The sequence below is a fragment of the Rhodofomes roseus genome (assembly GCF_022264815.1).
Source record: "Rhodofomes roseus strain CIRM-BRFM 1785 chromosome Unknown C8Q71scaffold_10, whole genome shotgun sequence".
Classification (NCBI taxonomy): Eukaryota; Fungi; Basidiomycota; class Agaricomycetes; order Polyporales; family Fomitopsidaceae; genus Rhodofomes; species Rhodofomes roseus.
The window spans coordinates 13,876-919,457 of record NW_025952966.1 but is presented as its reverse complement, the minus strand read 5'-3'; the positions used below and the strand labels follow the sequence as shown (position 1 = coordinate 919,457).

The 905,582-nt window shown below is 55.6% G+C and overlaps 304 protein-coding genes and 1 non-coding gene across 305 annotated transcripts; 133 read left to right on the top strand and 172 right to left on the bottom strand.

Annotated features, from left to right (window-relative positions):
• Positions 1 to 3,761: 3,761 nt before the first annotated feature.
• On the bottom strand, positions 3,762 to 5,279 carry C8Q71DRAFT_682204 (uncharacterized protein; the record flags this gene model as incomplete). The annotated part of the gene is made up of 2 exons (XM_047919761.1): positions 3,762 to 4,213; positions 4,268 to 5,279. Coding segments are annotated over 2 exons (1,464 nt in total), but the record flags the coding sequence as incomplete, so codon positions are not given.
• A 4,514-nt stretch (positions 5,280 to 9,793) lies between these two features.
• C8Q71DRAFT_759658 (Clp protease-domain-containing protein) lies at positions 9,794 to 11,098 on the bottom strand. Its single transcript, XM_047923800.1, has 7 exons — positions 10,856 to 11,098; positions 10,728 to 10,799; positions 10,542 to 10,676; positions 10,295 to 10,418; positions 10,089 to 10,235; positions 9,990 to 10,022; positions 9,794 to 9,935 (listed from the first exon to the last, which is right to left on the bottom strand). The coding sequence occupies exons 1-7, from the start codon at positions 11,021 to 11,023 to the stop codon at positions 9,862 to 9,864; spliced, it is 753 nt and encodes a 250-aa protein (XP_047779003.1). The 5' UTR covers positions 11,024 to 11,098; the 3' UTR covers positions 9,794 to 9,861.
• A 266-nt stretch (positions 11,099 to 11,364) lies between these two features.
• Positions 11,365 to 12,857, top strand: C8Q71DRAFT_857970 (Di-sulfide bridge nucleocytoplasmic transport domain-containing protein; the record flags this gene model as incomplete). Its single annotated transcript, XM_047927459.1, has 4 exons — positions 11,365 to 11,452; positions 11,632 to 12,264; positions 12,315 to 12,523; positions 12,579 to 12,857. The coding sequence occupies 4 exons, from the start codon at positions 11,365 to 11,367 to the stop codon at positions 12,855 to 12,857; spliced, it is 1,209 nt and encodes a 402-aa protein (XP_047779002.1).
• Positions 12,858 to 13,923: 1,066 nt separating this feature from the next.
• Positions 13,924 to 14,986, top strand: C8Q71DRAFT_58215 (uncharacterized protein). Its single transcript, XM_047919504.1, has 6 exons — positions 13,924 to 13,995; positions 14,051 to 14,134; positions 14,201 to 14,249; positions 14,300 to 14,378; positions 14,438 to 14,730; positions 14,792 to 14,986. Exons 1-5 carry the CDS (start codon positions 13,982 to 13,984, stop codon positions 14,596 to 14,598), a joined length of 387 nt encoding a protein of 128 aa, XP_047779001.1. The 5' UTR covers positions 13,924 to 13,981; the 3' UTR covers positions 14,599 to 14,730; positions 14,792 to 14,986.
• A 1,504-nt stretch (positions 14,987 to 16,490) lies between these two features.
• Positions 16,491 to 17,780, bottom strand: C8Q71DRAFT_759635 (uncharacterized protein). The gene is made up of 7 exons (XM_047923799.1): positions 17,568 to 17,780; positions 17,359 to 17,505; positions 17,175 to 17,299; positions 17,106 to 17,113; positions 16,945 to 17,055; positions 16,666 to 16,895; positions 16,491 to 16,610 (listed from the first exon to the last, which is right to left on the bottom strand). Exons 1-6 carry the CDS (start codon positions 17,626 to 17,628, stop codon positions 16,823 to 16,825), a joined length of 525 nt encoding a protein of 174 aa, XP_047779000.1. The 5' UTR covers positions 17,629 to 17,780; the 3' UTR covers positions 16,491 to 16,610; positions 16,666 to 16,822.
• Positions 17,781 to 17,856: 76 nt separating this feature from the next.
• On the top strand, positions 17,857 to 20,031 carry C8Q71DRAFT_867773 (UPF0052-domain-containing protein; the record flags this gene model as incomplete). Its single annotated transcript, XM_047928299.1, has 11 exons — positions 17,857 to 18,169; positions 18,222 to 18,422; positions 18,477 to 18,546; positions 18,598 to 18,688; positions 18,742 to 18,798; positions 18,879 to 19,086; positions 19,141 to 19,258; positions 19,313 to 19,392; positions 19,446 to 19,500; positions 19,556 to 19,706; positions 19,760 to 20,031. 11 exons carry the CDS (start codon positions 17,857 to 17,859, stop codon positions 19,886 to 19,888), a joined length of 1,473 nt encoding a protein of 490 aa, XP_047778999.1. The 3' UTR covers positions 19,889 to 20,031.
• On the bottom strand, positions 19,697 to 23,349 carry C8Q71DRAFT_759622 (nucleoporin-interacting protein NIC96). The gene is made up of 12 exons (XM_047923798.1): positions 23,054 to 23,349; positions 22,660 to 22,999; positions 22,459 to 22,611; positions 22,044 to 22,406; positions 21,824 to 21,987; positions 21,583 to 21,766; positions 21,373 to 21,522; positions 21,197 to 21,320; positions 20,877 to 21,139; positions 20,450 to 20,824; positions 20,203 to 20,397; positions 19,697 to 20,151 (listed from the first exon to the last, which is right to left on the bottom strand). Exons 1-12 carry the CDS (start codon positions 23,212 to 23,214, stop codon positions 20,029 to 20,031), a joined length of 2,595 nt encoding a protein of 864 aa, XP_047778998.1. The 5' UTR covers positions 23,215 to 23,349; the 3' UTR covers positions 19,697 to 20,028.
• A 2,117-nt stretch (positions 23,350 to 25,466) lies between these two features.
• C8Q71DRAFT_723846 (uncharacterized protein) lies at positions 25,467 to 27,206 on the top strand (the record flags this gene model as incomplete). The annotated part of the gene is made up of 11 exons (XM_047921604.1): positions 25,467 to 25,513; positions 25,568 to 25,602; positions 25,652 to 25,735; positions 25,972 to 25,992; positions 26,052 to 26,149; positions 26,207 to 26,286; positions 26,399 to 26,556; positions 26,612 to 26,627; positions 26,684 to 26,732; positions 26,789 to 26,823; positions 26,876 to 27,206. 11 exons carry the CDS (start codon positions 25,467 to 25,469, stop codon positions 27,204 to 27,206), a joined length of 954 nt encoding a protein of 317 aa, XP_047778997.1.
• Positions 27,207 to 27,717: 511 nt separating this feature from the next.
• On the bottom strand, positions 27,718 to 29,930 carry C8Q71DRAFT_867761 (S-adenosyl-L-methionine-dependent methyltransferase). Its single transcript, XM_047928298.1, has 6 exons — positions 29,726 to 29,930; positions 29,577 to 29,679; positions 29,443 to 29,525; positions 28,449 to 29,396; positions 28,269 to 28,396; positions 27,718 to 28,242 (listed from the first exon to the last, which is right to left on the bottom strand). Exons 1-6 carry the CDS (start codon positions 29,889 to 29,891, stop codon positions 28,048 to 28,050), a joined length of 1,623 nt encoding a protein of 540 aa, XP_047778996.1. The 5' UTR covers positions 29,892 to 29,930; the 3' UTR covers positions 27,718 to 28,047.
• A 783-nt stretch (positions 29,931 to 30,713) lies between these two features.
• C8Q71DRAFT_708204 (DEAD-domain-containing protein) lies at positions 30,714 to 32,813 on the top strand (the record flags this gene model as incomplete). The annotated part of the gene is made up of 7 exons (XM_047920605.1): positions 30,714 to 30,802; positions 30,855 to 30,997; positions 31,085 to 31,439; positions 31,491 to 31,817; positions 31,875 to 31,990; positions 32,051 to 32,198; positions 32,252 to 32,813. Coding segments are annotated over 7 exons (1,740 nt in total), but the record flags the coding sequence as incomplete, so codon positions are not given.
• Positions 32,814 to 33,028: 215 nt separating this feature from the next.
• On the bottom strand, positions 33,029 to 34,379 carry C8Q71DRAFT_707958 (eukaryotic translation initiation factor 5; the record flags this gene model as incomplete). The annotated part of the gene is made up of 4 exons (XM_047920587.1): positions 33,029 to 33,070; positions 33,123 to 33,353; positions 33,406 to 34,267; positions 34,321 to 34,379. 4 exons carry the CDS (start codon positions 34,377 to 34,379, stop codon positions 33,029 to 33,031), a joined length of 1,194 nt encoding a protein of 397 aa, XP_047778994.1.
• A 778-nt stretch (positions 34,380 to 35,157) lies between these two features.
• C8Q71DRAFT_759574 (S-adenosyl-L-methionine-dependent methyltransferase) lies at positions 35,158 to 36,795 on the bottom strand. Its single transcript, XM_047923797.1, has 6 exons — positions 36,620 to 36,795; positions 36,419 to 36,540; positions 36,140 to 36,367; positions 35,661 to 36,084; positions 35,542 to 35,600; positions 35,158 to 35,472 (listed from the first exon to the last, which is right to left on the bottom strand). Exons 1-6 carry the CDS (start codon positions 36,654 to 36,656, stop codon positions 35,203 to 35,205), a joined length of 1,140 nt encoding a protein of 379 aa, XP_047778993.1. The 5' UTR covers positions 36,657 to 36,795; the 3' UTR covers positions 35,158 to 35,202.
• Positions 36,796 to 36,926: 131 nt separating this feature from the next.
• On the bottom strand, positions 36,927 to 37,556 carry C8Q71DRAFT_759568 (uncharacterized protein). The gene is made up of 2 exons (XM_047923796.1): positions 37,506 to 37,556; positions 36,927 to 37,448 (listed from the first exon to the last, which is right to left on the bottom strand). The coding sequence occupies exon 2, from the start codon at positions 37,402 to 37,404 to the stop codon at positions 37,072 to 37,074; it is 333 nt and encodes a 110-aa protein (XP_047778992.1). The 5' UTR covers positions 37,405 to 37,448; positions 37,506 to 37,556; the 3' UTR covers positions 36,927 to 37,071.
• Positions 37,557 to 37,594: 38 nt separating this feature from the next.
• Positions 37,595 to 38,329, top strand: C8Q71DRAFT_759563 (uncharacterized protein; the record flags this gene model as incomplete). The annotated part of the gene is made up of 1 exon (XM_047923795.1): positions 37,595 to 38,329. A coding segment is annotated over exon 1 (541 nt), but the record flags the coding sequence as incomplete, so codon positions are not given.
• Positions 38,330 to 38,593: 264 nt separating this feature from the next.
• Positions 38,594 to 42,180, top strand: C8Q71DRAFT_57555 (uncharacterized protein). The gene is made up of 8 exons (XM_047919463.1): positions 38,594 to 39,013; positions 39,062 to 39,127; positions 39,187 to 39,252; positions 39,307 to 39,375; positions 39,423 to 39,473; positions 39,525 to 39,578; positions 39,640 to 41,876; positions 41,932 to 42,180. Exons 1-8 carry the CDS (start codon positions 38,814 to 38,816, stop codon positions 41,937 to 41,939), a joined length of 2,751 nt encoding a protein of 916 aa, XP_047778990.1. The 5' UTR covers positions 38,594 to 38,813; the 3' UTR covers positions 41,940 to 42,180.
• Positions 42,181 to 43,021: 841 nt separating this feature from the next.
• C8Q71DRAFT_759559 (uncharacterized protein) lies at positions 43,022 to 44,957 on the top strand. The gene is made up of 6 exons (XM_047923794.1): positions 43,022 to 43,158; positions 43,214 to 43,259; positions 43,317 to 43,448; positions 43,527 to 43,706; positions 43,857 to 44,651; positions 44,699 to 44,957. Exons 1-6 carry the CDS (start codon positions 43,072 to 43,074, stop codon positions 44,935 to 44,937), a joined length of 1,479 nt encoding a protein of 492 aa, XP_047778989.1. The 5' UTR covers positions 43,022 to 43,071; the 3' UTR covers positions 44,938 to 44,957.
• Positions 44,958 to 45,265: 308 nt separating this feature from the next.
• On the bottom strand, positions 45,266 to 46,227 carry C8Q71DRAFT_57541 (uncharacterized protein). Its single transcript, XM_047919462.1, has one exon. The coding sequence runs from the start codon at positions 46,108 to 46,110 to the stop codon at positions 45,472 to 45,474; it is 639 nt and encodes a 212-aa protein (XP_047778988.1). The 5' UTR covers positions 46,111 to 46,227; the 3' UTR covers positions 45,266 to 45,471.
• Positions 46,228 to 46,728: 501 nt separating this feature from the next.
• Positions 46,729 to 48,464, top strand: C8Q71DRAFT_57526 (FYVE zinc finger-domain-containing protein). The gene is made up of 4 exons (XM_047919461.1): positions 46,729 to 47,259; positions 47,341 to 47,412; positions 47,473 to 48,181; positions 48,249 to 48,464. Exons 1-4 carry the CDS (start codon positions 46,954 to 46,956, stop codon positions 48,320 to 48,322), a joined length of 1,161 nt encoding a protein of 386 aa, XP_047778987.1. The 5' UTR covers positions 46,729 to 46,953; the 3' UTR covers positions 48,323 to 48,464.
• A 3,201-nt stretch (positions 48,465 to 51,665) lies between these two features.
• Positions 51,666 to 54,262, top strand: C8Q71DRAFT_759540 (Oxysterol-binding protein). The gene is made up of 9 exons (XM_047923793.1): positions 51,666 to 52,119; positions 52,199 to 52,246; positions 52,598 to 52,705; positions 52,865 to 52,960; positions 53,019 to 53,101; positions 53,235 to 53,399; positions 53,461 to 53,708; positions 53,763 to 54,094; positions 54,148 to 54,262. Exons 1-8 carry the CDS (start codon positions 52,007 to 52,009, stop codon positions 53,889 to 53,891), a joined length of 990 nt encoding a protein of 329 aa, XP_047778986.1. The 5' UTR covers positions 51,666 to 52,006; the 3' UTR covers positions 53,892 to 54,094; positions 54,148 to 54,262.
• A 503-nt stretch (positions 54,263 to 54,765) lies between these two features.
• Positions 54,766 to 60,791, bottom strand: C8Q71DRAFT_907607 (uncharacterized protein; the record flags this gene model as incomplete). Its single annotated transcript, XM_047928962.1, has 6 exons — positions 54,766 to 55,200; positions 55,254 to 55,760; positions 55,813 to 58,959; positions 59,018 to 59,827; positions 59,881 to 60,000; positions 60,066 to 60,791. The coding sequence occupies 6 exons, from the start codon at positions 60,789 to 60,791 to the stop codon at positions 54,766 to 54,768; spliced, it is 5,745 nt and encodes a 1,914-aa protein (XP_047778985.1).
• A 202-nt stretch (positions 60,792 to 60,993) lies between these two features.
• Positions 60,994 to 62,321, top strand: C8Q71DRAFT_57267 (uncharacterized protein). The gene is made up of 4 exons (XM_047919448.1): positions 60,994 to 61,535; positions 61,587 to 61,642; positions 61,697 to 62,021; positions 62,088 to 62,321. Exons 1-4 carry the CDS (start codon positions 61,164 to 61,166, stop codon positions 62,106 to 62,108), a joined length of 774 nt encoding a protein of 257 aa, XP_047778984.1. The 5' UTR covers positions 60,994 to 61,163; the 3' UTR covers positions 62,109 to 62,321.
• A 2,501-nt stretch (positions 62,322 to 64,822) lies between these two features.
• On the top strand, positions 64,823 to 67,663 carry C8Q71DRAFT_796898 (aconitate hydratase; the record flags this gene model as incomplete). Its single annotated transcript, XM_047925711.1, has 10 exons — positions 64,823 to 65,004; positions 65,057 to 65,165; positions 65,216 to 65,245; positions 65,307 to 65,474; positions 65,528 to 65,783; positions 65,834 to 66,117; positions 66,169 to 66,925; positions 66,983 to 67,048; positions 67,101 to 67,579; positions 67,637 to 67,663. The coding sequence occupies 10 exons, from the start codon at positions 64,823 to 64,825 to the stop codon at positions 67,661 to 67,663; spliced, it is 2,358 nt and encodes a 785-aa protein (XP_047778983.1).
• Positions 67,664 to 67,994: 331 nt separating this feature from the next.
• On the top strand, positions 67,995 to 72,308 carry C8Q71DRAFT_57050 (uncharacterized protein). Its single transcript, XM_047919431.1, has 3 exons — positions 67,995 to 68,233; positions 68,295 to 70,447; positions 70,509 to 72,308. The coding sequence occupies exons 2-3, from the start codon at positions 68,443 to 68,445 to the stop codon at positions 72,281 to 72,283; spliced, it is 3,780 nt and encodes a 1,259-aa protein (XP_047778982.1). The 5' UTR covers positions 67,995 to 68,233; positions 68,295 to 68,442; the 3' UTR covers positions 72,284 to 72,308.
• An 850-nt stretch (positions 72,309 to 73,158) lies between these two features.
• Positions 73,159 to 74,995, top strand: C8Q71DRAFT_57134 (uncharacterized protein). The gene is made up of 6 exons (XM_047919436.1): positions 73,159 to 73,200; positions 73,261 to 73,389; positions 73,444 to 74,321; positions 74,376 to 74,590; positions 74,658 to 74,796; positions 74,863 to 74,995. The coding sequence occupies exons 2-5, from the start codon at positions 73,373 to 73,375 to the stop codon at positions 74,700 to 74,702; spliced, it is 1,155 nt and encodes a 384-aa protein (XP_047778981.1). The 5' UTR covers positions 73,159 to 73,200; positions 73,261 to 73,372; the 3' UTR covers positions 74,703 to 74,796; positions 74,863 to 74,995.
• A 1,313-nt stretch (positions 74,996 to 76,308) lies between these two features.
• C8Q71DRAFT_57177 (uncharacterized protein) lies at positions 76,309 to 77,314 on the bottom strand. The gene is made up of 2 exons (XM_047919441.1): positions 76,824 to 77,314; positions 76,309 to 76,645 (listed from the first exon to the last, which is right to left on the bottom strand). Exons 1-2 carry the CDS (start codon positions 77,210 to 77,212, stop codon positions 76,459 to 76,461), a joined length of 576 nt encoding a protein of 191 aa, XP_047778980.1. The 5' UTR covers positions 77,213 to 77,314; the 3' UTR covers positions 76,309 to 76,458.
• A 131-nt stretch (positions 77,315 to 77,445) lies between these two features.
• Positions 77,446 to 78,574, bottom strand: C8Q71DRAFT_57011 (uncharacterized protein). Its single transcript, XM_047919429.1, has 3 exons — positions 78,545 to 78,574; positions 77,938 to 78,491; positions 77,446 to 77,875 (listed from the first exon to the last, which is right to left on the bottom strand). The coding sequence occupies exons 2-3, from the start codon at positions 78,383 to 78,385 to the stop codon at positions 77,679 to 77,681; spliced, it is 645 nt and encodes a 214-aa protein (XP_047778979.1). The 5' UTR covers positions 78,386 to 78,491; positions 78,545 to 78,574; the 3' UTR covers positions 77,446 to 77,678.
• Positions 78,575 to 82,466: 3,892 nt separating this feature from the next.
• On the top strand, positions 82,467 to 84,529 carry C8Q71DRAFT_56758 (uncharacterized protein). Its single transcript, XM_047919409.1, has 5 exons — positions 82,467 to 82,619; positions 82,676 to 83,550; positions 83,605 to 84,022; positions 84,077 to 84,266; positions 84,318 to 84,529. The coding sequence occupies exons 1-4, from the start codon at positions 82,600 to 82,602 to the stop codon at positions 84,219 to 84,221; spliced, it is 1,458 nt and encodes a 485-aa protein (XP_047778978.1). The 5' UTR covers positions 82,467 to 82,599; the 3' UTR covers positions 84,222 to 84,266; positions 84,318 to 84,529.
• A 2,879-nt stretch (positions 84,530 to 87,408) lies between these two features.
• C8Q71DRAFT_56764 (uncharacterized protein) lies at positions 87,409 to 89,367 on the top strand. The gene is made up of 5 exons (XM_047919411.1): positions 87,409 to 87,695; positions 87,775 to 87,886; positions 87,943 to 88,813; positions 88,873 to 89,293; positions 89,355 to 89,367. Exons 1-4 carry the CDS (start codon positions 87,605 to 87,607, stop codon positions 89,059 to 89,061), a joined length of 1,263 nt encoding a protein of 420 aa, XP_047778977.1. The 5' UTR covers positions 87,409 to 87,604; the 3' UTR covers positions 89,062 to 89,293; positions 89,355 to 89,367.
• A 985-nt stretch (positions 89,368 to 90,352) lies between these two features.
• C8Q71DRAFT_708060 (regulator of volume decrease after cellular swelling-domain-containing protein) lies at positions 90,353 to 91,097 on the bottom strand (the record flags this gene model as incomplete). Its single annotated transcript, XM_047920594.1, has 3 exons — positions 90,353 to 90,555; positions 90,623 to 90,834; positions 90,889 to 91,097. The coding sequence occupies 3 exons, from the start codon at positions 91,095 to 91,097 to the stop codon at positions 90,353 to 90,355; spliced, it is 624 nt and encodes a 207-aa protein (XP_047778976.1).
• Positions 91,098 to 91,262: 165 nt separating this feature from the next.
• On the top strand, positions 91,263 to 92,502 carry C8Q71DRAFT_759438 (SH3-domain-containing protein). Its single transcript, XM_047923792.1, has 3 exons — positions 91,263 to 91,637; positions 91,718 to 92,143; positions 92,211 to 92,502. Exons 1-3 carry the CDS (start codon positions 91,365 to 91,367, stop codon positions 92,289 to 92,291), a joined length of 780 nt encoding a protein of 259 aa, XP_047778975.1. The 5' UTR covers positions 91,263 to 91,364; the 3' UTR covers positions 92,292 to 92,502.
• A 783-nt stretch (positions 92,503 to 93,285) lies between these two features.
• C8Q71DRAFT_56408 (uncharacterized protein) lies at positions 93,286 to 95,361 on the bottom strand. Its single transcript, XM_047919389.1, has 7 exons — positions 95,288 to 95,361; positions 95,125 to 95,196; positions 94,506 to 95,069; positions 94,197 to 94,429; positions 93,719 to 94,142; positions 93,469 to 93,658; positions 93,286 to 93,417 (listed from the first exon to the last, which is right to left on the bottom strand). Exons 2-6 carry the CDS (start codon positions 95,142 to 95,144, stop codon positions 93,514 to 93,516), a joined length of 1,386 nt encoding a protein of 461 aa, XP_047778974.1. The 5' UTR covers positions 95,145 to 95,196; positions 95,288 to 95,361; the 3' UTR covers positions 93,286 to 93,417; positions 93,469 to 93,513.
• Positions 95,362 to 96,349: 988 nt separating this feature from the next.
• C8Q71DRAFT_56386 (uncharacterized protein) lies at positions 96,350 to 97,095 on the top strand. The gene has a single exon (XM_047919387.1). The coding sequence runs from the start codon at positions 96,490 to 96,492 to the stop codon at positions 96,910 to 96,912; it is 423 nt and encodes a 140-aa protein (XP_047778973.1). The 5' UTR covers positions 96,350 to 96,489; the 3' UTR covers positions 96,913 to 97,095.
• A 1,711-nt stretch (positions 97,096 to 98,806) lies between these two features.
• Positions 98,807 to 101,957, bottom strand: C8Q71DRAFT_810126 (cytochrome P450 monooxygenase CYP63). The gene is made up of 13 exons (XM_047926043.1): positions 101,911 to 101,957; positions 101,721 to 101,859; positions 101,525 to 101,662; positions 101,071 to 101,474; positions 100,931 to 101,019; positions 100,841 to 100,873; positions 100,764 to 100,785; positions 100,182 to 100,698; positions 100,065 to 100,120; positions 99,870 to 100,008; positions 99,525 to 99,811; positions 99,269 to 99,463; positions 98,807 to 99,205 (listed from the first exon to the last, which is right to left on the bottom strand). The coding sequence occupies exons 4-13, from the start codon at positions 101,464 to 101,466 to the stop codon at positions 99,176 to 99,178; spliced, it is 1,764 nt and encodes a 587-aa protein (XP_047778972.1). The 5' UTR covers positions 101,467 to 101,474; positions 101,525 to 101,662; positions 101,721 to 101,859; positions 101,911 to 101,957; the 3' UTR covers positions 98,807 to 99,175.
• A 551-nt stretch (positions 101,958 to 102,508) lies between these two features.
• C8Q71DRAFT_759408 (uncharacterized protein) lies at positions 102,509 to 105,044 on the bottom strand. The gene is made up of 18 exons (XM_047923791.1): positions 104,718 to 105,044; positions 104,586 to 104,664; positions 104,521 to 104,534; positions 104,363 to 104,471; positions 104,298 to 104,315; positions 104,220 to 104,245; positions 104,136 to 104,161; positions 104,041 to 104,075; positions 103,961 to 103,985; positions 103,888 to 103,899; positions 103,807 to 103,822; positions 103,705 to 103,744; positions 103,543 to 103,643; positions 103,428 to 103,487; positions 103,337 to 103,364; positions 103,200 to 103,282; positions 102,860 to 103,131; positions 102,509 to 102,796 (listed from the first exon to the last, which is right to left on the bottom strand). The coding sequence occupies exons 1-17, from the start codon at positions 104,807 to 104,809 to the stop codon at positions 102,873 to 102,875; spliced, it is 1,023 nt and encodes a 340-aa protein (XP_047778971.1). The 5' UTR covers positions 104,810 to 105,044; the 3' UTR covers positions 102,509 to 102,796; positions 102,860 to 102,872.
• A 912-nt stretch (positions 105,045 to 105,956) lies between these two features.
• C8Q71DRAFT_759404 (p21-C-terminal region-binding protein-domain-containing protein) lies at positions 105,957 to 107,383 on the bottom strand. The gene is made up of 5 exons (XM_047923790.1): positions 107,209 to 107,383; positions 106,910 to 107,140; positions 106,634 to 106,846; positions 106,395 to 106,574; positions 105,957 to 106,341 (listed from the first exon to the last, which is right to left on the bottom strand). The coding sequence occupies exons 1-5, from the start codon at positions 107,275 to 107,277 to the stop codon at positions 106,183 to 106,185; spliced, it is 852 nt and encodes a 283-aa protein (XP_047778970.1). The 5' UTR covers positions 107,278 to 107,383; the 3' UTR covers positions 105,957 to 106,182.
• Positions 107,384 to 107,537: 154 nt separating this feature from the next.
• On the top strand, positions 107,538 to 109,684 carry C8Q71DRAFT_708130 (FAD-linked oxidoreductase; the record flags this gene model as incomplete). The annotated part of the gene is made up of 8 exons (XM_047920599.1): positions 107,538 to 107,936; positions 107,992 to 108,264; positions 108,347 to 108,609; positions 108,671 to 108,680; positions 108,735 to 108,874; positions 108,928 to 109,361; positions 109,420 to 109,514; positions 109,568 to 109,684. 8 exons carry the CDS (start codon positions 107,538 to 107,540, stop codon positions 109,682 to 109,684), a joined length of 1,731 nt encoding a protein of 576 aa, XP_047778969.1.
• Positions 109,685 to 110,196: 512 nt separating this feature from the next.
• C8Q71DRAFT_759395 (uncharacterized protein) lies at positions 110,197 to 111,615 on the bottom strand. The gene is made up of 4 exons (XM_047923789.1): positions 111,351 to 111,615; positions 111,057 to 111,300; positions 110,910 to 110,998; positions 110,197 to 110,857 (listed from the first exon to the last, which is right to left on the bottom strand). The coding sequence occupies exons 1-4, from the start codon at positions 111,474 to 111,476 to the stop codon at positions 110,561 to 110,563; spliced, it is 756 nt and encodes a 251-aa protein (XP_047778968.1). The 5' UTR covers positions 111,477 to 111,615; the 3' UTR covers positions 110,197 to 110,560.
• A 338-nt stretch (positions 111,616 to 111,953) lies between these two features.
• On the bottom strand, positions 111,954 to 113,111 carry C8Q71DRAFT_56235 (uncharacterized protein). Its single transcript, XM_047919373.1, has 3 exons — positions 112,581 to 113,111; positions 112,428 to 112,514; positions 111,954 to 112,371 (listed from the first exon to the last, which is right to left on the bottom strand). Exons 1-3 carry the CDS (start codon positions 112,860 to 112,862, stop codon positions 112,237 to 112,239), a joined length of 504 nt encoding a protein of 167 aa, XP_047778967.1. The 5' UTR covers positions 112,863 to 113,111; the 3' UTR covers positions 111,954 to 112,236.
• C8Q71DRAFT_56222 (uncharacterized protein) lies at positions 112,789 to 113,957 on the bottom strand. The gene is made up of 3 exons (XM_047919371.1): positions 113,620 to 113,957; positions 113,471 to 113,568; positions 112,789 to 113,417 (listed from the first exon to the last, which is right to left on the bottom strand). The coding sequence occupies exons 1-3, from the start codon at positions 113,731 to 113,733 to the stop codon at positions 112,961 to 112,963; spliced, it is 669 nt and encodes a 222-aa protein (XP_047778966.1). The 5' UTR covers positions 113,734 to 113,957; the 3' UTR covers positions 112,789 to 112,960.
• A 17-nt stretch (positions 113,958 to 113,974) lies between these two features.
• On the top strand, positions 113,975 to 118,707 carry C8Q71DRAFT_759383 (ARM repeat-containing protein). Its single transcript, XM_047923788.1, has 16 exons — positions 113,975 to 114,065; positions 114,120 to 114,145; positions 114,198 to 114,347; positions 114,399 to 114,511; positions 114,560 to 114,657; positions 114,718 to 115,128; positions 115,181 to 115,276; positions 115,323 to 115,399; positions 115,454 to 116,494; positions 116,556 to 116,979; positions 117,034 to 117,104; positions 117,153 to 117,247; positions 117,300 to 117,571; positions 117,629 to 117,775; positions 117,832 to 118,047; positions 118,099 to 118,707. The coding sequence occupies exons 1-16, from the start codon at positions 114,027 to 114,029 to the stop codon at positions 118,483 to 118,485; spliced, it is 3,663 nt and encodes a 1,220-aa protein (XP_047778965.1). The 5' UTR covers positions 113,975 to 114,026; the 3' UTR covers positions 118,486 to 118,707.
• Positions 118,708 to 119,034: 327 nt separating this feature from the next.
• On the bottom strand, positions 119,035 to 119,950 carry C8Q71DRAFT_857939 (peptidase A4 family-domain-containing protein; the record flags this gene model as incomplete). The annotated part of the gene is made up of 3 exons (XM_047927457.1): positions 119,035 to 119,432; positions 119,504 to 119,681; positions 119,741 to 119,950. 3 exons carry the CDS (start codon positions 119,948 to 119,950, stop codon positions 119,035 to 119,037), a joined length of 786 nt encoding a protein of 261 aa, XP_047778964.1.
• Positions 119,951 to 120,929: 979 nt separating this feature from the next.
• C8Q71DRAFT_55973 (cytochrome P450) lies at positions 120,930 to 124,046 on the top strand. The gene is made up of 11 exons (XM_047919352.1): positions 120,930 to 121,224; positions 121,311 to 121,440; positions 121,975 to 122,169; positions 122,230 to 122,378; positions 122,433 to 122,548; positions 122,605 to 122,716; positions 122,778 to 122,981; positions 123,041 to 123,119; positions 123,170 to 123,331; positions 123,385 to 123,531; positions 123,595 to 124,046. The coding sequence occupies exons 1-11, from the start codon at positions 121,041 to 121,043 to the stop codon at positions 123,674 to 123,676; spliced, it is 1,560 nt and encodes a 519-aa protein (XP_047778963.1). The 5' UTR covers positions 120,930 to 121,040; the 3' UTR covers positions 123,677 to 124,046.
• Positions 124,047 to 124,415: 369 nt separating this feature from the next.
• C8Q71DRAFT_708228 (major facilitator superfamily domain-containing protein) lies at positions 124,416 to 126,440 on the top strand (the record flags this gene model as incomplete). The annotated part of the gene is made up of 7 exons (XM_047920606.1): positions 124,416 to 124,775; positions 124,830 to 125,041; positions 125,097 to 125,176; positions 125,226 to 125,334; positions 125,393 to 125,561; positions 125,617 to 125,657; positions 125,711 to 126,440. 7 exons carry the CDS (start codon positions 124,416 to 124,418, stop codon positions 126,438 to 126,440), a joined length of 1,701 nt encoding a protein of 566 aa, XP_047778962.1.
• A 751-nt stretch (positions 126,441 to 127,191) lies between these two features.
• Positions 127,192 to 130,136, bottom strand: C8Q71DRAFT_759368 (cytochrome P450 monooxygenase CYP63). Its single transcript, XM_047923787.1, has 10 exons — positions 129,306 to 130,136; positions 129,166 to 129,254; positions 129,068 to 129,100; positions 128,987 to 129,008; positions 128,360 to 128,932; positions 128,170 to 128,308; positions 127,816 to 128,102; positions 127,560 to 127,754; positions 127,458 to 127,500; positions 127,192 to 127,384 (listed from the first exon to the last, which is right to left on the bottom strand). Exons 1-9 carry the CDS (start codon positions 129,699 to 129,701, stop codon positions 127,471 to 127,473), a joined length of 1,764 nt encoding a protein of 587 aa, XP_047778961.1. The 5' UTR covers positions 129,702 to 130,136; the 3' UTR covers positions 127,192 to 127,384; positions 127,458 to 127,470.
• A 906-nt stretch (positions 130,137 to 131,042) lies between these two features.
• On the top strand, positions 131,043 to 133,640 carry C8Q71DRAFT_759362 (putative cyclopropane fatty acid synthase). Its single transcript, XM_047923786.1, has 8 exons — positions 131,043 to 131,433; positions 131,575 to 131,748; positions 131,801 to 131,859; positions 131,922 to 132,050; positions 132,105 to 132,661; positions 132,715 to 132,845; positions 132,894 to 133,105; positions 133,157 to 133,640. Exons 1-8 carry the CDS (start codon positions 131,346 to 131,348, stop codon positions 133,181 to 133,183), a joined length of 1,377 nt encoding a protein of 458 aa, XP_047778960.1. The 5' UTR covers positions 131,043 to 131,345; the 3' UTR covers positions 133,184 to 133,640.
• A 647-nt stretch (positions 133,641 to 134,287) lies between these two features.
• Positions 134,288 to 136,389, top strand: C8Q71DRAFT_708235 (Mfs1.2; the record flags this gene model as incomplete). Its single annotated transcript, XM_047920608.1, has 7 exons — positions 134,288 to 134,734; positions 134,784 to 134,995; positions 135,049 to 135,128; positions 135,181 to 135,289; positions 135,346 to 135,514; positions 135,570 to 135,610; positions 135,660 to 136,389. 7 exons carry the CDS (start codon positions 134,288 to 134,290, stop codon positions 136,387 to 136,389), a joined length of 1,788 nt encoding a protein of 595 aa, XP_047778959.1.
• Positions 136,390 to 137,351: 962 nt separating this feature from the next.
• C8Q71DRAFT_55819 (uncharacterized protein) lies at positions 137,352 to 139,339 on the bottom strand. The gene is made up of 5 exons (XM_047919341.1): positions 139,294 to 139,339; positions 139,094 to 139,151; positions 137,997 to 139,035; positions 137,528 to 137,936; positions 137,352 to 137,477 (listed from the first exon to the last, which is right to left on the bottom strand). Exons 3-5 carry the CDS (start codon positions 139,000 to 139,002, stop codon positions 137,450 to 137,452), a joined length of 1,443 nt encoding a protein of 480 aa, XP_047778958.1. The 5' UTR covers positions 139,003 to 139,035; positions 139,094 to 139,151; positions 139,294 to 139,339; the 3' UTR covers positions 137,352 to 137,449.
• A 535-nt stretch (positions 139,340 to 139,874) lies between these two features.
• On the bottom strand, positions 139,875 to 141,027 carry C8Q71DRAFT_759352 (chromosome segregation protein Spc25-domain-containing protein). The gene is made up of 5 exons (XM_047923785.1): positions 140,745 to 141,027; positions 140,548 to 140,694; positions 140,294 to 140,494; positions 140,097 to 140,241; positions 139,875 to 140,026 (listed from the first exon to the last, which is right to left on the bottom strand). Exons 1-4 carry the CDS (start codon positions 141,010 to 141,012, stop codon positions 140,117 to 140,119), a joined length of 741 nt encoding a protein of 246 aa, XP_047778957.1. The 5' UTR covers positions 141,013 to 141,027; the 3' UTR covers positions 139,875 to 140,026; positions 140,097 to 140,116.
• Positions 141,028 to 141,291: 264 nt separating this feature from the next.
• On the bottom strand, positions 141,292 to 143,351 carry C8Q71DRAFT_759349 (AAA-domain-containing protein). The gene is made up of 8 exons (XM_047923784.1): positions 143,269 to 143,351; positions 143,099 to 143,210; positions 142,885 to 143,050; positions 142,497 to 142,829; positions 142,216 to 142,446; positions 142,032 to 142,163; positions 141,679 to 141,980; positions 141,292 to 141,624 (listed from the first exon to the last, which is right to left on the bottom strand). Exons 1-8 carry the CDS (start codon positions 143,284 to 143,286, stop codon positions 141,608 to 141,610), a joined length of 1,311 nt encoding a protein of 436 aa, XP_047778956.1. The 5' UTR covers positions 143,287 to 143,351; the 3' UTR covers positions 141,292 to 141,607.
• Positions 143,352 to 143,380: 29 nt separating this feature from the next.
• Positions 143,381 to 146,105, bottom strand: C8Q71DRAFT_759347 (Pkinase-domain-containing protein). The gene is made up of 4 exons (XM_047923783.1): positions 144,773 to 146,105; positions 144,390 to 144,722; positions 144,212 to 144,329; positions 143,381 to 144,157 (listed from the first exon to the last, which is right to left on the bottom strand). The coding sequence occupies exons 1-4, from the start codon at positions 145,778 to 145,780 to the stop codon at positions 143,799 to 143,801; spliced, it is 1,818 nt and encodes a 605-aa protein (XP_047778955.1). The 5' UTR covers positions 145,781 to 146,105; the 3' UTR covers positions 143,381 to 143,798.
• A 1,060-nt stretch (positions 146,106 to 147,165) lies between these two features.
• On the top strand, positions 147,166 to 148,280 carry C8Q71DRAFT_759341 (60S ribosomal protein L19). The gene is made up of 5 exons (XM_047923782.1): positions 147,166 to 147,200; positions 147,265 to 147,622; positions 147,678 to 147,822; positions 147,876 to 148,147; positions 148,224 to 148,280. Exons 2-4 carry the CDS (start codon positions 147,267 to 147,269, stop codon positions 147,960 to 147,962), a joined length of 588 nt encoding a protein of 195 aa, XP_047778954.1. The 5' UTR covers positions 147,166 to 147,200; positions 147,265 to 147,266; the 3' UTR covers positions 147,963 to 148,147; positions 148,224 to 148,280.
• Positions 148,281 to 148,448: 168 nt separating this feature from the next.
• On the bottom strand, positions 148,449 to 150,618 carry C8Q71DRAFT_857928 (acyl-CoA N-acyltransferase; the record flags this gene model as incomplete). The annotated part of the gene is made up of 10 exons (XM_047927456.1): positions 148,449 to 148,741; positions 148,803 to 149,011; positions 149,082 to 149,196; positions 149,275 to 149,368; positions 149,428 to 149,492; positions 149,544 to 149,619; positions 149,678 to 149,767; positions 149,824 to 150,076; positions 150,133 to 150,490; positions 150,540 to 150,618. The coding sequence occupies 10 exons, from the start codon at positions 150,616 to 150,618 to the stop codon at positions 148,449 to 148,451; spliced, it is 1,632 nt and encodes a 543-aa protein (XP_047778953.1).
• A 1,587-nt stretch (positions 150,619 to 152,205) lies between these two features.
• C8Q71DRAFT_55732 (kinase-like domain-containing protein) lies at positions 152,206 to 154,322 on the bottom strand. The gene is made up of 10 exons (XM_047919333.1): positions 154,127 to 154,322; positions 153,992 to 154,069; positions 153,811 to 153,927; positions 153,700 to 153,741; positions 153,246 to 153,641; positions 153,110 to 153,196; positions 152,774 to 153,055; positions 152,591 to 152,722; positions 152,464 to 152,534; positions 152,206 to 152,405 (listed from the first exon to the last, which is right to left on the bottom strand). Exons 1-10 carry the CDS (start codon positions 154,163 to 154,165, stop codon positions 152,240 to 152,242), a joined length of 1,410 nt encoding a protein of 469 aa, XP_047778952.1. The 5' UTR covers positions 154,166 to 154,322; the 3' UTR covers positions 152,206 to 152,239.
• Positions 154,323 to 154,718: 396 nt separating this feature from the next.
• On the bottom strand, positions 154,719 to 155,608 carry C8Q71DRAFT_708027 (HCP-like protein; the record flags this gene model as incomplete). Its single annotated transcript, XM_047920593.1, has 3 exons — positions 154,719 to 154,778; positions 154,830 to 154,955; positions 155,009 to 155,608. 3 exons carry the CDS (start codon positions 155,606 to 155,608, stop codon positions 154,719 to 154,721), a joined length of 786 nt encoding a protein of 261 aa, XP_047778951.1.
• Positions 155,609 to 156,803: 1,195 nt separating this feature from the next.
• Positions 156,804 to 158,796, bottom strand: C8Q71DRAFT_55389 (PEBP-like protein). The gene is made up of 7 exons (XM_047919308.1): positions 158,158 to 158,796; positions 158,036 to 158,109; positions 157,712 to 157,885; positions 157,580 to 157,658; positions 157,479 to 157,530; positions 157,122 to 157,426; positions 156,804 to 157,067 (listed from the first exon to the last, which is right to left on the bottom strand). The coding sequence occupies exons 1-7, from the start codon at positions 158,675 to 158,677 to the stop codon at positions 156,988 to 156,990; spliced, it is 1,284 nt and encodes a 427-aa protein (XP_047778950.1). The 5' UTR covers positions 158,678 to 158,796; the 3' UTR covers positions 156,804 to 156,987.
• A 311-nt stretch (positions 158,797 to 159,107) lies between these two features.
• On the bottom strand, positions 159,108 to 165,042 carry C8Q71DRAFT_759335 (type II DNA topoisomerase). The gene is made up of 16 exons (XM_047923781.1): positions 164,680 to 165,042; positions 164,447 to 164,629; positions 163,452 to 164,391; positions 163,301 to 163,394; positions 162,925 to 163,240; positions 162,762 to 162,875; positions 162,602 to 162,706; positions 162,381 to 162,545; positions 162,142 to 162,327; positions 161,737 to 162,085; positions 161,405 to 161,685; positions 161,113 to 161,349; positions 160,766 to 161,062; positions 160,595 to 160,711; positions 160,001 to 160,536; positions 159,108 to 159,949 (listed from the first exon to the last, which is right to left on the bottom strand). The coding sequence occupies exons 1-16, from the start codon at positions 164,983 to 164,985 to the stop codon at positions 159,412 to 159,414; spliced, it is 4,764 nt and encodes a 1,587-aa protein (XP_047778949.1). The 5' UTR covers positions 164,986 to 165,042; the 3' UTR covers positions 159,108 to 159,411.
• Positions 165,043 to 166,788: 1,746 nt separating this feature from the next.
• C8Q71DRAFT_835318 (P-loop containing nucleoside triphosphate hydrolase protein) lies at positions 166,789 to 170,297 on the bottom strand. The gene is made up of 16 exons (XM_047926427.1): positions 169,708 to 170,297; positions 169,608 to 169,659; positions 169,485 to 169,556; positions 169,311 to 169,429; positions 168,732 to 169,255; positions 168,607 to 168,673; positions 168,530 to 168,550; positions 168,415 to 168,474; positions 168,190 to 168,358; positions 167,925 to 168,133; positions 167,803 to 167,871; positions 167,608 to 167,748; positions 167,427 to 167,547; positions 167,268 to 167,363; positions 167,152 to 167,211; positions 166,789 to 167,102 (listed from the first exon to the last, which is right to left on the bottom strand). The coding sequence occupies exons 1-16, from the start codon at positions 170,097 to 170,099 to the stop codon at positions 167,067 to 167,069; spliced, it is 2,208 nt and encodes a 735-aa protein (XP_047778948.1). The 5' UTR covers positions 170,100 to 170,297; the 3' UTR covers positions 166,789 to 167,066.
• A 23-nt stretch (positions 170,298 to 170,320) lies between these two features.
• C8Q71DRAFT_55195 (yippee zinc-binding/DNA-binding /Mis18, centromere assembly-domain-containing protein) lies at positions 170,321 to 171,175 on the top strand. Its single transcript, XM_047919297.1, has 5 exons — positions 170,321 to 170,546; positions 170,600 to 170,655; positions 170,702 to 170,758; positions 170,808 to 170,911; positions 170,959 to 171,175. Exons 1-5 carry the CDS (start codon positions 170,463 to 170,465, stop codon positions 171,018 to 171,020), a joined length of 363 nt encoding a protein of 120 aa, XP_047778947.1. The 5' UTR covers positions 170,321 to 170,462; the 3' UTR covers positions 171,021 to 171,175.
• C8Q71DRAFT_55271 (uncharacterized protein) lies at positions 171,131 to 172,068 on the bottom strand. The gene is made up of 3 exons (XM_047919299.1): positions 171,611 to 172,068; positions 171,272 to 171,475; positions 171,131 to 171,214 (listed from the first exon to the last, which is right to left on the bottom strand). The coding sequence occupies exon 1, from the start codon at positions 172,005 to 172,007 to the stop codon at positions 171,630 to 171,632; it is 378 nt and encodes a 125-aa protein (XP_047778946.1). The 5' UTR covers positions 172,008 to 172,068; the 3' UTR covers positions 171,131 to 171,214; positions 171,272 to 171,475; positions 171,611 to 171,629.
• Positions 172,069 to 172,526: 458 nt separating this feature from the next.
• On the top strand, positions 172,527 to 174,104 carry C8Q71DRAFT_708172 (chorismate synthase; the record flags this gene model as incomplete). The annotated part of the gene is made up of 7 exons (XM_047920603.1): positions 172,527 to 172,616; positions 172,684 to 172,765; positions 172,803 to 172,933; positions 172,985 to 173,090; positions 173,140 to 173,405; positions 173,471 to 173,778; positions 173,837 to 174,104. 7 exons carry the CDS (start codon positions 172,527 to 172,529, stop codon positions 174,102 to 174,104), a joined length of 1,251 nt encoding a protein of 416 aa, XP_047778945.1.
• Positions 174,105 to 174,150: 46 nt separating this feature from the next.
• C8Q71DRAFT_55266 (uncharacterized protein) lies at positions 174,151 to 175,735 on the bottom strand. The gene is made up of 3 exons (XM_047919298.1): positions 175,435 to 175,735; positions 174,441 to 175,360; positions 174,151 to 174,385 (listed from the first exon to the last, which is right to left on the bottom strand). The coding sequence occupies exons 1-3, from the start codon at positions 175,517 to 175,519 to the stop codon at positions 174,314 to 174,316; spliced, it is 1,077 nt and encodes a 358-aa protein (XP_047778944.1). The 5' UTR covers positions 175,520 to 175,735; the 3' UTR covers positions 174,151 to 174,313.
• A 35-nt stretch (positions 175,736 to 175,770) lies between these two features.
• C8Q71DRAFT_759307 (SNF2 family N-terminal domain-containing protein) lies at positions 175,771 to 181,065 on the bottom strand. Its single transcript, XM_047923780.1, has 11 exons — positions 180,722 to 181,065; positions 180,563 to 180,665; positions 178,902 to 180,505; positions 178,114 to 178,850; positions 177,865 to 178,060; positions 177,588 to 177,811; positions 177,310 to 177,532; positions 176,916 to 177,257; positions 176,602 to 176,862; positions 176,390 to 176,542; positions 175,771 to 176,336 (listed from the first exon to the last, which is right to left on the bottom strand). Exons 1-11 carry the CDS (start codon positions 180,836 to 180,838, stop codon positions 175,944 to 175,946), a joined length of 4,353 nt encoding a protein of 1,450 aa, XP_047778943.1. The 5' UTR covers positions 180,839 to 181,065; the 3' UTR covers positions 175,771 to 175,943.
• Positions 181,066 to 181,077: 12 nt separating this feature from the next.
• C8Q71DRAFT_55143 (uncharacterized protein) lies at positions 181,078 to 181,480 on the top strand. Its single transcript, XM_047919295.1, has 2 exons — positions 181,078 to 181,162; positions 181,216 to 181,480. The coding sequence occupies exons 1-2, from the start codon at positions 181,142 to 181,144 to the stop codon at positions 181,399 to 181,401; spliced, it is 207 nt and encodes a 68-aa protein (XP_047778942.1). The 5' UTR covers positions 181,078 to 181,141; the 3' UTR covers positions 181,402 to 181,480.
• Positions 181,481 to 181,659: 179 nt separating this feature from the next.
• On the top strand, positions 181,660 to 183,680 carry C8Q71DRAFT_759300 (uncharacterized protein). Its single transcript, XM_047923779.1, has 6 exons — positions 181,660 to 182,352; positions 182,412 to 182,606; positions 182,664 to 182,879; positions 182,934 to 183,095; positions 183,157 to 183,291; positions 183,346 to 183,680. The coding sequence occupies exons 1-6, from the start codon at positions 182,043 to 182,045 to the stop codon at positions 183,594 to 183,596; spliced, it is 1,269 nt and encodes a 422-aa protein (XP_047778941.1). The 5' UTR covers positions 181,660 to 182,042; the 3' UTR covers positions 183,597 to 183,680.
• A 2,949-nt stretch (positions 183,681 to 186,629) lies between these two features.
• C8Q71DRAFT_759288 (SPOC like C-terminal domain-containing protein) lies at positions 186,630 to 189,768 on the top strand. The gene is made up of 10 exons (XM_047923778.1): positions 186,630 to 186,833; positions 186,883 to 187,014; positions 187,090 to 187,261; positions 187,308 to 187,371; positions 187,428 to 188,213; positions 188,265 to 188,443; positions 188,501 to 188,721; positions 188,777 to 189,296; positions 189,354 to 189,516; positions 189,575 to 189,768. Exons 1-10 carry the CDS (start codon positions 186,815 to 186,817, stop codon positions 189,587 to 189,589), a joined length of 2,271 nt encoding a protein of 756 aa, XP_047778940.1. The 5' UTR covers positions 186,630 to 186,814; the 3' UTR covers positions 189,590 to 189,768.
• C8Q71DRAFT_759285 (uncharacterized protein) lies at positions 189,769 to 192,084 on the bottom strand. The gene is made up of 4 exons (XM_047923777.1): positions 191,940 to 192,084; positions 191,821 to 191,887; positions 191,655 to 191,771; positions 189,769 to 191,605 (listed from the first exon to the last, which is right to left on the bottom strand). The coding sequence occupies exons 1-4, from the start codon at positions 191,977 to 191,979 to the stop codon at positions 189,886 to 189,888; spliced, it is 1,944 nt and encodes a 647-aa protein (XP_047778939.1). The 5' UTR covers positions 191,980 to 192,084; the 3' UTR covers positions 189,769 to 189,885.
• Positions 192,085 to 192,198: 114 nt separating this feature from the next.
• Positions 192,199 to 193,651, top strand: C8Q71DRAFT_707930 (arsenical pump-driving ATPase; the record flags this gene model as incomplete). The annotated part of the gene is made up of 9 exons (XM_047920584.1): positions 192,199 to 192,275; positions 192,339 to 192,357; positions 192,405 to 192,467; positions 192,523 to 192,661; positions 192,718 to 192,811; positions 192,885 to 193,035; positions 193,096 to 193,203; positions 193,266 to 193,404; positions 193,461 to 193,651. 9 exons carry the CDS (start codon positions 192,199 to 192,201, stop codon positions 193,649 to 193,651), a joined length of 981 nt encoding a protein of 326 aa, XP_047778938.1.
• Positions 193,652 to 195,371: 1,720 nt separating this feature from the next.
• Positions 195,372 to 195,798, top strand: C8Q71DRAFT_707863 (Golgin subfamily A member 7/ERF4 family-domain-containing protein; the record flags this gene model as incomplete). The annotated part of the gene is made up of 2 exons (XM_047920582.1): positions 195,372 to 195,545; positions 195,607 to 195,798. Coding segments are annotated over 2 exons (366 nt in total), but the record flags the coding sequence as incomplete, so codon positions are not given.
• Positions 195,799 to 196,054: 256 nt separating this feature from the next.
• On the top strand, positions 196,055 to 196,916 carry C8Q71DRAFT_54882 (uncharacterized protein). Its single transcript, XM_047919285.1, has 3 exons — positions 196,055 to 196,256; positions 196,314 to 196,610; positions 196,890 to 196,916. Exon 2 carries the CDS (start codon positions 196,322 to 196,324, stop codon positions 196,589 to 196,591), a length of 270 nt encoding a protein of 89 aa, XP_047778936.1. The 5' UTR covers positions 196,055 to 196,256; positions 196,314 to 196,321; the 3' UTR covers positions 196,592 to 196,610; positions 196,890 to 196,916.
• A 2,857-nt stretch (positions 196,917 to 199,773) lies between these two features.
• On the top strand, positions 199,774 to 202,537 carry C8Q71DRAFT_759270 (uncharacterized protein). The gene is made up of 4 exons (XM_047923776.1): positions 199,774 to 200,402; positions 200,457 to 200,518; positions 200,573 to 200,659; positions 200,710 to 202,537. Exons 1-4 carry the CDS (start codon positions 200,012 to 200,014, stop codon positions 202,354 to 202,356), a joined length of 2,187 nt encoding a protein of 728 aa, XP_047778935.1. The 5' UTR covers positions 199,774 to 200,011; the 3' UTR covers positions 202,357 to 202,537.
• A 666-nt stretch (positions 202,538 to 203,203) lies between these two features.
• Positions 203,204 to 205,570, bottom strand: C8Q71DRAFT_54712 (uncharacterized protein). Its single transcript, XM_047919268.1, has 11 exons — positions 205,326 to 205,570; positions 205,075 to 205,262; positions 204,972 to 205,009; positions 204,789 to 204,899; positions 204,511 to 204,708; positions 204,206 to 204,460; positions 204,119 to 204,157; positions 204,044 to 204,055; positions 203,564 to 203,988; positions 203,330 to 203,501; positions 203,204 to 203,271 (listed from the first exon to the last, which is right to left on the bottom strand). Exons 1-10 carry the CDS (start codon positions 205,471 to 205,473, stop codon positions 203,374 to 203,376), a joined length of 1,542 nt encoding a protein of 513 aa, XP_047778934.1. The 5' UTR covers positions 205,474 to 205,570; the 3' UTR covers positions 203,204 to 203,271; positions 203,330 to 203,373.
• A 1,380-nt stretch (positions 205,571 to 206,950) lies between these two features.
• Positions 206,951 to 209,551, bottom strand: C8Q71DRAFT_54549 (uncharacterized protein). The gene is made up of 20 exons (XM_047919256.1): positions 209,272 to 209,551; positions 209,128 to 209,206; positions 209,060 to 209,073; positions 208,909 to 209,007; positions 208,844 to 208,853; positions 208,746 to 208,789; positions 208,670 to 208,695; positions 208,572 to 208,606; positions 208,491 to 208,515; positions 208,413 to 208,424; positions 208,338 to 208,353; positions 208,243 to 208,282; positions 208,093 to 208,193; positions 207,979 to 208,038; positions 207,888 to 207,915; positions 207,778 to 207,835; positions 207,700 to 207,724; positions 207,522 to 207,639; positions 207,400 to 207,468; positions 206,951 to 207,341 (listed from the first exon to the last, which is right to left on the bottom strand). Exons 1-20 carry the CDS (start codon positions 209,355 to 209,357, stop codon positions 207,315 to 207,317), a joined length of 972 nt encoding a protein of 323 aa, XP_047778933.1. The 5' UTR covers positions 209,358 to 209,551; the 3' UTR covers positions 206,951 to 207,314.
• An 805-nt stretch (positions 209,552 to 210,356) lies between these two features.
• C8Q71DRAFT_867658 (alpha/beta-hydrolase) lies at positions 210,357 to 211,817 on the bottom strand (the record flags this gene model as incomplete). Its single annotated transcript, XM_047928297.1, has 7 exons — positions 210,357 to 210,504; positions 210,576 to 210,654; positions 210,727 to 210,920; positions 210,980 to 211,229; positions 211,281 to 211,383; positions 211,445 to 211,606; positions 211,670 to 211,817. 7 exons carry the CDS (start codon positions 211,815 to 211,817, stop codon positions 210,421 to 210,423), a joined length of 1,020 nt encoding a protein of 339 aa, XP_047778932.1. The 3' UTR covers positions 210,357 to 210,420.
• Positions 211,818 to 212,343: 526 nt separating this feature from the next.
• Positions 212,344 to 212,826, top strand: C8Q71DRAFT_707677 (uncharacterized protein; the record flags this gene model as incomplete). Its single annotated transcript, XM_047920574.1, has 1 exon — positions 212,344 to 212,826. The coding sequence occupies one exon, from the start codon at positions 212,344 to 212,346 to the stop codon at positions 212,824 to 212,826; it is 483 nt and encodes a 160-aa protein (XP_047778931.1).
• Positions 212,827 to 213,881: 1,055 nt separating this feature from the next.
• C8Q71DRAFT_54513 (uncharacterized protein) lies at positions 213,882 to 215,555 on the top strand. Its single transcript, XM_047919255.1, has 6 exons — positions 213,882 to 214,530; positions 214,586 to 214,630; positions 214,690 to 214,909; positions 214,963 to 215,165; positions 215,218 to 215,456; positions 215,521 to 215,555. The coding sequence occupies exons 1-5, from the start codon at positions 214,234 to 214,236 to the stop codon at positions 215,437 to 215,439; spliced, it is 987 nt and encodes a 328-aa protein (XP_047778930.1). The 5' UTR covers positions 213,882 to 214,233; the 3' UTR covers positions 215,440 to 215,456; positions 215,521 to 215,555.
• A 381-nt stretch (positions 215,556 to 215,936) lies between these two features.
• Positions 215,937 to 219,677, top strand: C8Q71DRAFT_907563 (vacuolar protein sorting-associated protein 35). The gene is made up of 11 exons (XM_047928961.1): positions 215,937 to 216,175; positions 216,233 to 216,329; positions 216,379 to 216,685; positions 216,738 to 217,029; positions 217,076 to 217,603; positions 217,656 to 217,801; positions 217,858 to 218,272; positions 218,328 to 218,447; positions 218,500 to 218,970; positions 219,020 to 219,169; positions 219,227 to 219,677. The coding sequence occupies exons 1-11, from the start codon at positions 216,053 to 216,055 to the stop codon at positions 219,503 to 219,505; spliced, it is 2,928 nt and encodes a 975-aa protein (XP_047778929.1). The 5' UTR covers positions 215,937 to 216,052; the 3' UTR covers positions 219,506 to 219,677.
• Positions 219,678 to 222,333, bottom strand: C8Q71DRAFT_759239 (ubiquitin binding protein). The gene is made up of 6 exons (XM_047923775.1): positions 222,218 to 222,333; positions 221,993 to 222,159; positions 221,722 to 221,941; positions 221,403 to 221,670; positions 220,748 to 221,352; positions 219,678 to 220,694 (listed from the first exon to the last, which is right to left on the bottom strand). The coding sequence occupies exons 1-6, from the start codon at positions 222,273 to 222,275 to the stop codon at positions 219,871 to 219,873; spliced, it is 2,142 nt and encodes a 713-aa protein (XP_047778928.1). The 5' UTR covers positions 222,276 to 222,333; the 3' UTR covers positions 219,678 to 219,870.
• Positions 222,334 to 222,439: 106 nt separating this feature from the next.
• On the top strand, positions 222,440 to 229,580 carry C8Q71DRAFT_759235 (beta and beta-prime subunits of DNA dependent RNA-polymerase). The gene is made up of 16 exons (XM_047923774.1): positions 222,440 to 222,892; positions 222,942 to 223,140; positions 223,190 to 223,260; positions 223,791 to 224,036; positions 224,085 to 224,408; positions 224,460 to 224,706; positions 224,755 to 224,932; positions 224,983 to 225,062; positions 225,112 to 225,181; positions 225,233 to 225,293; positions 225,349 to 228,787; positions 228,844 to 228,855; positions 228,909 to 228,983; positions 229,033 to 229,062; positions 229,127 to 229,138; positions 229,192 to 229,580. The coding sequence occupies exons 1-16, from the start codon at positions 222,806 to 222,808 to the stop codon at positions 229,326 to 229,328; spliced, it is 5,268 nt and encodes a 1,755-aa protein (XP_047778927.1). The 5' UTR covers positions 222,440 to 222,805; the 3' UTR covers positions 229,329 to 229,580.
• A 505-nt stretch (positions 229,581 to 230,085) lies between these two features.
• C8Q71DRAFT_857908 (uncharacterized protein) lies at positions 230,086 to 232,879 on the bottom strand (the record flags this gene model as incomplete). The annotated part of the gene is made up of 3 exons (XM_047927455.1): positions 230,086 to 230,104; positions 230,160 to 230,733; positions 230,785 to 232,879. The coding sequence occupies 3 exons, from the start codon at positions 232,877 to 232,879 to the stop codon at positions 230,086 to 230,088; spliced, it is 2,688 nt and encodes an 895-aa protein (XP_047778926.1).
• A 440-nt stretch (positions 232,880 to 233,319) lies between these two features.
• Positions 233,320 to 235,724, top strand: C8Q71DRAFT_796870 (general amidase; the record flags this gene model as incomplete). The annotated part of the gene is made up of 10 exons (XM_047925710.1): positions 233,320 to 233,586; positions 233,645 to 233,804; positions 233,994 to 234,106; positions 234,156 to 234,298; positions 234,346 to 234,719; positions 234,769 to 234,815; positions 234,913 to 235,083; positions 235,148 to 235,299; positions 235,398 to 235,540; positions 235,603 to 235,724. 10 exons carry the CDS (start codon positions 233,320 to 233,322, stop codon positions 235,722 to 235,724), a joined length of 1,692 nt encoding a protein of 563 aa, XP_047778925.1.
• Positions 235,603 to 237,813, bottom strand: C8Q71DRAFT_907558 (FAD dependent oxidoreductase; the record flags this gene model as incomplete). The annotated part of the gene is made up of 4 exons (XM_047928960.1): positions 235,603 to 236,783; positions 236,833 to 236,948; positions 237,151 to 237,451; positions 237,500 to 237,813. The coding sequence occupies 4 exons, from the start codon at positions 237,811 to 237,813 to the stop codon at positions 235,919 to 235,921; spliced, it is 1,596 nt and encodes a 531-aa protein (XP_047778924.1). The 3' UTR covers positions 235,603 to 235,918.
• A 357-nt stretch (positions 237,814 to 238,170) lies between these two features.
• Positions 238,171 to 239,098, top strand: C8Q71DRAFT_796868 (telomere stability and silencing-domain-containing protein; the record flags this gene model as incomplete). The annotated part of the gene is made up of 4 exons (XM_047925709.1): positions 238,171 to 238,385; positions 238,415 to 238,546; positions 238,623 to 238,831; positions 238,887 to 239,098. 4 exons carry the CDS (start codon positions 238,171 to 238,173, stop codon positions 239,096 to 239,098), a joined length of 768 nt encoding a protein of 255 aa, XP_047778923.1.
• A 316-nt stretch (positions 239,099 to 239,414) lies between these two features.
• C8Q71DRAFT_53916 (uncharacterized protein) lies at positions 239,415 to 241,054 on the top strand. Its single transcript, XM_047919221.1, has 7 exons — positions 239,415 to 239,859; positions 239,920 to 239,971; positions 240,043 to 240,283; positions 240,343 to 240,392; positions 240,456 to 240,468; positions 240,534 to 240,804; positions 240,874 to 241,054. The coding sequence occupies exons 1-6, from the start codon at positions 239,683 to 239,685 to the stop codon at positions 240,751 to 240,753; spliced, it is 753 nt and encodes a 250-aa protein (XP_047778922.1). The 5' UTR covers positions 239,415 to 239,682; the 3' UTR covers positions 240,754 to 240,804; positions 240,874 to 241,054.
• Positions 240,874 to 243,464, bottom strand: C8Q71DRAFT_867554 (uncharacterized protein; the record flags this gene model as incomplete). Its single annotated transcript, XM_047928296.1, has 6 exons — positions 240,874 to 242,042; positions 242,094 to 242,245; positions 242,305 to 242,752; positions 242,805 to 243,173; positions 243,242 to 243,301; positions 243,432 to 243,464. 6 exons carry the CDS (start codon positions 243,462 to 243,464, stop codon positions 241,287 to 241,289), a joined length of 1,818 nt encoding a protein of 605 aa, XP_047778921.1. The 3' UTR covers positions 240,874 to 241,286.
• A 605-nt stretch (positions 243,465 to 244,069) lies between these two features.
• On the bottom strand, positions 244,070 to 244,780 carry C8Q71DRAFT_857902 (uncharacterized protein; the record flags this gene model as incomplete). The annotated part of the gene is made up of 2 exons (XM_047927454.1): positions 244,070 to 244,591; positions 244,643 to 244,780. The coding sequence occupies 2 exons, from the start codon at positions 244,778 to 244,780 to the stop codon at positions 244,070 to 244,072; spliced, it is 660 nt and encodes a 219-aa protein (XP_047778920.1).
• Positions 244,781 to 246,002: 1,222 nt separating this feature from the next.
• C8Q71DRAFT_723797 (endo-1,6-alpha-mannosidase) lies at positions 246,003 to 247,768 on the top strand (the record flags this gene model as incomplete). The annotated part of the gene is made up of 11 exons (XM_047921603.1): positions 246,003 to 246,083; positions 246,161 to 246,423; positions 246,482 to 246,524; positions 246,582 to 246,634; positions 246,692 to 246,768; positions 246,830 to 246,899; positions 246,956 to 246,967; positions 247,022 to 247,264; positions 247,315 to 247,427; positions 247,479 to 247,570; positions 247,631 to 247,768. The coding sequence occupies 11 exons, from the start codon at positions 246,003 to 246,005 to the stop codon at positions 247,766 to 247,768; spliced, it is 1,185 nt and encodes a 394-aa protein (XP_047778919.1).
• Positions 247,769 to 248,051: 283 nt separating this feature from the next.
• Positions 248,052 to 251,934, bottom strand: C8Q71DRAFT_708250 (muts domain V-domain-containing protein; the record flags this gene model as incomplete). Its single annotated transcript, XM_047920609.1, has 25 exons — positions 248,052 to 248,168; positions 248,258 to 248,406; positions 248,463 to 248,500; positions 248,548 to 248,594; positions 248,647 to 248,665; positions 248,714 to 248,764; positions 248,825 to 248,844; positions 248,893 to 249,005; positions 249,059 to 249,159; positions 249,210 to 249,292; positions 249,407 to 249,552; positions 249,605 to 249,616; positions 249,667 to 249,779; positions 249,829 to 249,910; positions 249,948 to 250,188; positions 250,248 to 250,289; positions 250,346 to 250,423; positions 250,488 to 250,643; positions 250,704 to 250,792; positions 250,843 to 250,881; positions 250,932 to 251,002; positions 251,060 to 251,254; positions 251,309 to 251,381; positions 251,431 to 251,650; positions 251,701 to 251,934. 25 exons carry the CDS (start codon positions 251,932 to 251,934, stop codon positions 248,052 to 248,054), a joined length of 2,529 nt encoding a protein of 842 aa, XP_047778918.1.
• Positions 251,935 to 252,081: 147 nt separating this feature from the next.
• On the bottom strand, positions 252,082 to 253,421 carry C8Q71DRAFT_848227 (uncharacterized protein; the record flags this gene model as incomplete). Its single annotated transcript, XM_047926677.1, has 3 exons — positions 252,082 to 252,378; positions 252,433 to 253,234; positions 253,293 to 253,421. 3 exons carry the CDS (start codon positions 253,419 to 253,421, stop codon positions 252,218 to 252,220), a joined length of 1,092 nt encoding a protein of 363 aa, XP_047778917.1. The 3' UTR covers positions 252,082 to 252,217.
• Positions 253,411 to 254,039, bottom strand: C8Q71DRAFT_759178 (uncharacterized protein). The gene is made up of 3 exons (XM_047923773.1): positions 253,909 to 254,039; positions 253,774 to 253,856; positions 253,411 to 253,711 (listed from the first exon to the last, which is right to left on the bottom strand). Exons 1-3 carry the CDS (start codon positions 253,968 to 253,970, stop codon positions 253,578 to 253,580), a joined length of 279 nt encoding a protein of 92 aa, XP_047778916.1. The 5' UTR covers positions 253,971 to 254,039; the 3' UTR covers positions 253,411 to 253,577.
• A 7-nt stretch (positions 254,040 to 254,046) lies between these two features.
• On the top strand, positions 254,047 to 256,139 carry C8Q71DRAFT_835268 (2-oxoacid dehydrogenases acyltransferase-domain-containing protein). Its single transcript, XM_047926426.1, has 4 exons — positions 254,047 to 254,341; positions 254,398 to 254,998; positions 255,048 to 255,070; positions 255,126 to 256,139. The coding sequence occupies exons 1-4, from the start codon at positions 254,196 to 254,198 to the stop codon at positions 255,877 to 255,879; spliced, it is 1,524 nt and encodes a 507-aa protein (XP_047778915.1). The 5' UTR covers positions 254,047 to 254,195; the 3' UTR covers positions 255,880 to 256,139.
• Positions 256,140 to 262,803: 6,664 nt separating this feature from the next.
• C8Q71DRAFT_857898 (uncharacterized protein) lies at positions 262,804 to 265,047 on the top strand (the record flags this gene model as incomplete). Its single annotated transcript, XM_047927453.1, has 5 exons — positions 262,804 to 262,890; positions 262,945 to 264,054; positions 264,103 to 264,431; positions 264,478 to 264,715; positions 264,817 to 265,047. 5 exons carry the CDS (start codon positions 262,804 to 262,806, stop codon positions 265,045 to 265,047), a joined length of 1,995 nt encoding a protein of 664 aa, XP_047778914.1.
• A 7,391-nt stretch (positions 265,048 to 272,438) lies between these two features.
• On the bottom strand, positions 272,439 to 272,650 carry C8Q71DRAFT_857897 (uncharacterized protein; the record flags this gene model as incomplete). Its single annotated transcript, XM_047927452.1, has 2 exons — positions 272,439 to 272,453; positions 272,504 to 272,650. The coding sequence occupies 2 exons, from the start codon at positions 272,648 to 272,650 to the stop codon at positions 272,439 to 272,441; spliced, it is 162 nt and encodes a 53-aa protein (XP_047778913.1).
• A 3,573-nt stretch (positions 272,651 to 276,223) lies between these two features.
• C8Q71DRAFT_796864 (uncharacterized protein) lies at positions 276,224 to 277,039 on the bottom strand (the record flags this gene model as incomplete). The annotated part of the gene is made up of 2 exons (XM_047925708.1): positions 276,224 to 276,924; positions 276,994 to 277,039. The coding sequence occupies 2 exons, from the start codon at positions 277,037 to 277,039 to the stop codon at positions 276,224 to 276,226; spliced, it is 747 nt and encodes a 248-aa protein (XP_047778912.1).
• Positions 277,040 to 281,361: 4,322 nt separating this feature from the next.
• C8Q71DRAFT_723791 (uncharacterized protein) lies at positions 281,362 to 282,913 on the bottom strand (the record flags this gene model as incomplete). The annotated part of the gene is made up of 4 exons (XM_047921602.1): positions 281,362 to 281,480; positions 281,536 to 282,278; positions 282,441 to 282,622; positions 282,731 to 282,913. The coding sequence occupies 4 exons, from the start codon at positions 282,911 to 282,913 to the stop codon at positions 281,362 to 281,364; spliced, it is 1,227 nt and encodes a 408-aa protein (XP_047778911.1).
• A 2,326-nt stretch (positions 282,914 to 285,239) lies between these two features.
• Positions 285,240 to 286,367, bottom strand: C8Q71DRAFT_682841 (uncharacterized protein; the record flags this gene model as incomplete). The annotated part of the gene is made up of 2 exons (XM_047919777.1): positions 285,240 to 285,476; positions 285,630 to 286,367. Coding segments are annotated over 2 exons (975 nt in total), but the record flags the coding sequence as incomplete, so codon positions are not given.
• A 618-nt stretch (positions 286,368 to 286,985) lies between these two features.
• C8Q71DRAFT_796862 (uncharacterized protein) lies at positions 286,986 to 288,024 on the bottom strand (the record flags this gene model as incomplete). Its single annotated transcript, XM_047925707.1, has 3 exons — positions 286,986 to 287,534; positions 287,602 to 287,853; positions 287,911 to 288,024. 3 exons carry the CDS (start codon positions 288,022 to 288,024, stop codon positions 286,986 to 286,988), a joined length of 915 nt encoding a protein of 304 aa, XP_047778909.1.
• An 807-nt stretch (positions 288,025 to 288,831) lies between these two features.
• On the bottom strand, positions 288,832 to 291,382 carry C8Q71DRAFT_723789 (uncharacterized protein; the record flags this gene model as incomplete). Its single annotated transcript, XM_047921601.1, has 16 exons — positions 288,832 to 288,899; positions 289,121 to 289,276; positions 289,337 to 289,831; positions 289,883 to 289,941; positions 289,994 to 290,080; positions 290,131 to 290,205; positions 290,259 to 290,312; positions 290,360 to 290,398; positions 290,450 to 290,593; positions 290,643 to 290,720; positions 290,771 to 290,794; positions 290,841 to 290,888; positions 290,944 to 290,997; positions 291,047 to 291,064; positions 291,116 to 291,158; positions 291,223 to 291,382. The coding sequence occupies 16 exons, from the start codon at positions 291,380 to 291,382 to the stop codon at positions 288,832 to 288,834; spliced, it is 1,602 nt and encodes a 533-aa protein (XP_047778908.1).
• Positions 291,383 to 299,834: 8,452 nt separating this feature from the next.
• C8Q71DRAFT_723788 (uncharacterized protein) lies at positions 299,835 to 302,711 on the top strand (the record flags this gene model as incomplete). Its single annotated transcript, XM_047921600.1, has 1 exon — positions 299,835 to 302,711. One exon carries the CDS (start codon positions 299,835 to 299,837, stop codon positions 302,709 to 302,711), a length of 2,877 nt encoding a protein of 958 aa, XP_047778907.1.
• Positions 302,712 to 312,390: 9,679 nt separating this feature from the next.
• C8Q71DRAFT_723786 (uncharacterized protein) lies at positions 312,391 to 313,798 on the bottom strand (the record flags this gene model as incomplete). The annotated part of the gene is made up of 5 exons (XM_047921599.1): positions 312,391 to 312,464; positions 312,511 to 312,760; positions 312,813 to 313,025; positions 313,455 to 313,706; positions 313,784 to 313,798. The coding sequence occupies 5 exons, from the start codon at positions 313,796 to 313,798 to the stop codon at positions 312,391 to 312,393; spliced, it is 804 nt and encodes a 267-aa protein (XP_047778906.1).
• Positions 313,799 to 324,789: 10,991 nt separating this feature from the next.
• Positions 324,790 to 327,400, top strand: C8Q71DRAFT_857887 (uncharacterized protein; the record flags this gene model as incomplete). Its single annotated transcript, XM_047927451.1, has 2 exons — positions 324,790 to 324,833; positions 324,895 to 327,400. The coding sequence occupies 2 exons, from the start codon at positions 324,790 to 324,792 to the stop codon at positions 327,398 to 327,400; spliced, it is 2,550 nt and encodes an 849-aa protein (XP_047778905.1).
• An 11,640-nt stretch (positions 327,401 to 339,040) lies between these two features.
• Positions 339,041 to 339,892, top strand: C8Q71DRAFT_857884 (uncharacterized protein; the record flags this gene model as incomplete). Its single annotated transcript, XM_047927450.1, has 2 exons — positions 339,041 to 339,674; positions 339,732 to 339,892. 2 exons carry the CDS (start codon positions 339,041 to 339,043, stop codon positions 339,890 to 339,892), a joined length of 795 nt encoding a protein of 264 aa, XP_047778904.1.
• A 5,978-nt stretch (positions 339,893 to 345,870) lies between these two features.
• Positions 345,871 to 347,834, top strand: C8Q71DRAFT_708284 (AGC/NDR protein kinase; the record flags this gene model as incomplete). The annotated part of the gene is made up of 6 exons (XM_047920611.1): positions 345,871 to 346,087; positions 346,232 to 346,545; positions 346,593 to 346,850; positions 346,913 to 347,011; positions 347,072 to 347,427; positions 347,483 to 347,834. The coding sequence occupies 6 exons, from the start codon at positions 345,871 to 345,873 to the stop codon at positions 347,832 to 347,834; spliced, it is 1,596 nt and encodes a 531-aa protein (XP_047778903.1).
• A 303-nt stretch (positions 347,835 to 348,137) lies between these two features.
• C8Q71DRAFT_857882 (major facilitator superfamily domain-containing protein) lies at positions 348,138 to 350,092 on the bottom strand (the record flags this gene model as incomplete). Its single annotated transcript, XM_047927449.1, has 10 exons — positions 348,138 to 348,204; positions 348,260 to 348,443; positions 348,497 to 348,693; positions 348,746 to 348,956; positions 349,007 to 349,223; positions 349,275 to 349,291; positions 349,350 to 349,359; positions 349,412 to 349,631; positions 349,682 to 349,762; positions 349,815 to 350,092. The coding sequence occupies 10 exons, from the start codon at positions 350,090 to 350,092 to the stop codon at positions 348,138 to 348,140; spliced, it is 1,482 nt and encodes a 493-aa protein (XP_047778902.1).
• A 631-nt stretch (positions 350,093 to 350,723) lies between these two features.
• Positions 350,724 to 351,870, bottom strand: C8Q71DRAFT_759164 (TB2/DP1, HVA22 family-domain-containing protein). Its single transcript, XM_047923772.1, has 4 exons — positions 351,740 to 351,870; positions 351,553 to 351,641; positions 351,136 to 351,480; positions 350,724 to 351,067 (listed from the first exon to the last, which is right to left on the bottom strand). Exons 2-4 carry the CDS (start codon positions 351,637 to 351,639, stop codon positions 350,951 to 350,953), a joined length of 549 nt encoding a protein of 182 aa, XP_047778901.1. The 5' UTR covers positions 351,640 to 351,641; positions 351,740 to 351,870; the 3' UTR covers positions 350,724 to 350,950.
• On the top strand, positions 351,871 to 352,439 carry C8Q71DRAFT_759162 (uncharacterized protein). Its single transcript, XM_047923771.1, has 3 exons — positions 351,871 to 351,916; positions 351,965 to 352,077; positions 352,142 to 352,439. Exons 1-3 carry the CDS (start codon positions 351,893 to 351,895, stop codon positions 352,251 to 352,253), a joined length of 249 nt encoding a protein of 82 aa, XP_047778900.1. The 5' UTR covers positions 351,871 to 351,892; the 3' UTR covers positions 352,254 to 352,439.
• Positions 352,319 to 352,992, bottom strand: C8Q71DRAFT_822524 (DNA-directed RNA polymerase I kDa polypeptide; the record flags this gene model as incomplete). Its single annotated transcript, XM_047926221.1, has 5 exons — positions 352,900 to 352,992; positions 352,734 to 352,838; positions 352,507 to 352,679; positions 352,416 to 352,454; positions 352,319 to 352,357 (listed from the first exon to the last, which is right to left on the bottom strand). Exons 1-5 carry the CDS (start codon positions 352,922 to 352,924, stop codon positions 352,319 to 352,321), a joined length of 381 nt encoding a protein of 126 aa, XP_047778899.1. The 5' UTR covers positions 352,925 to 352,992.
• C8Q71DRAFT_759160 (metalloprotease) lies at positions 352,993 to 355,913 on the top strand. The gene is made up of 15 exons (XM_047923770.1): positions 352,993 to 353,301; positions 353,356 to 353,413; positions 353,474 to 353,619; positions 353,672 to 353,771; positions 353,827 to 353,958; positions 354,021 to 354,178; positions 354,235 to 354,328; positions 354,381 to 354,411; positions 354,471 to 354,496; positions 354,552 to 354,604; positions 354,660 to 354,922; positions 354,972 to 355,138; positions 355,198 to 355,372; positions 355,431 to 355,774; positions 355,830 to 355,913. Exons 1-15 carry the CDS (start codon positions 353,144 to 353,146, stop codon positions 355,845 to 355,847), a joined length of 1,923 nt encoding a protein of 640 aa, XP_047778898.1. The 5' UTR covers positions 352,993 to 353,143; the 3' UTR covers positions 355,848 to 355,913.
• On the bottom strand, positions 355,914 to 357,446 carry C8Q71DRAFT_759156 (uncharacterized protein). The gene is made up of 5 exons (XM_047923769.1): positions 357,273 to 357,446; positions 357,195 to 357,219; positions 357,033 to 357,141; positions 356,902 to 356,981; positions 355,914 to 356,846 (listed from the first exon to the last, which is right to left on the bottom strand). The coding sequence occupies exons 1-5, from the start codon at positions 357,439 to 357,441 to the stop codon at positions 356,003 to 356,005; spliced, it is 1,227 nt and encodes a 408-aa protein (XP_047778897.1). The 5' UTR covers positions 357,442 to 357,446; the 3' UTR covers positions 355,914 to 356,002.
• A 30-nt stretch (positions 357,447 to 357,476) lies between these two features.
• Positions 357,477 to 358,697, top strand: C8Q71DRAFT_53332 (uncharacterized protein). The gene is made up of 4 exons (XM_047919178.1): positions 357,477 to 357,637; positions 357,696 to 358,243; positions 358,297 to 358,362; positions 358,419 to 358,697. Exons 1-4 carry the CDS (start codon positions 357,514 to 357,516, stop codon positions 358,599 to 358,601), a joined length of 921 nt encoding a protein of 306 aa, XP_047778896.1. The 5' UTR covers positions 357,477 to 357,513; the 3' UTR covers positions 358,602 to 358,697.
• On the bottom strand, positions 358,667 to 359,579 carry C8Q71DRAFT_53430 (uncharacterized protein). Its single transcript, XM_047919187.1, has 3 exons — positions 359,211 to 359,579; positions 359,027 to 359,148; positions 358,667 to 358,970 (listed from the first exon to the last, which is right to left on the bottom strand). Exons 1-3 carry the CDS (start codon positions 359,354 to 359,356, stop codon positions 358,732 to 358,734), a joined length of 507 nt encoding a protein of 168 aa, XP_047778895.1. The 5' UTR covers positions 359,357 to 359,579; the 3' UTR covers positions 358,667 to 358,731.
• Positions 359,434 to 364,102, top strand: C8Q71DRAFT_53335 (dynein heavy chain, N-terminal region 1-domain-containing protein). Its single transcript, XM_047919179.1, has 14 exons — positions 359,434 to 359,579; positions 359,635 to 360,076; positions 360,129 to 360,398; positions 360,446 to 360,901; positions 360,952 to 361,521; positions 361,576 to 361,742; positions 361,793 to 361,870; positions 361,920 to 362,493; positions 362,543 to 362,673; positions 362,725 to 362,844; positions 362,899 to 363,117; positions 363,168 to 363,297; positions 363,350 to 363,447; positions 363,500 to 364,102. The coding sequence occupies exons 2-14, from the start codon at positions 359,770 to 359,772 to the stop codon at positions 363,932 to 363,934; spliced, it is 3,555 nt and encodes a 1,184-aa protein (XP_047778894.1). The 5' UTR covers positions 359,434 to 359,579; positions 359,635 to 359,769; the 3' UTR covers positions 363,935 to 364,102.
• Positions 364,102 to 366,489, bottom strand: C8Q71DRAFT_53348 (S-adenosyl-L-methionine-dependent methyltransferase). The gene is made up of 6 exons (XM_047919180.1): positions 365,927 to 366,489; positions 365,654 to 365,871; positions 365,533 to 365,602; positions 365,304 to 365,473; positions 365,190 to 365,254; positions 364,102 to 365,137 (listed from the first exon to the last, which is right to left on the bottom strand). The coding sequence occupies exons 1-6, from the start codon at positions 366,471 to 366,473 to the stop codon at positions 364,270 to 364,272; spliced, it is 1,938 nt and encodes a 645-aa protein (XP_047778893.1). The 5' UTR covers positions 366,474 to 366,489; the 3' UTR covers positions 364,102 to 364,269.
• A 73-nt stretch (positions 366,490 to 366,562) lies between these two features.
• Positions 366,563 to 369,204, top strand: C8Q71DRAFT_759147 (uncharacterized protein). Its single transcript, XM_047923768.1, has 17 exons — positions 366,563 to 366,786; positions 366,841 to 366,935; positions 366,984 to 367,024; positions 367,072 to 367,092; positions 367,144 to 367,182; positions 367,242 to 367,287; positions 367,363 to 367,372; positions 367,494 to 367,582; positions 367,637 to 367,721; positions 367,778 to 367,898; positions 367,955 to 368,010; positions 368,059 to 368,140; positions 368,198 to 368,304; positions 368,360 to 368,442; positions 368,520 to 368,530; positions 368,584 to 368,684; positions 368,742 to 369,204. Exons 1-17 carry the CDS (start codon positions 366,611 to 366,613, stop codon positions 369,007 to 369,009), a joined length of 1,431 nt encoding a protein of 476 aa, XP_047778892.1. The 5' UTR covers positions 366,563 to 366,610; the 3' UTR covers positions 369,010 to 369,204.
• On the bottom strand, positions 369,205 to 371,392 carry C8Q71DRAFT_822519 (phosphatidylserine decarboxylase 1). The gene is made up of 6 exons (XM_047926220.1): positions 370,982 to 371,392; positions 370,757 to 370,929; positions 370,424 to 370,657; positions 369,812 to 370,358; positions 369,592 to 369,752; positions 369,205 to 369,524 (listed from the first exon to the last, which is right to left on the bottom strand). Exons 1-6 carry the CDS (start codon positions 371,190 to 371,192, stop codon positions 369,264 to 369,266), a joined length of 1,587 nt encoding a protein of 528 aa, XP_047778891.1. The 5' UTR covers positions 371,193 to 371,392; the 3' UTR covers positions 369,205 to 369,263.
• A 665-nt stretch (positions 371,393 to 372,057) lies between these two features.
• Positions 372,058 to 373,634, bottom strand: C8Q71DRAFT_53262 (Rtf2 RING-finger-domain-containing protein). The gene is made up of 5 exons (XM_047919173.1): positions 373,372 to 373,634; positions 373,254 to 373,316; positions 373,063 to 373,197; positions 372,339 to 373,013; positions 372,058 to 372,284 (listed from the first exon to the last, which is right to left on the bottom strand). Exons 1-5 carry the CDS (start codon positions 373,429 to 373,431, stop codon positions 372,276 to 372,278), a joined length of 942 nt encoding a protein of 313 aa, XP_047778890.1. The 5' UTR covers positions 373,432 to 373,634; the 3' UTR covers positions 372,058 to 372,275.
• A 1,636-nt stretch (positions 373,635 to 375,270) lies between these two features.
• Positions 375,271 to 376,892, top strand: C8Q71DRAFT_759132 (short-chain dehydrogenase/reductase SDR). Its single transcript, XM_047923767.1, has 8 exons — positions 375,271 to 375,459; positions 375,558 to 375,568; positions 375,625 to 375,686; positions 375,784 to 375,909; positions 375,965 to 376,124; positions 376,186 to 376,370; positions 376,432 to 376,587; positions 376,649 to 376,892. The coding sequence occupies exons 1-8, from the start codon at positions 375,372 to 375,374 to the stop codon at positions 376,716 to 376,718; spliced, it is 858 nt and encodes a 285-aa protein (XP_047778889.1). The 5' UTR covers positions 375,271 to 375,371; the 3' UTR covers positions 376,719 to 376,892.
• A 2,054-nt stretch (positions 376,893 to 378,946) lies between these two features.
• On the bottom strand, positions 378,947 to 380,641 carry C8Q71DRAFT_857869 (heterotrimeric G protein alpha subunit 4; the record flags this gene model as incomplete). The annotated part of the gene is made up of 9 exons (XM_047927448.1): positions 378,947 to 379,089; positions 379,146 to 379,201; positions 379,280 to 379,389; positions 379,463 to 379,534; positions 379,590 to 379,661; positions 379,727 to 379,994; positions 380,055 to 380,398; positions 380,455 to 380,484; positions 380,519 to 380,641. The coding sequence occupies 9 exons, from the start codon at positions 380,639 to 380,641 to the stop codon at positions 378,947 to 378,949; spliced, it is 1,218 nt and encodes a 405-aa protein (XP_047778888.1).
• A 1,443-nt stretch (positions 380,642 to 382,084) lies between these two features.
• Positions 382,085 to 383,949, bottom strand: C8Q71DRAFT_52815 (uncharacterized protein). Its single transcript, XM_047919146.1, has 2 exons — positions 383,381 to 383,949; positions 382,085 to 383,320 (listed from the first exon to the last, which is right to left on the bottom strand). The coding sequence occupies exons 1-2, from the start codon at positions 383,701 to 383,703 to the stop codon at positions 382,285 to 382,287; spliced, it is 1,359 nt and encodes a 452-aa protein (XP_047778887.1). The 5' UTR covers positions 383,704 to 383,949; the 3' UTR covers positions 382,085 to 382,284.
• C8Q71DRAFT_759085 (Cullin-domain-containing protein) lies at positions 383,891 to 387,274 on the bottom strand. Its single transcript, XM_047923766.1, has 12 exons — positions 387,023 to 387,274; positions 386,665 to 386,969; positions 386,536 to 386,609; positions 386,376 to 386,483; positions 386,014 to 386,321; positions 385,846 to 385,961; positions 385,283 to 385,793; positions 385,035 to 385,231; positions 384,760 to 384,979; positions 384,520 to 384,692; positions 384,096 to 384,431; positions 383,891 to 384,040 (listed from the first exon to the last, which is right to left on the bottom strand). Exons 1-11 carry the CDS (start codon positions 387,237 to 387,239, stop codon positions 384,177 to 384,179), a joined length of 2,484 nt encoding a protein of 827 aa, XP_047778886.1. The 5' UTR covers positions 387,240 to 387,274; the 3' UTR covers positions 383,891 to 384,040; positions 384,096 to 384,176.
• A 74-nt stretch (positions 387,275 to 387,348) lies between these two features.
• C8Q71DRAFT_759070 (uncharacterized protein) lies at positions 387,349 to 388,968 on the bottom strand. The gene is made up of 4 exons (XM_047923765.1): positions 388,409 to 388,968; positions 388,058 to 388,133; positions 387,758 to 388,008; positions 387,349 to 387,706 (listed from the first exon to the last, which is right to left on the bottom strand). The coding sequence occupies exons 1-4, from the start codon at positions 388,946 to 388,948 to the stop codon at positions 387,488 to 387,490; spliced, it is 1,086 nt and encodes a 361-aa protein (XP_047778885.1). The 5' UTR covers positions 388,949 to 388,968; the 3' UTR covers positions 387,349 to 387,487.
• Positions 388,969 to 389,041: 73 nt separating this feature from the next.
• C8Q71DRAFT_759068 (Metallo-dependent hydrolase) lies at positions 389,042 to 390,765 on the top strand. Its single transcript, XM_047923764.1, has 4 exons — positions 389,042 to 389,963; positions 390,017 to 390,097; positions 390,147 to 390,371; positions 390,431 to 390,765. Exons 1-4 carry the CDS (start codon positions 389,352 to 389,354, stop codon positions 390,578 to 390,580), a joined length of 1,068 nt encoding a protein of 355 aa, XP_047778884.1. The 5' UTR covers positions 389,042 to 389,351; the 3' UTR covers positions 390,581 to 390,765.
• A 555-nt stretch (positions 390,766 to 391,320) lies between these two features.
• C8Q71DRAFT_52230 (chitin synthase III catalytic subunit) lies at positions 391,321 to 393,014 on the bottom strand. The gene is made up of 6 exons (XM_047919111.1): positions 392,643 to 393,014; positions 392,472 to 392,552; positions 392,316 to 392,419; positions 392,149 to 392,259; positions 391,718 to 392,092; positions 391,321 to 391,659 (listed from the first exon to the last, which is right to left on the bottom strand). The coding sequence occupies exons 1-6, from the start codon at positions 392,785 to 392,787 to the stop codon at positions 391,450 to 391,452; spliced, it is 1,026 nt and encodes a 341-aa protein (XP_047778883.1). The 5' UTR covers positions 392,788 to 393,014; the 3' UTR covers positions 391,321 to 391,449.
• A 4,201-nt stretch (positions 393,015 to 397,215) lies between these two features.
• C8Q71DRAFT_907530 (cyclin-domain-containing protein) lies at positions 397,216 to 400,000 on the top strand. Its single transcript, XM_047928959.1, has 4 exons — positions 397,216 to 397,710; positions 397,765 to 398,296; positions 398,350 to 399,070; positions 399,126 to 400,000. Exons 1-4 carry the CDS (start codon positions 397,458 to 397,460, stop codon positions 399,540 to 399,542), a joined length of 1,923 nt encoding a protein of 640 aa, XP_047778882.1. The 5' UTR covers positions 397,216 to 397,457; the 3' UTR covers positions 399,543 to 400,000.
• Positions 400,001 to 401,026: 1,026 nt separating this feature from the next.
• On the bottom strand, positions 401,027 to 401,901 carry C8Q71DRAFT_51545 (uncharacterized protein). The gene is made up of 3 exons (XM_047919078.1): positions 401,468 to 401,901; positions 401,332 to 401,391; positions 401,027 to 401,265 (listed from the first exon to the last, which is right to left on the bottom strand). The coding sequence occupies exons 1-3, from the start codon at positions 401,649 to 401,651 to the stop codon at positions 401,120 to 401,122; spliced, it is 390 nt and encodes a 129-aa protein (XP_047778881.1). The 5' UTR covers positions 401,652 to 401,901; the 3' UTR covers positions 401,027 to 401,119.
• Positions 401,882 to 406,783, top strand: C8Q71DRAFT_759012 (meiosis protein SPO22/ZIP4 like-domain-containing protein). Its single transcript, XM_047923763.1, has 32 exons — positions 401,882 to 401,984; positions 402,049 to 402,222; positions 402,297 to 402,371; positions 402,429 to 402,488; positions 402,541 to 402,591; positions 402,665 to 402,714; positions 402,763 to 402,861; positions 402,925 to 402,979; positions 403,035 to 403,069; positions 403,123 to 403,305; positions 403,376 to 403,397; positions 403,461 to 403,561; positions 403,627 to 403,711; positions 403,767 to 403,818; positions 403,878 to 403,913; positions 403,976 to 404,142; positions 404,192 to 404,247; positions 404,304 to 404,553; positions 404,609 to 404,623; positions 404,674 to 404,911; positions 404,971 to 405,011; positions 405,066 to 405,229; positions 405,287 to 405,383; positions 405,434 to 405,477; positions 405,535 to 405,735; positions 405,793 to 405,852; positions 405,905 to 405,932; positions 405,987 to 406,006; positions 406,057 to 406,236; positions 406,293 to 406,360; positions 406,414 to 406,504; positions 406,559 to 406,783. The coding sequence occupies exons 1-32, from the start codon at positions 401,924 to 401,926 to the stop codon at positions 406,616 to 406,618; spliced, it is 2,919 nt and encodes a 972-aa protein (XP_047778880.1). The 5' UTR covers positions 401,882 to 401,923; the 3' UTR covers positions 406,619 to 406,783.
• Positions 406,784 to 412,372: 5,589 nt separating this feature from the next.
• Positions 412,373 to 414,501, top strand: C8Q71DRAFT_708232 (uncharacterized protein; the record flags this gene model as incomplete). Its single annotated transcript, XM_047920607.1, has 12 exons — positions 412,373 to 412,507; positions 412,574 to 412,646; positions 412,697 to 412,734; positions 412,784 to 412,831; positions 412,888 to 413,058; positions 413,112 to 413,291; positions 413,342 to 413,491; positions 413,547 to 413,699; positions 413,757 to 413,917; positions 413,970 to 414,018; positions 414,077 to 414,352; positions 414,409 to 414,501. The coding sequence occupies 12 exons, from the start codon at positions 412,373 to 412,375 to the stop codon at positions 414,499 to 414,501; spliced, it is 1,527 nt and encodes a 508-aa protein (XP_047778879.1).
• C8Q71DRAFT_51435 (uncharacterized protein) lies at positions 414,394 to 420,730 on the bottom strand. Its single transcript, XM_047919069.1, has 6 exons — positions 420,014 to 420,730; positions 418,963 to 419,951; positions 418,044 to 418,907; positions 414,996 to 417,990; positions 414,817 to 414,945; positions 414,394 to 414,767 (listed from the first exon to the last, which is right to left on the bottom strand). Exons 1-6 carry the CDS (start codon positions 420,367 to 420,369, stop codon positions 414,632 to 414,634), a joined length of 5,469 nt encoding a protein of 1,822 aa, XP_047778878.1. The 5' UTR covers positions 420,370 to 420,730; the 3' UTR covers positions 414,394 to 414,631.
• On the top strand, positions 420,496 to 421,842 carry C8Q71DRAFT_758901 (NO signaling/Golgi transport ligand-binding domain-containing protein). The gene is made up of 5 exons (XM_047923762.1): positions 420,496 to 420,982; positions 421,038 to 421,155; positions 421,208 to 421,300; positions 421,350 to 421,443; positions 421,496 to 421,842. The coding sequence occupies exons 1-5, from the start codon at positions 420,594 to 420,596 to the stop codon at positions 421,528 to 421,530; spliced, it is 729 nt and encodes a 242-aa protein (XP_047778877.1). The 5' UTR covers positions 420,496 to 420,593; the 3' UTR covers positions 421,531 to 421,842.
• Positions 421,499 to 423,759, bottom strand: C8Q71DRAFT_51182 (WD40 repeat-like protein). Its single transcript, XM_047919056.1, has 5 exons — positions 423,379 to 423,759; positions 422,634 to 423,326; positions 422,054 to 422,580; positions 421,824 to 422,004; positions 421,499 to 421,764 (listed from the first exon to the last, which is right to left on the bottom strand). Exons 1-5 carry the CDS (start codon positions 423,649 to 423,651, stop codon positions 421,600 to 421,602), a joined length of 1,839 nt encoding a protein of 612 aa, XP_047778876.1. The 5' UTR covers positions 423,652 to 423,759; the 3' UTR covers positions 421,499 to 421,599.
• Positions 423,760 to 423,856: 97 nt separating this feature from the next.
• C8Q71DRAFT_758895 (uncharacterized protein) lies at positions 423,857 to 426,465 on the bottom strand. The gene is made up of 6 exons (XM_047923761.1): positions 426,294 to 426,465; positions 425,005 to 426,207; positions 424,879 to 424,950; positions 424,755 to 424,827; positions 424,112 to 424,703; positions 423,857 to 424,057 (listed from the first exon to the last, which is right to left on the bottom strand). Exons 1-5 carry the CDS (start codon positions 426,348 to 426,350, stop codon positions 424,123 to 424,125), a joined length of 1,986 nt encoding a protein of 661 aa, XP_047778875.1. The 5' UTR covers positions 426,351 to 426,465; the 3' UTR covers positions 423,857 to 424,057; positions 424,112 to 424,122.
• Positions 426,466 to 426,693: 228 nt separating this feature from the next.
• C8Q71DRAFT_857856 (uncharacterized protein) lies at positions 426,694 to 428,103 on the top strand (the record flags this gene model as incomplete). Its single annotated transcript, XM_047927447.1, has 2 exons — positions 426,694 to 427,678; positions 427,736 to 428,103. The coding sequence occupies 2 exons, from the start codon at positions 426,694 to 426,696 to the stop codon at positions 428,101 to 428,103; spliced, it is 1,353 nt and encodes a 450-aa protein (XP_047778874.1).
• Positions 428,104 to 428,215: 112 nt separating this feature from the next.
• On the top strand, positions 428,216 to 429,525 carry C8Q71DRAFT_51010 (uncharacterized protein). Its single transcript, XM_047919042.1, has 4 exons — positions 428,216 to 428,734; positions 428,801 to 429,197; positions 429,320 to 429,375; positions 429,422 to 429,525. The coding sequence occupies exons 1-3, from the start codon at positions 428,393 to 428,395 to the stop codon at positions 429,334 to 429,336; spliced, it is 756 nt and encodes a 251-aa protein (XP_047778873.1). The 5' UTR covers positions 428,216 to 428,392; the 3' UTR covers positions 429,337 to 429,375; positions 429,422 to 429,525.
• Positions 429,526 to 430,892: 1,367 nt separating this feature from the next.
• C8Q71DRAFT_51013 (uncharacterized protein) lies at positions 430,893 to 434,428 on the top strand. The gene is made up of 3 exons (XM_047919044.1): positions 430,893 to 432,179; positions 432,603 to 433,937; positions 433,989 to 434,428. Exons 1-3 carry the CDS (start codon positions 431,070 to 431,072, stop codon positions 434,238 to 434,240), a joined length of 2,697 nt encoding a protein of 898 aa, XP_047778872.1. The 5' UTR covers positions 430,893 to 431,069; the 3' UTR covers positions 434,241 to 434,428.
• A 574-nt stretch (positions 434,429 to 435,002) lies between these two features.
• Positions 435,003 to 437,592, top strand: C8Q71DRAFT_758884 (uncharacterized protein). Its single transcript, XM_047923760.1, has 4 exons — positions 435,003 to 435,201; positions 435,265 to 435,371; positions 435,433 to 435,442; positions 435,495 to 437,592. The coding sequence occupies exons 2-4, from the start codon at positions 435,280 to 435,282 to the stop codon at positions 437,115 to 437,117; spliced, it is 1,725 nt and encodes a 574-aa protein (XP_047778871.1). The 5' UTR covers positions 435,003 to 435,201; positions 435,265 to 435,279; the 3' UTR covers positions 437,118 to 437,592.
• Positions 437,593 to 438,106: 514 nt separating this feature from the next.
• On the bottom strand, positions 438,107 to 440,540 carry C8Q71DRAFT_50897 (PSP1-domain-containing protein). Its single transcript, XM_047919034.1, has 5 exons — positions 439,856 to 440,540; positions 438,592 to 439,771; positions 438,431 to 438,538; positions 438,300 to 438,377; positions 438,107 to 438,248 (listed from the first exon to the last, which is right to left on the bottom strand). Exons 1-5 carry the CDS (start codon positions 440,391 to 440,393, stop codon positions 438,188 to 438,190), a joined length of 1,965 nt encoding a protein of 654 aa, XP_047778870.1. The 5' UTR covers positions 440,394 to 440,540; the 3' UTR covers positions 438,107 to 438,187.
• Positions 440,541 to 441,266: 726 nt separating this feature from the next.
• C8Q71DRAFT_867394 (Rgp1-domain-containing protein) lies at positions 441,267 to 444,666 on the bottom strand (the record flags this gene model as incomplete). Its single annotated transcript, XM_047928295.1, has 7 exons — positions 443,918 to 444,666; positions 442,906 to 443,871; positions 442,650 to 442,844; positions 442,461 to 442,592; positions 442,192 to 442,401; positions 441,986 to 442,119; positions 441,267 to 441,923 (listed from the first exon to the last, which is right to left on the bottom strand). Exons 1-7 carry the CDS (start codon positions 444,387 to 444,389, stop codon positions 441,267 to 441,269), a joined length of 2,766 nt encoding a protein of 921 aa, XP_047778869.1. The 5' UTR covers positions 444,390 to 444,666.
• A 242-nt stretch (positions 444,667 to 444,908) lies between these two features.
• C8Q71DRAFT_857850 (uncharacterized protein) lies at positions 444,909 to 445,865 on the top strand (the record flags this gene model as incomplete). The annotated part of the gene is made up of 6 exons (XM_047927446.1): positions 444,909 to 444,972; positions 445,026 to 445,143; positions 445,199 to 445,333; positions 445,392 to 445,512; positions 445,566 to 445,694; positions 445,758 to 445,865. The coding sequence occupies 6 exons, from the start codon at positions 444,909 to 444,911 to the stop codon at positions 445,863 to 445,865; spliced, it is 675 nt and encodes a 224-aa protein (XP_047778868.1).
• Positions 445,866 to 446,243: 378 nt separating this feature from the next.
• On the bottom strand, positions 446,244 to 447,506 carry C8Q71DRAFT_857849 (uncharacterized protein; the record flags this gene model as incomplete). The annotated part of the gene is made up of 6 exons (XM_047927445.1): positions 446,244 to 446,298; positions 446,367 to 446,747; positions 446,801 to 447,003; positions 447,060 to 447,148; positions 447,201 to 447,279; positions 447,348 to 447,506. 6 exons carry the CDS (start codon positions 447,504 to 447,506, stop codon positions 446,244 to 446,246), a joined length of 966 nt encoding a protein of 321 aa, XP_047778867.1.
• A 222-nt stretch (positions 447,507 to 447,728) lies between these two features.
• C8Q71DRAFT_758865 (uncharacterized protein) lies at positions 447,729 to 450,869 on the bottom strand. Its single transcript, XM_047923759.1, has 12 exons — positions 450,649 to 450,869; positions 450,426 to 450,590; positions 449,961 to 450,371; positions 449,860 to 449,909; positions 449,742 to 449,805; positions 449,667 to 449,693; positions 449,483 to 449,611; positions 449,126 to 449,430; positions 449,016 to 449,073; positions 448,911 to 448,962; positions 448,230 to 448,859; positions 447,729 to 448,172 (listed from the first exon to the last, which is right to left on the bottom strand). Exons 1-12 carry the CDS (start codon positions 450,790 to 450,792, stop codon positions 447,889 to 447,891), a joined length of 2,319 nt encoding a protein of 772 aa, XP_047778866.1. The 5' UTR covers positions 450,793 to 450,869; the 3' UTR covers positions 447,729 to 447,888.
• A 1,486-nt stretch (positions 450,870 to 452,355) lies between these two features.
• Positions 452,356 to 454,124, top strand: C8Q71DRAFT_50630 (uncharacterized protein). Its single transcript, XM_047919017.1, has 6 exons — positions 452,356 to 452,454; positions 452,505 to 453,116; positions 453,176 to 453,194; positions 453,255 to 453,282; positions 453,353 to 454,009; positions 454,059 to 454,124. The coding sequence occupies exons 2-5, from the start codon at positions 452,554 to 452,556 to the stop codon at positions 453,970 to 453,972; spliced, it is 1,230 nt and encodes a 409-aa protein (XP_047778865.1). The 5' UTR covers positions 452,356 to 452,454; positions 452,505 to 452,553; the 3' UTR covers positions 453,973 to 454,009; positions 454,059 to 454,124.
• Positions 454,125 to 454,734: 610 nt separating this feature from the next.
• On the bottom strand, positions 454,735 to 457,676 carry C8Q71DRAFT_50623 (uncharacterized protein). Its single transcript, XM_047919015.1, has 6 exons — positions 457,035 to 457,676; positions 456,488 to 456,983; positions 456,289 to 456,419; positions 456,122 to 456,238; positions 454,865 to 456,065; positions 454,735 to 454,793 (listed from the first exon to the last, which is right to left on the bottom strand). The coding sequence occupies exons 1-5, from the start codon at positions 457,517 to 457,519 to the stop codon at positions 454,925 to 454,927; spliced, it is 2,370 nt and encodes a 789-aa protein (XP_047778864.1). The 5' UTR covers positions 457,520 to 457,676; the 3' UTR covers positions 454,735 to 454,793; positions 454,865 to 454,924.
• A 219-nt stretch (positions 457,677 to 457,895) lies between these two features.
• C8Q71DRAFT_796830 (RING finger domain-containing protein) lies at positions 457,896 to 458,310 on the top strand (the record flags this gene model as incomplete). The annotated part of the gene is made up of 3 exons (XM_047925706.1): positions 457,896 to 458,061; positions 458,111 to 458,212; positions 458,264 to 458,310. 3 exons carry the CDS (start codon positions 457,896 to 457,898, stop codon positions 458,308 to 458,310), a joined length of 315 nt encoding a protein of 104 aa, XP_047778863.1.
• A 271-nt stretch (positions 458,311 to 458,581) lies between these two features.
• C8Q71DRAFT_796829 (P-loop containing nucleoside triphosphate hydrolase protein) lies at positions 458,582 to 459,437 on the bottom strand (the record flags this gene model as incomplete). The annotated part of the gene is made up of 3 exons (XM_047925705.1): positions 458,582 to 458,664; positions 458,721 to 459,328; positions 459,385 to 459,437. 3 exons carry the CDS (start codon positions 459,435 to 459,437, stop codon positions 458,582 to 458,584), a joined length of 744 nt encoding a protein of 247 aa, XP_047778862.1.
• A 654-nt stretch (positions 459,438 to 460,091) lies between these two features.
• On the bottom strand, positions 460,092 to 462,120 carry C8Q71DRAFT_907514 (uncharacterized protein; the record flags this gene model as incomplete). Its single annotated transcript, XM_047928958.1, has 3 exons — positions 460,092 to 460,234; positions 460,288 to 460,875; positions 460,926 to 462,120. 3 exons carry the CDS (start codon positions 462,118 to 462,120, stop codon positions 460,092 to 460,094), a joined length of 1,926 nt encoding a protein of 641 aa, XP_047778861.1.
• A 493-nt stretch (positions 462,121 to 462,613) lies between these two features.
• On the bottom strand, positions 462,614 to 464,611 carry C8Q71DRAFT_758844 (uncharacterized protein). Its single transcript, XM_047923758.1, has 4 exons — positions 464,558 to 464,611; positions 463,916 to 464,501; positions 463,757 to 463,854; positions 462,614 to 463,706 (listed from the first exon to the last, which is right to left on the bottom strand). Exons 2-4 carry the CDS (start codon positions 464,203 to 464,205, stop codon positions 462,766 to 462,768), a joined length of 1,329 nt encoding a protein of 442 aa, XP_047778860.1. The 5' UTR covers positions 464,206 to 464,501; positions 464,558 to 464,611; the 3' UTR covers positions 462,614 to 462,765.
• C8Q71DRAFT_857842 (uncharacterized protein) lies at positions 464,399 to 464,858 on the bottom strand (the record flags this gene model as incomplete). Its single annotated transcript, XM_047927444.1, has 3 exons — positions 464,399 to 464,501; positions 464,558 to 464,685; positions 464,745 to 464,858. 3 exons carry the CDS (start codon positions 464,856 to 464,858, stop codon positions 464,399 to 464,401), a joined length of 345 nt encoding a protein of 114 aa, XP_047778859.1.
• A 519-nt stretch (positions 464,859 to 465,377) lies between these two features.
• On the top strand, positions 465,378 to 467,707 carry C8Q71DRAFT_50541 (uncharacterized protein). Its single transcript, XM_047919008.1, has 4 exons — positions 465,378 to 465,469; positions 465,526 to 466,638; positions 466,686 to 467,173; positions 467,248 to 467,707. Exons 1-4 carry the CDS (start codon positions 465,436 to 465,438, stop codon positions 467,257 to 467,259), a joined length of 1,647 nt encoding a protein of 548 aa, XP_047778858.1. The 5' UTR covers positions 465,378 to 465,435; the 3' UTR covers positions 467,260 to 467,707.
• On the bottom strand, positions 467,599 to 469,684 carry C8Q71DRAFT_708021 (cytochrome P450; the record flags this gene model as incomplete). The annotated part of the gene is made up of 11 exons (XM_047920591.1): positions 467,599 to 467,683; positions 467,734 to 467,877; positions 467,931 to 468,053; positions 468,106 to 468,184; positions 468,233 to 468,420; positions 468,535 to 468,653; positions 468,705 to 468,820; positions 468,875 to 469,023; positions 469,081 to 469,269; positions 469,325 to 469,454; positions 469,504 to 469,684. 11 exons carry the CDS (start codon positions 469,682 to 469,684, stop codon positions 467,599 to 467,601), a joined length of 1,503 nt encoding a protein of 500 aa, XP_047778857.1.
• Positions 469,685 to 471,722: 2,038 nt separating this feature from the next.
• C8Q71DRAFT_796827 (GMC oxidoreductase) lies at positions 471,723 to 474,389 on the bottom strand (the record flags this gene model as incomplete). The annotated part of the gene is made up of 16 exons (XM_047925704.1): positions 471,723 to 471,914; positions 471,969 to 472,008; positions 472,066 to 472,242; positions 472,299 to 472,384; positions 472,433 to 472,589; positions 472,642 to 472,814; positions 472,871 to 473,193; positions 473,250 to 473,320; positions 473,374 to 473,426; positions 473,484 to 473,595; positions 473,655 to 473,712; positions 473,773 to 473,813; positions 473,866 to 473,931; positions 473,991 to 474,074; positions 474,131 to 474,209; positions 474,269 to 474,389. The coding sequence occupies 16 exons, from the start codon at positions 474,387 to 474,389 to the stop codon at positions 471,723 to 471,725; spliced, it is 1,833 nt and encodes a 610-aa protein (XP_047778856.1).
• Positions 474,390 to 475,394: 1,005 nt separating this feature from the next.
• C8Q71DRAFT_796826 (NAD-P-binding protein) lies at positions 475,395 to 476,821 on the top strand (the record flags this gene model as incomplete). Its single annotated transcript, XM_047925703.1, has 10 exons — positions 475,395 to 475,497; positions 475,553 to 475,587; positions 475,641 to 475,807; positions 475,861 to 475,896; positions 475,948 to 476,021; positions 476,082 to 476,275; positions 476,328 to 476,403; positions 476,461 to 476,516; positions 476,570 to 476,656; positions 476,714 to 476,821. 10 exons carry the CDS (start codon positions 475,395 to 475,397, stop codon positions 476,819 to 476,821), a joined length of 936 nt encoding a protein of 311 aa, XP_047778855.1.
• An 85-nt stretch (positions 476,822 to 476,906) lies between these two features.
• C8Q71DRAFT_758785 (uncharacterized protein) lies at positions 476,907 to 478,944 on the bottom strand. Its single transcript, XM_047923757.1, has 3 exons — positions 478,744 to 478,944; positions 478,673 to 478,682; positions 476,907 to 478,623 (listed from the first exon to the last, which is right to left on the bottom strand). Exons 1-3 carry the CDS (start codon positions 478,806 to 478,808, stop codon positions 477,067 to 477,069), a joined length of 1,632 nt encoding a protein of 543 aa, XP_047778854.1. The 5' UTR covers positions 478,809 to 478,944; the 3' UTR covers positions 476,907 to 477,066.
• A 526-nt stretch (positions 478,945 to 479,470) lies between these two features.
• On the top strand, positions 479,471 to 481,644 carry C8Q71DRAFT_50242 (SET domain-containing protein). Its single transcript, XM_047918974.1, has 10 exons — positions 479,471 to 479,748; positions 479,806 to 480,139; positions 480,197 to 480,377; positions 480,433 to 480,583; positions 480,645 to 480,698; positions 480,747 to 480,895; positions 480,957 to 480,965; positions 481,019 to 481,143; positions 481,203 to 481,224; positions 481,278 to 481,644. Exons 1-10 carry the CDS (start codon positions 479,551 to 479,553, stop codon positions 481,525 to 481,527), a joined length of 1,473 nt encoding a protein of 490 aa, XP_047778853.1. The 5' UTR covers positions 479,471 to 479,550; the 3' UTR covers positions 481,528 to 481,644.
• A 117-nt stretch (positions 481,645 to 481,761) lies between these two features.
• Positions 481,762 to 482,808, bottom strand: C8Q71DRAFT_707917 (uncharacterized protein; the record flags this gene model as incomplete). Its single annotated transcript, XM_047920583.1, has 1 exon — positions 481,762 to 482,808. One exon carries the CDS (start codon positions 482,806 to 482,808, stop codon positions 481,762 to 481,764), a length of 1,047 nt encoding a protein of 348 aa, XP_047778852.1.
• Positions 482,809 to 482,924: 116 nt separating this feature from the next.
• Positions 482,925 to 485,935, bottom strand: C8Q71DRAFT_50166 (uncharacterized protein). Its single transcript, XM_047918968.1, has 3 exons — positions 485,757 to 485,935; positions 484,488 to 485,703; positions 482,925 to 484,439 (listed from the first exon to the last, which is right to left on the bottom strand). The coding sequence occupies exons 1-3, from the start codon at positions 485,813 to 485,815 to the stop codon at positions 483,186 to 483,188; spliced, it is 2,529 nt and encodes an 842-aa protein (XP_047778851.1). The 5' UTR covers positions 485,816 to 485,935; the 3' UTR covers positions 482,925 to 483,185.
• Positions 485,731 to 486,984, bottom strand: C8Q71DRAFT_50224 (uncharacterized protein). Its single transcript, XM_047918972.1, has 3 exons — positions 486,512 to 486,984; positions 486,268 to 486,452; positions 485,731 to 486,192 (listed from the first exon to the last, which is right to left on the bottom strand). Exons 1-3 carry the CDS (start codon positions 486,875 to 486,877, stop codon positions 486,099 to 486,101), a joined length of 645 nt encoding a protein of 214 aa, XP_047778850.1. The 5' UTR covers positions 486,878 to 486,984; the 3' UTR covers positions 485,731 to 486,098.
• Positions 486,985 to 487,225: 241 nt separating this feature from the next.
• C8Q71DRAFT_723743 (TRAPP complex subunit trs31) lies at positions 487,226 to 488,142 on the top strand (the record flags this gene model as incomplete). The annotated part of the gene is made up of 4 exons (XM_047921598.1): positions 487,226 to 487,518; positions 487,574 to 487,770; positions 487,826 to 487,950; positions 488,029 to 488,142. The coding sequence occupies 4 exons, from the start codon at positions 487,226 to 487,228 to the stop codon at positions 488,140 to 488,142; spliced, it is 729 nt and encodes a 242-aa protein (XP_047778849.1).
• Positions 488,143 to 494,801: 6,659 nt separating this feature from the next.
• On the top strand, positions 494,802 to 496,608 carry C8Q71DRAFT_50019 (uncharacterized protein). Its single transcript, XM_047918961.1, has 3 exons — positions 494,802 to 494,985; positions 495,045 to 495,919; positions 495,981 to 496,608. The coding sequence occupies exons 2-3, from the start codon at positions 495,065 to 495,067 to the stop codon at positions 496,563 to 496,565; spliced, it is 1,440 nt and encodes a 479-aa protein (XP_047778848.1). The 5' UTR covers positions 494,802 to 494,985; positions 495,045 to 495,064; the 3' UTR covers positions 496,566 to 496,608.
• C8Q71DRAFT_50016 (uncharacterized protein) lies at positions 496,557 to 498,213 on the bottom strand. Its single transcript, XM_047918959.1, has 3 exons — positions 497,961 to 498,213; positions 496,853 to 497,872; positions 496,557 to 496,793 (listed from the first exon to the last, which is right to left on the bottom strand). The coding sequence occupies exons 1-2, from the start codon at positions 498,126 to 498,128 to the stop codon at positions 497,009 to 497,011; spliced, it is 1,032 nt and encodes a 343-aa protein (XP_047778847.1). The 5' UTR covers positions 498,129 to 498,213; the 3' UTR covers positions 496,557 to 496,793; positions 496,853 to 497,008.
• Positions 498,214 to 498,318: 105 nt separating this feature from the next.
• C8Q71DRAFT_50008 (uncharacterized protein) lies at positions 498,319 to 501,041 on the bottom strand. The gene is made up of 13 exons (XM_047918957.1): positions 500,927 to 501,041; positions 500,688 to 500,875; positions 500,325 to 500,635; positions 499,966 to 500,273; positions 499,810 to 499,892; positions 499,680 to 499,752; positions 499,424 to 499,626; positions 499,238 to 499,371; positions 499,111 to 499,190; positions 499,024 to 499,053; positions 498,862 to 498,953; positions 498,774 to 498,788; positions 498,319 to 498,715 (listed from the first exon to the last, which is right to left on the bottom strand). The coding sequence occupies exons 1-13, from the start codon at positions 500,949 to 500,951 to the stop codon at positions 498,413 to 498,415; spliced, it is 1,845 nt and encodes a 614-aa protein (XP_047778846.1). The 5' UTR covers positions 500,952 to 501,041; the 3' UTR covers positions 498,319 to 498,412.
• A 702-nt stretch (positions 501,042 to 501,743) lies between these two features.
• C8Q71DRAFT_857831 (Pkinase-domain-containing protein) lies at positions 501,744 to 504,352 on the bottom strand (the record flags this gene model as incomplete). The annotated part of the gene is made up of 9 exons (XM_047927443.1): positions 501,744 to 502,466; positions 502,519 to 502,595; positions 502,663 to 502,793; positions 502,851 to 502,973; positions 503,036 to 503,101; positions 503,165 to 503,224; positions 503,393 to 503,526; positions 503,776 to 504,162; positions 504,242 to 504,352. The coding sequence occupies 9 exons, from the start codon at positions 504,350 to 504,352 to the stop codon at positions 501,744 to 501,746; spliced, it is 1,812 nt and encodes a 603-aa protein (XP_047778845.1).
• Positions 504,353 to 505,823: 1,471 nt separating this feature from the next.
• C8Q71DRAFT_857830 (ARM repeat-containing protein) lies at positions 505,824 to 509,419 on the bottom strand (the record flags this gene model as incomplete). Its single annotated transcript, XM_047927442.1, has 12 exons — positions 505,824 to 506,327; positions 506,381 to 506,491; positions 506,549 to 506,668; positions 506,729 to 506,899; positions 506,963 to 507,318; positions 507,371 to 507,541; positions 507,596 to 507,803; positions 507,856 to 508,386; positions 508,443 to 508,492; positions 508,545 to 509,154; positions 509,222 to 509,254; positions 509,318 to 509,419. The coding sequence occupies 12 exons, from the start codon at positions 509,417 to 509,419 to the stop codon at positions 505,824 to 505,826; spliced, it is 2,967 nt and encodes a 988-aa protein (XP_047778844.1).
• A 1,284-nt stretch (positions 509,420 to 510,703) lies between these two features.
• C8Q71DRAFT_758746 (UV radiation resistance protein and autophagy-related subunit 14-domain-containing protein) lies at positions 510,704 to 515,025 on the bottom strand. Its single transcript, XM_047923756.1, has 10 exons — positions 514,694 to 515,025; positions 513,261 to 514,631; positions 512,871 to 513,205; positions 512,723 to 512,822; positions 512,523 to 512,604; positions 512,336 to 512,465; positions 511,933 to 512,283; positions 511,790 to 511,868; positions 511,635 to 511,738; positions 510,704 to 511,569 (listed from the first exon to the last, which is right to left on the bottom strand). Exons 1-10 carry the CDS (start codon positions 514,766 to 514,768, stop codon positions 510,933 to 510,935), a joined length of 3,264 nt encoding a protein of 1,087 aa, XP_047778843.1. The 5' UTR covers positions 514,769 to 515,025; the 3' UTR covers positions 510,704 to 510,932.
• A 15-nt stretch (positions 515,026 to 515,040) lies between these two features.
• On the top strand, positions 515,041 to 516,864 carry C8Q71DRAFT_49799 (uncharacterized protein). The gene is made up of 4 exons (XM_047918943.1): positions 515,041 to 515,336; positions 515,386 to 515,441; positions 515,498 to 515,603; positions 515,651 to 516,864. Exons 1-4 carry the CDS (start codon positions 515,172 to 515,174, stop codon positions 516,737 to 516,739), a joined length of 1,416 nt encoding a protein of 471 aa, XP_047778842.1. The 5' UTR covers positions 515,041 to 515,171; the 3' UTR covers positions 516,740 to 516,864.
• Positions 516,864 to 521,164, bottom strand: C8Q71DRAFT_49810 (uncharacterized protein). Its single transcript, XM_047918946.1, has 7 exons — positions 520,733 to 521,164; positions 520,512 to 520,683; positions 519,901 to 520,455; positions 519,274 to 519,843; positions 517,729 to 519,218; positions 517,348 to 517,675; positions 516,864 to 517,293 (listed from the first exon to the last, which is right to left on the bottom strand). Exons 1-7 carry the CDS (start codon positions 521,057 to 521,059, stop codon positions 516,989 to 516,991), a joined length of 3,747 nt encoding a protein of 1,248 aa, XP_047778841.1. The 5' UTR covers positions 521,060 to 521,164; the 3' UTR covers positions 516,864 to 516,988.
• Positions 521,165 to 521,248: 84 nt separating this feature from the next.
• C8Q71DRAFT_758741 (MFS general substrate transporter) lies at positions 521,249 to 523,860 on the bottom strand. Its single transcript, XM_047923755.1, has 14 exons — positions 523,510 to 523,860; positions 523,435 to 523,454; positions 523,360 to 523,375; positions 523,087 to 523,310; positions 522,966 to 523,032; positions 522,898 to 522,912; positions 522,717 to 522,843; positions 522,559 to 522,658; positions 522,436 to 522,508; positions 522,040 to 522,376; positions 521,909 to 521,984; positions 521,743 to 521,857; positions 521,526 to 521,687; positions 521,249 to 521,475 (listed from the first exon to the last, which is right to left on the bottom strand). The coding sequence occupies exons 1-14, from the start codon at positions 523,811 to 523,813 to the stop codon at positions 521,438 to 521,440; spliced, it is 1,674 nt and encodes a 557-aa protein (XP_047778840.1). The 5' UTR covers positions 523,814 to 523,860; the 3' UTR covers positions 521,249 to 521,437.
• Positions 523,861 to 526,091: 2,231 nt separating this feature from the next.
• On the top strand, positions 526,092 to 528,205 carry C8Q71DRAFT_49691 (concanavalin A-like lectin/glucanase domain-containing protein). The gene is made up of 7 exons (XM_047918936.1): positions 526,092 to 526,567; positions 526,617 to 526,706; positions 526,759 to 526,951; positions 527,005 to 527,265; positions 527,318 to 527,501; positions 527,555 to 527,685; positions 527,738 to 528,205. The coding sequence occupies exons 1-7, from the start codon at positions 526,172 to 526,174 to the stop codon at positions 527,779 to 527,781; spliced, it is 1,299 nt and encodes a 432-aa protein (XP_047778839.1). The 5' UTR covers positions 526,092 to 526,171; the 3' UTR covers positions 527,782 to 528,205.
• Positions 528,003 to 528,510, bottom strand: C8Q71DRAFT_758736 (40S ribosomal protein S29A). Its single transcript, XM_047923754.1, has 3 exons — positions 528,444 to 528,510; positions 528,284 to 528,383; positions 528,003 to 528,223 (listed from the first exon to the last, which is right to left on the bottom strand). Exons 1-3 carry the CDS (start codon positions 528,503 to 528,505, stop codon positions 528,215 to 528,217), a joined length of 171 nt encoding a protein of 56 aa, XP_047778838.1. The 5' UTR covers positions 528,506 to 528,510; the 3' UTR covers positions 528,003 to 528,214.
• Positions 528,511 to 528,810: 300 nt separating this feature from the next.
• Positions 528,811 to 528,911, top strand: C8Q71DRAFT_t73. Its single transcript has one exon. It is a non-coding gene; the product is annotated as a tRNA-Lys (tRNA).
• A 151-nt stretch (positions 528,912 to 529,062) lies between these two features.
• Positions 529,063 to 531,896, bottom strand: C8Q71DRAFT_758730 (SprT-like family-domain-containing protein). The gene is made up of 12 exons (XM_047923753.1): positions 531,451 to 531,896; positions 531,290 to 531,379; positions 530,839 to 531,240; positions 530,392 to 530,787; positions 530,269 to 530,330; positions 530,113 to 530,212; positions 530,012 to 530,054; positions 529,912 to 529,951; positions 529,820 to 529,841; positions 529,718 to 529,758; positions 529,547 to 529,660; positions 529,063 to 529,488 (listed from the first exon to the last, which is right to left on the bottom strand). Exons 1-12 carry the CDS (start codon positions 531,600 to 531,602, stop codon positions 529,271 to 529,273), a joined length of 1,680 nt encoding a protein of 559 aa, XP_047778837.1. The 5' UTR covers positions 531,603 to 531,896; the 3' UTR covers positions 529,063 to 529,270.
• Positions 531,897 to 531,910: 14 nt separating this feature from the next.
• On the bottom strand, positions 531,911 to 534,049 carry C8Q71DRAFT_758725 (concanavalin A-like lectin/glucanase domain-containing protein). The gene is made up of 6 exons (XM_047923752.1): positions 533,317 to 534,049; positions 533,160 to 533,249; positions 532,655 to 533,108; positions 532,411 to 532,594; positions 532,227 to 532,357; positions 531,911 to 532,170 (listed from the first exon to the last, which is right to left on the bottom strand). The coding sequence occupies exons 1-6, from the start codon at positions 533,701 to 533,703 to the stop codon at positions 532,130 to 532,132; spliced, it is 1,287 nt and encodes a 428-aa protein (XP_047778836.1). The 5' UTR covers positions 533,704 to 534,049; the 3' UTR covers positions 531,911 to 532,129.
• A 395-nt stretch (positions 534,050 to 534,444) lies between these two features.
• On the bottom strand, positions 534,445 to 537,358 carry C8Q71DRAFT_49535 (P-loop containing nucleoside triphosphate hydrolase protein). The gene is made up of 5 exons (XM_047918922.1): positions 536,876 to 537,358; positions 536,737 to 536,820; positions 536,027 to 536,683; positions 535,527 to 535,974; positions 534,445 to 535,471 (listed from the first exon to the last, which is right to left on the bottom strand). The coding sequence occupies exons 1-5, from the start codon at positions 537,197 to 537,199 to the stop codon at positions 534,471 to 534,473; spliced, it is 2,514 nt and encodes an 837-aa protein (XP_047778835.1). The 5' UTR covers positions 537,200 to 537,358; the 3' UTR covers positions 534,445 to 534,470.
• A 552-nt stretch (positions 537,359 to 537,910) lies between these two features.
• On the top strand, positions 537,911 to 541,097 carry C8Q71DRAFT_707708 (uncharacterized protein; the record flags this gene model as incomplete). The annotated part of the gene is made up of 5 exons (XM_047920577.1): positions 537,911 to 538,426; positions 538,487 to 538,709; positions 538,944 to 540,262; positions 540,326 to 540,421; positions 540,483 to 541,097. 5 exons carry the CDS (start codon positions 537,911 to 537,913, stop codon positions 541,095 to 541,097), a joined length of 2,769 nt encoding a protein of 922 aa, XP_047778834.1.
• Positions 541,098 to 541,281: 184 nt separating this feature from the next.
• C8Q71DRAFT_758696 (uncharacterized protein) lies at positions 541,282 to 542,177 on the bottom strand. Its single transcript, XM_047923751.1, has 3 exons — positions 541,956 to 542,177; positions 541,501 to 541,895; positions 541,282 to 541,443 (listed from the first exon to the last, which is right to left on the bottom strand). Exons 2-3 carry the CDS (start codon positions 541,737 to 541,739, stop codon positions 541,407 to 541,409), a joined length of 276 nt encoding a protein of 91 aa, XP_047778833.1. The 5' UTR covers positions 541,740 to 541,895; positions 541,956 to 542,177; the 3' UTR covers positions 541,282 to 541,406.
• A 122-nt stretch (positions 542,178 to 542,299) lies between these two features.
• C8Q71DRAFT_835132 (mitochondrial carrier) lies at positions 542,300 to 543,987 on the top strand. The gene is made up of 9 exons (XM_047926425.1): positions 542,300 to 542,412; positions 542,526 to 542,548; positions 542,605 to 542,644; positions 542,712 to 542,983; positions 543,036 to 543,178; positions 543,232 to 543,269; positions 543,325 to 543,443; positions 543,496 to 543,725; positions 543,788 to 543,987. The coding sequence occupies exons 1-9, from the start codon at positions 542,384 to 542,386 to the stop codon at positions 543,827 to 543,829; spliced, it is 936 nt and encodes a 311-aa protein (XP_047778832.1). The 5' UTR covers positions 542,300 to 542,383; the 3' UTR covers positions 543,830 to 543,987.
• A 167-nt stretch (positions 543,988 to 544,154) lies between these two features.
• On the top strand, positions 544,155 to 546,428 carry C8Q71DRAFT_758685 (P-loop containing nucleoside triphosphate hydrolase protein). The gene is made up of 8 exons (XM_047923750.1): positions 544,155 to 544,390; positions 544,443 to 544,847; positions 544,901 to 545,174; positions 545,230 to 545,296; positions 545,343 to 545,537; positions 545,588 to 545,955; positions 546,032 to 546,107; positions 546,191 to 546,428. Exons 1-8 carry the CDS (start codon positions 544,310 to 544,312, stop codon positions 546,354 to 546,356), a joined length of 1,632 nt encoding a protein of 543 aa, XP_047778831.1. The 5' UTR covers positions 544,155 to 544,309; the 3' UTR covers positions 546,357 to 546,428.
• Positions 546,429 to 547,810: 1,382 nt separating this feature from the next.
• On the top strand, positions 547,811 to 549,252 carry C8Q71DRAFT_49403 (uncharacterized protein). The gene is made up of 2 exons (XM_047918911.1): positions 547,811 to 548,656; positions 548,712 to 549,252. The coding sequence occupies exons 1-2, from the start codon at positions 548,063 to 548,065 to the stop codon at positions 549,102 to 549,104; spliced, it is 987 nt and encodes a 328-aa protein (XP_047778830.1). The 5' UTR covers positions 547,811 to 548,062; the 3' UTR covers positions 549,105 to 549,252.
• Positions 549,009 to 551,561, bottom strand: C8Q71DRAFT_758677 (poly A polymerase C-terminal region-like protein). The gene is made up of 8 exons (XM_047923749.1): positions 551,044 to 551,561; positions 550,892 to 550,993; positions 550,673 to 550,837; positions 550,546 to 550,609; positions 550,032 to 550,493; positions 549,851 to 549,973; positions 549,694 to 549,794; positions 549,009 to 549,636 (listed from the first exon to the last, which is right to left on the bottom strand). Exons 1-8 carry the CDS (start codon positions 551,251 to 551,253, stop codon positions 549,400 to 549,402), a joined length of 1,464 nt encoding a protein of 487 aa, XP_047778829.1. The 5' UTR covers positions 551,254 to 551,561; the 3' UTR covers positions 549,009 to 549,399.
• A 295-nt stretch (positions 551,562 to 551,856) lies between these two features.
• C8Q71DRAFT_758665 (vacuolar protein 8) lies at positions 551,857 to 555,135 on the top strand. Its single transcript, XM_047923748.1, has 11 exons — positions 551,857 to 551,940; positions 552,001 to 552,087; positions 552,145 to 552,381; positions 552,438 to 552,560; positions 552,999 to 553,121; positions 553,179 to 553,301; positions 553,348 to 553,476; positions 553,525 to 553,899; positions 553,947 to 554,069; positions 554,127 to 554,285; positions 554,335 to 555,135. The coding sequence occupies exons 1-11, from the start codon at positions 551,907 to 551,909 to the stop codon at positions 554,697 to 554,699; spliced, it is 1,878 nt and encodes a 625-aa protein (XP_047778828.1). The 5' UTR covers positions 551,857 to 551,906; the 3' UTR covers positions 554,700 to 555,135.
• A 290-nt stretch (positions 555,136 to 555,425) lies between these two features.
• On the top strand, positions 555,426 to 557,765 carry C8Q71DRAFT_758664 (P-loop containing nucleoside triphosphate hydrolase protein). Its single transcript, XM_047923747.1, has 9 exons — positions 555,426 to 555,706; positions 555,768 to 555,835; positions 555,889 to 556,299; positions 556,673 to 556,791; positions 556,847 to 556,978; positions 557,029 to 557,138; positions 557,193 to 557,342; positions 557,399 to 557,541; positions 557,594 to 557,765. Exons 1-9 carry the CDS (start codon positions 555,519 to 555,521, stop codon positions 557,602 to 557,604), a joined length of 1,332 nt encoding a protein of 443 aa, XP_047778827.1. The 5' UTR covers positions 555,426 to 555,518; the 3' UTR covers positions 557,605 to 557,765.
• Positions 557,766 to 558,144: 379 nt separating this feature from the next.
• On the top strand, positions 558,145 to 567,956 carry C8Q71DRAFT_708193 (histidine kinase; the record flags this gene model as incomplete). Its single annotated transcript, XM_047920604.1, has 54 exons — positions 558,145 to 558,422; positions 558,479 to 558,775; positions 558,826 to 558,867; positions 558,919 to 558,941; positions 558,993 to 559,166; positions 559,221 to 559,441; positions 559,497 to 559,616; positions 559,670 to 559,711; positions 559,776 to 559,799; positions 559,855 to 560,225; positions 560,278 to 560,324; positions 560,387 to 560,448; positions 560,507 to 560,860; positions 560,913 to 560,944; positions 560,999 to 561,218; positions 561,272 to 561,760; positions 561,816 to 562,025; positions 562,078 to 562,178; positions 562,234 to 562,250; positions 562,298 to 562,618; positions 562,671 to 562,726; positions 562,828 to 562,900; positions 562,950 to 563,046; positions 563,102 to 563,215; positions 563,268 to 563,329; positions 563,378 to 563,406; positions 563,461 to 563,518; positions 563,572 to 563,716; positions 563,790 to 563,796; positions 563,838 to 563,923; positions 563,972 to 564,106; positions 564,161 to 564,209; positions 564,261 to 564,325; positions 564,377 to 564,432; positions 564,489 to 564,585; positions 564,637 to 564,908; positions 564,960 to 565,062; positions 565,112 to 565,170; positions 565,225 to 565,571; positions 565,629 to 565,681; positions 565,738 to 565,802; positions 565,852 to 565,889; positions 565,944 to 565,986; positions 566,038 to 566,084; positions 566,132 to 566,210; positions 566,261 to 566,293; positions 566,345 to 566,468; positions 566,519 to 566,545; positions 566,594 to 566,801; positions 566,852 to 567,392; positions 567,442 to 567,534; positions 567,588 to 567,638; positions 567,685 to 567,768; positions 567,820 to 567,956. The coding sequence occupies 54 exons, from the start codon at positions 558,145 to 558,147 to the stop codon at positions 567,954 to 567,956; spliced, it is 6,978 nt and encodes a 2,325-aa protein (XP_047778826.1).
• Positions 567,957 to 568,299: 343 nt separating this feature from the next.
• Positions 568,300 to 570,862, bottom strand: C8Q71DRAFT_48907 (MFS general substrate transporter). Its single transcript, XM_047918879.1, has 14 exons — positions 570,575 to 570,862; positions 570,510 to 570,521; positions 570,339 to 570,454; positions 570,261 to 570,279; positions 570,010 to 570,199; positions 569,923 to 569,954; positions 569,831 to 569,867; positions 569,315 to 569,776; positions 569,135 to 569,250; positions 568,931 to 569,074; positions 568,801 to 568,878; positions 568,697 to 568,747; positions 568,626 to 568,648; positions 568,300 to 568,570 (listed from the first exon to the last, which is right to left on the bottom strand). The coding sequence occupies exons 1-14, from the start codon at positions 570,675 to 570,677 to the stop codon at positions 568,400 to 568,402; spliced, it is 1,554 nt and encodes a 517-aa protein (XP_047778825.1). The 5' UTR covers positions 570,678 to 570,862; the 3' UTR covers positions 568,300 to 568,399.
• Positions 570,863 to 570,928: 66 nt separating this feature from the next.
• Positions 570,929 to 572,898, top strand: C8Q71DRAFT_758654 (Formamidopyrimidine-DNA glycosylase N-terminal domain-containing protein). Its single transcript, XM_047923746.1, has 10 exons — positions 570,929 to 571,103; positions 571,214 to 571,326; positions 571,381 to 571,426; positions 571,481 to 571,557; positions 571,618 to 571,695; positions 571,756 to 572,011; positions 572,079 to 572,248; positions 572,310 to 572,348; positions 572,396 to 572,620; positions 572,676 to 572,898. The coding sequence occupies exons 1-10, from the start codon at positions 571,088 to 571,090 to the stop codon at positions 572,751 to 572,753; spliced, it is 1,098 nt and encodes a 365-aa protein (XP_047778824.1). The 5' UTR covers positions 570,929 to 571,087; the 3' UTR covers positions 572,754 to 572,898.
• A 70-nt stretch (positions 572,899 to 572,968) lies between these two features.
• Positions 572,969 to 573,781, top strand: C8Q71DRAFT_48878 (uncharacterized protein). The gene has a single exon (XM_047918876.1). The coding sequence runs from the start codon at positions 573,025 to 573,027 to the stop codon at positions 573,595 to 573,597; it is 573 nt and encodes a 190-aa protein (XP_047778823.1). The 5' UTR covers positions 572,969 to 573,024; the 3' UTR covers positions 573,598 to 573,781.
• Positions 573,782 to 577,733: 3,952 nt separating this feature from the next.
• C8Q71DRAFT_835114 (Pkinase-domain-containing protein) lies at positions 577,734 to 579,482 on the bottom strand (the record flags this gene model as incomplete). Its single annotated transcript, XM_047926424.1, has 8 exons — positions 579,315 to 579,482; positions 579,251 to 579,263; positions 579,164 to 579,192; positions 578,686 to 579,111; positions 578,417 to 578,632; positions 578,271 to 578,358; positions 577,926 to 578,209; positions 577,734 to 577,781 (listed from the first exon to the last, which is right to left on the bottom strand). Exons 1-8 carry the CDS (start codon positions 579,327 to 579,329, stop codon positions 577,734 to 577,736), a joined length of 1,119 nt encoding a protein of 372 aa, XP_047778822.1. The 5' UTR covers positions 579,330 to 579,482.
• A 1,334-nt stretch (positions 579,483 to 580,816) lies between these two features.
• On the top strand, positions 580,817 to 582,577 carry C8Q71DRAFT_907482 (uncharacterized protein). Its single transcript, XM_047928957.1, has 4 exons — positions 580,817 to 581,066; positions 581,124 to 581,213; positions 581,279 to 581,854; positions 581,907 to 582,577. The coding sequence occupies exons 1-4, from the start codon at positions 580,932 to 580,934 to the stop codon at positions 582,399 to 582,401; spliced, it is 1,296 nt and encodes a 431-aa protein (XP_047778821.1). The 5' UTR covers positions 580,817 to 580,931; the 3' UTR covers positions 582,402 to 582,577.
• Positions 582,567 to 585,683, top strand: C8Q71DRAFT_758641 (uncharacterized protein). The gene is made up of 3 exons (XM_047923745.1): positions 582,567 to 582,834; positions 582,920 to 584,708; positions 584,758 to 585,683. Exons 1-3 carry the CDS (start codon positions 582,802 to 582,804, stop codon positions 585,258 to 585,260), a joined length of 2,325 nt encoding a protein of 774 aa, XP_047778820.1. The 5' UTR covers positions 582,567 to 582,801; the 3' UTR covers positions 585,261 to 585,683.
• C8Q71DRAFT_758639 (uncharacterized protein) lies at positions 585,684 to 586,871 on the bottom strand. Its single transcript, XM_047923744.1, has 3 exons — positions 586,771 to 586,871; positions 586,610 to 586,714; positions 585,684 to 586,550 (listed from the first exon to the last, which is right to left on the bottom strand). The coding sequence occupies exons 1-3, from the start codon at positions 586,773 to 586,775 to the stop codon at positions 585,818 to 585,820; spliced, it is 843 nt and encodes a 280-aa protein (XP_047778819.1). The 5' UTR covers positions 586,776 to 586,871; the 3' UTR covers positions 585,684 to 585,817.
• Positions 586,872 to 587,071: 200 nt separating this feature from the next.
• C8Q71DRAFT_835110 (HSP20-like chaperone) lies at positions 587,072 to 588,136 on the top strand (the record flags this gene model as incomplete). Its single annotated transcript, XM_047926423.1, has 5 exons — positions 587,072 to 587,131; positions 587,212 to 587,312; positions 587,367 to 587,436; positions 587,493 to 587,831; positions 587,887 to 588,136. The coding sequence occupies 5 exons, from the start codon at positions 587,072 to 587,074 to the stop codon at positions 588,022 to 588,024; spliced, it is 708 nt and encodes a 235-aa protein (XP_047778818.1). The 3' UTR covers positions 588,025 to 588,136.
• Positions 588,137 to 588,487: 351 nt separating this feature from the next.
• On the bottom strand, positions 588,488 to 590,798 carry C8Q71DRAFT_707729 (WD40 repeat-like protein; the record flags this gene model as incomplete). Its single annotated transcript, XM_047920579.1, has 8 exons — positions 588,488 to 588,625; positions 588,679 to 588,795; positions 588,848 to 588,957; positions 589,014 to 589,758; positions 589,808 to 589,863; positions 589,919 to 590,011; positions 590,060 to 590,183; positions 590,238 to 590,798. The coding sequence occupies 8 exons, from the start codon at positions 590,796 to 590,798 to the stop codon at positions 588,488 to 588,490; spliced, it is 1,944 nt and encodes a 647-aa protein (XP_047778817.1).
• Positions 590,799 to 591,239: 441 nt separating this feature from the next.
• On the top strand, positions 591,240 to 592,461 carry C8Q71DRAFT_809863 (ATP11-domain-containing protein). The gene is made up of 3 exons (XM_047926041.1): positions 591,240 to 591,418; positions 591,469 to 591,658; positions 591,718 to 592,461. Exons 1-3 carry the CDS (start codon positions 591,249 to 591,251, stop codon positions 592,420 to 592,422), a joined length of 1,065 nt encoding a protein of 354 aa, XP_047778816.1. The 5' UTR covers positions 591,240 to 591,248; the 3' UTR covers positions 592,423 to 592,461.
• Positions 592,462 to 592,511: 50 nt separating this feature from the next.
• On the top strand, positions 592,512 to 595,181 carry C8Q71DRAFT_907476 (pseudouridine synthase; the record flags this gene model as incomplete). Its single annotated transcript, XM_047928956.1, has 10 exons — positions 592,512 to 593,080; positions 593,137 to 593,222; positions 593,275 to 593,380; positions 593,434 to 593,515; positions 593,569 to 593,710; positions 593,762 to 593,840; positions 593,898 to 593,961; positions 594,012 to 594,032; positions 594,084 to 594,163; positions 594,213 to 595,181. Exons 1-10 carry the CDS (start codon positions 592,895 to 592,897, stop codon positions 595,179 to 595,181), a joined length of 1,815 nt encoding a protein of 604 aa, XP_047778815.1. The 5' UTR covers positions 592,512 to 592,894.
• Positions 595,182 to 596,716: 1,535 nt separating this feature from the next.
• On the bottom strand, positions 596,717 to 597,590 carry C8Q71DRAFT_48654 (uncharacterized protein). Its single transcript, XM_047918861.1, has one exon. The coding sequence runs from the start codon at positions 597,496 to 597,498 to the stop codon at positions 596,896 to 596,898; it is 603 nt and encodes a 200-aa protein (XP_047778814.1). The 5' UTR covers positions 597,499 to 597,590; the 3' UTR covers positions 596,717 to 596,895.
• Positions 597,591 to 598,698: 1,108 nt separating this feature from the next.
• On the top strand, positions 598,699 to 600,971 carry C8Q71DRAFT_758594 (cytochrome P450). Its single transcript, XM_047923743.1, has 5 exons — positions 598,699 to 599,337; positions 599,392 to 599,505; positions 599,566 to 599,640; positions 599,700 to 600,683; positions 600,734 to 600,971. Exons 1-5 carry the CDS (start codon positions 599,021 to 599,023, stop codon positions 600,795 to 600,797), a joined length of 1,554 nt encoding a protein of 517 aa, XP_047778813.1. The 5' UTR covers positions 598,699 to 599,020; the 3' UTR covers positions 600,798 to 600,971.
• C8Q71DRAFT_758592 (uncharacterized protein) lies at positions 600,972 to 601,731 on the bottom strand. The gene is made up of 4 exons (XM_047923742.1): positions 601,468 to 601,731; positions 601,331 to 601,412; positions 601,156 to 601,280; positions 600,972 to 601,106 (listed from the first exon to the last, which is right to left on the bottom strand). The coding sequence occupies exons 1-4, from the start codon at positions 601,591 to 601,593 to the stop codon at positions 601,038 to 601,040; spliced, it is 402 nt and encodes a 133-aa protein (XP_047778812.1). The 5' UTR covers positions 601,594 to 601,731; the 3' UTR covers positions 600,972 to 601,037.
• A 1,146-nt stretch (positions 601,732 to 602,877) lies between these two features.
• C8Q71DRAFT_48437 (uncharacterized protein) lies at positions 602,878 to 606,214 on the top strand. The gene is made up of 3 exons (XM_047918845.1): positions 602,878 to 603,237; positions 603,287 to 603,533; positions 603,591 to 606,214. The coding sequence occupies exons 1-3, from the start codon at positions 602,967 to 602,969 to the stop codon at positions 606,169 to 606,171; spliced, it is 3,099 nt and encodes a 1,032-aa protein (XP_047778811.1). The 5' UTR covers positions 602,878 to 602,966; the 3' UTR covers positions 606,172 to 606,214.
• Positions 606,215 to 608,201: 1,987 nt separating this feature from the next.
• C8Q71DRAFT_48373 (uncharacterized protein) lies at positions 608,202 to 609,090 on the top strand. The gene is made up of 3 exons (XM_047918842.1): positions 608,202 to 608,559; positions 608,631 to 608,704; positions 608,761 to 609,090. The coding sequence occupies exons 1-3, from the start codon at positions 608,397 to 608,399 to the stop codon at positions 608,908 to 608,910; spliced, it is 387 nt and encodes a 128-aa protein (XP_047778810.1). The 5' UTR covers positions 608,202 to 608,396; the 3' UTR covers positions 608,911 to 609,090.
• A 2,732-nt stretch (positions 609,091 to 611,822) lies between these two features.
• C8Q71DRAFT_848160 (uncharacterized protein) lies at positions 611,823 to 613,097 on the top strand (the record flags this gene model as incomplete). The annotated part of the gene is made up of 8 exons (XM_047926676.1): positions 611,823 to 612,023; positions 612,080 to 612,177; positions 612,233 to 612,332; positions 612,442 to 612,573; positions 612,629 to 612,644; positions 612,703 to 612,763; positions 612,815 to 612,849; positions 612,911 to 613,097. The coding sequence occupies exons 1-8, from the start codon at positions 611,843 to 611,845 to the stop codon at positions 613,095 to 613,097; spliced, it is 810 nt and encodes a 269-aa protein (XP_047778809.1). The 5' UTR covers positions 611,823 to 611,842.
• A 1,110-nt stretch (positions 613,098 to 614,207) lies between these two features.
• Positions 614,208 to 614,650, top strand: C8Q71DRAFT_857799 (uncharacterized protein; the record flags this gene model as incomplete). The annotated part of the gene is made up of 4 exons (XM_047927441.1): positions 614,208 to 614,246; positions 614,307 to 614,384; positions 614,435 to 614,515; positions 614,567 to 614,650. 4 exons carry the CDS (start codon positions 614,208 to 614,210, stop codon positions 614,648 to 614,650), a joined length of 282 nt encoding a protein of 93 aa, XP_047778808.1.
• A 182-nt stretch (positions 614,651 to 614,832) lies between these two features.
• Positions 614,833 to 617,050, bottom strand: C8Q71DRAFT_48152 (thiolase-like protein). The gene is made up of 12 exons (XM_047918831.1): positions 616,830 to 617,050; positions 616,747 to 616,773; positions 616,651 to 616,690; positions 616,522 to 616,589; positions 616,120 to 616,465; positions 615,940 to 616,070; positions 615,627 to 615,890; positions 615,498 to 615,572; positions 615,348 to 615,444; positions 615,276 to 615,290; positions 615,061 to 615,217; positions 614,833 to 615,003 (listed from the first exon to the last, which is right to left on the bottom strand). Exons 1-12 carry the CDS (start codon positions 616,887 to 616,889, stop codon positions 614,895 to 614,897), a joined length of 1,389 nt encoding a protein of 462 aa, XP_047778807.1. The 5' UTR covers positions 616,890 to 617,050; the 3' UTR covers positions 614,833 to 614,894.
• Positions 617,051 to 617,191: 141 nt separating this feature from the next.
• On the top strand, positions 617,192 to 618,330 carry C8Q71DRAFT_48084 (chloroplast lipoate protein ligase). The gene is made up of 2 exons (XM_047918829.1): positions 617,192 to 618,180; positions 618,261 to 618,330. Exon 1 carries the CDS (start codon positions 617,329 to 617,331, stop codon positions 618,130 to 618,132), a length of 804 nt encoding a protein of 267 aa, XP_047778806.1. The 5' UTR covers positions 617,192 to 617,328; the 3' UTR covers positions 618,133 to 618,180; positions 618,261 to 618,330.
• Positions 618,331 to 619,708: 1,378 nt separating this feature from the next.
• Positions 619,709 to 621,221, top strand: C8Q71DRAFT_796791 (endo-1,3(4)-beta-glucanase-like protein; the record flags this gene model as incomplete). Its single annotated transcript, XM_047925702.1, has 8 exons — positions 619,709 to 619,857; positions 619,977 to 620,141; positions 620,196 to 620,312; positions 620,423 to 620,512; positions 620,565 to 620,793; positions 620,873 to 620,960; positions 621,016 to 621,078; positions 621,130 to 621,221. The coding sequence occupies 8 exons, from the start codon at positions 619,709 to 619,711 to the stop codon at positions 621,219 to 621,221; spliced, it is 993 nt and encodes a 330-aa protein (XP_047778805.1).
• A 481-nt stretch (positions 621,222 to 621,702) lies between these two features.
• C8Q71DRAFT_48031 (uncharacterized protein) lies at positions 621,703 to 622,272 on the bottom strand. Its single transcript, XM_047918824.1, has 3 exons — positions 622,214 to 622,272; positions 621,944 to 622,119; positions 621,703 to 621,894 (listed from the first exon to the last, which is right to left on the bottom strand). The coding sequence occupies exons 2-3, from the start codon at positions 622,088 to 622,090 to the stop codon at positions 621,760 to 621,762; spliced, it is 282 nt and encodes a 93-aa protein (XP_047778804.1). The 5' UTR covers positions 622,091 to 622,119; positions 622,214 to 622,272; the 3' UTR covers positions 621,703 to 621,759.
• On the bottom strand, positions 622,210 to 622,864 carry C8Q71DRAFT_857795 (uncharacterized protein; the record flags this gene model as incomplete). Its single annotated transcript, XM_047927440.1, has 4 exons — positions 622,210 to 622,401; positions 622,472 to 622,523; positions 622,588 to 622,619; positions 622,682 to 622,864. 4 exons carry the CDS (start codon positions 622,862 to 622,864, stop codon positions 622,210 to 622,212), a joined length of 459 nt encoding a protein of 152 aa, XP_047778803.1.
• A 453-nt stretch (positions 622,865 to 623,317) lies between these two features.
• C8Q71DRAFT_867193 (MFS general substrate transporter) lies at positions 623,318 to 625,955 on the bottom strand (the record flags this gene model as incomplete). The annotated part of the gene is made up of 17 exons (XM_047928293.1): positions 623,318 to 623,540; positions 623,598 to 623,748; positions 623,804 to 623,900; positions 623,954 to 624,051; positions 624,119 to 624,173; positions 624,228 to 624,340; positions 624,399 to 624,476; positions 624,534 to 624,607; positions 624,659 to 624,696; positions 624,768 to 624,868; positions 624,918 to 625,135; positions 625,192 to 625,315; positions 625,370 to 625,536; positions 625,598 to 625,613; positions 625,666 to 625,685; positions 625,733 to 625,751; positions 625,809 to 625,955. 17 exons carry the CDS (start codon positions 625,953 to 625,955, stop codon positions 623,413 to 623,415), a joined length of 1,644 nt encoding a protein of 547 aa, XP_047778802.1. The 3' UTR covers positions 623,318 to 623,412.
• A 440-nt stretch (positions 625,956 to 626,395) lies between these two features.
• Positions 626,396 to 629,239, bottom strand: C8Q71DRAFT_867177 (MFS general substrate transporter; the record flags this gene model as incomplete). Its single annotated transcript, XM_047928292.1, has 17 exons — positions 626,396 to 626,842; positions 626,898 to 627,048; positions 627,109 to 627,205; positions 627,259 to 627,356; positions 627,423 to 627,477; positions 627,527 to 627,639; positions 627,692 to 627,769; positions 627,827 to 627,900; positions 627,952 to 627,989; positions 628,048 to 628,148; positions 628,198 to 628,415; positions 628,474 to 628,597; positions 628,651 to 628,817; positions 628,876 to 628,891; positions 628,942 to 628,964; positions 629,018 to 629,036; positions 629,096 to 629,239. 17 exons carry the CDS (start codon positions 629,237 to 629,239, stop codon positions 626,712 to 626,714), a joined length of 1,647 nt encoding a protein of 548 aa, XP_047778801.1. The 3' UTR covers positions 626,396 to 626,711.
• A 1,746-nt stretch (positions 629,240 to 630,985) lies between these two features.
• On the bottom strand, positions 630,986 to 631,835 carry C8Q71DRAFT_47900 (uncharacterized protein). The gene is made up of 2 exons (XM_047918813.1): positions 631,679 to 631,835; positions 630,986 to 631,628 (listed from the first exon to the last, which is right to left on the bottom strand). The coding sequence occupies exon 2, from the start codon at positions 631,513 to 631,515 to the stop codon at positions 631,057 to 631,059; it is 459 nt and encodes a 152-aa protein (XP_047778800.1). The 5' UTR covers positions 631,516 to 631,628; positions 631,679 to 631,835; the 3' UTR covers positions 630,986 to 631,056.
• An 86-nt stretch (positions 631,836 to 631,921) lies between these two features.
• C8Q71DRAFT_47839 (uncharacterized protein) lies at positions 631,922 to 634,915 on the top strand. The gene is made up of 11 exons (XM_047918807.1): positions 631,922 to 631,962; positions 632,029 to 632,563; positions 632,624 to 632,710; positions 632,779 to 632,859; positions 632,910 to 633,135; positions 633,189 to 633,297; positions 633,355 to 633,499; positions 633,552 to 633,801; positions 633,855 to 634,041; positions 634,110 to 634,307; positions 634,366 to 634,915. Exons 2-11 carry the CDS (start codon positions 632,222 to 632,224, stop codon positions 634,658 to 634,660), a joined length of 1,920 nt encoding a protein of 639 aa, XP_047778799.1. The 5' UTR covers positions 631,922 to 631,962; positions 632,029 to 632,221; the 3' UTR covers positions 634,661 to 634,915.
• Positions 634,800 to 635,731, bottom strand: C8Q71DRAFT_47846 (uncharacterized protein). The gene is made up of 4 exons (XM_047918809.1): positions 635,650 to 635,731; positions 635,418 to 635,587; positions 635,190 to 635,342; positions 634,800 to 635,134 (listed from the first exon to the last, which is right to left on the bottom strand). Exons 2-4 carry the CDS (start codon positions 635,540 to 635,542, stop codon positions 634,942 to 634,944), a joined length of 471 nt encoding a protein of 156 aa, XP_047778798.1. The 5' UTR covers positions 635,543 to 635,587; positions 635,650 to 635,731; the 3' UTR covers positions 634,800 to 634,941.
• A 765-nt stretch (positions 635,732 to 636,496) lies between these two features.
• On the top strand, positions 636,497 to 638,661 carry C8Q71DRAFT_835080 (uncharacterized protein; the record flags this gene model as incomplete). Its single annotated transcript, XM_047926422.1, has 9 exons — positions 636,497 to 636,539; positions 636,607 to 636,675; positions 636,733 to 636,892; positions 636,962 to 637,076; positions 637,144 to 637,320; positions 637,372 to 637,643; positions 637,696 to 637,948; positions 638,002 to 638,170; positions 638,227 to 638,661. The coding sequence occupies exons 3-9, from the start codon at positions 636,763 to 636,765 to the stop codon at positions 638,659 to 638,661; spliced, it is 1,551 nt and encodes a 516-aa protein (XP_047778797.1). The 5' UTR covers positions 636,497 to 636,539; positions 636,607 to 636,675; positions 636,733 to 636,762.
• A 129-nt stretch (positions 638,662 to 638,790) lies between these two features.
• Positions 638,791 to 642,000, bottom strand: C8Q71DRAFT_857789 (uncharacterized protein; the record flags this gene model as incomplete). The annotated part of the gene is made up of 12 exons (XM_047927439.1): positions 638,791 to 638,976; positions 639,032 to 639,248; positions 639,302 to 639,344; positions 639,404 to 640,018; positions 640,072 to 640,143; positions 640,401 to 640,407; positions 640,464 to 640,655; positions 640,707 to 640,775; positions 640,842 to 641,201; positions 641,264 to 641,601; positions 641,654 to 641,755; positions 641,820 to 642,000. 12 exons carry the CDS (start codon positions 641,998 to 642,000, stop codon positions 638,791 to 638,793), a joined length of 2,382 nt encoding a protein of 793 aa, XP_047778796.1.
• Positions 642,001 to 642,980: 980 nt separating this feature from the next.
• On the bottom strand, positions 642,981 to 645,008 carry C8Q71DRAFT_723702 (uncharacterized protein; the record flags this gene model as incomplete). The annotated part of the gene is made up of 9 exons (XM_047921596.1): positions 642,981 to 643,054; positions 643,601 to 643,775; positions 643,798 to 643,944; positions 644,007 to 644,183; positions 644,240 to 644,299; positions 644,367 to 644,595; positions 644,640 to 644,665; positions 644,924 to 644,945; positions 644,977 to 645,008. The coding sequence occupies 9 exons, from the start codon at positions 645,006 to 645,008 to the stop codon at positions 642,981 to 642,983; spliced, it is 942 nt and encodes a 313-aa protein (XP_047778795.1).
• Positions 645,009 to 645,522: 514 nt separating this feature from the next.
• C8Q71DRAFT_867149 (MFS general substrate transporter) lies at positions 645,523 to 648,156 on the bottom strand (the record flags this gene model as incomplete). The annotated part of the gene is made up of 17 exons (XM_047928291.1): positions 645,523 to 645,759; positions 645,816 to 645,966; positions 646,024 to 646,120; positions 646,174 to 646,271; positions 646,323 to 646,377; positions 646,434 to 646,546; positions 646,599 to 646,676; positions 646,738 to 646,811; positions 646,863 to 646,900; positions 646,958 to 647,058; positions 647,108 to 647,325; positions 647,383 to 647,506; positions 647,561 to 647,727; positions 647,788 to 647,803; positions 647,854 to 647,873; positions 647,928 to 647,946; positions 648,004 to 648,156. The coding sequence occupies 17 exons, from the start codon at positions 648,154 to 648,156 to the stop codon at positions 645,629 to 645,631; spliced, it is 1,653 nt and encodes a 550-aa protein (XP_047778794.1). The 3' UTR covers positions 645,523 to 645,628.
• A 418-nt stretch (positions 648,157 to 648,574) lies between these two features.
• C8Q71DRAFT_758503 (NAD-P-binding protein) lies at positions 648,575 to 649,510 on the top strand. Its single transcript, XM_047923741.1, has one exon. The coding sequence runs from the start codon at positions 648,689 to 648,691 to the stop codon at positions 649,349 to 649,351; it is 663 nt and encodes a 220-aa protein (XP_047778793.1). The 5' UTR covers positions 648,575 to 648,688; the 3' UTR covers positions 649,352 to 649,510.
• Positions 649,511 to 650,560: 1,050 nt separating this feature from the next.
• On the top strand, positions 650,561 to 652,308 carry C8Q71DRAFT_867143 (uncharacterized protein; the record flags this gene model as incomplete). Its single annotated transcript, XM_047928290.1, has 7 exons — positions 650,561 to 650,921; positions 650,988 to 651,188; positions 651,243 to 651,305; positions 651,467 to 651,562; positions 651,625 to 651,938; positions 652,002 to 652,149; positions 652,210 to 652,308. The coding sequence occupies exons 1-7, from the start codon at positions 650,772 to 650,774 to the stop codon at positions 652,306 to 652,308; spliced, it is 1,071 nt and encodes a 356-aa protein (XP_047778792.1). The 5' UTR covers positions 650,561 to 650,771.
• A 527-nt stretch (positions 652,309 to 652,835) lies between these two features.
• On the top strand, positions 652,836 to 654,748 carry C8Q71DRAFT_758499 (D-isomer specific 2-hydroxyacid dehydrogenase). The gene is made up of 8 exons (XM_047923740.1): positions 652,836 to 653,018; positions 653,097 to 653,293; positions 653,353 to 653,553; positions 653,613 to 653,675; positions 653,814 to 653,909; positions 653,963 to 654,276; positions 654,332 to 654,479; positions 654,539 to 654,748. Exons 1-8 carry the CDS (start codon positions 652,970 to 652,972, stop codon positions 654,635 to 654,637), a joined length of 1,167 nt encoding a protein of 388 aa, XP_047778791.1. The 5' UTR covers positions 652,836 to 652,969; the 3' UTR covers positions 654,638 to 654,748.
• Positions 654,749 to 655,150: 402 nt separating this feature from the next.
• On the top strand, positions 655,151 to 656,874 carry C8Q71DRAFT_47613 (uncharacterized protein). The gene is made up of 4 exons (XM_047918789.1): positions 655,151 to 655,419; positions 655,483 to 655,608; positions 655,664 to 656,558; positions 656,615 to 656,874. Exons 1-3 carry the CDS (start codon positions 655,298 to 655,300, stop codon positions 656,553 to 656,555), a joined length of 1,140 nt encoding a protein of 379 aa, XP_047778790.1. The 5' UTR covers positions 655,151 to 655,297; the 3' UTR covers positions 656,556 to 656,558; positions 656,615 to 656,874.
• A 1-nt stretch (position 656,875) lies between these two features.
• On the top strand, positions 656,876 to 658,562 carry C8Q71DRAFT_47602 (uncharacterized protein). The gene is made up of 5 exons (XM_047918788.1): positions 656,876 to 657,381; positions 657,446 to 657,486; positions 657,542 to 657,633; positions 657,697 to 657,771; positions 657,830 to 658,562. Exons 1-5 carry the CDS (start codon positions 657,229 to 657,231, stop codon positions 658,366 to 658,368), a joined length of 900 nt encoding a protein of 299 aa, XP_047778789.1. The 5' UTR covers positions 656,876 to 657,228; the 3' UTR covers positions 658,369 to 658,562.
• Positions 658,563 to 658,756: 194 nt separating this feature from the next.
• Positions 658,757 to 659,944, top strand: C8Q71DRAFT_707788 (GHMP kinase; the record flags this gene model as incomplete). The annotated part of the gene is made up of 3 exons (XM_047920581.1): positions 658,757 to 659,476; positions 659,533 to 659,652; positions 659,717 to 659,944. The coding sequence occupies 3 exons, from the start codon at positions 658,757 to 658,759 to the stop codon at positions 659,942 to 659,944; spliced, it is 1,068 nt and encodes a 355-aa protein (XP_047778788.1).
• An 80-nt stretch (positions 659,945 to 660,024) lies between these two features.
• Positions 660,025 to 671,310, bottom strand: C8Q71DRAFT_907454 (dynein heavy chain protein 1). Its single transcript, XM_047928954.1, has 15 exons — positions 671,296 to 671,310; positions 670,995 to 671,241; positions 670,373 to 670,937; positions 668,602 to 670,322; positions 668,478 to 668,553; positions 668,083 to 668,424; positions 667,570 to 668,025; positions 665,635 to 667,522; positions 664,876 to 665,582; positions 662,416 to 664,823; positions 661,304 to 662,359; positions 661,089 to 661,252; positions 660,846 to 661,038; positions 660,510 to 660,791; positions 660,025 to 660,448 (listed from the first exon to the last, which is right to left on the bottom strand). The coding sequence occupies exons 1-15, from the start codon at positions 671,299 to 671,301 to the stop codon at positions 660,198 to 660,200; spliced, it is 10,362 nt and encodes a 3,453-aa protein (XP_047778787.1). The 5' UTR covers positions 671,302 to 671,310; the 3' UTR covers positions 660,025 to 660,197.
• Positions 671,311 to 671,360: 50 nt separating this feature from the next.
• On the top strand, positions 671,361 to 672,487 carry C8Q71DRAFT_47373 (Sm-like ribonucleoprotein). The gene is made up of 5 exons (XM_047918770.1): positions 671,361 to 671,548; positions 671,602 to 671,628; positions 671,679 to 671,741; positions 671,922 to 672,003; positions 672,056 to 672,487. Exons 1-5 carry the CDS (start codon positions 671,510 to 671,512, stop codon positions 672,106 to 672,108), a joined length of 264 nt encoding a protein of 87 aa, XP_047778786.1. The 5' UTR covers positions 671,361 to 671,509; the 3' UTR covers positions 672,109 to 672,487.
• Positions 672,235 to 673,477, bottom strand: C8Q71DRAFT_47476 (peroxisome assembly protein per8). Its single transcript, XM_047918778.1, has 6 exons — positions 673,416 to 673,477; positions 673,284 to 673,361; positions 673,155 to 673,235; positions 672,814 to 673,097; positions 672,353 to 672,766; positions 672,235 to 672,305 (listed from the first exon to the last, which is right to left on the bottom strand). Exons 1-6 carry the CDS (start codon positions 673,462 to 673,464, stop codon positions 672,240 to 672,242), a joined length of 972 nt encoding a protein of 323 aa, XP_047778785.1. The 5' UTR covers positions 673,465 to 673,477; the 3' UTR covers positions 672,235 to 672,239.
• A 37-nt stretch (positions 673,478 to 673,514) lies between these two features.
• C8Q71DRAFT_758477 (reactive mitochondrial oxygen species modulator 1-domain-containing protein) lies at positions 673,515 to 674,390 on the top strand. Its single transcript, XM_047923739.1, has 5 exons — positions 673,515 to 673,638; positions 673,749 to 673,820; positions 673,870 to 673,963; positions 674,013 to 674,213; positions 674,285 to 674,390. Exons 1-4 carry the CDS (start codon positions 673,586 to 673,588, stop codon positions 674,154 to 674,156), a joined length of 363 nt encoding a protein of 120 aa, XP_047778784.1. The 5' UTR covers positions 673,515 to 673,585; the 3' UTR covers positions 674,157 to 674,213; positions 674,285 to 674,390.
• Positions 674,391 to 674,485: 95 nt separating this feature from the next.
• On the bottom strand, positions 674,486 to 676,045 carry C8Q71DRAFT_47551 (uncharacterized protein). Its single transcript, XM_047918784.1, has 6 exons — positions 675,790 to 676,045; positions 675,638 to 675,727; positions 675,544 to 675,588; positions 675,432 to 675,491; positions 674,588 to 675,379; positions 674,486 to 674,525 (listed from the first exon to the last, which is right to left on the bottom strand). Exons 2-5 carry the CDS (start codon positions 675,722 to 675,724, stop codon positions 674,603 to 674,605), a joined length of 969 nt encoding a protein of 322 aa, XP_047778783.1. The 5' UTR covers positions 675,725 to 675,727; positions 675,790 to 676,045; the 3' UTR covers positions 674,486 to 674,525; positions 674,588 to 674,602.
• Positions 676,046 to 676,391: 346 nt separating this feature from the next.
• Positions 676,392 to 676,891, bottom strand: C8Q71DRAFT_796781 (thioredoxin-like protein; the record flags this gene model as incomplete). Its single annotated transcript, XM_047925701.1, has 2 exons — positions 676,392 to 676,579; positions 676,630 to 676,891. 2 exons carry the CDS (start codon positions 676,889 to 676,891, stop codon positions 676,392 to 676,394), a joined length of 450 nt encoding a protein of 149 aa, XP_047778782.1.
• A 274-nt stretch (positions 676,892 to 677,165) lies between these two features.
• On the top strand, positions 677,166 to 679,613 carry C8Q71DRAFT_708142 (uncharacterized protein; the record flags this gene model as incomplete). The annotated part of the gene is made up of 4 exons (XM_047920600.1): positions 677,166 to 677,443; positions 677,499 to 677,667; positions 677,730 to 678,702; positions 678,757 to 679,613. The coding sequence occupies 4 exons, from the start codon at positions 677,166 to 677,168 to the stop codon at positions 679,611 to 679,613; spliced, it is 2,277 nt and encodes a 758-aa protein (XP_047778781.1).
• Positions 679,614 to 680,230: 617 nt separating this feature from the next.
• C8Q71DRAFT_47315 (uncharacterized protein) lies at positions 680,231 to 681,051 on the bottom strand. The gene is made up of 3 exons (XM_047918766.1): positions 680,912 to 681,051; positions 680,714 to 680,856; positions 680,231 to 680,650 (listed from the first exon to the last, which is right to left on the bottom strand). The coding sequence occupies exons 1-3, from the start codon at positions 680,953 to 680,955 to the stop codon at positions 680,400 to 680,402; spliced, it is 438 nt and encodes a 145-aa protein (XP_047778780.1). The 5' UTR covers positions 680,956 to 681,051; the 3' UTR covers positions 680,231 to 680,399.
• Positions 681,052 to 681,569: 518 nt separating this feature from the next.
• C8Q71DRAFT_47286 (uncharacterized protein) lies at positions 681,570 to 684,034 on the bottom strand. The gene is made up of 12 exons (XM_047918764.1): positions 683,678 to 684,034; positions 683,592 to 683,622; positions 683,478 to 683,537; positions 683,167 to 683,421; positions 683,083 to 683,109; positions 682,940 to 683,023; positions 682,803 to 682,890; positions 682,611 to 682,740; positions 682,349 to 682,553; positions 682,112 to 682,275; positions 681,915 to 682,060; positions 681,570 to 681,852 (listed from the first exon to the last, which is right to left on the bottom strand). The coding sequence occupies exons 1-12, from the start codon at positions 683,842 to 683,844 to the stop codon at positions 681,596 to 681,598; spliced, it is 1,614 nt and encodes a 537-aa protein (XP_047778779.1). The 5' UTR covers positions 683,845 to 684,034; the 3' UTR covers positions 681,570 to 681,595.
• A 325-nt stretch (positions 684,035 to 684,359) lies between these two features.
• C8Q71DRAFT_758452 (ammonium transporter) lies at positions 684,360 to 687,274 on the top strand. The gene is made up of 8 exons (XM_047923738.1): positions 684,360 to 684,921; positions 684,975 to 684,987; positions 685,065 to 685,135; positions 685,193 to 685,609; positions 685,675 to 686,088; positions 686,141 to 686,173; positions 686,226 to 686,509; positions 686,583 to 687,274. The coding sequence occupies exons 1-8, from the start codon at positions 684,786 to 684,788 to the stop codon at positions 686,985 to 686,987; spliced, it is 1,773 nt and encodes a 590-aa protein (XP_047778778.1). The 5' UTR covers positions 684,360 to 684,785; the 3' UTR covers positions 686,988 to 687,274.
• Positions 687,275 to 687,298: 24 nt separating this feature from the next.
• C8Q71DRAFT_758440 (uncharacterized protein) lies at positions 687,299 to 689,475 on the top strand. The gene is made up of 10 exons (XM_047923737.1): positions 687,299 to 687,710; positions 687,983 to 688,047; positions 688,102 to 688,364; positions 688,422 to 688,494; positions 688,551 to 688,629; positions 688,693 to 688,763; positions 688,818 to 688,874; positions 688,927 to 689,263; positions 689,324 to 689,337; positions 689,394 to 689,475. The coding sequence occupies exons 1-8, from the start codon at positions 687,537 to 687,539 to the stop codon at positions 688,991 to 688,993; spliced, it is 849 nt and encodes a 282-aa protein (XP_047778777.1). The 5' UTR covers positions 687,299 to 687,536; the 3' UTR covers positions 688,994 to 689,263; positions 689,324 to 689,337; positions 689,394 to 689,475.
• On the bottom strand, positions 688,923 to 691,167 carry C8Q71DRAFT_47007 (uncharacterized protein). The gene is made up of 10 exons (XM_047918751.1): positions 690,917 to 691,167; positions 690,067 to 690,857; positions 690,004 to 690,014; positions 689,942 to 689,949; positions 689,633 to 689,896; positions 689,537 to 689,568; positions 689,394 to 689,473; positions 689,326 to 689,337; positions 689,246 to 689,265; positions 688,923 to 689,197 (listed from the first exon to the last, which is right to left on the bottom strand). The coding sequence occupies exons 1-10, from the start codon at positions 690,995 to 690,997 to the stop codon at positions 689,174 to 689,176; spliced, it is 1,323 nt and encodes a 440-aa protein (XP_047778776.1). The 5' UTR covers positions 690,998 to 691,167; the 3' UTR covers positions 688,923 to 689,173.
• C8Q71DRAFT_867038 (uncharacterized protein) lies at positions 691,136 to 692,303 on the bottom strand (the record flags this gene model as incomplete). The annotated part of the gene is made up of 4 exons (XM_047928289.1): positions 691,136 to 691,677; positions 691,731 to 691,879; positions 691,939 to 692,109; positions 692,172 to 692,303. The coding sequence occupies 4 exons, from the start codon at positions 692,301 to 692,303 to the stop codon at positions 691,275 to 691,277; spliced, it is 855 nt and encodes a 284-aa protein (XP_047778775.1). The 3' UTR covers positions 691,136 to 691,274.
• Positions 692,304 to 693,343: 1,040 nt separating this feature from the next.
• C8Q71DRAFT_758388 (uncharacterized protein) lies at positions 693,344 to 694,639 on the bottom strand. Its single transcript, XM_047923736.1, has 4 exons — positions 694,356 to 694,639; positions 694,151 to 694,289; positions 693,835 to 694,093; positions 693,344 to 693,775 (listed from the first exon to the last, which is right to left on the bottom strand). Exons 1-4 carry the CDS (start codon positions 694,501 to 694,503, stop codon positions 693,422 to 693,424), a joined length of 900 nt encoding a protein of 299 aa, XP_047778774.1. The 5' UTR covers positions 694,504 to 694,639; the 3' UTR covers positions 693,344 to 693,421.
• A 702-nt stretch (positions 694,640 to 695,341) lies between these two features.
• Positions 695,342 to 696,416, bottom strand: C8Q71DRAFT_857768 (uncharacterized protein; the record flags this gene model as incomplete). Its single annotated transcript, XM_047927438.1, has 4 exons — positions 695,342 to 695,701; positions 695,756 to 696,014; positions 696,071 to 696,209; positions 696,269 to 696,416. 4 exons carry the CDS (start codon positions 696,414 to 696,416, stop codon positions 695,342 to 695,344), a joined length of 906 nt encoding a protein of 301 aa, XP_047778773.1.
• A 1,021-nt stretch (positions 696,417 to 697,437) lies between these two features.
• On the top strand, positions 697,438 to 699,179 carry C8Q71DRAFT_796776 (Las1-domain-containing protein; the record flags this gene model as incomplete). The annotated part of the gene is made up of 5 exons (XM_047925700.1): positions 697,438 to 697,551; positions 697,601 to 698,286; positions 698,343 to 698,735; positions 698,793 to 698,889; positions 698,946 to 699,179. 5 exons carry the CDS (start codon positions 697,438 to 697,440, stop codon positions 699,177 to 699,179), a joined length of 1,524 nt encoding a protein of 507 aa, XP_047778772.1.
• A 236-nt stretch (positions 699,180 to 699,415) lies between these two features.
• Positions 699,416 to 701,762, bottom strand: C8Q71DRAFT_46832 (uncharacterized protein). The gene is made up of 4 exons (XM_047918734.1): positions 700,947 to 701,762; positions 700,822 to 700,890; positions 700,543 to 700,764; positions 699,416 to 700,483 (listed from the first exon to the last, which is right to left on the bottom strand). Exons 1-4 carry the CDS (start codon positions 701,596 to 701,598, stop codon positions 699,597 to 699,599), a joined length of 1,830 nt encoding a protein of 609 aa, XP_047778771.1. The 5' UTR covers positions 701,599 to 701,762; the 3' UTR covers positions 699,416 to 699,596.
• A 4,343-nt stretch (positions 701,763 to 706,105) lies between these two features.
• On the bottom strand, positions 706,106 to 712,929 carry C8Q71DRAFT_907439 (uncharacterized protein; the record flags this gene model as incomplete). Its single annotated transcript, XM_047928953.1, has 33 exons — positions 712,654 to 712,929; positions 712,220 to 712,601; positions 711,007 to 712,147; positions 710,890 to 710,953; positions 710,708 to 710,835; positions 710,516 to 710,651; positions 710,419 to 710,464; positions 710,311 to 710,365; positions 710,201 to 710,263; positions 710,111 to 710,151; positions 709,768 to 710,050; positions 709,604 to 709,713; positions 709,506 to 709,554; positions 709,368 to 709,455; positions 709,299 to 709,311; positions 709,098 to 709,250; positions 708,782 to 709,046; positions 708,560 to 708,728; positions 708,356 to 708,499; positions 708,241 to 708,302; positions 707,948 to 708,187; positions 707,794 to 707,896; positions 707,622 to 707,740; positions 707,505 to 707,568; positions 707,268 to 707,400; positions 707,156 to 707,219; positions 707,079 to 707,101; positions 706,900 to 707,025; positions 706,595 to 706,841; positions 706,528 to 706,542; positions 706,361 to 706,473; positions 706,286 to 706,309; positions 706,106 to 706,231 (listed from the first exon to the last, which is right to left on the bottom strand). Exons 1-33 carry the CDS (start codon positions 712,782 to 712,784, stop codon positions 706,106 to 706,108), a joined length of 4,920 nt encoding a protein of 1,639 aa, XP_047778770.1. The 5' UTR covers positions 712,785 to 712,929.
• Positions 712,930 to 715,084: 2,155 nt separating this feature from the next.
• On the top strand, positions 715,085 to 717,002 carry C8Q71DRAFT_758372 (uncharacterized protein). The gene is made up of 2 exons (XM_047923735.1): positions 715,085 to 716,008; positions 716,067 to 717,002. Exons 1-2 carry the CDS (start codon positions 715,129 to 715,131, stop codon positions 716,540 to 716,542), a joined length of 1,356 nt encoding a protein of 451 aa, XP_047778769.1. The 5' UTR covers positions 715,085 to 715,128; the 3' UTR covers positions 716,543 to 717,002.
• Positions 717,003 to 717,156: 154 nt separating this feature from the next.
• Positions 717,157 to 720,038, top strand: C8Q71DRAFT_694394 (RhoGAP-domain-containing protein; the record flags this gene model as incomplete). The annotated part of the gene is made up of 15 exons (XM_047919899.1): positions 717,157 to 717,290; positions 717,343 to 717,363; positions 717,416 to 717,543; positions 717,598 to 717,668; positions 717,721 to 717,852; positions 717,932 to 718,157; positions 718,213 to 718,335; positions 718,394 to 718,473; positions 718,527 to 718,600; positions 718,657 to 718,972; positions 719,030 to 719,059; positions 719,118 to 719,204; positions 719,256 to 719,331; positions 719,385 to 719,617; positions 719,673 to 720,038. Coding segments are annotated over 15 exons (2,097 nt in total), but the record flags the coding sequence as incomplete, so codon positions are not given.
• A 1,357-nt stretch (positions 720,039 to 721,395) lies between these two features.
• Positions 721,396 to 722,137, bottom strand: C8Q71DRAFT_46576 (uncharacterized protein). Its single transcript, XM_047918718.1, has 2 exons — positions 722,071 to 722,137; positions 721,396 to 722,012 (listed from the first exon to the last, which is right to left on the bottom strand). Exon 2 carries the CDS (start codon positions 721,942 to 721,944, stop codon positions 721,567 to 721,569), a length of 378 nt encoding a protein of 125 aa, XP_047778767.1. The 5' UTR covers positions 721,945 to 722,012; positions 722,071 to 722,137; the 3' UTR covers positions 721,396 to 721,566.
• A 589-nt stretch (positions 722,138 to 722,726) lies between these two features.
• Positions 722,727 to 723,755, top strand: C8Q71DRAFT_758357 (uncharacterized protein). Its single transcript, XM_047923734.1, has 4 exons — positions 722,727 to 722,830; positions 722,882 to 723,232; positions 723,287 to 723,526; positions 723,583 to 723,755. The coding sequence occupies exons 1-3, from the start codon at positions 722,824 to 722,826 to the stop codon at positions 723,415 to 723,417; spliced, it is 489 nt and encodes a 162-aa protein (XP_047778766.1). The 5' UTR covers positions 722,727 to 722,823; the 3' UTR covers positions 723,418 to 723,526; positions 723,583 to 723,755.
• Positions 723,756 to 723,809: 54 nt separating this feature from the next.
• Positions 723,810 to 724,734, bottom strand: C8Q71DRAFT_46536 (uncharacterized protein; the record flags this gene model as incomplete). The annotated part of the gene is made up of 3 exons (XM_047918716.1): positions 723,810 to 724,226; positions 724,284 to 724,367; positions 724,432 to 724,734. Coding segments are annotated over 3 exons (648 nt in total), but the record flags the coding sequence as incomplete, so codon positions are not given.
• A 6,862-nt stretch (positions 724,735 to 731,596) lies between these two features.
• On the bottom strand, positions 731,597 to 732,305 carry C8Q71DRAFT_857758 (uncharacterized protein; the record flags this gene model as incomplete). Its single annotated transcript, XM_047927437.1, has 2 exons — positions 731,597 to 732,091; positions 732,147 to 732,305. 2 exons carry the CDS (start codon positions 732,303 to 732,305, stop codon positions 731,597 to 731,599), a joined length of 654 nt encoding a protein of 217 aa, XP_047778764.1.
• An 828-nt stretch (positions 732,306 to 733,133) lies between these two features.
• C8Q71DRAFT_695441 (uncharacterized protein) lies at positions 733,134 to 733,550 on the bottom strand (the record flags this gene model as incomplete). Its single annotated transcript, XM_047919909.1, has 1 exon — positions 733,134 to 733,550. A coding segment is annotated over one exon (417 nt), but the record flags the coding sequence as incomplete, so codon positions are not given.
• Positions 733,551 to 736,092: 2,542 nt separating this feature from the next.
• On the top strand, positions 736,093 to 737,084 carry C8Q71DRAFT_866996 (uncharacterized protein; the record flags this gene model as incomplete). The annotated part of the gene is made up of 2 exons (XM_047928288.1): positions 736,093 to 737,029; positions 737,079 to 737,084. Exons 1-2 carry the CDS (start codon positions 736,118 to 736,120, stop codon positions 737,082 to 737,084), a joined length of 918 nt encoding a protein of 305 aa, XP_047778762.1. The 5' UTR covers positions 736,093 to 736,117.
• An 11,681-nt stretch (positions 737,085 to 748,765) lies between these two features.
• On the bottom strand, positions 748,766 to 750,620 carry C8Q71DRAFT_708279 (P-loop containing nucleoside triphosphate hydrolase protein; the record flags this gene model as incomplete). Its single annotated transcript, XM_047920610.1, has 5 exons — positions 748,766 to 749,674; positions 749,735 to 749,900; positions 749,959 to 750,063; positions 750,118 to 750,352; positions 750,413 to 750,620. 5 exons carry the CDS (start codon positions 750,618 to 750,620, stop codon positions 748,766 to 748,768), a joined length of 1,623 nt encoding a protein of 540 aa, XP_047778761.1.
• Positions 750,621 to 750,777: 157 nt separating this feature from the next.
• C8Q71DRAFT_46412 (uncharacterized protein) lies at positions 750,778 to 751,648 on the bottom strand. The gene is made up of 3 exons (XM_047918704.1): positions 751,251 to 751,648; positions 750,863 to 751,195; positions 750,778 to 750,800 (listed from the first exon to the last, which is right to left on the bottom strand). Exons 1-2 carry the CDS (start codon positions 751,604 to 751,606, stop codon positions 751,111 to 751,113), a joined length of 441 nt encoding a protein of 146 aa, XP_047778760.1. The 5' UTR covers positions 751,607 to 751,648; the 3' UTR covers positions 750,778 to 750,800; positions 750,863 to 751,110.
• Positions 751,649 to 752,483: 835 nt separating this feature from the next.
• C8Q71DRAFT_723677 (kinase-like protein) lies at positions 752,484 to 754,632 on the bottom strand (the record flags this gene model as incomplete). Its single annotated transcript, XM_047921595.1, has 4 exons — positions 752,484 to 752,518; positions 752,577 to 754,069; positions 754,128 to 754,496; positions 754,553 to 754,632. The coding sequence occupies 4 exons, from the start codon at positions 754,630 to 754,632 to the stop codon at positions 752,484 to 752,486; spliced, it is 1,977 nt and encodes a 658-aa protein (XP_047778759.1).
• A 1,632-nt stretch (positions 754,633 to 756,264) lies between these two features.
• Positions 756,265 to 758,744, bottom strand: C8Q71DRAFT_758327 (uncharacterized protein). Its single transcript, XM_047923733.1, has 8 exons — positions 758,468 to 758,744; positions 758,020 to 758,120; positions 757,940 to 757,958; positions 757,716 to 757,885; positions 757,636 to 757,659; positions 757,054 to 757,578; positions 756,891 to 757,001; positions 756,265 to 756,828 (listed from the first exon to the last, which is right to left on the bottom strand). The coding sequence occupies exons 1-8, from the start codon at positions 758,729 to 758,731 to the stop codon at positions 756,624 to 756,626; spliced, it is 1,419 nt and encodes a 472-aa protein (XP_047778758.1). The 5' UTR covers positions 758,732 to 758,744; the 3' UTR covers positions 756,265 to 756,623.
• A 669-nt stretch (positions 758,745 to 759,413) lies between these two features.
• C8Q71DRAFT_822443 (Pkinase-domain-containing protein) lies at positions 759,414 to 762,663 on the bottom strand (the record flags this gene model as incomplete). The annotated part of the gene is made up of 5 exons (XM_047926219.1): positions 762,332 to 762,663; positions 762,221 to 762,262; positions 760,928 to 761,283; positions 759,806 to 760,864; positions 759,414 to 759,624 (listed from the first exon to the last, which is right to left on the bottom strand). Coding segments are annotated over exons 1-5 (1,857 nt in total), but the record flags the coding sequence as incomplete, so codon positions are not given.
• A 757-nt stretch (positions 762,664 to 763,420) lies between these two features.
• Positions 763,421 to 764,900, bottom strand: C8Q71DRAFT_758311 (ubiquinol-cytochrome c reductase iron-sulfur subunit). The gene is made up of 6 exons (XM_047923732.1): positions 764,582 to 764,900; positions 764,030 to 764,513; positions 763,940 to 763,974; positions 763,856 to 763,884; positions 763,504 to 763,803; positions 763,421 to 763,451 (listed from the first exon to the last, which is right to left on the bottom strand). Exons 1-5 carry the CDS (start codon positions 764,814 to 764,816, stop codon positions 763,741 to 763,743), a joined length of 846 nt encoding a protein of 281 aa, XP_047778756.1. The 5' UTR covers positions 764,817 to 764,900; the 3' UTR covers positions 763,421 to 763,451; positions 763,504 to 763,740.
• Positions 764,901 to 764,921: 21 nt separating this feature from the next.
• C8Q71DRAFT_46142 (PLC-like phosphodiesterase) lies at positions 764,922 to 767,010 on the bottom strand. The gene is made up of 10 exons (XM_047918683.1): positions 766,703 to 767,010; positions 766,584 to 766,639; positions 766,407 to 766,527; positions 766,251 to 766,356; positions 765,986 to 766,194; positions 765,894 to 765,932; positions 765,793 to 765,833; positions 765,480 to 765,735; positions 765,365 to 765,428; positions 764,922 to 765,311 (listed from the first exon to the last, which is right to left on the bottom strand). The coding sequence occupies exons 1-10, from the start codon at positions 766,832 to 766,834 to the stop codon at positions 765,190 to 765,192; spliced, it is 1,146 nt and encodes a 381-aa protein (XP_047778755.1). The 5' UTR covers positions 766,835 to 767,010; the 3' UTR covers positions 764,922 to 765,189.
• A 1,113-nt stretch (positions 767,011 to 768,123) lies between these two features.
• Positions 768,124 to 768,604, bottom strand: C8Q71DRAFT_835013 (uncharacterized protein; the record flags this gene model as incomplete). The annotated part of the gene is made up of 4 exons (XM_047926421.1): positions 768,535 to 768,604; positions 768,454 to 768,484; positions 768,290 to 768,401; positions 768,124 to 768,241 (listed from the first exon to the last, which is right to left on the bottom strand). Exons 1-4 carry the CDS (start codon positions 768,586 to 768,588, stop codon positions 768,124 to 768,126), a joined length of 315 nt encoding a protein of 104 aa, XP_047778754.1. The 5' UTR covers positions 768,589 to 768,604.
• Positions 768,605 to 768,738: 134 nt separating this feature from the next.
• Positions 768,739 to 770,207, bottom strand: C8Q71DRAFT_758301 (uncharacterized protein). Its single transcript, XM_047923731.1, has 2 exons — positions 769,184 to 770,207; positions 768,739 to 769,127 (listed from the first exon to the last, which is right to left on the bottom strand). The coding sequence occupies exons 1-2, from the start codon at positions 770,031 to 770,033 to the stop codon at positions 768,859 to 768,861; spliced, it is 1,119 nt and encodes a 372-aa protein (XP_047778753.1). The 5' UTR covers positions 770,034 to 770,207; the 3' UTR covers positions 768,739 to 768,858.
• Positions 770,208 to 770,355: 148 nt separating this feature from the next.
• On the top strand, positions 770,356 to 773,023 carry C8Q71DRAFT_758298 (polyubiquitin-tagged protein recognition complex Npl4 component). The gene is made up of 7 exons (XM_047923730.1): positions 770,356 to 770,402; positions 770,456 to 770,536; positions 770,589 to 770,704; positions 770,982 to 772,185; positions 772,243 to 772,488; positions 772,548 to 772,671; positions 772,726 to 773,023. Exons 1-7 carry the CDS (start codon positions 770,400 to 770,402, stop codon positions 772,944 to 772,946), a joined length of 1,995 nt encoding a protein of 664 aa, XP_047778752.1. The 5' UTR covers positions 770,356 to 770,399; the 3' UTR covers positions 772,947 to 773,023.
• C8Q71DRAFT_822439 (ion channel) lies at positions 773,024 to 774,142 on the bottom strand. Its single transcript, XM_047926218.1, has 4 exons — positions 773,676 to 774,142; positions 773,380 to 773,620; positions 773,183 to 773,327; positions 773,024 to 773,125 (listed from the first exon to the last, which is right to left on the bottom strand). The coding sequence occupies exons 1-4, from the start codon at positions 773,773 to 773,775 to the stop codon at positions 773,057 to 773,059; spliced, it is 555 nt and encodes a 184-aa protein (XP_047778751.1). The 5' UTR covers positions 773,776 to 774,142; the 3' UTR covers positions 773,024 to 773,056.
• Positions 774,143 to 775,979: 1,837 nt separating this feature from the next.
• On the top strand, positions 775,980 to 777,866 carry C8Q71DRAFT_758292 (uncharacterized protein). The gene is made up of 4 exons (XM_047923729.1): positions 775,980 to 776,657; positions 776,708 to 776,824; positions 776,876 to 777,187; positions 777,237 to 777,866. Exons 1-4 carry the CDS (start codon positions 776,223 to 776,225, stop codon positions 777,477 to 777,479), a joined length of 1,107 nt encoding a protein of 368 aa, XP_047778750.1. The 5' UTR covers positions 775,980 to 776,222; the 3' UTR covers positions 777,480 to 777,866.
• Positions 777,867 to 778,506: 640 nt separating this feature from the next.
• C8Q71DRAFT_866952 (uncharacterized protein) lies at positions 778,507 to 782,705 on the bottom strand (the record flags this gene model as incomplete). The annotated part of the gene is made up of 18 exons (XM_047928287.1): positions 778,507 to 778,716; positions 778,769 to 778,915; positions 778,970 to 779,022; positions 779,102 to 779,253; positions 779,306 to 779,398; positions 779,454 to 779,548; positions 779,606 to 780,024; positions 780,082 to 780,289; positions 780,346 to 780,528; positions 780,585 to 780,809; positions 780,865 to 781,026; positions 781,082 to 781,235; positions 781,293 to 781,363; positions 781,423 to 781,560; positions 781,634 to 781,711; positions 781,786 to 782,003; positions 782,073 to 782,256; positions 782,310 to 782,705. 18 exons carry the CDS (start codon positions 782,703 to 782,705, stop codon positions 778,618 to 778,620), a joined length of 3,075 nt encoding a protein of 1,024 aa, XP_047778749.1. The 3' UTR covers positions 778,507 to 778,617.
• Positions 782,706 to 783,211: 506 nt separating this feature from the next.
• On the bottom strand, positions 783,212 to 784,336 carry C8Q71DRAFT_866946 (uncharacterized protein; the record flags this gene model as incomplete). Its single annotated transcript, XM_047928286.1, has 3 exons — positions 783,859 to 784,336; positions 783,650 to 783,797; positions 783,212 to 783,544 (listed from the first exon to the last, which is right to left on the bottom strand). The coding sequence occupies exons 1-3, from the start codon at positions 783,975 to 783,977 to the stop codon at positions 783,212 to 783,214; spliced, it is 600 nt and encodes a 199-aa protein (XP_047778748.1). The 5' UTR covers positions 783,978 to 784,336.
• On the bottom strand, positions 784,260 to 785,927 carry C8Q71DRAFT_46034 (SGNH hydrolase-type esterase domain-containing protein). The gene is made up of 5 exons (XM_047918679.1): positions 785,648 to 785,927; positions 785,341 to 785,593; positions 784,950 to 785,278; positions 784,626 to 784,889; positions 784,260 to 784,569 (listed from the first exon to the last, which is right to left on the bottom strand). The coding sequence occupies exons 1-5, from the start codon at positions 785,800 to 785,802 to the stop codon at positions 784,464 to 784,466; spliced, it is 1,107 nt and encodes a 368-aa protein (XP_047778747.1). The 5' UTR covers positions 785,803 to 785,927; the 3' UTR covers positions 784,260 to 784,463.
• A 4,099-nt stretch (positions 785,928 to 790,026) lies between these two features.
• C8Q71DRAFT_857742 (uncharacterized protein) lies at positions 790,027 to 791,667 on the top strand (the record flags this gene model as incomplete). Its single annotated transcript, XM_047927436.1, has 6 exons — positions 790,027 to 790,042; positions 790,095 to 790,178; positions 790,237 to 790,515; positions 790,566 to 791,349; positions 791,402 to 791,479; positions 791,535 to 791,667. The coding sequence occupies 6 exons, from the start codon at positions 790,027 to 790,029 to the stop codon at positions 791,665 to 791,667; spliced, it is 1,374 nt and encodes a 457-aa protein (XP_047778746.1).
• Positions 791,668 to 792,198: 531 nt separating this feature from the next.
• Positions 792,199 to 794,597, bottom strand: C8Q71DRAFT_907421 (uncharacterized protein). Its single transcript, XM_047928952.1, has 20 exons — positions 794,379 to 794,597; positions 794,248 to 794,326; positions 794,173 to 794,186; positions 794,079 to 794,115; positions 793,956 to 794,017; positions 793,885 to 793,894; positions 793,807 to 793,824; positions 793,717 to 793,742; positions 793,642 to 793,667; positions 793,548 to 793,591; positions 793,465 to 793,489; positions 793,392 to 793,403; positions 793,314 to 793,329; positions 793,215 to 793,257; positions 793,062 to 793,162; positions 792,946 to 793,005; positions 792,850 to 792,889; positions 792,730 to 792,793; positions 792,640 to 792,664; positions 792,199 to 792,572 (listed from the first exon to the last, which is right to left on the bottom strand). Exons 1-20 carry the CDS (start codon positions 794,576 to 794,578, stop codon positions 792,443 to 792,445), a joined length of 1,032 nt encoding a protein of 343 aa, XP_047778745.1. The 5' UTR covers positions 794,579 to 794,597; the 3' UTR covers positions 792,199 to 792,442.
• A 401-nt stretch (positions 794,598 to 794,998) lies between these two features.
• C8Q71DRAFT_45772 (uncharacterized protein) lies at positions 794,999 to 795,788 on the bottom strand. Its single transcript, XM_047918661.1, has 4 exons — positions 795,674 to 795,788; positions 795,395 to 795,563; positions 795,114 to 795,330; positions 794,999 to 795,042 (listed from the first exon to the last, which is right to left on the bottom strand). The coding sequence occupies exons 2-4, from the start codon at positions 795,508 to 795,510 to the stop codon at positions 795,040 to 795,042; spliced, it is 336 nt and encodes a 111-aa protein (XP_047778744.1). The 5' UTR covers positions 795,511 to 795,563; positions 795,674 to 795,788; the 3' UTR covers positions 794,999 to 795,039.
• On the bottom strand, positions 795,394 to 797,163 carry C8Q71DRAFT_758249 (TPR-like protein). The gene is made up of 6 exons (XM_047923728.1): positions 796,971 to 797,163; positions 796,486 to 796,912; positions 796,061 to 796,427; positions 795,934 to 796,007; positions 795,674 to 795,880; positions 795,394 to 795,563 (listed from the first exon to the last, which is right to left on the bottom strand). Exons 1-5 carry the CDS (start codon positions 797,074 to 797,076, stop codon positions 795,847 to 795,849), a joined length of 1,008 nt encoding a protein of 335 aa, XP_047778743.1. The 5' UTR covers positions 797,077 to 797,163; the 3' UTR covers positions 795,394 to 795,563; positions 795,674 to 795,846.
• C8Q71DRAFT_822436 (WD40 repeat-like protein) lies at positions 797,164 to 799,046 on the top strand. Its single transcript, XM_047926217.1, has 3 exons — positions 797,164 to 797,396; positions 797,449 to 797,665; positions 797,718 to 799,046. The coding sequence occupies exons 1-3, from the start codon at positions 797,228 to 797,230 to the stop codon at positions 798,850 to 798,852; spliced, it is 1,521 nt and encodes a 506-aa protein (XP_047778742.1). The 5' UTR covers positions 797,164 to 797,227; the 3' UTR covers positions 798,853 to 799,046.
• Positions 799,047 to 799,472: 426 nt separating this feature from the next.
• On the bottom strand, positions 799,473 to 802,237 carry C8Q71DRAFT_708025 (OPT oligopeptide transporter; the record flags this gene model as incomplete). The annotated part of the gene is made up of 7 exons (XM_047920592.1): positions 799,473 to 800,536; positions 800,591 to 800,806; positions 800,863 to 800,932; positions 800,985 to 801,631; positions 801,684 to 801,748; positions 801,797 to 801,874; positions 801,924 to 802,237. The coding sequence occupies 7 exons, from the start codon at positions 802,235 to 802,237 to the stop codon at positions 799,473 to 799,475; spliced, it is 2,454 nt and encodes an 817-aa protein (XP_047778741.1).
• A 643-nt stretch (positions 802,238 to 802,880) lies between these two features.
• Positions 802,881 to 804,694, top strand: C8Q71DRAFT_45655 (TauD-domain-containing protein). The gene is made up of 4 exons (XM_047918654.1): positions 802,881 to 803,537; positions 803,609 to 804,167; positions 804,221 to 804,333; positions 804,384 to 804,694. The coding sequence occupies exons 1-4, from the start codon at positions 803,187 to 803,189 to the stop codon at positions 804,492 to 804,494; spliced, it is 1,134 nt and encodes a 377-aa protein (XP_047778740.1). The 5' UTR covers positions 802,881 to 803,186; the 3' UTR covers positions 804,495 to 804,694.
• Positions 804,633 to 805,618, bottom strand: C8Q71DRAFT_708011 (S-adenosyl-L-methionine-dependent methyltransferase; the record flags this gene model as incomplete). The annotated part of the gene is made up of 7 exons (XM_047920589.1): positions 804,633 to 804,692; positions 804,749 to 804,853; positions 804,908 to 805,117; positions 805,171 to 805,238; positions 805,292 to 805,350; positions 805,410 to 805,494; positions 805,552 to 805,618. The coding sequence occupies 7 exons, from the start codon at positions 805,616 to 805,618 to the stop codon at positions 804,633 to 804,635; spliced, it is 654 nt and encodes a 217-aa protein (XP_047778739.1).
• Positions 805,619 to 805,745: 127 nt separating this feature from the next.
• Positions 805,746 to 807,643, top strand: C8Q71DRAFT_758238 (glucosyltransferase). Its single transcript, XM_047923727.1, has 9 exons — positions 805,746 to 805,857; positions 805,918 to 806,006; positions 806,058 to 806,361; positions 806,422 to 806,581; positions 806,642 to 806,770; positions 806,827 to 806,983; positions 807,039 to 807,098; positions 807,152 to 807,294; positions 807,351 to 807,643. Exons 1-9 carry the CDS (start codon positions 805,759 to 805,761, stop codon positions 807,593 to 807,595), a joined length of 1,386 nt encoding a protein of 461 aa, XP_047778738.1. The 5' UTR covers positions 805,746 to 805,758; the 3' UTR covers positions 807,596 to 807,643.
• A 98-nt stretch (positions 807,644 to 807,741) lies between these two features.
• Positions 807,742 to 810,302, top strand: C8Q71DRAFT_758237 (uncharacterized protein). Its single transcript, XM_047923726.1, has 2 exons — positions 807,742 to 810,050; positions 810,109 to 810,302. Exon 1 carries the CDS (start codon positions 807,899 to 807,901, stop codon positions 810,014 to 810,016), a length of 2,118 nt encoding a protein of 705 aa, XP_047778737.1. The 5' UTR covers positions 807,742 to 807,898; the 3' UTR covers positions 810,017 to 810,050; positions 810,109 to 810,302.
• Positions 810,299 to 814,944, bottom strand: C8Q71DRAFT_834984 (Spc7 kinetochore protein-domain-containing protein; the record flags this gene model as incomplete). The annotated part of the gene is made up of 9 exons (XM_047926420.1): positions 814,711 to 814,944; positions 812,176 to 814,662; positions 811,751 to 812,116; positions 811,572 to 811,697; positions 811,344 to 811,519; positions 811,106 to 811,287; positions 810,790 to 811,052; positions 810,465 to 810,736; positions 810,299 to 810,410 (listed from the first exon to the last, which is right to left on the bottom strand). The coding sequence occupies exons 1-9, from the start codon at positions 814,855 to 814,857 to the stop codon at positions 810,299 to 810,301; spliced, it is 4,131 nt and encodes a 1,376-aa protein (XP_047778736.1). The 5' UTR covers positions 814,858 to 814,944.
• Positions 814,945 to 815,839: 895 nt separating this feature from the next.
• C8Q71DRAFT_848113 (P-loop containing nucleoside triphosphate hydrolase protein) lies at positions 815,840 to 819,374 on the top strand. The gene is made up of 9 exons (XM_047926675.1): positions 815,840 to 816,278; positions 816,340 to 816,732; positions 816,782 to 817,399; positions 817,458 to 817,766; positions 817,820 to 818,054; positions 818,116 to 818,336; positions 818,396 to 818,524; positions 818,579 to 819,105; positions 819,161 to 819,374. The coding sequence occupies exons 1-9, from the start codon at positions 815,967 to 815,969 to the stop codon at positions 819,270 to 819,272; spliced, it is 2,856 nt and encodes a 951-aa protein (XP_047778735.1). The 5' UTR covers positions 815,840 to 815,966; the 3' UTR covers positions 819,273 to 819,374.
• On the bottom strand, positions 819,375 to 825,676 carry C8Q71DRAFT_758234 (C2 domain-containing protein). Its single transcript, XM_047923725.1, has 18 exons — positions 825,401 to 825,676; positions 824,503 to 824,813; positions 823,761 to 824,450; positions 823,440 to 823,705; positions 823,096 to 823,382; positions 822,575 to 823,043; positions 822,491 to 822,518; positions 822,362 to 822,428; positions 822,268 to 822,306; positions 822,191 to 822,207; positions 822,097 to 822,138; positions 821,543 to 822,041; positions 821,214 to 821,485; positions 821,035 to 821,155; positions 820,925 to 820,987; positions 820,758 to 820,870; positions 820,048 to 820,706; positions 819,375 to 819,994 (listed from the first exon to the last, which is right to left on the bottom strand). The coding sequence occupies exons 1-18, from the start codon at positions 825,594 to 825,596 to the stop codon at positions 819,832 to 819,834; spliced, it is 4,302 nt and encodes a 1,433-aa protein (XP_047778734.1). The 5' UTR covers positions 825,597 to 825,676; the 3' UTR covers positions 819,375 to 819,831.
• A 1,451-nt stretch (positions 825,677 to 827,127) lies between these two features.
• Positions 827,128 to 830,234, bottom strand: C8Q71DRAFT_907412 (ATP dependent DNA helicase). The gene is made up of 5 exons (XM_047928951.1): positions 829,319 to 830,234; positions 828,653 to 829,265; positions 828,110 to 828,598; positions 827,618 to 828,051; positions 827,128 to 827,560 (listed from the first exon to the last, which is right to left on the bottom strand). The coding sequence occupies exons 1-5, from the start codon at positions 830,092 to 830,094 to the stop codon at positions 827,350 to 827,352; spliced, it is 2,523 nt and encodes an 840-aa protein (XP_047778733.1). The 5' UTR covers positions 830,095 to 830,234; the 3' UTR covers positions 827,128 to 827,349.
• Positions 830,235 to 830,729: 495 nt separating this feature from the next.
• C8Q71DRAFT_758225 (uncharacterized protein) lies at positions 830,730 to 831,566 on the bottom strand. Its single transcript, XM_047923724.1, has 2 exons — positions 831,261 to 831,566; positions 830,730 to 831,200 (listed from the first exon to the last, which is right to left on the bottom strand). The coding sequence occupies exons 1-2, from the start codon at positions 831,327 to 831,329 to the stop codon at positions 830,976 to 830,978; spliced, it is 294 nt and encodes a 97-aa protein (XP_047778732.1). The 5' UTR covers positions 831,330 to 831,566; the 3' UTR covers positions 830,730 to 830,975.
• A 975-nt stretch (positions 831,567 to 832,541) lies between these two features.
• On the bottom strand, positions 832,542 to 834,953 carry C8Q71DRAFT_45386 (pre-mRNA splicing factor). Its single transcript, XM_047918649.1, has 7 exons — positions 834,754 to 834,953; positions 833,899 to 834,693; positions 833,582 to 833,845; positions 833,317 to 833,527; positions 832,995 to 833,263; positions 832,892 to 832,936; positions 832,542 to 832,833 (listed from the first exon to the last, which is right to left on the bottom strand). The coding sequence occupies exons 1-7, from the start codon at positions 834,934 to 834,936 to the stop codon at positions 832,828 to 832,830; spliced, it is 1,773 nt and encodes a 590-aa protein (XP_047778731.1). The 5' UTR covers positions 834,937 to 834,953; the 3' UTR covers positions 832,542 to 832,827.
• A 201-nt stretch (positions 834,954 to 835,154) lies between these two features.
• On the top strand, positions 835,155 to 837,774 carry C8Q71DRAFT_866880 (uncharacterized protein; the record flags this gene model as incomplete). Its single annotated transcript, XM_047928285.1, has 7 exons — positions 835,155 to 835,298; positions 835,351 to 835,655; positions 835,705 to 836,571; positions 836,628 to 836,811; positions 836,865 to 836,896; positions 836,948 to 837,149; positions 837,203 to 837,774. The coding sequence occupies 7 exons, from the start codon at positions 835,155 to 835,157 to the stop codon at positions 837,305 to 837,307; spliced, it is 1,839 nt and encodes a 612-aa protein (XP_047778730.1). The 3' UTR covers positions 837,308 to 837,774.
• A 57-nt stretch (positions 837,775 to 837,831) lies between these two features.
• On the bottom strand, positions 837,832 to 839,417 carry C8Q71DRAFT_857727 (mitochondrial carrier; the record flags this gene model as incomplete). The annotated part of the gene is made up of 3 exons (XM_047927435.1): positions 837,832 to 838,664; positions 838,714 to 838,957; positions 839,028 to 839,417. 3 exons carry the CDS (start codon positions 839,415 to 839,417, stop codon positions 837,832 to 837,834), a joined length of 1,467 nt encoding a protein of 488 aa, XP_047778729.1.
• Positions 839,418 to 840,877: 1,460 nt separating this feature from the next.
• Positions 840,878 to 842,539, top strand: C8Q71DRAFT_857726 (uncharacterized protein; the record flags this gene model as incomplete). Its single annotated transcript, XM_047927434.1, has 13 exons — positions 840,878 to 840,910; positions 840,965 to 841,082; positions 841,141 to 841,191; positions 841,254 to 841,483; positions 841,540 to 841,584; positions 841,643 to 841,699; positions 841,750 to 841,809; positions 841,870 to 841,960; positions 842,016 to 842,059; positions 842,119 to 842,141; positions 842,193 to 842,213; positions 842,267 to 842,465; positions 842,528 to 842,539. The coding sequence occupies 13 exons, from the start codon at positions 840,878 to 840,880 to the stop codon at positions 842,537 to 842,539; spliced, it is 984 nt and encodes a 327-aa protein (XP_047778728.1).
• A 553-nt stretch (positions 842,540 to 843,092) lies between these two features.
• Positions 843,093 to 845,900, bottom strand: C8Q71DRAFT_45171 (NAD-dependent aldehyde dehydrogenase). Its single transcript, XM_047918623.1, has 17 exons — positions 845,754 to 845,900; positions 845,457 to 845,646; positions 845,195 to 845,358; positions 844,948 to 845,140; positions 844,739 to 844,888; positions 844,652 to 844,676; positions 844,578 to 844,589; positions 844,456 to 844,523; positions 844,391 to 844,397; positions 844,254 to 844,342; positions 844,124 to 844,197; positions 843,865 to 844,068; positions 843,715 to 843,789; positions 843,602 to 843,657; positions 843,479 to 843,538; positions 843,379 to 843,417; positions 843,093 to 843,328 (listed from the first exon to the last, which is right to left on the bottom strand). Exons 2-17 carry the CDS (start codon positions 845,499 to 845,501, stop codon positions 843,210 to 843,212), a joined length of 1,380 nt encoding a protein of 459 aa, XP_047778727.1. The 5' UTR covers positions 845,502 to 845,646; positions 845,754 to 845,900; the 3' UTR covers positions 843,093 to 843,209.
• On the bottom strand, positions 845,901 to 847,737 carry C8Q71DRAFT_44205 (lipase/ esterase). Its single transcript, XM_047918571.1, has 5 exons — positions 847,259 to 847,737; positions 847,143 to 847,202; positions 846,926 to 847,088; positions 846,448 to 846,863; positions 845,901 to 846,317 (listed from the first exon to the last, which is right to left on the bottom strand). Exons 1-5 carry the CDS (start codon positions 847,545 to 847,547, stop codon positions 846,193 to 846,195), a joined length of 1,053 nt encoding a protein of 350 aa, XP_047778726.1. The 5' UTR covers positions 847,548 to 847,737; the 3' UTR covers positions 845,901 to 846,192.
• Positions 847,738 to 847,787: 50 nt separating this feature from the next.
• On the bottom strand, positions 847,788 to 849,651 carry C8Q71DRAFT_758163 (lipase/ esterase). Its single transcript, XM_047923723.1, has 6 exons — positions 849,126 to 849,651; positions 849,014 to 849,073; positions 848,792 to 848,954; positions 848,305 to 848,720; positions 847,948 to 848,250; positions 847,788 to 847,864 (listed from the first exon to the last, which is right to left on the bottom strand). Exons 1-5 carry the CDS (start codon positions 849,415 to 849,417, stop codon positions 848,201 to 848,203), a joined length of 981 nt encoding a protein of 326 aa, XP_047778725.1. The 5' UTR covers positions 849,418 to 849,651; the 3' UTR covers positions 847,788 to 847,864; positions 847,948 to 848,200.
• A 41-nt stretch (positions 849,652 to 849,692) lies between these two features.
• Positions 849,693 to 851,211, top strand: C8Q71DRAFT_857722 (putative serine dehydratase domain-containing protein; the record flags this gene model as incomplete). The annotated part of the gene is made up of 5 exons (XM_047927433.1): positions 849,693 to 849,911; positions 849,964 to 850,092; positions 850,142 to 850,338; positions 850,390 to 850,730; positions 850,781 to 851,211. 5 exons carry the CDS (start codon positions 849,693 to 849,695, stop codon positions 851,209 to 851,211), a joined length of 1,317 nt encoding a protein of 438 aa, XP_047778724.1.
• Positions 851,212 to 851,347: 136 nt separating this feature from the next.
• On the top strand, positions 851,348 to 852,866 carry C8Q71DRAFT_45044 (ras-domain-containing protein). The gene is made up of 9 exons (XM_047918616.1): positions 851,348 to 851,524; positions 851,578 to 851,604; positions 851,666 to 851,719; positions 851,783 to 851,865; positions 851,921 to 851,952; positions 852,019 to 852,081; positions 852,137 to 852,291; positions 852,343 to 852,666; positions 852,717 to 852,866. The coding sequence occupies exons 1-8, from the start codon at positions 851,473 to 851,475 to the stop codon at positions 852,600 to 852,602; spliced, it is 726 nt and encodes a 241-aa protein (XP_047778723.1). The 5' UTR covers positions 851,348 to 851,472; the 3' UTR covers positions 852,603 to 852,666; positions 852,717 to 852,866.
• Positions 852,867 to 853,893: 1,027 nt separating this feature from the next.
• Positions 853,894 to 856,563, top strand: C8Q71DRAFT_45186 (uncharacterized protein). The gene is made up of 6 exons (XM_047918624.1): positions 853,894 to 854,333; positions 854,402 to 854,464; positions 854,520 to 854,909; positions 854,966 to 855,154; positions 855,208 to 856,030; positions 856,090 to 856,563. The coding sequence occupies exons 1-6, from the start codon at positions 854,170 to 854,172 to the stop codon at positions 856,141 to 856,143; spliced, it is 1,683 nt and encodes a 560-aa protein (XP_047778722.1). The 5' UTR covers positions 853,894 to 854,169; the 3' UTR covers positions 856,144 to 856,563.
• On the top strand, positions 856,421 to 858,422 carry C8Q71DRAFT_43993 (uncharacterized protein). The gene is made up of 4 exons (XM_047918557.1): positions 856,421 to 857,003; positions 857,071 to 857,235; positions 857,286 to 857,677; positions 857,739 to 858,422. Exons 1-4 carry the CDS (start codon positions 856,697 to 856,699, stop codon positions 858,276 to 858,278), a joined length of 1,404 nt encoding a protein of 467 aa, XP_047778721.1. The 5' UTR covers positions 856,421 to 856,696; the 3' UTR covers positions 858,279 to 858,422.
• A 125-nt stretch (positions 858,423 to 858,547) lies between these two features.
• On the bottom strand, positions 858,548 to 861,631 carry C8Q71DRAFT_44026 (uncharacterized protein). The gene is made up of 5 exons (XM_047918561.1): positions 860,880 to 861,631; positions 860,384 to 860,822; positions 859,530 to 860,331; positions 859,193 to 859,467; positions 858,548 to 859,125 (listed from the first exon to the last, which is right to left on the bottom strand). Exons 1-5 carry the CDS (start codon positions 861,492 to 861,494, stop codon positions 858,818 to 858,820), a joined length of 2,439 nt encoding a protein of 812 aa, XP_047778720.1. The 5' UTR covers positions 861,495 to 861,631; the 3' UTR covers positions 858,548 to 858,817.
• A 1,237-nt stretch (positions 861,632 to 862,868) lies between these two features.
• Positions 862,869 to 864,671, bottom strand: C8Q71DRAFT_866831 (uncharacterized protein; the record flags this gene model as incomplete). Its single annotated transcript, XM_047928284.1, has 6 exons — positions 862,869 to 863,550; positions 863,637 to 864,144; positions 864,200 to 864,285; positions 864,338 to 864,385; positions 864,437 to 864,489; positions 864,619 to 864,671. 6 exons carry the CDS (start codon positions 864,669 to 864,671, stop codon positions 863,246 to 863,248), a joined length of 1,053 nt encoding a protein of 350 aa, XP_047778719.1. The 3' UTR covers positions 862,869 to 863,245.
• A 330-nt stretch (positions 864,672 to 865,001) lies between these two features.
• On the top strand, positions 865,002 to 866,282 carry C8Q71DRAFT_43930 (SGS-domain-containing protein). The gene is made up of 5 exons (XM_047918548.1): positions 865,002 to 865,134; positions 865,194 to 865,290; positions 865,362 to 865,524; positions 865,586 to 866,126; positions 866,185 to 866,282. Exons 1-4 carry the CDS (start codon positions 865,121 to 865,123, stop codon positions 865,924 to 865,926), a joined length of 615 nt encoding a protein of 204 aa, XP_047778718.1. The 5' UTR covers positions 865,002 to 865,120; the 3' UTR covers positions 865,927 to 866,126; positions 866,185 to 866,282.
• Positions 866,283 to 866,655: 373 nt separating this feature from the next.
• On the bottom strand, positions 866,656 to 867,938 carry C8Q71DRAFT_43961 (uncharacterized protein). The gene is made up of 5 exons (XM_047918555.1): positions 867,712 to 867,938; positions 867,560 to 867,658; positions 867,337 to 867,505; positions 866,988 to 867,276; positions 866,656 to 866,916 (listed from the first exon to the last, which is right to left on the bottom strand). The coding sequence occupies exons 1-5, from the start codon at positions 867,784 to 867,786 to the stop codon at positions 866,763 to 866,765; spliced, it is 786 nt and encodes a 261-aa protein (XP_047778717.1). The 5' UTR covers positions 867,787 to 867,938; the 3' UTR covers positions 866,656 to 866,762.
• Positions 867,939 to 868,302: 364 nt separating this feature from the next.
• On the bottom strand, positions 868,303 to 869,469 carry C8Q71DRAFT_809704 (CTD kinase subunit gamma CTK3-domain-containing protein). Its single transcript, XM_047926040.1, has 4 exons — positions 869,327 to 869,469; positions 869,172 to 869,271; positions 868,903 to 869,121; positions 868,303 to 868,836 (listed from the first exon to the last, which is right to left on the bottom strand). The coding sequence occupies exons 1-4, from the start codon at positions 869,380 to 869,382 to the stop codon at positions 868,390 to 868,392; spliced, it is 822 nt and encodes a 273-aa protein (XP_047778716.1). The 5' UTR covers positions 869,383 to 869,469; the 3' UTR covers positions 868,303 to 868,389.
• Positions 869,470 to 869,573: 104 nt separating this feature from the next.
• Positions 869,574 to 870,361, top strand: C8Q71DRAFT_758110 (uncharacterized protein). The gene is made up of 2 exons (XM_047923722.1): positions 869,574 to 869,981; positions 870,037 to 870,361. The coding sequence occupies exons 1-2, from the start codon at positions 869,811 to 869,813 to the stop codon at positions 870,205 to 870,207; spliced, it is 342 nt and encodes a 113-aa protein (XP_047778715.1). The 5' UTR covers positions 869,574 to 869,810; the 3' UTR covers positions 870,208 to 870,361.
• Positions 870,362 to 870,440: 79 nt separating this feature from the next.
• C8Q71DRAFT_708099 (dihydrofolate reductase) lies at positions 870,441 to 871,138 on the top strand (the record flags this gene model as incomplete). Its single annotated transcript, XM_047920595.1, has 2 exons — positions 870,441 to 870,682; positions 870,739 to 871,138. The coding sequence occupies 2 exons, from the start codon at positions 870,441 to 870,443 to the stop codon at positions 871,136 to 871,138; spliced, it is 642 nt and encodes a 213-aa protein (XP_047778714.1).
• A 173-nt stretch (positions 871,139 to 871,311) lies between these two features.
• On the bottom strand, positions 871,312 to 871,557 carry C8Q71DRAFT_694007 (ribosomal protein L36-domain-containing protein; the record flags this gene model as incomplete). Its single annotated transcript, XM_047919893.1, has 1 exon — positions 871,312 to 871,557. A coding segment is annotated over one exon (246 nt), but the record flags the coding sequence as incomplete, so codon positions are not given.
• A 125-nt stretch (positions 871,558 to 871,682) lies between these two features.
• Positions 871,683 to 873,459, top strand: C8Q71DRAFT_43827 (uncharacterized protein). Its single transcript, XM_047918539.1, has 5 exons — positions 871,683 to 872,001; positions 872,060 to 872,103; positions 872,162 to 872,407; positions 872,458 to 873,067; positions 873,149 to 873,459. The coding sequence occupies exons 1-5, from the start codon at positions 871,894 to 871,896 to the stop codon at positions 873,362 to 873,364; spliced, it is 1,224 nt and encodes a 407-aa protein (XP_047778712.1). The 5' UTR covers positions 871,683 to 871,893; the 3' UTR covers positions 873,365 to 873,459.
• Positions 873,460 to 873,569: 110 nt separating this feature from the next.
• C8Q71DRAFT_43824 (phosphoprotein phosphatase PPZ) lies at positions 873,570 to 875,747 on the bottom strand. Its single transcript, XM_047918538.1, has 5 exons — positions 874,764 to 875,747; positions 874,290 to 874,715; positions 874,209 to 874,236; positions 874,066 to 874,158; positions 873,570 to 874,013 (listed from the first exon to the last, which is right to left on the bottom strand). Exons 1-5 carry the CDS (start codon positions 875,632 to 875,634, stop codon positions 873,992 to 873,994), a joined length of 1,440 nt encoding a protein of 479 aa, XP_047778711.1. The 5' UTR covers positions 875,635 to 875,747; the 3' UTR covers positions 873,570 to 873,991.
• Positions 875,748 to 876,022: 275 nt separating this feature from the next.
• On the bottom strand, positions 876,023 to 877,059 carry C8Q71DRAFT_758104 (40S ribosomal protein S11). The gene is made up of 6 exons (XM_047923721.1): positions 876,904 to 877,059; positions 876,796 to 876,847; positions 876,638 to 876,733; positions 876,442 to 876,570; positions 876,306 to 876,389; positions 876,023 to 876,237 (listed from the first exon to the last, which is right to left on the bottom strand). The coding sequence occupies exons 1-6, from the start codon at positions 876,916 to 876,918 to the stop codon at positions 876,146 to 876,148; spliced, it is 468 nt and encodes a 155-aa protein (XP_047778710.1). The 5' UTR covers positions 876,919 to 877,059; the 3' UTR covers positions 876,023 to 876,145.
• A 182-nt stretch (positions 877,060 to 877,241) lies between these two features.
• On the bottom strand, positions 877,242 to 879,169 carry C8Q71DRAFT_857711 (uncharacterized protein; the record flags this gene model as incomplete). The annotated part of the gene is made up of 7 exons (XM_047927432.1): positions 877,242 to 877,888; positions 878,088 to 878,409; positions 878,462 to 878,538; positions 878,591 to 878,702; positions 878,754 to 878,805; positions 878,860 to 879,074; positions 879,131 to 879,169. The coding sequence occupies 7 exons, from the start codon at positions 879,167 to 879,169 to the stop codon at positions 877,242 to 877,244; spliced, it is 1,464 nt and encodes a 487-aa protein (XP_047778709.1).
• A 1,210-nt stretch (positions 879,170 to 880,379) lies between these two features.
• Positions 880,380 to 884,031, top strand: C8Q71DRAFT_43554 (uncharacterized protein). Its single transcript, XM_047918521.1, has 17 exons — positions 880,380 to 880,485; positions 880,542 to 880,691; positions 880,741 to 880,782; positions 880,834 to 880,908; positions 880,972 to 881,230; positions 881,301 to 881,366; positions 881,419 to 881,584; positions 881,637 to 881,777; positions 881,834 to 881,935; positions 881,995 to 882,163; positions 882,215 to 882,492; positions 882,544 to 882,639; positions 882,695 to 882,877; positions 882,932 to 883,162; positions 883,226 to 883,573; positions 883,628 to 883,717; positions 883,774 to 884,031. Exons 1-17 carry the CDS (start codon positions 880,464 to 880,466, stop codon positions 883,858 to 883,860), a joined length of 2,505 nt encoding a protein of 834 aa, XP_047778708.1. The 5' UTR covers positions 880,380 to 880,463; the 3' UTR covers positions 883,861 to 884,031.
• Positions 883,989 to 884,551, bottom strand: C8Q71DRAFT_707697 (uncharacterized protein; the record flags this gene model as incomplete). Its single annotated transcript, XM_047920576.1, has 5 exons — positions 883,989 to 884,146; positions 884,195 to 884,214; positions 884,263 to 884,360; positions 884,421 to 884,440; positions 884,494 to 884,551. The coding sequence occupies 5 exons, from the start codon at positions 884,549 to 884,551 to the stop codon at positions 883,989 to 883,991; spliced, it is 354 nt and encodes a 117-aa protein (XP_047778707.1).
• C8Q71DRAFT_43537 (uncharacterized protein) lies at positions 884,548 to 886,569 on the top strand. Its single transcript, XM_047918519.1, has 5 exons — positions 884,548 to 885,387; positions 885,451 to 885,649; positions 885,713 to 885,797; positions 885,851 to 886,082; positions 886,151 to 886,569. Exons 1-5 carry the CDS (start codon positions 884,949 to 884,951, stop codon positions 886,333 to 886,335), a joined length of 1,140 nt encoding a protein of 379 aa, XP_047778706.1. The 5' UTR covers positions 884,548 to 884,948; the 3' UTR covers positions 886,336 to 886,569.
• Positions 886,570 to 889,133: 2,564 nt separating this feature from the next.
• Positions 889,134 to 890,060, bottom strand: C8Q71DRAFT_43368 (uncharacterized protein). The gene is made up of 5 exons (XM_047918515.1): positions 889,863 to 890,060; positions 889,547 to 889,798; positions 889,342 to 889,473; positions 889,216 to 889,284; positions 889,134 to 889,161 (listed from the first exon to the last, which is right to left on the bottom strand). Exons 2-4 carry the CDS (start codon positions 889,793 to 889,795, stop codon positions 889,261 to 889,263), a joined length of 405 nt encoding a protein of 134 aa, XP_047778705.1. The 5' UTR covers positions 889,796 to 889,798; positions 889,863 to 890,060; the 3' UTR covers positions 889,134 to 889,161; positions 889,216 to 889,260.
• Positions 890,061 to 891,290: 1,230 nt separating this feature from the next.
• C8Q71DRAFT_707997 (NUDIX hydrolase domain-like protein) lies at positions 891,291 to 892,218 on the bottom strand (the record flags this gene model as incomplete). The annotated part of the gene is made up of 4 exons (XM_047920588.1): positions 891,291 to 891,445; positions 891,497 to 891,610; positions 891,665 to 892,000; positions 892,068 to 892,218. The coding sequence occupies 4 exons, from the start codon at positions 892,216 to 892,218 to the stop codon at positions 891,291 to 891,293; spliced, it is 756 nt and encodes a 251-aa protein (XP_047778704.1).
• Positions 892,219 to 892,664: 446 nt separating this feature from the next.
• C8Q71DRAFT_43067 (Rec8 like protein-domain-containing protein) lies at positions 892,665 to 895,913 on the bottom strand. The gene is made up of 16 exons (XM_047918502.1): positions 895,725 to 895,913; positions 895,517 to 895,672; positions 895,452 to 895,462; positions 895,270 to 895,393; positions 895,148 to 895,217; positions 895,079 to 895,100; positions 894,549 to 895,021; positions 894,470 to 894,491; positions 894,226 to 894,419; positions 893,903 to 894,161; positions 893,699 to 893,851; positions 893,609 to 893,643; positions 893,226 to 893,559; positions 893,085 to 893,172; positions 892,906 to 893,027; positions 892,665 to 892,848 (listed from the first exon to the last, which is right to left on the bottom strand). Exons 1-16 carry the CDS (start codon positions 895,778 to 895,780, stop codon positions 892,775 to 892,777), a joined length of 2,193 nt encoding a protein of 730 aa, XP_047778703.1. The 5' UTR covers positions 895,781 to 895,913; the 3' UTR covers positions 892,665 to 892,774.
• Positions 895,914 to 896,120: 207 nt separating this feature from the next.
• Positions 896,121 to 898,701, bottom strand: C8Q71DRAFT_707716 (uncharacterized protein; the record flags this gene model as incomplete). Its single annotated transcript, XM_047920578.1, has 10 exons — positions 896,121 to 896,407; positions 896,463 to 896,556; positions 896,618 to 896,912; positions 896,967 to 897,100; positions 897,149 to 897,194; positions 897,260 to 897,690; positions 897,769 to 897,951; positions 898,005 to 898,073; positions 898,116 to 898,232; positions 898,294 to 898,701. The coding sequence occupies 10 exons, from the start codon at positions 898,699 to 898,701 to the stop codon at positions 896,121 to 896,123; spliced, it is 2,064 nt and encodes a 687-aa protein (XP_047778702.1).
• A 320-nt stretch (positions 898,702 to 899,021) lies between these two features.
• C8Q71DRAFT_758014 (uncharacterized protein) lies at positions 899,022 to 900,175 on the bottom strand. Its single transcript, XM_047923720.1, has 4 exons — positions 899,602 to 900,175; positions 899,499 to 899,552; positions 899,415 to 899,444; positions 899,022 to 899,362 (listed from the first exon to the last, which is right to left on the bottom strand). The coding sequence occupies exons 1-4, from the start codon at positions 900,046 to 900,048 to the stop codon at positions 899,294 to 899,296; spliced, it is 600 nt and encodes a 199-aa protein (XP_047778701.1). The 5' UTR covers positions 900,049 to 900,175; the 3' UTR covers positions 899,022 to 899,293.
• Positions 900,176 to 905,582: the final 5,407 nt, after the last annotated feature.

The following is a 905,582-nucleotide window of genomic DNA, read 5'->3' as shown; positions in this document are numbered from 1 at the left end:
ATTGCGCGTCTCCGTGTGTGGGTATGACAGACACAGCCGCTACTAACTTTGAGCTTGAGAGCAGCACGGGGCGCCACCGACGCACCTATCGAGATTGCGCGAACCATATCAGGAGGAGGACCTGGGCGTGCCAGTCGGCTGGGAATTGCCATTGGGCTCCGGACGAGCGGACTGCGCGTATTTCATTTCGGAAGCAGGAGTGACGACTGGGGCTGCCGTATCAGCTCCGTGCCCAATAAGCTGTAGCTTCGGTGATCGGGGCGGACGCGTCCAGCGGTTGTCGATCTTCCTCGTTCAACAACTGAGCCCGGCTGACCAATGCCCGCCGTGGCTGGCGCATTCCCCCTGGATCGCAATTCATTAGCGCGAGAGGACGCCAACTCAGCGAAGGTGCGCGTGGGCGTCGCCGGCGTTTTGGGAAGGTCGTCTCCGCGATTGATGCCGTGGGCTGATCACATCGATGTCCCAGTCCAGCGTCCAGTGTACAAAGCAGCTACACGCCGCCGCCAGCCGTGCAATGGCCACCATGTGCATGACGGAGGCCACCTACGCGACGGCTGCGGGACGTCTCCATTCCTATTTCCCGCGTCCGAGCACCGCCCGGTTGCGGGCAGTCGAGTTCAGCAGGCTGGTTGCCTCCCCGGCGCACGCTCCCTTGCCGTCACCGCGTCCCCATCCCGATCTCGCCAGACTTGCGTGAGCGTGCGCGTGGAACCTTCGTCCGCCTCGAGCTGAGCATCCGACGTCGCGCGGGTCCCACACCGGGTGCTATGCCACATAGCGGCTAGGCTGTCCCCGCACTAACGTAGCAGACGCTTCGTGACGGGGCCTTTCCAAGTCTGCCTTCGTTTCATAAGACAGCGTTCATATCCAAGAGAAGGCGCTAGGCCGCAACCCGAGCGCCTTCCGCCACTGACCATCTGCCGCTCCGAGGCAGGCCATGCCGGTCTCGTCCTGGTGCTCGCCGATCCGCTGGTCAGATAGTGGTGTGCCAGTGACGACCCATCCAGGGCCAGAGCACAGCAGCCCGCCATTGACTGATGTCACCGAGGGGCACTGAATGCCAGGAAGCTCCCTATACATATGCGATCCTCGTGCGCCGAGGCTTCGCGCTCGAAGCGTAGCCTGACAAGCTCTCCCAGATCCCGGGCGTGCTGGGTGCGAGAAGCACTCCTGGTGCGAGCTGCTATAGCCATAGGAGGAAGCTTCCCGAACCAGCGCACGGATGCCGGGAGATCGGTGGGAGTACGATCTGTATGCTGCGGGTCAGTGAGAACCCAGTTGTGCTTCGAATCCCTGGACGTTGTGCGTTCCGCCATCCCGGCTGCTTTCGCGTCGAGGAAGCGTCGATTCGGCCGTGTCCCTTGCAGGGTACTGGATGATGGGCTTACTTGACTTCAGGCGAGCTATCTGAATCTGATAGACGCGATTCTTCCGGCATTACACGATATAAGGCCTTCGGGAACAATCGAACCTGGATGGACAATCAAGTAAGTTAGGTTCCAACCAAGGGGCGGCAGGTATAAAATTTTGGTACACAATGCCAGGTAATTCCGGATTTCCGTCATCCAGACCCCACCACCCCCCCACCCCCGGTAATTTTTATTTGACAAAGTCACCGAAAGCGCGAGACCACCCCCCCTACCCCCATTTCACAGAAAAAAGTGCATATATTCGTTGAAAAACCAGCAGCCGCACATATCTGAGCTCGCCGCGAGCATGACTACGCTACTACCCCTTCCTCGCCTTCTTCTTCGGCCTCACATCTGCCGGCTCTGCAGCTCGTTTCTTCACGCCCTTTCCTTTCCCCTTTCCACCGGACTGCCCCGCCGCCGGCGCGTTGTCCTTCGCCTCCGAATCGCCCTCAGGCTTCTCTTTCGCGTCGGGCTTGCCTTTCTCCAGTCCACAATAGATGCGTTCGTTACGTGACACGGAGTCGACGTCGTCTTTGGTAGCGATCGGAGCGTCCGGGTGCTTGGCCGCTATGTGATCCTTCATGTTGTATGACCAGAATACGATGTCATCGTCAATGTGATTGCCCCGCGGTGGCGGCCGATTTGCTTCACATATCTTGCAGATTACGGGGCGATTCGTGCATGGTCCCGTCTTAGTTGGAACCGCTGCCGAGGCAATATTGAATTGATTGAAGAGGCGACAGTCTGACTCAGCTCGAAGAGCATTCCTCGTCTTTCGGAGACCTATCTTGCAGGTTCCTGTCCGGCCACAGAAGCCGCATGGCGATTTGCCGACCTGTACATAGCCGCATATTGAGCAAGACTTGAGTACTTGAGATGGTGATGGATGCTTACCTGTACCTTGAGCTTCTTAGGATCCGGTAGCGAGAGCAACTTGGCGAGTATGTGCGTGCCAATGTGGTCACGCATCTTCTTCAGACTGACCTCTTCGTTACAGTAGAAGCAATTGGCACAACCTTGTTCTGGCCCTCTCTCTAGAGCTGCTGTCCCTTCTTCGCTTGTGAAGATGTACCCACTGCCGCCTGGCTTGCGCAATGGGAAAGTTGGTGTAGGTGTTCGTGCTGGTATCAAGTGTTGATGCTCCTTGACATGAGTCCACATCAAGTCTGTGAGCGAGGAAAGCGAGCCAGACTTGAATTTCCAGACAAAAGAGTTCGGATCAGATGTCTGCGGTGCTAAGGTGCCCTTCACCACCTGAGCGACCTGAGCAGATAGCTCGATAAGGGCCGACTTTCTTGACGCCGACGCGTTTGCGGCATCACCACCATCGACGGCATTGAAAGACTCGAACTCGCCCGTCCAGATCCATGTACTCGCGTCCTCCTGAGTCAAGGTGAGTACTTGTCCTACAAAGCGAATGTTCGTCGTCGGGCTGCTGATCTCGCGCATTGCTACAGACTCCACTGATATGCCAGTAGCCAGCTTCAGATCGCTGACACGAAGGATCGCCAACGCAGCTGTGTTCCGGATACGGATGAAGGTAGCTATGAACTCGCCCATGACAAAACGATCACCGACAATGGAGTCGGAGTCGTCTTTGGGAGACGGTGGTGCACGCGAGAATGTACGTATCTTCTTGACGCCTTGCACTCGAGCCAGTCGGTCTGACGATTTCCGCCCGTCGATGGTGGCTAGAAAATAGCGGACGGCTGCGGACTTGTGAACATCAACGCCATCGACGGTGAGCCACTGCTTGTCATTTTTGCGAGCGTTGTCTAGGTCGCGGTCACCAACCTCCAGGAGCAAGTCATCAAGCTCGACACGACAGGTATCCTCATCCGCATGCGGGAGGTCGCGTGGCTCGGGTCCCAACTCGGACGGTTGGCCACTAGGTTGTTCCAGGTTTCCAGCATGGAGAGCTGGAGCATCCAAGTCGAAATCGTCGTTGAGTCCAACGTAGTCCTTTCCAAACGGCCGGAGTAGGTCGATATCATCCGGCAGCTGTCCTAGGTCGATCTTCAGTTGGTTCAGCAACTTCGTAACCTCCCGCAACCCGGCGTTCCAGACAGTTTGCAGGCTAACCGGCTCTACTCGTACATCACCCTTCCACGACTTCGGATTGGTATGGTCCACGCCCTCTGCACCTTCAAGACGTAGGCGGCGATGTCCACGGTTCCAGGATGGGTGCTGGGCGAAGATCTGGCAGATGTCGGCTGCAGTTGCGGCACGCTGTGAGAGCTGGAGGATGTCGACATTGTGTGAGCTGTACATGTCGCGGTACGTCCCAAAGTTCCCTTCGAGACGATCTGTCCCGTCCTGAGTGATGTAGTAGCTATCCCCAGGGCAAAGTGTCTTCATCTTCGCTGTCGTCCAGAATATGTTCTTGATGAAGGTTTGGACATCATAATACCACTGCCCGGGACAGAACGAAGTCCGGTTGCGCCGGTAGAGCAGGCAGAGTAAGTGTGCGGCTGCCGAGAGCATTGTCAACTGTTCTGACAACGACAAGGTGGGCGTTATGAACGGCTCGACAAGGTAGCCCGCGAACGTCCCAAGCAGAACAAGTGGACGATTCTCAACTTCTTGGGCGAAGTTGTCCGCTTTTGCAAGGCTCTTGAGCGATTGGAGCAATGCAACCGCGACGGGGACATTCTGGTGATCTTTGTGGTCGAAGAGGGAGGTAAGCTTCGAGTCCTTGTATCCCAGGACAGCCGTTAATTTCTGTCTGAGTAGCACAGGTGTTACATGATAGTCTGCAACGAGGACACCTGCAGTGCCGCGGAGAAGGGTTGCAAAGTCTAGCATGGTGACGGTCAGTCCAGCTGTAACCGAGTGAGATAGGAAGCACTCACTCTTGAACTTGTGTTTGTAGTCTATGGTCATTGTACGACCTTTACTCCCGCATTGCATGTTCATGCGGTGAAGAGATGAGAGGAGCCGGTACAGCGCGCCCATAGTGTTTGGAGACAGTCTCTCCGCCATCAAGACGCGATGAAGAGCCCTACGGCGTGTTGCATCCCCGTCAGAACCTACACACCAGAGTTCGCCATAGCGCTCCTCATACGTCTGCTCCGATTCCGCAGGCTTCCCGCTTTCCCAAGCATCAATGGCAAGGTGAATCCATTCGGCTTGCTTGACGTCACGCTCAGTCTTGTTCGTGCCAGATATCATGATCGGGAACGCGGTGTAGTCGTCGTAGCCAAATGCGGCAAGGCCCATCATAGTCGCTTCCTTTGCGACAGCCAGAGACCCGTCCTCGAGCGCATCAGCCGCAGCTTCTAGGTTCTCCAAGGTGAGAACACCGAGATCCACTTCATGTGCCGTCTCGCGAGCCATTCCAAGGACCGCATCACGCCGACCGTCATAACGCGGTCGCTCTTCAAGGGCAAGCTCGTCGACCATTATTTGGAACCCACGTCGCCGTTGACGAGACACGGTTTGCGACTCGCTGGAACGACTTTCCCACAAGACGCCTGCACTGTCAAGAGCACCAAGATTATGCAAAAACTCCGCAAGGATGGGGAAGCCAATGCATGCCTCAATGAGCAGAACTAGTGAGTGTGTACGTGTAGTCGAGATTGCTGGGAGCTGCAGGGCATCGGCCACTGCAAACTGCAGCTTGGGTCCACCGAGAGCGCCGGTCAGACGCATGAGGTCGTAATGCTTCCGCGTGAAGCTCTTGACGTTGTACAGTCCAAGTGTTGCACGAACCATGCGGTTGCAAATCTCGGAGACGCTGCGATGGTTGTTGATGGCAACACGGACAACACGGTCTGCGCCCTCAACGTCCCCGCTGGCAATCAGACCCTTGAAACGTTCGTAGTCGGACAAGCGGTCCGTTGTTCTGTCGTACTGACGCACAAGGTTCAGATTCTAATGAAGACGAGAGACGTCAGACGTCGTTGAAGCTAAGTATCATCAAGTCACATACCTGTAGCTTCATCTCGTTCTGTTGGTCGTTCTTCCGGTCCATTGCATCGGCCAGCTGATCGAAGTTATAGTACCGCCAGTTCAGTTTCGTTGGAATGGCCTGACTTGCGCGCTCGCGCATGTTTACAACAGTTGAACTTTCGTTCAAGCTTGCACACTGCGTGCATGGCTGTCCAGACGTGTTTGGGACGCAATGGCAAGATCGACTGCGGACATAGATTGTCCCGTTCTGGTGATCCCAGTATTCCAGCATGTATGGCAGGTGATTGAAGGCATGTAAGTGAAAGGGATAGGTCCTCTCGATAGGTGACGGCCACTGAAGACGACTCCCTGGACAGATGGTACGCTCCCTGAACATCGCTGCAATCTCGCACTCCAAGTCGTCAGGGCTTGCTTGAGCTGCATGACTCAAATCGCCGGATGCAGATGCTCTCGGGCTCGGGTTCGGTCCTGGCGTAGTACGGAGAAGAGTCGGTGCGGCGCTGGAGCCGGTAGGAGCACCTTCATTCGTCTGCGTCGGACGTTTGAACATGTCCAGAAGACTCCGCTGCGTTCGTTGCTTCTCCTGCTTTGCAACAGCAGCAAGGCAGGATGCACTGCTAAGATGCGCATTGTAAGCGTGAAGGGTCTTGCCATGACCTAGGTTGACTGCGGTCTTGCAGAGTGTACACCGTTTGTAGCGGATCCACGTGTTCGACTTTCCGGGTACGGGAGGCTCCCAGTACACCCCATCAGGACCGGTTTCCGCTTCTCCGGGTAGCTGTGATACGTCGGAAACTGGTGTCGTCGCTTGTAAAGTCTCCATGCTTGGGATCGAGCTAGGATCAACGAGCACCGATGGCTCGGCGCTGGCACGAGCCGGCGTGTTCGCCTCGCTCCGTTGGAACAGCACGTCTGTGTCTTCAGATCCTTGAGGAGACTCGGATGGAGAATGTGTGATGACAGGTTCGTGATCCTGTGACGTGTTCGCCATGGTAGTACGTGCCCTTTTGCCATCGCTGGCGGCTCCAGCCACCGTCACTGAGGCGCTCTCAGTGTCATCACTGACAGCTCTACTGGCCGCTGTCAACGGGAAGTGTGCGCCTACGTCGTCTCCCTGAAGGGACACCAAATGGTCGGAGCCATTGCCAAGAGGAGACTCTCGCACAGAGGAGGATTGTTGCGCCATCACCGTGACACTGCTCACTTCCTCTGTGTCTTGGTTACGACGGCGAGTATTCTGGTGCTCCAGAATGCTAACAAGATAATGTGAGCGAAGTAGTCAGTCTCATAGTAGGAGCAATAACATACGGCATTTGCATGAGGTTCTCAAGAGCCCTCTGCTTCGAGATAGGTAGGAGTTCCTGCCCTTGTTGGTATGATGAGTCTTGATGAACAAAGTCGTGCAGAGCCAACAGAACGAAGACACCGCAAGACCATCCGTCCGACTGCTGGTGCTGCGCCAGCGGGGAAATGACGTGCAAGCTCCAACTGTCATCGATCGACAAGAATGTCGCGCGGTTGATGTACTCAAGGATTCTATTCACGACACCGAATAGTAGCTGCAGGTGTGTCGGTCATTAGCGGTGCACGAGCGAGGCGTTACTACTCACCGGTTTGGCCCATGAGACTGACTTCGACTCTGGCATACTATCATAGATAGCAGCAGACCGCCGACCAAAGTCTACGGAACCAAGCACCCAGTGTGAGGGCACTCCGCCGCACATTGGTATAGCCCATCGCCCTCTTGCACGTATAGTTTCCTTGCCTCCCTGTATTGCTTTCAGTTACAGATGTTTGTACAGACATGGAAGACGTACCGCGGCTTGCATATGGCCTACAAACGTACCCGCCGAAGGCCCTTCGCACTGTGATCCCTCGACGATTGCAGGTACCCATGAAGAGAAAACACAGAAATCGTGGCTTTCAGAGATTGCACAGTCCTGCAGGAAGGCGCCATATACGTTGATAGTCGTTCCCGGGACTTTCTGTTGTGCGGTTGGCAACAGAGGCCTGAGATCTTGTGATGTAAATTGAATAGCTCGAACAACACGGATATGCGAGTCCAATGACGAGTCGGACTCGAGTGAATCCGCCATAGTAGTAGCCTAGCTCGACGGTTGATGTAGAGTAGAGAGACGTGGCGCCGGGACCGCGCTACAGCGTAGCAATACCGCTGAGCGCTGCGGTTCGTGGCTCGTGGTCCGCTACGCTACCCATTATAGACTAGTGCTGTGGGGCCGGCGTGGCTATGTTTCAGCCATGGGCGCGGTCGCACCTGTAGTGCCAGTCCGACTCTGAACGGTTGGATGTAATTGATTGCGGTCATATCAAACGAGTACAAATATGAACAGTAAACTGCGAGACGTGCGCTTACCCGCAATTCTCCATGTCGGAGGGATGTAGCGGGCTCGAGCACGGGTGGGATTGCCACAAGCGTTGTCGTGCGATGCGATCTGAACCCTCGGCAGACCTCGGTCCGGTTCGGCGCTTGACCTCACCTGCCTTATAGGGGAGGGTTGCCGCTTATTCGTAGCTATTGGCAGGTTTTTTCGTCGGACGCAGACCAAGGGCTGACCACCCCCCCTCCCCCGGGGGCATTGTGTACCCGATCTGCCGATCTGCCGCCCCTTGGTTCCAACTGATGTAGATGTATTGAGTACCAATTCAGCCGACCTTGCGGCTCTGTGACTCAACCGGGCTAACAATGGGATCATATCATGAGCCCATCCATCCAGATCCCACAACGGTTACACGAGCATGATCGTGATACTGCACTCACCTCACACTTCCAGAAAAGGGCAAGTAGAACTACCATCCGACCGGCACCAACCCGTCGGACTCGGATACGCAGTCACGCTCGTGCGCCTCCCCAGTGGTCCTCCCAACCCTCCGCAGATCCTGTTCCGCCGTCGAACTAGGGATGAACTTACTGGTCCCTGCGCAAGCCGACAACGCGTTCGCGGCATGCTCGATGTAGTGATGAGTCCCCCTGCAGAGCTAGACCATATACAGCAGTTAGGGCACACCAGAACGTCGTGCGACTGATCCGCTCGCGATCGTGCACCACGACGCTACCGCGCGTCCGCGTCCAAGTGAGTGCGAAGACGCCCATCTGTTATGTAACTTACACATCTGCGCGCTGCGGGGTTGGATGCAAGTTCGTGGCGTGACGGGAATGGAAGCGGGTCGAGGTGCGTCACTGGCAGTGGGAGATCCGGGACGCAGATGGGGATGGCGCGCGTGTCTGCACTGGGTGCGAAGTGCACGGTGAGTAAGTAAGGGACGGAGAAGAGAAGATAGCAGGGACGAACGGTCGGCGTGAGACGGTTTGGACGCAACCGGCATCCGGGGCCACGCATCTTCTCGACGTCGAGCTGAGTCTGCCGACTGAATGGAGGGCGGACGGATGAATACACGGACATTGGGACCATCCCAGTCTGAGCAAAGTCTATCATCGCCACATGTCAAGGGTGTATTGAGTACGGAGTACTCGTGAACAGAGCTTGATCACAGGCCTAGGTGCATACAGATAAGACCTGGACTCAGAGAAGTGAGCGCATATAGCCAGAACGACCCGGGAGATTCACTCACAACGAATCCGATATCAAGCACTCACCATTGCGGTCATTCACATGCGAAGGAAGGTAGGTGCACGTTTGAGGGACCGGCCGGGCCCTCACCAACAGTCTTAGGCTGAGTCTGTCGAGTGAAGATCGATGCGGTCCGATGCAAACCGAGTATGAATAGGTCAATGAGCTCGATATCAGAGCCTAGAGCCCCGCAGGCTTCATTTCCGACCTTCGCCGTCGCGGCCGCTTTCATCTCGGACTCGGAGTTGGCCTCGGAGCTCGGAGAGTGAGGGTCCTACATAAACGCGGTGTGCGGATGAACGTCGCTCTGGCCCCGCCAACATGCTGATACTATCGGGAGTGCATTATAATGCATAACCACGATTCTTCCCCCCTTCTGCGGCTAAGGCCACTTAGCCCACTTCGGTGCATGAGCAAACCTTTGCTGGGGGTGTCTGCGAACAGGGCAACTGCCCAAGCAGGGCTACCTTAGGATCATCATCATGATAATCTCGCGTCTCGCTGGGCGTAGTTTACCCGTTTCCGAGCCAAGTGTCCAACATGAACGCAAAGTGGCAGCTGTGGACCGTGCCGCAGGCTGACCGGTGGTCTGACGGTGAACTCACAATGCGAGCGATAGGGCTGCATCAGGGGCCGTGAGTGCTCACACGAGGCTCTCCACTCATATGTAGGCGAACACATGTCAGCTCTTCGATATATGTAAGGGGAGATTGAGCGGGATCCTCACCAGTTCAAAGAATGCGAAGGTGATTCACAGCACCCGCGGCGAAACATATATAGCGAGGGAAGTAGCCTGTTCAACGGCGCAAAACTCCGGTGCGAGAAGTGAAACAATTCGTGCGTTCTCGACTTCAGCCGCGCGTATTTCAGCGTGGGTACGGGAACGTTAGTCTCATCGTCATAGCCACGATGCGAAGTCAGTACGGGTACAGATTGTGGAGTATCTATATCGCGGTGTCCAGCTTCGGCCGCTTTTCGAGCACCTTGTCCACGATCCCAAACTCGAACGCTTCCTGTGCTGCGCTCGATGGTCAGCAAGATGTACTTAGGATGCCGAGCACCAATCACCCACCTGTCATGAAGTAATCCCTCTCTAATGCAAGCTCTGAGGTTGGTGGGAACGGCAATTCAGTCTATACTTCACTGTGAAAAGGTTATGAATGGCACGTACCGAAGCGCTTGACGCCTTCGTCGACACTCTCGCCCTCCTTGTTGCAGTGCCTCTGATAGATGCGCGTGAGCTGCTCTCGCACGCGGAGAATCTCCTTGGCGTGGATGGCGATGTCGGAAGCCTGACCAGAAGCCCCACCCGAAGGTTCTATGCACAGTGTGTCAGAGAACGTACCCAGTGACCGTCATGCCACCGTGAGTACGTACGGTGAATCATGATGGTAGAGTTCGGGAGGGCATGTCGCTTGCCCCTCTCTCCCGCGGCCAGAAGGAGGGAACCCATCGAACACGCTTGACCAACGCAGTACGTGTGGATGGGCGAGGAAACGTACTGCAGTCACGCGCACATTCAATCACAGTTTCACGGACTTCTGTGAGGAGGGGAACTACTGCACCTGCATCTACATCTGCATGGATTAGCGATACGTATGACTGCGTAATGTACTATGCTTACTGTGTCATAGATAGCGAGTCCGGCGGTGACGCTCCCACCTGGGGAGTTGATGTACAAGTGAATTGGCTTCGACGTTTCTTCTGCCTCGAGGAAGAGCAATTGCGCGACGGTCAGCGCAGAGTCGTTGTCCCGTATCTGTTTGCACCCGTTAATAGTGATCCCCAAACAGTAGACGAGACAGCTCACTGGACCGTACAACATGATAACACGTTCTCTGAGCAATCTCGAGAAAATGTCATAGCTCCGCTCTCCTCTGCCCTTCAACGCGGATCCTCAGCTATTAGCTTCAGCCGCCTCTTTTATCATTTGCTTACCGTCTGTTCAATCACTATCGGCACCAGGTTCGATAAGATAGCAGGCGGTGAAGACCAGTCTGCAGCGAGCGGTCGGTGGACGTGCCGTCTTGCCATGTCCAACCGCGGGCTTGTGCGCATGGCGCACAGCAGGGACGATGCACTGTTTAGAATTCGAGTTGTCGCCATTTTGTTTGGCCCGGCTGCGAGTGCAACACAGCGTAATCAAAGCCCTGGCAGTGGAGGTCGTCCAAGAGGTCGTCCGCGCTCGGCAACGCGCTGTGGCGGCCTGTGGCGGCCACGTCCGCGTCCACGTGATTGACGCGTTTCGTCGGGCTCGCCGTCTTTCTGACGAGTTCATCCTGTCTAGCCAGTCCGTCGACGGCAGCGACGCCCGCGACACGATATTCTGCTACGACGACTCTTCCTGGGAGACACGGCCACGACGTTCACGAACTTGCCACCGCTGCGTAACGCTCCTCGAGATGGCGTCGCGCTATCGAACCACAGCCAGGTCGACTGAGACTCCGATGGACTTTGAGTTCACCTCTCGACCAAGCAGCTTCACGAAGCCCGCATGGGCATCAGAAAACGAAGATCCAAGCACACCTCGGAAACGTGAGTAATCGCTTGCTATTATTGAGGCTCAAGAGAGCCTACGCAAAGATCGCAACCTGTCTGTATTGCCAGCTTGACCGACGCTCTGCCCGGTTCTCTCGTCGCCAGAGACGTTTGTCGTGCGATGAAGTGTGCTTGTCTTCTCTTTACGTCTCAAACTTATGCTTGTATCACTGCAGGACCGTTCACAGATGATAACCCGCCTGCCCCAGCCTTCCCCACACCATCGCATGTCGACTCTTTCCCATCCTTCGGGCACAACACAAACGTACCGTTCTTGTTCAATGAGCCTATTCCTCAGACACCACATACTCCGGCGTGGACACCACCTCCGAACTTCTCCCCCACCAAGGCCTTCCCTCAGCCGGAGATCAAGGATGTGGATATGGCCGACTCCAGCCCCATCAGGCTCGGGGAACAATTACTTCAGAAGGGGGACGAGAAGGAAGGCGAGGGAGAGCGAGCTGTAGCATTGGGTGCCGTTCGGCGCGTGTATCGGTCGCGACAAAGGGCACGGGAGCGCAGTAGAGCCCGGCGAGGCAAGAGTCGGGGCTTGGATCAGGAAGGGAGCGACGTTACCGACGAAAGTGACGACGACGAGCGAGGGGTCGTTACACAAAGCACCTCAAACCATTACACGCTCAATATGCCCGGCCCTGCTCCCCCGCAATCCGACCTGCCCTACGTGCTGCTTGGCTATTTACAGTTCTTCTTCAACCTCTCCCTCATCCTAGTGTTCCTCTATCTCCTCGTCCAATTCATACTCACAGTACAACGGGACGTGGAGCAGAGAATATCAGAGTACTCCATGGGTGAGTCAATCAGTGGCTTCCCGCTCTGCCTCGTGTCGACCTCTGTCCAGAGATCGTACAAGAAATCGCGCAATGCGCGTTGCAGCATAAGGCGAATCTCTGCGCCTCAAGGCCCATCCCTGCAATGTCGCATCAATGTTCAGTATGGGAAACATGCATGAATCGCGATCCATCCAAGGTCGGCAGGGCGCGCGTCGGTGCAGAGCTCATAGCTGAGGTCGTTAATGGCTTTGTCGAGCCTATAAGCTGGAAGACCCTCGTGCGTAATTTCAGTAGTCTTCCGAGCCACAGCGGACTGACCTCGTATGTATCAGATATTCACTCTCACTTCGCTCGCGTTCCTCACCGTGTTCATCAACGCGCTTCTGTCACTCTACCGCGCGCGTATCAACCCTGCGACACATCCGCCACCCGCGCACCCACCGATGCCCACCTTCCCAATCGCGCCCCCTGTGGCGTACCCGCAACCACATCACTATCTGTCGCCTCCGCCGGAATGGAGCAAGTCATGGTCTGCCGCTCAAGACGACGTGCCTCAAACGCCGAGTAGGAGACGCCGCCTGGAAGGTGGTCTAGCGGAGAAAATCCGTTAGGAGGCTCAGAGGCAATGGCGTTTTAGCATTATTAGTTGGCACAGGATGGGTTTCCCGATGACACAGGCTTCTTGTTTTCCGTCTTCATTAACATCTTCATTTATGAGGCAGGATATTATATCACAACCATGTGAGTATCGCTGCGGCCTCGTTCCTTACGGCGTGGTGACTAATCTCGTTCGCAGGTTTCCATAGCCATGCCTATGCAATATACAAATACAGCAGTACCGGCGATGTCCGGTAGCTTGGCTGACAGCGTCCTACGCGGTAATCAATCTGGTGTCGTCTGGCAAGCCTGCTTATTCCCTTATTCCCTTGGTCGACTAGGGTCCTACTGCGCAAATGACGTTCAGCGCTCACCGGTAAGCTTCACATAGGTGTCAACGATGTGTGGCCCTGGAGTTCTGTCCACCCAAGCCACGCTATGACAGCCTGGGATCGGCAATTGGACTTCACGGAGCTAAGGGTGGAGTCTCATATTCTGCTCGCCTAATCGCTTGCTAATGGGTGTCTTGTTCCTCGAGTGACGATTGGAGAACCATGCCACGCACCAATGATTGTCCAAAGGGCTTGCTAATTCAAGACGTGATAATGGTAAGCCTTCAGGCGGTACGGCCATTAGGAACAAGGGTACGTGTGAGAGATGTTCGTGACGAGCTAATACCGTCGAGCAGCGTGGACCTCGCTCATCGGATCTGAGTACGTGGGTGAACTTAACGTCTGTTGCGGCAAACGTTGGTCAAACGTTGCGAACGGCGTATGGGCCACTCAGAATTGGACTAGTGCACATGAATGAGAGCATGGTTGACCCGAGGTTGGTCCTCCGAAGCCTTTGTAGATATTGATTACGCTCAATGTCTCCACAGTGCGGGATCCAGATCAGAGCAAAGAACACAAAACAGAAGGTAACTTACCGCGGACCTTGCCTATCCAGTGCGGCAGACGGTCAGAGGTTCGTGGTCGAATTGAAAAATCACAACAATTTGACCATCGCATTCAAGGTCCGATTCCTGGCAAAGACAGATCTAGAGCACTGCAGTGAATAGCTTCATGGCAAACGTCATTGCGAATGGGGTCTAGCCTCCTTCCGTGCGGTGACACGGTGGTCGAGGCGTGCTGCCTCCATGCCAATGTTGAGGTATTTCACAATAGTTAACACGGCTTTTCAGAGATCTCACGCAAGAATAGGCTAGGGCCTACAGTATCCGAACGATGGTTGATAGCCGTACGTGGTGCCTCCTATCCCTTATTACAGTTCTTCTTGCTTCACACGTGTCGTAAGTGTCTATCCATCAGAGCATTTGGGGAAACTCATGTTCATCGCCTTCTGGTCACGTTGTCAGAACTACCCATCTCGTCAGTCCGTCATGGAAGATCTTGGCAAAAGAGCCGGTGAGATTTGTAATGTACATCGCTCTTCGCGAAGCTCATTGGTATCGTAGATGCAGTTCCCCTCCGGGCCCGGGACGCCCAGCGAAGCTCATTCGCGCACGGCCGCCAGGAGCAGCATTTCCCCAGGTGGTAATCAACTCTCAATGACTCCGGCCCTTTGAGCATACCCACATGTTTTATGAATCCAGGCTACAGGAACCGTGCCAACGTGGGGACAGATAAGATCTCACATTCAAAACCAATCCCGCGGCTTCCATGTTCAAGCAGATGGTTCTGTCGGTTTTCAGTGTCACCGCTGCTTCTCTGTTTAGACCCATGCTGCTGTGCCATTCAGTGCATACCGCATTGACTGATGTGCGTCTGCCTCAATGACAGGTGCTCCTAAGGCACCAAAGGTTGACACTTGTCGACGGACCTGTCCGAATGTGACCGGATGACCTCCCGGCAAATGTCAAGGCTATGGTCCCTCCAAGTGTAGAAGGTCTGTTCCTATATTTCCCATTCAAATTTGCAGCATTCAGCCTATCAAATGATGCTCACAGAACTCAGAAGGCACCGCGGTTGCTCGCGCGAGGAGCCGTAACATGCCGTAACATGCTGTAAGCTTCGAATCGCCGTAGGTTATCTGGCAACCCCCGGGTCTTTGGACACCACGCGTGCATGACAAGGTGACCAAGAGCCACTCGTAGGAGTCGCTTAGACTAGCACAGAGTGTGGTGCCTCTTCGTTCAGCGATCCACCGCGTCTTCTGAACCGAAGGGCATTCAAGTACAAGTTAAGCCTGAGGATGTGTGCAGTGATGCGCTACAGGCTTCGGAGGTCACTGGGTTCGCTGACCCTTACTTCGCGTCGTCATGAGCAGTCCCGGTCTGCTGCTATGACGAACCTAACTTCTCGGGACAGACAGTGTTGTGACCTACCCACATCCGTACAGCAACCAAGATGCTTCTGCGTTGCTCCTTCTAGTGAGTGTCCGGCTCATTGCTCAAACTGCCCACTCTTCCTTACCTCCATTTGACAGAGCGCTCCGGTGTATGTCAACACTGCCCCCTGCACAACGGCCTCTCGGGTCCCCCAGAATGCGGCCAGATCGGTATGTCTGATTCAAAGCCCGCGAACAGTTCTGACCGCGCCCGTCGAGTATGATTTAGAATGTCTATAGCTCGTCATATCGGCGTAATGGTGGCTACCGGCGGCCTGCCCTCCGGCGCCGTCACCGTATCTCGATTGTCGATGTTCCCCGTCACGGTCTGGAGCCTCGGGGCATCGAGTGTTTTGGTCGTCCGTGATGCGTTGATACATGATTAGCGCGAACATTGAACAGTCTGCAAACGTCCATCTCGAGGGGCAGCTCCGCGGACAGGTGACAGAAGTGGCTTTCAATGGTGATGGGCTCATATCGCGATCCTAAACCTGTCGTTCAGTCAACATTACCCCGGGCCCCTCGTTGGCTGTGCGTACAAGCATGGTACAATTGATCCAGGCCAGTCATTGAACATTTCGACAACAAGCTGCAGCGCTCCACTACGCCGACTTCATCGAGTGATTAGAGGTATGGCCCGGACGAAATAAGGCTGTTTTCTGCCTGCCTGCTTGATTGCGAAGTCACTATGGCTACAACCCGTCCAGTGCGCCTCGAATTTATGCCACCCGTAAGTTACATCCACTATCGGTACGTTGTCAACTGAGATCATAGCTTGACTATAGGTCCGTAGCCACTGCTTATGCTAGACAGCGATGCTAGCCAGTTCCGCGCGCGTCAGTTACATCAAGCTGATGTTCCTACGAATCCCAAAGTAGGTGTCTGCCTATGCCGGAGATGGCAGTACACGTATGACAACCACCTACTGTCAGGAGGTGTTCGGATTGATGGAATCTCATTGCAGACCTTACTAACGTCTGGCTGTTCGCAGCTGGAAGACGTGCTGTCTCGTTTGCGTTCGCCCTGACAGTTTGTCCCGAGGTGCTTAGGCAGAGGCAGTAGCTCAGCAAGTAATTTGTATATTAGACACAGGGTGAGCTCCTTGTGGTATGGACGGTCTTGCATGCAACCAATTCTCAACGACCGCCATTGTGTCCTTCAAGCTTCAAGCTTCAAGGATGAACCTGTATTGATGCCCACCCATAGAGAACGCTCACGAGCCATAGTCGATATGTTACGAGAACAGGCAAGTAGCTCTACCCTCAAATGTTGGCAGCGGTGGTAGGCGATTTCTTTGGAAAATCCGAAATTGTATCGTGGTTCAACGCCACAGCCTCACCGCAGCTGCCGAACGCAGGCGTCGATGCATTTAGAGTGGCCTTGCCGGAAACTTATCGGGCTCTTTCAACGTTGGACTGAGTCTACGTCGACGATCTCGGTATGAGATGAACTCAATGGCTGGTAAACCTGCTAGGCTGACAGGTCCTTTGTAGGGGAATTGGCGTCTTCAATCACAGCATACGTTTGAGACATCCTGTGCTCACAGGAACATACATGGGCCACAGCGTATACATGACATGCAGGGGGAAGAACATGACGACGAACTACATTGTCTCGACGCAGTTATCCGGGAGTCAATCTCCTCAGACATTCATGCAGCCTTGCCCTTCGGTTTCTGACCGTAGTAATATCTGGTCCTCCCGATACCCATGAACCAGGCGAGTCTACGAGCGTCGTATTAGTGATGAACAGGAAACGATACAGTAGCCTTACCGCCCACTAAGGAGTACAATCACGAACGAGATGTTCCCGTGCGTCGTCGCGTTCCAAGCCAACGGGTTGTACTTCAGATCATCGGGAAGCCCAATCCAAGACCAGATCATACTGGGAGTAGCGTTTTAGCATGGCAGCGGATACAGGCAATTGTGCCTTACTGGGTGACCTTGAAACACAACGGAGTTAGTTCAAACGCGATGGGCATAGCGTCTTGCCGTTGAACTCACATCTGCAAGAGCCAATGCAGTGAAACTTGCGCCAAGAATGCGCTCCTGGGCAATCGCGTTGTTAGGCAAAGCGTCTCTGACGGCTCGGAACACGAAGCTAGAGATTAGGCCGAGCAAGAGGTAGCCTAGTCGCTCCGCGACATCTCAGCGTTCACTATCGTGCGTGAGGTAGAGATGTGCTTACAGTTTCCGAGTTGCCAGATCGCCATCCTTGTCCGGGCGTCCAGAAACCCAGTAGGAGGCGGAGGATCCGCTGAGGGTATGAGCCCGTGGTGGAACCACTCCGCTCCCGGGAAGAACCAGGCAAGCACAGACGGCAGGATTGTCGAGGCTGTAGCATACCTACTATGAGTACCGTCAAGATGACAAACATGGGTCCTATAAGACGCATACTTGGCTCGATATACAAGTACATGAGCTTGTAGAAGCCCGGCAAGGCAGGGAAGTCAGACATTGTGTTTGAGTTGGTGAATAACTTGCGACCTTGCTTGCCCGTCGCGGGCGTCGTCCACTAGTCGTATGTACGCCCTTCAGTCGCCTGGAGACGGATCTGCACACTTGCAAGGCAGTGTGTGAATGTCCGTTGCTGCATGAGAAGCTATGAGAAGATCGTGTCGCGGTCACGCAAGCGCTCCGCCTCCTCCTGGTCCTCCTCCTCCTTTTGCTCTTCTTTCTGACCAATATGTCCTGCTTCTCGCTATCGCCTGGTCCCTACCATTCTGGCGCAGACAGTCCTGGGTCGTCCGTGTTCGACCTTCCTACGCAGTCAGGCCGTAACGAGCGGCCTACACCGACCAGCGGCACTGCGCCCGAAGACTCGTTTTGCGACAATTCGAGCCAGAGGGTAGCAACACCCTCGTTTCTGGTGATATCAGGAGGAACAGGATGCAACTCGATATGTTCTGCCTTCGGAAACGCGTGCTATGCGTTGCCCGTCTCAGACGACGGAGGTTCGTCCAGTGAAATCATACGCGTCTTGGGGGGTCCATCTATCGGTACGCCCATTTCTACGTCACATCCGCGATAGTTGTTGAGAGGAAGGTTCAGGCGATATACGATCGCGTCTTGTACGCTTGATACCTCCTGCACCGAAGACATCATCATTGGACCGTATCCGTAACCTTCTCGAATACAGGTTATCCGCAGAACGCTCTGAGCGTGAAGCCCGCGACGAATGGAGGGACATTGTCGAGGGTCGAAGCCCCCTGTGGTCTGGCATACCCAACGACAGGAAGGAAATGATCAGAGGTGGGCTATACTATCAGTGTGCCCAACCACGTGAATCCAGATACTGGTTGTCAGGCTTCCTGGTACACTTCGAGAGTGAGGTGCTGAAGCGAGCACATAAGAACTTCTCTTTCGTCAACGGGAGGTATTGCGCATCTCACGTAGCCAGAACAAGTAGGCTAAGCAGACCTAATAGCATCGGCAATTACTTCCTGTCCGCCGCCCAGATCTTCTTCCGCTCGCTTCCCTCAGCCATCTTCCTGTTCTCTTCCATAACGAATAGCCAGGTGGGTCTGAGAGCCACGACATGCGCCTCGTTTGAATCTCATTTCTAGCGCAGGCGAACATCATTCCCGTCATCGTCACGAACCATACCGTGACGATCGCCGCAGAACTAGTCAGACTCCCCTCTTCTGTAGTGCCGCCTCACTGACATGACACTCCTTTCTCCTCTTTTCTAACCGTCGATTCCCAAAGGAGAACGGCGGCAGACTCGTTGGGCAGTGCGAGATCTCCCACCCTGTGGTGCGTCCCCCGAGCATCAGCGTCCTCGGCGCGGAAGAGCACGACGCGGACCCACTGTCTCCCGTGGACGGCCTGGACGGCGTCGCTTCCCCCAGGGGCAATGTGATGTTCCAGGCGCAGGACAAGGGGGAGTATCAGCCCCTTGCTGCACGAATAACCAGTGAGGTCTTCTTCATACGGGCGACGAAGCGAGCGACTGATGGGTTGAGTGCAGAGCTATACTACATCAACGCGTACGGTAGCGAGATTCACCCAACGCCCAACCCTGAGTACATAACGAACATGTCGTTGAACGATGTGTTGGTGTACTCATGTGGATCATTATGGACGAGGTGCGTTCCGTTGAACTATGGCAATGGGCACTGACGGATCCCATGAATGCCCAGTATCATCCCGTGCTTAGCCCTGAAAGGAGTTGCGAGTGCCATCGCACGGTCAAGATCTCTGCGTGCCAAGGTCCTCCTGTGTCAGTTGTTTTCATGTGCGCTGTCAGCGTCCCCCCTAACATGAATCGCCAAGTGAACTCGAAGAACGACCGAGAAACAGATGGCTACACAGCCGTCGACTACATCAAGTGAGTTCATCAACGCCTCGTCCGCTGATCGCTCAGACCTTTCGTCTTGCCGCAGGACAATCGCACGGACACTGAACCAGTCCCATCACTCCCCGACATACGGCGGCTTGGGTAGGGTAGACACCACCTACCCAGTCTCCGCGTTCATCACACACCTCGTCTACCTCCAGGGCACGACCGTCGAAGTGAACGAGGCACTAATCACCGTACGTGTTGGACTCGTGTATTTGTTATTTTTGATACGACATTACATGCACAGGCATTGGGAGTCGAGTGTGTTCAGGCCAAGGGCACACTGGACGAAAAGTCCGGCGTCCCACAGTTCGACGCGGATTGCGTTCGTGACGCCATGCGTCGTATCATAGCGGAGACGGAGGTTCGTGAATGAACGCGTCTCACTGTAATCGGACTATTCCCTCGAACTACCTCGAATTACCTTCATTCATGGACTGAATACACCTATGTAAGCCTAGACCATGTAGAAGATACAATTGTGGAAAACAAGAAACATTACAGAGACACTCGAGGTCAGAGCGCAATCTCGACATCCAACCGCGCGAGATACGAATACACGTCGGGGGACAGCCGATACTTCAGCGTGCCCGCAAATATCATCAGCGACCTCGACTTCTTCCGTAGCGCTGCATAGGTCTACAGAGCGGGTGAGCTCTAAGCAACGCTGGTAAGGCGAGTGATGCTTACCACCTGGCGAGTCGCCTCGGCCATGAGCGACGCCTTGACCTTTTGGTGGACGCTGGCTAGTGTATCCATGGTGAGCGTAAGGAAGGTCTGCAGGTTCCGTTGGAGTGCCTCTGGGAGGTCGCGGAACTCTTCTGCGCGCCGCTGGATCTTCGCGACGTCCCCGTCCATAGGTATGAGGTCCGTCGACTCCATCATCTGTAATATCCACGTCAGTGTGCGATCGCGTGCGTCTGAATCTAGGACCCACCTCGAGCGCAAGCTCGACTCTCCCGCTCTCCTTCGCCTCCATCGCCTCCCTCACCCTCAGCAACCGGATAACCGCATCCCTCTCCTTGCCCACCGCCCTGTTCGTGCGCTCATAATGCCTCAGGATATCAGCCGCGGTCCGTTCGATCGTGCGCGCCTTCTCGTCGCCGCTCGGCTGGGCGATGGTGTTGCCCAGGGCCTGCGCGAGGCACGCGATGACGGTCGTGTAGTCGCCCGCGAGGTTGTAGAGCTTGATCGCCTCGGGCGCGCGGTCGTTCTCCTCCGAGTGCTGGGCGGCGCGCAGGAGGATCTGATCGTTGTAATCTTGGCTATTATCGAGCTTGAGGAGGGATGCACCTTGCTCAATGAGCCCGCTCTGCGTCGGGCTTTAGCAAAGACAGGGTATGACCATTGTAGAGGATACATACGAAACGTGTGCCGTCAGGCCGGAACCCTCCGACGAGCTCTTCCCAAGCAGCACCGGTGTTCGCGAGGACAATGATACGGCGGACGAGCTCCCATGCAGCTTCGAGTTGCTCCTTGCCAACTCCACCGCCCTGGTCCGCACTGAGGGTGGCGCAGTAGACGTACTGCAGCGCTTCCCTTGCGTCCATCTTGACGAAGGTACGGACATAGCGCCAGATGAGAGTTGACAAGCTCAAGGCCGGCGGTGACGTTGGGGAGAGTGATACTGTGGTTGACCGTCAGCCGTGTGTTCGTACAGGGCGAATGTGGAAAACAAGCTCACGAGGAGTCATATCAGACGTCTCAGCCCGAGAAGGAACGCGCAAAAGCCCGTGGTACGCCAGAGCAATAGCGAGGTGGACAGCTTCCACTTCAGTCTCTTGATGATCCCATAATGCAGCGACAGCCTGTCGATAGTTAGCTCGTTTTGCTCCGGAAGGAAGCGTCTGAGGCACATACCCTCTCGAACTGACCGCACATGAGCAACACGCCAGCCCACACTCCTCGCCTGGCACCTTTCTGGCCAGGGACACCGTCAAAATGACGTTCGCCATAGCTCAGGAGTACCTCCGCGAGACCGCGCAGCCCGCCATGTTCCTCTTCGTCGACCTATATGCATTGGCACGCATACAGTCAGTATATCACCAGGACTGAGGTGTATACACCCACCATGCAGAGCTGGAACCAGAGCCAGTCCTCCGTCGTGACGGTGACGTTCTGCACGCTTCGTCGCGCAGGGTCAATCTTGCCCATCAGCTTGTAGAGCGCGAGCTTGAACGGGTCCGCTGTGGACGAATGCAGCATGTGCGCGTTGAAGGCCGCATGTACCTGGTCTCGGTGAGGCTTCGGCAGCCTGCGAATCGAGAGAGCGTGAGTTGAAGCACATGAAGTTGACTGCAAGAGCACGTACTTTCGCTCGGGCGAATCAAGCCATGCCCTGAAGTGGCTGATGAAGCCCGCTTCACGGTGCTCGATCGCTTGTTGGTACCGCAGAGCTTCTACCAGGGCATCTTGTGGGTTTCCGGTACGCACGAGATAGAACAGTTTCGCCCACAATGGCTGGCCTGCGATTAACTGTGTAGGCTGCAGTTAGCCTTAATTCCCCATGGAAAACATTACTATAGTCATACCTCGACGCGGTCTTCCCATTCGCCGTTCCTGTAATGCCGGACAAGCACGAACGCCCGAACCTTATTCGAGAGGCTTGGATCACCACCCAGCCTCGCCTCAATAGGCCGAGCCTGCAGCGTCCTGTCCAAGACATCCCAATACTGCTCCTCGAGCGCCTCCCTTGCGCCTCGCGCAATCTGCTTGCGCAATTCAACAGCTTCACGGGATTCGGGGTCACCGACGTATACCCGCGCATACTTGCGTTCGAAGAGGGGAGCGTTGAGTATATGCGCGCCGGCGTGCTCGAGAGGCGGGAGTGCGGGGGGCTCCGCGGTAATTTTGGTGAGTACGTGGAAGTTTTGGGTGAGCTGGAAGGAGCGGGGCTGAACTGCAGATGAGGCGGTGGATACGGCACACCAGGGTAGAAGGACCTACGTCGTTGTTTACAGCGTTGGAGGCTGCACAGAGAGCGTGTACGATGGGATAGGACGTTCCGCGTAACCTCGCGTTATTGAGCTCAGATACAGCGCGGTCATAGGCCATCATCTTGTTCTGCATCTGCAAACTTGGGGCGGGGCCGACGCTCGCCTGGCAGGAAGTCAAGCGGAGGAAGACATCCGACACATATGCACTCACCGACAGCAAACTCTTCCCGTGCATGCTCTTCTTCAGTTCCGCCACTGCCATGTTCTCCCCGCCAACACGGCCACCCAGCTGCTCGAACACCCGCTTCTTCCGCACTTCCCAGTCGCGCTGCTGCCGCTCCTCCAGTACACGGTAGAACTCTTCCTGCGTCTCCTTCCGTCCCTCCTCAATCGTAGAGATCAGGTTCTGCTCGTGCGCGTGGCGGAGGTAGCCGGCCACATCCGTGTCTTGAAGAGCCTGAAGCGGGGTGAAGGTTGTTGTCGTATTGAGGTGTGCTATAGAGCTGGCAAGGCCGGGTGCATCGACGCGTGCCTGAGCAAGGAGATAGTTCCTGCAGGCGACCGTCAATGTCTCGTAGTATACCGATCAGGCAAGCAGTACTTACGCGCGGTCATTATCTGTTGATGTCCCGGGCTGACGAGACACAAGACGACGTGACTGTGCCTCAATCTGATCCAAAGAAAGGTGCACAGACGGGAGGTCTGGCCGCGCGAGATGCGAAGTGAGAGCCTTCGACGCGGTCAAAAGGGCAGACAAGTCGGACATCGTGCGCTCGTTCAGCGTCGTTCAGAGTCGTGTCAAATTATCAGGTCCAGAAGCCGTTCAAAATGGCATGAAGAGGTGGGGATGCTGGAGAACTCTTGGACCGAGCTTGCGAGGGACTGTGGTATGTAGTACAAGGGCAGCCGCTCGCGTCTGTTCGACGCGTCGTAGTGCACGTGCCTTTTGTGAGTGCCACTCGCGCGACTTGCGCAGGGCAGTCCTCAACTCCTTGAACTCGAACAGCCTCAGGCTGGGATTTGCTACGGCTTCGACTCTCGAGCAATCTACCTACGCAATGCCCGCACCCCCCTTTTTATCTGTGATAGCGGACAATTCGTCTACAGGGCATCAGGACCAGTTGCGATGATGCTACTACGCTTCTCGACGCTGCTCCGAACTGGCATTTGCGGGTAAGTTCCGCCGGCGGCGTCGGATTCGGCGAGTACTCAATGTTCAGTCGACAACGACATCCTAATTGACAGAGTTGGCATTCATGACCGGCGGGCACCCGTGCCTTCAAATTTGATTTTTTGAAGCCGCATGTGTACGTTGTTCTATATGCCAGTGTGTGTCCTCTTGTTCCTTCCTGCGTCCTTTGCGGTCAATATACAATCCTAACTAACCAGACGAATGTTACAGTGACGTCCTTGAATCCAGATACGCGAGGCTTTTAAGGCTGACTTCGTCGTGAAGTGATTCGGAAAAGCCCGCTTGAACACTCCATGACACTTTGACAACAGGGGCCACAGAGGCATACAGGCAGGCAGACTAAGTTCGCACCTCAGACTGCCTCTCAAAGTGAGATAACCACGTCGACATCCCCTTTGACCAATGTCGTGACTCATGCGACATCAATATCGTGCACGCCTTCCCGCTGCTCTCTTGTGGTGATGGGCGGCATGATACAGTTGTGGTCCCGCGGGCGGATATGGGAAAGAAGGTGTCGTTGTCTCGCATGGACGAGTGTACCGCATACGCAACTCATTAAAGTCATATGTGTAGGGGCACCAATGCATGCAGCAGAAATGCTTAGATTCATTCATTGTGGAAACACGCTGGTCTACTGGGTTGCACATATCGTGCGATCTTCGGGTCTGTGCGCATACAATGGACAGCATGAGACCGCTCAACACGTCATTCTCTTGTGCGTTGGACACATTCCCAGGAAGGGTCGACAACCTGCCACCCACTTCATGCGACCAAGCTCATGTCATGACCACTGAACTGTGCAACAAGTTACAAATCGTTCGTCTTCAGGCCGCTCGATCCCCGCTCATCTGTCAGTGCTGTACGCTACTCATCGCCATGCCATGCCAGCAAGTCCACTTATGTCAACGGATGGTCCCGGTCAACTCGCGATGAACGCGGCGGCGGCAGCCGAGGTTACCACGTAAGTTGTATCATGGTGTATCCCATCGAATCATGTCCCCCTAGAAGTTCCACTGACAGTCTTCGACGAGACCACAGATATGTCATGATCTCGATCAACCCCGCCCGGCGCGATAGAAGATTACCGGTGAATGTTGTGCGTTCTTAGAAGTACAAATGATCAATGTTGAGTGGTCCGGTGCTCATGTCAGTGGCTGTGTTCTTACGGTGCTTGACCTATTGCTCTTGTACTTTTGGAGATAACTGTACGGCCTATTGACATGACTTTGACATCATAGCTTGACGACTACGTTTGCGCGGGGCCGCAGCATCCGAGTCGTATATCTGTCGCTGCAGTTCAGAGACTCGGAGCGAAATGGACAATGCGGGGTATTTAGGCCGATTAAAGTATGAGGGTGAGTTCTTTCTACTCTTGAGCCCCTCTTATCTTTTGTGGCTCTCCGACTAGGTTTAAACCCCACCTGTGGACTGAAACGCGATATTGCTACTAGCAGGTGGCCTAGTCTAGCCATTGAAGTTCACCGCAGTCGCTCTGACCGGGTGGTCGTGAGCAGGTAGACTATGCCGCATCCGGATTGACGGAGGACACATAGCAACTCATGCACGAAGCTAGTCTCCACATCCGACAAGAGGCCTACAACGGACTTGTAATAGATCGCTGTGTATTGGCGGATGTTGCGTGATGTGTTCAATCCTTTGTCATATCGGATTCGGGAATTAACTGTATTTTGAATTCCGGTGTCTCCAGGTGTCTCTTCTCTATGGCCCCCGGAACACCTCGAGACAAGGGGCGGCTTCGGATAAAGAGTTGAATGGTGAACACATTAACCCGCGTCCCCCATTGTCTCACGCCGATAGCTCTAGTCATGTCAACAGACGAACTCACTGAGACGATCGCGGTCGTCAACGTGACGTGAGTTGCGCAATGCTTCTTGTGAGTATACGCTGACTGAACAGGACTAAATAGGTTTATAATCAACTGCTGTGACATAGCAGCTTGCGGTACGGTCAAATCAGACACTGTACGCCATATCCTGACTGGCACATATAGCGATATATACTTATGACCGCATCCTCACATTTTGGCGGGAGGTAGACTTGATATGGCAACGCCGTAGCATGTCGGTCGCGACTGGTTCGTATATGCTAATGCACATATCTATTGCAGCGTGTCTGTACGGAATTGTGACAGTCCAAATGCTCAAAGATTGTAGAGTAAATCCCAGCTCCCTCCGTGTGCGGTATTATACTGACTCGACGTAGATGTGGGATGATCCCCCAATCCTATCGCATTTTGACCTTACTTACTTACTGAGAGCATATCATACAGCGGCTATGTTGTGGACGTAGTTCAAACGTGCGCTGCTGTAGTATTCCATATCGCCGTTGGTGGTGCGTACCGCAACACCTCCATGCCCATGCGAACAATGGCTCATCTTCGCATTCCACAGTCTTCCAGGCGTTGCGTGCTTTCGCCATCAGCAACCGATCGGTGCCACTTGCATTTGCAATCTTCCTGTTGTCTGTGGTGATCTCTGCGATGGATGTGGTACGTTGTTCCGTCGTTGTTTGTCTACACAACTCTTCAGATAATGTGAATTCCAAGTATGAGATCTTCACAGTAGTTCCAGTTCCTCTGCCAGATCCTGTTGGTTGTATGCTCTTCGTGAGTGGCTCGAGCTACAGGTATGCCCCTCGTGCTGTTTGTTGGGCCCGATAACAGCCCTCAAAGAAAGACCTCTCTCACAGACAACGTATGAGGGTGTATTATCTAGTGGTTGGACAACGGGCTAACCAGTACGCTTCGTCTGGCCACAGTGCTTATCGCCAGCCAAACCTCTGCCATTGTCGCCGAAGTATTACTGGTGGTAGCAACCTGGCGTCAAGTATACAGAGCCAAGTTCGCTGAAGACCCGCATTTCAAGACCCCGGTTACAACCGTATTCCTTAGATATGGTCAGTACAAGTCTAGCTCGTCGGGTTATACGGCTCACTGAATCTACTGTTACAGGAATTGTTTATTTCATGTGAGTATAGAAGATACCTGTATCGGAGGATCTGTTTCAACGCCGTGTGCACCTAGCACTCTTCTCGTCCTCCTGGTAGTCAACATGGCGCTAAGCGAGACAATTGTGAGTGCTATCGTCTACGCCACTACACCGTATTGACATTGCGACTGTCACTCTAGATCAGCAATGGTATTGTGTCACCTATCCTTACGGCGTACGTTCACTTCCATCCAAGATGCGATGACGCTCATGGTTGATGCAAGCAGTTTGCAAATGTCCCTTCTCTCGCACTTCTACCTCAGCTTACATGAAGCAATTTTGGTCGAGATACCTTCTGGTGCATCAGAGATATCCGATCTCATTTTCACGCGTATGGTGGGGAGCCTAGCCGGATCTCTTCTTTACGGCACACGCAGTCGATTAGACCACGGCGTGGACGTAGAGGATGTTATATCAAGCTCGAAGAAAGAAGCGGAGGATGGGAGGGCCATGGATATTGAGCAGTCGGCAGTACTCGCGACCGGGGGCGACGGCGCCGCACTCAACTCAGAAGTCTTCATTGATGAAGTACCGAGAATTGCATCGGTTGCCGTTTGACGTCCAGTCAAAATATCTCTCCGATTTGTCTTCTCGTACGTTAACCCGACTACTCTACTATTGTACTCATTCTTGTACATGTATTTGGCGGTTTGGGTCGTCGTACTTGTCTGCTTGCTCAAGACCGTCCGTAGGATGCCATCTGCCAGCCATGCAGGTCCGAGCTCCATGTAGTACTTGTTCACACGAACAATCAACGCGGAGCGGCCGGGACACAAACGGGGCGGTCGTCACCTCCAACGCGGCTCTGGGAGTGTGTTTAATTCGAATTCGTGAATCGCGTGCCAATACTTACTTGTGGACCCGCGCTGAACTTGAACATCAGAAGGCTGCCTCGCATCTGGTTCTGCGGTGTTGAACTCATGTTATGCGATGACCGTGGAAGGCTACCAAGACGTTGACGCGTTGACGACTTGCAGTACCGGTACCGAATTGTGTTGACATGGAGTAACAAGCCCCAGATGCACTGATTTACAAACTTGAATGTTTGTACGAGATACCAGCTGCCCCTATGCCAGACAAACACAGTGATATATGTCGGTTCCAAGAAAGCCCTTGCCCCCACGGACACAGGAGGTTTTATACATTAGAGTACACTACTTCGCATCGACTAGACTACGCAACGATAACGACAATAAAGATAACAATACAACACTGCGAGTGTGAGCAGAAAGCAATTCGATGCTAGGTGAGTAGAGAGCAAAACACGTCGTACAAAAACATTGAACAATGAGCATGCGAGTAGGAACCATCCGGCGTCTAGAATCCATGTTGGATAGCAGATGCAGTCCAGTGATGAGACGGCAGTCCAGCGAGTGAGACGAGTCCAGCCTAGCGAGTGTCATCGTCGCAGACGAGAGCTCCGCATGGGCTTAGTCCGCGTACCAGTGGTACTCTCAAACTGCTGCTTGATGCTGGCATAGCACTTGCGGTCTACGCGGTGCAGGTAATAGTCGCCACCCTGGCCGTGCCAGGACACATGGCCGGGATAATAGTTTTTCTTCGTTACCTGGAAGATGGCGCTAATGTCGTCCAGCTGTACGGTAGCCGTCAGCCATTTACCATAACTTGAAGTACGCTGTTACTCACATTGCGCTCCGTCACGCCGGATAGCGGGGCGAATTCCTGAAGGGAGACAACGATGGCGCCCTCCTTCAAGTCTAGGAACTTCGGGCGTATCGCCTCGTTGACTAACAGGATCCGAGTGAGTCTCACGAAGACGGTCAGTGGGCAGGCACGTACGCGAAGGACCAAACACCCTATTATTCACAAGGACGACATCCGCCTTGGGTATCAACTCATCCACGCGCTTGCTCTTCAGCATATCCCCCTCCTCTAACTCGACCTCGCCCATCCTGAAGCCCCACATCCGGCACCGTGTACGAAATTGCTCGAGCTGACTCCTCGCCAATTTTGCTGGTTGGGCCATGTACTCGATCCCATAGCTCGTGCACCCCGTCTGGAGGCTCGCCTGTAGAACGACGTTGCCGACGCCTGAGCCGAGGTCGAGGAAGAGCGAGCCCTCGTGTAGACCCGTGTCTCGAATGATCCGCGAGACCAAAGTGGGCATGAGCTCGCCGTAGGCCTCCGAGGAGAAAGCCTGGTAGCGTCGCAGTTGAGCGACGTTCGGCCCGACTGCGCGCTGGTACACTTCCTCGACGACGCGTTCAATGACGCCTTGGGGAATGGAGCCCCAGGTCTTCACGGCTTCTCGGAATTCGTTCGGAGGGAGAGCTTCGAAGGGGTCCGCGGGCAGCGGTGGGTATTTGAGTAGACGGAGGAGCGCGTTAATCGCGTTCATGGCCTTCAGGAAGAGAGGCCCATCGTGCTTGTTGATAGCCCGCTGGAGGAGACGAAGGTAGTCGACCGTGGGCGGTCCCGAAGCACACGGTGTAGCGTGGTTGGATAAGTCCGTGAAAGAAGACATCGAGCAAATAGATGAAAGCGAGGAGATAGATGAGACTGCCGAGACTGAAGAAAATAGCGAGGATGAGGACGTCGCGGAGGACGCGTCCGACACAGAAGGTGCAGGTGATGATGCTGAGGATAGCGGCGGAGAGGGCGAGGAGACTTCGGTTTCAACTACAACCCTGGGCGGCGCAGATGAAGTGTATACATGTGCCTCATCGTCAGCGAAACATTCATCAGGCAATGTGCCGAACATTGCACGTTGCTGTGGTGTAAGATAGTCTATGCAGAGGTGAGAGATGCAAACATAGACGGAACCCTGACTCACCTTTCAATATTGTGTGCAGGGTACTCTCTAAGCACATTATGGGATTATAGTGGTCCGGATCCTTGGGTGCCAATAAGACAAACCTGAAGCGAGATGAGCCCAGAGCGCCGGAAAGCAGCATATATATACGTTACTTTTCTGATGCTCCAGTATTCGGGTATTCAAGCTCGACAGCAGGGTAGTTTTCTGGGTCAGGCTCAAAGGATTTATCGTTTGGGTCGTTCGGATTATTGAAGCCTGTGCGAGTTCAGCGGGTGATAGACAACACGAGGGGATCGCTTACATGACTTGTACGTCTTCATTAGATCCCGCACGACAGCCTCCGAGGTCAAGCAGGACGGCCCCGGCGTTCCGTCTTCGTCGGTCCAGCATTCCCGCGGTAGCGGCGTGTCCGTGCGAAGGACTGAGGGTGAACGCGACCTCGAGGTGGCCCTAGAAGAAGAGGGCATCGGCGAGCGCGACGCAGATTGCTGGCGACTGGAGGAGGCGCGATGAGAAGACGGCGTCGCGCTGCATGAACGCGATGGTCCAGCGGCCAGGTTTTGCGCCCCTGCATCTGCAAGTGCAGGCGTGGCGATACGCTGTTTCTTCGCAGGGCGAGGAGGCATATCGCGCTCGGCACTCTTGCGCTTGCCTTTAGGATCAACAGATGGCGATAATGAGGAAGAAGGCGTTGCAGATCGAGCCTTGACTTGAAGGGCGCCTGCTTCGGCATTACGCACAGGGGCCTTCTGGACGACGACCACGCGCGTCCCTGAGCCCGAAGACGCGTTCGACGCGCCTGCTCTCGCGTGTTTGGACTTTGAGAAGAAGGCGAGGTCGGACGAGGAGGGGCGGGGCGCAGCCATGGCGGGAGGAGACAAGGGGCAGCCGACGACTATGCAGGGCAGAGCACTTTGCGAAATGGCTGTGGCACCCGCGTCACTCTGCAACTTTCCCGCGTGAACGCGCGTGGATCCCCGCATATAGCAGGCACGTGCTCGGCGTCTGTCAAAATTCAGCGGGCAGAACAGCGCAGCGGCAAAGCAGCTTGGGACCGCGACCGACGTCCACCGCACCATGACCGCCGAAATCATGTCCAGCAGCGCTGCAGAACCCAGCTCGTCCAAGAAAGCGAAAAAGTCCAAGAAGTCGCGCCGAGAGGGCGACCAGGACAACACAGAAAGCCATATCTCGGAAGGAGCGGGTGGTGTGTATGTTCTGTTGCCCGGTGCACAACCCTTCGGCGAACTCACCTTTCTCCATCAGCTGAGGATGAAAAGGCCGAGAGGAAAAAGAGGAAGAAGGAGAAGAAGCTGAAAGCGGCCGCGAGCGTTGGGGAGGAAGACCACACCATGGCCGTGGACGATCCGAGTGAGTGGTTTTGCATCATACCCAAACAATTGGATATGGACGTCGCTTGCACTAGACAGCGCATCCGCGCAACCCGAAAAGAAGAAAAAGCGCAAACGGGACGAGGACGACGCACGCTCGGATCCCAGCACCTCCAAGAAGGACAAGAAGAAACGACGGAAGGAGGGAGATCTCGCAGAGGCCACGCAGTCGCCCGAGTCAGGTGGCGGAGCTGATGACCTCCACACTGGACCTAGCTCCTCTAAGAAAGATAAGAAACGCAAACGGAAACACGACGCTGACGGCGCAGACCAGCCCGAGGCCGACGCAGACCAAGGTACCTCGAAGAAGGACAAGAAGAAACGGCACAAGGATACAGCTTTGGACGCGAGCGAATCAAAGACGTCGCCAAAAGTTACCAAAATCTCTGGCAACGCGCCATCTTCTGCGGACATCGAAGCTTTCCTGTCGAAACATGCCGTGACCATCCATGTTCCCGAAGGCTCAGATCCCGTCACTCCTGTGCTCTCCTTTGATCAGTTTGATATCCCCTCCGACCTCCAGTCAGCCTTCACAGGCTTCAAGGAGCCGACGCCCATCCAAGCATGCTCGTGGCCTCCTGCCCTGCAGGGCAAAGATGTCGTAGGTATTGCGGAAACGGGCAGGTAAGATACTCAGCATCGTATATGAACCATCCCTCATCAGTGAATTCATAGTGGAAAAACTCTCGCCTTTGGCCTTCCCGCCCTCGCCCGCCTAATATCTTCCCCGACACCCTCATCCAAGAAAGACAAAGGCACGACAGTGTCCGTCCTCGTCATGGCGCCGACGCGCGAACTCGCCATCCAGACACACGACACCCTCGCAGAGCTCGGAGAGTCTTTCGGTATCGCGAGCGTTGCGGTCTTTGGAGGCGTGGACAAGGGCCCACAGATCAAAGCCCTCAAGAACGCGAACAAGGACGGCAAGACGACGCGGATCATCGTCGGTACGCCTGGTCGGATATTGGACTTGGTCAACGATGGCATCTGTGACCTCAGCCGGTACGTTTGTACCTTGACGGATTCGAAAACATATTACTGATACTCATCGCATCGTAGGGTGTCATATCTAGTCCTCGACGAGGCAGACCGCATGCTGGACAAAGGGTTCGAGAATGACATACGCTCCATCATCGGGCACGCCAAGCAAGGAGCCGAACGTCAAACCCTCATGTGTGAGTCGCATCGCCCTATTGTCGCCCTTCGAAACGCTCATAGATACCCAATGTGTTTAGTCAGTGCAACATGGCCTGACGCTGTCCGAAGATTGGCCTCAACGTTCCAACGAGACCCTGTCCGCGTCACGGTCGGCAGTGACGACCTCACAGCAAACAGCCGCGTAGAGCAGGTTGTCGAAGTCTTCGACGACTCACGGTCCAAGGAGTGAGCCACCCTAAATCCCGTCCACGTTGTCTCCCTGACTCACACTCCCGCAGCCAACGCCTCCTCAATCAACTCCGCAGCGCCTCGCACAAAAAGTCCGGCTCCCCCGAAGACGCGCGCATTCTCGTCTTCGCGCTCTATAAAAAGGAGGCCACGCGCGTCGAGGGCATGCTCCGGAGCAATGGCTACTCCGTCACTGGCCTGCACGGCGATATGTCGCAGGCGGCACGCATGGAAGCCCTCCAGAACTTCAAGAGTGGCCGGACGGGCCTGCTCGTCGCGACGGACGTCGCCGCGCGCGGACTCGACATCCCGAACGTCGGGGTGGTCATTAACTACACGTTCCCCCTCACTATCGAGGACTACATCCACCGAATTGGGCGGACGGGCCGTGGAGGCAAGTCGGGCAAGTCGATCACGTTCTTCACGGGTGATAACCACGAGCGCGCGTTGGCGGGCGAGCTGGCGAGGGTGCTCAGAGAGAGCGGGTTTGAGTGCGAGGGGCTGAGAAAGTTTCCGATGACGATCAAGAAGAAGACGCATAGCGTATACGGCGCGTTCTTCAAGGATGACATCCCCGTACCCACTGGTCCTACCAAGATCACCTTCGACTAGATCCCAGGATATCGGCTCTGAATGTTGCGTTAGACATCATATGTTAGGGTTGTGCATGTGCTTTGATACATCCAAAATATCTACTTCTCACTAAAAGCGCGTCCGGCTTTTGCACAAGGATGCGGATGAGATGTGGTTCCTCATAGCTATAGTCAAGATAGCGATACACAGCGGTAACAGACATGCATATACTAATAATAGGGGTGCCAACGGCCTCACTCCTCGTCATCATCGCTATCCTCAGCCTCGTCGAGCCACTGGAAATCCTCATCAGTCAAGATATCGCGGCACACAGACTTGGACACATACCTTGAGGAACGGCTCGCTGGCCTTGCGAACCTTCTTACTGGTGTCGCGGTCGACGTACTTCTTGCTCACATGCGTACCCCACTGCTTGATGACTTCCTCCTCAAGGATGTCGGTCTGGTAGAACGCCATGAGAATCTTGGGGATGACGGCTGCGAGGTCGGGATAGATAACGCCGACAAGTCGCTCGAGACCTCCCAGAAGGGACTTCTGGTGCTTTTCGGACGTGACCATCTGCAACGCACAATCAGCGGGTACTCACGCAGAGTCGATATGGATGACGCACCTTTGCAAACAGAGGTGCGAATCTCGGAATCTCCGCAACAACCTCGGCGGTAAAGAGCGTCTGCGCAAGGACCTGCACGGCCTTGTGCTTCTTTGCAATGCCCAAATCCTCCGCCTTCTTGTAAACCTCCACCGGACCGGACTCGCGGTTTTCCTCTGCCCAGCGACCAAGCTGGGAATACGGGCTGTCCGCATCCTCGTCGCTGTCATCGTCCCCACCAAGAGCGACAGCACCCATTGCAGCCTCCACAGCCTTGACACGAGCCTTCACAGCCTCCTCAGAGGTATCCACGGACCAGTCCTCCTTCGTGATGGCGCTGGCCTCAGGGCTGAGCACGGCGGCATCGGCCTTAATGCGCCTCGTGAGCTCGTCGTCGCTCTCACCACCACCGTCTGCAGCCGTATACCCGTTGCCGTTCTCGGAAGGGCTGGGACTACCGTCACCAGTGTTCTTCTTCTTGGACTTCTTGGGGTTCTTCGGCGGGTTCTTGATAATGTAGGTGGTAAGCTTGTGACGCATGTCGACGCCGGTGCGCTCGCCACAAGCCTTGCAGTCCCGGATGATCACGTCGCCCTTGGTGATGATCAGGTCGGTCTCGGGGTTCTTGCACGACTTGCAGAGAACGAATTTGTCAATGAAGCCATCGAGGAGCTCGCGCAGCTTAGTCGCGTCATGAGCGCCATTGACGATGTAACGGTCGTTCTTCTCGTCTCCGGTGACCTGGGCACCGAGCTCGCAACCGAAGAACTTGGTGGGGTACATGGGCGGACGGCTGAGAGCCCGGGCGACGTCGGCCATGTTAGGGATGACAGTCTTGATGCCGTTACCCTTTCCCTCAATTTTAGTCAACAGGAGGGGCATGCTGTGAATAAGAGTCAGTCAATTCATTTGTGGCGATGTGGGAAGAATACGCACCGGTAGCGGTAGAATTTGTCGTCGACATCACGACGAATGTTTACAACACCAGCAGCCATGTTGAATGAGTCTACCGCTGCAGACAAGGACGTCAGTGTCTGTCACCTACCATCGCGTCGCCGAAGGAATACTCACAGAACTACGCAAATTGGGACGTAACAGTCGTTTATGTCTGGATATAGCGAGTGGAGGTCGAAGCATGTATCCTCTGGCAGCACAGAGAATATCGAGTGGTGGGCGGGTGTTGGACAGAATTGTGGGCTACGACGACGAGCAACGGACACACAAATTTCTCGAGCAAGGTGGACGAGAGCAAGCCGGAGCTGCCCCGCTCCCAAGGTCATTCGCCCTCGGCGTCTGCCGGCTGCTTCGGCATCGGCCGCACTGCTTGCTGACTGAGCCTGACTGAGCTCTGCGTCACGCTTGCTGCACAAGTTGGCTCCGGTTGTTCCGAGGACCAAGGCGTTCTGTGAACTCTACTAGTAAGTTAGCTACTGTACTTTCTGACCAATACGGTTTTTCATATTTGCGAGCGAAGGGAAGCATAGCCAAGTGACTTAATGAGGGCCCTAGTACGAGTACGGCCTGTAGGAGGCCCTTCGGTATTTCAATATTTCAATGTGAACCCGCGAGCCTGCGTTGTACATGGGTCGCGCCTAGCGACTTGGAGAGCACCCGTTCGTCAAAATGGACGCGTAGACCCGTCATCGAACGTTGGTGGCAAGCCGTATACCGTACCTGCTTGAACGGCCAATGACGCCGTGCTCGGCTCGGAAATGTGACCGTCTACAATATGAAAATGACACCTAACATAGCGCTCCGGCTGGTATGCACCGCGGTCGGATTTTGTCGAGCCCCTGTCCACGAGATAATTCGAGCACATCACTGGAACAGATAGTTTATAAGCTGCATCACTACTCGTACATTGACGCTATTGCCGATGAGACGGTACTGTGCCTTCACAGATAGGTCTTCAGGCCAAAGGAAACCAAGTTGATCTTCGTGTACTCCGCCGGCCGTGGGCACGAAGCAGAAGATACGCAACAACTCCGTGGGAGAGAAGTAGCGCAGTCGCAGAGGGTCCAGAATCCTGACCGCATTCTCCTGACCCAGAGCCTGCGCTGCAAGGAAGCGGTCAAAGATGCTCGTCGTCTACGTAGTGACCGCATATCCACGTTGCGTGAGTGGCATTCGGGCACGAGTAGCGGCGCATCCACTCACATCAAGTTCTTCATTCATCTGCAAGACAGAGCCGGAGCGCTCAGCCATTTTTGAATAGCCTGCGCGAGTTTACATTCTCATGAGTCGCTCGCACGGCAAGTATGTTGCCTGAAGCTTACCTCGAGTAAAGCAACAGCTTCGCCGCGCGGACGGCAGGATGATGTCGAAGAGGCGACCCCATTTCTCCAAAACGCGATCAGGCACGGCGCATGGGTGTAGTTGCCCGTCTTCGAGCGGAGGGTCTAGATATTGTCGTATCTCTGCAACTGAATCAGCTGCTCGACCGTCCACGACCACTTCGCGCGGTCCACTTTGCATGCGAGTGTCGACCCAGTCGGGAGCCAGTCCAGGGATGTGCCGCCACACAGCTTGCGCGGCATCTTCACCTACATTCGCAAACTGGAGAGGTTTCGCCTTCACTAGAAGGTAGTACCGCAGGCGTGAGTTCGGTATGCCGAATTGCAGCGGGGTGAGGAGCAGTTCCAGCACATTGTATCCCAGGCCCGAGAGCGTGTCCAGAAGTCTCTGCCGCGTGCTAGATGTCTTGCTGACGGTCATTTTAAGATCAGCCACAAGCCGGACGCAGTTGGCGAAGCACCTCGAAGCCCGCGACGTTCTCGATCAACATGTAACGGGGATGCGTATTACTTGATACCATTCGCGGGAGGACATCTTCGATGATGTGGATGAACGACTTGGCGCGAGGATCTTCCGCCCCCTTCGCAAGCGGGTTCAAAACGGTATAAGGTTGGCACGAAGGAGACATGAGCCACAAGTCAGCTTGATGGGCAGCTAGCGCGTCCGCATCCAAGGTAGAGATATCGACCTATTTTCGAATGATACATCTATGAGAGGGCGCAAGGACAAATAGACTGACCCGCTGCATGATGTCCTTGCCATAGTTCGCGGCGTATACTCTACATGAGGATTGGTCCCAATCGAAGGCTCGGACGACTTGTCCATCCACACGACTTTCTGTCAGCGCGCGATGGAGCCCACCTAACACAGGCAAGAAGAAGTACTTTTAGTGCTCTCCCATGCTGCTCCGTCGCGATCTGCGGCACTGTTGGGTACGTACCAATACCAGAATAGAACTCTAGTGCACGAGTAGGCATTCAGGCGGTACAACGTGCGCCCTCGAGTACAGATAAGCAATGGTTTTCTTGGCGATGTAGCCGCGAAAACAAGTTATAGGGGTCACACAGGACGACGGAGTACTGCAGCAGGCGGTCGCGCCAACATCAGGGAATCCCCTTCAGAACGATAAGCGATTTCAGCGTTTATAGGTGATTTCAGTGTTTGTAGACTGTCGAAATATTACGCCACTTTACAAGCGCTCGATAAAGCGCTTGCAGCCGCCTCACCAGATTTCACTTCAGCGCCGCCTTGCGAGCACTCTATAAGCATCATCCAACGCGTATACATCCCAGCTGTCAGATTCTGCCGTACATATCTTTCCGCTGCAATTGCCACTAGGGTCACTGTCTGCCCTAAACCTGTTCAACACGTCACGCAGTTGGATCGCCGCACCTAAGTTCCAGTTGCCCACTTGCACTTCAGCTGTGACTCGAGGCTAGGTGTGTTCTCTGACCCTGTTCTTCCCCGTACGCAACAAACACAGGCAAGCACCGCCCGCGCGATGTGCGCCAGTGGGGAGCAGGTGCAACCAGCGGTCGCAGGCACAAGCGCAACGACCAAGACGACGCGGGCACGACCATAATGCGAACAAGACACACACGAGTACGAACGTGACGCACGCGGGCGCGTGCACGTATATGGCGTGTTTGAGTGCGAACAGAACGTACGCACACGAGCCGCAGTATTGGCAACGAGCGCGGACACAACGACGAGGCGAGCGCGCATAGTGCCATGTAGGGAGTGGGCATGGTGAATAGGGGAGCAGACAGGTACGAGCATGACAAAGTGTCTGGCGCGAATAAGTAGCTGATGAGAATTCGTCAAAGGGCCTGGCCGGCAGAGTGCAGACGGGCGGATGATGTCTCTTCAAGGGGTTTGGATCCACTGCCGACACTTGCAATGAGTCCGAGTGGGGTACAGGTAGCATCCCTTGCACACGGCACTGTATGCTGCGTGTGTCCGTGGTACTACCTGTTCCCCACGAGACGAAGTGCGCCATCCGCACGGGCTACTGACTGCTCTACCGCTGGAACCCGTCTAAGAGGGTGACGCCGCGTGCACACTCGGCAGCGACATGATCAAGAACGGGCTCCGCGCGTTCCTCGACAGGCAGAACCACCTTCGCAACTCGTCACCGCCTAGCTGCAGCTCTCCCCTGAGCTCGTCGGCTCCCTCGGCGAGCAGCTGCGTTCCGCACGCAAGGCATGCGCGCAGAAAGCATACGCCAAGCTTGTCACCGCGATCGACGCGTCACCGCTCGCCGTACCGTACACCAGTGACGGCGGCAGGGCGGAGATGGTCGCGAAGTGGCTCGCCGCGCGCGCGAAGATCCCCGGCATCGTCGCGAGCGTCACGGCGATGGACGTCGTCCCCCTCGGGGACCATGCACGCCCGCGGTGTACGCCGATACATACATAAATTGCATGTCATGTCGAGGATGTTCCGCCGTTATACACCGTTAGGCGGGGCTTTTGCAAGTGCTGTTGGTCTGTCCCGGGGCCTCATGTCCTTATGTACTGTGTTCTCTGTTGCTTCTTCAGCACAACATGTTATACTGTACTCGAATTGTATTGGTTTGCACGAGAACAAATGGGATTACCGCGGGCGCAGAATAAAGACTTGCGTGAGACGTGGAAGCTTGCCACGCTCTACAATCGACTTGCATACAGATTGTAGTGAGTACGTTATGAGCTTGTATCGAACTTGTATTGAGCTTGTGTAATTCGCTAGCGCTATAGTGCTTTTTACTGTTTATAACGATTTCGGTGTTTATATTCACTTACAAGCGGAGATAATGGCTATATCTACTCAGTGCGAATTCCGTGATGAAGGTCGCGCCGACGTCAATGAGACCGAATCTGAGCGATCTTGCCATAAAATCGGGAAAAACAAAATTCAGAGCCCGCGGCATCCCGCTAGTTGAACGCACACATGACCTCCCTCCGTTTCAACCTCTCCCCCCACTGCGACACCCTGTGGCCTCTGCCTATACACACAAACTCCTCCATTTCCATTGAAACTACACCTTAATACCGCGCGGCTTTGCCCAGAACCCCTGCTTGACCACTCCCACACTCACTCGACAACGAAAGACTGGCATTTAGACCTAGGACATCCTCAGCTTGACATCAGACATGTCTTCTCTACACGACGGATCTCATGTGCCCAACGCTGCGCCTCCTATGGCTGCTTTACCACCGCCGCAATTGACTCCAGCTATGTTGCCTGGTGCGCTGCCTACGATCGACGAGATGACGCCGATGCAGGTGGACAGGAGCTGGACGAACAATGCTAGCGGTTTCGGAGTGGGAGGGCAAGGTACTCCGGGACAGAGGTGCGCAGTATCGCCTGTCGTGTCGTTCAATCTTAACAACATTAGTAGTGCTGCTCCCGGTTTGCTCCCAGCTTTTGGCATGCACGAGGCAGCGCATCTGCCCACACCGCAAAGGCAAGTCTCTTTGTCCTGTCGTCAAATCACTGCCCCCAATTCTAACTGGTTGACAGCAGCCCCAGCAACGCTGCCTTTTCCATCCCTGTGATGCAATTCCCGTTAGGATCGCCCATGCCCCAGCGGTATGTCCAGGCTAGGCTGTGAGCCAATATAGCATTCACTGACTAGCTCACCAGGACGATGTCCCAGCCACAGCAGCAGTTTTCCGTCATCGCAGATCCTGCCACGTTACAAAATCGTATCCTGTCAGTCTTATCTCGTTTGGGAGCGTCGCGCATTCTCACGAGCCCAGATTACAAAGCAGCATGACAGACTCACAGGCGTTCATGACCCCGGAATCGAGGTATGTATGTTCCCGGAGGCTAGAGACATTACCTTGACGCAGCCTGTCCAGCCCCGTTTACCCTCGGAGACCAGCTCGATTGCAAGCCGAATCTTCCCATCCTGGGTACGTACATCGCTCAGGGTCCACCTGCACAAACTCACCTCGTGTACGTGTGGTTCAGTAGCAACACCGCATCTCTCCTCTCCTCTCCGTTCGCTCCTCGTCTGATCAGCCAGATGAGTGAATCTCAAGCACGTTCCAGTCAGCCCAGAACTGCCAAAGAATTGCCCATGAGCGCCCTCAGCGACCCCCTTACCCTCTCGCCGCCCCTATCGCGCGGTATCACGCCCTCCTCGAACCTCGGCTCGCCGTTCGGCGGTCATCGTCCCTCCCTCACTGATCGGTCACAGTCGAAGGCACACACACCGGCACGTTCCCACGCGCCCACGCCTGTGCCTCACGCACTCGCGCAGTTCAGCGAAGGCGCCTCCCCGGCGACGCGTTCGCACACGCCACCACCGCTCTCTGCTCCTATTCCACAGCGTCCTTTGGGGGGCGAGATCGAGCGCATCAAGGCGCAGATGGCCGCCGAGCAGGCGACGCGATTGACCGAGACGGAGGCGCGCCGGCCTGACTATCTCATCAGGACGCAGCGTCCCAGCTCAGGACAGATCATCGAGCCCCTTGAGCTGGAGGAGCCTGAAGGTCATTCTGCCCTCGGCGTCACAGTCACTCCGATGAGAGGTCGACGTATCCAGCTGTTCCAGGAGACATCCGAGGAGAGCTTCGAGCAGAGCCTCCTAGCGGGTGGGTATCCCGGATATGGCTCTACACCAACGGACCCCCAGACACCAGGGACCACGAAGCCGAACAACGGCCTCTCGCAACGTGCACTGCAGTGGCTCCAGCAGGCGACCCCTGGTCAGCCTGGCCCGTCAAACGCACCCGTGGAGGCTGAGGACTGGATCCCAAGCGAGAAAGAGATCCGCAAGCGCAAGCGACTCGCTGCCTTCGAAGACGACAATGACCCGAACGCACACGCCTCCAAACTCCACCCTGTAGAGGTCGAGGGCAAAGGTCGTGTGCTCATCAACGTAGCGCCCGAGGAGTTACCTCCAGACGTCCAATCACAGTTGCAGACCCCAACCAAGAAGCGTGCTACCCCACGCCGCAGGAGACGAGGACATCGACGTGGGCGCGGCGGTTCTCCTGGTTACGACGACGAGCTCGACGCTCCGAACTGGATCGACACGAATTTCCCCTGGTGCACACGGCTCCAGGAGCGCAAAGAGTTGCAGCGTATGGCCAAGGAAGAGCGGCTCAAGTGGGTCGAGAGTTACCTTGACCGTGACAGCGGGAGCGACAGTGAAGACGAGGGTGGTCACGATGACCAGACTCTGCAGCCGGCTTTGGACCCTCATGACGATGATGAGGTCTACCCAATCAGACGAGGCCGAGGCAAGATGGTCCCGCTGAAGGCGAACCCAGACGCACGAGTCATGGATGCTCGCGCGCGCAAGAACGTCCTCATACCGAGTGATCCTGCCGATGCGAGGGCTGCGCTCCTGTCTAAGCGGTCGGTGCGGGCGCTTGCTGAGCGCAGGCGGAAGAGGGAAGAGGATGAGGAGAGTTCCGACGAGGTCAACTGTCCTTGCGGCCGGGGTGAAAATGGAAGGCCCTGTGTCCAGTGTGACGACTGCAAGTGCTGGTTTCACCTGAAGTGCATGGGTATTAGGTCGGAAGCTGAGCTAGGTGGTGATGATGATCCGTGGTACTGCCCAGATTGCCTTGGGGTCATCCCGTCCGACCCATCCTCGGAGCCCACCTTCGTACCCACCGACAGTGAGTTGTCAAGAGATGGTATCCACGACCCACTCCTGTACCAGGGTTCGCCGAGGACGCCATATACTGCCCATCGCGATCCCAAGACGCCAACGCAGACACGCGAGCGCGGCGAGGTGTACGAGTCGCGGTCGTCGTGGAACTCCAGCGGCTCCGGCCCCGTAACACCCCTTTCGACCGAGCGTGATGTTGGGGTGTACAGGACCCCTACGTTCGACTCGCCGTTCAACCCGTCGAACACTCCATCGCGCGGCGGCAAATTCAGCGGGCCTTTCAACACGCCCTGGCTGGACGCGGAGGACATGCGCTGGCATATGACCCCGCGCCAACGATCTATCTTCAAGACGGGAGGGGTCCACGAGCTGGTTGGAGATGCGCATCGCGAAGTCACGCTTTCGGCCTACAATTCGGCTCGGAGCCTCGAACCTCTCGATGATACGCCCGTCCTGCGCAATATGTCCAGGGAAGATATGACCATGGTGAGCAGAAGACTCTGGGGCTCACCTATTTCTGGTTCCCCGCGAGGCTCCCTTCGCCGCACGTCACTGCAAGATGGTTCTGCTCTTCGAGATTCCAAAGGTGAGTACTATTCGTCTTCAATGGTGAGCTGATGGCTGATATCACCGCGCCTTAGCCTCTTGAGCATTGGGAGATGTCCGACGCGTCCTCGCCCGCCCTGTATGTATCATGAACCTAGTTTACCTGCAGTTGTAGTAGCGTGATGAAATGATGCCTCTGAAGTATGCTTAGTGTATAGCCTATTATGACATCAGATATATGGTACGTACGCGTAGTATGCCCTTGTTACTCCGGACCCGGACTTCCTGTACGCATCCTGCTGCAAAGAATTGTGCTTATTAGTTCAGCGAAAGCGAGTCTCTGTAAAGCAGACCTTCATGGAAAGGGTGAGTGACGATGAACGTACACATTGGCGAGCATCCTGTGAGCCGCGCACATGCGAGAGCGTCCTCAGTCGACTCACCACGCGTCTTAATGCACTGCTGGCACATCAGACCTCTCCATCCCCATTATTCAACGCGCCATCACGTCGACGACCATTCTAACCGCCCTCCCGCGCCGTCAATCCCAGCTATTCTCTTCCTGTCTGACGCGCGTCCACTGATCCTCGACTCCACCTAGGTCTAGAGAGAAATCCCCTCAGCACAAAAAGGTTTCAGAAAAAGACGCGGCTACGCATTGAGCGACTCGTGGCCGTTGTTCAGAGGGGGGACAACACGTCAACTCGGTGAGGGAAAAGGAAAAGAAGGGACGCGTATTAGCGCTGGCCGACTAGCGAGCTTCCTAACCTTGCCTGGCAGACGGCACGTCACGTTCTCGCGTCTTAGCACCCAAGCTGATACTATGCGCATCGGTCTGGGGCAATCGACATCTTGTAGAAGTCTGCCGTTACGATGATGTGTTTTTTGTGTTGGGCAGTCTGACGCGTGGAGGACGATCGACTCGAGGTCGCTGGTGCCTACGGTAAGACATGTCGCTTCGCGCATCGACACGCGTGCAAGCAGTTTTAAACCTCAATGTGCATCATCGATGTCTGTATCAACAATGAATATTAATGAATGGGCACTAGTCGTCATGTAGGCGTCGACGATCGCCGCGTCCTCTCGCGCGAAAACACGGTGTGACAAGGTGTGACAGAACGCGTTTTTGGTAACCGTGACTACGCATGCACGACGCGCCTGTGGCGTTGTAGGTTCGTGCAATCACTGCACGCTAGCATCTAGCTAACCTACGCCAGGCGACTAGGCCTGATTTTATGTCGAAAAAGGGTCATCTTACAAGTATGTCTGCCGCAGAAAGAATCCAGGCCAAGGACGCCGCTCACAGTCTTCGGATCGCAATTGTATGTGTTCGTTCAAACCGACTCCTGTGATTGCTCACGACCAAGTTTAACGTAGGCTGTCGCTGCCTTGCGGCATAAGCCTACGGACCAATCGTACGAAGGTATAGCTACCGTTTGTTGTATGAGTATTGCCCACGCTGACGACGTCTATGCCTCAGCATATATGCTCGATCTGCAAGACAAGTTCCCGCGGAATTGCGTGCTGCCACCAGACGTGTGGCGAGAACGCGCACTTGCACTCGAGAAAAAATTACAGGATGTGCAAACAAAATATGACAGCGAACATATTGGTGTGTCTTGTTTCAGGCGGCTCCGTCTCGCGATACATCATTCACACCGCAGACGGGCTGTGTCTACGTCTGCACCAGAACTCGAGGCACTGCGCCAGTCCAGCGAACAACCTCCTGTTGGTTCCGAAGCCCAACCCGAAACAAAGACGATCGGAAAGAAAAAGAAACAACCGAAGAAAGTGGCACGCTCGGCCGAACTTGCTGCCTCAGCTGAGATCCATCCGACCTTGCGGACCATCCTAGACCCATCGCAAATTGGTGCGTACTATTCCGAGGCTGACTCTACATTTTTGGCTCGCGACCGCATGCACGAAACTCAACTCCCATGTCCTCCACAACAAACCGCACTCCATCGCGCACCCTGTGGTTGACCGGCGCTGACTATATGCGCTCATCTCCACGCCGCAGATGCGACTCTACCCGCCCTACCGTCAACTGCGCACGTCCTGCGCGCCTTCGAGACCCTCGACCGGCTTCTCTTCATCTACCCTGGCACCAAGTCCTCGGGCGACATGTCTTCTACACAACCGCTTCTTGCGGCGGCCAAGCGCGCCATAGACGCACTGGGCGACAACCTCGCGCGGCTGCTCTCGCCGAGTCCGGATGCTGTGGCTCAGTCTTCGATGTCTGCTTCCGACGCTCTGGGTGCACTGGGTACCCTCGCGGAACGCTTGCTTATCGCCGTATTGCCACTGTTCAACAACGGAGGCCGCAAGCATGGGCAGAATTCGAGGAAGATCACTGTTACTGCTGAATGGAACGACGCTGCGCTAGACGAAATTCTCGGACGGATGACTACGATGCTCTTGCTACCCCTTGTCCGATCTTTTGCGCCCCTGTCTACAAATTTCCTCTACGCATTGCTACTCGCCCGGAACAGCAAGAACAACGCCAAGAACAAAGCCACACCGACGGGAACTCGTGCACGCGGAGGCTCACAGGAACCAACCGACATCCGTCCGGATGCATTCACGATGTTTGACAGGATCCTGTCGACCCTCGAGTCTCTATCCGCGTCCGCGCTCGCCGGGGCAGCCCGCGTCGTGCAAAGGATCAAACACGTTCTGACCATGGAGGCCGCTCGGGAGCTCGCCGAGCTATACTCGGACAGCCGCGCGCCGAGCTTGGGCACAAACACCCACGCCGCAGGACGCTCCGTCGCGGAGGCGCGCGCACGTACAGCGAAGGCGAAGTGCAAGTCGTCTGTGGATCGCGTGAGTAGGCTCGCGAGGAAGGACGCGCTCTGGTACCTGTGCAACACCCTGCAGCGCGTGCTGCCCCTGGGCGTACAACCGAGGACGGCAGCCGGGGACGAACAAGACGAGCTCCTCGAGGAGACCCTCTACGGGATGTTGTCACGCCTGTTACGAGCATCACCGCCCTCGCACCTCCCCACCCACGCACCCGCCGACGAAAGGGGTGCAAACGCAGATGGGCAGGATCCCGCTGCTGCCGCAGGCACTTTGACGGTGCCCGAGCGCGTCGATGAGCCTCCTCCCGGGCGCCCGCGTTCCGGCAGCGAGGGGGCGCTCGCACCGGGGATGGGCGAGGTGGAGCGCGGGATGGTGCTCGCGGTGGTCGAGCGCGTCTGGCTAGGAGTCGGAGGCTGAGGCGGCCGAGGTGCGCGCATTGGGGATGGTACGGGGACGCGCGGGCGACTGCGTACGAACGTACATTCTAGGGCGCGGATTGGCTGGGAGACACCTCGGCCGCTCCTCTCGGGGGCGTCGTCCAATGGGACGCGCGGGATGTGGCAATTGGCTGGCGCTGTGCCGTACATCGCTGTTGGCTGCGCTGCCAGCTCTCTCAGGGCGAACAGCGCACGGGCCAATGGTAGGAGGGGGATCTTTCTTACTGCTTCGAGCTAGCCCTTGATTGACTTGCAGTTGATGGCCGTACGCGTCTGCATCTGTCTCGTAAGCATCTGTAGCGTGATATTTGATGGTCGAGCTGTCGATTCGACGTCGGCCGGCCGTCCAAGCTCAGTGGACGGATCCGAATCGAACTTGAACTTCTGCGAGTGTCAGCGTGGCGTGCGGTGAGTATTACAGTACCAGGACGCTCGGGGTGCCAGCGCATTGCCAGTCTGTCCATCTTCGAAGAAACACCCGACGGTCGCGGCCGATGCGTGTTGGGGACGTCGGCCCGCCGCGAATGCCTCGATTGCTCGAGATCGCAGATGGGTGCGTGTGTCCCTGTCGTCGCGCTGACACGGCTGGCGTGTCACTGTTGGCGCCCCGCAGATGTTTACCGGGCGATCGACGAAAGAGGCATGGCCGCGCGCGGTGCCGAGTGGATGTTCGCGGACGTGTAATTGCCGAGTCTCATCGTGTGGTCCGTCTGCAGCCCGTCGCTCCTGGGTCTGCATGTGAGGGTAACCAGAAGTCATTTCGGACGCATGACCATGTTCGCACCGTGAGCAGCGCGAAGAGTGTGTCAACGACAGTATTAGGAGTGCGTTTGCGTACGTATACAGGCGGGTCCTGTGGCGATCGAGATGCGTAAGGAGGTCAGGGTTGCAGTGATGTGTTTTCGTCCGTAACCGAACCCGCGGCGCCAGGCAGGAAATAGGATAGACAGAACATGGTGGCGCCGCGTTCGTCGCTGCTCCATGGCGCTCAGCAGACGTCGACGGTGTTCGCGAGGGAATTCCAAGCTCCATGGGTGCAGCGGGTATGGCAAGGGGCGCGCTGGAGTGGACGGCGTACCTGGCTTGTGGGCGACGTCGGTGCCGCTGGAAGACACGCGTAGAGATCTACGTGTCCGCGGAGGGCATCTCCAGGGCATCCGGGAGGCAGTGTGCATGTGTACGCGCGACGCAAGCAGGGCGGAGGATACTGGATATGGGCTAGGCATGATGGTCACGACGCGACGACGGGCGTTACTGGCGTTACCTCACGCCGTCGGTGACGTGGGATTCACTGGGAAGCGACATGCGGCGAACGCCAGCTCGCTCGGAGATTTGAAACTGGATTTACGACACACAACCAGCGGGACTCGGAGAAAGGAATCAGACCCTGGTAATTGTAAGCCCCGGCAAAGGGAAATGTGATATTTGGATTTGATTTGGATACGTAGCCGACGGGCCGCCCTGTCCTCGTCCATATGCCCGGTGGTGCGCAGGGCGCGCACAGGGGCTGGTGGCCCCGCAGCGGCGGGCAGTGGTGAACAGTAGGCCCGCCAGGCAGCGAGCGGGGGCCTCAAGGGCGCGGGGGCAGGGAGGGCGGTGCGGATATAGCGGCTACGGCAGTGGCGGAAGATATTGCCTGCAGTGGGATCGGTCGGTCAGCAGAGGGCGAGGCAGGGGCCGGCGCGGGAGGATCTCGGCAACGTGCGCGAGGCGGGGCAGGCGCCGGCAGGGAAAGCTTAATTGGGATCAAATCACAGCGCGGCCACACGCGTTGCCTCCGGACGGAGGCATAAGTACTTGAGCCCCGCCGCCCTCCTCCGTCCCCGCCTGGCGACTCGCCGTCTCCCCCCGAACTCCCCCCGCCCCCCTCTGAGGATGAACTACGCCGCCGCGCTCGCGTCCCGCCTCGGTTCCCGCCCCCCGTCCCTCCACACCGCAGACAAGGACGACCGGGCTAGCATCGCGTCCTCTCAGGGTGCGCGATCCGTCGCTGTCACGCGTCGTTCGCGTCGTATTGACGTCTCTTCGCTTCCAGGGACGAGCCCCTCCTCCGCGTCCGAGAGCTCTTCACTGAGTAGTCTCGAGACCCCCGCAACCTCCTTCTCCGACCCGTCTGCTGGTCCGTCCGTCACACGCCGGAACGAGCACCTCGCGGTCCTTCTCCCTAAGCGCCAGTGGAAGGTTAGTGTTTGCCTGCCATATACGCACACCTCCCAGCATCTACCGTGGTGCCAACATGTGATTGACCCATCTGTCACATAGCCCGACCACCAGGCGCCCCACTGCAGCATCTTCCTCTGCCGCAAGCAGTTCTCCATCCTCGAGCGCAAACACGTGAGTTCATCACCATCTCATCATCCTCCGTCCTCACCGCTCATCTGTCCGGCACCACAGCATTGCAGAAAGTGCGGCGATATCATCTGCGGTACCTGTTCAACACGCTCGACACTGCTCCTCGACTCTTCAAACCTTGACTTCGTCTACCCTCCCCGCGACACCCCCATCTCCGTCTACGCTTCTCCCGCATCTCCGGTGTCGCAAGAACGCGTCTGCGATCACTGCTGGGATCAGATTCATGGCGTTGTAACGCCACGCTCACCCCTCTCCCAGAGCGCCTCGCCACAAGCCCTCTTTGATTCGCCCAGGGACGCCTACTCCCCGGCGTCCTCTGTGTCCTCATCGAGTGGCATTCACACTCCGCCCGACATCCTCTCTCCAACCGCACGTCCTGTTCTGCGCCGTTCTTTCACTGCCTCTACTGCAGGCGCTGGTACTAGCTCGCCTCGCCCCCCGTCATCGCCCCTCCGGTCGCCTGTGCAGTCATCGCAGACGTTGTCTGCTATGGCTAACGTACACGTTGCAGACCACGAGCTTGCATTGACGGACAAGCCTGTGGAGGATCTCGGCGAGCTGGAGGCGTATCCTCTCCGGCGCGCTAGCCAGATATGTAAGGCTACGGGCGGCGGGCGCTGGGCCCCGAAGCAGTGTATCAACCTGATCGGGGACCACCTGCCCGGCCAGAAGCCGCAGTACCTCATCGAGCTGGAGCGCGAGGAGGCAGAGCGGAAGCGGCGGAAGGCGAACCCAGTTTACGAGCACGGAGGTACGTGATTTGTTCGAGCAATGACAGCGTGAGCGGAAAGCTTACTCTTGTTTATTATCTCCGTTAGACTTCAAGCTCCGGGCTCCTCATGAGGTTGGACCGCGGTCGCCCGGTGGTCCCGTCAACTTCTCTACCTACTGAGGTGGTTTATCCCCTCTGCCCCGCCGTCGTCACCCTCCGTGCACTGTTATCGTATAGGCCCGCCTATCCCCGGCCGGCCTCTCCTACCCGTATGTTATATGTTAATATCCTCCTAACCTATCAGCTCGTCCACTCCTCGTCTCCTCCCTCGTGCCCGTGGCCGTCTCCGTCCGCCCCTCGCTCTGGAGTGACTTTATGCTTGCTTGCCTGTCGATACCTTCTACCTCGTTACTGCCGTCCACCGCTCGCCGGATCTGGACGCGTGCTGCCCGCTGCAGGGCCCCTTATCCTTCACCCTGTTTATAGGTCTTTATTGCGCGTCCGCTTCTTGTTGTACATATATATTGCGGCTTGCCCGCTGCTCGGACCGGCCCCGGACTCGGGCCTCCGCACATGCACTCTTGTCCCTCTCCTCCCGTCCCCCTATCCTCGTATACGGTAGTGTACGTGCGCTCCTGTAGTGTTAATAGTGTGCTCGCTCGTCGTGTATCGTCCGCCTCTGCGCTCCGTTCGCTCGCTCGTTCCGGTTCTCGTTCTGGTCCCCCGTTTCGTGTATAATTGTGGTGTGGTGTAGATAGTTTAGGTGCTTGCTGTTGTGGGCTGCCTCCGTAGTGGTCGAGGAATGATAGAGTTTCGGCCTGCTCACCTATGGGTGGGGGGCTTGTTCTGGTTTTTGGTTTGGTGTGATGTGTTTGTGTAGTTGGCTTTTGAGGTAAGGAGACGGGAGTGTGCATGTATGTGGCCCTACGCCGTTTGAGACAAGACACCAAGACACCATGATCAATTCGTAGACGCACAGAACCGTGCTAGTGTCTACTCTACGTCGACGATAAGGATGGTGCATGATGAACAAACACGCTCATCTCCGACACTAGCATTGTGACACGTCTCGGGATACTTATGTTTGGATTGAGGGTCCTTCTGTCAGTGCACTGCTTCAAGTCTGCTTCAGACTAGCACTGAGCTAGTGCTTGCTCTCAGACTATGTTTCACAGATCTCGGCCCCGAATGCAGGAAATCTGAACCTCCGTTTGATTTGGATCATCGATGTCAGTCTGTCAGTGTACGTGTACTACCATCTGATTGTGAGCAGGTTGCAACTTGCTAAGTACTTAGTACGTGAGTGAGACCAGGTGAGACCTGGCGGTGCATGTGCTTGTGTGTGTGTGTGGCTGGACGTCTCAGCTGAGGTTGTTGTGGGCGACCTACTAGAGGCGTTTCGGGGCCGTCACTGGCATGTATGAGACAAACGCGACGCGCTGCTGAAACGCCCTCCGCATGTAGATCTAATGGTTGTGACCGGTTTGGATCTGTGTAGTAGGTCAGGTTCAGGCCGCCCTGTCTGACAGTGAAGATCGTGTGGACCAAGAGTCCAAGACTATGGACATATCGGTCCGCGCCAGTGCGATCTTGCTTGCCCCGCCTCGGATCCGTAGATGCGCACAGCGGGCCGACGCAGAATAGGCCGACCGCAGCTGACACCCCGCCGAGCCCGACGACCTGCCGGAAGCGTCGAGCCCGGGGTGATTAATGATTCTCGAGGCGATCGCGAACCGAGACACATGCGGAACGAAAAGGTAGTGCGTCGCTCGGACGATGGGACCATCACAAGGGTAGCTTTCAGTCGTGTGGAAGCGGAACGCGGGGGTCGTGGGCAGGCCGGGCTCAGTGGCAGCATATGTGACTGCCATTGACAGGTGTGGGAGCGCGGTCGCTCGGACGTCGGTCCCGCTACTGTGTAGGATGTGCTTCGAAGTTCGTGCCCTGTAAGCGCGAGTGCTTTCTTATTGCTTGCTGGGTGGGAGCTGGTTACCTTCCAAAATTTGAGCCCCGGGTGCCCCCTGGGTGGGAGCGCGGTGGTTCGCGGGTGTCTTTGGGAATGTGCCAAGTCGGGTACCGCATGTAGATCGATCTGCGTAGGCCTTTTCTGAGAAACCTCTGAGAGATTCGTGAATTCAGTTTCGGAAATTTGAGAACTCACATAGAACTGATCTGTTGAATCCAGGGAGCAGCAATGTAACAGAAAAATCGACGAGATCTTGTCCAATCCTAGTCTCGGGAGCATGGGCCGGGTCGAACGAGGGGGACTGTACAAGAGGTAAATGGAGGTATCTCCTAGCCAATAGTAACCGTCCTCGCGGAGGGGCCAACCAAGTGTTACATTGAAAGCGACCACTCCTAGGGTCAGCTCAGACATACGTACGTCGACGCCTCGGTCGCAGAGCATTGGCCCGAAGTCGATCATACATGGACTTGTGGTGGCTATGGCGAGTTGTGAGACATCAAATGCCTGGCGATCACAGCGGTTGAGAGCGCATAGACGGTACAGTACATCTCACCCAGATGGACTACTCCGTGGTTGTCGTGTGGTCCGAGTCTGGTGGAAGAAAGAGGAAAGACGTGATTTGAATTGGAACTTACAGAGGACGCACCTTGAGTCGCTCGCATTGTGAGTCTGAAGAGGGCTTCCGCAGGCCTTAGGCGGGTGTGCTAGCGTGCACAACACAGACGAATGAAGAAAGGATGACAAGCCTTTCAGGGCACGCTCCCAATCTCAAATTTACCGTCTGAAGGCTAGACCAGACAGCGATCCTGTGCAGACTATACTGGGTTGCGTTACTGCGCAGCTAGACACTTTCTTAGTGTTGTGTCCGTGATGAGCGTCATGGTGTCTCGCCAACAGATGGTGTGGATGTCCATTATCGCGTGCTATGGGTTCAGTCTGTTCATGCATGGCATCCAGGACCAGCGCAGTCGTGCAAGGTGCCGTCCAATTTGACCATCGAAAGAAACCATATTCGATTTCCCAAATTGGTCCTAGGAGACAGACAGGAATGACACGAGGCAAAGAGGGAAATACCTCCATAAGTTTGCGACATGGTTCAGAGCGAAACCATCGCAGCCGTATCCACTCGCAGCAACGGCACTTCGATGCTAGACTCTGCAGCTTATATCGGAACCTATCCTCCAAGGGAGCTGGGCTCAACCTCAAACCAGGGTGAGAACTTCATTGAAACTTTTCGAACGACCGACTTACCCATAGCATCCGAACCGGACGTACCTCTCAAGAGCCTCTGCCGTTGGTCCGGCGGGACGGAAGACACCATTTGCGCGTCGGGCTAGCGGGCGAGTCGGCAGGTCCGATCACAGCCATGCATGGGATCACTACTGCGGTGTAGACTGAGCGTTCCCGTTGTCGCAGCAGAGGCCTGCGTATGCAGCTGCTGCGTCGCTGCGCGGTAGTGACCCGAGTAGGATTGGGGACACTCGCGGCGTTCATAGCCGCGCCTGACCGCGCAGACAGGCCCACTGGAGGACGGCGAAGAGGAGCGGTGCAAAGTGCGCGGGGGCGGAAGAGGCAAGCGCTACGGGTACGTAGGAGCACAAACGCGTCACGGTGCCGCGCCGCGGCGTGGCTGTAGAGGGACGTCCTGCCCGCCGCCCCTCTTCCTCTCCCAACATCTCCCTCTCTGCTCGCCGTCGTCCCCGTCGAGCTCACTGTGTCTGCTGTGTCACGGCCGCCGTCTGATTCGCTGATCGTGCTGTGATCCGCATCGCCTCGAGCGCACTGCAGCACCCGACATTACGCCCGCACGCGACGCCTGCACCTGAGGCTGCCTGCCACACCGCTCTACTTAACCCCTTGCCGAACGCCACGCCCCGCACGCCAGCCTCGCTGCAACCATGATGGGACTCTTCAACCAGGCCACGCAGAAGGCGCACAGACCACGCGGGTCCTCCGACGACAAGGGTAGTCCTGAAGCTGATGCTACCGATTCCGATGATGTCTCTGTACTGTCCGTCTCTTCCTCCCACCTTGCCCGCCATGTTCTACTGCTCCCAACATCGCGATGCTGATGATGACGTCTACTCTAGGGATGAGGAGGAGGGCTCTATCATTAAGAGCATGATCTCACAGCTGAGGTGCGTTCTATCTTGGGCAACGCGCTGTGTGCCGTGAAGGTGGCGGTGTCGTCGCGCATACACTATTTCAGGCAGAGGATATCTTGCCGAGGAACTCTCATCTTTCTGTGAACTCTGCGTGGGGGGCTGGCAGAGTGCTCGCCCACGCACTTGAGGCATCGACCACGAGCCTCGCGCTCGACCGTCACTGGACGACTGTGCTTCATCAGTGCATCGTCATGTCTTGAACCCATGTTGAATGGCATACGTGCACATTTCGTGACCAGAGAACACCCAGTATGCGCGAATACCGGCATCGCCACCGCGCCAAGGCACAGCACTGTCCCAAACGATGCTGACTGCCTGGTACAGAGTAGGAATGGATTTGTCGAAAGTCACCTTCCCAACATTCGTCCTCGAACCGCGGAGCATGCTTGAGCGTATCACAGACTTTATGTCGCATCCAGATCTTGTCTTCGGGTGCGCTTTGCCTTCCATTCGTGCGCATAAGTACTGATCCTGGGCTCTTGTACATGTATTCCTGTGGCATGCGACTGCGATTTCTACTCTCCCCAAAACCCTGCTTCTGTGTACACGCCTGTGAACCCGGTGGTCCCACCCTCTGCTAAACCTCCACAGCGCTGAGCAAGAAGACAACCCCGAGGAGCGTTTCATCCGCGTCCTCCAATACTACCTCGCCGGCTGGCACATCAAGCCGAAGGGCGTAAAGAAACCGTGCGTAACACCGTCATCTCCGTCGCGCGCGGCCGCAATGATCGTCGCCTCCCCATAGGTACAACCCCGTGCTGGGCGAGTTCTTCCGTTGTCGGTACGACTACCCCGACGGCTCGCAGGGGTTCTACATCGCCGAACAAGGTACGCCGCGTCGGACTCCCACCCACCCTCTTCCCGTTCATCTCCGCGTGCGCCGTCTATTTCTGCAAGCTGACTGCGAGCCTCTCTTCTCTTTCGTGCTTCCCGCACTTCGCGGCGTGCGGTGCGCCTGCAGTCTCGCACCACCCGCCCGTGTCCGCGTTCTACTATGTCACGCCCGCGAACAAGGTCGCCATCGTCGGCGAGCTGCGGCCCAAGAGCAAGTTCCTCGGGAACAGCGTCTCGACGCAGATGGACGGCGAGAACCGCGTCTACCTCATGGGCCGGCCGGACGACGGGCGTAAGTCCCCTCTACCCCTCCCATACCGAACCACACCACGCTCACCCTGCCGGGCACGCAGCATACGTGATCTCGATGCCGAACATGTACGCGCGCGGGATCCTGTGGGGCAAGATGGTGCTCGAGCTCGGCGACACGTGCACGGCGCGCAACGACCGCAACGGGTACACGGCCGAGATCCAGTTCAAGACGAAGGGCTACTTCTCCGGCACGTACAACGCCATCCAGGGCCGGATACGCGCGGGCGGCCAGGAGACGGGCGAGGTCACGGGCAAGTGGAGCGAGGTCATGGAGTACCAGAGCAAGAAGGTGCGTGGGGGGCTGCTGGGAGGGACGAGCGCTAACGAGCGGCAGATCGCTCAGAAACGCGTCCTGTTTGATGTCCAGAAGGATGGCGACAAGGTCGCGCCGAAGTGGGTCGCGCCCGAGGACGAGCAGGAGCCCAATGAATCTCGGCGGTGCGTCGCGCACACGCGAACCTGCTCCCACTGATATTTATGCGTGTCTGCCGGTAGCCTATGGCGAGACCTGACCGAGGCGATCCTCGCCAAGGACATGAACGCTGCGACCGAGGCCAAGACGGCGGTAGAGGAGTCCCAGCGGGAGCTACGCCGGAGACGGGAAGAGAGCGGCCAGCAGTTCGTCCCGCGGTTCTTTACGCAAGATAAAGATGGGCGGTGGGTGCCCAAGCTCAAGTACGTTCCTTGTCGTTCTGCCACCTGCATCAAACTCAGATCTCTTCCGTCAGCCTGCCTGAGGACCCGCAAGAAGCTGTAGAAGCGGTCAAGGCGTGGATCTGGGCCGCGCCTCCTGGCTCACAGTAAACACATAGACATCTCTTGTAGGGGCAGCAGGAGAAACGTAGGCACCGCACGACTCCCGATATCCTCCCTCCTCTCATCTCCATTCCAAGGTTCCCGTACCGTCCCACGTCTGAACGTTCTACGCATGCACGAATAGCAAACTACTGTAATGCCAGTTTATTCAATGAAAGTAACTTAACAGCAGATGTGTACAACAGGCGGAGCGTGGTCGGTGTGGTGGTATCGTAGTGACTGCAAGTGTGTGGTGCGGACGGGGGCCGACTGCGGTGAGCTGAGGGGACAACGGGAGTGGTATTTATGGGCGGCTGCCCGGGGGTAGGTAGCGACAAGTGTATGTGGGTAACATAATGCATATATGATGAGACGAGAACAGACGAGATGCGCAAGACGTGGCCAGATGTAGCAAGGAGACAGAGGATATCAGAGTGAGAAGATCAGAGCCCGAGACGAAAGTAAGCAAATAGATAAACGACAGCAATCCGATCCAACGTAGTACCCTCCAACTACATCAAAAATATCCAAAACTTCATCTTCTCACCGCTCTATGACCACCAGCCATCGTCGCCCAGGGTCGGTGCGGCCGACACGTTGCTCGGTGTTGGCGACGGAATCTGGGGACGGTAGTATCCACGAGGCTTCTTCGCCTGTGGTGTGGCAGGTGCCATCGTTGTACCGCGCCGAGGAGCATGGATGGAGTCCCACACCGACTGTTGCGGAGTAACAGGGCGCAGAGGCTCGCTCTTGATATACTGTGCGGTAGGCGTAACTGACCGGTCCTTCTCGGTGTAGGCCGTGCTAGCACGGGAGTCTGGACGTGCGGCAGGACGACCGTTGCCATTCCCGTTCTGGTAGCGTGCCTTGGGCTGGACGACCTTAGCAGCTGCGGCGGCCTTGTTAGCCTGATCAGTCTCAGCCTGGAGACGCGCAACCTGTGCTTCGAGGGCAGCGATCTGGTCGCGCAGCTTGTTCTGGCGATCCTATACAGCCGTCAGCACAGGGAAGCGACATCGCGTACACATCGACGACTCACCTTGTCTAGCCGCTCCTCAGCGTCGCGCTCCTCCAATTGCAACTTTGCGAGCGAGTAATCCGCGTCAAGCTGTGCACGAGCCTCCTCAGCGCTGTCTAGCTTTTGCTGCGTCGTTTCCAGCTCGTTCGTGGCGTCCTTCGCGCGCCTCTCCCACTCGACAGCACGCTGCTGTGCTTGTACAAGACTTTGCTTGGATGCCTGAGCGACCTTCTCGCTTGCAGACAGCTTGATCTCATACTCTTTGACGCGGCGCTGAAGAGCTGCGTGCTCGCTCTCGATGGTCTTGCTGCGATCACGAATACGACGCAACTCCTTGAGCTCCTCGGTATCTGCCTGGCCGACAAGGTTGGTAAGTGCTTGGATCTGCTCCGCCGCTGTACGGAGGTCCTCCCAGTTGTTCTGCTGCGCAATCAGATCCGAATATTGCCTGTGTTGCGTCGCCAACTCATCGGCTACGATATCCTTCTCGCGCGTGACAAAGGTAACGCGCAAGTCAAGCGAGTCAACCTGCAGGCATGTGTCACCCAAGAAGTGTACTATCAACATGAATCAAACATACCTGTGCCTTGAGCTGCTGTTTCTCGTTGGTGAGTTCCTTATTAGACGCCTCGAACTGAGCGATGCGCCGGGAGTCTGTCTGCGCCTGCACGTCGGCAGTCTTCAGGCGTTCAAGAGCACGAGCCAGGGCCTCCTCAAGCTCGAGATTCTTGGCCTCCGCGGCCGTAAGCTCGAACGTCCTGGCGGTAACACTCCCCTGCAAGTCATCCACTTTCGCGGACAGTTGGTCGCGTTCGGCATCAGCAGCCTTCAGACGCTCGGCCAGCATGTCCTTCTCCACGCGGACCTGCCCGTGCTGGCCACGAGCTTTGGCGAGCTGCACTTGCAGTTCAGCACTGGTCGTCATGAGTCGGCGGATCTCCTCTGCGTCTTTCTGTGACGTGTCGCGGGAAGTGAAGTCGGCGTGAGCATTGTGCAAGATCCTCGTGGCCTCGAGCATGGCCTCCGGCAAAGTGTTGATGTGCTTGACGATATCCTGGCAGAAGTCCGAGAATTCTTGCGTCTGAGAAATGAGGCGCTGCTGCTCGCGGGCGACGTCGCGCACAGAAGACTCTATATGCGATAGATTCTTGCCGTACGGCATGTCCTGCTCAGCTTTGCCTGTCCGAGTCTTGAATTCCGCTTGAGCGCTGCCAAGCGCCTCCGTCGCGGCGTTCAGTTGCTGGGGAAGGTCGGAGAGAATACCCAGTATATCTTGACGCACAGACGACAGATCCACCTGAGGCATGGGCCCAACTTGAGGGGTCGTGCGTCCAAGCGTATTGACCACTGCTTGGAGCTCGCGGATGGGTGTCAGGACCTCGGCGATGCTTTGGGTGACTTTGTCTGTCAGCGCGTCGATATTGAATGCACGGTCCCGAACAGCAAGCCGAGAATCGAGACGTTCCACCACCAGATCGGAGACCTGCTCCTTGATCTCGTGCGCATCGAGGGGTGCGACGATCTTCCGGACTTCGGTGGTAAGGCGTCCGACAATAGATTCCTCGTCGATCGCTGGTGTGGGGGAAGCAAGGGATGGCAGGAGCGGTCGGAGCTTGTCTACGATGAGGCCAGCCGTTTCACGCTTGTCCGAGGCGAGGTCGATGAGTTGTGAAATGTGAGGTTTGACAGCCTGCGTGAGCTGCCCGGTGAGGCTTTCATAGTCGATCGGTTCAGGGCGGAGCGAGGCGATCTGCGGCATCAACACGCGCATGAGCTCGTGTGCGATCGTCTGGCTGTCCGACGGTGGTCGATTGGCCTCCATGGCCTGCAGCTGCATGCTAAGCTGCGAGGTAGCCCCGGCGACAGCGTTTACGGTCCTGTTGCTCAACTCTTCCACAAACTGCATAAATACGGGATCTCGGCCCCGGGCAGCAAGCAGTTGCGCGAGATCTTGCTGCATGAGGGCACGCGACTCGGCATGTTTCTGGTCAATAATACCCTTCATCATCTCGAAATCGAGCTCGCCCCGAGCATCCATCTGGCTGTCCTCAAGACCCCTTGCCGCAGACGCCTGCAGTTGAGCGCGGAACAACGACACCACCTCAGAGATCATGGCCTCTGTCGACGGACTCAACGTCTGGCCACCAGCCTCCTTCACTTCCGAAAGGGTACGCCTGACGATGTCGAACTTCTCTTCCAGCAGGTACTCGAGGCGCTGTTCGTACTGCTGCATTTCGATGCGTCGTGAGAGGTTGACAGGAGGCAGGGAGACGTCGGATCCGGAGTCAAACTCGTCATCGCTGCCATGGTGATGTCTCGTTGGCGCAGACGAACGACGCACAATTCTCTCGGGCGTGAAGATATCGTGTGGCGGAGTTGGCTCGCGCAAGCCAGGGTCCGTGAACAGTCGGTTGCGAGATATTCTGTGGGAAATTGGAGGTACGTTGAGGTCGTCCAGCGAGGGTCGGGGACTATGCTCGAAGATATCTCTCGAGCTGAGTCTGGAACGGACTGTGCGACGGGTTCGGTCATCCTGCTCGGTGTTGACTAGTGCTTTGAACAAACCTGCCGGTACCGTGTTCGTCGAAACGGGGTGCTTGAAGTCGAGAGGAATTGGAGCGCGCTTCGGCTTCATCGTCGGCGGGAACGGCAGGTCGTGCGCAGCCTCTGGCTCGCTGCTCGGACCAGCCTGAGGAGGCATATTCTCATCGCCCTCGGTAAAGGCCCTCGGCTGGTGGGCCAAACCAAGGGTGCCGGAGTAGCCAGACACGGTGAAGGGCTTCGCGGCAACATTGAGGCCACCATCCCTGAGACCCAAGGAACTAGCAGGAGGGCTAGTAGGCGCAGAGACTGCTTTGGTGATGTCCGGAGGGAACTTGAAAGACGACATATTATGGACGCCATCCTCGTCCTCTCCGTCGAGCGTAACGCTCGACCCGCGGCGCTGCCTCTTTTCTCTGCCCTGCGCATCCCGATTAGTCGCGACCTTGCTCGGAGTCGCAGTAACTACATCGGGCGGTGTCGGCAGAGGCCGTGGTGCTTGCGGAGACGAGAACGTGAGTTGCGGTACACCAGGGGGCGGGCGGAACGTGAAGCTCGGTCTGAACTCCGGGGCGGCAGCACTGAGAGGCTTGCCGAACGACGGCGCGCGAGCGTGGCCCATAGTGGCCATATTCGACGTCACGATTGCCGGTGGCTGGAACGAAGTTGAAGACCAAGAAGAGCCAGACTGTCGGTTGGTACCGAAGACGAAGGGCTTCGCCAAGGGGTTCAGTGATTCCGTGCGGAGTACAGAAGCAGAAGAAGGTGCAGGCAGTGCAGGAGGAGGGTGCAAGCCTCCAGGCTGCGGGTACTGCTCGGATGCTTCTCTCGAATGCGCCAAAGCAGGGTCGTGATACGAGTACGGTGCCGATCCAGGGCGTGCTTCCGGGAGAGGAGGCAAGGGTCGCCCATGGCCACTAGACGAAGGCCTTGGGAAATGGCTCCGAGCGCCAAAGCTGAACGGACCGCGCGCATTCTCGTCTTCGCTGGGGTTCGACACAATGTCATCTTGGTCAACAAATGTAGGCGCGATATCGGGTGGTCTCGGGAAGTTGGGTAATCTCCTCGGTGTATGCGTCTCAAGCTCATGCTGTGAGTGCCGTCTCTGACGACGAAGTGTGCGGCGTTGCACGCGGTCTTGACGCGCCCGCTCTTCGTCGGATGGGTTCGACCATTCCCCAATACTCTGCAAGTGGGACATTTCGGTTGGCAAAGCGATGAAATGCGATGAGAAGATAACTAACCTCGTCTTCCGAGGTCTCTGCACCAGTGCGCAAGTCCTCCGATCCAGTCCACTCACCGACCGCCTCCTGATCGTGATCCATATACTCATCCACATCCTCTACCATAGGACTGCCATCCGGGCTGCGAGCGGGTACCGGGTCGTGCTTGGCCTCCATGAAGGTAGACGACCCATCATCGATGATCCCGCCCACCGAGCGCAATGACAATGCCGCCGAAAGCTTCGATACATGCCGCGAATGGATTCGACTCTGGGCCACAGTGCTGACATCGTCTTGATCTTCCTCATCATTGCCGGCGTCTTCTACCTCCGTCTCGACACCGTCTTCGCGAATCTCTACGGGCGGCGGACGTTCCTCTTCCGGTTCCTCTTCTTCCGGGATGTTCACCCCAAAACCACGCATAAAGTCCGGTCGAGTTTCTGGCCTGGAGAGCACCGGAGGAGGCGCGAGCGTCGCCAAGTTCGCTGGAACGCGTCCCTGTGGAGCCTGTATGTCCAACTTCGCAGGACCTGGAGACACGCGTTGGATCTGATCGGAACCCAAGATCGCACCTGGCCCAAACGGGTTGAACGCTGCTGCAGGATTGTATACGGGCGAATGTGTTTGGAATGACGGTGGCTGTGCAAGGGACATACTATGCCCATGCCTGCCTCCCTGGAAGCGCGGCGGCAACTGGCCCGGAGACGTCGATGAAAAAGCTGCTGGGGGCTGCGGCGAGGTTGCCAACGACGCTGACGCAGACGCATTCTGCGATTGCTGCAGCTTGTTTAATTTGAACATGAGCAGCGCAGGATCGGCGGGCGAGGAGATCTGCAGATGCATGTTAATCGCAAAGACCAACGTGTAGAACACGAGTTACGCACTGACGCAGCCCGAGCATGCGGGGCATGAATCTGAGGCACAGAGCCACCTGCGCCTCGCTCAACGCCGAGTCTCTCCAGCTTCTCCTCGATGATCTTCTGCTTAATCTCTGTCCAACCAGCCTGCAGGCGCGTAGTGTAGCGGACAGTTAGCGTACCCCCTTGTAGGACGACGAGATGGTACTAACCTTCCCAGGAAGGAAGACATCAACTGTGCTTGGTAGATGGTATCTCCAGTTGTCTGGCGGGTACGGCTCCGCCGTCTGTAGATCAGGGTATGCCAGCTCGCCTACCTGAGGGACCTCTGACGGTAGGAGAGGTTTCCTGGCCCATGTTTGACGCTTCGGTGGCGCATGGCCCTCGCCCGGCACCGTCTCCTTCGGGAGGTTCACGATATGCTTCTTCACCTTCGTTGTCGTCGTCGGCGCAGGCGACGCTGCGATGGGGCCGCCCGGGTTCGGGCTGACCTTGCGCAACGGCCCTCCGAGCACGGCTTTTGGAGGCCCTCCTGCACTGACACTCGGCGCGCGCTTGCTGCGAGGAACGAAGGGCTGTGGGAACGGTGGCACTCCCAGCAATGGTGTTGGGAAGCCCGCTGGACCCAACGGCGTCATTGGCATAGGTGGAGGGAACATGCCTGCAGCTACGAAGTGTGCAGCACTCGATTGACTTCGGTGCATTGACGGCCGGCCGGGTGCAGGCGGTGGTTGAGGGAAGAAGTTGGCCTGCATCGGGGTTTGCAGCGCGTTCGCCGTGTTCAGATAGGGCGGCGGGTGCATTCCGTGTTGAAGAGAAGTCGGGAGAGCAGGGGAGAAGAGAGGCCCATGGTTGTCGAAGTTGATAGGCTGCTGTGCGGTGAGGCTGGGCGGGATGTGCAACCTGGGGAGGTACTGCTGGCGGGGTTGGCCAGTCATGATGGGAGACCCGGACGCGACACCGGTTCTACGCTCTACGAGCTGCAGCGCGAGGGCTCACGGGAGCCTACGACGCAACGCCGGGTATATGGAGGGAGGGAGGGACAGCTCGTCGGGGCCACTGCGACGACGAAGGAGAACAAGTCGTCCGTGAAACTCCAATATTTCGTGGCCGTTCCCAAGCCACGTGGTCCAGGCATGGTATCACCCGCTCTCGAGCCTATTCGGGAAACCCCCGACACGCTTGTCGAGTCTCGACCTCCTCCAGTGGCACCACTGCTCGCGTTTCGCACCGTTTCAGGCGTATCCAGCTCGCATTTAGGCTTGGAATTCGTTCAGATTCCCCTGAACGATCTGCATATCTACGAATCCATGGCCATGAGACCAGTTGTTTCTTACGACGACATCACGACACCGGGACCCCCTTCGACTGCTCAGGCGAACGTTCGGCCGCCCGCAGCTCAGGGACCACCGCCGAAGAAACGCAAGGTCAATGGCGGTCCAAGAAACTCAAACCCGCGAGGCGGCCAATACCCGCAGCATTGGGATGAACCCGAAACGAGCGCGCCACAGATGACTTACGATGATGGCGAAGGTGAGGCCCCAGCCGATACGCACATGCAAGATGCGCTGGAAGAAGGGGAAGAGGAAGAAGAAGAAGAGAGCAGAGAGCTCACGCATGAAGATATTTGGGACGATTCTGCTTTGGTGGATGCGTGGGACTCTGCGATGGCAGAGTATGAGGTATGCTAGGCTTCACGTACGCGTGCGGTGTATGTATTGACTCTTTGCGAGGCATACCACGGTAAAGGCGGTAAGTGGAAGGAGGGGCCCGTAAAGAAGTCTCCGTTGTGAGTGCTGATTCTCATATGCTGTATTATCCCTGTTTCACGATTTCTTTACAGATGGTACAACGTACCACCCGCAACGTCGGGTAAAACGTCAAAGGGCAAGGCCAAAGCAGAGGGTGGGATCTCCACTGCTGCTCCCGTCTTCGGAAATGGCGACGCGCACGCAGACAAGGCCGTGAACGAAGACTCCATGCCGCACAACTTCGACACATTCGTCCCTACGCACGACCCCTCCCTCGCCGTAGGAAATGGTGCGCCTGGATCAGATTACGCAACGTATGCGCTGCCCGAATCCGGGGCCATGGTCAGTCAGGACGAAGCATTCTCGCGCGCAGTCAACGCAATGTATTGGAGCGGGTACTGGACCGCCGTGTACCATGTGAGTACTTCTGTCCTCTTCGGGTGTGAAAATCGTTGCTTACCCGAGGGCAGTACCATCGTGCAGGTGAGCAGAGGACCGATGTAGAGGAAGAGGTTGCCGAAGGTGAGGACACGGGTGAAGGCGACCAAGAAGAGGGTTTGCTTTCAACGCAACGGTAAAAGTGATCTCGATTGTGATGATGAGCCGCCTCAATATTGGAGTCTGTACGCATCTATGCAATTGTTTCGTTTCGGTGTTCTGCGTCGCTATCCGATTTGGAGCCCACCGTTGTTTTGTGGTGAATCGTGAACAGAGCGCACAAGTTGCGGAAGCACTCTCACTCGGAGATGAAACGTTGGTTTGTGCCCATTCATTAGACTCGTTCGTCATAACGTGTGTTCTTTATTCACTCGTGCGTCTCCTAGACATACAGAAGAGCAGCTGTTGGGGCCCTGTGCTGCGGCACTGATGTAAGGCTACGTAGTCAAGGGCTCACTTCAAAGACAAACGCTGATGTTATAGGTACATCGTCACCGTCTACTCAAGTATGCCGTCATGGGCTTCGAACGAGCCTGATCTCCCGCCAAAAGGGACCGTCAGATGGACGTAGGATGACCGCACGAACTCCGTCTCCCCGCTTTGGTCCCGGTCATACGTTGTCAGGTACGAACGATACCGTCAAATAGCAAAGCACATCGTATATGAAGTAAAGCCGGGGCTGCCGGATCCCGCGACGAAGGTGTGATTCTTGACTTGTGCACATGCGTTTGTTGTTGCTGTTGCCAAGAATCGTTACTTGAAATGGATGCTCGCAGGTTCTGGCGCTGTCGTCCTTCATACTCATGATTGTGTACTGGCCGTTGACCCTGTCTTCCACGCCAGTTTCAAACCCCGCAAATGCGGGAATCCGCTCCACATTCTTCCTGGCCATCTCGCGTTACATACCGCAGCCGCTGATCATGATTCAGAGAGACATGCGACCGCCAGACCGCATTCCGTTCGCTTCGATTCAAGTCTCGCCTCCGATGGGCTGGCGATGCAACTGATTCATCATGGACAGAACCCAGCAGCCACAAGTTCACGGAATATCATTCTGAGGGTCACAGCGGATAATGATGCAAAGTACTACGGCATGTGGGAACCCGTGTTATTTTATACTTCACAGTGCACGGCAATAGAAACGAGATCGATGCAATAGACCGCTGCGCAGATGCCCGAGAGATACGAGTACAGTCATTAATGCCATTTGACTCACTTCCCCATGGGTATATCAACGCAGGACGCGGTCAACGCGCGAGAAACAGACACCGCACCTAACTACGCGAATTCAATGGTTCTGAGTGCTGCATGGGTCGACGGTGCTCTACGCGTAGACGCGTCTCCATATGCAATCCATATGCATCCTCTTCCCCACGGACCGATCGATCGTCTGAACTTCGATCATCTACAAATACCAAATGAGGCAGGTCGCCTGCCCGAATAGGCAGACGACCTCACTGAACCGCTTACAGATCCGGCTCAGAGTTGGTACCTCGTACCTTCGCCAGTAACCAAGCTCAGATATCTGAGTAATATATACTCTTTCAATTGTGGTGCAGGAACGAAGTACGCGCGGGTGCAGGTCACCCGAAAGCGTCACATTTGAAGGCAGAGAGCAGTCCACAAATGCGCGACATCTGATTGGTCGAGCGAAAGTTCGGGTAGCACGCTGCGCTCAGTGCGCTGCAAGTGCGCTGCCTCGTATACTTATACAGACAGGTGTACTTCGCGGCCGTGGGCACTTCTCAGCGTCTTACCCAGGTGAACATGCATGCGCACTGCCTGCGTCTCCGATGTTTGCTCACCGACATTCCAGACGTAGACCCGTCTCTGATGTAGTCTCTCCTATGCAGACCCTAATAGAAGACCTCTTTGACAGAGGGGAGGGCTGTCTTCTAAGGCCCCGGTGCAATCAGGCATTGTGCACTCGATTGCACGCTCGCCGAGGGCATGCGCTTGTAGAGGGAAGGTGACTGACTGTTTGACGTTATGCGTAGCGAAACACTGAAGTGTGTAATAGCCCCCCAGTCGAGTGACTGGAATAGTACAGCATGCCGATGATGGATCCATGGACCACACCAATGCATGGGTCCGACGTGAAAGGTAGAACGAGATCGCACGACAGCCGACCGTCGACGCGAGCCAAATATTCATAGGGACGAGAGTCAATACAGGGACGGGCAAGGAGAGCATCCCTGGACGATAGGAGCGTACACAGTGGATGATAAGTCACAGGAAACCCGACCAAGAGCTTCGCGTATTCTGGGCCTCACGAAAGCCGACGGCCGCAGCGACACCGGGTAAGGACGATCGCGGACCTGCGGAGGGCTGCGAGCCAATCTGCGCGCGAGTTGGATCGGTCTTCGTGCCCGAGAGGATTGTCCTCGCCTCCAGGGCCTGTCAGACGGCACGGCGAGTGGGAATACGCGTGCGGACTTATGGGCGAGGCCGGGTGCGGCGCGTTCACATTACTCATGGACGCCAGCTGGATGGAGGAAGACTGTCGGCGAGTGGCCCCGGCTGGAGAAAGGTGGCCAAAGAACGCGGGGCACGACGAGGAGAACGCGATCATCGACGAGGAGCGAGGGTCCGGGGCGGCCGGGCGTTCAGGCAAAACGTTGACACGTGCACACACTCGGCGAAAGAGCGGGAGCCGGCCGTTGTCGGAGCGTTCGTCCGAAGGCCCAATCACGGGCAATAAATTCGTCAAGAGGCGCGGCCTTTGCCGGCAGACGTCTTTACCTCCCTCTCCTCGCTGTCGCTCGTCGTCTCCTACGACGATGCTCAACCTCTCCTCCCGCACCGCGCATGCGTGGCGGTCAGTCCAGCGACTGGCCGCCGGCATGGCCACCGTCGCCGAGGGCAAGATTGGCGACCGGAAGGTCGCCATGTCTCTGCTCGAGCCCAATGCGTACATCAACTACCAGCGCATTGAGGACAACCTCGCTATCGTTCGCGACAGGTGAGCAAACACGCTTTTTGTGTTCTGCGCACGCGTATCTGACCCCTCGTAGGCTCAAGCGGCCGCTGACGATGTCCGAAAAGATTGTGTACGGTCATCTCGACGACCCGCACAACCAGGACATCGACCGTGGGACGAGCTACCTGAAGCTGCGCCCTGACGTATGTGCCTGACCTCACAGTTACGTGTTGCCCGCTAATCCTCTCCACAGCGAGTTGCGTGCCAGGATGCGACCGCTCAGGTGAGTCTTCCCGCTAGACGAGGTTCTCGGAGTAGTATTGACGTCATGCGTCCCCGTACAGATGGCTATTCTGCAGTTCATGTCAGCAGGCATGGACACTGCCGCCGTTCCGACCACCGTCCACTGTGACCACTTGATTGAGGCCCAGGTCGGTGGCCCCAAGGATCTGGCGCGCGCGGTTAACACGAACAAGGAGGTCTACGACTTCTTGGCTACGGCTACGGCGAAGGTGCGCATAGTCGTTAGCGCCTCCGAGGGGCGCTATGCTTACACTTCATCCAGTACGGTCTCGGTTTCTGGAAGCCTGGCTCTGGTATCATTCACCAGATCATCCTCGAGAACTATGCCTTCCCCGGCGGTCTCATGATCGGTACGGATTCGCACACTCCCAACGCCGGTGGTCTCGGTATGGTTGCATGTGGTGTCGGCGGTGCCGATGCTGTCGACGTCATGGCGGGTATCCCCTGGGAGCTGAAGTGCCCCAAGGTCATTGGTGTTAACTTGACGGGCAAGATCAGCGGCTGGACTACTCCCAAGGGTATGTCTGATTTTTCCTTGTTTCTATCATCTTTCATAATCCGGTCGCAGATGTTATCCTCAAGGTCGCGGGTATCCTCACGGTCAAGGGCGGTACTGGTGCCATTGTCGAGTACAAGGGTCCTGGTGTCGAGTCGCTCTCGTGCACGGGTATGGCTACGATCTGCAACATGGGTGCTGAAATCGGCGCGACGACCTCGATCTTCCCCTTCAACCACCGGATGGTCGACTACCTCAAGGCAACGAAGCGCAGTGACATCGCCGACTACGCGAAGACCTTCTCGCACAACTTGCAGGCGGATAAGGGTGCCGAGTATGACGAGCACATTGAGATTGTGAGTACATGGCCGCTCGTCTTTCAGCAATGATGCTGACGTTCTTCTTAGAACCTGTCTGAGCTCGAGCCTCACATCAACGGTCCCTTCACCCCTGACTTGGCTACCCCGATCTCGAAGTTCAAGGAGGCTGTGGACAAGAACGGCTGGCCTGCTGACCTCCGCGTTGCACTTATCGGCTCTTGCACCAACTCTTCGTACGAGGACATGTCCCGCGCTGTTTCGATCGTCAAGCAGGCTGCCGACCACGGTCTCAAGACGAAGAGCCAATTCACGGTTACCCCAGGCTCTGAGCAGGTTCGCGCGACCATTGACCGTGATGGACACATCGCTGCGTTCGAAGGTGCCGGTGGTATCGTGCTCGCCAACGCTTGCGGCCCTTGCATTGGTCAGTGGGACAGGCGCGACGTCAAGAAGGGCGAGGTCAACTCGATCATCACCTCGTACAACCGTAACTTCACCGGCCGTAACGACGCTAACCCTGCCACTCACGCTTTCGTCGCTTCCCCCGACATCGTCACTGCCTTCGCGTTCGCCGGCGACCTCCGCTTCAACCCGCTCACGGATACCCTCACTGGCGCTGATGGCAAGCCCTTCAAGTTCGTCGACCCCACCGGCGCTGAGCTCCCGCCCAAGGGCTACGACCCCGGTCAGAACACCTTCCAGGCTCCCCCGAAGGACCGCACTACCGTCCAGGTTGCCGTCGACCCCAAGTCTGATCGTCTCCAGCTCCTGACGCCTTTCGCTCCATGGGATGGCAAGACCCCCACCGATCTCCCGATTCTCATCAAGGTTAAGGGCAAGTGCAGTAAGTACCGATATTGTCTTAGGGTAGTCAGAATTTACTCATGTCTCGTGTCCACAGCGACGGACCACATCTCTGCTGGTGGCCCCTGGCTCAAGTACCGTGGACACCTCGAGAACATCTCTCGTGAGTGTCACACTGTCTTGCTTCGTTACGGTCGTTTTAACCTGCTCCGTAGAAAACTGCCTGATCGGCGCTATCAACTCTGAGAACGGCGAGGCTAACAAGGTCAAGAACCAGATCACCGGCGAGTACGGCGCTGTCCCCCAGACCGGTGCCTACTACCGCGACCACGGCATCAAGTGGGTCGTCATCGGCGACCACAACTATGGTGAGGGCTCCTCGCGTGAGCACGCCGCTCTCGAGCCCCGTTTCCTCGGCGGTCTCGCTGTCATCACCCGTTCGTTCGCGCGTATCCACGAGACGAACTTGAAGAAGCAGGGTATGCTCGCGCTCACGTTCGCCGACCCTGAGGACTACGAGAAGGTCCGCCCCGACGACCGTGTCGACATCGTCGGCCTCGAGTCGTTCGCACCTGGCAAGAACGTCACGCTCGTGCTCAAGCACAGCGATGGCTCCAAGGAGGAGGTATCGCTCGCGCACAGCTTCAACCAGGGCCAGATTGAGTGGTTCAAGGCTGGTTCGGCGCTGAACCTGGTGAGTCCCCCCTTGAGTCTCCTGTAGGTGCCATGGCGCTCACTCGTGCGTGTGCAGATGGCGGCGAAGGCGAAGCAGCAGTAGAAGTGTGCGGACACTAGGGCGTAGCCATTCACGTTAACGATGATGATGCAGTCTGTCCTCTCATGCATGTCTTCTCGCATAGCTTACGATTGTATTCTTTTCTTTATTCGTTACCATTCTTCCTCTCCTTCTCGAGACGTGTAGTAGCTAGAACGATCGAATCGAAATTCCATGACTGGCTAAAACGCATGACGTTGAACGAGCGAGTTCGCGGATAGTAAATTTTGCGTTATCTCCTCTGTCCGCTGGAGCCTGCGTGCATCGACTGCGTCCATAACCGAGTGCAGTAATCCCCCGGAGAAATCCAGGTACGAGGTCGCTGTATAGGAATGTAGCATCCCTGCAAGCACAGCACCCTCACATGAAAATTGACCTTGCGCGCGGCTTGACAAGCGTGCCTTTGTAATCAGCAAACGGAAACCTAGGATCTGGCGCTTGTAGAGAGTCAAGTGAGCACGGTGGCTGCGATGGTTGTTCGCCAGAGACGTTCGGGATCCTGCAAGCAAGCAAGCTGGATGCCAGACATCCGAAACAATGATCGCAGCAGAGAGTAAGCCAAGGGCGTCAAAGGCAGGTGGTTGCGTTCGTCGTTACCGACGACGAGCTCGCTGTTGACGGCTATTTACACCAGCGCCTTACCTTGGCTTAGACCAGTGAAAGCACCTCGAAATATGCATAACCTATCTTCGATTCTGCAACCACAATCCCTGCTGATGAGCCCGCCGAAATCTCCCCATTGACTTTCGCTGTCTTCTTCTGCGCTCGACGCCGTGCGCGACATGGGCAATGATGCGACAGAAGCCGCCCTGGGCCTCCTGGGACTCACCGCCGCCACCTTCGACACCGTCCCGACTGTGCCCCTCAAGCGCAAACAAAGTCCTTCGTCCTCGTCGCGGCACCAGCAGGCTACATCGACATCGGCAGGCTCAGACACTATTAGCTGCATCTGCGGCTTCACCTACGACGACGGGTTCTCGATTGGCTGTGATTCTTGCTCGCGCTGGTGCCATGCCGCTTGCTTCGGGATCGTCGAGTCGGAGGTGCCGGAGGAGTGGCAGTGTTGGGTATGTAGTCCTCGGCCGGTCGACAAGGAGCGGGCCATCCGCGTGCAGAAGGCTCGCCAGAGGAGTGCACTCTCGCATGAAGCAGAGAAGCAGCGCCGGCGGATGAGCCCGGGGGTCGACAGGAAGGGGAGAAAGACGAGTGGGCCGACAGCGGACGGCGGGGGCCACACGAAGCGCAAGCGCAGGGTTTCGACGACGACGGCGCCGTCGCATGAAGACGAGCATGTCGACATCGACGAGCCGTGGGCGCTGAGCTACGTGCATATCAACCAGGATACCATCCCTCACGACGAGACGCGCGACAGGCTACGCCGCGTAGCGACTCGATGGCGGGGGGTCACCGCTCTCAAGCCCAGCACCAGCGAGCCCACCACCCCTGCGATCCTCGACCCTGGCGACTTCCAGCCCTCGCCCCTGATAAATCTGCGCCCTCTGTCGTCTTCCTCTTACTTGCCGTCGATATCAGCAAACCTCGATCCCTCTGTCCGCCCGCCGTCTTATGCAGCTCACACCGTGCGCGCTGTCCCCTCGTCAGGTATGATCACCCCCTATACCTCTACTATCACGCCTTCGACGGCCTACCTTGCCGACCCACTCAACGCCTATGCACATCTCAGTATGCCGAAGCCGTTCGTGCACTTGATCGGGCCACCCCTCGATGTGGCTCTCGACTCCCGCACCTCAGGTAATCTGGGTCGCTTCGTCCGTAGCGGATGCCGTCCAAACGCTGTTCTCCGGCCTGTTCTCTGTCCGCGCGGCAAGTCGCGCGCCACGGCACCCAACGACACAGACGACGATCGCGAGACACTGACCTTCGGCGTCTTCGCGCTGCGCGATCTCAAGGCGCACGAGGAGGTGGTTTTGGGCTGGGAGTGGGATGATGGGAGTGTTGTACATCAGCTACCGGCACTCATTGACAGCCCACATATATTCCCGTGTGTACTCACTCACATTCAATGCATCTCTTCACAATTGACGTGCTTCTGGATCACCAGCCCTCACGAACTGCAGCACCTCCGCCACCAGCTCATCAACATGCTCCACGCCCTCTCCTCGACCTTCACAACGTGCGCATGCGGCTCGAAGACCCGAGATTGCGCGCTCGCCCGGATCGCCGAGTTCGTCGATAGCCAGATCCCACCTACTCCGTCACCTTCGCCTCCCACACCTTTTACGCCCGAAGGCGAGCTATGGGGCGCCGCCGGGGAGCGATCGCGTGTGCACAGCGGTGGTTCCGAAGGAGCCCATAAGAAACGCGCAAACCTAGGTCCGTTGATCGGGGTCGAGCGTGGCTTCCGCACGAGAGAACGTGTCCCGTGGTCTGGAGGCCTGGGCGGAGTGGAGATGGTTTCGTCCTCACCAACTTTGCACAATGACAAGTCTCCGCATGATATATTTGCGGATCAGGTTCTCAACGCAGCCCTGGATCGTAAAGGAAAGTCCAAGGCGACCGACGCGGATTACGCGCAGTGGGAGGCCAAGACGATGTCGGCCCCTGATGTGGATGAAGACTCCCCGCCCACGCCCCCGGAGGCAAACCTACCTCCCAAATTGCGGAAACGGTGGATCCGCAAGACCTCCGACTCATTACGGGCTTCGCATCCGTCTAGCGACCATGAACCACATATCGGCGTGATCAGCGAAGCAACGGCAAAGACTGGTCAGGTCCAGAGTGACAGTAAGCCAGACGAGCTCATGCAAGTCGATGAACCAGCACCTGGTATGTACTGTGCATAACGCATCTTATCGCCACAACGAGCCACTGACGATCCTATGTTTAGATCCTGCCGCAGCCGCCATGCCGCCTCCTCCCCTTCCACCACGCCTTGCTGCCCTCAGTCCCCGAACCCTATCCTCCATCGCCTTACCGAACGCCTCCGTTTTCCCAGGGCCGAACGACACTTTGTCGCCTTCGAGCCATTTCGCTAACTTATCGCTGTTGTCGCCTGTAACTTATGGACCCTCACCTTACTTCGCCGTTAATGCTGCTCGCCGAAACTCGACTTCACCCACACCTACTCCACCTCCACCCCCACCTCCTGTACAGCTTGCTCACAGTCCTGACAGACCACCGGAGCAGAACCATGCCATACACCGAGAACGGGAAGAGAATTCGCCTCCTATCCTGTCCAGGCGGAGACCCCGATCGACAGAGCCAGCCGCTCCGAGCACTGTAGAGGTGGAGGTACACTCAACCCTTCGCGAGTCTCCATCGCTCGACTCTGGCTCTGTGCCCACACCAGAACAACCGCTGTCGCTCTCGGTATCTGCGGAGCCAGATGTGACCGACCCCGTCTCGCCATCTCACCCTGCTCCTGAACTTACTGAAGAACCTGTACCAATGGACGTCTCAGCCGACCACCTGGCGAACGCAGATGTCCATGATTCACACGATGTCGCCATGTCGTCGCCCTCCGTTACCTCGACGCGTCTTCCAGAAGAGCACCCCGCGCCTCCTCCCGAGACCATCTCCGTGGAGGAGCCGCCTCCAGCGAAGCGTACGCCTTCGCCGCCGCCAAGACCACCCTCCCCGCCGAAGGTCAAGATGTCTTTGAAGGACTTCGCTCTACGCAAGAAGAAGAAGCGGGAACAAGAGGCGAACAAGGTGGTCACGGAGCGTTCGAGCGTCGCACCGTCGGACGCGTCGTCTTTGCCGAACACGCCTGCTGGGCAGCCAGCTACGCTTGTCGAATCTCCTGCGGCGATGAGCATGCCGTTGGCTCAAGCGAGCGAATCCCCGAGTGCGAACACTGTCGCTGCGCCATCACATCATGAGGCTGCCTTCAACGTTGTTGCCCCGACCACGGACGACAAGCAGCGGATGACCTCGGAACAAATTCCGGCGGAGAGCGCGAAGGAGCCGGTGGACAATGCACAGGCTCAAGACATACGTGCGAGGGAGTCCCATGGGCTTAAGTTGGAGATGATGGAGTCATCTGTCCCACCAGAGCCGCGCATGAGCAATGGACATCCCCGTTCACCGTCACCCAAGCCCCACGAAGCTAGTGTCTACGCAACAGAGACGGAGGCTGAACCAGCGGCCAAGCCCCGCTCTCTCCTCAGACGGGAGAGTCTGCGCTCACCTTCCCGTGACCGTAGCCCTAGGGAGAGCATCTACCGTACTCCAAAGGCCAGCACCCCTCGACCCGAACAAGCCCCCTCGAGCGACGGCGCCCACGAAGACGGCGAGATCGTGAGCCCGCTGCCGAAGTCCCTTCCCCTCCCGCCGCGCTCGAGCTCGCCGCCGACGCACCCGCGCTCGTTCTACCCGCCGCGTGCGCCCGCAGGGTTCGCGCCCCGCCGTCCGTTCCGCCACCAGACACTACAGAATACACTACCGCCCGACCGCCACCTCCCCAGCGGCCCCCGTGCCCTTCGCGGCCTGCACGACACGCCGTATTCATCGCAGTCCTCGAGGCCGACGGGCGGTGCGGGACAATCATTGCCGAGGGGCCCGTCGGCGGACCGGGACAGGATGGAGTGGGAGAGGGAGAGGGAGAGGGTGTGGGTGCCGTCGACGAGGGGACGGGGGAGAGGCAGTAGTTGGAATCGGTGAAGAATGTTGTGTTACTTATCGTTATTGTATTTTGTAATTCCTCCTGTGGTTTATTCTTTCTGTTTCTTGTTCAAGTTGAATGGCTGTGTGCAATACATACAAGCCCCGCTTGCATTGTACGTACGTGCGAAGTAAAGAGGACATGCGTTAATGCGTGGTCCAGGGCGATGCGTAGCGTCTATATGAATCCAGAACGTGGTCCTGGTCATGGAGTCGCTCTTCAGCGGTTCTGGCAGTTTGAGCTCATCAAGTGATTGTCTGTGCACTGACGTTGGACTTCATCTAAGACAGGATCCGGAGCGACGTGCCTTCGTCAGGTTCCATTGCCCTTTCACCGGCACCCGCTCGCCTCTCTGCAGTACATCCTCCGCGAGACCTCGCCATGGTCCTCCGTATTCGACTGCCTGTGATCCGTGTCCGGCGCTACTACTTAGCTAACTGCCACTGACCAAAGAGTCCAGCCACAGCAGGAATGTCCTGCTGTCGGTTGTCGGTCACTCAGGACCTGAATATTGAATCATCGGTCGACGGTGATTGCACTGGGGGGGCAACCACTCGGGACAAGACGCTACTTCTGAGTTCGCGTGTCAGCGCTATTTACTCTGATATATACTTACTAGGCATCGCTCCCGCTACTAAGTACTAACCTCTGCTTACTCCGCCCGATTCCCTCCATGATCCGCAGGCTCCATCTCCTCTGCAGGAGAACAACGTCTTAAAGTTGCGATCGCCAAAGGTGCGACTTCGATTCGCTCGGTGGCTAATGTTCTAGTTGTGCTGAGATGAATCACCTCGCGCAACGTGTTGGCAGCCTCGCTAGATATCAAACGGTCACGATCAACATTGCCTCACAGCGTTGACGAGCTCCAAGACGTCTCTTGTCACCCGGTCAAACCAACGAATTTACAGTCGATTAGGTATGTTCGTACCCCTTGCATTCTGACGGACGTGGTCTTGGCACGATCAGCTACTGGTAGGGCTCCTGGCGGCCTCTGCTGAAGACGATTACCGTGGGCATCTAATTCGCCATCCTTGCAGACTCTCGTACAAATTCGCAGTCCTACAGTCTGTGTACAATCTATTGTACCAATGGAAGTTGCATCGACGTGAGTACAAGTTCAAGTGGTGTGCGAGACGTGCTGATACGGGACACGGATTAGCAGGACGACCGCCTCCGGGGTGCCATCCCAGGATGATTCGGCTCCGCGGTTGCCCACCGAGATCTGCGGACGGATCATTGACCATCTGGCCGCGGGACTGGTTCTCTACTACAGAGATCTGGCTGGGGATCCAAATCTCCTAGCACTTCGATCGTGCGCACTAGTGTGCAGGGACTGGTACTTTCACACCTGGTACCATCTCCGCCGGCGTGTTCACCTTCGTGACCGAAACGACGTCCTTTCACTTTCCAGGACACTCCGCGAGAGACCACGCCTCCGCGGTGTCGTCCGACAGGTCGTCATCTCGGGTCATACATCTGGCCAGCGTTCAGTGATCCAACATCTCGGAACGTTTACCGCTATGCTTGCCGGGAAGCTCCCGGAGCTGTGGAGGATTACCATTGAGGACGCGGAATTGACCATTGGCTCGATGAGGATGGAAGATTTTGGATATCTCGCTGCATTTCACCTCATCCACACATTGAACATTGTCAACGTCAACGTGCCAAGCATCGCCCGGCTGGCCGGCCTCATTTCAGCACTCCCTGGCCTAACAAATCTATGGTGTATCAATGTCGACTGCTTGCAGAAACTCTCTGTCTCTCCTGTCTCTCTCCCGCTGAACTCTGCAAGTCTGGAGCTTCTCGACGTGATATGGGTTGCGCCCGCAATTCAAGACCTCCTTGGGCGAATCAGCCAGGCTTCCCGGCTACGCATTCTCCGTCTCGGAGTGGACGAAGACTTGACATTATCCTCCGCAGGCAGCAGAAGTCAAACTTTGTTGAATGCAAGTGCCGCCTCGGTGGAAGTCCTGATTCTTGAGTTTGATCCCGACTCCTTCGTGGACCGTGGCAGTGACAGTCTTGGTTCCGCTGTAGGCAAGTTGTACACGTTCGCTCTCGGGTTATCTGATTGACAATGACTGCAAGTAGAACGACACCTCAACCTGTCACGCCATGAAAGCTTGTGGCGATTGCGCATTGTCTTGTACCACCCCTTTGTTGCGTGGTCCTGGATTCCTCATATCATCTCTCGAATCCCTTCAAAGCATCTCATGGCCATTTCTGTTTTGTTTTTCATTGGTACAGATCATGCAGCCGATGACTTGGATGGGGCGGTGACGATGATGGTGGAAGACGGTATCTTGGTGCGTTTGGACGACATATTGCAAACAGAGTGCTTCGCCGATACCGCACCGGGTGGTATATGCCTAGGCTTCCGCAACGCTGGCAACGACTGGACCTCGCCTGAAGAACTGATTGGTACAGAATCATCATCGCGAGAGCGGCGCAACCGGTGGGACGAGCTCATTAGACGGAAGATGCCGCGCTGCAATGGACGGGGCATATTGACGTACGTAGTACAATTGGTCCGTTCAACGCGTTGCAATGATAAAGGCAAGCTGAGTACCCTTCTTAGTGTGCTATTCTCTTTCGAAGAGGACAAGAACTGGATTCACAACATGGAGGAAATCCATCGAGCGACACAACGCCAGAATGCCAAAACTGGAGTAGAGGTGCAGCGAGAGGACGACACTGAGCATGCGCCGGACACGTCAGGTTGACTGTCCCGAATCCTGACCTTGTACACTCGCCGGTGTCAGTGTGTCGAGTCCTGTGAGTGCACACAAGCTGCCATACATACTGTTGTTCACCTGATTCCTGTAGCCTCGTCGTACGCGGCGCGTTTTTCACACTTTGTTCTGACGCCGAGACAGACTCATGAAAGGACTCGGACTGGACGAGCGGCGATGCCCTATGTAGAGATGTAGCACCGTTCACGCGACATTCCCGTAAATGCAGATTCAAATGAACCACGATTTGTTGCTGTCACATCAGTGCGGGTACACTACCATCTCGCATACATGATCCGGGGCTACCGGGAAGCCAGACAATGTCGGAGGTCATTTCCTCCTCGACATGTACACCAGTACTACTAGAACACCTGCACTGACGTAAAAGATGTTGAACTATCGGTACACGGGTCCAGCTACGGACAACGGACAAGAACACTTCGTCGTCGTCGTCGGGCGCGAGCCCTGCTACAGCCAGCCGTATACCCAGATTGACACGCAGCACCATTGGTAACGTATTGACGGTGAGCGACATTCTGGTGCTGTCACGGCGGGAAACGAATGTATGAGCATGAGATCACCAGTGTGCATCGCATCGACGTGCCAGAGGGGTTCCCGGGATCGTCCAACGAACGGCTGGCCCGGATACGCACGTCAGATCCCGGGGAGCGAGTACACGAAGATGAAGGGCACGGGGGACGAGACATACAAGCGGCGTACGTGATTGCCGCAGATGTCGCAGAGCGTGATTATTCGTTCCTACAGCCTTGCACTGGCTACTGATTGGCGATCCTTGTAGCCGACTATGAAGTTGAGTGTGGTTGACAACCTTGCTGGTAATCGAGGAGGCGAGGAGTAGGACTCGGCTGTGTAGGCTTGAAGTGTGCAACGACAGGTGAGTCGGGAAATGCTCAGCAGCAGCGAGATACGCACCATTGTCCGTTCAACTCCTATCCCGAAACACTGAAAGAAGGCATGTTGGCGATCTCCCTCATGTCTGACTAGGGTCTGTGGGGATACAAGCGGGAAAGCACATAGTGCCTGCATGGCAATGTAAGTACGATAGCTATATCCACAAATGACTGCGGCGTAACACCAGCTGTTAACCCTGTGGCGCGTTGTCGAGCAGGCTCGCTAACATCCCCGCAACACGCGCCGTCATTCCATTCGTAGGGCATAGATGACAAGGTTAGCGGTCGACAGCAACGGTGCAAATGAGATGTCACTTACAGAGCCGATGTCAATCACAACTCGCGAGCACGGCGGGTAGCACCAAGGAGGCAAGCCAGACGAGAAGAGTGGCTTCGCATGCCTCTAGCATTCATGTACTACCTGGTTACGATGAGTGCGGGTGCAAACGTATGATCGGCCGTGGAAATGCCGGGTCGAGGACTGCGAGAAGGACGTCTCAGTGTGACTCATGAGGACCATCGCAGACTCGCTCAGGCAAAAGCCGCGGTGGTTGTCGCAGATGCATCGAGGGGTTGCATAAATACTCCCAAATTTGCCGCATGTCCGACACAACTAAGGCAGCGCGAACGAGACGTCGATTGATAGCGTGGCTTGGATCGCCGGTGTTCGGGCTCGCTAGTCGTATTAAAAATATCCATCGGAGTGAGGCCTGTGCGGCTGGAATTAGCATCAGGTGACACGTCTGAAGCACGACAATAACAGAGCTGAGAGGGAACATCAAGCATCCCTGACATAGCAGTGCGTGTCAACGGCAAACCGTCCGGGAGACGACTTGGGAGCAAGTATGCCCAGAATGGAGAAGTAATTGAGACGAAAGTTTCAACTAAGCACTCACCTGGTAGCTATCCCAATCGTATGACAACCCAGTGGGAACGGGGCGGGGTCAAGGTGGTGGAGGGAGGACGTCGGACTACGCGGTCGCGGCCAGGTGCTATGCTCGACCATCGTCGGAGTGTGTGCTGGTTGGACTAGCGGAAGAAAGGCGGGTTCACTTGGGTATTGATGGAATACGATATGGTCATGTATAGCGATGATTATGGAGTCGACGGTTGCCAGAGAGAGGCTACGTTCGCAGGATCCTAAGAGAGTACCTGTGCGGCGTGTGAGGGTACAACACAAGCTGGGCAGCCTACAGTACGCTTGAGCATGCTTCGGCCCAGTGCGGCACCAGGACGAGCTTCCGGAAGACGGACAGGACAGCAGGAAACAACAGGTGCAAGCCATCGGCCGCCAGGAGAGTCTGCGCGCAGTGCGCGGTGGACGCTAGACATCCGTCCGATGCGCCGGACGGGCAGCGTCGTCTTCCGTTTTGATAGCAGCGTCGACGAGCTGTGAGGCGATGGATTGGCACTGGGGAGGACCGCCTCGTTGGGTTGGCGGTAAGCGACCCACAACAGGAGGCGCTGAGCACGAACCCTACGCTAGGGTTTCAGCCTGTCGTGCGCGCGACCGGTCGTCGCCCTCTCTGTGCCGTCTGCGGCGCGAGCCAACGCGCGGCAGGGGGAAAGGCGCAGTCTGACAGCGGTGCAGCATCTGCGCGGTTCTCCAGGCAACCTTGGGCAGGTTCCAAGATACCGTCGGACGCGCGTGCCGTAGCAAGCCCCGCGCATAGACGATCCCGCGGTCCTGGTCGAGTTTGCATATTGTTTACCTTTGGGTTACAGCGCAAGGTACGTGTGCGACGGCGCGATCACTCAGCCGTCTTCGCTGCGACGGCAGCATGCCTCGTCCGTCCCCGCATCGTTCGAGGTTCGCCTTGGACCTTCCCCACTTCGACGGTGTTTCGCGGTTTACTCGTTGCATCGCGCTGGCTGATTCCGGCGTGTGTTGACCAAGCTGTGACAAGTGTGATCCTGCTGACTTTGCCAGTACAAGGGATGCGCTTTGCTTTATGTCAAGGAGAAACGCGTTAGCCGGCGATCAACTATCACTTGCGCGAATGCACTCACGTTGGTCTGTCAGCGAGTCCCGATGGTGCAACGACGGGCCTATCGTAGTCAATTCGTCTACAACATAGTCGTCAGAGATTGGAACACTATAGCACCGTCGGTCGTGTCGTCTGGCGTAGAGACAAGCACTGGGAAGCTGCTTCATGTGTGTCGAGGGCGCGGGCCTATCATGCGTCCTGCGGCAGAAGGCACAGCGAGGGCAACCGAGCGCGATGCTCTGCAATACATGCATGCGGAGCAACTTGATCGGTGATGTATGGATTGGCGGCGACCAGAAAGCCACCGCGCAGAGCGGCGCGCACGATCTTCCGGGGTCGACCATACCAGCATGGCCGGCTGGGACGATGGCGCTGACTGGGCTGCTAAACCGGCGCTCAGCCGGGCAGACTGTTAGGCACTGGAGGCTGTTCGACGAGGCACGACTGCGTGGGATGAGTAGGATGAACATAGCCTTCACTGGCCCTTCAGGATCTCGCCTTCATCCCACCGTCTTTATCGCGACCCAAGTGCAGGTACCGGAGCCAGAGAGCATGGGCCGGTCCGCAGCCAGCGGACTGGCATATGCATTCAGCCTTAGCGTGTATAGTTGGTTAGTGGCACAACGCACGCGAATGACGCCGGAAATGGCACTACTGACGAGACCGCTACCGTGCACGACCCGCGCACCAAAGTCGATACAACCAGCGGTGGAGTTGGCCCTCTACAGCGACCACACGACCGCAAATGAGCAAGCGAGACAGATATAAACGAGCTAGGAGGAGACTGACTGCGTCCCCGAGCCCCCGAATGTGCTCTTCTGCATTGCCTGTACTCAACGGAGGCGAGTACACCTGCAGTCGGGGTTAGTCCTGGTCTGCATGTACCGCGCCGAGCGGGAGGTACACGGGCTTCTCTATGGGCTGCCGCGGCGCATATGACTGAGAGAGCGACGGGGCGTACGCGAGCAAAGCAGTGAGCGTGGGTAGAGGGAAGTGCGAAGGTGCGGAGGTGCGGCGCTGTCGAGCTTCTCGACGTGGTTGCAGGAGAAGAGGGCCGCAATAGGCCACCAGGAAGGCGTTCGTCTCGTCGACGATGACGGTGTCCTTAGTGGATGAGAAGGGCTGGCCGTTCGGTTCCTGGGTGCGTGGTGGGTTGTGTAAGACACGAAGACATTCCGGTGGAATGGGCACGAGATGACGAGCAGTTGTTTACCAAGCCGTCCTCGTTGTAACAGAGCTTATTGCGGTTTTGGGAAGTCATGTCGCGCGGCGCCACACGTGCGTTTTTTGCACGCGGCGACCTCTACCTTCGGACGGCCATTGCTCCTCAACGCCTGCGAGTTTCTGCTTGATTCCTATATATTCTGGTTCTACTCGTCGAGCCCGAGGGCATGGTGCAACTCAATTTCGATTTCAACCAAGTCTCAAAATCGCGGTTTCCGAGCACCACGGCGACTTCGGACTGCAATTGCGAGCGAACGCAACATAGGGTGGGGTCCGCGATGGTACGGAAGGGTGCAGGGGGATGCTACGGAGGGCACAGGGCAGAAAAACTAGAAAGTTACCGTGAGTTCTCGTTGTAGCTCGCGCCGCCGCTGTGCGGCTGCGTGCTTGACAGGTCGCCGACGCAGGTCGGCCACCGCAGCGCAAAGGCGTGAGGCGTACCCGCATGAACGCCCCCATGGGGTGTATAGAAGGCCTACGGAGCGCATACACGCCGTTTCGGGGTACTTGTCCCGCTCCCCGTCGTTGTAGTGCACTCCGCGCTGGTGGTGCCTCCGTCTCGGCCCCTGTACATCCATTCTCGATCCACCGGCATATAGCATGTATCTACTTGCAAATTCTCCTGAAGAGTAATATATTCCTTTCATACTACTGTTCCGCGACCTTCAGGCCAGCATCGCCGTCAACATACATCACCATCACTGTACATCGCCGGCTAGGCGCCTTGTCGAGTTTATCCCAAACCACCATGCCCCGCACGGTCCCTCTGTCAGAGGATCTCCTCTGGCGTGTTGTGTTTCAACATTATGAGAGGGGGAAATCCCCACAGGAGATCTCAGACAACCTCCACATCAGTTTACGAACCGTCCAGCGCTGCCTTGCGCGGCATCGTGCAACGGGCGATGTTGCATACCATCTCGGTGGGCAAACAGGCAGACCCAGGTTAATCACAGAGGAATATGCACAGCAGTATCAATTGATTTTGCTGTAGCTACGCGGTGTACTACTGTACATTGAGGATGTATGTACAGGGGCCGAGACGGAGGCACCACCAGCGCGGAGTGCACTACAACGACGGGGAGCGGGACAAGTACCCCGAAACGGCGTGTATGCGCTCCGTAGGCCTTCTATACACCCCATGGGGGCGTTCATGCGGGTACGCCTCACGCCCTTGCGCTGCGGTGGCCGACCTGCGTCGGCGACCTGTCAAGCACGCAGCCGCACAGCGACGGCGCGAGCTACAACGAGAACTCACGGTAACTTTCTAATTTTTCTGCCCTGTGCCCTCCGTAGCATCCCCCTGCACCCTTCCGTACCATCGCGGACCCCACCCAATGTTGCGTTCGCTCGCAATTGCAGTCCGAAGTCGCCGTGGTGCTCGGAAACCGCGATTTTGAGACTTGGTTGAAATCGAAATTGAATTGCACCATGCCCTCGGGCTCGACGAGTAGAACCAGAATATATAGGAATCAAGCAGAAACTCGCAGGCGTTGAGGAGCAATGGCCGTCCGAAGGTAGGGGTCGCCGCGTGCAAAAAACGCACGTGTGGCGCCGCGCGACATGACTTCCCAAAACCGCAATAGGCACGCCGAACCAGGGTGGGGTGAGGCGGGGAAGGAGGAGCTCCGCGGCGACCGGGTGCGCTGACGGAGAGGTTGTTCGTCCTTTCAGAAGAGATGCGTTGGTTGTGTTCGCAGAAGGCAGACAGTTGCGCGAAGTCAGCATCTACGGACGATGTGAAGAAGCAGGCGATTAGTGAGTCGGTCCTGAGGGGTATACGTATATAGTGGTTGTGGCACTCTGCAGGGAGACAGTGACCGTGTGGTGTCGACCGGCGCGCGTCTTGACTCTGCGTCCACCGTCGACGACCTGGTCCTGCGCGACTCGCCGCCGCCTCCATGCGCAGGTCCTCATCGTCGCGTTGACCGGACTGTGTGCTGTACGCGACTCCATCCACGGCTCTTCATCACTGCTTCAGACACTGGGTGCGATGCCCTCAACTGCTCAACTTGCGCTCAAACCCTCAAGCACGCCCCATCCGTTCCGTCGCCGCTCCCTCGTCTGCTCGAGAATCTCAAACACACCGAGGCCTGACGATGTGCTCACTGCTGCGAGCCTTGTCACGGCCCGTCGGGCATAGAGCCCATGTGTCTCGAGTCAACATGTACAAGATATGCAAGCTCTCGTAGGGTCTTCGCATAGTACGTACTGTATGTACGTCGTTAGTATGTCATTACGCCTTCTGTTACAGAATGTGCGTACACGAGGGATTATGTGCGCTTCTATCGTCTGCGCTCTCGCCATTCCCGCGATGTTCATTTGCGTGCGGAGGAAGATTACCTCGTTCTTCCACAGGACGCTCATATTAACTGAGAGCAGTAGCGCTCCGGGTACGACAGGTCGAGGGGTGTCAATGAACTCGTGTACTAGGACAGGCCAGGCCGCAGGGCATCTTGCAGGTAAGTGTCGTTAAACGCGTGGCTGGGCATAGCTGACTGGCGCTGGCTTCCTTTACAGGCGGGCGAATGGAGGCTCTACATTTGGGAGACGCGACGTAAAATACCGTATCTTGCCCCCAAATAGATGCGATATCGACATACGGGTGGTCTGCGTCCACTCCGACCGCACGATCTGATACTCAAACGGTCTCCTGGTACAGAGAGCATGTAATCTGAAGTGCCCATTCAAGCCGCGGTCCTGTTTGATTATCGACGAGCATATGTCAAATAGACTCAAGGTTCGACGTTCAGTTCAGTATGTCTCCACACGTTCTCCAGGGCAGTTCGCACTGCATCCAAGGACACTGGTCCTCCGTATCCCATTGCTCATAGTCCTAGTGGCACGGTTCGCTGCTAGTCATGCATCACTAATCGGACGGTTCAACTATAGCTTTGTATTACTGGGACTCTCCTACCTTCATTTGTGGGTCACCCAGGAAGCGGCTCATCGGTGCTTCCACGGGCGGCGACCACTCGGAACACAACGCTGCAACTGAGTTTGTGTGTCTTCATAGCGCTTCTACATATTCCGGTGAGCGCTATTTACTCCGATATATACTATCATTGCATCGATTAGCCTCTTGTACTACCTCCGCCCAGTCCCCTCCATTCGCCGGCTGCGACTCCTTCGCATAGCAGCAACGAAAAGTCATTTGTAGTCGTCACAAATGTGAGTACAATCGGCTGTATGGGTAGTGTTCGAGTCGTGCTGATGTAATATACCTTGCAGAACGTACTGGCAGCCTTGCTATACATCAGAGGCCACGATCTCCTCGCGGTGCTGACGAGCCTCAAGACGTCTCGCGTTGTCTCCATCACACCAACAGACGTAGTGTCAAGATCAAATATTGGCAGGGTCCCTCTGCTGCAGACGATTCCCGTGGGCTCTCAATTCGCCATCCTTGCAGAATTTCCGGACGAATTCGCACTTCTACAGTCTGTGTACAAACCACTGTACCGACATGCAAAAAGGTGCATCGACGTGAGTACAAGGTTCAGTGGTGCGCGAGACGTACTGAGATGGGACATGGAATGTAGGACGACCACCTCTGCAGCATCATCTCAGGATGGTCCAGCTCCGCGGTTGCCCACCGAGGTCTGCGGACGGATCATTGACCATTTATCCGCGGGATTGGATCTCAACTACTTGACTCTGGCTGGGAATCCAGATCTCCTAGCGCTTCCATCGTGCGCACTAGTATGCAGGGATTGGTACTTTCACACCTGGTACCATCTCCGTCGGCGCGTTCACCTCCGTGACCGGAACGACGTCCTTTCACTTTCCAGGACACTCCGCGAGAGACCACGCCTCCGGGGTGTCGTCCAACATGTCGTCATCTCCGGTCAGACATCTGCCGAGCGTTCAGTGATTCAACATCTCGCCATGTTTGCTGTTATGCTTGCTGGGAGGCTCCCGAAGCTGTCGGTGATCACCATTAGGGACGCGGAATGGACCGTTGGCTCAATGAGGATGGAAGACGTCGGATATCTCGCCACATTTGACCTCGTACACGCATTAAACTTCTTCAATGTCAACGTGCCGAGCATCGCCCATCTGGCCCGCCTCATCTCAGCACTCCCTGGCCTGAGAGATATGAATTGCTACGATGTCGAGTGCTCACAGAAACAACCCGTCTCTCCTGTCTCTCCCCCGCTGAACTCTGCACATCTGGAGACGCTAGTTGTGCTAGGGGTTGCGCCCGCAATTCAAGACCTCTTTGTGCGCATCAGCCAGGCTTCCCGGCTACGCGCACTCGAACTCGGAGTGGACGACTCGGAAGGCTTGACATTACCCTCTGGAGGCAGCCGAAGTCAAACTCTGTTGGATGCAAGTGCAGCGTCGGTGGAAGTCCTCACGCTCTCGATGTTTCTTGGCTCCTCCGTGGACAGTGACAAAGTTGACTCCACTGTAGGCAAGTTGTACACGTTCGCTCTCGGAATATCTAATTGACCATGAAGATAAGTAGAACGACACCTCAGTCTGTCACGCCATGAAAGCTTGCGGCGATTGGTGATCATTTTGTACTACCCCTTCAATGCGTGGTCCTGGATTCCTCATATTGTCTCTCGCATTCCTTCAAAGCATCTCATCGCCATTTCTGTTCTGTTTTGGTTTCGTGCAGATCATGCAGCCGATGACTTGGATGGGTTGGTGACGATGATGGAGGAAGACGGTATCTTGGTGCGATTGGATGACATATTGCAAGCAGAGTGCTTTGCCGATATCGCACCAGGTGGTATATGCCTAGGCTTTGACAATGGTAAGGACTGGACCCCGCCTGAGAAACTATTTGGTACAGAATCATCATTCCGAGAGCGGTGCAACCGGTGGGACGAGCTCATTAGACGGAAGATGCCGCGCTGCAATGGACGGGGCATATTGATGTATGTGATACAATTGATCCACTGCAATGATGAAGACAAGCTGACACTCTTTAGTACCGTATATGGTTTCGAGGAGCGCGACAACTGGAACCGCAACATGGGAGAAATCCATGAAGCGAGAAAACAGCAGCAGGCCAAAACCGGAGTAGAGGTGCAGCAAGAGGACGACACGGAGCATGCGCCGGACACGTCAGGCTGACTGTCCTTATCTTGTACAATCGCCGGTGTCAGGGTATTGAGTCCTGTGAGTGCACACAAGCTGCGATACATACTGCTGTTCACCCGATTTCTGTAGCCTCGTCGTACGCGGCGCGTTTTGCGCACTTTGTTCTGACGCCGAGAGACAGACTCGTGAAAGGACTGGACAAGCGGCGATGCCCCGCGTCACGGTAGAGACGTAACACCGTTCGCGGGATATTCCGTAATTGTAGATTCAAATGAACCACGATTTGTTGCTACTACATCAGTGCGGGTACACTGCCATATCGCACACATGATTCGGGACTACCGGGAAGCCAGACAATGTCGGAGGTCATCTCCTCCTCGACATGTACACTAGTACTACTAGGACACCTGCACCGACGTAAAGGACGTTAAGCGCTATTGGGGGGTAGACAGGTCCGGCTACGGACGCCGCACGAGAACAATCCGGTCATGGACGCACTGAACGACCACGACCAGTGAAGGAGCGACATTGACCACTCCTCCACCATCCTCACGAACTGATGGTATTGGCAGCACCCGCCGCGTGAGCGGTGAGCGAATGCGCCATCCGCAGTCGGAATTGTCGTCTGTCTCGACGCTCGGCGACTGTCGATTCTCCCAGATTTGTCGCGAGCGGCGCTTGATGGGTGTAATCAGGACAAGAGCGCCTGATACAAGGAGACGGTGGGTGAATAGGGCTTCTCGTCGAAAGCGCATGTTCAACGCTCGATCTTGCACAATGTCATGCGTCCGGTGGTCGGGACGTTTACGTCGACGAACGTTCGTGCCCTAGAGGTGAGGCAGTGTCAATGTTGCCGCTGTGGATTTGGGAAATCAGAGCGAGCCCGAGAGAAGTTGTTATCAGTGGGGCATCCCATACACAGAATGCAGAGCATACCTCTCGCCGTTGGGCGTGACATGCGCTACAGCCAGCTTTGTTCCTGAATTACACGCCGCATACTTCGTGATTTCCTAGTGGTGGGCGAATTCCTACACCGAAGCGTATTGGCGAACATGAGATCGATCGCATCGACGTGCCGGAGGAGTTCCCGGGAACGTTCATAGCATAGCTGGCCCGCCGACGCACGTGAGATCTCAGCGAGTAAGAGCATCGCAACGGGACGCGCACAGAACGAGGGAAAGAAGCGACGTATGCGACTGACCCAGGTGTTCCAACTGACAGGATTGCGCTCGCGACCAGTGCATCCTCGTAGCCGGTGCACTTGAGCGCAAAGTGGTCAAGGCCGTCGTAGGCGTGTTTGGCAACCCTACTTCAATGAGCTCGATGTGTGTAGGAGCAGGAAACGGCGGCTATAGCCTTGCAGACAACAGCAGGTGAGTTGAGACATGCTCAGCAGCAATGAGAGGCGCACCTTGTCGGTACCAGAGCTTATCCAAAGATGGATGGAGGCATCTCGTCGATCCTCGCCTTTTGATTGGCACGCACGTCTGGTCAAAGGCGGGCCTCTACCCTGCAATGCGGCACCAGGACGAACTTCTGGAAGACGGTACGACGGTAGGGACAACGGCGAGGAAATGACAGACGCAAGCCATCGAGCGCCAGGAACACCTGCGAGCAGCGTGCGATGGACATCGTCGTCGGACGCACCGGGCGCGCAACAGTACCTGTTTTCTGTCTTACAGGCCTAGCACCGTAGACGAGCTGTGAGGGGGTTGGTACTGGGCAGGACCGCGCCGCCGGGTTGGCGATAAAGTAAGTGGGGCACAGCGGGAGGCGCATAACACGAACCCTACTAGTACTCGGCTAGGGTTCCAGCCTGCGTACTTGACTCCCAGCCTGCCCCGCCCTCTCTGTGCCGTCTGCGGCGCGAGCCAAGGCACGTCAAAGACAAAAGTGAAGGCTCACAACGGTGCAACATCTGCGCAGCTTCCCAGACAACCTACGGCAGGCTGCATCGGATGCGCGAGTCGTGGCGAGCATCGCATATAGATGATTCCGCGGCCTGGGTCATTGACACTGCCAGAGTCCCATGTCGTATGCCTTTCGAACATAGCTCAGCATACGACAGCGCGACCGTCCATCCCCGCATCGATGAGGTGCGCTGGTTGTGTTCGCAGAAGGCAGACAGTACCAGGTTCTGAGGGTTTTTGCCGGTGCCTGGCAGTGGTTGCGATGGACAGAGTAGAGTTCATGACTGCACGATAAGGAAGCGTGGTTGTGACCATCTGCAGGGTGTACACAGAGGCGGCCAACAACGAAGTGCAAGTGCTCGCCGGATAATCATCGGATGGGCCAATTCAGACTACTGACGTGCGTGTCTTGACTCTTGCGTCCGCCGTCGAGGATCGCGACCTGTGCGACTCGTCGCCGCCTCCATGGTCAGGCCTTCAGGACGCCGTCACCGTCGTATGCTGTACGCGACACAATCCCCGGCTCTCTACTGCTGCTTCAAAGATTGTCGCTTGCGCTCTCGCAAAATTCTGCGACGCTCACCCATCGACTGAGGGCGAGAGTATGTCGTTGCTCAAAAGGACGCTTATATTATCTCAGAGTAGTCGCGTTCCGGAAGGGGTAGCAGGACCAGGTTGTACTAGTAGGGCAACGTGTGGGTAAGCGTTGTTTTCGACGTGTGGCTGGGCATAGCTGACTGGCGCTGGCCTCGCCTCCTCGGCGCCGACAGGCGGGCGAACGTATCGACGGATGGAGGCTCTACATATGGAACATGCGACGTAATGTACTGTCTCTTTCCCCAATTAGATCTCACGTTGACAATGGACATCCTTGTTCTCCGTCTACTCCGACCGCACAATCTGAAACTCGAACGGTCTGCTGGTACAGAGAACATGGCCGCATCGGAATCGCGCGTTCAAGCGGTCCTGTTTGATTATCGACGAGCATATGTCGAACAGACTCGGTGTCCAACGTCAACGTCCCGGCCTCATGTCTCCGCGTTCTCTCCAGGACAGGTCGCACTGCACCCAAGGACACTGGTCGTCCGTATCCGACCGCCTGCGGTCCTAGCATGTTCGCTACTAGCGAACCGTTACCTCACCAGAGAGGTCAACCACAACCTCGCGATATCGGAGGTATCCTACTGCCGGTCGTGGGCCACCCAGGAACCGGGGCAGCCACAACTCGGAACAAAGTGCCGCTCTGAAGTTTGTGTGTATGCATGCGATGCTGCTACACGTTCGGGTGATCGCTACTCATCCCATATATTTATTATCGTCACATCCGCTAGTTCCATTCATTCACCTCCATCCGCTGGCCGTCCCTTCTGGCAGCGCAGCAAGGAATCAGAGTTAATCATAATCATCAAAGGTGCGAGCTGCGTTCGCCGTTCGGTCACTGTTCGAGCCTCGCCGGTATGACCTACTGTACTAAACCTATCAGCAGCATTGCGTCGCATCATACGAATGCTTTTGCCTCGGGGCCCCGACGAGAGGGATGAGCTGCAAGACGTCCCGCGTCAAGAGCGCGAACATCAGCGCAATTACGGCGGACCAGGTACGTTGCAACTATATCTTGCCGAACTCTCAAAAACGGCGGTCTAAGCTCTATCGCTGATGAGGCTGTGTTATCATAGACGAGGCCCTCTTGCGCAAGGCCGCCGTCCTCGTAAAGTCGATCAAGAAGAATGCGCAATTACCTAGCCGGCGCGCAATCAATTGCAACGAGATGGACGAACACACCTCGACGTGAGTCAAAGTTCAAGTGGTGGCGAGACCTGCTGATACGGGGCATGGGCTATTAGGACGACCGCCTCCGGAGCGTCATCTCAGGATGTTCCGACTCCGCGGTTGCCCACCGAGGTCTGCGGACGGATCATTGACCATGTAGCGGCGGGTTTGGATCTCGACTACATATTTCTGGCTGGGAATCCAGAACTCCTAGCGCTTCGATCATGCGCACTAGTATGCAGGGACTGGTACTTTCACACCTGGTACCATCTCCGTGGGCGTCTTTACCTCCGTGACCGGAACGACGTCCGTTCACTTTCCAGGACGCTCCGCGAGAGACCACGCCTCCGTGGTGTCGTCCAACAGGTCGTCATCTCGGGTCATACATCTGGCCAGCGTTCAGTAATTCAACACCTCGGAACGTTTACCGCCATGCTTGCCGGGAAGCTCCCGGAGCTCTCGACGATCACCATCGAGGACGTGGATTGGACCGTAGGCTCGATGAGGATGGACGACTTTGGGTATATCGCCACATATCACCTTGTCCATACATTGATCATCTTCAAAGTCACCGTGTCGAGCATCGCCCAGCTGGCCCGCCTCATCTCATCACTCCCTGGCCTGAGAGATCTATATTGCCTCAATGTTGACTGCTCGCAGAAACACCCAGTCTCTCATGTCTCTCTCCCGCTGAACTCTGCAAGTCTGAAGCTCCTCCGAGTCGATGTGCGATGGGTTGCACCTGCGGTTGAAGACCTCCTTGGGCGAATCAGCCAGGCTTCCCGGCTATGCCATCTCCGTCTCGGAGTGGACGAAGACTTCACAATACCCTCCGCACGCAGCAGAAGCCAAACTTTGTTGAATGCAAGTGCCGCCTCCGTGGAAGTCCTTACGCTCCATATTGTTCCTGACTCTCCCATGGATAGTGATACTGTTGACTCCACCGTAGGCGATTTGTACATGTATGCTCTCGGGTCATCTGATTGAACCATGACTGCAAGTAGAACGACACCTCAACCTGTCGCGCCATGAAAGCTTGCGGCAATTGCGGATTTACCTGTCCCACCCCTTTGTTGCGTGGTCATGGATTCCTCATATCGTCTCTCGAATCCCTTCAAAACATCTCGTGGCCATTTCTGTTTGGTTCTACTTTCGTGCGGATCATGCAGCCATCGACTTGGTTGAGGCGGTGACGATGATGGAGGATGACGGTATCCTGGTACAGTTGGACCACATATTGCAGACGGAGTGCTTCGCCAATATCGCACCGGGTGGTATATGTCTAGGCTTCGATCATAATGGCGATGCCCGGCTGCCGCTTGCCAAGTTCTTTGGTCAAGAATTATCATTCCGAAAGCACCGCGGCCGGTGGGACAGGCTCGTTAGACGGAAGATGCCGGGGTGCGATAGACGGGGCATATTGACGTACGTGATACATTCAATGGGTCCGATACAATGGCAGACACGCGGAGTCCCTTCTTCTTAGCACCACGCATAGTTTCGAAGAGCTAGTACACTGGAGGCACGATATGGACACTATTCAGGAAGCAAGACAACGCCGGAAGGCCGAGAACGGAGGAGAGATGCTGCGAGAGGCTCACGCTGAACATACACCGGACGCCTCGGGCTGACTGTCCCAGTCGCGTACTCTCGCCGGTATCGTTATATTGCGCCCTGTGAGTGCAGAGTGACTTACATGAATCCTGCTGTTCACTCGATTGCCGCAGCCTCGTCGTACTCAGCGCACGTCGCGCATATATAGCCCAGTGATCAAGATGTAGGGAGATACATCAAACTAAACTAGACATACAACGTACATACGAACGAAAGGACTGCATGTATATATATGAGACATGATACGATCAGTGGGACGCTTCTGCCTCGATGTGTCCGCAACTATCGAGCCCGGGAGAAGTGACGCAAAAGGTGGTTGCGAACACTGAGCGAGTCGACACAAATCGAAGTCCGTGAGGGGCAAGGATCCAGATGCTGTGGTACCGATGATGATGAAGCAGCCGGAGCCACACTGCGTTAACATAGATAGGATGTTAAGCCAGCGGATGTCGTTAGACGAAGCCGAACGCGTTATGAACCGGCACTGCATTATCATAGCACATGAGAGCAACAACATAACAGATACACAATCACTTTTGACGCACTGCAGATTCTATACTTTTCGCCTGTCGAGCAGAGCCAGCATTCCCTTTGCTTGATTACCGTCCCATGTATATCATGGTACACTTCCTTCAGTGGGCTTGCTCTCTGATGGCTCGTTGCCCGACTTCTCCTCACCCTCTTCTCCATTCACCACATTTTCGCCCTGCGCTCCAGCCCCCTGCGCGTCCTCCTCCTTCTCCCACGGATCATAAATGATCGACTCTATATGCTCGAGCGCCGCCTGTCATCGCCCATGGGCCATACGCAGCGTAGCCACGAAATCAAACGCGACCGGAGAGGGCACCAGAAAAAAAGGAGAAAGGTTGTCTAGTACGGTGCATAACGGTTGTTATTGATGAAATCGCTGCGCACCCGGCCGACTTCGCTGAGTTCCTCATTCTCGTCCCCGTTGAACGTCTCGAACGCGCCGGCGTCGATGAAGGCGTCGTCGCCGTCTTCGTCCATGTCGGCGGAGGCAGGGTCGGGATGGAGGGATGCACAGAGGGAGAGGGCTTCGAATATCGGTTCGACTAAGGACAGGATGCGCATTGAATCACTGTTCATGAATAGCCTGGCGAAGAGAAGGAATACACTCACGCGCTGCGGCGTCCTGAGGGGCGATGATGAGCTCCTTCAACTCTGTGTCGGCCTCTTCGTCCACCGTTGTGTCACCGTTAGCAAGCGCAGCAGCCTCGTCCAGCTGGCAGTATATTGACGGGCCCGATTCTGCGCGCGAGATCGCGTGGAGAGTGATCGAGGGGTATTCGACCGACCATCCGCGCCCGCTTTTGGACAAAAAAACGAGTGCGCTGCAGCCGATGTCCGTCAGCAGGGAGAAATTACGAAAGGCGTACTCGACACACTTCTCAATAATGTAGAGCGTTCCATGTGCAAGATCCTGGGCGGGAAAGCCCTCGAGGGGCGGATCGATCGTGACAGAGACATTTTCCTCCTTATGGCGCAAAACCGGGGGAATAGAGGCGAAGGACGCGGGCGTAGATGCGACGATATTTCTGTGCTCCTCAGGGCTGATGTGCGCAGGGAGTTCAGCGATGAGCGTGAACGGTGCCATGGCGGAGAAGGCTTTTGAGCAGAGCAGACACGGGTGGACAGAAAGCAAGACGCGCTGGTGGCTGAAGAGGCTCGGGCTGTCGCCGAAGGTGACCATCATGTCACCCCGTCACGTCCCGCGGCCCGACAGGAGCAGTGCAGTCGCCGAGCAGCCAAGTCGCTCACCTGTGCCTCGTCCACCACCACCAACCCACCTCTTGCCCATCTTCGCTCATTCTCCTCCTTTCTCCGCAAATATCAACTGAATTTTCTGGACCCCACCCTGAACATGGCCCCCGACCAAGCGTACCTCGCGCACATCCTCGCGCAGACCCGCGCAAACATAGACTTCCTCGCAGCGCACAACCACATTTCCCCTACAGATGCTGACCTCATGCGCAACCGGCTGCCTTCTGCGAACGCAGCCAGCGCACTTCCTATCGAGGAGATGAACAACCTCTCTGTCGCCGCACCTGGTCGCCGCGCAGTCCCACCTCCCCCGCCTCGCTCCGCCCCGGCCCAGCGTGCCCGCGCTGTCTGGGCGTACAACGAGGACGGTTCGGTAAGCGATAATCCACCATTCCGTCCATATTATATTCTGTAATGTCCTCGTCCCCTATCCGTGGCTCACGACATACCCAGGAACCGAACGACCTCTCCTTCTCGTCCGGCGAGATCGTCGAAATCACCGACGAAACCAATGGCGACTGGTGGACCGGTCGGTGCCGCGGCCGCCAGGGCCTCTTCCCCTCCAACCACGTCGAAAAAATCGACAGCGCCGCCCCCTCGCACGTTCCCCCGCGCATGCCCACCGCTTCGCCCGTGTACCAGCCCGCTTACCAGCCCGCGTATGCCCCGCCGCCTCCTCAGTCATATGCGCCTCCGCAGCCGTACGCCGCGGGCCCGCCGCCCGCAGAGAAGCCCGTGTACCGCCCGTTCGGCGCGGTCTACGCAGGCCAGGACCAGCCTCCGCCCGTGGCTGCGCCCGCCCCGGCGAACTCGGTTGGGCTGCAGCAGGATCCGGGACAGGCGAAGAAGAAGAGCAAGTTCGGGGGGCTCGGGAACACGGTCAGTTCGCTCGCTGTTCGTTCCCATCCGTCTCGTTTGCTCATCTATGGTCGGATGGTCGTTGTAGATGGCGAACTCCGCAGCCGGTGGCGTCGGCTTTGGTGCGGGCGCTGCGATCGGCGGTGGTCTCGTCAACGCCATCTTCTGAGCTGTCCACCATGCCGGGTCGACGATGCCCGAGGATCCTCTTCGTCTCCTGGTTTCGCTCAATCTACTACCTCTGCTTCTCAACGCATTTATATCTGTGTAATGGTGACTGACGGACGGACTCTCGTGGTTTACGGTAATGATGACCTGCACAAGTAAGCTAGACAATGGAATCAATGATGCGCAGGCTAGCAGGCATGAGACGATGTAAGACGAAGGTCATCCCAACGCGCGTCGTCGCGTGTTATGAACATTCCCGGGAACTCCTCTGGTACGTGGCCCGTACGTCAATCTGCACATACCGGCGTTTGTATGTTCGGATCCCGCAATGACCGCGTCAGAAAACTCGCCGTTTGGCACCAGAACACTACGGGCTCTGCTGCATGTCAATCTGGGCCATAAGGCTGGACCTAGCGCATCTCGCGCCCGACGATCGACGTATGCTCTGCATTATACATTCGGGCATGTACCACTGACAGTCGGTTCTCTCAGACTCATTGTGCTTGTGAAGTCCAGTGCAGCAATATCGACCTCTCGGCGAGCGGACGCGTACGTTCTTTCGACTTCAACGTTCAGACTATCGGACGCATTACCTGCCATATCTACGTCGTGCAAGACCGGCGGTTGAACGTAACGTCTAGTCTTCACGTAACTGAGCGGCACGATATTACGCTGATGCGGGATGGTCCGTTTCACGGTTTGCTTATAATATGCGGTGCGATCTACTGTATTGCTTTCGTACACTCATGGCCGTTCACTGCCTTCGTGTCTTCTTCGCTGTCCGTAGTCGGACTCATCTATCCTCAAGTGGTACTATGATCTCCTTCAAGTCGGTGCTGGTGTGCTAGGAGTACAAGTGCACGCCACGAGGAGAAGCTGAACTGCGACATTGTCTTGCTTCGCGTATGTATGCAGTCGTCCCAGATCATGTATGCGAGATATTAGTGTGCCTGCACTGTTTCAACGGCGACAACGGCGACACCGAATCGCGTAGTACGTATAGACGGAGGTGTCCCACCAACGGTGGTACATCTCGTACATAGGGCAACGTCGCTCGTCCAGTCCCTTCATATTTCTGTCTCTCGCCGTCAGAACGCCATGCGCAAAATGCGCCGCGTACGACAAGGCTACAGACATCAGTTGAACAGCGGTATGTATGGCAGCCTGTGGGCACTCACAGGACTCGATACACTGCTACCGGCGAGTGTACAGGATGAGGACAGTCAGCCTGACGTGTCCGGTGCATGCTCAGCGTCGTCCTCTCGCTGCACCTCTACTCCAATTATGGCCTTCTGGTGTTGTGTCGCTTCATGGATTTCATCCATGTTGCACCTCCACTTATCCAGCTCTGCGAAGCCATGCGTGGTTCTAAGAAGGGAACTACTCAGCGTGTCTCTGCCATTGCGGCGGACCAATTGTACCACGTACGTCAATATGCCCCGTCCATTGCAGCGCGGCATCTTCCGTCTAATGAGCTCGTCCCACCGGTTGCGCCGCTCTCGCGATGATGATTCTGTACCAATCAGTTCTTCAGGGAGGGTCCACTCATTGTCAGGGTTGTCGAAGCCTAGGCATATACCACCCGGTGTGATATCAGTGAAGCATTCTGCTTGCAACATGTCGTCCAATTGCAGCAAGGTACCGTCTTCCTCCACCATCGTCACCGCCCCATCCAAGTCGTTCGCTGCATGATTTTGACGAACGATAAGCACAACGGACATGGTAGTGAGATGCTTTGCAGGGATTCGAGAGACGATATGAGGAATCCAGGACCACGCAACAAAGGGGTGGTACAGGTAAATCCGCAATGTCCGCAAGCTTTCATGGTGTGACAGGTTGAGGTGTCGTTCTACTTGCATTCATAGTCAATCAGATAACCCGAGAGCGAACGGCGTGTACAACTTGCCTACAGTAGAATCAGCAGTGTCACTACCCATGGAAGAGTCAGGAATAATATAGAGCCCGAGGACTTCCACCGAGGCGGCACTTGCATACAACAAAGCTTGACTTCTGCTTAGTGCGGAGGATGATTTCAAGTCGCCGTCCACTCCGAGCTCGAGATGGTGCACTCGGGAAGCCTGGCTGATCTGCACCAAGGAGGTCTTCGACCGGGGGCGCAGCCCATCGCACGTCGAGAACCTCCAGATTTGCAGAGTTCAACGGGAGAGAGATAGGAGAGACTGAGTATTTCTGTGAGCAGTCGACATTGACGCACCATAGATTTCTTAGGCCAGGGAGTGCTGAGAGGAGACGCGCCAGTTGGGCGATGCTTGGCACGGTGACATTGGTGATGTCCAAGGTGTGGACAAGACGAAATGCGGAGAGATATCCAAAACATTCCATCCTCATAGAGTCAACGGTCCATTCCGCGTCCTCAATGTTGATCCTCGACAGCTCCGGGAGCTTCCCGGAAAGCATGGCTGCAAACGTTCCGAGATGTTGAATCGGTGAACGCTGGCCAGATCCATGACCCGTGATGGCGACCTGTTGGACGACACCGCGAACGCGTGGTCTCTCGCGGAGTGTCCTGGAAAGTGAAAGGACGTCGTTTCGGTCATGGAGGTTAACATGCCGACGGAGAGGGTACCAGGCGTGAAAGTACCAGTCCCTGCATACTAGTGCGCACGATTGAAGCGCTTGGAGATCTGGATACCCAGCCTCAAATGTGTAGTTGAGATCCACTCCCACCGCTAGATGGTCAATGATGCGTCCACAGATCTCGGTGGGCAACCGCGGAGTCGGAGGATCCTGTGATGACCCTCCGAGCATTGTCGACCCACTAATACATGTCCCGAATTAGCATGTCTCGCGCACCACCTGAATTTGACACCCACGTCGAGGCACCTTCTTCCATCTTTAGGCAATTAGTTAATTGACTTTCCAAGCGATTCGACTTCGTCCGAATCCTTTGCAAAGACAATTAGTTCGCCGCACAAGGAGGAGCCCTACCAGCAGCCGATCCTGATACCATGCCCATTAACATTGGTTCAAACGTACCTAATCGACGGTAAGCCCGTCGTTGAAATCAATGACACGAGAGGTCTTGCAGCTCGTCAGCACCTCGAGGCGATCACAACCTCTGAGTCTGATGTCTAGCGAGGCTGACAGTACTTTTTGCGAAGTAGATCACCTCAGCACGACCCAGACATCAAGGAGACAGGAAAACTCGCACTTATGATATCACCGATGACTCCTCAAAAACCTGGAAATGAGTCACGATCAGGGGGTGGACGGCGAAACTAGCTAGTGTGTAGCAGAGGCTAGATCTGGGCTAGACGAGGAGGAGGAGGAGGAGGAGGAGGAGGAGGAGGAGGAAGGAGACTGATCCTCGAGCTGGATCGGCAAGAGTCAAGACGCGCGCTACATTGACAGTCCGCCCGCCCGCCGCGCCCGCCCATTCGATATTTGTCCCGCGCCGTTGCGGACGCTGCTCGCGGCTCCAGTCTCCTCCAGACGATCCTTCGGCCCAACTTCGAACAGGGCACTGGCACCACAGCCTGCAGCGGGTCACAATCATGCTTGACTCGTACGTCGTGCCGTCGTGACCTTTACTCCGACCATCGCGACCTAGACTAGTACGTACGGCACTGGCAAGACAGCTCGCAACCTACTCACACTTCCTCGCGGCGCGTAACCACATCTCATCCGCAGATGCTGACTTCTGTCATGCGCAATGCGTTTGCTTCTGCACATGCAACCAGCGCACCTTCTCTGGGGAGGATCCGATGAACGAACTCGCCGTCAGCGCGCCTGTCCCTCCTTCCCTAGCCCGGCGTGCCTGCGCTCTCTGGGCGTACAACGCAGACGATTCGGTAAGCAATTACTCATCAATCCGTGACCATTCCACCACAACGTCTTCGTGTTTTACACGACGTACCGCACACCCAGGAACCACACGACCTATCCTTCTCGTCCTGTAAGGACATCGTCATCATCGACGAGACGAATGCCTACTGGTGACCAGCCGCTGCCGCGTTAGCCATGTCCTTTCCCCCTGCAGCCACGTCGAGAAGCTCGACAGCATCGCACCTGCGCAAGTCCCCCGCCCGTGCCCACTCAGGCTGCTGCACCGCATACCTGCTCGCGTACGCCCCGCCGCGCCTCAGCCATAATATGTGCGCCTCCACAGCCCGCGGGAAGCTCGTGTATCGCCCGCCGGCGCAGTCTAGATAGGTGAGGGCAAATCCCTGCCTAGGGCTATGCTCGCATTGGTCGGCTCCGTTGGGTACAAGGGAAGAAGAGCAAGTTCGGGGGCTCGGGAACACCGTCAGTTCCTTCGCGGTTCGTACCAACCGTCTCGTCTGCTGATTACCGACGGCATGGTCACCCTAGATGCGACGGACTTCGCCGCTGGCGGTGTCGCCTTTGGTGCCGGCGCCGCGATCGGGAGCGGTCTCGTCCACGACATCATCGGCTTCGTTTCTGTGGGCTGCGCCACCTACCAGGCATATTGGCTGCATGTGTATGGCCAGCCCGCTAATTGTGGACTAGCTGGTAATCTCTTTGCTTTACTCCGGTACTACGCTTGGGACGCGAGTAACGTGCTGCGGAGGCGTGGCCTTTCGCGGAGGGTCTTGGCTAGTGAAAGAACGTCGGTCCTGTCGCGTAGACGTACGCGCTGACGCAGATGGTACCACGTCAGAAAGTACCAGTCTCTACATACCGGTGCGCACGACTGAAGAGCCAGCATGTTTGGCTCGCCAGTCGAATTTGAATAAGCGAGATTCAATCCCATTGCTACGTGGTCGACGATTCGTCCACAAACTTCGTTGGGAAGCCGCGGAGCTGGGCCATCTAGAGGTGACACTGACGATCCTCCAAAAACGGTCGTGCTACTAGGATACGTCCAGTATCACCACGACTCATGCAACACCTAAACTTGGTACTCACGTCGCGGCACATCCTTCCATCTCGTGGTGATCAATGACCCACCGACTGCGACTGCGCTTTCGTCCGGAAAGAATTTGCAACTTGAAGAATGGCGAATTGGCGGGCCCAGGAGCCCACGAGGATCACCCTGAGCGGAGGAATCCCAGCAGAATATCATGTTAAACTACGGCCGTCGAAATGCAAGTGGTTCAAACGTACCTGACCGATCGTAAGCGCGTTGAATTGCACGCTTTTACCACGAGACTCTTGTAGTTCGTCCGCAGCGTAAGGCGATCGTGAACGTGTGATGTCGAGCGAGACTCCCAGCACGTTCTGGGAGGTAGGTCATCTCAGCACGACGAGGACATTGGCCACATGGCGGATCGAACTCGCACCATGAACAATCGCAATGAATCTTCGTTGCGCTGCAAGAAGGAAACTGGCGGAGCTGACAGAGGGTAGCAGGTGCAATGATGGCAAACATCGTAGTGAGTAGCGCTCACCGAACATGTAGAAGCACCCAAGAAGCACCGCATGTAGACATACGGACTCGAGAAGTCCCGTCCGAGTGATAGCCGCAGATCAAGCAGGCATCGGTGTGCTACTACCCGAGCGGCCTGCAACCAACGGTAAGATCGCCCCAATAGCACACTCCCATCGTCGAACTGTCTGGTCGGTAACATTTGGCCATCGGAGAGGACAGCTTATCGCATATATTCGACAGGTGGTACCGTACGGCGTACGCCGCTAGTACTCGATAGCGTATGCTTTCAAGCTTCATCGGGACCGGTGCATCCGCCCGCTTGTCGAGGAAGCCAGTGCCAGTGCGCTACCACAGCCATGAGTCCAGAACAGCGCTCACCTGCACGATGCACAGCACCGTGTCTCGCTACTCCATCAACTTCGGTGCAGAATTTCGTTCCCGTAAACATCGATCACTGGAATCCGTCCCTCTGCCTGTGCGAGGGTGCGCACACGCTTCGTATGTCAAGTTTCAACGCGGACGTGTGTGGACATTATCCATGGGAGAGGAAGCGTTGGTCTGGAAGATTGTGAGGAAAAGATGTTACTCGGAAAGCCCAAAGGAACTCACTGTAACAAGATCTCTTTGAGGTAGATTGCCATACTGATCTACTCAGAGAGGGGCTCAATTCGCGCGGAATCGCTTGACACGATACAATATACACGGCAGTGACGGCGCGACCATAACTCGAGGCGTGCGGCAATGAACAGTCTGCTACGGCTGTTTGAGATAGCGACCATGGGCAACTTCAAGGAAGCGAGTTCAGGTCTTCGACATGTTCAGGAGGAGTAAACGTATACGGACGCCGGTAGAATGGTTGGACAGAGCAGTCCGACAACTGGATGTCGGCAGAACGAGCGGGAATCCACTACTGACCTCTGAAGCAACGGCCAGTGTGAGGATCGTACGTTCGAGATAGCGACTAAGAACGAGGTCGACGTCGGGTGCAGGGACGAAGGAGCCTGAGACTCTCAGTGTCTCACTGAGAGGGCAGCAGCGACGTCGGATAAATATGTCGGAGGGGCCGTGCGCGGACCGCGCGGTGGCTGTGGCGACCTTCATCCTCCTCCTCCTCCTCCTCCTCCTTCTGAGCCTCATAAGCTCAAATTGGTACAACAAAGAACACAAAATGTAACACATAGCTTGCTCAGCTCACGCGGTTTCCTCTAAAGGCCAATGGCTCCAGATACACAACATCCCAATGAGCAGGGGCACGTTGGAAGGTGCGAGTCCGGGAAGGCGTGCAGCAGATCTGGCGAGCGCAGCGAGAAGCGATCGAGAATATCGACGCCAGCTCCGTCTCCTCCCACCTCGCGATTACACTGTAACATCTGCCGTGAATCATCAATCATCTCTCCCCTTAGCATGGAGATCAACAGAAGTCTTGGATAGCACTCCGAATGAGAATGACTCGAACGATCACTGGGTTATCGCTGTTCGGACTGGTCGAAACGGTATGACGTTCACTAATGCAGCAAAGGCCCACTTGACATTCACGGCAGAGGGCGCACCCAAAGCCCTCCCTAGCGTAACACAGATCCATGAGCCAAAAGGAGAAAATGGATAGAACAAGACGCGGAACTCACCTTCACGAACGCGGTGAATGCAGTGCTCGGCCAGACCTGCTCAACCCGCTGGCGACCCTTACCCTCTTGCCACTGTGGTGGTGGACAGGCGCCCCCTGGGATCGCCTCGGGGACTAGCTCAAAGCCCGAGAAGCGCTGGAGGAGGCGAACCAGCATGAACGACGCTTCGTTCAACGCGAAATTCTGACCAGGGCACTACAAATCATCCAGGAAAGGTCAGTACTCATCCTTGGTTTCAGTCATTGAGGAGGCTCACCGAGCGCGGACCGGAGAGAAACGGAACATACATGGACGGCCGGTCTTCAACACGCGCAAGCCGCTTGGGGTCGATCCACCGATCGGGATCGAACTCGTCCACGTCCTCTCCCCAGAGGTCGCTGCGCCGGTGGAGGTTCAGCATTGCCCAAGTGACGCGAGCCTTTCCAGGGAGGTATAGCGGCGGCTTGCCATCCGCACTCGGCAGGAGAACCTCGTGAATGGCATTGCGGATCCCAAATGGCGCAACCGGGAACAGGCGGAGTGTCTCATTCAAAACAGCCTTCACTATTAAGAGAAGCACAGGATGTGAGTAGCAAAAGAGGTGAGCACGGTGAGGGCGTACTGTAGGGCATTTTTCGAATGAGATCGTACGACGGGTTGCCCTTCGCTCCACACAGCTCGAAGATTTCATCGCGTAGACGTTCTGTGACCGCTGGGTACATAGTAAGTAGGTACAGTGCAAATGTCAGGAGACCGGCCGTCTATGGACGGATTAGTTAAACCATATGATTTGAGCGTAAGACCAGGACAATCTCACCGTGTCACGACCTGCCATCAGAACATTGAGCAAGCCAAACCGGACTCGCCCCCCGTCTGCCAGCAGCAAGAGACGAATTAGATGAGACGAAGAAGTCATATAGATAAAAGAGCGAACCATGGGTATTCTCAACTAGATTCTCCAACATCGTCCGTTCGGCTCTCTGACGCTGGATACCCTGTGCACTCTCCTGTCTCTTCCGCTCCAAGGCCTCCTCAACAATAGGTTTGATCCATCTTGTGATGACATCTACATGCGGCGATGTACGGTCGCCCATGATTTCGTAAAGCGGGAAGAATGTTTGCAGCCTCCACCGAAGCGCGATGACCATCTGGATTTCCTCAAATGAGTATAGAAACGTGCCGAGCTGGCCTTCTGTCACTGCGCCCTTTGAGCCAATATTAGCCTTGTATGGGACAGGACGCGGGCCGTCTAGTGCTCCGGGGGACGCGCCCAGGAGAAAGGAAGACGCGGCGTCGAGTGTGAAGCGGCCGAAGAGGTCCTGAATGTCGATGGGCTCGTGGGCGCATGCAGAGGAGGAGAGGATGGAAAGTACACGGTCTGCGTGTTCCTGAAAGATATCGAAGTCAGAGATGCGTTCCTTGTTGAGGAATGGCCGGATGAGGGCGCGTTCCTACAGCACCGCACACGGCCACTGATCAGCATTTGAAGCGCTGGATTGTTCTCAAGAACACATACTGTTCTCCATTCAGCACGGTCCCTGGATAGTGTAGGAGTCAGCCCCCAGAAATGCTAGTCGGTATTGTAGCACCCACATTACGAAGACACCTCGGCCCAAAAACGAGCCCCTAGAAAACACTGAGTCACGATCATGTGGGACCGAATGCAGGAATGACTTCACGTACATCTTCTCGAGGGTCTCAAACCCACGCTTGAAGGACTCAAATTGTGTCTGATGCACAGTACGCATATGTAGGTCATCCCGCGTGATGATCTATGTAGCACACAGTCAGATATTACTGCAGGGGAAAGTGTAAAGACTCACGTTGTCATGCCAAAAGATACGAGTGTTGAGTGTATCGACACCGTACTCGTCGAGTATTTCACCCATTGCCTGCGAAATATAGCCTTCTCGCAAGTCTTTGGCGAACCGCATCATGATGTCAATATTCCCGGGCAATTTTCCCTTAGCCCTTGGTATCGGCAATGCCCCGAGGTGTCTGGCACGTCTATCGTCTATCCAGATCGAATAATGAGAAGTCAAGAATATCCACAACGGGATGGACAACGCGTAAGCGAGAGTTGTAACACCCCCAGACATTGGACGATGAATGAAGTAGTTGAGCACGAGGTAAGTCAGGATGAACGGCGGCGACAGCGACTTTGCAGCACCGATGAGGAAGCGTGCGCGGTACCACGTCGGGGGCAACTGGGGCTTCATGGTTGTCTCTGTAGCGACTTCAGAGGTGTTGGGAAGTGGGAAAGGACAGTGTGCCCACCTAAAGAAGCACAACCATCGATGCCAACTGTCACTGGTTTAAGTTCATCTTGGTGCCCACGAGCAACAGGGCAGCTGCACAGATGCAGTATCGAGCGTGTCCGTTTCAGGATTACGGATGTCCGGGGCGCTCGCAGTGCTCCCAGAAGACCGATGAGCGACGTCTATCGCCGTCTTTTGACTTGTTTGGTACTTACCATAGGCGTTGACGTCTTCTGCTATTCAGTCTCAACGATGAGAGTCGCCGTTCGTGCGAGAGATAGCCGGAGGGCTGTGTTTCGACTCCAACCCTACGCGTGAACGTGAGAGGCGCCGCGTGGAGGTCTTGAATTGTGACTAAGTAGATCTATTAGCTTTAGAGTCCGTATGCTCAGATGAACACAATACCGATATACGAAGGAGCACTGAATCCTACGTACTGATAGCAGCTCGTCAAGTCGTCTCTCATAGACTTCGGTCTTCCATTGCAGAAGCACATGGCCCACTGTTGTCACGTTCTTGCTGTTATCTGACAAGCGAACTCAACCTGCGATGAGAAGTTAATACCGTGCAGAACAGCGCTGGTAAAGAAGTTGTCCACATACTGAGACTTATAGTACCCGGTGCACTCGCGTGATTGTGAAAGTAATGTGTTCGCGGCCCCGTTTCCTCATTCCGTTGGAGCGACATACTAGAAGCTGTGCGCGATTGAGGTACGAATTGAGCTTGTGAGATCCGACCTGATTGCGGCATACTGGTAGACGAATACAACGAATGTCAGGCAAACGGTGCACTGGACGCGTGGTTGTGCGGCGATGCCACCCAAGCGTTGTCGGATGGGGGACTGACAAACCTTGTTGTGCGAGCACTGAGTAGTACTGAGCACTGATCGAAATCTCAAGGCCGATCAAACCGACCTATCGACAACGTCAGAGAAGCAACGCCTTGGCTGATACGTTCGCTGGACAAGTACACTCACCAGCAACTATATCGCGCAACTCGCAACGGATTGAGTCGACAAATGCACGGTATGCAAGGTTTGCACGTTACTGCTATGTCCGAACCCTTGAGCTCGATAGATGCAGTCTCCAACGACCAGCAACACGAATCTTATGTTATACACATGTACACTTACAGCAGGGCGACATAAGCCGAGTAGGCAAAGATGTAGGGTGGCAGGGCGCATATGGGGCTGATGTCACAACAGACAGACATGCGCGGTACCACACTATACGATGAGGCGCAGCCCCAACCAGACTCGCTGATCGCAGGAATCGACCTCTCAGGAAATAGTCTGAACCGAGAAAGCGAACACCATCAGCATCCATTTGACCCCCCTGACCGCGCAACCACTCACCGTCCACCGCCCTTCACACCAGATACCCACCCGCCGCGTCCTTCCTTGCCTCCTTGTCCTCCTCGTCCGAAGCGACGAAGCGACCCGAGCCGACAACCGTACCACTGAACATCGACGCGGTCGAGTCCTCGGTGTAGTTGCTGAACGCGCTGTGCGCCGGGCGCCCAGGCGCGAACGACAGCGACGCTCGGAACGCGCTGCTCCCCGTCGTCGTCCCGCCCGTCGCGACGTTTGTGATTACGCGCTGGCGCAGCTTCTCGCGCGCGTTGAGCCTGTGTGAAGGGGGTGTGAGGGTGGGTTGGTGCGCGTGGGAGGGTTGGGTGAGGTGGGGTGGACGTACGTTGCGAGCGTGGAGTTGACGTAGCATTTGCTGACGACGAAGTAGAACATCGTGTCCCAGTAAGTGCTCGGGAGCGTTTCTGACTACAGGGCGGCATCCTTCAGTCCTGACCATACACAGAACGACAAGGCACACACCAGGATGATAGTACAGATTGCCGACAGGCTGACCAAGCAGGCTGCATGAGCACAGTACATCTACCTGTCGCTGACCGGAATGATCACTCACGTCGTCAACAAACCCGTGTTCACCGTATACTTGATGAGCACATGGATCATCCTGTCCGAGCTGCACCTCAAACGTCAGAACTCCCAACGTTTGATACCGACCCGTGGACTCTCACCTAGCGATGCCCGAACGGCCGAGATACAAGTAATAGCACATGGAGAGCGTGATGAGCACGTCCCCCGCGATGCTGCACGCGAGCGCGGCAGTCGATGCCCACTGGAATGATACGAATCGTCGTCAGCGCGAGCTGAAAGGCGTGAAGTGAACGAAGACGCACAATGATCGTCTCGATTGTCGCGGCGAGCTGCGTGTGCTGCCTAAGCGCAGATTGACGAGTGAGCTTATGGAGAACACATCTATGATCACGCTCGGAGCTCACCCTGCTGCGGTATAGTCTATGTAGGGAGAACATGAAGTTGAGTATGTCACATGGGTGTATCAAGGAACGGATGATACGTACACACTCCAATCACTGTTGGTGCAGACTCACACAGTCAGCGCGTATACATGGGGTCGACCCAGAGATCGCGTACCAAACTGAGACAAGGCACATAGCATCTATGATGACCATGTCAGTGAAGCCTCTCTAAGTGAATCGAACGGGGCGACGTACAATAAGTCCAGTCATCCAACCGTTACCTCGACTAACTGCGAAGAGTCATGTACTCATCAGACATGCTCAGGATAGAGAGATATGAGGGCGCGTACGTATGTATACACGCATGGCGAAGAATCTACGCAATCCGCGTCAGCGTCCAGCACAGTGCCTGTGCATATAGCAATGTAACGCACGTTTGTACAAGGAAACCAATTGAGGACTGTCCGAGGGTGAGATTGCCAGCAAATGGATGCATATGTTGTTGTACTCACAGTCAATCCTGTCTCCAACTGAAGCACGCGTCAGCCCAAGTCGATTCGAGGGCGGACGAACTTACACCAAGACTCCAAGGGATGTATTGGAGCGCCATCGGGTTGGCGTAGTTGCCGATGAGATACCACCAATTTGCATGGACAACAGTGACAAGCTGAAGGGCGTCTAGAATGCTATTGAAACTTCACAATGGTGTTGTCCCACAAGACGACTGGGACGCACGTTATGACAGCAACCTTGACACCGGCCTTCAGTATGTCGTCGAGAGCATTGAAGAGAGGACTCACGAAGAGTTTAAGCCACCAGGCATCGGACCAGTAGCGATCATAGTACTGATACGTTTGCAATAGTGTGATCCCGAAGAAACTGTAGAAATCTCATGTTAAGATATGTTCTCGCCGGAGAACGAGAACACGTACGTAGAGCTGAAGAACATGCCGATTATAATGGCACCCATGGTCGATCTCACAATGGGCCCTAGCGCAGCTATCTCGGCAGCGGTCGCCGACATCTTCGTACGAATTCAAGGGATCCGGAAAGTCAATGCACAGAAAGAGCGAAAGGGATGGGGACCAGACCGGGAGGCGGCGTCGGAGGATAGAGCGGGGACGAGGGAGGCATGTAATATAAGTATGGCGAGTGGTGCATTGGGTGATCCGGGCGTTGCGCGTGATGGTCTCGAGAAGCAGGCATGATGGCAGCACGCAGCCACTAGCCAGCAGCCGAGAGACGTCGCGACGATAAAGCCACCCGCCACCGCCGCGGACCCGCTTGTGACCTCTCTTCACCCGCCCACACGCCGGCGCCGGCGCTCCCTCAGGGTCCTTCTGTCCCCTCTCGTCGGGCGGCGTGTCGGAATACTTGCTGTTGACATTGACCCAACATTGACCACTCTCCTTGCCATGCACACCTGGTGAGACCGAGTGATCAGTCTATCAAATACTAGCCCACTAGCTATTTCCCAGAACCTGATCGTCTGATGTTGAGCTGTTCCGTCGCGAGCTGCTCTGAGCTGCTCCTGGTCTGTGACGGTTTGACTTTCAATCTGTAGACTCACAGATCCGGAAGTTCACTCGACCACATACAGTAGAGTAAGTAGCCGCCTCGGCCCGATGAGGACGGGACTCGGAGTGACGCATCTCGATCTCCCGCCTCCGTCACAATCCCGCCGGGGGCAAGTTCGTCTCGTCCCCTCTCCCTCTCTTTTTCCCTCACTCGGTTGTCGTACACGAGTGAGACACTGACTCATCTGGTCTCTCCGGGGAGATACGAGCTGATACGAGGCAACATTTGGGGAGGACTTAGAGAGAGGATCCATTCAGCCGCCGATCCATGTCGGAGAATCGGCGTCTTGACAGTGACCCGTTCCTCGGGCGCTTGAGCGATGTTCGATGGTGCCGGCACTTGGCGGCCGGCCGGCGCTAGCAAGGTACCGGTGTTGGTTACGACTCCGAGGCTCGAACTTCGAAGGAAGGTCGCATATGTAGGACATATATATTGAGACAGCAGAGTTCCTGCACGTCGAGGCCGTGTCCTTGCGTGCACGTCAACGCCACTGGTCCGCCAGAGTTGCTGCGTCGAAATATTCAAGCCACCGATCGAGAATTCGAGGTTCGCACGATACCTCGAAGGGAAAGGGGATCCGCAGACTGGCACTATATGTGTGCAGCGACGCAGTCAAAAGCGGAGCTGATCCACCAGCGTCATGCATCATGTATTCGAAAGCACAGAAAACGCAAGCAAGCTTCTGTGCATGCAATAACTGACTTCTTACGAAGTTACCGTCTTCGGTCGTCCAACGATATAACGCCGAGTCGACAGGCTATGGGGTTTGGTGGTGTCATGAGAGTACACGGGTGGGTGAATCTATGCATCTCATCGCCATCATGAGGGAGGCGGATAAGCGTTCTGTAATATGGAAACAAGTTCACGTAGTCTTGCAGCGGGAACGAGCATCATCCGCCCACCCATATCCAAACCGAACCCATTCTCCTCACGCGGCTTAGTATTTGTGAAGTTGTAATCGAGTGAGTGCAAAGCAATCTAAACCGCGGTATGAGAAAAGACGCTACGAGGCAGAGAAAAGTGCCACGCGCCTTTTGTATCTGTTCATCCTCTGGATGGAAAGGGTACACCCCACCGGATGAGGGTTGTTGGGCAATCTGCTTTTGTCGCTTGGAGCGCGGGGCCGGACCCTGCAACTCAGCCTCTTCTTCCGGCGAGAGGCGGTATATTCGCGACATCACGAGCAGGTGCGTGAAGTTGTACGGCTCGTTCTGCAAGTGTGCCGACGAGATTAAGAACACAGCGGCATACATCGACTGTGCAAACTTACATCATCCAGTGCCCATTGTATCTCGTCTGTAAGCATGCGGTACATGTGCGGCATGACTTGTACGGGCATGTTGATCAGCCTCTCGGAGAAGACAAATCCAACATGAGATGAGGACGCAGGATCGAGCAGATTCTGCAAAGCGCCATGGAATGCAGGGTCGGCCGAGGATTTGGCCAACGCATATTCCGTCAATGCTTTGATCGAGGGGTGATTCTGCGGGCCGGGCAGGTATACTCAGTGCCGTCTGAACGTTAAGTTTTGGATGAATACACATACTTGGTGTACTTGCATGTTGAGGACAGTCAGAACGGCGTATGGGTCGCTCTCCCGGCCGTCACATTTGACGGTAGTGCCGACAAGCGGTTGGGACAGAATGAGGTCCGCAAGATCATTGACATGGAGGAGTTCTGCGTCGCCCTGGAAGAGCTGTGTTGCGAGCCGCTTGAGGGCGAGGTAGTCGACGTCCGGGTGCGGATCGAAAAAGTCGAAATCGACGTCCACGAGGCTCTACTGGCCCGCCGTGAGCTTATCGCGCCGGCAGATACACGGAGGAGACGCGGCGAGAGGAGACCTACGCGTTCGCTGGCGTCCTCGCCGTCCGAGTCGAGCTCCGGGTCAGCTGCGAGCGACTTGCGTTTCGCCATGGCGGAGACGGAGGAAGGCAGGCGAAAACTGGGCAGCGGCGCGCGCGGAGGAGGCAGGCGTGACCATCGCGCGCGCCGAGCTCCGTGCCCTGTCCGTGCCTGCCTCCGCGTCCGCTTCCTTAGGATTCTCGCCGTCTGCGCTGTCTATTACATACCGCGGGCCTCGCCCCCTATCGCGAGCGATATAAAAGGCGGCATCCTCGAGTCATGCTCTGATAGCTTCTACTCGTTCCGTCCCCTCTGCGGGCATGGCTCCCATGATGTCGCTCAGACTGGCGTGCAGGCGACTCGGACACCCTCGGACGACCTGGCCGCATGCATCCACGCCTGCACGGACCCTTGTGACACTACCTCGCCCTGTTGTATCATCACCGCGATTGTTCCGAGCTGGCCTGGTCGCTGCAGGTGTGCTAACGACCTCGCTCGTTCTTGGGAGTGTCTGGCCTCTCCATGCAGATGCGCCCGTCGCAGAGGCCGAAAAGGCATCCGAGAGGCCTCAGAAGCCTCTGTCGTCTCTGGTTCGGTCGTATGTCGTGTATTCTATGTGCTCCGTCCCTGCGCTCGTAGACTGGGCACCCGCTATACTCAAAACTCTGACTGCTATCCCTGGGTTCAAGCAAATCACGGAGGCGATCGTGCGGGCCACTTTCTTTAATCACGTACGATGCCTATTCTCTGAGCAGCGAATCGACTATGAACCTGACGATCTTCCAGTTCGTTGGAGGAGATACTGCAGAGGACTGTATCCCTCTTCTCGAGCAGCTGCGCGCCGAGGGGAAGGGCTGCCTGTTCGCGTATAGCGTCGAGGTCGACGAGGCGGAAGCGGCTGGTAGCTCTAAGGAGCGTGCCACGGCAGCGAAGGAGACCGTCAGGCAGATCTTTGAGGAGACACTGCATTGCATAGACGTCGCTGCTAACTTCGAGGACATACATGCAAGTAGCGCGGACAGCGTGAAGGGGCGAAAAACGTGGGTCGCGATCAAGCTGGTGCGTCCTCCGATGTCCTCTGGATAGTCGCTCGCGCTGCTGTCTTACAATGACATCGCCACGCTTCATCAAATCGTCATAGACCGCAATGGTACCCTGCCCAGAGACCCTGCACAACTTCTCGAAGTATTTGGTTGCGACGCGTCCCACGTCTTCACCGGCGATTCTCTTCCCTGGACAACCCCATCCGAGTGACCTCGACGTTCTCACCCTGTCTAGAGCTTCCAAGGAGGCGCTATCGCAGGAGGATGTCGCGGATTTGGCGCAATTATGCGATGACTTACGTGCAATCTGCACGAAAGCGAAGGAGCGCGGCGTCAAGATCATCATGGATGCCGAGTACAGGTTTGTTGACCGCTTTGACTGCGTGTGCTCTCGCTCATAGTTTTTTGTTGTAACCTGTTAGCTGGTACCAAGTATGTGCTCATCTGTTGAGTCACACCGGTACTTTCTGAACGTGGGACATCTAGCCTGCAGTAGATGCCTTTTTGCTTTCCCTCCAGCGAGAGTTCAATGCACTCCCTCGTCGCTCATCCTGGTTCGGCAAACCTCCCACCCAAGTGACAATACAACCGGTCATCTACCAGACTTACCAGGCGTATCTGAGGAGGTAAGGCTGTTCGGCTCTCGAGGTATATCCAGTCAAATGAGTCCCTCGCTCAGGACACCGGAATATCTGAAGCAAAGCATCGCGGTTGCCCGCGCGGAGGGCTACGCGCTCGGCGCGAAGCTTGTCCGCGGCGCATACCACCCACACGAACTCGCCGCCCACGCCTCTTCTGCAGCTTCCTCACTCGAAGGCTTCGGCGACGCCAGTGGCCTAGGCATCTCGCCAGATCCCGAGCCACCCGTATGGATCACGAAGGCAGAGACGGACGTGTGCTATGACGCGTGTGCGGCACTACTGCTGGACGAGGTGCGGAAGGACGTCAAGCGCGAGGTCCCCAGCGTCGCCGTCCTGTTTGGCACGCATAATTGGAAGAGTGTAGATGGTATTCTGGAAGGAATGGCGAGGAGGGGCCTCGCGAGGCGGGAGGGCGGCGTGCTGGAGGTGACAGAGGAGGTCGCTGAGAGGGTTGCGATGGGGCAGCTGTACGGTGCGTGGTCGATGTCTGTGCTCTGAGAAAGCATCGGCTGATGGATCGCTGCGTGTAGGTATGTCGGATGCGCTGTCAGACTCGATCGTCGAGCGGACGCACTGCAGCTCGCCCTTCCTGCTGAAGTACATCCCGTACGGTGCGCTCTCGGAGGTGGGTCTCTTTGATCTAGTCTGTGTGTACATCTCATGAATATCGCCGGCTAGGTCATGCCATATCTGAGCAGGCGGGCAATAGAGAACAAGTCGGTGCTAGGGAACGGTGCGGCTGCCGAGGAACGGAAACGCGCCGGAGAGCTTATATGGAAGAGGCTGTCCGGCTGAAGGTCCGGGATACGTCTGAGTATTGGAATCTGACTAACAGCACAGGGCTTTCAAGTAGAACTAGAAGATCCATCCATCCAATTGCAGGGTGTCGGTAACAAGGACGTGATTCCGGCACGGTTCTCTTGATGAGTCTCGGATATTGAATGGGTTGCACGCCAGGATGACGGAGCGGAGGGCTGATAGCAGTGATTTGTCGTTCAAAGATTCAGCAGCCGCGCTTGGTCTATGTGGTCCCGATCCTATTAGCTTGTAAGCAGCTTGTATGATGTGCAGTTCATGATATGTAGTCATGGTACCTCCAACTTGAATGCGCCACCTGTTCAAGTTTGAGCGTTGACGGCCATTGAGCGCAATCCTATGTTGGCATACCAAATGAACGCACTCTATGACACAGTTTGGAATATTTATGCGTAAATGAGTAGTAAGACACGATGCCCAAGATGAACGTCACGAAAAGCTGGGACCCAAGATGAATAGTAGGGTCCGCATAGCTCACTTCCGACTTCAAGGTATGTCCATACGTTCATGCATGGTTGGAGAGTATGAAATGGTACCAGTGTAAGTGAACGTACGATCCCCCGTTTCAAGACCCCAGTACATAGTAGTAAGCGATGCATGCAGAGGCATCGATTCAGTGTGTCGTCGCGCAGCACACCTCGGCTTTACTGCAGCTAAAACGGACGTCGAAGACGTGAACCAACCAATGAAAAGGCTGCCATGCGTATCGATCGCGTGCGAGTAAGGTCAGAGATGTGCTTTGAACATTTGAATGCTTTAAGCCAAGCTTTGTTTGTATATGTGAATTCCTAATCCTACATCGTACACGGAGCACAGCGCATGCTCAAGTTGTTCCACAACTAATGGCCGCTACTCTTATGTCTCCTCCTCCCCGGCGTCCGCCCATCCACCCCTATCGCGCATGCCGGCGCCAGCACCGACATTAAACTTGCTCTTGGCCTTGCGGCCCTTGAGCTCCTTGTACATCTCGCGCATCTCGTTCTTCGACGGCCGGGACTCGCCCTCCGCATCCATGCGCCACTTGTCTTCGCGCACCTCACGCGGTGTCTGCGCGCCGGAGCCCCCTGGAGTGGACCGGCCGGAATACGAGTGGAATATGGGGCCGAGGGTGTCGTTGTCGCGAGAAGCGAGAGTCTGGAGGTGGGTTGTCCGCTGCATGGCCGATTAGCATAGATCGGAGGTCTGCGTAAACGCAATCACATACCCAGTTCTGCTTCGACTCGCGCTTGGTCCACTTGCCGGGCGGGAGACTATCGTCATGGAAGTTCTCCTTCCGGTAGTGTTGGAACCAGACTGGATACATCCGTCAATACCTGACTATAGCAACTGTTGATGTGACAACTAGACGTACCATAGTTCAATGTCTGACTCCTATTCCACTTCTTGGATACCCGCGAGCACCGCGCAAGCTCCTTGACTGAGAGCTGCGAGAAGACGCGCTGCGAGACATCCGTGGGGAACGCTCTGAGTGGATCACTCGGCAATCCCGTGGAAGACGAGGCGATGTGGAATGGCCGACGAGCAGCGCTGCGAGGTGCAGGTGACGATGGACGCGAGGGCGCTCGTGACGCAGGGCGGGTTCCAGGTGCAGAGACCTACGAATGATCAGCACAGATAGAGGTAAGGCAACAACCATCGTACGCACCACGCCGACTATCTCCTCGTCGCTCTCAGGATCTGCGCGCTGTGTCTGCAGACGTTCCGTGATCGAGACCGTGTTCCCAGTCTGATCGATCGTCTGGGTGCGGAGGACGTCTTGCAAGAGACTCATACTGGGCGATAAGTTCTTAGAGATTTGTACGGTGAAGTGTACGGTGAAGTGTAGACTTTGAGTGCAGAGATGATGATGGTGATGAGGGAAAGCCGGGCTCGTTGGTGGGCCTTATATGCTGTTCGGGGAGGAGAGCGGATGGCTCAGTCGGCGCACCGCTTCGTAATTACGTCACACCTCAGATCACCCGAACAGGCAAGTTACTTTGCTCCGCCTCCTCTTCCGCGCACTCTGAATCCGTCGCCGTTGTCCAGAGCAACCTCGAGCAGCCTCGAGCGTCGTATAACCAACCCTTGCGAGTGCTTCAAGCCGCATCCGCTACCGCTTTAATTTCAGTCTGAACCGACCATTCCGGACTCTCCACTTCCCATTCACCCATCCGCTGAGTGGAGTCAGCGCCCACACCGGGTCGTCTGAATCTATGTCGGAGGCTTTACTTATGACTGTGCTCGTCTGCGTCGAGAACCGAGTCTGGGCCTCGCACATCCGAAGCCGACGGGCCCGTGCAGAGTTCTTGCCCACTTTCTAAATTTTTGACGGTGTCAATTATACAACATCCGATTCAGCCTCATGCTACATGTCCAGTCATACAGTGGTCATAGTGTAGAGTCCGTGTTGTCGATTCAAGGTTGGGAATGCAAAGAACGACTATTGAAAGGTTATCGAGGTCCACAGGCGGGATGCGCATTCCAGTCCCGTGTGGCGCCACAGAAGCACGAAGGCGGAACAAAAGCGGTCTTCAGAGAGTATGCACGGATATTCACTGCGGAAGGCATTTCGCGGCCCGCAGCATTTGTCGGATCCGTGGTGTATCAGGCTTGATCGTCCCATCCGAGGGCGCGAAGTCTTTCTGTATCCTCACATATCGGCGGAAAAGCACCCTGAATTGCACAACCTGCCATACAGGAGTCAGACATCGTCAGCGCTGATACCTAAGTCCGATCAGCTCACCTTTGGTCTGTCGGGTGACTCGACGCGTCGCATGACGCTGCCGCAATACCAACCATCGTATGCGTACACCCAGACTGACTCTCCTTTCTGTGAGAGATCGATAGGTCAGTCGCGTCGAGCACTTGAACGTCAACTTGAATGGGGGTCGCCTACCTCAAAATCGTACCCCAGTAGTGGCGCATTGAGATAATCGTGAGCGGATTGCTCGTCGTCGGACTCGTCGGACTCGGATTCTTCTGTGGCAGAGGGCTCGACGATCTCCTCGTCGTCCGATAGCTCTGTGAGATCCGACAACGACTCATGATCAGACACGCCGCCACTTGTGCTGGCGCTGCTTTCCCGCTCGTGTTCCGTTCTGTGGTGCACGCCAGCGAGGGTACCCTCCTTGTATCCGAGCCCCGTACTGTAGCGCGTTGTGAAGCCCATCATCGACATATCTCTGAGGGATTCGCTGGATGGTGTGATGTGTGACTGTGGGGGCCGATGAGCTTGCGATAGTATTCGAACAGATGTGTAAGGGCGCTTTGCGAGTCTCAACAGAGATAATAACCAGTGGCGTAAGCGATGGCGATGCGCCGGATCACGTCCAGGAGTGGGGTGGCAGGATGGAGTGAGACGAGGACAAGAGCACGGAAGGAACCTTCCTTTATATCTGTAACCCAGCAACGTGTGGCCGCACCGTCCTTTGTTGTTCTGTGGCGAAGCGCGCTAAGCCACAATGCGATACAATCTGCAGGTGCCCGATATGGCAAGCCTTTGTTAGGGTCACAACAAAGCAGACTGAATTCGTACGCCTCGAGGTGGACGCGAGGTTCGCGTGCCGCTTGAAACCACTTGCTCAGCTGACGGAGAGGATGAAGAAGATGCGCACCGGACAGAGCAGGAAGTTGTTGCTTGGAGCGGAGGACAAAGACGAAGGGCGTCGAGTGTTTCTCATGCGTTCTGAGTGGATTGGCAGTGAGTGCTGTGTCTGACTGAGTTGCTCTTTGGCTAGCCACGAAGAGAGTCAAGCGCCATACCCGAGGAAGCTTGAGAGACCATACAAGGTTCGGATAGCCTCATGCAGGGCAGCGGAATGAAAACCTAGCCTGAGAACACCCAGAATTAAGACATACAGTAAAAGTGGTGCGCATCCGTCATTCTGCGGGCAAACAGCATCAATATATGGGAGGTACCGCTATAGCATACGTACAGCCGAATAGATACGCTGTGCCACTGAAAAGCGGTGTGAAAGCGGTGTGAAGGATGGTGGATGGTGACTCGAGTGAGGGTAAAATACGGCATGGCCTGCAGCCACATGCAGCATCTAGGCGAAGGTGCTCAATTCTCCAGTGATTTGACCTTCCATTGTGTTGTGGTGTACCGATAGGTGATGAGCAGGCAGTGAGAGTCGAGATCTGAGCTCGAGACGAAAGCGTCGTGCCCGCTCCCGCCGAACGCCTCCGACGCTTGCGAACGCGCCGGTGGCTGAAATGCTCCAGAATACATCACGTGCGCTAGGCGAGGGCGCGCCCAAGCCTCGAAGCTCGCGGTCGAGCGGAACTCAAGTCCCTTCCACCACATCCTCACCCTCTTTGTTTCTTTCAGTTCGCTCCCGTCATGACGAAGACATACATTATGAACGGGCTCATCGAGAAGGTAGTCTTTTGTAGTCCCCGATCTGCATCGACTGACGCGTGTGCTGCCACTCAGATGCAGTCCTCCGACCAAGACTTCCGGTAGGGTGCCTGAGGTGACGCGTCCATACATTGCTCATGGTGCTGGGTTTAGGTACATGGGTCTCAATGACCTCCTGGTTGCGATCAAGGAAGATCCGAATACGTTCCTCGGCGATGAGCCAACGGAGACCAAGGTCTTGCGCCAGGTCCTGGCACTTGTGGAGGATAAGATCTCTGAGGTGAAGAACCAGGCCGTGAAGTGGTGCGCAAACACCCTGTATGGCTGCTGAGATGGGCACTTACGATCGCTCAGCCTGGGTCAGCTCATCAAGATCATCCGGGAATCTCAGATGGAGTATGTGGTGGATAGGCTCATCGACTTTTCGTCAGGCAAGGACGATGAGTTGCGAGATATATCGAGTTTGGGTAAGTGCTTTCCTCTATCTCTGCGCTCGTTTCTGACTTCATGATCAGCGCTGAAGACAATCACGTCCGAGCTACCACCAGAAGGCAAGATTGCGTCTAAGGCATGTGAGAAGCTCGCGCCCAAGCTGCTATCGCAATTGGCCAAGGTACGTCTGTGCGAGCACGACTATCGTAGATACGGAATATAACTGACATGCTATGTGCAGCCCGACACGCCACCAGACACACTCCTTGAGACGCTTTCCATCCTGTCTATCCTGATCACTCGCTTCCCCGGTTACCTCGGAAATCCCGACCTGCAGCCGCAGCCATTGACCGTGCTCACGCCAATGCTATCGCATTCGAGGATAGCCGTCCGCAAGCGCGCAATCACAACTCTTGCCCAGTTCCTACCGAGTACGCGTGTCGAGCTCTTCCAAGAACTGTTGTCTGGAAAGGTGCTGCCTGGTCTCACGCCATCTGCGAAGGTGGAGGAGCAGCGCACGACCGTTCAGCTCGTGGCCGCGATCGCGCGTCATACGCCACATCAAATAGAGCCCGTACTGGGCGAAATCGTTCCTGCCATCAACAAGGCTCTTCAGCGGGATGACGAGGAGCTACAAGAGAGTGCATTGCAGGTATGTACTCGTATCACAGAAGTGAAGGGAGGTAGTTAGTGACGTCCCGCAGGCACTGGAAGTGCTAGTTCTACGGTGCCCTACAGCGGTCACACCGTTTTTGTCCTCCATCATCCAAGTCGGAAACCAGTTCATCAAGTATGATCCTGTACGCGTATTCTTAGCATATCTGTGCATTGTCTCATGTTTCGCAGAATTATGCAGGCGGGGACGATGATGAAGACGAAGAAATGGCAGACGAAGACGACGACGAGGCTGAATTAGACGACCAGTGCGTTCGACTGACCGTTTTGACTCGCGCGTTCTCATTCAACTCACTCCATAGATACTCCGACGACGAGGACATGTCGTACAAGGTCCGCAGATCCGCAACAAAACTACTAGCTGCTATCATCGCGACGCGCCCAGAGCTGCTCACCACGCTCTACAAAGAGGTTTCTCCGGTTCTGATCTCCCGTTTCGGTGATCGTGAGGAGACTGTTCGCGTCGAAGTTTGGTCAACATACGGTGTCCTTCTCCAGCAAACGCGAGTGTATGGGACCAGCACGCAGCAGAACGATGTGGCTACCATCGGCGGCAAGCGAAAACGGGCAGAAGGCATGGAGGTGGAAGAGACGCCGTACACTTTGCTACGCTCGCAAGTATCGTCGTTCGCCAAAGCACTGCTGAACCAGCTCAAGTCGCCCAAGACGCCACCCGCTACCCTTCAAGCTGGCTTTTCGCTGGTCCACACTCTGCTAACGGTCGTTCCGAACTCCCTGTCTTCGTACTCGTCGCAGATCATCACGACGAGCAAGGCTGTCCTGCAGCAGTCGAGTAAGGCCAATGCTGCGCCGCTGCAGATCACGTGTATGTCCTTCGTCGGACTGTTCTTCTCGACCCACACGCCGGGTACGTTCACGGCCTCGCTGGACAGCATCCTGCCGGTGCTCCTCAAGTCGCTCGGCGAGAAGCACCCACGGATTGCGTCCGAGGCGTTCCGCGTCTTCTCGTCGTTGTTGAACACCATGCGTCCGGTGAAGGGAGGCGCCTGGGTTGATGCTGTCTATAACGAGGCCGTGGCAAGACTCGGGAATCATGATACGGATGCGGAGGTAAGAGCGTGCACGGAGAACTGCATTGGCGACTTGTGGGTGTGTGCTACGGATGTCATGAAGACGAAGCCAAGGAAAGAGTGGGACGCGATGTGCAGGACCACAGGTCGTACGGAGGGCGCCGTACTCGTGGTCACGCGAGTGGCGAAGGAGGTTGAGATTGACGACAACTGGGTTAATGGATGTGTCAACTGGCTGTTGACGTTGCTGAAGAAGAGTGGACGTGTCGGCAAGAGTGATATGTTCAATTGTTTGGATGCGCTGTTGAGGAGGTGAGTGCATTCGCGGAGAGCGTTCTTCGACCTAAGCGCATTGAATTTGTTTCGTCGACAGGTACAACGCTGTCCCACCAGATCTCCCGACGACTACTATCCCCACTCTGAAGGCTTACATCTCCATCTCGGATATTTCTCTTATGTCACAAGCCGTTTCGATCGTTGCCCTTCTCCTGGAGCTTACACCCGCCAACACATACCCGGAGGTCGAGCGTGAATTACTTACAGACATCTACAATATTGCACACTCTCCGCTCGTTGCCGGCGCGGCCTTCGAATCCGTACTGGCGTTCTTTGCGGCCCTAGTGCAGGCCGATATGGAGGTCGCCACACACCTCGTACCCAACCTTGTCATCTCTGTCGAGAAGGCGCCGAAGTCGGACGCCTCACTTGCGAACGTGGCTCGCTGCATCGGCCAGATTGCAATCTCCCAGCAGACAATCGCGGCGGGTACGATTGCCGAATTTGCTAAACACCTCAAGGTACGTGCATCGAAAGTGTGACGGTAAGATTGACCAGGATTGACCATGCCTTAGCCCAGTTCGAAGGCGAAGGCATCACAAATTGTACTGAGTCTGCTTGTAGTGGGAGAAATCGGGCGCTTCATGTGAGTGATCCGTCGTATGCGAGTGGAATAAAGTTCATGCTATTTCAGCGACATGTCGTTGCAAGAGAGCGTCTTCTCCAATGTGATCGAGCGATTCGCCGCTGAGCAGGAGGAGATTCGCACAGCTGCTTCATTTGCCGCCGGTATGTCTGCACTGTTGGAAATCATGATGTAGTACGCTCACGACATTCAAAGGTAACATCGCTGTGGGGAACCTCCACCACTTCCTCCCTGTCATCGTGAAGATGGTCGAGAACGATCCTAGCAAACGACTGCTTTCCCTACACGCTCTCAAGGAGGTCGTGACGCACTGTTCACACGGCCAGCTCGAGACGGTCGCCGATCTGCTCTGGGTACCGCTGTTCGAGAATTCGGACAACTCTGAAGAGACAACGAGGAACGTCGCTGCGGCGTGCCTTGGCAAGCTGACCACCACGCACCCTTCGCTATACTTGCCACAGTTGCATGTGAGTCATTGACCGCAGAGGCATCGCTCGATGCAGAAGGGCTGACGCATTGAGTAGGAGCGCATCAGTGATGCGAACCCCGCGTCCAGAGCAACGGTCATCTCGGCCATCCGCTACACGTTCGCGGAGACGTCCAGCTCGTACGATGAGCTGCTCAGCAATGTGCTCATGGACTTCCTCGCGCTGATCGCCGATACCGACCTGGTACGACCTTTGGAAAGGTTTGCATGCGACACCTTCACTGATCATTGTCCCTGCAGACCGTCCGGAGGCTGGCGTTGTCTGCACTCAACTCTGCTGCGCGCCTGAAGCCGCATCTGATCCGGGACAGACTACAATTCATCCTCCCGAACCTGTACAAGGAGACCGTCATCAACCCGGAGCTCATCCGCACCGTGCAGATGGGGCCGTGGACACACAAGGTCGACGACGGCCTGGAGGCGCGCAAGACCGCGTACGAGACGCTCTACACTCTAGTACGTCGACTGCTCTCCTCCCAGATCTCACCGCTGACTCGATCGCTACAGCTCGACACCTGCCTGGCGAAGCTCGACCTGCACGAGTTCCTCGGGCGCGTGCTCGCAGGGCTCGCGGACGACTCGGACGAGGTGAAGGTGATCTGCCACATGATGCTCTTCCGGCTGTCGCAGCTCGCGCCGACGGCGGTCGCGCAGCGGCTCGACGAGATCACCGGTCCGCTCGAGAAGAGCATGAAGGGCGCGACGGTCACGAAGGACACGGTCAAGCAGGATTTGGAGCGCGCGGCGGAGCTCCAGCGCAGCACCCTCCGCGCGGTCGCGGCGCTCAGCAAGATCAGCACGCCCGGTGCGAGCACGAGGTTCGATGTGTTCGTGGAGAGCATGAAGAAGAGCCCGGAGTGGGGCACAGAGTTCCGGGAGCTTGTCGGGGCGTGAGTGTGCGAAGCGCGGTGGGGACGACAGAATGGGCCCTGGGGAGGCGCGTTAAAATGAGACAGAAGGGAAAGATATACGATTATGTGCGGAGGTGATGTTGTACTCAGCAAAGATGTATCTCTACTCAGTATAGGCGTAATAGCATGTTTGACAGTGGTTCCGTGTGACTCAGTGTACATATCTCCTTGGTCGGCAACGGAGACTCGGGGATTCTGGATGTCCGTCAGGTGGTGCCGACATACAGACTTATTCAGTGATTTGAGGAGTCTAAGTACCATGCGTGCCGCCAATCGGCCGCAGTCCATTGCGGATTTGCTGACTTCATCTCGGGTGCCACTGGTACCGCCACGAACGCTCAATCACGCTCTGACTACGTGCGACCAGAGGAAGAGATCCACCCAAAACATCGTTCGAATAGTCCGAGTATACGATGAAGCACACAACAGATATACCGAAAATACAACAGTGGTCCTCAGCTCTGCGTCACAAATGTTCTACAGTCCTTCCCACCCGCGCGCGTCATGCAAGCCTGGGCCGACCGCCCGTAGCTCAGACGTACTTCACCGTGACAGAGCTCGAGTCGACGGACACATCCGTATAGGTGGTGCCGCTCTGCTGGATGTCGATGATGGTCGCGTTGCCCGGGCCGACGGAGCCAGAGCTCGTGGTGGCCGCGGCGCCGCTGAAGGTGACGGTGCCGAAGTTGGCGAAGGGCACGAGCCCGCCGTTCTCCTCGTAGTCCTCGACGATCCACTCCGCGTTCTCCTCGCAGAGCGCGGACGAGGACGTGATGTCCTGCGAGACGCGCTGCCCCGTGGTCGTGTTCTCGATCACCGCCGTCCCGCTCGTCGTGCTCGCCGCGGTGACGGTGACGGTGACGACGTCGCCCGCGCTGAAGGAGATGCCGGAGAAATCGTAGGCGTAATCGGGGTACCACTCGTACCAGGCTGCGGGGCCAGGACGGGCGGAGCGTGAGTGGGACTGGCGCACGGAGAGGGGGCGGGACGAATATACGCACCATCGTACGAAACGGAGCCGCCGGAGGTGGTGAAGTCGACGCCGGTCTGGAGGATCGCGGTGCTGCAGGTGTCGCCGTCAATGCCGACCCAGGCGGACGCGGAGTAGGAGTCGTTGCTGCCCGAGCCCGCGGAGGGCGTCGGGACGGTGAACGTCCCGGTGACAGCGGTGAACGAGCCCTGTGTGCGGGAACATGAGGTGAGTGTCCGTGCAATGGGGCTGAGGGGGAGGAACATACCGAGGGGTAAGAGTCGTACACGGCGCCGGCCCAGTTGGAGCTGTACTGGGGGTGCGAGGAGTTGCTCGTGAAGGAGGAGTCGACTACCTGGAGGGGGCGCGTCAGGTGGGTGCCAGAGCGGCGGGCGGCGACGCGCTGAGCGAGGCGGGAGGGCGCGGCCACGGCCGTAGAGGCGAGGAGCACGGAGGTCAGGAGGGCGATGGCGTACATGGCGGCTCGGAGACGAGGGCGTGCGGTAGGCTCGAGTGGGCTGTGGGACCGAAAGGAACCTGGGGATTAGCCGAGCTGGGGTGGACTTTATAAGTAGGTGTGCGGGATCGCTGCATGGTAGGCGGCGTTGACGGGGGGGCGACTAGGGGCGACCCCATTATTCTGGGGCGGTTCGTCGTGGTAGAAGGCCACATGCGCGGTGGGATGGAGAAGGCTTGATTGAGCCCGACAACGTGCTACGGAACGCATTTCTGGCGGCAGCCGCTGTGTAGCCGGGTCAGCAACGCGGTCGTTATGGCGGCATGGCCCGGATACGACGCGCAATGATGGACGAGAAGGGCGAGCAGGGGCCAGGAATGGGAGGCAGCACGAGGAGGAGCACTGGATGGGCATGCGCTTGTGCGGGATTACGGTCGAGTATGGGCAGTGCGGCAGGATCCCGAATGCAGTTGCTGGGAGAGGACTGTGGTCAGATGGCGGACATGAGAATGGATGGCGGTCTTCGCGAGCGCCACCGCTGCCTTCGTGGTATCGCACATCGCTAGTGCATGTGCGGGTGGGGCCCAGCGCCACTCCTAACCACAGCCCAGTCGCGTCGGTGGCGCGCCCCACCGCGTTATTTGCCTCTGTTTGCACCCAGCAACACCATCGCCATGGCAATCACGCCGAGCACATCCCGACCGTCTACCTTTCCTCAAATGGCAGGGCACTTGCCTCATTCGCACCTCTTCCCCTCGCGGCAGACTCCGTCGTGTTCTGCGTGACGTCCATCGCGTCGGGATCGTGTGGGCCTTCGATCGAAAGTCGGATGAAGCACTGGCCCATCATTCGCTTCAAACATTCCTCCGTCCATCGGGGCCCAGATGAGCGCGATCCTGCGAGATCATGAGCGCACTTAGCTTAGTCTCAGCCTCAGCGCTTTCCAGTTATTATCAAGGTCTCCACCTGCTCTCCTCGTTCTGCTCTCTCTTCCGAGTCTTCGAGTCTCTCGACGGTGCGTATCGTCCGTAGCACGGTGCGGCCCGCCGCTGCACGCTGACAAACGGCACTTCTCTCCACCTGGCCCAATCGCAGTTCACTATCAGCCCGTATGGCTCTGTTCCTGGAACTCCTTCTGCTCGCCTTCGTGTTAGCTGCTGGCCTATGGTTTCTTAGTTCCCGCAGAGATGCACGGCTACCACCTGGCCCAAAGGGCAGGCCTGTCCTGGGTTACTACGGCAAGATCCCCAGCGCGAGCCCGTGGCACTTCTTCCGCGAGTTGGGCAGTCAATATGGTCAGTCCATCTGTAGTAACGCGTCCTTCGCGTCCCCGAATGGCTGATCTCTCTCTATGTGCATACATGGCGACTGTGCTACGCAGGCGAGATATCGAGCATACGCGTACTGGGCCACCCCGTGATTATATTCAACGCGTTCGACCCCGCCGACGCGCTCTTCAACAAGCGCTCGACCCGCTATGCCTTCAAGCCGCGCCGGAGAATGGGCGAGCTGTGCGTGTCATCTCCCTGTCAGTCTCGTAGAAAGACCATTCCACTGGGATATACGTCCCGGGGACGCTCTGCAGGGCTACCGTAGCCAAAGTGGTCAGTTTGCCACGCCTCGTTCTCGCGCAGTGGCAGAACTGCTCGAGAACTCACCACTCACCGCTTGATCCTTCGCGCAACCGTGCTGCTGGAGATGGACGCCCGTGCGGAGTTGATCCTCTGTTCGGGGCAGCCGCGAGGCCTCGCCGCCGCCGGACCGCTACGAGTGATCTCCCGTCCCGCGGAATCTTCATGTGTTAACGCGATAGCTATAGCATGTTGTGTTTCTACTGTTGCGCGGGCCGTGAGAGCGAGGTAGCCTCAGACCAACGACTTTGTCGAGGGAAACGCGGGAGGCAATGCGGTGGCGGCAACATCATTCACTGTGTGCTGCGACCGACTGTGCTGTCCCGCGTCTCCGGGACGCATGTGCCTATGGATCCGATCTTCTGCAGTACAGGAGGCTTCTGCTAACTTCGGGTCGTGTGGTAATGACAATAGCTCGGGCCTGGTCGCGACGCTGCCGTTCATGGACCCAGGCCCGACATTCACTCATGCGCGCAAGATGTTCCGTCAAGAGCTAAACACACGCAGTCTCAACCCGTACCACGCCGACGTCGAGCACGCTGCCCTCAAGCTCGCCAGTGCTCTAGCCACGAATGTCGACGCGCGGAGTTTCGAGCAAACCATCGACAGGTACGTCGCCGCGTCGCCCTTGTGAAGCAGTGCTCTCAGCGGTGTATGCCCTGCATGCAGGAATCTTGGTTCACTTTTCATGAAGGTGTCATGCGGGCACGTTGTAGAAGGCGACGATGATACGGTTCTGCGGCCGATCAAGCATCTCGCAGAATTCGCGGCGAACATCCTCGGCGGGTCGTATGTCATCATTGACCGATTGCCATTCCGTGCGTACAGTCGACTGACCCGTCCGCGCCCGCCCTCGTCCTGACATCCGAAAGTGTGTTATTTACCCAGCTGGGCGCCCGGAACGACCCTCCTCAGGCTCGCCGACTACTGGCGGGGCCGTCTCTGGCAGATCGCGGACAGCACTGCGGATCTCGTCCGAACAGACCTGGTACACACTACTCCCCGCACATCACTGACAAGCTGGTCGCTCACATCTAGGCGCAGACCTCGGGCTCACAGAGCACGTCGTGCATGGGCAACCTCTACGGAAACCCACGTAGCGGCTTGGACCTCGACGCGGCACAATTCAAGTTCATCGCCGTGACCATGTCCGCAGGTGCGCCCCTTCCTCCCATCCCCTCCACTCCCCCTGATCCTTTCGCCTCCTCCCGCCCCAGGCGGTATGCTGCCGCTCATCTCCTCTTCGCTCGGCTTCCTTCACGCGATGGCGCGCTTCCCCGAGGCACAGAAACGCGCACAGGCGGAGCTCGACCGCGTCCTCGGCGGCGCGCGCCTCCCCACGCTTGCGGACCGCCCCGCGCTGCCGTACATCTGCGCGCTCATCCTCGAGCTGTATCGGTGGGCGCCCATCGCACCGCTCAGTACGTCCCCTCGCCTGTCACGCGTGTTGGAGAGTGGTTGATTGAGAGCGGGTCGGTAGTCGCGAGGCGGACACTGGAAGACGACGAGCTCGCTGGGTATAGGATTCCGAAGGGGGCGACGATCGTCGCGAACAATTGGTGCGTAGGCCAGTCTTCGTCTCACTCTGCGTGTTTATACTGTGATGTAGGGCGATCTCGCGCGACCCTGTGCGGTACGAAGATCCGCAGGTCTTCCGCCCGGAACGCTTCCTTCCGCTTTTTGACTCGGAGAACAATGACGGGGCCGATGCTGCGAAGAGGAAGCAAGACATCCTGGATCCGCGCTCGTACACATTCGGTTACGGTCGGAGGTGCGCCCTTCCCGTCACGAACGCATGAATGAGTGCGAACTGATGGACGGCAGAATATGCCCCGGGCTCGACTTCGCCGAAGTGATCCTCTTCGCGAACATCGCACACATCCTCACCGTGTTCGACGTTGTACCCACAGGCGACCCGCCGAGGCTCACCTCCGACGGAGACGTAGAGCTGACAACCGTTGGGGCTGCTGCGTACGTATCTTTTGCGGTGACTGTTGGTTTACTGGCTCACGCTCTGCGGTATGGAATACATAGACGGGTTGCGAGCTTGCCGTGCAAGCTGCGTCCCCGCTCCGCAGACTCGCTCGCGCTGCTTGTGGACACTGCTAACGCGTAATGTCCATGTCGGGATGTCATTCACCATGATGGAAGCTGTCTGCATGAAGCGGTGACGAGAATTTGGAACTCACGCTTGAAGCATCTGCATGGCCTTTGCTCGTCGTTCTTTGTGGTCCTCGCCCCCTACTAAACTCATATATGATGTGATGGCTTCATAAGATGACTGGCACTCCTTTCCGCCCGCTAATAAGCATGTCCATCCGCCCGTAGTCCGTAGTGGAACTCTACGCCCAAGCGTACATTTACTTCAACTCGTCAGCCTTTGAGGAGGCTTGATTTCCTTTCTGGGACTGTCTTGGCAGAGGCCCCAGAATATAAGGTGGGCACACTGTCCTTTCCCACTTCTGACTTGCATGTAGGTTCTGTTCCATCATGTCCGATCACCGTTCTCTCGCGTCTTAGCTTCCAGATTTGATAAGCCTGTATGTGGCTTCCGATACTTATGATGCGCTGGCAATTCACGTCGTTTTGTTCTGTAGAGCGTATCAACCTGTTGTGAACAGTCGACGACTTCTTCGTTCCATTTTCTACCTATCTCAGCTCGATAGGCCGCGTGTTCGCTTTGTTTGGACCACTGGAAAGCATGCAGATGTGTCCAGCGGCATTCAGACACTCGGGCGCACCGTTACCTCTGCGAGGACAGCTTCTTTCCGCGTCCTCTCCCTCACCGACTACAATTCCCCGTGTGCACTTGAGCCACCAATCCGCCCACTCCCTTATCCTTGCCTATCGCCCGTATGGCTCTTCAACTCAAGGATCTGCCTTTCAGACGAGACGATGACCAAACCTTGCACTCTGATGTTCCGACAGTCGTCACCGATGAGCACCCCCAACTCTATAATAGCACCAGCGCAGCCGCACACCAGGTGAATCTGGAAGATGACCAGCCACAGCCTATCCGCAAGGGGACGACATTTTGGATGATCCTCTCCGCGCTGATTATCTCGTTCTTCATGGTCGTACTGGAAGGTGCCTCTGTAGGAAATGCTTCTCCCACCATCGCGGGCGACCTCAGCATCACCCAGTTTGCATGGATTGGCACGGCATACGGCTTGTCGTCCACTGCACTTTTACCTTTGAGTGGCGGGCTAGCACAGGTAGTTGTATTCCTCTGTTCTGCGCGTAGTCCTACTCACAGGCTCTCTCTGCAGATATTTGGCCGGCGTCCCGTCATGCTCGTCTCTCTTACCATTTTCGCCGTAGGCGGGGCCCTCTCAGGCGCGTCCAGAGGTACCGCGACCCTCTTTGCTGGCCGCACTATTCAAGGTCTGGGCGGTGGCGGCGTGCTTACATTAAGCTCGATCATACTTTCCGACCTCGTTGCGCTTCACGAGCGTGGGTTGTATAACGGCCTCTTCTCCCTGTGAGTGATATCAGCATTGAAGTTAGATGATGGCTGTCGCTTACGCTCATCGCAGGGCATGGACTGCCGCATCCGGTGTCGGGCCTGTCATTGGCGGGTCGTTCGCACAGTCCGGGCACTGGCGCTGGCTTTTCTGTGAGCGTAGCGCATGGACGCTATTTTCCCATAGTCTCATCATAAACAGATATGAACGTGCCTTTCGCGGGATGCGCCGCTGCGTTCGTTTTCTTTTTTGTGCGGCTCCCGACACCTCCTGGCAGCCTCCGCTCCAAGCTCAAACAGATCGATTGGATGTGAGCTGCATCTTGCTTTGCGCGCCCTAGCTATTGATGCCCCGTGGATTCTCGGCAGTGGAAATGCTCTCGTCATGGGGAGTACTGTAGCTCTCGTAATCGGACTGACATGGGGGGGCGTCGAGTACCCCTGGTTGTCTGCTCAAGTTCTGGTACCGCTCATCGTGGGTGGTATCGGTATGGCAATATTCATGCTGTACGAGACTTTATTAGCAACACATCCACTCGTGAGTGTACCGATGTTCGTGGCTTTGAAATTGATAGCAATGCAACACGCCACAGGTACCTGTACGACTCATTTACAATCGCACTAGTATAAGCGGGTCAGCTTTCGTGTTGTCAGCGCTTGGTACCACCACTGACCGCTCATTTCTAGACTTGTTCAGACCGGCCTTCTCTCCGTTCCTCTCACTGGGCTTATGTATTACCTGCCAGTGTACTACCAAGCGTGCACTCTCGCCTCACCGATCCGCGCAGGAACACTCGTCTTCGGTGTCGCGTTCACCGTCGCGCCTACCACGCTCGTCGCCGGCGCACTCATCACCGCCACGAAGCGCTACCGCCCGCCAATCTGGTTCGGATGGGTTCTGCTCCTCATCGGGCAAGGCCTCCTCACCACTCTTAAGGCGACGAGCGCGAAGGCCACGTCCATCGGCTTCCAGATCCTGATCGGCGTCGGCATCGGCGCCGTGTACAGCTCCACGTACTTCCCCGTTCTCGCCCCGCTGCCCGTCGAGCAGAATGCGCCGGCGCTCGCGCTTTACGTCTTTCTCCGCAGCTTCGCACAGATCTGGGGCGTCGCCATCGGCGCAACCGTCCTCCAGAATCAACTCTCGTCGCGGCTCCCCCAGGCGTTCCTCGAAACATTGCCCAGCGGCGCGAGCGTCGCGTACTCCGCGATCCCCGCGATCCCTGCGCTCGCGTCGCCGCTGAGGGAGGAGGTGCAGGTCGCGTTTGCGGAGAGCCTGGACGTGCTGTGGCGCGTGCTTTGTGCGCTCTCTGCGGTTGGCGCGTTTGCGAGCTTGTGGATGAAAGGTCTATCGCTTCACACGGACACAGACAGAAGGTGGGACGTGAACAAAGCGGAAGGGGAGGGGGAGAAGTAGTAGCTGAGCGAAGTGCCTTGCAACTAGACCGCAGGTGGGTAGACTATCACTCAATTATATGGACGTGTGCATGTGTAGTTGTGGTGAGTACGGCGTTCGCGACTCGGAGCCTACCACTAGTTCCTGTTACACGGATTGCGTACGGGACCTATGTAAGTCGTGACCGTCGGCATTCCTGCGTAGCATTCGACCCGGAGCCATCCGTGCGGTTGCTCACTTACGATGCGAATATGCCAGGTGGTTAATCCCCAGTACCCTCATCCTTGGACGCGAGAAATTGCAGTTCCGTCAAGTCCGGCTTACGTTCGCGTAGCGACGTCTTCACGAGATCGTCGTTCAACCGCACTTCATATGTATTACAGGGTCCGAGTTTCTCGCTGCCGCCCGTGAAGTAGCTCAGTTGTACAAATCGTGCTGGGACGTGCGGACGGCCCGTACAGTAGTGGGCGTATTATTTAACGCGCCATCTAGGTCGTCGTCCTACTCGGGACGCGTTGTAGGTAGTTCTGCTTTCCCCGTAGTTCCGAATTTTTTATGTAAGCTGGCTGATACATGTTCAGCGTCACAAGTGAGAGAGAAGTTTCTGGGTTGAGGAGTCACACAGGCGACGTTCTGAAAGAAGACAATGGGCATGGGGAAGTCTGCTGGCAGTGGGGGAGGAGCCCAACCGTGTTCAGGTCGATATCATCTCCCCCTTCTCCTCCTCAAACATTGATTCGACAGGCGCGTTGAGAATGTCCTATGCACCTTGCGCCCACGCTCAAAAGATTCGCTTGCGCTGCTCGAGGACACAAGATATTCATAATGTATTCCACCGACGGAGGGATGACGGAGTTCGTAGATGTAACATTGGGTGGAGGGGAAGCGCGGCAGAAACGACCCTGTTCGTCGTGATGTCCGTTCAATTCCGACTTTCACCTCCCAGCATCCCTTCGTAACTCAACCTGTCTTCTCTTTAGCTATACTCACAAATACAACCTGTATCTACAAAAATGATCGAGAAGACCTAATACTCGCCTGAGCTAATGATCTACGGTAAAGGGTGAACCCACAGCCCTCCCTGATGTCAAAACCATTTGTCATCTAGCCATCCATTAGTCGGAAGATAATGGCACTGACCTTCACGAACGCAGTGAACGCGGTGCTCGGCCAGACCTGCTCGATCTGCTGGCGGCCCTTTCCTTCCTTCCACTGAGGCGGAGGACGGGCGCCCTCCGGGATGGCGTCAGGGACGAGCTCGAAGCCCGAGAAGCGCTGGTACAGGCGGACGAGCATGAATGATGCCTCATTCAGCGCGAAGTTCTGTCCAGGACACTATGCATGATGACGAACAAGTAAGCACCCATGCCTCGTGTCAAGCACCGAGGGCGCTTACCGAACGCGGCCCTGACAGGAAAGGGATATACATGGACGGTCGCTCTTCGACGCGTGCGAGCCGTTTGGGGTCTATCCACCGGTTGGGGTCGAACTCGTCCGCATCATCACCCCATAGATCCTTGCGTCGGTGCAGATGTAGTGACAGCCAAGTGACGCGCGCCTTGCCGGGGAGGTAGAGCGGGGGTTCACCCTCTGCGGTAGGAAGGAGGACTTCGTGGATTGCGTTGCGGATACCCATGGGTGCGCCAGGGAAGAGGCGGAGGGTCTCGTTGAGGACGGCGTTCACTGGATGCAAAGGCGGGGATGGGAAAGTAAGAGGCGGAAGGGACGAGAGAGAAGCACGGGGACCTACTGTAGGGCATCTTGCGGATGAGGTCATGAGTCGGGTTGCCATTCGCCCCACAGACGTCGAATATCTCTTCGCGGAGACGCTTCGCGACTGCGGGGTACATAGCGAGTAGGTAGACTACAAAGGTCAGAAGACCAGCAGTCTGGTGATACGAATCAGCAGCAGACGTAGACAGAGAGATAGGTATGCGTACGGTGTCGCGGCCAGCCATCAATACATTTTGCAGGCCAAAGCGGACTCTTTCTTCATCGCGAGTTATCTCGACTAAATTCTCTAGCATGGTCCTCTCAGCCCGCTGACGCTCGATGCCCTGCTCCCTCTCTCGCTGCTTCCGAGCCAATGCCTCTTCGACAATGGGTTTGACCCACTTCGTGATGACGTCCACATGCGGGAGGGTATGGTCGCCCTTAATCTCATACAGCGGGAAGAACGTGTTCAGCCTCCAGCGGAGTGAGATGGTAACTTGGATCTCCTCGAACGAGTACAAGAAGGTGCCGAGTTGACCCTCAGTCGCCGCGCCCTTCGAGCCGATACTGGCCTTGTAAGGGACTGGACGCGGGCTGCCCAGCGCGTCAGGAGAGGTGCCCAGGAGAAAGGAGGACGCGGCGTCGAGTGTGAAGCGCGCGAAGAGGTCTTGGATGTCGATGGGCTCGTGCGCGGAGGCTGAGGACGAGAGGATGGAGAGCGTACGGTCAGCGTGCTCCTGAAAGATGTCGAAGTCGGAGATGCGCTCCTTGTTGAGGAATGGACGAATGAGGGCGCGTTCCTATGGGGAGGTCTGTCAGCTTAGCACCATTAGGATACGTTCCAGAGTGAATACCCTTCTCCATTCAGTCCGGTCGCTGAATAGTGCACTGCGTCAGTGGTTCCGAGAAATGGCAGCGATCGTCTGGGTACCCACGTTACGAAGACCCCTCGACCGAGGAATGTTCCCCTGGATGAAAGTCAACCACAGTTCTAGGAGATCGCGCATCGAGAAGTATATTCGATCACACGTACATCTTCTCAACTGCCTCGGCTCCGCGCTCAAAAGATTCAAATTGTGTCTGGTGCACGGCGCGCATATGGAGGTCGTTTCGGGTTATAATCTGCGGAGCAAGCGTTATCGGCTGAGTACTGCCTAGGAAACGAGTACGCACGTTGTCCTTCCAGAGAATACGAGTATTGAGGGTATCGACGCCATACTCATCAAGTACTTCTCCCATTGCCTGCAGAATATACCCTTCTCGCAAATCCTTCGCGAATCGCAGCATGATGTCGACGTTTCCTGGCCATCTACCCTTTGCGCGTGGAATAGCTTCTGCTCCGAGCTGCCTGGCACGCCTGTCATTCTTCCACACCGAATACCGCGAAGTCAAGGAGATCCAGAGTGGGATGGACGAGATGTAAGCAAGAGCTGCAACGAACCCAGTCCCAGATCGACCGAGGATTGTTGTGAGTAGGACATAGGTCAGGATAAACGGAGGCAGGAGCGTTTCCACCACGCCGATAAGGAAGCGCGTGCGGTACCAGGTCAGAGGCAATTCGAGATTCATGATGACCTCCTCACACCCTGTTGAGTTGCTTGAAAGGCTGCACAGCTGTTCAGGCGAGAGGACCAGCTACCATCGAGCTGTTCAGAGATTGCAACAGCGGTCTTGCGGCGTCCCTGGGCTCTATTCAAATTGTCAGCATCAGCGCCACCAACGGTCAGTAGGCCATCATCAAAAGGATATGATGCGGCCGCCCGGGGGCCGGAACACAATGATACATCGGAGGCCTGCGTTGCATGAAGATGATCAAGAGTTCTATCTGGGTCCTATTCCTGATGAGTTCTGGCACGATGTTCCGCCATCAAGAACCCATCAAGTCATCAAACTAGCGAAGGCGGCAGTGCATCTTCTTGGCGATTGCGCCTTGACTAGTGACGTCGCAACCTTGGTGGCACGATTGCAATGAAGTGACACTGACAGGTGCAGTTTCCAGCAGACGTAGAAGCGTTGGTAGGAGACAAAACAACCATGACACTTGAGCGCATCAACGTGTTTTGGCGGCGCCCGTTGAGCCACAAGCGCATACTGATATCATAAGCTAGTCACATCGCGGTGCGCGCGCCGGCTCGAAGCCGGCGCGTCAGTAATAACCACTTTTGGAATTCTCTGTACAGTACTCCTCCACCGCCTCGGTCTTCGGATATTGTGCAGACAGCGAGCGGTCGCAACTCGCTCTACTCGGCGATGTGACTAGTCACTGTAGCCACTATTTATCAGGACTTTATTTGCCGGCATGGTTCTTGGTCTACACCCAATTTACACCTGGCACACTGTAGGCACTAGTGTTGCTCACCGTGCCGCGCGCACTGCGGGGGACGGCCGGAGTGGAAGCCCGCACCACGTAAGTCGCGCTAATCATAAGTACAGGCGTTTGCAGAAGACAGTGGGCGGGGACAGGCGGGGACGAATCGCGCGTCGCGACGTCGGCAGCGTTGGGCGTCGTCCTCCGACTCCTCGCTCACATTCAATTACGGATTAGCCGGGAGTTCAACCATTGACATTCGTCGTTTCAGATAAGTCGAATTTTCGCGCCACGTTTTTGGGTGAGTAGATCGACCGTCTCTTGACCGTCTCCTCGACGTTATCTCCGTGACTACCGGTCATGCATTCATGACTGACTCATCAGCTCGCGCAAGGACGTGACGCGGCACTTGATCGACCGTTCCAAGGAGGCTCTCAACGGCCGACGTTAAGTACATGTGGCAAGCTAATAAAACAATAATACCGCATTTTACTTAGGGCCTCTGGCGGCATGGTGAGCGGAAGAAGATATGATAACACCCGTCGTCATGCCGCTTTTGGCACGGATCCTCCCGCTACTACCTCGGCCTCAGTACCTACACGCGTCCATGTACATTCCATCAGTACAATCTCGATACGCCGCGGGCATGGTAGATCAGCATGCAGCTTCTACTGGGCGCTCGGAGCCCTGGCTTCCTCCGAGGTCTCTCTTTAGTCGCGAGTCTGACGGACCCTTGCAATCTTCCTTTCAGTTTCGCTCCTCCGAGTCGGCGGTGCTCCGTTCACACTGCCTGTCCCCGGACCTCCCATTCTTTGAAACTGCTGGTGGTGTTGTCTAAAATTTCAGTCACCCACCGTTCCTCTCGTTTCTGAATCCCCGTCCTTCTTTGCCACACCTCCATAAAGATGTCGATGCATGCACCCACCCTTTGGGCGAGGCTCTTCAGCCAAACAGCCCGGAGTAACTGGATCTGGGTGCAGTTCGTGAACTACTGTACGTGACGTTCCGTTCGATCATCCTCCGTATAATCAGGATGCACTCAGCCAAGGCCGCCACGCCGTGTCAGCGGACTCAGTCTCCGATAATTGGACCAACAAGTTTCTACATACACTGATGCACCCTTTTATTTTGCAGCTCGGTCGCACGTTATGTCCGTATTGGAAGCTGGGATCGTGCGCGGTCAACTCTTAATCGAGGACCACGAAGGCAAACATGTCTACGGCGAGTCCGACTGTAAGCGCCCGGTCACGATGACCATCCGCTCCGACGACGTTTGGGCGCGGATTGTCCTGTCTCTGGACATGGGTCGTGAGTTTTATATTCTGTTGGGTCTATGCCGTTATTGATCGACTTCGTGTAGTATCGGAGGCGTACATGAGCGGAGACTTCGATGTCTCCAGCCTGAAAGACATGTTTGATGTAGGTCATGGCCCTTCCTTCGCCAGTTTCCGGCCATTCACGCATTGAATCGACGTCTTCAGCTGTGGATTGACAATCGACACACCTTGAGAGGCCTCACAACTCTCCTTAACACCATCACAGCCTACATGTCTGCCTTCGCTATTTTCGCCCTGGGGAAGCAGAAACCATCAATGGCACTGAAGAACGTGGTGAGTACTTCATTCTTGATACCTATACATCCACCCATTCACGTCCACATGCAGCAAGAGGCATACGACACTAGCAACGAGTTCTTCCAGTGCTTTCTCAGCTCCGAGATGATGTACTCCTGCGCCATGTGGAGCGACGCCGACGGCGGTATCCGGGGCGACCTGACCGCAAGGGGCTCGCAGCCAGACGATCTACACAACGCGCAGATACGCAAGATCCACCATATCCTCAACAACGCGCGCGTCAAGCCGGGTTACCGTCTCCTCGAGATCGGGACGGGCTGGGGCGCGATGTCGATCGAAGCCGCGAAGCTCGGCGCCACCGTCGACACGGTCACGCTCTCCATCCAGCAGAAGGTGATGACAGAGAAACGCGCCGCGGAGGCTGGCGTCGCGGACCGCGTGCGCGTGCACCTCCTGGACTACCGCCAGCTGCCGGAGGACTTCAAAGGCCAGTTTGACTCATTCGTGAGCTGCGAGATGGTGGAGGCCGTCGGGCTGCGCGACCACCCGACGTACTTCAAGGTGATCGACTGGGCGCTGAAGCCCGATCGTGGCGCTGCCTGCATCACTGCCACTGCCATGCCCGAGTTCCGCTACACAACGCTGCAGTGAGTATGATGTGTAGGTCAGCCGGGGAGTGATGGACTCACCAGTCTTGCAGGCCGGACGATTTTGCACGTCACTATCACTGGCCGAACACGTTCCTCCCGAATGCAACGTACTTCCCTCAGGCCGCTCAGCAGGCTGTTCCCGGCCGTCTGATTCTTCACAGCGTCGAAGACCATGCGATGCGTATGTTTCATTCGCTCCGATCTTGAATGTCGGCTAACGAATGCTCAGATTACCCTCGTACGCTCCGGGAGTGGGGGTACCGTTTGGAGAAGAACTTCGAGGGCGAGGTCGTCGAAAACCTTATCAAGGAACACCCGCAGCTGGCTGACCCGAAGAGCCTCGAGGCGTTCCGCCGCAAGTGGTTCTACATGTTTGACTATGCCGCTGCGGGATACGCGAAGGCGTATACTGCCTTGAATTGCTGGACTTTTGCGCGACCGGTGAGTAGACAGTCATGTCCTCGTAGCTGATGAAACTGACCACCGTTGCAGGAGTACCCAGTTGATTGCTGCGACTGAAAAGTCAGCGGTAACGCATAGCGGCTCTCTGCAGGCGCTGTGGGCAATGTCTTGACCTTTCAGGTACAATTGACATCCCCGCTCTGTAGCCGTGTCTCGCCGACACACCTTGGACATTTGGAGCTCGAGAAGCGATTTCATACCTTCCTTTCACAACCATCTAGCTCAGAACATTCACCTTTTCAACAGTCATTCGTTCTCGCCCGAAATATGTTTACTTGTAACCTTAACATGTGCGCCATTCTACCTTACTGTATCGTTGTCTTCGCACTCGTTGTTCTGCTTTGTCTTGAATATTGTACTGTGTTGTCTCCGAATCACATACCCTGTGTGCCAGTGGGATTGTGTGGACCTGTTATGCATGCAGCGATCTCATAGACACTGCGCAGATAGGCCTCCTGCAGAAAGACATGAAGGCATCCGGTGGTTGTCCGGTGGTGACGAGAGCCCGAGGGTCACCGCAAGGTCACCGGTGGCTGAAGCGCACGGCAGGTCGGTGCCCGAGCGAAGGCCGCCGAGCCATCTCGGTTCAGCGCAGATCTTGATGCCGATCGCGTCGCTGCGCTGCCGGCCTTTGCCTTTTTAGGCACAAATGTCATATGTAAGGACCGCCCGCTGTTGTCGCGCTTTGGTCGCGCTCGTCCCAAGCTCGTCCATCTTGATTTCGCAGTGATGGGCCGCTGCGTTTGCTCATCTCGCAGGAATTCACGTCTTCTCTTCTCTTTGACCTGATCCCGGCCCAACCATTGATGCTGCAACTGAGCAGGGTTCGGGGACTGTGTCTCTGCATCTGGTGATGTGATGCTAAGTCAATGAGGCCCTTGGTACGAATTTGCGACTAGCTCGCAACCACATCGTCTCCGACTCGGCCGGGTGTCACGGTCTGGCCGCTGACAGTTGACATGGACAGTGAGACGGCATGAGCGCCGTCGCGATATCCGCGATTCATGGATGCTCCTCGGGTTCTCGCGAAGTAGCCTCGGGCCCGTTCAAGGGTCCTCCTTTACGTCCGTTTCCCTCAAACACTTCCCCTTGTCCGCTCGAGCGCGACTCACTCGCGGTAGCGTCGACCTCCTTCCTAGCGATTACATTCGTCAAATGACGATGAGGCCTCAAGAATCACATCTCGAGCTGGTTGGTCACGATCCGTCGCACTCTGACATCTCCCTTGTACATCTAGGAAAGAGTCCAGGCTCGCGATCCGATTTCACCCTCACACCTGGCTCGCGTTCTGAATTCTCCTTTGCTACTCCTGGGTCTCAGTCAGAATTTCCTCTCGTGAAGCATGATGCGTCCCCCGAAGATGCTGGATTCCCCTCGGGGCGAAAAAGCTCAGGCCCGCCGCAGACATCCCGGAAAGGGAAGACCTTCTGGTTGATTCTCTTCGCTCTGGTGATCTCATTCTTCATGGTTGTACTCGAGGGTGCATCCGTGGGCAATGCGTCGCCCACAATCGCGAGTGACCTCAACATATCCGAGTTCGCATGGATTGGAACAGCTTACGGTCTATCATCTACCGCCCTCCTGCCTCTGAGTGGCGGACTCGCCCAGGTACGTCCATGTCCTCAGCGATAGATCTGCTTGCTCAAGTCGCCAACAGATCTTTGGTCGGCGACCAGTGATGCTTGTGTCCCTTGCTATCTTCGCTGTGGGAGGAGCACTGTCAGGCGCTTCCACAGGTTCAGCAACTCTCTTCGCCGGTCGCACTGTCCAAGGGTTGGGTGGCGGCGGCGTGCTGACATTGAGCTCCATTATCCTGTCGGATATCGTCGCGCTCCATGAACGCGGGTTGTATAACGGCATCCTCGGTCTGTCTGTGTCGCCTATTTGAATTTCTCTGAGCTACCAGACTGACTGCACCACAGTGCTTGGAGCGCTGCATCCGGTGTAGGACCGGTGATCGGCGGGTCGTTCGCGCAAAACGGACACTGGCGCTGGCTCTTCTGTGAGTACGACACGTAGGCCATGGTCTGTATCTCATGCGCATGACTCCCCAGACATGAACATACCCTTCGCGGGTCTCGCTGCTGTATTGGTTTTGTTTTTCGTTAAGCTCCCGACGCCACCGGGGACCATGCGGTCAAAACTTGAACGTATTGACTGGATGTGCGTGCCACGCACCTCTACGTTCTTGTCAGTGATGTATCAACCTTGCCTGACAGTGGAAATGCTCTCGTAATGGGGAGCACAACAGCTGTTGTGATAGGATTGACATGGGGCGGCGTTGATTACGCTTGGACCTCTGCCCAAGTACTAGTCCCGCTCATCGTAGGCGGCGTCGGATTCGTACTATTTATGCTGTACGAAGCCCTTTGGGCGAGGCATCCTCTCGTGAGTATTACTATCTAAGCGCGGTCACACGGCTTCCGTGCTAAGCGGATTGCAGATTCCAATATCTCTCATTCTCAACCGCACCAGTATAAGCGGGTACGTTGTATCGCAGCCATGCTCTGCAATTAATGAACTGCTTGCCCAGGTTCATTCAAACCGGTCTTCTATCTGTGCCTCTCACAGGGCTTATGTATTACCTCCCTGTGTACTACCAAGCGTGCACGCTCGCCTCACCGATACGCGCAGGAACGCTCGTCTTCGGTGTCGCGTTCACCGTCGCGCCTACCACCATCGTCGCCGGTGCACTCATCACTGCTACGAAACGCTACCGTCCGCCAATCTGGTTCGGCTGGGTCCTGCTCCTCGTCGGGCAAGGCCTCCTCACCACCCTCAAGGCAACGAGCACGAAGGCCACGTCCATCGGCTTTCAAATCCTGACCGGCATCGGCATCGGCGCCGTGTACAGCTCCACGTATTTCCCCGTCCTCGCCCCGCTGCCCGTCGAGCAGAACGCGCCGGCGCTCGCGCTCTACGTCTTCCTCAGGAGCTTCGCACAGATCTGGGGCGTCGCCATCGGCGCAACCGTCCTCCAGAATCAACTCTCGTCGCGGCTACCCCAGGCCTTCCTCGCAACACTGCCCAGCGGTGCGGGCGTCGCGTACTCCTCGATCCCCGCGATCCCCGCGCTCGCGTCGCCGCTGAGGGAGGAGGTGCAGGTCGCGTTTGCGGAGAGCCTGGACGTGCTGTGGCGCGTGCAGTGTGCGCTATCTGCAGTCGGCGCGTTTGCGAGCTTGTGGATGAAGGGTTTGCCGCTTCACACGGGCACGGACAGGAAGTGGGACGTGGACGGAGTGGAGGATGAGAGCGAGAAGTAGTGGCTGAGCGATAGTGCCTTGCAGCTGGACTGCAGGGTCTTCGTCATATTCAAGTATCATTACCTCGAAGTCGCTATTTGCTATCCTATTGTCACAATCACTCTTCCTAAACGAAGGTCAACAAGTGGTGCGTTTGTAATCGTGTAACAGACAGAGCAAGTACGATGCTACCCGGGCGGACAATCTCGTCCCGGCGGAGCAATCCCACATCGTCTATGTCCCCATGTCACAGTACATCTTACCAAGTCAGTCTCGCAACGACTGCTACCGTGCATGGACACTCTAAGCTTCAGACAGACACCTCCGGAAGAAATGGTGGCAGTCCGAAGGGCGTTTCGGTGGCAACAAGTCCAGGGATTTGGAACGCATCGCCACTGCCCGGGTAGTCCGAGTCAGCACTCCAGAGTTCCACGATTGGTCCCCATCCTCGGTGGTCCGGAGGCCCGACGTCAGATTTTTCGACTTGAAGCTTTCTAAGTGTCCGTCAAGCCCGGCATTGCCTCGGACGTGGTCAGCGCATGACTGGAAAGCATACGCTTCCTGTCAGCGGTCTACACACAGCTGGAGGGACCTGTCCACCCTGCATGCATGCAATGCCGCAGCTGGTCGATGACTTAGCCTTTCGCGTGACACAATATGTTTCCAACGTAATCTGAAAGCACGACGTCGCACCGTTGCTTGGGACTGTCAATGTAAACGCATTCCGATGTTCATTCGTCCGATGTCGCCGCGGACGCGCCTCTATAGTGCGCCTCCGCGCAGAGGCATTGTATCCGCGTCGCTCGGATTCTCTATACATACTAACCACCACTTGAGACGTAAGTAGCTTCCATTGGCTACAGTCGAAGGATGTCCATGACACATTCAATGCCCTAGTGCCTCCAATATTCTTTACTGTGAGTTTTGAGTCATTGACAATTGGGATGATCATATACACTTGGGATGGGTGAGGGTATGGTGCCGGCTGTTACTACCGTGGTGAGCACGGGGCGTCGTGAGCGCGTAATTATATTATACACATCGATAGCATGGTCATACCAGAACATCTGGCTTGGTATGTTCACGGAGCGGTACGAGTGATGCGTGTGCTGGACGCGGAGAAGTCAGCAATAACTTCTGACAGCACATATACACACACCAGAGAATTCCTCGTTTGTTCGACTTGACCATATTCCTGCGCACAAGCTCGTCCCATGCCGGCCATTTCTCTCCCTCCAGGTTGATGTGAAGCTTGTTGTCATCCGGTGCGCAGATGGACATGTCGATCGTCAGATAAACACTGAATGGTCGCAGTTTAGCGAACGGGCGCCTTGCCAGCATCTCGTCCATTCGAGCGAGAAAACCAAGTCTCTCCATGCTGATCAACATCGTGTTGAGCAGACGTAGTCGTGCCCCTACTATGAAGCAGACATCCACTCTTTGGATCCATTCTGATTCCACGGTAGCAAGCACCTTGGGAATCCATGAATGATCCGCACCCAGAAAGCTCCGTGAGTCGAGTATCAGATGTTCCAGCGTGACAAGGCGGGATAGATTGACATGTTGCGCTATATGAACCACGGTCAACCTTCGAAATGATATCGCGCACGAGCACAGACGATACTTACCTACGCAGTCGACGTCTTCAGGACCTAACCCGTAGGTATGGAATCCGAAACGTAACTTCTTGAGCGATCGGGCACTTGTATTTATCAGGGTCTGCCTTCCTCCACGATTTTGCAGTGCGTCATATTCGTCCACACATATTGCAAGGGTACACAACAGTGCCGCCTCGCTTAGGCAGGTGCAAAACTCTAGAATTGCTGGTGCAGTGTTCCACCACATGTCGATGTCTTTGAGCTCGCGGGCATTTAACGGAAGACGGGTCGGCATGTCTAGATGTACTTGCTTGCATAGAGTCCTATCGGTCTTCAATGAGCGGAGTGCAGGCAGTGCGGATACCAACTGCGCCAGTTGCGAGACGGTGGCGAAGGTCACGCCCCGGAGCTCCAATGTAGTGACGGAAGGAAACATCGCCAGGTAACGAATGGTGTCCGGTGAGATAGACCCGATGCGCCACTCTGCATTTTCGAGCCGCAGCGTATGTGTGTTGGGTAGCTTCCCGGCCAGCATAGGGACAAACGTTCCAAAATGGGGGATAGGGTGTGGGATGTTTTTCGTCGACCCTCCGGAGACAGCGACAAACCTGACGGCTCGGCCGAGACGGGGGTTGTCGCGGACTAGCTTAGATAGAGCCAAAACCTGGTTTCGATCGCGTAGTTCGACGAATTGTCGAAGATAGAACTGGGAATGGTGATACCATGCCCTGCATACGAGTGCACACGACAAGAGCGTGCGTCGCCATGGGTCGAGCTCAGGGAGCCAAACGGTCTCGTCGATTTGCGCAGCTACGCAATCGATGATCTCTTCGGAGATCTCAAGGGGAGCGCGTGGAGAACGAACGGCTACGGCAGCGTTCCTTCCAGCAACGATTGCAAAAGGATTCCACTTCGAGAGCGCCAGTGCAGAATGAGTTGTCGTTGTCGGGGCGGACTCCCTGCGGTGGAAGTGGTGCACTTGGTAGCGGCTGATCAAGGGCGTCACCAGTTCCGAGGCAAAGATAGCGCGTATCATTGTGGTTGGTTGTCTTTCGAGAATCGGCAAGATCTACGACGTCGCCCCGTGAGATGAAGGGAAGTGTACCTGTCGCCAGCTGTCTACTCACAAGGAAGTTCGGATGAAATGAGCCCGGGTATGACGCCAGCGCGACCAGCGCGGGCCTCCTGCCAACGAGTCAGGATCAAGGGACTGAAAGACGTTAGCGAGTGCGACATGAGATCAACCCAAACGAAGGCTGACTGACTTGGATGTCTAGTGGTTTGGGGTCGAGAACAAAACGTCGAGAAGGAGATGTGTTAGGCTCACTCGTAGAGGCAAGGATTCACGGAGGAGTCGCTCAAGCCACCCAGCGTGAGTCAACCATGGACTATGTTGAGACGAATATTGGCTGTCATGACGACGTTACTTGGACGTTACCCTATGGGTCGGGCAAACGGCCATCTCCGACCTTTCATGACCTAGTCAGTACTTATGTGTAATCCAACCTTCCAAGGACAATCTACGATAAGCACGGGAGTATATCAGTGATGCGACAATTTGAATCAGCAGGATCCTAGGGTGTTCATTGTAGCGCCGGGCTTACTACCAGTGCATGCACGCCGAAGCAGACTGAGTCTTACTGATCTGACTAAAGTCTGCCGCTGTGCCTCTGGGAGCACCTATTCGCGTTCATCGAGATGTACCTATCGACAGGGAGCTCTTGACCGCTACGAGAGAGACTGGATCTTTGTGAGCTTCCAGAGACAGATTATCATGGGATAGCAACGTACCTTTGATTACTGACGAAGGCGATGTGACAGTTGTAAAAATGCGCGACCGCCGCGCTCACCAGACATATTGGAAGCCGGGGTAACGTTGGCCGCAGTGGAACGGTAGTCGGACAGACCGGTGTAACCCTAGAGACGCGTCCTACGGGGAACATCAATTAGAAGGCAACGAAACCACCTGTGTCATGTACCAATACACTCGATGTTGAGCCGGTAACCATAGAGCAGGCGAGGGCGACCGTCGTTTCGTGACTCGCCAAAGCAACGACGACCTTGAGACCGTATATGACCCATCAATGCTCATGGAAATCAGGTAAAGAGCCGCGCGTTAATACAACGTACAACATGACTGATACAAATACCTAATGCTCAACAACACGCTTGAAAGCGTCCCTGACGTTCTTGACGAAGGTGTACACATCTCTTGTCTCGTTCAACTCGTCCAGTAGAATGGGTAGTGTTGGGAGGTACGGCGTTGTGGTCGGTACTGGGCTATACGTGAGTACGATCGCAATAAGTACGCCTGTGATCGTGCTGACCTTTATACGAGCGACTGGACACGTCGATGACCAAACTGCACTCTTGCTCGCGGCTGCTCGCATACAGATTGAAGAACCGAACAAGCAGCTTGTCCTTTTCAATGCCCTCGATAACACATTGTAACTTCGCTTCCGACTCTGAAAGCTCCGGTGCTGTTCGTGCCGCATGAGAGTTGAGCAGGTTCTGCTCCCTGCTCCTCTCTATGGGGGGTCTAATTAGAGTACAAACCAAGCGACGACAATGTGGCACACACCTCGTTGCAGGTTTGCTGCTATTGCCCGCTGCTGCTCGATTTCGGATTCGACAGAAGAGCATTTCTCGCGGAATACAGCCAATTGTCGTTTGAATGCGGTGACCGACGCTTCTAACTCCTTCTTTTCCTCCTGCTCCCTATCAAGGACTGCGACTCGTCCAGTCTATAAGACCACCATCGAGTCAAACGAGACCGACCTTTGATCAACTCTATCTCCCTGATTTTGCACTGATTTGTCTCCGCCTCGATCTGCTGTATCCTCTCCGAAAGCTTCTTCCTGTCCGAGAGGTGCGCATTCTTGCGGTTCGTGATCTCAGTGATAGCCCGTTGTGTGTAGTTCGACACAGCACGGAGAAAGCTCTGCGTAGAATTCTCGTATGATTCTAGACGAAGGTCGATCTGAGGGTTCTGAGATGCCAGGACGGCGGCGAGATCAAGTTTGGGGACGCGGAGGCCCTTGGCCATCGCGGCAAGTGAGCGGGCAAGTCCAAGTTCGACCGACGCGTCACCGCGAGAATGTGACTGGCACGTGATCGTGACCATTGGCGTTCAATCGTACTGTAGGGTCAGAACAAGCGTAGAGCCAAAAACTCTGACTCTACATGGCCGCACTTCGATAGTTGTTTTACCTGTGCTTCCTTCCCTAACAAGATGGCAGGACGGATGTATGCTGTGGCGGAACAACGCAAGCGCGTCAGTGATGTCAAAGTCGAATAACAGTGAGTCGCAGCGCGCACTGTGAGCCGTGAAGAACCTCAGGGACACCACCTTGTAATACGTGCGGAAGATACATCACCGGGCCTATGTTGCTCGCACAATGCAAGTGACAGAACGTGCGATCGCCGATCGAATGTACCGCTTATCATCCTGGAAGATTACTGCCTATAAGTACCCTAGTAATGAAGTACAATTTGTAGCGGTAAACCACTCGATTACGGTCATCGTCCGTGTCCTGTGTGCGGCAAACTTACAATATTGTTACATAGCTCTGCACTGCATGCTTTCATCTCAACGCGTAAAGATAGATGTGACCTGTGATAACCCCAAAGCCGGACTCTCGCTATGCGCCCTCGTTGCCTAAGCGTGGTATTGGTAAATCGGGAAAGACAATGCGGTAGCACTAGCACCCACCAGACTCCATGGTCCATTGATCATGCTTCCTGATATCGTCGGCCGTCACCGTTTGTCGGACGTTATCCAGCGACTTCAAGAAGTCTGCTATTTTCAGCGGCGGCTCTAGTAGCTCTTCGCTTTCGATATCGGACCACGACTTCTCTACTGCTTCAGGATCGCCCGGAGAGCACGGTGTCCATTTGATGACATCCGGGTCAGTCGGCGAAGGCGCTTGCTTGAAGTGAGTGGCAGAGAGGACTTTGCGGACAGGTTGCATGAGGGCGTCGCGAACGACGACGGATATATCGGAACCAGAGTACCTGAGCGACATCGTTATTAGCAGACGATATGAGAATTGTGATCAAGCTCACCCCTCGGTTTTCTCTGCGAGGAGTCGATAGTCCTTCGCCGAGAGCTCGCATGGAGTATCTCCCACATGTAGCTGGAACATTCGTCTCCTCGCCTCGACACCTGGCAGTGGGATGTAGATGCGCTTCTCGAACCTAGCGAAGGAGTAGGCACTTGTGATCACCAAGAGGAGCTGGGCGGACATACCGTCGCTTGATGGCGTTATCGAGTTGCCATGGGATATTGGTCGCACCAAGAACCAACACACCCGTATCGTCATGTCCGACACCGTTCATCTGCACCAGGAACTCCGTCTTGATCCGCCTTGAGCCCTCGGACTCCTGCTCATTTCGTGAACCCGCCAGCGAGTCGACCTCGTCTATGAAAATGATGGCAGGTTTGTTCTCCCGCGCCATCTCGAAGAGTTGCCGGACCAATCTAGAGGGAAGTCAAGTATAAACCAGTTAATGACCGGAAGCTGTGCTGACCGTTCGGAGTCACCTTGCCATTTACTGACAAGGTCACTCGAGCTGACACTGAAGAACGTGCCCTTCGCCTCCGTCGCCACTGCCTTCGCCAGGTATGACTTTCCCGTTCCAGGAGGTCCGTACAGAAGAATACCGCGCCATGGTGTCCGCTTCCCTGTGAACAAATGCGGGAACTTGATCGGCAGGATGACCGCCTCCTTCAGCGACTCCTTTGCAGCCTCCAGCCCGGCGACGTCGTCCCACTTGACGTTTGGTTTCTCCGTGATGATGGCGCCTGCCAGGCCCGCCCGTAGCTTCTTCACCTCCGGGTCGACATCATCGTCGTCATCCTTCCTGCGGCGGACAGCGTCATGACCTGACCGACGTCTGAGCACATGCAGCCACTCACTTCTTCCCGCCCGCGCCCGTACCCCCGCTCCCGCCATTCACGCCTATCGCCTTCTTCGCCCGCTTCTCTTGTGTCTGTGAGAGGTGCTCCTTCAGCACCTCTGCGCGCGCGAGATACTCGGCGACCTTCGACCGGATGAGCTGCTTCGACTTCTCGTTCCTCTCATCTAATGAACCATCAGCCCCGTCAGACACGCAGGCAAACATGACCGTACATTTCAGCGCGAGCATGAAGTAGTCCAGTGCATTCTGGTACTGCTTGTAGGCCTCCGTGTAGTTCTGCTTGGTATCCTCCTCGATCGCGCGCTGCACGATCTCAATGGCACGCTGTGAATTGCGTACAATCAGAGAACGTAGTGTTTGCCCGATGCACACAGCGACTCACGTCTAAATTCTGGGACATCCTTTCCGAACACGCAGCGTCGCCAGTGGCAGTAAATGAGGTCGTTGTAACCGGGCATCATTGTTGTTCACTATTAGAATCTAAGGCCCCAGCATAACAAGCACAAACAACGTTTATCATTGCATGTAATCAGTGGAAAGTATGGCTAGATTACAGTAATACATGGCTGAGGATAAGTTAGACAGTGCTATCGGCTACAGTCCACTGCCAGCGTCGCTGGTCAGCATGATAGTGCAGCGAGACAGGTATGTGAATCGCATATGACATTGCTAAAGGAGAGAGAGCACACCCACGCGCCTCCTCATCGTCGAGGAACCGCCAACTAAGGGGAATAGTACATCTACACCGGTCGTCAAGGAGAAGGAAAGAGCAGCGCAGCGGAAAGAAAATCCTACCGCCCGTCCAAAAGCGTAGACGATCAAGAACAGCGAGAGTAATGGTCCCAGGAGAACAGGAAGTATGAACAGAAGATCCAATCATCGAACTCTCCGAGACTCCTCCGCCTCGCGCGGCTATGGGACGATTTGTACCTGCGCCAGTGCCATCGCCTGCGCATTCACATGGACGTGTGACGGCTTGTGCGATGAATGGCACACCTCGATGCTCTGCACCCAAGAGTGTTCGACGAGCTCATCGATGAGGGCGCGCAGCTTGGGATTCGGCTCGAGCATCTTGCGGATCACAGGCCTGCAGGCGCGCGGGGATAGGTTGTTGATCGTCGGAGGACACGACGATTGCGTCTGGCAAGCAGAGGCGTATGCCGCGAACAGGTGGTCCGTGGGCTGAGCGACCGTCCAGGGCAGTTCCTGGAAGTGGAGACAATAATAGACAACACCGCATGCCCAGATGTCAACAAGACGAGCGTCATAGGCTAGCCCATCACAATTAGGTGCGATGCGCTACAAGGTCAAGTTCGTTTGCTTACGTTTGCCCAGAAACTGCTCCGGCGCGATGTACGGTTCGCTACCACACAGCCCAGTGGACATGTGGACTGTTGTCTCCCAAGGTAAGCGGTAGACAGTAGATGCACCGTAGTCACCGATCTATGAGGCAAGAGCGTTGGTCATGACACATCATGGCAGCTACATGACAACTCTGCGTACCTTCAGGTGGCCCTTGGTGTCGAAGAACAAATTCTCGGGTTTGATATCCCGATGGGCGACACCTTGGCTATGAAGATACTGAACGCCGGTCAAGATCTGTTTGAAGCAGCACTCGACTTCGCTCGGTGACATGCCACCTCGCTTGATAGCAGCGTAGAGGTCTCCGCCAGGACAGAACTCCATCACCTCGCACCAGTGCTGGCTTTCGTCCTGGACGAGGTCGACGGTCTCGACGATATTGACGTGATGGAGAGTGGACGATATGCAAAACTCGGCCGTGAGCTTCTTGACGTACTCCTTCTCAGTCTCGTTCTTTCTGCGTTTTCGGAACTCCTGCAACGACGTCAGCGCGATGCATTGAGCGATAGCCGCATAGAACACACCTTGACCGCATATAGCTTCTCCTCGCTGCGATCCCACTTGTGCGCGAGACGCACGACAGACGTCGCACCTTTGCCGATGGCCACCTTCTCGCAGACTCCGTACTTCTTCAGCAAGCTGACTGTGCTCTCTCCCGCGGTCGACTTGCGCTCGTGGTCCGAGTCCGACTTCTTGCTGCTAGCCGTCGAGCGGGCAGAGGACTTTCGAGCGAGTTTCGGCCCACCCAACAGCCTGTTCAGATCTTTGAGAGTGAACTTCTGCCCACTGTCAGACTGCTGCGAATGAACCGAGGCCGGTCTGGACGGTGGCTTAGAAGACGGCTTAGACGATGGAGTCGACTTCGACTGGGGCCGCGAGGTGCGCGCAGAGTCTGGCTCTGGAGTCCTCGCGGAGTGGATCTCTGGAGCGCCCGCTGACGAAGCGGGTGATATCCGCAAGGCAGTCGATGGCGGCTGCTCTCTCGACAGCGAGTGCTCCTTCTGCGAGGGCGTCTTCGTGAGAGGCTGTAATGGGCCCAGCTTGCCGCCGGAAACACCGGACGACATGCTAGGCGCTCTGCTGGGTGGCTGCGTCGAAGGCAGACTCCAGCTCTCACTCTCTGAAGCCGAGAGCGAGTCGCTGCTGGATGGCGTCATCGAGCCCGTTGTCGAGGATGAATCGCGCTTGATGGGGGGAGAGGAGAGGGCGAGCTTCTCGGACTGATACAGCTCTTCAAGGTCCTTCCTGGTGCGGCCAGGTGCTTTCTGATAGAGGTACGAGTCCGGAGGCGGGAGCGGGACATGGTGGCCATTGGTGCCGTTGGGTATGCCACCAGTGGCCTGTGGCGCCGCCTTCTTGGGGGGAGGACGCTGCGGCTTCGTGCCGTTGGCTCGTGGGGAGGCGGGGGAAGAGGGGATTCGCGTGGTTGTAAACGGGCGCGAGGCGCGTAGGTCGCCATGCGGCGGTTTATCTGAGCCGTCGGGGCCTTCGCCCTCGGCCTGGGCGGTCTCGGTTGCGTCGACCATGGTCATGAGGATGTTGTGAGTGTGAGAGGTTCGTAAGGGGGCAATGTGTGGAATGCGAGATGGGTGCTGGGAGAGGAAGTGATGGGTGCTGGAGCAGCGGGGTCGTGGGCTGGGGCGAGTTTATTGGGTATTCATGGCTGACGAACACGTTGGAAGGTTGGTCGAGCGGAGGAGCGAGAGGGCGCGAGCGGGAAGACCCCCTCGCTGGTGCCGTAGGAGACGGCTGAAGGGGAAGGATGCTGGGAGCGGAGGCGCGAGAGACTGAGCAGAGCTGAGCAGGATTTCAACCGGAGCAAGACGCCACTTTTATTCGCGCTTATGTCAGCCGGCGCCGGCCACTCGCCCGTCGCCAGCTTCATCTTCTCTCCGCTCCCGCTGCACGTTCATCTCCTCATCGCATCTCGGCGCTCACGCTGCCAGAAAAACAGACGAACAGTGTATTTCGGTAGATGAACTTCTCGCGACAACGACACGAGGCAAGGCAGGCCCTCGCTCTGATAGAAGCCCCTCTTCCTTACTCTACGTCTCGTGCACACGGATTCAGCGAAGCTCACCCGCGCACAATGCACAACTTTGCCCTGCGATAAGACCGCGGCGGGCACGACCTACACCTACCATCGCCAGCGCGCGACTCGGAACACGTTCTATCACCGACAGGCCTTACAGCGACACGACACCCGGAAGCTGATGTCATTGCCATTCGGGTTACGCGAGATATCTGGGCGATACACACGTCGCCAGGACAAGGGGTTTGAAAATCAGAGGCCATGTCGTAAGCGGCCTTGACGTACTCGAGAACGAACGCGGCGCAGCGAGACAAAAGAGGGAACATCGGACCCATCTGCCACAAAGTCAGACGCGCCGGAGCAGCAGCCCAACAGCAGCCTATGACAAAATAGCGCGTCGGACAATGTCGGACGGATTGCTCGCCTGCTGCCGTGTGGCGGCGCGAATGCGTCTCCAGTCCGCCTGAGAATCGCTGCGATAGCCATCATACGGGGCGCGGAGGCGAGCACAATCAGAGCCTGGACACTAGTGTGCACGGAAGGCAGCGGGTCGCGAGTAACTGCATGTCCCCTCCATTGAGAAGAATGCATGCGAGTGCTGTACGATGCCTTGAGACTTGCGTTAGACCAGGGCAGCGGGTGGGACTAGATGCTGCCTGCATCTTCGCGGCTCTTCGCCGTTCGGCGCGATGTGCACAGTGTGCTAGCAGGGTACAGGCCACAGAGCGACGGGCAGCACATCCGCAAACAGGCAAGTGCGCGGGAGCGAGGCGCCAGGTCCGAGCCGGGCAGCCGGGTGCTGGCTAGCACCACAATTAGAGTTTCGGCACTCGCCGGGAGGCTGAGCTCACGTAAGCGGCCCTGGCAGAGACACACCGCCGAGCAAGTCGTCGTTCTCATCGCCCCTCCTCAAGACCCAGGTGAGTGCTGCCGCTGCTCTCCGCCGCCGCCGTGCGCGTCGACCTGACCGCCGCCCCGCCGCAGCCATGGTGAACCTCCGATCCCAAAAGCGCCTCGCCTCCTCCGTCGCGGGATGCGGCAAGCGTAAAATCTGGCTCGACCCCAGCGAGCAGGCCGAGATCGGGAACGCCAACTCCCGCACCCACGTCAAGAAGCTCATTAAGGACGGCCGCATCATTATCAAGCCCACCACCGTCCACTCGCGCGCACGCACGCGCGACCTCCTCGCCGCAAAGCGCAAGGGCCGTCACACCGGCCCCGGTAAGAGGAAGGGTACCGCTGAGGCCCGGATGCCCAGCAAGGTTCAGTGGATGAGGAGACAGCGGGTTCTGCGCCGGCTGCTGAGGAAGTACAGGGAGGCGGGCAAGATCGACAAGCATCTGTGCGTCCCACATTGATCTCGTGCAGGACTGATCAACTGAAGATGCGCTATCCAGCTACCACTCGCTCTACCAGAAGTCGAAGGGTAATGTTTTCAAGAACAAGCGTGTACTCATGGAGTATATCCACAAGGCCAAGGCCGAGAAGACCCGTACGAAGGTGCTCACGGACCAGATGGAGGCTCGTCGTGTCAAGAACAAGGTCCGTACATTGTCGTTCTTGATTCACATGCGCCTGCTCACCGATCGCTCTAGGCGGCTCGCGAGCGTCGCGCCCAGCGTGTGGCGGAGAAGAGGCAGGCGATTCTCGCCGTGGAGCACGAGGACCCCGTCCAGGAGTAAACATGACCACCTTGCATCCCATATCACCGTCTACGCCCGTCACGTCGTCGTTTGTATCCTATGCCATGCAGCCCTCTATCCATACGCCAGGCCCATGCTCGCATGTTATCTTTTGTTGGACATGGTCCGATGAATCGCCATCGCAGAATGGAGGCGGATTCACGGAGACCGCAAGCTCCGGGCAGGTATGTATTGTGTTACGCTCAGGATCCGGGCGTGCCGTTTCATACAATAATACACGGTGTGTCCCCGTCCGAGAAGACGGATCTAACAGCGGCACTCATGTCTATCATAAGTTGCCACCTTCTTCAATGCTGCGTGGATATGAACCTCGGTGATGATTGGTACTCGAGTACTGGGTTAAGCTCTTATTGAACTCATCGTATAGAGTCAGATCAGAACGAGGTACAGTAGTGGTACATCGAGTACAACCATCAACAAGCGTGTCAATTGTACACGATAGGGTATAGCGTCCGCCTCCGCCTGTTACAGGAGCACATGGGCTAAACTCATGCACATCCTCTTGACGTTCCTCTGTTTGGCTACTGTCTCCACCATCTCTCTCGATACCGCGACAATCTCCTCGGCACCTGAGCCGTCCGCCTTCTGTCGCCGAATCAACAGACCGCATTCATTGAGCGCGAACGCCGCGTCTTCCACACGTAGATTGGTTGCGCGAGCGATGTCGGCCAGAGTACACCGAATGACGACATGCGCCGTGGCACTTCCGTCGGGGTTCGGTGTCGTCTCTACAGTCCGGAGGGATGTGAACATGGGATCTGCACCCAGGCAAGACGTCAGCGGCACATGTCGCGCTGCGCAAGCAACAGAGGCACGCACCAGAATCGTCGTATGGCTCCACAACTCGACTGCTCGCCGCGAGGTCCTCGCCGTCCCAGCCCTTCGTGCTTTTCCTGCGTTTCATCTTCGGCGCCGCCCTGTCCTCCGGCTCCGCCGATGGCGACATTAGGTGCGCGTCTGCGAGGTCCGGCACACCGCCCACGGTGATCATCTTCGACGCGTCCGGAGGCAGGACCGAGAGCAGGCGGCTGCAGGGTGGCCCATGTCGGATGCGGTCAGCTGCTTGCTACGACGCATACATGTGATGGAGGCACCTACCGGAAGAACCTGATCAGGGTGGACAACCAGTAGGTCAGGTAGCTCCGGAGACCAAGATCAGATAGGGGTCGCTCTGGTGTGCCGACGCGCCCGGAGCTGCGTGACAGCTCGTAGCCTGCATTCGATGGCGCAAGACGGCAGAATCAAGGAAACGTTAGTTGGCCGGCTAACAGGACTTGCGCATTACACGCACTGAACTCAATCATGAGCATTCCATAGCCTTTCTTCTGATAAGGCGGGAGTACCACGATGCACGCCAGGTTGTAGTCATCATATGATATCTTCTCCTGTGAGAGACGGTAGTCAGGGCCACTGACTTCGCGGCGGCCATTAAAGAGCCTTTTACCTTGGAAAAGAACCCGAGGACATGGTCCCTTTGCGAGTCGGCGTCCGTCAATATATAGAAGAGGACTGGACGGAGATGACGATCACTCTTCACAATCGCCAAGTGGAAGGACTTACAGTTGTCGCAGTCAAAGAAGAGCGTCTTGATATCGATGAACAACTTGCCGAAGAGCGAGAGATTCTGACAGTATAGCTAGGATAGTACAATCAGCGTGTAAACCACACATACACCAAGGCTCCTCCAGACGAACCTTCTCCTTCGCACCATCAACCTCCCAGATTATATGCGCGCCGCGCTGGTAAACTTTACGACCTGGTGGCGACTTCCTAGAGCATTTTCTCTAAGGAGCCTGGCTTTTGTCAGCGCTGCACCAACGAATAGACCCATGCGACGTACGACGTGTGACTCGTACGAAGGCCCCTCCGCCATGTACTTGAAGCACCTGTCGCAAACCCACAACATCGCTTTCTCCGGACCTGAGTGATTCCGACCTAGACCCCCCGCCAGCAGATCGGATGTCCTGCCATGCGAGCGAATAGTCGAACGACTGACACCAGGGATTCGAGGGGCCGAGGATGGCCCATGTGAGTGGGGAGTGGCGACCTGGTCTTCCGCCTCAGACTCAGTCAAAGGGTAGGGTGAGAAGTACCTTGCGTCTAGACTGAGCGACGCATCGAACACAGGCTAGCGACTGAGTGCACTCACCACGTCTTGATCTCCCATCGCCCAAAAACGACCTTGTCAAAGTTCCTTTTCGCGGTGATCTGCTTGTGGTGTTTGATGTCGTACTCCTCTTCCGTGATAGCCTGGGCTTCAGGGCCCACTGAACCTGCAAGAGCATCCGAGTGGCCAGGCGAGGCCCTGGCGTTAGGACTGACGGAATCCTCCTCGCTGACGGATCCCCTCTTCCTCTTGCGAGCGTTGCCATCGCTCGACATGGTGGCCTCGTGGGATCCTGAAGGTCGCACGGCGCTTTGTGAAAGCCATTCATCAAGTCTCTTGTCTGCATTTAGGTAATGCACGTAAACCTCGTCTACTCGGCGCTCGAGGATGCGGGCGTGTTCTGTCGCTCCGTCAGTGAACACCGGGTGAGAGGCAAAGATAGGACATACGTTCGAAACCATTCTTATTCACAATGTACACCTCCGTGTCCACACTCTGCTCCTCGATTGGATGGAACTTTGTGGGCATGAGTTCCCGGTCTTCTAATTTCCACACAGAACGGGCCACAATTCAACTCCGGTACGTCGGTAAATGGATAGATGGAGGATGGATGTAAGGGCCAGGCGTTCGCAGTCGCCCAGGAGTCGGCTAGAGATATGGTGGAAGCACGGTGACGTTGGTGGCGGGGGAAGAGTGAGGACGCAGTCGAGTGATTGCGTTCTGCCACATTGAAGTGCACTTGGGCCGCTGTGGCCATTGGCCAAATCAACCTCGCAGGCCCGCCACATGCACTCAACAGATACGACACGCCAGACTCCCGTACACATCATGCACGATAGAACAAAACACGCCTCGCGACAGGATATACAACCCACGACACTGAGTACATAAGACGAACGAGATCGGGGACATACGATGCAGGGACGAAAGAATGAATAGACTGTAAGTACGCGTGAGCGCCCATGATCAACCGGAGAGTATACGACAGCTTGATCAACGAATGCTACTTCTGTCCATTGAAGGGCTAGAGGTGCCAGCGGCTTGAGGAGAAGGTTACGACAGAACTTGAGAGAGCCAGAGTCGAGCCACGAGGGAACAGGGTACCGAAGCCTAGTAATTGTGCAAGTCACGAAGAGATGGAGACACAAGTCGCAGGGTACTGTCCGGGCTGAGCGTCGAGAGTTCCGCAGGAATGGTAGGCAGCCGTTCGTGAGTCGAGTCCAGAGCAGTCTCTCCGATACCCAAGCCCACGGTAGTCCTGACGAGGGCCAAGTACGCTCTCGGGTCCGCCCCACCAGTATGCGCGACATCGCTCGTTGACGAGCCCAGATTCCACGTAGGTCCATACACCTCTTGCATGACGGCGTCCATTTGGTCCTCGCTTTGATTGTCCTCGTTCATTCCAGAGACACGACCCTCCGGCCGGTCGTAGCGCTCGTTACTCTTGCTCCCGGTCTTTTTGCGGCCGTGCCGAGGTGAGATGCCGGAAAAGCATTCTCTGGAGAAGATGGCCTGGCAAGATCTCGGGGCCAAGGTGGGGAACGAGAGGTGCGAGTACACCGGATCTGCCCGACGCGTGTAGCCGATTCCATGACCAATCTGCTCGATGCCAGGAGGCAGATCAAGAATGGGAGGTTGTAATGACACCGACGATGGGGTGGTTTCCGGCCGAGCCTTCTTGCGCAATTTGTTGCGCATGGTACCAGGCGTGGACGTGAAAGGAGACGTGAACGTGGACGTAGACCTGGGCGGCTGACACGGAGATGGAGAGGCGCCCATAGGGTTCATGCGGCCAGAAGCAGGGACGTTATCCAGCGTATCCAGGTCAAAATTGAGGCTAGCGAACTTGCGGATGGTACCGTACTTTCTCGCATCACTCGCGGCAGGACGACAGACTCCGAACTCTGATGGGACGACAGTTCCATAGTCGAGGTCGACCGAGCTACAGCCATGAGTGCTTCTGTAACGAGCATCCAAGCAAGCGAGACCAGAGCAGCTTGCTTGCGAGTCACCTTGATCAGCGCGGTAGTCCATGTCCGAGCCAGTCCGGGGGTAGCCACAAGGTACGAACTCCCAAGTGAAGGAGAAATCGTCGACATCTGTGAGATCCTGCGAAGACGCGAGCAAAGTAATTGTTCCGCCAACTTCATCAGCATCGTCCGACGTGAACCTGGTGTTTGCAGAGTACGCAGGGTTCTCGTAGCCAATCGCCCCAAGAGGACATGCCGAACCTGCTTAAGTGGGTCAGTCCACACCGGAGAATGACCGAAAAACAAAGACCTAGAGGGGTATTCGTCGGAGAAAGCTCCCAATTCCTGTGCCACATAGCATCAACATGAGAGTATGCGGGCTGTGTCGGGCCGACGGACTCACATATCTGAGAAGAACGGGTGTGCCTTCACGCCCTCCCCGGATAGGCGGTGTGCTGGGTTGCGCTCGAGGCACTGACGCAGTAAATGGGTCAATGAAGAAGTCAATTAACTGCCAATACGGACCGCACCTTACGAAGCAAGTCCTCGAGGGCACCGTCATCCCCCTCAACCAGCCACTTCGGTAGTTTGCCATGCAGAATCTTGTTGATGACGATGGCAGGATGTGATGCTACCATCTCATGCAGGTCCAAGAACGGATGCTAGTGGTCAAGTTAGATGAGGCTTGCGACGTGAGCCAAACAAGTGCTCACCTTGGCCGTCAGCATGTAATAAAAGACCAATCCGAAGCCCCACCAATCTGAAACTGCATGCGGAGACCATTCAAGCAGAAGCTCCGGTGCTTGATACTGCTCGACCTCTCCCTTGCATGGGCCGTGGTTCGCTCTTCGAACGTGTTGTGCTAGGTCGCCCATGCCAATCTGGGCGTGTCCGAAGTCGGAAATAACGAGATAGCCATTCTCGATGAAAAGGCTGCTGGGGTTGATGTTGCAATGGACGATGCCGATCGCATGCAGAGCCATCAAGCCGTGCACCTGGGAAGCGATAAACTCAGATAGCAATCACTGTTGGACGAGCACAATACCTACCAATTGCGAAGCATATATGGCCGCATCTGATAGAGCCAGAACTCCATGACACTCCACAAACGTTCGCAGATCCGAAGCCACGTAGTTCTAATGAGATAAGAAGCCAGTCAATCAACATGACAATCTGCCTGCTCACCATGATAAGATATAACGCCTTCTCATCCTGGAAGCTCCAGCACAGGTGCATCGCGAATGGGATTGCACGTTCAGTTACAGAGCGCAAGGCGGCTTGCTCTGTGCGCGCGTAGGTGTACCCTCCCTGATCCGCACCGAGGGAAGTTTTTCGGAAAACTTTGATAGCGTAGAGTCTCGCGGTGTCGTTTTTGCGTCCGATGACTAGCTCGCCTTTCCAAGAAGCTGTCTGTCTGCGTTCAACCTGTCGAATTACTTCGAAGTCAGATGCGTTGATCCGCCGCGAGCCTGCATGATTCGCGTAGTCCTCAGTGAGTGACATGGTAGAGCCGCTTTCGCATGTGCTCCGGTTGTCTGCAAGGCCCGCAAGCGAGGGGCACTTCTTGATTACCATTCCTTCCTGTGGGTAGTCGAATGGTGTTAAAAGCAACTTTTCAGAGAGGGGCGCGCCTACGTACATCGATATCATTGTCCATCGCCGCCTTGAAGACGCACGCAGGCTGTGGGTTACACAATAGACCAGGAAGTTCATCCATAGTTATAAGTCCAGACCCGAGAAAGCGACTTACCTCCACCGCGAAGCTCACCGTACTGCCGCTCGTAAGCTGACCGCCAGTGATGTCCACCTTTGTGACGCTCGGGGAACAAAGGATGTACGGTGGATTGGAGCCATTTATAGACTCGCCCTGCAGGCAAATGGTTGCAACGTATCAATGCATGCCAGGATGTCGGACGGCGAACGTGTCCAACCTCCGCACGGATTGCTTCTAGGAAGTCTGTAACACAGCCATCGTGTCCACCGTGGCAGATCGACGGTGTCAACGGAAACTAAGCAGAGTGAACCCTCGGTCACACTCCGCCATGTCCGATAGGAAGAAAGCTCACCTCACTCGCGGAAACGCGTTCCCTGGACTGCGACTGCATCTCAATCAAATCCGCTTCGTTGGACACTCGTTGCGACTTCCGCCAGAGGAGGACTGTTCGTCAAGTGAGGGAAAGATCGCTGTTCTGAATTCACGACAGCGAGAGTATGCGTGGTGGAAGAGCGAAAGGAGGTATCGCGGCTTGACTTTGGTTGAACTCGCAGTTGAACTTGATGCCGATCCTACTCGTCCAAATCTGGCTGTGGCGGGCACGCTCGGGCACGTGCACTTCGTCTCAGCGTGCATTTCAATTTGCCTTTCAACTTCAATTCGCGACCCAACGCGTCCGCGATTGCAGCGCTGACTACACATTGTATACAGCAATACCGAATAATGATACAGTAAGCAGGTAAAGCGAGGGTATGCGGGTATCCTATAGCGCTACTACGAGGGAACGACATAATTCGTTCGGTCCTCAGACATCTTCAAGGACAGGGTGCATGGTCACTAAGTACAAACGTTCGTAAGACTAGCACGAGCTTGCCTATGGCAACGCTCGTGCCTCAAAACGCGAACAGTTCAGAAGCTAGAAGTCCAAGCAATGCGTGAGACTGCTACTGATATTTATCTTTGTAAATCCACGCCAGTCCGACGTCGCTAACACCCTGTGCAACCTGTACTATATCATCAGTCAAGCTCGATGAGGTTATTGGATTGGCACTTACCGCCGCTCTATACCACTTAGCCGCCTCTATCTTGTCCTTCTTGCAGCCCTTGCCGTTTGCGAGACAGAAGGCCAGATCTTGCTGAGCATCCGGGTCCCCTAGTCGCGCGGCAACGCGGAAGTAACTCTGCAATCAGGCGTCACCTCCGAACTCGCCACCCATACACCGAAGAAACCCACCACTGCCATCTTCTTGTCTTTCTCCACGCCCCACCCACGGAAGAAGCTCTGGCCGACCTCGTATATAGCGAGGACGAGCTCGCTCTTCACCGCTCCAGAATCCTGGCCGGCCCTAGCTCTCTCAAGGTCCTCCACCGCGACTTCTGCTGCGCGCCTCAGCCAGCGGAACCCTGCGCTCTCGCTTTGGGGGCAGCCCCATCCGTGGCGCTGCGCGAGTCCCCACATGAGCATGCCCACGCCGCATCCGCCGTCGATTGTCGCACTCTTCTCGAAGCACACCGCCGACTCGGTCAGTCGGTTCGCTTCGTGGTGGTTGATGCCCAGCTGCAGGAAGTCTTCCGCCGTCGTTGGGTTATCCAAGTTCGGCCGCTGGGCTGATGATGATGGAGCAGGCTCGGGAGCAGGTGTGGGTGGTGATTTACTGGATTGCGAGGGGACGTAGTCGGGGCTGAGATGGGTCGTGGAAGGCGCGTTGCTCGGAGCGTTTGGGGATGTAGGCGAAGGAATAGGGCTGTCGAGCGGATAGTACGAGTAATGCGAATACAGACTAACCGGCGACGCCGGCCGTTTTGGTTTCGCAGGCCCACTACTAGGCGACATCGATCTGGACGCGAGTGGAAGCGAGGGGGTTGACTGGCTGCCAGACATCTGCGACATCTGCATCTGCGATGCTGACAGACCTGCCTGCGGCTGTGCTTTGGGCGACGACGTGCTCCCGCTGCCTCCAGAGTCCATCCTCGCATGCGAGCTCAGGCTTGTCGATGGGCGGCTGCCGTCCACCGAAGTGTCGTATTGCGCGAGCGGCGAGCGACCCGCGGACCGCGTCGAGCCCGCCGTGCCAGGGCGTTGCTGATTTCGTTTGTAGACCTCCAGCTTCCGGTTCTCCGTCGCGTTATCTGTTACGAAGGCGACGCGGGGGTGCGAGAAGTTGACTGTACCCTGTACCCGGGACGGCGTCCTGCTTGCGGGGTGCATCTGGGTAACAGGATTCGCGGGCCAGTCATCACGTCTCCTTCGAGTATTGTCAGGCTCCGTAGAGACGACGACGGCCGGCAGACTACCCAGTGGTTGGTTGATCGACGAGGAGTCCGGACGCGCAGTTTCGCCCGTCCTCCAAGTGTCCCGGTATGAATCGCGGTACCGTCCTGTGATCTCATCCAGGTCGTAGCTCGCCTGGGAGTACATGCTGTCGACCATCATATTCCCGCGTGCGCCGGGCATCCAAGAAGACATCTGCCCGTCCTGCGGCGCCGAGTACGACGCACCATCCTGCTCCCTTTCCCTGCTCCGGTCCCGGTCCCGTCCGTTGAACGACTCGTCTTGCGCGCCCCACGAAGAGGTTGATTGCGCATCGCTGCGACTGTGGTCGTGGCCGCCGAACTCAGTCAATGCGGTAGCCGTGGAGGCCGTCCGGAAGCGCGTGTGAAGGATCGGCGAGTACTGTGCTTGCATAGCAGGATCGCTGGGCCTTGGAGGTGTCGTCGTGAGGGCAGGCAGCTCCGCTCGCCGCGTAGACGTCCTGCGTACAAGCGAGTCGAGCGGCGACGAGTGGTGGAAGGTAGACGGCGGGTGCTGCATCTCCGCGCTGCAAGTGAGGTCTATCTAAAGTTTCAGTATAGTGACCGAGCTTCTGAGCTTCGCCAGCGATCGCAGAATGAGAAGGGCGAGGTCGAGGGGCTTTCTGCCGCGTAGATCAAGTATCTGAAAAGAGGGACAGGGGTTGTATCATCGCACCGGCGTCGCAGATGCAGGCTGTGAGTTGTATCATGGCGAACTTGGCAGAGACTGGCCGCAGCACTTGCCGCCCGTCGCACTTGTTTGGCAGTCCACCTCACCGAAACACGTTCACTCGTAATTCGAACACTGTTTTGTACCGCTCTGAACACTGCATTGCGGCCTCGCAGTATCACTGTGTCAAATGAACAGCACTACTACGTAGACGAGCACAGCACAGCCAATAATAGCCCAGTAATACTCTATCAGATGTACTTTTTACCGCTCTTGGCCTCAGCGTACGGGTCCGCCATCGGGGGCCGTCCATACCGGGGCTCATCCGTTTCTGCAACGTATCGCTCAGGGCTGCGGACATGTGACTGTAAGTTATGAAACTCACTGAGGACATCCCGGTAAATCTTGGAGACAGTCTCGTCCCAGACTTCTCTCCACATGTGCGCGCCGCCGCCCTTGCTACCGTCGAACCCATGCTCCTCCGTGAAGGCACGGAGGTTGAATCCCAGCCGGGCCGCGTCAGAGAGCTTCGGCAACTTGATTGGCTCGGTGTGCGATGACTGGGGTAGCAGTAGTATCACGTAACGGTGATATGGCGTACCCCGTTGCGGGTGCGGCGGAATGTAGTGCGTATGCGGATGAGGGATTGAAATGGGCGACGGAGAGAACGCGGAGAGCGGTATGTTCGGGCTGCAAGAACATTAGCCAAGGACTCCTTGCAACCGCTGATTGTGGTACGCACTGCATCCAATGCAGGTATGCTTGGAATGTCTCGTTCGCCTCGTCGGGAACGTCTACGAGCAAATTGAGAACAAAATTCGAGGAAGAGATCGTTGGACGTACCCAGATCAATCATGAACAATGTGTAGAGCCGTGTGTCTGTATGCCACACTGACGTGTATAGCATAGGCGGTCTCCATGTCTACGGGAAAGCGTCATGAGGCCATGCATGTAGCTAGAGATATATTGCCATACCTGCTCCGGCAGCAAATACATACCGGGCTCCATCTTCTGGTAACGCCGCTTCACGCGGGCCCGGCGGTATATATCCTTGGGAGGCGGCTCGGGGAAGTTGAGACGGAGGTCGATGGTCGGGCGGAGGTCGGGAAGCAGGTCAGGAACAACATGCATTTGGTGAATACGTTCCATCTGCAGCAGAAGTTAGTTTTTTCTATTTGGAACCGAGTACATCCCCGCTACAATGCTGCAACTTCTCGAACTTTCGCGGATGCAGTAGACACGGAGGACATAATGGAAACAAAGACACTCCTTGAAAAACATTCGACTAGACAGACTTACAAGCAGGTCCAACCCTCCTTCTTCCCTCCACCTCTTCTCGGTCAAGTGCCGGTAGATGAGCTGATTCATGTCCGCTGAAGCACTGTGAACAAGCGTCCTCCTACAGGGTCATAAGGACTCACCCATGCCGTTCATAGCATTCCAACGCACGTCAGGCAGGTTGATTTCGCTCTGAATCTCCAGAATCTTCGCCTTCTCGGACAGCTCCTGCTGGCGCTGGACGTCGCCGGCGGCTTCAGCAGCCTGGAGAGCCTTGCGCACTTCGGTAAGCTGCTCTTTCAGCGCCTTCGAGTCCTCTTCGATGTACTGCAGTGCGAGGTCATAGATCGGAAGCACACCCTTTGCCAGAGGTCGGTTCCATTGCCGCGGGTTTTCCAGCGAGATGCGCGGCCTGTGCGTCGGCCAGTTCCTCCCATTTTGCCCAGCTGCGTCAACAGCGGCCTCCGCTTGACCTGTTGTCGTAGAGCTGGCCTTGGAAGGAGATGATGCCGGTGCTGGAGGTGTCGTCGGCGCAGCCGCTTTCGGTGCTGGGGGCGGCGGTGCTACCGGGTTGGCAGGAGCATCTGTCTGCTGCAGAGACGCATTTCCCCGAGACCCAGAGAATCTTGCGCATGCACGAGGAAGTCTGCGGACGGCCAGCATGCTGGCCGGTGTAGTACTTAGCAGGAGCGCGTCCGACGTCCGTGACACGCTCCTGAATTCATCGCGCAAACTATTAGCTTACATAAGCGCGGGCGCTCCCTGAGACGTCAGTACTTTGGCTTCAGGCTGTCGACGTCTTGGTTTCCTCGAGCTTTATCTACCGTCGTCACCAAGACAATCAACATCGTGGAGATCGACTTCGACATATAAGACCGGAACAGCTCAAGGTGTCTCGACCTCTTGTTGGACTGCACGGAGAACACCGATCACCTCGCACAAGTGGAAGAAATCCTGTCCCGAGACGTCTTCGGTCCACTAGACTGCACTGACAAGCTGGCCTCCTTTACAGACCTTGGAATACGACCTGGAACTTCTGGAGTCGACCTACTTGCGACCTGGTCCCATTGAGCCCCCTGAAGCGATCGACAGCTGTGCGCTGAGCGATCGCATGGATCTGCCACCGACGCACCAACACCATTGCATGGATGGAGAATGAATGTCATGTCTATGCGGTCGTAAGTCGTCAACGTACGTAACTGCAGGAGAACACTGCACAAATGATACAAATGAGATCAGCCTTTGAAGGGAGGCCCGGGGGTATGTCGAGACAGGAATCAGTAACACGCGATACAGTAAATAAAATAAGGATGATGACACATGGATCTCCGAGACGGGATGCGAAGCACTACAACGGACCGTATCAGGGAAGACAACTCTGGCCACTCAGACGATCCTCAATCGAAATCCTCGAACTCCGAAGCATCCTGACCAGCCTCATCCCCAGACGATGGAATCTCGATGTAGCTTTTGGGTACGCCTCTGGCGGCACGCCTAGGTGCCTCGGTACGAGTCGGCGGTTGAACCTCCGCCACGTCGTCATCGCTGTCGACCGTCTTCGACACTGCTTTCTTCTTCGGCGCGGCGGCCGGTTTACTCCCGGAAGCTTTGCGCGCCGTCTTAGAGGGCAGTGGTGGGGGCGGCATGTCGTCGTCCATCGAGAGATCGTCGTCAACCAGCTTCTTCGCAGTAGACGGTTTGCTGGTGGGCTTCCGTGTGGTCGCCTTCAGCGCTGGTGGCGCAATAAGCTCATCGTCCGAGGACGCCTCATCAGGCGCAATCCGAGCTTTCGCTGCTTGAGTTCCTGAAGAAGGCTTGCGAGCGGTTGGCTTCTTGGCCGGAGCCTTCTCGAAGAAGTCGGTCAGATTACCCTCGGCTTTCTTCTTCTTCTGAGGTACGGCTTGCACATCGTCATCAGAAGCCTCGTCGTCCGGGCTAGAGCTAGTACATTAGCTAGAGAGTTCGCATAGGGATACAGCAACTGACCTCTTCCGTTTCGAATTGGGAGCAGTGCGAGCTTTGCTCTTGCCCTTATCCTTGGTAGGGAGGACAACCTCGACGTCAGAATCTAAGTCCTCGATTGACGCAGCTTTCTTGGCCGCGGGGCCCCGTTTGTCAACGATCATCTCGAAGTCAGAGTCATCATCATCCTTGGGAGCCTTTCGAGCCGCTGCTTTCTTCAGTGGTGCAGCCTTGCCCTTGCCAACGTCCAAATCAGAATCCGATTCATCCTTCACGGCTTTCTTGATCGCCTTCTTGGGTGGGGGAGGCTTCACGTCGTCTAGATCGTCATCCTCGACCTTAAGTCTCGACCCGGAAGGTCCGGCTTGCTTTGCAACAGGGGGCTTCGATTCCGGTTTCTTCGCCTTCGCAGCAGCCTTCTTAGGCCTGAATTCATCCTCCGAGTCATCGGAGCCATGGGCCTTTTTCGTCAATTGCTTCAAGGTAGCCTGCTTGCGCTTGGCCTTCTTGGAGGCGCCATCCGCTGAGATAGTCTTAGCTTCCCACTGATCGCAATTCGCCTATATTATCCGAGTTTGTCAGTCAATGGCCCTTGACCTATAGCTCCACCTCACGTACCCTCCACTCGTCCAAGAATCGATCCAGATCCTTCTGCCACAGTATGATCGGAGTCAGTTCGAGGAACGCAAGCAGTTCTTGTTCCTTCTCCTTCGCTTGCGCAAGGAGCTTCGCAATCTACAAGGAATCCGTGTCAACATGTACCGTTGATGGGATGTAACTTGCACTTGCCTTCTCCTTCGTCAGGCTCCAGATAGCCATGCCGAGGAGGTAGTCGAAGTCCGTATCTCTGCCCTCCTCGTCATCCTCGCCTTCATCGTTGATCTCGACAAGCTCCTCTGTCTCTCCGGCCTTCTTGGCTTTAGAGACCTTCGCGAAGGGTCGGAACTCAAGCTTGCGCAATTCAATAACGATGTCTGCCTTCTTACGATTGTTGACAACGAGCTCCTTGTTGACGATCATCTGCACGAATCGAGCTTGATTGGTGAGCCTTGCGAGTTCCAACTCCAGCTCGGCTGCCATATAATCCTAGACATGGATCAGTCTGGTACCGTCTGTGCGATGTAGTACGATATTACCTTCCGCATCTGATAATACGCGAGGCGTTTAGGATAGAACTCTTCAATGATCTCCTCAGGGGTGTTGTACTTCCTGATGTGGCCGTCGAAGTCGAAACAGATCATGTTGCTCGTGTTAAGCTTGCCCGTGAGCTTGAAGAATTCGGTCAGGCCCTGAGCCTCCGCCTTCTCCATCTGCTTCGGTTCCAGGTTGATGATGAAGTGGACGTTCATGTTGTTGTGGTACTCCTTATAGTCCTGTGGCCCCAACAGTCTCAAAGCGATGTTCGTACCAACGACGCGCGACACCTACCTTGATAGGACCATCGCCCTTCTCACCGCACATAGCCTCCAGCTCAGCTTTGTAGTTCTGCGTCCACTTGCCGACAGGGAGCTCAGTAATCTCGATGGTCGTATCGTCAACCTTCGCGACACATCCTATCACGTCGTACTTGTTGTCGCCGACCTTCTTGATGGTCCCCCTGAACCCGCGCGACCAGGGTAACATGGGTACTTGCTCCTCGCCATCCATCAGGCGACGGATGTTGGCGACGATGTCCTCTGGGTTGAAGCTCGGAATGGAAGTACTCCAACCTGTCGGCGCGTCAGATGTAGTTTCGGTTAGCCATCTACGGGGCGACTCACCGGTTCCGATACCTTCCGCGCCGTTGACGAGAACCATTGGTAGGACCGGTACATAGAAGTCCGGCTCGACAAACTTGCCGTCATCACCGATTTGGAAGTTCATCAATGGGTCATCGTGGGCGTGGAACACCATGCGAGTGATGGGCGAGAGCTCCGTGTAGATATACCTGGCCGAGGCGTGGTCCTTGCCGCCCTGGTCGCGAGTACCGAACTGACCGTTCGGCATGAAAAGATTCATGTTGTTGCTTCCGACGTAGTCTTGAGCAAGGTTGACGATGGTAGACACCAGACTCTGCTCTCCGTGGTGGTACTGCGCGTGTTCTGACACGTAACCGACCAGTTGAGCGACCTATGCACCGGGATATGTCAATTCAAGAGGGATGAAGCATGTCCGCGCGTTCATACCTTGATTTCTCCTTTGAGCTTCCGTTTGAAACAGGACCAGACAACTTTCCGTTGACCCGGCTTCAACCCATCGACAACGGACGGGATGGAGCGAACGTTGTCGGCCATCGAGAAGAGGATGAGCTCCTTGTTGATGAAGTCCGAGAACTTGATTTCATCCTGATTGTGATCCAGGAACGTACCGGGCTGCGAAGATGGTCAATCTGGCGGGACGCACATGATGACAAGCGCATACAGACCCTGCACTGGCGCAACCATTCCTTCCGCTCGTCCGCCTTCTTCTTACTGAACGCGAGCTCAATGAGCTCGCGATCTCCCTGTTGTGTTGTGCAGAAGGGTATCATATGCTTGCGCATCTGCTTGAAATAGTCCCTTGCGTCCGCGTCCGTACTCGTACCCAGACCCTGTCGCATCCCGTGTCAATCCGATGAGACCTCTACGCACTCAACCTCTTACGAACCTTGAAGTACTTGTGCTTCCATTTGTCCTGGTTCGGAGTCTCTTCCTTCCACTGCTCGTACTCGGGCATGGTATAGAAGTTGATCTTCTGACCGCCCTTCGTGACCTGGATCATGTCTCGTCACTTCTGAGCAAGCAATCGCAGAACGCTCCTAACTCACCCGAACGATAGGAGTAATGAACTCCACGAGGAATTTCGGTACCTTCAGCAGCGAGGGATAGAAGTGGTCGAAGTAGTTGATGAGGAGTCCCTTGATGTGAGACCCATCGTGATCCTAACGAGGCACGTCAGAACGAAATCCCTGCACGACGACGACAGCATACCTGATCAGTCATTAACATGAGTCGGCCATAACGCAGACCGTTCGTGTCGTTGTAGTCCTTGTTGTGCTGTAGTCCAAGAATCTTCTTGATGTTCTGGATCTCCTCGTTCTTCATGATCTGCTCGTGTCTGGCATCGCGGACGTTAAGCGGCTTGCCACGCAGAGGGAACACGCCGAAGTTATCACGACCGACAACACTTAGACCCGCGACCGCCAGCGACTTGGCGGAGTCACCTTCAGTGAGGATCAGCGTGCAGTCGGCAGCCTTCCTCGTCCCGGCGTTGTTCGCGTCTGATAGCTTCGGTAGACCGGTGAGCCTGAGCGATATGGAGTGATGAGACTCTGCAAGAAGAATATTCCAGCGAACTCGACCTCACCTATTCCGACGACTGCCATCCGTCTTCTTCATCTGCTGATCAGCCTTAAACTTGGCCCAATTAAGGACATGATCAACGATCGCAGACTTCTGGACTAGATGACAAAAAGTATGTCAATTCATGTGGATGGTTGCTTACTGTCGCATCGTACCTTTCTTCATGAAATCCTCCGACAGAGTTGGCCTTGTGCCAAACTTGCTCGCGGGCAAGGTAAGCGTCTCCTTCGTCTGACTGTCGAATGTTGGGTTCTCGATGAGCGCATTGACGAAGATCCACATATGATTCTTGATCTGCGCGGGCTTGACGGTGGCCGCCTTGTTCTTCTTCTGAATGAACGCGAGCAGATTCTTTGCAATCTGTTCCGCAATGAGATTGACATGTGTGCCGCCCTTGATAGTGGATATGGAGTTCGCGAAGGAGACCTGCTGGAAGGTGCCGTCTGAGACTGCGAATGCGACCTCCCAGCGAGAACCAATCGCCTCGAAGGTCATTGTCGGCTTCGCCTGAGCTGCACCGCCTGATGACTCGGCGGCTTGCTCCGCCACGGAGCTGAGATAAAGGTCAACGTATTGCTTGAAGCCCTTCACTTTGATCCTCTCGTCGTTCAAGAAGACCTTGATGTCTTTCACCGTTCCCGCCATATCGTGCACGCGCTTCTTGAGTAGCGCGACCGTGTCCTCGTCGATCGAGTCCATTCCAAATCGCTTGAGGTCGGGCTTGAAGGTGACGCGAGTGTACTCCTCTCCACGTCCGTTCTTCGTGATCTTCGCTTTTCCCATCTTGCTCATATTCTCCGTCCACGTTTGGGCGTACTTCTGAGAGGTATTCTTGTCCGCGGTCTCGAGGGTGAAGTTGGTCGAGTAGATGTTGGCGAGCTTAGCACCGTAGCCGTTACGACCACCGGTGAGCTTCTTCTCATCGTCGTCATAGTTGGAGGAGGACAAGAGGTGTCCGAAGATGAGCTCTGGGATGTAGATCTTCTCTTTAGAATGCATCTCGATGGGGATACCTCGACCGTTGTTGTAGACTGAGATCAAGTTGTCCTCAGGGTCAATGGTGACCTTGATAGTGTCCATGCTAGAGTCGTTAATCTGAGGTAGTGCTTCATGAGAACAAGCATGCATAGCGATATCCGTATGGACTCACTTTGTTGTCGGCGGCATTGACCAAGATTTCGTCTATTATCTTGAAGAAACCGGGAACGTACTTGATCTCTCGGTGGGCCATACGCTTGTTGTCCGAGTCCCATACCCACATGGGCTGCGTGATAGTCTCGACGCTTCCGATGTACGAATCGGGTCTCTTCAGGATATGCTCGAGTTGTGACAGCTGGTCGAAGCTCAGGGCACTGCCTATAAGCGCATATAATCACAGCACACCTTCGTGTAAGTCTCAGAAGCTGTCTTCTTCTTCGCAGGCGCGGCCGGGGCCGCAGCTCGAGCACTCGGTCCAGCGCCGTCATCGTCGAGCATATCGACATCCGAGTCTGCGTTATCATCCTTGTCGACAAGGACCTTCTTCTTCGCCGCAGAAGCCTTTGGCTTCGCAGGGGCCTTTGCGGGTTTCGACGCGGCTTTAGGCTTCGCAGTGGCCTTGGTTGCTTTCTTGGGCGCAGGCGCATAGTTGTCCGACTCCGAGCCAGAGCCAGAAACGTCGAGGTCGAAGTTCTCCTCAGAGGAGCTCATCACGACAAGAGCACGATACGTGCGAATGAGATACTTGCGGGCAGCTAGAAGGTCGTCGTCGTTCGTGTCGAAGTTTAGTGTCGCGACGCGTTCCGTTCAACGCGTTTGCCACGTGACTGTGGCAAGCGCGCTCCATTTACTAATACTACTGCCAGATATATTTAGTTCTTAGTAGGCTGTTAGCTACGACTCTCTGCGCCCTCTAAGTACCATAGACTTGAACTTGTTGATGCAACAAATTCACCCGTCAGCATCATCTCTAATTTTTCCGCGGAAGCATCAGGGGGTATAGTAGTCACTCCCGAATCGTGGTTTCGCCCGGAATCGTGGTATGATGTTGCGGAAGTGCCAGATTTTCCGCGGCACATTCAACGTGCAGTCCCCATGAAAATATTACCGTAGCTCAGACCATGCTCTGGAATGGGTCAGATATTACAGACTATCTGAACGAGACCGCACCCCACTGGGTGTACATGGGTAAAGGAACCACCGTGGGTCATGGAACGGTAGTACACTGTAGTGATGCTCCGAGTCGATGGCCACTAGGTGTGCCCGGGTTGCGCCCAGCTTGACAAAACTGTCATGTCATCTATGAAAAAAAAATACATCGTTGCCCACGTTGATAACATCCGCGCTGCAAGGTGATCTTGTCACAAGCCAGAGAACACACCTACTATCAGATGGTCATGAGACAGTAACCCTACAGTCGGAAAGCGTTGTATCAATTTAACTCGAAGCATACAGTAAGCAACTGAGTGGCCCAGCGACTGGGGTCGAATCTTGTCTTACCGGGACAGATTTCGGCCCTCAGACTCCTGCCGGTGTATATGGTTTTGTGGTAAGTTAGGACCCTGGCTAACGTACGCGGATTGGTCGCGGTTCAATTGTGCGTTGCACGCGCGCTATCATCTCAGCGCTACGCTCTTCCCACGACTTAGGAGGGCCAAAGCGATTCGAATTGAACGCCACGGCCGTCTCGCAAGTTAGGTGGAGATAGTTAAGCACCTAGAAACGCAATGGAAGGTGTATGAATCTCTGTTTGCTCATGTCCGGCTGCATACTCGCACTGTGCGGAGTGATTCGATGAAGCCCTTTCGGAGGTCACGGGCGCTAAGAGTCTGCCACTGCGATGCGGTCTTCAAAGTGGTTGTCGATTGCTGCAAGTACTTAACATACTTTTTCGGTGAAAAGGGGCTCGCTAAAATCCGAGGGCGTATGTGAATGAGAAGACATAGTACCAAGTCAAAGCTTGTGCCCAGCCACCGGAGCGAGCTGTGGCCGTGACAAGCGTGACCGTGCACTGATCATGTTTGGTTTTGTTTGTTCTCCTCAGAAACAGTCCCCCTCGGCCATCGTAGGCCTTTCTTTTTGTCCTACCACGCATCTTCATAAAACTCTGAGTATATTATGAGATGTTTCAGCCATGCTCTTGGCCTACAGCCGTAGAGGGCTAGACAAAGGAGGTTTAAAACATGAACGCACCGGTGGCAGGGCGCGAGGTTGAGCGCCCTGATAGACGCGGGAAACGGTGCGTGTGGCGCAAATCAACCGCGACCAATCCGCGTAGTATACCTGGCAGAACAACTAATGTTTGACTAGTAATTGCTGCCTTCCGAGGAAGCACTCGCTGTGTCTTTAGGTTGGGATCCAGTATTACATTACCCCTCCGGAACCATGGATCGATTGTCAGTAACACCGCCGTGGTATGGTACCAAACCCATACTTTTGCTCTCCGCTCTCATGTGGAAACCTGCTCGGCGCAGCGATACTCAGCACTTCACAGCGTCCAGGCGCTGAGATACATAGGATGTAGCTGGAGTTGATGCACATCGATTAACAACGCGAGACGGACTACATGGCCGGTCTCAGAAAGGTGATAATTGAGCATGAACTTACGTTGGTGCTGAGAGGCCGAGAGCGAGATGTCCCTCCATCTGCTCATGGCAAGCACGGTTTGTTTGCTAGGTCAGTGGGCCCCGACACGAGTCCACCACTGTCTGTGGACTGGACGCGACATCGCATGTGGACTGCTATATTGCACATCGGTAGCAGTACACGTTGAGACAAACAGCTTGAAACTCTCAAGGTCGTGCCTTGATGTTGCTCACAATGAGGCTCTGCGAGGCATCGTCAATCAGGATACTACGTGGTGAGAAAGAACCGTACCTTATATGCCTGTACATCGCCCTTGAACTTGCTAACGGTTTCGTCCGCACATACCCACAGCTGTAGGATAACACGCTCAGTCAATGACTCCCAGGAACTCATGCGCGTAAGCTTACCTCCTTGGCGACAGTCGTAATGAACCGTTCATCGTGCGAGATGAGGATGACACCGCCGTTCCACGACGTCAACGCTTGCATCAGGGCGTCCAGACCCTAACGAGCGCGAGTCAGCACACAACGAAAGCGAGCACGCATCCGCGATATTGATATGCTCACCTCGATATCCAGGTGGTTAGTAGGCTCATCAAGGAGCAGGACATGCGGTCTTTGCAGCGACAAGAGCGCAAACGCCACTCTGCTTTTCTGACCTCCACTCAGCGTTCCGATCAACTGCAGCCTACGTCATCGCATCGAGGTAAGGATTCTCTCCCGTGTGACATGAACAAGAGGAACGCACCCCGTCATGCCGCTGATCTGGAAGTTACCCAGATGCGAGCGGTACTCTTGTTCCGTCTTACCCGGGAACTTGGACGCGAGGAACTGCACGGGACTCATGGTTGGCGTGAGGGTGTCAACATGGTGCTGCGCGAAGTAGCCTCTGCAGATAGGGCGCGTCAGCAACGTCCGCACGTAGATGAGGGCGTATACGCACATCCTGAGTCGACCATTCTGGCTAACATGTCCGGATAACGGCTTCAGCTCGCCCGTCAGCAACTTGATCCTACAAAATCGTTTCAGCCGTGTATTGTCAAATGCCAAGATGTGATATCTTACAGCGTCGACTTTCCAGCACCGTTGGGGCCTACGACTGCCATTCGAGAGTCGAGTCCAACATCGATGTTGATACCCTTTAACAAGATCCTGTCCGGCGTATACCCAAACGAGGCTTCGTTCAGCTGGAGCACCGGCGGAGAGATCTTCTCCGCGTCGAGGAACTTGAAGGTCTCCGTCTCTTCGACTTCTGGTGGATGTAGTTCTGGCAGCTACGGCAGAGGTCAGCCGATAGCTCGCTGAGGTTACGGTGGAGGGTTGCATGTACCTTCTCGAGAATCTTGATTTTCGACTGTGCTTGCGCCGCGCGGTTCGCGTTGTACCGCCACCGGTCGATGAAGGCCTGCAGGTGCTTGCGGTAATCCATCTGTGTCTCGTACTCCTTGCGGAGATTACGATCACGCTCAGACTTGGTAGAGTAGAACTGTGTGAAGTTGCTATAGAGAGACAGAGTGAGCGTAAGCGGTGAACGTGGAAGGTGCTCCACGCATACCCCTTGTAGTAGTCGAGCCGTCCCGAGTGCATGTGGACGATGTCGGTAGCAACAGCGTCGCTATATATGAAGTCAGCGAGGACCTGCCTGCGGGCTGCCATGAGGTTCGACTTACAGGAACGCACGATCGTGCGAGCTAGACGGGAAATAGGGAGTCAGAATATAGCCAGAGGATGCAATAGTAAGACATACACGACGAGCAAGGTGCCTGGCCATGTTTGGAGATAGTCTTCGAGCCATGCAAGGGCATTGAGATCGACTGCAGAGCAAGATGACTTCACGACCCGCCTCATACAGCCAGAAACATCCAGACTCACTGTGATTCGACGGCTCATCAAGCAGCAACAACGCCGGCTTCACAAACAGCGCTCTCGCCAACGCCAGCCGCATCCTCCACCCACCACTGAACGCCTTCGTCTGCCTGCTCTGGTCCGCCTCGCTAAAGCCCAAACCCGCCAGCAGCGCTGCCGCCCTCGCGGGCCCGCTCTCCGCGTCCATGTCTGCGAGCCGCGCATGCACCTCCGCGAGGCGGGTCTGCGCCTCGTCCCTGGCGTCCTCGAAGCGTTTGTCGTCGCCCTCGCCCTCGAGCTCCTGCAGCTTCTGGTTGAGCTCGCGTTCCTCGCGCAGGAGAATGTCCCGCCAGACGTCGGCCTTGAGCACGGAGTCGAGCGCGGTCGTCTCGTCGCCGACGATTTCTTGCTCGACGAAGAGGATGGTGATGTGCGCTGGGATCGGTACTTCTCGCATGGCGATGTGCCGGAGCAGTGTGGACTTGCCGACACCGTTCCGACCGATGAGACCGTATCGGCGGCCGTAGGCGAGTGTGAGCGATGCACCAGAGCTAAGGGTATCCACTTAGGTCAGTACCAAGGCAGACGAGGGAGCGCATGACTTACAGGATGCGGTTTGAGCCGAAGTTGACGTCGATGTTGGGGAGGTGGATGTCCTTGGACTTGTTCTTCGCGTTGGCCGCATCGAGAGGATTGATCTTCATGAACATCTCTTCGTATGTTTGCTGTAATGTCATTCAGTATGATGTTCCAGTCAATGAATGAGATCGTACGGCGTACCTGCTTCTTGTGTTGATCCAGCAGTTTTGAGCCCTCGTACAGCGTCCTCTTGGAGCGCTTGTCTATCTTGGCCTATTGAACGTAAGGAAACGTTCACATCCCTCGTCCGATTGATATACGTACTCTCAGCTTTGCTTCTTGCTTCTCCAACTTCTTGACATCCACACGCGACGCTCTGTAAATACTCAGCCTCAGCTCCAAGTGATCACGGCTACGCACTCACTTTCCCTTGTTTATACTCTCCAAATCCACGCCCTCCGTGAACGCCAGCGTATTGCTCATAACACCCGCCTTGCTCATATCCATCACCTTATCGAGCCGCACCAGGCGGGTGCCCTGGCCCGACTGCTTCTTCTCCTCGCGCTTGCTCAGCGGCTCCGCGAGCATGCGCCCGAGCGCGGACATGACCTTCGCGAGCTGTGTGTCCTGGCCCTTGCGCGAGGACGAGGGCGCAGCTGACGCAAGGATGCTGCGCGTCACCTGCAAGACGTCTTCGTCCTCCGCGGCGTCGTCGAGGTCGAGCAGGTAGCCAGAGACGTATTGCACGACGATTTCCTCCATCCCTGGGAGAGCGGCGCGGATTTCTTCGGCGATGTCTTCTGGTGAGACGTTCATTGTGCCGTCTCGGAGTGGGTTCAAAGTAGTTTGAGTGGTCTGTTGGAGTCTAGAGGTGGTCGACTCGCGTGCGTCGAGCTCGAAAGGCAGACCGAGTGCAGATGGTCCACGGAAAGTCAGGACTTAGCAAGCTGAGCAAGCGCCCACTGCAGAGCGAATGGCGATCGGAGATGCCGATTGCATTCCCCGATGGATCTGGTGGCTGCATTCTGATGCCTCAGCTCATCCGCCACTTCCGCGAGCCGCCACTTCTGAATCTCGGGGCGACCGCGACGGTGTTCATTACGGCCTACCCTCAACCCTAGTGCTTCGGGGTATTCTATAAACTATGCGACTGATCTGCGACCACTGCGACGACCTGTCATGACGGAAACCAAGGATACCAGTACGGTCGATGTCTACCACGACCGAGCCACCTTCTCCTGTGCCAAGTGCGCCGCAGTACTCGTATGTGCTCTTGCGAATGATCGTGACCGACCGTGCACTGAATTTAGGCCTAGGCTCTCCAGGATGAGCTGATCAGTAAATCATTCTCCGGGAGAGAGGGCAGAGGCTAGTGAGTTCCGAGGTAATGAGCGTAACTGCTCGCTGAAGACTGTCAGCTTGATGCATTCGGCGGTGAACGTCTCAATGGGAAAGAAGGAAGATAGACCACTCCTGTGAGTAGTATCTCAACTTCGAACGTCGCGTGATTGGACGGTGCCCCAGGACAGGAGTGCACACCGTCGCCGACGTCTTCTGCGTCGGCTGCAAAGAGCGCGTAGGATGGTACTACTACAAGGCCTCCGACCACTCCCAGAAGTACAAGGAAGGCAAGCGCGTTCATGTCCTCGAGACTGATGCAGCTGATCTTCCCTAGGCAAGTACTTGCTCGAGCGAGAGAGGCTTGTCAAGGACAATAAATGGAAGCTAGACTTATGACCTGACCGATAGGTGTCGATATATGGATGTACTGTATTTGTAACGATGTTCACCCTTGAGCAACGGTCTCGACCTTGAGTGGAAGGGATTTTTGCAATCCTTGGCAGAGGATACACGAAAGTACAGGATCCGATTGGACTCGCGCAGGAGCCTACATACCCAGTTGCTCGCATAGCGTGATCCGTCCCAGCGTGCTGCACATACTGAAAGGGGTGAGAGCACTGTCAATTGACACGGATTAGCACACTCACCACTAGCCCCTGCGACGAGTCCAGAGCGGACACACTCCACGGGGCGGCAGTAGAGGACGGTTACGGCAAGGTACCCCGTTCCAAACGGGGACGGGCGGGCGGTGGGCGGGTGTAATGACGATATGCGCGCCAGGATGAGCGTCCTTTTCAGCACCTCGAGCGATCCGCTGTGCGCATCCTTCGTATCGGCGTCAGGATCCGACCCTATGGGCACTCAGTGCAGTGTCCGCCCATATGTCGGCAAGCGCTACGCACTGCCAGCATGTCTTGACATTGCGTATGTGAGCGGGAAGCGAAATGAAAGAAGAGAATGGCTCACTCAAGTGGAAAGCGGCCAACCTGAAAGACTGCCTGTTCCTCATGCGTACAGAATATCGTCACTCTCCGGAGGGCTCCCGGCGACGACATCCTCTGCAGGCCGCTGCGCGCCGTCTCTCCCCGACGCCTCGACCTTGCGGACGAGCCTCCAGGGTATCATGACCTGTCCAACGAATCGCCCGTTGGGGTTTCCATCGACCGCGTCTGCACCGATACGGAATTCCTCTGTGCTGACGAGGAGAATGTTGAGCTGTTTGTCTGTCCCCACGAAGGTGCCGACGAATATACGGCCGTCGTCGATGGTCACACGGAGTGTTCGGCATAGCAGCGACCTGAGGCGTTTGACAGAGACAGGCGTTGCGGGCCTTGGTGGGGGCGTCGAGCTCCCCGACGAGCGAGAGGATGAGGTGTCCGACATGATGATCGCAGAGAGCGTTGAGAGCGAGCAGTGCCGGCCCGTGTGAGGAAAGCGCGATCTAATCTAATCTACTTGAGTCACCGACTGCTGCAGTTTGCTCTGGCCGCCACAATGAAGTCCTCCCCCGCCTCAACACCCTGCAGCACCCGGTCCACGTCGGCCACGGCAGCCCCTGGGAGACACAGACAGCGTGCTGATAGCAGAGCGCCCCCGCGCCCCGATCGGTGGGTTCTCAGGCGCGCATGTCTTCTGCAGCCATACTCACAGTCGCCCATCCTTTCCCAGATCCACCGGAGACCGGAGACAGCGACTTCCCCTCAGAGCGCACCGTCCGCGGCCCCCAGCCCCCTTCTATCAGACCCGCACGCACCACAGGGCACCGAGTAATACAAGTACGCCCGCACCCCTCCCGCACCCGCCTGTGAACTCACCTCGCCCCGCCTGCCGCCCGTACCCGTCGCATCCCATCCACCCACTCATAAGACAGCCCCCATCAGCCCTGCTAACTAGAGCCGCACCATGTCCACATTCGGCACCCTCTTCCGCGTCACAACCTATGGCGAGTCCCACTGCGCGTCCGTCGGTGCAATCATCGACGGCTGCCCGCCCGTACGTTTGCCCATCGTTCAGCTGTCTGCGATGGACACAGACGTACCGACCGCTTCTGTGACTGCAGGGTTTGCCGCTCGTCGCCCAGGATGTTCAGGTGCAGTTGAGCCGGCGAAGGCCTGGCCAGAGCAACCTCACCACTCCCGTGAGTGCGATGTGTTACAACGTCTCCGTCCGCTCATCCAGTCGTGGATCTTCAGCGCGATGAGAAGGACCAAGTCCACCTCCAGTCTGGTATCGAGCACGGCATTACCTTGGGCACGCCCATCGGCCTGCTCGTCCGCAACGAGGACCAGCGGCCTCACGACTACTCCGAGGTGAGCAGCAGTTCCTAAGCTGCCCTGGAGTCTACTCACGACATAGTCCAGACCGACCTCTACCCCCGACCCAGTCACGCCGACTGGACCTACCTCGAGAAATACGGCGTGAAGGCCAGCAGCGGTGGCGGCCGCAGCAGTGCGCGCGAGACCATCGGTACGCACCCTCCACCCCTCTCCCCGCCACTTCTAACACCCCATCCCAGGTCGAGTCGCAGCGGGCGCGATCGCCGAGAAGTACCTCAAGATGGTATACGGCATCGAGATCGTCGCCTTCGTGTCCTCCGTGGGTAAGATCCACCTGCCGTCCACGGTTGGCCCGCCCTCACAGGTGCCGAGCGACGACGACGACACCGTCGAGGACGTGCTCAGCCCCGAGTTCGTCACGCTCCTCAAAACGGTTTCACGCGAGCAGGTCGACGCCCACACGACGCGGTGCCCGCACCCCGAGACCGCCGAGCGGATGGTCCAGGTACGCGCTGCCCCCCACCGTCCCCCGCATACTGACAGTGACATGGTTGTCCTCTCACCGCACAGCGCATCCTCCGCGCGAAGGACGCGAGCGACTCCATCGGCGGGACGGTCACCTGCGTGATCCGCGGGGTGCCCTCCGGGCTGGGCGAGCCCGTCTTCGACAAGTTCGAGGCGAAGCTCGCGCACGCGATGCTCTCCATCCCCGCGACGAAGGCGTTCGAGATCGGCTCCGGCTTCCGCGGGACCGAGGTCCCCGGCAGCCGCCACAACGACGCGTTCATCGTCAAGCCCGACGGGAGCATGGGCACCAAGACGAACTGGAGCGGCGGCATCCAGGGCGGGATCACGAACGGCGAGGACATCTACTTCAGGTGGGTTCGGTCGGGTTGCTCGCGTGGAACCGTGGCTCATACAGTGCGTGCGTGGTAGGCTCGGCTTCAAGTCGCCCGCGACCATCTCGCAGGCGCAGGAGACCGTTCAGTACGACGGTACCCCGGGCACGCTCGCTGCTCGGGGTCGTCACGACCCCTGCGTCGTGCCGCGTGCGGTGCCCATTGTCGAGGCGATGGCCGCTATTGTGATCATGGACGAACTTCTCATCCAGAACGCACGCAAGGCCACCGCGTCACTCCTCCCGCCCATCACGACCCTTCCGCCGGCGATGGTGAAGCCCGGCGCACCGTCAGCGAAGGAGTAGGCGTACTGATGGTTGAAACGTTGGACGTCGAGTAGGAAGGCGTCATGCTCGCTTGGTTTAGAGTAGGGATTCAACAGCCCGCGATGTAGAGTACAGCAGCCCGTGTATGTATAGGCAGTGTAAGGACGCAGAAAATGCATGGCAGAATAGACTACTACAGGGGAGTGATGAGAGCTGGATACATACGAGGTAATAGTATGGGGTATAAGTCATTCGTCGTAATCAGAGTCTTCGGAACAGTATGTACAGCAGACTATAGGCTCGAGGTGCCACCACCACCACTGAGAAGAAAGCGCATGAGACAGCGGTGGGCAGCGATAGATAGCAAGCACTCACATGGAGATTCAGTAGCCTTCCTGGCCAAGGCCCGAACACCAGCTCCTTCTGCCGCCTCAGCTCAGCGGCCCCCAGCTCCTCCTCCAGATCGTCTTCGTCGCCCTCGCTCACACCCGCGTCGTACGGGTCCACATAGCCCCCGTTCCGCGCCGACCTCAACAACGCCGACCGCTCGTTCGGACTCGTGTGCGCCCCAGACTCCCCTCCGTTCACCCCTTCCCCGTACTGCGGCGGCGCCTGTACGTGCTTCCGCCGCCCCGCCGCGGCGAACGCACTCAGTCTCCTCCCGAGCGGGCCCCACGCCGCATTCTCGTCCGCCTGGTACCTCAGCGGCGCGGAGATGGACGATGACGGGGACGACCCCGAGGAGGGCGTGCCCGAGGAAAGGCGGCGCTGGCCCTGCGGGGCAGGTGTCCCGCTGTGACGGTGCTTGTGCACGCCGGAGGTGATGCGCACACGCGAGCGAAAGCGGACGCGGGGCTGGGGGCGCGCGCCGGGCGGGGGCTCCGACGAGCTTCTGTCGCCGCCGTCGCCCGCCTGGTCGGGCGTGCGGTCGTGGCTGCCGACGTGGATTTCCGTCCCGTCGGCGATGATGATGACGGACGAGGGCGTCTGCGAGCGCGGAGACGGGTCGTCGTCGATGAGGTGGAGGGCGTTGCCGGGGACGATGCACGGCTTGGGCGAGTGGTCCTCGACGGAGACCTTGTGGTCGTAGAGCACCTCGAAGGGCTCGTTCGGGGGCAGCTCGATGGTCATCTGGCGGCGCATCCTGGGGCTCGTTCTGCGCGGGGACCCGCCGTTCGCGTCCGGGTCGGGCTCGGGGCTGGGGGAGGTGTCTGGGCTGCGGGGCTGGCCGTCTGGCGGCAGCAGGGCGTCGTCAGACTGCTTGCCCTCATTATGTGTGCGTCGAGGCGTAAGAGCTGCAACGTGGGGAAGAGAAGGTCAGGACCCGTGCGTCGAGCGGCGTGCAACCGCTGAGGGCGGCTGGACATACCCAGCTTGGCATCTACCGCGCACGGCGTGTGTGGGGGGCTCGTGCGTGCCGTCTGCGTTATGGCCGTTGTCGTTCCTCCATCCATGGGTCGAGTGCGGTCATGAAAAGCCAGGGCAGGCGATGTTACATGCTGAGTGCAGCGACGGCGTCTGCCTAACGTAAGTCCGCTACCAGCTAGACTTCTGTCCACCCAGTCCTCTGGTCAGGTGCGCTCTAGGTCCCGCTACTCGCAGAGGCAAGGCAAAATCTCTACCTCTTCCGCAGAGATAAGCGTGTCCTGGTGGACATCGTATGGCATGTCATTCAGTGATGCATGAGCTCACTCAGATACGTTGTCTTCGAAATTGAACGCCAGTCTCCGAATTCCATGCCCATACTCCAGTCAACGGCGGCAACTAACCGATAGCACGACTAACATACGCTACACTAAGAATACAAACACGGACAGTACGCAGAGAATAAGTCAATCAACAAACCGCAAAGCACCTCCCGAGTCCTGACCGTGACCATCACTCATCGTCGCTTGGATTTGTGAGGTACTCGTCATCACTGAGGACCTGCTTCCTCGTGCTCTTCCCCTTGAGTGGTAATCGCTCATCCTCATCCATGGGAGTAAGAGCAGAGTCGTACGCACTCGATGATCCATTCGGCGCTGCGGGGGCACCCGGGAGTCCCGAGCCAACGATCAGCCGGTCGTGCTGTGCGTTGAAGACCTTCTCCATCTCTTCCGCGTCGACGTACACCCAAGAACCTTCCTGATTGTATGTTCGAGCGTTGTTGAACATGAGCGCCCAGTCTTCTCGGAAGTGGGCGACGTTCTTGTAATAGTTGCTCTGGAGACGTTTCCGAAGTGTCGACAGTGCGATCGGCTGTTTGATGAGCTGGAAATAGTCAGGATATTCCTGAAACGGAGCTTTCAGTACCGCATATATAGCATAGCAAGAGGGACGCGAACTCGTCTGTCGGGCACTTCTCGGAAGAGTTCGCAACGTCTCCGACCGTTCTCATCCTCGCAGTTAAGCACAGCTTTGTAGATCTCGTTAAACGCCTTCTTCATCTTGTCCCGCACAACCGGCGGAACTTCAGGCGCCTTTGTCTTTCGACGTTTCTGGTGCACACAACAGGTCAGGCTTCGCAACATCGTAGGAAGAGCGCAGATGCACTCACCGTATCACGCTCCTCCTCGTCGTCATCCTGAATCGACGGCGTGACGGACGCGGCCTTCGCTCCACGTTTCCGCTTGTTGTTGAGAGGCGTCGCGTCGGCCTCGGCCTTGCCTTTGCCTTTGCGGGCTTTCCGCACGCGCGGCGTGTCGTCAATCACAGGACTGTCCTCCAAATCTCTTGTGACCTTGGTCGCAGCACGGCTCGCTCTCCTCTCGCGTGTGCGGTCCGCAAGCTCCTGCAAGTCCTCACCATCTTCCAAAGCCTACAGGACGGCTCATCAGCACTTGTCCAGATGGACGCACAATAATTACATACCATCGCCCACTGGTCATCGCTGAGGCCATCCGTGTAGTTAACGATGTTTCTCCGCCGGTGTCCACGGCCCTCCAACTCGTCGAGGTCATCCTTGGTGTCGAATGGCTCGTCTAACCTGTAGCACTCCGGTAGCTCCTCCAGCTGGATGAGCGGCTGTGGCGGCTTGCCACGTTTGCCCGCGGCCCTCCAAGCCTCAAGGGCCTCGCGTTCGCGTTGAATGTCAAGCTCGCGGTAGTAACGCTCCTCCTCCTCGGAACGAGAAATGATCTCGTTGATCTCCTCGTCGTTCATGTCGCCGGCCTCCTCGTTCTCTTCCTCTTGGTCGGCTTCGAGGATAGAACGCTACGGCCAATGTGTCAGCGTGCGTAAGGCGCTCGTCATGCTAACTACGTACCAGGAACTCTTCCTGTTCCTCTTGGGTGGACTTGTTGTCGAAACGACCGGCTTGGATGACCTTGTCGTCGATGTCGAGCTTGTAACGGGCACGCGCGAACATCGCCTCTTCCACGCTCTTCTCCGTGATGAAACGGAGGATTCGGACGACCTTCGTTTGACCAATACGGTGAGCACGGTCCTGCGCCTGGAGATCCGCGTGTGGGTTCCAGTCACTGTCAAAGCTGCAGAGATGTAACGGGTCAATATGAGGCTCACGGCTCATCAAAACACCCTTACATGATGACGGTATCCGCCGTTTGCAGGTTGAGACCAAGCCCACCAGCTCGTGTCGACAAGATGAACACCTTGATTTCCGAATTTGGTGCGTTGAATTGTGCGACATGTCCAGCACGGTCCTCCGTCTTCGTCCCACCATCAAGACGAAGATACTTCCAGCCCATGTACTTGAGGAAGTCCTCCATGATGTCCATGACCTTCGTCATTTGGAAGAAGATGAGCACCTATGCGACGATAAAGTCAGCCGGTGCTGACAGTATCGACGCAGATCACCTACCCTGTGGTCGGTAGCGAAGAATTTCGGCAGGATACGCGAAAGGAGCTCGATTTTTCCCGACGAGCGAATCAAGGAGTCGTTGATGATACCGGAAGGATTGACCCTGTCCTCGACGCTCTCGAAGAGGAAGGGGTGCTGGCAAATCTTTCGCAGCTGCATCAGCTCGTTGCTCAGACCCTTGACGCCACCGGGTTTGCTGTACAAAAGTGAGTCACTGAATAATCGACGCGAAACCAAGGTTATGCTTACCCCTTCGAGTCCTTCCCGTCCGCGATCATCTTGTACTTCTTCATCTGCTTGTACAGCTGCGACTGCAAAGCACTCATTCGGACCTTGATCACCTTCTCGACCTTGTCAGGCAGCTCGCTCTCCACGTCCTTCTTGAGACGTCTGAGCAAAAAAGGCCGAAGCACCTTGTGAAGACGCCGAATGATGAGGAGCGCCTCTTCCTCGTTCAGCTCGATCTTGTCACCGGTACCAGAGTTGGCGAACGGCGTGTTGAACCACTCGTCGAAGGACTTGACCGAGTTGAAGATCTTCGGAAGAACGAAGTTGAGCAGGGCCCACAGCTCGGGCAGGTTGTTCTGGAGCGGAGTACCGGTAAGGATGAGGCGATAGCGGGAGTGATAGTACTGTGTGAGCGTCTGGGCGAGCTTGCTCTGAGTGTTCTTCATACGGTGACCCTCGTCGATGATCATGTGCACCCATTTCATGCGTGCCAGGTGCGCACGATCTTTAATGATATACTCGTATGTCGTCAGCAGGACCTGGAACGAATTGTACTTGAGCTCGTTCTGAAGGGTCTTCCGCTGAGCCGGATTTCCTTTGTACGAGATCATATTCACACTTGGTGCCCACTTCGCGAACTCGCCGGACCAGTTCGTCATGGTAGACAGCGGTACGATGACCAAGTAAGGTCCGCGCTGCTTCTTGACCTCAATCAAATAGGTGATCAGAGAGATGGTTTGGATCGTTTTACCGAGACCCTGGACGATGATGAGCTACACAATCCACGCAAGTGATGTAGAGAAACACACCATCTCATCCGCGAGGATACCGTTCAGCTTGTTGTTGTACAGGCTCACCATCCACTGGAGACCCTTCAACTGATAGTCCTTGAGCGTCCCACCGACCAGCATAGTTGGCTGTTGCGTAACCTTCTCCTTAATCCTGTGCGCGACAGCGTAGTAGTCATTTTTACTCCTGTCTTCGGGCCCAGTTTCGAACTGCTGCGCGCCGAAGGTGGCCTCAGTGGTCGGGTCATCTTCGTACGCCGTCGTTGGAATGATGACGTCCCCATCCTGCTGTTGCTCCATGACGGCCTGCGTAAGTGAGTCCAGGTAGGTATCCGTCTGGCGCAGGAGGTGGGTGATACGCGTATCCTTCGCCGTATCAATGAGCTTCATGTATGCCTCTTCATCGTCCGCCTTCAGCGCCTTCAGACGCTCCTTACTGATACGCTCGATACGCTTTTGCTCCTCCTTCTCGGTGTGAGTGTGCAGTGAGAGCACGGCCTTGGCAAGCCGCGTTATGCGGTCCTGCGCAGAGCGGTTCATCGCGATCACCTCCTTCCCGTGCGCACAGATGACCGACAACTGCTCGACGTGCTTCTGCTTCGCCCGCCGCTCCCGGTCGACGCGCTGTTTCCGCTCGAGCTGCTCCGTCATGCGCGCATCTCGGATCGTCGGTTTGCGCGTTCGCCGGAAGTCTGCCCGGTTCAGCGGCAGCATCGACCCGTGCGTGAGCCGCTCCGCGACCAGCGCCCGCATTTGCCGTTGCTTGTCGAGTACGCGGAGACCCTTCAGCTCAATCAGCGCGCGCAGCTTGCCTTGTGCGTTCGGGCTTGGGTGTGCAAGGTGCGCGAGGTCGTCGCCGCCCATGGTATTCTCCTTCTCGTCGCGGATCATGTCGTCGACAACACTGTCCATGCCTCCATCTCCCATCGTTGCGGGCAGCTCCTCCAACTCCCGTATCCGCTGCTCGATGCGCGCGTCCACGTACCGGTTGCGCTCAGCAATGATTTGGTGCGGGTCAAGTCCCGTCGGCATGAGAGTCGGGATCAAAAGCCGCTGTAGCCGGGTCGCCCATTGCGTGAGCGGAGCGTCACTGTCGAGCATGAGATGGTCAAACGGATGTGAGTACGCGTTGTACGGGTAGACCCCCGAGTCCACGTCGTCCTCGAGGAACGGACCCTTGGGCACGTCGACGCCGCTGAGGTCCATGTCCTCGGCCTTGATCTCCTCCACCATTGGCTCTGTCGACGTTGAGTCCATCACGCCAGGCGTGGCGCTCTTGTGGACCTTCACGGCGCTGTCGATGACTCGAGCATCGATGCCCCCGCTCTGGAGGAGCTTCTGCAGGTCTGGCACGACCTGGTTCGGCAGGCGCATTGCCTGCTGGATCGCTTCGGGGACGGGCTTGTTGCGCATAAGCATCTTGAATGCTTGGATCTGTGCGCGCAGAGCCTCGATTTGCTCCGGCGTGAAGGAGACGGGAGTGCTCGGGGCTTGAGGATAGGGCTGGGCAGGCGCGGCGCCATTCGTGAGTGTGTTGCCGTTGGGGATGGTGTTGCCGTTCGTGAGGCTGGAGGTCGACGCATGACCGTTTAGTCCAGGTTGGCTGTGGTCGGGAAGGGTTGTATCTGGAAGAAGCAATAGAGTCAGAGCGAGCGAACATGGGTGCACGGTGGGGTACTCACTCTGTAGTTGCGGCTGCTGTATTTGTTGGAGGAAGTGATATATCTTTGCATATTCTGGAGACGTCTCGACTGTGGCGCCCTGCTCTTTCAGAAGATGTGCGCGCTGCGGGGAGGACGAAGGTCAGTCGGAACACGCTGCCACAACGGAATATCACATACGCGAACAAGTCCCTGTATCTGCTCGCGAGTAAATTGGGGGCGAGAAGGTTGTCTGTTGCCGTTGAGGTAGGGCTGGGCGTTGGCGAGCTGGGGGTTGACGACGTTTGGCGCGGCCATGGCTTCGCGTGTTGTCGCGACTCGGTCGCGTCGCGCAGATCTCGTGAACCTAGCCCGAGTGCTGCTGAAGCCGGTTCGGCGTCAAGTGAAAGTCCAGGACAAAGGCAAGCGCTGACAAACACACCGCCACCCCTCCCTTCCCTTTCCGGCCACTCCGCTGTTGGCACACGTGACTCGACGCGTCCCCATTCAGCGCGTCGAGTCGCGTTCGCTTCCGGACTCCGCGCCACCGCCGTCTGCCTCGCGTCGCCGCACCCAACGCTTGCCTCCAGTCCTCCATCTTCCCGGCGGAAACCTACAGACATGCCTGCAGAGCGCGCTGGTGTAGGTCATAGTATTCATCTCACAATGGAGTCTGCTCATCTCACTTAACGAAGTACACGGTGACGATGTTCCTTATCGACGTCGCACCGACAATGGGCAAGCTCAGACAGGTCGAAATTCCTAGCACGAAACCTGGAGAGTCAACCATCGTAGAGATGACAAATCTGGAATGGTCTCTGCAGTTTGTTATGCTGAAGATTCAGGAGATGGTACGCACGGCAAAGTGTCCGCTTAGCTGAGGCTAGTGTTGTTGAGGGCCAGGCTCGGAAGCCCGAGCCTGGCCTAGCCCGGCCCAAGCCGGCCCTAGCAAGCCTGGCCCAAGCCCATCCTGAGCCCGCTCAAAGGGCAGGGCTTTGTAGATTATAGGCCCGAGCCCGGCCCAAAAGCCCAAGGCCTCAGTTACCAAATATGGGCTATGAGTCAGCGGTGGCTGTACCGCTGCGAGCGGCGAGCCTCGAGGATAAACCTTAAAAGTCAAACGCCTAAACCATCCCCCGCCCCAATCGTCTTCTGAGTACCCGACACTATCGCTACCGCCGTCGGCGCCGCCGCAGGGAAAGCCGCATGACGGGGTATGCCAAGATACCAGGTCAACGTCACCCAAGACCCTCCGCTCTCGAAATCTCTACCGTGACGAGGACGCGCGGCTTGGATGTGCGGATGGTTGGTACTGTTCGTCAGAGGCAGCTTCTATGGTACGCTCTGTGGTATTTTGCTCATACTGTGGTTTGTGTACACATCAGGTTGAATTGTGTTTTGTTCGAAACACTGATAATACTATTACGGCTGCTCCACAGCAACTAGTGCCTCTTGGCCGGTACCTGGGAGATTCGTTGGGACCTGATTAGACGGAGGGATATAGGATTGGAACGAGTCAGCAATGTGCTCGCTCTTCCGCACGTCGCCCGTCATGACAGACGATACACTTCCAGTGCCGCAACATCAGTGGCGACCTCTCCCGAAACAGGCAATAAGGGCGGTTTTGGGACCTAGTACAGCGAAGACAGTTGCCGCGCAGGGCTGGGTATGGTTCACATACTCTCTGGCTCTGTTCCTCGTGCCGTTGGCCATTGTTATCCCTGCCGCCAGTGTGTGTGTTACGTATGTAGGGCCAGCCGAAGAGCTGTTATGGCTCGCGTTGGTCCTGCCAATGGTATATTTATATGTGGTCTCGGCGATTATCATATATGGTATGTTCTAGCACGTTGAAAACATGTGTTCTCGCACTCATAATTGTGTTCTGTTGCAGCCGGTCTTTGCTTCCCAGCTACATTGCACTTCGAACGTGTATTACCTGCTGCCACACGCTTAATCCGCCGCCGTTCTCACGTCTCCAACATACGACCCGATCGCTTCAAGAAGCTCGTGCAGTCCAAGCCATACACGATCTTCGTTCATGGCACAGGTACTTCTGCCGAGCAAAAGACAAGGTCGACTGCGCTTCGTACGTGTCTCTTCGAGATATCAATGCATACACTGACGCCACCAATCACATCATCAGTTGTATACGGGCATTCCACGGTCACTGATATCTGGCATGCGCTCCAAACGCGCCGTCTCATCCCAGCGTCCGCAGACAGCACGTGTTTCTTAACATCCACGAAACAACTCCTGTCCGATCGATCAGCCGCCAGCGAAACCCTCCGAAGTATAGGTCTAGGGCCCCTTTCGCACCTTACACTCCGTGTGCGTGTTTGTGGGGGAAGCGAACTCGGAGGTATATGACCTCGCTGTTGTGATGTAAGCGTTTGCTGATCAATTTCATACACAGATGACGCAGTGCCTACGGAGACAGTACCAGGACCATCGAAGCGCGTGTCGAAGCCTTCGCGGAAGGTTGTTGACCCCGACAACATCGAGCGCGGAGCTCTGCCGAGTGGATCATCTCCGGCTACAAATAAGGATGGCGGGAAAGGACTGTCACGTTCGAAAAGTGAGTGCCATGCTTGTTATATGCTGTTAAACTCAAAACAAATACCTGCATGGGACGGCAGATAATCTGATTGTGATAGATGATGATTCAGAGTCAGAGTTGCAACTGTCCAGCTCGAAGGGCAAAAAACGGCAAGTAATTGAGAGCTCAGATGAAGGCGACGGAGATGACAGGTCAGAGAAGCCGCGGAAGAAAGGTATGGACATCAATTGAGTAATGTAGCGGACCCAAGAGCTGATTTTGGGTGCAGTGCGACAGGTTCGCAGACGGGACAGATCAGCCAACAACGAGTCAGACGATGACGAAGACGTCAACACAGAAGCGCAGAATGCAGACGGGACACTTCGCGACTTGGACCATATCAGGGCCCCTCCGCGTGTTGATGAAGATAAGCTGGGTAAGACCGCTGATGTGAATGAATTCTTCGACCAGCCATATGATCGCATCAGCGAGAAGAATACGCGCACTCAGCGCGTGCGCGATTGCAAGGGTTGTCGGTGAGCCAGGACGTCTCAGACAGTAACTGAACTAGGACCTTAAGGACTGACGCATACCTGTTACAGGCGTCGCAAAGTCAACAAGTATAGCTTCGTGGCCGACGTCTCAACTCTACGGCGTCATTTGGCTGCACATCATGACGTGAGTTACACTAGTCCCTGAACGTTTTTGCAGATGTTCAAGACATTGCCAATGACACGGTACTACTAGGGTGATTACCGGAACTGGTGTGCGAAGGCCGGCTTCACATCGCAGCTTCCGCAGGATGTTGCGGCACGCAAGCTTGAAGCCGAGAGGGCGTCAAAGGTCCAAAGTAGCCTGGACAACCATGTCCAGAAGGCCGCGCCAAAGGACGTTGTACCGCCGTACTCAGACGACTTATTCAAGTTGGCGGCGATTGAGTGGTTAGTAGAGACTGATCAGGTACGTTCTCCTGAATGTGTATAGTAAGTACGAGCATGACTTAGTAGGGAACAACTCTACATTAACAGCCCATCGGCGCGTTCGAGCACCCCAAGTTCATCAACATGATCAATGTTGCCTCGCGTGCCAAAAACGGTGTCACAATCCCATCACGCTGGTCTACCCGTCGCGAGATCATCAATCTCTTCCACCAGTACTTGCGAGACTTGAAGAAACGCCTCCATGTACGCTCTTCATACGTCTCAGGGCTCGCGTTCACATCAGACAAGCTTACGTTTTGCTCCAGAGTCCTGCCGTTCCAGGCTGTGTTAGTTTGACCTGTGACGCTTGGCAGGCCAGCAACGTTGACGGATACTTCGCCGTTACCGCGCATTGGATCGAGGAACAAACTCCTAAGAACTGGGTGCTTGAAGGAGCACTTATTGGGTTTGTACGCATGAACCAGTCGCACAACGGAAAGCGCCTGGGACAGGCGCTGTATAAGATAGCAGACCGCATTGGGGTTGCTGAGCGTGTATGTGCTGGTGTTGTTACGTCCCAATAAAGTGTTCTGACACTTACTTGCAGATTCTAATGGTGACGTGCGACAACGCGAGCTCAAACTTGACGATGATGCAAGAACTAGCTGCAATGTTACAGAAGAATCACCCCGGAATCCAGTTTGATGGTTTGCGCCGACGTATTGGTTGCCTCGCTCACATCATCAATCTCGCGACACAAGCCCTGATCGCCACGCAAAGTAAGGCACCTCATTACGATCCTCATAAACCTGAAGACCATGTACCCGACGTCTCCGCGTTTGTTCGTGACGAAGTCGGTCTTGTTCGTGCAATCTCTGTGAAGGTGAGCTTGCTACTTAGTGTCTTCAGTCACATGTACTTGAAGTGGCGCCATAGGAGCGATCATCGAGTCAACGCAAGGAGCATTTCCGCAAGATCCAAGAGACCGCAGATGTAGGACCTCAGCATCAACGCACGCTAGTGATCGACATGAAGGTTCGTTGGTCTTCAACCTACATGATGCTCAACCGAGCATACAGTCTACGGAAAGTAAGTGGATGTGTATTGCATCTTGACAGTCAGTATATCGAGTTGACATTGAAATCCAATCCTAGTACATTGAGCAGTTCATGACAGAACTGTCCCGCAAAGCGAAGCAATCAGCAAGATTCAAGCTATTGGCCCTCGTTCCTACGTCTGAGGAATGGCGCCGAGTGAAGCTCTTCCAGAAAATCTTACGTGTACGTTAGCTAGTCTTCTCACATTCGTGTGTACTGACACAGCCATCGGGTAGGTATCCGACCGATGTCAGCAGCGGTTTTCATCGGACACAAACCCAGCACTGCATCTTGCTCTGCCGGCCCTTGAAGAGGTACATTCTACATGGTCGAGCCTCCTGCAGGACGAAGAGTACGCGCATTTTGCGGGCGGTCTTCAGGCCGGTATCGATAAGATCGCAGAGTACTACGATAAGACTGGCAACAATGACGCTTACGTCTTCTCAATCAGTACGTGTTTCGCTTGTTGATCGCACAAAGGCAATTTGGCTGACATGCACATTGGCTACAGTCCTTGATCCTCGACAACGCTTTGAGTATTTTAAGAAGAACTGGTCAGACGAGCCTGACCAGATTGCAGCGGCTGAGCAGCTAGCGAAGACGATGGTGAGTGACATTGCCACGTCGACACGGGCTAGGACATCAGTTGTTCACTTACCTATGTGAATAGTTCCAGGAACGGTGGCACCGCAATCAAGACGAGAATGGCCGCGCGGTGCAGTCCGCTATGGGCGCGAAGTCAAAGAGGAAGGCACAGGACAAACCCGGACGGCGATATGGATCGATGTTCGCAGACCTGTCAAGTGATGAAGACAACAGCCTGTCGTCGTCTCTCCAAGCTGCTGCAACAGAGCAGATACCAAGCACTGCAGCGGGATCCAAACCGGGATGGGAGAAGGAATTCCGTCAATATATCGACCTGGATCTAGAGTCGGAGTTGACTGTGGGGGATGACATGTCAGTTGTAGAGTGGTGGGGTGTACGTCTTGCTGTCTACTCATGCATCACTTATACTAATCCGATATGTGCTCCGTTAGATGAATGCCCATCGCTTTCCAACATGGGCAACGCTCGCTCGTGACTATCTCACGGTCATGGCAACATCTGTCTCGAGCGAACGGGCCTTCTCCAGCGCCGGCATCACTATTACGAAGAGGCGCAACCGCCTGAAAGGTGACATTGTCGAGGCTCTACAAGCTCTCAAGTGCGCGTTCAAGAAGGCTTTATTCTTGTATGACACTGGTCCTTCATCGCAGACCGAGGAGGCTTTAGAGGCGGAAGAAGCAGAGCTCTCCGGTGACGCCTCGGAGGATCAGCCTCGCGCTGATGTGTCAATGGACATTCAGTTGGAATTGGATGATGATGCGGAGGAAGACGATGACGGTCTGTACAATGACGCTGCTGACTGGTTGAATGCGAGACTGCAGTAGTACTATTCTGTTCTGATGTGCTCTATATGTGCTGGCACTGCGCGTGACAAATACAGAGTATTTCTACAGTACAACGCCTTCTAACCTACGCCAATAGACTATAATAAGCCCGGGCTTGGGCCTAAGCCCAGCCCTAGCCTGGCCTGAGCCCTGGCAATGGGCTGGGCTTTTATATCAGGGAGCCCAAGCCCCCTAAAGCCCGGCCCGTACCCGGGCATTTGAGCCCAGCCCAGCCCTCAACAACACTAGCTGAGGCTCACCAAAGAAACGTTTAGATCTACAACGGTCGTAAGACTGACCAATGTGGCGTGATGATTTTTGGCTCCGAGGGTATGTCTGCATAGCTTTGAGTGCTCCACTCATACAAGTCCGCCAACAGAGACGGACAACATCATTAATGAAGAGAGTGGTGGCTATGAGCATGTCAAAGATTACATTACCATCGGCCAGCCAAACGCGGGGACACTAGCCAAGCTGCAAGAGCTACAGCCCTCAACTACATATGGGGACCGTGAGTAGCATGTCGTTAGCCAACCTATGTGTTTCACCTTACATCCACTCCCAAATTTGCGCATATCATGGACAGCCATCGACGCTATCATAGTCGGCGTCGAAACCCAACACAGATACCTAGCAACCAAAAGGACGTGGACACGAAAGGTGTATCTGCTGACAGACGGCGAGAATCCCATTGAACTCGAGGACTGGGAAGCTACCGCCAAGAAGATAAACGCCTTGGAAGTTGGCCTTTTCGTCATGTAGGTTAGTATCATTGACCCACATATCTGGCTGATCATCCTACAGCGGCGTCGACTTCGATCATGACGAAGATATTCCCTTCCGCGAGGAGAACAAATCTCACGTCAAGGCAAGTGCCTCTTGAACGTAGTCAGTTCATGCTGTGGCCTCATGGATGTTGTCTAGCGCACCAACGAAGAATTCTATCACAAACTCAGGAGCCATCTCCACCGAGGCGACGTTGGGAACTGCGACTTTGCAATGAAAGAGATCAGTCGACCTGACATCAAGGAGACCCGCTCAGTGTTGCAGGGTACGATCCTGCGCCTTGGCGACGTGGACGCTCGCCCTGAGGAGGCAGTCGAGATCCTTTGCAAGACAAGCAAAGCAACCGCTATGCAGCGACCCAAGAGTTGGAAGAGGTTCGCGCGCCGCGAGAAGAACACAGCAGAGCGAAATCGTGAAGACGCCATGGAAGTCGACGATGACGACAAGGCGGTCTTCGCGCAGCTACGCATGCGCACGGAGTACTACATCGGACTCAAGGGCGACGGTGAGGGATCCGATGCTGGAGGCAGCGACACCGACGACGAGGACGGTGACGACAAGAACAAACACGTCGAGAAGGTTGAGAAGGAGCAGCTCGTGCGCGGCTTTAAGTATGGCTCGTCGTATGCGCCGTGCCCCGATGGGCAGTTCCCGCGGCTCGCAACGCGCAAGGGCATCGACATCTGCGGGATCTTCAGTGCAAAGAACTTCCGCAGGGAGTATGCGATGAGCGAGGTGACATACGTCTGGGCGGACACGACGCAGCCCCTCCAGCAAGTCGCACTGAGCGCATTCGTGCAGGCGCTGTATGAGAAGGGCGCAATGGCGACTGCGAGGTGGGTCACGACGGATGGCTCGGAGCCGAAGATGGGTGTGCTGCATCCGGTCATGTTTGACCGGGTAGATTGTCTGATGTTCGTGAGGGTAAGGCCTACCGTTGCTTGACTGAAGTGACTGCAACAACTCATTATATAGATGCCCTTCGCGGAGGACGTTCGCAACTTTCCTTTTCCCTCGCTCGAGAACCTCATCTCGAAGAAAGGCGAACGTATTACCAGTCACCCGTACTTGCCCACGGATGAGCAAATGGAAGCAATGAAACACTTTGTCGATGCAATGAATCTGAAGGATGCAGGTGAAAAGGACGAAGATGGGTACGATCCAGATACACACATGCGCCGCATCTTGAGCTGATCCGCTGCTTATCCCAGCTGTGATACGCCCTGGTTTGACATCTGCCTGTCCTATAACCCCGCCATACATCGTGTAAAGCAAGCGCAATTCCATGCAGCCGTTGTACCCGACCTTAACACGCATCCCCTACCGCCTCCACATCCCGAACTCACAAAGTACTTCGATCCTCCGAAGCGTGTACTCAAACGAGCGCGAGATGCCATCGAGGAGTGCCAGGATCGTTTCAAGGTCAGGGAAGGTGAGGACCAACGATACCGCTCCGCCTTCATACGCTCACATCGCGAATGCGATAGTACCGAAGAAGGTCGCTCGAGCAAGGAAAGACGGGCACGTCCGCGCACACGACGAAGACGACGAAACTCTTCTCCTGGACAAGGCGGTTAAACGCACGAAGTCTTCTGCACAGCTCGGGGGGACAAGTCAGCATAGCCAGAGTCAGACCCTCCGCACACAGTCTTTCCGGCAAGCCAAGAAACAAGATGACTCGGAGACAGAAAGCGAGACAGAGGAAGAGGAAGAACTCTTGTTGGATAGAAAACCGACGAACAGAGCCCTGCCCACGCCCGCTCCCGAGGAGCCTGAGCGAGGACAAGCACCCGGGAGGATTATAGGCTCGACGTATCCGCTGGAAGACTTCAGGGCCAATATGGCGCGTGGTGACGTCGTGACGAAGGCAGTGGAGGACCTCGGCGCAGTTATCAAGGAGATTGTCCTGCGCCCGTTCGCGTCGAGACGGGAGGATGAAATGATCCAATGTTTGCGCGAGTTGAGACGGGTGTGCTTGGAGGAGGACGAAATCGATGCGTGGAATGCGTGCGTATCCGACGTGATCATATCGCTCTCGGCAATAGGGCTTACAAGGCTGCATAGGTTCCTGCGAAATCTCCGTGAGGCATGTCTGGACGGCAAGCCCGGCAACATCGAATTTTGGTCCCGTGTCAAGGACGAGAGCCGGATGATGAGCCTCATCAGCACGACCGAGGCCAATGAGCTAGGAGGCAAGTCGGACGTTTCTGAGCCAGAGGCAGCTGAGGTGCGTCTGCTCTCCGGATTTCATGCTGCAGCTTGTTCACGATGAGGATCTATTCTAGTTCATTCAGCGGTGATATGTACATAGGTGCTGACATTGACGATCTGAGTCTGTTCGATGAAATCTCTCCTGTGTTGTTTAGGATTATATTACGGTCGTTGTAGCATACCTGTCACCTTGCTACCTAATTTTGATGTTGCAGTGTATTGACGATCGCGACGCCTTGAATGAGCGAGTGAACCCTCTGAATCACGCGCACGATATGTATGCTTTTAGCCATCACAGTCATTTGAACTGCCAATACTTAGCACAAGCTGATGACAGCAACTTGTTGCATAACTTCATAAGTACCCAAAACAGTATAAATTTGGTTCACTTCCTGCCCCACCAGCCTCCGAGCAAACCACCCAGACCACCCTTCGAGGTCGTAGACGGCTCGGGAGTAGACGCTCTCTCGACCTCCTCCATAGCCCGTGCCGTCACCTTCTTCTCGATCACAGGAGCTGCGGCCGCCTGCGGTGCCTTCTCGACGACCTTGCCCGCACGCTCCTGCAGTCTGTCCATGTCGAGTTGTACGTAGTTCAACGCGATATCAAAGAACAACGGCTTCTTGTGCGTCTTCCGTGCCTCCTCGTCGACGGAACCGCCATTGTACGCGAACCAATCGCGCTTGTACTCTGTGCTGTCCTCCGCAACTTCTTGATCGAGCTTATCGACGTCCTCCTCCAGTAGTGGGTAGAATGTGATCGGGTCGCTGTCACTATCAGCCAAGATCGACAGCGTAGAGCGGGCAGACCGAAGGTGTATGCTCGCATGCTGGGTGAGCGTGAGCGCTTCGGCGTACTTCCTGAGGGGTGCGTAACACCGCGCGAGGTAGCGGCACCTTCGTGTCTTCGAGAATTCCTGTCGTGCCTCCACTGCCGACGCCAGATCCGGGCTTTCGTCGACTATTGTGAGCGTGCGCATTTGATCGAGACTCTGGATGATCGTGTCGAGAAGTTTGACAACAGCGGGGTAAAGTCGCGCGTCGACGCGCTCCTTGCGGGGCTTCGACGAAGTGCCAGTAGTCTTCGGGGCATGAGAGGCCTGAGACTGGTGCAGGAGCGTGGAGATGAGCAGGAGATCGCGCTGAATGCGGTAGGACAGTAGCTGGTAGACGATGAACGCGTGTACGAAGGCGATGTCGCGTGTTCCTGCGGGAGCAGCACCCGAGGTCGACCCAGTCAGCTGATGCGCCTCGACAAGCTTGCGCGCTACCTCCTCCGCATCGCTGAGGGTAGAGAGGATCGCATCGTACGCGGCGACGCCACGCTTAGAGCGGGTTCCCTTCCCTGCTCGTCCCTGCTTTTTCCCTCCTGCCGCCGCCTCCTGTTGGGCCTGTTGTGCCTCGAGCTTACCCGCTTCCTTCAATCGCTTCTCCGCCTCCTGTACGCGCAGCAGCACATCCACCAACTCAGGGTTCCGCACCGGCACGGGCTCGTCCTCCCACATCAGCGTTTCGAGCTTGTGCCTTCCATGGGCCGCGCTCTCCGCCTCCTTGCCCAAGCTTGCTAATAGCTTGTCACACCCCTCCACGAGCTGGTTCCGGTGTTTCGGCGCGACGTCCGCTACGATCGCGTCGACGTCGTAAGAGTTTGGCCGCCGCATCTCGTGGGCGCAGTGACGAATTTCCGGGCCAATTTCGTCTGCAAATGCTGTCGCGAGCGCTTGGTCGCGGCTCGTCGCCGCCTTGCTTGCCAACTCGTCCAACAAGCTGCGCGCGACACTCAGCTGCACAAGCGCATCATCAAACTCGTAGCGATGGCGCAGGAGTCGTCCGTTGATGATGAGAGTGTAGACGGTGGCCTGTACGAGGTCGTCTGCAGATAGGCGGCACGAAGAGTAGAGCGTCTGGCAGTGAGAGAGCAGCTGAGTAGACCAGTGAACAGCGCGCCGCAAGCGAGAAGTAGCGTGTCGCCGCAGAGCAGAAGCAGTTGTGTCGTGCCCTTTGGTAGCAGCGCCCTTGGGGTCCGTGGTGGCTTGATTCGCCTGGAGGTTAAGCTCTTGAGAGTAAGCCCATGCTCGCTCAGCCTCGAAGAATATTAGCTGCAGGCTGAGGCAGAACTCAGTATCCATCCAACGTTCCATTCAAAAAGACTCACTGCCCGTCCTTGACAGCATCGAGCTTGAGCGGAGGCAGCTTCTTGAATTCACGGCCTTTGCCATGGGTCGTCTTCAGAGACGACCGCAAGCGATGGGTCCGGTTCCCGCAATGGTTCCTAGCTCCGGTCAGTATCACAGCGAGACTCATGCTAAATCTCTACATACCTGTAGCGTTCATAGTCATTGTATCGCAGTCCATACGCATTGCGCTGCTCGTTCGCGAGCAAAAGCGCTGTCTCCTAAGTCAGAACATACCCCTCGCGCAGCGACGAATTCTCTCCGACCTTGAAAGCTCACTTTCGCGTCGCCGGATGTCTGAGCCATGCGGAATATCTGGGATCACGCTAGAAGGTCCTCGATGACAGGCGAAGGTTCGCGGAGATGGTCGTAGTCGCAAGCCAAAACGCGAGTGCGCGAGACGCGTCTAAGTCTGTCGATCGCGTACCGCCCACTCCTTCCCCATAACACACCTCTACAACCGACGACCGTCTCGCTTATATCTCTATACCTACCCTTTGCCAGCTGTGTTATAAGTCAGCAGAGATGGCGACTGAGATTTTGGACCCGACTCTGCAGAATATCTTGGACCAGAAGTCGCTCAAGTGGATCTTCTGCGGCACGTTCACTCTCTAGTGCTGCCGCGCACCTCTGCTCACAGTGTTCTGCAACCTACAGGTGGAAAGGGTGGCGTTGGTGCGTAAAGTGACTTCGGTATGTTGGTTATATAGCCTAATTTTCGGACAGGAAAGACCACGACGTCGTGTTCGCTCGCTATTCAGCTGGCAGCATGCCGTGAATCCGTCCTTCTCATCGTATGTCCCCCACATGCACATAGACGCGTAAGCTTCATTCACCATCCTACTGTAGTCCACGGATCCAGCGCACAACCTCTCGGATGCCTTCGGCCAGAAGTTCTCGAAAGAGGCGACGAAGGTGAACGGGGTCGACAACCTCTTCGCGATGGAGATCGACCCTACGAGTGCGATTCAAGAGATGGTCGAGCAGTGTGCGTGATGCTGCGTTAAGGCTATGTTCTTGCATTTACATCTTGCACTTTTGAAGCGGACTCGAATGGAATGATGGGCAGCATGATGCAGGATCTCGCGTTCGCCATTCCGGGTGTCGACGAAGCGATGAGCTTCGCCGAAATCATGAAGTACGCATGCCCACATATCCGCTGCCATTCGACATGCGCATATACTCACATACGCCGTTCCTCTGCACGTCAGGCACGTCAAGTCAATGGAATACTCCGTCATCGTATTCGACACGGCCCCGACAGGGCACACCCTCCGCTTCCTCTCCTTCCCCACCGTCCTGGAGAAGGCGCTCGGTAAACTGAGTGCGCTCAGTGGGCGGCTCGGGCCCATGATCAACCAGGTCTGCGTCCAGTTAACTGAGTACATGGGCTGTGTGATATTAAAATGGTCCACGCACTAGATGACGAGCCTTATGGGCGGCCAGGCGGACGCACCAGAAGACATGTTCGCCAAGCTGGAGAGCATGCGCGCGGTCATCACGGAAGTGAACACGCAGTTCAAGGATCCAGTATGCAGACGGCCTTCATTTCCTGATAGGAGCGGCTGTGCTAACTGCGGTGCGTGATGTAGGAAAAGACAACCTTCGTCTGCGTCTGCATTTCCGAGTTCCTCTCGCTCTACGAGACCGAGCGCCTGGTGCAAGAGCTCACCGCGTACGAGATTGACACCCACAACATTGTCGTCAACCAGCTTCTCTTCCCCAAGACGAGTGGGTCTCGTCTCTCTGTCCATATCACCTCCGCATTGATCTCATTTACCTCTCAGGCTCAAACTGCGAGCACTGTCGCGTGCGGCACAACATGCAGCAGAAGTACCTGAACGAGGCACACGAGCTCTACGACGAGTTCTTCCACATCATACAGCTACCATTGCTCACGGAGGAGGTACGCGGACCGCAAAAGCTCAGGGAGTTCAGCAAGATGCTGGTGGAGCCGTACGTACCCCCTGTAGACTAATGGGTGATGGTAATGTATGACAGTCTCCTGCTTTCACTTGACTATGCTGGGGATGCCTTTTGAATGTGGACTATCGATGGAATCGCATCTTCGGAAGGATGAATTCATTCCGTCGAGTCCGTCCTGCCATGCGTCCAGTCCTCTTGCCGTGGTTGTGGTGCGAAGACAGAAATGTAGTGCGTGCAGGTCAGCCATCAGTGAAATGCTCCCCGATGCACAGCTTACTGCAGCAGACATACTGCCTGTGACGTGAGAGACATGCATGGGACACATGGAAGTACAGGGTGGTGGGTAGAATTGAGCTTAATACTCGCATATGTTGCGTCTACAAGTGGAAGCAATCCTTGTTAGCGGCGCAGGGTGTTCACACCTTCGTGGGAGTGAACTGATGCATGTCAAGCTTATGGAGCAGATGCAACCAATTCCCAGCCAACAGGATGCTGTTACTTTGCGCAAGTATCACGACGGTACGCCGTAAGAAGCAACGAGGACACCAGGACGACGGGCTGTTGTTAATCTGTCCGATGACCATACACGAGTCACCCAAGGTTACGGCAGTTCCGAGAGCGTAGTGCACCCTAGAATGAGTAGAACGTGAGGCATCGACAGCAGAAAGACATGCAAAGGCTGTTTGCGGGATGGACGTCGGGTCGAAGGATTATTGCGTGTGAAAAGATCATCGCGAGCGTCCAGGCTCCGCGACACCCGCCCCGGAGGCCACCCGCTACGCCCCTTGTCCACGCCCGCAACCTCGGTGCTGGGCGACCCTCTCTCTCAGGTATAACTCTGCGCGTTCACCCTGGCTATCACTATCAGCTTCTTCGCCAGCTAGCGCATCTGTGCTCTCATCCCGGACCTCGTTAACGCGCGGGGATTACACTGCCCGAGATGCACATACCCCCGGAGACGGAGGTGATTGACCTTCGAGGTCCCTCGCCCACAGGTTCATCACACTCCCATGCCACTGAGCAAGACCCCGCAGCGGATGCCTCTAGTGACGGCAGAGATGAAGGCACGCCGCCAGAACACGCAGAGCCTCCCGTACCGGCCGTCTCCAGTTCGTCACTGACACTGGCAGGGCCCGACTCAGATGCCCTCCACAGTCTGAGCACGCACGAGTCCCCTTCCTCCTCGTCCGCTGTCCCCGACAAGCACGCTGCCCTCGCCGCCTCGCCGCTGTTCACCCTCACGCCCGCGAACTCCGACTTCGCCCTCAAGATGGCCATGATGGGCCTCAGCACGCCCGCCGCGCCCCTCCCGCCCTCGCCCCCGCTTACACCGCTCTCCCCTGGCGCTGCCGATGTCTGCGACACGGCGCGACATGCGCATGTGCGTTCCTCCTGGGCCGAGGACGACCTCGAGAGCGCCTCGGCATCTTCGCACGACGACGGTTCGACAGGCCCGAGCACGAAGGAGGCCGCGGTCCCTGCTGCAGATGACGCAGTACATGCGGCTTTTGGGAAGGAGGGTCCAAATGGGACGGGGAACGGTGGCTTGGACCATCCGCTGAGCCCAAGGATGGGCGGGCAGCAGTTGAGCCCGCCCGTATGGGAGCGCGTCGATCCGCCTTCGGGCAACGGCACAAACCCATATGGGTCGAGCCGTACGCGCATACATGACTTCTCGAGCACAAAGCCTTTGTACGTTCTCTCCCCCAAGTCTGTTTGTTACAGAACGCTGACGAGTGCTCGGCCCGTACAGACGGTCAAGACCGCTTGTGCCGTACTCGTCTTACTACTTCGGTCCGCCACCGCCGGATGCTGCATATGGCACCCCTCCAGTGGGTCAGATCGGCCTCCACCACCCGCGTGAAATCGTCAGGATAGAGCGCGACTACTCTGCAGGCGAACTACCTCAGTTCTCTCCGGTATACCCGTTGGAATTTGAGGGTCGGGTGCGTTGTCCGTTTCTTCCTCTTTGGGGTTTGTACTAACATCGAAATGCGACAAATGTAGTTAACACCGACACAATTCCTCGAGTCCATCAACGCCATGAACGAACTCCTGATCTCCGCACATAGCTTGAAGCAGTCGTTCATGGACAACGCATTGTCGTTCTTCACATTGCAGGCCTCGAGGCTGGTGTTCACGTCACATTACGAGAAGGTACGCCCTTTATTGTACCATTCCGTGCTGCGCCGCAGATGACAGGCTGTCTGCGTGGGTTATGAAGATGGGATCCCATGTTTCATAACTACTTCTTGACTGGCGTATTCCCATAGCCGAAGTGCGGGGACGTTGGTATCAGCTGGACATATCACTTGCGTGGTCAGCTGGCTGATCAAAGTACGGCTGGTATGCTTCGTTGCCTCCAGGCTGTAGAGGACCCTGGCGCATCCCTATCAAGTCGTCTGTCTGTTCTCGCACGCTCCACATATTTCTTGTGAAGATGTCCGAATGCGTTGCTAACACTTATGAAATAGGAGATGAGTCGACTACAGCAGCTCATCGAAGACTACAACGTGCGGACGTACAACCCTCGCGGTCTGAACATCCTTTGGCCACGCAAGGTCGCCTTCCTCTTCGTATGTGCCTCTCTTCGTTGCTTTGTTGTTCCGTGCTCACCTATAGGACCTCTGGTGTCGCAGCTCGAGATTGAGTACTACGTAAGTCACACGCCGCCCCGTTGCTTCCTGACATGACGAACTGAGCGGTCTCTACAGTGATTCCCATGCACGTATGTATTGTTATTACCCTCGCCTCGGTCCAGCGGCTGGATGCCGCTACCGCTCGTTCCCTCACTTCACTAGCCCTCACCTGCAAGCACCCGGACTCGTATCGCTTCTGCTCTGACGCCCCCACGTACATCGCATTCCCAGTTCACATACGATATCCCGGACCTGCTATTCCTACACACAGCTCGTCTAATGCCCCCGCCTCGTCGACTTTGGTGTCATATACACTGCTCTCTACGTCTCTGGCTTTCTCGTGTATTCTATGAGTGGTTTGACATCGACTCGGTGTGCTGCCTTGAGGTGTATGTCGTCGTGTGACGGTACGTATGTTATCTCTTGACGAGGCTTCTGGACCAGCTGAGACTTCTGCTCGAGGCTCAGGCGGGCATTGTCGGCCCCTGTAGCATTGCTACATAGAAGGTAGGCGTAATAGGGTGCCTGCGCGCGCTTGTGCTGTACACTTGCTGGATGTATGCGAAAGTGGCGGGCGAGGCGAGATGGTGGAAACCAAATGCGCGCCGCAAGTACGATACTTACTGATATTCTTCGCGCGGAGTCGTGAAGTTTTCCGCGTAGTCGACGCATATATTGACGTCGACGTGAGTAGATCATCCACTGCCAGGCCGTACCGGGAAGGTCAGGACACGCGCGGAGCAAACCATGTATGTATCATTGCTACGATCCGGATCTCAATCATCAAGCCCACAATTGAGATCGAGATCTCCGGCTTTGGCACGCTCAGGTGCGTATGCCGCCGGCTCACCCTCGACGGGCTCCACCCGAGCTCCTCGAGCTCCTTGACAGGGCAGAAACATATGCGAGGCTCGGGCACTCTGAGGTTCAGGCCCAGGGGTCTCTTCGCATTGTGTCGCACCATCCGTGACAGGAAAGTGCCTGCGGCTTTGGATGGTGGATAGTCTGAATTGTTCTCCGAATCCACCCCGAGCCGAATAGAGAACGTTCGTTCGGTGGTTTGCACAAGCCATACATGCCTCTGCATGATCTGGTCAGTCCACTGGACAACTGCAAGCTTCAGCTTGAGCACATACCAAAGTCAGCACCGATGATGGTATGCATCTCACAGGCAAGCAAGGCGCGATTGATTGACCGATCTTCAGAGTGAGGTGGATCGAGCCAGACACCGCACAGGGGAAACAGCAATGCCCGACTCGTTGTGACCTGCGCTTCACGTACGAAAACACGAGCAGCACAGATACTTACATGGCGCCCAGTGCCAGTGGGCGAGTGTCGCCTGCTACGTACCCAGGATCAGCAACGTCAATGACCAGAAAGAGACTCGACTGACGTTCGCCGCGGATAGTGATCAGTTCTCTGACAGTCTGCACACAGGATGAGCAGCAGCTGAGGCCCAGGGCCAGTTAACTCCAACAGGCACCAAACCTTGTCCTGCAGGGGACAAACCTGGCTAGACGGATGTGCGCACCATACGATGCGCGCATCTATTGCCGTTGAAGTGGAGCGAGGTGTCCAGCATCAAGCTTCTAAGCCTCCCCAGACACTCCTCATCCACACCACGTTCGACTTCGATGCGCAGATGCCGATCCTACCTTCCATACGAACCGTTGATCTCCCGGACCACACGCGCGCCGGCAAGTCTCGCCCCCAGAGGACGACAAGTCTGACAGCTGTACATAGCGTTGGGCTTAGGGTTTGTGCAAGTTAGTGCACGACGACTCGATAGGTTAGTCGACGGTCGGTACGTACAACGGCAACCCTAGGCCTACATCGATATACGTACGTACGTGCGTCAGGCTTGTCGAGCTCCCGGAATCCCCGCACCCACCGCCACTGCCAGCCCCACCGTCGTCCCCGCAAACCTACGCCCACCACGGTCCAACCAGATCGCACCCTCACCGTGACGCCTCGCGCGGGTCGTGGACCGCCCAACCACTCCGACAGGTCGGACATCGAGTTCTGTTTCGTAGGCCTTAAGGACGGTCTTCTGGCCGAGATAAGGCTGGGGAAAGCCTGATCTGGTTTATTTGGGGACGAACGTGGCGCGCTAGACTCGAAAGGTGGGATGTAAATATGACACGCCCGCTCCTATCAAGCACCGAGGGACTGGAAGAACAGCCTAGAGAACTGTAGAAGACGGTTAGGAGCTACGTTTGCAAAGATATTGATAATTGGTGGCAGAGCTGTGTATGTAGTGGCGTCCTGGGCGACCAGCCGACCGTGTCCGCAGTAAACCTTGTATAGACCCTAAGAATGAAAGTCCAGCGGTCCACGGATGCAAGGCCAGTCCAGTAGCGCTTCCCCGGGTTTCACTCGGCCGATATATGTCTGTACATTGTTGGGGCGTTGAGTGCGTTGCGTCACTGACTCGACCTGTTGTAGCCTGTTGTGTGACTCGCTGAGATGCCGCTCGAGCTCCGCGTGGGTCGGCCTTCGGGCGATCAGCAGTGCCAGAATCAGGCAAGGATTGCCGGGACGCATACGCGGCCTTGCCATGGCCTATCTCCTGGTTTCATCTGGATGGGGTGATGAACTGTCGTAAGATGCGTCGGGAACAATAAGGGTACACAGCGCAGTAAGTTGGTCGGAAGAGACACCGCACCGAGTCAAAGTTCGAGGTAATTCGCAAGTCCCGGTGCAGTAAGAGTTTTCACAACAATCTGCCAACAGACCAGAGAGCCCAAGACAATAGCGAAGGCCGCGTCTGGAGAGGGGATCGGCCAGGGCGGTCAAGTTGGACGAGAAAGAAGGTTGATCGGAAGCCTTGTGCTCCACTCTGGACATGGAACTCGAGGAAGCCCAGCACGGAGCGCGCAGAGGCTCCTGAGAGCTGCTGCAGATCCTACGGAAAGTGGGATGCGCGCGTAGCGGCCCCGCGTATGAACACGTAGAGACGGGGAGGGCAGAGGACGTACTATGTACGCCAGTACTTCACGGTCGAGCAGAGGCGTCGGGGATACGGCGAATTGACGGAAGGCCGTTGAATGGGCGGGCGTGCGAGATTCGCTGTTTCGATCCTACGCGCACGGTCGCCCCTCCGACGAGAGCAGAAGCGCACCAGGACGCCCAGGGCGCTGCGCGGGGCGTGCGGCGGGCAGATCATGCGGCCGCGCGCGGGGACAGAGCGTTCGGAGGTGGTCGGCGAGACGGGTGTGCGTGCGCTGGATATGGCAGGTCTGCGAGTTCTGGGTGGTCGTTCGCAGAGGCCGGAAGAATTCCCCAGCTGGACCCTCGCGCGGTGTGAACAGGCTGCCTGGGTCGTCCTCGCGCTGCCTGGGGGGCTGCTGCTGGGCCAGTGCCGGGGACGCTGGGGGCGGCGAGGTCGAGTCAGACGGCGGGCGGTGGCGGCAGCGACGGGCGGGTGGCTTGGTCAGCAGGCGTGGCGTGGCGGGAGAGGCGCCGATTGGACTCCGACGCGACGGCGGCTGGCTGGAGTGGCTGGCCGCCGGGCGCGGCCTCGCATCCGCGTCCCCGGCAACTTCCCGCCCCTCTCACCCTCCTCTCTCTCTCATCCAGCCTCCCGTCGCCCCCTCCTCGCCCTCCTCGTTCTCCTCGCCTGCTCGCCCCGTTTCCCCCACCCGCAGCACCGCGTGCACCGTTAGCTCTTCCGGCTCAGCGTAGATCCGCGCGGCGCTGACAAAGATTACGCATACCTCGCCTCGAGATCCTGATTCCTGACGCAACCAACCCACGAGAGCATCTTTACAGCAATGGACCCCTTCGGCGGCGTGCAGTCCTTCTGGGACCTCTCCTCCCAGCCCAGCACCTTCTCAGCCCTCCCCGACGACGACTTCCTCGCCTTCCTCGAGAAGCAATTCCCCTCCTCCGTAGGCAACAACGGCCTCACCACCTTCGATGGCATCACCGCCCCAGAGGTCGTCGACCCCCAGAGCCTCACCCGCTACCCAATATCGGGCGCCAGCCCGCCCTCCAGCGATAGCAGTCCCAGTCCACCCAGCGTGAATACCGAGCACAGCCCGTCTCGGCGCCAGTCAGGATCCTTCAACACTCCTGAGCAGGAGGAGCAGGGTCTCAAGCGCAAGGCCAGCAGCGAGAGTGTATCCGGTGAGCCCTCGCACAAGAACCAGCATACATCGAGCGGTACGTCATACCATCGCTTGGCGAACAGTTCACCCGAACCTAACACGCTTCCAGCCAACAAGAAGTCGTCGACCGCCGCACGGCGCAAATCGACTGGCAATGCGGGACAGGGCCGTGTAAGAGTATATCCCCATTGCTATTGAGTCCGTATCCTGATGCTGCCTGGACAGGACGATGCTCGGTTACTCAAGCGTAAGGAGCAAAATAGGGCAGCGCAAAGAGCATTCAGGGAGCGCAAGGAAAAGCATGTCAAGGATGTACGTACCGTTGCCGCTACTCGTCGTCATCATCTTGACCCCTGCTCTAGCTCGAAGACAAAGTTGCCGAACTGGAGGCCAAAAACCAGACGACCGAATCGGAGAACGAGAACCTCCGGGACCTTCTCTCGCGACTGCAGAATGAGAACATGATGCTCAAGCAGGCCGCCTTCACTTTCTCCGTGCCACGGGATAACGCACCCAACATGGCCAACGGTATCCCCGCATCGGGCTCAATGCCGCAGTCGTTCAACTTCGCATCACCTGGAGCGGGCTCGAGTCGCACACAGACAGCGCCAGCTATGAACTTCAACTCGCTCATCTCCTTCGACCCGAACGCTATGAACGACGAGCCGACGGCGACGGAGGGAGCGATGAACATGGACTTCGGATTCGGCCAGCCGCACTGCTCATACAAGACAATCGCGGCGAACCCGATGTTCATGTCGTTCGCGGAGCCGTCGCCGTACGACTCGCCGCCGTCGTCAAATGGCGGGCAGAGTGGCAATGGGTCGTATGGCAGCAGTAGTTTCAGCAGTCCTTTCGACCACTGGTCACCACCTGCGGGCGACTCCAATGGCCTCGACCAGCTCTTCGGTGGTAACTACCTCGGGACGACAAATGGCGTGGACTTCAACGCGCTGCTTAAGAGTCCGCCATCATCAATTAGCCCCGTCTCGCACTTCCGCTCACCATCATCATCTTCGCCAGGCTCATCGTCGTCTGCGGCGAGCCCAGGGTCAAATGGGCATAAGACCGAGCAGTGTCCGAAGACGAAAGAGGACATGGCGAAGCACATCGTAGAGCAGGGCAACTCGGCGTTCGCGCAGTGCGAGATGCCGATGGCGCCGTTCCTCAGAAAGGCGGTCGCGGACGAGACGGGCGGGCCGATGATCATGTGCAAGGGGAGCTCGTTCCCGCCGACAGAGAAGAGTGACAAGAATGTGGAGGTGCTCACCGCATGGCGGAGCATCACAAGCAATCCGCAGTTCAAGGTCAGTAACGTCCGTATGTGTTACTACGATCCTCGGGGCTTGGCTGACACCGTGCGCGCTGTAGGATCTGGACATCAACGAGCTCTGTTCGGAGTTCACAAGCAAGGCGCGGTGCGACGGGACGAAGGTCGTGCTCGAGCCGCAGGGCGTGCACCACATCATCGAGACGCTCGCGGCGAAGCGGCAAGCGAAGCAGTAGACGTGCGTGCGTGCGCCCGCCGAGCATGCACCAGCCAGGGCACGCCGCGTTGCTGTCGTCCCGCTCGTGCGTGTGTTCCCGCCTCCCCGCGGTGTTTTAAATGGTCTTTCGGGTCGAAGTCGGATTGCTGGGTCGGGTCGTGGTCGCGGGAGGGCGGGCTGGTCTGGTGTCGTAGTAGAAGGTGTGAGGACTCGACGCGTGGGCTGGCGCGGCGGATTAGGTCGGCCGCGCCGCTGCGTTCCGCGTTGAGCGTGTCGTCGTTGTCGTTGGTTGTTGGTGCGGCTGTCGGACGTCTTCCCGCCGGCCCCGCGCCAGGTCATGTCGTATCGTGTATAGTATTGATTCATGTCGTCTTATCTCTCATCGTATCATTGTCTCATCGTCTCACCGTCTCGTCCATCACCACCACCACTCTTCTACTCACCGTCCGTCGCATTGCGCCCCTTGCTCGGCGCTTGTATACCGTCCATGGTAATCTCTGTTCTTCCGTTCGTTTGGTCTAGCCCGTCTGTCATGCAGACGTGGATGGCCCGTATCACGGTTGTTGCAGTCCTTGTGTGTCTCCAAATTCGTTCTATCGTTCATGCTCGTTGTTCATGAATTATTCATACGTAGTAATGATATTCATCTCATCAGAGGGATCCGGTCCGCTGTGCAGCTGCTAGTGCACGTTCTGGTGTGCCTAGTTCACCTCAGTGTTGTCTAGAAATCTCCACCACGTACCTAAGCTACTAGCTGGGGCTGCCTTCACCCTCGACAGAATATCACCTCGGGACATTAGGAGGGTCAGTCTTGTTGGTGCCCTCCATGAGCATCGTTAAGGATGTACTTACATGCCTTCGATTGATTCATCTCAGGTGCTCATTGATCATGATTGGACTAGTCAACGTCGAGCATCGCCGGCAGGTGATGGACAAATTGTCTGAGGCTTGAAGTTGAATTTGACACACTAGTGACGATGCCAATATGACCATAGCGCTTTAGTTGATAGACTTCTAAAGTTCTACATGCTTGCTTCTCGACACGAGAAGCCTGTAGCGCAATGTACACCGAAGATCAGACAGGACCGGCCCACCGCCAGCGACTTCAGCTCTCGGAACTTCTGCGATGCACATTGGCAGAATTTGTGACTTGACGGATCCGATACTAGCCATACCGTCTCACGGGCCCCGCAGTGGAAGAGTCGTGAGGATCTGGCAACCGAGCTCATACCAGTGCTAATAGAGAGGTCAGAGTAGCGAAGTATTTGGCACAGGCTCCTTAGTCCAACGCATGTAAGCTCTGTGATTGTAGTCGTCGAGCCGAAGGCAACTGGTAGCACTGTCGTACTTCGAGTACCCGGATAGTACGTATAATATGTCCGCACAGTTAAGTTCCTGATGTCGGTACAGTGATCGGACTCCGATTCGTAGTACGTTCTACCTGAAGTACAGTGAGTACTGTACACAAGCTCGCTAGACACGGTGTTGAACGTACTGCTGTCAAGCGGCAAGCCCACATCACACCGCGGATGCTCTGATTCAATCGAACTCTGCATCCTCGATATCATCGCGCAGAACAAGCTGTGTAGGGGGCCTGTTTCCGTTGATGTTTTTGCGCCAGTTACGGTTGTATGTGCCGGATTCAAGTTTGCGGGTGTCTATCTCATCTGCGAAGAACCAAGGCTGTGTGAGCATAGATCAGCCGAAAGAAAAGTGATGAGGTACAGACCACAGTTAAGCCATGCCGACGCGAAGCCTTCGTGGTATCGCAAGGTGAGGAATGGGATGAATGTTAACCCGGTTTGGGTCCGTTCCGGTTCTTGCAGCAGGCCGTCACAATACTCAACTCCCTCGCCGCGATCGAGCCCCATGATGCGCTCAATCTCGGTGTAAGCGTCCAACATGCGAAACACTGCGCACTTGACGATTTGAAACTTATTCTTTGCCAATGACCCCGCGTTGGGAGTGTATACCGACTGTTCGACTACGAGGTGCGTGCGTGCCCGACCGGGGTCTTCGTGCAGTCGTAACGCACTGATGTAGGGCCAATGATCCACTGAATCGCGCCAGGCAACCCAGTCTTTCTCCCTCTGTGCGGCAGATGTATCCATTAGGGACAGCTTCTCGATTCGTTGGTTGACTGTCACAAAATCTCTGACAGAGGCCGAGAATCAGCATACCTCACCGGTCCGAATGCTGGGGTGCTCACCTACAGCTATCCCTATGCCCGAGTAGAAAGTCGTCAATAACGTGAACTGAGTTGCCAGTCACGTGAAGCACGTACTTGTGCAGCGGCCACTCCTTCTTCTGGCACTCTTTGGAGCTGTATTGCGTTCAGTTGCCTATTAGATGTCGATATCCACGAGCATACCAATAGTATATTTTCTTGCACTTGGAGCACACGAACAACTTCACCATTGGTTCTCGAGCAAAGCAGTACCTGCATTTCTTGATCAAACGATGATCCGTCTTGTCCGTATGCTCGCGTCCCGTTAGCCAGGATGGCCCGCCGAGGGCTTCCAGGATTGGACTTGTTGTTTCACCAGTTGGAATAAGAAGCTCCCAAAGGGTCTCATCAGATAGCATGTGCGGGTTCTTGCGGAACCATTTGACGAGCCACTTCTCCCTTCATGATCATGAGCTGTGCTTCACACGGAAGATAAGTGACTAGCTGACTGTTCCTTTGCCCTCCCTCCTTTCCCGCGTCGCCGCAGAACACGCGAAAAGTACACCTTTGCTGTGATAAGTTCGTCCAAACCAGAGGTATCTTGAGTGCGTGTGTCTGAGTCGGCGAGCCGCTCCAACAACGTCTCCGCGATCGCATCATCCTCGCCGCTCCGTGTCAAAGATTCCGCATAGATCATGAAGAGATCACTGTCATCGTACAAGACGATGAGTTTGTTCGTCAGTTTGTGTTCTCTCTCGATACATTATCAACCGGAATGATAACTGACTGCTGCGCTTTGAAGATGTCTCCGGCCGTAGGACCATGGCGAGAGCATATGTGTTCGACGACTTCCTGCAGGTATTTCGCAGCATCACCTGGGCGGTTGATTTCCGGCTTCCTGTTGCCCACATCAACAGAACGGGCTAGTGCTTGAGTGAAAGACAAATATGATGTAATCGAGAAGCCTCACAACAGGAACAACGTGGCCTTTGCCTTCGCCTGCAGACGCTAATATGGGTCAATTAGCAATCAGTATCTCTGTCGACACTACTCGATACTCTGCACAAACTCACTAGGATCAGTCTGCCATCACTCACTAGAGCACTAGTCTGTGGAATAACCCGCCCATGAACGTCAAGCGCGCTGTCCTCGGCTTTGAATATATGACCGAAGGCAAGTAACTGGTTGTCCGTGCATTCCGTGAAAACATCGATGAACATCTCTAATGCCCATATCACTGTCTCGAGGATGTCCAATGGAACTGTTTGAAGGATACCTCAATACAGGCATGACATCGTACGATTGAATAGTCAGGAGTGCGTACCGTCGCTGATGTGGATAAGGAAGCTGTACTTGAACAGGTCTGGCAGTCGGCTATTGTACCAAAGTGACCGCGGCGCAGGGTCGCGTTCTATTTCACCAGTACGTGGGTTCTGCAGTAAAATTCTGGAGTGCTCAGGCATCTGAGCCATTGTCTCCCGGATGGCGGGCACTAGGTTCGGGATCTAGATATCATGGCAGGCATGCGATCGTACTCCTGCAACGTACCTCGAGCGACACTCTGTCTCACCACTCCGAGGTCCGGCAACGTATCTCGCACGTCTTGTTGGCGTAGTAGATTCAAAACCAATTGAGTGCGTTGCTGAGGCGGACTGGATAGAGAGCTCATGTCGACGAGTGGAAGGAAGTTCTCGGAACTTGGGTCGTTGCTTGGGATGCGGCCGGCGTTCAATACAGTTGATTGTAGGTCTAGATCTGTCCAGCTGACAACGTCTTCTTGGTCAAATCGCAGTAACCGTGCGACACCGACGCATCCGGCGCTCGCACTTCCTAGCTTCACTGACAAGGTTCGTGTACCGTGACTGATACGAGAACCGCGAGGCCTGAGTTGGCCTTCGACAGGTCGCTCGAGAGGGTCATGATAACACCGACCCCCAGTCTTGTGGTCTTCTGAGTGAGTTTGCCGGTCGAGGAATGAGCTGCGAGCTACCAGCGTAGCATAGCGCATAGCCTCGTATACTGCGGCCTACTTCCTTGCGATTCTGATTCAGCCGCAAGACGTTATTCCAGGGGTCGTATGGCCGAGTCGCTCCCGCGCCTTAGCTACATGGAGACACGATGTTCTACTATGCTTGTGCTCCAGTCAGAACTTATCTTGTCTTGCACGAGTTCAATTCTGTTGATAGAGACGTACCAAGTGCATGCCACAGCTGGCACCGAATACTGAAATGCATGCGCGTCGCTGGGTCCAGTGGCGCCCCCGTGTCGAGGATCGGTGCTATTGACAACTTGGGGCTTACTATTTCTGATACTATAGCTTGCGTGAATATAGGTGCTCACTGAGAGTTGACGTCTGTGGTAAGATCATCCGTTGTATTCCACTGGATCGAAGAGCAACTTACGCTATACAATCCACCGCTTCTCGGTCGTGTCCGTCCCATAAGCTGCTTGGCTCGCCCCTTGTCATTGCCACGAGGCCAGCTACGCTTGCCATGGGTCCTAATACAGTACTACTGTCAGTAGGTCCATATGTGTTCGCGTCAGTGCACCAGACTGCTGCTCCAACTTTGATGTGAGCAATAATGATGATGTGAGCAGCGTTGGTCTCGTACCCATCCATATGGACCACCCCATCACCGCTGTTGGCGAGACCAGTAGAATGAGCAATTGAGCTCACCCTCAGCTCAGCATGAGTCGGAAGCCCGACAGCTACTCAGCGACGGCAACACTAGTACTTACATACTTACATAATGGCGCGAAGATCATGAAGGTTTGACTGACTCGGAACACCGTACGCGTATCGAGGCGGCGCTGTATCTTGGTAAGTAACAGCTACCCACCTGACTCTTCACACACATAGAATCTGCCGTGACTGGGCGTGCCTATGGCTCGTGCACTCTGGTTGATGGTGCAGGTAGTCCAGCTTGTAGTTCTGGCACATAATGAAGACGCACCACCCCAGTCCTACGTCGTCGGCACAGCACAAATTCAAACGTCAGCCTCTAGGGCGACATCGTAATCTTGAAGCGATATGCATGTCTCGACCATCGACCGCCACACGCGCGCCGAGGTCAGCCAAGCTTTACAAACCATTGTACAGCAGCAGAGTGACTGCCAGAGTCGGATGTGTAAGTGGGTAGAGGGTACGCACGTACTGTAGGGTAGATTGGTATGTGATGGAAGTGATAGTGGGTCAGAAGGTGTGCGGAGGTATCAAGCACTGTCCGAATGAAACAAGCGAATAATGATATTTACACAAGGTCAGGGTGGCGCGATTGAGGGCGGCGGGGCGGCGGGCGGGCGGGGTGGCGGGTCATACCTCCACCGAGCCGGTGGTGACCTACAACGCGGTATGAGTGATTCGACATCCTAGCGACGAGGAAAGATGCTACACGGACCTCCGACATGTCCGTCTTCAACGCCGCGGGGTTGGCCGCGAACGACATGTCCGTGCCGGTCGTGAGGTACTGCGTCACGGAACAGTCAGACTCGGAATGGACGAAGGCGACGGAAGGCGCACCACGGCCTTGGGGTCACCGGAGGATGTACCGCTCGAGCGGCCCACCACGTTGAGCGGGACTGTTCGGTCGGAGATGGCGTATTGTGTCGTCCCGCGCAGTTTCTCGCGCGCGTTGAGGCTGGGAGGAATGGGTGTGGGGGTCAGTAGGCGTGCAGTGGTGGACGAGTGGAGGACGTACGTTGCTAGTGTCGAGTTTACATAGCCTAGAAGGAGATGAGGCTGCGGCATTGCATGCACAGAAGAGAGGGGGACGTACATTTGCTGATGAGGAAGTAAAACATGGTGTCCCAGTATGTGTTCGAGACGACTTCAGACTGCGCAAGCGTCAACACGCTCCCTGTACGCACGCAGAAAAGTCTGGCTCACCAAGATAATAGTACAAACTGCACAGATGCTGTAAGGACAAAGATGAGCGATCTCAGAGTGTTGCTGTCCTCGAACAGTCGTGAACACGCACGTCGTAAGGAGACCGGTGTTAACACAGTACACAATCATAATATCAATGAGCTTGTCCGTCCTAGAGGGCCCGGGGATTGAGCTACAGCATGCGGACGTAGGCGGAGAAACGCACCGTCTGATACCAGACCGCGACAGGTGCAAGTAATAGCACATAGCGCCGGTGATGATGGCATCGCCGGCAATGCTACACGCTAGAGATGCCGTGGAGGCCCACTGCGGAGGGTGTCAGCGTCGCAACGACCAATTTCGCTGAGAGACGTACCGTAATCTGAGCGATGGTGGCGACAAGTTTGGTTTGCTGCCTAAAAGAAAATTGAGTGTCGATGAATGGGGCGGGACGGTCTCAGTGGAGCTTACCCTCTGCCGGCGTAGTCTGTTTCAGGGGAAGTCATCAGCCTGGTACACGGACGGATAGCCTAGAACGGGACTCACAAACGCCGAGGACTTGCAGGGGCAAACGAGGGTCAGCATAGAGCGTCACTGTACTCGATCTAGGTGGAGCATACGTACTGAATTGGGCCAGGGTGAGCGTGAGCTGGGAAACGGGGTCAGCGACTGCGCACGGACGTAATGCAGTTCCGAGGGACGTACGATCGATCCTGTTACAATGTGGTTTCCTCGACTGACTGACGGTGGTGTGGTGATAATGAGGGCTCAGGACGCTAACGACCAAAATGCAGTATACGCACGGATGTATACTCGCATGGCAAAGAATCTAATGAGAGGCTTAGTAGGTAGGTCGTTTAGACGAAAAAATACACGCACCCTTGCACCAGCAAACCAATGGACGTCGTGATGCCGACTTCGAGCTGGGGCAAAACGCGTGAGTGACATGGATAGTAAGGCATAAGTTCGAGACGTACTCCCAAGCTCCTGCAGAATGATGCCCATGAGCACTGACAGCCGTAATCATAATACGGTGACATACCATGGTACCATTGAGAGGGACTGCGGCATGGCGTAGTTCTGGATGAGATACCACCAATTGGAGTGTATGACTGTTATGATTTGTACGACGTCCAAAACGCTACGGCTCATCTGAGACGTGATTCTCCCTCAGAACATGGAAAGCCACGTACAATATTAATGCTACCTGCACGGCCCATGAGTACACGAAGCACGGACACAACGGACAGAGCAGACGCACGAAGAGCTTCAGCCACAAGGTGTCACTCCAGTAGCGATCATAGTATTGGTATGTCTGGAGGAGCGTCACTCCGAAGAATCTGACGGTGGACGCGTCGGTAAGTCATGCGCATCCTTCGGGCGGGGAACACCTGGGGACACTCACGTCGAGCTGAATACAAGGCCGAGGAGGATCGCGCCGAGGGTAGGCTTGACGAGGGCGAGGATCTCCTGCTGTTCCGCGGCCGACATTTTCGGAGAGTCTGTGAGCGCGGGCGGGGATAACGGAGACCGACCAGGGCGTTCGGCGGAGGGGAAAGACGGGTATTAAGTAGCGAGAAGGAGAGAGGGATGCTACTACTAGCGCCAGCGTTGTGGGGAGGAGTATACCCAAAGTATACCCATGGGCGGGCGGGTTATGCATCATGCATCATGTATCAAAGTACAGGGATCGATAAGTCGGGACGACGAGAGTGGCCGATGGATTGGCAATGGAGAGATGTTGATGGCGCTCGTTGCGCGGATGCTTCGTTGCTCTGATCCGGCCTCCTCGCTGGGCGCAACGCCCTCTCCGCTAAGCCTTTCCAGGCAGCTCGCTCCTCTGATCGCACCGGCGCGATACATCTCCACTCACCACCACCTCATACCATGACGAGCACCAGAGGCCACGTTCTCTCCGTGCCTGCGGCGAGAGCATATACGCACACCGAAACGCTCTCGGGCGCGCCGTCCTTAGAGTTATTGGGCCCGCGCAATGCGGACGGCGCGCGCTGGCGTCTCCGAGACGACATCCGGGCGGACATCGTGTTCGCTTCCACAACCGGCCCAGAAGCTCTGCGACACCCGGGCAACACCCGAACCTTGCCCGAACCAGTCTCAGTGTGTGAGCGTCGACCCAACGTCGACCCCCGGTGACCGGTGACGGTGTTTACGCCCATAGTTCCGTCGAACCAATATGCAGAAAGATAGCAGAACCCAAGGAGAACCAACTTAGAACCAACGTTGGCTGATCCCCTGCAGATCTGAGACAAGACGATCAAAAGACGATCAAAAGACGATGGGATTCCAGCACGACGCGGGTCTCGATTGCACGCGCCACCATCGGGCCACAATGTCGTCCGCGCCAGATCGGGCAGTCCGCATTCCATGCCTCCTATATTGCTGGAACAGCATCGAGTGATGATTTGAGCTCGCAAGCACATGCAGCGCAGGTAAATCCTACATCCGACTCTCGCTCAACAGAGGACGTGCAGCGATGATAGAGGCGATCAAAAACACGGCAGTACAGTAGACTCAGCCTGCAACCGGTGTACTCTTACAGCCTTGATCGCACACTGGCAAGGCCTTGCAAGGCATTCGCGATACACGCTGCCAAGCCATCCGGATTCTCTTGCAGGGCCTGATCACGAACGACAGAGAGCGAATCAACGTCAGAGAAGCTTGCACGGACGAAGACGCGTGAGTACGTACAAAGTGTCCGGCTTTCGGGACATGCTGGATAGACGCGATCTTGCGCAGCTCCAGAATGGAGTCGTGACAGTATTTCGGACTAAGTCATGCGAGAAAAGAAAAAGAATGATCATCAGCAAGAGGCAGCGCATCAGAGCGCATCGGCACGCACACTACGTCAGAGCGTTCACCGAGAATGCAGTGGACCTCCACCGCCGGGTCGAGCGTGACAATCCGCTCCGCCGCAGTGAAGTGCGGCTCGTTGTCCGCGTACGCCTTCTTCTCCTGTAGCGTCGAGCACGCCAACGTGACCTTGCTTACATCCTTGCCATTCTCCTGCGTGTGGACTTCCCTGAGACCATGCGTCTGTCAACCAATCATCAACATACATGTCGAGGGTTTGACATTCATGCAGTGAGACTGACCGCGAGCAATTCGAGGATCCGGGGATGCCAGAACTTCCAGGGCAGGCGCTTCCTGAAGTACGCTAGGGCCTCGTCGCGGGTACTCCACGTATGCCGGCGCGCCTCCATCGCCTTGTGCATCATCTCCAGCGCGGCCTTCCGCGTCGCGCCGTGCGCGTTGAACGCGGCGCGCGTGACGAGCGAGGGCTCCATGAAGACGATCGCGCGGTAGGGTACCTTGGCGGTTGGCAAAGACAGCGTTGAGAGCAGGCTGGTTGCGCTCGGTCAGTGCGACGGACGTGTCGGTGTAAGCCGGACGTACATGGCGGTCACCCCTGCGGAGTGCCCGATCGCGACAAGTTGGTGTCCCGAGAGGTGCTCCGAACAGACGAGGGCTTGGAGTCCGACGGCGTACTCTGTCACGGCTCGACGGTGATGTCAGGGAGGACGCCTAAAGCGAATACAGTGTTGGAATGATCAACGTACAAAGACCCTCGGTATCGTCCTTTAGGATACCCTCGTTCACCGTCGCAGCCTCACCATGGCTCTGCCAGTCCACAGACCATGCCTCGCGGACGACGGGAGTGTTGAAGGCGGCGTCTTTGAGCTGGAGCAGCTCGGCAATGACGACCTCCCAGGACTCCTTGTCTATTCGTGCGCAAGTAGAGACGCGTGAGCATGCTAGGACAACGGAGAGGCAGATACACGCACGCGACCCAGTGCAGTGGGTGAAGAGCAGCGTCAAGCCAGCAGGGGCGTCGGCACCCTTGGCGACGTAGCGGTTCGCAACGAGCTTCAGTCCGGGCCTGGATGCACCGGGGTACTCGAAGACGACGGTAGAGCTCTCGTACGAAACCATCTCGCAGGACGGCGTAGACTCGTATGGAGGGCGGGGTCGAGCAAAACTACCAGTACCTGGTTACACCAGGTTATAAGGGAACCGAGGAAGACAACGCAGCACGCTAGACGTCGCCGCCCCCCGCGCTGGGCCCGCACATGATTACGATCCCATCAGAACGGTCCCGGTGCCCGAACCACGGGCCCGACGGCTTGCCCTTGCGGGGATGGGGTGCGGGAGGCGTGTCGGGACGCGTGCAGGGAGGATAGACGAGGAGCAGAGGCGGCTGTCGCGCGCGCCGGCGAGATCGACGGCGAGGAGGCCAGGGACGGCGCCGCATGACGTGACAGCCCTGGGTGAGACATTGCCTTATTCGGAATTTATACCGGACGCCCGCCGCGCCACAAGCGCGTTGTCGTGACCATCACCATTGTCGGATCCAAGTCTCGGTTTCCCAACCTGTTACAGTCTACGCACGGAACTCTGCAACGAATACTGCAGCTGGCGTACGGGTGCGGTTCTACTCTGTGACCCCCTATTCTGCGCAATGAGCCGGCTCGCTCGCCTTCTCTTCCGCGGCTACGAACGCGTCGAGAACACAGGCTCTACCGCGCGCGACCACCTTGCCAACGAACGCACCTACCTCGCCTGGACACGCACGTCCCTCGGGCTCATCGCACTCGTCATCGGGGTAGAGCGCTTTGAGCGCTTCCGCGCGGACCTCAAGGCGCAGATGGGCCCCGCGTCCCAGTCCCAGTCCGCAGAGCTCGAACACGCACAGCAGGTCAAACACGGGCGCCATCTTGCGGGGACGCTACTGGCCACGGGCGTGGCGACGCTCGTCATGGGCACTTGGCGATATTATGCGACGCTGCAAGACTTGCAGAAGGGAGTGTTCAGGCCGAATGTGCAGGGCGTGGCGATGGTCGCGGTTGGGTGTGCGTGTGTTACGGCTGCGGTGGTTAGAAGTGAGCTGCGGTATGGCCAGGTCGGTGTCTGGGATATTATGGACTGTTTGGGTTGTTTGTGACCACTGGCTGAATCTTCTATGACTTGGACAGCCTCATTCGTCCGCGTAACTGCCGCTGCAATACGATGTCATACGGATACGGTGGACCGCATCTGGACAATGGCAGATTGACCGCCGTCACGCACCAAAACCTTTCGCCTCGATTCGAGGACGCGTGGACTCCTGCAGCGCCCTGCAGCGCAGGTCAGCCTTAGCTCATGCAGCTCCTTCAAATGACATACCGGTAAGCACGAGGCTATGAGCAGACATCGTCTCCAACTGACTATGCACGCCATGGTGTTAGGCACCGTTCAAGGCATTTTGACAAGAGGGGTGTGGTGCCTGCCTGTGCGATGTGTAGTACGTGCCAACGTAATCGCTGTCTGCGCACTCAGGCAGCCTGAGCTAGCAAATTGCCAGGTAGTAAATTTGTGCGACTGCATGTCTCGCTGCCATGATGCGGACCGGACGTGATAATCCACTCTTAGCATACTTCCTGAACATGTGATCCGGAAATAAAGCGTCCGCCGGACTATCCTGAAGAGCCGTGTGGCGCCAGTGTGTTTCCAGAGGCACAGACCAGACGGTGAGTTACAAACTTCTTGCCACTCCGTTGACAGTCTGCATGCGTGTTTGGGCTGCCAATCTCACCGCTGTCAGGTCGGGTCCGCATGGCGTGCCTTTACCGAATGGAAAGCCGGGCCTATAGGCCTGTTTGTATCGACAACGGCACCTGAAACTGGTTTGGTTGTGTGTGGGTCGGGCGCGATGCCGAAGGGAATGGCACAGGCTTCTGGCCTTTGGTACTGCCCTAGGCGCGTGGATCCTTTGCGAGGTATGATCCTGTGAATCACTGCTACATCCCTATTTCACCATGCATAGAAGCCCCAGAGCTGACGGTCAGTCTTGTCTTGCTGGCGAGACGACAGGTCGGAACGCCCGTGAACCCGCGGTTAAACCGACTGTGTCCCGGGTCGCTCAGCCAGTGATATTCCAAGTTGCTGAATCAACGGTACCCCGAATTACGGCAGGGTGTGCACAAGCCTACTAAGGCCAGTTGTGGGATAGCCCATGATAGTGCTGCGATTTCGTATCTTGTTGGCCTGCAACTGCAGACCACTGACATCACAGCGTGTCTGTGGTTCGTGTCACAGTACAAGGATCGCAACTGATAACGGCGAACGAGGCGTATCCCGGTCGGACAGCCACTAGACCAGTCCCGATTTATCCGTGTTCCCTTCCCCTGGCGAATCAACTATTTGACGATATGCCATCTATAGCTGAGCCTCCCTGATGAACAACGCTGCTTTGACAGGCTAGCGGCTGTGTGATCTCGCACATATATGCGCTTGAGGACGTGCACTGGTCTGCCGGTTCCTCACATTCTATAACAGCCTTCAAGTTCTCCCTCGCACTTGCCTGAACGGCATGGCCTTCGGTATTGCGGAAGCACAGCTGACAGCGCTCTTTATGCAGAGTATAGCATACGGCGTTCATGTCGTCACTTTCGCGATGTGCATGTACGCCTGGTTCTGGCGCCATCGTAGGTTACGAGCATCAAACGGTTGGCCCTGGATGGCGGTAGCCGTTGTGTTGTTCATCCTGGGCACCACTGACGTCTGCTTCAATTTCTACCACAACATCGTGGCTTTTGTGTTGTTCACGGGACCTGGCGGAGCAGAGAGTGTTTTTGAAGACATCTCAAACTGGGTCAATGTCATGCGGGTGAGTGATGGATTGTCTCTGTATTACCATTGCGATCTCAAGGATACGTTGCCAGAGTGTCTGGTGGTATATGCAAGCGCTGGTATCCGATGCGGCCTTGGTGAGATACCTCCGCCCTCGAGTTAATTGTCAATTTGATAGAGAGGATAAACATCGAAGATATACCGGTGTCGCATTTTCTACCCACGATACCAGGCGTTCTCGGCAGCGTTGCTTCTACCGGTCCTTCTCTGGGTTGCGACGGCTGTCTGCGCTGCCTTGGAACTCTATTATATGTTCGAGCTCAAGCAAGCCGCAACGATACCCTCCGCGCGGAAAATTCAACCTTACTTTCATGCGGTGTTCTCCATGTCGCTGGCGGTGAATGTCATCACTACTGGTGAGTAGTCCTGTGATTGTCCGTAGAGTGTTGACTGAATGATCACGGTTAAGCACTTATCGTTTATCGCATCTGGTCCATGCAAAAGCTCTCATCAGAGTTCTTCACGAAGAGCTGGAGAGGCACCGGCAGAGTCAATCTAGCCCACGTGAACAGAATTTTCGTCGAATCCGCTCTCTTATATACCCTTTCAGTCGCGGTTACGCTGATGACGGAGCTCGCAAATACGAATGGAAACTATGGTGTATCGGACGTCGTAAGCTGGATCTGTTGTTCGTCACCTATCGACTGTTGACTTACTGTGGCAGAGCCTGGAGCTAGCGGGCGTATCCTTTGACTTGATCATTATCCGAATCTGGAGCGGTGTTTCGATCGAGCCAACGGAGCAAGAAATTGGGAACATTTCGGGGCTGGCAGATTGCGAGGCTACGCCTGAGAAGGCAGATTTCAAAGATTTCCAGATCGGCTCGTTGGAGACAATCACGGGGGGTACAAATGGGTTGGACGTAGAACAAGAAATGGCAGTCTAGGCTAGTGGCCTCATGAGGTATGTTGTCCTCAATGTGTGGCACCCGCACTCCGAATTTGACGAAGCATGTGTGACCGCGCAGTTTGAATGAAAAATCTGCGATCGACAGCCGTGTGCTTTCCGACGTGTGGCGGGCTATGCATAATACCTGGTGGTTTGAAATAATGTTCATGATGATTGGAACCCCTTTCCCGCAAATAAGACGTACATAGTCATAATATCACTGAAGAGTTGAACGTACAACAAGTTGGTGATATGCCCACCCCGCACCACTGGCAAGACAGCACTATTATAAAGCCATTCAGAGTGTGAAATAGTTTCAAGTTTTCAATTATCTACCACGGATGGTCCGTAGCTGCGCTCCGCGACCAAAGATCAATCTATTCTGCGCGTGCGGCGGTCCGAGCTTCAAGATTAACCGCCGTGAGAAATGCGGCAATGCAGGCGCTGAGGCGTAGTGTAAGAATGCCGAATAAGGAAGTCAGAGTACGTAGCCAGGTCGTCGCCGCTGCGGTACCATCCAACTCACTTAGCCCATCTCGTCTGCCCTTCATTTCGCTGCTACGCGACAGGCGTAACATTCTTTCTCATAGTAGTATTTGTCCTTGGACACAATGGCTACCACGACCACGACCACGACAGCGACGGCGACGACGATGGTGCCGGAGGAGGGGAAGCTGCTCAGTGAATCACTGAGCACGGTCAAGATACAGACACAGCAGATGAAGCGACATTTGGTGCGCCGTGTTCAGCAACTGCTAAGCTGCTGGATAACACTAACATAGCTCTTATAGGAGCTTGACCAGCTCATGGACGCGCTCAAAAGCGCGAGTCTGATGCTGGCTGAGCTACGGACTTCATCACTGTCCCCGAAGCAATACTATGAATTGTGTTTGTGCGAGTTCAACGCTACAAACTGCATACGCTGAAGGCTTTGCAGATATGGCCGTGTTTGATGCTCTTCGTCACTTATCCAACTATCTATACGACGCCCACACCCAAGGCCGTCACCACCTGGCCGATCTCTACGAGCTCGTGCAATACGCTGGCAACATTGTTCCTCGACTCTACCTGATGATGACCGTCGGCTCCGTGTACATGTCAATTCCCGACGCGCCGGTGAAGGAGATCATGAAGGACATGATGGAGATGTCGCGGGGCGTGCTGCATCCTATCAGGGGGTTGTTCTTGCGGCACTATCTCAGCGGGCAGACGAGAGACCACCTCCCAGTTGGGACGGACCCAGGGTATGTGTCCTGCTTCAACGTCGTGACGGAAGCCTTACAATGTATTGTGCAGCCCCATAGGCAACCTCCAAGACTCTATCTCATTCGTGCTCACGAACTTCGTCGAGATGAATAAGCTATGGGTCCGTCTACAACATCAAGGGCATTCTCGGGACCGCGAGAAGCGCGAGATGGAGCGAAAGGAGCTGCGTATCCTTGTTGGGACCAACCTCGTTCGCCTTAGCCAGCTTGACGGGGTGGACCTCGATCTTTACCAGCAGATCATTCTTCCGAATATCCTACAGCAAGTCGTCAGCTGCAAGGATGTCATTGCGCAGGAGTACTTGATGGAAGTCGTCATCCAGGTATGCACCGCGCTCTTGTGCATACGCATAACTTAACGCCGCGCAGGTCTTCACCGACGAGTTCCACCTGCATACTTTGGGTCCGTTCTTGTCTGCCACAGCTCAGATGCACCCCAAGGTCAACATCAAGCAAATTGTTATTGCATTGATCGACCGCTTGGCTGCTTACGCTGCCCGTGAAGCTGAGAACGAAGACCCGGAGGAGACGAAGCGGCAAGAGGAAGCTGCCGCGCGCCGCCTAGCAGAGAAGGTTAAGATTCAGAAAGCGAAATTGCGGATGAACGGTCACACGAACGGCACTTCGAGCCCCACTTCCGAGTCTGTCGCCGCCGAGAGTGCCGCTTGGGGATCAACGCCTACCAGCCCTATCACTGACAAGGAGATGGAGTCTGATGCGGCCTCAAGCACGGCGCTTGGCACGGAGGAGACGGTGGTAGAGGGCGAGAAGCTTGATAAGGGCAAGGAAAAGGAGAAGGAGAAGGAGAAGGAGGGCCACGCGCGGAAGTTCAGAGGTGTGCCGGAGGACGTGAAGCTGTTTGAAGTATTCTGGCAGCAGGTCGTCGAACTGATCAAGGTGCGCTGCCCCATTCTTTGTGGCATGGTCATGTACTCACCGCATGACATAGGCGCGTCCAGACCTATCAATACAGGATATGACCGCCCTTCTGGTCTCCCTCACAAACCTCTCCCTGAGCTGCTACCCCGACCGGCTGGAGTACGTCGACCAGGTGCTTGGTTTCGCTCACGACAAGATCAAGGAATTCGCAGACAGGTAACGGATTCTCTTTCCGTCGCCAATGACCGTCAAAGTGCTGATGCCGCTTCTAGTCCTGATTTGCATTCACCGCAAACCGTAGCAAACCTTGCTTCTCTGCTCGCTGCGCCCATCAACTCTTATCAGTCCGTGCTTACTTTGCTTGCCCTCCAACAATATACCCCGCTTCTCGCCATCCAAACTTTCCAGACCCGCCGGTCGCTTGCTCATGCCCTCATCTCTTCTGTCCTCAAGAACGAGACCATAATCGAGACTCCGGAAGACGTCAATGGCATCTTGGAGCTCTGTCATGTCCTTATCCGTGACCAGACTGATGGCACGGGAATGCTTCTGGGGTCACAGGCGATACCAAAGGAGCAAAGGCGAGGTGTGTATCATCCTGACCGGGAGGAGATGGCAGAAGAGCAAGGTTGGATTGCACGAATGGTGCATCTATTCCGGGCAGAGTCGCTTGACGTGCAATTTGAGGTAAGTACCACTGGCCATCGTTTTACCGACGCTTAGTGAATGCGTGTCTGTTTAGCTTTTGCAAACTGCTCGGAGGCACTTCGAGACTGGCGGCGATCGGATGCGCTACACGTACCCTGCCCTTATTACTGCAGCCGTCAAGCTATGCAGACGGTATAAAAACAGGGAACACCTGGTAAGCCATCGTTGCGAGCGTGTTTCTCGCTGTTCTAATACTTCATCATTAGGAGGACGATTGGCGGAGCAAAACCTCTAACATTCTCAAATTTGCGCGCCAACTCATTGCTATCCTGGCGACGCAAGTCGAGGCCCCGTCAATTGCGCTCAGGTTGTTCCTTCTTGCTGCTCAGATCGCCGACGAGTGTGGATTCGAGGACCTCGCATACGACCTCTACGTGTCTGCGTTCTCCGTTTACGAGGACAGCATCTCGGAGAGCCGTGCTCAGCTGCAAGCGATCACACTCATCATTGGCACACTGCAAGGCGCGAGGGTGTTCAGTGAAGACAATTATGATACCCTCATCACCAAGGCGGCTCTGCACGGTGCTAGATTGCTGAAGAAGCCTCATCAGGCGACCGCGGTCAACCTCGCCAGCCACCTCTGGTGGCAGGAGCTACCTCCGGATGAGGAGGCTCCATCGAAGGAGTCGGAGCCTGCAGCATCGACGGAGGACGGAGCGGAAAGTGTCAAGAAAGCGGTAAGGACCCCGCGCGATGCATTATATGAGCACTAACCTCGGGTCCTAGTATCCTCATCAAGATAGCAAACGTGTTCTGGAATGCCTGCAGAAAGCGCTCCGGATCGCCAGCTCAGCGATCGAAGAGATCGTCACTGTGCAGCTGTATTGCGATACGCTCGATCAATACCTGTATTATCTCGATCGCGGCGCACCTGCTGTAAGTCCTCGTTGTCTCGTTGCGATGATGTCAACTCATGTGTCGCCTCGCCTGCAGGTGACGCCGAAGTTCGTGAACAGCCTCGTTGAACTCATCACTTCGTCGATCGACAATGTCTCCTCACCCGAGGTCCACCCATCCCAACGCGCGCCGCCTGGGCTGCTAGAGGGCGTGCAGACACCCGACATGATCAATCGCCACTTCCGCAATACCCTCATGTACATCCAGACGAAGAAGAACGCAGCGAGCTCAGCGGAGGGCAGCAGTGCAGCATCTAGGTGGGATGACGTCGATGTAGTGGGCGCGATGCTCAAGATGGGCCTTGGCGCGCGATAGCTTGGATTGCATGTAACTGGACGATCATCCCCGCCCTCTGTTTATTCGTCGTTCATATGCTATTTCTGGTGTATATATAATGTTGTAAGTGCCCTTGCTCTAGTAACATGGAATGCGTCCACCCCCGCCTCATCGGTTTCAAGATCTTGAGAAACGAGAGCTCAAGTCGAAGTGTCAGCGCTGGCGAAAGTGCGTGCGCTACGGCAGTACCAAGTTGTGAAGCTTGATGCAGGAACTTGTTGCGTAGCGTTCGATTGGACTACAATCTCTGTCGTCGTCACTCCATGTTGAACACATGCTCCAGGTCCAACGTCTAGCAAGCATATACATATAACCATACATCCACACGCATACAGAAGAGTCCGTTACAAGTCAATCAACAGCGCTTCTTTCCTCTCCGGCTCCGCAGATAATGGCTGGCCGTACGCCCCGTACACCTGAGGAGCACCCGTCGGGACGGCAGGGAAGTTCGGCAGCTGAGGAGGCGCGGCAAGCTGCTGCAGTTGCTGCAGCTGCTCCGAAGGATGTGACAGCGTATTGTGCCGGTGGATGTATGGATGTGCCTGTTGGTCAGAGGGCCGGGGGTGCGAGACAACCGTGGGCGATCGCAGTAGCGACGACTGGATAGCGGGTGCAGCAGCAGGAGAGGACACGACTTGAGGGACGGGGGTAGGAGCAGTCTGGGGTGGAGGAGCGGAGGGGGCAGGGACGTGTTGAGCCGGCGTCGGTGGCGGGTAGGGTACAGCTGCAGGAGGCGCTGGCGGGGCACCGTACTGAGGAATGGTGACCGGCGCAGGGCTCGCGGGTGCCGCCTGCGCATAGGGCTGAGAGTACTGCTGTGGAGATGTAACCATCTGCGAGGGCTGGTATGACGGCTGATACATCCCCTGAGGTGGTTGTTCTGCCGTGGGTGACGTTACGTATGCCCCATTGTTCACCGGGTGTTCACGACTAAGGTAAGGCAAGTTCGGTGCTTGCACGGGCCCAGGAGACATTGGCTGCTGTACTTGAGGCGGGCTCCATTGACCATAGACGGGTTCTTGTGCCCGATATTGGGGAGCATAGCCGCTGGCTTGCTGATAGCTCGTCGAGGCCTGTTGCCAAGTTGGTCGAGACACTTGCTGAGTCAAAAGATTGTCGTAGAGCTTGACCGCTTGGGAAAGCTTCTCATGCATCTCCTGTAGCAGCTCTAAGGACGACAATGATCAGCTGCGAACGAGATAGAGAACACGGAAAACATACGCTCTTTGCGCCCTGTGTCATTCAGGCCCATAGCAAGTTTAGGCCTCAACGCGTTCGCCTTATCGTACAACTCCGTTACCGCAGGATATCTCGAGACGTCGGTAATGCCTTGGGTCTGCACCTGCTCCACTGTCTGATTAAATGTCATGATAGCGTCCGCCTCCAACGGCTCGAGGTCGTAGTTTGGAGTACTGGGGGCCCTCGGTTTGGGCGTCGCCGCCGAGGGAGGATATGATGACGGGAAACCATAACCATTGCCGTAAGCACTAGGCTGCTCCTGCGAAGGCGTGTCGATAGCGACCGGTGCGCTCGGCCTCGGAGCGTTGGCCTCACGCAGACTGGCCTCAATCGCTGCTTTGAGATCCGGATCTTCCTCCTCCTCTTGTGGGCGTGGTGATGCCGCGTACGGATGCGTGCGCCGGTCCACCAACGGCGGCTCCGAGGTCTGCCATGGCGAAGGAGACGGGACGTACCCTGGCCGACGGCCACCCGCAGCGCCAACTTCCTCGAGGGAGAGCTGAATGGCTCGGTGGAGTTCTGCGTCGTAGAGATCCCGAGCCGCACGATGCCGAGAGGTAGACACGCTCTGAGAGGGTCGGTGATTCCTGACTCTGAGGTTGGCTTAACTCCGAACATAGGTGGATGCACTACGTACTTCGTAGCCCTCTTGTGAAGCTTGTTATAGCAAGTGTCGCAAACGCGAACTTCCTGTGTGATCCCAAAGTGTGGTAGAGGCAGTGTCTTCGACGAACACTGCTGATCGAAGACTTGACCACAGTTCCGGCAGTGGTGCTTGCGGTTCGTGAACGTGAAAGGTGTTCTACATCGCAAACAGACATCCGAATCGATCCACTCGGGTGCTGTCTGCGTGTCGACCATCGCAGAAGTAGTCGCGGCGGGGTCGCGAGGAGGGAACGTGAATCCTTGAGCAATCGTCAATGTAACGCGTCGCATGGGTGCATGAGAGGGCTCACCTTCGTGTTGCAGCATCCTGTAGACCTCACCGACATACCCAAGGCTAGGCTTACCCTCAAATGCAAGAGCCCAGTTCTGGATGAGCCTCAGTATCTTGTTCTTGACATCGTGGTTCAGAGTAGGCATCTTGAGAATGCTAATGAGATTGTCCATGAATTCGCGCGTCGCAACTTCCTGGAGGAATAGGTCGCCGCCATTCTTGACACACGTATCTGTCAACTGAGGCGTTGTGAATTAGTACCGCTTCATACGCAGCAGGGACACACGTACACCCAGCGCGAGGAGCTGCACGTTTGGATTCTTGTGGTTCAGACGTCGCTTGAGAGCACGCATAGCATCCTTCGGCGAGACCGACTTGGAACGAATCTGGTCACTGATCTCGAGGCTGAGGGCGATGTCCTCGGTGCCAGAGGGTAGGAGCTCTGAAGTCGCTTTGTCTGCGACCAGTCGGTCAGTATCTCTCGCGACGAGCAGAAGGGAGTGGATGTGACTCACCGACTGCATCGTCGACCTGGGACGTGCCCCAGATGAGCGAGCTCAGGTAGGAGGTCATGGTGGGCGATGCGGAGAGTGTTGGTTGGGCTGCGCCGGTCGCGAGCGCTGACCTCACCCAGCCGGCGCTCCTTGAGCCTGCGGGCGCGGCGTGACATGGCGTGACAGTCCGTGACCGAGGGTGGTCGCCGCGGAAGGTGTGACTAAAGGCACGGCCCCGACCTTGTGCGACTCATCGTGCGTTGTCCTCAACCACCTCCCTGCTTGTCGTCCCTCCCGTCGTCCGCCCTCTCCAGCATCCTCTGGTTTTTTTCGCAGCTCTCAGAGCTCTACTAGGCTAGCTGACGACAGCTCCTCTGAGCTCTGGACGATACGACCGCGTCTGACGGCGTTTACTCAGCTCAGTCAAAAATTCGCTAACGACCTCCTGAGCAACTCGGCTTCAACGAGCATCCTCAGAACGCGCTTGCAGCGACATATACCTGTCGGAATAGACCACTCGGACTCTTATCGTACTAGCCGCTGCTAATATTCTCGCCCTTCGCCCATCTCTGTACTGCAGCGTCTCTATTGCCTCCCGACTCTGTCATCATGCTGGGCCACCAATTCGCGTTCTCCGCGGCACCGATCCGCAAAGTGAAGGAGGTTCAGTTTGGTATCCTCTCACCTGAAGAAATCGTGCGTATACCTCGCACCATGACCGGCTCCAAACTCATGTCCCGTCCAGAAAGCGTACTCGGTCGCGAAAATCGAGCATCCTGAAGTCATGGACGAGACGACACACAAGCCTAGGATGGGGGGATTGATGGATCCCCGGATGGGAACGATAGACAGGAATTTCAAGTGCCAGACGTGTGGGGAGGGAATGTCGGAGTGCCCTGGGCATTTCGGCCACATCGAGCTGGCGAGACCCGTCTTCCATCCAGGTGCGTCACATTTGCATCCCAAGCGACTGTGTTGCTAACGTCTCTCCAGGGTTCATCGTGAAAGTGAAGAAGATCTTGGAGTGCATTTGCGTAAATTGTGGGCGGTTGAAAGTCAACAGCGTGAGTTCATGTTCTTTTCCTCTACTCGTTTCGCACCCCACCACCCAATTTTCTGGGGGCTCTCTCCGCACACATGGAGAACCCCAAGCCCGCTCTGTGGTAGTCCTCGACAATCGAGGCGTTCTTCCGCCCGGGTGAGGGAGACGCGCGTTTTCGGTCGCTTGATCGCCGCGTCGACCGCTACACCATCCGGCGCTGGTTGGACACGCAGTGGCGTGGTGAAATGGGGGGCTGAGCGAGATAGTGCGAAAACAAGTATGCGATGGATTCATGAGAACCACACTGCGATGGATGGTCAGACAGCCCTCTCTGTGACGCAGATTGAGCGGCTTGTCTTGTGGCCAGCACTTGATACTCGAGTTTGTAGCCCCCTGTTGTTCAACTTGTTATGTGGTAGTGGTCGCAAGACGCTGCACGACGTGTTTGCGTGGGTAAACAAGAATCTTCGCTGACATCCGCGTTTCATATCATCGACCTTGATACCTTGCCACCGCCGAAACGAATTTGCCTTGCCACCTTGATATTGTAAGTCGGACATGGGATTCGCTGCCAAGATAAAACACGTCCGCGACCCAAAGGCGAAGATGCAAATTGTCTGGAGTTACTGCAAGGGGAAAATGACGTGCGAGGCGGATGACCCGAAGGAAGACGCTGACGGTCTTGAAAACGACGAACCGAAGAAGGGACACGGAGGGTGTGGTGCTTCACAGCCGTTGATTCGGAAAGAGGGCCTCAAGCTCTTCGTGCAGTACAAGAGGTCGAAGGACGACGACGAGGTTTGTGCAGAGCTATTCCTGCGGGAATCAAAACTAACGGCTCTGCAGGAGGTGAAGTCGCTGCAGCCGGACAAGCGGCTCTTCCCGCCACATGAGGTGTATACGGCACTCAAGAAGATATCGGATGCCGACCTGCACATGCTGGGTCTCTCCGAGGATTACGCTCGTCCAGAGTGGATGATCTTGACAGTCATGCCCGTACCGCCGCCTCCTGTGCGACCGAGTATCGCGGTGGATGGTGGCACGATGCGTAGCGAAGATGATTTGACATACAAGCTCGGCGATATCATCAAGGCGTCGCAAAATGTTCGCCGCTGCGAGCAAGAAGGTGCTCCGGCCCACGTCATCACAGAGTTTGAGCAGCTTCTCCAGGTGCGTGGAGTCAACGTGAGGTTGGTGAACATCTGCTAATGTTCGGCGTAGTTCCATGTCGCAACATACATGGACAATGATATTGCAGGCATACCACAGGCCCTGCAGAAGTCCGGGAGGCCTGTCAAGGCGATTCGCGCTCGTCTCAAGGGCAAGGAGGGTCGTCTGCGTGGTAACCTGATGGGCAAGCGTGTGGACTTCTCCGCGCGTACCGTCATTACGGGTGATCCGAATCTTCAGCTCGATGAGGTCGGCGTGCCGAAGAGCATTGCCATGAACTTGACCTATCCGGAACGTGGTATGTAAACGCTTGATCCGCCTGAGGACTACACTCACGGTGTCACAGTGACGCCGTACAACATTGCATACCTGCAAGAGCTTGTTCGGAATGGGCCGACTGCCTACCCGGGTGCACGATACGTCGTCCGCGACACGGGAGAGCGGATAGACCTCCGATACAACAAGCGTGCGGACGCCTTCTTGCAGTATGGTTGGATCGTCGAGCGGCATTTGCGAGACGGAGAGTAAGTTAATTCGACTTGAGTCCGCCACATGTGTCTCACCCTTGCGATAGCTTCGTGTTGTTCAACCGACAGCCTAGTTTGCACAAGATGAGTATGATGAGCCATCGAGTCAAGCTCATGCCCTACTCCAGTACGTTCTTTGGATCGGCAACGATTCCGCGTGACTGACTGCCCACTAGCTTTCCGACTGAACTTGTCCGTTACGCCTCCGTACAACGCCGACTTCGATGGTGATGAGATGAACATGCAGTACGTACAGCATGTTATACCGTCTCTCGCAACGACCTGACGCGTTCGTAGTGTACCACAGAGCGAAGAGACTCGTGCCGAGCTGAGCCAAATTGCTTGGGTTCCGCGGCAGGTAAGACTTTCCGGACCTTGACGAGGCAGTCGCTGACGAACGTTCGCTCTCTTAGATCATCTCGCCTCAGGCGAACAAGCCCGTCATGGCCATCGTACAAGACACGCTGTGTGGGATCCGCAAGTTCACCCTCCGGGATGCCTTCCTCGACTGGACACAAGTCCAGAATATTCTTCTGTGGGTGCCAGACTGGGACGGGTCCATCCCAACGCCTGCTATCATCAAGCCCAAACCTCTCTGGACCGGCAAACAGATACTCAGCATGTGCATCCCTCGTGGCCTCAATGTCTTCCGTTCATCCGATCCGAAGTCTATCAACCCTGTCTTTGACGACGGCATGAACATCGAGAACGGTGAAATCATCTCCGGCATCGTCGACAAGAAGACAGTCGGAGCTTCTCAGGGCGGCTTGATCCACATATGCTTCCGCGAGAAGGGCCCGGAGGCGACGAGGACTCTGTTCACGGGCCTGCAGCAGGTTGTCAACTTTTGGCTCTTTCACAACGGCTTCAGCATCGGCATCGGCGATACAATAGCGGACCGGAGTACGATGGCGCACATTTCAGAGCAGATCTCGACTCGCAAACAGACGGTCACACAGATCATCGAGGACGCGACGCACGATCGCCTCAAAGCTGCGCCGGGTATGACGATCCGCGAGTCCTTCGAGAGCAAGGTCGAGCGCGAGCTCAACTTGGCTCGTGACCAGAACGGCCAGTACGCGCAGAAGGCCCTGAAGGAGGACAACAACGTCAAGCAGATGGTGACCGCCGGGTCGAAGGGTTCATTCATCAACATCTCCCAGATGTCCGTGTGCGTGGGCCAGCAGATCGTCGAAGGCCGACGTATTCCATTCGGTTTCCGTCACCGCTCGCTCCCACACTTCACAAAGGACGACTTCAGCCCGGAAGCCCGCGGGTTCGTCGAAAACTCTTACCTTCGTGGCCTCACGCCGCAGGAGTTCTTCTTCCACGCCATGGCTGGACGAGAGGGTCTGATCGATACCGCCGTGAAAACGGCGGAGACGGGTTACATCCAGCGGCGACTCGTCAAGGCGCTCGAGGACGTCACGGTCTGTTACGACGGGACGGTCCGAAACTCGCTCGGCGACCTCATCCAATTCGTTTACGGCGAGGATGGTATGGACGGTGCATTCATCGAGCGTCAGAACATCGAGACACTCGCCCTCAATGATCGCGAATTCGCTCATAATTACCGCGTCGACGTTACGGACCCGTCCGGTGGTTTCTTGCCTGGTGTACTACAGGCCGGATTGGATGACAGCTCGCTAGAGTTACAGGCGAAACTGGATGACGAGTATGAGCAGCTCGTCCAGGATCGTCGCCTCTTGCGCGAGTTCATCTACCGCTCGCAGGATCCCAGCGTCCCCCATCATCTTCCTGTCAACCTCCAGCGAATCGTACAGAACGCCATGCAAATCTTTCACATCGATAGACGCAAACCGAGCGACCTCGAGCCTGCATACATCATTGATTCCGTGCGCGAGTTGGCGGAGCGCCTGGTCGTCGTGCGAGGCGACAGCCGTATTTCGCAGGAAGCGCAACACGACGCGACGCTGCTTTTCAGGATCCATCTTCGTGCTATGTTCGCTGCACGAAGAGTTCTGGAGCGGTATCACCTCAACCGCGAGGCGTTCGAATGGGTGTTGGGTGAGATCGAGGCGAAGTTCAATCAATCGGTGGCTCACCCCGGCGAGATGTGCGGCACCCTCGCAGCGCAGTCCATCGGCGAACCGGCAACGCAGATGACGTTGAACACGTTCCACTACGCCGGTGTGTCTAGCAAGAACGTCACCCTCGGTGTGCCTCGGCTGAAGGAGATCATCAACGTCGCCACGAACATCAAGACACCATCTCTGTCTGTGTTCCTCAAGCCTCACATCGCTAAGGACAAGATCCTTGCGAACAGCGTCCAACAGGAGCTGGCGTATACGTCCCTCCGAACTGTCACGGCAGCCGTAGAGATCTGGTATGATCCCGACCCGACCTCTACCATAATCGAGGAGGACAGCGTCTTTGTGGAGTCCTTCTTCGCCATCCCCGACGAAGAGGTAGAACAGAAGCTGCACCTCCAGTCGCCGTGGCTCTTGCGTCTCGAGTTGGATCGCGCGAAGATGATTGATCGCAAGCTGACGATGTCCTACGTTGCCGGTCGCATCGCGGAGAGCTTCAAGACGGACCTGTTTGTAATTTGGAGTGAAGACAACTCTGAGAAGCTGATCATCCGGTGTCGTGTTTTGGGTGGCGCGGATAAGGACGAAGACAGTATGGAGACGGTCGAAGAGGACATTTTCCTTCGACAACTCGAGAACACCATGCTGAACTCGATCAGCCTGCGTGGTGTGCCCGGGATCCAACGCGTCTTCTTGCTCGAGCATGACAAGGTCATCGTGACGGATGAGGGTAGCATCAAGGCTCATCAGGAGAAGGAGTGGGTTCTCGAGACGGATGGAGTCAATCTCAAGGCCGTCATGACAGTCGACGGCGTCGATTACAAGCGAACTTACTCCAACAGTTGCGTCGAGATCTTCAACGTCCTCGGTATTGAAGCTGCACGCGTCGCGATCATGAAGGAGCTGCGCGGAGTCATCGAGTTCGACGGTTCCTACGTCAACTACCGCCATCTCGCGCTGCTTTGCGATTTGATGACGCATCGCGGCACGCTGATGGCGATTACCCGCCATGGAATCAACCGGGCAGATACCGGCGCACTCATGCGGAGTTCGTTCGAGGAGACCGTTGAGATCCTTATGGAGGCAGCCGCAGTTGGGGAGAGGGATGACTGCCATGGCATTGCGGAGAACGTCATCTTTGGGCAAATGGCACCTATGGGAACGGGCGCGTTCGATGTCGCTCTCGACATTGACATGCTCAAGGATGTCATCGTCGACCACCGTCTGCCGGTGCAGACCCTCATGGCAGCTCAAGTCGGCGCTGGCATGACCCCCGGCCAGGTCGCGATGACGCCGTACGATACGAACTCGCCCATGTGGAACACCGACGCGTCGTTCAAGGGAGAAGCTGCCGCGTTCTCGCCGCTCGCTGTCAACGGTGGTGAAGACCCCGCGAACTTCTCCTACCTCGGCTTCGGGCAAAGCCCCATGGGTGCTGGAGGTATGTCGCCAGCTGCGCCTGGCTACAGCCCTAGCTCTCCCAATGTGTATTCGCCGACTTCTCCCTACGTGCCTCCATCACCATACGGCGGTGCAACGTCTCCATTCGGCACCTCGCCGTACGCGACATCGCCATTCTACGACCGAGCCCGTGGACCGACTTCGCCTACGTACTCGCCGACGTCGCCAGCACTCAACCTCACGTCTCCGGGATACTCGCCGACGAGCCCTCGCTATTCACCGACTTCGCCATCATTCTCCCCTACGTCGCCTCGGTACAGCCCCCAGTCTCCATCGTTTAGTCCGACGTCACCGCGCTACTCGCCGACGAGTCCATCGTTCAGCCCGGCTTCACCACGATGTAAGTGTTATCACGTATCAGGTAGTGCCCTTGTGCTAACCTTTTAACGCCTTCAGACTCTCCGACATGTAGGTTTCAGCGTCGATTGATGATCAAGTTTATTGACTGACATGACTTGCAGCTCCTGCCCAAATGTCTCCTTCGTCGCCGAAGTATTCGCCAACATCGCCTGCGTCACCTGCATCTCCCAAATACTGTGAGTCGGTCTACATCGTATCGCGATGCTTGTACTGACATCTCTCCAGCGCCGACTTCGCCGACATATTCCCCAGCCTGTACGTACCCCGCTCAGCTGTGTTTCGATGTTCATACTGACCTGTGCTACCTCGAATCCAACAGCCCCCGCATATTGTGAGTATTTTCCGCCATATATATCATCGACGCCGTCGCTCATGCTGCGGCAGCTCCTGCATCTCCAGCTTACAGTCCGACGTCGCCGCAATGGTCACCGTCGAGCCCGGCGGCACAGCCGCCGCAGCAACCACAGAACGGCTCTGCGGGTCGCGGACACTCGTACAGCACCTCGCCGTCCTGGGAGTGATCCCGAGAAACGCGGTCCACACCTTTCGCCTCGTCGGACGTTGTCGTTGGGACATTCTTGAATTTATTATCTCTGCCCGCATCATCATAGCCCCTCGTCTCATACTAAGCACGCATGACTGTAGAATATCGGCACAGTACAACCATTTTGTTATTACCGCTCTCCCAGTGTATTCGCCGAGTCGTCTGTATGTACTCGATGCGATGTACGGATGCAATGGAATTGTCATCCTCGCTGGCAACGACTCACGGGCAAGCACGCATCGATGCGAGCGATCAAGTAGATAGTTGCGCAGTAAGAATACGATAAGAGAGCGGACGGACCAAGACGATTACGAACAAGGATGCGTGATAAGAGTTAGCTATGATGCGCACACTGCAGCCATGCAAGGTCCGTAATGAGGGCAAAGGAATGAGATGGCAAATAAGTACGGCACAGCGTACATGTACGTAGGGATCGGACCGACACGATGCGTCATAGTATTACACATGGGGCATTGATGGGGTATACTATAACTTGAGATGAGATCGACTGACCGCGAATATCTGATCCAAAAAGTGCGTGAACGGCTGTCATGTGCGAATAGTGTTGCAACGGACGACTGGGGCAGCGGGTTGAACAACGGAGCGTATGAAAGGTGGTGAGTGCAGCGCGGCGCGCGGGTAGCCCGCGGCCGCGGGAACCGTAGTATTGTTTTGCAATATCGCACAAGCAGGAAGTGAGAAAGAACCGAAAGCCGCCTCCACGAGAGTAAGTATCAAACGAAGAATTGCGTGCTGCAGAGGGCGGTGGTCAGGGGCGGGATGACGAGGAACGACAGACGCTACGCACTGGACACGACTTGCAGCATGCACCTCCATCTCCTCCATCTTGTACGAGTTGAGTTCCTCCTTGATGCGCTGCGCCAGCGCCGGGGTGAGCCGGCTCCACGTCGCAGGCTCGCTCCGCCTGTCGTACACCGTCGCGGGGAAGGTGTCGTACACGGACAAGTTGGACGCAAACGCGAGGCGCTTCGCGGGCGCGGTCGCCGAGCGCTGCGAGAGCGTCGGCGGATTTGGCGAGAACATGGTCGAGAGCGCGGGCGCGGACGAGTTGGGATGCGTGAAGAGGCCCTTCTCCGTCGCGCCCGAGCTCACGCTGCTCGTGTCGGTGCTGTCCTTTGGCGAGTCGAGCGCGAGCCCGTTGTGCTCGAACGACAGCGGCGGGATGAACGTGCCGTTGCTGTTCGCCTGGCCGTGGTGCGGGCCGTGCGCGTTGTGCTTGTGCAGGCCGTCGATGTGGTCGGGGTCGGGCGACGGTATGCGCGCGAGCGGCCCGAGCTCGCCGCTGCGCGAGGGCGCCGAGTCGTACGAGTTTGAGCGCATGCGCGCGAACGGCGGGTCCGGCTGCTCGTAGTCTGCGCGGGCTGGGCAACGAACACGGTCAGTCTGGGTCGGCCGGAGACGAAAAAGCTCACTTTTCAGGATGCCCTTCGCCGGCTTGCGCGCCTTCTCGACGCTCCGCCGGACGTTGACCGCCCACGGCTCCATCTCCGCCTGGTGGTGGTCCTCGAGCGTCGCGGCCTCCAGCTCGGCGCGGATCGTCATGTCCTCGTCCTCGTGCGCCTCGTTCCAGTCGTCGTCGTCGTCCCAGCCGTCCATGCTGTAGCTCTGCGGATGGCGGTCGAGCGGCCCTTCGTCGCTCCCGCTGTCCGAGTTGTCGTCCACGACGCCCATGCCCTCCTCGTTCACCCGCCGCGCGCCCGGCCCCCCCGGGGCGGCGCCCTCGCCCTGCCGGGTGGTCGTGTTCTTCTCCCACGTCGCCGGCACGTCCGCCTGCTCGCCGTTCTGGGCGGCGGCCGCTGCGGCGGCGCGGGCCTCTGCGTCTGCCTTGGCCCTTGCTGCGGCCTCGGCGTTGCTCTTGAGCGTGTGCTGCCGCGCGAGGCGGGCGGCGGGACTGAGGCCTGCGAGCTCGGGGCTGGCGTATTCTGAGCGGTCGAGCTCGGCGGTGGCCATGGACACGCTGGGGTCCGCGGGGGCGCCCTTTTCGCCCTTCTTCTTCTTGCTCTTCTTGGCGGCGGCGCCGGGGCCGGTGGCCTCCTCGTCCTCCTTGTCCTTCTTGTCTTTGAAGAGCGAGGTGATGCCGGCGAGCGAGTTGCGTCGGGTGAGCTTGCCGATGTTGCCGAGCTTGCGGATGACCATGGACGCGGAGGACATGGTGGACGAGAGCGAGATGTTGTCCGTGGAGCGGTTCAGGCGCGAGTTGAAGAGCGAGCGCGACTTTTTCTTCTGGACCGTCGCGGTCGACTCGTCGTCGCCGGTGATCGTCGCCTGCGAGCTGCCCGCCGGCGGCGGTGCGCCGTTCTTGGGCACCTCGTCCTCGCCCTCGTCCTCCTCGTGCAGCGTGTTGTTCGCGCCGAGCGAGAGCGCGCGCCGCAGACGCCCTTTGAGCCCGCCACTGCGCACGCCGGGTGCGTTCGGGCTGGGCTCGAGCATCGCGGCGAGGTCGCTGTCATCGCGCGACATGCGTTTCTCCGCGGCGGTGAAGTTGCCCTGCGAGAGTGGCGACGGTTTGCGGAGCGTCGCGCTGCCGCCGCCGTGGGACGCCGCGGTGGTGGTGGACGAGGTGCTGGGCGCGCGGGGGGCCGCGGACGAGGTCGAGGACTGGGAGGACGTGCGGCCGTGGGCGCGTTGCGGGGCGGACGGCGCGGCGGCGGCGGCGGGCGGCGGGGACGCGGCCGCGCTTGCGCCGCGGGCGCTGGGCGACTTGACATGATGGGACGAGGGCGGGGAGGCGGGCGGGCCCTGGTTGCTGTTTGTACGCTGGCGTTGGCTGCCCGAGTGACTGGAGGACGAGTTGATCGATGTGGACGATCCGGCAGCGTCGGCGCGGACGTAGGGGGGCTGGAAGGGGCCGGACTGGGGCGGTGGTCGCCAGTCCGTGCTGAGGGGCGGATCCTGGCTGGAGGAGCCCTGGCGGGGCGGGCGGCGGTACGGGTGGAAGCCCTGGTACTGCGGGGGGTGGGCCTGCTGCTGGTCGGGCGGGGGGTAGGGGCCGTTGGGGAGCTGGGAGGGATGTGGGGGCGGGGTGCCGCTGGGGAAGGGGTTGAAGGGGGGGAGCTGGTTGACGGAGAAGTAGTCGCCGGGGGGCGGGGCGGACCTACCGCGCTGGGAGGCGATGTGCTGGGGGACGTGGGACATTTGATGGGCCTGCTGGGCGTTGAACATCATCTGCTGATAGGCCCACTGGGCGTACTGGTTGTTGGCGGGGTCGTAGTAGGGGTTCATCTGCTGCTGGGGGGCGTGGGCGTGGACGGGGTAGGACGGCTGGTTTTGGTAAAAGGCAGGGTAGTACTGCTGGGGGGAGTGGGCGGGGGGCCAGGCGGCCTGCTGCTGCTGGACGGGGTAGGGGTAGGGCTGCTGCTGGGCGGGGGACATGGGTGCAGCCTGGTCGTTGGCGGGCGAGGAGCGCTGGCGGGGGACGGCGGGGCTGATTTGGGCGGACGGGGCGGGCAGCGCGTCCATGGTATGTTCTTTGGGAGGCTGCCAGTCCTGGGAGACGAGCACGGCCATGGACGCCTGCTGGGCGGCGACGGGGACGGGGCTGCGCGCAGGGGCAGCAGGGGGCCTTGGCGTCGTCGTCGCGATCTGTGCCGTCGTCGCGATCTGAGTCGTCAGAGAGATTGCAGCACGCCGGCCTGCAGCACAGCCGCGCGGTCAGAGAGCGGGTCGCGGAGAGAAAAGGAGAGACGGGCCACCTTTTGGGAGCGAGAGCGACGAAAGGGAGGCGGAGACGGCGTCGGCTGCTGGCTGTCGGCTGAGGTCGTCCGCGCAGCCAGACACGCCAACAGACCGTCCCCACCGCACAGGCGCCCGTCTGCGATCCTGCCACGCACGGCCAAACACCCGCCACCGCCCGTCGCTGTCCACCACGCTGTCGTACCGTATGCCAGTAATGAAATGGGATTGTTGCAGCAGTGAGAGCCGTACACTACCCGCGTCTGCCTTCAACCATGTCCTCCTGGCAAGACCTCTGCAACGCCCGCAAGCGCGCACAGGTCGCCGCCCTCCCCAAGCACTGGCTCATCGACCTCCCGCCCGACCACGTCCGCGACGTCCGCGCCGTCCCCCACACCTGCCGCCTCCTCTCCCCGCGCGAGCTCGAGATCACAGACACCACCGACGTCGACCGCCTCCTCCTCAACCTCCGCACCGCCGTCTGGTCCGCCGTCGAGGTCACCACCGCGTTCTACAAGCGCGCCGTCGTCGCCCAGCAGCTGGTCACATCCCTCTTCATTGATCGACCGCGTACACCGGCGCTGAACTGCTGATCCGCAGACCAACTGCTTGACCGAGATCTTCATTGATCGCGCCCTTGCCCGCGCGAAGGAGGTCGATGACTACCTCAAGGCGACCGGCAGGCCCGTCGGGCCCCTCCATGGCCTGCCCATCTCCCTCAAGGACCAGTTCCCCCTCAAGGGCCTCGAGACCATCATGGGTGAGCTTCTCGCGCCCTCTCCCCTTGGTGTCGCCGGCGACCATCTTCTGCCGTCTGACCTCCACCACTCGACGATCGACAGGCAGAGGGCGCGCATCACTGGGCACGGGCATGATAGAGCACGACGTCCACGCGCCTGCTCTGTTCCGTATCTCAAACGCACATGTCGATGATTCTGACATTGCACAGGATACGCGGGATGGATTGGCCGCTACGCCGACGCGGACTGCGTCCTGGTCGAGATTCTCCACGAACAAGGCGCCGTCCCCTTCGTCCGCACCAATGTGCCGCAGACCCTCATGGTGCGTGCGCGCCCAGATGCGCCCCGGGCTCCGGGCTGACGCTCTACAGTGGGGTGAAACATACAACCACGTCTTCGGGCGGACGACGCATCCGTTCAACAGGGCCATGACGCCCGGCGGCTCCTCCGGCGGCGAGGGCGCGCTCATCGCCCTCCGCGGAAGCCCCCTGGGCGTCGGCACCGACATCGGCGGGTGAGTCCCGCCCGCCACCGCGCACCACCCTACTGACCTCCGCCCAGCTCCGTCCGCATCCCCAGCGCGTTCTGCGGGCTCTACGGCCTGCGCCCGTCCTACGCGCGCCTCCCGTACGCGAACGCCGTCAACTCCGCCGAGGGCCAGGAGAGCATCGCGTCCGTGCTCGGCCCGATGGCGGGCTCCCTCGCCGGCGTGCGCGTGTTCACGCAGGCGATCGTCGACGCGCAGCCGTGGCGCCGCGACCCGCTCGCGGTGCGCAAGGCGTGGCAGTGGGACGAGTACGCGCTCAAGGAACATGGCGCGGGCGGGCGCATGTGCTTTGCGGTCATGTGGGACAACGGGGTTGTCAAGCCGCACCCGCCGGTGAGGAGGGCGATGGAGCTCGTGAAGGCCGCGCTGGAGAAGGCGGGGCATACCGGTGAGGCGGGTCGTGGCGGGGACGTGCGGGCGACTGACGATGTGCGCAGTGATCGACTGGGAGAACCACCGACACCTGGAGCTGTACGAGGTTGCGGTACGTGTTCGCCGGGTGCCTCTTTCCCGTTCCGTGGCGCGCTCTGCGCTCCATTCCCCGCCCGAGGCACCCAAACGCTCACCTGACAATCGTGCAGGAACGCGTATTCGCGGCGGACGACGCGCACGACTTCCTCACCGAGTGCGCCCGCTCCGGGGAGCCGCTCATCCAGACCATGAGCCCAGAGACGGACGCGCACGAATACGCCCTCGACGAGCCCTTCGCGCGCACAATCGTCGGCGAGCGCCGGCACCTGAGCGTGTACGAGGTGCGTCGCCCCTGATCACGCCGGCCGCGCGGTGACCGAGCCCGGCCGTCCGGACGACGCACAGCTCTGGCAGCTGCACAAGCAGAAGCGCGATCTGCGCAAGTCCCACCTCGACCACTGGGAGGCGACCGTCGCGCGCACGCGCACGGGCCGCCCGGTCGACGCGATCATCAGCCCGGTGGCCCCGTACACGGCCTGCCCGCACGGGTGCAACTCGTACGTCGTCCCCTTTGGTGCTGCCCGTTTCGCATTCACGTACCCTGGGCCGCGGGCCGTCGCCCTGGGCGCTGACTCCGTTTTTCGCGTCATCTCAGGGACGCGTTCTACACGACTATGACGAACACGCTGGACTATACTACGTCCGTCTTCCCGGTGACGTGCGCGGACGCAGAGCTGGACAAGGCCGAGCCGCCGCATGCTTTCTACAACCATGAAGATGAGGCGGTTTACAAGTTGTGTGCGTGGTCGTTGCCGGGCCTGACGCGCGCGGTGCGCTGACAATTTCTGGCCCCTTTGCAGATGATCCGCAGCTCTTCCACGGGCTTCCCGTCGGCCTCCAGTTGATCGGACGGACGCTGGAGGAGGAGGGTGTGATTGCGATGACGGAGGTTGTCGACAAGGCACTGAAGGCGATGCATTAAGGATCCCTGATAGTGCTTCCGAAGGTCATATGAAGTTCATGAAACGCAGCTAAATGTATAATAGACACGTAGATCCGAAAGGCACAAAAGGGCCGCAGACCGAAACCTGAGCCTGAGCGACGCCACACGAATCGATGAAAGCGTACCGACGAGCCTACACAATAGACGAGATCGAGCGAGAAGCGCGGCGACACCTACAAGAACCGCCCCACGAGCTTGTCCGCGCTGGCCTTCTTCCACCGCTTCTCCGTCACCCGCAAAATATCCGGGAACCAGCCCTCGAGGGCATCCTCCTGATCGAGCACCATGTACGCGAGTGCCTTGCCGCTCATCCAGGCGTGCACCATGCCCTCGCCCGAAAAGCCTGCCGCGAGCCACTCGCCCGGCGCGGCCAGGTGCGAGACCGCGCTAGGCCCTCCCTTCTCCGGTGCATGTCGGCTTGTGGGCGCGGGCGGTTCTGCCCGTCCCGACACCGTGGTGGGCAGCCGCCCGACCCATGGCAGGAAGTCGGTCGAGATGCCCAGAATACCGGACCACTGCGCCTTCGTGCGCCCGATGCCCCAGCGCACGTCTCCCGCTTGCTCTTCTGCGGGAACGGCCTCCCCGCCCCAGTTGTCCCCGCCGAAGTAGAGCGGCAGCGAGCCCGCGAGGTGTGCCGCGCCCGCAAAGTTGAAGACGGAGTCGTCCGTGATACCGATGTCCGGCAGGCTGTTCTCGCACGACTGCGCCCAGCCGCCGCCGTACATGAGCTCGTGCTCGCCCGTTGGCAGCTGCGTGAGGTAGTCGTAGCCGCTCGTGCCGCGGTAGAAGACGAAGGACCGATAGCCGTCGAGCGTCGAGTTGCGCAGGAGCGTGCCTGGACGCTGAGCAGACATCACGCCACGCGCTGGGATGACCTTCGCGCGTAGGGGCTCCAGCAGATGTGAGCACCAGCCGTTCGTAGCATGTATGACGTGCTGTGCTGTGATAGACCCGCGCGGTGTCTCGACGACATAGTAGGGCTTGTCCGCGCTCGCAGCAACAATAGCAGTGCATGGAGTGTGCGTTGCTATACGGAAGCTGATAATAATGTGGATAATCGTACATAAACGGATGAGTATGCACGCACTTGTCAGAGTGTCTGTCAAGCAACTTCGCCAGGAGCGAAGTTACAAATCTGTAGGGGTGCATCGCTCCGCCAGACCCATATATGCACCCCAATGTCTCTGAGGCGAGGTGGTACTTCTGTCGAGATACGGTGTGAGAGTCCCCATGAAGTAGATACAAGCCAGTGCCCACTTCCAAAAGCGATGGGTAGCGTATCCGTATGCTTTTCCAACTTCGAAGGATTCATGGAACATCTCGTACCCGTGACGTGCGGCCGAACCACAGAAACGAGATCTATCACATACCCTCGAAGTGTTTCGCAGGATGCGCGTCAACGTACCTCAATGGCTTCTTTCGTGTCCATGCACCCAAACGTACTTGACTCGTCCGGCATGGCTGACTTCCACTTCCGGAGGTTCTCCTTGGCCTCGGCATAGGTCTCCGGACAAGTATAGACGTCCAGATGTTCTGTCTCGCGGACCTGTGATTGTTTGACAATGTCCTCCGTCTCTGCGATGCGCTGCATTTCCCCCCGGTGTGCGAGACGAAACCTTATCATACGTTTCGCAGCGTCCTCACCGAAGTTCTCCTGTAGCTCGGAGTAGTCGTGGTACAGAGGTGGATTGATGTGGCCGCCGTTTCTACGGTTTCTAAGCCGGCGTTACGCAGGAGGATGCCTGTGTACTAACCTCCCAGTCGCACCCGAGCACACTGCCCGCGCCTCAAGCATCAGAATCCTCGCCTTGCTCCCATTCGAGAGGAGAGTGTAAGCGACAGACGTCCCTGTGATACCTGAGCCGACGATCACGATGTCCACGCTATCTGCTAGTGGTTCATCTTCAGTCAATATCGCGGAGGCAGGGACGGTCCAGAACGGGAGAGTGGGATTAGGGACAGGGATGCCTGGCGGTGTCTCGATTCGTTTGTTGAGGAGGTCGAATGTCTCCTTGAGCTGGGCTGTAGCTGCGATGTACAGCTTGACCTTAGAGGCGAGGTTACCCATGGCGGTCTGTGGCGGTCGCAAGACAAGACGGAGGACCTGCGGCGGACACTCCGAGCGGCGAGACTGGATGCGGCGTGTTACATACCCCACCTGTCTTCCGCTGCCGCTTCGATCTCCCACAGCAAACTCAATAATCGGCACTGGACTTTTATGACACTTGTGAGTGTTTGCAGTCCAGTTATCTGAGACACGCCGAATCGAGTGGTCGCGTACTGTGTAAGTGGAGGCAGCAAAGGACAGCTTGAAACACAAGATGACATGTCAATATTGTGACCGAGCTCAAGCTTTCATCCGGCTTCGCCACAACGTCCACCATCTCCGCCTTGCCGTCGTCAGCTCGGACATCTATCGCTCGTCATGTCGACCTCGATCCTTGTCTCGGCCTTTGCTCCGTTCCCGACGCTCTCGCTCTCAGCGCCGTCGGACGCGTCGTTCTCCAGCCTCTATGACTTGCTCGCCGACCGTTATCCGGAACTCCCTTCTGACCTCCTCTTGACGACTCACCGTGGCTGCGCGCCCCCGCCAGATGCTCCACTTCTTCGCTGCAAAATGATACCAATGAACCGTCGTTTGTTTCCCTGCGCTTGGTCCCCCGGCTCAGGGGAGGCAAGGGAGGTTTCGGCTCGCAGCTGCGTGCCGCTGGTGGCCGTATGAGCAGCCAGAAGACCAGCAACAACGATTCGTGTAGGGATCTCAGTGGGAGGCGGCTGAGTACGATCAAGGAAGCTAAGAAGTACGTACACATTCGTAGCTTCCACTGCAAATGACGAGGTCCTGACATTTTTCAGGCTGGCTGACTACATCGAAAGTGAGCCTCTTCGGAAGAAGAAGGCACAACAAGAAGCCCAGAGAGCGAAGCTCGAGGCACTCGAGAAGAAGCTCGGCATCGTGCATTCGGCAGATGGCTCCAAGACTTCCTCAGAGCCGTTGGCTGGCACGAAGCACCACCTGGACGACACAGAATACCTGGAGCAAAGCCGGGAGATTGTAGACAACGTGAAGACCGCTGTCTCCGTCGGTGAGTATTTTTTCTGGGCATGTTAGTTTAGTTTATAAGCTCATGTCGTGTTCAGCCATGTTGAAGAAGAGGAAGAAGGCGAAGACCTCCCAGAGCTCGCCAGCTGCAGACAAAGACAAGCCCGGTGCATCCAGCGTCCCTGCAGCAATCGCAGAGGTAGCTTCGTCTTCCGCTGCTGCTCTCGCCGGGAAAGTTCTAGAGTCAGCCACGACAGCGCCTGTGGTCGTTGCTGCTGCATCCGCGGTCGCTGAGGTTGCCAGCGCGTGATGCTTTGGACTTTGTACTTGTGTTGTATTGGTAATGTATACATGTGTCTTCCGATGTCCGTGTACCAACGTGTGGCAGCGTATCCTCAACGTGCGATCGTGCGCACCCTTGAGCGCCTGCGAGGAAGCATCGTTCAGACTCCAGAGACATTCGGGTCAGTTGCGAGTCAGGTGGGTACATTTGTATACGGCCTCATCGACAGTCATCGATCACGGTGCGCCCCCAAGTGAATCGGTGCAGCAGGTGGAAATGTTAGCAGCTGACGCGTCGTACATTGCCGCTGACTCGGTCCAATCGTACATCGGCCTTTCGGTGAGTCCTTTAGACATCTCATATGGCGTGCCCACAGACAACTCGTCGCAGCGTTTGCGAGCGTCTTGTCCCTCGCAAAGGTGACGTGAACTCATGCTCTGAACGACCCGGCCTTGGTCCGGGAACATGTGCTCCTCTTGGTCAGAGCGCTCGGGGAGTGTATATAGGCAGCAAGCGATCTTCGTCTCAGTATTCACCGGAGATCGTCCAGTTGTGCTCCAACTGCCTCCGTTTCTAACTAACAACACCAACCGCATTACCTTAATCCCATCATGTCAAGGGACGGTGTCGCTTTCTACGGCTTCACAGCCGTGCCAAGAGACCCCGATGTGCTATTCAAGGACCATCCCACAGCGAGTGGACCCAACCCGAAGCAAGACTTGTTCACGGTCGACGACCTCCCTCTGCCGGACTCTACAGTCGTGCGTGCCGTGAAGGAGTTTGTCAAGGTATGCAATCACTCGTGCTCAGCGGCACCCATGGCTAACCGAGGATCATCCCCTGTGCAGAAAGAGCTCGACGAGCAGACGTACAACCACAGCCACCGCGTATACATCTACGGTTCCGTACCCTCACCGTCCGACCACGCTTATGACGCTGTACTGACGTCTGACGTCGTTTCCCGCATGCAGGCACCGCCCTGGTGAAGACGCACTTCCCGTCGTGGACATACGACAACGAGACCTACTACCTGTCATGCCTCCTGCACGACATCGGGACCGCCGAACGCTTCCTCGCGACGACGAAGATGTCCTTCGAGTTCAAGGGCGCGATCGTCGCGCGCGACCTGATCTTGCAGCAGGGCGGGCCTGAAGACCAAGCAGATAGCGTTTGCGACGCCATCATCAGGCACCAGGACATCTTCGTGAAAGGGTGAGCACACTCTCTGTACTGTTGGCAGTCATGTCCTCATGCATTCGCTCGTGCAACAGCGGAAACATCACGATGGTCGGACAAATCCTGCAGCTCGCGACAATTCTCGGTAGGCCCGCGCCTTGATCATGCGCTCATACCGTGCTGATCATACGTCCTATGTACTGCATAGATAATGTCGGGATGTACGTGGTTTCTCGAGACTACTCGAGTCATGGCTTGATTCAACGCTGATCCAACTTCCCGTCAGCCGCGCGAACCTCATCCACCCCCGCCTCATCGAGACGACGACTGCGGCCTTCCCGCGCAAGGGCTGGTCAGAGCACTTCGGGCGCGTCATTGAGAAGGAGCTCGCGCTCAAGCCCTGGTGCCACACGTCGACCTTCGAGGTGCCGAACTGGAAGGAGGGAGTGCGAAGTAACTTCGCGACGGACGTGCGGGGCAACGATGTCATGCGGCCGTTCGATTAAGTCATAGCGACCACTATGAAAGTCCAGTGCAGTGATAATGAGAACATACTCGTAAGCCAAGCGTTTTGCTATTCCAGGTCAGTGCTGCGACTGAACGTTGAGGACCTCCCCGTAATGAAGCGCGAGCTGCTGCTCGACGTGATTATGCGTCGATGATAGCTTCAATAGATGTTTGGTTTCACATTGCGGCCATTGAAGAACTCGGTCAGACTCCCGTTGAATATATTGATCTTGCCGTGAACAACGGTCATCCAAGGGTCCCGTCTCACTTCAATGTTGGACACAAGCGTTTGCTCCTTCGCGGTGATTCCGGAGGCAGTAGACTTACAAGAGCACACCATACCTTGTTTGCTGGTCGGATGATAACATGGGGCTTGGACACGCAAAGGAACCATACATATAGCTGCCTCAGTCTAGTAAGTACACAGCATCGTAGCTACTAGTACGCAGGATCTGTAGAACGCCCGTTCAAGTTACACGATGACACCGAACCCTCGAACCACTCGCCCCGACACCTCTAACCCTCGACGACCTCAGCGACGGGCCGACTTGACATTGGACGGCGATGACGACGACGATGAACCCTCGCCGGCATTGCGAGTATCAGAGAGCGGCCCAACCGGCCGCAGCCGCTTGGGTTTGGGAGTAGGAGACAGTGGTTGGTCATCGTCGTACGTCTCTTCGGTTTCATCGTCCGAAGACGGTTGAGCAGTTCTTCTGGCATTGGGCGACGTGTCCCAAGTGTTCCCGATATCATTAGCCCTCCGTTTGTCCTCGTCCTCTCGGAGCTTCTTGAATAGCTCCGACGGGTGTCCTTCCTTTAGGCTCCTGATGTGCTTGTCGAACAGTCGGAGAACGTCCTCGTAGACAGCTTGAGCATCTCTACGATTGTCTTTGTAGGCAATTCTGATGAGAGCAAGGAAATCAAAGATGAGATCTTTAAGTGGCGCCATGAAGTCGGACACATAGCAGAGGAGCTCGTCATCCACCAGTTCCCGCTCGGAAGCAACGTGGATGAGATGTCTTTTGGTACGCATCAAGACATGTTTGTCGCCCTCGAATAGATCAATGACTATTTGTCGAAGTCCGGAAAGCTGTTCGCTTTGTTGCGTCGACGATAAGTCACGTCGACGCTTTGCCGGGCCTTCCCGTGTAAGGCATATCCATACCAAAACCCAGAGAAAACTCTCCAAATCATGGATGAAGTAATGCACCGGGGGCCCAGTGGCGTCCTTGCGTCGGAAATACACATGTCCCAGCAGCTCTCCAGACATGAAGGGAAGCGTCCCCTGCACGATGGTGGATATGAGCAGAAATATAGACCAGGGAAGAACACTCACGGTAAGTGGATCCTCGGGTATGGCTTCGTGTATTGACAGAATGATAGCATTGTCGAAGTCGATCAAGACACCCCTGCCGCCGACAACAATCAAGATGTTATTTGCGCTGATATCGCGGTGCAGGACCCCTTTCGTGTACGCTCCGTAATGTCCTAGATCGACAACAGCTTGTTACGACGGACGATGTATATGATGCCACAACGACACGTACCATTGATTGCATCTCTGAGCACAGTCGCGAGTTCCAAGGGCGACTTCGCATTCTTCGCGGGCCAGCCATACGTCTTCATAACGAGCCTTGAATGCACTCGCTCTCGAGGAAGCCAACGATCCGCGTCAGCGTCGGGATCTTCTGGCAGGTAATCGCCTTGATCGATGACGTATCGCGTGGTCTTATGCCTTTCCTCAGGTGTACCATGAGGTATGGCCTCAATGGCATCCGAGTCTGCAATCTTCTGTGGAGCAGCAACTTGGATATGGTTGCCAGAGGTAGCGAAGCCGCGGCGAATGAAGGATAGGGTCGTGTCCTTGCTCCCGTCGATAAAGACAGCTGCGTAGGAGTGCATGACAGCAACACCTTCGCAATGCTCGAGTATGTCGTATATGTCGCCCTCAAGGCCACGCTCTGCGTCACGCCACGTGTCTTTGATGATGTAGAGCTGTCCGCGATGACTGAGTCACAGCGCTGTGAATTTGGATACGATGACTTACTGCACGTTTCTCCTTGGGCAGGTGCATGTCGCTCCACGACCACGCTTTCCATACGCGTGTTGCACGACCCACAATAAACTCTCCGCGAAACAGGCTCAGGCTCTCGTACAGTACAAAGAATTCGGGTTGTGGATCGCCGGTAGGGACTGGGGCGTCAGTCTTCGACTTCGCGGGCGGCATGCCTATGACAAAGTAGTGATCCATCGCAGCTCCTTGATACGGGATCGCGTGGGACAGCGGTAGCGACTGAGGGTCGACGTTGGCGATATCTTGGTCCTTGGCAAGCGCGTGCATCGTGGTGTCCCAACCTAGTTTATGTAGAGGCAGCGTCTCTAGAGCAGCCATCACACGGATGAGTTTCTTCGGGTGCTGAGGTGAAAAACACAGGAGATGTCATTACGAAAGGCCAGAATTCGTGTCGATCGCAAGATACGTACAGCATTGATGTCGAAGACCGATTTTCGAGTGTAGAATCCCCTTTCTTTACGCTTCATAGGCTGTTGAGTCAAGAACAAATCCAAGCTAGTATGCGCACTGCAGCCGTTGAACAGAAGTCCTAGAGTACCTTTTACTGTGTCTCTGAATACGGTCGCAAGCTCCACTAGTGATGTTCTATGCTTTGCGGACCATCTGTACGTCTTCGTAACGAATCTCAAACATGCTCGCTCTTGAGGAGTCGGTGCTCAGTACTCAGTGCCTGTCTTGAACGATCATCACGACGATGTAAAGACACACGTAGTAATGTACGTACCGGTTACAATGTGACGATTGTACACCATGAATGATTTTTGATTTCACACAGATGCTAACATACCAGTAGAACTGTGTTAGCATCATCGATTACTTGGGGTGGTCTGGCTTCCGGTGAGCGCATGATAACGCCGCTCCGTGGTTACTGAGGCACAATTTTGTCAGTCATTCTTTGCTCGTAGTACGATTTCGGTACGAGAAGAACGAATTTATACAACCTATGCCCCGTAGAAAAATCCGCAGAACACTCGCCGTCTTTACCGTGACAAGACAACGCTCATGACCATCCGCACCAACTCCTCTAACACTCGACGACACCAGCGACGGAGCGGCCTGTTCCTAGACAACGACGACGATCGTGATCCCTGGCCGGACTCGCGATCGTCGGAAAGCGGCTGGAGTGGGTCAAGCGGCGGGGGCCGCTTGGACTGGGGAGTGGTGGGTCGTCATCGGTTTCGCCGTTCTCCTGGCACTGGGCGACGTGTCCCAGGTGTTCCCGATGTCAAATCCCTCCGTCACTCCTTATTCTCTCGGGGCTTCTTGGATAGCCCGGACGGGTCTTCTTTCTGTAGGCTCCTGATGTGCTTGTCGAACAATCGGAGAGCGTCCTCGTAGACAGCTTGAGTATCTCTACGATTGTCTTCGTAGGCAATGCTGATGAGAGAAAGGAACTCAAAGATGAGATCTTTGAGTGGCGCCATGAAATCGGACACATAGCAGAGGAGCTCGACATCCACCAGGCGCCGTCGGGTAGCAATGTGCATGAGATGTCTTTTGGCAAGCGACAAGACCTCTTTGTCCCCCTCGAATAGACGAAATACTGTCCTTCGAAGTGCGGAAAGTTGTTCGGTTTGTTGCGTCGACGATAAGTCACGTCGACGCTTTGCCGGGCCTTCCCGTGTAAGGCACATCCATACCAGGACCAAGAGAAAACTCTCCAAATCATGGATGAAGTGATGCACTGGGGGCTCAGTGGCGTCGTCGGGTGGGTAATACGGATGTCCCAGCAGCTCTGCAGACATGAAGGGAAACATGCCCTGTGTAAGAAACATGAGTACAACAAGTGCGATGCAAGGAAGGAAACATACGGTTTGAAGTGGGTCTCCACTGTCAGATATGATCTCATAATCGTGCGTCGACCGTAAACCAGGACCGTCAAGGTCGACCACAGCACCGCGGCCGTCGACGAGAATCACAATGTCTTCTGGAGTGATATCTCTCGGCATAGGGGCGCCTTTCATATACGCCTCGTAGTGACCTAACCAACGACACATCAGTACTTACAGAGGGTAGGAACAGGTATTCATGAGCGCCGTACAATTCAGTGCATCCCTGAATACAGATGCGCATTCCAACGGCGATGATGCGTTTGTCACGGACCAGCCGTGTGTCTTCGTGACAAGTCGAGAATGTGTTCGCTTTCGTCGTGCCTGGGCCAAGTTATGGCCCTCTTCGATCATGAAGACAGTGTCGTATCGCGACGTCGTCACTCTTCACCCAACTCGTGAATTTGTCGTTGTCAGTGTCGCTGGCGGCGGTGCATGAGCAGTGCAACCATCGCACACGCGCCTGTGGATAATTGTCAATGTCTTCCAAGATATGCGATCTCAACATCACGATCTCATCGGAATCTCGATAGTAGACCGGCCCCGACAGCCACCTTCGACTTGTGTTCACAGTTCAACACTCCAATATGCTACAGTAACACACGCTCACACACCGGCCTGTGTTCTTGGTGCCCTTGAATTAGCTGAGGTTCGTCTCTCTCGTTTTCAACTCATCGAGCGTAGATACGTCCTGAACGCCGCGCCTGAAACGATCCTGTATGTCATTTCATGGACATCTCCGTCCTGAGCGCTTGAGCAGTGACTCTGTCCAGCAGTCGCGCGCCATCATTGCAAAGTAGAGTCTGTGCTTCAAGCACCACACAGTAATGCCACTGTCAACGACTGCTACATACGGCTCATGCGACCTGGATGCGACGTATCTGACACGTTTGGGCGAGACGTGCGCGTGATCAATAACCATGGGGATGGACTCGGACAACGTGCGACGCTGGTTCTTGGCGGCAAGAGTACTGGAGTGTTGACGATTGTAGATCTGAGCCCTTGACCGGACACAGATGCTACGAACTCGTTCAAATCTGCTTGTTCGTTCTTGGGTCAAGTGGTAGGTTATTGGTAGTGCTTATACGTTGACTCTACCGCTGGCGGCGGCGTCTGGGTGTCGCGGCTGACGTTGGCAGATCCGAGTCCGCTGATGCCTTGTATGACTTGTCAGAATAGTCCCTCCGACGCCTGTCCTCATGGCGCCGCAGGGCACTGCACATGCCATCAATCCATGGCAAGCATGACCGCAAATGACGCATGGCTCATCGTATATATACTTCAGGACCATCCAGTGTCTTTCTCACCCTGGGTTCTACGCAGCTCACCCCGCGTTGTCGTTATGTTTGCTCGTCTCGTTACTGCCGTCTTGTTTGGAGCCCTCGCGTCAGCGCAAGATCTCGGGGTTCCAACATCATGGCGGGTATGCTTCCATCTTTTTGAGTCCACATCTGTCCACATAATTAATGGGTGGTGCTGATTTGTTGTCGTCTTGTTCAGGAATTCAGCAACAACCGATCGTTGTCTGAGCGTATCTCCATTGCACAAGCAGGGATCAATGTGATCGCTGCCAATCTCGACGCGAGCACGGCTTCATTCTCGGGGATTGGCTACTGGCAGAACGGCAATGTGTTCTCTGCGATGGCCAACCAGGACTACTTTGCGAAGACGACGACATACGAGAGCACCGTGGTGAACGCCCTGAACACGGCATACTCTCTCTACGCGAATGCTGACCAGTATGGCTACAATGACGATGCCATGTGAGTTCTTTCAAGTTGTCATTGCATGCCATGAGGAGGTACTCACACGCGCAATCAGGTGGTGGGCTACGGCAGCATACTATGCTTACCGCGCGTATGGAGTCAGTGCTACAGCCCCCGAGTCCGCCATGATACTCGCTGATGACCTGCGTTAACAGAATACGGACATGCTCACCCACGCAATCAAGACCTGGCAGCATGTCTCCGCTTAGTGGGTGTTTTGAGCGCATATACGGGAACCTGGCTCATCCGTCCGTCGATCTCGTAGCCAAATTACCGCCGCGGAAGCTTCAGCAGGGTCAACCTCAGTCAAGAACTTCTCCCTCTCTGGAACATGCGACGGAAGTGAGACACATATGAGATGTCGCGTTCTGAGTGTCAGATTTACTTACAAATCTCGCCGCAGAGTCCATGGCTGGCGGCGTATTCTGGCGCCCTACAATAGACGACCAGGGCATGAACTCGATCACGACGGGGTATGTGCATGTCACAATTTATCTGACTGCACACTGATAACGATTGTCCCCACTAGGCTTTTCCTCACGTATGTTACACGCCGCTCAACAGCGTGATCACATCGTTGACCACTGCATCGTAGGCTATCCGCTTACCTCGCCTCTGCGACGGGCGATACGTCGACGTATCTCGATCCTGCTATCGCAGCGGCGCAGTGGATCCAGAACGTGAACATCAACTCGGCGAATATCGTGCTGGACTCTGTCAATCCGCATGACTGCACTCGTTCCTCTGCGTCGTGGCTGTTCACGTACAACACGGGCAAATTCATCGAGGGGCTCGCGGTACTGTCGGATGTCACCGGAGACTCGCAGTGGAAGACGCTGTATGTAATTCCTTGTGAGGCTGAATGGACAGATACTGATGGCTTTGTAGTCTGACCGACGTTGTTGCGGCCGGCACGAAGAACGCGCCATGGCAGGGCACTGATGGTATCATCACGGAGGCTGCTGGTGATACCTCGAACAACGATGGCGCAGGCTTCAAAGGTACGCTGTCTGATAGTATGGCACTTGCCCACGCTCAACGACATACTGTAGCGATCTACATCCGCGGCTTGAACGAGGCATTCGTCCGCAACCAAGACGACTGGGACTTCCAGGTCCTCATTCACAGCTACATTGATGTCCAGGTGCGATGATCTCTCTTGATATTGGTATCTAGACGAAGCTGAGCTTTCATTCGTTCGAAGTATAACGCGCTGCTCGACCTCGCTGACAATAACAACGCGTATGCGATCGACTGGCATGGACCTGCTACCTCGTACACCGCGTGGGGGCAGCTCGCGGCGCTGGATGTTCTGGTCTCGGCGATTTCTGCGAACACATAGTTCGACTACTTGACACAACGAACCTAGTATTTATTGATAGGTATAGTATTCAGTTGTTGTAGCTCTGCCTACGTCCACTCTTTGTGACGACGCTCAAGCCTTTATTTAATCACATCTTAATGGTAGCCACTATCGCGAAAGCATAGGAATTGAAAATCATTTTCATATTTTTCTGACTACACGGTGTTTGATACAGAGATGTCGTGGCTAAGTAGCATGGTTGGGGACGGCACACATTTCAGAGCGGGTTAACGCGATATGTAGACGGTAGGCTCTCGCCCTATCACAATGTAGCCCTCAGGACTTGAGTAATGTCTTTTTGAATTCTGCCAAGATACGCTGCGAGCTCCTCGTCCGGAAGGGTCGAATGTTGGAAAGCTTGCGTCAGTTGCGTCCGAAGCTAAGTCGACAGATGTAGGATGCAGAGTGCCAGTATAAAGGGTCGTAGGAATTAGTTACCATCAGCGGAGCAACAATACGTGAAGGTACCCTCAAGAGAGCTTTGCGTCGTATAGCGACCTTGTTGGTTTGACTGCCTTGTTCCTGTCGCTCTTGAAGATCTTGTAAGCCTTCAGCGATTCGCCTGCCTTCATCGAGGACATCGTCTGGAAGGTCAGCCAGCCTAGCGAGTTCCAGGCCTGCGAGAGATGGTAGTCATCGAGCTCACGGCGTTTTCACGTTCCAAATAGCGTACCGTAGTGCTTGATGTCATCCGATGTACCGTCCACGATTCTGCGAGACTGCTCAGTACTTCATGAGAAAGAACCCGCCCACCATACTTGTATTGAAACGTGAGGCCAACATTCGCTTTTGACCTACGGGTTCGCTGTAACGTATGAGAGTTTGGCGTGCCGAACCTGTGGGAGAGTACATCCTACCTGGACAGCGAGATGCAGACTAGAGTACCAGTGAGTCAGGAATCGAATGAGCATCAACGATACGTACTTAACAACCGAAGGTTTATGCGACAATGTGACTGTCAGGTCTGTAAAATGTCTGACAACGGCATATGGCTTTAGATGCTGCTAGGCGGCGTTTCCGCTCATACGAGCTTACGTTGCGAAGAAAACATAAGACTGCGGGAAGGGGGTCAGCAGCAGTATGTTACAAGAGCATCAACTCACATTCATTCTGATGAGCTCCTCAGCGATTGCATGGGCAACACCCATTCCTTCTCTCGGGGAGGTGCCGCGACCGACTTCATCCATCAACACGAGAGAGTCCGCCGTAGCAGTCCCTGAGCAGAGGCATTGAGAATTGGAAGTGTGAGAAGCGGTCGGTCACCCGCACCAAGGATCATCGCGCAAGACGCCATTTCATTGGCGAATGTGCTTAGACTCTTCTCCATGTCATCGTCGTTAGAAAGACGCGTCAACAGCGCATCATGAAGCCTAAGCATGAGTGAGCATGCAACGAAACTGATCAGCTGAAGTACACTGACCGGAAGCTCCCGTATTCCGCAGGGACGAAGCATCCGCACATCGCCATGACGGTCAACAAACCGATCTGGCGCAGATACGTACTCTTGCCTGTATACACTGTAATCGAAGAGACACCCATCACTGATCTCATGGACGTACCGGACATGCTATGTGTGCAAAGACATTAGTGAACTCTCATGTCCCAGAAAACTACGACTGACTTCGGCCCTTGTACAATCTGGAACGACGCTGCGTCGGAGCAGTATACATCATTCGGCACGAGCGTTCCAGCGGACTGGACTGTCTCCAGGATGGGATGGCGACCTGCCTTTATTGCCAAGGTACCGGTAAACTCGGGTCGTACTGTGTCACCAAGACATTAGGTTCAGATCCAACATGAAGAAGTACGGCGTACCGTAATTTCGCACTGTGTAACACTTCAGTAGAAGCAGAAGTCACAGAGAGAGGAAACCGTACGGATGGATATATGTGCGAAAGACCAGAGCATGTCTAGAATGGCGACAGCCTCCGAAGCCTTGTATAGAGCGCCGATGTCTGTCACTATTTCTGTAGCCAAGTCTTGTATGATCCTGGATCATACTATCAACACCCATACGCCTGTGAGAGATGCGAACGCACTTATTGCTCAAGATCAATGACTCATCCAAAGCGTCCTTCATTCTTGCGTTTCGTTTCTTCTGTGACAATGAGGTGACAACAGCTAAGCCGGACAGTGAATCTATAGATGGGCTGAGCACTCGCCAGCTCAATGCTTGAGAAAAGCCACCGTCCCTTCTGCATGGTCACATTGACAAAGCCCTTTGGCAACTCTCCCTCGAGCTCATTCTTCTTCAGTGCGAAGACAAACCCAGTGTCCTGATAGACTAGACTCAGTGGAAGGTTGTGACGCTCTGATAGGTCCCGGTTCAGGGTGAAGATGTCTCCCAAATTCTCTTTGTACGTTTCTCGGGCGACGTCTAGCAGACGGTTGCAATTTGCCTAAACGAAGGGAGTAGAGATCAAACGTCTAGCTCATATGTTCGGATTATCCACCATACCTTCACTGCGTAGACGCGGGCATTCAGTGCCCCGAGGCCAGCCTATGTCGACCTCGGTCGGTCATGGAATGTGTTTTGATCTGCCAGAATCACATTACCTTTGCTGGAGTGGCTGCCTCGTTCAAGCTGTCTGTCACAAGCTTCTCAATCTTTGCAAGCCGTTCATCTGATACCATCTATAACAGGGTCAGAGAGTATCAACCGGTCTCAATGAGATGATAGGAGATGCGTGTACCGTACCTCCGCAATGATAATCAATAGCTGAGAACGGCACCCACCCAAAGCCCGGGATAAAATAGGCATAGTCTTCACCATGTTCCGCAAACTCAACATCTGTGATACGCGAACGGCTGCCGGTTTTGCGGTGTTGCTTTCGCGAGCTTCGGATGCGGCGAGCTAGGTTTGTGATGTAGTAGCAGGAAGTTTTGTACGCCGACATTCGGGAGTAAGGCTCACCGAGCAAATAAGCTTGTCAAAATCCATCTTGTTCAAAGCCTTCAGACCGTTTTTGACCTCGTTGAAGCGATCTTCATTCTGTACCAATTCTGCAGATGACGGGTCGGAGGTATTCACATGAGGTGTGCATGGAGCAAACCTTCTACAGCATCCAGACGAGCCTCGATCGACCCTTGGACTGTAGACATATATCTGCATCCACTGAGAACCCATGGTGGGGGCACCTACCGGTGATAGGGGCAAGAAGGTTGACTCGGAGTAATCGAGCCCCCATTGCCGTGTACGTATGATTCATCAGTCTAGCCACGGCTTAATGAGTCACAAACAGACTTCGAGGCCGCAAGGCGGAGAGTCACCCGAAGAGGGAGTGTGTCGATTTCTTGCTGGACATATTGCCGACAAGTTCTAGATTCCGAGATGTCTCCGGGTCGATCATCATCGTTCCGTCTGCTTTCCCAAAGCGGATGAGCAAGGAGGCCGAAGCAAAGCGGATGTTGAGTCTTGATTCGGCGTGCTTGAACAGTGCACTGGCTGCAGAGAGCGCGTAGTACCTACATACTATATCAGCGCGCCAAGGAGACGAGAGATGAGGCGCATATAGTCACTTTGTAGAAGCCGTAAGGATCGTAGCAGCCTTTTCGTCATCCTCCACAGTGAGTTGGGTGATGAAGTCAAGACCTAGACACGTCGGTTCTTTGTGAATGCGCAAGGCAAAGAAAAAACCCACCAGCAGTCTCGTTCCAATACTTCCTCATAACAGGTTCAATTGGCACGTCGAACTCTTCCATCATGCATTGCACAAGGACAGACGTCGTGCATGGCTTCTTCCCACCTGAAGCCAGCGAGACGTCCGACATGGCCAAGAAGGTATCGGGGACAAGTATGAGAGATGGTGAATGCAAGTGCAGTTGATGCAAGGTCTTGATATAGGTGGGGCTATCTGCGAGCTACACAGGTGCGTTAGTTTATGCTGATCATCGTGGTCTCCGTCACTGACTTGAATCAACGACACTCGACCCGTATCTTTCTCAAGAGCGGCGATACCGACTTCCCGAGCCACACCTCGACCCTCAAGTACAGCTACTACGTAGCTTGCTTCATGGCGCGAGGATGCAGCCGTCTGAGGACGACCGGTCGCTGGCCGTGATTGAGCGGTCCACGGGCGCGACATACTCGTAGCGGGGCGGGAGGAAGAAAATGGGGCCCCTGTGAACTGCGTTTGTTCCGACATCGTCGCGCAGAAATGAGGAGGAACGGAAGCCGAGAGCAGGCACTGACTATCAGCAAGAAGGGGCGTGAGGAGGAGAAGGGCGAGTCGACTCGCGCGACGCGCCTGCTTAGGTCACGTGGTTCGTGAACCCTGCGACACTTGGAGTTTCTTGGACTGTAGGCCTTCAGCGCGTCAGCTTCAGGCTCAATGCTGCAATATTGGCACGGCATCACAGACAACGATGATCAGACCGTGAATGAATATACAACTCCGGTGGACAACAATCTGCAAGCTGTCAATGAACCTAGCCAACGTAACAGGCTAAACTGTCATTCCAGACAAACTCGTGCTCCAAAACCTTGGTCAGCGTATCGTACGCAGCGACGTCTGCAAACGGTACGTTGGTCCGAGGGTCGCGATAAATGGCTACCTTCCCAGTGATGGGACAGTGTTGTACTGGCCGAGCTGCATGAAAAAGTGAGAGCTGTGTCAGGTAACCGGCATGTGAATCGCACGTACATAGAGGTCTCCCTTTCGACGTGTATACCCTCAGCTCTTCCCACTTGACGTGATCTCCGAACATAGCTTTCATGGTCGTGTGCCACGGAGGACGCTGTTTCACCTCTTGTGACAGCTCGTGTATGACGTAGTTCTTCGTCACCTTCTCTGTCCGTTCTATGGGCTCTGCTGGACTAGGGGCGGCGTGTGGCTGCGCATAATACTGATGGTAGTAATAATACGGATACGGATAAGGCGTCGACTGGGAATATGACGGAGGCGATTGTTGTTGCTGTGGATGAGAAGCGGGTTGTGAAGGTCCCGGAGATGATGCAGAGGATGTTGCCTGTGATTGCGACGGAACTGGGGGCGTGTATTGAGTTCGTGGATCAGCGGGATACACCGGGTATTGAGGTTGCGGCTGGTGACCAGTTGGGGCATTAGGCTGTTCGAGACCTGCGTGATATGCAGCGGAAACATGCAAGAACGATCTAGGATGCCCGTTACTAGCCGCCGCAACCTGTGGCGGTGGTGGTGGGGAATAGTACTGATACGCGGGGGGAGCGTAAGCGTATGTAGGCGGAGTAGGAGGCGGCGGAGGGTCGATCCGCACGGTGACTTCTTCGATTTTGCTGATCCACCGTATGAGGGGTCCTTGCACGGCCGTGCGCACGAGACGCGCCTTCCTGCGCTTCTCCTCCTCTGTACTCAGATATTCGCGGTGTTCCTTGATATTCCCTTTCTCCATTTTCAGCGCACGCTCCATAAGTTCGCGTTGTGTCGGTATCTGGACTGGCGTCTTTGCTTTCTTGGGCACCGTAGACTGCGAATGCATATGAGCGTCTCCGTCCCCAAACATGCAATCAACCGGAGATGCGAACCTTCTTCTCTTCCGCATCCTTCATACGGCTAGCAGTAGCTGAAGTATTCTGCATAGTGTGTGACCTCCGACTCTGTCGTTTGGTGCCCTCTACGACTTCGCCCGTCTCCGCGTCGACCACCGAGCCCATAGATACTCTTCTCTTCACTTTGGTAACATGAGACTCCGGGTTCTGCTGTTCTTCCACTTGTGGATTGAAGGTTGCCTTTTGACGCGCATGTGCAGCGGCGGTCACCCTGTCCAACTTGGAGCGACCACCCTGCGGGAATCTGAGCGGGAAGACTCATCATGAAGGTAATCCACAGACTTTACGAGGTTGCCTCTCGTCGTCCCAGGCCTTCCTCTCCTCCAAGACATTGATGTCTTCCTGAGCCTCCTCGTCGGTGCTCTCGAAGTCGGATTCGAAAGCGTCCTCCTCGTCTATGCTTATGAGGCGGAAAGCTCCACAACTGGCTCATTGCGAAGGCTACGGGCGTGCTCACCTTTGACGACAACGAAATCAACGTCCTCTTCCACGTCCATGCCTACATCCTCGGCGCGAAACTCAGCTAACGCTGCCTCCATCCTGCGACGGTGTCAACATGAGATGCAACACAGGAGATATGACAGTGCACGACCTATTCCCTGCCGTAGCCCGCTTAGATCTGCGCATGACAAGAGTGTCGTCGTGTTCTGCCATGATGAGGACGGGATGTGAGCGATACAGAGCGTGTGTGGCGGGAGGGTGAGACCAAGGTGGGACTCGGACACGGACACCGGAGGCGCTCCGCCTTGTGCGCGCAAGCATGACCCGCGATGTTACTGCATGAGGCAGCATGACCTCCGATGACCCGGCTCTTCACTGGTGACTGAATCAGTGAAGGCTTCAGTCCACAGCCTTCGTGGTCTTCGTGTCGTGGCCGCAATGTTCAGGCTGCAGCTAATCCGACCTCGCGCCTTCGGTCTCGTCGCGCGGTTCCACACTGGCTGCATCCTACAACGCAAAGCACTCAAGGAGTTCAAGCTTGCCGACATCGGTGAAGGGATCACTGAATGTGAGGTCATTCGATGGTCTGTCTCAAGCTGTCGTCGAAGGCGTCGTGCTGACACGTTGAGCTGGCGCGTAGGAGTGTAAAGCCTGCGAGCCCTATACAGGCCTTCGACCCGCTGTGCGAGGTGCAGAGTGACAAGGCTACTGTCGAGATTACTAGCCCTTTTGAGGGCGTAGTGAAGGATATTCTCGTCCGAGAGGGCGAGGTCGCAAAGGTCGGCGCTGGACTCTGCACGATCGAAGTCGAAGAGGAGGGCGACAGCCCCGCTGACTCCCCCGAAGAGCCTCCTGTGCCCACACACACGTCGCCTGCACCGGAAGTGAGTGCGACACCCGAGCCGCAACCTGAGAAGTCGCCGAGGGCACATAAGAGCAACCTTCATCCTCTGGATCCCCGTGCGAGTACAAATCCCGACTATTCTCCCGGGCTCGCTGCCGATGTTCTCGCAACGCCTTCCGTGCGTCATTACGCACGACAAAAAGGCGTAGATCTCGCTTTGCTTGTCCCCGGGAGTGGCAAGAGTGGCCGCGTAGAGAAGCAGGACGTCGATGATTACCTATCCCCCCCGGCAGCAAGCGCGTCGAGGTCTCATCAGCAGGAGACTCGTACGTCCGAAGACGAGATGACTGTCGAGCTAGGTAGGACTAGGCTCAACATGTGGAAGGCTATGACAAAGGTGAGTTTCAACAATGTTAATGCGACCTTCACATTCTTATGTGCAACAGAGTCTGGAGATCCCTCAGTTTAGGTGAGTTCATTGCGTTGTGCTGCAGAGATCGAAGCAATCTCATTCGTTTTGATAGCTTCTCGACGACGCTCGACATCACTGAGTTGAATCACATTCTACCCGTCCTGAACTCGCACATCCCGATACATTATCGACCGTCCGAGACCGCGTCATCTATGCATTCGCCCGTCATTTCGCCTGCGTCATTCCTTCTACCTCCTGCTGCTCAGACGGTACCCGACTCCGCGCGTTACGCTCGTCTAACGTACTTGCCCATCCTGTTGAAGACTCTCTCGAAGGCCATGCACGAATGGCCTCTCTTCCGCTCGTCATTGACGGCATCTCCCTCTGCGTCCGACAAGCCAACGCTCACTGTTCGCCCGCATGTGGACATCAGTGTTGCACTCTCCACCCCGACGGGCTTGTATACCCCGACACTGCAGGCGATCGACAGAGCCACCGTCTACGACATTGCTTCGCGACTGAAGCATCTCGCTCATCTCGGCCGCCAAGTTCCCTGCGCTCTGACTCCCGCGGAGATGCCGAAACGCGGGGGGACCATAACCGTGTCCAATATTGGTGGAATTGGAGACGTCGATTCAGCATCACCGGTCCTCGTGCCGGGTGGAGGCGTGGCCATTATGGCGGTCGGTCGCGCAAAATGGGTCTGGGATGTGGACCGCTTCGAGGGCGGCGCGCGGCGGTTGAAGATGGGCATCAGTTGGAGTGCTGATCATAGGGTTGTTGAGGGAGCAGAGTTAGTCGCTTTCGTGGAGGCTTGGAGAAGTTGGGTAGAAACTCCAGCCAGGTTGATAGGGAATGCTGTATAATATGGTAGGATGCATGTGCGATATATAGCTGATTCCATATTGATAGGTGGGCAGCCCTAAGGCTCCAACTCTATAATGTACTAGCAAACACCCATGCACTGCACGGGATGCGGTTCACGGTTCATTGGGAAAAGCCCCATTTTAGGATGTGCCAAATTGTTGAAGTAGTATACAGAATGTCTAGTAATAATCACCATTCACCTGTTCCATATATTCCGAGAAATTCACTACCCCCTTGTGGGCCTGTGGGGCAATGGAACATGTAGGAACTGCACAGCCATCAGACGCTATGCAGGACATGAGTGACTTACTGACCTTATCAGTGTCATTTTTGAGCCCAAATGCGAGCATCTTATGTCACGAACAAACATCGCTCGCAGCCACAACGCTGGCACTTACGCAATCGTCTGGCACAACTCATGTGAAGTTCAGTATAGAAGATCTGCAACAGTTTACCACCAAATTTGGATGCCTTTGTTGAGCCCTTTGTAGGACACAAGTGCTATTCAGTTTTGGACCTATATTGGGGGTCTGATGCTAGGAAGGTCCATCCCAAAAGTCGAGATATGACATCATTCCAGACACCATTAGGGCTTCTACAAATTACCTCATTGCCCATGGGATATACAAATTCCCCAGCAGAATTCCAGAAGTGCATGTCATATATTCTGCAGCATGAAATTCCTCGAGTTGCAGAAATTTTCATTGATGATCTACCTATCAAAGGTCCCAAAACAGATTATCCAGATGAAAATGGAGATCCAGAAGTACTAGCAGAAAATCCAGGTATTAGGAGATTTATTTGGGAGCATGCTAAAGATTTCCATTGCATCATGCACCAAGTAGGACATGCTGGAGCTACATTTGCTCCTAATAAGGTGCAATTGTGCTGTCCTGAAGTCATCATTGTGGGGCAGAAATGTACACCAGATGGCAGACTTCCAGAGCCAAATAAAGTAGAGAAAGTATTGAAATGGCCAACTCTCAAATCAGTACATGATGTTCGCGTATTTCTAGGACTATGTGGGACAGTCCGCATCTGGATTAAAGACTTTTCATTGAAAGCCAGACCACTTACCCACCTTTTGCATCATTCTGTGGAGTTTGAATGGGGAGAGAAGCAACAAGAAGCATTTGACACATTGAAGCTTGCAGTAACCTCAGCCCCAGCACCCATGCCAGTTGATTACCAGTGCAAGAGACCAGTTATGCTGTCAGTTGACACCAGCTGGATTGCTGTAGGATTTGCGTTGTCACAATATGATGAACAGGGCAGGAAACATCCTGCTAGATATGGTTCAATACCATTGAATGAAAGAGAAGCTCGCTATTCCCAGCCAAAGCTAGAGTTATATGGCTTGTACAGAGCTTTACAAGCATACAAGCTGTATCTCATTGGAGTACAGGAGCTACTGATTGAAGTAGATGCCCAGTACATCAAGGGCGTGCTACGTGAACCAGATTTACAGCCCAATGCAAGCATGAACAGATGGATTCAGGGCATTCTATTGTTTGATTTCAAGCTGGTCCATGTGCCAGCTGACAGACATAGAGCCCCAGATGCTTTATCAAGGAGGGAAAGAGCTGAGGATGAAGAAATTGAAGAAGAAGATGATTCATGGTTAGATGACATCCCGTTGTTTTGTCAGGTCAAAGACATTCATCTCAGACAGATAAATTCAGATGCATCAGCATTTGTAGGAATGGCCAGATCAATAGAAGGTCATACAGCTGACCAGAGTCTGAAAGCTAAAAGAGAAAGAGAGCTACTGCAATATTGTCAATATTTATGAAACCTACAGATGCCACCTTTACCTTCTACACAAGCCAAGAAGAGATTTATTAGGAAAGCTATCAGGTATCTCTTTAGAGGTGGCAAACTGTACAAAAAGAATGGGACTAAACCTCCAGCAGTGGTCATATTTGGAGCAGAGCCCAGGATTAAAATATTGAAGCATGCACATGAAGGCTTGGGACATAGAGGAGAATTTGCTGTGATGAAGATGCTGAAGGAGAGATTTTATTGGCCAGGAATGTGGAATGATGTTAGGCATCACATAGCCTCTTGCCATCAATGCCAACTGAGGAGTACAACAAAAATGGAAGTCCCATTGACTGTCTCAGTACCAACCACTATATTCCTCAAGATCTACTTGGACATCATGGAAATGCCATTAGCTAAAGGCTTTCAGCACATCATTGCAGCCAGAGATGACCTAACAAGAGCATCAGAAGGTCGTGCACTACGAAATAAGACAGCCAAACTTGTTGCAAAGTTTTTCTTTGAGGAGATATTATGCAGATATGGAGCTGTGGGAGAAGTTGTCACAGACAATGGTTCAGAATTCAAGGAAGCCTTCACAGAACTCATGGACAAGTATGGGCTGCCACAGATTAAGATATCCAGTTATAACTCCAAGGCCAATGGAGTTGTAGAGAGAGGACACTTCATTATAAGGGAAGCCTTGTTGAAGTCATGGGAAGGTGATTGGACAAAATGGCCAGACTGTCCATCATGTTTTCTTTGCAGATTGGATTACAATCACTCCATCAACGGGATATTCACAATACTACCTGTTGTATGGAGTTCACCCAATACTCCCATTTGATCTGCTAGAAGCTACCTTCATGTTGGAAAATTACAGACGAGGCCTATCAATTGTAGAGCTGCTCGCTTTACGCACCAGAAAATTACAGAAGAAACCAGAAGATGTAGCAAGAGCGGCTGCAGTTTTGAAGAAGACAAGACTGCAGTCCAAGGCTGTATTTGAAAAATGCTACAGTAGGTGGCTTAGGAAAGAGACCTATAAGCAAGGTGAGCTAATACTAGTGCAAAATCCTCGAGTTGAGACGCATCATAGCCGCAAGCACCTATCAAGATATTTGGGACCTTATGAGGTTGTGCGGCGTACCAAAGGAGGGTCATATATTCTGAGGGAGTTAGATGGCACTATATGGAAGCAGAAGGTGGCAGCATTCCGCATAATGCCTTATATCAGTCGCCAAGACCCACGTCTTAATGATTTGGCGCTGGATTTGGACGTAAATGATGACACAGATGTGTCAAGAGATAGTGATGTCAGTGCAGATGATAGTGACTTCTAAAAATTGGGCATAAGTGCTAGATTCAACAGACTGTGGGAATATTATGATTGAAAAAGGAACTTGTTCCCAATCAGAATCATAGCGCCCACAAACACAAACAGATACCCACAGTTACCACATTTGTCAGGATTTGCCCACTCATCTGTTGCTTCTATTGCCACCAACATGATCACCACACATCTTATTGCCGTCATCATCATCAGTGTCATTATGGGTGGTGCCTGGTTAGCCATCCTCATCTACTGCCTTACTTGCCCTCGCCGACCTAATATGGAAGGCATTCCCATGCACATGCTTGAGCTCCCACCCCGTGAGAGCATGACTAGCTTTGTCAGTCGTGATGCACGGCGAGCTGAAATGAACAGCACTGGTAGGAATACTCTCCCACCACAGAAACAAGTGCTAAACCACTGTATAATTCATACAGTTCAGAAGTTCAACACGCACGTGGTTATTGCTTAGGAGAAGGAGACGCGCAACTGGGGGCAGTTGCATTTTCTTTGTTGTGTGTAGATGTCACGTGTCCACATTGTGGGACGAGAAATCAGAAGTAATTTCAGGACAGAATTGTGACGATAGCATGATAGCATTGGGACTACAAAAGGAAAGCAAGGAACGAATACATGCACCCCTCAGTAGCCATGTTCCTGCTCCCACTGAGTACAATGTTCATCAAACCGCTGGATAGCGGCCAACGCCTCCTCCAACAGTTCCCCTGACACCTCCTCCGGCCCCGTCCCATTGTCCACTCGAGTTGAGATCACCTCGATGCGTGTATGCATGATGATGCTATTGCCCTGGGCATTCATCCACGCGTGCGTAAACTCCCTGTAGTCAAGACCTTCAAAGAACCAAGAGGCACGGAATACGCTGGACACAAATGAGTAACCAAAAAGAGATAAAAGAAGAAGACCTTGGACGTACAATGGCCACAATGGTATGTAGACTCAATTATCTGGTTGATCTATATTGACCAGCCCTAGGTACATTGATGTCGTTGGTGAAGGATCCGCCACACCGACCGTACATGAGTCGAACAATCCATTTTTGTGATGACAGTGCAAGTGTGATAGTAATGTTTCTCGAGACTCATGAAGTGTTCGTATTGTATGCCGCTGGGCCTATACCAATCATTGACCGACATTTGCAGAGCATGCTATACAATTGAGCCATGGACCATGAAGTGGTGCAAGACCTTGAAGAATAGAATGTGTGTGCTGATCACTCATGCTTCATCTATTCTCACCATTGTAGAGGTCACGCCGCTTTGTCTCTGGACAAGCGTTTTTTCCTTGTGGCTAATCTCACCACCGGTGTGGATCGGTATAGTTTCCTGACTATGGACTACGTGGATTGCTTCAAGTACAATATGTCACGCCCACTCAGAATCTTTCAATTGAGTGTGGAGGGAACACGAGTTGTTGTAGGGGGGGAAGCAGGAACAGCGCGGATTTTCGATGAGGTAACAGGGAAGATTCAGCAGACTTTGCGAGACGCAACAGGTAAGCTGTGCAGTCATCTGTGTGTTGCATCCCTCATCATCTTCCACAGAGGAAGACCCCATCCAAGTGGTAGCGGTACGTAACGGGTCTGGATGTTGTCCTGTTACTCATGTGCATGGCCATAATTAGATGGGATGACATGAGCACGGTGCAGTGGTGGTGACGGCCAGTAATGCAAAACCTGGGGGAGCGGTGTCTATCTGGACTGAGCGCAAGGTCTGAAAACCTCTCACACTAGGTGTGGCCTCTGGTGCTCATAACTTTCGTTCAGCAAATGCCTGGGCAGGACGTACCTGAGTGGCACACTCCTACGCCGGAGAAAGATCGCTTGTCAGTCATCACGATGATCTTGGTGGTCACTGTTGTGAGTGTAGTGTTCCAGCTCCTGGACGCACTCGTGGAGGGCGGCATAGCCGGTTGGGTCTTGCGGTGGATAAGGAACGATTTTCGCGAATCACGTCGGATGCAGTACAATGATGACTTGCTTGCATAAGGGTTTGCAAGGAGTATGTGGGCTTCCGTATCAGTTATGTTACACTCTATGTTCGAGTCTGCAGTCTGCAGTGGCGTGCACTTGATTATGTGTTATACCTATATTTAGCTATGTGGTCCTGCTCAGCCTTGCCGCTTTGGCGCCTCGGCACGGCTATTGCGTACACGTTCTTTCCTTCGCCTTCATCACCATATAGCAATCATCCCACCTCACATCTGTAGGATGTCTTGCGCACCAGTTGTGGGGCCTGCTACCGCGTACTCCATGACGGGGAGCCCCATCGGGCGAGTAGTGGTTGATGACCAGGGTGTCGTCAAAATCATGCACTATCCTGCTATAGATGCGCACAAGGAATTTGAGGAAGCCGTTTGCTCACCCCCTCGGAAGTGTCAACGTTGCAGACGATCTATGGCTGAACGGTATCTCAATGTTGAAGCAGAGGTGGACGAAGATGATGATGATGGTGTCCTGAGCCCAAATTGTTTGGCTCAGGGACAGGTGTCGCGACCAGACGCAGACAGCCTATACGCTGCCCATGCACGCCTACCGTACCGCTTGTACGCACACACCACACTGCGCACATGAACCAGCGGAACCGCCAAAACACGCACTACCTACGCAGTATATGACACACAATACGCCATACAACACACAATACGCCGTACAACACACAATACGCCGTACAACACACAATACCTGGTACGACGCACGGTCTATCACACGGTACAGGTGACACGCGGTACGCGCAATACGGCTCGGTACGTGCGATGCACAGTACATTGTGTGCAGGCGAACCCGTAGCGCATGACCAAGGACCAGTGATGCGCGCCTCAGTCATCCCTACTCAGGCCCAGCCAGGGGCAACAAGGGAGACAACTCACCTCGAAGAATAGGCTGCACAGATGAGCCTGTGACTCACTGCGACTCAGCACAACTCGGTAGTGACTCATAACCGGTCAAAGGAGGAAGGAATAGCCTGTGACTCACTGCGACTCGGCATGACTCAGCCTGACTAGAGTACCCCTGACCTGACATGTATATAAGCTAGCCCAGTTTCCCCCCAATCCAGTCTTTCCCCTATGTGCAGTTCCGAGTAACTCGTGCGCCTCACTGCTTGCTAATTACCCATGCATATCAGACAGTGTTAAGGGAGATTTGACCGGCCGCTGCAGCCTTAGCCAGCATAACCATCCTCTACTGCCATCTACGCCGAAGTTCTTGTCTCGTATCATCGTCACGCTTGCCGTCTATTGTCCGCATCGCCGTATCCTCGAAGTCTGTTGTATCGCCGTCGTATCATGTCCTGCCAAAGTTTGCCACGTATATCCAAAGTCTGTTGTATCGTTGTCGCATCCCGCTGAAGTCTGTCGTATCCTCGCCCATGTCCACGTATCCGCCGCATTGCTCGTAACCTTGCATGCATGTCGCACGTCGCACGTCACGCTAAATCGTACCAAGTCACAGTGGATCCTCTGCACACTGGTCCCTTCGATCACTGGCTTCTCCCAATCGTTACTCCACCCCCGAACTCACTGCAAATAGCCCGGCCTACGTCGCACCCGGTGAACCGCAGCAGAGAAACAATTTTCTGACTGACAACGGTGCTTCTCACGACTCTGAGTTTGACCTTGACGGTGCGTTTATTGTGTCTAACTGCGCAATTTTGGCCTCAAATGTTTCGTAGAGTTTATCAACGATGGCGACGTTACACCTGCACCAGGGACACCAGTAGACCACCCTGCAGTACTGCCAGACAACTTCCAACCGGACACGCTCCAAGCGGTGGCCAACCATTTTCAATTGGCGGCCATTTGGTCGCGTACGATGGCCCTGCAGTCCGCATCGACCAGCATGCAAGATGTGGAGTTGTCACCCGAGTCTTTCACGGGGTGTATTGTATGCATCCAGGTGGTGAGTATTCACAGTCAGCGGTGCTATGCAGGCTTACATATTGTGCATTGTAAGATGAGTGGATCACTTGATGGGTTCTTCATGTTTGTCTATTTGGCAGTGTTCAATACTGCGGATTCTGGCATTCTCTCAGTCTTCATTCCTCCCAGTCGTTCTGAACTATTCCAGCTTCAGCATACCCGCTTGTTCAATTTGTTTTATATCGAAGCCTCCAATCTTGCCTCTGTGCGTTCCGTACTCAATGCAGCAACTCACTCCGGGTATCGCGCGTCGACTGACCATGTTGATAAAGCCAATTATGATGCATTGCTCTCGCGATGCCCTGTGTCCCGGGTTGTCTCGCAGTTGTGTGCATTCTTCAAAAGTGGTCCTTATCAAGGTGATCCATGCTTCGTCAAGTTCATAGACACGGACAAAGTTGCAACTGTTTGGTGTCTCCCCCGGATCGACCTAGGAGATCCACCCCATCCAGAGTCCGAGGGCTTCCAGGCGGTTGGCAGAGCCAATGTGGTTGTGGAGGAGGAGGCTCGCGATGAAGACGAAGAAGAGGCTGGCGAGAATGAGGACGGACCTGTGGCCAATGAGGAGGCGCAGGTTAACATGGCCGCTCAACAGACCAGAAGGCAGCACCGCTCCAATGGTGCCCACCCTCCCTGCACCCCCTTTGTGCCCCACCGAGTCGCTCGCCATTACGGCCGCAAGGCTCTTGTTCGCGCCGATGGGCAGATAACTGACGTGGATGATGGGCAAGGAGGGCTGCTGCAGCAAGCAGTTCACCTGGGTGATCTGGGCACTGAACTGTGCTTCAGCTACACGCTGTACCTTGCCAGTTTGACTGCACCTCAGATCCCTCAGCAGTCAGCGGACAATTACTTCCTCTCATACTACTCCCGATCCCTCAGAGCTGGCAATACCGTTACAAACACCGCTGGAGAACAACAGGGTGCCGTGGGTCGGATTGTCTCTATTTCCGAGGACACTGCTCTCGTTGAGCTCAACTTTGTCAGCATGTCTACTCAAATTCCCCTCAGTCACCTCCGCAGACTCTTCCACATCGGCAACACGGTCGCTGTGACGATGGGGGTGAACAGAGGACAAGTGGGTACTGTAACAGCAGTGTTTGACAAGGAGATCACTATCCTATCCCTGTCTTATGCAGAAGAGGTATGTATCATTTTCATCCATGCCACAATGTCACTGACTAGGCTTCAGCTGACCATTGATGCACGACTGGTTGCATTTTGTGAGCCTCTGGTCTGTGCCGCCAAGGCCCCCCCCTCATTGTCTGATCATCTCATACTCGCGCCCAATCTCAACCCCACAAGCATTGATCCAGCTCTGTTGGCCATTCGGACAACATCTGATCTACGTGCTCGTCGAGATCTCTGCATCAGCAAGCGCGTATCTATCATCAAAGGGCCGCATAAGAGCTACAAAGGTCTCGTGAAGAGCTCCTCCACAAACAATTTATTCGTCATTGAGCTTGACGCGCTGAGGTGCTTGTATTGTACTGTGCAATGGAAGCATCTAGCGCTCATATGGTGGGTGCTATGTTTTGCACTAAGCCATCGCTCACATTTGCTTTAGGGAAAACGTACTCGTACCCCTAGATCCAGGGCTGAATGTGACAATTCCCAACATTGCGGCAGCATCTGCAGCGGCCCGTGAGCGGACCCCTGAGTACAGATCAGAGATTACTGCTGGGCCTTCTACATTTGCAGACATCCCCGTCAAAAATGCAGTGGATGCTTCGCACTCAGGCGCCAATCTTGCGGAGGCTCCACCTACAGATGCCAAAATCACCCAGGCTGAGATAGCTAAGGAAGTACTGCTTGGAGGTTATGAATTGTTACTGCAGGGAAATTATGAGCAGTGGTTGAAAGACTGTCACAATGTCACGTTTGTGTGCTTGTGCGTGGAACAAAGAAGTGGTTCTTCAAGTTCCATGAGGGGGCATGGGAGAACCTGGTGATGAAGACTGTCATGCCCCTTGCACTATGCACCGTTGACTACTGGGCCGGGGTCAAGCTGATCAGCGTGGGCTATCCTCTATGCACCATAGATATGCCCATTGAGTATCTCGGTACCTTCTTGGGCAACAAAGGCAAGAAAGTACTCAGCATTCAAGGAGCATACAAAGGGTTTTGGGCAAAGTGACGTGCATCACTGGCCGCCAGATCATGGTCATGGCTGAGGACGGACAACCTTCTTTTGATGATCTCAAAGATAACGTAGTACAGTTGCAGTGATGTAGCTGTTAGGGATAGAGGCTTGATAGCCTCAGAGTGCACAGAAACCCATTAGAAGTGTTTACTTACCGAGTGGCTGCATCAGTGAAAGTTTGTTATGTGCTTATCTTACTCTCCTTATCTTTCCTTTATTCCACTAAATGGACATCAATGTAGCACTTTCATTGTTTTATTACCGAGGTATTGATTACCGACGTTTTGATGCTTTAGAAGCGCTTGTTACTGTATCTACTAAACGGACTATTACCGAGTTTCTAGTGTGTTCTTACTCATTATGACCAGATGCTTTCAGTACTGATACAAGAGCTATTGTATGCTTGGTAAATGATGGTTATTACCGATCAATTACCGAGTTATAATGGTTTTGTATTGGCATAGAAAGGAATGGCTGTGCGACAATTACCGAGCCATTCCCAAAGCCATGTTGAATGGCTGTGCTATCCTTAGGCTGTACACCAAAAATGCAGACTCTTGCATGCCTCGGTAATGCCTCGGGAATCACAGTCCTGAAACAGTGGCTGTACTGTGGCTGTACTAGGATGACTCGGTAACATAGCTTGCCTCATTGGAAACAATGAAGTGTAAGGCTATGATCCTATTGTTCTCCTAGAATGGCCTCTGAAGCGGTGTAAATGAGTCAAGGACATGTACTATACACTTCTACAACACTCCTTGATTTTCTATATACTTCCATGTAGCTCCATTGGCTGTGTTCTTGGTAATGGCATAAAAGGCCATTCCTGAGCACAGTCAAGGACATCTATCTTCAATCCACCATGTACTCTTCACCGAAACACACCATGTGTGCCACTCAAAGTCTTACTTTGCCCCGAGTGCTAAGTTAGCCATACTAGCCACTCAACCACTCTTGCTGAGTTCTTACCAACACGCTCTAAGACCTGCGACAGTGAAACCTTACTTTGTACAGTCCTTGTGCTACTAGTAAGGTTTAAGTAACTCATTGACTGACTTCACAAGTTGGGTTCAGTAAGAGAAGGTGCTTAGTCATCATCTACTTCTGTAAACTTGTTACCAACATCAATAGATCTCTGTATCAACTAGTTCCATACTAGCATGTCTCAGTGGCATTACTATAATTAAAGTGGTTAGCCTCACCAGCAACTCACTTGACACTAAAGCAAGCCTTGTAGCCATCAGCTGGCTGAGGATTAATTGCCTTAGTGAGCCCCTCTTGAAGCACGGCCTCGCGCTGCTACATTAGGGTTTTTTAACTTGCCATCGTCACTGTGCAGTCAAAGCTAGCTGTTCAGACTTCCATTCAACTTCTGTTGTGTGACTTCAAAACCGAAAAAGCCCATTCCTTCGGAATCAACCTCTGGATACTAATCCTCTGTATTCAGACTTCATCCTCTATTCTGAAAACCTCTAAACCTCGGCAATAATCCCCATTCATTGCCGACTCAAATCCATTCTTAGCTTACTCTTCCCAGTTGAAGAGCAGTACTGCATACTTGTATAGCAGCACTGACTAAAGTCCCACCCTCTTTTGTATTCGTTGTGGATCTGGTATCCTCATTACAGCTCAACTTTGTGCTGTCTCGGTCATTGCATTGCCAAAGATTACCGAGGCGAGCACGGTACCACAATATTTTATGAGGCACATAGCGGTATTTTTCTAATAGACTGTTTCCTAGTACTAAGTACTTATTGTTAGAACCTTATGCAGTCTGAATTTCCCCAAGAGGAGTTGGGGATCCGTGCTTGCACTGCTACAGATAGATTAAAGCCTAAAAATAGGAGTTCAAAATTAGACGCTGGGGAAGTAAGGCCGCATGTTCAGTAAATTATCTCTCACTCCATGCCACCCTGCTCATCATTAGTTCAGCCTTACTATTCGTGTATGGATCCCTCTATTGGCACTGAGCAGTATCCAGACATCATAGTTGAGCGGGTACACCGGGTGGAAGCAGGTTTTGCCCATCCCTTGGGCATTCACACTCTGTGCTCTCAAGCTGCTCTCAACGCCCAGCGCCTTGCTGCTGCCACTGAACCCAATGTGCCTTGGTCACACACCTAGTGAGTTTAAATATCATTAATCATTCCGACTAATTCACATAATATGATTGCCACAACAGTTCTACCTACTACAAACGCATAGTCACCTATGCTGGAGGGGTAGAATTCTCATGCCATTACGTCAACCGTGATTGACACCGCCTCTTGTGCAGCGTACAGTTCAATATGTCGTGTGCATGCTGACTGGTGCAGCTGGAAATAATTGCAGGAAATGGGCAGCGGTCATACTACGAAGATGAATTCCCCATTCCCAATGTAGCACCAATTGAATTCCCTGAGTATGCGTAGATTACAATAGGTGCAAGAATGTCATCCAATGAATCAGTGGTGATATACCAGCAGTCAGTAAGCTCAAAAAGACACTCAATAAGCAACTTTCCAATGGAAGAGTGGCCCAAACAGTGGGTGCTAATACAATATACCCCAATCTCCCACAATATACTGTGTAGCAACTCATTTTGTGATACTGTGTTAATTAATACTGACAGTATCTAGTATCATCAATACAGCAACCCCCAGCAAACACTGTGATAGCTTGTTAGTGTCCCTACCCAGTGAACTACAGCAGAAAACAATGTGAACTGACACCAAAGGGATCGTACTGCCAGTAATGGCCCTCTCCCCAGCAAGTATGTGCCTAAAATTGGGAGCATCTATGGGGATGCTTTTCAATGTATTCAAATCCCAAAAATATGGGTCCAGTGCATTTATGGTCCAGAAAACTCAGTGCATCTATGAATATGCTTTCTGGGATGTTTGGAGCAATTGATATTCAGGTTCCATATGCCCGGCCAATCCATTTCCAATGTAGGTCTGTTATGACTGGCCAGTCAATGTGTAGTGAAAGTATGTCATGCCCGGCCGGTTTGTTTTGTGTGGGTACATTATGACCAGTCAGTTCTTTCTCAATGTAGGTATATCGCCTCCGGCTGGTGTGTTATAAATGTGGTTGCCAATCTCCGGCCGGTCCATTTACAACCATATGGGTGAACACAGGCCCCTTGTTAGTGACACCTCTAGGTGTTCCCCTTTGTCGGCCGGTCCGTTCAAAACAAGACCGGCCAGTCCGCTAAAAATGGGCACCTCCGGCACTGGCCAGTGGGTTTGCAACCTCCAGACTCATTCTGTTGGCCAACGTCAGGTATCCATTAATGACGGCGGAAATGCCTGTTGGCTGTACCGTTAACAATGTGAAAGTCCTCTGAATAGGCTCTCCTTTGATGATGGAGGGTAATGGTGATAAGTCTGCTTTGCATGGCCCCAACATTGCTCGATCAGATTGAGCTCTGGGTGAAATTTTGGCAGGAACAGGACATTGAAGCCACATGCATGACATGCTTCTTCCACATGGTCTCATACCCATCCATGCAGATGCACCCCACCACTGCTCCGACATGTCTGGGGTAGTGTGTGCGGGCGACCCCCCCTTTGAATAGACGCCCGCATAGCGCCAAAAGTAATGGTCACATCAACGATGCACCTGCCTGAAAGAGGCAGTGGCTGAAGTTCACTGGTCAATGATGGTGTTCCCTCTCTTGATTCTAGTAAATGTATCCACTATTCACAGAGCTGTGTCAGTGTTTCTCTGTGGTACTATATTGGTCCGGGATCTCGGCCACCTAAGCACTCATCAAGCCTTCCTCGCCCTATATACACTGTACTCCCCTGGACTTGTGTTTTATGTCATGTTAAAACATCCCTAGAACATGTTTAATATGTCAGAAAAATTCCAGGTTGACTGAGTGAAGGTCAGCGCAGATTTTTCTAGCACAAGTAGGTTAAGCTGTGCTGACTAAGAAGTCGGCCATGCTGCTTCAAGCAGCACTGTACATTGCCAACACACATCTGCATGGACCGCAAATCATGCAGATATATCCAAAGATATGTCTACAGCTCTTCCTTGGCCGCTAGACATGAGATCTGAGCAATGTGCCCAGTCGAAGTCGAGGGGTCCAGGAGATCCAGCCACTGATTACCTAAAATGGACATCCTCTCAAAGAATGATTTTTCTAGGATGCAAACCTCAATGCATCGACTTCAGCTGATGCACAGGCAAAGGACAGATGCACATTAATGCAATAGTATTAAATTCCTGGCTACAGAAGAGGCTGGAGCTTTACGAGGGTCCAGTGACCGACTAGCTAGGGTGGCCGAGATCCCGGCCCGATATAGTAATATCTCGGCAATGGAATCTGTGGTTCGGTATTACGCTTGGGTTTATGCTCAGTACACTCCACAACCAAATTCAAGAATACTGTACTACCGTGTCCCAACACTCTGTACTGCATGTGAGTTGTTTGCTCTTGGAAGTCTGTTTTGACGTCAATATTAGCAAGGCAAGGGAAAGAGCAGCGGGGGTTGCAGACACGCAAACATGCAAGGGTAGTCATAAAATCACAGGCAAATGTGTCCTGACAAAGACGGTATAATCAATGGTCCCAGGTCAACCGCTCCCGAGCATTGGCCATGGTGCGAGTACAACTACACTAACATTGTGCCATGCCGCAAACGTGCATGCAATTTATGGTTTGTCAGCGTGGGCAAGTTGCACTTGCGTGGTCAGCATAGCGTCAGCAAGGTCAGGACCATGCGTGAGTGTGACGTCAATTCGATAGTAGTGCAACGGAACGGCCAGCAGGCAAGATCCTCCCATTGAAGCTTTGGCCTACATACAGCCCGACGTGCTTACAGTTTCTAAACAACCGTATGATGGAGTACACTGTCAACAGGAAAAGTGTTTCCTCTGTGTTTGCTGGGTGTTTAGATGTACACTGAGCTATTACAGTTGTTCAAGGGGAAAATGCTGAGGTTCCAGATCAAGGGTTGGTGGGTAGAAGGTTGGGGAATATTTATAAGACTTTACTGAATTTATTGGAACAGAGATTTTGCCTAGACACAGAGTTCTGAGATGGTACTTCCAGGTGAAGTAGCACTCAGAGAGGATGATAGCACTTACTAGCAGTGCTATTGGACAAACTACAAGCAAGTTAATAACTGGAGTAACAATCTACAAGGTGAGGTCCCACACTGTGTGAGATACTGCCTCAAATGGTAATTGCTGACTCAGACTTTCTCACACCAGCTGTATGAGAGTAAACTGGCTCTAAAATTGCATATCCCTGGCCTGCAGGATGCATGGCCTTATATACAGGTTCTGAACTGCTTTGTCAGCAACTGAGTAAGGCATCTAGTAAGGTAGGATGTGTCAGATACCATATCCCACCAATCAGATCCCATCATGTGGTCTCTGGCTGTCCAATCAGCAAAATCACTCCTTGTGGTCTGATCTGAGTCAATTTGTCATCCTCTTATTGTGCTGACTGAGCACATTACCAACCAGCTTACCAATCCTATCCCATTGTGCTGACAAAGCCTTAGAACTGACTCAGCCCTGCTGAGTATCAGCTTCTGGATCTAAGTGCTCAGCTGACTTGTGGCTGAAGTCCGATCTGAATCTCTGCAGCCGCCCAAACATGCGCACCCTGTGCCATGTCACTTCAACCGCACACTCACGCACACACCATACCCACCCAACCATCCTTATCATCTATGTCTGGAATTGCTGCTGCCAACATCTGGATCACGTACATGTGCCGGCGTTTTCCAAAACTTCGTGCGGATCCACCACTCCATGCCATGAGCTGTCGGATTTGCGCACGATGGGCCATGGGTGAGACTTCGAGTGGGGGAATAGCCCTTACGATGCAGCTAGTGATATATAGCTCTCAGGAACACATGTCGGAGACCGCGTGCATCCTCGCGACATACCTTGTCTGCCTCTTGGTGCTGGGTTCCTTGTAAAGCTATGACCGCACTTTCCAGGTGTGTGCAACAATTAAGGACAAGTGACTCCCATTGGGACAATGATCTTGCTCCATAATGATCAATCATATCCCCGTGCAGTCTCATGAACAAGCTGCTATTGTTCTCCACCCTACGGCTCACCGCTAATCATGGCCATTGTCCAGTCAGCACAGCGATAATGACTCATCGACTATTGACTCACTAGATAATCCTGTGGTGCCGATTGGTGAAGGCAGTAAAAAAGGCGCGCTTGAAATCAAGTGCAATCTGCCTATTGTTGCTTCGCTTTCGCTGGTTACATATGACCAATCATCCTTCGCTTTCGCCGGTTAAATACGACTGATCATCCATTGTATTGACAATCATACATTGTGTTTATGACAAGATAGCAGACACGGTTCATTGACGAGCGATGCAGAAACACTGATCCAGAGTCGGCTGCTACTGTTATGGTTCTGTTTTTGTTTATAGACAGCTAGTTACCGAGTTTATTGCCGAGTCAATAGGAATAGTAACCTCGGTGATAAAGATTTGTATTGTCTATACAAAGCAGTAACAAACGGTAAAATCATCACTGTCATTCAATATTGTCGATGCCTACTTACTAGTGAGACTCACTGGGAGGCCCCTGGTGGCCCTCGCACCCATGGTGGCTTTGCCGCCCGGGCATCTCGGGGCCTCTAAGGCAGCATCTGTTGAAGTAATCGGTGGCGGGGCATGGGAACAAGCGGGCGGAACGAGTAAGCAGCAGGAATCAATAGGTATTGGAGTGGTTTGTCTCATCCTTGGGGCGCGGAGGCAAACACGCAAGGGTAAATACACAAGGATTGCAAGTAATATACAAGTCCATAATTAATGGGTAAGGTACATTAAGGGGAATGGCGGGTACAGTAGCATTGCACCATGATGCAGCACGTCGGTATTTGGGCACGTGCTCGGCCATATGTTCCAACAGCATTCACTTTGACCTGAACTGTCTTTGTCTATGTTACACCACACCCAATCCTTTGTTGAGAAGAAACTGGAGACACAACTTCATAACACACTTTTATATATACTTGCAGAGACATTGCATTGAGATCCAGCCAACAGAGCCGGGATGGAGTGGAATTACCTGCTATATGTGGAAAGCATGTGTGCTCATCATTATGGGTAGTGTTGCTCCTGTTATGGACAGTTCTCCCACGTGTATGGCGGCATGCTACGGCTTGTGAATGTTTCATCCTGAGAATGCCCTCCTCCCTTTGGGAGGAGTTGGGGGATCCATTTATGGTGCTTGTCCCCTTCTATACATTGATAAGTACTCATTCCTCATTCATATTCTTTATGCGTGTTGGGTGGATAGTTGTTCTGGCTGACAAATGTAGGTTGTGTGCATGATGTTACAATAATATTGGGGCGAGGGAATGTATTATTTGCGATGAAAGGGGGGTACAATAGCATAGGACAGCAAAAATTCTATGATTGTGACGACTGGGATGTGCTCAATACATTCCCGAACGCTCCTCCACCCACAAGCACACTTCGTGTGTGGCCAGCATCATGTCCACACCCTGCTCCCACAAGTCATCATCCCATCCAAGGAGACTTGAATCCTTGGGATAGTCAATTGGCCAATAGTAGGAATAATTGGTCCACACTTGACCGAAGTAGTCCGCGTACGCGGACATGTACTTGTACGTGCCATTTGGGAGGCGGACCACCCAGGTCTTGCACAGACCGCTGCTTGAACGTGTCAGCAGCTAAGGGTGCTATGGGTAATAGATCTTTACTAGGTCTTGCAGATATGCGCAGTGTTTGCAACTCTGCCATCAACCTTCTTCCACTTTCAATGCACACTCAGAGCCCAATTGAGGGCAACTTTTGGTCCTTGTGGCATCAGGGAGATCGAGCAAGAGTGGGTGCCTTCGTTGCAAGGTAGAGGAATTGCCGGCCTGACCGAGTCGAAGGCTGGGAGGGACAGGCGGCGGCTGCGGACTGGGCACCACTGCATTGTGGACATCAAAGTTAGGGATGTTTGGATAGCAGTGATGGGGGTTTTTAAATAGTGATGTGCTTCTTGTACATGTGCTGAATGCTTCCATTGGAACACGTGTATCAATTGCGATCATTCTGGCAGTAGCGTCTATTGGTACAGTCCAGAACGAGCCATTGTCCAACTGCCAGTCATACCCCCTGTTAGAGTAATTGAGTCACTAGTACCATATGTAGCTTACATAATCGGTCGCCCGTGTCCATCGCGCGTTGCGTGCAATGCGATCTTGCTTTTCTGCCGTCATTTTGCTGCGCCGACGCCCACCACTTTGTCACCCCCCTCTGCTGGTACCATAACTGAAATACTGTTTGTACTGGAACTCTGACCTTCCCCACGGAGTGACCACCACCAATTTCCAGGTGACCATGGTCGTCACGAGGTTGAGTTGGATGCTTGCATGCATCTCGCGGTCAGCGCATCGGTTATAGTGCGCCCATGCAAACTCCACTCCATTGGGCAGGACGTGGATCCATTCTTTGTAGAATGTCCTATATCGTGCTAAGTCATTTCGGGAGCCAGCTGAGAAATCACCTAAGCCTACATGGTCTGGTGCAATGGATTGTTGGCTTGTCCATAGTCTTAGATGTAGGTGATTGCATCATGCTGACAATTTGTCCAGATCTCTAGCCCAACCATCCCGATTGGCATCTCCCGGGACACGACTCCCTCAAATGGTTTGACGAAGTGGATGATCAGTTGCGTAGTCATGGTCGGCTTGGGTGCTAGGAGAATATAGGGCATGGTGCATGGTATAAGAGGCGGGATAGATAGGGCTGAGTCGCGGCACAGAGTAAGGTCGTGAGGGACAGGTCACGGTTGGGGCATGCGTGAGTATAAATATACAGTGATAGGCCCTGCATCTGTCTGCAGAGCCGCTAACACATGTTGGGATGACAGCTAGGGCCTTAGCTTCACAAAGCTTCGCAGGCCATAAGCCTTAAGCGCCGTGTGAATTGAGGAACTTGAAGTCTGAGAACAATGGAACGTGTTTGCAGTCTGGCTGGGTCGGCAGATTTGATCACCGATCCGCATCTTGATGAAGTCATGGTGCTTGTCCCCTTCTATGCATTAATAGGTACTCCTTCCTCATTCATACACTTCATCACTATTGCAAAATTCCTTCCCTGAGTCAACCTCATTGTCTATATCAGCTTCATTACTATCCAGATTTTCCTAGGCCTGAAAATTTTCATATTCATCTTCAATCCAATCTCTTTCAATATGTTCTAGCCGTGATACATGTACGCCTGTAGCACAGGAGGCCTGTAGATGTATCACAGAATACATTACAGATTGTGCTGTAATGTATCGAAGCACAGCAAGAGCATGTGCTAGCACTGCACAGCTGACTAACCACTGATATGCCTATATCTGGCATGAATCTGGTGGGTTTGATGTGCCTGCCCTGCTGTTCCGCATGGCCAGCAGCATGCAGGCATGCAGCACGCACTTTTGACACAGTTATGTAGGGCTACATATACATGTATGCTGATCACTGTCAGTGACACACAGTACGTGGCTGTACGTGCCAGTGGTAGTGTGATTACATAAGTGTTGGGTGATGTTCTACTCGCGTTAATGCTCACCTTAGCTTGTATAGAAAAACTTCATAGCAACATGTATTACTATATCGGGCCGGGATCTCGGCCACCTGTGGTACTCGGTCATTGCACCCTCACTCTACGACAGCTGCTCTTATGGACTGGAAATAAATACAAGCACATTTATATACATCTCTTCAATGCCTGTGCACGTTTTGAAGCCACCATGTTGAAACCCGGGTTCAGAATAAATCAATCAATGGGATGATGTCCATTTTTGGTAAGCTGTGGCTGAGCATCCCGGACCCCTCATCTATAACTGCGCACCTCACTCAAATCTTATGCCTAGCACCCAAAACAGAGTCTCAAATGCATCTTTGAATATTTCTATAGGATTACAGACCATGAGCATGGGTCCCGGCAATGTACGGAGCTGATGTCGACAGCATGGCCGACATACTAGTCGGTCCGGTTCACCCTACCCTCCTCACGGAAACAATGCACAGATCTCTACTGAGTGAATCCAAATTTTTTCTGATATTTTTATCATGTTCCTGAGATGTTTTAACATAATTCTATACATTGATTGGGGTCAGTGCGGTGAACATACAGTGGAGAGGGCTCGTCGAGTGCTAAGGTGGCCGAGATCCCCGCCCAATATAGTAGTATTGTTAGTATTATGTTGCAAAGCTACGGATCGTGAGGACCAGGCAAAAGCCTTAAGATCCAAGGCGAAGGTGTAGTGGCATGCATGGTGCTCTTGACTATTACTGGATTCAGTATTGCTGACATGGGTAGATCACATTAGCGCTCATTGCTCAGGCCACTCTCCCAATAGAAAACATGACATGGACGGCCATACATGCCTTGTATTTGTGGGATACAGGCCAATATAGCTTCATTCAACACTAAAACATAGATAATCACAACAATCCGCCAAAAGAATGAGACATCACACGGTAGATTGTGTGAGATTGCGGTAGATTGCGTTAGTGCCCATCGTTCAGGCCACCATCCCAATAAAAACATGACACAGAGGGCTGTACAGGCTTTGTATCCATAGAATCCAGACCAATATATATCCATTATATAATACAGTTTATGAAATATCAAAAGCTCATTGAAAAATGTACATTAAACAGAGCAAGTTCACATTCAATGTATACAGTGTACTGTTATTGCAGTTAATTGGTACAATGTATTGAAGCAAGGGTCGGCAAGGCGTGGGCAAGAGCGGGCGAAGTGAGCGAGCAGCGGTAATCAATAGGTATCAGAGCGGTTTGTCTCGTCCTCGGGGCGGTAGGCAAACACGCGAGGGTAATTACACAGGAATCGTGAGTAAATATACGAGTCCATAATTAATGATGAGGTACCGTACGGGTACAGTAACATTGTGCTGCATCCGTGCGTCGGCATTTGGGCACCCACTCGCCCGTATGATCCAACACAGTGAACGTGTTCGAACACAATATCTTGACTGGCAGGTGCTTATAAATTTTCCTCACTCAAGTATCAGCAAGATAGGACTATTACAATATGTTTGAACCATATCTGTGACAAAAGGAAGCCATTCAACCGCTATAAATGCTAAACGAGCATTGTGAAGATTTGCCTGACTGTTATTCACTCCCTGATTGGCTGAGCAATGTCCTTGGCTCACTTCTGCACTATACATGGGAAAGGCAGTTGTACACTGACTGGTGGTTCTTGAAGTTCTGCAAATCAACCACATTATAGGGCCGTGTGCGTCCCTGAGAGCTGAAATCTGTCATGGCAAAATTGGGTATCAATGCTACCTGTGTCCTATGGATTGTTAATGCGTGGCCATTGGGCATCAGACAAGGTATCTTCATAGACTGTGCAGCAATGGGCACTGCATTTTCTGGAAGGCCATCCAACTTCACAGGTGTTGGCGCAGCTGTGAGCTTTACAAATACAACCTCAAGCATTCTCTTATCACCAGTTAGTGGCTTAGATGCCCAGCCAACAACAATGGCTTCTGCACCATTTGTTACATTGCATTCTGTGGCTTCATTTGCCTTGATCATGACAGGTAGTCCTATGCACAGTGACAACTTTCCTGGATGGTTATTAGTGTCCTTGTGTGGCAGCATCCAGAGCTGTTCTTGCAGATGAGGATGAATCTTGTCAACCTTGTGCTTCACCTCTGCATTCTTCTTGGATTTATTGTGCCTAGTACCCTCGTCTGGACTGCCATAGTGATCAAGTGAATAGAATGTCTCCAGTGTCTGTCCTGTATCCTTGGCAAATCGTGTCACACCAAGCTCATTGATGCGGTCTCTGTGTGAGTTATATGATAGAATCATGGACACATTCTGGAAGTTGGGATCATGCAGCTTGGGCTTGCCTTTTCCACGGTCAGCTATACGGCCCCGCAAAAAATTGACATCAGTCATGGTACACGAGCATCACAAACCCGTGGCTTTGCCATGGGTTTTGTTGAGCTCGAATTTATTCCGCATTTCTGCGGATTATTCTGAGCTCCATTGCCCTGTCCAAGTCAGAATATGCGTCCTGGTGTGTTCTCCTTTATTCTACATGGACGCCATTACTGTACCGTGCATACTATATTTTTTCCGACCTCTTTCCCCTTCAGTCTACCATTGTCTATAATGTTTGACACTTCTGGGATTTGAACCATTGCACTCACTCGCTTTTCACTTGTTTGTTGATTTCGACTTTGTGGCTGTTCTACTATACAGATGTGGCTGTATTACGTAACACAGGCCGTAGACAGTCCGCCTCGTTGAGCTCTAAGTCCCTAAGACTTTACAGAGCTCGACTTAGGTGTGTATCTTCGCTTTCTTGAATATAAAGACTTTACAGAGCTCGACTTAGGCCTTTGGAATTGCTCTGAGGCGCACTGCAGCCAACAGGTTTACGGGGCAATTTCTTCATTCAGTGCTTCATGTAACTCTAAAGATTATATGCTTATGCAATGCCAGATCTGGGCTTTGCCGCAGGTCTGGCAGCAATTTATTCATTCTGTGCTTCATGTTACTATTGAGATTGCATGCTAATGCAATGCCAGCCCATGGCTGGCGGTGTTTAGTCGATTCATTGTTGCATGTCGCTGAGCTAAAATATTCCAGTCCATTGCACAAAGTTCCATTTGACCTGCCCTAAAGTAGCACAGTAAAGCACACTGAAAATTATTTTGGTTACAGACAAAGCATATGACTAATCTACTTTTCAAACACAGTCCAAGAAGGGAGAGAAAGACTATGGAGAAAGAGTTAGTATTGTGAAACATAGAGAAGCTGAACGTACACAGAGGATAGATAAGCAATCCCAGGAATCCGCATGAGGTCTGCATTGTAATAAGCTCAACTGTTTGTCACATATGAATATCACAAAGCACTTACAGATAGTTGAGGAGGAGATATGAGACAATCCAGATAATCCATATTGGTGATGGTCTACTAAGCTACTGTTCAGCTAGTGTTCTAGTCCAGGAATAACATAGAGCTTACTGTTACTTGAGGTTATGATTGAGGATTCACATATTGTACAACATGGAGCAACCAAGACATCTATATGTTATTTGATCAGCTAAGAATCCCAATTTTGCATGCACATCCAATGACTCACCAAAGGTTCAGCAAGCCATTTGTGAAGACTTCACGGTAGACAATATTGGTTGTTGTCTGCTCTTGTGCAGCATCTGGTGGCAGCACCTTGCGCCTGTTTGCTGATGTGCACTGGGAGAGGGCAACATAAAGCTGCCCATGGGAGAATACTGGTAGGTGCAAATCTAGACCAACATGCATGACTGATTGGCCTTGGGCCTTGTTGATGGTCATGGCGAATGCAAGGCGGACAGGGAATTGTCGGTGGGAAAGGGGAACAGGTACGTCTTCAGATATGATGACTCGAGAGAGATCCTAAGGATGTAAACCACATTTCCAGCCCACTGCCCTCCAAGTATGCGGCACTCCAGAACACGGGATCGGACAGACAGAAGCACCATGCGTGTCCCATTGCACAGACCATTGCCGGGATCAATATTGCAAAGAAGCATGAGGGGACATCCTGGCTTCAGAGCGAGGTTGGCAAGGGGGAAGGCCGGGAAGGCCAGAGACATTGATGGACTGGAGGTATTCCATGGGATAGTGCTCGTTTTCTACTCCAATGACTTTGTCTGCACTGGTGAGCACAACCTTCTCTCCTGGGAACTTGTCGAGGATATAGTGATTGAGATCATCAACAGTGTCTTTTTAGGGGAAGGGATGGTTCGGTCAAGGAAGTACTGATCAGGTTTGACTCCATCTGTGATCCCTGGATATACAGCATTGACCAACCCAGTGACAGTGTTGCGGGAAAGGACATGCTCTCTGGAAGTTTGACTTCCTTCTGTGGTGCAAATGGATCTCCAGCTCCAATTGTGAGGAGCCATTCATCAAATGCTACGCTTTCCAGAGAACAATCCAGGCACATATTTTCTGTGAGGTGTAGGACCTCAGTGTTGGGCCAAATCCTGTCAGACTTTGAGAGAGAAGCGCCAACAATCTGCTCTCGGGATCCCTTTGGCACCACAGGAAGTGTTTGGCGGAAGTCACCTCCAAAGAGCATGGTTATGCCACCAAATGAAATGGACGATTGTTGGAGAGCACATTTTGTAGTGTAATCCCAGATGATGCAGCCAGTCTGCTCAAGGAGCTTCTGGAGATCACTGGCTTGATCAATTTGGCAGGTACTGTCATTGAATAGGGGGATGGGGATCTTGAGGTGTGAATGTGCTGTACGGCCGCCATGGAGGAGAAGTGATGCAATGCCTGAGAATGCAACACAAAGGCACACCTGACCTCTTGCATGGACAATGGCTGCCACAGTATTGCAAACAAATGTCTTCTCGCAGCCTCCAGCGCTGTGCAGGAAGAAGACTCTTCCTTGATTCTGACCCACAGACTCCATCACCTTTGTGAATGCGTGTGTTTGTCCAGCATTGAACTGATCTTCATGCTCAGCCACCTCAAGGAGCAGTTCCTGCCTGTCGTAATTGAGCTGCTCCTAAAGCAAAGGATTATCTGCAACAGCTTCCCAAGGCTGTTGGGGTAGTGGCATTGGAGGGAAGTGAGCTCGGGTGAAGGGTTGTTGTAAAGCATGATAGTGAGGCGATGATGGAGGTTGTCACAGAGATGGACTTTAAACTGTTCCCACAGAGCAGTGGGCTCTGTAGGATGACAGTCCTTCAGGATGACTGCAAACAGATTTTGCAGCGATGGTCCTGTCTGCATTTCTGCAGCTTCCCGGAGACATTGTGTCCACTTGCCATCATCTTCTAGGAGTCCTCTTGCAGTGCATGCCGCCTTGTGTGTAGGATACACAACTTCATTGTAGGTCCTCATGTCTGCCCAGCTCTTTGCACCTTTGACCACTGTGAGCAGCAAGCGGAGATAGAACTTCTCTCTGGCTGATGCATAAACAAAGTTCATACAGCCAATGGCAAAGTCTCCCTGCCTCGGCTTCCACTCCTTCGCCCTCTGGTTTCAAACAAAGTGCTGGGGCATGGTGCTGGGGCATGTCTTGGTACAGGGTGCCATTGGCCTCTGGGAGTGCTTGATTTGCAGTGAACCACTCTGTCAACTTGGTCTTCTTTGATGACTCCCGGTTAAGAACATCCTCAAGAACATCATCTGGATCAAAGTACACCATATGCTCATTCTCCAGATGAACAGGCAGCCTATACACAGTGGGCTTCTCCTTGTGCATAGGGAACTCCGCAATGTGCCAGAATGCCTACGGAGGTCCAATATAATGTGAGTCAATGAATTGCTTGACTTCATCAACAGGGCCAACTTCCATTGTAGCCCTATCGTTCCCCTTGTAAATGTACTTGTGTATGTACTTGACTGCCTTGACGGAGGCGCAGATTTCAACATTGATATGGCAATCAAATTCAGCAGAGAGATGAGGATTATAGGGAACAACATTGCAGTTATCGTAGATGTGGCCTGCCCTGTTCTGATACATCTGGCCATTGTTGGGTCTTGCATACACTGGATACCCACCATCACCAAAGATGGTGTCCGCAGAGAATTCCTTTGGATATCGCTTTGTGCAGTGTCCATTGTCCATACAGCATGGACCACAGGGACCGTGCAACATACAGTTTGATACAGCATTGGTGTTTCAACAGGATCTGGCAGCTGCGCAGACACAATACAGTCCACATGCGCTGCATCTCAAATCTTGTGTGGATCCTTCAAGATGCATGTGGGGCAGTCCATGCTTTTGATATCTATGGTCCACACATCTGCAGCCAACTCCCCAAAATAGCCAGCTTTGATTTTCTTTATCAATTTCTGCATCGTTAGCCGGAAGACACAGGCTACAATGTCAGGGCGATCTGCAGCTGTCTGTTTACAGCGTTGAGGTCACCCTGGTTCATCATCCACCTCTCCATCCAATTCGAGGAGCGCCTCCTGAATCTCTAGCCAGTCAGGGTTGGCAGTTATGGTAAGAAATATATCAGGCTTCCAGGCATAACGGCAGACGGCCATGGAGTCTTGGAATAGCTGATACATGTGTCAAGGGCTGCCAGCATGTGTGCCTGGGACAATTATGTTCTGGCCAACTTGAGCAGGATTGCCATCCTGATCTTCGGCACGCATGGCATCCAACAGACCCTGGTACAGATCGGCCCGTATCTCCTTCTGGTGGGTACAAATCCAGAAGAGATTGCTTGCTTCAATGGAGGCCCAGGCATCGACCAAGTATTGCTGAAACAGCCTTCCACCATGGAAGAGGATATCTACATCCACTATCCCATTTCCATGGTTGATTATCCTTGGCAAGAACCAATAGGCATAATAGCACCACTGAGAAACTGTTGCGTTTTGACCGCAAACTTGCCCTTGTGGACCTTGTTGGGAGGGAATTGCACGGTGCCAGCCTTGATCACTGTGCGGGAAGAAGAGAACATAGTGCAGGGGAGAGTAGAGGGGATGCAGATTACTGATGTGCTTCAGATTCCCATCACGATAGCACAACAGGATATCTCGGTGGGCATCCACAGCTTCATCACCACTTCCAGGAATGATAGCAGCCACTTCTTCCACGGTGGGGAGATTGTAGTGTCTACGATCCTCCGACTCTTGCAGGATAATAGCAGCCTCAAGATTGACCCTTTCCTCAGGTTTCTCGTGGAGCACCTCATATGCCCGTTTGTACAGAGGCACAAACAGATTATGTTCCATGAAGAGATCCTGGAGAACATTCATGTCAGAGGGCTTGAGATTGTCATTGCAATCATTACGTGTTTGAAGTGCGGCATGCGGGTCATGAATGTAGAGCTGTGCAGAGGCAGGGGGTTGATCTTCATTGGGCAACAGACTACCCATGCGGTGGTGCAGAGAGCCGTGGATCTGGAAAGAGTAAGGCCCAGAGCCATTTAGGATGGTCTGAACCACTTTAACAGCCACAGAGGTAGATGCAAAGGCATTGTTGTACCGGCGGATGTGCTCGCAGAAGTGCTTGGACAGGACATCCATGCCAGTGAATAGACGTCGGAGGGGTTCAGGAACAGGTGTGAACACAGGTAGGTCAATTTGGCCCTGCATGTTAACAGCACATCCCAAACTTGGGGTTGCACTGTGAGGAGTGTGTAAGCCGTTTGCCAGGAAAGTGTAAGGCGTCGCAATTACGGCAGTGTACATCCATGGACCCAACAGAGTTCCGTGAAGCTGGGTCTCTGTATGGCTGGCAACCGGGAGGAAGTTGTTGAACAGCTTGGCGTGCATTCAATCGTGCTTGGTTATCCTGCACAACATCTTGATGTTGCTGATTCCTCTGTTCAACCTCCTCGGCATGACGTTGTGCCAGCTGTGCTTCATCGGCTGCTTGCTGCATCTGTTGCTGTACCTGAGCATGCTCCCTATCTCGTATCCTTTGTAACTCCTCTGCAGCATGCACTTCCTGGCGCTGTGCACGTGCTTGATCCCTTTCCCGCTGTTCAGCTTCATGCTGGCTCTACAACGCTTGGGCATGCCTCTGTGATTGATGTATGTCGTAGACATTCCCAGGATTTGGTTGAGGGGCTGGACCTGCATTCAGTTGTGGTAACAGGGCTCTAAATGGAGGATGTGGTGGGAATGGAGGTGGAGGAGGTACAGGGGGTTCAGTCGGCATTTGTGACCTCCATGTCTGCACACGTTGTGCATGCGAGCGTGCAAAGTTTGCCATGAGTTCTTGTTGATAATCCCGCCTTGGTGGTAATGGCTGTCCAGCAAATGCACCATGATAACCTGGCTGGATGGGAGCCTGATTCCCAGCATTTGAAGGCCCTGCAATTGGACAGTATGGCAGCATGGCAAAGGGATCATCACGAAAGCCATGATTTGGAGCTGGAGGGGCTTGTCGCTGATTCCCAAACTTTGGTTGCTCCACTGAAGCTCTATCTGGAGTGTTCCATGCCCTCCGTACACTTGGAGAAGTCATTTGGAGACGTCACACATGCTCGAGTTCCCTTTCACGGTGACAATCCCTCTCAGGAGTATGTGGTAGCCTACATTGGAATATATATGTTAGCAATCAGCGGTTGTATGCTGGTAAACCCACTTACTGTGGTCCTCTATCATTTGTATTCTCATTTGATGTGCTTTGCACAGAATGGTGGGCAGCAGATTGATCCCTGAATTGGGCTTAGTCAGCTTTCCCACACTCCGAAATGCATGCATTGACCACTCACATGGTGTAAGTTATAGGCCAAGTTTGAGGCAGGCTGTATCAGGTTGTAGCACTGCAACAGGGATTAGTCAGCTTTCCCACAGTTCGAAAATTTGTATTGACCACTTACATGGTGTAAGCAGCAGTTATAGGCCAAGTGTGAGGGAGGCCGTACCAATTGTGGCAATACAACTGGTACAGAAGAATACAATTGGTTGTAGTGACCAATACTGATGTGTATTCAATCAAGACTGACGTGTGGTTCAATCAATACTGATGTCGATGCAATCAGTTGTTATCACTGCTCCATCACTCCCTCACGAAGTAGGAAGGCCGCAATATTTGGTCGTGTTTTGGTGCGCCGCACATGAGGTGTGAGTTTACATGTCCACTATATCGCGTTTTTGGCGGGAGCCCCCTTACAATACAATTTCACCGATTTGCCGAAGTCGGCCTTTTTTGGGGGTCAATAGCTAAGTAGTCTCAAATATGGCCCAAGATACATTGGTCCCAATCTGAGAATATTTGGGGGCCAGGATATCTACTGATTTACTTCGAGCAAACGTGAGCTGTTTCGGCTCACCTCGGGGACACGTCGGGCGGGGATTGTGCAAGCGCCGGGGAAGCGGAACACGCCAGAGCCGTCAATATGGTAAGGATTGGGTGCACATGGTTTGCCACGCGGCCAACGTGCACTCCATGTGGCTTTCTCGTGGCTTTTTTGCGCCACATTGACCCCGACCTCCCATTCTTTTATGATGCCTTGTAGCGCAGATTCTCTAGAAGTTTCCTGAATTTGGCATCCTCTGAGGTCTGTGATTTTTGTCACATGTTCTGTCGGAGTATGACCACTGTTGTTACTTGATGCCATTTTGCCTAGAGATGCCTCTTGCTGCCTCCAACTAGATGCAGAGTGCCTGAGACTGCTGACCTTGGCTGAGAACAATGAGAATCCTGAACCCGGTGGCTCAAGCTGGGCAAAATCACCAGCAAAGATCATGTTCTTGCCTCCAAAGGGCTCTCCTTCATTATGGAATATGTGGCACAGACGAGCTGAGATATCATATAAATGATTGCAGTCCACCATGGATATCTCATCTATGAACATGTAGTCCACATTCTTCAGCCTGTCACGCACATTGCGCAGAGTACCTGAGTTTGCATCCCCATACTTTGAGAAACCTAACATGGAGTGATAGGTTGATCCTGATATAAGTGAGGCAGCAGAACCTGTTGGTGCCATGCATATAAATCTGTATGTATCCCTCATTACGGGAATTGAAGAATGTAATCAATGCCTTGATGACTTGGGATTTGCCTGTTCCAGCCATGCCACCCAAGTACATCTTCAACTTTTCTCCCTGTGGCTGGGTGGCATGATTAGCAACAATGCGGAATGCCCGTTCTGGCTTGGTATTAAGCTGGAAGTTGTATACTGTACAATCAATGATGTCCTGATTTTTCTTGTCTGAAGCTTTAAATTTGTAGTCAGTCCACTGCTTTGACAGAGTCCACATAGTCTGGTGCTGTAGGATGTGAGCTATTATTGATCACTGGAGGTTCAGAGGCTGCCTGTTCCTCCCTTGCCCGTAGAATATGCTCTCTCCTCTCTGTTAGAATTCCTCTCCATTCAGAGCCAGTCATGGTTCTCAGTGGTGTGAATTACTCAATATCAGCCATTTTCAACGTATTGTTGTCATCCAGCCAACCACTTGTATGGGCAATGTGTTCAACTTGCTGCATCTGAGCGATTCTCCCTAATGCTCTTTTTCCTAGAACATCCCAGTCTGGGTCATAGTCTATGGCACCATCATCTCCAGTAAGGCTATTCTGCACAATGTCTGCATAGTCATCAGCATCTGCATCTGTATCAGGCTGATCATCATATCCAAAGCTGTTGCCCTCAGTCTCCTCCCTCTGCTTAGAGAAATCATCTCTGGAGTCATTGCATTCATACCGTATATGGAAGAAATTCATGTTATCCATCTGATGGGAAGTGAACTGGTGTGCAGCAGATGCGTCATCCCAAGATTGCCCAGATTGCTTCAGGTCTGTACCTATCCTCCATGGCTTGAACAACATAAGCATAACAAGACAATACTCTTCCCTGTTTCCTTTGTCTTTCCTTGGAAGACTGCCACCTACAAAGTTAGGGACCCTTGCACAATGCTCAGGCTGCATGACTGCCATGTGTGTCTCATACTGCGGATGGGTTGGAAGAAATCGACTAGGCTCATGGAACTGTTCAGCAGCATACTTCTTTTCATCCTCTTCTGCCTGAAGTGCAGTATCCTTGGTAAGCAACATTTCATCGTCACTATCAGTCTCATATTGTGTGGTGGGTCCACCACCTCGCCGTCTGGGCAAAGGCTTGATGTCCCTGACCTGTTCAGCTTTCACATTTTGTGTCAACTGGGTGATCTTTGCATTGACAGCTCTGAGCTTTTGTGTTGCTTGCTTTTTTGCACGACCCATGGTCTGTTTTTCAGCCAGTCGGATCCAGTCATATAGGCTAACATGGTCATATTTTGTAGGCCTGTGGATGTAGTCCATCTGCTGGGACATGCCAACAAAACTGTCCTTGCTCTTTCCAATGACCACCTTGACAGGGTTCTGGTCAAGATTATACAATATGTCTTCCTCAGTCCAGGCTTTCATCACTTCATACTTGTAGCTGCGCCAGTAAAATGGTTTGAATATGTGGCTAGTATAATGATCAGGATGGTTGAGTAAATACATACAGGCCATAGGTGCTCCAGATTCTGCACTTGCAGACAGTGCATTGACCATTTTTTTAATAAGCTTATGGGCCCGGATTTTCCTGTCTGTGCCATCCTCCGTGAGGAGTTCTGTGTTGCGTGTAAACACAGTCTTTACTGCAGAGAACATTGTGTGGGTCTTCAGTGGTGTTTTGGTGATGTAGTCTGTGACATAGGCTGTGATAGCTTTGATGGCAGTCCCTGAGAGCAGACTGGTCACATCACTATTGCATCGCAAGATATATGTCAGTGCTGGGGTGAAGCTATTTAGCCGGGCTTCTCCCTGTTTCATGAGCAATGCTCCACTGTTAGGGTCAAGTATGGTACACGGCCTCACAGGACGAGGGAATCGTCTCTTGCAGACCTTGAGCAATTTACCTGTTTTCTGATCCAACTTGCAGCCACCTGCACCTGCAGAGCACTGATGTCTGTTGGATTTGTACAAGATATAATTCACTGTCTGTCTGGATTGAGCCCACCAATTGCTGTCTGAATAGCATGTGGTACAGCCAGCACAATCTGCTTCATGCTTGACAGATGGTGGTGGTAGTGGCAGAGTCAATGTAGGATCCTGATAGTCCTTGGATTCTTGTGAAGTTTTGATATCCTCCTCAACATAAGTCAATGAACCCTGAACTTTATGTGCAACATGGTCAATGCCCTGTATGAGCTGGTAGCAGTCTTTCTCAGCCTGTGTCTCTGGCTTGTAATGATGACCATCCTTTAGCTTATCTGTCAGGTGTGCAAGCACAGTTCAGCAACTGATGTTTCCTCTCTGCCTCAGATACCTTTGCATATCCACGGGCATTGCCGGGACGGACCGCCAAGTCCATATGAATACTGTTTAGCCATGGGAACATCTGCAGATACAATTGCGGGTTGGAAAACAAAGACTGCGGCTGGTCTGACTGTCCAATACCTAGCACCATATTCTTTTTATTCTTGAAATACTGTAGTGCATATGCACGAAGGACATCGGTACTCATCTTGGATAATTGCTCACCCACCAGCCCATCAACAACAAATGACATGGCCCTTCAGTGGTGCCTTCATTGTCATCTGTGTCATTGGCAGCCTTAGCCTCTTCATCCTTTCCTCCATCACCAGGATGATAGTCTGCAATGACAGGAGGACTGTCCTCAGAATACATGTTCAAATTCTTGTAAGATATGGTGAGGTCTGCAGAGTCTATGTGATTGAGCTTGAGCCATTCCAGAGCATTGGCCACTTTATTGCATCTCACTAGCAATGGAGTGCAATGATGTTCCTTGGCCAATGGTTTTGTTGGGCCAATATATATGTATGCAAGGACTTCATCCAGCTCCTCAGGGCTAGGGGGCAATGCATTGTATACCTTTGGCATAGGTATGGTATGGCATACTGCATTGGCTATCATTTTACTCTGCAGAGAGCCCTTGACCCAAACAACACATCTGTTATGGTTCACTCGGCTAATGAGAGTGCGCTCAGCCCAAGTCAAGTTCTGCAACTGCACACGTACCTCTCCAATCCACAGCCCATTGGCTAGTGCCTGTTGTGCCATTGTCCAATGTCATCTTGCAGTTCTGACAAAAATGTAAAGACTTTGGGAGAAGAACAGGCCCTTTTAGTTCCTCTACATGATCACATTCTGACTGTTGTTCTTTTCTTGTCACACCTGTCCCATCTGTTTCAAGGATGTGCAATTTGTGAGATACTGTTGACAGAGGATACAGTCTTGAAAATGGAGTCAATAAGCCACACACTGCACAGCCAGTTTCTGCATGTTGTAGTGGATGAATGGCTTTGGAGTAATCAGCTATGACTTGCTGTATCAGAAGTGGGCTAGGTGGTGTGGTGGGAAAGGTATGCTGGATGATGCATCAAATTTGGTGGTATTGTGGAACTTCTGTATGCGTGCCATTGACTTTGCATGTCCACTCCATTTTTGGAGAAGTGACACACATGTACTGCATTGACTTTGACACTGGTGAGACAGTACTGCGGTACGTATGGTGGTCACTGATGATTTCAATGGACATTGAATATTGTGTAGCTTTGTTATGATTTTTAGATGCTTGTGAGGTAGTGTAGCCAATTGCTGCAATGGGATACGGGCCACAAGCAAATTTTTTGACTCTGCTGAAAATGCTTTTACATCATCTGTCCTGCAATGTGTTGCAAACAAAAAGCAGTCATCGGCCATGGAATGGTCTGGCAGCAAATCATAAGATGCATCCCAAAATGGCTGGAGCTGGGACCAAGTCCATTGCTCCACTGCTACATGCCTCTTGGCTCCTCCCCCATACTGCCACATTTTCTGGTTGTTGTTTGTTGGGCTGACCAATCTTTTTGAATATATGCTCATGATAGACAAAATGTTGCATAAATGACTGCACATAGTTGTAGTGGGCACGTTGATGTATAAGCAGCCCTGATATCTTTGCAGAGTAGTCATGTGAAAACATCATATTGCGGGACAGGGCAAGTTTAATCTGCTGGACCAAAGGTTCTAACATGACACGTGGCACTACAAAACTGCCCATGAGTTGAACCAAGGGTGTGAACAATGTTGGGTTTTGGATGTCAAGTGGATGCAGATTTTTTGGAAGCATTTTTGTAATGGCGCTATCCTGAACCATCCCTGTACAGGGTGCAGAAGTTTTGGGATGTGTATCTGCAAGCACACAATGGACAAGGATAAACATCATGTTGCCTGCATACAGGCAATTTGAACAAGTCATGTGATATGAAAATTCCATCACATGTGATCAAGTTCAACCATATTTTGGCATCTAACATTTCTCCAACCACCATGATGCTGTCCATGCAATCTGCATTTTTTACTTTCACAGTTCTTCTGTGCTTTCATCAGCTGTAGTAGCAACATTACCACCAAACAGCTCATGACAGACACCTGGAATGGCACAAGATGCATCACAGTCCATTGAGCAGTGGCATGTGATTGGTTCATATTGCACACATGTCCTCAGGCATAGCAGCATATTCATACGTTCATAGTGTCATACACATATAAGGCATACACATTGCAATAAGTACATGATCAGTTACCCCGAGCCTCATTCCCAACCAGGATGACAACACCAGCAACATTGAGCAACAGATTGGTAGGCTCACCCACACGTCCATAGGTGGACACAGTGTGCAGCACTGCCACAACAGAATGGTGCGCAAGCTCCTTCTCCACAATAGGACAGTTGGCCGCAATTGTCTCCATGTCAAAGACAGAGGCCTCCTGCTGCTCAAAATAGTCTCTGGCATCCCAGATGGGTACTGTCAAATCACAAAGATAAGAGTGTATCCATCAAGATCATTATGCCACAAAGAACGTACTCTTCTGGTTTGAAGACACTGCTACCTGTGAGCTTGATATTTCCGCAGGCCTGCTGCAAGACTTGGGGTGCTTGGAGGGAGATGGTGAGAATGATGGAGATGACACCTTGTCCTTCATTGGGCTCTTGACAACCTTAGTCAGGTCAACAAAGGACTTTTGTGAGTATGATGGGCGGGATTGGGATTCCTCTATTGATGTATTAGCATGAACAACATCAATGTAATACCATACTGACCAGATATCTTGGCTGGCACGGTGCTCATGGACATACATGTATCCCTCAGCCTTCTTGAAGGATCCCAACATCAGATTATCATGACCCAGCACCTCACGCCAGAATCCCCATGCAAGATCAAGCTCCACTGCAAATGGCATGATGGTGATCCACTTGCTCCACCTATCATGAATGTAGTCGAGGTGGCCCTCCATGAGATAGCTGAACTCTACAGGGCCCAGGGTAAAGTTGATGACAGGATTGCCGTTGAAGGTGATGACTGGACAAGTGTAGGTAGGCTAGCGGAGAAGTTTATGCTTAGGGCTTGCACGGGCAGGCTTGACAAGCCAGTTGCCAGTGAAGGACCACTGGATAGTGCGCTTGAAGTTCCTGTGTTGATTGGATCAATGGGCATAATAGCACATATGTGTGTCTTACTTACTGTCTGTGGATATAAATGCCATGTTCCTGGAATGCATTGATGACAGGATTTGTCTCAACAAATGCATGCTCAGGAACATCATGTTTACTTGAACATATTGATGAGCACAATATACATGAGCTGGGTCATTGACATACCGCATAGGCCACATATCTGCATATGTGTTCTCAAGCCATCCCTCAACACTGTCCTTGTCCAATTGCTTGCAGTGCCTGTTGATGCATATCAACAATGTACATCTATACTGTGAAGCAGTTTCTCTCACTCATTGCCTGTAGGGGGAAAGAGCTCAAGCTTGGGCATCATGTAGCTAATGAGCCTGTCAGTATATGTGGATATATAATTAGTACAGCGGTTGAAACTCACACTGCACCAGGAACACCAGCAGCATCATCTCTGTCCTTTCTGTTGGATGATCATCAGAAGCATGATTCTATTTTCAGACAAAAGACATACCCAGATGGTTGCTTCCCACGCTTGAGGGCTTCTGGTATCTCAACAACAGTGTCAAGTCTGGTACCCAAAGGTTCAATGCCGTTCACATCAAAATGGAGACCATTTACTGTTTGCCCCCAATGAACACAGCCTTTGCCTTTATTGCTGTAAACATGGTCAGCTGTTGATCATCTAATCTGATAACATAACTTACACCGTTGTACGTGACTTCTTGGTTGGTGATGCTTTCAGGGACTCTTCTTCATCTGCAACAGGACTTGGTCGCTCAATGCTACACTCCTAAGATCAGATGACATTGCGATGACACAACGTACAACCTACCGCTTGGCTCTCACATTATCTTTGCTGTTAAAGGTCAGCATGCATATATTTCTACATGAATCATTCAAACCTTGGGGATGGTGTGGCCGGAGTGTCTGGCGGACCCGTCAGGTTTGCCCTATGAATAAATGAGCATGGTCAATAGGCTGCCATTGTACTGCTCTGGAACATACCTTTTGATGGGACTATCCGGAGTTGAACCCACAAGATCAGTGTCCCATTCAGGGCTACTTGACATGAATATCAGCTCAGTGAAACCAGTCACTGTCTACACACCTTGACCTGGACATCTCACTAAAAACACATGACAGAGACAGCACATCAGGATAGCTGCTGACAACTTACAGGATGGAGTGACGTCTTCTCAGTCTTGACCCATGGGCATGGCCTTTGTTAGATCTAGATGTCATTTTGTCAGCAATGCATCAATGAGGTTACATCAAACCATTTACATAACAGGCTCATCATCACTGGACACAATAGTAGCAACATCTGGTATCTCCTGCTGTTCATCCTCGTCACCAGAAAGCTCAATAATATGTTCATCATAATTGTCTTGATAATCGTCAGTGCCCTCAATCCCTCTGGCTTCCCGTGCTTCATCATGGTCATATGAAGCGGTGGACTTCAGCAGCACTGGCCTTAGCCTTTGCAGATGAACTGTATATGTAGAGTGAGGTGAAGCACTGGGGCTGCTTTGACAAAATGCAGACTACTTATACAAAGAGTGAGTTATCTATCAGTGGATCAGTCAGAGACCCATCAATTGTGTGATCAGTGTGATGGGGATAGTTGCCATCAGAAATAGAAGCATACACAATATCTTGGATGCACAAGCCAGCCACCTACATGAACTGCTGCATACACTCTCAACAGCTACATTTGACAACTCAGGCAACACACAGGTGCATTAGGAGTCAACATAAAACTGAGGGATTTCAAGTCATCATAGATGACAAAGTCCAACCATCCTGCAGAAGCCTGTATGTTTCACTTGGAATAATGAGACATACAGCTGTGCATTTGATACCCTATTTGGCATATTTCACAACATATACAGGGAGAATATGATATGGGAACAAGATATCAAGGTCAAAAATGCAATATTAACCAGGTTCACAGAGTTGTTGGAAAAGGTCAGAAACAATGAGCTGGAATTGGACTCTGTGAGGGACAGCATGCATATAATGCTACATGCACAGGACCCAGGGTCATTCCCAATTATAGCCCCAGCTGGATCTGACCTGTATGCACTCTGCAAAGCTGTTATTGCAAGCCAAGCCCCAACCTATCATGAATCTGACTGTTGTTCATCATGTCATGTTGTTGAACATGAAATCACAGCCTGTACCAAGCTCTGGGCACTGGATGCAACACTATGGAATTCTAGAATAGCACGTGGCTGTCCATCAGAGATCCGGACTATGGCCCAATGGATTAAGGCAGCCTTGAAACATAGGTTGCCTGACAGATGCAGAGTCTGCAATGCAACTATGATCCATGAATGTACAGTTCTGCAAGCACCCATTTTCATGGCATTCAATGTATACCAAGCAGACAATACAAAACTCAGTAAGCAGCTCACATTGCCCACTTTACAAGGCCAAGTGGATTACCATCTGGTGGGAGTAATTTATTTTGGAGGATTTCATTTCACCTGCCACATTATCTCAACAGATGGAAAAATATGGTTCAATGATGGAAGAGAGACAGGTAAAAAATGTACAAATGAGGGACAACTGAAAGCAACAGAGACAGGTGTGTTGCGTACACTGGGAAATAGGAATATGACAGTAGCATTATATGTCAGGACATGATGGAACATCTCTCAAAAGTGCAGTAGCATTGTTCATATTACTGAAGTATATTACTCACTTATTTGTTCCCTCAAATAAGATCATCCAAACTGCAGTCATTGTCTATTATGTAGTCCATGAATTATACAAATAAAGCAATGTGGTCCTCAGATACCCATCTCACCACTCTCCCCCATGCTGCCCATCTCAACCTCTGAGTCAAAGACAGTATCTTCATCATGACTGCAAATGCTGGTACATGTTTTTCATTAGCAATGATCTTTGCACGTTGGGCATCCACCCCATGTTTAGAATGCAATGTCCTTGTTGCCATGAGGGGTGGAGAAATGTAAAGAATGTACCAGCTCATGGACTTGAAGCAACTGATGACTGATTCCCAGATGTACATCCAGGTACGCGCAGGTTGTGGAACAACTGGCTCCATGAAGCAAGAGTGGGGAAGGTATATGATACAGGGGTTGAAATTGGCATGGTTGCTGGTGTCCGCCTGATAGGCAAGGTCAAGACACCAGCCTTGGAAGGCCAGCACATTGCACCATGCAGAGCGTATCAGCCGCGTGAGGTGGACTGGACCATAGATGTCCCTGACAACCCATCCATACGGCCGGAGGACTGATGAGGCAAATTTGACGCACACAATGTCAAGGATGAGGACTGAGGTGTGGGGATACAGACGCATGTTGCACGTCTCATACCCAAGCCGTGCGAGCACGAGGTACTCGATAGGGACCTCAGAGAAGAAGTCAGGGTTAAGGATCATGTGGTCGTGGTTATGGAAGATTCCAGTGATGTGAGGCCAGTGGCCAGGAGGAACGTACGGGGTGGGAACATAAGACACAGCGGACGATTCTGAACTCCTCCCCCCTATCCATGCCAGTCAGATACAATCATGGCCGAGCTTGTGAGCTTGCCACAATCACGTGCTCCAACATCAGATACTATTGTGGCCGAGCTTGTGAGCTTGCCACAATTGTCTGTTCCAACACTGATTGGCCAGGCATTGTACAGCTCAAAAACCCATATGCCGCTGCACATGATGCAGTGGTTCAAATGATATTAGAATTAATCATTTTATCAAAGGTATCAAACAAGGGTACAAAATCACTACACTGGGACCCACAAGAAAGTGCAAGTGAATCTGAAGAATCAGACTCAAGATCTGAATCAAGTGGAACTTATGAATGGGTGTCAGATTAGCAGAAGCTTCCCTTCTATGCTAATCAAGATGCGCTCCCATGCTGTCACACATGGCGCATCACATATACCTGATGATTCAGGTCAACACCCACCATCACACCCCACTACCTCACACACTACTACAATGAGCTCAGAGTCCACTGTGTCCTACATTCCCACCCCATATGTTCCTCATGTGCCATGTGTGACAGCGTGTGAGTGTGTTAGGTAGGCCTAACGTCAAGAGGATTGCCTAAGTCGCAAAAGCCTGTCAAAGCGGTTAGCGCTGACACGTGACTTACGGCGAAGACCTTCCTTTCCGGTACAAGACCTTACTTACCCTTTAGAGTCAGTGTCAGCTGATCCTGGAGATCGCTCGGTCGAGGATCAACTTGTCCAGACTCGGCAAGGGTGACTGAACTAAAGCCGATCAGTTCGGTCTAAGAACAATGAGTATACGGGTACTCGACCGAGGACGTTGGAAAGGTTACTGTTCTCTCGTAGAATATTCTAGTACATTTTGTATGTATTTAAACACTGTGGTAGTGACCAGACAAATAACACTCTCTTGAACTTCAATCCATTGATGTGAGCCACTCAATTGTCCATAGCCTCGCGCTGGACATACTAAGGTCAATCATACTTATAGCTGTGCGCTAAGTCGATCTACCTTGACCCCTTCAATAGTATAGCCCTGCGCTACTCTGAAGGGTTCGGTAAGAGTAAGCTTCATCGATCTACAGTTAGAGTCGGGTTTGTGCTTAGTGGCATCCTCAACTATTGTTGTAATGCTCTATTCACTATGGTCCTAACCGACTTACTTTGATCAACCAAGTTTCTTGGCTTCACTAAGAACGTAGGCACTACTGTGCCACTCCGGACTTAGTGTTTGAACTTGTTGAGCTAAATCGATTCTCGATTGACTAATCCTCATAAGTCGATCACTCAAATCGTTGTGTTAATCCTCTTCACAACGAGATAATCCTCAATTCATTTCTTAACTAAGGCGACTACGATTACGTAACTACCAACGGTTGTTACTAGGTAAGTACTCGGTAAGTTAGCAATCCCAGTCCATAACAGAGTGCATTTTGATTAGCATTGAAGGGAAACTTCTATGAATCTTGCACCCATTGATCAATTCCGCTTGATTTGGATCTTGAATCTGATTCTTCAGGTTCACTTGCGCTTTCTTGTGGGTCCCAGTGTAGTGATTTTGTACCCTTGTTTGATACCTTTGATAAAATGATTAATTCTGACATCATTTGAACCACTGCATCATGTGCAGTGGCATATGGGTTTTTGAGCTGTACAATGCCTGGCCAATCAGTGCTGGAACAGACAATTGTGGCAAGCTCACAAGCTTGGCCACAATAGTATCTGATGTTGGAGCACGTGATTGTGGCAAGCTCGCAAGCTCGGCCATGATTGTATCTGACTGGCATGGATAGGGGGGAGGAGTATGTATACATGAGTTTCTGACGTATTTACCTCACGCAATTGCCCTTTGGGCATTGCCCACACCCAGGACACTCGCGCTTGCTGTATTGATTTTCACTTGTTCTCACAATTGGCCTGCTTGGGGGGTCTATACCAAGCAAGGCTCTGGGGCAGCCTGTGAATGCCTGCCACTCACTGTGTTGCTGGATTGCACACCCATGATGTTACCCATTGACCTTCCCACAGACCACTATTGCCATTGACTTGCCTGCCTGGACGGGGCTGAAGCCGTCTACCATGCCAAACACTGCGTGCATGCTGTCCTGAGCCCAAACTGTTTGACTCAGGGTACTCATAATGAAGGAGTATCAATGCAGACATCACATCATGAACAAAAGCTGCAGGTGTCACTCAGATGATGATTGGACATCAGAGCAAATGCCACCAAGCACTAGACAAGAGCGCTTAACAAGGGCAATTTTCCTAGACAGATGTCTACATCTATCATTAAAGTCACACTTCCATAACACCACAACATTGATCCTCCCCTGACATCACAATTCCTGCCGCTATGTCTGCCCCCACACCCATCACCAACCATACTGCCACTGCTGTTATGTCAACAGCTCAACCCACACACAACATAGCTGGGCCCTAGTATCTGTATTGGGTCAAATCAGCCACTGCAGTGCCCATACAGAACCCATTCTTGTCCTTTTACGTAGACAGGACCACTTGTAACAATGCCAATAGTATGTTTGTGAATGAATAGCAGGCACTATTGAGACTACTGCAACACTACCGGCAGCAGCAATGACAGTGGACATGACTTCAGCACAACGGATCAGGAATCAGTAGAGGTGGACATGGTTGACTCCCAGGCCATGCCTTTTGAGTGCATGCCAGCAGAGGCCTACAAAGGGGTGACAGGTGAAGAAATCCTGGAGACCTTTGACCAGCGACTGACGGCAATGGAGGAAAGGTGGATGCAGCTGACAACAGAAGCAAATGAAGAGATGACTGAAGAAGAAATCCTGCAGAACCTTGACCAGCGGCTGACAGCAATGGAAGAAATGGGGGCACAGCTCACTGCGGATGCAGAGGATGAAGTAACAAACAAGGAAAACCTGCAGACTCTCAATGAGCGCTTGGCAGCAATGATGTGAATGGTAGCACAAGCATAATCTCATAACTAGATAGTCTGGGTTAATCTCACTATACCCTGGATACCTAATCCCTCCACTCGCTATAGTCAAACAGTCGCTGATGTCACTCTCCTCAAAAGTCATGCATACAATATGAAACAGGACATGGAATGAATGCCTGCCCCAAAATAAATGATCAGCTTGCCAAAGACATCATCACATGTGGTGCTAGCAGACAGTTGGTCATGAAAGACTGAACATGCATATTCCACAACACAAATGAGACATTCATGTCCGCAATCAAGCAGCAAGGCACACCAAGCAGCAACTTCATTACTACGGACCCTCAGATCACCTACTATGCGCAGACAACAATTGAAGAGTATGATGATGATGAAGCAAACCTGGGTACCAAAATGCTGGTAGGCTCAGTCCAACAGGACAAAGGAATCACTATGAGCACTGAACACAGGAAGACAACTACACACAAAGCCCGAGAACAAGCCATACAAGGGCATATCCCACCAGTTGAGGTACAAATAAACTGCGGATAGTACAGCCCCACAATGTCAGGAGGGACCAACCACCACATCTTAACACAGCCACGAATAACACCCCCACTGCCCCATGATTGTCAGCGCGACTTTGCAGCAATCAGGCCCCACCAATCCAAGATCATTGGGGCAATCGAGCCACTCAACCCACCGCAGCCAGACCAGACAACAGCCCTGCCCCCGCTCCATGTATCCAGCTGGTGGATACTGTGCCTCACCAGTTCAATCCCAACAATGATGACACTATAATGGAAGACTCAATCAACCACGCGGAAATGTCAGCCACCAGTGAGAAAGAATCAACAGAAAAACATACCAGACCATCTAAGACCAAAGGAGCAAAGCAGATGCAATGCCAGAGCCTCGTCCAGGCCCATGTTGATCCCTGGCAGGTGTTAGCAAAAGTCCTGAACATGCCGGTGATGTTACCCATAGGCAAGATATTCAGAATATTGAAAGAAATGTCAGCTCACCTTCAAGAAGTCCTCAATCCCAAGCTGCCTCCAAAGACTGTGGTCGCGGCTGTGTTTGTTCCAAGATCTAAGGGTGCATTGATATATCTACAAATGGAGGTCAATGAACGGCCAATAGCAGCGATCATTGACACTGGGTCACAACTCAATATCGCAAGCTAAAAAATCTGGAGGACTCACATACAAAGGCCATTAGACATGGTGCGCTCATGCCACATGAATGACACAAATGGCGGCACTGGAGCACTACACGGATTAGTCAAGAATGTCCCACTCAAGTGTGGGAAGGTACACACCACTGCGAATCTATACATCGGCAGGCGGGTGCCCCTCAATCTCCTGCTAGGATGCCCCTGACAGAGAGGGAACTACATTAGCATCAATGAACAATCAGATGGAACCTGCTTACTATTCAAGAACCAAGAACTAGAAGTGCAGCACGAGCTGTTAGTTGCACCAGAAGGTGACGCTAACAGCGTGTATGACCCAGCTGTCTGGCACGGACTAACTGGCACTCACCAAGAATGAAGACAAGCCCACGGTGTCAGCGTGCACCCACAACAACTGGCCAACCTATGCCAAAGAATGGAAGCAGGGGCACAAACATGGCAAGGACATATTGTACGACAACTTACTGAAGACCTGGCTGCTCTGCAGCCTGGGATGCAGTGGAACAGCACCCCCACAAACAGGTCCTATGATCTATCCCATCAACGACATTGCACACTTGCACCAAATGCATGAGTGGAATTGCAAGTGCAGATATTGCTGACAGCATGCAATCAACGATCACAAAGTCAGTGAAAGACACAACAAATTTGGCAAGTTATGAGGTACTCACCTTGATGTGCACACCCAAGGGACAAACCCCCTCCCCACTCAATGCACTCTTATTGCTCTTCAATCGGAGCCAGCAAAGTACAGACCCTACAGGAATTAATTTCATACCTACAGCAGACAATGTGCCACTTACCTCAATTACATGTACACAGACCTCAATTATGTGGACACAGTCTGTTGATGCAAGCCACAAGACAAGACAACCAGACAACATGGTGGCCACGCCTCAATGACCCCCACATGACTTCATCAAGACGCGGATCAGTGATCAAATCTGCCGACCCAGCCACACCACAAACACATTCTGTTGTTCTCGGACTTCAAGTTCCTCGATCCACACAGCACTGAAGACTTATGGCCTGTGAAGCTTTGTGAAGCTAAGGCCCAAGCTGTCATCCCAACATGTGTTAGCAGGTCTGCAGGCAGATGCAGGGCCTATCACTATATATTTATGAAGGGCCATACTCATGCACACCCCAACCACAATGTGTCCCTCATGACCTTACTCTGTGCTGTGACTCAGCCCTACCTATCCCGCCTCTTATACCACGCGCCATGCCCTATATTCTCCTAGCACCCAGGCCAACCATGACTATGCAACCAATCATCCACTTCATCAAACCATTTGAGGGAGTTGTGTCCCGGGAGATGCCAATCGGGATGGTTGGGCTAGAGATCTGGACAAATTGTCAGTGTGATGCAACCACCTACTTCAAAGATTATGGACAAGCTGACAATCCATTGCACTGGACCATGTAGGCTTAGGTGATTTCTCAGCTGGCTCCTGAAATGACTTAGTGCAATCTTGGACATTCTACAAAGAACGGATCCATGTCCTGCCTGATGGAGTGAAGTTCACGTGGGCGCACTACAACCGATGCGCCAACCGCGAGATGCGCGCGAGCATCCAACTCAACCTTGTGACGACCATGGTCACCTGGCAATTGGTGGTGGTCACTCCGTGGGGAAGGTCGGAGTTCCAGTACAAACAGTATTTCAGTTACAGTACCAGCAGAGTGTGACGGGTAGGCAATACTATGCCTGCCCTAGTAGATAAGATTATGAACCGTATAGTGTAGATTAGATTAGATTGTCCATACTTAGCCATCTGCCTTCCTAATTGGGAAGTAATCTATTCTTACACCTGAACTACCACATCGTCTGTGTGCGAACCCCGCGCCATCCGAGTACGTTCAGCCCTCCTCGGCCTGTGCTCCTCGCCACGCCTAGGACCAATCCTAGACAAGGCTCCTCGCCTGCGTCCAGGACTCCCCCTCGACACGGCTCCTCGCCCTTGTCTAGGACACGCCCTCGGCCTGGCTCCTCGCCCGACCTAGGACTCACCAACCCACGCGCTAGGCTCCTCGCCCTGCAACGACGCTAGCGGGAGCTCCTCGCCTCGCTCACGACCTCACGAAGCCACGACATTCTCCCCGGTCGCGCCGCGACCACCAAACGTCAAGTTCACGGGCAGCCCGGCCCCCCAATCAAGGGTTCCAAGCCCACGAACTCTTACATTGGTGGACACTCAGGGGACCGGTCCACTGCCCTGTGAACTCCCTCGTATATTCGAACCTTCTCTATTCTTGTTCTAACTGTCCTATACTCATTCTAACCTAATGCCTTCGACGACGTGGCTCTCGCGATCCCATTGGGACGCCCTGTCACCTATTCGGCAGCTCCAGCACGCGTCGTCGTCGAAGAGTGCGCGCGTGCTCGGTGCCAGCACCCTCTCCTCGACGACCGCGCCTCGAGGCTACCCGACACCTCCTTCCGCCACTCCCCGCGACTCGCCAGCACTCGTCGCGCCCACTGCGCCCGTTCGGAGGCCCGTGGGAACCGCGAGATCGCCCGAGCGCCCGAGCGCGTGGAACGCGCGGCCCTCAGCGCTCGACCATCCCGTCGACTCGCGCAGCGATCCCCCTCAGCCTCCTCAGCCTCTCTCGCACCCCGCCGCTTGCTCGACACGCCAACCGCGCTGCGAGGACGAGCGATGGCTCCGCTCTCCTCGCAGCCAACAGGCCCTCGCCCACGCCGCGAGCGAAGACCATCGCGCTGGCGCGCGCTCTCGACGCGAAGACGACCGACCGCCCCGCAGCGCGACGCGCAACGAGACGGCCCACGCCCACGCGCAACGCGACGCGGCGTCGACTCGCGAGGTCTCGCCGCGCCGGTACGAGGAGGCCCGGACGCGCGCGTTCCATTCTGAACGCGAGCGCGAAGCCGCCGCGCAAACTGCGCGCACGAACCTCCCGGGGCACCGGACGGGGGCGCCACGCGCCGCGAGTACGAACCACCGCGGAGGACCGCAGGAGGAGCTGCCCGGAGAGGAGTCAGCCGGGCGAACGGCCGAGAGGAGACACGGCGGAGCGAGCAGGGAGGCTTCGGTGAGTACTACCCACATCTACCTGCCTCCCCCACTCTCCTCTCCGCCCGCTCCACGCGCACGACCTGCGCGCCCGCTCTCGCTCGACCCGCGCGTCCCCGTCGAACGCGCCCGCCGCCCCTTGCCGTCGCCCGCTCCTCCGGCGCACCGCGCGCGTACCCCACCTGCCGACACAATCCATCCGACACACGGTCCTCGCGTCGGCGCGCCCTCGTCCGACGCGCTTCTGCGCTCGCGACGCCCTGTGGACGACGCGTCCCCGTCTTGCGGCGTTGCGCCTGCGCCCGCTTCGCACGCGCGCCCCCTCGCGCTCGAGGCTCCCCCGCCCGAGCTTCCGCCCACCTCCGGCGCTCTCTCGCCGCGCTCGCACGCCCGAGTCGTGGTACGCGCGCACCACGAACACGAAGCACTGGCTGCAGAAGCGGCGTGGAGGGCTCGCCTGGCGAGTTACTTGACGGAGCCCACCGCCGTCGTACAAGTCACGCCGACGCGTCTGTACGGGGCGGCCTCGCTCGCATCCGCCCTCTTGCACGACACGCGCACGCTCGTGGAACGCGCGCGCGTGCTCCCTGACGACGTGCCCCTGCCGACGCGCGATCCTCGAGCTGATGCGCTTTCGTCCCGCGGCCTGGCGGCGCCCGCCTCTGCGTCCCTCCCTCGCCACTCGTCCAACAAGCGCGCGCCCATTGAACACGCGCACGACGCTCCACCGCCCAAGCCACCCACGCGCACCCTCTCGCCGTGCTCGCAGGGGCGAGCCGATGTGCACGCGTACTTCGCGGCTCAAGCCCAGGCGTTCGAGCAACGTCAACGAGAACGCGCTCTCGCGCAACATGACAACTCGCCCGCTCGTCCTTTCCCGCTCAACGCTCCATTGCCCGAGCGTCCGTCCGCCGACGACGCTCTCTCACCGCGCTCGCGCGCGCGAGTCGAGGTACGCGCGCACCACGAGCGCAAGAACCAAGCCGCCGAGGCAGCTTGGAGAGCGCATCAAGCAAGGTGGTCACCGGATCGTTGGCCAAACACGCCCGTCCCTCCAACAACGGCGCTCCCGCGTGCGCACCGCGCGCCCGTCCCTCCGGCCGACGCGCCCCAGCCGACGCGCAATCCTCGCACTGGCGCGCCCTCGTTCCGCGGCCCTACCACTGCGCCTACGATGCACGCGCCCCGCGAACGCGACGTGCCTGCCTCCCGCAGCTCCGCGCGTTTGGCCGCGACTTCTCGCCCCGGTTCCTCGACCACCCGCGAGACGTCAATCTCGAGCGCCCTACGGGAGGGCTGCCGAGCTGTGCCAGCTCAACATGCGCTCGGTAGCCTCTCCTTATCCCCCACCTCAGCACGCAAGGGTGAGCAAGCCCACACTTACGCCCTCTCCCTCGACGTGTCCGGCTCCACCTCGACTCGCAGACCAGCGCCTGCAATCGACGCGCACGCTCCCTCCAAACACGCCCATCACCCTCCGGCGCCCACGCGCTCGTGCTCGCGCCCTTCCTTGCACTCGCTTTCGAACGGCGTACAAACCGCTGCGTCCAACCGGCCTGCGCGCATGTGCACACTCCCTCCGATTGACTGCGGGGACGAGCGATCCTTCCGCTCTCCTCACGGTCGGCCGGCCCCGACTGATGCGACACGCGAGGATCTCTGCGCCCGCGCCCAGCGTGAAGTTGCTCAACCTTCAGGTGAAGCTTCTCGCGAGACGCGCTCCTCCGGCGCGCCGCGCCAGAACCGGCCCAATGACAACACTACGCCGCGCGAACATTGGCCAGCCCCGGCGCGCACGGGCCAAGAGTTCGAAGCCAGCTTGCGATCCGTGCAGGCGAGCACGTCGATTCACCCGAGCAGCGCACTCCCCGTGGCGAGTACTAACCGCCATGACGGTTTGCGTGGGAGACACTCCCCTCCCTCGCCATCGATGCCGGGTATGCTCGATGCCTGCCCACCCTCCGCTTGTTCGCCCTCGGTCTCGACGGACATGCGCAGCTCCGCGCCTTCCCAAGCAATCAGCCTACCCGCCGACACGGAATCCTCTGGTCTCCCTCCGCAATGCGAAAACCTCGCGCGGTTCTGGAGTAGTTTCCTGCGGAAACCTCAGGCTCTGGCAAGTGTGTGATCCCCACGCCTTGTCTGAATCCTGGGGGGCAGCACTCCCAACACCTCTGTCTTGTCCCAGCCCACCCACCCTTAACTCCTCTCCTCTACCCTCACTACCCTTCTCGACAAAATCCCGAGCCGAAACTCACTGACCGGATCCTTCCGACTCGAGATTGGGGGGCAGTAGGGGGGGTAGGGGAGGAGAGGGCCCTAGGGCAGCTATGCCAGGGCCTAGCCGACCCTAGCCCGAGGGATGTGCAGACCCTTTGCGAGGATGATAGCTCGGGACGCTGTACAAGCAGGAGAGCACGTCCTCTGTGTAGGGAAGAGGGCAAGGCTGCTATGGGCAAGGGAGGTTAGTGGAGCATGCGGGGATCTAGCTGAGCATGCGAGGACGTCGCCGATGGTTGCCTGTGCGTCTTGGCTGATGCGCGGCAGGGATGGATGCTCGGATGTGGTGCGTGCGGGACAGCTCAGCCTCTGCGTGGCGGAGCCGCAGTTTACTGCCAAATTTTTTTTTCTTATCTCTTGTTCTTTTTTCACCCTCTATTCTACACTCACATTTACTTCTTCTATCTGCACTCATTTGTCCCCTCACCTTCACACTACACACTTCATAATGGGGGGCTCTGTGACGGGTAGGCAATACTATGCCTGCCCTAGTAGATAAGATTATGAACCGTATAGTGTAGATTAGATTAGATTGTCCATACTTAGCCATCTGCCTTCCTAATTGGGAAGTAATATATTCTTACACCTGAACTACCACATCGTCTGTGTGCGAACCCCGCGCCATCTGAGTACGTTCAGCCCTCCTCGGCCTGCGCTCCTCGCCACGCCTAGGACCAATCCTAGACAAGGCTCCTCGCCTGCGTCCAGGACTCCCCCTCGACACGGCTCCTCGCCCTTGTCTAGGACACGCCCTCGGCCTGGCTCCTCGCCCGACCTAGGACTCACCAACCCACGCGCTAGGCTCCTCGCCCTGCAACGACGCTAGCGGGAGCTCCTCGCCTCGCTCACGACCTCACGAAGCCACGACATTCTCCCCGGTCGCGCCGCGACCACCAAACGTCAAGTTCACGGGCAGCCCGGCCCCCCAATCAAGGGTTCCAAGCCCACGAACTCTTACACAGAGGGGGGTATGACTGGCAGTTGGACAACAGCTCATTCTAGACTGTACCAATAGACACCAACTGCCATAATGATTGGAATTGATACATGTGTTCCAATGGAAGCATTCGACGCATGTACAAGAAGCACATCACTATATAAAAACCCCCATCACTGCTATCCAAACATCCCTAACTTTGACGTCCACAATGCAGTGGTGCCCAGTCCGCAGCCGCCGCCTGTCCCTCCCAGCCTTCGACTCGGTCAGGCCGGCAATTCCTCTACCTTGCAACGAAGGCACCCACTCTTGCTCGATCTCCCTGATGCCACAAGGACCAAAAGTTGCCCTCAATTGGGCTCTGAGTGTGCATTGAAAGTGGAAGAAGGTTGATGGCAGAGTTGCAAACACTGCGCATATCTGCAAGACCTAGTAAAGATCTATTACCCATAGCACCCTTAGCTGCTGACACGTTCAAGCAGCGGTCTGTGCAAGACCTAGGTGGTCCGCCTCCCAAATGGCATGCACAAGTACATGTCTGCGTACGCTGACTACTTCAGTCAAGTTTTGACTGATTACTTCTACTATCAGCCATACGATTATCCCAAGGATTCAAGTATCCTTGGATGGGATGACAACTTGTGGGAGCGGGGTGTGGACATGATGCTGGCCACACACAAAGTGTGCTTGCAGGTGGAGGAGCACTTGGGAATGTATTGAGCACATCCAAGTCATCACAAGCTGCTATTGTAACCCCCCCTCTTTGTCGCAAATATTGCATTCACTCGCCCCCATATTATTGTAACATCATGCACACAACCTACACCTGTCAGCCAGAACAACTATCAACCCAACACACACGAAGAATATGAATGAGGAATGAGTACTTATCAATGTATAGAAGGGGACAAGCACCATAAATAGATCCCTGACTCCTTTCAAAGGGAGGGGAGGTTCTACCCGCTGTGCGACATCTTCGAACTGCAACAGGTTATGAGCCCTGCTTCAAAGCTCTGACCGAAGACTATCAAGACTTACCTTCATTTCTAATCTCTGCTTGTGATCTTCTTCATCCTCCACTCCTAGAACCGTGACATTACTATGGCCGAATCATCAGTACTCCGCTACAAGATCAACGCACTTGCTGGTGCCGAGAACTGGCAGACCTGGAAGGTACGCCTCTCGGATATCTTGATCGACGCGGATTTGTGGGACTACGTGAGTGGCGACCTCACATGCCCATTGCCATTGGCAGCAAATGCGAAGGCTGAGGAGAAGGCAGCAAAAGAGAAGGAGATCAGTGGCTGGAAGGCGAAGGATCACAAAGCACTTACCACGATTCGGCGGCGGGTAGCCCATAAGGTGCTTATCTACGTCAAGACAGTGCTGACAAGCCATGATGCGTGGAAGAAGCTCGAGACGATGTACGAGGCGCAGGGCATTCTCGCAATTGTCCAAGCGCGCCGCAAGATGTTCCGCGCAGCATGCACGGAAGATCAGGATGTCGAAGAGTTCATTCGACAGATGACGGGTTACCGGGACAACCTGCTGACGCTTCAGCAAACGGTCTTGGAGGAGGAGTTCTCAATCTCATTACTCACCGCGCTCCCGGAGTCGTGGAATACATTCACAGCCGCCATTGACTACCGCACCGGCCTGAAGGATTACACGGAGTTGATTGCTCGGATCTTGGACGAAGATTGGTGCATAAAGTCTCGCGCTGAGGAGACGGCCTTGCACGGGAAGTTCCAGAAGCCGAAAGGGAAGGGCAAGCAACCCCTGCCCAACTGCTGGAAGTGCAATAAGCTAGGATACCAGGCAGATTGCCCAGATCATGAGGGCGCGAGGAAGCGTAAAGAGGAGAAGAGACGTACCGAGCATAAGTCCAAGTCCAAAGACAAGGGCAGCAAAGACAAAGCGATGGTGGCGGATACATCAGACGTGGACACCAGAGATTACGCATTTGCAGTCACAGACATCACGTCGCACATGGACAACAACTCGGACCTGGCGCTTGCGGCTCTCGATGCCGATGATTGGCTCGGGAACACTGGGACAACGGTGCATGGTGCGCGCCATCGGGAATACTTCGCGGACTATTGCGCCATGCCGGGCGCGACGCTGAACGGTGCCGGATCAACTGCGGTGCTCGGGCGGGGGACGATCAACGTGCATGCAGACATAGATGGTCAGCACAAGACAATCACCCTCAAAGACGTAGTCCACGCACCTGCAATCCCTCACAACCTTGTCTCACTCGGACGGTTGGAGGCGGCTGGGCACAAGATCGAGATCAGTGGTGGGCAGCTCGACGCAAAGGACGAGAAAGGACATACCTTTATGCACGGCAGCAGGATCTTGCACTACCTATACTGCATGGCCATCACCCCAGAACGCGAGGAGAAGACTCACCTCACGGCACCAGTGCATCCGAAATAGCGCAAGTCATTGGACAAGTGGCACCGGATCTTTGGCCACATGGACGCCTGCGCAATCTTGACACTGAAGCGCAAGGAAATGGTATTGGGCCTTGAGATCGATGAGTCTGCACCGAAGCACCAGCAGTGTAAGACCTGCGTGGAAGCTAAGCAGCATGTCGAGGCATTCCCAAAGCAATCACTCACCGAGGTCAAAGAGATTGGAGATCTGACCGTCTCGAATGTGTGGGGACTCGCTCAGACTGCAGCAATTGGAGGTCAGCTGTATTATGTGTCCTTCACAGACGTCAAGGCACAACAAACAGCCACTTACCCAATGCGGCAGAAGTCGGAGACGCTGTCAAGATTCAAGGAGTACCACGCCATGATGAAGACACTGTTCAACATTGAGTTGAAAGCACTGCGGGCGGATAACGGCGGCGAGTACATCAGAAAGGAGTTCGGAGCATACCTAATCGACACCGGGATTGCGTTCGAGACCACTGCCCCGGATTCCCCTGCCCAGAATGGCATAGCCGAGCGCATCAATCGGACGCTTGTGGAGCACGCGCGCAATGTTGCACACGCACGACCTGCCAAAGAGACTCTGGAAGGAAGCCGTTCAGTACGCATGCTGCCTAAAGAATTGCTCACCTATGCGTGCACTCGGGGACAAGACACCAGAAGATTTGTCACAGGCAAGAAGCCGGACGTGGCAAACCTTCAGGAATTCAGCACTAGTTGCTGGGTACTCACCGATAAGCGAAAGCGCACGAAGCTTGACACCAAATCGGAGGCGATGATCTTCACCAGGGTTGCGGACGGTAGCAAAGCTTGGCGCTATTACAACCCTCGGACCGGAGCTCTCAGCAAGTCGCGAAATTTAATTTTTGAAGTCAAGGGGGAGCCGGACGATGGTGAAGAGTTGGATTTGATCGAGTCAGCTCCTATGCAACTCAAGGGGGAGAGTGGTAAGGACGAGTTGGCTGCGGAGCAGGGGGAGACGATGAAGATTGCGGGACAGGGGGAGCAGGGGGAGATGACGAAGAAGACCGAGGAACCGGAGACACTGAAGACGAGCGCCCCGATCGAGGCCAAGATCGCATTGCCCAGGACCAGCCCCAGACTCACGGACAAACCTCGGATGGATTACCGGCAGCTGCACACCGGTGCTCCAAGATGACCTCCGAAGGCTACCGTCGAGGACGACACTGAAGCCAACGCTGAGCTCTCCCATCACCTCTGCTTACTCACCCTCTCTGGCACTGAGCTGCTTCCCGAGCCACACACCGTCGAAGAGGCTATGAAGAGTGAGTATTGGCCTTACTGGAAGGCCGCGATGGATCGCGAAATGGGACAGTTCAAGAAGCTTGAAGTCTACAAATTGTGCGACATCCCAGCCGGCCGCAAACCCATCGGATGCAAGTGGGTATTCCGACTCAAGCATGATGAGAATGGCAATGTTAGGGAGTTCAAAGCTCGTCTTGTTGCAAAGGGATTTGCCCAGATCCCAGGTATGGATTTCCTCGAAACCTTTGCCCCTGTCATTTGCATGGATTTGATACGCGTCTTGCTCGCAGTCGCTGCAAAGTGTGACATGGAGCTAGAACAGATGGATGTCGTGGGAGCTTACCTGAATGGGAAGTTGGAGGAGGAGAACTGGATGGAGCAACCAGAGGGATTCAACGATGGGACCGGCCGAGGTATGTACATGCTTGGCGCGATCTACGGACTGAAGCAGGCAGGACGCGTCTGGAACATCAAGTTGAATGACGCGCTCCTATCACTTGGTTTCACGCAACTCCACTCTGACCCGTGCATCTACATCCGGCACACAAAAGACAATCGCCTCGCTATTGTGGGCGTGCACGTTGATGACATGGCACTCCTCACGGACTCCACAGAAGATATGAAGAATCTCAAGGCCGAACTTAATGCAAAGTTTGACCTCAAGGACGAAGGACCTATGCGGCACTTCCTAGGACTCGAGATCACTCGAGATCGCTCGGCGCGCATACTTACAGTCTCGCAGCGCCAGTACGTTCAAACCATACTTGATTGATTCACTATGACAAACTGCTCGCACATCTCAACACCGCTCAACACGCACATCAAGCTCGCGAAGACGCCAGCCAACGCGGACACTTCGGGCATGAAGACCAAGCCTTACCAGGCGATTGTCGGCAGCCTCATGTACGCGGCTCTCGGAACACGCCCAGACATCAGCTACGCAGTCCAGGCGCTTTTGCAGTACAACTCGCGACCAAGTGAAGATCACTGGAAGGCCGCAAAGCACCTCCTGTGATATCTCAAAGGCACACAAGATTTTGCGATCACGTATGCAACAGCATTGTCGCCTGGAGCTCAAAGAAACAAACCACGGTTGGAGCCCAATGAGTGTACTTTTACGTTCCTAATGGTACACCCGGGCTGCATATTCCCCGTCGTCAACGGAAACCCGATGCCGGCCGGAGAAATGTGTCCAGAGGTTGCAAACCCACCGGCCGGTACCTGAGGTGCCCATTGTTAGCAGACTGGCCGGTCTTGTTTTGAATGGACCGGCCGATGACAGGGAAAATCAACAAGTGTTACTGAACAATGGTCCGGAATTTATTCTATGGTTGTCAATGGACCGGCCAGAGATTGGCAACCACATTTGTAACCCTCCAGCAGGATTTCATCCCTGTGTTTGGAAATGGTCCGGCCGGAATGCATCCCTATGGTTTCAAATGGTCCGGCCGGAGGTCATATACCTTTGTTTATGATGTACCGGCCGAAGGTAATATATCTAAATTAATAACACACCGGCCAAAGGTGATATACCTACATTGAGAAAGAACCGGCCGGTCATAATGTACCCACGCACAAAACAAACCGGCCGGCCATGACATAGTTTCACTACACATTGACCGGCCAGGCATAGCATGCCTATATTAGAAATGAACCGGCCAGTCATATGGAGCCTGAATATCAATTGCTCCCGCCATCCTGGAAAACATATTCATTGATGCACTGAGTTTTCTGGACCATAAATGCACTGGACCCAGGTTTTTTTGGGCTTTGAATACATTTTTAGCATCCCCATAGATGCTCCCAATTTTCTAGGCACATGCAAACCATTCCAGAGCTTTAGAATCATCAAAATTGAGCTTTCTGGGCTGAAAATAGACCAAACCCAGCCTTTCTGGGCTGGAAATGCATCAGAACACATTTATTGAGCCTCCCAATCCACATTTACAACAGCTCTGAGCCTTATACATCAGGTCCGAGTATTTTACACAATCACCGAGATTCCACAAAGTCCCGGCGCCGAGGATGCACCAAGTCCCGGCGCCGAGGGTGCACCAAGTCTTGGCGCCGCAGGTGCACCAAGCCTCGGCGCTGCACTGTCTCGTTAAGCGCCGAGAAACATCGCTCGGCGCCGAGGGGTGCACTTGCTTCGGCACCGAGACTTGGTGCACCCTCGGTGCCGGGACTTGGTACTACCTCGGCGCCGAGTTGTGCTAAACCTGAGGAATAATTGTGTTTCTAACAATGATCACAAAAGGATTACTGATGTTTGTTACACCAATGACCTGAGCCACTTCAGTCAAAAATCTAGTATTCACTGACTATTTAGTCACCCGGCTACTAGTTATTTCTTGACTAATGGTTGACTTTTATTATCATACAAACACAGATTAGTATGGCTTAGTACTTACACTAGTCTACTTCACTACAAGAATGACTTTTAGATCCCAACTACATAGCACAACTTGTAGATCCCGACTAAATGTGCATGACTTATGTAGACTGACTAAACAAGAATGACTAGTAGGTATTGACTATAACAACAGCTTTTAGTAGCTGACTAGGACGTTTAGTAGCCGACTATGAGAATGACTTTTAGCCGCTGACTATGAGAGTGACTTTTAGCCGCTGACTACATGAGCACGGCTCGAGCACACTTTGTAGAGTGACTGAATGTGGCTACAGATAAGAACTTGTTCATTAAGACAGATGATATAAGGACACAGAAACACCCATTACAAACACGCGGTAAGATTGTAATACAGTACAAGGGGAGACATACAGGGCAGGCAATCACTTACCTTCGTTTTAATGATGATCTTGTCAGCATTGCCACAACTTGATTTCAGCATCAGCTGTGGCCATCAAGAGGTGGCTGGAGAAACGCGAAGGCTTCAGGCCCGATGCCTCGCACCCGCTCTTCGACTGGGATACCCCAATGAGCGAGCTGTGGAACAAGGAGTTAATCGTCGTCCTGTGCAATGCCTTCATTCATGAGGTCCACGAGAAGAAGCGCACACCGTTTTTGCGAAAGGACTGCCCCCCTTGTGTCCACGCTATATACAACAACCTTGAGAAGAAGGTCCAGCATGTACAAACAGCCTATAACAAGTGGATGTTGATGTCCACAGAGGTGTATGACAAGGAGAAGGCCAGCAAAAAGGTGGAGATGAGGTGTAACCAGCGGCACCTCGGCTGTTATGGACTGGGATTGCTAACTTACCAAGTACTTACTTAGTAACAACCGTCGGTAGTTACGTAATCGTAGTCGCCTTAGTTAAGAAATAGATTGAGGATTATCTCGTTGTGAAGAGGATTAACACAACAATTTGAGTGATCGACTTATGAGGTTTAGTCGATCGAGAATCGATTTCGCTCAACAAGTTCAAGCACTAAGTTCGGAGTGGCACAGTAGTGCCTACGTTCTTAGTGAAGCTAAGAAACTTGGTTGATCGAAGTAAGTCGGTTATGACTTTAGTGAATAGAGCGTTACAACAATAGTTGAGGATGCCACTAAGCACAAACCCGACTCTAACCGTAGATCGATGAAGCTTACTCTTACCGAACCCTTCAGAGTAGCGCGAGGCTATACTATTGAAGGGGTCAAGGTAGATCGACTTAGCGCACGGCTATAAGTACGATCGACCTTAGTATGTCCAGCGCGGAGCTATGGACGATCGAGTGGCTCACACCAATGGATTGAAGTTCAAGAGAGTGTTATTCGTCCATACTCTACAACATTGTTTATATATATACAAAGAGTCCTAGAATATTCCATACGTGAACAATAGTCCTATTGAGATCCTCGGTCGACTGCCCGCGTATTCATTGTTCAAAAGCCGAATTGATCGGCCTTGGTTCGGTCACGACAGGGGAGTCTAGTCAAGTCGATCGGAGGTCCGGCACGATCCTCCTTAGTCACTTGACTTAAGTCTCAAATAGGCAAGTATTGACATTTCCTAAACAGGAAGGCTCGTGCCGTTGGTCACGTGTCGGCGCTAGCCACTTGACAGACTTCGTGACTTAGACACTTTGATTAGATATTCCTAACATCAGCGTAAGTACCATGATCATTGCCGTGGGTCCTACTTATGCCCTATGTAGACTTACAAGCGGCGCAAACACATTGTAGCCAACAACATCAACATCGACCGTGATTTGTGGCAGCGTGTTGAGAAAGTTGTTGAGATCCTCAATGCTGGAGCAATGAGCTCAGATCATACGGACGACAAATCCACCCCCCGGAGAAAATTTGTCACATGCGCACGCACCCCCTGGCGGGCGGTTGAGATTACCAATCTCATGGAGTCGCTGGAGAGCTATCCGGCCGGAGGGTCTGCAGCGGGAAACAAAGCACTCCCTCGGGAGCACAAGCTGCATCGTGCACCGACTTCAGGCTGAAAGGCGATACCAAGACTGCCCATCAACTTTTACGGCCCACATTGGTATGCAGCGCAGAGTCAGGCGGAGAAAGTGCACCTTGTCGTGCGGAAGGTCACCATTGAGATTCTGAGCCTCATACCTCATGTAAGTGCACCTGCCCGTGCTGTGAATGCATGCTGACATTCACACCAGTCAGGCGCGTGAGCGTTGCGCAGTCTGGTCCTCATGGGGTCGAGCTGCTCGTGGAGTTGTCTTAACTATGAGTGTTTATGATCGTCGCTCATATTCCATACATACGGCGCCGGGTTGGATAGACATATAGAACACTTGTACCACAAACGAGATTAGCAGTCAGCGACGGGTTGCTTCGGGAAGCGCGACTCATCACCATGTCTGATTGAATTGCACGAGACCTCTATTGTTCTTCGCACCGCCTTTTCTCGCCGCAACCAAGATCAGATTGCCATATAGATATTATTTATACTAGCGGTCACAATGGACTATGTTGAGGTAACTTGCACATGCCATAGGCTGTCTTCAGTAGGCCACCTGGGGCCCTCTGCATCATTGGAGTCTGCAGAAACGTGAGGACTAGGCCAGAACATGTGAGAAGAACTTACCCGTAACCAGGTCCAGCTTCCGCAGCTCCTGTACCCTCCATTTGCACCACACAAGGCTCTCGTTTGCACAAAGAGAGTATGGTAGATCTACCGCCTTCTCGACGTGCATGAAGGTCCACTTCTGTTCAGCGCTCTTCCACATGCTGATTGGATCGGTAAGACCCAGACCCCACCGAGTGAAGATCAAGGACGACGGTCGCCTTGTGTTCTTCAAGTTGTCAAATGTGTAATGCATGGGATTTGTGCTGTCCTGGATGAAGTTAGCAACACTGTAACAAAACAAGACGCAAGTGTGTACAAACCTCGAGATATGCCCAGATCAATGAAACCTCTGATTGGTGATCTTGTGTGAGATCAATGACGTCGTCGTTGCAAACGTCGAGACGTCGACGTTTGCATGGCCGCGTGACAGTGTTGTCCGTGATACCGGACAAGCTCTGTGGGTGGCACCGGGAAGGACAATCAGAATTGTCGGCTTCCTGGGTGATGTCGATGATCTCCCCAGTTGGCCTTGACTATTGGACGTCTGCATTTTGGAAAGTCCTGCACCGAGATCCTTCTGAAGGTCGGTTTGAGCAACAGTAAACTTGGCCGACGGAAGAGGTGCAACCACTGGCTTCGAGGAGCTGGGAGCCGTCAAGATCAAAGGCCATGCTGAGAGGGTCCGTCAGAGTGGCAAAGACGGCAGCAGTGGCGAAGATGAGAGTGGTGGCAAGGACTCGGATGCTGCGAAGACAACAGTGGTGGCGAAGAGGCGTGCACGCTCAGTTGGTGTGGAGTCTGGAACTGAGGCGCACGGAGCGGGGCACCAAAGTCATTGTCCAGGCCATGCAAGAGTTTGGTGGTGATCCCTCGCGTGATGGTCCACTGATGCTAGGGTGAGCAGATGACGGTGTCTTGGGTGCGTGGGCTGCGACCAGTGAACGGCGGGATCCTGCGCTCACAGTGTCAGAGGCCTGGTTAGCACCAGACACACGATGGACTTGAGCGTGTCCGTTGACCTCAGTGCCAATGTTGCGGGGATGTCTGTCACATCGCTCTATGAAGGTGTGTGCGTCGTCTTCCAAACACGTCTGCTCTGCGTGCAGAGCACATTCCTGCTCCTCCTGCCAGTGGTTCTTCAGATCTTCATCTAGTCGGTCTGCATTGTTGTCCTTGGCTTTTGCACACTTCCACCGTAGCTTGGTCTGCTCTTGCTGAACCGTATGTATTGCATCCATGACTTGCCAACCACATGCGACCGATGAGGTGTCGCTCCTCAGAACCGACTCACTGGCTCAAATAACATGGTGACCCTTTGTGTGGGAACCCAGTCTGCACACACTGAATGCATGATCAGAACGGCCTCAAAGAGTCATCTTTAGTCCATGACTATTGTACATGACTAATCATAGTGGCTCGTTGTACTCGACTACCGAGTGACTTTTAGTTCTTGACTTTTATACTTGACTACTATAAATGGTTGTTCACACTCGCCCGGCAACACCGTAGGGTGTGTATATAGTCAAGAAATAGTCAAGAAAAAAAAGAAGCAACATGACTAATTAGTCAGTGACTTCTAGTTTCCTTATTTGAAGCTATTGTTACAAAGGTTTGTATGTGGTTACTTATAAAAAGTGAGGTTTATATCTCATTGTGTAGGGAATAGTCTATTGATAAGTAAATCTTCTATTGACACTTCAAGGATTTTCAATGCTTAGGCCAGTACAGCAGCTTTTCTTGTTCAGCCAGTAAGTAAGCTTATTGATAGCACTACACATATTTGTATCTCATCTTGTGGGGAACATTAGGTTGATAAGCAACTATTCTGATACAACTACAAGGATTTGTACATCTCATGCTATTGTTAGTACAGTAGACAGAACACGACATTACATATGTGTAGTACTATGACAACTTCTGGCTGATCTAGTGCCTGCACTAAAGTTGGTAGCACTTACAGCTTGGAAGATTAAGCTCTAAGATTTGGTATATGTGCTGCTGGCTGTATGAACATACATTATAGCCACTAACCTAATGTGGGCAAAGAATACTGCCATAGTGAGGAGAGTAAGAAGGGAGCAGGGACATATGGATGGGTTGCTGATACATGCTCATTTATCCTCATACATTCTGCTATGTTATGATGGATGTTCTCATTACAAAGACACACCCTACATATGTATCTGTATGTAGAAACCAATCCCAAATGAATTCTATAGAACTAATACATGTGAAGCTAGTTATATTGCTCTGCTACAGTTGGGACTCATTGACTTTTCTGGAAATGCCAGATAGTTCAACCTTGATGTATGATTGTTACTATAATGTATTCATTTGTGATAAACAGACTCTATGGTGTTCCTTGGTTTTCATTACTTCCCAATTGATATGAATTGTTAGAGCATAATGTCCTTTTCTCATGCAAGCAATGCATTTAAAGCTCAATCAATGAAGCTGAAGTAAGCTTATCAACCCTACAAGATGAGACACAAACATCACTTTTTATAAGTAACCACATACAAACCTTTGTAGTGTCATTAGAAGATTTCCTAATGAACCTACTGTTCTGCATTCACTGATCCACAAAAGTAACAAACATCAGGAATCTTTTTGTAATCATCATTAGAAATGGCCATATTCTTCAGGTTTAGCACAATTCACCGCCGAGGTGCATTGAGCATTCGCCACCGAGGTTTGCTCTACACTCGGCACCGGACCACACTGAGTGCTCGGCGCCGAGGTTTGCACTTGCCTCGGTGATTGTGCAAAACACTCGGACCTTGTGCAGAATGCTCAGACCTGTTGTAAATATTTTTTGGGGAGCTAAACACATGTGCAAGAATAGCTTTTGAAGCAATTCCAGCCTGGAAAACCTGGATCTGGTCTGTTTCCAGGCTAGAAAGCTCATTTATGGTGCTTTTGAAGCACGGGCATGGTTTGTATGTACCTAATAAAATTGGGAGCATGTAAGGGAATGTTTGTCAATGTATTCCAAGCCCAAAAAACCTAGGTCCAGTGTGTTTATGGTCCATAAACCTCAGTGCATCTTTGAATATGTGTTCTGGGATGTTTGGCACAATTATCATTCAGATTCCATATGACCGGCCGGTTCGTTTCTAATGTAGGTTTGTTATCACTGTCCGGCCCATGCGTAGTGTAAGTATGTCATGCCTGGCCAGTCTGTTTTTGGTGTAGGTAGACTATGACCGGCCGGTCCTTTTGCAATGCAGGTATATGACCTCCGGCTGGTATGTTACAAATGTAGGTACATGAACTCCAGCCGGTGCATGATAAATGAAGGTATATGAGCTCTGGCTGGTTCATTGATAATGTGAGTATATGAGCTCTGGCCGGTCTGTTATTAATTGTGGGTATATGAGTCCCGGCCGGTCTGTTATAAATGTCGGTGCCTGATCTCCGGCCGGTCCATTTACAACCATACAATAAATTCCGGACCATTGTTCAGTAACACTTATTGATTTTCCCTGCCATCGGCCGGTCCGTTCAAGACAAGACCGGCCAGTCTGCTAACAATGGGCACCTCAGGTGCCGGCCGGTGGGTTTGCAACCTCCAGACACATTTCTCCGGCCGGCGTCGGGTTTCCGTTGACAATGGGGAATATGCAGCCCGGGTGTACCGTTAGGAATGGGTATGGTCCGCTCATGAATGTGATGGTTGTGCTCTCGACCATGGAAGCCGAGTACATGGTGATCTCGTATGCAACTTGCCACGCAATCTGGCTACGCGCCTTACTTGCTGAGCTCACCTTCACGCAAGACGGACCCACACCTATCAACGCAGATAACCAGTTGGTGATTGCGCTGTCCAAAGACAACGTCAACCATTCATGGTCGGAGCACATCAATATCCAGCATCACTTCATTTGCGAGTGTATCCTTGCTGATACTGTCTCACTCAAGTATTGCCTGACTGACGTAAATTCGGCCGACTTGTTCACGAAGGCACTCGCTTGCGATCACCACCAAGGACTCACGACGCAGCTCGGCATCTTACGGACTTAGGGGGAGCTGCTCTGCGGCTTGGTTGAGGGGGAGTGTTGGAGTACACGCCAAACGCGCGTCGCGTCTGTGCGGTGACGACAACCCACGCTGCTCTGTGTACAATGTAGTATGTTAGATTGTTGACGGAAACTCTATTGTACTTAGTAGTATATATACAGCTCGTCTTCGAGCCTGGCAATCTCATCCTCTCGTCTACATTCTACCCGCTGTGCGACGTCTTTGTGTGACGGATAGGCATCACTATGCCTGTCCAGTACTATAGATTATGAACCATCTAGTGTAGATAAGATTAGATCGCGCATGTACTTAGCCATCTGCCTTCCTCTTTGGGAAGTAACTGATCTTAACCCACTACTGCCACCTCGTACGCGTGCGAATCACCGCACCGTCCGAGTGTGGAGTCTTGTCTCTAGTCGAGAGTGCTCCTCGCACTCTGACAAACAGTGCGAGCTCCTCGCCGCGCTGAGGAGCACGGCTCCTCGCTGTCTCCTAAACCGGGCGGCTCCTCGCCAGCTCGTTGCTCTGGGCTCCTCGCCGTGGGCTCTCCTCGCAGGCTCCTCGCCAGCGTACGACTACAGCCGGCTCCTCGCCTTGCTGACGACAACAGCCGGCTCCTTGCCACGCTGACGACCCTCGACTAGGCTCCTCGCCCGTCTAGGAACGACCCTCGACCGGCTCCTCGCCCCGTCTAGGACTCACCCAACAGCACTGGCAGCAGTGCACCAAGGTCGCCCCTGGCCTATAGAGCCGTGAAGCCCGTTCACACCCCTGAACAAGGCCTCCCAGATAGGCCGAGGTCTTACACTTTGTACTGCAACAGTATGGTGACGATGGTGTGATGTGACACATATTACGGCACTCAAACGCTGTGCACTTCAATAGAAGTTCGTATTGAACGAAGGACTGTAAAAAATGTGTGACGCCTCACACTCGGGCCCGCAGATACAGTGCACCCAATTCTATTGAGCACGCCGTGTATCCGTTTAGGCAGTGAGTGTAAAGGACTTGCCCCTACACTCACCGGGCGCCAGCCTAAATAGGCTAGGTGCCAAACACACATAAACTATGTAATTACAAGTGTTGCAATATAATATATGATATATATTGATTGACGGTAACGGACACGTTACACTGGTATCAGACACATCGCATGCGGCGGTGCAGCGACAAGGGGCGGGCACAGCGGTGGTGGTGGTGATGGTGGCAGCGTCCGGATTGGGACGTGTCACGAAAATGCATTGGGGGGGAGGTGTGCACGGAACAAGATTGTCCATTCAGATGATCAGTGCACAGCAGCGAGGGCGGTTGGTGCAGATGATGCAGGTTATGGAGTAGACAGCTAGATAGAATGAATGTCAATGATATGCTGGTGCTATTATTTGCCAGTGATCACAGGCCCTGTTGCCTGCCAATTGGGTGTGTCAGTGGCCATCACAAGCTGCTAGCAAAATGCTCCTTTTTTTGCTAACAACTAACGAATGTGAGCATTCAGTGACATGCTGACACATTCTAATGCAAAAGTGTTAGAATGTGTCAGCGTGTTAGCAACCATTAGCAACTGTTAGCAAAATCGGACTTCTACTGATGTAGTCCGCATCGTTGGAAGGAGCGGAGGAGGCGTTAGATGTGAGGATGTACGCCTTGCCCAACAACTGGTCAACAATGATGGAGCAACCATGTTGATCGATGCCGGCGGTCAGCATACTGGACCCAGAGGTAGTGATGGCAGCCGTCTCCGGAGCCTTGCCAGCCCACTTACGCTTGGCGGCCATGTACTCTTCTTGTTTTCCAGCCATGCCACCACCTTCGGCAAAGCAGATTGCAGCCATGTGGCCACTCAGGTGAGGGCAACCCGGGTTAGTGCAGACCTTGCTGTTACGACCCAGCTTAGGCTTCATTGTCGCCGCAAGCGCATCGACAGTGTAAGAGGCGGCCGCATTCGAGGCAGCATTCCCGTTGAGCATTTGCTGCTCCATTTGCTGCTCCATGTCAAGGTGTTTGACCATGTTGACAGATGTGTACGGGGCAGCAGCAGAACTCACAGCAAGCAAAGTGCTGACCTGGAACTGGAGGTGCTGCAGATACCCCGACATGGAGTTCAGCATGACGACTGTTGTGAAAGCCTCAGCAGTGGGGAGGCCAATTTTGAAGACACGATTGATGAGCTCCTGGATATGGAGGGTGGTGATGGAGAAGCGCTCAGAGGTGACATACCGGCAGTTCAACAACTCCTGGATGAGCATTGCCTGGGCATAAGCTCCGGGTTCCCTCTCGTGCCGCTCACACAATGCCTGCCACACCTCTGCCATGGTAGAGTACTTCTGGATGAAGGCCTGCTCCTCGCGGGACGTCTTTGACTCCAGAAGGGCCACCGTGGCGAGGTCATTCTTGTCAAAGTTGTTAGCTGAGTTGGTGTCGATGTCCTCATTAGGCCTCTTCACAGACCCAATGAGATACGGCCAGAGATGGCTCATCTTCACGTGATGCTCAATGTAAGCCTTCCAGCCGTACCAGTTGTTCTTGGCGCAATCCAGATCCAGAACTTCTCCTCCTGAGTAGAGCGACAAAGGAATTGGGACCAAGGGTATTGGTCTGAGTTTACGCACAGGCAGAGGCATCTTGCCCGAGATCTTGGGGACGGACATATTGGTAGATTGGCATGGGGTCTTGGCTGGCGTCTTTGGACTCGGGGTGGGGGTGTAAGCCTGCTGCTTACTCGCATCATCGTACTTACCATATTGGGGTGTTGTGCCGTATGTACACACCCCGCATTTGCTTCCGCGGTCGAACGTCTCACAACCTCGGACTCGAACCACGATCCCTCTCCGTGACCTTACACTCCCCACACACTCTCGTACTCTAGCTAGACCCCCACGCTTTCCTGAGTCGCAATACACAGCCCGTACCCGTTTAGTTCCGTCCGCCCCTTCTGAGTGTGACCTGCTGCGCCAACGGCGGCAGGCCTCCACTTTTTTTTAAACGCGAACGTAAGCTGTGCATCCCTGCGCTGCCCTACTGCCCTCTGCCGAACGCCGTGACGAACGACTGATAGGACGGCTCCAGCTGTCCTTTACCGTGCTGTAACGACCGAAACGTAACGCATATACCCACTGTCGCGGCGCGATCGTCCCTCAGGCGACCGCAACGCTCCGTGTTAAACTGCCCAACCTGCCGCCTCGTCCGTACACGCTCCGTGACCGTGCGCCTCGTTCCCCAGCGAGCGCAGGTCTCCGTTCGCAAAAGAAACCGCGAACACTGACCACAACGTCCTCCCCGCTCTCACCACCGCCGGAAGACTCCCCTCCGGCGTGCACCCCATCTCCAACGATGCCACCGAGACGCACCGTGACGTCAACCATGACAAGCTCCCCCACCGTACCACAACCAACTGTCAGTCCTAGCCGCACGGGAGGACCCGTAGGTCCTCAGCTGTCAGAGGAGCGTCCGAAGACCCCCGACCGCTTAAAGACGCCGCCGCCCTGGGAGCTCTCTGACTCTCCGTCCGACTCAGACAACAGCCCCTCTACGCGCATCATGTCTTCGAACGCCCGCCGCATGCCCTCTGCCCTCGCTGTCGTCGAATGGGACAACCCCTCGAAGGCGCCGACCCTACAGGACGGCGCGCTCAGCCCCGAAGTACTGGACACGTTCGAGAATTACTGCCTTCATTTCTTCGGCCATAAATCCGTCCCCGCCGCCGAGCAAACCCGTCTTGTTGCGGGTCGCATCATGATCCCGCGTGTCCTCGCGTGGACGGCGGTACGCCGAGCCGAACTCTATGCAATGACGTTCGAACAGTTCATGGCGGCGGTGCGCAAGAACTTCCTCGACGCCCGCTGGGAAGAAACAACGCACCGCAAGCTGAAGTTGATGAGGATGAAGGACGACGAACCGTTTGAGGACTACTGCGTCCGTTTCGAGAACCTGAACGCCATTCTGAAGGGCACGTCGCACCACCTGGACGACGCCGCCATCATCGACCAGCTCGCTGTTTCCGTCTCAAGCGCCCTTGCCTCCCGCCTGCATACCCATGCCGAGGGTCTGAAGACTGCGAAAGCGTCCGGGCTGTGGGAATGGCGCACCGTGGTCCAAGCAATCGACGAGGAACGCCGCGCGCAGCTTGTCGACTTCGAAGCCGCGAGCCGCAAGGGACGCGAGGAACGACGCCCACAGGTCCTAAACGAACCGTCTCGTCGTACGAACACCGCGGCGAACAGCCGAGCGTCCAGCGCGCGGCCCGACACGCCCACCTTGCCCAAGTTGACCGCGGACGAGGTCCGACTCCTCGACGCCAACGAGGGCTGCCGCAAGTGTCGACGCTTCTGGGTCGACCACAGGGCAAAACAGTGTCCGAATGACTTCCCGAAATCCGCTGGGTATCGCACCCTGACGCAGGCCGACGCAGACGCCGCCCGCAAGGGGAAGGGCAAACCGATCGCCGCCGTGCAACCGTCGCACTACGCTTCCGACGAAGAGAACGACGAACCAGGCGCTGGGTCATCGCGCCCTGTCGCCGTCGTCAAGGGCATGCACAACGTCGTTCCGTACCAGGCCTCCAACTTTGCATCCGATGACGAGGAGGAGTCCGCTGGGTCAGACGAGTCTGAATGGGTACGTCAATCTCCATGCCCACCCACGATCGCTGCTGTCGCGCCGTCGCGCAATGACGACGTCCGGTGCTCTCACCTCATGTGGGACGCCGTCGTGCACTCGACCGTGACAGCGACGGACGCGGTGCCTGTTCAGGGCTTGATTGACAGTGGTTCCCACTTAGTGCTGATTCGCGATGATGTTGTGAATACATCCTCGTGGAAACGTTACAAGCTTCCCGTGCCGGAAACCGTTGAGCTCGCCATGGCTGCTCAACAACAAAAGACCACCGTCACTCTTACTGAGTACGTGAAAGTCCGTCTCTCTGATCCGTCTCTCTCCTGGTCGTCCCGTTCCGTTCGCGCCATTGTCACCCCTGGACTGTGTGTTCCTATCATACTGGGCCTTCCGTTTCTCGTCCGTAATCGCATCATCGTCGATCATGCCGCCCGCACTGTATTGTCGCAAGCCTCTGGGTTCGAACTTCTGAATAGCATGTATTATCGTCCCGTTACGTCACCACCCCCGCCGCCACCAACTGTACAACAGATAGAGTCCGTTTTGAACAATAGATCGGCCGTTTTGGGGGAACTGCGGGACGCGACAGCTGCACGAAGGATACAGATGGATAAAATGTCGCCCAAACCAGTGTCAGCGGTGGCCGCTGTTCGAGACACCATTGAAGTCTTGGCAATGAGGGAACGGCTTCAGCGACGGAGCGATGCAGTCTTGAAGGATTTCCGGGAGGTTTTTGAGGCTATTCCACATGCCGACATGTTGCCATCCGATGTGTACTGCCGCATCCAATTGAAGGACGCCAACAAGCTCATCGCATCGCGTTCTTATGCTTCGCCGCGGAAGTTCAAGGATGCGTGGTCTACGCTCATCCAACAACATCTTGATGCCGGCCGCATCCGTCCGTCCAACTCTCAGCATGCTTCGCCCGCCTTTCTCATCCCAAAGGCGGACCCGTCCGCGTTGCCACACTGGGTGAATGACTACCGCCAACAGAATGCCAACACGGTCCCAGACAACTTCCCGCTGCCCAGGGTAGATGACGTATTGGCTGATTGCGGGAAGGGTAAAATATGGAGTAAAATGGACATGACGAACGCCTTCTTCCAGACAAGGGTCCATCCGGACGACGTCCCGCTCACTGCGGTCTCCACACCGCTTGGGCTTTACAAATGGCTTGTAATGCCTATGGGCTTGCGCAATGCTCCGGCCATCCACCAACGTCGTGTCACCGCCGCCCTGCGTCCTTATCTCGGTAAATTCTGCCACATTTACCTCGACGACATCGTCATCTGGTCTGACACCGTTGAGGAGCATGACCACCACGTACGTCTGATCATGCAGGCCCTTAAGGACGCCCGGTTGTACGTCAACCTCAAGAAATGCGAATTTTTCGTGACCGAGCTTTCCTTCTTGGGTCACCACATCTCCACCCAGGGGATCCGGCCCCAAGAGTCTAAGACGGACCGTATTCTGCATTGGCCACGACCCAAATGCGCGAAGGACGTCCGTGCCTTCTTGGGTCTTGTGCGATACGTTGCCACTTTCCTGCCGAAGCTTGCGGAACATACCCGCATCCTCACGCCGCTCACTACGAAGGAGGCGAACGCAGTGTTCCCTGACTGGACATCATCGCACCAGACCGCCTTTGATGCTATCAAGTCCCTCGTGACCAGCGCAGAGTGTCTCACCGTGATCGACCATGAGAACCATGCCGATAATAAGATCTTCGTAACATGCGACGCGAGCGACTGGCGTACCGGGGCAACACTGAGCTATGGCCCCACATGGGAGTCAGCTCGCCCCGTCGCATTTGACTCCATGCAATTGAAAGGCGCCGAGCTGAATTACCCGGTCCATGAGAAGGAGATGCTCGCTATTATCCGCGCACTGAAGAAATGGCGATCCGATTGCATCGGCGAGCACGTCTACGTCTATACCGACCACCGGACGCTGCAGAATTTTGACGGTCAAAAGGATCTGTCGCGTCGGCAACTACGTTGGCAGGAATTTCTCTCCCAATATGACATCTCCATCGTCTACATCCGGGGGGAAGACAACTGCATTGCCGATGCATTATCGCGTGTCCCTCCGAACGCATTCCCAGACGAACGCCCCACTGCAATTAATGCGGTACTCACCGTCGAGGCTGATACCACCTTACTAGCACACATACGTTCCGGCTATGCCGCCGACGACTTCTGTGTCAAATTGATTGCGAATGCAGCATCCACGCCCGGTGCTCAATGCGTGAACGGGTTATGGTACATTGGTACCCGACTCCTCGTGCCGCGGGTGGGAAATGTCCGAGAACGCCTGTTCCAAACTGCACACGACACGTTAGGACATTTTGGTGCAGATAAATCATACGGCTCACTGAGAAACGCATTTTACTGGCCCAACATGCGCCGCAATCTCGAACGAGCATATATCCCTGCCTGCCAGGACTGCCAACGTAACAAGTCGCGCACAACGAAGTTGGTCGGCCCCCTGCACCCGCTGCCTGTCCCCGAGGAACGGGGCGCATCAGTAGCCATTGATTTTGTTGGGCCCTTACCTGAGGACGAGGGGCACAACTGCCTGATGACCATCTCGGATCGACTTCATTCGGACATCCGCATTGTGCCCACACGTACAGACGCATCGGCGGAAGATGTTGCCTTACTGTTTTTCAACCATTGGTACTGCGAGAATGGATTAATGTTTGAGCTGATCACAGACAGAGACAAGCTCTTTGTGTCCCGCTTCTGGAAGGCCTTGCACAAACTCACCGGTGTGAAGCTCAAGATGTCCACATCCTTTCACCCGCAGACAGACGGCTCCAGTGAAAGGACAAATAAGACCGTTACACAATGCCTACGCTATCATGTACAGCGGAACCAAAAGGGATGGGTACATGCACTACCGCGTGTCCGCTTTGACATCATGTCAGCGGTGAACGCTGCTACCGGCTACAGCAACTTCCACATACGCTTCGGCCGGGGTACTCCCTCCGCTCGTCCCCATCCCGACGTCCCCTTCCGACGGACCGGAAACACCTGAAACTGCAGCGCAACGAGTCATCCGCCTGTGACGGGTAGGCAATACTATGCCTGCCCTAGTAGATTAGATTATGAACTGTCTAGTGTAGATTAGATTAGATCGTCTGTACTTAGCCATCCTCCTTCCATATTGGGAAGTAATCTACTCTTTTACCTGAACTACCACATCGTCTGTGTGCGAACCCCGCGCCATCCGAGTACGTTCAGCCCTTCTCGGCCTGCGCTCCTCGCCCCGCCTAGGACCAATCCTAGACAAGGCTCCTCGCCTGCGTCCAGGACTCCCCCTCGACACGGCTCCTCGCCCTCGTCTAGGACACGCCCTCGGCCTGGCTCCTCGCCCGTCCTAGGACACACTACGCCACAGCTAGGCTCCTCGCCCGGCTACGACTATAGCGGGAGCTCCTCGCCTCGCTAACGACGTCAAGACCTCACGACATTCTCCCCGGTCGCGCCGCGACCACCAAACGTCAAGTTCACGGGCAGCCCGGCCCCCCAATCAAGGGTTCCAAGCCCACGAACTCTTACATTGGTGGACACTCAGGGGACCGGTCCACTGCCCTGTGAACTCCCTCGTATATTTGGATCTTGTCTATTCTCGTTCTAACTGTTCTATATTCATCCTAACCTAATGCCTTCGACGACGTGGCTCTCGCAATCCCATTGGGACGCCCTGTCACCTATTCGGCAGCTCAAGCACGCGTCGTCGTCGAAGAGCGCGCGCGCTCGGTGCCAGCACCCTCTCCTCGACGACCGCGCCTCGAGGCTACCCGCCACCTCCTTCTGCCACTCCCCGCGACTTGGCAGCACCCGCCGCGCCCTCTACGCCCATTCGGAGGCCCGTGGGAACCGCGCAATCGCACGAGCGCCCGAGCGCGGTGGACGCGCGGCCCTCGGCGCTCGACCGTCGCGTCGACTCTCGCGGCGACCTCCCTCCTCCTCCTCTCTCGCGCCCTCTCGCCCGCTCGACGCGCCAACCGGACTGCGAGGACGAGCGAAGGTTCCGCTCTCCTCGCAGCCGACCGGCCCCAACTCATGACGCGAGCGACCCGCGCGCGCGCGCGCGCCCTCAACGCGAAGACGACCAGCCGCCCCGCAGCGCGACGCGCAACGAGACGGCCCACGCCCACGCGCAACGCGACGCGCCGTCGACACGCGCGGTCTCGCCGCGCCGGTACGAGGAGACCCGGACGTGCGCGTTCCATTCTGAACGCGAGCGCGAAGCCGCCGCGCAAACTGCGCGCACGAACCTCCCGGGGCACCGGACGGGGGCGCCACGCGCCGCGAGTACGAACCACCGCGGAGGACCGCAGGAGGAGCTGCCCGGAGAGGGGTCAGCTGGGCGAACAACCGAGAAGGAACGAGGGGGAGCGGGCGGGGAGACTCCGGTGAGTACCATCTACATCTACCTGCCTCCCCCACTCTCCTCCCCGCCTGCTCCACGCGCGCGACCTGCGCGCCCGCTATCGCACGACCCGCGCGTACCCGTCGAACGCGCCTGCCGCCCCCTGCCGTCGCCCGCTCCTCCGGCGCACCGCGCGCGTAGCCCACCTGCTGACACGATCCATCCGACACACGGTCCTCGCGTCGGTGTGCCCTCGTCCGTCGCGCCTCTGCGCTCGCGACGCTCCGTCGACGACTCGTCCCCGTCTGGGGGCCTTGCACCTGCGCCCGCTTCACACGCGCGCCCCCTCGCGCTCGAGGCTCCCTCGCCCGAACTTCCGCCCACCTCCGGCGCTCTCTCGCCGCGCTCACACGCGCGAGTCGTGGTACGCGCGCACCACGAACGCGAAGCACAGGCTGCGGAAGCGGCGTGGAGGGCTCGCCTGGCGAGTTACTCGACGGAGCCCACCGCCGTCGTACAAGTCATTCCGACGCGTGTGTACGGGGCGGCCTTGCTCGCATCCACCCTCTCGCACGACACGCGCATGCCCGAAGAACGCGCGCGCGTCCCTCCTGCCGTTGTGCTCCCGTCGACGCGCACCTACCACGCCGAAGAGCCCTCGTCCCGCGGCTCTACGCCTGTGCCTACGTCACACGCGTCCAACACGTACGCTCCCGGCGAACGCGTCCTCCGCCATCCGGCTCCGTCACCCTCGTCCCGCGGCCTCGCTCCTGCGCCTGTGTCGCACGCATCCGACGCGCATGCTCCCCGCGAACGCGTCGCGCGCGCCTTTCACGGAGTAGTGCATCCAGCAGCCGCGACTCAATCCGGCCATCCTACCACCAGCAAAACGCCACGGCGGGTTGGATGCCGGGCTGCGCGAGACCTCCGCGTGCCCGGTAGCCTCCCCTCGACACCGGGCGTCTCCGCCCGCGAAGCGTCAGCCCTTGTGTCGACCCCTCGCTCCTCGTCCGATGCACATCCCTCGAGGGTGTCGCGCACCTCCACCCACGGCGAGGACCGGCCCGCTCGCGCTATGTCACCACGCTCGCACGCTCAAGCTCTACGTGCGCGTGAAGAGCGTCAGCGCGACGCTATAATTATGCTCGCGAGGGTATACCTGGCAGCAGCCGCGACGGAGCGTAGACGCGCTCTCTCCCGTCGCAAGGACATATGCGAGGAACGCACTCGCGCCGGTGTATGGCTACACGAGACGCCTGATCACGCTATCTCGACGCCAGAGCCTCTGTGCTCGGTGGAAGACTCGCGTGCGGTGCCGTCATGCGATTTGAACAGATCGTCTGGGGGGCAGCTCACTACGCGCGTTCGCTCTGCGCGTCTGACCGCGCTCGATGCGCTCGCTTCTTCTGGGCGTGCCCAACGCCCTCCGGCCCACTCACCCCATCTTGACGTGTCCTACTCGCCCCAGCCTCGTAGCCCGGCGAGCACGCCTGCGTCTCGCAACTCTGCACCTCACCTCCCGTCTCCGATGCTGCGTGAACACTGGCCTACTTCGGCATGCACGGGCCGAGAGTTCGAAGCTACCTTACGATCCACGCGGACAAGCATGTCGAATTGCCCGAGTAAGGCGCTACCGGCAGCGAGTACTATTAGTGGCCGCGACGGCTCGCGCGATAGACACTCTCCTCCGTCACCATCAGTCCCGGGTGCGCTCGACGCATGTCCACCCTCTGCACGTTTGCCTTCGGTCTCGACAGACTTGCTCGGCTCCTCGCCTTCACAAGCAAAGAGCTTACCCGCCGACGCGGAGCCCTCGGGTCCCCCTCCACAACGCGAAAACCTCGCGCAGTTCTGGAGCAGCTTCCTGCGGAAACCTCAGGTTTCGGCAAGTGTGTGATCTCCACGCCTTGTCTGAATCCTGGGGGGCAGCACTCCCAACACCTCTGTCTTGTCCCAGCCCACCCACCCTTAACTCCTCTCCTCTACCCTCACTACCTTTGTCACGAGAATCCCGAGCCGAAACTCCCCGACCGGATCCTTCCGACTCGAGATTGGGGGGCAGTAGGGGGGGTAGGGGAGGATAGGGTCCTAGGGCAGCTATGCCAGGGCCTAGCCGACCCTAGCCTGAGGGATGTGCAAACCCTTCGCGAGGATGATAGCTCGGGACGCTGTACAAGCAGGAGAGCACGTCCTCTGTGTAGGGAAGAGGGCAAGGCTGCTACGGGCAAGGGAGGCTAGTGGAGCATGCGGGGATCTAGCTGAGCATGCGAGGGCGTTGCCGACGGTTGCCTGTGCGTCTTGGCTGATGCACGACAGGGATGGATGCTCGGATGTGGTGCGTGCGGGACAGCTCAGCCTCAGCGTGGCGGAGCCGCAGTCTACTGCCGAAATTTTTTTTTTTTTTCTTATCTCTTGTTCCCTTTTCAACCCTCTATTCTACACTCACATTTACTTCTTCTATCTGCACTTGTTTGACCCCTCACCTTCACACTACACACTTCATAATGGGGGGCTCTGTGACGGGTAGGCAATACTATGCCTGCCCTAGTAGATTAGATTATGAACTGTCTAGTGTAGATTAGATTAGATCGTCTGTACTTAGCCATCCTCCTTCCATATTGGGAAGTAATCTACTCTTTTACCTGAACTACCACATCGTCTGTGTGCGAACCCCGCGCCATCCGAGTACGTTCAGCCCTTCTCGGCCTGCGCTCCTCGCCCCGCCTAGGACCAATCCTAGACAAGGCTCCTCGCCTGCGTCCAGGACTCCCCCTCGACACGGCTCCTCGCCCTCGTCTAGGACACGCCCTCGGCCTGGCTCCTCGCCCGTCCTAGGACACACTACGCCACAGCTAGGCTCCTCGCCCGGCTACGACTATAGCGGGAGCTCCTCGCCTCGCTAACGACGTCAAGACCTCACGACATTCTCCCCGGTCGCGCCGCGACCACCAAACGTCAAGTTCACGGGCAGCCCGGCCCCCCAATCAAGGGTTCCAAGCCCACGAACTCTTACACCGCCAGGTCAATGAAGACGTTGCGGAGGCTCGCGACTGCATGATTGCGGCAAAAGTGCACCAGGCGGCCTTCGCAAACCGCTCGCGCGGTGACGAGATCGCCTACAATGTCGGTGACAAGGTCATGCTTAGCACGCTTAACCGTCGACGCCAGTTCAAGGCCACCGGGGAACATCGGGCAGCCAAGTTCTTCCCTCGCTGGGACGGCCCGTTTCGTGTGCTACGTGCCTATCCCGAAACGTCTACCTACGAGCTGGAACTCCCACCGTCCTCGAAGGCATTCCCTGTGTTCCATGCATCTGAGCTGAAACCGCACGTGGATAATGACTCATCCTTATTCCCGGATCGCCACCTCAATCAACCTGCTCCTGTGCTGAACGATGCCGGCAAGGAAGAATACTTCGTCGAGCGAATTCTGGATGAGCGGACATACCGTCGACAACGCCAACTGCTCGTCCGATGGAAAGGTTATGGCCCCGAGCACGACTCGTGGCTACCTGCAAGCGAGCTCGACAACAACGTCGCGCTCGATGATTGGGAGGCGCTCCAGGTAAAGGGTGGGTAATCCACGCGGTAGCTTTTTCCCCAAAGGGGTTTTTTAACGCACCCATGTCGTAGACCCGTTGGGTTGGAAGGAGCTTACTTTACATTTACCATCTCGCTATTACCCCCCCCCCCGGTTTTATTCTCCACCACCCGGGAGGGTGTAAGCCTGCTGCTTACTCGCATCATTGTACTTACCATATTGGGGTGTTATGCCGTATGTACACACCCCGCATTTGCTTCCGCGGTCGAACGTCTCACAACCTCGGACTCGAACCACGATCCCTCTCCGTGACCTTACACTCCCCACACACTCTCGTACTCTAGCTAGACCCCCACGCTTTCCTGAGTCGCAATACACAGCCCGTACCCGTTTAGTTCCGTCCGCCCCTTCTGAGTGTGACCTGCTGCGCCAACGGCGGCAGGCCTCCAGGGGGTCTTAGTCATTGAGACTTGGGAGGTGGCTATATGCGGCTATATGCACTCTTCTATGGGTGCGGCAAAGTTGTACGGACAGCTGTAGCCTAGAAACAATCTCAGGATAATTGGTTTGGTGGTTAAAACCTCTGACCAGGGCTCATAACCTATAGAGACTGGACAGGTGGTAAGTGTCTCAGTCGGGGTACAACATGACTATATTCAGTTACCTGGACAGGCAGTAAGTGTCTGCCCGGACAGTAAGTATGGGTAGCAATGTAGGAACGTAAGGATGGGTCTCACCTCAGTCAGGGTACAACATGACTGAGGAAAGAGAAGGGAAGAGGGGAGAGAAGACGAACCACCCCCGACTGTGACGGATGCTGTAGAACGTATCAAGGCAGCGTATACTAATGTCTATAGGACTACCTTTGAGAATTGCGACCCGCAAGCGTTCGTACCTCGACCCTAATTAATTAGTATATCTTTGTATTTTACTGTAATTACGTAGGCGCGCGCTCGCTGTTACCTCGCGCGTGCCCAGCAATTAGATGCTAGCTTCTCCTTGTCCAACTCCACCATTCGCCCGTGTGCGATACCGCACCGTACGAACTAGGAGCTAAGTCCCTAAGTCATGTGAGCTCCTCGCTCCTCGACGCACAGTGCGTGCTCCTCGCCGCACTGAAGGATAGGCTCCTCGCCTACTCCTGCCCCGAGCTTGGCTCCTCGTCGTCTCGTCACCTGAGCTCCTCGCTGCAGGCACGACTTACCCTCGCCGGCTACCCGCCTGCGAACGTCCACGAGTACGGTCGTCGGCTCCTCGCCTCGACTCGATAACTCGTGCATCACTGGCTCCTCACTAGTACACGTCCACGTACGTGTCAGGCAGGCTCCCCGCCTAGGCTCGACACTCCGCTCCCGGCCGGCTCCTCACCAGCCCACGACCTCCACGACCTTAAATATGACCCGGTCTCTGAGCAACCACCAACGTTCAAACCGACAGGTAGCCCGTTCCCTCTCAGTGCGAGTAGACGAAACCACCGTCTCTCACACCGACAAAGGTATCACGTGCCGGAGGATGAGACAGGATGACAACTAGTGGATGACGTAGCTGCCAGAGGATGACGTGCTATGCACGTCCCCAACACAGTAAGGGCAGTATTATTAAAGTATACTCCAATATATTAACAGCACTGTAACACTGTCTGCATGCTCAGTAACTCAGCTAGCACGAAATACTGACTACTACAAACCGGTGAGCTGAGGGGGTGTGGCTGAGCAATAGTTGCCTAATTCAATAAAATCGTCAAATCCGTCACAGTCACACTCAATGATCACAGATGATACAACATGCTCCGCCAGCTGCATTTCAAAGCTGAAAGGTCTATACTAGTATTGATACTGTCGGCAACATGATTTCAAATGGTATTCTGAGTGAAAAGCAGTTAACAAAGTGGCGGTTGTGCCCTGTAAGGGTGGCGCCGCAGGCGCCGGGCTACATCGCACAAGCGCTGAGTATGATCGCTCAAGCGCTCGTCCTGTGTCCGAATATACATATCTTTTTCTTTTCAGTTTCGTTTACACTCACTTTACTTACTCATCCACGACTCGGTCCAGACTCCTTCCCCTTTTAGGTCGTGGCTGTCCTCGGAGTGGCAGCTGTGCCAGCCCGAGTGGTGGTCTGTGCCACAGCTTGCCACTCGTCCTTTGTCCCTATGACTCATCTCGCTTACGTTACTCGTATCTTCACTCGATTCGGTCCATTCTCGCTCATGTATAAATACCGTACGTACGACGGGCAGAAAGCCCAAGCAACGAGACGAGACTTCGCCCACTCATCCGCTACCCGCCCGCTCTCGCTTGCTTCTCTCGTGTTTACCGACTTCGCCGACGCCCGCTAACGCCTACCACGCTCAACGCCGACGTCAACGAACCCGGTTTCCTCACATTTTTTTGAGTGTTTTCTTTCTCGTTTCACCGTAACCCTCTCGTGACGGACTGATCACCCGCTCGCGTCCAAAAAAGAATTTTTGTATCATTAGGTACCTATTAACATCTAGCTAGATATGTCGACTCACTCGAGTGACAACAAAACCGACGTAACCCAGCCGCAGGCTCCGACGCTTGCGGACGAGGTACGTATGGTCGGGAGCGACCTCGACGAAGTGAGGTATGCCGCTCCTGACACGTTCGAGGGGACAGGCCTGCTGGACGAGTACCACCTCCCGCCAGCTGAGCCCATCCTCCGCGAGCGACAAGGGCCGCCTTTGTTCGCCGCGACTGACATCGCCCTCGCCGTAAAGTGGGGCATCAACGACTACGACGTACTCGCACAGTACGCCGAAGGATCGCGTAGGGTAACTCGTAGCGTCAGGAACGCGCTGCGACGAGACCTAGAGTCAGTCGGACGATCTGCACAAGTCCGCAGAGGGTCACCCCTTGCCGCTGAAATGCGCGCTACGAGGGATAGTAGCGCGCCGTCGAACCCACCGCAAGGTGGCGGTCTGGTCGTGCAGAGCGTGCCGCAAGGCAGCGCGACGCAGGAGAGCGAGGAGCTCCGCATAGAAGAGGCTCCGCGCATCCAATCGCCGGCCCGCGAGTCCAGTGCCGAGACCTCGCCGGTCAAAGCCGAAAGTAACTCGGGTGACGGATGGAATGTTGTCCCCGTCAGGAAGACAGACGCCTTGTCCGAGACAAGTAGCACCAGGACTAGGGTGGCGAAGCGTTACTTCTTCCCTGACTGGTTCGACTTGAGCGAGTCCGAATCTGAGGATCCCTATGGACCCATTCCGGACGATTGGGAGTCAGCTAGCACGACCGTAAAGGAGGAGACCTCACCTACCTTACCTAGCATCTCCCCTGTAGACTACTCTGAGTTTGACGAGTTAATCAACATCATATCAGACTCGGAGGGCGCGAATCAGGAGTCCACAATATATGAGTACTCACCTGCACATGACTCCGAAGAGGAGTACGACCAACTCCAGTTCGCAATTGAGCAGTCACTCCTGAATAGACCGCGGATGATCACCTACGAGAGTCTAGGTGAGTCTAGCGGAACACGGAATGACGACATACCTGTCAATGCGGTCGTCGTCACGACCAAGCCCGCGCGGACAAAAAGGTACACTGCGAAAGAGAAGGGAAAGGGGGTTGACCGGGACAAGGAGCAGAAGGAGTTTCTGTGCACGTATGTCCGTGGTCAAAGCGCACTGCCTCCCAGACGCACGCCGGAACCTAAGGAGGAAGAACGTCAGCCCTCTGAAGGAGAACAGGAAGCTTCGAGCCGGCGAAGCAAGAAACGTACCCCTGAGCCGGCGCCGAAAGAACGCCAAGAGACGCCTAGGAAGCCTGCGAAGAACACGCGCTTCAAGCGTGAAGATTCGCAGGTCCCAGGCGGTGGTTTCTTCAGCTCAACGGTGTTTGGAGATGGTGACGATGGAAACAAGACCCCTAGCCCACCCAGTTCAGACAATGAGTCAAACGGGAGTGAACACTCACCCAGCAGCTCGGACAGCTCGTCCGATGATGCATCTGACAATGGATCGGATGGGGGATCGAGTGATTCTAGTAGTAGTGGAACCAGACGCCACCGGAAACCGAGCGAATGATCACATCGTCGTCGGTACCGAGCAGACCGAAAGCGGCTGCACCGCGCAATCTCCGGCATCAAACTGAAAACACCGTTTGTATGGGACGGCAAGGCAGACCTGGATCTATTTGATCACTGGGTATACGAGGTTGAGACCTGGCGCGAGCTGCACGAGCTAGATGACCGACTCACCTTGAAAATCGTCGTGAACTTCATGTCTGATAAGCCCAGTCGGTTCTATATGCAGCATGTCGCTATGCATCAACGCGACTGGACGCTACGCACCTTGTACGAGGCACTGTTTGAGTACTGTTTCCCAAGCGATTTCAAACGCAAACTTCGGGAACGGTTGATGTCTGCTAAACAGGCTCATGGTCAGAAGGTCCGAGATTTTGTACGAGAGATCAAGAAGCTCGCCTCGCGATTCCCAGATGTAACTGCACGTCAGCTTGTGCAGATATTCTGGTCCGGAATTCACCAATATCTTCAATTGTACTTGATCGAGCGCGGTCTTGATCCCGAGGTCTCAATGATTGATCGACTGGTAAAGCATGCCAAGCGTCGTGAAGACGCGTACTTCGCAAAACTACGAGAAGACCGTGAGTACACTGGTGGACGTACACCTGGACGTACCTGGGGACGCTTCCAGAACCGGGTTGACGGCCCGCAACCTTACTCGTCCACGGGTACTTCGAATCCGAAGAAGCCTGGTGTAGAAGCGAAGAATGTCAACGTCGGAAAGTCCCAACACAAGGGTCACTCACCTGGTACTGACTCGAAGACACATACACATTCGCACTCGCATTCACATGGCAGTAGTGAGAAGCGATCGAAGCTAAGCAAGGAAGAACGGGATCGCCTTCGCGCTGAAGGGCGATGCTTCGAGTGTAAGAACACTGGCCATGAAGTGCGTAACTGCCCTCGACGGAAGAAGGCTAAGGCGCCGTTTGTTCAGGCCGGCTCAGCGCGTCTTGCAAACATCGACCGCCTCGCACGTACTGCTCGTGAAGTCGAGATATCTGTCAATGCTATATCAGTCGGATTTCAGGCTACTGAGTCGAATGAGTCTTCGGAACCATGGCCTCGAGCTCACCATGAGGACACCACGGAATATATCTTGTCCTTGTTCCATTCATATCATGGCCCACATGATGCCGTACAGGCTGGAATGGATCCGGATGAACGGTTTTCAGTGATACCGCTCGGAGACCGATACGAGCTCACCGATTGGTTGCAGCCGGATTGGCCCATTCTCATTCACGGAGATGATTTGCGACGGACAGACGTCTGTGTTCTGGACCTAGTACAACGATCAGTGCGCGAACGGGATGTACGGCCAGAGGGGAGGGTATCTGCATACCCAGAGCCATTCTCGGAAGATGAAATACCGATCGCCAGTCGATGGCTTGACTCTCGTATCTGTGCGGCCCTCCCGGAAGATCTGGGAATTGATCCGGAGGGCGTATCAGTAGTATGGGATGGCCCGGCCGAAGCCTATGTGGTATACCTTAGAAGTATTGATGTGCGGTTTTGCGTGACGCATGAGGACATAATGCGCGCGGATTTTGATGCGCAGCGTGTCCTATTTGATGTCCTGACCGACCATGCGCAGCGTGTGGATCCGGACGTTGATCTGGAGGGCGCCTTGGACGAGCCGACTACCGACACAGCAGCTGCGCGACGACGTCAACGACTGCTGGAATCGCCGTCCAGCGTGTTCTGTGGTGCAGTCGCGAAAATGAACTGTGCATCAGCGAAGAAAGGTTCGGCAAAACGTAATCATACCTTCGTAACAGACGCCGTCCCTGCAGTCGAACATACCTCCATGCGAACAAAGGACTTTGCACGCCGAATTCCGAAGCCTCTGATTGTCGAGGTCTTGATCCAGGGCAAGCCGGTTCGAGCTTTGCTTGATACTGGCTGCATGGCAGATTTCCTGTCAACCACACTTGTTGATCAGCTCGGCTTGAAGAAGGAGGTTCTTGCAAAACCTTTGCCTGTACAGCTTGCAGTACATGGATCACGCTCGAAAATCAACTTCAGTACCACAGTCGAACTAGCCTACCAAGACATCAAGTGCTCGCGACGTTTTGACATCGTGAACCTCGACAACTATGACGCGATCTTGGGCACGCCGTTCATATTCCAGCACAAGATCGCAATCAGTCTCAATCCGACCCAAATAGCAGTAGGCTCACCTAGTCCCCAGCCCATAATCGGCAAAGAAGCTACCGAGGTGCGCTCCGCAGCGGCTGATGTACTCGAGGCATCTCTTGACGAATTGCGTGCCCAGTTGCGACATGAAGCAGAAGATCTGTGTCAGAATCCTACTCGCGCTGCCTTACCTCCTTTCCGAGACATCAACCACACAATACCGTTGATAGATGAAGGTAAAATCTACAAGTGGAGACCTTCTAAGTGTCCCAAAGCGCTAAAGCCTATTTGGCAGGCAAAGAAGAACGCTTACCTTGATAGTGGACGATGGTGTTTCGCATCAGGAAGGAATGCCTCCCCGATGCTTATCTTGTCCAAGCCGGGGAAGGACGGTCAGCCGGGTATACGCACTGTTGTAGATAAGCGAGAAGATAATGCCAATACTGTGAAGATGGCCTCACCTTTGCCTGATATTGACACCATCCTTCGGAACGTCGTGCGGCACACGCACTGGACAATGCTTGACGGTAAGGATGCGTACGAGCAGATCAGAGTCGATGAAGCGCACGTACCGCGGACACTGTTCACAACGCCTGATGGCACGATGGAGAGCCTCGTGATGCAGCAGGGAGACTGCAATGGTGGAGCAACGTACCAAATGGTAATGAATCACATCTTCGCACCATACATCGGCGTCTTCATGGACGTATATCTAGACGACATTGTTATCTACTCTGATACGGTCGAAGATCACATGCAGCACGTACGTACCGTGTTCTCAGTCCTGAGACGTGAGAAGTTCTACTTGAGCCCTTTGAAAATGCGCTTCTTTGCATCGGACTTGAAGATTCTCGGCCATGTGATCGACCGAAAGGGAATTGCTATGGACCCGCATAAGGTCGATTCAGTGGCAAACTGGAAGGTTCCTACGAACAAGTCCCTGCTGAGTAGCTTCCTAGGAGCTGTGGGATTTCTCGCACCTGACTGTCCTGGGATCCGGATCCCAATGGGCGTACTCGCACCACTCGCCAGCGCTACTACCCCTTGGCGATGGACGCACACGCACCAGCGCGCTTTCGAACAAGTCAAGGATATTGTTAGCAAGATGCGTGAAAATCGACGAGTTGCATTGGATTACGCACCAGACGCACCGTCTATCAACCTCGTTACCGATGCTTCATTGACTGGGGCTAGTGGTTACATTAGTCAAGGTGATGACCTAAGGACATCCAAGGTCGTTACCTTCTGGTCCGGCAAGTTCAACTCAGCACAACAGAACTACCCTGTGCACGAGCAGGAACTGCTTGCGATTGTCGAGTCCTTGAAACGCTTCCGCGGTCTGTTGCATGGTGCTAAGTTCAGGATCTGCACGGATCACAAAGCCCTGGAATACATAATGGGTCAGAAGCACTTGTCACCGCGTCAGCATCGCTGGATGGACATGCTGAACGAGTTCGATTTCACCATTCATTACATACCTGGTGAAACAAACGTCTTGGCGGACGCCCTATCGCGCATCTATAGTGACGAGCCGCTTGGAATTCAGCGCGCATCGAGTGAATTTGTCAGCCAAGAGCTTCCTCAAGAACATCAACGTCATGATGCTCACCGAGTCATGTTGCAGAATGCTGCGGTAAGTGTCCTCCGTCCGGTATACACAGGGGCAGCGGCTGTGATCGACTTCGAGCCGAGGCAATCTTCACGTCTTGCCGGAAAGACGCGCGCACGTTGGGACTATGACTCGCATGAACGCTTGAGTAGTACTCCAGGAACGAGCACTGTACCTGAAGACTCACCAGTCGAGGAAGGTCCGAACTCTGCGCCGGTACAGCCAGAACTTGAACCTACTGAGGAGGAACTCCTACCTGTCGAGACAGACGAAATTAGTGAACCAATCGAAGGCGATGTTGAGGATGTTACGCACGGGCGAACATTCCCAACTGAAGTGTTTCCAACGAGTGTGCTGATCTCAAGCGATCTTGGTATGCCGATGCCTGGGACGCTTGAGGGTCGGTATGCCGAGGACAAGTTCTTCCGCGAGATTCTACTCAAGCCTGATGAGTATAAGGACTTTGCAGTGAAGTCCGGTCTTGTTTACCTTTGCCGAAGGGAGACTGAGATCCTGTGCATCCCGGACATCCTGGTTGGTACACGACGAGTTCGTGAGGTGATCATCAAGCATGCGCACTCGGTCCTTGCTCACCTTGGTGCGCGCAAGACGCTCCTATACCTGCGTGAGGAAGTCTGGTGGAAGACTATGGTCGACGATGTGACCTCGTACTGTCGGACATGTGGTGTCTGCGCGACGAGCAAATCAGTCAATCAACAGCCAATGGGATTGCTGCGTACCTTGCCAGTACCCTCCCGACCTTGGCAATCGATTGGGATAGATTTCGTCGGCCCACTCCCGGAGTCAACAACATTGTCAGGTTCCTTTGACATGATATGTGTAGTGATCGATCATCTTACCTCGATGGTCCACCTGATACCGACGCGTCAAACGTATGGCGCTGTTCAAGTCGCAGAGGTCGTCTTCGAGCATGTGTACAAGCTTCATGGACTACCGGAACGGATAATCAGTGATAGAGATACGCTGTTCACGAGCACCTTCTGGACTCACCTGCATCGCCTCATGAACACTGAATTGCGCTTATCATCGGCTTATCATCCGCAAACGGACGGCGCGACGGAACGTGCAAACCGCATGATGACCCAGATGCTAAGGCAATGTGTTAGTCCGGATCAGAAGGACTGGGCATCGCACCTACCTGCCGTTGAGCTCGCGATGAACACGGCACGTTCGGACACGACCGGATTCTCACCGTTCTACCTGAATTATGGTCAGATGCCTCGAACGCTCGTATGGGACTATCAATCGACTTACCCAGGTGTACAGCGCTTCGCGCAGCGCATGCGAGAAGCGATCATGGCCGCGCACGACGCAATCATTGCGGCACGCGTTCAGCAGACGTGGCATGCTAACAAGCATCGCCGACCTGCGCCGTTCAAGCAGGGAGACTTGGTTTATTTATCAACTAAGAATCTGAGACTGCCAACGGGACGTGCACGGAAGCTCGTACCTAAGTTCCTTGGCCCGTTCCGCATCGCGCGTGTTGTGGAGCCGGGAGCGACCTATAAGCTGGACTTGTCGCCGGAATTAAAGGCGCGAGGCATTGCGGATGCTTTCCATGCCTCGTTGTTGCGCCCGCACGTCCCGAATGACAACCGACGCTTTCCAGGGCGGCAGTTCCACCAATTACCTGGATTCAGCGAGCAACCGCGTGAATGGGTTGTCGATCGTATCGTCTCGCACAGCGGCCGCGGATCCAACGCTGAATTTCTGGTCAGATGGTCAACAGGGGATGAGACATGGGTACCGTACCATGATGTCCGGCATCTGCAAGCTCTGACCGAGTACTGCGAAGCTCTGGGGATCGTCAGCATCAGCCAGCTAACCGATCCACCTGCCAAACATGTCGAGACTGTTAGTGCAGCAGATGGTATCGAAATGAAATGTGTCCGACTCACCGACACTTCTAGGGTGCCACTGGAAGCACCGCCGCACCCAGAATGGCAACAGACGTCGCACCGCAAAGGATGTAGGCCTTGTCAACGATTTTCGGACGACCTATTTAGGGAGAGCAAAGCGATCAGAGTGCCCCCTCAACAGTCGATTCCGAACGACTTACCGAGGTCTTCGAACCACCGCCTTTCTTGCACCCACACGCCTACGCACTGTGAACCGTGCTCCAGCACTCGTAAGCACCGACCTGCCGCTGGTTGTACGAAGGACTTACCGCGTCATAGATCATCTACGATGACCGCCTCTTCTAACCCGCGCCAGTACACCGCCGCTGACCGTATCGGATGGGACCGTTATGCGGCCCAGTTCCGGGCGTTCTTGAACGGCACCGCGCCGTACCCAGGTGATCCGCCAGAAGGCTACCGCGAGGTCTACCGACTCTCGCAGCACTTCGCGCCGTTGCCCGAAGAGTATTCTTCTCGCGTGCTTGAAGCGCAGCGTGCGCACCGTCGCGACAACACCGAGGGTACGCTGCAGTCGAACGCTACGACCGGCGAAGGTGGCCGCAACCCGACCGCTCCTACGACCGGTGTCACGATGACCGACCGCGCGTTCAACACTTTCATGGAAAATCAATCTCGCATGCAACAGCAGCTGTTGCAACTCACCTCTTCGAACCGCGTGCGCGCGGAATACAGCGCTCCGGCACCGTTCCACGAACGCGGCCGCTTCAAGTCCGCAGGCCGAGGTGGTCGTGGTGGACGTGGAGGTGGTCGTGGCGGACGGGGAGGTCTTCGCGGCCGCCTTGCGCCGCCTGGTCGTGGTCAGAACGAAGGGCCTGGGGGCGGTGAACGCTCTGAGAACGCTCGAGAGCGTCGCAGCCGCCGACGCCAGCGCGCGCGTGCGCAGCGTCGTGAGAGTACTGCGGGTATGCCTGTCAGCATTTACGAACTCCTCGAGGGGGTACTGACCTCCTTGTTCCCAGGAGAGGCTTCGCAGGCGTCCGGGAGTGGTTCTAACTCCCAGGAGGTGACCGGTCAGGAACAGGTTGACCAAGCCGAAAACAAAGTCTTACCGGAGGAATTCAACGACCCCGACCTCTTGATGGCCGACGACTTCGACGACGAGGACGCGTCGCGCATGTAGATGTACCCGGCGCCCCCAAAGACTTGTCATGGACAAGTCTTGGAGGGCGAATGTAAGGGTGGCGCCGCAGGCGCCGGGCTACATCGCACAAGCGCTGAGTACGATCGCTCAAGCGCTCGTCCTGTGTCCGAATATACATATCTTTTTCTTTTCAGTTTCGTTTACACTCACTTTACTTACTCATCCACGACTCGGTCCAGACTCCTTCCCCTTTTAGGTCGTGGCTGTCCTCGGAGTGGCAGCTGTGCCAGCCCGAGTGGCGGTCTGTGCCACAGCTTGCCACTCGTCCTTTGTCCCTATGACTCATCTCGCTTACGTTTTACGTTACTCGTATCTTCACTCGATTTGGTCCATTCTCGCTCATGTATAAATACCGTACGTACGACGGGCAGAAAGCCCAAGCAACGAGACGAGACTTCGCCCACTCATCCGCTACCCGCCCGCTCTCGCTTGCTTCTCTCGTGTTTACCGACTTCGCCGACGCCCGCTAACGCCTACCACGCTCAACGCCGACGTCAACGAACCCGGTTTCCTCACATGCCCCCTATGAACATCACTGAACATCACAGCACATGATGTTCCGCATTCCGTGTTCCGGGAACACATGTCCCCGTGGATCGGACTTTCTGGGGATATGCGCATGAGCATCGCAAACCTGTGGCTTCACCACGGGTTTACAGGGCAATTTCTTCATTCTGTGCTTCATGTAACTTTGAAGATTTCATGCTTATGCAATGCCAGACCTGGGCTTTGCCTCAGGTCTGGCGGCAGTTCTTTCATTCTGTGCTTTGTGTTACTTTGAAGGTTATATGCTTGGGCATTGCCAGCCCATGGCAGATAATTTCTTTATTCTGTGCTTCATGTTACTTTTAAGATTCATGCTTAGGCAATGCCAGACCTGGGCTTCACCTCAGGTCTGGCGGCAGTTCTTTCATTCTGTGCTTTGTGTTACTATGAAGGTTATATTCTTGGGCATTGCCAGCCAATGGCTTCGCCACGGGCTGGCAGCATAGTTCTATTCAATGCTGTGTGTTAATCTTCATGCTTCCCCGCCTGTGGTACACTGTCAGTGATATCCTTGACTTTTTGTATATCAGGGCAATTTTATTCCCTATTTCCCAGAGTATTCTTGCATCATCATCAGGAAAAAGATCAATCACTATGTTAGACAATATAGTAGGTGTAGTCAGCATAGGCTCATTGCGAACCCCCTATTTTATAGCCGTCCATAGATTGCCAGCTAAGATCATAGCCATCTGTAGCGCCACTGCCGGTCGACATAGGACGGTATAGAACACTGTAGAGACACTAGCATGATAGCACAATAGACTTATAGGCTTATATAGGGCGGTATATGCAAGTATAATCAGTAGCTGAGTGTATACCCATTGTACCTGCTACTAGCACTCGCAATCATGACAATATGACAGTACAAAACACTCCTTCGTGCTGCAAGACACAACAGAATTGCAGAGAGATATATTGAGACTCGTATAGACATGATACTACTAAGAACAGCCTGAGCCACGGTGCTTGTCACGACTCACCGCGCCCGCACCCACACCTACCATGCTGTCCATATACCCTGTCTCGCCCGTCCCCCACCTGTTGCCCTACCGCCATGTATGTATGCACTGGCAGGGCTAGTATGTGCATTTGCGTGAAAGGGCACGCAAGCGAAGGGCACGCGAGTGAGAGCGTGCGCGAGGGAGAATGGGCGAGGAACAATGGGCACGCAAGGGCGCGGCAGCGGACGAGATAGAGTGGATGTGCGAGCAGGCGAGAGAGAGAATGGGCGTTCCGCGCGCAAGCAGAGCAGGTGGGCGTCGGTCCATGTCCACAGGTATGCACTACCAACAGAAGTCAGTAGAAAGCATGCAGAAATGCAAGCTCACCTTTGCCCTCGACCCTTCATGCTCACGTTAGCACTAGTATGCACTGCGCTTGAGCTTGCATGCCTGTTGTGTCCGTGAATTTGAGAAAGAAACAAGAGAGGGACGAGCACCGAACCTAACATAGGTGCACTAGCATGCACGGTGCACCCGCACACGTGTCGGCCGCTTCACCTCGGACATCTCCTGCGCATCGGCCTCCACATCGGAAGTGAGTATGTTAGGAATCGGTATGGTGGGCGACGGTGTGCGCGAAGGGAGGCGACGGTGTTGTTGGTGTGTGCGGACGATGAGCGCGGGTGACTCCACTGCGCGCCGAATGGACCATACGGGCTCCGAGGCGCTCACGCGTCGGCATCTGCAACGGCAGGCATTTGAGCGATTGCGACAGGACGCCCAGGCCATTTGTCTATTCATTGTCCAGTGTTGATATGCAAACACATACTACGGAATTGACGTGGCACTCACCGGACAGTCTTCCGGCGATGCCCATTGTCTTCGCACAGTGGGCATGAGCTGTTGCGCGCTCGACTTGTCGATGCGTTGGCGGAGTCATGGCGGATGTGACGTGCGACAGCACCAGGATGAGGCCGAGGGCTGGGTGGCGTTGGGAGGAGGAGACAAAGGACGACAAGTCACAACGCGCGTCGCACGACGCTGAGTCAAGACTAGCGCCCGCCTCGGAATTTTCCGGCACGAGCCCTCCCCGGCGTCTGCGACTCTGCTGTCTCCTTCGCACTTGTCCACCCGCGCTTGCTTGCTTTCGAAAGGCCAGGAGCTCAGCGCTCAAGCTTCAAGCTTCAAGGTGCGTCCTCTTGGGTGGAGCTTGTCGTAAGTACTCGTGTATGTTTGGGTTCGATTGATGTAGCCTACTGACCCCCTCGCCCTTGTGCCCTTGCGCCGTGGGATGGTCCAGGAGCGCGTGCGTTGTGCGGACCCACCACGCTTTGTCGCCTACCACGCTCGCCCACCACAACGCTTGCCCGCGCGCCACGCCACCCTGCCCTATCACGCCACCGCGTCCACCCATCGCGTACATCCAGAAAGTCGGATCCACGGGGCGAAATGTTGCGCAACGCGCAGAACGTTACGCGGAACGTCACACAGCGTGAGTGGCTGTGACTGTCCGTTTACGCTTGCGCGACGCGCGCCACAGGCGCGTCGTGCGCCCCTGTCCCCGCTTTGACCAGCTATGCCCGTCAAACCTTCGGCACGCGACGCGCTTTGTGGCCGGTCCGTTGCCACTCGAACACCATAACCGCATATAGATCTCGGTGAGTGCGCTCTTGTCTCCGCACATCATGGCGAGCTCACCAGGCTCAACACCTCTTGACCTCGCCACCCTCGCGCTCATCCTCCAAGGTGGAGCGCTGCCGGCTGACGCGAACGCTCATGTACGCTCGCTACATGCTCTCTGTACGACGTTGCGTGCAGGAAGCTCGTCAGTTCCGCAGCAGCCACAAACTGTGGCTGCTGCCCCACTGCCCAGCTCCTTAGTGCCGCAAGCCTCGCCCACGGCAAGACCCTCACAGGAATCAAGTACCAACGCGACTGTTGGTCCTGTACCCTCGAATCAACCCGCGGATCCCATCTTCGAAACCGATCCCGTCATCATATAGCTACACACGCGTCGTGAGGACAAAGTGCATCCTATTGAGGACAACCGTAACCTGACCGTAAAGGGACGCGTCGCGTTGTGGCGCTAAACGCGCCGTACACTTTGTCGTCACAGGCCGTGACAAGCGTTCCGCAGAGGCGTTTCGCTGGGGCGTTCCCGGAACGCGTTGCGCAATGTTCCGCCCTGTCGATCCGACGTTCTCCGTACGTCCGCCCATCGCGCGCATCTGCCGAGCCCTTACCGTGTCGCGTTGCCCGCAACACGCGCCGTCGCCGTTGGCACTGCACGTGGATCGTTAGCGAGCAGGCCCCTCCACATTGTCCGGGTCCTCATCAGTTATGCCCGTGACGAGGTCCTGAGCGCAACCGGTGCAGCTCAACCGCAGACCCGGCGCGGCCAACGCCGTCCAGGCGAGACACTAGGCCGTTCCTCTCCGTATCGGTGGCCACGACATCGCTATCCTGCTCGCCCTCACTACTCAGCGCCGCCCAGTTGCCCACCACGCGCTCCTCGAGATGTGCGATCCATGCGCCGCGCTTCTGTAGGAAGCTCCCGATCTCTCGCGCGTACCACCAGCCGACAGGGTCCGTCCTGTTCTACAGCATCATTTTTAACCCCGGCAACACCGTCTTCTTCTTGGATCGCCTCGAGCATGTGCGGGAGGATTGGACAGAGCAGGAGCGTATGTGAGTGCAGTACACGGGCGGCGCATGGTCCGGGAGTGGCAGAGTTCTGGGATGAAGTTGAGGATGATTAGCTAACATATACCTGGACGAGGCTGGAGCAAGGTAGAGACTCAAACATGTTCTGTAGCTAGTACTAGTGACTCAGAACACGCATGTTTGTTGTATTAAGACCAATCTATTTATCTGTGACTTGGATCCTCACACTAAAGTGATCAATATCGCCGCTTGTGGCGTTGTTCAAGGAAGGAGTGGGCAGACTACAGAGTCTATGATCATGATCATCTCTTTCGATACCAATATCAACACTACTACGGCATAAACCAAAATACAGCCGCTATGGTTCACTATCTACCATGAGGAATTCCTATGGGTCACTATCAACTACCTATACTTATCTACAATGCGCTATGGACGACTGTATAGTGCGCGCCTGTGGCTATGACACGGACAGCGCCTATCCTGGCTACGTACCTAGGGTGGCCGCTATGCCCGAAATTCCTTTTTCCTGATGATTTTCCTGGTACTACTCAGATATCTTATTGCCCGGTACTGATTTCCCAGTGCTCCCAATATGTTCAGTCTTGCGATTGCATTTAATTCAATGCTTCCCGGCCTGTGGCACACATTCAGCAATATTTCTTGTCTTCCTGTTTTCCTGGTTATGATATTGCCCATTTTCCTGGTATTTATGTGACACTCTCCCATTACTGTTTTCCCTCCCATCTTTGCAGGCCTCGGGAACACCTCAGTACTCACAGCTCTCATTTCCCGGTCCTGATGCCTGTTTACCCGGTATTGAGTTGTCCTACATTCCCTACATTTCGCGCGGTGATCCCGCCTTGGGGATAGCTTGGGCGGGGGTCGCAGGTGCCGGGGAACAGAGAGTGCCCGACCCGCTCAGCTGGTAGGTGGCTGAGGCCATGCGGCAAACGTGGACACCATGTGCGCTCCATGTGCATTTCTCGTGGGTGTACGTGAAAACCACGTGAGTTATGTGCGCCACTTCAACACCACCGTCCCATAATTTTATAGATAGATAATGTTATACTATATCGGGCCAGGATCTCGGCCACCCGTGGTACTCGGTCATCGCACTCTCTCTACAACGACTGCTCCTATGGAGTGGAAATAAATAGTAGCATGTTTCTATACATCCTTTTCATGCCTGTGCATATTTTGAAGCCACCCCATTGAGATCAGGGCTCAGAAAAAATCATTCAATGGGATGATGTTCGTTTTCGGTAAGCTGTGGCTGAGTCTCCCAGGCCCCTCGTCTATAACTACGCACCTCACTCGAATCCTATGCCGAGCACCCAACAAAGAGTGTTAAATGAATATTTGAATATATCTACAGGATTCTGGACTGTGAAGATGGGTGACAGCAATGTATGGAGCTGATATTGACGGCATGGCCGACATCCTAGTCGGTCAGGCTCACTGGCACCTTACCCTCCTCACAGAAACGATGCACAGTTTGCTACTGAGCAAATCCAATTTTTTTGTGATATTTTTCTCATGTTCCTGAGATGTTTGAATGTCGTCATATGCATGAGTTGGGGTCGATTCGGCGAACGTACAGTGGGGAGGGCTCGTCGAGTGCTAAGGTGGCCGAGATCCCGGCCCGATATAGTAGATAGTAGTAGTAATCATGTGACCGTTCGTCTCGATCGCACGGCGCGTTCGCACTTCTAAACTCTAAGCCACGACCACCAGTTTCTCGCTCTCTCGCTCCTTCTTTTGGTTGATCGATGCTCCATGGCCCAGCCAACTCAACGGGATGTAATGTATGGAGGGATTCCCGATATTCATATGAACACCGCTAGGGGGCTGACGGTCTCGGCAAACGACATCCATATGGCCACAGCGAAAGGCCTCGAACCTGACATACGAATGGAGACGGCCAAAGCGGGTGCAACTGTCAAGCAGGGCTTCCAGCTGTGGGAGAGGGAACTTATCGAAAGCCCTGAAGTGAGGCGGAAAGCCACTGTAGCTCAACTCTGTAAGTCAACTTGCATGCCACTCGCTTTGTACACCAGGAGTTGCTTCGTCATCCAAACCGAAGGTTTCAGTCCACTAGGGACCCTAGCTCGACCCGGTCGTCGGCCAATATGTGTCCATTGAATTCTGACTCCCATCATCGCAGACTTCCTCGATTATTATTTTCAAATGCTCGGTTACTTGGCCGCTCGCAAGGAGCGACGGGCCAAGTTCGATGAGGATACCGCCGCACGTAAGCTTAACTCTGCTGAGTACGCCAAGGAATTCAAATCGTACCGCGGTCGAGAACGCGTTGTTTTGCGGAAACGCCGGACAAAGTTGAAGGTCGAGCAGTTTCACATCATCGCGCAAGTCGGCCAGGGAGGTTATGGTGAGGTCTTCTTGGCGAGGAAGCAGGACTCGGGAGAGGTGTGCGCGTTGAAGAAGATGCGGAAGCGGACTCTCTTTAAGATGGACGAGGTAAGTAGCTAGCCATCCGCTCGACGCAGACCCTGATGGCGAAGCAGGTCCGCCACGTCCTCGTAGAGAGAGATATCCTCACTGCCACACAAACACCGTGGCTGGTGCGCCTGCTATATGCATTCCAGGATCCTTCTTTCGTGTATCTCGCCATGGAATACGTCCCGGGAGGAGATTTCAGGACACTGCTCAACAACTCCGGTGTTCTGAAAGAGGAGCACGCGCGATTCTACATCAGCGAGATGTTCGCCGGCGTCAACGAGTTGCACAAACTTGGCTATATCCATCGGGACCTTAAACCAGAAGTGAGCTCCTCTATGACGTGCTAGTCGAGCGAACATGCGTGGCTAATTCGATGCTTTTTCAGAACTTTCTGGTAGACGGAACAGGCCATGTGAAGCTGACCGACTTTGGTCTCGCCACTGGTGCACTCAACCCGCAGCGTATCGAGTCTCTCAAGGTGAAGGTACGTGTTACATACATGCCGTTTTCCTCGCGCCGCTCCTCACCACGTCCATCGACCTAGCTCGACAAAGTCAAAGACAACGAGATCATCCATAGATCGACAATGGAGAGGCGTTCTATCTACCGATCCATTCGTAACCAAGAGCCCCGTTACGCCGACTCGATCGTCGGATCGCCAGATTACATGGCCCCGGAGGTGCTACGGGGCAAACCGTATACATTCTCAGTAGACTACTGGTCTCTGGGCTGTATCCTCTTCGAGTTCCTATCCGGTTTCCCCCCGTTCAGCGGCAGCACTCCCGAAGAGACATGGACCAACTTGAAGAACTGGACCAAAGTTCTGCGCCGACCAGAGTACGACAAACCGGAGGACCTCATCTTCAACCTCACCGACACTGCCTGGGACGCTGTCACGCAGTGCGTCCGCTCTTCTCCGTTCTTCGCCGGGTACAGGCTAACCGTGACGCGCCAGGCTCATTGCTCATGCGAGCGTGCGGTTCTCCACGCTATCCCAGGTGGCAGATCATCCCTTTTTCGATGGCATGCAATGGGACAGCCTCCGCGCGGTGAAAGCGCCGTTCGTGCCCGCGCTTGACTCGGAAATCGACACCGGCTACTACGACGACTTCACGTCAGCTGACGACATGGCGAAGTACGCGGAAGTGCGCGAGAAGCAGCGCAACGTTGATCGCGTCAGGGAGAAGGAGGAGCCCTTCGCGCGGGGCGTGTGGGTCGGCTTTACCTTTGGGAAAAACGGACCAAACACGAAGGCATTCACGGTCGAGGGCACCGATGACCACGGTGCACTGGCAACCATCTTCTGATCTGGTGATCTGGAATGGAAAGGAATTGTCATCTCGTAGCTCGCTGTCGTAACTTCGTAAGACGTCTATATACCCATCGCACGATTCCCACTATAGCCCAACGCATCGCAACCTGAAAGAGCACTTGTAACACTGCATTCGTGTACAGAATAATCTACTAGATCCAAGCATTACAGATGCCCGTGACGGTACAACAGAATGTATAATGCGCAACACACAAAAGAGGGTAGGGTGTCGTTACGACGAGAGCTACAACGAGACGGCGAGGGTGGTATCGGGGTCATAACAAGGAAGACGAAGAGGTCAGGCGGAATCCTCGGGTTTCTCTGTCGGTATTTGGGGTTGAGATGGAGGGCTCTCGATCTCGGCGCTGCGTGGATATCATCAGTATTTTGAGACCTCATCGCCGATGCGGGGATACGTACAGAATGCCGTCGATCTCGTCCGACGGGTCGGTGTGGTCTTTCACCCGCATGTAGATCATGGGAAGAGTGAAGATAAGACCGCCAACGAGCAGAGCCCAGGTGGAGATGAAGATGTTCATGTACGCAATGCCCACGGCATCCGCGCGCCAGATGCCGGCAGCACCTGCAGACTGCAGCGACTTGTCTGCGCACGGGTATCAGCAACGCGTCAGAAACAGAGATTGTGAGCCTACGCACAGAAACCAGTCAGGTTGGCCAGCTTCGCAGGATCGTTGGACATGGCACCCATGATCCAGTAAGCGGTCGTCTGCCACATCGCGTCGAGCATGCCGCAGAAGATGTACAGCCAGATGCGGCCGACGTATGGCTTGTCGTAGATGTCGATCTTGGTGTCATCCGCGGTCTCCTGTGCGATCGTCTCGCGGGTGTAGTGCCTTCAAAGGGTGTCAATCACTGGATGGATCCGACGAGCACTGCGGTACTGACTTTTGATAGAAGTACGCCCAGATGTGGACGACGAAGACCATGCAGAACAGGACCGTCCAGCCCATGTACGCACGGAAGCGACGCGTAAGGCCCTTCTGGTCGAGCAAGAAGCCGATGCTGACGGAGCCAACGATCTGGGCCATCCAGTAGACGAGGTTGTTCAGCGCACGCGCGCGAATGGTGAACAGGGCGAGGTTGTAGTCGTTGAACTCTGTGGGGCTGGTCAGTGAGAGGGAAGCGATACCTACGTGGGGGACGCACGCCATGTGTAGAACCAGTTGGACGCAAAGAACATGGGGAAGAGCATCACTACCAAGGGGTCTGAGCGGAGGGTCACCCAGAGGCCCCAGAACTCGGTCTTCCAAGACGGGTGGCGGAGGGTCATGACGCGTGTGCCGTCAGAGCGAATCATCTTGTTGGGGTTGGCCATGAGCAGCGGAATGAGCACTCCGATGAGGGTGAGGATCAGGAACCCGATCTAGCGGAAGGTCAGGCTGAGAACAGTGCAGAATCCTGTCAGAGCACTCACATAGGTGCCATTTCCGACTAAGATAATTCAGAAGTATCAGTACAGATGTAAGGGTACACATGGAGAGACACAAACCGGCGTTGCTCTACCGCGCCCACGTCAGTCAAGGCCAATTACGTGCCAGTCAGAGGACATACCTGGGAATTAAAGTTCTGACCAAGAGAGACTGATGCACCCACAACACCACCCAAATTGAACACGGACCAGAAGATGCCGATGAACATACCCTTCTGGTCCTCGGTCGGATACGCCAACATGAGCGACCCTTGGGCTGTCCAGAGCAATCCGGCGCAGACACCGAGGACTGCGCCTGCGGCGATGACAAAGCCGCCAGCATTCTGGTGGATGTTGATAGCACTGCGCGACGGTAAGCCTGACGCGTCGAGTGCACGCGCGGGGGTACGCACAGGTAAGAGCCGATGTACAGGGCGTAGCCGCTGCTCCCGAGAAGCAGCGTGAGACGAGGACCGAGGACGTTGTTGATCGAGCTGGCGAAGCCGGGTCAGCAAGCGAGACGACCGAGGCGCGTCGGGTACGCACCCTGCAAAGAAAGCGGTAAAGGCAAAGGTCGCGTAGAGGGCGCTGTTGGAGTTGGCGCTGGTGGTACTGTCGACCTGGCCGCCGCCGCCGAGACCGTTGAGGGCGTTGAAGAGACCGGGGCCCATGAAGCAGACGAAACCGAGGAAGAAGACCTGGACTACGGGGTGGTAGTAGAGGCCCTTGAGGCCCGTCGGCCGCTCGTAGAGCATGGGGCCGTCGAGGGAGTCTGCGCCTGAGCCAGAGGCGGCATCCTTCTCAGAGTGGTCGGACATGGACATGTCTGCCGCGAGAGGCGACGGGGGGCGGGCGGGAGGAGGAAGAGGTGGAGGCGGGGACCGGGAGGCGCATGGGGGTGTTATATGTAAGATAGACGGCGGCAGGCGACTCTAGTGCGCGCCAGTCAACCTTGGTGATGGCGAGTCGCCGTGCGTGGTCACAGGCTTATCCGGCGCGCGAGCCATCCATGTGCTGCCCCGACACCCTCGACGCTCGTCTCCTCGTCTGCGGGCTGCCAGCACGCACAGCCGCGCCCACCGCTCGCCGCCTGGGACCACGACTCGGCCGCGACGGGTGGGGAGAGAGCTGCAGCGGCGGCCAGGGCCCGACTGTGCCATCCCAGCATGTCTGCATCGCGCCCTCCGTTTCGGGCCTAGCGCAGGGAGCATACCTTCTTCAATTCTATCTCCTTCTCTCCATATTGTCCTCACAAACCATCCACAAGGTATCGATCATCCTTGCCCTTTCAGGCCGCCCGGACATCAGCGCCGCGGTCGATCACGGGGCGCGCCGTCTTGGTCTCACCCAAATAACCATCCGGCTTTGTCCAGGGCCCGCAGGGTCGCACGACCAGCCCAGCTTCTTCATGCAGCGCCGGCATGGGTGCGGTACCGGAACCAGATCGCGGGGAGGTTGTGGGTCATGACATCGTGAATATTCGTAAACAGTCAGATACACAACCATCATATGATACGAGTCACGGCTAGAACGTCCTGCAGCCCAACAGCTTCACCCCGGCAACTCGACAGCGCGTCACCCACAGAAGCCTGTATGTGACAAACAAGGGAAACATATAGCGAGCAGTCTACGGAATTGTTGCGAATGTGAAGGGGAACAACCAAACGAGAGACCGAAGCAGCCTACTCCAAGCCGACCGCGACCGGCTCAGAGGTCGTTGTCGTCGCGGTGGAGCCCGTCTTGTGGTGGACGTTGACAAACACGGGCTTGACGACGGTGGCATAGAGAGCTTGTGCGCCCTGTGTCGAGAAAAACATGAGTGAGCCTGACGTCACGGGCGTGACACGTGGGAAGAAAGAAGACATACGCGGAAGGCAGGGAGCTGGAGCCAGAGGATGAACAGCGTCTTGGTGGCAAAGTACCACGGGAAGTAGTAGAGCACGACACGGAGGGCAAAGCTCTCGAGGAAGTTGAAGAAGCCAAAGACGACCCAGTAGGTCAACCACTGGATGTCGTCCTGGTGACCGGGCGTCTCGAGCGCCTTGACGGAGAGATAGGCGGGCAGCGCCCAGCCGATGAGGTTCGACACGGGGGCGGCGGACACGTTGATGGAGTGGAAGACGGCGAGGATGATGACGGCGCCGATGAAGGCATAGCTCTTGGGGACCTGGGTGCGCTGCTCGAAGGTGGTGAAGAGCGAGTATTTTGAGAGCTACGTGTCGCGTGCGGGCGAAAAGTCAGAGGGCGCTCGCTGGCGAGCGGGGAAGCGAGTAAGGCAACTGACCTCCTTGTCCAGCTGGTGCAGGTAGTAGTTGGCCTTGTCCTGGGCCGTCCGAACGGCGGGGTGTTGCTGCAGGTTTTGGGCAGACATGACTGGGAGGCGCGGTCGACGTGGCGCACGGATGGCAGGAAATGGGTGGAGAGGGCGACAGAGGTGAGAGGGGGCAGAGCAGGACGGGCGGGGGACGTACCTTGTGTTGCGCAGAGGACGGTTTGGGGGATGGGTGGTGGTTCTGGCTGAGGAGGGAGAGGAGCGGGTGCGGCGGGGTGATATGCCTTTGATGACGCGTGTTTGCCTGCCACGCACCTAAGTCCCGCTCCCAGCCACCGCCACCCACAACGCCATGTCCGACCACCAAGCCATCGCAGTATGTCTTTCCGGCCCTCGTATGTCTGTATTCTGACTGCTCCCACAGGCGAGGCACGCCGCCCTCCCCGCGTTCTCCCCGTCCGTCCCAGCAGGCCTCCTCCCTTACCTCGCCTTCCTCCTCCTCACAGCCACCTTCGCCCTGGCGTTCTACTTCTCCACGTACGTCTGTGTTCCTGATGACGCATCCACTGCGCGCTCATACATACACTCTGCGCTACCCTAGACTACCAAAAGACAAGATCCCCATCCGCGAAGCAGCCGTCGCCTCCCTCGCCAGCGTCCTCGGCGGCGTCGGCGTCGTCGCCCTCTTCTGCACCGCCGGCGTGTACCTGTAGATGCGCGGACGCTCTGTGATGCCCTGGGTATGATCCCCGTCTGCCCTCTCGCCCAGCGGAGCTCCTCAGTTGTTGACACGCCAGCCGTATTTACACTTCACGCACTGTCCGCCGCAAGTTCGTCAGCACAGCATCCAGGAACCTGTATTCTCTCGCACTCACGGTATAAAAGATGGTTGACCCTTCGTCTGCGCTGCGCAACTATGATACTACTGAGTATGGCTGTCTTCCGACGAGTGCTCCGGCGCCCTACCTGCATCTCCCGTGAAAAGGCCTCCATGTGTCCACACTCGGGGCACTTTTCTGTAACCTTCAGCAGCGCATCGTTTGCCTCGTGGACCTTGGTCTGCGTCTTGCCTTTCTGTCTCAGCGGTGACGGGAACGCATCCGGATGCGAGCGCGTCACGATCTCAATGTTCTCATACGCTGCCCACGAATCAGACGACGGCAATTGTACAGAGCAATAAGAGCTGAGCTCACAGCTTGCCGGCTCTTCATGGCCGCACTGCTCGCACTTGACATACATGTCCTCATCCTGCGGCAGGTTGAGCAGCGTGCCACAGTCCGGGCAAAACAGCAGCGAGCCTGAGCGGGAAATTTTAGTAGCGGTTCCTGCCAGTGGTCGAGGCATGAGGCTACCACCCACCTATCTTCTCCGCTAGTCTTGGCATATGCGCGAGTTCTGAATGCGGGTTGATGGAGGGGACTCGGACTCGGATGTGGCAAAGACAGTTTACCGCATTTGTGCGACGATCGACTCGCTGCCACATGATCGGATTGGTTCACCGTGCGATCTTCCAGAGTTCAACGTTCCTCGTCCGCTCCCAGGTCTCGCAAGGCTCTCGCTCGAACTCGCCTGAACGGACAGCGACATCATCAGACTGGCAGCGATGACCGTCGACATTGACCCCACTACGCAGGCGAACTACACAAAGATCGCTTCCGAGCATGTCCACTTCGACTGGACCGTTGACTGGGCCAAGCAGGTCATCTCCGGATCCGCAACTCACACCCTGGTCGTGCGGGAGGACAATGTGAACGAAGTGGTGTATGTTTCTATACCCTGTTCTCATCATAACGTGCTGATTCGCCGCCGCTTCAGTCTAGATGCGTTCGCTCTGAACGTCGAGAAGGCGTTCGTGGAGGACAAGGAGACTACGGTCAGTCCGGCTTCCAGTCATCATACTTCTGTCCTACATCAACTGGTCTGCTCCCTGTAGTTCTCCCTGGACCCTAGCCACCCAGTCATGGGTGCAGCCCTCCATGTGCCCTTGCCGTCCGGCCTCAAGGTAGGCGAACAGGTCAAGAGCACCATCCACTACAGCACGACCAAGGACTGCATGGCGCTCCAATGGCTAGACAAAGAGTACATCTCTTCCTTCGCAAACCTGTACCCACGTTCACCAGCGGTGCTCCAGGCAAACACAAGGCAAAACCTTCCCCTACCTCTTCAGCCAGTGCCAGCCCATCTACGCACGGAGCCTCGCGCCGCTCCAGGACACGCCATCCGTGAAAATCGTGCGTTCTAGTCCTCGTGTTGCTACAGGGCGCATGGTCTGATACAGACAGTAAGACGTACTCCGCAAACGTAGCCTCCATAATCCCCGTCCTCCTCTCCGCCATCCGCGTCTCGCCGCCTTCCGACGGGCCCGCACACGACGGGAAGGAGATTGGCAAGGACATAGTGACCTACACATACAAGCAGGCACGCGATACGCAGCTCGCCCTAAATGAGAAAAAACAACTAATATTCTACCCCATCCCCAGCCAGTGCCGATTCCGTCCTACCTGATCGCCATCGCCGCCGGCAACGTCCGCTACCGCGCGTGCCCCAGCATCGAAGGCAAGCAGTGGAAGACGGGCGTGTGGGCCGAGCCCGAGTTCATCGACTCCGCGTACTGGGAGTTTGGGGAAGCCATCAACAAGTGCGTCGCAGCCCTTTGTGTTTGCTCAATGTGACGACAGACTCACTGGGCACAAGGTTCATGCTGAAGGCAGAGTCTGTCTTGCCGCCTTACAGGTTTGGTGTATATGATGTGCTCGTTCTCCCCCCGTCGTTCCCGTACGGTGGCATGGTAAGTGATCTCCGTGCATCGTAGAGTCCGCTGATCAAGCTCCGGGCAACAGGAGAATGCGTGTTTGACGTTCCTTACACCGAGTGAGATCCACCTCCTACGTCCTCCCCAATATCCTCGTTACCAACTCAAAATTCTGCAGCGCTCCTCGTCGGTGACCGCTCGCTAGTACGTCTGCCGCGATAACACCGCTCCTAGTACACGTCGGCTCATTTCTTCGCAGGTCGACGTCGTAGTCCACGAGCTCTCCCACTCATGGTTCGGAAACGGCGTAACGTACGTACAATCACCACCCAACCTCCCATCGCCTCGCTTGCTCACGTTCATGCAGCCAAGCACACTCGACCCACTTCTGGCTGAACGAAGGCTGGACGACCTACATGGAGCGCCTGATCCTCGAGTACCTGCACGGGCCCGCCGAGCGCGGCTTCAGCTACCTCATCGGCGCCAAGTCACTGAAGGACGACCTCGAGCTGTACAAGGACCAGCCCAAGTACCAGCGTCTGGTGATCGACTTCGAAAAGGGCGAGGACCCGGATGATGCCTACAGCAAGGTGCCGTACGAGAAGGGGTCGAACTTGATTCTGCACCTTGGTATGTTTTCGGGTTACTTGTCAGGAATGATGATCGGACGTATCTCTAGAGCAAACACTGGGCGGACTGGATGTCTTCCTCCCTTACGTCTACGACTACGCGGCGACATACTTGGGCAAGAGCATCACCACCACCGACTGGAAGTCACATCTATACGCTTACTACCAGAAGCACAACAAAGACAAGGTCAAGGCATTGGACAGCATCGACTGGGATGTAAGCCATTGTCACCATCGCCTCGCATATCGACACTGGTGTTCTGACAGAAGCATTAGGCCTGGCTATATGGCGAAGGCACGGAGCTGCCCGTCAAGATGCAGTACGACACGACACTGGCTGAACAAGCATACACCCTCGCCACGAAGTGGGATGCCTCTCGACACACCAGCGACGTGTCGAGCCTGCCTTTCACGGAGTCCGACCTCGACGGATTCGGCTCGAACCAGATCGGTGCGCTCTCCCTCTTCCCTGAAACAACCGTTCGCCCACTGACACAACATCCCCATAGTCGTCTTCCTCGAACGCCTACACTCCTACCCCGCCCTGCCGGGCACACACATCACGTTCATGGGCAATCTCTACAAGCTCTCCTCGACGACGAACGCCGAGATCCGGCTGCGCTTCTACGAGGTCGCCTTCCTCGACCCGCAGTCGTCCGCCGCCAAGGCGCTCGCACCCGAGGCCGCGAAGTGGGTGACGGGCGAGGACGGCACGGGCGTCGTGAAGGGGCGCATGAAGTTCTGCCGCCCGGTGTTCAGGGACGTCTACAAGGTCGACCGGGAGCTGGCCGTGAAGTACTTCACGGCGAAGAAGGATTCGTACCATCCCATTGCGAGACGGTTGATTGAAAAGGTGCGGGATGGCTCGTAGCATTGCAGGAATAGCTGATGGAGCCCTTGTCGCGCAGGATCTTGGTCTGGCATAAGCTCGACAACACGGCGGTTGAAGGCATGTCGTTCGGACGACCTCACACATTAACTGTACCATTACACAAATAAATGAAGAGCAATCCAAATCTTCCCAGTGATAGCGAGACTGACATAACACAGCGTGCACAGGACAATCTATAGCAGCACTATCCTACTTGAAGCCGCCCCAGATATCGCCAAACGCGTCATCCTTCTTCTGCATCGCCGGCAGCGAAGAACCAAACAAATCCCCACCTGACGCACCAGCGCCCGTGCCCCCAGACGAGCCCCACACATCGCTCGTCGTGAACAAACTATGCTGCTGTGGGATAGCGGGTTGAGCTGCTGGGGCCCCCCAAAGGTTGGACTGCGCGGGCGCTACTTGTGCAGGGTTCCACCCCGAGTTCGCGCCCCACATTCCAACGCCGTTGTTGCCCACCATGCTGGTTACAGCTGCTTGTGCTTGCGCCGCGCCAGGCCAACCTGCTTGCACCGGGGCTTGAGCAAACTGTCCGAATGCTGCAGAAGCAGGCGCCGCAGGTGCGGCGACAGGCGTGGAGAAGAGCGAGAGGATGTCCTGCTTGACGTCCTTCCTGGGTGCTGGGCTCGCGGAGGTAGACGGAGGCGCGCTTGCGGGCGCGTGGAAGTCCAGAGAGAACAGATCATTAGAGACTGTCGGTGCAGCGGGTGGGGCCTGTGGTGTCGGGGCCTGGGGCGCGACCGGAGCGGGGAGCGCGGTCTTTGGTGCATTCTGCTGTGCGCGGTTGGCGACGCTCGTACTCAAGAGCTGGTGTGGCTGGGGCTGCCGGTTGGTGATAGATGCCCTCGAGGAGTGCGCCGTCACGTTGGAATGGACAGGGGTTGCAGTTCGCGATGGTTGTTGGGCAGCAGACGTCGCGGTGGTGGTCGCGGCGCCAGAGGACTGGCCATCAAGCGTAGAGGGATCTGATGGCGGGGGCCCGTCCATTGCCCATCGCCGTGATTCGTACTTTGAGCGTATGAAGGACTCCATCTTACTGTAGCACACATGAGACTTTACTACCAAGAAGCACGGAGTAGATGGTCACTTACTGATCGGCCGGAATGTGCCCTGGCTTGAGATGGGCTTCCCAGTACAAGTTCGCGAGACGATTACCCCATTTTTGAACAGACTTGGTGGTTCTCTCAGTGCCACGGAAGGGAAGAGGAACCAAGTTACGTACTGCCATCTGCTCTGGGGTCCAGACATCGAGATCCACGGACTTCACCTTGCTGATATGTGTTCCCATGGATCGGTGGATCCCCGAGCAACGAATGCACAAGAAGACCCCGCTGCAATGTGCATAGGTCAGAACAGCAGAAAGAGGCGGTCAGACAACGCGTACACGTTCCAGGAGGCCCATCGCGGGTCTGGCAGCGAGGTGTCAGTACGGGCTCGCGTCCGACATCTCACCGCGACGCACCGTTGCGTTTGCAGTCGGCGCAGACCTTGTTCTCTGGCCGCTTGAGGAGTTCTCTCAGGGTCTTTGCATTGCGTTCTGTCGTGACCTTGTCCTGGCGCGAACCCATGGTGGAGGCGGAGATGAAGGACACGTTAGAGATGGGGGACCTGCGACCGTCCACGCGAACCATGCGCGAGGACGGGCGCTGTTTGTGGCTGTTGCAGGGCGGTGGCGGGCATCCCCTCCACTCCTCGAAACCACCATGTCCTCCGCCGCTGCAAAGGCTGAAGCTCGCAGGAAAGCTATTCTCGCACGCGGCGGCGACCGCCTTGCGAGGCTCACGTCGTCTGCGCGGGGAGAGGACGCGTCGGCGTATCTGCACGATGGTACGTGTACATCGCTGGCCTGCCCCGACGCGTCTCACATCCGCCACGCCACCCCCAGACCCTCCGCTGGCACCGCTGCCCACGAATAGGCCTACGCTAGAGAGATTCGTCGGCGAAGAGACCAGCATGCCAAGGCCCACGCCAACGTCGACAGCGGCTGCTCCCCGCCCTGCACCGAAACCACAGGCCCCCGGCACACGCGCTGGCACACAGTTGCCTCCCGCGCAAGAGGAACAAATGAGACAGTTCCGTGAAGCCTTCGCTGCCGCTGCTGGTGGCTCATTCCCGTCTTTGCCCTCTACTGCTCCGGGAGAGGACCCGCTAGCTGCCATGATGGCCAGCATGTCGCAGCCTGGTGGCATGCCTGGCATGTCCGGCATACCACAGCAGAAAGTCGCTGCTGCCAAACCCAAGACGCGTCTACAGAAACTCTTGCCATTCGTTCACCTGACCGCTGCATGGATGCTCCTCATGTACTTCGTGTTCTGGAGAGAGCCAGAGGCCTTCGAAAGCCGAACACATCGTCTGCTGTCTGATGACGTATGGAGGCGGTGGGCAGAGCTAGGGTGGAAGAGTCCGAGCGATGGTTGGGGAGTACAACCAGTGGTAAGTCGGCGGTAGTCTTTGTGCGTCCTTGTACTCAGGCAGACCTCATTCAGCCTTTCTTCTGGGCATTCACTGCACTCACACTTGCTCTGCATTCGTGGCGTATATTCTCTAGAGTGGTAAGTATTGTTCCTTGTATCCCGCCCACTCAACTGTTGAATTCGTCTCCATCCAGGATGCGCCTCAACTGCCCATGCTGCTGGCCCTTGCGCTGCCGCACCTTCCACCTCCATTTCCATCCATCATCACGAATGGCTTAGCGTACCTCAAGATTGGTAGTGTATTCCTCGATGATATTGCAGGGTTGCTGGTCGGGATAGGATTGTTCATATGGATCGCGGCTTTAATAGCGACTTGAAATGATGTCTGTATCACGACTCCAACGACACACAGTCAGTGTAGAATCACATTAATGCAGCTCCGACCTTGCATGCAATGGACTCTATTACCGATGACTCTGTAGCATAAACGGGCGAACAAGTCGGATACTATGGAAGGACAGCGGCAGCACCGGTCTGTGGCCGATTGGGGTCAAGGAAGAGATCCTCGATGGATTTTGCCGGCTTGGGAGCCTTCGGGGTAGGGGGGTCGATGACGGGTAGACCGGCCGCTGCCCTCTGCTTCTTCCACCGCTGCCAAGGAGTACCACCCGCCATGTCCATGAGCTCCTGGAAGATGGCCGAGGACCACTTCTTGTCCATGTTGATTGATTGTGTTGTTCCATTGTCTACAGTTGAGTTTCAGTTATGAGGCATAGACGGAGGCGGGAGAGGTAACACTCACGGAACTCGACCTGCATCTCCGGAGGCCATTGCTCTTCTGGAGTCTTGGGAATCTTGTTCACTTGGATATCCATGCTTGGGTTCACATAGCGTATCCGACGCAAATCCTCCTTGACGAAATGCCTGCAGTGAACAGAGCGCACGAGTGTCAGAGCAGGACAGCACTGTTCGGAGGCCCGACGTACCTCGCCCCGAAGTGGTCATTTCGGAACGCCAGCGTGAGCTTGAGACTCTTGATGGTGTCGAGCTGGGGGCGGGGCTCCTTCTTGAGCATGGCGAGGACCTTTGAGAGGCGCGAGGGCCCGAGGGGCACCTTTGGTCTGCGAGGCATGGTGGGAGACGGAGGAAGAGAAGAGGTCGCGCTGTTGCCGAAAGAGGCCTTGTTGGGATTAGCGCCGGCGGTGCAGGTGTGTTCGCGCTACGCGTCGACCAACCTGCCTCTTTCTGCAGCGAGCTGCTCTCCGCCAGCACCCTCCCCCGCCCTCTTCACCCACCCGAAGACCTCTACACGCGCGTGCCATCCTCTCAGCGCGTGGCTCTCACACTAACCCCAGGTAGGCGCTGCCAGCCGTGGTGTGAGAGGCACTGACCGACATGTTTCCCCTCCAGCACTATTTCTCGAGTTACCGCAAGCCGCTGCCTCGCGTGCTATCGTGGTCCAGTCGCTCGTCTTCCAGGTCCCGGCCATCATCTGCACTCGGCTCATCCAACGAGTCCCTTGCACCCAAGGAACCGCCACAGCCGATGGCCGCAATCGAGTCTCCAATACCGCCCTATTCGACGCCCAACGGCGTCGCGCACGTCAATGGGAACGGGAATGGGAATGGGAACCTTCATGATGGCTTGTCAGACGGTCCTGCACCTGCATCCACGACGTTTGACCCCACTATCTTCCGGTCGTACCTACTCGCCCTGTTACCGCCAATGATCGGCGCATCCCCAGAAGAACTCGAGTCGCTCTTCGATGACGAGTTCGACGAGCGCATCCACCGGTTTGTAGGCGAGGGAGGCGGTGTGATATACGTCGTGAAGAAGAAGGACGATGCTGAAGGTGCGCCCTCCCCATTGCTTCGCCGCTCCGTTCGTATAACGATTGCCCGCAGAGGATGCCCCGCCAACATATACATACAAGCTAACGGCGCAGATGACTTACGACTCCACCCATGTTATGACTATTGCTATCATGAAGCGGGGGCCCATACTCGACCCAACAACGCCTCTCGCAACTCAGCTACACATTCTCAACCTCTTCGGTGGGGAAGACACGCCGTACGAGAGCTTGCACTCCGTCGTCAGCTATGCGGTCAAGCCTTGGTTCGAGGCCTTTGTTGGTGCTCGACATGGAGGGAAAGACGGCGGTGACTCCAAGATGGGTATGTGCTCTGCAGATGCGCAGCCGCCGTTGCTGACGACAAGCTAGGTATCCCGATGACCAAGAAGAAGTTCGCGGAACTGGAATTGTCTCTGCTGCATCTACAGCAGAACGTCGAGATACCAGAAACGCACCTTGTCATCCATCCCATCATCCAGAGGACCGTCGAGCAGGCCCGAGCGGAGGGTCGGCGACCGAGCATTTCTGACATTCCGTCAAAGCTTCTGAATGACAGCACGTTCCTCAACACGCTTCACTCGCACGTGAACCAATGGATCAAGTCTATCCAGACTGTGACGAAGCTGTCGCGAGACGTCTCGTCCGGTACGGCCTCCCAGGAAATCAACTTCTGGCTTAGTCTGGAGCGAGCTCTCGAGGGTATTGAGAACCAACTGCGCAGCGAGGAGGTTAGCATAGTGATGGAATGTTTGCGCAACGCCAAGCGGTTCCACGCAACGGTCAGTTTCATGACGGATACAGGATTGAAGGATGCAACGGACACTGGTGAGCAGGGTCGCATTTATTGCTCTCTCATAGAACCTCACTTCCTGCAGTCCACAAGTACAATCAGCTCATGAAAGATTTCCCGCTGAACGAGCTGTTGTCTGCCACTGACCTCGACAAGATCAACGAGGCTCTCGTCTTGATCTTCGGCCACATCAACCGCAAGCTGAAGCTGTCCCCCTATCCTATTCGCCGTGCACTCCCTCTAGTCGAAGCGATCTCTCGTGATTTCAACGACCAGCTCCTCCGAGTCCTCACCTCCCACCGTCTGCTCTACACTCCCTACGAGACGTTCGAGCGTCTGCTCGCGCAGACCATGGAGATCTTCCGGACATGGGACGACAACATCAAGGAGTTCACCAACGTCGCCCGTGAAGTCACCCGGAAGCGTATGGAGAGGTTCATCCCGATCAAGGTCGTCCCTGCGCATGCGAAGCTGCAGGACCGCTGCCGGTACCTCAGGGATTGGCGCAAGCAGCACGAGCAGCTAGCCGTCATGACGGGCCCCACGAAGGGTCTAGGAGGGGTCGGTATGGAGATTGGTGGTGTGGACATGGAGGCGGAGGTCAAGGATGCGTACGAGGTCATGAAGCGGATTGACGTCCTCGACGTTTCTGTCGGTGCGTAACCTTACGCTGACTCACATCGCGGTCGGAAGCTCTAACTTTACACAGAGGGAAGCGAGATCTGGGTAGCAGCAGAGAACGCATACAACGAGCGCGTTGCGCGCGTCGAGAACCAAATCATTGCGCGTCTGCGCGATCGCTTGGGGACCGCGCGGAATGCCAACGAGATGTTTCGTGTCTTCTCCAAGTTCAACGCCTTGTTCGTGCGGCCAAAGGTAGGAGATTTTAGTGGTTAGACTAGGAGCTCGCTGACCGTGTTCTTCAGATTCGTGGTGCCATTCAAGAGTACCAGACGCAGCTGATCGACTCCGTGAAGGAGGATATCAAGCGGTTGCACGACAAGGTCAGCCAATTGCACGTCCGTTGACGGCTTAAGACTCACTCTCCCACAGTTCAAGACGCAATATCGGTTCTCAGAAGCCTACCATATGTCGCAGATGCGCGACCTGCCGCCTATATCCGGTGCCATCATCTGGGCTCGCCAAATTGATCGGCAACTGCAGACGTACATGAAGCGTGTGGAGGACGTCTTGGGCAAGGGCTGGGAGCTCTACGCCGAAGGTCAAAAACTGCAGTCGGAGAGCGCAGCATTCCGCAAGAAGCTGGACACCAGGCCCGTCTACGATGCCTGGCTGCACGACATCAACCGACGGGACATGGGGGTCAACGGCCGGTTGTTCGAGATCGTGCGGTTACGTGGAGGCGGGTTCCAGCTTGCGGTGAACTTCGACCCGCAGATCATCACGCTCTTCAAGGAAGTGAGGAATCTGCTTTGGCAGAACTTCCAGGTGCCTCATGCGATCACGAACATGGCCAAGGATGCGAAACGCGTGTACCCTCATGCCGTCAGTCTCATGGAAACGGTTCGGACGTATGGACAGACTTTGGACCTCGTCGAGAACAACAAGGGCATTGAGTGGCTCGTTGCTGAGTACCGGAATGAAGCCCAGCGCATGGTCACACGAGGTGAGTATGCATCAAGAGTGCTGAACGGTCGTGCTGAGGATTTGTACAGGCATGAACATCCGCTGGGACCACTTTGTCAACCAATATGACACTGCACGGTACGTCTCGAGTCGGGAGGCTCAAGACAATCGACATCTTCAGTTTGTCCGAGAGTTTGCTAGTGTCGTGTCAGTCTTGCAGGTGGGAAAGTTGTTTCCTTGACACAGTATGTCGTACTGACAGTCACCACAGGACAAGACCAACAACGTCATTGATCTGTACAGAGACATCACGCGAGCCGTGGAAGAGCTCTCGACCTGCCCCTACACGACTGAAGCGTTTACTGAGCTCCTTGGCAAGATTCAAGCAGCGGTAAGCATGCTCCACGGTTTAAATCAGCTTGTATACTGATATTTCCCTCGTTAGATCGATCGACTCAACCTCGAGGGATACGCAAACCTGGAACAGTGGGTGGCTGAGCTAGACCAACGCATTGAAGGCATTCTACTGCAACGCCTGGTCCAGACCATCCAACTCTGGTGCACAGAATTCGATCGGAACGAAGAGACCGAGCGCCGTGAACCGCTGGTATTGAGGGACATCACGAACAAGCGTCGTGGGGACAAACGCGTGAAAGAAGAGAAGGTGAGCAGTCCCTGACGTTTGACTTCGCATTTTACTGAGCCGTGCGTCAGCCTGTCGAGGGAACGTTGACCCTGAAGCCGATCGTGCACGAAATCCGGATTCAAAATCAGGTCATCTTCCTGGATCCGCCTATCGAACATGCACGGCAGAATTGGATCCGGCAATTGCATGACTGGCTGGGTAACTAGGCATGCCATTCAAACAAGTATACTGTTGCTCACAGAGGTCTCAGGCGTCGTGTGTCGTCTGCGGAGAATTCTAAGCTCTCGCTATGAGATCGGTCTGCAGATGCAGGGTCATACAACAACCGAATCGACATATACATCGCTGGTGAGTGCTATTGAGTACATGTGCGGTGCCTCTGATGCGAGCCTCTCAACAGTTGACGCACTTCACCGATGCAACTCTGGACAGACCATTCATGCTCATTGAGCAGAAGATTCAGCAACTGAAGGAATACGTCGCCAAATGGCTACAGTTCCAATCGCTTTGGGACCTCGAAACCGAATACGTATTTTCGCGACTCGGGGACTCGCTCGCGAATTGGCAACAACTGCTAACGGAGATCAAGAAGGCACGATCGACATTCGACACGTCGGACACGCAGAAGTCGTTTGGCGTATGCGTCATCGACTACGAGCAGGTGCAGGCACGGGTGAACGCCAAGTACGACGCATGGCAGCGGGACATCCTCAGTAGGTTCGGTGTCAAGTTGGGCAATGCGATGAAGGAGATGCACGCGACGATTTTGAAGGCGCGGAACGACCTCGAGCACCAGTCGATAGAAGGCTTGGTGGGGGTCCCGCGGCGATTCTAGGATGTGACTTTTGTGATTGTATAGGTACTGCCCCTGCGTCATTCCTTTGCTTTTTATTCCTTTCTCCCCCCTGGTCGCCCAGCATCCATCCGCATATGCATGTCACTCATACACTACTGTTAGATACCACCAGCTGTTTCCTAGCTTACGCACACCATGACTGTATAATTGATATACCACTAGGAGCTCTCGCCGCGATGTGGGTTACAGTGAAGGATGCTGAATTGTAGATTACTGGTGTCTGTCTGGGGTCACGCCGCTGGGATTGGGATTCCAGCTGCGATGGCGGTAAGCCAGACCCAACATTAGAGTCTGTTGTAGTAAGTAGGATGCGATTAAGCAAGGCGTAACACAGCTACAGATTCGACGTGCGCCGTTTGCGGGAAGAGGTCAAAGCCCCTCACAGACTCCAGCACGTATTTCCGCTTGTCCGGACCCACCCCGTTCTGCTCGCTCTTCCTGATAATCATACCGACGTCCCTCGCCTGCGTATGCACGTTGCAGCTCACATACACGACGGTCTCGCAGCCAAACGCGATCATCTGGCTGATGAATTTGTCGTCGGTGCCCTTGCGCGGGGGGTCGATGATGAGCGCGGTGCGTTCGCGGGGAAAGTCCGCGACGGTCCGGAAGACGTCCGCGGCGTCGCCCTCGAGGAACGTGCACTGTTCGGGGCGGAGGTGGTTCAGCTCCGCGTTGCGCGTCGCAGCCGCGATCGACTCGGCCGCGATCTCGATGCCGGCGACCTTGTAAAAGCGCTGCGCGAGCGTGATCGCGAAGAGGCCGCTGCCGCAGTAGGCGTCGATGAGGTGCGTCGGGACGCGGCGTGGGGGCGAGGGCGGCGCGGCAGATGCGTTGGTGGCGATCGGTGCTTGGCCGTTGAAGATGGCGGAGCGGACGTAGGAGGTGAGGGGGACGAGGATGGAGTTGTTGTTCTGGAAGAAGGAGCCCGCGCCGAACTCGAAGATCTTGTCGCCGACGCGTTCGCGCACCGTCGCCTTGTGGTCTGTTGTGCAGATGTGCTTTTCATTGGGTGGAGCGGTGGGGAACGGTGGAGGTGAGGGAGATCTCTGCTGCGCGACAAGCGGGACTAGCATGGGTGATAGTCTACGAGCCGGACTGGGACTACCGCTTGGAAGGGGTGTGAGCTCTAATGAATCACGCAGGCACAGTGAGACACCCTTCTTATACGTGTAGATGTTGCTACACAGACGGTAGTCAGTATGCTTCCTCGGGCAATGAGACCGCAGCTCACTCAATGATCTGTTCGCGCAGGGGCTTGTACGCCGCATTGATAGGTTCTGTCGCTATGGGGCATTCCTTCATGGCACGTCAACACCTGGAACTCGCGTGCGCCGTCTGACCTTACCTCAATATCCATGACTTTGCGTGTTTTAACAATATTGAAACCGATGGGAGGGACTGTGCCTTGGGAGTACTTGGGTGCTTCGAAGTGGGGAGTGAGTTTTGTGCGGTAGTTGTACTGCAAGGGTGAGCCGATGGTGGGTGACACTTTTGGCACAGCAGATGAGGGAAGATCTGTTCCAAGGTCCAGTCGTTAACTACGGATTGCGGTGAGATTCAACGAAGCGTCATACTTGAGAAGCTCTCGTATGCTCGGACGACGACTTCGCGCTTTAGCTCGAGCTGTTTCTCGTACGAGAGCATCTACATTGCAAATTGAACAACCCAGGATACACCGCGACACATGGCACACACCTGGAACTGGCATCCGCCGCACTTGCCGAAGTACTTACACTTCACGCGGGACATGTCCCTCCACTCCGGGTTGGGCTCAATAACCTCGAGGAGGTCGGCGTATGAATACATGCGCGCATGTTGGTGGACGCGGACGCGGATCTTCTCGCCGGGCATGGCGTGGGGTGTGATGATGACCCATGGCCTATGGGGCGCGGGTGCAACGGACAGGGAGTCACCTGGAGGTGATATTGATTTCCGCTCTGAAGACGGACGGGTGGGTGCAAGACATACCAGTAGACGACAGACGGGAGACAGTGAGCTCCAGCACGCAAGAGCGCACATCCTCGAACGGCGGGTCCCAGTCGCGGGACTCTGCCACCGCCTGCTCGACGACGTCTTTGCCGAGTAACTTGCCAGCCTCGTAGGCGACGATCCATTCGCCGGTGAATGGCTCAGCCTGTAGGCGCCGCTTGCTGCTCCTCACTCTTCTTCTTTTTGCTCGCTTTGAGAGTGCGGTGGAGGGCTGGCGGTTTGTCTGCTGAGGCTCCGGCTGAGCGGGCTCTGCAGCGGGGTGGAGCGAGTTGGGAGGAGGGTTGCGTGCATAGTCCGCGGGCCCCGAGTCGACCTCTACAGCGGCAGAGTCAACTGGAAGCGGTGGGGACGGTTCCACGGCTATGTGCATGGCTGGCTCGGCACTGTCCAGACGGGGTCTCTTTTCGGGGCGGTCGGGGACGGGTTCTGTGGAGGATGAGCGGACGGCGGCCATCGCAGCTGGACATGCACGACGGCGAGCGGGGAGGGAGAGGAGATGAGCGCGGCGGAGAGAGCGAGCGAGCATCGACCCTCACTGCCAGCCTGTCCGCCCGCCACAAATATTATTTATTCCCCAGCGATCGTGACACGCTACACGTGACCTGCGCGTCGTCACTCCCGCGCGTCTCCCATCTCAGCCACCCACCTTCATCCCAGGCGGCCATGCGTCTGTCCCATTCTCTCCTCTCCTTCGCCGCCCTTGCCTTCACCCTCGCTCATGCTTCTCCCACCACTCAACTTCCCACCGACGAGGAAGGCGAACAACCTGGGTCCTCCGCCTTTTGGTACAAGCTGATCGGAAGCGTCGGCCTCGTTCTCCTCGGCGGTGTTTTTGCAGGGTGGGCGACACAGACCCCCATACATCCTCCTGATAACTCACTGGCACTGCTCAGACTGACTCTTGGTCTCATGGGCCTCGACGAGCTGCACCTCCGTGTCCTCTCAGCGTCCTCAGATGACCCTGTCGAGCGCAAGAACGCGCAGAAAGGTATTCGCTGTGTCTGACCGTCTCCGCGTCTCGCTGACTCTTTGTCAGTCCTAAGCCTACTTACTCATCGTCGCCACTGGGTCCTTGTGGTACGTCTCGCACTGAATGCTCCACCGGCGCATGCTGACCTTACCAGGTCCTCCTACTCGGTAACGTGGTATGTGCCGCTGCACACGAGCCGCACATTCCCCTCTCACTTGGACCCTAGATCGTCAACGAGACCTTGCCCATCTTTCTAGACAGTGCCGTGAGTCTTCGCAGTGCTCCCGGTCTGCTGCTTGGCTTGACTTCAATTGCATCGTCCAGCTCGGCGGCGGTCTTGCTGCGGTGGCCATCTCTACTACCATGATCGGTGAGTGTGCACCGCCTCGAATGCTTGTCGGACCAGTCTCTTGACCAGGTCTTGCGCTTCTCCCGCATGCCACAGTAATATTCGGGTATGTAACGCGTTCGAGCTGCATGACCCCTCTAACTCCCCGCATTCGTGCCGTCGTATCTGCAGAGAGTAAGTCACATTGCTGTTCGTGCTCATTTTCAATTTCACTGAGATTGGTCTAGAATCATCCCACAAGCAGCCAGCGTGCGCTACGGCCTTTCAATAGGAGCGTCCTGCGCACCCGTCGTTCTGGGCATGATGTACCTGTTCGGTAAGTCAGGGACGAGGACCTTGCCAGTCATGTACTTAAGCTGCGCAACTGCAGCGCCCGTGGCCTATCCGATTGCCAAGCTACTCGACTGGATCCTGGGTGCCAACGACACGCACACGTACAAGAAGGCAGAGCTTAAGTGAGCCCCCGTGTCTGCAGCGCTCTCGGCGTGGCTGAAGGTTATATCTTCTCCAGGTCGTTCTTGGCGTTCCATCGGCAGGGCGAAGAGCCTCTGCGGGACGACGAGATTAGCATCCTGAATGGGGTGCTGGAGCTGAATAACAAGCATGTCGAGGAGCTCATGACCCCGATGCAGGTCAGGCGATAGATGTCACGCACCTACTCTGTAACTCACGGACTGAGCGTTTGCAGGACGTTGTGACAATCAGCTCAGACAGGATCCTCGACCACGACACGGTCGATTTCATGTAAGTGCCCCTGACAGCAGCACAGAGTAAGAATTCACAATGCTCCAGACTGCGGAGCGGGTATTCGCGCATCCCGGTGCACACTCCCGGCCATCCGCTAGCGTTCGTGGGGCTGCTTTTGATAAAGAAGGTTCTCCTCCACCACCGCGCACAGTAGGTGTCGTACTGACAAAAAAGAGTTTGACAGCTGTCGGTGTATGACCCCAAGGAAGCGCTCCCGGTCTCGAAGTTCCCGCTGTCGATCCTGCCCGAGGCGAACCCATCGATCAATTGCTTCCAGGCACTTGACTACTTGTCTGTCTCCACTGTTTCGCCGGTGCGCTTGCTACTGATAATCTTGCCATTGCAGCCAGACGGGCCGTGCGCACTTGCTGTTACTGAGCACGATGCCAGGCAAGGAGGGCGGCGCCATTGGCGTCGTAACCCTCGAAGGTCCGTCTGACCCACCTACCCATCCGCACAATTGGCCCACTCACCTATCTACTCACCGTTCGCCACCATTCCCACAGATATCATCGAAGTGAGTGCCAACTAACCTTTCAACGTCGCCTCAGCTAATGAGCCGTGCACCAGGAAATCATCTCAGAAGAGATCATCGACGAGACTGACCGCTACGAGGACAACCACAGCAAACGCCGCGCCAGGCGTCAGTTCAACGCACAGGCGATGCGCGGGTGAGTATTTCATTCCTCCCTTTATAGGTCAATCGAGTCTCATCCCCTCCCCTACAGAATCATCGAAAACCGCGGCCGCACCAGCCGAGCGAACAGCCAGACCACCGTCCCCACCGCCGGCGAGCGCACGCCGCTCATCGCGGCGGCCGCTGGCGTGCACGTCGTCGAGCACGACCCGCAGGACGGCGCGGAACAGCGCCTCCCGGAGGGCACCATAGCGAGGGACTTTGTCGTCAGCCCGAAGCCCGCCAACGGCGGGGGACCGCAGTACGGCAGCGTCATTGTCGGTTCGCCGAGCAACGCGGACCGGACGACGGAGCAGTAGTGACTGCTCGTTTGTTTAGCTCTATCGTCGTGTAAAGGTGTCTGATGGGCGGTCACAAGTGAGCGAGCTCCTATATCTCTATCGTCATCGTGCAACGGACTGCGCTCGTGCTACATCAGTATCTGTATCATACTCATACCACTTATTATCGTCGTGTTATCGATGTTCCTTCCTTGTGCATACACACAGCCAGTGCTCAAGTCACACACCACAACTGCAGATGATTCGGGTGCGAATTAGATTTGACAGTACATCTACTGCTTCTCCGTAAGATTGGAGTGCAAGTCGCCCAGCTTCTCCCCCATCTTGATTTTCTGTCCCGCTTCTACTGTGAACTCGAAGTCCTGCGGCGCCTCGAACACGAGCACGATCGTGCTCCCTAAGTAGAAGCCGCCCATCTCCTGCGCCTTCGAGAGAGGTTGGCCGCGGAGGACGGGAGAAGCGGATGTGTAGACCGCCTCCTCGAAGGTGCCTACTGGTGGGCGGTGTCTTGTTGCGACGTTCGTGCGGAGGGCCTCCAAGAGTGAAAGTGTCAGCTGTGTTGACTGGCTGGTTTCTAATCATTTTGACGATAGACCTCACCTGGTCGAAGTTGATTTTGATACTGCCGACATTCGTCGCGCCGACGGGGACCATCCCGAAGAACCCATACTTCCACCTGCCAAGCAGGGCCACGCGCTCATTCAGCACAAACACGTCCGCCAGCTTGTCCACCATCCACGGTGACACCGAGAACAGGTCACCTAAACAACGCCAGTCAGCCCCTCGCCCCTCTCACCCACAGAGTCTCCCGTGTGCTTACCTACGAAGTGCCGCCTCTTCTCCACGACCCACGCCGTCGGGCTATGGAACCGATGATAGTCCCCGGGCGCGAGGTATATCACCGTGAAGAACAGCGCATGCTCCGGCTTCACGCTCCCCGCGGGACGGCCCTGCGCGCGCTCCAAGAACGGGCGCACGCCCATCTCCGCGGCGACGCCCGCCTCGTGCGCGACGACGTCCTGGAGGGGCCCGTCCGGGCTCACCGACGCGTCCGTCTGCTCGCCGTGCTTCGTCGGCACCGGCTTCTGCTCCTTCTGCTCCTGCTGCGGCGCGCCTTCCGCCGTGGGTGGGCGCGGCGTGCCGAGGAAGTCGTGCAGGCTGTACTGGATGCCGTTGATGTCGGCGAAGTCGCGGTCGAGCACCTCCGCTTGGTCGCGCGGATGGAACTCGACGTTCGCGGGCGGAGGCAAGCCGGGGCGCTCGACGCCGAGGAGGGCGTCGAGAGAGTAGGTCGCGCCCTTGATTTGCTCGACGCGCCCGTCGCGGATCACGCCGTAGTGCAGCACGCGTCCGTCGGCGGGGCTCACCTGCACGCAGCCGCGGCGGGATGTCAGTCTCAGGGTTTACGCAGGACAGGAGCACAGCGGCGTACGAGGACGGTGTCAGCTACAGGCCGAGCGCCGGGTTTGAGCTTCCTGTAGAAGAACTCGCCGAGACTTGCATATTGTGTGAGGTCGGGCGGGTTGATTTCGTCGAGGTTGCAGCCGAAGGTCCAGGAGTAGAGCTTGAAGCCGAATGGACGGAACCAGACGGGGAGTTCGAGCGAGTTAAGGAAGCCCCAGACGCGGGAAAGGCTGTTGAGTGGGAGGGCACCGAGGACGTGAACCTGGAGCAGCACAGCAGCATGAGTACTCAGTTGTGAAAACGAGCTACAATATCGGCATCCGGCTTCACAGGCTGCGAAACACCGAGAAGTAACACTTACCTGCCAAGGGCCCTTCAATTTTACGACACCTTGCCCGTCCTCGTCCACATGCACCTCCTTCTCGCTCCTCCGGGTCCTGCGATATTGTAGGACGATGAGGAGGAGCGCACCGACAGCGACGGGGAGAGGATACCACTTCGTTGGGGTCTGTGTCCACGCGTCTGCGAGTCTTTCTGACCGTCGTCCGTCAGCTACGACCCTGGTAGAACGCTGAGGTTTACGCACGATGTAGAGGTGCTCGGTCACTTCGTTGTTGTTTCCCCTCTCCTGAGAATTTTGGTGGCTCGGAGGAGTAGAGCCTATGTTGACATTTCCGGGTTGTACTGGATAGTACGGCATACCGAGGGCGCGCGAACGATGCGCTGGTCAGGTTAGAACCTAGAGCACGGCGCAGAGGTTGTGCCTGCAAACGGAATATGCGCTGCGCTGTGAGCATGAATGCATGCGTCTCCCAGCCCTGTGTGTTGGACCGAAATTTTGATGTATCGTAGAACTAGGATGGGGGAGGCGAGTGTGACGGTGCAGCAGTACTACACAGTGGAATGCACGAAAGCCGGTGGCGCCCAGCTGCAGCCACAGCGCGGTGACGTCGCGCGCCGGCTGCGACGATCGCTTGTCCAGCGAATTCAGAATGCCCAGCTAAGTCCAATAATCCCTCGTTGCTGGAAAAATGGCCCATCAAACCCTTCGCTCGCCCATACTTCTCAGGATCATAAGATCCAGTTCTTGCCATTCGTTCAAAACTTCTGTAGGTCCTGGGGGAGTGAGTGTCGGCAAAGGCGTCACCGAAGTCATGAGCCACCATCGTGGCCAGCACGATGCCAGTCCATCCGAGCGAGACTTTGGAGCAGGAGGATCATAGTACGACATGCCTTCGGACGTAACACATATTCCGGCGTCCACGGATGGCAGAAAGACTCCAAGCAGCTCGGAAACGTTCAAACGCAGTCTTGAGTGTCAACACAACTGCAGCGGATGACCTTGAACAATAATAGGACGTGCACGTAGGTGTCGAAAGCTGATTCGCTTCGGGGTGTAAAGCGACCATACGTCGTTGATTCAATTCCAAGTCACATCGCAAGCTGACCGAGCCATCTCCCTCGTCCCTGGTATCGATCCGCTGCGTTGCGAACCTGACATCCACTCGAGTTCGCGAGCCGGCCATTGGCAGAACCAATTGATGGCGAACGACACATCTCAACTGCTTGGACTGGCTGGACTGGCGTGGCCACAAGACCCAACTCTGCGATGGAAATTGTCACGGGCAACGATTGACCAACCGACGGTGTAGTACACAGCGTGTATCGTAGGACGCCTAGGTACAGGCTATGACTTGTAGACTAGAGGTATGAAATGTGCGGTCAGTAATCCTCATGAGCGCTGGTAACCTTTCACTGACACGAATGGCACTCGCCCACACACCTCGAACTCTCGGACCAACTAACGTTATCCGTTCCAACAGCGGTGGGAATGAGCGTATAGTATACAATGGTGTACAAGTCCGAAGCGAAGCCCTACATCAAGCATACTGGCAACGAGCATGTCAGCGTACAGACAACAGAGAGTAGCAGCCCTAACTCACCCTAGTGAACGTGCCCATAGTCATGAAGGTCTCCTTGCCAGTGGTCGACGGCCCATAGAGGGACTTGACCGCCTGACTCATGGTCGCCTTCCGCTTTGCCTCCTCCTCCGCCAGACTCTGAACGACGGCTCTGCTCGCTGCAGCCATACTCGGATTCGTGCTGGGCATGGGCGACCCCTGCTTCCTCTTCTTTTCCGCAGGTTTGTCGCTCGCGCCTTCCGCAGCCTGAGCCTTCGCTTTCCGCTTCTTCCCCTTCGTCTTCTGCGGCTCCGTCGCTCGCCGCCGTTCCATTGCCTCCCGCATCTTCTCCTCCTCTGCTGGTGGCGGGTTGAGCATGACCACGTCCGCTGTACGGTCATACTTTGCCCCACACTGAGGGCACATGTCTAGCTGCTTGCCATCTCCGTTCTGCTCCTTCTCCTTGCCCTTCACGTCGGCGTCCAGCTGGCCGTCAGAGTTTCCGGGAGAAGCAGCGCCGCTGACTGCTTTCAGACCGGACAGAGAAAAGACACAGCCACACGTCGAGATGCAGACGAAGGGCTGTGAGCCGTTCATCTCCTTGTAGTTCAGAGGGCACATGAACGGCGCGCGGGCTGTGCCGTCCACGCCGTTTGGAGTGCCGTCAGAAACGGAGGACTTTCCCGTGTTCCGAGTGAGCTTGAGCTCTTTGAGGTCCTAACACAGGGTTAGGGAGTGAGGTAGGACGAGAATACGCATGACACACCTTCAGTGACTTTATATGCCCGCATATCTCTTCGCCGTCCCCGTAAGCATTCCTGTCCAATAGATACTCTAGTACTGCATCTTTATTGTATAGCTTGCCTAATGGACAGGAGGCGATCGGTTCCTCGAGAGGACGCTGTCAGTCGTTGTCAGTCTCGCTGAAATGGGATGTGACAGGGTATGTAGACGAACCTTTGACAGTGCACAAAAGAACCACCTCGCGCGTGTCTGATTGGCTTTGTCAGGCTGCTCTGCCTGGACCACGGAAGTCAGCAACCTGTTTGGAGAGCAGGGATGCTTGCAAATCTACCTTTGCCTTGTTCTTGACCAGGTCCCGGCGGTCTGGGATACTTCCTCCATCATTACCCATGGTGAGCTAGCAGATAGAGCAAGGAAGGGGAGGAGGAGGTGAGCGAGATGTGGTGGACGAGGGCTGGTCTATGAAGCCGACGGGGCAGAGACAAGGGCTGCTGAAGCGATCGAGCCGCCACCGGCGTTCAGTACGCCCTCGGCATCCCCCGCCGCTGCCGCTGCACGTGCCGCCTTGTCCGGCCTCATGGCGTTCAGCCACAGACGCGATGTTCAGCTTCGCCCCGTTCTCCTCCTCCCATCTGCCAGAGCAGCGTCATGCTGCAGGAACTCACTCATATGGACCGTATCACACAACTGCAAGATGAGATCCAGCAGGTGCGACACACAGTCTCGCGTGTGCTTCCTCGCTCGTGGCGCAACTCCTGACTCGTTCTCTGGATCGTCGTGCTGTATTCGGTAGCTCCTTACAATCATGTCGAACAGCATCGCGTACCTCACGTCCCGCGCCAACTTCGCGCAAGCTGGACAGGATGTACCTGTGACAAAACAGAGGAAGGCGGACAAGTTCGATCCGCCCGAGGTCCTTGAAGGTGGCCTCCGAGTCCTGCTGGTGATGTACCGTGTACTGATTCTCAACTTGGATATAGCCAACAAGCGGGAGCTTGTTAATGACCTTGTCGTGAAAGCCAAACAGGTCGACTATCTCATACAATCCTTACCAGAGCCGGAGCCCGAAGAGGTGCAGGTGAGACCGCACTCTCAGCTACGTGCAGTCGAATTTCGCCTGATGTGCGCTGCTGTACCAGGCTAATCGCCTCCAAGAACTGGAGAACGAGATAGTAGAGGCGAATGCGGAGTATGCGCGAGCCGTCGCCCGAGCAAGTACGTACCCTATGCCGTACTTCCATCCGACGGACTCAAATGAATGGCATCTCCTTCCTGCGTCCAGAAAGCCTATATGAACAAGTATCAACCGTTCTGCGCACGATGCTGGACGATGTAGACCTGCCTGACGACTCAGAAATACCTGGATGAAGGCCAAGCCATTTGGAGTCGCTGCATACTTGTGCGGAGGATTCCGCATCAACATAGGGCAAGTCCGCCGAGTCAGCAACCCTGCAGGACCTCCCGTCACTGCAATATGGCGACCTCCAACTCTCCAAGCCCCAACCGTTGTGGGGGAAATTCTACCAACCGACGTTCATCGAGGGTGCGTGATGAAGAGCCCGTTTACCATATGTCTTCATCAGCCGCGATAACTGCTGGTCGACGTGGGCTCGTCCGGGAGCTGATGCATGTTGCGCGCAGTAGCAATGGGTCGCTTGGCCGTTGCGTTGTAGTTGCTGTCTTCTACGTAGATGGTTGCGAGAATGACGAAGGAATGCAGACTACACTGGCGCGCCCGCTACTAGGCGAATGGGCCAATTCCGCTGTATACTTGTGTGTGCGCGCATTTGATATTTGGATCATGCCTGCAGTCCGGCGACCTAGAAATCGAGGTGCGATGTGTACATACGTAGGCAACAATCACGCGCAAGCTGCGGTCCTCCCAAGAGAAGAATGTCAGCGATGTTCCTCACACCGATGCCCGAGTACGTAGACGAGCGCACGATGGCCAGTATGGTCAAGTGATGACCCGGGTTTGCACTCGTGCCTCCCCCAAGGGTACCCTCCGGCCGGGCGATGTTACCGTCTTACCCATTGGTTATTGGATTGATACCCTGAGAGCGTGAAGCGGGGCAGGGGTCAAATGCACCGGCGTCGAAGCGTCCTCAAGGCGGGAAATAATCATGAGGCCAAATGGGCGAGTTGTGTGATTCAAGCAGACAGGAGCGAGATGCTCGGTCGGACGGCGTGCACGGACGTGCCCGCGCGTTCGCACATGATTTCCCATCCCGGACAAGATGTCGGGCAGCTGAGCTCTCCCGGCGCACACGGGCTTCCCATCCTTCCACCCTACTCTCACCATCCTCTGCGTCCTCGTTTCTACCGTGAACAATGGCCGACCGTCTTGCGCAAGTTTCTGGACACCTTACGAACACGTACGGGCGGGGTCTTCTCGCGGGCGAGGTCGCGATCATCACAGGTGGGTTCACCTTCATGCTGCGCGACACATTCAATCGGCGCATTGAAGTCGGCGAAACGTCTGTGACCGGTGAGCTAACAATGTACTCTCGTATGCAGGTGCAGCACAAGTACGTCTGCGACAGGAATAGGGTGGCCGTGATTGTTTGACCAAAGTTCCTTCTAGGGTATCGGGCGCAGTGCCGCGCTATTGTTCGCGAAGGAGGGAGCGAAGGTCGTCGTAAGCGAGTGCGTTCCAAACATTCATTCGACTTGTCGAGTTCTCACAAGCGTCGCCGACATGCTCCCATCCTCTGTACCGAATCACGTGATGTCACATTCATAGCTTGGACGAGAAGAAAGCGCAGGTCGTCGTAGACGAGATCAAGGCTGCAGGCGGGGACGCCATTGCAGTCGGTGGGGACGTTGGTGCGGACGACTTCCCGCAGAAGGTCCTGGACGCTACCATCAAGTGTGTGACTTCCCCACCTGGCGCACCTCGCACGCTCATTCCCTTGCGTTCACAGGAAATATGGCAAGCTCAACCACATCGTGAACAACGCCGGCTTCACCTATGACCGCATGCTGCACACAACGCCTGACGATGCGTTCGACATCATCATCAAAGTGCACGTTCGCGCGCCGTTCAGGCTCGTGCGTGCCGCTGCTCCCTACATGCGTATCAAGGTCAGTTCCGCGGTGACCAGGTGAACCCTGAGAAGTCTTTCTCACCTGACTGAAACTCTAGGGCAACACCGAGAACCGTTCTATAGTTAACGTCTCTTCTGTCTCTGGTCTGCACGGCAGTGTCGGTCAAATCAACTATGCGGCTGCCAAATCGGGCGTCATTGGGATGACCAAGACCATCTGCAAAGAATGGGGGCTGTTCGGCGTTCGCGCCAACACCATCGCATTTGGCTTCGTCCAGACGCGGTACGTGCATCCCGCCATCAGCGCTGCGCAACATGCTCAACTGAGACCGGACCGATGACAGGCTGACCCAGGCGAAGGAGGAGGGCGCGAGCATCGAGATCGAGGGGAAGAAGGTCGCCCTCGGTATCCCGAAGGCGCAGGGCACGTCCTCTGGGACGTCGGCAATCCCCCTCGGACGCGCAGCGACACCAGACGAGGCCGCAGCCGCAATGCTCTTGTGAGTGTTTTGATGACCCTTTCGTCAGCTCGATCAAACATTGATGCTTCTTGCCACTCAGCCTTGCGTCTCCGCTCGCGTCCTATGTCTCCGGCCACACGCTCGAGGTCACTGGCGGTCAGGGTATCTGATCGTACTCGCTGACTTGTTGTACAATGTCTTCGTAGCCACATGTAACGCATTTGGGATCATTTCGGAATCACACAAGGATTCCGCAAGGACTCCGGAGATCCTCACGCCGAGCACGGTGGTACTAAGTGCTCTGATCTGGATTGCACATGCAACATGATCGCAGTTGGCAAGGATTGGCAGGGTTTTGGCTCAACGGGGCCAAACAGAATCTTTGCACAAGGTGTGCTTCTGGTCTTCGCATCGCTTGCGAGGGCCTGGATAGAATCCGAAGATCTGGCAGTTGACATTTTATCCGATGGGATGCGTACGGGGTTTCAATCCACCCGCAGACGTCCCTGAAGGGCAGAAGTCCAGTGAGCCGCTTCCAGTCACGATCGGCGGCAGGCCTCAGTGCGGGGTAGGAGCGCAAGGCGGGCCGTCGCCGCCCTCCAATCCTTGAAGCGCGTTTGAGACGAGGATCACCCAAACTCAGCGTATTTGGAACGGTGCGGCGGATTCTCCCGTGCAACGGTGCACCCCCGCGGAGTCGCAAATATCGCGGACGCTCCTATGTTCGGCATGTTTGTCCGGCTTGGTCTGGGAGCTCCTATATAAGAGGGGTCAATAACACCATGAGAACGTTTCGCCCTTCCCCAGAACTTCATCCTCCCTCATGGTCCTCTCGATACGCCCAGCAACGATAGATGCACTCCGTCCGTCTGAAGCGCAGAACCTTATCGCCTCGAAGAAATCTGAAGTTGACCCGGGTGTGCCTCTTCCAGCGCTCCGCCTAAGCCCTTGAAGCTTGAAGGCCGACAGCTTCCCTTCCTTTCGCCAAATCGAAGTTGCCAAAGGCCCGAGATCCATGCTTGCGACAATCAGTGCCATTGTGTTCGGTCTACGGGCGAAATTTTGCAGAGGTCAGCGCTCAGCGAGCCTAGCAAGACTTACCAACAGCTGCGGTGTTTGTGCCTCTTGTCCGCCTGGACGGATAGTGACTCGTCTGGAAAGGTGAGCAGGCACTACCGACGCGTCGCGGAGCACTGAAGGCGGCGGCGAGCTAGCCTCCGCAATCCGTGGATCGACCAACGGCAGCGGACTAAACGAGGTAAGTATGTGCCCCCTGTCAGAACGTCCGCTCACTGGCTTATCTCTTCTTGCCTCCTGAATGCCCTAGAAGTCTCCACCTTTGGTTCCGCATGCCTATGACTCGTCAGCATACAATGACCAGGGAACGATACCTAAGGGACGTCACTCATCGCTTGCAGTCGGGCAGGAGTCTTCGACGCACGGATAACAGATTATGGCACGGTGAGCATAGATTCTCCTGGACCTCGAAAGTACCCGGGCCCCTATTAAGAGTACAGGTATAGCATATAGGATGTGTGACAGAAAGCAAGTTAACGGTAAGTAATAACTGACGGGCACAGAGCGCGAAAACATTGCAGCGTACAGCCAAAAGCGGTCTGAGCGTCCGGCCCCATCCACGCATCCATCCCAACCAGAACATGACGAAATTGTGTGCATAGTGAGCGGCGGTCCGCCAGGTCGTGCCGTGTGTAGTAGGATAAAGTGCGCCCCGAGCTGGCGTGCCTCCTCTTTGGAACAGGTTCCGGCGCGCCGCCACACTGGGGTATGGTCCCGATGTCGCAGATCGAACCCGGATGCTGTCATAGCATGATTTCCCGGATCTAAAGGGACAAGGGCATGTCATGAGTGTGACAGGAGGCATGGGCGTGTGAACCGAAAAACGCACATTGTTACTGATGATTGTGCTGGAGGCGGGGTGGGCGGAACGGAGCCCGGGGGCGGGGGCGGAGGTTGTAAGGTGGTGTGAACGCGCGCAAGGGGCCCAGGGTGACGAGTTCCCGCGCGTTTGGCAATGTCGTTTTTCGATAGCGCACGAGAATAGACGCGTGTGATCGAATCAATCGAGTTCCGATTTGGGTGTTGCAGTGCATGGATCCGGCAGAAAGAGGAGAGAGACGATGAGTTGACGGTGACCAAAGATAGGTATGGAGATTACCAAAAGAAAAGAGCAAGACATAACCACAAGCAGTGCGAAAGCAGAAAGCGAGCCGTTCCGTGCATCCAGTGTGAGGCCAAGAAATTGAAGGCCGCGCAATCGCGCATTAGGAGCGGGCGGTAAGGGATAGGTGACGGTGGCGCATACTACCGACCGAACATAGTGCATGAAGAGATTCGGGATATATGATGGATGTATAAATATGCAGCGAAAGCGAAGAGACTAGATGAGAGCCGCAGTTTGCAGACTTTGGCGAAGGATGATGCTGATGTGATGCAGGGGGGATGGAAGGACATTAAGCATTTTGGCCGGGAATGAAGAGCGCACGAAAGGGGGATTTGCGGGGACGACAACAGAAGGAAACACTCACTCTGGAAACGAACGTCAGTAACCAGGGAGGTAATGACAGAATAGCACGCACCTTCTACTGCGGCCATGACTACTCTCAGCATTTCGGTATCTGTTGCGGTCGTCGTGCTTTCATATGATTGAGAGTCAGCAAGGCAAGAACGAGAAGGCGCCAAGGAAAGAAGGATCAAGGACTGAATGACGCACTGGATGTAAACCTCGCGCTCCTTTTGGTTTGCTTTTTGTGCTAGCCGTGCGAATCGCTTCTTGAAGTATTCTCGCCCTGAGGCCGCGTCACCGGATGGACCGTCGTAGTCCTGCGTGACATCAGTCAGTGTTATGCAGTGGGAACGATCAATTACGATCAATTAGATCAATTGAATGACATACGGGGAAGAAGCTCCGAATATCTGAGTGTACGACCTTCTTCTCGAACAGATCGTTCTTGTTGAGGAACAGGATCTGCAGGACACGTTGCATTAGGCCAACCGATCTTAACGCCTACTCATGAACTCACAATTGATGTGTTCTTGAACCATTGCGAATGACAAATTGAGTCCCAGATTGTCATGGCGTCTTGCATTTGGTTCTGCGGTCGTCAATCAGTATGCACAGCCCGGACAGTGGATATATGCGGGGTTAGAATTCACTTACCGCGTCCCTGTCTTCTACAAGACATTGATCGTATCCACTGAGACTGACCAAGAACAGAATGCTAGTGACATCTTGGAAGCAGTGGATCCACTTCCGTCGCTCGCTCTTCTGTCCGCCGACGTCAACCATGAGCATCTCGTGATCCTTGAGCGAGAACATCGTCTCCGTGATGCCAATCGTCCGTGCACGAGCCTGCACGATGTCCTGCTCATTCGGCGTGTACGAAGGGTCGAACAGTCGATCGAGGTCGCTGAAATAGTACACCAGACTAAAATGTAACATATCAGTGTGAGCTAGCCCGAGTAGTAGGCAGGGGAGTGGACGCAACTTGTCCGGCAACGCAGCCTCGTTCCCGCGCTCCCAGGCTTTCTGTATATTGGGGTCCTCCCATAGCGTCTTTAGAGGCTCGTAGTACTCCGTGGGGAATGGCTCGCCGTCCTTGAGGTCGGCCGCGTCAATGACCATCTGCACGTTGTCCTCGTTGTCGGGGAGGACCGAGAGCTCCATATCCTCCATGGCGTCGACGACATACTTCATGCCATGTGTGAGGTTGTTGAAGACGAGCTGGCGGTACGACTCGACCTCCTGCGGCGAGAAGGGGACGCGGTGGATGAGCCGCATCTGCTTCAGGATGGTCGACTTGCCCGAGTCTCCGGAGCCGAGCAGGAGCACCTAGGTGGGCGCACATTGGTGACGGCGACGCGGGCGCGAGGACATATCGAGCTCACCTTGACCTGCTTGGACAGCCGTGCCTTGGCCTATAGAGACGTAATCGAGGTCAGCTGCCGTGACACGGTGGGCGCACTGCGCGAGCATGGTGGTACGCGCCTCTCGGAGACTCTTCTCAGCCTCTTTGTGCCGCTTCTTGTCCTCCTCGGAGACATCTACGGGACCGCTGGACATGCAGGCACCCATGGCTGCGCGTGCAGGATGAAGAGAAATAAGCTAAAGGAAAGGACACGCTGGGAGAGGGCTGTGAGAAGAAGGAAAGACACGAGAGCGGCCGATGACGGTTCGAAGCCAACCGCCTGCTTCAGAACTGGCGCTCTGGCTGATGGTGGGCGGTCGTGTCGTGTGGGTGAGCGCGCACGACACGGAGGGGAGATGGACGCACGGAACAAGGAGGGAAGGGCAGGGGCAAAGAGCAGAGAGAAGAGAGAAAACAAGAGACGTTGTTCGACAGGCTCCCGCGCAGAGCACCCGCTCCCCAAGCGCCGGCCGTCGGGCACGCTGCGCCAGTACGCTCTGCCCGTCATCATCGCAGGCACGTCTTCCTCGCTGGCCAATTGCTTCACCCGCCTCTACCCTGGTCAGACAAATTCGCTGCAACCTGTGTATTGCCAACCTGACTATCGAACTCTCCAGCCAGACTTGGGAGGGCCCGACGCGCATCGCACCCGCTCGCCGTTCCTGCACGCTGCGTGCCATGATCCATCCGCGGCCGCATCATCATCTGCCGGGCGAGCGTGTGCGGTCGCGCTCGTTTGAGCTTTGCCGGTTGTCACCCCGCTGGAAACCTCGCAAAATCAGCGGAAATTAGGTACCGCACCGCACCCGTGGGGATCGGGCCCGCGGACTGTCTGATTTCATTTAGCGCGCATTCCGTTGACCCGCCTCCGCCTCGACCGCCACCGTCATCAGCTCTGCTTCCGCACCGTACTTATGCTGTAAGTATTCACGCCGCCTGAATCACAGAACACTAGGTACTAGTGGTACACCTGTAGAATAACAGCGCTGCGTAGTCACGATATCGCAACAAGGGTCGCTTGTATTTCGGCTGCGCTGTACCTCTGGAGTCGTCTGGACGTACCAGCCACCCGCTGGAAGCCCGGACCGATGGGTTCGCGGAGGATCAGTCCCAAAACGGCCTCCGCCTCCCCAGGTTGGAGGCCGCGAATATATAATAATGCAAATCGCCTCTTCGCTATGATGGCCGCGTCCGCGTCTGCGACGTCTTCGGTCTCGTCACAAGTTTCATTCACACGCGCGGACGCAGGAGCCCCTTCGGGTAATTCCACTCGTTCATGTGGGTCCGTCGCTTCCGTGGTCGTTTGTGCGAATGTAGGTTTGGGATGCTCCAGTACTGTGCACATACATCGTAGTCCATGCTAATGATGACAACCCAGAGTACAGTATCCCCCTCCCCCCCAGAGACTTGACACGACAGAAATGAGATGAGATGCCAGCGACGCGAAGGTGATGCTGAGTGAGTTGCGAACAATCAAGAGAACCTACACCACGAGCAGATCAGCACCCCATGTCATCTGACACAAAAAGTGATGGTTCCACCCACAGACACGCGAACATAGACCTCCGCAACAGCAGAATGCCAGCACAACCTCCACACGGTTGACGTTCGGGAACACACGCCAGTCAAACGAAGAATGCAGCCATGCGTTGAGCTTATTCAAACCCGTTCCTGCTTGTTGATGATGATGGTACAGAAGATGCGAGAATTTGACGATGATAGATAGATGCGAGGAAGGAATGGGGGAGGGCGGGCATCGCGGAGGAACACCGAAGGGCCAACGTACGGCAGACGTGGTACAGCCTCATGCTTACACAGACAACGGCGTCCCCGCACTCATCGTCACGCCTCTCAGCATCTCAGCGCCGACCTTCAAGAACGAGGACGGGGCAGGGAGATGGAGGTGAGGCCGTCGCTGAGTTTGCGACGGGCGACGCTGGCTCCTCGAGGGTCCACGATACACTTCGTCGTAAGGCGGCTGAGGCGAGAGGGACGTCTGAATAGGTTCCGGTATGCTTTGTGGCAGCGGCTCGGGACTCGAAGACAATCCCCTTGCGATAGGTCCGTCCGTCCGAAACCGTGCGTATATCGACGGCTCTTGTCGTTCGTGAACAGAGGTGAGCGCAGGGGATCCCAGCGCCTCCACAGATCTACCGCGGAGACCTGGCGCGACCAAGGAAGATGCGAACTTTTCATCGACCGGAGAGAAGTCTGGCAACTCGAAGAACGGCCGTTCCGAGTCTGAGGTCGCCTTCGCGTGGAACGGCGCCTTGGCGGGGCGCCGTCCAATAGTGTCAGGCAACCTTGATGTAGACGCGTTTCTTGACAGACTAGGCAGCAGCCCACCGTCAACACCTTCTTCGACGTTCATCTCCGCCAAAGGTACCGCTGGCAGGCGGCGCGCACCCCTCTCCTTACCGATCTTGTCCACCTCGTCCACGGCCAAGCTACCAACGACAGAGTCGAACCCAGGCAGAGTGTCGTAGAGCCTGCGATGTGCACTGAAGTCGCTCCTCGCGTCCGAGCTGGATGCACGCCTCTGGAGGTGGAGTGCACCGCGCGTGAACTTCTCCTGCCAGTGCGCGCCCTGGCGGAGGCATGCATCCATAGAGTGAACGCAGTCCGGGCAGCAAGGGCGGAGCGGGATGGTGACGATCTGGGCGCTCGGGATCGGGCGAGGTGAGGATGGTACAGATGCGGCGCGGAAAGGTCTGCGCGGCGTGTAGACAGACGTAGATGGCGAGTCCGACGGGTAAGACGGATGATGGTGATGGTGTACGAGGCAGGGAACCAGGGGTCGATGCACGAACTCAGAACGCGACGGAGAGCGCGTCCTGATCGCGATACTGTGCGTCCATGGGACGTAAGTTCCATGCACGGCGCACAGACTCTACGCAGCCACACACCTTGGAACGGAGACTTTGAAAACGACGTGTTCGTCGTCGCGCACGTCCGTCTCCGAGTCTGAGATGGCGGACGGCTCCTGGCTCTGGTTGCGTTTGCGCCAGAGGGGGACGGCGTACGACTTGGTCACCAGGCGGGGCATGCGCGAGACGGGGCTCGGGTCTGGGATGAGGATGCAGTCCGCCTCGAAGCGGACGCGCTGGCCGACACATACGGGGCTGTCCTCGATGGCACTCTCGCTGGCAATAACTGAGACTTCGTGGGCCGCCGCCAGGGCGGGCGGGGTGGCGGGCGAGGCTAGGGATTCGGGGGAGGAGAGGGACATGGCGGAGGCGGGGCTGGGAGGACAGAGGGGGCGTAGAAAAAGAGAAGGGGAGGGCGGGGTGGATCAGTTGAGGAGCCATATGTGCAGATGGCCGGGCTGGTCTTGGGCTGGTCACAGGAGCTTGTGTCCGGGAAGCGAGCTAGAGTGTTGCGGTCACCTTCCTTTCCTTTCTCGGCCGCCTGCTGCACACATGCCCCGTCCCGCCCAGCGCCTTCCAGCCCCCGCCGGCTACCAAATACCACCTGCCCTCGGCTCCGACACTGCTTCCTTCCCTCCAGACCACCCTGCTGCATCGTCAAGACACAGACGAACCCGAGCAGCAACGGTGCCCTCGCCGGTAAGTACAAGGCTACATATCACAGAGTGCTTCTGTCGTACGTTCTGTCAATTAGTACACGGTCGAACGCCGCCACAGGACACCAAATCCGTGTAAGTCTCAACGACAAGGCCATAGCCTACTTGACAAAGTGAGCCTATGCGACGTAGATGTACAAATTCATGTCGTCCTCGTCCCGCCGCAGGTACTCCTGCTCCACCAAGCTCGCAATGCGCTGCTTGATAACGCTTACCTCGGGCACGAAGTGGTCCTTCACTGCGTCGATCGTCGCCGCCTTCAGCTGCTCGTAGTGCAGCTCCTTCCGCGCCTTCATCACACGCACGATCGCAGCATCCAGCGCATGCTTCCGGTCGCCCTCGATGGCCGTCTGCGTCCGCCTGTTCTCCTCCGCCTGTGTCACAGAGTGACGCCAAGCATTGAGGAGGATATGAATAGGTGAGACGGCCGCCCATACCACAGAGTGCTTTACGTATACGCACCGTCTCCTTCACCTGAATGGAGTTGATGTGGACTTGATAGCGCGGATCAGTAAAGTCCGCGTTGAAATGGAAGACATCGTCGTCGTCGACCTCCTTGCCCATGGGCGCCTTGCGTAGCACGCGTTTCTTCCCAAGCGCAAGGCTCTGCAGGGTCCGCCGCAGCTCAGCATCATCTTTCATCCGTCCGTGAGCAATAATGGCCTGCGTAACGCGGGAGACGAAGCCTGGATGAACGCTTACCCATCCGCGTCTGCTCTTGAATCTCCTTGAACGACAGCTCCGTGCTCTCGTTGAAAAGCAGCAAGACAATGCCCTGGTACAAACTGACCGACAGTTCCTTGCCGCCGTTCGTGAACCTCGCCTTGATCGTCGCCGTCCCGAGAGCGTGGTCCCAGTCAAGCTTACGACCCGAGTGCTTGCTCTTGTAGAACGTCATGTATTTGGTGAGCTCATCTTGCATCTGCGAAAGTGGTCAGACACATAGGTTGTTACCGGAGAAATACCAGGACACTCACCGTCGGTGGTAAATCGACGTCGTGTTTTCTCGCGGCGAACGGCCAGAAGCTCCGCTGCAGGACCATAACGGAGAGCTTCTGCATCGCTTCTCCGTATCCAAGCCTCGTACGCTGCTCGTTGTATTCCCGCATGAGGTCCCTCGACAGCGCAAGATCGTTGAACATGTGGTCGCCCATGCTGAACTCCGGGTCATATTCTGCGGACAGTCAATGAACAGAACAGGGACGCAAGTCGCGCAGACACTCACCCTCCTTCAACCTCTTCAGCATCGCCTTCTCGAAATCATCACTCGCGCTCCTCTCCAACAGCAGCCTTTTCGCCAACGCCCGGTGGTAGAACGTCCGGAACACATCCTTGTCGTCCGTGAACCTATACAGCCCCAACGCGGCGTCGAGCTCCGCCTGGAACTCCTCGTCGCGCTTGCCCTTCTGTCCCTTGCGCATAGCGCGGTCGAGGTACTTCGCGATCATCTCCGCAGGCTTGTTCCTGCGGGCCTTGAACCCAAGCGCAAACGCGTCGATCACCGCGTAGCTGAAGTCCTTGTTCGGGACCTTCATAGTGATGGGTTCGGTGGAAGTGGACGAGGAGCCACGTTTGGCAGGGGCGGCGGCGGGCTTGGACGTGTCGCGAGGACCTTCCTTGACGATGTCCACGAAGGCCTCGGTGCAGAGCCTGTCGCAGAACGCCTTGAAGTCGAGCAGTCTCTGGACCATCTCCTCGTCGCGCTCCTGGTTTTTCACGATATCCTTGACAGTGTTCTATTTGACAAGTCAGACACATGCGTGCATCAGTACCTTCGCGACGACGCACCTGAACGTGCAACTTGAACGCAGCACAAAGCACCTTCTGCCCTTCAACACGAGCGAAGAGCCGGTACATGATCCCCAGCTTCTGCGCAGCCTTGTCGTTCATGAGTCGGCCCAGCGCTGCCGGACGTCAGTATCCCATCACGCAGCTACACGCCAAAACCTAACGCACCATCCTTCGCAAGCCAGTCCAGCCTGCCAGTCAAGAGCGCCTTGTCCGTGGTCTTCAAAATCTCATGCAAACTCGACTCCGGCAAGACAGCCTTCGCACGCTGGTCTTCTTCTCTGCACCGTGCCTCGCAGTGCTTGAGGAAATCGCGCGCGTCACCGCGTAAAGCCTCGGTGCGCTCTGTGGATTCCGCTTCGTAGTAGGTCTTCGTGATGTCGAGGACGAAGTCTTCGAAGATCGGGGTGTATTGGCGATGGTTCGAGAGGTGCCGTACGAGGGCGGGGATGTGCTGGCGTAGTTTGTGTGCAGTCCTGTGGATAATGTTAAGAAACACCCTCAGAGACGACGAACAAAGCGATCGCTACCTATCCTTGCGTTCCCACTCAAGCCAGGCCTTGATCCCCGCGTGCAGGCGCTCCACTATGCTGGAATTCTCAAATATGCGTTCCGCGAAGAGATTGAACACCAGACGTCTGGGGGAAGTGAGCGGGAACGCACACGCGTAAGAGGCCCAGTGCAACTTACTTGATGCTAGGACTGTCCTTCTTCCGGACAAGGTAGACTCTGTCCAGGTACGTGAGGACCGATTGGAGGATAGCCTTCGTTAGAGGTCAGCACGCGACCGACGTCCGAGCACGACACACAAGATCCTACTGTTTGCTTGTCGAACCAAGCGCAAATCTCGTTGAAATCCAGCAACCACTCGACCTTCCCGGCCGTGTTCTGCAGGAGCTCCTTCGCCAGGCTGCCGACACACTTCTCCAGCTCGAGCTTGACGTTCTCGTAGAGGCCCTCGCCGCGGTTGTACACGTCCACGGCGGAGCGGCACGCTCTGTATATGTACTCATAGGCAACGGGTAAGCCATCTTTGTTCTGCTTGTCTAGGAGGGCGCGGACGCTCCTGGTGACGAGGGCGAAGTCCTTGTCGCCAGGCCTGCCAGTCACAGTCGGCGGTTTGACTGCAACACCGATCAGCTGCTCCACCACAACCTCAAGCAACTGAAACACGCACTAGGCGTCCCCGATATCTTGATCGTAATACGCCCACCCGCATCCGCTGCCCCGGCGCGCGACCTAGATGCAGAAGCAGAGTCAGAGTCGCGGTCCAGACGGGGTACCTTGTGGAGAGGAGACGCGGACCCCTCTCGCTCGCTGGCCCCGACTGCGGGGAGCGCGTTGAACGCCTTGGAGGTCTTCGGGAGGCTCAGGAGCGTGAAGACGTCCGTCATCGTGGATGAGTCTGCCTGCGACGGTCGTCGTCGGCGAGAGCGAAGTGAGGGCAGCTCGCTCAGCTCTCCGGACATGACGCGGGATCGGGATCGGCGGCCCGGGGTCCCGGAGACAGTACGGTGTGCATGAAGATAATTCCAGCAGTCTCATGCGGGTATTGAGACTACTATGTATACTGTACATTATTGCTTGGATGTGCGTCGAGACCAGATACAGCAGAGTATGTGCTGAGTATACACTGGGCTATCTACAAGAAACCACCGCTCTTCCCAGACCCGAACCTGTCTCCCAAGCCCCTCGCCTCTTTAACGAACTTGTCGCGCGACCGGTCGTCCATGAGTCTCCCAGACAACGCCATATCTCTGCTGTGGTCCCAAATGACAGGAGGGCCCTCCTCCTCGTCTTTGTTCTTGCTGACCGTCGTCCGGGCATGCTGATCGAGCAACGTTCCGCCACGGACTTTCCTCTGAGGCACGTTTGAGATCAATGGTCCACATACAATGGAGTAGAGACCCACCGTATGTTCCTCCACGCCTCTCCTAACTTCCTCTTCATACCTCCTCTTCTTCCTTAGTTCCCGCTCTTCTTCCGGATCCAGATTCGACCCGCTGGCATCCGTCGCACGGCGCCGCTTGCCTGCGACCTCGTCTGCGATACGTTGCTGTCGCTCGGCCGGTGTCTCGGTCCACAGTGAGGCATCAGCATCGCGAGGTGTTTGTGCAGTCGCTGCGAATTTGCGCGGCCTCTTGACCCGGATAGGGTCGATTGCTGAGTAGCGGGGGTCAGTGGAAGCCTGCTGTAGGAGACTGGCACTCACAGCCTAGGAGGTCGGACTGAGACGGAGGGACGAGCATCCATTCCTCTCTTTGCAACGCCTTGGGCTTGCTCGCTTCCTGTGAGATTGCCACAACAATCAGTCGGTCTCAGAATCATTAAGTTGGTGTGTTATGAAGCACAAGATCGGCGAGCGACGCGAGACGTGCTCAAACCAGAATGGGTTTAAATATACTGAGCCAGCTGTACGCAGCTATCGAGAATAGCAGACGAAGCACAGATGGACATACAAGTAACTGCGCTCGGTGCAAATGTTGTCCTACACGCCGACTGTGCCTGAGCTTTCAGAGTAGCCCGCCAACTGTGCTCTTATACAGTACGAAATGATGCTCACCTCGAGTTGTTTCTTCCTTCTCTCCTCTCTTTCCAGGAACTCTTCCACGCCGCTCTTCTCCTTTGAAGCGAAGCCCGAAGGCAGCGGTGCAGGACCATAGTCATCGTCATCTTCGTCTTCGTCGTAGAATGTCTTCCGGCCAGCCAGATGCGGTGGAAGCGCAGGACCAACTACTCTCTTGTTTTCAATCGTCTTAGCTCCAGAAGTAGGTCCGGCTCCGCGCGACGCCAGCATGTCTGGAGGTAGCGCAGGCACGTAGTCATCTTCCTCTTCGCTTTCATCTTGCGGTGGATGCTGAGGTTTGAGCGGCTGTGACCGAAAGGCAGCACCAGGAGGTATCGTAGGCCCTACTGATACGGGACCGTACTCCTCGGTCTCGCCATCAGACCTAGCGGAGGGCCCCGCAAGCAAGTGCGTCGGTATGGCAGGACCTATTGCTGATGCGCCATGAGTCTCGCTGTCCTCTGAGTCTCGTTCAGAGGTCGTCGAACGAGCAGAAGAGGAGGCGGGTAGGTGAGAGGGGATGTCTGGTCCGATCATTGCCGGTGCAGAGTATGGCGAGCAGCCACAGCCACCGACGGCACCAGCGCTGTGGGTGCGCGTTGCGGATCCACGTGTCCACGAATCTCGATATGAGTTCGATCAAGATCAGACGGCGAGGCGCCCATAGGCCCTACTTACTCATTCTTGAGCTACTCTTGCACCCGCACACCGACGAATACAGACCTCTTACCCCCAACAACGCCGTTTCCCGGCCTGAAACTTGGTAGCGACCCAATATGCAGCCTGAATGTGATCATTTTCTCGCTGATGACCCTCGACCACACAGATCCGACTCGATCGCCTGCACGTCTCCCGATCACTCCTCGAGTGCTTGACTCGAGGTCGACTTTGCCGCATCTTGTTGAAGAGCGCAAGCACTGACTCCCCGGTTTTTAGCGACATGTCCAGTCACGGTATCGCGGGGTTTGCGGCAGCAGCACTTGCCAGCCTCACCCCCAAGCAGATCGAGTTCCTGCGCAGCCTCCCAAAGGCTGAGCTACATGCTCACCTCAATGGGTCGATACCGCTTTCGGTGCTCCAGGACCTCTCGGGAGACTACCTCCGGGATCAACAATCCCATGACGACGCCAACGCTGAGGCCGTTCGCGCGGGTATCGACCGGCTCAGCCAGGGAGTTGTATTCACGGAGATTCACGATTTCTTCGGACTCTTCCCAGCTATATACACCCTGACTTCCACTCCTCAATCTCTCGCTAAGGCGGCGCGCGCAGTACTGCACCAATTCCTGTCTCCCTCAGATGACGGTTCACCCGAGGCAGCATATCTCGAGCTTCGATCGACACCTCGGGAGACCCCTGCGATGAGCCGTCTACAATACCTTGAAGTCATATTGGACGAGGTCGAGAATTTTGGCGAGGAGCAGGCTGCACTCATCATCAGTATGGATAGACGGATGACACCTGAGGTCGCTTCCGAGTGCGTAGACTGTGCGATTAAGCTGAGGGATGCCGGAAGGAGAGTGGTCGGTGTGGACCTCTGCGGGGACGTCAAGGTCAGCAGCGACGAAGACCACATGTTGACGCGCTGACATGAGAAATTTCGTAGGCGGGCAATGTGGCTAACTTCGAGGCTCAGTTTAGGAAGGCCAAGACCGCTGGTTTAGGTGTAACTACACACATCGCGGAGGTACGAACAGCGCTACTTGTACATGCGGATCGCTGCTCAACTTGCACAGATTCCAGAGACACCAGCCGAGGAGATTCAACAGCTTCTGTCCTACGAGCCGGACCGATTAGGACACGCAACCTTCCTCGACGAGACGTCGAAAGAGCTTGTGCGCAATTCCAATAGCTGCATAGAGATCTGCCTCTCGTCCAATCTGCTCTGCAAGACCGTCGACAACCTCGACGTACACCATATCCGATATTACCTCCGGCACAACCATCCTATCGCCATTTGCGTGAGTGTCTCGAGCACGCATGCAGCTGCAAACGCAATCTGACCGAGTCACACCCGCAGACGGACGATATCCTACCGTTCCGGAACTCTCTCTTAGGGGAGTACGCCTTGCTCATGGCGGCGCCGCCTCTAGGACTCGGTCTCTCTGAGGAAGAGATCCGGAGGGTCGCGCAGATGGGGTTGGAGTGCCGATTTCCTGTAAAACGGTAAAGCGCAGTCTTTAGCGACGTAACGGTAGACTACCTCGCCGAGCATCTAGACAGACATCCCACTTCAGCACTTCGTTGTGATCCATGTATGGCATAACAGTGCATAGCCTCCCTCCGCAGGCGAGCTGCAGATTACAATTGGAGTACAATAGAGAATATCCGGCAGTGCCGCAGCCAGGACCGCTTCCAGTCATCAAGTTCAATGCGTTGGGCAGGCACACAGGCGCCAACTCCCACGCTCTAGCCTGCCCTAAACTCACACAGTATATAAGAGGGCGCCGCGCGTGTGCACAACTCATTCTTGTGCTCGGGCACGTACTGTCGCCAGTGAGGTCCATACCGAGGCACAGTCTTTTGCTGATTGCAAATTACACATCCGAACACGTCGGTTGGCTTCGGCCTTCCGCAATTTTTGGAAAACCCCTCCTCTCTTTTGAGGTTTCGAGTTTGTGGCTACGGATGGGTGGTTCGCTTTGGCAGGAGATTGCCTTGGTTGTAGTGATCTATTGGATGTACTGTATGTAGTCTTGAAATGCAAGCAGTTCATCCGAATGCTTTGTGAAGTGCTCCGCGTGATGCGTTGTGGAACAAGCCACACTAGCCCTGTGTGCATAGTTTGCGATGTATAAGACGGCGTACGGACTCAGCTGTCTTGGAATTAGTCTTGGAATAGTCCACGGAATAATAAATTTACAGTCCCAGGCAATGTTTTGTCTCCAGTACTGCTCTTCCGGGACCGCGGCAAATGTTCCCTACGGCTGATGATTTCAGTCGTCCATGCTGGTAAAGTAACAGGATACACGGTATGCTAAGGTAATGGAATGCGAAAGCGTCCTACGAACGAATGGCTACACGACTGTCCGGACCCACTCAGAATCTCTCTGGCGGTGGCGGATAGCCACGGCCGCCCTGCATCCCGTACAGCTGCTTGCCGCTGACGCCACCGATCAAGCTGGCAGTGTTGCCGCCGCCGCCGTGGTAGTTGCTGACATCGTCGTCATAATCTCCGTTCGCGAGCAGAGGGTCTTTGACCTCCCATACCGTCGCCTTGGAGCCCACAGAGAACTCGAGATCCTCGCGCTGTACCAGATCAGATCAGACCCATACCATCGAATTGCCCCAAAGACGGAGTACGTACCGTGATGCTGTCCCAGTATTTGTAGACCATCATGACGCTAAGGAGCATGCAGAGGGTGAAGAAGAACAGCCCGTCGATGTAGTGCTTGATCGCGTTGCAGATCGTCACGCTGAACGCGAACAGAAGGACCTGCCCAATCGTGAAGAACGCGACGCCGAAGACGATGTCGCCAATGGGCCAGCGATCCTCCAACGTCTGCAGGACGAGCATGAGCTGCGAGATGGTGTATACTATGACGCAAATCAGTGGCCAAAGGATGTAGATGATCCACAGGCCGATCGGCTTTGCGTAGTTGAAGCTAGCGAACTTCTTGAAGGTCGCGATGGCGACGAAGAAGCAGACGGCGAAGACGACGAGCATGCAACCTCTGAGAAGCTGTACAAAGGTCAGTGACCTCAGTTGGAAATAAAGTACCAACTATTACGACTTACCCATAACGACAGTGGTGTGCCATCCTCTGCGAACTGGAACCCGACGAAACCGTTGACGAGAAGGGCAACGTATAGCGCCGCGACGAAGCCTGTATACACGGCCGCAAACCACTGGACATGCGCAAGACGGTCACAACATGTATCATATTCACAGACGAAGTACTCACAGGATAGCTGACGTTCGACGTTGGGATAATACCCGAGTCTAGGAACAGCCCCAGCAACTCGACTATGGCATAAAGGTAGAAGAAGTGAAGAATTTCCTTCCGACCTGGTACGGAATCGTGAGTGAATGCGCAAAAAGCACTGACAATGAAACACACCAATTGCCGTGTACTTGCTCCGGATGTGGAAGATCATAATGGCGGTCATGATGATTGCTGCGACGTGAATACATAGAGTAGCTAAAGACGGCCTTTAGTTCTTCGTACTGGACGTGCCGGATAGTCGGTGTAGAGACACCTCTATATTAGCAAGTACGACAAGAGACGTACCAGGCTGGAAAACGAGCGTCCCTGAGAGCTCCACGTTACGGCTGTAGCATGTTGGTTCTATCCCTTGATCTGAACCCACTAGAGGACAGATGACGAGTGCCGCTGTTTGGCATATCTCGTCGAAGGATCCGAATTGTACGCCCATGTTGGAGGCGGAGGAAGGAGAGAAGACAAGAGAGCGGACGACAAGTACTGCACAGTCGATGAAACCAGGCTCCGGACGTAGCGGAAGTAGATGGGTTCACGGAGAATGGGGTGGCGTTGTGGAGGGTTCTGAGGATGTGAGCGACTGGATGCGCCCGGGCGGCGACGACGATCTCGAGTCCTGCGACGACGACGACGACGGGTGGGAGAGGTGAGGAAGCGTGACAAGTCACTATCACGTGCGCGTGACGTCCTATCCTAGGCACAACGCACTGCAGTGCACCGTGCACCCTAGTCTCATACCAAGACCCTCCACACGGCCTCACACGTGAGGGGTTTGTGTCGAACCTACCGTGCACCCTCCTGGCGAATCCTCGCATGCTGAGTGGGACTGCTTTGGCTTTGACACGAGAGCTGAGCTGCAGGTGAGAGCGCGACAGGAAGAGCTCTGTACGTTCAATCTGGACGGCTGCACCTCGCCCCGATCTGGGCCACTGGCACGACCAGGGACAGCTGCACTCCAAGTCGCTGCGCTGCGCACCTGCGCATCCTCCGCGTGGCAGCTTCGGCCACAACTAAGTAGTACGCGCTTCGTTCCAATTCACCTCTCCATCGGAACTTGCCAAGTACTTCGTCAGCGTATGGTCCGTAGTACCGAGGTGGCCGCCCTGCTACTCGAATGTTCTCAGCAAGGGACCTATGTCCGAGTCCTTCGTCGCGTCGCATCACGACGTATCGAACTGGTCTCGACTCTCGAAAGTACCACTACTAATGATATCGATAGGCACCCGAGAAAAGGCGATCCACGGACAGCAGGAAACCGTCAAGGACATCCGCGCATGGTAAGATGATCAACTGGACGCCCAATGCTGACGAGACTAGCCTAGATCCCGCGAGACTAACCGTTCATCTCTTGGTGGGTAACAACCGATATGAGTATAGCTGTAAGTGGGGTGCTCGCGTGCAATAGCTATTGACGATCGCGACCAGATCGACTTCTTCGGCTCTATCAGGGTGTCTCTAGCACCGGCCTTGAGACGCATCGTACATCTATTGTACAGGCTCTGAATCTCTGCGATCACATCTTCACCATCGACAACATCCGGTGGTGACCAGACACTGTCCGCAGACGAGGCTTGGACAAGGCCTTCCCCGAGCGTTCTAGCGGACGCTGTGGCCGTCCACCATGTGGCCCGGGCGGCGACTGTTGTCCTCGCCTCACCGGTACATATGTCTTTGTTCTCCAATCACGTAGTTGCGCCCCTAGCATGCCACAGCTCAGGCGGTTCAACGTCCTTCCGGACTCGTTAGAAGGTCGGGGTGTCATATCTCGTACTCGTAATGAAGTCGTACTGATCGCGTGCATGGTTGCTCCCAGACAGTCGTCGCTCTAACCTCGATGGTTGCTTTCTGTCATGCTAGATCTGAAGGCGGGTGAACCGTGATGGTACTGTGCCTATATCCGCTTGACCGCTAGCCTGCTCCTGAAGATCAATGTGACAAATGCTCGGCTGGCCGAGAAGTCGATGGTAATTTCCCAAACAAGGTAGGCGTGCTAAAGGTTGATTTCCGACAAGGCTAACTCAGGCAAGCCAAACAAGGTGTATTCCCTCTCCGCTCAGAATCCGGAGCGCTACTCACCGCCCTGTCAGATTATGTAAATAGGCTGTGGTTTGTATTCACCGCGTTCGCACAAGGTCAGATAACATTTCTCGCGACACCCGCTCGGTTTAGACATCCATCAGGATTCTGCTGTACGATCAACTACCTCGCGTGCGATTCAACAAGACACGAACGTGAATACGACGCGATCACAAGGATAGCCGCTCACGAATGTGCCCTGTGTACTGAGCTTCCGCGGCTGTTCACCGCTTGCAATAGGCAAGTACACGCACTTGTGTGACTCGAGCCGGTGCGACGGGGTGTTGATCAGCCAAACCAGTGGTACTGACGAGAATGTAAGGTTCATTCAGGTTCTATGTAGGTTCTATTGACAATTCACCCATTCAACGTAAGAGCGGCTATTCCCGGCGCACCGAGTCGGAAACTTATGGCTATGCTCCGTCGGAAGCGGCCTCCGCGACCAAGGGGGTTGCTCAACATCCGCGCTGTGATGACGGGTCCATCCATGGACGCGCGTCGATGGGTTGCGAGGAACTCCAAGGAACTCTGTGTTAGGGCCACGAATGGCACGATGGCATTGGCATCGTTCGCGCGGCACATGAATGGCGTCGATATTAGGGCGGTGGCTAAATACATCGGAAGCACCAGAGCACGAGGCACTGCTTATATCAAACGTCCAAGAAGCACATTCCGCGCATATTGCCCAGGGCTCTTTGTGCTCTCCGAATCGGTTTCTGCACAGAGGAAATCTTCCTCCCACCGCCTACAGGTTACGGCTACAGCCACACTTATTGAAATTGCCACCAGTACTGGTGGTGTGTGGGATCCGCGTCTCGTGCGCCCGGCTTGTTCAGACGAGCACCTGCGTTGCATGGATGACACGTCGACGGCCACTCCTTTGGGCCGCAGGTTTCGAGAGAGGACCGCTGTACCGTCGCGGCAAACCCAGGATCCTCGGAATCCAGGGCGCGAGCTCCTTGTCCTGGCCCATTCAGCCAAAAGGTTTCACAAACAGACGGAGCTGCGTGAGCCGCTGAGCCCACGTCATTGATGCATCTTGTAATTGGACTCGTTCTCACCCTATCGACTGTATGGCTATCCTGTACGGACACCAGTGGGTATCTGCGCTGGGTTCTCAGTTCCACGGTTGCGTATGGAACAATGAACCCATCGGCGTTCACAGCAGCTCGGAACGACTTACGACAGATCGCTGTTCGCATGCAGACAAACATCAGCAAATGTCCGCAAATCAACGGGCGCAGGCTGTTGGAAGCAACTGCATGCGTCAAACAGTGTGCGGACATCACTTGTCAACTTTCCAAAACAGGGAGCGGCTCAATAAGGTGCGAGACACGCCCGTAAGTACGGGAGATCCGAACAATCAGACCGAGATGTGACGACCTGGGGCTGGCTGGTGCCACTGATTTGACCTTTTGCTACTAACGTGTGGTGCAAGATCTCTCGACCCTGCTTGGGCGGTGCGACCTGAACGGAATGGAGGGTACAGCTGCGAGAAGGCTCTGCCGAAACCCAGTAGCATGCTGAGGGGAGCAATAGCTCCTGAAAGAGTCAGCTGTAGAGCGATGGAGCGGGATGCGGCAGACAGGGCCTGGCGACGAGACGACGTCAGCATGGGCGTGTCCGAGGCGAGATTCAAACTGTGCAGTCTGAATGTCTTATCCGTGCATGCCGTACTCGTTTAGGGCGGTCGCTTCAGCCCAGACTGCGCCGAGTGGCACAGCGCAAATGCACTGGCAGCCAAACGACAGCTTGCAACGTCAGGCAGACGGCGACGCGGCGGCGAGACCCCTGTTTCCAGCGCGCAGGTTCCGTAAAGGCGAATCAGAACGGGTGATAGGGAGACAAGGCGCAGGCGGGCGGATTCCGGATGGCTGCAGCCGCTGCTCATTTGGGCGTAAGACCGCCTGCGTAGCGTGCTGGCCGCTTCAGGACATGTCCTCATGCCAGGATGAATGGCCAGTGTGTCCGAACACGCAGGGGTGTGCAGTGCCAAACCCCGCCAAATACGGAGTGGCGGTACCGGATGTGTCCCTGACGGCCGATCTGGCCCCGTAAGCACGCCTGTCCCAATATGGCAGCTCTCGGCACGCATAAGGCAAGTCTACTAAGAACGCTGCTTAGATCCTTCACCCGCGCCCCGCGACGGATGCACGCATGCTCGCGAGCCGCCCGGATGCGGACGACAGTGGCCGATGCGCCGTCTGCTTGGAAGAGGGGCTCTGCGGCATCTGCGCACCTATGGGCAGCGGTGACGGCCCGGAAAGCATTCACGTCAAGATCGGTTCGAGACGCGGGATACCCGGTGTTGGTTCTTGCTGGCGAGCTGGTCGAAGCGGACGCCACAGAAATGAGCACATGTCGGCCGGCGGACCAGTGGACGGAGGTCGAGATGAATACAACAACACGCCTGCGCAGAAACCGCTGGGACGGATCCACTCGCAGAGGCATCACGAAGAGGCAAGCGAGTGGCACGATAGGAGGGCTTGTGCTCGAACCGCGTTGATGCCACCGGTGCCACCGAATATTACCTTTGCGCGCCGGCCTCCTTTGCACAAAAGCCAATCTCGGGAGGACTCCGATCTGATGGCCCGCCACAATGCGCGAGGCCGACGCTGCGAGTTGCCCGAAGCGGCAGTCCCATCAGAGAACGTGACCGCGCAGGGGCCGTGGGACGGGGACAAGGCTATGGGGAATCCCCGCGCCGAGGAGCCGGTGCTGAGTCAGGGGGCGGAGTGCGAAAGAAAAGGGAAAAGGCGTGGAAAAGGGCGGGGAGGCGCGGGCCCTGGCCGGGTGTGGCGGCGGATGTGGGCGCAAGACGGTTAGGACGGGTGACGGCGGATGATGTGCTTCTCGTTCGCGACACAACAGAATTGCCCGGTTTGTCTTTTCCGGTTATTTTCAACCTGGCCACTATTTTCCCCTACCGACCCCGGCCTGATCTGCACAACTGCACTATAATATGTCATCGCTACGCGCACATATTCCTCTCCTTTGCACTCGCCGCTTTCGACTCCTTCTCTCCTCTGCATGGCCCTTTATACACCGCCGCCCTCGCTCCCTCGCACTCCCTCTTCACTTCCAATGGACGCTCCCTTGCCGCTGCTCCCCGTAGAACTCATGTCGACATGGGCCGACTGGCGCGCCACCAAGCCTGAGCCACCCCTGACCCCGCCGCTCTCCAATGTCTTCGCCAGGCGCGTCCTGCCTCCCCAGGCGCAACCAAAGCCTGTCCTGCCGTCCATTTCCCACTTCGATCACGCGTCGGCTCGCGTTTCCCCAGGTACGTCGCGTCCACCACGCGTGCACTACCGTGCCAGTGCTCAGCCAACCCCAGTCACGCCGCCACAAGTGGATGATTCGTACCAGTGGCAGAGCTACGGATCGCCTACACTGCGATCGCCTCGAGCGTACGTGCCTACATCTGCACCGCGCACGGACGCGTCGCATACCGCGGAGTACCTGCCTTCACCACCGTCCGCGCTCGACTGGTTCACAATATCCTCGGACCGCCCGTCGCAGTTCATTGCAGAGAAGACTTGCGAGATGATCTGCTACCTCTGGTTCTCGAGCTACTCGCAGTCTGCCTCCCCTTCAAAACGGAATCGTACCGCTCCACAGGAGCACTCGCATTATATTCCTCCTACTAATTCCGCGACCGCGTCGCTTCAATTCTCAGTATCCCCTGCGTTTGTCCGCTTCATGCAGAAAGTCCTCGAGACCACGCAAGTCAGTCAGTCCGTCATCGTCCTCGCATTACATTACATCTACCGTATGAAAGCACGTAATCGCTTCACCACTGGTCACCCTGGTAGTGAGTACCGAGTCGCGATCGCCGCACTCATGATGGCGAACAAGTTCGTAGACGAGTGAGTGCCAAGTCTTGTGTTTGCTGCGCGTATGGGACTCACGCTTTGGGCAGTAACACGTACACGAACAAGACATGGTCAGAAGTCTCCGGCATTGACTTGATCGAGATCAACAAAATGGAGAAGGAGTTCTTGCTGGGGATCGACTTTGGGCTCTACGTCGACAAGTCGACATACGAGTCGTGGCTGAACCTCTTGCAAGGCTTGGTCATGGCGAAGGAGCGCGAGCTGCAGCACTGGCGTCGATCACGGCGGCCTGCGCGTTCACTCCATCGGGTACACCCTCGGCATTCTGCCTCGAGCCTTTCGCGACCGCATGCGACTCCGTCACATCGCGCACGCTCGTCTTCGCCGCGTCGGTGTCCAGCTGGGTTGCAACCTGGCTATGCGCCGCCTCCTCATCCCGCCTACACCAGCTACCGTGCCGCTCAGCCTGTCGCATTGCCTTCCGGCGCGAAACGGTCCGCATCCGAGGCCTTCGCTCGCGACGACTCGCCTTATGTGTCTGCTGCACCGGCCAGCGAAATACCGAGACGGACTATGGGTCTCACTCTGCAGATCCCCGAGCTCGAGTACTCAAGTGGCCATTCGAGCGAGAGCTCGGCGTCCCCGCTGGAGCCGCTGCAAGGTTTCTCCAAGCTGTCGCTCGGAGCATCGCCTGTCGACGTAGCGAACACATCCCCTTGGGCTTCGACCATTGGTCAGAATGAAGTACCGCAAACACTCGTGTCAGCATATCGTCGTGATGACCGGCGACTGTATGCGACGCCTCAGGTATGTCATTTGTGATACACTAGCGCGTTTCACCATCTGACTTCCGACATTGCAGCAATTGTACTTCTACACGTTGTCTTGTTCGCCAGCTCAAGAGGAAGACACCATCTCACGCAAAGGTCGCCTTCGGTATCACCAGCCACGTCCGACCCATCCCGCGGTGCCACAAATCCAACCGCAGGTGCCCATGGTCGTGCAATCCGCCTCTGCGAGCCCCTACGACATGCACATGCCACTTCGCACCGGTCACACGTTACCTCCTCTGTCCGAACTCGCACGGGATTGGCCTCGAGAATGCGCAGTCGTGTCTCACTGCCATTCCGCGTCGCCACACGGAAGCGAGCGGCCCGCGCAGGATCTCGTTCCTTCTGCAACTTTCGCAAATGCTGGGCCGCCAGGGTACCAGTTCTATGCTACGTCTGCCCCGGCCCCCTCGCCTTACTATTACGCCGCGCGGGGTCGGCGGTTATAATGAACTCCGTCTTGGTGTAATCACTCTAATTTGCACAGCCATTCTGCGCCTTGTACATTCTTGTTGTCGTACTTTGGGACCACGTCTGCCGCATTGCCACGGTTTCTGTTACGCTGTTATGATTATAGCGTTCACGTTCACGTACATCCGCATCCACATCTGCATTCTCCATCCATCATACCCTGCACACACAGTTCGGACTATCCCTTCAGCACACGTCAACGTAGAAATACATCATCCTCATCAGATAGTCGCAGCATTGAAATCACCTGTATATGTTTCCCTGTCGGGTACGCCGATGTATGTATCAAGTAGGCATAGTGGTTGTTGGGCGCCGGAGGCTGCCACACGAACGGAGCAGTCAGAAGACGCGTCTAACACGGGCTTCGTGACCCTAGTCTCGCGTTTGAATGGTTCAAATCGGTGCTTATCCGCGTTCTGATGGGATAACAAAAGCTATAGCGCATACGACAATAGATGGATCAGGGCGCCGCAGTATGGGTAAAATCTCATTGAGTGACGGCGTAGGCTCGGAGTCGGAGTAGCCCGCCACGGCATCCGAATCATATAATTGCGGCGTGCTGGAGGACCTGATCCAGGGGCAGATGCACCCCGGCCGAGATTGGGCTGACGTCAACGTGTGCTCCCAAATACCGTACGCTCACCTTCCACACGACCCTGCCAGCGGCGAGCCCGTCGGGAGAATGCAAATCCATCTGGCCATGGCCTCCCAAGCCGCGCACAACCCCTTTCAATTACGCGTACGTGGTTGCCAATACATACGTGGCCGCTGCCACCCGGAGGCGCAGGGAGACCGGATGGAGGACGTCTCTTATCACTCCGAGTCCGAGACGGGTAGACCACTCGGTGTGCAGGGAGGAATGGAGACACTGTGCGTCGCTTCGTTGATACAATTGTACCCAATTGATGCGGCCAGGTCGTGCCATAGATCTTCGTGTTAGTAGATCCCCTTCCCTAGGCGACCACACAGCAGTACCGCACACGCACCGTAGAAGGAATCTTACCAGCATCTCACGACCGTGGTCAAATGTGGTTACAGGACCAGCCGGGAGCGGCTCGACTTGACAACTCGTGAACTACAGCGCAGCAGTCAGTGAATATAGCGCGATGAGTACGGCTTCCATCTTTCCGACGATCACTGTGGTGTCATATAAGCCGGGCCCATACAGTCACTCGCGTTTGGGTCTCAGCCAGTTCGCCGCTCAAAGCGCGGGACGCCCAGCGGATTGACGAGGAAGCGCATATGCCAGCGTCTTCAAATGTTCACGGCATGCTGAACAACCCACAGCTCCAGCCCGGGGTGCCGGCATCCGCCATGGTTCATCAGACACCGTGCAGCGTATCAAAGTTACCGCATAGCAGTTCGTCATGGCAGGCTAGACACCCAGCGGAACGTCCCCACTACTGTCATAAACATGTGCGCCGGATCATGACTCGTAGCTTACCGAGTTGGCAATGCGCCAGGATCTTGCACGTCAAGACCGAGGGTCGGAGTGGGGATGTATCTTACAGTAATTGAAAGATTTTGACCGATGCCCCTTTGGTCGCTCCATCCATCAACTACTCTTTTCATTCTTTTGAGGACTCGTGGTGGTAACACCGAGCTCTGATTGTTTCCGCAATGCGAGCTCGGCGCGCAGACTAGCAAGTTTGGAAGTCCTGAAGCCCTGGGTGAACTGCCAGCCGGAGAGCGCCCCCGTCACTGTATCGGATTCAAAGGGTCAGCATCTTCCAATCTTCGCAAGAGTGTGAGAGATCGTCAACGCACGAACGCCGCAAACTATGGTTGTGTTCCTATTGAGCCTGAACACCTTCGACCCGAGTATAGCTAGAGCACGCGAGGTCGTCAACGCGGGCATGAGACCCATGACACGAAAGAACGACGACCGGATATGGGCACTCACCGCCTACTAGACCTGCAGAGAAACCAGCAAAGATGCCGTCTTTCCTGGCTTCCTGAAGCACTCCATCTCGCTGTGAGAAATACTGCGCGCAGCGTGCAAAGTGGCTAGAAGTCTTCACCTTGGTGCATCTCTCTACCGCATCGGCGGGCAAGCCTGACGTATTGGCGGAGTCCATGTGCGACATGGGGCGCCGTACAGACGAAGGAACCAAGTCCACCACTGACTCAGACTCCCGGCGGAAGACCTTTGGAAGTCCTCAACTTGCAGACGCGTGTCAGTACGAATGATAGTGACACTCAAGTGACACTAGTATCGGTGACACTGTACCCGACCTCCTCCCACGTGATGTCTACGCGCGCGTCACATTTGTGACGGGACGCGTCTCCTCGCGCGCGTAGCACTTGACCGCGGACTCACGCCCGGACTTGCTTTGCCCCACCACCTGCACGCGCCAGCATGTCCGCGAACAAAAGGAAACTACCATCCGGTCTCGCGGAAACCTTCGAGACGATCAAAGGCAGGCTATATGCGGTCTGTTGAGCTCACTTCGGACCTGTAACGGACCTATCTGCTTCCCGTAGGGCTGCTCATCACCATCAAACCCAAGCTGATCGATCCCTCCGAGAAACAACACGGGTGGTCGACTATACACTCCGAGCTCCTTCACTTGTCTTCGCTTGCGGAATCATTTACAAAGCGACGCCCGCGCTCGAACAAGGAATGGATCTCAATCGCTGATACCTTGGATCGCGAAGGTACGCGAATGAATTGTCTAGAAGGCCGTGCATCGTGGTACATCCGCCCTCCATCCCTCATCTATCATGTACAGGAGTATGGCTCTGGAATGTAGCTACCTCGATACCACCGACACGGGATGACCATGCCGGACAGATCACCGCCGCCGGTAAGTGCTCCATATTGAACCATCATGTCACGCGACATGCTCCGAATGGCGATGTAGCAAGATTGGCCGGTTTTCGCCTCGTGGAAGCAGGACTGGAGCAGAATCCGACTGCTGAAAGTAACTATGCACCGTCTATGACAGACCGAGCAGACGCTAAGATTACGGCCAGCCCTGATCCACGTTCTGCATCTTGCCAGTAAAGCTGGTGCAAGCCTCTCAGGTAAGCACATGACGCACACGCGTCTCAAATGATAACGTCTTGCTAACGCAACGCGGTTTCCCCACTTGAACAGCGTCTGGGAATCATGATCATGCCGGTAGCGTACTGGGAAGCGCGGCCAAGGTATAGCTTTCTCCGCTAATATCTGTATCAAAGTTCAAGCCACCGCAGTACGAGGAGGCCCTCAAGAAGGCCGAGGATCTCGAGCACTCCCAAGGACAAGCTCGAGCGCGTGTGGTTCTGTTGTATTATGCCAGTCGGATGGAAGCTGTGAGTACTTACAGTGAGATTACCCGTTATGGTGCCTTTCAATGCGTACATGTAACGTTTCAGGCGTGGAGGGAAGGTAATGACGGCATCGCAGATTTTATGCTGTCGAGGATCTCCGGTGTGTATCTTCTATGTTGTATAACCACCGGTACCTCACGTGGTGCTTCCCGCAGATAGCGACCAGCTGAATTCTCTGCTGCCACGCGACGTGAGACACGTCTGTATTCAACGTCCGCCTTTGACTGAACAGCTACACCCTAGAGGGAACTGCTTGTTGCCAAGGTACTAGAGATAGGGAAAACGGTTCTGAAAGCAGGATCACAAGAGAGCAATCCTGCCGTTCGCGGGGCGCGCGGGCATGATGCTGTGAAATGGCTACAGAAGGCCTTCGCCCTCTCGGAGCCACTGGAAGGCGGAGACAACGTCTCAACGCGGCATTTGAAGGTTTGTCATGTCCAACTCTACTCCTGTACCGTGCTGGATTTGACACGGCATGCGACCCTGCATCCGACAGAGGGCCATCCTCCGAAGTCTGGGTGCGCACTCGCCACGTGTCTTCTCGACATTTGCATCGCTCGACCTGACCGCTGACTAACTAGCGCGAGCGTATTTTCTGTCTTCGTCCGAGGAGCCGGAGAATCTGGTCCGCGCCGAAGCTTCCTTGAACGAATTGATCTCTTCAATCGACTCTTCTGAGCATGTGCGTACGCTGACAACTTCAGTGACGTCCCTATTGGCTAATTTAACTGGGTGTTATTCGTCAAGACGTCTACAGAATATCAACAGCTTCGATGGATGAGGATAGCCGTGCTCAAGAAACGAAAGGCCGGCCATGTCCTGCTGCTTGAGGGTGACTCTTATCGTTATGCTGTATTCGGACGGCATATGCTGACAGATACGTCCAGCATTTCAGTCCATAATTGATCACATGTCCCTCTCCGATAACACCATCACGGAGTGAGTTCTCTCCAACCCGCTCGTACTAGGCCCCTCTCATGCTAGACTTCACAATGGAGTATTCTGCAGGAGCTGCGAGGTCTAGGCGAGGAACGGTCAGTGGTATTCACAGCCTACTGAACATAAGAACTCTGGGCGCGCTAATCTCAATCTGTAGGGCCCTCATTGTGGCAACGCATCAACGTTGTCTCCAACGTGTACTGGACACCGAAGGCAGTCCTCGTGAAGGTCTATTGGATCGTATACTGTTATCCTTGCTGTTTCACTGCTCCAAGGATACGGACCACGCCCAATCCATGCAAGCCATCTCCGCTGCTTTCAAATGTATGCTGCGTAGGCGTGTCATTCAGACCGAACTTAATCCCTTTTTCAGCACTGACAGATGCCCGGTTTGAGTTGTCGAAGATTTCAGCGACCGCTTGTCTGACCGTAGGTCTGATAACGTTCGCTCAAGCATAGCGGAACTCACCGTGATGCATCTCCAGCTGCTCTGGCAATTTGGCGATCGATTATACCAAAACAAACGTTGGGCAGAGGCTGCCGACTGGTATCTAGCCGGCACACACAAGGCCCTAACTTCAGTTGCCAGACTCAGTGACGGCAAATGCCTTCGCAAGGCAGCGCTTTGTTACATACAACAAGGCGATCTTGCCCAAGCAGCTGCGACTATCCGCCGTTGCTCCGCCCAGGAGGCTGCGACATATTACGTGAAACTATTGATAGCTGTACGCCAAGGTAATACGAATACTCCAGACTTTCATGGGTGACTGACCAACATTTCGATGATCAGGCTTTGAAGACGAAGGTAAGTTTCATAAAAGCTCATCACAACAACTCTCACGTACTGCGTTGTAGCGATCGGGCTTGTCCGAGCAATGGTCACCGCAAGTGGGTTCGACCGCAAGACCTTGATGCTGGCCACACAGCTTGCCAACGAATCGGACATGAAGAATCTGTTACTCTCCGTGCTGGAAGCTCTATTAGAAACTATGGGAACAAGTGGCAACCCGAGCAGTGACACTGAGGCTCTCACGTTGGCGCGGTGCATAATTAGGCTTATCTTGAAGCTCATGGGAGAGCCCGGCGCGAATCGGTGCGGCTCGCGAAGCTGGCCGTGTAACTATTCACGTACTGACCCACTAAATTATTCAGAGAATCCTTAGTACAGGTACTTATTGGGCATTTCCGAACAGGTATGTGAGTTCAGTGGATCTCGGCTTCCGTCTTTGTCCCCAAGCTAGGCACAGCCATACTACTTATCAAGAAGCTGGAAGAATCTGCCAACCTCGCACTGGTTGCGCGAGATATCTCGTGGCTTTGGCGCGCCGCTTATAATTGCGCGATCCAAGGATGTTCCGAGTGGGAGCATTCCGAGTCCAGTGTGTCCGACATATTTGACATTGCGAGACAGGTCAGGTGTTCGCTGTATTCATTTCCACTCTGCCCTGACTATCACCGCCTCGTGCAGCTGCTAGAAGCCTATCGGGACGCCTCGCTCACTGAAACCGATGTGGAGATCTACCTTCATATCATTGACGCCTCTTTTGCCACGGTGGCGGGGAGAGGTACGATGGTCGGTCACGTCAGATGCCTCGAATGACCGAAGCGCGTGCAGTTTTCGCCCTTCGGAAACAGCTATCCGGTGGGCATGATATCGAGGTAGTTCAGCACAGCAGCCTTATCTTCTCGACTGACGAGGTATTCTGTTTTGTCAAGAGCCGCGAGGGGTGTCTACGATCTGTTCTCCAAGACATCGCCTCTTGCCGGAAGCGGATATGCGCCGTGACAGACTCCGCGAAATTAGAAGACGCCGAAGACATATCTCGCTCGCAATCTTACGTGCATGTCCTCCTCGTCTTCGAGGTGGAGATACTTTGTCATATGAGAGATTGGGAAAAACTTCTACAGGTCATTAATGTAAGTGTCGTGCCTGCCTAGGCTCGCTTTGAAATGCCGGACTTGGGGATTGGCCAGGAAACTCTCCAACTCGACCAAGGTGCAATTAACACGTTCGAAGCTATGACGGACATCCTCGTGAGTCACTTCGGCTTTCCCAGCACCATCTAGGTATTCAATCGTCAAATAGTGGGTAGAGAAGGGTTGTCCGGTGAATGGTGGGTCTAACATTGGCCCGTATCGTACTAGCGTACTCACGCAATGCCATGCAGTACTCTTCACTGCATTGGAGGTGCGGAGATGTTCATGGCGGCGCGCCGTCTACTGACCGACCTGTGATAGGCTATCCTTCACGCAAGCCTCGATCGCGGCTCCCTATCGATCAATAAGTTTTCGCGGTGGCTACGCGCTATATGTACGATGCTTCTCTCCCGCAATACTTCCGAGGACAGGACCAAAGCCATTGGATATGTCGAACAAGCTGTCCACGTTCTTGAAGACCACACGGACCGCGACACACAGGTATCTTCTCCTTTGGTCGCTGCTGTATAGTCATCTGATGCCTTACATTACACGAGGCATATCCGATTGACGAGCGGCAGTGGTTGCTTGGAACCACATACAATACAGGAATTGAGTGCCTACAGCGCGTGACCTTCTGACATTGAATCTACGCGCAACTACTCACTGCTTTAATAGTGCGTCATTGCTAGACGAAGCCAAGAGATGGTTCGAGGCCTCCACCACCATCTGTCGCTTCGTGCCTGACGGGGGTACTCGAGCAGGCAAGGTGAGCGACTGATTTATATCTGCAAAGCTTCTCATTCGTTATCGAAAATTGAAGATTTCGGAGACGTACACGCGTCTGTTAGAACGTTATGCGTCCTATTCTTCCTCGGCTTGACTTACGAATTAGTAACGTTAACATTTGTCAACTGGCGCTCCATGGTCCGCCGTCATGTTGTCTGCCTGCTGATGCTCACGGTTGTGGACCTAGCCTTAAATTACTATTCCTTGTTCCATGGCTGCCTTTGTTGCATTGCGCGTAATTGACACGTATTGCTGCGCATGTCTGTACTCCCGACTTGGCGAGCCCATCGAAGCTCTACATCACCGGTAAACAGACCTACACCACACGATGTACAGCGGCGACGATCAGCAAATCACAGCGTAGAGAGTCGACACGATGGAGTAAGTATCGTGGGCTGATCGTGGGCCAACTCTAAGCCTGAGGGTCGCTTCGGCGCGGTGGTACAGTAACGGAAGGGCCGTAAGTACGTTAATTGCAATGCTCGTTGGGAGCGCCTGGGCTGTACTGATCTGGGGGTCAGATAGCTTCCAACTATCGACGCGGTGGGCAGGTTGCTGTGATGGTCAACTTCTTCCGGTCGACCGAAACTGTTTGATTATTCGGCGAGAATGTTGACAAGTCGGACGTTGGCCTGCATGCCTGAATATTTCGTTGTCAGTCGAGACTATTAGACCCGCTTCGCCAGTTGAACGCAATCACCACCGTGAGAGGCAATCGGCAAACCGTGCCTTTCAGGATATCGCCGAAAACACCCTCGGCCACATTGTGGGTGACGAATAATGTACAGCAGTGTGATCGGCTGTGAGGGTCCATTCGGACATGGGCGACAGCGAGGAGGCGATGGGCGAAACCCTAGGAATGTCGGCATTGCCTGGTACCGCGAACCATGAATGCATAATGTCCGGGCCCCGAGTAACAGTGCGCCAGCCGCATCTGCATCTTGGCTTTGTCCCGGGCCCGTACTCAGGGCCCGACAGACTCTAGGAGTCGCAAGTACGGGATCTAGGCGCGAGAGATCTTAGCAGGTACATAGCAGGCAGCACAAGTAATTCGGATCTTCTTTGCGCGGGAGAGATGCAAGAACCCAGGAGGTAAGTAATGGAAGGCGGGTTGGTCGGGGAAACCTGGGATTCCGCAAGAGCTTGAGTCGGTTACATCCGAATGTATCAGCGCGATGCCCTGCACGACAGGTGGCTCGTAATGACCACGAACCGACATGCTTCAGGATGCGACTGCTCAGCGCTGGCTGATTCCGGTGCGTGTCCTGAAGGCTGAGCGCGATGCAGTTACCATGTCTTCTGATTCTCCACTATTCGCGACGAAGCTATGCATAAGGCGGATGAGACTTGCGTACGGTGACAGCCAGCGGAGCTGATTTTGTTGGACGACGAATAAAAGGTCTTGGTCACTTGAATCATCGCATCACGGATCGGTCGGACGCAGCATTGGATTACGACCGCCACGGTGCATCTGCTGAGAGCTCGACCAATGAAAAGAGGACATGGTGCCTGCGCGAGAGCGGAATGTGACCTCTGCGGCTCTAGGCAATGAGATGTCCCCTCGACCAGACACAGGCGCATACGATGAACATGGTCATCATGTGAACCTTATCCACGCTGCGCCACAAGACAGGCCATTGGTAGTTTTTTTAAGGTAAACAATACTTCTCCAGGCATAAAGATGGGATTCGAGAGCAGTCAGCGCCACAAGCAAATAGGCCAGGGTTGCTATGACGCACCGTCAATGCAGGCCAGACTCGAAAGAGATCTCAACACTAGGAACATGGATACCTGAGTGGCTGAATCTAAGCTGGACGATTTATATCGCTTTGATCGATTTCGGAACAGGGTGCTGACTCCTCTTCCATACGGGAGGGGCCGTCAATGCATACTGTTCATGGAGATTCGGGCAAGACCCTGGGGTTTTCATGGAACACCACTGAATTCCGCGGAAAAGGTCAGTAATGCTCTGAATTTACCTCGGAGAAACCGATGCTCCGAATCCGACTCATCTCCAAGTCGAGACGCGGCTCTGGCCAAACCTGCATGCGTTCGCGTAGCATCGAAGTCTCTGTCTTGTTTCTTCGGTGGAGCGCTTGCACTCTTTGGGCACCCCTCGACAGTCGACGTAGTCGTTTCTCTGTGGCCGCTGACGGGTGACAGGGATTTAAAACTGTCGAAAATGCGCAGCAAGTCTCGTGTAACGTCAGGGTTCGCACTCACGGGGGAAATTTCTCGGGCGGTTGGCTTATCACACACTCTTGTACTACTGTCTAGGTTTGGCAGTTGTGTAATTGTTGCTATGAACGATGCTGCATGCTGTACTCACGCGCGCACATCGCGCTGGGGCGGCGGCGGCGGCAGGCTGCACGGTGACCCTTCAAAGAATGTGAATAATGTCTCTGTTCTGATGCTATCGATACTCGTTCTGAGAGTCCGTACGAGAGGATCTCAGTTGCCACCGAACACGCACCGTTACAGTGAGCCCCTAGGAGTGCTATTGATGAATGGAACACCGGCCTGACGCCGGTACAGGGTACTCTTCAAGTCGACACTGGCACTTGGGAACTGGGCCCCGCCTTTCGAGTAGTACCCAGGTAGGGCTTGGAATATACTACTACATAGAGGCAGGAAATATTCCCGAATACGAATCACTAGCCGCATCTCTGGCAACTTCCATGGTGAACACACATGTCAAGCCGCCGTCATCCGCTGCTACCCTGGATGGTGACCGCTGGTCACGAGTGGTCTTTTTCGAATGCTGCACGAACGTCGAACTCTCTTTCCACCAAGCCACGTACTTACTCCAAGGGTCAATGTGGCGGAACTTCGCTCGATGGGTCCTACTTATCCCATCATGCGCCGCATCTATTCCAGGGTCTACTTGCCCATCATGCCCCCGCTGTGGTCATCGAAGATACCTAAAAGGATTGGCACATCACCCCCGCGCCCTTAAATTTGAATACTACGTCTCATCTAGTCCATCTTCCTGTGTGGTACTCTATAAGCCCACTCACACGTCCGGAGCTAATATACATTTAGTGCCCTTGTTACGTATGGTTGCCCGCAGGCTGTGACGTTGAACTTTGAGTAAATGTGGAACAGCCTGAGTCGGCACCACGGAGCGCTCGAGCATAAGAACGTTAACGGTGCGACGACGGAGCTCTGTTCCTCATCACTGGCAAGCACTACCTAACCAAGTCGTATCGACACTCGCACTTCTATACCTCCAACGGAAGTCATGCCCACCCAGATCTGTATTTTCTGCAAAATACAGCAGACCACGATAATGCCGACTCCTCAGCCTTACGTTTGTAACAACTGCACGTCTTCTTCCGGTACCAAGAAACGTGCGCACATCTACCCCGAGTCTGGGGCGAAGTAGCGTGAAGTGCCCTGTGTGCGAGGCGAGGCCTGGGACAGTTGCGGGTTGGTACAGACTCGGACCTGCTCGTGTTCAATCCGGTCCCTATCACTGACTTGGACTGCGGCTAGAGCATGGCGCGACTTGGGAAGGATGGCAAGGCTTAGATGGCGGAGAACCGTTATGGACTGGCGAGTATTCAGTGCATGCAAGTCAGGCCTGCAAGTCGAGATGTATGCCGCCTTGCTGATCGTTGTGGCTTGCAGGGTGTCTCGGGTTTCTATCGCGGCAGTTGTGGTGGAATTCCTTCAGATGCATCATGGTTTACATTTCGGCAGTTCAACGTTGTGTAGCCAAGAATTTCGGTGATTGAGTGGGACGCCTTGGAGTCATCACATCTGGTGGTATGCACTTCGTTTGTGTATTGCACGCGGAGGACCAGACGGACGTCGTTGCGATTCAGTTCCTCTGAACTACGTGCACGTCGCTGAGCCGAGACTAAGGGCATTGCGATGCTGTCGCAAGTCGCGACGATGCAGTACTTCCATTGAATAACAGTTGTCCCTAGGCGACTTCCTTGACGCAGAGAAGACAGACTGCGGCAAGAGGAACGCGCGTGACTGCGAGGACTATGCACGCCTGCTGCGAGACAAAGAGGCCGGGCATTCCCATACAGCCTGCCGAAGCCCTCACATACGCACGAGAGTTGAGAGAGGGGACGGCGACTCGATGTGCAGTGCTCTGTGGGACATCTGGTACAGCATATCATGGACGACAAGGATATTCATCGTGAATACAGCGTTGGGTTGATCGAGGAAGGCGTTCTGAATCAGTCGCAGCGTGGCTGGACAGTGGACCATGCAGACAAGGAAAAGTCGTGCTCACATCGTGATGGCTCGGTACTACCGGTATTGATTCCCAGAATGACCATGCAACCGTTTACGCGTCGACAGTCCGCCCATCTGGCCGTCATACCGCTGGGCTGCACCGTAAATAAGTATGCCAGTCTAGTGTTATGTACAGTCAAACTCACTGAGTGCCACTGGCCCGTCACCGTCACCTCGCCGCTTTTCCACAGACACCCAACGTATTAACTGTCGGTGAGGTAACAATCCACCGTTTGGCCGAGATCCGCCTGCTGTGACCGTGAGATGCCATCGAAGGCACCCTCGGTGATACTCGCTATCATCGAGCGCGAATGACACACGGTATAAGTCACTTCTATGTATTGAAGGGGCTCAGGCCGTGGAAAGGGACGCTAGTGAACGATCAGCACTGCCTGGTACGACAACGATCCACGACGCCCGGGCCCCGAGTACAGGCGCCTTCTACCAATTGAATTCATTTCCGCACCTTGAGACGGGCAGTGTCTGCGAACCGTAAGGATGGGACCTAGAGCGCGAGAAATTGTCATCAATAGAATGCAGCAGCTGGAAGAGATACAGTTACTATTAGCTATGATGGAACGGGCGGTGGCGCGCCGCGGATTTTGTTCGTGGGTTGTACATGTAGATGCAAGAACCTGGGGAATAATGGAAGAGTGTCTGTTGCAGCGCTGTAAGAACCGCTTCAGTAAAACGGGTGGATAGCACCACAGGCCACTGATCAGCATATGTAACAAACTTCCTGCATTGCTTTTGGACAGATACTCCCCAATGCGGCCTGTGAGCGCACGATACTGGTTGCATAAACGCAACGTCGTTCCCCGCTGTAGAGTGGACACCATACCACTGTCTACATGGACAGTTCACACCTGCATCGCGCATGATCATCGCACTAGTACCAATAACGGTCAGCGGAGTTGGTAGCTTCGACCAGTGCATTTGACTGTGACGCAACTTGGACTGACTGTCCCCCTTGACGGCAAGCTCATAGCTCGGTCAAATACCCTGGTAGGCATTGGTCTACTTGTTCATCATGTGTCACTCGCAGTCAATAGGCAACGCTTTAGTCCGCAATTACCTAGTCCCGGCGGGACAGACGTACATCAGGTCAGCTTTGTAGGACAGAATATTAACACGGGGTTCGGCGAGAGACAGCATCGAAGCGCGCAGCAAGATTTTCGCCAGCTATTCCATCACAAGCTCGTAGCAAATGCAATGACTCTCGGTACGTACCCACTTGGTAATGGTTATTGGCAAGCCATTCCCGGCATAGACACGAAGGTACCGATCGCGAGTACCTGAGTACCTGAACATTGAACGGTCGCGATCCCCTCTTCAGCAACTTGAAGCATGGCAATCGCGCGCTGTACGACCACGCCCCTAGCGTGTAGGGTATACATCTGAAATAGATGCTGGTCGACACAAGGAAATCTCGGGGTAGGGTGCAATGTGGCAAGTGGAAGGTTAGTGGAAGGCCCGAAGCGCTGGCAGACGCTCGTCCCCGGCCCGTCCCGCTACGGCCTGCAAGCGAGCGGAGCAGGTGCCTTCAATAGTTTGATTCAATTTGAGTGGTCGACGGTGTATTCAAGGTCGTCTGTCCATGGTCTTGCTACGTTTCGCCCCGTCACCGACGGGTGGTCTTCACCTCGGTGGCCTCCGAACTGCTCTATACAACTACCTCTACGCTCGGAAACTAGGCGGACGGTGGATCCTCCGAATTGAGGATACAGACGCGGTCAGTGGGCTCCGTGTTTCAGGAAGGCATTCGGGTCTAACACATCTTCATTCGACCGTCATACAGACACGCGCCGTACCAGGCGCAGTCGACGGAATCCGTGAAGTGCTGGACTGGGCGGGACTAGAGTATGACTACGGTGAGTCGCGTTGTAGAAGTATTGACACTGTGTTTCACGACAAAACGCAGGTCCGGGAAAGGGAGGGCCGCATGCTCCATACTACCAAGTAAGAAACCACGAACTGCATGTTGAAACATCCTCATTTCTCCAAACAGTCTGAACGCCTGGACCTCTACCATCAATATGCCCACAAATTACTCGAGGTGAGCAGCACTGTCCGGCTGATCCTGGTGTTCTGCCTTATTCTAACCCTAAACAGTCCGGTCATGCATATCGCTGCTTCTGCTCTCTAGACGACCTGGCAGCGAAGCGAGAAAAGCTGGCGCTCTCCGGCTCGAACATTACCTACGACAAGACTTGCCTGAATCTCACAGAAGAGGAGGTCGCCAGGCGCGTGCGTGCGGGGGAGAAGTCCGTCATCCGTCTGAACGTAATGCACATACCTCTTCCTGCATACTATCACCACTCAAGCCGTAACCACAGGATGGCCGACTGCCAAAACGCCCCAGCCCCTCTGATTTGATCTTCAAGCACCTCCGAGAGTCACACGCGTCTCTACCAACCGATCCCGTCCTGCTGAAGTCGGATTTGTTCCCCACGTACCACCTTGCATCCGTGGCGGACGACCACGAGATGGGCATCACGCATGTTCTCCGGGGCGAGGTGAGCAGCACATGCCCTACTCGCACAGCTAGAGCTGATGAGTAACCCAGGAATGGATTGCGTCCTGGCCATTGCATCTAGACCTCTATGCATGCCTTGGGCTCAAGCCACCGCAGTTCGCTCATCTCCCGCTCTTACTGAACCCCGACGGCTCGAAGATGTCAAAGCGAAACGGTGACGTCCAGGTCATGGACTACAAGGTAGGCATCTCCAATGCACGATTTGCCAGCTGGCTGAAAAGGGAAACGCTTCAAGCGACGCGGATGGGAACCCGCCGCTATCCTGAACTGGCTCGCCCTGGCGGGATGGGGGGCAGCGCGTGACTCTGCATCCGAGGCTAGTTCTTCGCCCAAGAAGCAACCTCCGGACAGCACCGCGGTGATGACAAAGGACGAAATGGTCCGCGAGGTATGTGCCGCTCACCAGCTGAATCATGCGCTTAGTCTCCTCACGCTGGGTACGTAGTTTGATCTTGTGCAACTCACACAACGGCAATCGGTGCTCGACCAGGTCAAGCTCGAGTACCTCAACAAGCACCATCTCATGCAGAGGATAACAAATCCTGATGACTTGACCAAGCTGGCTGAAAGTGTACACACCCTTGTCAAGGAGACATATCCCCACAGGTATGCAACTACGGATAACATGGCATCTCAGCTGACTCGTCTGGCCTTCCAGTCCGCATACGTCGGTGGAATACATCAAGCGCGCCATCAGTGTTATGCAAGTACGTGCTGAGGTCATATCTTCGCTATATCCGCTAATGTGTTCTCCCGGAACTTCAGAGCCGTCTCGTTTGTCTGACTGACCTGCCGAAGCAGGGATCGTACCTGTTTGTAGACCCCGACTACTCGAAAGACGAGGCGCAGCGTGTGCGCAGGACTTTCTCGCCTAAAATCTACGACAAGGTGTTGTTTGACCTCAGCACCGGCCTCTCGGACGCGGACAAGAACTGGAGCGAATCAAGCCTGTCTACTCTCGTGCACGACCAGTTACGTGGATCGGGTCTCAACGCGAAGCAGTACCTGCCAATCCTCCGCCACGCGTTGACTGCATCAGAGGTGAGCCAACGTAATAGAGCGGATCGAGACTTGCAAGAGCTAACAATCCCTTGTAGGCGGGCCCTGGTGTCGTGCCGATCATGGCCGTGCTTGGTCGTGAGAGGGTAGTGGAGCGCCTCTGCAAGGCACGCGAATGCGCGAAGGCGTAACTGGCAGTCAAAGGGAGGGAGCCACGATTAGCTACAATAATTCCATACAATACATGCTACATGCTACACAGTACAAATGCAGTGCTCCCTTGCGGCGACAGTCTATGGGTGCGATCGTCAATACATACATTCACAGTGTTTCCCAGCCCCCGCAGTCTACAGTGCTTTCCAGACGTCTAGCGACCAGGGTGGGCACCCCGTGGTTCAGCCACACCTTCCTGACTTCTTCCCACCTCGCGTGATGCAGGTACTGCCTTCTGCCTCGCCTGTACGGGTGTCAGAATGCATGTATAGTGGTAAGGGAACTAGACGGACCTCATGGATACATCGACCTCGCCGTGCATATCTAGGTACGGCGACTGTGCGAACGCCCCGTTGTTCGCGTAGATATACAGCAAGGAACATCGCTTGACGAGGAAATAAACCCCAATGGGCCCCGCGCATCTGTGCATGTGTGAGTGTCTGGTCCGCTCACCATGAAAAGGATCACTTACTCTCGCGTATGCATGTTGCATTCTCCCCGGGCCCCATTCTCGTAATCGACGCAGCAGTGGCTCTGCAGGCAACATGTCGCGCCACATATGAGACAAATCGCCGCGTCGAGCGGGACCGTCTTGCAGCGCTGGCACATCATAATTTTGTCCTGGTCGAAGTACAGATGGTCGAGCACCATTGGAAGTTTCGCAAGGCGGTAGACGACCGGGTAGTCCAGAACGACTCCGCAGTTCAGCTGCGAAGCAGCGTGTGATGTCCCGTAGTGTTGACACCACACCGACAGTGCGGTCTGCAGAGTGTCTTGGTTGGGCAGATCGGACAGCGGAGGGATGTCCAGCATCGTCAGCAGTCGTTTGTACTCGGAGATGTCCTCCGTGGCCTCAGGCGTGGGGAATGCCGAGGGTAGCATGGCGCGGCACAGGATAGCTGCTCTGCGGAGGAACGGGAGCGTGAACATGTAGAGCAGCTTCTCTATGCGTGCTTCGCCAAACGCTTGACAGACCAGGTCTCCAGCCTGCTCGAACACTGGCGAATGCCTGACCACCGACATGAAGAACATGCGGACGTCGCCGAAGAGGTCCGTATGCCGGCGCCGGGGAACCGCGGTGACGTGGTAACTGCGCGTCTTGTTGAGGATGTAGACCAGGCCGATGACGGTCCGCGCGAGGCAGGCGTAGTATGCGAGGATGAGGACTTGCCGGAGCATGTCTGGGGCGACGGCCGCCGTCTCCACCAGAATGGTGAACGGGTCGCGGAGGAGCAAGGGATACGTGAACGATGTAAGTGACCCACGACTCCATTCTGGTAGTAGCCGCTTCATGATGGCGTGGCGCATGGAATCCCGGCCCTCGTCAGGTCTATTCCTGAAGTTCAGCGCAACGAGCTTGGTGAGACACGTTACGAGACCTCGTATCATGCGCATCTGCGCCTCTGGAATGGCATCTGGTACCATGCGGCCCGGAGTTCCTGAGCCTCGTTGGGCGACCTCCATCGACGCAATGGTATACCCAACCAAGTCCTCTGGAAGGTAGACCCCCGCTCCGCGGTCGCCCGGCTCTGGTTCCGGGCGGTCCCGTAGATGTCGGCTTTGCTGAGAGACGTTCCTCGCCACGACCATGATGGTATCGACCATTTTGTGCACCTCCATGGGGTCCTTCTGATCCGGAGAGCGCTGAAAGGATTGGTACGCGGGATCCTGAGCAGCCCAGAACACGAACTCTCCGGAACCATTGCGGAACTGCAGCCCCTCCAACACTGGATCCGCTTTTGATTTCAGGATGCTGATTCCAGCCGCTCTGGTCCACTCCGTGAAAGGCAGACCATTGAGCTCAGTGCTGAGCGGCGCGTTGGCGACGGGGAGAATGACGTTTCCGAGACTCTTGCACAAAGGGCAGATATACTCCTTCCTCGGTATGCTTTCCGGATGATTCCTGGTCGCCTGCGCTCGGTGTCGTTGCCTGATTGAACCACTATAGACGGTGAAGCACTCCAGATGCATCATATGCGTGCAGATTGACGAGTGTAGACCGAACCGTGTATATTGAGAGGGGAAAGCATCGAAGCTGTGAGCGCGGTTCTTCGAGTTCCTCATGTCAGAGGCAGGTGGCGGGAATACGAGGTTTGCATCGCTGGGCGAAACACGATCGAGAGAGTCCGGGCAGAGTACGGCTTCATTGGTGTAAACATGATGCCCGTCCGGATGACGTCGTAAGAACCGACTCGGCTGCAAGAACGCGAGGGAACCGAACGCCTTCGTGGCGTTGAGCTCCTCTTGGCAGACGATACATGTTCCATACGAGACCGGCGCCTCGGGTGTCTCACCCATATCTTCGTCCTCATCGTCATCGAGGTCTTCAAAGTTGTTAGCAAAGCTTGCTTGCTGAGCCTTCATCTGTCGCATGATGGCCTCTTGCCTAGCCTTCGCCGCTTTTTTCTTCGCATTGGCTGAATCAGCATTCGCGTCGGGGCGATCCTCCACCAGACGCCTACGAAGGCGCACGGATTCTCGCTCGTGGCTCTCCAAGCAGTCCAGGATCCAACTTGCGCGGGCATGGTAGGGCTTGAACTTGTCATGATGCTCGAAGGTGCACAAAACATCGAGTAATGACTGCTCGTCCTCGAAGACCTTCCGCACGGCGATGCCACTAAAGACCTTGGGCCTCTCAGTGATTGCCACCATGATCAAATGCACGAGCTGGTCTAGGATAGCCTCGGAAGATGGAGGAGTTGTCCCTTCTGCGTCGGTGATCAAGATGATGTTGTATATGCCATAGAAGATGGTCTGCAATAAGACCTCGGACTCGAAGATCGACGGGATTGCTGAGAAGGGTCCGGTACCGAAGTCGAGGGGTCTAGGAGTCAGGACCGGGTTCTCGACGCCAGTCTTCCTCTTGAGCCGGTTCCGCAAGACGGTTTCCACGTCTTCGCGCTTGTTCCGGGTATAATGGTAGAAGAACGGGTTGACTTCCTCGAAAACCTCGTCCTTCAATTCGTACGTGCCGGAGTCTGTCATTGACTCCGGAGGTTTGAAGTTCGAGACCTGGCGAACGACACGTTCGAAAGAGACGTCTTCCACCATGCGCTCGGACAGGCGTTTGCTCAGATCGGTGAAGGTGCACGGGCCAACGGCAAGTGCGTGTATGACTTCGCGCCGAATAGCATTCTGGATAGACATCTTGGTAGCGCTGGCGTTCTCTGTGAGGATCGTGATGATGATGTAGAGCATCTCTTCAACCATGCCGGGGAGATTGGCAGTTTCGTATACAGGGTGATAGGTGGCTCCCGAGAAATAGCCCAAGAGCTGGAATCGGTCGAGTATGCTGATGAGGACCAGATTCGGACCGAGGATCACCAAAGCCGTTTGCAGAATGAAGAGGTCCTGGTCGTAGCATAGCTGTCGCAACATGAAGTCGCGGTAATGCATGAGCTGCCCTCGGATGGCAAAGCCGTTGCGGACCCAGAGCCCCGTACGGATCTGTGCAATCATGACCAGAACTAAAGTGGGCGGTCAGGATTTATTGCATCAAGTAATGAAATGAAGTACTTGCCTCGCAAAGGATAGTCGATGATTGTGAGGATCGCCTGCTCGCTCGCGCTGCGAAGGCAAACGTCTCGCAAATCCTTTAGCCCGATTTCTCGCAGAGAGTCTTCGCTCAGGATGTCGACATGTTTGAAGAGCTCGGCAAGCAACCACTGCAAGGAGTGATGGAAGCTTACCCAGCCCTCCATGACGTCAAAATCGACGACCCTGTACGTCGTATCCGCGAATGTCACGTCGTGGAAGAGCACCGGAGGGAATCTGGTGATGTCTCGGTGTTCGTCCGCTACGGCCGTGGTGACGAGGATGTGGTGCATGACCGTCGTGATCGCCGCGACCAGTTCCGATACAGTGGCCCGAGAGAAGGCCTCCCCGTAGACTTTAATCACCCTGGACAGTGAGAGCGTGACGTTGAACACGCTGATCCAAGCGTCCGCCTCGTACTCGACGTGGTTCGCCGATGCCCGCTTGTTCGGGTTCACGCACATGAAGATCTGGCATACCTTCGCGAAATGTGCGATGAACTCTCGGTTGTGGGCAATGAGCTGTTGTACGGGCTCGTTATGGCAGAGGTAGCGCAGGTCGCTGAACACAGGCATGAAGCGCTTCGATTTGAAGGGAAACGTGTCGACGTCGACTTCGGCGTTGGGGCTGGCAGGGTAGACGATGCGCTTGTCCCGTATCTGATTGGTGAAGAAAGCGGTAATGAGGTGTAATAGGCGGGAGACGATGTTATGTTGGCGGACGATATACAATGCGACCGATGGCACCGTGAAGAGCTGCAAAGCGAAGTACTTGATTGATGTCTCTGCCTCGCGGTCGAAGAGTAGATAGGCGTCGATGATACGATGGTATACACTAGCGAAATGGGACGCTAGAACAAGGAATAGCTTAGGTGAAGAGCAGGAATTGAAGCTCACACGACCTACCGACTGCTAGCTTGTGCTCGTGGCTTAAGCTGAGAAGAGACGCATAGACTTCCTTTAGATTGAGGCGCGGCTTCTTCCATAGCCTGGTATGATACAGGAACAACCAATCAATGCGGCAAGGGTCATGAATCTCGGCGAGGGACTTCGAGGCGTCATGAGCGGAAATCAAAGAGTAGTTCTTCCTGGGCGCAAGCAGTTCTGCAGCGACCACCTCCCTCAGGATCAGCGTGTCCGATCGCAGCCGACTGCGAGTGAGGTCGAGTAGCCATTCGATAACGACCATTGCAATCTGTTCTCGGAACGTGTCATACGCTCGACGAACGGTTACGCCCAGATCGATATGAGCGAACGACTGCGCCATCTCCAAGAGGCGCGTCGAGTTGATGTGCATTTCTACCACTTCGCGTCCCTGGTCGTCGATTCGGTCTGCAATCGCCTTGGCCTCGTCCCTCGTGCGGTTCGTCATATCGCGCAGCAGTTGGACGATCTCCTCGAACGAGTGTTTGTCGTCGTTCCAGATGACTACGCTGAACTGATCCCTGAGCATAGGATCACCTGAAGGCTGTGCACGGAGCTCCTCCTCACTCGCAGGAGGGTTGGCGTCATCCGGAGAGTAGTCCAAGGTGTCGATAATGAAATCGAGGGCATATGCGACGGTCCTCGCCATTGTATCCCTCAGATCTGGCGGGATAGGGACGCGGAAGGGAAAGTCGCGAACGGGCGGGACGTCCTGGCCTATCATTACCCTTGCGGCAGCGCGAGGAGTAGCTTGAAGTGTCCTCAGAGCAAACGCGCTAAGATATTCGGTCGTCTCGTCCTTTGGGGGATGGTGTGGACAGTTGATGGGTGCACGCCAAGCTTCGACGTCACCGCAATCGCAGCACCCGCCGGATTGTTGGGCAATGAAGAAGCTGACGTTGTGATCTGTATGGTCGGTCGCTTCGAAGCACCGTGAACAGAGGACACAGCTATCATCGAGGGCACAGTTCCTGCAGCGCGTTCGCGGTGGTCAAACGAGTGCGCATCCACAACACCCTTACTAAGCACTCACTTGCATCGAAAGCATGCCTCTCCTTTCTTGAATATGTAGCCACAGGGTCTTCCTGGGATGATTGGCTGTTCCTTATTCAGGCCGGCGGCAGACTGGACTTCGTTAAGAGTTGAATGCGGGGGGAGACTCGAGAGCGTGGTCGGTAGAAAGAGATGTGCATGGGGGCCCCAGAACGCGTCATAGAGTTCAGAGAGGATCTCAGCACGCGTCGCAGGCGTAAAGACGTATTTCCGTGAGCCAGGCATCGTCTCGAGAGCGAAGCGGAGGCGAGCCAGAGGATCAGACGTCCTGTCGCGAGGATGCGTATGCATCGAGCTCAGCAGTCTGGCGGGAAACAAGGAGGATAGGCCGGACATTGTCGGCGAGTCGTAGGCAGCTATAAGGTCGTGACTTTCATCCGCCCCGGGTTCGAGGCACCGAGATTACAACGAGAGCAGGTAAGAGAGGTCGTCAGACGTCGAGGTCGGGGTCTGAAGGCGAAGCGCCAGTGGCTGCACCTCGCCAGTGTTGGTGCCAGTGCCACAGCGCCCCCGACCATCTCCCACCCATCCACCGCGTCTGTCCAAACTCCTCCACAGCTATGTCCAGAGCATCAGTACAAAACCCCCTGGCAACGATAGCATCAAGCTCGTCCATTCCGGGACTTGCGGGTCTCGCAGATCCTCCCACTCGACAAATAGACGCTGCCGCGATGGACTACTTCCTCATCGAGATGGTCAGCACATTGCGCGCATCCTCTGCGGTCGCTGCGGCACGAGCGAAGAAGCTTGAACAAGACATGATAGATGCTGGCCTCATGCCCGCACCCTCACACGTTCCCCCAACGCTCAAGGATACTCAGAGGGACTCCGTGGGCAGCATTACCTCAAAGGCTTCTGGCGGGAAAGCCGCTTTAGATGACGAGGAGGAGGCCGTGAGATCGCGTCTGGAAGCTATCGGCATGCATGTTGGAGCAAATGTCGCCGAGAGGTACGTCTCAGAATAGGCTATGTGAATCGCATTTGAGAAATGTTCGTGCACGCAGGCTATGTCACGACCGAGGGATGTTCGCAGATACTCTTGACGCAGTGAAGTTCGTATGCAAAGATCTATGGGTCGCAGTTTGGGACAAGCAGGTCGACAATCTGCGTACGAATCATCGCGTACGTGTGCTCCATGTCAGATTGAGTGCATTACTTGACGACGATATTCTAGGGTGTATACGTATTACAAGACAACGCTTTCCGACCTATCACACGGCTGTCCAGCTGGCGAGGACGGGCAGATGCCATGAGGAAGGCAAGATTGGTGAGACGGACACGACAGGACATGTAGAGAGACTGAAAGCGCCCCCCAGTACGTCGCAATGTCCGCAGGCATCCTTCGAGGCGCTCTCGTCAGGCTAGGATACCAAGCTGCCGTAGTTCCCGAGATCCTCAACCTACCACAATGTAAGTGTTCAGCGGCAGTGTCTCATAACGACACCAATCATTCCACCGACAGGTTCGTTTCAACTGCGGCTGCCCAAAGGTCCATGATGCGACAAACCGACGTCTTGTCTACCACGCGCGCGCAAGACCATATATCCCAAGCATCCGCTATCAGTGTCATTGTGCGCTGAAATCTTTGAGCTGGTACAAGAGAACGCGACCACGGTTGTTCCCAATGGCAACATACTCGCTCCGCGCCGAGAAGTCTACGCTCGTAACGTGACCCAATGGGGTACTCGAGGTTGGCCAATTCGAGAACGCCGTCAGCGTTGGTAAATGGATCTACGAGTTGGGGAGGGTTCAGCAATGCGGACGATAGTGGGGTACAATTCAACGCATACCATGCGCATTTGATCCTTCTTGGTGTTGCTGGCGATCGCGAGCAACTGGGAGTTATGATTGAAGCGCAGAGACGTAATGGCGGTCGTGAGATTCCCAAGCGTCTTCAAGGGCTTCGGGTTATTCGATCCAAGAGGTGAGACCCCTTCGGAACCATACACGTTGACGATACCTGTCCGAGAACTGGTTATTGTCAGCACGTCTGCTTAATGCCCCGACCTGTATCACGTACCCAGTTGCAAGGTACCTCCCAGCATTGTCACCTTGCATAAGCCGACTGCCAAAGCCACCATCGTCTTTCCAGCGTTTGACGCATTTCCGTTCGCCCACATCCCAGACATATACTTCGGAGTCCTCCCCCAAGGTCATCAGCTGCCCGCTACCATCGGTGGCCCACCAGAGGCTCTTTACTGCACTGTTCATCTTGACGTTACCGACGACTTGACCCTGACCTGCTTGCCAGTCCACCAGGTGTATCTGACCGCCGCGGCCCGCGACGGCCAACACCTCTCCTGAAGGCTCGAACGCGCAGATCTCCATGCTCGCGTCCTGGGCAGCTGGATTCGTGTTCGCGAAGGTCGTGCCCCAAAGACCGCGGGGCGAGCGTAATGTTGTACCGGACATGAGGTCGTACGTGTAGTAGAACGGGCGCGGTCCTGTAAGAAGTATGGACGTGCCGCCAGGGTGGAACATAGCTGTTGTCACAGGGAGTTCCGGTATATGGACAGTTTGAAGATGTGGATTTGTGTGTCCGTTTATCTATAAGCCTCGTTATGGAACGGTAGCGGTGGTGAGAAATAGGGTCAACGCACGTTGAATAATCTGAGCCGTCGATCGGCGCTCGCGACTAGGAGGACAGGCACTTCAGGAGATGGATGGAACTGAACTGCCTTGACCTCGCCCTCAGACTTCGCAGCCAAATTTGCGTCGCGCAGGCGCTCGATAGAGAGTATGCCTTGAGGAATCGCATTGGCCTTCCGTCCCTGCTGCAGAACGCCCTTCGCATCCGCTAGGACATCCGGGAGCGCCTCGTCCTCATCCGTCTCCGACGCAGAGGAAGTAGACGGTCTTCTCCGTTTTGCCTTCGTAGGACGAAGCTTCTTGCGTGCAGCGGCTGCCCACTCCGGTGTGGGATTGATCTTCTCGAACTGCCGTCGCAAACGTCGCTCGTAGTCTCGCCCTCCAACCACGTCCTCCGTAGCAGCATCACGAAGCTTCCGTCTCCGTTTTTCACCAGCCAGGGAGACTTGCAGTGAAGGGTCGTCTGGGTCTGTCCATGCAGGACCTTTCCTTTTCGAGGCAGTAGGTGCTTCTGCTTCACTCTCTTCATCGTCGCTCTGCGACTCGTCGTCGCCCTCCTTTTCAGACCGATTCTCATGCGTACTCCGTGTTGCCTCTTCACCCGTCCAAGCATCCTCGTCTTCGTCGTTCGATTGTTCCGCGTCTGGTTCCGACTGGACGTCGAGGTCTGGCCGTTGACCTACCGCGTCGTCTACGAAGAAAAGCTGTAACATCCGTAAGCATAGCTGGATAAGCGCGTTACGTGGAAGGGCGCACGTCTGTGTCCAACATGTTTTGCAGCTCCTTCTCGCCTCTCTGGTCGACATCCTCATCGTCTTCGTCCGAAACCACCAAGACCCCCTTGCCTTTACTTGACGAGGGGTCATAAGCCGTGCCAAACAGCATGCTCTCCAGCCTTCGCTCCTCATCATCTTTACTCGAATCGTCTAGAAGTGATACCTTAGACCCAAGTGGTTGTACATTGGCAGGGCCGGGAGCATCCCCAGAGGCCTTGGCTGTCCTCTGCTTTTTGCGTGGATGCTTTGCCATATAGACGATCAGGGAGAGAGAAAGTCGACCAGTGATTGGGAGTAGTAGAAGAGAGTCCACCGGCCAAATGGTAGCCTCAGGATTCGGGAGCTTCACGCACAATTGAAGGCGCTCAGTTTCATGGGCGCCGAAGAAATTAGCCCATCATGTGATCGAGATAACGATCTGAGCAAAACGCCGCTGACGAGCGTTAACCTCAACAATATTCCGATGCCACAACATTACTATCCATCATCTCTCGTGGGCACTCTAACCACCACGGTATGACATTGTGTAGGTAAAGGCTCAGAACGCATAGTGCTACAAAGCCCCAAATCTCGCAAGGGTCAGATGTAGACCTCTACTCGTCACGGTCGGCGCGACGTCCGCCGACCCATGTGGAATAGGAACAACGCCTGCATGAAGTCTGGATAAGGCAGAAATGAATTTTCGTTCTATAGAGCGTCATCGCAATACTCACCATCAAATCCACTAATCAAATTCATCATCGTCCTCGTATTCGTTGTCCGACAGTTCCTGGAGCGCCATGAGCATATCGTCAGGGAAGTCCGTTTGTATGGGGTCGGTCAATATCGGCGCCCTCTCGGAGTTCGGAACGCCGTGGCGCTCCTCGGCTCGAGAAACAAACGAACGCAGGATGAACTGCGCGTCGATAAGCTTCTGTCGCTGTTCCTCCTTCGGGTCCCACTCCCAGAACTTCCCGGTCGCGAGCGTCAGGATGCACTGCATACCCTGCCCATTGGCGACACGCGCCTCGATCAGGGTGTACTTCCCCGGGTTATCCTTGACCTTCTCGATCATCGACTCGTTCCGCGCCTGCGCGTTCGTAGAACCCGAGTGCGGGCCTGTGTCGTATCCTTCGATAGGCTTAAGATTGTAGGTTGTAGGCACAACACAGTAGTCGATGCATACTACCAAGTGCGATTTGATTTTTCCAGGATACTCTTTGTCTGCTTGGCGGCTGAGCTTAGAGATGTTCTTGCGTGCGTCATATATGGAGATGTTGTGGAAGAAGGCCAAGTCGCGTTTCAGAATACCGGTCGCTTTCCCCTCTTGGGGGCAGTCAGTGCTAAATCCAAGAGCACCTATCAAGAGGGACGCACCGGTCCTCTCTCGCTGCTTCAACTTGCAGGTGTTCTTGTGGTCCCCCTCTTTCCAAGCAATAGCTTGACATTCCTACGTGCTTGTTCAATGAAGATGTCTTGAGGATGAGACGTACGATCATACCTTCGAACAATAGAACGTAGTGAGACATGCCGAACATCTTCGGACCTCTTCTCTCGTACCAACTTTTTGACACTGGCAAACATATCAGCAACCCCAGGAAGCGCATACGTCTAGTCTTAGACTTACCTTGACATTGTCGCAGGTGATATTCTTCCCTTTCCAAACCTCAGCCTGGTGGAGTAGCGTCATCCTGTCACAACTCGAGGCGAAGAAGGTCCGCCACGCGTCCTTCACAACGCTGTTCAGTACTCTGTCCCTCTGCGGTCCTTTGTCGATCTTGAGCATCGGCCCATTCATAGCTTCCAGGACAGAGCGATACACAGTGTACCGAGGGAGAATGTTATTGACGATGGTGAGGATCATATCAAAGTCTTCGGGATCGAGCTTCGAGAAGTGCGGGCTGCAATCGACGAAGGACGTCAGCAAGCCCGCTCCGATGGATTGCGAGACCCATGTGAAGCCATCCGTCGAGTCAAGGCAATTTGCTATGTACCCGAACGCAGATACCATCGCATCGAGGAACGAGAGGTCGCGAGACAGATTCACTTGTATGGAGATGGTGGTGAGAGCGTTCGTGACGATCCAGATGACGTTCGCGCCGAGGAGGGCATGTCGTAACGGATGACTCGCATCGCGCGACAGCGCGTTGATGAAGTCGAGGTGCATCGTTAAGTGCGTCCCATCGATGGGGCGCGCTTTCAGAACCGTCTTGACACGAGCGAGCGAGAGCTTCGCGATCTCGTCGGCCTTGCCCCCGGCCATCTTCAAAACCCTGTCCAACTGCTCCTTCTTCGCCATCTTCAATAGGGAGCTAAGGCAGCATGTACCGGCTGGTGCGTTCAAGTGAGTAGGTGGCCCGTCGTCTTCTTCAAGCCACAGCTTCGTAGCGATCTCAATGGTCATGGGCGTAGCAATCATCAAGCCTCGGATCGGATCCTTGGAGCACAGAGCGTACCATGCGGCGGAGAGTACATCGATAGTGCTCTTCCTCCGTATGTCGTTCTTTGAAACCCCCTCAATCCTCGTCGAGAAGATGAAGACAGTCCACTTGAAGATCGCGTTCCAAGCGTCAGCGACGCGCTTTAGCCGTCCAGGCTCATCGAGGACTAGTCCGAGCCTGCTGATTCCCAAGAAGCCGGTGAAAGCAAAGTTGGCCGCGTCGCAGAAAATTGTCCTTGGGTTCGTGTTTTCAGGGACGTCTCTCTCTTGCAGGTAAGAGAGGAAGAGATCAAGAGCATCGTCGGCGGTTATGAAGCCCTGCTGCGGTTCCCAGCTGTTTGCAATGACGACGCTTTCTGCAGATGCACGCCTGCGAGCAGCAGCAAGAACCTACATACCGCGTGAGATGAACGCAGACGTAATAGAACGGAAGTAAGACTGAAGACACATAGGACGAATGAGTCGCGCATACTCACTGATTTCGGATCTCGCGAAAGCTTCCTGAGGATGGGCTCAAATTGAGCCTGGTTCATGGCGGATGTGCGACGCAATGCGCGCAGCTAAGACTCTGTGTGTCAGTCACGGTGGTTATGAGACAAGCTTACATTAGCCGTACATTGTGAACTTTAGTTGGAGTGAATTCGTACCACGCCGGATCGGCGATATGCGATCAGTGGCACGCGCGATCGTGTCCGACCGAACCACGTGAGCGACGCGACGCGTAACCGTTAACGGCACCAGGCGAAGTTCGAACCGCCAACTTGTCCCCAACTTGGACATCGGCTACTGTATACTCTTTCTTTGTGTTTGTCGGCTGCAAGCTTTGGCACCGTCTGCGAATCTGCGATGTCGCCGCTTACTAGACACCGTATTGTCATGCTCTGTGGTGCCGTCGTAGCGTCTTTGCTCTCCATCTGGACTTTCTTCGGACCTGGTCCACTCAGCTTTGGGCTAAGCGCATCTGTACTTCTCCAGGACATGATTGCACCTGCCATTCAAGGGGACCGTAAACTGGGCATACCTCTCACTCACACCGGCGACTCGCACGCAAAGCAGTCCCAAATCGATCCCTCCACTGCATATACTGCGAACTTCACCTTCGGCGAAGAAACTCTTGGGATTGCGTCGAACATCTACGTCTTGTCACTTCCACATCGGATGGACCGTCGGATGTCCATGGAGCGCCTCAGACAGACCCTCGGCTTACAGTGGACCTACATCAATGCCATAGACTCCGAGGCCGACACGACTCGCAATATCTATGCACATATCCGCGATCGGCGCGCGAGAGTGGAGGAAGGTGTTGTTACGGGACTCCTTGACGATACCTTCGAGTGGCCCAACGCGACATCGGTCGATACGCTCGCACTCTCCGCATCTCCTCTCGGCTTGTCGGACTCGGACTACTGGTCTCTTCGCCCTCCGTCCAACGGGGTAGACAACAGTGGCACTGCCTTGTTGACTGAATCGGACCTGGACGATAGCGCTGCATCTGCTGGTTACCCTCAGCTACTCGTCGCCTCCTCTGATGCTGAGGTTCAACACGACCCACTGCCATCGCTGCCGCCCCTCACCTGTGCAAGCAAGGACTACGTCACTGGCCCGCCTTTCGAACTTGGTCTACCCGGCTACATGCTGCTTACACCCGCGAAGGTATCATGCTGGTATTCGCATCTAGAGATCATACGGAAGGTCGCGGACGGCCACACCACGGAGAAGGCTGCCTTCAGGGAGCCTCGCGAGCACGCGGAGGATGTATCACTGATACTGGAGGACGACGTTGACATGGAGCATGATATCCACGCGAGGCTACGCCAAGTCTGGCCCCTGTTGCCCGCACAATGGGACATCGTATTCCTGGGTATGTGTCAACTGACTCTGAGGTACTCAAAGCACGCTCATGCCATAGCTGCCTAAGGACATTGCTGGTCGAACGAGAGCTACTATCCTGCCATTCAAGATGTCAACGCTGATCAACTCGACTTCACCGTGTCTCGGACGACTCTCCACCCTTCCTTCGCGCCGAAATGCACACACGCATACGCTCTGACGCGCACCGGCGCACGTCGGTTGCTCTTGTACCTGCGACACACGCCCTTCGCGTACTCGAGAGCCCTCGACCAAGCAATCTCGTGGCTCATTCTTAGCGGCAAACTGAAGGCCTTCTCAGTCGTTCCGAGCGTTGCCGTGCAAAGGAAGATAGGTCGGAGCGACATCGATACAAGTGGAGTTGGTATGGGAAGCATGTGGAGGGATCGTCTGGAGAATGGCGTCTTGGGTAATTAGGCTTGATACACGAGTCGCTGCGATTGTGAACATAAATCAGAGGAATTAGAAACTGTACAGTATAGTTAGCGCCCAGACGCGTCGCCGGACGCGCCACAACGCGCTTCCCGATCTCAGATTTGACTGCACCCGCCTCTGCGAGTCTGGCGCTGCAGTGCAAGTTCTTGCCGTGCATCGTCTCCCACCGTCGTGTGGCATCGTGCTCCTCACTCACTCACCCGGGACCCCCCTCAGTCGGTCGATATCTCTCTGCTCTTACAAGAAACAACCATCACTTCAACTCAGCAATATGGCACCACCGATGACTGCAGTCCAGGGCGGCGCAGGTCCCTTTGCCTATGGGGGTGCTCCCAACGCGTCAACCTCGACAGCCCGCTCACGACCACAACTGTCCCGAAAGAAGCTTAACGCAGACGATGCAGCATATCATGCGCCACCGTCCGCGTCCGCTGCGGGGGCGAAACGGACGGCCACAGAGCGGGCGGACGGCGAGCCGCGGGCGAAGCGGAAGCGCGTCGACGCCTCTTCCAACGCGGCCTCCGCGAGCGGTGCAGGGAACGGTGCTAGCGGGAGCTCAGGGATGGGCGGGGGAAAGAAGGACCAGACAAACGGCGAGGGCAAAATCAACCTGGTGCGTGTGTCCGATCCCAAGCGCCTTCCTCTCCTCTGACGGCTCCCCCGCCGTGTCCGCGCGCAGATCGACTTCTCTACGCTGCCGTCGGAGGCGGTATTCGAGTATCTTGTGCAGTACGACCTCGTCCCCGACGTCGAGCCCTCGCCGCTGAGCCCAGTCGACCCGCCGCCGCCCTCGGCGCTTCTCCGCCCCCCGAAGGCCCGGCGGCACGCGTCCACGGCCTCGCCCGCGCCCTCGCTTCCCATCACGCCTGCGAACCGTCCGAGACGCGAGGTCCCCGCCCGGAGGCGGAGTGCGCGGCTCGTCGAGGATAACGGGGTGGAGCCGGTGGTGCCCGTCCTGGCGGACGTGCACGAGGTGCATGGCATGCTCGCGCAGGTCGCACAGAGGCATTTCAGAGAGCATGCGGTGAAGGAGGTCGACACGCTCGCCTCGTTTTTGTGTGCGGTCAAAGCAAAGGGTGAGTTGTTCAGTGTGCCATCCGCACCAGTTTCCTGCGCGCCGTCAAAGACGGTGGCGGGTGAACTTTAGTGGGGCACGTGACCATGTATTGATGAGGTTCGCTGACTTCGATGGTCCCAGCCCGCATGTCTTCATGATCGTGTTCTATTGCCTGTGCATTTTGTCTCTCGCTCTAGGTATGTTCGGTCCGATATGGTGAACAAGTGGTTAATGATATAGCAGGTGTATACTAGATACTGTATAGTATTATTCGCATCGGGATGTTCGTCTCCTCTAGGAGTGACGCGTTGGATCGCGGGAACCGCGGTCTTCCGTGTGTTATTGCTCTCAGCCGCTGTTGTGATCCGTGAAAGAAGGTCCTTTATCCCAGCAAAGGAAGATGCGTCGGATGTTCGCAAAAGTTCTCCTCGCCCACGTTCAGTGATCGCTGGAAAGCTATTTCGGTACGTAACGATATGGGAGAGAATGGCTATTCAAGGTGCGTTGGCTGTGCATTCGACTCGGGTTACTTACGGCATAACGCCATGCTGATCGGGTTCTGTAATAGGTTCGGCGTCCAGTTCCGAGCATTGTTGCTCGGTTGTCTTTGAGCTCCCGAGTTCAAGTTGTCCCAAGCCGTGCCACCGACTCCTTCAAACACCGCGAGGCCGAAGGCACTGCTTGGCGCAACCGTGTGCGACGCCCACTGACAGAGTACGTATTCTTTACAAATCGTCCTGGTGGGCGTCGCTGACTATTGGATGTGTTTGGCAGATCGACGGATGACGTATCGCATCCCTCAATCTGCGAATAATGGCGAACATCAGAAGCGCGAGAAGAGATCTCTGTGAAGCCCGAGTCGAAGTGTACGGACGACAGGGTAAACCAGCCTGGAAGATGTATGGTGGTCGTGAGCGCGTGCATCAGTCATACTAGGAAAGATGCCAGGGGTGCTCTGTACTGAGACTGATATTCGTGTGGCAATGTAGCTGTCAGGGGTGGACACTGCCGCCTGTGCCCTCAATCGACGACTTGACAGTACTTGTCGACCCAGGTGCCGCAACACTAACCAATGAATAGCCAAGAATGCGCGGTGCCCTGAAACAGCGCAAGGAACGGAGTGCCAGCCCGAAGGATATGAGGACCTAATCACCGGTGAGAAGGTCGTCTCATGGGGTGTATATTGGAGTCTGACGATACATTACATATGATTGACGGCTAGCCGCTTCTTGGAGCGTCTCGTTGGCGGGGACGTATGGCGAGGCGGGGCTTCTGTACGGAGAGTGCGGCTAGAATGCGGCCGACGGTTCTGTTGATGGCGCACAGTACGAGGGTGGAGGCTCGATCGCCGAAATCCGCTGGAAGATGTTCGGGCATCTGGATGTCCGGCGCAGAGCACACTTCGCAGCAGCGTCAGAGAGGCAGCGATCGCGGGTGTTCCGGATGCGGCGCACGCTCCCCCGAATTGCGCTTACGGTGACAGAGGACGACAGCGCGGGCGTAGATGTGGACTGATGCCGCCACCCGTGTCGCAAGACGGCTTCCGGAAGCAGGGGCGCCACAGCCCAGAATGGCAGGTGCTGTAGATTGGGTTGACGTGGGATGCGCTGTGGCTGAAGGCCAATGTGGACAGATATGGGCCGTCTCCAGGCGCACTGTCGGTGGGGCGTGCCGGCGCGAGGGAGTGTCTGCCATTTGTCGGCGCTCGCCCCTCATCATAAGAAATCCGGGCGCCACGTCCGTTCCCAGCGCCCGCTGCACCCTGCCCATCGTCGCCTCTTAACAACCCGTCGTCGCGCGACGGCCGCCACCAGACCCTCCTTCTCTTGCACCACCACCATCTCTCTAATCCGTACCCCCACCGTCTTTAACCTAGTCTGTCCTTTAACCCATGGCTTCGATTTCCCTTTCCAGAGAACTTTCCTCCCCCCGCGAACGTCCGGCGCCCTTCTCAATTCAGGAGTTCTCCGACCTCGTGTCATCCGCCTTCAACCTCGTGCCCCAAGCCCCCTCTTCTTCGCGCCCCCCTCATCCTGGCGCGCCCCTCCACGCGTCGGGTGTGCTCCCCTCTCCCGCCATCAGCTGTTTCGACGCCGACACGGACGACGGCCACTTTGCGGGCTCTCCCCGTAAGGCCCGGCGTTCCAGCGCGAAGCCACCGATGCCGTCAGAACAGTCGCCCAAGTCGCGCTCCGCATTCAGCGTCCTGCGACGCGTCCGCTCGCGTGCCTCTGCTGCTCTCCGTCCGGCAAATACCCATCTCGCCCCGCCGTCGGATGCAGCAGCTCATTCTGCACGTCCCAGCATCTGCTCCCAGCGCACTCTGCAGTCCACCGCGACGATGTCTTCATACTCATTCCTGTCCCGTCCGCCCACTCCCATCCCCACTCCGCGCACAGGTTCACCCTTCCCGGACCTCGCCCTCTCTCGCTCACGATCGCGGTCCAAGAGCCTCACCGGTCCGATCTCATTTTTGAAATTAACAAAGCGCGAACCTGGCGCGTCGTCTACGAGTCCGTCCCAGCCGCCAAGCGCTCCTGCCGCGCCCGATACCCAGAACTTGCCTTCGTTCCTCGACACGACAGGATACGCCCAGCGGAACCCGCAGCCACCCGCCTATAGCCGCCCCTCGACGCCCGTTGCACCGCTCAATGCCCAGGGGCAGTCGCGCATACATACGCGCCTACCCCCTCTGCGCAAGGCGAAGAGCGCGTCGACGAGCCTGTTCCGTGGGAAGAAGCCTAAGGGTGGACGTGGGGCGGAAGCAAATGGCGCCACCGCAGGAGCGCAACCGCGAGTCGCCCTAGACTGGACTATGCTCGACTCGGAGGAGTTGTTCATGTCGCCGAGGGATCCGCCACCTGTTCCGCCGCTGCCATGTGTCTCCTTTACCAGCTGCAGCCCGGAGACAGGAGTGGATGAAGATGGGGAGCTGGAGGTCCCTGCATATGTCTTCGAGAGGAGGGGCAGTGCGACGAGCACATGCACTACTAGCACGACGGTGAGTCTCTGCCCCTATCCTCTTCCGACGCATCGCATACCGGGCAATAATGCATTGCGTTGCTGGATATCCGGTGGATTGACCTACTCTCCGCATCGTTGCGATCTTCTGATGACCGGCTGCCAAATCATCTTATGAACCGCATCATGGCACTTGGAATCTTACCTCGGAACACCGATAGGCCAGATCCCTGATGCCATTGTCATAAGCAAAGGCATGCATGCATTCCTGTTGTACAACAAGGCTCATTGCCTCTCGTCGTCTCCGGGTTGATTGCCTGGCGCGCATATAGTCGGTTGAAATGGTCCATACCGGCTTCATCGGCTGCAGGCATGCGTTTGTCGTGCTTGTGCATGTTGTTCGATTTCCTTTCGTGGTCAAGCAATATGATGCAAGGTTCTAACAATGCCCTTGTCGTCCCAGGCATCCTCGGGGTCGACGTCGAGCCTCAGCGAGCGGATCGCATCCATGTTCCAGAGCAAGGCCAAGCTGCGAGCGCGCTCCAAGCTGAGTCTCGCCATCACCACAGCTACCGCTGACTCTTCGCCTTCGACGGACTCGACGCGCACATGGTCGCCTGTGACGCCCACTGGTGGCTTTGCGTTCCCGAGCTCAAGCGCAGCCCGTGTCTGCACGCAGTCCGAGAATGGACATGACACATTCGAAGAGGACGCGTCGAAGATCGGGCGTGTATTAACCCCAGAGCCGGACCCCTTCGCGAAAGCCGACGTGGCGATTGCGAGGTTCAGCACGGACGTTACGCCGAGGCCCGTCTCGCCTGTTGCCAAGTACGGCTCGCGCAGAGGCTCCCGACAGGACGACAGGAGGGCGAGAAAGGCGCGGAGCGCGCAGCAGGGCTGGGACTTCAAGGACACCAGCCCCGATGATGTGGGAGACTCACCCGAAGTGTACTCCAGGGTTCGCGGTAGCGGCTCTCTTAGACGGGTTCGGAGACGACTCCCGGCGTTCATGATGGAGTCGCCGTCTCCGAAGTCCCCGATATACGAGTTCCCGTCCTCGTGCTTGATTTACCCGGCCAGAGGGGAGGACGCCCCGCAGTCGCCTCTGCTCGCCGGACCAGCCGCGCGAACCCGAGCCAATCTCGTCTCGAGGTTCTCGATGTCGACTGAGTCGATCTCGTCGCGCTCCTCGTTCACCGAGTCCGCGGAGCACCAAGGCCTCAAGGACGTGGATGTGGATGCGACGTTCGTCTTCGGCTCGCCGTTGCCCGTCGCCAATGCCGACATCGCGGTCGCTCCCGGAAACGCATCGCGTAGTCCCAGCAAGCGTGCCACCCTCGATGTATGCGCGTCACCTAAGGCAGATCAGCCAACGGTGCGTCGGTCAACGACCCGCGCGTCTCTCCCGACGTCCCCGCCATCCGCACACGCTCGGTATGCGCACTGCGCGGCGTCCGTCCTGGATGTGACGACGAAGCGCCAGGCGTCAGTGCGGACTTCTGCGTCCGAGCCGTCTCCCCGAGCCCACCGCCCCTCTTCGCCTTTCCCTCTCGTACGTGGGATCAGCGACGGGTCGCCGAAGGGGCATCTGGAAGCGAAGCTCGATGACGAAATGGACACCTCTGTTGGTAGCGAGTCGGCGGATGATTCGGGCGTGTACTCCGGTGTCGTTCTGAAGGACGAGGCGCACCGTCATGATGAGGAGGCGTTCGAGGATTCGTTCGTGTTGTCTGGCGAGGACTTGGAGCGCCTGCCGATCCCGGCGTTGTCGCGAGAGAAGCGCGGACTGGCTGAAGAGGTAAGGTCAACTCGCACTCGATGTTCTGGAGGATGCTGATGGAATTCACAGCACCGAGCCTTCGATACGGAGGACGATGCCCTTACTCCCCGTCCCACATCCCCAGCGCAATCGTTCCTCAGCGTCGACGCGCCTTCTATCGAGCAGAAGGGGCCGCTCGAGGAACTTGACCTGACACTCACCGTCGGGCTTGCCGAACGCGACTGGGATAGGCACACCACGGGGACCTCGGGATCTAGCACTGAATCCAGCATGTTCTTCAGCGCGCGGTCGAGCGTCGAATCGACACGAAACAGCGTCTGAACGCGCTACTCGCTACCCCGCACTTTGTCTTGAATCGCCTCGGCATCGCTCCACCTCTCGACCTCTCTCTTGCGAGGCGAACCCGTCGTTCTTTCAAGGTACTTCAAGTTCATTATTCTTAACACTGCAAGCCCGAATCCGAGCCGCTTGGCTCCCTGTCGTTCCCTCTCCTCCATGCAAGCACTGGCATCCATACCTCGCATAATCGTTACCTCGCGATCCTCCTGTTATCCGAGCCCGCACGTTCTCTTCAGTTGTTCAGTCCTTGTGTGTAATTGTAGGCATTAGTGTAGTCCGGACTCCTCTGGCGGAGTACCCCCACCCTCGTTTCAAGTTGTCAGCTGTATACCTTGTGTCGCTGTCTAATAGTCGTAGCTTAGTACCTATATCTTAGTGGCAGTCGGTCTGTGTCGTACGCACGGTGTACATGTGTACGTTCAATTGTAGACCCGGTAGTGCGTAGTCTTGAGCCGAGAAGGCCGTATGAAGAAGTTGCGCGCTGCAAGCTTTTTTTGTGTACCTGTGACATCTCAGGGACAGTACTAAGGACGAGACCTGGCATCATGCTCAGGCTTCATGTCAGTGCGGTGAGGAACCATCATTGCAGGGTATTCGTTTGACTGACAACGGAGGGAGCAATGAACATCTTTGTGCTCACTGCTCGCCGGGGACGGCCGCCGCGTCGCGTCCCGCAATTGATCAGGTGACCGTGTCGTGGCCTCTGAGAACTCTGGCGCCGGCCAGCTTTCACAAGTACTGGTGATTGAGGTCACCGTCAACTGACACTGGCCGCGCAGACATCGTCAGTGATAAACTGATCGCTACCACTGGTGCTTTACACGACGTCCACATAAGGCGATAGACATTTTTTCCTCTTGAATCCTCCATCCTTCGTGTCCAGAGCAGTCTTCCTTTTGTCTTGAAACCTCAACTTGAGTCGAGCGAAACGCGCCGACAGCCAGTACGTCCCGACCCTCCCCAATGACATCGATAACAATGCCCACTTACAACAACGTTGATGAAGAGAAAGGTTCAAGCGATGGTTTCAATAGGGCATTTCGCGGAATATACGACTCAACAATTGGTCGACGTCGTCGTGGATAGGATAGAACAAGAGGTCTGGTCTATGAGGTACGCGTCTTGACATTCAAGGTACTGCAGCAACGTTAACGTTGCTGAGCACGCCGAACAGCCAAGTGACAGTAAGGTCATGTCAACGTCCCGCACACAATTTGCTCATGTCTATCGACACAGTTAGAAGACATAGACGCTTCTTTGACGTCTCTCAGAGCCTCTATTCGCCGCGTCAGAAATGCGCGATGTCCCATCAACACGCTGCCTACGGAAATCCTTTCCACAATCTTTCGTCATACGCCCATCATAGAATACACACACACAAATGTCCGCGGTGTTTTCGACAGCGGTATCTTGCGGAGAGGGAGTGTTGTCAAAGTGACACACGTCTGTCGCTTTTGGCGCGAAATTGCCCTCAGCATGCCTACGCTGTGGAATCGCATCGATGACTCATCCCCAGGAACACAACATATGTTCTTCGAGCGCTCGGTCTCCGCCGCCTTGGGTATACGGTTGATAGGTACCCCAAGTGATTTCATGAAGACCCTCATGTTATCCGACTCCCATCGCTTCCGGGAATTGCACTGGGACGTGACCTCTACGGAATCTGGAAGGAACCACGCCACGTTCCCTGTCCCAAACCTCGAAGTCCTGACGCTCAGAGGTTGGGGTGAATCACGCAATGGCCTTCTGATCATGAGCGGCGAACCACTCACCGTCTTCCAAGGAGAGGCACCGCGACTCCGTGTCCTATCGCTCGACAAATTGGACTACATACCTTCCGACCGGTTCCCATGTCTCACGTCGCTCCACATCCGCACCTGCTTCACGCCCACCATACTCCTTGGCTTAAAACATATCCTGCGTTACAGTACCCTTCTCGAGGACATCTATCTGGAGGATTTTTCGGAAGAAGATTGGGACGAAGATGAAGCGAGGCAACTGCCGTTTATGAATACGTTGGATTTGGCTCACCTCGATCGCTCGCGCAGAGTGGTCTTCGACAATCTGTCGGCGTCGGCCATCAACTGGATCCTGTCGTGCGTTGTGCTCAGTCCTCAAGTCGCAATTAGGATATCTTGTTACACGCATTGGCCGTACATACTCTCGATCAAGCTCCTCGATCTCCTCATGGTGAACGGGTTGACAAGACTGAGCATCCTCTCCGACTCGAAAGACGAAGCAGTGCTGACTGCAGTTGACTCGCGCACCGGACTCCAATTGTACTTGACGCCCGACCCGGCCTGTGACGGAGGAATTACATCCCCACTCAAGATCTCGGACTTCATCCCGACTCAGCAAATTCGAGAGTTTTGGATAGGGCTGGTTTGGAACCCAGCCCGCCCGGACACTCCCGATCCATTGCATCTGCGCCGACTGTTGCGCGAGCTGTCAGCCCTTGAACTGCTCATCGTACGCGACAACTGCATTCGTCCAGTAGCCGAAGCCCTCACGCCGTCCTACTGCCCCGCCGAATGGCATGGATTTCCATGCTGTCGTCTCAGGACCCTACAAGTCATCATCTATTGTGATGAGACCGCGTGGTCCGTCCTGGAAGTGCTGTCAGTAGCACAGCTATCATCTGTGGATGTAGTCATCGCATATCATCCCCGGGGCGAGCACTTCGAACCTGATCCCGAGCCTGACGACGCGACTCGTCTAGAGTCGAACCTCAACACCGTGGTCTACAAGCATTGCGCGGTCGACCCTCGGATGGAGTTGCCTGCTCTATGCATGAGTACAGGTTTTGAAGAATGGTCCTTCTTCAAGTTCATGGATTTCAATCTATCCTCCCCATCCTAAGCCAAGTTAACTGCTGAGTTGACAAGAGGTGTGCCCTTTGTCACTGTGTCCCGATGACGAACACAAGACTCAGGAGTCTTAGCTAGTAGTCATTGACATAACTGTATGAACGTAGACAAAACTTGCGGAAATATGTTGAGGATTCGAACTGCTCAGGCATCAGATCCACAGCTTCCGTAAACACACTCGAGTCTTGTCATAAACGGAGCAAGCTTCCTTTTTCATTTTTTTCGAGTACCTTCGTTGTCCACGAGGGCCGAGCCCTATGTAGAGACAGCTCTAGCAGTACGTAGTAGGTGCGAGCAGGGTGCGAGTCCGTGCTATCAGAGTCAGGCTTAGCATGTGCCCGTTGCCGACGCTAGAGCGAGTGTATGTAGGCTACAATTGAGGGATGTCGCACGTAGGTAATATGTACAGTAGCTGGCGATGTAACGAGCGTAATCAGAGCGGTGGTCAAGTTGAGGCCACGTACAAAGGGTACTCCCGCCCGAAAAGCAAGCTTCTGTCCGGTACCGGCCTATACTGAGGTATCCCCGTTCCTATGCCACGGTGGATCATGTTTCGACAGACCCTGCAGGGACACTTTCACCGCAGGTCAGTCTTCTTCACTGTTTGAGCGGATACTACTGCAAGTATGGCAAGGATCTCGGTTATTCATTGTACACTACAAATACATCATTTGCTTTGTCGACTCGCAGGCAGCCCGTAGGACTCCAGGTCAGGTCCGCCCGCACGTCTCTGCAGTGTCCACCGCTATGTACGAAAAGCCAGACCGTAATAGAATACTGTTGTACAAGACACGAGAAAGGGAGACCAGGGTACCGAATAACTTGGAGCACGAAGCAGCGAGTCCAGGCATGTCTGAATGGAGTGTGGTAAGCGTAAGCGTACGAGACGACAGCAGGTGACGCAGCGGAGCGGGTAACGGGGTGTACACTGGACAGCGAGCGGAGGTATAACCCAATACGATATATGCATATCTAGATGCCGGCCTATAGGTTTACTGGGTGGAGCATGGATTCTTGTAGTCGTACATGTTGTCGTGACGGGCGGTTGTTCGGCGTCCTCTTTCACTGTTCGTAACCTCCAGGACCGCCGAGCGAGGCCATCCAGATCCTCGTTTTGTACAATCTGCGAGTGTGCGTTTAGCGGGGACAGTAGGGACAAAGTCCGGATACGTACCGGAACAACTCCCGAACAAGTTCACGGAAGTCGATCCTCTTCTCAGCGATGAAGTAGAACGTCAGCTTCCGGCGATCCCTATACGCGCGTCAAAAACGATTCTGACAGCCGGGAAGACGAGACAAGCATACCACTGGTATTCTGCGTCGACCACCTCCATCGGCAGCTTCCTCTGGCGCACTTTGTTCCTGCACAGCTCCAGCGCCTTGATCTCATCCTGCATTTTCGTCGCAAGCGGTCTAAACAACAGCTCAGCACCAGCCCGCTACTACACGCGACGGCCCACACTTACTGCGTATCCTGCGGCTGCGCCTTGCCATATATCCTCTTCGGGTTGATTTCCTTACCCGCAGGCGGCCCCGTCGCAGTGGGGCTCGTGGGGACACCATGCACGTCGGCGTAGTTCATCAGCTTCTGCTGCTTCTGGAACGCCTCCACCTCCGCGAGCGTTATGGTGTCGTTGATGACCTTGCCCAGGTCCTTCCCGCGGTCCGCCTCGACGATCACGAGGTCTCCGACGCGGATGTCGGGCGCATGGTCCGTGCTGTAGAACAGATCCGTGCGCCCCGCCTTGAACTCGACGATGTACAGCGGCCACGACGTCGGCACGGAGTGCAGCGGCACGCCCCTGCCGAGCTCGCTCAGCGTCTTCCCCGGCGCCGCGGCGTCGGACGCGCGCCGCTGGATCTGCGGGGCCACGGCGTAGTGCCCGCGGACGCCGACGGGCGAGATGGGCGTCTGCAGCATGCTCTGCTCGGGGATGTTTTGGATGCCTTGGCCGGGGATGAATCGTGCTAGGCCCTGCGTCTGACGGGTCGTCTCGCCTGAGAGGCTAGCGTAACCGCTGTCCCTACCGATGCTGTCGATGTGGCCACGGCTAGGGCTGCCGCCCGAGAGTCCGCTCTCGCTCGGCGAGCCCATGGACTGACGCGACGCATACGAGTTGCCGGGGATGTTGAGGTGCAGCGGCTGGTACGGCGAGAGGCGGTCTGCAGAGGGCGGGCTGCGGGAGAGGGGCGCATAGATGGGGAGCGACGACGGCTGGCTGGGAGGCTGCATCGACGAGGGCGTACGAGGTTCGTCGCGAAGGTTGAGCATATTTAGATCGCTAGCGAGATCGTCGTCCGTGAGCAACAGGCCTCCACCGCCTGCGAAGGAAGCAGAGTGGAAAGCCCCGGGGCGGGACATCTCCTCCGTGTCTCCACCTGGTGCATTGAATCCAACAATAGTCGGCCTTCGCGGCTGGACCACGCTCACACTATGACGTCGGCTGGTAGTCCCGCTCCCGCCGCCGCCGTTCTCGTCGCGCGGTGGGTGCATAGCGTACAGCTCTCGAAAGGCGGAGCCATCGTCCAGGAGGATCTGGCCCACGTCTCGGCGGAAAGGACTCATGTTCGACGGGTCCGTGATAGAGCCGTAGCCGCTCGATGATGACCTGCCCAGTGCGCCTAGCGACCCGTAGCGACTGCTCCCTGGGGGTTTGAGGTCGGCGTACCGCGATCCAGGAATGTCTTTAGCACCGCTGAACGAGTTATGGCTCCAAAGACTGGACGGACCATGGGGTGACATGCCGCCGCCCAATGCGCCCGGGCGCGCTGTCGCGAGCGACTGCGACCTGCTCCGTGTCAGATCCGCCGCGTATGTGCGCCCGCGCGTGGTCGACATGGATGCGCGGCGGTATGGGTCATCGATGTACGGGTCGTACGTGTCGTAGTCCTGGATATCGGACATGGCCTCAAACTCGTCGTCCTCGAAGGTGGAGGCAAAGCGAGAGTCACGCATGACAGAGGAGAAGGCGTGGCTGGGAGGAGAGGAAGAGAACGATACGCTTCGCGTGGGAACTGAGGATGGAAGGGCACCATTGATGCTGTTAGGATTGAGACCGGAGAGACGAGGCCAGATGGTCCCAGAGGGGTTCCTCGTCGGCTGCATAGGGGAAGACGTGAACCCTTGACTAGTACTTCTTGGCGGCTGACTAGCTGCGCGCTCGCGGAGGCTGTTAGGGGTGTCCGTGCCATGGTCAGACAGGAAGCGGTTCTTGCGATCTGCGTCGTCTGAGCTATGCTGCTGGTGATTGCCCTGTGCGGATGCCATGGCTGAATTGCCGAACCGTGGAAGCTGGTGCCCAAACTAAGGAGTCACCGGGCTTGCGAAAGGAAGGATGATGGAGACTGTATGCAGTGGGCTGCACACCAAAGGCTCTTCAGTCGCGAGAAGCACAGGGGTAACCTGCCGGGGTCGTCTGTGCGTTGGGAAATGAGTCAGTCGTGCTTGCGCGGTGTATATATGGCTTGTGGGGACTCACTAACGGGCTGCGTATGTCGCGCTGGTGGCGGGGTCGTGAAAAGTTTGCTCTAAGCTGCGACGGGACGCGGCGGTCTATACGGCCCTGTACGCAGAGTCTAGACGAGGTGTTGGTGGCGCGTCTACGTGATGGCTATGCGCTACAGGAATGTCGGGGCTGTCGAGAGGGCTACAGGGTCTATGGGATGGGCGGGATATAGGAATGTCAGGAGAGCATGGCGAGCGGCGGGTCGCAGCTGAGTCGGGTCAGCAGTCGCGGCCTGCGCAGGCGCCCCTCTGCCCGATTGGGCAGGCGGCCGGTCACAAGGCTCGCGCGTCCAGGTGGCGGCCAGTGGCTGCCACCCACGGCCCATCATCTCAATGCAGCAGCCTGGTCAGTTGTCCGTCCACCGCCGCTGCCCTGCCACGACGCCCACGCACACGCTCGTCTAGCACCCTCACACGCCCGTGCTGCTGACCGCCTTCCCCAGTGCCCGCGACGGGGATATCAGAAAAGGGCAGTGCACACTGGCTAGGTCCACCAGCATCAGAGTTTTCACCAAAGTCTCCGAGACGTCGGCCTGCCGCGGCGCATCTCGCCGAGTCTGCTCGCACGACCCACCACTGCACAGACTCCGTCCACCGAGCATTGCACAAGCGAATGAGAATGAGAGTCCACACTAGTCAAACATCGAACACAACCTCCGTAGCCTTGAACGCGGTGTTCCCCGGCCACACCCTGATCGGTACCTCGCACTCGACCATCTCCGCCTTCACCTCCCGCCACTCCTCCTCACTGTCCCCGATCACCGTGCCTCCCTCGTCGCTCGCGTCCTCATCCCCGTCGTGGAACGTCGACGCCGGGCCCATTAGCGGTGCGGTGAAGTAAGATAGCCACGACGCGGCCGTGCCAGGCGTGACTGGGCTCTGCGCCGCGGCGCCCGCCTGCGCTGCACGAAGATCCGGCCGCTCCATCGGTGCAATTGTCGACGCAGCCTTCCACGACGCGCCCCATTGTCCGCCCGGTCCGTCGCGCACCAGATGTCGCAGCCGGGCGCCGTCCGCACCCACACGCGCCGTCGGAGACGCGACCGCCACCAGCAGACACAGCCGGACTTTCCACTCGAGGCCGCCGGGGCGCCCGCCGCCCTGGTCCGCACCCACGTCGACCTGGAACGCGGGGCTCGCGTCCGGCGGTATGTCGAGCGAGAATGTCGTCCGCAGTGTGGACGGCAGGAATGAAGAGTGGTGCTCGGCGTGCACGCGCCGCATCTGCCGCGATGTCGTCGCGGGACACAGCGAGCCCGGCAGCGACTCGTGCGCCTCGAGCATCGCGGAGAGCTAGCAGTGACGCGACTAGTCAGGGTTCTGAACGCTTGAGCTGACAAAAATGATGCACTAACCTTCAGCACGCGAGCACGGCTCGGGCGTTCGTTGAGCTCCACGACTCCCAGCACCGTCTCCCCTAGGCGGTATGCAGACTTCGTGAATGTCAACACTGCAACCTTCACTCCGTCCTTATTCACGTCATAGGATGCTATGGGCAGGTCATCGGGAACAACTCAATACACGGCTGACCACTGCGCAAGAATTGTGGCTAGAGGCTTACCCTTCCTGGGGTTCCGCGTGATGATCTCTACCGCCTGCCTGCAGCCTGAGAGTCCACCGGCCTCCTCGCGCTCGCGGTCCCGCTCGAGTTCAATCGCCTCCAGAGGGAGCTTCACACGTGAATCTGGATCCGAGAGAGAGGAGAGGAGATGCGTTGCATAGTCTTGTAGCTCTTCGAGGCTGCCGCCTCTGGAGTCTCTCCGGAGGGGTGCTGTGGGAGTATCGTCAACGCCACTCATACAATCATACAGTCGCAGACGTAAGCATTACCTGCAGAAGACGACTCGGGCTTCTTGGATAGCTGCTTCGGCTCCTCAATGACCTTCGCAGTGCTCTGGGGCCCCTTTGATTTCCAGTACGATACCGGCCAAAGCAAGTCGTAGGGCTTCGGGGGTCTACCAACTGCGTCTCGTGTAAGCAATGTCATGCGGCCACAGTGTATGTACGCGGTTCGCTCACCAGCGACATGGCAATACAGCCGTATCGGCACCTTCATCACCCTACTGCTGCTATTCGCACTCGTCGCCCCGGAACGATTCGTCGGGTCGCTCGAGCCCGCCCTACACACGCCCAGTATGAACTGGTACGACAGCTTGAGTGTCCGCCCCTTGAACGTCGGCGGGAGGTTCTCGGGAAGCCCCAAGCTATACGTATCTGCGCCGCCAGCGGTCAGCCGCACCCTCGAAGACGTCCCGGGCACAGAGAACTCACGCACAGCTTCGAGACTCGCCCGGGGCGAGGCTGAGGTCGACCGCGAGCATGGAGGGCTGGACCTCGAACGTCGGGAGCGGCGTCTCTGGGTCGACATCCTCGTCGCCCCCCAAGTTCCCGCCCGGTCCTAGCCCGAGCCCTAAGCCTATCCCACTTGAGGGCGTAGGCGTAGGCTGCCCGGAGGAGAACAGAGAGAACATGGATGGTGCATGCGTCCGGTGTGACGGCTTCCATACTGGTGTCTGTGGTGCAGGTGTAGGCGCGAGGAGGGAAAAGATGGAGGACGACACGGACGTGCTTCGCCCGTGCCGCGGTCTGCTCGTCGACGGATGCTGTCCTGGCGGGAACGACTGTGGGCTGAGCAGCGGCGTCATGTCCATGCTCCCGCCCCCCACCACCTGCCGCTTAAGCAGACTGGACCGGACGTGGTTGAGGTTGCGGGCTTGCTCGGGCGACACGACTGCCCCCGGCGCAGGCGTCAGCGAGAGCGTCCCGACGAGCTGTGCATAAGAATATAAGATAAGTTCAGTGTTTGCTGTGGGGAAAGAGGAGGAATATGCGGATCGAGGAGGCTGGACATTGATGGTGGGAGGCGGCCCGTGCCCCAGCTGTGGTGGCCGCCGTTGTGGCGGTCGACTTGCGGCGAAACCGGTCACACCTGAGGTCGAGGGAATTTGGGAGCGGATAGTGGGAGGAATGCTTTCCAAAATGGGCGAAGTGAACGCGGGAGTCGCGGGCTGCGTGGTTGGAGAGCTGCCGCTCTCTGCTATAGGGTCGAGAGACAGGGAATGAGAAGACGTCGATGGGTTGCTAGAGGGAGACAGTGGCGAGGGACTGGGGGCAGGCTTGACATCCTGAACCTGAATCTGACCATCCAGTACTGACTGCTTGCGCGCATGTGGATGAGAGGGTGCAATAGGGAACGATGTCGACCGCGCAAGCGGCGACGGTATGCGGGGTGAAGACGGAGCTAATGCATGTTGAGCAGACGATGTAATATACAATTGCGAACTTACATGCGGCGCGAATGCCATTTGTCCGGAAGGGATTGAGGGGCGACTTCCCCTTGCCAGAGTCGCCCTCTAGCTCATGCGAGGTGATTGATATTGACAGCGACTTTACTAGTGGTTTCCTGCCTGGTACTGCCACGACGCCCGGTGTGACACCCAGTCCGTGGACCGTGCGACCCTTGCCTATGAGGCCTTTCCTGGTCAACGCCACGTTGGACTCCGTATTGCGTGTGGGCACTGCTGGTAGAGCGGTCCGGAGCATACCAGGGGAGGTCGGAGGACGCGCCAGGGGGACTGAGCTAATGGAGTGGGCACTGCGTTTGTGTGTATGGGACGCAGAGCGAGGAGTGACCGCATCGGGTGTACGGGTGTTGGTGAAAGTGACTGTCACTGAGAAAGGTTCGCCGGCGAAGTAGGAGGCCTGCGAAGGCGCGACTACGACGCGGATGGCTTCGTCTACGTTGAGCGTTTCTGTCATGACTGTTTCATACGACTACAGCGGTGGAGAATACAAGCACTGGAGACAAAGGAGGACCGGTGTGAATCTCCGGATGCGCCAGCGCTGTCGAGTTCACACTCACACAAATAGTACAATGCGCTGAGTACGTGGGCGACGAGACAGAGCCAGCTGGTGCGGATCGCCTGTGGTGGAGGGAACTATTTTGTGAGTCTGACAGCGAGGCAAGAGAGAGAGCCTTGTTCGCTCGTTGAGGAGAGGTCTGCGACCGACGTCGGTGGGTGGGCGTACAGTAGCCTCGACCGAATGCCGAGCGCCCCGCGCGTTCCTCGATCTGGAGATCATCTCGGTCACGTGCATTGTTCCGACGCGTCGCACACCGTGACGCGCTTCAGGCTTGCTTTCGCCCATCTGGTACTAGTAGCCAGCACCCGACGCTGAAGTACGAGGTACGTGGTACGTGAGCAGATGTTATACCAAAAATCACTCTCATAGAAAGCCTCAATGAAGTCTCTGTAGTAATAGTGCCCTCTGCCCAAGATGCTCGACGTTGCCATGGACGGCTCGGGCCATGCGAGGGAACTACAATACTACCACGAGAAAGGTGAGGACCTCACATGCTTGAAACACTCCAGTACTATGACATGCGCACCACAGCCAAACATCTCGTAGTCAACCCGGAGAGCTTCACGTTATCCGATGAGGCACACCAATACTTGGATCTCCTGACAGACATCGCGGAGTTACTTGGAGTTGACGACATCTCGTTCTCTAGGTGTGCCGCTGTGCTCCTGTAGAGCGATGGTGCAGTTGTGATTGACCAGAGCAAGCTACTCGGCCGCAATCCAGAGACTTACAATGGACGAGTTGGCTGCCCGACGATCATCGCTTCATCTGGGGCAAACAGAACAAGAGCTCGTTGCACATCTAGCCTCTCTGTGCTACGAGGAAGATCTAATAAAACAGTGAGTTGCGTACGGCTTGCCCGTATACGCTCAAGGTACATACACACCATGTCCATAGCTGGAAGAAAACTATCACAGCCGAACCCGAACCACACGCTAGTGTGTCTGTCTTGGAGCGACGAAGAGCCGCCCTCACAGCCAAGATCAAAGAATACCAAGCCGAGGAGGAGGCCCTCAAGGTATCCTTTCACTGCGCCGAGCATTCGCAGCCTATGCTTACCCCGGTTCTCAGAGGATATTACCATCAGAGTCGTCGGTCACCGTGACAGAGCTTGCAACCATTCACAAGCAGATCAAAGTCAAGGACAAGACACTTGCTGAGAAACGAGCGAAAGTCGCCGCGTTCCAGGGTCTTCCTCCGGTCAGTTCGCGGTGTCGTACACAAAGCTGATGTCCAGCGCTGATGTTCGACCCCCTTTTTCAGAGCATCGAGCTCGCGCGGCATGAACTGCGCAGGGCGCGGGACGAACAACTGAAGCTCATTCAGCTCAGGGAGAGGCTGCTTGACAGGATGGCCAGTGGCGTGTCATAACGTGCTCGATAGATGCACTGTATGGTACGCGGGGGGAAGGCTTGGCAGGTGGAGGCCAGCCGCCCTCATTCCTGATATCATCACAACTCGCCTGGGACGGTAGGGACCCTGCTCAGACACGCCGCAGTTGGCATTAAAGACAGCGTCTAGCACAGCTTCCCATGTGTACGCAGATTCCCTGACATGTATCGATGTCTTTGGCAGAGGGACGACGGACGCGGATCTCCACGTAGGATCGGCGAAACGACTACATCCTGATAGTATACAAACGAACACGAGGCAGACGTACAAAGCGGTGACACGACCCTGACAACAAGCACAATTCATACGAAGGTGCGCAGAGCATGAAGGAGGCCATTAGCGCCACTCCAAAGCGGTTCACGGCCTGTTGCGTTTCCTTTGCTGCCTCTGAGTTGCGTCGGACGGCGGTGCCCTGCAATGGGAAAGTCGCGGATACACATGAGGACATGAGCATTAGCAGATCATTCTCAGAAGACTCACTTCTTCTTTCCCTTCCCGGTATCAGCGGGCTCGTCCACATCCATGCTGTCCCCCTTGCCATCGTCCTCGTAGTCTTCATTGTTACCCTTTCCCTGCTCCTTCTCCCTGTGTCGCCGCTCCTGCTCCTCCCTCTCAAGCCTCTCACGCTCGCGTTGTCGGTCCCTCTCCGCGATACCCGCCGCAGTGAGGCCTGTCTGGCCGGGGTAGGCTGCGGCCCTCTGCTTCGCCTTAGCCTCCTTCTGCTTGTCGAGCACCTCCTTGAGCGTCGTCTGGTACTTGTGGTCGTAGGCTTCTTGCTTCGACTTCGTCTGCGCGGCCTCCGCCGTAAGCACAGCAAGCTTCTCGTCCAAAGTGGCTAGGACAGCGGACGTGGTGTCGGCCCTGTAGGGTGGGATATAGGAAACTGGCCTGCCGACCCGGAGAGGAGTACGTACCAGTTCTTGAGTGAGGCTAGCAACGCTTCTATCTTCCCCGGCTCTATATCCCGACCGACCGTGTACTCGACGTCAAACTGCTGCTCCTTCTGATCGAGCTTGCCACTGATGATCTCGAGGTACATGGCGTCGATGATGAGGTCCTCGAGCTCACGGATGGTGGGCATCTCCAGCTGTTCTAGCAGCTGCGAATAGGGTAATTTCTGGTTTGTTACCACCGTCAGCGAGCTGATAGGGTACTGTCCCCATTCGAACATACCCGGCTCTCCATCGCCAAAGATACCAACGAGAGATGCTTGAGCTTCGTAATTTGAGCTTGATTGAGACCGGGCAACGCATCCTTGTGTTCTGCGCGGTCCCATTAGCTGATGCTCATCAAGTACCCATCTCTTTACTCAACGAAGATAATCCTGGTACGTCTTGTATGCGAAGAGTTGCAGTAACGAGTAGCTCTGCGAGTGCTGTTCATGGGTTGCTAGCTAGAGACACGAATAGAATGCAGATTTCGTTTATCCATGATCTCACAATCAACCTCTGCGCAACGTACCTCTTGGATGTTTTTCTGCTCAAGGAGCTCAGCAAACACAAAGACACCATGTGCGGAAGTGGCGTCCTGGACGAGCTTAGCGGCAGCCGCGCCCTTCGCGCCCTTGGACATAATCAAAAAGGGCTCAAGCTTAGCGGCCATGTTCGTTCCCAGCTCCATGTTCGTGCAGTCGTGTATGCGAGAAGCTCTGTGATAGATCGCGCGCGATGGTAGGAGGAGCGGTGTGCGTCCCCTGGTGCATGACTTACGCAAGGCGTAACAGCCACCGGCACGCTATTTGTCCTTGTTGCAAACGGAAGGTCTTGCCTGTTTCGTCGAGGCATCCGCCAGATTACGATCTGATGGTGCCCGAAACAGTAGACTCTTGTGAAATGATAAGTATGGAGGGAGACGCAGGTGTGGTTCCAAGTATGGCTCGACCACGAAGAGACATGGATACAGAGTTAGCTATACAGATTAATCGGATACAGTATGTACAGATACCATGCATAAAAGTGAAGGATAGTGAAGATTACTACTCGAGGCAATAATATTAAGGCTGCTAGCTGGCAACAGGGGAGCCAAGCTCAGCTGTCAGCTCGACCAACAGCGGTCCTAGGGTCTCTGTTACTGTCGGCTGTATTCTTAGCCTTTTATGAGATGGCCCATTCGGGACCTCGTCCACATCCATGGCCCGGTCATCGTCGTGTGTTTTCTTGCGCTTCTTGGCCAGAAAATGCAGATATGCTAGACTATGCTGAGGCGGTCGGGAGCGAGCTCTGTCGACAGGGGGCGAGGCGAACCATAGCACCTCGTTTGTGTCAGGATCACGGTCAAAGTGTTTCACTGTTAAAACAGTATTAGTCAATGCCCGCCTGGTGTTGTTATAGCGCATGCACTCGCCTGTTTCTGGAGGTAGCTTTTCTGTCGACACATTACTGCCGAGAGCGGTGAGCCCAGCCGATGTAAGAATCGACCTGTCGGTCGCCTGCTGGGTGGACGGGGCACGTGGATTCTGTGCGTTCTGCGGGTACTGATACGTCGACGTCGAGGCACCAGCCTGAGCAGCAGGGGCTCCAACATACAGCCCCTTGCTAGGACCCGCTCGATCCGTCTGCTCAGTGCGACTTGGGGTCGACGTCGCACCGGGGTTTCGCTTCGAACGCTTCCTACCGGTGCCACCGCCTTCGATCTTATCGCCGTCCCCCTTCTCTGTGGCCTCGGCAATGCCCCCCGGGCCTTTGACCCGTCCGGTGAGGAATGGACTGCTGAACCTCCGAGGGAAGACGCTCTTCTCAAATGGATAGATGGGCATGAACTCCGTGCTCTTCCGCACTTCCTCTGGCACGCATGAGTTCCAGTTCTTGATCTTGACGAAGATGCGTTCGCGGTCGTTGTACCGCGAATCGCAGACGTAAAGCGGCCAGCCCAAGTACCAGTAAGGGGGCCGTGGTCGGCCTCGTATGTGGCGCGCCGTGAATTGCACGGCGATCTTCTCGATGATATCCTCGAGCGGGTGGTCGGCGAAATGGCCTAAACACGCGTCAGCCATGCGTTCCATCGATCACATACAGCGGTACGTACTGGTTTTGAACACCTCATTCTCCCAAAATTGGCGGCGCGCCGGGTGAAAGGTCTAGCAGCTAGTCGTAAGCACGCTGTCTAATAAGGGTGAAGGTCGTTATCTACCTGTTCGGGCCGATGGTACCAGGCCACCGTCACACCCGGTTGACCCTTCCTGCCGCTACTACGATGTATGTCAGTACGACTGGGCACTGGCAGATATGAGCTCCACGTACGCAGCATCCCAGGCGAAGCACCGGAAAACTTGTCCAACGATAGGTCTGCTGGGATCATCCGGGTTGCTCATGTGCAGCCAGTCCGCCAGCCGAACAGTCCATCCCTTGAAGTGCACCTCATTGATGAATTCTCTGTCTTTGGTGGAGACACGGTACGTCGTCACGCCGAGAATGCCCTCTGATTCGGCGTTTGCGTGCAGGGGCTTCGCTGTACCAGGGCCTGCACGCACAGACGCGAAGTTGGTCGTCGTAGTAAATGGAGGACCCGGTGGCGGATTTGAGGACGTGAGCGCATGATACAGCCTCTGCCGTGACGGGGTCAGAACCTGATGGTAAGCACACCGCATGGGCACTTACTTGAAGGATGAGGATGTGTCCGTACTCCTCGGTACCGGGCTCATACGTGCGCCGACCCATCACGAAAAGTTGTGACATCTCTTCGTCAAATGCCTTTGAGAATGCATATTGTTTGTTTCGTGCTCTACTCTGTCATCGAAATCGTTTGTACACGCACGTGCGGAACTATAGGGTCTTTACTCACCTCAATCAACGAGAGGGACAGCGGGAACTGGTGCGAAATGAGTGAAGAGCCGACATGCAGAAGAGAAACACATACATTGAAAGGCAACCCTGCAACTTCCTCCGGAATTGCCTCCATGCTTGCAGCAAGGCGGAAACCACTTGCAACGCACTGTTCGCAGTCATTCATGATAACATGTAATGAATGCGCTCACCTAGCATCCTGATAACCAGATACGGCTTGTACGATTTCGACATGACGGTTCTGCCGCGGCGTGAGCACACAACAGCAACATCCTGTAATTGAGAAGCTCACAGGATCCACTTCGTTCATCCATCCCAATTCTCCGAAGCCCTCCCATCTTGGTAGGCCCTTCTCTAATTGCCTCACTATATCATCGGCCTCTGCGTCCCTACTCTCACCGTGAGAGGGGCCCTCCGGTTCAGGCGTCCCGCCAATATCGACATCCATTTCAGGTGAGGAGTGCCGTTCAGGGCTCTTGGCAACTGAAGCAGTTGGAGCGGACGGAGCAGGCGCGACTACGGCTGTTTGTGGCCGGGTAGCTGGCGTAGGTCGCGTTGTGGCCTTGGTCGCGGCTGGTTGCTGAGCAGTTTTAGATGCTGCTGCTGCTGCTCTTGCATGTGTCTTCTGTGCTGAAGAAGCGGGCGGAGACGCGCGGGGTGTTGGGAGAACTGATCGTCGTTTCCATTCTGTCTCTAGCAGAGCCTGAGGGTCCGCACGTGTGAGCTCATACACAGTACGAATAGCAATTGAGCATACCTTCAGTGTAGCAGCGTCATGTGCGATTTGGCTCCCGTCTTCGTTGTAGTACAGGGCGTTCAGGAAGACGAGATCGAGGTCAGTGAAGACGTCTAGCGGATCCTTATACTTGTTCTTTGCCAAGTTGCTCTGAATGCCACTGAGACAGCGGGGTTGCGGAATGATCTAGAGCGCTTAGACCCGTAAGCATGCACATAAGGAAGACACGCTCTATAGCACGCACCGCATAGTATTCAGCCCAAGCCGTCCTGTCCGGTAGGTCCATAAACATGTCCGCTAGTCGTCGCTTGTTGCGAGGACCTGTCGCATTCAAAAGTGCCTTGATGATTTGTTCGACTTCATTTTTCTGCGTTCCAGGAAAGGGCATTGTGGGGTATAAGGAAGATTAGATTCGAGGTATGCAAGGAAGTAGGCGTCTGGATGTGGCAAGGCAAGGTGGTGAAGAGCGCGCCGAAGACGCGCCGCGGCAAGAACGCGGCTGCAAAGAGGCATCACGTGACAATACCAGATGCCAAATTCGGCAGGCGATGTCGTTAATACTCATGCATGCACCTGCCTTCTGCCAGTGTTTACCTTCTGCTCTTTAGCACCGTCACGAACACATGAAGGCTACACATGCTTGGGGTAACGGCCTCTGTTGATAGCTGTACAGTTGGTTAACAGCCCGCAGGTACGTGCCTTGTGTCATCAACTCAATTCCGAGTCCGAGTCTCCCCCTTTCCACGACCGTGACTCCTCAAAATCATTAGCACGGGCCTGTAGTCAGCGTCGGACGCTGAGCGTGATGAATACGCTGGGAAGTGACTGTCTAGTGCGGCCGAATTCACGCCGCAGCTCAATAGTATGTCTTACCATGGTGGTGATCTCACCTAAGTCCCGCATGGGTATCAAACCGAGCTCCGAGTATGCCATGCTAAATGCTCTTAGAAGAAGAGCTCACATAACGTCTAGCCGGGCACTCACTTTGATGTCCTAGTTGCCTTGCCATGTCAATGGAAGCACCGCCGCTACTTCGGCTCACAGTAAACGCAATCAATCATGCCTCTACTCGCATATGCGAACAACTAAAGGCTTTGTTCAACAGGACGGCACATCTTGTTCACAGGTATCGACAATGGTCTGTTCAACACGCCGATCCATGGAGCCGGAGGATGTTAGACAATCATGTCCGCGTTGCTTGGGGCACCGCGGCAGTGTGTAGCGGCACGCAACTGGGGTGATGGGCCTCGCTGGTGCGATGGCATTGATAGAGTGCACCTCATGCACGACGTATAGTAGCCGGTGCGTTGACAACTTGCAAGACCGGGTCAGATCTCCTTGGAGTTCCGAGATGTAGGAAGCCGTGAGGGACCGAGTCAGGGTCACCGACTGCCGGACGCAGCCCATAGCACGTTCCTCGTCGGTGTTGGTGAGCCCTATCCGCTATGCGTGCGATACAGTGCTCACACCTGTCTGGTTCTCTTCAGTTCGAAGGTTCTGTCGATGGATCAGCGTGTCTGGTTAGTGCGCTATCGAAGGCGCCCCAACCGCCTGCGGGAGACGTCTTTAGAGACGCTTATACATGCGACCACCGGAAATAAGACGGAATGCGGCATGGGGCAAGGCACCATTAGTGGCCTGCACGGCCCCAGCATAGCGCGCACCTCAAGCCCGCGACTCCCATACCAGGAGCGCGCCACGGCGGATCCCTCGTACGTCTCATCACTACTCGTGGATTTTGACGTTTGAGGCATGTCGCCAGCTGCAAGTGCAGAGTGGTGAGCTTTCCGGATGGGAGACATGCGTGTGCGGCGGAGCCGGGACGGGACGCATGGCCCCGTCGACGAACCTTGACAAGGCGAGGCGCCGAAAGTGTGTGGGAGCCGATCGCGGGCATTCGCAATCTGATATGAACATGCCAGCAGAGGAAGACCGAGCTTCGAGGTGTTCAGGTGGGCAGCATTCGTCGCACGATCGAATCCTGTGGCTAGAAGGCAGGAACGTCCCTTGCGGCTGGCTTCTGGGCGGTGGCATTCGCAAGACCGGCGCGGTACGTACGTCGTGCAATGCTTGATGCTCCACTCTTATATATATCGCCAGGTCCGCGTGCGATCGCGAGTCTCTCGTCCTGCGGTCGGAGACCACAAGGATGCAGTCTCACAATCCAGCGCCGCACTGGCCCCCCTGGATGGCAGCGCCACAGCCTCTACAAGATGGCCAATACCATTCCTGGAATGCTTACGGAACGCCTCTGTTCTTCTCACTAGGATCTCCCTTGGGCGCACATGCGACTCCGACGCTTCAACTCAGCGACCCTACCGCCTGCAGCGACGCCACCGGATCGATGTACTACGCGGTCAGCCATCCGTATACTCGTTCGGTCACGACTTTTCCACCAGGTCCTCTCCAAACACCGCCCTCTCACAATGCGGCGGCGACGTCGACACATAAAAGTCGGGCTGCAAGAGCGGGAGGAGAAGTAGCTTACCCCACGATGGCCATCGAACAACACCGAGTACAACCCTCCAACCCGCCTGCTACGCAATCCCATAGTCGTCCTCCCTCTATCGAAGAACTCCGCATACCCAGAGAGCACGAAGTAGTGGAAGAATGCCCCGCCACGCCTCCGACTCAGGAGCAGCCGACCGAAAGGTCGAAGAGCAATGAGAAGAAGATGCATCCATGCTGGATGTGCCATAAAAGCTTCGACAGGTAGATTTATACGAATCTCAAACATGATTCGCTCCTAATGATTTTGTCATCATTCCAAGGCCATCAACATTACGGAAGGTGAGATACAATTGGTCTTGTTCGCGTCACCAGTCGCTTAAGAACGTGCTCCGCGCACAGCATCTCCTCGTCCATACCGGCCACAAAGGTGGGACACTTCCGTGGCTTATGTTTTGCTCCCTTGGAAGCTAACGGGCGACCGACGACTCGCGCCTTAGCTTACGCATGTGACACATGTGGTCGCCGTTTCGGTGTGCTCTCCAACCTGAATAGGCACGCCAAGAAATGCGCGCAGCGACCCGTGAACCAGGGAGCATCCGCGCCAGCTGAGGCGCCGGGGCCCTCAGCGGGAGGCACTGCGTACGCCGAAGTAGCAGCGGCGACTGAAATTGCTCCCGAGGCGGGCCCCTCCACCGCTCCCACCACCGTTTCCACCACCGCTGCTGCTCTCCGGACTCCAGACGCACCCGCTGAGCAAGCACGAGGTCGCAAGCGCAAAGCCGTTCAACCGATGGAAGGCAGCGCGGAGGACCAGGCTGCCGAGTTATCTCGGAAGGAGAGGCGTCCTCGGCGGAAGAAGTCCCCAACGCGCTGGGTGCCGGACTCACTGAAGCTCTACAACCTCACGCCCAACAACAAAGCGACGCCCATCCCGCTCCCACCTGTGCGACCGTTTGTAGACTCGAACGGGAAGGTCCTCGAGGAACGCGACTCGTACAGCCTGGATACCCACGACACGCCGTACCACCCTCGCGGTTGGATGGGGAGACTACCTGGCCCTGGGTTGATGGATACCGGTGGCAGTGCGGCCAGCAGTGGCAGGCTGTTGATATTTTAGCATTCGGCGAGGCGTCGCATACACGCGATATCTATGGGTGAGTCAACAACCCCTCGTCGGTACTGCTTGTACTGAAAACGTTGCAGCACCGAGTTTGCAGGCGCTGACAGCCGGCCAGTATTTATCAGCTTGTCTCCAGTAACTTCTATTGCCTTTATCACGCCTCACGACCATCTGTGTTGTTATTGTTGCCAAGAGTATATCTTATACGGGTTGAATTTATCAGTGACGCCATTGTATTGATCTTTGCATACTCACATACCTGCCCGAGGTTCGACCGTTTGACTAGTTCTTCGTACTTCGTATTTGTTATTCATCATAGCTTCCATCCCCATGCAATAGATTGCGTTTCTTCTTGAATCCCAGAGTATATCGGGCATGGGTACAGTGCTCGCTCGCTGCATGAAGAATTGGGGGATATTGGGTACTAGCGCTACAGGAGTCATCGATACACGGGACATTGTCTACAGAATATGAACCGGGACATTGAAGTTCGTCACCGCGCATACTTGTTCCATAACTTCGACCCGGCTGCCGGCACGGACGTATATGCATAAAGAACACGATCATCGTCAGTGACAGGAATCCACAGGAAGTTCAATCGATCCACTGACCTTGCGCAAGGTTCTGCAGAGGCGTTTCATTCAATTTGGTCTTCGCATACGCGATAGGGTCCGAAGATAGAGAGGGCCGCGTGGATGACGACGAGCCGCCCGCATACGGATATGAGCCCGGTGGCGCCGGATGTGGAGGCGGCCCACCATAAGCCAACGCAGGCTGCCCAGGTGAGCCAGGCGGGGGCGATGGGAAATGTGGAGGTGCTAAATCCGACCGACACACGTTGATGGTCAGCGTCCCTCAATGCACCGACGAAGACACGGGAACTGCTCACGAGAATGGCCTGCGGCATAACCAGGGTGATATCCTAGACAAGACGCGCAGAGAAGATCAGTCAAAGATACACTAAGCTCCGTCGGCGGCAACCTGAGGAAGACCACTCACCTGGTCCCTGTGAATAACCACCGTAGGGTGCGTGAGCCTGGGGCTGTGCGAAGCCCTGCGGCAGGCTAGCGTCGGGAACTGGGAAGGAAGCGTGAGCAGGACCGAATGATGAGCCTCCCTCGGTTTCGTATGGTGACGGTGGCCCGTAAGGGACAGGAAAGTCACTACCTTCTACCGATACCGAGGGCTTTCCGGACGAATGCGAAGAAACACTCGGACGAGGTCTGAGGGGGGGCGGGGGCGCGTTCGGCATGCCGTAGCCTGGACCTGGAGGCTGCCCATAGCCATACGCATGTTGGTTACGGTACGCCTCGCCGGGATACGCCCATGGACTGGGCGGGCCGTGCGGTTGCGGAGGTCCTGCACCCCACTGCGGCGGAGGCCATGGAGCCTGCGACCATCCTGCAGGCGGTGGCGGGCTAGGGGACGCCCAAGACTGCGCATATGCAGAAGGCGAGGACGGAGGAGGTCCGTACGGATGTGGCGCCGGTGCATGCGTTGGATGCATGGGAGGCGGTGCTGGACGAGGAGCATGAGACCCGTGAATCGAGGACTGTCTGCCGAACTGGTCCGCGAGCGCATCGATGGAGGCAGCAGAGACCGGGCGGTTCGCATCACTAGGCACAGGAGGTGGCACGGGAGGCGGTCGAGAGCTTGTGTTGACAGGTGGACCTCCTACTCCCGATGTGGTCGTCGAGGTCGAAGATGACCCTACAGATGCCGCCCTCGTCAGAGAAGGGTCGCCAGGCACATCATGTGGTCTGGTCGATTTTGACGGTAGTGGCGGACCCGCGCTCGTATGACGAGTGACAGAAGGCTGAGCGGATAACGACGAAGTGCTAGCAGCAACGAAGTCATCTTCTAGTGAGTAGGGCGGCGGCGGGGGAAGATCGTCGCCATTGTCCGGCTTGTCCGGATCAAAGCCAGGTTGGAAATGACTGCCGCTACCAGAAGCAACCGGATCCTCGCGCTTGTCCTCAAACCGAGGGTGCGTCGACCAGTAATCCTGCAGTTCCTTGTGAGGGAAAGTGTCGTGGATGATCCGTTCGCCTCGCAGGCTCTCAGCAGCGAAATCACATATCCGCATATACCTGGATGTAGTTTGTCAATGACAACAAGCGCACCGAAGGAGAGGTTCTTGACTCACCAGTCCGGCGGCAAGTCATATCCGTCTTCATCAAGCGCCATGAATCTGTGCGTATCAAGGACAGGTAGTTGGTTCTTGTGGGACACAACGGGAAGGTACGCAGTCCCCTCATCGTATCTGATAACAGGGTAAGCGCATCTTGCTGTACACGAGGGTCCGGGACTTACTCGTCCCACATAGCTCCGTAGACGATGCGAACGCCGTGACGACGAACGTTGTACAATTGCCTCCACAAGAAACGACCACCCTGACGTGGGGCGTCATTCCATCCCCACTTGCCCTCGGAAAGATTATGGCCCTGTTGTGGTCCGCAACTGCACGTCAGTCATCTTGTTCTGAATAAGAATGTTCAAACCAGATACGTACAGAACCACCAGGAAATACTACAGGGATGTAGTCGACCTTGCGCCCGACCTGAGTCTGCTCCCTACGCTCGTTCCGCTCATTGATGAGCTTCACATCACCAGCAATCTTCTCCTTCTCAAACCAATCGGCTGATTCCTCGTTGTGATATCGCCCAATTGTCCACGGCGATATGGCATCGAATTCTTCGAGCCAAACATTCACGAAGTCGGGGTTGGGATCCGCATCACTCACTGACGTCCGCCAATGCGCTGGGGTACCCGCCATGATATATGCGCCACCCGGCGTGTTCTCTCGAACGAACTTGGTGATAGCTCGGACAACGTGAGGGTCATGGCGTGAATCTGCAAAGCCGAAACCCCAGAATGTCACGACTGCCTTGCCTTTCTCGCGAAGGTAGTTTGGGCTATCGAGGATACCCTTGTCGTGCATGAGGTGCATCCAGTCATGCTCAATGACCCGTTGTATGCGCTCAGGAGGAACGCCGGAGACATCATACCTATAGTCGTATTAGGTTCCACGGTGGATGCACAAATCGCAAGACACCTGCATGATGGCGAAGACTCGGCCCTCCTTCTCCGCAGCTTCTCTGACGCGATCACCGACCTCGTCGCGTTGATTCCTAATCGCCTCATTTCCTGCTTCGAGGTCCGTCTGACCCGCAAAGCGCTGTAGGAAAGCACCGTCTACGCCATGCTGGGCCATCCAGTGGAAGTGACGGTTGACTGTCTTCGCATTTCGCGATGAGAAAAGAAAGGCTTGTTCGCCCGAGGGGTACTTGACGCCAGGCGCAGGATACAGCTCGGACGGGGAGTACTCGGACAGATCAGGCCAGAGGTCAGTGTTAGGGCGGCCTCCGTCAGGGATGGGAAAGTTGAACCAATGCAGCCAGCCATGATGGTGAGGATCCAGGGGCGGGCCATCGCCAGGACAGGTGAACCAACCCTGATATCCGACCATGAATTTGTTCTGTATGGTCGAGGGGTCTGCTCGCTTGAGCATCCGGCCGTGGGCGTCGGCCGAGGAGAGGGCCATCGCTAGAATTATGCACGCAGATATCCAAGAAACAGATGTGCAGCAAGACCGGTGCGTGATGGAGGCGAACAAGGCAAGCAGGGCTGCGTCTGCCAGGGACGGGCCAGGGACACAGGCAGTGCCTGTTCAGCCACAATATTGACGGCATCGGGCCAGGATTAGACAGTTATTAGACTGCGCGTGGCAATGTGAACGCGTCTATCGCAGCCACGTGATTGACGCGCCTTGGATTCGAACGCGGTGACGCGTACACAAAGCCAAACACTCCTCTAGGCTCGTCCTCGGTCACTGGCACTCAGCACGGGCAGAGCACTTGCGGACTGCATCGTATTCGCTGAACCGCCTTGCTGCCCCGTATCTTGCTGTCTTCTGAACCATGAAGGTGCACGTCAAGAATTGGCACGGAATTGCGCAGTGGCGATGGGACACGGGTCACTCCGACATGGACGATGACGGCGAGGGCGATGTGTGCGGTATCTGTCGCGTTCCATACGAAGGATGTTGTCCATCATGCAAGATGCCTGGTGATGACTGTCCGCTGAGTGTGTCATATCGTCACTTCCCTCGAACCGCTGACTCAGCCGCCGGCAGTCTGGGGAGAATGCAGCCATGTCTTCCATATGCATTGCTTACTGCAGTGGATCGCGACGTCTGCGTCCAAACAACAATGTCCAATGGATCGAAGACCATGGGGTATGTTCTGCTGGTACATATGATATATTGTCTCCGCTGACCTTGTTGTAGTCACTGCCGAACGCAAGGCGAATCGTGACGACAACGCTGCTAGATGACATCGCGCTTCCCAACGTGTATTTTCTTGTATCGATATCACCCTGCCGTGTATACCTGGCCGCTGTTGCCGCTTGTACTCTATCCCTTACCCGTGTCACACCCAAGATCATCGGTGTTGTACGTGACGCGTGAACGCTCGCACACTGGGACGGTGTGTGGTTCTGCCTCAAGATGGAAACTGCATCTTGATGTCGTCTGACCTAGGCCTCGCCCTTGTCAATGTGCGCTATCTGTCTGTACTCTATATCGAAATCGGCTGGGCCAATGTTTTCATGCGCTCGTGCATACAAGATCTTCCACACTCTGAATGGTTCGTGTCGGCTCCAGCATATTCTTTTTGACGAACCTGCCGTCTTGCAGGACGTCAGCATGCACATCCTTGAACGTACGCTTCGATGTATAAACTCACTCGGTGCGTCATTCTCCCTTGACCTCCATATGGCCTCCTCGAGATCCTTCGCGACCCCACTCCGCACGTGTCTCGCAACAAGCCTCCGCTCCGCCTCCTCTTCGCTCACCTCCAGCCACCACCGCTCGTCCAGCATCTCCCCCGCTTCTCGCCATGGAGGAATACCCAAGAAGCAATACAGGCCCTCAATCAAGACAACGCGGTGATGAGGGTGCACAGCGACTGTGCGTGGCGTAGGGTCCTTCACGGCATGGTCGAATGAAGGCGCATAGACCACATCCTCCTCGCCATCCGTAGACGTTGGGTCTGCGTGCGATTTGCGGAGTGCACGCACGAAGTTTACGTACGACTCTCCGTCGAACGTCCAGTGCGCCCCGCGGCGATCCCTTGCGAGCTTCGGGTCCGGCATCGCGTCGAGCTGCGCGCGCGAGAGGTGCCATCCGTCCAGGCCGATCAGCACCGCGATGTCGCGATCGTCCACGGAGCCCGAAGCGTGCTCGCGCCGGAACATCAGGTTGACATGGCCGATAACTAGCTGCGTGAGGGTGGACTTCCCGGAGGCAGGTACGCCTGCCAGTCCTATGAGTATGCGCTCCGTGGAGGGCGTGCTGTGCCGCGCTCGGATGAGGTGTGTCCGGATACGAGAAGTGGGCTTGTGGCTCACGCGCGTAGCCTATCCAAGATGTGGTCTCCCAGCTCCACGGCTTGTCGGTCCATCGTTCGAATCAAGTCACCTTCAGTTGCGGAGCCCGCGTGAATGCAAAGTGGGAAGACAGCTCTCAACAGCTCTGCCGAGTATGTATGTGGTCTGCGTCGGTGTCGATGGCGGCCCGCGGATAGTCGGGCCGCTCCACTTCAAGCTCGCGTGAGCCCATGTGGCCCATAGACGCCAGCGACGCTGGACCTGCCTTGACAGCTTCAATCTCAATGACTCGGACAATCCAGGGCCCTGCGGAATAGTTGTACGTGGCATCGTGCATACTGTCGTTCGCGATAAATACTAATAGTACATGGGGCAACAAATACATGGCTTGCTAGTTGATGCAGATGTGCGAGTACACTGTCAAGGCTCCCACTGGCCTCTGCACGAGGTCAGTCGAAGCTTTGGCTATGCACTCGATGAACGTCGGATAGTTGCTGTTGTGCGCTAGTCGTGCTTGTCATATATTCGTTGCAAGAGGTGGACGTGGATAGATGGTGCCAAGTATGTGCTGAAATTGAGCACTGCATTCCCTTGCACAGTAGTATGCGGTGGGTATTGGAGATCGTGATAGATGACTGTCGGTAAATTGGCTTGGACGGAAGGCGGCCTGAGCATCGCATGCTGATCGGTGGCATGCGGACTCGAAATCGAGGTTAATCCGTCGTGGATCATCGACGGCGGTTGTGGTAGAGTGCGTTCAAGACAGCCCTGTTGACCATGCGCATACCAGCCGAGGTCATCCGCGTTGGGCGACGACTCTTCTTGGCGTCATCGTCCGAGCCCGCAGCAGAGACTGGGGTGTTTTCCTTGTCTATAGATCTGGTGTTCAGCGGCGCTGAGACGGGCATAGACATCACGACTTACCATCAGTGACCGCAGGGGTCACGTCAACTTCGCTCTCATGCTTCTCTCGAGGGCCCGGGCACCCGCGGCACTCCTTGCGTTGCTGCTCTTGTACTTCAATTGCGTTAGCACTTGGCAGCTTGACGATCACGTTGGCAAGGGGCGCGTCGCTGGATGTACCGGATGGGACATCGACCGAGGTCACAATGAGCCCGGCGTCGCTCGCGCAGATGTCAATGAGCTTGGACATCGCGAGCGGAAGGGCTACTCTTGACTTGTTTCCGGATGGAAGCTTGACTGTAGGGAACAACGAGGCTACGTCGTTCGCTCGGGGGGTCTTCGACTCTTCAACTCGCTCAGATACGTATCGGTGCAGACGCGCGAGGAACTGAGCGGTGATGGGTCGGCGACCGAGGACCAGGCCAAGGCGAGGGTCCGAGGCCTTGACGACGGTCGGAACGGATACGCGACCAGAGGAGGTAGACCACAAATGGTGAGCAAAGTTCGTGAGCCAATGTGTGGGGAGAGCGGTGTCATTGAATATGTCAGGGAAGGCGTCCAACGGGACGGCTTGATAATATCCCGGGTAGCCGATTATCTCGCAAAGCACTACGAAAAGGTCAGAAGCGTAAGATGATCACACAACACGGACAACATACTGCACAAGATGTCTTGCGAGTCATAGCCGACTTCAACTGCGTTGAGGCGCACGCAGTTAGTCTCCGCCCAGGAACCGATGATGGGAACGTCGCCGATGTTCCAAGACAACTTCGGGACGTGCATGTGCTGGATGAACAGCCAGAGACCATCCTGGGTGTCGATCCATTGCGTAGTGGTGGTGGACCAGATATCGAGCAGCTCAGGTTCCCAGAGCCCGGTAACGTCCTCGATCGTCCCAAGAGCCAGATGTGCCAGAGAATGTGCGGCAGAAAAGGTGGTATCAGCCACTCCCTTGAAGGGAATTAACGCTAGTCCTTCGACGACCCCAGATGCCACGGACGCGAGAGATGGTGTAGCAGCGAAGGTGGAGGAGACCGCGACCTTGTATGGAACTAGTGCTAGTTCTCCGACGACAACTGATGCCAGAGAAACGAAGGACTCTGCAGCGACCAACATAGAGGTGCCCGTGCTCTTGGAGGGGACCAGTGCAAGATCTTGGGCGACGCTAGAGGCGATGGAGACGAGCGACTCCATAGCGACCAAGGAAGAGGTCATTGCTCCCTTGGATGGCACCAACGCTAGATCTTCAACCATGCTAGATGCAACGGACACGAGCGACTCTGCAGCAACCAAGGCGGATGTGACCGCTCCCTTGAAAGGCACCAACGCGAGATCCATGACGGTGATGGTGGGAGATGAGACGAGATCGATGAGCGCAGAACCGATGTCCTTGGACATGCTGAGCGACGTAGAAATGGCAGGAAGGGGAAGTAGGCACGGTCGACTGAAGGCGAAGGCGTCGAAGCTAGGCCAGACGGGTAGCTTGTCGAAAACCGCAGACGACAGAGCACTGATGCCGGTGACAAGGCAGTCGTAGTCGACCCCCAGGGCAGCCTTCGTGAACCTTGAGGCTGGGATGCGGATGGCGCACTTGCGACAGTGGGAACATTCGCGAGGGACGAGGGCGGCCATGGCGAGGATCAGGACGCAAGGAGGACGGCCGAGGAAGTTCACCAATGCCCCAAACACGTCAGTGAGGAGCGCCAGGACGGGCATAAGCTCGACGGCCATGCGGAGAACGTGGACGATGATGAGCGCCATGAGAAGCTTCCGGGGAGCACTAGGTCTTTGCACGACGGTGTACGATAGTAGGATACTCGAGGTGAGATGGAGTGCCAACGTGTCGAAGGCCATGGTGGCTCGGACGATGGTGGTAAGAGGTGAAGGAGAGGGCGACCGTAAGGGAGGTGTTTTATGCGAGGAGGGGGGGCTGACCGCACACTGGCCGATGTCAACCTCCCCGGCGGGCTGACATCACCCATGTTCAACTTCACCTGCCTAATCTGGACGATGCACTCACCGTTCCGGCACAGGTGCTTGTATGATGCCCATGGCTCGTTTAGTACCGTAGCCATGCCTCTGGTGGTCCCAGTATCATACTTGAGCCCAATCATTAGCATTGACGAGTACGAGCCTTCAAACTGCGGAGAACGCGATGAGGGTTTGCCACGTTGAGCGCAACAAGGCACTCCGTAGACAGTCACTCCTGTGCTGTGTTAGGACTGCCTTGTTTGTTTCGTGAGTCGGCTCATCATTGCACAGAAGGCATGCGTGGCGCATAAAAGGGAGTTAGAGCCTGCCATGCGATTCAGCCATACACAATTAGAGGTAAAGTTGCGCACCAAATGATTTGTATTGACCCGGTCCCCTGAGTGAATTCTTCCATGAGTAGGAAAGTTATGGGTGCATTAATATGAGGTTCACAGAGAACGGAGACAAAAAGGGTAGCTGATCAAGAAAATCGTAATAACATCAATGATATGAGTGTACCACAAGCCTTCACCGACGTCCCGAGGTTCTCCTACGCGTGAACTCCTGCCCCGACACACGACGCGCAACCTCATCATACAGCTGCCTTGGACACTTCGGTAAGGGCTTGTCATATCCTAGCCCAGCATACTCCACTGCGCTGCGTCGGGTATGCAGTCTGCCCGGCGGCGACAGGCGAGGCGAGAGCGGTGGCGGCACCGGTGACGGATGGAAATAACGATTCACAACAGCATCCAAACCATCGTCCACGTCCTGATCGGATCGTTCCAATCTCGCCTTGGCCTTCTCCCTCCTAATAGTGCTCGCGTCTGACCTTGCAGAGGAGAACCTCGAGAGCGTGGGAGGTATAGGCGACACCCCAGCCCGGAACGCCCCCGCAGCCATCCTTCCCGCCCGTCTGCGTCCATAGGTACCGCTTGTCGGTTGTGACTCGCGATGGAACGGCTCCCGCGTCATGCGTCGCACGACAGGCTGCCTCTTGAGCGAAGCGACGGAGTAAAGCGACCTCCGCTCATCCTCCACGGTACGCTTGTCGTCTTCGTAATGCTTCGAGCCGTTATACGACTCAGCCACGCTGGCAGTCGGTGTGGACGCTCGCGACCCAACACTGCTTTCGTATCCTCTGGGGCGCCGTTCAGGGAAGCGGGTATAACTGCCCGAGGCTCGGGCGCAGGAAGGTCTGCCTGGCTTCCTAGGCCCCTGTGAGAGCTCCTGCCGTAGTTTGCGCCTGTGATGCACTCCGAGCGCGCCTGCAACGACAAGTACGACGCCCACCAATGAGAGCGGGACAGCATAGGCAGCTGTTGGAGTTGGTCTGGAAACATCATTGTAGTCCGGAAGAGGCTGGATTGACGATGACACGGAGGACTGGTGCGGCGCGGACTGGGGAACGACGGTCGCAGGAACGTCGACAGGAAAGCGGGCAGAAGATACGGGAACCAGAGATCCCGCTGAAAGACAAGTCTGAGTGAGGGTCAGATGCGACAGATGCATGACGTACAGTTCAGCGAGAATGTCGGAGAGCTAGCACTCCCGCCCGAGTCCGGGTCAAGCATTTGAAGATAGTAGGTCCCAGCAGAGGTGGTGGTCGGAAGAGACCTAAACATGAAGCAACACACATAGGTTCCCGTGAACAGAGATGAACATGGTTTAGACGTACAGGTGGATCAGACTAGCATCACCATTCTTCTCGATGATTGGCCACACAGCACTTCCACAATTTGCGGAAGGTGTATTGCTGTTGTCGGACCCGGAGGTACACAAGCTGAACGAAGGCGAGGAAAACGATCCATCTGCAGTCCATTGTCCGACAATAGTGTCGCCGGACTTGTACGTAACCCCTGCGGAGGGACTAACCCAAGTGACGCCACCAGCTTGCACCCGGTAAGCCAAGGTCAGAAGCAGAGGAAGTGGGCCTAGGAAAGGCACAACGGGAATACGCCTGCGCATGCTGGGAAGTAGTGGACGGCGAAGGACCAGCCCTGGTGGGTACAGCGCAGCCTATGTTTCGGGAAGAGGGTTGAAAGAGGGGCGGAAAGTGAGCTTGCGGCTGACGAAACGGTTATGATCTTGACTGCTTCGTCGATGGAGCATGACCTCTAGTCGCCCGTGAACCTCGGACGAGGCCACAAAGACCATATCCTCACACAGCAGGGGTCGATGCAGTGGAGTCAACCTCCATCCTCATCTGTGTCGTGGCCTTGGTGATGGCATCAACGTCTGCGGAGAACTTGGCGAGCTGTTGTCTGAGGTGCACCGCGATGTCAATATGTGCCGCCAGTCAGTCAGACATCAGACGCACTGTTTCCTCTCCTTCAACTTCTCGAGCATCGCAATGACTTCACCTTGCTCCTCCACCGAGAGTTCGCCTCCAGGGAGCGTGCTGGCCATGTCCTTCGCCTGTCTGAGAGTCTCCTTGAAGTCATTTGTCTTACGACCAACATTGCATTATCGATCACATACTCAATGCCACACTGCAAATCACATACCACATGGACCAACGCTTGCTTGACCTGCTGTGTGGGTGGACTGTCTGCAGCCTGTTGCGTCACCTCGAGGATCGCGACAAGCTTCGGCAGAAGGCTCTCGTATACGGTTGACATTGCGTGCGTATAGACGTAACAGAGCACAAGAGCAGTATTGAATCCAAGCTCAGTCGACAGCGGGAGGTGCTGGAGGACGCGGACGGCTGGCAGTGAATAGCCTGACCTTGGTCTGAACGCTGGCAGTGAACGCCGAACGGTTTCGCTCGAGGTCAGATCAGCCGCCGATCCATTTGAATGCGAATTTGATTGCGTTGCGCATTACGTAAAACTTGCAGTCCGCGGCGCCAGCGCGGCGCTCAAGCGGCGCTTCAAGCTTCAAGTTCTGGACATGGCAACCCCGCCTCGAGCCTCACCTCCTTCAGCCTCCTTCCCGCAGATTTTTCACCCATAGCTGCAGCTTCATATGTATGTGCTAATTATATGCTTCTATAAGTCTCAAGACTTAGGCTGGCTTCCTCTTGCAACCGGCGCTCGACTGTATGTCCCACTATTTGCTGCACCGTGACAGTGCGAAGATCGATGAGTCGGCGTCAGCGGTGGCATGAGGGATAAGGCTGGCAGGTGGTAAGTACATTGTAAGGGCACCAGCGACCTCCTTGAGACCTCGTTCTGCTTCGCAGGATCTTATGCAGGTATGAGTCTCGAACAGTGTGAAGACCAGGGCTCGGGTACGTCCTCCCAAGCCTGAAGGCCTGACGGTCCACTGCATCTTATGTCTTTTCAGCGCCGACGCATGTTGGTAGAGCGAACAGGCCGACACTCTCGTCCTGTACGCCGCCGAATATTGCGGAAGTCATGGAACGCTCGAAAACATCCCAGGACAGCGACGGCCGTGATGCACTTCTTCCTTGTAGATTTCACAGCGACTACGCCAGCTGTTCTGACTTGTTTTGGTCTCCTTCTCGAACGCTAGACCGGCTGCGAGAACAACAGAACAAACTTCTCCTGCCTCTTCCCATGCCCCTCACGAACCGGATTACAGAAGACATCACTGACAACATAATTGACTGCGTGCCGGCACACGGAGATCTCTACACTTGCGCACTCGTCTGTCGATCCTGGCACACGCATAGCATCAGGTGCCTCTATCGAAACATCTCTCTCCAGACCAGATGCACCTTCGACCTTCTCGCTCGGCAGGCTTTGCACAACACTCGCGTCAAAGAGCACCTCAATTGGACTTCGCGTCTCGAGGTGGAACTACGCGATGGACCAACATCGGAGCCGCTATCATTTGGACATGTCGTGCCGCATGCTTTTCACAAGTGCATGCCTACACTCATCGAGCTGCGCCTCGTCAACTGTCTCCCACAGTCCTACGCTACTAGTTTCATTGCACTGCTGCCAAGATTCACGCGTATCTCCACGTTGACCCTGGCTGATTGCAAGCTGCGTTGTGTCAGCGACTTCCTCCATGTCATCTCGGCATTTCCTCTCCTCTGTCATCTTACTCTAGAGGACGTCGACTGCGGAGGACCTAAGGAGCCTCGCACTGCCTTTTTCGCCCCCCGCGTGGCGAATGCAGCGAGGCGCATGCACAAGAGCGGCGTCGAACACGCGTTGAGGCGCGTGGAAGTCAGAAACACGTACGAATGGATCTGCGAGTTGCTCCTAGATTGGTTGTTTGCCGCAGATGTCGCTGGTCGCCTTCAAGAATTAACGTACGAGCCTTGGAGTAAAGCCGGGTCAAACACGTCGAAGCTGGAGAAGCGAATGGCGTTATTTGTGTGCAACTCCCGCGATCCATGCCCACCTGTCTCTGGGACAAGGGGCATCGCTCGTATTCTAAGTGATCCTCGGCCGCACCTAGAGCTCCTGTCCTTCCGCTGTGATCCTGGTAAGGTCCTACTCGCACAAGCTGACGCACGCTAAGTATTCTGACAGACGACCGGTGCTCATTATCGAACGCGCCCAACCTACGCGTTCTAACGGTGACGTTCAACACCCTGCGCTCTGACACATGGCGGACGAGCTGCGACGAGATTCGCCACATCCTGTCGAGCATATCCAGCAACCAGCTCGTCCTCCTCACACTCGTGCTTCCTCTCGCGATGGACCTCGAGTTCAGAACGGGCCAGGCCGAGATAGCCGAGCTTAAGGCTTCCCTGCCAGATGAGGACACGCTCAAGTCCTTCCATGAGCCGCTGCTTGAGCACCCTCGCTTCAGCCGGCCCGTTCGCGTCCACCTGGCGTTGATGTTGTTCCAGGCTAGTCACAAGGACTATATACCGTCGCACAATCAGCAGGCGGTCAAGGCGATGGCGGACTGGGCCCGCAGGCTGTTCATGCCCTGGTACACCCGCGGCATACTCTTTGTACGAGTCGAAGAGCTCCGGACTATGTGGAAGATTCACTTCCCACTGTGCGATAAGGCATGTCTGCTTCTCACTTCATAGGATGTCAACTCGCTCACGAGCACCGCGCCTTGGTCTACATTGACAATCAGAAGAGCTTTTAATACGATCAGCAAGCCTAGCAAGCTCTGGTATGGATGGCGAATATGTATCGCTGTCCGGCGCTGACTCGATGCGTTCGCCACGTCGTGTACTCTGCCATGTGCCAACGTACAATTGCAGTGTGTATAATCGTTCCAATGACCTACTTGCTAAGTTACTTGCTCGACAAGTGCTACGAAACGCTTATCCATGAGGTGTAATAACAACGACGATCGCGCACGAATATTCGAACTCAAATGGCTGCAACATCTATGTATCCACGATTTACTTGGTGCCATGCCTGTAACGATGACACTGACATCGCTTGGCCACCAGGAGATTCACAACCAACGGACTCAACTTCAAGCCTGAACCACGCTGTTTAGTATCAATTCCTTTGCCCGCTCCGAACGTGCTCGGATGTCGCACTTGAAGGGAAGCGGCCAGCTGATTATCGCAATGAGCACAAATCTCAACAGGCATGATAATAGACTAACATGATACCGCCATCACTGTACTCCCCGGTCGGCTCTACCAGGTTGCCCTGTTCATCGCGTGGTACAGCAATGTCGAATGCCGCCAACGTGGTCGCTATGGCGGTGAACAGCAACGATTCGGCGAGGTGGCGGCCGGGGCACGTACTGTGCGCTATGTGTGAATGCGCTGGCACTACTCACGGCTACAGTCAACGTACCGACGACCAAACCCGAAGATGACCTCGAAAGGATCCGTGTTCACATCCGCATCCCGCGAGAGCCAACGGTCGGGTCTGAACTGGTCCGGCTCGTCGTACCGCGTTTTGTCATGCAGCATAGCCCTAGTGCAACGTTGAGAAGTGTCCGTACGACCCGGAACGAGAAGGAAGTCACCAAAAGTTCACCACGACGACAGTACCCTTCGGGATGTAGTACCCCTTGTGCACGTCGTCTTGCGCTGGGGCCCTCGTAACTGCACGACTAAGCGCGGAGCGGCAGGTGCAAGACTGGGTGAACGTACCTGCCGGAATTGGTGGACAACAGCGCAGGAGCTCTTTCAAAAGAGACTCGATGTACGGCAATTGTGGTCGGTCACCGTAGACAGGCAGGCGTTCGTCGCCTATGACTTGGTCGATCTCTTGCTGCGCGCGCCGTTGAACGTCGGGATGCTTCATCATCATGAGGAAGAATGAGGAAAGAGTCGCGGTGCTCTGTCGAGAGTAGACAGGGTTTTTAGCTGAAAGATGACGAAGATCACTGAACTCACCGTATCTGCTCCCCCTGGGTTGCCGTTCTGCGTCAGCGACGTCCGGCAGAACAGACCAATAAAGCTGCTCGCCTGTGTACACTTGCGTGGCTGTGAACATGATAATGTCCCGTTCGTCCTTCAACTCCGATGCGAGGGCCAGGGATGTCAGCGACGGCCTAGCTGTCCCCGAAGCCTTCAAGCGAGTTCAGTCCGGTCTCGACGCTAAGTACCAGACTTTGCGCACGATGTTTGACTCTACGTGCTCATGTCCTCTCTCCGCCAGGGCCGTATATTGTTGCCTCCAGCTCAGCGCAAGCCTCTTGAACTGCATACCCGGAAGAAATGTAGGCAGTTTGGCGACTACGAGGAGGCATGAAGGCTCACTGTGAGTAGACAAAATATATGGATGCTCACGGATAGGGAGCCAGTGGACCAGGAAAGCTGCCGGATCGCTGGCCTTGGCAAAGTTCTGCACGGTAACGTCCGCCATCGCGACGTATGGGTCGTCTTCCTCTTGTACTTCATAGCCATGCGACAAAGCTAGAGTGACCCCAGCTGGGAGCCTGCATACAGCACGTCAGCTCTCGGAGCCGTTAATGATTTGGAGCCGCCAGACGCACTTCCTGATATGCTCCAGGAACTTATGTGGGCTATGGAGTAGGTTGTGCAAGAAGCGGTTGTTCTTCTCGACGAGAGTTGGATCGAACAATCTAAGCTCCCGCGGTTGAAGAACCATGTGAAGCAGCTTCCTGGATTTGCGCATACGGACGGGGTTGCTCTCGAAGAGAACACCGCGGTCCATACCGGCACTGACCAGGATACATATGAATTGAACGATGTAATTCCTCTCGAGCTGATACTTACAGCTCGACCATCTTTGGTGGAGGGCGAGGGGCGTACAGGCTCGATTTGCCTTCGATGAGGTCCCGAGCTTCGCTGGCAGAGTTCAACACCAGCATACTGCTTCCCAGAATGCGTAGTGAATAAATGGGTCCTGTCATAGGGACGTAAGCGGAGCGTTGACGCGTCTGAACAGTACACACCAAACTGCTCGCTGTACGCTGCCATCGTAAGCCAAAGGCGCTTACTAGACGGCAACACATTTCCTACCAGCGGCAAGGCCTTCGGACCAGGGAAGAGCGGTGGATGTTTCGGACCCGCCTTCGAGGACAGTGCCCAAGCAGAGATGATGAGCACCACTAGACCTATCACTGTGAGTGACATAGCGGCCATCGTCCCGTCACTATGTGGAGGGCACTATTAGTATGATCGTCCGTCGTGTGCAGAGGAAATCGGATGCATGGAACAAAGTGGGTATTATCCGGACTAAGAAGGCACTTTGGGTGACAGGCGTGCACCCTGAGATCGTGGAGGTAACTGAGACACGTTCCCATCTTGATTGACACCATCTAGTATACTGTAACGTTACCAGCATCAGCCAGATAGCAAACATAGCCGCAGAGCCAAACCGCAATGAACCGTCGCGTCGAGCATGCAGAGTACGAGATGTAGATATGGGAGGAGCCAAATTTAGCAGTTTCTCCCCTTACATAGACTTGATATCGATGCTTCCGAGCCCGGACCCTCGAAGTTGATCTGAAGCGGTCTTCAAACCCAGGCCTCAAGGCCTCAGGGCGCGGCGTTACGCTCGAAGAACACTTCCATATATCTGAGCTCTTCAGCGGTCCTGCTTCCAGAGTACTGCCTGTAGTCAGTTGCCATGAGACTAACTGAGCAGAAAAAAACTTCTAAAAGTACCTTGGACTCGTCAGTGCTACTTACAATCGGCGTAGGGAGCACAGGTTTGCGCCTAGTCCCGGATGCTCGATCTCGGGACGGTTCGTCGCCCTGCCAGGACCAGCGCTAGCATTGCGCAGAACATTACAACTGAGTCCATACGTGAAAGGAGGCAGAATACAATGTACATATCGTTAGGCCCCGCTGGGAAAACGTGAATAGAGGTGGAGTGTGTCGGCCATTGATATTAGCTCCTCCCGAGGCTCGAGATGGTCCGTATGCACGCCGATCGGGCTGCGCCACCTGCCGCGCTGGTGTGACAGTGGTGTCCGATTCGCTCTCGGTGAGCGATTTGATCGCGATCTGCGCCCCGTCAAACACCGCTTGTGTTTGTTTTCAGAGGATGGGGCCTAACGATATGGACTTAGCTGTAAGTATCATATTCTGTCAACTTGAGACGCCAGATGTCGTGCATTGAAGCGGCAGTCATATTATCACTGGGTTCCTTTCGGAGATGAATATCAGCACGGAAGGACTTCAAGAAGGCCATACGACGGTGATATGAACCTCACAAAGTTACTAATCGCTCCAATATCCACGTACGCCGCATGTTGGCACCCGGTATGGAACCCACTTCCAGGCTCATAGCAGCGCCCGGCGTCCACCTACTATCGCCACCGAGACAAGGGTGCAAGCTGAGATACCGCAACTGCCACCGTGCCAGTGATGATAGAGTCAAATGATTCGAGTGGCGTGTCGACAAGTTGGGAGCAACGCGTACGTCCTTGGTCATGCCGATAGTACGTACCGTTGTCGCGGTATGTAATGAATTCTGAACATTCCGGGCGATGTGAACTGGTTCTTCGGCGAAGCCTGTAAGTGCCGACGTCGTGTGAATTTGCACCCGAGGATGTCGTAAACGGCACGCACCTTCCACTAGCAGGTCCAGCTGGACCCTGCTCTTGAAAGGAACTAACAAGAAACCGCTGTCGGATACCAGTACTTGTCACGACCTGCGCGAGTAGTACGTTTCGCGCTCCTGTGAGTATCGTTAACGCCTTACTATTCCGGGCCCGCCTGACATTCCCCTCCGCGCGCCCAGCGTGAACTGGCACGATCATGGAGGCCGCATCACCGTTGCCCCGAGTCGTCTGCGTCAGTCCACAAGTAACTCGGTTTATGACGAGGACGGCCCGCGTCGATCTAGAAGCCTACTAGACATTGCCAGAGGTATCGTGAGATCGCACTTATGTAGATTGGGTCACATTGGCCACCCAGTCGCTGGTGTTCTTCGTTCAAGCAGCCATCCGCGATGCATGGGGGCCTTTGTAGGATAATACACATAACAGCCCCAGCCACGGAATGCTTGAAGTGCTCTCGCTCAGGAGCAGCACACGTTAGTAATGCACTGTGCGAGGCAAATTCTTGACCTCATACACAGAGGGCAAGCCGTATCAGAGTACATGAGGTCGCATGACGGTCCACAAACGAGCATCCTGACGCATCACCCACTGGTAAACTGGACCTAGCGTGCGCTTGACTTGATGAGATCTGCTGCTTTCTCAGCAATGGCAATGACAACGGCAACCGGATGACCGGATACTTGAGAAGGAAATACCGACGCGTCTACGACCCTCAGGCAGCGGATCCCATGGACCCGAAGCTCGGGGTCGACCACGCTGGTCTCTCGGTCTCGTCCAATCCTTGCTGTAGATACCTGAGGAGACACATGAAGCGTCTGAATGCACGCAAACCGGAAGTGCGTTCTCACCGCGTGGAAGGTTGGTTCAGCGTTGCGACGTATCCATGCCCTCAACTCGTTGTCGGTAACCTATGATGATGCAGTGACTCAGTACTACAAACGTGACCAAAGGGGAGCATAACTAGCCTTGTCCGGGTCAGCGTGTCCTGGCCAAAAGGCGTCACTTTGATCTACCGGATTGGTAATCTCGAGTAGAGAAGCCAAAGGTTCAGTCCGAGCGATTTGGAGGAGGAACCTCGTCCCGCGAAGTACGACGTTCATGTCGCTTGCTGATTGAAAATAGCTGCGTAGACCCAGTTATTCCCTGAATTGCTACGTGCCACAAGGTTGTCTACTCACTTAGCCTCAACGACGGGCGTGTCCCAGATGCTCTTGGATGACAAGGTAATATGGCCGGTGCTCTCAGGTTTGAGGCATACCGCCCCCTTGCACGATGTCAGTAAGGTCGAGACGCTTGCAAGCGCTGTACGGACCATTGTTATACCAGATGCCCCCGGGACCGGTACGACAATTCCGTTATCCACCGAGAAGCAGACTGGGGCCCAAACGAGCTCCAGGTCCGGGGCACCGGGTCCGGAAGTCATATTTTTGGTCGCACGACTTTCCGCCAACTCTGATCGCACTGCGATCCTATGGGACGACATCAGAAGTCAACAGTCTCACAATGAACGACAAGTCATACCTAGGATCATCCGAGCGCAAGAACGCCCCGGACGGACTTCCAAGGGCCGCGAGTGGTCCTCCTCCAGTGAGAAACCATCTAAGCAAGGCTAATGCCCCAGGAACACGACTGGTGTAATGATCCCAAGTGGCCGCCGGTTTAGCACGGAAACACAGCGGGCCAGATGCAATATGCTATGGCAATCAATAGCCGTTAGCACCTTGAGATAAACCACCGGGAGACCACAGACATCAGTGAAATCCTTTCCGACGAAAGGTAGATCCTGTACAACAGGGATGTCGAGTTGTTGTAGTTCATCTTCAGGCCCGATACCGGACAGGAGCAGGAGTTGTGGACTGGCAATCGCCCCGCCGCACAGAATGATCTCGCGGGTAGCGTCGGCACGGTATCGCGGCGAGCCACGGCCTTTCGACACTTCGACGGCGACCGCGCGAGGCTCAACATCAGGTGCATGAGCGAAGATGATCTTTTCAACCATGGTTTCAACAGCAATAGTCAAGTTTGGCCTCGCCAGCACTGCCTGTGTGAGATATGCTGTTGCAGAGGAGCTCCCTAATGGTGGGTCAGTGATGCCCGTGATAAGCGTAAGATGTATAGTGTAAACTTACGTTTACCCTTCTTGTCGATGTGCCCAACGAATGGCCCGACTCCCATTGTTCCTCGCGGCGAATTCATGTCCCTATTCCATCCATCACAATTGAGGAGACACAACAGATGACGCCAGAAACTCACGGATTGTAGGGCAAACCCATTGCCTTGCAAGTCTCGATGGCGGCGTCAGTAATCTGCTGCAGAGTTGTCAATATGTGAAAGAGGAGTTATGAGGATATCCGAATTCCTACAGCAGCTTGAACATTATGCGTTATAGCCCAGGGACCACTCGAGCCATGCTCATCTCGTTTGACTTCAGGATACTGCGAGCTAGGACAGTACCGCTCGGCCTTGTCGAAGTACCTAACGAGGCCGCAGTCAGCAAGTCTAAGACCTTAGTGTGGGATGATCAACATTCTTACGGACGAATAGCGGCATAGCTCCATCCTTTCGCTCCGAGTTTTTCCCACTCGTCAAAGTCTATTCGGCGCATCATATGCATAATCGAGTAACACCAATATGAAGGACTCACAAACGTACCTTCGGGTGAACAACGATGGTAAATCATAGAGTTCAGAGAGCTATCGATCGTCAACAACGCACGTACATTCGATATCACAGATCCATGCTTACCTTGACCCGCCTAACAACTTGCCTCGATGCCAACATATCCGTCGGTCATACATGGTTTTCTGCGGGCTGAAAGATTTGTAAGCGCCACAATCCCAGGCCTTAAAATGAGCGACTATATCGCGTACGTCGTTTCATAGCTCCAGTCGACCGACGTCCGGAACATCTTGGTGTACGCAAGCGGAATACGACTTAGTAAGTCGCCTTCATGGCTGTAGTAGCAACCCATTCATAATACAGCAAGCTTGTTACCGGGTCCCTCACGTACCTCTTACCCGCCTCGATGAGCAGGACAGTGTTCAATGGATCCTCAGAGAGCCGAGAGGCAAGGACACATCCTGCAGTGCCTATAGCGTTATTCAGTCAATGCCTATTGAATGAAAATTGCCATTGCGAAACAACCTACCGCCACCAACGATGATGTAGTCGTATTGACGCCATTGGGGAATTCCACCCGGCTCATGCGGGATACGACTTGCAAACCTCTCTGGGTCGGACACTATACTCCTTGAGTGCGATGAACCCATGTCCCCTAATAGTAAGAGCGAGTGAACCCTAGAACGCGGGAAGTCGGAGACTGAGCATGGGGAAAGCAGGCGTATTTAGGCAGTAGCAAACCCGGAATGAACCGTTTCGAGTTCCATCCTGATTCGACGCGGCGCTGGTCTTGGGCACTAGAAGTCAAAAACAATCGTACACCAATCGTACACATGGCCGCGTGGTACCTTGATCAAGGGTCGAGCTCACGGTGACTCCGGCGTAATAGCCAGAGTAGTACTAGTGTGCGTATGTACTAGACAGGCCCCGCCGACGTTAATTCAAGGGCTGCCTGTAGCAACAGCAAGACCCGCTGCGCCCTAGGCCCCCGGAATCATCACAGTCGTGTTTGCACCGCTGGCAGAGCAGATATCATCATATTCGTCAGACAAATTGGACGGGGGCGCTGAGGCTGTGACTCACCGTGCTTTATAGGTGAAGCATCTCGACATGTCTCAGCATGCTCAAGCACTTCCTAGACCATTCGTGAAGACCAATGTGCCTGTCGCCCAGTCATACGCTCGAATTTGGTGCACCTTCAAGTTGGTTTTGTCTGAGTCCATGTGAAACTGAATTGCATCGGAAGCAGAATGAATTTGATCGTGAAATTGAAGTCCGGTGACGACCGACTCCGACTCATGGCCACACGCGTATGTACATACGGTGGGACTGTGTGACTGTGCGCACACTTTACTTGGACTGTACCGTGTGTACTACGGCCCGGACAGAGCACGCCCGAGCCAAGTCTGAGCCAGTAGTTGTTCGAGCCCCAGGTGAGCCCCACTCTCCTTCTCAAGAGACCCGTTTCCACGGATAGCCATACTTACCACATTGAGTCTGACCTACCTGGAATAGATTCGCTGAGAAGACTACCTCCGTCGCCATGCCCTGTTCGCACGCCCAACGTCGCGCAGCGCGGCCATCCGTGAAGATCCCATAACCACGACATCGTCCTCTTGCACCGTTCATCGTCCTCACTATCGGTGTTTGCAAGGATGGGCAACCAGCTCGCAGTTCTCTCGCAGGCCTTCCCGCCGAAGTCGACTTTCGCCCCGGCACAGATGCCGGACTTGACGGGGCGCGTCGTGATCGTCACAGGTCTGTATATCCATGCACGTCGTGTATGCTATCACTTGACAAAGGCATGGCCCAGGCGGAAATGTGGGCATTGGGAAGGAAACGATCAAGGTACGTCTCTTGGCCCCGAGTCTCAGCCCGTGAGTTGAGCTCATTCACCTTAGGCGCTGCTCGAGCACAACGCAAAGGTCTACATGGCGTCCAGAAGCAAGGAAAAGGTAGACGCTGCGATCAAGGAGCTCGTGCAACAGACAGGCAAGGAAGCTATATTCCTCGAGCTCGACCTGAGCAGCCTTGCATCTGTGCGGAGAGCCGCTGAGGAGTTCATGAGGTGCGCTATGCTCGGACGCTGCGAGCCCATCCAAATATCAACGAACACGGTAGCAAGGAGAAGGAACTGCACGTTCTCTTCAATAACGCGTATGTCCCTATATGCTTGCCCGCTCATACGATCGTGAACTCGGCTTGTAGGGGTGTCATGTGGCCTCCGCGTGAGCTGCTCACCGCAGACGGCTACGACCTACAATTTGGCACGAATGTCGTCGGCGAGTTACTTTTGCATATCACACCAACCTGTCCCGGCCGTGCTGACATGAGCTGCTCAGGTCATTTCTTCTTCACGAAGCTCCTCATCCCAGCACTCGTCGCGGGCAAGGAAACGTCTCCCGACCACCACGCGCGCATCGTCACCACTTCCTCGGGTGCGGCATACGGCTACACGCTCAACTTCGACGCGATCAAGGACAGCCCGGCGCGACGGAGTATGATGACGAACACGCTGTACTCCCAGAGCAAATTCGTGCGTGTGACCGTGTCATGTCGGAACGCATGACTGAGAGCGTATGCGATAGGGTAACGTTGTCGTCGCGCGCGAGTTCGCGAAGCGGTACGCGGACCAAGGCATCGTATCTACTTCTTGTAACCCTGGTATGTGGGATATGATCACCTCACGCCAATGGTGGAGGCTAATTCTGTACGTACTAGGCAATATCAAGACCGAACTACAGCGCTACGCCCCTACCGTCCTCCGTAAAGTCATGGTATGCTCCAGTTCAGACGTCCATTTCACATAGTCAGGCTGACTGGCTCGCAGAACCTCGTCCTCTATGACGCCCCGTACGGCGCGCTCACTCAACTCTGGGCTGGCACCATGCCGGAGACGCTCGATTACAACGGCAAGGTACGTGTCTATCGCTGTCGGCTACCCGGGATAGTGCGAGCTCATTCCGATTTCAAGTATCTGATCCCTTGGGCAAGAATGGGACAGTGCAGGCGCGAAGCGTACGATGATGCGCTGGGCGAGAAGCTGTGGAATTGGCTGGAGGAGCAGGTGAAGGATAAGTGATCGACATCCACTCTCTTGTCATTTACAGTCGTGTCGCGTCTCGTGCGTTATCCCACAACGTACAATTGAAAATCTTCGAATAGTAGGCCGAGGTCACGCCATGAAGACGGTTTATGCATTCCCGGTTTATACTCTACGGTGCTATTGGAACACGCTGCTAAATTGACACCCGTACGTACTGCTCTTCCCTGCGCCGATTTCTTTCACGCATCATCGAACATCTATTTTGTTATCTGTGTCTCGTCTTATTCGCGTCCCCGCCAGGACGGCCAAAGCATATGGCCGGGAGCGCAGCACACCTCCGGCATCGCCATCTCCGGGGTATTTCTGCACCGCTGGTACTCCAAGGAACGGAAGCACGCCTCTAGCTCCGCCCAATCCTCACGTACGAATGTGAAATCCGGCATGCAGTACACGACCACACGCTTGCACCCAATCTGGGTACGGTTGGCAAGCAGGGCATCCACGATCGCGCGTGCCTCGGCGCGACCCTCGCAGTGTACGTGCACGGACGCCAGGCTTGGGCATGTCGGGAACGCGACGCTACCCCGCATATTACCCAAGAGTTGGACAACTGACTCGTCGACGACGAGGAGCTCTAGCTCAGGGAGGGCTTTGATCAGGTTGTGCAACGCCGCGCCGTGCTTCCCGTCGATGGGCGCGCTGGCTCTCAACCAGAGCTCCTTGATCTGCGCACGGGACACAAGCATGGACGCGGTCGCCAGCCAGAACTCGTAATGGAACCACGACGTATACTCGTCGACGCGCACGCCCGATTGATCGCCCACAGCGTAAACGCAAGGCTCCGCCGCGGTTAGATCGATCGCAAGCTTTGTCGCCGCTCCTGCGGGCGGCAGCACCGCGAGAGCCTCCGGAAGGGACGCAGCGCAGGGGAAGATGTCCGTAAGGCGCACCGCGGTCGACGTGGGCAGCGCGAGATACCTGAGGAGCAGCGCGATGTCGTCTGCACCGAGCTGCTTCAGAACGAGCGTGCGCAGTGCACCGAGGGTGACGGTACCGTTGATCGAGTGCGCGGACGCGAAATCAGGAAGTGCAGAGATAATAAGATTTTCGAGGCGCGGACACCCGCCAAGCAGGCTCAGGAGGCGGAAGAGTAGGTTGTGCCCGTGGCAGCTGTCAATGTAGAGGCAGGTGAGGTTGTCGAAGCGGTTGCGCGGAAGCCAGGGGAGGCTCGAGAGCGAGAGGTGCGCGAGAGACGGTGTTTGGTCGCTGAAGAGAACGGGGAAGTTGTCTTCGAGCGGTGAGTCCAACGTCTGGTAGCTCGTAGGAGCGCGCGGCCCGGTGAGTGTCACGGTGAGCAGGGAAGGAGCAGGGAAGCTGAGGCAGGAACGGCTGTGATCTATGTCGACCTGTATCCAGTGCAACTCCTGGATGCGCTTGCTCTGCTCCGAGAGCGCTGGCAGCCAGCGGGACTCTGGGGATATCGTCAGAATCTTCAAAGGAAGTCCCCGCGATAGCTCGAGGAGAACGTCTCGCGGGATTGATTGCGAGTCGACCGCGTGGGACCACATCGTGGGTGACTGCAAACAGACCTCGCGCCAATACCGACAGACGTGCGACAGAACGAGCGAGCTCGTCGTGTCAAGAATCGTGGGTCTCCATATCTGAAAGGCCGTGAACGCGTCTCTCGTAGGTGTTTCTTGTACGTGGGGCGTTGCGAGGACATGTTTGAAGATGTGGCCGAGCAGCTCCGGCGGTAGCCGGTTCATAGTGCAAATGCTCCCATGAGGCTGACGAATCAGTGCGACGCAGGAGGCGGGTATATCATCCACAGGCTGTAGCTATGCGCTCGTCAATAGCGGAAAGAAATGCAGCCTCATTGTCACTGACCGCCTCCGCACTATGAGATCAACCGAATGAGCTATGGGCGGAATACTGCATGTAACCTCGCGAACACAAACTTCATCGAATACACGTCTTGCTTCATCCGCGGATGTAAGGTTGCTACGAGGTCCAGGGAGTACATTCTTCAGTGGGTAGGGTGTAGGGGCGAGCGCAGCATACACGACTGTGGTACCGCACCGGTGGCCAAACGAAGCAGCATGTCGGTGAGAAGGGCTCCCTTTTATGTCAAAGGAAAGCACGGATAAGGCGGCGACAGGCGGCGACCGAGAAACACGAAGTCACGGCCAAGGCGGCAACCGAGGAGCTGTGTCAAGCTAGGATGCCGCTGAACCTCACTGAACATTCCGAGACCTGGTCGCGGTCAGCGCAAGCATCCGGGACGCCCATCATGATGCACATACCCTTGTTTCAGCATGTTGAACTTCGCACCGACCCGCACCTGTCACCCATGGTAGCGTAGCGTCAGGAGCCTGGGCATCGCCGATTCGTCTGTACGCTGCCGCCTTCCAGAATAGAGGCGTTCAATCGGCCTATGCCAGTGGGCTGCAGCTTGATGTCTCCCTCAAGAGGGTCTCCGAGTGCTTCACGAAGTCTCCGGTAAAGTCTGCCGATGCAACGTAGAGAACTGATGTATTCGTGAGGAGTGCCGGCGGGTTCTGGACGGGGCGATGGATGCTGAATCTCATCCGAGCCGTCGTGCGCGGCGTTGGCTTGCGCTGCCTCTCGATCACGTGATTTGCTCGCGATCATCCAGCGACTCGATGCGACACGCGCGCCCGTCGCCCGACGTTTTCCTTCGTGCACCAACAGCCCTGAGCTCACTGTTCTCTGTCTGGGCTTTGCCGTCTTTCAAACCTCCAAGCATGCCTCAAACTGGGCATCTCCGACAAGAGTGGGACACAGAGCTGTCACCACCACCACCGGAAGACTGGGAGTCGGAGGCTCGAGAGTGGGAGTACGTTGGTATAGTGGGTGAGGCAACGGACTCATATTGGATGAAGAGGTGTGTCCCATCACTGCTTATATACTTACACGGTCTGATTTCTGTTCTTAGCTATGAGGTATGTGAATAGTAGGTTGTGTAACAGTGTTATCTGATGGATCCATTGTCCCATTAGGTGAAATGGAAAAACTGGCAACGTAATGATGCCATGGGCACCAATACAACCTGGCAAAGGTCAAGTGTGGACATGAAGGATGAAGAGCGCTTCTGGGACAGGGAGCGTGCTGATGAACGTGCAGTAGAAGCTAAGGAGAGCTTGGACTTGAAGATTGGGCTTGAACCTGACCAGCCCTGGCACGATGACATCACACATGAAGTCCAGAATGCATATGTGGAGAAGGCCATTGAGTCCAGGCGCAGAGGCTCTAGGGAGTACTATGGCAACTGGGAGGAGATTGTTCATATCACTGAGGGGGACAGTGATGATGACCAGCATGATGGTGAAAGTGGTGAGTTTTTCCATGTCCATGGTGTAGCTGTAGTTTTGTTGTTGAGATTCCATGTAGCTAGGTCAGCCAGCCCTGAGATACAGGAGGTCCAGAGGAACCTGTGCAGAGAGCTACAGACCAAGTGGAACCAGGCAATAAGACTTGCTGGGGCTGCTGCTCTGGACATTATCTCAAGCCCAGATGAACAGATCCCACCAGGTCTAGAGGATTTTGAGTACTGTGAGAACCACTATGTGAGGTATGTTTCAACTCAATGCAATTTATGTATAGTTTTGAGCTTTTGTATTGTCCAGGGCTGAGGGTGTTGACCATCCAGATCCCACTGCATTCCTTGTTGGTTGTGAATGCCACCAGGGTTGCAAGAGGATTCAGAGTTGTGATTGCCAAGCTGGTTCTGATATGGTCAATGAAGCTGGTGAAAGGCAATATGCTTACAATAGTGAGGTATGTATTTGCCATTCTCTTCCTCATCTTATGTACATGACTGATCATTCACCATTTGCAGCATATCTTCAAGTTCAACCTTTCTCCTGGTGTTGAGGTTGTTGAATGCAACAGTGTATGTTTTCAATCTCTTTCATTCCTACATCAGTCTAATACAGTTCAGCTTTGCAATTGCCCTGATACTTGTCAGAACCGTGTTGCACAAAGGCCAAGGGATGTCCCAATGGAGGTCTTCCATACTGGTGACCATGGCTGGGGTGTATGTGCAACAGTACAGCTCCCAGTGGGCAAGGTCCTTGGGATCTATACAGGGTATGTATTTGCCTCAGTAACCAGATTGTAACATTCAAGCTTATGGCTTTGTGCTGTATAGGAATCTGATGTATGGTATTGTGGCTTCATACAGTATTGTGAATCTGACACTGTAGGTTATAGACACCGCAGAGATGCTGAAGGCCTGTCAGAAGAGCACAGGTCATACATCTTTGACCTTGATGCCCATGAAATGGAAGATGACACCAGCAACATGCAACAATACTCTGTAGATTCCTTCCATCATGGTATGCAATCATTCATTGTTAGGATGCCAAGTGATAGCTACTGAAGACACTCATTACAGGCAATTGGTCCAGATTCATCAAGTAATGAGTCATCTCCAAATGTCTACACACCTCTCACTGAACCAACTCCACAGCCATTCATGTGAGCCAAACATGAAGGTGTACCCAGTAATATGGGACACTGTAGCAGAACTGAATCAACCATACCTCGCATTCGTCACGACAAAGCAGGTACCAGCTCGTACTGAGCTGACTATTGACTACAACCCGAAGGACACAGCCACATACAGTTACAATAAGTCGAAGGGCAAGTCAAGAATCCCCAAGGGCGCAAAGCCGTGCAAATGTGGCACGGAGAAATGTAGGGGGTGGGTCACAGTATAGGTTTGAAGATGTGTACTCTTGTCTTTATATAATGTATCACTCATGGCAATCGTGGAGCCTTCATGTCTGTTGGAGTGTGCCAACGCTCTCTGACTCACAGTAACACTATATCACAAACAACAGACAGCCAATGATTATGACACAACATCAACATCCGGAACATACAAGACAGCGGGACACGACTGCGACAGAGTCAGAGGCAGACACATCAGATTCCAGGGAGTGGGCACGACGCTATGTCGCAGTAGTAGGCTCGGGCGGAGGAATGAATTTGTCGAGCTTCTTACGAAGTGGGTGGTCAACTTTGATTCCGCACGTTCTCAAAGCGATAGCTAGGCCGCCCGCGAGTCTTCGTCTCTCCTCCTCGTCTCCTCCCTCCGTCTCCAGTAGCTCCTTGACCGACCGGGCGAGACGACCCTTCGGCATGGGCGGTTTGTCGCCATTTTGTGGCGGCTTTTTCTTCTTCCCCTTCCCCTTTACTTTGGGCACCGCGAGCAGCGGGTCAAGGACCTCGATACGGAAGCGGCGGTAGGCAACGGCAGAGAGGTGGACAACGCGGTCAGGCGGACTCGCCGCCTCCGCGTACTCCTCGACCTTCGCAACCTCCGCAGGCAACGCACCCTCAACGTATCCAAACTTCTTCAGCTCCTCCGTGCGCCGTTCGCGTAGGCGTCGCTGAATCTTCTCGCGCGTGTCATCCTCCTGGATCGTGCGCGCGACGGCATCGAGCACGTCCGCGAGGCGAAGCCACCCGCGGTCCTCGTCCACGGCGCGCTTGACGTAGTGGCGGTTAACGTAGTTGAGCAGGCGGCTGACGGCCTGCGCGCCGGCGGAGTAGCGGTTGAAGCATGGGACGAGGTAGTGCACGAGCGAACTGTCGTCTGTGGGCGCACCAAGGAAGACCTCGCGCGCAGCGTCTGCGTAGTAGCGATCGAGCTGGTCATACAGATCCGTCCCACTCGCCTTGCCCTTGTCGTGCGCGGGGATACGGAGACCGGCCCCAACACCGGGGCCGGGCGAGGGCGCCGCCTGCTCAGACTGAGAGGTGAAGTAGTTGTAGACGGCGGTGTGCACGCCCATATGGTAGCTGACCTCGATCGCGGGGGCCTTGCACGGGCTGTTCGTCGGCGAACGGACCATGTGGTCGAGCGCGGGCTGCAGGTAGCCCCATAACGCAGGTAGAGAGGCGGCAGGGTTCGCGCTGCCCGTGGACGGGTTGGGCAGCGGCGGCGGGGGCGGGGCCTCGCCCGCCGAGTCTTGCTTCGTCGTCGCTGTCGGCATGGGAGCGGTGCGAGCAGCTGGTTGGAAGCGAGCAGGCAGCGAGGCGGGCTGTGCAGACGGTGGTCGAAACTCTGCCACGGAAGCAAAGACTTTCTCGCGCCTCCCCCCCTGCAGCGAGGCGCCAGCGCTCGATCAGTGCGAGGAAACCGATCACTCCGGCGGTTGGATTATGTAGTTCGGGCTAAGTACAATATACGCTGGAACGGAAGTACAAAGACACGATGTGTATGGTACGTAGTACGGCAAAGCACGAAAGCAGTAGGGAATAAGAGGGGATAGTAAAGCAAGTAGTACTGTTTCATCGTGGTAGCATACGTATATATATTCTTCCTCCATCAGCGTCGAACCTACAGATAATCAACCAAACACCACACCGACTACACCACACCGAGCACAACAGTCGCCCGCAAGCTCACCTCCTTCCGCGCAGGCGTGCTCGCCGCGCTCCGCGGCATCCCATCCCTGCCGACCTCGAGGTACTCGTCCGTCCGCAGGCTGCTGCTCTTCCAGCCCCAGCTCTGGCTTATGCTGAAGACGTCCGGCGCGCTCGTGAACTTCGTCAGGCTCGCGCCCGTCGCACTCGCACACGCGATGGCGAAGTACGCGCTCACCGCTGGGCGCGGGTCCCGGTACGGCTGCTGGGGCGCCGAGGCGTGAGCCGTAGCGGGGAGCGTGAGTGGCTGCGCAGGCGCAGACGCGAGGGTGCTGCTGCTACTGCTCGAGGGGAGTGACGACGCGAGACCAGGAGAGGCGGGCGTCGACACGGGCGTGGTGCTTCGTGACAGGGGGAGGATCGGCAAGCCAGATGACGAGTAGCCCTGCACCGAAGAGTGCATCGAGTTCGGCCTCGGCGACGAGACGACGCTGCCACTCACGCTCGAGCTTGCCGGTCGTCCCGAATGCGCAGCCAATTGGGCTGGTGTCCTCCCTACAGTGGAGCTCGTCGGAGCAGGTATCGCAGGCGCAGAGCACGGCGGCAGCGGGTCCACCGAGCTCTGCCTGTGGAGGTACACACCCAGCTGCACGCCCTTCTTGCGCACGACCTGCACGTACACGTTGTACAGGCTCCCCGCATACCACACCGTGTGACTATGCAAGCGGCTCTTCTCCTTCAGCGTGTCCACGTCCCAGAACTCGACGCCGAACCTGAACGGCGGGTGTGGCGTGTACCTGCTCTGGCCGTCGCCGAGTGCGGACGCCGCCGCCGCCGAGAAACGCTGCTGCTGCAGGCCGAAGAAGTTCTCCTCGCACGTTCGCGTAGATTTCTTGCCCTTGTCGAGAGTCGGCGGGGAGACGAGCTCGAGCAGTTGCTGCTCCGTATTGGCACCCTCTACGCCGGTGCTGTCCCCGATCCGCACTGACGAGTCGCCGGGCACGGGGTACCACGCGCCCCCCTCCGTTTCCTTCTGTAGGCCGGCGCCGGACACGCCGAGCCCGAGCTCCTTGTCGCGCGCGGACGGTGAGAGGGGCGGGGATGATGGTGACGAGCCTCCGCCGCGTGGACGTGACGTGATACGATGTCGAAGGACGTCTTGGTTCCAGTGTGCGGATTGCAGCACGGAGAGGGGCACGTATGACTGACCCGTACTCGGGGATACGTCCTTCGAGATTGCCATCATGTCGTCGAGGCTCTGCAACACTATGAGCGACCGAGCATAACCCAAGCACGGACAACGCACCATGTTCTCGTAGTAAATCCCCGTGCGGAACAGCTCCTCCCACTCCATCTCTTCCTCCTCCACCTCCTCTCTTTCCTCCGGCGGCACGCCCCTCCTCATCTCCACCACCGCCTTTGCCATATCATATCGTTCCCTCTCTCCCTTGACGAACAACGCGTCGCTCGACAGCAACCCGCGCGCCCACCGCGCACTCAAGCCTCCACGCCGCCACACCACGGGTACCGCACGTTCCACGCCCGCCTCCTCCGCGCCGCCCTCCACCGACATCCCAGCACCCGCGCGCTCCTTCCCCTTCCCAACGCCCTCTGGCGGCGCGAACCGCGACGGCGCCGTCAATCCCCGCTTCCTCCCCTTCTCCCTGCCCTCCTCACCAGCAGCCTGCCACCTCACCACCGGCTCCCTCTCCATTTCCCTCTCCCCTCTGCTCCCGCCAAGCACCTCCACCTCGCACGCCAGCACGTCCGCGCCCCACCTCGCGAGCCAGCACGCCGCAGCCTCGCCGACCTTGTCGTTCACCGTGCCATAGTAATAATGCGGCTCGAGGCGCGCCGCGGGCTCGGCCGTCGGCGCGGCGGACGACGCGCGCGTGCCGAGGTCCACGTCCATGGAGGACGTGTCCGAGCGGGGCGACGACGGCGCTTCCTTCTTGATCGACGGCGAGGGCAGGGGCGTCTCGACCTCGACCTCGGCCCCGGCGTGCGCGGTGGAGAGCGCGGAGAGCTTGGCGGTGATCGTCTCCGTGTCCTTCTCGCGCTGCTCCAGCGCTGTCTGAGTCTCTCCTGGGCCTGGCTTGGACGGCGAGGGTGGCTCGTCCTCCTCGTCGACGACGACCTCCGCGACGCTCTCGAGCCCCACCGCCGCCCCGTCCCCGCCCCCGCCCGTCCCCGCACCCGGGTCGTCCGGCGCGCCGATGCCCTTCCCGATCGCGAAGTTCAGGTAGCGCACGGCGGTGTGCGGGCCGACGCTCGCGAGGACGAGTTGGAGCGCGTGCGCGACCGCGGCGGGCATGCCGAGGAAGGATGCGGTCGCCACCAGGGAGAGAAGGAAGCGCGGGGTGGCGGGCTGGTGGTTCGCGGGGGTCGGGGATGGTGAGGATGAGGATGGTGGGTTGGAGGAAAGGGTGAAGGCGGGGGTGAGCGGTTGGGAGGGGTTGGGTATGAGGTCGGGCGAGAGGTGGAGTGGGGGGCCGCCGCCGTATAATCGGGCAATGCATACTCTGCCAGCATCCAGGTAAGCGGAGGCTCAGAACAGATCGTTGGCAACACTTACTCGAACGCTGCAGAGAGAAGCGCGCAAAGCGTTAGCAAATGTGTCCGCGGAAATGACATCACAATTGATGAGCAGTACAGCTTTGAATGGTTTCTCTCTCGACGCTGACGCGGACACGGAAGACAGATGTATTGCTGGACGTCATAGACTACATGACATGTACAGAGATGAGCTACATAGTCAACAAGCAGCAGTCCACAGGCAGACACACGGCCGGCACCATGTAATTCACCTCCGTACACACCAGTCGCTGACGCCTGCGCACGGCGACAGCATGTCGCATAACGCTGTCTGAAAGCATGTCTGGCGTCCGCTTAGAGTTCGTTTATCGTTATTTCGTGACTAGAGACCGAGTTGTCCGCAATGGCTTTCACTACAGTCATTCCCATTCTGGTGCGCGCAGTTCAAAGGGACCCATAGATACACGGCTGTCCCTCTATGAAGCAAGTGAGCCCGGAGATTCGCGCCCGGGCGCGTCACGGAGGTCCGCGCGTCGAGGGAACATACCCACCCACGACCGACAATCACCCGTAACAGGCCCGCAGATGAGACAAGAATCATGACGTGAGACTCACCTGCACGCGTAATGTTCGGGTCGTCGAGGACAATCTCGATGACGTCCAGCTCGGAGTGTCTCCCCCAGAGCTTGGACTTGCTCTCTGCGAAGCCAGCCGTGAAGAGGGACTGGAAGTACCCCTTGACACGATGTCATACGTCAATACCGAGCGCGTAAGACACATCACACTCGTACTCACAGCCTGGATGAGCACAACCCTGTGCAGTCTGTAGATCGCGTGCCATGATCCCCGGATGCGCAATGCGACGTCTGCCGTCTTGCGCGTCAAGAATGACTGGTACAGATGGTTCTGAAGATCGGCAGGCGACGCGCCTCGGGTGGGAGACGCGACGGCGAGGCTGCCAGCCATGTGTTGGTCGTCTGCCCCTGGGGCAGGGGAGTGAGCCTGTCTGCGCAGCGAGGGTAGGGAGGTAGAGTAGGGGATGGCAAGGCGCGAGAGCGGGGTATTAGTATGCGGGTGATGGATGGGGGAAATAGGAGTGGGACCGCGACTGGTCGAGGCCTGGAGGTGGTGAGAGGACGAGGAGGAGTGTGCGTGGTCCATGGTGCGAAGTGGTATTTAGTCGGGCACGACTTGGAATGTCACTGCTGAGCAATCGCTGCCAAGCCGATGCGATTATGCTTCCGGCGCCGGAGTCCCAGCACCCAGCCTCAGCGCTGCGCTGGCCAGCAGATGAGAGATAGCCCGTCGACGTCGGGGAAGACTGGGTGGTCCTCGCTGTGGGCGCACTGCAGGCGTCGTCGCACTGCAGGGGTTGGTCAGATGGTCTCCACGCGCATCGGTCTCCGCCTCCAGAGTCTCCCGCCGGCATCCCGCCGTCCCCGGCCCGCCATCCCGCCGCCCACTGGCTGCCCACCTCCTCGTCTCCTCTGCCAGTGTACGCGACTCGCCATGCACGCCGCGCCGCACCCCCGCTTCTCCGTCCTCTCTGCCTCCGCCGCCCAGAGCAGCGAGCACCTGTCCCCCGCCGCATCCTCCACCCGCTTCTCCCTCCCCTCCGCGCCCTCCATCAACACCACCGCCCCCGCCTCCAAGCCCGCCCCGCCCCGCCAGACCATCTACGACCGCCCGCTCAACAAGACCCGCGCCGCCGAGGTCAGCGCGAGCGCGTTCGCCTTCCTCTTCTCCGAGATGGTGCAGTACACCCAGAAGCGCGTCAACGGCATCAACGACCTCGAGCGGAGGTGCGTCTCTTCCGCGGCTCGACGTAGCCCGGCCGCCCTGACCAGCCCGCACTAGGCTGAACACGCTCGGCTACCGGGTGGGCATGCGCGTCCTCGAGCTCATGTCGTGGCGCAACGAGGCCGCCGCCAAAGCCCCGAAGCGCGAGATCCGCTTCCTCCCCGCGCTCATGAGCATCCACACCCAGGTCTGGCGCGCCGTCTTCGGCAAGCCCGCCGACGCCATCGAGAAGAGCGTCGAGAACGCCGACGAGTGTGCGTACGCCCCTGGAGACGCTGCACCATACTCACATCGCGGACGCGTACGCAGACATGATCATCGACAACGACCCGCCGATCACACGCAACATCTCCGTCCCGCGCGACATGAGCCAGCTGAGCTGCTCCTCCTTCACTGCCGGCATCGTCGAGGCCGTCCTCGACGGCCTGGGCTTCGTGAGTCCCCGCCTCGTCTCCTTATTCACGGCTAACCGCATCATGAATGTCCATTCAAACTTGAACCTACGTTCACAGCCCGCCCGCGTGACCGCACATAACACACCGACGGACCAGCTGCCCAACCGCACCACGATCCTCATCAAGCTCGAGAAGTCGGTTATCGACCGCGAGGAGGCGCTCAAGACATGAGCGCGCAGGCGCCCCACGGGCTCGTATATCCCGGTGACATCACGAGAGCGATAAGTTCGACCGCGACAACTAGGAGGCCCACGGGAGGTTGCGGTGCCCGGGCGTGCTGGATGGCTGGTGGCCAAGTTTGTTCTCTGCCCTTGGTGAACGTTGTGAAGGGAGTACTGGGAGCACTGCTGGTGGTCTCCGATGACTCGGGCTGTGCACGCCCGAAGTTGGTGAGTACCGTGTCCAGGCCTGGTAGTTATGCCGCCTCAACGTCGCTCGAGCGAGTATGTATGGTAGCGCGTACGCCGCAGTATGCAATCGCATTCGGAGGGACTAGTGCTCTCAGTTGACCGCAGGTATTGTCCCCGGCTCAGCGCCACGAAATCGCTGGGCGCACAACAAAGGTTATAGCATAAATCTCGATTCCAATCTTCCATCTGCTCCATACTGACGACCAAAGACGCTATATATTGACGCAAGACGAGAGCTACAGGGTTCTGCCTTGTCCAAATTCGCAGAGAGGAGAGACGAGGACGGCGGTCGGTCGTAAGTATGTTATGTATGTGGTCTCCTGACCTAAGTATCCGCGTCGCCCCTCAGCCCCAGAACCGCTGTCACCTCGAAGCCACTGTGTCCACCCAAGTATATTCACCATTTACCGGGGGAAAGACTCACAGAAAATAAGGAAGCTGACCGCGTCAAAGCTGGGCAGCCCGGAATCATAGTGAGTTTGCTGAGAAACTTCAGAGTCTAATCCTAAATCACTCATGTGCTGCCGCCCGGGTGCCCCGCTGTCAGCCTCCACGGAATAGACAACTTGAACGAGACGCGGTTGCAGCGAGTGGCCAGTTCCTGACACAGTCGCATCCCGTCTCCTCGTCCTCGATGCCTCTTCCCGCCCGCCGCACCAGAGACTCCCGTACAAAGAGGCATAACGGTCGAGCTACTCACCGTGGTTGACTGGCAAGCCATCGCATGCTTAGCTACGACGGTGATGTCTTAACACTTGCCATTTATCTAACTTGTTTCTCTTTGGCCAGATCGCTGGTGAGGGTGCGGAGAAGTCTAAGCCAGGAAACGGCCAAGCTACGAGTGGCCAGGTCGCAGCGTGATAGGCTCCTGGACTAGATATCTCTACACCCTGAATCGACCGAACGCGCTCACCTACAGTGATTGAGGTCAGCAGTCGGCGAGGCCGAAGAGATAATATTTGTTCTTACCTTTTCGGACGCTCAGTCGATGCGTTAGTGACTACCCTCGAACCGGATGGTCAGTGACAGTGTAGTCCCGATAGTCGGCATTCACTTACATTGCTGCTCACCCTCTCTCGCCGCGGCTGCCCAGGAAACCGAGGATGGAAAGGCGATTGCGCTGCAACTGGCCAGCCTGCAGCGCCGCCGCCCTCTTATCCTCGGCACTGGCTTACCCTTCGACGCCCTCCATGATCTAAAATTCAAGTCACAACGGAAGCGGGAGACTAGTGTGAATGCACCTACCATATCGCCGTAACGTCAATGCCGAAACTGCTCGCAAAGGAAGAACGTCACTGACGTGAGCCCATCAACCAGGACAGAAGACATCGAGGCACTTGAATTCGACAGCACCGAGTGCACGAACCTAGAGGGGAACACGACAACAGTCAGTACAGCGTCTTATGACTGTATCAGAACCGCATACTCATCTTTTCCTTTTTGCTGCGCCTCGACCGATAGGAAATGTAGAGACGTTATCGCCCAAGAATCGAACGTGCTGCGACTGGCCAGTCCGCAACACGGCCAGCTCCTGGGCTCCGACTTCCCCACACTGCTCCAAGCCGATCTACCTACGAACGCGTAAAGTCAGCGCACGATGAGAAGGATACGTAGCACTCACGGTTCAAGTTCCGCTTGACGACTACGCGAACCCTGCACTTTGAGCGGTCAGTGCTTGAAACTGGTTCACGAAGACTTGAGCTTACTTACTTTTTGTTAGCTGTATCCCGTCCATGCAGATGCCGGGGAAGAACAAGCGACTGCGCTGCAACTGGCCAGTTTACAACACAGCCGCCAGTCCCTCCTCGGCACCTGCGGCAGGAATCAAAGCACTCACCTGTTGGTCACAGATCCGGAGCGAATGAGCCTGTGACAGAATATGCAGAAGTCAGTTCCAATTGGTATTCACAGTAAGTTGAAGCACTCATCTTTCCCTCGCATTCCTCCCGGTTCCGAATGTAATATGGGACCCTAACCCTAGGCAGTCAGTTCCAGCCGAGGTTGGGTGAAGCGAAGCCACTGACCTTTTACTAGCTCGCTTCGGCTCACAGCCCTGCGAATGCCGAAGACGGAGAGGCAAGCGTGCTGCATCTGGCCAGACTACAGCACAAATCCCTGTCCGCACTCGGCACCTGCCGTGGCTCCCGACCGTCGTCCGCCGCGAAGATCACCTAGTAGAAGGTATGGTCAGTAGAAGCGAAGGTAAGTAAGAAACCAAGGAAAGGTCAGAAGGTTACCCTGCTGGGGTTGCGCCAATCACATGGTCTGTCTACAGAATGGTCGGTAACGTCCGACGAGGGCACTTAGGCGGAGCACTTATCTTTTCTTTCCACTTTACCGACTACACCTCCTTTTGAGACCCTAATAGCTAACAGTGAGTCCTTTTGGCCGAGGCCTTCCCGTGCGCAAAGGTACTGACCTCTTCCTGGCTCCTTCAGCCGACCACCTCTGCAGATGCCGAAAACGGAGAGACAGCTGCGTTGCATCTGGCCAGACTACAACGCAAAAGCACCGCCATCCTCGGCACCTGCCGGCGCCGGCTGACCACCTGCGAAAGCCTACACTATCAGGGAAAATGGAGCAGAAGGGGATTCAGAAGAAACGTCCGGTATTACCTCGTGCGTAACGTTGAAACTCAAACTACTTATCGCCGGTCGGATTGTCTTGAAACGCTGACGGAGGCTGTTGAGCGACTGTTAAGGTCTGTAGATGGAGGTCAGGGCGCGATCAAAGTTAAGATGAAACAGCACTGGCAGAGCGCAGCCCGAATCCAACTCCGCGTCTTGAGAAGTCGAGAGCTTCAAGGCGACCTAGAAAGAGCATGTGAGGAAGTCAGTGGCATATTCCCACTCGCTGGCAGCATAAATACTCACCTCCCGCTGCGCGTCTTCACCCCCTCCGGGGGCATTGGAAGGTCGACCGGGGAACGATACACAGATACACGAGGAAACGGGAGGATCGCATGCGCTGGCCAGTCACATCGTCCAACACGTCGACCTGCGCACCCATGCACCGTCCGGCGACCGACCTTCCTCGCGTTGCAGCCTGAAAGAGAAGGGAGAAAAAAGTCAGCCACTGCCGAATGACTCGGAGAGTCGAAGAAAAGCTACTCATCTTCTGTTATTATGGTTCGGTTCTCTTGTGTTACTGACGAGGGTTGATAGGTGATTTTTCAAGTCTAGTAGTGATGATCAGTAACCAGACAAAGACGAAACGGAACATAAGGGCTAAACCGAAGTCGCTGCCGCGTCTTGATGATTCGAGGACCCAAGGCGACCTAGCAAGGAGTATGTGGGGTTGTCAGTGGCCCATTCCCAGTCACCGGCAGGATAAAATAACTTACCTCCCACTGCGCGTCTTCACCCCCTTTCGGGGGCATTGGAAGGTCGACCGGCGAATGATACACAGACGCACGAGTAGACGGATGGACCGCATATGCTGGCCAGTCATATCGTCCAACACGTCGACCTGCGCACCCATGCACTCTCCGGCGGCCGACCTTCCTCGCTTTGCAGCCTGAAGACAAGATATCGAGGAGTTAGCTGCCGTCGGAAGAGAGTAGAAGGGAAGCGACTTATCATTTCAAGGCAAATACTGAATTCCATCCGCTGAAAAGGTCAATGGCATATACAATGCATGAAAGGAAGGGAAATCCGCAGGGTCCAGAACAGAGGCCATCCAGGTCATGACTCCCGAACGACACCCCGCCAGACCCGTTGGCTATACTTGACCATTGCCCGCGGTCCCGGTCCCGGTCTTCGGTCTTGAGCAGCGCACCGTCCCATATACTCAAGAACATGTATCTGAAACATTAACATGGAAAGATCAGTGTAGACGGAGACTATGCGGTCGCTGTTTTTCTGATTTAGTCTTTTCAACTTTTTTCTTCTTTTTAACCACTTTTATAGAGCCCGAACAAAGGAAATCGAAACCAGAGCGCGACGGAAGACTCGTAAGTCTCCGCGCGCCCGATGCCAGGACAGAATGCGTTCTCGGGGGCTTCTGCGACCCATCGGGGCCTAGGATTCCCGACGAGTACACTCCACTCCCCAGTCCCGCACCCCATCCTGGCTTTTCTGACTGGCGACCACCGCCCGTGCATCGCACAGCCCACGACTATCCCCATGGTCCCACGTGGACATCGCACCCACCGCGTACTGACCAGCAGTTCCACGGCGTACGACATCAACAGGACCATCGATAACCGCAACTCAGAGCCCACGGCACCGAATCGCCTCATCGCGCTGCGCCTCTGTCAGAGGCACAAGACGCATCATCTGGCCCTGCGTATACATAAACGCAGGGCACTCGAGCGAGGCGGCCTCGGGACTGCCGATGTGCGAGAGAACAGGCTGCTTACGCGCGCGGCCTACCCTCATTCCCGTCTTCTTGGCCGAGAGGGAGACGAGGGCGGGCCAGGTGAACGTGTTGGATGACATGGCGAAGGTAGGAGTGGTGTGGAAGAGTGTGAAGGGTGTGGGTGAGTGATGGAGCGGATGCAAGGAGCGATGGAGAATGTGTCGCGATTGATTGGGCTTTTATGCAGCTCAGGCCGTTGCGTCCCTGTCTGCAGGCGACGGGTGTTCAAGGCGAGACGACCGTTTGCGGATGTTATTCGGGAACAGCGGGAATATACAGATGTTGACTGCTGTACAGTCTATGCTTGAATGATACCGCCTCGTAGCAAATACCCGCGGGCATTACGATGAGCAGATATCTGGCTATATGCGTATCGAATCGATACGGTTGAGTTCGGTCTACTGCCAGTGTGCTTACCTGTCAGTGCGAGCAGCGAGAAGTGATATGGGATCACGCAAGGGTCAATGTGCGGCTGGTATCTGGGCGAGATACGTCACAAACGCGTACATTGTTACGGCGCGAGGTTGACCATGTCACCATTGCTGCTAACTGTCGTTTTCGAGACCTGTAACTTTGCTTCCGCGGCGTCAACTACATTCAAAAGCCACCCAGCCACGTTGCGAATCTCGATCAGCAGCGCGATGATCGAAACGAACCAGCGACTTCGATGGACCACCTCGCACATGGACGGCCGTTCGTTTTGGAGCTGTGTTTCGAGTGCCCAGAGGCTAGATGAGAACAGTCATGAGCGCGTCACGATGCCGTGTATAGCATCTCACCAACATGATTGCTGTGGTCGTTTTCAGTACTGTAGCCTTCCACAACTTTGGCTGTGTTCGGAAGACAACCAGTCGCAGTGAGAATCGCGGCGGTGAACATGCTTCTGCTCCAGCATCGCACCCGCCGGGCCGGACACGGGCTTTGGGGACATGGGACAACGTGAGTACTCCGAACTCAGTAGATCGGAATGCGCAACATACTGATGGATATTGGCCGCGTTGTGAGAAGTAGAAACCTCGTAATGCCAACAAGCAGAACGTTGCCGATGTCAGACTCAGAGTCACGGTCTACGGCAAGTCTACTTACGATATGATATGATCACAGCATGCGCGCCCCCAGACGCGGTCATGTGACATTGTTAGCAAGTAACGCGACGCGTGCCAGCGTGCCATGCTCGATGGGTCGTACAGACGATGCCGCGGATTGACAGGATGCACTCTGCATGGTAGCGCAGCGTAGGCTATAGGCCAAATATACCACGAGATGAGGGGACAGTGCAGCTGCGCCCACAGCAAAGAAGGGCAATGCATTGTCGTGACGTCAGAGAGGCTGTCGCCACTCGTGAATGCATCTCAAATAGGCGGTGTATAGATGCCTCCTCATATTCCCACCTTCATCGAGACGAAATGCTTCCGCTCCGGTCACAAGCCATGACAATGCAGCAGCAGGCATACATTGCTCGCGGTTTTTGGTTCCGTCACTCGTATGGCAATCCTGCATACGCCAACAAGGAAACGGCGAGTCACATATGTACTTCAGTGTGTTCTTCACTGACCTCAGGATCAAATGCACAAGTCGACGAGACGCGAGGCGGGGACGGTCTAATGCGTGACGGCGATCCAACGGCGATCCCTGATAACGAAGCTCGGATCCGGAGCGCCCAAGTAACTCGGAGTGGCAACGGAGTGGCCCTCAGGACGACGTCGGGTGCACCAGGACCTCCACGCGTCACCAGCCGCACCCATCGATGCACCCACAGAGTGCGGCCGCGGGACGGTGTGCCGGCGAGTGCAGACGGGTGAGAATGGAGGGCGGGGGCCATTGTCAGCCGGATGCGGACAGAGGTCAATGGCCCCATGGCGAAACTCCCACGCGTGCGTTTTGGGCAACTCTCGCGGAACCAATCGCACGCGCGGGGGAGGGGCGTGCCGCTCGCGTGCCGAGCAGGGGAAGCTGATGGGCCGGGCGCGAAGGCGAGAAGAGGGCCTAAGATGGATCGGGGTGAAGAGAACGTGCAGCATGGTGAATATCCGACGGGGTTATGGGCGCTACACCGCCAGAGGCGCACCGACGCACTGGATCAGGCCTCCGCTCAGCCAGCCATGCTCTCTGCACTCGCACAAAGACCCGCCATGCCTCGCATTCCGACAGAACACGCCCAGTCTATAAAGCCGGCCTCCCCGCCTCCGCTCCCCCTCGACCCCCCGTCTTGTCGCGCTTTCCCCACTCTCCCGCAACACTTCGCGTGCGTCCGCCCCTGCCCTCTTTGTGTGCTCGCTCTAACATGCATTGCATTCCACACAGATACACGTCGCTCCCCTACGATGCCTGCTGTACGCGGCAAGACCTCCACCGCCTCCCTCCCCGCCCGCACCCGCGGCAAAGCCTCCATCCCGCGCCCGTGGTCTCCCTCCGACATGCCCTCCCCCGAAGACCTCGACATCACCGCGACCACCAGCTCCCCCAACGCGACCTCCGCCGCCTCTCGCCGACGCAAGGGCCCTGACTACATCCCGCGACCTCCGAACGCGTTCATCCTCTTCCGCAAGGCGCTCTTCCAGGAGCTCAAGGAGGGTTCCATCGAGCACGACCAGCGCCTCTTCTCTCAGATCATCTCCACGACCTGGTCCGAGCTCAGCGCGACCAACAAGGACGTCTGGTACCGGCGCGCCGCCGACATGAAGGAGGAGCACGCGCGCAAGTACCCGAACTACAGATTCAGCCCCGTCATACGCACCGACAAGCCGCGCAAGCGCAACGTCAAGCGCAACGGGCCCAAGGACAAGGAGCGCTGCCGCCGCCTCGGCAAGCTCATCGCAGAGGGCCGGGGCATCCCTGAACTCGAGCGCGAAGCGAAGCGCATCGACGCGAGCATGCGCGAGGCCGACCAGGTCAGCCAGGGCGCGAGCGAGCTCGGCATCCCCGTCTCGAAGAACTACTCCACAAGCATCTTCGACGCCACGCTTTGCGAGAGCTTCGACGCGTCCGTGGTCTCCGCTCCTCAACCCTCTACGCCCCGCCTCCCCGGGCCACGCATCGGCATCCCGACGCACGCGGAGTGGTCACCTGTGAAGAAGTCCTGCTTCGCGCCGCCGACCCCGACCAAGCGATCGATCGAGGCCTTGTCCTCGTGCTTGATCTTCTCTCCGGAGGACAAGTCAGCCAAGGTTGAGCCACCCGTAAGTGTTTCCTCACTGTATCGCGACTTGGTGGATGTTCTGACATCCTATCCCTCCTCAGAGCACCCCTTCCGCGCCCTTCAAGTCCTACCCGTCCAGCCCAAGCCCCAAGGACACCGAGGCTCTCTTCCTCCCATCCACGCCTTCTCCCCCGAGCTTCACCTCTCCCCTGCCTATCCCCGCGCACAAGCTCGAGCCCATGTCCTGGTCCTTCTCCAGTCTCCTTGCGGACGCACCCGGCATAGACACTGACTGGTCGTGGTACCCATCGCACCCGAGCCCATTCGACGCGAGCTCATCCACCGCGCCGTCCACCTCTTCCACGCCCTCCGCGCCCTCACCCTCGTCGTCGGCCCCCGTGACTCCCCCTCAGTACCACCCTTCGCCGTTCCTCCCGCAGCCCGCCATCGCGTCCCAGCCCGCGCACCTATCCCCTTTCGATCAGCACAGTCCTTTGGCGACGGCGCCTGTGTTCGAGGCCCCGCAGCTGAACCACGCCCAGGACATCTACGTCGACGCGCTGGATCCGTTGATGTTCTCGAAGCCGAGCAACCCGTGGGTGTACGGTATGGCAAAGGAGTTCGAGGGCCTGGGGCTGTATGAGACGCTGATGGACGGCGGCGTGATGAGGGGCTATATGGGGTGATCCGGGTTGCTGGGTTTCTCCTTCTATCTTCGTTCTCAGTTCATATTGCTATCAGTTGCGCTTATTGCTCGCTGTGGCTAAGGGTCTCAGTGAGCCGCGATCCAGTTCGCGGGTGTACATATCTGTTCATCTCTCATCTTGTATAGATTTCTGCGTCTTCGATACGTACACAACTTGTAACAATAGATTTTGACTTTGACAATACCAAATTTGACTTGATCGGCAGTTCTGTGAAACCATGCATGTCAGAAAACGGAACGAAACTGAAGTGACGATGAGTCACACACCTATTGAGACTAATATACAGGACTCGAACGTAGGTGCACAATATATCTTGGCACGACTTCCCTCAGCGTTAGTCACGCAGCATAGTGAGCCAGTACAAACGAACGCGACACTCATCTGGCACGACAGCGACTTGCCACATCGCCCTCACTCATCATTCACTCGCCCAGCGCGATCTTCTCGAACACCTTCACACCCTCCCGCCCTAGCCCAGTGGCGCATGCCACTGCGCAGGCTCCCGCCGCCCGCATCCTATCCGCCGACGCACGGTCCTTCACACCGCCCACTCCGATAACCTTGATCGCGCGTACCGCCGGACTCGGGTGCGCCGCCAGCGCACGCGAGAACCCCAGCACCGTCCCGAGAGCGAGTGCATGCAACCGCTCGCCACCCAGCCCACCCAGCGCAGTCGGGAGCGCGAACGCCGTCGGCGCGGGATCAGAGCCCAGAGACGGCGGGGCGGACGATAGGTCGATCTCGCCTGCGAAGACCACGCTCCCGCCGAGCGTGTTCGTACACGTCAGGAACGCGAACGGGCTCCGCGCGCCCTCCGCGTCAGGCTCATCGATGGTGTACTCGGCGAGACAGTAGACGACATCGCGTATGCGCGTGACGTCGGGATAGGGCGGGAGCTTCAGACCGATGGTTAGTGACGGATCCGCACGCGTGGCTGCTACAAGCACGTCGAGGTGTGGTCGGAGCGCGGGGAGGTAGTAGGACGGCGGCGGCGCAGAGGGGATGTTCGGGCAGGAGGTGTTGAGCTCGATGGCGACGTAGTTCGCTAGGTCGTAAGTAGAAATGGCGGAGGACTTGCTCCGTAAGTCTGCGCGCAAGTTCTGGATGTCCCGGACCATCTGCGCGAGGTCTTCCGCCTTGGACGCGGTGATACTCAGGATGATCGGCTTCGCATGTGTCTCCGGCGTGTTCAACAGTTCACGGACCCAGTCTAAGTATTGCGAGAGCGGGTATGGGGAGTAACCGTACGAGTTCAGCGTCGAGAGCCTGTCCGCGGTGAAGACAACCTGATCATTCCGTCGCCGATAGCGCCATTGAATGTACACATGAGCAGATATATACGAGCCGTAGTGGACATGAGGAGACACGGCTCACAGCATTGGATTCATTCTCCTTGAACCCATGTAGCGTCGCGGTGCGAGTGGTGACCGCGCCTGTGTGAGAACAAGCGTACAGATCGCGGAGCTGTTCGATGTCCGATGCCCACAAGCAAGATGAATTGAGCATAGGTGGATCAATAAGCATCGTGTTCACGCTGGTCATAGCTATGTATAAGCCTCCGCTAGCTCCAGTGTAAAGATATAGAATTATTGGGGATGTCAGGGCGCACAGAGCAGCAAGGTTGTCGGAAGAGCGCTAGCGTGACGCCGGGCCGCCTGGTGATGCTTGTAGAACCTGACGGCATATCCCGGCCTCTTACCTGAGTCCTGACTCTGAGAGCCAAATCCAACAGTGAGTTTCATCGGTCATTCATACATCATGAATCAGACATGACCCGTCCCGTTGTTCGTAACTTACTACTCGCAGGTCTGATGCCCTACAAGACGTTACTCAGCAATATCTAGCGTGCTGCTATCCTCCCGCTCCAACTTCTCGTATTCCATCCGTGCAAGCGAGGTCTCGGAACGAGTGCAGGATCCGAGGTCGATCATGCCTGCCTCCCGCAGACGATCCGTGGACGGTGTCTCTACCTCCGATATGCGTTGATGGAGCGATGGGTTCGTTATGACGAGCCACATCAGATGCATAGGGCTGAAGTCATCGACAAGCGGAAAATCCTTCGCGGCACTGAGGGCTAAAAGCATCGCGATGATCAACATCGCAGCGGAAGCCGCGAGTCCAACGATGATCTAGACGAAGTGTGAATTTGACGGTCAGAGGCAACACTAGTACTGAGTGAACGCGGACCTGTGGTGTATTGAACTAATGGAGACGAAGGAGCAGTAGATGCGTCAGGTGGTGCGCAGACGTACAAGCTCGACACAACATCACTCACGTTGAGGCGAAACATGGCCATGGAACCTCGAGCAGTTCCAGAGGCGACGGCCAAAACGCCCTCTTGGGTTTCGATGTCAACGAGATGGGCAGCTAGGAGACGTGATCTTAGCGTGAGCTTGATAGTCTCTCTATCAATCCGGTTACATTTTGGGCGACGTACCTGACCAGTATGACAGAGCCGTCATTTTGCCTGCCAGCCAGAAGCATTACGTCCAGAGCGCAAACTAACGATGAAAATATGACTTACTCAAGGCCTCCTCGAATGCAATCAAACTCACTGCTTGTGTCCCACTGAGCTCTGGAATACCGAGAATCTCTCCTAGGTATCTGTAGGCTGATGAGTGTTTTGATGACCATGGTCCACGACGACTCACAGGGGTGTCAAATCACCATATGAATATGTCAGCTGGATTCCGCTGACTGCCAGCGGTACGCCTTGCAGGGATTGATTGTAGTTCCATAAAGGATTATTGGTCGTTTCATCGGCGTTGCTCAACATAGAAGCCCACTGCTTGCATTCAATACCGTTGTAGAAGATAGCATACTGATAGCAAACACACCGAATCAGACTCGATATCAGGTTGCGTATCAACTTGCGCCGGGCCAGTTGCCAGGAGAGGCTCCCATAGGGGGCATGATGTTTCATGATCACCGCTCTGTACAATAGGATCCGCTGGTTGTCTTGTAGCACCGTCTAACACGACAGCACCCTTGGTCCAGCTCAAGGTGCATCCTAGAAGCTGTACGTTCAAATTTCCTTCCCCTAAATGGATGTTCAGGCAAATATCGAAACCAAGCGCATATGACAGCACCTGCCTTGGACAGGCGACACTGCCCGGCCTTCGCCGTCGGTCACATTCAGTGTTGTCAAGAACAATGCGCTTCGTCCCTGACCCACAGCCTTGTTCAGATTATATAATCACAATTGAATCATGATATCACGCACCAAAGGTATAGAGACTGATGTGTTTCCTAGCTGCGTTGGGTCATAGTCGACCACGGATAAATGGATTAGCGAAGACCAAACTGCTATTAGCCCACGGCGGTGTTGAGTCCAATTAGCACATGATATGATGACCCATAAGGAGCTTGCGCGACGTACGCCATGTTTCAACCGCGAAGCTGAACTGATAACGACCGTACGCCGCATTCACCCAGGCGCCTGAAACGTTCGCACTTTGGATTTCGAACATCGTGAGGCTTGCATTCGGGATACAGCCACAGGTAACGTTTGCGGTGGTCGCGTTCACAGTAACTTCGACTAGGTTACTCCCGGGAGGGTTGAAATCGTAGATTGTGTTGTTGGCCAGTCCTGTGGTCGGTAGATACTGCGTGCCAATGACATTGTACTCGAGGATCGATGCCGCCTGAGACCACAAGTCTATGACTGAATCAGACCATACAGGTGCCCTGGGTGATTCTCAACGAAGACATAAGATAGAAACCCAAGCGATAACTCACGAGGCATTGAGTATAGGCATACCGACAGCCACCGGAACTGTGATGGCATCGGTCTGATTAAACGATTGCACGGAGAGCAACGAGGGTGTAGTGACGTGCAAAGCGGAGATGCATATGAGGTAAACGGCTACTGTGAATGTTGCGAACATATTGGCGCGAGATGACACCTGTCTCCAAACAATCACGAGCGCGGCACCCAGTCCCGTCCATGCGGTTGATACATCCAGGACAAACGTTAGAGTGTGTCTTCCTGAGAACAGTCTGCGCAGCGCAAGATATTGCGTGAGTAAGACGAGTAGTGCTGTGTAAGGCTGTCGGTGAGCTTGGCGTCAGCAGCAGTCTGGGGAGGCGAAATCGGCGTACGATGATGATGGCTTGCGACACGAGTGATATGTAGGTCGGCATAGATTCCGCCCGTCCGGGGGACATGACGATCGAATGTTCGAGTCGGAATGCCCATACGCATAGTAAGATGGCATGAGTAGCAGCAAGAAGACTATGTAGACCTATGCATGCAGGACGTATGAGGTTTCGTACTACACCCATGCCAACTGTCGAGGACTCAGGTTGTGTCACGGTTTTGGCCATTGCATCCAGCTCACCATGACTATATCGTGAAACCTTCATCCTGTATGCAGTGCATCCCCTGATAGTTAGTGACCTGGTCACCTGAGAGAGTAACCGGGTTTATCGTGCGAGAGCTCAGGTTCCATCTGACGAACATGCGTGGACACCCGGAGAGGATGGAGAGTATCGCTATGATACTGTAAGCATTGTTATGCCGAAGTTATGCCCCATAGTCGCGACTTCCGAACTTCCAGAGATGTCAGAAGTCGGGAGGTAGTTCGAACTCTGAGATGGTGGATAACGTCAAGTAAGCGCTGTGGCCGACTAGCATATTGTCACTAGAGCACTTGCCTCACCAATCAAAGTTCTGGAGCTATCTTCAACGATCAGGCCTCTATCCGAGGTCCATGGAAGGAAGCAGACGACAAGAGAACAGAAGCCAGACTGGCTGTAATGGACATGGCCAGCGGCGCCGCAATTCCATAATGCTAGCAGAAGTCGTTCAAGAAGTCGATTACCCCGTAGTGTGGGCAGCGTTCGCCGGAGGGAGTATTTGCTCATGATACCACCGAGACGAGGACTACCAGCATCAGAGCGAACGGTCAGTGTATATATAAGGTATGGAATAACCTACTTGTCAAAAGTCAGAAGTAGGTCCGTAGTAGTGCAGTTCCCACCGGCCTGGCGTAAGAAGCGTTGGGCATCGCGATCAAACGCAAACATGGATAAGTTAGAGCTACACCTGCCCGCCCACCCTAACTGTCAATGGTATATCATCAGTCCAACCGCTATATCACGCCTCGCTCACCATCATCACACCAACAACTTCCATCCCAGCACCGCCCCAACACCTCATCCCAGGTGCATCTTCCTAAGGAAGCCCGCCAACAAGCCATCCGGATGATGATGATGATGGTGATGCCCATGGTGACTCCCATGACTCCGGTGGCTCCTCTGGCTCCCGCTCCTATGCCTCTGCGCCCTGCTCCCAGCCGAGCCATAGAAGCTGCCCGGCATCGCGAGCTCCTCGTCCTCGAGCGACCGCCGCGTGCCCACGCTGTCCGTCGACCGCCGCACCTCCGCGTGCTCGTGCACCTCCTGCGGGACCTGCGCCTCCAGCGGCTCGCGCGCGCCCTCGTCCTGCTCGTGCCGGAGCGTATGCCCCGCTTGCGGCACCTCCGCGCGGCCGATGACCTTCGGCTCCTTCGCTTTCTCGGGCGTCGACCGCGCGGGCGGCGGGCTCGGTGCGCCCTCGCACGCCCTCGCTTCCACGACCGCCGGCGGCCTGTCTGCGTTAGCCGGCGGGGTGACCACAACGTGCTCGTTCTCCTCGGGAAGCTCGAGGTGGTTCCCACTGCTCTTCGCGGGGCTCTCAGCGACGTCCTCGTCGTCGCTGTCGAGCAGCGTGCTGCTCCGGCTCTTCGTGCGCCACCCGCCAGAGCCCATGCTCGAGCGCGTGCCGAGGCGCTGCAGGGCGATCGTCCCGTTGATCGCGGCCTTCCACCGTGCGCGGGGGTTGAAGGACTCGCGGAGGCCGGAGAGGTCGTGCTCGTTCGATGCGCGTGATGTAAGCCACTGCAGCGATGTCCAGTCAGTGCTGAGCGGGATGCAAGAACGAGATGACTACCTTGTGCTTAAGTGCCTCCTCTGCCGTTGGCCGCTTATGGGGGTCGGGGTTCAGGAGTACTCTAATGAAGTCTTTCGCTGTAACAAGGATAATTTTTGAGCATGCTTATGGGAATTATCGAGTTGAATCTGTCGTGCTCCTCACCTTCTTCTGACACATTGCTCCAATACCGTTCATGGAATTCCACCCGCGCAGCAGTCGTCTCGCGGATGAGCTCCGCAGTGTCGTCCGAGCGGAACGGCGAATAGCCGCACAGCAGCACGTAGGTAATGATCCTACGTTCATCCACGCATCAGGACACGCGTGGACAGTGACGGGTGACGGCGACGTACCCTGTGGACCACATATCTACGGCCTTGCCATGGCCCATCTTGTTGAGCACCTCGGGCGCGACATACCCGAAGCTGCCCGCAAGCGACGTGAGCTGCTCGCCCGGCTGGTCCAAGTGCTTCGCACTGCGGCCAACTACATTAGCACGACCATCCCCCACGCCGACGCCCAGTAACGAAGCACTCACATGCCAAAATCGACGATCACGATGTCCGAATGCGGGTCCTTGGTGCGATAGAGGATGTTCTCGGGCCTATAAATAGATGCGCGCGATCAGTCGGGCGCGGAGATGGCATGCGCACGAGACGCGGCGTACTTTAGATCTCGGTGGACGATGTCGTGGTCGTGCAGGTACTTGACGCCCGAGAGGATGGATCTGGGGAGCGTCCGTATCAGTTCTCACGTTCGTTTGCGTGGCAGCGCGAGGTATGATGAGGCACTGCCGTAAAAGAGTAACACGAAAACTGAATTGAAATCTACGATACTTGCTCCAGTACTACTCAAACGAGAGCACCTCAACAGATTGTGAACGGGATATACGCACTTCAATACGGCGACGGCATCGTTCTCTGTGAACTTACCCCTCTGCGTGATGCGCTCGAAGAGCTCACCGCCGACAGCGAGCTCGAAGGAGAGGTAGTACTTGGTCCTCGATTCGAACCATTCATAGAACTTGACCTGTAAGAAGCAGAGCGTCAGCGCCACAGCCTATGAGCAGACAAATACAGAAATCAAATGCCAGATTCGATCGCGCGCAAGGAGGAAGACGGGCAGGCGTCTACAAGAGTGACGTCATGTGATAGACGCATGGCGAAGCCTCGAAGGAGATTATGGGCGGCTGGCGAGTGTGTCCAGGGCACGGCTTGCACAGGAGAACGAAGCCATGCGATGCGCAACGCAGGGGAATACAGGAATATCAGGACTCACTATATTCGGGTGACTCAAGCCCTTGAGAACCTCCATCTCGCTCCACACGCTGCTCTCATTGCCCTTCACCTTCTTCTTTGGGATGACCTTCAGCGCAACCTCGACCGTCATCGTGCTCGCCGCGGACGACGACTGGCCGCGCGCACTCAGATAAGAGGACTTGATGCTCGATGCGGTGCTCTTGCGCGACGGCGTCGGGCGTGTGCCTGTGCCCGAGGGCGACGTGCTACCGTTGGTAGGAGAGCTGAGGGGCGAGCCATTGGTCGTGGTGGAGTGCGAGGAGTGAGTGCTGGGAGTGGGAGAGGGGAGGGTCGGAGAGGAATTCGCGGCGGCCGCGCCGTATTGGGCGACATGAATCTCGTCGGGAGGGACGTGCCATGACGCGCGCTGCACAAGTGCGACCAAAGAGCGGGCACAATGATAGCGTGAGGGATGAGACCTTGGGCGACAAGGCAGTACGACGCACCATGACCTTTCCAAACGTCCCCTCCCCGAGCACCTTGTGGATCTCATAGTGTTTCTTCTTCTGGAACGACGGCGGCTGCGGAAGCAGCCCGTCCGGTAGCAACGAAGGCATGGTGTGAGACGGAGTGCGGTCGGTCCAGCGCGACGCGCGGTGAACGAGCGGGAGGTGGGTCTGTCAGAGCCTCAGACGCTGCTGTCCAGCGCTCTGTGGTACAGTGCAGCGTGCGCGAGAGGGAGGCTGTGCCGCGTCGGAATCGAAAACCCGGAGCAGTAGCTTTAAGCTTGTGCTCTGCGGGTAGCGTGGGGTCGTAACTAGGCAAGGTGCTGGCAATATATAGCGTTATTATCCCAAGCAGACAAGAAACGACGGAGAGTTCGCAGCGGGGATGGGGGGAGGAGGACAGCAGGGGCCGAGGGAGAGACGACGACTCGCTCCAACGGAACGAGGAGGCCGTTGACGGGACCAGGCACTCGATCATCGGCATCCTCCACCACCCACTTCGATGTCACTCTTGGCACTCCCATCCCCCCGGCGTCTACGCGCATTGCGTGACCGCGTCAGTCCTGTTTCGCCAGGCCACACACAACGCCGCCGGCAGCATCGTCGAAGCGGTGCAAGGAATGACGAGAAATAGCACTGCTCTACACCTCAATGTTCTCCTTTACATCGTCATTGGTGCCTAGTACTAGTAGATGGCAAACGCACCCTCGTTACCTCTAGTGTCATGGAAGCATTTGAGGGCAGAGGTCTTCTGACAGACGGTACAAGACCAAGATAAGGACCGCCCTTCTCGGACCCATGCGGTATATATACACGGGATCGTCAGCGGATGGACATCTTCATGCGCGACATCGTCTCCGAGACCAAAATGAAAATCACCACATTGAACCAATCGTCGTCCGAACGAGAGCTCGCTCGCTCCCAATAATCGCGGTCCGCAGTCCTAGATCACAAAGTCTATTCAGCGTCCAACGTCGATAGCCCTGGTCAGCTCGAACGGCGACTTCACGCGTCACGCCCAAAAATGCACAAAGACCCAACCAACGACTGTACGATTGCAGAATAACTACAGGATGACAGACAAGTGCCTGGACTGATATACTTACAATAAGACAAATTACGAGGGTGGGGAGGCGGGACGAAAGCGGGTACGCTGTACACGGTGCGAAGAAGAGAGTACGCAGTACAAAGATGGGTTATGTGTATAGGAGGGGGCGAGGTACGCAAGAAAGGGTCTCTGTATATGCCGATGGATGGAACGAGGACGGTGGGGACAGAGCGCCAAATAAGCGGACAGCGAGAAGAGCGACGTGATGTTATGCATGGGTGCTGCAAAATACAAATGCGGGATGGTGGTAGTATACGTGAGTGCCCGATGTAATAATGAAGCCCAACTAAACGAGTGTAGTATGCTTGATGAAGGTGCATGTCGACGCGACGCGCGGGAAGGCATAGACGGGGTGCATAGGTATAAAGCCGCCTAGGGGCGGGAGATGCGATGATTAGGGTGCGATGCGACGAAATGAATGTCAATTCGTCCATATGTTCGCCGAGAGTGCGTCGAGCCGCCGCAGCGAACACTTTACATACCGTACCCGTACGAGCGCTGGTAAGGATCCGCAACGCCGACAGGGTACGAGCTGACACCCCCGTAGGACGAGAAGCCAGAGGCGTGCGAGTGCGGCGGCGTCAACCCAGGACTGTGGTTGTTCGAGCCTTGCATCACGTAGCTGTCGATGTTCGTGGGCTGCAGACCATGCAACTGCGAAGCGTGCAGGTGACCCTGCTGGAGACCAGGTCCGCCGTAAAGGCCGTTTGGCACGGTGTACGCATCCGCCAACGCTCCTGGAGAGTGCAGCTGGTGCGACATGTGGCGACCACCGTGTCCACCAAGCATGCTCGGCGAAGACAGGCCAAGGGGACTGCTGTGGTGGTAGCCGCCACCGCCGAAGCCGTCCACGTGCTCTCGCTGCAGCTTGTTCTGGATGCGCTTCCCGTATGGCGTGTTCCTGATTAATGGCAAGACAGGCCGGATGCCCTCCACGAGCAGCGCCCGCTGACTAGGCTCTGCATAGTCAAGAGCAGTCTGCGATGACGTTCAACGGGAGTCCGGCCAACACGAAGCAGGCAACGACGAACCTGGACACAGTAGTTGCCATAAGAGTCACGCAGAAGCTTCTCTAGCCGCGTGCGGTTGAGCAGCTCCCCAATCAGCATCTTCCGGGTATTGTGTTCAGCAACCCGAATGCACTGCGGATGACAGCGTCAATACAGTCCATTGAATAGCCAGAACTGAATCCGCTGTACCTTCTCGATAACGTTTGAACTGAACTTCTGCACGGACAGCGCACATACATTGCCCGTGAACTGGCGGATAACCGCATCGCTGAAGCGGTTGTCGTTCAGGTCGAGGATGTATTGCACGACCTGGGATAGCACGAGCATCAGTAAAGGCAACCGCGTAATGTGGCCAAGCGAGCTACTAACGTAGTTACCGTACGGGTCCTGGACCAAGGTAAGCGCGTTATATGTGATCTCGTTGACCAACTGCACGCGTTGCTGGTCTGATGCATGATCCACGCATCGTTGCAAGACGCAGCATCCATGGCGATGGGTAGCGACCTCGACACAGTTCGCCGCAACAGCATTGTAGATGAACTACGAATATTAGACACGGATAAATCAATGATATTGACGACGCACTTCACGCAAGGCACTGACCTGGTTGTCTTCCGGCGCAAGCTTGTTGAGGCACTTCTGGATGACATGGTTCCCGTTGAGGTCCTTGATGAGGACGACGACGTGCAGGCTCAAAGCCATAATGATAGCGTGGATCTGAGCGTTATATTTGAGGTCAGTCTGCCTCGTCTCGTAAGTGATATTAGTGAGGAGGACTGAAACGCGACTTGCCTGTCTGCGGGTGGACAGGAAGTCGATCATCTTCTGCACCGCACGCGTGCCGTGCATGTTCAGCGAGATGTTGACCAAGTCCTGCGCTACAGACTCGCAGATCACATTGCGCTGCTCGTCCGTCGCGTACTCCAGCAGCTTCTGGCACAAGTAGTTGCCGAATGGGTCTGTGATATCTTCGTCAATAGGCCTACGTACGTGAAGTGCAGAGAAGCTTACCGGTCATGAGATCCGCGAAGTGGCCGAAGGTCTCGCGGAAGATCATATCCCGATGCTCAGGCACACCCTCCTCGAGCTTCTTCTGCAAGTAGCGGCACCCATGTTGATCCTTGCAGAGCGTAGGAATCTCGCCCTGCAGATCCTCCAGACGTGTGCCTGCGAAGCGGTTGACTGACGCAATGGTGAGTCAAAACCTCCGCATCAAACACAACTGAGACAACTCACACTCGCGGTCAACGTCGCCACGCTTGTGTTTGGGTCCATGCAGCCCACCCATCTTGCTGTCTGCACCATTTGCTCTGCCGTTCATGCCCAGACCGTACCTCGAGCCGTTGTGATGGTACAGCGCCGTCGAACCAGTGCTGTACGAGTTGAAACGACCATTCTCAATGCCGTTCCCGTTGAGCCCGTAAACAGACTCGACTCCATATTCCTGGCAATTTCATCAACCTCACGAACTAGGCAAAGATAAAATCAGGACGAACCTGAAGGTGGTCGTCCGACTGCATCGAGTTAAAGTTCACTGCGTTCGCATCATACCCGCCAGATGAGGGCATCCTCTGAAGCGACGGAGTAAGTTCGGTCTGCGGAGAGTGCTGTCCGCCCAGCATGCCGTTCATACCAGGGCCCTCGCCAGAGAGCGGCGTGCCAGGTGCCTTGCCCATCAGCGAAGCGGACTGAGGTCCACCCGGAAGGGGAGTGGCAGGCACCGAGCGTGCAGTCGTAATGGACAATCCATCCGTGAGACTCAGTGGGGATCCGCGGCGAGAAGAAAGGCCCTGTGAGAGACCCTGCGAGACCTGCTGCATGAGCGGAGTCGCACTGCCAGAGACAGTCCCCTTCGCGCCTGACATGTCGCCGAGTGCTGGAGAAAGGCTCATAGTCGGGTTGGTGACGGTACGACGTCCGTAAGCCTCTGGGGCACGCCCGTTGCCGTTCAGATGGCCGAGAACTGAGTTACGCGGAGGCGTCTGGGAGAGTGGCGCCAGATCCAGCGCAGCGGAAGACGCAGAAAGCTAGCGAACGTGCATCATGAATGACTGACGCCAAAATGAATACCGGCACGACTCACCTTCCTTGCGAACTTGTCCTGATCCGAGGTCGGCAGGTTGCGCATGGCATCTGACGAAAATCAGACAATGCAGAAGTCTGCGAATAATGCAAGTTGACTCACTGTGCATCTCCTTATCCAACTGCTCATCGAGCATCATACCAGCGTTGTAAATGTTGCCGTACTGTTGTCCGTTCGTCTGGGCGAAGCCACTGGTGGCACGCAAGATCGACTGCGGGATCGCGCCCGACGAAGTGGGCATGCGCTCGCGCTCCGCACTCTCGCCAGCTAGGGTAAGCCCTTGCAGATGACCCGCAAGCTCCTCATCGTGCTCGCTGGCCGAGGTGCGGCGGCTAGCAGGCATGCTCTTAGCGCCACCAGGGCGAGCGAAGCTCTGGTGCATGTTGCTCGAAGGCATCTCCGGGGAGTGGTTGACAGACGGCGCATACGTCACCGACTTGCGCTTGTCAGAAGCAAAGCCAACAGCCTTAGAGAGGCTCTCCGCGTCGACGGAAGCATGCGCGTAGCCAGCGCCGAGACCAGACAACATCTCGTCGTTGAGGGTGGCATTCACGCGTGGGGGCGTCGTCGGCGCGGATACGGCCAGACCGGCTTCCAGAGGAATGCTAAGCAGCTCGCGGGCTTGCTGCTGCTCGAGAGCACGCATTTGGTCCTCGAACATTTTGCGTTGCAACGCGCGTTGCCTTTCGTGCTCAATACGCTTGACGTAGCGCTGCGGAAGACAGCGATCAGCACTTCCGAGATTCTCGACTCTATGCCACTCTTCCGCCAACACGCACCATGTCCGGTATATTACTGCCATGACGCGAGGCCTGCACGCAGCGCAGCCATCAGAACGCAATTGGGGAATAGTGCTACCAAAATAGGAGACTCACCGAGTCAGCGAGGTCAAGGAAAGCGGGAGGAGTCTGTTTCCTGTCGTCCGGGGACTGACGATTGTCGGCAGGGGATGTAGGCGATTGCAAAGTAGTACTCATAGTGGTGAACGAGACAAGGCGGATACTTTTGATGCGGTGAAGGCACGACAGAGAACAGATTGAGCAAGTACGGGTAGGATAGTGAGCGAATGGAGGCTATTGCACAATGGTATTTCTGCGAGAAAGGCGGCGTTGGCTAGGAATGAAAGGCCAGAGGGAGCAAGTGATGCGACAGGGGACGGACCTGCCAGCTGGTTTTACGCCCGTCTAGAGGATTGATGGTACAATTCGGCTGGGCACTGCGAAGGACGTGAGCGACGGCGAGCGCGCTGTGAGCGACGATGAGCAGACCTCGGGCAGTTTTGAGCAAGATGGTGAGAGCAGCGACTGGGATATTAGCTAGTACACGGCCGGATTGAGGAGAGACAGGCGAACGCTAATAAATGCTAACGCCTGGGGACACCCTCATTTTTGATTCTCCGACTGCCATTCTCGGCCATTGCCACGCGAGCCCCCTTGAAACCCTGTTCGCCTTCACACCAGGCTATTATTTGTAGCCCGCTTCCAGCCCGACCGTCGACCTCTTCACCCTTGCCGACAGCACCCACCGCCCGCCTCATCAAAATGCATAACTTGCCCGCTCGCTGTGGGGCGCGACGCCGCGGAAGCAAATCCCGCGCAGCTGCGGGAGGTCGTCGAGCCCGCCGCACGCACTTCACACAGGAGTCGGTACGGGCACTGCACCCGTTGATAGGTGGACGTCTTGCGTCTCGCATGGCCGTCTTCTGCACGGAAGATCGCGTCGGCTGGCGCATATCCACGAGTCTGCCGTGCGACTCTGCGCGACGCGACGAGCGTCCGCATCTGTCCATTCCCGCCCTTGCATCTGCTGTCGCCATGGCACGCCGAATCCTGATGCGAGACGGGCCCGCCCTTTCACGCCGTCCAGCTCGTTCTCAAGAAGCAGAATCGCGGCGCAGCAGCGACACACGCGACTTGGCGTGCGCCTCGACGCGTCCGGGGTCCCGCCTCTCCCATACGTCCCGGAAGACGCGCGTTGGACGTTGATGGGTGCCTGTTCGCAGCGGCAGTCCGCCGTCCGCTAAAATACGCCTCGAGCTTACAGGCCGGTTTTGTACGCATGTATTCGTGTGGATGCGCCGCGGGAGACAATATCGCTCAGCTTACGTGCGTGATTACCTTCAAGGTTTTTAGCTAAAGACTTTGTGGCGTCGGGTGAGATGGAAGCGAGTCTGATTGAACACAGGGCCTGATGATCCCCGAGGCGCGGTGGCTCGAACGGATCGCCGACACCACTGACACCCACCCTCGGATCCATTTATTCAGAGAAGTCAGGGTCCCGAATTCAACGTCGGACGGTAGCAGGTCTGCCGCAAGTCTTTAAGACGCGTCCTCAAATCTTCTGCGAACAACACATATCTGCACGAGACGCATTCGAGCCCAGGGAGTTGATAGATGAGCGAATATAACGAACCACACAGACTAGTATACCTCACACTGTACTGCAAATACCCTCCAAAGCATAGGCATACAACATCCCACCAGAAACATGTCAACTCGTCCCATCAACCAACACCGGTGTGTCCCGGCGGTCCACGCCATTGCCAGTCTTCTCAGCTGCACCGTTCTGGCCTGGTACAGCATGGCCATTACCAGCAGGATTTACATCAGCCTTGGCCTCTCCACCCGCCACGATGGTATCACGTCTCCCGCGGATCGTCCGTCGATCATCCTCGTCATCCCCGGCGGCCGACTCGACAGCGGCGTCAGTGCCATCAGACGCCGCCTGGGCAGACTCACCATCATTGCCAGACTCGCTCGACGGGCCGTCCTGCGAGCCCGAGGCTGATCGTGAACTGCTCGCGTACCGTCCACGGAGGAAGCCGAACCCAGTGAGCGGCGTGAGGTCCAGGAACGCCCGCGACTTGCGCGGCGCGGCAGCGTCCGCCACAGACCGTGTCGGCGTGGTCGACCCGCTCCGAGGCGGCGACTCGCTCTCAGCGACGGGCGAAGTGACAGCGACAGTGGGCAGGCCGTCCGGTGGTGCAGACGGCTTCTGTCCGGCATTACTCGACATCATTGCTGAGTTTGTACTGGCATCCGGAGTAGGCAACGACGATGCGGTGAGGATCGGCGAGCGCAACGAGGACAGCGATGCAGAGGATGACGCGACGGAATAGCGCTGCGAGCTGGGAAGAAGTGCCGTAAGATCAGGAACTGGCACGTATATCACATCCTCGGCACCGGTACTCACGGACGCGGTCCTGCTTCGGCGCCAGTAAGCGTGAGCAGGAGATTCTTCAGATTAGGAAGTGTATGCCGCATATCGAGCGCACGCAGATTGCGCTCTGACATGAGCTGGGCGTACACAGTCAGCCCCATCGCAAGAAAGGTCAAGGCTAGGCGCACCAATTCAATGTCCTTGTTCAGCAGATACACGCCGTACTCGAATCTGTAAGTCTCCACGCCCTTGGTGAACAGCGGGAATCTAGGGGACCATGGAAAGATTGGTGAGAATCTGCCAAAGGCGCGGCAAGGTCTACAAGACTCACGATCTCGGCCCCACCATCGCAGAGATACTATCCTTGATGAGGCTCCTGCTCCCGATGTTTGTTACCGGATACACAAGGTGCTTACCCGTGTACGCGGCGAGCAAATGCACGACCTGGGCTGCGTACCCAAGCGCCGTAGCGACCGTCTCTTCTGTCACTTCCTTATGCGAGGGAAGTGAGAGAGGCGGAGAAGGGTCAGTGGCGCCGATCGGTATCGGGAGTGGAACATCGAGGACGGTGAAGAGGAGGTCGGGCGGCGAGACGAGCTCAATCGGGAAAATGAAGGCGAGGGTATTGATGACATCGCTGCGTAACGGTCCAATCTCTCTTCGGAGGGAATCGAGACGTTGCCTGCATCACCGAGCGTAAGCCGCGACCTAAGGTGGTCGCCAGGCCGACTCACCGTTCGTCCAACATCTCCTGTTCTAGGTCAAACTCTAACTGCGAATAGCTTTCATGAGACTCGCGCGCCGCAGCGAGGGTCTCTTTCCGCTTGCGGAGGTCTTCACGACGTGCTTGTATACGCTCCCTTACTGGATCAAGCTAATCAGCCAAAAGCGAGCAACGCGCCTGCGGAATGAACGACTCACTATCCTCAGACTCAGAATGCAGAACGTCCGTCTCTGACTGTAGCTGCCCGGTCCACGCCTCGCGTTCCGACACTTCGCGACGCTTTCAGTCAATAAGCTTCAGACCGACATGTACCGAGCGAGAAACAGACGAGCGGTCATCCACCACCGTGCGAAGGTGGCGGATCGCGCCTGCATGATGGCGAAGACGGAGCACTCACTAATATTGAGGCAGGTTCAGTAACAACTTGATTGATCTCTTGTACAACTGTTGACAGGGATTGCCGTGTGTCCTCTATGCATGCATGCACATGGATCAATCTGGCGAACGTGAGATGAAGTAACGAGAGTAGAAGAGGCTGATCGTACTGCAGCAAGTCCGGCCACGACGCCGTGACACGTCTTCCCCTTCTCTTGAGCGACCCGAGCTCTACCTTCTCACCGAGCTGTGGAAGAGCAGAACGCTTCGTTGATGCTTCAACTTCCGGTCCTGCAGGTTGACTGGGCAAGATGATGTCTCCTGCAGTCCTGACTTTCCTGGCCTCTGACTCGGGCTCTGAGCTATAGCCAGATGATTGAGTACTTGGAAACGCGGGTTCGGACGGGCGTGTCGAAGGCGGAGGTGGGAGGTAGAACGTCTGTCCTGGGGGCGACAGCGTAATGAGGAGCGCATTCGAATGCAGATGCGACGGATGCGCAGCGAGCTGGCGATCCTGAGGTCAGACGACAATCACAGCGAGACAGGCACTCTACACGCACGTCGTCAGTCAGTGGCACAAGGTCCATGAGGTCCACGTCCCAGCTCTCGAGCACCCTCCACTCCCAGCCGTCCTCCTCAGCGCGGTGCGTCTCTTTTCCCTTGCCCTTCGCATCTCCTTCGCGCATGGACGCCCATCCGAGTCCGCGCTGGACCCTACCCCACATCTCAACACGCAGTTTCGACCCGCTCAGGTCTGTACCCGGGGCAAACTCGCCCTTCGAGTGCGCATCCATCTGGAAAGTCGGGTTCGTAGAGGGTCTGTGACTCAGCGAGATGTAGTCCGGCACTGGCGGTGAATCATCTGACGAGATCTGAGGAGAGGCCAGTGGGGGCGGCGTAGCGGGAGGTGTGGCAGGGAATTCGGACTTGGATAGGGACGGTGAAGGAGACAAGGAAGAGGGTATAGACGGGCGCTGTCTGTGCGCAGAGGGTGATGTAGGCGTCTTCGGCGAAGTCGATGCCTTGGGTATCCTGCCATTCGACAAGGATGACGTATTTCTAACGTGCGAGCTAGGTTGACCAGACTTGACAGCAGGTGTCGCGGGATTGAGCTTCGACGGGGTCGAAGGTCTAGATGGTGGCTTCTTCGCGGAGGTACTTGCTGTAGAGGTTCGCCTGACCGCGGTCGGTTTCGTTGAAGCCTCGACGACTTTCTGCGCAAGCCCTGCGGCTCGCTCCCGACTAGAGGACCGCATGTGATCGGGAGTGGGAGGTCGGGGAGACGCGGTTGCCTTCGTTGTTGCCTCACCTTTGCTACTACCATTGAAACCTGAGGCGCTGCACGGCGGTTCAGGAGGCAGTGTGATGGTGAGGAATGTTGCGACCAGCCGGCTTTGCAGGACCTTCTCTAGGCCGCGCTGAGAGGTATCTTGCAAGAATTCGGGTAATCTCGAACTGGACGCATACGAATCCCGCCAATCCATAGAACGCGACCTGCCGCTGTCCGAGGTGAACGCAGATGTAGCGGATATCGTCCGCTGGCGATGAGGCGGACGCACAGTAGGCACAACTCCGGAGGATGAACGCCGTGCTATACTCGGAGCTGCTGATGCTCCAGAGGTCGAGCCACCGGAAGTGCTTGCCTTCGACAGAGTCCTCCTGCGCGCACCACTCTCGCCCGCGCGCTCGAAGCCGTCACGCTGCACGTTCTCCTGATCATGCCGTGTCCCAGAACCATGAATGCTAGATGATGACGACAACCTCCTAGCATGCTTGCGGCCCACGACCACGTCCAGGTCGTCGGTGAAATGGCCTTGAGGTGTGAATTGCGACTGCTCAGATGGTAGCTTCAATGCCGACGCGAATGCATCGCGGACAGGGAACGGTGTTAGATTGCGAACTTGAACAGCAGTAATGTGCCGAACGCGACGCTGCAGGCGTGCCATCAGAGTCAGTGCACGACGCAGAATCACAAGGACATGCACGACTTAACTGGATTTTGCACGACTGGTGTACTCTCGATCTCTGGACCGACGCGTTTTCCAGATGCCTCTATAGCATCGTGCATAGTGTCGAGCGACTATGGCTGGTGAGCGTTGCTGTCAGAGACGGAATGACGGTGGTGGTGTTTCGCGCGTGTAAAGGCGCCGCCTTCTCGCATACGTGAAGTTTGAGGCGCTGTGTTCGACACGGCAGCAACGACGGTCAGCTCTGTCGGCGTTAGGCGTTCTGGTGAGCTAGAGAACACAGAGCAGACGAGGAAGTAAGACTTAGACAGAGCGGTGGGACTTCGAGGCAGCGGACCGGCGCAGCGGTGGCGTTCACGGGAAACAGCGTTCCGCGCTGTTGGCCACCATCACTCCAGCCTCGATCGCGTCTACTGCCTCCCTTCTCTTCTCCCCCCGGCACTGTCGATTCTCGCAAACAAATATATCAGTGCTAAGCACACAGAAGCCTTGTAACAGTCCAACATGGCACCCAAGGCACCTCGAAAGGCCTCTGTCTCCGGACGCGACTCTGCAGCCACAAGTGGTTCAAAGGCATCGCAGAGTACATCTATGCCACCCCCACCAGTTCCTGTTCCACCAAAGGGCATCTTGGAACCAGAGGTTGAAGCCCTCTCAAACTGCCTGAGAGTAAGCGACATACTCTTCCCGCCGCAGGACGCGCCCTAACTCCCTTCAGAGTGCTACAGTGAAGACGGGACAGATCTACGGGTTTTACGCAGATGCTAAGAAACTGTGCGCATTCAAGTCCGTTTGACGAGTTTGAGAGACTGAGTCTGTCATAATCTCAGGGGCATACAACAGTATGCATCACGGCCACCCCGCTCCCTCACCGCCTCCCTAGGACGCGAGGTTGAGAAGTACGATCAACTATGCGACGCAATCGAGTCCCAACTGGCGAGTCTCACCTATCTTGACCTTGTCATCCAGCTGACGACTTGTAGCAACGTGCAATAGCCGTTCTACAGCGCGACATCCACAGGGAGGAGCAGCGTCTCAAAACTGAAGCTGAAGCTGCCGCCGCGGCAGCGGCCAAAGCAGCAGCAGCCGAGGCCTCGACATCATCCTCTTCACCAATGGTATCCCCGACATCACCCACACTATCCAATCCTTTTACCGGCCAGCCCCTTGAGTCGTCACCTGAAGGCACAGGCCCGAAGCCTCTCCCAACTCCCGCACGCCGCCAGTCGACCGTCTCGCTCTCGTCCCTGCAGCGCCCGAGCTTCCAGCACAAGCTCGACCTCTCCGGTGTCAGCATGCGCATCAACCCCGACGAGCTCCTGTCCGGCATCCCGAGCGGGCTGTCGTCCCCTGTCACCCTCGCACCGAAGTCTTCGCACCGGACGATCCCGCAGGAGCTCGTCATGGCTGCGCTCACGGAAGCAGCGAACAGGCCTGTGGACGTAGACTTGACTGTAGACGCAGACATGGATATGTCCCAGGCCGCCAGTGCAGCCGTCGCTTCGCTCGATCCCACCGCGGGGACGTCCGCGGACAAGCCGATCGAGCTCGACCTAGACATGGACATTGAGCTGTTCAACGCCGCTGCCGATGCGGCCGCGCGCGATGGGAACCAGCAGATGTTCAACCAACCCGGAGTGCAGTCGACAGGCGGTGGTTCCGCAAGCATGGTCCCCGACGTGAAACCCAAGCAAGAAGAGGACTTCTTCTCTGACGCACTAAATGCCGGGAACGCTTCGGGTGACATGGGTGATATCCTAGCGTCCTTTGGCCGGGCTTCCGAGCATGGCGACGCGAGTCGGCCACAGCCGTCAATGTCGGGCCCTATGAAGGTGCCTTCCCCTGGCTCACTCCTTGCGTCCTTCGACACTTCCCAGCATCATCCCGCGGGTCCATCGGGTCAGCAGAACGAGGCGCAGTTCGACTTGAACTCAATTGATCTATCGAACTTTGGCGACGATATGTTCGGTGGACATAATGAGGAGCCGACGACAATGAGCATGTCGGAGGTGGAGAATTTGTTCAACATGGATTCATTAGGAGGTGAAAACAAAGAAGGTACTGCATCCTGAATGTCGGATATTTGCTGTCAGTCGCATTGTATCATAGCTTTTGCACACATATTCATTATCGACGTCGCTTGCTTCGGAGGTAGGCAAGAGTGAGTGGAATCGATCTCATTAGTCACTAGCGCTATCCAAGGGTTCTACGATACGGTACGGGCATCAACGAGAGACAACATTACAGCTCGCAGCATTACGACAGGCGGAGTACACAGCACATACTGTACACATCATGTCCTCGTAGCCTCTTAACGCCTCCTACGCACGGCCCCCCTTCTTTTTCTTGTTCACAACCTTGAACCCGCCCCACTCCGACTGCTGCGTCGGCTTGGGCTGCGCCTTGACCACGTCGGCGATGGACACGCCCTTCCCGGATGAACCTGCGGGTGTGCCGTTCTTTGCGCGCGATGCTGCATCCACCTTGCGTCTGCTCACGAATTCTGACGCAAAGCGACGGCCGTCCATTGTGGTGCTGTTGACGTAGATCAGGTCAGAGATGAGCTCGACCGTGTCCGGGTCAGGATCCAAGGGGATCGTCAACAACATAGACGTGATCTCCTCGACTGCAACGCGCATCAGTATCTGTACAACGCGAAAAGTAAACGAGGACAACGCACAGTTGACGCTGTTGTTGAGCCCCTTCAGCGACTCGGCTATCCACTTCATGAACTCCTGCGAAGGTGGCGTGGGGAATTCGTCAACCTTCGAGGATGCCTTGGTGGCTGTCGCAGGCCGAGGAGATGGGGCTGCTGCTGGCGTGGCCGTGGCCCGGACGGCGCTGGCGCTGGCGACTGCGGGAGAAGAGGCACCTGGAACAACCTTCGCTGAAGCAGTCGTCGTGACCGTCGGCCGGACCGGTACAGGCGTAGCACCTGCTGCCATCTTGCCACCAGACCCAACAGTAGTCCATGCTCCGCCCATCGTCTGGACTGCGGGCGCAGTGGGCTGTAACGAAGATGTGAGCGAACAGCAGCAGAATATACGCCACTGAGGCTTACCTTGGTGGTTGTGTCTGCGTAAGCCCTCTTTGCCGCTGCGGCAACGGTCTCCTTCTCTTTCAACGCCAGCTTCTTGCGCTTCTCTTCCTCTTCCTGTATCTCCTTCATCGTCTTCTTGGACACCGGCTTAGCGGCATTCGTCCATACAGGTGTCGCAGGAGTGGTCGCAGAGGGTACAGTCGAAGCAGCAGACTCCTTGGGAGTAGCCGCAGAGCGCGCTACACCAGCCTGCGATGTCGGAAGGCCCCATGACGTCGTGAACGGCTGGAAGTCCTCTGATTGCGAGGTACCTCCAGTAGCGTTACGAGCGGCACGCTCGCGTTCGCGCTCGGCAGCCTTGCGTGCCTCCAGCTTCTTCATCTCTGCTTCTTGGATCTCGCGCAGACCCAGAGGCGCGCCAGACGGCTTGGCTTTCTTCGTCTCGTCTTCCTTGGCCCAAGGCGCTTTGGACTCAACAGCAGGAGCAGCTGCAGGAGCTGGTAACGGCGATGGGGGCTTGATTGGCGCAAGAGGTGCAGCTGCCGCCTTCGGGACGGTGGGAGAAGGCGCGATAGTCTGTGTCGTTGTAGACTTAGGTCGGGTCTTCTGTGACCGCGGAGGCTCAGCGGGCGAAGGTGGGACAGCAGAAGCAGCGGGCTCGACCACAGTCGTTTTGACCGGTGCAGGTGCAGCTGCGGTAGCCGTGACACCATGAGCAACATCAACCGAAGCATGCGTCGTCTGGTTGGGGGCCTCTTGCTGGTATTGATTGTGTTGGCCGAGATTCTCTGTCGTCAAGCTGCTCGCACCCCATCCGTTCACTGGACGGTTTTGCTGGACCGCGGGGCCCCATGGAGACTGGTCATTAGAGGGAATGTTCTGTACTGAACGAGCGTAGGGCATGGGCGACATAGTGGTCATTCCCGTTATAACAGTGTTGCTGGTGGTAGGATAGTCTGGGTCGAAAGGTCCGGGGCGACGTGTGACAGGAGAGGGCTGCGGGGGCCATTGGGACAGTGCGGCAGAGTGTACAGGCGACGAGACGAATGCACCATGGAGATGTTGGTTCGAACCGAATGAAGCTACAGGAGCAACGGATGGGCGTTCGAGTATGGGTGTGTGCGTATGAGAAGGCAGCGATCTGTTGTCTTGCGAGGACGAGTACGGCATCGACTGTACCTGTGATGCAGACTGCACACTGGGAGAGTAGGGGACATCGTTGGCGTTCAGTGGGGGAATGCCGAATGGTGAAGATCGCATGTCTTCAGGAGCCTTACCGTACATATCGCGGTGAACGACGCGTGACGGTGTGGCCGGGATGCCAAGGTCTTGCATGGAGCTCTGATCAAGGGTTCCCAAAGACGGGTCTTGAGCACCACGCAGCCCAGTTAGACCATGGTTGTGTCCGTATACACCCAATCCTGTTGCTCCCACGTCCGCGTTGAGGCCGTCGAAACCCGGGGCATATTGACCGAATTGACCACTAGCGCCTGCGCCAAAGCCGTTCATACCTAGGCGTACGAGGCAATGAGCGTCCGTGACCAATGCAAGACAAACACTACTGACCATTGAGGCCCTGGGTGTCCAGTCCCCTGCCTACGCCTGTATGGGAGAACGATGATCGGATTCCCGCTGACGAGTCAAAGGGGTCATTAAATGTTTGTCGTCGCTGACTTGGTATGGACGGCATTGAGGCCAACGTCGCCAGACGGGGTCCGACGGTGGGTTCTCCATATAAGCTGGTGCTTGCACGCCCATCGAGACTACCAGGGTCAGGAGAGCCGTTGAGATACCTGCTGCCTCCGAAGGATGACGGCGGCGAGGCAGAAGCACTGGAACCATTGGGCAGGTATGTCTCCAGCGTGGAACTACGCCTCGACACAGTTGGGACGGGTTGCAGAACGGAGCTCCGGTCCACATTGGGTCCCTCCGTAAGGGTGTCCGGACGTCGCGTTAAGCCAGGCGGAGCAGACGATGTTACGCCCGGCGTAAGGAATATGGGATTAGCCCCTGCACGACGTGCCATCTCACCAACGGACGTCCACGCCGTATCTAGATGAGTGCGCTTCATCATCAATTCGAGTGTAAAGTAGCCTTCATTGTGCCAACGCTGCATGATGTCTGCGCTAAAGGGACCTAGGGTGGAAAAATTGGTCAGAGCTATTGCATGCCACCATAGTTATGGCGTCTTGCCTTGTACATTGCCTTGAGGATCGAGATATGACCACTCGACGCTCAAGAGATCATTTAAGCCGGGAGGCTGAGACAACGGTGCAGCATCAGGTTGCTCAGAACGGGGAGCGTCGGAACCTAAGCCCCGTTCATGGCTACCCAAACCCAGGCCCGCCATACCGTTACTACTGTTGCTGGCGTTCTCTGGGGGAGCAGCCTTGCCAATGCCGTTTGTAGCTGGGGCTACCGGCGGTGTCTCCTTAGCGCCGGGTTGCGCCGACCCATCCGCGTTCAGAGCCATGTCCTCCTCCTCCTCCTTGATGTCCAAACCCTTGATGTCCTTGTCTGGATCGGTGGGCTCACGGTCCCTTCGAGCGATAGTATCCGCGCCAGGTTTCGACAGACTATCACCCCGTCTCCGAGAAGACCACGACTCGCCTAGGACCCCTTCGAATCCTGGCGTACCACCGATGCGTGTCCTCGGTGAAGGTAGAGCCGCATCACGAGAAGACGCCAACGCACCCCCCTGAATGGACGACAGTGAAAGTTTCCGAGGGATGCCGAGTGGTTGTTGGTCTGCAAAGTCAGGTATGAATCGAACTGCCCATACACGTTGACCGATCTTCAATCACCTGTACTGTCACGCCTGCGGCCCATCAAGCCGCCCATTCGTTCGCGCATCGGGCTGCCGGCTGTCGCAGCGTGGCCCAGCTTGGGTCTTTCTCCAAGTGTGGTGGTCAGCGGCGAAAGGACATCCGTCGATTGACGGCGACGAATTTCAGAGTTAAGCGAACCCGCGAAGAGCTGCGTAGCGTTTGTCATTGCCATTCATACGGTGAACGCATGCCCGCACCTTCTTCTCGGACTCGCTCATCTCCTTCAAACCAACCGGCTCGCACCCCACCTCGCGCACAATACCGTCCCACCGTTCCACCTCCAAGCCCAGGCCACCTCGACCGCCTCCTTCCTTGTAAATGCGAAGCATCTCCTCTTTGGAGTAGCGAAACGGGTTGGAGACATCTCGGCGTTCAGGAGGTGGGTTTAGCGTAGGCGATACCAGCGCAGAGTATGTAGACGTCCCAGGAGGTACAGCGGGTGTGAGGAGTGGCTCGGGAGCAGGGCGAGCAGGGCCCTTCGTGCGCATCCATTCTGGACCGAAGTGCATCGTAGTTGTAGTCATTTTGACGGCAGGAGCTCAGAGTCTGAAGGCGAGACCGCACAGTGTGGTGGGCAATTGCGAGCTTAGCAGGCAGCGATGCAGTGCGAGTGTAATGTGAAAAATCACAAAGTGTGGTTTGGTGTGGCCTCCCGCGCTCGCGGACGGCGTGACCAACCTCAGGGCCGGCGCCATCGGCCTCAGCCACTGAGCCACACAACAACCTCTTTGTCCTCGAACTAGTCATGGTAACCGCTGCTGAACTACTGTGGTCACCTTTACAAGCCTTTACATGTGGATACAATGCCCGCTCCCTGCAGAGTCAAAGAATGTGTCCGCCCTTCACTCCGTATCAAAATAAGTACAGTATATTCCTCTCCCCAACTACTGTGAATTATTGCCTCATGAGGAGAAGACGCGCCATCTGCTGGGAGGAATAGCTGAAACAGAATCGTCAGGATGGGATAGCGCACAATATGACGATGCATACCTTGTAGTTTCCGAGCAGTAGGGATCATATAGAATACCACAGACAACAAACCCAAACCCAAACAGATCGCAGATACGGTGTAGTATCCGTCTTGTTCCGTCACACATTCACCACCCAGCTGTGCGCATGCGGCCTTCCCGTGATCAGAAACACACTCGGTGGCTATCATAGCATTCGTGAGCCACGAGCAGCACGCTATTGAGATCGAGGGACCGACCTTGGACTACAATATCGCCTCCGATTTGACAGCTAGCGACACTGAAGAAGTCCACTCCCTTCAAGACGAAGTATCTAGGCCACGTTCCGCCGAGGTTGGAGAAGGTGGCAAACAGCTGAATAAGAAATTAACGCCATGGGGGGCGGCCAACAGCGAGAATGCTCACTGTCATGTAGGTACCACCGACGACTGGGTCAGAGACTCGCGTATGGAATGCCGCCATACCACCGAATTGAATCGTGCTTCGAAAGAGCATCAGAATCGCTGGCTCTGTGACTTCATACTAAGCAAACTCACGAGGCGAATGAGGCAGCGACAGTCTCGACAATGATGAGAACGAAGAACGCAGTGGAGATTGGTGGTGTCGGGAAGTAGTACACCGTCAAGGTTGAAGCGAGTGTGAGAGCCAGGCGCGGCCAGTAGGAGTTGATCCAAGCATCGAGCGGCTTGTCGCCTCGGGACCAGTGTCCCGCTAACAAGCCACCCAAAATCGAAAATGGGAAGTCGATTAGGACAGCAATTGCCATGTCCTCACGCCCAAGGCCCTTCTCGACCATCTTGAGTGACGTGACGGCGTCGTGAGCTTGAAATGCTATCTTGGCGAAGAGATGCACGGTGAGCAGTGTTTGAACATCTACGATAGTCAGGCGCGTCAATGCGACAATTCGAGTGCGAGGCTCGATGCGTACGAACGTTTTAGGCTGCAGATGGTCCACATTGTCTTATAGACGGACTTGATGCTCATGTCGACATCGTCATCTTCGTCCTTCGAAGGGTCAATGCACAGCTCACCACGCATTGGGGTGGATGACATACTTCTTTCTCAAAGAACAACCACACCGTCGTGCCGAATGATACCATACTGCAGAAGAGCAGATATGTGCTCAATTCGAGGCGTGGTATGCCCCATTTTGCCCTGTTTGCGTAGAAATTGTTGCAACCTCACGCAGAAGGAGAACACATCGAGCACGTACGCAAACGCCGTGCTGTTCAGCGCCAGGAACACCGTGTAGGATAGAAGGTAGCCTGTGTTCAGGCCTATAGTTTGGCAAGTGGATGCGTATGACAGGTTGTCTTCGGACAGGAGCGTAAGTGCCCATCCTGTTGGGTCCCGGTTAGGTTATGGTTTTGTGGATTGCCTGTGTTAGGTCTTACCGTCTACCGCAATATCTGCAACCAACCGTCAGTCACGGTTTCGAAGCAAATAAGCGGAGGACACAAACCCTGGGTGGCAGACAAGAACACAAGTGTGGTAAATGCCGCTGTCAGTACGTTAATGTATTCTGCTGGCTGCAACGAATCTTCTCAGATCAACCTCGTGCGTGGTCACCAATGCATACTGACTTTTTCCATCATCTCATCGGCGGTGAACGACAATATCGTCATGATGGAGCCAACGAGAAGCTGCATGGGAATAATCCAGGATTTCCGCCGACCGAGTTTGGGAGTAAATACTGCATCGACAATAGGCGACCAGAATAGCTTCAAGGAATAAGGATAACTTGCAAGAGAGAAGGTGGCGAGCTGCGAGTATGACAGGTGTTCTCTAAGAAGGAATGGCAGGGATCCTGTGTTTCGAGGTCAATACAAGTCGGCGCGACTTACTGCTAAACTCACCTAGTGCAAGGCCCAGCTTCATGTGCATGTAGAGCGTTAGCCGTGTCCAGGGCCCTCCCAGATGCTTGCACTTACAGGAAACCCTTGGATTAAATCTTCAAGACATACGTTCAGCACCATACCACCGACATGCGCGCACAGCCCACTCACATAATACAATGAGTAGGGTAATTGACCGTCTATCCCGCGTAGACATGGGCCGCTTCACATCCTTCGCGCCGGTCCCATCCTGCGGCAGTTCGCCCTTATCCAGCAAGCTTAGCTCAACCTCGTCCATGGACCCGTCTTCGCCCCACTGGCGACTCCGCGTGGTCTTCGGTGTTCGAGGCCGCACTGAGATGCTCTCTAGCGAGGTCGCGAGAGCGTCGGGCCGTAGCTTTTTCTCTGCAGATGCATCTTGGTGCGCCTGCCGCCGTCGGGTGTGTTGAGTCGAGCCGTCAGGATGAGCAGACATGGTAGAAACGACAGGAATGTGAGTGGTCGGTACGCGCGCGACACGCTCGGTTTCCCTACGCGCTACCCGGGCGCCACTGTGAACACGTCGGCCCGTGTGAATCCCGTTTTGGCAGCTGACGTGGTTCAGCGAGGGTTGGCCGCAGGGAAGGAGAAAGACGGGCTGAGACATATGTATGTGATAGACTCAGAACGAGGTCTTATTCAAGAATCCTTGCATCACAGTGCACGAAAAGTTGACTGTATATAACGTATGGCGCCAGCAGGTTCAAAGTGCAGTCGCGGATATTTCGATGACCAGACACGATCTCACTTCTGATTCTCACAGAATAATTATGTACACCTTACGTTCAGCAGGACAACGACTAGGAGGACTTAGTCATCGAAACGCACTACAAGTGATGCACGACAATGAGTGAGCGTTGAACATTACAACGGCTCATGTATTCGTAAGACATACTCAATGGAACGGAAGCGCATGAAAGCTGAGATACATGGATTTCGACATTTAGATAATACCGTACTCGCAGCTGTTTCCACGTGTAATGAGCATGAACCAGCGAAAGGTCACTCCAGGAAGGTTCCAGTGCAGTTGTATGCAACCGCGCCGTCCTCAGTCGGACAGTCTAGGCAGCAGAGCTGATCAACACCAATCAATGATCTGACTCGACAAACCTACTGAGATATTCCTGGCAGCATGCGGCATACATATCCTCGTATTGTTGAGAACCGCTGAGGCGAAGGTCAGGGGAATGTAGACTGACGCAGCGGCGAGGCTAGACTCACCATAGCGATGTACCGGCTGCACATCCGGATGCAGTCAAGATAGTAGTGTCGGGGACGGTGACCCCACATACGTTCTCCCAGACGTAGGCATTGTCGCTGAAAGGCTCCAGTGTAATGCAGCAAAGCGATATCGGCATCGCTGACGGGCAAGACGTCTGAGCCGCTGCAATTGCGGCGAATACGGCAAGAGTAGCAAATGAGAGGGTATGCATCCTGCGTGATGACAGAGTATGTAGTAGAGTTGTCGGGGTGTCCCCCCGGAATCAGCTGTGGCCTTTATAGGCCGACATACCACACATGTCCTGCATCGGCGAAGTGATGCCCGTTCCTGAACCGCGACAACAAGGCATGTCGAATACCGTGCCCACCGTGACAGGCCAAGAGGCGTCAGGAGTCCTCAGGGAGGAATCGGTCATAAGGAGGACACGCCCATCAGGCGCAGCGTTGACATTGACAGGTCTCGTCCAACCCGTCCCCGAGCCTCCGATAAATGCAGCGAAATACAGCGCAAGCTCGCTCCTCCGGTTCCGATGTCGAACAAGACCGATCGTCGGAGCGTCAACAAACGTTTGAATGAGTGCCTTGGGCGGCCCAATGGGCCCGTTGACAATCATGTCTACGCCCAAGTGAGGATGACCACGTAGAAGTCCCAGAAGATCGTCAATCAATATTGCAGGCTATCGCATTCGGGCGGAGGCCGTCGGAGGCCACTGTCAGTGTCACATAACTGTCGATGTGTCGCCGCGATAGTACTGTACCTATTAACATTGGAATGGCCACCACTTCAGCTACTTTCTCGCGCTGGTCATCCGCAACGAACCCGGGTATGATTGCCACAGACATGCACAGAGGTAGTCTCTGCGAAGATACACTCACCGCTGCGTTCGAGCAGAGTGACGCCCATTTCCAGTTCATCTCCGGGGTTCCCGAGCTTCAGGAACCTTGCTTATGCCTCCGGGTCGCAGGTTTTATCACAGTAGCCATATACTGCCACCGCCTCCGCTCCAATGCTATCCCTTTGCAAAGAGAGACTTCGCTGGACTAGATGGCAGTACCGGTATCTGTGGAACAGGCCACCCGCAGTGGTCGTAGACGCGGATGTGCTTCCTTCGTGGGACACGCCACCAGGCAGAGGACCGCGAACACTTATCGCGTCGGGCACCTCAGCCTCAGCCATCGCCACAAACGCAGTCGACTCTGTTGGCATCGCACAGCCGTCGAGACAAGCAGGTGTACAGCACAGTAACGCACATCATGGAGGACAAACCGAGGGGACAATGGCCTCGTGTTTGTGGTGCCGCCTGCCCGCATGCTGCGCTGATTGGCCCTCTGCCTCGCCGGTTCCTCCACCACACCGCGGAAAGCCCTCTCCTTCTCTCGTCCTCGACGCTGATAAGCTCGGACCTACGTGATTCGTGCTCGCCCCCGCTCTCTGCGATCGAGTCGCCCCTCCGGTCCTTTTACCGAACCATCTTTCTCTCTCACTGTCGCCACCAGGCTGAGCCTAGTCGGCAGTTTTCACTCTCGCCGTCGCGAGGTTCTCTCCCTGTTGCAATCTCTAGCCGCAACCACCATGTACCTCCGTGTCCCCCTCATCCTCTTCCTGCTCGCCAGCGCAGGCCCTTCCGAGGCCAATATCTTCGCCCGCGGCTCCGAGCACATCCTCCGCAGCATCGACTCTGCGCACCGACATGCGGTGAAGCGCAGCTCCAATCTCGCTCGCGACTTGCGACGCGCATTCTCTCCGATCTTGGTGTCTCAGGACAGTAGCTCGCAGAGTGTGTACTGTGTTACGGGCGATGGGCTCACGGAGAGTGGCGGCGGGTCGTCTGGGTCTGGGTCGTCAGGCGGCTCTGGTAGCGGCAGTGCATCTGCGAAGGCATCGGGAACCGCTTCAGCGTCTGCATCTGCTGCCAGCAGCTCGAGTGCGGCGTCGTCGTCATCGCCGTGGAAATTGCAGCAGAGCTATGTGCGTGCGCCGATTATTACCTTGTGGCGTTCAGCTGACCTCTGGGTAGGAGGGCAATTCCTTCTTTAGTGGTTGGACGTTCTTCACGGCGTCCGATCCAACTGACGGAACCGTCCAATACGTCGACTCGGGCACTGCTGTGAGTCCCCGTGTTAACGCTGCGAAAGGATGCCACACTCATGTATCAGCAGTCGTCCGCCAACTTGACGGGCATCAACAGCGCAGGAAATGCGTACATGCGCGTCGACACGACACAGACCGTGTCGGGCAACCGCCAGAGCGTCCGTATTACCACAGACTACACGTTCACCGGCGGTCTCGTCATCCTCGATGCCGTACATATTCCTACTGGCTGTGGCACCTGGCCAGCCTTTTGGTCTGACGGTGCGTCGCTTTAGATTCTGCTTAGTATCCGCGATCCCAACATCCCGTCGCAGGCCCCAACTGGCCGAACGGTGGCGAGATTGACATCGTCGAGGGTGTGAACAGCCTGACCATCAATCAGGCGTCTATTCACACCTCGTCCGGCTGCAATCTCCCGTCTGGGGACAGCAGTACGTTGGGCATCAGCGGCACCATCGTCGGTGGCACCAACTGCGCTGCCGCGGAGTCGGACGACTCTGGCTGTGGCGTACAGTCGAGCAACACCAACTCCTTCGGTGCGGGCTTCAACTCCATCGGCGGAGGGGTGTACACCAGTGCGTATTGCGGTTTAACGGCGAGATGGTCGTGTACTGAAATGTATTCTAGTGCAATGGACCGATGAAGGTATCAAAGTCTGGTTCTTCCAGCGTTCGTCGATCCCGTCGGACATCTCGAGCGGTGCTCCGAACTCGTCCAACTGGGGAACGCCCTTGTCGTTCTGGCCGAGCACAGACTGCACCATGTCCAAGTACTTCTACGACCACCAGGCGATCTTCGATACCACACTCTGGTAAGTATAGGACATATTGTTCCGAGGTGCAATCGTCTCATATTCTTGTGTAGCGGCCAATGGGCGGGTAATGCCTGGGGGCAGTCGGGTGTCCCCGGTCAGGAGCAGAGTTGTGCTGCTACGACCGGCGTGTCGACTTGTGCCGAATACGTCGCGGGTCACGGCGATGGCTTTGCTAATGCCTGTAAGTGTTCGTCTCTGTCGTAACTTCAAGCTTACTGACAGATGTTTCATAGACTGGGAGGTCAAGAGTGTGAAGATCTACCAGGAAAGCTCATAATCTTGCTCTCTCTCCATCACGAAGGGATATCTTGACGACACACACGACCACTGACACTGTACTATGCTGTATCTTATGTTGCTTGGTTCTGGAAGTCTTGGATAGGTTGCTCTAGAGGTTGTATTCATGGAGGATTCACGGTCGCCATTTAATCATATAGACATGACTAAGTTGTAGTATCGCACTGCACGGAATGCAAGCCATACTGTGTTTTCTGCATGCCAGTGCACTGCTGAGGGCGCTAGGCGGGTTGGGAACCTGGGCAACGCCCATTCGCACACAATGACACTTCCAGAGGCATGGGGAAAGGGTCCTGCTCAGCATATCATAGCGGTGCATACAAGGGGTGCGCGGTTTTGGTAGTGCGACGGGAGAAAACCGGGAGAGAATGCAATGCGACGGACAGAGGACGAGATGAGGGCTACATCATAGTTCACCGGGTCTAGGCAAACCAACCGTGATCAGCACGCGCAGACCACTCTCAGAGTACAAGAGCACATACCTTCTCGAACCCGATGGCGGCGGCCTTCTCGCGGAAGCACTGACGGCAGAGGTCAAGGCCGTACTTGCGGATGAGACCAGCCTGGTGCGCGCAGTGGCGGCTTGACGCGACAAGACTCAGCTTCCCAATTTCGCGCCGTTGAAGGTTATGTAGAGCTCACCACTGACGGGCGCCCTTGCCGTACTTGCGGGGACGAGAGAACCAAACGGCGTCGTGGGTCATTTTGGCGAGGGCTTGAGGGTGCTGGCGAGATGCACTGCGGCAGGTGCGAGAGGCGTCGGAAAGGGTGTATACGGCACGGGCAGCAGTTCACTCACCTGGGCTGGTGTTGCGGTACGGCTTGCCGTTGGTGGCGACGACGAAGGGTGTGTTGTGCTATACAGTGGCTCGCTGAATAAGGTTTGCGAAAGATCACGGCATCTGCCGAAAGTGCGGCAGAAGCCGACCGAATGCGACTCAACGCCGGGCGCCTGCAGATGTACTGCACAGCGACGAGTCATTTTGCAAACGCCGTCGTTTTCGTTGTCGCCCGCCTAGCTCAATCGGATAGAGCGTCAGACTCTTACGGCGTGGTGACATGCGTACTTCCGCAATCTGAAGGCTGCGAGTTCGACCCTCGCGGTGGGCTAGCTTCTTTTGTTTTGCTCCCTTTACCAACCCCTCCGACTGCTAGTCTGAGTGCCTAAACTCATCATGCATCATCCTTCAGAGCTTGTTGCACCCTCAGGGATACTCGCTCAGTAGTAAGTACTCAGTGCCGATCCCCATTCGGACATCAATGAGAGGAAGGATCAAGATATGACATCGCTGGTCAAAGCATTATGTGAAAAGATATGAAGTGGTGTACACAGTACTAGTCCACGACTCTACAGATTCGAATACACAGTTGACCATCCTTTCCTACGCAGTAGATAGATCATATAGACAAGATTCAGCACACAAGATATGTATCTTCCATCCAGAATCCGTTTCCTCAAATACCCCAAATCAAATCGTGAGACCTCCCAAGACACACGTGAGCAGCTGCACGTCGTCTTCTCCGTCGTCCTCGTCATCATCAAGAGGGAATGCCCCTGGGACAGCCTGTGTTTTCGTTGTCTTCGCCCATGTGCGAGTTGGTGTCTCCTGGGTAATATGGACCTTGACGGTCATTTCTACCTCGTCGTCTTGAATGACGATGGGAGATGATATCGTCAGAGGCGAGTCTACGCGCCCAGTAAGCAAAGATTGAGCACAGTCAATGTCTCTGCGAATTACACGCACCGCGACCCTTAACAGAAGCCATAGCGCTGCCGGCTTTCCTTCGAGGTGTCTTCGGTACACGTGGTGTTGTAGGGAACATTGGGATGAGTTTCCCGACCTTGCATGCGCCGCATACTTGACATGCCCAGCCGTGAACATATGAAGAGGAGTATTTAGTCGGCGAGGACCTACCACACTCGTCGGGGTTGATCGACTTGCTATGACGACCATAGCTGAAGAAGTCAGATGTGAACTTTCGTATCGCCCTGCGTCAACCAATAGGGCCATACTTACATCTTGTCACATTCTTGGCACTCTATGCGCATATCAAGCGAGCGGATCGGTGAGTGCCACAACGCAACACATTCATGAGGGGTGCTGCTTACTCCATTCGTACTTGTAGTCAATCTCGTAGTTGTGCTTCGTCTGCGCTCAAGGCAATCCCATTAGCAGACAGACCTGGGCACTATATAGTTATTCTCGTACCGTCACTTCGATGTCAGGACGAGCACGCATTACTTTCCTCGCCCTGCGAACATCATTCAATCTCACCCAACCCGTACAGCTCGACGTCCGCAGCTACCCACCATCCATGGAAGATGTCACCGTGGGTCTCTGAAGGAGCGTCACTGATGACCCAACTGGCGAGGTGGCACATCTCATGCGAAAGCGTATTCCGGATGCGTTCTGTGTACAAGATAATCTCAGTGCTTCAGACATGACCTGGTAGATGCGATGCAGACCATCGTCAGTGAGGATCTTGACAGCCAACTCGATCTGAGTGGTTTGCGCGCCGTCCCTGGTTCTAATGTGGGCACCGTCGCCTATTAGCTTATGCCCACTCAAACTGAGTAGGATCCACTGACTTGTGCCACGATGCCTTGCCGGCGGTCGACGTCATTCTCTTGTTCCACTTCAATTCGGTCTTGCTCGGCAAACCACAGCCGAATATCTCCCTGTTCATCTCCTCGAAGAACGTCCTCGCATACGTCGTTCGCCGCTGTAGCTCTGCCGCCTCCAAAGCCCTCTGGCTCAGCTTTGGTGCCTTGGTCGCTTTTGTCTTTTTCGGCTTAGGAGCCGGCTTCGCTGAGCGCGCGCTGGCCTCCGACTTTGCGTCGGTGTCTGACTCCTCCGAGTCAGTTGAGTGGATAGACACGATGCGGCGTCTGGGCGTGGAGGGTGCCGAGCTCGAGGGCGGGTTGCGAGAAGGGTAAGTGAGGTTTGTCGTGCGAAGTGGCTTGCGCGCACTCCGTGGTTCGTTGCTGGCCAGACAACTGAGCCACTGTAATGGCGAATGGAGGGAATGATCTCACAATATTAAAACTGAGCCGTCGTCCACGCTCATTGGGTCATCGTCATCTGAGTCTCCGTCAGCAAACAAGGGAATGGTGGACTTATTCTCGCCGTCCTGCGACGAGAGGAGCCCGTGGGACGTAGCGTTTCGCGATGTTGGTCGTGAGGCCTGCGTTTTCGACGCCTTGCCCTTCGCTGGTACAATGTCCTCGCCATCACTCTCCGAAGAACTGAGAGTCAGGTCGATGACTGGACCCGTGCTCTTCCCCGGAGTTCGGGGAGCGATAGTGCGTTGTGGCAGCTGCGTCTGAGAAGCAGACTTTGCGCCATCTCCAGGCTCATTCTCAGAGCTCTCACAGTCAGTGCTCTGTACAACGCGACGAGCACGAGGGGTCTTGCCAGCACCGTGCCGACGAACAGGGCTACAGGAACGTGTGAGACACTCAGTGGCAAGGAGTAACATGGACCCACATGTACTCCTCTTCCTCTTCATCAGAAGCCAATTCAATCACGTCTACTCTCTGCCCATCAGCAAGTCCGCGTCTCTTCGCTTTGGAACGCCTAAGTCCGACATTCGGTGGTTCAGTATATGGCAACTTGAAATGCGGGAACTGGCAAGCGAATGGACTCACTGGAGCCGCTCCTCTTCGCTATCTGGCACGACCTCGTCCTCTATCTTCATCGCGCGTATTCTCTCCACCTCACAGTCGACGAGTGAGACGTCAAAGTCGACGCGCAGCGCGGCCGCTTTGTGCAGCGGTCGGCTATTTTGAAACTCAGCCATGGCAGGCGGGCTCGCGCGCGGCACAATGGGCCAACGGTAGCCGCTTTTGGCGAACAATGGTGAGCCGGGTGATAAGTAATAGAGAAAGTAGGCCTGATATGGGGTGGTTTATGGGTCCAGGGTGGGGTGTATGGCACCTGGCGGGGTGCCTGTAGTGGCGAGCGGAAGCAGATCGCAGGCGGAGGCAGATTGACTTGGACAACACGAACACAACCGTGACTTGACCGTGACACGACGCGTCCTCCCAGCACGTGCACGCGTCCATCTCGATCCCCCGCACCCTACGACCAGATCTTCATCGGGCCTCAGTGCGTCTGCCTCGCGTCGTGCATGCCTCTTTGCTGACTCGAGATAACCTCGGTCCTCCAGCGATACGTTGAGACTCAGAAAGCGCAGTGTTAAAATGACTTCAGCAATTCAGTCTACATGGTGGAACAGCTAGGGATACAATAACGTCGTAGGATACATGTCCACAAGAAGGTGAGATTGGGAGAAGATGTACGTCGCAGCATTACAAGGGGAACTCTTCAGCTTTTCTGGTAGATATTGACACTCTTAACTTCCCAGTCTACAAAGCAATACCTTAGTACGCGACAATACGACCAAGGGCGAGAGCTCACTCACATGCTTCATTGAACGCCGCACCATTATTCAGGACGTAGTCTGCGCACGTCGCTGTATTGGTCATCGAAGCGCAGCTGGTCTCCTGCCCAGGTATACCGGTGGAGGCCCAACCATCTCCGGCCCAAGCGCCACTGCAAGGGAGTGTCAGCGACATTCATCTCAAGCGCACGAGTGACAGACTTACCAGAGCGTCGTATCAAAGATAGCCGAGTGGTCGTAGAAGAACTCCGTCGTGTTGCATGAGGAAGAGGGGAAGCTGGCGATGGGCGTTCCCCATGCCGATGGGTTGGGTGCGCCTGAGGTGATGTCGCTCGGGATGGAGCTGCGAGGGAAGAAGTGGACAGTAATGCCGCTATCGTCCCACCCCACTATAAATGATCAATCGTAGTCAGCATGTGTGCACATTCAGAAAATGAAGTTAAACGTACTCGTATAGACACCGCCACCCATCGAATTGAACCCAGGTCCGAACGAGTTCGTCGCAGTAGATCGCACGCCACATCCGGTATCCCCAGTGCCCGACACCGAGCAGTCCTGGCTACTAACCAGCGTCCCCGAGATCCCCAGCGTACTCGCGTCCGTCGAGGGCAGCGAACACCCGGTGTTCGTATGGAGCGTGACCTGGTCGTTCGTGTACGTGTTCACACCCTCGACGATGTCGATCTCCCCGCCAGCGGGCCAGTTCGGGCCGTTCGACCAGAACGCGGGCCACGTCCCGCACCCAGTGGGTATGTGCACCGCGTCAAGGACGATGAGTGCCTGCGTGTAGGTGAAGTCAGTCGTGATCCGCACGCTCTTGCGCGCGCCAGAAACGACGGGCGTGGTGTCGACCCGCATGTAGGCGTTCCCGGCGCTGTTGACGCCAGTCAGGTTCGCGGATTGCTGTTTGAGTCATTAGAACACAAGGGTGACGGGATGGAGAAGGTTACCCACCGCAGCGGATCCATCCAAATAGTCAACCGTTCCACCAGTCGGATCAGTATTAGTGAAGAACGACCATCCATTGAAGAAGGAGCTTCCCTCCTACATCACGAGTTACTGTAGGTCAGGACTGATGATATCATGCAGTAGTAAAGTTACTAAAACTCACGTAGCTCTGCTTGAGCTTCCACGGAGAAGACAAAGCTGCACTGCTACTAGCGGCGGGAACTGCAGACGACGTTCCCGAGGGACGCACCGTCCCAGACCCGACCACTGAGCCGCCTCCGCTCCCTCCTCCAGAATCGCCTCCTCCGGTAAGTGATGATCCATTGGACGCAACGTTTACGCAATATGGCTGCTGCGAGGCCGAGTCGTCGGACCGTCCAATGAGCATGCTCGAATATGCAAGTCGCACATCACGAACGAGGCCCACGCCCCGCTGCTGAGCACGGGTGGCCGCGCGTACGACCGACTCAGAGCCTCGAGATAGCAGGCTGGCGTCCAAAGGCGCGACATTGGCGAGAAGGAAGAGCAGAAGAGGGAAGCGAACAATCATGGCGGCGAGAGAGAGAGAGAAAATGAAGGAGTGGATGATAACCGTCGAGGTCGAAGAGGAAAAACAAACTCAGCTGGTCGTGGAGAGAGAAACAGGCTGCAAGTCCCGGCCGAGATGTGGAGTCGTTAAATAAGCAAGTGCTGGGTCGGGTCCGAACAAAGCAGGGCCGGCGCAGTCACAGTGCTTTGACGACAAAGCGATGCGGGATGGAGGTGAGCGGAAAGGACAAGGGCAGGTGAGGCGCGTCCGAGGCATGGCTTCGGAGAGACTCCATCGCAGCACTGCACGGCTAGCCTCCTGGCGGGTGGAGAGCTGGTGGTCAGAGAGCCACCGACGCGCGTGCTGGGTGCCTGCGACGCGCGCCGCCCACGTGATGGCACACGCGATCGCCGATCGTGTCTTCGGGAACGTCCGCGGATGGCCTCGATCTAGGCTCGTGACCAGCCGTTTCGAACTCCGATGAGCGTTCGAAGAACGGCTGGTACAACTGGTCGCGCGCTTAGGGGGGTCCCGGATATGGTACCCCGTGTGAATCAAGACTTAGAGAAATCGCGCGCGTCGTCCTTGGGAGCGCAAGGGCGGCCTTCGGTACTTAGCGAGGGCTTCGCTCTGGGCTTATTCTCTGGTGCGTATCTATATTATCTGTCCCTCTGCAGTGTCTCACTATACATCAGGTCAAGAACAGGAGTATTTACAAGCAAATATGTACTACTGATACAGTGTACAATCCGAGTCGCACCCACTGCTACAAGCCTGCTCGGAGCCGTCTATGTACCCTCGCCAGACCTCGGGGAGTGATCTGACCGCGCGGACATCCATTTGAAAGAGCCCCAGAAGGCATCGTACGTATTAGAGCCTGCCCTGTCACCATCATTGCCCGAGGCTCCTGCAAGATGACCTTCCGAGTGGCCCACGCGTTGTACCGCCGCTTGAGCGGCGTGGTCAAGCTGAACGGAGACCTCGCGGCGGGTGATCGACGTGGCGGAGCTGCATGCAGGACCTGCAGGTGCGTTATGATGATTGGATGCGAGCGAGTGATGAGGTGGCGTATGGGAGACGGAGGTCGTTTGCGGGTCAGCAAGCACTGGCAGTGGTGCTACGACTTCCGATGCGGTCGACGCGGTCGGCACGGTTGCCTTACGCCGCCGCTTAGTTGGTCGCGGTGGAATGCTGCTACTGCTCGTATGCGTGGTGTCGGTGTATGGTGCGTCGAGGTCGGCGCCGGAAGCACGCTTCTTCGTCAATGCGGGCGCAGATGTCGAGCCACTTGCGATAGGCTGCGACTCGGTTGCGCGGGTGGAGGAGTCGTCCGCTTGCGTGTTTCCTGCGCGCGTTGATGGCGTGGCTAACGGCACCGTCGCTGAGGCGGAGGAGAGCGACATTGTTGTTTGCCCTGCCTTGGCCTTCTTCGGCGGGGGGGTGAACACAACGTCAAGCGATTCCATGTGAGATGTTAACTCCGCCCCATACCGGTCCCACCAGATCCAGGTCGACTTAAGAATTGCCGTGAGGGTGTTGCGCGGCAGACAGCCTGCGGATGCCAGCCGTTCGATGGTCGCATCATCCAAGATGGCCGTCGAATCGTACTGCGCCTTCGCATGGTCGCGGATGAAGATGTCGTCTCGCCACTCGTACAAACTAAGCTCCGTCTTGACATCGGGCACGCCTCGGGGGATTCTCGCAGCCTTGGGAGCCTTCGTCGCGGCACTCGGACGTGTGCGATTGAACAGGGTCGAGTCGCATATGTCGCAGCATGGACCAGAAGCGGCTGGACTCGGTTAAGTAAGTGAATTGACGGACTGGGCTACAAAAGCAATACTGACATTTGTAAGGACTCTCAAAGACCTCGGCCCAGACACGCCGTCGGCAGTGGGTACTCTGCACGAACGTGTGCAGCCCTTCGTCAAGAGACTCGGGATCCAGCGGAGGCTGCGTGCCTTGCGGTGGTGCATCCTTCCCAGACGAGCCACCCCGATTCACGCCATGCAATTCCGCGTAGTCCTTGCCGGCTTTGACTTGCGGGGCAGTTTTGCGCTTGCGCCCGCGTACTGTCGCCGAGGTGTTGCCCTTTCCGTGAGTACCAGTGTTTGACTCGTCAGTGCTCTGCAAAGCTGATAGATCCACGGTGTAGGCGGTGCGCTCAACGATCAGGACGGCGAGCCCTTGTCGCCCTCGCCCTCTGGCGGCGCGGCCTGCGCGTTGGACAAAATTCGAGAACGTTCCCGGGAGCTTCCACTGCACGACCACGTCAATATCGGCAATGTCACAACCCTGTTGCTTTCGCTGTAAGAGATGTGTTTCGCATCGATGGATGTTGACTCACCATGCCTGCTGCCTCAGTGCATACCATGATACGGATAGAACCCTCCCGGAACGCGGCCATCGCAGCAGTGCGATATTCAGGTGAGAGTGTTGCATTGAAAGGCCGGATACAATCTGCTGACAAGGTCGTGTCGGGATTGGCGGTCGTACGGCTCCGGACCTCCTTGACGAGGTAATCGATGATCTCGGTGCCCGTATTGATGTTGTCCACGTAGATCCATGTTTTAGGGATGTCGCTGGCTTGTTTGGCTGACTGCGGGACGACAAATTCGAGGTCCCGATAGGTGTTTAATGGATGTTCAGCGGCGCGGACAACAAGGGAAACGTTCGAGCGGTCATTGCCCATGTTGATGAAGCGGCTGCCACGTTTTGGGAAGTGGAGTTTACTCTGAATATCCCTGCGGACACGTCCCGTAAGGGTTGCGGTGACAGCGATGACAGGTGTTCCGCGTGGCAAGAATGCACGGATGACACCCAGTGACGCATACTTCTTTCGAAAATCAGCGCCCCAATGTGAGACGCAGTGCGCTTCATCTACGACGAGTGAGATAATGTTGCGCGTGAACTTCGAGTTGCGAAGGATACGGTTGATGAAGGTACGCGACTGCAACATCTCGGGTGAAGCAAGAATGATCTGATACTTCAGAGCGAGAATGTCCTGAGTCCTGAGGTGAGTTGATACTACTCCATTTACACGGCCAAAATGCTCACCTTTACGACAGCTGGCGAGCAAGATCCGTGTTGACTGCTGACAGCTATGGCATTGAGACCAAATTGGTCCTTGAACGTCGTCACCTGTCCAACATTCAGTGACATCAGAGTTGCTCTAGGTGTCAGAGATTCTACATACCATCTCATCTTCGAGGGCGAGAAGCGGCGACACCATTATAGTGACCTTGGGTTGCCCGTCAGGCCAGAGGTGTACACCCGCGGCTATGGCTGTCTTCCCTGATCCTGTCGGGGCCTGTATGATGGTGTCGACTCCCTCGAGCTGCGCACGAACACCTTCGACTTGGAAAGTGCGCGGTTTCCAATGGTAACTGTTTTCCATGAGCACTGACAATTTGCTCACGTCGTCTTCTGTTAGGGGCCGACGTTGCCGTCCTTTGACAGCCTTGTCCCTACGCTTCTGAGCCCAGCCATGTCGTTTTGCATCTTTGTGCCGAGGGAGCATGGTCTGTAGCGGAAGAGTGATGAAAGAGGAGAGTTAATGAGCTGTAGGGCCGTTGGCGATGGTCGTAGCTTTGTAGTCGAGACGCGCAGACTGTTGCCACAGTGCCGAAATCGACCTCTTTATTTGCCACTCACTACGACATCGATATACATTGCTCCTCCATTCTCACAACTCTCAGGACAAATGTCTGACCCTCCAATTGATCATCTACCTCTCGCACTCCAGGACCTCATCTCAATGTCACCCCTACCCCCATCATCGCCTCTAGCTTCAAGTTCACCGCTTCACCGAACCCATGAGTCTACCCTGGTTGACTCACCTTTAGTCCCGTCCGCCCCGCCTTCCATCGGCCACGGTTCCACGGCTGACCATCATGACGCCGCTGCGAGGACTCCTGAACACTGGGACATTGGAGTCCTGCCCGAGCCGCAAGCTCCTGTGTTTCCGTTCCGTCTACCCAGTGGTCAGCCACAGACACCTCCAAGCACTCACCGCCATCTCCCCGATGTTCACGCTTTGAGCAGCAGTGGTCCAATCCGTTCAACTCCTATCCGTGGAAGTCCAGCTACACGCCAGAGGATCGCTCGTTCGAAAGGCCAAAAACAACGTAAGCGAACACTTCAAGACCAGCGCAAACAAAGAGCAGCTAACGCCGCATACCGCTCGACTGTGCTCGGAGGGAGCATCCATGCAGATGTGGGTCCAAATACCATGGTGATTGGCGGCGATCCTGATGGCGCGGACGACTTCGATTTCAATCGGATCTGTGTGTCGCGGGAAGACCGGCTTGCATCGGTACTCACCTTCCTACGAAGGCAGGATCTCAACTGGGGAGATCTTGTCCTCTATGTCTCCGACCCCAGCTCGAAGAACGGTGATGCGCGGTTTGAGGGCATGTTTGGGATCCCCGGGCGAGTCGAAGCGGTCTTGAGCCATTGGACATCGTCGCAGAACAGTCCAACTGCACGCAGTGCGATTCATGAGTGGATCCTCGAGTACGTGAAACGGCACGTTGCTCACGAGGGTCACCAAGCAACGCGAGACGGCCTACTTCAATCACGCAAGAAGGTGGTTGACGAGGCGTTTGCGCTGAACTTCAGCTTGATGGGACTATACGATCGCCTGCGCGCCCTCTGCCCGACGATGGCTGCAATGCTTCGGGAGTTCTCAATGACGACTCGGCAGATGAAGACGCTTACCGCAAAGTCCGAGCAACGCAATGACCAGGTCTGTCCCAATCTATTCGTCCCAATTGTGTCACACTGTTAATGACAGACATGCCTTCAGCGTGTCGGTGCCGCATTGATGTCCCTCCTGGGCGAGCGAAGCCAGAATAATAGCTACGCCAAGCACGTTGTAGGCCTGTATCTGTATGCGTCTGGCGCACAGCGCCAGACAATCAGTGTCCTATCGCACATAGGTATCTGCAGTAGCTATACCAGCATTGCCGGAACCTCTTCCACCACCCGCGATCATCCCGATGCTTCTACCGACCCTGGCGACCTTGAAGGTGTTGACGACGTTGTGCCAGGTGGCCCAGAGCCGGCTGCGCCGGCCAATGTGCAGTGTCAGAACACGGACGATGTACCGAACGCGGACGAGGTATCAAACGCGGACGAGGTACCAAACGCAGACAACGTACCGGACCGCATCCCTGAAGTGAACCACCCTCGCGAGGCCCCAGGGGAGCAGTCATTCGACGATGCGTTGAGTGGGATAGATGAAAACGAGCCCGATGAAGGAGGCAGTAGTGTGCCAATACCACTCTCTGAACGACGCGCAGGTCTCCTCCGGCGTTTATCAGAAGCTTGTCGCTCTAGCGCGCGAGCGCAGGTCCGCATTCATGAACTTGGACATGTCTATGACAATATCAACTGGATTCTCAATGCTCCCGAGCAGACGATGGGTCACAAGAGCTCTGTTGAGAGCGGGACGTGCGCCACCGTTTTCCCTCTATTCCAGGCACCACCGGCAGACATGAAGACCGTCGACTTCTTGAACGCATTTACCAACGCGCCACCACTCTCCCGTGAAGACGTTCTCCTTACCCCTGCTGAAACTGACCAGCTCGACTCATTTCTCGAACACGCGCTGCTCCGCGTCATTGTCTCGCATGGTGGAGACGGGTTCACGCGCTTCTGCGAGGAGGTCGACCACCTGCAACCAAAGACGCCCGACCGCATTGCTCTCCACAAGACAGACGTGTACCCGCTTCGTGCAATGAACATCGAAGAGGCGACAGTGAAGGGCAATGCAGAGGTCTTACAGGCTATGTTCACTGAGCTGGGACATGACCTCAGCTCGCCGGCTTTCACGGAAACCGTTAAGGTTGTCTTTGGTGACCAGCTATCCGTCGCTCGGGTGCGATCTGTCATCAACAATCGCGCCGGCCATGATTCCTTCTCCAATTCATATCTCTTCACTGCTTTCGCCCCTGGCTTCTTCCATTACCAGATGGCCGCCGCTCACGGATTGCTCGAGACACACTGGGGAAGCCCTAGCCTAGGTCTTCATGATCCGGCCTCCCTCGTCTGGCACAACACGGTCTTGGACCGTAAGCCTTTCATCCTCAGCAATCGCCCGCCGTACCGTATTGGACGTGATCTCATATTCCATTCGCTATACGGCCGCATCATCCATTGCTTAGAGCTTGTCTCTGGGTGCGAGGACCTTGAGGAATACTCATATGCGGTTACTCTTGGCGACCTGAAGCAACACGTACAACAGATTATGGATCGGTTCGTCAATCCAGCCGCCGTGTCGACGCTGCGCAGCGCACGCGCACGCGAAGTACTTCACAATTCTCTTGATGACCCAGGCGAGCCAATGCCAAAGCTGACGCAGGGAGACATGGTGTATGAGAACGCATGTCTCTTCCTCCGCGATGCGCTCGTTCTGCGCGAGATGAATGATTCAATCAAGGCCGGTGACTCTGGCCGGCTCGTCATCGTTTTGAAGGTCTTGGCGTTGAGCTACCGAGGCAGTGGGCGAACCAAGTACGCACAGGAGCTGCTGTTCCTCATACACAACCTTACTCATGTATGGCCGAAGCCATTGAAGTACGTCATAATGACTATTTGCTTACGAAGACCCATTATTGACAGTATAGTACGTTCAAACAGGGAGATAATCATGAAGAATTGGCTCGTCAACACTACCGGCAAGGCAAACCACTGGTTACCTGTAGATCTACTACAGGAACATAACAACCTGTGGACAAAGGTTAGCTCGTGCACTGACTGCAGACGGACCGGTGGAGTGGATGCTCACAACTTATGTACAGACAATATATAGTGCGCAGGGCAGCGGCGCATCCTGGGACTGGCTCGAGATGATCTCACCATGCATCAACGTTCTCCGTCACCTGGTAACCAACATGAATGATGCTCTGGGCTCGAGACAAGGGACAAAGCACGCCGCACCTAATATTGCTCGAGATATTGAAGCACTTCGGTCCTCGTTGGCGGAGGCCCGCGTGTACGAGATACAGCCCGGCCGAGTCATTGAGGGAGACAAGGGAAGTGTTCCTAACATTGTTTCTGCAGGCTTAACACAGCTTGCGGGACCGCTTACCGAGTACAACAAGACGTTCCAATTGCTTAAAGACCGCCGCCGCCGCACGATACCACTGGTCGGTGCGACCCCGGCCGCCACGACTGCGACCATGGCGCCGCGAAGCGAAGGGCCAGTGGCAGATGGCCCTGTTCAGGATTTGACGGCCTCTGCATCACGATCTGTGGGTGATAGCGGCACAGATGTCCCTGCAGAGGTGCAGGCCACAGACGAAACCGCACTGGAAAGCGATGATTCGGAGGATGAGCTGGTCGCGGAATGGCTGCAGCCGCAGGAATTTTTCTCGTTGGATAACGAGGATGACGTAGATATGAATTATGATTAGTGTTCAAGAACGAGACTGCGCCGTGCTAGACCGTCCCAGAGTGGCCCGCCGCATTCACCAAGCGATCGTCTCGCTCCTCTGAGTGCGCGTCGCGCGATTTCTCTAAGTCTCGATTCACACGGGGTACCAAATGCGGGACCCCCCTAAGCGCGCGCCCAGTTGGCCCAGTCGGTAGGGTGACTGCTCGCCTTTTCAATCTCCGCCCTCTCAAGGCGAGCACGTGCACCCTTCCGTAACTGGTATCGAGTCTAGCCTCGATCAACTTGTCAAACTCCCGGCGCGCGGAAGCTCTGTACTGTCTATGATTTCCTAGTCTACGCAATCGCGGTGAGACTTTGAGAAGGGGCTGCAAATGTTCGGTTCTGAGGAACAGCTGCGAAGACTGGGAGACAATCCGACTCACGGAGATCGCATAAATGGGGGCCGGGCGAGCAGCGGCTGCCACAGGCGACTACATCTGGTCATCGGGGTTCTGCGTGCATTGTCCAGCAAGCGATATGAAGCGTCGAGCATTCGTTCCCGGCTGATATTCCTGATCTGCTCACTGTACGTCCGGAGCAATCGGCCTGCCGTGGTGATTAGAAACTTGATACTTACCGCCCATAACCTGACCGCAGAGCAACACGTCGCACACGCCAGCATCGGTACTCATATACGATAAGCAAAGGTGCACCGGTGCTTTGAGTCGGCCACCGTAGTCTGGGACGTGAGTAAGCATAGGAAGACGAATTAATCTGACATGTCAGTATTGATTATATTGCAGATGCGGCAGCCCACTAGTCACGTTGACCGTTGAGTCTGCTTGATACGGATGAGTCAACTTGCCCATATCGCCTGAGAGCCTCTATATCTACTTACACGCACATGCCGAACCATCGACGGCAGTTATGCGGCGTGCGCACTCCAGTCCGTTGCGTGGAGCTCGCAGGAACGGCGAACGCTCAATACTATGACTGGCACCCCGCCCTATGTCTGTTTGCTGGATGCGCTGTTGTAGCAGAGAAACAGGAGTAGTTTTCGCCCTGAGGAATGAACATCGAGTCGTCGAGATACTTGTGCGACGGGCAAGAGCTACGTTGTAAGAAGTAAGTAAGTACGGATATATGAACGGAGTTCCGCCACTGGTCGGCCGAGAACCGTGGGAGGAACGCGACTCCGGTCCGTTACTAGACAGAATACATGGGCGCCTACGCGGCAAGCACGAAAACCTCGCTCTCCCGGGCATCCTCCACCGCCGCCCGTTTAAGTTAAATGGTACACGGTATCCCGCCGCTCTCCACACGACCATGACGAAGAAACAGACGTATCCCTTCTGGTACGTGCGCCGTCGTTCAGGGGCTGCTTGAGTTGCTGACATCTGTGACCTTCCAGGTTGGGCGGTGAGTCTCCGCATGACATCACGAGGACGCGAACTGAATAGAGAACTGGGTCGCTAGGGGTCGCGGGCTCCAGTACGTACTCAGTCTATTCCTTACCACCATGTAGTCGCCGACAGACGCCTCCATAGTGGCAGCGTCATGTACGCACCCGCTGGATCTCACCAAAGTGTGAGTATCGCATCTTCAGTACTCCGCCCTGCCTCTCAATGATCTCGCGCCCGTTATGCGGCTCCAGGAGGATGCAGACCATCCCATCGGTCCCTGGCCAGAAGCGACCTTCGACTGGCTCTGTTCTCCGCATGACGGTTGCCGAACAAGGATTCCGAAGCCTCTACACGGGGCTCACGGCTTCCTTGCTTCGGCAGATGTCGTACTCCCTCGTCCGGTTGGGCAGCTACGAGGAGATGAAGTCGCGCTTGTCCAACGACGGTCCGCCGTCCTCGGGAAAGCTGCTGCTGGCAGCGATGGCGGCGGGTGGACTCGGCGGTGTGGCAGGGAACCCGGCAGGTACGCGCGCCGGCGTCTCACATCGAATTTGTATTCAGTCTGTATCGGGAAGATATTCTGCTGGTGCGGATGACCAGCGACTCTATTCGACCACCAGAGAAGCGGTACAACTACTCAAATGCTCTCACCGGTCTTGTGCAACTTGTTCGGAGTGAAGGCGTTAGGGGGCTGTTCAGAGGACTCGGGACTAACACGGTACGCTGACCAGCACTTGCGATGTGCCCAGGCGCTGAAGGTGACTTGTGTAGGTCCGAGCGGTACTGATGAACGGTTCGCAAGTGTGGTCGTGAGTATCGAGGGCTGCGACGTAGCTGGTTGGTGCTTCTACTCCACATCCGCAGATATGATTTCTTCAAGTCATGGTTCCTACGACATCAGCTACCCGTCGTGAACTACCAATTCCGGGACAACCTGGGCCTGCACATGGTCGCTAGTACACTTGCCGGCACCGTGGCTACCAGTACGCCATGCTTCTACTCGAAAATTCACTTTGATACTCAGACCCCATCTAGCTGTCTGCTCGCCTGCTGATGTGATGAGGTCACGACTAATGTCGGCGGTGTGTGTCTCCTTTCCAATTGCCGTCCGTTGCGTTGACAGCCTGCAGTCGGGCAAATCCAACCCGATTGAAGTCCTGAAGACATCATTGCGTGACGAGGGTCCAAGGTTCCTCTTCAAGGGTTGGACACCTGCCTTCATCCGTCTGGGGCCCAACACGATCTTCATGTTCGTCTTCTTAGAGGTATGTCTCGACTTCTGAGGAGAGCTTACGCGGAACTGACCGGTTTGCCGCGAAACCTACAGCAACTGAAGAATGGCTGGCGGAACCTATTTCCCGCTGAATGATATATCTAGACTATGATACGTTCTCGCGCTTTCGTCCGCGTTGTCTTCACCAGTAGCATCATAGAGACTGGCATGGATCATGCTTGGAACACATATATCCTTGCACTATGTATCTTATTTATTTCAGCTACTAGCACGTATATTTTTGTTCAACCATCACAAGCAGAGAGAGCTTAGTCGCACATGGCAGCTTTGTCCTAGTACTTATTATGAGTGTCGGACGCAGGTCGGACGTGTAAGAATGTAAATCGACGCGTCTGTCACGTGATGGTGCCCATTCGTGGAAAACCTCGACTCCCGATCGCGCGGGCTGCAACCTCCTGTACTCTGACTTCGGCTAGATACTTTCGAGAAAGCGTTGACCTCTTGGCTTGGATCATCTCTTCGCGTTCTCTTTGGTGCTTGCTACGTGGATCCGTCCAAGCAGATCAGACGACAGTGTCCACACCCAAGACGACCGGCGAGTAGCATTGTGCAATAATGGAGGCGTTCCAGCTTCTTTCTCGTGGAGGTGCGAAGTTTGACAAGAAGCGGTTCAAGGAAGATGTCCAGCTCTTTGACGTATGTATGACAGCCAGCGTGCTTCCTTGCGTGGGCACTTACGTCCTTGCAGAAAACAAAGCAAGACAAGGGCAAGGCTGTCGCACGACCTGCCGACGGCGACCTACCTGCGGAGTTAGACTTCTTCAAATACGCTCAGGGGGGCTCATCCAAGCGCTCATTAAAGGCAGATGGGGAAGAGGGGGGAAATGCGAATGGAGAGCCGTCTGATCGACGGAAGAAGCGCAAGCTGAATGACGGGGATGCGGAGGAGGCAGAGCAATCCGACGAAGACGACCCACCTATGCCTCGCCACCGTGTCACTGCGAAGGGCTCCAATGTACCCGACCACATAGAGTCTTTTCAGCAAATGCAGGAGAGATACCAGACACCACCTTACTTGCTCGCGAACCTCACGCAGAGCGGATATAAACGTCCTACTGGCGTACAGTCCCATGGCATCCCGATACTCATGGAAGTACGTGTGCTGCCCTACCATCCTACTTGCATTGTCTGACAATTACGTGTCAGTCCCGGGATGTTGCTGCCATCTCTCCGACCGGTACCGGTAAAACGCTATCGTACCTGCTCCCTGTCATGTCCCTCCTGGGCTCGCCTATTTCTCGGACGAAGGCCGACGTGGGGACGGGCGTCCGCGCTATCATCCTCGCCCCAACGCGTGAGTTGGCGCACCAAATCCATAACGAATGTCTCAAGCTCGCTCAGGGTCGGAAGTGGAGGATCGTGCTCTTCAGTAAGGCGACGGCCAGCACCCTGGCGGACAAAAGCGTCCGAGACAAAGTTGGTAGGTCCACACGGCGAGAACGATCTGCGGTGTTCTCAAAGCGGCTCGATGGCAGACATCATCATTAGCTCCCCTCTGCGACTGGTCTCGGCTCTCCAGGCGGGAAGTCTGGAACTTCATAAGTGAGTAGCCTATGGTGCTTCTGCGAGTTCTATCTGACAGCCCCAGTGTTCGACACGTGATTTTGGACGAAGCGGACCGTATGCTGGACGCAGAGTTCCTGTCACAAGTTCAAGAAGTCATTGCAGCATGTACGCACCCAGAGGTCCAGAAGGCCGTATTCAGTGCGACGCTCCCGGCAGGCGCAGAGAGAGTCGCCATGAGCATGCTGCGAGATCCGATACGTGTCGTGGTAGGGCTGAAGTGAGTCACCGCTCCGTAGGACAATGCAGCGAGAACTGACAGCCAACCAGGGACACGCCTCTGCCGCTCATCGCGCAGTCGCTCACCTACGTGGCGGATGATCCGTCGAAATTGCCTACCCTTCTTCAGTATCTGTCACAGCCATACAATCCGCCGCTCCTCGTGTTCGTGTCGACACAGCCGCGCGCGACGTCTCTAGCGGAGGAGCTGGTGCTTAATGGAGTGCCCAATGTCGACTGCCTGCATGCCGGCATGACTCACAAGGAGCGGGAAGATGCCGTCGCTCGCATGCGGCGTGGGGAAAGCTGGGTCATGGTTAGCACGGAAGTCATGGCGCGAGGCATGGACTTCAAGGGCGTCAGAGAAGTCATCAATTATGACTTCCCGCAGAGCGTACAGAGCTACGTGCATCGAATCGGTGAGCGAACGGCGCCCACGATACTTCCTAGTCTACCTGAGTGAGCTGCGTGTCGCTGATACGTCCACGTACCTAGGTCGCACGGGTCGTGCTGGCAGGGAGGGCAAGGCGATAACATATTTCACTAACGAAGACGCGCCGTTCCTCAAAACGTAAGTGTTCCTGGTATCATCCCTACGTTGTCCCGTGACATATCTGCCGAACGCGCCTCCCGGAATGCTAACATGCCCTCCAGTATTGGGAACGTCCTGCTGCAGTCCGGTTCGCCGGTGCCTGAATGGATCATGAAGCTGCCAAAGCCCTCGAAAATGAAGCGACGCCAGATGGGCAAGGTGAAACGCGCTGAAGCAGTGAACAATGCAAGTAGGATCGGGCGGAATGATGCTATCAAGAAGAGGTGAGTCTCCACAGACCGTGTAGCGAGTCAACGCATGAATCGATAACGATGTCAGGGATATGATTGCGGGCTCCAAACGACGAAAAGAGAAGGATGGGCAGAGAAAACAGGAGTCAGTAGTAGAGGAAGGTTCCCACAGCGAGGGGACAGATGCATAGCGGAGCCGTGCATAGTCCTGAGTGTACATACCGGACATTCCGACGTCATGTTTTCATATGTGCCACTCGTCCCTATGGTCAAGTGCGAATCATTAAACGTCGGATGAGAAGTCGCGGATGTAGGGAGCTTCTTCAGACCCGCGCCATGAGATCAGAATGCGGTAACCAGATAGAGTAGTGTGCCACTGCGTGGTCCAGTGGCACATCCCCGATCAGCGCGTCCTCGGCGGAAAGCAGACAGCGGCACGAGCACAAAGACGCCTGTCTCGTGGCCGGATGCATCGTGTATAGCCATTCTGGGCGTACAATCAGGCTTTGAGAGTCTCATTGTCCCAGGGTGTACGAATTGCAGAAATGAAGGAAGACTGCACCGCAGTATGAACGATCGCTGGAGCGGTTCGTAGCTTCTAGAAGTGGTCAAGGCGTCCCGACGCGAATGCGCTGACTCTAGGCTGACTCTGCTTCAGTGAGCAATGGAATTGTGTAAGGAAAATACGAATTACGAGCGCGACGCACCGCTAATGTATATCGCCATGTGTCTCATCCCTGAGTAAAGCAGGGGAACTGTCATAGCTACCGCTGGCATGAGTGACAAGCGATATTCACGGTCGGGGGACCGATAGTCACACAGCTCTTCACGAGTGGCACAAGCACCTGACCAATGATACGCCTCAGCCAGAGTCCGACGGTGGCTGTAGAACAGGCACTCGTAGCGCAAAAGCCGTAGCGCGGATACGTATGTCAAGAAAGATTCATTTATATCGCGACTCACTTTGCGGATGAAATCGCCTGAGTTTGTGGGGATGAGAGCACATATGGACCAGCACCTCAGCAGACGCAATGACGGCCTGGTAATATGACCCTGAACGGTAGACAATTCAAAGCGAAAGCAGCCACCGAGGTTTAAAGTCAGTTCGCACCAGATCTCGATAATTAAGCTCGGGGACCGCAGATAATGTCGTCCTCGAGGTCGCCATGAGGCCGGTATAGGGACAGTCCCTTCGCTCCGCTCTGCCATGAACGAGTTCTTGCGCTACCATTCTGGATCATACATAAGGGAAGGGCTCGAGGACGAGATGCAAGTCCCGCCGGAATTGGAGGCCTCCCGTCGTCGAGTCCCTCGAAGAGGCCCATAGCATCCTCAACAACTCACCTACCCACTCGCTGCTACGATGCCCGCATTGCGCGCCGTCCGGAGGTCCCGTCGTTTGTCGAACAAGCCGCCGCGCGACCCGGGTACGTCCTTCATTGCTATTTACCCACTGTTTGCCTATGTGGGTCCACACTACGTTCGTTCTTACTCACCTGCTTTTATTGGACTGCAGTGTTCGAAGACCCCGATGAGTTCGATCAACATGATCTGCAGACGGGCGGTCCGCGCGAGCCAGCGTCGCAGGCTCCAGAGGTGTGTCCAACCTGCAAAGACCCTCCGCTGCCGGGCGCTTTGTTGCCCAAGTTTGCCTGCCCCGAGGTTGGCTTCGACTTCGTGCGCCGCTCGTCGCACTCCCGCAAGCGGGGTGTCGGCCACATCCCGCGGCCGCCCAATGCCTTCATGCTCTTCCGCTCTGAACTCTGGGCGAAGGAGAAGATCAAGAGCTCTGTCGAGCGCGACCACCGCATGATCAGTCGCATAGCAGGCAAAAGGTGGAACGAACTCTCCGAGTCTGAGCGCACCCCGTTTCGACTCCTGGCTGAGGCTGCAAAGCGGCAGCACGCCGAGCTCTACCCCGATTACAAGTACTCGCCCGTCTTCAAGAAGGAGAAGCTCCCGCGCCGGAAGGGCGCCAAGGGCGGAGACCGCGACTGGGCTCGCTGCAACGTTGTGGCGGGCCTCCTAGGTGATGGCTACGAGGGCGAGGAGCTTGAGAAGCGAATGAAGAGCTACGACCGGAAGGAGATGATGTATGAGCTAGCGTCGCGACGCCCTCGCGCGCGTGCGATTCAAGCTAGGAAGACTCGCGTCGTTCAGCGCGAGGCCTCGCCCGACACACGCAGCCCTTCGCCTGCAGCGCTCCCAGAGGATGGCTTGATCAAGATGGAGCCTTCGACACCCGAGTTGTCGTTCTCGCCTGAACCAGTGCCTCAGGAGCCTGATGTACCGGAAGCTGTTCACCCCTCGTATCTCCTCCCTCCTCCTCCTAACATTGTACGTCCAGTCAATTCATGCATACGATCGTTCATATGCTGACAACGATTCGTAGAACGCCGACGAGAAGAAACCCTTCGACCGCGAGAGCTCCACAGGGAGCTCGGTCGGCGATGAGGTCGGCGATGAGGTCGCCTCGGACAGGCATTGGCCCGACAAGTCTCCTGCCGTCTTGGACTTGTCTGTCGGTGCAAACGGGCAAACCTACGTTCAATCCCCATCCCAGGGTCTCATGATCCCCGTCACCCTCTGTGCGTACCCTGACGATCCCTTTGGGGAGGCCGTCGACGACGCGTTCTCCATTTCTCCCATGTTCAACCCCGATCGCTCGTCGGCGCTCGTCGGCCCCAAACCTTCGATGCTGAACATCGGCTCATGCTCACAAGCCGATGATGTGAAGGCTGAAGACGAATTCGACTTCAGCGAATGGCTTGTATCTGCTCACTAGCCGCTATCTTCCCACTGTTACTCCCGCATAGACGAACCTCTGATACACCATCTGCTTTCGCCGTGACACTCCCGGCTTCTGACCCATTCGCTGTCTCACCTCGCTGTTCGCTGTTCGCATCTCGCTTCGCTCTACCGTTATCTTACTTCTCGTTTGTATCATCTAGTGTTACATAGCACCACTCCTCTGTATCTACCAGCATCGGCCGCAGCCTGTGCTTCACATTATATCAGTACTATCGATACACCATACATGCACCAGTGAGTGCGAACCTTAAGGTCGCAGAGCGTGAGTCCTATGTGAGCTTCGGCTTCTTGACGGCACCTTGCTCCTCATCTGGCTGCGTGGGTCGCTTGGGCTGGGCGAGTGGGGATATGTCGATGTTGCCTGCCGCATGCTCCGCTTTCACCCATTCAACGCACTCCGCCTTGGTGCCCTCCGGGTGTATCAATTGCCATTCCACCACACGGGTCAGTGCATCGCGCATCCATGGACCCGTCTGCGTGTTGAGCGCCGCGGCGATCTCCCCGCCCTGCGTTCAAATGACGTGGTGAGCTCTCAAAACCCACGCTGTATAAGAACTTCATACCTTGAGCAGGGGCTTGTCGTCGACCACGGCGGGCAGTCCGTGGTTCTCGATCTTCGTGACCAATGCATTGTAAAGAGCTATCCGTTCCGAAGCCGCTGTCTCTGATGGCTTCGTGAGTTCGCTGTTCCCTGAATTATGCTGATCATCAACGCCGTACCGTCAAGGAGTTTTGTCTGGGGATCCCAGTAAGCCATGAGATCTTGCACGAGGGAGAACAGCAGTGATGTATGCCAATATATTACAGCTGGACGGTGGACGACCTGTTGGCGCAAGAACATCCCTGCCACACCAAATGTCAGACTTCCACGATGACATGCCATCCAGGGTGGTTAGCTTACCTATCTTCAACTTGTCGTCCGGAGATTCCCCTTGTGCTAGGTCGGCGACCGCGGGACTGACGACTGACCAAGCATTGTAGAGTGCTGGGACACCATCCAGGTAATGGTTCTGAGAGCCCAACCTCAAGCTCTCTCGAATGATGAGATCACACGCAGGTTGTCGCTTACCCTTGGCATTGGTGTAGGTAATGCCTCGATACGGAGTGAGCGCACAAGCGAGGTATAGCCGAGCGCGTACGTATGTAATCTTCCCTAGGTCTGTAAGGGTTTTATGCACAGGGATCAAGGTTCCTGTTCGACTGGGTAGTAACAAGACCATGAGGATTGTGGCGGCACCGAGGCCCATGATCGGAGGCGTTGGGGAGTCAGAGAGCGTTGTGGCCACAGATTCTGGAAGCTGAAAGACGGTCGAGTAGAGCTTGAAATCGTAGATCAACGACAGTGCTCGGACTGGGTCACGCGCTGGAACTCTGCTATTAGCTAGCTGTTTGAGGCGTATAAGCCCATAGCTCACATCGGAGCATCTTGTCCACTTCTATGCCTATCCGTTCCTTGCTGATCTTGGATGCTAATGCTTCCTGAAGCGGGGGCATGTTTTTTCGATAAGTCGGATCACTGCATGCAAGTAAATTTCTGCGCACCCGAATCTCAGGCTTACGGGCAGCATCTTGTAGAAATCGATCAATCTCGAAGCAATATCGAGCAGCGAACCGTATAGCACGGAGGACCCTTAGAGGGTCGTCTCTGAATGTCTCCAAGGCGTCCAAAGGCGTCCTAATCATGCCGCGTTGGAGGTCTTTGATACCCTACTTCATTAGGCTTGGTCTGCGGATCAACGCACAGGCACCTAGGATACACACCTTGCCAGTATGATCTTCGACAGCCCTTGTGTGCACGTTATAAAATAGCGCATTGATGGTGATGTCCCTTCGCAATGCATCCTGTAAGGGCGTCCCAAATATCTTGAAAACAGTGAGCGGGCGCGTCTCCACAGACTAGTTGACAGACGCACTACGCTGGTTGGTATCCGGCTGTCCTCCGTATACTCTTCGCTTCGAAGATTCACGAAGTCCAGCTCTTGACCAAGCACAGTCGTCCTAGCCGTCTCGAGATGCTTCGATTGCTCCGGATTGCTCTCAATCTTTGTCACTTCCTTCGCCTCCACGTTCTTCACGTTCGTACAATAGTTGACGAAATGAGTGGCAAATGTGACACCCATCATATCGCTGAGAGCAACGTCGATGTCGTTGCTGTCTAGACCCAGCAGCTATGTCGTGACAAAATCGTTGTCAGCTATAGAAAGCATGAAGTGCTACCAAAGCAACCTTGTCTCGGACCCATCCCCCGGCGATTCGACACGAGGTCTGCAGTCCTTCTACCTCCTTGATGTGGGTTGTGCATTCGTCTAGCAGAGTACATAGTCTGTCCTCTATCTCGGTGAGTTTGACCGCCATTTTTTCCGGCCGATTCCTTCTCGTCGGGCGACCGCGTAGTGGCAGAAGGAAGAGCGTATGATTGTGGCGGACAGCTGGGAGGAACTTCACGCGCGAGATGCGGCAACGGGCTGGCAGCATCCACACACCTTGCCCGAGGTTTCAACAGCCGCAATCCGTCAGAGTCACAGTACAGTTCCAAGGGTACAAGTGAGCAAGTTGTTCAATTCGAAGGCAAATTGCAGTGAAGGGAGCCTAGCAAGACGGAGCGCAAGCAAGGTCCACACAAGGTCGGTCGCAGGTCGGTCGCGCGGTGATCTCAGTGCGAAGCGCCCGTGCACGTGGCGTCAACTACGCCCAAAGTTGCGTCCGGGCTCGTTGCAGTCTTCTATCACCACCGCCCCTCCGACACACCTCCTCCAGCCTCTCTTTCCTTGCGACAATGGGCGTCGTCGCGAGCTGCTGCGAGTCGTGCTGTGAGTGATGCGTTATGCCGCATCTGCCCGAAAATCGCAAACGTCTAACATGCCCTTCAGTCCACTCCCGGAGGTCTCAGTCGTATGAACCTCTCCTGCTTGAGAACGAGCGGGAGGCGGTCGCGGATCTTCTCCAATATCTTGAGAGTATGAACGACCCACAACTGTGACCGGAAAAGTTGCTGATACTGTACACTGCTGCAGACCGAACGACTACCAACTTCTTTTCCGGCTCACCCCTCTCCGCGCTCACCACTCTTTCGTTCTCTGACAACGTCGATCTACAACGAAGTGCTGCTCTTGCATTTGCGGAGATCACGGAAAAGGAGGTTCGCCCTGTCGGCCGGGATACCCTTGATCCCATTCTCTTCCTCCTGGGCAGTCATGACACCGAAGTTCAACGGGCGGCGAGCGCAGCACTAGGCAACCTGGCCGTAAACAGTGTGTATTCTTCCCGCCGCATCTCAAGTAACGTGTTGATCTCATGGAGCGTCTAGCTGATAACAAGTTGCTTATCGTCAAGTTGGGCGGCTTGGAACCCCTCATCCGACAAATGCTGAGTCCCAACGTCGAGGTGCAATGTAACGCCGTTGGTTGTGTGACCAACCTTGCGACACACGGTACGTTCCTATTCATCTGTTCTAGACGGATACTTGAAAAGACTCGTCGTCGCTACGCTGCTGTCGACACGGAGTTCCCCGCCTTCGCATGGTGTCGTCGGCCTTCCCGAAATGGCGCATCCTCTACTGAGAAGGATCGATACCGGTGACAGACTTCCTATCTTCTAGTTGCTACACGTGTATCGCGGCTTTCAGCGGCGTACGTGATAAGACTACGTTCCTCTTGACTTGCGCTATGACAATGAGACATTCGAATGCCGGGAGAACTTCGTCATAGCCGAGTGAAGAGCTCCATACATGCGTGCACTCAGTGCATGCACCACAAATGTTGATACCATACTGTGCTCTTTCTCAACAAGAGTGACACAAGTTTGAGCTACTCACATCTACCCATATGCACTGCACCATTGCGATATCTGACTAGTGATGATTACGCAGACGATAACAAGACGAAGATCGCGAAGTCGGGTGCCCTCGTTCCTCTTACTCGTCTCGCCCGGTCGAAGGACATGCGTGTGCAGCGAAACGCGACAGGCGCGCTGCTCAACATGACGCACTCTGGTATGTGCTGCTGCTACGTCTGGGACATGTTCCGTATATTAATCTCATTTACCTCAGACGAGAATCGCCAGCAACTCGTGAACGCAGGGGCGATACCGGTGCTTGTCAGCCTGCTCAACTCTCCTGATACGGACGTACAGTACTATTGCACGACGGCGTTGAGCAACATTGCGGTCGATGGTAGGTTTATATGATCCTCCAATAGCTAACGCTCACATTTGGATAGCCGTCAACCGCAAGAAGCTCGCCCAGAGTGAGCCCAAGCTGGTAGCAAGCTTGGTACAGTTGATGGATAGCCCAAGTTTGAAGGTACAGTGCCAGGCTGCACTCGCCTTGCGAAATCTCGCGAGCGACGGTGAGTAGATCAGCTTCCCATTGTGGTTCTCGACTGACGTCTCTAAAGAAAAGTACCAATTGGAGATCGTGAAGGCGGATGGCCTACAGCACCTCCTCCGGTTGCTGCAGTCAACGTACCTTCCGCTTATCCTTTCGTCTGCTGCATGCGTGCGAAATGTCTCCATACACCCGCAGAACGAGTCACCGATCATCGAGTCTGGCTTCTTGCAACCGCTGATCAACCTCCTCTCGTTCAAGGACAACGAAGAGGTCCAGTGCCATGCGATCTCGACGTTGCGTAATCTAGCAGCCAGCTCGGAGAAGAACAAACAGGCGATCGTCAAGGCGGGCGCGGTTCAGAGCATCAAAGAGCTGGTTCTCGAGGTGCCCATGAACGTACAGAGCGAGATGACTGCATGCATCGCTGTCCTTGCTTTGAGCGGTATGTCCGATTCTCCGTACTTAGTGCCAACGTCTGACGTTTCGCAGACGAACTCAAGGGCCAGCTCCTCGAGATGGGCATTTGCGAGGTGCTCATCCCTCTGACGAACTCGCCTAGCTCTGAGGTGCAAGGGAACAGTGCGGCGGCTCTTGGTAATTTGTCTTCAAAGGGTCAGTGCGACCACACATGCATCTGATCTCAGCCATCCGCTGACGTGGTTAACCCAGATGGACGGACTACCACAGATGACTACTCGGCATTCAACGACGTGTGGGAGAAGCCTGATGGTGGTATGCACCGCTACCTGTACCGCTTCTTGACTAGCCCGGATGCCACTTTCCAACACATCGCTGTGTGGACTATCGTGCAGCTACTGGAGTCTGGTGGTGAGTGAACTGTCCACCGAGTGATGGTCAACCACTAACGTTTCCACAGACCCACAGCTCGTTAGTAACATCCGGACCTCGAACCTCCTCATCCCCAACATCCGGCAGCTCGCTGAGACGCGGACGTCGACACCGACCTCGTCCATCGGTGGCACCCCCCACTCTCACCACTCCGCTAGCCACTCTTACCAGGATACGGAGACGGGCGAGGGACAGGGCGAGATCCAAGTCCTTGCTCGCCGGATTCTGGACATCACGGAGGCAGACAGCGACGGCGCGATGACACCCAGTGCTGCAGCGTCCCAAATGCAGGCGGCGTCGCTGCGTGAGCACGAGGGCAGTGTCGGGCGTGAACATGAGGAGCTTAGGAAGAGCGTGCGGGAGGCGTTCTCCGGTTCCTCGACTGGTCACTGAGGTCCACTCGCCCCCCCGCGACCAGGGCGACGTACGTCCTGAGCGCTGGTGATACATGTGGATGGTGAGATGTCTGACGGAGGACGGTGTGTTGAGGCGCGCGGTGGGGCTGGTAGAGTTTTGTGTGCACTCCTGTGCGGACACTGGCGGGGAGACACATTGTCCCCTGCATTTCTAGAGTCTCCCCTATTTCGTATTATGCATTTGGTACCTACGCTGCGCACTCGACGCTCGTCTCTTCTCTCTTCTCTCGTTTTTGTTACTTCCGGAGGCTGCATAGGGAGTTGTTGCATTCGTCCATCGGATTCTTGTTCCATAGTAGTTCTGGTAGGGTTCGGTATGTTCCCGACGACGGTCTCGTATCGATTGCTTCATGACGTAATGTAATGACTCTACTGCTCGTATGTTGATCTGCAATGCCATTCTCAAAGCTCGACGATGGATGTGCAAGCGGCACCGTACTAAGCCTGATGGCAGAGGCAAATCTCGCCGAGTTCGTAGCCTTATCACTTGCTACAGATGTTTGGTACTTGAACGTCTAGTGTACCATGAGAAGCGGTGGCTGCAGCGAAGTGGGCAACCCACACCGTGAGCTTGTCGAGTACGGGCCACCGGTCGCGTCGAGGCCTTGCCACTTCCAGATCGGGAGGGCCATGGCCTGTCGGGAGATCCCGGTGGCGTGGCCACCCGTGTTCGATTCGGCAGGACGCGTCGAGCGCGCCCTTTTTCTCTCCCACCGCCACCACCGCCCCTTGCCCTTTGTCCCTACTTCCCCTCTCCTCTTACTTGCTTCCCTCCCCCTCTACCCTACCTGCGACCATGAGCTCCCACGACAACGAGAACGAGGAACTGATCGACTACGAGGATGAGCACGACGTGGTCACGAACGGCGCCCCTGCGCCATCGGCAGCCAACGGTGTGGCTGTCACGGCTGGTCACCCCTCTGTCGATGGCGAGGGCAAAGATGACAAGAAAAACTTCTCAGGAATCCATGCTACTGGCTTCAGGTGTGTTTTACCGTACTTGACTGCGATCTTTGTGCCTTACGTGTCGCCTTGCGGCTCTCAGGGACTTCCTGTTGAAGCCTGAATTGCTTCGCGCCATCAGTGACCTTGGTTTCGAACATCCTTCCGAAGGTGAGCACAGTCGTTGGAGGGTTGTAGAAGGGGTTTGCTGACTTTGTTTCCAGTGCAGCAAGAATGTATCCCGCAGGCGGTGCTTGGGATGGACGTCCTGTGCCAGGCGAAGTCTGGACATGGAAAAACGGCAGTTTTCGTACTGGCGACCCTCCAACAGCTGGAGCCCGTCAACGGCGAGGTGTCCGTCCTCGTTCTCTGCCACACGCGCGAGCTCGCGTTCCAGATCAAGAACGAGTACACTCGCTTCGCCAAGTACATGCCCGACGTTCGCGTCAGCACCTTCTACGGCGGTACGCCAGTCGTCAAGGACGCAGAGCTGCTCCGCGACAAAAGCAAATGCCCGCACATTGTCGTCGCCACACCCGGTCGTCTTAACGCGCTCACGAGGGACAAAGTCTTGGATGCGTCGAAAGTCAAGCACTTCATTCTCGACGAGTGCGATAAAATGCTGGAACAGCTCGGTTAGTCATGCGATTTCGGCCTGCACCTTTGATTTCCGCCGCGTCGACCGGCCATGTGGATTGTCGCAACGTTCAAACGATTACCGCTCGTCTGCGCCCACCGCCCTGGTGGGCATCTTGCCTTCGATCGAATTCGGAAGCGGACTTTAGGAGTGGATGGTATCCGTTGGGGATGACTTCGACATAGGGAGGTTGCGGTTGATGAACATTGTGGACAAATCCGACTCGCTTGGGAGTGGCGTATGTCCTCGAAGACATAGCACGTTTCGCCCACCCGCGTCAAGGATAGAAGCACGCCGGCCTTCATCATTCCTCTCTCTTGTGTGTTGTGGTGGTGACAAACATTCTTACCTATTACAACATCATCCATTAGACATGCGGCGCGATGTGCAAGAAATCTTCCGGGCGACACCACACCACAAGCAAGTCATGATGTTCAGCGCGACCTTGGCGAAGGAGATCCGGGTGACGTGCAAGAAGTTCATGGCGAACGTGAGTGGCCAGCGAACTCTCTACCTGCCCTATGCTGATAGATTTGTCGTCCTAGCCCCTTGAGATCTTCGTGGACGACGAGACCAAGCTCACACTGCACGGTCTTCAGCAGCACTACGTGAAGCTGGAGGAAGTGGGCAAGAACAGGAAGCTGAACGAGCTATTGGACACTTTGGAGTTCAACCAGGTTCGTTCAGCGTGAATTATACGTCGGCTAGAAGCTTAAGCGTCGTACAGGTCGTCATCTTCGTCAAGTCAGTTGCTCGGGCAATTGGGTTGGACAAATTGCTCGTTTCGTGCAACTTCCCCAGCATCAGCATCCACTCTGGACTGGCTCAGGAGGAGCGGTGAGTTCGGTTTCTTAGGTCCGTTGTCTGGGCAAACAGCTTATGCACGTGCAGTATCAACCGATACACAGCCTTCAAGGCCTTCGAGAAGCGTATTCTCGTTGCGACTGATATCTTCGGTCGTGGTATCGATGTCGAGCGTGTCAACATCGTCATCAACTACGACTGCCCGCCGGATGCAGACAGCTATCTCCACCGTGTCGGGTACGTTTAGCCTTCCCGCTTGCGTTATAGACGTCCGAGCTAACTCCGTCGGGCAGCCGTGCTGGACGTTTCGGTACAAAGGGTCTTGCCATCACCTACGTCTCGTCGGAGAGCGACCAGCAGGTGATGGCTGCGATCCAGTCGCGCTTCGAGGTGGCAGTCCCTGAGCTACCCGACCACATTGACCCTGCTAGCTATAGTGAGTGGTTGCTGTTCGACGCGTTGGCGCATCACGCTAACCACCTGTACAGTGACGTCTTAATCTCCCGCTCTCGATGTTGTGTCCTTGTTGTTGCAGTGTCTCTAGTGTACCTATATTGTTCCTTCTCCCGCTCAATGGTTACCTGTCAAGCCTCATCTGAGGTAACTTATATAATGCGCATACGCTGCCTGACTGCAGTGAGATCCACGGAAGGAGTAAGCTTGGAGTCAGTGGGTGCAGTGGCTTTCTGAGGTTGTTCGCTGACGTTCGTCAGTGTGACATCGTGAGCTCGAGGATTGTCGCGGAGTAGCGGACTTCGGGACACGCAGGTGGGAAGTACGAGATCCGACGTGCTCCGCCGTGGCCCGCGGGGAATGCTGCGAGGGACGCACTGGGAAGCATGACGTCAACGGTAACGCGTGTGACGAGTCAAGGGACCTGGGAGACGATGTGACAACGGCATGGGCCTGGCCACCGTCGCCCCGCCCACCCTGCAGCCAATCTAGGATAAGCTGCAATTTGTCGCCGAGCACCGTCCCCTTGCACACAGGTCTCGCAGTCGCTACCATCCGCCCGGGTGTGCATAACCCTTCCGCCAGTATGCGGAGGAAATACGCGCAGCCAGCACTCCCGACACTCTATCTTCGCGACAATATTCTGTCCATACCAGGATATACCTTCGAGAAGGCGCGTGCTAATCCGCTCCTGCTCAGACTACCCTCGGTTGACAGCGATAAACAGGCCGTACCATGGGAGGACACGGGCAGCATGACCGTGCTCGCGGAGGGCACGAGCTTGAAGGACGGCTCGAGTGTGCTCGCGAAGATCGTACCCGCGCACTCGAACGCATCATTGTGTCTCGAGCGGGAAGTGCATATGTGAGTCCCCCCGTCTCTCCAGGCCTCCGCGATCCTGACGCGCGTGTCTCACACAGCCTGGAACGAATGGCGACAACCCCGGAGTCGTCCAGCACCACTCTCCGGCTGATCGACTTCTTCTCCATCCCTCGGAGCAATGGTGACTGTGTCGTGCTGCTCTTGAGTCACCCTGGCCTCAATATCCTGGGACGGTACTTTCCCTCACATAAGGTCAACGATCTGCTTCTAGGAGATATATCGCGGACGCGTCCGCCGCCCTCGCACACAGACATACTCATGATGGGCATGGAGGAGCCATATACTGTCGAGGAGATGGAGGCAATCGAGATCATGGATTTGGCATCGTTCTTAGAGTGCGTCCTCACTCCGTACGGCCTGGTATCACTGACTGACTCTCCCAAAGGTTTGCTATACAAGCTACGCACTGCTTAGAAATGATGCACAGGTATGTCATCCCAGCTTGGCTCATGTCCACGTCCTCACAAAGCCCGTCAAGGAATGGACTGATACACCGTGAAGGTGAGTACCCCGAGCCGATGATATCTGACTTTCGTCTGACCGCGCGCAAAGTCCGTGCGAACGCGTTCCACCTCAATGCACACAGCGGCTTGGTCCGGATGGTGCACTTTGGGAACCGTGCTGTCTCGTTAGAGCAGTTCGGTGTCCCTTCTGCGTTCGTGCTCAGCGCCGACGCGTTCGAAGAGGCAAAGAAGTTGAAAGTAAAGGAAGCGCTGTGCTATCTCGGTATGTCACTACTCCACATACGCCGACAAGCTCTTACCGCCTACTGCTGCGTAGCCCCGGAGCAGACCGGTAGCATGGAAGCCCTCAATGAGGACCACAGGACAGATCTCTACTCATTAGGTATAATGTTTTGGACACTGCTGGTAGGTCGTGGCACGATGCCATTTGAGGGCGGCCCCCTGGAGCTCTTGCATGCCGTCGTTCAAAAGAGACCGATGCCGGTCCACGAAGTTCGCAGGGATATCCCGCAGGTATTGGCACTCATAATTGACAAGGTTCGTTTAGCCCCGTATCTTTGTTTCGTCGAGGCTGATCATGAACATTGAGTAGTTGCTCTCGAAAAATCCGGACATGCGTTACCAGAGCGCTTATGGCCTCAAGGCAGACCTACTGCAGTGCCAGCGATTGCTCCTCCGTGCCGTAATGGTCGTCTCGGACCAGTCAATGGAGGTAGATTGGTTTTCTGCCTGCGTGAGATCGGGAGCTGAACCACGCCATTCCAGCTAATTCCATACTTCGACATAGCTACCGACGACAGGTACATGGTGAGTCCGGTGCTCTGTATGACGACCCTGCATACCATCTGTATACTTACGCGATGAATGTTAGGAATTCACTATCCCGAGCCCTCTGGTACGTTTGTCCTGCCATGCAGTCGGGTCCACCCTGACTCACGCCACCCCCACAGTTCGGTCGGGAGAAGGAGCTTGAGACGATCCGGAACATCATCCGGCACACATCGACCTCGTACTCGCGCTATATCGGCGCCTCGCGGAACGCGATCCTCGTCGGAAGCGACAGCGGCGGCACGACGAGTGTGCTAACGGAGGACCGTAGCGACTCGCGCTCGTCCCGGAGCGAGGGCTCGCCCACGCCGATGTCCGCAAGCGACCCGAACAGCCCGAAGGTCGGGTCAATCAGGGCGTCGGACACGTCGGGCACGCCAATGAGCATAAGCACTGGCGGTGTGACTGCCAGCGATGGCTTGAGGAGGGTGGCGCTCGCCCCGTCGTCCGGTCGAGCGCGTACCCATGCCGTCATCATTCTCGGTCCGCCAGGGTGAGTGACCCCATGAGTATCCACGAAGACCGCGCCGCTGAAGGTCTTTTAGCGCCGGGAAGAGTTCGTTGGTGCTCGCGCACCAAGCTCGCTGGAGATGTAAGTCATATGCGTGGTTGCAGTACGGAGCGTGGTTTGCTGACGACCGCGTCGCTCCGCAGCGCATGGCCTCTGGGGCCAAGCAAAGTTCTCTGACGTAGAGGCCGCGCCGTTCGCGTCCCTGGTAAGCCAGCACCGCTCGAGTCTCCGCGTAGAGCCCGCTGACGGCTATGACTTCATAGCTCGCGTGCCTGTCGTCCGTCTTGCGCCAGCTAATTGTGTTCCACACGGATCTTCACAGCTTCGTGACTTCGCTCAAGAAGCAGCTGGGCCCGCAGCTCCGGAACGTGCCCCTGCTGTACGAGGGCGCGCCGGAGCTGCGGGACATCCTTAGCTTGTTCGACATCACAATCGAGACACCGCCGGAGCCGCTGGAGGCGCACGAGCTCCGTGCGAGGTTTCAGAGCTTGTTTCAGAGCGTGTTTTCGGTGCTCGCGGAGACGCGACTGTTCGCGCTGTTCTTAGACGACTTGCATGACGCGAGCGAATCGTCACTTGATCTAATCAACGCGCTGGTGAATTCGCGGACGCGCATTGTGAGTTTGAGTTACGTTAGCCGACGACGACTTAAAGTTCACCTATGTACAGCTTGTGTTCGCCACAGCTCGGTCAGACCAACCGTGAGTTCGCATAGATTGTCATACGGCATGACACTCATGCATACGTCATTGCAGCGAGGCCGTAGAGAGGATCCGAGCGACGTTCACGAGCAAGTCGACGACATGGATAAATCTCGAACCACTCAGCTATAGCTCAATAGCAAACATGGTTTCACGCACCCTGCACAGGCCGAAGGATGATTGCGCCAACCTGTCGAGGCTCGTACACGCCGCTTCGCTTGGCAATGCCTTCTCTGCGCGGAACATCCTGATGACTTTGCAGCGACAGCATCATGTATGCTACATCATTTGTGTAGCGATCGATTGGTACTAACATACATTGTGCAGATCACGTTCGTTTGGGAGAAGAACCACTGGGAATATGACATCTCTGCGATCGAGCCGAATCTGCACGGCAACAAGATGATCGCAGATCCCAGCGACTTGACGTTCTTACGGAACCATTTCCGGGAGCTGCCCGAGGACGCCAAGAAGTTCCTTACATGGGCTTCGTTCTTTGGCCCGACGTTCAAGGTAGCAGAGGTCGCGTTGCTCATGGACTGGGAAGACTCGAGCGGGAGCAGCGGAAGCGATGAGGAACAGGAAGATATGTGGAACGTCTCGAAGGCCGTATCGAGGGTCTCGAGTCTGAACGAGGGTCAGTTGGGTCCTAGCGGTCGTGGGTCAATGCGAGGATTGCAGATGGCGATTGCGGAGGGGTGGCTCGTGCAGCGGGCGCGGGATATGTGCAGTTTCTCGCACGACCGATATCGACAGGCCACTCAAGCTGAGGCGGAACTGCTGCCTGCAGAAGTCATCTCAAAGATGTCGTTCAGAGTACGTCAAGCCTTAACTCCCCACATGGAAGGATTTTTCACCTTCTTGACTTTAGATTATTCTCATGATGTTGCACGAGTCTACGCCTGACGTTCATCGTATCACAGAACACGCGAAGAGGCACGTTCGCATCTTTCCTTCTAGGGGCTTGGCTCACATCGGACATAGGTGTTTGCCCCTTCTGCGAGAGCACGCGAAGCGCGATGAGCTCCTCCAGTTGTCCATTGATGCCGGCGACTCTGCTACGGCTCGTGGTGCTCATGAGGTAAGGAGGGTCTACCTCAACGCGCAATCGTTGCTAAAACAAGTCATACCAGTTGGCCTTGCAATCATACATCAATGCCCAATCGCTCTTGGATGCTACGTCCTGGGCATCCGATCTTGACCGGACCACCTCGCTGAGCTTGAAGCTTGCTGAGTCCGTCATCATTACATAATATGTGTCTCCTTTGCTGAGCTGTCTGTTTGCATAGGCTGTACACATGGAAAGGTACACTTTTGAGCCTTTCTCAAGGCAAACGCTGACCGCTATCACAGGCGACTTCGCTACATCGGACTATCTCATCACCGAGTGCTTGGACCGCGTTGAGGACCTCGAGAGCAAAGTCCGCATGCTACGCATTCGCTCGAAAAATCACTGGATGCGCGGAAACTACAAGGCTGCATTATCCGACACGTTGCAGGGTCTCCACTTTCTGGGTGTGGACGTCAATTCCGCGCCAACTCGTCGAGAAGCGGATCAGATGTTCGAGCAGGTCAAGAACGAGATTCTTGCTGTTGGTTTCGACGACATCCTCGCTATACCTCGCGCGAGAGATTCTAGGACGGACCTAGCCATTGCGTTGCTGAATGACGCCGGTAAGACTCTCCGGCTTCAGACTGTGAGCGGAACGCACTCATCATGCCGCAGGTCATAATGCATACTGGAGCTCTGGCGAGGGATTTGCCGACATCATCGGCCTTACGGTAAGGCACGCCAGCTTTTTGTCACTTCTGGTCTGCTTGCTCAATGTTCTGTAGACCGTTCAACTGGCTTTGCGGCAAGTCCTGTGCTGTTACTAAATGAGCTGCTCACTGAAGTGCCGTCCAGATCGGGCATGTGCTCAGGGACTGCTCTCGGGTTCTTCTGGGCCCTTGGAGGTTCGTCGGTTCCCTTGCGATCCTCCTACAGTAATTTATGAAAGAACAGCGGCTGCTGAGCGGAGAGAACTGTATCGATTCTCCGCTGACTTGGGGAAACTAGCCCTGCGTATTGCAGATCAATACGGAACCAGCTATGAGAAGTGGTACGTCTTGGCGCACGTATTCCTTCCTCGACAGTAGTATTGACGTGGAGGCTAGTCGTGCACTGGTGCTGTTCGCGTCCATGGTGTCGGGGTTTGACAACGTGCATATTCGAGCCAACCTCACGCGTCTGGAAGAAGCTTTGAAGTATGGCCAGAGCGCTGGTGACAAGTGAGCACACAAGACGACTAACAGCGTCATGTCATGTCTCATCGTAGAATAGGATATATACAAGCTTGGCGAGCATTCATCTCACCCAGACGAAGCTTTGGATATGTGAACATGGTACGTAATATTTTAACTGCGAGGAGGTGCTAACTGACTGTTGTTCAGTCAGCGAATTAGTGGTCAGGGCGGAAGAGGTAGTTCCCGTCCTGCGGCGTTTTCTACACATGACTGACGACGCATATTTTTAGTGCCTTGGCGACGTCTCGCAATGGGCACCAAGTGGTGACATGTCTATCCTCGCACAAGGTAGAACGATGCCACAATTCACCCATGAAAGACCATTCACTCAGTCTTAATAGGGGTTTTGAACTGTATTCGTGCCATCGGCGGTTATACGTACGCTGAGTCTCCAGCCGCTGCGTTTGACACCGAAACGTTCAACGAAAGCGAATACTTTGCCCGTGCTTCGGAAGCATGTGGTACGCCTGATGTGGCCTTGAGCTGGTAGGTGGTAGTGCCTCTTTCCGCCCGACCAGTGATTGAGGCATCAACCTATGTTAGGTATCAGGCATACAAGGTACATCGTTGTGCCATTGTACCACTACCATATACTCACGGACTGTAGGTCGTGGGGCTCTTCTGCCTGGGCTTTGCCAACGAAGCTGCTGCACTGGGTTTCTACGTCTACGATATGCGTGACAAACACCCAAAGTAGGTTGAGCGTTTCCATTTATAAGAGGGTGCTCACGCCGTCCACAGTCACAGACACACTCGTTATTCCCTATTTTTCCATGCCATGGCTATGATTCAATGCATTCGAGGTGGTGACCTAGATTCGGAGACTCGTACCAAGTATTTGAAGCAGATCGAGCTTGATCAGTCATATATCAGAAAGTACGACTGAGGTCCTAGACTCGGCATGATGTATTGCTCACTTAGTCTCCGTAGGTGGTTGTCGCCAAGCCCTGTCAACACCAGTGCATGGATAGCCCTCATTGTAAGTTATTGTATCATGACTTTGTACGGCGCATAATTGATGCATCGACAGGACGCGGAAATGGCATCGTTAATCAACAGTCCCGATGCCTTCAAGCTGTATGACGTCGCGGTCAAGTAAGTTAACTAGCAACAGCATTGATTGCGCAAGTGCTGATACGGTCTTAGACTTGCCGTTAACAACGACTGGTTGCTCGAGAGTGGCTGGGCCATGTTTCTCGCGAGTATCCTATACATGTTTATTCATTTGAATGAGCCTCATTGTGCGTTCAACAGCAAGGAAGCCATTTCGTGCGTGCCGGCGTTGAAGGCTTGGGCGGCGAGCTTCAGCGACGAGGCATTGCTCGTCAAGCACAGTGGGGTGCCCGCGGGATAGTGTGAGTAATCCTCGACTCAATGATCATGTCATGTCATGACAATTCATTCAGTAACTATCTGTCGTCGTGTGTGGATAGCCGGACTCAGTATGCCCTCAAGCGGCATGCTTTCACCTCCGATGTAGCTGTCCAGACTGACAGTGCTATCATGACGTCCGACACTTCTCCAAGCACTTACGAGAGGAAAATGGACCACTTCGAGGAGGACGATCTCTCGTCTATGAACGCTTCTGATCTAGCATCGATCCTGAAATGGAGCAAAGACATCTCGAGTGATATCAACCTACCCATGGCCCTTCAGCGACTCACAGAGATTGCTACCGGTAAGCTTTGACATGATACGTATAATGTGTTGTTTTTGATTGGCTGTGCAGAGAACTCTGGTAGCCAATACACCTGCGTAGTAATCGCAAGGGAAGCGGGGGACTACACTGTTGCGACCAGTATGACACCCCCAGAACCATGTCAAGTCCATGAGTAAGTCGACAGAAGGGCTCGTCAGTGCATGCTGACAAACACAACATAGGGAGTCATTATCTGTGCGCGAGATCGCTGATCCCCTCCGCAAGGTCATCATTCAACATGGTAAGTGTGCATTCGCGGTCCCAGGATGTACGGAAGTTTGAACTACGAATATAGCTCTCAACACCAAGGAGCGAGTGTATTACGAAGACGTCTCCACCGAACCGCGCTTCTCATCTGAGTCTCAACAAAGCCCGTATCGTTCGGTCATATGCCTGCCTATATTCAGCAATCGTGGGCAGACATTCGGAGCGGTCTATCTGGCCTCAAAATACGCATTCTCTCCGAACACGGTCACACTTTTGACGCTGCTGTGCCAACAAGCCAGTATAGGTATCTCAAATGCACTGCTATTCCGCTCGGTGCAAGCCGGTACGCGCGAGAACTTGAAGATGATCGCGGCACAAAGAGATGCTCTAGAGGCTGCCAGGAAGAGTCGGGAGGATGCGCTTAAAGCCACAAAGGTCAACTCACTTCCTCCAATCTTGACATACTACCACACAAAACTCATCTATCGATAGATCAAGAGCAATTTCCTGGCTTCCATGAGCCACGAGCTGCGCACTCCTTTCAGGTACGCGTCTACTCGCAACGATCTGCTGCAGTATGAATATTAAACGGTTGCTCTAGCTCTTTCTACGGCTTACTCGACATTCTGAGCGGTACAGAGCTAACACCAGGTCAGAGGGAGATCGGTATGTATCACGGAATATTCACAGCGGTTGTTTACTGATGTGTTGTCAGTACAAACCGCAAAACAGTCTTGCGAGTTGCTGTTGAAGGTCTGCATGCATCCCCTTGTCCTGTAGTTCGCACGTCTGATAGCCGTGCCCTAGATTATTGACTCCATTCTGGACTATAGCAAACTCGAGGCCTCAGGTGGGTCGTGATATATGGTGTCTACGTGCAAGATTCAAGCAGCGGCGTTAGCACTCAAGTTGGAATATTCCGGCTTCGCGGTCGAGAGTATGGTAGCTGTGCGTATACACTAGTCTCTCCAGTTCCGCGCTGACAGCCAGTCAAGGACTGTTTGGAGTTGCTCCTTCCAATGGCGGCGAAGAAGCTAGACCTGTCGTACAACATCGAGCCCGATGTTCCTCCTTGTACGCTATGCACGACGTCTTGATTTAACATTCACTGACCTCCGCCATAGGGGTCGAGGCGGATTACGCTCGCATTCGTCAAGGTCAGTGAACATGACTAGCCTGATTACTCAATGTTGACCTCGCATTGGTAGTTCTCATGAACCTGATCGGCAATGCTGTCAAATTCACAGCGAAAGGATCCGTTCGTGTCATTTGCTCTGTTGATGACAGTGTCCCAGCGGTCAAGGGGGAGGTCAACCTGAAATTCGTGATACAGTATGTATGCCCATCCCAATCGTCGGTGGACGCTGACATATATTTGACAGGGACACAGGCATCGGCTTGAGCTCAAGGTGAGGATTTGCGCAAACGTCATTGTACGACAGCTCACCGTCTTTCAGCGACGTTGATCTCTTATTTGTGCCATTCCAACAAGCAGACAACTCGTCAACCAGACGATTTGGAGGCACTGGGCTAGGCTTGTCCATCTCACGGCAGCTAGTCAAGCTTATGGGTGGCGCCATCGGTGTCCAATCGGAGCTGAGCGTTGGTTCTGTGTTCTGGTTCACCCTGCCCGTCAGGATACATGAAACCGAGGAATCGCAACAGGTCTGCTTCTCCACCTACGGCTGCGTGTCCTTCCACTGACATTGCTACAGGCCTTGGCTGAGGTTTCACGCCTTCAAAAGCAGCTATTAAGCGACCGTCCGCTGCGTGTTCTGCTCAGTTCTGCATCCAGCGCAACTCAGGCTCTCCTGTGCACTATGTTGAAGGGATTCACTGTCTCGACCGTCTCATCAACGCAGGAAGCAGAGGCATACATATCCAATGCCCAACCCCAAGACCCTGTGGACTTCGTCATTTTGGATGATCAGTTGGAAACTCGCGTTGATGACCTCACTCGAGTCTTACGGGCGTCGACCTTGCCATCATTGCAGGAGACAAAGATTGTACACCTCTTCACCCCGACGACGGATAATCTTGCGGACCATCCGATTCTCAGACCTGGTGGCGATGGGGCAACAGGCATCATTCGTGTCACCAAGCCACCTCGTCAAGCGCGGCTACTGCAGACTCTGGCTAGTCTCAAGAATCTTCCTCTTCAGCCTCCCCTAGTGCCGGTGATGAATGAGTCTGCACTACGGGAGGAGGAAGCACTTGCGCGACAGACTTTGTATGGCAACGTGCTCATCGCCGAAGGTGAGTCGATTCCCGAACCATACACTGTCGTGTGCTCATGACATTGCAGACAACCCCGTGGCGCAGAAGTTGCTCGTGACACAACTGAAGCGGTACCACCTGAATGTAGTGGCCACGTCAAATGGCGAAGAGGCCATCACCGGTACGTCTCGACACGGCGCCTTGGGTTCAGGCTTACTCATGACCTGGGATTAGAGTGGGAGAAGCACGAGCCCGGTTATTTCAGTGTCGCTCTCTTCGATCACCGTAAGTAATTGGTGTCTGCGCTCACTCTTATCTCACGATGTCGTAGATATGCCTATATGTGACGGCGTTGAGGCCTGTAAGCGGCTTCGCGTCACTGAGAACAAGCGAAAGGTTCCGAAACAGCTCCCAAGTATGTCGTCGACTTGCGTCTGCTGACTCAGGAATACTGAAAATGCGGTAGTCATTGCCCTTAGCGCAGACGCACAAGAGTCAACCAAGCAGCTGTGTCTCAGCTCTGGCATGAACGGGTTCTTCACCAAACCGATGAAGAGAGGTAAGCTCACGACGACCCTTGACGTGCTCTCGACTCACGAGTGATGTAGGAGATCTCTTGACCCTATTGACAAGTTATGGAGAGCACCGAGCGAAACCGGAATTAGAAGATTCAGGACCATCGACGTCACCGACATGAACATTACCACTCATCGGACTACTTTCCATTCACCGCTATCCTGCACGTCGCCATCGAACGCATTTGTATTGCTCCGCATACATTCAGTGTACCCTCGCAATGTCCGACATCACCTCTACGACTGTACCGTGATATACACCACATACTAAAGATACCCTGACATGTAGCCATCCATTTATCTTTATCTACTACACAAGCTACCGTATTCCCATGCAATCTGTACTCTACGTTTTCATTGTATCATGCATCGAGATTATTCTAGCTGAAACATGCATTTATTGTCGTACAGCTGGAGTGGTGATTGACTGGTCGTCGAAGTCTCTGACATGCGCTGTAAGCCCGCTGGCCTCTAGGCCTCGGTCGTGTGCGCAGCCCGAGTGTGGCGGTTCATGCGTTTTCGGATGCGTGCCAGAAAACTGACTTCGCCGAAAGATGTTATGGCTAGGATCATTGCAACGAGTGCAGACCCGGCACCGAACAGGCAGATCGCCATCCAGCCTCGCGTGAGATGGTCGTATAACTGGAGGCATGTATGTCGTCAGCGGCATTCTCGAAATGACAGCAATGAGACTCACTTGACCACCGATGATAGGGCCGACTGTTTACGTTAGGATCGATGTAGGTTCAGCAGTGTTAGGACACTTACCTGCGGAGCCGATGCCATATGCGATATTGAACGCGCCATATACGTGTGCATCTGCGGGCTGCTGTTCAGTGACTCGAAAAGTGTAGGCGCAATGAGATGCGTACAGCCGACTCCATCCAACTGTCGTGTCACCGAAGCTAGCTCGGCCGTCAATGGTGATACTGTCCCGGATACACCGAAGTCTGGAGGCAACAATGAGTACAGGGCTATTGCAACATGTACTGTGCAACTCACTGGCTAGTGCGAAGACGACGATGAACAAGGGAAGCGACGATTGTACGATGAGTACCAGGATCCAAGGCAGCGAGAAGGCTAGGGATACGACTGTGATCGGTCCGGTCCCCAGTTTGTCGACAAAGTAACCTGTGATGGTAGACGCTGCACGACAGAGGATGAGTTGTTATCGGCCTACGGTGGATCTCGGACAGCGTCACGTACAGAACAACGTCGGTACCACCGCTGCGATGTACACCAGCCCAACCTTTGAGGGATTGAAATTCCACACGCCTTGTAGATGAAGCGGAAGTGCGGGTTCTTGGCTGCCTAGGATCCATCTGAGTACCGAAAACCGGATCGATTCAGTGATTCTGTCGGCTAAGGGCAATGGGGATAGCATACGCGTATAACAACGTGCAAGCGAACACGGCATCGGCTCTTACGGATTTCATGAGCTTGCCCATGACAGCAAGCAGAGAGAGGTGGACTTTGGGTCCTGGCGTCGCGTAGTCGGATGGATTACCTGCAGTGTCCGCCTGCTCGGATTGAGTGCCATTGACGGCGACCGGACTTTGTGTCTCCGCAGGCTCGGTCAACTCTCGGGCTGTTTTCTCTGTATTTTTCTCTGGGGCGGCCGATATAGCGTCTTGCTCAGGGCGTTTCTTCGGTTCTGTTTCCACCGCTTCTGAGTCCGCCTTTCGAGGCGCAGCTGGATCAATACCCCACAGAATGGCGTGTTTGCGCTCGATGATGAGGAGACGTCCGACCAGGTCGATGGCCGTGGCGATGATGCCGAATATGAAGGGGGCATGGAACCCGAACCTGTCGTACAACGCTCCTGATACCGGCGGACCGACGAGGAAGCTGGGGTCTGAAAATCAGTAGGAAGAAGAATGAGGCGTGGTTGCGAGCCCTTACCCAATAGACAAGCCACTCATGGCGATGCCAAGTTGTCCTGTGAGGATGTGGTATGAGAATGAGCTATGAATGTGACGTTTGACTTGACTCACTCCCAACAGAACTTTCTGGTACAGTGTCACACCTGGAATGACGTCAGGCTTTGGGCACGGGTGGATGCGAAACTGCACTGAACGTACAGTAGCGCAAGTCCAGCGACCCAGACGACCGTTGAGCTCAAGCCTTGTAATAGGCGAGCAACGACCATGAGCCAGTAGGCTGGTGCCAACATAAACATGATCTCCGCTCCTATGAGGGATACCAATCCGGTCAATAATGGTACTTGGCGATTATTGTACTTTTCGGACAGATGTGCGATAGGGGGTGTGACTATGATTATTCCAGGGTGAGTTCTTGCACTTGACGACAGCACAGATAAATGAGCACGTACAGATGACAATCCCGGCGGACTGAGTCAGGACGGCGTCAGTCGCGGGAGAGGTACTTCGAGGAGTCACTACGAGCTTACGTATGCAAAGAGCAACCATCCAACAAGACCTGATACTCCCGTGTACCCAAGATCTTCCAGTTGGAATGGAATGATGGGTACAATCAACGAATACACGAGTAGGTCACTCGCTACCCCTGAGATTGAGTGATGAGAGTCTCCTAGGTGAAGACGAGCGATGTATAGACCTACCCAGACCAACAACTATGCGCAAGAGTCAAAACACGAATAACTCGCAGGGAGTAAATTATAATCACCGGCTGTTATAAACCACACAGAAGACCTCCATTTGAGTCCCCACGGCCGCGCGCGTTCATCTAGGGGACGACAGTTTGCTGGTGCTCCTTTAAGTTCGGCCATGGTTCCCACGGCCCTGTGCTCCGACTTTGAACCTATTTACATGGAGCAGCGGACCAGTTATGAGATGTACCTAGGGACAATCAAGGAGGGGGTGCTACAACACCGCGGTTCTTTATACTGTAGTCAGCATAGTCATACGGTTGGCCATGCCGCGGTCCCGCAAAAACGATCTACACGCATGCCTTTTCTGGGCATCGACGCCACGAGTCACGGTCATGCCACTTGGCTGGTAGTAAGTGACTTGGTTTGGACTTGGTACCGTGAGTGACAGACGCCGGTACGAGCATTCAACTTACGCTCATCCGGGGAACTACCTCGCGCGATCTTTGGAAACGACGACGGCTCTTGCTAGATGTGCGCGTAGGGTCGTCTAGGCCTTTTCACAAAGGTCTGCCATCTCCGAGAACGTCATGCCGGAGCTTCCAGGTGAGTAAATGGATACCATTACGCCAAAGCAGGCTGTTTCTGCAGCTGTCATAGGACCATTGAGACGCATCCATGGGTACTAGGAGAGCATCTCAATCTTTTTTTCACAGAGGTCGAGCGTGCAGCCAAGCTCGTTCGAGATGTTGCACTCGGCAATAGGATCGTCGATGTAGAAACAATAGAAGACAACATAGTCTACTCCGGTACCAGCCACGTGGAATTTGTACGGAACTCGTGCTATACGTCATGGCACGGTACGCAACTTACTAGCCAGTAGGCTCAAACTATCAAAGATCGCCGCGTCACCAATGTCGGTAGATATGGTATGTGCATACTCTGATGCGCTTGGCGACCGTGACATCATATGCAGCGCGTAGGCAAGGTGTTCTACTTGCAACTGGATGGCGAAGGTAAAATGCCGGTGCTGCACTTCGGTATGACTGGTATGCTGCAGGTACATTCCTTGATCTTGAAGCTGTTTGATTGTGTGGATTCGCTGAATCGGTGTCGAAAGGTGAAGGGCCAATTGGCAAAGTACTACAGGGAAACACCAAGGACAGCGTCCGCGGATTGGCCGCCGCGGTTCGTGAAGGTATGTTTTCGGCTGGTGCGGATAACAGTAGCACGTATATTGAATGAAGCTGCATCTTAGTTCATCCTTCACATCGAAGACTCTGAAACAGGCAATATAACACACTTGGCCTTCTTGGACGCTAGACGTCTTGGGCGAATCCGACTGTGCGCAAACCCTCTTACAGAACCACCCATCTCCACCCTCGGCTTCGATCCTATCTTGTCTATGCCTGGGCTAGATTGGTTCAAACAAGCGGTCCTTAAGCGAGGCTGTCCTATCAAAGCCCTTCTACTGGACCAATCGTTCAGCGCAGGCGTCGGAAACTGGGTTGCAGGTCAGACACAACGAAACTATGACGCGGTCATCGGACGAAGATCACAGGTCGCTGATGAATGTTGCAGACGAGATTCTCTATCACGCTCGTGTACATCCAGAGGAACGCGGCTCTGCCCTGAATGACGATCAGCTGAAGGCGTTGTACGCCGAAATATCGGAGGTCTGTCGCGTTGCGGTGGAGGCAAACGCGGATGACTCTAAGTTTCCTGACAACTGGCTGTTCAAGCACCGCTGGGTTCGTGACGTTCTCTCCTATCAAGCCCTTTGAATTGTCCTGATCGTCACGTCGAACGTAGGGGAAGGGGAAGAAGAACAAAATACACGAGCTGAAATTGGTGAGGCTTGCGTTTGGGCATTCGATCATGGCGTTGACATGCTGTAGCCAGACGGCAGTCCCGCGACTATCAAATGGGTCACAGTCGGGGGGCGAACATCTGCCTACGTCGCCGAGCTTCAGCACCTTGCACACACGGCGCCAGGTTCGGGTTCGGGCTCTCGGACTCGAAGCACACGTAAACACGATGGGAGCGACGGCGCGAGCGACCTCACTCCTCTGTCAGAAGACGAGGTGAAAGATGAATCAAGCAAGCGGGGTGGAAAGCGCAAGGTAATTGATTTGCGCCAATGTGTGACCAATGACTGTTAACCACGCACGTTACTAGTTGGCTACGACGTCTAGGCATTTCCCTAGAGCAGCAAAGCGCAGGACAAAAGCCACGGACTCCGTACCCAGCGACTGATATCTATATTGAGGGTCTCACGTTCTCCCAATTGGATGACGTACATCGCGAGATGATCTGGTCTTCCGTTCAGGTTCTTGTTCTGTGGTTTTTTCCTTGTACGCTATGTCCCAGTAATTCACAGCACATCTATTGGTTCATTTTCTCATGGTCTTACCCTCCGGCGAAAGGTGAACAGTCCGGCCAAGATTCGCTTGAATCCGGTAGTATCCTCTGGCATGTGGCCGCGGCTGACATATGTATACTGACCACGGATTATGGACAAGACTGCATGCTACAGAGCGGTCATAATCTCAAGCCTCGCTTTAAAATGCGGGCCGGAAGCAAGCAGCTCCTCCTCGCTTCTTTTTCCTGCACTACCACCTCAGTGTACTACCCGCTACCCCCTTCACCTCTCTCCTATTATGCCTTCTATTATCCACCCTCTCAGCAACATCATGTTCTCTCGCATCCCCACCCCGGGTTCCAACATGATGCTAGTGCCTCTCAAGCAGGCGCAGGCGAACCCGGAGATCAGGTACCGTGGTCTCTACGAGGACGCGAGAGGCCCGAATGTCGTCGAGTTTGGGCTGGGAATTCGTTCCTATGTTCCCGCGCATGGCGTGTCGATTCCGCTCGTGCCTCTCAAAGAGGCGCAGCGGAACGCGGCGATCAAGTATCGGGGTCTCTGATTCCGGGCTTGACGTCGTGTTTGGTTATTGGAGCGTCGTACGCCGCGGGACTGCCGACTCATAGGTGGGCGGGTGCGACGTTCGTGCGGCGTTCTTTATCAATGGGCGGACGGGGCAGTCGAGGACTCCAGCAGTTGTGCAGGGCCTCGGAGGTAGCAAACGCGGGCGTTTGACATCTTCAGGTGGTTTCCGAATCTGACTGTTGGTCGAGACTGAAAGGAGCCGCTGGGCTGTGCGATGCACGGGTGGTGGTCGCCAGTCAGAAAAGCCAGGATGGGGTGCGGGACTGGGGAGTGGAGTGTACTCATCGGGAATCCTAGGCCCCGATGGGTCATAGAAGCCTCTGAGAACGCATTCTGTCCTGGCATCGGGCGCGCGGAGACTTACGAGTCTTCCGTCGCGCTCTGGTTTCGATTTCCTTTGTTCGGGCTCTATAAAAGTGGTTAAAAAGAAGAAAAAAGTTGAAAAGACTAAATCAGAAAAACAGCGACCGCATAGTCTCCGTCTACACTGATCTTTTCATGTTAATGTTTCAGATACATGTTCTTGAATATATGGGACGGTGCGCTGCTCAAGACCGAAGACCGGGACCGGGACCGCGGGCAATGGTCAAGTATAGCCAACGGGTCTGGCGGGGTGTCGTTCAGGAGTCATGACCTGGATGGCCTCCGTTCTGGACTCTGCGGATTTCTCTTCCTCTCTCGCGCTGTACATACCATTGACCTTTTCAGCGGACGAACGTCAATATTTGCCTTGAAATGATAAGTCGCTTCCCTTCTACTCTCGTTCGACAGTGGCTAACTCCTTGCTAGTATCTTGTCTTCAGGCTGCAAAGCGAGGAAGGTCGGCCGCCGGAAGGTGCATGGGTGCGCAGGTCGACGTGTTGGACGATGTGACTGGCCAGCATATTCGATCCTCCCGTCTACTCGTGCATCTGTGTATTGTTCGCCGGTCGACCTTCCAATGCCCCCGAAAGGGGGTGAAGACGCGCAGTGGGAGGTAAGTTCTTCATACTGTCTGTGACTGGGAATGGGCCACTGACTACCCCACATACTTCTTGCTCGGTCGCCAGTTGGGTCCTCGAATCATCAAGACGCGGCGTTGACTTTGGTTCAGCTCTATGTTCCGTTTTGTCTTTGTCTGGCTGCTGATAATCACTACTAGACATCAAAAATCGCCTATCAACCCTCGTCAGTCACACAAGTGAACCGAACCATAACGACAGAAGATGAGTAGCTTCCCTTCTACTCTCGTTCGGCGGTGGCTAACTCCTCTCTATCTTGTCTTCAGGCTTCAAAGCGAGGAAGGTCGGCCGCCGGAGGGTGCATGGGTGCGCGCAGGTCGACGTGTTGGACGATATGACTGGCCAGCATATGCGATCCTCCCGTCTACTCGTGTATCTGCGTATCATTCCCCGGTCGACCTTCCAATGCCCCCGAAAGGGGGTGAAGACGCGCAGTGGGAGGTAAGTTCTTTATTCTGTCGGTGACTGGGAATGGACCACTGACAACCCCACATACTCCTTGTTAGGTCGCTTGGGTCCTCAGATCATCAAGGCACGGCGTTGAATTGGGGCTAGCTCTTATGTTCCGTCTCGTCCTTGTCTGTGTACTGATCATCATTACTAGACTTTATTACTAGACTTGAACAATTCCCTGTAAATCATCGTCAGTAACACGAGAGAGCCGAATCATAACGACAGAAGATGAGTAACTTCTCTTCGACTCTCCTTCGGCAGTGACTGACTTCTTTCTCCCTTGTCTTTCAGGCCGCAGAGCGAGGAAGGTCGGCCGCCGAACGGTGCATGGGTGCGCGCAGGTCGACGTGTTGGACGATATGACTGGCCAGCATATGCGATCCTCCCGTCTACTCGTGTATCTGTGTATCATTCGCCGGTCGACCTTCCAATGCCCCCGAAGGGGGTGAAGACGCGCAGCGGGAGGTGAGTATTTATGCTGCCAGCGAGTGGGAATATGCCACTGACTTCCCCACATGCTCGTTCTAGGTCTCCTTGAAGTTCTCGACCCCTCAAGACGCGGAGTTGAATTCGGGCTGCGCTCTGCTGTTTCATCTTAACTTTGATCGCGCCCATCTACAGACCTCAACAATTGCTTAACAGCCTCCGTCAGCATTTCAAGACAATCCGACCCGCGATAAGTAGTTCGAGTTTCAACGGTACGCACGAGGTAATATCGGGCGTTTCTTCTGAATCCCCTTCTGCTCCATTTTTCCTGATAGTGTAGGCTTTCGCAGGTGGACAGCCGACGCCGGCAGGTGTCGAGGATGGCGGTGCTTTTGCGTTGTAGTCTGGCCAGATGCAACGCAGTTGTCTCTCCGTTTTCGGCATCTGCAGAGGTGGTCGGCTGAAGGAACCAGGAAGAGGTCAGTGGCTTCGCTTCACCCAACCTCGACTGCGACTGACTGCCTAGGGTTAGGGTTCCACATTACATTCGGAGCCGGGAGGAATGCGAGGGAAAGATGAGTGCTCCAACTTACTGTGAACACGAATTGGAACTGACTTCTGCGTACTCTGTTACAGGCCCATGCACTCCGGATCTGTGACGCGACAGGTGAGTGCATTCCTGTCGCAGGTGCCGAGGAAGGACTGGCGACTGCGTTGTAAACTGGCCAGTTGCAGCGCAGTCTTGTTCTTCCCCGGCATCTGCATGGGCGGGATACAGCTAACAAAAAGTAAGTAAGCTCAACCTTCGTGAACCAGTTTCAAGCACTGACCGCTCACAGTGCAGGATTCGCGTTGCTCGTCGGGCGAAACCGTGAGTGCTACGTATCCTTCTCATCTTCCGCTGACTTTTTGCGTTCATAGGTCGATCGGCTTGGAGTGTAAGGAAGTCAGACTCCAGGAGCCGGGTGTGTTGCGGACTGGCCAGTCGCAGCACGTTCGATTCTTGGGCGCCGACGTCTCTACATTTCCTGTCGCCGGTCGAGGCGCAGTATAGAGGAAAAGATGAGTTCCCTCCATGATTCACTCGTGAATTACGGAACTGACCGTTTCCGTGGTTCTCTTTCAACTCTAGTTCTAAATCGCTGCGAAACCGGGGCGACGGAGGGTGCTGAGGATGAAGCGGCAGCGGCGCTGCAAGCTGGCCAGTTGTAGCGCAATCGCCTATTTATGCTTGGCATCTGGGGAGATGTGAGTAGGCGAGCAAATTGTGGGTAATTCCCCTTCGTTTCTCGACCTGCAGGACTGAACCGTCATTCATGTCCGTTGTCAGAGTCGCACGCGTCCGGCGAGAGTCCGGCGAGAGGTAAGGATATGTATACTCTTGCTTGCTTCGCTGACAACCGTCCTCGACCTATAGTAGGCCAACTGAGGGAAGAGATGCCTAGTCCAGGGGCCTACCACGCTGCGCTGACCACTCGCAACATGGTCAGCTCCTGGACGGTGATATCTCCACGCCCTCGCCCACAACCGCAAGCAACCGCCACTCATGTCTCCTTCGCTCCTACTCAATAAGTATGACCAGTCGTAACTGACCTTGATTCAGCATCGGCGGGCCACGACCAGCCCTGGGTACGAAGATGTCGGCGTCGGGGAGACGGTCGTGCTGCAAGCTGGCCACTTATAAAACGGTCACCTCCTCAACGTCGACATCTCTACGCCCACGGTCGGCCAGCCACTGGCAGAGGAAGGCGAGACGTCTCTTACGAACCTACGAAGAGGACCACCTCCTCATCGTGCAGCATCCATGAGGTTGACAATCTGACCAATGGAGCCGACATCGCATAGTTTCAGTTGAAGGCCTCGCTCAGTTTCTTGGTTTCATTGGCGCGTATGAATCGTGTTTATGTTTCCGGAGATCTCATCAGTACCAATCATGGAATGACTACGACGATAGATCTTACCTGATTGCTTCCACCTGCTGAAGTTACGAACGAGTTGAGGCGGAGTTGTCGTTGAAGCGTTAGGACAAGTAAGCGGATGAGCGGTCTTGGTGGTTGGGCAACATGTACCTCACCCGTCTTCGCTACCACACGCGTATGGACAGCTACCTCGGAACTGTACAATTAATGCTGGCTCTAATGTACAGTAAGAACGCTGGCTAGCCCTAACATAAACATCGTGCTATAGTGTACATTGCCGATGACGTCTAAGAAATCCGATCATTGTACAGTACGGGACGGCATACATAAGCTGAAACCCGTCGCATGCGGCGGCGAACGGCGAGGACGACTCAGACACAAGTGAACAGATGCGAGCGACCATAGGGAGGTCACGGCGAACAGAGAAGGAAACTGTCCAGAACCACTGATACGCAGAAGTCCGAGACTCTAGACAGCAGCGGGCGGCTCACTGCACGGGTCCAGCGGCGTACTGCTGCGGGTACTGCATACCGTACTGGGGCTGGCCCGCCTGCAGGTGCGCCTGCTGTGCCATCATAGCCTGAGCCTGCGCATGCTGCTGCTGCTGTTGGTACAGCTGGTGGTCGCGCTGAGCCGCGTACGTCGCCGCCGGCTGCCCGGACGAGATCGCGCCTGGCACATGCCCCATCCCTGCCTGCGCCTGCAGGTATGCCGCCTGAGCCTGCGCTTGCGCCTGAGCTTGAGCTTGGGCGTGCGCCTGCTGCTGCTGCTGTTGCGAGATCTGCTGTTGCTGGTGCGCGTGCGGGTGTGGGTAGTTGTATGCGGGCGGCGCCATGGACCCGGGTGCGGGTGTGGGGAGACCCAGGGGCACGGAGCCGGTGAAGTAGGGATGTGAGAGAGCGTCGGCGGCTGTGATACGCTTTGACGGATCAAATTGCAAAAGTCGTTCAAGAAGGTCGATGGCTGGCGATACAGAAGTGAGCGACTGCTTCATGCTCGATCGAGATCACCGGGTCAGACGTACCTTGTGGTGATGCCTTCGGAAGAACTTGCGAGAAGGGGATTTTGGGGTACCGCGGGTATTGCTTGGGTGGATTTGTACTCTCCGTTTGCTGAACGACAATCGCCGTATGTGTATATGCAGTCAAGAAGGAGGATGTGTTCACGTACCCCTTCACTCGTGATTTTACGGAGAACACGATCATCGGGAGTACCAATGATACGCATGATATGCAGGAGCTGATCTTGGTTGTCCCTGCCGCGGAACAATGGCACGCCAGAGATCATCTCGGCGAAAATGCAACCGCAGGACCAGACGTCGATCGAGGTATTGTATGTTCGTGAGCCCATGAGGACATCAGGAGCACGATACCATAATGTCACGACCTGGGGTCAAATGTGAACCTACAGCCATCTGCATAGTACTCGGCGGGGCGCACCTCATTTGAGAATGTGTTCACCGGCACACCGAACGCCCTTGCCAAGCCGAAATCACCCAACTTCAGTTCTCCCTTCCTGTTGATGAGCAGGTTCTGCGGCTTCAGATCCCGGTGCAAAACCCGGTTCTCGTGGCAGAATGCGGTACCCTTCAGCAGCTGATACATGAAACTCCGGACAGTAATGGGGTCGAGTGCACCATGGTCGCCGTGGACATCCATGTACCGCTTGAGGTCGCGCTCGCAGTACTCGAAGATGAGGATGAGCTTCGTCTCGGTGTGGATCACGTCGTACAACCGGACGATGTTGACGTGCTTCAGCTCCTTCATGAGCGAGATCTCCCGAATCGCCGTGGATGGCGTGCCCTCCTCTGCATCGAGGTGAATCTCCTTGAGTGCGACAATCTCGTTTGTTGTCCGCGATCTCCCCTGTGCACGTCTGAGCGTCTGCTGTATTCGAAGGGCATCCGCCACCACTCACCTTGAATACCGTAGCGTATGTGCCCTCGCCTGATGACAAAGATCTTCAGGAAACGGTCCTATACAGCTGCAAAACATCGAAACCCACCTAGTTTCTCAAGCTGTGCACACCGTCAGCAGAAGTCGTGACCGACAAACATCGCACAGCTTACCTGAACGTAGTTCATGGTTGATCAGGAGCAGACGTGTGGTTGCGACGTGTTCTGAGAGGTAGTGGGTCTGTACAGTGCCACAAATTCGGGGTAGCGTAAGGGTGGTCAGAAAGGACGTCGGGTGGGTTTTATGGGGACGGTACGGGCAGGAGTCAAGCGGGACGAGCCTCGTCAAGTTCGCGCGCCGCACAACTCGATTGAACGCTGCGCCACAGCCACGTGCATTCCATTTTAGGCAAGACGAAGCGCGAGAGTCAAACGTGTGCCGTCTCGCTTTGTCTGCTGGTCGATGTACGGAGCACGACTGAGCACGACCGGTCCAGCTGGCAGTCTGACACATCTTGGGCTATCAGAATATTCATATTCTGTACACGAGATTACTCGCTGTATTCCTCAGGTGGATATCAATCAGGGACTTGCCACAAGGTCTTGAATATAATTGGCCCTTCGATTGGACGCGTTGCCCGTCGGGGCCCGAGTCCGCACCGCAATGTCCAGCTGTCCCAGCGGCAAGATGTAGCTCACACAAAGCGGGAAGAGCGGACCCCATCAGTAATTATGTCAGAATATATCCGCACTGATGCATTGCACAGGTCTCTGAGTCGAACTATGGTTACCAGGTAACCTTGCTGTGGCCCACACCAAAGGTAGTACAGTACGAAAATAAGCTAGCCTCTCGCAGGCAGACTCTGGCGACAACTTTCTTGGAGGGGGATGCACTCAAGATTCTATGTAGTAGACAAAATCTTGACGAAGAGATTGTCTTCTAACAGTGACACTAATGGATAATATGGTCGTGTTCAAGAAATGGCGACTCCGAGCCACGAAGAAGATCCTGGCCAACCATTAGATGACATCCCAACAAACACAAAGCGAAGATATCCTCGGCATTCATTCTCTAACGCGCTCGGGAAGCAACGTCAACCACGAACCACAATGAAGCCCTGACCCCGGTTGGGCCAAAGCGCGATGAGACCAGCTCAGACCACATCGACTTGACATTCGTAAGCACATCCTTTTTGAGGGTCGCGCCACGCCAATAGCCTTCACCAGCAAGGATTGGTCTAATGTAATAATGAGCATAGCGTTCGTCCGCGCGCACCTCGGCATCATGATGACCATGCCTTGGTCAACCCGTATTGAATGGTCGACGCTTTGGAGGGCTTGTCATGGCACTGAGGACTGGGGACCGAGTCCGAAGCAGTGAGCCGCGGGCCGTGGTGAAGCACTTCGCTTGGGGTGAGCCCAGAGCAAGAGCATAGACTATTCATTCCAAGCCTATATCAGCACATACGAAACAGAGGAGTCTGTCAAGAAGAAATACGACGGAATAGAGACGTGATAATAGTCCACCTCGAGAGGTCAAAGTGCGTGCGCAAGTCGTGTTGCTGTGAATGAACGAGCGTCGAGCGCCTCCATTCGACGCGGTATAATTCTGCACGTGATTTGAGCGCGCCTCGACCAATGGCGGGCCGCGCCCGAGATTTTTCTGTGAACTCTCACTCGTCCTCTGCAGCTACGCACCAGAGGCAGCTAGCAGCCTGATCAACCCCTACTTAGGTCATTTCAGCATATTGCTCTCCTTAGATTCTACCTTCGTGGTCTCCGCAAAAAAAGATGTCCTCTGCACCCCCAAAAGCCAAGAAACCTCGTACCAAACCACCGCGGAGCCGACCTGCAGCAACATCTAGCATTTCACAGCCTGCGGTAGCAAAACTACCAAAAGGCGTGCAGCCAGTATACGAACTCGCAGTGAGTACATAGCGCTCGAATCAGAAATGCGCTCGCATGCTGAGTTGCTCGCGGCAGTCAAAAGCGAACGACCCAGAGGACTCCGATGAGGATGTTGCGGACGAGGACGCTGCACCTGCAGGAACGGACGAGCTCGGACCTGATCCAGTGAGTTACAGGTTACGCATGGGCCCTGTCGGTATGCTCAATAATAGTTCACCACAACCTTGTAGGGTCCCTCAACCAAACGTTACAACGAGTCCGCATCTCTCGCCGTCCGCACGGGTACTGAACTCGGTCAGGATGCATCCATGGACGACGTCGAAGGGCGGAACATGGACGGCGAACTCGACGTTGACCTCGCCGAGCTTAGCCTCGGTCAGCGACTCACAGCCGTGAGCGGCGCAGACGGCGCGGGGCGGTCATCCGAGTCCAGCGACGAAGACGACTCGCCCGCATCAGGGAGCGGGGCGCAGTCAACAAAACAGCGGAAACGCGACGCGGCAAACGGGGCGGTTCCCGCCGCGTCGCTGACCCGGACTCTCATCCAGGCGTTGCATTCGTCGGACGCCCGCCTCCTCGAAACATGTCTTGCACACTCAGAGCCGACGCTCATACGGAACACTGTGCGGAGGCTCCCGCCTCAGCTCGCGGTACCGTTGATCACCGCGTGTGTGGAGCGGTTAGGGCGCGGGAGCAGGGGAGCAACTATGAAGGGCAGAGGCGGTGGCGCGAGCTCGCAGAGAGGGACAGCTATGATCAAGTGGATCAAGGCAGTTCTAGCAGCACACAGCGGGCACCTGATGACGGTAAGCCATACACTGCTAGTCTCGTCCCCACCCTCACACTGGCCCGCTGCAGATGCCGGACTTGGTAGCTCGTTTGTCCGGGCTGCATGCTACCTTGAGCATGCGGCTCACACTGCACGAGAGCCTCCTGGCGTTGAATGGGCGGTTAGACATGGTCATCTCACAAATTGAGATGCGGTCATCAGCTGGCCCCACGGAACTTCCAGGGCCTAAACGAGCGGGAAAGCACCGGCGGAGACGACCTGCTAAGAAGTACGTAGAGGGTGAGAGTGAAGCCGAGGAGGAGCAACCGGACGAGCATATGGACGTCGAAGTCGAGAGTGGCGATGACGGCGGAAGCGTGGAGGACATTGAGCTAGGCGGAGACGATGAGGACGAAGATGAAGAGGACGAAGAGTCGGACGAGGACGAGGGTGAAGATGAGGACGAAGAGGATGAGGATGACGAGGATGATGAAGAGGACGACGGTCCGAAGTTGAACGGGTTTATAGACGATGAGGCAGAAGAGGAGTACAGCGAGGACGAAAGCGATAACGAGAGTGAATGAGGCACTCTCCTGTCCGCATGCCATTGTGCCATTCAATTCATTTTTGGGGACGTTAGTGTGCAACTAGTGAACAGGCGTGAATGTGCACAGGCAAGGTGTTGGACTTCGTCAACAAGTTTTGAGTTTAAATGATCGTCATTGGATACACCCGCCACCGGCAAACCCGCTAATAGTAAAACGGTCACTCACTTGGCCACAGGCCACTACCGTCTCCAACTCGGACAACTTTCTCAACCGTGCATCATCAGCACTCTTTGTCAATTACTCATTGCATAGCACTCCCCGTTTCACAACCGTTCTCTTGTCTTCGCATTCATTCTGGTTACAACAAGAGTTGCACGTCAGGCGTTGCAGTGATCGAACCCCAAGGACACATTCCTTTGCAAGAGAAGCACCCGCCATGTCGGCGCACCGTCCGGAGCCCTCACCAACGGTTAGATGAGTAACCATGGTTGCTCTCGAAGTGATTCTAATGCCACTGCTTTGCATCTCCACCTTCCCATGACTGCCTCTATCAGCGTGGTCCTGCGAGTTCCCGTCTCTCACGCCCAAATACCACGACCACCTCCGAGGACTCAGCCACAACGACCACCTTGTCTACAACTCGCAACAACGATTCGCGCCCTGCCAACATAAACGAAGATGATATTCTCTCCGCGGCCGCCTACCGGAACTTGGCCGACTCGCAGGCAAGCCTTCTACGTGCGACCTCGGCATTGGAAGAGACCTTCTCTAGTATCCGCATCCTGCGGGACCACATCGCCGCCAGGCGAAATGGCTCATCTACTAGTGTAGAAGGTACGCAGACCGCGGACACATCCATGGGCCCCGACCACAACGCCATCGTTCTATCCGACTCTGAGCCGGAGCGCCGTCGCACTATATCCGAGACGATGGCTCTCAATGAGGATTTGCGCGCCGAGCTGGACGGGCAGAGGCAAGAAAGTGAGCTCGCGACCTTACGCGAGGGACGTGCAGCAGTCGATGCAGCGGGCCCGCGTACCACAGGTGCAAGTGGCTACACGCCTCCGCAGATACAACCTCAGGCTCGCCGCACGTCTACTCAGACCAGCACGGCTCCTCTCCGCTTCGGCCCCCGCCCTGAGTTCGGTCGAGTTACGAGCCAGCCACGCCCTGAATCCTCGACGGGTCAGTCACGCCCTGTACCTCGCCGACCGCTGCTCGAGACCCATCTTCGCTCGCCAAGAGAGGGCAGCAGTTCCACGGACTCCTCGACCACACTAGGCAGACGTGTAGCTGCCCGCGCTGCAGCTGGACAATCCAGTGGCTCGCGGCCAAGTACATCGTTCAACGACATCATGGATGACATCCGACGCGAGACGCGCGACATGCCTGCAATCTTGGAGCGTATCCGCCGGCTGGAATCCTCGGTGCCGAATGTGGGAGAGCGAGATGCCCACTGGATCAGCCAGCAGAACACGAGTATCAACAACCTCATGCAAGAAGCCCGTGCATTAGGTGTACCAACGCACTCCGAAGCACCCACGCCAACAGCGGGTCAAAGGTCAGCTGAGAGAACCGACCCCATAGACTTCCCAAGTCCGATGTCGTCTTCGTGGTTCACTCCGAGTCCAACGTTCCTACCAAACACACACATCTCGACGTCTACCACCACTACGGACAGGCCTAGATCCCTTGCTGACCACTTCGGTCCTCCTCAACTCGGTTCTATTCAACGAAGAGGAAGCGACCCGGACGTGCCTCCCAGCTTCAGGGAACGGATCGCCCAGCTAGACGCGGAATTGGAACAACAGCGTGAGAGACAAGTGCGTCTTCTTGCAAGAATGTCAGCGAGCCAGGACGCTTCGGTCAGTGCGCGCGACGAGGCGGCGGCTACGCGATGGCCGGTTGTCACCAGCGACAGCCCCCTCAACACCGAGATTCTGGCCATGGAGGCTCGCCTTTCGGACGCGCTGGAGACCCTCAACTCTGTCTCTGGACCCGGCTCGAGCTTCGAGACGTTGCGTGCCCTCACGGCGCGTGACTCTGCCTCGAGCTCCAATGATATCGAGGATGACGACCCGTTCAGCTGGCTCATGCCCAGCCGGACACCGCCCGCGCGCGAGGCGGAAACGAGGCGGACAGGGAGGTCTGTTTGGCCGACGACCAGGGATGGCGCATCTCAGAATACCAATACATATCCCTTCTCGGAGACGATGGCTGTCTTCTCAGGAGGAAGGGCGCGGCGGGAGAGAGGAGCACAGAGGACTGTTCTGCCCCCTTCTGGAAGAGGAGAAGCTGCTTCGTCGAATGCAAGTAGCTCGCGACGTCGCAGGCGGGGATGGGGTGCGTGCTCCTCTAATCGATGTTCTATTCCTTCTCACATTTCTTGCAGCACGGCTCGACCATGATGGCAACGAGATCCCCACAGACGAAGAGGAGGAATACGAGCGCAACCGCGCACAAATGCGTGCCCGTGCACTTCAAATCACGGCCAGTCAACCCCCAGAACGCCTCACACTGACAAGGAGCCCCCCAACCGTTCTCCCGCCACCACCGCCGCCGGCAGGTCGCCGCCTGTCCTTCGTACCCACCACACAGCCGCTGTTCTGGCCCAGCAGCAGCTCAGATGTGCGCGTTCGCATCAACCCCGCCAGGGATCTGGTTCCCAGCGAGCTCGACAGGCCCATCACACCGCACGACGACAGCGACGACGAGGACTATTGGAGGGACGCCCCTCCGTGCCCGCAGACGATCGGGTCGTCGGCTCCCTTCGTGCCAAGTCTCCTGCCGCTGCCTAGGGTGGATCTGCCTGGAAGCTCGTCTGCGCGTGCGGCGAAGTTGAAACGGCCGATACGGATAGCTGACCCTATGCCCATGTATTGCGCTGGGCGATAGAATCGTGCTTGTACTTGGATCCGATTTCGTTGAAATACCCGAGTCGCATTCCTGTTGGGTTGGAATCTAAGCTTACGGGGAAGTTTCGTGATATAGTGGTGAATGGCCACTGCATATTTTATCGTCAACTCCACCTGCGTCTGATGCGCTAGCATAGCTTGTACGATATCATAATACTGTCGAAGACACCGTCGTCAAAATCGGGCACGGGAATGTCAGGGCATCGTGACGTCTGCGTGGTCGGACCCTGACCCAGTGCCTGGATCGAGCTTGGTGGAGTTGCTGCATATGAGACCTGCATATGTGGTACATTCCACAAGTATTGGGAACTGATGATGAATCAATGAAGGGTGGATGAACGAGAGGCTCTGAGCAGGACAGAGAGGAAGGTCGCAAGAGCCGTGTGCGCATTTCGCCCACGGCTCATCCGACCAACCCCACCGTCTGCAGCATGCATTATACAGATACAATACTTTTCGTGCCTATTATTCCTACAATGCACACGCACAGGTCGATGCCCCGACGCCCAGCCGACAAGGAAGTCCCTGAGTTGAGCATCATGTATCGCTCTTCTCCCAGCTGAAATCGAGGATCAGGGAGAGGCCGTACGGGCGCAAGTCGAATTCCTTCCGGCGGCGGCGGGGTTGCATAGGCTCAGGATTGAATGGTGGCATGCGCTTCGGGATGTCAGGGATTATTCTCCGCACGCGTGGCGTGTAGTCGTCAACCCTAGACCAGGGCCATCTCTGCGTCGGCGTCGCTCTGATAAAGATGGTCTCCCCGGGGGTTGGCTCGCTCGTCGACGTGGGCGATGGTTTGCGAGAGAAAGGCCAGGAGGGTACTTTGTTCCAGAGCCCAGAGAGCTTGGATCGTGAGTTGTCGTCGGTCGTCTCGGTCGAGTTGCTTGGTGTCTCTTCGCTGGGGGACTCGTCTGCCTCTGTAGGCTCCTCCACCGGCTCTGGCTCCGGCTCCGCCGGCTTCTCCGCCTCCCTCGCCCTAATCTGAGCCTCCAGCCTATCCTTCAATCGAAGGATACTCTGCCTCTCCCAGTCCGTAACGTTGAAGTAGTCGAAGAAGCCATTGTTGGAGAAGTCACACCAGCAGCGATCGAGCATGGGCACGTCCACTGGCTTCAGGTCTTCCGGGAGATCCGGGATGAGCGTGGCGAGCACCTCCGCGTAGGTAGCTGTGTTACTTGACCAGGGGACGGCTAGCTTGCTCTCGAGCGGAACGGGCGGCCAGTAGCATGAGGACATGAAGAGCGCGGAGAGCAGCACGATGCAGTAGAAGCTGGTGGTGCGGCCCGCCACGATCAGACCATGCACAAGAGTCGACGAAGTGCGACTCACCATGGTCGTGCATGGAGGGTTAAAGAGAAGATGAAGAGCCAGAGGAAATATGGTGGCGCGACAGGGAATGGTAATAGCACAAGCGGTAGATACCAGCGTGTACACCTGGGCTTGCCGGTCAGTACCGTGCCAGATCACACGGAGCAAAGCCAAGTGCGCACCGCATATCGTCTGCAGTCAGGACCTGCAAGGCACAAGAGAACTGTATGAGCAGCGACGGTGGCGACACCAACACCGCTGTCCGATCATGACTACAGTCAGTACGTATCGCATGGCACTGCGAAGACGCGCTGTGCCTGCCCTGAAGACCATGCAGCACGTGACGCTCCCGCTGCGCGGACGAAAGTAGGCGCCGGGAGAGTGCAGACGCGTTCTCGAGACTTCGGGATCTTTCCATCCCCGCGTACGTGCGTTTATTAGCCTCCTCCATTTGCAGACAGCCACACCATCCTCGACGACAAAATGGCCGTTCATCCTGAAGTACTATGGGCGCAACGCAGTTCCGAGACGGACGAGACGAAGGTCAGTTTCATCACTGCTCATTTGCGGCCTAGTGACTGACCGGCGCGATCGGCCATCGACGCGTCCCGACGCGTCTCCAGAATGTCCTCTACCTCACCGTGAACCTCTCGGACGTCCAGCCGGATACTCTCCAGTACGACCTCACACCAACTTCAATATCTTTCAAGGCCAAGGCCGGAAAGTATGTCCTGAGGAAAACCCTCATCTCGGAACGTCACTAACTTTCGTTTTTCAGTGCGTCGAAGGGCATTGAGGAGAGAGACTACGAGTTCAAGCTCGATCTCTTCGCCGAGGTTGTCCCCGAAGTACGCTCTCTACCACGATCCACCACGATCCCCGTGCTCACCCGCACATCGCCCAGGAATCCTCAAAAACGCTCACGAGCCGCCACCTCGCGGTCGTCCTCCGCAAGAAGGAGAAAAAGGCAGAGTTCTGGCCGCGCCTCTCGAAGGTGAAGGTCAAGATGCCGTTCGTCAAGACCGACTTCAGCAAGTGGGTAGACGAAGATGAGCAGGATGGCGAGGCGCCTGCCGTGGAAGAGGAACCCGACATGGGCGGTATGGGTGGTATGCCTGGCATGGGTGGCATGGGCGGTATGGGTGGTATGCCTGGCATGGGCGGCATGGGTGGTATGCCTGGTATGCCTGGAATGGGCGGCATGGGTGGCATGGGTGGCATGGGCGGCATGGACTTTGAGCAGGTATGTCGTCGACAACACGTTTTACGAGCCCGTGTTGACATTCGCGCTTCTCTAGATGATGAAGAGCATGGGTGGCGGCGCAGACCTTGGTGACCTCGGCGAGGGCCCGTCCGGCGCAGCCGCTGAGTCGGACGACTCTGACGACGATGGCCCGCCGCCATTGGAGGAGGCCGAGCCTGCGAAAACGTCATGAGCTGAGTACGGACAGTGTAGAAGAATGTCATGTCTTGAATGAAGTGCACGAACCCATTGCGCGGTCATGTATGTATGTAGCAAGTCTGCTGATATAATGATGCTTGATAGTACGTGCGGTGGAAGATTGCATCCAGTTGGCCGCTTGTCACAGTCGCCGTTCTACTACGTATTTGCCCTGCATGGAGCAAGGGGCACCTTCTAAGACTACGGCGACAGCTGTCCTCGCTCAGCAATTCGCCTTGTTACCATGCGTCTACCCCAGCATGTCTGTAGCAAACCTAAACACCATCGCGTTCTATTGCAATTGCATAACGACCGAGAAATGTGTTGTATGTATGCTACACTTGATAAAGCAATTAAATCTGGGAGTCCGTAATGCATGTCACGAATCTACGTTGTAGTGGCCATCGCAGCGGACAGTCCGCCCGCATTATCATAAAGATATTCACAGCCAGCGTGTATCATAGAGCCCAGACTTTCACGGTGCTGTCGCGCGCGCCGGAGACGAGGTACCTGTCCATGTAGCGCAGCCGCTCGACTGGTTTTGTGTGCCCATTCGTCAGGAGCGACGAGTGTTGCATGCTCGTGCGGTTGTAGATCTACGTTGCGAATCAGTCAGAGGATGTGTAGGGAGCGGGAGCGGAGTGCACACCTTGACGCCGTTCTCGCCCGTAGCAGCGACGATCTTGCGCGTGTCGAACTGTAGCGCGGTGACGGCATGGTCGTACTTGAGCGTCTCGAAGATACCGCCGGTGCGTAAATCCCAGATCTGCGTGGTGGTGTCAATCACAGCGCGAGCAAGGTCTAAGGGTGCAGCTTACGCGAATGGACTTGTCCAAGCTACCGCTGACTACATGCAGCTCGTCGAACTGGAGACACGAAACGGGGGCTGTGTGACCAAGCAGCGTACGATGAGGCTGGCCAGTCCGCACTACGCCAGGTAGCGTTAGTCGGCACCGTTCATTATTCATGAGTAGGTCCACTTACTGTCCCACATCCGCACGGCGCCGTCACCGCTCCCGCTCACAAGTGCATACCCCCAGAACTGCACTGCACCAACGAAGTCCTGATACATATCCCAGCTGCCATCCGCATACGGGGGCATCGGCACAGCGAACGAACCCGCCGCAGCCGCCGCCCCAGTGAACAAGTGGTTCGGAAGCGCACTCCCTGGCGCAGACGCCGGTGGGTGCGAGATCGCCCAGAGGATGTCCATGGTCATGACGCACTGCCCCGTGTTCAGGTCCCACTGGCGCATCGTCTTGTCGGACGCGCCAGTGACGAGGCACTCGTCCTCGAAGTACAGTGCAGACACGGTCTTGGTATGGCCCTCCAGCAGCCGGACGCACGGGCCCTCGCGCTCCGCCACGCTCGACGGCTGGCTCGAAGCGGACCGGATGCCGTTCGTGTGCGACTCGCCGCCGTCGTGGCTCTCGTCCTCTTCTGCGACGTCGCTTAGGCTGAAGGTCTCGCCCTCCCAGTCCTCGTCCTCGTCGACGCGCCGAAGGTCCCATAGCCGTACCGTACCGTCCTCGCTGCCTGTCACACAGACCTGCTCCTCCACCTGCATGCACTTCACTGTGCCTTGGTGTCCGCGCAGCCGCCCGATCTCCTCGCCTGTGAGTAGGTCCCAGACACGCGGCTGTGAGTCCTCCTGCGACGCGGTCACCAGCGTACCGTACGGCTCCGAGAAGTCAAGCGCAGTGATGGGTGTTGTGTGGCTCTCGAGCGTCTGCAATGACGTGAGATGAGTATATTTAGATACAACGCATAGGACATACCATGAATGCGACCCCTGGTGGCAGTTCATCGTGTTCCGAAGGCAGGAATGTGGGTCCTACAAAGCGTCCTTGAGTTGAGCTCAAAAGCAGGAATTCGGGAGTCTCTCGTACCTTTCCGCCTACGCGAACTCTGAATGGCATGGTCTGCATGGGCTCCTCGGGTGCGACTCGTCTCAAGTTCCAGTCGCTCTCTCACCCCTTCGACTACGAAAGCTTGAGCATACAAAGGCAGATTACAGCAATGATACTCACGTTCATCATCGAGCTCGAGCTCGTCTTCTTGCAGCTTCAGCAGGTCCTGCTCCAGCTTGGCCCGCATCGCGTCAAGTGTCTCGATCTTGTGGGTGATCTCCGCAATCTCGTTGTTCATGAGAGCCTACCGGTGCAAGGCTCAGCAATATAGTGAGGAGAGCGAGGGCCTACCACTCACTCTCCGGACGTGAATGTTCTCCTTGTCTCGCTCGATCTCCTGCGTCTGCCGCACTAGCTCCTCCTTCCCGAAGGTCTTCCCCGCACTTAAGCTCTCTCTACCTCTCCGCTTTGCTTTACTTTTACGACCGCGGCCCACCGTGTTGCCGATCATCACCATGTCCTCCTCACTGGCCACGCTTTCTCCCTCATGGTCCTCCTCATCACCCAACATGCCTCGCGCGCCCATCCCTAGCCGCTTTAGGCCCAGCCGTGGAGTATCCACATTGCGTGTTTGTCTCCGCCGCGCCCGACTCTTGTCTGCGCTGGGTATTGTCGCGTTGAAGCCACGCAGTAGACTAACATTCTGCGCGACGCCATCCGGCTCCGGGACCTCTTCGCTCAGGAGCTCCTCCGCTGCCTCGACAACCTGCAGGTCGCGCGATGTGATCCGCCGCCTGCCGAGCGTGAGCTGCATGGGTGCACGACCGAGCGTCGCAAAGTCCATGCGTCTACTCGACCCACCGACGGATGCGCGTGGCTTCCCGGACACGGTCGCAGCGTTGATAATGCGAGGCGTCATGATGACGGGGGCCACTGCAGGACAGGGTCGTCTGCACGCGTACGAACAAGGAGAGGGGAGATAGACACGTACGGTCTGCGAGCACCTTGGTCGAATCATGCTTCCTATGTGTGAACGGAGCCATGATTGCTCTGGATACCACGTCGAGCTTACTGGTGGTCGAGGACGAGGTGGAGGTGGTATCCACCGGCGGTGGCCGTTCGCGTTTCTTTTCTTGCGCTCTGCTCGAGGATGCCATTCTGGCGACGTATGCCGAGTTTAGAGGACCGAGCGAGCTGCTGCCCGCTGGCCAGCAGAGAAGACCGCACTGAGGATGGAGGAGGTTGGTAGCGTTGATTCTGAAGTCACCAACGCCCGCCGCTTCGGCCGTATCCCTGCACGCTGTCACGTGGTCGCCTAACGGTCCTTCACGCTGCCGGAGATCCTCTGCGCTTCCGCTCTGCCGCCGCCATGTTGTCTTCATGTCGCGCCGCCCTCTCTGCATCCGCTGTCAGGCGACCTCTCCAGCGATGCAACGTCCGGCGGACTTCGCCTCTCCTGCGGCAGCTCTCCAGCGAAGCCACGCGTAGTGCGGACTACGGAACGAAATATGCGGAGAAGCTGCAGAAGCGCGCTGAAGAGTAAGTCTGTGTGACGCAGGTATTGTATATTTTTGCTCATCGTGCTGTAGACAAGGTAAAACAGTAGATGCTCTCCTGCTAGAGCTGAGGGAACAAGAGAAGGAGAAGCGGAAGCAGAAATTGGCTCTCGAGGCCCAGCAGCAGGGGTCGAAACCTGCTGGCGCTGCAGGTACTTCACCGTCTGTGGCGTCATCATCGACTAGCCCTTCTCCCGGTCGTAGAGATAGCTCTCCCATCAAGGTAAGCCTTGCTTGCGTGCACCACGACAACACCTGTAACATGTGATCTGCACCTTGCAGCCTCTGGACAGCATCATCAGGCTGGACAGGCTCTGGAAGGGGCCGGTCAACTCAGAGGCCATCTCACATCTATGGAATGCGTATCATTCTTCGCGCTCCGGAGGGACGGGTCGCGGCTTCGTGTCTGCCTCCATACCGGTCGCAGCATACAACAGGATGCTTGACGTCGCCACGAAGTACCCCAAATTTGTCGTGCCCTTACGACGACCAAAGCCCGAGACGGAGGAGCCCACTGAGGACAAGTCCGCGTACGAGCTCTATTTCATGGAATGGGGATTTCACGGTTCGCCACCGGAGCCATCGGCCAAGCTCGATCCCTTCGCGCCTCCCAAGCCCTCGGCCAATCCCCAGACGAGCACGGTCCTCTTTACGCCCCTGCAAGAGTACAAGCTCCGTCAGACCTTTGCCACGCCATACCTTGTAATCACGCAATATACTGACTTGGCCCAATCCCACGGCGTTGTCCTCATGCGAGGCGAGATCACGCCTTCTTCCACAGGTGCCCCTGCAGGTGCCAGTGATGGGCGTTACATGCTGAGCCAGGAAGACGCTCACATGCTTAGTGTCGTCATCCAAAAGTTCTATTTGTGGCCGAGTAACGAGAACGAACGGACGAAGCTGCTACGTGCATTCCACGAGACGCCAGCGGAATTCGAGTGGGAAAAGTTGTTGGCTCATGCAGATTTCCTTATGTGTCGCACGTAACGCAATTGATTTCTATGGTCCTGCCCTTGAGAGAATGACAAAACAGTGAAGAAGGGTTTTGATACGTGATGAGTTTTCAACATATTCAACATATTCGGTTGTGCGCCAGGGCGCTTAACGTGGCGTTCAGTAGGATTTTCCTTCCGAAGAAGGAAACCAATGATCGAGTGCATACCTCTCAAATACCTCTAGAGTCAATTCTTCAGTGCTACGTTCGGGCTCGCCCTACACCGTGACCACGATACTGCAAGCTTCCTTTTCACCACTGCAAGTACTGTGCGCACGTAGGCTATCTCTTCTGAAACACTTGAAGAAGATCCCGGCCCCTCCTGGTATACACCGTTTCCTCGTACTGGCATCACATACCAAGCAAAACCGGTCCGCCCGACCCTCAAGGGTACACTACCCTCTCATCCCGCTTTCGGGCGACGAGGTCTTCCGGCACTTCCTCTCCCGCTTCTTGTTGTCGACAATGGCATCCAATACACCAGATTTCACCACCAGCCCGACGACCCCACATCGGACAGAAAGACCGGGTTTGAAGAAAATACCACCGTACTGGTACCCATACACCACCATGACGAAGGGTCGTTGGCTTGGTCGAGAGTTACTGGAGGTCGTATCAACCGAGTTTCGTAGTCGGTCCGTGGAATTCTACGTACGTCAACGTCTCGTGCTGCCATCCAATTGAGCTGTAACGTCTGCCAAGGTCAGAAATACGCCATTGAAACAGGTGTCACTACGATCAACGGTAAACCAGCGAAACCTTGGACAATCCTTAGGAACGGAGACCGCGTAGAGTACGTTCCAGACCATGTGCCCAGAAGTCGAGCGCACTGACCGCACGTTAAGGAACGTTGTGCACCGGCATGAACCTCCGGTCACTTCGACACCTGTCCGCATCGTACATCATGATAAGGAACGCGGCTTTATTGTCATCGACAAACCCGGTTCAATTGTAAGGCTCCTGGTAATCTCCTGTGATCACACTGACCCTAACCTTCTGTCTAGCCCGTTCATGCGGCTGGACGCTATTTTCGGAATAGCCTCGTTGAGATCTTGAAGAATGACTTCGGCTTTAAAAAAGTCTACAGTATGTACAGATTGACGTCCCCTGTGGAATTTGTCTCGGCTCATTGTCTCTAGCGATCAACAGATTGGATAGACTCACTTCCGGGATGATGATTATTCCTTTGAATGCGACGCTTGCAACCACTCTCACCCAGGAGTTCATGGACGGCACAGTTCAGAAGGAATATGTTGCGCGCTGCAGGGGGCAGTTTCCAGAGTAAATACTACTCACAAATTCTCGCTATGTTCTGACTGATCTCTAATGCAGAGACGAGGTCACTTGCGAGCAGCCACTACTCACGATTGATAGGCAAATGGGACTGAATGTAGTTCATCCCGAAGGCAGGGTAGGATAGCGTTGTCCCCCGATGAGATGCTTGTATTCATGCAATGGTCGTGATCAGCCCGCAAAGACGATCTTCAAACGACTTCATTACGATGCGGATACCGATACAAGCGTTGTGCGCTGTGAGTAGTACGCCGTTGCGATTTCTTCTACTTACTCACGTCGCCTTTAGGTCGTCCGTTGACGGGTCGTTGTTCGTGTTCAACTGCTTGCCAATCACACCGGAAACTAATGTATGTTTCAGCTCATCAAATACGGGTACACCTCCAGTACCTTGGATATCCTATAGCAAATGATCCCGTCTACTCAGAGACGAGGATATGGGTACGTCGCTTTCACGGAGAAGTGCAGTACAGTTTACTGATATCTGCAGGGCGAGCGACTAGGCAACGGAGGAGTAGACTGGACTCCGAGCGAGGAACGTGCAGCCCCTGCACCTCCCAAGGAATCAGGCTTGTCTATCGCCGACAACCCGGAGATCTTGTCCAAGAAGCCCACCGATGTTGCCCAGCGAGACAACTCTTCCTCATCTGTCAACTCGGATGTCATTGCTGAGCAAGAAACCGGTCACGGCATCAGCGGAAGCACCGATGCACCGACCGCTGTTTCTAAGCCCCTGCCTCGCGAAACCGGTCACGATATCGGCATGGCTTCGCCCGTCCCGCTGTCCGCTGAGTTAGTTGGGATCATCACGCGGCTTCGCAACATGAAGGTAGCATTCCTCCTGCTCAGCATCTTGGGCATTCTTTTACTCATCCACGCTTCTCTTGTCACGCTCGCTGTGCTTCTGCAGGACGAAGACGAAGACTGGGGTCGCTGGCGAGACGTCGTCTTCCGTGCCAAGGGAGCTCTATCACCATACGGTGTCAACGTGCCCCTGCCGCCGCAGAACAGGCGAAAAAGAGGCGGGCAGACGCAGACGCCTACCCCTCAGGAGGACAGCGCGGATGCGGCGAGGAGTAAGGATGACGGCGCTGATGCTGCTGACAGTGAAACCACTCAAGCTGAGGAGCAGCCGCCCCAGCTGACGGTGGAGGAAGCGCTTGCGAAGCTCGAGTCTTTCCGCAAGCCACCGCCGTCGCCAGTGATCTCTCCGCTGCCAGATTCGTCCGCGCCGCTACCCTCTCTGTCGGACTCGGCACCCACGCCGACTGCGGAAGCGCTTGCAGAGGCCGACGCAGGGTCTTATTGCCCAGAATGCTACATGCCGCTGCATCCTGACCCTACACCGGAGCGCTTGTACATCTTCTTGCATGCCTTGCGGTATACCACTAGCTTGGGCTCGTTTGAGACCAAGATGCCAGAATGGGCGGCGGAAGGGTGGACCTGGGATAGATCGTGATGGTTAAGGGAGCCTACATCGCTGCAACCTCGTTGTGAGTGCCTTGGCGAATGACAAGTCAAGCTTTACGAACGAATCGCGACTGACGTGTAGCCGGACAGATTCAGGCAGATTTCTCCCGAGACTGTAGACCTTTGTTGTACAGGATGTTTCTGTGCGCGATTGTTTAGACTTCATGTCCAAGGCACGAACACTAGTGCCTTCTCCCTCGAACGGCCGTTGGATGGAGAAGCCTTAGGAACAATGCGTAGTGCTTCTGCTTATGCAGGTGCCGTTCTGTCGCTGATCTTTGCTCGTCACCTGAAGCAAGTATACCACTCGCGCTGCTCGGCACCAGTCAGCATCACGACATGGACTGACCAATGCCCTGCATCCAAGCGCCGTCATTTTGCCTCTTCAGGTGCGTCGTTCAGGGAACATGGTTTGTCGGTACGTACAGCTGCATTTATTCCTGACCAATCGTGTTGTTGTGCGACGCACATGATCGTGCACGACTCAATGTCGGTCGGTCTTTGCGGCTCGGTATTATTAGCAGCTGGTGTTGTCGGCCTCCCGCTTCGGGTGGGCCAAGGTTCGCCCAGGTCGTGTCTCTCCAAGAGGTGTGTACGTTACGCCTTTGAGACAAGGCCGCGGAGCAACGAGCTTGCTCCCGCGAACCCTTAGGCTGGCCATGGCCAGAATGCAGCGGGAACTTCGAGGCGGCCGCCGAGTGATCGGTGACCCACATCGGAGAGATGTCTTTACGGCAGGTACGGTCGAGAAGCGCGCAGGCTCCGACAGGTTGTGAAGCAGATCCACCAATACAACATCACGTTTGGGTGAGTAGTGGGACTAGATCGCCTATTGGATGCATCGAATATTGGCAGATCTTCGCTGAGTTCAAGGCACGGAGTGCTGACGAACGCTCCAGGCAGGTGTCTTCAGACACTCGCATCACCGGGTATTCTGAGTTCATAATGCGTCGCGGATGACGGTAGGCTCCGTCAGATTGGTGAGTTGGCTCAGGGACGTCCTACAGGGCATATAAGCTCTAGTCGTGCGTTCGGTCAATCCTCGTATTCCACTTCAGCGCGCATTGTGCGACTACGCCCTTCACCATCCATTAGGATCATGCGCGGCGCATCCCTGTTGAAGCCCTTTTCTCGGAAGTCAAAGGTAAGCTGTCAACAGCAGCCCAAGTACATCAAGCCCCAATCTCTTATACATGTATCGCACCTAGATGCATGACGATGCCCCACCACCTCCTGCAAATGCTGTACAAAATAGTCCAACCCGTCCGAGGGCGATGGCAACGTCCATTGTTTACCCTAGTACGTTGGTTGAGCACGTCATCAATTTGGTTAGTGCACAATGACATTGCCACTCTTCCGCTTGACTGATGTTTTTTCGCTTGCGTTCGCTTGCAGCCGATTGAACTAGAAAGTCCGATCGACAAGTGTCACCCTGGTCCTCATACGAAAACACCCAAGAGGGTGAGTGTTGCTTGGACTGTCGGCTTTGATCGTGAGCTTGATGTAGCTCAGCGGCCGTCTACCCAGAACATCACAGAGTCTGCACGAGGCTCAGCATCTGCGTTGTCGAGACAATGAAGGCGGCTGCGGTTATCGATTTGTAAACGTTTATACCCAGATTGCTTGATACCCGACACTTCCTTGCACCAGTCTCCCGCTACCTGGTCTTGCAGGACAATTGACCTTACATCGTGTATTATTCACTACTGTCTTCGTCCTGCATGCCATGCATAATGTGATGAGAACCTTGAAGTTTGACCACGGGGCTTGGGGTGCCGCCTGAGTGTCGCAGTGACAGCAGATGGTCGACTGTCGGACCACTGTGCCAGTAGCGTTGGTCGTAGTGCGTCGGGTGCGTCATCGCTTCGTGTCCCTGCTACTATTGATTGTACAACAGTAACAGCCAGCTGCGCTTCGGGCGAACGTTCATTAGCACTCGTTGGACCTAGCATGGTAGATGGTATGTTGTTGCTCATCTCATCATTATCTTGCGTGCTCACTACACCGCTCAGTAGCAATAGCAGGTGGCAATCAGACCGCTGCAAACTATCTCTGGTGCGGGAAGCCAGACCATCATTACCTGTGATCACCAGCATCCAGTGCTTGGTACGTACACTGTACAGGGAATCGAGGGCCCGAATAGATGCCAGCCTCGTACGAGGGTCGGGCCTGAGCGCTTGAAGCTTGAGCACTGTTACCCTTGTGTTGCTGGGATCCATGCCGCAGCACACCTTCTGACGTACCACAGTACTAGTGCCTGCAGTGCCGATAGGCATACTTATGTTGCCTTGACCACCTGTTGGCATTGCAGAGGCCTGTTATCCGAGTTCGAGGTGGCTCAGTCCCGCATCTCCCAAGTCATCTCCGGCGTTGTGGATGAAACGATGCGGCAGGCAGCGATATTAATAGTCATGCACGACGACCGTATCACACAATGAGGACGTTGCGGATGCTTCGACTCTCACACGAGCTGGTTGCACTCCTCGACTACTCACACGTCTGTCCCCATCGTCAATGAACGTTCCGTATTTTTACTGCAACACTCCCATGCCGAAGGGGAACTTGAAGTGGCAGATTTTGCAAGTGATGTCAGCAACGGTTGCAGTCTTTGTCCGCATACCCCGGATATCTCGTCATGGAGCTTACCGCACACCGGAGACCGACGCACAGCCCTTGATGACTTCGCTTGTTGGTCATAGCAAGTAGCCAATATTTCGAATGTCGTAGCACAGAATTGCCGTATTTTATTGTTTATTCGCCTATATGGTTCGTTGGCGGTGGGCCGGGGACGACCGCCTGCCGACGGATGGCGGGAGGCGCGACGAGGCGCGACGGGGCTTACGGCTATGGTTGACGGGACGTCCGAGGTTCGTTTGCCGCGCGCCTCGGGCATCTGCGGGCCAGGCCGCTTACGTAAACTGACCTCGCAGACAGTGTCTCGCTAGTATTTGGCTGCTTTTTCAATAACGGACACAACTCAGGATGCTGAAGAATACCATACCGTGCTTTACTGGCTTTTCCGGGTGTCGAGATCGAGTTCTGAGATGCACTGTCCGCAAAACCGCCATTTCTGCGCACGGACAACATAAGCGCCGGTGATAACGGGCATATCAGTGATCTAATCTGACATGGCTACCTAAACGGGCGGTCTTCGGACAGATTACTATGTCAGGTTGCGATGCTAGTATCTGAGTAGTATGTGCCTCACTGACATTCCTTGGTTATGCTAATGTGCATCGGGCTGGACAAGTTTTGTGCTTGAATGTTATTGATTTCTCGGACGAGCAGGTGATCTCCAGCTACATCTACCCATTTAGGCAGCGAACTCAGATAAGATCACTGATGTGCTCATTATCACGGGCGCTTACAGCATGTCTTCCCAAAATGACCATTATTACGCGTCCTTATCCCACACAGACCGGGAAACCTACTGAAAACATCTGTAAGGTCCATATAAATCGGTTCAAATGCACCAAGAGTGTGTTGGGCAGTCCGACACGAGCGAGGGACACTGTGCGAGCGAAGCTTACGTAAGCGGCCTGGCCCGCAGATGCCCGAGGCGCGCGGCAAACGAACCTCGGACGTCTCGCCAACCATATACGGCGAGTCGGCGACGAGGCCGGACTGGGCCGGGGAGCGCTGGGAAAGTGGCCGATATTTCCCAAATCGAATGATTTTTGGGCAGCCAATGGGAGGGCGCGCATCGAACATTTCTACCTTTCGAGACTGCCGGCGAACGTAGGTTGTTGCGCAAAACCGGGTAGAGACGTCGTCTGCCTTCTGTGGTCATCCCTGTCCTGTTCACGACCGACGACGACGATCCCAGCCATGGCGTTGCTCAAGGACCACGAGTCGATGAAGGCGGCCATGCCGTCCTACACTGGCGGCCCATCCCACCGCGTCCCCACCGTCCCCTTCCTCGCCTCGTCCGAGACCGTCACATGGTTCTACACGACCGTCGCCATCGTCCTGGCCGTGCTTGCCCTCGAACAGTCCGTTTACCGTTACAAGAAGCGTCATCTTCCCGGCGACAAATGGACAATACCCCTCATCGGCAAGTTCGCGGACTCCATGAAGCCCACCATGGAGGGCTATATGAAGCAATGGGACTCTGGCGCGCTGAGCGCTCTCAGTGTCTTCAACATGTAAGCTCACCATCGGTGATTCGTGCCGCAACGCCTAAAGCTTAATTCGCATAGCTTCATTGTCATGGCCTCGACCAACGAATTTTCGCGCAAGATCCTCAACTCGCCCAACCATGCCGAGCCCTGCCTTGTCCACTCCGCGAAGCAGATCTTGCGGCCAGATAACTGGTACGCGGCAGCGATACAGCGATAAGACCGCCATCTCATTTGCATATTGCTTTCCTACAGGGTCTTCCTTACCGGAAAGGTCCACGTCGAGTATCGGAGGGTGCTGAATGGCCTATTCACGCGCAAGGCTCTCGGGTACGTCATACCCGCAATCGAAGCTGCCAGCTAGCCTTGACTGACCCCGCCTTCTTCAGCGTGTACGTGGGTATCCAGGACGCGATCACGCGCAAGTACTTCAAGCAATGGCTCGCGGACGCCGCTGAGGATCCCTCGCCGAAGCCGATCATGATGCGCGCGCGCGACCTCAACATGGAGACCTCGCTCCGCGTCTTCTGCGGCCCGCACATCCCCGACCACGCCGCGAAGGAGATCGCAGACAAGTACTGGATGATCACCGTCGCGCTCGAGCTCGTCAACTTCCCGCTCGCAATCCCCGGCACCAAGGTCTACCGCGCGATCCAGGCCCGCAAGGTCGCGCTGCGCTGGCTCGAGCACGCAGCCGCGGAGAGCAAGAAGGCGATGGCGGCCGGCGGCGACGCACAGTGCATGCTCGACCAGTGGGTGCTTGACCTCGCGGATCCAGAGTACAAGGGCCGCCGCGACTTCAGCGACCTCGAGATGGCGATGGTGGTCTTCTCCTTCCTGTTCGCGAGCCAGGACGCCATGAGCAGTGGCCTGATCTACGGCTTCCAGCACCTAGCGGACCACCCGGAGGTGCTCGCAAAGGTGCGCGAGGAGCAGGAGAGCGTGCGCGCAGGCAACTACGAGAAGCCGATCACGCTTGAGATGATGGACAACATGCCGTACCTCCGCGCGGTCGTGAAGGAGAGCTTGCGCGTGAAGCCGCCCGTGACGATGGTGCCGTACAAGACGCTGAAGGCGTTCCCAATCTCGAACGACTACACCGTCCCGGCGAACAGCATGGTCATCCCGTCGTTCTACAACTCGCTTCACGATCCCGAGGTATTCTCCGAGCCCGATGAGTTCCTGCCCGAGCGCTGGCTCGACCCCAACGGCAGCGCGAACCAGAACCCAAGGAACTACCTCGTCTTCGGGAGCGGCCCGCACAAGTGCATTGGCATTGAGTACGCCGTGATGAACATTGCTATCGTCCTCGCAGATGCTGCAGTGCTCATGGACTTTGAGCACGTCCGCACTGAGAAGAGCGAGAAGGTCCAGTGAGTACCTTCAATCTGATGGAATAAACATGAGCTGACCCTGTCGGCAGGATCATCGCGACCCTCTTCCCTCAGGACGGTTGCCTCCTAAAATTCTCGCCTCGTCAACATTGAGCCTACAGACTCTCGTGCGGATGGCTGTCATACTTATATTCTCCATATTCATTCTCCTTCGTTTTGTTCCCAGGGTCGTGGCGAATACCCCTACCCTACAGTTAGCAGCAGTCGCCGAATGGTGTAATGATCGTCATGAAGATGAGTTAATGCATTCAAGTACAATGCGAATATGCTACAGGAGGTACCGTGCGTTGGTCCCATGGTGAATACCGGTGCGGAAGAGGCAACGAGGTTTGTTTACTTGCGTGCCTCCTTCTTGACGTCCTCTTTGAAGTCTCGTGCGCCTTCCTTCACGCCTGCTGAGGTCTTCAGGGGGTAAGTACGGCGCAGAGCACGAGGAACGGAGTCTGTTCACCTGGTTGGCCTTCTGGCTTGCCTGCCCCGTTGCCTGGCTGGCCTTTTGGCTTGCCTGACCCGTCGCCTGGCTTGCCTTCTGGCTTGCCTGGCCCGTCACCTCCTTTGCCTTCTGCGCGGCGGGGGCTGAGCGCGAAGTCAATGAGTAATCGCGTCAATCAATGTATCCCACATACCCAATGTCTCTTTCGTGGCTTCTGTTGCTTCCTCGCCCTTCTCGATCGCAGATGCAAGCGTTCGCCCGACCTTGATGTTGACCTATGCGAGTAAGGTCAGTCATCTCGGATGTGCCCAGACAGCTCAACAGACGTACGTCACTTGCAACCTCCTTCACCTTCTCGGTCGCCGATTTGCTCGCGGCGGGCGAGACGCGGAACGCGCGCGTGCCGGCGCGGACGGCGGGGGTGGTGGATGCGAGCGCGTTGCGGAGCATGGACATCGTGGTGGTTGTTCGTGGGTCGTTAGGAATGCAAGGTAATGTGTGGGTGCAAAAAGAGATGGGAAAGTGTGAGTTGAGGACGTGCAAGCGAGTCGCGTTGAAGTAGTTGGTCGTGGTGGGCCATGACGTAGGCGAGTGGGGGCGCGCGAGGGCAGCTGGGTGGCGGGCGCGGAGGGTGATGTCACTGCAGGTCTCGCGCTAGGTCAGATTGGGCATGGACCTGTCCCTGTCTGCGTCCGGGACTTTGGAGACTTGGGAGACCGAGACGGTGCGCACTCTGCGCCACAGCTGGCAGTGACGGGCCATGATGATCAACTTCGTCCTGCTCTACCAGCACTATACTTCCGATGTCTCCGTATCAATTCTTCAGCGAGCAGCATTGTATGATGCGGATATCCGAGCTGTGTTCTGTGATACCGCCCTTTGTACTGGACCCGCTCTAATCCCTGATATCAAAATCGAACGTGCGCGAACGTAAGTCCCTTGCCTTGTGAGGAACCTGTTGACAAAGTAAGATCTCACGCATGAACTCTTCTCATCAGATGTGACGATAGGTCGTACCTTCGGGCTGTACGCAGTGTTAATGCGGCTGTAAGATTGGGGAACCGCTCGTACAGCTTCAAGTAGATGCGCGAAGGACGGGCATCGAGTCGCGAGTGTCACCTCAACCACGAGCTGTCATGCGTGCAGCTGCTTCAAGTACTTCGATGCCCCGCAAGATAGATGAGTTGGCATATTGGGATGCGATGTCCATTGACAATGACAGTTGACCGATGCCTACCGGTCACGCTTCATCCACCACTGGGTCGACAATGCGGTGCCTTGCTCCGCCTGTTTGAGCCGAGTAACATATCCCTCCTATTGGTATGATTCCTAAGGCTGCATCGGAACACCGCCGGAAGACGAACCACTCCCAGTACATACCTCGTGCTACGCGCGAGAGGGAATATGTCTGTGAACGTGCTGTCGGATGCACCGCGTCCACACTCTCAAACCCTGATAGCGTCTGGTCAGCACTGCTTGATATAGATATCTCAACACCCCAATGGCCAAACGTTTGCAACCGACAGATTCGTGCGTCTTCTCACTGTTCTCGTACCCACGCATAGTGGCCTACCGTTCCCTCGGGCGGGTCTCAGGACGCACACTGACTACGGGGATTTGGTCATGTCGGGACATGGCAGTCCGGCCCATCGTCTCCGCGCATCACATCTATTGACGGCGATGCCTGATGACATCCTATACTCGCTCGTCCTCGCTCTCACCGATGCCACTCTGGTCTTCGCCCCCTCTCGTTCACTCTGTCGTTGCCCTCTGTCACCTAGGCCCCTCCGGTTAGGCTAGCGGTCGTGCTGGCTTCGTTGCGCGGCCCTATGCTAGTGGTACGCGCGTTATTCTTCGTTTCCTGGTATGCCGCGTACGTATCGGCATGGTTCCTGGCCAATGTCACCGTTGACGACACGAACGGGGATGTGGCTACGGGAGCATATTTTGCCTACTACTCACCCGAGGGCTCCTGGAGTGACGAGGCGAACTGCACAGAGGCTGATATGGGCACTGCCTGCCCCAGCGCTGAATATGCCTACGACGGAACTTGGCATGCCACTGGACCCGGAGTTTCCAGCGCGGAAATATCCTTCACTGGTGAGTCTCTTGACCGACGACACATTCGCGGATCTCACCAGGAAAACAGGATCGGGCTTCTATGTCTATTGTATTATTAACAGCAACAAGAGCACAGACCTGACTTTCATGATCGATGGCGAGACTGAGGGCACATACCAGCAAGGGACAGACACCTCCGAGTCCGCGTCCATCTCCTACGATGTCCTGGTGTATGCGAATGACTCACTCCCCTGGGGAACACATACCTTCACTCTCGTGAGCGGGGCGAACACCCAAGGAGAATCACTGGCGATTCTGGATTACATTACGTATACGTGCGTCTCCTCTTCTTCAGTCTGTGCCGCCTTCTCACAATCAGTTCGCATATGTAGTGCTCGTGTGGATCTGTCAACAGACACTACACCAGGTAGTCAGAAGTCGAGTCAGACGCGGGCCATTGTCATTGCTGTCGTCGTGGTGGGCATCGCGGTCCTACTCGCACTCGGCGCTGTTGTCTACTACCTCAGAAAGCGCCCCTATAAGGGGTACGGACCTCCAGTAGACCGCTTCCTGTGCAAGCGAGGGTCAGGACGGGCCAACATTACTCGAGCACCCGTCGACTTGGCTCAAAATGTCTGGGACGATCGTGGGCCGCGAAACCAGCGGTCAACGTCTAGCTTGAGGAAGGGGCTGTTGAGTCAGGAGCACGGATCACGGCTTCAAGCTCCACCACCCACTATGGTCAGCACGGGATCGACTGCGAGTGTCAACGAGAACTCGGTTCCTACGACCATTGAAGACAACAGAGCTGTCGTAGAATCAGTCCCCCGTATAGCCGTCCCGCCGCCTGCAGCCTCACAAGCGACCACAACCCAGAGCGACGCAAGCGGCCCCACATTAGCTCGGCACGGCCTCCATTCTGCCGCTCCCCAGCTCGTCGTTACGATACCTCAGCGCGTCGGTGATGTGGTCGCAGAGAATCCGTCCCACCCTTCGACGGCCGATACGCCCCCGCCCCTTCCTCCGAAGGGGTCAGCACCTGGCGGCATGCAGAAGAAATGGCCTGTCACTTCCCGTCGGTTCACTCCCCCCAACGGGCATCAGTCGACCCCACCCACCGCCTTCCCGCAGCCTATTACTCCCCCAATCAGGAGAGGCAGGCGACCGAAGTCCGAGATCGCCTCGCGATCGGATGGGTCGTCCAACCTACGGCAGCCATCTGCGAAACGGTTCTCGACCGCGAATAGCACGGCGACGCCGAGTACGGGCCAGCGCAGCAGCAGCGGCATGATCGCGAGCGACCGGACCACGCCGAGCACGCCGACGAGCATGGCGCCGAGCGGGTTCTGGATGGACAACATGAGCTCGCCCGACCTGCCTGCGCGCGCGGACAGCGTGAAGACGATCAACACGATGCCGATGACGGGCAGGATCTGCGATCGGCTCCTCGGGAACGTGTACGTGGACATGACCCCGCTGCCGGACATGACGAACTTCTCGCTGCGCTCGGACACGGGCAAGTCGAGCGACACCGCGTCGCAGAGTCCTGGTACTGTGCATACGAGCAGTACGTCGCCTGCGAGTAATCCGAGTACCACTTCGCCGACGGCTGTTATCGCCGCGCTGGAGCCTGTACCGATGGTGGATACCAGGAGGGGGGTTGTCGATAGCCCGATCTCACTCCCGAATAGCCCGAATATCCCGCTACTCGCAGCTACCCTGCAAGTTGTCACCACTGCAGAGTTGGTGGGCAGCAACCCCTACGGCAGTAGCGCTGTGCCTGCAAGCGCTCCCCTTCAACTTCCTAGTGAATATACCGAATCTCGAGATCAAGCCTCTGAGGCCCCTCTTACGGAACCCGAGGATGCCAAACCACCGGTATCGGCCGAGACCACGGTCGTCTCTGCGCCTCCGGAAGACGACGTTGCACCATCGGGCGATGTCCTGCGTCCGAGTAGCCCTGAGCATTCAATAGGCGCAGACTCTCAACAGGCGACTGCTCCCCTTGAACCAGACACTGTGGATGCTACGTTTGGTCACAGTCCGCCACCGCCGGACGCCCTAGTCGTTTCTCCGGTCGTCGCCGTGGACGTCGCGCACGGTACACATGAAGACCAACCCCAGACCAAGTCCCACCCTCGAGAGGAGCAGGTTCTTCCAAACCCTGTCCCACCGCCGGAAAGCAGCGACCCATTACCCCGTTTGACGATTCCTCGTCAAGAGGGGGAACGACTACGGAAGCTGCCACCTCTTCCCCTGCACTTGATGTCGCGCCTCACTACTGTGCACGAGGATGCAGTCAGCCCGCGCTTCATCAGGCCCCTCCCCCGACCGCTCGTGCAACCCGACAGTGATCGCATAATGAGTGCGTCTTCGACGACCTCAGACTTCTCTGCGGACAACGCAGAGGTCATCGTTGGTGAACGTTTGAACGTCTCATCTCTCTTGCGACCCTCCTTCGAGGCTGTTACACAGCGCACTAGTGACTCTACACGAGTATCGCCGAGTCTTCGACCTGACATGCCGACTCAATCGGGATCCAGCGATGCATCATCTCTGTCGAGCAGACCCATCGTCTTGACACGCGAGGGCAGTACTAGTTCTGCTAGCACGAATTCAATCCCAAATCGGCCGCTAGACACCCACATACCGAAGTTCTGGTCCCAGAACTCTCCCGTGCTCACGGAGAGCTCGAGTATGCCGTCGCCACGGGCGCTACCGCTGATACCCAATCGGCATCCCGGTGTAGTGCTGGGGACTATGCTTTTGCCCAGCGAAAGCGACTTGCAGTCGTCGTCTGATGTACCTTCGCCCCAAAGCAGCGTGAGGACGACTCAAACTGTTCCTCTGGCGCCGAATCGCCATCCTTCGATGACAGCCCCTATGGGTCCTAGGGCGGCGACCCCGAACGAACGTGTGGCGGCATATCCGTCGCAGGCCAGAGAAAAGCTGCAAAACCGGTTCGGACTGTGAGGGACTGCGTCCCGGCGCGTGGTAATGGACACGGCGACATGCTTGGCGAGTCAACCTATATATTGTCGCTCCTTTTGTTCCTTGACTTATTCCGTAAATTTGCGTTCACTAAGTCCGGTTGTATTGACCCTTGTGTAGTATCGGACTGTAGATTCCCTCAGGCATAGATCAGGTATACCCTCTCGCACTAGTTCACTGAGATGCAACCTCTTGAGATTCATGGCATACGATTGGCCGGTGCCAATGGTTGCCGACTAGCCATTCTCAAGCCTGGAGCCACGCTCGCGCTGATATTGAGGCCAAACTTTGAACACCGTGGTGGCCTTACGCGCCAATACCAGACATCATGACGTTCGTAATACTGACTTGACGCCCCAACCTGCGAGCGTTCGGCTTTTCAGCATATCCAGATGACACTCATGGGCATTGAGTCGAATACAGGTGAGATGTCCTTCGCTCCGATCGGTCTCTATGTATGCATCATCTTCTGACACTTACTACTAGTATTCTACTTTATACGACGGGCCAACGGCCAATGTAGCATGGGGCGCCCGAAGTTCTCGAGCTTCTGCAGACATCAGAAGCCAGTGAGCAACACACTCGACGAGAGGAAACAGCCTGGTATCACAACATTACCGTCAGTGAGGCTTTTCGTGAGTCTTTGAGTACCATGCGAGAGCGCTATCATGCCATTATCCTTCTTACCATCGCTGCTTCCTGCCGCTATAGGTCTTCAAACCAATTCAATACCACATGGTGATTCCCGTTGGATCCTCTACGTAGTTTCGCTGCAGTTTACTGCGCTTGCAGAGAACACGCCGCCATCAAAATACTCAGTAACTTAAGTCAAGCCCCTATCGCCTTCATCACGGAGGCGGTACAATATCAATATGCGCTCCGGGTGCCTCGCACAGTGGGCGGCGTGCCGATTTGATGTTGTTGCGTTGAGATTGCGTTCCATCTCAGCAGATGCGGCACGAACCGCTCATTCACTGCGCACAAATCTGGCTTTGCTCTGCTAAGGACCTGCCATTGCATGTCCGGTTCATGTGATTGGTCGAATTGCACGCTTTCGAGTGCAATGGAGACCCGGGAATGCTCGTCTACATGTCTCACCGCATAGAACGCTGAATCGAGTCTCGAGGGTATTTCAGGTTACTTCAGGTCATCCGCACGCCCGATGGCTTTCAAATTCTGGTGCGTTGTGGGCAAGATGCGTAAGTAAGTACTTGCTGTTCGCTGACTCCATCCCGCCGTATTCACTTCTGGGGCTAGGCGATAATAGGCGCTCACGTAGTGATGCATATGGTCGTGCATAGACGGTGGTCTTTCAAGTCCTCCAGGAAGGAGCCATGCACGCACAAGCTGCGCGATAGGCTGGTCCTATGCAACAAGTGCACATGTCGACAATCTGCCTCGCCGAAGAGCCCTCGCATGGCCACGATCACGATCAAATGGCTTGTCAATCTTGCGCGTACTGTCACCGGCAATGTGGTACCCCAGGACATGTCTCCGGTGGCGTCGAGCAAAAACAATTTGACAACTGGCCTGTCTGGTATCGGTACTGGGATTCCTGCGCAGAGCAATCCAATTTTGGCTAAATCAGAGTGTCGTAACAGTCGCGGTATCTCTCTGTGACCCCACCACACAGAGCGCGACCGTGTTACGGCCGTTTCAGACGGTACCCAACGCACGATATGCGTGTAAGTCCACACCTCAGCTATCGGCATGGAATAATTAGTGCTGAAAAAATTCAGAACAGTTGCATAGAGGTCGCTTTGCGAAACCGCCTCCTCCGCGAGCGGTGCCCCCGCGTCGAGAAGGCTGAATCGGACCGTATTCGTACTAGACATCACTGGCAACGGGTCCTCATGCAAAGCAAGCTCTGCTTGTAGGTGCGGATTCATGTTTTGGTAGCCATGAAGCTTCGCAGGGAGGCTCATTAACGTCGAGGTACGTAGACCTCGCGTAGGAGCGTTCATAAGGTTAAGTTTGATGGTATAAGGTTCGATGCAAGCGCCGCCTGCCGGTTTGAACGCGAGCAGCCTCCCACGAAGTCGACAGGGCGTCGTGTACACTGCCTTATTTGATCTGACAACCCTTGCGCTAAAAATTGAGCGTTCCCCAAAGCCATTCACATCAGGCTCTGCTCATATCGTCTCGACGCAGCAACGACTCGGACGCACTCAGACGGATTCACACCCTCCTATCTCTACGACTCGAAGATGCACTGGCTATTCTTAGTCGGCAAGGTTGTAATCTGCATCATCGCCGCTCCCTTTCTGGCCGGCCTCCGCCTCGTTCTATTCTGCATCATCGCCGCTCTTCTGGCCGGCCTCCGCCTCGTTCTATGGTTCCTCGGTTTCAGCTCAGCAGGGCCAGTCGCTGGTCAGTAGCCCCTCACTACTAACGCTTACACTGGATTCATGCGTACTATTGACTTCATCACATCCTTGTAGGCAGTACCGCGGCGCGTATACAGGCCAGAATTGGCAACGTACGCGCTGGAAGCTGGTTTGCGGGAGCACAAGCTGTCGCGATGGGCAGCCGCCGCTCTGCCTACTAGGGTAGGATATGTGGGCGCGGCTGCCATTGCAGTGGCCGCGGCAGTGCTTGGGATATGGCTGGGATTCATTCAAGGCGAGCTGCAATAGAGGCGTGGAGGATGCGTGGGAGAGATATCGGATGCTTTGTTGCCGGAACATCGAATGGCTTTGCTCTCTTCTCGTTATGAGATGAGGAAGTCATCCGGTATTTAGGCAGTGAGAGACGGGTGCTTCAAGTCTGTGCGAGCTCATGAACTGGCTAGCTCGTACGATGACCGCGGCCTAGTGTGTCTGCGGTGTCGTGTCCCGACTTTAGCCGGCTGCCGGGTCAGGCGACGAACAGGCCCGGCTGGGGTGACGTCCGACTGTCAGCGTCTTTTTATCATCTGCCCTGCATGTGATGATGATGGGTGAGTGTAGTAGGTTCGAAGACCCTGGAAGGACGGTGGGGTTCCAGATGCTGAGCGTGGAAAGCCTTCTCTACGGACGTGTTCATCCCAACACTTGCTCCAGGGAGTCGGAGATCTGACGCGATAAGGATCATGGACTGAAAAGGTGGGTGCCATGCCTTGCTTTCCCTACCGTTCGAGCGATGAGTTCCATGGTCATGATCAATGTTCCGCATATAGTAGCAGAACGGCATTGCAAACCGCAAGGGTTATCGCGAAGCTTCGAGACGTGTGCCCGTTGCAGCTACGCTGGCACCCGCGATCCGAGTTGTTCACGAGGCCCTGAAGACTATCAATGACTGCGAGTCCAGTAATAGGTGAGCGTTGCATCACTAGATGGAGACTTTCACTTGTACTTGTCGCAGGGCTGAAATAGCGGTAGCATCCAAGTGCTCGGACATCGGCAACACTACCGCAGAGCGTCGTTACGAATGGGCTACGGTGCTCCCTCAGGCTCAGGCTCAGACTCTTGAGTTTGACCAAGTGACTCGTTGTGGCAAATAAAGTCGCTGCGACGGCCACGAAGGCAAAATCGAGATGCTCTGATAAGTCAGAAGCGAACGCGGGCTGCAGGCCTAGATCAGCGGACATGAAATTGAAAGGCGTTGAACTTAACCTTACCAGGTTCGACGAAATGAAGCTGCGTGCCTCGAGGCGACTAAATGCATGATGTACACAGCATAGAAGTCTCGGTGGACGGACACCACTAGTAACAGTAGGACCGCGTGAATCTTGGGAAAGGAACGTGTATGTACGTTGACTAGCACGTGCAGGATCTGTCGTATATATATACCAGTTCAGTTTGCACGCTGGCACGGCTCCATCAGGCTCAAGGACATAACTCATACAACAGCCTACACAACCAACCGCGCGATGGTGTCCTCTGAGGAGTCGCAGCGATGCACTTCGTGTGGCAATGTCTTACAAAAAAAACACTACCACACGCTCGAAATGTGGATGGTGGTGAGTGTATTCAGAGGATTAAGAAGATAAGGAGCAAGTGATGACGCTACGGTGTACAGCAGATTCAAAAGGGCTGCGGCTGTCACGTGTATCGGTGCATGTCTTGGTGCACGCATCGGTGCACGCACAAGTCATAAGCTGATCGGCAGCACGGCGACATTCAGCCATCCTGTTGCGCACTTGGGTGTCCACGTCGTTTTTGCCATCGTCGGCGCCGTCTCGGGGGCAGCAGTAGCAGTAGTACTAGATGAATTCGAAGATCCGACCGGTGTCAGCAAAGTCGTCGATGAAGTCATCGGTGGAGTCGTCGGTGAAGTCGTCGGTGCCACCGAAGCTTCCCGACATGCGCGCATGGATACCACCTGCCAGGGTGTATAGCTACGAGAGTGGCAAGATGTCCAAGATGCCACTGGGAGTGAGTGTTGAAGGTTGTCTTGACGATGGGCCATAATGACGATGAGCCGCAAACAGTGGCGTCCTCACTGTTAGGCTTCTTCGGAGCAGGACAGTTTACAGTCGATTGCGAATATGTTGGCACTCACAGAATTTTTCGACACGCGCGTGAACCTTCCGACTGAAGTTCCCACGCATCTTCCGGCCCATCTTCCGAGTCGTCGAATGACGAATCTCTCATGTATTCTACCAAAACTACAGCAATTTACACTACCACATGTTACTCTATGTGTCTTGGAATAGGTCTATGACATAAAAAAGGAGGATCCATGAGCTGAATGTGCAATAAGAAGTCTGGCGTGTCGAGCACAGAACAAGCACGTGCATTATTACCTCAATTGGATAGACCGCGTAACAGAACCCAGTTCTACGCATTGCCGTATTTTTCTCCATTAAACCTCACTGCTATGATGACCAGGGACTTATCTGGTAGTGTTATTGTCATTTCCAGAACAGAGAAGCAAAGTTATGCTGCATTATCATAGCTAGAGACACTGGTAAGGTAGCTCGGAACTTTGGGTCGGAAGATTCACGCGCGTCATTGCGCGCGTCGAAAAAAATCCGCGAGTGCCATGATTTCTGCAATCGACTGTAAGTTTCTGTCTCGTACGGACTGGGGAACGTACATCTGATTTGGCGAGTCCACCAAGGTTTACGGAATCCCTGCTGAGCGTTCATTCCACCCGTGTCAGCTACCGACGATCATCACACTGTACTAGCCTGTACGCCGGAGAAGATGCCGCCGGCGACGACTCAAAGCGAACAAACCTTGTCTCTGTCTCAACTCTGTCTGCATAAGTACCTGCCACGCAAGGATTTGGCTCTTGGCTCCCGCCCGGTCGACGTATAGCGCCTGCCCCCGCCCGCCGAAATGCTGTCTACGAGGGACGCCCCACCAGTATCCGCGGACCTGATCCCATTCTTGGACCAGACGTACGTAACGGTTTTCAAGCATCCAGTACTTACGGGTATCGCCTGCTGACCACTGCAGACGACAGCAATGCTCAGGCATACAGTCAACTCGCCGCCAGCCGTAAGTACCATCCCTGTCAAGCTACGAACGAGGCATTGGAGTGACACATGACAATGTTCTCTTCAGTCTTGATAATCTACGAGCACTTGGCGCTTTTGGAATCAGAGATCCACTATATGTGGAAGTGGGAGTTTACTAACGTCACTATCTTGTTCCTCGTGAACCGTTACATTCTCCTTGTTTCTGCTGCGTTGGGTGTATTGTCCGTATTTGACTGGACGAACGCTATGGTAAGTGGTTTGTGGCAAACTCAAGCTGCGATCTCACGTCCTTCACTGTTTGCAGAGGTAGTCATCATGCAGCCGATTCGTACGTGTAAACTCACAGGTCCTGACGACACGCGCAGCTGCGAGTGGTTATACGACTTGCAATACGCATTGTCCATTATCCTTATCTTCGTTATTGCATGTACGAGCAATTCCTATCTCAATCACTCGTTCGCTGATGATTGACGAGTCATTCAGGGTTCTCGGCTCTTCGCGTCTATGCTATCAGCCATCGAAGCTGGTGGCCAGCAGTGATAACCTTAACGGGGGCAGTGGTCGCCATCCCGGTTCAGCTGGTACGTGCCAATGATCCCGAAAGGAGAAGGAAGACTCAATAGGTATGCTATAAAGTTTGCCGATATTCGATCATCAAGAGCCTACGTCGCGTTTGTGGGTCGTATTCCGATCTGTACGAAAGCAACGTTATTCTCCGATGACTTGAATACCCGGTGCGTGATCATAACAGACACCATGCATGGTTCCGTGCTCATTTATGACGTTGCAGATGTGATCAGTCTTGTATTACCTCTCGATGGGAGCTGACTGTTTGTCTTGTCTAGTAATCTTTGCTGTCCGGACTTGCGCCATATTCTCCGACTTAGTGGTTCTCTGCTGCACCTGGTATTTCGCCGGCGTTGTTTCCGATGCGAGAGAGCGCAAAGCAAGGTTCATCAAGTTGATCCTACAACAAGGTGTGTACTCAGGCTGTCTTGCACTCTCTCGTAGTGTTAAGCATGATATGCCCAGGGACGATATACTTCATGTATGGATCAAGATACGTTTTGTCGTGTGAGAGATTCTGACTCAAAACATCGTCCCAGATCACTGCTCATACTCAATGTCGTACAAATTATCGTTGAGACATCCCTCGGCACACAGACAGTGCGTAGTCCGTTATGCATATTCTCCTTTGACAGTGAGATAATATCCCAGGTGAATGCCTATTACACGGCTACATTTACAGGACCGTGAGTGTACATCCACGACCTTGGCTTGCTCATCCTTATAGTGCTTATCATGTTCAAACAGAATATCGTCGATCCTAACCACTCGATTCATGCTCGAACTTCGCACTCTCGACCGCCGAGCTGTCGTATCAGAATCGTCGGGCTTCCTGTCTGACTCTGGAGCGTATTCCAGCGGTTCGACGACGACGCCCGTCGAGCTGTCCACCCTCAAGTTCTCCGACCAGCGTACTTGCTCGACGGCGGTCTAGTGTGCTGGCTCAAATTATCTGACTAGGTCGCAGAGCATCCGCTCGGCCGTGGTACGACACTATCTCTTCAATGCGGGTCTCCGGAACGCACGGGGCGAACGGCGTCAAGCTCACTCCTCTCCCTCCGTCAGCTCCCGCAGCTCTTCGACACTTGTATGGGGAGGCTCAGTTTAAGCTGGCATTCGCAATGAGTCTTTGTGCACGAAACCATTGATTGTGACGTCCAGGTCTGGGCGGCAAGTGGAGGAGGAACATGTGTATGTCCTTTAGCCTTTGATTGATCCCCTACAAGAATAGCTGAAAGTCGGACGTAGGTGGACACGATGGAGGCTCCCGAGTTCATACCAGGCCGTTCCCCGAGGCATTGATGTGTCCGGCACCAGACATAGGGTCTGCTTACGCCCGCATGATGGTTTGCACATGTACGCTCAAACAACGTATCAATAACAGAGATGAGTTCTGGCCTTTCTCGCGAACAGGACTAGACGATAGGATAAAGCTACGAATAAGGCTGGGCAATGCCATTACTTGCCTTCATGGCAGTAGCCGTCTTCGCAAAAACAGGTTCGGAGGATTTCGAATGACGCGACGGGCGTTTGTCTCTCACATGCCATATCGGGTCTCTTTCGCTCGCAGAAAATGGTCGACATGAGCCTTCCGAGCCACGAGCGTTGCATTCCCGTCCCGAGGCAGTCGGGCGCATTCTATCCTTAGACACGGGCCGCTGTCCAGCTTGGGTCAGGGGGCTTCTCGAGCAGTCCCTCGTGAGAGAAAGCATCCACGCTGGTCCTCGCTGAGTGGCCTTGAGTGGCCTGCGGCGCTGTCTGTGCAGTCAAGTGTCAACGATACTGCATGACACCACTCAGACGGAGCATAGTAGCCTGCATTGGGGCTTGTCCTTTACTTGGCCTGCTGCGCAGCGAACAACGAGCCGGTTGTGTTCCGGAATCATTCTGTCATTCGACTGAAGGATTTAGGGACGCCGCCACCGATCTGCCATTATATAACTCAGCGTCGTTGCGGGGAGACGGTCGAACCGAAATTCCCATCTACTCACAGAGTTGACTGCGGCACTGACGCCTTTGAAATTGCCACGGTCTGAGACGAATTATGTCGCTCACGAAGCTTACCATCCACTTCTCGAGCAAGGTATGTGATGACGGTTGTTGCAACATAAATGCGTGCTGAAGCGCTGAATGCATGGCGCAGCGATCTACTGAAAAGCCGGTGGACCCTTCGAGACACGCCTTCAAGACGACTAGCACGACACAACATCATGTACAGCTCGTCAGTCACATAGCGTAATAGCAAAAGGATGCGGCTCACAAATGATCCAGCCATTCTCGATGGATGCTGCGTCTCGGATCACATCGAAAACATCCTCAGCCTCGTCATCATCTAGTAGCAGTGGAGGTCGCGTAAGTTGATCAATATCGTGGGGTCACCTCGAGTATTGACAGTATGAGCAGGCAGAGATGCTAGACGAGGATGACATGGCGTGGGGATCCCAGTCAAGAAGAAACAAGCAGGAAAGTAGCGTGTGGTTACCCTAAGCTACTCGATGACACGACATTATTCCGAACAGACACTCTGGCATGGACCTACGAGCATTTCATAGTACAAGCTGACATGACTGCTACGTCCGGACGTTGTAACGTTAAGCACGCTGTATGATACTATCATCCAGGCGCCTCCTCGATCGGGATCATCGACAGCATTCTCCGGGACCCAAGGCGTCAAGAATACACAACGATTGACAGGTGAAAGCGCAAAATTGCTCATAGCGACGCGAATCCGCTAAAGCCTCGCCCGCTCAAAGATATATGGCGAGAACTTGACAGACTTGACCTTGTCGACATCAGCCTTCGTGATAGGCCTGCATTCGTGTGCATGATTGTAGCCCAGTCTACATTCCGTAGTCCGTCTGTCAGGATCTGCGCGCTCGAAGCACTCAGGTACGTACCTCGATCGCCCATCTTCGCCTTCGGCGCGGTAGAACTCCGGGCGGCGAAGGAGGCTGCAGACGACTGCGCCGCCGATGCCGATGTTGTGGACGAGGCCGTATTTACCCCTGCGGTCGGCGATGTCGAGGAGCCCAGGCGCCTGCATCGGTCCAGCCCCTGAGACAGACAAGGAGAGTTAGTTGTTCAGATTGCAACGACCAGCCTGCAGACGTACAGTCTCGAAGTTGCACTGTTGCCACGAGAGTCAGCGATGATAAACTTGTGATAGTGGAGCAAGCTGGCGTACTAGCGATGTAGAAGTGCATGCCGAGACCGGTTGCGCCCAAGGGATGACCTTTTGCCTCAAGACCGCCGCTGGGGTTCACGACGTACTTTCCGCCATACTTCAGGAACAGTTTCAGTGCTACGCAGTAGACGCGAACTCCTTTGCGCCCACCGTATTGTCGCCCTTTTCGACCATCTTGTGCGCTTCACCATGGCCGCACAACCCCAATGCCTCATACGTCACAAGCTATGGGCCGAACATTCAGTCGATTGACGCCGTTCCGATTGCAAAATCACAGACCTCGTTCGCAGCGAAGCAATCGTGCAACTCGACAACGCCGACTTGGTCCCTGCCTTCGCCCTCTCCGAAGCCCGCCTTCTTGAAGACCTTGTCTGCACAATTCCTCGTCATGCCATAGCCAACGATCTCCATTGCGCTCTTGCTCTCGAATGCTGACGGCTCGTCGGTACAGAGGGCCTGGGCTACGATCTCGATTGCTTGGTTCTCGAGGCCATGCTCATGTACGAAGTCCTCGGATGCGACGATGCAGCAGGCGGCGCCATCCTGGTCTGTGGTTAGTAGTGTGTATGGCTCGAGGATATAGCTGAAGCACCGAAGTCGGGCTGCACATGAACTTAGTCAACTGTTTGTTGATCTTCGGCGCTGCGAGCACTTGCTCGACACTCCACCCATTGCGGAACTGCGAGTATGGGTTGTGGACGGAGTGCTTATGGTTCTTGGCAGCTGACTCTAGGGTCAGCCAGATACCACAGCAGAAACACGAGCTATGAACCTATTTGCGCGAGGTGCGTCATACTTGCACCGTGCTTGTCCATGTATTCCTGTGCGGCGTTAGCGAACATCCTGGGTGCATTCGGCCCGTGATTGACACCGCTGCTCAGGCTGTGCTCCGCTTCCGCCGTTGCATCACTGAATGTCTGAATAGGAGACGGGCGGTCGGGGAAATGCGTCCCAAGGCTGCCTGGGGCCATACGTTCGAAGCCCAGCGCGAGGGCACACTCCACCAAGCCAGAAGCCACCATGTTGTTCGCATGATACAGGGCGGTGCTTCCCGTCGAACAATTGTTGTTCACGTTCGTGATAGGGATGCCGGTCAGGCCCAAGTTGTAGAGGGATCGCTGACGGCATGAAGGTCAGTTGGGAAACTTCACACGCGCGCGTACAGACGACTTACCTGACCGGACGTAGAGTCTCCGTAGCAGTACCCCACGAACGCTGTCTCTACTGCGTCATATGTGATACCTGCCAAAATATGTTAGGTGGTCCTGGGCCCTGCAGAAATAGGGTGCTCGAGTTATCTGACCCGCATCGAGGAGAGCCTTGGTAGCGGCTTCCAATCCCATCTGCGAGTATTCAATGTTCATTGGCGTAGTGTCAGATCAGTTTACGAGGTACACACGTCCTCAGTGGACCTCGTTCCTCTGGGCTGCGCGCAAAATATCGTCAGATTTCTCCGGAACCTTGGAGTGACCGCAGACTCACTTTGATGAATGCGGTACAACCCGCACCAATAATGAAGCTACGTCTTTCCTTCGGTGACATAACTTAGGCAGAAAGGCGGCGTTACTCTCTGGTCCGTAGGATGCAAGGAGCTGATCAGGGCAAACGCAGGACAGATGGGGGTTAACGTGCAGCTGGTCATGTTGCTCTTGCTTGGGAGTCTGGGACTCGGCGGAAGGAACGAGCAGCAATCATGAGACGGTCTCCTATGGGCGCCTGCACGGACTTGGCACGAACCGTAATCAAGTGCCAGAGGCAGACATCCCTTTCTGGGGCTTACATTATCCAGTAAGTAGGAGTGTTACTTAGTACTTACATCTCGAAATTAATAAGGGTGACTCACGGGCTCCGACGCGACTTGGACACGACCAGCTCGCTGACGACCTACGTCGCTCCGAATCATCGCAAGTCGTTGGACTCTCCGTACGCTCTTTACGTCCCGGGCGCGTCCCACATAATCTCCTGCTGAATCTAGGGGCTCATGTCGCTTCCGCCGATTCTATACCACTACTTTCAGCTGCCTCTTCCATATGCGCGCACCTTGGCTCTTCAGGAACGAATACACCAGATCCAGCTTCTACGCCGGCGCTCCGGCCAGCACCAGGACTACCTACTTCTGCTCCAACACCGCCCCGTCTACACCGCGGGGCGGAGGCAGCTGCTCACATCGCCAGAAGTCGAAGCTGAAGCCGCCCGGTTAACGCACATTGGCGCGGACTTCGTGGCGACCAAACGCGGCGGTCAGACCACCTACCACGGCCCCGGACAGATCGTCGGATATCCGCTACTCGATCTCGGACGCTCGACCCCGCCCCTTGGCATACGCGAATATATCTGCAAAATGCAAAAAACGATCGAGATGCATCTTGCGGAGGCCCACGGAATGCAGCACGCGCCAAGCGAGCACACCGGTGTATTCCTGGATGCACAGACCAAGATCGCCAGCATTGGTGTGCAGGTGAGGCATAGACTGACGACGCACGGGTTCGCCATGAACGTCACCCGGGAACCTCGGGGATGGTTCGACCAAATCATCGCGTGCGGGCTGGCGGACGTGAAGGCGGGATGCATCGCCGACGCCTCCGCCATTGTGGACCTGAGCAGTGTCTCCGTAGTTGGGGAGATAGACGGGCTTGTGAAGAGGTTCGGAAGCCTATTTGAGCGGGACATGATGAAACTGGACATGAGTGCGGGGGAAGAGGTCGTCGATGCGATCCGTGCTGTGGAAGAGGAAGCTCGGTTGCTGGGAGACTGGGCCCGCGTACCGGCAGCGCAGATACTATGAACTGCGCTTCTAGAGGGAACGACTATCGTGGACGTGCAGTATGCTAAGGTACGCTCGCACAAGGTTCTCACTGCATCCCTCACTAAACATGGATGTGTTCCATACGCCATCGTTCGGCCCAATGCCAGCCGGCTGCTGCACACAAGTCCATTTGAACATGATGACTTGAGCATTACTACAGCCATGCGATGCATCCCGTGAACCCGACAGCAATAGTCAGCAGTGCCTGCCCAAATCTGCACTGTTGTTCGTGAAGTCAGGACGAAACAGCCGATTTGGACCGCAGACCGCATGATGGAGGCTGTCAGCGCGTATCGCTGGTACATACTGCATTACGATGGCTTCTCATGCAATGTTTTCGTCAGGTGAGTCGAATGAACTCAACCTTCCCCGCTGCACGACTGAACATGAGATTCAGAAGTCATGTCGTCATCGCACGTTTGGTGGTAGTGGCAGACAAATACGATCGGGCCGAAGTTATAGCTGAGGCACATTACTTTGAAGCGCGTAGTCTGGACGACAAGGGCTTCAATAGTGTGCAAATTGCACCTCGGTCGCATCTGTCACCAGCTGTCACCGTCTGTGGAATGCACCTGGCGAGTCTGTTCGCCATGCGCCCCGGCATGGACCGAGGGTCTAGCCCACCTGATCGCAGTGGACGGTAACTAAGTAACTGATGCTGATTTGAGTTACTACGCGCCTCCTCCCTGGTAGTTAGATCTGCAACGCAAGTCTTGATTTGCCCCGTTCGGCGTTATCGCCTTTCACGTGTGGATGCGCTCTTCATCGGGCTCCCGGAGAAGTAACGGGAGGAAGCTCAGCGGTCATCATGGGTTCCGTCGCAGGTACTGTCATCTTTCTACTCTCCGTCGAGTGTCCTCGGAACGTTTCTCAAAATGCTGTCACATGCAGGACTCATGTACCCAACACTCCACGTCCTCATGCGACGTCCGTCCGTAACTGTACGCCTCGCCGCGCATGCATCCCGGGCAACATCGCAGCCTGATCGATCGTTACAACGCTGTGTCTTTCAAGACGCCGCGGAATTTGTCCTCGATTGCCATTGGTCGCTTGATCACTTCCTCCTAGAAAGGACTTAGTACACTTCCGCATATGATAGGTGAGCACCGCGTGCAACATCTGAACAGAATGCAAACGAAGGGCGGCGTGACGGGAGGCACTTTTCACTCGGGGCTAGGATTGGACGGGGATGTCGCTTCGACGTCCGAGGTAATGCAACTGGGAATGGTCATGGGTGCCCCCGGACGCGCCCTGCGTGTCTTGAATCTCATGGGACGGGCGGCGCTGTGAGATGAGGTGGACGGACTCTCTCCCGGAGGCCCGGGACACTGACGCTAGTGTACTAACATGGCAATCGCAGATGGTCGCGCGCACACTGCTGTCCATATGCACCCGAAGCTTGCATGTCAGATCGCGGACCCTTGTGACAATGTCATTCGGCCGGTCGCAACCTCATGCGGCCTCGTTGCGTTCATGATATAAAGGGCTCTCTGCAGTCCAGCGATGGCCAGACTCTTGTTCGGCTTCGCTCTAAGTCCCTCTCATCGGTTCAACCATGCAGTTCACACTCTCCGTCTTTGTTATCTCAGCGCTGGCACTCGAGACTCTCGGGGGGACGTGGACCATCGGCGACACGTACGTTGGACAAGACTTTCTGAACTCCTGGTCGTTCGAAGCCGAAGCCGACCCTACGGGAGGCAGAGTGTAAGTTTGCTTGCTTGCTTGCTAGCGCGCCACTACGCCGCCAACGCGCCTGGCGCCTCTGCATTGTTTCATGCGATGTCACGATGGGATAGGTGCTGACGCCGATTCATGCACACTAGAACCTATGTCGACCAGACCACAGCGCTGAACGACAACTTGACCTATGTATCATCTGATACGCTGATCATGCGCGTCGACGATACTACGGTGCTGTCGAGCAGTGACGGTGGGAGGAACAGCGTGCGCATCAAGAGCAACACTGCGTACGACTACCACGTTGTCGTGTAAGCTCCGGTGTTAGCCTCTGCTCGCTTGTACTTACGCTGACTTTCCGATAGCATCGATGTGCGGCATATGCCCGAGGGTTGTGCTACCTGGCCGGCATTCTGGGAAACGAACGACGGCAACTGGCCCGCAGGTGGTGAAGTCGACATCGTGAGTGTGACTCCGAGTATGTAGACCTAAGTTCCACCCGCTGAATGTTCTCATGCCCTCTGTTCACTTGATAAGTGAGTTGTGCTTCCCTCGCGGGCCGATCGCACACTGATCCGCCGTGATATACTAGGATCGAAGGTGTCAACTCCGTCTCTCCGAACTTGGTATCTTTGCACGTAGGCAGCACCTGCTCGATGCCCTCGTCTCGGGACGAGAGCGGGTAAGCATATCACCCCAGGTAGACCAATGTTTATGATCTCACCAATTCATAGAACGCCCCAGTCTAACGACTGCGATGTGAACACCGACGGAAACTCCGGATGCGGCGTTCAGAACCCCACGACGAACAGCTTCGGTCCGGACTTCAACTCTGCTGGCGGAGGCTGGTATACCATGGAGCGCACGTCATCGGAGGTCAAGGTCTGGTTCTGGTCCCGTACCGACGGCAGCGTTCCCTCGGACGTTTCTAGCGGGGCCAGCACAGTGAACACTGATAACTGGGTATGTCGCCTCGCTTAAATGCCGCCGCGTCGGCGCTAGTGCGACATAATCACTTACTAGAGACATTCCTGTATTCTAGGGCACGCCTGCTGCGTATTTCCCGAACACAAGCTGCGACCTCTCCTCAGTCTTCAGCTCCAACAACATCATTTTCGACATCACGCTCTGTAAGCCTCCTGATGCTATTGGATGACATGCACGTTGTACTGATCATTATCACAGGCGGAGATTGGGCTGGTCAGAGCTCCGTCTACAGCAGCGCTGGCTGCTCGGGCACCTGCGTCGGTGAAGTCATCTTGCCAAGTTCATGCAAGCTCCTACTAATGCCTGCTGCAGACTACGTCAACGCGAACCCGGGGGGCTTTTCCAACGCATACTGGGACGTGGCTTCAGTCCACGTCTACACCACAGAGACGAGCTCTTCGTGATTTCCAGATACCACTAGCCATACTACGTCTCACGACCTCATGCCCCGTTTGTCTATCGCGCGGCTCGATTTACCTTTGGCTCGTACCCATCACACCCGCACGGGCTAATCAGAGGCTCGTGTTGGCCCTTTCCGATACTGTACAGTACGATGTAGCTCTCGCTGTCCGGATTGGCTGTAGCACTTTAGCACGCATACACGTTTGTATCACGCAATCAATACCACGGCACACGATACCACCACTAGTCCCGCAAGCTTCCACCACGCGTGAGGCTTCTGGGGTCAGAGCACTTTTGGAATACTCAGTAAACAGGGGTCGAAGGCGAGGTAAGCGGGAAGATGGCACGCGCACGAGATAAGCAAATAGCCTCCGGGCAGCCTCTGACAGGCTCACATGTACAGGAGACGTACCACGGAAGGTGCCTCGCAACGCATTATGCACGACGTAGATGTTGCAGCGCGAGATTGTGGGGCGGAAGTGAGAATATGTTGCCATAGCCCACGGAATGAATTCGCAATGTTTGAATATCCCCGAGTATTTACAATAGATAAGCCGAGAAGTCGAACGCCGCGGGGGCGCTGAGTGCGTCTCGAGCAGCCTGCTGCAGAGTGCTCCACGAAGGGTCATCCACAGCCCCGATTTCATAGTCACCGTCCCACTGCGGGCGGACAAACTGTCTCTTCTCAGCTCCTGACTTTGGCACGAGGCGTACATAGACTCACATTGGATTTGCGTTTGGGATGACCTCCGCGTAAGTAGAGCCAGGGTAGGCCGGCAGCCGTGATACTTATTGGCTGCACACTCAGGCTGTCACTGAACGTTGATCTTGCGTGTGGCGGTGGGAAGGGCGCCGCCGTACGAACAGTCATTATTCGACGTGTTACAATAGCAAGCACCCCTAATGATGGTACCGCTCGCAGTTAGCAGGTTGGGCTTCCATCGCACGCAGATGCGGACGTGGGAGAGGGAACTTGCGGGGAAGCGGGACTTACCATTCCTCCATGATCAGTTTCTTCCGTGCATGGAGCACCTGCTGGACGTAGCTCTCAATGGACGACGTGTAGTAGTCCGTGACGGCGTAGGTATGGATAGAGATGACGTCCAGGGCAGGACATGTGAGAAAGTCGGGCTGCACGAATTCAGACATCATCCACGATTCGCCACCAGTGAGCACGACTATCTGACAGGTAGAACCGCTGCGGGGAATATGTCGGACGAATGAACACATGCGGATATAGCGCAGAACATACCCCAGTGTTGCCATTGAGCTCCGTTTTGATTGTGCTAGCGCGGTCGCATTGCCTGTACGAGGTATGATCTCAAGACCAATCGTGTCACGAGTCGTTGTAATTCAACAAGCACCTACCATTGTTGGTGGTCTTCAATGAAGGTTTGGCCCTGTTGAAGCCGGATGCACTATTCAGCTTACTGGCATGCCTTAAAAACTCAGTGGTACTCACGTTGCCTATCCTAACCTCGGTTTCGGCTTCGAGACCAAATATGTAATCATTGAGGTCCTTCCAAGGTTGACCGAGGGTAGTGTGGACGTGATTGAGGACGTGTGCTAGACAGGCATCGAAAGCTTCCTGAGCAGTAGTGTTCTTGTAGCCACCCGGGCGGTTTAGACCCCTGAGGAAGAACATTCGACTCAGCTCTCGAAGGCGCTACACCAACGACCCGGATGTCATGTCCTGAGATAGTGGCACTCACTCCAGTTTGATATAGGCTTGCAGCATAGTACAGGTTCGATCCGGCGAAGGAGTTGGCTCCGAACGTTACCCTGAGAAAAGTAATTATCAGTAGCACAGCAGAGAAACTTTCGAAGCACATTTCAGCGGCAACCAATGCCATTTCGGAGGAAGACGAATTCGGTCCTCGAGGGTTCGTTTTATCCCGTCAAAGCACCACCGTGACACACGGTCCCACGGACGTTGGTGACCCGCTGTCAACTCCCGTAGTGATTGTTGGAGAAGGACTAATTCTCTTTGAGGCACCGTTTCGTGTCCTAAATCAAGCCCTCTAGTACTTAGCACTTACTTCGTTCGACTGCTTGTGTCGTGCTTCCGGTGTGACAAGTGGGATGTCCTTTGAGTAGCGTGCGCAATCTCATTTCGTCTAGCATCAATCTAGTACCATGCAAAGTTCTCTACCCACAGCTTTTGTCACAACCGCCAGGATGTTGTTCGCGATCTTATGATTTCTTCACAGAGTCGCGCGAGGCTGGTAATACGCCCTCGCCATGCATGCTTGTCGCTGCATTTGGCCGATTCTGCTCCGCCCACGCGACAGCATCTCGACGACCCTTCTCCACATCCACACCTAGTGCATAGTAGTGAGCATATATGACACCACGCGAATGAAGGATGCGAAGCGCACCGAACCAGATGACAAGACTAGCCGCAGAGCATAGAGCGACCAGGAACGGGAAGCCTTTCCAGTTGTTCTGCGTGTCGCCGATGATAGCTTGGATCACGTTCGGTCCAATCATCGACGATGCACGGTTGGATAGGCCGAACAATGCGAAAAACTGGACAGAGTTACTCGAGTTCCCGTTGGTGTGTGTACAGCCGAAACAGACATACCATGTTGTCGAAGCCGGGCGGCGCGAGTTCTGCCATCATGGTCTGCGAGTAAGAGTAGTACGGTGCTTGGGTCAGACCGGAGACTACATTGTACGCCCTATAGTAAAGACATGAGCGATTTTCGTCTTCAACGAAGGTATGCCTGTATACCAGTACTCCCAAACTTGGTGGAAACCAAATTTCGTTGTCCACAGTCCGATCATGCCCCACACAGGTATCAGGACCGTGAACACGTTTGTGAATGCAAACTGTGAAGTGTATTTTGAGCACTGAGCGGATGTTGTACGCGTCTTGTATCGAGATCCTGCTACTTACCATCTTCTTCGTCGAAATCTTCCAGTACTTTTGGATCCACCAAGCGCCAATTGTACTTGAGAAATTATGGCAGTGAGTCCATGAGGCTATGCATGGCCGTTAAATGTACCTTGCAGTGGAAGTGAAAGCTTGTGCGAGGCCAAGGTACGTGCTCTGGAGAAAGGAAAACTCGAATTGGTCATTCTGACAGATAGACACAAGTGTGCCGGTAGTGTTCAGGCCCTACGATACAATCATTAGTGGGTGCGTGCAGTGTAGTAACGTGGATACATGGACTTACATCAGAGAGCAGGAAGAAAGCGAAGAGGTAGACGAAGGTGAATGGCAGCTTCTTCCACTGCTTCAGAACCATCCAGATCTAATGTGAAGCCGCCGCATCAATAAGACACCGGTTGGGAAAGACAATTCGACGGACCTGCTTCCAGCCGATAGTTAGGTAATGCTCTCCCTGGGGAAGCGGAGGTCCAGGTCGACGCTGTTGGAGGATGACTGAAACCGGTCAACAAGGGAGCAACACATCGCTGTAAGTAGGCCATTCACACCACCATATACCGAGGATCACCCAATACATGTTTGTCCTATCATAGATTGAGGTGAGATTGGTACACGTGCAACGGCGAGCGCAATATGTGAGCGCTTGGGCACCCACAGAACTATGGTGTAGTTGTCGACCAAGACATTGTTTGCGAGCGGCAGCAAGACCGCCAAGTTTAGACATAGGACGAAGATGTACCCGACATTACTATGCCACTACTTCTTGCGTCAGCGCACATAAGCAAAGTAGCATAATGTCACGCACCGTGCTGATGTTGCTGACGTGGTTTCTCTCTAGGCTCTCTTCAAGCTCATACTCCTCTCTGGAGATCTCCTGGTTCTCTAGTCTGTCGCGCAGGTGGCGAGCATGTGGGGTATTGCGCGCCAATCGCGGGAACACAGCAACATAGAAGACGAGGGTCGCACCATACGAAACATAGGAAATGATGTAGACGACCATCGCGACTTCCCAACGTGAGGGTTCTAGGAAGCATGATGTCTGTTGCGCACAGATGCGAGGAGAAACGCGAAATACATACTTGTGAGGGCCATACTGGCGAATTGGGAAGCCCAACAAATCACGGTGACGACGAGCAGCAACCAACGTCCAAAGGTGCCGTAGTCGGCTGCTGACCCAATTGTCGTTAACAGGACAGTCATGATCTACAGCGAGTCAGATTCGATTGCATCGCAGTCGAGTATCTAAACGGAACTTACTGCAAAACTGATACCATTTGCAATGAGCACGATGGAGCTGACAGACTTGGTGCCGCTACCCCAAGCCAGAACACATTGCTCAGAATTTGTACATGTGGATCCAGGGCCTTGAGACGGGTCCCAACCAGCGGAAGTTGCCAGGCTCAGGAAGAGAGTCAAGGAGTAGTCTATGTAGTATGCCACTCAGCCATGGTCGATGCCGTACCCCAATATTGTGAGCATACATACTGGTAGGCCCGACCCCCTGGCTCTCATCTTAGGAACAGCTACTCAGCACGTGAATAGAATCGGCTCACATTGTCTCCGTTATAGTACACTATGTGGTGGGATTAGATATGCATGAACATTGTGAAACGAACTTACGGTAGTAGCTCCAAAGTTCCTGCATGAATGGATATCTCTTATCAAAGAGAAGCACAGTAAATGAAGTAGTACGCACCCTACGAGTCACCAGAGGCTCCGATGCACTCGTCGAAGCGATGACTGGCACCTCAACCGCATCTATGCCTTTGTCGAGGTCGTTCACCTCAACTGTGTCCACGTCCTGGGCAGCGTCAATTGCCTGTGTTCGCTTGGGCTGGGACATCCTGCGCTGAGAGACGCGAGAGTTGAGAGATGTTCACCTCAACAAGGCGCAGCAGTCGTGTGGAGATGATAAGCCAGGTCCGCCTTGTTATATCCACGGTCTCACTATCTGAGAAGCACTGAAGGCTGGAACTCTCCTGTCACGATAGACAAATTATCAAGGCATGGATGCTCCAAGCATAGAAGGAGTGAATATGAAATACCTGAGCTGGATAGAGGACGACATGCGCAAATAGACTTGAATATTCAGAACGAGATTGATGATCCTGTGGTTCTTCCGTACTGGGCGTTACGCTCAACAACGTCGAGCAACAGCGATGTTGTCCAGGGTTCGCGTCTCGTAGCCTACCTGGGGACGAGGCTCTTCTGCACGAGCGTCAGTCACAACCCAAACATCTCAACGGCTTGGATCATCATCCACTCACCTACTCACACCAATTGCAACCGTTTCGCGTTCCAGCAATACCTGACGCCCCACACACAACCCACAGCGAACAGATCCGTGTGAGTATGAGCCTCCCTAGGCTACTTCAGTACGCCATTCGGCGCACATCCTGACAGTTACCCCCGGGCCCACAGACAAGCCCTCTAAGCCCGACTGATAGCAAATTACCTTGTTCGATGTCTTGCATTGAGCGTCCGATAATGACACGGGAATTTCCCACTTGCAACGCACGCATATTCTCTCCAACATCGCGCGAAGTCATGGCTGTTCATTCCTACAGCTCTTATCAGACGCTCGCAATGTCTAGCCCCCTCATTGTTTCTCCCCGGAGTCCAGGCTTGAGTCCGACAATACGCCCTCAACGTATGTGCTCGTCGCCGCATCTGACCGATTCTGCTCCGCCCACGCGACAGCGTCTCGGCGACCCTTCACCACATCTACACCTATCGTAGACATTAGCCCATTTAGCGTCGTAAAGAAACGCAATGTAAGGCGTACCAAGCCAGATGACCAAACATGCAGCGGCGCACAAAGCGAAGAGGAACGGGAAGCCCTTCCAGTTGTTCTGCGTCTCATTGATGATGGCTTGGATGACATTCGGCCCGATCAATGACGACGCGCGGTTCGACAGCCCAAACAATCCGAAGAACTTGTCAAGGACAGGCAGGTCACGGCCTGTGCGGTGGAAATCAATCTAGGGAAGACATACCATGTTGTCGAAGCCAGGCGGCGCGAGTTCTGCCATCATGGTTTGCGCGTAGGAGTAGTATGGGCCTTGAAACAGACCGAAGACCACATTGTACGCCCTGTAGAATGTTAGTGAGTGATCGGCGTCTGAAGTAAAGGCCTGCATGTCTACCAGAACTCCCAAGTTTGGCGGAAACCAAAATTCGTTGTCCACAGGCCGATCATACCCCACAATGGGATTAGGACGGTGAAGACGTTCGTGACCGCAAACTATGGCATATACCATGGATATTGTCTGAGTGCTGTACGCATCTTGGCATTGGACCAATAACTCACCATCTTCTTCGTAGAAATCTTCCAGTATTTTTGAATCCACCAGAAACCGAGTATGCTGGAAACAGATGTGAGGCTACGCAGTTACACGTCGTTGTTAAGCTTACCCGGCAGTGGCTGCGACGGCTTGCGCAAGGGTAAGATACGTGCTCTGCAAAAACGAGAACTGGACTTGATCGTTTTGACAGATAGTGACGAGCGTGCCAGTGGTGTTCATTCCCTGTAGTGCAATAGTACCTCAGAAGGACGGCAACGTGAAAAGGCAAACTTACATCGGAGAGCAGGAAGAAGGCGAAGAGATAGACGAAGGTATATGGCAGCTTCCTCCATTGCTTCAGGACGATCCAGATCTATAGCAAACCGGCCTGTCAATTGCAGCCATTACTGGGAAAGACAACGTGACTGACCTGCTTCCAGCCAATAGTCAGGTAGTGCTCGCCTTTAGGAAGCGGAGGTCCGGGGCGGGGCTGTTGGAAGATGACTAAAATTGATCAATCAAAAGGCACAGTATCAATGTAGGCGGAACACTCACACCACCATACGCCGAGGAGCACTGAGTACACGTTCGTGCTGCATAGACATAAGATGAGTGCAAGTGCCATAGCGATCACGATCAGTGAGCACCTACAGAACTATCGTGTAGCTATCGACCAGAACGTTATTTGCGAGTGGTAACAAAATCGCCAAGTCCAGGCATAGCATAGGGATGGTTCCAACGAAGCTGTGCCACTGCATCTTCCCTTAGCACACATAGATACAATAACATAATGTCACGTACCACGCTAATATTGCTGATCCGATTCTTCTCTAGGCTTTCTTCAAGCTCGCTTTGCTCCCCGGTGATCTCCTGGTTGTCTAACTTCTCTCGCACGCGGCGAGCATGTGGAGTGTTGCGCACCAGCCGCGGGAACACAGCTGCTGCGAAAACGAGAATCGCGCCGTACGAAACGTAGGAAACTATGTAAAGGACCATCACAGCCTCCCAGCGTGAGGGTTCTACGAAGCGCCACGCGATTACTGCGTACGATTGCAAAGAGAAGCGCGAAAGACATACTCGTAAGAGCCATGCTGGCGAACTGGGAACCCCAAAAGATAATGGTGACAACGAGCAGCAGCCAGCGTCCAACTGTGCCGTAGTCGGCTATTGGGCCGATTGACGTGAATAGGACAGTCATGATCTACAGCAAGTTAGACCCAATCTTATCACATCCTTGATCTGTTGATAGCGTACCGCAAAACTGATGCCATTTGCGACGAGCACAATGGAGCTGACGGACTTGGTGCCACTACCCCAAGGAAGGACACATTGCCCAGAGTTTGCGCATGTAGACCCAGGGCCTTGAGAAGGGTCCCAGCCGGCGGAAGTGGCGAAGCCCTGGAAGAGAATCAAGTAGTAGACTGAGCGATATGATTAGCAGTGATCGATCCTAAATTTCGACGCTATGAGCATACATACTCAAAGGTCCGACTCCCTGGGCATATTTTTAGCGACGACCCAGTGCTTGGACTAGAATCCACTCACGTTTGTTGCTGCGTTGCAGTACACTGTTCTTGGATTAGACGTTGGTGAATATGCACAAACGCATGAATGAACGCACGGTAGTAACTCCAAAGCTCCTGTATGAATCAATCAGCGGTTGTCCATTCGAAGGGGGTAAAGTGAACGATGCACGTACCCTCCGAGTCACCACGGGTTCCTCTGTGTTCGCTGAAGCAACCGGCTTTGCGTCCACCATTATGTCCGAAACCTTGTTGATATTGTCGACCAACACTGTGTCCGCGTCTTGCACATCCGTCGCTGCTACCTGTGCTCGTGACATTGTGTGTTAGGAGTCGAAAGTCAAAGGAAGTGGGCCCCTCAATAGAGAATCGCAGCAGTGTAAATAGAAAACTTCGGCTGTGCCTTGCGATATGCGAAGAGCCAAATCTGAAAGGTATTACAGCCCTCGAGACGTCGATGTTCCGAGCGGATATCAGTAACGAGATAGGCGGCGACATCAGTACGAAGTAGCAATTCACTTCCATTTGTTTGCTGGTCCTATGATTCGTAAGTACATACTGGGCTAAAAGCTCCAGTTCCGTCTGTCCCGCCTGTTCGGAACGGTGCATGCCTATTGGATGGGCGTCAGCCACGAGCCGCAACTCGAACCATTCACTCACCATCCAGCACTGTTCGCCATACTGTTAGACCCCTCTTGGTTTCCAGTTCACCGTACAATATTCTACTCGTATTTACGTCCACATCCAGGGTGTTATGCCCGTTCGCCCTCAGCGGGGCCGCCGGTCCTAAATATCGATAGCAAGGTTGTGGAAATTTCAAGAGCCTGAGGCTAGCAGCCGCCCGTACCCTGTCTTCTGGGCTCGTCTGGAAAGAATGCAGGCATAATTACTACCCACATTGGCGGTCGAAGCTTGAGGGCAGCTCACCGATTGCGAAGAACTCACCGAAGCAACGCGCGGAGTCGATGTCGTGCTCCCAGCACTCGGGCCAGCCGCCAGAGTGGCCATGGGGCCCTCTCCAGGCCCTTACACTTGCTTAGGCGATACCGTGACTGAGCTCTGAGAACCCCTCTCGCGCACCCACAAGGGTCTTCTCATTACCGTTGTGAAGCACGTCAGCATCGTCTTCGCCGCTCACGTCGGCGGGACCGCTATCTTCGCGCCCAACGCGTACAGGGACGTCGAGGTAGTCGCCATGGTCGCTCGAAGTACATAGTCAGGACAGAGGATGCGGAGGAGAGCTGCAGTGCATGGATGATCGCCAGGGTGCCGTTGCTGACGAATTGGCATAAGGTCGTAGCAGAAGACTAAGTATGTACATAGTCATAAAAGCGCTTGTCGTTCTTTTATGGTCGGCAACGGAGACTAGTACATAGTATCAGAAGAGTTGGGCGGCGGCAGTTAGGCCAAATGTAGCGGACGTCGCAGAGTCGTTTTGATGCCGTCGCGTTGTACTGAGTGCTAGCGGGCCCGGGCCGGGGCGCCGTCATACTGCAACAGGGACGGGTCAGCTTCCAAGCGCCCTCGGCGGCCCCTCGGCGCGCCACCGCCGTATGTAGGACTCATGTCACCCTTGTCCACAACGCACCCGCCACTCAGACGATCCCGATAAGGTTAAACATTACTATGTATGTATAGGCCAGGTTTCGAATGGCTATGGCCAACAACATGGTGCGCTGAGGTGAAATAAATATGATACATAGATGAGTGTCGATGTACAGCGAAAGCAAGGTAGTAGACTACACTGTACATACATCAAGAGACAACATAGCTAACCGATATACCTCCCCTATCCTACTCCTCATCCTCGAATCTCAGGATCCGCGCATCCTTGTTGATAGGCACCAACCGGTACGCACTGCGCGTGCGCATGCTTGTCGTGGCATCAAAATTTTCTACCATCGTCTCCGACGTGTCGCTCCCAATGCTGCCACGATGAAGTAGGGCATTGATGCGAGCGTGTCGACGACACGTATCTTGGGCCTGTGTCTCTGTCAGGTAGACGAATGGCTCTGCATACTAGGATCAGCAGAAGCCACGGAGCGCCTCACATAGTGAACGTACCCTCGTGTCTGCCTCCGGACGTACCACCATCCAGCGAGGGCTGCGAACGCGCACGGGATGACTCGGAAGAGCATCATGAGCCGCCCGCGGCCCGCCTCCTCCTCCGCAGGTGCCATACACGGCGGATGGAATGAAGACGGTGTCGAGAGCCTGAGCGGCGACACGTTGTCGGTGGTCTCCGCGTGGCGTACGGGCGGGGCACATAGTAGCTTGCGGAACCAGCGATGGATGGCGGGGTAGCCGCCACAGATCGTACGGATGTTGCACTTGAAGTGGCCGACGTAGATTGGGTCGAAGCGCACGATGGCGACTTGTTCTGCTGCTTGTCCCAGAGGATGGGGACCGTGAAGCGGCCCTCATAGTCCGGCGCCGCGCGGAGGTAGAGGTCCTTGACGTGCTGCGCGCCGCGCAGCGGGTCCGCGTTCGCGCCCGGGAACACGTCGACGCTCACGAAGGGCCAGCCGCGCTCGCCTATATGCGGGCAGATGACGCTGACGTCGATGAAGTCTTCGAGCTCCTTTAGTTTGCGCATGATCAGAGTGCGCGTTGCCCATGATAATAGCAGAACAGGTTAGCATGCGTAAGGTGATACGAGTAGTGCGACTCACGGCATGCGTAGGACACATAGAGGTGATAGCGACCTATCTAACGTACATCGGTGAGGCATTCCTGACGCAACGAGTGATCCTACGCACCCTTCTCAGGCGCGAACGTCCCGCCCTTCTCAACCCAGTTCCGAAACTGAAACTGCTGCGGCACAGGAGGGTCTGATGCGGGCGCGGCGAGGCCAGCAGGCTAGGAGTCAAGAGGTGAGATGCTTTGAGTTTCTGAGGACGGATGCGGATGAGAGGCGGCCTCTCGATGCGCGCTTTGCCACTTCGGCGCCTGAGTTTACCTTGGGCGCCTGCGACCATCGCCTGCTCGACCCCATATTGTGGTCGAGGCGGAAGTTCGTAAGCTCTAATCTATCGAGAAATAGGTACTTGTATACTACTAGTTGCTGTATATGTACTAAAATTCTGACTTTCGTGGCTCACTCGCACAGGATCCCGCCCGACCTCTTGCTGTATTGCGGTCCTCGCGGTGCACGTGACGAGACACGACCGGAGGCGCGACGCGTCGCGTCGCGTTTGTTCGCGTTTACTGCAAGACGTGACGTTTCGAACCCTTGTCGTGTGCACTCGCTAGATAGCCCAGTCCATCTCTCTGTGTTGCTTTGCGTCACCTTGCTCGCTGGAATGCCCGAATACACCGAGGTCTTTGCTTGTCACCATACTGTTCGCCGCTGGTTCGACGCTGTCGAGACAACCTCCGAGTCGACGCTCCAACTGCAAGCAATATGGGCAGATGCGACAAAGAAGGAACAAGACCGTTTGAAGAAGGATTGCCCCGGCAAACGAGGCTTTGTTTACAAGCTTGGGCCAAACTCCAAAGTCAAACGCGGTTCGAAGTCCGCACAGCAGCCAATATGGCCTCATATTGGTGGCCGTGCTCGTCCGTCTCTGGAGGGACTGTGCCTCTGCGATGTTCAGCGTACGCCTCGCACGCTTGTTCTTGATTTAGGTCAGCTTGCATTCCAGGTGAGAATCGTGCGCCGTTGCTCTCCATGCGATGTCACTGCAACTCAATTACTTTCTTAGATACAGCTTCTGACGCACTGTATGGCGCAAGTCTATACGCGCGTACAATGGGACCAGGAGATCGCAGCGGTTAGCTGTGTAGATAATGTATGTGTTCCCTGCGACTTCATTGGCTGTGTATATGGGACTCATACAAGGTGCAACCATGATGCCAGGCCCGAGGGTTCCGTGTTGGTATAGGCCTTGACTTTGGAGAGTTCATTGTCGCGTTTCTCACTCTTGATCAGCTGTGGACTGTTAGTGAGGCTTGTCGTGTTTAGTATGTACATTCTAACATCGCTATTAGCCGCATTGGGTCGTCCGTCCGGAAGGGACACTGCCGGTTCAACACCACGACATCCATGACGACTACCATGGATTCCTTAACATGTTGGCAGATTGTCTAGTGCAGGTGCACAAGGGTGGGTTTGCTGAGCACACTGCTCTGGCCACTACGTACCTTCGAGAGGATATGGGAGGACTTTGCGGCGGCCTAGGCACGTATTCGGTAGTCGAGGTCTTTTTCAGAGCTGGTGAGCGGTCCAAGTGTGTTGTGTGTGATTGTCTGACAATATTTCCCACCTAGGCTTGTCAGTCTTCCTCACAGTGGGCGAGTTGTTCGCTTCCCCGTCGCGTTTGGCCCGTTTTTGTGCTGCGTTCTGGGTATTTACGCACGAGGCACATACTGAGATACCGTGGGTGTGGTGCTTCACAATGTTCAACGTATCAGCTGACTTGCATGCATCTTTTAGAGCGTTCATGAAGGATGCTTTCATAGGCTATGTTCTTGCGCCGACAGAAGACCAGCGTATCCAGTATTCGTACCGCCTGCATGTCCACGGAAAGCAGCATGTGAGAGTTTCCGCGCGGATGAAGCAGTTGCAAGTAACATACGAGGTATGCATGTTTGTAAATGCATATACATGTACTGATACGTGTTACATATCAGTCTATCCTTGCTGAATACACTCAGATTGCTGATGGGGCGGAGAGTCTTGAGAATGTACCAGTGGCAGGAATCCGTGGGCCGGAAATCCAGCTGTACGATGTCTTTGAGCCGACCTACGTTCAGGCCGCGCTGATCAGGGAGACCGAATCGCTCGGTCATCTTGTTTTTGGACGTGAATTCTGGACACGTTTGGGGCTGGGGAATACGGAGGAGAAGACTGACCCACTCACTGCTATGTATCAGAAACTTGGTACGCTTATAGCATTCGCTTTTGCCGGTCAGAGCTGATGAGAAGCTATTCAGGGCTTCTGGATACGTGTACGCACCTCGACCTCGAAGTTTATTCAGATTCTCTCTTTTTGTCGTCTCGGCAGCTCCGCGAGTGCAAGATCGACACGATGCTGTACAGGTGTTACAACATAAGTTCGCAAAAAGCTCTGTGGAGCATTACGTCTGTGTTTCCGCTATCACTGGTACCCTTTGAGTCATGGTATGTGGTCGTTCAGTAATCTGTATTTAGCGTGCAACGATGGAGCTCACGCATTTCATACAACATAGGAGGTCTTTGGGTGGTACATCCAAGTCATGGGCTGTCACTTGTGACCGAACCTTCGACTTGGCACCCAATGCTGAACGCGACGCGAATACATTCATCAATGTAGTCAAGGGACGCGACGTCGCTGTGGGCCCATTGGAATATTGCGGACTTGGTCGTCGCATTACTCGTGGAGGTCCTAAAGGAAAGAAGAATTGCATGTATGTCGGAGGCCCATTTACTCGGAGCCATCCTCCCTCATTGACGTTATATCTGTAGGTTAGTTGTATGCCAGAATAGCCCCGTTCTTCCAGAACACTTCCGGCAACGACAGCTTGCAAGTGAGCAGAAGAAGAAGGACGGTCGACACAAACCTGGGGTACGCAAGGTCGTGTCCAAGCGTACAAGCGGGCCGGGTGGTTGGCAGCCAAAGCTTGGTACAAAGCGCAAGTCTGAGGGTGCACCCGAGGATCAGGCACTCCAAGAGATTGTTCCTCCTGGGGAGAACGGGGTGAAGCGACGCCGCCTTCATGCAGATGCCAAGATAGCAATGGGGTGTAGTTCAGTAGCATAGTACATACATTGAATATTGTGCGAAGTCCACCTGTGTGGGGACGGATACGGCTGCATCGCCTAGTTGTACCTCCACACCCTTCAATTGCTCGGCAAGCACATTCCCCATCGATCCAAACCCGCCTTCCCAAACCCGCCTTCACAGCCAGTCCTCGCAAGGCGACCCTTCCAGCGGCGACCTGCACGGACGTGTACGTGTACGTCCTGGAGCAGGTCGTTCACTTTGAGGAGACAGACGGTGCGTTGAACGTTCGCGCGGCTTCTCCTAATGGGCCAGCGGTGTCATTGGCAGACGGAGGCACAAGGCTGCCCGGCGATGGGGTCGACGGTGACGGACAGTGTGAGGACGGCGCCGGAGCACGACGTCGAGCCCAAGATCTCCATCGCGATCCCGAGGCGGCTCGCCCACCCCAAGCGCGTGCCGATCGAGAAGGCACTCTTCATGTTCCATTGAACGAGGACGAGGACGAGGTAGCTGCGAACGGGCAGAGGTGCGTTTAACACTTCTGTGATGGCCTCTGGTTACTTACTATTTATGTCTTCTTTCTTGCTTGCCGTCCTCGAGCACGTCAAAGTCCCTCCTCCTCTTCCTGTTTCCATCCCCGACAACATCACCGTCGACGTCAGCGACGGCTCCGCCGACCTCCCCTCGCACATGCTCGCCGTCTGCAAGAAGGACATTGCTGAGGGCGAGTGCAACATCATCGCTACGCTCGTCGCCCACGAGTGCGTGTGGGGACATCAACTAGTACGCTCACCTCCCGTCACTCTCGTCTTCATCTCCACCCTGCTCTCTCACGCCGTCGCCGGAGACCCCTGCGCAAATCACCATTCCCATCGTCCCTCTTAGCCTCCTTAGCCCTGAGCACTTCCGCGAGCTCATGGGCTACATGTATGTTGGTGCGAGGCACACGCGCCGACGAAGAGCCTGCAACACAGTACGCCCGGTCAGTGAGTGAGTAAGAACGGCTATCCAATCAGGAAACGCACCAACATCTGTCCTCCGAGCGGGCCCAGAGTGTGTGTTGTGTCCGGCTCCTTGCATGCGAATGTCGTTCCGGGAAATAGCGGAGCTGGCCAGCTTGGTTTCGCACGCGGTGTCGAGCGGTGCCGTGGGGGATGGGTGAAATCTGTCGTGAAGAAGCAAGCGTTTAAGGGGAAAGATGAGTGAGGTGACAAGACGATGACGAGACGGTTACTGGGCTTGACAACGGCATTCGCGAGACGGACGGCTCGCGCGCGCAAAGAGCTCGGTCGGCAGCATCAGAGTCAATAGCGTGCGGCACACTGGCATACAAGGAAGAGCCGGTGGTGATGGCACGAAGACGTGCGATATGGTTTGCTCGCTGCGGGGCGACGGCGGGTGATGCACACCCGGCGCGTTTGAGTGTGACTGGCGGGCGTCGTCGCTGGTGCTGATGACGGGCCGTTGCTGGTGATGATGATGGGTCGTAGAGAGTCGTAGGCGGATGAACAACTTGAAGCGCGGAGAATGCACAGGTCAAGCAAGATGTTGGCGAGAGAGCGCGCTCCGAGTCTGAGTGAGACACGGCGCGCGCCGCTGAGAGTAGCCTGAGTACTCTTCTGTCGCGTTGTCATCTGGCATGCGGCGCCGCGGATCCGTTTTGAGGCTGCGTAGGCGAGGGTCATTGAGTGCAGAGGTCAAGTGCAGAGCAGGTCGGTGGCGCGTGCAGAGAGTGGACAACTGCCGGGGTTAGGGCGCACGGGGTTAGGGGCTCAATGGACAGTTCCAGTCGTTGGGCACGTTCATCTTGGTCAGACACAACGACGACCATCTCCATCCCTTGCCGCGTCAACAGCAAGTTCTCGGTGTCCAGCGTGGGTCTCAAGGCATATTGGGCTGCCCTGGAGTGTGGGAGGTACGTTGAGATGGGCGCTTATAGAGCGGCGCACACAGACTCACCGGCACTGGGCTGAGTCTGCTAGTACTCAATTTGATCGAGTGAACAACGCGTTCCCTTTCGCATCTTCACCCGACCATTATAACACCGGCAAGTAAGTTTTTTGGCATCAATATGATCAGTTCTAGAGTTGAGGTGATGCCATTTGCAGACGCTGCGTTTATTCCAGCCCTGTGCAGCAATGCAAGAGGATTTTGAAGACATCGGTGCTGAAACTCAACACGACGGTTCAGATGCGTTGAATAGACAAGACGGACCGATTGTGGAGGAAGTGACTCCAGTGAAGCGTCGTAATCAACACAAGCCATGCCGTGTGTACTCATTTATTCTGTCACCGTTGCATGGCTACCGTCTAAGCTTCACCGTTTGGTGCTTCACAGCTCCAGCGGATATCATACGTGGGCATGTGACCTACTACTACACTCTAGGTCTGTCGGACAGTAAGATCGCCGAGAGCTGCCAGCAGCACTTCAACACTGAGGTGTACGGCCTTAGGTGCGTTCATGAGGCTTACGGCCAACGTCCACCTTGCGAACTAACTCTATATCTGATCAATTATCAGCAATACAACGGTCAAACGTCTACGAGCCCAGTGGAACTTGCCCAAAACTCGCCAGCAGAACCATACTGCTGTATCAATAGACCCGTACTGCCGTGCTCTCAAAGCCCGGTACCCTACCTATGGAGCCCGACAGATGACGAGCACCCTGCGCATCACGTACAACATACGAGTTTCAGAGTACGTCTTGCTAGTGATGGGCCTAGATGCACTCACATATTCGCATGTTAGGTCAATGGTGGGCAAGTGGCTCAAGGAATTTGAGCCTAATGCCGTCCAAGCACGCAAGCATCGCAAGTTTAAACGCCATCAGTTCTGGGCTGCTGGAGTGAATGATGTTTGGGCGTTTGACCAGCATGATAAATGGGCACGCTTTGGTCTTTTTCTCCACCTTTGCATTGAGCCGGTCGCCGGCGAGATCAAGTGGCTGAAAATATGGTGGAATAATTCAAATCCTCGTCTCATCACAAGCTACTATCTGGAAGCTGTGCGTAGCATTGGCGGTAAGTGAATGTACACTTCACGGAGCCATCTCTGACAGTGTATCCATCATAGCTGTGCCCCTTGTCACTCAGAGCGATCCAGGCAGCGAGAACTTTGGCATCGCAAATGCCCAGACGTACATGCGCCATACTCTTGATCCTACACTTGCAGACACCTTACAACACCGTTGGATGCGCGGCCACATGAACATCAAGCCAGAGATCATGTGGTCGGTCCTCAATCGCTCATGGAAACCTGGCTTTGAGGCCAAACTTCAGTACGGTATTGATAACGGGTGGTATAATCCTGCAAATGAGCTTGAGACGTGAGTATGCATGCGTTACCGATCCTCCACTGCTGTTGATTCATCCTGTTTAGCCTCGTATTTCGCTGGCTGGCAATCCCTTGGCTTCAAGCAGAGCTTGATGCGTGGGCACTACACTTCAACTCGACGCCGAGACGTGCAAGCAAACACAAGGTTCTCCCGCAGGGAATACCAACAATGATAGCCCAGAACCCGGCTGCATTCAACGTGGTTGACTTCAAGGTTGGGACAACTTCGGTCTTAACCTTCGCAGTTCAGCTCACAAATGAGCTACTCAGATTCCTGTACCAGCAGACCTCGTAGATGAGGTCGAGGAACTGTGGGCACCTCCTGATCATCCAGTTTTCGAGTGCGTTCCACCGTACATCGCAGGCAAGCTGGAGGAAGCCATTGAAGCCTTGGGTCGGCCTGCAATCTCCATGGAGACGTTCTGGGCTATTTACCTCCAGGTACTCGAGTATATGCGAGCACCAGAGCGTCAGAACCCTGAGGAACAAGCCCTCCTTCTGTCCAGCGTGTTAGACAGCCGTCAGCCGCATAATGCTGAGCCCATCATGCTCATGCCAGGCTTGCTGAACCTTCAAGATAATGGCCAACACTTCAGTGGGCCAGAGAATGCTGACGCGGAGAACTTGAACCCTGACGCTCAGGGTAGTGCTGTTGGGTGGTTCACAGATGAAGAAGACGATGGAGAAGATGCTGGGTTTTTCTGAGGTGTTCTCATCATGTACTGTTTGCTAGACCACCCCAATTTCAACTGTTTGTTCTTGTCTAAACATCAATGTGCGAGCTGCACGTCTGTATGTAAATAATCACATTACATAGCAACAGCGTTGGGCCCATCATTCCCTTCCGTCCTCATGCACTATTGCACCGCCAGGAAGAATGCCGTGCTCTGGAACGGCGTTGGACCCTGAGGCTGAGGTCTGCTCTGTGCGTAACCCAGTAGCAACTCGAGTGGGTTGAAACAGCGGCTCTGGTTCTCCATTCCCTACGCCTTGGATAGACGGAACAGCGGTCTGCAATGCCTAGGCATCAATCAGAACTATGTCCACACACGCTCAGATTCAGCATGACACTCACCTCCCGGTGTGTCCGAACACCACCTACCAATGAAGCTGGCTTTCTATTAGTCGCCCGCGAAGATGCTTGCGTATCCAGACCATTTGAACGTCGCGTGCTCTGGATACCAACTTCCTCCAAGGAAAAGAACTTGCAGAACTTCGAGCAGTCATGCTCTGCGACGAAGTTGGTGTATGCAGACGTGATGTTTCCACCTGCAAACACGTCCCCGACTTGCCTGTAGGCATAGAGTTAGGTAGTAGAGAAGAGAGAAGATGCAAATGGACGCACGGTGCTGTGATAATCTGTGGATCTGACAGCAACGTAGTACCACCTGCGCAGACATATCTGTGTGAATTTCTCAATAATTCTAAACTGAGGCGTTATTCATACCTTGGAAATCGGAGACAAATGCTAGACCACTAGTCTTGATATACTGAACATGCTGACAGAAGACGAGGAAGTCTGCGATGTGCTGCAGTGCCGGCGTACACGAGGTCGACAGCAAGGGCGTCGGGGAGTTATTATTGATGTACTTACGCCACACCCCGTGTTCCCGTGGATCAATGCGTTCTTCCACCATGAACACTTTGCGCTCTATTGATTCCTTGTCCTCAATCGCTAAGGCCACGCGAACAAAACGCATCACCGGAATGGGAAACGGCGGCTGCCTAGCAGAGCCTGCGAGAAACTCGTAGACAATGTTCATAAGCGCAGATGCCCACTGCAGACATAAGATCTCCCGTCCTAGCTCCACGATTTGTTGGCCACTTGGCGCAAAGTCAATGCGCACCTTCGCAGCACTGGCACGAAGCTCCGTGTCATCCCGTCTGATATAAATCTGCTTGAGGACGACGCTGCCTGATGATGGGAAATCTGGCAGCGCTGGGCTGGTCTGACCGAAAAATGCTGCTTTGAACGCCCCTAGCTGTGGTGCACTTGCTGGGCTATAGAATACGGTGCCAGCAATCGGCGGTTGTTGTGAATTCCAGGAGGAGGAGTCACCGGCTGGAATTATGTGTCAGCAAAACACCCTGAAAAGGCCGTAGTACAACACGCACCCTCCCGAACCAGAGCTGCAAACGTCTTGTTTGGATACACGCGGAAAGAAACAGCGATGTTCACAGAATACACTGCACATAGAACGTCTCTCTGTTATCACGCAAGTCCAGTCTGCACAGATGAATGAAATGTAGGCGTACACAATGCCATTGCAGCTGGTCGCGATGGCCCTTGTTGGCCACGAAGAGCACGCTCTATTGCATCAGCAGAAAGGGCAGATGGAGGTGAATGTAAGTCCATCTTGTTGCGTTTCCATGATATCTGAGAACAAATAGGAGCGTGAATGATTCCAGCTATGCAAATCATATCCATAATGAGATGTACGCACCTCTGAGCTGCCCGTGTCATCAGCTACCTCTTTCCCCCTTTTCTTTCCCGATGAGCTACTAACCAGTGATCGTGCCACACTGCGCTCGGCGAGGTGACTTGGACGATCATAGTAGCTACGATCACTGTTCTCTTGCATGATCGGTGACTTGCTGACCGGCGCTGTCGTGGCATATGATACACCGGCTTCTTCGTTGTGGACATTGGCCGAGTCCAGTGCAGCATCACTACTACGCCAGTGACGTGGCATAAGATGCTAGGCTACATGTTAGCAATACAACAGCAACGGTACATAACGTCTACATACCTCGATCTTTGATGTACGTACCATCAACATGGAACCAGCATCGTCTGGGATGTCGTCGTTCTCGGGCTCCTAGATACGGACACATGTGAATGCTGACTCAAATACTGCCAAGCTCAGAAAATTGAATGTACTGACTGTACCTGCCTCCCGATGACGCTTATGTGACCGAGCTTTGGTGTACGTGCCCCACGGGATTTCCAAAACAACCTCGATGGGCTTCAGGTTGTTGACCTTCGCCACTCTTGGTTTTGCCATTCGGGCATTGTCCTTCTGTGCCAATGAGGCAGCTAGGGGAAGTGCGTCACGGTCATCTTCGCCTTCACCGAGCGGAAGGATCGGGACGCGGTCCTTGTTGCGAAGTGTGCATTCATCGTAGGTGAGCAACGCTTCATGGGACCACTCTCCATACACGCTGTAAAGCGTTGTGAAAACCAGATCCTTGAGAGCCCTGGCACCAATATGCACAGGGACGTCGCCAATAGACTCCTGGACAGTCTAGTGTCATTGAACAGCAATCAGCATATGCAACATAGAATATTATGGACGAAGCGACATACCCCAACTTGTATCGGCCTTTTTTTGCCTTCCTCGAGCGTCACCATAGATGCCTTCACCACGACCACATCCGACGGCCCGACCAGCTTGCTGTCTCGCGCGTTGCGTTGAAGCATCTCGCGGATGCGGTGATAGTATTGGTGAACAGATTGATAACCGAGTTTCGTACCCTTCCTTTCCCGGCTAATAGCAACGGCGTCACGCAGCATGTTGAAGACCTCTCCGCCAGGGACATGGACAGCCGGCTTGAACTGGCCGGCCCGTCCAGCCGGAACGGGTGGAGGGAGCATAGCATTGGAGCTACGCCCTCCTTGGCCAATGGCAACAACATGGGCAGCCTCTGTGACACAGACCATTGAGCGTCACGAGTTCATGAACAACAAGACACATACCTCCGCGCTGCGCAGCAGCAATATCCTTTGAAATATGAAAACGAGAGGCACCGTTTCCAGCATCGCTCGGGACGCTTGGGACGCTCTGAAAGCCATCAACCGCTTTTGGATACAGACTGATATTAGACAGGTAGTGAGACGGTACTGTAGGCAAACTATGACGTACGAATGCCCTCCCGCGCGCCCTTGCGCACATAATAATCATAGCACGTTTGGCACAGCATCTTCGCTCCCATGCCCTGGTAGGCCGAGCGCAACAAACGAAGCTGGCCTTGATTCTGGACATTTTTATTGGGGCAATTTTGGCGTTGGCAGCGGGTAGCCTGTTGCGACGAATAGAGAGCCATTGATGTTTTGCCGAATCAGAGAGTGTAGATTAGAGGATACTAGTCATAGATACTAGATATTTGAGAATAGGCAGCTTTAGTATAGGCAGCTAGTTGGACAGGAAGAGCAGTTGGCAAGGGCACGTACAAGTTTGGCTGGACAGCACGTGCGCTGTGGCCGCACCCAAAAAGGCAATGTGAGATCAATCAGTGCGGCTGAGCCGTTCGATAGCCTTGAGGCAAGTCCTAGTATTGAAGTAATGGCCCTATGTCACCGGCTGGTTAAGATGTCTATATCTGACAGTACTGTTCTGGACATGAGGAGCAATATACCAGATGTTCCACACCTTACCCTCGCCTTTACTTGCAGCCACAGCAACTATTGCTCAGGAATTGGCCATATGCCGGGCTCCAAGTCAAGATCTTTTCAGCTGGATGGACTCAGTTATACATTCAGACCCTCATACTACATGTCCCATATCTTACTGACTTCCCCCTCACCTTTACTCGCAGCGAACCCCGCCAGGCTGCCCCGCAAGCGCTCGCGAGCGTCAGCCACAGCAACTCTTGTTGAGGAATTGGCTGTACACTAGCCCCAAGTCAGGATTTCTTCAGCTGGATGGACTTAGTTATACATTCAGATTCTCATACTACATGTCCCATATCTTATTGACTTCCCCCTCACCTTTACTTGCAGTGAACTCTGCCAGCCCCGCAAGCGCTCGCGAGCGTCTCGCAGCCACAGCTTGAACTCTTGCTGAAGAATTGGCTATACACCAGCTCCCAGTCAGTATTTTATTGGCTGGATAGACTCATATATTCATTCAGAGTCTAATATTAAATGTGCCACATCTTACTAACTTTCCCCTCACCTTTACTCACAGCAAACCCCACTCCGCTCTGCAAGCGCTTGCGAGCGTCTCGCAGCCACAGCAAGTCTTGCTCACGAAATGGCCATACATCGACTCCAAGTCAGGATTTTTTCGGTTATATGGGCTTCATTAGACGTGTAGAGCCTCATAGTACTTGTCCCACACCTTACTGACTTCACCCTGATCTTCACTTGCGCCAAAACCTGCTCCACGACACAAGCGCTCGTGAGCGCCACAGCCTTGTGGCGGCCACATTGGCCTCTAGTCTTGCTCGAACAACGACCATACCCCATATCAAAGTAACGCCTCGCAGAATATTGCAGGCTCGACAATACCCGAGTGCATCCGGCGGCAGTGGGCACATCTACACCCGTGTTCACAGCTGTTTATGAATTTATCAATCCACGCGTACTGAATTGAATATGCATCCTCAAGAGTACTAGAAACGGTCGTCTAGCCTAAAATAAATGCGATTGAATGTGGTATTGCACGAGCTACTCTAGGTACAATATTGGCTACCGATGTCCGCTCCCTCTCCTTCCGGCTCGTCTGCCCATTCCGCTTCAGCATGTCCGCTCGCGCTCCGGATTCTCAGAGGGTAGGCGATGAGCTGCCTTCGCTCATGCTCCGGCCCTGGAAGGTCGCGTTTGGACGCGGTGTCAGGCGAGCTGCGTCACCGTCAGCAAGCACCTGCGGGGCTGCAGATGGTGCTGGTAGTTGAGGTGGACGCTGTCGCGGACACAGGTGACCTCCGATTTCGGAGTGCGTGTTCGTCCGCAGGTCGCCACGCTTGTTGATGACATAGTACGTGATGTTCACGCGCACTCGATGTGTGGCAGGAGCGCGTCCAGCAGCTCCGGCGACACGAAGAACTCCAGTTACACCTGTGACAATCCTTGTCAACAACCGTAAATGGGTGCACATCTAAATCCACGGGGCAACATACCTTCTGGTACATGTACCCATTCGACGGGCCCGACCACGCTTGTCTCGGACGACGGCACCTGGTCTGACCACTGGCCCACACAGAACTTGCGGAAGAGGTTGCCCAGACAGGCGTCGGGTGGTCACAGAGCTTGATCGCGTCTTCTTTCTGTGCATAGAAGGTTGTGTCAGTCGCACTCAGAGAGCGAGTTAGGGCTTAGCGCGACGCACCGACTGCTTGATCCAGATACTGTAGCGGTCGAGCCCACCGTACGCTGGACTGCGAGAGTCGCCAAATCGACCGTTCGGGTACTCGTCCCAGTTCTCGGTGCGTGATAAGTAGGACTTCGTGCGGTTCGCCCAGAAGATTGGTCGGATGGTCTCGTTACGCCTGTCCGAAGTAAGAAACTACGGAATACGTGTATGAGCCCTATGCGTAACGACAAAGACAGTGCGAGCTTTACCTTCTCCACGGCAGGCAGCAGCTGCGACAGGCTCGTGCTCTTGATGAACCCGTTCCACGTCTGGATCGGCGCAATGCCAGGCACGATCGGGACGGTGATGCCCCCAGCGCGGACGGCCTCGACCCACTTTTTTTTGGCTTGTAGTTGTCGAGGCTGGGGGCGGGGGCGGGCTCTTGCGCAGGGGCGATCGTTGGCCGATCGGGGCGATGGGACGAGTGCGCCCGAGTGAGAAGTGGCGGTGGAAGTGCTCACCGTGGGCGATGTGTTCAGTCAATGTTTCAACCGTCACGAGCGGCGCTGTCATGTGGTGATGGGCATGCAACAGCGCGTCGGGTGCAGGTTGTGTGCTAGAAGGCCTGGTGTACGAAGGAGTTGCATAGCATGTCCCGACGCAACTCACCTGCGAGAACCGTGCGAGGACGAGTCCTTGTTTGATTGGGTATCATTCAGTGTCAGAGAACACAAACATATTTCTCTAAAAACGGCCGCGTCGGGGTGTCAGGAGTCAGAATCAATAATCTCGCGTGCCTCCAGCGTCAAACCGGCCGGGCCGAGGGCGCTTGGAAGCTGACCCGTCCCTGTTGCAGTACCGTCACGGCCCGGGTGTGGCCTTTTGCTGTGTCCTCGAGTACTGGCTAAATGGACCCCCCTCCTCCTCCTCCTCCTCCACTTCACGATACGCACCGTCATAATAGCCGCTTTCCGGCTATTATGGTATGCAACGGAGACTAACGCACCGTGCACTCCTGTAAAAGCGCATCGAGAGCATTTAGTACGTGCTATGTACAGTAATACTATATAAGCCTTCGGTGCGCACGCAACGCCCGACCTGTCCGAGTCCCCCGACGTGAGTGCGCTAATCTGGATTTTCACCAAGACTGACTCTGATGCGGCGCCCAGGATGTGTCCCGCAATGCGAATGTCAAATGACTACGGGTATCCAGTGGGCTTAACAGACCCCGGACCTCAAACGTGTCCAGTCCGAACTCGCAAGCCAGGACAACGCTGTCGGCGAGACGATGTGGAACGAAGAGCGGGCAGAGCTCAAGGTAGTTATGACTACGATCTCCGTCGCTATATATACGGCCTTGATTTCCTAGCGAATCCTAGGTACATACTTACGTCTGTGTTGCCGGGCGAATAGGCAGTACTGAGATCTGAGATTTGATAACCCATCTTGACGACGTTTGCGCTGTCTCGCCGTCTCCAGGAACAGATAGTACGTCCAGCTGACAGCGATCACCTTGCTCGACTCTTGCATCATACGTCCGATAGCGACATGGGGATGTCCCAGACGCACGGCACATAACATCACACTGGCTAGCATCATGTGGAGTGGTAGTTTCATGAAATGTCCGCTTTATCAGAACCTCGCAATGAATACCCCCCTCATGCTTTCTCCCCAGAATCCCTTGAGTCCGCGACAGAGTCTTCGACATATGTGCTCGTCTCTGTGACGTATGTTAGACTCTGTTCCGCCCACGCGACAGCGTCCCGGCGACCCTTTTCCACATCTACACCTATCGCAAACGTGAGCTCATGCAGCATCGTAAGGGAGATACAATGCAAGGCGTACCGAACCAGATGACAAGACATGCCGCGGAGCACAGAGCGAAAAGGAATGGGAAGCCCTTCCAGTTGTTCTGCGTCTCGTTGATGATGGCTTGGATGACGTTCGGCCCGATCAATGATGACGCGCGGTTCGAAAGCCCGAACAATCCGAAGAACTTGTCAAGGACAGAGTCAAGGCCTGTACGCTGATAATCAACCTAGAAATGACATACCATGTTGTCGAAGCCAGGCGGCGCGAGCTCCGCCATCATGGTTTGCGCGTAGGAGTAGTATGGACCTTGGAACAGACCGAAGACTACGTTGTACGCCCTGTAGAAAACTAGTGAATGATCGGTGTCTGAGGTAAAGGCGTGCATGTCTACCAGAACTCCCAAGTTTGGCGGAAACCAAACTTCGTTGTCCACAGGCCGATCATACCCCACAATGGGATTAGGACGGTGAAGACATTCGTGACTGCGAACTATGAAATGCGCCATCAATTCTGCATCTTGGCATGGGACCCATAACCCACCATCTTCTTCGTTGAGATCTTCCAGTACTTCTGGATCCACCAAAACCCGAGTATACTGGCAAGAGGTCATGTGAGTCTATGCAGCTACGCGTACTTGTCGAGCGTGCGTACCTGACAGTAGCAGCGAAACCTTGCGCGAGGCTCAGATACGTGCTCTGCAGGAATGAAAATTGGACTTGATCATTCTGACAGATGATGACGAGCGTGCTTGTGGTGTTCATGCCCTATAATGCAATAATGACCTAGAAGGACGGCGACATGAAAGGGCAAACTTACATCAGAGAGCAGGAAGAAGGCGAAGAGGTACATGAAGGTGTGTGGCAGCTTCCTCCATTGCTTCAGGACGATCCAGATCTAAAGCGAATAAGACCGGTCAATGGTAGCTATTACTGGGGAACTTGACAGCGTAACGTACTTGCTTCCAGCCAACCGTCAGGTAGTGCTCGCCTTTGGGAAGCGGAGGTCCGGGGCGGGGCTGTTGAAAGACGACTGAAATCGGTTAATCCGAAACCTCAGTATAAGCGTAAGCGGAGTATTCACACCACCATATGCCGAGGATTACTGAGTACATGTTCGTCCTGCGTCAAGTGAGATGAGCACAGGTGCAGTGGCGAGTACGATTAGCGAATGCCTACAGAACTACCGTATAGTTGTTCACCAGAGTATTGGTCGCGAGCGGTAACAAAATCGCTAAGTCCAGACACAGGACAAGGAGGAATCCAACGAAGCTGTGCCACTACATCTTCCGTCAGCACGCACAGGTCGAATAATAAAATGTCACGCACCGTGCTAATGTTGCTGATCCGATTCTTCTCTAAGCTCTCTTCTAGTTCGTATTCTTCTCTGGAAATCTCCTGTTTCTCTAACTTGTCTCGCAGGCGGCGAGCATGCGGGGTGTTGCGCGCCAGCCGCGGAAACACAGCAGCATAAAACACAAGAGTCGCACCGTACGAAACGAAGGTGATTATGTAGATGATCATCGCAACCTTCCAGCGTGAGGGTTCTACAGAGCGCCGCGCGATTACTGCGATGGCTCCAAGGAGAGGGGCGAAAGACGTACTCGTAAGGGCCATACCGGCGAACTGGGAACCCCAAAAGAACAGGGTGACGACGAACAACAACCAACGTCCAAAGGTGCCGTAGTCGGCCGCTGAACCGATTGTTGTGAAAAGAACTGTCATGATCTACAACGGGTCAAACCCAATCCCATCACAACCCAGGACGTTTTGTTAGCGTACCGCGAAACTGATGCCATTTGCGACGAGCACAATGGAGCTGACGGACTTGGTGCCGCTGCCCCAAGGTAGAACACATTGCCCAGAGTTTGTGCATGTGGATCCAGGGCCTTGAGAAGGGTCCCAGCCGGCGGAAGTGGCCAAGCTCTGGAAAAGAATCAAGAAGTAGACTATGTAATATATGATCAGGCATGGTCAGTATTTTAGTCCGACATAACGAGCGTACATACTCAAAGGCCCGACTCCCTGAGAGTACCTTCAGTCGCAATTCAGCGCATAAACCTGAATCTGCTCACGTTTGCTGCGTTATAATACACTGTTTTTTGGATTAGATGCTGATGGAGATACCCAAACGCAGAGATGAACGCACGGTAGTAGCTCCAAAGTTCCTGCATGAATTAGTCTGTTTGTACGTCGCGAGGAGGTGAAGTAGCTGATGCGCGCACCTTGCGAGTCACCACGGGTTCCTCTGTATTCGCTGGAGCGACGGGTTTCACTTCTATCATCGCATCTGGGACTTTGCTGAGATAGTTGACCCCCGCGACGGACTTGTCGTTGACATCGGTCGCTGTCGTCTGTGCTCGGGTGGGCTGGGACATCATGCGTCAGAAGTCGAGAGTCGAAAAAAATGGCCACTCAGAAGAAAACTGCGGCACTGTAAATAGACAATCTCGGCTTCGACTTGCAGCAAACCAAGTGCCAAACTGAGGAGCATTGACGCGCTCGAGCTTCCATTGACATTGACGACATTTTGAGACGTGGATGTTCCGAGCGGATAGGAGAGGAGTGAATCTCAATAACCAAGATCAAGGGCGACATGATAAGGACGAAACGAGCACGAACTTAGATATGCAATTCCGTTCAGGATATGCTTGATGGGCCTGTGGCTTATGCATAATGTAATCCAAGCTCAAGCGCGAATGACAACCTTGCATGTCGGACGCCTGTTTCAATTTGGGGACGAAGCGTGCCTAGCAGATCTAGATGGGGGTCAGCTGCACAGGCCGAATATCCTAACTTTAATCATCTGCTCACCATCCTGCGCCATCCCAACATTGTGACAGTACATAACACTCGCCACACAGTATCCTACGCGGCATATACACCCACATCCACGGCGAATCCAGTGCGATGCACCTGCTCATCCTCGGCGGGACCGGTCCTGCCGGCATCAAGACGATCGAAGAGGCGCTGACAGCCGCCCATACCCTGGTCCTCTATGCTCGCTCGCCTGGAAAGTTCCCAGACGCGATTGCTACGCATCCAGCCGTAACCGTAGTCGAAGGACAGCTCACCGACCGCGAGAAACTCACCGAAGCCATGCGCGGAGTCGATGCTGTACTCTCAGCGCTCGGGCCCTCGACTAAATCGGGCCCCTTCCACCCCAGCGATACTCCCCTCGCGCACGCATACAGCCTCGTTATCGCCGTGATGAAGGAGCAGGGCGTCAGCCGCCTCATCGCGCTGGGCACGGCGAGCATGAAGGACGAGCACGACCGGTTCAGCATCGTCTTCGCCGCTCTCGTGAGCGGGGTCGCCCTCTTCGCGCGTAACGCGTACAAGGACGTGGTCGCCGTGGGCGAAGTGATCAGGACGGAGGGGGCGGATCTGCAGTGGACGATCGTGAGGGTGCCGATCCTGACGGACAACGACACTACGGAAGTCGTGGCAGGATATGTCGGCGATGGGAAGACCAAGACAACGCTCGCCAGGGCTGGGTTCGCGCATTTCTTGGTCACGGAGCTGGAGAAAGGAGAATGGTGCCAGAAAGCCCCGCTCATCTCGTCGCCTTGATATACTCAGCCAAGGGCTCTGGCAGGATTCCCTGCGGTGTCGTGCATGTGGCAGCCTCCGACGAGCCTCTTTCGTATCATACTAGTGTTTGTTCTTTTGTCGAGTCAGGGAGGGCATCAGCTGGCTGGTGTTTCGGAATCGAAAGTGTTCATATGCGAGCGATTGCAAGAGCTGCCAGTGGGCGACAACTTGAATCAGAACACGGAGACGGAGGACTCCGAGGAGACAGAGACACGATGTGTCACAGGTCTCGTGATGTTGTCACGCCGTGGGCGTCCCGGTCTTCGGTCGTCAGACTGCACCGACCGACTGCCTCCTCCTCATCGCTGTTGCCCTCCGCCTCTATGCAAGTACTGCCTAGTCAGTTGTCGTGTCGACGCCTGAACTTCCGAACTGTCAACTTTGGATAGAGAACGCAATTCAGTTTCGAGCGTGGCCAACTTGTCAGACTCAGAGTCTCGGACACGCTACCCGAAGATGCTAAAGTCGCGTCTTCCATCGCTAGAGTCGTAAATAACTGCTGAGTGGTTCCTCGACATCAGCGGTCCTGATTACTGCGGCAAGATACCGCTACTCTTCCCTGAGGCTGGGAATACCACTACTTCCCGATGGCGCCGCTCTCAGCTCGTGTCTAGACAACACCCTCGATGTCCGTTCACACCGGTATCGTTCGGAGGACGCGCTTCCACACGGTGACAAATCGGCATTCAACTTTCAAGCGGTATTCATGGGCAGAAGCATACAGGGACTACCCGAATCGCGGTTTGCAAAGTCGCGGGGCCGTGGTGTCTGGCCTTGGCAGAGTCGCTCTAATGCCCTCGCATCGCTGCCCGCAGTCATTTTGGCGCGGCCTTCGAGTCATCGTGCGCGTGTAACTCTTCTTCACGATTGAGTTCCTAATCTATGCCTCTGATCAGTGGTGCTTATCGTATTCATTCATGACTATCGACCCACAGCCAAGAGATACAGTGTCAAAGCCCTTGCACGAACACCGGCCATCCGATCAGGGTGTCATGTCGCTCACGAAAGTTGTTTCTTGAGTTTTTTTTGGAGACGACTCTGTCCCTCCGCGTACCAGCCTCGCGTCCACATAAGTCCTGCCATAATCCACGTCCAGCGGTCTTATTTTCCACTACCTCCAGCAATAATGTCCTCCATCCTGAAGCCCGTCTCATTCTCCATTTGAATCCTCTTAGGTGAGCATGGCCTGAACCGGTGTCTTTCATCGCGCTTGAGCTTGACAGCTTATGCGTTGACCGCGCGCTTCACACCCTCAAATATAGCCCTTCCTCTGCCAAAAATGCCTTCTCGAAGGTCCATCAGGGAAGACCACACCTACGGATAGACCCCGTGCGCTTTCACCGTCTACTTAAAAGGTGCTTGGCAGTCATAGAGCGACGGCGAAATATCGTCACCAGCCATGGCCTCGACATTGTCTGAGGAAACGCGGTTCGAGCACATCCTCGTTCTGAATGTTCCTTTCCCCGACACGCACCGTGCGCTCCTCGAGAAGCACGTCAAGAGCATCACGTACATACCCTCGGCACGCACGCCAGGGTCTGTCCCCGATGTGAGTGCACTGCTTTAGGACCATGATGAATTTTTGGCTGGGCAGGACTGACAAGGCAACGCGCAGGATGTCTACCGCAAGGTGGACGTGATCTATGGATTCCCCGGTGGGCTCGAGAACTGGGCGCAAGTCCCGAACCTAAAGTTCGTCCAGCTCGACCTCGCGGGGGCGGACAACGTCGTCCGCGGGACGATGTGGCACGAAGAACAGGCACAGAAGGTGGCGATGGCCACGACATCTGGTATACACATGGCGCCGATCTCGCAGGTGCAGTGCACCTACGTTGCTATCTAAAGTAGGGGTGCTAAATTCCGGCTGCAGCATTTCATCCTGACGACGCTCGCGCTGTTCCATCGCCTTCAGGAACATATAATTGTCGCCCAGGTACGTACGCATTCGAAGCTACCATCGGCATTCCTCTATCGAGTCTTCCGCAGCCGCGTCCATCCCTATGGCAGGGAATCCCATTCCTTCTCTCCCGCGCGCCAAACCCTAACCTTATCCTGACACTTGACATCTGCATGTTCATACACCTGCGTTGACAGGTCGACAAACGCTGGGGAAAGGACGATGAGTTCGGCGGGCGGGCATTCATCCAGGAACTCAAGGGCAAGGCTGTCGGTGTGCTGGGATACGGGCACGTACGTGGTCCATTGATATCGTTGTGCGCCCCGCCTGTAACCCACCCCTCTATCCTTCGCAGATCGGGCGCGAATGCGCGCGCCTCTCGGCAGCGTTTGGCGCAAGGGTCCTGGCAGCCACGAGCGACGGGCGAAAGAAGCCCCAGGGGGGCTACGTCGGGCACGGCATGGGTGACCCGGACGGGAGCATCCCCGAGGCGTGGTTCTCGACGAAGGACGACACTTCATTCAGGGACTTCCTGTCCAGGTGTGACGTACTCGTGCTCGCGCTGCCGTCCACGGGCACGACGCGCCATTTGCTCTCGGCGACGACGATTGGCTACCTGCCCTCGCATGCTATTGTCGTTAATCTTGGGAGAGGAGACACGATTGACACGTGCGTCCATGATACTCAGGCTGTGTGCTATGTCTGGGATGCGGATTGATGTCACGTACACAGGAACGCTCTGCTGCGAGCTTTGGATGAGAAGAGACTCGCAGGCGCCGCCCTTGACGTCGTCGAGGAAGAGCCACTTCCGGATGGCCATCCTCTCTTCGGCAGGAACAACGTCCTGATAACGCCGCACGTGAGTGGGCGGACATCCATGGTATGTCATGGTTCAGCTTCCGAGCAGAGCGACCACTAGCTAAAGTCGTTGTCACTGCAGTACTTTGAAAGGAGCATACAGATTTGCGTAGAGAACTTGAGGCGATTGCGGCAGGGCGAGGAGATCTGGAACAAAGTGGACTTCAAAAGGGGATACTAGGCGCGTGCTAGAGTACATGCGCATGCTCTCGGGGGCTCAACGTTGACGGAACATGGACACATCATTATCAAAGCAGTGTCCATCTGTGCACCATGTCTTCAACTCCCTGCCCACCACAATGCTCATGATTAAAGTGGTGACGAACACTCTAGTTGAGAAGCCGGACACCCGCTTGAGAGGGGTGCCGTGATGCACTATTCATACCTTTTGCCTTCGCAAGGTTCGCTGCGCAACTTCTGGAATTGGTGATGTCCGCCTTGAGCCCTTCGCGGGCAATAGAGCCCTATGCGCATATCTTCCAATGGTAACACTTGTATTGATACCTGCCAGAGTCCGGTCAGATCGAAGCTAGAGCGCAGCCCAATCATACGTGCTCAAGATCGAGGTCCGAGCTGCAAGAGAAACATGGTCTCGGAAGCATCGCAAGTTTCGGACGTTAAAGCTTGAAGTCCACCGCTATCCTCGTCACACGGCGGCAATCGACATTCAACGGTTTCTGGCTATGTATTGCGCGGAAGACGGCCATCCGAGCCTCGAGCTTATCCTCGCCGCCTCACGGCATGCAATTGCATTTCCCCCGAGACAACACCGTGTGTAACCCGCAACCCATTGTCCCACCATCCACGTCCAGCCTTCTCCTGCTCGTCCACAGCCTCCAGCAATGTCCTCGATCCTACATACCGTCAGTTCGACCATCCAGTCCCTTTCAGGTGAGCCGCCATCCGGTCCCTCCTCCCCCGAGTCGATCGATCGTTGCGCGCAGACCGGGCGCTTACGCAATCTAGCAGGTGCCTGGCGGCCGCAGAGCAACAATGCGCCCCCCAATGGCGCGTTATCGACCGCGACCATGTCGTCAAACGCGCTGTTCGAGCACATCCTCGTCCTGAACGTCCCCCTCCCCGACGCGCACCGCGCGCTCCTAGCGGAGCACTCAAAGAACATCACGCATATACCCTCGGCGCGCACGCCCGGCTCTGTCCCCGATGTGAGTAGTCTGCATTTGAGCGAATCTGCGCGCGGTGGGGCTAAGGACGCGACACGAAGGAAGCGTACCGCAAGGCAGACGTGATATATGGGTTCCCAACAGGGCTCGAGAGCTGGGCGCAGGTCCCGAGCCTCAAGTTCGTGCAGCTTGACAGCGCGGGGGCGGACAGCGTCGTCCGCGGGAAGATGTGGCACGAAGAGCGGGCGGAGAAAGTGGTCATGGCCACGGTTGCGGGGATTCATATGGCGCCGATCTCGCAGGTACGTCGGCGGTTGTTGTTGGAAGCGGGAGCACTGAAGCTGGAGGTCTGCCATCGTAGCACTTCATCATGACGACGCTCGCGCTGTTCCACCATCTGCAAGAACAGATCCTCGTCGCACAGGTACGTGCCCTTTCACGAGTCTGTACCGGCACCTCGCTGTTCTTCCTGAGATCCCGCTCGTCCCCACCCTCATCCATCAAACCCTAACCTTACTACAACACTTGCAAGCTTCATACTCACATTTGCACATGCTGGCAGGTCGACAAACGCTGGGGGAAGGATACCGAGTTCGGTGGGCAGTTGTTCGTCCAAGAACTCAAGGGGAAGACGGTGGGCGTGCTAGGATACGGACACGTACGTGGTCGACGTTTCCCCCTTCTGCCGTAATTCATCACACCCACCTCCAGATTGGCCGGGAATGCGCGCGCCTCTCAGCAGCCTTCGGCGCCAAGGTGCTCGCGGCCACGAGCGACGGACAACAGAAGCCGCAGACTGGCTACGTCGAGGACGGCATGGGCGACCCGGACGGGAATATCCCCGAGGCGTGGTATTCGACGAAGGATGAGGAGGCGTTCAAGGAGTTCCTGTCCAAGTGCGATGTCCTCCTTTTGGCGCTACCCTCGACAGGCGCAACGCACCATATATTGTCCTCCGCGACAATAGGGTACCTGCCTTCTCATGCGATCATCGTGAACATCGGGAGGGGCGATGCGGTTGACACGTACGTTCCACGACCCGCGTGTGTGCACGCGAGCGGAATGACATTGGCTGGACAGGGACGCATTGCTGGAAGCCCTGGACGAGAAGAAGCTCGCGGGTGCCGCGCTCGACGTTGTCGAGGGAGAGCCGCTTGCAGACGGGCACCCACTCTTCGGCAGGAAAGACGTCCTTATAACGCCGCACCTGAGTGGACGGACGACTATGGTGCGTCGTGGTTGGGCTTTTCTCGGAGTCGCCAGTGGCTGAGGATCACGCCGTCACAGTACTTGGAGAGGAGCATACATATTTTCGCCGAGAACTTGCGCAGGTTGCGGGAGGGCCAGCAGGTTTGGAACCAAGTAGACTACAAGAGGGGATACTAAGTAGATATGTGAAGGGCATGTGAGCTCCTTTACAGTAGACCGCGTAGACGAAATGCAGTCATAAGAATAGAGCAGTGTCCAACCACGCCGGATGATGCTGGGCAAACGTTGGGCAAACGGAGGCAAAGGCTTGTCTCGTAGGACTCAAGGAGCCGGAAACCCGATTAGATCTGCCGCCCCAAAATAGAAACAGTATTTGTTCCGAAAATAGCACTACGCATTGTCCATTGCCACAAGCGCCCATTCTGGACAATAGCTGCCTGATTCCGCGCTCGGCCCGTTGCCGCAAGCTTGCCAAATACCATGAAGCCATTGTTCTACTGACGTCCTCCCACAATCCCGCTTGGTCGCAAACAGCGGCATGAGTATGCCGGGCCCGGGGCGAGAACAACACCAGGGATGTATAAAGACCTGTGGGCCGCGAAGTGGGTCCCCATCCAAGCCTTCCAGGTCTTGTCCTCCGCTCTCTCTGTCACTCGCTCGCTTCTCGGCTCTTGCTCACGTCTGCGGTGCTGGTCGCTCCCGCTCTTGCTTAGACTCTTGACCTGGTGTCACACGTTCACGACCGACTGACCTACTACACATCGCACAAGCAACGCCCCGACTGCACATCCCACACGTCGCAACTCCCGAACCGAACCCCACTATACTTTGACAGACATGAAGGTCTCTGCTGTGTTGGCTTTGTCGCTCGCCACCGCCGCGCTGGCGCTGCCCCGCCGCCTTTTCCCTCGGGACAGCGGCTTCGCATTGCAGAATGGTCAGCAGGCCATTGCGCAGAAGTGAGTCTCCGCTATACGTCCCACTCTCTGTGCGAGGTCTGACAACGTGGCCATGCTCTGTAGCGCGCAGTTCGCGACGCTGACCGCCAACTCGTCGTGCGAGACAGGCACGGACGCGTGCGTCGAGCAGAAGTTCGCGCAGTGCGTCTCGGGCTCGTACGTGCTCCAGTCGTGCGGGTCCGGCGAGATGTACGTAGTGCCACAACCACTGTAACCTGTGTCGCAAACTCACAGCACCCCATAGCTGCGCCGCGCTCCCGCTCGTCAACTCGGCGGGCACGAGCATCACCTGCACGACGCAGGACGACCTCCAGCAGCGCATCGCTGCCACTGGCGCGTCGAACTCGACATCCTCCGCGGTCTCGTCTGGTGTGGCGACCGCAACCGGGATCTCCTCCGTGGTGGCGTCAGCATCGTCTGGAGGTGCCGCAAGCGCGACGAGCGCGTCTGCGTCTGCACCTAGCAGCACCGCGTCGAGCAGCGGCAACGACACCGCGTCCCAGTCCTCGCTCACCCTCCTCGACTCGCTCGTCAACACCGGGTTCTCGGACGACGGCACGAACGCCGCCTCCCCGGAGGCCGGCGAAGTCGCCTCGCTGACGTCCGCGAACAACTTCATCAACTACTGCGCGACGCTGGGCCTGCCGCTCACGAACGGGACGCAGGTGAAGGCGGGCTCGTGCAACGCCGCGCCGATGGGCGCGATCGCCGCGACGACCGCGATGCCGTCCGCGAAGTTCGTCAGCCCGGCGAACCTCGGGCGCGTCCCCGCGAACGCGAACTTCACCGTCGTCCTCGCGGTCAGGAACCTCGAGACGGGCTGGTTCGTCAACCCCGCGACGAACTACTTCGCCGCGCCGCAGCAGCTCAACGCCTCGACCGGGCTGATCATGGGCCACAGCCACGTCGTAATCGAGGAGATCCAGGGCATGAACCAGACGGACCCGACGGACCCCACGAAGTTCGCGTTCTTCTCGGGCTTGAACGCGGTTGCGGAGAATGGCCAGTTGACGGCGACGGTGAATGGGGGGCTGCCGAAGGGCACGTACAGGATGGCGAGCATCAATGCGGCGGCGAACCACCAGCCGGTGCTCGTCGCGGTTGCGCAACATGGTGCGCTCGATGATATGATCTAGTGAGTGTCGTTGATGTCTTGCATTGCGGAACGTGAGTACTGACCGCAACGCATCGCTAGCTTCACGGTCGAATGAAGAGCTCGACGCTCGACTCACGAACTCTCAAACGTGACGACGCCTTTCACTCGCGTTCCCCATCGCTCGTTGCACGACGATAGCGGGCCTTTCACAGCTTGACGCTCTGGTGTAGCTCTAACATTATTTGCAGTCCATCTGTATCCATAGCCACTGACCGACGTCCACTGTACTCTACACACTCAACGACCTGGCTTTTCGAATGACATTTTTTGGTTCAAGTCTTCGCTTGTGTGCTTAAGCCGGCCGAAGAATGAGAGGAGATTGATTGGGACAGGTACACGGTGTGTCGCGTTACCCAGAGACCCAGGAACTGTTTCCTTGTTTCCCCAACTGACCTAGCTCGTAGACCCTGGTTATAAATAGCACAGCAGCGCCTGGTTGGCCATCACTTGCGCGTTCGCCCATCCCGTCAATCGGCATCGTCATACTAGCCTGATTCAGCGTACATCGGCTTGTACCCGCCCATGTAGATGCCGCGACATGCCGTCCAAATGCCGTCCCTCCTAATACAATTGGTCCATGCAGTAGACCCAGGGCCATCCCACAAAACAGATCAACGCATCGCTAGACCGGACTTCGATTGAACGGACTGACCATGGCGAGCAGCGACGAATCCCGGGACACACTCGAGAAGACGTACGGCGCGCTAGACGAGGAGGCACGCGCGTTCCTCAAGCAACGCACTGGAATTCAGGACGAGGAGCAGTTGAAGGGACATATCCTGCAGGTCCAGACGGACGCGTTCGCGGTGAGTCGCGCGTCTCAGCGGTGTGTATGCGCATGGCACGGAGAGTGGCTGACGAGGTCCTCAGGTGCACAAGTACAGATGCGTCCAGAATTTCAGTTTCCTGAAGTACGGGCCTCCCTGAGCGTGCGGTGTATGCGCTGTCGCTGACGGCGGATTCTAGGCTGAAGATCTCCCGCCTTCCCGCGTATGGACAGCTGCTGAAGCTGGGGCGTGAGCGTGAGGGCGCGGTCTTCCTGGACATCGGGTGCTGCTGTGCGTGCTCCAGATCTTACACGGGCAGACCGCCTGCTTGACGAACTCTCCTCGCCGAGGCAGTCGGCAATGACATCCGCAAGGCCGTCGCGGACGGATTCCCCATGGAGAACGCCATCGGCTCGGACCTCTATGCTGGTAGGGTCCCCCTGCATAACATGCCAATCTCACCACAGACCATACTCACCTTGAACAGCGTTCTGGGAGCTCGGCCACAAGCTGTTCAACGACAGCCCCGAGACGTTCCCGGTCCCCTTCCTCGCCGGCGACGCCTTCTCCCCCGCCTTCCTCCAGCCCAGCGCACCGTTCTACGCGCTCCCCTCGACGCCCGCGCCCGCCCTCAAGGCGCTGACGACCCTAACCCCGCTGCTGGGGCACGTCTCCGCGATCCACGCGTCCTCGTTCTTCCACCTCTTCAACGAGGCGCAGCAGGCCGCCCTCGCGCGCGCGCTCGCAGGCCTGCTCTCGCCCGAGCCGGGCTCGGTCATCTTCGGCTCGCACGGCGGGCGGTCGAAGAAGGGCCTGAGGGGCGAGGTCGCGCGGGGCTTGTGGCGGACGGAGCCGATGTGGTGCCATGACCCGGAGAGCTGGGAGGCGCTGTGGGACGGGGAGGTGTTTGAGCGGGGGACGGTGAGGGTGGAGGCGGTCTTGAAGGAGGGACACTCGCGCTGGGAGGGGGTCAGCGAGGACGGGGGCGTGCCGGGCTCGTTGGTGTGGTCTGTCACCCGGCTGTGAAGGAATAGTATTGTAAGGGAATGGAGGAAGTGTGCTTTACGACCGATGTGGTCAGTGCACAGAGCGGCAGTGCGCCGCCGCAGGTCGCGAGAGTCTGATCCGCCGGCAAGGTCGCGTTCGCTCTGGCGACATCCAAACCACTCCCATGTCTACGTTCCACCGAGAGCGCACTTTGTTGACCAGCATGACCAGCCCTGGACGAGCAATCAGTGTAGGAAGGCAGCGTCCCGCTGTCGCCAGGATGTCGGCAGCCTGACTGGTGTGAGTCACTTCCTTCAAGATGCACGCTCAGCGCCCTCCTCGCCATCGACCACCGTCTGCAACAGCTAGCACACGCTCCGGCTGCTTCTGAAGGGGCTCTAGACTCGTCGTGCAGCCCGCAACAAGCATGTCGCGATCCTTCACCATCCGCGTCCCCGCGACGTCCGCCAACATCGGGCCCGGCTTCGACGTCGTCGGCCTCTCGCTCTCGCTCTACCTCACCCTCTCCGTGACAATCACCGCCCCCTCCTCGCCCTCCGCACACACGCCGCCATCCATCCGGTACACCGGCGAGGGCGCAGACGAAGTCCCCCTCGACGCGTACAAAAACCTCACCACGCGCGTCGCGCTCTACGTCCTGCGCTGCCACGGCATCTCCTCCTTCCCCTCCGCCCTCTCCATCCACGCACACAACGAGATCCCGTTCGGCCGCGGGCTCGGCTCGTCCGGCGCCGCCGTCGTCGCGGGCGTCCTGCTCGGCTCTGCCCTCGGCGGCCTGCGCCTGCCCCGCGCGCGCGTCCTCGACTTCGCGCTCATGGTCGAGCGCCACCCCGACAACGTCACCGCCGCGCTCGTCGGCGGGTTCGTCGGGAGCTACCTGCGCGAGCTGGACGCCGCCGCGACGGAGGCCGCGAGCGTGCCCCTGAGCGAGGTCCTCCCGGAGTACCCGCCCGACGCGGGCGAGCACTGGGGCAGGGACCCGCCGCAGCCCCCGCTGGGGATTGGCCACTTTGTGTGCTTTGGGTGGTCGCAGAGCATCAAGGCGGTCGCGATCATCCCCAGGTTTGAGCTGAGCACGGCGAGGGCGCGGGAGGTGCTGCCGACGAGTTACTCCAGGAAGGATGTGGTGCGTCGCTTGTTGCGCCCATTCGCTGGTGTCGTGTCTGAGCGGGTTCGTCGCAGGTGTTTAACCTCCAAAGACTAGCCGTACTGACCACCGCGCTCGCACAATCACCACCCGACCCGGAGCTCATATACGAGGCCATGAAGGACAGGATACACCAGCCCTACCGCAAAGAGCTCGTGAGTTCCCCCTCTTCAACTCAGTCATCGTAGTTATGTTCACCTCTAACCTCTCACTCCCCAGATCCCCGGTCTCCCCGAAGTCACCTCGCGAATGACGCCATCAAGCCATCCCGGGTTGCTGGGTATCTGCCTGTCGGGCGCAGGGCCCACTATCCTCGCTCTCGCGACGAGCGGCTTCGAGTCTATCGCGGAGGATGCACGCGCGATCTTCAGGGAGAAAGGTGTAGAGGTGGACTGGAAGCTGTTGTCGGTAGTAGGTGGTAGTGTAGTTGAGGGGGACGATGCATAGAACGAGGTGCCTAGACTGAGACACCTCCAAGCATTTCCGAGCCGGTGTTGATTGTCACTCCAGGCCGCGCACAGCAGATGTCCGTGAAATCGTAAGTATCATTAGATAGCAAGCTACATCTGCAGCGACTCAGTACGCAATAACATCGTCGTAAGGTATCATCATATCATATCGTAGGCGTACGCGGGTATCATCCAACAACCCATCCAACGAACCAATGCACTCTATCCTCTATGTCCGTCTACGCACGCATCTAGCCCCCAGCAGTGAGACACACCGCGCGGGTCGCAACCAGCGCGCCCGCGGTGCTGTCGAACGGCAGGTCGACGGTGAAGAGGACGTGGCTCCTGTCGCTGTTCAGGTACACAGGCAGGTTGACCGTGCCCTCCGTGGACACGTCCTCCGCCTGGACCCACCGGATCTGTGACGGGTTCAGCCGGACGGTCTCCCCGTTGTTCAGCGTGAGCTTGTCCGTGTCCCACTTCGCACCCTCCAGGACGAGGCCTGCAACCGCACGGCAATCAGCACGGACACGCAGTCAGGAGTCAACGGGGAGAGCACGCACCGTCCACAATGAAGGCGCTCGGGTCATTGACGCGATCGATGTCGAGCTTCAGGTTGAGCGTCTCGAGGGACCACTTCTTGCGGTGCGCGACCGCCTGGCGCGTCGCGGTGATGTACGCCTCGGGGAAGAACAGCCCGCCGAGCCACACCTCGACGTTGTTCAGGTTGTCCAGGCCCGCGATCTGGTCGAGCTGCGCGAGCCGCCGCGCAAGGTCCGAGATCCAGCCCGACACGGCGAGCGCCTTGTGCACCTTGTACCGCCGCCAGTGGTCGGGGATCGTGCCTGCAAACGGGCGGGGTCAGTGAGGGTGAGGGTGAGAGGCTGCGAGGCGCGTACCCTTCGTGAGCGAGCTCATGAGGGTTCGCAGGTGGTTGGTTTGCTTGAGGGCGCCCTCACAGACCTTGACGACGTCTGCGAGGTCTCTGCGGACTTGCGAGAGGAGCTTGCTGCCGATGGTACCTTCGCGGTAGAACAGACGATACAGCGGATCCTGGTTGTCGCTACTCTGCTTCTCGAGTGTGTGGAACGTCTGCGAAGAAATCAGTTGGTGTGACCACGCGCGCCGCAAACTGCACTCACCGATGGGAGCAGCTCAAGCCACTCCTTGCAACGCTCATGTAATTGCCTCATCCACGCAGGTTGCTGCGATGCCTGCGCCTTCGATGGACCCGCGCTAGCCGCTGCTGCGTCGTCGTCGTCAGCGAGCATACGCATCTTCCTGAGTTTGCCGAGAAGCTCGTTTCCTGCACGTCATTAGTATGTACTTCAGCAAACTAGTCTGACAACCGGCGTACCTTGTGCGACAGCAATGACACGCTCCGCTGTAGGAGGGAGGCTGAGCCAAGCTGGCGGTTCCCGCTCTGGTAGACCATGCACCCATGTCAGGAAGTGGTCGAGCTTCGTTCCGTCTGGCACGCCGAGCACTCTAGAACCAGTGGCACTGGGTACGAGGTCGAAGTCAACGTTGTACGCCGCCGGGGTGAACAATCCGTCAACGAAGGCATCGATGATCTTTTGGTCGAAGTCACTGTCGACGCGTCCACCGTATACGCACTGCTTGACGAGCGTTCGGAGGGCATCCCATGGAATCACTGCGGGGTCGATGTTCGCACGGCCCTTGGCCACGGAGTTGATCCAGGTGTCGATCGTGGTGAATGCGGAAGCCATATCGGAGTCGTTGAAGTCGTACAACTTACTCCAGCCCAGCGGAACATAGCGCAGACGCTCCTGAACAACAGCGTGGAGCCAGGCCAACAGGAAGTACAATCGGGCCTTCTCAGCGGGCCCTTGCGACAGACGCGAGTTCGAGATACCGCGGAGCGAATCGGTGAGGTTGGCCTTGATACCCGGTGGCGGCTCGTTCATGAGGATTCTCGATTGACGTAGGATGTTCACAGGAATGCTTGGGTTAGCTTCCATGGTGAGGAAAAGACGGAAGTTGCGGTGGGGATTGAGGGTTTGTAGTTTCTTCTCGAGTTGTCCAAGCCATGACGGGGCCAGGTGGACGTTCTTCAGCAAAACCCATGTACCCTGGCGTGCTGCCAAAGCGATAGTTTGATCCGCGAGGGTGAAGCCTTCCTGCGAACCCATCGCAACTGAGGCGCAACGGGCACTCATGTCGCGAACCAGGTTCTCTACTCGATAACTGGCATCATACCCAGTGACAGATACCAGCGACAAGGGTGTTGCGGGGAGGATCTCATCAGTGACCAACGTCCCGAGGTTGTACGCGGACTCGGCGTTCAAATCTGCCTGGAAGACAGTGCGCACGAAGGCGGCCGTGGCTTGTAACAATCGGTCTGGCCGGAGACACTTGATGACGAGCATCCGGCGGACACCCTCCAGAGCGGCTGCGATAAATCCGGTCAGTGTGTGAAGCAAGAGAGGCTGCTCATATAGAACTCACGCGTGCTGGGATCCCATGGAGAGGGAACTGACTGTTCAGGGGCACTCGACTCCAGGAATGCAGCCCACTCGCTTTGATGCTGCAAGAGGTGTTCTAGAACAGGCTTGAATATCGGCTGTCTCCCATAACTCTCCAGGCGTTGTTTCTGGTCGACAGACAGGAAGGCGAGGCTCTGGATATCAGCGTTACCGCCGCCCACAGTCACGGCACTGTCACCGCTCTCCAGGAGGAACTCGAGCTCGTCGGCGATCTCCTCAATGCCTCGAAGTTTCACCTGTGCTAGGAGAACAGCAAGCATGACATGGTCCCGGTGAAGGAGTGCGCGAGACGTCCGCTTGTATGCCATGAGGAACAGGTCGTTAAGCAGGATCTCTCTGCGGCGATGATAGTCGGATACGCCCTTCAGGTTCGGATTCTGATGGAGGACGTAGTCGAATATGTCGAGGAAGAAGCGCAAGGAGAATTGGTAGAAGTGGTTGACGAGATTGAGCTGCTCGAGAATGAAGAACACAGCGCTGCACGCTTGTGCCAGAGGCAGATATTCAGCGGTGACCTGCTCGACTTCCCGCATGACCAAGTCTGTCTCCTCCACTTTACTCGTGATCTCTGCTGCTTCGCGCTTCAGAGTCTCCAGAGTGTTGATGACCTTGTCGTCGTCCAGGATGTTTCCACTCGACTCGTTCAGCGCTTGCAATAGCAGCTTCTCCAGCGTCCGTAGCCGCAGGCGGAACTCGCCCTGCATCTTCATCAAGTCAGTCCGCTTCTTCTCCGTGTCTGATCGCTCGACTTTGAGAACCTGGTCGAGGGATTGACTCTGCAGACTGCTCCTAGTCATCGTGAAGTTGACGAAGGTAACACGACTGCAAATATCGGGGGAGAACTCGACGGAGGGATCGCGTGTAGCCAGGAACATTGTGAACGAAGGCGAGAAGTCGATGTCCTGGCTTCCGAGACGGATGAGGACTCGGCCACCGGTACGACGAATTTCTTTGTTGAGCACAGGATTCAAAATGGGGTCAAGGTGTTCGACATCCTGAATGAGGAGGGTATTGCCGAATCGCAGGGCGCTCTCCAAGACCTTCAGGAAGGCTTCGTCCAAGAAACTCGTCACGGTAATCTTGCGGTCCTTGTACTCCTTCAGCAAGAAGTTGGTAGCTTGCCCGGTCGGGTCGATGATCAACGGGTACCGACTGAAACGTTTGATCATGATGGCGTTCTCGGTGCAAAGATTGTCGGAAGGCAATCCCTTGGACTGCCAGCTGAGACGGTCGTCCGCAGTTGACAAATAGTCTGGCATGGACAGCTCCGTCTTGAACTTGACGTTCGCCTCTGCGAGATGCGACGACCACTCCTGCCACATTTGCTCGCGGTACGATTGATCGAAGAATCCACCGTACGCCAGGAATGCGGCGGAAAGCAACACGTCGCCCACGATGGTACTCATCTCCGCGTCGAAGGTACGACTGCCAGATTCCCATCGAGTCTTCTCGGACGATAGACTGTCCAGGAGCGTCATGCTGCGATTCACCTTGCTCTCCACGCGCTCCATCTCGCCCTTGATAGCTTCAGTCTCTCGAATCAGGGCTGCGTACTCCTGCTTGTATCGCTCAATGCTGGCCTCGAGCTCGGCTACCATTGTCACCATCATCCTCGCCTGCTCCTTCGTGCGTCCCGCCTGATCCTCCAGAGACTGCACTTCGTTGCGTAGAGGCTCCACCTTATCCAGGATCTCGGAGAAGCGGACTTGAGCGATAGCCCACTTGACGAGAGGTCCGCAAGCTTTACTGGCACGATTCACGGTCTCGAAGTTGAAAGAGGGCCGGCTAACGAAATCCCTCTTCATGGCGTCACGTAGATGTTTCGTCATCTGGGTCGTTGTGTCGAAGTTGACGATTCGCTGAATGAAGTCATCACGACGAATGATACCCTGCACCGTACGCCAGCTGTCGATCTTGTGCCCAAGGATAGTACATACGGACTCCATGGCCAGCTTGACAGCCTCTGGAGGATTGGCCATGGTACGAACTTCCTGCAAGTGCTGCCTCTTGATGTTGCTCACGGCTGCTTGGGCATCCAGGACGGCTGGCTCAGCATCTGCTAGGTCGGCCATAACGACAGCGCGACGTTGTTCGATGTGCTTGTCTTGTACGGCCAGCTCAGCCTGAATCTCTATCGATGCCGCCTTCTTCTGCTCGGCTTCTTGTTGGTCCGCAACCATACGCTTCAACTTCCTATCGGCCTCCTCATTCTTCGCCTCGAGCTGGGTGCGTTTGATGGCAAGGCTCTTGCGCAGCTCCTCAACCTGCGTGACGGTCTCACGCAGCTTGTCCAGACCCACATGGAGATGGCGTTGTTGTTCTTCCAACTCCTCACGTTTTTCGTTGTGCAGCCGGACGTAGTGGTTGATACTGAAGTAGTGTAAGTCAATTACCATGAACTGAAATGAAAGTGAAGACTCACAAGTCGAGGTAGTGACGCGGCGTGACGTAGTTATACCGCCCTTGCCGGCGACTGAGGCGCAAGTTGATTTGATGCAGCGATTGATGAACATACACCAGAGCATTGACTACCGCGGCACGGTGGATCGGAGGCATTGATAGTTCTCGGTATGCGATGGGGAATAGGGCCGGTGGACTGTACGAGGGCACATCAAGATCCAGCGTATTCGTGAACTCCATGCCAACTTGGTAGAATGCTTGGTCAGACCAGTCTCCGAACCAATCCAGGACGCAACGATTGAACAAAGCCGGGGAGGTGGCAGCTCGCGAGGCAAGTCCGTTCTCGGGAGGATTCATGGTGAAGACGACATGCAAATTCTTGGCTACTTGCTGCGTGAACCAACGATACAGTTCTTCGTGCGAGTCCAGCATCAAACCATCGCGCTGTGAACCTTCCTTGCAAGCGGTCATGAGAGCAGCGTGCTCGTCACCCTCAAACAGACCGGGGACCTCAGCGTTGGCTAGAAGAGTGTTCATTCTCTCCAGGAAGCCAGAGTCGAGGACATTCGACTCGTCCATGATGAAGCATATCTTCTCGCCTTTGCATCCGGCACGGCGCAATACCGTTCTAAGGTCCTCATCGAAATCATCGCCGGTGTACTTGTTCGAGACTTTGATTTGGAAGATGTTCAACCCATTCATCCAGGCGACGAATCGCGACAACGTCGTCTAAAAACATGATCAGCATATACAAGCGGATAAGAGAAGCGACGAGTCCTACCTTGCCACTACCACTAACTCCAATCAGGAGCAAGTGACCTTGGATCTGACGGAACACTCGATCGATACGCAGCACATGGTCGACGACGTCGTTGAACAGCACTAGGGGCACATCGAGCTCTTCTTCGTAGAACACGCGAAGCCGTGCTTTGGTGTATTCGCGCAAGACTTCACGATCGACGGAGACATAGTTCTTGGATGTCCAGTTGGAAAACAGGATAGGACGCGCCAACGCCTCGTCGCGGTTGATAGTGGGGAAGTTTTCCATCGCGACGTTGTCGATACTCTCGTCTGTCCACTGCTTCTCCTCTTCAGTGACAAGACGGTCAGAGAATAGGCGAAGAGCTTCGTGAGCCCATACTCGTACGAGGCCTTCCACGGTCAAGGTCTCCAATGGTTTGATGGCCTCGTATAAACCACGCACCCAACGGGTCAATTCACGCGGACTGTAGACATAGTGAGCCTGGATATCGGTGGTGAATCGTTTCTGCGATGCTAGGTAGAGCGCTACCATAGCATCCGTGAGTGGCTCGGCGTACGTCCGGAGGTTGGGAAGGACCTTGAGCGCGGCGCGGTTGTAGGTGCCGTAGATCTGCTTCAAGGACAGTTCACCCGGGTAATCTACCATGACCAACGGAGCATGACGAAGGAATCGATGGCTGAGCGGGACACGACCAGGATCCGTAGGAGGATTGCAAGCGCCAACGAACTGGATACGCTCGAGCTTGACCCATGCCATGTCAGTGGTCCTCCAATAACCATTCGCTTCCACGAGCTGGCGGATGAACGAGATGACCCGCTGCGTACCGTACTTGTCGGTTGCGGGCAGATTGATTTCGTCACAGAAAACTACAAGCCATCGGCCAATCTGGGCAGGCGCCAGGATGACACCATTGGGTGTCTTTCGGTACTCGCAGTACTGCTCGAATGTCTTCAGAATGAGCTCCGGCGTAGTAGCACTCGAGAAGTTCAGGCCGACGACTTCCATGTCGGGGAGCTTCCGCAGTGCACTGAAGAGTGTCATGGTCTTTCCGGATCCAGGAGGACCGCACAACATGAGGGGCTTGTGCTCCGAGAGCCACGAGTAGAGGACTTCTTCATGCCGGACAGTGTCGATCGTCGGGACGACGACATCCGACGCTGTGACCGCGTGAGACTCGATATCGATGACTGGTACTCGAGAAGCCCATGGGAACCAGTCGCCGTTCGCTACTTGCACATCATAGTCGAGGAGGGTGCTTCCAGGACCCAACGGCGGCAGATCCACCCCGGTCTGCTTGCGCAGGAACTCGCCCAACTCGGAACGCAACTCCAGGCGTGCATCGCCAGAAAACGCCCAAATGATGCTGACCAAGAGTCGTTTCTCAACGTATTGCTCGACACGCTCGGGCGCCAGAGGGAAGTCAGAGTGCTGGATGTTGTACTCAATGATGTTGCGAACGGTCTTGTTGATCAGTGAGAACAGGGTGTTCAGCGCACGAGTGTTGGTGAAGTCCATGATGTGCTCGAGGGACTCCGCGAAGCTGAGAGCACTGAGAACCAGCCCATCTTCTGCGAAGTAATTCTCCAGAACGCCTGCGACCTGCTTCTGAGTGGCAAGATGAGGAGATGTCGTCGCTTCTGCGGCAAGCGCATCTACACGACGACCCGGTATCTCGACTTCCTCGTCCTCTGCATCCACAGCGATGGTCGAAAGGGTCTCCAAGTAGTGCCTGAACACCATGCTCGGCTCGACGATGTCCTCGCTGAACCAGATCATACCGCAGCGACTGACCGTCGCGAGTGTCGCGTAACGAAGGTGCTCGACCTCGAACATGATGCGCACGTTCGATGGCAAGTTTAGACGCTCTCCATTCGGCAGCGTGAGTAGTTTGTTGTCGTCGAGGACACTACGGAAAGTTTAGAACGACTCCGTGAACGGAGGCAAATAACTAACCTGTTCAAGTTCTCAACCCATTCCGGATCGACGTCACCATCAAAGATAATCCAGTGCCGCTTGCCACTCTCGCCACGCACATCATCCACGATCTTACGCAGCGTGTGGGTGAAGAGGCCATCGTTCCATTCGCGAGTGGTAGGATCGAGGGTACCGTACAAGGCGTCCTTGTGCATGGCCTTGGGGTCGATCACGTATGCGACACCTTCGACTCCGTCGAGCCTTTCGAGAGCGGCCAACAGCACCTGCCAGGCGTTCGTCTTGCCGCTACCAGACGACCCGACCATCATCAAACCGTGCTGAATCTTCTGGATCTGGTAAAGCTGGAGAATCTTGTTGATCCACCTCTCGCCTTCCACCAAGCGCCGCTCGGCGCAGACTTTGCTTATCTGCTCTCGGAGCGCGTCAAGATTGACGGGGACGTACTCTGTACCCGGGAATACGTCTGCGAGAAGGCTTTGCACGGAATATCAGTACGCTGAAGGAACAACATAGAGTACGAAATCTGCGCACCTCGTCAAGAGTGGTACATCTTCGGCGACCAGCTTCGGCACGATGGTTTCGGTGACACTCTGGATCAAGATGACTTGTTCAGAGACAGCATCGGACAGCCCTATGGCGTCCTCGCCCTCGCCCGCATTCTGCATCCGCTCACGCTTGAGAATACCGGCACTTGCTAGCACCGCTTTCAGCGCCCGAAGACCAAAGTCATAGTGAGGCTGAGGGGACAGCTGCTCGTCACAGAGATTGAAGAATGGTACGATCTTCGAGGCCAGGGATTCGGCTGTGCGGAAACCTTGGGAGAACAACATGACTTGGGCAATGAGTTCACGATCGGGGCGGGTCATCGCCATTCTGTATGCGGTTGAGTGGTCAGAGAAAAGTGACAGCATGGTGGGGGCACGTACGGTCTGAACAGCTTTGTGAGGTTAGGAGGAAGCTGAGATCGTCCGGCATAGTTAGGGTTGGTGGTGATGAAGATACCTAGACAATGATAAGCGAACGCACTAGGCTACCATCATGAATACCAACCCATGTTACTGTTGAGCTTGACGTTCTTCCCAACCAGCTCGATCTCGGTGTTAGGGTTCTTGACAAGAGTTGCGAGACCCTGCTGGATGCTCTGTACTTGCTGCGAAACGGCACTGAGGATACGCTCCTCGAGACGATTGAACTCGTCGAAGCATCCCCACGCGCCGACTTGACAAAGACCGACGAAAATACGTCCCATCGCCTGGAAGTCGAACGTCTCGTCGCAACAGAAGACAAGGACGAAACGGCCGAGCTGCACGCCCAACGCCTTGACGGACTCGGTCTTGCCGGTTCCAGCGGGTCCGAACGGAGATCCACCCAACTGGTTGTCCAGAGCCTGCATCAACGTGAGGTAACACCTATCCGTCAACGGCGTCTGGACGAGACGGTCGGGTACACCGAGGTACTCCCATCCATACGGGAAGGACGCGTCCGCGACTCGGATGGCGAGCCTGTCTAGGGGGTTCTCGAGGCCCTGGTCGAGGTAGAACCGCATCTGGTACAGCCACGAGAACGCACGATTATCGACGACCTTCTTCTGAATCAAGTCTCGGATGACATCTCGTTGATGGACGAGCTCAGTGATGAGATGCTCGCATTTGCGCCGCGTCACAGGGAGGAGCTCGGTCAGCACAACGTCGGCGAGGAGGTCCAAACCCTGCCGTACGGTGTCCAGAGGGCTCTCGAGGCTGCCCTGAGCCTCCAGCGCGGACTCGATGGAGGCGGTCCACGCGACTTGAATAGCAAGCGTCACGAGCTGCGCGGGATACTTCTCCAACCACGCCATGAACTGGTCCTTGGGTAGCGGAGAGGTCGAGCCGTAGAAGGACTGCAGCTCCGTGACAGCGTCGCATAGTAGAAGAGACAACGACACGCGCATCTCCGACTCCAACTTGGTAAGCCAATCGTTGATCTTCGGGAAGTCCTTGAGGAGGATGGGCGTCTTGAATTGCACTTCCTCGCCCTCTCGAGAGGCCATACCCTCGATTTGCGTTAGCTGCTCATCCAGCATGATCGTCGAGATACCGGCGAACATCTTCTTAAGGTGCTTCATGATACGGAGGATCTCCTTGCTGTTACCGATGATCTCCAGGAGGTCTTCGTCACCGACGAAGTAGAACCGGGGGAACGATGCACGCTCGCGTTCTAGGTACTCTCCGAGGGCCTTCTGAATCTTGTTGAGCAGGTCTGCGAGACGCTCAAGACTCTTCTGGATACCAGGAATGTTCATCACATCGAGGACGAACGGCGACTTGTACACCTTTTTCATGACTGCCAAGAACTCGGTGTTGATGTTCTGGAAACGAGCAGTCTCGACGGGCAAGAGGTGTTTGATGTCTGCGCTACCGGAGAAGATACCTTCTAGGTAGACCCACTGGCGCTGCACGTCGATCCAGACGTCGAAGAGGACGTGAATCCGGTTCAGCTTCTCCTCCCAAGAGCCAGCCTCCTCTTCGAAGACCTTGTAGTAAGGCGACAACTTCATGGCGGTTAGCGAGTTCATATTCTCGCTGCACTTGTTGAAGAGATCGTCCCAGCCACGAATGAGACGGCACTTGTTCTGGTAGTTGACGAGGTCGAGGGTGTAGTTCGTCCAGACCTCCTTGACCTGACGAATGTACTCTTCTAAGGCCATCTCACCCTGCGCCTGGATGATGACCTCCTTGATGACGTTCTCGTTCCTCCGCAGGTCCATGTCGTAGACATGTCCCAGGGTCAGCCTTCACACAAGTGGTCAGAGAAAGCACAACGAGATGGCGTAGACACGCACAGAGGTAGGCTGACTTGTGTTGGTACGCGCAGCACCTTGAAGAGTTGCTTCCAATGTCTATCCTTCAAGGCCTCCGACTTGAGCTCGGAAATGAGCGTGTTCGCTTTCAGAAGTCCTCGCAGGACGTCCTGCACGTATTCGAATGCGGCGTACTGCCTCATCCTCGTCGGCATATCCTTCGTCGACGACAAGAGCCCGTCAATATGCTGGCGCAGCTTCCTCGGCTGCACAGTCGCCCACGCCATCTCCTTCAACTCGCCAATCTGGTTCCATATTCCGGACAGCGCGGTCCAGACTGCCTTCAAATCGCGCAACTCCTCGAAGATTGGGTCGAGACGCGTGTGACGGATGAGCTCAAGGTCGAGTGCTTCCTTGGCTTTGCAAACGAGGTCGTACTCCTCCTGTATCCGGTTGAGCTTGCCCTCGAACACGTTGATGGTGTTTAGCGCAGTATCGGCACGCATGCTGCCCTGCACCGGCCGCGTCTGCTCCCACTCCTGAATGATGTCGTTAATCTTGTTCTCGACGATCTTGTCCTCCGCAACAATCTTCAATTGGAGGCCGGCTGCAGGAAGTCATCGTACCCATGCGCGTCTTACCAACCGAAGGTGAGCAGACTCACCAAGTTGCTCCTGGATGGAGTCGTTCTTCCGCTTCAGTATCTCGTTGAATGCGCTCCATTCTCCTTGTAGTTGGTCGCTGTACAGCCAGTCATCCGGGAACTGGAAGCGGAATCGTTCCAGTGTCTTCTCGCCGCTGGCGCACAGCTCGATCATAGGTCCCCATTGTTTCGTCTTCTTCTTGAGGTCTTGTACGAAGGTGATGAATGTGACAGCAGCTGCTGTCGACGAGTTGGACGATACCAGCAGCTTGAGGCGCATTCAGCATTCCTGAAACGTGCAGACGACCTGGTAATAACCTACCTCCATCCTCGCTGGATCCAGTCCAAGTTATAGAAAAAAGCGCCCGCGACGCGTCGCGTCTCCCTGTTGCAGCGTGTCGGCATTCGCCGAAGGCACGCACTCTATTGCATCCCAATCCTCAGATCGTCTTGTCCGCCACCAGACTCGAGTATTGCTTTCGCACCACCCCCTCTACGACCCGAATACCTGAACTTGACAAGAAATCCTCGCAAAGATGTCCGGTCGTCAGCAGCGTGTGATGGTTCAGCCCATCGTAAGTCACTATCCCATTTTTGATCGGTTCGCAGTTGAGCTCAGGTACCCCAGAATGTCATCTTCAAAAACCTGCAACAGGTATGCCGCACTTCTGGAAATAGTTCAACGCCGACTGACGTCCTTCGTAGCGAACAAAAATTGTGATTTGGCTGTACGATAATGTCGACATGCGTATTGAGGGGAGAATCATTGTGCGTGTTCCCAACGTCTCTTGGGACACACTTCGCGTTGAATATACGACCTCAATAAGGCGTCCGCCTCCTGTTGACTTTGCTGTCCAGGACTGAACCTTTACTGATCTGTTCCTTACGTCCTCTTCATCGCTATTCCTATGTTCGGAATTGTTGCTCACAATTGGTTTTTGTCCTCAGGGTTTCGATGAGTTCATGAATGTTGTCGTGGATGAGGCCGCTGAAGTATACGTGAAGGATGCGAAGCCACGAAGGGAACTAGGTGCATATCCATGTTGTTTGCTCTTCCGTGCACGTCTCATCACGATTTCCAGGCCGTATATTGCTCAAGGGCGATAACATCACTCTCATCCAACCAGTGGTATAGTGACTTCTTGCGCATGGGCCGATGTTGTATACAAAAGCACCCAATCGTAAGTCTTGTATGGGTGCAGAGACCGCTTGGGTGGCCGGGCCTGCATACGGAGTGTATGTATAGTGTATCATAAAATCACGATGCTACAAGTTGTAGATAGGGAGCAAAGACGTCAACTTCAGGGACTGGCGACAGAGGGGACACTCGGCCTAGCCTGTGTCAGCTCGTTTGCTTCCAGTACAATGCCAACACGCACCTTCTCCCTGCCCCAGCCTACGATGCAATCCCAGCAGAACAGATGCCCGCATTCCGTAGACGTCGTCGCTGTCCGTTCGTCCAGACAAAGTGAGCAATTCCGACTTCCCCGTGCAACAGGCGGTATCTGGGAGAAGTCAAGGACCGTCCGCTCGTCCTCTTCAGTGGTCAATTGAAGTGTCTCGTCCGAGTTAGCGCGGCCTATCATGATGGATACAGGCCGGTCATCAATGTAGATCTCCTCGTGGTCATCAACTGGTCGTTTCCCCTTCAATTCCACAGAGCCTCCTGCGTCTGCCTTGGCAGACGACCGGATAAAGCTGACAAGACGGTGTATCAGCCTGACAACCAGAAGAACACCTAGGAGCGAGTATGAAGGCGGCCTCGTGTTTGGGTCATGAGGAGTAGCGGAAATCTGGCATGGCTCAGTATGAGGTCACTCGTAAAACGGGACGTACTCACATAGCGGATCCCGAGCATCCTCTTGACTAGATCATAGTATGTGCCTCGGAAGTAGAAGACGGCCAGGTTGACTTCGGACAATATCTCCAGCAGCGCTGGTAGTCTGCGCACGAGCGAAGTCAACTTAGACGTCGGCGGTAGGTGCGAACCCCATCTTGAAAGCATATAGGAGGGCAGCGTCGGCAAGAGGACAAGAGCAGCTCTGGCACGCCAGGCTGGCACACCTCCAGAATGCGTGGGATGTATCCATATGTCAGTGTATTCTTCTCCGAGTGTCTGGGTAGCTATAGCGTGCAGAACACTTCAGCAGAACCGCGAGTGGCATCGTAAAGGGGACCCACCGCGCCCGACCGTCAATCCAAGGTACAGCAGCTTGGTACATAACTCGAACTCTTTGTCCCACCGAGACAGCCATCTCGTGCCTTGAGACAGTTGAGCAGGGCAAATTTGCAGACTCTCGGCCTACGCACCCAACCAAGCTCTCAGCACACCATCCGCTTGCTCTCGCAACGCCGAGACCTGGAAGAAGTCGCGTTGATGCGAGCGGACTAAGCAGTTGCACAATCATGATTTAATCGCCACGACAAAGGATTGGTACACACTGATCTGAGGCTGCTGAGCAGGAGGGAACGAGGGTAGCTCGAGAGGCATGGCCGTTGTGTACTATTCCGACGTTCGCCGGCGCTAGCGCGTGCCGTTCGCTTTCATTCAGACGACCACCTCGCCACCCGGCGCACGCCAAACTTTAACCTGCTTTCCATTTGCCTCTATCATGGCCTCGATGCAGCGGACTCCTCAAGGACCCACGGTATGGCAGAAATGTAAGTTCCACAGGACTGTGTAATGAATGTTCAGCTTTGACGGTACACAGTGAAGTAGGCCGTTTCGTGCAGATGTTCCTCGCAGAGCACGCTGAAGACCTGTGTCCAATCTAGGATGGGTGCAGCAATGGGCTGCGGTGTCGGGCTTACAATTGGGTTCATATTCGGCGGATACAGCATCCTGAGGTGCGCTCACTCGCCTCATACATACCTGCGAGACTCATTCTTGTTCTAGAGGCGGCGCTGGTCCTCGAGGCGTCCTGCCCACCCTCTCGCAGTACATGCTAAGTAGTGCAGCTACATTTGGTTTCTTCCTTGCTATTGGCTCAGTAAGTGCGCATGCTGCAACCCAGACGAGGGTACTGAGAGCCTCCGCAGGTGATCCGCAACGACAGCCATCTCTCGCCGCACCTCGAAGCCGCACGACTGCAGATGGCGTCACCTATGCTGCGTACCAGGGCAGACGGCCTCACCCTTATGAGAAGTCGATGGGATGCCGAGAGGAGACGTGAACAGCATTGATGCCCTCACGGTGTCACGGCTGGGCTTCGCTACCGTGCTACTTACCATGCAACAAGGGTATGCAATATGTAGTGCTGCTTGGAGATGTGCGGCAGGGTGCTCACTACGAATTGGTCATCATACGTCAGTGCGAATAGGCTTCCATAGTCCCGTGAGCTGTCGCGTTACTACTGTGCTGTACAAAACCACTGTCCTAATCTTCAACCAATGCTCAATCTGCGATATCGAATCCGAGAGGCCATGTGAAGAGAGGCTAGAATGCACCTGGGCATAGGTAGTCCAACGAAAGCAAAAGAGTCCTGCATGGGCATAGCAATGGACTGAGAGACATAATGAAGCCAAGCATGGAAGGGGGGCGCAGAAGGTACCCTACATCCCACAATCCGTTAGTAAAATCCATGAAAGCCGCCACGGGCCGAAGGAACACTCACGACCATGAAGCTAGTTCATAGTTCCCTTCCCGTCACCCTACCCCAATACGTTTGCAGCCTGCTGCTGCACGATCGTACGGACCGGAGGCTGTTGTTCGACTTCATCGAGCGCAAACTCGGCGCTCCAGACTTCGTCGAACGAACGCTCGGCGTCCCGCCGCTTGGCGTACGGCGCGGTGGCGTCTCCCACAGTGGGAACGGTCCAGAGATCGTCGGTCGCTCTTGCGCCGCTTGAGCCTTCTTGCTTGCACCCCGGAACCACTTCAGAAAGCTCCGCTTTCCGCTGTCCTCAGAAACGGACCGAGCGTGGCTATGGGTGTGCTCAAATACATCTTCCTCTTCGTAATGGATCGTGGGCATATCAAGAAATTTGACAGACGGCGGAGACCGTGTCGTTGTTCGTGTCCTCGTGGACGAGCTGGAGGACAAAATGGACTTGGCGGGTGCAGGCCGTGTCCGGGACGACGCTGTCGAAGAGATGGAAGGAGCGCGGTGACGGCTGGGCGCCAGGCTGCGCTCGCTCATCTGCCCGAGGACGGGGACGCTCTTCTCTGACGACCGCGAGGCTGTGGGCCGGATGACCGAGGCCCAGAAGGTCCGCTCGCAGTGGCTGTCGTCGCTCCCCCGGCTTGAACAGCCCTCCATCGGATTCCAACCGCTGTCAAATCGTGACGGAGAAGACGACACGAATGGGATCTCCGGTAGCTCATCATAGCCGGAATCCGCCGCCGAGACTACGGACAGCTGAGACGACGAGGACGCACTCAGCGGCGAGTCTGGCGGAGAAGGCAACTGTCACAGAATGAGCTTCTTGCGTTGCCTGGAGATTGTGTAGAGTACTCACGAATGAAGCATAACATAGAGGCATTGCGTCGTCGATATCGTCTTTCGATTGATGGCGGTTCTGCAAAGGACGTTGAGGAGTGTACGGATGCGATCCTCAGCAATCGACTCACAATATCATCTTCAATCGTTGCAGACTCTGAGCTACTCAATGATGACTAGCAGAATATGAGACGGTCATCCAGGCACAAAGGGGTCGCCACATACGTTGGCTTGGCGCTCGGAGTGCAGCCAGTCGGTCCATACTTGGCTGTCGCACCTCGAGAAAGCGTGATAAGAGCTCGGTCTCTGCATCGTCTGCGGTCGATATCATAGATGGTCAGTCTTGCCACGGCAGAAAGAGCGGGAATGACACTCACGAAGCTGATGGAAGGATATGGGACGGGTCCAAGGGGAGGGCGAGCATAGGCGCATGCGCCCCGCGAGTCTACTTTTCTACACGTGTTAGAGCCTACGTTTACCGCGCGTCACGATTGAGTCAGTAGATAATCCTGAGGACTGATGCCTCAGGGCAGCATGCAGGAAGCGTGTATCACCCGGACATGAGGCACGCTTTCCAGAATTGGGACTTCCTATAAGGAAGCTTCCGACGCGGGCCCGACAGCGGCTGAAAGCTACTGAACACCGTTATTCGAGGGTGCGGATACACCAACCGTGAGCCGTTCATTTCCCAAAGGTACAGAGCCCGAGGGACACTCGTGTCTGAGGCTGAACTCCATCCCTAGACATCACATCGACGATGGATGGGATTTATGTCTAGAGCGTGGGCGTAATATATTGATAGTAAGTTACACACATCTACAGGTCATCCCAATCAGCCTATCTGCATTGCATCGACACACGGCACTAGGGAACGGAGCCCAGGAGTGAGGAACACTACATACCGATCACCGTCTCGTGCGTGCGTGGAGGTGCACTGCAGTGTGATCCGTTCCCGACTGACCCCAAAAGCTACCCGCTGTTATATCTTGAACGGTTCGCCATGTAGACCGCTCCAGATGCCCCTCGCTGCCTCCGTCGTACTCTCGACAGTACGTCTCTTGAGGGGCTTGATCTTCGCGCCTGATGAGTCGAGTAGGAGTTTCACTTTTTGCTGGATACCGGTGACCTCAAAGCCCTTCAATGGAATGACCTTGTCTCGGTCGTTGACTGAGCAACGATAAGCGATATGTGAAGGCAAGATATAGCAGTGTACGCACTGTAGAATCCTCGAATGATAGGCTCCCTCTGCGTCCGCTGCTTCACGACGAATTCGACGTGCGGATTTGAACGAGCAAGCTCCTCGAGGTGGTTGTGGACGTATGTCCGCGTATTGCCGGATGATGGCCATTTGTCGCAGAACTCGAAGACGACCTTCCGCACTTGGGGAATGAAGGCGACGTGTCCGTTCGCCGGCCGGGACGCGAGCTGCCCTCGCAGCAGCGGGCGGGTAGCGGGAGGAAGTCTGAAGCTGGTGGCCATGGCGAAGACAGCGCAGACGATCGGAGTCGTTGCCGGACAGGGAGGGTCGGAGTCTGAACGCAGTGTTATCTGAGTGCGAAATGAGTAAGAGAGCTGGAAGGGGAGTGGCTGAGTGGCTGAGACTTTCTGCAGCTGCTCCCATCGGGCAAGCGTCGAGGAGACGACTCTGGTCATTCGCCACGGGACGCGTCGAGCGGACGCGACTCAAGCTCTCCTGCTCTCGCCACAGGCGCGTCTTACACCCTCCCTCAGCGTCTCTTCCACAACACCCCCAATGGCCCGCGCAACTCGCTCAGCGGGCCAGCCGGACAAGGACAAGGCCCAGGACACCGCCCCCGCACCGCGCAAGGGCGGCTCTAAAAAGCGCAAACGCATCTCGAACGCCGACAATGGTGAACAGCCCGCTACCAAGCAGCAGCGCACATCCGAGAGCCAGGAGCCCCCAGAGCTTGCGTCAGAACAACTAGACACCGAACCGACCGACGCACTGGGGAGCGGTGATGTGCCAATTGACTCTGCAGACGCGGAAAACATCCTACTTGTACTCGAATCGTGCGCCTCATTCTGCTCCCAGTCGTTGAATTGCGCTGAAAGTGGTCCTTCGTAGCATTGACACCCAAGGTCTGCTCGACCGTGTATTTCCGCTCTCAACTGAGTCCGCGGAACCGACGTCAGGCGAAACTACATCCACTCCGACACCATCGAGTTCTACCCAAACCTACTCATTCCGTACGCTTCTCAAAGACTCTTCTCAGTATCCCCTACGCGTTCTTCGGGTGAGTTTCTGCGTGTGTTGTTGCATTGGGCAATACGGCGTGTTGATACGTCATATGTACAGAGTGCAGTCCAGCATCTGTTCCCTATCTCTTCACATCCACGATCCCGCCCTTCAGAACCCGCTGCACAGCAGCTACGCTTCTGCAGACTTGCCCTCGCCCTCCTCGACCAAGCCTCCTTCCACTCAGTCCCTACGCCCCTAGAAGCGCAAAGCATCTTCCCAACGCTCTTCCAGCCTCCCTCCGCTGATGGAGAAGCCGTAGAAGAAGAAGACAAGCCGGCTCCTCTCACCACCATTGCGAGCCGAAAACGAAAGTACGCCCTTGTGCAACATCTACCCACGGGCGACTGGTGGTCGTCGCTCAACTCCGACTTCACATTACCCTCCGAAGGCAAAGCGTTGACGGATCTGCCTACTGGCCACGCGGAACTCGCCGCTATCCTGCCATCAGCATCAACGTCCTCGTCTGCCAGGACGAAGACCCTTGCCGAGTATGTCAGGCCGAATACCGCCTCCGCCACACTGCAGTTGCCGGGGCTGCGACGCGTCAGCTGCGGCAAGTTCCTCGACTACGGGCCCTATGCCAGTTTCGCTCCGACCTTTGATCAAGACGGGACAGAGGTCGGGAGGTATGCCCTCGGTGACCTCATATGGAGACAACGCCAAGAAGCGACTCTCAAGGAGAAGGCGAGGGGCAAGCGGAAAGCCATCGAGGCCTTGCGAGCCGCGGACGCCGACAATGCGATTATCATGGGTGAAGAGACTGCGCGGAGCGTTAGGGCGTCAGGGCAGCATGACGAGGACGAGGACGCGGAAGAGCTGGACAAGGCATTGGAGAGCCTGGTATCTGCTGAAGAAGTAGCGAGGATCAAGGCTGCACTTGGAAGTCTGGAGATGGAGCAAGCCGTGCAAGAGCTACTGGACAAGAATGCAAGGGCGATGCTCAGATTACAACGACTACAACGTTTGCGACTCGGGGCGGAGGGCGGTGGATCGAGCACGGTGGAAGAGGGATCCGAGGAGTGGGACACAGGTACGTTGCACATTTTTCCACCCATTTTTGTTACGCGCTGAACTGCTGCAACAGCCCAGGCCATCCTGGATTCTCTATCGTTGTTGGCCTCCTTGAGACCACGGTCTTCTTCTGACCCGGACTCGAATCCTCCGCTCGTTCCTCCAGCGTCCGTTTTGCGCACCCTTCAACGTAGTCTACCGCTCGAGGGCACAGAGGGCTGGTATGGGACGTTGCCTGCTACCCGCGCTACTGCACTCAGGGACGATACGACTGTACACATCAAACCGGGTGCCGAAGCAACCGCAGCTCCAACTACCACGACCACAGTGGCTGTCCCCGTTACCCCAGCAAAACCTGCTGCGACTCCCACTACGCCGTACACGCCGTACAGCTACAACTATCAGACGTCCCAGTACCGCGGTGCCTATCAATACACTCCAGGGCAAGGCGGGTCCTACTATCCAAATCCTTCCGGCACAGCTACGAGCAGCTACTACCCCGGGTCGCAGTATGGCACGCAAGGCCAGTACGCCTACCCATCGTATTATCAGTACCAGCAGACCGCCCCGGGCCAAGTGCAAGCTTCCACCTCCGGAGGGGTGACGCCAGGACAGACGACGCCGCAGCCTGGTGCCACACCGACGACGATGGCGACGAACTACGCCAGTTTCTTCGCATCGTCCGCTCAGGCTCAGGCGCAGCAGCCCCAACGTGCCGTCGCAAACACGGTCACCGGGTCAGCTGCAAAGCCATATCAAGCTGGGACCTGGACTGGCGCGCAGGGTACCTCGGGGCACATCGCTCCGCTACCTGCCCACCTTCGCAGCACGGCGGCTGGCGCTGGGGGCAGTCAGCCCGGTACTCCTGGCTCAAGCACGCCGTACTCGTACTATGGCAATTATCAGCCTACGACGCCCGCGGCACGGTGACAGTATTTTCCTTGTTTGCAGTTTGGTACGTTAGTAATGGAAGCTATGGACCTCGGGCCCAATAATCCTACGAGTTATCATTGTCCAGTGGTGCATGTGTTGTGTCTGTGATTCTGAATGCATTCAAGCGGGTCGAGGTCGTACGTACTAGTCTAAGCGTAGACAGGAGCATTGTAAACCCAGCACTGTACAGTACCTTCACGGTGGAGAGGATGCGCGTAACGAATTGCGTATCAAGCTTTCTCGAGCTCGAAAGCGATATGTTTGGTACCGTCTAGACTAGCTCTACAAGCTCAGCAAGGGAGCGAGAGAGTTGACAACCCAGCACCAAGACGTGCGTCTCGTTCTCATGCGTCAAACCACCCCCTCATCTCCTCGAGCACCCGTAGAGGGCACTCTTCTGACGGGGAAAGTATCCTGTCGCAAACCTCGACCGCCCGTAGGTTGATCATAGAGACCAGCGAGGCAGGACAAGAGAGCGCGGTGAAGGGAAAATTCAACGACGCGCAAGTGGCTCATATACGTCTTCGGCGAATGCCGACGCGTCGACGCACCCCGAAGAATTTTGACTTTAAAAAAGACTCGGATGCCAGTGGTCGCGGGCGCATGGGCCAAGCTAGTACTTAAAGTTGTACCACTGCTGTGATATGCAACGGTCGGTTGGCATATACATTCGAGAGTGACAAGCTGACTACTGTACAAGCATGGAGGAGTAGTACGCGAGCTGCCCTTCATCGCAATATTGACACTGGCAAATAACGGCCTGATTCTGCCAGTGATACGAGGTCAAACGGAGTGATCACCCCGCGCGCTATGTCCGCTCGAATCTTCCGCTCGAACCGCAGGTGCTCCTCTATCGTCTCCTTCCAGGTTATTCTCACCGAATCGCTCTGAGGCTGCGTAAGCGAAAGCTCCCATATGATATATCTTCATCGCTTGTGGCAGAGAAATCCGCATCTGTTCCAAGATTTGGAGGGCATCCTTGATATGACCCAGACACACCATTCGCAGTCTTTGGAGTGCAATATCTAAATAGCCTTTCATGGTAATGAACGATCGCAAACTTGCTATCATGCAGGCGGTATCAACAGACGACTCACAGACGTGTAACTCGTCATCCTGTGGGAGTAGCTCGGCTTCCTGACGTGTCACTCGGTAAGATTGAGTGAAATGATCTGCTGCGGCAATGAGGTCGTCCTCTGGGCTCCGAATTGCCATGATGGTATGGTAGGTACCGAGCACGCTTTTAAACAAGTGTGAACATGAGGGAGCGTACATCATGGCATTGAGGAGCCTACATCAATGCGCGAGCCTTTGGATAGACACAGATTGCTGACTTCATTCCAGGGTATTCGAGCTCTTGGCGCAGAATTTGAGTCGGAAGCGCTATGTGTTCAACCTCGTGAATGATGCTCTGCGCCTCTTCATGCAGACGTCGTAAATTAGCTTCGGAGCCATGCAGGCGGTTTGCTTCGCAAGCCTAGAAAACGGAGTAAAACGTGCATGAGCCAGGTATGATGTACTCTCCGAAGTGATGGCCGCTATGCACGTACACTGGCAGACGTTCTCGCGAACTGTCGGGCTCAACTTCCACGTCCCGGAGGTGATGCCCAACATAGCATACCACCGGTTTACACTCGGGCGGTGCAAGGAGCGCATAGCCATCGAGAGAGAGAACTCGCGATCAACCGTGACCTTGTCGAGGCGTTGTCGCGGTGAAGCACTACCTGCCCTCATTCGTACGCGCTCCCTGCGGGCCTTCCCTCTAGCGCCTCTCGCCTGTTCTCTCATGCTCATTCTCTCTTGCCTGCTGTCCCAACCACTCTCTCGCCCGCCCACCGCCAAGCTCCCAACAGACCACGTCGTCGATGGCTATACTAATCGAGACTCGGACGTCGCTCGATCGGGCTCAGTGGGTACTCAAATCTAGTGGCAGATGTGACCCATGCAATAAATCTCGTTTACTGTGTGACAACATTCAATCACGACGTGAGGGAGTAGCCTGCAGGCATGTGGTCCTCAAGCGTAATTCTACCGTCGCCCAGATCCTTCCTCATCTTCTGCTCCAGCTGCAAGATGTCCTTACATGCTTTGTCTTTACCTCGTACAGCAATTTGCGAGAATTCCCAGATCTTGTGGGTTTCCGGAAGAGCGAGTCGAAGTTCCTCCATAACATGCAGGGCCACTTTGAATGTACTTCTAGCCTGCTGCAGCGATTGGAATGCAATGACGATGAACCCTTGCAGGATGTGTACAATGATCAGCTGTAATGCGCGAAGTAGTGTGTGGTGCAAAACGTACAGGCGCGTGATTCATCATCCTTGGGGAAGAGCATGGCTGCCTCCCGGTAAGCCTGGTATGCCTTGAAGGAGTGTTCGCACACGATCTCGTAGTCACTTTGCGACTTGTAACGATAGACTGTCTGCTGGTGATAAAACCCAATCGCACTTATGCAGGTGAGGGTCTCGAGCCTTTGATAGAGACACAGAACAGCCTACGTATATGCGTGGGCCTTGGGGTAGATGCCAAACGCCGATACAAAGCCTGGTTCATGTTCGCCTTCGGGCAAGGACGGCCCAACCTCTTGCATCACAATCTGTGCCTCTTCATACAAGGCTTTCAAGGCTGCTTCTAGACCCTGGGGTGGACTTTTCGCACAATGCTGCAAGGCAAAGCCCACATCAGTTAATCAGGTACATGTCTATGGGCTGTAGCACTGTATCTCATTGACTCACAGCCATCATCGCTTCCATCCTCAGCTTGCGGACGCCACGGACAAAGTAATCCTCAAAGACGTTGCCCTTGTCCTTTGTAGAGCTGTTTCCCCACGACGATGTCTGCCCCCAGTTGAGTAGTTCCAAAATCAAATTGAAGGGACGCAAGGATGTCTGTGTGTCTGTCCCGGTATTGCTAGCGACAAATCCTTGCATCAGCCATATGCTAGAGAAACAGGGTCTCAGCGAGTGATCAAGCAATACTTCCGAGTACGTGTCATACCGGATAGTAACATCGACGGCAAGACGAGCTGCATCCCACCCATGTTCTTGCTGCCGCATCATTGCCTCTTCTTGAATTTTTGCCATTGGAAGTGCAGGCCACGCGCCCGAGTTCATCGTTTCCAACATCACTATTCGAAAGCAATTTGTTAGAACTTGATGTTTGACAACTCTAACGATCGTAGCGATTTACCTTGTTTATTGTACATGTCCATCCATGATCCCTCCATGCGGAAGATCCGCGAGTCGGTGAGAATCGCATCCGTGAGGTCAGTCAGGGCCTGGATCTTGTGAGCAAACCCATCATCTGAACAGTTTTGGATGACGTACACCAGGGCAGCCCCCGAATTCTTCTCCAGTAGGGCCGATTCGCGTTCTCTGCTGCATCATAGCCTGCATACCTCGATCCCATAACTAGCGAGAGGCTCCGTGAGCTCGGCGACCCCCATGCCATATCATACATCACGACGCACCTTCGCAGCACGCAGCATGAGCCAGGCCTCAACGGTCAAAATGAATTAGCGTCCGACATAACACATATACAAACTACTACTCACACTGCTGCCAGCGTTCGCAGGCAAACCGGCGTGCAATTCATTTTCTATCGCTTTGACGCGATCCCACGGAAACTTCCCTCTCATCTGCCCCATGTCAACGAGACCGGCAGCCTTCGCTATATTGACGGCCGCGGTTCTCAAGCCATCTTCACATTGCTTCTTTTGTCTCGCGTCCGAAGCAGTGAGGTTATCCTTCGGCAAGGCAGCCATAGCCTTCCTCCAGCATTTAACACTCTCCCCATATTCGCCGAGACCCTTGACCAACGCTTTCAATGAGAGAAGCCACGAACTTTGTGAAAGTAAAAACGTACATCGCAGGCTGTAGCCATACGTGCCCATCCCTTCGCATACGCCGGGTCCAGTTCAACAGCCTATAATCACCTTCTGAGTCAGCTTGTTTCATCGGTCACAGAATCCAGCACAACCTGCTTAGCATCGGCCTTGGCTTCAGAGAATCTGTGTCAATGAGAATTAGATAAATGCCCAGCACACTCTCGACGTCGTTACTTACTTGTCCAAGTGAATCGAGCATGCCGCCCGATTCGCGTACAGTATCGCGTTCCGGTCATCGTACTGAATGGCATCCTCGTACTTCTGGTGCGCGGCAGCGTACTCGCCCTTCGCGAACAGCGCGTTGCCTTCGGCTTTGAGCTCTTGCGCTCTTGCAGGATCGGCCATTGTTGACACGAGCTCGTGGTCTCTGTAGTACGGTCACTGGTCAGAGCAACTTCAAGTTGAACGCGTTATCGACGTCCGTGTTCAGATCACTCCGCGTGGCAGTTCGAGCTCTGCATTAAATATACCTAGCAAAAGGCTTGATTTTACACGCATGTGCGAGATAACGGAGTCACGATTCGATTCCGCACGAGGACAATGCAGTACTTCGCTTACGACCCAGTTACGTGTTTTGCCGCGAGCACGGCGCCACCAACGAAGTCGTGATGCACGGAGCTGCCAGCATACTTTTGCGGAGCGTCGGACAAAAACCGTGTTGTCATTGTTATGACTGAACTGAGAGAAATAGTCAATGATGTTGCATGAAGAGGAGTCTACATACATTATTTTGAAAGATCTGCTAGAATAGCATCGCGGTCGCGCGTGTGGCGACCGTCATGGCTGCCAGTGACCAGGAGGTGGCGCGTGCACCGGCGATCCCCGACCCAGAGCTCTACAGCACTTCCCTGATTTGGAATGGTAGAACTTGAGTGTATCACGAAGGAGCCAGGACTCTTCGTTCCCTTCCCTGGTTCTTCAAGTTCTCACCGTCTCTCACCGCACTCGTGTGACGCTGGCTCTCGTGATAAGGCATCCATGTCCCAGAACGACAAGAAACGCGCGTTGGGATGCTCTCAGTTAACTAGTTCACCTGTGGACGGACTGACTCGGACCGCCTAAGCTATTGGACCGGCCTCCTGAGGCTGGGGCGGAAGCCGGGACGAGCGGGCACCAGGAAAATCCTGAGCCTGGCTCGAGCAGCAAACGCCCGGATTTCGAAGACACGGGCGACGATTGGAGAGTTGGAGCCCGGCGATGTTTGGAACCGCCCGTGGGACGGTCTCCGCAGGTTCTGCCAGCCGCGGTAGCCTGACGTATTTGCCCGTCTGGATCCCTTTATATATATGTCTCGCCCGCGCGCGACCGCGAGCTCTTTTCTTATCAGCCATAACGACATGCCCGCCGTAGTTGACGCTGCTGTCCCTGAGAACGTGCAGGGCGGCCTCGCGTCCCATTTGCGGCGAGGCGATCTCTTTGGACGTGAGTTGCCCGGCTTCTCATCGTGAGTTTGTCGTGCTCATGTGCCTTCATAGGTGCCTCCAGCTCGTAAGTAGTACGCGGTGAAGCCATCCCGCCCGCGCACCTCCCCTCGAAGACAACCGATCTTGACCGCCAAATTTTAGGTTCGATGGCGGGGACATAGCGTTCATAGCAGTAGCTGGTATCCTGGTATTTTTGATGGTACCAGGTTTGGGTACGTGAAGCCACATAGGCCGTCAGTCAGAACACTGATTCGACTCTTCTGATTCAGCCTTCCTGTATTCGGGTTTGGCTAGGCGAAAGAGTGCCTTGACTCTGGTATGGGCAGTAGCAGCGAGCAACGCTGTGGTCATCTTCCAGTGGTGGTTCTGGGGCTACTCGCTAGCGTTCTCCCCCACCGCGACGAACGGGTTCATCGGCAACCTGCGGAGCTTCGCCCTCCGGAAGGTCTTGAGCGACCCGAGCCCCGGCTCGCCGCTCATTCCAGAGCTGCTGTACAGCTTCTACCAGATGGAATTCGCGTGCGTCACGGTAGGCATTCTCATGGGTGCGCTCGTCGACCGTGGTCGTGTGATGCCCGCGATGATCTTCACGTTCGTCTGGATGACTCTCGTATACTGCCCACTCGCCTGCTGGGCGTGGAATCCGAATGGCTGGGGATACACCTGGGGTGTCCTCGACTACGCCGGTACGTCTATCTCCGTACCGTCTACCTCACCGGCTCTCATGTCCACCGGATCTTACGCTACGCAGGTGGAGGGCCCGTCGAGATTGGTAGTGGTGTCTCAGGGCTCGCCTACGCGTGGGTGCTCGGCCGGCGCAGCGAACGCGAGCTGCTCAACTTCCGACCCCACAACGTCTCGTTCGTCTACCTCGGCACGGCGATGCTCTGGTTCGGCTGGCTGGGCTTCAACGGCGGCAGCGCGTTCGGCGCGAACCTCCGCGCTATCCTGGCGATTTGGAACTCGATGCTCGCGGCGGCGATGGCGGGCATCGTGTGGTGCGCTCTGGATTTTCGCCTCGAGCGCAAGTATACAATGGTCGGGTTCTGCTCCGGGACAATCGCGGGACTGGTTGCGGCTACTCCGGCCTCGGGGTACATCCCACAGTGGGCTGCGGTCGTCATGGGTATTGTTGTCGGCGCTGTGGCCAACTATGCTACGAAGAGTACGCTCTTGGTTCTATCAGTCGTTCGCATCGTACTGAATCGACTTGGCAGTCAAGTTTCTCCTCCGTATCGATGATGCTCTTGGTATGTGTCCCCTCTTACTCACACGACTTTGGGCTAACACCAGCAATTATAGATCTCTACGCTGAGCATGCCATTGGCGGTGTCATCGGCCTCGTTTTCAATGCTCTCTTCGCCGACAGCGAGCTCATCGCCCTCGACGGCGTCAACACCTCTGTTCCAGGCGGATGGATCGAGGGCAACTGGAAGCAGCTCTACATCCAGGTGGCCTACATCTTCGCAACATGCGGCTACTCTTTCGTCGTGACCGCCCTCATCGCCAAGGTCATCGATCTTATCCCTGGTCTCGCCCTGCGCACGCCCCCAGAGATGGAGGCGATCGGTATGGATGACGCCCAGGTGCGCTTGCCTTCTGACCTTCCTTACGGCAGCCCCTCCATACAAACCCTACTCACGCGACCTCGAATTGCAGATTGGGGAGTTCGCGACGGATTACATTGAGGTGCGCCGGCACTACTCGGACTGGACGCCGTCGGGCGACCGGAAGGCCTCCGACACGAAGGTGTCCGAGACGGACTCACGCACGCCATTCGCTGCGGGCGACCGGCATGGGCGCCCGGACCTGTCCGCGGAGGGGCCCAAGGACGGCGGGAGGAGCCATACGCCGTCGACGTCGCGGGAGCGAAGTGCGGAGAGGGGCCTGCGCTGGGGCCGGACGAGCTCTGACGAGGGACGGGCCCACTTCACCGCGGGCGACCGCCATGGGGGGACAGAACTCGCACCGCGCGACGGCAACAGGAGTCGGAGTCGAGGAAGGGCCCCAGAACTTGCGTCGATCAACGAGAAGGAACATGGGGAGGCGGAGAAGCACGAATGACAGGAAGCGTCGATGGTGTCGTGACGAATCTCACGAAGAAGAGCTGCACGAGTGTCGGATGCTGGACCTACTTGCAGGACCCTTGGTCTCCACGACACGTTGAAGTCTAGCTGCTTGTAAAAGTAAGTACAACAGTACTGTATCACAACTCATCTACACACGCATATAGCTCCGAGTCTCTTGTATCGTAGTCTATGGGTCGCAGCAGTTGCCGATACCCTGTAATTCGCGTTATCGATTTTGGATAGATGGTTCTTGAATTTGATGCATAGAAGTCGATCAATCCCGCGACAGCAGTGGCTACGAGCCATGTTATTCGGTGTACGTGCTCTGTGCTTATACACTCGAGGACCCTCAACCTGAAGAGCCCCATGAAGGTCTCAAGACTCGAGTAGAGCCCTGCGAGCTCGAGAAACAGTCGCCTTCCTGGATGGGAGCGATGTGCACGCGCCTGGCTGGCCCGCATGGTGTCCAGGATGTAGCCCACGACGTCATCGTGATAGTATCTGGGCAGCGTCAACGCTCAAAGCCGCCTGGCTAGCGTCCGCCATGTTCGCCCGCCTCCGTGCTATCGCCCACCATCTCGCCCCCTCCTACAGCCTAGCCCCCGCGAGAATGTCCACCGTCGTCCACAACGACAGCGCTGCCTGCTGCAGCATCCCGCCCGTCAAGTCCGACTACACGCCCAAGGGCTCGTTCAAGTCCTACGCCGGATTCAACAAGGTGCGTGTAGACAGCTTTGAGCACCCGGCGACCTGTCTCTGCCCATTTCCCTCATTTTCGTGTTACTCGACATATTCGGACTTGTAGATTCTTCTTAATGTGCGTCGCGTCGACGGAGGGGAACTGGCTACGTCGATGTTGTCCCGACGGTCGAGGTGAACTCAGCAGCTGTATGCATGCAGTCTGTCTCTCGCACGACCGCTATGCATATACTCCACACATCTCGTCTTCGACATGCATAGACGGAACAAAGACTCAGAACACATCTATAGGTCTATGTCACCGGCCAGCCGGCCAGCGGTAACCTCGCGCTCATCTGCGTCTACGACATCTTCGGGTGCGCTCTCCCTTACTCTACACTACAAACGTCTAACTTCACCAACCATCACAGCTTCAAGCCGCAGACGCAGCAAGGCGCCGACATCCTCGCCGACAAGCTGAACGCGCACGTCATCATGCCCGACTTCTTCGAGCCCGCGGACGCGTGGCCCGTCGACCAGTTCCCGCCGCAGACGGACGAGGAGAAGGCGAAGCTCCAGCAGTTCTTCGGCGGCCCGGCGAACCCGCCGAACAACGTCGCGAAGCTGCTCAAGGTCGGCGAGACACTCAAGCAGGACGGGGCAACATTCGTGGGCGCGTTCGGCTTCTGCTGGGGTGAGCGGCGCAGTGCGTATCGTCAGGTGGTGACGGCGAGCTGATGGTGACGTGTAGGTGGCAAGGTCACGATTTTGGCTGGTTCGGCACCGTCAACGACTCTGGATGCTGTGACTGCTACGCACCCTGCGTGAGTGCGACACTTGCTCAGATCACGGAGCTCTAGCTGAATCTTCTTGCATGCAGTATGCTCTCGTCAGCCGATGTCACCGAGCTCAAGGTCCCCCTTGGCCTCTACCCAAGCCAGGATGAGCCTCAGGATGAGGTAAGGCCCCAAGTATGCCAAACAGTGAATGTCGCTCATTCTAATCTTCATCGCGTGACGCAGTACAAGAAGATCGTGGAAATTATCTCCAAGAAGCCATTCGCTGACAAGAACGACGATAAGTTTTACGACTCGTGAGTCAGGAAGATGTACATGGAGATGGTTGAGAGCTAACCGTGAATATCTAGCTTCCATGGATTTGCCGCCGCTCGGGCCGATTTGACTGATCCAAAGCAGCAAAAGGAGTAAGTACTCGACCCTGCTGAACGCCGTCACATACTGACATCCCTTCTTCAGCTTCCAGGACTTGTACGCCAGGCTCGTGGCTTTCTTCGGTAAGGCCAGCGGCACGCACGTGCACTGAGATCGAGAAAAGAGAGGACAACGGATAGGATGGAAGCATTTATGACTACAAATGATGTACAACAGCCCACGAACCATAATCGTTCCTTGCTGATCCACGAGAGATGTTCGCACCCTGAGTCTCCACGGAAGGGGCTGGGCTCAAACCCACCCCGTCCTTCGCGCCTACATTCAATGCGTTTCATTGCCAGAATGGACGGTGCACCTACTATGTTTGTCAGAACTGAAGGCCCTCGGTGAGAGCTGCCGGCACCTTCCACATCCAGAACGGACCTAGACCGTCGCGAAGTCAGTCCACTACTATCTGCGGACCGCAGAAGACGAGCTACGCACCGGCCGGATCCGCTATGTCAAAATGGCGTGAGACTGGCATGGCAGGGGGTGAGACCGCGCATACTCACCGTCTTCATGGAACGCACCCGTCCAGATGCCGCCGACGCCGGCGGCGCTGCATATGTTCCCGATCTGAAGGCCTTCCGCACTGCGAGGCCCGATGTCGATGAGCCGCCGCACTTCCATCGGGGAGACGGGCAGAAAGACGTACCTCCACTGCGTAAGCCCATCATATTTCGTGACCTTTCCCGAGGCATCAGCATGAAGGAAACGGAACACGAACCGCGACAGGCCCATTCCGACTCACGAAACTCCATCGGATACTGCCGTCGGCGAGCACGCGCACGGAACCCTCGACGGCCGCGTCAGCGCTGTGTGCGCCGCGCGAGAGGCCCTTGAAGAAGATGGGCGGATACCGTACGGGGTGCGGGGGAGGCGACTCCGCGGACTCCGTGGACTGCTCGGGCGTGGGATCGAGCACGTCGAGGTGCAGCTCGACGGGGCGGATCGCCTCCTGGTAGTCGTCGTCGAAGAAGTCGCGGTCGCGCGGACCCGTGCCTGAGACGGAGAACTGCGGCGGGTGAGCGGGGACGGAGGAATGGACGCGGAGACTTACGTTGAAGGCTGGACCGAGCAGACACGATTAGGCACGCGGATATAGCACGTATGGATACGTACCGAATAGATCCCTGTCGACTCGTGAGTCCCTGGATGCGCCGAGAACAGTACTTCACCACGCACCGATAGTCCATGAAGCATACGAAGCGCCGCCACGTCCCAGCGACGCCGGCCCAGTCATGCGGCTTGCGATCGTGCGCGAAAGGCGCACTGTAGGCTTGGGTCGCGCTGAGGCCCGCGCGGGGCTTGCTATACAACTGCAGTGCGAGCGGCGGCAGCTCACGCAGCTTCATCGCCACGACGTTCACAATGTGTTGCACGTGCACCCAGTTCGCGCGCAGCTCGCCCTTCTCGCCGCGCGAGAACGGGCCCCAGAGCGTGTCCTCCTTGTACCGGCGCAGGTCGTATACATAGCACCGGCTCATGCGCCGCTTCTCGTTGAGCAGCTTCTCGTGAAGCAGCTTCTTCGGGCTGTCGCCGTCGGGGCTCGACTCGTAGGTGAGCGCGAGGTATGTCATGAGTCGGCCGAGATGCTGCTGTTCGTGTTTGGGCAGGGATTCCTCGTCGATCGTGGAGAAGCGCAGGAGACCCTCGAGCCACCGCAGGTTCTCCGACTCCTCCATCTCCGGGCCATCGCTGAAGGGAAGGGCGGTCTCCACGACGCTCACGAGCGTCGCGAGTGCGCGTTCCAAGCGCGGCCCAGTGGCTGCGCCCATCACGGCCGACTCTGCGGAGACCCTGCGCTGCAGCTCCGTCTTCCAGTCGGGCTGCACGCTCGGCTTCTGGGCGGTGAGTGGCGGGAGCGCCTTGCGGAGATCGTCGAAGGGCTTGCTCAGGAACAGCTCGCGCCAGAAGTACTGGTCCTCCGACTGGTATATAATGCTGCGGGCCCTGCGGCCTGTCTGTGCGATGATCTGAAGGGGCCGCTGGGCGTTAGCAATCGAGTCCAGGATACCTCGAAATCGCGACTTACCGCGACGTCGTACACATCGCAGAAGAGTAGTATGCGCTCGATAATCTCAGGGGGGAGGGTGTCGAACGGTGAGGGGGACATCGGGATGGGAAAGACGGATAGAGACAGGATTGCATGGGGATATATATGGCCGCCATGCTCGTCGGAAGTCCGTGAGGCATGATGTCAGCAATGAGTGTCACCAATCTAATGTCCCTTCATCGAACTTTGTTATCGGGGGTTATGCGACCTCTGTTATCGACTCCGATGAGCAACCGCATTTCGACATACGAAGAGCACGTCCGAAGCCTGTTGTACACACAACTATACACGCACAAACCAGCAGAAGTCAGTCAGTCCTACTCAGTACTAGTGACAGCTACCACCGCGCACGATAGTCGTCTCTCCTATCTCTCCTGTCCCTCTCATCCCACCTCCGCTCCCGAAACCTTCGTGCCTCTTCGACTTCTCTTCTGTTGAACACATCACGGTAACCTTCGCCTGCCCCACCATGCACGGTGCTCGGCGTCTCGCTGCCAGCCATCTCGCGTTTCTTCCGCCGGATCAGTTCGAGGGCTCTTTGCCTCTCGGCAGACTCGCGGTTGAGACGCGCTGCTTCTGCACTGCGGGGTTCAGAAGACGAGGTTGGAGGTGGTCTGTCGGGATGCGACGGACGGGAGCGAGAGGAGGGGTTCGTAGGTGTGCCTGATGAGCGCGCAGAAAGCTTGTGGTTGATGGACGTCAGAGGGTCGTTCACGGACTTGCGCGCGAGCTCCCGAGTTCTGTTGAAGTGCTCAATGAACACGCGCGAGAAACTGTAACAGAGTTGACATACTCTCGCGCTTCATCTCGATCTTTGCCCTTGCCATCATGACGATCGGAGTACCATGGCTTGAGGTCTTTCTCAGAAGGTGCTAGTGGTATCCCCTTTTCTGTCTCTGGCGCAGCCTTATTGGTGGATCGTCCGTAGACTGGTATCATTTGCTGTTGTGGGTGCAAAGTAATGAGCTTCGGAATGGCAGCGCAACCTTCGACTTACTCACCCGCTCAATATCCTCGAACAGATTGATATGCCCTCCGGAGGTGATGCTCGACGGCCCAGCCTCAGTTTTCTCCACTTCTCCGCCTTCCTCCTCGTCTTGTGGCTTTCTCTTCTTGTGCTGATTCGCCAAACCTGCCCGCTGCCTGAGCAAGTCTATCCGCGCCTCGGAGTCCTGTAGAATCACATCGCATCATCGTTCACAAGAGGTGTATAAAGTGGATGAAATTTACACACTGCCAGCATCATTCTACCCTCTTCGGCAGCGTCCTGAAGACGGGCATCCTCTTCATCGCGTCGGACCCGTTCGATGTTGTCTCGTCGGTAAGGGTGGTAGGATTTGTGGTGTGCAATGTTTAGTTTCCCCATCGCGCGCGTGTGTCAAGGGAGGAAGGTATGTTCAATGGTACGATATATGATATTGTGGTCGTCGAAGAGGACGTATCGACGGTTCTCTGGCAAGTCTTGGGCAAGTCTGAATGGAGAGCCGGACGACTTTGCGGGAGCTGTGGTCATGAGCGCCTCTCTGTCGGCATTTTCCGCTCCCGTATAAACGCCCGACTTCGCCTTCTCTTTCCTCAACACGAACCCTCATTATCGCTGCTCGTTCATCGTTCAGCAACTCTCCGTCTCGCGTCTGCAATGGCCTGGGGTACTGGACATGACGAGGGAAGAGTAAAGCTCAATATGGGGCCCAATTAAGCCGGAGCGCATCCTAGTCGTCTTCGGACGGGATGGGATGTGCTTGACTATGAGGCTCAGACATCTCTTCTGTTTTTCGTCCTTTGTTCGCTCCTAGCTCTCTGCCTCTGTATCACGTTTGCAATGAGATGACATTCACTTATTCTCTTGATCTTGTCAGGCTCTCTCCTCTCAAATGTCATGGTATCCGAGAATGCGTGACAAGGCATCGGTGCGTGCAAGGCACTCTCCATTTTCCTTGACACTATCACTGTATCAGACTCGGTCCTTTGTGCGGCTTTCCTGGGGAGTGAGCCTTGAATTCCTTCGCGGCGTCGAGTGTCTCGCACTGTACTACCGGTGATACTCTTCCGAGCAGCCATTCGTCTGCCATATGCTCTCACCGATGAGCAGACTTTCTGAAGCCAAATCCTCAGGCTTCACCTTCACCGCATGCAAGGTGATGATCGAATTTAGGGCATTCTCGTGGATGTGACGGTCGTTGGCACGGCACTAATCAACGAGATCAGCCCACCCACCCAACCAGTCTACTAGTAAGTTCCCCTTCGATATGCATGGATGCAAGGGTAATCTACGTTGACGCGTGGATCCCGTGGCACATGTAGGACTCCGTCGCGCACATCTCTGCGGATGCGGGATGCTACTTGTGCACCATCCGCCGTGACTACGGTCTGGACGCGTGGCCATCTTTTGGTATGTTTGTCGTCCCGTATTGTAAGTCGTCTAATCGCCGGTCATCTTGAAACGGAAAGTAATGACATAACAACAAATAAATACAGCAGGTCTCAACGCCCCCAGTTCGCACCCATAGGCCCCTGCGCCCTTGCAAACTTATAACGATCGTCGTCATAGTCCGCGGTCGCGCTGTTGATATAATCCGGCACATCGTCTTGTAGCCGGATCCGCGTCCCCGCGACACAGTATACCACAACTGCAGCGTACTCGGCGAGGACGCTCATCAACAGGTAGATGATCCAGCTGCCCGTGGACGAGTTGAACTTCGACAGAGGCGAGTTGGACGTCGTGGAGCTCCCACCGGCGGAGGAGAGAGAGGTTGTGTATGGTGCGGCTGACGACAACACTGTGTACACCACCCGGATCAAGAGGAAGGGGAGAGCGAGACTAATGCTCGCGAGTAGCTGATATGCGCGGCCCTCTCAGTCAGATGGCATATAACGACAGCGCCTTGTCGACTCACCGTCCTCCTTGCCTTCGTGATCCTACTCCTGCTGACCCAGCAATACATGTGCAGCAGGAAGATGAGGACGAATAGTACCGCGAACATGGCAGCACCGGCGTGCCGGAGAGTATTCGCACTGTTGAGATCTGCTATTGTCTTTGCATTGCCCATCTTAACGCCACCAACGATTGCGAGGAGCAGGGCGACGCTGCAAAGGAGGGACATGATCCTGAGGCCCCGCCAGATGAGTGGCTCGTCGCCGAGTGTACGATAGCATCTGCCAATGGAGGCAGGTAAGCAACCATCCTATTGGGAACGAAGGGGTGGTACTGACACTGTTCCGAGGAATCCGATAGTCGCGAGGAGGAGCGGTGATACGCCTGCCGATGTCAGCGTGGCGGACACAATGTCCAATGTTTTGTCCGACGGGTTCTGTTCTGCTGCGACTGCTGTGGCGCCTCCAATGATGCGGACTGAGTATTCGCTATCGAGTAAGTATGGTACCGACCTCCGATGGCCTGACATCAGACATCACGCACCAAGAGATAGAATAAGAAGGAAGATCCACCCTGCTTTCCTGGCAACGCCGTGTCTTGCTACGAGAATCCCCGACACGACGAGCACAGGTAAGTACACAATAATCTCCGCTATAGCGATGTCTCCACGGGGGTCCAAGTGGATAGTCATGGCTGCGGGTAGGAACACAAAGAAGTTGGAAAGAAGTGAACTTAGAAGAAACAAGCGACGCGAGAATGAATAAAGGCTGATGAGCCCGGACCCGAATGAAGATGAAGATAGGAGGGGGAACTGGCTCTGTCGACTCAGGCTTCCGCCTCATCTTATACTATCAGCCCTTGCGCTTTTAAATCGCCGTAGTATCATTGTCTAGAAGGCGTTTAGCGAGGGCGTTCGCGACAGCGGAATGCTGTGCCTCTCTGCCGCTGTCTGGCCGGCATTCACCCATTCGCCGGCGCTGGTCCTCGATGATATTCTCATTTGCTGCTGTTGGTACCATGGCACAAATCTTGCCTCGGCACAGAAGGCGACTCGGAGTCCATGTTCGCCCAATTGGCAGGGTCCCTCTAGTCTCGCCTTGTCATGCAGATCCTGCACTTCATCTGTCTTACGAGGTCAGTGTCAATCACGACGTTAGGATGTTCAGGACGGCTGACCCTAAGCCCTGCCGCCGACTGCCAGCCTTGCAGTGCGCTTCGCCCAAGTTTGGCCTGTCAACGACCTGTCAATCAGACACACTGCAGACTGAGACACAATGCAACCGATGCGCCCCCGAACAGATCACCGTTTGGCGGTGGCTGACTCGCAGCGCACATATGAACGCCTCATTCATTCTCGCAGGAAAACACTCCCGGCGCAGTGAGTCCTGCACCGCGCTCGCATCTGAAGCTTCACGGCGAATTTATTAATAGAATGAGAATACCGTCCGTGTAGCGTGGGCACACATCGACGGGCTCGAACAAGTTACAAAGTCTGGCATGCGTTGCGAGATAGTATAGCGGCGACTCGCCTATCGTCCCCACTGACCCCTGGCCCCAGGCCATTGCTCCCTCCCCATCCTGTAGCGTTCGTCGTCATACTCAACCGTCGCGCTCTTGACATAATCCGGTCGATCGTCATCCATCCGGATCCGCGTCCCTGCGATCGAGTATATCACGACCGTGGCGTACTCGGTGAGGACGCTCATGAGCAGATATATTTGCCAGCTGCCGGTGGACGTGTTGAATTTCGCAAGCGGCGATTCGGATGTTGTGGTGATGACCTGGCCTGTGGCAGAGAAGGAACGCGGGTATGGTGCGAAGGCGGAGAGCACGGTATACGCGATTCGTACCAGGAGGAAGGGGAGCGCGGCGCTGATGCCCGCCAGCAGCTAACGATTGCATGTCTCAGATAATGATACATAAAGAGAGCTCCTTTTCCTCACCGTCCTCCTGGCTTTCGTGATCCTACTAATGTTGCTCCAGCAAACCAGGTGCAGTAGGAACATCGCAACAAAGAGTACTGCCATGACGACAGCACCAACGTGCCGAAGAGTCGTTCCGGTGTTCAGTTCAGATTGCGATTTTGCATTGCCCATCTTGACGCCTCCAAAGATGATGATGGCCAGGGCGAGCGTATAGAGCAGCGACAGGAGCCTGAGGCCCGTTCCGATAAGGGCGTCCTCGCTGAGTGTGTTCTCGCACCTAGAAGTAGAGGTGGGCATGAAGATTTTCACTGTACATTAAAATAGAGAACTGACACTGTTGTCAGAAACCCAATGGTTGCGAGCAGGAGAGGCGACACGCCAGCGGAAGTGAGCGTGGAAGACACGGTGGCCAATGTTACGTCGGATGGGTTCTGTTGGGAGGCGACTTCCGTAGCCCCTCCGACGATGCGGACTGAAGACCCACCATGAGGTGAGTGCGATATCATCTTCCCCTGGTCTGACCAGACGTACCAAGGGAAACAATGACCAGGAAGATCCACCCCGACTTCCGGGAAATGCCATGCCTGGCAACGAGAAAGCCTGCGACGGCGAGCACAGGAAGGTACGCAACGATTTGCCCTACAGCGATGTCGCCGCGGGGGTTCAAGTGGATAGTCATGACTACGTGCGAGAACGGGCGAAGACGGAGAGACGGCTTTGAAGAATTCAAGGACACAAAAATTAGATAAAGGCTCTGGTCTTCCCGGATGAAGTTGAATGTGAGAGGGGGACTGATCAATCTGACCCAAATTTCCTTCTCGTTTTATATCGGCTGCATCGCTTGAGGTTGTCTCCGCCGAATGTAGTGCAGCGGTTCGCGAGGGCGTCTGATGCGCTGCTGTGCCCGCCTATCACCAAGTCGTTCCTATTGGCCGCTCGACTGCACTCAACTGGACGACGTTGTTGTTCAAGGCCTCCGAGTGAGTAAGACTGTACTTTACAATCATTCATGCTTACCGAGGCAGCTGCAGGCTCTTTGAGGCATGACGATGCTCCGCTCCTGTCCTACAGATACTGCACGAACCTTTCTTCATAGCTAATGTCTACTGCGATGTGCTCCACGAGCCTCCTCAAGCGTCGCATCTCGAGCGCGGGGCCTGTCAAACTGCCACTGCAAACGGGCGTGGATTACCGGAGGTCAACGACGCGCCCTCAGGCGATCATTTTGAGCGGCGGCGGATCTATACAGCGTAACACTACTGAATACATGCCCTTCAATCACGGACACACGCGGCGTAGTGGCTGTTACAATGCGCGCATATCTCTGCTTCAGTGGAAAACGAGGGTCCTAGTACTGTTCGTGGCGATGTCGTAACAGCCCTTCATCTGCGCAACGCGCTAGATGTGATATCCATGCTCTACTTGGGGACGCGAGAGACTGATTCGATAGGCTTTGTGTGAGGGATTCGACGTTGTGTGCATGCCATGATCTTGCGGACCAGTTCAAGTTGCGGTGGATGGATCTTGATCAGAGTTGCCACCGGCTTTGTTCGGCCATCAGAAACCAGCGTTAGGCGCCCAGCGCGTTTTAAAGTAGAACGCAGAACACCATCTTCTCCTCTAGACTAAACAAGCGTGCTTCAGGCCCATCTAGAGGACACTGACCTACTTCTGACGCCACACGGCAGTGATATACCAGGATGAGACTTCCGCGCCGTGTACCGTGGGCACACGTCGGCGAGCTCGATCAAGTTTGCTCGTGGATATACGCGGACGAAAATGACATCGACGCGAAGGTGCTCGCAGTCAACAGAGTGCGTGCTAAAGTAACATACAGCCTATATGTTCCTGATGTTCTGAAAGCTAGCGTCATGGAGAGCGATAACCTCGCTCCCACACGCCCTAGAGTCTACCCATGCTCTACTCACGGCGATGCTACAGGAGACAGCTTTGCAAGGGCAAGGGTCCTCGTCTTACCTTTCACTCAGACAGAGCTATGCCACCGCGGTCATCCGACTCGTGAACGGTCTCGTCGACCCGTTGCAACTAGGCGCATACGCGCGCTCGATCAACAGCATCGCAGCGCAGCTGGGACTGCCCGCATGGCTCGTCGAACTCCGGCACGCTGCTACGCACGAAGATTTGCCTAGCATTGATGTTCTCAGAGAGGCAGCGCGACAGGCAATGACGTGGCTTCTGCATAATTATTTCCTGCCCACGCTCAACCCGTCTGTGCCCTCTGCGTCTCAGCTGCAGCGACCGGCACTCCGATCGCCCTCCCCTTTCCTCAAACAGTACAAGGCCCTGGCGAAAGCTACTGCGCGGGATGCGAGTCTTGCTATAAAATACAAACATGATATAGCACGTATACTCAGAGAAGTGGAACGGTGGATCGCCGAAGCGAAGGTCGCGGCGCCTGTTGCAGCTACTGCTTGGGACGACATCGATAGTGACGAGGGCGACGAGGGCGACGCCAGAGAACGCTGGGCGCTGGAGCGGTTTGCTGACGCCTTGCTGGGAAAAGGGGCGTTGGTGCCGCTATCCAAGAAGTGCGACTTGCCTTATTCATTGTATGGCTGCAGGATGCTAACCGTCACTCTCTCAGGAAGCGGATTTTATCCAATGAGCCGCTCCACCCTTCTCCATTCATTCTCAACATCTGGACGCCGCTTCTAGCCCATCTGCAGTCACTCCACCCAAATCTCGCCGCAGTCCTGGTCACCAAAGCCGTATCGCATCTGACTAGCGAGGAGCAAATAACACAGACGACCGATGCAGACGTGGTCATGCTGGATGCAGAGGAGGACAAACAGAGGAGAGATGCGTCGTACGACCGCTGCGTCGCCGGCTGGGCAAAATGGCTCGTCGATACCTACGGCAGTAAGATCGATGACGACTTCGAGGACGGTGATACGGACCTGAACAGGGCGGACGTCGTCTCGAAGCTGGTCGCAGCCCTCGGACCGACGAGAACTGTCTCAGGTACGAGGGAAAAAATGTGAGTTAGCGACACAATTCTCGGTCAGATTTGTTGCTCATCCGACGTGATCGACAGCGCCCAGGAGCTCCTACGAGCATTGAGTAAGGGTCATCATGCACTTGAAACGGCATCCTCGCTCGTGCTGAGCCTGCCAACGCCAACTTCGTCTAGCGTATGTCTCTCGTGTATACCTGAGTTCCCCTGGCTGACCGACTTCTTCGTTTGCAGACCTGGCAAGAAGCTGACATCCAGCTCATGCACGGCCGCCTCTCTCAATTGCTATCTCTCCACACAGGCCCATCAGCCGTCGGAACGAACGACGCTACTGAGGACGTCGACGCGACGCCTGAAACCAATACGGACCCCGCCTCTCGGCTGCCGCCTGGATGGAGAAAGCTCTCGAGGGACGAGGGCTGGAAGCCCTCCCCCATCGGTGCCTTCGTCCACTGTGTCGCAGCTTGATCCCTGCCCGTACCTGTCCCCTCCATCTAATCAGGGGCATTGGCTGACGCGCTGACGCCGGCACCGCTCCAGTGCGCAGCCCGCAGCGTTTCGATCGACGGCTGTTACATCGACATTCGGCGAGACGCTGGAAAGCAACGGGTCAATCTGGGTCAATGCGCCCATCGGTCCGACGGTCTCAGGATATACGGAGCGGCGAAACGCGGAGTGGAGTTGTGTATGGGCTATGCTAGTAGTACCTGTGATCTGCCTGTAACAACCCAACAACAACCGACATCCTTTTCGAGAGAGCAGAGGGTGGTGTCATATGGTGATGCGATGCTTCCGAGTATAGTACAGACTGGGTGCAACAACCGAACACAGAGATGAGGCTAAGTACGTGTGTCCGTAGATGTTCCCTCCTACAACTAGATCAGCTCAGTCCGCGACGCCGGTCCTCTGCGGCGCCCCCCCTCTCTGTGCCCATGGTTGCCTATCGCGCTGCTGCTGTTCGCCTTCCCTGTCCCCACGGCGTTCAGGGGTCCTTGAACCTCCGCGCCCACGCCCACGCCCGTGCTGTCGAGGCATTTGAGCACGAGCGTGTTGTGAGCCTGAGCCTGATGCGGTTGGTGCATGATGGGCGTTTGGTTGTCCTTGACCGCGCTGCTCATCCTCCGGGTCCGGTACAATTGACATACCGTAAGACGCAAAGACGATCTCTCCTTCGTCGCCCCGGACGTTCGGATGATGATTATGATGCCCAGAGGGTGGTCCTCGAGTGTGCTGGGCATACTGCACATTGGGGTACCCACGACTTTGCTGCCTAGGGTACTGCCCTTGGTTGTGATAGGTGTGATAGTTGGCAGAGCCGCGCGGCACGAATGCAGGGACATCCGCTGGGTGTCGCGCAAACGAACCTAATGCTGCCACGTGCCTAGATGGACCACCGTGCGGTAGTACTGGATTCGGCAGTGGCATGCCAGAGCCGTGTCTGAAATTGCCTCCCGAGAACGATGATGACTGCGAGTGCACTACGGAGACGTTGGACGCATGCGGAAGGTCGTCGTTCTCCCGACGACGGTTTCGGCGCTTGCTGCGAGAGGTCTCTGGATCCCAGTCTTGTGGAGGTATTGGAACCGGAGGGGGTGGGCCGGGGTCGTAGTTTGGGTTCGCCATGACCCACTCCATTCCACTCTCTGGATTCAATGCTCTCCCGATGAAGTCGAAGGTGTACCAAGGAATCAGCGGCGGGGGGAACATAGCAGCCGCCATCGCCGCGAGCCTGCAGTACAGTATGTAGCCCGAGTGACTATCGTTGGCGGCATCTTGTTGGAGGATACATTGATCAGCAGGCGTCTCTGTTGGGGTATGATGGACAACTTACACTCCTGTTGGGGCACCGACAGCACAAGCTCCCAGTTACTCCGGGTTATTTTCCCCTTCTGCAAGGACAATTCTTCATACGCCTCGCAGAGACGGTTTAGACCGATGCTCTGTTTGTATGGTCCCTTCCAGCGGGGATTGTCCACAGTCCGTGAAAGAAGAGACAGATCTACGCAGTTGCGGCATATGACCGAGAAGTCTCTGTATAGCTTTGTGCAGTCCCCTACAACGGTGTATGCCCGTCACTTACACAGATCTTCCGAGCACAGCGGTCACTTACCCTTGATAGCGACACCAGCCTTCACATACTGGGGGCTGCCCAACACCTCTGATAACTTCTCCGGGAACGCTAGACGTTACACGGCGCTCTATAAGCGCGCGACTACCTAGAGTGACACAACTCACAACTCATGGCGCTCACTTGAATGAGCAAGACCACTTCATCATTCGCCAGCTGGACGAGAGCGACAGGGTGTTCCCTCTCGCCGGCAAAGAAACATGGCTTCCACTCCATATCGAGCCCAAGAGGGCCTGGGCGAAGCTTGGAGATTTCAATGTTTGCCTCGTCGACGTCCCGTATGTAGACAAGGCGTGCATTCGGAGACTTCGTCCTCCATGAGTACAAAGGCCATTGCGGGGCCGTGACGGTCTTCACCGTAGACTTGGCTTGCAGGTTCAGCGTAGCAGCCATAAGCGATGATTTCAGCAGCGTAAGGGAACAAGACCAGTAGGCAAAGGTGAGTCGTCTGTTTCTTCCGCGTCTGGTTTCCGCGTCCGCCGTCCACTTAAGAGCAAGCTGCGAGTTCCGCAGCAGGATCGGGCGGAGGGTCGAGGTGACTGGGATGGAGGTCTTGGACGTATCGTTCTGCCTGTCGGATCCCGGGAAGCTATCGCTATTGTCTGTGGACGCCCTATCGGTAGAGGCTAAGATGTATGACAATATCTGTACGATGCCTGTAGGCGGTGGGATGGATGTCTGCCACTGTGCTTTGCGGCGAGGGATATTTGCGACTAGTCTGCTTGCTGCTGCGGCGACCACAGATTCGCCGCCTGGCATACACGCAGTGGAACTTGAAAAGAGGCAACGTTCTTGATCCGCTGGTCGATGCAGACGTGCAGCGGTAACGGTGCCCTACTTAGCTCGAGGTGAAGGACGCAGGTGGCAGAGTCCACCCATTCCAAAGTGTTGGACAACAGTACATAACAGTCACGAGGCTAGACTCGGGCAGCCGCAAGCCGCGTCTCAGACGCCCATCCCCACTTCGAAGCCGCGACCAAGCCGCGACTCGCATGCAAGGCTAATGCGCGCACGATTCTATCCTATAGATGAATTGCTGCAGGTATATTAAGTGCTCCCACAATACTCTGTTGCTCTGTCCACGCTTCCGGCTCAGACGGTAACGGTGACCGGCGTAACCCTGACCACCAGTGCTATATCATAGTAAGGCCGATAACGTCAACTTCGCATCCATAGTGTCCATGTACGAAAACGGTGATGTCCTGCGGTGAAGGCATCATGGCTACGCTCCAAAGAGCTGAATGATTCAAATAGTATGCCTTACGGCACAGCGTGCGTGGAGGGAATTCAAGTTGCCAGAAGGTGTCCGTTCCATTTCTGTAGCCAAGGGATCAGAAGAGTACGTACGAGAGCCCGGGGCTGTCACATACCTGTACCCCGTTGAACGAATTGACTTCGTAACTTCTGTGTTATGAAGGCACTTCGTACGATGCACTCGGGCGAGTGACGGTGCCATTGATTGTCGCGAGGGTGCCCGATCCTGAGGCCTGAGCGCTGAGCCCTCCATGCGACTCAATGACACCTTAGGAAGGCCCTCTTACACACGCGCTCTACTGGTGAGGTTCGTGAGGAATTCGAATGCGTTGGCATATTCAAGTACTATTGAAGAGTCAGTTTAGCTAGTCTCACGCGTCCCATGGCACACAGATACACTTATACCTTCATGATGATGAGTGAGCTGTTTAAGATTATGTCAGGCGCCACCTTCAGCACAGAATACCAACAAAACGCACACTGACGTTACAGGGCTGTGATAACGATGAAGTCGCGATTATTCAAACCATCTACCGGACGATACGAAGCAGTACTGAACAGAACATCTGCCCCTTGACGCGGGAAGAACCCTGTTGCAAGAGCATTTGAAATTTCATTCTGACGGTTATATCAACGAGAGGCGGACTCAAGAATGCGTTAATTGTGAGGCCACTAGAGAACAGAGGTACTGCTGGCAGTGTAACCCGGGCCCGGGCGATCCAATCAAAAGGTTCAGCCTTGACCTGCATGGATGAATGGCGTCAGATACAAACCGGTACCTCTTCCCAATTGTACATAGCTCTTCTGTTGTCGTAACCGATGCTATGTGGTCTACATATTGCCTCTGCAGTTGGAAGAGCCTGCAGCTGTAGGTTTCAGTAACTCACGATGCTACCATACAAGGCAGCCAGGGATCGGGATCACCATCACGTGAACTCAACGCGACGCGTCCTCCTGTCGCGTCTTGCGGCATGCTGTGGCAGCATGCCACCACACAACGCACAGAACAAGGTCGCACCTTCGACCGAGTTCATCTCATGGCAAAGGGGTCTAAGAATAAGTTTTACGCAGTGAAGATAGGCAGGCAGGGCCCTCAAGTTTACACGTCCTGGGAAGAGGTCGGTGGTAGATGCACGTTATCCGACACCATCGCTGAACTTCCTCGCTGAACTTCCTTATCCTGCATGTAGGCGAAGCAGAACGTGAGAGGTCTCCTCCGTGAAGCTATGGATGGCTGGTGAAACAGCGCTGCGAAAGGTCTCTAGGTATCCTGGGGCAGTACACAAGAGCTTCAACAGTCTGTCTGAGGCGCAGTCATGGCTCGGAACGACCCTTATTCATCATGATACGGGTAAGATGATTTACGTTCGGCAGATATGAGCCTCATAATTTCACATGAAGAACATGTCAACGAGGAGGCTGCGCAACCGAGGCCGGGTCATGCCCTCTCCTCGACCAGGGATAACGGACGAACTGCTAGGGCCCCAAAGATCCAGGATGAACCATCGGCGACAGTCGGCTCAGTGACGACGGCATCCATGGTCAAGGACATGTCCGAACCTAAAATCACTCTATCGCCCGAGCAGCATGCCGTACTGAATCTGGTCAAGTCTGGGCAGAATGTCTTCTTCACCGGATCTGCTGGTACGTGCAGGGATTCCGGGAACAGTGTCCTACAGCCTATCATGTTGAGCTTTAACCAGGTACGGGGAAATCTGTCCTTCTGCGCGAGATTATCCAACATTGCGGTGGCCGCCACTCAAACTCGTTGGCGATTACTGCCGCCACGGGGATTGCGGCTGTCAACATTGGCGGATGCACGTTGCATTCCTGGGCCGGAATTGGGCTCGGAAAGGAGAGTAAAGAACAGATTATTGGGAAACTCCTCGGTCATGACAAGTACTTAAGACACAAAGAGCGGTTCATGCCCGATGGGCAGAAGACTGATACCAGAGTCGTCTCAAGGTGGAAACAAGTAAAGACGCTTATAGTTGACGAGAGTGAGTGTCGAAGTCGTGACGAACTGACTTTGATTCACCAATGATCCTCGGTTGTAGTCTCGATGATCGATGGTGATCTCTTCGACAAACTAGTGGGTGTTATGCCTTCATCTCACTGCATACGCATGACATCAATTTCAGGAATTCATCGGTCGTGGAATACGGAGTAACCCTCGTCCTTTTGGCGGTATACAGGTACGCTCGCGTCCCTGATACGAACGCGGACTCATGCTCTAGACTGCAATAGCTCGTTTTGTCTGGCGATTTCTGCCAATTACCACCTGTACCGGACAGTGGTCAGCAATCAGCCAAGTTTGCCTTCGATGCGGATTCGTGGGGTGCTTGCGTTGGGCGGCCGGTCGTCCTCCGTCGTGTGTTCCGACAGAAAGACCAAGGCAAGGAATACGTCTGTACTCGATTTCACGCTCGCTAACGCACACTCATCATAGCTTTCGTCGACATGCTGAACTCTATGCGGTTCGGACACCTTACTCCAGAAACAATCGTTGAATTCAAGAAGCTCTCTCGCAAAGTGACCTACGATGACGGTATTGACCCCACTGACCTGTGCGTTAAATATTCCGCATCGTTGAGGTGGCATTCAAACACTGAACTCCAGGTTTCCGACGCGGCGAGAAGTTGAAATCGCCAATAACGCGCGTCTTGCACAGCTCCCCGACTCACCGCACAGGTATCTTGCCATCGATAGGTCAGGGAGGGATGGTAATGGCAATGAGATCACTGCGGAGAGGGCTCGAAATCTGCTGGACCGGCTGGTCGCGCCCAAAGAGCTTGTACTAAAGGTAACATCTCGATGTGATTGCTGTGATGTAGGCCCCGCTGATTGTTCTAGACCGGTGCTCAGGTCATGCTCATCAAGGTCAGTCGGCTTGCATGCGTCGGTGTTGGGCTTACTGAATCCTCGGCCTGTCAGAACCTCGTCCAAGGCGAGCTCGTAAACGGCTCCGTAGGGCGGGTAGTCGCCTTTAGCACCCCCCGCGATGCACATGCCCGTGGAGTGGACATCGCTCGGACACAGCTCGCCGACGGGAGCCGCGAGAAGATTTCTGAAGACGTGCTTGAGATTGACTACCAGTTCCCCATAGTCGATTTTCCTGCCAAAAGGCGCACGCTGTGTATCCCTGCTTCCTTCGAAGTCATCAATGGGGAGGGTAGAGTGGAGGCGGCGCGCGATCAGGTGCGAACGTGCAGCCTGCAGGCGAATCCACTCATGACATTGACTCATGGCTCCATTGGCACAGATACCGCTCATTTTGGCTTGGGCACTCAGCATTCACAAGTCTCAGGGGCAGACATTGGAACGTGTTCGCGTCAATCTCGGGCGTGTCTTCGAGAAGGGACAAGGTCCGTCATGACGCCATTTCTCGTCACTCATCAATGAACTCGGCCATTTGCAGCGTACGTTGCACTGTCCAGAGCGACGAGCATGAACACACTCGAGGTACACGGCTTCGATCCAACCAAGTATGTACACACGCTGTGTCCTGGTTGTCTAGGGCGTTGGCAGGCGAACTAACGATGTCGCAGGGTCGTTGCCCATCCAAGAGTACTCCAGTGGATGAGCCAGATGACGGGGGTTGACCCGCGGCTACAGGAGGAGGAGGAGCCTGAAGAAGACAGGGAATACTGGGACGAGTTCGATTACAATTGACCACCCGGCCGTGAGCCATTCCAAGCATCTCGAGTACAGAAGACAGATCGCGGCCCCGGGTCGTGATGTCGTGTTCAACTGTGCTCATGACATGCGTCCGGGCTTTCTCCTGAACGGGTCTTCCACGGATGATGACTTGATAATGTCATAATCGTTGTTGGCCTACTACCGTCTTGGACCAATCGCTTCTGACACTGTACTTTATACTCGTACTTATATATCGGACTGTATGTCTCCTTCATCTATCGTCATATAAAGATACAGATTCTGTCCGTGTCCCGAGCGACCGCTCTCAAAACTAGACTAAGTAAGTGAGCCATTAATCGAATTAGCACTCTTTTCATGAAGTGGATGCAGCCTTGTTTGCCATGGCATAAAGCGTGTCTTTGTCTCCGCTTTCGTCTACCAGCGCTTTGAGCATGCCTTTTGGTTCCTTGAGCAGCTCGCTAGGACTGCCAAATTCGACCTAGGAAGCTCATTCAAACGGGTCATCGGTAAAGGGGTCGATTTCATGACTTACAATACGGCCAGCATCCAAAACCATCTGCGTACGAGTTAGTCGCATGGAACACAGAACTGTATACATGTCACTCACAATCTTGTCTGCGTCCATGATCGTCTGTAAACGATGAGCAATCGTGAGCAGCGTGACACCCTTATCCAGTTCTCTTCGTAGAGATTCTTGAATCACGGTATCCGTTGCATAATCTGATGCAAGTGTCAGTAGATTGTACCTCTCTTCTTCTTAGTAAACAAATGCACCAATCGCAGACGTTGCTGAATGACCTCAGTCAGTAAACAAGGACTGAGATAGCGCAGGAAAACGGACCTTCATCGAGGATCAACAGCTTGCTTTGGCGAACAATGGCTCTCGCCAACGCAAGGATTTGTCGTTGACCGACTGATAGGTTGCCCCCGCCACTCGAGATTTGACTGTCAAGGGTGATTCGTCCTTCGTCCATCTCACTTTGCAAGTTGAAGAGCCCGGCGGCGCGCAGTGCGTCGTTTAGCACAGCATCATCATGTTGTTCGAATGGATCGAGATTTTGGCGAAGTGTACCACTGAGTAGCTCAGGCTAGTGAACCCCAACGGCGTGAGCTTGATAGTTGCGCGCGGAACTGGACTGTACATACCACTTGAGGTATGATCGTAATATTTGAACGCAAGGCGTCGAGATTGATCTCGTCGGTAGCCAGCCCATCATAGTATACTTTGCCTTCCGTGAGGATACATCGCAGCAGCGAAAGTGTCAGCGAACTCTGTATGGTCACGTATCAGTGGATGCACATATTGGCTAACTTGGTCCATTGACCTTGCCGCTACCCGTCCGACCCACTGCGACACAGCGTAAGCGCTTTGCACGGGTCCTTAATGAGGTTCTACACGTACCGATTCCAACACGCTCGCCTGACTTGACTTCGAAACACAGCTCGTGCAGGACACGAGGACCATCCTATGTCGAAAGTGAGACGATATTCGTCTGAGAATTCACCGAACTCACCGGAGAGTAACGAGCAGACAACTTGGTCACTTTCAAATCACCACTTGCAGGCCAGTATGCGGGGGGAATACCATCAACCGTCGGCTTTGGCTCTCGCTCAATGTGGACGTATTGCTCGATACGCTCCAAGCTGGGTAGATGTGAGAGGCAAAGACATGCACATGGTGCTCAAGACTTACCTGTTGCCTGTGGAGACGTGTCAGTACAGACAAAAAAGCTGACGGCAGGATATGCTACTCACCTGACACCTCGAACTCGTTGAAGATACGGACCCACCACAGAATCATGCCGCTGAAACCAACTGATGCGATATTCAGCGAAGCTGAGCGACTTCCGATACGACAGAGCACTGACCTGCCATGTTGAGAGAAAACCCGGTGTTGGATGCATTAAATGTGCCTCCGTACACAAGGTAAGCAGCAAGACCGGTAGAAAACAGGGCCCCCAAAGCATCTATACGGATGCAAATCCACCTGCCGTTTCATCTGAGTCAGCCGACACGTAGCCTTTATCAACTCGTACGCACCGGTTTAGGTTGTAAAAGGTACGAGCAGCAATGGTCCATCGATCGCTACGCGCGTACGACTCTGTCCTGAACGCATCCTGCGCCCCATATGCCCGAATCGAAGCTAAAGGGGGAGTCAACTGGAATAATGCTCGGCAGTTAAAAAATCACGCACTCAGTCCGGCAATAGCAGCACCGAAGTGCCCCAGAACGGGAGATCGTGCGTTACTCATTTCACGCTTCACCGACAGCTGCGCCTTCATGTAGACCTGTCCAAGCCACCCGCCAGCGATCGCTACAAATGCACCAGGGAAGAGGAAAATCGGGGACATGACAACGACGGCGGCGAGCTTGCACGCCATCGCCGCAGTCAATTCCACGACCGACCGGAAGTAGTCAGTGATAGGTCCATCGACTGTGATTGTAGTAAGTACACGCAGCCTATGTCTGATAGGTTAAGATGATGACCTGCTGCTATATCTTGTGTACACCGAGTGATGATACGAGATGTCGGCGTCATATCCAGCCACCTGGTAAGTCCGGCCATTAGTCGAAGACAAGTCTAAGGCAGGCTATCACTGACCTGAGAGTGGTTCCAAGGACAGATTGGACGAGCGATACATGTATAGAGCGTGAAGCCCTCAAAGCACCGTAAACGTAAACCATGTAACCGATACAGTAGGTGGTCGCCGAGCACAGCAGCAGGATGCCATACCCAGCTAAGTAGCTATTGGTCACACGATGTCAGGGTTGAACTTCGCATATCCCGAAAGAGATAGTTACTCACAAGGGCACGTTGACCTCAGAAGGATCATGCTCCTCGTACTGACGAGCCCATTGGCCAAGGAACCACGTCTCAAGTGTGTCGAATAGCTGGGACAACACGAGAGTACCTATGCATAGCAGCCAGAAAGTGAACTGGTGCGCGCCTCCGAGACTGGAGAAGAACATCTTCACTGCTCCGTCGTAAGCAACGTCGCTATCGACGACGAGAAACAAAGATACGCACACGCTGGCCAGCTGACATGCCCGACGGAGACTTCCTCGGACATAATTAACTTGCCGTCCGACTTCTCTGGCTCGTCGTTCGGTTGCTGATCGTCGACGGTGTGCTCGGCTTTCTCGATACCCTTGGTCTCCTCGTCGAGTTCCTTGGATAGTTCCTTATCTTTTGCCAACACCTTTGACAGGGTTCCCTGACCGGCGACCCGGCCGTCCGTACCGAGGGACACAACGAAATCGGCAATTGGACTGGCCATCGCCACATTGTGTGTCTGGATACATCGCTCAGCGTGACATGTTCAGAGGAGGGTTGTGATGCGTACCACCAATAGCACAGTCCGGCCACGAATGAGGTCTCCTTTGAAACATTTGTCCACTATCCACTTAGCAGTATGGACGTCAAGAGCGGCCAACACGTCGTCAAGGAGAAGAATCTCCGCGGATGAGTATACAGCACGAGCGAGCGTGATACGAGCCTAGATGTGGATCAGTTGTGTATGGGGGGAAGTCAAGAATTCGATTACCTTCTGGCCACCACTGAATGATAGTCTACGGTGAGCATAGAGGCAAATTAGCTGGATGGGCGACGTTACCTCAGAGTCAACCCCTTCTCGCCAACTTCAGTCTGATCTCCGGCCTCAAAGAGAGTGAGATCACGTGACAGGCCACATTGATCAATGACTGTCCTCCGTTGAGTCGCTCCTCCGGAACAGCGAGTTGAAGTGCCTTACCTTTGTTGTACCGCTCCTCATCATACGGGGCACCAAACAAGATGTTATCCTTTGAGATGATGAGCACGGCCAAACGCCTATGGAAGCGTGCATCCTACCTTGATGGTTTCATTCTGCACCCACGACTCTTGCGCTGCATACGCAACGCCACCAGTGCGAGGCAGGTGGTAGTACGAGTCAGGCCCCGATGGGATGTAGTGCATCTCACCTATACCCATGTTAGCTTTTCATTCTCGGAACTCCGATCCCTTATTGGACTCACCGAGCAGAGCCATCAAGAACGAGGTCTTTCCCGATCCCGTAGGTCCAACGATGAGGTTGACGTGTCCGCGCTTCAACTGTACTTCGTCATCGATACGAAGCACGAAGTTCCTCCGCGACCGGCCAGGTGTACCCGGCGACGCTGGCGTTGACAATCCGTGGCTCTCGTTCGTCCAAGTGAACGCAGCGTTGCGAACACCGATGATGTCATGAGTGACGAGTGTCTTGGGGATCAGGGCTTCGGCTTCATGAGAGTCCGCAGAGAATTCATCGAGCAGCTCGGTCTGAGAAAAGAACGCAACTATGAATGCGGTCGTTTTGTGGGAGTGAAATTGTGATCTTACCTTTTTGAGGAACTCATCCACACGGTCGAGAGACACCTTCGCTGTTGAGTGGAGTCAGACAAGGCCTTGAGACATCACGATTTTCAGTACCTCGGATGATGGCAGGGACGAGGGCAAAAACGCCTTGCAGAGTCTGCCTGAGCATATCAAAGACTGTAGACCGGTGAGCGAGATCATATAGACATGACGCAGAATCGTACCTGACATGGTTGAGAACACCGTCGACGCTGTCAGCTCCCTCTTCATGACCAGAGACTGAGAATACTACGTCAATATGGTTGTCAGCTAGGAGCCCGCACTTCACTGACATATGTTATGAACGTGACTATCATCGTTATCAATGGAATGATATAGCTGAGCGCAAATCAGCTCGCAATCAGCAGGGGGCGTAGCCAAAAGACGCACTTGAGATTTGCGTTGATGAGCCCTAGCATCCTATACCTCCATTGGTAGAACAGCTCGTGCTCGCGCTTGTCTGAGAGCTGTTGTACGACACGAGGCTCCCATCCGAATAGCTTGATCATGCGAATTACGTTCATTGCTATAGGATCAAGGGTTCGAGGCGCTCCTGCTGTTATGGAAGGGGAGGTCACTCACACTCCGTGACGCTCTGTACGCGATGATCCGTTGTCTTCATTTTCTCCACCTGGACGGTCTGAATCTTGCCGGCGACGTAGCCGGGGAGCGGGAACAGTAGCACCATCGTCGCCATACCGGCGAATGCGCTGCGTCGGTAGGCTCAGTACAGTATCTTATAACGAACCTGGATGAAGCCTCACCTCCAGCCGAGAATGGAATACAAGAACCATATGCAGAGGGAAAGCTGTAATGGGATTTCGATCACTTTCGGGCGGTGAGCCGAGCCAATCAAGCGCGCCATGTCAAAGTAAACTCACCGATGAACAAGAAGTCGCGTCCATTGATAAGATTGTCCAGATCCGTTGTGACCAGGTTGTTTATCTTGCCAACAAGATTTCCGCCCTTCGCCTCTTCGCTCTTCTTCGGCCCCTCCGTCTTACCTTCCCCCGCCTGGGAGAGTGCCTTGGACTTTCTCTTGCCCTTGGCAGTAGTTGAAGTCGAAGTGACGCTGATGGTGCTAGCGCGTACCGTCTCGTCTTCGCTGCCCGCCGGACTGTGGTTCTCGCCTTCAGTGGGGCTCTGCGAGGGCACACCCTCAGTCTCCGCGATGGACGCGTTGTCTGGCGTCCCGACGGCCGTGGTGACAGTGCTGCTCGCAGGCGAGTCGGGCACCTCAGCCTTCATGCGGATGCGCAGGGAGTGCTCGAAGAGAAGCTGCGTGATGATGCTCGTCGTGCGCACGAGCATGCGGGTAGTCGTGAAGATGTAACACTGCAGCGCGACCGAGCCAACCATCGGCCCAATGAACAGCCACGAAATCCACACCCACGGCCGTACGACCGCGCCCTCGCCGTCCGCCTCGAGGTAGCGCAAGAGATTCCTGATCCCGAGCGGACTCGCGAAGGCCGTGATAACCTGGATGGACAACGTGATCGCGAGCACTATGTACTCCGTGCGGAACACGGACATCAGCCCGAAGAACAGGTGCCGCTGGTTCTTCACTTGGAACGGGTCGAGGCGCTTGAAGCTGCGCTTGACGAGGTGCTTCGCGCTGTCGTAGTCGGCGAGCGGCGGGAGCCTGTCGAGTGGTAGGTGTGGGACCTTGTACGCCTCGATGACAGTCGGATCCATCCAGAGGAACAGCATCATCGAGAGCAGTGACGACGTCTGCTCTGGAATCGGCTTCCATGGGTCCTTGGGGTCAGCGGGTGTGTACTGGCGAGGAACAAGCAAGGGCACCGCCACACCGGCAACCGTGAGGAGAGCAAACTTCGCCCACAGCAGCCCGCCTTCTGCGCGATCTACTGGCTGAAGAGTGAAGGTGGCAAGCGGCCAGACGTCGCGGTAGACGAAGATAGCCCAAGTGAACGCAAGCACCAGAGCCAGGTGGTGCGTCGCGAGTTTAGCGGCGTTCGCGTTCACTATGACAGAGATCACACCGAGAATTGACGCATATGCCTATGAAGGGGGGGGGGGGGGAGGGGAGAAGCGTCAGCAGGAAAAACGTCCGCCCCCGCCGAGTCTACTCACATAGGCCAGACAAAGTGCAACGTGCGGCAGGGTGAGAGAGCCAAGAGGTGCAGAGCCTTCGTGAGCACTGACGACTGCAGTGAAGATGGACAAGGCAAGGAGGCCAAGTGTGCACAGGAGGCGGAGAACACGATAGGCGAAGATGACCGGACCACCATACTGAGCTGTGTATCGTGTAACGACAGATGAATGCTGCGGCTCCGTCGCGACATCGGCTGTGTCCTCTTCCTCTGTCCCATCCACCGAGTCCGCGTCCGAGGTCGCAAGTTTCTTGTATAACGTCTTCGCTGGTTCCGAACGCGCGACGAGCTGTGCGAACAACACGAGCAGCGAAGCTGTTGCCGCATACCCAGGGAATACAAGACTATCTGTGAAGACAGTACTGTGCGGAGAGGGGGGTGAGACATCTTTCGCGACGACATGGGGCGACGTACGTTGCACCCGCTAGCTGCGACACACTCGACGGAGTGAACGGCCTGGCGGAACTCGGGGCTTGTCCTAGATAGAATTGAGACGTATCCCAGGTCGACTGCCAGAGGCTGGCCAGATAGCCCTGACTTTCCATCGCCGGCCTACGAGAGGAATACAGCCACCAGAGAATAGCAGACGAGCTTGCGTCCCGGACCCAAGTGGGGTAGAGGCTATATAGATGAGCGCTTCGAGTCAGCGTCGGGCCAACGTCGGGCGCCCTGATCAGTCTCGGAGTAAACGATGATCCTGGCAGCTGCACGCGGCTCATTATCGCAACGGGTTAAATAATCGTTGTGATGCCGGACGTGCACCTGAATTGTAAGAATGGCAAGATTGCATACTGTATATCATCGTAGACAATTCCTGGATTTTGGAGGGGGAGATGGGTCGCAGCCCTCATGCGGACGCTGGCTGCCAGTGATTTGCAGATTGACCTCAGCGTATCCGACTTTCTCGGAGAACCAACCAGATCTAGTGGCCCGATCGCCACATGTGCGCGTTCCTGCGGAGTCGCACTCGTCTGCACGCAGCACTCGTCCCACACGGTCATCTTTGCCACTGGCATTGCCACTACCACTGTCACCAGCGTCCTCCCGAGTTGTGTGATACGAAAGTAGGTCCACGGTTGGCTTGCGCACATTTGTTCCTGACATTCGACTTGTCCTGGTGCAGCATGCCCCGCCAACTACCGCTCGAACTGCATAGCCGCATACTCGAACACTTGGGAGACGAACCACGGCGACAAAGCCTTCGGATGTGTAGCTTGGTCTGCCGTGCATGGGTCCCGCTCGCGCGTCGCCACCTCTTTCGCAAGCTCACCCTCTGATGGCAATCGGACAACATTGCAAGGCTATCGGCGGCTATAGAGGCATTGTCGTCCATTGGAATCGCAATGCATGTCCGCGAGTTGACCTTGCGACTCTTCGACAACGGCCATGCGAATTGGCCCCCAGCCAATCAACTCCTTCGAGGTTTCGTCAATATCAAGTCCTTGAAAATTCGATTCGCGAACTGTGAGTGGCAAAGTGTGGATGATGTCGCAGCACGGTCACCCCAGCAAACTGCGAGCGCGTCTCTCTGCGCCGCCGTCGCTTCCCTCTCCCCAGCCCCGACTCTCAGGAAACTATGGCTTGACGGCATCACCTTCAAATCTGAAGACGATCTCTTACACCTGCTCGCCGCCTTTCCCAAGCTCTCCGACGTCCGACTGGAGGGCATGGAGATAACTCAGGATATCTCAGCCATCGGTGACGAAGCATACCGCACACGTATTGAAAGTCTACACGTCGATTGCTATGACTATGTTCCTTCTTTCATGCAATTTGTGCGGAGGCTGCTGCCCCCCCCCCCCCCCCCCCTATCAAACTGCGTCTTCGAAGGATCAGTTGGGACCTCGATACTAAACTCAACCCTGGGTACCCGCACGCGGTGTCTGATGTCGCCGTCCTGCTGGACTCGATCCGCGTCTCGAGCGACGTTTTGGAAGCGTGTGAGATCAACTTCGACCATGCCAGTAAGTCTCCTATCTCTTCGACTTCAACACATCTCATGCGAAATATTGCAGACTGGCTTCATCACCTCAACATATCGTCTCTTACACGGTTGGCTAGTCTGACCCTCGGTCTATCCACCTGCAACATCGATCATCCCGACTACCCGAACAAATTCGATTATCTCCCGGAATTCCTTGCCACGCTCGACGCTCCTCACCTACGTCGACTACAATTGTTATTTTCCCTTATGACCTTCGAGCCTCGGTCGAGTTTGCTAAACTTCCCTTGGCCACAGCTCGACAACGCCCTCATCTCATTACACAAGAGATACCCGACCCTCGAGCTTAGTCTTCGGGTCCAAGTAATGCTACGGCCATACGAGGTACTTGATGTGTTCCAGATGCTCGTTGATCAGCTCCCGACTCGGTGGCCAGCGCAGTGCCGGTTAGCGTGGAGGTATATCCGAGGCTCGCGCTGGGTCATGTCTGACGTCGAGGAGCTGCCTGCGCAGTACCATATGCTCTATGACCAACCTGCAGAAGAATGCCCATCGTACGAACCGTCAAAAGTGACGGTCATAATCCGTTACAATGCAGATATCGAATATGATTATTCCATTCAATATAAAGATCTATTTCAAGCGGTACCACAGTCAATGGGACATCAAGTAATATGCACTGGCAACAACTTCATCTTTCGAGTCTTCTTCATGGTATCGTGGTATCGTCGATTGTGAGCTGAGTTTGTCGTTCCCAGCTCGCCAGCGGTCAACTGAGTCGTCGGAAGCTTCTCAATCATGATATATGATATTTCAATTAGCCACGCGCGGCGCACGGGTACGTAAGTACTATGTTACTGTAGTCGCGGTCGACTCAGGGTCGACTATATAAGTAGGTACGGGCGTACGGTCGTCGCGCGCGCCACCGGACAACGCCATTTTGTCTCATGTCATTACCACCACTGCACTTGCAACTGCCGCTTGAGCTACACGAATACATAGTCGACTATCTCCACGATGACCGTGTCGCTCTCAGAGCTTGCAGTCTTACATCCCAAAGCTGGCTTCCCGTCACCAGACTGCACCTCTTCGGGTGTATCTGCCTCAGGCGGGTACCGGACTGCCTCCGCTTCCTCAATGCCCTGGAGACCTCCGCGTTCACTCACACCAGAATCGCTGACTACGTACGGGACCTCCGACTGCCCGGCATGGCGTTCGTGAGCGGGAACCGAGGCGAACGGAAAGGGCAGCGTTTGGAGCTGGTGCGCCATATACTGCGCGGCCTGCGCAACCTCACTTGCCTGCGGGTGTACGCCTTCGAATGGATGGGTTTCATCGACCTGCTGCGCGCGGAGACAGGCGTTGGGAGCTTGCGCGAGGCATTGGCTGCGTTCTTTCCATTCCCGGACCTCAGGGAGCTCCTCATCGACAACCTTGTCTTACGTTCGTCGCAAGAACTCACGCTACTCATATCCCTCTTTCCGCGACTCTCCCGGCTGGACTTGCAGATGATCATACAGCCTATGGTACCCGAGGACTCTAGGACGGAGCCCAGCGATGAAATCGAGGACCTGCGGCATTGCGTCGGTGCACTCGGCACAGGCATTCGGACGTTGGTAGCGGACTTCAATACTAGCTCGCCAGCAATTCTCGGCCAAATCGTGGGCTCCTTGCTGTTGCCTCCGTTCGAAGTCAGCTTCAGTCGAATCACATGGGACAGCTGTATAATCGAGCGACGACAAATCGACGATACGTCCCTTCTGAAGGAGGTCTTGGGGAGGTCGGAGACGGCTTTGGAATCCCTGAAGGTGCAATGCCCAGAAGACAGTGAGTCGTTGCCTTTCATGTGAGGCAACTCGATTGACCTGTATTGCTGGAATGCTAGCATGGCTGGTGGACCTCGATCTCTCACGTTATCACCGACTCACGACCTTGACCTTTGTCTTCCGCTGGGAGGTCGATGAACCATTTTTCGCCGCGTTGCCCACCTTCGTTTCTGGGCTTCCTTCCGGCCAGCTGCGCGACATTCACCTGCATTTCGAAATCGATGACACTTCTGATGATTGGAATTACGTTGATTGGCCTCGTCTCGACCAGGCCCTTGCGTCTGTTCACAAGGGGTGTCCCTTGTTGACTATCACCTTCCACTTCTACAGCATCGTCATGCCTGCGGGCAGAGGGAAACCTGATTTCATTCAGCCTCTGAAGACGCGACTGGTGCGAACACTGACGGCGGGGATGCGCGTCGGGGTGGTATCCTCCACAATGGTGATCCGTCCGCTAGACGACGACAGCATCGGGCCGCTCGAGCCGCTCTCGATGGGATTCACGATTGAACCTGAGGAGCATCACTGGCTGTAACCAAGATAGCCGAGAGGTCTGCTGAGTTTCGTATAGGCACTTGTGAGTATCTGTGACCTCGGTAAACTATGCTCACGGACTGGTATTCTCTATAGCTTGCTCGTGCAGACTTACAGAGTCTGTCATAACAACGTGGATGACCCTGTGTGGCGCATATCGTTTCGAAATTTGGTCCGAACGTAACGGATAGTTATAGACCCGCAGATGTCGGTCTGATTCTTGCACTACTCGTATACGTAGTACACCGTATCTCTTGTCAGTACTAGTACGTTCCCCATAATATACTTACAGACGTCGGACACAACTTCAGAAGCGTACTACATAAGTATGATGCATGGAGTCGAACCTTACAGTTTCTCGGTAGAACCCAAGGTCGTCTGAGTCGTTGCAAACAAGCAAGTATTGCACTCAATTGCACTGCATCAACGCGTTCTCGGGATTCGGAGACGCGTGTGGTGGGCGATCGGAGTGCGTCACCCGCTTGCGGTGCCATACATATATGGTGCACGTGGTCGTTCTCCGCTTCCAGTTCCAGTTTCGCGTTCGTGTGCCCTCCCTCTCCCTCTCCTCCGCATCCCCTACCCAACTTCTGCGTGCATGCCCAGTCTAGTTTTATGTCTGGATCACAAGAAAGCCAAGCTTCTAGCCGACCGTCAACGTCTGATCCGCCCCAGCAAGACGCGATAGCCCTCTTCGACCTCCATCTCAAGTTCCTGTCCGAGTCATACCTCAGCTTCTTTCTGGAACGGTACGCATGTAGAAACCTATACCCATGATTAGAACTGATATATGCTTTGCAGACGGAGGGTCGAGGAGCATTAGTGAGTCTGTCTGTGAGACGACGACGCCGTTTGGTTTAAACGAGATGTCTAGTGTGGAGGCGTTGCTTCGGCTACACCGAAAGGTCAAGGCGGCGGATACAGTTCTAGACGACCCAGGGCGTGGAGACTCCAGCACGACAAGGGCTGCATGGAACGAGATCAGGGACAATGTGGCGAGAGGTGCGTCCCGGAGCGATGTTCGGTTGCACAGTAATTGAAGCATCGTTGCTACAGAGGCCGATACGCGCGTGGCGTTCCTTGGTGCATTGACGGCCGACGTTATCAACCCTCTCATGACACTTAGGGTCAGTTCACAAGCTATTCATCGTACCAGAAACCGTATGCACACTAGCACAGGAAACCCAAGACCGCATCCGGAAGCGTATCAAGGAGGATCTCAAGGACGCTGTGACAGCACATACCGATTATTCAGAGAACGTGCTTCCCCGTCTCAAACGGAACTACCTCAGGAAATGCCAAGAGGCAGAGGTTAGCACTTCCGCTGAGTCTCAGTTACGCCTGTTTCACTGAAACTACGGCGAAACAGGAATACAAAGCCGCAATCCAGCTCAATACCCAATCTCCTCTTTCACCTACAGAGGGTCACTTTGCTGTACCCCCGCACTCTGCGGGTGTTAAGCCAAACCCCGGCCTCTCGGCGCGCCCCGCGATAATCACCGCCCCACAGCCGCTGCGTCCCCTCGACCGAAGGCCGTCAGTCGGCGGAACGTCTAACCATGTCCGCTCTCCATCCACGAGTACATCATCAGCATTGCAGGACCTGGCTCACCAAGGTGCTTAGCTATCTTCCCCGCGTTTGTCGATATGACGCGAGACAGAGCATTGTAGGAAAGAAGCAGCTCAACCAGTTGATGACTTTCCTGGACAAGGGAGGAAACATGAAGGACCTTGCGGGACGGTCGGACAATGCGTTGAAGAGCGTGAGAGCGAAGCGGGATGCAGATGAAGCAGGTGCGCTTTTCCCTGACGTATGCGTGCGTGTGGGTGACACTGAGCCGCTGGGATCAAGACCGGGAATATCGGAAAGGCGTGCACTGGCAAGAGACACTCCGTCTCCGGAGAGTCAAGATACTTGAGTCGGGGTACAATGTCAGTCCAAATTCTTCTGGACTGTTGAACGATACTCAGTGTCGCACTTGTAGAGCTTGGAAACCTTCGTCCACGAGAATGCGGAGACAGTGAAGTCTGTGCTTCAGAGGTATACCGACAACATGGTGTACGCCGTCACATCTGATGTCTCAGCGACACCCGTTGACTGTGTATTCTGCGCAGTGCCACTTGCGCAACGCAGTCCCAAATCTGCGAACACGGCCGACGCTCGGTCCAACGTATATCTTCCGCACGCGACAGCGCCATCGTCGGATACAACATCCCGCGCCTGCTCGCCGCGGCTATTCCCAAGCCCGTGTATTACTACAACTATAACGTCGGAGAGTGTAAGGACTTGATCTTCGGCGTGAGCCTCGTGGACTACGCCACGGCGAGGAATCTGCAGGGCGCCGAGGGTGAACAGGGAGTGCCGAAGATCGTGCGGATCTGTGTTAAGGAAATTGATAAGAGGGGCTTAGAGTGCGAGGGGATCTATCGAGTGCGTTGGTTTGCAATTGGTTACCGTGTCGTGAGCTGATATGGAGCCGCCCAAAAGGTGTCTGGCAAACATGCGAGCGTGCGGGAGGTATGTAGAGGAGTCTTATCTGCGTGTGTCAATGTGATTGACGCGAATGATTGATCAGCTCCAACACAAGGTCGAGCGGAACGAATCGGCCTTCCAGTTCAATCCCGCTATTGACGATGTATATGCTGTAGCATCTCTTCTGAAGGTGCGGCCGTGATGCCATAATATACCGCACCAGCTCTGACGGCCAACACAGATGTACCTTCGTGAGCTTCCTGAGCCTCTGTTCAGATTTCCACTGCACGAACGGCTAGCTCATAGCGAGGAACTCGGTACGTCCGTCACATACAACCTACCTGCTGTGTGGGTTCTCATGCCGCTGCAGAGGAGCACCGAGGGAATGACTTCCAAGTCATCCGGGGCAAGATTCGCAGATTGCCCATGGTGCATCAGCAAACACTGAAGGTCCTTGTCGAGCACCTCGCACGTGTAGTCGCACATGCAGAGAGGACCAAGATGGATGCTAAGAACCTCGCGATTGTCTTCGGCACGGTCATTTTCGGCGAGGATGAGATGCCAAAGTCTGGTGGCGACCTGCTCGCCGTGCACTCTTGGAAGGTATCTATCTCAATTTTTATGAGACACATGAGCTTGCCTGATCTTACAACAACAGGATACGCTGTGCGAAGACCTCATCAGTAATGCGCATATCCTGTTTCAGCCTACGGGTTCGCCTCAGCTTCTGTCCATTGCCCCGGCCTCTTCACCCCTCCCATCCCCTGGCTCACCAACTTCTGGATCTCCACGGGTCAGAGCATCATCCCAAGCATCCATTCTGGGCCCAATGGGACCGCCCGTGCTTCCATCCGGCTCATTATCACGTAGCCCGCGACTCGGACGTTCTCCGTCTCTCCCTCCACAACGCTCGCCTCCGTACTCCCCAGCGCTTGTCAGTGCGCGGGGGCCTCCGCCAGAAGACTTCCGGCCGCAATTACCGCCGCGACCGACAGGCAGCATCCACCCATCACAGCGGTCTGCAGGCATGCCGCCGCCAGCACCACTCATACCCATGTCGCAGCGACCAAACCGGCAGTCGCTTCCCGTCCAGCCACGAGCGCAAATGCAAGATTCTCCACCGGGTATATCTAGGTCACGAGAGGTCAGCAGGGAGCGACGCGCGCCAAAGACGACGCCGCTGCTGCAGCAGCGTGAACTGGATGCCGAGGAACCAATTTCGCCGCGGAGAGACTGGCTGCTCTCGCCTCGCTTACCGCCTCGCCCGCTGTCCCCTGCGGTCTCCATTCGCACAGGGGGGTCGAGCGTCCAGGAAGAGCGGGAAGGACACGAAGTGCGTGAGCAGCCACATCTCGCACCGTGGGGGAGCAACCTCGAATTGCATGAGCATGAGACACTCCCGGCGTCGGCATCAGCGTCGCCGAGGAGTCAGTTGGCCAGCCTAAGGCCGGATTCAAGGCAGTCTGCCAGGAGATCATTGTCAGGACCGTCGGTAGAGACGCAGAGGTCGCCAGTAGTAACACAACAGGCTCTACCGGATACCCAGGCGAATGATCCGGTGCAAGCTGGGGGAGCTGTAACATCCAGCGAAACGCACCCTGTGGCATAAACGATTGAGATGTACAATGCCTTCATGTACGGCATGTTTGTGCAAGACGTATCTTTCCAGTTGCGACGCAGAGGACATGCTTAGTACCTATGATTGCCACAGTAGTACACATCTGTTGAGTAGTGGCTTAACACTCGTATGGCCGATTTATGATGTAGTTTGTGCAATAATGGCGTAAAGACAGCTCTCCGAATTCAACGAGACCAAGTAGGAGTGCAAGACGACGCGAAGGAACAGAGAATATGAGGAGGACGAGACAAGCTTGACGTCTGCGAATTGATAGGTTGTAATGTATTGCAAGGCTACGAGCTAGTGCGGGCTCACAGGAAGGCATCCATTCGTGGACTCTGAGGGATGATACCAATTCATCAGCGGAGCTACTCAATGAACGCAACACCGCCGCTGTAAATGTTGGAGATATACTAGTATCGGGCCGATGATGCCAGTGGGTTCCACGTTGAGGCCTTTGGATAACTATTTCGAACACGAAAGGCTCATTCACCAAGCGCCGCCCAATAATCTCTTTCATCGTCATCATGGCCATCTTCTACCGTAAGTGGTGCGCTGTCGTGGGCAGTAATGCGAGGAAGAATCAGTTCAGCGGGTTGAAGCTGGCTGTTCCATTTCAATGCTCTGGGATGCGCAGTGACTCTGTCGCCCATGGTCTTGAGCTCTGGCACATTGCATCAAGTCGAATACACGTCTTACCTTGAAGGATCAAACTCCAGTACTTCGAGTGTATCCATACTCGTCGCCCGCGATAACGCTACATATGCTGGGGGTGTACAACTGTCAGGACCGAAACGTGTGGAAGTAGTGGAACAGACCTTGACCATCCTCAAACGCACGCCCTAGATTGACTCGTACGCGCTGCAACGTTTGACCCTGGGATTTATGTACGCTCAGTGCCCATGCCAAGATCAGAGGTACCTTACACATGCCCTCATGAGTAAGACAGATTGAAACTCAATATATGGCTTACCTGATCCCGCACAGCTTCCGTCTTGCCCTCCGTATTCTTGACATCAAAGCTGCAATCATCACACAACAACATATCGCCCGTCTCAAATTTGACCAAAGGCCACAGACCATCTAAGGCGTCGAATGATCCATGGCGCAGTACGATATGTGGTTTCCGATTCGGCGGTGTATAATCCACCTCTTCCGCTGAGGGCGTCGGTGAAGGCGGTGGTGGTGGTGGTGGTGGTGGTAGACGAGCGCTCTTGATGGAACGAGTCTCCGCTTCTTCCTCCGTGATGAACTCTTCAATTCTTCCCCTAGTCCCATTCACCAGAACTCCTTGGACGAGGTTCTGATGCATTATTATCAGTCAAGCTCCTTGATCCTAGAAATTCTACCGACTCTGATCAGCATTACCTGAGCGCCGACCTGCTCAATCACGTTAAAAGTCAGCACTATGTTAAATAGAATAGTTTTACTAGGGCACCTTCAGAGTAATGTCCTTCGGAGCAATGAGACGTTCCAATGCGCTCTCAACGTGCCCCATCGCAGTGGGATTGTACAACACTTCTTCGGAACAAGCGTAATCTCTCGCAGCATATCGTCGTGACGGCCCAGCCAGCTGGTTGAGGCGCTCGCTGTTAGCTGCTCCTACTTGTGCACGGGTAGGATATCTTCGTATTGCTGTAATCAACCCACTTGGATCTTCGCAAGGGATGTGTAGACATACAGCTCAGTCGGTTCGATCCCGTCTTCATATACCACGGGTCTTGACAGACTCTTGAACTTCAGACATATTTCTGTGCTGACGTCACCGAATCGTATCTTGTTGAGCATGTCCACAAACGCTGCATGGGATCTCAAGAATGTACACACGTACAATTGAACACCAGATTGACCTACCTTGATCACTTTGTCGGAACACATGTTGAAGGACGACTAATTGTCCGATGCAATCTGGCCATGAATTCGCCTCAAAGGCAAATACACAAGGCTCTGACACGCCGCTGATCTTCTCAGTCACCGGAGGAAGTTGACAGAAGTCTCCAGAAATGATCAACTGGGATCATCGCCGTGAGGGATAGACTCTGGGGGAAACGTGCATGTCGTACCTGTATGCCGCCAAATGGCTGCTTGCTTCGACGGATGAACCGAGCAATGTACTCCTTTGGCTATATCAGTAAGTGTGGTACAACCCCTGTTTGGACTTACAAGTTTGTCAAATAAGACACCGTCGATCATGGAAACTAGCCGCTCGTGAGTCTAGTACAACGCGCAGTAGATCTAAGCACACTCACTCTCATCAACGATCAGAATCTTGACCTCTTTCCACCTATCGGCAGCAGTGATCTTTTTCTCCGAGCGAGGTACGCGTTTGAGGTATTCCTCATTCTTCACCTTCTTGTCGATGAAAAATATCTTCTCAGCTAGTTGTCTCGCATCTTCCTTCCCTAGGCCAATCCCAGCCCACGAGTGCAAGGTACACCCATCTATGTTTATAGAAGCAATCCCTGTCGCAGCTGTAATGGCCAGACGTAAGTCAGGCGGCTCCGTTTCATCATCCCAGTCGTCTGCGTCCAGAGGGTCTCTCCGAAATTCGTCGCGAAAGTACTCAATGATTGCTCGTAGAAGGACGGACTTTCCAGTTCCTTGTGATGGTGAGCTTCTGCATTCACATACCCAGTATGATCGTGACTACATACCAGCGGAGCCTGTGAAGAAGATGCTCTTTCCCGACTTTACATATCCAAGGACTGCACGCTGTTCTGCAGACAGCTCAATTCCTGGGGAGCGCTCGGATGCAAGCTCAGTAGGGTCCTCTGTTACTGGCTGAGTCGAAGTCTCCGTCGTGGGTTCGTCGTTGACGAGGAACTCGATGATATTGTCCGGCATTCCTACCTCGTTCCAAATCGCTTCATCCGAGTCCGAGTCAACCATCGTCGCTGAAACCTCCGAGATTCAGCTATTTCAATGCTGTGCAAGTAGACGTTAAACTGACCGATCAGGAACTCTACCCGTATGTAGGTAGCTACTATGTAGTTAGTATCGTGTCGTAGACTCACTAGTTACGGCTTGTCGAGTACTACGCCGCTAGTGTGTTGTGAAGTTGGGAATTGAATCATGTGTCCACTGTTTGAGTGTTTGAAGGAAGCGCGAGGTACGAGCGCTTCACTTGAGGTTAATGTCCCACCGGGTTTGCAGGGCCTTTCACACTCCGCTGTGGCGGCTGTGGCGCGAGTCGCCGTGCGACCTCCCCGGCCTTGCGTTTGAGTCGCGTTCGCGCCGTCTTAGAGTACAAGTAACATAGAGTCTACTATACCGTTCAATACATTTGTTAAGTGTTGTTATTAGATTAGAGTCGCGCTGTACTACTACTCCCAGTCAGCGTCGCGCGATGTATTTGTAGCCAATAACATTCGAAGGGAGTGCTTGTCCGCGTTCTGTGGTGTTCGTAATGGGCATGGTGCGGCGACGCTCGTGCTTCTCGATGTCCTGCGCCCACTTCACAGCCCCATGCGTCGCGCGCATCGCGTTCTTGATGAAGCGCGGTTCCGCTAAGTCTTGTTGCTCCTCCAGTATGTCGGCTGCACGGCGCAGCAGTCGCACCTGCTCGTGCACGTCACCAGCGTCCTCGTCATCAAGCTGGCATCATGAGGCATAGTCAGTGTCGACACTCACATTCAGTAAGTTGTTACGTACCGCGAAGCCCCCGCTCCCGCCTGCGCGTGTGCGCAAGAGGCCGTCGCGCCCGGTTGGCGGCGCTTTGTTAGGTGACGAGTCGATCTAACGAGTGGGTGCGATGTAATTAACTGTCTGTAGAACGGTTTTCCGCAACAGTGCAACTCACCGACGGTAACGCGGACTCCTCTATCTCCGTCTCCGACTCCGTGCCGTTGGCATGCACCAACTTCGAGTTTGAGCTCTTGACCGGGCTCGGCGTCTTTGGTTCTGCGGCCGCTGTGTTTGGCATTCTATCAAGCCAGGCGTGCTTCGTGTTTGACTCCGGGGGAGAGGCGATCATCCCGTTGATGGGCACTGTGTAGAACGGCGGGACATGAAACCGTTGTACTTGTACCCACCACGATGCCGGAAGATCCCCGGTTGCGTGGACCAGATGCTTGCAGAGGAGGTACGCATGGTACTTCTGCGCGCCGCAGTTGTTGAACTTCCGAGTTTTCAGTGTTCTTATCTTATCAGTTATGTACGGATATGGACTTATATTCTGCGATGTCAGATTACATACGTTCTTTGATGGACTTTGCCTAGATCACATCATGTGACTTTAGTCTGGATCATTCCATGATATTCCACGACATTCCTTGATGTTCCATGACGTTCCATATCATTCCTTGATGTCCCATCACGTCTTATATTACTCTTTGATGTTCCATCATGTCTCATATTATTCCTGATGTTCCATCACGTTTCATATATCTCTCCACATCAAACTCCGAGTTTTGGCTTACTCATGCTGCTTATCAGCTTACTCATATCCCCAAAACCTCGGACTTAGTGCTTACTGATGAACCACTGATACAGCATGTGACCTGTATCAAATGTGTATATATACTGGGCTGGTTTGCCCTGTAATAAAAACGATCCTTCGTCCTCTCCTCTGCCTGCCAGCATAGGATCTTCCCTTTGGGACTGGTCTGTTCACTCACTCTTTAGTCCTTCACTGCCACTTGGCTTACTAAGCCTAAAACCTCTTTCTTTAACAGGTTATGAGCCCTGCGCTCTGATTCTTTAATCACCTGCACCCCTCTTTGCGCGCTCCAAAGCCCAACTCTTGAAAGAGTGAGTTGGCATTTTTTGTCCTTTGTTGGACTATTTTTAAGTCGCTGCGTGACATAGTGCCGAAGGCCTTGTCTGAGCGCATCTCTAGGGCAGCCCGAAAAGGCAATTACGAAATTTATCATCCGTCTCGTCGTGAGAGAAACGACGTTGACGAAGACGACTCTAACGTCATCGCCGTACGTCATCGGCATTTGTACGGTCATCTACCCGTCCGTCGCCAGATCGACATCATCCTCGCTCCTACCCCTCGTCGCCGCCGCCAAGCCTCTGGCCGCGTAGACACGTCCATTCCTCCCAAGGAGTCCTGCCGCACCTCGCCGGAGCAGCACCTCTTGTATTTGCAGAAGAAAGCGGACGTTGCCGAAGCTCTCGCCGAGCCGAACTCGCTGCTGCTCGTGCCGCTAGTGCCGCTGCTGCCGAGACCAAGGCTTCGCTCATTGAGCGTCTTAGCGGAGAAACTCCCATCGTTCCCACGGCTCTAAAGCCTATCTTCCTGTCCGACTTCCGCAAGAAGTCCACCGCTGACAAAGTCGAGATCCTGTGCAAGCGTCTCCTTGCCGTCCAGAAGCGCCTTCAGCCCCTCTATCGCCACCGTAACCGCCTCTACGCCCGTCTTCCCTTGTTGGATAACTTGGACGATTTTGGCAGGCGTTTCAACTGGGTGCTGACGAATATCGAGGAGGAAGGAACCACGTGGTCTGCAGTCGAATTGAACGACATCTGTTCTGTCTGCGAGCTGATTGCGAAGATTTCCTTCATAAATCTTAGCCAGAATTTTGGCCGCATTATCAAGGACGTAGGGGACTTGTACAAGAACAACTACTTGTACTGGGTAGATAAGCGATTGTAGTCGCATTTTTTCTGTATATCTTCGTCCCTAGAATTTAAGCATCACACTGTGGCTTCGTCTCAAGAAGAGACATTTGACCGAGACTCAAATAGTGAAGCATCGAACGGAGTAATTCCACCGTACGATTGCACCGACCATCATCATCTCTACGACTACGAGGAGAACTTCGATTATCATTTCGACGTCGAAGAAGATCAGTGGATTAACTGTGACGACGCTAGTTGTCCACATCGCTACGATCAACCTCTAGGTCCAGTTCCAGAAGGATTTTCAACTGGAATATCGGTCGCTCCTTGGCAGGAGAATTTCCTATTTGCTAGTGAATTTTCGGAGTTACCTCCATATCCTGAACACCTAGTCCCGCTCCCTGAGTCGAGACCTCAATCTCCATTCTTCGAGGAATTACCCTTCGAAGTTTTTACCCCAGAACTACCATCCGTCTCACAAGACGAATTTATCCTCCTATCCGCAACCATGGGTGACGTCAAGCCTGACAATGTCCCCAAGCTTTCCTCAGCGTCCCAATACGCTGATTGGTCAGCCGCCATGCGCGGCTATTTGGTTTTTATCCAAGCCTGGCCCGCCGTTACTGCAACTGGCACACCCGCAGCGGACTTCGCCACTCAGAATGCCCGTGCCCAGGGTGTTCTATTTATGAGGACCGATCGCTCGATGCATCATCTGCTCGAGAAAGACACCGGTGATCTCAAGGATGCGAAGGACATGTGGAACTCGCTCAAAACCGCTTTTGGCACCCCCGACACGGCATACGTCTGGTCTCTCTTCCAGTCGTTAATCAAATCTCCGGAAATGTCTGACTCCAAGCCAATGCAGGATCAGATCAACAAGCTGGTTACCCGGCTTAAGGAGATTAGTGGTGGCGGAATTACGCTCGGTGACTCGACTCAGGCTCTTCTCCTTCTGTCGAAGCTGCCAGAGTCATACCAGTCAATGATCTCTGCGCTCCTAGCGACGCAGACCCTCAAAGATCTAAAGGTCGACTCAGTCCAGAGCAAAATTCTCGCCGAGGAATCACTTCGCCGGTCCGGTATGGGACAGTCTGCGTCAAAGACATCCCAGGTCAAGCATAAATCCAAGGACCCCTGCGATCACTGCGGTGGGGCTCATGGTAGCGAGAATTGTTGGACCAAGTACCCGCATCTCCGCCCTCAGAATAAAGGTGGCGGAAAGGGGAAGAACAACAAGGGCAAGGGCAAGGGCAAAGGAAAGGGAAAGAGCGGAGGAAATGGTCAATCTAGTTCTGGTACTTCTAACACTGCATCTGCGTCGGACTCTTCGAATGTTGTAACTGTAGAATCCTCCTCGTCGTCTGCGAATACTATGACTGCTTCTTGGTATACTGCGGCTCACACCGCATCAGGAAGAACGACTGATTGGATTATGGATTCTGGTGCATCCAAGACGATCACCAACGACATGGCTGATTTCTGGGATTACACTCCTTACGAGGAGCCCATGGTTTTCAGCACAGCCGGCAAGAGTAAGATTGCAGCTTATGGTGAAGGCACTATCAAAGGCGTTGTGCATGTTGAAGGGAAACATATTGTGTCGACTATCACCAATGTCGCATATATCCCTGCCGCGTCTAGTCGCCTATTTTCAACTGGAGTTATTGAACGTTCAGGTTTCACCCTTGTTCAAGGTGGAGGCCGTATGGTCATTTTTGACCAACCTATTTTGCATGGTTCTGACCGAATCCGTGGTAACAAGATCATGGAGGCGCATCACACGCCCTTCAACAATCTCTATATGTTGCACATGGAAATTATGAAACCGCAATTGGCTAAGTCTGCGGACAAGTCAAATTTTCGCCTTTGGCATCAACGCTTCGGACATTCATCTGAAGAAGTTATCCGTCAACTACCCAAGCACACCAAGGGTGTGGATTCTATCGGTGACAAGGACAAGTCTCCTTGTGCAGGTTGTCAATGGGGCAAGTCTCATCGTGCTCCATTTCCCGCGTCGGACAAGAGAGCTTCAAAACCTCTTGAAATTGTTCATACCGACGAAGACGGTCCTATGCGTACCACCGCTATTGGTGGATGGCGCTACTTCATCAGCTTTCTCGACGACTACTCCGGTCTTGGCCGCGCCTATTTCCTCAAACATAAGAATGATTCGACCCAAGCGTTCGATGATTTCAAGGCATGGGCTGAGAACCAAACCAACGAGAAAATCAAAGCTGTACGCTCGGATCGAGGGGGAGAATATACCTCTGCAGAATTTACCGAACATTTGCGCAAATTTGGCATTGAACATCAGAAGACGATGCCATACTCTCCTCAACAGAATGGGAGAGCTGAGCGCTGGAATCGGACCATTGTCGAGAAGGCTATGTCTATGCTTCATCATGCTGGACTAAGCCATGGTTTCTGGCAATTGGCTGTTGACACTGCGGTTCACATTTATAATCGGCAACCAATGCGACGCCTTAACTGGCAATGCCCCATTACCCTCTGGGATAGCACAGTCCCGGACATTTCGTATTTTAGGGTATTTGGGTGCAAGGCATATGTGCATGTGCAGAAGGAACAAAGAGCTGGGAAGCTCGACAAGAAGGCTGTCGAGATGATCTTTGTTGGCTATGAGTTAGGTTCCAAAGGGTATCGTTTCTGGAACCCGGCCACTCGAAGTATCGTTGTGTCTCGTGATGTGACCTTCGATGAAGAGACATTTCCTGCACGTAAAGATTTAGGCAATAATCCGAAATCCCTGGATAAGCCGTTTGATGAACCTCCTGAGGATGCGAACTCGGAGGATTCTGATTCTGAGGATTTACCTATTCCCGTTCCTATCCCGGAACATGAACCTGAACCTGAAGACCATCCAGAGCCAGTGGGAGACATTCCACAACCACAACCTGATCCTGTACCTCCTCCACAACCTCAGTACGAACGTCCACGTCGTCAAGGTGCTGGACAAAATCCTAAGAGGAACAAGGACAATGCCTATGGTGACGAGCCACCTGTGAATATTGATCGTCGTACCGATGCTCAAGGCCGTCAACAATCTGAGGCTGAAACTCTCATGTTTGTGCGGATGCTAGCAGAAGCAAACCATGGCGTTCCCCAGAGTCACAGGGAAGCTATGGAGTCTCAAGACAAGGCTAAATGGCATGCATCTGAAGGTTCTGAATACAAGTCGCTTATGGACAACAAGACTTGGGTTCTAGTTCCACGGCCTAAAAACCGAAAGGTTATCAAGTGCCGGTGGGTTTATGCAATTAAACACGATGGTCGCTACAAAGCGCGTGTTGTTGCAAAGGGATTTACCCAAGTATGGGGTCAAGACTATACCGAGACTTTTTCTCCTGTTGCACGGTTTGAATCCGTACGCTATCTATTGGCGCATGCAGCACTTGAAGATTGGGAGATTGAGTCTATGGATGTCAAGACGGCATTCCTTAACGGTGACCTTGACGAGGAAATCTACATGGAACAGCCCGAAGGATGGGCTGTACCTGGGAAGGAGAACTGGGTCTGTCTGCTCAAGAAGGCCATTTATGGCTTGAAGCAAGCGTCTCGTCAATGGAACGCTAAGATCCACAAGTCTCTCCTCGACTTAGGGTTTAAACGGACGTATTCGGATGCCGGAATTTATGTCTTCTCTCGTGAATCTGAAGGACACACCTGCTTAATCATTTTGTATGTCGACGACTTGCTCCTCATGGGCGACTCGAAATTGTTCATCGACAACATCAAGCAGAGACTGTCTTTGGAATACCAGATGACTGATCTGGGAGCTGTCCAGCGTTTCCTTGGTCTACACATTCGTCGAGAACGTCTTGCACGTCGTATCTTCGTTGACCAGGAAGACTATATTCAGTCTGTTTTGGAGAGGTTCCAAATGTCCAACTGCAAGTCTGCAAGGACACCTCTTCCCGCTGGAGCAGTATTAGAGAAGAACACCGACACTGCATCTGAAATTTTCCGAACCCGTTACCAGAGCATTATTGGCAGCATCATGTATGCTATGCTTGGTACTCGCCCAGACATCTCGTTCGCGGTCACGCGTCTGGCGAAGTTTTCTTCAAATCCGTCTAAAGAGCATATGAAGTTTACGTACTATGTCCTGAGATATCTTCAAGGGACAAAGGAACTTGCACTTTGCTACGATGGAGGCTCAAACTCTGGTCTGATCGCCTACTCAGACTCAGACTGGGCTGAAGACCGTGATGATAGGCACTCTACATCTGGCTTTGTTTTCCTCATGGCCAATTGTGTCGTTTCTTGGGTGTCAAGACGCCAACCAACGGTATCTTTGTCTTCAACCGAAGCAGAGTATAAGGCCAGCTCCGACTGCTGTCGTCAGATGGCTTGGCTGCGTCATTTTGGAGAAGAACTGGGAGACAACATGTCTCATCCAACTCCACTTTGTCTTGACAACCAAGGCAACATTTTCCTTGCAGTGAACCCCGCCGTGGATCGCCGCACCAAGCACATAGAAATCCGGTATCACTACATTCGAGAGTTCTACGAACGTGGGGAGATGGACATCTATTTTGTCGCAAGTGAAGACCAACTTGCTGATGCCTTGACCAAGAATGTTCCCTTCAGCGGAATCGAGAAATTCAGGTCTTCGGTTGGCATGATGAGATACTCGACATCTTGAACAAGTGGGAGTGTTGAACTTCCGAGTTTTCAGTGTTCTTATCTTATCAGTTATGTACGGATATGGACTTATATTCTGCGATGTCAGATTACATACGTTCTTTGATGGACTTTGCCTAGATCACATCATGTGACTTTAGTCTGGATCATTCCATGATATTCCACGACATTCCTTGATGTTCCATGACGTTCCATATCATTCCTTGATGTCCCATCACGTCTTATATTACTCTTTGATGTTCCATCATGTCTCATATTATTCCTGATGTTCCATCACGTTTCATATATCTCTCCACATCAAACTCCGAGTTTTGGCTTACTCATGCTGCTTATCAGCTTACTCATATCCCCAAAACCTCGGACTTAGTGCTTACTGATGAACCACTGATACAGCATGTGACCTGTATCAAATGTGTATATATACTGGGCTGGTTTGCCCTGTAATAAAAACGATCCTTCGTCCTCTCCTCTGCCTGCCAGCATAGGATCTTCCCTTTGGGACTGGTCTGTTCACTCACTCTTTAGTCCTTCACTGCCACTTGGCTTACTAAGCCTAAAACCTCTTTCTTTAACAGCAGTCGCATGTCCACTTGTTGATGTTCGTGATGTACGCGCTGATACGCTCCCATCTGGACTACACCCCGATTCGTGAGGTATCGAGCTCACGCGCGCAGTTCACCGACTTAGGCATTGCTCGACATTGGCCAGCATGCTACGACTACACTAAGAAGACTCTAGCGGAAGTCCCGTCCACCGAAGGGCCCAGTGTTACGACCACGACCTCGGAAACCTCCCCTACGACCGGCTGCGTCTCGAACAGGCTCGCCGACGTTAATGCCTCGCTCGCGCCCTCCCAGTTCGGCGACGCTCGTAGAGAGCGACCCGAGAATCCTACGAATCTCCTGCTGGTCCTCGCTCAGGCGGTGGACGGCGTTAGCCAAGTGATTGAAGTTGTCGGGCAAGCGGCGATACTCCAGCACATACAGTGGGTCGAGTTGGTAGGAGACCGGAGCCAGAGGCTCGTCAATAGCCTCGCGATGCAGGACGGACTCCTCGGACCAGGCGATGGTCGGATAGGGTGCGCCCAGCGAGTCGTGAGGCAGCTTGTAACGTTGGAAGATCTCGTCGATGTAGTTCATGACCTCGACGACGTCGTTGAAGGAGTACGGCGATGGGACGGAGTTCGGATCATCGGTGACCGCCTTGCAGTAGGACTCGAAGAGACCGCGCTGGAAAAGCCGGTGAGGATCTATCCCTGGCCGACGAAGGCGACAGAACACCTACGAGCATCCAACGAACGCAGTTGGCCCACGACAGCCATTCGCCCCGAGATACGGGCAGGAGACGTGGTTCTACGGCGGCCTCACCCTTGATGACTTCGATCAAGCGGTAGTAGCGGGCGATGTGAGCTTCCGCGGTCGGTTCGACGCGTACGTTGGGCATGGTGGTGTTGGGGAAGAATCTGCAAGACAGCCTCGGTCGTATGGTCGCGGTGCTACGGCTAACCAAGTACCGTTCGGGCGGTTGCCCGGAGCTAATCACGTTCAACAGGGCCGAGGTCTTACGCCATTCTGGCGCATTCTGTGTGTGCTCGCCGGGCAATTCGATAGCCGGTGTGCTGGCCTCTACGATTGGACAGCGCTCGTATCGTTCGACTCGGATCATTTATATGCACGTGTTTTCCTGTTTGTGCAGGCATTGTTCTATCCTGTATATACTGCGGGGCGAGCCCCCTCGAATACCAGATACCCTTACCCTCTCAACTTGTCCGTTCGTCGTACGTCCGTCAGCAGTCAGTCCGTACGCAAGAAGTCAGTCAGTACGATCGTCAGTCCGTCAGAGTTCGTCAACGCCCCGAGTGGTGTCTCTACATCTTGTCCTGCCATCGCTTGCCTCGTCTAGTCCCTCGTCTCGTCGTCAAGTCCTCGATTCGTTCGGTTCGTGACCGCGGTCTACTCGTCTCGAAGCGTCCGCTACTTTGTCGTAGAAGCAGATCGGGCTTGCGCGGAGTCTTGCCGACCTCGCTCCTTCCACTATCGACCATCGTACCATCTCGGTACACCCTCCTAGCCACTAGGTCTCGCATATCGTTGCTCGCCCTTCGTCGGGTGTGTTGTGTGTAGCCTTTGTGGTGCTTTCGGTCACATCAGCGCCTTTGATGGGGACTTTCGCAAGCCGCTCCCAAGAACGCTTGAATGCTTCTTGCATCGTTGTCAGCGCCTGCGCTCGGCCTCCGCGATGGCTCCCCAAGAGTCGTCGGAGCGTGAGTCTGTAGGGTGGGAGTGCCTTTGTAATGATGGCGTGAACAGCGAGATCGACAGGTGGGCGGTTGTACATGTGGAGGACGAGTCGCTTGAGATTGCGCCAGAGGGCTTCGACCATCATGGTCGTGCGCTTGCAAGGGATACTTGTTGCGTAGGCGCCGCGTGCCCACAGTGGCCATCGTTTCCGTGAGTACCAGGACGTCCAAAGGTAAGCCCAAACCTCACATAGGTTATTCACTTCGCAGTGCCGGTACATCTCCTCGACTGCGTCACGGCGAATGTCTTCCCTTGTTCGCTTCTCGCCGTGACGCTCGGGGAGAAGGGGATGTTGCGATGCATGCTTGGCGAAGAGCCTGAGGATCGAAATCCGGTGCACCGGTGGACAGAACTGGTAATTGGCCTTCTTGGTCTTCTGTCCAATCTCGGTCTCGTCGCTCGGTGCGTTTTCATCAACATTGCTCTCATCCTCTGCGAACTCATCTACCTGCCGCCTAAGATCGTCCTCAACGCTTTCCCAATCATCCTCTCCGTCCCAGCCATCACCGTCCTCGCCCGATTCCTGTCTCTCAGCCCGGTCACCCCAGTATGTACCATTGTCACTTTGATCTGAGTCATCATTGTGACGCGCATTTGGTTGTTCCATCCCGGGATGCAAACCCTGTCCCACGCTTGCTTCGATATCGAACGCTTCCGAGTCCGGTACGGTCCGGGCCTGCTGCCGGGCTTGCGAGAGTGCTGGTAAGATGATCCTCGGGAGGGATGGTGTGATCACAGATGGACGACCGTTGATAAGGAGGCGTACACGCTTCCGAGGGTTTGCCGGCGGGTCTGGAATCTGTGATCCAAGGTCAGTATTGCCTGTGCTTGGTGAGCCATAGCAGTCATGACGTACCGGTGCTGATACGGACTGCTGCATGTAAGGGACAAATTCAGGCTTGATGAATTCAAACTCGCGGCGGGCTCCGTCAATGTCATAAGGAGCTGGTGTATCCTTGTTCTTCGCAAGGCGCTGCTTGAGCGCTCGCAGTGCGTGCCAGAAGCAGAGTTGGTGCTTCGATCTCGGCCATGTGGTACGCATCGCATTGATCTCTGACCAATCTTTGTCGGTGAGCGTATACTCGGGATCCACGCCGAGTTTCTTGAGCTGAGCCAGGAACCCGGTAAGCACCGTCTCCTTTGCGTGTTTGGCTGCATCCTTAGTGGTCGAGATGAGTAGGAAGGCAAGGGGGATACCCGAACCCTTGGCATCTGCAACTGCTGCGAAGAGTTCGAAATTGGTCCCATTCGTGTTCCCTGTCAACGTCAAGATTAAGGTTTGCTTCCGTTTGGGGATAACCCGGGTACTCACACGTCGAGTCCATTGCGAGTTCTTGGGTATTTGCCGCCCATTCGCGCACAAAATCGGTAACTTGAAACGCAACAATGTCTGTACCCGGCTCTGCCTTCACGTCCAACAGCCTGACGTGATGCTCTGTGGCAGCCTTGTCGATGTATGCCCTCGCCGAATCAAGTGGGTTATCTGCAAGCTTCCACTCTCCTCTGCTGACTAAATGCCAATAATAGTATACAGCCTTTGACCGGTACGGCAGATCAACCTCCATGACGGACTGTCCACGAAGCTCCTCCCGGACAATGTGTCGCCAGATCTGGCCAAATTGTATGTCCCGTGTCAGTGCTTCATGTGCTATTAGACAGGTGTGAATTGCGTGAGTACGTACTTCGCCAGGGGTCTGGTTCCGAGCATGTTTATTGATGTACTGCTTCCAGCGATCCGGGAGATCAATGTCGACGTAAGCAAGGTGCTGCACTGCATGCTTGACCGACAAGATCATCTCCGTAGAGTCATTCGTAACGGTAATGTGCAACCATCCGTCACACGGAAAGCGCTCCATGCGGCGTGCCGCTCGAGGCTTTGATGTCTTCGGAGCCTTCTTCTTCTGTTCTCGCTCACTTGACTGTGCACAGCTGAAGCGGTACACGGTATCAGCGGTGCGGACGCGCTCACGCTTAACCTCGTAGCTTTTGCACACGGTGAGATGATTATTGTACTCATCGCAATGGCATATATGCAAACTCACGTCCAATGTAGCATCATACGCTCGCCCGCTATCTCCGCAACCAAATCTGCTCGCTTCCGTGCATCTAGATGTACCGGGGCATGGCTCCCAACATCTACACAAGCCTTCATCTGAAAATTTGGCTCCTCCATTCCTTCGACAGCGACATCAAGGAAATCCGTGAGAGACATCACATCAAGTAAGTCCTCTGCTTCTTCATCTTCGTCCTGTGGCTGCTGTCGCTTCTTCAAATTGTTACGTCGTCGCTCATTGGCCTTGTCCATGCAGGATTGACATGAGGACGTGGGCTCCCCCTTTTTTCCGTGAGCCGAGTCCTTGACCCGAGCAGGAAATTGGGATTCTGGTAACGTCTTGTGGCAATCTTTGCATTTTTTTGTTGACATCAGCTGGGAGAGCACCAGCACAAGAGACTTGCAGGAGGGGATGTAGGGGGACGTAGCAGAGGGCACCGACAGCGGCAGCCATAGCATGCGGACTCAGGAGCCTGAGGTGCCTGACGGCGAGTCATACTAGGAGGTACAGTAATGTTGATTGATATGTTGTTATCGACCACAGTGGAGCCTTGATCGAGTCAATCTGTGGCAGTGACAAATGTATTGAACGGTATAGTAGACTCTATGTTACTTGTACTCTAAGACGGCGCGAACGCGACTCAAACGCAAGGCCGGGGAGGTCGCGCGGCGACTCGCGCCACAGCCGCCACAGCGGAGTGTGAAAGGCCCTGCAAACCCGGTGGGACATTAACCTCAAGTCGAGCGCTTCCTTCAAACTGAGTCTATGCACGCGTGGCAGCGAGCGCTCGAACCTCTTGCGTCTCGCCGCCACCGTTGGCCGACAGTCTGTTCGGCACTGCCTGTTTTCGAGACTCGTTCACTCTCGACTTGCGGTAGACACTCCCTACATAACTCAGTCGATGGATCCTCTCGGTCAAAATGGTAACCGACCCCGCGTCCTCGACCCATCCGGTGAGCGGTGCCCGGATTACGAGTTAGTCGCGTTTGCAGCGATCAGGCAGGCTATGACGGCCAACGGCAACATGAACGACGAGCAAGCAGTCCAGGCTCTTCGAGAGAGTTGGCAAACCCATCACAACGCGCAAATCCAAGCTTGGCAGGTTCAGTCCCTAGAGGACCGTCGTCTAGCGGAAGAGGAAGAGCAGCGGGCGCGCGAAGAGGAAGAGGCGCTTCGGGCGGAAGAGCAGCGTGCAGCGGCAGAAGAACAGAAGACGCTAGACAAGAAAAAGCCCAAGCTCGCGACGGTAGATCCGTCTCGAAGGCCCCCTACCCAACTTCGGCAGAGGGTAGCGGAGTACGCGCACGAGAAGCTCATGAAGCTAGCGTACGTCGAACTCGACTATTTCACGGCTAAAACACGTCAGCTGGCAGAGAGTCAAGCGAAGAGCGTCGTCAACGAGACTTATACCCTAGTCTCCGGAGACACGGGTCTAAGCCTGACCCCAGCGTCGTCCCTCAAAGCTATCAAAGGAGTCCGCCGCGATGCGGATCTTCCCTTCGAGGAGATGACGACCGCCTGGCCCGTCTTCATACAGGAGATCACGGACCTCCCGGAGATCTGGCCGCAACCTATAGTACAGCAGTACCTTCGGTTCTTCCTACAGATCGTGGGGCACCAGGATAGCCAAGACCCGATCGGTCAGCCGGCCCTCATGCGCTACATGGAGGAGGTGCGCACAGACTGGCACGAGAAGATCATCGCCAGGAACGTCTCGGATCAGACGTACAATATCGGCGTCTTCGAACCAAAACTGTACGAGCAGTGCAAAGCCGAAATCCAGTCTACGTCGGCAAGGCTGCAGATTCAACGGGTGCGTCTTCCCCTCTGTTTGTTTAATTCGTCGAATCTCCGCTGACCAGGCGTGATCTTGAACTTCCCATCTTCCGTTTTCTCCCCCGACACCACGGAACACCCTCGACGTATCGGCACCGGTACGCCCCCACGCGAAACCATCGTCGTCTCAAATGCGTACATATTCGTCTCCCATGGGGATCGCGTCCTCATTTTCGCGGGTATTTACAACTTCATCTTCTACGCTCCGTGGGGCTTTGGTCGCGCGTTTTCTTCTTGACCGGCGTGGTCATGTCTCTCCTTGTCGGGACCGGCCGGCGCGGTCGTTTTCTATCACGTCCCTACCCCCCCCTAAAATTTTCGGCTGGCGGATTTATCATCGGCGTTCATTCAACCGGCGTGGTTGTTATTCTCTTGACCGGCGTGGTCCCTTGTTCTTTGACCGGCGTGGTCGTTACCTTCGGTGGCCGGCGTGGCTTCACTCAATCGACCGGCGTGGTCATACTTTCACGTACCGGCGTGGTCGTGCTGTTCTGGACCGGCGTGGTCGTGCTGTTCTGGACCGGCGTGGTCTCTATATCTTGACCGGCGTGGTCTCTATCTCTTGACCGGCGTGGTCACTCTGCGGACCGGCGTGGTCATCTCCTTGGACCGGCGTGGTCATCTTCTGCGGACCGGCGTGGTCATCTTATGCGGACCGGCGTGGTCATCCTTCGTGAACCGGCGTGGTCACCATTCCCGCGCTCTGTACATGACCGGACAAACTTTCAGATGCAAAAATTGAATGATAGCTTTGAATCCCAGCGAGGGGGAAGCTCATCAGGTCAAGCGTCGGGGTGACGACGCTCACCGTCTCCGAGAAATCAGCAGCGAGGTGGTGCTCGTGGTTCGGGGCAGCAGGGTCGTAGTAGTCGAAGAGACGATGCAGAGCCGTACGGCCATCATTCGCGAGACCGAGAGTCCGCTTCGCGTAATGCAAGAGGGTCTTTTCAGAGGGGCGCATCTCGCACGGCCCTCGCGATTTGCGCCATATGCTTGGGCTGCCACCCCTCAGAGGAGATCGGAAAGTGTCGATCGAGTTCTTTGTGGAACGGACAGCCAGCCTTGTGTGGAAGAAACTCCTCGGGACAGATTATCAACAAGGATGGAGAGACGATCTGTCTCGACTGGCAACGAGTGGGAGGTTGTCGCTCCACCAGCCCCAAACACATCCATCAGTGTTCGGGATGTGGGGGGCGGAACCACGGAGCTTCGTCGTGCAATCTTGCACAGAAGAAGTAACCCCCTCACCCCATACCACCCTGACGCTTGGCATAGAACGTTACGAGACGCAGACCTTCTTGATAAATACCCTTCTTTGGTGTCTTCTCTACGATCCGGCTTTATCATCGGAATCCCGCGCATTCACGTCACTAAAGCCCCTAATAATAGCCTCACAATTGAGCAGAACACAGACACTTTCTTGCGCATCGTCCAAGACGAGATCCAAAAACGGAGATACATGGGCCCTTTCTCACAACGCGAATTGGAAGACCTCATTGGCCCCTTTCAGTCCTCTCCACTTTCTCTGGTTCCGAAGCCACACAAACCAGGAGTTTTCCGTTTGGTTCAGAACTTCTCGTACCCTCATTCACCACGAGCTGGATACTCCGCAATCAATGACTCACTCCGATCAGATGATTTCCCTTGTACCTGGGGTACGTTCACCGCAATGTGTCTCTTATGTAGCCGACTCCCTCCAGGATCTCAGGCCGCGGTTCGAGACGTGGCGGAAGCATATCGCACGGTACCACTTGATTCGTCGCAATGGCCAGGTACAGTCGTGCGGCTGTCCGCAAACGACCAGTTCCTGGTCGATTCAAACGCAGCCTTCGGAGCCGCTCCAAATGCGGGGCTTTACGGAGGCATCGCAGATGCCGGAGCAGACATCATGCGCTCCAGAGGACTGGGCCCCATCACGAAGTGGGTCGACGATCACACGTTCTTCCGGATCTTGCGGCAATACATACGCGAATATAACCTGGCACGAGAGCAGTGGCGTCAACAGATCGAATTCCACGGCGGAGAGCATAAAGACCGAGGCAGGTTATGGTACGGAGGTGACTGGCTACAGGACGGGCGGGTGGACGAATTCGTCGAGGACATGCGCTTCCCAATCAAAGACTTGTCCGCGTCTTCAGAGCGTTCGTTGGAGGATGCGCGATACTCCTGCTGCATGGCGGATATCGATGACATCTCATCGGAACTGGGAATCCCATGGCAAGCCGAGAAGGATGTCCCCTTCGCTCACGAATTCCCATTCACGGGCTTCTTATGGAACCTGGAAACCCGCGAAGTATCCCTCCCTCCAGCGAAAGCGGCAAAGTACTGCCTGGCTATATCTGTGTGGCGAGCCCCCGGACACCGCACGCACACGTTGGAAGAAGTCCAGAAGCTCTACGGAAAGCTTCTACATGCCTCGTTGGTCGTCCCGGCGGGACGGTGTTACCTCACCAACCTCGAAGCCATGCTGGGTATCTTCCACAACAATCCTTTCATGCCGCGTACCCCTCCTCGAGGGACTCCAGCTGATCTGGACTGGTGGCTCGACACTCTCTCACAACAATCGATCTCGCGCCCCATCCCCGGTCCTCTCCCAGTTGTCCGGCTTGACGCATTCTCAGATGCAAGCTCAGGAACAGGCATCGCAATCGTTATTGGCGATCACTGGAGGGCTTGGACGCTGCGCGCAGGATGGGACAGAGACGGAAGAGACATCGGATGGGCAGAGGCGGTGGGTTTCGAATTACTCGTCCGATGTTTGCTGGCCAACGAAGAGCTCCCACCACGGATCCGCCTCTTCGGAGATAACATGGGCGTCGTGGGGGGATGGAGAAAAGGCTGCAGTAAGAACCGACACGTCAACAGCGCATTCAAGCGGATCCATCACGCCCTTGTGGGACGGCGAGTGGACTTCTTCCTCAGCTACGTCCCGAGCGGTCACAACCCAGCCGATGCTCCCTCTCGCGGCAGATACCCCCCCACACACCTTCTTCTCCCCCCAGTCCCCATCCCCGACGACATCCGGCCCTTCCTCGACGACGCGGTCGTGGACGGACCTGATAGACTCCGCCACGCATCCCTCGCCCACCGCACAAAGCCTAGCAGAGAGTCAGCCATCCCAGACTACATGGAGATTCCTGTCCGACCCGGATACGACACAGACGAGCACGCCGCCGAGGATTTCCTCTGGCAGCACATCGACTGGGCCGCCTAGTAAGCGGCAGAGAGGTGTCCCTCTGCCCGTGCAGCCGCAGTCCCAGGCTCGCCCTCGTTCATACCCCTCGCACCTAGCTCTGGCACCATCCCCGCTACGCCCGCACTGCCTCGCGCGCGACCGGCTCCGTCTCTGGCTCCCAGTGACCGGCCGGCAGCCAGTAGACCGCAGCGGTTTTCCGGTGGCGGTCTCGGCGGAGGATCTCGCGCATGTCAAGTCGGTCTTCGAGAAGGCGTGGACCCAGTCGACGCTAGAAGTCTACGGCTCGGGCTTGTTGACGTTCCACGTAGTATGCGACAAGAGACAGGTCCCAGAGGAGCAGCGCGCGCCGACTAGCGACGTCCTGTTACAAACTTTCGTGGCGGACCTGGCCGGCGCGTACAGCGCAGACACAATACGCAACTACGTAATGGGTATCCGCGCGTGGCACATCCTGCACGGCATCCCTTGGACCCGAGACAAAGAGCAGCTAGACACGCTGTTGCGCGGAGCGACGAAGCTGGCACCATCAAGCTCGAAGCGTAGTCCGAGACAACCATATACGCGTGAGTACCTGTCGGCTCTGCACGCATATCTAGACCCGAAGGACCCTACAGACTGCGCAGTATGGGCAGTCCTCACGGTCGCGTTCTTCTCAATCGCGAGACTGGGAGAGCTAGTGCTCAAGAAAAAAGGTACCTTCGACGAGGCATTGCATACAACGCGCGCACGGATTCGTACGGACTGGGACAGAGACGGTAGGGAGGTATGGGTCATTACCATCCCCAAGACGAAAGTGAGTGCGGCGGGAGAAGATCTCTGTTTCGCGCGGCAGGACGGAGCTCTGGACCCGGTCACAGCATTGCTAGACCACATAGCCATCAACGACCCACCCAACAACGTACCCTTGTTCTCGCATCGTGTGGGCAGGGTCGGGGACAACGGGGGAGGCTGGGAGGCGTTGACGAAGAAGGTCGTCCTGGCGAGGGTGGTGCAAGCAGCCAAGGTCGCGAAGCTCGCGGTGCTACATGGGCACAGCCTCCGCATCGGAGGGACACTGGAGTATATGTTACGGGGGGTCCCCTTCGATGTGGTCAAGGTGATGGGACGATGGCAAAGCGATGCGTTCCGAATCTACCTCCGCAAGCACGCGCAAATCCTGGCGCCGTACTTGAAGGAGAATCCTGAGGCGCACTCGGCGTATACAAGATATGCGATGCCCCCAGTGCGTTAACTCAGTAAGTCTCGTTCTTCCTCCTAGAGTTGGGGTGTCCCAAGTCAGGCGACGCGTCATTTCGAACTCCTACATCCCGGGTATCGCGGCTGACTCGGGCCACCATAGGCTGCCATCGGACAACGCAGGACCTGCGTCGGATCGCCGCGCCCTCCGGGCGCGGGCTTTCGCCCAACCGCGGTCGTTTTCTGGGTTTTCTTTCTTGACTTTCTTGCATCATTGTATCCAGCGTTCATTCGGTAGTATCCCGTCACTTGCGATCGAGAATAACCTCACGTGTCACATAGCATGTGTTTTGTAACAACTTTCACACTCAGACGTTCACCTTGAGAACTCGTCCCTTTGCGCAAGAGCGCAACAAGGGCATAGATTGAGTGTTTGAAGGAAGCGCGAGGTACGAGCGCTTCCTTCAAACTGAGTCTATGCACGCGTGGCAGCGAGCGCTCGAACCTCTTGCGTCTCGCCGCCACCGTTGGCCGACAGTCTGTTCGGCACTGCCTGTTTTCGAGAACCCACCCTCCACTCCCTTTGAAAGAAAATCAAGCACGTTCCTCCACCGACGCCACCGCTCGGTTAAGACTCATTAAAAAGAACATCAGACCACCAACCATTAGGCCATATCACTACTCCCCTCTCAATCCTCTGTTACAATCATGCTGAACCCAGTCCATTCTTTAAACATCCACTCCTCGATTCTGTCTCTTCCGTTAGCTGCGGAAGGCTACACCCGACTGGACATACGCTTCCTAACGAAATCGAAGGAGGATGTCGAAGGAGGATCCATTGTCGCTATCATCGGACCCCCTCCATGTTGTATCCAAAGCGGCATGGAGGTCGCATTGATCCCGGCAGCAGCAGAGGAAGTTAGACCGTTTTGCGGTAAACTGACTGGAGTAATCGCGGCTTCAGGCATTTGGGTGGCATTTGAGTTGAGAGGAGACGTGGGGCAAGACTGTATCCTGTTGGTTGACCGTCAGAAGGCCTACCTTGGCTGGAAGGAGAGATGGCAAACTTTCAATACCTCAGGAACCTGGTTAAACGTCTTCCCACCATTGATCGCGGCGTACCATCCCCAGCCGATATCATTCGGAGCAGCGGATGAGCCTCTGATGCTGCCAGAGCCAGTGAGTTAACAACACCAACGGCAGGACTCGCATTTACCTAGCACACAGTCACACCACAGCATAGTTCGAGACACCCCGTGGCCGTGGACGAACTTCCTGAGGCCGGGAGAAAGACAACCAGTTCATGAACACATAGCGCAGGTGCAGCGGGCAGCCATAGAGAACCAAGACACCCTCGCCAGGGTCGCCTGGGCTGCCGAGGGCGCTCTATGTCTTTGAGGTACGCTGATAATGTCTTTAAGCGTCACCTATCATCACGATAGGCTGATCAAATAGTACGAACGGCAGCATAGCAGTAGTCGTCGCAAGAATCACGTCTTTCCCTCGTCAATCCGCATTTCATCAATGATACATGCCTTGACACACCTACGGCGCAATGTTAGTTTTCTCATCTCGGATGCGGGTACCGCGCTTTGTCCATAGCACTTACGAACTTTGCGTTCTTCCCACCTCACCACACCCTTTCATGGCCCATCCCACCCTCGCGGCTGACTCGGGCCACCATAGGCTGCCATCGGACAACGCGGGACCTGCGTCGGATCGCCGCGCCCTCCGGGCGCGGGCTTTCGCCCAACCGCGGTCGTTTTCTGGGTTTTCTTTCTTGACTTTCTTGCATCATTGTATCCAGCGTTCATTCGGTAGTATCCCGTCACTTGCGATCGAGAATAACCTCACGTGTCACATAGCATGCGTTTTGTAACAACTTTCACACTCAGACGTTCACCTTGAGAACTCGTCCCTTTGCGCAAGAGCGCAACAAGGGCATAGACTGCCGCCCTATCGCCGGGGCCCGGCTAAGGGCTTCGCATTAATTAACGCGGTCCCGTGACAGAAAGTCGTTTCGCAAAGCTACAGCCTGCAACCTGGAGAACGTCTGAACGACTGGGACATACGTCCCGGGGACGCGTCCCGGGGACGCTCTGCGGGACGTCCCGCGGGACGCTGTCACACTGACTGACTTGAGTAACAGGGGCTACTATTTCAGGAAGTCCTCCAATAACTTATGTACTCCCCGTTTCCGTGTACAACGATCGTTGTGTACTGAGTAATTACACCATCTAATCTAGCCTCACGGTTTCAAAACAATGGGTGTCGTTCAAGGTAAAACTATATACAAGAGCCTATGAGTAGTGCCTGTGGTATGCTTACATAATCATCTCCGTCACGTAGCGCGCCACTATGCCTGGCCTCCGTGACGCCTTCGTAAATCTCAGTCAGTAAGTGACTAAGTCAGTCGATATGTATATGATAGGGCTCGAGCACATCCTACAACATCACATGACCAGGCGGACAGCGCCGGGGCGAGACAGCGATAGTAGCCGTGTTTGTGCGTTCGTACATGACGATGATATAATCTTTTATCGCACATGTCGAGAGTTTGATGGTCTGAGACGGGCTGAAAATCTGTGCGCGTCGGCGAGCATTTCTCGGGCTACAAACTCCTAGACACTGCAGCAGTTGCGAGCGCTGGGATGGGCGTCTACGGTTGACCACGCAAATATCGAGGCAGTAGCACTCGGGACAGCACACAAAATCAGGCTTCAATCGTAGGTATTGACTGCGCCGTTCTCACACACTTTTCTGGCATGCGCGCGGACCGCAAACTGTCATAGTGTGCGATCATGGCGAGTTTGCAAGCTCGTGCGCGGCGAGACAGCGCCTGGCCGAGGATATAGTGAATCTCAATGTATTCAGCTCACACTCTTGCACTTTGGGCATCGTTTATGCCCTGCACGCTCACCTCGATGCACCGGATATCAGTTTGCGCATGCAATCCTGCAGAAGAGCCATTTTGCTGTCCCACGTTTGCGTGTTCAACCGTAGACGCCCATCCCAGCGCTCGCAACTGCTGCAGTGTCTAGGAGTTTGTAGCCCGAGAAATGCTCGCCGAGGCGCACAGATTTTCAGCCCGTCTCAGACCATCAAACTCTCGACATGTGCGATAAAAGATTATATCATCGTCATGTATGAACGCACAAACACGGCTACTATCGCTGTCTCGCCCCGGCGCTGTCCGCCTGGTCATGTGATGTTGTAGGATGTGCTCGAGCCCTATCATATCTAGACACCTAGCTGACCGGTGAATTGTCTTTCTGGCCCTCAATAATGTCAATGTCAAAGCTGGTCAAAGTGGGAGGTAAAGCGATGATGGTGGCCGGCCACTCACGGTGCTGAGACTGACTGTGACGTCTCGCGTCTCGCGTCCCTCGTCCCCGGGACGAATGTCCCCGTGGTTCCGACTTTCTGGCAACCTGCGCCGCTGCTGCCGTGCGAGTCAGACGTGGTCAGGTTGGTCAGGACGATATCAGTAGTACTCAAGTACTCACTATTCATTGCTCCGCATTGAGATGCACATGCAGTCATGCATATGATATATCGCTTGCCTAGGGCCCAGGCTCGTTCACGCCAGGGGTTCAAATGAACTGAGATTGTGCTGCAGTATGTGACAAAGGTTTGCGAATGCAAGACGATAGCGTTTGATAGCATGAGTACAGTGATGATACAATATATAATTTAGATGCAGCTGCCCATGATGCATTTACGAAGATGCCTCAATCTCCGAACTTATCCCAATACTGGCGATCATCGTCGGCCTCGGTTTCAGTTCTCGGTTCCATATCTTCTTCTACGTGCTCTTTCATCCAAGAGATCACGCGAGGATGCGCCTGAACCCTGCGAGATTATCAATTAAAAAATCCGGCGTCAAGCCTGACGGAAATGGTACGGCGCACTTGAGTGGTTGGAACCCATGGACTTCAAGCGTGTCTAGGCTTGTTGCGCGGGACAGTGCAACATACGCTGTAGTGAATGTCGTAAATTGAATGTTGCCGGCCCATAGTTGAGGAGACGTGCTCACCTTGACCTTTTTCAAACACGCGCCCAAGGTCGACACGGACCCTGTCTAGGGTCTGTCCCTGCGATTTGTGTATACTCAACGCCCACGCCAATATGAGGGGTACCTGTGGTGAATTCACTTTAGCCATGCATCTAGCACCGACTAGATGTGGATTGCCTGGTAGCGAGTAGCATCTATCCTGCCATCTGCATTGATCGCCTCGAATGTAGCGGGGACGCACAGTAACGTGCGCCCGCTTTTGAACTCCACGATCGGCCAGACATGGTGCTCTGCGGCTTGTGGTCCGTGCTTCTCCGGCGTATGGACTTTGACTTCCTCCGGATTCTCCTTCGCAATATCGGTTCCGCATTCCCGTGCATTGCGCGGCGTGCTAAAGCCGATCACCCGTCCCACAGAACCATTCACGAGCTCGCCTTGCACCAAGTTCTACTCGACTCGTCAGTGTATGCACAGCGCAACTACTCCATGCCATGATCACTGACCTTGATGAGCATGACCTGCGCGCCGACCTACATAACAGCCTCGTCAACATGCACGTCGTGTGAGGCCTTGAGCTTCACTGGCTTTGAATGTGATCTCCTTGGGAGCGACGAGCCTCTCCAAAGCAGATTTCACTCTGGTGAGTGGGTATTCCTTGCCATCCTCGTCAACACCATGTTTGTCCTTTGCAGCATATACATGTCTTGGATCGCGTAGCCGGTGCAAGCGGAAAATGTTTGTGCTTTCGACTTCTCGACGTGTAGGAAATCTAAGGGCAAGGCTTGGCTTTCACTTGATACCGAAGGCGGAGTAACTCACAAGTCGGTTGGTTCGATGCCATCATCGTAAGTTACGCGCCGCGACAACTTCCTGAACTCGGCTATGATCTGTGGCGTCAGCCTGCCGAAGCGCATCGAATTCAACATATTGACAAATTCTGTTGGGCAAGGACGATATAAATGGACAAAACTAGCCATTAAAAGCCGCGACTCACTTCGTTCGCTCTGTCGGAAAACATGACGAAGCACGACAGGCTTCCCGATACACCTGGACCATGAGCGCGCCTCAAATGCAAATGTAGCGGGAATCGGGATGCCGTGTGTGTCATGATCTGGCACAGGTGGAAGCTGGCAAAAGTCACCTGAAAGGACTAGCTAGTAGTACATGAACCGAGAGTTGGCAGCTGTAAGAGTGCCATGCATACTGAGCTTACCTGGATTCCGCCGAAAGGTTCATTTCCATGTCTGTCTCTCAGATGCCGACCAAGAAATTCCTTCAACGTTCAAATAGTGAGTATCACTTCACACTCGCATCTGGTAGCCTACCAATTTGTCAAACAGCACGCCATCTATCATTGAAACTGACAAGACGATTCGGCTGAGCATCAACAGTCAGACGAGCAATTCGGGCTCACCTTCGTCAATGATAAGTGTCTTGACTCGCTGCCACCGCTTAACCGTTGTATTATATGCGTCCTTGTACAGCAGTTCACGGCCGGCCTCCTTTGCCTTTTTCTGTGCGTGCTTGTCTTGCCCTAGAAACTTGCCGAGCATTTCGTCCGCAGGCTCTTTCCCTAGGCCAATTCCGGCCCACGAATGGAGAGTACATCCACCGATATTGACGGATGCGATGCCCGTAGCAGCTGTGATAGCTAACGCATCCGAATGGCTGCCACCGCAGTGTTTGATGATCTCACGAAGAAGCAGTGACTTGCCCGTGCCTGGTGCACAAGTACGAGTATCAGAATGTGAGCACGGTTTAGTGAGGTTAAGTGGAACGAACCTGCAGAGCCTGTGAAGAAGACGTTGCGGCCTGACCTGACCATGTCAACGACTGCCTGCTGTTCCGCAGATAGGTCAACTGGAGGAGGTGGAGGAGGAGGAGACGGTGATGATGGTAGAATATGTCGTGAGATAGGAAGAGGTTCGTCGCCATTGAGTGGCATATCGGTTTTGCCAGTCCAAACGTTAGACAATGGTGGTAAGTGAGCATCCTCCATCCTCGGTTCCGACAAGGGAACATCAAATGTCTCGGCCTTAGGCAGTAGCGTAGAAGCCGAATTATCCTCCGACTTGAAGGAAATGGACACGTCAATGTGCTCTGCCTTCGTTGGTAATGAAGACTCGCTACCCTCTTCAATCTTCGTACGGCCCGTCGTGTGAATAGTTCGATAGTCCTGTTGTCCAACTACAGCAAGAGGTTCATTGTGCTCTCTCTTCACCGTTAGTGAAGAGACACTAGGACAGTACGCCGACATTTTGCCTGTGTCCCTATGCCGGGGCTTGGTGCGTGGTACCCCTGGACGTAGCGGGCCGATCGTAGGACCTCCGGGTTCAACTTCGTAGTATGCTAGAAAATCATGAGTAGTCCTCGATCCAGCCATCAGCGCCAGGTGACTTACACGTATGCAGCGAGTCCGGCACGACATTCAGCCATTCCTCAGCCTCACGCCTAGTCCGGAAGCTCTTTTGCAACGCGCCCGGGTATTGGTAGATCTGTTTCAAGCTTCTGTCCACGTCCTGTCATAGATATTGCAGTGACGCACATTCTCCTTGGCCTGATAGACGAGTGTCAGTGACGAGTGGATGGGATTTGCCTGCTGGCTAGTACCTCTTCCCAGGACGCATAGATGCGGGGGCCTTGTCTGCCTTTTCTGACGGCATAGAACTTTGTTTTGCGCGCCTTGCCCATATATGACTCCGAGGCGCGTCACGACAAGTAGAGGGTGGGAGGGCGTGTTAGACCGTGGGCACGACTCAACGCGTTGTCCTCGCGAGGCTCGAGCGCGTCCGAGTCGCATATAGTAGGCCATGTCCACGTGACGGCGCTCATTGACTACGCTCCTCCGCGCCCGTCGGAAATATAAGTATCCACAGGCTTGATCAGTACTACACCCAAATACGTATGTTACCTTTCAAATAGTCATAGGGCGACCGGAGCTCGATCGAGGGTGCATCAGTGAGTACTCACGCGCGCGGCTTAGCATCGCACGCAAGCCTAAGTTGGTCTAGCACATTACGCCTCCCGGACGCAAGAATTCTGTCACAATATGCAGCCCACTGCAGAAGGCTTGATATGTCATACAGTCACTACTCATATGCTACAACATCTAAATATCAAGTTCGACGCACGAACGTGCCAACGCGATTGCTAGTATATGCATGATGACATCCTCTCGGATGCCTGCTTCCGACGAACAACTTGAAGGAGTCAAGGCGGACGCTTCATCCTTTGGCTTATGACAAGCAAGCGTTCAGGCTATGTCCCTGTATCGCCCAAATGGTCTCTGAGTCCCACTGGGAGCACAAACATTGGGGCGACGGGTTTCAGTCCAATCGTACCACCCCAGATGTAAGCGGCGCTTCCGCTAGGCGACCACCCTGGGTCCCCATCCGAGCCATCTCCTCCTTGACCCACGCAGGTGCATCGACCACGGCGGCACGGGGGTCGCTCTTGTACAGCATGAGGTATCCCTGTAGGCCGGCCATCGAGAATTGTCGCTCGGGTATGATGTTCGCAAAACGCGCGGCAAGTTCGCACCCTTCTCTTTTCGAGAGAGTGACCGGTATAGAGAAGCTGTCTGATGGGTTTGGCTGGCGCGCATCGGGCGCGGGCGACGCGAGGAGGTCTGGTGACGCAGGGGGCGGCGTGGCGGGAGGAGACGGGGGTACGGACCCGAGAAGCTTCTCTGAGGCGACGTCGTCAGAACTAGTCTCCCCTTGTGGCTTATCCTCCTCCGTGAAGAATGACTTGTATAGATTCTCCGCCTGATACCGGCTGGCAAGGCGGAACTCGACGTGAAGGTCCATCCTTCCGGGGCGGCATAGCGCGGGGTCGAGTGCCTTGTAGTTGTTGGTGGTTGCGAACAGGATGCGTCCCTCTTGCGCGCCGATGCCATCCAGCGCATTGAGCAAGCCACTGAGAGTGACACGAGACGCGGCCTCCTCCACCGGTTTCGGACCTTTGTCGTCGTCATCTCCGTCCTTCTTCTGTTCGCCCCCTCGAGGAGACATCGACCCGCTCTCTGGCAAAAGCTCTCGCGTGACGCCCCGTTTGAAGGCGGCGTCGATGTCTTCCATGAGCGCAATGCAGCGGCGGGGCATGTTCGAGATGAGCTCGGTCAGGGCGGTGTCGTCCATGCCTGCGCGACTGACTGTCACGATGTAGACATCCAGGCCTAGCTCGCCAGCAATGCTGTGGATCACAGAGGTCTTTCCAGACCCAGGGGCACCGTACTGTGGGAATCGGGGTCGTCAGCATGAAAGGTTCTAATAGCAGCGCGCGAATGAGCTTACCAGGAGATAGCCGCGGCGATATGGGATGCCTCTGTCAGAGTACCATTTCCGACTGGCGAGGAAGTTGCGCGCGTCGTTGAGCAGCCGCTCCTTGACGCCTGGGTCCATGATAATCGATGTCAAGGGCCGCTTGGGGCGAGCCGTCATGAAGTTCCAGAAACCGCCACTGGCAGGTATCACATCAGTCACACATGCAAACCACACTTGACGCCACACAAACTCACGTATCGGCTGCATATATGGAAACACATTTCTTCTCTGCAGCTTTGTACAATTGCCTGGCGTCCTCCATGAAGTTGTGCAGCACCGCACGGTCCCGTGAGAAGATGCTACCGTAGTGTCAATATTCCGGTGACAAATGAAGTCACAAGGAACTACGGCACCTTAGTTGCATGGTAGACCAACGCGACTCCCTTGTCACTACCATATAACGCCCCTTGTACCACATCTTGTAAGACTTCGATAGATCCGGGAGATAGGTAAGCTTGCGAGAGGAGCTGGTCTCTTCGTCCTCATCCTCTTCGGTGGCTTCGAGCCCAAACTGCTCGCTCGTGCTCACGTCGACCACTCGGGCAGCATTCCAGAACTTTTGGTGCGAAAGCCAGTAAAGGACCCAGCCTGTAGGCCGACGTAAATCATGAGTTCGAGAAGACAGTGAATAGACGATCGACAGCTTACGGTAGGCGTCTTGATCCTGATTTTGATCAATTGTGGCGACGAGCCAGAACGTCTCGAGGAAGGAGTCCCACCAGGTAAACAGGTAGCGCCGACATGTCTCGAGCGCTCCGCCAACGACGAAGAGCTTGATCCAGTCACTGAGCGCCGAGAAAGAGAGGTACGACGCGATTACAGAGAAGATCTCCTGAGGAAGAGGAAATCCAGCCATAGTCGAAGCTGTTGTCGAAGAATTCGTGCTGTTCGACAACAGGGTGTCAGTGAGTTTGACCGACAGACCCGTCAGGGAAGTCAGGAATAAGGATAGTTGTTTGGAATCCACGTTGACGTATGTGGCGATTGTGATCGCTTCTGAAGAGTCGAGTGGGTGCAGCAGCGTCTGCTAGGAAGACTGCTGTAGCATCACGGTTTATAAATGAATGAACAGCCTCGAATCTAGATAGTGAGACGCACGTAGGCCCATCCCCATGGAGTCATACGCTGTCAAGCAGCGGGGCGGGTCTTGCTTCGATTGTGGACAGCCAGCGCCTGCGGCAGTGTAGCGTACCACCTGCGCAGAAACATGCGGCAGCGTGTTCGTCACACCTACGAACGCAGGATGCGTGAATGTGACTCGATAAACAACTCCGGCGACCTGATTTCGCGATTTGGGTGGGGCAGACGAACACGTTTCCTCGATAGCACTAGACTCGACGCATGCCTCAGTCCGACTCTGACCTTCCTTTTAGGTGGTGTACTACGGTCTGATATAGAGGCTGAGGCTGGCTGGGGCTTGCGTCTTGCGCGCTGATCAAGCTGTTGGGATCGAGTCAAGTGCTATAGAAGAGTACATCCGACCTACCTGCTGTGAGGGCGCCGGTACAGCCCAACGACGCTCACAGCGCACGATGCCCGAGCTGACCAGCTAGTCAAGTCATCTTTGGTCTTGGCGCCCTGTGCCCCAGTCCCAGCGACTCGGCTGAAGACGAAGCAGTGCTTGCATGCACTGTCCGGCCGCGGTGCGAGCTTTGCGAAGGACTTCAAGGAGTGGAGCACGGCCGGGGACGGACATGCGGCTGTGGCGGACAATTGTCGTAGCTTGAGCCTGGTCGTAGCTGTGCGGCGGGTCCGAGATCGGAAGAATCGCCGCCTCGGGCGGCATACCACAATTTTGATAGTCAAAAGGAGAGACAAAGGAGCAACCTGGGCCCAGAGCATACGCAGCGATTTGATTGACGGACTACGGACTCTGAACTACGTACACTTATGTCTACATAGGGCTTCGCCCTCAGTGACAATAAAGGGAACACAAACAAACAAACAAACCTGGGCCCAGCAACAAAGGAGATATGAGGAACAGAAACATCTGATAAGCTTGCTCAATGACTGGGCAACGGAAATGCATACAGTATGATCATATGATTCGGAACCAACACCGTTGCCGCTGCATACCGATTCTGACTCCAATGAAGCTGTTCCGACGACGGACACGACTTGCGATATTGACACTGTTGCTGACGCTGGAATGCATATGCACGACTACGGAATCATGGGCGAGCAAACCAGTATACCGTTGCACTACGTGAGCGACCCAAGCGTGCAAAAGAGCTCCAAAAGTAGCTGCCAAGAGCAAAGTAGGGTTACTGCGCAGCTCGTAAGATTAGAATCTCAAGATCCGTCGAAGTGCTGACTTCACGCCACGCCACATAATGGCGTGCAATAAGCAGAGCCAAGACACGCTGACTATACAGATTGAGCACTTATTACACGACGAATAGTACACGCTGCAGACACAGGCACTACCGCAAACCGCGAATGGCACTAGCGACAGTATAACGACTAATACACTGCTACGACGTCGGACTACGACAATAACTTATGTGGAGATGCATGCTAACTGTAAATACCACCATGATCAGATGCACGACTAGATGAGATACCTAGATGATGTACAGCGGCTCGCGCAGAGTCCAATTAAGCCCCTGGTAAGTAGAACGAATCGCACATTTCCGGGCATGGGCGTGGGCGTGGGATCGAGAACCGAACTGGGATGGTGGGTGGACAGCGGACAGCCGCGTTACCCACCGCTCTAGGGCTATCTGCCAATACTACCCTGCCTCGCTGCGAAGCCTGTCGCGACCGTCAGCCAATGCTCTCAACCTCAACCTAGCATGCGCAACAGACTCACCAGTACCGCCACCATCGACCGCAGGCGCACTGTTAGGAGGTGCCCCCGGACCACTCACAGAGCGACCGAGCATCGCCATCGTCTTGCGGCGCATGAGGCCCACGCCGGTCGGGCTGTCCTTCTCACTGCCGCTGCCGCTGCCGCCGCCGAACGATCCGCGGCGGGGCGTCTTTCCTCCCGGCCCGTCCTTGCGTGCGGTGAGCCGCCGCCAGAGCCCGGACGAAGCGGGCGCAGGCGAGCTCTGCCGCTTAGTGGTGATAACGGGCGCGAGGACGGGGCGCTGGCGTCCCGTCGCGACAGAGTCACTCGTCTCGGAGGTGTAGGAGGAGGGTGAGGACGACAAAACGGGCGTCGGGATCGACAGCGTCGCCTTCAGTGGCTCCTGCTCCGACTCGGACTCGGACGAAGAGGACGGCGACGACGAGGGCTGAGCGGGGATGTCTACCTCCATGATGGGCGCCGGGTGCGTGCTGTGGTGGTCGGCGTCCGCCCAGGAGGGTGAGCGCACATTGTGTGGGCGCCCGGGCCGACCGCGCACGCGCAACGCGTACAGCTCTGCACTCGTCCGCCGCTCGTCGCCCTTGGGACCAATCACCTCCCGCACCTCCGCGTTATCATCAGCATCATACCCTGCTTCCTCTTCTTCCTCTTCTTCCGACTCTATCGCTACGGGGTCGACAGGAGGCATGGACTTGCGCCGGCTGTACACGCTCACAGATGGGCTCGCGAGCGGCGGGCTCGTGATGCTTGCGTCAAAGTCCCAGCTCTCCATCGTCGCGCGGGTCAGGTCCGACGGCTGTCGTCTGCGCTCCATGCGGCTCGTGAGTGGGGGCAGGCCTTGTAGGATTGCGCCAACCAGGAAGCTCTTCTTCTTCGCACTTTTGAAGATCGGCATGGCAAGCAGCTCAGCAGCGGTCGGGCGCTTGCTTGGATCCTTCTCGAGACAGCGCGCGACGACCTCCTGGAGCGCGCGGGAGTAGGTGTGCACGCCGTCTGTGCGGTCGAGCTGCGGGGCGGCATCGCGCACGGTTTGGAGCAAGGCAGTCTTGGTGGAGACGAGCGAACGTGGCGCGCGTCCTTGGGTGAGCGCTAAGGCAGTGATACCAAATGACCAGATATCTGCGGATGCATCGTAGGCTTTGCCATTGATGACCTCCGGGGCCATGTATAATGGCGTGCCAACGAACGACTTGCGTTTCGTCAGTCGAGGCGGGGTGGTATGAAGAGTGTGTAGGTGGTGATGCGGGTGATGGTGAGGGTGGTGGTGTACGTGGCCATGAGGGTGAGGGTGGTGCAAATGGACGAGACGCGGCGAAGTCGGGGCACGTTTATGGATTTGGACGGTCGGCAGCGCGGGCGCAGGAGGTGTATCCTCCGCATCCCACAAAAATGCGGCGACGCCGAGATCTCCTAGCAGCACGGTGCCGTCATCATCAATCAACAGGTTGGCCGGCTTGATATCGCGGTGCATGAGCCCATTCGTGTGCAGGTAGCTTGGCACAGCCATAGCATCGGTAAGCAGATCGGTCGACTGGACGGGGATGAACTCACTCGAGCCCTTCCAGAGCCTGTTTCAAGATGCACTTCACGACCTCCTCCTCCATGCCGCCCGGCCACGCATAGCGCATTACGTCTACGGCACTGCCGGCATTCATGAGTCGCATGGAGATGTAGAGCTTGTGCCCCTGCATCCATGTCCCTCGCACACGCAGCACGTTTGGGTGCTTAGAGAGGGACATGAGCTGGGTCTCCCGTTGGAGGAGACGAAGAGTTGAGGGGGGCAGGCGGTCGAGATCAAGGACCTTGATTGCGCAAGGGATGGGATTTGGCGCATCCGGTGGATGGAAGTCGGCGGTATAGACGGTGGACGATGCACCAAAGCCTATGGGCGCACCGAGCGTGTAGTCTTTGGAGTCGTCGCTAGAGCGCGAGCAATGGGATGAGCGCAGTCCAAGTCAAGATAACAGAGGCCACACCTGTAGAGCCGCCACTCGTCTTCGACTGCACCGATGAACTTCTTGGTGATCCGCTCGCTGGCGGCATTCATGGAGGGCATGGTGGGGGGCGGGGAGAGGGAGGGAGCGCCAGCGCAGAGAAAGAGGGTGGACGGAGAGGATTATAAATGGGGAGCTGTAAGAGCAAGTTGCCGTTACGCATCCTCGCTTGTCTGTCTGTGGCGAGGGGAAACAGATCAAATCGGCTAGGGCCCGATCTCAGATCTCTCCTGCGCCAATCACGGGCTCCCAGTGGCGCACGCCGCCCGCCCACGCGTCCCCTCATCCAGGGCCATCACCCTCTCGCTGCAGCTCCCATTGAGCTCTGTTCAACGCCCCTGTGCATTCATAGCAGACTGCAGACGGATCGTCGTCGCGCGACGCCTGGAACGTGTCAGAGCATGGCTGCCACCACACCGCTGTACTCCATCGGGTCTAGGACATACCAAGCAAGCCTGCTTATCACAGCGCACGAACGTGCAGAAGGCCGACCAGTGGGTCGCGGACCTGCCCAGCCCTGCGGTCGTACGGTGGCCTTGGTTCGGTCACCCACTCGGGCACTCCCAAAGCCCAGCTTGTCAGTGAATTTCCCAAACATAGAGCCACAGTCCAACCACAGTCACTCGGCCTCGGGGGTATCTTACCACATCCGTCCAAGGCCCTGCACTGCACTGCGCTATAGTTGGAATAGCGTGCTATTGCTGTCTTGATTGTCAGGAGTCAATCACTGCGCTCTGCGCCGCTCGTTCGACTTCTCTGTCGGTATCGACAGGAAGCGCAGGACGTTCTCGACCCACTTCGCAACACGCCTCAATGGTCAATATTGTATGTGTGGCCTTCACTTTGCCCGTCTGAGTCCCTCGGGAGAGTTGCGCTCCGGCGAATTTTCGATTAAAACAGATCCGGGAGTTTCCCGCCTTCCCCAATCACATCCTGCAAACCTTCCCCCAGTTTACCAGCCGGGACGTCAGTTGCTCGTTTTGCCTCAAACTGTCCGCGAGCACGGTCGAGGCCCCACGAGAGCGCGATGTTCAATCAAACCATACCCAGCCTGTGGCATCGTACAACACACCCGCACTACGATGCCGTCATATATTTGTGCCCTAGATCCATCTCCCGCAGCTTCGAGACGAATTCATTATCCTCGCCATGAGCCCATGACGGCACCGACGCGTTCGGAAATGTGCAGCTGGGAGCGTCCGCCGGCTGACCAGCCGCCGCACTCTCAGGCGTACATATATGACTAGCTAAAGCATTGACGAGTGATCATAGCGCGGCACCCGTGGCCATTCCTTGTTCATGATCCGCGCACCAAGCAATATGGAAGCGCGGTACATGTCCTGTAACATATTCCATCCCGGGCAAATCTCGCCATACAAACGCCTCTCGCGTGATCATGATCCCTCCGAATCGAACCTGATTACAATCGCACTAAGATACACAATCAACTAGAGCAACGGTACCAAACGAAGATTCGAGTGGCCGCACGACACGTCCACGACACACGAAGGAGAGGTGCGGACCCAACGTTCTGTTAACGTTCTGCGTCCCTCAATGCAGCCGAGCGAATGATCATGAGAACAGCACCGCTATACACCTTCCAGCTCGACTAGCAACCATTTGAAGAAATGCGCACCCCGCTCCCCAGCCGCACGAATCGCACGAGGCTTGGGGCCGCTTGGCATGACGAGACGATCGCACAGGCGTTTTGACCGAGGCAGAAGTTGGGCAGAAGCTACAACATAACATAGGCTAATCACAAGAATGTCGCATATTCGCATTACCGCAGCATGTCGCCATACAACGACGCACGTAAGTATACGCAAGACGGCCCGACTGAGTAAGCTAGGTTGGGTACAAGATACGTTCGTGGATCATTGGATATCGGTTAGGGGTAGGGATCGCAGAGCTCTCAGACAGCAAAAGGCTCGGCTCGACGAAGTAGATCTCAGACATAGGCAGCAAGCGGAGACCGCGAAAGGGCGAGGCAGAGCGCACGGCACAGCAAGCAAGATTAGGCCCTCTGATTTTTGGTGTGAAGCAGGGAGGGGTCCTATGGCCGCCTGTAAGCCTCGTCCCGAGAGCTGCGCGGAGGGTAGTCTCTATCAGAGCTCCTAGAAGCAGAGCCGTTCGCGTAGCCAGCGCCTCCATAAGCCGCAGAAGAGCCCCCGGTATAGGCCGCACCCGAGCTCCCTCGAAAGTTGGCAGAGTCGTAAGCACCAGAGGTCGACCGTGGCGGAGGGCTCTGAGAACGACGACTGCTCCCATGTATAGTCGCCATGTCAGTGATATGATTCGAATCGTTGACCTGTACACTCACCGATACCTGGGTGGACTGGCGCCTCGAGGAGGATACTCCGAGTAGCGAGAGGTTGCCGGCGGTGGTGACACAGGTCTAGCACGAGACTCCGGAGCAGGGGCCGAGTACTCACTATAAAATACCAGATTACATAAGAGGCAGCACAGCAAACTAGACAACATACCGAGGGGGCCTTTCATACTCCTCCCGAGCGCGAACCGGCGGTGGTACACCAGGGGGCGTTCTCGGTCTCGCAGCAGGCGGGGCGCCAGAAGCATAAGCGTACCGGTCAGCAGGTGGCGGAGCTCTCCGGTCATAGTAGTCTCGAGGAGGCGGGGGAGGATAGCCGCGAGGAGGCAAGCCAGAAGGGACATCGCTCTCAGGTGGGTAGTAGCCAGACCGAGAGTCATAGCGAGGGGGCGGGAGAGGCAACGGTGGTGGAGGTCCTCTCATCCTGTAGTCATCGTAGTCGCGGCTCGAGCGCACAGGCGGCGGAGGATAGTCACGGACGTCCCGAGGGGGAGGGGAGGGCGGTCGTCTGTAGTCTCGGCCTGGAACAGGTGGCGGGTAGTAGTCATAGCCATAGCGAGCATCTCGAGGCGGATAGCGATAATCATCCCTGTAGGGCGGATAGTCACGCGGGGGTGGGAGGTAGTCCCGGGGAGGCTGGATGCGGTCAATCAACGGCGCATCTAAGGATCGCCGTCCACTATGAAAGAATGATGTTCAGCATGCAGCTCCGCGACGATGCAAACATTGTACTCACGGCGCCGGGACGTTGGGACATTCTCTGGATCACAATGTTCGTCGTCAGCAGAGCAAGAAAGTCAGGAGGTGCTGCTTTACCTAGCCCAGTGCCCCAACTGTCCACACTTGAAACAAGCTCCCGGATCATTGCTGTACTTCGCTGTTCGGCCGCCACCACGCGACAGCTCAACACGGATCTTGTTACCCATGAAATACCCTTCATGATACTTTGCTACGCTCTCTTCTGCAGCCTCGCGATTGTCGAATTCCTTCAAAGCTGTTTTTCAGCCTCGTGTACCCCGAGTCTGGAGACCGATACGTACCACAAAGCCATAACCAACTCTGTTATAAGACAGATGGTATGCGTGAGAATGAGCCAACGAATACAGTACTGTAAACCCACTTGAGCTCGATGTTGGTAATGTTGCCAATCTTGCCAAAGCAGCTCTCCAGGTCCTCTTTACGAGTATGCTCGGGAAGACCACCGATATAGACCTTGTTGGGCTGTTGGATACAATCGTCAACTTCAGTCACAGGAATCACAGGCATCGTGGCAGAGTCAGTTGCGGCGCCAGTCAAGAAGCAAGGATGTGAGCACGAGTTATAAAGCCAGGCCGAGTACAGCGAGCGCTACCCTGTCAAAGCGAGTCTGTCAAGTAGACACATGACAATCGCCCGACAAGTTGGCGTCGCCAACGAGGTCTCCGAAGGGCTCCAAGGTAACACGCCTCGCTGTATACAGCTCACCAAAAGCGCAGGCTCGCAGAGAGACGTATAGGGGTCATAGACCAGAGGCCGCGCGGCGCACAAAGACCAAAGACAAAGGCACGAACATAAGACCAGATAAGCACCTTGACCTGTTTTTCGCCACGATGGTCGCCAGGAGATTGGGTACTGGGGGTACCTTCTGGCCCCTCAGTGGGTTGGGCAGCGGGTGGATAGTCAGCGCCGTCGGCGCCCTGTGCAGGAGCACGGTCGTCAGCAGGAGGGTGCCCGCCGTTGGCAGACTCGTCGCCAGCAGGAGCCATAGAAACATCGCGTGCCTGCTCGTCTGCGCCGTTATACTTGTCTTGCGCCGGCGCGGCTGCGCTTTCTGCTCGGGGAGAGGCCGCCATGACTGAGATGAGGAGAGCAAGCACGTAGGCGCCCGTCATGCGACTTGAAATGTGCCACCGCGTTTTTCGGCGTCCGCCCGGCTCCTGCCGAACCGCAGGCGCTCCATCGCTCCGGACACCACGACACATTTTAATGCAAGCGCCCATGTGGACTTGCGGTGGGCGCACAGATGTCAGAAGTGAACTCTGCATGAGGTCTAGAACATAGCTACAAAATATTACAGAGGGGCACAATATAACGGAATAATCTATGCACCCTATCACAAGCCCAAAAGAAATGATGAAAGGAGCACAAGAGGGGGTATGCGACTAGTGTAGCGAAGTTGGTGCATCGGACAAATCCAGAAGAGAAATGTCTAAAGTCTATGCATGAGGGGACGGGGGTCATGGTGTCGCATGGGGGAAGCTTGCATGAGGAGGGGACCCGGGAAATGGACTAAAGCTGAACAAAGTATAGCGAGGTTATGCACAGCAAGGAGAGATTGCACGACAGGTGATTATTGAGGACCGGCGACTGCACCGGCCCACGACAGTCAAGATACCATCAGTCATACTACCGTAAGATAGTGGTTGGTGTGAGCGTTTCACATATCCCGCAGCCCGCGCGACGAGGGAGGCCAGAACGCGCTGTGTGGCGGGGGTGGAAGGCGCCAGTGGTGAGCAAGCGCGGTGACAAAATCACCAGTTCTTCAGCTCCGAACTGGCCGGGTCGACCTCGAGCCACTTGTGGTTCTTCATGTCCCGCGCATGTTTACGCTTGCGATGATCGACGATGAGCATGGGCTCAAGGAACTCGCACAGCGCGTCGGTGTCTTCCTCGTTCCAAAGATACTTCTCTATCATGACGCGTTTGAGTGGCCAGGGCTTCAAGCTCCGGATGTACCGCAGCGCGCCTATCATACGAAAAGCAAGTTAGCTCACGTTCGAAACACACAAGACACCACGTCGATAGATCTAGGAATGGAGCCCGGGAAGGCATGGCAGGTCCGGTCGCCGAAGAGGCGCACAGTAGCGGCGCCCATACAGCCAAATTCGGAGGGCGCCCCCTTTGATTTAAATAGACTGTCTACTCACCGGTGCTGTCAAAAAGCTCGCGACTGAACCTCCCACCGAACTTCACCTCTGAGCTGAAGTCGCCCAGCAGCTCGACGACCTGCGCCATGTGGTCGTCGTCCTTGCCGAAGACGCCACCCTGCGCCTGTGGGTCGAAGAGGTACTCTGCGGTGAGTAGTTCGAAGATGACGCATGCTGCGCTCCAGACGTCGGCCGTGTGGTTCCAGTCGGTGCGTCCCAGGACGACTTCTGGCGAGCGATACTGGCGGGTCTGAATGTCTTCGGTGTAGTGCTTGTGGCTGGGTGTCGCATTGCCTAGGTCGGCAATCTTGATGGAGATGGGCGGAGGCAGGGGCGAAGGTGGCGGTGGTGATGGCGGACGATGCGTAGAGTGGGAAGACGAGGAGACGTGCGGCGAGGATGGCTCATGAGTGGGAGATGAAGAGCGAGGCGATGTCGTGGTGCGGGTGTTGATAGTGAGGTTATGAGGGGCGGTTTGAGACAGGAGCGACGGTCCCATCGGAGGTTTGATCGAGTGTAGCTGCATCGTTGGCACCACTGACTCGACCTTCTCGACAGGCAACTCCTGACCTACGCAGGCGGAGAGGCATCCATTGCATGAACGTGTCTCGATCGACAACTTGTTGACCTCGCTCGTGACCACGCTCACGGACGGCGGTAATGGGTCGTTGCCGAACGACGCCGAGAGCGTGGACGGCAGCGGGATGGAGTCCAAACTCGCGGTCGAGCCGTCAGACAACTCGGGCGTCGATAGCGTGCTCTCGCCCGAAGTTTGCTTGCCCTTGCCCTTCTTGTCCAACAAGCTATGAACGCTCTGCATGCTGGCTAATCTGGACAACTGCTGCATGCCTTTGGACAAGCTCCGACTCGAGCCCGTGGGACTCATAAGCGGTTGTGAGTCGAATATCTGCACGTGGCGATCGCGCCCCGCTTGCCGCGGTATTGCGACACCAGTCCGCATGAGCTGCTTCAGTGGCACGCCGACCTTGCGGGACGTCGGTGAAGGGGAAGTCGATAACTCCGCTTGGATATGCGCTTCGACGTCCGGAATGGAAATCACTAGATTCGCAATGATAGGTGAGATATGTGCGAGGTCACGCCATGTTACTTATGTCTACGCACTGATGTTCTCGGGCTTGATATCGGTATGCACGAGGTCACATTCATCGTGTAGGTACTCCAAGCCTAGCAATATCTGCTTCGCGATCACCCTCACAAGCGCGGGTGGCACACCCGTCTTCTTGTGGCGTTCGATGAGCGCGAGTAGATTCTCGCCCAACGGTTCGAAGACGATGCAGACGTGCACGCCTTCAGGACCAGGGTGTTGGAACGAATCCAGAAACGAGACGACAAATTCCCGCCCAGGATGGTCGGGAGTCTCGTCTCGCACCTGGCTGAGCAGCTTGATCTCGTCACGCGCTGTCTCGGCGTAGCGCCCCGCGGATTTGACCACTTTGAGGGCTGAATGGCGTTTGACACTGTGAAGAAGGTGTGCGTCAGCGAGAAGTCACAAAGGAACGTCACGACATAACGAGCGTGCTGCCGTGCTGATAAAAATACCACAGCCCTCTGAACAATAGCCCCGCAAACATGTCGCATCATAATCGTGAGATAACACCCGCTTTCTGTCCATGAGACTGTCTCTGAGAACCCAACCGCAGCCATAATTCCTGCGCTGTGATTGGTACGCTCGATCACCTGTCCCCTCCACATAAACAACCACAAAATATACTGCGTCACTTCTCGGGCAACTACCGACTGCGGATACCACAGAGTCAGACGACCGACCACGACCAGAGCCTCGACTGAGAAGCAAATCTGATCGGATCGGACGAACTAAATGCTACGCACATCTCCAGTCAGAACACTGGACAGTCGCCCATATACATACATTCCAAGCCTGCTGTTTTGTACCGTCGCTCGCGTCGTGGCGGTTCTATGCAAAGGTACGAAGCGCATACAGCAGAAGCATTACTGAATGCGCTTAAGCTTCCACAGCTACCAACGGCTATACAATCGCTTGACTCCCCGATTTTACCAATGGATAAACGGCCACTGGTCTAAAGGAGCCAAGCTATTGCATCTCCATTGGCGGACACAACGGTGTCGTGTCCGGAGATCAGCGAGATGGTCGGGAGCCGATGACGCTCACTCATTACGCTGAGTGCAAGGTGGAGATTCAAAGCAGCAAGTGAGAGCGACGAACGGAAACCAGGCATGAGCGACGTGCCGACGCCATAGTGTCAACAGTCAGACAACAGTCAGACAAGGACTGCACCACTGTCCCGGGTCGCATGATGACCGTACAGGATAAGCGGATGATGGAGGCGGCGGCGAGGGCAGCAGCACCGTCGTCCACACGTAGGGTGCAAGTGCAAGATGAAACGAGAAGTGGTAGCGTGAAGAGAAACTCACATTGTATCCTTCACGAGCCATACGGTGGAGAAGTGACCCCATCTGATCGTGCGATCATAGTGTCAGCGAGGTCATGGCCATACGTCGCGAGATTGCGCGTTGGGGACGTACCCAAGCTTCCTCAACACTACGTAGCGGTTGTCCTTGAAGGTATCGCCAACCTTGACGGGGAGATATCCGCCAGCGTTGTAGTCCGCGGGAGACTCCTCGTCCTTGGATTGCGCATCTGCGACGGGGAGGATCTTGGGGCCAGCGGGGGTGACGACGTACTCGTATGTCGCGCAGGGCTGCTTGGGAGCCATAGGCCGGGATGGGAGGAGGAGGGAAGGAGCGAGCGGACGCTGATACGAACGTCCACCTCTGTCCCGAGCCGGGGCAGCTTATCGCGGGGACGGGCGGCACGCGGTCGAGGCGCCTCTTGGCAGCGCGTAGCCACCCCGAGTCACATCCAGCCAATCGCAGCACGGCAATTTAGATTTGTCACGCGCTGTGACCCCGATAAGATAACACATGCACCGCTCGATCCCGATCGCGCGTTCAGATCGGGACCCGCCCGCGCCGCCACAGCCCCGCCATAGCCACCGCTGTGCCCGAGCCCGACGGCCGACGTTTTTTTCTCAGCCTCTACATACTCCCGAGAAAATGAAGGAAAACATAAAATATGCAGCAGAGGGCAGAGGGATGTACTTGCATAATCTATCCGGAGGCAGCGTCCCGAGGACAACATCGATGACGGGGCTGAGCCAGTCCATCGCCCCGGACGCCCTGCAGCTCACTGCCTATCATGTTCATCGCCGAAGGTTCCCATGAGAGTCTCTCCACCCGGGGTAGCGTTTGAACTTACACGCCCGCGTGAATGGACCTCCGTACAAAGCCACCGACTGAATTGCATACTGCTGCATTTCGGCATCCAATGAGCATTGACCGACGCGGACGCTCCTGGACAACTCAACGATCCCGTAACCCTGTCTTACATGCATACGTGCTCCTAATTAGCAGTGGTAAAGGGTTTGTGATTACAGTACTCGGAAATCGGGCCTCCGTCTTCGGATGCTGGTTGGGTGCGCATGCCGTGGCCAAACCGCGACCTTTATGAGTTACTGCTTCCCGATCACAGAACCATATACGAAGGTTTTTGACTACGAGTCGGCTGATGGCCTGCGGTATCACAGAAACTGAAGGGTTTGCATCATGTCTGAGGTCGTGTGCTCTGCATGACGTCGAACCGGGTCTAAGAACCAGAGTGAGGTTGTTCCAGAAGTGTAGGCATGACAGCTACCCACATACTAGACCCACCTCGGCGTCAGGCCCGGACTCTGACACTGTATAGAGGAAGTCCGGCGAGGCGAAGCGGAGAAGCAAGAACGCACGTTTTTATGATGTCAACTACGACTCCGAGCGCTGTTTGCATATGGAGATGCGGCTCAGCTTTGCACGACACTCGTATACCGTCTCCGTCGTCACAATTGTAAGACATTCCATTATACGCTGTAGGCTGCATTCTACGGACGCAACATCTATCAACCAATGACAAGCAAATTGTTCGCATCGTCGAAGTCGTGAACGGGCACCTCGAGGTTGGTCTGCGGAGAAAGTCAGAAGACGTATCATGCAACATGTAAACCTTGTGCTCACCGGAGCAGGGCCCTTGCGTACACGACCAGCTACACATGAGCAATTCAGCAAGGGAGGGTACCAAGTCGTAGGGTCGAGACTTACAGATGTCGTAATGCGAACCATGGCACGGGCAGAACCTGTATACAGGGGCACTCGTGAGCAGAGGGTGACCGACGCAACAAGCGCACGCACCATCCACCGTAGTCACCAGCCTCGCCAATGGGCACACAACCCAAGTGAGTGCAGACACCCACCATGACCAACCACTCCGGCTTCTTCGTCCGGTCCTCATCGCTCTGGGGGTCCCGCAGTGACTTCCAGTTGAAGGAGCGCGCCTCCTGGACCTCGTCCTGCGTGCGGTGACGGATGAACACCGGCTTGCCACGCCACTTGATAACGACGTTCTTGCCCTCAGGGATAGTCGCCAGGTCGAGCTCGACCTTCGCCATGGCCAGGACGTCCGCGGACGCGGCCATCGTCGCGAGGAACTCCGTCACGGTCGACTTCGCGACGGACGCGGAGAGCAGGCCCATGCCGCCGATCATCATGTACGCGACACCGCGGTTCGTCGAGTCCGACTTCGCCTCGTAGTGCGAGAAGTCGGGCACCTGCGGCTCGATCTTGGCGGGCACAGTCGAATGGATCAGGCGCTTCTGGAAAGCACCTGTAGAGGGGACTGCGAGGCATATAAAATGTTGAGTACGAAGGCCCACAAGCAGCAATGGCCTCGGAGACTGCACGTACCATTCGCGAAGCTCTTCGAGACAAGCCCTGCAGATGAGCTAGTGGACACACCACCCGCCCACTTAGCAGGCGCATCCGAGCGGGGGCCAGCAGCACCGTGCCCGTGCGCATGTCCGTGACCAGCGGGTTCGCGGACGTTGAGGTTGATGTAGGACGCGGCCGGCACGCCAGACGCAAGGGTGCGACAAGTGGGGGGCAGGTTTACAGCCTTTTTGGCGAGCTGGATAGCAGCCATTGCGGAGACAGAGAGCGGATGCTCGACGCTGCTGGCGGTGACGACGAGGAAACAGAGGCGGAGTTTGAACAAGCGCTGGCAGCCCCGGGTATGCCTTTCCCGTTCCTACCCGATGCGGGCGCTTGCGGCCTTTGAGCGGCTACCAGCCAGTAAGAATGCGAATATTTGCCAGTCGAACTGCTTAGCAGACCGTCCTCCTACTCAGAGGTCTTCTTTTGAAGTCTGCCTAGGGGAGACACAGTCGAACTACGTGCGGCTGTCCGTCCAGATTACACTCCTAACGGTTCAATTCATTACTTCAATAGTATCATAGAATGTATGTAGTGCAGGTAACAGTCTATCAGGGTATGCGGTCCAACGGTGTCTAATTTATCTATACGACTTCTTGCTGTCTCGCCAAGTGCTCCTTGAGACATGACATTACACGGTGCTTAGGATACGTGGGAGCAGACGGGTATCCGTACTGCTTGGTCAATCGCCGAACGACATTGGGGTCTGCACAGTACGGTCAGTGCATTGCGACGCTCCTTAGTCGGGCATACACGTACAGTCTGTAATGATACCGTCGACCTTCCAGTCCAGCATCTGCTCGACGATGTTCAAGCGATTCACCTAACACAGTGTGAGGTTACGGGGAATCGATCCGTCGCGAAACACACGCACAGTCCACACTTTGACACTCATGCCCAGCTTATGCGCCTCGTCGACCATCTCCTTCGTCGTGAAGGCCTCGTAGCCCTCCATGGCCGGGTCCAGTGCAGGGCTGAAGAACGACCTTGCAGATGGCGACAGAATGTCTGCGCCTATCGAATGAGCGGCTTGTGCGACCTGATGTCCGACGGTGGGACCGGAGAAGGAGTCCAGTCTCAAGCCCGCCAGCCATGGCGTGGTGCTGTTGTCCGGCATCCACGCAGTGTCACTTTGAACACGAAAGCCTATCAGAAGCGAAGCTCATAGATATGTAGATATGACGTACTCGTCTAAGAGCGCTGAGGTCGGAATCTTGGGATCCAGCGCCTACGAGTGATGAGTCGCCGATGAGCAAGTGTAGAGACGCGGTCGGGCCGTAGTCTGTACCTTCATGGCAATCAAGGTCCTCCAGTCAAAACTCTGGAACTGGACGCACCGAAGTGTCAGACAGTACGAAGGAAATAACTGGAGTCACTCACGGTGATCTGTGACGCATACGGACTCGCAGAGAACAACGCGTGTTGCCTCTTCACGAAATCCTCTACGCCCAACGTTTTGTTCGGATACTGCGGGTTGATCTTCGACTCGATGTTCCACAGTATCTTGTGTTCCGGGTCGGCACATTCAACGAAGTCGAACACCTCCTGCATCGTCGATATCCGCGTACCGGGGTACGTCAGTTGCATTGCTGTCCGAGCCATAGAGGTTCGTGTCAAGCAATGGGACGGAGGGCAAGACCCTTACGATAGCCGTGCTGCCGCTTCGAGCCGCAATCGAGCGTCTTGAGCTGCGCGAGCGTGAGGTTCGCGATGTACTTCCCGACATATGGGAAGTCGGGGTCGTCTTGGAACTAGCAAATGCCTTGAGTAAATTGTCACGCCAAGTATTTGAGTGACGTACGGCAGGCGCAGTGTCAACGCACTTCTCTGGGACGATGTCCTCGTCATGCCAGACGACGACATGGCCATCTCTAGTGATACCATTGTCTAGTTCAAGGGTGGCAGCACCATCGATGAGACCCCTGAGCGTGCAGCTGTCAGCGCCCTTGACCCCCATGCTCAGCACTCCGCGGCATACCAAGCGAAGCTCGGGAGTGTGTTCTCGATTGTGTTGCCCCTTCCACCGCGATGCGCCTACGGGACGTGGTCGCGTACTCAATACGTAAAGTCCCCTCAATCAAGATGACCATCACGTACCTGCACATCGTAGAACCGACGATGGCCCTGGAGAGCCGGGGTAGTGAGTGGCTGCTGCACCGGGGCGGGTGATGCAAGGATAGATAGGATCTGGCTCGCGATATTCGCCAGGACAGAGATGGGGGTTAACATGGCTGCGGAAGTGCAGAGGTAGGGGGGAGAGCCGGGGACTCCAGGGGGATGTTGTCGGTCATCTTCGCTATCAAGTAACGCGTTTCGGCAAACGGCATTCGGAGACAGACTGTCGAAGCTGCAAACACGTTCGACGAGTGGACGATGCCCGGGGATGGAGCACGGGTGTCGCCGCCACGAACGTTCATCGTCGCAACTCCGATCCGGGACGCGGATGCGCCTGAAATGGCAGGCGACGTGCCAAATAGAGCGGTGATGTGTCGAACGGGGCTGACAAGGGACGGAGGACTGGAGCAACTTGGGAGCAACGGTCAATCAACGGCTCGAACGTGCTACCTGTCAGCCGTTTCTGTCAGCTCCGGAGTGTTCCCGCCAACGCGGGACCCATCATAAGTTGTACCGCACGACGGATATAGCATCGTTCTTGCGCACTGGATGCTGGTGACGTGAGATTCGGCGACTTCCTGACGCTGACGTCTGCGTGAAGCCGGCCATGTTCGGAGATGTGCACGAAGGCTATAAAGGTTATCATCGACATCGGGAGTCCGTGATAAGCTGGGAGAGACCTGTGAGATGACATGTATTACCTCCCCACGCATCGGTCCGGAAGCGACTTGTTGCTAAACAAACGTCTAGAGACGCCATACGGACGCACCGACCGTTCGCAGCTGTTTTACATCTGAAAAGTCAGTGACTACAAGCCGGCATGAGCTGTACGCTCTCAGTGGCCGAGATAAGGAGGACAAAATCGGCTCACTGAGGATCATCGCAAGTCATGCAGTCCAAGCACGAGGTCATTACTGCGAGTCGCGGGACATCGTCTTGGATAGCGGATGAAATACCTACGATGCGTAGGAGACCCAGTACATCGTCAAGATTCCCAATGTTGTGCCGGAGGCAGTAAGCAACATATTCACTCGCCATGCAGCCTATGGCAGTAGGAAGCTGGCATCTGTTCCCATGATGTCGGACCTTGCAAGTTGCACTTGGGCCTGGGCATAGACGAGGTACGACGGTCTTGGTGTTTCGGTCAACATCGTCTCCATACCCGGCCGCAAGTCGGCCATGTCATGAGTAGTCCAGACCATGGCGGAGAGCCGTAGTGGGGATGTCTGTGCCACCGCATCCAAGACCAGACGACATCCGCCGCACGTGCATCTCTTCGTAAGACGAGTCTGACGATATGCAGACAGCCGTAAGGCCATGTCTTGTGCTTGTTATGCTATTCTGTAGAATCCGAAAAGTTGCCGTATGGTGTAGAATAGAGAGAAACGGCGTAGGGCATCGCCCTAAGACGACGGCGATGCCTTGACAGAAGCATCGTGCGGGTCGTCCTTGGTCGCCGAAGCCTTAGAATCTACGTTACTCATTCCAAGGTTCTTCCACTCGTCCCTATCCATCAGCCCACTGCAGCCAGTGAGAAGCAGCCGATGACAGAACCGACAAATGACGCACCGGTTCATCCGACAATCCAGGTAGTCGCGATTCAGATGACGACATGGTGTAGAATTACTGGCATTCTTGCGCAGACAGTCAAGGTACACTTTCATGTGGTCCTTACATTCACCTGTGGTGCTGTGCGTCAGAGACATGGACGACATGGGCCAGGAGGTTCTCACCATAGTGGTCGAGTGGGAACGACCCTCTATCCTTCAAGCAGGTCAGACATACGTGCCAGACAGTGCGTGAGGGTGCATTACAGGTGGTGTTGCTTGAAAGCTGCCCGAGATGCTGGGTGGCCGTCCGAAAGACATGATCGCTCGAAGCAAGGTCGAGCAACGCTTGCCGGCTGAGCGCTGAGCGCTAGGCCCGCGTGCCTAGCGCCGGGCGAGTCCGCGCCCCGCCTGGCCGCTGCGATTGCCGCTGCGACGCCACAATTGCCGCCGAATGGGAGACCTGCCATATAAGGAGAATTCCGAATTGACTAGTCGGAGAGAAGGCAATTCGGAATTCGATAGCATACAGTATATAGCGTCGGCACGAAGAGATCGCGAGCACCGTCCTTTTTCCTCCCGCCTCCACGCTCATGAACTCGGTCCCCCGCTGTTCCCGCCCGCGGACGGGTCTGTTAGATCTGGCTGGCTACTACTCGCACTCGCGGAGGTCCCCGCCTCCCCCGCTGCAACCGCCTGGGCGTTCTGCTTGCTCTTCAGCATGACAATCTCCTTCAGCCACCCGTTCTCCCGCCGTAACTCCGCCGCCTCCACCTCGAGCTCCTGCACGCGACTGGACAAGTCCGAGATTGTGCGCTCGAGGTTGAGCGACCATTGCTTCTTCTTGATCCTGAAGCGCGCTGTGTGCGATACGCGTCTTAGTTTGGGTTCACTGATACGCAGCGGCGAGGCTTACCAGAAGCAGCCGTATTTCGTCTCCGCTTGTCCTCCGCAATCGCTACCGGGTCCTCCGGCACTTCCGCCTGCTGTGGCGGGGATGGCGCGCCCGCCGAAGAAGACGCTGGAGACTCTACCGCCTGATTGGGCTGGGGTAGAGAAAATGGATTCGGTGCTGTGTCCCACGGAGACTCTGGTCGCGAGGATGTCGTCCGGCGCGGTTGGGCGTGCGGCTGCGGCTGGGACTCCGCTTGCTGCTGATGATGCTGCGGCTGCGGCTGTTGCATGAATGGGACTTGGTGAGACGCTTGTTGCATTGGTTGGGTGTACTGATTCTGCTGCATCTGGTACATTAACTGCAACCAGGGTAGTGCGGCGAGGAAGGCCTGCGTTGGGTTCTGCGTAGAAGGTGCCGGCATGTTTGGCATATTGGCCAGGTTGGGTAGATTGGGCATGTTGGGTACGTTCGGCATGTTAGACATGCTCGGTAGGTTGGGCATGCTAGGCACCGTAGGCGGGGGTGTCGGCATGGAATGGGAGAGTGCGGTGTTAAACGGTGATTGTTGCTGGAATGCGAGCAGGGCTCTCTGGAACGCCGCTTCGTCGTATGCCGGCGCTGGGGTCGACGCTGAACCCTGCTGGTCACCAAAGGAGCCGAATGTAGAGAGGAAGTCGAAGTCAAACGAGTCCGCGAAATGGGGGTCGGGTACCGCCGCTGCTCCCATCAACGGGGGGTTCTCACTTGGCCTGCTAGGCCCGGAGGTGTGTGCGTACGACGGACCAGGCTGGCTGATGGACCGAACCCGGCGTCGTTCCGCAGAGCTGATGGACGTCTGCGTGTCCTGTGTTGGCGTGTGTCTGCGATCCATGGGTGTAGACAAGCTCGAGGGTCTTGAATCTGCGCCCTAGCAGCTCCCATGCATTCATTTGCAACCCCGTCCTTCGATAGCGACATCCCTCATCATTATCCGTAGTACTTCTTATTTCAATTATAACAACGTGCTGCTCGCCGCAGGCGTCACAGACGGCGAGGGCCCGATGTGCGCAATGCACGCTTAGGATTGCGCCAGAGACGCGTGAGCGCGCCCATATAAGATCACATGACCACGACGCGTCTTGCTCGCTGAGGTAAGCCAGGCGTGACGTAACGCGTATGTGGGCTTCGCGCGACGCGTAAGTCTGCAGACGCACAACGCTCCTTGGCGCACACCGTCACCATCCACCCATACTCGACCATGGTACGCGCGATAACAATGTATTGCTCAGAACAGTATGTCTAACTCAGAGACAGTTGGTTAGAATACGATCCAAGGATGGCAATTTCCGTTTTGATCTTGCACCCACTGCCGATGTATCGGAGCTGGTAGCGAAGGTGCGCCGTCACGAAAGCTCTGACGAATATTCCTCTTATATATTCGCCATAGATCCTAGAAACCACCAACAACGCTGATCCTTTCACTCTTGCAATATCGAATCGACCGCGGGGGAATGAGACGTTGGTGTCGACGATCAATGGGAACCTGCAGACATTGGGTCTATCGTGCGTGCTCTTCATTTGCTGCTACAGGGAGTTTCATCTCGTCGCGGCGCCCTACGGTCTATCTGCCTTAGCCACACCGCAAGGCATTCAGTGGGGAATCCGCGATCGATCGTGCACAACGCAGGAGTCCAGAAGTCTCCGTCGGATGACTCTGGCCTGCTGTGCTGCACATGACCTTCGCATATCCCTTCCCGAATGAACCAGGGATATGTGACGTTAGATGATGCTCCCTGGATCAGAATGTCTGGCCAGATCTGACTAACCAGCGCCCTCGCAGGCATGGAGACCTTGTCTTCGTTTCGTACAAGCCGCGTGAAGAGAGTGCCCCAGAGGCGGCAACAGTTGCCGAATCGTCTCAAACAGCGCATGCGGGCGGTGCGGTGGCTAAGCGTCCTTGGGAGCTTGTCCAAGAAGACCCAGTAGACACCTATTGGCGTTCCAAGGACGGCAAGATTCCGCGCGAACGCGACCCGCGGTTCTGTAAACATGGTCCGGCGGGTATGTGCGAGTATTGCATGCCGTTGGAGCCATACGACGCCGCATATCACGCGGAGCACAGCATCAAGCACCTGTCCTATCACGCATACATTCGCAAGCTCACCCCGAAGATCTCTGCGACGACGTCGTCAACTGCCCTCCTCCCCCCGCTTTCACAGCTGTCGTACAAGGTTAAAGTACCGTGTCCAAGCGGCGGCCACCCGCCATGGCCGGCGTCGATCTGTACGGCGTGCCAACCGTCCGCGATCACACTGCAGAGTCAGCCCTTCCGGATGATTGACCACCTCGAGATCGCGTCCACAGCCATCGTCGATCGCTTCCTTCATGCCTGGCGACGGACGGGCACACAGCGCTTCGGGTGGTTGATCGGGCACTACGAACCGTACGAGGAAGTACCGATGGGCGTGAAGGCGGTGGTGGAAGCGATTCATGAACCACCGCAGGAGGGCGAGCTGGACGGGCTGTCGCTTGGCTTGCCGTGGGAGGACGAACAACAAATCAAGGAACTTGCCCGCGCTTCTGCAAAGCCTTTGCAGATTGTAGGCTACATCTTCACCGACCTCGAACCTGAGGAGAAAGACCGAACGCGCACGATGTACAAGCGGCACCCCCAATCGTTCTACCTCTCGTCTCTCGAGGCGATTTTTGCTGCACACGTGCAGAAAGCCAATCCGACGCCGTTGAGGTCTTCGGATACAGGCCTGTTCGGCTCGCGCCTGGTCACGGCTGTGCTAACGGGCACCGCAGACGGCGGAATCGACGTGTCGGCGTACCAGGTGTCGGAGCAGGCATGCGCAATGGTGGAGGCAGACATGATCGAGGCCAGCGTTGATCCAGGGATCGTGCGTGTGAAGGAGGAAGATCGGAGCGAAGATTCGGCGCGGTATGTGCCTGACGTATTCTTCCGGTATAAGAACGAGTACGGCCTCGACGTGCAGAAGAGCGCGAAGCCGTGCTTCCCGGTCGAGTATCTCCTCGTGAATGTGAGGCACTCTCCGTTGCGTGTCCTGAGCGGAATCTCACTCTGATTGGATGTGCAGGTCTCGAACGGTTTCCCGCAGAACCCCTCGCCGGTGTTCCACTCAGCCACGTTCCCCATCGAGAATCGGCCGGGTCTGGAAAACCAGAGCATCGAACAGGTCTTACGCCAACTCGCAGAGCTGCATGCGCCCGATATCCCAGAGAGCTCGCGCGGGGGTGACCAGCGGCAGCGGGCCGCACTAGCGAGCTGGCTGAGCGACTGGCACCTCGTCGCTTTCCTCGGGACGACGCAGTTAATCTCATCCGTAAGTGCAGCGTTGGTGCAAGGGTAGCGCGTTCGCGCTGACGTTCCTCGGACTCACAGGATGACATGAAAGTGCTGATCCGGACAGCAACATCACCGAACCTAGACGATCCGACTGTCTTGGATGCGCTCATTCGTACAGACGGCTGGCAGACCCTCATGACCTTCACGCGCGAGACAACACGTACGTCCCATATTCGTACCCGTTTGAGTGGCCTGACTCATCAGACACCTATAGCGGCGCGCCCCGCAGGATCTGGGCCGTCTGGCCCGGCACATACCGCGATGGACGAAGACATCCCTCCAGAACTCTTTGACCAGATCGCCCGAGACTCTGCTGGGCAAGGTGGCGGCTTTGCTGCAGCTGGTGGAAGCGAGCGTGTCTGCCCGCACTGCACGTTCGTAAACACCCATGGCGGAAGTGACTGTGAGATATGCGGGTTACCGCTACAAGGGTGAGAGACGGGAGACAAAGAAGACAAATATTATTGTATGCTAGGAGTGCATCACTACATTGATTTGTGCGGACAGAGTACATGGCGGCGTTCATCAGATTCCTCGTTAAGGGTTCATAGCGCGCTCGTCTCGCCCTCCTCCCTCTGGTCCTGCCAACTGGTGCAGAATGCGCATCTCTTCGCCTGTGCATGTTCCGATGAGTCAATGCACGCAGAGAAGACGGACAACATCGACGCTACCTTTGCAGATATTTCTTTCCGACAGGCGTAGCACCGCACGGTGTGCTTGATGATTGAGTCCTTCGACACAAAGGAGTAGAACTGGGCAACACTGTATAAGACGATGCCGAGACCAAGGAAATTGATGAGGTGGTCCAAGAACATTCTGAAAGCCGATGTTCGTTGATTGAGCGTAGACGCAACCGAAGGATGCTCACCCGTAGTTCATCGTGACGGCGCCGTCGTCTTGTGCCTGCTGCAGCGTGTTGTAGTGCGTGCCGTTCTCGCCCCTCTGCAACACCACAAACTTTTGCGGGAGGTTCCTGTGGGACATGAACGGCAGTAGCGAGAGTGGCGGCAGGAGGAGGTCGGAAACGAAGGAGTTGACGATTGTGGTGAACGCGGATGCGATCATCAGACCGACCGCAACCTCGAGCACATTTTCGCGCAACGCAAAGTCTACGGCAGTGCCGTCGTCGCTGTGAGTCCAACCCGCGACGCGAAGAATACGCACCTGTGAATCCCACCCAAGCAGACTTGACGCGCTGCGCTACTACTTGCTCACCGCGGAGTAGGTGTTGTTGAGCATTGTCCCATGTTTGGCCGTTGTTCATGGCTGGTCGTAATGTCGTGAAAGGTGAAAAAAAGGCAATGTCGGTGAACGACTCGCAGCAGCAGCCACAGCGCGAGGCGCAATGATGTCACCGCACGTGACCGCGACGCGCGTCAAGCGCCCGTGCCACCGGGTCCGTGCGCGCCTCATGCACTCGTCCGCGCGCTATCACACAGCTTCTAGCCCCTCGGGTCATTTCGAGGCAAAAGACGACTGCTACACCCTCGAAAAGTAGGGAAGGAAAAAAGAAGGCCTTGCCAGGAATCGAACCTGGGTTAGGTACCTCACGCCCCGGTTCGAGTCCTGCCCTGCCCCGCGCCCGCACCACCCGAGAAGCCCGCCGCCCCGCGTCGCCGCCCCCACTGCCCCGCCAGCATGCTGTCTGATCGCCGCCGCCGCCGTCCGCCAGCGTGCACGTGCCCACCGACCCGTCGCGCCCGTCACCTCGCCCGGCCAGCATGCCGTTTGATCTGCACCGTCGCCGCCGTCCCCGACCACCACTGCGTCGCGCCCACGCGTCCGTCACGTCGCCCGTCACCCCGCCCGCGCCACCCTTGTCGGCCCGCGCCGCGCAGATAGTACCGCAATCATCCACGGACTGACCGCGTCCAAGAGGGTTAAGCGGACAACCTCGTGCACGTGCCCGTCGCCGAGTCGTCTCAGCGACCCCGCAGTGCGACGCGCCATGTCCGCTTCGCCCTTTCTGCCCCCGACGTTTATTGCGGCCTCCCATCCCGCATCGCCCGCCACAACCCCGCCTACCCCCCCGCGTCCCACGCGCGCAGCCCCGCTATGCTGCCACTTGCGTCCACCGCCGCCCCCCGCCGCAGCGCGCGCACCCCGCGCCAACGACCTCTTGCGAGCAATGCACCGTCACGCCACAGCACGCCTTGCCGCTCGGCGCGTCGGCGCCTTCCGATGACGTGCGGTCGCAGCTGGCGCAGCGGGCAGCCCGCTCTCTCGTCTGCGACCGCACGTCATACGTCACATGATGCTGCCGCCACAACAGATGCTTGCGCGACGCACCGTCCTCGCAGCGCACGCACCCGCGCGCCGCCGCCGCCCCCGCACCGTGCCACAGGCGGGGCCACGGCATCCCCCGCGTCGTCGCAGCGAGCGTCGCGGACGTGGGAGACGGCGACACCGGCAGCGACACCGCAGCGACACCAGCAGCGACACCAGCAGCGACACTAGCAGCGACACTAGCAGCGACGCCGGAAGCGGCCCATGCATGCCCTCACCCGGCTCGCACCACCACACTCAGGATTCCCAAGGACCTCCTGGGAATCATGCCCGCCGCCCGTCACCCCGCCCAGTGCGTGCGCGCCACCCTTGTCGGCCGTGCGCGGACAACCTCGACCTCGTGCACGTGCCCGCCGCGACCCCGCCGCTTCGCCCTTTCCCTGTATCACTGCCCCCCACGTTTATGAGTACGCCATCACAAGATGGTGAAGTAATGAGTGACGTCTTGCGACATGCACAGATCGGGAATCTCTGACTGCGTGTGACCCCACGTACCGTGGGAGTAAATTGTGCAGGAAAACGGATGGTGAGGGCGGGGAAACGGATGATATCTACGGATATCCGTGGATGGCGTTATCCAAGCCAACCCCTGCCGCGATGGAAGCAATCACGTGGGAACGCGTTAACGTTATAAAACGCGATCATGTGTCCGACGCGACTCGCGAGGTCGCGTTTGTTTAATGCATGCACGTGTGCTCTGTTTTGCCATATTGGGCTGGGTATAAAGGAGAGGGGGGTGCCCTGAAAGAAGGTCGCTGCGCGCCGCCGTCATAGGACAGACATTCTCGACGGTGGCTGCGTTCTTCATCTCACCCGCATTCCAATCGACTGCGCCGCGCTACTCCTGGTTAGCTCATGGGCTGTGGCCCAATAGGTAACGTATTCTCCGTAACTAACAGCCCGTGCGCAAGGCGGCGCGGCGAAGCGCTGGCATCGCTAGCTCGTCGCAGAGAGCGTCGCGGACGTGGGAGACGGCGACACCGGCAGCGACACCGCAGCGACACCAGCAGCGACACTAGCAGCGACGCCGGAAGCGGCCCATGCATGCGTGCTCTCACAGTGCCCTCACCCGGCTCGCACCACCACACTCAGGATTCCCAAGGACCTCTTGGGAATCATGTGCCGCAGGCACGCACGCCCTCGCCCCTCCGCCGCCGCACACCCTCGCCGCCGCACGCCCGCGCCCGCGCCGCCTCCTGTGCAACGCCGCGAGCCGCACACCCTGCCCGTCGCACGCCCTTGCCCCGCACACCCTGCCCGCTCGACCCTCCTCTCACGTGTCAGGTTTCGCGTACGGATTCGTATGCGAAACGGGCGCACAGGCCACTCGCGCGCACACGCACACGAGTCGCGCGGACACGTGACCAGCGGCCGTCGAGCGCCGTCCGTCGCGCGCGCGCGGGTCTGCTCGCAACCTGGTCCAGCATGCCCACGCAACCGCCGCTGGCCGAAAGCACACCCGATGAAGAGCTACTCCTCGCTGACCTGTCCGCGGTCCTATCCTCTCTCAAGCGGCTGCGTCCCTTGGCTCCCTCTGCATCTCCCGAAGCCCGCTCAGTCAGACGCCGCCTGGGCTCCACTGTAGCTGACTTGATCCCTGCGGTGAACACCTGCGTGCAACAAGGCTTCTTCCCCGGCGACGATGGCGGCGACACCGAGCCCGCCCCGACTGTGCGCGCACCGTCCACCGTCCTCCGCCGGCTCGAAAAGATCTGCAAACACGACGGGTCTGTCCCGCTTCCGACGTCAGCAATGGTCAATGTCATCGCCGCCCTCCCCCCAGGATCACACGCTACCGCGGAAGACGCAGGGCTGGCGATACTGCTGAGAGGGTACGAGGACGCGGAACTCGCAGAATGGGTGCGCTCGCTATTGCTCCCTCTTCGCCTCACCGCCTCACATCACACCAGCAACGTGTCCTAGAACCCCTGCGGCAGGCCCTCCCGTCATCCGCCGAGTTTCGTGCTGGCGCTGCAAAGGCTGCTCATCAACCAGACGTCGGACAACGCCTCGTCGAAAGACATGCGGTGAGTGCGCTGTGTCATGTCACTATATGCGCCATCATCGGCCCTCCGCAGACTCTGGAGACGTTCAGCGCTGCTAGACAACGCTCCCACATGCTCCATCTCATCCTGCAACATGTCGAAGTGCTCAAATTCGCATCCGACTGGTGCGCGCGCACCGGCAAGGGTAGCCGAGCCTACAAGCGAAACTTCAACCGCTCGACCTTCCGCCAGCTGCCGCACATCCAACCACAGCTGCAGGGGCTCAGCCGCAAAGACATCGACAACCAACTGAACGGGCCGCTCAACACCGAGCTCACGCAGTGGATCCGACGGAACGAGCCCGTGATCACCGCACGCAACCGCCTGCTCGAAATGTACAACCATGTGAGTCCCACAGCACGCAACTCACCGACGTCTGACATCACCACTCCAGTTTGGCGCGCTCATATTGCTTGACCCACTCTGGGACGTCGCGCACCTTGCGCTCCATCGCTCGTCCACCTTTGCCGACGTATACCGCGCCCTTGCCAACGCTACGCCCGCGCACGATCGGCGCGCCCGCCACGAGCTTGCCTCTCGCGTCCTGCTCTCAGTCGTGGCGACCTTGGGTGAGGCAGACGACGCGGCGTTTGTACAAGCCTTTCTCAGGGACTATACCCCTGCCAGTATGTCCTAGAATGTCGTGGATTCTGTATGCAAGGAAACAATGCAAGGCCCGTTTGTATCGTGACTTTCCCTGTATGCATGCACCGCGCGGTCCTCAACCGGCGGCCGCCCATCGCGCTCGGCTCGTTCGGGTTCCTCACCAACTTCGACTTTGCGGACTGCCGCGCGGTCATGGACGGCGTACTCGACAGCGGTATCCGCGTCACGCATACCCACCCCGCCATGTACAGTTTGCGCAGGCAAACGAGTCGTCGAGTGGGTCGCTTGCGTCATTCGACTCGTGCAATGGTGCCGCAGCAGTGACACCGGCGCCGCCTTTCTGGCGCGAATTGAGGAGGAGGGTCAGAGACGGCTTCACCATCGCCTCCGCTCTCAGCAACACTGCGATCGACCGTGTGTTGATCACGAAGCTGCGAGACCGAGTGTCGTCTTCCTCGCGTTCATGGGTGTTGTCTATGGCCAGAGCTCGCCCATTCCCTCACACCGCAGAAGAGTCATCGCGCTGCACGAGATGGGCAAGTTGGTTCGCCGCCGCGCTCCCTGTCTCGGGGCTTCTTCTCGTGTCATATCGCCCCGCACGTTCGCCCACAGCGAGGGTGAGATCGAGATCCGGCCAATACGCGCGTCGCGCGAGCCATTCTCGATGAAGGTGGGGAACCGGTACCGGCTAGGAGTGCTGCCAAGAAGTGCGAAGGAGAGGACATAACACGGTGAGTTCTGCCTTGTTGGCCCGCCCATCCTCACGGACTCAATGCCCACTCAGTCTGTATACGACGATGAACGGCAACTCGGATCAGGGTGCGGGCAATGGAACAAGTGGTAATGCAGGCGACGAGCGGGGTCCGCGCGATGTACTGTAAGCGGGGGCGGAAAACGCGGGCAACGTTGCCCGACACTTTTGTTTTGTACGAGGTGGGAAACATATACTGCCTGCATTTTCAAAGCGCGAGTCTTGTTCTTCCACGCTGAAGTGGGGGAGGTACGCATGCGGCGCAAATGCGCGCACTAGAGATGGCGCACTGCTATGGTGGGTCCTTCCCACATTTGCCATACGGACTCCTTATGCGAAACCGCCGTCCCTTTGTTCGCTCTTGACCTCACGTACAAGCGCTGCAGTCATTGCCAGGACATTCTCTAATACGACAACATCATTTCGCTGCCTCTTGATAGAGTCCCTCGATCAAGTCCTTCAAGCCCTTCAAGTCTTTCTCAAACGCCGCAAATTCCGTTCCGCCAAAGTACCCGAGCTGTAGGAATTCCGCTCAGCGCGCGTTCAAACATCGCCAAGAGTCGCCTCACCTCCTGGCCCTGTGCAAACAGTGTCTCCCAATCCAGTCGCATCACTCGGTCAAACGTCGTCTTGATGCCACGCAAGAAGGAGCGAGCCGCCTCAAGCAATGCGGCACGGCTCATGTTCGCCGTTAGAGTGACACTTGGACCTTCGACCTTCCATGCCGCAGTCAGTACATCATGTCACCTCTCGCGAATGATGAACCTCACTTCATCCGTGTAGCTGGGACCAGCTGCCCCTTCCTCATCCACGGCGGCAGCCTCTGTCATTTTCATCAGTGGCTGTCGCTGGCAGGGCAAAGGCGGTGCGGAGGTGCGACCGCGCGGAGGCGTGCCACGCACCTTCCAACTCCTTCTGTTTGGCCTTCCACACTACCCAGTCGGCGTTTCTCTTCATCTGCTGCCCTGCATATTGCTCCTGCATCGCTTTGAACGCATCGCGTCTCTCGCACCCATTCAGACAGTGTTTGCGGACGGACGCAACATTTGTCGACCTGCAACTCATCGTCACCGACAGTCCCCCGTGCCAATGCGTCAACCACTCACACAAAGTCACATGTCTTGAGCGGGCAGTGCATGCGGCCGTCCGGCGCGTACATCAGCAGCTCGAGCTCCGCCCATGGGTTGTGACACTCTTTGCTGTAGACCGTCTGTCGGTTGTATGCTCCTCGTCAATCCCAACAGAGGCTCTCACATATGCCTCGAGAGTCTACCAAAAGACGTCCACTCCTTCTTCTGCTTCGTCTCGTTGGAGACGTATCGTTGACATTGGAGACATTTATGGTGCTCCTGTAACGGGTCCACAGCGTCAGTTTTGCTATACCACACATGATCCTCGACTCGTACCTCGAAGAACGCTTTGTTCTGCTTATACTCTACCACTGGGTCCACTAGTGACTTCAGAAACTCCTTCCGCACGGCATGGATGTCAACTGCCTCGCCGCTACCTAGTGTGTTTGCCGCAGCGTCGGAGGCGTTGATCGGCTCTTCGCCGGCTGGCTGTTCAGTCTCTGGCTCAAAGTGAAACAGACCACCAGGAATGGTGTCCGATGGGCCAGTCTCTCTCTCCTTACCCTTGCCCTTGGGCTCTACCGTTGTCTTCGCCGGGCCAGGACCCCGATTAGAGCCTGCTCCCGACACGATCAACCTCAAGTGCAACGACAATTCTTTCGAGGCCTTTTCATTCTCGGCGGTGTCTTCCTCCTCATTCTCCCAGGCGTCTGGGAAGCGTAGCAGACTCCGATCAATCGGAACGGCAAGTCCCCCTCCACGACGTACATGTCAATCATCCGTGTAAAGCGAATGTAGACAGGTCAACATACCTTCCTGCTGCGCCTTCAACGCCTCTTTCACCCGAGCCATGGGCTCATTCAATTGTGCTTGGGCGGTTTGGCGTGCCTTCAACGTGTCCCATTTCACGCTGAGAGCTGCCTTTCGTGACACTTCCACCTTGGCGCGTCGTGCCCTTCTGAGATGCGCGCCACGGATCTTCTGCAAGCCCACCAGGCAACTCAGCATCACCTCTTCGGCCTGCATTTCCGGTGTGAATCAGTAGCACCAGTGATGTGAGTCCCTATCAGACGCACCGCTGCAAAAGCCTCCTCCGTGACTGTAGGAAGACGGTCAAAGTCGCGGCGTAGCATTTTAATGCGTTGTCGTTCAGCTTGCACCCACGGCTTGTGTTTCTTCGCGCCGGCCGGCAAGAGCTCGTATATGCCATCCCAGGCGATGTCAAGGTCTCTCTGATGCCCAACAACTTCTGGGTGGGCCTAGTGTTTGCCGTTCTCTGTTAGACCATGTCACAAAGCAAACCTGAGAATCGTACCAGTGTCTCTGCTTGCTCTGCTGCCGTCAGCTCTGGATCGTCCGGGTCTTCTGCTTCGGCAGCAGCACCGGGCGCCTCGCCCTCTTCAGACACACCAGCCTCTCCGGATACACTGCTCTCAGGCTCTGCCCCGGTGCTGCCCTTGTCCTTGCGCCCGTCTCTCCCCATGCGCCTAACAAGACACTTGACTGCCACAGAGGAAAACACTTGCTGCCGAGCGGCCACCTGTGCGCCCACATTTTTAATCATACAGACGCAATTAACTGATAGATGTTCGCACCTCGGCCATTGCGGAACCTGGGCCTTTCATCTCGCCCAAGCGCTGCGCAACCAGAGGTATATTCAACGATCCACGGGAATAGTGCTTCCGGAAGATTTGCTGTGTCTCCGGTTTGTGACCCAGGAGCTCAGCTGCAGCATCTGCAGCGAGAAGCCTCCCAAACTGATGTTGGTTGCATGTCAGTCACCATGATGCCCGGCATGCAAATGCTACTCACCCAGTCCGCAGCGGCCCGACGGAACACATACATCCCACCCCCGTCCAATCCAGCAGAACGGCAACGTTGTGTGATTGCCTCTGAGAGAGCACGTGCGCTCTGCGGTTTCTTCTCACCCTCCCGTTCCCGCCCACCGGGAGCGTTGGCCAAAAATCTATTGGCCTTGAAGTTCAGCCCACACCCTTGAACCCGTCGCGCGCAGAGCACTCACAGTGGTTCGCTCAGACACTCCGGTTTTATCCGGATCTTGGCCTCTTCTCCGTCTAGGACCGAGTCAATGCTCTGTACAAGACCAACAGGCTCAGTATCAGTGGGTTACGCAGGCCAATCCGTGGACGTACATCATGATCTGCCAGCGCCTCACGCAACACCAGCGCCCCCACTAACCAGAAGCCGGTCTCAAATGGTAGGTTGAACCACTCTCCCACGGGAGTCAGCATCAGCCACTGCTCTTTGCCATCAGCCGGGCCATTTGAACCCTGCAGCACAAAGCCGTCCGAGTGAACAAACATAGAATGAGGGACAGTGTATGCACGCAGACGACACTTGTACCTTGAAGTTTTTGAGATGCAACTTGACCGCAATGCCTCCCTCGTGACGCTCCAAAACGATGTCTGCCAACGTCGGGTACTAGAGAAGAAATGAACGACAATCAGTCCGCATGGGATTTTGGGATTTGCACATAGCGAGGCATGTGAACTCACGAGTCCGCGCTTCTCATAATCTGGATGTGCAAATGCGAGACTGGATGGTCGAGTTCCAGTCGTGAACGCAATGGTCAACTGCGTGTTGAGCTGAAAGCGCGCAAACGACGAGGCTTCATTGCCATCCCCCATTCCTGCCTCCAGCAAGAGAAGCAATTCCTCGCGTCCAAAGTACTTTCGCTCATCGTTGTGGCGATTGAGCGAGTTGTCAATGATGACTGCAATGGAGACCGGCATGACGTCAATCAGCGCGTATATGCGCATAGTAGGAAGGGTTTTACACTCACGGGTATCAACTACGGTCTCAAGTGCAACGTAGAGCCCTCCTGCAACGAGGAGCTGTGAACCGCATTTGCGAGCTTGGGCATCGATAGTGTACTTTGCAATACAATGCACCAGGTGGTTGTGCCAGTTCCGGAGTGTCATCGCTTTGACGAACTTGGCGCCACCTTTGCCGTCCGTGCAGTTCAACTGCGTACACACTGGCGTGAGTGCGACTGCATGCAAATGGAAAGAGTACACACCCGGAAAATGAGATATTCTCTTGCATATTTTGCCACTATGTCCACGTTCCAAAGGTCTACCTGCGGGATTTCGCGCTGGGCAAGGATCGGGATGATCAAGCTCCAGGTTTCCAATATACGCTCACGGGAACCCGCCGTCGAAGGAGATTCATATGGCAATGCGTTCTCGATGATTTGATCAATGCGTCCAATTTCTTCGCGCAGTTCGTCCGGGTGCTGCTTGAGGTACTGTATGCGGTCACGAATCGCGAGACTCCCTCGCCCGTTGGTTATGCGATCGGAGATCTTGGGAACGGGGGCTAAAGGATTGCGTACAACCGGTCCGTCATATGCCTGGCCTCCCACTGCTGGCTGTGCCGACGGCCCCGAGAACTTGTCCTGGTGCTTCCGTCCCATGACATTATTGGCCGCTGGTTCTGCAGCAACTGCGGCTCGCTCAATCTGAGCTATTGATGAGCCTTCCATTAAGCGAGGGCTCGGGTCGTGAGCAAGTAGCACCGGAGATGATGAGAGACAGAGATAAGCCACAAAGAGCGGTCCTCTGGCCGTCGTGGACTCAATGGCAAGCACTCACTGTCTGGCCACATTACGTCATCTGCATGGTGACATCATCTGGAACATGAGGGGATGCTACCTCGTCATTGTCACGGCTGTGGCCCAGCATATACGTAAAAGCTCAGAGGCTATTACATTCTCATGTCACAAACAGTTACAATTACAACACACAGCAGCAATACTACGAAACGGCGGCAGAAGGATCCATGGACAGTAGCAGAGGGATCAACAGACAGCGGCAGAGGTTTTAACAGATACCGAGGGTGATGAGCCATAGGAGAGAGACAGAGAGAGGCAGCAGCAAGACAGACGAGACCGAGTAGCCAGCTTGAGAGCGAGCTAGTTGATTATCCCCAGATGAGGCTGCTGTCCGTCATCACGGCATCTTCAGTGAGGAGTTCAGCGCCTTGCAGACCTTCGTCCTGAGCCGTGGGCAACACTTGAGGGGGGTCGTCTGCATACAAGCCAGCCGTTTCGTTAGGCGATTTTCCCATCGTGTTGCTGATGTGACTAGTGTCACTGAAGCTGACGCTACCAGGGGCTGAGGGGCGGAGAAGGGTTTCAGCATTCAGGTCAGCATGAAGCGCAGGAGGTTGGATCACTGTCTGTGGGCAACAAGACTTGTTCTTGAGGCATACTAGTGTCCGTATATGCGCCTCCGACTTCACCGCCCACAGCGACTACAAGGGGATAGGGATCAGCCAAACAGCACAAGAACAGTATGAGGAACTGGTGTGACGCGCAGAACCTTCTTGCCCCGGAGGCGCTGTGTATGCGTTGCCCACCGATGAACCAGAGCCAATGGTCTGCGGGGTAGTCGGCACCTCCATTGCCGCAGACTCCGGTACTAGAGCTTGCAGTTCGCGGACGATCGGGAAAACTTGGGTCAAGCCGGCGAAGAGAGCGGCAATCTCTGTCTTGCCTATCGCACTCCTGTCGCATGGGAACTCTTGTGAGGCACTAATCAACCCTGTCGAATACAAACACCACTTACGCTGTCGCCTTTTCTGCCGCTGCTGATGTCTTCTTTTTCTTGTTCTCACGTCCACTACTACGACCCTCGGTATCTATGTTGCTTGGAACCTTGCGCTTGGAGGAGCTAGTGCCTGCCATGAAAGCACAGATGCCGTGTAGCTGGCTGAGAAGCGTCCGGTAAACGTGGAACTGGAAGGATGCAAGTAACGGACGCAGATTGGTCGCGGTTTCGCACTACGCTACTAGCGCCTAAGCACCGCGCGTCTTCCCACGCCCTTTCAAACACGACGCGACCATCTTCATGTCGTATAGTAATACAGGGACGAGGTGACGATGCGAATGAGTCTTATCCGATTACTAAGCATGTCTAGCATCAGAATCCACTGTGATAACCGCTACACTACAAAGCCATGCAAGACAAATCCCAATTGTATACACAGCCTGTGAAGTATCAGTATGTACTCATCTCAGTCTTCGAGAGCCTCGCGGTCATGCTTTGAAGTGGTCTGACGCACGGCTCAAGTACCAGCAGATGACATGCCGTGAGGTGCAAATTATATCCGCGGAACCCTGTAACGACGGACACAACTAAGTACCACAACAGCCGAAGGCACTCTTTACCCGTCAAGTTGTCAGCCACTCTGGCAACCGCTGCAGACCCCAACCCTCCAACCATGTCTCAAACAAGCCAGCAATCTTCTGGTGCCCCTCGACATCCGGGTGGATATTTCTATGCATTTCATATGTGAGCGGCTTCAGCCCAACGTCGTAGACTCTGGCACGTACGCGGGATAAACATCGGAATAGTCCACCCAGCCGGTCGTATTAACCAGGAAGATCTGCTGGTCACCGAGTGCGTGGCGAGCGGCGACGACGTCTGTGTACGCGTTGGGGTAGTAGTACGTGTTCGGGCCGTCTGGTTGTGGCCAACCCCAGGGCGTGAAGACGAAAATTGGTTCGATCGGGTACATAGTGCGGATGCGCTCCACAAAAGCGAGGTATGTCTGCGTGAAGTTCGCTTCAGGGACGTCCCACGACGCATCATTTGCACTGCGGGGCTCAGTGAGCGACGGGCTAGGCATGGTCAACTAGGTTACTAGAAAACCCTACCCGATATGGATCACGAAGTGAGTCGGCGGCGGCTGGTCGCGCAGGAAGTCCCATGGCGTCGTATAATTATGCTGAGGCGTATTATAATAGCCAGTGTCCTCCGTCCGGAAGTACTGGAAGGAGACGCCATGCACATTCCCATACGATTCCATGTCGGTCAGCGTGGCACCAGGCTGGGCATTAATACGGTGCTCGGCTTTGAACGTTTCTGCTGTCATGAAGTTCCACGCTTGGTCGACACCCATGGGGAGAAACTGCCCGGCCGAGAGCGAGTCCCCGATGAACTGGAAGACAAGCGGCTGAGGGACATATGGAAGCAGGGTCGCGTCCTGGCAAGTATACGATCGTCAACGGCCCGAGCCAGCTAGCAGTGGGTGTTCTGTGCACTTACTGTGTTCAGCTCAATGCGCTCGAGGTTTACACGGTTATCCTGCCATTCCTCCACGTTGAATCGGACCACTGAAGACGACGGGTTCGCACCGTTGACGTTGATTTCGTTCACGCCCTCGGAGACGTTGACGGTAACGAAAGGCTGGTAATCAACCGAGACACCGAGAGAGGCTAGAGGCGATGTCGTATTGGGACCCAGAGCGAGTGTGAGCGACTTCAGATTCGCGACATGCAACTTGAACCCAGACGAAGCCCTGTGAGCAGAACTCATCAATCACAACTGACGAATGGAAGTGAGAGAGGCATACCACCAAGTCGCTGGTGCAGCATCCCATCGCCCATGATAATAGATGAACGGACTTGTGTACGGAATTGACTGTGTCTCCGCAGAGGCGACTGGCGATGCCTTCGCGCCTATGGCACCTGCTAACGTCAGTGCGGCAGCGAGTAGACTTGGAAACATGCTGGGCACACCGCAGCACCAGTACGGGCATGGCGTATTTATGTGTCTGACCCGTACCCCGGCGAAAACGTAGTGAGAGAAACATGGGAGACGTTAGTGTTCGCCGAGAATACACCGTCCCGTAGTACGTCCGGTTCGAGGTCTGCTGACAACGATCACCCATACAGCGATCCTCGTCCGCGTGGCACGAGGTCGCACGTCGAAGATCACATTGCAGTAAGCAGGCTTATGCTTAAAATACGTGCGTCGCCTAGCATCGTTGTACCTTGTCCCGATTTAGTAGTTTGGCAGAGATGAAGCTAAGCCGGACGCACCAGATGCGCCAACTTGGTCTCGCCAAGTCCTATCCTACATGAACAGGGACCAGAACACGCTGGCATCCCGAGGAAGTACTTGACTGGCTCGCATTGGTAGTGAGGTTGCTGATACGTGACCTGGGCAAGACGGTAAGTTGCCTTCGTATGACGGTCGGCAAAACATATGTCGTGGCGAAGCATCGCATCAGCCAACTGCTGCAATGTGACGCGCATGTCATGGCGAGATTCAGCACCAGATCGGCTACAATCACTCTGTACATAAGGAATCTATCTATAACATTATGGGACGACGGTGTCGATGTGGCGCGCGTAACTCGCGTGGCAAGCCACGAGAAACGCACATGGAGAGCACATGGCGTCCACGTTCGCCGCGTGGGCTCAGCCACCTACCGGCCGGGCGGGTCTCTGTTCCCCGGCGCCTGTGACCCCCGCCCGAGCTATCCCCGAGGCGGGATCACCGCGCGAAATGTAGGACAACTCAGTACCGGGAAAACAGGCATCAGGACCGGGAAATGAGACCTGTGAGTACTGAGGTGTTCCCGAGGCGAGGGAAAACAGTAATGGGAGAATGTGACATAAATACCAGGAAAATGGGCAATTTCAGTACCGGGAAAACAGGAAGACAAGAAATATTGCTGAATGTGTGCCACAGGCCGGGAAGCATTGAATTAAATGCGATCACAAGACTGAACGTATTGGGAGCACCGGGAAATCAGTACCGGGCAATAAGATATCTGAGTAGTGCCAGGAAAATGATGCAAGAATACTCTGAGAAATAGGGGATACAATTGCCCTGATATTCTAAAAGTCAAGCATATCACTGACAGTGTACCACAGGCCGGGAAGCATGAAGATTAACACACAGCATTGAATAGAACTATGCTGCCAGCCTGTGGCAAAGCCATGGGCTGGCAATGCCCAAGAATATAACCTTCATAGTAACACAAAGGACAGAATGAAAGAACTGCCGCCAGACCTGAGGCGAAGCCCAGGTCTGGCATTGCCTAAGCATGGAATCTTAAAAGTAACATGAAGCACAGAATGAAGAAATCACCCGCCACAGGCTGGCAATGCCCAAGCATATAACCTTCAAAGTAACACAAAGCACAGAATGAAAGAACTGCCGCCAGACCTGAGGCGAAGGCCAGGTCTGGCATTGCCTAAGCATGGAATCTTAAAAGTAACATGAAGCACAGAATGAAGAAATCACCCACCACGGGCTGGCAATGCCCAAGCATATAACCTTCAAAGTAACACAAAGCACAGAATGAAAGAACCGCCGCCAGACCTGAGGCGAAGCCCAGGTCTGGCATTGCATAAGCATGAAATCTTAGAAGTTACATGAAGCACTGAATGAAGAAATTGCCCCGTAAACCCGTGGCGAAGCCACGGGTTTGCGATGCTCGTCTATAACATTATGGGACGACGGTGTCGATGTGGCGCGCGTAACTCGCGTGGCAAGCCACGAGAAACCCACATGGAGAGCACATGGCGTCCACGTTCGCCGCGTGGGCTCAGCCACCTACCGGTCGGGCGCTCTCTCCTCCCCGGCGCCTGCGACCCCCGCCCGAGCTGTCCGCGGGATTTCCGCGCGCAATGCAGGACAACTCAGTACCGGGAAATAGAACCTGTGAGTACTGAAGGTAGTGGGAAAACAGGACACATCAGTACCGGGCAATAGGGAATATCAGTACCGGGAAATAATAGGATGAAACCGTAGTGATATTCAAAACATCAGATCATACTCAAGAAGACAATTGCTGGATGTGTACCACAGGCCGGGAAACATTCAATTAAAATGAAATTACAAGACTGAACATATTGTGAGCACCGGGAAATCAGTACCGGGCAATAGGATACCAGGACAATAGGGAATGTCACACCAGCACCGGGAAATAGTAAGAAATGTCAGATTATATTCGAGAAGACAAAGATATCACTGAACCACAGGCCGGGAAGCATGAAGACTAACACACAGCATTGAATGAACTAATGCTGCCAGCCCGTGGCGAAGCCATGGGCTGGCAATGCCCAAGCATATAACCTTCAAAGTAACACAAAGCACAGAATGAAAGAACTGCCGCCAGACCTGAGGCGAAGCCCAGGTCTGGCATTGCATAAGCATGAAATCTTAAAAGTTACATGAAGCACAGAATGAAGAAATTGCCCCGTAAACCCGTGGCGAAGCCACGGGTTTGCGATGCTCGTAGGTGTGAATAGCGAACGATGTTTCATTTAACCTTTGTCGCTCATGAGTATCATGCGTACGAGCGGTCTCCACAAAGCAAGTGCCCATACATACCTTGGTTCGGGACGACGTAAAATTAATACTAACCAGTGCACAGAGGCTGGGCCAACCGATTGTTCCATCCGCCGATGTCTTGGTTGTAGTCGTTCATATAGCCGTGGTACTTGTTTTCCGTGTGCAGGGTCAGCATTTCCTCTACGATCCGCGTCGAAAGGCACGATCCTCGAGCGCATTCGCTAGGCACACGATGGCTGCCATTTCAAGTCATCCCTCGAGCCCGAGCGACTTGAAGTGCCAACAAAGAACAGCCTCATGGTCCTCCTGGTACCACCCGCCTAGCGCTTTCGCAGCACCCACCAGCTCACCCTCACCCTCGAAGAGCGCGAGGTGTGAGCAGCGGGTAGCGCGACAGTGCACGGGTCCGCACCGTGATTTCGTCCGGAGCATGTTCTCACGCACGCTCAGGTGCACGAGCGGCACCGGCGTGAGTAACATCGCGGCATCCAGTAGGACGTTTAGCAAGGACTCCGCGCAACCGTAGGACGCCTAGGGCGCTCGAAGAGACACCTCCCAGTCCGGCGGTGAGCGCAGCACGAAGTATGCCTTATCGTCACGGTCTACAGCATGCGTCCCCCGCCAGCCACGGATGGCAAACACGATAGCGGCCTCGATGTCGACGGACTGGAGGGTCGCTAGGAGCGCGCTGAAGCTGGACGAGTTATGAGGGATAATTTGGATGGCAGTGCGGGCCAGCGACTTAGAATCCCCATAACCTCCTCCTCGGGGAAGTCATTGAGGTCGACCCAGCTCCACAGCTCGACGTGCGCACTGCAAGGGAATTTGATCTGACGGAGCACACGACGTAAATGAATGCCCAAAACCTAAAAGTGAAGCGCTTGCAGGCGTTGCGGCGCGGTTCACCGTATGAAGACGAGAGATGGAAGGCATTCCTGATCATTCCTGGGCCCAGCGAAGTCCGTGGAGAGGTACTCCGGATCACCGAGATTGTCCAGGGAGTTGAGGAAGCTGCCGTCGATACAACGCCCCAGATGTATGACAGAACAATCAAGCTTAGTGACCATTGCTCTGTCCTCTGAGTCAACCTGATGAAAGCTCACCGCTATCGCAGTTCCACCTTAGTATGTGTGTAGTCTGCCCGGGCCTCGATCACTTCGGACTGAAAGCCATTTGACTTCTCGTCAGTGTAGATGTCCTTCAGAGATGACTCTCGCCGAGTCGCACAGAGCTAAATAGCAGAGTAGCAAGTCTCGACTCTCGGAATGGAGTGCGGAGAACGATGAACTGGATTGCGGGGACTCGGCTGGGGAAGCTGCGAGCCCGCCGTGGGGAATGTAGAGATAAGGAGTGCGGGAGTTATAGCGACATTTGCGCGCCGCGGAATGAGTGGGATGGCTGCAGCACAGCGCGGCCAGGTCGCCGACGCGCAAGACAGCGAGGACGATGGTTCAGTCGATGAGCACGGCGATCGACGGATGCTCGACTCGGGTCCGAAAGAGGCAAGGTCGGGCCGTGACGTCAAATCCCCAGGTTCCCCAACGCATTGCACGGCGTCTAAGCCTATTGGCCGAGCTGCCGCGCGCGGACAATTTCGCGCAGACGAGCACTTTCGCCCACCACCGCCCCTTGCCACCGCCCACCATGGCAGACACCCCAGGTACGCTGCTCGTCGTCCCCACCCGTCGACCCGCTCACGCATATATCCACAGAAATCTCCATTATTCCGCTGCTCTCGCGCGCACTGCACCACATCCGCTCAACTCCGCCAAGAGTCATTTCTTCGCCGGCAACTCGTGCGTAGTCATGTTTTGTTCAGGGGCTCGGACGACTCACGATGTGCATGCTGAGCAGAACCTCGGAGAGCAGCGGTCGCACTCATTATTCGCGTAGTCCCGCCGCCGTCATACAACCTGCCCCCTGAACCCACCCCGGGCCTCACCGAATTCTTCCAGCTCGACTGGGTCAATGCGCCAGGGGCACGACCTGAGATTCTCTTCCTACGCAGAGACAAGCCGGATGTGACAGCGGACGCAGGTCGCATGAGCGGAAGTGGCCCGCGTACACGCGAGGCCCATGTCGCCTTCCCAGGCGGTAAGGCTGAAGAGGCTGACGAAGGTGGCATGTACACAGGTATGAGTGCCCACTCAGATGTCTCATTGCATGAATCTCATATGTTCTAGCAATGCGCCAAACATGGGAGGAAATTGGACTCGACCTCGCCGAAAGCGCATATACTCCAGTCGGGCAGCTCGACGACCGCGAAGTTACCACCTCCCTCGGCAAGCGTCTCCTCATGGTTCTCTCTCCCTTCGTCTTCCTCCAACTTGCACCACATACAACTCCGGTTGATCCGGCCCCAGGCACTGCACTGCACTGGGTGCCCCTTGCCGAGCTCCTCCCCCTTCCATCCTCCATGCAAGGCAAGGGTGCGCCACGCCGCCCTCGCTGGTCGCACGTAACAGTCGACGCATCATCGCGTCTTGCACCTCGGCATTCGACCGTGCTCCGCCTCCTGATGCGCGTCCTCGTGGGCAGCATGCAGTTCCCCGCTATCCTGATCTCACCCTCCGCGTCTGCCGCGGTCCCGCTCGCGCATGCGGCAGCTGGCGATGCAAAGTCGCAGCTCCTCGCCATTGATGAGAAGCGTGCGACGCTTGAGTACGGCGCGGACGGCGAGGAGGAGCTTAAGCTCTGGGGTCTCTCGCTCGGCATGACGCTCGATCTCCTTCTGAACATGACAGTGCCGAAAGTGTCGCCTCTCGTGGAGAAGGCTACGAGGATTGGCAAGGGGAAATCGAGGATGAGTGTGAGCAATGAGAAGGGCGAGGAAACGATGGTAAGCCCGCAGTCACTGCTGCCCCCGGATGCAGAGACGCTGGAGATGCTCCGGATGCCGGTGGTTGCGCCTAGCTTGACGAGCATCTTCCCGCGATTCTCTTATCCCGACGTTAATTTCTGGATATGGTACGTGTTCTATGGAGGTGGTTGCTGTGTGGTACTGACCATCGGTTTATAGGGTGTTTGGCAAACGGTATCGTGCAGTTATGCGCGGCTGGGAAGCGAGCGTACGTGCGGGTGGCACGAACGATCGGCGGTACGTCTCTCCATCCATGTCGAAGCGAAGGCATCAACTTACCCGTACACATCAGGATAAACTGGACAGGCTCTGCACTTACCACGTTCTACGCCGCAGTGCGAAAAGCCCTCCTCGTCGTGCTGGTGCTCCGCGCGATCGGCGTCCTCATCGGCCTGTTCGTCGGTGCCTGGATCCTCTTCTGGTAAACACCCTACCTCTTCGCCGACCTTCACTTAAACATATCTACCTCTACGATATCCGCTTTACGACTTCTTACGACTCATGACCTACTGTTGTTTCCGTATCGATCATCCCTCGGACTGTTTGTTCCAGTTCACTCGCTATCTCTTATGGGTTCAATGGGATGGACCGCCTTTGTCAAGTTAGGATATACACGTTTCATCTTGTGCGTGAGTAATTAGCGCCTCTCCGTAGAAGTGGGCGTAGATGTGTTAGGATCCTGGATTAGTCTAGGTAGCATGCACTGACGTACACATAGGTATCTGGCAATGAGATTGACTTGACACTATGTTCTCGCGAAGAACACCCCAAATATTCATCCTACATTCGACACACCGGGTACATGCTGCATGCCGCCTTCGATTCAGCCACCTATTGAACCGTTAGTTTGTTTGTTCCCTTTAGCGTCACTGAGGGCAAAGCACGATGTAGAACTGCCCTCCTCCTCTTTACCTTGTCATCCTTCGTTCGCAGTGCATGTCCATCAGCCGGAGCCTCGGGAGTAATGTGTAGTAGGGTATGAAGCAAAAGAAGTGAGAAACCATGACTGACTGTCACCGTAAACCCATCCGTCTACCGCCTGCTCAGCTAAGTTCCTGCTGGTCATTCTCTTGTCCACGTCCGATTTTTCTTCGTCAAAGTATTCTTCTCCTTCCTCTCCCCAAGCCTGCGACAAGTCGCCGTACACGGTGGCTGTGAAGAGGCCGGTGTCATGGATGTAGCGGACGAGAGCCTTCGTTGCTACTGGTGCGTTGAGCAGGCTCCGTATCGACTTCGCGGCGCTGAACTGGACACATGGACCTGAGGAAAATCAACCGTTCCGTGCCCCGTCTCTACCTCTAGTTGGCCTAGATGATTACGAACGTTCAGACTTAACCAGTAAGGCCCAGTTGCGAGATCAGTACACTGGATGTCAGCGAAATATTCGACGTACGCACACTGCCATCAAACAGTTGACGTACACTGTTACCAGAGTAAATCAAGTAAGTATGTGGCGCTGTAATTAGTGCTCGATTCGTCTCACGCACAGGCAGCTTCGGGTACGGAGACTATCTCGCTGTAGTCACTGCCACGTCGCCCGTCTATCGGTAACTATGGTACAAGTCAAAGTCAGATACAACAGGAATCGACGTGTCCGTATCACTCACTAATATGATACAGAGTAATGAAAGCAGGCTGCGAAACGAGCTCATATCCCTCAGCGTCGGTGGACCTGGAGTTCATCCTGAGGGTCTCGTACTCACCATAGTAGTATACCGCGGTTAATGGTGTAAACGATAAGTTTCTCCAAAATGGCGTTGGTGCTGTTCGCTTGATACGTGAGACTCCCGGAGACAACAGCTTAGGATGTAACACTTGCCGTCGAAATGCGCTCCTACGCTGATGCAGAATATAACACAGCACGCAAGTTATGTATGAGTCCATGGCGAAGGCAGACGCCAGCGTCCAGTAGGCTGGTACCTGTTCCCAGTCTAATAAGCATTCTGATGATGTCTTTAGAAGCAACGCATACTAGCACACGTTTGGCCGCTCCGTCAATACTTTTATGAGGGAAGCTGAGACGACTTGATGAGCGGCAGGCTATGTCGAAATGGTCACGTCAAATACGGACATGCGATATATTATAGCTGTCAGTCAAAATTGCGGTATACGTCAGCGGGCTTGGGAAGTGACGAAAGTTCAAGCTTACCGATTGATGATCCTTTCGGTCCAGTAGGGGGATGTTACGCGGGCCTTTCCAAAGCGATGTTTGTGTTACCTACCTACACAGATCAAGAACAACATTCCCTATACTCGGGCGTCCGAGTCAGGACGTGATGATTTACTGAAACCGAAGATAACTCACGCAAACGACCGCATGAAGCAATTTGTGACGTCTAGCATATAGGACTTGGGGAATATCATGACACTTGTCACCTATATGAAGGATGCATCCTCACGCTGCCATATCTTGAGAAGGAGATACCTAAATGAAGGTCAGCCCAGCAGGCGAGGTATAGCAAAGATCCTCGTGCCATTGTACGGAGAGTTCCACAATGCGCTGGGATTAGTAGCTCTGCGATGAGAACCGTTGCCAGTCAATCTGGATCATTTAAAGAACCCACGGATAACAGCTGTTGAGCCTGCATGTTATGTCAGAAGGTCGTTACATAGGCGAATCGCGAGGGGTATGGCGAGCTTACGCCGGTCAAACTGCATTGTTGTGCATGTAAACGGACAAGTTTAGCACCCGCAATATTAGAAATCTCCTTACGGATCAAGGTCTAAGTCGCCGAATATGTTGCCGTGCCGTGCGACAAGGTAAAACCAAACTTGCTATATGGCAAATGACTGTCAACACATAGCATGCAATATAGGTGACACAAAGCTCACTGACATGTATCTCTGTTACCATACCTGCAGAATGTACGGCCCTGAGAATGTGGAGACGTTAGAGCTTTGCCAGTAAGATGACATACCGATGGACGAACCACATAGCGAACACCTAGCACAAGCTGTGAGCCTTAGGCTGCAGCATGGCAGATGGACTGCTCATTTATACTTACCCAGAGCTTCAGGGTGCGGGCGTCGCTTCGGTAGTTCCAGCAGTAGTACAGGAGCTGGGCACATAGCGTTCCGTAGAATCTGGCAGGAGGGACGTTAGGTTCAGAGACCAAGAGGCAGTAAGCAGTCGTACGCGACACTGAGGACGACACCTATGAAGAGGCAGCCCATGGAAGCATTGAGTTCGAGGGTCAAGTCAGCCATCTCGGTAGCGACCCTGAAGGTTGAAAGTCCAAGGGAAAAGGACCGTTGGCTCTCTTTCAAGACGAGGGGCATACTTATTATCCCGGTATTCCATCTCTTCTTTGGGCGCTGTTGAGTGTCTGACTGCATGATACTTCCCTGAGAGATGATCTATACATCCATTCAGCACTATGAGCATGCGTTGCCCGAGGTCGTCGATGAACATTCTGAAGACCGACAACGAGATACACTAGTACACCGCTGTTGAGAGCCATTGTCATTCAAGCTGAGCATCGTACCCAACTATGATTCCACGCACCTTCAGATCGTGTCCTACTCTCTGGTCGGTTGACATGCTCGACTCCATTGGGCAGTACAGGCATCCCCTCCGCGGCTCGCCAACAATCGAGCATCCTCACGCGCATGTTTCGCTGACTAGAACTATCATTGTGATCCGAGAAAAGCATTGTCGCACCGCTGCCATACTGTGGCAAGAGCCGGAAGCTCTACCTGCCGAGACTGTTAGCTAGTGGTTCATCGCTGTAGAAGTCACACTCGGCGCAGTTGAGACACGGAGAATGTGGGCTGACCATCATGATTTGATGCATAACCTACTTCTAGATGATAAGTATCATGAACTCGGAGAATACACCCACAGTGCGGTCACAGCGCGGTTCTAACTCACCGAGTTAGCACTGTACCACGGAGCTGAGCGCCGACCTCCAGTAGTCCCAGAATATTCATGTCGTACTACACCTATCAAAAATGAAATGAATGTCAAGGGTGACGACCACCACATCATGAGGGACATGGGGATCTCCATCCGCGCGCCCAGAACGTACAGTATCAAGAAACACCGGACGATTTGCAGAATGAATACAAGGAATGCACTAATGTATACCCTGGCCATTGAGATAGTCTGTACGTCAATAGTGATTCATTCGTAGAGGGAATCATGCATCTCACGGAGTCACAAAGGCAGTGTTGCAGTGTGTGTTGATGTTAAATACTGCGAAGTTCGATGACAGCGGAAGACACAGCTTGGACCCCGGAAGAAGGGCTAATCTCGCTGTCCCACACATGTTTTGTCGGCGGAGGTCCCACAGCTAAGTCTGCGAACATGATTGTCAAATCTCTGCGGCGTGATTTCGGAGCAGTGATTGAATTTCGTTTCAACACGCCGAAGGGTGTCGCCACGAGGTAGATCTTGTGAGCCATGCTGAAATGGATACGTAGACGACGAACCTCTTCAATTGGCCAACATAGAAAGGCGAGCGCCAGTCATTGGAGGTAGACGGAGCAATCCATTGAATAGTCTGCCTTCAACCACTGAAACACAATCCGATGCATTATCCAAGACAAGGGTCATCCAAGCACGGGCCTGATAGCTCTAGCAAGTCGCACTTCAGCTATACATATCATGGCGCGCCACCCGCGCCGAATTGTTGGGCCCTGTCATATAACGGTCAGGCAAATGCTACTATGGCTCTGACGATACGACGCACATATCTCTCATCGTCGGATCCGCCATGAGCTCTGCCATGGAGGGCATACCACCACCTTGCTGTACTCGGTTCATCTAGAACAGACATGTAAACGAGGATGGACGAGCGCAGTGAGAGGCCGACTAACCATGTTGGCCAAGGCAGGATTTTGCATCACTCTGTCCAGGCCGCCATTCCCCATCATCTGCTGGGCCATCTGCATCATCATTGGATTGTTCATGAGGTTGGCAAGATCAGGCATTCCGCCACCGCCTCCACCACCCAAGTTTCGCAGCATGTCAGCCATTCCACCCAAACCGGCACCTGCAGCGTCGGCGTTACCGCCTGATGCCTCGGGTTCGGACAGCGAGGAAGACAAGTCGTCCTCGGGTGCAATACGAGCCTCTGCATTCTTGAGACCGGACTTGAGTGAAGCGTTGGATGGGTCAAGCTCCACACCACGACGGAAGGCAGCCGCGGCCTCGTTGTAGTCGCCGAGACAGTACTGTGCGTGTCTATCGAAGTATATTGACAAAGGGGCACGTCAATGCTCAGTACAATTGACGGACTTACCCAAGTCGATGATAGGCCTTCACGAAGTTGGGGTCGACCTCGATTGCCTTTTGCGCATCAAGGGTCGCCTCACTGTGCTGTTCCTTGCTCGAATACGCTGCGGCGCGATTCGAGTAGTACACGGCATTTGTCGGGTCAAGCGCGATAGCCTTCGTATAAGCGTCAATGGCTTCGCTGTATTGCTTAGCAGACATTTTTGCATTGCCTTCGGCCTTCAGCTTCTCTGCATTCGCCTTGTCCTCTGCAGTCGGAGCAGCTGGTGCGGCTGGCGTAGGGGGCGCAGCTGCCGCTGAGCCGGCACCAACCTTCTCCCTCGTCTTCAAGACGACATCGAATACATTCTGGAGTGTCGCAGGCTGTATTGACAGCTTCTCGCGCTGTGCTGAATCGGAGGGATCGACTGCGAAGGCCTCGCCGATGCATTGGACTGGGCGCGTAATATTCGTTCAGGATGTGGAGTCGGACAAGGCGGTAAGGAGACGCACTTGCAACCTCGAGACTCTCCTGATCGTCTTGCTTGACGGTGCCGTCCTCAATAGACTGGTTGAGGAAGTCGATGATAGAGAGAACGAGTCGCTGTTTATTGGACATGGCCGTACAGAGGTGAGTGTTGGAGGACAGGCGCCCGCATCAACACGCCCAAACAGCCTTCCGGCGCTTGCGTTCACCAACTTCGACTTGAGCAAACCCGTCGTGGACGAACACTCTCCATATCCTCCCCTCCTCGCCGCTCGTCGTCAAGATGTTCTTCTGTTCCATCTCTGGCGAGCCACCGCAAGACCCTGTTGTCTCGCAAAAGTCTGGCCATGTCTACGAGCGGAGGCTGATCCTCAAATACATCACGGAGAACGGCACAGACCCTATTACTGGAGACAAGTTGGAGGAATCTGACCTTATCACCGTCAAAGCTAGTGCGTTGGAAACTGGATCTAACTGAGACTGTATTGCTGACATGCTCTCCAGACCCGAAGACTGCTGCTCCGCGTCCACCATCTGCCACTTCCATCCCGGCTCTCCTCCACACCCTCCAAAATGAGTGGGACGCTCTCATGCTCGAGACCTTCACGCTCAAACAGCAGTACAACTCCCTTCGTCAGGAGCTGAGCTATGCTCTGTATGCTCAGGACGCCGCGACGCGCGTAGTTGCGCGTATGATTCGCGAGCGTGATGCGGCAAGAGAGTACGTGTATACGCGACGTTGTGCCAATATTGAGCTGACGTATTCTCCACAGAGCCCTTGCAAGTGTGTCGGCGACAATGGGCGTCGCACCGGCAGGAAATGGAGGAGACGTGGAGATGGCAGAGGCAGAGGGTGAAGCAGGGGGTCTCCCTGAAGAGGTCTCAAAGAAAATCGAGGAGACGCACCAGACACTGTCCGCCCAGCGCAAGAAGCGCAAGCCTCCTACTGGCTATGTCACTCCGGCCGAAGTCAAGACCTTTACCGCGAAACACGCCGTTCCTTCCCTGCACTCGCCCTCGCCCGCTGGTATCACTGCCTTGGCCGTGTCGACGGCCAACCCGTCGCAGTTCCTCACGGGCGGCAACGACAAGATTGTGCAGCTCTACGATCGCAGCACTGACAAGGTCCTCGCATCCCTCCCCGGCCACCAGAAGAAAGTTACGCACGTTGCGTTCCGCGAAGCTGTCAGCGAGAGCGAGCCGACGCTGCTCCTCTCTGCCAGCACTGACAAGACCGCGAGGGCTTGGGCGCTCGACTCAGTGTCTGGCGAGTACAAGACTAGGGCGGTCATTCGCACGCACAAGGGCGATGTAACAGGCCTCGCAGTGCACCCTACGAACACTCTCGTGGCGCTGGCGTCTACCGACCGCACTTATTCTCTGCATGACTTGACGAGCGGCTCGCTCGTGTATCGCTCGGCCCCCGCAGAAGAGTCGTTCACAGCTCTGAGCGTGCATCCAGACGGCACACTCCTTGCCGTGGGCACCCCTGCCTCCACGATCCAGGTCTACGATATCCGCTCGGGTGCTGTTGCCGCGTCTTTATCGCCTCCCGAGAGCACGCCATTCACCGTCAAGACTCTCAGTTTCTCCGAGAACGGTTACCATATGCTTGCGCCAGACTCGCTCTCTTCTGTCGCGATCTGGGACTTGCGTAAGCCCAAGATCTCCCACTCCATCGCGCTCGGCGAGGGCTTCAAGGTCAACAAGGTGACCTACGACATAAGCGCCCAGCTTCTGGGTGTTGCTGGGAGCGAGGGCGCACGCATCTTTGCGCACAAGTCCTGGGAGGAGCTCGCTCGCTTCGAGGAGGGCGGCGAGGTTGCAGACTTCGTGTTCGGCGCCGAGGGCAAGGAGCTCTGGGGCGCGACTGGCAGGGAGGTCAGGATATGGGGTCTGCCCGCATAAATTGTGTTGCAGTTCATGCTCTGTACCTATCTGTACCTGTTCTATTCTTGCTCAAAACGAAGAGCTCCTGCTCGCTCGTGCGTATGTCGTATTGTTGTCTGCTCTTAGCCTATCGACGTCAACCACTGTTTCTCCGTCGGCCGGCATCGAACGCGGAACGCTCCTCTCTTCGGTTGTCCGAGAGGAACAAACTCAGTCGCAATGAACTCAGTCGCCGTATCAGCTTGCCCGGATGACTGTCTTCATCAAGCTACTGAATACGCAAGTGCCCAGCGCACAGCACGCAAGGTAGTACATGTCATAAGGTGCTGACGCATAATCATTCCAGTCGTCAACACATGCAACGGGTAACATGATCGTAACTACTGATACAACCGGTAGTACGTGAACGAAGGCGGAAAGGGGTCGCAGAAAGAGGAACCCTAGCGGTTCGTTTTACAGCGAGATCTCGAAAAATGAGCGGGCCAGATGTTGCCTCAGGCCTGAGAAGAGAAAAGGAGACGTCAACGTGGTATGATGTAGATGCGGATGAGTCGTGGATGGATCGTTCAGAGATAATGATATACCGAATAATGCTACAGACGGAAGGTGAGGAAACGAGAGAGAGGAAGTGTTCGTGTTCATGACCAGGTGTCGGGCCCAAAGGTGCCGTTCGGCGGGAACTTGAAAGGCATGCCCATCGAGTCGAAGGTATTCATCCAGACGGTGTTCCCCCACCAGTTGAGGGTGATACCGCCCTTCGGCATCTCGAGGGCGAAGAAAATGATGATAAGGCTGACTGCGACTCCCGAGTCGAGCGCAGCGGAGAGGATGTAGTTGTAGCGCATCCACCAGCGGAAGTGGAAGCGGCGCATGAACCACTGGAAGAACGCGCCGACCATGACCCAGGCGGAGTAGTTGATGCCCGACGCAGGCGGCATCTGGCCGAGGCCCGCGAAGAAGATCGGCATGTTGACGTACCTCCAGAGGGAGTGCGGGTAGCGGCGGGCGAGGATGTAGAAGGGGATGGGCGAGAGCGCGCCGACGAGGAAGAACCAGAGGAGGGGGCTGTAGAGCTGGCCGGGTGAGAAGAGGCGCTGCGGGCCGATGCCTCCCCAGATGATCGACGCGGTCGCGAACACGCTGACATCCTGGCAGGTGAAGTAGTCCTTCTGGTCCGGCTGGCAGAAGTCCGGGATGTTGGCGAATTGCCAGATCTGGATGCCGACGCAGACGAAGCAGAGGATGATCGTGGCGAGGGTCTGGGCGACGAACGTGATACGCGGCGGGACCTTCATGTAGTGCGCGATCTTCATGTCGCTCGCGAGCGTGAGTGCCTGCGAGACGGTGATGAAGCCATACGACTTGAAGAGCATCATCGCGACGGGCTTGCCCGGGAGCATGTAGCCGACAAGGACCTCCATGATGACGTTGATGGAGATCATCTGGTTAGTGATAGCACGAATCATGCCCACAGGGATGATGAGCAGGGCGGCGATGACGATGGACACTACGAGGCACCATATGGGGAGCTGGGTCGGGAACGTTTCGATGCCGATGACGCCTAGCACGAAGGAGATGATACCAATTGCCGCGTACCAGTACCAGGGGACTTCAGGGTACGCTAGCATCAGGCGAGCATGCACGTCGCGCTCGTCCTTGAGCGCACGACTGAACTGGCGGACGATGTCATGCCTGTACCACACTGCAAGATGACCCGTCAGTCGACGTGGACGTGGGATCTTAGAAGACGACATACCGAACGTGTGCACGATCACCGAGGTGATGGCCGCGAACTGCACGCCGTACGAGATGGCAAATGTCGCCGGGATAAACATCGGCGAGTATGCCTTGTACTTCTCCTCGTCGAAGAGCCCGTTCGTGATGATGGCGGAGACGTTGTAAGCGGCTCCAGTGCGGTCGTACGAGCCGGAGGACGATATCGGCATGTACTGCGAGAAAAAGCCGTTGGTGACTGGGGAGACCATAGTTAGGACACATGCTAAGACTTCATGCGACAGATAGACGTACAGAAGACAGCCGGCGTGACGATCCAGAAGAAGAGGACGAACGCCACCGCGATATTCGCCTCAGCCCACCACTGTACAAGACGATCAGGAACGATCCAATGGAGAGGACGAGGACCAACGTACGGGAGTGACCAAAGGACTGCCAATCCAAGAGACCATCGACCAATCGAAGGTCAGGAAGCCCATTCCGAGACCCGTCGAGTATCCGAAGAGAGCATTGACCGTCGGGTTCTCGGGCGCGATCCAGCAGACCCAGTTGAACACGCTGAGCGCGGTGAACAGGTAGCCCGGGAGGAAGTACCACAAGGTGCCCGCGACAAGGACGTAGAGGAAGAAGCGCTCACGGCTGATGTGGCGCTTCTCCCTCCTGCCCCAGTTCTTGTGGAGGGTGTTGAGCAGCGCGCACGACACGAGCGCACCGGGCCAGATCATGCTCGAGGGCCAGACGAGGAAGCGGCGCGCGACGCCCGCAAAGGAGTAGCCGAGGCACTGCGTCGAGAGCGCGAGGAGGATCTGGTATCCGAAGCTGATGCTCTGGTTGTAAAAGGCCTTCTGCGTCGCGAAGACAGTCGTGACGTAGACGTCGCTGTAGACTGCACTGGCCATGATGGTGATGACGGTGTGCTCCTTGATGTTGAACGGCCCCGGGTTGAGGGACCAGACATAGCCGAAGGTGTTGAAGCGCGTCGTGGGGAGCAGCCATGCAAGACCTTTCCCCAGCGGAAGAGCGACGAGTTGGACGACGAGGGAACTAATGGCAACTGAGGGGTCTGTGGCGGTGGCGAGTCAGCATCATGCCTACGATGACACTTATCTACTTACATCGTTCGTCAAAGAAATGGTTGATCCCAGCCATGAGAATCGTAAGAATGATTCCCAGGAACCACCTATCATTGCTGTTAGCTGACATTTCGGACCTGTATGAGGGCGCTTACATTCGGAAAGTATTTACAGGCATCGTGGGGTCATCGATATTTGACACTGCGGCGCGCACCTCGGCGTACGGCGACTCGCTGTGATGCGTGAATAGGATGCAACGGATGTATCACGGAAATGACATACTCGTTGAAGTCCTCGATATCTGCCTCCTGCAGACGTGCCCGCGACGATACTCCCGTCTTGTAAGTCGAGCCGACTTGCGACTCGGAGTCTAGCTCAGTGCTGTGGATCGAGTGCCCGCTCGACATCGTCCTGGTCCCCTTGTGCTCCATCGGGAAGGACGTAACACTGGCGGTGGGCGACACCTGGTTCATATCCCAGTTGGGGTCGTTCAAGTGTTGCATGACATAGTCGACATCCTCGGGAACGTCAGGGATGGGGTTGCGGTGACGCAGCAACTGAGGCAGGGGAATGGGGAAGGTGTCCTTGGACTCCATCTCGTCAACTGAATGCCGCTGAAGGAAGTGAGGAGGAAAGGGCTGCGGGCGGGGAGGGGGCCTGAGGAATTGACCCATGGCTGCTTTGCCTTTTCATGGTTCGCGCAGATAGCCAAGAAGACGGGCTCGCGTGGAGGTCTAATTGTTACGCTCCTAATGAAGCCAGAGTGAGTCTCCGGGATCCCCTGGTTGGTTAGCGCAAGCGCTGCAGAACAATAAGAGTCGGGATGATAGGGAGCGATCATGAGCATGACATTGCCATGACACAACAAGACTCAGAATCGCTGAGAATGATCCGCCTGCGATCGATCCAGATTGGGAACAGGGCGACGGCGCACGCACCTCCTGCGACGCTGACTCGACAGGAGCTCCCGCCATGTCTGCCCTCGCGCACGCTGGATAACGCTGCCTCTGGGAAGCGGCGCACTATCATCGCTGCGCTGGCCTCGACCTGCCGTACACGAGTCAGGCGATCATACCCCAAGGCACGCACCATACGAACGCTCGCTTCGCCGGGACGGAGTCAAGACACGGTGGAATGGACTGGCGTTTCTGGCTATTGTCCCTATTGTCTTGCGGCGCCAGGGGAATCTGCCGTGGTGGCGAGGCGACGGAGATGCAGCTCGCTGAGATTCAGAGATGCACACAATTACACGCGCCCCACGTGCCTCGCGCGTCTGTGGGCGCGCGTCGACGCGTCGCGCTATCTAATCTGCATTGTTTACGCGTTGTTTGGCGCATGCCGACGGCCCGGCAGCCCCAGGGCACTCCTCATATGAGTGCCATCTTGCGAGACTTCAGCCGAGTCTTGCTCACCAGATAACGAGCAAGTGACCGCTATGGCGTGCAAGGCCGGCGGAATGGCGACAAACCCGTTGTGTATTTATGCGGGCATGGCTGCAGACAGCAGCCAGCACCTCGCACAGCCCAGCGGAGTCCCAGCATCGCCATGTCTACAGCGGTCGAAACAATTACTCGTCCTATCGCCGAGTCGATTCCCAGCTCGGTCACTGTCCGTGCCGCTGCCAATCCGGCAGAGAACAATGAGCAGGGCAAGACCGAGGAACCTTACCGCTACGCGCGTCTTCTTCCGGTCTTTCCACGCGACGAGCACTATCCGCCTCTGACTCCGTTCGATCATATCGATCCGGGCAGCCGCGCACTGTCTCACCCAAACCCCCGGTCCTTCCTGGACAACGCAAGCAGCATCGTGCAGCTGACGCCCCATCTTGGCGAAGAGGTTCGCGGAGTCAGCCTCGCTGCGCTCGACAGTGATGGGAGAGATCAGCTCGCGCTTGAGGCAAGTCTCTGATGTCACCGTCACATCGCCTCCATTGTCTTCTAATCTCGGACGCGTGTGTGCTCTTATAGGTCGCCCGTAGGGGTTTGGTGGTCTTCAGGGATCAGCGCGACTTCGTCGACCGCGACCCAGAAGCCTACCTCGAATTTGGCCGCCACTTCGGCCGCCTTCACATCCACCCTACGTCGGGGCATCCCGAAGGCTACCCAGAGCTGCACCTCGTGTACCGCGATGCGAACGCGACGTACAACTTCGAGCGCGAGGACCGCATCACGTCCACGACCTGGCACTCGGACGTCTCGTACGAGCAGCAGCCGCCCGGCCTGACGACGTTCTTCCTCCTCTCGCAGCCCGACACGGGAGGCGACACCGCGTTCACGTCGCAGGTCGCCGCGCTCAAGCGGCTGTCCCCGCAGTTCGTCGCGTTCCTGCGCACCCTTAAGGCGGTGCACTCCGGCGTCGAGCAGGCGAACTACTCGAGGGCCGGCTACCGTGGTGGCGTTGTCAGGCGCGACCCCGTCGAGAACATCCACCCTGTGGTCAGGCGGCACCCTGTCACAGGCGAAGAAGCGATCTACGTCAACAGGCAGTTCACCCGCCGCATTGTTGGCCTGAAGCGCGAGGAGTCAGGTTAGTTATTCGACGCTTCTGGCAGAGCACCCGCTGACATATCACTCGGGCAGATGCGATCCTTGAGCTGCTCTACAATCACATTGACAGGAGCGTCGACATTCAGGCGCGCGTCAAGTGGGAGCCATACACGGTGGTCATCTGGGACAACAGGATCACTGCTCACGTATGTGTTTCCCCCGCTGGCTATTCGCACTTGCTGATGCCCGTCAATAGTCTGCGATCGTCGACTTCATTTCTGGAGGCCAGAGGCGCCACGGTGTCCGTCTCGCGCCGCAGGCGGAGCGTCCCATCCCCGCTCTCGACGGGCTCGACTTGTCGGCCTAAGCGCGACACGTAACTTAAGGATAACACTATCAAAAAGGATGTAGAATCAGATTTTTGGCGTGTAGCATTACTAGAAGAAAACTGTTGTACCTGCGGAGTGGATGAACCGATGATATGTTTGCTGTTCACTGGCTGGAACTACCGAGAGAACCGCACAACGAAGAGATGTTCACCGCCTGCTCGACGTTGAACAACTATCTGTGATATCGTTGATGCTCAAATCACGGATTCAGGTAGGGTGTCGCCATGCTCACCTCGCTCTGGAGGCCGTGCGTATCTAGCAGCCTTCGACGTATCGCAGGGACGTCGTTCTGTTTCACTGCAACTAAGTAGAACCGCCCGATGGGTGACAGCAAGTTCTATATCCACGATTCGTCAATAATCGCGGGTGAACACGACTGCTGCTCGCCCACCTCGACCTGGTCAAGTAGGACGTCAGTCACTTGCATGCCGTCCTTCCCGCCCGCCCAAGCGCCTTGTATGTCCGCGCCTTGCTGCGCACCGTCAGCCTCGTCGTCGTAGGTGGGCACGTAGGGCGGATTGAAGATCAGTATATCGACTGCGTGCTTGAGCCGCTGCATGAGCGGAGTTGCAAGGGACGCGTTGAGTGGCTCTATCGGTGTCTACTGCGGGTAGTTTGAGAGTTCAGATTTGGATAGTGTGTGCGAGGGCATACCTTATTCTGGCGACCGGTTAGTTTAGTACAATGGCATGCGTGGGGATTGATATCCGTAGCGACGTATACTGACAATGATATGTTAGCCTTTGAGTGAATCATGTACTGTTTGACGACCTACACGCCGACGATGGGCCAAGGATACTTCCGACAAAACTTGAGACGCAACCCGATCCTGAACTACAGGCAATTTTTGAGATCCGAGAGCCACTTGTTGAATTCTTCGTGAGTTGACTTACCCTATCTCCAAACATACTCGTGGAAGTGACAGTCTCAGACTTTCGGCGTCCTGCTCGAGCGCATCTAACAGGATGAATGTGTCCTCTGAAGCAGAAAAAAATCATTAGAGTGAAAGCGGGAGAGTTGGGAGTATGGCCGTACCAGCAGGCTCATACACGTGTTCAAAGTCCTTCTTTGTCAAATGGGAGACGTCCGGTGTGGGAATCATGTTCAGACACTGAATAATATCCCCGACTGCTAAATGAGCGTCGCCGGTGGCAAACTCAATCAACGGAGCGCCCAATAGGCGCTCGCCAGAGCGTTGAGTAGGATGTCCCGAAATAGCAGCGGTCGTTAGCGCATACCACCATGTCGTCGGATCCGGGTGCATCGTACTACGCTGGCTTCGTGGCATTGTGCATCATCACATTGAAGGCAGTCAATGAGGAGGTCACGGAGCCGTACATGGTGAGCGTTCTGTCCTACGTTGTACAAGTCCGGTGCTCACGCAGGCAACGTGTCATGCAGGACGAGCCGTTTCACGTCCCGCAGGCGCAGGCGTACTGCAAAGGGGACTACTGGACCTGGGATCCAAAGATTACTACACCACCTGGACTGTGAGTGTGCAAGTAGTGTGCATTGCGGTGTCCCTGACCGTTGTTGCATAGCTACGTGCTGAGCCTGCTGCTGAAGCAAGTCTTCATGTTCAAATGCAACCTCTCCATGCTCCGCTTCACGCCCGCGCTCTCTCTTGCCGCGCTCCCCTTCGCACTCACACGGCTCCTCTGCTATCACAAACGCGTGAGGCTGCCGCACACCGTCTTCGCGCCGACAACGGAGGCCGTCGTCCTCGCTAGCTTCCCCATTGCGTGGTTCTTCGGCTTCCTATACTACACCGAGACGCCGAGTGTTTTCTTCGTGGTCGCGACGGTCGTGGCGGCATCACAGGGGAGGCATTGGCTTGCTGCGCTGGTATGTCCGCGTTCCTCGCGTGTGACTTAGTGGTCGCCTGATGGAGGACAAGGATCTTAGCTAGGTGCCGTCAGCTGCACGTTCCGCCAGAACAACATTGTCTGGGTGCTATACGCGTATGCGTCAAGCCAGCTCATGTACCTCCGGTTTCGCCGCACACCTCCGGGTGCCCGGCCGCTTGCGAAGCTTCACGATCCACCTGCTCTCGATGCTACACCAGGTATGGCCCTGCATTTCTCGAAGATGCTGACAAGAACAAATGACGCATTTGTGTTCATAGCGGACCTGATCCAGTGCATAATCACCTTCCCAGGGGTCCTTGTAGACATCCTTGGCGCTTTCGTGCCCTATGCGTTGGTCCTTGCAGGTTTCGGCGCCTTCGTAGTATGGAACGGCGGGATCGTCCTTGGTACGTACAATCTATACCAGCCGCGAAGTCTCATGTTGATATGTATTGCGTGATAGGTGATAAGTCGAACCACGTCCCAGCCTTGCACATCCCGCAGCTGTACTACTTTGTGGGGTTCGCTACCATGATGGGCTGGCCCGCCCTGATCAGTGGGAAAGGCGGTCTAAGTGCATTAGCGCGGGATGTGTGGAATCGGATGTTCGGCAGCGCAAGGTAGAGTTTGCGGCACCGAGGAGGCATGACCACAGCGAGGCTAACAATGTTTGAGAAACACCGTGGCTACGGTTGCAACAGCAGCACTCATGGGTGTGACGGTGTATAAGTTCACGTATGTCGTGTGCATCGTTGTTGCTTCGCTCAGTGCTCACCATTGCCAATTAGCATTCACCATCCGTTCTTATTGGCAGACAATCGACACTATACCTTCTATGTCTGGCGCAGAATCTTCATGATGCACCCGGTTGTCCCCTACCTGCTGATCCCGGGCTACATTGCCTGCGCATGGGCGTGGTTCATTCGCATCGGTGAGAGCTTCCGTCCTATCTGAAGCATACTCTAGTTGATCGTCTATCGCGCTTAGGGCAAGACCAAACCTTACTGCAGAACCTCCTTTTACCCGTGTTCGTTCTTCCTACCCTCATTCCCACACCGCTGCTCGAGCCACGCTACTTCCTCATTCCCTATATCTTGCTCCGAGCTCAGGTGGTAGACGCCCCGTTGTGGGTGGTATTGGGAGAAGGTTTCTGGTACGGGCTGATCAATGCCGCCACGATGTACGTGTTCCTGCACAAATCGAGGGCAGGTGTAGGGCGATTCATGTGGTAGTAGTGTCGTACAATGCATGTACGGTCCTGATGTGGACACGTTGTCGGACACGGAGAGCCTCGTGCTGAGGGTGGACCCACAAGGGAGCGCGTGACGCGAGATTGTTGACGCGCTGTTTGTAGCAAGTTGAACCGCGAGCGCGCTGTCACAGGCCATCAGCCCATCACCGGCACCCCTCCTCGCAACGACTTTCCAGCGACCCGCGAGGTCCGACCCTCCCCCTCCCCGCCCTCAAGAGGCCTTAAACACCACCCACACATCCGACTTGCTACTCGCTACTCGGGGCCTACTTATTTCCTCGCCATGTCCGCAACTGCCCCCAGTGGCGCGTTGCCGAACAAACCCGTTACCAGGAGCTCACTCCGGCAATCGCTCAACCTCGCCTCGATGGGAAAGGCCCTTGCAGACGTGATGTACAAGGATGGGAAGGACGGCGCAGAGAGGGAGAAGGGCAGTAAGAAGTCTGCTCGCCGCTCGAGCACCATCGCTGTCTCGCAGGCCCCTGCCTCTCGCCCCTCCCTGGACAAGGCCATGCTCCAGAAGGCTGAGCCGTCTCCCGACGCCAAGTCCAAGACGCTCGGTCGCCATACGCGACGGACGTCGGCCGTCAAGAAGCCCGTAGCCACGGATTCAGAGGATCGTTCCTCTTCCCCTCTTACACCTAAGACTGCCTTGCCGCGCTCGGGTAGCCTCCGTCCCCGTACATCCAACGCCGTCTCCGCTCTGCCGAAGTATCGCCCTCGCCCGCGATCCATGATTGTAGAGGAGTCAGTCAAGCCACCTTCCCCTACGCGCCTCGGGGGCAAAGCGATCGACCGTTCCCCCGTCGAGAAGAAGAAAGTGGTTCACAAGCGCAGTGCCACTCTCGAGCCACCGTCCTCGGCGGGCAAGCTGTCTCGCTCCGTCAGCCCCAACCCCCATCCCGACGCGCTCAAAGTTGACCTCAAGGGCGCCATCAACGTGGCGCCTCGTACCCCCGAGAAGAAGGTTGCGTCTGCTAAGCGGTCTGCAGCCCCTCCTTCCACCCCTCGCCATGGTTCCTCTGCGCGCGCGTCGAAGTCTGCAAAGACGTCATCCAACGCGTCCGCTCCCCGGAACATCTCGCGCCCATCATCATCAGCCTCTTCATCTACGTCCTCGCTGACCCCTCAAACACCTAAGACCGGTCTCTTGCGCAGCGCTGTGAAGAAGACATCGTCCTCGTCTGTGCAGCGCGACAGCCCTAGCCCCAGCCCTCTCCGTGGCGTTGTCGCGCAGTTCCAGGATTCCCCCCTCACGCAGGTCTCCACTCGTAAGAACCTGCCTTCCACCCCTTCGCCCGTGCGCCACCAGTCAACTACCCCGACCGCCAGCGCCTTCGCCGAAGGCCACAGCATCGATAGTGTCGACGCGCACGATGTCGAGTTCCTCCTCTCCGGCGTTGCATCTCCCACAGCGCCGACGCCCGCCCTCCCGCGCTTCCGGGTCATGACCGAGCGGGAGCGGCGCAATGCCATGACACCGCCTCGTCCAGGTTTCCTCCCGGCTCGTAGCAATCTCTCGTATCTATCCCCGGAGAAACCCTCGTCTACGAACAGCTCGCCGTTCCTGCGTCCCCTCCACCGGCAGATGGGCAATGACCGCGGCTCGATCTTGTCATGGGAGCAGCTTGCGAAACACAGCCGGACATTACAGGACGATGAAGTCGACCACATGTTATCCGAGATGCCTGCACCATTCCGATCCGGCGCTGTCTCGCCCAGCCTGAGCACTTCTACCCATGACGTCCCCGATAGTCCCACCCTGAGTGCCATGCCATCACCTGGAGGTTATGGCTCGATCTCGCAGGTCTTGTTACCCGACGTCACGCCATCACCCGCCGTATATAACAAGGCGGAGCTGTTCAACGTGTCCGCGGATGCATCCACGGAGGATGGCGCAGCCGTAACCCTCCTCCGTCTGCAACTCGCCTCTGCAGAGACCAAAGCACGCGACAGGCTCGCCGAGATCGAGTCGCTCGAGAGCCAGCTGCAGACCGCGAAAGCGGCACGCCTCCGTGACTCGGAGGAGCTTGCCAAGCAAGTCTCTGAGTTAGAGGATCGGGTACACGGCAATTTGCACGTCGATGCCGAGCGCATGGAGTACATCACGTCGCTCGAAACCCAAATCCACCAGGCCCAGGTCGTGCGGGAGCAGGCCATCCAGCAGGCGCTCCAGCAGATGCAGGAGCGCGCGCAGGCCGCTCACTTCGCCGCACTCAGGGAGCAGCAGCAGAAGATGATGGTCGTAACTTGCGCAGGCACCGCAGCGGAAGCATGGAGCGCGGTGCGAGACGTGGCGGATGGGGAACTCGAGCTAGTTCGCGCTAACCGCGAGATGCTCACTGTGTTATTGGCCGGCCTGGACCAAAGCCACTGGCAGCTTGCTCGTGCGACTGCTTAAGGTTCTTCGATATATTGAACATATTCACACCTTCGTACGTGGTCTTCATCGTAATGTGCTGGGCACGAGCTCATGTCGCCTCTTCGTGACAGGTTATTCTGCTTTTGTGCTCTTACGTTCGCTGTATCTCGACCTCTGTATTTGTAGCGCGGACCTCCTGCCACATCTTCTCGTCATGATCTCGTCATGTTAACGGTTTTGAAGCCATATCCTCATGACATTACGTATATATATCAAGAGAGATGTACATATCATAACTTTAAGACAACGGAAGGTATATGATTATTCATACTGCTCCATAGCCTCGATACATGCGTCGAGCAGGCATCCATGGTTGTCCGTAGGTGTCGCTTGAGCTAAACGGCCAAGAACTGCATCCAAGATCGTTTGTCGTCTGTGAAGGCGTCATCAGTGATGGTGGCATCTCGGGCACCTATCGTGTACATACTCGATGCGTCCGTAGTGGACTTCAACGTCTGCGTTCAACGACTTGATTGAGAGTGGCCAAGCTGAATAGGTGGGACGGTCGAAAATGAACGAAACGGTCGCCTTTCCGTTGGCCCCGGGGAACATGATCGTTGCTTTGGCAAGAAGACCAGGGAGACCAGCCCCATCCGAGGACGTCGCTTGGACGGAGAGCGGACACTTGATGGCCAAGAAGGTGAATTGCGAACGAAGCTGCGAGCACGAACTCCAGAAATCACCCAGTCGCTCAACGATCTAGACCCTCTTGAGCAAGCAGACCTCAATGTAGATTAATGGACAACACTGACCTGACGGACGCTCAGCCGGCCCTCGTTCTCAGTGAGCATCTGTTGTGATGCCTGGAGAGCAAGACTGGTGAAGCGGGGGAATGGGTCCCGTTCCCTCACGTGGAAATTCTTCGCGCGGGTAACGGCGACCCCCGAAAGAGTGGGTCGGTATTTCATACAAGGTATTGAGACTTGAAATCGTGAGGCATAGACTAGTTGGATGAGATCGGATGTAATCTTGGTAGTTCGCCATAGATGGAGGTCTTGGAGTGCTTCTAGTTCGTCTATGCCTAATTGAGCACGAGCGAGGACTCTCGACTATACACTGCGAGCGCACCTTTCAGTCTGAACACCGCCGAAGTAGTGCTCTCTTTCTGAATGTGAACATTATACTGAGCCCTCGCGATTGCAGTGGTCGCTTCCTGCTTCTGCGACTCAATCTCCGCGAGCTTCTCATGAAGCCTATCAAGCTTCGCTTTGCCCTCCGAGACATCGGTTCGGAAGACCTCCAACTCAGAACTGGATGGACCGCGGAGGTCAGCGTATACAACACCCAAAGCCGATTAAGGACAGACCCCTGTTCAGCTATGGTAGCCTTGAGTTCGCCCAGGTAGTCCTGATCAGAGTTTTCGATCTCTGCGATGTCGGTCTGCTCCTGCTCTAGCTCTGCCATCACTTGGGCATACTCCTCTCGCAAGTCAGGTAATGTTGCCTGCGCCTGCTTGATTATCCTCGCCAGACCTTGCGCATCCTGAGCATTCAGTTCAGCATAACGTGGTGTGCGCATCTGCGGTGAGACATACAGATTCGAGATTAGTGAACTCTTGCCGAGCTCTCGTGTACAGGCGCTGAGCCCAGTCCATCTTCCAGTCATACCACTGTGACTTCGCTGTACTATAGTTGTACGCCTTGATGAGCTTGAGTTGGTGCTTCACATGGAATGTCAGAGCTGAACGGATGCGAGTACAATAGTCAGACGTACGATCAGTAACCCTTGCTCCGACTCGTCAGCAGCCACGAAATCTCTGAATAGCTCGGGCGTGACCTTCTCAGTCTCTCGCTCAGCCTCGACACAAATCTTCCTGCTCTCCTCTATCCAAGCACTGAGATCGTTCGCGACTGCGGAGAACAGCTCTAATCTGGGCAGCTCGACCGCCATCGCCACGGCGAACTCTGCTAACGGGATCGGATCCTCTTCCGCTTCGCTGAACTCGGCGGAGGAGCGACGGCGCGCGCGAGTGCGCAGATGAGGCGGTGCGACGACCGACTGTCGTGGTTTGGGCATTGTGAGCTCATCCATGAAGCGAATACCGGTCATGTCGAAGAACTGCTCGATGCTGATGGGTGGCTGGACAGATAAAGGTATTAGCATTGCATAACTGATTCGCGAAACCGAGATCAGCTCACCTCTTCATCATCATATCCAGCGTCGTCTCTCTCAACGCCTGCCCTCCATTGCTCTGTGACAGCTGACTCCACTGGCGTGTCCGTGCCAGATGGCCGCGAGAGCACAATGCCCGTGTCCCTGAGGCTGGCTTCTCCGGGAGAGACTTGGGTAGGAGATGCCTGCCGCAGAGGGACAGTAGCGGACGAAGCGAGTCGAGCGGCCGGACTGGGCGGTAGGGCGGGCGAAGCAGACCTCGAATGCCCTAATGGTCTCCTAATCGGCGTAGGTGACCCCGTTCGCGGTGACGCAGGAGAGGGTGATCCCCGCGTTGGACTAGGCGCTGCGACAGCCTGCCGCAACGACTCGCGCTCGCATTTCGTTGGACTCTCTGGTGGTGCACTGTTCGCTCGCGATCGAGAGGGTGTAGGTGGGTCTTCTTCTGCTATGCGAGAGACATCGGGATAGAGTGAACCGCCCTCTGCGCTTCTCGGCTTTGCGGACAGTCCCAGTCCTTGGCCAGAAGGTGCAGCGCCAACACTAGCTCGGGCACGTCCCAAGCCCAGTCCACCCGCTGCCTTCTTCGGGCTCGCAGGTCGATCGCCCGCGCTACCGGCTGTCCCATTGGCAGGGGGCAATATGCCTGCCCCGAGACTCTTCCTTTGCGCGAAGTATCCAGACGGCCGGCGCACCATACTGGTCCGCCGGTTCGCAGCTTGCTGTTCCGACTCCACGGGCTTCTGAAATGGCGCCATCTTCGAAGGCTCGAGCTTACCAACAGCGGTGCGCTTCGCTGGGCTCGGCTGGTGCGCAGCTTCAGATTCAGGCGGCGCAGGACGCTTCATTGGTGATTTGCGTGCTGAGGGTGGAGCGAAGGCCGCAGTCGGTTTTTGAACGGCGGGGGATCGCGGTGCATTCGCTCCTGAAGCCGCAACTGACGACGGCCCTGGTGCGGCTGCATTGAATTGTGAGGCCGGAGAATTGAGAACGGGCGGGCGTGCGGGAGTCCGTGAGAGGCTGAAGGAGAAAGGCTTGGGGATAGTCGCGGAAGGTGGTGCTTTGGAGGGAGAACGTGGGGGTTGCGCTGGCGTCTTGGGGGGCGGAGCGAACACGGAAGGTCTTGTGGTAGACGCACTGAAGACGGATGATGGCAGTTGGGCTGCCGGTGGTGGTGGTTCGGACACGGGAGGTGCAGATGCGGGTTCAGATGGCGGGGAGGGACCTGTGGGAGTAACAGCTTTTGGCGCAGGAGTGGTAGCAGAATCAATACCGAGGGGTAACTTCACTGGTCGATCCTCGTCTACAGTACCACCTGTATTCGCGGTGTTCATAGAGAAATCTTGCGTTCCGAGGCTCGTTCGTATCATGGTTGTCACGTTCACCGTCTTGTCACCCATGGAATCTCCTGCAAAGCTGTCCTCTGTGCTCGTGAAACTGTCGTCTTGATAGTCTTCTTGCACCGCGGATCCACCCTCTCCATCCATGTCCATGTCGGACACAGTGTCATTTGCGTTCCCCGAACCGGGGGACATTCCCAATGAGGCGCGTGCCTTCATGAGACGATCCATGGCATCAGTCAGCTCCATTGGCTCGCTTTCGCGGTACACGCCAGAATCCCCCTCATCGTCATCTTCTTGAGAGGGGGACTTGTCCTGAGGAATACCAGCGTGAGTGGCTGCTTGGAGGGCTAGCCACCTCTCACTTGGTCGCGAAGGTGGCCGCAACGCCTTCCCGACAGGGGCAGTGAATTCCATCGGCTGAGTCTCGTCCATTGACGAACCCTCCGATACGAATGATTGAGAGTTGGCTGAGGACATGCTCATGTCTCCTTCTGCCTGATCCTCAGGTCGCGTTTCGTCATCTTCCTGTGGAGGCTGCAGATGGCGTGGAGGTTGGTTTTCAGACCGACCTTGTGTCACTGTGACAGGTGCGATAGATGAACGACGTCTCCCGGGCAAAGACCCGTGCGCCTGGCCGCCTAATGACAGCGACCTCTTGCGCTCGATATTCAAGCGAATTGCCTCCGTTATCTCCATGTCGTCATCCTCGTCCTCATCCTCGTCCGTGAACTCGTCGTCCTCCACTGCAGATCCATCAAGCTGATACCCATTCTGCTTGAGGAAGTCGGTAGGTAGCGGAGCGGTCTCGTCCTCGTCCATCTCCATCGACTGCTCGCCAAACTCACTGAACCCAGTGGACGACCGACGGCGCATTGAGCTACGCCGACGGGAGGGAGCAGGGGTAGGGTGTTCGTTCTCGTCATTGTGCTCTTCGGACGGCTCTTGAGGCGACGACGGTGAGCCCTGGCTGCCGTTTGGTTTATCCCGCACCTCGAACAGCCGAATATGTGCGTGGCTCGCGAAGCTCACGCGTCGAGCAAGGCTCTTGCGGGGCTGCGCATGAACCTCCGTCAGATCCATAGATTGTGTAGTAGTCTCATCTCCCATCGCGGACCCTTCTGCGCTCTCGGGAAGATTCATGGACGCTTTCAAGATACTCTTGCGGGGAGCCTATACTCTCATGAGGGTCAGTCATTCAAGCCACAGAATGGTACTGACCAAGGATCTCCTACGCTTCGCGTTAGGGCTAAGCTTCTCTCCAGGTGCGATACTGTATGCCCGCCTGCGGCCATGGTGGCGTGAGGATTGCCCTGTATTCAGGACAGCAATTGAGCGGCGGCGAGTGGGAGAGATCTTGCTCGCCATCGCACACGTAGAGGATTCCTTGGCTTGACTTAGCGCGACAGAGGTACGCGGGACAAGAAGGCAGAACCAAGATGGACGTAGATACTAGAACAGAGGGAGTTGAAGGTGAACTGTGTTCAACGCGTCGCGTCAATCACGTGCTTGTCACTTCCACAGGCCTGGCAATGCGCGTCGCACGAGGCATGGTGCCATGGGCAGCCGTCGTGTGCAAAAATCTGCTGGCCAGCAGCATTGAATATGATGCACGAGTGTAAATTGTGTAACGACTCCATTCTTCTTTGATTCCTGAAGACTTATAATGTCGCCAGGGCGTAACGGTCACGTGTGAGACGCGATCCCTCACGCAAAGCGCGTGTCGGTTCAACTCTCGCTGCAGCCACTCTCTACGCGCGCTTCATCGAGAAGAGCGGCGCGTTCACGAAGACAGGAGAACCGCCCACTGCTCCGGAAGGAGCAGCGGACCCAGAGCACAACGACGATGAAGAAGCAGCGACAGGAGACGACCGCGGAGGAGACGACTCAGAGCCAGAAGAAGACCCCGACGGACCGACCGACGAGGACGAAGACTAGACGGTACTAGCTGCACGGCGAAGTACCGTCACCAAACTCGACACTCCCACACCTCCGACAATCACTCGTGCACTAGGGGAACAAACCCGGCTTGCGCCCCTAGGAGAAGACGACGCGCCGAACGCGGACCGCGGATTATGCAGTTTCCCTACATCTCTGTTTCTCATGCTTATTTATTACGATCTATGCGACTCGGACAGACGAATAGAACCAGTACCATAGACGCTACCATAGACTACAAACCGACAACGACCCATTACTATATAACCCTCCAGACGTTACTCTTACCAGTACAGCCCCGAACTGGACGTCGACCTGGGTGGCGCGTTTTAACGCCCACTACTGTACAGGCCGGCGTCCGCCGCGTCTTAGCACATGTTTGCTTGTAGCGGTTAATAAATGCAGAGGTCATCATCATCATCATCGCTGCAGCCACTCGCCTCTGCTTACTTACCTTTTACCTTCATCGCGGCATCTTATTCTGCCCGCTCACTTTCAAGCTGCCTCCCTCTTGAATTTGTACTATCCATTCGCAAAACATGGCAAGTAAGCCAAAGACAACTGCCACGCGCGCTTCTACACGCTCCAAGACTACCGCCCCGACGACGACCCGGACCACTCGCGCAGCATCGAGGACAACTGCTGTCTCACAGTCGTCAACTGTGACATCTGGTCTACCAGCGCCGAAAAGGACAACTACGCGAAAACCACTTCTCAATAGGGATAACTCTCCTGAGCCACCAGAACACGTTCGGGGCAAGAAGCCAACGGCGAATGCAGCTAGGGCACCTGTCTCCAGAACTGCTACTACTGGAGATCTGAACGCGGACACAGACAGAGAGCCTATCAAGGTTATTACTGCTATATGCTTGGGCATCATGATACACATCATACTCACCTTTGTCGTTGTAGGCCTACCTCCGTATCCGCCCTCACCTCGGAGATGCCGAGCCCACATCGCAACCATACCTCGACCCCATATCTGACACTGCTGTACAGATGACAGAACCCTATGCGTCCTCTGCACCTTCACGCCTTTCTTCTGCACACGCTTCGTCCATCTACACGTTCTCCCATATCTTCCCTACGGAGACACAGCAGGCCGATTTCTTCAATAAGACGACCCTCCCCCTCGTGCGCGATCTATTAGAAGGCAGGAGTGGGCTGCTATTTACGTATGGCGTCACAAACTCGGGTAAGACGTACACTGTCCAGGGTGGCAGTCAACCGGGAAGCGCGGGTATCCTCCCGCGCACTCTCGACGTTGTCTTCAACAGTATACAGGGACTACACGGAGATGGTCGGGTACGTTTTTCCACTATCATCTACTCGCGCTCTGCCAACATCTAGACAGTATCGCCCCGTTCGTTTGAACGGCGTTGAGCCCGCCGAGGGCCCTTCCAATTCGTTCGCGTCCCAGCTCCCAACTACTTCCGGTGCTCCAGCACTCGCTGACATTCTAGACGACCTGCCCTCCGGTGACGATGACATAGACCCAACAGTGCTCACAGTCGACCGGAATCACGAGTACACTGTCTGGCTCTCCTACTCCGAAGTTTACAACGAGAAGGTGTACGATCTCTTCGCAGCGATCGATGCACCCGATGCACCCTCCTCTCAACCTACGCATTCGCAGTCTGCTATCCCGCGTCCGATGTCTAGCTTCCTCAACCTCCCTTTACCCTCATCCCAGTCTAACCCGCTCCTTCTCACCCGCAAGGCCCTTGCGGTGAAGCCCTGTCCGCCATCCGACACAGGTTTGACCTCGTCCGAGGCTGCAAATGGCAGCGCAGGCAAGTATGTTGCAGGCATTCGTCAAATCAGGGTCGAGAGTGCCGCGCAGGCCAAGGCCCTTCTTCGTCTTGGGCAATTGCATCGCCGTGTCTTCGGGACCCTCGCGAACACCCAGAGCAGCCGCAGCCATGCTCTGGTCACCATCAAGATACTCCGTGTGCATCGAGGCGAGAAGAATGTAACATATTTCCCACTTGGTGCAGTCAGGATCCTGATGCCAGTGTTATGCTCCACAGGACATGTCGTCCATCCAAACTTCACGCCTTACTCTGGTTGATCTGGCCGGTTCGGAGCGGACGAAACATACGCATACGTCGGGCGATCGACTCCGCGAGGCGGGTAACATTAACAAGTCACTCATGGTGCTCGGACAGTGCATGGAAACGCTTCGTACGAACCAACGCACGCTGGCGCGCAGCCTCGCCGCTTCGAATGGTACGCGCGTTGACACCAGGGATGTCAAGCGTGGTCTGGCTATCGTGCCTTTCCGGCATAGCAAATTGACGGAGATCCTAATGGACTACTTTGTTGGTGAAGGCAGGGCCGTAAGTCTTCTACACCTTCCCATCAATCCCTCGGAGTGTTCATGCTCTTCTAGGTCATGATCGTCAACGTGAACCCATATGATACCGGTTTCGACGAGAATTCGCATGTCATGCGATTTTCTGCCCTCGCACGAGAGGTGTCTACCGTCCCTGGCACAGCGGTCACGCGTACGCTCCCGGCAGGGAAGACCCGTGCAAGTGAGGTTGTGCCCCACAGGAGGTCAGTAACCCTGTCGACCGGCGGACATGGCAAGAAAGTCAATGAGGCGCATCTCGAGGTCCTCGAAGGCAAGTAGTCACACTCGCATATGGCGTCCTGCTGAACGGACACGCTGACGGGATATCACAGAGGACGAAGAATCCGGCGATGGCGAGGACGGTGAAGATGAACCCATCAACCCACTGATTGATGCTCTCTTCGACGAGATGGAGCGGCTACGTGCGCAGCTGTTCGACGCTGAGTTGCGCTGCGCTGTCGTAGAGGCCGAAGTCCGAGAGGAAGTCATGGAAGAGATGGAGGCACGGATGCAGAGCATGGAGAAGACATTCAAGCGTCGCCTGATGATGGAGGTGCGTTTTGCGAACTTGCTAAACCGGTCTTGCATGATGCTCATCAATGGACGCGGTAGATTGAGCACCACGAGAAGAAGCTTGACGCGAAAATTGACATGATGGCACAGGCGAGACAAGAGATCGGGAACTCTGACGAGGACCTAACGGACCTTACAGAAGAGGACGACGAAGTAGATGCTCAGGTGGTGGGTGTGCCGTTACTCCTGCCGCGGAACATCAATTCACAACTACGCACACAGGAGAGCGACCAGTTCGATGACTCGTCCGATGCTTCCCCTAGCCGATCGCCGTCACCGCTTGCTGGCAAGGGCAAAGGCACGAGCGGGCGCTCCAGCCTCAGGACCACCGTTAAGACCGAGATACCAATGGAGGTCGATGAGCCTGAAGTCACAAGTCAAGATGATGAAGCCGAATCGTTGCTCCCACAGGACACGGAGTCGGAGGACGAGCCCGAACCGCCGATTACAAAGAGTAGCAAGCAAGCGATGAAGAAGCCCCAGGCCCCTCTCGCTGAGGCCCCTTCGCCCATCTTCGAAAAGGACGTCAAAGCCGGCAGGGTCAAGGCGAGGAAAGTCAGCGACACCGACACCAAGCTTGCAAACTTGCAGCAAAGCCTGGATGAAATGAAGCTGCAAGACAAGCCTCGGGACTCGACTGCTGTCATCCCAGACAAGAAGGCTCGCAAGGCGGCAGTGGCCCACGGCGGAGAGGACGCCGAATACGTGCCACAGGAAGGCGAAGTCGACACTATGAAGAAGAAGAAACGGTATGTCCTGCTGTCTGCGGCCGACCATGTGAACTGATGATTGTCGGGTGGACAGACAGCTTGGAAAGAATCGCGTTGTAACGGATGATGATATGGCGGCGATCATCCTGGGCACTTCGCAAGAGGCAAGCACCGGACGCCAGCTGCGCCGAAGTGCAAGGCATTAGATCGCGGACTGCGCAGTTGCATAGACAATCTCTTCCAATATCTGTCCTCACCTTGCACCTTGTACTGTAGCCAATCTCAACAACAACACTGCGTTGCGTTTTGGTTAGTCATGACGGTATTCCGTTCGTCATTATGAGGGATTCGAGAATAGTGTGAACAATGGCACATTGTGCCATGCTATCATAACGACTAACGATGGATATAGGTTGCTGTAATGTCCAAATAGTACAAATGCGGCTAATAATCAGAGCATGTGCGGATGCAGACGACGATAGAAGAAGATTGGTGAGTAGGAGTAGAAAAGCGTAGGTAAGATCCGTCCATTTTGAGGCTTCAGTCGTCGCGCTCAGCTCCGCGCCGTCGACTCAAGCTGAATCTTGAGGGTGAGATGGGGGCACTGTTGCCTACTAGCGATTGCACTGAAGTGCGGGAGCGAGTAGGGCTGCTACCTTCTGGGTCAAACTCCAGACGCATCCGCAGGACGCCCTGTCCTTCACGCAACTCCGCAGAGACTTCCGCAGATGACACCCCAGAGCCCGTCTGTAGGTGGCGCCAGAGCTAAAGAGAGAGTGAGCTACGTTGGCTGTAAAGATGTTCAGTACATACGTCGATCTCAGCAGAACCGAGCAACTTGTCCTTGCCGAGTGTCTTGTGGTCGTATATCCAAGCGTGCATTTTGGGCTGTGTTGCAGGGGCAGCGGAGAACGTGAATGATTCGTTCCTAAAACATTGTGTCAGCGAAGTTCATCAAGGGCGGTGACTTGAGCAGCGTACCACTCGGGCGTCGCCGTCTTGTGGGAATGCTTCGTCTTGTGCTCCTTATCGCCAACACGCAAGACGACATATGGCTTGACATCACTCATAGACATGTCCTTTGCATCCATCACAACGACGCGCAGCGTCCCGCGGTCCGACGCATGTCCGTTCAGTGAGCTGTCACCATTGAGACTGGGGCTCGCAGGGAATGCCGCCGCCGTAATGGAGCCCTGCCCATTGATCGGCTGCGACGCCTGACCAGCTGGCAAGTCCACCACTGACCCTCGATCACTGTCCACCTCGTACGACTGAGCCTTCGCGTGATCCTTGCTCTTGAAAATGCCCTTGATGTCAGACCCGACGTGAGCGACACCCTTACCAGCGCCCAGAACGACACCAGTGGGCATGTGCCCGATCTGAGTCATGGCACGCCCAGCTGCGGAGAACGTCGAAGTGTTCTTGCGGGTCTTGACAATGATCTCGGGCTGGAAGAGTAGACGTATCCTGACGGAGCCCTTCTGGCCATGCTTGGGCAACGACAGTTGGATGACCCGTTCAATCGACTCGAATGGCTCGATGTCTGTGAGGTCGATCTTGCCGGACCCAAGGATATCCGCCTTTCCGAGTTGATCCCAGTCGTATACTTCGAGAAAGAAGTCTGCTGAGACGCGGGATGGCTGTCGACGGGTGAGATGTTATCGAGGTGATCTGATGGCTCGCCGACGTACCACCTGCACAACGAAATTCTCGCCCCACTCGGGGTTGAGTGTCTTCTTCTTGGTTTGGGACTTGTAGACCTTGTGTCCATTGAGTTGGAACACCGCGAACGGATCAGATTTCCCTGTGGTGCTCGTGAGTTCCCTGACCCTCATGGACATAGAAGTCGTGAGCATACCTCCTCTATCCACGGCAAGAAGGTCGTGTGCATCAATAAGATCGACGCGGAGCATTCCTTGGTCTAACACAGGGTCAGGAAATCATCAAAAGTACGGCTGGATGACCTACTGTTCACGCTTTCCCTCGGCTCCAACTTGACTGGAACGGGGAGGTACCGCGCTTCAAGCTGGACGACTGACTTCTTGTCCTCGTCGCCAGAATGGAGAAGTTCGAACGAAGTTGGGCCATCCTACACGAGAACGAGAAGGTCAGTCACAAGCATCATATTTCTCATTGTGAAGACCCACCATCGCACGCTCCAAGAAGGGCTTAGCATCGCCCTTCCATTCCGCGACAACATCGTCCTTGTCGCCTTCATCGGCTTCGTTGAGTCGCAACCACACACGTCCGAAGTCGAGCTCCTTGACGAAGCCCTCGCCAATGTACTCCCATTGCGCCTTGTGGCTGCGCGGACGCACAGTACTGAAAGCGGGCCAGTATGCATCGTCCAACAGGACCTCCAGACGAGCCTTCTTGTGCAGCTGCCCGGAGATGACGTTGAAGATAATAACCCCGGACTCTGGACAGGATAGTCAAGATAAATTACCGCCAGCATGAAATGGCAAAGAGTACCCACGGTGATTGAGTAGCTCCTCCTTCGAGAGTTCCAATCCTTCCTCCTCGGGACGGTGCTCTTTGGGGACGTCGCCATTGGTGGCCGGCTCTTCAGGTGCCTCCGGCGCAGCTCCATTCGAGACCTCCTGATCCAGCTTCTCGCTCGAATCCAGTGGCCTCGACACCGTGATGCCCTCGATAACGTTTGATGTGGCACGCTCACGGCGCAGGGAAGACGTAGACGAGCGATCGTCAGCAACGGTGCCGCCCTCAGTTTCGGTCATGCTCGTACGGTTGGTCGCACGTTCGATCTCATTCTGGCCAGACTCGAAGCCAATGCCCTTGACAGGAATAGCAGGCACGAACTCGGCCTCATAGTGCAGCTTGCCCTTGTACGAGCCGTGGTCCAACATAATGGGCTCCTCGGCAACCTTCTTGCCGGTGGATGCAAATAGGAACTCTCCCTCGGAGGGTTTGGCGAGGTCGGACAGTTTGAGCTCGACGTACCCGAGCGAGCGGTCCTGTTGAGAGACATACGTCAGTGGACACACGAAGTTGATCGGGTGGCGATGATACCTTGGTGAGATGTTGATAGTCCATGGCCTCCAGCATCATTGTCTACAGAAATAGTGAGCTAAGCGCTCATACATGGGGGTGCTTCCATGCATACCTCCTTCAGTGAATGGACTGTAACGCCATGCACGTCAGTGTGGACGCACTATAACACACAGCGCTTCGGCGACTTACCCGGGATGTAGATGATTTGGTCCCACTCAGGGTTCAGGTCTATTCGTAGCGTTGTCAGAGGACGGCAGGTTGCCTTAGAAGGGGAGCGTCTTACTGTTATTCACTACTTCCGTACGACCTTGCGTAATGTTGTTGATTTGAACACGCACATACGGGTCACTCTGAAAGGCAGGAAGCAGGTGTCAATGACAGAGTTTAATAATACAGTGGTCCGTGGACAGACCTTCCCTCCCAGCGCAGCCTCGACGTTCCTGCAGGTTCTCGATAAGCATCCGCAAAACAGACGAGCTCTGCGTGTAACACCCACTTTACATCCGTCGCCTTCTTCAGCCAGAGTCTCACTACGCCAATCGGCGCCACATATTGGTCCACACCATGGACGCTACCAGGCATGTTCAATGGCTTCCACTCTGCACTCAGACGCAGACGTCCGTTGTTACAGTGGCTCAGCGGCCACCAATCACGCTCCTTGTCCTGTGCCGCCTTCAGCAAGTCCTCCAGACGCACGCTCAAGTAACCGATAATAGGGTCCTTGAGGAAGTCGCGGTCGTCGACGACCTTGACGGTGACGACGGACGAGCCGCGGTCCGTGCACAAGAACTCGGTAGACGCGTCCCAGACGGGATTGTTCGTATGCTTGACCTTGTTGGTGGTGAAGATGGGCTTGTTGTTCGTGCCAGTGTACACGCGCAGGAAGGGGTTCAGCTCGCCGGACATGGACTTCGTATGATCGAGGTCCTTCGCTTGGTGGAGGGTCAGGCGGACGATGCCGACCTCTGCGACTACCGTGAGCAAGCGTCTTCACCGTCCGGCGCAAGTAACACTCACTGGTATCCATCGGCAGCAGCTCCTTTCCTCCGGAGTCCACCTCGGGCTTGAGGATAGGATAGAAGGTCACGTCGAAGCGCATGTTACCCTTCTCCTTCCCATCCTTCAGGATAGGCGTCTCGAGGCCCTCAAGCGTCGCATCCTCACGCAGCTTCGACAAGTCGAACATTGCATTCCCAATCTCCGAGTCCTTCCTGTGATCGTTGTAGTCCATGACCGAAAGGATTAGCGACTCCGTGAGGTTGTTGACGAGGAGGAACTTCGACTCCATCCAGGTTGGATTGGTACTGCGTCCAGTCTTAGTGACACATCCATGGGTGGTTAAGGGATTAAGGAGCACGTACGTGTTCTGCTTGTATTTCGTCCTCGCAAGCTCTGACCTGTTGTTGATGCTCAAGCTGACATACGGGTCAGGCGTGCCGCCGCCGATCTTGTTCCCCTTCAGACCGCGTGCGGACTGCACAGTGATCTGCAGCACTCCAACAGCGGTGTCGAGTGGTGCACCAGAGAGGAGTTGCTCGAGATTGAGCGTGAAGACGTTCGGTTCGTACATCATCGGGGCAAGGGTGGCATGCACCATGTCGCGGATGAACGAGGACAAACCAGGGATCTAAAGACGCGTTCAGCAACCCTCAGAACCGCGAAACCGTGTGGGTCGCACTCACAAATCCGATATCGAAACCGAAGGTCTCGCCTCCGATGGGCTTGAGCACCCAATCAAAGTGCGGCTTCTCCGTGAACGACAGGTCCACAAGCTGCACGTGGGGGAAGGTCGTCATCAGCTTCATGCGCACACGAAGCACGCCCGTGAACTCGATGTTTTCCAGCAGAATCGGGATCGTCGCGCTCGCGATGCCCTTGCCCACCCGCACGGCCAGAACGATCTTCGGATTGACCTTGTCGTCCGCCTGCTTCTTCGTGAGCTCACTCTCGTCGTTCGGCGTGAACGAGATAGCCCAGTCCATGAGCACTACGTCGTCCGCCGTCCGCGTGCTCGTCTTCACCCTGTCGATCCGCGGCGCCTTCGTGCCGAGCGTGAAGGTGCTCATCCGGAGGCTCTCTAGGAACGACGGGCAATTCGTGCTCAGGATTTGATCGACGGAGGCGATGATAGTCTGTGACAGCACCGGCTCGTAGATGAGCCAGAAGCGATCGAGGAAGTTGTTCATCCAGTCCGCGGACTCGAACTCGGACTCGAGCCGTGTCTTCACGAGCTCGCGCTGGATGTCGTCCCGCGCCCGCCGCCTGACACGCGTCATAGACGTCGTATAGTAGGTGTTGCAGAATGCGAGGAGGACAAAGAGCCAGCCCCAGCCGAAGTTGAAGCGCGTCATGAAATGCGCTACTACCACTGACTGCGGGCAAAATATCAGCATTTGCGCACAGGAGCTCTGGACACTAACTTACCACAACGATGATGGCCGCATTGTGGTACCATTCACCATAATACTGTTCCTTGATGAAGGCCTGCAAGACAAACTTGTCCTTCTCCTCTCCTTCAAGTACGCGCTGGGCGTCGATGCCACCGACTTCTCGCCAGCCGACCTTGTACCATTCTGGGATAACTGATGCAGGTCCTGACGGAATTGCTCCAGGAACTTCTGGATCGGCAGCCGCATTCTCTCCGGAGTGCTCCACCTCAAAGCCTGGCTCATCGGACATGTCTTCGATAGTGATGGTGGGTACGACGTTGGAAGTACCAGTGTCGACGGAGATTTCTAGAGCAAACCGTAAGCGTTTCTGCTGGTCACACATAGGACAAACGCGCTGGGAGGAAGGACTGAACGAGGTAGGCGGCCTTTGTATGACACGTCGAGGTCACTTCAGACATATAGCATACACGCTGCCGAAGAAGCACGCTTCCGAGCAGGCCACCACATCTCCGGTGTCCCCGCCCACCACGCATCGAGTTGCCTGCACACCGAAACAATGCTGCGCTGTTTCGACGGTGACAGCGCCGGCGGCAAGTACGATGTGTTACAATGCGTGCATATATCGCTGATCACGTTGCATGGTGTACGAACATCTAATGCCGGGAGACATGACGACCATTCCAAGAATACCTATGCCCTATGCTTGTGCTCGGGACACGACCGTACCCACGCAACACCGGACTATAGGCACGGTGAGCGGTGCGATGTTACGGGTACTGTGTAACACCACAGCACTAACGGAGTGTCCTTCCTGAAGACCTGCATAGCATTTGATGGTGTACACCGCGAACGTTCGCGCGACCAGCTTGGTGGCACGCTATGCAGCTGTCCATGCCCATACAAGGTCCACCTGCAAGGGTGGGGCGACTCACCTTTCTCACCGGCTCCTTCGTCCCCTCCGTCAGGCTTCAGCTTCTCCTTGCCTTTACCAGCGGCAGCACCCTTCGCTTCGGGTGATGCATTCGGGTCGAAAGTGTGTACGGCTACGCGGTTCTTGGCGACATCGTCCTGGACAATGCCATTGACCTGGGCCTGGGCTTGGGGGGATGAAGAGACCTCACCGGGCATCGTTGGCGACGGCGGTGGGGATAACTATAGAATGTTAGGGTATATGCAAGAGAAGGAGCGTGGCGGGAATGAGGTTGGCGAAGACCTTCAATAAGAAACGAAACAGGGGCGGTCTCGCGCGCGTATGACGTCCCTGTCCTGCCCCCTGCCACCGCCCGCCCCAAGAATAGCGCATGCAGTGCCCGCTTTGGCGAGGCCGTCCTTGCGCTTGACCACGCGCCCTCGACGGCCCCGCACTCTGCATGTCCGCCTTCATACAGGCCCCTTCCTGCGAGCAACCGGACGGCTACAGCGACGACATACGCTTCTAGGTGCTAGCGGTTTGCTAGCGGTCTCGCTAAGGCCGTGCTCCATGGAGGTTTGTGAAATTGCAGTGGATATGCATCGCATCTAGTGCGAAGACGCCAGCAGAAATCAGCATCGCTCTCTCTCCCATCTCCAGTTACATATCGCTGCGGTATGTTCCGCGACACAAGATTCACCGGACTCTGCGGGACCCTGTCATGGGACTACTGCTCTGGCACTGCGTCGGTACCGGAATGCATACGAGAAAGACCACACTGGGCATGGTACTTGCACAGTGCAATCTCAGGCTCGAGTCCATCATGACCATAGAGGTGGCAGGGACCGCAACTGTCCAACTGTTCCTGTCCACTGTTGTGCGTACTCACGACCTAATGGCATCACTGATACTTGTGTTGCCCCTGGTCCAGGCCGACATGCTCAGTAGTGCCGCCCGTACTCCCGCAAGGCTCCTAGGACCATGATCAGGGATTGTGCAGGAAGATTTACATCCTTCAGTGCTTCACCTACGATCCGCATATGGGGCAAAGGACTGCACATTCGTGCACAGCGGCGCAGGCTCACTGCGGACAAGGACCTGCGCATTGTCCAAGGGACATGCTCGAGCTCACAGCCCAACAGGCCCGGGCTTAGCTACTCTCGGGGTCCCAGCTGAGGTGCGCAGATAATTGTCCCTTGCCCGCGGCACGGTCCCGTCATTCCAACTCCATCCCCTGCGTCGTCGCCCACCTCGCGTTGACGGCTCTCTAGTAGGTGTGGGGCTTCCGTCATATTGAGATGTGTGCTGAGTAAACGCAAAGGGGACGTGTTTACAAGTTCAAACAGTGTTTGTGCCTGGCGAGACGCGGTCACGTGTTCAAACAGTACGGAACGCGTCACGCGACATGATAACGCTCAAACAACGCTGGTCTCTAGAGCCGAGTTGTACTCGGCCGCCGTCGCCTTGTCGTGTGTAGACGCGCCATACGCGTCTCAATGTGTCTTTTCAGAAGCTTGGCATGTATAGTCGCAGCCCGTCATCACATTGCTACGTAGCACAGCTTGTGCGGCTTTAGATCGGCCTTCCTACTGCGTACTCATACGTTGTGTCTTGTGGCAGTGTGGGATCTATATGGTAGCAAGTACTGCGTCGACCAACCCCGGAAATGTACGCGCTGTGCTTTTCAGATACATGACACGACATCAGTGGGCAAGCCTGAGGTTGTGTGCCGCCAACCAGACAGCAGGTGAATGTGTTCGCTATTACAGTAAGTAGAGTGCGATCGCATGATCATTGCGTGAACGCCGCCTTGGAGTCCTGCAAACCATACGGGCCAACGACGAGAGCACGTAAGGCGTGGTCATGATTGACATGAATATCTGTGAGGTATCTAGTACAATAGTGATACAGACATGACACTAAGGAAAGCAAAACATAGCATAACAGAACACCCAGCGGAAAGAAACTAGATTATATCTTATACACGATGTCACCACTGAGCATGAGCTCATTTTGCTCGCCCATCGCATCGCACGCCATGGTAGCCTCCGCGGTACCGAAAAGCGCGTCCGTCGGCAGACCCTCGTTGACAAGCTGCAAAAGGTCTGTGAGGAAGAACTGGTCGCTGTCCTGGAGTTTGTTCGCGAAAAGGTTCGCCACACGCGAACGGAACAGCTTCAACCTGGCAGTCCAAGTCAGCACACCGTTTCGTTGGTCCCGAGGACAGGTGTGGACATACCGTTCAGGCCTGAGTTGACCGTCCTCCGTCGGCCCTGCTGGCACCTGATTTACCATCGTCGCATCCTGGCTGCCCTCGCTCCACACTGGGTCAGCAGGCTGGCCCTCAGGGACAGCCTTCTCCTTGCCCTTCGCCTGCGCGGGCATCTCCATCCTCGGCGGCGACTGCGGAGCGTCCTCTGCATCCTCTTCATCGTCGCTCTCTTCCTCGCTCTCATCCGAGTCAGCGCTGCCCTGTCTGTTCCTCTTGCCGTTGTTGAGACGACGCTTCGTCCTGCGCTTCCGCTTGAGCACCTCTTTGTAGAGCGCGAAGCGGAGGAGCTCCTCGGCGGCCATCGCGTCTGTCTCCTGGACCTTCGTTGAGAGACGTGCTTTTGCATGGGCGGTCGCGAGACGGATCAGGGTCTCAAGGGTACGCGCCGTGAGGGGCGATGTCTGATAGAGACCACAACGTGAGCGACGATCGGCAGCCAACGCAGACACTGCGGCTTACCTTCTTCTTGTTGCCCTCTGGGTCCTCATTCCGCAGCGTAGCATACACATTCACGATCCAGTCCGCCGCGCCCTTCGTCAACACCGGCGCCGGTTTGCTCTTCGCATACTGTATATACTTCTTCACGAACGCGATGCTCAGCACCTCCTGCTTCTTCGGCTTCCGCCGGCGCGTCGACGACATCACCTCGCCAATGCCAATGTGCAGGAGCGGGTCGTACTTCTCGAAGGGGCTCGGCTCGCCCTCGTCCGCGTCGCCCTGCGTTGCCGCGGGCCCGTCGATGGAGAGATTCTGGTTGAGGTTGTCCGCGACGGGCGTGCCCTCCTCGACGCCCGGGGGAAGGTAGCGGTGCATCCGCAGGACGTGGTCCGCGATGAGCCTGTCGCGGTTCTCGTCGACGTCGTCCGTGACGACGAAGAGGAGATCGAAACGCGAGAGGAGCGAGTCGGGCAGGGCGATGTTCTTGTGCGGGTCTTTGTGGATATCGTACTAGCACAGAGGCGGTCAGGACAACACCCAGTGATGCGCGAGACTAGTGCTCACTTGGCCGTAGATGGGGTTAGCAGCAGCCACGACACTGCAGCGTGCGTTCAGGGTAGTGTGGATCCCAGCCTTGGCGATCGTCACCGTCTGCTGTTCCATGACTTCGTGAATAGCAACCCTGTCGATATCCGACATCTTGTCAAACTCGTCGATGCACACCACGCCGCGGTCCGCCAACACCATCGCGCCCGCCTCCAGCCTGCGCTCGCCCGTCTCCTTGTCCGTCGTCACCGCCGCCGTGAGACCGACGCCCGAGCTGCCCCGTCCCGTGGTCGCGATCGCGAGGGGCGCCGTGCCGAGGACGAACCGCAGCAGCTGCGACTTCGCCGTGGACGGGTCGCCGACCATGAGCAGGTTGATGTCGCCACGGATGTGCGTCCCGTTCGGGAGGTTCTTCTCCGCGCCGGCGAGCAGGAGCAGCAGGATCGCGGTCTTGATGTGGTCGTGGCCGTAGATGGACGGCGCGAGCGACTGCGAGAGGAGCTTGGTGATGTTGGACCGCTTCGAGAGCTGGTTGATCATGCGGATGTCCGAGTCGGTAAGTTGTGTCTGCGCGATGCCCCCGCCAATCTTGGATGAGAGGAGGTTGATGTTGTTCGCGAGAATGATAGACCTGCAAGTCAAGTGTCAAATTTTGCAAAAGAGGGCGGCCATGTTTGCACCTACTTGAACGCGCCTGTGGCACCACCTCCGACACTGCGGTACACGCCGACCAGTTGTATCCGGTCTCCAGGTTTGCACCGGTCGACCAAGTCATCATCCAGGGTCACATCTGTACTCCGCGGAAGCTGCCCCGCCGGTGCGCGCTCCGGCATCTCCTGTATGCTGATCCTTTGGTGGTCTCTGAAGACGCAGTGGCCGAACTCCGTCTGCAGATCATGCCCATCGTCGTCCTTCTGTGGTGTAACCGCGGACGTTGGTGGCAGGTTTGACGTCGACGTCGTCGCATCTCGGTACTCGCGCGCGTGGAAGAGACGCGTCTCTGGGCAGTAGTGCACGGACTTGAGCATCTTTGGCCTCACCAGGGAGCACCGGGTTACAATCCCCTCCAGCGAGATCATCTTTCCCAGTTGCGAGGCGCGCAGGGTCCGCGGAGACACATGATGGTCACCGAACGAACCGCTGAAGCCGACACGGTACTCCTTGCCAGACACGTCGTGCTTCTCTGCATCGTGCACGCGACTGACGACGTTCGAGAGGGCCTCGTCGAACGCAGGGACGTAGTCCGTCGGCTGCTTCAGCAGGCCGTCCGCAAAGTCGCGTCGGTAGTCGCGTAGGTCGTCGATGTTCACAATGAGCCGGCGCTGCTCCTGGCGGAGCATGCGCGCGATGTCGTCCTTGTAGTTGTAGAGGTCGCTGTCCGAGTCGAGGAACTCCTCGAAGACACGCGCGCGGTCGCGCATGAGGACATCCTCGGGCACGGGCTCGTCGAGCATAGACATGGTGGCGGGTGAGATGGTAGGCGTGGAGGTGGTGGAGGTAGTCGAGACGCGTCGCGTCGACAGAGTGCAAATTAGACGCGTGACGCGAAGAAACCTGCCCTAAACCCGGCTAAGCGCTGGATCCAAATCAGGAAGCGCTGATTTCGTCCAAGACTCCGTGACCGATCGGGGCGCTGTCAACACCCGCAACTACGGCCGCAACAAAGTCTAATATGTAGCGGACTCGAGAACCTCCAAGCTGTGGCAGTCGGGCATGTCCCGCTGCATGCAACGGAGATGCGGCGATAGGAATTGGGCTTTCTATCTTACGTGATAGAGCGAGCGACGAACAATGTCAAAGTGGCCTTGAGGCTCGCTACAGCGCCGCAGGGGTGAGAAATCGATACTGACAGGGGACTGGGATGCCGGGAACGGGTTGAACAAGATTTCTATATTTGGGGCGTGAGTTCGCGCATCGCGATCATGCGGGAGTCGAAACGATCTGGGTTAGGCCACAGCGCACCGGCAATCGGGAACCGATCACACGTCGGTATGTCCTCGGCGGCCGACGCTCCAGGTGCCTGAGAACCATTATTTTCATATACTCGCGATCTCGACCGGGACACACGACACGTCGCAGGGGCTGCACAGTCGCAAAGGCTACAACAGGCTCAGTAGATGTTGCACAGTAGAGTAAGTACAACTAGGGGTACATTGCAGAATTTCAAGCGGAATAACTCAGAATCAACAACAAGGAAGGAGCGGACGCGTCGCAAGTGAAGGCATCGTCCCGTCCCAGTGCGCCGCCAACAGACCGACAAGCCAGAGGAGAGCCAAGAAGAAGGAAGGTGGGCCGCGACGAAGCGCAAGAGAGGAGATCGAGCGAGCTGCGGGAACGGGGTTCAGGAAACGTCGCAGGCAACGGGTCGAATGGAAATACGCACGAGGCCAATAAGATACCGTCGCGATGGGCTGCATCTACCAACTGCTCGATCCTCCCCACTCGCCTTGACGCTAGACGAGGGACACACTGTCACCCACAAGAACACACGACCGAGAAGTGATGGACTCACTGCGTCGAGCGCTTCGCGGGCCTCGAGACCTTCCTCCACAGGTGAAACCACCACCTACAAAGAATAGACGGTTAGTCGATCGCGCCGGAGATGGGAAGCGAGACGGGCACGAACAGGTGCTGCAGACGCGAAGCCGGCAAGCAGAGTCGCGAGGGAGAACAGAGACAACCAGGTTACGCGCATGATGAAACGGCTGCTCGAGAGTCCCGGGGAGAGTGGGTGGCTGAGAAGTGGGCCATTATCGGAGGCGGGCTGGCGTTATAAGGGAAGGGCGGTAATAATTGGGCACGATATGACGGAGCATGGCCAGGGGCAGCGGAGGCACGTGCGCCTGAGTAGGGACAGACTGGCACCGAGAGCCGCGTTGTGCATTCAATTGGCCGGCTCCCTCCCGCCACGGAGCCAGGCACACGCCCAAGCACACGCCCGCCAGAGCAGGCCAGAGCCTGGGGCCCTGGGCAGCGTCGCCCCTGCCCCTCTGCCCTGCTCCGCCCAGCCAGCCACCGAGCCAGGCCCGCCACTCCCGTCGCCCGCCCGTCCTGCCCAGCGCCGGATCCACCGCCCGCCCCGGCCTACCCGCCCGGCCTCTGCATCGATCTGTTGCATGTCCTCGACGAATGTGCCTGTCAGACTCTCAGTGACATCTCTCCCGCGGAAGAGGCACTCCTGCTTCCCATCCCACACGTTCCCCCGAGCGCGTCCTCTCCTCGGCACGGCGCGTCTCCTCAGGCGCAGCAGCCATACACAGGCCCTTGCTATTCTCGACGCGCGCCCAGCCTGCTTCGGACAGGCACACTCGCACCCGCACGGCAGGCGGATGCATCCTCTGGTAATGCCGTCCTCGGAACGCCTCCTGCGAACGGAAGACATCATTCCCCAGTGTGCTCTCCGTCAGCGTCATCCGCACCGGACACCCTTCTGGGCCAGTGTATAATAGGGAAGTAACATTACTGTCCACACACGCCATCGTTCATCGCAGTCATTGTGCTGCCAACAATAATCAATCGAGCCTGTCGCACCCGGAGAAACTCGTCTGTCGTAGACTAGCGTAGACTGCCGTCAGCGACTGTCCACAGACCGACTGACGTACCTTGGCCACAATAGCCCATTAGGATCCGGCAGCCGGAGGCAGACTGCAGACGCTGCACCCTCCCACAGTAATTCCCGGGTTCACACGACTGCAAACATTTTTTGTGTCCTCCATTCCCGAACCTGCAGCTGTGAGTCCAGAACGAACGACGTCGATCGTTGACGATCACGCCTATTGATGGGTCCAGTAATCGCAACGTGCTTGCCACAACCGTCAGTCAGGACAGCGGCCATCTTCACTCCCGTCCGACCCATGCTGGCAATTTTGCAAAATATTGGCACATGAAGGCACAGTTGCACATGCATCGTCCCTGCGAGACGAGAGACTAAAGCGAATTCAGGGCAGTGCGCAGGACCTTTTATAGAGCCTTCCCGAGAACGATTGAATATGTGTCTAGCGGTCGCGCGTTCAAACGTTCGGGCCTCAGGTCCACAGGGGCTAGGCCCTGGCGTGGCGGAAAGGGCAACGTACACGAGGATACGCTACGAAAGGTACACCTTACGAGTAGTGCCTGGAGAGATACGCGACTCGGCAACGGATAGGTGCAGTCGCCCTGGTAGCGGCCCTCACACCGCGCCACCCGAGGCTGGCTCAGTCCTAGGAACACCATCCACATCAGCGCCGCGGAGGTACAATTGGGGCGTCGCCGACTTACCCATAACTTGATCAGCCCGTCCCAAGATGCGGTCACGACTTTCGACTACACAATCGACGTGGTCAGCGCCATCATTCTGACAGCCATATCTTTTGTCACTCACCGACTCGTGTGGCAGCCACTCGTGCGCGATGACCACCTTCGAGTGGGCCTTCAGCCGGGACTTGATGCGGCCGGTCTTCCACTCCCAGAATACGACGTTGCCCTCGCCGTCGCCGCTGCTGATCCACTTGCCATCCGGCGAGAACCCGACCTGGCAGGCGTACCCGGCGACGGAGTGCCCGGCAAACCGCTTGTTCCTCGCCTGTCTGAAATTATCCGTGCTGTACACCAAAACCTGGTTGTCCAGCGATTGCGCGGCAAAGTACTTCTCTGTCAAGAAAGCGTTGATAAATTGCGCGAGCACGCGCGGACATCGAACTTACTGCTGGGATGCAGCGTGACCGCTGGCATCGAGTGCATGTGCGGCTCAGCAATGTACTTGATGACCACGGGGATATCGAAGTCCCAGGCCCGGATCGTCTTGTCGTCGGAGGTAGTGACAAAACGCCGGTTCTCGTCGACGAAGGTAATCGTGTTGACGGGTCCGAGGTGCTGGTCGTATTCCTGCGTGATTTCGCCGGAATTCATGTCATACTACACACGCACAGTCAGGACAATTCAATCTGGACGTGAGCGGGCGGGACATACCTGAATAATCTTCTTGTCCGACATACCCGCCAGGAATATGTGCTGCTTGTCTTCGTCCGGATGGAACCGAACGACGTAAGGAATCTTGCCGTTGCTGAAGCGCTTCAGGCACTGCCCTGTCTCCGTATCCCAGAGCTTCATCTGCCTATCATATCCACAGGACAGGAATTTGCGGCCATCGTTCGAGAACGTAACATCCTTCACGGCCTTCATGTGACCATGGAAGGTGCGGAGACAATTGCCGTGGGTGTACACATCCCACAACTGACAAGACTGAATGTGAGCGCGGACTGAAAGCGCATTACCAAAGGACCAACCTTGATCTTGGTGTCCATCGACCCGCTGAGGAGCAAGTGCCCCGTTTCGGGGAACAGCCGTACGACCGACACGCCCTGCGTGTGACCGGTCCAGGTGTGAATGCACGTCTTCGGGATGAACGTCTCCTGCGCGCCCGCATCGGATTGCAGCTGTGGCGCCTCCGCGATGGGCGGGTGCATGTACGTCCGACCTTGGTAGTCGTACATCGACTTGCCGTGGAACACAGACGACTCCAGGCCCGGCGCGCCGCGTTTTGGCTTTGCCTTCTTCAGCTGTACCACTTCCTCCTCTGATTCCTCCTCCTCCTCCACCTCTCCCTCCTCCGCGGCCTCGTCGCCGAACGGCAGCCCCTGCGGCTCGTCGCCCTGCCAGCGCGCCCATGGCCCCTCATACGCGCCGTCCCCATCAATGACCTCCAAGTCGCCTTTTGGTTTCCGCTTCCGCTTCAACTCCTTCTTGTCCTTCTTGGGCGCTTTTAACGAGCCAAGTGTAGCGAAGTTGTTGACTTGCGCCTGCTCTAGCGAGCCGAGGATCGCCGGCGCGTTTGGGTCTATGGATGGGTTCGCAGAGTAGCCGAGGATGGCATGGGTGAGGTGTTGTTGCCGGAAGGCGTGTTCGGTCATGGCTTGCTCTTCTACGTGCCCCGCTAGTGCGTTTTGGGTGAGGAAGCGGTTGCGGTCGCCGAACGGGTTCTCGGGGCCTTGGATGGGGAGTGTCATGTCATTGTAGGGGATGTTCACGTTCATTTGTGTGTCGGTTGGTCGTGTAATCAACGAAGTCTGTTTAATTGGGTCCTATACAGCGAAACAACTGTTCAGCACTGGTATTATAATCCGAGTAGTGCGCATACGCACCTCTGCTAGGACATCGGGGGCAGCCTGCGGCACAATCGAAACTGCAGTGCGTGAGTCGCTTGTTTCGCGCTCCTCCAGCCTGGGCTTCTTCGCCGTTGGCAGGGATGACAGCCCAAAGGCGTCCTGAGTTGTAACCTGGCCATCGTCTTCGTCAGATGAGTAGCCGTGGAGGAGCGAAGACATGGCTGCAGCAAGCAAGCGTAACTGTGGCTGGAAAACCGAACCGCTCGCTCGATCAGTCACTGAGTCAGTTCGCAACGGGTTCGCAAAGCAGTCGAGTCGATCCCAATACCACGTGATTTGACATCAACGTCTGCTGGTTCGGCTGATTCTTCCCACAGCACTTCGCCCAGCCACCGAGCGACTTCATACGTTGTCTGCTACTCTATGGTCATAGGCTAATGCAAGAGAGAGGCGTAGGCAACCCATGGACCGCAGAGGAAGATAGACTGCTTACGCAGGCCGTCGCCATCCACGGCGAGGTCGACAACTGGAAGACAGTAGCACTGTCAGTGCCTGGTCGGACGAACAAGGCTTGTAGGAAGGTGCGCACACGAGTTCATGCCGTTGCTGTGAAGTATCGAACACTGGTGGTAGCGCTGGCTTCACTCGCTCTCGCCGAATGTGAAGAAGACAGCGTGGACAGCAGAAGAGGACCAACTGCTCTTGTCTCTATATGCGATACATGGGACGAAATGGGCCGTGATCGCCCGCAACATAGCTGGGCGCACGGACGACGCTTGCTCGAAACGCTACCGCGAAGCCTTAGACCCGTCTTTGAAACGCGACGATTGGACGTCGGAGGAGGACGGAAAGCTCCTGCACGCATATACGCGGCTGGGTGGCAAGTGGGGGCTCATAGGCCAAGAGCTGAACAGAAGTGGCCTGGCATGTCGTAATAGGTGAGTCGCAACGGCAGCAGGATAGAATCTGACCACAATTGTGCCCTAGGTGGCGAATGATGGAAAGGAAGAAGTCCGCTGGTGCTCGTCAAACCGAGCCTGTCGGCGCATCGACAAGCCTCCCAGCCCCTGCACAGGCTCAAGAACAACAACCCCTTCAATGGCAGCCTGAGGTGACCCAGACTGTCGATCCATTCTGGGAGGCCTCGCTAGTACCCCCATCATCCATGCCGGCCCAATTCTCGACTCCAGACGCACAAGTCAATCGCGCGGAGCATTTCTGTGCATGCCCCTTCCACTCCGAGCCGGGCGGCCTCCACAGAAACCATTTTCAAGGGAACCATGACTTTCAGTTTGGTCCTCTGGCTATGCCGCTGTCTCAGCAAGACAATGCGGCCGTTGATTCTCAGCATCAATCGCCGTATAGCTACGACCCTACTCAGTTCCCTACTGACCTTGATGCGGCATTCGATGCTCCCATGCAGTCAGAACCCCAAAGATCTGCGCTGACCCTTGACAATCCGTCAAATGCCTTCTTTGACATGTCCTACGTTGCGGATGCCGGCGAGAACAACAGGATTGTGCCTTCAACGGAGCATGTGCCATCGAATGAACAGCCGTTTAGTCAAATTCCTTCGAATGTCGATCTAAGTGCCGGGGAAGGAGTGTCCAACAAAGATCCGAGCTCCACTGCCCTTGAGGAAATTGCTGGCCCATCATCGGCCGGCTCGACACCATCCCCTCCTCATGCCGCAGGTCAGGAGCCAGTGGACCCGCCGAAACCGGACGAGACGAGACCTAGAACGAGCTACTACCGTACTCCGGAGGAGAAGGCCAAGATGGCGGCCCCTTCACGGCGCCGCCATCGTACAAGTCCGCCTACTCGGCTATCCTCTACCTTACCCGCCACAGCAGAGTGAGCTACTCTCTGTTTGCTATCCGACGTCGTGCAGGTGTTGATCGTGCTTGTAGCCCCTCCGTACTTGCCTACGCTTGCGGACATCCTTGCTGTTGGCCGGAGCATGCGTCACCTAGCAGCGCGTGCTACGCGACGTCTAAGGAACTCAGCGACCATAACAAGACGCGCCACGCCGAGGACCTTGGTGGGAGTACACCATTCAGATGCGGCCTCACGGGGTGCAAAAAGAGCTGGAAGGTTATTCGATGGTCCACATTGCTCAGCAGATCACTAACAGGCTACCATGTCAGAGTATCAACGGGCTGCAATACCATCTGCAGGTGTACGTCCGCACGTCGATTTGTCTGTTCGCCTTCTGATTCCTCACCGTCAGATCCAAGGCCCATTTCCAACAGGCCCTCGCGTCAAGCCAGCCCGGCAACACTGGGTCAGCCGAGGTAGAAATGTCGATATCGGCAGGTGTCTCCGACGGCGACGAGAGCCAACCAAAGCCCCGGAAAACCTACTCTTGCCCACAGTCCGGGTGCCGCAACCAATACAAGCAGCTCAGCGGTCTGCGCTATCACCTCGCCCATGTGCGTCTACATTGAATGCGCGTTAGCGCGCGGATCATGCTAACAGCTGGCAGGGTCATCCCTCGGAACTTCCTGTCCAACTTGACACTGTCCCCCCTTCGCTCGCTCGGAAAGTAGCAGAGAAGATGCAGCGGAAAGAGTCCACCGCTGCGGGATGACGCATGGCGCTTCGGTGTATCGCCCAGTGAAGAGCTGTTGACGTCGCAGAGCACTGTCGCTGCTCCCAGGCACTGCACGCGGCCTCCAAACCGTCGCCGACTCACCGACCACAATGCACCTGCCGCTTCATACACTCGATGCAGAGCTTGAGCAATCAACGCTGTCTCGATAGATGCAGAAGACGTCCGATGCACTGGTCTCTTCAGCGTCTACCCTTGGCGTCCAATCGACGCATTGCATGACGGCAGTGGGGACGCATCAGCTAGAAGGAACGAGCCAGATCGCAGAGCAGGTCTACTTACTCCTCGGATGCCATGGATCACTCTCGTCCACCGCTGGAGCGTTTCACGGTGCGGAAGGCAAACGGAGCACGAGTAGATGCGTATATATTTGTGCACCGAGCCTGTAGTACATAGCGCCGATCACGAAGTCGATTCATGGGGGTCATTATGCTCATTAGTCGCGACAATGTACTATTAGAGAATGGGTTGTGACTATACATCCAAAGCCCATGATCCACGCCTCACAGCTCCGCCCACCCGCCATCAGATTCCTTGTCACTCAACGAGGCAAGCACGAATACTGTGAAACCAACCGCGAGGCGGACACCTAGGCCACGATACAACTGGCCGATTCCCGTGCTCCTCAGCCAGCTGCTCTTCTCTTCCTCTTCTACTGCACCCTCCTTCGCCTTGCCCTTGCTCTTTCTCCGTGCGCGTGTTCGGAGTGGGAGGTCAGAGCGCTCCTCCGTGATGATGTGCCACAGCGCGTCCACTACGCCATTGTACGGCGCAGGACGTACCTCCACGCACGCGCGGAGCGGTTTTGCGGTGCCGCGCACCTGCGCCTGGAGCCGTCTGCGGATGGTTTCGATCGGCAGCATGATCAGCGAGCCCGCGAAGTCACCGAGGAGCTCGGAGATGTTCCACAGGACCGGGTGCATGTCGGGCGAGAGGTGCGTGCCGAACCCTAGGTAAGACGCAATGAGCGCGGGGAGGGTGAGCGGGATGAGCCCGCGGAGGGTGTGTTCGAGCAGGGTGGGGATGAGCAGGTGGGGGTGTAGGTAGACGCCATGCAGGCCGCCCTCGTGGGCGAGGATCTGCGAGAGCGCGTCAATCGGGCCGGAGTAGGTGCGGAAGCGGGGGTTGGCGGACTGAATGATCAAGCGGGTTCGAACAAGCTGGAGAGGGGAGAGTATGAAACCAGCAAGGGTGTGTGAAGCAACAGGTAGGAGGAGCGAAGACGATGCAGAAGAGAGGGAGGGGAAGATTGGCGAGAGGATATATTGGAGAATAGCGTGACAAGACGGTTGTAGGCCGTTGTACAGAGCCTCATGGACGGTCGTCGTTAGCAACCCTGCAAATGCGTCAGAGTAAGCTCATGCTATTGTAGGAGAGTGGCAGACCTTTCCACAACGAGAGCCAGCCCTCGGAACGGAAACGACCAAGCTGCTTGATCATGCCCCATGTACCGTCTGCTGAGCCGAGAGGCATGACATATTCCGGTGTTGCTGCTTCGTCCAGAACGGACTGTCTCACGACGTAACCTCGCTCGTCAGCAACCCGAGGAGGGGGAAGAGTCTCGCCCTCGGCCTCGAGTTTACTCGGGTCCGCAAAGTATGTCTCGTTATCAATTGACGTATCACTGAGCTAGAACGAGCCAGTACAGCTGCATATCAGTGACAGGTACTGGAGACCCGACAAGACTGCGAGTACATACTTCCTCTTCCTCGTCCGCGAGGTCTGTGGTCACACCCATCGCTGCTTCTTCTGCGTCTCTGGGTACCCATTGCACTTGCAAGAGGGTCTTCCCGACCTCGAATGGCATTGTGAGGGCCTGGCTAGCATAGCTGGACAACGCCGCGGTAACGAGGCCCTGGGCGACTAGTTTCACGTCAAAACCATCCTCGGTCGACGCGTAAGTCGCAGAGAGATCAAAGAGGGGATTGGTGTTGGTTCTTGTGGACCATTCATAGGATGAGGATGAGGTTCCGGGAGAATATATGTCTGTCGAGTTTTCTGGAGAGCCGGGAAGACTTGCTGGTACAAACGACCATGCATTCGATGGCGCTGCGTATATGTCGCGCAACGATGTTGGCGCGGATGTCATGATGAAGACATCCGACGTATGTCTCTACCCTTGAGACACAGCTGCGTTGTGTAGAGACCTGGAGGAGAGAAGCCGCGAACTCGTTGCGCAGTGGACGTCACCGCGGTCCGCGGCTAGGCAGCGTTCTGTTTGCCTTTGTTTGCCTCCACTATCATAGTGCGTCTCAGTCGATGCTCATGCTGCCTCAGGCTCCTCCGACTCGGAGTCAGTCTTCAAGCTCGTAACTCTCTTGGACGGTCACCAGCATTCTACCTCCTTTGGAACAAACGCTCCTCATCCACATGCAACATGCAGAGCGTTAATTCGGGGACCGGCATAGTTGATTAGTTCGTGCCACGGATCCGGAGCGCAATGCAATGCGTTCAATTTAGTATTGACTGAGGTTTGCGCCTGGATCCTTGAGGTGCGTGGCACTGAGCGGTGTCGGCAGCAAAGTTGATTGTCAAAAGAACTGTTTTGTGAGGCCTGAATGCTGACCGTCTTATTGTGGCAGGAGGACGGCTATCCTAGTCCATAACATCTGCTAGACTTGCTGCAAGAGAGTTCACGGGTCTTTGCGCGAGTCGCCCTACTAATCTCCCTGAATGAGGTATGTAAATTCAGCTCCGAGTATTGACTGAGACCATTGCATAGTATAGGAACACGGAATGTTGTGGCGTGAGATGGACGGAAAAAACCAGGCCGCGTTAGCAGTCTATTTGTGTCATCACCCACAACAATGCATATTTCTCAGGATGCTGCTGAAGCTTAGCGACAGCCCTCAAAGCTCAAGACCTCACCAGCGGTACGGTGATATTGAAGGCGTGCAAGCATTCAGCAGACTCGTCCATGCAAGCATGTGTGCGCGTTAGCCTCATCGCTCGCGTCAACAGCATGCTTCTCGTGCCACCCGATCGGACAATGCATAAGTGCACAACTTAAAGAACATCGCATCTCCGCATCGACCGCGCAGAGCTCATTGGCCGAGTTGGACCAGCGGCCTCGGGACGGGCTCGGAGCACGTACTAAGTACGGAACCGCCCACAACCCACATGCTGGAGTTCTCACGACGCCGGTTCCATCGCATCTATGACCATCACTTACTGTGGAATGATACCCACCTGCCTTATTCCATTCTCCGATTCCCTTGAAGTGGCCGGGCTCAATGAAGGTATCTGACGCTTCTCCGCCTTCTGGCATCTGCCGCATGACAATGATCCGGACATAAAATTGAACCTATATAGGGCCGCGTTTCCATCGGCGACGCGATACCTTTCACTGTCAGTGTGTCCTTCCGCAGTTAACTACCTGTCATCCCCCGGTTCCCTGGATTTAGCAGGGCTTGTGAACCCGGCCTTTCGTGAGTACAGACGTCTTCGTGAACAACCCCGAGCACATCCTCATAGTTGATTTACAGCAACTGTATATATTCCATATATTCCACCTCTTTACGTTCCTTCTAGTGGTTCGGCTTGGCCGCCATGGCCTCCCCCGAAAAGCCGAGGTTGTTGTACGTCGCCCTCATGTGATTCGTTACCTCTCGAAGGGATGCTGAGTTTACGTCGTAGGATCGGCCCGATGGCAAGTTTCGCGAAATGCTCGCGGATTGTCCTACTCATGGTTGCAAGCAGATGTTGGGTCTCTTGTTGAACTGGGGCCTCTTGGGGGTATTGACCAACCAGACGTGTAAGTGACAATGATTATGCGTTGGACATGAGGAACCATGACGGACTTCACGCACTAGACATGTACCATATCTATTATCCGACCGACAGGCTGTCCCTGCAATGTCTCGGTACGTCTTCTGTCACAATGACATAAACCTCGTTCTTGAATAGTGGTGGCTCACCTCCTCAGTCTACGGCATACTTATCTTCGAATGGGTCCAGACGGGGCTGCTAACAGCCGCTTCATTCGACAACTACGTGTACAATTACGGTGATCTCGACGCCCTAGTATCGGTCAGCAATTCGTGGTTCAGCGTGCCCGTCATGAGCGCAATCGTTGCCCTTGTGGTACAAGTCTTCTATGCGTGGCGCATTCTGCGCCTCAGTGGCTCCCGCATACTGTCTGGAATCATAGTGTTTGTACGTCGGAGGCATTTAGCGAGTCCATGGTGTTGTCGTGATGATATTTTTCGCAGCTCGCTGTAGCGCAAGCCGCGGGAGGGATCGCATTTGGTGCTCAGGTAGGGAGATTTGCGATAAACCAGTAAGCGTACAATCCTTGACATGATCAATGCGCAGATGAAAATATATAATCCATCACTGCTCAAACTCTCACAATTCAAGGGACCAGTGATTGTGCGTACTCGCTATCCGTACCGACTCCACGGTCTCAACAATCATCGCAGACTTGGCTGCTAAGCAGTATACTCGCGGACACGCTCATTGCTGTGTCCATGACAATATTGGTGCGTGCAGTGGACAGCTAAAGGGATTTTATCTGTCCACTGACACATGAGACTGCGCAGCTCTTGAAGAGAAAGGCGGGGCAGCACACCAGTACCGACCGAACACTGGATAGAATTGTCCGGATGACTGTCGAAACGGGAACAATGACTGGTAGGTCTCGCACACAGCTCTTATCCCTCCATGAACATAACGCCGAGTTCAACAGCAAGCATAGCCGCGGGTGATGTCATCCTGTGTCTTGCTTGTCCTGTAAGTGCAATGGCTGATGTTCAGCTTGCCTCCGCTGACGACGAATGTTCAACTTACAGGACAAGTTGTTCTACCTCGCGCCGTAAGTGTCAGAACACTGGCCATCATCTTGCGATCTGACACCACGATGCAGTGCGGAGATCTTGAGCAAGGTGTACGTCGCTGATCCATTGCTCCTGTAGTCTAACACTTACCATAGTCACTCAGCTATGCGAACTCTCTCCTCACGAACCTGATCAACCGCGCGTTCGTCAAGCGCGCAGATTCAACACTGTCGACACGTGGAGGTCGATTGTCCTTCGCATTCAGCCAAGAACACCAAACGACTGTAGAGATTGCGGTTTCTCAAGTGGAGGGCAGCTCTGGCGAGTCGACGGGTACCTATGGCCTCGAGCCAGTCGACAAAGTCAGAATAACCGACGAGGAGTTTCGTGTCTGGTCAGTGCGAATAGCATCTCACTGTCTCAGGGTGTCGGCTGAGCTTGTATCCATTGCGCAGAGGAACTCGTCTTGTAGCTCGAGACCCTGGGAAAAGGATGCTCTGGGGCATCGTACACTTGCACGACTTACGAACTTACACAACAAGGACACGCCGTAGTACATTGATCAACCTTACGACGACCGCCTCGCTGGGGACGTAGGACTGACGCAGCAAACCATGTGTCAAACATCATCGGAGATGATCGATGATCCCCGGTGCACAAGGCGGCGCCCAGGTGTGATGTGTATGATGAAGAAGTAGGCTTTGGCACGACATGGCAGGTACCCTCCGGAGCCATCACAGGAGATGTCATGAAACATAGAACCGAACCCGCTTTACTACCCTCGCAATGGATATAGTCCAACGACGCCATCAACGGGGTCAAAGGAGTCCGCCTAGAGAATCGACTGCGTCAATGCCGCACAAAGCACGCCGACTAAGCCAACGGCGAGCGCACAGGTAAACTTGTTGACGATACTACCACGTCCGTCGCGCGGAGGTAGACGCGGCCGCATCATGGAGATCAGCCACGCAATCTTCTTTGCCTATCGTGCAGAATCAGTCAGCAGGTCATATACAGCCTCAGGATGCGCATCACGCAGACTCACGTTGTACGGCGTATATCGTGATGACAGGGGAGTGTGTTCAACCCTGAGGAATGACGATGAATCAATGTGTGACTGGGACAGATGCGCGGCAGCAGCTGTCGACGTACCAAGCAGGGTGGTCGACCGTACATCGGAAGTGAGTGAACGTGTCAAAACCCGCTTTACCGGTTGTGTATCCATCTGCCAGACAAGTCAAAACCGGAAAACAAGGGTACCGCGTCCTTACTCACGACCACTGCCGCCTACGCCTCCAAACGGCGCGTCATTCGCTGGTGCAGCTTGTCAGTGCGCCGCCCGGCGTTTGTGGCCACTTGACGAATCCGAACATACCTATGACATGGAGAACGACTTCGTTCATCGATGCCGTACCACTCCTCGTCCTATTCAGTACTTCCGAACCATGCAATCAGCTATCGCAAAGTTTGAAAGCGGCATACTATGTACAGGACTCACCCTTGTCCTTGAATGCACGATCATCAGAGAAGATATACAGATTGAGGGCATGATCCCTGACATAGTCGATGAGCAACCATGACACCGAGCAAAAACATAAGTATCTCCCGCACATGCTATTCACGATAGCGATCGCTTCCTCGACGTCTTTGACAGGCACCACAGGAAGCAATGGACCGAAAATTTCCCTGTGAGTCAAAACCTTTCAGCATCCGAGCCAACCGTGGTCACCCCGACCTCGCACACTGCACACGAAAACATACTCGCTCATGAGCGCATCGTCACGCGTTACATCCCTGATCAACGTAGGCGCGATGTACTTGGCTGCCATGTCCACCTCTCCGCCGAACACTATCTCTCCTTTAGTGTCATTCAACAGTTGTTTCAAGCGCTTCATATGACGTTCGTTCACAATCTTCCCAACCATTCCCGAGGTCTTGGGATCGGTGGGATGCAATTCGTGGTATCTAGGTGAAGTATAAGCAGATATCAAGGGTCAACACTACCATATTCTTAACGTACGCGTTCACGAGAGCCTCCACGAACTCGTCTTGAAAGGACTCTGGGACAAGGATGTAGTCCGGTGCGAGACATAGCTTGATATCCACCGCGCATCAGTGCATATATCGGCTACGGTTCTGCCCAAGTATACCTGACCGCAATTCAATAGCTTGCCCCACATGATCCTCTTCGCCGCAACTTTGGCGTTACACTTCGGGTCGATGACGCAAGGACTCTTCCCTAGCAAACGTTAGCATAATTGATATTTTCCACCGCCTTATGGTTTACCTCCAAGCTGATGTGGTTCTAATGAGCAATGTCACCTCACAGTATGATTTTTGCTAGAAGCATACCTCCAGAGTTACGGGCGTAAGGTGCTGTGCGGCGGCGGCGGAAACAATCTTCGCGACGCGATTATTCCCTGTGAAGAGGGGAGACGTTCAGTACGATTCTTCGAATGTCTTGGGCTTCGCACCTGTATACAAGACTGCACCGTATTGTCCAAATTATGAGGCATAAAGCGCTGAGCATCACTTCGCCTAGACTCACTATGGTCGAACGGAAGCTCAAGGATCTACACACATAGCGCCGTTAAGACAGTAAGTATGTAGCCATTCTGAATCAAGACCACGATACCTTCGTAGTCTCGGGAACACCACCATTGACTACGCGAACCAGGTCGGGGTCGAGGTACTTGGGTATCAGCTCCGTCAGGAGCGCAGCAGTCGCAGGCGATAATTCCGATGGCTTGAGCAGGACAACATTACCAGCTGCTATGGCTGAAGACTACCAAGTGAATCAGAAGCTCGGGTCAGGCTAGGACAATTTGGACGTCGTCGACGCACCACCGGACATAATGTCAACCATATCGGATAATTGAACGGGCTGATGATGAGCACGGTACCCTTCGGTTCCTTCCTCGTTTGCGGTGACAATGTCCCCCACAGAAAATGGAAGGGCGACTTCTTGGTCTTCGCCCACTTGTTGACTTTGTCGTGTGCGTCCTTTACCTCCAACAGCGTGCCAATAAGTTCAAGACTGCACAGAGACGTGAGGACGCGGAAAACAACTGATCATACTCCTGACACCTACTAAGCTGCCTCCTCTCGGGGCCGGCCCAGGTCTGAGAAGAGCGCTTCTTGAAAGCGCTCGGTGTTATCCTGCAAGAGGTAGCAGAGCTGGAGAAGCTGTTGTTTGCGGAACGCTATGGACCGCGTTTTGCCCGTTTGGAAGACCTCGCCCAGCTCGCGGTGAATCTGCATATGACACGTATCAGCGACGATCCCGTACCCCACATGTTACATTGTTAGTCCGGAGCGCGCGATAGACTATGATTTATCTTAGTAGAGCTTACCTTTGGGATCTCGTCGATTGGAGTGAAGGGGAGTGTATCGGCCATGACTGCAGACTACAGTGACGTGGTTTTGGGTAGCACAAGAGCCTACACAAACGGTGGTGTGATTGTGTCAAACGTCGAGACGCGGCTCCCGAGCCCGATCACACAGACTCGGGCATACCGGGCTCCACTTGCCCACCGAAATATCCTAAGTGCGACATCAGTGTCATGTCTAGACTCGGTGGTCGCGAGCACAGTAGTACTCGAAGCTACCGTCAAGGGTAACTTACTACGCATACAGACTGCGTCACGCACCTGAGCACAGAGCATTACTTGAGCGTGCCCCGCTTGTCGAACGTTGACAAAGGAATTGATGTCGCACAGCGCGCTGGGCTCTAAGGGTATGCTTGCGTAGTCGGGAGAAGACCACGCTGACTGTCGTCGCGGCCTCAAGGTGGACCCTCGGCGTCCGAGTGGTCTATATTCGCTACGCGACGTACGGCGTAGATAAAGGCCCCCGAAATTAGTAGTACGCCGAGTTGACGCCGTTGCTGCATCCGGATTCAAAATTCTAGCCGTCAAAGGTCAGGTTGAAATCGCGTGCCACATAGATCGTATGCATGATGGTTGTATGGTATCATCCTGATTGGCGATCCGTCGCGGGAAGTGTGACTTCCCGAACTGAGAATGACATACGGAGATAGATCATACAACCGTCCATCGGTGTGTACTGTATGAGATACATCATGAAACACTAGCAGCTGACCTTACGAACCATACATTGCATGACAGGTGGATAACACCTTCTACACTGTGCCGAAAGCCTGCGCCAGTGCCTCGATGGCATCTGCGACTGCACGTTTGCCGATTTGCAGGACGCTAAAGCCACATCAGTCAGTCGCTGGACGGTCGCGACAACGAGCACGAACTTACCCTGTTCGACGAACAACGTCAGGGTTGATGTCAAGACGTTAAGGCAAGCCGAACGAGGCAGTTGCAGGGAACTCACCATCCAACGAGATGATCGGGTGAGGTGCAGCTTTGTACAACTTCACTTCTACTTCGACCCCAGCACGCTTCATCTTCTCTGCGTACACAACGCCCTCGTCCCTGAGGATATCGAGCTCCATAACCATCACGCACGCCTTCGGCAACCTCGAGAACACCTCATCAGGGGCAAAGATGGGCGAGCTCCTCCAAGCTGCGCGATCAGCCTGGTTCGGCAGGTATTGGTCGCGGAACCAGAGCATGCGCGCTGGCGTCAACTGCACGGTATTCTTGTTCTCCGCCCACGACCCGAAGGGCACACCCGAGGGAGACGCGGTGTTGTCAATGACTGGAACAATCAGTAGTTGCAGAACAAGCGGAATGGGAGGCTCCGCCTGAGCAGCCTCGAGAGCAAGCACTGCTGCTAGGTTACCGCCACTAAAGGAGAGTTGGCCGTCTATCAGCGGACTGGAACTAGCCAAACAGAGAAAAGACGGTACCTGGATGAGCCGCCGACCGCTATCTTCGCTACGTCTGCGTTCAGGCGAGACTTGCCATGCTTATACACCCAGTGTAGCGCTTCGACTGAATCTTCGACGGCGGCGGGATATGGGTTCTCAGGAGCAAGACGATAGTTCACTGATACCACTACGCAATTCGCACCTGTGTAAGCCCGAGTCAGTCGTCTCCCCAATCATCTGACAAGCAATTACGCACGCTTGCACGCATTTGCGGCGAATGCGTTGCCAGTTGCGATTGTACCTAGCGTCCAACCGCCTGAACACGCCTCACTTGTCATCAAATAGTCTCGAGGCTGAGATGACATTGCTTACCTCCGTGAAAATAGACGAACACAGGCCAGCCTCTCTCTGGAGCGTCTCCCTCCGGGGTGAATACACGGACATCGAAGTTATCCAGTTGTACGTCCTCGATCTTGCCCACCTTCGGGGGCTCCGAGGCACCAATGACATGGACATTCCGGCACGCAGGGTTCCAAGATTGTTGTTCCAGTGGGATAACATGGGCATGATGAGCAGTCCAAAAGGACGCAAACTCAGGGTCAAGCTTGGCAAGAGTTTCGGGGTGAACAGGCTGGTAGAGCTTGCGTTCGCCTTCAGTCATGGTGCAGTGTGATACGGTGCCAGGTGGAGATAGCGCATGTAGGAGCACCTCATATCTGTTACATGCCAGTGCTCGCGAGCAGTAGCACGAGGTTCCCGATACTGTAGAGAAGCCTGAATGTGAACTTTGCCAGACAATATGTGAGAGACTTGTGAGAGACCAAAGCAGTAGGACGCGGGGAGCCGCGGCACGCGTCCATCATGTGATCCCGACAGAACGTCGCGTCGCGTCGCGCGACTTGCTCAGTGCTCACTGCGTCGTCCGCGAAACTATACACTGCGACACGTTGTGTATCATCCAGCGCGCAGCTATCATGGTGAGTATCATATCAGACAATGAGCCGCGATTTCTGGCTGGCTATGGCACACGCTGAATTTTCCGTGTTTCACATACTCGCAGGACGTTTGCAAGGTCGAGCATCGTATTGGCTTCGACTGGTCCGCCGTGCGTACATCAACTGTACCGCCTTCGTTGGCACTGCGGGCTTCTATTGTGGGCTGAAGGTGATATTCGTGGCGCCATGATTCAACACGCGTATTACGCAATTACAGGTGACAGTTGTTCTCTGTTGCCAGCTATTTCATATCGTGCCGAAAGCTTGCGCTACTGCCTGAACAGCATCGTCGACACAGCGCCGGCCGAGTTCCAGGACCCTAAGCGCACACATCAGTAAGTCTTCCAATGTTGAACTGTCTTTCATACCCTGCAGACGTTCATCAGCCGGAGTGCGAGCTTCAGAGGCCGGTGAAGAACATACCGTCCATAGATAAGATCGGATGAGGAGCCGTCTTGTAAAGTATGACTTCAGCTTCAACTCCATGATCCTTCAACTTCTCCGCGTACGCAATTCCCTCGTCGCGCAAAATATCAAGCTCCATCACCTGGACGCACGCCTTCGGCAGCTTCCTGAACGAGGCTTCCGGGGCATAAATAGGCGAGCTTTCCCATGCCGCACGGTCGGCCACGTTCGGAAGGTAGTTGTCGCGGAACCACAGCATGAATGCAGGTGTCAGCTGGACAGTGTTCGCATTCTCTGCCCAGGATTTGTATGGAACACCCGTGGGTGATGCGGTGTTATCAATGACCGGAACGACAAGCAGCTGGGATATAAGGGGAATGGGAGGCTCGAATTGAACAGCCTTGTGCGCAAGAATCGCGGCGAGGTTGCTTCCGCTGTCAGACGTCAAAGTAATGGGACCTCAGCCTGCACGATAAGTAGCGCGGGGGGCGGGGAGAGAACGCACCTGGATGATCCGCCAACCGCAAGCCTCGACAAATCTGCATTGAGTCGAGCTTTACCCTCACGATAGACCCATTGCAGCGCTTCTACGGCGTCCTCAACAGCCGCAGGATACGGGTCCTCGGGAGCGAGACGGTAGTTAACGGAGACAACCACACAGTTCGCACCTGCGATGTGTTATGTGAGGACGTTACGTCGGCTGTCAGATATAAGCATCGGCCCTCACGCTTGCACACGTTAGTTGCGAAGGCATTGTTAGTTGTTATATTACCCAAGGTCCAACCGCCTGCGCAGGGCCGTTAGCATGAGTAGGGAAGGGCAACATGCAAAAGTGTCACCTCCGTGAAAGTAGATGAAAACGGGCCACCCTTGCTCTGGGGCGGTGCCCTCCGGCGTAAAGACCCGCACGTTGAATTTGCCAAGGTCTATGTCCTCCACCTCGCCGACCTGTAGAGGCTCCGATCCGCCGAGTACGTGGGGTCCATGGCGGCATGCAGGATCCCAAGGACGAAGCTCTAGCGGAGTGTTGTACGCATCAGTAGCATTCCAGAAAGCGGCGAACTCAGGGTCGAGCTTGGGCAGCACATCCGGGTGAATGGGCTGATGAACTTTGCGTTCCAAACCGGCCATGACGGGTCCAGGTGAGGGGACTGCGAAGAGCTGTCGTATTGCCCTCTCATTGCCCTCTCATGCGAGCTGACATCAGAAAGAGCACGGGAGCGGGCTGCATTGACACGCGTGAGCACGCGAAGGCGCGGTGGATTTCGACGGAGAGCCGCAAGCGTGGAGACGCGTATACGGCATCCACGTGACCGCGATATCGGATGCTCGCCGAGCAGCGCGCCTCGATCTGCCTCGATGCTATCGCCCATCCCCCGTACCGCACACTGAGTACCACCCCAGCCATGAGCGCAAACGTACTCCAAACAGCGACACCGTTCGATCTGGTCGGCGGCCCAGATAAAGAAAAGCTCGTTGCAGCGTACAAGGGCAACCCTCTCGATGCGCTTAGGACGCCCGCCCTGGTTGTGGATCGCGCGGTGTTCAGGAGGAACTGCGAGCTGATGCACGAGAACGCGAAGCAATGGGGCGATGTATTCAGGGCACATGTCAAGTCGCACAAGGTGAGAGCGAGCAGGACTAGACTTCGGCGTTGCGGTAACTAAAGTAGGCCAGACAGCGGAGGGGACACGGATGCAATTGATTAGCAGCGCGGACAAGACTGACGCGATCGTCGTGTCCACCTTGATGGAGGCCCATGGCGTGGTCCAGGCTGGGCTTGTCGCTGATGGCACTGTCAAAGACGTGAGTACACGGCACCTACAGATGATGTCGTGCTGACCGTCTACGACAGATTCTGTATGGGCTCCCTGTAGCCCTCAACAAAGTCGAGGACCTCTCGTCGCTGTGGGATGTGATAGCGCCCTTCGGCGCGATCGTACGTCTGCTGATCGACCATCCGGAGCAGATCAAGTTCTTGGAGACATTCGAGCAGTCTCGAGCGCAACCTCGGCGATGGTCCGTCTTCGTGAAGGTGGACTGTGGTTCGAAGTGCGCGCTCTCCCGTTTCAGTGCTTGCCGTTGATCACGAAGCCGACATAGACGAGCGGGTTTGAAGGCCAACACTCCAGTCTTCCAAGAGCTACTGAAGTCCATCTTCTCCTCGCCAGCTATCTCGGTGCATGGCTTCTACACCCATGGGTCGAAGTCTTACGGATCGAAGTCCGTGTCTGAGGCATCGTCCCATCTGTCCACGGAGCTTGATGCAGTAAACGCGGCAGCAGGAGTTGCGCTTGAGTTCCTAAAGAGCAACCCAGAGCTGACAGGCCCGTCCAAGCCGTTCGTTCTTGCGGTGGGGTCCACGCCTTCCGCACACGTCGCGACGGCAGAGGCCAGAGCACAAATCAAGGCTCACCTGAACGGCATACTCGAGATACATGCAGGTGCGTACAGCAGTGAGAATTGTTCGCGAACAATTCTGACCTGGCTGAAGGAAACTACCCGCTCCTCGACTTGCAGCAGGTAAACACCAGCCTTGTCGACCAGAGACGCGTGGCGCAACGCGTCGTCTCAACCGTCGTATCGTATTATCCCGGACGCGGTAAGGACGGTACCGACGAAGCACTCTGCGACGCCGGCGCTATTGCCATGAGCAAGGACACTGGCCTCAAGCCTGGCTTCGGCGAGGTGCTCGGAAAACCGTGGAGTCTCGGCCGGTTATCGCAGGAGCATGGCGTGCTGACGCAGACTGGCCTGGTAGAGCGGGAGGAGGACAAGGTGAAGGTGGGAGACATGATTGAGATCGTTGGACAGCACGCGTGTTTGATTTTGGCGGCGTACCCATGGTACTATGTGGTGGACTCGGACGCGGACAGTAAGGGCGAGGTCGTCGAGGACGTGTGGGTGCCTTGGAAGGGCTGGTAAAGTGCGTAGAATACGAGAAGTGTACGTATACCGGTTTAAAGAAGTAGTGAAGTTTGCGAGATGGATGTGGTGGCTTTGAGCAGTGATGATGTGTGTCGAGAGCAAGTTGGAGACGAGTTGTTCGGGTCGACGCGTCCAGCACGTGTTTCGCGCCTCCTCTAAGCGCCCAACCGACTCCGAGCCACGGCCCACAAGTCGTTCGGACCATCTCACCGCACGCGTCCTCCTCTCCACCTCTGCTACTCTACCACTTCCCCCGCGATGTCGCTCGACGGCTACGATGGAGATGCCACGGAGCTTATGGAAACTTATGGTTAGCACGTCGCTGTGTCGCATGAGCGGTCGCTGAGGGAGATTCCGTGCTAGACTTTCTTATGAAGTACATCGTTATCGGTATGTCTGTCCCTTGGGCTCAGCTCTACTCGAAAGCTGAGGTTGTCGCTACTTGGCGAAGGCGAGGCCGCTACGGGGAAGTCATGTCTCTTGCACCAATTCGTGCACAATACATGTACGTGCTGCGTCTTTGCCTGTTGGATCGCCGTGTGGATACTGACATCAACCGCGTTGCAAGTCAAGGACCACTCGCAACATACCATTGGCGTGGAGTTCTCGAGCCGGACGATTCGGCTGGGCGAGAAGCGCATCAAGCTGCAGGTACGGATGTGCCATCCCCGTATCTCTGTGGATCTTCGTTTGACCATATGACCAGTTGTGGGACACGGCAGGGCAGGAGAGGTTTAGGTCAGGCTTGCACAGCTCGTCTCGCGTGACGTCCAGCTGAACATCGAGGAACTTCTTGTGACGCAGATCTGTTACGCGAAGCTACTACCGAGGAGCAGCGGGTGCTATACTGGTCTACGACATTACGAGGTACGTCGTGGCCAGAAGGATTATGCACGCGACCGTTACTGACCGCGACGAGTAGCCGCGCGTCGTTCCAGAACCTCTCGAGATGGCTTGCGGATGCGCGCGCGCTGGCAAGCCCACACCTCGTCACTGTTCTCGTAGGCAACAAGTCAGATAGAGAAGAGGAACGCGAAGTAGAATGGGCAGAGGCGAGTCGGTGGGCGGCTGAGAATAGTGCGTGCGCCTCGCCTTGCCATAATGCCTAACGTTAACCCAGAGTGTCAGACGTGCATTTCCTCGAGGCATCTTCGTTGACAGGAGATAACGTCGAGGCGCCATTCCTCCTTTGCGCGCGGTCAATATTGCTCGCCATAGAATCGGGCCAACTCGACCCAGACAAAGCCGGGAGCGGTGTCAGCTACGGCGACCGTGCGCTGCGGAGGGTGAACAGCTCTGGTCGGCTGAGCTTTGGCAGCCTCAGCCACACGCGAAGGAAGAGCACCGTCAAGCTTCGACTTCCTGGTATCACCAGCAGGTGTTGCTGACCCACTGCCGCATTGCAACGTAATGAATGACTCCTGGCTTATTGGGCATCTGGACGACGTATATGTCAGTGGCCTGGTATTTCCGATGCGCGGATCGCTGATGCCCCTTGACAGTATATTGTTCTACATCTCACGATTCTGACGCATCGCTCTCGCCTCGCCACGACCGACTACGACGCCGCGCCAACTTCCTCATCTCGCATGCTACTAGACTGCCCGTTAGGTATACAGACTCGTCTCTTTGCCTATAATTATTCTTTCCTAATCTCCGGATGTATCTCACCATTTGTATGAGCTTAGCAATGGACACTAGTGGATTTTCTACTGCGGTCAGCGATGGAGCGTTAACGTCATAGGTACGTACGCGCTATGGGAATTTCGAGCCTCGACTTCGAGATGGTCGCCCGTGCGCGCTGCATAGTAGCTCAACGGGTGTGAGAAGGCACTGTATCTCCTCGTCCTCGTCATTGCCGATGTCATGGAGGAATATAACGAGTTGGTAAGTAGGAAGAGAGGTGCAGGAGCAACTCGATGCAGCACTGAGGCTGCTATGCGCAGCAGGATACTTATCACCGTAGCGCGGGCAGTGCTTCGGAAGGACGGAGATATCAGGCTACGCAGCGGGCAACGAAGCAGATGCAATGAAGTTCGAAGTCGCGCCAGGAACGTTCCAGGTCGCCGGTATATAGACTCAGAGGCAGCACGTTGCCGGCACAGTCACGCACGGCTGAGGCGCTGCCACCAACGCACGGAGACATCAGTTCTCTGCTTTGTGCAGCCGAAGAGCGTTGTACACGTCCGAGACTCGAAAATGGGCTGCAGAGCACGGCAGGGAGAGGATGAGCAGGACGGAAATGAGGAGACGCGCCGTTGAGATGGGCACGGACGCGTCGCGGACCGAAGGTGTGGCGCCCGCATGGTAGGGCGCGAGAAAGAGCGGAGGCGTCGATAACTCTGGCAGACACGCTGTGCGCCAGCTATCGGGCCCGTTATTATTTCCCCCATGTCCCCCTCCTTCCTCTCCTCCATGTCGCCTCTCTAGGCCATGGCTCATGTCCTTATTCACGACAGAAGACAGACATCCAGTGTTAGTTCCTCCATCACAGGTGAGCACCCCGTCCCCACTATGATTTCATCGCCCGGGTCGCCCTGGCCGTCGCCGCATTTCGCCTCGTGTCGCCCCGGTTTGTCTCGTCCAGCCTTGACCTCCTAGCCCAGGACGAAAACCCTTCCGTGAGTTGTAGTCATCCTCTACTCGGCCGCGCGTCCTTCTGACCTCTTACTCCCTCCAGGGGCTCTTGTCAGTGGCACGGCCCGCGCACGCGCATAATCTAGCCATTTTCCGTCCGTCTAGTGGCCGCTCTGCAGTCCGGCATACTGAATTGCCCTCCTTTCATTTTGCCCAGGTTCATCAGCGTCAGGCTCTGATACTGCTCCAACGACCTCCCCGTCCGCGACCGCGACCTCCTCCTCGGCTTCCCTTACGAGCTCGGACACGCTATCACCCACATCAACGTCCTCGCAAACTCTCACGGACTCGACTACTTCTTTTGTTAGCTCCCGTTCTATGTCCTCTGCTGGGTTGTCGGCCAGCACTCCCACGTCCTCTGCCGCGCAGTCCTCGCCGCGTTCCTCCACGCAAGCGTCCACCACCGCCGCAACGTCGACGTCAAACTCGGCAAGATCGGCCACCGACTCGTCTATGAGCTCATCGGCATCTGCTACTACCTCGTAAGTGTTCCATTGATGATGCCTGTCCTGCCGCAGTCGCAGTGATAGTGGGGTTCGTCTGTCCTTAGCGCAGCCACCGCCTCGGAATCCAATCCCGGGTCCTCCTCTGCCATGTCTTCTGTCGCTTCAGCGTCAGTTTCATCTTGTACATCCTTGCGTGAGGCTTATACATGATCTTGTCATTAGGGCTAGTCGCGCGACGACAAGCTCGCCGTCTTCGGCGGTGACGCAGTCGTCGACATCTTCCACCTCGCAGACTACGTCCGCGAGCTCGTCAACTAGCCAGGAAAGCAGTAGTTCCTCCTCAAGTAGCGAGCAGTCGACCAGCACTACAACCAGTGACCGGGACACTTCCTCTTCGCAGATCACTACCACTACTTCGTCTAGTCAGGATACGTCGACGTCCAGTTCGTCTAGCACCAATCCGTCCTCGAGTTCCTCGTCTACGGATACGACAACTCAGACGGTCACTAGCTCGGACAGCTCTGTCACGGAGACGGTCACAAGCACAAGCACTTCCTCTCAGTCGCCATCGAGTGGGGGTCCTAGCTCGAGTAGTCAGACGGTCACCGCAGCGTGCGTATGAAATCAACTGCATGAGTGTTGAGGCTGATTTTAGCCGCTCTCTTTAGTACTACAGCTAGGTCGACGATATATGTAACCACGACGAATAGTGTCGGGAGGACGGTAACAACCGCTCCGCCGTTTGTCACCGAGACCTCCATGGTTAGCGGTAGCAATGGGGCGAGCTATGTGACTGTCGTCGTTGCAAATCCGACTCCGCTTACGCAGGGGGACAGCAGTCAGGGTAGCAGCTCACAGTAGGCCATCCTGACATAGCAGAGAAACATATAAGCTGACTTGTTTACCCCAGGTTCTTCAATAACAAGGGTGCCGTTGCCGGTGTCTTCCTGATCGTCGGTCTGGCCGCCGCGTCGATCTTGCTTTTCTTGTTCTTCTGTATTCGCCGACGTCGCCGCACTCGCAGACTAGAGCACGACACAACAGTCGCCTCGGCCCTCGCAGCAGCTGGCCTCAACCGCCGCCCGCTGGATGGCGACATGGAAGGCGCCGCGAATATGTCGCAACGCAATTCGCGGCCTGCATCCGCTTCGAATCCGTTCGCCGACACGACGTCGTCCTTGCCTCTGACGACGGGCCGGCCTCCTTCAGCCTACATGGACGACCCTGCCGCCGGACCCGAGCCCACAGACGTACGGGCAACCGACTTCGACCCATATGCAGCCTATGGCACGATCCACCCGCCACCCCCAGCGACCCTAGGCTTCCCGCGCCGAGATGGGTACGCGCCCGCGCGCACGAGCAGCCCGCCGCCGGGAGCATTTACCGCCGCGCACCCTGGGCATGGCCACAGCTACAGCTCGCGCAGCGACAGCAGCTCCGGGTTCGGCCACCGCACACAGGGCAGCGCGAGCAGCCACGACCTCCTGCTGGGCTACACCCGCGACCGCGGGCGGAGCGAGCCGACGACCCCCGCGTTGAACGAGGGCTCGTCGGGCGACCTGCTCGCGCCGCCGCCGAGGAACCCGAAGAGGCTGGCGGATGCGAGTCGCGCGGCGAGTGAGGAGGCGCCGGAGCCGGGCGCGGGTGTGAGGGACTCGACGACGTCGTCGGTTTATTCTATGGCGGAGGAAGCTCCGATTGAAGACCCGAGGACGTCTAAACCTGCTCTTGAGGTGCGTTCGGGTATCTGTATGTTTGGACATTGCTGATGTGTTGTTTCTACTCTCCATAGGTGCGGAATCCTGACGGTGCAAACCTTTCGCGCGAAACGACACGCCGAGAATGAGCGCAAAACATTCTTGTTGCATAGCTACTCAAGGACTTCCTGTGCGGACCTCCTTCGTTTTCTTCACGTCTATCATTTTGCTTTGGCCGCACCGTGCGCGAGCTCGGACATGTGCTCTGTCTCGCGAACGGTGTCGGGTGTTGAGTTACTACGCATGCGTACGATTTGTTGACGATCCATGGACAGTACCTAGACAGATTCCGTATACGTAGCCATTAGCTTTCCGGCCGGACTCTTCTCGCACCCGCGTTGTAGCGTATCTAAAGCTCTGCTGGAATGCATACTTAGTACATTGACGTCGTTTGCTCACATTGTGCAGGCTCGCTGCGGTCTGCGCAAAAGCGATGCCGGCCGGTGCAGTCGACGTCGGGATGCAAGTACTACAGTTATATTCGCTGCTACTGCGGCTGAAGTTGAGCGCAGACACTGATGGCAGTGAGACAGGCCAGCGCCGGCGACCGTGCTTGATAAGTTACAAGCCGACCCTTACTATCTGACTGTTGACATACGGTCACCGCCGTCTGCAACCTGATCCCGCTGAACACACAAGCTCATGATCATCCCGGACGACGACAAGAAGAAGGCGGACCCAGCCACTGAGCCGCTCATTGGCTCGTCCTCTCATGTGCAAGTGCCCGAGGAGGCTCCGCCACCCAGCTTCCAGGAGAGTCTGGCGGCGGGAGCAGGGCCAAGCACGGCGGTCAAGAACCCCTACAGCTACTACAATGGCAACCTTGCGGACTCAGACGTCTTTGTGCCTCCAGGGGGCGAGGAGCCCCCTCCGTTTACGCCGTACCAGGCTGAGTTCTTCGTGTCTGGGGACAGCATAATCTCGCATGACAAACATCTCAACGAAGACGGTGAGTCCCTACTTAGGTGCTGCGTAGCCTGAGGAGCGTGGTATTGACTAGCGGACGTCCTGTGCAGGTGAGGCACTGTACCGTTTCCTGTTGTCGCATGCGGAGACACCGCCGACGTTCTACGTGCACTTGCGCGGTGTGCACACCGAGTCGCGAACACGCATGGTGTCCCGAAGAGTCAACGACGGACAGTACCGCACCCACCATGAGCATTACACGGAGAACATAGTCGGTACGTATTCCTGCCGAGTCCTCAACCGCGTACACCCATAACCCTCCCAGACTTCGACTTCCCCATCGACATCGGGCAGCACATATCCTCCGGCCCCGTGCATTGGAGCGTGCCGGACGAGGAGCCCGCGTACAGGGGGAAGATGTACCGCGAAGTCGAGACGGGCGAGTTCGCGCATGCGGGCGACCTAGAGGGCATCGTCCAGCAGCGTGAGCGTAGACATGCGTCTAGGACCCAGGTTAAGATGGGGAAAGCTAGACGGCAAGAGCGGCGGGATAGGGGACTCCCCCCATGGGCGTCGCTGGAATGTGAGAGCGGGCCTGGTCATACGGGCGCGGATGTCCAGCATACGAGGGTGCTGAAGTCGTCGCAGACGTTGAGACAGTGGGCGGACGAGTACTGTGCTAGTGACAAGTTGCTCAAGGAGTTCACATACGAGAATGTATGTGTTCACATTCAGTTGAGGCGCGCGTAACTAACACTTGAATGCCCCCGGGCCATAGGTCGTCTACGGCTGGCACCTCGTCAACCTGCAACTAGCCATCGAAGCAGCCATCAAGTCGACCTACTACACAGGCAAACTCACTGTCGAGTTCAAGTCCTCTAACTCCAAGATCTGCGTGCGGCCCGACAGCCAGTTCTCCCGCATGCTCTCTAACAAATGGATCAAGCTCGTCCTCATCCTGCTCTTCATCTACCCCTTCATCTATCTCTACAAGCGGTTCGGCCGCAGAGGCGGCGGGCGGTGGGAGGTCTGCGGTGGTGCGTACGCCCTCAAGTCATGGCGGCTCGTCGACCCCTCCTCAGAGCCTCCGCCGCCCTTCCCCGGGACAGCCGCAAGCGATTCGCGCGTGGTTTATACTAGGACGGGAACCGCCAGGATCGTCGGCCTCAGAGAGGGCGAGTGGTTCCAGCAGTGGGAGAAGACGATCCGGAGAGCGGTCACGGGTCGACTGAAGTCTACCGTCCCTCTGAAGGAGCCGGATGAGACGACCAGCGCGGCGATGATGTTGGATGGATACCGCCCGCACGGACAATTCTGATTTATTGACTGACCTGCTGTAATTGCTGTAGTTGTGTTTTAGTCGGCTCGCTCAGAGATGCGTAGGGTTCTATCTGGTTGGGTACTGCCAGAGCACAATTCTTGATGGGTCAATTGTACTCTTCCTACACCGCGCACTGTGGACCACCCAGCGAGCCTTATCGAAACGTCCAAGGAGAACGCAAGTGCAAGCAGAGTGAGTCAAAGCAAAGGAATAGCGTGTTGTGTGTATGAACAATGAAGGTATCCTTCTAAGGTACACTGCGGCTTAGTACTTAGTTATTCAAATTCAAAGCGAGAGAATCCATGTGTGATTACGAGAGGAAATGCAGGGTGAGGGTAGGTGGAGCGATACTCGACAGCGACGTACGGGAAAGTCCGCCCGAGAGGGTGCGCGTACATGTGTACATACGTACACATCGCAATACAAGTACCATGTCGCGTCCCTACAATGCACACGGGTGGTGCCGCTAGAGCTAGGAGGGGCGGCGTCACAGCGAAAGACCAGAGAAAGGACAACATCCACAAAGCCAGCGAAGGCTATCGTCTCCGGTTGTGCAGCTTCCGGATGTTGTTCGTCTGGATCGGATGCTGGTCCGTCAGCGTCGCCGAGGTCTGGCTCTGCATGCGCTCGCCGGCGGGCCCGACGTACTGTCCGTCGTGCCAGTGGTACCCGCGCTCCGCATCGGTAACGTCGTCGCCCAGGAGGAACGCAGCGGCGGTCTCGAGGAACCACATGTTCTTCTTGATGAAGTGCACGACCACGGTGCCCCCGACGCGCTGGTGGTCGTAACGCGTATTCCGGCCCTCGCGTCGTAGCCATACTGTCCAAGGGTTCAGGCCGCTCGCTACGAGAAACACCAGACATGTCAGCATCCACGCAAGGAACGGCTGAAAGGAAAGACTGGGACACACATTCAGTCAGCTGGGACATCTCGCTCCCCTCCACAAGCGCCTCGATGCTCGTCTGCTGGCCAAGGTACGGCAACGGCGGGCTGTACCGCTGGCCGAACTTGGACACCGTCGAGCGCGACCACGTCGGGGGCACGGGCGCGTTCGGTCCGAACGGCGAAAGGATCGAGCCCGCCTTCTGCGCGGCGACCTCCTCGGGCACCGCGCGCGCGATGTCCTTCATGACCTCCGTCTGCACGCGCTTCATCTCCGAGGGGAACAAGAAGCCGTGCGAGTACCTGCACGAGAACCCGTTAGCTCACTGCAGCCAGTGCTGATACAACCATGATTAGCGACTCACACCGTGCCCGCCCTCGGGTGGTCGTATATCCAGCACCGCTCGCTCACCCACCGGACCTCGTCCGCGCGCGGGTGGAGGCGCATCCACTTGCTCGTCTGCTTGTCCTCTGCGCCCTTGCGCATCTCCGCGACCTGCGCGTCGCTCGCGATCCAGTCCACGAGCGCCCACGACAGCGCGTACAGCTCGCCCGCCATGAACCGGTTCTTCACGAGATAGCCCCAGAAGATGAGCGGGTCCGCGTCGGCGGGCGATGGGGGCACGGGCGCGGGCGCAGAAGATGACGGCGGCAGCGGGGCGTAGGTCGAGGTGGGCGTGACGAGTGCGTGCATCGCTTTGGAGGCGGAGGTACCAGAGGAGCCTAGTCGCGAGTCGGAACCAGAAGAGCCGGCAGCGGGGCGAGACGAGGAGCCGTTGCCGGACGCGAACGACTCGTTCGTGACCGCGCCGTTCTGCAACCTCACCTCTTGTGGATCGCGGTGCAGCTCTACCCGCAACCTCGCCTCCAGCTCCGCAAGCATGACGAACGAGTCGTCGTCTGTCTTCACCACGTAGTCTGGGCGGACCCACTTCATCGGGTTCCCGCTCGCGTAGTCCTGACGGGCGGCGAGCGGGTCGTGGGTCGCGGGGATGGTGGCGAACCACGCAGTCGCGTTCGTGTACGAGAGGCCCTCGGGGAAGTGCGCGAAGTTGTCGTGGTACAGTGGAGGTACCCATGCATTTCGCGCGGCCCAGTGGAAGTACTCGTACGTCTTGCCATTGTTCATGTTCTCCGATATCGGCAAGATGATCATATCGTTGTACACTGCAACCGTAGATGAGCGCCTGCAGTCAGTGGAGTTTCTCGGAGTACGCACTGTCCATCTCTAGCCGTATTCGCCGCTTCCACTCGTTCCGCGGCTCGCCCAGAATGAAACGCACGATTGTCCGTGAAGTACCGACGCCACCATCTCCCTCACCTGCACCATCTCGACTGCGCTGATGGTTCGCCCATGAGGACCGGATGAGCATCCTTCGCTCCACCGCATTGTCCATTGAGAAGACGCCCACGAACACGCCCGCAGGCGAGAGGTCGTCGAAATCTGCGGGCGGGAACGTCGGAAGCGTGAAGTTCTCCGGCAGCGGGTGCGGGAACTGCGCCGTCGTCGGGAGCGTTAGTGATGGTGGGCTTGTGGATAGCTGCGGGATGGTGCAGTACCCGCGCCAGGGAAGCGGCTCCTTGTCGGGGTTGAGTATGTAGATGATGAGGAAGGTGAGGGAGACGCCGAAGATGGTGAGCAGAACGAGGGTGAGTAGCTGCGCATGTGGTCAGTCAGTGGGCACGTTGCAGTTGCGAGGGTGTGGAGGACATACAATGGTAACAGGCGTCTTGGGAAAGAATGGATGTCGTATGAGCAACCGGAGCCCTCGTTTCATTGCCCTCCACCCTCCCATCCGCTCTCGCCGACGACGCCTCCGTACCGCACCCATGATCCACCATCGGCGCTGCTCTTCTCGCCAGCTGGACTGACGCGAGCTGCTGCTTACCGAACTACGAGAATATGGCCCGTCGTCAAGGTCGCTATCGCTCTCGGAGCTGCAGGACGACGCGCCCGAGAAGTACAGGGGAACGGGGGACGGCGTGCGCGAGGGCAGGGGCGTGTTCGATGCTGTGGAATAGGGCGAATGAGGGTATCCACCGCCATAGCTACCGCCCTGGGAGTAGAGCAGCGAGCGGCTGGAGGGGCGGTGGGCAGACTGCGCTGAGAGGTCCGGAGAGGGCGGGGCGGAGGCGGGGTAGGGGCTGCGGGCGGAGAGGTGGTTGGGGTGGAGGTGGGAGCTGGAGAGAGGCGAGCGGGCGTCCTGGTCGCAGTCCTCCGAGGCATTTTCGTCATACTCGTCGAGCGGGGGCGGGGTGGACGGGACGTGCTCGAGCTGGATGCGGGGGCGTGTGGAGGAGCCGCCGAGGGGGCCGAAGGGGAAGGACATGGCCAGCACTGAGAAGGAGCGTGGTGCGAGAGTAACTGGGGTGTATGATGCTGTCGTCAAAGGGCAGTGGGCGAAGCGGAAGGGGTATTATACTGCAGGGGACGCGGACGCCCCAGGAAGCCGAGCGCTGCAGTGTGCACGCTGGACGTCGGGGCAGCCGTGCAGCGGAGAGGTATGTAGGAGGAGGAGAGAGAGGGAGATGCGCCGTCGCTTGGCCGTCGTCGCTCTGCGGGCCCGTTCAGCCGTCTGCCTTCGCCCCGATGGCTGCCCTTCCTTATGTCTCTCCGCAGCCACCGCCCGCAAATTCCCTTCTCCCGCCATTCCTCCGCGCACCGCTCTCTCCCCAATTCTCCTTTACTGCCCTGCATTTATGTCCGCTTATTCGTTCCATGCCGCCTCCACGTAGCACTCTACTAACATACCAAAAAATACTGTGCAGCATGTCCGCCCGCTGTCGACCTGCCCAGCCATCACTGCCTCATCGTGTCAGGAACGTCGCAACGTCGGCCGCAAGCTTTCTCGGAATTTGCATGTCAACCTCAACGGCTCCGTCGTACCTATCGCGCTCCTCGAGGCCAGCGTGACCAGCCTCGAGGGCCTGTTCCTTGCACGGCGTACCGTGCAATCGACGATCATACAAAGCCCACCACCGCCTTGATCCGCACACGGTGCACTCAATTAAATATCTAAACTGCCTCTGTTCCAGGTCCATCTGCATCAACACTCGGGCCATGCTGCAGCTGGCCGACCGATGCTACATACAACGCCAGGCAACGCTGAGACAACGTCTCCATTTGTGACCGGCGCTGCGCCTCCGAGTCCCTGCTCGGATCTGCCAGCCTCGAATCGCTGAATACTGCGCTCCCGACGACCATCAGGCGTACTACACTGCATGGTACGTCGTGCGCCCAGTCTCGTCAACAACCACGACGGAACCGTGTCACTAACCCCGCGCGCAGTCGGATCGAACAGCACACTAACCGCTGCACAGCTGAGCGTAGCGCAGACCCACTCCGCCGGGCCTCTCTCGATCCCCTCTCGCTTATATTCCCTTCTCACACACAGGCTAATCTGCATCGACTTCGCCATGCATTACCAACGCCTTACACACCTGCGGGCTATTTCCGCAGTACGTGCGAATGTGTACGCTTGCGGAGCGGGTCGGTCGATGGAGCAAGGATGATATCTCCTTGCACACTGCGGATCCTTAAAGGCAAATGCGGTGAGCAAGTCGATCGTCACTGCGAGTATGACTTCTGTTCCCGGCGCTACAACGAATAGCACGCATGAACAACTATGCTTACTACGAAGCCACCGTCGAAAGTCGAAACGTTGCACTCTTGAGAACTTCAGGTTCCGCTCGCTCTTGGCTCACTCTGGCGCAGACTTCTCGCCAAACATAGCCTATACATCCACCACCCCTCTAGCTGACGATTGTGCGAAATGCGTCCTCGACCACACCGCCTTCTAATCCTCGGGTGAACTCCTCAAAAACGCTCAGTCAACTCTGAAGTCACCTGGCGGACATAATTGCTTTATTTTATCGACTGTCCTCGTACCATTAACCTGCGTGTGTTGTAGCGTGGTACTTTCTGACCAAACCCTCCACACTGTACCTGAGCGGTCGATTCACCCACAAACTCCGAGAATCACCGTAAAATGACGCTAGGATTGGTACCAGTTGTATACAGTCGTATATGTTCCGAGTCCTCATTACCTTCCGTACATCCAATTACCCAAACACACCACCGTCAATGCAGCCCATCCTTGTACACATTCTTGAAGCTCTGCCTCTCCCTCACCGCATCCCAGAACGCCGCCAGCCTGTTCTGGCGTTCGCGCGACTCGGGGTCCTGCACGGTCAGGCCCGCGCGCCGCCGCGCCTCCGCGACGGAGAAGTCCTTCACGAGCGCGAACCCGCCGCCAGGCCCGCCGACGTGCGCCTCGAGCTTCCCGATCGCTACCGTGCCGTCGTCGGCGAGCGTCCCGCCTGCGAGGGTGATGAGCCGCGCGAGCCATGCGGCGAGGTGCAGGTCCGCGAGGGAGAGCTGGTCGCCTATCGGTCACGCGGGAGGAGAGACGTCATTGAGTGCTCATGTCCTCCATGTAGACGAGGGAAGGACGGGAGAATGACGTGCTTACCGAGAGTGTACGGGCCAATGATCTCCTGGTTGAGCTGGGTGAGCACGTCGCGCACGCGCGCCCACGCCTCGCTCGCGTCGCTCAAGAACAGCGTCCTGCGCTCGCGCGCCTTGTCGTCGAGCTTCTCCGCAGGCGTGTCCGCCTCGTCGTACACGTCGAGGAACTTCTCCGTCGCGACCTTCTTGACCTCCCAGAACGCGCGCGTCTTCTCGGACACGCGGATCTTCGCGGCCTCGTTGTCCGCGAGGAGCTGCGCGAGCGCGGCGCGGCGCGCGGCGAACTTGGGGCGCTCGTACGCGGCGAGCGCGCGCAGCTCGGCGGGCGTGCGCGCGTTCATGTACGTGAGCGCGTTCGGGTCCGCCGCGGGCGAGTGCAGCAGGTCGATGAGCTTCGTGAAGACGGCGGAGAAGGCGATCGTCGCGGGGCTGAGCGAGGGCGCGGGCGCGTCGGAGGTGGTGTTTGTGCGGGACTGCGTGGAACGTGACTTGTCGAGGAACTCGACGATGGACTGGGGGGTGCGTCAGGGAACATGCGCAGAAGGTGAGGCGTGGGCGTAGGGTTACCTTTGAGTCTTGGATGGCCTTGTAGCGGCTCTCCATGTCCGCGGCGAGTGTCTTCTGCAGCGGGACAACCAGAGTTGGTACCGTAGCTGGCGAAGGATGGTGGTCAACCAAGGATAAAGCAGAGCACAAGGGACTCACCCTGCGGGTTGAGTCGCAAGTACGAAGGGGCATAGTTCTCGCCCTTTGCTGCAGTGAACGTAAGTGATTGTTGCAGGATCGCGGAGACAGCGGACGCACAGATGTCAACGAGCTTCAAGTCGAGCTCGTCTGCACCATAGCCTTTCTCTTCCCTATGACCAAGCGATGAGCCACGTTCCTCAACGCGCAAAAAATAGCACAGACAAGGCGAGCAATGCTGCCGGGGTGTTATCAGCGCGCGAGATACGCAAGAGACGCGTCGCCACTCACGCGGAGCACACCAGACGGAGGTCGGGAAATAGTACAGAGCGGCCTTGGGAACGGGTTCAGACATGGTTTCTGGGAGCTGGAGAGTACGCAGAGGGGGTCAGGGAGACACAGGCGTAGAAATAGGTGGGGTGCAGTTGCGGGCGGTGGCTGGAGGGGGCCAGCTGGTGCGGCGAACGGGTCGCATGGGCAGTGCCAGGGCAGCGATGCTTCTCGCGCTGCCCCAGAATCTGAATCGATGACGTCTGCGGGGCATCCAGCCACTCGGGATGTCCCAGGCACGCCCTCCGTCACGCTCGCCCACGCGTCCGTCACGCCCACACCCGTCACGCCCACCGTCACAGACGCGACGCGTCCTGCTCACGTGCGGCCTCTCCAGAAGATTCCGCGCGCCTGTCCGCGAGTGGCGGAACCCGGACTGCTCAAAACCACAACACACCGCCGCGCAGCTCGTTGGTCTCCCAGACAATCACCCACAACGAGCGACCATCGACCAACGCCGTATTTCAGCCCGTCATGGCGTCGATCCGGTAAGGAGTCCCGCCCGCGCAGAGCCCGACGATCCACAGCACTCACCCGCACGCCCAAGGCACGAGTTCTACGAGACCGACGAACGGCTCACCATCTCCGTCTTCGACAAGGGCGCGGATCCCGCGCAGGTCGCCGTCTCGTTCGAGCCCCGCAGCGTGAGTTCGCGCCGCGCCCCGAGCCCATGTCCCGCACGTTCCGGCCGCTGACCCCTGCTGTGGCGCCGCAGTTGTCCTACGAGAACGGCGACAAGAGGCTCCAGCTCGCGCCCCTCAAGGGCCAGATCGACCCCTCCAAGAGCGACTACACCGTCGGGAAGGTCAAGATCGAAATCCGACTGGCCAAGGTAGCGGCTGGTCGCTGGGGATCTCTGGTCGGCGATAGCCCAGATCGTGCGCCGTTCCACTGCCTCTCTCCGCGACTCGTCTTGCTCAGCTACGCTCTGTGATACAGCCCTTGCTGCCGCACCAGCAACCTTCACTCCAAGCGCAACCGCACCCGTCGAAGCCGCCCGCAAGAATCGGAAGAACTGGGACTCGATCACGCAGACGATCCTCTCCACCGAGAAGGACGTCACGTCGAGCGACGACCCGAACGCGGGCGGCGATGCCACCGTCAACGACTTCTTCCAGAAGCTCTATGCGGACGCGGACGAAGATACGCGCCGCGCGATGTTGAAAAGCTACCAGGAGAGCGGCGGCACGACCCTCAGCACGAACTGGGACGAGGTCGGGAAGGGCAATGTCGAGGTCAAGCCGCCAGAGGGCAGCGAGTGGAAGAAATGGGGCGCGTGAAGCTGGGGCGAAGAAGTGGCGAAACGATGTTGATCTTGTTCGTTCTTGGTTTCAATCTGGTCGTGCGCTGAATATCGCTTTGCGTTGCATACATTGTTGTACTGACACCAAATCTATCTGTGACTGTCCGATCCCTGCATGACCACGGAGCGTCGAGACCTCTCATCGAGTTACGACTTCTCGATCGTAACACATCGATGGTACGCATCTTCGATGGTCGCTGATGTGTCGTTCCGTTGACCATTCTATCGCATATAGGTGTCGGTTGTGGAACAAGCTATGGTTACAGCGATATCCACTGCCCCTATACAAGCCTATATAGCCGTATGCTCGGTGCAGCATGTAAATGCGTGCATCTACCCGTAATCGCAGACCACAATGATTTCTCCAGGTTCGTTATGTTCTGGGCGCAGCGTGTGCAATGCACATGGTATCACTGTTCTGGTTTTCACTCGCGTCACCTCGACTCAGCACAGAGAGAACAAGTACTATGGATCAGATCATACGAACGGTGGGAGAGGTGCGTGTACAGGAATTGCATCGTTCAATGGCCTCTGTATGGTGTCGTGTCTCGCCGATCGACTTGGAGGGACCTCATTCATTGCAGGCTTCCACGCACTTGACGTCGCACCAGGTTTAGGCAACATCGAGACGGTAGATGCCCCCTGAGCTGTGACGGTACCGAGCGCCGCTCGTATAAAATCTGGAGTTGGCGACCTTTAAGACCCGCGGAATGTCTGCAGCGCTGTTCTCTCCAGTCCAACAACCGTGGTACGACTATTCTCCTTCTAAATACTGCATGTAACGCCCAGCCTTTTGTATCACATAATAGTATTCTACTCGCTCTTCAATCCAGATCTTGCTTCTGTCGCCGTGGATTGTCCCGCCTGTTCAACAGCGTCGCTGAGCTGTACCGCCTTGAATCGCAGCCCATGCCTATTAGAGCGAGATTCCGGGTACTCGCAGGGTTGGTTTCGCCGCTTGCATTGCCTGTGGGTACCAAGAGTAAGTATCGAGGAAAGACCGACCTGACTGATACAGCAGATGGTAGGTGCACTCACACGCAGGTCCTTCCCGAGCTGCCCGCGAGAGGCCCGCCGCAGGCGATCTTCCGTTTGCGACAGAAGAAGCAGGCGATCGCGGTCGTACGCTTCGCCGATCGTCGTACGATCGCCTGGGTGCTGGGGGCACCGCTTAGCTCGACCACGCCGACGGGTCGAGCGGAGGTCGGGGAGTACATAAATGGGCTCGGTCCCGGGGCGTTTGGAGCGCTTGGAGGACCTGGAGCTGGCATACTGGTAGATGCCTTGCTAGGGTCATCTACAGTACTAGTACTGTGACATAGCTGGCCTATCCATTTGTATGCATATTCAGTCCATTCATTCGTGGTGTACAATGTGAATAACTCACTGGATGCCTCATTGTTAAGGAGTGGATACTCTGCACTGACAGGTGCACCTTGGTACAGGGACCAATTGATGTATTCTTCAAGTGCATCTAATCCTACTGAGGGTTCATGTTCAGGCAAAGCTTGACCTGGTTGTGGGTACTGCTCTTCAAGTAACTGGAGATGCCCAGGCTTCATATCTGTCAGTACTTAATCAAAGACTTTATGAAACTGGACCCAACATACCTGATTGTTGGAATTGTACTGATATTGGTCCAATGGACCAACTGGAGTGTATGGTGACCATGGACCATAGCCCAGAACATCAAGATTTATGTTCTCATACTACTCAAAGAGCCTTGAGTTACACAGAATGCAGAGAAAGGCAATGTGCTTACAGCGAGCTCAGGGAATTCTGAAAAGTACTGCTCCACAAACTCCCCCCATGGTCCAGCAATGCCCACAGTATCCATGGGGGTGAGTGTTGAATATGGATCAGCCTGAGGGCAAGTGAGAGAGTACCTAGATTCTCGCCATGTCGAGCCAAGGAGGCCGACGTCCAAACGATCGGTGACTAACCAAAAGAAAGGTCCATAACATCGTCTCAGGGTCTGCGATGCACAGGGCGAACCCTGCGCGGCGCGAGGCAGCCCGCGCGCGTGGGACGTACACGCGGTCACGAGACCGCGTTCGACGCCCGTACAGGGTCGAACTGACTCGACCGGAACGTATACCCCGCGCGTGGGCACGCCACAACCTCCTAAAATGCGGGAGGTTGTCGCACTAGAAGCACGGCGTGCCGTGTACTCGTCCCGGGGAAATCGGACCGTCACCGCTTTGGGACAGAGACCGTCGGGGCCGCTGCCAAAGACCCGAGCAGCGCCGGCCACCGAGCTTATGGCTGCTGAGACAGGGACAGCAGCCTTGCCGAAAGGCTGCAATGAATTTTTCATGTTCATCTTGCGTCGATCAGCGCAACCCTGAAGTTTCATGCTCAAACGGTATGAACATAAGACAGCGACATGTAAAGAATGGAATATAAATATGCATTACAACCACAACAGTATGTATGTGAGTCAAGACAGGTCCATAGGCTCCCCGTCTTCATCGGGAAAGCATAGGGAATTCTCTTCGACCGCGGCCTCGTCGTCATCCTCGTTCCAATCGCTCGTAGTCTCCCAGTCATTCTCGAACTCGATATCCAGCGTCAGCTCACCCTCTCCGTCGCCATCATCCGTGAGCGGTAGGAGGCACGCCAGCTGCGGCGGGAGGTGCGTATGCGGGTTGTGCGCGACCGGCTGCACCCAGCGTCGTTCCCGGAGGCGTTTGTGCCGCTCGCGATCCTCCTCGATCCGCTTGAAGATCTCTTGCCGCGGAAGAGAGTTTATGGGCTTGGAGAGCTCAGTCGACTGTTCTTGCTCTTGTTCTTGCTCGAGCGCCGCGCGTCGTGAGTCGAGGGTGGCAAGAGCATCATCGACTTTTTGCGGGTCGAGTACACGCTTGCTTCGCCAGTTCTCGAGGATCTGTGTACGCGAGCGCGTCGTCCGTTCAGAGACCGAGACGAGGCCGGATGAGCGCAATGAACGCACCTGCTTTGTGCTCATGAGATTCGGAAGGCCTTGGCGGCCCTCTGGAACGACATACTCCACAATCTTGCCTAGGTCGCGGGCGACATAGTCTACGTAGTACGACGAGTGTTGTTGGTTTGGGTCATGGCTCACAGACCCAGGGTGTGACTTCGCAAGTAATGACGTCTCGCAAAGTGAGTCGAGCAAGTAGAGGATGTTGATACGGTTGTTGATCGACCCCTAGCTCTCCATGAGCTCACGAATGCGAATGCGAAGCAAGCACAGCGTACCTTTTGGCACTCTTCTACTACGCAGTCCCATAAGTCTTCGCCACAGCTGGCGTAGAACTTGAGGGCGTAGCCAACTACCTTTTGAATGGACTGCTGAGAACTAAACCATGAGCCTTTCAGGACCCGCGAGGCATAGAGAAACGAGGAGCACTGACGCGTTGAGCTTCTTGAGTAGTGATAGGAATTGCAGTCTGACTTCAAATGGGTCCATCACGTCGACGCAGATTTATGTTGTGGATACAGGAGATGCGTGTGCGGAAGGTGGTTAAAGCGACTAAGTAGCGGATCTGAGTTGAGCGCAGGAGTACTACAGGGAGAACCCTTGGGCGCTACTGCCACGATCGCTCGGTTTCCCACGCCTAATAGACCTCCTTCCCGAGCAGCCTGAGCCACCCACGGGCAGTCGCCGCTCGCCTACGACAATGACAGTGTTAAACCCATTCTCCCATCAACCCTTTTGTCATATCTGGACGCGCAACACATCTGGGGTGTTGTCTGCCACCGCTCGCCACGACAGAAGAATGAGTGGCCTCGCACGCGACTGACGCACATCCCCAACGCTGCGGGCCGACGATTCGCTTAAGCAGCGTACACGCACAACGGGGCAGGACGATCCGTCTCTACCACCATCCTCACAAGATGTCCTCCAATTGGAGGTTCATAATCGTAAACGGGTGGAAATTCTGCCAGGAGCACGGTCAAGAGCAGTGCGACCGTTGCAGGTGTGACTACCGCCTGGAGAACAACCACACTGCTGCTCTGCACGAGATCCTGGACGAGCTCCTGTTGGACAGGGACTTCGATTTGAATGTGTGTTACTAAATTGTGATGTATGCTTTGGTGTTGCTGATCCCCCTTTTCATAGATGCGCATGTCTCGCCATGCATATAACCGAGGGGCTATCCCGGTGAAGCCGGGGTCCAACGAATGCAAGTGCAGGACGCACAATTCGAAGGGGTGTTGGGTGTGCTACGATTGGGTCGAAATCGTTCGTCGGGAGGTCACACTGTTGAGGCCCCAGACAGGCCGCCTATGAGCTGCAAACGGAGGCCGACGGTCTGTGCTCCAATCTCCCTAGATATGTTGACCTCCCAATCCACGGAAAGCACGTACTACTGCGCATATCTGAATCCAAGTTGTTGTATCATATTGTATGGACTCCGGTCATCAAAGGAGAAAGTTCGTTACTACGCTTGTCATCGGACAAAGGAGCTCAACTGCCGCGGTTAGCACTCTACGGTCATCAGTCCCTCTTTCGCTCCATCCACCATGACCAAACTGACGATTATTGTCGCTGCAACACTCAACAATGGCATCGGTCAACACGGACACCTCCCCTGGCGACTATCAAAGGAGATGCAGTATTTTGCCCGCGTTACTTCGAACGCGCCGGAGGGCAGCGTCAACGCGGTGCTCATGGGGAGGAACACTTGGGAGAGCATCCCGAAGAAGTTCAGGCCTCTACCCAAACGTGTCAACGTAGTCATCAGCAGTAACAAACAGTATGAACTGTACGTCCGCCCTAGAATACGGTTAATTTGCCCTGAATGTGAATTGTTTGCGATAGCATGCCTGCGAACGCTACCACGCCCGCTGCGCCAGTGTTCTTACACTCAAACTTAGACTCAGCGTTGGACCGACTCTCGCACTCGGAGCGTCTAGAAACACCCATTCACAGAGCGTTCGTCATAGGAGGTGCCTCGCTGTATCGAGAGACACTCACCCTATCACCGTCGTCGGGCTCGTCCGTGGATCGCGTCCTCCTCACACGGATACTCGCGCCAGCATTCGAGCAATGCGACGTGCACATGCCCAACTTCCTGGACAGCAAGCTTGTAGGTGGAGAGCGTGTTGCGTGGAGACGAACGAGTCATGCAGAACTGCAGGACTGGGCTGGATTCGAGGTGCCGGAGGGGGTACAAGAGGAAAATGGTGTGCAGTATGAGTTCCAGATGTGGATTCGCTAGCCTCCCAAGCTACCCAACGACCATGTTGTGACATCAGCCCGTGATGACGTCTATTGTAGTCGAACGAGACCTGCATGTCTTGTTCGGGATAACGGACTCGCAGCTGGGATCAGCCTTGCCGCTGGATAGAGGTGCCGTCTGAGCAAGACGTAGGCAATTATAGACACATACGGACGCACCTGTTTGTGCCTCGGGTTTTTCGCGCAGATGATGTAAATTCTGCCCTTCCTCCTGACAACCGAACACCCATCGCATAGCCTCTTCACCGACGACCTGACCTTCATCCCCCTCGCGAGTGCCGGCGATGCTTGCATGGTCGAAGGAGCCACGGGGTGGAAGTGTGGGTGCGCATGATGCACAGTCACCGCACGCATGCGGGCGAGCAGCGGCCTGCTCGAGGCTAAGAGTGCGCGAAGCATGGTGGAGGACGTGTGTGTTGTCGAGCGACGCAAGTTCGCCGGCGTCGAAGCGGTCCCGCAGGTCAGAGGGAATCACGTGCCAGAGTCCGAGAGTTTCGGGCGTCCTGCTTGCCGTCTGCAGGCCACAGCGGCCGCAACACGTCCCCTTACCGCAACCTGCCTGCCCAGGACTCCTGTTCAAAGGCGCTGTGTCCTCGCACGCTGCCAGAAGACCTTCCTTATCTCATTACATTACGTGAACCGCTCACGGAGAGCGTACTTATGAGCGTACAGTGCCAATCTATCTCAGCTTTCCCTCTCAACTTCGACGCTCCGCAACACAAGGTCGGACGGTAGATGGCTGCTAGACGCGAAGGGCTCCAAATACATGTCGGGGGCAAGGCAGCCGTGGGCCTCTTTGCTTTGAGCCTCATTGGGTTCGTCACGGAGTCACAGCTGACGCAGGTACGGCATCGGGCACACCCTCTGCGGTGCGGACAACATCAGGCTGATTCTTGTCTAGTATGTACAAACGAGCCTCGACTACCGGCAACCATACCTTATCTTGTGCGCACTCTGAACTTTCACTGGAGGCATGATTCTGATGCACATGACCCTGACATAGCTATATAGTCCATTCCTCATTCGCGGTCATGCTCCCGCTGCATCTCGCATTCCTTGCCATTACGGCAAGGCAATCCCCTCGAGAGCTTTGGCTCCAACTAACCTCCGCCTTACGACAACATCTGTCACCGCCTGGTGTCAGGCCTACTGAATTCCCGAAACGGAGGTTCGCCTGGCTCCTCACGGTCCTCACCATTGGCGTGACCGTACCAGGGCTACTCTGGTTCATCGCCGTGTCGCTAGCTCCGTGAGTCGCTTGACACATAATCGCCGTCATCGTGTGCTCACTGTATGCAGGGTGACGGACATCACCGCGTTGTGGAATACAAACGCGTTCTTCGCATACCTGCTCTCCGTCCGCGTGTTCAAGCTCAGATGGGAACCTATCCGCCTCGCTGCAGTTGTTCTCGCGACCCTTGGTGCCACAGTGGTAGTCTACGGAGGCAGCAGCAGCAGCAGCAGTTCAGACGCGCCTGAAGCAGTTCAGCATGCCGACGCAAACACCCGTGCTCCACTGGCAGGCGATCTCCTTTCCCTTTTCGCGTCTATCCTGTACGGCATGTACCAAGTGTTGTACAAACTATACGCGGCATTACCTTCGGACCCCGAGGAGCTTCTTGACGCAGAGCCTCGCGCCGGTGCATATGCCCGCATTCCGTCTGAGACAGAACTGGAAGAAGACGTCGTGGCCATAGAGCCCGCGCCGAGCATAACTCCTCCGTTCGGGCTCTACCCGAACATGCTCACCTCCGCCATCGGGGTCTGCACACTCCTCGTGCTCTGGATCCCCATCCCCCTCCTGCACGTCTTCGGTGTCGTCCGCTTCGCGCTGCCCACAACGTCCGCGCAGGTCCTGTCCATTGTCGGCATCTCAATCACCGGGGTAATGTTCAACGCTGGTTTCATGGTGAGTCCCACCCCCTTCGACGCGCGCGCGCTCGGCGCGTCCACGGGACCGTACGCTCATTCAGTTGCGCATCTTCGCTAGATTCTACTCGGCATCTGGGGGCCCATCGTGACGTCCGTAGGGAGTCTCCTGACCATCGTCTTGATGTTCTTGTCCGACATCATCTTTGGACGCGCGGCGAGCACGGTCACGGTGTGGAGTCTGCTGGGGTCTGGAGCAATCGTCGTCGCCTTCGGTGTATTGGCTTATGACATGGTGAAGCGGAAGCATCCTCCGCCTGGTATACACGCAGGGTAGTTGTGTGCGGTACCTTGATCTGTATGCGGGACCGCGTGGCGGTACTACGCTAAGTAGAGTTGTCGAGCTGCACTGCATACATCTCGGTGTGACCATATGGGATCCACTATTTTCCGCCGATGACAGGAAAGTGCCTCCAATGCATGCTTGGATACTGTAGCTATAGCACAAATGGGATCGAAAGGAAATGCTACGGGAAACGCTGACAAGCAAGGAGACGGAGTGATATGACGGTGCGAATGGATGCCCAAGCCCAAAACAGGTCGATATATGCGCGCCGATATCGTACACAGGAAGGTCCGGATGCCAGTGAATGCGAACACCAGTAGCCAGGGTTGCGAACAGGAGAGGGGAAAGCGGGGAGGGTGATAGGGAGAGATAGGTTTAAGTTAGCACAAGTCGGGTACAGCAAGCAGGCGTGCGCGGATGGTATGCAAGTCGCGTTGCCAAAGGGGTGCGGAAGGGTAGGACAGAGGTCTAAACAGGCCTGAGGTTCAGATGCACCGCCACCTTGACACACCTGCACGGCGTGACCGCGCATCAACCTGAGGAGTTCATACCATAACCATAGCCCAACGGTCCAGCAATTATAATCGTATATGGACTGCCTCCAATGAGCTTATTTAGTTAGGTCGTGGTTGCCATCAAGCTACGAAATGTGATTGAGAAGGCTGTGTTCGGAAAATGGAAAGGCGACGTACGTCTTCCGTTTTGCTTTCGTCATCTCCTTCCGTAGTGCTGGGCCGTCCAGGGGTTTGAGAAGTTCGAATGCACATAGGAGCTCTTCCGATACGCTGGAGGTATTAGTTAGTACATTCCTCGGTAGCAAAGCGTATCAGCCCACCTCATGCACGCTCCATAATTATCGAACTCTGCCAGGTTAAGGCATCAGTAATATGTCAGATAGCAAACGGGGGCAACTCACCGCCACAGTAGTTCGGTGCACTGAAGACGGTTACCAGTGTCCGGTCGTTCCAGAACTCGTACCCATCCTCCACAACCATATGTGCACGGCAGATGAGGTCCATATCGTATCGCACCAGGAAGTCATTGATGACCGACTTCCCGAAGCAGTAACTGACGCCACGCTCGTTGTCTTCCCAGTCAGCTGCTGTGTCGGAGGGGTCCGACCATAGCAGGTCGTTCAGTAAGCCATAGTCTGGAACGTCTGTCGGTCGCTGTATGCGTTTGATGTCGTCCATTGAGTGTAAGGATGGTGAGAGGCCGCCGTGCACGCAGAATATCTTCGAGGCAACGATAGCGGCAATGGGTAGGCAGTTGAAGACGTCAATGAAGGTCTTCCAGGTCTTGATGTTGCATCTTCGTTTGCACTCGTCGTAGAAGCCGTACACTGGAGGGACGTGAGCGCCACCGAGAGAGACGGAGGAGTACTACTCACCTCGTGTGACATTTGCGCATTCGTGGTTGCCCCGCAACAGGAAGAAGTTCTCGGGGTACTTGATTTTGTAACAAAGGAGGAGCAGGATCGTTTCGAGGCTCTGCTTCCCTCGGTCGACATAATCGCCCAGGAAGAGGTAGTTGGCGGCTGGAGGGAAACCGCACATTTCGAACAGTCGGATGAGGTCCGAGTATTGCCCGTGCACGTCCCCAACGATCTTCACCGGCGGGGAAAGCTCGATGAGCGTCGGCTGGCTCAGGAAGACCTCGCGTGCCGCTTGGCATATCGCAGTGATCTCCGTGTTCTTGAGACACAGCGACTTGCTCACTTTGCCCGTGTAGCCGACGTCGAGCAGCCGTTGGATCATGTCATCAATGTCGAGCGGTTTCAGGGATAAGCCATTCTTGCCACCATTGGACATGGCGACGGGGTCGATGTTGAAGCTGCTCGTCGAGCCTGGTGTGGGATATGGTGAGCTGGACGTGGTCAGAATCGTCTGTCCTGGTATATCCAAAGGGGGAGGCTTCGAGTGCGTATGCGGCGAGGTGGATGGGGATGTCGAGGGTCCAGAGGAAGTGGAAGGAATGTCTTTCGGCGCAGAGGTTGGGTTCGGGGAAGTATGGGTATCTGAACCATTACCGTGCCCATTCTGCAGCGCCCCGCCAGCGTCAGGTTGACTGACAGTGATATCCGGGTTACCCTCAGTATGTGGGGAAGTGGCGGAGCCGTTGGCTGTGTCTGGCGCGGTTGTCCGAGCATGCGCGTTCTGGCGAGAGTTGTCGTCGTTGCCTGCGGGATCGGGCGACGTGTTGGAGTCCGCACTGCTCTCCTTTCCGCCCTTGCGATGTTTCTTGGACTGCTGTTGGCCCATGGGGAGGGCCGAGGATGAGAGAGACGGCGAGCCTGGCTGAGGAGACTGCGACCTGGAGCGGCCAAGCCTGGAGGTGAACACAGACAGGAGTGTGGGCGCCAGGGTGGGCTATCTCGTGGAGCGCTGCGAAAGGGGTCGGGTTGGAAATACGAGACGAATACAAGCTGGACTGCGTCGCGGGCTGCGACGAGGACGAATGACAGAATAAGAACGGGCGGTTGTAGAGATGGTGCAGTCAGGCCTGGTTGGCTGCACACTGCCCGACGCCGAGGCACTCCCGCCTGTATCTTGTTTGTCCCCTGTTTGCCACCCTAAACACGTTCGCGTACAGACCCCGCACTTCGCGATCTCGGCTCATCTTCGTACTACGGTCTCACACACGTGTCCATCACAAGCGAGAAATAGCTGAGTGATTTGCATGGGCCTATGGTCATTGCAATGCGTCCATACACGAGAAAGCAGTAGTATCATATCGTATGCCCCTAATACCGACAAGCACCGTGCCCAAGGCCTAGAACTTGCCGAAAGACTTCGCAGCCGCCTTGTTCTTGGCTACCCGGACCACGTTGAACCGGACGGTTTTTGAGAGCGGTCGGCACTGGCCTATTGTTCACGTACGAGACAATTAGCCGTCATCATTACTCGGGGATAAGAGTCTGCACTCTACATACCGACAGTGACAATGTCGCCGGGCTCGACACGGAAAGCGGGCGAGACGTGTGCAGCCAGGTTCTTGTGCCGCTTCTCGTAACGGTCTAGACGCGAACATTGAGTACAGATCGATCACCATAGCACGAGCACACGCACTGTATTTGGGGATGTAGTGGAGATAATCCCGTCGGATAATAAGCGTGCGGGTCATCTTCGTCGAGATAACACGGCCAGTCAAGATACGGCCACGGATGGAGACATCACCAGTGAAGGGGCACTTCTTGTCTGAGCAGGCAAGGCAACACAGAGCGCATGAATATCAAAGTATAGGCCTGCATAGTACGGGACGCACCGATGTAGGTGCCGTTGATCGCCTCAGCAGGCGTCTTGAAGCCCAAGCCAACGTCCTTGTACCACCGCTTCTCCTTCGTCGAGACCTTCTTGGTGCCTGCACACCGCCCAAGCCTACTGTCAATATCACACGCACAACTCACTCCGGTATACACGCACCCCGGGCCTTCGCGTTCTGGAAGAGGTACTGCTTTTGATACGCCTTCTCGATCTGTAGACGCAGCAGCAGTTAGACACATAGATCCAGCAGCAAGCAAGAGTGCGCACTTGGTGGTCGGCCATGGCTCGTTGTTCTTGACGGCGGGGCGGTAGGTTTTGGGTGGAATGGACGGCCGTGCCGGGTGCGCCTGAGTGGTCTAGTTGCCACGTGGGGACTGGGAGCAAGCCACCATAAGGTAAAACTGTACAGTCCGGCAAATACCGGTTAGACTTCTAGTCCCCCCTGTTTCCCGATACGGAAGGCGTCGTTGAAGTGCCTCTCAGCACAGTGAGCACACTCATTGACTGTTCGACAATTGCTTCAGCACCACTGCGTTATGCTAGAAATACATGACTACATTACTGACATTGCTACATCGCGCGTATTGGTACTCAAGATACAAACGCTATGGATCAGGAGATACTACACCGAATGTCCCCGTTAGATCTAGCGTCTCCGGCACCACTCCTCCTGCAACGCTAGCTGGTCGCGACAGCTGCACTGCTGAGCCAGACGAACTCGCACTGGTCTGAGTGATGATACCCTCCACACAACTCGATGCCTCGCCTTTCGAACGCTCCCCGTCCGAAGGTGTCAGTCGCAATCCCTTCGCTAACCTATCCTCGGGCTCGAGCTTCGCCTGAGCGGGCAAGACCTGCTGGTCGAACAACGGCGACGGCGAAGGCTGTCTCCGGCTCTCGGATGTGGCTCTCCGTTTAGGTCCCAGCGCGGACAGCGACGGTACTGCTCTGAAGACGGCCGGCTCGCGTGAGCTGTGGCTCCGGCTGCGTTGGTGGCGCGGTGGGGGAGGTAGTCCTCGGAGGTCGTGACTGGGCGTACTAAAGGGAGCGTATGATATGTGCATGATCTGCCTCGCAATGGCCCGTGGAGGGCGGTTCCCGCCTGTAGGCTCTGGCCAGCCCTCCGTAGCGTGTGGCTTATTCAGCACGATGGCCGAATCATAGTGGTCTGCTTCTCCGTCGTCGGTGTGACCGCGGTGATTGAAGAGCCATGCGAAGATGCACGACGGACGTCGGTTGCAACAGGCTTTATCTGACCCAGGTGAACATGTCGTCTCGTCGTAACACGTTGTCGTGGCGGTCCGTCGGCGAGGAAACCATCGTCGTATCCATTGCCACCATACTGAATAGATTTCCTCTTGCGCGGCGAATATGAAAAAGAAGATTAAAGGTGACACCGCTGCGATCTGTTCGTACTCAATTTGTTATGAGATAAGGAGCGAAGCACTCACATTCCCAAACGGCACTCGTCTTCAGCCACGCCCGGAAGGCGGTCTCGCTCTTCAAGTCGTGCACGCTATCATATCGTACCCATGTCGCGAGCACGATTGCGTATAGAACCGCAGAGACTACGATGGTTGCCACCAAAGAAGCAAACCGGACGATGCGTATCGGGTGAAGCAGCATGAAGCTTTGCCTCAGGTGGGGTAGCTTGTAATACTTGAAGAGTATGAATGCGAGTACGATCGATGCGACGACTGCTAGAGTGAGCGGGATGAGGGTGAGGAGCAACGCCAGGATTTGACCAGTATTATAGACGACAACGCAAATCGACTGCAAGATGCTAAGTGGTGTGATGTAACAGCAATTGCGAGAAACCACATACTCCGATGAAATGGGGTTGCATGCTCAGAGGTTGCTGCAACTTGTGGATCGTCAAAAATATCAGAGGTAGGGCCCAGACTGAACAGGTGTTTGAACCATAACAATGAGACATTCGGGCAGCCGCACGTACTATATGGTCCTACACAGAGCGCGATGACAGTACGCTTGTAGAAATGTGGTGTCGCTTGCGCTTCCAGGCGGTCACGATTCCCTGTGAACTTGCACGCCAGGTAGACACAGGGCTTCACACCTCTCAGTGATGCAGCAATATGGCATGAGCCGTGTGGGCTTACCATAGTAAAGCTGATGGCAAATGCTGATTTTGCGGTGGTGACATAATTCAAGCTGTACGGCTAGGTGTCAGCTGCATGCAGCACTGGCTAAATGACTGAAACGAACAGGACAGAATCAGTTGCACAGAGGCGCGCCCATCCTTCGTCGTACTGGAAATGTTCCTTCGACGCTATCCTGAAGCCTGAGTTGCTCAGATACAAGAGAGCCGGGAGTATTCCGATGACGCAGTGTGCTATAGAGAGTACAACTATACCATTGACGATTGGGTGTCTTTGTGCCGGCGTTACGAGCAGCGCTGACAGGAGAACGAGGCCGCCTATCTGTACGTTTAATCAGTCAATAGCAGGGCTCTGTGCTATGCAGGAACTCTGCTCACCTGCAGAACGATGACTATAAACGTGAGGGGCTTTGCCATCGCTAGGGTGCAGAGTACACAGGCGAACCTGGCCTGAAGTGAGCGGGGAGGGAGCCAAAAGAGTGGGAGTTAATGCGCTTTGCAGCGGCAGTGCATAGAAGCAGCGCGAACTGATTCAGTCTCGAGGGACGTGAGGCCATCTGATAGTCCTTCGAAAACGAGAGCGCGTACCAAATGATTGACAGGACAGTGGTTAATTTGAGCTGTTGCTTGCTATCATCGCCCTCGGCGACTGCGAGGGAGTTTGACCCAAAGCAAAGTGTTGACCGCGAGGGACGTGAAACACGATGATAGTCCGTGTGATGTGTCTCTACAATGTTGTTTGAATGATGATCTTGTCTAAGTGTGGGCCACCTGTCGCACACTCCGGTGTGCTATGATAATACCCCGATGCAGAACGGCTCTCCGTAGTTATTCGAAGTACAGGCATAAGATGAGACGTGAGACTGCGCCTCGCAAGTAGAGCCGACGATATCGCGGACAGTGGGAACGTGTTGCATGATGGTGTGAAGGTGATAGATGGGGATCCCTACAGAGAAGCATGAGTACCGTAAGCATTCGTCACCTCTGAGTCGAAAAGACAGAACCTAAAATCTATCTTGTTACTGGGGCGCCCTTTCCCGAGTTCCTGAATGGTCCAACTGCTTACGTCGGAGAGCGTGTGAGAGGCCTACACTAGGCGACGGCGAGCTGACGACGAGCAAATACGGGTCGCACTTGGGTCGCACTGGCAGGCGACACACATTGAATCGCTTCTGAATGTGGTGCGGATGCCTGTAGATATTAGAATTACGCGTCAGCGGCCTAATGTAACTGATTGATTGCGTGTCCGTTCGAGCTGTAAGCCGCTGATAAGTCCAATGCACAGCCTGAGGACACCAGCCTGAGCAGCGGCAGCGCTACTAGCTGGGACCAGGGAGACCATATCGGATGAATTTCGATGTTCTCCGCCGCACCGCCTTCAGTAGTGCCCAGAGAATGAGTTACTTAGAGAAGCACTGCGCCTCAAAGTTATGAGCGCTGTAGAGAGTTGCCAAGCAGCAGTCGGCGGCGACAGTCGGTCGGTTGCGTTGAGCACAGTTAAGAGGCGGCGTTAGAGCGCCCAACGTCCGCCGCCACAGGCGCGCTTGTGGCTGAGGATATACCGGGCCGGCTTCCCGCGACACGAAACCCAAGCGAGACGCGCGCACGCGTAGGTAACTGCATGTTTGTCACGGTCACGACGCGTCTCCATCGCGTCGCGTCTGTCAGTGTGTCGCGTTTACTCGCTCTCCCGCTTCCTTTCAATACACACATGGGTCGACAACAAACCCTGGGTATGTACTCTCGTTGTCTAGAATCCTTTGCGCCTTCCATAACCGTGCGTGTGTAGGTAAATTCTTCGCCATGCCTGCTAGCTCCAAAGCCGGACCGCCTCAGCAGTCCAAGCTGGAGGAGATGTGGGGTGGCAAGAAGCGGAAAGCTGCAGCCATAGAGGTTAAGGAGGAGTCCTCAACACTGGATGAAAGCATTCCAAGGCCAGGTGAGCATGATTGCACGTCGCCCTTGCCATGTCTACAATGTTCGCGCAGCTACACCGGTGAAGGTAGAATCCACGCCTGAACCCGCTACCGGTACGTAATTACTGTAGAGGAATATATGTTGCTTATATTTTATTGTGCCAGTACGAGAGAAGGATCAAGCGCCACGAATCAAGAAACGTCGCGTAGTCGACTCCGACGACGAAGGCAATGTCCCCAGTGAGTCATCCAATCATCTCCATCTGTGTTCATAACGCATTGACGCTGCTGGATGTGGCGCAGTGGAGGACACCTCCCCGGAGGCATCATCGTCGAAGGCAGTGTCTGACACGGAACCGGCAACGGAGGAGAAAGTCAAGTCGAAGCCCTCCAAGCCCACGCGCCCATCGAAAGCCTCGACCTCAAAGCAGCCCGCACGGCCCGTTGAAAAAGAGCCAGAGGAGGAACATGAGGCGTCGTCTGCGGCTGAAGAGGAAGACATCGAGGATGATGAGGGCGAGGAAGAGCTGGAAGAGGAGGATGCGGGTGCTGCCTCGAAGAAGTGCGTCTCATTTCGAACCATCTCATTTCGAACCATCTCGTCGTTTGCCCTAATACCTTCATCATAATAGCGCCGAGTCTGTGCTTTCGAGAACAACAGAGGTGGATATTAAAGGCGGGTGGAAACCGGGTGACCCGTGCGTCGCCTTGGCCATTGCATGGAACGCACTGATGAACGCGTTTTTCTAGAGTGCCATATGCAGCTCTGGCTAAGGTGTTCGGTCTGATCGAGGCAACGACGAAACGATTAGAGAAAACGTCGCTCCTGACCGCCTTCTTTCTCCTTGTCATCCAAAGAAGCGCGAAGGGCGACACGAAATCTCTGCTGCAAGCGGTCTATCTGTGCATCAATCGTGTATGTCATCTACAAGCGAACCTGTCTGGCGAAGCTAATACCTCCTGCGTAGTTGACTCCGGACTACGTCGGCGTTGAACTTGGTATCGGTGAGAGCCTGCTCATCAAGGCCATTGGGGAGTCAACAGGCAGGAGTCTTTCTGTGATCAAGTCCGAGCTAAAGAAAGAGGGTGATTTGGGTCTCGTTGCGATGGTTCGTCGTGATGAAGACGCTCGAAGCTTAGGCAGCCATGCTCAAACTTCCCGTAGAACTCCAAGAATAGCCAGAAGACGCTCTTCAAGCCCAAGCCACTCACCGTGCCCTTCGTGTTCAACAATCTGAAGGAGATTGCGATGAGCAGCGGTCATTCAGTCAGCTATTTATCCAACCATGACCTCAAATCAACTATTCTGACGTGAGGCGTATGCAGTCACAAAACAAGAAAGTATCCATCATCACCAAGCTCCTCGCCGCATGTCAAGACCAAGAGGCGAAGTACATCGTCCGCAGTCTCGAGGGCAAGCTCCGGATAGGCAACGCAGAGCGCACCGTCCTCGTAGCACTCGCGCACGCCTTCGTGCTGGCCGAACAAGAACGAGGTACCCCCTCCCCCCTTCACTCCCCCATCAGCACACTGATGCACCATCCAGCGAACAAGCGGTCAAACAAGGAGAAACTCGCCGCTCGGCTCGAAGAGGCCGCGAACATCATCAAGTCCGTCTACAGCGAGCTGCCGACATACGACCTCGTCATCCCTGCGCTGCTCGAGGTCGGCATCGACGGGCTGCACGAGCGCTGCAAGCTCACGCCGGGCGTCCCGCTCAAGCCCATGCTCGCGAAGCCGACGAAGGCGATCGGCGAGGTGCTCGACCGGTTCGAGGGCAAGCGCTTCACGTGTGAGTACAAGTACGATGGTGAGCGCGCTCAGGTGGGCTGGTTTCCCGTTGTGCGGGGTGTATGTGCTGATTGTGAGCGGCAGGTCCACCGGCTGGAGGATGGGACCGTCGGAGTGTTCAGTCGGAACTCTGAGGATATGAGCAAGAAATATCCTGATCTCGTTGAGCAAATGCCACACGTCAGTTCTCTCCTCCGCTTCGTGTGCTAAGTTGATCTGACGTCCATATCAACAGTGTATCAAAGAGAACACGAAGACGTTTGTGTTCGACGCGGAGGCAGTGGCGATCGACAAGGACACTGGCAAGCTGATGCCCTTCCAGGAGCTCAGCAGGCGGAAACGGAAGGATGTCAGGGTAGAGGACATCCAGGTCCGGGTCTGCCTCTTTGCGTTTGACCTGCTGTACCTCAATGGCGAGGTATGTTCATGTTTCATCCCGAATTATCACAATACTGATCTAACTTCATCCTAGCCTCTCCTTCACAAATCTCTCCTGGAGCGGAAACAGCTCCTACGAGAACACTTCCAGCAGGTTCCAGGGGAGTTCGATTTCGCGAAGTCGTCAGACGGTGAGACTACGGATGAGATCCAGGCCTTCCTGGAGGAGTCCGTGAAGGATGGCTGCGAAGGCTTGATGGTGAAGATGCTTGAGGGTGACGCAAGTTACTACGAGCCAAGTCGGAGAAGTGTGAACTGGCTCAAGGTATATCAAAGTTCAAAGGTTTGCCGCAAATAACACTGATCACTGAGTGAATCCGTATCACAGCTCAAGAAAGACTACCTCGCAGGGATCGGCGACTCTCTGGACCTCCTCGTCGTCGGCGCCTACTACGGCAAGGGCAAGCGCACGAACGTCTACGGCGCGTTCCTGCTCGCCTGCTACGACGCTGACTCCGAGGAGTACCAGACGATCTGCAAGATCGGCACCGGGTTCAGCGAGGAGGCCCTGCAGTCGCACTACGAGACGCTCAAGCCGCTGGAGATGACGAAGCCGCGCGGGGACATCAAGGTGGGCGGCGCGAAGCCCGACGTGTGGTTCGAGCCGAAGGTCGTGTGGGAGGTCCTCACGGCGGACCTGAGTCTCAGTCCGGTGTATACGGCGGCTCAGGGCTTGGTGAGTGGCTTCTGGCGGATGGCAGGTGGTGGTGCGGCTGACGAGTTTCTTCAGGTCGAGGAGAGAGGCATCTCCTTGCGCTTCCCGCGGTTCATCCGTGTCCGGGATGACAAGGCTGCAGACGATGCTACCGGTCCCGAACAGGTCAGTAACTTGCGCGTTGTGACGGGGACGTGGACTGCATTGACCGGTGTACACAGATTGCGGAGATGTACGAGCGGCAAGCACTCGCTCAAACTAAGGGTGGCAAGAAGAAGGGCGGCGACGCTGACGATGGTTTCTGGTGAACATTGCAGACATTCCGAGTGTCCTTTGAAGTGTGAACAGGGCCCCATGTACAGTCGTATTATTTGGTTCAGTACGGGATATGCAGAACAGACCGGACCGGCACGAGACATCGTCGATGCACGACGCGCTATTTTGACGCAGGAACGGCAGTGTTCTCCGTGATTGCCTTGTCCCTTCCCCCCATGTACCAGTAGTTGACGAAACGCATGCCCTGCACCGTCTGCGCTGTCGCGTTCGTCGCATGACATGCGAAGAGGAGGTAATTCCGCGGCTGAACTCGCCATGCTACGACATCGTCAGTACACAGCTACGCAGACCGCTCGCAGGACTCACCGAAACGCATGAACACTAGGCTACGAAACGTTAGCGGAGATGCTGCGATAGAAGCCGGGGTCACTCACGAGTACGACGTCAGCGCGGTGGTCATTGCCCCCGAAATCACATCCTCATCCTTCCGCAGGTCGGCGAGCGCAGCTAGCGGGAGGCCCCAGTTTGCAACCTGACACGAACCGCGAGCTCAGCGACACTTATACCTCCGGCAGCGTGAATCCCTGCTCACCGGTCCCCAGAAGTGAGTACCTGCATGACACGCCGTCACTAACGCGGGAGCGGGCGACAAAGGTGGTGCTCACTGAAGAAGTATTCGCGGGCGGCGGGTGAGCGCAGCCAGTTGACGATTGTGGATGCCATGGGGGGAGAGGAAGAGGAGGTCGAGAGCGAGGACTGGGTGCGTGAGAACGGTTTGTCAATCGCTGTCCTCGCGCAGACACGGATCAGGCCCGCTCTCGCTCTGCGCCCATCTCGGACGCCGTGCTCGTACCATCCTCCCGTGGGCCGTGCGCACTGCGAGCCGCTCAAACATCCGTGTACACTCTGGGAAAGCGTGCGTGCTCTTCGAGTACGTATTGAAGCCGCCGCCAAGTCGTCCCAGCCTCGCTGTACCCAGGAGCTGCCCATGACCTGCCTCGTTCACCCCCGCGTCCGGCACGTTGCAGCGCTTCTCAGACGCCCACCCTGAAGCCTATATCGCAAACCCTGCTGCCAGCTCCCTCCAACACCCCTCGTCGTCCTCCTCGGCTCCCTTGGTATGCAGCCAGCCATGCAGGCCTACCCCGCCGGCGACCCCCAGTACTATTCCCAGACTAACTACGCTCAGCCGCAGGCTGCCTACTATGCTCAGTTCAATCCCTACCCGTCTTATCATCCTCAGAATGGAACTGCACCCTTTCCAGCGTACCCTGGAGCGCCGTACGACTCTCCTGGGCAGTATCCGACGCCGGCACCCATGCGGAGGAAGCTCAGTCAAGGCCGAAGTGCGTCGTCGGCACCAACCATACAAACAACTCCCAGCCGTTCCGGCACCCCTGCGGGTCCTCTGAAGTCTGCCATGAAGAAGCAACTGGACCGTGCAGCCTCAATGGGGACTGTGCCGCTAGCCAGGCGTACCACCAATGAGTCACGACAGAGGGCCAATTCCTTAACCAGACCGAGGAGCAGGACCGGCTCGATTCCCGCGTTCGTTCCTGGTATGATCGAGACAACTTGCTAGAGTGTAGCTTCATTGATATAGCTCTTTCGTATCTATGCAGACCACATATTTGTGTCAATCTATTCTGCTGGTGATTTGCGGATAGACAACGTTGCATATCAGTCTACGCTGGACGACCTCCGGGAACTCGTCCTGCCGATGTGGCCGCATGGCATTGAGTATGAAGACAGCCGAGGCGACAACTGGCGAGTACGCTTTTCAAGAGGCCCGTGGACCAGCATAGGCGTCGATGCCATTTTGTGAGATGTACAACGCGCAGGTTCGAAGTACCTCATCTGACATGAACTTTTTCGTCGACATAGGGCTCAGCGACTCATATGTTGTCTCTACACCGTCCTGGCTCGTCAAGGCTACTCACATGTGACGACCGTGCAAACTGGCAGTCCAGTAAATATTCGAAGGTCATCTTCATAAAGCCTCGACTGACTCGTCAATCCCAGAGGAGGCCGGGCAAGCTCGTCTTCGCCGAGACAGTCCCGGACCCCGACGTGAGGATCTTCGCGACAATGTTCGACCCCTCCAAGCTGCGCCTCACTCTGCTCGACGCGCCGCGGGAGCTCGTCGAGGACTTCGCGTCCAGCCTGCGGCCCATGTTCCCGCGCAAGGTGATGTCGTACGGCGCGAACGAGGACGGTGTGCACGTCATCGAAGTCAAGCGCGAAGGCTTCCGATGTGAGCTTCCTTCCTTCTCACTCTCCGTCCATCCGTATCTAACCCGGCTTTCCGTGCCATGCACGCAGCGCGCGAATCAGAACGCAACCTCTTCAACGCATGCATGCTGCGTTTCTTCAACAGCGCGGGCTACAAGCTCGACGGGAGCATCCCGCTCGGCAGGAAGGACCCTATGTTCTGGGGCTCGCGCAAGGAGGCGTGGATCTTCCGCAGTATGCCGATGCGCAGACCGGAGAGCCGGCAGAAGCAGTGACGACTGACGAGCGTGTCCGATTTGTCGCGTATATGGTGTACATTGTCCTTCCTTCAGGTTATAGATCGACTTTATCTGACACGGATCATGGCGGTACAAGAGAACGCAAGGGGAATCTGCAGAAATGTAAGGAACTTGTCAGGTTGCTGCGAGGTAATAACGCTACCGCGTGTGCATTGATTACTTCGGCTTCGGGGGCTTTGTGGTCTTGACCTGTCCCATCACGACAGTAGGCTTGTTCAGCTTGCCACGGCCATCCCAGCCCCTACAAGGTCGTCCTCGTCAGTGTACTCGAACGTCTATCGTTGAATGACATAAGCCATACTCGGGAGGGACTGGCTTCGGCTCACTTAAACAGTGGGCCGGTCAATGCACGGAGAATCGACAAGTAAATGAAGCTTGGCCACATACCTCGTCAGCTCTTCCGGATCCTTCGTGACTGATTCCGCGATGAGACCTTCGGGCTGCTCATCCACGGTACGCTGTTGAACGGCGGCGGGGACAGGAAGGGACTCGGGGTCGACGTTTGGAGCGGACATTGTGGTCGATCGGACGATGATCGCGTACCCGGGACGGTGTCAGTGTGAAGTGTAGTTCGCGGTGGGTTCGCGGTGTGCTCGCGTTGGGTTCAGGCGATTCATGCACAGTAAGCGGCCTATATAAATGCTGCGACGACCGGAGCTTATCAAGTAGTACGAGCTTCGAGCTGACTCGTCCAGCCCGTTGTGGGTGATGGGACGCTCAGCACAGTAGGGCTGGCATGATGTCCGCGGTGGAACATGGCTTGGCCGCAGCACCGTGACAGCGCTGAGCAGCACGCAGGCACGCGACATTGTAATGCCTGGCAGGATCGTGGACAGTCAATTGCGAAAATACCGAATCGCCCGAATAGGAATCGCCTGGAGGACGTGAACCACACTGTGCCGGGACAATCGGACTACGCTGATATGTAGGTCACCGTGTTAACCTTAGGTGCGCCGTCGTCGTGCTGGAGGCCTGAGGTCTCTGCGAGCAGGGCGTCGGGTGGGCAGCTGCGTGGGCAGCCGTTCGTGTGTGACTTCCTGACTTTGTAAAAGAGGTAAGAGCTCTTGATGTTCCCTCTGCCCGAGCGTACGTACCGTCGATGGAATCAATCACCCCGGATTCATCCGCAGACGAGACAGAGCGCAAGTTGACAGGGAGCGGCTTCTTCAGGCATAGTGAGTGGCGAACGGTGATCTCATGAGGGTCAGGGACACTGAGTGTCTCGATGCTGATGGCGAAACATCGCACAGCCTGCCCATACTTTGTCAAATTGGTATTCTGCCCACTGGTGGCCCTGGGCGTTTGGCATGCCTAGGTCCGGCTGTGTCCAGACTATGGAGCTTAGTTATCCAGTACTCAGATCGCCACAGGAACTAAAAGGAATTCACCGCATATTCGGGTCCGCAGTTTGACGGTAGACAGAAGCTATGTGAACGTAAACAGCACGCAAGGAGTGGCTGCCTATAGTCTCCCCTAGGCAGACTCTCAACACAACCTTCCTGAGGGGAGGAGGGCGGTCGTATAGCCTAGGCCTAAGCTTCAAGGCCTCATGACTGGGAGACGTCGGACGGTGACGCATCGCGAGGACAATGAACTTATTCCACAGTATTGGCACTGCTAGCTGTGCATCAGTCGGTGAGTGGGAATTAAATGGCAGAGAATGCATGTGGTTACTCACATCATCAACTGCTGTGATGCGTCCTTGTGAATGGACGGGTGTCCAGGTTTCGAGTCTCTGGGAGGGTGTGACATGATGCTCAAGGTCAACAGTCGCGAGAGCCCCCTGAGGTTGTACGCATGTATCAACTGTAACACGATCCATATGAGTCCTTCATCGGAGAGAACATCCATTCACAAGTTGTTATCGGGAGAGGCGTCCAAGCCAAAGTATGGTAGTGGGGTATCGGGGCATAGCAGCGCGTAGTAGGGTCATTTGTGGAGGCGCCCATGGCGGTATGGTATCAATGGTATAGGAAAGATCAAGCGATGATGCAGCAAGAAAAACAACCGGCAGGGTTGTCTCGAGGGGGCCCTAATGTCGCCGAAGGTTTATTCATCCAACCTCTGGAGTCGCCCTCGTCCTCAACCACCGGCAAGCGTAACCCATCTGTCAGCCTATCTCGAGTGTCAAGCAGGCTGACGTAGACTCAGCATAAGCACCGTTAAATATACTATGTCTACTCACTCTCGAACGAGCTGCATAGACTCTTGTCGAAGCCTATAAGGACAAGTCCTATATCATTTTCTCCTTGTCATAGATTGAATTGAACAGAACCCACGGCTGCAGAGATGCACTCAACGCGTCACTTGGAGACGACATGCTTGGCGTCATCGGAATGCTGTACCTATACCATGCCTTCATACACTGTCGACATGGGCAGACAAGAGGCCTACCGGCGTTCGGGCGGATCCTCGGGAAGCAGCGGGGAATAGCTAGCACGAGAGTGTGGGAAGTCGTAGGCTTCGTAGTAAGTGAGGTGTACCTTGCAGAGGGGGACCAGCTGCCATTACAGTCCGATGTAAGTGGGGGCCTGGCGAAATATTAGCTTGTAAGGTACGGGCATTACGAGTGGATACGCTCACGCTAGATACGAAGTCGGAGAGGCATATTGACTGTCATCATGACCATATTCAGCCAGCACTCTATCCGGATGGACGCCAAGTCCTACGCTGCAGACATGTGTTCATCTTGGACAGGTGAGGTTCTATAGTACGGATAGACGTTGAGCACACCATATTGAAAGAACCGGCTGTCTGACTTACGCAACATACGCTTGCTGAGGGCATGAATACGGGCTGTGCCTGCGTACGCAGATATGAACACCGTGGTTAATTGACGCAGACCATAGTACGCACGCGCCCTGACCCCATGGTAACGGCATACCATACCCAGCTCCATCATCAACACGAAGCTCGTTGTTGCTCCTGCCAGTGCGCCGGGCTGTGAAGATGAAGCAGAGAGCAACTTGGGTAAGGACTTACGCATCGACATACGCAGGCTGATAGTTTGAAGACATGAACCCAACGAAGCACTAATGGCAGACTGCCGGAAGGAGTGGGCGAAATGAAAACCAGATGTATTACCTCCTTATAAGCGTTCGGGGAAGACAACCGCTGGACATGATGGGCGCATAGCATTAAGCATATGAATAGACAGTGCATAGCCGAGCAAGGAAGCAGCACGTACGTCCTGCTGTAGCGCTAGTGACAATCCCTGGTGGTGCGTTATAGATGCTTCGACGATTGGGTGGAGCGACCCAGAACTTGAATGCCTCTCGTTTTCCCCAACAAATACTGCACTACTGACAGGCAGTGCGCGGCTCTCCAGTAGGACTCCGACGAACAATAAAATATAGCTGTCTTGTGCATGATGTCGGACAGCTGCAAGGGTGACAAGCGGGCTGAGTACCGTGGCCATGCTGTTCTTCTTGTGCATTGCCTATGAGCGGCGCCATTCAGAACGGGGCCGACTGGATGCGAGGCACTGCAAGCGAAGTACTCACCGTTTGCCCTTGAGGCTTTCGAGCGGCTGTATTTAGTCATGTCCGATAGGTAGATAGCTCTCGATGGACCCTCATAGGCTCGGACCTACGGCATTGTACAGGTCGAACGATGGGCTGAAACGCGCCGCCCGCACCGACCAGGAGCTTCTCGTGCGTAGAGAGATGTCGTATGCTCCCCGGATAGAGGAGCATACGGAACAGGCTGCTGTGCAGCGAGCGTTCTTGGTACGGGAGACCTAGGAAAGGAACCAAAGACACATGCGGGCTGGGTACGCTCCCATGAATCTCGGGGACCCTTGCACAGCCTGAGCTGTCAGGACCACGGTGGGCCTGTACGATTAAGGTGAGCGCTCGACAGCGTAGACGATGAACGACCGTGTATTTTGCTCAACGATGTCGTCGCGCAAGCAGTCTGGGCTTTGCTCGCCCTCTGACCAGGACATCGCCTATTCTAGATCTTGAATGTCGCGGAAAATAGCGGATTTTGTCATGTTTCAACGAATTCACTGTCAGCTCCGTGACGGGCGGCTGATCCCTGCTCGAAACGTCGAACATGTGCGAACCATGCGGCACCCTCGTACCTGGGTCATCTCAATCGTGAGCTACCGGTCGTGTATGCACCCCGGCATGGGAGCGTGGCGAGGCGGGCGTGAGTGGTACAGCAACGTGCAGGGTTCGGCGCAGCATGGTCGACAAACTCGTGGCCGATGCCCGACGAGCTGCCCCCACAGACCACCTACCAGTGCACGTACGTTATCCTTGTTCAGCCAGAAGCTTCTCAACAAAAGCTATGTCCCGTTCGTTCCATAGCAATGCTGCTGTCGAAATTCGAGAGCCACGCAGCGCCAGTCGCGCATGCATTGCAGCCCAAGTAGCCTATATGAGCGCACACGAACAGACAAGTGAGCGGGCTGAAATCAGGTAGCAGACTGAAGACGACGTACGGCATGTCGATAGAGATCCCTGCCCGAACGGTTGCCCCTGCGCGAATGGCGCCAGGCATACCTCTCTCATTGATGGCTGAAAGCTGTATCGAGTAAGAGAAAGGCTTCAGGGGCGGCCCGGCAGTGTATAGCGCGATGATATAGGAACTTCCATTCTTTCGAATGTGTATGCCTTCGCCAGTGAGATTGTGTCGCGGCACGTAACTGAACCTTAGAAGTGCAGCATTGCATCGCCGAGCAACGCCTCACTGACAAGAGCTTTTCTATGTCGAGCGACTCTCAGTAATTCGAAGCCACTGAGTATGATGAACACCGCCGACCTGATCATCTGAACAGACTCGCACCACAGCAACCGATTAATGGAACCTTGTCGGAATGGCGGCGGGCCTCCGGGGAATCCGAGTCAAATATCTGTTATGACCCACATCATCCATCCCAAATGAACTCTATATAGATATGCAATACACTCGTTGCGGTAGATCATCTAGACCATGCTTACGACCTTGCTGCCGTCCACGATGCCCTTCAAGCTTTTCGCGTTGACGAGACCGTCGCTTCCCCGACGCGCGAGCAGCTCGTCCCACCAGCCGAAGAGGAAGTCGCGCGCAATGAGCTTGAACCATGGCGTGAAGGTGTTTGCTGCGCGCGTGTTGTCAGCCTGGGACGTAGTAGGTGATGGGAGACACCTACCTGGGTCGTTGAACATCGCCTGCAGCTCCGCCTTGTCGACGTACTTGTGGTCGCGGATCTCGTTGAGGTTCGGCGTGACAGTGACGTTGGCGGTGATGAAGAGAATGTAGTCAACTGGCCTACGCTCAGCACCCAAGTCGTTGCAACCGAAAATATACGCGTACTCACCCTCATGCTCTCCCCATATACCGCTCGACGGAGCTAGGTAATGTATCCGTGTGAGGTATTGGAACTGGTCGACAGGGGTCTGCTCCCGCGGGATCCCCAGCTCGTGCTCGAGCTTGCGCACAGCGGCGACCCTCACGCCGAGCTGGTCCTTCTCCACCTTCTCCTCCTCGAAGTCGTCCAGCGGGTGCGAGCAGCACGTGTTGGTCCACATATCCGGGAAGGTGATCTTCTCCGTCGCCCGCTGCTGCAGCAGTAGCTTGCCATCGTCAGGCCTGAAGACGAACGCGGAGAAAGCACGGTGCAAGAGGCCCTTGTTGATGTTTTCCATCAGATGGCCTGTAATGCCATGCGTCCTGGACTGAGTATGGAAGACATGAGGAGTATCGCCGACCAGAGAACGCACAGGTCTTCTTGTCCGCTGCACCGAGAGCGCGATCCTGCTCATCGACCAGGATGCATCGCTCGTCCATCAACCTCATTTGCTCCGGGTCATAGTTGGACAAGTCGATGGAGGAGAGCACGGCGCGGGATGCTTCGACTGCACGAGAGGACATGGTGGACGCGGGACGACGCAAGGCACGGGTGTGAGGGACTCGGATGGTGCGGGACAGGACAAGGCCGAATTGTCGCCTCATCATATACTGCCTTGACCTGGCCAAAATCCGACGTGGTGCGATGTGTCTATAGAGCGCTGATAACCCACTGTCGCTGCCATGCCGGTGGGCGGATGGAGGATACGGTTAAGCTCCTCCATGATACCACTTTCCCACTTGACTTTGACAGCGCTTCTGTCTCCTCTCATCGTGCAACCTCGTGCACTGAATATGACCAGTACGGCATGCAATCTCACTGCGGTCGAATAAAAATGGCCCAGAGAAAGTGAACAACATCACTGTCTTGGTACAGGACTTACCCGCCGCTGCCAAGAGCGTATATAGTATGGGACTAAATAGAGCAACCAAACATCAGGACAAACTGCGAGGTGCAAAAGGTACGCTACGACGCATCAATTATTGTAATTCAGCCATTCGCGATCGGGCATACGATACAGAGCGTCGCACTCAGGTCACACTCACCACACACGGGCATTCTGAACACATAGACCTACAATCACTTCACCGTGATGCTCAGCGTCCCGTATGGAGCTTCCTGGGCGACACCGACTAGATTCTTCGTCGCTAGGACTATCCCAAGGATGGGCTATGAGCAAGCGATCCCCTAACAAATCCGAATCGACGTACCGAGGCAATGATAGAACGCTGCCGCGGCTACGTGCGGGGTACTGGTCTGCTTCGGTACGACGTCGTCGAAGGTGAGTGTGGAGGTCGCCGACGGGAACGTCTTCAGCTGCATCTTGGCATACCTGTCGCATACGACGGTGAGCAATTCATTTTCCTTCGTTTCAACATACGCCACTGACTCTAGGAAGTTGTGCGAGTTCCGCTCTAGTGTCAGAGTGTTCATGTCCGACAACTGGGACTCGTTCGCCATTGACTCCTCCCCAGGCACTAAGCCAGAAAACGTCAGCCAGGACTACTTCATCCACCAAGGACGCGCTTACATTCGAATTCAAAGCCTTCGCCACTCAATGCGCTTCTCCCCCCGAAGTCCGCTGGGGACTCTGGGACGCGCCCACCAAGCATGGGGCTCCCATGTCTGCTGCTCAACGAACTGCCTCTCAACCTAGTATCCGCGCGGCCGAGACTGCGCCTGGCGCTGCCATCCTGACCAAACTCTAGAGGCCCACCGACAGAGGAGCTCGCGCCGGCGTTGTCCCATGGGAAGAGAGCGCTCCGCTGGGACCCGGACGTGAAGCCCAAGCCGACCCCAGGCATCTCGAATTGGCTTCCGATGAGCGACGGTGGACGGGATACTCTTCGCGCGACGCCGGGTTCCTATCAAACAGTTACACATAACGCTAGTGGCACGGGAATTAGAACTGACCTCCGAAGAACGCATCCTTGAGTTGTAGTCGCCACCTGATACACGCAACCTTGTCAGCGCAGCGTCAAGCGGGCACCTCAAAATACCAACCAAAGCCAGCAGGTTCGTTGTTGTCCATCATGAAACCCATGTCTGCGTTCACGCCGAAGTCTGCGTCCGGAGGCGCTCCAAAGCCTTCGTCAAGAGCGTTCCCATCCTGGAACTCTTCATGCGCTATCCGCCTACGCTTATGTGGTGGTTGTGCTATTCGAGCTAATTGAGGCAATGTCTTGTTTGCATCTACTTCGGACTCACTATCCTGCATTGATGCAGCGCGAGCTTCTACCTGCAGCTTGAAATTTTGCATCCAGAAGTCGACCAGAACAGGGGCTTGCACTATACGTACCGTTAGCTCAGCGAAAGAAGTCCGTGAGACTCGTTTCATCGACTTACTCCCAGATGGGACGCCCCAAATCAGCTCTTCCATTATTTTGCCACTCTCCTTCTCGAACTTCTTGTGTACGAGCTCTTGCCGGATAGTCTCTTGTCCCTCCATATAGTTCGCTCGAGCGGCCTAAGATATAAGATATTGACTTTCATCAACACATATGTTGATCTGTCAGACAGCGAATGCCCACCTTCAGTTCCTCATCTGTAAGTTCTGTCCGCGCGTCGAGCAAAAGTCTGACGCGCTTTGCCTTCTTCTGCGGCTTAGTTGGAGCCTCAGCCTGAAGGGGATCGTCGGGGTTCGGCTGCATCTCGACATCTTCGCCTTGGATGGGACTGAAGGGCATCAGTGGCACTATGATAGAGCCATCTGGCTGGATACCCTCTGCATCGAAAGTGAGTTCTGGTACGGCAACAGAACATGTGCCGTCTCACCTCCGTTCTCTCGCGCTTGCGGCTTCGGTAAGTATATGCATCAGTATAGCTTGACCGCGTCCATATCAAATGCACGCACCCGCACACTAGGCGTGCTATCCGTATTAGGCCCCGCACCAAACGACTGAGCACCCTCGAATTCAAAGTCCATTCCCAGGCCGGCGTCGAGCTGGCCAGTAGCAAAGAGGTCGTCCCCGCCCAGTGGATCTACAGGCGCCCCCCAACCTTCACCTAGCTCCCTCGCTAACTCGTCGCCGATGTCGCCTAGGTCCATTCCATCGTGCAAGCCAAAGACGTCGTCACTGAATGCTAGTCCACCCTCCATCTGCGACGCGGGCATGGGTGCCCCGAAACCGGTTCCGCCGAAGGAGGCGTCGAAGGACTGGGAGAGCAGGTGCTCGTGGTGCTCGTCGAGCGTGTGCAGGTTGGCGCGAACGTTCTCGGAGACAAATGAAGGGGGCTTCTCTCTTGCCTTCTGTTTTCCTTTGGCTTTCTTGGTTTTAGGGTCGAATTCATCGTCGGAATCTTCCTCGTCAGATCCAGCTCTGCCTGCTGTGAGTACATACTCATTTCAGACCGGCACAATCTGAAATCCAGATAGCGTCCTACGTGGTCTAATGTCTTCCCAATCCTTTACCGTGGTCAGTACCCGATACAGCGTAATATACAAGCACTCACTCCGAATATGTTGCCGAAGTCAATGGCAAACGCAGCGCCTGGGTCCACAGCGAGGGTCAGAACGTCTGGCCTAACCTACCTTCAGCTCTGTCATCTGTTGTCAGCGGTACGGAATATCGCACCGTAGACTGGCTTGAGCAGCTTGCAGCTCCGCAGCACCCAAAGACGCCGTGTGCAGATCAGCTACGGCCTTCTTGAGTGTGTTATAGCAAGTGGTCACATCGGAGTAGAATATCTCCTGTTTGACTGTACATCGTATCGCGGTTATCAGACAAACACCTACAATAGCAACTGTGTCTAGTACCTTTGTAGACTCTACAAGCATCAACTCAGCGCATATATGCGGGGAGAAGGATACAAAGTGCTTACCGGGCCACACCGATCATGAGGTTGCTCGACAATCTGAGGGCCAGTGGTTCAGGAGGCTCCGCAATGAGATCACATAGTTGAGCAATATCAGCAGTCAGCACGGAACGTTTGGGCAGTTTCTTGAAGGATGACTTGGCACCGAGAGTAGCAGCTAGCCTGTGATACGCCCTGAACGACCGCACCCTTCGTAGAGACAAATCGCACGCACCACAGCAAGCCAAAGCCGCTCTCTCGTCTCTCGAGCAGTTCAGGTGTAAAGAACATCGTACAATATCAAGCAACGAAGTGAGGCGAGCAGCTGCCACAGCGCTGAGTGAGCAAAGACGCGTTCAGAGCACCTGAGCGTCGGGCGTCGTCGTTGGTGAACAACGGCGGCGAGGGTAGCCGGGTCAGCGAGCGTTGGGGATGACGGAACAAAGTTGCTGGAGTGAAGGCGAGCTCCCCCCTCATGCTGTCGCAGCGGGATGACACAGAATGGTCTGAGCCTGGCATTGACGTACTTCTAGAACACCTGCATAATACAGAAGCGTCCATAATGCGATGCGCGGTGCCACATTACAACAACAGAAACAAACCGGACGTACAGGTAATACACGCTCCTCCATCAGACATTCATCCAGCGGTGTCCGCCCCACGCTACCAGTCGGGCAAAGAGCTCGTCGCGGTCGCCCACCCAGAGGAACTTTTCTTCGCGCTCTTCATCCCGACCATCGTCGTGGTGGCGGAACCAGCGGACGTTAAGTCCCCTCATGGGACTGGTTCGTTTGATGCCGCCTATCGCATCCGATGGAATAGCGACTCTCGCCGTGGAAGACAGCAGAGGCGTGAAGAAAAGCGCATCAGGTGTCAGAGTGATCAGTCCGGACGCCATCGCATATTGCGCGGGGAACGCTGTCATGTCCCGTTATAGCAATACCACTACCGGCCATTCATAAGGAGCACTCACTGTACGTCTGAAGCCGAGACTCTAGAGCACCACCCGGCATAGCTACCTTGGCAGCCAGCGGATTCAGGGCTGACCAGTTTTCTGGGGTTTTCCACTGTGATGATCAAAGCTATGTATCGAACTCTCAAGGAGACTCGGTGAACGAAGGGACCCACCTGCCCATTCTTGAAGAGCTTCGTAGCATCTTTGGCGATCGTCTTGCTTGTATCAACGCGACCTGCCCATTTCCGCCATTTGCCGGGCTCAGAGGACCTCGAAGAATCAAACGAGTGAATTGATTTGTCGCCTTCTTCCGTCCTCAATGAGAGCCTGTCAGCGTCCAGCGAAGAGGAGCCCAGCTTCGGTGTTCGGGACTTCGGCTTGACATCCAAACCACGCGCAACGCGCTGCGAAATGAGCTCCATCGCATATTCCGCGTCGGTAGGGACGTCGGTGAGGAGAGGCGGATACCTAATGCACACATGAGCCTGACGTATGCCATGCAGACGCGTAGTAGTCACTCACTTCACGCGCCTCGACGGGGGGATCGCCAAAAGGATAGGCACTACAAGCCAGAAGACGATGCCTATCGCGAGGCCAAGGAGCTTCGACAGGTATTTCGCAGGAAGCAATGCCGTTAAGAAGGCGAAGAACAAAGCCTGTGGGGGCTCAGCAACTGCTGACTTCAACAATAGACTGTTACTTACCAACCCGTAAAGCAGGGACGACATCGGGCGGCGCCACATGAAGATACTTGAGCACATGAACAATTAGCCTGCTTCTGAGACACATTGTCGGTAGTGTAGTAGCAAACATACTTCTTGACCCTCTCGTGAAGGTCTGCAATGTAGTTGAGTGCTGCCAGAAGCTCCCGTTTGATATCGGTCTCTGCCTCAGCCACTTCAGGTTTCTCCGGGAGCGGAGGCTCCTCTGGCTTCGCTTCGGGCTCGTTGCCATCTTGCTCGGAATCTTTGGCGGCTGCGTTGTTTCTAGCGGCCTTCTTGAGCTTTCTAGACCTGTGGAAGTCTTGAACGAGCCGCCAGACGTCTTGCACGTCGTACGTCGGTGCAGCAACGAGACGGGCTGTGACGGTCGCGCTGAACTCCTTTGCGCGTTCTACATCGAGTCGGTGCTGGCGGAGCTCCTGGAGGTTCGGGTAGGGCAAGAGCTTGCGGCGGATGAGGGCGTACAGCACCCGGAGCACGAGAGCAGGAAGCAGGAAGTTGTGATACCACAAGAACCAATAGGCCTACGAAAGACACGGGTGAGTTTGTGGACTCACCGACGCAGAGCAGGCTGGGGAAGAGGCGAGACGGAGTCGACTAACAGAGCAATAGATGAAACTCGTGTTCCAGTCCGTCCAGGAGGATAGGTGTACGAGCCGTTTGGCCAGATGTTCATACGCAGGTATCGTGGCTAGATACAGGCGTTCGGCGGTCAAGTAGAGCCGTCTCATTGTGAACGCAGGTGGTCTTTGTTGTTGTGGGGGTAGTAGAGGTAACAGGTAATCCTGACAACTTTGGATCAGTATTTCGGAACGTCTGGGCTTGTCTGAGCACTCACCATTACGATCCTCTCTGACAAGCAAAGATCTGCGTCAGGGCGAGGAGGCAGCGGGGGTGCCTCCGCTTCCTCCGCGTCCTCATTGAGCTCTACCCATCCGTCCGACTCAACGTCTTCGTCTCCGCCCGGTACTACTACCAATTCGGGTGAGGAATGCTCGCTTTGCCTACCATCGCTTGTCTGCGAGCCACTCCCCGCAGGATGCGCGACCCTAGCCTCACGCACATACTTCCCGCATGCGCCTCTCAGTCAGCACGACTCAAGTATAAGCGGGCAGGTCACTGCTCACAGCAGAGAACAGACGCAAGAACCTCTCGATCTCCTCATCGTCATACAACTCTCGCAGCTGCACCTCAGATAGCACCTCTTCGTCCTCCTCTTTCACTTCTGTAGGCGAGTCCGCATCGGTACCCTCCGACGGCTCGTGCTCGAGCGTGCCAGGCGTAGCCGTCTCAGGCTGCACAACGTGTGCATCCAGCGCAGGCGAGCTCGCAGTAGCGGACGGTTCCGGGTGAGGCGGCACCGGCCTCGAAGGCGGCGTAGGCCTTGGGCTAGGAGGACTCGGAGGCACTCGCCTCGTTGCATACGCCGCAGGAGAGGATTGTGCATTCCGCACCGACGGGTGTGTCGGTGGTGGCAGGAACTGCTGGGACGGCTTGGGGCTGGCATTCGGCGGGCGCTGCGAACTGGAGCTCATGGTGGCGTAGAGGATGGACGCGGGTAAGCTCGGTCAGGCAGCACGGACTTGAGTAGTCGGAGACAGACGACGGTCCTTCGCATTCTGTTGCAGGCAAACGAGCTGACATGCTCACGCTGTGCGTCACTGCGTGATGGGTGAATCGGAAGCGCCGGACGGGAGATTTGCGCAGCCACACTCAGTGTCGCAGTTCTGGCCCGGGCACCAAAGCCTTCCTTACGCTATAAAATACTATCTCGCAAAGCCGTTGCATTATGATCACGAAACTCGACGAGTTCTCACGTAAATCAGCCATAACCTGGCCATAACGCGACGTTATAGAAAGCAGACGATCGGACATGGGAGTGTATTGATGCAATATACTACAACTGAACGGATAGGATACTAATACAGAGAGGAGTCTCGGAGTCGAGGTCTTTTAGCTATACTGTGAGCAGACTTCGGGCCACTCACTCATGGGAAGACTACAGAGAGCAGTGGACTAGGAAATGTGGGTGTGTGAAATCTGGAATCCGAGTCTGGGACGTAATGCACGAGAGGCCGATGATGAGAGAGAGCAGGTGCGGGCGGGTGTGCGGAAGCAACGTCGAGTTCAGGCCTCCAAGCCCTCCGCAGCGGCAGTACGCTTGCAGTATTTCTTGTGTCGCTTCCAGTCTTTCGACTGTTCGTCGTCTCAGCATGCGGAGTACACAACATAGGACAGCGATACGGACCTGACATTCTCTCCCGCAATAGTAGATCGACTGCGAAGAAGACGCTGAGTACGAGTCCGTCAGAACGGAAGGGTTAGTGCACACCTTGCAGCCACCGCACTGCAGCAGATTGCTGCGCTTTACATTGTAAAGCTCACACTGAACGAGATTGAGCATTGGCAGAGAGCTCGATGAACGTCAGACTTACGTTAGAATGCGCACAAAGCATGTTGTTCGGCGACCCAACCCTCCTCAACTGTCTGGCGCGAGGCAGGTCACCACGCATCTCGTACACGACAGCCAAGTTCTCGCGGGTCACAGCAGCGTCGATCTCGTCCATGGCCCGCGGACTCGCCTCGCGGATGTTGAGTGCCTTCTGGAGGTACATCTCCGCATCATCCAGACGTTTCATCTGGATGTACGTCTCCCCGATCGCGTTGTATGAGAGCGCGGTTGTGATGTGGTCCTTCCCCAAGCCACGCTCCTTGATCTCGATTGCCTGCTTGTGAAGACGCTCCGCCTCCTCGTAGCGGCTAATTTTCATGAGTTGTTGCGCCGTGTTGTTGAAGTATGTGCCTTGCGAGATGGCTTCAGCATACTCGGGGCTCGGATTGATTGTTGCGCCGTATCGAATTGGTTTCGAATGCTCAGTCATGTCGAGCTTTGGTCAAAGTTGAACGTGGCGTGCAAGCAAGAGGATCTGAGGAGACAGGGTACACACTGCGGACAAACCCCTTTGTCTGGCGTCGGATAAGTCTCAGATCATCGTTAGAATGAGTATATCATCTCGAAATCCGAACATGAATTATTATCGGTGACCGAACATTGAAAGGCACGGCTCCTCATTGGCTGCCTTTCAATGTTCGGTCCAGGAAAATAGATAATATTCGGATTTCGAGATGATATACACGTTCTGACAATGTTCTGACGATGTAAGCGCTCCGTGCAACCTGCTTTGTCCGCGTGACACCTGGACTCCCCTAAGCTGAAATTAATATACGAACTGTGGCCAGATCTTCAGATTCAATCGCTTGAGATCCGAAATGAGATTAAGTATCTCGAGGTCACCAGAGGCCCACCCAGGGCCCACCGGCCACCTCTTGTCTCGTATACATCTTGTATACATCCGTGACACGGTCGCACCCTGACACCGCTTACAGTATCAGTGCGGTGGTCGGGTGCGATGGGAGCAATCGTGTCACGGATGGAAGTTACCTCGAGGTCGCGAGAAGGTTCTGCTGGCCAATTCGCTGAAGATCAGGTCTCGACTGAAGGGTAGTACTGTGGATCGGCGCCGCAATATTAGTACTGTACAACACGCCCAGGCTGTCTGCGACATCAGTGTTATACCGTCCGGTGTGAACAGGCACGAGTTCTATCACCAATGATAATCTCACTTTCGCGCTACAAACAGAGATAGATCAACCAAGAAATACAAGATCACCGTAACCTGTCTAAACGCCCAGCTGACTGACGTCGCGCAGTGCTGCACCGTAATAAAGCACAGAGAAGGGCAGATCTAGTCAAGCTTGCAATATTTCTTGTGACGCTGCCAGTCTTGCGTCTGAAGAGTGGATCAGCTCACAAGATGAGAACATGTCGGTGTAACAGTCAGTGCAAGCATACCTGACAACTTTTGCCACAATAATATATAGACTGGATGTGAATGCATGAGCCAAGACTCGCAATGAGGAGTCAACGAGGCTATCGCTACCTTGCACCGCTTGCACAGGGAAAAGTCCGCGCGGGGCATATCATGCCCAGGACACTGAGGTACCATGAGCTTGTTGTTCGCACGAATAAGTGGCATTGCATCGTACCCGTTTGTACCCACAGAGAATTTTTCTTGGCGGCGCCATCTTCCTCAGATCCTTTGCGCCACGAAGATCGCCCTGCATCTCGAGCACCTTGGCTAGGTACATGCGAGTAAAGGCCGCCGACAGCTCCTTGCTGTTACGCGAAGCGTGACACCTAGAGCACTAGCTCTCAACCTAACCCTAAACGTAGGGACCTTAGGTTCTAATCGTCCTTGGATGGGGAGGATGGTCGAAGACGCTGCTAAGTCCGTCTAGCAGGTCGAGCGGGGAGTTTTCTGATATCCAAGGAGCTGGTGAAGCTTCAATAGATAACCAGGTCGAACTAAGGTTCGACCGCTACTGTACACTGGTCTTATATACATGGGGAGTTCAGGGCAGGTCCTGGACGAGTCACAACTACCTAGCCAATAGGAGCGCGGGGAAGTGAGTCATGACGAGTCAGGGACCGAGTCATAAACGATGAGTCAGGTATGAGTAAGAGACGAGTCCCGACGAGTCATACTGAGTCAGAGATCACGTGAACTGCCCCGGGTTGGACCGGAGCGAACAGCGAAGTAGTCCGAAGACTAGAAGCGTAGCGTCATGGGGTTGGGCCCATGCTAAGGTAGTACAACGGTCAAGCGCAAAATAAAGGAAAACAAACGTTGACGTAACATAAGCCCCTTCCTAGAGTCGACGTCCTCGTCGACTTTTCTAAGCTTGATCAGGCGGGGGCAAGAATGTTGTACTCCCGTCACGATGCCTGCGCAGTTGAGCAACCGCGATCCCCGAGTCGGTAGAGACGAGGTCCAATACCGTGGACTCCGGCGAAGGTTGGAAGGATGACGTGGGCGAAGTGGTCAGTTGGCGGAGAGGAATGCGGTTCGTTCCTTCGACCGGTTCGTAGGCGGGGAGCGGGAGTGGGTCGGCATCGTGGGGAGGCTCGTTCTCGTCAACCTCCGAGGGGTTCGGGGTCTCGAGGTTCGATCGAGTAGAGACGGGAGAGGTAGGTACCGTCCCCAGGACAGGGTGTGGATGCGGGGTATCAGGGCGCCGACTCTCGTTATTCTCCCGGCGTTCACTAGGTGGAGGGCGGGCCCCATAGAGCTGAGTCTGGTCAATGTAGGGTTCCTCCTCGTAGTGGAGCTCGGTGAGGGCGTTACGAGCTTCGAGGCGACTCTCGTAGACACGGACAAGGGCGGTGGATATGTGCGAGGTCATGTCATGGGCCCTTGCCGGGTCGGCAAAGGCGCCATTGATACGGCCGTGGAGGACGACGTACCACTGATGCGCGTTCTCGAGGGTGATTCGTTTTGCTCGGAGGTACGGGGGAAGGAAGTCCGTTGGTCGGGATGCGATGAGGGATCGGTTTCCGGCATAGAGTCTGTCCGCGCACATCGTCCACATGGCTGCCACTGGTTGTGTGAACACTCCTCCTCTCAGGAGGTCGGTCAGAGAGCGGAGGTCCGGCGGGAAGGTGGGGGCCTCGGCTTCGTTGGCCGAGCAGAGGGACTCGACGTGTCCCGGCTGACGACGATTGCAGCGGGGGCAACGGTAGTGGGGGCAGTCGACGGTGCGGTGGTAGGAGATGTTGGTTCCATGACAAACGGTGCAGGGGGAGTAATTGGTTACGATACGGGCGAAGTCTCGGGCATTGATGTCGGTGAAGGTAGGGGAGACCACGAAGTCGCGTGTGTACTGGATGTCGTTGACAGGGACAAGCGACCTGGCGACGGACTTCATCGCAGGGTGGTCCTCGAGGTCCTTGAACCTGCGCATCAACCTCCGCGCCGATGCATTCCTCCTCTCGGCATAGAGGTGGACGGCGTCCTCCATGAGGTCCTGCTGGACCCAGACGTCTGCTGCGGCGTCGTAGAGGTCGGCGAGGGAGTCCAGTGCATCGAGAGCGACACTGGGGTCGTTGGAGAGTGAACCGTTACGCTCGAGTGCGGCGACGAAGGCGTTCGGCGCCGAGAGCACCTGTGAGGCGAGGGGCCAATTGAGGTGGCCTCCCGGGAGTGGGCGGCAGCGAAGGAGGGAGTCGAAGAGGGAGGCTGGTGCTGCGGGGGTTGTCTGGTCGAAGAGGCCGGCCTCGGTGGAGGCCGAGATGTAGGTTTGCACCGGCCTTCGTGGCCTTCGGTCCTGACTAGGAAGTGGCATCGGTGGCACTTGTGGTAACGGGGGTCGAGTGGGAGACGTTGCTTGCGGTTCAGGCCGAGATAGGGGAGCTGGTTGATGGTCCACGCGTCGTAGTAAGCCTGGAGGGAGAGGTCGTCGTAGGCAGCGGTGGAGGGCATAGAGCTCAACTCAGCAGTCGCAAGCGTTGTCGTCTTGGGGTCCGAGTCTCACCACTCCAAGACGGCTCTTCTCTTTATACTCGTAGAGGAGTCGGAGATGGTGCGCGCGCTTGTACTCATCAAGGGTTTCTTCCCCTGTGCCCAGGAAGACGTCTTCGGGTTCCCACGAGTTCTCACTGGGAGGGTACCCTTTCCACTTCACGAGGTACCGGCGTCGGCTTGCCGTGCCCTTGTGACCAAGGATAGCTTCGAATTCCCAGGAGTTTTCTCCGTCTACTTCGTCCGGGGGAGGTTCTGTATAGGTCGGGCCGTGTTCCTCGGTCTCATTGTACGGGGATAGGAGACCGGCGTGGAATACAGGGTGGATTCGCCATTGCGGAGGCAGTTGGAGGCGATACGTCGCTCTTCCCATGACCTCGGTGATCTTGAAAGGACCTTCCTTCTTAGGAGCTAGTTTCCTCGTGGCGTAGGGGAGGCGGAGGTGCCGCGTGTCGAGCCATACCTGCTGATCCTTCTTGAAAGCAGGTGTGCGGTCCTTGATTCTCTTCTCAATGACTCGTTGCGCAGCTTCTAGTGCGAATGCGGCTTCTTCTCGGGCTTTCTGTAGCCGCTTGAGTCGTTCTTCCGTGGTCGGGGAGTCAGCAACTTCGGTGATGTGGGGGATTCCTCGGGGTTCATATCCCATCATTGCGTAGAATGGCGACATCTTGATGGCGGAATGGGGTCGGGAGTTGTGTGCGAACTCGGCATCGGGGAGCATCTCGTCCCATGTTTCAGGGTTGTTCGCGCAGAAGATTCGGAGGAATATCTCTAGTTCCTGGTTGGCTCGTTCCGTCTGGCCATCAGTCTGAGGGTGGTACGCCGTGGAGAGTGCGCGTTCGATTCCGGTCAGGCGGCAGAGTTCTCCCATGACCTTGGATGCAAACTGAGGGCCGCGATCGGAGATGAACTTGCGTGCGAGTCCGAAGCGTCGGTACACGTGGTCGTGGTTCATCTTGGCGGTTGTTTCGGCATCCACCTGGTCCGTGCATGGGATGAAAATTACCCCCTTCGTAGAGTCGTGGTCCACCACGACATAAATAGCATTATGTCCGCGGGGAGTCTCGGGGAGTGCAGTGATGAAGTCCATTGTTTGGCATGAGAACGGTGTGGCGGGGTGTTGTGGCGGGATTGGGATGAGAGGGGTCACAGTGGGATGCGTGTTCGGTTTCATCTGCTGACAGATTCCACATCCCTTGACATATCGTGCGATGAATTGTCCCATTCCAGGCCACCAGAAGTCGCGTTGCACGAGGGTGGTCGTCTTGTGGATGCCCGGATGACCTGCGGAGGGGAGTTCGTGGTACAAGCGTACTACGTTCCGTCGGAGTCCCGCATCCGGGGGAACATACACACGTGATTGATACCATACCAGGTCTCCGTCCGTCTGCCAATCCGTAAGCGAGGTCTTTGCAGGTGCAGGTCCTTTGCCAAGGAGGGCATCGAAAGCCTCCTTTACCATGGGTTCCTTTTCATGGCAGTCTCGTAGGCGATCGAGGAGATCTGCATTGATGGCTCGCACAAAGAGCTGAGGGGCTAACATTACGATGTCGTCATTGTCATCAGCCCCGGTATCGTGGTCGCTGCGTCGGGATAGAAGGTCGGCGATGGTCATTTGCGTTCCAGGGACGTGTGCCAGTTCGTAGTCAAATTCGCTGAGGAACAGTGACCATCGTGCTTGTCGTCGATTGAGCTTCTGCGCGGTGCGCCAGTAGGTTAAATTACGGTGATCTGAGCGGATTTGGAGCTTGTGCGGGCTACCAAGGAAATAGTGTTTCCAGGTCTCCAGACCGCGTATGATGCTGAGAAGTTCGCGGTCGTAGATCTCGTAGTTCCGTTCGGCGGGGTTCAGGGACTGGGAAATGAAGCCACAGGGGTGCAAGTCTCCATTTGCATCACTCTGCAGCAGGACACCGCCGGTAGCAAACTTCGAGGCGTCGCATTCAAGAGCAAATGGCCTGGTTTCATCCGGCATGATCAAGGTGGGAGCACGCGTAAACTCGTGCTTCAGATCCTCAAAGGCGAGTTGTTGCTCCTCGTCCCAATGCCATCGTACG

What these genes read in the sequence shown, in the direction of transcription:
- C8Q71DRAFT_46034 (XM_047918679.1), bottom strand. Translation starts at nt 785,802, where the DNA reads ATGTTTCCAAGTCTACTCGCTGCCGCACTGACGTTAGCAGGTGCCATA. An exon ending in CACTTCGTGATCCATATCGG is followed by an intron (nt 784,890 to 784,949) that starts GTAGGGTTTTCT and finishes TGAGCCCCGCAG; the next exon opens with TGCAAATGATGCGTCGTGGG. An exon ending in TATTCCGATGTTTATCCCGC is followed by an intron (nt 784,570 to 784,625) that starts GTACGTGCCAGA and finishes TGAAATGCATAG; the next exon opens with AAATATCCACCCGGATGTCG.
- C8Q71DRAFT_759235 (XM_047923774.1), top strand. Translation starts at nt 222,806, where the DNA reads ATGCTGGGCCACCAATTCGCGTTCTCCGCGGCACCGATCCGCAAAGTG. An exon ending in GGCGGTTGAAAGTCAACAGC is followed by an intron (nt 223,261 to 223,790) that starts GTGAGTTCATGT and finishes TGATATTGTAAG; the next exon opens with TCGGACATGGGATTCGCTGC. An exon ending in GGTCGAAGGACGACGACGAG is followed by an intron (nt 224,037 to 224,084) that starts GTTTGTGCAGAG and finishes ACGGCTCTGCAG; the next exon opens with GAGGTGAAGTCGCTGCAGCC.
- C8Q71DRAFT_55732 (XM_047919333.1), bottom strand. Translation starts at nt 154,165, where the DNA reads ATGCAGTCGCAGTCCAGGGAACGCGTTTCCGCGAGTGAG. An exon ending in ATTACATGCTGACGGCCAAG is followed by an intron (nt 152,723 to 152,773) that starts GTGAGCACTTGT and finishes CTTGACCACTAG; the next exon opens with CATCCGTTCTTGGACCTGCA. An exon ending in CACCCGTTCTTCTCAGATAT is followed by an intron (nt 152,406 to 152,463) that starts GTGAGTCCGTCG and finishes TATGTGGCACAG; the next exon opens with GAATTGGGAGCTTTCTCCGA.
- C8Q71DRAFT_759164 (XM_047923772.1), bottom strand. Translation starts at nt 351,639, where the DNA reads ATGTCTGCCCAAAACCTGCAGCAACACCCCGCCGTTCGGACGGCCCAG. An exon ending in TGCACCAGCTGGACAAGGAG is followed by an intron (nt 351,481 to 351,552) that starts GTCAGTTGCCTT and finishes CGCGACACGTAG; the next exon opens with CTCTCAAAATACTCGCTCTT. An exon ending in TCCAGCTCCCTGCCTTCCGC is followed by an intron (nt 351,068 to 351,135) that starts GTATGTCTTCTT and finishes TTCTCGACACAG; the next exon opens with GGCGCACAAGCTCTCTATGC.
- C8Q71DRAFT_759349 (XM_047923784.1), bottom strand. An exon ending in CTTCATGCTCGCGCTGAAAT is followed by an intron (nt 143,051 to 143,098) that starts GTACGGTCATGT and finishes ATGGTTCATTAG; the next exon opens with ATGAGAGGAACGAGAAGTCG. An exon ending in CTCGCAGAGAAAACCGAGGG is followed by an intron (nt 141,981 to 142,031) that starts GTGAGCTTGATC and finishes GATGTCGCTCAG; the next exon opens with GTACTCTGGTTCCGATATAT.
- C8Q71DRAFT_758301 (XM_047923731.1), bottom strand. Translation starts at nt 770,033, where the DNA reads ATGGATCGCAGACACACGCCAACACAGGACACGCAGACGTCCATCAGC. An exon ending in ACGAAATACGGCTGCTTCTG is followed by an intron (nt 769,128 to 769,183) that starts GTAAGCCTCGCC and finishes TATCGCACACAG; the next exon opens with CGCGCTTCAGGATCAAGAAG.
- C8Q71DRAFT_758592 (XM_047923742.1), bottom strand. Translation starts at nt 601,593, where the DNA reads ATGTCCATGCTCCGCAACGCGCTCGCATCCACCACCCCCGCCGTCCGC. An exon ending in TGAAGGAGGTTGCAAGTGAC is followed by an intron (nt 601,413 to 601,467) that starts GTACGTCTGTTG and finishes TTACTCGCATAG; the next exon opens with GTCAACATCAAGGTCGGGCG. An exon ending in AGCCACGAAAGAGACATTGG is followed by an intron (nt 601,281 to 601,330) that starts GTATGTGGGATA and finishes CTTCGCGCTCAG; the next exon opens with CCCCCGCCGCGCAGAAGGCA.
- C8Q71DRAFT_56386 (XM_047919387.1), top strand. Translation starts at nt 96,490, where the DNA reads ATGCTCGCATTGGTCGGCTCCGTTGGGTACAAGGGAAGAAGAGCAAGT.
- C8Q71DRAFT_759160 (XM_047923770.1), top strand. Translation starts at nt 353,144, where the DNA reads ATGACCGTCGACATTGACCCCACTACGCAGGCGAACTACACAAAGATC. An exon ending in GACAATGTGAACGAAGTGGT is followed by an intron (nt 353,302 to 353,355) that starts GTATGTTTCTAT and finishes CCGCCGCTTCAG; the next exon opens with TCTAGATGCGTTCGCTCTGA. An exon ending in TTTGGGGAAGCCATCAACAA is followed by an intron (nt 354,179 to 354,234) that starts GTGCGTCGCAGC and finishes ACTGGGCACAAG; the next exon opens with GTTCATGCTGAAGGCAGAGT.
- C8Q71DRAFT_848113 (XM_047926675.1), top strand. Translation starts at nt 815,967, where the DNA reads ATGGCAAGTAAGCCAAAGACAACTGCCACGCGCGCTTCTACACGCTCC. An exon ending in TTGTTGGTGAAGGCAGGGCC is followed by an intron (nt 817,767 to 817,819) that starts GTAAGTCTTCTA and finishes ATGCTCTTCTAG; the next exon opens with GTCATGATCGTCAACGTGAA. An exon ending in GCATCTCGAGGTCCTCGAAG is followed by an intron (nt 818,055 to 818,115) that starts GCAAGTAGTCAC and finishes GGGATATCACAG; the next exon opens with AGGACGAAGAATCCGGCGAT.
- C8Q71DRAFT_57526 (XM_047919461.1), top strand. Translation starts at nt 46,954, where the DNA reads ATGAACTACGCCGCCGCGCTCGCGTCCCGCCTCGGTTCCCGCCCCCCG. An exon ending in TCCCTAAGCGCCAGTGGAAG is followed by an intron (nt 47,260 to 47,340) that starts GTTAGTGTTTGC and finishes TCTGTCACATAG; the next exon opens with CCCGACCACCAGGCGCCCCA. An exon ending in CCATCCTCGAGCGCAAACAC is followed by an intron (nt 47,413 to 47,472) that starts GTGAGTTCATCA and finishes CCGGCACCACAG; the next exon opens with CATTGCAGAAAGTGCGGCGA.
- C8Q71DRAFT_758357 (XM_047923734.1), top strand. An exon ending in AAGGACGGACTTTCCAGTTC is followed by an intron (nt 723,233 to 723,286) that starts CTTGTGATGGTG and finishes GTGACTACATAC; the next exon opens with CAGCGGAGCCTGTGAAGAAG.
- C8Q71DRAFT_758110 (XM_047923722.1), top strand. Translation starts at nt 869,811, where the DNA reads ATGTCCTCCAATTGGAGGTTCATAATCGTAAACGGGTGGAAATTCTGC. An exon ending in ACAGGGACTTCGATTTGAAT is followed by an intron (nt 869,982 to 870,036) that starts GTGTGTTACTAA and finishes CCCTTTTCATAG; the next exon opens with ATGCGCATGTCTCGCCATGC.
- C8Q71DRAFT_758594 (XM_047923743.1), top strand. Translation starts at nt 599,021, where the DNA reads ATGGCGTTGCTCAAGGACCACGAGTCGATGAAGGCGGCCATGCCGTCC. An exon ending in GCTCTCAGTGTCTTCAACAT is followed by an intron (nt 599,338 to 599,391) that starts GTAAGCTCACCA and finishes TAATTCGCATAG; the next exon opens with CTTCATTGTCATGGCCTCGA. An exon ending in GAGAAGAGCGAGAAGGTCCA is followed by an intron (nt 600,684 to 600,733) that starts GTGAGTACCTTC and finishes CCCTGTCGGCAG; the next exon opens with GATCATCGCGACCCTCTTCC.
- C8Q71DRAFT_53348 (XM_047919180.1), bottom strand. Translation starts at nt 366,473, where the DNA reads ATGCTCGCTCGCTCTCTCCGCCGCGCTCATCTCCTCTCCCTCCCCGCT. An exon ending in CTCCCGTCTGTCGTCTACTG is followed by an intron (nt 365,872 to 365,926) that starts GTATGTCTTGCA and finishes TATCACCTCCAG; the next exon opens with GTGACTCCCTGTCCGTTGCA. An exon ending in AGCATACGAGAGCTTCTCAA is followed by an intron (nt 365,474 to 365,532) that starts GTATGACGCTTC and finishes ACCTTGGAACAG; the next exon opens with ATCTTCCCTCATCTGCTGTG.
- C8Q71DRAFT_56758 (XM_047919409.1), top strand. Translation starts at nt 82,600, where the DNA reads ATGCAAAAAGGTGCATCGAC. An exon ending in ATGCAAAAAGGTGCATCGAC is followed by an intron (nt 82,620 to 82,675) that starts GTGAGTACAAGG and finishes CATGGAATGTAG; the next exon opens with GACGACCACCTCTGCAGCAT. An exon ending in AATGGACGGGGCATATTGAT is followed by an intron (nt 84,023 to 84,076) that starts GTATGTGATACA and finishes GACACTCTTTAG; the next exon opens with TACCGTATATGGTTTCGAGG.
- C8Q71DRAFT_43930 (XM_047918548.1), top strand. An exon ending in TCTCGTTCGAGCCCCGCAGC is followed by an intron (nt 865,291 to 865,361) that starts GTGAGTTCGCGC and finishes GTGGCGCCGCAG; the next exon opens with TTGTCCTACGAGAACGGCGA. An exon ending in GGTCGGCGATAGCCCAGATC is followed by an intron (nt 865,525 to 865,585) that starts GTGCGCCGTTCC and finishes TCTGTGATACAG; the next exon opens with CCCTTGCTGCCGCACCAGCA.
- C8Q71DRAFT_47551 (XM_047918784.1), bottom strand. Translation starts at nt 675,724, where the DNA reads ATGCAGAGACCGAGCTCTTATCACGCTTTCTCGAGGTGCGACAGCCAA. An exon ending in ACTCCGAGCGCCAAGCCAAC is followed by an intron (nt 675,589 to 675,637) that starts GTATGTGGCGAC and finishes ATATTCTGCTAG; the next exon opens with TCATCATTGAGTAGCTCAGA. An exon ending in CAACGATTGAAGATGATATT is followed by an intron (nt 675,492 to 675,543) that starts GTGAGTCGATTG and finishes CGTCCTTTGCAG; the next exon opens with AACCGCCATCAATCGAAAGA.
- C8Q71DRAFT_759147 (XM_047923768.1), top strand. Translation starts at nt 366,611, where the DNA reads ATGCGTCTGTCCCATTCTCTCCTCTCCTTCGCCGCCCTTGCCTTCACC. An exon ending in TACAAGAAGGCAGAGCTTAA is followed by an intron (nt 367,722 to 367,777) that starts GTGAGCCCCCGT and finishes TATCTTCTCCAG; the next exon opens with GTCGTTCTTGGCGTTCCATC. An exon ending in GGCTGCTTTTGATAAAGAAG is followed by an intron (nt 368,141 to 368,197) that starts GTTCTCCTCCAC and finishes AGAGTTTGACAG; the next exon opens with CTGTCGGTGTATGACCCCAA.
- C8Q71DRAFT_57541 (XM_047919462.1), bottom strand. Translation starts at nt 46,110, where the DNA reads ATGGAGCTTGGAATTCCCTCGCGAACACCGTCGACGTCTGCTGAGCGC.
- C8Q71DRAFT_759383 (XM_047923788.1), top strand. Translation starts at nt 114,027, where the DNA reads ATGACGAAGACATACATTATGAACGGGCTCATCGAGAAG. An exon ending in AATTTGCTAAACACCTCAAG is followed by an intron (nt 116,980 to 117,033) that starts GTACGTGCATCG and finishes ACCATGCCTTAG; the next exon opens with CCCAGTTCGAAGGCGAAGGC. An exon ending in TGATCGCCGATACCGACCTG is followed by an intron (nt 117,776 to 117,831) that starts GTACGACCTTTG and finishes TTGTCCCTGCAG; the next exon opens with ACCGTCCGGAGGCTGGCGTT.
- C8Q71DRAFT_758785 (XM_047923757.1), bottom strand. Translation starts at nt 478,808, where the DNA reads ATGTACTCCCTGGACCTCGTAGCAACCTTACATCCGCGGATGAAGCAA.
- C8Q71DRAFT_758163 (XM_047923723.1), bottom strand. Translation starts at nt 849,417, where the DNA reads ATGGCCGGTTTGGAACGCAAAGTTCATCAGCCCATTCACCCGGATGTG. An exon ending in TTTCATCTACTTTCACGGAG is followed by an intron (nt 849,074 to 849,125) that starts GTGACACTTTTG and finishes GGCCCTGCGCAG; the next exon opens with GCGGTTGGACCTTGGGTAAT. An exon ending in TCCGATCTTATCTATGGACG is followed by an intron (nt 848,251 to 848,304) that starts GTATGTTCTTCA and finishes GAACGTCTGCAG; the next exon opens with GGTATGAAAGACAGTTCAAC.
- C8Q71DRAFT_49535 (XM_047918922.1), bottom strand. Translation starts at nt 537,199, where the DNA reads ATGCTCCCTCGGCACAAAGATGCAAAACGACATGGCTGGGCTCAGAAG. An exon ending in TCGCCCTCGAAGATGAGATG is followed by an intron (nt 536,821 to 536,875) that starts GTATGTAGAATC and finishes AATGTTGGACAG; the next exon opens with GTGACGACGTTCAAGGACCA. An exon ending in GCTCGCCAGCTGTCGTAAAG is followed by an intron (nt 536,684 to 536,736) that starts GTGAGCATTTTG and finishes CTCAGGACTCAG; the next exon opens with GACATTCTCGCTCTGAAGTA.
- C8Q71DRAFT_758685 (XM_047923750.1), top strand. Translation starts at nt 544,310, where the DNA reads ATGGAGGCGTTCCAGCTTCTTTCTCGTGGAGGTGCGAAGTTTGACAAG. An exon ending in GCATCCCGATACTCATGGAA is followed by an intron (nt 544,848 to 544,900) that starts GTACGTGTGCTG and finishes ATTACGTGTCAG; the next exon opens with TCCCGGGATGTTGCTGCCAT. An exon ending in GAGCTACGTGCATCGAATCG is followed by an intron (nt 545,956 to 546,031) that starts GTGAGCGAACGG and finishes CCACGTACCTAG; the next exon opens with GTCGCACGGGTCGTGCTGGC.
- C8Q71DRAFT_56764 (XM_047919411.1), top strand. Translation starts at nt 87,605, where the DNA reads ATGCTTTTGCCTCGGGGCCCCGACGAGAGGGATGAGCTGCAAGACGTC. An exon ending in ATGGACGAACACACCTCGAC is followed by an intron (nt 87,887 to 87,942) that starts GTGAGTCAAAGT and finishes ATGGGCTATTAG; the next exon opens with GACGACCGCCTCCGGAGCGT. An exon ending in GTGATACTGTTGACTCCACC is followed by an intron (nt 88,814 to 88,872) that starts GTAGGCGATTTG and finishes GACTGCAAGTAG; the next exon opens with AACGACACCTCAACCTGTCG.
- C8Q71DRAFT_43554 (XM_047918521.1), top strand. Translation starts at nt 880,464, where the DNA reads ATGGGTCGACAACAAACCCTGG. An exon ending in GGGTCGACAACAAACCCTGG is followed by an intron (nt 880,486 to 880,541) that starts GTATGTACTCTC and finishes GTGCGTGTGTAG; the next exon opens with GTAAATTCTTCGCCATGCCT. An exon ending in GAAGTGTGAACTGGCTCAAG is followed by an intron (nt 883,163 to 883,225) that starts GTATATCAAAGT and finishes TCCGTATCACAG; the next exon opens with CTCAAGAAAGACTACCTCGC.
- C8Q71DRAFT_758654 (XM_047923746.1), top strand. An exon ending in GTACCAGCCACGTGGAATTT is followed by an intron (nt 571,327 to 571,380) that starts GTACGGAACTCG and finishes ACTAGCCAGTAG; the next exon opens with GCTCAAACTATCAAAGATCG. An exon ending in CACCAATGTCGGTAGATATG is followed by an intron (nt 571,427 to 571,480) that starts GTATGTGCATAC and finishes TGCAGCGCGTAG; the next exon opens with GCAAGGTGTTCTACTTGCAA.
- C8Q71DRAFT_759395 (XM_047923789.1), bottom strand. Translation starts at nt 111,476, where the DNA reads ATGAGTCTCTTGCAAGACGTCCTCCGCACCCAGACGATCGATCAGACT. An exon ending in ACGAGGAGATAGTCGGCGTG is followed by an intron (nt 111,301 to 111,350) that starts GTGCGTACGATG and finishes GATCATTCGTAG; the next exon opens with GTCTCTGCACCTGGAACCCG. An exon ending in GCGAGTCGAAGCAGAACTGG is followed by an intron (nt 110,858 to 110,909) that starts GTATGTGATTGC and finishes TCGGCCATGCAG; the next exon opens with CGGACAACCCACCTCCAGAC.
- C8Q71DRAFT_759635 (XM_047923799.1), bottom strand. Translation starts at nt 17,628, where the DNA reads ATGTCTGACTTCCCTGCCTTGCCGGGCTTCTACAAGCTCATGTACTTG. An exon ending in GTACTTGTATATCGAGCCAA is followed by an intron (nt 17,506 to 17,567) that starts GTATGCGTCTTA and finishes GGTATGCTACAG; the next exon opens with CCTCGACAATCCTGCCGTCT. An exon ending in GATCTGGCAACTCGGAAACT is followed by an intron (nt 17,300 to 17,358) that starts GTAAGCACATCT and finishes CGGAGCGACTAG; the next exon opens with GCTACCTCTTGCTCGGCCTA.
- C8Q71DRAFT_47476 (XM_047918778.1), bottom strand. Translation starts at nt 673,464, where the DNA reads ATGCCTCTCGAGCTACCCTCGTTCCCTCCTGCTCAGCAGCCTCAGATC. An exon ending in TGCTCAGCAGCCTCAGATCA is followed by an intron (nt 673,362 to 673,415) that starts GTGTGTACCAAT and finishes GCAACTGCTTAG; the next exon opens with TCCGCTCGCATCAACGCGAC. An exon ending in TAGGCTGGGGCAGGGAGAAG is followed by an intron (nt 672,306 to 672,352) that starts GTGCGTGTTGGC and finishes GACACAGGCTAG; the next exon opens with GCCGAGTGTCCCCTCTGTCG.
- C8Q71DRAFT_758746 (XM_047923756.1), bottom strand. Translation starts at nt 514,768, where the DNA reads ATGCACGATGCTATAGAGGCATCTGGAAAACGCGTCGGTCCAGAGATC. An exon ending in TCGTGGCCGGACTTGCTGCA is followed by an intron (nt 512,823 to 512,870) that starts GTACGATCAGCC and finishes CACGTTCGCCAG; the next exon opens with ATTGATCCATGTGCATGCAT. An exon ending in GCGATGGTGGGGCCGAGATC is followed by an intron (nt 511,869 to 511,932) that starts GTGAGTCTTGTA and finishes ATGGTCCCCTAG; the next exon opens with ATTCCCGCTGTTCACCAAGG.
- C8Q71DRAFT_867761 (XM_047928298.1), bottom strand. Translation starts at nt 29,891, where the DNA reads ATGCCCTCTTCTTCTAGGGCCACCTCGAGGTCGCGTTCACCCTCAGTC. An exon ending in CCTGCACACAATATTGAAAG is followed by an intron (nt 29,397 to 29,442) that starts GTGAGTCAGGGT and finishes ACCTCTGCATAG; the next exon opens with ACTATCTTACACCACAGCAA. An exon ending in ACAGCGTACTTCAAGTTATG is followed by an intron (nt 28,243 to 28,268) that starts GTAAATGGCTGA and finishes GCTACCGTACAG; the next exon opens with CTGGACGACATTAGCGCCAT.
- C8Q71DRAFT_49799 (XM_047918943.1), top strand. Translation starts at nt 515,172, where the DNA reads ATGGCACCCAAGGCACCTCGAAAGGCCTCTGTCTCCGGACGCGACTCT. An exon ending in CCCTCTCAAACTGCCTGAGA is followed by an intron (nt 515,337 to 515,385) that starts GTAAGCGACATA and finishes AACTCCCTTCAG; the next exon opens with AGTGCTACAGTGAAGACGGG. An exon ending in TACGCAGATGCTAAGAAACT is followed by an intron (nt 515,442 to 515,497) that starts GTGCGCATTCAA and finishes TCATAATCTCAG; the next exon opens with GGGCATACAACAGTATGCAT.
- C8Q71DRAFT_759239 (XM_047923775.1), bottom strand. Translation starts at nt 222,275, where the DNA reads ATGACCTCCTACCTGAGCTCGCTCATCTGGGGCACGTCCCAGGTCGAC. An exon ending in CCAGGTCGACGATGCAGTCG is followed by an intron (nt 222,160 to 222,217) that starts GTGAGTCACATC and finishes GACTGGTCGCAG; the next exon opens with ACAAAGCGACTTCAGAGCTC. An exon ending in CAGGATGCTGCAACACGAAG is followed by an intron (nt 221,671 to 221,721) that starts GTGAGCCCTCTC and finishes CGATTGCTCAAG; the next exon opens with GATTCACGTTCCCTCCTCGC.
- C8Q71DRAFT_57050 (XM_047919431.1), top strand. Translation starts at nt 68,443, where the DNA reads ATGGGCAATGATGCGACAGAAGCCGCCCTGGGCCTCCTGGGACTCACC. An exon ending in AGTCGATGAACCAGCACCTG is followed by an intron (nt 70,448 to 70,508) that starts GTATGTACTGTG and finishes TCCTATGTTTAG; the next exon opens with ATCCTGCCGCAGCCGCCATG.
- C8Q71DRAFT_45186 (XM_047918624.1), top strand. Translation starts at nt 854,170, where the DNA reads ATGTCCTCTGCTGGGTTGTCGGCCAGCACTCCCACGTCCTCTGCCGCG. An exon ending in ATGTCTTCTGTCGCTTCAGC is followed by an intron (nt 854,465 to 854,519) that starts GTCAGTTTCATC and finishes TCTTGTCATTAG; the next exon opens with GGCTAGTCGCGCGACGACAA. An exon ending in AGTCAGACGGTCACCGCAGC is followed by an intron (nt 854,910 to 854,965) that starts GTGCGTATGAAA and finishes CGCTCTCTTTAG; the next exon opens with TACTACAGCTAGGTCGACGA.
- C8Q71DRAFT_53262 (XM_047919173.1), bottom strand. Translation starts at nt 373,431, where the DNA reads ATGGGTAATGATGGAGGAAGTATCCCAGACCGCCGGGACCTGGTCAAG. An exon ending in TGGTCAAGAACAAGGCAAAG is followed by an intron (nt 373,317 to 373,371) that starts GTAGATTTGCAA and finishes TCCGTGGTCCAG; the next exon opens with GCAGAGCAGCCTGACAAAGC. An exon ending in GGCATATAAAGTCACTGAAG is followed by an intron (nt 373,014 to 373,062) that starts GTGTGTCATGCG and finishes ACCCTGTGTTAG; the next exon opens with GACCTCAAAGAGCTCAAGCT.
- C8Q71DRAFT_759270 (XM_047923776.1), top strand. Translation starts at nt 200,012, where the DNA reads ATGGACCCCTTCGGCGGCGTGCAGTCCTTCTGGGACCTCTCCTCCCAG. An exon ending in GAACCAGCATACATCGAGCG is followed by an intron (nt 200,403 to 200,456) that starts GTACGTCATACC and finishes ACACGCTTCCAG; the next exon opens with CCAACAAGAAGTCGTCGACC. An exon ending in AGGAAAAGCATGTCAAGGAT is followed by an intron (nt 200,660 to 200,709) that starts GTACGTACCGTT and finishes CCCCTGCTCTAG; the next exon opens with CTCGAAGACAAAGTTGCCGA.
- C8Q71DRAFT_51010 (XM_047919042.1), top strand. Translation starts at nt 428,393, where the DNA reads ATGGCACCACCGATGACTGCAGTCCAGGGCGGCGCAGGTCCCTTTGCC. An exon ending in GCGAGGGCAAAATCAACCTG is followed by an intron (nt 428,735 to 428,800) that starts GTGCGTGTGTCC and finishes GTCCGCGCGCAG; the next exon opens with ATCGACTTCTCTACGCTGCC.
- C8Q71DRAFT_48654 (XM_047918861.1), bottom strand. Translation starts at nt 597,498, where the DNA reads ATGCCAACAGGTGGTCAAGGCAACATAAGTATGCCTATCGGCACTGCA.
- C8Q71DRAFT_50242 (XM_047918974.1), top strand. Translation starts at nt 479,551, where the DNA reads ATGCCTCAAACTGGGCATCTCCGACAAGAGTGGGACACAGAGCTGTCA. An exon ending in TGTGAGAACCACTATGTGAG is followed by an intron (nt 480,378 to 480,432) that starts GTATGTTTCAAC and finishes TGTATTGTCCAG; the next exon opens with GGCTGAGGGTGTTGACCATC. An exon ending in AATATGCTTACAATAGTGAG is followed by an intron (nt 480,584 to 480,644) that starts GTATGTATTTGC and finishes CACCATTTGCAG; the next exon opens with CATATCTTCAAGTTCAACCT.
- C8Q71DRAFT_55389 (XM_047919308.1), bottom strand. Translation starts at nt 158,677, where the DNA reads ATGCTGGCCGTCCGCAGACTTCCTCGTGCATGCGCAAGATTCTCTGGG. An exon ending in GAATGCTATGAACGGCATGG is followed by an intron (nt 158,110 to 158,157) that starts GTGAGTCCTTAT and finishes ACAGTGCTTCAG; the next exon opens with CGGACATGAATCAGCTCATC. An exon ending in GATTTACCGGGATGTCCTCA is followed by an intron (nt 157,068 to 157,121) that starts GTGAGTTTCATA and finishes GATACGTTGCAG; the next exon opens with AAACGGATGAGCCCCGGTAT.
- C8Q71DRAFT_759568 (XM_047923796.1), bottom strand. Translation starts at nt 37,404, where the DNA reads ATGCGCGCTCGCCTCGTCGTTGTGTCCGCGCTCGTTGCCAATACTGCG.
- C8Q71DRAFT_759362 (XM_047923786.1), top strand. Translation starts at nt 131,346, where the DNA reads ATGTCGATGCATGCACCCACCCTTTGGGCGAGGCTCTTCAGCCAAACA. An exon ending in CCTGTCTCTGGACATGGGTC is followed by an intron (nt 131,749 to 131,800) that starts GTGAGTTTTATA and finishes GACTTCGTGTAG; the next exon opens with TATCGGAGGCGTACATGAGC. An exon ending in CGTCGAAGACCATGCGATGC is followed by an intron (nt 132,846 to 132,893) that starts GTATGTTTCATT and finishes ACGAATGCTCAG; the next exon opens with ATTACCCTCGTACGCTCCGG.
- C8Q71DRAFT_58215 (XM_047919504.1), top strand. An exon ending in CTTCTTGCTTCACACGTGTC is followed by an intron (nt 14,135 to 14,200) that starts GTAAGTGTCTAT and finishes TCACGTTGTCAG; the next exon opens with AACTACCCATCTCGTCAGTC. An exon ending in GAGCAGCATTTCCCCAGGTG is followed by an intron (nt 14,379 to 14,437) that starts GTAATCAACTCT and finishes TTATGAATCCAG; the next exon opens with GCTACAGGAACCGTGCCAAC.
- C8Q71DRAFT_759574 (XM_047923797.1), bottom strand. Translation starts at nt 36,656, where the DNA reads ATGCCTACTCGTGCACTAGAGTTCTATTCTGGTATTG. An exon ending in GCAAGGACATCATGCAGCGG is followed by an intron (nt 36,368 to 36,418) that starts GTCAGTCTATTT and finishes ATTCGAAAATAG; the next exon opens with GTCGATATCTCTACCTTGGA. An exon ending in AGATGAATGAAGAACTTGAT is followed by an intron (nt 35,473 to 35,541) that starts GTGAGTGGATGC and finishes GTCACTACGTAG; the next exon opens with ACGACGAGCATCTTTGACCG.
- C8Q71DRAFT_822436 (XM_047926217.1), top strand. Translation starts at nt 797,228, where the DNA reads ATGTTCTTCTGTTCCATCTCTGGCGAGCCACCGCAAGACCCTGTTGTC. An exon ending in CCTTATCACCGTCAAAGCTA is followed by an intron (nt 797,397 to 797,448) that starts GTGCGTTGGAAA and finishes CATGCTCTCCAG; the next exon opens with ACCCGAAGACTGCTGCTCCG. An exon ending in GAGCGTGATGCGGCAAGAGA is followed by an intron (nt 797,666 to 797,717) that starts GTACGTGTATAC and finishes TATTCTCCACAG; the next exon opens with AGCCCTTGCAAGTGTGTCGG.
- C8Q71DRAFT_759285 (XM_047923777.1), bottom strand. Translation starts at nt 191,979, where the DNA reads ATGGCTCAGACATCCGGCGACGCGAAAGTGAGCTTTCAAG. An exon ending in CGCGAAAGTGAGCTTTCAAG is followed by an intron (nt 191,888 to 191,939) that starts GTCGGAGAGAAT and finishes CTTAGGAGACAG; the next exon opens with CGCTTTTGCTCGCGAACGAG. An exon ending in GATGCTGTCAAGGACGGGCA is followed by an intron (nt 191,606 to 191,654) that starts GTGAGTCTTTTT and finishes GTTCTGCCTCAG; the next exon opens with CCTGCAGCTAATATTCTTCG.
- C8Q71DRAFT_758639 (XM_047923744.1), bottom strand. An exon ending in ACCCTCCATGCACGACCATG is followed by an intron (nt 586,551 to 586,609) that starts GTGAGTCGCACT and finishes CCGCACCACCAG; the next exon opens with CTTCTACTGCATCGTGCTGC.
- C8Q71DRAFT_51182 (XM_047919056.1), bottom strand. Translation starts at nt 423,651, where the DNA reads ATGGCAAAGCATCCACGCAAAAAGCAGAGGACAGCCAAGGCCTCTGGG. An exon ending in GGGAGGTACCTTGCAACTGG is followed by an intron (nt 422,005 to 422,053) that starts GTACGTGATACA and finishes GACAATAACCAG; the next exon opens with TTCTCGGACAGGTATCGTCA. An exon ending in AGAAGGATCAAATGCGCATG is followed by an intron (nt 421,765 to 421,823) that starts GTATGCGTTGAA and finishes CCCAACTCGTAG; the next exon opens with ATCCATTTACCAACGCTGAC.
- C8Q71DRAFT_759438 (XM_047923792.1), top strand. Translation starts at nt 91,365, where the DNA reads ATGGCCCCCGACCAAGCGTACCTCGCGCACATCCTCGCGCAGACCCGC. An exon ending in CGTACAACGAGGACGGTTCG is followed by an intron (nt 91,638 to 91,717) that starts GTAAGCGATAAT and finishes CGACATACCCAG; the next exon opens with GAACCGAACGACCTCTCCTT. An exon ending in TCGGGGGGCTCGGGAACACG is followed by an intron (nt 92,144 to 92,210) that starts GTCAGTTCGCTC and finishes TGGTCGTTGTAG; the next exon opens with ATGGCGAACTCCGCAGCCGG.
- C8Q71DRAFT_49810 (XM_047918946.1), bottom strand. Translation starts at nt 521,059, where the DNA reads ATGACTACAACTACGATGCACTTCGGTCCAGAATGGATGCGCACGAAG. An exon ending in TCCTCAAGGCAATGTACAAG is followed by an intron (nt 519,844 to 519,900) that starts GCAAGACGCCAT and finishes TTTCCACCCTAG; the next exon opens with GTCCCTTTAGCGCAGACATC. An exon ending in GCTCAACAACAGCGTCAACT is followed by an intron (nt 517,294 to 517,347) that starts GTGCGTTGTCCT and finishes TGCGCGTTGCAG; the next exon opens with TCGAGGAGATCACGTCTATG.
- C8Q71DRAFT_758298 (XM_047923730.1), top strand. An exon ending in TCGAGTATCTCCTCGTGAAT is followed by an intron (nt 772,186 to 772,242) that starts GTGAGGCACTCT and finishes TTGGATGTGCAG; the next exon opens with GTCTCGAACGGTTTCCCGCA. An exon ending in CGACGCAGTTAATCTCATCC is followed by an intron (nt 772,489 to 772,547) that starts GTAAGTGCAGCG and finishes TCGGACTCACAG; the next exon opens with GATGACATGAAAGTGCTGAT.
- C8Q71DRAFT_43827 (XM_047918539.1), top strand. Translation starts at nt 871,894, where the DNA reads ATGGCTGCTAGACGCGAAGGGCTCCAAATACATGTCGGGGGCAAGGCA. An exon ending in CGGCAACCATACCTTATCTT is followed by an intron (nt 872,104 to 872,161) that starts GTGCGCACTCTG and finishes ACCCTGACATAG; the next exon opens with CTATATAGTCCATTCCTCAT. An exon ending in ATCGCCGTGTCGCTAGCTCC is followed by an intron (nt 872,408 to 872,457) that starts GTGAGTCGCTTG and finishes CACTGTATGCAG; the next exon opens with GGTGACGGACATCACCGCGT.
- C8Q71DRAFT_55195 (XM_047919297.1), top strand. Translation starts at nt 170,463, where the DNA reads ATGACGGAAACCAAGGATACCAGTACGGTCGATGTCTACCACGACCGA. An exon ending in GGGAGAGAGGGCAGAGGCTA is followed by an intron (nt 170,656 to 170,701) that starts GTGAGTTCCGAG and finishes GAAGACTGTCAG; the next exon opens with CTTGATGCATTCGGCGGTGA. An exon ending in CTCCCAGAAGTACAAGGAAG is followed by an intron (nt 170,912 to 170,958) that starts GCAAGCGCGTTC and finishes GATCTTCCCTAG; the next exon opens with GCAAGTACTTGCTCGAGCGA.
- C8Q71DRAFT_759300 (XM_047923779.1), top strand. Translation starts at nt 182,043, where the DNA reads ATGTGCTCGCTCTTCCGCACGTCGCCCGTCATGACAGACGATACACTT. An exon ending in GACAAGGTCGACTGCGCTTC is followed by an intron (nt 182,607 to 182,663) that starts GTACGTGTCTCT and finishes TCACATCATCAG; the next exon opens with TTGTATACGGGCATTCCACG. An exon ending in AGAGAAGCCGCGGAAGAAAG is followed by an intron (nt 183,292 to 183,345) that starts GTATGGACATCA and finishes TTTTGGGTGCAG; the next exon opens with TGCGACAGGTTCGCAGACGG.
- C8Q71DRAFT_758249 (XM_047923728.1), bottom strand. Translation starts at nt 797,076, where the DNA reads ATGTCCAATAAACAGCGACTCGTTCTCTCTATCATCGACTTCCTCAAC. An exon ending in AAGGCCTATCATCGACTTGG is followed by an intron (nt 796,428 to 796,485) that starts GTAAGTCCGTCA and finishes ATACTTCGATAG; the next exon opens with ACACGCACAGTACTGTCTCG. An exon ending in GATCCGACGATGAGAGATAT is followed by an intron (nt 795,881 to 795,933) that starts GTGCGTCGTATC and finishes GTTATATGACAG; the next exon opens with GGCCCAACAATTCGGCGCGG.
- C8Q71DRAFT_759658 (XM_047923800.1), bottom strand. Translation starts at nt 11,023, where the DNA reads ATGGCGACAACTCGAATTCTAAACAGTGCATCGTCCCTGCTGTGCGCC. An exon ending in CGATAGTGATTGAACAGACG is followed by an intron (nt 10,800 to 10,855) that starts GTAAGCAAATGA and finishes TCCGCGTTGAAG; the next exon opens with GGCAGAGGAGAGCGGAGCTA. An exon ending in GAGGGATTACTTCATGACAG is followed by an intron (nt 9,936 to 9,989) that starts GTGGGTGATTGG and finishes CATCGAGCGCAG; the next exon opens with CACAGGAAGCGTTCGAGTTT.
- C8Q71DRAFT_50897 (XM_047919034.1), bottom strand. Translation starts at nt 440,393, where the DNA reads ATGGCATCCGCACAGGGCAATCACCAGCAGCATAGCTCAGACGACGCA. An exon ending in GCGCAGCCGCAGGATACGCA is followed by an intron (nt 438,539 to 438,591) that starts GTAAGTGTGGGC and finishes GCTGTTGTTTAG; the next exon opens with ACCGCTTGCGACGAAAATGC. An exon ending in CTTGTTCGGGAGTTGTTCCG is followed by an intron (nt 438,249 to 438,299) that starts GTACGTATCCGG and finishes GCACACTCGCAG; the next exon opens with ATTGTACAAAACGAGGATCT.
- C8Q71DRAFT_809704 (XM_047926040.1), bottom strand. Translation starts at nt 869,382, where the DNA reads ATGGACCCATTTGAAGTCAGACTGCAATTCCTATCACTACTCAAGAAG. An exon ending in CTACTCAAGAAGCTCAACGC is followed by an intron (nt 869,272 to 869,326) that starts GTCAGTGCTCCT and finishes CTCATGGTTTAG; the next exon opens with TTCTCAGCAGTCCATTCAAA. An exon ending in TAGTAGAAGAGTGCCAAAAG is followed by an intron (nt 869,122 to 869,171) that starts GTACGCTGTGCT and finishes ATGGAGAGCTAG; the next exon opens with GGGTCGATCAACAACCGTAT.
- C8Q71DRAFT_45171 (XM_047918623.1), bottom strand. Translation starts at nt 845,501, where the DNA reads ATGGCCGATACACTCCCCTTCACTCCAATCGACGAGATCCCAAAG. An exon ending in CCCCGAGAGGAGGCAGCTTA is followed by an intron (nt 845,141 to 845,194) that starts GTAGGTGTCAGG and finishes GTCTCTGTGCAG; the next exon opens with TCTTGAACTTATTGGCACGC. An exon ending in GTGTTCCCGAGACTACGAAG is followed by an intron (nt 844,677 to 844,738) that starts GTATCGTGGTCT and finishes CTATGTGTGTAG; the next exon opens with ATCCTTGAGCTTCCGTTCGA.
- C8Q71DRAFT_53916 (XM_047919221.1), top strand. Translation starts at nt 239,683, where the DNA reads ATGTCAAGGGACGGTGTCGCTTTCTACGGCTTCACAGCCGTGCCAAGA. An exon ending in CCGTGAAGGAGTTTGTCAAG is followed by an intron (nt 239,860 to 239,919) that starts GTATGCAATCAC and finishes TCCCCTGTGCAG; the next exon opens with AAAGAGCTCGACGAGCAGAC. An exon ending in CAGGACATCTTCGTGAAAGG is followed by an intron (nt 240,284 to 240,342) that starts GTGAGCACACTC and finishes CTCGTGCAACAG; the next exon opens with CGGAAACATCACGATGGTCG.
- C8Q71DRAFT_52815 (XM_047919146.1), bottom strand. Translation starts at nt 383,703, where the DNA reads ATGTCCCTCTCCTCCCCCGAATCCCTAGCCTCGCCCGCCACCCCGCCC. An exon ending in TTCAAAGTCTCCGTTCCAAG is followed by an intron (nt 383,321 to 383,380) that starts GTGTGTGGCTGC and finishes ATGGACGCACAG; the next exon opens with TATCGCGATCAGGACGCGCT.
- C8Q71DRAFT_759368 (XM_047923787.1), bottom strand. Translation starts at nt 129,701, where the DNA reads ATGAATCTCGAATTGCCTCTGACCTGGTACCGCACGCGCTTCCTTATC. An exon ending in GCCGAGGCAGTTGAGAAGAT is followed by an intron (nt 129,101 to 129,165) that starts GTACGTGTGATC and finishes ACTTTCATCCAG; the next exon opens with GGGAACATTCCTCGGTCGAG. An exon ending in ACCGGACTGAATGGAGAAGG is followed by an intron (nt 128,933 to 128,986) that starts GTATTCACTCTG and finishes ACCTCCCCATAG; the next exon opens with GAACGCGCCCTCATTCGTCC.
- C8Q71DRAFT_50630 (XM_047919017.1), top strand. Translation starts at nt 452,554, where the DNA reads ATGCAGTCTCACAATCCAGCGCCGCACTGGCCCCCCTGGATGGCAGCG. An exon ending in CGTCCATACCGGCCACAAAG is followed by an intron (nt 453,283 to 453,352) that starts GTGGGACACTTC and finishes CTCGCGCCTTAG; the next exon opens with CTTACGCATGTGACACATGT.
- C8Q71DRAFT_907412 (XM_047928951.1), bottom strand. Translation starts at nt 830,094, where the DNA reads ATGTCTATGCTCGACGAGCCCGTGCCCGAGGATGTCCTCATGCGCGAC. An exon ending in GGTGCCACAGGCGCGTTCAA is followed by an intron (nt 829,266 to 829,318) that starts GTAGGTGCAAAC and finishes CTTGACTTGCAG; the next exon opens with GTCTATCATTCTCGCGAACA. An exon ending in CTAACCCCATCTACGGCCAA is followed by an intron (nt 828,599 to 828,652) that starts GTGAGCACTAGT and finishes CCTCTGTGCTAG; the next exon opens with TACGATATCCACAAAGACCC.
- C8Q71DRAFT_759540 (XM_047923793.1), top strand. Translation starts at nt 52,007, where the DNA reads ATGATGGGACTCTTCAACCAGGCCACGCAGAAGGCGCACAGACCACGC. An exon ending in TCCGATGATGTCTCTGTACT is followed by an intron (nt 52,120 to 52,198) that starts GTCCGTCTCTTC and finishes CGTCTACTCTAG; the next exon opens with GGATGAGGAGGAGGGCTCTA. An exon ending in AGCATGATCTCACAGCTGAG is followed by an intron (nt 52,247 to 52,597) that starts GTGCGTTCTATC and finishes TGCCTGGTACAG; the next exon opens with AGTAGGAATGGATTTGTCGA.
- C8Q71DRAFT_57134 (XM_047919436.1), top strand. An exon ending in CAGTCTTGGTTCCGCTGTAG is followed by an intron (nt 74,322 to 74,375) that starts GCAAGTTGTACA and finishes GACTGCAAGTAG; the next exon opens with AACGACACCTCAACCTGTCA. An exon ending in TGGTGGAAGACGGTATCTTG is followed by an intron (nt 74,591 to 74,657) that starts GTGCGTTTGGAC and finishes GTATATGCCTAG; the next exon opens with GCTTCCGCAACGCTGGCAAC.
- C8Q71DRAFT_907482 (XM_047928957.1), top strand. Translation starts at nt 580,932, where the DNA reads ATGTCCTCTGCACCCCCAAAAGCCAAGAAACCTCGTACCAAACCACCG. An exon ending in AGCCAGTATACGAACTCGCA is followed by an intron (nt 581,067 to 581,123) that starts GTGAGTACATAG and finishes TGCTCGCGGCAG; the next exon opens with TCAAAAGCGAACGACCCAGA. An exon ending in ACGAGCTCGGACCTGATCCA is followed by an intron (nt 581,214 to 581,278) that starts GTGAGTTACAGG and finishes ACAACCTTGTAG; the next exon opens with GGTCCCTCAACCAAACGTTA.
- C8Q71DRAFT_907563 (XM_047928961.1), top strand. Translation starts at nt 216,053, where the DNA reads ATGGCTACCACGACCACGACCACGACAGCGACGGCGACGACGATGGTG. An exon ending in TGATGGAAGTCGTCATCCAG is followed by an intron (nt 217,030 to 217,075) that starts GTATGCACCGCG and finishes AACGCCGCGCAG; the next exon opens with GTCTTCACCGACGAGTTCCA. An exon ending in AGGTCGTCGAACTGATCAAG is followed by an intron (nt 217,604 to 217,655) that starts GTGCGCTGCCCC and finishes CGCATGACATAG; the next exon opens with GCGCGTCCAGACCTATCAAT.
- C8Q71DRAFT_759085 (XM_047923766.1), bottom strand. Translation starts at nt 387,239, where the DNA reads ATGACGGACGTCTTCACGCTCCTGAGCCTCCCGAAGACCTCCAAGGCG. An exon ending in GCTGAAGAGGTTGAAGGAGG is followed by an intron (nt 385,232 to 385,282) that starts GTGAGTGTCTGC and finishes GACTGTCCGCAG; the next exon opens with AATATGACCCGGAGTTCAGC. An exon ending in TCAAGAGCAGACGCGGATGG is followed by an intron (nt 384,693 to 384,759) that starts GTAAGCGTTCAT and finishes GACGGATGAAAG; the next exon opens with ATGATGCTGAGCTGCGGCGG.
- C8Q71DRAFT_758696 (XM_047923751.1), bottom strand. Translation starts at nt 541,739, where the DNA reads ATGCTGGCGTGTGCGACGTGTTGCTCTGCGGTCAGGTTATGGGCGGTA. An exon ending in CCCCCATTTATGCGATCTCC is followed by an intron (nt 541,444 to 541,500) that starts GTGAGTCGGATT and finishes GAACATTTGCAG; the next exon opens with CCCCTTCTCAAAGTCTCACC.
- C8Q71DRAFT_54712 (XM_047919268.1), bottom strand. Translation starts at nt 205,473, where the DNA reads ATGGCTCAGATGCCTGAGCACTCCAGAATTTTACTGCAGAACCCACGT. An exon ending in CCTTATCCACATCAGCGACG is followed by an intron (nt 205,263 to 205,325) that starts GTACGCACTCCT and finishes TCCTTCAAACAG; the next exon opens with TTCCATTGGACATCCTCGAG. An exon ending in TGCAAGAAAATATACTATTG is followed by an intron (nt 204,158 to 204,205) that starts GTATGCTCGTGG and finishes AACGCAATACAG; the next exon opens with CTCCAAAGAGTGCCAGAAGA.
- C8Q71DRAFT_758292 (XM_047923729.1), top strand. Translation starts at nt 776,223, where the DNA reads ATGCCCACGCAACCGCCGCTGGCCGAAAGCACACCCGATGAAGAGCTA. An exon ending in ACGCGGAACTCGCAGAATGG is followed by an intron (nt 776,658 to 776,707) that starts GTGCGCTCGCTA and finishes ACATCACACCAG; the next exon opens with CAACGTGTCCTAGAACCCCT. An exon ending in GCCTCGTCGAAAGACATGCG is followed by an intron (nt 776,825 to 776,875) that starts GTGAGTGCGCTG and finishes GGCCCTCCGCAG; the next exon opens with ACTCTGGAGACGTTCAGCGC.
- C8Q71DRAFT_759404 (XM_047923790.1), bottom strand. Translation starts at nt 107,277, where the DNA reads ATGGCGAAACGCAAGTCGCTCGCAGCTGACCCGGAGCTCGACTCGGAC. An exon ending in GCGAGGACGCCAGCGAACGC is followed by an intron (nt 107,141 to 107,208) that starts GTAGGTCTCCTC and finishes GCGGGCCAGTAG; the next exon opens with AGCCTCGTGGACGTCGATTT. An exon ending in TCAACATGCAAGTACACCAA is followed by an intron (nt 106,847 to 106,909) that starts GTATGTGTATTC and finishes CCCGGCCCGCAG; the next exon opens with AATCACCCCTCGATCAAAGC.
- C8Q71DRAFT_758901 (XM_047923762.1), top strand. Translation starts at nt 420,594, where the DNA reads ATGTCCAGAGCATCAGTACAAAACCCCCTGGCAACGATAGCATCAAGC. An exon ending in GGAGCAAATGTCGCCGAGAG is followed by an intron (nt 420,983 to 421,037) that starts GTACGTCTCAGA and finishes TCGTGCACGCAG; the next exon opens with GCTATGTCACGACCGAGGGA. An exon ending in ATCTGCGTACGAATCATCGC is followed by an intron (nt 421,156 to 421,207) that starts GTACGTGTGCTC and finishes ACGATATTCTAG; the next exon opens with GGTGTATACGTATTACAAGA.
- C8Q71DRAFT_56408 (XM_047919389.1), bottom strand. Translation starts at nt 95,144, where the DNA reads ATGGAAGAAGGTGCCTCGAC. An exon ending in ATGGAAGAAGGTGCCTCGAC is followed by an intron (nt 95,070 to 95,124) that starts GTGGGTGTCAAA and finishes GACATGTATTAG; the next exon opens with TGGGTCGACAATGCTCGGAG. An exon ending in CACTGCTGATTCTACTGTAG is followed by an intron (nt 94,143 to 94,196) that starts GCAAGTTGTACA and finishes TATGAATGCAAG; the next exon opens with TAGAACGACACCTCAACCTG.
- C8Q71DRAFT_758641 (XM_047923745.1), top strand. Translation starts at nt 582,802, where the DNA reads ATGTCGGCGCACCGTCCGGAGCCCTCACCAACG. An exon ending in GTCCGGAGCCCTCACCAACG is followed by an intron (nt 582,835 to 582,919) that starts GTTAGATGAGTA and finishes TGCCTCTATCAG; the next exon opens with CGTGGTCCTGCGAGTTCCCG. An exon ending in ACGTCGCAGGCGGGGATGGG is followed by an intron (nt 584,709 to 584,757) that starts GTGCGTGCTCCT and finishes CATTTCTTGCAG; the next exon opens with CACGGCTCGACCATGATGGC.
- C8Q71DRAFT_47373 (XM_047918770.1), top strand. Translation starts at nt 671,510, where the DNA reads ATGTCCGGTCGTCAGCAGCGTGTGATGGTTCAGCCCATC. An exon ending in GTGTGATGGTTCAGCCCATC is followed by an intron (nt 671,549 to 671,601) that starts GTAAGTCACTAT and finishes CAGGTACCCCAG; the next exon opens with AATGTCATCTTCAAAAACCT. An exon ending in GAAGCCACGAAGGGAACTAG is followed by an intron (nt 672,004 to 672,055) that starts GTGCATATCCAT and finishes CACGATTTCCAG; the next exon opens with GCCGTATATTGCTCAAGGGC.
- C8Q71DRAFT_758664 (XM_047923747.1), top strand. Translation starts at nt 555,519, where the DNA reads ATGAGCTCCCACGACAACGAGAACGAGGAACTGATCGACTACGAGGAT. An exon ending in GCAAGAAGTTCATGGCGAAC is followed by an intron (nt 556,792 to 556,846) that starts GTGAGTGGCCAG and finishes TTGTCGTCCTAG; the next exon opens with CCCCTTGAGATCTTCGTGGA. An exon ending in GGACTGGCTCAGGAGGAGCG is followed by an intron (nt 557,139 to 557,192) that starts GTGAGTTCGGTT and finishes ATGCACGTGCAG; the next exon opens with TATCAACCGATACACAGCCT.
- C8Q71DRAFT_57267 (XM_047919448.1), top strand. Translation starts at nt 61,164, where the DNA reads ATGGCCATGAGACCAGTTGTTTCTTACGACGACATCACGACACCGGGA. An exon ending in CTGCGATGGCAGAGTATGAG is followed by an intron (nt 61,536 to 61,586) that starts GTATGCTAGGCT and finishes ACTCTTTGCGAG; the next exon opens with GCATACCACGGTAAAGGCGG. An exon ending in CCCGTAAAGAAGTCTCCGTT is followed by an intron (nt 61,643 to 61,696) that starts GTGAGTGCTGAT and finishes ATTTCTTTACAG; the next exon opens with ATGGTACAACGTACCACCCG.
- C8Q71DRAFT_48437 (XM_047918845.1), top strand. Translation starts at nt 602,967, where the DNA reads ATGCTAGTGGTACGCGCGTTATTCTTCGTTTCCTGGTATGCCGCGTAC. An exon ending in CGCGGAAATATCCTTCACTG is followed by an intron (nt 603,238 to 603,286) that starts GTGAGTCTCTTG and finishes CCAGGAAAACAG; the next exon opens with GATCGGGCTTCTATGTCTAT. An exon ending in CTGGATTACATTACGTATAC is followed by an intron (nt 603,534 to 603,590) that starts GTGCGTCTCCTC and finishes TCGCATATGTAG; the next exon opens with TGCTCGTGTGGATCTGTCAA.
- C8Q71DRAFT_43961 (XM_047918555.1), bottom strand. Translation starts at nt 867,786, where the DNA reads ATGGATACTGTGGGCATTGCTGGACCATGGGGGGAGTTTGTGGAGCAG. An exon ending in AGTACAATTCCAACAATCAG is followed by an intron (nt 867,506 to 867,559) that starts GTATGTTGGGTC and finishes ACAGATATGAAG; the next exon opens with CCTGGGCATCTCCAGTTACT. An exon ending in AGCTCGGGAAGGACCTGCGT is followed by an intron (nt 866,917 to 866,987) that starts GTGAGTGCACCT and finishes TGGTACCCACAG; the next exon opens with GCAATGCAAGCGGCGAAACC.
- C8Q71DRAFT_759341 (XM_047923782.1), top strand. Translation starts at nt 147,267, where the DNA reads ATGGTGAACCTCCGATCCCAAAAGCGCCTCGCCTCCTCCGTCGCGGGA. An exon ending in GGCAAGATCGACAAGCATCT is followed by an intron (nt 147,623 to 147,677) that starts GTGCGTCCCACA and finishes TGCGCTATCCAG; the next exon opens with CTACCACTCGCTCTACCAGA. An exon ending in CTCGTCGTGTCAAGAACAAG is followed by an intron (nt 147,823 to 147,875) that starts GTCCGTACATTG and finishes CGATCGCTCTAG; the next exon opens with GCGGCTCGCGAGCGTCGCGC.
- C8Q71DRAFT_55271 (XM_047919299.1), bottom strand. Translation starts at nt 172,007, where the DNA reads ATGTCGGACACCTCATCCTCTCGCTCGTCGGGGAGCTCGACGCCCCCA.
- C8Q71DRAFT_47846 (XM_047918809.1), bottom strand. Translation starts at nt 635,542, where the DNA reads ATGAGCTCGCGGAAGTGCTCAGGGCTAAGGAGGCTAAGAGGGACGATG. An exon ending in GAAGACGAGAGTGACGGGAG is followed by an intron (nt 635,343 to 635,417) that starts GTGAGCGTACTA and finishes ACTCGCCCTCAG; the next exon opens with CAATGTCCTTCTTGCAGACG. An exon ending in CAAGAAAGAAGACATAAATA is followed by an intron (nt 635,135 to 635,189) that starts GTAAGTAACCAG and finishes GCCCGTTCGCAG; the next exon opens with CTACCTCGTCCTCGTCCTCG.
- C8Q71DRAFT_758844 (XM_047923758.1), bottom strand. Translation starts at nt 464,205, where the DNA reads ATGCGCAGGCGTATTCCCGTTGTGCCTTTCCTAGGCCCACTTCCTCTG. An exon ending in GATGCTAGTCTGATCCACCT is followed by an intron (nt 463,855 to 463,915) that starts GTACGTCTAAAC and finishes CTTCATGTTTAG; the next exon opens with GTCTCTTCCGACCACCACCT. An exon ending in TCCGACATTCTCGCTGAACT is followed by an intron (nt 463,707 to 463,756) that starts GTACGTCATGCA and finishes CTTGTCTTTCAG; the next exon opens with CGGGATCTCTGGTTCCCGTA.
- C8Q71DRAFT_46832 (XM_047918734.1), bottom strand. Translation starts at nt 701,598, where the DNA reads ATGCCAGGCGGCGAATCTGTGGTCGCCGCAGCAGCAAGCAGACTAGTC. An exon ending in TCAAGTGAGCGCCATGAGTT is followed by an intron (nt 700,891 to 700,946) that starts GTGAGTTGTGTC and finishes TGTAACGTCTAG; the next exon opens with CGTTCCCGGAGAAGTTATCA. An exon ending in GTCGGTGCCCCAACAGGAGT is followed by an intron (nt 700,484 to 700,542) that starts GTAAGTTGTCCA and finishes TCCTCCAACAAG; the next exon opens with ATGCCGCCAACGATAGTCAC.
- C8Q71DRAFT_43368 (XM_047918515.1), bottom strand. Translation starts at nt 889,795, where the DNA reads ATGCACAAGAAGAACAGCATGGCCACGGTACTCAGCCCGCTTGTCACC. An exon ending in CACTAGCGCTACAGCAGGAC is followed by an intron (nt 889,474 to 889,546) that starts GTACGTGCTGCT and finishes CATCATGTCCAG; the next exon opens with CGGTTGTCTTCCCCGAACGC. An exon ending in CAGCCTGCGTATGTCGATGC is followed by an intron (nt 889,285 to 889,341) that starts GTAAGTCCTTAC and finishes GCGCACTGGCAG; the next exon opens with GAGCAACAACGAGCTTCGTG.
- C8Q71DRAFT_758725 (XM_047923752.1), bottom strand. Translation starts at nt 533,703, where the DNA reads ATGATTGTTCGCTTCCCTCTTCTGCTCTTCCTTCTCGCCAATGTCGCG. An exon ending in GGGTGGCGGTGTCTATACGA is followed by an intron (nt 532,595 to 532,654) that starts GTACGTTTAACT and finishes GATCATTTATAG; the next exon opens with TGGGGTGGGACGATAGCGGC. An exon ending in ATCTTTGATACGACGCTCTG is followed by an intron (nt 532,358 to 532,410) that starts GTAAGTCTGTCA and finishes ACTCCCTTGCAG; the next exon opens with TGGCGCTTGGGCCGGAGATG.
- C8Q71DRAFT_810126 (XM_047926043.1), bottom strand. Translation starts at nt 101,466, where the DNA reads ATGAAGCCCCAGTTGCCCCCGACGTGGTACCGCGCACGCTTCCTCATC. An exon ending in GGCCGAGGTGTCTTCGTAAT is followed by an intron (nt 100,786 to 100,840) that starts GTGGGTGCTACA and finishes TACACTATCCAG; the next exon opens with GGACCGTGCTGAATGGAGAA. An exon ending in TGATGGCAGGTCGTGACACG is followed by an intron (nt 100,009 to 100,064) that starts GTGAGATTGTCC and finishes ATCCGTCCATAG; the next exon opens with ACGGCCGGTCTCCTGACATT.
- C8Q71DRAFT_759307 (XM_047923780.1), bottom strand. Translation starts at nt 180,838, where the DNA reads ATGGCCGCGCCAAACGTCGTCAACCCCCAGCTCGCCAACGCCCAGCCC. An exon ending in GTATCCTCGCGGATGAGATG is followed by an intron (nt 178,851 to 178,901) that starts GTGTGTTTCTCT and finishes ATCATCGTCCAG; the next exon opens with GGTCTCGGTAAAACGATCCA. An exon ending in ACGAGGAGGAGCGTGATACG is followed by an intron (nt 176,543 to 176,601) that starts GTGAGTGCATCT and finishes TGTGTGCACCAG; the next exon opens with AAACGTCGAAAGACAAAGGC.
- C8Q71DRAFT_46576 (XM_047918718.1), bottom strand. Translation starts at nt 721,944, where the DNA reads ATGCATCAGAACCTCGTCCAAGGAGTTCTGGTGAATGGGACTAGGGGA.
- C8Q71DRAFT_758884 (XM_047923760.1), top strand. Translation starts at nt 435,280, where the DNA reads ATGGTTTCAATAGGGCATTTCGCGGAATATACGACTCAACAATTGGTC.
- C8Q71DRAFT_758730 (XM_047923753.1), bottom strand. Translation starts at nt 531,602, where the DNA reads ATGGCTGAGTTTCAAAATAGCCGACCGCTGCACAAAGCGGCCGCGCTG. An exon ending in AGCGAAGAGGAGCGGCTCCA is followed by an intron (nt 531,380 to 531,450) that starts GTGAGTCCATTC and finishes TGTCGGACTTAG; the next exon opens with GCGTTCCAAAGCGAAGAGAC. An exon ending in GACGGCTCAGTTTTAATATT is followed by an intron (nt 530,788 to 530,838) that starts GTGAGATCATTC and finishes TTGTCTGGCCAG; the next exon opens with CAACGAACCACGGAGTGCGC.
- C8Q71DRAFT_758736 (XM_047923754.1), bottom strand. Translation starts at nt 528,505, where the DNA reads ATGACCCACGACGCCGTTTGGTTCTCTCGTCCCCGCAAGTACGGCAAG. An exon ending in GGCAAGGGCGCCCGTCAGTG is followed by an intron (nt 528,384 to 528,443) that starts GTGAGCTCTACA and finishes TGTCGCGTCAAG; the next exon opens with CCGCCACTGCGCGCACCAGG.
- C8Q71DRAFT_55143 (XM_047919295.1), top strand. Translation starts at nt 181,142, where the DNA reads ATGCCTGCAGAGCGCGCTGGT. An exon ending in TGCCTGCAGAGCGCGCTGGT is followed by an intron (nt 181,163 to 181,215) that starts GTAGGTCATAGT and finishes CACTTAACGAAG; the next exon opens with TACACGGTGACGATGTTCCT.
- C8Q71DRAFT_47315 (XM_047918766.1), bottom strand. Translation starts at nt 680,955, where the DNA reads ATGAAGTCAGCAATCTGTGTCTATCCAAAGGCTCGCGCATTGAT. An exon ending in CCAAAGGCTCGCGCATTGAT is followed by an intron (nt 680,857 to 680,911) that starts GTAGGCTCCTCA and finishes CTTGTTTAAAAG; the next exon opens with CGTGCTCGGTACCTACCATA. An exon ending in GGATGACGAGTTACACGTCT is followed by an intron (nt 680,651 to 680,713) that starts GTGAGTCGTCTG and finishes TTACCATGAAAG; the next exon opens with GCTATTTAGATATTGCACTC.
- C8Q71DRAFT_758388 (XM_047923736.1), bottom strand. Translation starts at nt 694,503, where the DNA reads ATGACTATCCACTTGGACCCCCGTGGAGACATCGCTATAGCGGAGATT. An exon ending in ATCGGATTCCTCGGAACAGT is followed by an intron (nt 694,094 to 694,150) that starts GTCAGTACCACC and finishes CTCCATTGGCAG; the next exon opens with ATGCTATCGTACACTCGGCG. An exon ending in TCACGAAGGCAAGGAGGACG is followed by an intron (nt 693,776 to 693,834) that starts GTGAGTCGACAA and finishes CGCGCATATCAG; the next exon opens with CTACTCGCGAGCATTAGTCT.
- C8Q71DRAFT_758234 (XM_047923725.1), bottom strand. Translation starts at nt 825,596, where the DNA reads ATGCCCGGTGAGGTCTCTTCATCCCCCCAAGCCCAGGCCCAGGTCAAT. An exon ending in CCTTCTTGGAGCGTGCGATG is followed by an intron (nt 821,156 to 821,213) that starts GTGGGTCTTCAC and finishes GTTCTCGTGTAG; the next exon opens with GATGGCCCAACTTCGTTCGA. An exon ending in TCTTGCCGTGGATAGAGGAG is followed by an intron (nt 820,871 to 820,924) that starts GTATGCTCACGA and finishes CGAGCACCACAG; the next exon opens with GGAAATCTGATCCGTTCGCG.
- C8Q71DRAFT_759347 (XM_047923783.1), bottom strand. Translation starts at nt 145,780, where the DNA reads ATGACCATGGTCGACGCAACCGAGACCGCCCAGGCCGAGGGCGAAGGC. An exon ending in AGAAGCTATATGCGGTCAAG is followed by an intron (nt 144,723 to 144,772) that starts GTGTGTTCTATG and finishes ACGTCGTTGCAG; the next exon opens with GAGTTCCGAAAACGCAGAAA. An exon ending in GGAGCAGTTTCTGGGCAAAC is followed by an intron (nt 144,158 to 144,211) that starts GTAAGCAAACGA and finishes GTGATGGGCTAG; the next exon opens with CCTATGACGCTCGTCTTGTT.
- C8Q71DRAFT_48878 (XM_047918876.1), top strand. Translation starts at nt 573,025, where the DNA reads ATGCTACAGAGCGGTCATAATCTCAAGCCTCGCTTTAAAATGCGGGCC.
- C8Q71DRAFT_45772 (XM_047918661.1), bottom strand. Translation starts at nt 795,510, where the DNA reads ATGTGTGGGACAGCGAGATTAGCCCTTCTTCCGGGGTCCAAGCTGTGT. An exon ending in AACACTGCCTTTGTGACTCC is followed by an intron (nt 795,331 to 795,394) that starts GTGAGATGCATG and finishes CTCAATGGCCAG; the next exon opens with GGTATACATTAGTGCATTCC.
- C8Q71DRAFT_759622 (XM_047923798.1), bottom strand. Translation starts at nt 23,214, where the DNA reads ATGTCCGACTTGTCTGCCCTTTTGACCGCGTCGAAGGCTCTCACTTCG. An exon ending in ACGGGAAGAGTTTGCTGTCG is followed by an intron (nt 22,612 to 22,659) that starts GTGAGTGCATAT and finishes ACTTCCTGCCAG; the next exon opens with GCGAGCGTCGGCCCCGCCCC. An exon ending in CTTGATTCGCCCGAGCGAAA is followed by an intron (nt 21,767 to 21,823) that starts GTACGTGCTCTT and finishes CTCGATTCGCAG; the next exon opens with GCTGCCGAAGCCTCACCGAG.
- C8Q71DRAFT_809863 (XM_047926041.1), top strand. Translation starts at nt 591,249, where the DNA reads ATGTTGTCTTCATGTCGCGCCGCCCTCTCTGCATCCGCTGTCAGGCGA. An exon ending in CTGCAGAAGCGCGCTGAAGA is followed by an intron (nt 591,419 to 591,468) that starts GTAAGTCTGTGT and finishes ATCGTGCTGTAG; the next exon opens with ACAAGGTAAAACAGTAGATG. An exon ending in GAGATAGCTCTCCCATCAAG is followed by an intron (nt 591,659 to 591,717) that starts GTAAGCCTTGCT and finishes TGCACCTTGCAG; the next exon opens with CCTCTGGACAGCATCATCAG.
- C8Q71DRAFT_57011 (XM_047919429.1), bottom strand. Translation starts at nt 78,385, where the DNA reads ATGTTCATCCTACTCATCCCACGCAGTCGTGCCTCGTCGAACAGCCTC. An exon ending in GGACTCGCTGACAGACCAAC is followed by an intron (nt 77,876 to 77,937) that starts GTGAGTGCATTC and finishes CTTGACATAAAG; the next exon opens with CAAAGCGCATCCCTTGTACT.
- C8Q71DRAFT_758741 (XM_047923755.1), bottom strand. Translation starts at nt 523,813, where the DNA reads ATGTCTGCTCATCCTGACGGCTCGACTCAACACACCCGACGGCGGCAG. An exon ending in TACCCTACTCATTGTATTAT is followed by an intron (nt 523,455 to 523,509) that starts GTGAGTGGGCTG and finishes TATGTCTTGAAG; the next exon opens with ATTTAATCCAAGGGTTTCCT. An exon ending in TCGGTGGTACCTACATGACA is followed by an intron (nt 521,858 to 521,908) that starts GTGAGCATTCTC and finishes TTTCTTATTCAG; the next exon opens with CTGTTTGCCACCTTCTCCAA.
- C8Q71DRAFT_45044 (XM_047918616.1), top strand. Translation starts at nt 851,473, where the DNA reads ATGTCGCTCGACGGCTACGATGGAGATGCCACGGAGCTTATGGAAACT. An exon ending in CCAATTCGTGCACAATACAT is followed by an intron (nt 851,720 to 851,782) that starts GTACGTGCTGCG and finishes CCGCGTTGCAAG; the next exon opens with TCAAGGACCACTCGCAACAT. An exon ending in AGAAGCGCATCAAGCTGCAG is followed by an intron (nt 851,866 to 851,920) that starts GTACGGATGTGC and finishes CCATATGACCAG; the next exon opens with TTGTGGGACACGGCAGGGCA.
- C8Q71DRAFT_51013 (XM_047919044.1), top strand. Translation starts at nt 431,070, where the DNA reads ATGGCTTCGATTTCCCTTTCCAGAGAACTTTCCTCCCCCCGCGAACGT. An exon ending in CATGCACTACTAGCACGACG is followed by an intron (nt 432,180 to 432,602) that starts GTGAGTCTCTGC and finishes TTGTCGTCCCAG; the next exon opens with GCATCCTCGGGGTCGACGTC. An exon ending in AGCGCGGACTGGCTGAAGAG is followed by an intron (nt 433,938 to 433,988) that starts GTAAGGTCAACT and finishes TGGAATTCACAG; the next exon opens with CACCGAGCCTTCGATACGGA.
- C8Q71DRAFT_44026 (XM_047918561.1), bottom strand. Translation starts at nt 861,494, where the DNA reads ATGTCCTTCCCCTTCGGCCCCCTCGGCGGCTCCTCCACACGCCCCCGC. An exon ending in AATACGGCTAGAGATGGACA is followed by an intron (nt 860,332 to 860,383) that starts GTGCGTACTCCG and finishes CTACGGTTGCAG; the next exon opens with TGTACAACGATATGATCATC. An exon ending in CACCCGAGGGCGGGCACGGT is followed by an intron (nt 859,468 to 859,529) that starts GTGAGTCGCTAA and finishes GTTCTCGTGCAG; the next exon opens with GTACTCGCACGGCTTCTTGT.
- C8Q71DRAFT_43067 (XM_047918502.1), bottom strand. Translation starts at nt 895,780, where the DNA reads ATGTTCTTTACACCTGAACTGCTCGAGAGACGAGAGAGCGGCTTTGGC. An exon ending in AGCGGCTTTGGCTTGCTGTG is followed by an intron (nt 895,673 to 895,724) that starts GTGCGTGCGATT and finishes GGCGTATCACAG; the next exon opens with GCTAGCTGCTACTCTCGGTG. An exon ending in CAACGAACCTGCTGGCTTTG is followed by an intron (nt 893,644 to 893,698) that starts GTTGGTATTTTG and finishes TGCGTGTATCAG; the next exon opens with GTGGCGACTACAACTCAAGG.
- C8Q71DRAFT_48373 (XM_047918842.1), top strand. Translation starts at nt 608,397, where the DNA reads ATGCACTGGCTATTCTTAGTCGGCAAGGTTGTAATCTGCATCATCGCC. An exon ending in CTCAGCAGGGCCAGTCGCTG is followed by an intron (nt 608,560 to 608,630) that starts GTCAGTAGCCCC and finishes ACATCCTTGTAG; the next exon opens with GCAGTACCGCGGCGCGTATA. An exon ending in GGTTTGCGGGAGCACAAGCT is followed by an intron (nt 608,705 to 608,760) that starts GTCGCGATGGGC and finishes TGGGCGCGGCTG; the next exon opens with CCATTGCAGTGGCCGCGGCA.
- C8Q71DRAFT_43824 (XM_047918538.1), bottom strand. Translation starts at nt 875,634, where the DNA reads ATGGGCCAACAGCAGTCCAAGAAACATCGCAAGGGCGGAAAGGAGAGC. An exon ending in ATGCGCAAATGTCACACGAG is followed by an intron (nt 874,716 to 874,763) that starts GTGAGTAGTACT and finishes ACGTCCCTCCAG; the next exon opens with TGTACGGCTTCTACGACGAG. An exon ending in ACGAAAGCAAAACGGAAGAC is followed by an intron (nt 874,014 to 874,065) that starts GTACGTCGCCTT and finishes CACATTTCGTAG; the next exon opens with CTTGATGGCAACCACGACCT.
- C8Q71DRAFT_46412 (XM_047918704.1), bottom strand. Translation starts at nt 751,606, where the DNA reads ATGCTCTGGGCCCAGGTTGCTCCTTTGTCTCTCCTTTTGACTATCAAA. An exon ending in TACCGGCGCCCTCACAGCAG is followed by an intron (nt 751,196 to 751,250) that starts GTAGGTCGGATG and finishes CAGCTTGATCAG; the next exon opens with CGCGCAAGACGCAAGCCCCA.
- C8Q71DRAFT_758665 (XM_047923748.1), top strand. Translation starts at nt 551,907, where the DNA reads ATGGGCGTCGTCGCGAGCTGCTGCGAGTCGTGCT. An exon ending in GCGAAATCTCGCGAGCGACG is followed by an intron (nt 553,477 to 553,524) that starts GTGAGTAGATCA and finishes ACGTCTCTAAAG; the next exon opens with AAAAGTACCAATTGGAGATC. An exon ending in TGGTAATTTGTCTTCAAAGG is followed by an intron (nt 554,070 to 554,126) that starts GTCAGTGCGACC and finishes TGGTTAACCCAG; the next exon opens with ATGGACGGACTACCACAGAT.
- C8Q71DRAFT_43993 (XM_047918557.1), top strand. Translation starts at nt 856,697, where the DNA reads ATGATCATCCCGGACGACGACAAGAAGAAGGCGGACCCAGCCACTGAG. An exon ending in TTACACGGAGAACATAGTCG is followed by an intron (nt 857,236 to 857,285) that starts GTACGTATTCCT and finishes TAACCCTCCCAG; the next exon opens with ACTTCGACTTCCCCATCGAC. An exon ending in AGGAGTTCACATACGAGAAT is followed by an intron (nt 857,678 to 857,738) that starts GTATGTGTTCAC and finishes CCCGGGCCATAG; the next exon opens with GTCGTCTACGGCTGGCACCT.
- C8Q71DRAFT_758238 (XM_047923727.1), top strand. Translation starts at nt 805,759, where the DNA reads ATGTCGTCGGATCCGGGTGCATCGTACTACGCTGGCTTCGTGGCATTG. An exon ending in GAACGGCGGGATCGTCCTTG is followed by an intron (nt 806,771 to 806,826) that starts GTACGTACAATC and finishes ATTGCGTGATAG; the next exon opens with GTGATAAGTCGAACCACGTC. An exon ending in GGCGTGGTTCATTCGCATCG is followed by an intron (nt 807,295 to 807,350) that starts GTGAGAGCTTCC and finishes TATCGCGCTTAG; the next exon opens with GGCAAGACCAAACCTTACTG.
- C8Q71DRAFT_835132 (XM_047926425.1), top strand. Translation starts at nt 542,384, where the DNA reads ATGACGAAGAAACAGACGTATCCCTTCTG. An exon ending in TGTGGCAGGGAACCCGGCAG is followed by an intron (nt 542,984 to 543,035) that starts GTACGCGCGCCG and finishes TGTATCGGGAAG; the next exon opens with ATATTCTGCTGGTGCGGATG. An exon ending in AACGGTTCGCAAGTGTGGTC is followed by an intron (nt 543,270 to 543,324) that starts GTGAGTATCGAG and finishes CCACATCCGCAG; the next exon opens with ATATGATTTCTTCAAGTCAT.
- C8Q71DRAFT_758865 (XM_047923759.1), bottom strand. Translation starts at nt 450,792, where the DNA reads ATGCCCTTTCCTGGAACGCAGAAAAATGAAGTCGAACAAATCATCAAG. An exon ending in CTTGGGCTGAATACTATGCG is followed by an intron (nt 450,591 to 450,648) that starts GTGCGTGCTATA and finishes TAAGCGCTCTAG; the next exon opens with ATCATTCCGCAACCCCGCTG. An exon ending in TGCTTCGCCTGGGATGCTGC is followed by an intron (nt 449,074 to 449,125) that starts GTACGTGGAGCT and finishes CATACATCGTAG; the next exon opens with TAGCGGCAGGAAGGGTCAAC.
- C8Q71DRAFT_835318 (XM_047926427.1), bottom strand. Translation starts at nt 170,099, where the DNA reads ATGAACGTCTCACCAGAAGACATCGCCGAAGAAATCCGCGCCGCTCTC. An exon ending in TGGATCAACACAAGAAGCAG is followed by an intron (nt 169,430 to 169,484) that starts GTACGCCGTACG and finishes ATGACATTACAG; the next exon opens with CAAACATACGAAGAGATGTT. An exon ending in CTAACCACCTGGATATCGAG is followed by an intron (nt 167,364 to 167,426) that starts GTGAGCATATCA and finishes CGCGCTCGTTAG; the next exon opens with GGTCTGGACGCCCTGATGCA.
- C8Q71DRAFT_53332 (XM_047919178.1), top strand. Translation starts at nt 357,514, where the DNA reads ATGTCCTCCGCCGCTGCAAAGGCTGAAGCTCGCAGGAAAGCTATTCTC. An exon ending in GTCGGCGTATCTGCACGATG is followed by an intron (nt 357,638 to 357,695) that starts GTACGTGTACAT and finishes CGCCACCCCCAG; the next exon opens with ACCCTCCGCTGGCACCGCTG. An exon ending in GGCGTATATTCTCTAGAGTG is followed by an intron (nt 358,363 to 358,418) that starts GTAAGTATTGTT and finishes GTCTCCATCCAG; the next exon opens with GATGCGCCTCAACTGCCCAT.
- C8Q71DRAFT_758104 (XM_047923721.1), bottom strand. An exon ending in CCAGAACGCGAAGGCCCGGG is followed by an intron (nt 876,734 to 876,795) that starts GTGCGTGTATAC and finishes GGCGGTGTGCAG; the next exon opens with GCACCAAGAAGGTCTCGACG. An exon ending in CGGCGACATTGTCACTGTCG is followed by an intron (nt 876,238 to 876,305) that starts GTATGTAGAGTG and finishes CGTGAACAATAG; the next exon opens with GCCAGTGCCGACCGCTCTCA.
- C8Q71DRAFT_53335 (XM_047919179.1), top strand. Translation starts at nt 359,770, where the DNA reads ATGGCCGCAATCGAGTCTCCAATACCGCCCTATTCGACGCCCAACGGC. An exon ending in CGTCCTCGACGTTTCTGTCG is followed by an intron (nt 361,522 to 361,575) that starts GTGCGTAACCTT and finishes AACTTTACACAG; the next exon opens with AGGGAAGCGAGATCTGGGTA. An exon ending in AATCGACATATACATCGCTG is followed by an intron (nt 363,448 to 363,499) that starts GTGAGTGCTATT and finishes GCCTCTCAACAG; the next exon opens with TTGACGCACTTCACCGATGC.
- C8Q71DRAFT_54513 (XM_047919255.1), top strand. Translation starts at nt 214,234, where the DNA reads ATGGCCTTCGGTATTGCGGAAGCACAGCTGACAGCGCTCTTTATGCAG. An exon ending in GGTGAATGTCATCACTACTG is followed by an intron (nt 214,910 to 214,962) that starts GTGAGTAGTCCT and finishes ATCACGGTTAAG; the next exon opens with CACTTATCGTTTATCGCATC. An exon ending in ACTATGGTGTATCGGACGTC is followed by an intron (nt 215,166 to 215,217) that starts GTAAGCTGGATC and finishes TTACTGTGGCAG; the next exon opens with AGCCTGGAGCTAGCGGGCGT.
- C8Q71DRAFT_758499 (XM_047923740.1), top strand. Translation starts at nt 652,970, where the DNA reads ATGTCCTCGATCCTACATACCGTCAGTTCGACCATCCAGTCCCTTTCA. An exon ending in GACCATCCAGTCCCTTTCAG is followed by an intron (nt 653,019 to 653,096) that starts GTGAGCCGCCAT and finishes GCAATCTAGCAG; the next exon opens with GTGCCTGGCGGCCGCAGAGC. An exon ending in AACAGATCCTCGTCGCACAG is followed by an intron (nt 653,676 to 653,813) that starts GTACGTGCCCTT and finishes ACATGCTGGCAG; the next exon opens with GTCGACAAACGCTGGGGGAA.
- C8Q71DRAFT_759070 (XM_047923765.1), bottom strand. Translation starts at nt 388,948, where the DNA reads ATGATCGGACCAGACATCCCCTCTCACCTACCCGCCTCCTCTTCTGCT. An exon ending in GAAGGAAGAAACAACTCGAG is followed by an intron (nt 388,134 to 388,408) that starts GTGAGCATCATT and finishes GCAATCTCACAG; the next exon opens with GAAGCGAGCAAGCCCAAGGC. An exon ending in TCAGTCCGACCTCCTAGGCT is followed by an intron (nt 388,009 to 388,057) that starts GTGAGTGCCAGT and finishes CCCGCTACTCAG; the next exon opens with CAATCGACCCTATCCGGGTC.
- C8Q71DRAFT_50224 (XM_047918972.1), bottom strand. Translation starts at nt 486,877, where the DNA reads ATGGACCACGCACACTCCTCCTCGTCCTCTCACCACCTCCAGGCCTCG. An exon ending in GGGTTGTGCTCATCCAGGCT is followed by an intron (nt 486,453 to 486,511) that starts GTGAGTACGAGT and finishes CATCGTGTCAAG; the next exon opens with GGGTACTTCCAGTCCCTCTT. An exon ending in CGGGTGATTGTCGGTCGTGG is followed by an intron (nt 486,193 to 486,267) that starts GTGGGTATGTTC and finishes CTTGCTTCATAG; the next exon opens with AGGGACAGCCGTGTATCTAT.
- C8Q71DRAFT_835268 (XM_047926426.1), top strand. Translation starts at nt 254,196, where the DNA reads ATGTTCAGGCTGCAGCTAATCCGACCTCGCGCCTTCGGTCTCGTCGCG. An exon ending in GAATGTGAGGTCATTCGATG is followed by an intron (nt 254,342 to 254,397) that starts GTCTGTCTCAAG and finishes GCTGGCGCGTAG; the next exon opens with GAGTGTAAAGCCTGCGAGCC. An exon ending in CTGGAGATCCCTCAGTTTAG is followed by an intron (nt 255,071 to 255,125) that starts GTGAGTTCATTG and finishes TCGTTTTGATAG; the next exon opens with CTTCTCGACGACGCTCGACA.
- C8Q71DRAFT_758237 (XM_047923726.1), top strand. Translation starts at nt 807,899, where the DNA reads ATGTCCGCAACTGCCCCCAGTGGCGCGTTGCCGAACAAACCCGTTACC.
- C8Q71DRAFT_758677 (XM_047923749.1), bottom strand. Translation starts at nt 551,253, where the DNA reads ATGATGGGTGTCACATTTGCCACTCATTTCGTCAACTATTGTACGAAC. An exon ending in AGTGGACAAGATGCTCCGAT is followed by an intron (nt 550,494 to 550,545) that starts GTGAGCTATGGG and finishes GCAGAGTTCCAG; the next exon opens with CGCGTGACCCAGTCCGAGCA. An exon ending in ACGACAAGCCCCTGCTCAAG is followed by an intron (nt 549,637 to 549,693) that starts GTATGAAGTTCT and finishes ATTTGAACGCAG; the next exon opens with GGCGGGGAGATCGCCGCGGC.
- C8Q71DRAFT_759132 (XM_047923767.1), top strand. Translation starts at nt 375,372, where the DNA reads ATGGCCGACCGTCTTGCGCAAGTTTCTGGACACCTTACGAACACGTAC. An exon ending in GTCCTGGACGCTACCATCAA is followed by an intron (nt 375,910 to 375,964) that starts GTGTGTGACTTC and finishes TTGCGTTCACAG; the next exon opens with GAAATATGGCAAGCTCAACC. An exon ending in TTTGGCTTCGTCCAGACGCG is followed by an intron (nt 376,371 to 376,431) that starts GTACGTGCATCC and finishes GACCGATGACAG; the next exon opens with GCTGACCCAGGCGAAGGAGG.
- C8Q71DRAFT_758477 (XM_047923739.1), top strand. Translation starts at nt 673,586, where the DNA reads ATGGCCTCGATGCAGCGGACTCCTCAAGGACCCACGGTATGGCAGAAA. An exon ending in GGCGGATACAGCATCCTGAG is followed by an intron (nt 673,821 to 673,869) that starts GTGCGCTCACTC and finishes TTCTTGTTCTAG; the next exon opens with AGGCGGCGCTGGTCCTCGAG. An exon ending in TCTTCCTTGCTATTGGCTCA is followed by an intron (nt 673,964 to 674,012) that starts GTAAGTGCGCAT and finishes GAGCCTCCGCAG; the next exon opens with GTGATCCGCAACGACAGCCA.
- C8Q71DRAFT_758311 (XM_047923732.1), bottom strand. Translation starts at nt 764,816, where the DNA reads ATGGCTGCTATCCAGCTCGCCAAAAAGGCTGTAAACCTGCCCCCCACT. An exon ending in GCTGGTGACTACGGTGGATG is followed by an intron (nt 763,975 to 764,029) that starts GTGCGTGCGCTT and finishes CCCTGTATACAG; the next exon opens with GTTCTGCCCGTGCCATGGTT. An exon ending in TGGTTCGCATTACGACATCT is followed by an intron (nt 763,885 to 763,939) that starts GTAAGTCTCGAC and finishes GCTCATGTGTAG; the next exon opens with CTGGTCGTGTACGCAAGGGC.
- C8Q71DRAFT_47839 (XM_047918807.1), top strand. Translation starts at nt 632,222, where the DNA reads ATGCCCGAATACACCGAGGTCTTTGCTTGTCACCATACTGTTCGCCGC. An exon ending in TAGGTCAGCTTGCATTCCAG is followed by an intron (nt 632,564 to 632,623) that starts GTGAGAATCGTG and finishes TTACTTTCTTAG; the next exon opens with ATACAGCTTCTGACGCACTG. An exon ending in AGTTGCAAGTAACATACGAG is followed by an intron (nt 633,500 to 633,551) that starts GTATGCATGTTT and finishes GTTACATATCAG; the next exon opens with TCTATCCTTGCTGAATACAC.
- C8Q71DRAFT_56235 (XM_047919373.1), bottom strand. Translation starts at nt 112,862, where the DNA reads ATGTCGATGATGGGCTTCACAACGCGCTACAGTACGGGGCTCGGATAC. An exon ending in TACTGGGGTACGATTTTGAG is followed by an intron (nt 112,515 to 112,580) that starts GTAGGCGACCCC and finishes GATCTCTCACAG; the next exon opens with AAAGGAGAGTCAGTCTGGGT. An exon ending in AGTCACCCGACAGACCAAAG is followed by an intron (nt 112,372 to 112,427) that starts GTGAGCTGATCG and finishes CCTGTATGGCAG; the next exon opens with GTTGTGCAATTCAGGGTGCT.
- C8Q71DRAFT_907421 (XM_047928952.1), bottom strand. Translation starts at nt 794,578, where the DNA reads ATGCAGTCAGACACTCAACAGCGCCCAAAGAAGAGATGGAATACCGGG. An exon ending in GTATGGTAACAGAGATACAT is followed by an intron (nt 794,018 to 794,078) that starts GTCAGTGAGCTT and finishes TTTGCCATATAG; the next exon opens with CAAGTTTGGTTTTACCTTGT. An exon ending in GTGGAACTCTCCGTACAATG is followed by an intron (nt 793,668 to 793,716) that starts GCACGAGGATCT and finishes ACCTTCATTTAG; the next exon opens with GTATCTCCTTCTCAAGATAT.
- C8Q71DRAFT_53430 (XM_047919187.1), bottom strand. Translation starts at nt 359,356, where the DNA reads ATGCCTCGCAGACCAAAGGTGCCCCTCGGGCCCTCGCGCCTCTCAAAG. An exon ending in AATGACCACTTCGGGGCGAG is followed by an intron (nt 359,149 to 359,210) that starts GTACGTCGGGCC and finishes TGTTCACTGCAG; the next exon opens with GCATTTCGTCAAGGAGGATT. An exon ending in GGAGATGCAGGTCGAGTTCC is followed by an intron (nt 358,971 to 359,026) that starts GTGAGTGTTACC and finishes ACTCAACTGTAG; the next exon opens with ACAATGGAACAACACAATCA.
- C8Q71DRAFT_47286 (XM_047918764.1), bottom strand. Translation starts at nt 683,844, where the DNA reads ATGGCCGATCCTGCAAGAGCGCAAGAGCTCAAAGCCGAAGGCAACGCG. An exon ending in GCCGTCGATGTTACTATCCG is followed by an intron (nt 682,554 to 682,610) that starts GTATGACACGTA and finishes CTGTTTCTCTAG; the next exon opens with CATATGGCTGATGCAAGGAT. An exon ending in CCCAAGGCCCACGCATATAC is followed by an intron (nt 682,061 to 682,111) that starts GTAGGCTGTTCT and finishes CACCTGCATAAG; the next exon opens with TGCGATTGGGTTTTATCACC.
- C8Q71DRAFT_50623 (XM_047919015.1), bottom strand. Translation starts at nt 457,519, where the DNA reads ATGGCCCTCTCCTCGGCCGACGCCCACGGCCGGATGCTCAAGCGAGCA. An exon ending in TAGTATTTCCTGGTGGTTCT is followed by an intron (nt 456,420 to 456,487) that starts GTACGTATCTGG and finishes GGACCACAACAG; the next exon opens with GGCCATAATCTTTCCGAGGG. An exon ending in TATGACTTGCCGCCGGACTG is followed by an intron (nt 456,066 to 456,121) that starts GTGAGTCAAGAA and finishes AACTACATCCAG; the next exon opens with GTATATGCGGATATGTGATT.
- C8Q71DRAFT_45386 (XM_047918649.1), bottom strand. Translation starts at nt 834,936, where the DNA reads ATGTCTTCGCTCCTCCACGGCTACTCATCTGACGAAGACGATGGCCAG. An exon ending in CGGACAAGAAGATTATTCAG is followed by an intron (nt 833,528 to 833,581) that starts GTATGTCCCGCC and finishes GTGCGTGTGTAG; the next exon opens with TATGACATGAATTCCGGCGA. An exon ending in GGTCACGCTGCATCCCAGCA is followed by an intron (nt 833,264 to 833,316) that starts GTAAGTTCGATG and finishes CTTTCTTGACAG; the next exon opens with AGAAGTACTTTGCCGCGCAA.
- C8Q71DRAFT_51545 (XM_047919078.1), bottom strand. Translation starts at nt 401,651, where the DNA reads ATGTCGCACATGGACTCCGCCAATACGTCAGGCTTGCCCGCCGATGCG. An exon ending in CTCTGCAGGTCTAGTAGGCG is followed by an intron (nt 401,392 to 401,467) that starts GTGAGTGCCCAT and finishes CGCGTGCTCTAG; the next exon opens with CTATACTCGGGTCGAAGGTG. An exon ending in AACCATAGTTTGCGGCGTTC is followed by an intron (nt 401,266 to 401,331) that starts GTGCGTTGACGA and finishes AATCCGATACAG; the next exon opens with TGACGGGGGCGCTCTCCGGC.
- C8Q71DRAFT_759335 (XM_047923781.1), bottom strand. Translation starts at nt 164,985, where the DNA reads ATGAGCTCCTCTGAGGAGAACTTCGACCTCGACGTTTCTGGCTCTGGC. An exon ending in TCATGTTAATGACTGATCAG is followed by an intron (nt 162,876 to 162,924) that starts GTATGCTGTCGT and finishes GTGCCTCGTTAG; the next exon opens with GATCACGATGGGTCTCACAT. An exon ending in CGTATTATCAGATGCGGAAG is followed by an intron (nt 161,063 to 161,112) that starts GTAATATCGTAC and finishes ATCCATGTCTAG; the next exon opens with GATTATATGGCAGCCGAGCT.
- C8Q71DRAFT_822439 (XM_047926218.1), bottom strand. Translation starts at nt 773,775, where the DNA reads ATGAACAACGGCCAAACATGGGACAATGCTCAACAACACCTACTCCGC. An exon ending in GCCGTCACGATGAACTACGG is followed by an intron (nt 773,328 to 773,379) that starts GTGAGCATCCTT and finishes ATCGGCTTTCAG; the next exon opens with AATGTTCTTGGACCACCTCA. An exon ending in GGAAAGAAATATCTGCAAAG is followed by an intron (nt 773,126 to 773,182) that starts GTAGCGTCGATG and finishes GAACATGCACAG; the next exon opens with GCGAAGAGATGCGCATTCTG.
- C8Q71DRAFT_48907 (XM_047918879.1), bottom strand. Translation starts at nt 570,677, where the DNA reads ATGGCCGAACTTAAAGGAGCACCAGCAAACTGTCGTCCCCTAGATGAA. An exon ending in ACCAGAAAGTTCTGTTGGGA is followed by an intron (nt 569,868 to 569,922) that starts GTGAGTCAAGTC and finishes ACATCCTCACAG; the next exon opens with GACAACTTGGCATCGCCATG. An exon ending in ATGAGTGGCTTGTCTATTGG is followed by an intron (nt 569,777 to 569,830) that starts GTAAGGGCTCGC and finishes TTCAGACCCCAG; the next exon opens with CTTCCTCGTCGGTCCGCCGG.
- C8Q71DRAFT_758895 (XM_047923761.1), bottom strand. Translation starts at nt 426,350, where the DNA reads ATGAACCAGGCTCAATTTGAGCCCATCCTCAGGAAGCTTTCGCGAGAT. An exon ending in TTTCGCGAGATCCGAAATCA is followed by an intron (nt 426,208 to 426,293) that starts GTGAGTATGCGC and finishes CGCGGTATGTAG; the next exon opens with GTTCTTGCTGCTGCTCGCAG. An exon ending in CTACGTTCTATTGTTCGAAG is followed by an intron (nt 424,828 to 424,878) that starts GTATGATCGTAC and finishes ACAAGCACGTAG; the next exon opens with GAATGTCAAGCTATTGCTTG.
- C8Q71DRAFT_51435 (XM_047919069.1), bottom strand. Translation starts at nt 420,369, where the DNA reads ATGTCCGGCCTATCCTCCTTGTTTCCCGCCAGACTGCTGAGCTCGATG. An exon ending in GAGGCATGCTTTCGATGCAA is followed by an intron (nt 419,952 to 420,013) that starts GTGAGTGCTTAG and finishes AACGCGCTGCAG; the next exon opens with GAACTGTGCCCTCGATGATA. An exon ending in TGCAACATGCATACGCGAGA is followed by an intron (nt 414,946 to 414,995) that starts GTAAGTGATCCT and finishes ACACATGCACAG; the next exon opens with ATGCGCGGGGCCCATTGGGG.
- C8Q71DRAFT_759559 (XM_047923794.1), top strand. Translation starts at nt 43,072, where the DNA reads ATGTCGAAAAAGGGTCATCTTACAAGTATGTCTGCCGCAGAAAGAATC. An exon ending in CCTAGACCCATCGCAAATTG is followed by an intron (nt 43,707 to 43,856) that starts GTGCGTACTATT and finishes TCCACGCCGCAG; the next exon opens with ATGCGACTCTACCCGCCCTA. An exon ending in GAAGGCGAAGTGCAAGTCGT is followed by an intron (nt 44,652 to 44,698) that starts CTGTGGATCGCG and finishes GCGCTCTGGTAC; the next exon opens with CTGTGCAACACCCTGCAGCG.
- C8Q71DRAFT_50019 (XM_047918961.1), top strand. Translation starts at nt 495,065, where the DNA reads ATGCCTGCTGTACGCGGCAAGACCTCCACCGCCTCCCTCCCCGCCCGC. An exon ending in CAGCCAAGGTTGAGCCACCC is followed by an intron (nt 495,920 to 495,980) that starts GTAAGTGTTTCC and finishes ATCCCTCCTCAG; the next exon opens with AGCACCCCTTCCGCGCCCTT.
- C8Q71DRAFT_759288 (XM_047923778.1), top strand. An exon ending in GGTGAAAAGGACGAAGATGG is followed by an intron (nt 188,444 to 188,500) that starts GTACGATCCAGA and finishes TGCTTATCCCAG; the next exon opens with CTGTGATACGCCCTGGTTTG. An exon ending in GAAATCGATGCGTGGAATGC is followed by an intron (nt 189,297 to 189,353) that starts GTGCGTATCCGA and finishes AAGGCTGCATAG; the next exon opens with GTTCCTGCGAAATCTCCGTG.
- C8Q71DRAFT_50166 (XM_047918968.1), bottom strand. Translation starts at nt 485,815, where the DNA reads ATGTCATTTCCGCGGACACATTTGCTAACGCTTTGCGCGCTTCTCTCT. An exon ending in CTTCTCTCTGCAGCGTTCGA is followed by an intron (nt 485,704 to 485,756) that starts GTAAGTGTTGCC and finishes GGATGCTGGCAG; the next exon opens with AGTATGCATTGCCCGATTAT. An exon ending in GGATTTACTACGAGAACATG is followed by an intron (nt 484,440 to 484,487) that starts GTGCGTTGTCCG and finishes ATAGTGTTGCAG; the next exon opens with AGCCTCGACGACATGATGGC.
- C8Q71DRAFT_46142 (XM_047918683.1), bottom strand. Translation starts at nt 766,834, where the DNA reads ATGTTAACCCCCATCTCTGTCCTGGCGAATATCGCGAGCCAGATCCTA. An exon ending in GGACCTTGATTGCCATGAAG is followed by an intron (nt 765,834 to 765,893) that starts GTACAGACTACG and finishes CATCACTCGTAG; the next exon opens with GCGCTGGATCCCAAGATTCC. An exon ending in CGACGGTATCATTACAGACT is followed by an intron (nt 765,312 to 765,364) that starts GTACGTGTATGC and finishes CGTACTGTGCAG; the next exon opens with ACCCCAATGTCGTTCGGCGA.
- C8Q71DRAFT_50541 (XM_047919008.1), top strand. Translation starts at nt 465,436, where the DNA reads ATGAGTCTCGAACAGTGTGAAGACCAGGGCTCGG. An exon ending in GTGTGAAGACCAGGGCTCGG is followed by an intron (nt 465,470 to 465,525) that starts GTACGTCCTCCC and finishes ATGTCTTTTCAG; the next exon opens with CGCCGACGCATGTTGGTAGA. An exon ending in GTCCTTCCGCTGTGATCCTG is followed by an intron (nt 466,639 to 466,685) that starts GTAAGGTCCTAC and finishes GTATTCTGACAG; the next exon opens with ACGACCGGTGCTCATTATCG.
- C8Q71DRAFT_759156 (XM_047923769.1), bottom strand. Translation starts at nt 357,441, where the DNA reads ATGGTTCGCGTGGACGGTCGCAGGTCCCCCATCTCTAACGTGTCCTTC. An exon ending in CGCCGACTGCAAACGCAACG is followed by an intron (nt 357,220 to 357,272) that starts GTGCGTCGCGGT and finishes CCTCGCTGCCAG; the next exon opens with ACCCGCGATGGGCCTCCTGG. An exon ending in CGATGGGCCTCCTGGAACGT is followed by an intron (nt 357,142 to 357,194) that starts GTACGCGTTGTC and finishes TGCACATTGCAG; the next exon opens with CGGGGTCTTCTTGTGCATTC.
- C8Q71DRAFT_55266 (XM_047919298.1), bottom strand. Translation starts at nt 175,519, where the DNA reads ATGGATGGAGGAACGACAACGGCCATAACGCAGACGGCACGCACGAGC. An exon ending in CGCGGTAGATGCCAAGCTGG is followed by an intron (nt 175,361 to 175,434) that starts GTATGTCCAGCC and finishes CCCACGTTGCAG; the next exon opens with CTCTTACGCCTCGACGCACA. An exon ending in GAAGGCTACTGAATCTCCAT is followed by an intron (nt 174,386 to 174,440) that starts GTGAGTGCTTGC and finishes CTTTCTTCTCAG; the next exon opens with TGGTGGTGGTGGCACCTCGA.
- C8Q71DRAFT_758014 (XM_047923720.1), bottom strand. Translation starts at nt 900,048, where the DNA reads ATGACTGAGCATTCGAAACCAATTCGATACGGCGCAACAATCAATCCG. An exon ending in TGCTTTGTGCGCATTCTAAC is followed by an intron (nt 899,553 to 899,601) that starts GTAAGTCTGACG and finishes AATCTCGTTCAG; the next exon opens with TGTGAGCTTTACAATGTAAA. An exon ending in ATTGCGGGAGAGAATGTCAG is followed by an intron (nt 899,363 to 899,414) that starts GTCCGTATCGCT and finishes GACGACGAACAG; the next exon opens with TCGAAAGACTGGAAGCGACA.
- C8Q71DRAFT_49691 (XM_047918936.1), top strand. Translation starts at nt 526,172, where the DNA reads ATGTACCTCCGTGTCCCCCTCATCCTCTTCCTGCTCGCCAGCGCAGGC. An exon ending in GGAAATTGCAGCAGAGCTAT is followed by an intron (nt 526,568 to 526,616) that starts GTGCGTGCGCCG and finishes ACCTCTGGGTAG; the next exon opens with GAGGGCAATTCCTTCTTTAG. An exon ending in GCCAGCCTTTTGGTCTGACG is followed by an intron (nt 526,952 to 527,004) that starts GTGCGTCGCTTT and finishes ATCCCGTCGCAG; the next exon opens with GCCCCAACTGGCCGAACGGT.
- C8Q71DRAFT_759162 (XM_047923771.1), top strand. Translation starts at nt 351,893, where the DNA reads ATGTCCGACCACCAAGCCATCGCA. An exon ending in CCGACCACCAAGCCATCGCA is followed by an intron (nt 351,917 to 351,964) that starts GTATGTCTTTCC and finishes CTGCTCCCACAG; the next exon opens with GCGAGGCACGCCGCCCTCCC. An exon ending in CTGGCGTTCTACTTCTCCAC is followed by an intron (nt 352,078 to 352,141) that starts GTACGTCTGTGT and finishes GCGCTACCCTAG; the next exon opens with ACTACCAAAAGACAAGATCC.
- C8Q71DRAFT_56222 (XM_047919371.1), bottom strand. Translation starts at nt 113,733, where the DNA reads ATGCTGCATGTGGCTGCAGGCCATGCCGTATTTTACCCTCACTCGAGT. An exon ending in CACAGCGTATCTATTCGGCT is followed by an intron (nt 113,569 to 113,619) that starts GTACGTATGCTA and finishes GTTTGCCCGCAG; the next exon opens with AATGACGGATGCGCACCACT. An exon ending in CATGAGGCTATCCGAACCTT is followed by an intron (nt 113,418 to 113,470) that starts GTATGGTCTCTC and finishes CTTCGTGGCTAG; the next exon opens with CCAAAGAGCAACTCAGTCAG.
- C8Q71DRAFT_49403 (XM_047918911.1), top strand. Translation starts at nt 548,063, where the DNA reads ATGCTCTTCCGCTCTGAACTCTGGGCGAAGGAGAAGATCAAGAGCTCT. An exon ending in TCCCTCCTCCTCCTAACATT is followed by an intron (nt 548,657 to 548,711) that starts GTACGTCCAGTC and finishes AACGATTCGTAG; the next exon opens with AACGCCGACGAGAAGAAACC.
- C8Q71DRAFT_758440 (XM_047923737.1), top strand. Translation starts at nt 687,537, where the DNA reads ATGTTCGCCCGCCTCCGTGCTATCGCCCACCATCTCGCCCCCTCCTAC. An exon ending in GACGATAAGTTTTACGACTC is followed by an intron (nt 688,764 to 688,817) that starts GTGAGTCAGGAA and finishes GTGAATATCTAG; the next exon opens with CTTCCATGGATTTGCCGCCG. An exon ending in GATCCAAAGCAGCAAAAGGA is followed by an intron (nt 688,875 to 688,926) that starts GTAAGTACTCGA and finishes TCCCTTCTTCAG; the next exon opens with CTTCCAGGACTTGTACGCCA.
- C8Q71DRAFT_52230 (XM_047919111.1), bottom strand. Translation starts at nt 392,787, where the DNA reads ATGGGCGTACAATTCGGATCCTTCGACGAGATATGCCAAACAGCGGCA. An exon ending in CGTCGAACGTCAGCTATCCT is followed by an intron (nt 392,260 to 392,315) that starts GTGAGTACTTCG and finishes GCGCATGTCCAG; the next exon opens with TGGTTTGCGGCCGTGTATAC. An exon ending in AATACTGGGACAGCATCACG is followed by an intron (nt 391,660 to 391,717) that starts GTACGTACTCCG and finishes GATCTGGTACAG; the next exon opens with CGCGAGGATCTCGAGTTCTC.
- C8Q71DRAFT_45655 (XM_047918654.1), top strand. Translation starts at nt 803,187, where the DNA reads ATGTCTACAGCGGTCGAAACAATTACTCGTCCTATCGCCGAGTCGATT. An exon ending in CCTGAAGCGCGAGGAGTCAG is followed by an intron (nt 804,168 to 804,220) that starts GTTAGTTATTCG and finishes TCACTCGGGCAG; the next exon opens with ATGCGATCCTTGAGCTGCTC. An exon ending in ACAACAGGATCACTGCTCAC is followed by an intron (nt 804,334 to 804,383) that starts GTATGTGTTTCC and finishes GCCCGTCAATAG; the next exon opens with TCTGCGATCGTCGACTTCAT.
- C8Q71DRAFT_758452 (XM_047923738.1), top strand. Translation starts at nt 684,786, where the DNA reads ATGTCTCGCCCGCGCGCGACCGCGAGCTCTTTTCTTATCAGCCATAAC. An exon ending in TTTGATGGTACCAGGTTTGG is followed by an intron (nt 685,136 to 685,192) that starts GTACGTGAAGCC and finishes CTTCTGATTCAG; the next exon opens with CCTTCCTGTATTCGGGTTTG. An exon ending in CCGTATCGATGATGCTCTTG is followed by an intron (nt 686,174 to 686,225) that starts GTATGTGTCCCC and finishes CAGCAATTATAG; the next exon opens with ATCTCTACGCTGAGCATGCC.
- C8Q71DRAFT_47007 (XM_047918751.1), bottom strand. Translation starts at nt 690,997, where the DNA reads ATGTCCCCCTCACCGTTCGACACCCTCCCCCCTGAGATTATCGAGCGC. An exon ending in GCGATGTGTACGACGTCGCG is followed by an intron (nt 690,858 to 690,916) that starts GTAAGTCGCGAT and finishes CGGCCCCTTCAG; the next exon opens with ATCATCGCACAGACAGGCCG. An exon ending in GCAGTATCCGATGGAGTTTC is followed by an intron (nt 689,569 to 689,632) that starts GTGAGTCGGAAT and finishes GCCTCGGGAAAG; the next exon opens with GTCACGAAATATGATGGGCT.
- C8Q71DRAFT_759408 (XM_047923791.1), bottom strand. Translation starts at nt 104,809, where the DNA reads ATGTCGGCGACCGCTGCCGAGATAGCTGCGCTAGGGCCCATTGTGAGA. An exon ending in ATTGGTTTCCTTGTACAAAC is followed by an intron (nt 104,162 to 104,219) that starts GTGCGTTACATT and finishes CGGATTGCGTAG; the next exon opens with ATTCTTCGCCATGCGTGTAT. An exon ending in CGCCATGCGTGTATACATAC is followed by an intron (nt 104,076 to 104,135) that starts GTACGCGCCCTC and finishes GACTCTTCGCAG; the next exon opens with TTAGTCGAGGTAACGGTTGG.
- C8Q71DRAFT_47613 (XM_047918789.1), top strand. Translation starts at nt 655,298, where the DNA reads ATGAAGGTCTCTGCTGTGTTGGCTTTGTCGCTCGCCACCGCCGCGCTG. An exon ending in CAGCAGGCCATTGCGCAGAA is followed by an intron (nt 655,420 to 655,482) that starts GTGAGTCTCCGC and finishes CATGCTCTGTAG; the next exon opens with CGCGCAGTTCGCGACGCTGA. An exon ending in TCGTGCGGGTCCGGCGAGAT is followed by an intron (nt 655,609 to 655,663) that starts GTACGTAGTGCC and finishes AGCACCCCATAG; the next exon opens with CTGCGCCGCGCTCCCGCTCG.
- C8Q71DRAFT_44205 (XM_047918571.1), bottom strand. Translation starts at nt 847,547, where the DNA reads ATGACTGAAGGCGAACGCAAGCTCTACCAGCCTGTTCACCCCGAAACT. An exon ending in GTTCGTCTATTTTCACGGAG is followed by an intron (nt 847,203 to 847,258) that starts GTAAGCAATGTC and finishes AGGCGTGTTCAG; the next exon opens with GCGGTTGGACGCTAGGTACA. An exon ending in CGCCGCAAATGCGTGCAAGC is followed by an intron (nt 847,089 to 847,142) that starts GTGCGTAATTGC and finishes GGGCTTACACAG; the next exon opens with GTGCGAATTGCGTAGTGGTA.
- C8Q71DRAFT_48152 (XM_047918831.1), bottom strand. Translation starts at nt 616,889, where the DNA reads ATGTCACCGAAGGAAAGACGTAGCTTCATTATTGGTGCGGGTTGTACC. An exon ending in TCATGTGCAGCCCGACTTCG is followed by an intron (nt 615,891 to 615,939) that starts GTGCTTCAGCTA and finishes ACCACAGACCAG; the next exon opens with GATGGCGCCGCCTGCTGCAT. An exon ending in GGCGAAGATGGGCGATCGAG is followed by an intron (nt 615,004 to 615,060) that starts GTACGTACCTGA and finishes TACGGAATGTAG; the next exon opens with ACTGGGCTACAATCATGCAC.
- C8Q71DRAFT_50008 (XM_047918957.1), bottom strand. Translation starts at nt 500,951, where the DNA reads ATGAAGGTTTCACGATATAGTCATG. An exon ending in CTGATATCGAGTCTGATTCG is followed by an intron (nt 499,372 to 499,423) that starts GTGTGTTTGCTA and finishes GAATGCAAGCAG; the next exon opens with TGGGCTTCTATGTTGAGCAA. An exon ending in GGCTCTGTCATACTGGTCAG is followed by an intron (nt 498,954 to 499,023) that starts GTACGTCGCCCA and finishes CACGTCTCCTAG; the next exon opens with CTGCCCATCTCGTTGACATC.
- C8Q71DRAFT_759352 (XM_047923785.1), bottom strand. Translation starts at nt 141,012, where the DNA reads ATGGCCAAGGGCCTCCGCGTCCCCAAACTTGATCTCGCCGCCGTCCTG. An exon ending in GGAGATAGAGTTGATCAAAG is followed by an intron (nt 140,695 to 140,744) that starts GTCGGTCTCGTT and finishes GACGAGTCGCAG; the next exon opens with TCCTTGATAGGGAGCAGGAG. An exon ending in AGCAGCAAACCTGCAACGAG is followed by an intron (nt 140,495 to 140,547) that starts GTGTGTGCCACA and finishes GACCCCCCATAG; the next exon opens with AGAGGAGCAGGGAGCAGAAC.
- C8Q71DRAFT_48031 (XM_047918824.1), bottom strand. Translation starts at nt 622,090, where the DNA reads ATGACTGTTCGTACGGCGGCGCCCTTCCCACCGCCACACGCAAGATCA. An exon ending in ATCCCAAACGCAAATCCAAT is followed by an intron (nt 621,895 to 621,943) that starts GTGAGTCTATGT and finishes GAGAAGAGACAG; the next exon opens with TTTGTCCGCCCGCAGTGGGA.
- C8Q71DRAFT_759012 (XM_047923763.1), top strand. Translation starts at nt 401,924, where the DNA reads ATGTCCGCGAACAAAAGGAAACTACCATCCGGTCTCGCGGAAACCTTC. An exon ending in CGGACAGATCACCGCCGCCG is followed by an intron (nt 402,372 to 402,428) that starts GTAAGTGCTCCA and finishes ATGGCGATGTAG; the next exon opens with CAAGATTGGCCGGTTTTCGC. An exon ending in AGCTGGTGCAAGCCTCTCAG is followed by an intron (nt 402,592 to 402,664) that starts GTAAGCACATGA and finishes CCACTTGAACAG; the next exon opens with CGTCTGGGAATCATGATCAT.
- C8Q71DRAFT_55973 (XM_047919352.1), top strand. Translation starts at nt 121,041, where the DNA reads ATGGCTCTGTTCCTGGAACTCCTTCTGCTCGCCTTCGTGTTAGCTGCT. An exon ending in TTCGAGCAAACCATCGACAG is followed by an intron (nt 122,170 to 122,229) that starts GTACGTCGCCGC and finishes CCCTGCATGCAG; the next exon opens with GAATCTTGGTTCACTTTTCA. An exon ending in ACGATCGTCGCGAACAATTG is followed by an intron (nt 123,120 to 123,169) that starts GTGCGTAGGCCA and finishes ACTGTGATGTAG; the next exon opens with GGCGATCTCGCGCGACCCTG.
- C8Q71DRAFT_54882 (XM_047919285.1), top strand. Translation starts at nt 196,322, where the DNA reads ATGCACGTATGTATTGTTATTACCCTCGCCTCGGTCCAGCGGCTGGAT.
- C8Q71DRAFT_907454 (XM_047928954.1), bottom strand. An exon ending in ACACAAGTCAGCCTACCTCT is followed by an intron (nt 670,323 to 670,372) that starts GTGCGTGTCTAC and finishes ACTTGTGTGAAG; the next exon opens with GCTGACCCTGGGACATGTCT. An exon ending in CCGCGTCACTACCTCGACTT is followed by an intron (nt 664,824 to 664,875) that starts GTGAGTCTTCAC and finishes ACACTACTTCAG; the next exon opens with TATCAACCACTACGTCCGGC.
- C8Q71DRAFT_758225 (XM_047923724.1), bottom strand. Translation starts at nt 831,329, where the DNA reads ATGCGCGTAACCTGGTTGTCTCTGTTCTCCCTCGCGACTCTGCTTGCC. An exon ending in GCTTCGCGTCTGCAGCACCT is followed by an intron (nt 831,201 to 831,260) that starts GTTCGTGCCCGT and finishes TATTCTTTGTAG; the next exon opens with GTGGTGGTTTCACCTGTGGA.
- C8Q71DRAFT_47900 (XM_047918813.1), bottom strand. Translation starts at nt 631,515, where the DNA reads ATGCGCAAACTAAAGGAGCTCGAAGACTTCATCGACGTCAGCGTCATC.
- C8Q71DRAFT_47602 (XM_047918788.1), top strand. Translation starts at nt 657,229, where the DNA reads ATGGCGAGCAGCGACGAATCCCGGGACACACTCGAGAAGACGTACGGC. An exon ending in CAGAATTTCAGTTTCCTGAA is followed by an intron (nt 657,487 to 657,541) that starts GTACGGGCCTCC and finishes GGCGGATTCTAG; the next exon opens with GCTGAAGATCTCCCGCCTTC. An exon ending in CGGCTCGGACCTCTATGCTG is followed by an intron (nt 657,772 to 657,829) that starts GTAGGGTCCCCC and finishes CACCTTGAACAG; the next exon opens with CGTTCTGGGAGCTCGGCCAC.
- C8Q71DRAFT_50016 (XM_047918959.1), bottom strand. Translation starts at nt 498,128, where the DNA reads ATGACCAGCGTGAACACGATGCTTATTGATCCACCTATGCTCAATTCA. An exon ending in AGGAGAATGAATCCAATGCT is followed by an intron (nt 497,873 to 497,960) that starts GTGAGCCGTGTC and finishes CGGAATGATCAG; the next exon opens with GTTGTCTTCACCGCGGACAG.
- C8Q71DRAFT_43537 (XM_047918519.1), top strand. Translation starts at nt 884,949, where the DNA reads ATGCAGCCAGCCATGCAGGCCTACCCCGCCGGCGACCCCCAGTACTAT. An exon ending in GATTCCCGCGTTCGTTCCTG is followed by an intron (nt 885,388 to 885,450) that starts GTATGATCGAGA and finishes GTATCTATGCAG; the next exon opens with ACCACATATTTGTGTCAATC. An exon ending in CAAGCGCGAAGGCTTCCGAT is followed by an intron (nt 886,083 to 886,150) that starts GTGAGCTTCCTT and finishes CCATGCACGCAG; the next exon opens with CGCGCGAATCAGAACGCAAC.
- C8Q71DRAFT_759068 (XM_047923764.1), top strand. Translation starts at nt 389,352, where the DNA reads ATGTCCAGTCACGGTATCGCGGGGTTTGCGGCAGCAGCACTTGCCAGC. An exon ending in ACCTCTGCGGGGACGTCAAG is followed by an intron (nt 389,964 to 390,016) that starts GTCAGCAGCGAC and finishes GAAATTTCGTAG; the next exon opens with GCGGGCAATGTGGCTAACTT. An exon ending in ACCATCCTATCGCCATTTGC is followed by an intron (nt 390,372 to 390,430) that starts GTGAGTGTCTCG and finishes TCACACCCGCAG; the next exon opens with ACGGACGATATCCTACCGTT.
- C8Q71DRAFT_57555 (XM_047919463.1), top strand. Translation starts at nt 38,814, where the DNA reads ATGTCTTCTCTACACGACGGATCTCATGTGCCCAACGCTGCGCCTCCT. An exon ending in CATCTGCCCACACCGCAAAG is followed by an intron (nt 39,128 to 39,186) that starts GCAAGTCTCTTT and finishes GGTTGACAGCAG; the next exon opens with CCCCAGCAACGCTGCCTTTT. An exon ending in ACGTTACAAAATCGTATCCT is followed by an intron (nt 39,376 to 39,422) that starts GTCAGTCTTATC and finishes TCACGAGCCCAG; the next exon opens with ATTACAAAGCAGCATGACAG.
- C8Q71DRAFT_758372 (XM_047923735.1), top strand. Translation starts at nt 715,129, where the DNA reads ATGTCATTACCACCACTGCACTTGCAACTGCCGCTTGAGCTACACGAA. An exon ending in GGTGCAATGCCCAGAAGACA is followed by an intron (nt 716,009 to 716,066) that starts GTGAGTCGTTGC and finishes CTGGAATGCTAG; the next exon opens with CATGGCTGGTGGACCTCGAT.
- C8Q71DRAFT_57177 (XM_047919441.1), bottom strand. Translation starts at nt 77,212, where the DNA reads ATGGCTTGCACCTGTTGTTTCCTGCTGTCCTGTCCGTCTTCCGGAAGC. An exon ending in ACGATTGGGATAGCTACCAG is followed by an intron (nt 76,646 to 76,823) that starts GTGAGTGCTTAG and finishes TGCTAATTCCAG; the next exon opens with CCGCACAGGCCTCACTCCGA.
- C8Q71DRAFT_758327 (XM_047923733.1), bottom strand. Translation starts at nt 758,731, where the DNA reads ATGGCGGCCTCTCCCCGAGCAGAAAGCGCAGCCGCGCCGGCGCAAGAC. An exon ending in TGTCCCAACGTCCCGGCGCC is followed by an intron (nt 757,579 to 757,635) that starts GTGAGTACAATG and finishes ATTCTTTCATAG; the next exon opens with TGGACGGCGATCCTTAGATG. An exon ending in GCCAGTCCACCCAGGTATCG is followed by an intron (nt 756,829 to 756,890) that starts GTGAGTGTACAG and finishes ACATGGGAGCAG; the next exon opens with TCGTCGTTCTCAGAGCCCTC.
- C8Q71DRAFT_907530 (XM_047928959.1), top strand. Translation starts at nt 397,458, where the DNA reads ATGGCCCTTTATACACCGCCGCCCTCGCTCCCTCGCACTCCCTCTTCA. An exon ending in GCGAACAAGTTCGTAGACGA is followed by an intron (nt 398,297 to 398,349) that starts GTGAGTGCCAAG and finishes CGCTTTGGGCAG; the next exon opens with TAACACGTACACGAACAAGA. An exon ending in GACTGTATGCGACGCCTCAG is followed by an intron (nt 399,071 to 399,125) that starts GTATGTCATTTG and finishes CCGACATTGCAG; the next exon opens with CAATTGTACTTCTACACGTT.
- C8Q71DRAFT_54549 (XM_047919256.1), bottom strand. Translation starts at nt 209,357, where the DNA reads ATGTCGGCCGCGGAACAGCAGGAGATCCTCGCCCTCGTCAAGCCTACC. An exon ending in ACATTGTAACAGGATCGATC is followed by an intron (nt 208,516 to 208,571) that starts GTACGTCCCTCG and finishes CCCGTTTCCCAG; the next exon opens with CTCACGCTCACCCTGGCCCA. An exon ending in GTAAACTCGACACTAGCAAC is followed by an intron (nt 207,640 to 207,699) that starts GTACGTCCTCCA and finishes CATTCCTCCCAG; the next exon opens with CCTCAACGCGCGCGAGAAAC.
- C8Q71DRAFT_48084 (XM_047918829.1), top strand. Translation starts at nt 617,329, where the DNA reads ATGTCGCTTCCGCCGATTCTATACCACTACTTTCAGCTGCCTCTTCCA.
- C8Q71DRAFT_758503 (XM_047923741.1), top strand. Translation starts at nt 648,689, where the DNA reads ATGCACCTGCTCATCCTCGGCGGGACCGGTCCTGCCGGCATCAAGACG.
- C8Q71DRAFT_822519 (XM_047926220.1), bottom strand. Translation starts at nt 371,192, where the DNA reads ATGCTCACAGCGCAGCGCATATTCCGTTTGCAGGCACAACCTCTGCGC. An exon ending in AATTGAAGGGCCCTTGGCAG is followed by an intron (nt 370,658 to 370,756) that starts GTAAGTGTTACT and finishes GTGCTGCTCCAG; the next exon opens with GTTCACGTCCTCGGTGCCCT. An exon ending in GAAGAGGCGGCACTTCGTAG is followed by an intron (nt 369,753 to 369,811) that starts GTAAGCACACGG and finishes GGCGTTGTTTAG; the next exon opens with GTGACCTGTTCTCGGTGTCA.
- C8Q71DRAFT_759178 (XM_047923773.1), bottom strand. Translation starts at nt 253,970, where the DNA reads ATGGCAGAACACGACGACACTCTTGTCATGCGCAGATCTAAGCGGGCT. An exon ending in CGGGCTACGGCAGGGAATAG is followed by an intron (nt 253,857 to 253,908) that starts GTCGTGCACTGT and finishes ACACCGTCGCAG; the next exon opens with GATGGAGGCAGCGTTAGCTG. An exon ending in TGATTTCGTTGTCGTCAAAG is followed by an intron (nt 253,712 to 253,773) that starts GTGAGCACGCCC and finishes TCATAAGCATAG; the next exon opens with ACGAGGAGGACGCTTTCGAA.
- C8Q71DRAFT_55819 (XM_047919341.1), bottom strand. Translation starts at nt 139,002, where the DNA reads ATGATACGCGCTATCTTTGCCTCGGAACTGGTGACGCCCTTGATCAGC. An exon ending in TGAAGACGTCGACTGCGTAG is followed by an intron (nt 137,937 to 137,996) that starts GTAAGTATCGTC and finishes TGGTTCATATAG; the next exon opens with CGCAACATGTCAATCTATCC. An exon ending in AACAAACGAGGAATTCTCTG is followed by an intron (nt 137,478 to 137,527) that starts GTGTGTGTATAT and finishes CTCCGCGTCCAG; the next exon opens with CACACGCATCACTCGTACCG.